Genomic DNA, 1,153,433 nt, shown 5'->3' with positions numbered 1-1,153,433 from the left:
AAAAACAAAAACATGACCTTGAAATTACCTGCATTGTCAAGGCCTGTTCAAGGAACCTGAAGGTGAGGATGCAGGCTGATTCCTATAAACCTTCTTGGACAAGTATATGGGTCTACTTACAAATTGTCATTTCAACATAGAAATCAGATCGATTGCGATGGGGACACCAGGTTATGTTACAAGCAACAGGAATTCCCCCCTACCCTTATGTTACCCAGAGCTACAGTTATTTTGAAAATGGTCAAGGACCAATGCAGTTCCTCATGGAGGGTCACTTCCTCAACATATCTTATGATACACTTAGAACTGCCTTGCTTTGTGTCACGGGATGAAGATGCTAGATGTTGGATATGGCTTCTTTCATCCATGCCTGCTCAAGGTGATGATGACATAAAAATGTGTTTTATGATCCCACAAAGATCCCAGAATGCATTTAGTGGTGCAAGAACAAATGTAGGAACCTGAAGACTTTAAATTAATATAATACCAAATGTCTCACAATTCCTCCTTTTTTTGAAGTTTATAATTGTGAATTTGTTTTGGAACAATGTGTAGAGAAACAGATGTACACGCCACTCAGGGAGCCTACCTCCTCACCTCTGCCATATATAGCAAGAGCAGCAAAAAACCACGGTGCATGCCACCTGGTGTCATCCCAATACTGCATCAAAGATATCAAAGACGATATACGCTCAGACAACCGTACCAAATGTACCCTCAAATTGATGTCGTAGAAGGAAGTCTGCAGACAGCACTGGACACAGAAGAACAATAAGTAAAGACTGCCTGGTGTAAAATGATGTCATGAAGAAAAGAAACAAGGACGCACTGAAACAGTATATGAATACTCAAAGAATGAAGATGTGACTGAAGTAACAAGGTGAACATACATGCAAATGAAAAGAAATCATATACGCCGAGAAGATAAGTGAGAAGAAATGGAGTAGATGTAAACACGCAGAAACGCAAGGTAGATAAGAAATATAGAAGCTTGGTGCAGTAGAAAATATGACACGTGTAAAGCAGCCATGTTGAAAAAATGGACGTCAGTTTCGTATAATAGTAATCTAAAAGCTCCAAGGAGAAAGGCCAAGGCTGCTGAGCTGACAGTCACTGGAATATAAATTCATGCAACGAACAAAGAATATTTGTTTGGCTCAGGATCAAGAATGCCGCAGAATGAAGCAACTACAAGGCACACAAGGAGTCAAAGAGGGTAAGCCATGTACCTAAGACATATTTATTTTAGCTTAGGCAAAGGAGTACACATTTACAAGTGCCAAGTATAGGACAATTAAAGATGCAGAAAGCATATGCAAAACAGAACAACCAAGTCTACAGAGGCCAAGGAGAGTAATAGCACCTAGTATAACTGAATTAAGTAGCACTACATAACAGGACATGATGGACAAATCATGGTCTCCTCACAGGTGGTGAAAGACCTGAAACCAGGCCTATTCTTAACTCTCCAGATGAAGATAGCAATGTACCTTCACTCCCTTTAAAGTTCAGAGGAAAAGAACAGTCAGCAATGTCATTCACAAAGAGGAGGCCTTGCTTTAAGGTCTAAATTATGGGAGATGGTAGGCTAATTGGCCAAGTGGGCAGTTGTCTGACGTTGTTCTCTGTACCTGGATTTCGTTGTGCTTACATGCTGCTAATGAGATGAAAGTCCAAGGTTAGAAGAGGGTGCCAACCAATCAGCATTTCCTATGTGATGATGGACTACACATTGTTGCAGACACCAAACCGCTGCTGGTATTCTACTATCATCTGTATTATACATAGTTAGAAGTGTTTGAGGCATTCCTACTTGATAAGGTGAGGCCAATAATGTTACTAACACCTAAATAAGCTAAATGTATATATGTTCCCTTAACCTATTTCTCCACCTGAGAGGCTTTTAATATTTGCCTCATAGCATGACGTCATAGCTGAGGTATATTGAGGTACATAGTCTTTGTGTAACTGAAATGTATTTGAGAGTGTGTGAGCTGCAATTTGTTATGCTTGCCAGATTTCCCTACTTTATCGAAATGATAATAAAGTGGTACTTTGCCATATCCTTTGAGTCTGTCTGGCTATTTGTGCCTGAAATCAGTTATTGTGGTAATCCCGTCCAGTACTTGATACGTTCCAGGTGTTACTGCACATTTTGGTTACGGTGTGGATGGTTCAAGATTCAGACCCTCGGATTCTTGATGTCTTCCACCATCAGCCAGAAGGCGACAGAGTTTCCAGTGGAGAGCATTGAAAAACACGTGCAGGTTCCTGTCCACTCCCCACGGGCACCCCGCAGAGTAAAGGTGAAGTGGTTGATTGGTTAGGAGTCGATATTAAAGGGCTCGAACTGAACAAACAGATGTTTATTTTGCAGTAACAATAATTATTGGTCTTGCTCTAAACCACATCCTTTTTAATCATGACTAGACAAGGTGTATATGAATGAGAGGTTTTTATTGTACCACATCTGTGCGTCACATTCGAATCCATTCCATGTGATTACGTGTTTATTTCACTGAATATTGTATTCAGACGTAAAGGGGAATCGTTTAGACTCCACAGAGGCCTAAGCAGTTCACTTCGTGCAAAGATATTTTCACAGGAATTCAACTAATGAGTACCCTGTGATCGTATTACTTCAATATGTCTAAAAATCCATCGTTATCACCTAAGCAGCATTCAACTGTTTGACATGCATTGCACGTGTTTTGTGGGAAATCTGCACAATTGCCTACATTGTGCATTTAAAGTGCAACGCTTTTCATTTTGTATCCTTTGCTTTTGTGCTTTGTGTGGATTGAACTCGTTAGTAATATGTTATTTCTATGCATCTTGCCCTAGGGTATAATATTTTGAGATTAAACCTAAGTAGATGTCAGATTGGAGGGCACCACTATCCCTCCGAAACCTTAGCATATTATAGACTCAGCTTGTCAATTATACCACCCAGCAGCCTGTGTAACCTTTCGGCAGCACGGGATGACAGAATGATCTTGTTTTCCTCATTTGAACGAAGCTGTTACTCTTAATCTTCCAGAAAATGTCTCCAGGCAACTGTGACTGAAATGTGAGGTTCCCGCTTTGTACATGTTAAACCCGGGTCCCTGCAGAGAGTCAAATGCAGGAGAGTGGCGGGGAGTCAGTTTACAGCATTAGTGAATGGCAGCAAGAGTTTTCCGTTTCCTTGATGCACAAAGCAGTTCAAAGTCCAGTTTCCCCTACAAGGAAATCTTTGAAATAGTGTGAAAATGATTGATTGTGGCCATTGCTATTATTCCAAGATTAAAGCAAATAAATGCATGATAAAAATGGTGTCCAAGCGGTTTAAATACTATGATATATTTTTAGACAGTGTGGATATGTATAATAATATATAAACTTTCTCTCTATATATATAGATATTACATAGTTGAGCATTGAGTTCTACAGGAAACCTGAAAAATGAATTGCTAATAACCTTTGACTGATATGATGGATTCTGGCTGAAATTTTGCAAAACAATTGTACTCACATTCCCTAACTCCCAACCCTCCCACAGCCAGACTAGACAGTTTGGGAAAGATGCATAAAAAGAAAAGTTATTAAGAAAGTAATAACATGATTTTTCGGTCTAGGCTCACAGCCAAAACCACTGGACGGATTTCGACCCGGTATGAAACAACTTTGTCACACAGCGCTGACTTAATTTTCAGCAGGGATATGGGGTTATTCCATCCAGTAGTTGTTAAAACATTTCACGGACAACAGGGTGCCTCCTTCTCCCAAAATTATAGCTATATCTCCCATGGTCCTTTGCAGCAAATAGGCTGACAGGATTTTTTTAAATGAAAAAAGCAGACATTTTCCCAAAAATTCTATTGCTAATAAATTTTGACTTTCTGGATGGATTTTGATGAAATTTGCAAGATAAAAAGGACCAACCCCTGCCCCCCAAACTGCACATTTTAGGAACAACACATTATATATAAAATGGAAAATCTGTTTGTGTGTTTGCTTGCTCCTCATATAAATCCACACTGTTCCACCAATCTGCACCAAAATGTACACAGTTACCCAACCTGTTAGGACACTCCATACGTCAAAGGCCACATTACATGTGGACACCCCAACACATTCCCCCGAACTTCTGCCTCTAAACACATGAGATGTTTGTCTGTAATTGGTAAAACATCAAGGTGTTCATAGAAGGACCAGTCAGAGCTCATTACAAGCATCTGGATGTGAGAAACAAAACTCAATGGTCCCTGTCTGACCTCGAAAACCATCCTTCAAAGCGCCAGGATTCACAGTTTCTAAGCAATGCACTGCACCACGCTGGGGTGAGGCAACAGGTAGGGAGAGCACACATCACATTATGCTGCACCCCGTGAACTCTCACTTTCCCTTCACTTCTGCCCCGGTGCATGTAAAACAGCCACACCTGCCCATTCTCAATGCAGCTAACTTCAGAATGCAAAGCACATCATACAATAAGTGACTCGGAACAGGGGCCTACCGGACCATTGATTTTCATAAGCGAATCACAATAGGGACCTATAGGATAATTGATAGTCAGCAAGTGATGAGAGTGTTATCCTGTCTGGCTACAGAACCTTTTTGAAGTATGGGTACTTTTTGCTAGTACGTTATAAAATCAGTCCACTTTATTTTGTCATTGTTTTAATAGCTGTAGCACGAAAACTGCTAGCCAGATTTGGACCATATAAGAAACAACTTTGGCATAAAGCGTTGACTTGAATGTCTTGGCTAGTGTGGGGTATAACCACCCATTATTTTTTAAAATATTTAACAGAGAATGGGGGTTCCCCCTGTTCCTTAAAACCTATATATCAGCCTTGGTGCTTTTTGCCGCATAGAGGACGACCGAGGCTAACACCTTTTGTCTTGCTGGATGGATTTGAATCAAAACAAACCAATCATCAAGAGCCCCAGTAAGTTTGGCATTATGGGAACAGTTTGTCAAAAAAAGAAAAAGTACTAAGAAAAGATAAAAATGCAGTTTTTCCCGTATAGAAAATGTGCAGTTTTTGAACAACCATAGCGTGTAGATCGCTTGTTAGATTTAGATCAAATAAAAAGAAATGTGGGCAGAAAGCATTGACTTAATATACTTGACTAGTTTGGGATAAATCCATTCAGTAGTTTTTAAAATATTTCATAGAGAACCAGGCGCCTCCTGTGCTTTAAACCTTTATATCACACTGAATTACCACCAGGGGTGCAGAAGCTCGGCTGCCTGATCCGCCGTCTCCTCACTTCAGGCTGATTCAAACCTTACAAATCTAATATTTACTACAATGTTCCTAGCCTAATTCTCTGATCCGGCCTCTCTAACTCCGGTGCACCCATGATTCAAGTCTTATCCTGAATCACACTCTCCTTCAACCTAAACCCAGCACCAGGACCTCTATCACAACCTCAGCTACAGGCCTCTTCCCGCTCTTTCTGCCTGCGGACTACCCGGTTCCTACCTGGCTATTAACTGTGTGTGGATGCTTTGGAACTTCATCTACAGCACCCGGATCTCTCCCATCGGATCTCTCTACTGCGTGCGGACTACCCGACGCCTACCTGACCGCTCCTTCCTATGCAGGCCTCCTGCATTCACCTACACCAACTGGACCCGCTTTGTTCTTTGGCCTTCTTCATCTTCACTGGCTGCCCGTTCTTCCAGACTCCTCAACTTCGGTCAGCATTCCTCCTGCCATCTGCCTTCGATCCTCTGGTTATTGAGACCCCGCTCAGTTCTTATAGCGGGCCTTCAGCTCCAGACCAGGCACTCCACTGGCCAGCGCCGCTCCTCCTACCCAGGGCTGCTGCCATCACCAGCCCTGCAGTCCTGCTGGAGGCGCTGTGGCTATCAGCTGCATCACATCATCTGATCGTGGTGGCCTCCTACTCCATCTTCACTTGAAGCCCAGTGGCTGGAGGTTCTTCTGGCTCCTGCTCACAGCGGACCTCCTGCTCCAGCCCAGGCCCTCCACTGTCAGTGCCGCTCCTCCTACCCAGGGCCTTATCCAGCAACAGCTCTGCTGTTCTGCTGGAGGCGTTGTGGCTGCCAGCTGCCTTGAATTGCCTTGCTGGGGTGGCCTCGTGCTCCAATATCGCTACTAATTACGCCACTGGGGTACGCCACCCGCTCCCGCCGCAGCCTGGGCCCTCTACCGCCCAAGATTGCCTGGCTGCGGTGGCCTCCTGCTCCATCATCGCCACTGAGTATGCCACTGAGGTATGCCACCCACTCCCGCTGCAGCCTGGGCTCTCTACTGCCCGCGCCGTTCCTCCTCGCTAAGGCCATCTACCATTGCCGGCCCTATGGCGATGCCGGGGGCGTAAGGCCCGGTGACAGAAGGTGCTATACTCGTGTCTGCTCTGACTCCTGCTGAATTCTGCCTACTGCCTCTTTCACTGCATGCCTCCTATGGTAACCTGGGCTATCCACTGGCCGGTGGCTGTAGGCGCTGCGCCCATGTCCGCTCCGGCTCTGCCAAACTGTGCCAACTGCCTCTTTCACTGCAGGCCTCCTACGGCAACCTGGGCTCTCCACTGGAGGGCACCGTTCCTTCTCTCCAGGGCCTCTCCAAACACTGGCCTACTGTCCCAGTGGCGGTGCAACTGCTGCGCATGCTCCGGCACCTGATGCACATAATTGCCTGTCCACAGACCTCCTCCATCCACTGACCCACTGGCTGGCACTGTTCCTCCTCTTCAGAGCCTTCTTCACTGCTGGCCTGCTGTCCCCTGCGGCAGCACTGCAGCTGCATATGCACATAATTGACGGTCCAATTTAACACAGACCTCCTCCTTCCACCGGACCTTCGCACCCATCATTGAACATCCAGTCCTCAACCTCCTGGAAATTGGCTACAGAGACCGCCAGCTCCTTCCTCACTGCCGGAGCCTTCACTGCCTTGTTGATGTCTGCCTGTCTACCTCCTCATGACTTCAGTTTTCCCTCACCACCAGGAAAGCCCTCCTCCACCAGCAACAGGACGCTCTTCTGCTGAGGCTGCCAGCCTGTCCTGCTTCTAGCCTGCCTTCTTTCACCTGACCCCCTCCTTCCTGTCAGTGGGTTTTCATCCCCACCTGGGCCCTCTCCTGGCCTGCCCTCTTATGGCTTACCACCACCCAGCCCTCCACTAACTTACCCTGCCTTAACCTCCTGCCTGACCCTCTTGCCTCTGGCCTCCTGGGCGTCTGCTACGGAGGCCTCCAGCTTCTTCCTCACAGCAGTAGCCCACTTCCACCAGCATCAGGACACTCTGCTACTGAGACTGCCTGCCCTGTCCTGCCCTTGGACTGTCTACTCTCACCAGTCCCCCTCCTTCCTGTCAGCGATTTATTACCCCCACCTGTGCCCTCTTCTGGCTTACCCTGCCCTCTCTCACCAGCATCAAGATGCTCTGCTGTCTAGGTTACCTGCCCTGTCCCCACTTGGACCGCCTACCCTCACCTGACCCCCCCACACTCCATATCCCTACCTTCAGTGAAGTACTTCATCCTGACCCTGTCTCCTCTCCCTCCCCTTGCTTGCTTGCAAAACCAGTCCCTACAGACCCTCTCTATCTCCCCTGCTCATCACTCTCTTCTTCTCCTTCTGTCATGCGTGTTGCCAGGCTCTCCTCTCCTCGATCACCTTCCTCTCCCTTCGCCCATCCTCCCCTTCTCCTCTCTCTTCCTCTCATCCTCATGTCTACCCCCAGGACGTACCCCTTCCCCTATTCTCCCCTCCCCACTCCAACCTTCCCCCTTCGTACTAGTCTCATCTACCCCCCTACTGCTGAAAACTACTGTCTCATTAACATTGCCCTCTGGAACGTCTGATCCCTCTGCAATAAGACCGCTGAGGCACTATACATGTTCTTTCGACTTAATCTCCATTTCCTCTGTATAACTGAAACTTGGATTCTTCTTATCAATTCTACAGTAGCAGCTTCTCTCACCACTCCCTCCCCTCCTTCTCTCAGGTTCCACGCCCCTCTGGTCACGGAGGCGGCCGTGGTCTCCTGTACCACCCTAAATGTCTTTCCTCCTCCCCTACTCTATCTCTCCCTACCTTCCCTTCCTTTGAATACCTATTCAAATCCTTCACTTCCCCTCATGCTATCTCATTCCTAATTATCTACAGATCTCCTGGCCCCCTCGCTTCCTTTTATGAAGGCCCAGATCACCTCCTCTCTCTCATCTCACCATCTCCTACTCCCCTCTCAGTTCTCTGTGATTTCAACCTTCCCCTCTTCAATTCCTCTCAACCGTCCCCTCTCCACTCCATACTTGACTCCTACCTTCTTTCTCCCCTCCCTACTCCTCCTACTCACTCCTCTGGCTCCACTCTTGATCTCATCTTTATCTCAACCTTCTCCTCCTCACTGGTATCTTCTCTTCCCAACTATCTTTCTGATCATGCTTTACTCTCATTCTCCCTCACTCCCCCATCCTCCTCGTCCACCCCCTCTTCTTCCCCCTCTACCTTCTTGCAACGGGATCTCTGCAACTTTAGACCTTCCCTCTTTCTTGGCTTTCCCCTCACCTTCTGTCCATTCAGTGTTTCCACCGTTGCCTTGAACGTAACTGCCTCAAATCCTGCTCTCTGGCTAACCAAACCTCCTATTTCTCATATCGCTCTCTTTATGACTCTTGCCTCAACTCAGCCAAATGTTCCTACTACTTTAACCTTCTCCACTCACAAGCCTCACACCCTCGCCGTATTTTCCAAACCCTCTCTTGTCTTCTCTCCCCGCCGACTCCTGACCCCTCTGCTAACTCTCCTCTCTCTCCTTCCAACTTTGCTGAATTCTTCTCTTCCAAAATCCTCTCCCTATGCCAAAACATCCCCTCTCCCCTTCCTTTTCCCCTCCTCCCTTTTCTCTCTCCCCCCTTCTGCATGCATGTCTAACTTCTCTCTTGTCACTCTGTCCAGTGTTTTCCTTCTCCTGTCCAAAACTCATCCTACTGCTACCCCCTCTGATCCCCTTCTGACCCTCCTTATTCCTAAGATTTACCCACTCCTCATTCCCTACTTAACCACCTTCTTGAACATTTGCTTCTCCTCCGCCACCTTTCCTTCAGCCTTCAAACATGCCACTATTATCCCCATACTGAAGAAACCTTCTACTAACTCTCTCCTTGCTTCCAACTTTCATCCTATCTCGCTCCTTCCTTTCCTCTCTAAGTTTCTTGAACACCTAGTCTATTCTCAACTCTCAGCTTTTGTATCCACTCATTCTCTCCTTCCCCCATTCTCAATCTGGATTCCGCCCTAAACACTCCACTGAGACTGCTCTCACTTATGTTCTCAACTCCCTCTTTACCAGTCGCTATGCTAAGCAATCCTCTGTCCTCCTCAATACTCTTTCTTCCTTTGGCTTCAAAGGCTCTGTCCTCAATTGGCTCTCTTCTTACCTCTCCAATCGTCCTTTTGCTGTCTCCTGGGGTGGCCGCACCTCCTCCAACATCCCCTTGGACTACGGTGTCCCCCAAGGCTCTGCACTTGGCCCTTTTCTTTTCTCACTTTACACCTCTCTTTTTGCCCCCGTTATCACCTCATTCAGTATCTCTCACAACTTCTATGCAGATGACACCCAGTTTTTCCTCTCCTTCTCTTCCTTCAATCCTGACCTCCATCTCAACTTATCTTCCTGCCAGACGGCTATCAAAAACTGGATGTCATCCCACTTTCTCTCCCTCAACACTGACAAAACAGAAGTCCTTTTCTCTCCTTCTAACACACTTCCCCCCCTTCATCCACTTCCCCCTCTTCCACTCTCCCCATCTCTGCTCATGCTCGCAATCTAGGTCTCCACTTTGACTCCTCCCTCTCCTTTTCCCACCATATTTCTCTCACATCACGCGCCTGTTGCTACCATCTCTTCAATATTCACAAGATCTGATCCTCCCTCACCTTCCATGCCTCTAAACTCTTAATCTCTACCTCATCTTCTCTCACCTCTTCTACTGATCTCCCTGCCTCTCATCTAGCCCCCCTCAAATCCCTCTACCACTCCTGTATCCGTACACTTTGCCTCCTTGCTCGTCGCTCTCTTACCTTGGCTGGCTTCCCTTTCACTCCCAACTTAAATTCCAATTCCTCTGTCTTGTTTTTAAATCCCTCCATGACCTCGCCCCCCCACTATCTTTCTTCTCTCCTGTCATTCTACACTCCCTCAGGGTCTCTCCACTCTGCTGATCTCTTCTTACTCACTGTTCCCCCATCCCCATGTGCCTTGTGGACTTTCCGTTCCTTTCAGCTCTTGGCCCCCCTACATTGGAACTCTTTACCTCTTTCTATCTGCTGAATCCCCACCTACTCCTCCTTCTGCACCTCCCTGAAATCTCTTCTACTCCATTCCCCCTGATCTCCCTCCCTACCATCACTCCTCCTACGTCCCTATTCTCCCTCCTACCCACTTTCCTACCCTCTCCTTCTCTTATCCCTCCTCCTATTCCCTTTGAAACTTCATCTTTCCCCTTGACTTCCTCCTCTTTTCCCTTACTCCTCACCCATTCCCTGACCTTCTCCCACCTAGGTAAATTTTTCTACATATTGTTTCACTGGTTTGTTTCATGATTGTAAATATCCTTCTCATTATTCTTGTATCCTGTTCTTATACTGTAAAGCAGTTTGGATTAAAGCGCTATTTTTTATTATTCTTGATTCAATTGAAATTAAAACAATTTTTACAAGTCTTATGCCTTTGGATGGAGAGCTCCCATTGATTTTTTTTTTCCTTTTTAGTTCTTTTATTCTTTAGCTTTGCCTATGTCTCTACGTTGATGGAGTCGGATTGCTGATTAGTCCGAGGTTTTCGAAGAAGCCTACAAGGGCTACTATTCAGGTCGTCTTCTCTCTACTCATTAACCGACTCCACCATTCTTCTTTGTCGTAGTACAAGAGATTACTGAGAAAGTGGCCTAAATGTCGAGTGCGAGTGGGGATCAGCCCTGGACACTTAAGCAGGAGATGTTTTACTGTTTCAATCAATTCAGGTTCAGTGCAGTAGCGGCACGTGTTTGTGTTGGATTGTTTCCTTCTTGTCCGGATTTCATTTGTGTGTAAGATGTTTAGGCGAATGCGCAGACATTTTCCCTAATTTTACCAGGTTAGATCTTGTTGCGTTGATTTTTATCGTAATCACTGGTAAGTCGGAAGTCAGTTTAGAAGGGCTGGCGTCCTCTAGTGTTTGAATCCAGTCCCTCTCCTGTAAGCGTTTTTTTACTTTTTCGGGATTAGCGATGAGCACTTCCCTTGAGCTGCCAACCCACTCCAACAGCAGATCATTCTTTATTGCCCATTCGTGAAGCATGGAGCAAGTTCCGGCAGACATTTCCTGGTTTATTGCCTTCAGAATGAACAGAGGCGAAGGTAGCAGTGTTTTTCTCCATAGCATGAGACTGTTCCGTGCCACAATTGAGCCCAGTGATTGCAAAGTTAATTCCCGTTTTATCAACGAGATCGGGAGAGATTGTGGAAGATTTAGGACCCTCCTCCAATATATCCCTTATATCCTTGGACAAAACTTGGCCATATTAGGCATGGCTTTGGCCCTGTAGGTTAAGCAGGGGGTCACTTTGCTTTTGTAGAAGATCAGAATGGGAGACAAGGTAAACCGCCCACATTTATTTGCAAGAACTCGGGTCTGGGTAGTCAATAAGCCCCTTTTTCTTCATTAGACTATCTTGCATCGGGGCTTCTTTGTTGTTTTTATTGAGAGTTATTCCCAAGTATCGGAAGTCATTCACCAGTTCCAGTGGTTGTTCTTCAATCGACCAGACAAAGTTCTTACATTTCCTCATGTTCTTTCCAAATGACATGATTTTTGTTTTTTCTTGATTCATCTGAAGGTTGTTCTCTTTCCGGTAGGAGGCTAGGTTGGTAATTTACCTCTGGAGTCCGATTGGCGTTTGTTCCATTTAAAGTCGAAGTTGGTGATGCCATCCAGGCCTGCTGCCCGAGATCTGTTTAGTTTCTTTATTTTCAGGAGAATCGTATTTTGAACCGCAGAGATCCGCCATTTAGCACCCCTTCTGCTTGTGCTTGCGGTCTTTGATTTCTCAGGTGTACTGTAAAGCTCCTTGAAATGTTTTACCCATGTTTGATCACCCACTGAGTTCTTGAGTGCTAGATCTGCTACATAAGCGTTACCCTTGTTTAGAGACCAAAAGTCCCTCTACTTCTTCCCACAAATGGTGCGGAGCATCGCTATGGCGTCTTCCTAATATCTAATGTAATTTGGTGTTTATCAGCCAAGCTCGGCAGCTTTTTAGTGCGTTTATGGCCTCAGCCTTCTTAGTTTTTGAGTGAGACTTATTGGCTTTCCTTCACAGTTTTCTAAGGCATTTTTTTCTCTCCACCATGTGTTCGTTAAAAACATGTTGAGTTGAAAGTGGGTGGACAGGAGTCTTTGCCTTTCTTGGTTTAAAAACTGAAAGGGCTGTGGAATATTCGACAAGATTAGTTTGACTTGTAGCCCCTGTTGTCTTTTGAGAGACGTAGATCTGTGTGAGTGAGATAATGGCTCTTTCAGTTAGTCTCAGTCTGGTCCCGCTGGAGTTGACTTCGTAATTAACGTTCATATGGCTTTCCTCAGGTTTGTTGGAGAGCCACGCACAGGTCAGCATGTTGTGATCACTATGTTTGGTCCTGATTACCTCAAAGGATTCCATCATTTTCAGTAGGCTTCGCAAAACATGGATGAAATCAATTATAGCTGCATTACCGTGGTTCTCCAACATTGGGATCTTCTGGGAGGTAAGTTCTGATGGCTGATGGAGGTTATGCAGGTCTCTAGTCTCCATTAATTTGGTCCATAGAAAAGCTCTACTTCTGGAATTATCCAGGCAGGCGAACAGATCGACGTTCAAGTCGCCAGTAATGAATATGTTGAATCTCTTGCTCAATCATAGTAGAGTCAATTAAGGATTCCAGTTTATCTAGGAAAGTCTCGTTAGACACACGTTTGTGATTCCAGTAGAGGTTGATCAGTGGAATCTCCCTGTGCTGCTTACGGGCATTACGGTCCGGCTGCCCTGACCTAACAATGATGGAGGCTAAAATAAATTTGGTGGCCTTTATCACTTTTTTTAAGTGGAGACTGTTGTCCGATTTTACTGCAGTGATTACGCCAGATCTGGGTCTTGCCTTAGGGCCCTTTTGCGCTGGTGAAAGGGCTAGTTCAAAGCCATATAATGAACGTTTCATGGAGAGCCAAGTTTCTTGTAGGCACAGCACGTTGAATTCTGTCAGATTTACATCTGACTTGGTGGTCAAGTGGGAGAAACCCGCGGTGTTCCAGGAGCCCAAGATCAACTTGTCCGTATTCACGCCCGGAAAGGGCTCCTGCTTCTTGGCGAACTGATGGTATTTCTGCATGTGATCTCTATTTGCGTACCAAGGGGGCAGTTTTGTTCTTATGCTGCTCTCTTCTAGCTTTGTTCATTGAGACTGCGTGTGCACTGCCAAGGACGAGATACCTCGCCCTTGGCACTTAAAGGGTTAAGGATATCACACACATTGTATCAAATACATATAGGCAACTTGGTGTGAAGTGTCAGGAATGAAACTGTGTAAAAATAGGTCATAGCATGTGATTATATATTTCCGAGGGTCCTGTGGTATATAAGGTACTTACCTATTAATATAAATGTGGACCACAAGCTTCCTCCTGCTCCTGTTTTTCTTATGATTAATGATAGTCAGATCCAAGCAAAACACATACCGCAGGAGTTGCTAACTGCTGTCACTCTGACACAATTTAGCCATGATTCTGGTTAAGGTTGGGAAAATGTCTTTCTGACCCTGCTCTAAGAGGAATTCCCCTACTTAAACAAAATCTAAGGATCTGTCAGTGTCAGAATGTCCAAACAAAAACTATCCTGTGTACAAAGTTATATTCTGACCCTCACACTATAAACGTAACTCTAAGGAGAAGAGGCAAACGTCTTTAAACTTGGGTGGTATTGAAAAGTGTTTATAAAGAAAGAATATATGGTTCCAACACAAAACTTTCTTCAAGGATGAAGGACCTTGCTCCAGAGGATGATTCCCTTCCCCCTTTTACAGCTACAGGGAGGTGGGTGATAATGGGTGTGACCAAAGTCTATGGCTTCTGGGTTACTTTAAGGAACCAAACAGTGCAATATGAAAAGTGCCCACAGGTGAAAGCCATGGATTGTGGGACCCAACAACCCCTAATGGGAAACAAGTCAAGGGGCCATGGTGAAAGGCCGAAGCTAGTCTGCCCAAATGAATACTAGTGGTGTGGCTGCTGCTGAAGGCCGGGACCACTAGAAATGGCCAGATTCCATGGCTAGTTAACCTATTTAGGATACCTATTGGAACAATGCATAGTGTGGCCATGGCCAAAGGCTGTCGGCACTGGGCATAGCCGATGGTCATATCTAGTGGAATTGGAAGAAAGCTATTGGTGCAACATAGAAAGGGGTCATGGGCAAAGACCAAGGCCAATAGTCATGGTTGAAGGCCATGGCTAGTGAGTGGGAAAGAAAGGTAGTACTGGCTCACTGGCTAGAGAGCATAGCCAAATCCTGTGGCTACTTTGTGGGTCCAAAAGAATGATAGTGGGCATGGATGAAGGCCATGGATAGTGGCCCGAAACAAACAATGTTATAACAAATCCCTTGAGATTCACTGAAAACACTTTAGTCAAAGCATAGTTAAGTTGTGCAGATTGAATGCAACAACACACTTAAAAATCTGCGGATGTGTGAAGTTATGACCAGCTTAACTCAGCATGTTCCCATTGATGTCCCTCATAATGCAATTTGGTATGTCATTGTGACTCCTTTCTCTTATTATATGCATGTGTTCATGGGCTGCACAACGGGAATACACCAAGTTAAGCAGGTCATGTCTTCCCGCATCCAATGAATTTCAAGTGTTTTGTTGCATTAAACCTGCTTAACTTAATTACACTTTAACTAACGTTATTTCAGTGAATATAGATATATAAATAAAACTCACCATATGAACATGTCTGAATCTTATGCAATGCACAATACATTAACAATATTACTTAAATGATTATATACATTGACAGACTCTACAGTTACACAAAACCCGTAAACTGTGCAACAATAACAAAAAAAATCAATCAAAGCACATTCATAGCCAACATGTACACTACCTGACACTATCCACCCATTATCCAAGGGATGCTGGGAATCCAGCCTAAGGCAGTTGTAACTATCTACTACCCGGTTCGAGATAATCGAGCAGGTCATGTTGTCATCCCTTCAAAACAAGGCCAGTAGCCCATCAATCACATGCTAAAATGTACTCAAAACAGTTGTAACTAAGTAAACAGATCAGCACTCAATTGTGTGTGTTTAACCATGCCGTTTCCTGAGGAAGTCTTGGTCAAATCCTGCCAGTGTGGCCGTATAGTTAAGCAGGTGCTTTGACTATTATGGATAGGGTGCCAATTAAGGCCTCTGTGGAGCAGTGCCCCATTTTCTTTTTGTACCGATGATTTGGGGCATTCCTGAAGGACTTAGAGGGTGAATCAGACTAGAACCAGTCACACATACAATTTGGCAATCTCAGATTGGATGGGCAGGTTAAGTGACCCTCCACATAAACCAGTACCTCTATCCCACCCACCCTGATCCATACCACTCCCCCAACAATAGCAACCCCCCACAATACTAAGGGGGTACGAGAAGGCATGCTGCATTGTTCTGATGTATCTATAATTTGAGATAATATTTTGAGGGAGGTAGTGTGTAAATACATTCTAGAGCAGCAATGCAATATATCAGCAAAAAAGAAATGGTTGGCTTGGTTTGAGCAAATTTCATCCAGCACATGGCTTTTTTTTTCCAAACATCCATGAAGAGTAGCAGCAAAAAGTGACAACTGTTTTCTTGTTTGTACTGTTGCTTCCTCACTCACTCCCATCTTGTCACCCTTACAGGACTCAGGTTTAGACGTGTATGTATCCAGGGAGAGACACTGCCCTTTAATGTGCTCCTAATCCTTCATTCATATGATAGCTAGTTCATGTTCATTGTTGCTACAGCTTCAGCCTTTCAACTTCAAGCAATCCTTCCACAGTACTATATTCCAGATGTTGCCTAACTATACATTGTATGTGCTGTGTTATATTATGTTTGTGGTGTTGTGAGCTGCTAGAATCTGAAATGGTCTGGGGCCCTGTGGTCACTGTGGTGACAGCATACCATTCCAGAGTGAAAGGAGGCTGAGCTAGGAGGAGGCTGTGGCTGCTTACATAATATCATAATGAATAAATACAATATAGAAAGGTACCTGTGCCCAGATGATGTTAAAGTGTACAGCGCGGAGTACAACTCCCCCCTTTCCTCTTTTTTATGTTCACAGCACTTCTTTTCCCTCTCACTTCCTTGTTTTGTTAAACTCCCCTTCCTATCCCCTCTCTCCTATTTTATGTACAGCTCTTGCATTATTGCAACGACCGTCATGCACGTACAATAATGATGTCATATGCTGTAATCAGTTTTTGGACACCTTTTTGTTCTTTGTTGTACCTCCAAATTGATAGCAATTGCCCATTCTGAATGTTCCAGTGCCTATTAAGAATGTCAATTCTGTTTGCTTCCCTAGGCCCTCCCTGCGTTGGAGCGCTTTGAAGTGCTAATTTAAGTGTATAGGCGCTATATGAATGACCAACACATACATAAATATTTGTCAATGAGTTTGGACTTGTTGCAATAGTCATTGTATGGTTACAGATGTGTGGTAGGTTGCTAAAACACACGCAAAATGGTGCAGGTGATCAAAAAAGTACTGAAGGTTGATGAGTACATGGAGAGCTGCGGCAAAACAGCTTCATAATAAATGTGAAATATGGGAGGGCAGGAAATGTTGAGTGTAGGCAGCTCGAGCCCGATAAAAAGTAACAGCCCGTGAGTGAGACAGGTAAACGATAGGAGCGCCCATGGCACATGGCCATAGAACATGGTGGGAAAAGTGGGGACAAAACACCCACACAATTTTAAATGGGAACGATAGAATAATGTATTCCCGCCAGAATAAAAGTGTTTGTTGGGTCGGGTCGTGCACAAACCCAGTGCAGTGCACTGCACAGTCTGCAGTGCAAACCTCTGCAGGCTGCTGCAGCTGTCACTGCGTTCATGCAAAAGTAAAAGGTACATTTATTTGCTTGCAGCTCGCTCATGCGTGCCGCGTGCCTGCGCATTTGGAACGTGCCCGGGCCGCCGGGGAAAAAACTGCACATGCCCCTGCGCAGTACACTGCTGCGCAGCCTCAGCCTGCATTTTTTCCAGAACAAAGGGAGCAGTCTGAGACCGGAAGCAACGCATGCTCTCGTCGTGCTGACTGAGCACTTGAAGGCTTGGGAAAGCCTCTGCTGACAGCGTTATCGAGGAGGGAGAGGGTGGACAGAGACGCTACCCGAGAGCTACAAGCTACCTAAGGTAAGTCAAGATTCCCCTTTGCTCATTGCTCCCCCAGTGCCCCTTGTGCCCTTGCTTCTCCTATTCCACCCCTGTGCTACTTGATTCCCAGTGTTTCTTGTGTACCCAGTGCCCTTGTACCCACCCCAGTATCGTTTGCCCCTCCAGTACCTGTTGCATTGTTATGGGAATGCCATGTGCCCTCCAGTTCCTCATCAGATTTGCCAGTGCTCTAGGCATGCCTGCCCTCCCATTGCCCATGTTGCCCAGGGTTCCTTGTTCCCCCAGTGCTCCTTCCACGCTTATTGGTTCCCCAGTGTTCTGTATTCACCCCAGTGCTTCTTTCTCCCAAAAAGGACTCCTTCCATCCCACAGTGCTCCTTTAGCTCACTCCCACTGTGTTTACTGTCGGGAAGTAGTCAGCACCCGTGACCCCTATGCCCCTTCCATCCCTTTATATCACTGTGAATCCCCAACATACACATTCAGAAAGTCAGACCAACTGGTTTTGCTAAAGCTTGTTTCATCACTCGATAGCTCCTTCGCATTTTCAAAGAGAATGTCCAATGAAACAAAGCAGCCCTTCACTTGTGGCAGGTCTTGGCTGCTGGAGCTGCCAGAGAGCACTGTGGCAGATGCTGGCTGCTGGAGCTGCCAGGGGCACTGTGGCAGGTCTTGGCTGCTGGAGCTGGCTGCTGGAGCTGTCAGAGAGCACTGTGGCGGGTACTGGCTACTGTTGCTGCCAAGGGGAACTGGGGCAGGTCTTGGCTGCTGGATCTCCCGGTGGCTCTGTAGCAGGTCTTGGCTACTGTTGATGCCACAGGGCACTATGGCAGGCCTTGGCTGCTGGAGCTGCCAGGGGCACTGTGGCAGGTCTTGGCTTCTGAGCTGGCAGGGGGCATTGTGGCAGGTGCTGGATTCTGTTGCTGCCACAGGTACTGTGGCAGATGATGGCTGCTGTTGCTGCCACGGGGTACCATGGCAGGCCTTGGCAGCTGAAGCTGCTGGGGGCACTGTGGCAGGTTTTGGATGCTGGAGCTGCCTGGGCACTGTGACAGGCCTTGGCTGCTGAGCTGCCAGGGGGCACTGATGGAGCTGCTAGGGTTACTGTGTCAGGTGCTGACTGCCTTTGCTGCCAGGGGGCACTGTGGCAGGTGCTGGATCCTGGTAATACCAGGGGGCACTGTGACAGGTGCTGGCTGCTGGAGCTGCCATATAATACTGTGGCAGGTGCTGGCAGATGGAGCTACAGGGGCACTGTGACGTGTGCTGGCTGCTGTAGCTGCAAAGAGACACTGTGTCAGGTGCTGGCTGCTGTAGGTGTTCTCTCCAGGAGCTGCCATGGGGCACTTTGGCAGGTCTTGGCTGCAGTTTCTGCCCGGTGGCACTGTGACAGGTACTGGCTGCTGGACCTGAGAGGGACACTGTGTCAGGTGCTTGCTACTGTTGCTGACAGGGGGCACTGTGTCATGGAATGGATGCTGGACATGCAAGGGGCACTGTGGCAGGTGCTGGCTGATGAAGGTGGCAGGGGGCACTGTGGCAGATGCTGACTCCTGGAGTCTCTAGGAGGCACTGAGGCAGGTGTTGGTGGCTGGAACTGGCATATAACACTGTGGCAGTTGCTGGCAGATGGAGCTGCAGGGGTACTGTGACAGATGCTGTCTGCTGGACCTGCCAGGGGCTCTGTAGCAGGTGTTGGCTGCTGTTGCTGACAGGGGGCACTGTGGAAGATGCTCGCTCCAGCAGCTGCCAGGGGCACTGTGGCAGATCCTGGCTGCTGTTGTTGACAGGAGGCACTGTGGTCTTGCGTTCGCTCCAGGAGCTGCCAGTTGGCACTGTGGCAGGTCTTGGATGATGGACATGCAAGGGGCACTGTGGCAGGTGCTGGCTGATGAAAGTGGGAGCAAGCACTGTGTCAGGTGCTGGCTGCTAGAGCTACCAGAGAGCACTGTGGCAGTTTCTGGAGGATGGAGCTTCCAGGGGAACTGTGACAGGTGATGGCTTCTGAAGCTGCCAGGGGGCACTGTGGGAGGTGCTATTGCTGCTGCTGCCAGGGGCACTGTGATGGGTGCTGGCTGCTGGGGCTAGCAGGGGGTACTGTGAGAGGGGCTTGATGGTGGGGCTAGCACGGGGCACTGCTGCAGGTATTGGCTGTTGTTGCTGCCAGGGGGCACTGTGACAGCTGCTCGCTACAGGAGCTGCCAGAGGGAATTTTGACATTCGTGCCCATCTATCGTCCTCATCAAATGTTTTGTTAAAACATTTGTGGTAAATGTCATGTTAAAACACACACGACACTAAAAAGCCTGTGGAACGGATGTGCATGCAGGGCACAGACCGGTGACATTCGTATCCATGACTGATCCAGGGATCTCCAAGGCTTGTATGGCAAAGTAAACACAAACCTCCTAATTTAGATATTGACATCACAGAAAAGGCTACTTCAAGGAGTGTCTCCAGTCTTTCATACTTAGGAGTACCACAGGAAGTGACATAACAAGTAGTTGTCATGATGAAGCAAAGAAACAATGTTTGTGGTGTGAGATATAAGAATGGTCACTATTATTACATGTGGTGCAACTTCATGGTTAAGTAAACCATGAATGGGGCTTTATGACAAGTTAAACAATAGCATAAATTGTGAACTAAATCCATTCCAGGAACTGTAGATAAGGCAAAGATTAGGTAATTTGGCCAAGATTACACATGTTGGTTAAGTGGTGAAACCTTGCCCAAGATCATACATGTTGGTTAAGTGGTGAATCTGATTTGTTGGTGCTTTAAGCAATTGCCTCTTAATATTTTCAAAGCTGTACATTTTTTTTTTTAGGTTTCATGTGTTTAAATAATATTTTTTATTGTCATGCTTTGAAAAGTATACAAATTGCACAGTACTGCATTAAAAAAGTATGGTTTTAACTTTATTTTCCCCATCCCAATAAACAGTCACAGTGGATCTGCCTAAATAAATCTCCCTTGGGCTTTACAATTGTTGTGATTATTTCACATGGCATGCCACATTATGCACCACTCCCATTTCTTATCACCTGCCATTCTCACCTCCAAAGGGACGAGAGTCCTTACCAATAGCCTCTTCACTGCTTTGTCAGCTTCAATTAGCCTCCAATTGCGCTAAGAAGAGATGTTTCACATATCAATGACCCACTCTGCTGCCCTGGACTTAAAATGTCACAAGAAAGTGTGAGTGAGCGCGAAGTCTTTGATCCTGATGGCGCAAGCTGGGACATTTGCGGGATGTCGGACACAAAATATTAACTCGGGCAGTCATGCAAAATACGGGATGGTTGGCCACCCTAGTTACCAAGGGAAAAGTGGTAAAAACACAACTCCATTGCCGCCACATGAAAAAAGTTGCTTTATATGACCGCCACAACATGTAGAACATGCCCCGCAATCCTCCTTTGCTTTGGGGTTTTCAATGTTGGCGTTCAATGTTAAACTCATTTCCATTTGCATTACCCTGCATTCAGGAGCCTGTAACTCTTTTACTCCCAGGCAAATACATCATAATCTATTATCCCATACATTTTCTTACGGTTCTTACGGTTGGATTGTCGACTAATCCCTCCCTATGGCACGTACCGATATAATGTAAAAAAAAGCGCGCCGGTGAAGGGTGCCCCGTTCATTGCTTCTGATCACCTACCAAGCATTGAATGATATTTGTGTTGCATATTTACCCTTAAAATGCAGCTTGTTGTTGGGACCAGCTATGCTCAAGCCATGAAAGCCTTTTGACCTGGGAAGTGGTAACATTTTTACGTGAACTGAGCCTTCTGAAGTGAGCCGCCAAATTAAAGGATTATATACTCTGAACTGCTTTTCTTTTTCTTAGTTTTCTTCTGTTTTCTTTTCTTCTTTTCTCTTGTTTTATACAGTGATGATGTATGTCATTTAACACACACTGCTATTTAAATTTTGTGAAAAGTCGAGTTCTTTGACTAAAACACAATAAATACATAAACAAAGCAAAGTCCCCAAGGTGGCCCCTGTCCTCCCAGATTGTATGTGTCTCCTACGTCCCTGCCACGGCAAACAAACACATCGGACACTGAAGGGGCACCGTGTTAGAGAATCGCACCTTAACACATTCATGGATGTGTGAAATAAAGCACCCCGACAGAGCCGATAGCCTTGTGTCAGTTGTTGGTTCGCTATTAAGCAAACTGGGCACTCCAACAGGACAAATCCAGGTCCTCATATGACAAATGATAATGCAGTAGATAACGTAAAGTGCACGTTTTGGATAAAATAATTATAGGTGGACGAAATTAATGAATAAACTTGCCGCCAAACACATACCAATGGGAACTACAACTGGGCTATGAACCAAGCAAAAACAATGCACCAAATATCCATCATTAACATTTCTCCAAATACCCAAACACAATGCCGTTTGACCCGTACTTTTAAGGCATTGACAGTATGAGATTGTCAGCCAGCAAAAAGAAAGACATATTCATGCATAGTTCTGGCTAAACGTACATGAATAAGTAGGGTAGTAAATGGAACAACAAAACAAAAAAGGACAGTGGCCCTCATTCCGAATTTGGTGGTAGTCATGGTGCTATTTGCGTCATGACTGCCATCAATATGGGAACCGTGTCCGGTTTGGTGCAATGGGGACTTACCGGTCTAGTCTGACCTTAGCGAGACCGGTAAATCCCCATTGCACCAATCATTCCCCATTCCCATTTGGGCCCCCATAGGGCTCAATGGGAATGGGGAGGGCGCAAACAAAGGGCTTGCGAATGTCAAGCCCGTTATTTGCGCCCTGGTCCCTTAACGGGTCCCATCCACAATGGCTGGTCAGACCAGCCGTTAATGGAGGGGCCCGCTAAGGGACCTTGTAGTAGGGCAGTAAGGGATTACCGGCACCGGTCTCCTTACCAGTGCCCGGTGCCCGGTACCCCTTACCGCCCACCTTGGAATGAGGGCCAGTGTCATTTTAGAAAGACAGTCTTTTTATGGCATGGAGCAACTACCTGGAGAAACAATTCGTGAAAACAAAGCAGCACTAAGAGGAATAGCGGCACACTACAATTTTGGTCAGTTTCTGATTGAGGTAATTAGGGATCAATTATCGGTCCACATGAGCAATGACCAAATGCAGGAGAGTGTGTGGGAGGAGTCTGAACCTTCACTGGAACAATTAATTTGCATTGCAAAAAAGTAATGAGATCTACACAGGCTTGCAAGATAATAGTGCAAGGAAAGAAAACGGGTCTAGAAATATCTACACCCTGGATATCAAAGTATCCAGAGGAGATAAGCCATGTATGGATAGCAATGACACATTAATAACTGGCATTGGATGTTACAAGTGTGCAACTGGAGATCATGTCGCCACAATCAAAATGTACTTAGCCACAGGGAAGAATTGCAATGTGTGTGGTAAGATAGGACACTAGGCCTATGTCAAGAGGATATGTATAGCAAGGTCAATCATAGGAGGGATAGCAACCAAGTGGTGTCAGTAAGTGAGGATGCTCAGACGGAAGAAAAAGTAGACAAAGTACTGGATGCTAATAAAGAATCTGAACATTCTAATGATGCATTGGTAGTTTGGGATCTGAAGGAAGACATTAGTGAAAATGCCAAGATAAGGAGACCCACCTGCCTAGTATGGATATACATATAGGGAATTTTTGGCAGATTCATTTTTCCTCTATACCATAAAACCAGAAGTCATTTTCAATGGGCGATTGGAGAGCAACACTGGGGCACTTAATCCCATTATTAAGATGCCGCATGCATACCCTGGACATCATATTGGCTTACTTGGGTGGTTCGTAGACACAATGGCCCTCATTACGACCCTGGCGGAAAGTGACTGACCGGACCGCCACAGCGTAAATAGCGTTTCCGCCATTGCACGAAGGAGCAAAGTGCGGCCCATTCCGACCCATCGGGCACGAGCACCACGGCATGGCGGAAGTGCAAAGTCCGCGATGGCGGAAATAACCCCAAAACGGCCCACACCGCCGCCGTACGGCGCCCTAGGTGCAATACCGCCACCCATCACAGCGGACACCGCAGTGTGCGCCTACCGGAAAGTACGGTGACCGGAAATATACGGAAACGGAAGTAAAAACATGGGCCCGGAACGGGAAACATCCCGCCGTACACCTATAAAACCACTAAAACCACACAACCACTAAAAACACTACCCTGAGACACACCCCAACCCGTCATCCACCCTAGCGAAACCAAGAAAAATGGGAAAAGTAGCGAAGAAAGCGTGCGACCGCAAGCGGCAGGTCCACTTCTCCCGTGAGGAACTCACCGTGCTAACAGAGACCCTCCAGGAGAATGCTGCCGTCGTCTTCTGCACGCAAATGACCAGGACGGCACTTGCAAACAAGAAGGCCATATGGGCTCTGGTGGCACAGCGGGTAAGTGCGGTGGGGACCGCACCCCGCACCCCACAGCAATGCCGAAAGCGATGGGACGACCTGCGGATACGCGTCCGCAGCATACTCTCTGCCAACCGCAACATTGCCACAGCCACCGGGGGAGGTCCTGAATCACCCATCAAGTTGACCCCCTGGGAAGAAATCTGTGCCTCCACCATCGGAATGGAGAGCATAGAGGGAGTCGGAGGGATGGAGAAAGGAGTGCAGACATCCGACTATTCAGGTAGGTGGGCCAGATAAAACAATGCCAAATCCACAAAGTCCATCCATGTGAAGTACCATGTGTCCACATAGTGCAACAGAAATACATGTCCAGGAGAACGTCCACACACATCGGCCTGATAGCGCACGTTAAAACCCACAATAAATACATAAATAATTAAAAACCCCTAAAACACGCACTACACGTGCAGCAGGCACACCCTAACTGCAGGCTGCCAAACAACTGCACCCTCACTCCACACACAAATGAAAGCACCTCCAAGGCCCCGACCCAAATCACCCTCAGGTACCACCCCAATGCATGTGATACAATGCCATTCCAATTCCCACAGACCCATCAATAACCCTCGCCCTCCTTTACTCCACCACAGGGTCCGATCCAAACGACGAGCATCAGGACACCCCTACCAGCACACCTGCAAAGAGGGCCAAGACCAACGGCCAAAGACCCTCCACCTCAGCTGCACACATCAAGACACGGCAGCAGCACAAATCAGGTGGCAGCACAGAGGAGGGAACATCAACAGGCACCCCAGCAGCCAGCATGCCCACACCACCACCACCACAGGTCCCCCCAACGGATGCCACAGAAGGCACTGCCTCTGGTGGCAGCAGCACCATAGGTGACACCCCATTGATGGCAGCATGCTCCGACACAGAAGACGGGGATGTCGAAGTCAGATCCATCCATGACCTGTCTCAATCCCCCTGTCTGTTCCATCCCGTACACCATGAGGATACCACGCAGGGGCACCCACAAGACGACGACTGGCCATCCCCCACAAGCCCTGTGGCAAGGCAACATGAGGTCAACAGCCTCTGTGACACCCCCGCAAATGGCCATGGCCCAGCAGAGGCAACAGTCCCTCGACCAGTTAATCGTGCAACAGCAGCAACTGGCCACGCTCCTCAAGGACCATGCCGATGAATGTGGGGGCACTAAGGCAGACATAGAAACATCAACTGAGACACTTAGGGCAGAAATGGAGAGAGGTACAGAGACACTAAGGGCACAAATGGAGAGTAGCACCGAGAGCCTGGGAGTCCAAATGGAGAGAAGCACCGAGAGCCTGAGGGGAGAACTGCATGCGACGTCCAAGGACGTATGTGCCGAACTTGCCGCAGTGCGCCGTGTGCTCACTGAGCTCTCGCAAACCCTTAGGGACATGCATGGACGTGAGCAGGCAGAGACATCATCCGTTGCAAGTTCCGTCCAGGGCAGCCCCCAACGTAGATCTGGGAGGAACCTGCGCTCCACAGGCAGGGGTGCCCCTGATACCCGCAGAGGGGGCTTGCAATAGCGACTGCCCACTGACAATGAGCATCTTTGGACACTGGTGTTCGGGGGGGAGGTACGAGGGTGGAGGGGGTGTGTTGGGCTCACTTGGGTGGCGGGTCGATAGGGTGTACAACATGATATCACATATGCCATAAACAGTGCACGATCAACCAATGAGATGTGTGGACATTGATCTTTGTGTACTAGGCCATCATAGGCGTACAGTCCATATTGTGCATGTCCCAGACACACACAGTGCCACGAGTCCCGTGTCCATGCATCAGCCACCAGGCGTGAGTGCTAGAAGCATACATCAATGAGATGCTGACGAATGTCACGGCCCTCCGGTGCCTCGCAGACTCCTTGAGGTGCTGCCACATCCCCACCCTCATCATGACCATCATCAGGTGCTTGCAGTTCTGCGTCAGGGGGCATGGGCACATTTCTACGTACGCACATGTTGTGGAGCATGACACATGCCATCACCATCTTTGCAACCTTCTCATGGCGGTACAGGAGTGCCCCGCCAGACCTGCTGAGGCAGCGGAAACGACCCTTCAGTAGGCCGAATGCCTGTTCAATGACTACACGGGTACGTGAGTGGGCATGGTTGTAGTCCTCCTCATGCTGGTCCCGTGGGTTCCGGACTGGTGTGAGGAGCCATCTCTTCAGTGGATATCCAGCATCACCTGTATGTGGACGATAAACGTATGATGTGGAATGCCATTGCTACGTACGCACACCCCCCCCCCTTCCTGCCAGGTCATTGCCGAATCACATACCCCACATTATCATGCATGTAATGAGACTCACCGAGTAGCCAGGATCTGTTCCCTGCGTGTCGCTCCATGTAGCGTGGTATTGTAGAGTTCCTCAAGACCATAGAATCATGGGTTGATCCAGGGAATCTGGCACAACAATGTGTAATGATCCTGTTGGAGTCACACACCATTTGTACATTCAGAGAATGAAATTGTTTTCGGTTGCGGTACTGGGCCTCCATGGCATGTGGGACGACCAATTCCACATGGGTGCAGTCGATGGCACCAATGCAACCCGGTATGCCGGCAAGTGCATGGAATCCCACTTTTGTGTTGGTAATTTCCTGCTCCGAGCGTGGTAGGGAGATGTAGTCGTCTGCGTGCTGCAGGAGGGCATCGAGCACTTGCAATAGTGTCCGTGAGAACAGTGGCTGAGAAATGCCATGCAACTGTCCGACTGTGTGCTGGTAGGTGCCTGTGGCCAGGAAGTGTAGTACAGACACCACCTTCAGTAGGGGTGGGATGGCGGTTGGGCTATCTATCATGCTGACAAGGTCAGCCTGTGTCATGTCCACAATGGCGGCTATGGTGTCCCGGTCCAGACGGTAGAGGGTGTGGATCTGCTCATCAGTGAGGTTGAACGGATGTGCTCGGAGGCGTGGGATTGCGGGCTGCCTGCGTGGTGGTAGTGGCTGTGCTGGCGGCCCTTGCTGGCCCTGCCTTGCCCTCCTCCTCCTCCTGCGTCTCCTCCGTGCGGCCGGTTGTAGTTGGTGTTCGTCTTCTTCTTGGAGTTGGAGTACTTGCAGTGCTATCATGTCCCCCAGGGCCAACATCGCGAGTCCTGCCGGTAGCATTTCGGTGTGGTTGTGGGAGGAGACTGGGTGTGCAATTTATGTGTTTTCAGGCTGTATGGCCTCCACCTGTGGTGATACATTCCACCTGTGCAAACTGCTCTCCCCTTTGGCCGAGCACGTCCCGCACACAACGCTGCAATTCGGGGAATGGCATCTTGCTATTGCAATCATGTATTTGTACCCGATGGCCATGTAACATTGGTTGATATGTTCATTCTGCTGTGGTCCCATTGTTTCACATACTATCTGTGCAGTCGCGAACAGACTTGTGAAGGGTCAGTGGAACGTAGTACTCGAGTAACGGTGGACCCTCATGCATCACTGTACCGAGTTGCAACGACGGGCGGGGCGTCCCATTTGTGGGTGAAGGCAGTTGCCATTTTCACACACAGCCGCACTCGATGGATTAATTAGTGATTTCAAACGGCCACAGATGCCTCTTCGACGTGATGTTGCTAATGAGGAATTCGAAGGGCGGCGCTTTCGGTTTTCAGCTAGCGGCGAGGAAATGCCCACAGGTCTGACTGCAAATATAACGTACTATTGTTCAATGTCCTTGAGACAGGGGCCATGGCGAGGATGCAATGATTGATATGAATGGTTTGGGATGCGCAATGGCGACGTGGGCGATGAGGCCGGACGTTCCCAAATACATGTTACTTCACTACACTGGAATTACGGGCTGGGGCACTGTGGATTTTGCAGGCTGCATAACGCACAGACTCAATGGATATTTCTAATGTTATGTGAGTAAATATTCAGGCGTTTTAATCCCGGGATGAGGGAATGATGAATGGATGCATGGGCAGGTGATTTGATACAGAGTTTGCCATGTACAGGGCTTCTTGGAATCTATCCGCCTCCCCTACGCTATGTGATGCAGGGCTGCCATAGTGGGACCATCGTCTATCTGGCCTTGTTGAGCCCTCCCTGTCTCGACGCGCCCTCAGACACTTGTGTCCATGCACGTTACCAATCCCATCTGATGGATTCTGTTTTGACAGACGCATGCACAGGTACACTCGTTTGTGATGGTGTTTACACCTCGATATAGATAGTTATGAGTCGCAAGTGGTTTTTGGGTGGTGATGAACCTTTGGAGTGGGCTAGCATGCATATGGCTGTGGATTTCGTGTGATCATTGAAGTGAGTTGTTCAAATGTAGTTCTGATGGCCATTCTGTTCTTTTTCTTTTCTTTTGGTTGACAGGTATCTCCTCCCCTTTTGCCACTGCCATCTGTATGCCACTCCTGCAGATGGCTTTTACTCCCGACACCTGCTGCTTCGTGCTAATCAGTGGAGCAGCATTACGATCTTATGGGACGATCGCCAATGGGCCATATGCCCTTACGCAGTACTGGTGGCTCGGAGCAACATTTCGGCCTTTCAGCTGGACTAGTGCCTCCCCATTGGGACGGCCCTGCGGTTCTGTGCGCTTCCATGTTGCCTTTTCGTACGTGAATGTGGCTCTGTGTACCATGATGGAACAGGGCGTCACACAAGTAGTGGCTGGTCATTTCTTGCGGATGCAGCCCACAATGGTGAAATGTGTTTTGGAGTTCATGGCCTGATGGCTGTATGGGCTTGGTGATTTTGTTGTGCATTAAATTTCTATTCTGATTTGGCCCGTGTAGCGTTCTTCTTTGCAAGTGATGTGGCATATTCCTATTTGGGGAGCGATGTATTGTGAGGAGATCTGCATTGGGTTCCAGCTTCGGAGTTTAGTTGCGTGGTACTGTACTGGGCGCGTTTGCCTACGAAGCCCGTGAGGTCAGGGATGGGGGCTGCCAATATGACTGTTTGAATGTTGTCATGCTCAGGGGCGGGGGATTGGGTTTTGTGTAACAGATGCCGGTCAGCCAGGTGGACTGGTGGAATGATGTGATTTTCGGAATATTGCTGGTCACAGGTGCCTGTGTTTGCGTGCGTTTCTTGGTGGGGGACTGTGGTCATGTCCATTGGGATGGCTTCTGTATTCGTGCCATCTGTGCCCTGCAGCTCCCATTGGCCCCTCTTGTGTTTCATTTGTTCGTTGGCATGCATGGGTGACTTGTACATTTCAATGGTTGCATTGTGACTTCATTGCACCTACGGGGAGTTGTACTTTGTGGGCAGGGAGCGGTGTACAGGCACTCAGTGGGGCCGTTTACGGTTGATTCGCGATGCCGTACTTCTCACCATGGCGGAATGGTACATTCCGCCATGCTTGATGGCGTTAGGTACATGTCCACTAGGGTCGGAATTGGCGTACCCTTGCGCCATGGTGGTGTTTACGGTTTGGCATGGCGCGCGCGCGCGTGCTTGGTGCAGTTAGCGTTGGCGTTCACTACGGTGTCGCTAATGGCTTCGTACTTTGCGGTGACGGGTCATAGTCGCACCGAGCGCTATTCGATGGCGGTATTGCATTTCCGCCATCGTTTTCCGAATTCCGCCAGGGTCGTAATGAGGGCCAATGACATTCAAGGATCATATCCTGAACAAAGGACCACAGATACTCAGCTGGAGGCATGACACCAAATTTGGCATGGTGTTTAAGCCAGGATCACTGGAGCAAGTAGTGAGTACAACACTAACAGCTAATTGAGACATTTCCAGAAGTATATACAGAAAGTATAGGTGCACTGAAAGGCTAAACACATGAACTAAGCATAAAAAAGGGAGCAGATACATGCAAGAGCAAATTCAGGAAGGTTCCAGTGATGCTGCTGGGACTATTTCAATTAATGCTACAAGATATGGTCAAGTAGGCAATTATAGAGGATACTGCATGCTCAGAGTGGGTGGCTGTTGTTCTGTGGGTTGTCTAACTGGAAACTATTATTAGGCTTTGCTTTGACCTAAGGGCTATGAGTGCCCAAATTATGACTGAAACACATCCATTGGCAAACATTACCAAAAGTAGAGTTTGAGGTGCCATGATGTATTCCACAATTGATTTAGGAAGTGCATACCACTAAACAGAGTTGAGTGAACAGTAAAAACATTTAACCACCTTTATACTGAATGTACTGTGTTCAGATTTAACGAGATGCCATTTGGTTTGGAATCAGCCCCATCCATTTTAAGAGTTATTAGGACATAAATCATCAAAAGAAAGAACCAGTCCTATAAAGTAGTTAGTTAAAAGTATAATTGAAGCACAAGCAACATTTGACAAAGCAGAATTGTTGTCATTCCTACACTAAGATCATGAGAGATTTTGCAAGAGTGGAGGAATCCTTAATGAAGCTGTTAAGGAACGGAATACCATTTGAGTGAAGGGAGAGAACAAATAACATTTGAAAAACTAAGGAATGTATAATAAGAACATCTACAGTCAAACACTTAAAAAAAATATATAATTACCATTGGTGTCATTATTAAATGTCTCGGAGTGTTCCCAACTCAAGAGGATGGAAGACAAGGATATGTTACAGTTAGCTTTGACTAGAGGACACTATCGCAGACAGAGCTAGGACATTCCGTAATTGAGACATAATCATTGCATATATATGCCTCGGGTTTGCAACATTTCAGACAGTTCCTCTGGGGAAATCCTTTCTGCATTCAGATTATTCACAAACCACAATTGAAAGTGCAGGACAAAGGAGGAACAGACAAAGCATTGCACAGGTTATCTGCAATAGCATCTAGACTAGTTGAGTGCAATTACATGTTATACAAGTAAGAACAACCTAATACAGTATTAGGTTGCTTGTCTAGACTGTCAGTGCTAGAATTGAAAAAGACTAATGATGAGAACCTGGTAAAGACAATAATCCCAAATGCATGTGCATTGGTATTATATGCTATCTCCAAGTAGGAGTGAGTACTAGCTGAAAGAAATGATGGAAGGCCAGTTGCCTTACTAATTTGCACAACATATAGGTCTCATGTGAAGGGATAGATGAGTCTTTGAGAATAATCAATGATGAAATATAGCTACATATAATAAAGTAATCCAATGAATCAAGTGACCCAAATTATCCTTGGTCAAAATCACAATAACATCCCTCGTGATGTCGCAAGCCTTCTCACACCGCCCCACAATGAAATAATGTGCTCATCTGTAAAAAAATATTTAGTTGCCATTGGTTGGCATTGTCCAAGTTACACATGGATAAACTGCTTAATACTGATTGAACCTAACAGCTTGAGATGTCTTGAAGCAAGACAGTCACACCAAGTATGACCAATGATTTGTCCTGCGGACATTGGCATGGACACTTTACAATGTTGCACGCTATGGACACCAAAACCTCCACCGCTGATTGGCTCTATGTCACGTTCCTTATTGATCTGGCCTTCTAGCTCCCTTCTCACGCCTTGCTGCCAACTCTCGTCTCGTCTGAAAAAGTTGTACCCCACTATAGCTGGATTTTAATTATCTGGATTTGATTTATATTTCTCTGCCAATTCTTCTCGAGCACGCAGGTGCCTAGGTCAATGGCTTTGAAAGTATCTCTTAAAGTGCGTTCTCTGGGGAAACTCCAACCTTGCATCATTTCTGCGCACTACAGCCTGCAGCTCTTTTATTATGGGCTGCTTGCAAAAATACTTTGCTAACATGGCCTACAAAATAATGGCTTCTCTACTGTCTATATATTGGTCAAAAGCCCCCTTAAAGTGTTCCCCACACAACCCTTGTTCCCTCATACTGTGACCACACTCAGCAACAAACTTCATTTACTAAAGCATGCCTTATTGTGCTTCACTGTGCGACGTCTTGAGTGACGCTTGCTTCTAAGTTACCCTAAACATTCTGTGCCGTGTTCAATGGATTTCCCCACCCCTATTGTCACCAAACCATCACTCGCTACGTCACCCTGTTACTTACGTAACTGGTACGTGCACATACATTGGCAACATTTGAGCTGGACATCTACATCACCACCAGTGCGTCAGACTTGTACTTCTCCATCCTTACACTACATAAACAGCAGAGTTTAGAGTCTCTTCTAAAGTTGAAATTGTTATTAGGCGCTGGAAGGTCATGAGGAGTTTGTAGGGTGAATGACCCAAAACACAAATGATAAACCAATCCCAAATGGCATTCTACATCTTCGCAGGGTCTGCTTCTAGTAACAACATCTAATTAAGTCTTGTGCCTGGGAAAGAATTTCACTTTATACTCCTAACCAATCACAGCATGACTTTAAACTGTGTTCAAGGCTGCTGGCCTTGTCAGCGCATTTCTCATGTGTGAGCTGGATATGAATGCGTTTCACTAAGTGGACAATCCTACGTCATACCTTTATTCTGAGGCCTACTCTATATGTTATTTGCCTAACAAATGTTAAGTGTATATACGTAGTTTATAGGGCAGCGATAGTTAAGGTGAGTCCGACTCCCATAGGAACCCCTCCATATTCTATTGTTAATATCTTTTGATTCGAGAAACAGACTTGAACACAATTTTGAAAGTGTTAAATGACTCGCGGTCACCACCAGACTGCAATGTTTCATAAAGATGTGTTAAAAAATAAAAAAGGTATTAAGCATAAAGAAAAATGTTTTTTTTTTCCATAAGTGCAGCCTACTTTCCATTCATTTTCCATAGACATAAAGGTCAGTTTTTTGCCAAAGCGCACAGCCCAAACTGCTGGACGGATTTCATCCATGCATGGTTTGGGGTTATTCTGTGCAGTAGTTATTTAAATATTTGAGGGAGAAAGGGTGTCCTTTCTCAAAAATAGCTATGTCTCAGGGATGTACCCAAAACCAGTGGTTTTAGAAATGAAATGACTGGCAATTTGTTTTTCTCTCAATGAGAGAGATAACCGGGGCTATAGCTGAGGATATGGAAAAATGAAACTCAGGAAAAAAAGCTATTTGCATGTCAAACAACATGCACATCCCATCATGCTAGAGGTGGGGAGAAGGGTGGCTAGAGGGCACCAAGTGGTATTTGGGAAATGGAGGGTGTATAGGGACTGAGTTTGCAACACAAAGCTTTCTATAGCCTCGGCTATAGGCTCAAATAGCTGACATCTCAAAGCAAACTGTGTCTCAGAAACAGCGTGTGTGGTGGGGGGAAAGGGAGAGAGCAGGCCATTTGGGGAGTGGGGTAAGCTGGCATAGATGAGCAGGGCACTTCATGATGGCCCTGAAAGCATTTTTTTCCAGTAATTTTTGCCAGCATTCAAAGTTATAAAGGATTACAGATATCCATGGTTATGAGCAGTTCAGTACCCATGGTTACAGTTTTAAAATCAAAATATGTTTACCGCTATAGTGAAATCAGGGGTGAAACATCAATGCGGCCATGGCCAGCGGCATGATTGGAAAGCATGTCTCCCATGCCTGCAGTAACCAGGACAGACCCTACTTAGCTTCAAAGTGATGAAAGGGCCTGCCTCCTCAGGCCATGTTGCCCAATAAACATGCCAAACTTACAAGACCACTTAGAGAAGTGGGTCGGTCTTTCCTTGCTTTCAAGCTGAGCAGCGTCATATCTTTTCTTCAGAGTGCGGACGTAACCCCTTGGTTTCTTTTTGAGGTTGGCAAGCTTGCTCAAGTATTTGCCTACCATGATTTTACTCAGGTTGTCATGTTACCAGTGCAGACACTTACTCACAAGACGACACCTCCTTGCTTTGTATTGGGATTTAGTTTTTGAGGGAATATTTCACAACAGATTGCTGGTTTAAAGGGTGATCACATTTTATACTTTGCCTGCATATTTATTGGTAAATGTTCATTACTTTTTTCATTGTCCAATGCTATTTTGTCCTGCACACTTCCTTCTAAGGAGTAGGTCTTTTGAACTCAGTTTAACAATTTCACTTTCAGATATATGTTCACTTACTGTGCATATATTCATGGGTGCCAGCTTTTGATTTCCGTTATGGGGGCAAAAGTACCTGTGTATATGTTATTTTTTCAGCTGGTATTTTTTTTCCCTTTTACATATTGCTTAAATGCTGTTTGTTAGGTTTGTGTGATGCATGACAACAGTCACCAAGAGATAGGCCATAAAACAAGAGGCTTGGCACTCAGGACAGGACATTTGGGCATGGTCAGTTACGTCGTTATAGCGAACTGTTTCACTGCAGGTCCCGTTTGGGCACGCCCAGTTAGACACAGACATGTGGGCACAGGGACCTCTTGACACAGGATGTTTGGCATGAGAGGTTGCAATTGGCATGGCATGAACCTGCAAGCACTTTGCATTTTGTAACACTAGGTGCACAGATGTTTTGGCACGAGAGGTCACAATTGGCATGAACCTGCAGGCACTTTTTTGTAATATAGATTCAGTGTGAAAAACATGTATTTACTGCAACATTATAAAACAGGATAGGACATGTATTACACTGTTGTTTCAGAACTGAACATGTATTAATAATGAAACACATTTATTTACTGCAATATTATAAAACAGAATGGAACATGTGTTACACCATCTCTGGACAACATTATAAAAGTGAAAAACCTAAAAAAAACACATTTGTGCTCAACGCTGCCTGCAAAAACTCTGTCTGGCAGTAGTTTGAGATGCAGCACTTAACCATTATGCTACAATGATATTATCGTTTGGCTTCTCCAGAAGTTTGCAATTGGGCACATGTAATTGTAGCCTAAGTATGAAATGTATGCACTGTGAATAGGTATAGGTAGACTCATGGTACATGACCTATGGCAAACCAGGGTTCAAGACTTAAAAAAAATGTAAAACAGTCTATTTTGGTAAACACTCTGTATTCTGGACTATGTAGTTTTAATAAGCATGCATTTGATCCATGTGGCCTCCTTCATGGAAACGTTCACCCACTCACTGCATGCTTTTAATAAGGTATTTTGAGCTGCACTAACAATGGCTTAAAATAGTTGCACATCTTCTATTGCACGTGTGCCAGAGCAAACAAGACTGTCTTTGCAACTCAAGGGAGGGGCTTGCCACACAGTTCCATTATTTCCTTAATATATTGCACTTCTTTTAAATGGAGGGAGCAAGTGGGCACCATCCCACTCCAGCCCCTTATTCTCCATTTCCCCAGCTGAAAAAAACATGTTTTATTTTGTTTCTCCCTCCTCTGATTCTACACTACTGTTGGGAAGGGGATTGTCCCCAGTGCTTTAGAGTGAGGGTGCATTCGAAAGACCAGGGGGCAGGTGGGATGGTGAAAGGACCAACTCCCAATACAAAGAACCCCACTTCAATATATTCAAATATAATCAACCCACATAGTGTAGCGCAGGGTGCAAGCAACATTGTTATTTTGTGTAGATATTCGTAACCATAGGTAGAAGGAAAGGCATGCACGACAAATGTGACATTGCATACACAAGGCCCAAATTACACGACGAGGGAAATCTCCAACCATCCCCAAGCTCCCATGAGGACAGCCCACACCTCAACGACCACAATGCCTATTCATTGTTCTAACAGTGTTGCAAAGATGTGTTTTTTACTCAAGAGGAATGTGCCCTACAAGGCCGGGATCACAGACCTGGTGTGCATGTCTTCTCACACTGGCCAAAGCATGACCCGGTCCATCCACAGGTGACCACAAGTTATAGCCCATATAAATGACTAAACCTTAAAATCCCTGAATTCAATGGCACCAGGTGCCCTTTGACTGACCACCAACCCCAAAGTAACAAATCCTGAAATGTTCAAAGAGGACAGACAGGGCACATTGTTGAGCGACAATCATGTGATTTGTATTGCAAGGTTGGAGATCTTGGAGCCGGATGGCGCAGAAGGGAGTGAGTAAAATGTGTTTGTGAAGGTTAGAGTGTCCCAGAATCTCCTTTGTACCCGTCTTAAGGCCTGCCAGGTGCACAGTATAGTAATAAAGTACCATTATTTCAAGGAGTGTAGTTAATTTTTTCTTTGACCTTCGATGCGAGAAGAAGATGATCACTGCAGCACCCACGTTATGGAAGACAGATGGACTGGGCTGGAACCGATGACCTGGCATCTATTATGGAGCAGGAATTGCATGTACAGGCGCACACCAACCAGCCATTCAGGATTTTACTGTATGTATTTTACTTATGACCATCAATCTGGCTTCAGAGCTGCCAGAAGCACGGAAACTGCTCTCCTGAACATCCGTGAGGACCTGCTCTCGAACCTCGACTCCAACACTCCGGGTGTGCTCATTCTGCTCGATCTCTCTTCTGCCTTTGACACTATCAACCATGCCATCCAGCTCAACTGTCTCCGTGATAACCTGGGTATCACTGGTCAGGCTCTGGCATGGCTAACCTCTTTCCTTTCCAATCGACCGTCCCAGGTCCAACTGTGGTCCTTCCTCTCTGACATCTTTTTCTCTACCTGTGGTATCTACCAGGGATCTAATCTCTCTCACTGGCTTTTCAACCAGTATCTGGCACTCCTTGCCCACTGCATCGCCGCTCTCTGCCCTGACTTTCAGTGCTATGCGTACGATACCCAGCTCATTTTCAGGCTACCCTCGGCCTCCTCCTCTCCTTCCCTCATCTCTGACTGTCTGTCTGCTATCCAGGAATGGTGTGCCGCCAATGACCTCTGCCTTAATGCCAGTAAGACTGAGATTCTACTCATCGGCATACCCACTCCCTCCTTCCCTGCAGCTCTCTGGCCAGCCTCTCTTGGCCCTCTTCCTGCTCCTACCTGCAAGGCAAAAAACCTCGGGGTCATCTTCGACTCCACACTCTCCTTCTCTCCTCATATATCTGACGTCTCTAAGAAGTCACACTACTAGCTGCACCTCCTCAGAGGTATTTTTCCCTTACTCTCCTTCCCCCAGAAGCTCACTGTCTCCCGAGCCCTGGTTCTCTTGAAGCTGGACTACAGTAACAGCCTCTATCTTAATCTGCCTGCCTCCACTCTCCGCCCTCTGCAACTCATCCAGAACAGGACTGCGAGACTTGTCCTTGGCCTCAAGCCCAGGGACCGTATCTCTCCAGGACTGAAATCTCTACACTGGCTCCCAGTGGCTGTGAGGATTAAGTTCAAAACCCTCTGCATTGTCCACAAGGCCTTCTGGGGCCTGGGGCCTAAATACCTTCAACTCTCTCTTCCTAAATATCTTCCTTCCCGAGCCCTTCGCTCATCCGTCTCCAACTCCCTCAGGGTCAGCCGCTTCTCGAAGCAATGAGCTGGGGGTAGATCTCTCTCGCGGCAGGGGCCTCCCTCTGGAACAGCCTTCCTGCCTCCCTGAAACTTGAGGGGAACCATCTCCGGTTCCGGAAGCACCTCAAAACCTTCCTCTTTGCTTCTGCTTTCTCTCTCCCTCTCCCCTGCTAAATTCTTCACTGAAACTGCTCTGAATCTGCAACTGGGCCACTCTCTCCGACCTCGGTCCTTGGCCCAGCCACTTTCCACTTGCACTGCCTCCCTGGCAACCCCTGCACTGCGGGACTGTCTCTGTATCCCTACAGCCCCCCCTCCCCAGCACTTGTCTGCACTTACCTTGCACTTGCCACCAGCTGGCCCTATTATTTTTTTTGTATTCTACTTACCCTGTACTGCACTTCCCCTCCTCCCCTTCCCCTTGCACTTTTTCCTCCACCCTACCTCTGCACTTGCGCGTTCTAAATGACACCTGGCCTAGTAGGATCGTTTTCTGTCTTCCCCTTGTTCCCCCTCCCTGCCTCGCCGCTTTGAAACACTTGTGTATAGGTGCGTTACAAATGCCATATCATATCATATCATATTGCATCATCTATGACAATGTTTTCCTTTATAAGTTTCTGGAAGGCCATCTTCCAAATTACATGGAGACATACAGCATGCAGACACACCCACCCACACACACACACACACACACACACACTGACACTGAAAACGCACACTAAACAAGTCACAATGGTCACAAACACACACAGGTCCACTCCTACATGCACACAATAACTCTCACCTTCACGGAGCAAATGCACACACCTTCACACCATGCACATACACACACCTTCACACCATGCACACACACACATGCTCACATTAAACACATACACATTGCATGACAAACCTCTCAGATGGCATGCACACCCTCACAGCACACATTCCCCCTTACACTTCACATATATTCAAAAAGAGGACTACACCATCTCTGGGCAACATTATAAAAAAGAACACATTAATTTAAAAAAAACACATGTATGCTGAATGCTGCCATTGGAGAATTAATAAGTAGATTATAACACAGTAACTTCACCACAAGTAATAATATTTGGCATTTATATAGCTTTAAATACAGTTTCAACCTTGTCTGGTTATTTTAATCCTGGCATTATAACTCCCGTAGGAGAGACTTTTATGATAACACTTGTTTCGGCACGTCATGTGCCTTTGTCAAATCTGGGCAATTAGTTTTACATAATCACACATAACTTTCTTGTGTCTATCAATTCTTGTTTAGTCAAGTCTTTAGATAGTAATGGTTCCTGGGTTCAATCCCTCCATCCCAGTCAGCTGATAGACATAAGAAAGGGCCCTCCTACTGGAGTTGAAAAGACAGTATTAAATTAACCAGACAAGGGTGGAACTGTATTTGTGACGCAGTTACTGTGTGAAAGTCTACTTATTCATACTTAAAACAGAGGTGGGGAACTTGTCCTCCGATTTCTTCCACATGCACGCGTCACACAATACCAGAGAGTGAATGTGGTTGCAGGGCACCAGAAGTCTGTTTCCCCTTTTCCATTGCAGCCGTTTAAAGTGCATTGAAAAAGGTGTATGAAACAGTAAATATATAGTGCCTCCTATGGGATTAATGTTGGCCTAAACTAGTGCTCTACGAGGAAATCCTTGTAGCAAAGTTCCGATTTTGGATCGACTTCGCTGCCATTTTAAGATTCATCTGCCATTTTGATTTGTGTTTGTGCAATTCTCTGTTCTAAAATGGTGGACTGTGTTTTCAACTTGCAACCAAGCCTCCCGACCTTTGAGTCCTGTTAATGTTTAGGTTGTCCGAGAGCCGACTGTTTAGACTAGGTAAAGAGACCTTGCGCTCCATATGAACTGTCATCTAAGTATTGTCTGCGCACATTCGGCTCATCCCTGTATAAACGTTGGAACAATATAAAGTAAACCTCAAGCGTAGACACAGGCCAAACTGCATTGTGTTGGAATATAGACTAAGGCTTACCGCGGGATCCGAGAACATACACCACCATTGTATCTTCATGGAAATGCAAACTTATGTAATCCTTTTGCATATTATTGTATAAGCTGTATGTGAACTAGGCACGAACTCTAGACCACGAATTATTAACACGAAGAGAGGCTGGACAATATTATTTGAAATTGTATAAAAGCACAAATGTTTAGATGTCCAGCACTCTCTCACCTCTCTTTGTCGGCTGGTACACATTGCGGGGTGTTGAGAGCCAGATAGCTATCTGTGTTTCTTTGTAAACTGTGAAGAATAAAAGATCTGTGAATCTTTTCAGCCCGTGATTGGTGTATTTCATTTGTGGTACTCAGCCTCGTTATTTCTTTGTTCCTACAGGTGAACAAATAAAATGGATGGAAAAGAAGGGACTACAGTCCCTTCTTCTTTTCCATGGCGCTCATTGAAAAAAATAGAAAACAAGTACATACAAAAATGTCTGCCATAGAAAATGACTATGGGGGTCATTACGAGATGGGTGGTAGCTATGGTGCTATTAGCACCATGGCTGCCTCCTATACCGTGTCCGAGTCCGGTCTTGTTCAATGGGAATTTACCGGTGCATTCCGACCCTGGAGGGACCGGTAAGTCCCCATTGAACAAAGCACTCCCCATTCCCATTTGAGCCCCCATAGGCTGTATTTCATTTGTGGTACTCAGCCTCAATATTTATTTGTTCTTACAGATGGCGCCCGAATAGGGACCCTCAAGATTGATGCCACCTCATTGAAGAGTTGACGCAGCTATCGGACCAGGATCGGATGGTGAGAAAGGGGGCCCCTTCTTGGGTGAGACGCAACACCTCAACAGTACTGCACGACCCGATCCCTGGACGGTGAGCACGCGGTCCGAGACGGCATCTTGACAAGGGTCCATATATCGAGGCGGGCAGTTTTGCCGAAATCACCAACACAAGAGTCCTTTGTTGTCCTTAGTAATCCGATCGGACCTTCCTTAGTCCTTTGCATCAGGTGAGTCATGCCCAGATTCTTAAGTATCCTGATATTTGATTTGGAGCATTGTTCTCGCGAGTACAATTATTGACCAGGTAACACCAGTAATCTGACATGCCTGGGAAATTGTCTGCCTGTTTCAGGGCGTTATTCCACAGAGACAGACAATCTTTGGAATTTGGCTGTCCGCCACCACATGAGGGATCGCTGGCATGTACTATGTTCTGTAAGTACGGCATTGGTAGTAAAGTGTTTAACGATATTTGGCACAGACAAACTAGACATGCTTCCGAACTTCAGTGGCTAATCAATGGTAGCTTTGAGATTTCTTGTATAGAATATTTAGAATTTATATTGTTAAAGAAGAAAGCTAGACCTGCAGCATTTTATATATTAAAACATATGAAAAAAGAAGCTATGCAGCAGCTTAAAAGTGGAGAGAAACTTGTGTGCCGACATATGTCAAACACAAAGAAAGTGTTATTGTATGACCAGCAAAAACAGTCAGAGTCAGCTAGAAGCATGAATAGGGCTTTTCAACTTGGTATACAGAAAATATATCTGTCTAAAGATTTTTATGCATCAGATGAATTGATTGATAAACTTTTAAATGAACGAAGGCCTGATGCTACTGCACCTCCACCTTATGTGCCTATTCCTGTTTCCTTACCTCTTCCTGCTGTTGTTCCTCCTCCCGTAGTAATTCCTCCTCTTTCTGTCACTCCTCCTACTGTTCCTCCGCCACCAGCTATTGCTCCGGTTCCTATTATTGTTCCTCCACCTGTACCTCCATCTTTTCCCGTTGTTGTGCTTCCGGTAGATTTGTCTTCGACGCCAGTGATGGCACCTTCATTACAAGTACAAAATCTGCCCACACTTTCTCTTCCAAGTGGTTCTGTTCTGCTTGTAGTTGATAAGGGTGCTGAATCAAAAATTGTAACTCGTAATACAGTTTGTAAAGAAAGAAAGTGATACTTGAATGCATGGGCTAGACAATGCATGCAGAAAGGTGAGCAATCTGATGTTTTCACTACACTCTCTAATCTAAATAGTTTTTTCTGAGAAAAATGTCTTTATTGAAGGGATAGGAATCCATTTATCCATAATGTGGAACAGATTGAATGATGTAGATATCCCACAAGGGTTAAGGGATTTGAATGTTTTAGCATATTCAAGAGATACTGCGGAGAACGTATATGAGCACGTTGAGAGGGTATTTGATTTTAGAAGGGAGTTAGAAAGGTTACGGAATGATGAAATAGATGGTGATAGCTTGAATGCTATTTTCGTACAGAAACAGTTCCTTCCACCTTGTAAGTCGATGAGTGAAGAAACGCAAATTTGCACTAGAGATGCACTTAGATGGATTTCAAACATGTTGATATCTCCCGTAGGAGTATATTACATGTATAGTTAGAAAGATGTGTTGTCCCGCAGAATTATTCAATATCTATAGGAGAGTTTTTCATCTGACACTACTTCTGCTACTTTAGCGCCCAATTTAGCTTTGTTGCTCAGAAAAAGTTCGGAGTTGCCTGCTACTCAGTTACCTATGAGAGAGGTTCCTACGACATTTGTCCCTAAAGTTGAGATTCCGGCTAATGCCGCAACATGCGTTTCCGCCTATGATATTGACGCACATTATCATGATTTTTAGTATAATTTAAAAGTTTGTTAAAATCATTAATACGTTTATCCAATTTTGCAGACATGATCATGATTTCATTATGTACAGTTCGGGACATAGATTGGCTTGGTGATTCTTAGGATTCTTCATAAGTAAATTGGGAGGGTTGATGCTACATGCAAAGTATGTACTATAAGAAAAGAAGAAATTATTATTTCAATGAGCTCTGTATAAATTACATTATTTGTTTTTATTGAAATATGTATTGTTTACCATTAGAGATGTCATCATTACTAATTTCTTCTTTTGGAAAGTTCCAACCACTCAAGTGTGTCATTTCTGTTAAAATAAAAAATAGAAATCTGTGGTATTTGCTTATAAGAAATGTTTATAAATTGAATGGTAATAAAATAGAAATACATGCAGTGTGCTTACAATTTGGTAAGAGTTTTTTTTTTTGTTGGAATGAGCTCCTGGTGTATCTGAGTCTGTATGAAGAGTTGTACTGAAGTGATAATATGAGGTGTACAGTTATGGTTTGTGATTGGTGCATTCCATTATATTGTGTACTAAATGAAAAAATAATGTTTACAGTTTTAAGTTGAATTGAACAAAAAGATACATTTGGGTGCAGTAAATATAATGAGTACCCGGTGATCAGACTGTAACATGTAATCTGATTGGCCCGCAACGTGGATTTATCCGACCGGGAATCCCTCTCTCAACATTATTTTCCTTTGTCCCTGGCAAGGGGGGGGGCAGGTGTCAGTCCCGTAGCCTATGGGGGCTCAAATGGGAATGGGGAATGCTTTGTTCAATGGGGACTTACCGGTACCTACAGAGTCGGAATGCACCGGTAAATTCCCATTGAACAAGACCGGACTCGGACACGGTATGGGAGGCAGCCATGGTGCTAATAGCACCATAGCTACAACCCATCTCGTAATGACCCCCATAGTCATTTTCTATGGCAGCCATTTTTTTATGTACTTTTTTCTATTTTTTTCTATGAGCGCCATGGAAAAGAAGAAGGGACTACTTCTAGTCCCTTCTTCTTTTCCATCCATTTTATTTGTTCACCTGTAGGAACAAAGAAATAACGAGGCTGAGTACCACAAATGAAATACACCAATCACGGGCTGAAAATATTCACAGATCTTTTATTCTGCACAGTTTACAAAGAAACATAGATAGCTATCTAGCTCTCAACACCCCGCAATGTGTACCAGCCCGAGAAAGAGAGGTGAGAGAATGCTGGACATCTAAACATTTGTGCTTTTATACAATTTGGAATAATATTGTCCAGCCTCTCTTCACATTAACGAGAACTAGGCTTAGGCCAACATTAATCACAAAGGAGGCATTATATATTTACCGTTTCACAAACCTTCCTTTTGGCTAAGCCAAGAGCTTTATTAGAAATAATCAATTTACTCATACCTACACGTTTCAATGTCCATACATCCTGAATCATATTCATCAGATATATCAATCGCCATTAGGTCTTTCTCAGTAATATCTTTAATCACAAATACATTAGTCATTTTCTCAGGCGCATGTACTTTTGGTCCTAGTGTTACTACTGTTTGCACGCAACATCCCCCTAGCATTGAACACATGGTAGGAAGACATTGTATGCAACAACAACAAAACAGCAAAGTGCCAAGGATTACCATTAAGACTGAGAGAAGCTTCCATCCCCAAGACCGTAAAGAGTCCCAGAACCAAGTACTAAGGCCTCAGTTTCCCTCAGGAACGTGCCCTTCTGAACTTAGGACGTGCAGATTCTGTACTGCCTTAAATATGGTCGGGGAGGAATCTGGTACGAAAACGCAACAAGCGGACCCCACTAATTTGCATACTCCACCACGCTCAGCCAAAATGATGTCTAATACCATCCGCTTTTGTAGTGCCACTAATCTAATTGCCTTTTGTTCTAGAGTCATGTTATAGAGTATGTCAGTGGTCCGCTGGATGGTTCTCTCCAGTACTCTTGCTAGTCTCCTGATATCCTCGGAATTCATAATCTGTCCCCAAAATGGTACAAAAGATTTTGCTACATCACCAATAACTTGTGAAGGAGTATCACCATTCTTGTCCCGCGTTGGACGAGCCCTAGAGATTTCAGTGGTACTGGCTACATATACCCCTGGTAGTAGAATTCCAAAATAACAAGTTCCCTGCCAATCCCTAGGTAACCATGGAAAAGCCTCATCACCACAAACAAAGTAGACAGCTTCGCCTACATACAAAGGTCTGTTCTCACTGATCAAATTTGCAACGTTGGTACAACCCTCGAAATCGCCCATTAGATGAGTACCATTCCTTTGTATGCAGAAAGAAACAGAGCTGGGGCTATGATTAACAGTATAAGAAGGTGGTGTGGCATTCCTGTTGCCTATAGGATCTATCTTGAAAGAAATGAGTGTTTGGAAAGATCGGGACAGTCTGTCAGAAGGACTAATAGAAGCAATATTGTGCTTGCTCCTATTTGCAAAGAGTAAGCATCCCAGAGGCATTAGAACTTGCCTTTCAAACTCATTCAAATTCGGCCCATCAAAATTCCCTGAGATGCTATCATTCCACCGGCCAAAAAATAGTGCCCTTAAAGAGGCATAACATGCAGTGGTTAAAGGCAAAGGATGAATATACCAGCCCAACCCTTTTTCCCCATGCTGCGGTAAGTGAGAGCATATCCAGCAGTTTGTCTTATTCAAAATCGCATGAGTTGCATTAATTATTAACAGTAATGTATTATTATGATAGCTCTGTTTATGTTGGGAGTCCCTAGGAGATAGGTATAGACATAGCAGGAACATTCTCAGTAGGCAGAAATGTTTCCAGTGGGTGTACTTCTTCCATATACGGAAATCCGAAAGCGATCAATACAGTGAGACTGGATAATGCAATTATGAGAAAACAATACGTCCTCACAGATCATGTATTTGATCGCCCGATGTCTTTGTTGGTCACACAGTCACTTATTTGTTCCGCACGAGTAGAGATGATAACAGGCATTGTTCCTTGAAGCTTTTCTTCAAACAGATTCCTGCGAAAAACTCTGTAGTCCATTTTCTGGTGATCTCCTGATCATGCGTTTTCTTAGTCTTTCCCTATCCCCAGCCACCTAATTTTTCCTTCGATGCAAAAAGTGTGGCGGAGGAGAAGCTCTCTAGTTGTTCCACTATAGGCACAGCTAAGCTGTGCAGTAAGTCTAGCTCCGTGGATGAAGATTGTACCTTGTGACTCCTGGTACCGTGTGATCTGCGAACAGTGCGTCGTTGCTTCCTGATGGAAGTGATGAATTGGTGACGGAACCAGACAAAGGTGCAAGAGGATGTGTAAACGAGTTTGGAGACAAAGCAGCACTTTCCCCAGGCCCCACGAGCTCAGGAAATGTCTCAGAAACACCCTTGGTGCTGCTCAATGCTGGTCGTTCATTGGGAACAGATCAAGTAAGTTTCTCCTTATCCATCATGTGGCAAAGGGAAAGGTATCCTCTTGACATGCGTCGTGTGTATCCAGTGTCTCTTTCCGGCTACTCGTACGGCAGTCTGAGTGGCCAATCGGACCTGAAAAGGCCCTCTCCAACGCAGTGCAAGACTGGATGCTCTCTCAAATGACTTTGTGAGCATCCAGTCGCCGGGTAGAATTCTGTGACCTGGCCCGTCGTATTTAACTGGGAGGGCTTCTCACACCTGTTACTAAATCAAATACAGATTTTGAGTTAACCGTTCACAATACTCAGAAAGAAGTAAGTGCTCCACATCTCTTAAATATCTAGGTTTAGGCAGATTCCAAATGTTAGCTGGCCTCCCCATAATTATTTCATAAGGGGAGAGCCCAGTCTTAGTCTGTGGGGTCATGCGCATTGAAAGAAGAGCTATAGGTAAAGCGTCCGGCCATTTCAAATTGGTGCCGGTGCAAACCTTGGTGATTTTATTCTTTAGAATACCATTGTGGTGTTCTACAAGTCCAGCACTTTGAGTGTGTCTAGCCGAATGTAACCGTTTATCGATCTGTAATCCCGCGCACACTTGCAGAATAACAGTCAGCGATAAAATGTGGACCATTATCCGACAAGATGACCCTCGGCAAACCAAACCTAGGAAAATATTCCTTAAGCATGGTTTTCCACGTTGTCATTGCTGTGGCATCTTTCACAGGGAAGGCTTCAACCCATTTACTAAAAGCACAAATAACTACCAAAACATACTTAAAATTGTTACAGCGCTCCATTTCAAAAAAATCAAAGTGAATTACCTCAAAAGGGACAGAAGGTGGACCAAAACTACCCCTTGGTGTCGATGTACCCTTCCCCACATTGTGCTGTAAACAGATCATACAACTCTGGACAAAATGCTCAGCAGTTTTCGGGATGTTAACTTTTACCCAAACAGATTTGCAAATTTTCCTAGCTTATACGTGAGTGAGACCTTGAGCCATTGAAATCATCATAGTGACGTACGCGTCTGGCAACATCCATTTTCCCTCTGAGTTATCCAACCTACACCCATCATCATCCAACCTCGCCAAGCCCTCAGCCCATTGTTTAGTTTCTTCTAGAGTAGCATCGGCTTGGATATTTTTTATGGAATCAATTCCTTCATCGATAGTATAGACATTTATGGCTTCCCTTGTAGTATACATTTCTGAATAGAGATCAGTAGCAGTCTGTTTGGCTAACTGATCAGCGAAAGCGTTCCCTTTTCCTACATCGTCTATGATTTTCTGATGTGTCGCGCATTTCATAATCGCTAACTGAGTGGGAAGTGCAAGCACTGAGAGTAGCTGAACTATCAAGGTACCATATTGAATCGTCGTTCCATGTGAGGTCAAGAAAACTTGTTCTGCCTAAAGTCTACCAAAGATGTGAACCACCCCAAAGGCATACTGACTATCATTATATATATTTAATCTAATCCCTTTGGAAAGTTCACAAGCTCGAGTCAATGCAATAATCTCTGCGGCCTGCGCAGAGTTGTGTGAAATTATTTTGGTTTCCACAATCGTGCTTAGTATAGTGATGGTATAAACACCGGTGGATGTACCATCCGGAAGTTTGAAACAGGAGCCATCGCAAAACAGCTCCCCTTGTGGATCGTTCAAAGGTGTATCTTTCAAATCAATCCTGCCTTTAGTTTCTTGTTCTGTGGTATTAAGGCAGTCATGTGACGGTTCATCACTGCAAGAAATATCTTGCGGAAGAGGTAACAATTCAGCCGGATTTAATACACATCGTTTAATTTGGATATGCGGTGCAACCATGATCAATTCATATCTCGTTAATCGTGCCGAAGTATGATGTGCTTGCGTTCTGTTTAATAGAATGTCTACAGAGTGAGGTACCAACAAGGTTAAAGCATGGCCCAAGACCATCCCTTCGCTCTGTTTAACAGACGCAACAGCAGCATCGACTGCTCTCAGACATCTCAGCAAAGCGCATGCAACAGGATCAAGGTTGGAGGAGAAGTAACCGCACGGCCTATTCTTCCCCCCATGTTCCTGTGTTAACACAGCCAAAGCACATCCATCACGTTCATGCACATACAACTCAAAGGTCTTTTCATAATTTGGTGTGCCCAAAACCAGTGCTGATCACAGTGCGGTCTTGAGCAGATCAAAAGCTTTCTGGTGTTCCAAGTTCCATGGCAGTGGCAAATGCCCTCCTTTGTCGATGTCAACATTGGTTTAATCACTAGTGAGAAGTTTGGGATCCACTGTCTACAGTAACAAGCCATTCCTATCAAGGCTCTGACTTCCTTCTGTGTATTTGTGACAGACATGCTAGAAATTAATTGAATTAGTTCAAGTGTCAATCGTCTTCCCTCTTTTGACCTCCTGTCGACAATATTACAACTTTTTCATGAAGCTTTATGTCCATGCTTTGCTAAATGAATAAGCAATAACACAGTGCCTTCCTTACAAGCACTTTCTGAATCTGCAGCCAAAAGAGGATTGTCAACATACTGAAGCAATATAGAAGTATTAGGCAACTCAAGTGTATTGAGCTGCTCTTTCAAAGCCCTACTGTAAATGCTTGTACTTTCCGTGTACCCTTGTGGCGCACGGGTGTATGTAAACGAGCGTCCCCCTAGGGTGAACGCGAACAAGTATCTGCTATCCTCATGTGTAGGAATGCTAAAGAAGGCATTCTAAAGATCCACAATGCTAAAATGTGTAGCAGAAGCTGCTACAATACCGTCGTAACATCAGGCACATTTGGAAATTGTGGAGCTAACGGAAAGGAATTGCATTACCCCCTTTTTTATAGATAGGTAAAATCGGACTATTGCACAAACTTCCTGCAATTTCTTCAATTACTCCACGATGTACAAAATCAGAAACTATACACTTCAAAGCTGGCTCACCATCAACTGAAATCTAATACTGTGGAATTCATGGCAACTTAACTCCAGGTTTCAAAACAATTTTAACAGGCTCAATTTGTAAAATACCAACATCATTGTCATCAATTGCCCATACACTCCAGAACGTCACTAAATTCCGGCGGCAAAGGTCTAGTCAGAAACTGTGAGGTAGAAAATTGCTGTGGTGAAATCGTCAAATGCACTCCATCCAAAGAACAATGAATTACTGCATTTAATTCCGTCAACAGATTTAACCCCAACAAATTCTCTCCACAGTTTGTTGTCAAAACAAACAGACAGTGATCAGTGAATGGACCCAGTGAAATTGGTTCCGGCAAAGAAACCGGACTAACCACTGGCGTACCAGAAAACCCTACATAAACGTTAGTCTGCCCTGACAGTGGAATATCTGGAACCCGCAAATGATCAATGGAACACTTATGAGCTCCTGTATCTATCAGAAATAGATGTTTCCTATTTCCCACTATCATCTCAACGTAGGGGCCTTTCTGATTAACGGGAATAGGCATTGGTTCCAGACTCTGCTTCGGGCTGTCCTAACGGAACAATATATCATCAAAGGGAAGATCTCCAGAAAGATAGGCAGTAGAAGGATTATCACAGATATTTTTGCTATCTACATTAGATTGCTGGTTATCTTGCAAAAAAGACTGGGAATTTTGAGCAAAATGACTTCTACCAAGACCCCCTACCCCAGGGCGGCCTCTGGGTCATCTACCCATGACACCATATGAGTTATTCAACCTCTGCTGGAGGATAGGGCACTGTGCTCGCCAATGACCCTCTTGTCTGCAATAAGCATATTGGTTCACGTGTACAGGACTCAACGATGCATTACCTTGCGGGACATACTGACCCCTAAACTTTGTACTATCCCCTCTAGATCCTCTAACTATCTGCTGTATCAATATATGAGTTTTCAGATCTCCTTTTTTCTTTTCAATCCTTTCATTCTAATTAATTATTAACTCTGTTTTCATAATACTGAGCCATATGCAATACTTCAGACTGTGACTTAGCTTGCCAAGCACTCTCAGAAGTCATAATGTGCGACTGGATGTCAGGTAACAATCCACGCACAAATTTGTCCACAAAAATTATTTTTCGGGACTCAGTGCTTTAATCCTGTCCGCTAAAATCTGAAAATACTTGTTCTAACCGATTAAAGAATTTGGTAGTACCTTCAGTTTTTCCTTGGGTACAAGCAGTAAGTTTGTCCCAAACTATCCTTCTCTCGGGAAATAAAGTCTTTAATTTTACCACTATTCTATCAGGCAAAGTCAGTATTACCTGCGGTGGTCTTTCACCAGCTGGTCTATCTCTATCTTGTCTGATCAAATTATCCCATGTGTCCCCCAACCCTGCTGCATCGTCTACAGTCTTCTGTTTTGTTGGGATGGAGCTGGAGCTTACTTTCAGTCATCCAGTTTTTAATAGCATTTGCAAAATCAAGGACACAGTCTGTTGCTCCTGGGGTGGATTTTAATCTAACATAAATATGGGTGTCATCCGCATAGGAATGGTACTTCAAATTAAACCTGGAGAAAATATCCATCAAATGTCAGAGATTAATGTTGAACAGCATAGGGCACAATAACGACCCCTGTGGAACTCAACAAAGGACTGGAAGGTTATTCCAGTAAAAGTCTCCAAGTTTAACTACTTGAGTCCTATGCTCTAAAAAAGATAAAACACATTTCAGTGCACCCTCCGAGACCTTGGCAACTATTGCAAGTCTATTCAGCAGTTGGCCAAAGTCTACAAAGTTAAAGGCTGCTGATAGATCGAGCACGATTAAAATTCTCAGATCACCTCTGTCAGTGGCCCTTAAAATTTCATCCCACACCGCCACTAGAGTGGTCTAGTTCCCTTACCCGGGAATGAAACCGGACTGGAAAATATCTAAAAAGGCATGCTCTTCCAAATAATTCAGCAGCTACGTGGTGACAATCTTTTCCAATATTATTGTGGTACAAGGCAGGCATGCGATAGGTTGATAGTTTCACAACACATTATGGTCTAGGGTAGAGTAACAAGGGCATAGGGACCAATTTCTTAATATGTTGCTGCACTTACCCCTCGGTTAAGGACACATTCACAAAGTCCTTCATAAAAGACGCATGTTGCGCTGCCAGATAAGCTGGTATGGTTTTTTTCATGATTTGTAGCTTTCAGTTTACATATCAGGGCTTCAATATCCTCTGAGTCTACCAATGAGAAGGAAAAAGTTGGCAGTGTAGGGGTGGGGACTGTTAAACAATCTTGAGTCAGGCAGGGCATTTTTGTGGTTGTAGTTTGTGAGTCAATGTTCTTAAGAATGGATTTAACCTTATCATTGAAGAAAACATTGAATTCATTGGCCAGAGTCTGGGACAGGGGTAGTTTAAGCGAAGCACAAGATGGTAGGGCAAAATTCTTAATCATACCAACTAGATCCTTGGATCTGTTTTTGGAGGAAATTATTTGACTTTGAAATAACTGTGACTTTGCCTGGGCAATTCCTTGTTTATATATTTTGCCAGTGCTTCTTTGGCATTATGGCGAGAGGGCTAATCTTTAATTTTCCACCACATTTTTGTCTGTCCTTCCATAGTTCTGGTTTAGCTCTCTTAAAGAGTCTAAGAACCAAGACATTTATTTGGTTTGGCTTTGTTTCTTTAGTTTCAAGGATGCCCTAGCATCACAACAGTTCTTCAGTGTTGCTATATTAAATGTTTTTAAGGAACAGGGGTGCACCCCATGTCTCTGTGAATATTTTAAATACTGCTAGAAGGATTACCCCAAAGCGGTCATGGAATTTAAGTCAAGACTTTGTGTCCAAATTGTTTATTTTATGGTCCAAATCTGACAAGCTGTTTTCACATTACCGCTATTCACAAACTTCACTTTGTCACTATGGGAAAATGATTGGGACAATACTGAAAATTGCATTTTATATGTGTCTTCTTTTTTTTAAAACATTTATTCAAAAATGTCCAGTTTGGGGGGAACTTGACAAACCCTTGGTTGGTAAAAGTGCCCTCTAAATCCATTTAGCAAGTCAAAAGTCATTATCCTCTCTCTGCCTCTCATCAAGACAAGACCAAAATAAAGGTTTTAATGTGCAGGGGGCACACCACTCTCTGTTTAATATTTTAAAAACTACAGGATGGATTTACTGCAAACCAGTCAAGGACATTAAGTCAACACTTTGTGCCCACATTGTTTCTTATTTGGTTGCAATCTGCCACGATGCTTCAATATTGTAGCTGTTCAAAAACGTTTTCACTTTGGTGAAAATAAATGCATTTTTATGTATTCTTGACAACATTTTCATTTTCTAACTAATTGTTTCCAAAATGTCCAGTCAAATTGCTTGTTTGGAAAATGTCATCCAAATACATTCATCAAATCACAATTTATTAGCCTTGCTTAGCCTCTGTGTTATTAAAAGTACCAAGACTGATATAACCGATTTAAGGATCAGGCCCCTCCCCCCCTTCTATATCAACTAATTCAAAAATGACTGGATGTATCCCAAACTAGTCAAGAAATGCAAGTCAACACTTTGTTCCCAAGTTGTTTGTCATTTGGTCCAAATCTATGCAAAAAAGAATAGGCCGAAAACTGTAAAACTGTGGTTTGTTGTTTTATTGAAAATGTTTTCATTTAACAACCTTGTGTTGCCAAAATTTGTAGTAGGGAGCGCGGCACTGACAAACTCTGTTTTGAAAATGTCATCCAATTCCATGTGGCAAGTCAAAAGTCATGAGCAATAGAATTATGGGCACTATCGGAGATATAGCTATACATTTGGGAGAAGAGGGCATCCCCTCCCAGTAGAATATTTTCAAAACTCCTCAATGGATTTGCCACACACCTGTCCTGGAATATTCGGCAGCGAAGGGGGTGCTACCTTTCCAGCAGGGAGGCTGAGCGAGGTGAATACATTTTGACTTGCTGGGTGGATGACATTTTCCAAACGAAAAGGGTGTCAAGGCATGCCCCAAACTGAACATTTTGGGAACATTTTTTTCATAAATTGCAACATAAAACGTTGACTTATATTCTTTGAGAGAACGTGGTGCACCCTACTCCTTAAACCTTTATATTGATCTTGGTGCTCTGCAGAACAGAGGCTGAGAGAGGTTACAAATATTTGACTTGCTGCATGGATTTGGATGAAATGTTCTAAACATAAAGTTTGTCAAGGGCACAACCCAAACTAGAACATTTGGGAACATTTTGTTAAAAAACATTATTAAGAAAACACAAAAACTCAGTTTTCAGCCTACTCGTATTCATTTTCCCATATGCAAAAAGTACAGTTTTTGAATAGCTGTATTAAGAAACCTGCTTGTCAGATTTGGACCAAATAAGAAAAAGTAAATTGACTGTTTAGTATGTTTCCATTACTGGGGGAATATTGAGGAAACTTTTCATGGATAGGCAGAGAGTGAAAAAAAAACACCTGTCAAAAAACACCTGCAGTGATCACATCTCTTGGGCTAGTGGGCCACAAGGATACCAAATGCCGTGGCCACTGGACATGGCCAAAGGCCATGGACACTTGGCACCAATGAAACCAATTGGTACAACATGTACAGTGTCCAAGGCCGAAGTCCATGGTTAGTGTTCCTGAAGAAACCAATTGGAACAAAATGTACAGTGTCCACGGCCGAAGTGCATGGTTAGTGTTCCCGAAAATAACAATTGGTACAACATGTACAGTGGCTACTGCCAAAAGCCGTGGACAATGGCCATGGCTGAAGGCCTTCAGTGACGTCAATATCATGGTCATACGCTGAGCATCAAAGGGAACATAGTTACGATGGACTTGCTCAAAATGCATTTGCTGAATTGCAGGGATTTAGTTCAGTACATCTGATCATCCTATCTCTCTCTTAACCAAGGTTTTACACTTTGATTGGACATTCTTCAACTTGGAGTCTTTTTACTTGTGCTGTTTTGGTGGTACTTTTATCAATGTACACCTCTTCTGAGATTGTAGCCTGCCCTCAGCTCACATTACCAAAAAAGGCAAAGGAAGTATACCTATCAGGCTGTGTTTTTCACTTTTTTGAATGGGATAACTGCAGGTTTAGTAGCAGTGTGAGTCAGAGTAGGCATTAAGCCACTACTCGACCCTGTACTCTTGCAGAGCAGCAGTCATTTTGTCACATGCTATTGCCGATATGCTGCCTAAGTTGATAACCTAGAATGATAGAACAAACCAAGGCTTTGTTATATGTCATTACTAAAGATCAACAAACATTGGATCAAAACCATTACAGAGAAATGAACATTGATAAAATGGCAATTGAAAATATATTATGAATAATTTCAATGTATTTGCTTGCTCTACAGGGTCATATGATATGGTAGGCAGACATGTGAAGTCACTGGTTGTCTAGGATTGCAGTGGGTTTAATACAGATTGATCTCCCTTTGTTTGCCCTCCTCACCAATTTCTAGATTTTGTTCCTGGCTAATCTGTACAGTCTTTGTAAATCGTGTTACATTGCAGTCTGTACTGCTTTGATAAATTATATAAGAGTAGACTAAACCTTGGCCAGTAGCGTGCATGTTTAAAGACCTAATGTAACTTGTGATTGCATTACCCAAATGAAACAGAACTTGAATGATCAAGCTTGCAGACAAACGTGTGTTCATTTGGCACTTGAGGGAGATATGCAGTGCAATCCTGCAGGGCACAGTAGCAGTATTGGGGTTGAAAATCAGAGGGGGCATAATAAAGCATATGATTAGTGGAATTTAATGCGTGGAATGTTTTTATTATATGGCCGTCATGATTTGTGAATGTTTTGTCAGAATCAGGGTAGAAGTGATTGTGGCCATGCCAATGAATGCATGGCAGCCTGCCTAATTTAGCCTCACTAACATCTCTGTTTACCAAAATAATTAAATGTATTTTTAAACCATTCTCTGACACTAATTTATCCTTAGCTTGGATCTTTTTCCCATGTTTGAGGGGCTTTTTGTTATACGTAAGCATATCCTTTGCTTTCCAGCCGGGTACATACAAAGCTGCTTAGGGCATAATCAGAATCAGTTACTAGGACAATTTCTTTGAATTTGTTATCAACTGCGCTAGTAATCGCCTTATAAATGGCAGCTAACGCTGCTATTTGGCTACTCCTGGCTCCAATTCTCATCCTTATACTAGGAATACCATCACAGCTTATTCAGACATGTCCTATCCCTGCCACAAACTGTTTATCACTATCATTTTCAATATGATAAGCACATCCATCTACATACACAGTTGGCAAATATTTGCACACATTTTCATTAAAAGCTTTGTGTGGTGATTGTTCAAATTTATTTAAACTGGGCTCTACTTCTATTTCATTTGAAACACGTTCAGCTGTCCAGTCATGCACATCTGCTATCCTTTGAGCAATTGGGCTCTTTTTGTTCTGTCCATATCTTACCACCACAGGGAATCCCTGCAATGCCAATGTCCAGGAAGTCATTCGGGACTGCACTAGGGTGCCTGATATAATCCTTTTACTTTGTAAAAATTGCAACGGCTGATGATTTGTTTCAATGATAACCTTTTCTCCCTGAATAATGGGACAGAAGTGCTACAACGCCCAGACAGTGGTCAGGAGAGCCTTTTCACATTCACTGAATTTACTTTCAACCTGAGATAACACCTTGTTCACATAGGCATTATTTCAGGTTGAAACTAAGGAGGTAATTCATAGAATTCAGCGCACATGTGGTGCACGCGGCTGGCGCACAGTGTGCGCGTGCGTCTTTCTGCGCCACCCGCGTGCTCTAAAATCCATTTCCATGGACAGACAGCGTATTCATGGATTTTAACATCCAAAACCAGCCGTGGCGCAGAGTGGCGCAGTGACCCTGCAGCAGTGGCAGTTACGCCCCCAATCCCTCCCTGTGCGCCATGTACAGCACACAAATCCCGTACATGGCGCCCAGGCTTACAACCACGAAAATGCCTGTAAAACAACCCGCACACCCCTCCGAATACACGTACCCCGCTGCGCGGGTAGTCTCACACGCGATTGGGCCTGTGCCAGTGGGGTACATAGATTACTGGGGTGCATGGGAAGTTTCACACACGATTGGGCCTGTGCGAGCGGGGAACGTGGATTACTGGGGTGCGTGGGAAGTTTCACACGCGATTGGGCCTGTGCGTGCGGGGTACGTAGAATAGTGGGGTGCGCGGGTAGTCTCACATGCGATTGGGCCTGTGCGAGGGGGTACGTGGATTACTGGGGTGCGTTGGAAGTTTCACACGTGATTAGCCCTGTGCGTGCGGGGTACATGGATTACTGGGGTGCGTGGGAAGTTTCACACGCAGCAGGCCCTGTGCATGCAGGCTATGTGGATTACTGGGGTGCGCAGGAAGTTTCACATGCGATTGGCCCTGTGCTTGCGGGGTACGTGGATTACTGGGGTGTGCGCAAAGTTTCACACGCGATTGGGCCTGTGCGATCGGTGTACGTGGATTACTGGGGTGCGTGGGACGTTTCACACGTGATTGGCCCTGTGCGAGCGGGGTATGTGTATAACGTGGTACGGGGGAAGTTACACATGTACTTTTGCTGTCAGAGCGGGGTACGTGTATCCAGGCGGGTGCGCGGGGAGTCCCACACATAAATTGGCAGTGTGAGTTCTAACAGGTGTGCCCTCTACCCCCTCCACGGACCCTGCTGGCAAACCACACCACAGGGGACTACCCAGCACCCCTGGTCATGTCCCGCAGGCAGTCCATCCACCATGGGCATGCCCCCAGCCAGGCCACATGTCACCTTGCACTAGTGATCACCAACTCATGTCCCCCAGCACCCCCTCCTCCCTGCAGTGAGGGGCACCTGCCAGCAGGCCCCCACTCAAGTCCCCCAGCATTCCCACCCCCAGCAGTGATGGGCACCTGCCCGCAGGCCCCCACTCAAGTCCCCCAGCATCCCCACCCCCCAGCAGTGTGGGGCACCTGCCAGCATGCCCCCACTCATGTCCCCCAGCACCCCCACCCCCCAGCAGTAATGGGTACCTGCCATCAGGCCCCCACTCATGTCCCCCAGCACTCCCACCACCCAGCAGTGAGGGGCACCTGCCAGCAAGCCCCCACTCATGCCCCACTCATGTCCCCAAGCACTCCCACCTCCAGCAGTGATGGGCACCTGCCAGCAGGCCCCCACTCATGTCCCACTCCTGTCCCCCAGCACTCCCACCTCCAGCAGTGATGGGCACCTGCCAGCAGGCCCCCACTCATGTCCCACTCAAGTACCCCAGCACCCCACCCCTGGCAGTGACGGGCACCTGCCAGCAGGCCCCCACTCATGTCCCCCAGCACCCCCACCCCCCAGCAGTGAGGGTCACCTGCCAGCAGACCCCCACTCATGTGCCCCAGCACCCCCACTCCCCAGCAGTGATGGGCACCTGCCAGCAGGCCCCTACTCATGTCCCCCAGCACCCACACCCACCAGCAGTGAGGGGCACCTGCCAGCAGGCCCCCACTCATGTCCCACTCGTGTCCCCCAGCACCCCCACCCCCAGAAGTGAGGGGCACCTGCCAGCAGGCCCCCACTCATGTACCCCAGCACTCCCACCACCCAGCAGTGATGGGCACCTGCCAGCAGGCCCCCACTCATGTCCCACTCATGTCCCCCAGTACCCCCACCCCCCAGCAGTGAGGGGCACCTGCCAGCAGGCCCCCACTCATGTCCCCCAGCACCCCCACACCCCAGCAGTGAGGGTTAAAGGTGTGCGGGTCAGCAGTTTGCTGTACGTTGTCTTTCGTGGAGACCAACGTGTGTTGCTGCTTCATGTTGTTTCACGCACCATCACAACTTCACAGCGGATCGAGGACGTATCTCTTCTTTTGGCGGGGCTATTGGCTACACATGTTTTTCATTATAACGCTAGCCAGATGGTGAGTCGCACACGCTATTTTTCCCACTGCGGGTGCTCCTGTGTATCGCACCTGTTTTCGAGGTCATAGTGGCCTGCGTGTCTCACGTGTACGCATTTTTCGTGTTACTGGGTGCCACCGCGTACTGCGGGAGGTTGATTCCATGCACGTAGGCTGCAGGGTTGTGTGCACAGTTTTACTGCAGTTTTGGGGTGCCTGAGCGTTGCGTGACCCGTCACTACATCACCGGGGTCACATACAGCCTAGCAGGTGCAGGGGGGCTGTTAACATCTCCTCCACCTTCACCCCAATTGCCCAGGACAATTGTGGTGTACACCTCCCATTGGCACTCCTCCATCTGTGCTGGCACTCCTCCATCTGTGCCATGGTTGGGAGGCCACCAAAGGTGAGGGGCGCCTCAGCTGGGCATCCTGCTCGTGGCGGGCGTGGTCAGGGACGTGGCCGGGGTGACCAGGGAGTAGGTGGACTCCAGGGTGTCCAGGGTGCAAGGGACGCAGTGACTTCTCGCGATCTAACTCGCGAATCAATTCTGATATAATATCTTTTTGTAGGGCATAAAGGTAGGCCGTCTTAAATTCAACCGAATTAGGACTAAAGGATACATCAAAGCGAGAGAAAGCTCTTTTTAACTCTTGTAGAAATTTAGAAATTGGTGAGGTGACACATTTGGCCTGACTGTCATTGTATATGCAGCTTTCTTTGCATCCTGCAATGACTGATATGGTGAAAAGTGATGTCTAACTTCCTTTTCAAATTCTGCCCATGATATAATTTTCCTGTTCATTCAATCCCCTGATGACGCTCTCTTTTGCACCATCAAGAGTTAAGTGAAAATGTTTTGTCTATACTGTTCCTTGGGTATCTTTAGGGCTTTAAATATATCATGCACTGCTTCCAGGTGATAATCTTTACAGCAATCACCCCCCTTTTTCAACGGCTTAATTAGGGCCTTGATTGATTTCATTATTTTGATAGGGCTTCTTCTCCCTATATTTGGAGTTGCATTATTCCGTTGTTCATTCTTTTTTTCGGGTGTATGGGATTGGGGGCAACCACCAGTGGGTGAGTCAAACCCTTCAATTGTGTTACAACAAGCCCAGCCACCTGTATATCCATTGGGACATTATTCCCTCTTGTAGAGATGGGACTTACCTCAATCCCATTGGTGCCTTGTTGTTTCTCCTGAGATTTAAAATGACATATTTGCTGTTCTAAATCTTTACACGTTCTGACTCAAATAAATATTCTCATGGCCCAACCTAGGTATTACATTCTGCATCTCACTCATTAGTATTTAACATTGACAGTGATTAAACTCCCTTTTGTCCCTTTCCTGGAACATTTTCGCTATTTCTTGTTCATTAGCTTGGAGCTCGCCTTCTTTCCCTATATTATCTCTCTGGAGAGTTTGCATCTCTAAGATAACCTCCTCTTTGTCTTGTCTGATGTTGCTTACCAGCCCTTTCAGGTGTTTGGTTCTTGCTCACTATCTTCAAAAAGTGTTTTGATTGCATTTCTTTTTGACATAACTCGAGTTCTGGTCTTAACTTTTTCTCCTGCTCATTTGCTCAATCCAATTCGATTTTGAATCCATAAATTGACTCAGCATCATTTTCCTGCATTCGTAGAGATCTATTGAAAATTAACCAGATATTGGCACAGACCCTTATCACGCAGTCTCTCTCAGAATTGTTGTCATTAGCTCTAAATAATCTCAGAAGACACACCTGAATTATACTGCCCTCTTCAAAAATGCTCTCCAGTGGTTCTTTCTCCACTTCTCCACAAATGCGGTCATGTCACTGTGTGGCATTGTCGGATGACCACACCACATGGGCATATAATTTTGCCTCTAGATATTTCACCAGTTCCGGAAAGGTAGCCTCAATTTTGGACATATTGGAACTCAATTTACAGCGCTACACTAAATTCACAAACTTAGTTCCCTTTAATGCACGGATGGCTGTGTGGAACACACTTGCCATGCCCAGTAGCTGATTTACAGTCTGCTCCCACAGGGCCAACACACCACAATTCAAGAGTTTAGAAACATTTCAAATAGAAATCAATCTCCTGAGAGATACCAGAACAGATTTGACCAGGGTGAAAGTAGCCAGTACTAGTCTAGGCTGCAAAGAGAGGATTCTAGAGAATTGATGTATGGAGGCCCAAGTAAAAATGTTGTCTGAACACATGGGGAAACTGTGCAGTTCAAAAACAATCATCAAATGAAGGGTTGGGAGGCCGCAGACGCGATCTGATAGCTTCTGATAACAAGTTACTAAATGCCAATGGCAACTGCAATGATTTAAACATGAAGATGCCCACAAATGAGACTGAGGCAGGGATTACAACCACACACAAAAAGGAAGTTTGGTTTAATCTAGCGTTGAATCAAACTATTGAAGTATGTGCAGATGAAAAAGAGACAGGAGAAAATAAACATGAAGTTCCAAAAGAGCAAAGGGATAGATTCAAAAAGACATCACATGCCCTGATAACACCACTGATGGAGAAGTAGGTTTGACTGTTGAAACATTCTTCCTAGATACTCAAAACACCTATAAAATGCAAACAAGAAAAATTGGTACTAAAAAGGGGGGGAAATCCAGTCACCTAAAGAGTTCTTTGAGCCACATATTTTTCAAGAGACTAAAAAGGCTGATGTTGTGTCAGATGCAAATAGGTGCTTAGAGTGAGAAAATAACAAGTTACTATGTGATGTTTATGAGCATGTTCAGTTGAAGAACTATAGTGTGGATGCTGATGGTTCCTGAACAGAGGGGAGAACAGCGGCTACACTCCAGATGACTTCTGAACGTGACAAGACAGACCAAGATTCCTGAGATGAGATGGACAAAAAGGAGGGAAAGATATTCTTTCATTTACCCCTGTGCTTGGCAAAAAAGGAGAAGGGCCTGTGAAACGTGGGTCTTGAAATCAGCAGAAATGCACATGTTCTGTTTGTATTGGAAGAAGTTGAGGACAGGTATTATGCTCCCATTACTGTGGAAGAAAAGTGCAATACATTTGCAATGATTGACACAGGTGCACAGGCCAAGATTATGTCCAAAGAGTTGGTAAACAGTATCAATCAAGGGAGATCTCCACCAAATCAGAGTGAAACAAAATGAAGGACCAGTACATAATTTCAGCGGTGAGGAGGTACCTATCGAAGGTGTCACCGAAGTTGACATAAAGATAGGAAAGCACAGAATGAGACAGGAAGTATTGATCACATCTATCAGTGAAATTCCATTTTTGATGGGAACAGATTGCCTGAAAAGGTTGTCACCCCTCATTGAGTGCCATAATGCTGCTAAATTAAATGATGCAGTGGAGGTGTATCTTCAAAACAGCTGTGTGCCTAGTGTCACTGTTATCCTGATGTTCAGAATAAAATGCAAAGTGAAAACGTGAAACAATCCATGCTTTTACCTGAAAAAAGGAGAAGTGCAAGCAGAATACTATCCCGGAGGTAACCACAGAGAAACACATCACAACCCTTGCCGAGATACATATGGGAGATGAGCAGCCATGGATTCAGATTGGCATAAATGGCCATTCTGAGATGGTAAAAGCCATGTTAGCATTTGAACAGGAAAGGAGTTTTATTAATGAGAAACTACTTCAGAGAATAATGGAAAGGGAAGAGATCCCGAAATTCAGAATTAAATACCAATATATTTCTGGGTTGGAGAATCCAGACCTTGAAAATAGAATCGCAGGAAGGTGCATGCTAAAAATTACCATTGGCCAAAAAACCATCTATCATAATGTGTCGATAGTATGTGGGACAAAGAAGGATTTTTATTTAGGAAATGACATTATGCACAGAATGTGTATGGTGTTGGATTTCCTTAATCAAAAAGTGTGGAGGACCTGCACCTGTATTTGAAGACAAGAAACAGGCTTATCATTGAGCGCAGTTGGTGCCATATGCAATTGAGTTACAGGTGAAAAAAGAGGTCACCATTCCTGCATTCACCAGACAAGTCACCATAAAACTAAATCATAGAAATGGGCAGCAAATTAAGGATTCTGATGCATTTGTTTGCTTAAATGAATCCATAAAGCAACAAGTGCTGGAATGTTAATATACACCATGGCAGAGATTGGGGATGGACCCATCAAATTCATGGTGGATAACAAGGGGTGCCAAGACATTTATTTGGAGGAAAATTCTGTGTTAGGAATGACAATACAAAAATCACATTATACTGCAGATTTTAACAACACAGTGATTGGGAACATCCCTGAGAATCATGTGAATGCACAGGGTGAATTGCCAGAGTATCTGGATTTCCAACTCAAGGGGATGTTCAAAATTCAGTCTGTGTATCCTTGTGATTCCAATGAGACAGTGGGCCTCATTACAAGCCCAGCGGTAACCAAGCCGGAAAAACCGGCTGGTAACCGCCGGACTCGTATTACCATTCCGCCTCTGTGATTCCCGGAATTACCAGGGCATTATGACCCCGGTGACCCGGTAATTCCGGAGGCGGAATTCTGTAAGTCTCCATTCCCATGGAGTCCTATTGGACTCCATGGGAGTGGGGAAGTGGAAACACCGGCACCTTGTTGTAATGGTGCCGGTGTTTCCATGTCCGCCTGGAGGCAGGTGGTGTTAAATCCCCCAGGTCAGACCTGGCGGGAGTGACACCTCCTGTCTGCAGGACTCTTAATCAGCCGGTCCGGAAAGAACAGTGGTGGCTGATTTACCACCACCGTTCTTTCCAGACCGGCTGACTCGTAATGAGGCCCAGTGTGCCACCAAGAGAATTGATTTGAGTGAAAATGAAACAGAAAATTCAGCCTATTGAACTGGAGGCTGGTATTCCAAAATATTTAAAATGGCAACTCTCTGAGATACAGCCACACAGTGAGAAGTAAGCACAGAGGTTCCTCCATTTGAGGATTTTCCAGAATTTTCAAACATGGTAGAGGAGCACATTCTGTCAGCAGATGCATGTGATAGTGAAGAGGACAGGAATGAATTGAGGAAAATATTTATGGAATTTAAGGAGGTTTTTGCCAAGGATGCAAATGATTGCGGCCTAACTGATTTTCATGTTGCCACATTACCAGAATGATGTGGTAGAAATTCGGTATTTCAGCATCAATATCGGTTGCCACTGACATGCTTAGAATCATTGGTGGAGATAATTAAACATTTAGAATCCAGAGGAATTATTAGACCCATTCATGGTACCTCAAACACTCCCATTTTGGGTGTATTAAAGCCAAATGCTGAATGGTGTTTGTGTGCAGACTTGAGAGAATTAAATAAACGGGTACCAGTGTCTAGATGGCCACGCCCATTTATTGACCAAGGCCTTGCTCTGGTGCATGGGTCAAAGGTGTTTACCACGTTAGATCTTACATCTGTGTACTGGTGTGTGCCATTGGCTGAAGACATTCAAAATCTGTTCAGATTCTCATTTGATAGAACACAATACGCTTAGTCTAGAACACTGTTTGTGTATGTCAATAGTGGGAGTGAATTTGGCATATTTTTGAGAAAAGCACTTCCAGATGCGGCAGAAAGGGGAACCATAGTATATGTGGATGATGTTCTGATTAAAAATGAGAGCCTGAAAAGGCATTTAGACGAAATAAGACATGTGCTTGGTCATTTACAGAAAGCGGGTGCCAAAGTATCTTTTGGATTTCTTAGGCCATGAAGTGACTGAACATGGGTTAAATCCACAAAAGAAAAAAAGTTGGAAGCAATACAGAAATTGAAAAATCCTACCAATATGAAAGGTTTAAAAAGCTCACTAGGAATGACAGAATATAACAGGAAGTTTATTCAGAATTACGCCAAAATCACTCAACACTTGACTAAATTATTGAAGCAGAATGTACCCTGGAGATGGGAAAAAGAGCAATCTGAGGCAGTAACTAAGTTGAAAGAATGTCTTATGAAGTCGCCATGCTTAGCCTATCCCATAAAGAATAAAGATTTATTTATAGAAATAGGATTCACTGAACAGTGTATGTCAGCTGTATTATCTCAAAAGCATGATTCAAATCATAAAACGATGGCCTATGCGAGCAAGGCGTTATCTCAGATTGAAACTAAATTCTGTGAATGTGAAAAGGCTCTCCTGACAACTGTTTGGGCATTGCAGCACTTCCATCCCAATATTCAGGGAGAAAAGGTAATAATTGAAACAAATCATCAGCCGTTGCAATTTTTACTAAGTAAACGGGCAACCTAGCACATTCCAGGATTACTTCCTGGACATTGGCATTGCATGGGTTCCATGTGGAGTTAAGATATGGACAGAACAAAAAGATCCCAATTGCTCAAGGGATAGCAGATCTGCATGACTCTGCAGCTGAATGTGTTTCGAATGAAATAGAAGTAGAGCCCAGCTTGAGTGATTTTGAACAATCACCGCACAAAGATTTTAATGCAAATGTGTGCAAAGATTTGCCAATTGTGTATGTAGATGGATTAGCTTATCATATTGAAAATGATAGTGATAAACAGCTGGTGGCAGGGATGGGAAATGTCTGGATAAGCTGTGAAGGCATTCCTAGTATAGGGATGAGAATTGGAGCCAGGAGTAGCCAAATAGTAGCTGCCATTTATAATGCGATTACTACTGCAGTTGATAACAAATTCAAAGAAATTGTCCTAGCAACTGATTCTGATTATGCAGAAACAGTTTTGTAGAGTATTTACCCGGATGGAAAGCAAAGGGTATGCTCACGTATAAAAAAAAAACCTCAAACATAGGAAAATGATCCAAGCTATAGATAAATTAGTGTCAGAGAATGGTTTAATAAAACATTGGCAGAACATTTGTGAACACTTGAAGACACCAGGAGAGGATAAGGAGGGAAATTATAAAGCAGATCAATTAGCCAAAATCGGGGCTTTCATTGGGGGAATTATTGCCTATTGAACACCTAGTTGGTGAAATACAGGTGGATGCAGATACACTCTCCAAATCTCCAAAAGAAGTTGAATCTGATTAAGGCACCAAAAGTACCTAGTATTGTGTCTTTTTTATTATCACTTGATAGACCCAGAACGCAATCCCTTAGCTGAAAATGATTGCAAAGGAAAGGAAGAGTGAGAGTGTTGTTAAAGAATAAAAAAAGTATTAAAGTACACGAGGGTCTGATGATTAGGGAATCTGTAACTCGTCAGACACAGTGGGCAGTGCCTCTTTCATTCGGAGGGCTGTTACATCACGCGCATGATGCAATAACCGTAGGACACAGGGGTTCACAAAAAAACTTTAGAAATATTGAAGGACTATGCTTACTGGCCACATATGTCCCAGGATGTGGAATTATAAATCAGGGGATGTCTGATATGTACACAATTTAAACTCGCTTCACCGGTACCATTAATGAAATGAGGTTTAACCCTTCCATGGTCAGATTTGCAAATGACTATGTTGAGCCTGTGAAAAGACCAGCCAGAGGAAATAGATATGTATTAACAGTGGTATGTCTAATGTTGAAATGGTTGGAATGCATTCCTGCACCAGACTGTAGTGCACAAACAGCATGTTGTTGGTAAATCACATATTTTCAAGGTTCAGATTACCTCAAAGGATAGAATCAGACAGGAAAAGTCATTTCACAAGTACCTTGATGAGAAAGGTGTGGCAGATATTGGGGGTAAAAAGGAAAGTGCGTATTTCATATAGGGTGACTTCTTCTGGAAATGTAGAGAGAAGAAACAGACCTATAGTGGAGATATTAAATAAGTTTGTATCAGAGGCAGATCTACGGTTACCTTTAGTATTAATGGCCATTAGCAACAGGCATCAGCCCTCATGAAGTATTGACAGGAAGAAAAATGGTGCTGCCGCAACATTTATTGTACAGGACACATGAGCAAACACTTGTCAGTGCATCCACAGTTCACAAATATGTGTAAGAATTGAGGAAGCACTTGCAACATGCATTTGCGTTTGCACAGAAAGCTGGAAAGAGTTGCTGAAAGTGCAAAGACCTATTATGATAAAAAGACATCTGTGAAAGAATATAAGATAGATGATCAGGCATATAAATATCACTTTGTAAAGAATAGACATAAACATTCAAAATTTCTCATGGCACGGAATGATATCTTATCTATAATCTTTACAGAGTATAGATAAGATATCCCCTGTGGTGTATAAAATAATGAGGACAGAGGGTGAGATGTTGACAGAGCAAGTTGTTCATGTTAACCAAATTAAGCCCTGCCACCCAAAGCATGAGATCAAGAGATTTCACCATGTGGAGACCAGTTAAATGTACTAATTGCAATGAAAAGAAAACTGGCAATAATGATAAAAATGTATCTGTTTTCGGGTACATTGAAGAGTGACTATTCATGATGCAGATAATCTAATAACATGAGAGCAAGTATAAGGTGGTATATATCTCACTCTGGTGATTAATCAAAAGCAAACAAAAATGCCACATATAAAATGGGACAAACATTTCATGAAGGGCACTAAATCAGACTAAGATGTTCTAATATGGTATAGTAAGATTCTGCATGGGGAGACAAAGAGTCATGATGAAAAGGAATACAAATTTCTGAGATGTAAACGGTAAATATTATTTGTTTCTCTATAATGTGTGTTTAATTGCAGGTGTCCAAAAGTGGTAAGTCCTGGAAGCTATGATGTTTTGGGTTGCATTGTTTTTTTTTAAAGCCTTGTAGTAAAAGAGGGATAGACAATTGTTTCATGATATGTACTTAAACTATCTCTTTTCTGTTTACTTTTGAAATCATTAATCGATTATCCTGACAGGGCCGGTTCCTGGAGTCCACAGGATTGGAGTCCATGGGACTGGAGTCCACAGGAGGAAACCCAGGGAAGGCTCTGGACCAAAGTATGAGGGTGAAGATAAACAGCCCGAGATACCAAAAGAGATGACTTCTTTGAAGGAGAATCCATGGAGTGGCAAGACAGATAGATTCCGCTGAGAAGGATACTGTTATGGTGGAAGGGACATCTCAGAGATGCGATGCTGATGATTGTGGGTGCCAGAAATAGAACATAATTGACATCTGATGCAAGCGATTTTGTTTTCACAATTATTGCTGGTGGAGCATATTATTGTGCTGTGTTTTACCAGTTGGAACTTGAACTGGGGACAATGGAAATTGTTTATTTTATTTTATTTTGTTGTTTTATTTTATTATTTTATTGTTGTGTATACACGCTAAAAAAATGGTTACTCATGAAATACAGAGACAAAGACTATAATTCAGAAATGTTATGGAGTTTAAACAATCCATGCACATGTGAACTGTTGGATGTGTACGCTTCAGTCGGAAGTGTGCATGTATGTTATTCTTTCATACATGCACATACATGTGAGGACTGATATACAAGCTATATTTATCCGGTTTCATTTTTGCTTTACATTTACACAATCATTCATTGTGAAATACCTATATGTTCATTCTCATTAATATGATGTGATTTCAAATATTATTCATCTGACAACAATGCGGAAGGTGTGTGCAGTTCATCCAATTATGGATTTGCTAGGAATCATCAATTTTCCAAATAGGAGTGAATATATAGGGATATATGGAATTGATTCATGGCTTGATTCATGCAAATTCAGATGACAGTGTTTTCAATGGAAGCAACAACATGGATGTAACTGCTGAATAGCAGTGTTTTAAAATTGCAGTGTTTTAAAAGTAGCCATTACAAAATGTGTGAAGATGACACTATTTTCAATAGCAGGGTTTTAAAATGGCAGTGTTTTAAAAGCAGCCACAACACAATGTGTGCAGATGCAGCCAGTAAAATTGGTGCAAACCTTTTAGCAAATTAGGGATACAGATCAGCATGTTAATGGAATTAGTCTGAATGCTGACAAGAGATGGGCAGGTGAAATGCTACATTGGGCCTGAAGTGACAAAGCAGAGTGTTTGCAGTAAAGACAGTGGGTTCAATGTGTATTATACACATACAAATTTTGAGATTTCCAATCTGTGTGAATTACATTGAAAATAACCTGTATTAACTGTACCCAATAACTAAGTAGCTCTACTGATTAACATTACAATGCAATTTCAATAAACACGGATAGAAATTCTGTGATTCTGCTCTCTCGTTTACTTCATGGAAGGAGATGCATAAACAACACACAGATGGATGAACTGCCTTTTGTGCAAATTATGAAGTTTATTTTGTTTGCAGAGGAAGAAGTAGATACATGACAGCTCTTGTAACAGCAGTTGGACAGTGGAGTCAGAAGCTTAGGAGGTGTCAAGCATGTCAAGAGAAAGGCAGGGCTACTCTTGATTGACAGATAGATAGAATATAGGGAGTTGAACTGAGAGGCATTCTGTTCCTGCCTGTGCCACTGCTGGGAGCTGGGTTTTGCTGTTCTGGCGCTGCCGTCTGCAGAAGGGAGTGCAGAGAGAAGCAACACCCTGGTATTGAAGTTGCTGGGATCTCAAGGCAGATCCCTGGGACAGTGCAGCGTTTGTAATACTCCCGCACTGATAAGCCACGGCAGAAAGAGATTGTCCAGATGAAATGCAGAAGCCCCATAAATAATTGTAAGTGAATTTTAAACTGAGGAGAGTGTCAACTGAATACGATTCATTATCAGTCAACACAGGAATCTATTTTTGAACCTATGATGTTTTCTTTTCACATGTCTTAAATGACGGAGGGACAAAATCTCTGTTAACAAATGTTCTTATTGTATTGCAATGCCTGTGTTATTATTTGTTTTTCCTCTCTTAGGAACTGTAGCTTTACTAATGTGGGTAGGATTTTGGGGAATGTATTATTGTTGATTGGATTATGTTTTTATTGTAAATCATGTGGCGCTTAACAGAATTATAAAAAAAAAACATTTAGACTGGTTTGGTGTAAGGATTTTTATTTTTTGTCTCCAAAGCTTCATATTTCAACTGGGGAAAGTCATTGGAAGGCGCTGTGGTGTTCACATCACAGTGGTAAAAAAAAATACTGCTAGAGGTAAAATCAGAGAAAAGTGGAAAAGTATACATAGGCAAGCTAGAGATTTTGGGTGTAGGTATGAATATGCTCCACTCTGCATGTTAAATGGGGAGCAGAGCCCTCCCAGTGCATAGGTGTTTTGTGTAAATAAACCATTGACAAAATCCATATGTGATATCTGACATTATTTATGATCTTACTGGGTTCCCTATAATTGTGCTAAGCCTGGATTGGTGTTTACAGTCAGCATGGAGTGTGGCATACTTTTAAAGGGGGGGGTTGTCTTATCATAGGGCAGTGTTATAAAAGGTACGCTCACCACTAAATTACCACGAAAAAGAGGTAATTCCAATTTACCACCAGAATACTGCAATATTAAAATACTGCCAAGTTAGTTAATAGCCCAAGAACATATATAAAGAAAATATATATGAATGACTGTTCTGGAGATTGGACTCATGTGCTCAGATACCATACGTAGGAGACACACACATTGGCATCAGTTATTCATACACATACAGCAATTAACCAGTCTAAATTATAGAATGATGGCTGTCTTAAACCCATCAACCCCTTCATATCAAAAGGTGGAGGCATTCTCAGAATACAGGTTGAAACAATCCAATTCACTTGGTTTGCTCTGAAACTATTACTATTTGCTCTATTGGCATTAGAAGTCATTTGTTTGCTCTAATGTATGGTTTGCCAATACATGAGCTGATTTAAATCTAAAATGTTGGACACTATTTATGACAAACTATGGATTCCCAGCTTGGTCATAGAACCTATTTGATTTGATCTTGGATGATGTTGGCTTGGTTAAAATTAATTGTAAAGGCTTGCATTTCTATTGATCCCTACTGGTTCTCAAATCTAGGGCAGGAGAGCCTAACACTTTAACCATTGGAAGGAATCAGGTTCCCCCTGGCACTTCCCCAGTTCCATATGCTTGTGTTTTAATACATTTCAATTACTTTTTTGTCTATCACTTTATCATGATGTGTGCTGCTATGTAAAACAACATTGCAATACACAGATGAAAGGCTCTGCAACTGGCACACAATGTCTCCTCTCATGATGAAAATGATGGTGATCAGCCAGGACTGTTGCACAGGCCCAATGCTGATGGATTATAAGAACAATAATCAGTCTCCTGCACTCTCATACTATCCCTGCAATCTCACAGTGGCCATCCACAAGCCAGCTCGACATGGGTCGCTCGCAGGTACTTGACCACCCCTACCTACATTCGTATTGGCTCAAATGCACACACGCATTCTAAACTCCTCTGACAAATCTTTCCATACATTGGCTTTCGGTCCTGCAAGGGAATTCACCTACAGCTTTTTGAGGCCATACCAAACGGAAAAGACCCTATGCAAATGACAAATGACATTACATTGCAACATTATGAAGTGATTTGCAATATATGGTGCATGCATCATGCTTGAACAACATGTGTAAGGGGAAATCATGAGGTGAATATGAAAGAGACAAAAAGAATAGTTGATTTTTCATTATGAAAAACCTCCAGATACACATAAACAATGCCCTGAACACTTTGCAACTCCAAATATTCATTTCCACAAACATTGGCATGCCTTGAGATAATCAGGCATGTGGAAATAAATGTTCCTCCTTATTACCACAACATTAACACCCATGAAGAAAACACAATAGGACACAGTCAAATATATGTGTTCATGAGAAAGTTAATGAAACCACATTACGTGGGTTATCGCTGACTCACAGTGGTTTGAAATAAATCTACTTCAGACTTTTGCTGGTGTGATAAACGAATGTACCGTAACAGTAAACATACAGTAAGCATATGCACATGTAATTAGTGGTTCACAATTGTGGTACAATTTTATTATATATATTTGGGGACATTTTATTGATCAAAACTAGCTTTCAGAAGCAATGGAGTGATGTACATTAGTAAGTGAAAAGTGTGCACATTGCCTTGTATCCTTTTAACATAGCACTTGGTACTGTCATACCAATGTGGGTAGCTGAGAATGGTTAACCTTTACAATTAGTGTTGAACCTGTACACTGCTGAGAGGGGTAGTGAAGATGGAACATGGAAGTGTGCAGTAAAGAGGTATTGAACGGATGGATACCTGGTTGGGTTGGTCGGGTGGAGTGTCTTAGTTACAGGATGTGAAGACGGTGTTCCTTGTTTCATTTCCTAAACTGTAGGAGGATGGGAGAGAGTTTGACATTATTGGGAATAACCCAATGACCCCTTGCTCACTTTTCAATGGGCCGTGTTCTTTCTGGTAGAGAGACTCCCAGACCCCCCTTTGTTTTGCAAATTAAGTAACTTTGGGTCTCATGCTAGGTTACCAGGGGAATCCAGACGTGGACCCCTTGCTCACTGTTCTCAGAGAGGCACAGCTGCACCTCACTGATGATGCCCAACAATGCTGAAACACGCGTATTGGGTTGCTGTTGGTACTCTGGTTCAGAGGAGAATTGCCTAGCATTTCGGTGCAGGACTGCACCTGGGCAGGACAAAGACTGATATGCAGGGATATTTTTCCTCTGAGAAAGGAACAGTGAGCTAAAGAATTGGTTGAGACTCTCCCAGGGGCATCCACCCAAGAACAGGTCAATCAGCCGTGTTTGTGCTGTTAGAGAGACTTGTTATGAAATATAAAATATTAGGGCCATCGGACATCCCTGCTTCACACCCTTGTCAGTGAAGAAAGATTTTGACAATGATCCATCTCATGAGACACGGACTGATGCAGATTTATCATTGTAACAACGTTGTAAAATATTTTATAAAGCCAGCTGGCATTGTCAAAGCTGCTAATTTCCCCATAGTTTGTGTCTTGGGAAGGAATCAAAGGCTTTCTCTAAATCTAGAAAAGCCACATAAAGACCCCCCACCCCCTCTCAACGTACAATATTAATGTATCATGGTTGAGAGCACCAGGCAATGGTCTATAGTTGAGAAGCCTGTCCTAAATCCTGCCTGCAGAGGGCTATCCCTGCGCTATAGATGCCCATGGAGGAAAAATGACATATGAGAAGAGCGGTACTCATCCAATGGTTTTAAACAATGTTGGCCTTTCAGTTACATTACAGCATATGTATGTATAGGTGATTGGCATATTGTGATGGCGTGTGCTTCTGCTTCTGCATCAGAGATGTTTGAATATGTGATGGTGTTTTTTTTCTTTCTCAGGCTTTTCATTATCTGCCAGGCTTAATGGTTTTACTCGCCACACTAGTGGCTCTTTATTCCAATTTGCACACACCCTATAGTTGAAGTGCCCATCCATTGCTCAAATTATCCAAGCCTGAATGATATCTTGAGAAACGTCTCTCATAGTAGCTGCACATTGTCACTGGCAAAATTGTGTCTACTCAACACAGTTATGGATGCTTTCATCTTCCCTTAGCACTTTTGTCATGCTTGGTACTGAGGTATCAGCAATGTCTTATTCTATGATAGGTGCCCACAGTTTTGAGCTTATTTATGCTCCTGTCTTTTGAAAACATTGCTCTGCTCAAATCACTTTTGCAACCAGTGGTTTCATCTTATATTGTCAGGTTTTCTGAATATGATGGTGTCAGTGCCTATACCATGGTTGCAGTATTAGATGTTTTTTTTTTCTTTCATTTTGCTTTATATGATGAATGCCCCCTGTGTGCTCGTTTGTGTTGTTTCATAGTACTATCACCCAACTAAACAGTAGCCTGACACCCCATTGACATAAATAGCACTAAGACAAGTCATTTATTAACGGCTAAATAGGTTTGTGTAGTGCGTACGCCATTAATTTGACCTAATTGATTATTGGACATTTGTCACTTTTCTTAGGCACATACGCAACTTTTGCATTTGCTTGCACCAGTCAATTAGAGTCTGATTCACAAAAACATTACTTTTAGTAACTCAAACCTACCCTTTGAATTACTGCTAGGAAGAGAAGAGTAATTAAAGAGTAAGAAGAAGGATTGGAATGGTGTGGATTCGAACAGAGTATGCTATGCGCCCTTGACCACGCCTTAAATATATGAGCAAGTTATTGGTAAATTCTGTCTAACAGGCAGTGTGATCTCTAAAGCCCTCCAGCTCATCCACCGGGAGCTGGAAAAAGGAAACAAGCAGAAATGTGGATGGTGGGTAGGGACCAAACGCTCACGTTTACACAATTAGTAAATTAGTTAGCAAAATTGTCTCACAATGACATAATTAATTAATTAATTAATTATGCACCATTCTGGGTATACTCACAGCTACAGAATTGATCCGTGTGGAATCATCTAATTGGATTTTGTTGAATTTTGTCTTTGATTTGGCATTATGGCATTTCCTTTTTCTATTTTAATCCTTTTGTATGTTACCATCTCTCACTTGAACCCTCCCATCTGATACTGGAATATGGTATGTGTTTCTCCAATACTATGCTTATGTATTATATAATTTTCATAATTTGTATCATCTAAAATCCAACCGAACAATTCTCTATCTCTGTATCCTAAATTGTAATACTATGCGAGGACGACCCGTAGGTCGAAACACGTGTCAGCTGTCCAATCCTTGAATCAACTCAAGCTTTTTTCACAAGAAAAAAGAAGCATTTGTGGAAACTTCCATTTTGAGACAATTTTGGTTACTAATGTACTAATTGTGTAAACGTGAGCGCATGGTCCCTACCCACCATCCACAATTTAACTAAAGAGTAATACAGAGTTATTCACATTAATGTGTTAGTAACTTGAAAAGACTTTCTACAGAAGTGACCCAGAATTACTCCTGGTAGCATCTACGTTATTTGGCCCCATGAACACTAACCTTACTACAGAGTCAGTGTTAGAGTTAGTGTTGCTACTTTTGAAAGCCCCCGGAGTTCAAAAACAGTTGTGAAATCAGTTTAAAATCCTGGTGTCAAAGACTGCGCACCATTAGGGCATTGGCCCACCTGCCAAAAACATGTATTAACTGTAGCATTTACTTGTCACCCAGGGCTAAATGCACAGACTTCCAAAAAGATTTGTGTGTTTTCAGCACCTTTGAAAAACAGGTGATTCTTATTGGATTCAATTGTACCTGTCTCCCAAAAGCAAACATTGTGCATTGTGCAAGGAATTTACACACCCTTGAGATATGAATGTGTAGCCAGATAAACTAGGTCTATCAGTCATGTTTGCTTGTTTTGCTTTTGGTTGTGCATAGGATAAAATGGCATGGGACCACAGGGACTGCAGATGCTGTATGCTCTCTTCAATGTACCCTTTAGACGGCATGACTTCATGTGTGTTCGTATTCATCCATTTCGTGAACGAATGTAAATGGAGATTTTAGTAATGTTTCTTAAAACGTGTGTATGCCAGGAAAAAGTAGTCAGTCAGTATCATAGCAGTGTTAGTGCATAGCAGGGCCTATTATGCTATTCATAGATTTCATCTAAGCACATTTTATTTTTTATGTTGTACTGCACATACTTCATAAGCTCCTCTGATAATGTAAATGTAATTTTCGATATTAATGCAATGTCATCGTGTGGCCGATAAATACATAGATTTCTCATCTTAAATAAAAACAGTGCAGAAGTTTTACTAATCGAAATAAATTGTGATTGCTGGCAAAGGTCAATATTGTTTTAAATGCTAGCCCTGTAGAAAGATGTGATCTAGACATTCTTCAGGTGCCTCATTTGCATGATGAAGTTGCAAAACATGGGCCTTGAGGGAACAGAAATATGTGAGGGAAATGGAAAAAGGTGCTTAACTAATGTTTTAACTTCTGGAAGAAGACACATGGGAGGGGATTTGGATAGCATATGCTTAATTAACAATGTGCTTAACTGTCTCTAGTGGCATAGTCAAAGTATAAATGTCATAACACAGAAATGTGGATTCATAGCTGCTGGAAATAAACATTTTCTATAGAACTAGAAGCTTTGTTACCGGGTATTCCTTGAGTGTGCAGGATTACATCTGAATAAAAAGGTGCACATGGAAATCGTAAACATTTCCCATTAACCACATTTCTGATGATCAATGTACAGTTACTTCAACTATTGCTGCTTGTGTGGAAATATACACATTTCTTGTTGTAATGTTATTAACAGTGCCTTCTTCATTGCGTAGTTATGTTTTTTAGTACGTGGTTTTCTTGTTATGCCTTCTGTAATTTATTTTTAATTAAGTGCACCTTTACAAGGTATTAATCGGAAGGTGGTGCCCGAGTATAAGTACGTGGGCCTGGTAGTCAGCTCAGATGCAAATGATAAGCCTTACCATCGCGATTTATGGTCGAAGCTGAAAACGTGTATCTAGCAAGCCGGTATTATACAGGCCAAGTATGGGGAGTTTTCCTATTCACCAGCCATATTTTTTTTTAAGCAAAAAGTGGCCCGACCCTGGTCTATGGAGCTGAAACAAGACAATGGCAAGTTGACTCCTTGTGGAATAAAATGGAGGGCTCCTTTTGCTGTGCTGGGTTTACCACAAACAGTGTCTATGTGTGCAATACGACTTGAGCTTGGTTTGGTCTCATTATATGCAGTTTATATTTGGAAGCTCCTATCCTTGTACAGAAAATATTTAATGACCGATAATCTGTTAGCAACGTCATATCAAAGTATGTGTTAACATCTGTACATTCAAAAATAAAAGAAACACAAATACAAGCTATGATGATGAACAAATGTATTACAGAGAGCCTGCTAATTGAAAATCCAGACTGAGCTAAAAAAAAAATCTATGGCTGTGTGATTGGGTCCATAATATAGAACGTTGTTGAAAGCTGCGATTATTTGGAGACCACGGCTTTGGGATAAAACAATTCAACATACCGGAATCATATTTGATTGGGTTTCCAGATCCGAGAATAAGAAATCTATTTATGAGGATAAGGTTGAATTTATTGTGTACAAATGAGGTTTTACACACCCGATGAATGAAACCTACTAGTGGTTGTCGATTTTGCTCCCTTCCAACTGAGATAGAGACAATTAGGCACTTAACAGTGGAATGTACAGCTTTAATTAATTCAAGAATTGTGCATTTTCTGCCCTTTTTTAGGGAGTATAAGATAACTGACTCTGAGATATTATGGAGGGCCTTGTTTGATAGCCATAGGCCGGTAGTAAATGTAGCTTTGCTGGATTTTATGCACTCTTTGAACTTATTAGACCCAAAGAATCCTTGAGTATTGTAAATGTATCTTATTTTTTCATGTGATGAAGGCCTGGATAACAATTTAGGATGAATTAAGGCTCTATGAAAAATAGAGTTACCATATTTTATTTGATTGTTTTTTTTTTGTTTTTTTTTGTTTTTTTTATTGAAACTTCAGCCTGATAAGAGCCAATGTAAACACTGGGACTTCAAGCTTTTGTTACAATTTACAACTCTATTAATTCATAAATCACAAAAATTCTATGTACAACAGATTATATAAAAAAAGACTAACTGGCCAAAAGGGATCGGTCATTCAGCAGTCAAAACTTTTTCATCTAACCTTAATGAGTCCATAAAGTTTACTTCTGTGCAGCTCAGTTTGATACAGTGACCAGCACAAGCATAGAACCACCAATCTCGGTTAGTAGCAACAGCAGGAATAAATTCACCTAAGTGCTGCGTCTGTTTTGAAACAATCCGCTTGCATTTAGTGAGAAGATATTCAGATGTTTCAATTTCGCTGTTACAAAAGTGACACAAATTATCGTTTCCTTTTCTTATGTGTCGACGCCACAGCATCTCCTTTGTTTTTAAAGCGTTTTCGGTGAAATCTAAAAAATGTATCACAGTGATGTCGAGAAGGGCAATTTGTTAGATACAGGCATGGCACGTTTAACCTGTGAGCTCCAATTCCTGAATCTAGAGTGGTTGACATTCGTTGACAATGGTTGTTGTTCTGAATCCAGCACCAAGATTCAAACTTTTTTTTTGCAACTTGTTGTTGCATGATAAGATCGTTCAAATTAAGTTCAGAGCTAGCAAGCGTTGATATCATACGCTGCTTCCATCTTCTAAGAGCTTTGATGTTCCTGGTCCTGGACTCGAACAAAAGATTTGAAATGCTGGTGCCACAGGGGTCAAACTCATCTTGCGCAGTGCCATTAGCGATTTCCACATTACACAAGTGTGCAATGAGTTCAAGGACAATTCATATCTTATATGGGTCATCAAAATATAAGACAGAAGCTTCAGAACTCACCGCCAAAAAAATCCGTCCAGCTTCTGCCAAAACAAGATGTCAATGTTCTACCCGGATTCTGACCTGAAGGTGATTGCTGGAACGACCTTCAAGGCATACAATGTTAGAACAGGGGCGAGAGTAAATTTGCTGTAATTTTTATTCAGCAGTTGAGCTTGAATGGTAAATTGAATCATCCAATTTTCCATTTCTACTTTCCAGTGGTGGTCATGTAAAGACTTGTTGAAAGTAATCCCCAGATATCTAATAGAGTTGACTACTCCAAGATGTTTCCCGTCAACTCTCCACGTAAATGCTTTCTGTTTTCTGGATTCACGTTGACCAATAATGACAATCTTTCTCTTTTCGATGTTCAGAGCTAAATCATTACTGTTCAAGTACTCTTGCAGGTTCGCTAACTGCTGTTGAAGTCCTATCTGGGTACGGTCCAGTAGGACTACATCATTGGCGTAAATAATGCATCCGATTTCATTGTTATTTAGTTTTGGAGGAAAACATCGGATGTTTCTTCGAAAATCTGGTAGATCAGAAATGAACAGTTTGAAGAGTTCAGCTGCCAACGGACACCCTTGTTTCACACCTTTGCTCACAGGTATTTGTCTTGATAGAACACCCTGGTTGTTCAGTCTAATGTGAACAACAGTTTGTTAGTGTAATGCTATTATAGGTTCAACAAGATTACGAGAACAGTTCAAGTTGGTCAACTTTTGCCACAATTTGCAACAGTTAATACTGTCAAAGGCTCCCCGCAGATCAATATAAGCCAAATAAAGATGTGTTTTTGCTTTAAGGGTTTCAAGTTTTAGTATATTTAATAGTAACAAATTGACTTCCACGCCAACACCTCTGGTGAATCCAGTCTACCGGATATCAAATATATGTTCAGAAACAGACCATATTGCTAACTTTTGGTGCAAAAAGGAGGCAAAGATTTTCCCTATGGTGTCCATTGGGCAATCGGGCGATAGTTGGTTGGATCATCCCGATTGCCCTTTTTGTATATTGGGACAATGATTGCTTCACGCCAGGATTCTGGGATCAACATTGAAGATGACAATCGCGAAAACAGCGATTCGATAAAGATTGCCCATTGCACCTCATTTTCCTTTAGCATCATATATTCGTTATTAGATCTGGGCCTGCTGCATGATGTCAGCTCGGATTTCGGGGATGTCAATGGATCCGAAGATGGATTACCAAAGATGTTTGCAAAATGATGCTCCCATTTTCCAGGATCAATTGCGTTGGACAATGTGGAAGAATAACGTACATTTCCTGTGTTCAAGATTGCCCAGGTTTCATGGGAATTCTTCGTTACTATTTCCTTCATTATAAGCTCTGCTTTATTTTGCTCAGTTATGAATATTTGGGACTTTAGCCAATTTCGATATGTCTGACGACGCAGACAAATTGCACTTTGAACAGTCAAGTTGCTGCTAGCCGCGTGCCCTAACTTTTTCAAGACACGAATGTCACGTCTCATGGCCTATTTTGCATGCATCAATGCCGTGGACGATATATGTTTTTGCTTTGTGCCCATTTTACGGTCTAAAGCTTTAATTGTGACAAAGTCAGATAGTAAAGGAGTGTAGTTCACCGATAATGCTGTGTCTCGAAAAAATGTCTGACTTATTTTCTGGATCTTGGGGCCATCAAGCCAGCATTAACAGAAATTGGCATTTTGTATAATTTACATTCAATAGGCCATTCCACCTTACAAGTTAGGCGAAGAAGATTATGATCACTGGATGGCATGTCTGTTATTACCAGTGTCATCTCGCCTTCAATTAAATCATGAGAAACCCAGAAATAATAGATTATTGAATGAGCTTTAAGGTTTGACCAGGTTGAGTGCGGCGGTTGGTCCCCTGGTACATTTCCATTCACCATGTTACAATTGCGGTTGTTAAGAGCAAAACCCCACTGGTGCCCCGTGTGGATAACTCATCGTCTGGTAGCAATTTATTCATTTCAAGAACAGGATCGTATTTGAACTACGAGCAATTTAGGTCACCAGCACATATAATTAATACGTTTTTGTGGTTTAAGAAAGCCTTGTCGATGTGTTGTGTAATCGTATTTATGAAGGCCTGTGTACTTATTTTATTTGGATTCCAATATCCATTCAAAATAAGCAAATGTTTCCTTGTGGAGCAGCATCCATCAGCCATTTGTAGCATAGCACCTTGAACAAATGGGTTTGGATTAAACAAATCTACAAGACTCCACCAGGGATTTATTTTAATCAACATCAATAAACCAGAAGATGGTCGCCCCATTGCGTTTCTGATGGCTGGATTTAATAGAGTTACATAGCCATCTCTGATTGGTGGCTCGCTTAACCATGTCTCTTGGAGACAGATGATAAATACTTTTTCCAGTGGGAAGTCACAGTTGTTAAATAAATGGGCGAATCCTATGGTATTCCAAGATATAAATTCATGCGTGCATTCAGATATAGGGCCTCATTCCGACCCTGGCATTAACCAAGGCGCTATTAGCGCCTTGGTTGACGCCGTTATCTTTCCGACTCCGCCATGGTGAATGGCGTAATTACCGCCCCATTCCAAGGTTGGCGGGGGCGGTAATTCCCCTTTCACCATGGGCCCTTCCCCATTCCCATTTTTGGCCCATAGGGCTCAATGGGAATGGGGAAGGCGCTAATTACGGCACCGTAAATTACGGTGCCGTAATTAGCACCAAGGTCCCTTTGCGTGTTGGTTTTTTAACGCCTGCAAAAAGCAGGCGTTAAGTACCAACCCGCAAAGGGAAGTCGGAATGGGCGGTAAGGGTTTAACGGCACCGGTCTCGTTACCGAAGACCGTTAACCCTTACCGCCCTACTCGGAATGACCCCCATAGTCACTGATGGCTAACGCCGATTTGCTGTAACTTGGTGGTTAGCTCTCTTTAGATCATGAGTGGAAATCTGTCTTGTATTGTTCGGGATTGATATTGCTTTGCGTAAATCAGCACATTTTTGTTCTTGACTTCCATGAAAACTGCTACTTGGATTTAGTAGAGATGTGTTAGACCAAAGACATATTGGTTCGACAGTTGTGTCGAAGACTAACAAGTCCTCTGAGGCACTCAGAATGGTGTTTCTGACTGAGGCTGAAGTGATGTGTAATAAAACTCGATCACAACATTTCTCAGTGGCATACTCAACAATTCGAATGTCTTCAGACATGATTGTTCGGAGGAAAGGAATACAAGTGAAGAGTTTCAGCACATTATTACGATTCAAATTCAAGTCACGATCTTCATGATGAAAATTTTGTAGTCGCAATTTACAGTTCAAGTTTCCTGATCAAGAGCTTAAAGATGATTGAACACGTGAAATATATCGAGACTGCTTGTGTGACTGAAATCTTGTGTGCTTAGGATTCAATTGTAAAGGCATTTTTAATCTTTGCTCAGACTCCTTTGTCCTGAGATCCAATTTCTTGTCCCACTGTATTTCTCATTTAGATTTTGGCAAAGGCCCGGCATGGGAAGCTTTGGGATTCACGTGAGAACGGACAGATGGTTAATCAGTAGTGGCTTAGATATGTCAATGGGTCACAAAGATTGATTTCAGACCCTGACAACTTGTTCACAATGCTTTCCTGATCTGATTGAATGTGTTGTCTTTTTTTTGCCGGAGCCACAGTGTTTATGTGGCTCATGTTCGATTTTTCTTCAGAAGAAGTCATTTTTTTATCATGAAGATTTGGCGACTCAGGTCAAGAGAGTAAGCATGATTTGATTAAAAGCTTGACATTTCTGATATACTTTTGTTGCTTTGTTGTCTGTTGACATTTTTTGTAATCTTGCGTTCTTGATAAAGGTACATCATTCGATGCCTTTTTAGATGGTGTTTTTTGTGCCGGCTTGGAAGCAACCACTATCGATTTTGCAGGACCTTCAAATATGCCAAAAGAAGCCGGTGGTTTCGAAGAAGTAGAACTTAAGACTTGGCATTTTGTTTATTGAATCAACATGGGAGCAAGAGTAGCATCCTGAAGGTCCGCATCTAAATTTATAATTCCAGCCTGGTCATCTAGACCAAGGATATCCTTGTCTGGGACTTCATTCACAAAAGAAGTTAAGACTGGTTGTGTTTTTTTGTGCGGTCATGTAACTTCTTAGGAGAGACCACATAATTCATTGATTTAACAAAAGGAATTTTAATGTGGTCTACTGCCCACATCGATGAGACCTTCGTTGACTCCAAATTTAGGCCCATCGTTGACGTTGAGTGACGCATCCACTTTACTGCTTCAAGCAATCCATCAGTTAGAGTGTAATTTTGACAATGATGACGCGCAGCGAGATCACTCAGCCGCTCTTGCCATCGCATTGTAAGTTCTGCTTCTTTTGATAAGAGAGATTGTAAAAAATGTGTCACAGACTCAAATTTGTCCATCTTTTCTTTTAAAGTGACTATTATGGAAGTCTGATTTTTAAAGGCTTCGTGCAGAGATTCGTACATCTTTATGAACGGTAACAATGCTGTCGAAGAGGCGGCCAGAACATTGTTGTAAATCTGCATTGCCGCCGCAGACGAAAGGCGAAAGGCTAGGTTTTGATTTGGATCCAGATTTTTCAGCAAACTTGCTTGTGTATTGTTTACAGACTCAGAATGAAGATCACTTAATACCGAAGTATTCACAGCCGGAGGAGTAGGGATATCACACAGTGCCTTTACAGACCTTGGGCGTGAACTCACATTTCTTGGAGTACTAATAGAGTCTTTGTCATTGAGTTGCACACAAGAGTTAGTTTGGATTACATTCGTACTCGGGCCAATATTTCGCTTTTAAGTCACTCAAGCAGGCAAGTTTTCCAAGCCGAGGTCACAGTGGCGATAATCAAGGGAATCGGGTTCGAATAAAAAGTTAGAATTCATACAAGACTTGGAAAATTTAGAATTGCACAACAGCTCTTGAACTCCAACAGACTTCGGCTGTTTTGAATCTAAGGCACCTGTCAAGTTCTTGGATGACCTTTCTCCTACACAACCTTATGAGTTTTAATGGATTAGTTGAGTGTTTTCCACCAGGTCGGTGTGCATTATGACTCATTATGTCAGTTACTAAGGCACCACCGACCACAGCTTCATTATTAGCACAAATGACAACAGGTATTTTTACCACAGGAGCATTCGAGCTCTCATTTTCGTCATCAGCTTGAGAAGCTTCTAATAGCTCTGCGTCTGTGCACTTGAAGAGAGAGAAAAATGTGTCTGCAGTTTCAGAAGTGATCAAGTTTGGATCGGTTTGTCTGAATTCGTTTAACGGATGCATTCTTGACGGGCTTAGATTTATACAAGGTAAGCCGGTTAAAGTTAGTAAACGTCTCTGTAACCGAGTTTCAGAATTCACGTTAGCATCTTCAGGCAAAACAATCACTTCAAGCTCTTCACGCTCTTCTAACTCGATGGTAGCCCCAGCTCGAGCGGATTGATTTAAGACTCCGTTTCGGACTGGGGAATGAAACTGTACTTCTGGGTGGATTAAAACCTGATCGAGCAAGGTATCGCCACTGCCAGGAGAAAAAGATTTGCTTTTTTCTCCCCTCTCATCCACTAACTCGCACAGTCCAACAGTGGATATAGTGGGGGTTGAGGGTAAAGTTACGGGGCTCGTTCCTGCTAATAAAGGAAACGTAAGGTCAGACGTATGCTCTGAAGAATCGGTTGATTTTAACAAGCGAGCGCATTTGACAACACTTACCTTAGTGGATTCAGGCCTGCGTCTGCCTTTAATGCAGTCCACGGATTTTGCATGCAACGTTGTTGGATGGTTTTTCGTCTTGTGAGCGGACCCTCATTTCCAGATTGTGCGGTCATGGCAGACTACACAGATCCTGGGTCACAGGTCACTGCCAGTCGCGGACTGATGCAGACTGACTCTACACACGACTTCGCGCGAGCTCCGCGCGTGATTGAAGAATTTATAAGCTTAGCCCACAGCAGCCCTTAAAGTAACAGTTCAAGGCTGGGTTCAAAGGCTGGGTTCGCTGGAATCAATGTATCCACACAGAAAAACACACGTCGATGCAGCTCCTCTTGAAGAAAAATGCCAAGTGGACTGACGCAGACTCACTCTGCGCACAACTTGATTGTTTTATTAGAAATGTTCCTTTTTCCACTCCTAGAATCTCTTAAAATTGTAACTTGTGCAAATAATAGGGAGGGTTATATAAATATATAGTAGGTTTAATTAACCAATTGTTCTAGAATGTTGTACAAGATTATGTTATGTTATGATTTGCTGATTTAATATGAAATGTTTATGTTAAGATATTTGAAGGGCTTGTTTTCCAGCTAAACATTGTTAAAAAAAAAAAATAATAATAATAAGTGCACCTTTCTTTACTAGATTCCGGCAATGCTTTCCATTTTTTATAAAGAATATTTCACTGTTGTTCATTTAACCAATCCACCATCCTAGAACCTGCCACAAAAAATATATTTAATGAGGACATGGGTTGTTTTACAGTTTGGCATGCAGCACCTTCAGCTCCATTGCTCACTCTCGAGAACACCATATTTACCACAGTTTACTGAGAAATAACTGATTACAGACATGCGCGTGATTGTAATTTTTTGGGTGGTTATCAGGTTGTGAATACTGGTGTTGCACAGTGTGCACAGTTTCATGAAATGTGCATGTAGAACAGTAGATCAATACGCACCCCCACACATCACTAATCGTGTTTAGAGCAGAATGCAGGGTGACAACTTTGATGTGTAATTTGTCTGTGGTTGACACACAATGGGTTTGAGAAAAGAGCTGAGATCTGCATCAAACATCTCCTTGCAACACAACATGACATGGGAGGAGTTATAAAGAGCTCAGGTATTCCAATAAAGATGTTGAACATGAAAAGAGGCCTAAAATAACATTCTGAGTAGCCACCTTGACTGGCTTGCACCATTGAATTGATGGCTCCTAGTGAATGAGTTCTAGAATACATGGATTAGAGTAATTGATGCCTCACTGTATTATGCCAGTAAACAGCCGTCCTAGTGTGCACAAAGAAGTAGTGAAACTATGTTCCCTGCTGGTCTGACATCGCTCCACACAAACCCCATCGCCATGCTCCCTCCAAGGTGCAAGCCAAATCCCCAAACAAACACACCTGCTGTTAAAGGGAATGTGCAGTGCAGTGCACTTATGAGCAAGTTTCAACTTCCAACTACACTGTTATTTTAAAACGAAACCATCCAGCAACAGTTACGTAAAGTAACAGTACATCTTTAAAAAAAAAATAGACGAGCATTGGTACAATCCTCTCCTGCTCACTTCAACCACTGCTAGTAAAAGACATTTACTAACCTAGCCATATTCTCTCAATGTTTCCATTTACACTGTTCAACATCACTAAGTGGAGAAACGGATGCAACTTTTACTCTTTTCTGTCACAACTTGCATGACCCGATTTGCCTGCCTGCTGCATGAAGAGAAGAAGCCTGTCAATGACGATGAAAAATTATGACCGCTTCACTACCTGCTCCAGTTCACTGACTGGCAAGTTGGGATCTGGAGATTTTCTCTTGCATGTTTGCATCGTTTGTTTGCCATAACATGGAAGTCTCGCTCCATCCAAAACCTGACAGTTTCCACTTCCTCAGATAACTTAGCCATCTCATCCCTTATAATGACTCTTCACTAACTAATGCACACACAACAACTTCACACTGTAGTACTGGAACGCTGCGTAAGAAGATGGTGGCTCTTTCCACAACCATCAGCTCCATGAATACATGCTCCATTAAATCTCACACTCATCAAATATTTTAAAGGCCAACTATAAGTTATGGAAAGTAAGAATCTTGATTGTGGATCACTGCACCCTTTTTCATTAAATGGTTCGTTAGCATGTAGCGCACACCTGCCGCCCTGAGGTACTCTTTCGTGGGGCCGAACCACACCCTTTGTTTCTGGACCATGACCGTGTAGTCTGGGTAAATAGTGATTCTGGAGGGGTTCCTGTTGATAACTCACCCTTCTCTTGAAACTGTCAATATTTTTGATCTTGTCGATCATTGATCTTTGGGGTGCTCCTGTTAGAGGCTTTATTGTCAGGGCTCTGTGTGTGCTCTTTACCAGAAAGCCCTGGGACAGCACCCCCACCCTGACCTCCAGGAGCAGCAGGTTTTCCACATACCCCGTGGGGTCCCTGCCTTCTTCACCTTCCGGCAGTCCAAATATAGGGAAGTTATTCCTTCGCGCTCTCCCTTCTGCATCCTCCATCCTGTGCTGCAGGATCTTGACTCTCTGCATCAACTCCGACATTTGCGTCTGTGTGACTGCGACATCTGTGGTGTTCTGTTGCACCTGCTGATCTGCTGTCATCACTCGATCTGTCAGGTTTCGTGCGTCCTGGCGGAGGATGCCCACATCCACCATGACTGTGTCTTACTTATTTTCTAAGGATGCCTTCATGGCACCTATTGTTGTATCCATTTTATTTTCCAAGGACACCTTCAGGGCAGCAATATCCTCCAGTACAGGACCCTCACTTGCACCTCGCACCTGCTTTGTGGCTCTTGTTATAGCCAAAACTAAATTAGACTGGGCAGTTGCCTATTTTCAGATTTCTTAGTTAAAGAGTCTAAACTGGTTTGTTTGCCCTTTGTTCCTTTTTTTCATATTTGGCTTTATCCCCAGCAAGGGCCTCCAATCTGTTATGCTTCTCCCCAATCTTCCTCTCCCTTGTAGGGGGTTCCTTGGTACCCCAGTGCTGCAGGACTAGCCTTCTGCTATACAGTCTTTGTTCGGGGTGTGTTGCTCCCTCCTCTGTGTCTGCGGCCCTTTAGACAAATGTTAATAAGCCAGTGGATACATGTTACAGCTTGTCTTGCTGTTGGGAGCCAATGCCCATCTGCAGCCAGTGGTTGGGCCACAGCCGCAGGCCTTCCTTTTATTATTTCTCTGATGGTGCAAACTCTCTGGGGGATCTGCACCTTTTTGGATATTAAGAATGCTATATGTCCTCCAGCGTCTGGTGCACTCCATGGACCTGGCCTTGCCAAGCGCCTTCCTAGGCCTCCCCCACTCTTCTCCAGTGCTAATGGTTATTTTGCACAGTCTACAGGTGCGTCTGAAAGGGTTCTCAGTACCGATTTCCCCAGGTATAAGCCAGGGTTTATGGAGACTCCTCTTGTACACCAACTTGCGCTACCCCTTCTTGTGGATCGAGGTTGTTGTCATGGTGTCCCCAGTGCCCCCCCTCGTCTCACCAGCCACGCTCTGCTCTGTTCACCACCGTGGCCCAGAACTCTCAGCCCACCATGGCCATGGGCTGTGCTACCTTTGTGGTGCCGCCTTGAGGGGCCTGGCTGTTTCTATGCCCCTGCTGATCTCTGCAAACTCTCCACCTTTGTCCCTTCATTGGGGGGTCACCCCTTTCTCAGGCTCTGGACTCCTCCACTGAGTATGTCACATGGTTCTCTCTGTTATTCTGTTCATTCATTTTCCTTCCCTGGCCCCTCCAGGTGGCAGCTGTCCTGGATATAGGTCGCCTGGAGGCTCTGCCCCTGCAGTTGACGTCTGCCCACTTGATGAAGCTTTCATTCAGTACACGTTGATATCCTCATGAGTCCGGTGTGTAAATTGCCCATGTATCAGTTGAAAGGGAGTGCTTACTGCTGTTGTTAGTGTCCACCAGTTTCATGGGTTACTCTGTGCACCTCCAAGGGTCTGCTGATGTTGTCTGCTTCAGGTGCGGCCACTGGCTCAAAGTCTTACTCCCAGTGCCCTAGTTTTGGTCTTCTCTCCTACTGCATACAGGGAGGCCCAACCCGCTGCAAGAGCAGGCTACACCCCCATAACTTGGTCCACTGGCCCCTAACGGAGTCACCACGGTGCCTCGCACACACACACCTGCCGGGCACTGTCCACTTTAACCATCTTCCAGAACCCGGTCCACCCGTGCCGGAGCCGGCTCCTCCTCAGCGAGCACTGCCAACCTTCTGTTTCCTGCTGCGTGCCCTCTCAGCAGCTCGGCCCAGGCTGTCCTGGCTCCGGTGCTGGGACGACTTTGTGGCGTGTCCTCCCAGCACCGGAGCCCACGGGGGTCCAGCCACCGAGCCACCAGCATCCTCTGGATTGTCTTCTCCTGGTGCTCCAATACCCCGGGCACCGCTTCCACACCGGCGGTCTTCCTCCTTCGGCTCCATTCTACTCGTCTGCTCCAGACCCATGGTCATTGGGGCCAATGTGGCACCTGCCTCCTCAGGCGTGTATCTGCTTAACTTCAGTCGAGCTCTTGTTGGCGGACCCCCGCCTTGCCTCTCAGCCCCCGGTGGCCACTGTCGGGTCTTAAGGTGCGCTGGCACAGAGCACGCATCCACCATTTTGGATCCCATGAACCGGATCTCTTCGTGCCAAATTCTGCACGATTTTCCACTGCAGGCTATCCAGTTGGTCTGTGAGCATTCCGACACCAACCTATATGTTCTTAACTGTGTTTTGCAGTAAATTGCACCAGTAAGCACGCATGTTGTTTAGGATCTCTCAGGATCTTCAGACCAGTGCTTCCTACCACATGGCCACCAAGCCACACCCCCACCCTTTTCCGTGTTGCTTATTAGTAATTTTAACAGATACAGTGAGCTTGGAGTAAAAAAAATCACTACCTAGTGGTCTGTTACTGTTTTAAAATGGACAGTTTGCACAGACTTCGAAGGCCATGGTGAGTGGTCTAGTAGTGTTGTAAAATATACACTGGTCATGGTCAAAGGCCAAGGCCAGTGGTGCGAAAATACATCTATGAGCTAACAAAACCCTTGAAATTCAATGAAAAATATTTAGTTAAAGATCAGTTAAGGTAAGGAACTTATCACAACAAAACACATGGAATTCAACGCATAGGGAACTCATGACTGGCTTAATTGGGCAGAACATATCGTTCCTTGAATGGCCCTAATGGGCGAGGCCATGTTGTCCTTAGTGTTTTAAACATATATCCAGGATGGAACAAGTGGCAAGTAGTACAATTGTCCACAAATGTTTCTACTTGTTCTGGCAAGTTTGGCACAAATCAATCTTCACTGAAGTCAGCAGCAATGAGCTTCTTAGGGGCATGTGTTGGATGGTGGAGTTTCCCCAATGTAACGTTTAGTAGTACCAAAAGTACTATTACCTGTGCTGTTTTGTCTCCATAAAATATCAGCGGGTGATAATGTGCATCCTAATTTGGTCCATAATGCTTTCTCCTCTGCTGGCGCTCATTCCTGCAATTCCCTAATGTGTGCCACCGTCATTGAGCTGTATAGTTCTGGTAGCTGTTCCTGGTGTCTTGCTATGACAGGCGTTTTGCTTTCCATTGGAAAGGGCATATAAGCTGCCTGTTTGGCAGCTGCATGCATAGCTGTGTTTCCATGTGAAATTGCATCTTTTGGTGTGCACTGCATACTTCTCAATTGCTACATTTAAAGGACATTTCATTGCATCTATTAATCGAGATAATAGTGTGCCATGCAAAATTGGTGACCCATCTGATCTCCTGTGCACTCTCCTTTTCCATTTCGATAGGACTGAATTAACTGTTGATGTTACATACGCTGAATCTGTATAGATGGTAAAGTAATCGTCCGATGGCGCTTCAAGTGATTTTATGAGTGCAATGAGTTCTGCTGCTTGTGCTGAGAAATGTGAAGGTTTTCTTTTGTGCATTACTTTCTGGTATTCTTCCTCTTGCCCCGTCACATATTTTACCACTGCTGCTCCTGTGTGCCTTTGACAATTTTCCCAATTTATCATTGATGACCAGTCAACATAAAGTACTTCTCCTGTTTCAAGTGCATCCCTACTTACCCTACTGCTCTCTTTTTGATATCCTTCATACACTGCACAGTCATGTACCTAATCTTGTGATTTGACGGGTTTGGTTACGAATGATGCAGGGTTTACAATATGGCACCCGACTCTGTTAATGGCTGGGTTGGACAACATGATCTCTGTGTAGTGAGGGTAGATTTGATTCTCGCTAATATGGTCAAAACTGTATGTTCAACATTTAATGTTACTGGGCACCCCATTGTGATGGTGGCATATTTCTGAACTGCAAATGCGGCAGCTATCAGAGATTGTTTGCATGGGAAATGACCTTGCATGATGGATTCAAGAGCACACTGTAATAGGTTAGGGGCTTTTGTTTCTTAGAAAATCACTTTATAAGAACTGATGTCCATTTCCCTGTGAGATGAAATTAAATGTCTTATTGTAATCTGGTGTTGCTAACACTGAGGCATTGCTTATTGCTGATTTTAGATGTTCGAAACATTCTGTAATCTCATCTGTCCATTGAAGTTTTCCTTTTCTTTTTTGGCACCTTTGGGCACCTTGAGTAGCAGGGTCCTAACATATGTTGAATAGTCAAATATCCATGTACTGCAGTAATTGCACAGTCTTGCAGCAACTCTTTTACTATTTTGTGCTGTGGTGTATTTCAAAGTGATGTATTTGCTTTAAGTACACTACTTCTTTTTGGCAATACTGTAATTTCTCTTTGACCACTTTGTTTTCTTTGTCTACAAGGAGTTGTACAAATTTGATTGTGTCTTTCCTGCACTTCTCTTCTGTGGTGCTGCATACTAGCAGTACCCCCTGTGGTAAACACGTGTGCTGGTTCCTCTGCCCATGGTAGTAAAATACGGTAAAATACTGGGAATATGGGTGCAATGGTACAGAGAAAAATGCATTGTTTAAGTCGATCACTGTAAAGTGAACTGCATATGCAGGGCTGCTTTAGAGTATTGAAGCTGGGTTGGGCACTATTGGTTACTCTGCTTCTACTGTATTGTTCAGAGTCTGAGATCTTGTACAAATCTGTATGATGAACATTTTGCTTTATTCACTGGTTATATAGCTGTGTTGCGTGGTGATGTGGCTGATACTATGGTACTATGATGCCTTGTTCAACTAATGCTGTAAATGTGCCATAAATTCCCTCATCTACTTCTCTGGATAGTTGACATTGCTTCAGCCTGGGGGAGATTGTGCTCGGTTTGAATTTGATTATCATTGCTCCTATGCTGTTCAATAACTTAACATCATGGACGTTGTCTGTCCATAGTTGACTCAGCACACTTGCCAAGTCCTCATATAGTCATGATGGTGATGCTGTTGCAACTAGTATTATCCGTGGTACCTCTCTGTATTGTACTACCATGTGACAGGGTATAAAGATTTCAAACAGTATTTCCCCCTCTGGCTCTGTGTCTGCAAATCATTGTTTTTCAGTTACTTCTCTTAATGGCAGTGTGGGGTCTATGCATAATACTGTGTGCCAATCTATTCCCTCTTCATCTGTTCCTGTTAGCATGATGGGATCTCTTCTAGTGATCACTGCTTCTTTTTTTTATTTATAATGCACACAGGCAGTTCAAAAGCATCACAGTGTTGTTTCAGTGGTTTGCTGAGTACATGTATACATGGTTAGAATATGCAGTAGGATTTAAGTACATGTATACATGGTTACAGTATGCAGGGTTTAAGTACATGTATACAAAATTACAGTATGCAGTCAGGTTCAGTATAGGTAGAGACCGTACAGGTACCTGGTGTGTGTTTAGCTTAATAGGAGGGGTTTTAGGGATTTTTGGAATGCACAGTGGGAGGCCTCTGCTCTAAGGGTAGCTGGCACAGAGTTCCATTGTTTTGTGGCAATGAGTGGAACCTTACCACACATGCTTTGGCACGCCTGATTTTGGGTTGTCTGACTTGGTGGGTGTAGTGGTTTCTTATGGGCCTAGAGGAGCATGCTTTTGTGAACATTTGGGAAAGATAGAGGGGCACAGTCTTGGAGAGGCATTTGTGGGTGATGGCCAGGGTTTGAATAGGATGCACTCTTTGCTGGGGAGCCAGTGGGCTGCTCTCCTGGCTCTGGATATGTGTTCCCTTTTGTGTATGTTGAGGCTGTGTAAGGTGTACATTGTGTGTAAGATGAACATTGTTCCTGGTACCTTCTCTTGTGGGAATGCTGGTCTACATAGTAATTCTACTGGTACTCTGGGAACCATACAATCAGTACTGTCACTGTATATATGAACATCTATTAGTGCTTGAATTGCACTAGTATTGCATAGTGCTTGTACTAATGTGGCTACACAATAGGTCTATGTGCTGTACAATAATGGTGCTAACATTTTCGGGGTCCCTATAGTAATGGTCACATCGTCTGTAAATGGAACCTTAGCAATAGCCCCAGAGAATCCTGGTGTGTCCATGGTCAAAGGAAACATTCTTTCCTTTATACAGGACATAGTGGCTCCTGTATCCACCATTAAGGTGAACATCATGTCTCATAGCTCTACTCCCACTGTAGGTTCCTTTTCTGGGCCTGGGGTTATGGATAGAACTTTACATGTCAGAGCTTGCTTTGGTCTATCCAACTGTGAACACATGTTTGGCCCTAATAATGAGAATACATTATCTCCCATGTCACTTGCTCCTCCATAATTTGTTACTGTCCCTCGTGGCATTGCATTCTGCTCCAACGGTGGTTTGATGGCTTAAAAAGGTACCAGCTGTGTAGCATTCTGTGCAGCATTCAGGGTTAGGTACTTTATGGGCTGTCCCTGTGTGGGGGCTGCTATCTGCATTGGGCCTGGATTATGCAGATGTGCAAACCCAGGGGCATATTCCCCATATGCTGGTGCCCTGTAAGATGGCTCAAAGGCAGGATAATTGTTTGGGGGTGCATCTGGATGATATTGCATGGGTGGCCTGCGTTGACAATCTCAAGCTACATGTCCCACTTTTTCACATGTCCAACATGCCCCTCTACATCTTGGTCTCAATCCTTCAAATAGCCCTCCTCGCCAACTCTGAGAATTAACTCTTGCTCTGTGTACCCCTCCAATGTTTCTTCATTCATTGATGTAGTAGGGTGTAAAACAATGTTTATATTATATATGCATTATATATGAGAAGCAGGCATTTCAAGAGCGAGTGACTTTGCATGGATAGCCAAGCATCATGGTGATGGTGGGTAGAGGTGAGAGAGCATTTGGTGAGGTTGAAAATGCTGAGTGTTTAAAAGTTGAGCACATTGTTGAGGTGAGTAAACAACGATAGGGGTCGACCAAGAGGTAGTCTTGCATAGTAGTCTATTTTGCTGAAGGTTGCATGTGAAATGATCAGGTATCTGGCCAAGCAACCTGCTAACCCTGAGATAGGTGGCTTACCAGAGCAGCAACAGAGCCATAACTGCCCTAGAGGTGGAGTTGTGGGGCATCAGTTCCCGGTTGTCATGGAGCCATGTCTGTACATTGGTGCCTCTTTCTATGACCTGTTCCTCTGTTCTGGTCTGGTCTCTTTTTCTAGTATTTCAGGTGGTTCCCAAGATAATATATTGGCCTACATATACCTCACACCACTGGGATAGATAAGGATTGCAGGAAAGAAGCACCATCCAGAGAAAAGTACCACAATTCACTTGGGACTATCATTCCCTATTCAGGAAGCAAATGAGCACATTAACTCTACCCCACCCCAGACCGGCAACAGTGGAATTGTGGAGCAGTAGCAGAAGAGCTGGAACCAGCATAAAGCCTCCCATCCTTAGAGGAGAGCAGGGTACGCTCACCAAAAAGGTTTGAGGACTGACTTGCATAATCAAGAACACATGACCTGAAGTATAGCATAGTTGCCTGTAGGAAAATGGAGACTACGAAGGGACAGGTCTAAATGCATTTGTACTAACAATTCCCTCATTTTGTAAATATTCCGGTAGTAAATACTGAAAACTATTGGATTTGTCTTTTGACTTTTTGAGAACCAGGGCATAAACAGCAGTGTTGAGGGGTTTAGTTGAATGGTGTGTGATGTGTGGGCATATTTTTCTTACAAGGTAAAGTCTGGCTGCAGTAATAGCCAACCCCAAGATTGAAAGTCATGGGGAGAGGGTGAATAGCTCAACGGGGAAAATAGTTGGGACATTGTGGTTGGCATTGGATGCATCTATTGACTGTTTAGCAGGAGACACAGTAGAGGCACCCAGAGGTAAATGGCAGTTAGGCAGTTGGTTATGTATGCAGAGATGAAGGGCGAATAAGGGAAAGGGGAAACATTGCTGAGTATCTTCAGAGAAGAAGTAAAAGTAAAAGCAAAAAGAAGGACATGAATATGTCAAGGAAGGAGGTTTATTATGTCTAGAGAAGTGACCCAGAGGTGTTGCAGACAGGAGAAAACTAAGTTGAGTATGGTATGTGATGTAAAGGAGAATTTGGGCATCATAACGATGTTGGCGGTAACCCACTAGTGCCACTGGCAGGTTGCCGCCAACCTCATAACACCAGTGGCACCAGGATCTCAACGCCATAACTCAGTTTATACCATATGAGATCCAGCTGCCACCAGGATATTACAAGTCCAGCGGCCCGGAATATCCCAAAGGACTCCACGGGAATGGGGACTCAGAAGCACCGGCACCGTTGCTAACAGTGCTGTTGCTTCCATGATAACTCTACTTTCTGGGGCTGTTGCACCCAGCAGGACAGAACCCCTGGGCGCAGAGGCCCCGGAAAGCAGGATTGTGGTCTGATGGTCTGATGGTCCAGGAAGGGTGCCAGTACGTTGCTACCGGCACGCATATTTCCAGACTGGCAGACTTGAATGAGGCCTAATGGGCCTAAAAGACGGAAGGGTGATCCACAGTGTCAACGGCAGCTGAAAACTCTACAAGAATGGGAATAGAGGAGAGGTCAGAGTGGTGGTCGAAGGTAACATAATTGAAACAGGATGATCACAGTCTCGGTGAAGTATTCAGAACAGAATCCAGATAGAAAAGGATTCAGCAAGAGATTGAACCTCGAGATAATTGACTATGATGGTGAAGACAAGTGGTTTTTGGAGTTGTAGGGAAGGATAGTGACATGTCTGTAGAATGTGGGTCTGCTGCTGTCCACAGTTGGTTTATTTAGGAGAGGTATGACTGTGTTTTTTTTAAACATGCTCAGAAGATGCTAGTTGAATGAGATTGGCTGCATAAATTGGAGAGGTGAATGGCAGTGGCAGGTTCAAATTCCAAAACAGTATGTGGTGCAAAGGGGTGCAGGATGGATTGACAGAACAAAAGATGGGTACAAATTCAGAGGGGGAAGTTATGGAGTAGTGTGAATAAAAAGAGAGGTAAAAAAAGAGAGTGTGTTGCAAAAGGGAAATGAAACAAGTGGCAGTGTAGGATAAGTCCCATAATCAATATTGCAGTAGGTTTTTTCGAGTTATAAGCAACTGCGTGAGGCTGAGTGAGGCAGCATGGTGCAGCTTGACTCTAGGTGGTTTCCTCCACTCCTTGGGAGAGCGTTGGTGGCATTCGAGTTTGGTGATTCAGCACTCTGTGGTTTACTCTGAAACACAGAATACCACGGCAGTCCCAGAATCAGTCCTAGTATCGAGCATCAAATGAAGCGGACACAGTGAGGTGTCCAAGGTGTCCAGATACCTAGCTCTGTGAGTTCAGTAAGGCGTCCTTCATTCTGCCCAGCACCCAGCATGGTAAGCGCAGTTAGTTGCAACCAGTGCTCTGAGGTGCTGAGGATTTGTGTTGTTTCGTGCACCTGGTGCTTCAGGTGGGCCACAAGCTACAAGTTGGGAGTCACAGTTGGGCCTGCATTTCGTACTCCCTGTGGGGGATTTAGGAGACCCTAGTTAAAGACCTTAAAATCAGTGTTGGTGTTGGCAGCATATGCCGTCCTCCTTGCTGTCCTCTTGTCCTCCTTGTGCTTGCAGGTTTCAGTCTAAACCAGTATAGGGTGCTCAGGGAGGCTCAGTGTTGTCTAAATTTGGCACAGTGGTGCATTGGTGACAGTGGGTGCCTGAGCAAACTGAGGTCGCTAAGGGAGTTAAAAGTTACTGGAAGTTACCATAATCTAGCAGCTTGTAAAAGTCTCCAATGGTGGCCAAACTTTGTACTTGCAAGGTCGTTAAAGCTAAAATGGACACCGGGCCCTTTAAACTGTAAAGGCAGTTCAAGCAATCTAGCATCAACTGGGTATCTCTTAGCTGTCGGGCTATGGGAGCGGCTCTGACAATTCCAGAAAACCTGGGAGAGGAAGGGAGAGAAGGGCCTGATAATGTCGTCTATCGCTGTTGCTCATGCACGGAGGGTCTGTCTGCTGAGAATAGGGACAATATGGATGTGCTAGAGAAACCGCTGATTAGGCTTCAGCAGAGTGGACACGGTGCTCCTCGGGGTGGAGTACTGCAGAGGCTGTCAACAGTAAAAGTGTATGCAGGTGTCAACAGGGGAAGCCAGTTGCCAGCCATCAACCAGGCTCAGACCCTAACGCTACCCTGCATACCCCTGTCCACATAGCAGACTCTCAGACTTAGGTGTGTTTTTTCTAGGTGTGTTCAAACTAAATAAAAAATGCATTGTAAAGTATTTAAAATTGCATTGTGAAACGTAGACCCCCCCCCACTTACAGGACTCTCAGACTTAGTTGTGTTTTTCTAGGTGTGTTCAGACTAAAAATTGCACTGTGAAGTATTTCAAATTTTATTGTGAAACCTAGGCTTTTCCCCCCCATTACAGACAGACTTAGGTGTGTTTTTCTATGTGTGTTCAAATAAAAAATTGCATTGTAAAGTATTTAAAATTACATTGTAAACCTAGGCCTTTCCCCCCACCTTACAAGACTTAGGTGTGCTTCTCCAGTATCTAAATATCAGTGTGATAGGATTGCCATTATGTGGTCGACTTCTTAGCTAAGCATTCACCTAGCAACTGCTGCCCACTGTCTGAGTGCCTGTCGTATTGTCCAATTTTCAACTTGTCTTGTCTCTCTCTGTCTCGTCCGCTTGCACCCTGCCATGTGTTCTTCCCTAGTGTCTTCCACTACTCCTCGCACTCCCTTCCCCTTCTCTCCTCACTGACTCTATGGTTCTCTCTGTCTCTCCTATCATTTCTAACTGCTTTTCTATTGACTATCCTGTTCTCCTCAGTAAATCTAGTAGGAAGAAGTTTAAAAAGGTTATCCTGGTCTCCAACCCAGGCCTCCCTATCCCTGACACCTATACCAATGCCGCCTCCAGGCAAACCTTTACCGACAAGGCGTTCCCTAACCAGACCTATGGACTCTTCATATGGTCCCTGTGCTTTCTATTTTCTCTTCTTCTCCTATCAATGGTGGCACCCGGTGGGTGGCCCTCCTGGCCTTCTTCGACTCCTCTAAGGTCATAATTAATGGTACCATCTTGTTCCAAGGCTCTCAGGCCAATCTTCTCCTCTTTAAAAGATGCTTCCCGCGCCTCATCAATTTCCTTCCTTCTCCTGCTGTCCTCTCTCTTCCCTCCACAGCTTCCTCGCCTTCCCTGGCTGTCTCCTCCTTGGCTACGTTGCCCTTGCCTCCTTCCTCTTCTACACCTCCACAGGACATACTTCTGATTTGTACCCCTCCCAGGAAGTTTTTCAAGGACGGCAACCTTCTTCGTTTCACCACTCTTAACTCTTGCTCAGCTGTCAAACACTCCTCTGACATCAGCCGCCTCCTGGAGGAACTTCACCTCGATGTCCTCGGTCTCACAGAGGATTGGTTCACGCCCACCTCTGTCACAAGCTTTGACACTCTCCTCCCTGACGGCTACAAGATCCTCTCCGCGCCCAGATCCAATCGCTTCGGAGGGGGTGTAGCCTTAATCTTCCCTGAGTGGATTCCTGCCTCTGTCATTCCTATGCAGGCCTACTCCTCTTTCGAATGCCTCGTCTGCAGGCTCTCTCTCTCTCTCTCTCCTAGCCATTGCCTTACTGTGGCTATCTATTAGCCACATGGTCAGATCTCCTCCTTCCTCTCTTCCCTCCTGGTCTCGACCACTCAACTCCTCCTTCTTGGAGACTTAAACATCCACCTGGATGCTCCCTGTCCTTCCTCTGGACTTGTTCGTGACCTCTGCGACTCTATCTCACTCTCTATTCTCCCTTCTGGCCCGACTTACTCTGTAGGGCACACTCTGGATGTTCTGATCTCCTCAGACCTTCCCCTTTCTATCCCGCTCACCACTCCTCTCTCTTTGAGTGATCACTTTCTCCTTTCTTCCCATCTCACCCTCTCTTCCCCCCAGGCTAAGCCAATTTCAGCACTGCCACCTACCTTCTTGTTATCCTCCCCCTTTGGCTGACTCACACCCTGACACTGCCCTTTCCATGCTATATCTGATACCCTCAATGTTCTTGCCCCTGTCATGAGGATCCGCTTGTAGCCCAAACCCAAGTGCAATTTCTGGTACAATTTCTGGTCACCTTCAAACGCAAGTGCAGGGTTGCTGAGCGGACATGGCGTGCTTCTGGTGCAACCTCTGACAAAGTGACCTGCCACCTACTCCAAAGGCATACCGGCTCTCTGTACGCTCCAAGAAGAGAGCTCACATCCAAGCATGTGCCTCTGCAGCATCTAACAACTCGGCCAAACTCTTTAGAATCTGCTAGGAACTGGCCAATCCTGCTGCAGTCTCCACCTCTCCTGTCCCTTCTCACACCCTCTGCATAGCTCTGGCTTCTCATTTCATCTCTAAAACTCAGGACATCCTGCCCTTTCTCTCTTCTTCTCCCCCTCTCCCATCTACCCCCTGCTCTTCCTCTGGCCTCTCTTCGGCCATCTCCCCTCCCTCCTTCTCGGCCTTTACCTGTTCTCCCCAGACGAGTCTCATCAAAACAGGTTCCTCCCTGTTCCTCCAAAACCATCAAGGACCACATTGATTCCCTGGATCCTTCTCTGGCCGACTTCTGCAACCACTCCTTCACCACTGGAGTCTTCCCATCCCGCCTGAAGTACTCCCGTGTGCACCCTCTTCTTAAGAACCCCTATGCCGACCCGTCCTGCCCTGCTAACTATAGCTCAGTCTCCATCACTCCCTTCTTGGGCAAACTCCTGGAAAAGCTGGCCATCTAACAGCTTAATCTTCACACTGAATCTGTTGGTTGTCTTCATGACCATCAGTCTGGCTTCAGAGCTGTTAGAAGCACGGAAACTGCTCTCCTGAACATCCGTGAAGACCTGCTCTCAAACTTGATTCCAACCCCCCCTGTGTCCTCATTTTGCTTGATCTCTCTTCAGCCTTTGACACGGTCAACCATGCCATCCTGCTCAACCATCTTATTGATAACCTGGGTATCACTGGTCAGGACTTGGCGTGGCTGACTTCTTTCCTTTCTAATCGAGCCTCTCAGGTCCAACTTGGGTCCTTCCTCTCCTTTATCTTTATCTCTACCTGTGGTGTCCCCAGGGGCCTAACCTCACTCCCTAGCTGTTCAACAAATACCTGGCACTTCTTGCCCACCACATTGCCACTGTCTGCCCCAACTTCCAGTGTTATGTGGATGACACTAAGCTCATTTTCAGGCTACCTTCGGCCACCACTTCTTCATCTCTCATCTCTGACTGTCTGTCTGATATCCAGGAGTGATGTGCTGCCAATTATCTCTGCCTTAATGACATTAAGACTGAGATTCTCCTCATCGGCACACCCGCTCCCTCCTTTCCTGTCACTCTCTGGCCGGACTCTCTTGGCTCACTTCCTGCTCCCACCTGCAAGGCTAAAAACCACGGGGTCATCTTCGACTCCACACTCTCCTTCTCTCCTCACATCTCTGACATCTCTAGGAAGTTTAACTATCAGCTGCACCTCCTTAGAGGTATTATTACTTTCCTCTCCTTCCCCCAGAAGCTCACTGTATCCAGAGCTCTGGTTCTCTCTAGGCCGGACTACTCTCGCCTTCTGCAACTCATCCTGAACAGGACTGCAAGACTTGTCGTTGGCCTCAAGTCCAGGGATCATATCTCTCCAGGACTGAAATCTCTGCGCTGGCTCCCAGTGGCTGCAAGGATTATGTTCAAAACCCTCTGCATTGTCCACAAGGCCTTCTGGGGCCTGTGGCCTCAATACATTCCACTCTCTCTTCTTAAATATCTTCCTTCTCAAGCTCTTTGCTCATCCGCCTCCAACTCCCTCAGGCTCAGTTGCTTCTCCAAGCAACGAGTTGGTTGTAGATATCTTTCTTCGGCTGGGACCTCCCTCTTGAACAGCCTCCCTGCCTCCCTGAAACTTGAGGAGAACCATCTCCTGTTCCGGAAGCAACTCAAAACCTTCCTCTTTCCTTCTGCTTTCTCTCCTCCTCTCCCGTGCTGAATTTCTGGCTGAAACTGTACTGGTTACCTGGCCACCCTCTGATCTCAGGCCCAGGACCCTTCTCCCGCCAGTTACACACCCGCAGTGCCTCCCTGGCAACCCCTGCACTTGGTCACTGTTTTCTGTATCCCAACAGTCCTCCACCAGCACTTGATGCCTCCTGATGTCTGCACTTACCCTTGCACTTGCCACCAGCTGGCCCTACTTCTCTTATTGTTATTTATTCTATTACCCCATGTACTGCACTGTCCCCTTCCCAGATCCCACTCTGCACTTTTTCTCTTCCCCATTCCCCTGCACTTGCACAATCTGAATGACACTCAACCTAGTAGGATCGCCGTCTCTGTCTTCCCTCTCTTCCCCCTTCCTTGCCGTGTCGTGCCTTGAAGCACTTGTGTATAGGCGGGTTATAAATGCCATATCATATCATATCATATCATGCTCTCTTTGGTAAAAAGTGTCTTTCAACCTAAACACTAGCGATGGAGAGTTTGGTGAGCTGGGCGGCCACAAATAAGGTATTTCTCATTTTGGGAGGGTATTTCAATGCTAAATTGGGCAGTGAAGTAGGCAACACTTTGTTTGATCCATCTGAAGATGATCTGGCGGTGTGCCGCCTCCTGTAATGAAAGATTCTTGAATTTGTAGGCAGGGGGCTATGCTCAGGAAGCTTCTTTACGGGTGGGGATTGCGTTCAGTCAATTGTCATTTCATAGAGGACATCCCCAGGAAATGTACTTTTATTTCCACATTGGGACGTTCAACCAATGATTATTGTTGTGTCCCAGTCAAGTTCTGGAGCTCTATTAGTGGGTTTGGAGTAGTTGACGATTTAGGTAGTGATCCTTTTCCTATCCGGCTCAAAATGAGCCTTCAGTGTGGGTCGTCCCCTGTGGGTTCAGTCGGCTCTCAAGGTGTGATTTTTCCTGCTCTGCACCATAGGGTGAAAGGGCAATCAGTGGATCCTCAGCACCTGCAGAATGTTATTGTTAGAAATAACTGGCAGATTTTGAAAAGACTACTCTGTATGTGTATTGAACAGGGGGGGTATTCGGGCAGATGTTGTGTTACTTCTTTGTAACCTTTCTACTGCATTCACTTTTGGGGAGGGTAAAAGGTGGGCTAATCCTCATCCTTGGTGGGTCAATTCAGAATGTGCAAAATTGAAGTCCTCTATGCTAAGAATTCTGAAGAATCCTTTATCCACACAGTTGAACATAATTGGGGCTAGAGCAGCATACAAGAACGCCATTACATACAAGAAGCAAGAAATTGAAAGAGATTGGATTAATTCCCTAGCCTCGAACAATGCTAAATAATTCCTGGGAAATTGTTAGCAAGGGACCTTTCTATAAATGTAGGACCTATGGGCAACCTGTGGTGGTTTTGGGATAATTATGGGTAGCTCATTACTCCTCCCTATTGGGCAGCGACTGCGCGAGAATGCATAGGGACAATCTGTCTGTCCGAGACTCCAAACTGACAATTGGTAACATGACAGTGTTGCCTTCACAGTGGAAGAAGATGTGTTTGCTATCAAAAATCAAGGCATGAACAGGGCCTCTGCCCCAGAAATTATTCCAGCAGACCTGTTCATGGCACAGCCATTATTGTGTACTCCCGCTTTTACCCTGGGATTTAACGCTGTCTGTGCTTAATGCCCTAGTCCCACCTCTTGGACTTGTGCACTGATTTGCCCAATATATAAAATAGGGCCCAAGGGAGCAGCCAGGGTTGTGTAGACCGTTCTCTCTGCTTGATTCAGCTTTTAAGATCTTGGGATGGGCAATTTTAGGGAGACTCGAATCTCCCTAGAATATCTTCTCCCCTATTCAGCTGGGCTTGTGTGGGAACCACAGAGCAGGTTCTGATTTGATTCTTTATTTGATTGCAGCACATTTATTGTTTGTTATGGAGGAGCCTATTCTATTGGCTTTCATGGATCTGAGCATGACATTCGATAAGGTCAATCATGCTAGGATGTGGAGCGTGTTCAGATCCATGAATTCCCCCTGTCCACTGATGGATTTGATGGCGAGATTGCACCTTTCTATAATGGCCCAAATGAAAAGAGGAGCTGGTGGACAACGCACCCACTCTAACCAGGTGGAGCGTGGGTTGCATCAAGGGTGTTTCCTGGCCCCTCTGCTTTTTTGTTTCTATACCAACAGCCTATAAGAACACCTATTGCAATCACATTGACTTCCCCAGGCTGGGCAGTAGACGTATGACAGTATTCGCCTACGCTGATGATGTGGTCTTACTTGCCCGTTCCCCCAGATCATTACAACATTTGGTGGATGACTACTCTGGTTTCACGGATAATCTTGGGCTCAAGATAAATGGCCAGAAATTGGCCATTATGGCCTGTTGTGGAAGGAAACAGCCCCTGCCCCTAGGTCATTAGTGATCTTTTGTACAGGAGAGCTAACCCCAAGTGTGTACCACTTTGGGTATCTTGGGTTGAGATGATCTGCAAATGTTGAGCCAGATGTACATGCTGAGAAGCAGTCACAAAGGTTTAAGCAGGCAATATCCAGAGCTCTGGACTCACTTAAAGGAAACTGCTAGCACTGGTATTGAAAGTCTACGATGGAAAAGCCACATCTGTGGCAAGATATGGTATGGAGCTGTGAGACTTTGGAAAATTAGAGCCCATCCAGGTGGCAAGGAGCAATGTTTTTAAGAGCATTCTGGGGGTGCCTGGGTATGCTCCTAATTTTACAGTACACCATGAGATTGGTTGTCGGTTCTTAGGTGGCTTGGTTGTTGCTTTACCGGTAAGCCATTGGCTCAGAATTTGGGGAACACTGGAGCCACCTTGACTCAGGAACTGTTATTGGTGCCCAGAGACTCTTACCTAGAAAGCTTTTGGCCCAGGCATGTGCTGCTGGCTGATGCAGGGGTGGGTTATTATTTCCACACATCAGTCTTGCTACCTTCTGACTACAAAGTCTGTGAGAATAAGTTTGCTTCAGTTTCTTTTGGGTAGAAGAGTGTCTTCAGAGTTTATGAAGCCTGCCAACAGGACACAGTCACTGATTACGTCCCCTGGCCTACAAGAATATCTAAGCTGGGTCAACCATACATCTCAGCGTTTTCCTGTTTCAAGGGCTTGTTTTAACAGCATACACATGAGAGCTGCGATGTCAGTTTGGTCGAAAAAGGGGGACAAACCAGACTTGTCTCTTCTGCTGGGTACCAAAGAAGATCTGGCAATTTTTTTTCTATTCTGCCCCACGTTTTCAACAATGAAGGAACACGCATTAAAACCTGTTTTGTAAGACCGTGGCCTGCAATGCTACAAGCTTGCATTATCTTATTTGTTATGGGTTCATTCTGTCCAGGTGTTGTGGGCTGTTTCAACGTTTTTAAAGCGTGCTTTGTCATTAAGAGAATCTTTATTAAGGCTTGACTGTTCATGATTTTAAATTTTTTGTATGTAAGTCTATGTGATGATTTTTATTTGTTTGATGTTTATACGAAGATTGTGATGTTAATTTGCTGCGTTTTACATGGTGTGCCATGTCTTATCGAAATAAACTTCTTTTGAATGTTAACAAAAATAATCCAATGAACCAATAAAGTGCACATACACACAGAAAACAAACCTTTATTAGCTGCAACTGCTGCTGGGAACAATTCACAAATCATTCAACATTAAATCATTAAATGTTGGTTTACATAATGAGAAGTGAAGTTGACATTCATACAATGTTTCATGATACATGTAAATTCACATTCAATGATTGGACATTCTTGGATTTGCTCTAGGGATTTTATACAATACCTAGCCCTATTGGCCTATCCTATCCCTCTTGACAGTTCTAATGACTACCCCTTGACAATGATCTCATGGTGGCTTCATCTAGCTTCAAACAGTTTTGATTGGACAGTTGACAGGTTAAAATGTTTCACATACAACTTGGTTGCCCATTGGCTATATCTCTTTGAAGGTTTAGGGGTGGGTTGCTCAGATCATAATTATCCAATCGTATTGTGAGGTGTACACAGCGTGGCAACAAAAAAGAATACTTCACATCCTTTCTCATGGGACCCAAAGGTTGACACTGACTTACTGTTCTCACCCTTGTGACTGTTCAAGTGACAGTTAATAGTGCCACTTCTCATTGGAAACATGTTACCTTTCTCTTTTCTTTCTAATGATGTACTTGCATGACGTCATGGGCCGTGCTTCTTGGCCTCTTGCTCTGGGACCATGTGCCCATCTAAAGTGGATATTTGTGTATGCGTGAAGGTGAATGGCCTTGTTACCAATAAGTCAGGGGTTGTCAGGAATCAGTATGTTGTCGGGGGGAAATTCTGCCGGGGTCGGCTGAGCCGTTCCGCGGACCTCCGGGCAGGGAGGCCCCAACTCCTCCCGTATATCCCAAAAACCACAGAGTATGAGACACACGCAAGAAGCAAGGTGGTTCTGCTGTTTATTATACAAACGGCAGGGATGGGTCAAGGAGCGTACACGTCCGTCCTGACACACACACAATCGTGGGGCTCGCAGGCCCTTTTGACCTTAGTATGACGCGCTACTTGCGTCACCTTGGAAAGTTAGCAAAAAAAAACCTATCGCCACTCTTAATTGGTTGCTCGAGTGGTAGGGTTAGTATAGCATACATATAGAGAACAGTGTTAGTGGTCAAGGGTTAGTCAGGTGATATACTTGGGTTGTCCCTTCAATTTGATACATGAAAATTGTTACATGAAGACCCCTGAGGATTGGTCAATGTTAATAGCGTCAGTGATAAGAGCCCCATGCTCTGATTGGTGCGCTCGTGAGCCTCCCAATCTGGGACCATCGCTGTTCCCAGCTCGCGGTGCACCTGTCATTCGCAACAATGTTTCTCTAAGGTTATGTGTAGACAATGTGAGGATTCATTCACATGTTGGTAGGCCGACTACTCCCACTGTCGCAGATGTCCATTGAATTGTATCAGCCTGTGTCTTGTACCAGGGGCTTCAGGCGCCTCCTTCCGCCTTGCCTTGGCATCCTGTCAGGTTCGGCTTGGTCACGTGAGGTGGGACCGTGTTTGAGACAGAATTCTGCACAATTAATATTGTTTTTCCATTGTTGTCCTGGTTTAATTTGCAGGTGTGATTTTGACGTTGGTTTGCGGCGTGCGAAGTTGCAACATCGTGCCCTTGATTGTCTGCTTTCGGAATGTGGGTTTGCAACATTGCGACCTTGGCTGTCTGCTTTCGCCGGGCTCATTCTGCAGGATCAGAAACCTGACTCTTGTTCTTTTAACGTCCATGGAAGCTCTTGCTTGCGGACTACTTGGGCCTGGTGTATAGGTGGAACCGTTTGGTGCACAGGCGCTTTAGGTTATGGTATCATATTGCCTTATCCCCAGTATCGTGTCTTCGTTATATTTCTCATTATGGCACCTGGTTTTAGGAGAAGCGTAAGCAAGCTCTTTAGATGAGTTCATTGTGCGTCTTGCGTTTCTGCGTTTTGAAAAGGCCTATGTAAAAAATAATAAAGATGCACGTCCGTGGGTGTGTTCGTCACCTATGTTATAGCACTGAGTATGTTCTTTGTGTGGATTGGTGTGGGAATGTCCAGTGTGCATGTTTGTACAGGTGCGCTGATTGTTGACTAGGTCGTCATGGCATCTCTAACGATGTGTTGGTTTAGTCGAGTTGATCCATGTCGCAGGTGTCGGCATGGGCAGGGCGGGCTGCCGGGCAGGTGGGTGGGCACATCCGTATGTTCTTGTACCAGGGTATTTGGTCGTCTGGTAGAAGGGAAAACTCTTCTCGTGGAGGGTGCCTAGGCCGTGATCCTTTAGGCCAAGCGCGAGAGGGGGTTGGCGGGAGCCTGTTGTTCCATTCTCCCACTTCAGTCCCCCCTCTGGTCGACTTGTCGACCACAAACATATCCTTTTCTTTATCTCCTCTCACGCTCCATATTTTAGTTATTCCTCCCAAATGTCCATAGTGATTAACATGGTCTTCAAATGACCAATACATATATGCACAGGTTCCTCCAGGAGTGCAGTATACCCATTTCCCTATGTAGCTTCTTGGGTTTCTTGGGTTCTCGACCTTCACAGATGGTGGGTCCAGGTGGTTGATGATGATCTGGTTGCGCAACTTCTCTCTCTCCTTTATTATTGTACCTGTGTGTTGGCCGTCATCCGCTGGCATCAAGGGGTGCATACCAGCCATTTCGATCAATTCGTCTGTGGTGCGTGCCTTCCGGGCCTTCCAAAATCTTATTATGATCAGTGTAGCTCCAGCCAAAATAGTACTACCAACTATAATTTTCAGTCCATCTGACAGCCAAGATGGCATCCATGACCATAATATTGAAAACCAGCTCTCATCCTTTTTCACACCTTTATTTTCATCCATCATTTTGGAGTGCATCTGGGCCAATTGTGAAACTGCTTCTGTCAGTGTACCATTGTCAGCATCGTTGGCAGGAATGAACGTGCAGCATGATTGTCCTATCTTTGCGCAAACTCCTCCTTCCATGGCTGTGAGGAGGTCCAATACATATCTGTTCTGAAGTGCTACCATCCTTACAGCTCGCAGTTCCTCTTTTATTGCGTTAAATCCATTTACTGTAGAATTGATAGTCATCATTAGTTCCCATCTAGTTATCTGGAGCCATTTTGCGTTTGCGTAAGCCTGCAGTCCTGGATGTATTATTGAGGAGAAGAACATTGCTGCTCTGCTGAATAGTCTGTGTTCTGGCGGAATTGAAGTGAGTGCCGTTTCCGACCTTCCCCATAGGTAATTTCCTGTCAGAGGTTCTCCTTGTCTTTTCCTTCTATTTAGGACAGTATTATTGCCGTTGTTCCTGTTCACTGACCCCTTCTGAGGTTGTACAGATCTCTTCTTCCTCTTGTCACCTACATCCATTTTGGGGAAGTTTGCCACATTCACATGTTTCTGGGGTACCACTAGTGATGGTACATTGACGTGCACCATCGTGCATACACCATTCCAAAGAGGGGGCAGTGTGTGGTATGCCTTTTCTCAACAGGCCCAGTAATGGTCCATTATCACTGCTGTTCCTGCTCCTCCCTCAGGTAACTCCATCACGCTTTCACAGTTGGTGTTGTATCCTACGTCCACCTCTCCTTTATGTTGGTAGCATACCTTAGGCGCAGTCAGCGGCAGTATTGTTATTGAGTCTTCATCCTTCTCTATCCACGTGAGCATGGGTACATACTTGATCCAAGTCGTCCAACATCTGTGGTTGTGTGCATCGATAGTTGAAATAGTTTCTTTTGTTACCATGTTGCTGCCAACCACTCCTATCTCCCATTTGTTGTCCATGAACACCTTCCCTGTTATCGTCACCAGTGGCCTCTCCCAACATCCTGTTTTACCAGGAACTTCAGTGGCGTACCAATCACATGGTAAATACTGTAGTGTTACCTTCTTTGTTTCTCCTTTTTCAGGGCCACTTGTCATGTATCTGAATGCTTGAGCATGCAAACTGGTCTTGTGGTAACTCAAATAAGTCTTGAGGAAGTTGTTTTCATATGGATATGTGTCTCGTGTTTTCCACACCAGTTGCACCACTGTCCCTTGAAATCTTCCTTTCGTTTGGAACAGTGCCAAGTATATTATGCATCATGCTGTCTTTTCATCTATTTCTGTGGCAACGAATGTTCGAGAAGCGCTCATGGTGTATGGTATTAATGAGCAAACGTAGCAGCTATCTTCTGTTGTCTGCTTACCGATGCGGGTCATGTGTTGGTACCATATGTTATTTGAGATGTGTGCTGAATCTTGTATATAATTGTCAATACCTTTATTATCTGAGTATGTGCTGCGTTGAACTCTATTTTGCTTGTGTGCAATTTTACTAGTATCACCTGACGTAACACCTGTTGCAGCTGGGGGTGGGGGTGTATTAGGTTTGGGTACAGCAATAATATTGATAGCATAGCTGTACTGCCATACAGAGGCAGCCACGAACCCGGTGATCATCAAAATCCCTATCATTTTTATTACAAATGCTAAGTTCACCGGCATTTTGCTCTTACCTTGCTGCAGTCCGGCAGCGTATTCTTGCGACGTTAAAGTTGCCCGCCTGAAAATACTCAATATGCTGGTTATTAATGTTAGTTGTTGTTTTTTAAGCTCTCCCTATCAAATAGTCATTCAGTGACCAGGCGAAGAGCTGTTCCCACGCCAATCTAAGCGATCTATCTCTTAGGGCAGGCAAGTATGGGTGGAGGTGGGGCATTGAATATTCTATGGCCAAGAGGAATGCTGTGTAGTAGACACGTACCCTCCTTCTTTTCAGGTACGTTGGCCTCTTTATTTCATATACAAATTGGTGTGACAATTCTTCTGGGTAGTTATCGTCTGAGGGTACAATCTACTCCTGGGCAGTGAATTTGTTAGTTATCTATTTTCTTAGCAGTACAATAATACGCAGTTCCTGCATGTGCGAGAGAAAATAAAAGAGAGCATTCACGTGTTTACATGTGTACGTGTGCAAGACAATGTCCTTCAGTTCAGTTATTACTGCAGTGGGGGTAGGGGTCAATGGGCAGGGGGTTTGGGCTCAACTGGCGGAAGTCTTTTTACTCTTTGAGCGTGTGACCATGGGGTGGGCAGTATGGGGATCACCCCTTTCTTCTTCAGTTATTGTCTCTGGGGAATCTGGGGGGTGACAGGGTATGGAGACACTTAGGCCATTGGCTGTGGTAGAAGTCTCTTCCTCCGTTGGTGATGCTGTTGTTGTTCTCCCAATGAACCTGTCGGTGGCGCTGGGGCGGGTCTGGAGTTTGTAGATCTTTACTTCGTGTAGGTGATTCCAGGCACGTTTGTCCTGTAGCTTTACTGCTCTTGTTGATACCTCTTCTTCCAGATGGGGGCCAGTGAAGCGTGGGCTGTTCCACTTTCTATTGAAATTGCGGAGTAGTACGTGGTCACCTTTAGCGACTTTGCACAGTCTTTCCTTTTCCAATTCTTTATCCGCGTCTTCTTGTTGATTGCTGTTAGACCCGCCCCGTGTGCGCTCGAGCTGTTGAGACACAAACACTACACTAGTAATCAAAGAAGACACATATTGGTACATTTCATCACCAAGAACAGTGGCATTATTTTCGTGGTCCGTGAATGCTCTTGATGTTGGCGTTAGAGGGAGGCGCATTTGGCATCCGGTAACCACCTCATGAGGGGTGAGGTGGTGGTCGGACCCTGGTCTATTTCGTAACTCAAATAGGGCTAGCGGGAGGCAATACAACCAACTCTTCTTTGTTGTTTGCTGTATTTTGCAATTGCCTCCTTTAGTAGGCCATTCAGGCGTTCGCATATACCGTTGGCCTGTGGGTGGTATGCACATGCAAATGTATGCTTGATGTTCAGTAAGGATGTGATGTGCTGGAACATTTCGTTTGTGAAATGCGGGCCATTATCTGACCGCAGTACCTCGCACACTCCCCATCTGGGGAAGACCTCCCTCACTAGGAATTTAGCTGCTCTCAATGCATCTGGGTGTGAACAGGGTCCTGCTTCAATCCACCTCGAGAATGGGCATACTACTACAATCATATACCTATTTCCTTGACATACGTTGATCATATCAACATAGTCAATATGGAGATGTAGGAAGGGTCCCTCTGGCCGGGTTATAGTGCCTTTTATCACCTTCAGAGTGTGACCAGCCGTAAACTGTTGGCATGTGAGACAGTTGCTGATAAAGGTTGACACATGGGAATTTAACTCGGGACAGAACCAGTCTTCCCTAATACGTGCTGCATTTACTTCCTTGCCTGTGTGGGCTGGGTGGTGTAGTTGGCTCAGGGCGGTGGCCAATAGTGCCAGTGGCATTACAATCTGTCCAGTGTTACCTTGGCGCCATAGTGCATCAGTTGGTGACATTGTGCATCCTCTTTTCACCCATATTTCCTTTTCTGCCATAGGTGCAGCCGCTTGTAGCTCCATTATCTGTGGAGCTGGGAGATGGTTACACCCTTCTCTTATCACCATCTCCCTCGCTGTTCCCCTCCCTCTCCCTCTTTCTGACTCTGGGGGGTTCCATATCTCGCCAAAATATGCAGCATACTTTGCGTGTGCGTCTGCTGCTGCATTCCCTCTTGAAACATGATCTTCTCCATTAGTATGTGCGGTACATTTGACCAAAGCTAGTTCTTGGGGGTCATTTATTACTTCAATTAGTTCAGCTAATAGGAGAGCATGTTGCACTGGAGTGTCGTCAGCTCTCCTAAATCCTCTCCTCCTCCATTTTGACAGCCCTGAGTGGACAGTGGACGTAACATATGCGCTGTCAGAATATATGGTCACTCATTTGTCAAAGCTTTCCTTCAACGCCAAGATCAGTGCAACCAACTCTGCGGCTTGAGCAGAGTAATGCTGTGGTAGTTGTACACATTTCATCGCCACACATACCGGTACCTCCATCATTTTTACCACCGCTGCCCCAGTCCTCCTTATCACATCCCGTTGGTCAATTGTTGATGAGCCATCAATGAACAGGAGCTCACCTCCCTCTAGTGCGTTCTCTTCAACCTTTCTAGCACATGAGTACATTTCAGTGGTTTGCGTACAATCGTGTGCATAATCTCCTTCCTCAATTACTTCTGCTAAAAACCTTGCAGGGTTGACCGTGCTACATCTAACAATTGATAGTTCAGCTCTAGATAATATGATCTCATAACCTGATGCCCTCTGCGTGGTTAGGGTGGACTTAGGTTTATTCTATATTGCAAATAATGCATGTTCCACAAATAGTGTGGTTGGGCACTCCATGGTAATTGCTGATGCTTTCTCTACCACAAAAGCAGCTGCGGCGAGACCTTGTTCGCAAGGGAAATGACCTAACATCACAGGGTCTAAGTGGCCGCTGTAAAACGCTACTGGTTTGTAGCCCATGCTTGTTTTTTGAGCCAACACTGCTTTCATTACTGATGAGTCGCAATGTGAAAATATAAAGAATTGTCGCTCATAGTCTGGGGTGGCCAGTACTGGAGCAGTTGATATTGCATCTTTCAGTTCATTGAAACCCTCTTTCATTTCCATTGTCCACCCCAACTTTTTCTCCCCTTTGTTAGCCTCTTTTAACCCCTCAAGCAGGGGTCCTATGTATGAGCTGCAATCAAATACCCATGCTCTACAGTAGTTGCACATACCCAGGAACTGCTGTAGTTCCCTCACTGTTTGTGGCAATGGTGTTTTTGAAATGGCCTGTGCTGTTTGTGGTGCAATCTTTCTTCCTTGTTGGGATATGAGCTGACCAATGTAAAGTGCCTGTTCCTGACAGTACTGTAACTTTTCCATGTCTACCTTGTAACCTTTTTCAGCCAATATTGTCAGCATCTTTAATGAGTCTTCCCTGCATCTACTTTCGTTTGTGCTGCAAATAATTATGTCGTCGACATACTGCAACACTGTGCTTTCCACTTCAATGTTACCCAAATCCATCTGTATTACTCTGTTAAAGATTGAGGGTGATTCGCAGTACCCTTGTGGCAGTCTGGTGTGTTTCCACTTTGCGTTTCTGTAAGTAAAGCTTGTTAGGTCTTGTGAGTCTGGGTGCAATGGTATTGAGAAAAAGGCATTTTTAAGGTCGATCACTGTAAATCGTGATGCCTCTGCTGGAATGCCACACAATATTGTGGCCGGATTTGCGGTTATGGGGTATTCTGCTTCCACTATGTTGTTCAAGGGCCTGAGGTCCTGTACAAAGCGCCAAGACACCCCTCTAGCTTTGCGCACTGGGTATACAGCCGTATTACATGGTGATTCTGAGGGGACCAATATGCCATTATTTATAAGGGCCGTTATTGTTTCATATATGCCCTCATCTGCTTCTTTTGATAGTGGGTACTGTTTCACTCTGGGGAGTATTGCACCTTTTTTCAATTTTATTCTTACTCCCCCTATACTTTTTATGCACCCCACGTCATAGGGACTAGTAGTCCACAATGATGTTGGTACTTTTGCCATATCCTCCTTAAAGAAGGGAACTGGGGTGGATGTGGGTGCCTCAAGTGCCATTGCAATTTTCTGTGCCACTTGTTTGTACGTTACTCTTAGCCATATTTCTACACTCATCATAAACACCATTTCACCTTCCTCTTTTTCTTCTGAGAAGAGCTCCTCATCTGACACCTGGGTGAGTCTACATCCCTCTGCTAGTGCTATCACTGCTCTCCATGCTCTTCCTTCATCGTCTTGGGCATGTACTGCGATGTAATCAGCAGTTGCTATGATGCTCTCTATGCTCACTGAAATCACCTTTCCTTCTGGTTCATTGGCTGGTGTTTCTGGTCTGAACAAATAAGCTGTTGGCCTCCTCCAGATCTTTCCTTCTATCCCAGGCATCCATGCAAATGCCATGTCTGTCCCATACTGGAATAGTTCACCATCTACTGGCTCAGCCCTAATCGCTGTCTGTCTGCAGTATGCTTGCATAATCTGTCGCGCTGTGAGCATGTTAATTCCTGGGGTAGAGCAAATTATGCCGTCCTCCGTAAAGGAGATCGTCATATTCAACCTGTTCATGATGTCTCTTCCCAGTATATTTACTGGTGAGGCCCTAGAGTATAAAAGTGGAACTGACATGTCATGATCCCCTATTGATAAGGGAATGTTATCAGTAAAGGGAACCACCCCCCTAGCCCCAGAGAATCCTTGGGTGTTCATGGCTTCACCTGACATCTTAAATTTACCTTCCCTTATGCAAGACCGGGTCGCCCCGGTGTCAACAAGGAATGATAATTTTTTGTCACCTATCGTTACCTCTATGCGTGGCTCCTCCACACTATTAGGTGTTACTGACAGGATGGGACACACCAAGGCCGTCTGTGGGCTGTCCTATTGAGGGTACGATTGACCGTTTCCTGTGTAAGGGTTGTGTCCCAGGACCGTTACCCTACCCAGTTGTGTTTGTTGTGCTTGGGGTTGTTGTGTTGTTGCTACCTGTTGTTGTGGCAGTGAGTATGTCTGTGGCTGTTGTTGTGTTACTAGTTGTTGCTGTTCATTTCTCTGTTGCAACGTCTGCTGTTGTTGTATGTCCTGTTTGGGCCCTAGTTGTCCCTGTTCGCTCCATGATGGTGTTCCTAGTCTCACTCTACACGTTTGTTACATGTGCCCCACTAATCCACAAATCCAACACACCGGTGGTTCCCTACTCTGCCATGGGAAGTTTCCTGTGTTGTCCTGGTATACTGGTTGACCGGTGGGGTAGGAATTTCTGAGTCCTCCCACCTGCTGTTGTGTGTTATATCCGTATCCTCTCCCTCTCATTATTCCTCCTCTTCCCCTGTTGTAATTATAATACCCAGCTCCTGGCATTGAGTATCCTCCTCCCATGTTGGTCGTGTATGGTTGGAGTGGCGGCACCTGTTGTGTTACAGTCTGTGATGATGGTATTTGGGAGGGATCTTGTGCAGCCACTACTTGTGTGGGGCTTTGGGTCGTTGTTGCAGGTGTAGTTATTAGTGCCCCTTCCATTGTGTATTTAGTAAGCATTTTCTGTACTAGTTTAGCCTCTTCCGTTTTCCTGTCCTCTTCCTTTTGTTTCATTTTACCTTGCCATGCCCTACAATGATGTACTATTGTCAGTTGTATTTCTGGCCATGCTTTTGCTTCCATTCCCACCACTTTCTTCAGTTGTTTCTGAACTCCTTCTGGGAGCCCTTGTACTAGTATATGATAGAATATTGCTGGTGTTTTGTCCCATTGTTCTCTAGTTTCCATGCGCCACTTTTCTTGGATTTCCTGGATATAATCAACAGGATCTTCGTTCTCACGCATCTTGCGTGAGGTAATTGCTCCTAAGTCTGATGTGTTTGGGTACTGTACCCTCAGTGCCTGCCATAATGCATGTCTGCAGTTTGCGAATGGTGCCCCATCGTGCGATGTGTTCGTTATCGTGACCCCAGTGAATCCCGCTCTCTTCCAAATGTCATCCGCTGCATCCCCTAATATAGATATTAGAAGGCCCTTTACATCCCCCACTGCCAGTTTCTGTCCTGCGGTGTGTTTTTCCATTTCATATATCCAGTTACCTGCACCTCCACTTAATGATGGGAGCCTGCACTTTATATTTTCTTTGTGTACATGCTTCCAAGGGACGTATTGTGGTCTAACCCCTCCCTTCTCCAGAAGTGGCATTAAGTTGTGTCTCGTTATATCCCTTGGGTTCCATAAAATTGAGTCCCCACACCCCTCTTCTTCTTCCGTCTCTCTTATATTGTCAATTTCGTCCGTAGTTCCCCTGCTCGTAACTCTTTCTTCTCCATTTTTTCCCCTTCTTCCATCATTTCCTGTATTTAATGTGAGCGTGTGTATTTGTCCTTCCTGCCTACGTCTAGGGAGGTCTCTAAGCCTACCTACATAGGGTGTCACTATGTTTGTGAATGGCGCTAGCTTGGGTGTACGTAGTGAGCATGAGGTGGTTGACCATGTGGGGTAGGATGGTGACGGTGTGGCTTCATGCATCTGCCTTTCCTTTATTCCTTGCTCTTCCCCCCCACTTCTCTCCAGTTCATCCTTTCTCCTACATATCCATGGTGAGTCTGCATTGGTCCGGGTGGCGTATAGTTTATCTAAACTTTCCCTTTCACTATTTCTTCCATCCTTCTCCATTCCTTCGTCTTCCTCACTACAAAAGTCATGTATAAATGGCAGTCCCCACTCTGTCTTTTGCCTCTTGATCGTTACTGTTTTTAATTCAATTTGATCCGGTTCTCCCTTTTCTTCTTTACTAACCGCTCCCCTTTGCGCTGATGTCGTTGCTACTTCTGTGTCTCTATATACATACCTCCTTCCTTCACTCTCCCCTCTCCTATCTTCTCTTTCCCCTTCATTTCTCTCCTCCATCTCTCTACCAATTTCCTCCCTTTTCCTTTTTAACTCCTCCATTACTTCACTACTCATCTTTTCCAATATCCTTTCATCCTCTTTCTTCCTTTCCCATCTCACCCTCTCCCGTTCTAATATACTCTCTATCGTTCTCCCTTCTTCATATTTCCTAGTCGTTTCTGATAGTAACCTCTTCTTCCACATTGCCATTTCCTTTTCCTTCTCTTCTTCTTCCCTTTTCCTCTCTCTTAGTACTGCTCTTGATACTCTTTCTGCCACTGCTTTTACCCTTTAGGCTTCTCTCCTTTGCTCCTCAGTTCGTTCCTTTATTCTCTCCACCTCGTTCTTACCTTCTTTCCTTTCCCTTGCTCTCTCTCTTTCCTCCCTCTCGAGCCGTTTGATCAGTTCATTCTGCTCATGCCTTAACTCCGCTAGTCGTTCCTCCAAAGTCCCTTCCCTTTCTCTTAAAGGCTCTTCCCTGGTCATTTCACTCTCCCTGGTATTATCCTCGTCCGTTTTCCTTACTACCTCCTTCTCTTCTCCTGTTAATGAGCCTCGTAATTTCAATAGTATCTGTGCAGCTACCCACTCATCCTGTCCTATTTCCGCAGTTTGCTCTTCTCCAGTCCTCCCCTTCCCTGCTGTCATCTTCCTATGGGCTGCATATGGTGGCGGGCTGTATGCTGGGTTCGAGTACCCCTCAGCCGCCCTTAACTGTCCTCTTTCTATTTCTCCTAGTTCTCTTAAAGGGTACAGTCCCCCTCCCTCTGTTTTCACTACCTTTGCTAGGGGTATATCGTCGCTCTGTTCCTTTTTTATTTCATTTGCTTTTAAGTTGTTACTCTTTTCTCCTCCCTCTCGTCCGTTCCCCGTGTTCTTTGGGCCTTCACTCTCCTTTTCCCCATTCTCTCCTTCCTTCTTAATCTCTTTCTCTTCCGGTGTTTCCCCCACAGTGAACATTCCGTTTGGTCCTGGTCGGGACCCTTGGAACATTCTCCATAAGTTAAACGCCTCCACGTGGTGTGTCAACTTCTTCCCCTTGTATGTGCTATGCAAATGATTTAATAGTGCCTGTTGGGTATATGGATCAAAGCTACCATTAGGCGGCCATGGTATTGTCATTTTGTTGTCCGTCCCCTGTGTCCATTCTATGCTATACTTGATCAGTTTCTCCCAATGGGGTGATAGTGTTTTACATATGTGTTGTAGTGGGGTAGTGAGGGTGTTCCCCCACCCTCCCGATCCTGCCCCGTCTGACATAGTAGCGCTCCACTTGTTATCCTCCCCCTATGTGGTAGTTATTATCTTGCTAACTCTTACAGTACGCAGCCTTATACCTTTACCTGGCCCCGTGAATTTGGGGACTTACGATAGTCCACTTATAAAAAATTATTAAAATATATTATTTACATTTGTATATTCTCTTCTTTCTTTTCTTCCTTTACAGAACACCCTTACGGCCCCCTGCGGCCGAGGCACACGTAGCCCCCTGCGGCTGCGTACCCCTTGTGACGTTCTTATACAGTCTTCCTATTTTCAGTTGCTCCTCCTCCCTCTTCGGCACTGGCCGTGGCCGGCGTTCTCCGTGCGCAGCTACGTCCCCCGTTTCGCCTTCCCTCGATCAACTTATTACCGTTTATCTCCGTTTCCACTCCCTTACCACAACTCTCTTTCCCACCGCGCTCAAAACGAAAGATACTTGTGCTCGAGATATCCTATGAGAGCCCTACTGGTGACGTCACCGATCTCTTCAAATTACTGGTAAGTTCTTAATACACTTGCAATCTACCCCCGTTAACCCCACAGCTGTCTTCCTGTCACGCCTGGAACAAGGTAATCAACAATATATATATATAATCGGACTGCGCACACTGCGTCGCCTCGCGTGTGATACGCCCCTCGACAGGAGGGCTTAACCAGCCAATTATCTTCCGTATTAGGCAACCAACTAGCTACCGCCTACAGGGAAACGTCATCTACCTATCGAGTTTCTTGCTCGAACAATAGGGATCCTCATCTACTCATTGATCGATAAGTACCAAATCGTAGGAAACCACACACACACACCCTTACACGTAGTCGCGATTTAGGCCAATCAGTGTCTACGAGCGGTCGCACGTGATGTTTTCGTGCTCCGCCCCCCTCTCTCGCGTAATGTAGCCGACTCCTCTCGTACTCGTTCGGCTACCATTCATTTCATTGCCAACACTAAACTGTCAAACCTTCGCCGCGCACCTGTGCAACACCTCCCACCTCCCTTATTTAATTCCTCCCCCTCCCTCACAATTTCACGTTGCTTGTTGGGCGTGGCATACTCACCAAGTTCTCCTTATGCGTGGCCGCTCGACTGCGTGCACCCCTCCAAGCGGCTCGCCACCTCCCCTCGTCTGAACCACGTCTGGACACTCGCCAACCGCGGGCGGGATACTTCTCAACCGGCTCCCAAAGGCCAATATCCGGATTGCGCTGTCCGGTCTTCTCACAGTTCCGCGATGGTCCTGTAGTCCTCAGAAGGGGGCAGTGGCAGAGGGGGCCGCGCCGCCGGGCCTCCTCGCAACGAGAGTACTCGGAAAAATAAAAATAAAAGCAGATCTTAAACAGATCTCAGCAGTGCCTCCAACTTGTCGGGGGGAAATTCTGCCGGGGTCGGCTGAGCCGTTCCGCGGACCTCCGGGCAGGGAGGCCCCAACTCCTCCCGTATATCCCAAAAACCACAGAGTATGAGACACACGCAAGAAGCAAGGTGGTTCTGCTGTTTATTATACAAACGGCAGGGATGGGTCAAGGAGCGTACGCGTCCGTCCTGACACACACACAATCGTGGGGCTCGCAGGCCCTTTTTACCTTAGTATGACGCGCTACTTGCGTCACCTTGGAAAGTTAGCAAAAAAAACCTATTGCCACTCTTAATTGGTTGCTCGAGTGGTAGGGTTAGTATAGCATACGTATAGAGAACAGTGTTAGTGGTCAAGGGTTAGTCAGGTGATATACTTGGGTTGTCCCTTCAATTTGATACATGAAAATTGTTACATGAAGACCCCTGAGGATTGGTCAATGTTAATAGCGTCAGTGATAAGAGCCCCATGCTCTGATTGGTGCGCTCGTGAGCCTCCCAATCTGGGACTATCGCTGTTCCCAGCTCGCGGTGCACCTGTCATTCGCAACAATGTTTCACTAAGGTTATGTGTAGACAATGTGAGGATTCATTCACATGTTGGTAGGCCGACTACTCCCACTGTCGCAGATGTCCATTGAATTGTATCAGCCTGTGTCTTGTACCAGGGGCTTCAGGCGCCTCCTTCCCCCTTGCCTTGGCATCCTGTCAGGTTTGGCTTGGTCACGTGAGGTGGGACCGTGTTTGAGACAGAATTCTGCACAATTAATATTGTTTTTCCACTGTGTGCCTGGTTTAATTTGCAGGTGTGATTTTGACGTTGGTTTGCGGCGTGCGAAGTTGCAACATCATGCCCTTGATTGTCTGCTTTCGGAATGTGGGTTTGCAACATTGCGACCTTGGCTGTCTGCTTTCGCCGGGCTCATTCTGCAGGATCAGCAACCTGACTCTTGTTCTTTTAACGTCCATGGAAGCTCTTGCTTGCGGCCTACTTGGGCCTGGTGTATAGGTGGAACCGTTTGGTGCACAGGCGCTTTAGGTTATGGTATCATATTGCCTTATCCCCAGTATCGTGTCTTCGTTATATTTCTCATTATGGCACCTGGTTTTAGGAGAAGCGTAAGCAAGCTCTTTAGATGAGTTCATTGTGCGTCTTGCGTTTCTGCGTTTTGAAAAGGCATATGTAAAAAATAATAAAGATGCACGTCCGTGGGTGTGTTCGTCACCTATGTTATAGCACTGAGTATGTTCTTCGTGTGGATTGGTGTGGGAGTGTCCAGTGTGCATGTTTGTACAGGTGCGCTGATTGTTGACTAGGTCGTCATGGCATCTCTAACGATGTGTTGGTTTAGTCGAGTTGATCCATGTCGCAGGTGTCGGCATGGGCAGGGCGGGCTGCCGGGCAGGTGGGTGGGCACAATCGTATGTTCTTGAACCAGGGTATTTGGTCATCTGGTAGATGGGAAAACTCTTCTCGTGGTGGGTGCCTAGGCCGTGATCCTTTAGGCCAAGCGCGAGAGGGGTTGGCGGGAGCCTGTTGTTCCATTCTCCCACTTCAATGTAATCTTTGATATATTCCCTATTATATAAAAGAACCTCTTGGCTTCTCTTGTTCCTGAATACCAATTGCTTCCTTGTTTTGGGTGCTCGCGTTGTTCTATATTTGTAATTCCACTCCTAGGTGAATGTTTGCCTACAGGGGACGCTTTGTGTCTTCTCCCTGATCAACCTGTCTCGTGCACCCTTCAGTGCCTTTCTTATTCTTGACAGCTGTGACCTGTGTCTTGCTAGTTTCTAAAGCACTGTATAGGCATATTTGTTGTTACATGTTTCACATACTACGGACTGGGAACCTGCTGCCCTTCTGCTTCTTGTCCATCCCCTGTGAATCTCATACACCCTTTCTCATGTGCTCTTTACAAAGTTGTAACACCTGATTAAGGCACTGCTCCTCATCTGGAGCCTGGGAATTAGCTTCGCCTCTCTGCTCTGGCCATTCGCAGTACGGCTTTACACCTTGTCCGTGGCTGCTGACCTTGCGTGTGTGTCTCTCTTGTGTGAGCTGAAACTGGATGATTTTTACCGTGCAGAATAATCTATTTATTTTTTAGGCCTTTATTTTTTGAGACCTACTCTATCTTTTACACACGTACAGGATGTTAGATATGTTTTTGTCGTGTTTCATGTTTGCTGTCTTTTAGTATTTCTAATGGGTGCTTGTGTTACTGCTTGCCTATTGTGAGGAATTTGACCATCGCACAGGGACTGTACGCACGCCTAGGCTTTTTTTAAATGAAAATTAATGATGGGATATACACCCCTGAACATGTGTGAGGCCATTCCACACAGATTTACCCTGTTACGTTACATGTACTCCGTGCCGTCCTCCATGATCAGCTTGAATGTGACATGCACGGGTAAATCAAAGCAATTCAAGAAGGGGTAAGGCAACACCTTCCTCTGGCCATGAGCAGCCTAATTAAAATATCAAAGGCTCCAAGGATCTGCCCTCCTATTGTTTTAACTGCTGGTGGAATTGTGGAACTTTGAGGACTTCGACAACAGTAAAACGCCTTTTTCACACATAAAGTCTGTGTTGCATTGTTAAAATGTGTAAGAATTGTTCAAATACTTTCTATGTCCAGCAAATGAGAACATGTTATGATATGATATGATATGGCATTTATAACGTGCCTATACACAAGTGTTTAAAGGCACAACGAGGAAAGGGGGGGCAAGGGAGGACAGACAACGATCCTACTAGGCCAGGTGTCATTCAGATCACGCAAGTGCATGGGAAGGGGGAAAAGGAAAAGTGCACAAGGAGAAGGGAGAGGGGAAAGTGCAGTACATGGGAAAGTGGAATAAATAAGATAAAAAAGACAAATAAACAGCCAGTTAGTGGCAAGTGCAAGGAAGTGCAGATATAGGTGCTGGTAGGGGGACTGAAGGGGTACAGAAAAACGGTCCCCAAGTGCAGGGGTTGCCAGGGAGGCAGTGCAGGTGGGCAATTGATGGGGGCAGGTCCAGAGATCAGAAGAGGGTGGCCAGGTAACCAGTGCAATTTCAGTCAGGAAATCAGCAAGGGAGGGAAGGAGAGAAATCAGAAACAAAGAGGAAGGTTTTGAGGTGTTTCCGGAACCGAAGATGGTTCTCCTCAAGTTTCAAGGAGGCAGGAAGGCTGTTCCAGAGAGAGGCCCCTGCCGAAGAGAGTGATCTGCCACCAACTCTTTGCTTGGAGAAGCGACTGACCCTGAGGGAGTTGGAGGCAGATGAGCGATGAGCTCAAGAAGGAAGATATTTAGGGAGAGAGAGTTGAAGGTATTGCAGCCCCACCCCCCAGAAGGCCTTGTGTACAATGCAGAGGGTATTGAACTTAATCCTCGCAGCCACTGGGAGCCAGTGCAGAGATTTCAGTCCTGGAGAGATACGATCCCTGGGCTTGAGGCCAAGGACAAGTCTCGCAGTCCTGTTCTGGATAAGTTGCAGAGGGCGGAGAGTGGAGGCAGGAAGAGGCTGTTACAGTAGTCCCGCTTAGAGAGGACCAGGGCTCTGGAGACAGTGAGCTTCTGAGGGAAGGAGAGAAAAGGAAGAATACCTCTAAGGGGGTGCAGCTCGTAGTGTGACTTCTTAGAGGCGTCAGAGATGTGAAGGGAGAAGGAGAGTGCAGAGTCAAAGATGACCCCAGGGTTGTTAGCCTTGCACGTGGCAGTGGGAGGAGGGCCAAGAGAGGCCGGCCAGAGAGCTGCAGGGAAGGAGGGAGTGGGTGTGCCGATGAGTAGAATCTCAGTCTTACTGGCATTAAGGCAGAGGTCGTTGGCGGCACACCAATCCAATCCTGGATGTCAGACAGGATGAGGGAAGGAGAGGAGGAGGAGGCCGAGGGTAGCCTGAAAATGAGCTGGGTATCATCCGCATAGCACTGAAAGCTGGGACAGAGAGCAGCGATGCGGTGGGCAAGGAGTGCCAGGTATTGGTTAAACAGCAAGGGAGAAAGGTTAGATCCCTGGGGGACACCACAGGTAGAGAAAAAGATGTCGGAGAGGAAGGACCCAAGTTGGGCCTGGGAGGGTCGGTCGTAGAGGAAAGAAGTCAGCCACGCCAGAGCCTGACCAGTGATACCCAGGTTATCACGAAGATGGTTGAGCAGGATGGCATGGTTGACAGTGTCAAAGGCAGAAGAGAGATCAAGCAAGATAAGAACACAAGGGGTGTTAGAGTCGAGGTTGGTGAGCAGGTCTTCACGGATGTTCAGGAGAGCAGTTTCCATGCTTCTGGCAGCTCTGATGGTCATGAAGACAACCAACAGATTCAGTGTGGAGATTGAGCTGGGAGATGGCCAGTTTCTCAGGAAGGGAGTGATGGAGATTGGTTGATAGTTAGCTGGGCAGGAGGGGTCGGCAGAGGGTTTCTTAAGAAGAGGGTGCACAAGGGAGAGCTTCAGGGGGGAAGGGAAGACTCCAGTGGCGAAGGGGTGATTGCAGAAATCTGCCAGGGCAGGAGCAAGGGAGTTGATGTGATCCTTGATAGTTTTGGAGGAACAGGAGTGAACCTGTTTCGACGAGACTTTCATAGATCGGACTTGTCTAGAAACCTCATCTGGAGAGAAAAGGGGAAAGGCAAAGAAGGAGGGAGGAGAGGTGGCTGCAGAAGGGCCAGAGGAAGAGCAGGGAATAGCGGGAGGGGGTGAGAGGAGGAGAGTGAGGACAGGATGTCCTGAGTTTTTGAAATAAAGTGAGAGGCCAGTGCCGTGCAGAGGGCCTGGGAAGGGTCAGGAGAGGTAGAGACTGCGGCAGGATTGGCAAGTTCCTTGCAGATTTAAACTACATATTAGCACTTACTGGTAAATCATTTAACAATGAGTCTTAGCAGTTACATTATAGCACTCTATGTTAGACTCAGAGAAATAATACAAAAATAACCAATACGTGTATTCTGTCATTGTTACCTTCGCGTTGTTCATTGTTCAATATTTGCCATAGACAACACCAGTAGGGGCACTCCCTTCAGTAGCTAAATCCCATTTCTTCCATAGCCCATCTTATCCAATTAGCTGAAGAGATCACCACATGTATCTGAGTTGGAAAGGGCACTGCAGGAAACATGGATAGAGGAAAAGCAGGCCTACACATCTGGATCTTCAAGCCCAGCCAGCAATATCTGAGACCTGCAGTCCTTTTCTCAACTACATTGCTCGACAACTTATAACTTCCCATCGTTATTCAATTGTCATACCTGCTTGACTGCAGAGGGTAATTTCTTCTGTAGAATATCATCATTAACGTCAGTAACCGCACAAGTAAACACACTCGGTTAAATGTGCATGATTCTGACATCATAGTTTGAACCCTGGAAAGCAAGATGCATTCCACTTATGAGCACTTTAGCAGATGAACGTCTCTAACATGCTTCGCTTTCAAATCATACTTACGCCTCTGATGTGAGTGCTGTTGCATAAAGAATAACACCAAATAGCACATTGGACTTCACAAAGGGCAACATCAGCTCCCCTATGTAAGCTGTGTCATGATTGCAAGGGTTCCAACAACTGTCACTGTCCTAGAACTCACAAATGATGTCTGAAATTAAAGTGGTTTTAACCAAAGTACAGATCTTCAAAAGGAGCTCTTTACTGCAGAACCGCCACTATATGAAGTGAGACTTCGTGACAACACATTTTAAAGATGTATGTTGCCAGAACTAAGAAAGCCATGCTTCCCAGGCCAACTTTGTTTTAATCTGCACACATTTTACATCTCCGGATGTCTTGTATATTGTGGGCCAACCCTGCAAAATAAAAATAAATGATGCAGCCAGTTTACAGCACCAAGGGACTTTGTGGTAAACATGAGCACTCCTTGGGTTCTGATTACAATTATTTAAATATGTGCCCTCTTGGAATGTATGCCACTGATGTTAGTACCCGAGCATTTGAATGCAAGTTGTGCCATATGAAAGCCATACATCCCACATGATGTATCATGGCATAACACAGAAATGCATTGCAAATGAACATGCTACCTGTTCATATAATGGCAACATCTGTCCAATAGTGTGAGTACCTTGGCATATGACGGATGGCACTGGGAAATGCCTGTCCAATGTACACACACAAGCTAAACACTTACGCTTTTCCTTATTTTGACAGGTGATGCATTTCAGAACACATATTATATCGAACATGCGAACACACTCAGAACAATATATGTTTAAATGCAAAAGAAAGACAGGGTGTAGTCCTCAAATATGCGCCGTTGTTTTACATTTGTTTACGATTGCAATTCTTCATAATATGTCGGAGAACGAGAGACAGAGAGAGTGTGGGAGAGAGTGTGTGTGTGTGTGTGTGTGCGTTGGTGTGTGTGTGTGTTTACTCCTGCTTGAGTGTACCCTGGCATCTGTCAAGGTAGCAGACTGAGAATGACGATGACCTTGTGGGCAGCATTTCAATTTCCAGGTAGCTCTCCCCTTATTTAATGACTTTGTGTGGAAGGCTCAAAGGGGATCCAATCATTCAGCTGCGTGTCCCACATGCACGATTGAGAGCGGCTCCTTTTGTCTTAAGGATGCAGCAGCAGAAGCCATGTGACAGAGCCCCTCAGATCTGACATCTTCTGCTCTCCTGAGGGTAACGCTATAAAGATTGCCCTTCAGTAAACATGTTTGCAAAGTGCCCTAAAACAGTGCCAACTTTCAACATTTGTGCCCTGAGTGACAGCAACAGACGAGGCAGGCGCGCTTGGTAATTAGGGATGCAATTTTAGTTTGAGCGGTTTTATGAGCGTTGGATGTTAAATGAACGAAACATTAGCAATTGCACGCCCTTCTCTGCAGTAATGTCTTAAGCTTGAAGGCATCCAAATCGCTTACTATTCAAGTGCCACCTGGTCATGTTTAAAAGTTGCTGGATGGCACCGTGACTGCGCCACCGATGGAAATCAGGCACTTGCATGAGCCTGGGGGCTGCCCAGGGTACAAGTGAACGAAGCCCTTCGTTTTGCAGAGCAATTACATTTGACAAAGCATCGGGGCACTGCCGTTTAACGCCACCACCTTCATACTTTTGTAAAGGATGTGCAGCCAGTGCACGTGTTAAGCACATTTCCTTTGGGGTTTTTCCAGACTCACTGCTTGCAACTTCTGTAACCTTAACTATGCATCTCAAGGAGAACGAGCGTGAACCATATGTATACTTAATGGGATGTTACAAGATCATTCTGAAATTCTTCCAGCCAGGCAGGTGCTTGCTATTTTTAGAAATGGCATAAACGTTAAGCTGCCTGTATGGCTTTGCTCTGCCTTTTTCTTACCTGCCGAATTTGTGTAGTCGTGCTGGTCCAGATATACCTCAATAGCAGGAAAGCCAGGGACGAACAGTACAACCTATTGGATACAATTCAGCAATTACATTTTAATTTGCTGTAACCAGCTGTGCAAATTGTAATATGAAGCTGAAATTCAATGTATTGGAGATGTGATGAGTAGCTATAACCTAACTGTACTCTGTAGTATCGTGTTGTTTCATTCCAAACAGACTATTCAAGTAAAACTGCTTTATAATGAGAGTGTTGGCTAACAGCAGGTGCTATGAAGTCAAACGTTGCAGACATCCACAGTCTGGCCCTCATGATCTGGAATGGTCACATTGTGTGGAGTCAAACGAGAAACATCAGGGAATTGCTCTTTAGTATACGTTGGGTCTATTCAGAGGTATGGTAAGGGTCCCACAAATATTGCAGTAACTCCTCCAGCACTAAATCCCTCCCCCCACAGGAATTACCGATGGCACCTCATTAATAGTTTGGCGGTCCGGTAACAACGGTGCCGGTAAGCTACCGGAAACATTGTTACCGGACCAGCAAACTACGAGTTCTGCTCGCGGGTGGATGGGCACCCGCGAGCGTACATCGACTGATGCGCTGGCACCATTCATGAATCCGCTTCAGCATTCCCACCGACTACAATGGGACTCAAATGGGAATGGGGAGTAATAATTACCGGCACACGGGTCCGCCGGGGCTGTAATGCTCTGGTAAATCCCCATTGCCGGGTGCCGGTAAATTCATAACTCTGGCGGGAGCCGTGCCGGTATTTACCGGCACGGCTACCGCCAAGGTCATAATGATCCAATTCACCTAGGGGAAAGTAACAACTGGGGAATTTAAGCCAACAATAAAACAGAAAATTGCATCCAATTAAATGGGTACATACTACCAACAACTGGCAGTAATTCTGCGAAAACGTGGGCACAGTTACTTTCACCAAACGCACCGGGTGTAGGTACATTCCTCCACGTACGCAGAATGGGCCCACGGTGCACCTAATAACATCCAACACTGTTTATAAGGTACACACTTACCACAAACAGACATCCACGCACCATGCAACACTGTGCAATGTCTCTGCCATGAAAGTAAAATTCTATCACACTGCCCACTTTAGGAACTTAATAGCTGATCTGGACTCCATACATGAGGCGTTGGTGGCATTGGTTGCAACTCACACATCAAGCCACATATTCTGTAACACGAAACAGTCGCATTCAGTGAATGTACACATGGCATGAAGCACTGACATCACTTTGCGACACTTTTGTGCCCATTTTACAGGTTCTACTCCTAGGATGACGAAACAGCACCCTTCATGCATACAGTGCCACCCAAGGGTGACAGCATAGTTGGATAGAGGGTATGAAGCTGCATGGTAAAAGTGGAAGTGAAAGAGAGGATGCTATGCCAAAGATACATCATGCATCCATGCCTAACAATCATGGTGCATGATTACCATGCCCTCAAAAATACTCCATGTCATTTTCCTTTAAGCGACGTACACCTGCATTGAATGACTGGGCCAGAGGGGATCACGTCTCCCAGAATGCACAGTGTAGAATATAGGAATATAAGTTGGTTCAGCTTTTAAGCTGCCTCCACCTCCACAGTAAGAAATGTGCAATGCCCCAGTGGTTTTGCATGAAAGCAGAGAGCACATGGACCCGACCGCTCATAGCAACGTGCAACTGTGTGGCAAGATACAACATGACCACCTAAAAACAGTGCAATGGGCACCACAATGAACACAACATGGCTGCCTCAGGCTGTAACTTGCAAAGTATCACAAGAAACATGCTAGGAGCAATTGCAATGCACATATACCTCAGAGCAGGATGGACATACCTCGTTGACCATTGTTAACTGAATAGGAACCCCACAACAATTGCACATGAGTGGATTTACGTATTTTAAGAAAGACAATTCCCATCACCACTTTCTCCAAATTGATGAGTATGACCAAAACCTATATTCCGATAACCTAATGTCTTTCCACTTGCAGGTGACTCAAGTAATCTGCAACTTCACCTGGCTTGACCCCCATTAGGAACACTGTGACGCCACAGAAGGTTGCATACAATGAGGCTTACATAAGACCAGGGTGTGAATTAAGATCACATTTGAGATGTGCCTCTCCTAGTAGGGTGGGGCACTGATGTACAGTCCAGAGGAGGTTGATAAGATCATCCTTCTGTCTGTGAAACTGCACGATATATGCAGAAGGAGAAGGGTGGTGATGCATGGGCTGTCAGGCTGACAAAGGATGGCCATTCCAAAGGAAGCGACGGATGATGTTGGATCATTAACTGTTACAGGAATTATTCAGAAAATGTAAATGCACATTTCACACTGCAAATAAAGAATTTACTATAGAACTAGCTATCACCCAACCCAAATAACTACAAAACTGTTACTCCTGATGCAAAGGCCTTGTTGTTAAGTAGTGCCAAAGCGTACATCAACATTGCAAAAAATGTATTGTATTTCAAAAGACCAAAAATGTAAATTACATACAAATCATTACAATTGTATAAAACATGAGAAAATGTATACCGTTGTACAACAACTTTTAAAAACAATTAATCCATTCACATATAAAACCAGTACATCTGGTAATATTCAAGCTTTACTCAGAAGAGCATTCATTAATTAAACAAAAATGTCAGCAAACTTTTTACCAAATCAATGCAAATGGTAATTACAACCTTCCTTGTTCCCATCCATGGATATTTTCCATACCTCAGCAGATGAAAGCGATGATTGTAGACCTGCCCCTTTATTCACAGTTATCCGCAGTGAGACAGGAGCCCCACAGTCCATTAACAAGTGTTTGGCGGATTCAGCACAGCCTCCTCCACATAATCGATATAGTTGTTCACAACGAGGTGTATTTGATCGGGTCCCAATACTTTCAAGCGATTTTACACTATTAAATTTGATCTTAATGTAGTCCCAAATCACGTGATTTCCCACTTGATGTAACCAGGCGCCCTACTACTAGAGATGTAGTATTCAAGAAAACCATCTGCCATAGATGTACCCGCCTGCCTATTTTTACAGTACTTAACTGCATCGGAGTCTAAACCTGATTTACTATTGTTTTTAAATTTAGGGAGAGACCAATTGAACATATCATTAGGTGCACTTGCCAATTAAGCATTACCAGCACTCACAATTTTCAATAGATTGCTAGCTTGCATAAATGTTGCTCTGGATTTAGCGGTCTTATTTAAAAAGCCCAATAAAGAGTCACCCGGTGCATAGAGCGTATTGTCAGTTTAACATGAATAGGAGAGGAGTAATGTTGAAATCAAGATATAACATTTCTTCTAAGGCATTTCACTTCAAGCCTTATCACACTCTCTACACAATTCAGCGCCCAGGTCTCCGCACCATAGAGAATAAATGACACTAACTTAATCTGGTATAGTTGTGGAATGATTGTCAGGGACTATCCCCCTCCCTTGCTAACAAAAGAACCAAGCAAGCCAGTTGCAATAGATGAGTTAAGGCTCATGTTGTCTATGCGATGGCTACCCTGCAGTTCAGCATCTAAGAGTATCCCCAGGTACTTACATTTGGAAACCACTTCCACCTTAGCACCTCCCATCACCCAAGACTGATTTTTTATTTTCCTGCCTGTGTTAGCAAAAATCATATATTTTTTTTTTTAATTGATTATGAGTTTGTTATTTTCTGCGAAGGATACCAGCCTATTGATGGTTGCCTGCAGTCCACAGCTAATGGAATCTAGGATTACAAGATCATCAGCATAGCCCAACCACTAGATAGGGGCATCCATCAGTTTGGGTGGGTTAGCTGAATCATTAGTGAGATCCTCCCCCCCAAGGACTGCCAGGTAAAGGTTGAAGAGCATTGGTGGCAGCCTGCAGCTCTGTTTAAGCCCCCTATTAGTACTCACCCACCCTGCGGTCCTTCCCACCTGATCAATGTGGACCTTGTTCTGCGTACAGTCGTGTAATGCATTGAGCATTTTAAGTAGCCCCGATGGTATTCAGTTTATTCCATAATTTGAATCTGTCCACCTTATCGAACGCCGCACTAAAATCAATAAATGCAGCATGAACAGATGTTTTACATCTGGACCATGCCTGCTGAATGATTGTGACAAGGGCAGGACTATTGATCGTGGTGCCACATGCTTTTCTAAAACCAGTTATCGGGATTATGTTATTTTCTGCCACAAGTCCTCTAGTTCAGACAATAGTACCTGGGCACATATTTTGGAGTATACATCCAAAATCGCCAGGCAACAACAGTTTCTGGGATCATCGGGCAAACCCTTCTTTAAGATTGTGCTATCTCTCCATGAGTCAAGTATGACCTGTGCTACCCCAATTCAGCTGAACTAAAGATGGGGGCCCACACCACTGGTCCATTTTCAAGAGAGTAGTCCACACCCCATTGATGCCTGGTGCCCTTGATGGTTTACTCATTTGGATAATGTTTTTAATGTCATGGCTGTTTTATGTATATATCCAAAGTCTGATAGGGCGTGTCTCCCGTGAAATGTTGTGGCATGATCAATTACCAGGCTTCCCCGGACACCACATTTAGACCTCTATGGTTAATGTGTTTTGAATTGACTGTATTCCAGAATAACAGGGTTATTAGACTGATATGACCAGACAAGGAGCCACCACTTTGGGTGTTTTTTGTTAAGTTTATGCCTCTTTAACCAAAATGCATATTCTTTTTTTTCTGTTCTCACAGCACCCGTAGGTGCAGGAGCACCAAGTACTTTTATGCCAATCATATATACTTCCTACTTCAATTATCTTGTCATAACCTGATTTTCTTTATCATATGTGTGAGGATAAAGCTTTTGATTACCCATACCTATCCTGCTGTGGGTTTTTTGAGGACCTTTTGAACTGGCCTTAATGCATTCCATGCACACCTCAAAACTACTTATTGGGCTGATAGTAGCAGCTAGGAAGTTTGTTAAACAATTAGTAATCCAGGTGGGTGAAAGGCACTACGGCCTGCTTGCAAGTTAACAGAGTCCTTTCTAAGATCCTCACTGTGCCAAGAAATATGATTTAAAGCAGTATTCACTGTTAATTGGCCTAGGTCCACCAAAGTCAAGATAGCCTGAGTGGTATTCAACTTCACAAACAGTGGACAATGGTCACTATCACTCCAATTCCCAATACACATATCCAGGATCACATCACTGGGTTTAGATATGAATACATAATCAATTATCCAACCATCCATAACCAGTGGGCAAGTGAGCCAAGTCTCTTGAAGTGCAACTATAGCAAATTTGTCAACATGTGAAAAATGTCCTCCGTGCTCATGTAAATGCAAGCTGCCCGAGTGCTCCAACTGAGGAAATAAGAGCATCCATGTGAGACAGGGTTAGGAGCTAGGCCTATCAAGTTGGTCCACCAAGTGAGTCAACAAAGCCCAATGCCCCTCACCACTAGTTTTGCTAAAAGCCACATTGTTTGTAAGTTGGTTAGCATGAACTTGCCATTTACAGTCCCGTTCTATAGTTTGCTGACTGCCAGACTCCTTGCTACTGCCAGATCCTACCCACCAAAATTTGTTTACCAGCAATTGCCACAGCAGAGCAATTGTAACCCAGATTAAGCAACGCTGTGCGATTTTCTAGAAAATAGGATAATGTTCCTTCAGAGTGAAAGAAGACATTACAAATTGGTCGACCATCCCTAGCTAACGGGAATGCATGAAATAGCTCTAAAACTTTACATCGATTAACATAAGCACACTTATCTTGGCCAAATATGCTACATATTTGTAAAGCAGAAATCCCGGTTTTCTTTGGTAGGGCAGAATTTGTAGTAGTAGAGTGTGGACTCAAACCAGAGTTTAGGTGACCCGGGTCAATTTGTACAGTGACATTAGTTACTGATGTTACAGCTGCCAATCCCACACTCTCCATTCTGGTTGATGAGTTTGGAACAACTCTTCAAGATTGAATGTCGTCTTTCCTGTGTATTTCTGAACATTGTTCTTTCTTGACTTATTATTGTTTTTTTTTTGTTTAGAGTTGTGCTGACCCATACTGGTTTCACGGGCTAACTCCATGTGTTGCTGTGTATTAACTGCACAGTTAGAGAGATCTGTTTGCTTAGCTGGCATAAAATGAGGACAAGTCAGTATCGCTTTAGGGTTGTCTTTCACTGTTTTTTTGCTTCTACCCATCGCACTACAGGCACAGCAGCAGCTTCTTTTTCCTTGCTGTAGTTAAGCCTTCATACATGCTGGCTTGTTTCAGCTGTGTTATTTTTTTTTCTTCGAGCACCATTCAGTGGTATTCATCTTTGGGTTTTCTGCCACTCTCAGGCCCCTTTCTACTGGTTCCATTTCTTTAGATATTTCCATGTGTTGGCTAGTATGCTTTTTCATAAGGTCTGTTAACAGAGAAGAGGAGTTATCTTGTGCTCTAGCCAGACCACAGACAGCCGTTGATAGTTTGTCACTACAAGAAGTATATCGATATAAGGAAGCCTGAATCTTCAGCAATGAGTTTGCCATGTTATCACATTTGGAGCTATTAGCACCATTATACAACATGTTCAACAGTCTTTGTACCCAGGTAAAGCAGCGATATCAGCATTTCATTCAGCAGTTAATTTCCAAATTCCACTTCCGTGCTGCCAGGCGCATACTGGACCATAGCTGTATGCATAGATTCTCCCTGTTGGCCATTTAGAGTTGCCGGGAAATGCCTTGCAGCTTAGCTTTAGCAGCAGCAACAACTGTCACTTAAGCCAATGGTTTGTGACCAGATTCTCTACGAGTGTTCAAAACAACAAACTAATGGGGACACCCTTTCAGGGAACCAGGAGTGCTAGAGTTGTGTTGCTGTTGCTTTACCATCGATTTCAGCTGTCTCAGCAGCCATTTCGATGGCCACTTCAGCCATTTCGGCAACTGCAATAGCTCCATCAGGTTTTCCAAGTTCGCAGTAGCCCTCACCTCCCTCTCTCTCCCCTTTCTCCATCGCCCCCAATAGGACCTTCCAAATCAATGACTGAATGGGAGTGCGGAACTTTAAACAGAGTGGCGGCCCCCCTGGGACCTGTTCCAAGGGAATGTTTTTCATTGACAGCATAGAGTAGGTGGAGAGGAAGTGGCGAGGGGGGATCATTACCTCGCCGGCTTGTCACTTAGCGGCATGAGCTTTTATATCAAATAGCACACTGCGTTTTGGTATAGTCAGTGGGGCTGGCTGGCTTAATCACTGGTTTAATCACTAGGAGTAAAAAGTGCTTTCCAAAATAAAGAGTAGAATAAACCAGAAGGCGGTGTGACTTATTTACAGCCCTCCGACAGACCACCGCAAGACCACTTTTGCTACTTGTCCTCTCCTTTTTAAACTTTTAAACATTTAGCTATACAGTTTAGACGTGTCCAAACCGAACTAATGACATAAAACCCTACAGCACTGGGGAGATAGATTATTCAAAATGAAGTTTATTTTGACCCACGTAAAATTCTGAAATTGCTTAAAGGATTGGTGAGACCACCATTTAACAATATTCAAATGTGTCAATCAAGGTACATATTAAAGAAGTGGTACAGATCTATCAGACTTTAAAATCACTAGACAACAGTATATTAATTTTTTTCATTTAACCATTGATTAATCAAATACAGGTTTACTGCAAAGTCTCAGTGAGCAAACTATTTTGCTATGAGATGATTACCAACAGGAAGCAAGGAGATCCTTTTCTCCATTTAAGTCAATTCAGGAAGCTAAACCTGCAGCATATGCTTTTTTCTGCGCAAGCCCGTTGAGTCACAGAGACAGTTTTTTCAAACATTAAAAAGGGCATTTATGATGTTTGATGAAAGTTGTGATTTTACTCCAGTAGGGTTCAAAAGCATGCTTGATCATGGTCTCCATAAAGAAATAATCAGTGATAAAAGTATACATTCGATTTTAGACCAGGCTATGAAAAATGACCCTAGCCAGAACCAGAAAAATGTGGCGATGCAAGGAAGGGCAGCCTCAAAGCTTGGCTCTTTCCATAAGACTTAAAAACTAATACTAACCTTAATCTCTATCCAGCGACTCAGTAGGGGTCCTAAACTGATAATCCATTCTGCTTATCTCATATATACCTGCTGTAATGTATCTGATATACAATTATGCATGCACTGTATCCATGTAACTGACTCAGAAATCTGCCATTACTGTACCCATACATTTCTGACTCAAAAAAGTGTCCTTAATGTAACCAGTGCCTTGAAGCCTCTGGGTTTGGTGCGCTATACAAATGACAAAATAAATATATAAATAAATCACATATACCAGCATTTCAATCCACAGATCCCAGTCAGAGGGACACCTACATCAGTTATCGGTACCATGGAATTTCGCAAGAAGTAGGGTTACAGTAAAATATGACAGGATCCAATAACATCCCAATTCAATCAAATGATAGACCATACAAGCCATTTGGAGCACAGAGTAGATTTAACCCTGCAACAATGATGTATGGGAATGGAAATCAGGCGAAACCGAAGTATGTAGATAAGTTCCTTGAAAATAGGAATTACTAAAGACAGCCATTTCAATCAAATGAGAGACATAATGCGACCTACAGAACTAACCCCTAGTTCAGGCCTCAGCGCAAGGGAACAATAGGCAGAAAACTGCCCCACTACACTGTCCCTAGCCCCATTGTCATTAGAATTCAGGGAAAACACAAACATAAATCAGTAGCCTGAAAGAAACCAAAATAGGATAGAGCAATTTGATTCCAACCAGTATAGGTCGAGAACACAGAGAGATTATTATATGGATGGAGACCAATTTTAGTGCTTAGAAGCAAATGTGAAAATGTAACATGATCACATAGGAAGGCTGAGATCTTGTCAAAAGCAGTGGGTGACAAGTCAGAATGAAGTGTATAAGAGTGATGTTGCACCAGGAATCAACAAAGCCTAATCAGGCACACCGTCCACAGTGGGGGCTAAAATGATTCACCCTTGCCTAAATACACATAGTTTCACAGTGTCTTAGCATTTGGAAAACAACGTGGTGAGAATATTGGAAATAAAACATACACATGAAAGGAATGTTGTTTAACCTAGAGGTAAACCAAAGTATTGACTTCATTCAGGTCTGTGAAGCAAGGAAAAAGGAAATGAAAAAAAGCAGAGGAAACCCAAGGACAGTGAGTAAAAAGGCAGTCTAAAAAGAAACATATTGCACATGGAAAGGCTCAGGTAATAATAAAACAGAATTAAGTGAAATTACAAGTGAAAATTAAAAGAACATAAAAACACGCTAAGGAGTTCTATTACCTGATGAATCTAATGATACCTCTGCAGAAATGAAAACTCCCCAAATAACCCTTGCAGGTGAGTCCCACAGGAGTATTTTGAGTTCAAATGTTCAATGAAGTGCGAGAAACAGGTAAAGTACAAGTGAAATTTGAGTTCCAAACATAAAACATTGATATACTGCCACATGGAAAAGATGCTAATGAAAACACAAAGCAGTCATGCCAAATAATGAACGTAGTGAAGACATTCAAAACAATGGGGAAAAACAGTTAAGGAATGGGATGACAAATCAGGTGAGCCTTGTAAGATTATTTAGCAATTTTTTTTCATGCAGCACCACTGCACGGTTTGGTGCATTGCTATAATGCGATACAGCAAAGCATGTGTTGCCAGTGTGACATGGACATGTAAATGAAAACAGGCTATTCAGTCAAAAACGATTTCTACATCTAAAATGCAAATCATTTTTTTCACAGTTAAAAGCATATCTTTTTTTTCTCACCTGAAATTCCTCTATTGCAGGAGACACATTTGAGGATTAATGAACGAACCTCATTAACAATACTATCATGAATCTAACTCATTAATAATATAATGTGTTTTCCAGTACAAAATGAGATGGAAAATGACAGGCTTTGAAAGTCAATTTAAATGTGCATCCAGATTTTTTTCTCTTTGCTTCTATCTGTGCTCTGTCCACAGTATGGGCAGGAAGCAAAGACTCGAATACGCAGGAAATCAGTTTTGTTACAGTTGCAACTGTATAAGCCAAGCCATTGTTCAAGAGAAGGAGGGTAGGACATGATAGAATTTCATTGGTTGAGCTCGTTTGGTAGGATGTAACAGAGCTTTTCTAATGAATCTCGAGGAAGAAGAGAGGGAGAAGACATTTTTACACAGCTCGGAGAAAGACCTGGCTGGTGGCTGGGGAGTTTCATGATTGAAAAAGCAGATCCCAGTGCACTGCTGCAGAGACTGGGAATTCCAGTCAATAAGCCCCGGTTTGAGTGACGGCAGATGCTCGTCCTTGCTGGGGTGATTTAAGAGAGACTTCCAGAAGGCGACCAGCCAAAGAATTTCACATGCTGGACGGGCTTGGTAATTATATTGCAGAGTGCGGGGGCAGTGTGTATGTGTGCGAAACTATTCAGTCAGAGTAGGAGAGGGAATTCCAGTGTTTTATCAACATGTTTAATGTTGCAAATTGAATATGTTCTCGCCGCCCTCTTCTCATTTTGTTACAGATAATGTTGTTACTGTGCAATTTCCATTTATTTCTGTAAAAAGAGTAAGATTGTGTTGAAATGCAATTTTTTATAATGCACAAAAATATCTGAAAGCAGACGGGTAGTGTGTTTTAGTTTTCTCTTTTCTTTGTGCATCTACCATTATAGCACTGACTTAATGGGAAGATGTTTAGACAGTGCAATTGTCATTTTTAAGGTAGCTAAAAATAAGACTTGTGCTGTGTGCACAATTCCATTCAGTATATAAAAGTGCGTGTTTTCTGAACGGAACATAATAACATTATGAAATAGCCTGCTGCTGGAGGTACATGGGTCAGCGGAAAGAGAAGCCCTGGACATAGTTCACCAATGTAGATAAGTTGGTGATGAATACCACATGTTAGCTCGCTGTCGTAGATAAGTCAGTGAGGACAGCCCATGGTGGCACTCCAAATGAAAGTGTGGTGTTCCTGAAATGTAAGCCTAAGGCCTCTCTAGTGATCACAGGAACAAACTAAACAAAAATAAGGGGTTCTGGATATTGGGGCCACATATAAAACAAAGGAATTATGCTCACCAGAAATACCACCAATAACGCCTACCAACATAATGTATACCACTAAATGTATCTGTGTGCTGAAATAATGTTTGTATACTGTAGTACTATATACCAAATGTAATCTGAATGCAAAAAGTGATTATTACTGAATTATTTTCATTTTGGCGGTAAGAAAATACCGTTAGCCCCAAATCTATACAAAATACCATACATATGTATGGTGCGTTGCAGGCCGGGAAAGTGATCATAGAGCACCTACTGGGCGTGGCAAGTGTGTTTCACACTGCCATCTGTACATTAAAGGGAACCCATTTCATAATAACAGTGTGTCACCAAAAACGAATTTCAGAATGTCACAAAGGGAAACCACATTCTCTGACCTATTGCAATATTTAGAGGCAAAGTTGTTTGTACATGGGACGTGGCCATCAAACAGTACCTCAGAATGGCATGACCGCATTCAGAGTGAGGTGCACAAAGAAAAACTAGACAATATTTTTGCAGAAGGCAGCATAATTCAGGTCTGCCTTACAAGGTTATTGAATGCAGCCGATAAAAGTGCAGAGAAAGACTGTTTAATACGGCTATGCGCCAAACTATGGTTTATTTTGAATAGGTCCCTGTGAATGCAAGAAAATGATACCCAGCTAATTAACAGGTTAAAGACTGATTTAGATGGGGCAAGTAAAAAAGAGGAGATGTTAAGAACAGAATTAGAAGGATGTCAGAAAGAATTGCAATTAAAATGCAGAGATTTTGATAATCAGTTGTCCAAAAGCAAGAAACAGTTTGAAGACAGTGAGCAAGAATTGGTACACTTAAAAGCCTTAGTGAATCACATTAGACAGGATAAAGATGAGATTGTTTCAGAAATGCAGATTTTACAAAAAGAACATTTTGAAAAAGAAAGTGATCTCCAAGGTGCAGAGCAAGAAATGGTTAAAATGATTCAAGAAAGAGACAAGAGAAACAAAGAATTCAATGAATGCCAAATGCAAATGTGCGACATGCAGGAGGTAATAAATAAAATGAGTGATGAAAACAACTATCTGCAAAATGAAGCAGACAGGCTCCTTAAAAAGTGCAAGGACCTAGAACAGCAAATGTGCATTCCCAGGTCCCAGGAGAGGCGGCAGTGTACTACATTCAATGGAGTGGAGGTGAATTCTATTTCTACCCAAAGAGCTAGTGCTCCAGTGACTGGGCCGGTGACTGAGCTTGGTTGCAGTGCCTTTGGGGGATTAGATACTCCCATTGGGGGCCGCCACCAATCCCATACACCTGGAACCAGGATTGTGTCACCAAGTAGTGCAATTCCATGCATTGCAACAAATAGCCCCATAAAAATAATGAAATCTATTAAAGCTCTGATCAAACCATTTAAAAAAGGAGGGGAATGCTGCATTGAGGATCACTTAGAAGCGGTTCATGACATTTTTAAAGCACTCCAGATACCTAAGGAACAGTACAGACAATATTTTCATTCAACTTTAGATGCTCCGACGGCCAGCATCATAAGGGGATTAAATGAATAGCAGAATATGACATGGGTGGAGTTTGAAAAAGAAATTAGGTGTCATTTTTCTCCTTTTCAGTCATTACAGGAGGCATGGAAAGTTGCTTACACACTTGATGGTGGGCCTAATACATCCCCTCGCCAGTTTTTACAAGACTTAAAAAGAGCATTTTCTCGCTTTGATGTATCTTTTGACCCCAATTCTAATGAATTTAAAACCGCCTACTTCTATGGGCTACAGAAAGACATCATATCCCAATTGGTTTGTGAATTTGATCGTGACAAGTCCCTTGAGTGGATTGTGCATCAAAGCACAAAACTATATGAGGTACTCTATTGTCAGGGTAGAGAAAGTGATAAAATGAAAGATACTAGACCTAAATCTAAAGAACCCTCAGCAACAGTGATGGAAATCAGGTCAGCCAAGATGTCCCTTGAATCTGCTCAAAGTCCAGGTGAAAATAATTTGGCACCTGAATAAAGAGTTAATCAACAAAGGTCATCACACTCTGCACCAATGTTTCAATCACATGATTCTAGTAATAGGGCGAGCTACATGACTCCTAGGTATTTAGGAGATAGGCCCCAAATCTATACAAAATACCCAACAGCCTGCCATGCAGGGAGGCCAAAGTTTCAAATAAATTATCAGGACAGAACAATAAACTGGGAATTTAAAAATGAAATGGGAAGAAAGGGGGATAATGTATCATTCCACATGTCCCTTTGTTTAGCAACAAGCAAGGTAGGCTTAAGGAAAATCAACCATGAGATCACTAACAATTCACATTTCCTATGTATACTTGAAGAATGTGAAGACAGTTATTTTGCCCATATCACATTGAGAGAACAGTGCAATGTGTTTGCAATGGTGGATAAAGGCAAACAGGCTCCTGTAATGTCAAGGAAAATGCTGGATAGCATACATGAATGGAGACCCCCACAAAACATCCTGAAATTAAGACAAATTGAGGGCCCTGTGCATAATTCAATGGAGAAGAGACACTGGTATACGGTGCAACTGAAGTTAACATCCAAGTAGAGAAACATAGACAGAGAAAAGAAGTAGTTGTCACTCAGAGGAGATAATATTCCTATGAGGCATGAATTGTCTGAAGCGTCTGTCTCTGCTAATTGATGGGGAATTTGGCTCTTTGGTCTTTGGCCAAAAAGCCCCTGAAATCTCAAAAAGTAGTGGTGAGGTAGACTGGTAGTGCCCACGAATGCCACGACATTGCCAAGACAGAGAAAGCAATGTAGGAATAGCTTCAACATGGCTATGCCACTGCCATTCTCATATGCCAGGGTGAAATGCAGGGGGTAAAGGAAAAGCAGTCATTGGAGATTCATCTAGACCCCAAGAACAACTGGCTAACACAAGTAGATGAGACCACATTACAAGTCTAAGTGATGAAGATTTTAAACAATGTAACACTTCCATGTCAGATCAAGGACATATATATGTCAACCATTACATAAATATACAGAAAAAATACAGAAATGAAGGTCAGACATGGATACCAGTGCACGTGAATGGGCATCTGGAAATGATTGAGGCAGTAATGGCCCTGTAATAGAAAAGGGAGTTTCAGTAATGTGAAGGTGTTCAAACAACTGCTTGACAGAGAAGAAATACAATCTTTTAAAATAAAAAAAAAATATCAACATGTTTTCTGATAAGACAGCCCTGATTTGGGACATGGAATTGTGCGGAAATGCATGTTGAAAATAACTATAGAATCCAAAAGCATCCATCACAAAATCTTGATTGTAAGTGGAACTAAGTCCACATTTGATATGGGGAATGACATCATGCAATGAATGAGTACAGTTTCAGATTGTTTTAATCAAAAAGTTTGCTCCAGATTTGGTGGGGCAACACCTGAATTTCAGAATAGAAGGCAGGCACATTATGCACAATAGATGCAATATGGAGAAAAACTTCCAGTAAAGAAAGATGTTACCATTCCTACATACACAAGACAGTTTACAATAGCATTAAAATACAGAAAGGGACAATTATGGAGCCAGGTGCGTGTGTGTGTCTCAATGAATCCATGAGAAAGCAGGGCAGGGCTCTAGAATGTGAATACACAGCCTTGGTAGAAGCTCAGAATGGTCCCACCTGGGTACGAGTGGATAACAAAGGATGTCAGGATATTTACGTGGAGGAAGGTACGCCGTTAGGGATGGCAATGCAAGAATCATATTACACTGCAGATTTAAACAACAAAGTTAATGGGAATATTCCTAAAAGATAGGTCACTTCACAACTTGAACTACCCAAGTCTTTAGACTCCAAACCAAAAGGAATCTTCAGAAGGCAGTCAGTATATCCTTATGAACCAAAAGATTTGATGTGTCATCACCAGGATACCAGGATGATCTCATTCTGTTTCAGGTGGATGAAAATGAGGCAGAGGAGAAACAGCAAATTGAGGTAGAGGCTAAAATGCCAAGATACTTGAGAGTAGAGACTCTCCAAATAGATACTGCCACACAATTAGAAAGCAGAGAGATTCCTCCTGTGGAGGATTTTCCAGAATTTTTGAAAAAAGTGCCAGACCTCTATTTGATTTCAACAGAGGACAAAGAGTTTGTAAAATTTTCCTCTGCTGATACTGTTCAGAGATGGGTTTGAAATCTAAGGTGGTGGCAAAGACAATTGTGGCATCATCAGCCTCACTTTTAACACATGGTTTGGAGCTTTTTACAATGCTGTCAGCTCCAGACCTCACGGAAAAAACACATGATCTGGGGGGTGGAGGGATTCCACCTAACAAAAGTAATATGCAGTCCAACACTATAGAAACCTCTGAAACAGGGATAGCTAATGGCGGTCTGAAAGACCAGGGTAAAATGCAAAAGAAAGCATGGTCAATGTTCCCTGAAATCCTAACACAGGTTTTCCAGAAACTGGGTGTGGGAACAGATTCCCTTCAGTTGGAGGTGGTGATTTGTGAGTTGGAACATGCGGGGTGTTAGTTCCTTCAAGACACAAACAATGAAGGAAGCAAACTTTGGGAAGAACAATATGGTGTTTCTCCAGGAGACATGGTTAGTTAATCCCTTCCAGATAGAAGGCTTTAAAATATTGTATCAACAGGCCTTGTTCCATGGGAAGGGCAGGCCATCAGGTGGTCTGATTCTAGCTTGCAGGACTTACTTAATAGCTGAATCTGAATTAATAGCCAATTGCCTGAAGGGAATCCGGGCGGCTAAGCTATCCTTAAAAGCTGATGAGAGAATAAAAAATATAATTGCAGTAAACCTCTATTGGAACCCTGCCTGTACAAATCTCACAATTTACTTGGAATCTTTGTCTGATCTTCCCACTAGGGTGACCCTGGACTATCCCGGGATCCCAGTACTTGTAGCAGCTGACCTTAATATACAATGCATCACTATAAACATCAAGGGGGATAGGCAAAAAACAGTGACCTCTACGGGTAAAAGATCATCAGCATTCTTTGCTGATTGGAATATGAAGATGGCAAATGGTTGCAGAGAAGGGGATATCCCACCTTTCAGCCACATGAAGATGTGGGAATTCCATATCCCCATAGATTACATTGTTTAACACCCAAAGCACTAGAGATCTGTAAACATTTTGAGATCAAAGATGGGGTTCAAACGATCATAGACGATTAGAAGCAGAAATGATCTGGCAACTCACCAAAAAAAAGGGATACATGCACCGAACTTTAACCATTAATAAAGGTAAAAATAGACTGGTAAAATACAGGAAAGACAGTATTTATCTTAATGATGAATTGCAAAGGGTTTGCCAGAGTGTGTCAGCCCGGGACCTGACGCAAAAATGTGGTAATTGTTTTTACAGGATATTTTGTGGTTGGAAGACCATCCAGTAAGAACAAAATAAACCAAAACAGATGTCATACATGCATACACTTGAAGAGACCTTGGCTAAAAATAGAGAAATTTGTACTGCTAAGATCCTTGAGAATTGATATTCAGGATGATGATGAATTTATAAAAAAAAAAACAATCACTGTTAAGAGGTTATACCAATTGGTTGAAGCAATGACAAGTACAGCACCTACAGAAAGACGGCGAGCAGATGCTCAAGTCTTACGTGATAAAACTTCTCACAATTTTTGGGCATTGGTGAATGCAGCTGAAAACCTACAAACATATGACCAAACAAACTTAGTGCCAGAAACTGACAGGATTAACCAGCTGTCCAGCCAATATCAAAAACCATCTGGTGAATTCAGTTTTAACATCCCTGATATTCTGTGGACTCTGGACTTTGCTGAGAGTGATGTTGCAGAACTAATAAAAAAGACATTATCCTCGCGAAGGGCCGCCCCAAATTGTCTCACTTATCAAGTGCTGAAGGGTAATATAAACCTTTGGCCAAGGTTGCTAACACGGTTGTTCAGAGAAATCTTGGAGAGCAGACTCTATCCTACCTCTTGGAAGACGTTGATAATTATCCCTATTTTTAAGAGGGGAGATTGAACGGTTCCAACAAACTACCAACCCATCGAACTCTTAGACGTCAAAAGCAAACTTTTTTCAAGTCTTGTGTTGAAGGAGTTAGAAAACTGGGTTAAGAGGAGTAACATCCTACCAAAACAGCAAAGCGGCTTCCGTTAAGGCCTCTCAACATCGTTAAATGGTATAATTGTAGCCACCCTAAGTGATAAATCTGGTTTAAAAGGGAAACCTGTACTTTATGGTGAATGGATAGATTTATCCAGCGCCTTCTAACTTGTTAACAGGGACCGCTTGTGGCATAAATGGGATAAAATGGGGAATATCTAAAACATTTCTGTCTATGCTGGCGACATTGCATGAGGATAACACAGTAAGAATAAGATTAGATGCTGAGGGCTCACTCTCGGATTATGTCAAAATGGAGAGGGGAGTCAGGCAGGGATGCATTGTGGCACCCTTCCTATTTAACGTTTATTTCACAGACATGGGGGTAGATTGAATCTGCAGCACTGGTAAATCCTAAAATTGTCAGTAACCTGATCAAATGGCTGGCATATGCCGACCATATTGTCCTTTTAGATTACACAGAAGTGGTCTGCAGTGTCTATTAAACTCATTAGAATGCTATGTAAAAGTGAATGATGTATCCATTAATCCAGCAAAGTCCAAAATAGTAGCCTTTAAGAGACATGGCAAACAAGGCCGCAAATTTGTATGGACATTTTGCGCTCAAACTATTCCGGTGGTAGAGGAAGTGGTCTATTTAGGCTTTACACTCTATGCTGCCCCTAAGAGGATACAAAACAAACCAGACTTAACCGAAATGTTTTCCCAATTAACTTCGGAAATGAAAGAAATATTGGGAAAATACTGCGTGTTTTCCATATTGCCTGTGATAAATTTGTATACAGGTAAAGTAATCCCAAAAATCCTGCATGGGATAGGAGGGCTCAAGAAGGAAGATGCTTAAGAAGATAACGTTAGATGTAGTGTGGTCCCCGGCCCCAGAAAGCCTTGCGTACAATGGAGAGGGTCTTGAACATGATCTTCGCAGCCATAGGGAGCCATTGGAGAAATTTCTGAGCTGGATAGATACAATCTTTGGGCTTGAGGCCAAGGACAAGGTTTGCAGTGCTGCTCTGGATAAGTTGCAGAGTAGAAGCAGGCAGATTTAGAAAGTAGCTGTTGCAGTAGTCGAGCCTAGAGATTATCAGGGCTCTGGAGACAGTGAGCTTCTTAGGGAAAATGAGAAAAAGAAGAATACCTCTGAGAAGGTGCAGCTGATAGTATGACTTCTTAGAGATGCCAGAGATGTGAGAAGAGAAGTAGAAGGTGAAGTCGAAAATGACACCAAGGTTCTTAGCCTCACCGGAAGGAGCAGGTAGAGGGCCAGGGTGGGCAGCCAGAATGAGAGTGGAAAGGAGGGAGCACGTGTCCCAATAGTAATTGAAGATACACCAGAGTCGCATGAACGGTAGGTTGGTACATGAAAGTAAATGTGTAACGGATTCTCTTTGGCAACCAAAAATGTGATAGGTGGAAGGTTTTGAATATATCTGAGCCACGGCAATGCTCTAGGCAACCTTCAACACCACCATTTTTTAGCCCGTCTGCACCATTTCAAAATGGTCCAGCCCTCTTAGTTTTTACAGATTATCCAGGAACACCGTCATGACTGTGTAACAAAAAATGATGATACTTATGTTTTTTGTGTTTAGGCTTAAGGTGCTCACTTTGCACCTTTAGTTTGTAGTGATTAATGTAGAGAGAGAAGAGCATGTACCCCCCTTTCATATTTTTGGTAAAGGAATGCATTTTGGCCTATATGCTGCTATTTCCTACAGATTAGTGTTACATAATTGGGCAAAGTGTGTGAAGCATTTTATGAAGTGTAGATACAATGTGCAAACTAGACTTTGAATGTATGGAAACTGATTTGTTCAGTTTGTTATGTATTTGTGGTTTGATTAGTATGTTTTTTTGCATTTTTTTTATTTTTTTGTTGTTTTGATTGGGATAATTCTCAACCTTTTAACAGTATACATTCTAACTGTACATTAAAAAAGATCTTCTCAACAATTCATTAATACATAATTGAGTGTAACATCTCTATATACAATTCCAGTCACTCATTTCCCCTCACAACTCCCCCAATCCATAGCATCTAAAAAATGTATAAACAGATTTCTGCATTATTCTCATAATTTGCATCTCAATGTTCCATTTATCTATCAATGAATTTACTCAGATTTAGTGATGATTATATGATAATTCATTCATTGTTTGATAATATATGAAGATACATCTATAGCTTTAAGTTCCTCAGATAATTCACAATAGCATACCTTATGGTTCTTCTATTGGTGTGAAATAAAGCTGTCCACAATTGATCATGGCTTAAGTTTGTGTAAACTTCAAAATAGACAATAAATTGCTCAATTCTTTCTGTCAACAGGCCGGGAGAATCTATCATCAGATGTCTCAATGTTTCGTTTTCCTTTTGACAATATCGACATTTTACCTTATCCAAAGATAACAACTTCCATTTACATAAAACTTCTGTGGTCATTCAAACGTTTAGCCTGAATCACAGGAAGCCATTACGATGGTGCGGGTGCAGTGATTGTATCAAATATGATTCTACATTTCCATATCTTTTTAGAGCAAAAGGGTTCTGCTTAAAATGATGATATTCCAAGCATTGCATTCTGGTTTGCATCCAGTCGTACCACCAAGGTTTCTGTTTGGCTTTAGTTTGATTTTCAATCAATAAGGTGATAGAGATGCCGGCATCCTGTTAGACTTCCTGCGCTTTCGAGCACCCCACTTTTGGAATCAGTATTAGTTGACGTGTGTACATATCTTACGTGTGTACATATCTTGCTGTAAGCCCCATCAGGCAATACTGTTCTATACGCATGACACTTTTTCGATACAAGGAGCATAACTTCCACTTGTTCATGGCAAAGAGTGATATCAGGCCTAGTTCATGTCTTCATATTGCAATTGATTCTGACATTGGTTTAAAATTTGTTTCCAATAGTGGCTTTGATTTTTGGCCAGTATATGTAAGGTTGCCACTTCTTGGAGCCATATAGGATCACTGGTACCAATTTTTGTTTGTTATATACAAGTAACGGCTCTATTATGAATTTACAGTATTTAGTACACACTCGTAACAAAAATGAAGATGGTGTATCAAAGATTTTGTAAATTCTCAATGTGTCCTCTTATAGAGTTCTACATGTCAAAAGTAGAGCCAACCCTACTATGTGTTGGACATGTGTCTACTGAACATCAATGATTTACTTGATCAGGTGCAGGGAAAAATGTGGAAGAGCACGTTACAACTCGCACAAAGCCTTTAAAAACTGTGTGCTAAGGCAGGAACTGGGACTAACTTCTTTTTCTGCAAGATTTCAATGGCGACTACTATTGAATTTATCAAGAATGCTGTATCATCCTAACAATTTTTTGTACGAGGACTTTAAAACAATGATCACTGAGTCCAATCCATTATCTGTAAGAAACTTCTATCAAGAAATGCACAGTCTTCTGCAGGAAATGGCCTTAAGCCCTGAGGACCTGGATTTAAGGATCCTACATGTAAAAAAACGTCTTTTTGAGTTGGACTGGGCTAAAACGTTAGAAGTAATGAAAACTGAGTTGCATTACCTTGAGGCCTCACACTTTGTTACCAAAAGAACTCCACGCAGAATGTACTTGATGCAATTTCCATGTAAGTTGAGAGATTTGTATATGAGGTTCAAGCTAAATCAGATACACAAACTGAGACACTGAAACATTTGCTAATTTATTGTAAGAACCTTACAACTTCACAAGGCAATCTTATAGGAGAATTGAAATTGGATAATACGGGTAGTGCCAGAGAATGGTGTTGGACGAACATGATGTGGGGAACATCTATTAACACCTTACTTGCACTTACAATATTTCTTGAAAAGTTAGTTAAGGAACTTGAAAAAAAAATAAGAAGATGCTTAAAATGCAGTACAACCACCACCCAACTAATGGTGGTAATAAGATTGCCAAAAGGAGGAGGACATTAATGTATTGCTTAATTGTATGTATAGAGAAAATTATGTAACAAATACTACAAATTGGTGAGATTTTATTTTTGCTCTGAATTTTTTTTTTTTTTAAATGGTTCAACTGCTATGTTAAATTGTTTGTATGATTTAAATCAACAAATGAAATTGTTTTTATGTTGTAAAAGTTTGTTAATCAAACTAATAAACAACTTTTAATTAAAAAAAAGTATTTAGCTTATTATTATTCTAGCTATTGAAACAGCCGTTAGTTGCTTAGTTCGGATGTTATCCTCATGAGGGATATCCCTCATGTGATTATTGACACAGATGCCTAGGCAGATGTAGGATGTGACTACGAGCAAAGTTGTTTTTTGTAGCTGCCATAGTTGGTGCTTGTTTCTTTGTTTGATACTACCGAACTGCATTCCTTGTGTTTTCATTCATTTTTGTGCATACGTATCTAGTGCTCTCAGCATCAGCCTTAGGCCCATTGGGGTTTTAGATATAATTGTAATGCTCACCTGATTCCCACAGAGGCGCCGACCTGTTCTGGACTGCTATGACCTCTTCTAAGGTGATGCGCAGGACTCGGAAGACGGACTGGACCGGACCCCCAAACCTCGCCTGTCTGGCCCGTAGAAGAATCCTTCTGTAAATGGAAAAGGGGATTAACTGTCTGCTGGATAATGCGTCGGATTCCCCCCCTTCCCCCTCTCACACTCCTCGAACCCCCTACATGATTCCCCGTAGAGTCTCACCTTAGAGTCTGAAAGGATGAGCTCTCCATCCTGCTTCCGATGCAGGGGCGCGTTGATTTCCAGTTACTTCACTGGATCTCGGGTTTGGTGAGTATTCAACTCCGCTTGACTTTTCCGATATGAGGCCGTAAGTATTCAGTTGCAAAAGTTCAAGCCTAAATTGTCTGTTGTCCTTTTCTCTATTTCAGATGCAGGATGAAGAATCCGCGTAGAGGAATGGATTCGCCGAAGGTAAACTGGTGAGTCTTTTTGATGGATGGTTCCCTTAGTGATCTTGCTTTCACCCACTAATGCGTGTGTCTTTTTCCCCTTAGGGGCCGGGGTACGGAAGTGCCAAAGAAGCGGTGCCGACCTGAGGTGAGGAAAGATTGTCCCAACAATAATCAGGTAAGTCTTAAGGTGGAAGAATCAGGCCTTCCTCAATCTGTTCCTTCGCTCACCTTGGTTTTGTCTCTTTTTCTCCTTAGGCACTGAAAGGCGGCGGATGGTGCCAATGGTCGCTGAAGAGCCCGAGGGCGCCACGTGAAGGTGAGTGGAACGCAGCGCTGCAGCGAGCGATGCGATGCGCTTCTAAAAATAATGTCTTTTCTCAGGATCGTCGGAGTGATGGTTCCGGACTCTGGATGGAGGTAGGTAAAGTTCAATTATTCATCTTTCTCTCCTTTCCTTCCTTTTCAGGTGTTCCAGATTGCAGGCGGGCATGGCTGGAGCCAGGATGCAGGAGCAGACACGGTGAGCGTCCAGCTGCTAGATGCAGAACAACGCGAAGCATGAGCTGCTGTCTGGGCGTGGTTTAAATAGCCCCCAAAGTAGTTCCAGGTAAGTATTCTTCCTCAGCCACGCCCGAGTGGTAAAATAGTCCCATAGGTAAAATAGTCCCTTTCAGACCTCAAGGAGGTCTGGATCCGGCAGCATGGTCTGCATCAGGTAAGTCCATCCAAGCACTCCCATAATGAGTCTGGCGCCTATGGTGCCAGGACTGATGCCTTCTATGAGCCTGGCGCCAAAGGCGCCAGGACAATGTCCAAAGAGCCCCTATAAGGGGTTGCTGGGTCCCTCCCTGGTGACATGATGTCTGCTTTCGAGGACGCTGGGCCTGAACTGGCTTCCCGGGAGTAGGCATCATGACAATAATACTCATGTCATCAGCATAAAGCAGATAACTGATTGTGGTCCCATCAAGTTTTGGAGCATCACATGAAAAATCTTTGAATGACACCTCCACGTCTGCTGTAAAGAAATGAGACAAAGTGGAAGCCAGCAGACAAATCTTGTTTTATGCCCCGCTGCGTTTCTATGGAAGTAGACAAAAGACCAGCGTTGCTTAATCGGACCTGTATGGACGTGTCTGTATGTAATTCGATTATACATTTTAGGATATGCCAGGGACACCCCCTTTCTAGAAGAACCAAATCAAACGCGGTCCTGAAGTCTACAAATGCAATATAGATAGCCCGCTTTTTCTGTTTTTCGTGTTCAGTAATGGCATTTAATGCAATCAGATGTATGGCTGTACCGAGACCTGGGACAAATCCAGTTTGGAAAGGGTCTTTCAATTGAATTGTATCTAGCCATTCATTAAAGTCAGCTAGAATCAGCCGTGCAAGTATCTTCCCCCGGCAATCAAGTAAAGCTATCGGGCGTTATGCTTTCATGTCCAACCTGTTCCCTTTTTTATAAATTGGAAGTCTGATGGATTTCTTCCAAGAAGATGGTATTTCACCAGTAGCTATTACATTCATGAAAATGCAAAGCAAAACAGGAGTCCAGGCCTGTGGGTTTTGCTTCAAGTGTTGATTATGTAGGCAATCACGCCTAGCAACACGAGAGCAGCTGAGTTTGCTGATACAGTGTGTTAGATGAATTTGTGGCCCAAAGTTACAGAATTGGTGTCAACTCGGACTTCAGGAAAGGGTGTCCGGTATACATCGCTGTAGTAGGCATTCCAGGCTTCTTGCATTATGGGATTCATTTGAACAGACATTTGAGTTCTATGAACTGCTCCATTTAGCAGGGGCCACCTGAAGATTTGGAGATGACTTGTTTCATCATACATTCACCATCTCTTTGATTATACTATTGCCCTTCGTCCTCAGAGCCAATTTTTGTACAACATTTTCAACTGTTTTGTTTTCAACACTTTGTCGGTTAGTGATTCAAACTTTAAATGTTGAGTTTTTTTTTTGTTTAACTTCCTCATCAAACGTTTGGAAATGCCTACTGCTACGTTGCACACCCAAACACCTTTTTTGCATAAATATTTGCATAGCTCGCACATAATATCCTGATTCCTGCATGTTATCCTTACTGTAGATCTTTATGAGCAGTTTGTCTTTATTCCAACTTAGCCAATTACCAGCGTTGTTCATGGAGACATTTGACACATATTTGTTTATTATCACAGCCGGGTGAGTATTTGGCCATGACCATGCAAGACAGATTTGATTGTGATGGCTTAGCATTGAAGGCTTTATGATAAGTCAAGTAGTATTATTTGCAAACTGTGTATCTGAATAAACATAATTCAGTATAGCCTATTGTTGATTTCTATGCCATGTTGCTTGGGGTGGTATATCGCCTGGTATTGAGCCATTCAACATGGTGTAGTTCCGCTCGCTCATAATGGTGGACCTATGAAGTTCATCTGGCATTAATTCCTCACTATTCTGAGGTTTTAAATGTAAGTTTAGGTCACTCAGAACTAAAGTGTGGTTGATTGAGGCATCAAGTGCTAGGGTGTCAAGAATGGAATTTATGTGACAAAAAAAAACCTCTGGGGAGAGATGTGCCTTCCCCCCAATATATATTGACAATGGCAATAGTCAATAAGCCCCTTTGAATTGTAAATTGCTTTGTTTTTTTAAAGGCCATAAGGAGGCCTACCATAGGTCGACCATTTGTTTTACATATGGCCGGAACTATGGTTAGAATAGAGATACCAAATTGGAGCTGTGGAAAGCCATGTTTCCTGGACCATGCTAATGTAATATTTTGTCAAGTCATCAGACTTGGAATTGATGAAATGCTTGTGACCTCTCGTGTTCCATGATAGTAGACCTATTATATCATTGGTCAGGGATAGTTATGCTGCCCGGTATTGTCTATAGTTTAGACTTTTGTAACCCAGAGCCTGGGGCTGGAGGTTAACCTCTTGATTACTTGTGACAGCACTGTATAAGTTTGATTGTGTCGGTATCTGTAAGCCATGTTACACTTTATATGTAATAAAGAAACATTAGGCACTGTATGACATTTTTTGGGGCAGTGAGCTGAAGCAGTACCTGATAGTACAGAGATTCTGAAAACCAACTTGATTGATAAGTATTATCCAAATAGATCTGAAGTGTTGGAGGATGTTTGTTTATATGAAGTACCACAACACTACTCATATCGAAATATTGAAGCAAACATTGACAGAGGATGATATGAAGTACATGGATGTACTGGCTGTCTAGAGAGACATGAGAAGGCAATTCTCATTAATCACATGAAACAGTCTTACCAAACTGCTGAGAAAAAGGAATTATTTCATTTTTGTCCTTTTGAGTTGTTCTTCCCATGGCGTGCAGAGAGTGATTTGCTTGGAAGTTTTGAGACTTTTGAAAAATCCTTTTTTGCAAAAAAAAAAACTTAATTACATATAGAAAATGTGATCAATACTTGGAGTTACTGGAAGAAGAATTTCTCCAAGAAGTACTTTTGGCAGCTGAATTCGCAAAAGAGACTCCTGAGGGAAGTCAAGATTCTGCAGCTGGAAATCAAAATTGCTTGGTGAGCCAATTATTCAAACTGATGTTGAGCTTGCCATGGAGGAAGTAGAAAGTGCAATGGAACAAAGTAAAGTTACAGATGCTAATTGTTGATGTAATATTTACTAAACTTAATGTAGAGCAAAAAGAAGTGTATTATAAAATTCAAGATAGGTTCTTACATGTTTTACAGCATGAAACACGTGAATGTTCTTGTGCGCAAAACAAACCTGTATTGTTGTATGTTAGTGGTCAAGCAGGAACAGGTATATTGTTTTTTAATTCATGCAATAAGAGGTATGATCCAAAATGTTACAGATTCCTCTTTGTCATGTATTGTAACTGCTCCAACAGGCTAAGCAGCATTTAATGTAGGTATTGTTACTTTACATAACCTGTTGTTTTTACCAGTGGAGCATAACAAACAAACTAGAGTATCGAAAGCTTATATCACGTGCAGCACAAGAAATAGGAACAGTTCTTAGACAATTAATTGCCTTGATTGTATATGAAGTAAGTATGGTACTTGATGCTAGCTTCTGTTCACTTGTGAATGCAAGAGGTTTTGAAAACTGACTACAACCTTTTGTTTGTAGGTAAATATGTTCTGGGTTTTGGAGACTTGTTAACTCCTGTGAAAGATCAACTAGTTTTCAAAATGCTGCAAAGATAATCAAAAAAGTATAGGAAGTATTGGTCATTTTAACCTATGGAATTGTTTTGAATTCCAGGAACTTACCATTAATATGAGGCAGTCTGTAGGCTTGGAGTATGCAGAAATGTTTCAGGAGATTCATCTAGTTGTTCTTGAGGAACATGTGATGTTATCTCTTAAGGAAATACATATTCCCAGTATTGCGTTGATGTGCACTTGCTTAGCTTTATCTCTACAATGCTACTGTCAGAGAAGCAAAATGTTGTGGAAATACAATGTTGTCATGTTTTAGATGGTCATGTCATGCCTTTAGAGTTGGAAAAGAAGGCAAAAAGCTTGATTAGGTTAACTAGAAAATTCAATTTCTAGGTCTGGAAGGAGTTTTAAAACTGTGCATCAATGCACAACTAATGTTAAAGAGGATCTTGAATGTAGGAATTGGTATAGATAATGAAGCGATGAGAAGAATGATTCATACTTTTCCTCACAGTACAAGCATTGAACATGTTGAAGCGAAGTATGATCATGTGTATCAAACTCATTTGATTTCTTGGACTTCTACACATTGCATGCTTTTTATGGATACCTTTGTGAAAAGAGTGCAGTTTCCATTGTATTCTGCTTATGCAATAACTATTCATTAATCTCAATAGTTTCACTTAGAATAAGCACTTATTGACATTGGTCATACAGGATTTAAAGAAGGAATGTCATATGTAGCTTTGCCAGATGTGAAACATATATGTTTATTTTTAATAAAGTGTCAGCTTATATTTCTTGCTTTGAAGAATATAATAGGTTACGTGTACTGTATGCTCCTCATCTGAACCTTATACCTGTACCTGCTAAGCCCTTAGTTAGGAAACATGAGGACTCAATGGGGCGGATTCATGGAATTATTTGCACCGAATAACTGGGATTTGTGTGCCATTCTGCCGCAAATCCCCAATTGTTAAACAGGGATTTACGGGCAGAATGACGCACAAATCCCTGTTTTTCGGCGCAAATAATTCCTTGAATAAGCCCCAGTGTAACTACCTTATAATACAATCTTTCATCTTAAGAGTGTAAACAAAAAAAAAACAGAATCTGCTGCTATGACATACTCTCATTGCAGATGTAGTAATGAAACAGGAGTTGAATGCTATTCTAATGCAGCTTTGTGTATGTCGCATAAAATGACACCATTGAAATGAGAAATATCTTCCACAGCAGAGAAGCAGCATTTGTGGAACTTTCATTTCTTAAAAATTCTGTAGATGAAAAACCACACAGACATTTAGCAGGTTTTGCAAATGGAAATCAAAATGGTCTCAACGTACTTAGGAAGATAGTCATGAATTCTTAATGACCATCTTCAATGAATTAATGCAGGAAACTGTTAGTGTAGATAGGTATGTAGGAACTAGTTACGAGTGTTATCATATGTGTCCACTATGTAAGAAACTTGAGTCCACTCCAGATCTTTGTGAAAGATTTGTATATGGCCTTATCCCTGATTAGTAAAGTGTAAATATTTCTGATCTTACAAGTAAAACATTCCATGACATGCAATGCAGTGACTGTGGTTGTGGTTGTATTTTCAATCAAAAAAGCAAAATCTAATTTTTAGTAAGTATGTGTTGATTATGTTTCGAATATACATTGTAGAAGATAGGAATATTAACACATCAATAAGGAATTTAAAATGTGGTCAAGTAAGAAACAAGCCCCACAGCAGAGTACCGCTGCGCACATTGCTTTGCTCATTGGATTTTGTGCACTCCATTCACTCCCTTGGCATTTAACGGCGTGGCCTCTGTGGGCCTAGAGCCTTTGATCCCTGTGTCTTTGCCAAAAAGGAATGCGAATTAGACCTGTTGCTGGGGGTTCAGGGGTGCCATGGGACTGAGCCAGGTGTATAGTCTTTGGGAGCTGCTGTTGGGAGTAGAGGTGTTTGATCACTTCGCACTTGTGTGTGTAGAATTCAGTTTAAAGGCATCCTCATTGCAGGGCGCTGAGCCAAAAAAATGAAACAAATAAATCTTATCATTTATCTGGAGACACTGTTTGAAAAGTTTCTTTCAATTTTAAGTGGGAGGCAAACAGCACAGAGATGTATACACCTCCAATAAGATTTGCTTATTTGCTAGGATCGGCAAAACCGCATTCGTCTCCACAGTGCAGTGTAACAGACCCCAGGAAATACATTTGCTAAAACATATTGCTGTCCACATTTACACAAATATATTGTTGTTTTCTTTACTTGGGTTTCAAGGAAACATGATCACCACTGCACATAGAAATGTGGAAAAAACAGAATTCCCTGCCACAGCTTTCTATGCTACCTAGCCAAAAACCATTGATTAACAGGGTGAAATTAGCCCATTGAGCGAAAAGAGAAATGAAAGACAGAATATGCCAGTTAAACACTTCCTACAGAGTGGCGCTCTTACAGATGACCTAAGAGCCCCTAAGTGGGATGGTTAATTTATGGCAAAACATAATCAGACTCTACCTGCGCAGGACATGCATTCTGACCAAACCATACCAGCAGGGCAGGCAGTGACTGTGTACACTCAAGTGCACACTGTGGAAGTGCCCACACACAGCAGTCGAGCTGCGTGAGACATAGTGGGAAAACCAAGCTTAACCAGTTATTGCAATGAGTTCACCCTCACAGCAACGAATATTAAGAAGAAAATAAAGGAATGCTTTCTGAAATGAAGGCATCAACACGTGGGTGACCTAAACCCGGGAGTACTACAAGAGCGAAATTCAGTTGTAAGAGCATTGGAAATGGACAGAAGTACGGGTGATGTCTGTATAGAAAGAGGCTTCTCTCGGGATCTAAATCTAACTCCAATAATCACAAATGAAATCCAAAATTCTTTGCTGGAGTTGCACTCCAGTGAACAACAACCAACATCCATTGGACAAAGCAGTGCCACGACAAGCAGTGGTTGAAACAACAAAACAAGCTCCCCAGGACTGTCCACTCAAGACATAAATCCTAATGAGGTCACAGTAGCAGCCCCTAATTTCGTGCTGTAAACGTATTTGAATTGTTTAAGGGGGAGGTGCAAACTCATTTAGGTATGCTGCTTGAAACAACTAAAGAATGAGAGAAATGTGACTCCTCACAACGGAGCCAGCACATTGTTCGCATGCTTGAGAACTGCTTTCCGAAGTGAAACTCCTAACCAAGCAGAACGGAAGTGACGGCCCTTGCCAGAAGAATGCCACTACCTTCTTCTATGGATAGACGAGGTTGAGACAGTCTTCGGCAGCAGTCTCTCTACCGTGTCTATTGTGGGAGGACCCACTTATACACAGCAAACACTGCGGAGCGGTGAGCGGAGCTTGAGACGAGGTTGAGACAGTCTTTGGCAGCAGTCTCTCTACCGTGTCTATTGTGGGAGGACCCACTTACACACAGTAAACACCGCCGAGCGGTGAGCGGAACTTGAGACGAGGTTGAGACAGTCTTCGGCAGTCCGCGGCCAGTCCCGGACAGTCCGACAGAATGGAGCCTTTTGAAGATGCAACCGACGTGTCTGGGCCCCCAGATCTTCAACCCCAACCTGAGCGATCAGCAGAGGGGCATTTACTAAGAAGCAATTACAAGAATTCGGACCCTGCTGCACCGAAATCACAACCCAAAAAAGGGAAGGTGGTAAGGACTGCTACATCAACCCCCTCAATCATCTCCGCAATGTCGGTCCCTATCGAAGTAGCTCAAGCATCAACAACACTGTTTGACTTCGAAAACCCATTTGATGGAAATCGGCGCTCGAAAATTTTCCCTCTTGTTCAAACTCACTTTTGGAGATCCTCATAAACGCTTCAAATCAGCCTACTCTGCACGGCCTAGGTGCCCGTGCTTCACCACTTCACCCCCCTTCAACCTCCTCAGCTGCGGCAGCATTAACCCCTACAAATGACTCAACTAACACTGCACTGCTGATTATCGATGCAGAAAACTTAACGGAGCTCCGGAACCACTTTGTTCCACCTTCACTGTACCCAGCGCCGGGGTTCCTCTCCTCCCCTCTATCCAGCACCCAATCTGCTCAGCCTTCCCGCCAGGCCCCCCTGGTGGCGAGAGGTGCGGAGTCTTCGACTGTCGGAGGACGGTCAGTGTCTGCTCCTGTGATTGCAGTACGGGCCGAGGAGGAGAGCTGAAGGAAGAGAATGCGACAGCAGATTGCAACGAGAGCCGACGGTGGAACTGCCTACTCAGACCTTACCTGGAGAGGATGACCCCTCCCTCCACAGCGCGGGCTCACAAGCTCCCATAGACCAACGAAAGCCACCTGTAAATCAGACCGCCGGCTCTCTGGTGAGACTGCAAGGCGACTCTCGACACCCAACGTTCTCGACTCCTGCACCCGTCTTGACCCTGGCTCAAATCCACGCCATAAGGGACTCAACGGACCCAGCAACGACACCACAGCAGCAAAGCGAGATCGAGCTGACGCATGATCCGCTTCAAAAGAAAATAACAACTAACACTCCACCTAAGAAAGTTTCACCAACGCCTGAGAAGAGCCGGCCAAGAAATGAGGAAAAAAGTTCTGTAGGTCGCTCAACCCTCAAAGACCCCCCCCCCTTTTCTATAGCAAGCAATGCTAACTCAACCAAGCCTCGCCAGCAAGACACCGACTTAGACCTCGAGATACCCGACCAGGAACCTATCGAAGACCAAGCCTTGGCAAAAGGCACCAAACAAGACATTCAACCCAAAAAGGCACCAAACTCAAAAAGGAAATATAGGAAAAAAGACACAGGGAAGAAAAACCTGCCTCGCCCGCTGCTATCCACAGCTCTCAAAGACTTTTTTCAAAAACAGTGCAAAAGAAAGCTGGATGAAGCAATTGAGCTTTCGGATGCAGAAATCCTGGAGGCAATTCAAGATCTCCCTCCAGCTACTAAATCAAGAAAAACGACGGCAAATGCAAAAATACAACCAACGCGGCCAAACGTTGAAGTATTCCGAACCTGAAACATGCCTACAATGGAAAAACAAAACAAGAAAACCGCAACCATCCCAAACACGTCCACATCAACTCAGCCGGCACCCAATTTAGAGCCTGTCAGACCACCTAAAGTAATCCCTAACTCCTCTGGAAACCCACGACTGACGAATAATGCCAATACACTTACTCCTCCACAGGTAGAAGGTCAAACTGAAACACCATACACATCAAACAAAGAGACCTCTCCAAAGGGAGATTTATGTACTGGAACTAAACCACTACTATCCCCAACCCCGAGACAGCAATCTTTACTCGGGTCTCAACCGACGAATCAACTTGTTCTTGACCACCTTCCCTTGAAACCAAAAAACTTGGATTGTCCTATTCAGACAGAGGACAGTTTACTCACAACAGACCCATTATAGGCACTCACACCCAGACTACGTTCTCCCCCAAGAAACAGGAGACTAAGTGAAATAGCCACCTCAAACCCCAAGGATTCACCGACAAAAACAAAAAATTGACTTGGCAAGCATCATGTCGGCTATAACAATAGCCCTAGCCCCGTTTCGGAAATTATACGAAAGCATCAATGACTCGCTAAAAGACAGTATCACAGTGTCACAGTATCACAGTGACAGCAATGATGCATGCAAATCCTGGGATCTGAAACTGTCCCTTTTGGAAGAAAAACTAAAGCTCATTCAAACCACGAATCACAAAAAAACTAGTTCAGACGACAAGGAACCCATACACTGTTCCAATCCCAACCCACAAAAACGGCTCCCATGTTTGTAAGACCAAAAGACAAAACTCCTCCACAATCTACAGAGGGGCCCAAATCAGTGCCACCAAGCGACACCTCTCAAAAATTGACAGCTGCAACGAAAAAACAGCCTCTATTGAAGCTAACCGCCTGCTCTCAACAAGACTCTACCAACAGGGGAGAAGTGATCACACTTGAACCAATGCCCATCTCAAACAAGAAATCAAAAAAACCCTTAAGAGAGCACGGATGACGCAAGAGACTCTGAAAACATTATCAACACCAAGACCCACTCTACTCCACCCCCAAGGACTACGGAAGAATTCATGAGCCAAAGCTCCTTGATCGATCTAACCCAACATGAGGACACAATAGAATCTTTGGAGTTGGACACGGAAATGGTAGACAGCTCCGAAGCACAATCAGTAATCCAACTGCTCAGCCCCAAAAAAAACAAAGATAAACCCATACTTCCAAACCTGCGCTCGGAGCCAAACAACAGATTGCAAATGAAAGACACAAGTATCGAACAACTGTACCTAAAACTAAAGACAACCCAATCGAACTCTTCGACCAGACACTCTCCCACCAAAGAACAAAAACCTCCATCAGATCACTGACAAGAGGGCGCCCATAGAGCGAAAGGCTAACCTACAAACCCTGTTCGTCTATTCAAAATTGAACAAAAATCGACTGATGACCACTATATGATCCTGAACAGAAGAACGGTCCTTAAGATACTTAAACAGGTCGACACGCTCAAAACCTTAAAGTCAGATGACTTCACTCTAATAGAGCCCTACCATAGGAACAAGCAGGCAAAGGCCTACCTACACATCAAAAACCTGGCACTTTGTGAGATTCCTCAAGACGTTTATGCAAAACTTGCACATGTGGGCTTCATCTTGACGGAGATCCAGGTAGCAAACACCACCAAGGAACAGGCTGAAAACTACAAGACACCATTGGTCAAAAACTATAGATACAAATCACAAACAGAGGATTTGTATAGATCGGGAAGAAGGAGAAGAACATCGTCTCCTTCGCGAAAACGTGACCCCAACTTCACCAGACGAACTTGGAAATTAGCGAACAGATCTGACCACACGAAACCTGAGCCATCTTATAACGGCAGAACTGAAACAAAAAGAGAATTCGGAAACTACAAAGAGTATGGAAGACCTTACACGACCACTCTCACTTCAAGAGCTCGCCACAATGAACGTAGACCCATATCACCAGATCGCTCTGAAAGGTCCAAACAAACAACAGACTCGACCGGCGTCTGTCCAGACGCCATGCCAAAAAAGGACACTTGGTCTTGGTTACGGGATGCCTTGACACCAGGCCTCAAAAGATAGCAACAAACGCGGGGTGCCAACCACTCATCACGGCCACCCCAATCGACCCACAAAGACCTTCATAACCCAACTCTGTCCATAGCATCATGGAACACCATAGGCCACATGCATTTAACAAAAACCGGCAGTTACAACTTGGGGGTTCACGACATTCTCTGCCTGGAAGAAACCTTGCTGACGGATGTACCCGCTCTGGACGGGTATACTTTAGAGATTTCACCGGCCTCCAAAGGTCCTCTAGGCAGACCTTCCTCTGGTCTACTGACAGCGATTCGGTCAGGATCAAATATAACCACTACCAAGATAATAGCAGCTACTTATGCTTTTCTTGCTTTTCTGGAGGTGCTTATGACAAGGAACGACGAAATCCCTACAGAAGCTTCATTTCCCAAAGAAGCCTTTGCCATAATCAATGTCTACTGGAATCCCCAAAAAACATCTTCAGCAAACTTCTGCGATGAAGCTGCCAACATCATTGACGAGATAATGATCAAATATCAGACCTCGAACATCTTGATTTGTGGAGACCTAACCGCAAACTGCCTGAACCCATCTGCGCATAGTATGACGGAGGAAAAAGGAAAATCGTGGGTAACACTAATGAACTCCAAAAATCTCCGAAACGCAGCAAACGAATGTAGTAAGCAAACAATGATACCCACATGGGAGCGCGACCAGTCTTCTGCGACTCTCGATTACATCTTTACATCGGAAAAAATCTACTCGAGCATAGACTCTTTCGAAGTAATCAGAACTGAAGCAAGCGATCACAATTTACTACACCTTACCTGCAACATCCGAGGTCGAGACCAGCAATTTTACAAAGCTTCGTTCGAGACAAACTCTCAGCTAACTCGCTTGCGCATGACCACAAACGACATCAAAACCCTGCCAGACGAATACAAAATGTTAACCTCTGACATCGAAGCAAATGAGTTAACCTTCAGGGCCAGTTACATTCCCCTGCTACTCACCTACAAAAAACCTCGGAAAGGCCTTCACAAGCCTACAACCAGAACCTGTTGATCAGACGACGTTACTTAAGAAAACTAAAAAAAGCAGCGACCTGGAACACTACTACATTATGGGAAACCTATCGCACTGAGCTGAGACTCTATAAGCAGTGGCTAAGAAACACCAGAGCTACCCTGTACCAATCAGATGCAGGAAACAGGATCAAGGCCCTAACAAACAAAAAAACTCGAGAATTTTGGACACTCCTTAACACAAACCATCACCCCAATTCTCAAATGATAAACTCAGTCTCTGAAGATAGCTGGACCTCCCACTTCTCGCAACTGTTAGAGTCCCCTGTGCCACCCACTGAGAGAACAAAACGATTTACTGATGCGACTTTGGTTGACCTCTCAGACAAAAAAGTCATCTCTAAACTGAAATTGTCACGAGCACCTGGTCCTGACAGTCTAGCAAACTCTGACCTAAAGCAACATCCTGACTCCTGGTCAACCGTCCTGAGCATGATATTCAAAGACTGCAAAGAACACAAGATAATCCCCACCTCTTGGACTCGAGCAGTCATTGTCCCAATTTTCAAAAAAGGCATCAGAGAAGATCCCTCCAACTATCGACCCATAGCATTGCTGGACGTCATCGGGAAGGTTTTTGGAACAATCCTGTTGATCCACTTCCAGAACTGGGCACGATCTTCACCGGCCATGGACACTCTTCAAACGGGATTCAGAAGCACGCAAGCACCGGTGCGAACATAATGATCCTAAACATTCTTAAAGAAAAAGTTTTGCTAGGCGCTCCACAAATCTTCCTTGCCTTTGTGGATCTATCTCAGGCCTTCGACAGAGTTGACAGGGAAAAACTGTGGAACAAACTGAAGAAGTGGAACTGCCCCAATGAAATTCTCGAACCGATTATTTCCCTTCACTCCAAAACCAGTGTGTCAGTTCGATTGAACCACCAAGGCTTACTCTCTAACCACATACCATCTAATTGCGGAGTTAAACAAGGGTTTCCCTTGGCTCCAGCACTCTTCATCTCTTTCCTTGGTGATTTCAAAGACTCGCAAGAGTCGATCAGATCATTTCCACCGAAAATCGGAAATACAAGGGTCAGACTTTTATACGCGACGACCTAATCATCTTGTATCACACACAGGTGGGCCTTCAACACCAACTCGACAACCTAGCCCACTACACAAAGGAGAATAATCTTGAGATCAATAAATCGAAAACAAAAATACTGATTCTCCAGAAGCAGGGGAACAAAAAGAAAGAGACCCTAAAATGGTACCTTGACCAGTCCAAAATCGAAATTGTGTCAACATTCAAATACTTGGGTGTTGAAATTGACAGCTCAAAGAGAGGTGTGAGCATGCAGAAAACCCTGTGGGCAAAGACCAAAAACCTAACTGCTCAACTGCGGGCAGTCAACAGAAAATACGGCAAATATAGCCTACTGCCAGCCATCCAGTACTACAAGTCTAAAGTAATTCCATCACTAACGTATGGCATGAACGCAACCCCTGCAATCCCATCCACTCTATGGACTAAATTGAAAGGCTTCATTTGGAGAGCAGTTTTAGGCCTACCTAAATCCACAGCCGTTGCAGCAATAAGAAGTGATCTAGGTCTACTCTCCCTAGAGGCAGTGGTAGCCCAGAGTACCATCCAACTCTTCAGAAAAATCCAGAACCCAGAGAGCCTAGAAATATACCACATGATTGCAGTGGAAATCGCTAAAGGGACCAACAAATTTCTAAACGACTGGGCCAATACTCAAAAGCTCACACTGCAAGAAATATTGTGCTCTGAAGAAGAACTAATCCAAAATCCATTAAGAATAAACGCAAAAATGGAATGGCTCGACTGGATAAAAACCAACGAGAAAGCAGTCTCGAATAAAATTCTAGCCCACCTATCACCAGTCTTCAACAAACTCAAAGAGCCAATGGGATACTGCACAAAATACCCCTGTAAACGGCTAATGAAAATCCTACTGAAAGCTTGCTTAAACCTCCTACCGACCCAAGAAATCTTAGCAATTTGTACAGCGTCCGAAGAAAAATCATGTAGACTTTGTAAAGATCCACAATCTACAGAATCAATCAGGCACCTCTTGATGGTTTGCCCGACAGTAGACCAAGAAGAAAAGCTTTCCTCGGCCCCCTGTTTATAACCTCTTATGTCGTCGACGAAAACATTTGGTGGAATCGTCTTATTACAGGAGCCCAAACTAGATGGCTAATAGCAGCGACCAAACTTCTAACCATCGCCTTGGAGAAGGCCTCCCAAAACCTACAGGAGTAGCTTACAGAAATAGCCATCTCAACCAAAAGACGAGGATGATATCAGGACTATTCTTCTGCCTGAAGTCTTTTCTTTCTTTTGCAAAATCCTGTCCTTCTTGGTCTACGTCGAGAACGTTGAGAACGCATAGTAAACACTAAACAATCCTCTTCAATGAACAAAACGTCTTTGTAAAAATCTAAACAAATTAAATGCAAATAAATAAAAATTTTAAAAAAATGACTCCTCAATGGCGGGTTTAAAAAATGTTCTGAACACTACAATAGTTCCTTCCTTGACAAACCTGTCAGAAGAGGTTGCAAAACAAACACCACATACGTCTGAGAAAAAGGGAGGCCTTCAAGAACTAAAGACAGAGGAGAAAGAATCAAATGGACTAATTATGGAACTGCTTAACCATACTATTGGGGAAAAAGATAGTTTAGTGGAAGGTGAGCTGGTGCCTATGGATGACAGGGTTGCTCTACCATTTGATGACACCCCCTTATGGGAATTGGCTCATGAGGAATTCTGGAGAATGGCGCAGGTAGTTGAAAATGAGTCAAGTGAATTAATGCTCTATCATCAGACTTACCACATAATGACCCACAAGAAGAAAAGCCACATGAAAACATCTGGACGGACAGTATAAATCGGAATTACTGGAGAAGAAGGAAGGCAAAGCGAATGAAACATAAACAGGGGTGTGTGGAATCCATACCCCCAGTAGAACTAGAGGGAAAACATTAAAGAACAAGACAACTCAAAGAATAAAGGACACAGGCACACCTGCACAACTAGCTTTATTAAAGCACTAAGTGATTTAAGGAATGTAGATTCAAGTACACTGGAGAATGGTCAAGCAAAGTCCAGTCAGTCTAAAGCAAAAAAACAGGAGAAGTCTGTCATGTGGACACAAAGTAAGCACACACGATTAATCAAGGCATAAAAGACAGATAAGAACCTGATCTACAAGAGACTAGGGTGACTCTTGGTATCCAGACAGATGAGATATCAGAAAACAAGAAATGTGCCATGAAACCCCAAGTGAAGCTAAGATTCTAACGGCAAATGGAAGGGTAAATCCACAGAAAAACACTTTGGAACCAAATTAAATGGGACTCCATTGGTATCCCAAGGAGGAACTAGATCCTAACAGGAACACAGGGCATAGTAACCAAAAAAACAACACCCTCAGGTGCTGAAAATAGCTCCAATCTTCCTTTTGGGAAAATTAAAACCCTGCGAGGTGGGCATTTAGAATGACAAAGCAACACCAAATGGAGATCAGGTTCGGGAAAGTCGAGTAGGAAGTGGGCCCATGAAGCCTGAGACAACTCCACAAACTAGTCCGGCAAAATCAAGAGACAGTATTGAGACTGGTGACAAGGGTAGGAGAATGTTGGAGGACTAACCAACAAATCAGGAGCCAATCCCAAATATAGAAGAAATCACTCCATATTTCGTACCAAGACTATGGCAATGTGCACAGAACACAATTTGAACTGCACATCTTTGAAATGAGGGACAATATTGGCATACCTGAAAAAAGTTCCATTCCTCTACTTATTTTAAACAGAGAACATGTAAAAGAGTTTGTAAAATGTCCCTCTGCTCATACTGTTCAGATAGCGGAGGTGGGTTTGAAATCTAAGGTGGGGACAAAGGCAATTTTGGCAGCACCTATATCACTTTTAACACACGGTTTGGGTCTTTTTACAATGCTGCCAGCTCCAGACCTGACAGAAAAAAAGACAATCTGGGTTGGGGGTTGCCACCTAATGAATCAGCTTAATACGCAGACCAACACTATAGGAACTTCTGAAATAGGGATAGCTAAAAGCGGTCTGAAAGACCAGGTTGAAATGCATGAGAAAGCATGGTAAATGCTCCCTGAAATCCTAACAGAGGTTTTCCAGAAACTGGGTGTGGGAATGGATTACCTTTAGTTGGAGGAAGTGGTGATTTGTGAGTTGGAACAAGCAGGGTTCTAGTTCCTTCAAGACTCTGGGCCTCATTACGAGTTTGGAGGCAGCCATGCCCTTAATAAAGGCATGGCTGCCTCCAAACTCGGGTCCGGGTCCGTGGTCCCTGAATGGGGAAATACTGGGCCATTCCGACTTTGGAGGGTCGGTATTTCCCCATTCAGGGAACCCAGACCCGGACAATCCCCATTCCCATTTGAGCCCCCATAGGGCTCAATGGGAATAGGGAGGGAGCCAACGATGGGCCCCTCAATAATGGGCCCGTTGTTAGTGCCCTGGTCCTCTCGTGGGACCCGCAAAGGACGTCTGGTCTGACCCAAAGTCCAGCAGAGCGGGTCCCGTAAGCGAACCTCGTAATAGGGCGGAATGGGTTTAACAGCACCGGCACCTATACCGGCGCCGTTAAAATCAATCCTCCTGGGTTGGAATGAGGCCCACTAGCAATGAAGAGAAAAATCTTTGGGAAGAACAATATGGTGTTTTTCCAGGAGACATGGTTAGTTAATCTCTTCCAGATAGAAGGCTTTAAAATATTGCATCAACAAGCCTCGTTCCAATCTGTGTCTGATCTTTGCACTAGAGTGAACCTGAACTATCAGGGACCCCAAGACTTGTAGCAGGTGCCCTTAATACACAATGCATCACTATAAACATCAAGGGTAATAAGCTAAAAATAAAAAGGGTCACCCCTGTGGGCAAAAGATTGTTAGCATTCGTTGCTGAATGAAATATGAAGATGGCAAATGGTTGTAGAGAAGAGGATGTTCCACCCGCATCCACATGGAGACGTGGGAATGCTATACCCTACATAGATTACATTTTTTTAGAGATGTGTACACATTTTGAGATCAAAGATGGAGGTTCAAGCGATCATAGGTGATTAGAAGCAGAAATGTCCTGGCAACTCACCAAAAAAAGGGAATATCTGCACCAAACTTTAGCCATTAAGAACAGTAAAAATAGACTGGTAAAATCCAGGAAAGACAGTATTTGTCTTAATGATGAATTGCAAAGGGTTTGCCAGGGTATGCTTAGAGAGACACAGCTTCACCTCACTGATGAGCCCCAACAAGGCTTGAAACACATGCATGAGGTTGCTGTTGGTACTCTTGTTCAGAAGGGAATTGCCATAGCATCACTATAAACATCAAGGGTAATAAGCTAAAAATAAAAAGGGTCACCCCTGTGGGCAAAAGATTGTTAGCATTCGTTGCTGAATGAAATGGAGACTGTGGAAGTAAGACTGAAGCACTTTCGGCATAGAGTCAGAGGGACAGGCTAGTAGCAGGCCTTGAAACATCTTTGACCTTAAATGTATGTTTTATTGATTTTGTATTTATGAAAAACTGAATTTCAGTTGTAACACAATAAAAAAAAACAAATGTAAGAAAACCTTTAAAATGTGTGAAATATTTTTTCATGAGAGGGCGTTCAGTGATTGTGGATATTTCAAAACATAGGTGCGTACACAAGTGTATTGACTTGTTTGCAATAACTCTATAGTCACAGACCAAGGTAGATTGCCAAGGGTTTTAAAGCATGCTTACCTAATGTTGTTAGAACCAACATTTAAAAAAATATGTGTCATATTTTGTGTGACTATAAACATGTAAAATACAGGTTTAAAATGGTAAAATAGGGTAATATTGTTTCATGTAAAGTGGTAGAGGGATTGTTACTAGGATGCACTTTAAAAATGGTATTTACAGGTCATATTCAGAAGATTATATCAATTAGAAGAGAAAACAGCATTCTGCAATTTTCTACTTCTGTTTGTATATTTTAATATGTACAAGTATTCCCTATAAGTGCTAGGTTACGAAAATAGTTCCATGTAAATTATTTAAAGTGTGAGAAAGTGTTAAAAGGTTATGATTGTTTATACCTGAAACAATTAAACAGCAAGTTGTCGATACAAATGTCTGACAAATGGGGATTTGAGGGCAGAATGGCACGCAAATCCCCCTTTTTTGGCGCAAGTAATTCCATGAATCAGTCCCATTGTGTTTACTGATTATGTGTATAGATGCTGAAGTTAAGTGTACACACCATTTTCAAAAAAGTATTATAATTGAAATAAAACATGAGAGTATCTACTGAAAGGGTAAGTTGTTAAATATGCCTTAACTGCAGTGTGATGTTTTAGAAAAGTCATACAATCTTTGTAGTCATTAAACTGTACCTGTTTTTTTAAAAATATTTTGTATTGTAGGCTTAAGAAAATTGGCATCATTTTCTTAGGTGTGTAGGTGGCCAAACAAAGGACGCTCACATAATGTATAAAACGCATGGAAATGACATGTGTTAGTTTAGTAGTGTAGTTTTTGCTAAGTGTTAGTATGTATACTCACAATACATGTTATTGTCTACCTATTATTTGTAATGTAAGTATGACTATACTTTTAAAAGATTAATACTCACAATAATGTTACACTGTTGGCATATCTTCATTATTTTATTTGCAAAATTGAAGACATAGTTAGGTTATATGTCTTGGTTTCTTGATGAAGGTTGCATAAAGCCCTTAAGATTGTTGACTTAGAAAATTGTGAAAGGTGCAACAACTTGAGATTTCTTGGCCTCCCAGAACACGACGACGAGACCCAGGGAGACATTTTGAAATCAATAAACTCAGTGATCAGTCAATTGTTTGATGGGGAAAACACCAGTGAACCCACAATCGATTGGGCACATAGAGCTGGAACGAGCTCCAGAGGGCCAAGATCAGTGCTGGCACGATTTTATTACTTGGCCGAAAAGTCAAAAATCCTAGAGCTCGCGAGAAGGGGAAGCCCTATCTAATGGGGAGACACCCGTATAACTATATTTCAGGACCTCTCATCTTTCACCTTGGCCAGAAGACTTTTGTGTGCCCCCTTACCAAATGGCTGTAGTTGAAAGGGGCCTGCTAAAGATGGGGTTGCCCATTCTCACTTTCTTTCAAAAACGAGGGATACAAGTATTCCATAGTCACTGAGGATGACATCCGCCACGTCACGCAGAAACCCTGAGGGGAATTCGCCCCAGGAGCTGACGATTCTGGAAAACAGATAGCGGAAATGGCGAATCCACAGAGGGCAGAAAACCAAACTCTTAGGTGCCAGGTCTGAGGCAATCAGAAGTTCAGGAGTGACCCCGGGCTCCATCAACCTCTAACCTATAGTCCAGGTACATTTGGATTAACTAGCCTCTGAGAGCATCGTAAGCAGCTTTGGTATTGCAAAACTATTAGGCGCTGGTTGGATCCTAAAGAGGCCAGAGCACATGCGGGAACCCTAAGGAACACGGTCTCATAGCCGCTTCTGGAGACGGGTCCCCTCGGCCTCAGCAATAGGCGTTCGGCTGGGGCAACCCTCAGCCCATAGACTACTGGGACCAATTGAAGAGGTGACATATTCGAGGCTCTGTGGGGAGTTAGAGTAGGGAGACTACAGTATTGTGTTAATTTCTTCCTTACTCGACTATTAGAGGGGTGGCTCAGAGGTTTAATGTGTTTATTTGTGATAGTCCGGTGGGGTAAGGAATGGTGGCCTGGCCTAACGCTATTCCCATGTCGTAGTAAGACCAGACGCTCGGGGAGAAGGGGGAAGGTTAGGGCTTAGTTCTGCAGTTCATTGTTACTTTCTTTGATCAAGCTACCAGGCTCAACATTAACTCATGGGAAGGAGGAACGGGGCTCCTTGTCCTTAGCCATCCCCAACCCAGGGAGGGGAAACCACAAGCTACGTTATATAGGGGTACCTGAATATCCCTTCCTACATCCAAATGGCTGACTCGAAGCAAACACTGTGTTAGGGAGAATTTTCCATTATGGCTAATTTCCCTTACCTATTGAGTCCCTCAGCAGCTTTGCTGGATTTCTAGGATTTTTTATTTTTCAACTGCCAAGACTGTGAGCCTTTTTTTCCCACTCTTGTGTGTGTTTTGCTGTGTGTGTTTAACAATTTCATGTGTTCATAGACTGTCGAGCCTCACCTACTCCACAGGCATCATCTTTTTGTTTTGTGTTACACAGCACCTTCAGTACAGTGACACAGGGTTTGTCTTTTAGACTTCCCAACTCAGACTCCAATTTCTGGGACTGACTACTGTCTTCCAGAACATGTAAAGTTGCCATTGACTTTATTAGTCTCTTTAAATCCACAGACCCAGTGCAAACCATCTTACATAGAGTACTGGAAAGGGTTAATACTTGTCCCTTTTTGTCTGTTTCTCTTGGCGCATTGTTTTGTTCCGTTTTCATTAAGACTTGGCTGGTGGCAGTGGTAACTACCCTATTTTTCCTACCACGGTTATCTTAAATACCCCTGGGATTGTTTTAGGCTGTCTTAGTAGCCTCGAACTTAAACCCGCTAGACCATATACATTTTTATACGGTACCGGTTGGGCTTATTCGCCATTTCTTTATGAAAATGTCTTTCTCGTGTTTTACTCTGCGTGCCAAACCAGGTTTGGTTCCTTTGTTCACCATCCTTTTGCGGGCTTCTACACAGAAGCCCTCCTTAGGCGCCTGTATGTCTGGGGGGGACAGGATGTGAGGGAGGGATTTAGGACTCCCTGCACAGGGTCTCCTTGGAGGCCCATGTCACACTCTGATCTGATTGGTTGTGGTGACTGTCCCGCCGGGACAGCCATCCTGATGTGTGATTGACAGCCATGCTGTGTGAATGGGGGAAAACTGCATAAAAAGCAGGTCCCTGGGGCTGGAAAGGCAGAGTCGCCACTGGAACAAAATAACCAAAGAGGATCTGACAGAAGAGGACCCCTACAATGACTGAACCACCCGATGAAGCCCTGCTGCAGGTCCGAATCTTCATACTCCAACGACAGGGAAGATCTTTGAGGAATCTTCTCCCCTTGAGCTCGTTGGACCAACCAGTTCACCCAAACTTCAAGCCAGGACTCCCTCCTCTCATTGAATTTGCTGTGCAGAGCCATAGTAAACCGGATAGCCAGGAGGAAGGGACCCTGCTTACGTTTTAAGGAACACACCTTTTATTGGTTGCTTTGCTCTGCTGCTGGTTTCTTCTCTGGGCAGTGCAGGACCCTCCAGTCTTCCTACTTCATGTCAGTCCGACAGTCACTTCAGGATCTGTGATCCTGCAGGACCTGCCAGGAACGTCCACCTCAGCTACAACTGCTTCTCCATTTTAAGGTACTGTTCAAATCCAGTTGTTCGTTTCATCCAGCCGTGGTGAAGGTGTGTGAAACCTTTCAGCAATCCGAGGGCTTTTCCTTCTCTACTCTTTAAACTAACGTTTCTGCCGACCAACCCCATCCAGAACTCTTGGCAAAGACTTAACCACGATCTACCCTGACCTGTAAGCCTTTTTGATTTGACTCCCTCACTGTAGTTCCTTTTTCTAGATTGCCCTGCTTACTTACCTGTTGGTGCTGCTCAATATTTGTCTAAGTTTGTCTTTGCCTTCCTTTTAAATTATTGGAGTGCCATTTTGCTCACACTTCATTTGGGAGCTTAACTTGTCCAAAATCTATTGGGAGTGGTGTGGTGTATTACGAGTGCGATTTTTCAACTACTTTACTTTATTGAAATCTTTTACAACTGATGTGTAAATAAATGTATATTCTTTTACTCAGAAACCTTGAGTCAGTGTTTGTTCGAATCATAGTAATTGCTGTCCTTTGTGTAACTATTGATAGCACTCATTTGCTCTTGAGATACGTCTGGCTTCTCAGCCATCGCTACCATTTTACTGAGTAGTACATGCTTGTACCAAAGGTGAATTTGTACTGTCACTTGTAGTCTTAATTTTGTGTGGTGTTCGCAAAGGGTACTGCATATCATTCTGCCTAACACACTGGCACAGGGCTCACTAAACGCACAGGGATTAAACTCTCCCCACATGCGCTCCCTAGTGGTAAGGGAATTCAATCGCTTAAAATTACATTTCATGTTCCATCTGGAAACTCACTGGGTGAGGGGTGGGAAACCGTCCCTAAGGGCGGGCTCTATTCAAGAAGCTCTTCACGTCTCGGGCCCTTCCAAGGAAAGAGGTGTTGCCATAGTGGTCTCCAGGGAAGCGCATTTCAAACACCAATTGGTTCATAAAGATCCAGAGGGTTGCTACTTGATGGTTAAAGGCAAAATCAGGGGTGCTAAAGTCACAGTCATCTCCATTTACTGGCACAATGAGTCCCAGGGTCTACTGGCTACTCAGAGGGAGTCATACTCAAAATCATATCATTCGCTGAAGGGGCTTTTTATTGTAGGAATAGACTTCAACATGGTCTTCCACCCGGAGGAAGACAGACAAAGCGTTAGCTCCATCCCTGATACCACCCAGCAAAGGCATCTAGCTACCCACTTCCGCAAGGTTAATAACGAGCTAGGGCTCGTAGATACCCCAAAACATGCCAGGCTCATGCACATCTTTGTACATATTTTTCGAAAGTTCATGTCGCATTTTCTAGAATCGACCACATCCTGGTGGACTCCTCTCTACAAGAAAGGGTATCTGAGTCCATGGTGGAGACCATACCATGGTCAGACCATGACCTGGTGAAAGTGCTGGTGGGGGCTCCTCCCACTCCCAAAGACAAATCAAGATGGTCATGTAATGATCTTTTACTGCGGGATAAAACACTCGCCCAGGACTTACATGCTGCGATAAAGGAATACTTTGTCCTGAACGATAATGGGGAAGTTTGTCTGCCGGGTTTCTGGGAAGCCTTTATGATGGTATGCTTTTGGGGAAAAAGGGAGAGAGAGAGTAAGGAAAGTTTAATTAGGGAAAACAATTGAAGCCATCCAACCAGAAGGCAAGCTGAAATCGCAAATGTTCATGGGGAAATGGGCAGAGCTCACTCCTACTCAAAGAGAAACTCAGAGCCCTGATGGCCACCCAGACAGAATGGAAGTTGGTGTTTCTGCAACAAAAATATATGGAGAAGGCAGATCAAATCCTTTCTTGGAATCTGAGAGAGCTCAGAAACAGCCATAGAGTATATTCCCTGTGCCCCACAGCTGACTGAAAAGTCCTTGAGGACACCCAGATAGCAGAGGAATTCTGACAATTTTATAATACTCTTTACTCCTCTGAATATCACTTTGATGGCTCGGATGTCAAAGGTTTCCTTGACTCCCTCCCCATCCCTTCCCCCAGAAAAAGTGAACCTAATGTAAACTCCCATCACCCCCGACGAAATAATGGACACCAACAAGGGAATGAAGGGAGGGACTATGCCAGGCGATGAATGCTTTATAGTAACATTCTAGAAATCTTTCCTCTCCACTCTTGCCCCCTTTATGGCCAGGCTATTCAACAAAGCCCTAGAATCGGGAGCCCTGCCCCACTCAATGTTAGTGGCTCTCATAGTAGTTATCCCCAAGGAAGGCAAGGACCCTGCACAATGATTCTCCTGCAGACCCATTTCGCTGTTGAACATGGACAGAAACATTTTAGCTAAACTCCTGGCCAATAGGCTGGCTCAGAACCTCCCCCTCCTAGAGCATGGGGACCAGTTGGGGTTCAGAGGATGGATTGCATCCCTATATAGGGGTCCAACAGTGAGGGTAGTGGCCAATGGCTCTGTCTACTCTCCCCTCCACCTCATTAGAGGGACTAGGCAGGGTTGCCCCATCTCCTTGTTAATATACACCTGGCCATGGAACCCCTAGACATTGCTATTAGAGCAGACCAGAAAAAAAGGGTATTGAATCAGGGGATCAGGTATTCAAGCCATCCCTCTTCGCAGATGACATTCTCTGCTATGTGACACATTTACTTCAATCACTCCCCCGTCTCTTAGTACAAATTCGATCCTTCAACAAATTCTCAGGCCTGAAAAAAAATCTCTCCAGGTCAAGTGTAATGCCCATGGGAGGGGAGGACCAAGACTAAAACATGAAGAAATCAGCCTGTGGGATGCGACTCAGAGTGAATCCATTCAGTATCTATTGGTCGATTTCCCCAAGTGCATGAAGCCTCTCTTTGATTTTAACTATGCCCCACTTCTGGGAAGATTAAAGCTGATCTCTGACGTTGGGGCCCACTTTCCCTATCCTGGTTTGGCCGAATGGTGTCAATACAAATAAACATTCCCCCCGGCTCGTGTACCTGTTCATTGCCCTCATCCTGCTAGACTCCTTTTTCATGTCACTCCAGAGCATGGTCAAGCAGTTTATTTGGAAAGGGAAAAGGCTGAGAGTGAAGTACACCACCTAGACTCCCCCAGGGATCTAGGGGGATTTGGCTTCCCAGACTTTAGGTTATATTTCAAGGCAGCACAACTTCGGGTGATGTTGGAACACTTGAGGGATCACATGGGGACATACTGAACATACATTGAGGACATTCACACACATCCCAGGAAGGTAAGGGACGTCCTGTGGTCCGCTACCAAAGACATCCCTCCCCATTTCAAAATCCACCCCACCCTGGCTGTATTATGAGATCTATGGGAACGCAATAGAGTCAACATATTCCTCTCAAGCTGGTCTTGCTCATTGACTTCTTTGTGGGGCCCTCCTCTTGATTTCGGTAAGGTGGGTCTCTGATCAACTCAGCAGTGGTTGTAAATGGGCCTCGAGAGAGCAGCACAACTATTCAGAGACAACAGCGTCATTGACTATGAGTGTCTACGAGAACTCATGGCTCCTTCTGTTCCCTCTATTTTTGAATATTTGTCAGTTACAGGCATCATGACCGGCCCTAATTGGTGTAATGAGCCCTCCCAACCTCTTCTCCCCTTTGAAAGGATTCTTGCTGAGTTCCCCAACAGGAAGAGTGTAGTCTCCAAAATGTATAGATACTTGATCATGGCAGACCTCGCAGGCAGACAAAACTTTAACCGTTTCTGGGTGGAAAGGGTGGGGGAGGAGATTAAAGAAGAAACCTGGGGCACAATTTGTAAAACGATGCTGGCAGTCTCTCTCTACACATCTGCAATAGAACATAACTTTAAGATTTTGCATGCGTGGCATCTTCCCCCCGCTAGGTTGTCTAAAATGTTCATGGGAGTCTCAACGCTCTGCCCGAGGGATTGTGGCCAACATGGAACGTGGTTTCACTTGTGGTGGGTGTGTCGGACTGCCCCAGGATGCTATAGCAAACTGCTATCAGACCCTATATGAACAATTGGACAAAATATGCATGCAATGTAAACCAATGGCACCAACATGGATTGCTATTAGATGATGAAAGGGTATTTTTGAATGTTATGAACCCAATTATGCCAACACTATATTTCCTGCCTAAAATCCATAAAAATGTTGGAACGCTAGCAGAAGTACGCCCCATTGTCAGTGGCATTGGGGGAGCAACAGAAGGATTATCAGAATACATAGATAGTGCAATCAGGGAGCAAGTGTACCTCATACCCACCTACGTCCGGGATAGCACTCATGTTCTGTCTATGTTGCAGAGCATTACCTGGGAAACAGACTACATTCTGGCTACTTTGGACAATTCAGAATTATATACTTCTATTGAGCATGAACTTGCATTCAAAGCTATTGACTACACATTTCGCGACTTCTCTGTTTTTCACATGCAACATGTAGACATGGTTAAGTAATTTTTACGATTTACACTTACCAACAGTGCTTTTTTATTTCATGAAACCTACTATCTCCAAACTAAAGGTATGGCAATGGGGGCTACATTTGCTCCACCACTGGCTAATCTATTTATGTCACATTATAAGGTGAGACATGCACTCTACGATAACCAGTTTGAAAACAGCATCATTGGCTGGAAGAGATTCATAGACGACATTGTAAGCATATGGAATGGCACGCAAGAGTGATTTGCCAGTTATATTTAATTTCAGAATATCAATAACTTTGGCCTAATGCTTACCAGGCATTGCGACCCCAATTATATCAACTTTCTTAGACCTACACATCTATATCAGGGATAATCTTATTGAAACAGCTACATACTGCTAAAATACAGAAGTCAACTCAACATTACATGCCAATAGTTGTCACAGAAGATCTACAGTGGCAATTATTACGACAGGAGAGTTTTACAGGGCACATAGAAACTGTAGAAAAGATGGAGATTTTGAAAAAGAATGTGAGCTTCTGTTCGAGAAATTCAGGAAGAGAGGATACACTACTGTCATGATTAACAAGGCACAAGACAAAACCTTGAAGATTAAAAGGTTGGATATGATAGTCTGCTCACTAAAATATACGGCACACCAATCGCGAAGGGACAAAGATCGAATCAATATTATTACACAATGCTCAAAGGATTCACACACATCGATAAAATCATGCAAAAACATTTGCACTTACTTTTAATGGAGAACGATTTAACATCTTATATTGAGAACAGACCACAGTTTGCATATACAAGAGCCCCTACATTAAGAAACACATGTTGTACTTCCTATCTAGAGACAAATACAGCAGAGACAGGGGCAGATTTGCTAAAATCCAAATTATTCCACAAATGTGGAAAATGCAGCATGTGTATGTATGGACATAAAGACTGCACACGTTTTGAATTCAAAGAAGAAGAAATGGAAATACAAGATTGTATTAACTGCAAAATCACACTCTTCATTTTTAGGATAATTTGCATTTGTAAGTAACTGTAGAGACGGAGCACAATCTGACAGCTCTGCATTAGCATAAGGGAACGTCTCTCGAACCTTATCAGTCAAGATCCATAACTGCCATTGACATTACACTGGCAGGAATGCTACCAATTGCACAACAAAAAGGACTAAACTTCCTTGGCCTGATGAAAGCCAAATGCAAATGTGGGGTAGACCTCACACTTGCATCACGTCAAATGGAATCTAAATGTATTTGTTTGCTTAGATGCACAACAGAGGGTCTTAATAAAGACCATGAAAATTCATGCTTTCTTATGAGTACAAATACAAACAACTTGAATAAATATTTGGAAAAAAAAATTACCAAACATGTTCCAGGGCTGGTTAGTAACATTAAAAATATAGTCAATAGGCGCCGTTCTGCGAGAACGAACACAGCCCATTGACCTGTTCTTTGGGAAGGTACTCACTAGAGAGTCCACAGCCACACTTTAGCTCACTGTACCTTTTTACAGATGGGAAATATCCATTTGCATATCAGTCTTTGTCCCGTCCATATGGGCAGTCCAGCACTGAAATGCTATGGCAATTCCCTTCTGAACAAGAGTACCAATAGCAACCCCATACACGTGTTTCAGCTTTGATGGGCCTCATCAGTGAGGTGGAGCTGTGCCTCTCTGGTCTGTAACATGATGCCAATATATTTGGTTAGACTAATATATTCCAATACTATAGTTACATTTCTTTTGGGATATGCAGACTTCATGTCAGAATAATTGGAAATGTACCTCACCACTAAAGAATATAGAGTATTTTACAAAGTCAGACCCACTAATCTTGCACATGCACTAGGCAACAGCTAGAGAAACTAAGAAGTCAATGATGATCAACAAAATTATGAGTCAATGTGAATCAAACTTGTCATAAATGCAAAATTATGAAGTGAAGATATTTGTGAATAGATCATGTGCTCAACAGTAACAAAGTAATCCTTTATGGAATCGGCAAGATAACAATACCCACAAATGTGTCATAATTGTGAAATTGTGAAGTGAAGCTGTTTGAGTAATGAAGCAATCCTCTGTGGAATCGGCAAGATTAAAATACCTGCAAAGACTGATTTTGGATAAATAATATGGAACATTGGAATAATCCCACTTAACAGGCACACTAGCATATGCAAACATGATCTTTCGGATTTACTATTTTCGGTTGCAAAATGCTTACCGTGAGATTAAAATTATCAGTTCACTGAGACCACACTGTGTGCAATGGTTATATTGCGCACCTGCAATGGTTACTAGATTTTAGACAGATCATGTGCTGTTTCTCAAGGTAATGAGGAGAGTAAATCTCTAATCTCAATAAACTACACTTCCCAATGCGCAAAGCAGCGGGTAGCTAGTGATGTCATCACGCACCACACATGCAACATCATGCTATATAGGAAAAATCAAAGATGGCGGCTGCAATGTGAATATCATGCGGCCCACCTTGGTGATTCCAGACAGGACACCTTATGGGCTGAAATAAGTACATAACCAGGAGGGACTATGGTGTTGGCTTTGCAAACTATTGGCAGTGCAAGCAGTATCAGCTTCAATAGAAATAAGTACATGACCAGGAGGGACTATGGTGTTGGCTTTGCAAACTATTGGCAGTGCAAGCAGTATCAGCTTCAATATACAATTGTATCTAATGAGTGCTATTTATAACAGCAGCCAGGGACAATTTGGGTCCATTCATTTGAAACATTTGAGGCAATTGATCAGCTATTGAAATAATTTAACGGAAGGAAAGCGCCATCGACCGAATATACGGTATGCCCTTCATATTCAATGTACCTACTAGTTTAACGACGGATTACATTTACGTTGTGCGCAGGACTAATGGATTATGATTTAACTATTACAGATTGTGTTTATTGTAGAGCCCAGGTGACCATTCACACCAGGGTATCAATTCACATACATTCAATAAAATAGGGTTGCAAGCTACCTTTGAGTAATGCATGAATGACCATGGTGACTTCTCAACTACTATAACCCAACAATTGTGTGTGCACAATCACCCTGCCCACAGAAGCCTAAAACAATCAAGATATTAACAATGCATACTCTGACAATAATAAGCTTATTTGGGGTCACAAACAGGCAACAATCACATAGCTCTTTGAGAAATATAAAGTTACATGGCTAAGATATTGCATGAATAGTCTGATACCAACATAGCACAACAGTGTAATCTTTAATCTGCATGACAAACAGCTAATGTGCTTAAGCGTCTACTTTGTTTCCTTCATTCCAAAGTATGTACTTTGATTTTCATTTATAATTTTTATTTACATTGGTGTGACAACCAATATCATGTATTTACAACTGTATTCTTTTACGGTTCCTTAAAAACCCATGTACGATAATGACACAAATCGATCTATCTATTTACTTGTAAACAGCCTGGGAAAAGACAAATCTGTTGAAACACGTGTTGGCTGTTCTATTAGGAATACATTTGTGGATGAAGAATTCTTTGTCTTATGTTAAGAATAAATTTGAAAATACTATCATTTACTATAACTGAATCAAACAAATAATGTGTGGCATAGGGCGAAGTGCTGGCGGCACATGCCATATTTGGTACGTTGCTTAATACATTCAATATATATGTGTACATATACAGAGATCTATATTTTTTATGTTATTTTGTATAGCCACGGCTACAACATTCATTCAATGATTTGCGTGCCCAGCTAAGGCTAGCAATGACTGGGTTGCTTTTATTTGTGGCTAAACTGTTTTCCCTGGTAACATTGTAACAGCTGCTACAAACAATTGAAGGGCTTTATTACTGAAACCACATAAAGTAAATTACAATATGCATTGTAATATACATTTGCAGTTTCTGTTCATTTTTATCTATGTTTATGGGTCAAAAAGGGGCCCTTCAAAGGGCCATTTTGGGGGATGGAAAGAGGGGTGTGGAATAGGAGAGGAAAATACACAAGGATGAAACATATAACAAAGGGAATTAAAATCAAAAGAAACAAATACTTTTAAGTATTTTTTTCAATTTTCTTCAGAAAAAAGTGGGGGGAACTTTAAAAAAAAACTAATGATGACAGGTAATCTGGTGTTTTGCGATTAACTTCTACCATTTATTAAATGTGGCACCTTCCTTGACTACCTATTTGCAGCATTTCTTACACATGATTTGCATCATTATAAGATTGTACGTCTGTAACAGAGGAGTCTCTGTAGTGGATAACACTGCTGATGTAGAGGCTTCATTTCCAGTTGTAGTTGTTGATGCACTGGTGGACGGAGGTTCTGGAGGTGGTGCTGATTCACTTCCTTGTGCTTTTCTGTACTCATCATCCACCTCATCCCAATTGACTCGCACTAGATGGTTTATTATTATTGATGTTTCTAGGCTTTGAGATGGAACATCAGAAGGCCCACGGTGTAGATTCTTGTTACAGAAGGTGCAGAGTACCTCCTCCGCCTTTTTTCTTGCACAGTATTCCTTCACTTTGAAGAAGCGCAAACTGTCAGCTTTTTTTTCATTCTGTTTGCGTTTTCCTAGGTTGTGATGGATTGTCGGCCAAAATGTTTGCGTTGTCATTATTCATGCTCTCATGTTCATACATGTTTGAATGTCTAAGCGAAATGGAAAAAGTACAACTTTAAAAAGACAACATAAAAAATGACAATACTGGAAAAAAGAAAGAATACCAACAAAAAAAGAAAACAAAAAGTAAAACAAAAAATACACAAACTGAACAAATCATATAAAAAAGAGAAAAGTGGGTAAAGGGGAAAATGCCAAAAGTTCTTGCAGTTACTCAGATCACCTTTCACTACCAAGTACAGACGGAATGATAAATGTTAACTTCTTTTTTTGTGAATGTGGTTATTATTTGTGACTATATGCTTCCGCACTCGCTGATTGGACAGTGTAGTACACACTAATATTGTCATATGGTGTGGTCATTGCTGCGTCTGCACGTGTGATTCGACAGTCTGTAGGCAAGGATGACAATTACGCATAGACGCAAGGACGTAGCAGGTGATTTGATTGGTTGGATAATGGAGTGCGGGGTTACATTTTGTTTTGTTATTCAGAGATTTTGCATGGTTGGGTGATGGCAATGGCGTGGACGTAGTTGCGTTATTGAATCCCGGCGTCCGATTGATTTGCTTGTTGACGAGGCTACGCATGTAAGCAGTGGTCGATGTGACTGGAAAAAAGCTGCACTAAGGCACATAGCCACGTGTATGTGATTTTCAAAACAATTGCGGCTTTCATTGATGTGACTACACCAACTTTACTTTCTCTTTTGCTGTATTTAGTCGCAAATGCACATTTAGTAGATGCAGCTATAAAATTAATTTACAAATATACAAAAAACCTTAAGTTGCCGGGGCGTTAATGTGAGCAATACATTGTAACACAACCTTTGAAATTCAAAGAAAAAAACATTAGTTGCAGGGACATTTAGTTTTTTCCTTGAATTTCAAAGGTTGTGTTACAATGTATTGTTCACCTTAACGTCCCTGTAACTAAAGTTTTCTTGTTGAATATGCATATATTTATATGAAGAGCCAATTTAAATATATGCATTCTGTAGAGGAGCAGGTGTTATCCCTAGCTTCCGCCCCCCTCACTTCCACCATATTGGGACAGTAGGAGAAGAGCCCTATGTAAGACACCAGGTATCATCCCAATACCGCATTGAGTGTATGAGAGACAATATGCACTCAGACAACTCTATAGAACGTACCTCACACTGAGAGGGTGGAAGGATATCTGCACACACCATTGGAAATCAAAGAGCTATAAGTGAAATCTGACAAGAGCAGAGTGACATCATAGAGGAAAAATACTGAGACTTACTGAAACAATATGCATATACTCAATGAATAAGTATTTGAGTGAAGTAACAATAGAAACATGTAATCGGATATAAAGAAATTGTATATGCAAAGAAGATAAAGTAACCTGCTAATTAATATACACCAAAACACATGGTAGATGATACATATAGAGGCTTGTGGCAAGGGAAAACATAACATAGCTCGAGCAGCTATGATGGAAAGATGGACTTCAGACTTGTATTTAAACTATTCAAGGTACCTCGGAGACAGACCAGGGCAGTAGAATCAGGAGACGCTGGAAAGACAGTTGCATGTGAGGAATGAAGAGTAATCTATTGGCTTGGAATCAAGAATGCTACTTCAAGGAATAAATGCAAGGCACAAGGGGATTAAAAAGGATAAGCCATGTACGTAAGACATATTTCTCTTAGATTAAATGAAGGAGAAATCATATGCAAGAGCCAAGTATTAGACAATTAAAGATGCAGAAAACCCCTGTAAGATGGAGTGAGTAAGTTGAACAAATGTGTGGTCTCCTCACATGTGCTTCAGAAGTTGAAAACCAGGGCTATTCATTAAGCTTAAATGAAGATAATAGTGTGCCTACACTCCCTTGGATGTCCCGGAGAAGAGAGCAGGCTTTGATGTCTGCTACAAAGGTGAAGCCTTGGCATGGGGTATGACTGATGAGAGACCATGGACTAATTGGGAAATTGAGGAGTAGTCTGATGTTGCTTGTGGCACTTGAGTTTCATTTTGCTTACCTACTGGTAACAAGCCGAACGTCCAATGTTGGGAAAGCATGCCAACCAATCAGAGAGTCTATGTAGTGGAGACAGGCATGGTATCAAGCGATGACACGGACAAGTCAAACACAGTTTGAAAACCTTTATTCTCAATGATCAGGATGGTATAATGCCTAACTTGCTCTAACTCTAAGATGGGAATGTTCCCTAATGGAAAGAAAACTAATGGAAGTCTAAGTCTGTCAGTCCAAAACAACATACTATCTATGTCAAAACCTAGGCTTGTCCTCACCTCTACAAAATAATACGGTGAATGGGATTTGGTTAACTCAATAGTTTTCTAATTAAAGTCAGTGTGACAATGGATCCTTTCTTCAGCTCGCTTCCCCATGGTTTAAGCACTCAGAATTAGAAAGTTCCACAAGTCTCTCAGTTTTCACTTGGCAAAGAAAAGTTAATTTGGCATAAGGTTCACTTTGCAAAAGATGTTCATTGTACCTTTTCCTGGCTTCTCCGGATCTCCTTTCCGTGAACCCGGAAGCCCTTTAGATCATGCAGGTCCTTGCTTTCAATTGGACATGGCGCAGTTGTCAGAACCCAGGGTCCACTGATTACAGCTCATGCAACCAGGGGCCTTATCCTTAACAGAGTTCTCTTTTACTCATACTGGGGTCCCTGCAGCCAACCTGGATCAATCTCCTGCCTGGTGGCCACCCTAATCCTTTTCGAACACACGTTGTTTGTTGTCAACACTTTTCTATCAGTTTTGGGAATATGGCTCCCACTTCATTTCTTGCAAGGCTGGCCCTTTTTAGGATCTATTTCGGTCACTTTTCATGTCTTTGCACAGCACCCCTCTGTGCAGATACATGCTTTATTTACACAGAGCCATTCAAGAATGTGTAATCATACATGCAACCACTCTGCCACTATGTGTCCTTGTAATTCCATTTGTCAATTTCACCCAGTGTCTCTCTGGTCTTCTGAGGTCAGGTTGAAACATTGTATCCTGCTTGTGTACTATAATATACACAATATAATATACAGGCTCTTTCTTTGTTCTTGGGTTAAAGTCTTTGTTATATGTGGTCACTGTCTCCCCACCTGCCCCTCAGACACTCTGGGGTTTCTGTTTTGGTCAGCGTCACTAACTTTAGTGATCAAGCATTGGCATGTTTAGAATCTTTTTTGGGAAATTGAATGGTCAGGGTAGCATAGCAGAACCCTCACCAGTCACTTTTAATTATGGGGTCCACAAGGGGGCTTGTCTATCCATCATTCTCTACAACATCTGTCCAACAGCACTTTTTACCATGCTGGAAGAAAATCAGGTCTGCTTTTCAAATGATGCCTCTCACAGTGGATTATGTGGAAGATGGGAAAGCGATAAATAAAATCTAAAACCTGATTCAGGTCTGGATGTGATGGAATGGATTGCCCTTGAATCGCAAAAAACAGAACTCATAGTTCTAGGATCTGTCCATAGGCTTATAAATCTCAGCCAGGACTACCAGAAATGTCTTATTGGAGACTGTCTAATTAAGGCCGATTATAAAATAATAATGTTGGGGTCTACGTTTGACCAATCCCTTTCTATGAAGACCTCGGTCAGTAGCCTGTTATCATCTTCAGCCTATTGTATTAAGCTACTGCACCATATTCACCCATACCTCTCTCAAAAGAGTTGTGAAACTGTAGCACAAGCTTTTATCCGTCCGAAAATTGATTATTTTGGAAGCCTCCTGATGGGCATCAGGAAGAAAGAACGTTCAAGACTTCAGATGATACAGAATGTCACAGTTAGAGCCATTCTGTGTCTGAAGAAGTTTGATCACGTCTCTGAGGCCAGGATAATTCTTCACTGGCTTCCCATTAAGGAAATAATGGAATTTCGCCTATGTTCAATCACGTTTAACTGCTTAGCAGGACCATTCCCTTCTTACATGGCTTACTAGCTGAAGAAAAAAAGAAATCACCAGGAACCTGAGGTTGAATGACCTCAAGTTATTGGAAACTCCCACCACCAACTCAGTCTTTGTCAAGAGCTGTGCATTCTGGGAAGTGGCACCCAATAGCTGGAATGCACTGTCCTTGGATTTGAGGAGTTGTGTGTCCCTTGAAATATTCAAGAAAAAAAATCAAAACTCACATATTTGAATAGGTGGTTCTATGGTTCTGTATCACGGTACATCATCTTAGGAAGAAGAGAGTAGTGTTTGTTTGTGTTACCATCTTTGTTTTGAGACTTCTGGTCCTTACGCAAGTATGTCACTGGGCCGTTTGGCTGCACCATTTACAAATATATTAAAGTAAAGTTAATTAAAGGGAACAAGCGTTTGATTTTACCAATGTAAAGAGGAATCAGCACGCCTCTCGGCTCCCTTTTTTGGACTTTTCTTCTTTACTGGAAACAGGGGTCTTTGACCATGCTTTCCGGGATGCTCCCTCACACAGACCCTCGGCATCTCGGTGACCCTGTTTCTTCCAGCTGGTCCTGGGTAGCCACAACTCCTCAGCTGTCCTCTCAACTCACTCTCTTTGCTGATTGCTAGTGTTCCTTTTTCAAATCTCCTAAAGATTGTATAGGCTGCAGGTGGGCATGGTTTATTTCAATTGCCTGACCTTGCCTAGCCTTGTTAGTGGGGCATGGCCTATGAAGATGTTGATGTGTCTCTATCTGCATCGTCTTTGTCCCATTACCATAGTAGTGTCCCTCTTAGGAGTGCATTACTCCTCTTAATTTCCTCTTCCTCATCACAGTACTTAGTTATACTTGGGGAAAATAATATTGTGTGTCTTAATACATCCTATGAAGGCTGATGGGGGTTGGGTAGTTCACTTTCAGAAAAGGGGGGTACCATGTTTCACCCTTGGGTTTTCCCTCCCTAAACATCTACCCTCTGCCCTCTACCCAGTTAATCTTCCCTCACGTGTACGCCCCCAGGGTCCGGATCCAACATAATAGCTCTTTCCTGGCCACATGTGTAGAAGATCTCTGGGGAGTAGACCGGGAAAGACCCTTACATTTTTCATAGTAGCAACATGCTATACAATGTTCCAAAGACCAACCTGCTGCCATTTTGTTCTGTTATAATCAATATTATATATATTTGAGGTAGTTTTAGGTGTGACCACCAGATAGGTGGTAGCCAAATATGTTATTAACACGTATATATACTATAGGTACATGTTTTCCCTAAACCAATTCCTCCCCTCAATAACTTAGTTGGCCAGGTCGGGTGACGTCACAGATAATGCATATTGAGGTATAACACCTTTTTTATCATCACATTTGGGGGGGTGCCTGCATGACTGCCTGTTATTCGCCAGACTGCCCTAGTTTATTTCTATGCTGATAATAAAGTAGTACCTATCCATATTCTTTGAGTATGTCCTGTCATTTGGGTCGAGATCATTAATGATAATTCCATCTAGCACATGAGATGCTTCAAGGTGCTAGAGAACAATTCACTGGTGATAAGTGGCAAAACAATATTTTATAACTTCAGCCCTATTTGTCCCATTTGCAAAGCCATGTGGTTTTGGATTCAGCAGAACAAATTACATATCATTGAAAATTATATATGAACATGTATGAATGCTACATCTATGTTCATATTTTAATAACTTAAGTATTAGATACAAGCAACACTAATGCTATCTCTGGACTCACATTTGAATATATAATGTGTATTACCATGTACATACAGGGAATTATACTAACCAATCATATATTTCATTTGATTTTGCTTCCTTATTTATCAAGGAGGAGGGGGCTACCTCATAACATATACATTACTTTATGGCACATCAAAATAACATGGGCGAAAAGTAACTAATAGCAGGGCCATAGTGAGTATGATAAAATGAATGGACCCTATCACAGGTCTGTCTACTTCAGAAATGCTATCTCAAATGATACTGCATGGGTGGGAGTTTTATAGGTATTTTAACTCAAACACTTAGGAGTGAGGGATAATGTTAGGAAACTGGAAAAGCAAGAAAGCTTGGCCAACACAAGAAAAGTATTTACATGATTCCTGGAATTAACTGTTGGTAAATCTGCTTAAGATGACCTTTCACAGATGGGACTGAATGTGGAAACCTTTCCCAAGAGAGAACATGATTACCAAAGAGGGATTTTGAAGGCAGGTGACGAGACTAAAAAGAACAACTTACTTGGCAGTTCGGCTTGCAGCAAGTTATTATGCCTAAGTACCCAGGGCCCTTGAAAGACAACACATTTGAGTACAGTTCTACCACAGCAGAATGATAAATAACCAAGAATTTGATAAATCCCAGATAGCAAGTAAATATTATTAGGGAGAATCCATGTTACACAATGTGCCATTACAGAAGGAAATAACAAAGGTATATATGATTATTGATTGATAATTAAGTATGAAACCCTAGATAGCATCATCATTATTAGGGGTTTATCCAGCAATTTGGGAACTCTGGAGTTCTGAATCGATACATAGAATGTGAATAACTATTGGATTCTATTCCTTAATGAACACATGAAACTAGGGGGTTGCAAGAGTGAACCTGATTCCTTGAGAAAAGAGGTAGGTGTGGTGGTTGAAAAAGAAACATCATTCCTGAACCAAAACATGTAAAATACTACCAACCATTTCAACACCACACAAATATTGTATCTACACCCAACCTAGGATTCAATAGTTTGTGACAGTTACATTGTAGATTAGAATTAACCCAAGAATCAAAGATCCACATGTTACAGTAAATACATGTCTCTGAGGCCATGACTTGTCAAAGGATTTAGAGAAAACTAAGTGCATTGCATGGTTTAACATTGTTCTGAGAACATTTGTAGCTTTGGAATCAAATAATCAATGTAAATGTGTATCTAAACATCAAGGCATAAGTATGCCTAGAATTTATTTAATGTATTGTCATTTTTGTTGATTTATGTATAGTTGTTTCACATTAGCAAGCCCATAGCCAGCAGGATGTGTGTATCTTCCATAGTCTACGTAAAGAATCCAATGGCGGCATCAATGATTTCCTGCCGGTGACCTCCTCACATGTGGCCAGGGGATGGCAGCGCTACCTGACCCTGGGGGTGGCTGTATTAGGGAGGATCACATGGGAGGAGACAGATTTTGGGGAGATGTCATGGGGCCATCGGGTGAGACACGGTATCACCTATTTTCCCTAAAAAACAACCCTCCCATATCCAAAACCCTCATGGCCTATTCTCATGAATCTACTCCTTCTCCTTTGAAGAATAGGGAAATCCTTTTAATCAAACCTATAGACCATCCTGCATTGTATAACTTATGAAACAACCTTTTCCAATTCCACCTATCAAGCATCCAAAACTGACTTGCCATTTAAGACATTTGAAAAAGTCAATTGTCAACAATGTACTTTCTTTCCCAAAATTCTTAAAATACAGCAACAAGCTAGAAGGATTGAGCAATGCAGAGTGCAGGCAGCCACAAGCCCAGCACAGCCCAGTGAGTGCTCTAGTTGTTACTCGCATACACCTGTGCCCAGGAAATGTAAGCCGGAAAAACACAGAGTCAACGTCTTCTGCTTCTGCGGCTAATGGCGGGATAGAACTGCACCTCTTTGTGACGAACAAGAGACAAAGAGGCTGGGAACGGGGTGTTAGAGCCAAGCGGTTCACTGCTGAAGAAGGAATACACTGCTTCACCTGGCCTGCTGCGGGAATGCCAGGAGCTGGTGCGAAACTCCTGGGCATTCGCAGGTGATAGCAGCCAGAGATGACAGCAAGAGACAGGAGTCCACCCAGAGATAGAGGGAACCATGGTGAGTACCCGCAACCACACCAAATGGAAACAATTGTAAACAACTTAATAAAGAGAGAGAAAACAAACTGACGTTTTGTTAAGGGCTGAATTAAACTGCAAGCAAACCCTTCAAATTATTTTAATGCACACAGTGCAAATGCATGGGAAAACGGGGTTGGGTAATATATCAGGAGGAGACATTATACAACCAAATATACCCTGAATTAATAGAAGCCCTTGCAGGAGAGTATACCAGGGAATTACAAGTGTTTGAAGCAAGATGACCTGGCAGGAGCGTAACCAGGCAATTATAAGTATGTGAAAGCAAAAAGCCCTGCGAGCAGAGTATACTAGGAAATTAAATGTGCGTGAACCCGAAGTCCTGGCAGGAGAGCAAACATGCAATTAAAGGATTGTGCAGTTCCAACAAGGTCTTGAGAAGGAACATTTGGACTAGGGAAAGGATTGTTTTGAATAGATGCAAGAAAGTCCTGAGAAGAATCTTCAGGACTAGGAAAAAGATTGTGATCAAGACAAGAACAATGACTGTGCTGATTAGATCAAAGGAAGTCCTGAGAAGAAACAGCAGGACCAGAAAAAGGAGTGTGTTGATTAGCTACAAAGAAGTCCTGAGAAGAAACATCAGGATTGAAACTAGTAATTGTATTATGTATTAACCAAGAGGAAAAGGACAACACCACCTGGCAGATAGGAAGAACCTCAGAGTGCAAAGAGTAGTCCAGGGGAAGGGAATCACCCTCTGGAGCAAGGTCCTTCATCCTTGAAGAACGTTTTATGTTGGAACCATATATTCTTTCTTTATAAACACTTTTCAAAACCACCCAAGTTTAAACACGTTTGCCTCTTCACCTTAGAGTTACCTTTATAGTGTGACGGTCATAATATAACTTTGTACACAGGATAGTTTTTGTTTGGACATTCTGACACTGACAGATCCTTAGAGTTTGTTTAGGTAGGGAAATTCCTCTTAGAGCAAGGTCAGAAAGACATTTTCCCAACCTCTTATTTTCAATAAAAACCTTAACCAGAATCATAGCTAAATTGTGTCCGAGTGACAGCAGTTAGCAACACCTGAGGTATGTGTTTTGCTTGGATCTGACTATCATTAATCGTAAGAAAAACAGGAGCAGGAGGAAACTTGTGGTCCACATTTATATTCATAGGTAAGTACCTTATATACCACAGGACCCTCGGAAATATAAAATCACATGGTATGACCTATTTTTACAGTTTCATTCCTGACACTTCACACCAAGCTGCCTATATGTATTTGATATAATGCATGTGATATCCTTAACCCTTTAAGTGCCAAGGGCAAGGTAGGGTTGCATGAGGTTGGGCCCTCCATTTGGGGTGGGGGGGTGAGGGCCAACCCTGTTGCAGTACATCATTCGCTGTCAATTTAGGGTGCCCCTCAGCCCCCCCTAAAAAGCAGCCTATGAATTTGTATTATTTTTTTTGTTTACCCAACTTCGCTTGGTGCAGATGGCCACATTAGTGTGGCAATCTGCCCCCAGTGTGCACAAACCCTACTGCTCCATCTATTGGGGAGCCTGTCCCACCATTTGTGGTGGCCCTCTCCTCACCCACACGGAACGGAGGGGGGGGCACAGCATGCAGCCCTTCCTAGGAGGCTCAGGGAGGGCACCTTGAGGTGTCCCCCCCAGCCATATGCCCATTGGTCCTATTCCAATTTCCTATCATTGTGCAGTCCAGGCTTCCATGGTGATAGATGACTGAGAAGTGTCATGTATGTGGAGGAGGGAGCTGAAAATGTACAGATAGTTGCCAGATAGTTTGGATTTGTTATTGGTAGGCAAAGCACTGAATGTAATTCTTTTATGTTTCCTTTACAGTTGCGGCTACTGAAAAGCTTTCGCTGATTTATGTAATTACAACATATATTACTTGCTAGTGGGGGGGTGGAGGGTTACTGGGGTGGAAGAAAATGTGGCTGCATTGTCAGTGATATGGGTGGGAAAGGGTAGTGGGGAGGTTCGGGGGCCAGTGATGGTTGTGCCTTGCATTGGGGAAGGTGGCTGCTTTGCAGAAGGAACAGTTTGGCCGACATAAGTAGCAGCAAATGTTCTATTTTTTTTCCAGTATTTATGCAGATGGTCATTTTTTCTTAGCATGCTGTGCACACTTGGTACAGAGCTCATTCATTTTACTGCAACATTCACCATTTCTGTGGTCCAATTCCAGCAGTGGGTCCAATGGGCCCCGCCAGGGTCCCCATCCTTTTGCAGGGGGAAAAGCTGTAACGCAGGGTAGCTAGAGGGGCAGGACGTTGGGGGGTGTGGGGATCTCATTGGTCTTGGGCGTCCGTCCCCCTGGTGGATATTTTGTCCCCCTAATTCAGCATTGGGGGCAGGGTGCCTTGGCATGGTCCCCATCCCTTCCTGGAGGGGACAGCTGTAGTGCTGACCAGGAAGCGATGTACGGTGGTGGTGGTTGATGTGTGTGACATTGCCCGCCTCTCTGCCTTGGTAGTTGAGCGCCCCCAAGTTCACCAGTGGTCCTGGAACGGTGGCCGAAACACTCACAATGAAAGTGTCTGAAGGTGCATCCATTTGTGGTGATTGTGGTACATTCTGTCAGGGTACCCATATTCAAAGACCGTACAAAGCACACTTCCTGTGAACTTCATATCCTCTGGCAGACTATTCACCCTGCCAAAGTATAGTGGTGTAGCATGTGCAAGTAACCTTAACACCGTTCAGTGCAGTTGGTGCCCCACAGGAGTAGAAACCTTCACTGATTGCAATTGTGACAGCACAACTGTGTTATTGGCACAAGGTGATATACCATCTTCTTCACCTCTTTCCCCTGAAAATATTGTGGCAATTATGTGTCGACCTACTGTTATCTGAAATGAGATGTGCGTTCTGAGTGGGTGAAGTATGTGTCTGGGATTGTTACAAGAGCCATGTGTTGACGCAATCGTTGTGTTATTTGGTAAACTGTATGTATAGCCATAATCATGGGGGTTTTCCTGTTTCCATTTCCTAGTGAGGATGAGGGTTGTGTGGATTTTTGGCCACTTTTATATCCAAAGGGCTGCACGACTTTTCCGAGGGCCACCTACATCTGGGTCTGGAAGGGATGGACTTGCAGTGCATTGGTTTGGGGTCGGGAGGATGCGCCTTCACCAGCTCAGAGGAGCCATCATCGATGCCCAAGCAAAAGGAGAGGGCCCCCCCCCCCTGACCTTATAGTGGTGCACCTGGGAGGAAATGATTTTGCGTTTGTGGGACGGAAGGGGGTACAGGAGCAGCTCTTGACGGACCTTGAATGGATTGCACAGAGGTTTCCAAACACTTTGGTGGCCTGGTCCCAGATGATTCATAGGATGGATTGGAGAACTCAAGGGCCATCAACCGCTCAGTGTGGAAACTGAATGGCAAGTTCACTAGACTGACAGAGGGCAACAAGAGAATATGGACCATTCACCATGGCATTATCAAAGGTGCTGTGATGTTTCACAGAGATGGGGTGCACCTTTCCAAAACAGGCATGGAGCTGTTCATTGGAGACATAATGGATTTTGCCCAGACGCTATGCTACAGGGGGGTTGCCCGGTAACTGATGGACGTACTGGAATATGTGAAATGTGAATAAAAATGGTAGTAAGTATGTTGTCAGTGAGACTCCCACTTCCTAGCAATTGTCTGCGTTCATGGCATGTCGATGCATTCAGTATGTCTGTGCTGCTTATTTCTTAGCTACCCATCACCGCTTGCATCACCCTAAATCAATTTGCTTGGCCTTGCATTAATTTCGTCCTTGTGACCTTTCCCCTTACAACAGACACCCCTATGTGAATGAGCAGGTGTTTTTGTCAAAAGTGTGTCAGCAGTTGCCTGGAAGGGGCTGCCGTGTACTTTATTTATCTTCCCTTTCTGCTTCTTCAATGCCAATGGCTTTTCAACTCACCCAATCACTAATACGTTGCATGGTTGCTTCTCACCTCAATTTCCCATCCTCCAGCATCCCATGGAGGAGGGCATGGTGCAAAGCATGTTGGCTGTTTCTGAATAGGTAGTGTGGCTGAAATCCTCGTCCCCACACTTGTATTACTGTAAAGTTTAGCGGAAGAGGACATTGTCCATAGATTTTTTGTTATCTTTCTTTTAGGTGCAGGTGTGTTGTAGCTGTCTACCCACTTGTAGGAAAGCAGTCAGGTGGTCCTTAGCATTTCACGTGAGTGTTTGCAAAGTAGTACTCCGTTTATTGTAGCGTGCAGGGAGTATGTCATATTGCAGAGGGCTGCTACATTTTGTGAGAAAAGTCTGGACCTTTTGGTGTACTTGTGTGGAGTAGGTTTGTTGCACTGCATACCACTTACTCTGCTACGTTCCATACTTTGAGAAGCACACATACTTATTGTTTCAGTATTCATCTGGTCTTTGGGCAGTGAAGGGTTCCATAGCGAAGGTACTCATGGCTTCTCGGCGATCAATGTCTGGTGCGGAGGCATTAGCTGTAGTGATGGAGTCTGGTTCAAAGCAAGGCACAGATGTGTATATGCATTCTGAAACAGATAGTGCTTCTGAGGGGCAGGAGGGAAGTGATTGGGGAAGTGAGATGGCCATTGACGAAAGTCCCTCCTCCCACTCATCATCGTCATCATCTGATGATGAAGAGGAAGGAAAAGTATGTCCACCTTTTCGCACACTTCCCACACGCACACAGGGGACCTGTAAGGGGGAGGGGACGTGTGAGACGGCCACGCAATGTGGCAGTTCCTGACATGACTCAATGGTCGCTCTGGGTGCCTCCAGCAATGGCTCAGCCTGTTGTGCCCCCTTTCACTGGTATATCAGTGTGCACAGTGAATACAGAAGGGTTTCAGCCTATTGATTTTTTCAACCTTTTTGTTGATGATGGGTTCATTGCAGATGTGGTTCAGCAAACCAATGTATACGCTGCACAGTTCATGAGGTCTAGGTGTCCCACCCTGAAACCCCACTCCAGAGCACAAGCATGGGTACCCACAAACGATGTTGAAATGAGACAGTTTTGGGCTCTCATTCTGCTCATGGCAATTGGACACAAGCCGTCTGTCGCGATATACTGGTATACTGTAGCACCACTTTATTGCCCGTTTTTTTCAGCTACAATGAGCAGAAATCGCTTTCAAGCACTGCACCGTATGTTGCACTTCAATGACTCGGCAGCATTACCCAGAACGGACCCAAACTTTGATAGGCTCTTCAAACTGAAGCCATTTCTGGACCACTTCACTCACCGATTTGCAGAGGTGTATGTTCCTAGCCAGAACATATCCATTGATGAATCGTTGGTGTTGTTCAAAGGTCGCCTAGTATTCAGGAAATACATTCCTAGCAAGAGATCATGATATGGGATTAAAATGTACATGTTGTGTGAAAGTACCACTGGGTATGTCAGCAGCATGAGAGTCTACACCGGTAAAGACTCTAGCCTAAACCCTCCGGGCTGCCCAGCCCATTTAGGTACAAGTGAGAAGATTGTTTGGGATCTTCTCACACCATGGCTCCTCAAGGGACATCATTTGTATGTAGACAATTTCTACACTGGAATTCCACTGTTCAAGGAATTGTTCAATGTGGGCACACTGGCATGCGGTACAATCCGCAGTAACCACAAATGCTTCCCCAGACAACTTGTGTGTAAGAAGTTGGCCAAGGGACAATGTATGTCATTGCGGCAGGATGAATTGTTAGCAGTGAAATTCTGCGACAAAAGGGACGTGTACATGCTAAGTACTATTCATGATGAAAGTACTTCAGCTGTCCCTCTGAGCAGGCAGTCTCAGCAAGTCTTGAAGCCCAATTGCATTCTGGATTACAACAAGTACATGGGTGGAGTAGACAAAAATGACCAAGTGCTTGAGTTATACCACGCTGAACGCAAGTCATGTTTCTGGTACAAAAAGTTAGCCACACACATTGTGCATATGGCAACGTACAATGCTTATGTGGTGTACCGTGCAGCTACTCCAGAAAACAACCTCTCCTTTTTGGATTTTGAATTAGCAATTGTTCAATCTCTGGCTAATGTTCATGTACAAATGTCCTCCTTTCCAGAGGTCGAAGATGTGGTCAGATTGCAAGAGCAACACTTTGGTGATTATGTTCCTCCCACTGCCACGAAGGCACAACCGCACCGAAAATGTTAGGCGTGTACAAAACAAGGAAAGAGGAAGGATACTCGGGTGTACTGTCCCCAATGCTCTTCCCAGCCTGCCCTCTGCTTTCAGCCTTGTTTCCTTTTGTATCACACAAAGGAAAATTATTGGGAGATCAACTGATTTCCGAAAATGCCCATCATTCCTTGAAAGGGACCCTTAGCCACTGAAATTGTGCATGTCTTGTAAAGGAATGGCACTCTTGCACCCTGCCCTGGAGGTGTACCTTCAATGAAAAAGCAACAGGATGTCAATTCACTTCACTTGATTTAGCGTGCATTCACAAGCATTTCTAGTCCTGCTTCCTCCACTTGAGGCCTGCCTTGGAAAGGCAACCACAGCCGTAGCTTTCCCTTGCGGCCTGCCTACGAAATGTACATCAGTCTAGATCCCTCAGCTCAAAGCGTGACTTGCAAAGGAACGCTAATCAGGCTCCTTCCATTGGAGGCGTGCCTGCGAAATAGTAATCATTACGGGTCCCTGTACTTGAGTTGTGCCATGCGCGTCATTCCCCTTTTGCGTGCTTTGGCAAGCAATGCTAGTCCTGCCCCCTCCACTTGAGGCATGCCTGGGGAAGAGGCATCACCCCCAGGACCTTTCACTCCAGGTCTGCCTCATAAGGAAAAGGCAGTCTAGCTACCTCTGTGCGTGGTGTGCCTTGCAAAGTAATGCAATGCTTGTTTCTTCCAAAGCAGGCGTATCTTGGAAAGAAATGCCACTCTAGCTCCCTCCACTTGAGGTGTGCCTTGGAGTAGATGGGGACAGCACTCTGGTTTACTCCCCTTTGGCGTGCTTAGGCAAGCGATGCTAGTCCTGCCCCCTCCACTTGAGGCCTGCCTGGGAAAGAGACATCACCCCCGGTACCTTTCACTTCAGGTCTGCTTCATAAGGAACAAGCAGTCTAGCTCCCTCTACACCTGATGTGCCTTGCAAAGTAACGCAATGCTTGTTTCTTACAAAGCAGGCGCATCTTGGAAAGAAATGCCACTCTAGCTCCCTCCACTTGAGGTGTGCCTTGGAGTAGGTGGGGACAGCACTCTGGTTTACTCCCCTTTGGCGTGCTTTGGCAAGTAATGCTAGTCCTGCCCCCTCCACTTGAGGCCTGCCTGGGAAGGAGACATCACCCCCGGTACCTTTCACTTCAGGTCTGCCTCATAAGGAAATGGCAGTCTAGCTCCCTCTGCGTGTGGTGTGCCTTGCAAAGTACGCAATGCATGTTCCTTCCAAAGCAGGCGCATCTTGAAAAGGAATGCCACTCCACCGCCTCTAGTTGTGGCGGGCCATGGAGGAGAAGGGTGGAGCACTCTGGGTCACTCCCCTTTGGGGTGTCTTGGCAAGGCACGCTAGTGCAGCTTGCTCCTGTTCAGGATTGCTGTAGAAAAAAACATCTGGAAAGCCCCATCCGCTTCCGCCGTACTTTGGAAAGGAACCCAAATCTGGCTCCTTCCACCTAAGGTTTGGCATGCAAAGAAAGGCAGGTCCCGCTCCTTCTACTCAAGCGGTGCTTTGTGGAAGACCAGAACACCATTCAGGTTCCCTCCACTCAAGGGGTGTCTTTTCAATATAATACACGCCACTTTGGCTCCCTCGCTTGAGGTCTAAGTGTCATGAAAGTGGTACTTGGACACCAACTATATGGCAACGGTGACTTGCGTACCTCGTAACATCCTGCCTTGTTTATTGTTTTACTGCAAGTAATGTTATGTGTGGTGTAAGTGACACATCTTATGTAGGAATGAATTGGATATGATTGGTGTGTGAATTAGGTAAAGATACAAAGAACATGCAGATGCAATTTATGTGAATGCACTTTTCCAGCACTGCAGAAATGATTGTCATGTTGCAGGGTGGGTATTTTGTGTGGGTACGGTTCAACATAAGAATGTTTGCCCATAGTTGCTATGGGCATACTCAAAGCTGGTGTGGAAGATAGCGCCTGTAGGGCAGGCTAGCCAATTGAGCCAGTATGCACTTGCTTTGTGTCCACATGTGATTGCAGGCACATAAAGTTTGCATGCAGACACAGTTGCTATACAATTGCTGCCAAATGATATGCAAGATATTGCTAGAGACACAGTTGCATTGTAAGCACATTTCCACGTGGTATACGTGTGTAGATATGCTCATGTGTAGATACACTTGCTCTGGTGCTAGTGATTTGGTAGAAATGCTGAAATGGATGCCAACTGACTGCAGACACGAAAGAGATACGAATGGCCAGTGTTCCAGTGGGTGCCTTGTCGTGGCATCACTGCTCACAAGGATGATCCTTCATGTGCTACACAAGGAGGTTTCTCCTTGTGCTAAATCCCACCTTGCGTGTCCAACTGCATTGTGACTGGCATGTATGGGAAGTGTGAGGAAAGGTGCATGTGAAATGGCTTACTACCAGTACTTTACTGTTCCCTAAGCGCACTACAGAGAAGTTACTATACAAAAGATGTACCCATTGTCACTCAGGTACGACACCTGCACACAAGAGGTCTGCCTCTCATTGGGACACGTGTGGGGACGCTGGAAGGTAGGCCAAGTATTGTTGGCGGTGTGTTTCAGTGAGTAGCCAGAGGGAAAGGTCTGAAAATTGTCTGCATTTCCAGCCAATTTCAGAGACATTTCGCTGTGTCCACTCCCCGAAACACGTCGCCAACAACAGATGGCCTACCGTCCCTCGTTCCCACAGGTGTCCTGATGAAAACGGTACCTCACATGTGTAATGTTTTCCCTTTTCCATTTCCAGTCAACCTGTTCTCTAAAGCCAGGAAATTGGGGAACTCAGCACAGCAAAACCTTTGTTCCTAGCTCTTACAAGGAAAAAAAAAAACACAGGCTTCTCTGTACATCATTTTATTGGCATTTTTTGAAAAAACCCACAATTTTCGCCCTTTTTGCTTATTTTCTCTCACCCCCCTACAGCAACCTAGGATTCCTCGGTAGCGTTACAACCACCTACATGTGGGAAAAAAAGGATCCAAATTTGGCCGAGATATCTCATGTAACAAAAAAGTTACAAGCCATTGAATGGCCACATACCGAAATCACCAAAAAAGGCCCTGGCACGGGGGAAAAACCCATGGCACTTAAATGGTTATCTTTGAAAGAGACCACTTTTAATTCCACAATTTATTATTTTAAATTTGCAAAATATTCAGATGCATATAGTCTTGCCCAGATTGGGGTGTGGGATTGTTGCATTGTAGGTGGAGTATTGAGATAAAGTCATTTTTCTGTAAACAAAAAAAAATCCTTAGAACATTAGCATCACCTAACATGGATGCCAATAATTTGCTTTATTACATACATATTTTCAACTTAATTAAGTTTATAGAGTGCTTAATCATAGCGTAATTAATATCAAAAGAAAAGGAACAAATCAGAAGAACAATTCAAAGTGATATTCCCAGCGATAATTTACAAATCGCACACTTCTCCATTAACATGGCACATGAAGAAATGTACATCTCACATCCTGTGCTGGTGGTCTGATCCTAGAATGACAGTAGTTTTCAATCTGAAAACGAACGTTTTCCTATTTGCTTTTTACTTGCCCTAAAAGTGATGAAATGCAGATTTTTTGTTAAAGAGAAAGTAATATGGCTGAAACTGCGAGAATTTGCCCTGAAGCATGCTTAATTCAACATCATACACACTTTCTCTTTGGTGAATTGATGCACTTTTAACACTTTACTGTAAAATCTACTTTATTTAAAATTCATCTAAAACAATGCATAAAGCTGAAACATTCTATTCAGAAAGAGAATAAATGAGGCACTGAATTTGTACAGTCACATCGGTAATGTCACAATGTGGGTAACCTTCTTGTAATACATTACATTTCTCTACAGATTAAAAGTAATAAGGGGCAAAATGAGAGCTAACAGAGGGCATGTTTCACTTTCACACACTTCACTCTTAGCATTTCAAGCAATCTGATATTTCAATACTTTAAGATTGTGAAGATTAATAGCCTTCTTCTTTTGACTGCACATCATTTATTCAAATCTTAAAGAAGCGATTTAATAGCACACAGGCATTTTATAATACATCACTTTTCTATTAGTTTAATTATGGCTTATCACTAAGTTTGCATTCGATGGCATTACGTTTTTGTAACAAATACAAATAATTATGTGTGACCTCCTTCGCCCTCTAGCAAGTCTTTATTTGGGTAAAGAAAACACAGGTCAGCAATACATTCACAAACATGTACATTTGTGAAACCGTACACATGTACCTCTTTCTAATGAATATTCCCCTTCAGTTGTGGAACCCGTTTATTCAGTTTATAGCAAAGAACGAGTGCAAACTGAGTGCTGTTGTTGTGGCCTTATGAAGCACTACCCTGTGTTTCCTGTCAGACGTGTTGTTGCACAATAATAATAATAATGCTAATAATAATAATTTAGCATTTATATAGCGCTATGAACCCTCAGTGCTGCTTATTATTACTTACCGTGTGTGGTACTCATTTATTGACCTCAGAAGGATGAAAGGCTGAGGTTGGCCCTGCTGGGATTTGAATCTGCTTCAGCAGACTCTGCAAATGTCAACGCGAGGGCTCTATTCACTGTGCTATCGTAAGTGACAAGCATCATTAAAACCTTGGTGGTGGTGCGAAAAGCAGCAGAGTGCAGGCTGAGGGCATTTGTCAGCTGTGCTCACTTTGCGACTTGGCCTGAAGGAGCAGTATCCTGTGTTTCCAGGCGGACCTTCCGCCTGTTACACAAGCAGCATTAAAGCCTTGGAAGCAGGTCCTCACGCAGTTGTGGGCAGGCTGAGTACTGTTGTCAGTTGTGCACACTTTGCTACGTGACCTCAAGGAGCAGTATCCTTTGTTTCCAGGCATGTCTTTTGCCTGTTACACAAGCAGCATTAAAGCCTCAGTGGCAGTGCATCATGCAGTGGAGTGCAGGTTGAGTGATGTTCTCATCTAAGACAACTTTGCTATGTGACCTGATGGAGCAGTATCCTTTGTTTCCAGGTGGACCTTTTGGCTTTTACATAAGCATCATTAAAACATCAGAGGGCGCGCTGAGTGCAGCAGATTGCAGGCTGATTGCTGCCGTTAAATGTTGCCGGGCTGGTGCTGAGCGTGAGGCAGGAACTGTGCTGCTATTTGCATTAAGACTTTCTTTTTACCTTACCTACCCTTTCTTATATGTACAGTCTATAGTGACAGTAACATTGGGAAGTGGCTCCTGGATCATGATGTAGCATTTATGGAGATTGCTCGGGCACTTCCTCTAATGGCATCCCCTGACAGATTCACCTGTCACCCTACTCCCCTAGATCAGACGAACAAAGCAAGATCGACCTGTAAAATACCTTAATTTTTTTCCTGCAGGAGCTAACTTGTCACTTTAGAAGCTCCCCCAATTATGGTGCCTAATCCACTGCTCACAGATATGAATGTGAATGTCAATTGTGCACCGCTTGTTACTGTGGCTTCTGACTTAAATATAGTCAAGGATGAAGGAGTTTTGGATGCTGTGGACAGTGTGTTTATGGAAGAAAGCAGTGTAATGGTAGATGACTTTTGTGAAAACACTCCACCTCTCTTAGGAGATTTATCTTACGAGATCTTCTTTGCCGTAGGTATGGACCAGGATTAACATTGCTCCTACACCATTCAAATTATTGTGATATTAATCAAACTGTAATACAGGCTCTTAATTGCATTTTTTCTTCATTTGTTACCAGGTATGAAATCTAAATGTGACCACCTGGAGTGCCAAAGGTCCCTGACAGTCATATCAAGACGACTGGAACTGGGCTTCCTGAGGTTACTTCAGGAGGTGAGAATGAAGTGCAGCATGTGGAACCATTTTTGATCAACGCACCACACCGCACCCGGTTGGTTATTGCCCTGTTATCTAAGCTTGTTACAAGGAGTCTCTTTGAGGAAAGGGTCGGTGTGGCCTCTCTGGAAATGCCTGCCCACTTAGTCACCAGGCCACCTCCCCCCTTCATTTCACCCCCTCTGGTTATGACCATTGAGGATTTAACTCAGCAGGCCATTTTGGTAGCTAGCGAGGATAATCCCTTTACCTAAAATGCCTGCCACTTTGCTAATACCGTAAAAAGGAATCCATACAGGCATCTACATTATAACCTGTGATGCCCAAGAACATTAAGCCCTGCAAAAAAAAAAAAAAAAAAAGCATTTCAAAAAGTCCTAAGAAACGTGAAACTATTCGAATCACCTAATACAGCAGATATAGATCTGCTTGTTGCCTGCACTGTACCAGTTTTTGAGCCTACATGTTTAGTTGATAATCTTGTTCTTAGATTTGGGATTGTGATGGGGATGAGGGCTTGCAACAAGATCGACTGCAACTCTAGATAGGGCATCGGAGGGTCCTCTGGTTAGAGATAAGTGTGTCGATGTATTGTAGTGCATCTGCATCAAACTGGAGTTGGGAAGCAGAACCTCTGCAAGATGCTTACTAAAAAGGGCCAGCACTTGTACAGCAGTGGGATCCTTTGGATAAAGTGGCCCACAATAGTACCAAAGAGGTGCTTCCTGTCATCAAACTCGTCTAACCTCTTGGGTGGTGTGTGCCCAGTTTATATTGTCCTTAGATGTGCCCAATCCTCCACTCTATTAGAAAATGGGTCAGCGATTAATAGTAATTTGAGAAACAGTATTCAATTGCCATCTATCAAATATAGCACCACTTCATCGCTGAGCTTTACTTTCTTGGCTGGCCTGAATAACACAAAAAAGGCAGAATCACTCTCTACTGGAAATAAATCTGATGCTATTCTGCAGTACAAAGCAGGAAACACCTGCTGTTGGTTTAAAAAAAATTCTCAGAGGGTAGGGATTTCACTTTAAATTGGGTGATGGTACTGGCATCGTTTTCTCTAAGATCCCTAATTTGAGAGTGATTACGTCCCAGAACATTGACCGGGTGGACTTTGTTGAAGATGATTGGACCAACAGAGTCACCCTAAATAATTGACTCTAGGATCGTGTTTGATGTACTGATGAATGAAGCCTTGCTCTTGCACCAATTGGCCTTTGACCTGCCATTAAGCCGGACCAAATTTCTGTATTCCATAAATCACAAGGCTCCAATACATCATTGCAGTTGTGTGTTTCCATAAATGCTATGGCCCAACATCAAAAGGATGTGGCTCGGTCCTTATCAAATAGAGTGGTTGTTTCTGCCAATGATGACCGGCATGGGTGCCAGGAGCTCTACATCTGTCTACATTTGACCAGCAGAATTCAGGCAGGAACAGCTAGCTATGAGGTGATTTGGAGATTGTTAATAACTTAAGGGCTTTTGACATTGTTATGCTCCAAGGAACTTGAATTACTAAGAAGACCATGCTGGATGGCTTCCAAATTGATGCTCATTTGGCAGGTAAACTCTTAAGGGGTGCCTGTTTGGTGGCCTCTTGACTGTGAGAAAATCCAGTGAGTCCATTTGATGGCTTGGCGAATATAACATACAAACCGGGGCAATAGCGACTGAATATGAAAAACTTTGGAAATCTAAATGTACTCCTATGCTAATTATTAATATATATTGGCACACAGGAATTTCTCCCTTAGGTTCCTTTTTGGATGGTCTTATGGTTTTTCTACATGACTAGTGGGAAATAAAGTTAATTATCACTTAGTACTCTGCATGGGGGATCTTAATTCTTCTGGTTTTGATTTGGATGGGAGTTGTCGTAATCTTTTGTTAATGCCAGCCTTGTCAAAACAATCTATTAAAGTAGATAGTGCTGTTGATGTTTTAAATCTTTGCCACTTTAAAGGTTAAATGGCAATGTTCCCAGGGATGAATTTATACACAATACTTGGTCCAGTGGGAGCAAGGGCACAGTAATTGAAAAACTTGTCACGGAACTGAAACCACCCTAACCTCTATCTGGGACGACCTTAAAATGACTGCTGACTCCGCGGGATGCGCCGCACTAATCCTTCTCGACCTATCAGCCGCCTTTGACACGATCAATCACTCAATACTCCTTGATCGCCTCCACTCCCTAGGAATACGTGGAACCGCCCTCAAATGGATAGCCTCATTCCTCAAGGACAGGCACCAAATAACGACACTCTCCAACTTTACCTCCCAAGCCCGACCAGTCGACACAGGAGTCCCACAAGGAGCGTGTCTATCCGCCCTCCTTTTCAATCTCTACCTGATCACCCTCCCACCGATAATTCGTGCACACAACATCCTATGTTACAATTACGCCGATGACACACAACTAATTCTAAAATTCTTGAACACGAATCCTAACTCACAACCTGACCTGGCATCCTGCCTCCTTAACATTGAACGCTGGATGACCCAAAACCACCTCCTGTTAAAACCCTCCAAAACAGAAATCATGGTGTGCGGCAACCCAGATCTTCTCCCGCACCCACTACCCTGGCCAACCGCCATGTGCAACTCACCGATACCCTCCAACACAGTGAAAAATCTTGGATGCACCCTAGACTCTGACCTAACACTCTCGCGCCAAGTCAACAATGTCTCAAAGTCCTGCCACTACCACCTCAAAAACCTTAGGCGCGTCTTTCCATATCTATCATTTCCTAACAGAGTCTCTGCGGTACAATCAATCGTCATCTCACGGCTGGACAACGGCAACCCCCTATACCTCGGAATCCATGCCTACCAAATGAACAAACTTCAAAGAGCACAAAACGCGGCGGCCAAAGTGTTACTTGCGCTTGGTCCAAGAGACCACGTATCCCCAGCCCTCAAGACACTGCACTGGCTTCCAGTAGCCCGTAGGGTAGCTTTCAAAACCTTATGCCTCACCCATCGAGCAGTACATAAAACTGGACCGCAATATCTTCAAGAAAAACTAATAGCTTATCACCCCACTCGCACCCTTAGATCAAGCACAGCCGGCCTCCTAGTAATTCCTAAGACAAACTCAGTCAGGTTAGGCGGAGCATCATTCTCAGCCCTAGCCCCAACACTGTGGAACTCTCTCCCACCCCACATCAGGCTAACCGAGGAGCTAACAGCTTTCCGCAAACTACTGAAAACCTGGCTCTTTCCCTAAAACCAACCGGTTCCGTTCTAGCATCATCAAAATAACACCGACCCAGCGAAGCACCTAAAGCAAAAGCAACAAAAAAAAAAACGGATTGTATCAAATATTCACAAAAGAAATTAAAACGAGTAATGTAGATCTAAACAGTGAAGTCAATAATACGAATTGATCACTGGATTAAAGAAAAATAGAGCGTGGACGAGCTTGGAAAGCCGATGACTGTGGTGAACGGATGAGTGAGAAGGGCGAATGAATAATGATGATTCTAGACAAGTATAAATGAGTGTGGTGAACGGATGAGTGAGAAGGGCGAATGAATAATGATGATTCTAGACAAGTATAAATGAATGTGGAGGATGAAAGCGGTTGACAGGTGCGTCTGGAAGACGGTTGAGTCTGGAGACCTGATGAATAATACGAGCAAAATCAATGGGGATGACGGATGAGTGTGTAAACCAATTGACTGTAGAAAGCGGTCCGAGTATGGAGAGCAGCTATGTGTAGAGAGTGGAGGAAGGTGGAGAATGGAAGAGCATGCAGAGCGAAGGAGCTTGTTGAGCCAAGAGAGCATACAGAGCAGAAGAACGTGGAGAGCAGATGCGCGTAATGAATAGAGAAAAGTATCAGCGACTGAATGGGGGAGCGACAGGGTGTGGAGAGCGGAAGAATGTGGAAAGCGGAGGAATGTGGAGGGTGAGAGGCCGGAAGTGGGAGACCGACTGAGTACCAATGAGTGGAATGCGCGTGGAAGATGAACGCTGCTGACAGATGATTGTGGAGGGCGGATGACTGTGGAAGGCGGATGACTGTGGAGGGCGGATGACGGTGGAGGGCGGATGACTGTGGAGGGCGGATGACTGCGGAGGGCGGATGACTGCGGAGGGCGGATGATTGCGGAGTGCGGATGATTGCGGAGTGCGGATGATTGCAGAGGGCGGATGACTGTGGAGGGCGGAGGACTGCGGAGGGCAGAGGACTGCGGAGGGCAGAGGACTGCGGAGGGCGGATGACTGTGGAGGGCGGATGACTGGGTAGGGCGGACGACTGGGCCGGCCGGATGACTGTGGAGGGTGTATGCCTGTGGAGGGTGTATGCCTGTGGAGCGCGGATGACTGTGGAGGGCGGATGACTGTGGAGGGCAGACTGGGCAGGGCGGATGAATGTGGAAGGTGGATGCCTGTGGAAGATGACTGTGGAGGGTGGATGTCTGTGGAGAGCGGATGTCTGTGGAGAGCGGATGTCTGTGGAGAGCGGATGTCTGTGGAGAGCGGATGTCTGTGGAGAGCGGATGTCTTTGGAGAGCGGATGTCTTTGGAGGGCGGATGTCTTTGGAGGGCGGATGACGGTGGAGGGCGGATGACGGTGGAGGGCGGATGACGGTAGAGGGCGGATGACTGTGGAGGGCGGATGACTGTGGAGGGCGGATGACCGTGGAGGGCAGATGACCGTGGAGGGCGGATGACCGTGGAAGGCAGATAACTGTGGAGGGCGGACGACTGTGGAGGGCAGATGACTGCGGAGGGCGGATGACTGCGGAGGGCGGAGGACTGCGGAGGGCGGATGATTGCGGAGGGCGGATGCCTGTGGAAGATGAGTGTGGAGGGCGGATGCCTGTGGAAGATGTGTGGAGGGCGGATGACCGTGGAGGGCGGATGACCGTGGAAGGCGGATGACCGTGGAAGGCGGATGACCGTGGAGGGCGAATGACAGTGGAGGGCGAATGACTGTGGAGGGCGGATGACTGTGGAGGGCGGATGAATGTGGAGGGCGGATAACTGCGGAGGGCGGATGACTGCGGAGGGCGGAGGACTGCGGAGGGCGGATGATTGCGGAGGGTGGATGACTGCGGAGGGCGGATGATTGCGGAGGGCGGATGATTGCTGAGGGCGGATGACTGCGGAGGACGGATGATTGCGGAGGGCGGATGACTGCGGAGGGCGGATGATTGCGGAGGGCAGATGATTGCGGAGGGCGGATGACTGCGGAGGGCGGATGACTGCGGAGGGCGGATGATTGCGGAGGGCGGATGACTGTGGAGGGCAGATGACTGTGGAGGGCGGATGACTGTGGAGGGCGGTGAGCGTACAGAGCGAGCGAATATGAAGAGCAAATAAATGTGGTGGACAGATGAATGTGGAGAACACATGAGTGTAGAATGCGGCTGAATGATTATGGAGAACACATGAATGTAGAAAATGGTTGAGTGTAATGAGGGGAAGAACATGGACCGCGGAGGAGCTTAGGGAACGGCTGTGTGTGGCTATCGGCTGAATCTGGCGAGCGACGGAGTGTAGTAAGCGGCTGAATATGGCGAGAGAACGGGTACGCGTCGAACGAACGAGAATAAGAGCGAGAGAACGAGTGTACAGAAAACAGATAAGTACATTGTACGGAAGAGTGAATTGAGCTGATGAATGCAGAACTGACGAGTGGCAGATTAGCCTCTGAAGCGAATGAGTGCGTAACAGATGAGCCTGGGGAGCGGGTGAACGCACGAAACAAATGAATGAATGGACCAGAGTGCATGATTATGCTAGATGGAGGAGTATGCTATACGGATGAATTCGCTGAGCCGACGAATAGTGCATGAGAGCAGATGAGAAACAAAACACATCGCACGGACCGGACCCCTCTGAACTGCGTGATGTGCAGACTTTGATGTGGAACGCAAGGAACCGTTGTAAGAGCATACTTCATTTCACACCCCACGCTTACTCTCTCCTTACACCACCACTCAAGTAGAACACAGAGATACTATGACACCATTCGGTATAACTGTTCTCATATCAACATCCGCCGCTCACTCCCCATCACTCTAAGTAAACATTGCTGGTTTCTCACCGCCATCCTAACGCTGCCTCACTCGGACTGGATAACTCCTGCCAGACCGAACACATACTCCTGATTCTTCAACCACCACACCTATTCGCTAGGAAGCAGCTACCACAGAAACTCCGCACCAGCTGCACACATACCTGGTGCGCACACGCACCTTTGACTCTCTCTAATCTCTCCACTGACCCGAACCTCGGTTCCCAAGGGCGTTCAACCTACCAGCGCCTTCAGACCATACCAATGGTATATAAGGCGCTATATAAATGCAAAATAACAATAACAATATGTGTTCTGATTCCAGGATCTTTTCTTTATGTAAAAAAGTTTGTGTCACGCAGTCAAGCAGTCAGCTGTCCGTGATCAGAATATCTTAGCCCCCAACTTCGATTTAGAAAGTAAAGCGGAGGTGATTCCATCATTTTCTGAGGTAATGGTAAATCCCGGGACACACCGATTAAAGTGGGATAATAGAAAGGTGGCGGTATTAAATCTGCAATTATCCAAAATATTTGAGTGTTCTTTCCATGAATGGAAATATTGGTGGATGAGTTGCAGGCCTACCTTTTTGGTTTAATCAACTGCACTTTCTCTGCCTGCAAATATGACAACTCCCTAAAATGTGCCAAGAGTCACCCTCACAAGTTTGATCTTTTTGTAGGAAAGGAGGTGTCACCTTAAAACTTAGATCAGGGATATTAAAAGGCTTAATCTCCCCTTGTGTGCTCCTAAACTGCACCTGTGAAGTAAAAATGTACCTATAAAAACTGGGCTATAAATAATAATGCCTCAAGGCTACAAAGAGAAGGAGAAATTATGATTGAACTCTTAAGAACTGAAGACACATCAAGTTCCTGGACCCTGATTAATACAGCTTGTTGTGTGCGGGCCAAAATTCAGCTAAATCCAATCCCAGAGGTAATTTGAATAGACAACTTTACTTCCATAAATGCTAGTCATGGTGCTAATTTTGAATGGCATAAATAATTTACAGACTTAGTCCTTGTGAGGTTTGTTATGAGGCAGCGGATGTTTGCATTAACAACGCTCGTAGATCTAGGTTGTGAGTACCGAATAGGCTTACCAACTTCATTTGGAAGATGAGCTTCCATATTTTGTATGTTCTTTAATGATGTTATTAGTTTAGAAAGATTTCCCAATTCCTGTTCCACATCCTTTGCTGTCTCCATACACAAAAATGGCATGACAATGGACCTGAAAAACGACTGCCCAAAATGGTAATGGATGCAGATTCAAAAACGTTTGGGTCTGTCATATTCTTGCTGTTACAAGCATGGCACTCTAGTTTAGAGGCAGAAATAATGTCAAGCAGGTTTTTGTTAAAATCAAGGGACCACCCTGAATGGATACATAGTTTAATGTCTCCAACATTCCATCTGGATGAAAAACATGAGCATATGAATGTGGTATCGATTGAGTTATCAAATGCTTTTGATTTGGTCAGTGGCACCCTTCATTGGACTCAACTGAACTCATGGGTCATTCCTGAAGGCCCCCTTAAAATCATGATCGCACTTCACAAAAATCCTAATATTCAGATGTGTATTAAAAAAGAAGAATCTCTCTTGAGGAAAATACCCACTTCATCTGGCTTAAGTCAGGGCTGCATTCTTGCACTGTGTCTTTTTAATCTCTAGGTTTCGGACATGGAAGACAATCTAATTAATGACTCCTTTGCTCCACTGATATTGGGGTATACTTAGATCCTGTTAACGGCTTATGCTAATGATTTCCTTCTTTCCGATCACACCCACTTTAAATTGCAAATGCTCCTTCATTCCTTCTCCAAGGTATGCTGAGGAGAAGTTCCTTAAGGTCAATCCTACTAAAACTAGGGAGATCAGATTTTCATTTTCTCTCAAGAGTTGGAACGTACCCTGGTTCATGAACAAGACAAAGTTGCAAAACTCAAGCAATATGATCTATTTGGGACTCCCCATTCTGGATAGCCCTCATCACTTGCACTTATTGGATTTAAAAAAAAAACAATGCAACTATACTTACCAGTCAATTTCTAAAGATCCGATCTAAATATCGGAAAAACTATGTGCAACCGATGTTGACATTCTATGAAGGGAATATTGTCCCTAAGCTGTTATATGGGGTGGACACTTTACCTTCTTGGGTCATTTAGAAACTTCCATTACTGTAGGGCCTCATTTGGCGAAAGGCTCACAGTTTACCAGATTGCATTCTCATATCAATGAATCAATGAGTAGATATGAGCTAGGGTTAAAATCCTTGAGGGTGCGTGCAGATTGGCGCATCCTATCATTGTATCATATAATGCCAGAACCCCGAAAGATACTTTGTATGAAAACTTGCAAAAGTACATGTGGACAGAAGAGTGAATTGTGCTAATGATCTAATGCCTTATTGTAGCAATGTATTCATTGAATTAGGTCTGTGTGTGTCTGACCTTATGGATAATCTTTGCTCTGATAAAAAAAAACAGCTTTTCGGGTCAGATTTGGGCCATAGGTTGGATAATTGTTATGCCTACCGATCCCTTGGTCATCTAATTAATGATCATAGGAAACTACGGATTTTTGATCCATACCTGAATCCTTATCCTTGTAAGTCCCTAAGTAGTGACGTCCTTAGATTTAGATTGGATATGATCGCCACCAGACTCATTTTGGCAGGTAGAGGTATTATTTTGAAGGATAACGCAATTGAGGCCCGCTTCTTAACTTCGCACAGTCAACATGCTAAAGAGCACAATTCACTGCACCAAATTAGGATGCCCAGACTCCAAAACTATTCTCAAGTGGGCCTGGGCGTCCTCCTGCACAACAGTGCACCTTCAGCATTGTGCCTGTTTTTGGCCTAACAGGCGCAACCCTGAAATCTCAGCAGCATTTCTGTAAAATAACTACATATTTGTTATTTTACAAAACTGCTGCAGAGACCACAAGTGTGTATGATCATTTTCATGTACAACAAAGTAAGCAGCTTCAACGTTGCAGGATACAACGTTGAAGCTGCTTACTTTGTTGTATATAAAAGTGTTCATATACACCTGTGTGGTGCATAGGAACACTTTCATATACACCAAAGTAAGCAGCTTCAACGTTGTATTCTGCAACATTGAAGCTGCTTACGTTGGCGTGTATGCAAGTGTTCATTTACACCCTGCACTGCAACAAGGCTTCTTTTGGCACTCCTCAAATGGTACTGTATATGTGCACAACTTTAGCACAAATAAAAAACTGGAGGAGTGCCACAAGAATACCAGTTTAAAGGGGCAGGTAAAAAATGTGGTGGTTGCTAGGTTGGTTTCCAAGTCATCCTAGCAACCACCACATGTATTCCAAAAGTGGCGCTTTCCTACCGACTTCAGAAGAATGCGCCACCTTCAGAATAGGTCTTAAGTATCGAAAAGGTTATTAACGTTTTTAATGACCTTTTCGGTACTTAACACAAGTTAAGAATCGGGCCCTCAGTAGATTTTGTCACGCTCCGAAAATGGAAGAACAGATGCAGCATTTGCTGCTGAAATGTGTCTGGCTGCCTTTCAACAATTGTATTTTGGAAAGTTCACCCGAATTAACGTAGGGAACCTATGGGCCAGACTGTTGTGGGGTCACCCTACCTCAGTAGTAATAGCTGTTGTGGATTTTATAAAACATTTAAACTTGGATAATGAACTGTCAAGTTTGTTGGATGTAATGTTATGGTTTTATGTATGTAACGTTGATTATATTAATTTATTATTAGTTTATTTTGTATTTTACTTTTTTACTTTCTTTTCTTTTTTCTTTTTCAACACGTATGGAATTTGATATGATTTGCAAATGGTGGGATTTATTTGGCCAAATAAATGCAGATAAATCAGTAATGCCGCAATGTAGGGAGCCTCCTTGTAATACATTAAATATTTCTGCAGATTAAAAGTAAAAAGGGGAAGAACGAGAGCTAACAAATGTAACGTTTCGCTTTTTCACACTTCACTCTTAGCATTTCAAGCAATCTGATATTTCAATATTAAGATTGTGAAGATTAATAGCCTTCCTTTGACTGAACACAATGTATTTGAATTTTAAAGAAGTGATTTAATAGCACATGGGCATTTTATAATACATCTCCTTTCTAGTAGTTTAATTCTGGCTCAGCAATACATTTGCATTCTATGGCATTGCCTTTTTGTAACAATTGCAAAAAATTACGTATACTCTCCTTAAAACCTCTAGCAGGCATTATTTTCTACCAGAAAACACAGAGCTGCAATACATTCACAAATAATGTAAATTTGTAAAACCTTACACATGTCCTTCTTTCTAGTGAATATTCCTCTTCAGGAGTGGAACCCATTATTATTATAGAATTTGTAAAGCGCAAACTAAGGCCCATGGGCGCCTAGTCACTAAAATGGATTCAGTTTTATACAAAGAATGATTATCCAAATATACATCACAGGCCTCTCGGTCTGCAATCCTTTACTCTAAGGTGGAGGGATTGTTGGAAAGGAGAGGGCTGTGCCAGCATTGGAATTGGTAGTGATTTTGTCTCATTAGGATAATACCATGTGAACCTTCTTAGCCATGTACGTTGCTATGATTTTATGATTTTTACATTTTAAATTGAACTTTAATTATGTTGATCTGTGAATAGTACTGATACTTCTTAATACATGTTGGACCATTATCAGAGATTTGAATATTATGTAACGTAAGAAAACTCAATGAAATTGGAATGGTAAAACAACATCGACATGTGCTTCAACTGAATACTTATTTTGGTATGTTATTTGTCTTCGCTAAACTTTTTGCTCTCTATCTGTAAATATTTACCCTGAGCAAACCAGTTGTGTTCATTCATTCTGTAGTTTCTTACAGGTTATTAATGTTGAGGGTGCATGTATGCTGTAGGATTATTTAGCGTGTTTTGGGAGCACAGCACCATTGCATGGGATTAATGTATTGCTATAATGTGGTACAGCAAGCCATGTGTTGCCAATGTGACATGGACATGTAAACGAAGACAGGCTGCTCAGTCAAAAACACAGCAATTTTTATCACAATGAAATACACATTTTTTTCTCCTCTCTCACCTGAAATGCCTCTGTTGCAGGAGACACATTAGAGGATTAATTAACTAATATAATTAACAGTATTAACATGATCTTAATTTATTACTATCATAATGTGTTCTGCAGTGCAATATGAGGTGGAAAAAAACAGCCTCTGAAAGTCATTTAAACGTGCACTTGGATTCATTTTTTTTTCTCTGTTCACTGTGTTAGCTGGATGCGAAATCTGCATGCCAGGAAATGAGTAGATACAGTTTCTAAACCGTATAAGCCAAGCCATTGTTAAAAGAGGAGGATAGATTATTGTGCATTTTCATTGGTGACACGTCTCCTGAAGGGCTGTAACAGAGGTCTCTTGGTGCATTTCGGGGAAGAAGAAAGGCAGAGGACATTTTACACAGCTCTGGGGAAGACCTGGCTGGAGTTTCTATGGGATTTCCTGATTGAGAGGTGCCGTCCCAGTCCATTGCTGACTTTCCCAGACTGAAGATTCCAGTCGATAAGCACCGGCTTGAGAGACCGCAGATCAGAACTGCATGTCCTCGCTGGGGTGCTTTGAATGAAAAGCCTTGAGCCATTTAAAGAAAGCGACCAGTCCGGGGAGTTTGCGTGCTAAACAGCTACAATTCGCTGGTAATTATCTTGTATGAAAGTGAGGGTGCGGCATGTGCATGAGACCTTTTTTAGACAGGCAGTGTAGCGATAGCTTTTCACTGTGTTCAAATGACACATTTTAATGTTGCCAGCTGAAGGCAAAACAAACGATGTCATTTTTTCTCTCTCTTGTGCAAATATGAAATGAAATTCGTAGTGTTCTTGCATTTTGTCTTTCTCATGTTCTTATTTCAGAAGAGGATTGTCTCACGAATGGTAATGCATCATTGTAAAATGAAATTTTGATAACACAGTCTCCCTAAGAGTATTCTTGTTTCTGTTTCATTTGGTGTCTAAAAAAAATATTATGCCATAGAGGGAATGAGGCTTAAAGCGCCAAGTTTCTCTGCAGATAAAGTAATGTAATGAGCAATTATAAATAGCTGTGTGCGTGGTTCCACTCAGTGTATATATGTGTGTGTGATTTCTGAGTGGAACATAATGAAATGGTTTGCTGGACGTATATGAGTCAGCAGAAAGAGAGGCTTCTGGAAATAGTTTCACTAATGTAAATAAATTAGTGACTATACCACATGTTATTGTGAATACTTTATGGAAGCATAGCTCACTGGTGTAGATAAATCAGTGATAACAGCCATAAGTGGCATTCCATATGAAAATGTGGTGTTCTTGAATAATGTAGAAGCCTGAGGCCTCTAGAGATCACCCGAACAGTCTAAACAAAAGGGGTTTTGTATGTTGGGGCCACAAATAAAACAAAGAAATTATGCTCATCACTATACCACAACGAAATGCATACCAACTAAATGTATCTGTGTACTGAAATAATGCATATCCACTTTATTACTATAATACCAAACCAAATCTGAATGCAAGGAGTGATTATTGCTGAATTACTTTATTTTTGGCGGTAAGAAAATACCGCTATGCCCCAAATCTACACAAAATACCCTACAATGCTGGCCCCTGAGAGAGACCATCAAGCAGCCACAAAGCACAGACAACCATAGGCGCTAGTGAAGAGCAACCTTTCCAACAAGGGAAATTAATGGTTCTCCATGTAGGAGGATATCAAGGCACGAGCTTTCCTTATATTCTCAATGACAATGTAACACACCGTTTTCACTTTGAGCACATTAGGAGACCCCTGTTAGTATCTCTACATTGCACCTGCTACAATATTCCTGATTTACAAAGACTAACACTTGATCAATGTTGAGACGCCAATTGTAAGTTGGAGGTTAACATGATGCTATTGTCTCTATCAGTCCACTTATCTATGTGGTAGTGCTTGTACTTCCTGGTTAACCATTTCGGCATCCATTCACACTGATCACAAACAACACAGCAGGAACATAGAATTTTTGACGGATTTCTGCCATAAAAAGCATCCATTAGGTGCTCAAATTGGAATAAGTAAACTAGCATTTTATTACTGTACACCTTGCCGTTCAAGATCCTCGTAGTTTTCCAACGCACTCTTGATTTCCTCTGAGAGCCCAATAAATAACTAGATCAGTGTCCCAGACAAATGTCTGTTTCACATTCTAATAAACTTCACTTCGAGTCAGAGGAAGGAGACTGAGTAAGCAGTCACCTCTGTCAACCTCACTCACACTATGAATATTGCAGGCTTGCTCAAAACTAACCTGCTTAAGCATCTGAGCATAACACCATTCTTTGTAGTACTTTTGCTACCTCCGTCTGCCTTAGCTTCTGTTATCCCCATCTAACCTTCAAAAGTAATAGTGTTATAAATTGTACTTGGGGGCATGCGTCAAATGTATTTATTTGACAAAATACATGGAGTCATATAGGAGAAGCATGCAACATAACAATTAAAACATAACTAAGCCGAGCAACCTTGGAAAGGAGAAAGGTAGTGAAGGGCCACAATCAATTCACAGATAACATGTCATTAGAGGATGTTATGATGTCACATTACATAATGCAGATAGAATAGGGACTCTACGAACGTAGTGGATGGAGCATAAAAATAGCCCATTACATGTTGGACAGAGGGGCGAAAACCAGGGCATATGATATGAAATTATATTTTATTTGTATCACGCTCATAAACAAGTGTTTCAGAGTGAGATCAGTCAAGAGAGGGGAACAAGGGAGGACAAAAACAACAATCTTACTAGGCCCAGTGACATTGGGAATGCGCAAGTGCAGGGTAGAGGGAAGGTGGGAAAGTGTAAGGGAGAGGGGAGAAGTGGAAAGTGCTGAACAAGGGATAAAAACAACAACAAATGGTAGTGCAGCCATTAAGGTGGTAAGTGCAAGGTTTAAAGCTCAGACAAGTGGTGCCTGATAAGTGCAAGTAAGGGGATGTTGGGTTACAGATTCAGACCCAAGTGCAAGGGTTGCCAGGAGGCAGTGTGGGTGTGTGCTGGGTGGGCAAGGACTTGAGCCCGCAAGTCAGAGAGTACCCAGGTGCACGGTGCCAACATAGGCAGGTCAGCTGGGGAGGGGAAGAGAGAAAGCAGAAGCAAAGAGGAAGGTCTTGAGGTGCTTGTTGAAGTGCTTTCAGAACCAGAGATGGTTCTCCTCAAGTTTCAGTGAGGCTGGGAGGCTGTTCCAGAGGGAGGCTCAAGCCGAGGAAAGAGATCTACTCACAAATCATTGCTTGGAGGTGGAGGATCTAAGAGCTCTAGTGGGAAGGTATTTATAGAGGGAGAGATGAAGGTATTTTTGACCCATGCCTCAGAAAGTCTTGTGGACAAAGCAAAGGTTCTTGAATTAATCCTTGCAGTCACTGGGAGCCAATGAAGGGATGCCTTGGCTGGAGAGATAGGATCCCAGGGCTTGAGGCCAAGGACACGTCTTGCAGTCCTCTTCTGGATGAGTTGCAGAGGGTGGAGAGTAGAAGCAGGCAGATTTAGAAAGAGGCTGTTACAATAGTCCAGCCTAAAGAGAACCATGCTCTAGAGACAGTAAGCTTCTGGGTGAAGCAGAGGAAAGGTAGAATGCCTCTGAGGAGATGCAGTTGGTAGTTTGACTTCTTAGAGACATCAGAGATGTGAGGAGAAAAGGAGAGTGTGGAGTCAAAGATAACCCTCAGGTTCTTAGACTCACAGGTGGGAGCAGGAAGAGGGCCAAGGGAGGCCAACCAGAGAGTGACAGGAAAGGAGGTTGCTGGTGTGCCGATGAGGAGAATCGCAATCCCTTGGGGAATACCACAGGTATAGAGTGTGATATATGAAAAGAAGGACCCAAGTTGTACCTGGAATGGTTGATCAGAGAGGAAAGAGGTCAGCCCGGTCACGGCCTGATCGGTAATACCCAGTTATCATGGAGATGGTTGAGCAGGGTGGCATGGTTGACCGTGTCAAAGGCAGAAGAGAGATCGAGTAGGATGAGGACAGAAGGGATGTTAGAGTTAAGGTTGGAGAGCAGGTCTTCATGGATGTTCAGGAGAGCTGTTTCTGTGCTTCTGGCAGCTCTAAACCCAGACTGGTGGTCATGGAGACAACCAACCGAATCGGTGTGAAGATTAAGCTGGGAGATGGCCAGATTTTCCAGGACATTGCCCAGGAAAGGAGTGATGGAGATCGGGTGATAGTTAGCCAGTCAAGAGTGGTCGGCAGTGGGTTTCTTAAGAAGTGGGTGCACAAGAGAGTGCCTCAGAGGGGAGGGAAAGGTTTCAGAAGAGAAGGAGAGGTTGCAGAAGTTGGCCAGAGCAGGGGCCAGGGTGCCCATGTGGTCATTGATGGTTCGCCGGGTCATTGCTGTTTTCACAATTTATGACATTGGGCCTCATTACAAGTGTGGCAGCCACGGAATGAACGGTGCTGGTAAGGGACCGGCACCCTTCATTCCGGGCCACCACATTACGAGTTCTGCAGCAGGTCCCGCTCTGCACGCCTGGTTAGACCAGAAGTGCAGAGCGGGCTCGCTAGCAGAACAGGATTCTAACAACGGGCCCATCATTGTTAGCATCCTCCCCATTCCCATTGAGACCTATGGGGGCTCAAATGAGAATGGGGATGTACCGGGTCCAGGTCCCGCGAAAGAAAATTACCGGGCCCTCCAAGGTCCGAATGGCCCAGTAAGTCCCCTTTTGCAGGACCCGGACCAGAGTTTGGAGGTAGCCATGCTGCTAAAAATGACATGGCTACCTCCAAACTCGTAATGAGGCCCATTGAGTTGTGAATGTTATCGACAGAGTTGTTGTTGTTGTACTCGTCATCATTGCAACCAATTAAGTGGTGACGATTTCAGGAGATTTTGCCACAGGTTGACTACTTGGTACGGTGTTGAGCTGCCAATAAGCCGGTCGGCCAGTTACTCTTCGACACTAACCTTCATGATCTGCGGGGCTTACACACTTTCTTTTCTGAATGTACTTAGGGGCTGGTCTGCAGTCCCACTGGCAATTCTGTATATCGTTTTATTGTGTATTAAGTGTGTCCACGTCTGGTCTTCCAAAAATCTAATCACTCATTATGTTTTCAGGGTGGGGGTCAGCTTTCCCTACATTGGATGCATAACATTTACTACAAACAGCACAATATTGCCCAAATTCGCCAATGTCAGCAGCCCCCAATCCCAATCCGTGTCAGAGTAGCAGTGCACTTCTGTGCACGCGCGCATGTCCTGGGGGAGGGCACGTGCGCCCATGGGCCTGGCTGGCACCAACGGTGCCGCCACCACCCGGGAAGTCAATAAAGCAACAAATGTTGCAAATTGGCTTGCCAATTGTTGCCCTGCCTGAGGGACGAGGCTGCCTGCCGCTCGCTGCAGTGTGGAATACGAACGTAAATTAACAACACATTAAAATGAGGCATCATTAGGCAGTTTTAGGCTGCCTAATGATGCCTCATTTTAATGTTTTGTTAACTTAAGTTCATATTCCTAGGCTGGCTGACTTTGCTGGTATGTGTGACCTGGCCCAGTGGCTTTGCACTGGCTTGAGCCTCAGGTTGGTGCCCCCTAGAGGTTGGCTGACGTCAGGCAGCCACCTGAACTACCTGACGCAAAGACCGGCCCATTGACCATCATTTGGTTTATAAAATGTCAGTTTTCATATTTATCCAGCCCTTTACCAAATCAATATGCTTTTTAGATGAAAACAAATACCCAAAATAGATTTAAAAAAAGAGAGTGTTTTACATTCTCATAAGCCACGGTCCACCAAAAACCTGCACATTTCTTCAGTGCATTGTAACATAAAAGGAAGTGTTTGTTGGGTTCACCACCAGACAATGGTTGTTCAGGTAGTTATAAAGAAAATCCAATCTCCTCTGCAGTCCAATAGGAGTCACATCTAATAAAAGGATATCCTCAGCGTATGTTAACCATCCGAACACCAGCAGGCCCAATTTTAGTGGAAAAGAGCAGCGTCAGCAAAAGTTAAATGGTAATCGGAAATGTATAAATTAAATTCAGTTGGGGCAATACCTCAACATTTAAGGAATTATTCAAATAAAATTAACAGAGACAATAAACCCAGGTGGATCCCCCATTTACTGAGTTTTGCCTTCAACGTACCCCTGTCAACCTTATCAAATGCCGTAGTAAGGTCCAAACTAGCCACATACACTTTAAATTGTTTGTTCATCTTAGCAGATTGATGTAAAATTGTAGGCCGAAAGCCATCGGTGTAAGTGCCCACCCTTATCTTGAATCCATTCTGATAAGGACTAGGTGCATGACTCTGCTACACCCAAACATTCATATCCCTTAATACAAAGCTTGATAAAGCTTTGGAGGCCGAGTCTAAAAGGTACATTGGGCGGTAGTCTCCTGGAATTGCACTGTTCCCCTTTTTGTATATAGGAACTACTATTGCAATACACCAAGGGGGAGGAAGTTCCATAAATGAAACAACATGTGAAAAAAAAGGCAAAAGAGGATTTTCGTCCAAAGCTTAGGATCACTTTTAAAAATATAATTAGATAAGCTGTAAGGACCACAGGCTCTAGAGGATTCCCTCTTGTTCTCCCTTATCGAAATTAATACTCCACTGACATTTAGGATAACTGGATGTGATTCATGCTACCTTGTAAGGGCAGGCCAAATGTACCACTGTAAAAAGAGCCATTCCGTTTCTGAAATGGTATTGGTTTGAAGATGTATTTGATGGACGTCCAATGTATTCAGAACCCACCTCAAATCTTGTGAGTCCCTTTGTATTAGCGTTCTTATTATCTGCTGGTTTTGGACATGATACTGATGAACTCTGCATGCCTTTGACCAATTAGTTACTTCAACCTACCAGACTCTCTATTTTTATTCAGGGGGTTTGTCATTAACTTCCTCTAACTTTATATTTCTCAGATGTCTTCTCAAATCACGTGTACAGATTTCAAATCTGCCAATCACAGGATTTGGTTGGTGGTCAACTAAAGGTTTAGCAGCCCATTGAGGACGAGCATATATTTGACACTCCCATCTCTGAATGGTAGTCCCAAACCTTCCAGGGCAACTGCACCAAATCTGCTCCACATAAAATGAATAATCCCAATCACTCTGCGCTGCATTCATAAAAACTGTAAGAGCTTCTGCCCCACCACCGTGAGGTGTTTCCTGCTGCATTAACTATCAAGTTTGAATTCCCATGAACAGGTTTCAACATCTGCCTATCCATACACAATAAAAGTATCAATAAGGAAGCATGATCACTTGGGTTACCCATTGATACCTCCAGTTACAACACCCGTTCCCTTAATGCATCCAAAACATAAGTAAAGTCAATAGTTGATTCAAAAAATGGACCTGAACATTTACAGTGAATAAGACAATCACCCTGAGTATTGTCATTCACCACTTATTTTTCCATGGTCTATTGTGTCCTCCTCCACACAATAACAATTAAAATCCCCCACAAAAAATAGCATAATGGGTTTGAGTCTTAGTGGACCAACCCATCAAAATAGAATCCAACTCATCCCAAACCACTTGGTCCTTGACCACAGTTGGTTGACATAATTGAAATAAAGGAAATGCCTGAACTGAAACTTCTCTTTTAAACCGACCCTCGCAATCAAAGGCGCGTCGCATGGAGTTTTAATCATTTTCACAATTGACACATAGATTGCTTATAATAGCAATCAATAAACCCACAAATAGCCGGCTACGCGTAAACACACTTAAATCTCTCATTTATGAACGAGTCCGTCATTTAGTTTACTCTTGCAGAAAATGTCATCCTTCATAAAAGTATTGTAACCCATTGTATTCCAGTTAAAAAAAGGTAAGAGACAGGAGAGTAGAAACCTGGTCTTTCACCTTTGTAGTTAAACAGTGTGGCTGGTAGCCAATTCCAGGACAACTAAGTCTCACGTCTCTCCTCATCAATGGAAATCCTGCTATGCCCAGTGCGTCCTACAGTGCCACGAACATTCGTCTATTCTTAGAAGTATGCTTTTGCACCAAAGGGGCATCGTAATCCCACTTCCATATCTCTTTATGTACTTTGAAGACCACAGACCCCACTAACGAAGAATGAAAATGAACAATACATGTATTAAGATCTTTATCGTCAAACTCCACCCATTTAATATCAGCAGATGTAACTCCTGCTAATGATGGAATGGTACCTGACAGTCCCATAATTTTGCCTTCGTCTCTGAAAATAGTGAAACATCATATCGGCACACAAATTATCCTTTGTAATTACAGAGGCAACATTCTGCTGTCTAAAACTTCCCAAAGTCCTTAAACCACAATCATATCCCACTGTTGTATCTGTATATGTAACTTGTTCAGCAATGATATATGTATAATGCTCACCTAAACGTTGTATAGTACCTGATCCACAATCCGTTCCTACTTGAACAGAGACAGACTGCCTGAAAATGGCTGAAGTGGAGGGCTCAGAATCCACACTCAAACTAGAATCCCTCTGAGAAAGATTAACCACTAGGGTGACAGAAACGCAGAGCTCCCCAGACACCTCCACTACGGCCTATTGGTTTACAGCTTCAATATTAGCTGGAGAAAATGGTCTAATATCTCCTCTGAGCTTCTTCTGATTGGTATCTTTTGACTTTGATTGATGTACCATAATGGTTGAATGATCAGAGACGTTATGTTTGTCACCCATCTGACTTGTTAGACTCTCATTCTCCAATTCAACAAATCTGACCGAGAGGGAACTATTATAATGCCATCGTCATTGTCCAAGTGAACGTTTGGGATAGTGACCACTTCATGATCATCTACAGAAACAGTTGACATATTTGAAATCAAAGGGCCCACTGTAGAACCCCTGCAATGCACGATCTCCGGATTCTCCCTAATGCCAGATTGCAGCTCTACATATGGCTCCAATGGGTTTCCTGATGATGATTAATATTTCTCACAACCCACTAGAATCCTCCTCGGTTATCCGGACACAACCACCATCACCTCCTTGGCTGCCCTCCTTTCCCACTAGCAGTAGCTTTCAGACTGCAGCCAGAATGCCCATACCAGGTCATCCCATCCTCTTACCTCCTCACACCAACCCCACACCAAGGACGTTGCCCTGCCCTGCGGAACGCAGCAGGGCCATTCCGCAACCTCCTTTGCAGAGAGATTGCTCCCAAGATCAGCAGCTCCACATACCCACGTCGTGTGGTTCCCTGAGACAGGCAGATTGCCCCAGCACTCATTGCCTCTTCTCATCGCCCCTATTACTGCACCCCACACAAGAGCAGCTTATGTCTATAGTGCCAGAAATAGATCTCACCCACATGGAGAATGCTCTCTTCACCTTGCCAAACGGCTTGTCATTCCTAATTTCAAAGCACTTTCCCCAGCAATGGAAGGCCAATCTCAAACAACGTAAAGCCCTCTGACATATACCATCTTCAAGGTCAACCCGATTTTGTCCAGTGACATGGCCCAACCCCTCCCAGGCCACTGAAAGCCCTGCTCGTCTCCAAGCCACCAGCATCATCACTCTGGTGTGCCCTACTCAACAACCGATCCCTGGTAGCCCTTGCACTCGACGTCCTAGATCTTATTACCTTGAACAATCTCGATATCCTCGCCTTAACAGAACGAACACCCACCTCTGGCCCTGTGCTAACTATCACTGTCCCTACCGGCTATGCTATACTCTGTTGTGATAGGACACTGAATAAAGTGGGTGGTGTAGCCCTTATCTACAAGGACTCCCTCTCTCTGCACTGTATCAATGCCAGCTTACTCCACAGCTGTGAATCCCTCTCAGTTAAACTCACCTAATGCACTATTACCCTCCACCTCATCTATCGACCTCCAGGAACCTTCACCACCTTATAGGATGACCTCGCCCAACTCAGCTCATCCATTCTCAACCCTACAACCCAACTCCTCACCTTGGGTGACTTCAACCTTGGCTTCAATGACCCATCTGTTACAGTGTCCACTGCTTGTCCAATTCTGTGGCAGTCATAGGCTGCATCCAATGCATCATAGCCCCCATGCATTCCAATGGCCGCTCCCTAGACTGGTTTCTGGACCATGAAATTAACATCACCGTCCTATCCAACCTTCCCTGGCCAAAGTGAGATCACCATGTTATCACCTTCACTATCCCCAGCCCCATCAAGCACAGGCTCCCATGCACCAGCACCCAGATCATCCCTCTTCTTAACCTCCCCGCCCCCCTCAGCTAGGACACTACCATCCTGGTAGTAGACTACAAGACCCTGTTGAGCAAAACTGTAGACCTCCTGGTCCCCCTTAAAGTCCAGAAAGTCAAAAATGCTGTAAGCCTGAACTCATGTGTCACCGCCGGACTCCAGGCCACCTGAGCTTAAAGAGAGCAGCCAAAGCTGCCTGGTAGAAAGGCCAACCGCCACAGCAAACACAGCACACTTCTCCAGATTATCCCTCCACTACAAACATACAATTCATGCAACCAAAGCCACTGGCTACAACAAAAGAATCTCCAAGGCATCTTCTAGATCACGTTTACTGTTTTCCATCCTCCATGAATTAGAGACTCCTATTGCTCCCCCTCCACGATCCTGAAAGACAACTCCTGGTGCAATATCGTCCAAGATACCCTGTTGGGCAAAATTACACAATTGCAAGCCAAGATAAAAGCAAAACTATTCTGCACACAAGCCACCTTGCCGCCCGCCCCACTCTGAGAATCAAGAGACATCCCTCCTTTCCAGATCCATCCCACTTGCGACTCAACCCTATCCAACATCATCCAAGGCCTCAAACTCTCAAACTGCAAAGGCGATATCTGCCCAACCGGCATTGTAAAGGAATGTTTAGAACCATTACTTTCTCACATCGCCACCATCAAAAACTCCTCCTTCGCCATTTGCACAGTCCCTTCCATGCTGAAGGAGTCCTGGATCTCCCCACAGGTGTAAAGGCCCTTCCTTGACCCTTAAATACCCACTAACTACCAACCAATAATCACTGTCTCATTCCTCCTGAAAATTATTGACAGGGTCATCTACATACAAATCTAGACCATCATTGAATCCCAAAACATTTTGGGTACTTAACAATCACGTTTCTGCCCAAAACATGGGACAAAAACAGTCCTTCTAGACCATAAGAATAAGCTTGATGATGCTAATGATCTCCGCAACCTCTCCTTCTGCTTGAGATCACAGCCGCCTTCAACCTTGTTGACCATGAGATGCTCTGCCACAAACCTCAGGTCCTCAGCACACGTTTCACCTAACGCTGCCAAATGGGTTGCGTCATTCCTGGAAGACAGATCTTCTTGAGTATTTGCAGGTGATTCATGCCTGTTTCCTGCTCAGTACCCTAAAGTTCTTGTGTCTCCCCCACTCTACAATGTGCATACAAAACCACTAGCTGACCATCTTCACTCGCTAGGAATTTCATGTACTAACAATGCCAATAACACCCACATACGTATACCCCTCTCTGGTGACCATAATCTGGATACTTTAGTAGTGAACACAATCTATGAAGCTATCCAATCCTGGATGGCCACACACAGCCTCTGTCTCAATGATGATAAAACAGAGATTCTCTTCATCACCCTCCCGCCCCCCTCGTGCTCTCCTGGCTAAATAAAAGCCTACAAGGTGTTCATCATCGATAGTCACAACATCTCTGTCAGCACCTCAGCAAATCTCTGGGAGTGTACCTAGACTCCTCTCTCAGCATGACTCATCAGGTCAACCACATTGCATAATCTTCAGGCTACACCACTAGGCCCATTAACTATAGTAGACCTTTCCTAGCCACTAGGAATTGGCTTGAAGTAGCCCATGTGCTCATCAAATTCCAACTTGATTATTGTAACTCACTGCTATGTGGCACATCTGAAACAAACATGAATAATTTACAAATAATACAAAACAATGCCCTTTGGCCTGCTCTAGACTTTGGCTACATCTCCAAGGCCAGGACATCTGCCCACTGGCTTCCCCTGAAGGACAGAATAAAGTTTGAGATCCGGTCGAACGCCAACTGTTGCCTATCCAATGATGCAACCCCATACCATTCACATAAACTCAAGAAACACACCACTGCAATGCCCTTAAGAACGGCCCACAAGCATTGCCTCATTACACACAGATGTGACCATAAAAGGTTGGGGTGAGAAAGCTTCCCTCTCTGTGCCTCCGTCCTCTGGAACAACTTCTGACCCCACCTGCGAGATGAACCACCCTACAACTCCTTTAGAAAAAAGCTAAAAGCCCACCTCTTCAACTAACTTCTCCCTCCTGCCTTGTTTTTCCCACCTTCTTGTTCTACACTGTTTTCCTGCTACACTGTAACTAGCGCCTAGATGGTCATGGGATTTGTGTGCTTGTATAAATGTTTAGATAAATAAACACAATGTATCTGGACAGATTCAATATGTGACTTTTGATAGTGTATGTGAATTTGGTTTGCTGGAAAGGGGAAGGATCAAATTGCATAGGGGGTCATTACATGTTTGCGGGTCTGGGAAAATTGCCCGTAATTCTGGCACTGGCAATTTTGCCACACCAGCAAAACAAACGTTTGACGGTGGTTGCACTGATTTACCTCCAGCCAAGAGCTGGAGGTAAATCAGGCGCCCACTGACAAATACATGATGGAATTTCCGGCACCAGTATTACCAGTGCAGTAATTCCGTCCATTCCCTCATGGAGTCCTATAGGTCTCCATGGAATTGGGATTTACCACCACTGCCGGCACCTCGAATATACCAGTAATACTGGATATCAGTTGGCAGTACGATAGTGTCCGTTTCATGGTATCCCACCAGAATTATCGTTGTTATACCGAGAAACTCGTAATGACATGAAATGCTAAACGGAAGGAAGGAAGGAAGGAAGGAAGGAAGGAAGGAAGGAAGGAAGGAAGGAAGGAAGGAAGGAAGGAAGGAAGGAAGGAAGGAAGGAAGGAAGGAAGGAAGGAAGGAAGGAAGGAAGGAAGGAAGGAAGGAAGGAAGGAAGGAAGGAAGGAAGGAAGGAAGGAAGGAAGGAAGGAAGGTAGGTAGGTATTCGAGAATAAAAATCGCATAACAGGTATAGTACTTGAGGACAGCTGTTATTAATGTATATATCATGAAAGCTATTAAGGTAAAATGGTTAAACTATTTCAACACTGTAGGGATGTTAACCTTACTTCTGGCCAATCAGCAGGTGTGATAATGTATAACCTTCCGAGTCTGAAGAAAGAGTTGGTTACATCTGAAGCACATTCGGGTATTCCAGCTCATGTGAATGCGTGAAATGTGCTAATTGCTCCAGGCTGACTGCTTCCCATTCGACAGTCACACGCACGAACCTCTATGACCTCCCTGGATGCGTTCTCCGCAATGCTTTCAGGACATAACTACTGTGCTGTACTGAAGCTCATCAGGGGAGCCAACATCAAAATGACTATTCATTAGCTTCCACTGAATGACAGGGCAATGACAGCTCAATGGAAATGAAGGTCTCCATTGTCCCGCTCCACTAAGAAAATACCCAGTGCTGTAATCATATTCTCAGCCTAACCTTTGCCAATAGCACATTGCATCTAGACCGTAGCCTCGGCTTCCCATTATTAGCATTGCCTAACTCGAGGGAACTTTGTTTTCGCATTGTCATTTCCAAGGATTGCCTTCGTATTGCGTATTTATTCCACTCACAAAAACGATATACACATATGTACACATATTTTTGGTTTGTTTGTATATCGTGACACTGTCAGACACTTGCCATACACTGCATGGTTCGGACATAATGGAGAGCGGACTATCCAATAAAATGTTATGGTAACACGAGGTGGGTGTCCTTAACACGCCCACCTTTTGCTATTTCATAGAAGTTAATCATTTGTTTTGGAACCATGCTTTCATTGTAACTTTGTGTGCAACCAGTCTCATTGGAAAATCTTCCATTATGTATGTGTTAAAGTTCTCATTTCTCGTTGCTCATTATTTTTAAATAGAGCCTTAGAATGCATTATTTTCCTGAACCTTTGGTGAGAATTACTATCCTCGAGTGGGAGGCGGTTTCACACAAAAAAACTAAGTTTAATATTGATTTATGAGTACACATGTGATCTGCCTTTGTATGGGGGTCAAATAATTGGGCTTGCTAGACTCCACATTGCAGCATTTGACTGAGGATATGTGTTGGCACCACTGTGGAAACATTATTTTCACGTGTGCAGTCACTTAAGCAGCCGCACGCATGCAGTGGAAGTGTATTGTTCTTAAATTGGGTTGTCTTGCATTTGTAGACTGCACGGTTGCCATCAAGGTGGCCGTCAACGATGGATGCTAAAGGATTATATGTAAGGTCCATTCATGTACACTGGAAAAATCCATGTTTTCAGCTTGCAACTCAATATGGCAATGGTGAGGGTTGCAGTGAAGTGAAGGTCGCAAGAATGGCAATTCCAAAGGGTGGCAGCCTAGGTCACAAAGGCTAGGCCACAAAGTCTTCGATACATATTCGAGTACAAACATTGCCTGTGAGGTCTGTATTTGGTTGAGTGGCTGAGCACAGGGGTTGGCTCAGTAGGTGTAGGACACCTATACTAATCGTCCAGATACTCACAGTCTGACTGCAATACTACCAAAAAGCAGGTACAGCTGCTCCTTGATGGTATTGCAGTCAGACTGTGAGTCTAGCAAGATGACCTAGGTAGGTGCCACTGTCACTATGCAGTTTGGACATTCTGAGTGCATGTACACTTGTGTGCAGTGATGTGAAGCAAGTTGTCACTCTGCTGAAATTCACATGATCTCCCATTTGCCCACACAGAGACAAAAGCTCACCTGCATCCTCATCCTCCTTGAGTACTAGGCTAATCTTGATTCTGTAGAACGTGCCTTTCTCCATCTTTGGAATCTTGGAATTCCCAACACTGCATTTGCCTGGATTGCCTCCTACCTCTGAGATTGCACATTTAAGATATTTGGGAACACAGCAACATCGGTTGGCATGACTCTCCCAATGGGTGTTCTCTATAGCTTCATCTTCATACTTCTACTTGTTACTCTTAACATCTCCTCACTATCATCTCCTCATTTTGGCTGTCCTATCACCTCTTGTGAATTCCCACTCAGATGTTTTTCTCCTTTTTGGCTTTCAACCTGAATCTCTCCTCTAGAATCTCTGATTGTATCTTGGCTATCTGCCATAGCATCATGCATTTTTGTCTCATGCTCAAATCGTCTAAGACATAAGTCATCATCATACCTGGCGTGACTGCTTCACCTCCCTCCAGGTAACCTTGCCAACAACCTTTTCCCATAAACTCCGGAATACATCTCACAAGGCGCACAATATTTTTAGTTGCATTATTAAGTGCATGCGGTTCAGAATAATCAACCTTTTACACTGATTAAGAGTTTACAAAGTTAAACATGTGCATTATGGAATACAAGCAGCATAAGCAATATGTACTTGATTAAATAATAGAGAAGTTTATTATAATGACATTATATCACATTGTACAAGATTAAATGTTTAAATAAAACCTAGTCACAGGGACAGATAGATAATTATAGGAAAATTAGACAATGGAGCATTATGTAGAGGAAAACATCGACCTCGCAATATCTTTGTAATATCACCCTTCAACATAAGCAAGTGAAAGAACGTTCCTGTCTTCTGGAGCTATAATGTTAATAATGGATCATGTGTTAGCCCATTTGTAGATACAGTGCTATCCTCCATATTGTCTTTAATCTTTCACCATATATGGTAAGCTGCCGATGAGACTACCAATGATTCCTCCCCATAGATCTCCAACCAAAATTGATTGGATTTATAAAGTCTGAAGCCTTGATACCCCATAGCATATAAAACGTCCAGAGCTGGGCATTGTGTAAGTACATGATGTGATATCTCAATCTGTGTTTTGCAAAACCAACATAGTCTTTCATCCCTAGGCATACCCTTGCAGGAACCAGTGTTAGAGAAGACTGGCAATATGTCAAAACGTAGAAAAGTTATAAAATGTATCAGCGAAGGCAGTCACAGCTTCAACAGGTAGGAGCGAGGGACAGATGGTGGAGGGATTGGATTATATCATATTCCTTCCTCTTCTGGGCAAGTTTGCTCAAAAATACTGGGACATCTGACGAGGAATCACAGATCAGGCCTATATTTAGGCCTATATTTGTTTTTACCGATTTCCTCATATTTGGCTACCAGTAACTGTGTGAATATCTCCTAGAATGTTCTGCAGTGTGGTATAACACAGTCTCTTGTTAAAGGGTGTCATATTTGACTTGACCCAGAATGTGCAAATGGCTTCTTTCCATTATGTGACAATCGATTGCAGTCCAAGTTCAAGCCTTATGGCATCCACTGGCACCGATTTAGGGAGTGGAAAGAAGGACCGCAAGATCCTACATTCCAATTTATCCAACCAAAAGGTTTCTGTTTCGGGCAGGGTTTCTAAGGCATACAGAATTCCTGGTACAATGGAAATGCTGTTAGGCTCCTACTGCCATACTCGTAATGACCCCATTCATGTAGTTTTGTTCTTATGATTGTAGATCTCTCTATGCATTGTACTCTCATTGTTTGTGTCCAACCCATATTTGACCAGTTTTTGAACTTTATCCACATTACCAATCCCCAATCTTGTATATACTAACTACTATGTATACTTTATCATCATCCACTTTAAATAACTTCATGAGCAGTTATGTATTGTATTGTCACTGTTTAACGACCATTGTATCACTACTGTCTCTTTTGTCATTTAAATTGCATACTCAGATTTGTTTTAAAACAAAATAATTCTTATAGCCATGGCTATACAAAAAACGGGAGTGATTGGTGCATTGAGGTTCATGCCTAGCAACGGCAACAACTGGGTTTTTACCCATGGTAATTCTGCACCCACCCGTTGCTCTGTGTTGCTGCCCACAGTTTAGAGTTGTATCTTGTGCAGCTACTACTATAAACCAGCAAATGGCACGTCGAGTGTTTGTGAATGTGTATTAGCTGTGGGAAATAATATCGAAAACAGTAATGCTTCTCTACAACCGTGGCTATAAGAAGCACATGTGTAGGTGCTTCAATGCTTTTTCACTTTTTTGTTTGTTGTTCTAATAGACGTTATAGCCGCGTCTATCGGACCATACATTTTCTGTGCAATAGTTTGGTTTTCAATTTGTACAGAATGTACGTATAGAAGCGACTACAAGAAAGATTTGGAGCCATGTTGAATAGCTGTGGCTACTAGATATGCTGGGAAGGGTTTTGAATGTTTTTTGGTGTTTCTAATTGGCTAGTGTTAATTTTATAAATGTACTTATTTGTGATAGTTTACATTGAATATGTGTCAGCCATTTTATTAGCTTTCTTACAAAAAAGTACTCATTTTCTGCTTTAGATTTTGATTATGAAACCCACTAGTTTGGGTACTTTTAACTGCAGAACTCAGACTTATCTGTGACAAAACATGATTGGCATTATGCATTAACTCAGTGCTTTTATGTTGCCACTTTTCTCCTTTTTTGTTATACTCGTATGTGTTTGGCCATCATGTGCTCTCTGGTATTTCTTTATTTTTCCCACTTTCCCCTTACCATGGTCACCTGTACTTCTGATCTTGTCCATGCCTTGGAAGAAGTTTAACTGATTCTGTATGAGGGATAGATTAATGCAGCAATGTAGCTACTCAATTAGCCCAGAGAGAGAAACAATGCAATGAGAGTGAGCAATAATTAACCCACTTAAAAGCAATTTTAGATGAAATAAAACAAGACAACAATGTTGCTATTTCGTTACAAAGAACAGAGAAATAGATTTAAAAACAGTATCCAATGTGAATATAAAACACAAGGCAAAGAGTTAGCATCAACAGATAGATTATCCTCACTTGATAGTTAAAATATTGTTGATACCCATACAAAGTAAACAGTGGCTCAAAAGGAGCGTGTGTGTCAGCCACCTGAGGAGTATTTTGAGTGCAAGGGACAGAAATGACAGGCTCCATGCAAAACACACATAAGTGTCATGCGCCAGAAGTTAACAGACTGTCACATGACACTTGGCAAAATACCCAGTCAAAAGGTTGCAGTGTAGAAATAACTAGAATGTACCCAAACAATGAGAAATTGGAGTCTGAACAGTAGTGGTCCCAAGTCAGAGGGGCAGTCAGTGGCTAGTCTCAAAATGGGTTCTGAGCCCAAGAGAATAGACAAAGAAATTCAAAATTAAGTTGGCAGAAAGGAGGGTAAGATGTCATTGCATATGCCCATTTGCCTAGCAAAGAGTAAAAAAGAGCTAAGGAAAGTAAGTTCTGAAATCAGAAGAAATTCAGACTTGTTATGCATGCTAGAAGAGGTTGAAGGTAGGTACTATGCTCCTATTACTATTGAAGAACATTTTTATTCAGTTCCAATGATTGATACAAGTTCCCAGACAACAATACTGTGAAAAGAACTAGTGAAAAGTATCAATGAAGGGAGATTCCCACAAAATCATATAAAGGTGAGACAAAACAAAGGACCTGTGCACAATTTCAATGGGGAAGAAATACCTATTGAAGGGGTTACTCAGGTTGACGTGAAGATAGGAAAGCATCAGATGAGACAGGAAGTGTTAATCACATCCATTAATGAAATACCCTTTCTCACAGGGACACATTGCCTGAAGAGATTGTCACCCCTCATTGATGCCTTTGAGACCCCAGAAAACAAGGACACAGCACAACAGTGCAAAATAATGTCACACTGTTGCTAAATTTGAAAGTGCAGTGGAAGTATATCTTTAGAATGGCTGTGTACCCAGTGTCACTGTCATTCTCATGTGTCTGGATGAAATGCGAGGAGAAAAAGACAAGCAGTCTTTGGAGATTATTTTGTACCCCAAGAGAAAATGGCCAACAGAAATAGATGAAAACAAGCTGTGTTTTTATCCACATGAAGAACAATGCAAACCAAATGTCACTCCAGAGATAAATTAAGAAAGCACATTTCAACCATCTCCGAAATACACAATGGAGTTGCACAGCCATGGATTCCTATCCATGTGAACGGGCACCCTGAAATTATGAAGCCACTTTGGCGCTTGAACATGAAGGAGTTTCATTAATGAAAAGGTACTTCAGCAAATAATTGACAGGTAGGAAGAATTGTAGGAAGATGCATTTTAAAGCTTGCAATTGGTCCTAAGAGTATTCATTACAATGTGTGGATCATGAGCGGGACAAAAAAAAAACATTCTATTTGGGAAATGACATCATGCATAGGATGTGCCTGGTATTAGACTGTCTTAATCAAAAGGTTTGTCTTAATCAAAAGGTTTGGTCCAGGTTGGGTGGAGTCACACCTGAATTTGAAGACAAAAGACAGTTTTAACATTGTGCCCAGATGATACCATATGCAGTTGAACTTCAGGTGAAAAAGGATGTTACTATTCCCGCAATCACCATAAAATTGACAGTAATATTAAAATACCGTAAAGGAAGAGCCGATAAATGCTTCTGATGCATTTGTATGCCTAAATGAATGCATGAGGCTGCAAGGGTTAGAGTTTGAATATACACCACTGATAGAGATTTGGGATGGGACATGCAAATCCTGGTGGACAATAAAGGGTGTTATGGCATTAATTTGGAAGAGAATTCAGCAATCGGAATGGCAATACAAAAATCTTATTAAAATGCCGATTTCAGCCACCCAATGATTGGGAACATTCTTGAAAGCTATGTGACTGCACTGGGTGAGTTACCAGAATCCTTGGATTCTAAGCCTAAAGGAATCTTTAAAGTTCTGTCTGTGTACCCTTATGAGCCAACTGAAATAGTTGGCTGTCATCAAGATGATTGTTTTCTATTTGAATTAAGTGAATCTAAAAGAGAAAAGCAGCATATTGAAATGAAGGTCAATATTCCAAAACATTTGAGTGTAGCGACCCTCCAAAGAGGTACTCCCACACATTAGAAGAAAGTACAGAGGTTCCTCCTTTGGAGGACTTCCAATAGTTCTCTTAAATGGTAGAGGAGAAAATTCAAGCAGCAGATGCTTGCACAAGTGAAGAAGAAAAAGGCCAATTGAGGGAGATATTTATGGAATTCAAACAGTTTTTTGCCAAAGATGCCCATGATTGTGGGTGAGGACATGGTAGGGAACAAGTATTTGTGTGACAATATAGGTTTCTCCTGGGATGTTTGGAATCACTAGCTGAAATAAACAAATATTTGCAATCTAGAGGAATCATTAGGCCTATTCATAGTACATCAAATACCCCTATATTAGGTGGGCTAAAACCCATTGGGCAATGGCACGTCTGTGCAGATCTACAAGAATGAAACAAAACGGTACATGTTTCAAGGAAGCTGCTTCCATTTATTGATCAAGGTCTTTCACAGGTTCATGGGTCAAAGTTGTTTAACAAATTAAACCAATCGACCCCCCCAGGTCCAACTTGGGTCCTTCCTCTCTGACATCTTTTTCTCCACCTGTGGCGTTCCCCAGGGATCTAATCTCTCTCCCTGGCTGTTCAACCAGTATCTGGCTCTCCTTGGCCACCGCATCGCCGCCCTCTGCCCCAACTTTCAGTGCTATGCGGACGATACCCAGCTCATTTTCAGGCTACCCTCGGCCTCCTCCTCTCCCTCCCTCATCTCTGACTGTCTGTCTGCTATCCAGGAATGGTGTGCTGCCAATGACCTCTGCCTTAATGCTAGTAAGACTGAGATCCTACTCATCGGCACATCCACTCCCTCCTTCCCTGCAGCTCTCTGGCCGGCCTCTCTTGGCCCTCTTCCTGCTAGTACCTGCAAGGCAAAAAACCTCGGGGTCATCCTCAACTCCACACTCTCCTTCTCTTCTCATATATCTGACGTCTCTAAGAAGTCACATTACCAGCTGCACCTCCTCAGAGGTATTCTTCCCTTCCTCTCCTTCCCCCAGAAGCTCACTGTCTCCCGAGCCCTGGTTCTCTCGAAGCTGGACTACTGTAACAGCCTCTATCTTAATCTGCCTGCCTCCACACTCCGCCCTCTGCAACTCATCCAGAACAGAACTGCGAGACTTGTCCTTGGCCTCAAGCCCAGGGACCGTATCTCTCCAAGACTTAAAGCTCTACACTGGCTCCCAGTGGCTGCGAGGATTAAGTTCAAAACCCTCTGCATTGTCCACAAGGCCTTCTGGGGCCTGGGGCCTAAATACCTTCAACTCTCTCTTCCTAAATATCTTCCTTACCGAGCCCTATGCTCATCCGTCTCCAACTCCCTCAGGGCCAGCCGCTTCTCGAAGCAACGAGCTGGTGATAGATCTCTCTCCGAGGCAGGGGCCTCCCTCTGGAACAGCCTTCCTGCCTCCCTGAAACTTGAGGAGAACCATCTCCGGTTCCGGAAGCACCTCAAAACCTTCCTCTTCACTTCTGCTTTCTCTCTCCCTCTCCCCTGCTAAATTTGTCACCAACACTGCACTGATTCTGCAACTGGGCCACTCTCACCGACCTCGGTCCTGGGCCCAGTCACTCTTCACTTGCACTGCCTGCCTGGCAATCCCTGCACTGCGGGACTGTCTCTGTATCACTACAGCCCCCCCCCCCAGCACTTGTCTGCACTTACCTTGCACTTGCCACCAGCTGGCCCTATTTATTTAATATTTAATTTCTATTCTACTTATTTGTACTGCACTCCCCCCATCCCCCTTCCCCTTGCACTTTTTCCCTTCCCCCTACCCCTGCACTTGCACGGTCTGAATGACACCTTGCCTAGTAGGATCGTTGTCTGTCTTCCCCTTGTTCCCCCCTCCCTGCCTCGTCGCGCCTTGAAACACTTGTGTATAGGCGCGTTACAAATGCCATATCATATCATATCATATCTTCAGGTACTCGGAGATGAAAGAACTGAGATTGGAATATCCTTGTACTCTGACCGTGGCTGTGAGCCTGTCTTTGCACGGCTTACTCTCTGAACAGTCTGAGTCAGCTCAGCTCGTCTCATTTTCAGTGGCTTGAGACCTGCTGTAATTTTCCCAAATCTTATAATGCAGTTTCTACACTGTCCATGTTTTGCTACTTTCCCTATGGGTTAGCTATACGTGGTTCAATCAGGTTCCATATATACTGCTGTATATCCACATGAACATATGACTTAAGCATCGGCAAGCTTGCTCAGGGTCTCCTGTGACTTACTGTTCTTTGTCACTGCATCTGTCTAATGGCACAAATAATAAAAGCATGGGTGGTTTTATATCTTCACTGTAGCTGTGAGCGGTGGTTGTGCAAAATCAACCTTCACCCAATGAAGGTACTGCTATCAACAGCCAGAGTCTGCAAAAAGTGGCAGCACTGGAACCTCTATTGGAAGAGTTATTATAAATGCTGGAGAGGTTCAGAGAGGCGGCTTCATTTTTTATTGCATCGTCTTTTTAGAGTTGTCATTTTTGTTATTTTATATTTTCATCATCAGTTGGACATTTGAATATGTCTAACATTGTGCAAGAAAAGACATGGCCCTTCTGATGTCAGAAAGCTTGGGAACATCAATTATGATGAATCATCTGGTGCAAGTCTTCTGGGATGATGTGGATGATGTGTATTTGAAATTGCTAGAGATGGTCCATACGGGACAGCAGCCTTTTTTGGCTTATGTGTGGTATTATATCTTCACTGTAGCTGTGAGGGGTGGTTGTGCATAATCAACCTGCACCAATGAAATGTTCTGCTAGCAACAGCCAGAGTCTTCAAACACTGGCAGCACTGGAACACTATATTTGAATAGTCATTAGAAATGCCAGAGAGGTTCAGAGAGGAGTCTTCATTTTGTGTGTCATTGTGTTTTTAGAGTTGTCATTTTTGTTATGTTATGTTTTCCTCACCAGTTGGGCATTTGACCATGTATAACATTGTGCAAGAAAACACTAAGATGTGTCCCTTTTCATATTCTGTGAGAAAGCTTGGGAACATCAATCATGATAAATCATCTGGTGCAAGCCTCCTGGGATGCTATGGATGATGCGTATTGGAAAGTGCACGACCACAACAAAATAAAATTGTTGGGTCTCATGTATTACGTGCTTGGAAATTGGCACCACGTCCAGCAGCTGATTTCAGCTGATGCAACGCCTCCAACACTTAATGAACCCTCGACTTTGGCAGCTGTGTCAACTCGACATGTTTTAGTTTTACTGGCTGCTATTGTCTAAATTATGAGTGGTATCTGTGATCTATGCCACAATTGGGTTGCTGTGTGAGGTGGTGCAACTAAGGATTGGGAAAAGTTTGCCTGAATACCACATTAATTGTCATACTTAATATTTTTTTTTTAAGTGGCAAGTTTTCATCATCTTTGTTAAAAAACCAAAAAGATTATGTGTACATAGATGAAACTTTAGTTGCAAGGATGTTAACGTGAGAACAAAGGCTGTTTGTTTTTTTAATATAAAGTGCACATAGGTGAATACTGTGGCCATTATCAGTGACTGAAGACCATGATTAGTACCCATTGTTGTGTTAAAATATATCTGGCCATGCACACTGGCCATGGCTGAAGGTTACTGTTGTAATGGTATTAGAGATGTCATCAGTTATGTGATATGTGATGTCATCATTGTAGTCATATTAGTAATATACGCAAAATATGTCCGCAGAAGAAAACAAGAGGAATCCGGCAAAAAGACAGAGGGGCACCCAAATTCAGAACCACAGATCAGACCATACAAGAAACAAAATAATTAAAAAACATGAATATTTCATTTATATTTCATTATTTGTTTAAAACATACATATTAAATTATGTTTTGAGCTCATATCAAAATAGCGACATTTAATTGAAAAATAGAATACATAATCAAACAAAGTGCTTATCTAAAAACACGACTGGTAATTCAGTCAGTACTGGCTTAATGTAGCCAAGCAATCTGAACATCAAGCTGGTTGAAGAAAATCATCCGGCTGGTGGTCAGTGGCTACGGCCACATTTAATAATATAAGAACAACCACAGATACATAAACAGGCCAAAAATGGTAACTTCTAAAGTTAGAACTAAAAAGGGGTGCCGTACGTCAACTACTAAACTGTCATGACCTACTATATACTACATACACTAGGTCTGGCATGAAAACAAACAGTAGTTTCGATGGAACAGAGGATCTAAGCTGTTTCACAATTGATGCCCATCTCCTTCAGGACGATGCACTCCCATCAAGATATATAGCACTAGAATTTATAATGTAGTAAAATGCATATATAGGATGATAATGCATTCGCTATGGATATTTGTGCGAGCTGAATCCATAATTTTGCCTCGGACAAAAAGAAAAACAAAAACCACAATCAAACAAATCCATAAATGAATCATACAATAAGTATAGGACTAAACTTAAATACTAACCCAGTGAACTGAAAACATAATTTAGTTAAGAATGATCTGTGAATAGCGAACTGGATAACCGACTCCCTCCGAAATTGTCCGGCAAAAAGACCTCCATACTTGTAAATGGGAGAAAAAGATTGAACAATTAAATTATCGATTTACCATTATCTCAACCTTTAAACTGGTCACCTTTTCTCGAATATAAATCCTGAGAAATGAATGTAGACCAACGGAGCAAGTTGTTTACCAAGTAGAACTGCAAGAAACAAAAGCAGGAACATGTTATAATCCAGGAAGGGTAATAAATGACTGAAAACCACTTCCAAAGAACAATGAAAAGCAGTGAAAAACCACTGAGCTGCAGTCCTTCCCAATGTAACCATTGGATCAAAATAGTTATGCTCACCTGAATAAGAATAGACAGAACAAAGTCAAATTTGCTCTTAACATTGTATCACAGATGACAATTGGTGTTAGGGCATCTGGAAAAGAATGTCCTGCCAGGACGGAAGGGTATTCAACATGATGTAGTGGACACGCCAAAGACTGAAACAGCATGGATAAATAAATAGATGACCAATATACACCACAAATATTTAAAACATAACAAATCGTGCTTGTATTGTGGCGGTCAGCCTAATACTAATTGAATTATATTCCTTAATGTTTCAAAACACTTCAACAAATAACTGCGGCAGTAAAATTACTGCCATTCCCATAGAAATTACTGCATTGCGAAACAAAATATAGAAAATTCCTAAATGTTTCGGAGCGTTATCCACAAGTGGCTGAGGCAGTGAGATTATTACAATGACCATGAGAATAGCGGCATTGCAGGACATAATGTAGAGCAACAATAGTGGTTTCCCAATTGTTAGAAAAGTCAATGCGCCGGCTTAGAAACAGTATCAAAAACAATGTGAAATGAAGACTCGCAGCAAACAGCTGAGGCTAAAGCGGATCATGCTGGTCCCTCTCACAAATGGCTACCAGCAGGCGTGAGTTTGCAATCACTGCTGTAGCCGTAATTAAGACACAGTATGCTGCTGAGCACTTGCTACCAAGAACACAGTGCCCCGGCTCTCAGCATGAAACTGAAGGCCTTGCAGGCGCTGAATAAACAAATATCTCTACCGGCCTGGCTTACCTCAAATGTATTAATGCTTGGACCTGCATCCGTCCTTAGCCCTGGGATCTCGAAGGATCTCCCGAAAAGTGTCTGCATGAAGAATATAAATATCCGAGTGGGCGGATACTAGCGTGCTATGTCATCCATTTTAACGAGGTTGTCGGCTTACTGGTGCCAAATGAGCCAAATCTGAATGCAAGGAGTCACAAGCCCGAACCGGGAGAGAAACATCTCCACAACGCACATGGTCTCGAAGACATCATCCAAAACATCATCCAAAACCACAATTAATGGAAAGTGATCCCTGCATAAGGGCAAGTTGAAATTGCGAAATACTAAGTAGGTGTTGAACATAATGTTCAAATGTAATATGTCTATGAATGTGAAAGGTAGAAAAAAACAACCCAAATGAAATCAAATAAAAAGAAATGTGAAATAACAGTATGAAGAAGAATATATATATATATTAAACTGCTGGAGGGAAACACCAATCCGAAACTATAATGTGTCTAAGCAAAACGAAAAGAACATCTGAAAAAGAAACTACAGTCATTTCTAAAAGAAACTAAAATAAAATAAAATAAGATGAAGTAATCTAGGCTGCAGGAGAAATAATTCAAAATTAGACAAATGTCGGTGGTGGCAGCCCACTCTTCCTGTGAATTGAGGCCTACTACATGGCTTTGGGTGTTGTAAATCCACCAATTTTCTCGAGTGGATAATCTATTGGCAGAAGTATGAGGATCAGAGCCTCTTACTTGTTCAACAGCCCAACAGCGTAAATCATCACAATTGTGATGTTGTTCTAAGAAGTGGAGTGCAAGAGGGGATGTGAAGTTGTCAGTGCGGATCCTGGACTTGTGCTCAGAAAGTCTGAGTTTCACAGGTCTAGAAGTCTTGCCAATATAGGTCTTATCACAGGGACATGTAACTGCATATATAACGTTCTTAGAGTTACATGTAGTGTGGTCCCTGAGCTTCCATACCCTGTTGTTGATATTCACAGTGGTGGTAGCTGTGGTTGACCCACAGTGGCAACAGTATCCACATGGAAGATGACCCTGAACTTTGTTTGTGCCCCACATCTCAGTGATGGTTTTGTGTCCTGTTGGAAGTAAGGACCTGTCGGCTTGAGAAAGCCAGGTCTTCAGGTTTTTGCCTTTTTTGAATGCAAACATAGGAGGGACCAAATCTGGATGGTACAACTGTAGAAGGTGCCAATACTTACTAAGGGCTTTCTTAATAGCCGATTGATGAGTGTTATAAGTCATCGCACAAACCATTCTTGATTGATTCTCATGAGTATTCTTAGTTAAAAGGATCTCGCAATGCTGGTGGCGTGCCCTCTTGCGGGATTGGTGCAATATATAATGTGGATAACCTCGATCTGCAAGTCTGCTTTCAAAGATGTCGGCCAGTTTAGAAAAATCTATTTTGTCAGAACAATTGTGACTTGCCTTTAAAAATTTGCCATAGGGAATGCTGACTCTTAAAGATTGAGGATGGAAGCTTTCAAAATGGAGGATGGTGTTTCTGTCAGTGGGCTTACGATATAAATCCACTACAATTGCCCCATCCTTAACTTTCAACAAGAGGTCCAAAAAGGGTATTGCCATGTTGTAAACACACATGTTGAAACGAAGATGGTCGTTCAATGAATTCATCCATGTGAGAAAGGTTTCATGATTACCCAAAGTTTTGTCCCAAATTATTATGATATCATCTATATATCTTCGGTAGAAGATAATAGATTGAACGTAAGGAATGGAATCCTCGAAGATGGAGACCATAATTTGGAGCAAATGAGGCTCCCATAGCGGTTCCCTTGATTTGTAAAAAGAAATCCTCCTTGAACTGAAAATAGTTCTTAGTAAGTGCAATTTTTAGGAGATCAATGAGGAATTCACTGCGGACCTGCTGTGGGTCACTTCTCATGTCCAAGAAAAATGTTATGATGGAAAGAGATTCTGACTGTGGAATGTTAGAATATAACGATTCCATGTCTAAAGTGATGAATAGTGTGGTCATAGGCTGCATAACAGGGGGAGTGAAGTTAAGGTGGCTTTAGTTGAATTTCAGAGGTTTTTGTTGCATTAAGTCCTTGAGTAGCTACACCCCCTTGGTGATAGAAGATACACACACATTACAAGATCTCATCCATCTAGAATCGGAATGGCAAGAAAATTAAGATGTAAGTGACCCACAATGGGACCTTATAAATATGCGAACTGATTGGCCCTGTAAAAGCAATCTCAATCTAAAGTCAGGCTTTAATCCTATATCCTATATCTGCATCCAACATTCCTGGTGATGCCCACCATCTATTTGTTGCACAAGGTCCATAAAAATAAAACTAGACCACCAGGGAGGCCCATAGTTACACTTTGTGGAGCACTCTTTGAAAACATGTCTAAACTAGTGGATGAAACGCTAGTAAAATTTGTCACCCGTTTACCGTCATACTTAAGAGATACTAAGGACTTCCTTAATAACATGTACAGAATACCTTGGGAAAAAACCTACTTATTAGCAACACTGGATGTGGTTTCCCTTTACACATCAATTAAACATATGGATAGTTCAAATTGTACACTCCCTTGGTGATAGAACATACACATATATTACAAGATTTCATCCATCTAGAATCGGAATGGCAAGAAAATGAAGATATAAATGACCCACAATGGGACCTTATGAATATGCGAACTGATTGGCCCTGTTAAAGCAATCTCAAACTAAAGTCACACTTTAATCCTACGTTCAATCCAGGAGGGAGCATTGAGGCCTTCAAAGATCTGGTCATCAGAGCTCTGAAAAATTTTAGAAAAACTAAAATTGACATTAAAGACAATCTTACTCGCCGAGAGCAGGACAAACCTGTCTAAACTAGTGGATGACACGCTAGTAAAATTTGTCACCAGTTTACCGTCATACTTGAGAGATACTAAGGACTTCCTTAATAAAATTTACCGAATGCCTTGGGAAAAACCTACTTATTAGCAACAGTGGATGTGGTCTCCCTTTACACAACAATTAAACATATGGATGGTTTGAAATCGTGTGAGTATTTCTTACAAATCAGATCACTTGACTATTTGGAACATGGAAAGATGATTCTAGAGATGACCAATCTTTGTTTGACAAATAATTATTTTCTATTCAACTAGAATTTTTACATGCAGTTGCAAGGAACAGCCATGGGGACCACCTGTGCTCACCCCTCATGTGCACATTTAACTATGGGCTGGTGGGAGAAGTTTATAGTGTCGGTCCCAACCAATAGTCATTATACAGATAAAGTTGTACTCTGGTTATGTTATATAGATGACTTATTTGTAATTTGAGATGGACCTATTGCTGAATGGCTGGAGTTTGTCAAGTCACTTAATGTGAATGAATTTAATTTGCAGTTCACCGAGTGCCACAGCAAAACTGCTATCGTTTACCTAGATATTCTTGTAACTGTGGCACAAGGTGCATTAGTGACTGAACTTTACCGGAAACCCACAAGCTCCAACATACCCCTACACGCAAAAAGCAACCACCCCACAGCCCTTAAGTGGAGCATACCCTATGGCTAATGTATTTGTATAAGGCACAACTGTTCCCAACTTGAAACTTTTGGTAAGGAATGCAGAGGTATGGCCCTTAATTTCCTACAAAGAGGTTACCCTAAGAGACTGTTGGAAAGAGCGTACAATAAAGCACGAGAAAAGGATTGTTCTATTTTACTGATGTCCAAAGCTCTAGTCGAGGCTGACCCGGATGTAACAGACACCAGACTCATCTTAACATTTAGTAAAGCTTCTAACAACATACGCCACATAATGCACAAACACTGGCATATACTTAAACAAGATGAGCATCTGGGAAGCACTTTGGCAAATAACATAAACATCACCTTTAGACGCTCTACCTTGCTCAAGGAAAACTTAGTATCCAGTTGCACAAGCTCTAAAACTATACAAGCAGGTCAAGGCTGGCTAAGTGCCAATTGAGTAGGTTTTCAGAAATGTATGAAATGCAAGGCGTGCAAGTTTGGTAAAAATACCAAAAATTACCTCCATCATGTACTACACAATCATGTAATCATTAAATCGAGGATCACATGCGAAACAGAATAGGTTGTGTATGTACTCACCTGCTTGTGCGATAAAGGGTATGTGGGCAGTACCATTGGCAAATTGAAACTCTGAATACTTCAACATATAAGAGCCATTAAAAATATCAACCCCACATACCCCAGGGCTTTACATTTTCAGGAAAAACATGGAGGGAAAGTAGAAGACTTTGCTTATTTTGGTATACACACGGTTCTGAAGACACCAAGAGGGGGTAATCGGGAGCTCCTCCTCAGACAATCTGAGACTAAGTATATCCTAGACCTGGAAACAAACACAACCAAAAGGCCATAACTTGGACAAAGAACTTTACCCTTTTTTAGGTACTTAACCATAATGAAATGTACCTTAGAGTTAACTGTGTATGCACTTTATTTAGACCACAGATTCTCACATTCTCTTATATGATGAGATCTCTTGTAACCTTCATTATAATCCTATAGGATGTCCAATACATTTTATATATGTGTTTTCTATTGTATTAATATGTAAGTGATTTATTGTATAAATGGGTTTATATGTCGTTGCGGCGGGTAAGTGTTTTTCACCTGCATTTAGGTTTGTGGAACTATCAATTCAATATTTTACTCCTAAAAGAGGAATTGAATGATTTTTAGATCCCTCCTTTTTGCTTTCTTATTTTATACTTTCTTTCTTATTAATAGGGTGAACAATGGTTTTTGCTTTAACATTTACGAACACAAGACAACTGGCCATTTTAAATCTCTATGTACACTATCCATCCTGTCTCCTCTAAACTGCACATATTGTCAACAAGAAGGTATTTTATAATGTATCTAGGTTTTATTATGGTGTCTTGATGCTTTTAATCTTTGTACTGTAATAATAGTCAGTTCATGAGGCAATGTAAAATATGGTTCACTAAAGTACAGACATTACATGCACTAAGCACTTTATGTATCCCTACATAGGGAATACTATTATTTAGCTGCTAATTGCACATTGCACTTTACCAACATTATGTTGTAGATTGCTAGTTTGCACAGTTAGTATAAACATGCATTTGCACTTTAGAAGGTAATTCTTGACATAGGAACCTGAATACATATTGGCCATGAGCACTATGCACTTTGGCCATAGCACTGTATCACCTTGTGGATATTATATCTCATGATAGATACACATGTTTTACCCTAGACCAAAATGACCAGTACTTACAGAACATTGCAGCACGTATACCTAAAAGGCAAATATATAGACACAGACCCCGTATTTTAATGGTAAGGGTCACTCTTCGCGTTTTAATCTGACTTGTGTGTCTAACTTATTCAACGGTGCATAGCAATGTCAGCCTAATTGCAGCTCGCTTTTCCATATTCAAAACATTAATGGCATTTAGGCAGCACATAATGAGATATGATACTCAGCACACACTAAAAGCAAGCTGCAGATGTGATGGGATATAACCAGTATGTTCTGATATGTATTTGGGATATAACATTGTTGTGGAGTTTTAGACGCTGTCGGGTAACGAGGAACATTGTTCACTCACTTGTATGCTCTTTTTGAAAATATCCATTTGTATTTACAATGATTTACTGTGCTGAGTATATCGTTTAAAAATGTTTAAAAATGGCAGATCTTGACAACCGACAGCCTAGATGTTAACGTCATTCTACACACTGGAACCATAGAGATCAGGCCAGTTCATAAGTCCTTCTCTGTGTTCATAACCTAAACGTGATCAAGCGGTGTGTTTGCTGCGAAACGCGTCGCTTTCGTGTTTTCTTCTTTGTCCCAGACATTTTAATTATTAAAGAATTACTTTATTACTTTTTGCCTGCCAACAATTGGTTTCCTGCCTCAATATTTGGTGTGGACTACTCGTCCTGAACTGTTTTCTGGAGTGCAATCCATTTAACTTGCACCGTGGTACAAGGTTTTCAATATATATATATATATATATATATATATATATATATATATATATATATATATATATATATATTCACTGACTTTTTTTGTTAAAAGGACATTATGGTTAAGTTGCACTAATAAAAACCTATGACATTCACTAAGTTGCACAAAACAAATCTATAACATTTTATGAAAAAACATTTTTAAAGAGACGTTACAGTTACAAGTAAAACCAGAAAACCTCTCAAATTCACCAGTTAAAGTAAACTAAGCAACCATATCTTGTGGCACTGTGCACTGCTAAGACAAACAGCCAGGACATCAAAGATGACATCACAATGTTATGAGCCATCCAAAAACTGTTTTTCAGCAACCCTGTATTGCAGAAATAAGCATAGATGTCGCCGAACATCTGAAGTGTTCGCGCACATCGGGCTGTTCGAAGACTTCTGGTGACAAACATCAGTTTTTTGGCTTCTTACGGCCATATCCCATCACATCTTCATCACCCCTCACCTCCTTAGAGATTGTTTGATAAGTTTGACAAGAGTAATGTTGTATTTTTGAATATACTTTTACTGCAATGTCTACGGACACGGCCACTGTCCGCAAATCCAACATGGCGGGCATTTCCAAAAATCTGACACACTTCATGCTTTTCACCATCCAATCAGTGTGCACGTCCGATGTCCACAGACACCACGTCATGCTCTAGACCAATCGGATGCCTGTCCACGGACCAAACAGGGAAGTTGGTCCGCCGACCGAACCCAGATACCACAATTCTTTTTTTAACCTGCTTTTAGCCTGTTTTAAAGGAAACTACTGGACAGATTTACACCAGATTTACAAATGCTTTCGGGACCAAGCCGATGCTCCTGCTGTGAATTTGGTGAAAATATGTCCAGCAGTTTAGGCTGTAGGTGTGAGCAAAAAATGTTTTCAATTGCATCTATAGAAATAAAAATGTGGGTCCCCCTTTTAACTTTGCCCCCTTGACGAAACCTCACCAAACTTACCAAACAAAATTCAGAGCGGGCCGTATACATGTTTTGCAAAGTTTGGTTACAATTTGTCCAGGGGGAGCAAAGTTATAAGCCGCCCAAAAGTGTTCTTCCTATGAGTTGAGCAAATCAACCATAACTACACCTCTGCTACTGCAGGCCATGTAATTACATGGCCTGCGGTAGCACCCATGTAGTAATGGTTACGTTGCGAAACCCATAGGAAGAGCACTTTTGGGTGGCTTATAACTTCGCTCTCCCTGGACGAATCCTTACCAACCTTTGCAAGTATATGGCCCACTTTGAAATTTTTACCAAAGTTTGGTGACGTTTCATCAAGGGGGGCAAAGTTATAGGGGGGTTTTAGGGGGTTCCCAAAATTTATTTTTTTCCCATAGACTGAATGGAGAAAACATTTTGCGCATGGCTACAGCCCAAACTGCTGGACGGATTTTCAACAGGAGCGGCAACTTGGTTCCGATAGCATGCTTTTGTAAATTTGGTGAAAATCCATCCAGTATTTTTTTTTAAAACAACAAAAAAGTAGGTCTAAAATAATTAGTGGACACACTTCCCTGTTCGCTTTGCAGACAGGACACTGATAGGATAGTCGGCTTGCATTGTGTCCGCGGACACACGTCGTGTCCACTGGTTGGTTGCGTTAAAGCGTGAGGTGCGTCACATTCTTTCGATGAGCCCGTCATATTGTATCTGCGGACATCTGCAGACAGCGCAGCGTGGAAGTGAGCATAAATCCAATTTTGGGGAGTGTGTTGGTGTGTAGGAGTGCTTGAAGAGGTTGGGGGTGGAAGAGATGGGTCAAATGCTGTATTTCTTTAGGTGGGAGAAGGATGTGATGTGTTTGCGGAGTCCACGGTCATCGCGGGTGTCTGCAGACATACTAAACACTGGGCGCACTACTGGCTATTTTACTTTACTATGATGTTGGTTTTGGGTTGTTAGTAGAGCATTGGGTGAAGAGGATATGTATTGAAGAGTTTGTGAGTAGGTTGTAATGATTATTTTAGAATGTTAATTGAAGTGGATAGGTTTTGAGGTGGATGTGTTATGTTTTTGGGTTATGGTCATTAGGTAGGTGTTTGCTTATATGGTTGTGTTGTACTGCTGTGGTTGTGGCCAGGGCCTAGAGTCTTTGGTGCATGGCAGAAGGCCATAGGCCATATGTCATGCACCCAAGACTCTAGGCCCTGGGCAAAACCACTGCAGCATAACTCTTCAATGGTACCAAACATTTTGATTGTAGTATGTGGGCTGCTAGGGGCTATGTTGAGTTTTGGCCAGGCCATGCAGTCAAGATTGTAGTGTTTGGCAACAAGCACAGCAGCATAAGTTACCCATGGAAGCTTCGAAGTATTTGGACAATTTTTTGTTTTCTTTTTTTTGAAACCTTTCCATCATATACAAGAGATACAGCAGACTTTTTGGTGCAACTAGACACAATACCATGGAAACAAAATAATCTCCTGGTTAGACTAGATGTAGTCTCTTGTTTTATACTTGTATAGTCCATGAAGACTTGATGTAAGCGATTAAAAGATACTTATCAACAAGATCGCTAAGTTTTAGAGAACATTCACTTATGTTGTTGGAAATGTTGACATTTTGTCTAACGCACAATGCATTTATGTTCAACGGCCAGTACTACACATGTATGCGGTACAGCAATGGGGACAGCAGTGGCTCCTTCTTTTGCCAACTTGTATATGGGGGCATGGGAGGAAAAACTATTTGCAGACGAGACCATACAAATATATACCAATAAAATAATTCTCTGGAGACGCTATACACTGAACAGGCAAATGGATTTATCACTACTTTTGACAGTGGAGCAAGAAATGTGAGAAAAATATTGGCAAAACACTGGCAAGTGTTAAGGAAAGACCAAGATATTAATGGGTTACTAAGTACCAATCCAACGGTAACATATAGAAAAGCCGCAACCATACAGTCAAAAGTATCTCCAAGTTTGTTTCAGACAAAAACCAAAAGGAATTGGCTCTCAGAAAAATTCAAAGGCTTTCAAAAATGTGCAAAATGTAAAGCATGCAAATTTGGCAAAAATGTTAAATATAAGAACCCACGCACAGGAGGAAAAGTGGAGATTACAAAAAACATTCTGTGCAGCACTAAATTTGTGATATATGTAATCAGTTGTAGCTGCAACCTTTGGTACATGGGAAGCACAAAATTGGAAGTCAAAATAAGAATTTTGCAACATCTGAGAGCAATTAAAAACAATGATCCGACATATCCTCTAGCGAAATATTTTTCAGAAGTACATAAAGGAAACATTGAGTCGTTAAAATATGTTGGCATTGATCATGTTCAACAACATCCGAGAGGCGGGGATAGAGAGAGACAGTTACGCCAATTGGAAAGTAGATACATAATTGAATATAATACCAGATCCCTGGGAGGACACAACAAGGATGAAGAGCTCTATACGTTTATATGAGAATGAGTTTAAGGATCACACATGTATTGTCTATTTCAAGAACAGATGTGATTGTGAGATGCTAGAGTGAAAATATGGACATTTCACAGCAAATGGCTTGCGATATGAAAAGAAAATCTAATAATGAATGGGGCTGCAAACTGAACAATTATTGGCATGATACCTAGGATTTAAAAACTTTTTAAACTATGATGTATGTTTTTCTGATATGTTTTTTTGATACGTTTTTAGCCAGTGAGGTGTAGGTATATGCAATAATCCCGTGCACAGTATATGTTTTTATCACAACAATTTCTGGACACAATGGATCCCATAAAAACACTAGACCTCCCTTTGGTATTGGGAAGACAAGTATAACCTAGGCATGATAACAAACTGTGGTATAAAATCTGTGCACTGATGGTTTTTTGTACATGAAAAAAATGTGACATATAATATGTATTATGATATCTTAAGAGAACTATAGCAAGTTTGTGCTTTCTTATACTTGATGCACTGAGCACTTTATAATATGTTCTTGAACATTTTTTAGAAAGTCATTGCAATTCTGCATGTGAAATCATCTAAGGCACTAAGCATTTTACCAAATATAGCAAGCAAAGTAAGGAACATGCGTAATATTCCTTGAAAATAAATGAATTAATATCAACTCCCATTACCAAGAATATTGAGGTTAATCGGTTGCACCTTTGGTAGGTCTCGATATAAAGTTACATGGATTGCAACAAATAACATCAAGCGAGCGGGGTATGTGTATTACTGGGATGCGCAGGAAGTTTCACATGCGATTTCAGCAGGGTACGTGTATTTCAGGGGTGCGCGGGAAGTTTCACACGCGATTTCAGCAGGGTACGTGTATTTCAGGGTGCGCGGGAAGTTTCACACACGATTTCAGCAGGGTACGTGTATTACTGGGGATCACGGGAAGTTTCACACGCGATTGGCCCTGTGCCAGCAGGGTACGTGTATTACTGGGGTGCGTGGGAAGTTTCACACGCGATTTCAGCAGGGTACGTGTATTTCAGGGGTGCGCAGGAAGTTTCACACGTGATTTCAGCAGGGTACTTGTATTTCGAGGGTGCCGGGGAGTCCTACACGTGATTTGGCAGTGTGGGTCCTCCCAGGTGATCCCTGTACACCCTCCACGGCCCCTGCAGGCAGCCCACACCACAGGGGACTGCCCTGCACCCCTGGTCATGTCCCGCAGGCAGCCCACCCAACATGGGCATGCCCCCCAGCAAAGGCACATGTCTCCTTGCACTACTGATCACCAACTCATGTCCCCTTGCACCCCCACCCCCCAGAAGTGCGGGGCGCCTGCCAGCAGGCCCCCACTCATGTCCCCTTGCATCCCCACCGCCCAGCAGTGCGGGGCACCTGCCAGTAGGTCCCCACTCATGTCCCACTCATGTCCCCTTGCACCCCCGCCCCCCAGCAGTGCAGGGCACCTGCCAGCAGGCCCCCACTCATGTCCCACTCATGTCCCCCTGCACCCCCACCCCCCAGCAGCGCGGGGCACCTGCCAGCAGGCCCCCACTCATGTCCCACTCATGTCCCCCTGTAACCCCACCCCCCAGCAGTGCAGGGCACCTGCCCGCAGGCCCCCCACTCATGTCCCACTCATGTCCCCCTGCAGCCCCACCCCCCAGCAGTGCGGGACACCCGCCAGCAGGCCCCCACTCATGTCCCCCTGCACCCCCAACCCCCAGCAGTGCGGGGCACCTGCCAGCAGGCCCCCACTCATGTCCCACTCATGTCCCCCTGCAACCCCACCCCCCAGCAGTGCAGGGCATCTGCCCACAGGCCCCCACTCATGTCCCACTCATGTCCCCCTGGACCCCCACCCCCCAGCAGTGTGGGGCACCTGCCAGCAGGCCCCGACACATGTCCCCCAGCCAACACGTCATCACAATCTAGATCCCTGGCCCTTATGGGCAGCCTCCACATGCCAAACAACCACCCAAGTATTGCATCCACCCACTTAGAAATGCCAATTACATGATACAACCCCAATGGCAAGTATGTAAATGAACACATGTCCCTCACATACACACAATGGTTGTAAGTGAATGTCAAAACCCATATCATGACATGCATGAAACCAATGAGATGATACTACACATTGAAGTTTGATGAAAAAAATGTATTAAAAGCAACATAAATGGAATTAAAAATAAACAAACGGCAATGGGAATTAAAAACGAAAAGCAGCATGTCCGTAAAATAATGAAAAACAACAAATCATAATCCAAAGGAAAGGTGTCCAAAGTCACAGTTCAAAAAAGTAAATCCAAGGGAAAAACAAAACTGAAAACCATTGCTCCATGGGTAAATCCAAAAAAAAAAAGTATAATCCAACAGTCAACTATATACAGATAAACAATCCAGGGTCCATGATCACAACTGAAGAAATTAAACCTATCTAAAACTACTACCTAATTAAAAAACTATATACAAAAATGTGGTCCATTGTCCAAAAGGTCCAAAATAAATAAAAAAGCAAAGGAAACCTAACACTAACTACATAACTATTTACAAGGGCAGCGGGCTAGTCCGACGGCTCACTTTTGGATGTCCCGGGCCAGGGCATCATCGAACTCCTGCTCGATGTCCCGGAGGTGGTCCTCTTCCATGGCCCCAAGGGTTTGCAGGGACGATGTCATCTGGAGCTCCAGGTCCCTGCGAATGGCCTCGAGGCACTCGGCCCACCTCAGGGCCCTACGCATGGAGTTCTTCACCCTGACCATCATGAGCAATGTCTCTTCCGCCTGCTGCCGCTCCGCATCTATTGCATGGCCCAACCGCTGCCACACGGAAGACACTTCCCATCCAGGGTCCTCCTGCCCTCTGGCCGATGCCTGCCCCTCCGATGATGAAGGCCCCGAGTCATCATGGCTCCCACCTTGTTGCTGCTGCTGCTGTGCTGCTGCCTGTGCCCTGGCTCCTGCTGCCTGCACATCCTCCTCCAGCTGGGGTGCAGTTGTGGAGGTGGCCACCGCTGCTGGACGTCCGACTCCCGACTGTGGCAGGGATCTGTTGTCGACCAGCCTGGCCGCAGGGTCAGAGGCAGCTGCACAGGGCACCCAGGTGATACATGGGTGGGAAGATGGGATGGAGGACGACTGGGGCATAGGGGGTTCAGCTGAGGAGGGGGTCAGAACAAGGTCCAGGAAATGGAGGAATCGGGCCCTGGTGAGCTGTCCCAGTGGGTCACCGCGGTCAAGGAGCCATGCGAGAAGACGTGCAGTCTCCTCATGAAAAGACTGCAGGTCACCTCGCATGGCACGTTGACGCAACGCCACCCCACCCTGTACAGGCTCAACCTGGTGCAGGATAGCCACATCCGCAGGGAGAGTAAGGCCAGTTGGTGTAAGCCAATCCCCTCCCTGAGAACGGGTCTGGACATAGGCATCCCTGCTGGTGCAAGATGATGCAGTGACAGGATCAAGGACAGGATTGCACACAGGCACCTCCGCGGCGGCCTGTGCTGCCTCTTGTCCCTGGTCCTGCACTCCACCACTAGCACCAGTAGAATCCCCACCTCCAGACCCCATCTCTGTCCCTTGCACGGCCTCCTCCTCCACCAAACCCCCCACCAACCTGGATGACTCCATGCCATCTTCCTCCTTTGGGCCCTGTGGGATCTCAGCTGCCCCTTCTGCTGCCGAGGAGTCAACTCCGACCTCCGCCTCTTGGACCTCCCCTCGGTAGCTGCGGCCTGGGATGCGGCACCGGACTCCTCACTCCCCGACGAGATGACAACCTGGGAGGGGAGCCGGGCCTTGCGTCTCCGGATGGCGATGCGATACCTGCCGCTGTGCTCCACAGCACCTTCTCCGCCCTTTTCCTCAGTTGACGCTGCAGACAGGGAGAAATAAAACACAGGCATCAGGGCACTGTACAATGGACTCATACACACATGACAGTCCCACATGAGTGGCATTGTCAAACTTCAGACATGGCATCACAATCCCCAACACACATGTCATTTCGACTCACACACATGAGCTATTCTACAGCCATATTGCAACAGCCAGCACCATCCATACACATACAACAGCATGAGCAGCCAAAGGTGTGTCGGGGGGTAAATTCTCCCGGGGCCGGCTGGGCCGTCCGCGTACCTCCGGGCAGGGAGGCCCCAACTCCTCCCGTATATCCCAAAGAGATAGAGTATGAGACACACGCAAGAAGCAAGGTGATTCTGCTGTTTATTAAACAAAACGGCAGGGATGGCCAAGGATCGTACGCGTCCGTCCTGACACTCTCTCAGCAGCGTGGGGCTCGCAGGCCCTTTTTACCTTAGCATGACGCGCTACTTGCGTCACCTTAGCAAAATTAGCAAAAAACCTATTGCCACTCTGGATTGGTTCCCCGAGTGGTAGGGTTAGTATAGCATACATATAGAGGACGTGGTTATTGGTTAAGGGTCAGTCAGGTGGTATACTTGGGTTGTCCCTTCAGTTTGATACATAAAAATTGTTACATGAAGACCCCTGAGGATTGGTCAATGTTAATGGCGTCAGTGATAAGGGTCCCATGTTCTGATTGGTTCACCCGCGAGCCCCCCAGTCTGGGACCATCGCTGTTCCCAGCTCGCGGTGCACCTGTCATTTGCAACAATGTTTCACTATGGGTATGTGCAGACAATGTGAGGATTTATTCATAAGCAGGAAGGCCGACTACTCCCACCGCCGCAGATGTCCATTGAGTCGCTTAATTGTATCTGCCTGTGTCTTGAGACGGGGGGATCCAGGCGCCTTCTTCCTCCTGGGCTTGGCACCCTATCAAGTTCGGCTTGGTCACGTGAGGTGGGGACCGTGGTTGAGGCAGAATTCTGCACAATTAATATTATATTTCTCACTGTGTGCCTGGCTTATCTTGCAGGTGCGACCTTGGCGTCGGCTTGCGGAATGAGAGTTTGCAACGTTGTGCCCTTGACTGTCTGCTTTCGCTGGGCTCATTCTGCAGGGTCAGCAACCGAACCCTTGCTCATTTAATGTTCATGGAAGCTTTTGCTTGCGGCCTACTTGGGCCTGGTGCATGGGTAGAACCATTTGATGCAGAGCGCTTTAGGTTACGGTATCATATTGCTCTATCCCCAGTATCGTGTCTCCGTTATATTCCTCATTATGGTAAGTTCATTATGCGTCTTGCGTTTCTGCATTTGAAAAGCCTATGTTAAAAATAATAAAGATTCACGTCCGTGGGTGTGTCCGTCGCCTACGTCATAGCACTGAGTATGTTCTTCGTGTGGATTGGTGTGGGAGTGTCCGGTGTGTATGTTGCACGAGTGTGCTGACCGTTAGCTAGGTCGTCATGGCATCTCTAACGATGTGTTGATTTGGTGCTGGATGGTTTAGTCGAGTTCATCCATGCCGCAGGTGTCGGCATGTGCAGGGCAGGCAGGTGGGCATGCGGGTGGGCATGCGAGTGGGCACATCCGTATGTTCTTGTACCAGGGTATTTGGTCGTCTGGGAGATGGGCAAACTCCTCTCGTGGTGGGTGTCTGGGCCGTGATCCTCAAGGCCATGGTTGAGAGGGGATTGGTGGGAGCCTTTTGTTCACTTTTCCCACTTCAGTCCCCCCTCTGGTCGACTTGTCGACCACAAACATATCCTTTTCCTTATCTCCTCTCACTCTCCATATTTTAGTTACTCCTCCCAAATGTCCATAGTGGTTGACATGGTCCTCAAACGACCAGTACATATATACACAGGTTCCTCCAGGTGTGCAGTATACCCATTTCCCTATGTAGCTCCTTGGGTTTCTTGGGTTTTCGAGCTTCACAGATGGTGGGTCCAGGTGGTTAGTGATGATCTGGTTGCGCAACCTCTCTCTCTCTTTTATTATTGTGCCTGCGTGTTGGCCATCATCTGCTGGCATCAAGGGGTGCATAACGACCATTTCGATCATCTCGTCTGTGGTGCGTGCCTTCAGGGCCTTCCAAAATCTTATTATGATAAGTGCAGCTACAGCCAAAATAATGCATCCAACTATGATCTTCAGTCCATCTGACAGCCAAGATGGCATCCATGACCATAGCGTCGAAAACCAGCTCTCATCCTTTTTTACACCTTTACTTTCATCCATCATTTTGGAGTGCATCTGGGCCAATTGTGATACTGCTTCTGTCAGTGTACCATTGTCAGCATCGTTAGCAGGAATGAATGTGCAGCATGATTGTCCTATATTCGCGGAAACTCCTCCTTCCATTGCTGTGAGGAGGTCCAGTACATATCTGTTCTGTAGTGCTACCATCCTCACTGCTCGCAATTCCTCTTTTATTGCGTTGAATCCATTTACTGTAGAGTTAATTGTCATCATTAGTTCCCACCTAGTTATCTGGAGCCATTTTGCGTTTGCGTAGGCCTGTAGTCCAGGATGTATTATTGAGGAGAAGAACATAGCTGCTCTGCTGAATAGTCTGTGTTCTGGCGGGATTGAAGTGAGTGCTGTTCCGACCTTCCCCACAGGTAATTTCCTGTCAGAGGTTCTCCTTGTCTTTTCCTTCTGTTCAGGACGGTGTTGTTGCCGTTGTTTCGGTTCTCTGGCCCTTTCTGAAGCTGTACAGATCTCTTCTTCCTTTTGTTTCCTTCATCCATTTTGGGGAAGTTCGCCACATTCAGATGTTACTGGGGCACCACTAGTGATGGTACATTAACGTACTATTGTGCATACACCATTCCACAGAGGGGGCAGTGTGTGGTATGCCTTGTCTCCACAGGCCCAGTAATGGTCCATTACTACTGCTGTTCCTGCTCCCCCCTCAGGTAGCTCTGTCACGCTTGCACAGTTGGTGTTGTATCCTACGTCCACTTCTCCTTTGTGTTGGTAGCATACCTTAGGTGCAGTCATCGGCAGTATTGTTATTGGGTCTTCATCCTTCTCTATCCACGTTAGCATGGGTACGTACTTGACCCAAGTCATCCAACATCTGTTGTTGTACTCTGCAATAGTTGTAGTATCTTCTCTCGTTATCATTTTGCTGCCAACCACTCCTGTGTCCCATTTGTCACCCAGGTACACCTTCCCTGTTATTATTATCAGTGGTCTTTCCCAACATCCTTGTTTACCAGGAGTTTCAGTGGCGTACCAATCACATGGTAGGTACTGTAGTGTAACTTTCTTCGTTTCTTTTTTTTCAGGGCCACTTGTTATGTATCTGAATGCTTCAACATGTAAACTGACCTTGTGGTAGCTCAAATAACTCTTAAGGAAGTTATTTTCGTACGGGTATGTGTCTCGTGACTTCCATACCAGGTGCACCGTGTTCCCTTGAAATCCCCCTTTTGTTTGGAACAGTGCCAGGTATATTATACACCGTGCTGTTTTTTCATCTATTTCCGTGGCAACAAAAGTTCGGGAAGCACTCATGGCGTATGGGATCAATGAGCAGACGTAGCAGCTGTCTTCTGTTGTTTGTTTGCCTATTTTGGTCATGTGTTGGTACCACATGTTGTTAGAGACGTGTGCTGAATTTTGTATGTAGTTGTCAATATCTTTATTCTCTGAGTATGTGCTGCGTTTAACTCTATTTCCCTTGTGTGGAATTTTGCTAGTACCACCTGACGTAACACCTGTTGCAGCTGGGGGTGGGGGTATATTAGGTTTGGGTACAGCAAAAATATTGATAGCATAAGTGTTCCGCCATACAGAGGCAGCCACAAACCTGGTGATCATCAAAATCCCTATCATCTTTATTACAGAGGCTAGTTTCACCGGCATTTTGCTCTTACCTTGCTGCAGTCCGGCAGCTAATTCTTGCGACGTTAAAGTTGCCCGCCTGAAAATTCTCAATATGCTTGTTATTAGTGTTAGTTGTTGTTTTGAAGCTCTCCCTATCAAGTAGTCGTTCAGTGCCCAGGCGAAGAGCTGTTCCCACTCCAATCTAAGCGATCTATCTCTTAGGACAGGCAAGTATGGTTGGATGTGGGGCATTGATTGTTCTATGGCCAAGAGAAGTGCTGTGTAGTAGACACGTACCCTCCTCCTTTTCAGGTGCTTTGGCCTTTTTATGTAATAGACAAATTGGTGCAATAATTCTTCAGGGTAGATATTGTCTGAGGGTATCATCTACTCCTCCTGGGCAGTGAACTTTGTTAGTTATCTGTTTTCTTAACAATACAATAATACACCGTACCTGCATGTGCGAGAGAAAAAAAAGAGAACATTCAAGTGTTTACATGTGTATGTGCAAAACAATGTCCTTCAGTTGGGTTATTATAGCAGTGGGTAGGGGGTCAATGGGCAGAGGGTTTGGGGTTCAACTGGTAGTGGTTCCTTTACTCTTTGAACGTGTGACCATGGGGTGGGCGGTATGGTAATTACCCCTCTTTATTTCGGCAGTTGTCTCTGGGGAATCAGGGGGATGGCAGGGTATGGGGACACTTTGGCCGTTAGTTGCGGTAGAAGTCCCTTCCTCCGTTGGCGACGCTGTTGCTGCTCTTCCAATGGCCCTGTCGGTGACGCTAGGGCGGGTCTGGAGTTTGCAGATCTTTACGTCGTGTAGGTGGTTCCAAGCACGTTTGTCCTGTAGCTTTACTGCTCTCGTTGATACCTCCTCTACCAGGTGGGGGCCAGTGAAGCGTGGGCTGTTCCACTTTCTGTTGAAATTGCGGAGTAGTACGTGGTCACCTTTGGCAATTTTGCACAGTTTTCCCTTTTCCAATTCTTCATCCGCGTCTTCTTGTTGATCACTCTTAGACCCGCCCCGCGTGCGCTCGAGCTGTTGAGACACAAACACTACACTAGTAATCAAAGAAGACACATATTGGTACATTTCATCACCAAGGACACTTGCAGTACTCTCATGGTCGGTAAATGCTCTTGATGTTGGCGTCAGAGGAAGATGCATTTGGTGTCCGGTCACCACCTCGTGAGGGGTGAGGTGGTGGTCGGAGCCTGGTCTATTCCTTAACTCAAATAGGGCTAGCGGAAGGCAATACAGCCAACTCTTCTTTGTTGTTTGCTGTATTTTTGCAATTGCCTCTTTTAATAGGCCATTCAGGCGTTCGCATATCCCGTTGGCCTGCGGGTGATATGCACATGCAAATTTATGCTTGATGTTCAGTAAGGACGTGATATGCTGGAACATTTCATTGGCGAAATGCGGCCCATTGTCTGACCGCAGTATTTCGCACACTCCCCACCTGGGGAAGACCTCCCTCACTAGGAATTTAGCTGCTCGGAATGCATCTGGGTGTGAGCAGGGCCCTGCCTCGATCCACCTCGAGAATGGGCACACGACTACAATCATATACCTATTTCCTTGACATACGTTGATCATATCAACATAGTCAATATGGATGTGTCGGAAGGGTCCCTCTGGCCGGGGTATAGTACCTTTTATCACCTTCAGCGTGTGACCGGCCGTGAACTGCTGACATGTGAGACAATTGCTGACAAAATTTGACACATGGGAATTTAACTCGGGGCAGAACCAATCTTCCCTTATTCGTGCTGCGATTACTTCCTTGCCTGTGTGGGCTGGGTGGTGTAGTTGGCTCAGGGCGATGTTCAATAGTGCCAGTGGCATTACCATCTTTCCAGTGCTACCCTGGCGCCATAGTGCGTCAGTTGGCGACATTGTACATCCTCTTTTTACCCATATTTCTTTTTCTGTCATTGGTGCAGCCGCTTGTAGCTCCATAATCTGTGTGGCTGGGAGATGGGTGTAACCTTCTCTTATTAACAGCTCCTTAGCTATTCCCCTCCCTCTCCCTCTCTCTGACTCTGGGGGGTTCCATAGCTCGCCAAAATATGCAGCATACTTCGCGTGTGCGTCTGCTGCTGCATTCCCTTTTGAAATATGATCTTCTCCATTAGTGTGTGCGGTGCATTTGACCAAGGCTAATTCTTGGGGGTCATTTATTACTTCAATTAGTTCAGCTAATAAGAGGGCATGTTGCACTGGGGTGCCGTCTTCTCCTCCACTTGGACAACCCGGAATGGACAGTAGATGTGACATATGCACTGTCGGAATATATGGTCACTCGCTTGTCAAAGGTTTCCTTCAACGCCAAGATCAGTGCGACCAATTCCGCTGCTTGGGCAGAGTAAGGCTGTGGTAATTGTACGCATTTCATTGCCACACACACCGGTACCTCTGTCATTTATACCACTGCTGCCCCAGTTCTCCTAATCCCGTCACTTTGGTCAATTGTTGATGACCCATCAATGAACAAGAGATCACCTCCGTCTAGTGCATTCTCTTCAACCCTTCTAGTGCATGAATACATTTCAGTAACCTTTGTACAATCGTGTGCATAGTCTCCTTCCTCAATTGCTTCTGCTATAAACCTTGCAGGGTTGACCGTGCTGCATCTAACAATTGATAGTTCAGCTCTAGATAATATTATCTCATAACCTGACGCCCTCTGCGTTGTTAGTGTGGGCTTAGGCTTGTTCAATATGGCAAATAGTGCATGTTCCACAAATAGTGTGGTTGGGCACCCCATGGTGATTGCTGATGCTTTCTCTACCGCAAAGGCAGCTGCGGCGAGACCTTGTTCGCAAGGGAAATGACCTAGCATCACGGGATCCAAGTGGCCGCTGTAAAACGCTACTGGTTTGTAGCCCATGCTTGTCTTTTGAGCCAACACTGCTTTCATTACTGTTGAGTCGCAATGTGAAAATATAAAAAATTGTCGTTCATAATCTGGGGTGGCCAGTACTGGAGCGGTTGATATTGCATCTTTCAGTTCATCAAAAGCCTCTTTCATTTCCATTGTCCACCCCAACTTTTTCTCCCCTTTGTTAGCTTCTTTTAACCCCTCAAGTAGGGGTCCTATGTATGAGCTGTAATCAAATACCCATGCTCTGCAGTAGTTGCACAGGCCAAGGAACTGCTGTAATTCTCTCACTGTTTGTGGCAATGGTGTTTTTAAAATTGCCTGTGCTCTTTGTGGTGCAATCTGTCTTCCATATTGGGATATGAGCTGTCCAATGTAAAGTACTTGTTCCTGACAGTATTGTAGCTTTTCCTTGTCCACCTTGTAACCTTTTTCAGCCAATATTGTCAGCATCTTTAATGAGTCCTCTCTGCATCTTTTTTCGTTTGTGCTGCAAATTATTATGTCGTCAACATACTGTAACACTGTGCTTTCTACCTCAATGTTACCCAAATCCATCTGTATTACTCTGTTGAATATTGAGGGTGTCTCGCAGTACCCTTGTGGCAATCTGGTGTGTTTCCACTTTGTGTTTCTGTAAGTGAAGCTTGTCAGATCTTGTGAGTCTGGGTGCAGTGGTATTGAGAAAAAGGCATTTTTAAGGTCGATCACTGTAAACCGTGATGCCTCTGCCGGAATGCCGCACAATATTGTGGCCGGGTTTGCTGCTATGGGTTAGTCTGCTTCCACTATGTTGTTCAAAGGCCTGAGGTCCTGTATGAAGCGCCAATATCCCCCTTTAGCCTTGCGCACTGGGTATACAGCTGTGTTGCATGAAGATTCTGATGGGACCAATATGCCATTATTTATAAGGGCCGTTATTGTTTCATGTATGCCCTCATCTGCCTCTTTTGATAGTGGGTACTGTTTTACTCTGGGGAGTATTGCACCCTTTTTTAATTTTATTCTTACCCCCCCTATGCTTTTTATGCACCCCACGTCATAGGGGCTAGTAGTCCATAATGATGTGGGTACTTTTGCCATGTCTTCCTCAAAAAAGGGAACTGGGGTGGACGTGGGTGCCTCAAGTGCCATTGCAATTTTCTGTGCCACTTGTTTGTATGTCACCCTTAGCCATATTTCCACACTCATCATAAAGACCATTTCACCTTCTTCCTTTTCTCCTGAGAAGAGCTCCTCATCTGACACCTGGGTGAGTCTACATCCCTCTGCTAGTGCTATCACTGCCCTCCACGCTCTTCCTTCTCTGACTTGGGCATGCACTGCAATGTAATCAGCGGTTGCTATAATGTTCTCTATGTCCACTGAAATCACCTTTCCTTCTGGTTCGTTGGCTGGCGTTTCTGGTCTAAACAAGTAGGCTGCTGGCCTCCTCCAGATCTTTCCCTCTATCCCTGGCACCCATGCAAATGCCATGTCCGTCCCGTACTGGAACAGTTCACCATCTACTGGCTCAGCCCTAATCACTGTCTGTCCACAGTATGCCTGCATGATCTGTCGCGCAGTGAGCATGTTAATTCCTGGAGTGGAACAAATTATGCCGTCCTCCGTAAAGGAGATTGTCATATTCAACCTGCTCATTATGTCTCTCCCCATTATATTTACTGGTGAGGCCCTAGAATATAAAAGTGGGACTGACATGTCATAATCCCCTATTGAATAGGAAATGTTATCAGTAAAGGGAACCAACCCCCTAGCCCCAGAGAATCCTTGGGTGTTCTGGCTTCACCTGACATCTTAAATTTACCTTCCTTTATGCAAGACCGGGTCGCCCCGGTGTCAACAAGGAATGATAATTTTTTGTCACCTATCGTTACCTCTATGCGTGGTTCCTCCGCACTATTAGGTGTTACCGACAGGATGGGACACACCAAGGTCGTCTGTGGGCTGTCCTATTGGGGGTATAATGATTGACCACTTCCCGTGTAAGGGTTGTGTCCCAGCACTGTCACCCTACCCAGTTGTGTTTGCTGTAGTTGGGTATTGGTTGAGGTTATGTTATGGTCTTGGACTTGTGCAGGTGGCTGTACTTGCTGTGCTAGGGGTTGTTGTGTAATCGCTACCTGTTGTTGAGGCGGTGGGTATGTCCGTGGCTGTTGTTGTGTTACTAGTTGTTGCTGTCCATTTCCCTGTTGCAATGTCTGCTGTTGCTGGATGCCCTGCTGTTCCTGTGGGAGCTCTTGTTGTCCCTGTTCATTCCACAATGGTGTGCCTGGTCTCACTCTACACGTACGTGACATGTGGCCCACCAATCCACAAATCCAACACACCGGTGGTTCCCTGTTCTGCCATGGAAAGCTTCCTGTGTTGTCCTGGTATACTGGGTGCCCGGTGGGGTAGGAATTTCTAAGTCCCCCCACCTGTTGTTGTGTGTTAAATCCGTATCCTCTCCCTCTCATTACTCCTCCCCTTCCCCTGTTGTAATTATAATACCCAGCTACTGGCGTTGAGTATCCTCCTCCCATGTTAGTCGTGTATGGTTGGAGTGGCGGCATCTGTTGTGTTACAGTCTGCGATGATTGTATTTGGGAGTGGTCTTGTGCAGCCACTACTTGTGTGGGGCTTTGAGTTATTGTGGCAGGTGTAGTTATTAGTGCGCCTTCCATCGTGTATTTAGTGAGTTTCTTCTGTACTAGTTTAGCCTCTTCCGTTTTCCTATCCTCTTCCTTTTTTTTCATTTTTTCTTGCCATGTCCTGCAATGATGCACTATAGTCAGTTGTATTTCTGGCCATGCTTTTGCTTCCATCCCCACTACTTTCTTCAGTTGTTTCTGGACTGCTTCTGGGAGCCCCTCTACTAGTATATGATAGAATATTGCTGGTGTTTTGTCCCATTGTTCTCTAGTTTCCATACGCCACTTCTCTTGAATTTCCTGGATATAATCAACAGGATCTTCGTTCTCACGCATCTTGCGCGAGGTAATAGCTCCTATGTCCGATGTGTCCGGATACTGTACCCTCAGTGCCTGCCATAATGCATGTCTGCAGTTTGCGAATGGTGCCCCATCGTGAGATGTGTTTGTTATTGTTACCCCGGGGAAGCCCGCTCTCTTCCAGATGTCATCCGCAGCATCACCTAATATTGATATGAGAAGGCCCTTTACATCTCCCACTGCCAACTTCTGTCCTGCGGTGTGTTTTTCCATTTCATATATCCATTTACCCGCACCTCCACTTAATGATGGGAGTCTGCATTTTATATTTTCCTTGTCTGCATGCTTCCAAGGGACGTAATGTGGTCTAACCCCTCCCCTCTCTAGAAGAGGCATTAAGTTGTGTCCCGTTTTACCCCCTGGGTTCCACAAAATCGAATCCTCACACCCCTCCTCTTCTTCCGTCTCTTCTACATCGTCAGCTTCGTCCATATTTCTCCTGGTCTTTACTCTTTCTCCCCTTCTTTCATCATTTCCTTTATTTATTGTGGGCATGTGTATTCGTTCTCCCTGCCTGCGTCCAGGGAGGTCTCTAAGCCTTCCTGCATAGGGTGTCAGTTCGTTTGTGAAGGGCGCGAGTTTAGATGGGCATGTTGCACGCAATGGGCGTGGGGTGGTGGAGCATGCATGACGGGACGGTGGCGGCATGGCTTCACGTGTCTGCCCCTCCGCCATTCCATGCTCCTCCTCCTCACTTCTCTGCAGTTCTTCCTTTCTCCTGCAGATCCATGGTGAGTCTTTATTTGTCCGGGTGGTGTATAGTTTATCTAGGCTTTCCCTTTCACTATTTCTTCCTTCCTTCTCCATTCCTTCTTCTTCCTCACTACAAAAGTCATTTGTGAATGGCAACCCCCAATCTGTCTTTTTCCCCCTAATCGTTACTGTTTGTAGTGTCTCTCATACTGATGGAGGCTGCCTGATCTCTATGGGACATGCCTGATTACCTCATGGCACGGAGAGTCAGGATACTAAGAACTCAGGTCTCACCGGAGTTCTAGAACGGAGGACGGGATTGAATTACAACCGTCCAGCTCTCGGTGCTACAAGCTGTCTCCCTCCTTTATCTTTACATACAACTTAATTGTGTGAATAAATATATATACTTATAATTGTACTGTTGTTCCCGACTCACTCATTACCTTGGTTGCGGCCCACTTCACATGGCGACGAGGATGGGATTCGTGTGTACGGAGCTGCTCCGCTCATGCCCGAGCGTAGTAGCGGCCCCGTCTTCGTGTTCCTGAAGGTGACGCTGACTTTCCTATTATCTATTGAACGCTTCGTGTTAGTGCTGCATTTCACTCGTTCCTTGGCAAATGCGACCTATGACAGTCGTTTGATGTGGCTGGGCTGCGCTACGCATCGCTGAATCGTATCAGCCTTTCCCGTCGGCTTCTGTTGTTTACATTTCACAGCGAATTTCGCGCATGCGTGAATGCACTGAAGGGAGAAGGCATCTTAAAGGAACGGTACGTCGTTTTCCCTAATGCAAGTCTCCGTTTCTTTCACACATTGAAAGTGCTGAAACTGTGTTGTATCAAGAGAAGGAATATCACAAGTTGAATACTTACCTTCTGGAATATGTTAAGGATCCATTTCCCTATTGAGATGAAAATGAAATAAGGGGTATTTAGCTAATTTTACTCTATTAAAAGTAAATTCATACAAACTTAAAAGGACCCTGCAGGAAATGTCTGTGCATTGCACACTGCCTGGACATTACTGTGCCCTACGCACAGTACTCAAGCTGAATTTGAACTTGCACAGTTCCGCATCTTACGGAGTCTTAATTGAATCATACATACACTATTATATAAACAGAACTTATCATGGCATTTAGCAGTGTGCCTCCACCTGCTTTCTTTATGCCTAGCACTGATGAACCTGCTTTGCCTTGGAAGAGGTGGATAAAGTCCTTTGAACATTATGCAGGAGTGATTTGTGGTCCAAATTGTAGTGCAGAGAAGAGGAAGTCATTGCTCTTGCACTGTTTAGGTCCTGTTGGACAAGAAAAATATGAAACACTTCCAGAATTAGCAGATGAGGAGAGTGTGGACCTAAATGAATATCAACGAGCTGTAAAAAAAAAATTGACAAACACTTTGAAAAGAAAGTGAGCATAATTTTGGAACGTTACAAGTTTGGCAAACGCACACAGGAGGAGGGAGAAAGTGTGGAAAAGTGTGTCACTGCATTAAGGAAATTGTTAAACTCATGCAATTTCAATGAGCAACTGGACGAGAGACTCAGAGACCAATTTATGTTAGAGTGTTGCAGTAGCAAAGTGAGGGAAAGATTGTGGTCGGAAAGTGATCCTTCCCTTGACACTGTTCTCCGAGTGGCAAAAGAAGTAGAACACACAGAAGAGTGTGTCAAAGAATTGGAGAACAAGATGAAACAAGTAAAAATAGGAAGCAGCAATAGTAAAATGCATGATGCACCTGATGAGGAGTCAATTTCCATGATCAAGGATAATACCTTTAAGAGGAGATCTGTCACCAAACAGTGCAATTTGTTGAGAACGGATAAAAGATTAAGCAAATATGGTCAAAAGAGTTTATCATATGAAGCCTCTAAGAAAAACAGTCCAGAGAATCGATTAAGGAAATTGGAAAAAAAACGCCAGGGAAGGTGTTACAGATGCGGCAACGTGAATCATTGGGCTGATGATCCAGATTGTCCAGCATTGAAAATCATTTGCAGTAAGTGCAAAGGGAAGGGTCACTTCTCTAAATGTTGCAGGTCACGTGACAATGCCATGAACTGGATAGGAAACAATTCTGATAGTGATTGCAGTGAGAAGGAAATTCAAGAGGATTGCGTGTGTACCATTACTGATGATGATGATGAAGAGGTGTTGGAAAGTCCCAGGGCTATGGTGTCCATTGATGGCAATGAAGTATGTATGATGATTGATACTGGTGCAATATAGTAGTTCAAGGAAACTGACTGCTTTCATAACTCCAGATGGGTTGTATCAGCTTAAAAGAATGCCTTTTGGATTGGTGTCGGCAGCGTCAGTTTTCCAGAAGTTTATGTATAGCATGTTTAAGAATACTGAAGGAGTGATTTGTTTTCAAGACGATATATTGATTCATGCCGTCACTCAACAACTACATGACAAGAGGTTATTACATGTATGTCAAAAATTATGCGATGCAGGAATGACATTAAGCAAAGACAAATGTAAGATAAATTGCACAGAAATCGAATATTTGGGACATAAAATTACAGCAGAAGGGATTTTTCCAAAACCACAATTGGTTAATACCATTGTGGGGATGCCGAGGCCGAATAACAAAGATGAGATTCGTACATTCATTGGTATGGCTGAGTATTACTCAAAATTTGTCAAGGATTTTGCCATCCACACCGTCCCATTACGAGAAGCACTTAAGAGAAAATCATTTGAATGGAACGTGGAGTGTGAAAGTGAATTCAATTTTATAAAAAATGCGATAAATTCTGCTCCTGCATTGAAGAATTTTTGTACTAATGACAAGATTATCATCACTACAGATGCCAGTAACATAGGCTTGGGAGCTGTGTTGTCTCAAGAGAAGGATGGTCAGGAAGCAATAATTGCTTTTGCATCAAGATTGCTTAAGGGAGCAGAGACTTCATATGCCACTATAGAGAAGGAGGCTTTAGCTATTAAGTGGGCAGCTGACAAGTTTAGAAGCTTTATATGGGGAAACCAAGTTGAGTTTCGAACTGATCATAAGCCTCTAACTCAAGTATTCATGTCAAAAGGTCTTAATAAAGTATCCAACAGGATGAGAAGATGGGTAATGATGTTGCAAGAGTTCAACTACACTGTGATATATGTTCCAGGAATTAAGAATGTGTCTGCTGATTGCTTATCTCGATTGACTAACATTTCTGAGATTGTTGATGAAGATGAAGACAGTGAAGTTGTCTTTTGTGTGGAAACTTCTTCCATCTCTAAGGACGTTTGGGATTGCGCTGAATCAAACGATGATAACATCAAGAAATTGAAAGAATTAATTCAAAGCCAAGGTTTTATGAAGAAATCAAAATTTGAAGAGGCTGGATTGAGTGTTTTTTGGCCTGTTGCAGATGAACTGCATGTTCATGGTGATTTTTTAATGAGAGGAGATAAGGTCATCCCTCCGACGGATCTGCGTTTGAAGATTATAGAACTGGGTCATGAAGGTCATCAAGGAGTGATAAAGACCAAACAAAGAATTAGGAACGACTATTGGTGGCCTGGTTGCGACCTACAGATTGAGCGATTTATTAGGGAATGTATCCTTTGTTGCGATGATGAAAAAAGATGCGTGGGTTCCAGGCAACCAATGGTTATTACTGACATTCCCAGTAGTGTTTGGAGGGATATAAGCATGGATATTTTAGGTCCCATATGTTGCAAGGGTGTACAAAAATATTGTCTGGTAGTCATAGATCTACTCACCAGGTGGGCAGAGATTTTGATTGCCTCTAGCATCACAGGTAAAACTGTAGTTGAATTTTTATCAAATGTATGTGAGAGGGAAGGATATCCGGGAAGTATTCTTTCCGATAATGGTACTCAATTCAAGTCTAAAGAAGTGGCAGAATTCTGTAAAAAATTTGCCATTGAGCACAAGACTAGTTCTATTTACCATCCCCAAACTAATGGATTAGTAGAACGCTTTAATAAAATCTTGAAAGAAACCATCAGAATGGCTTGGGCCAATGGGATAGATTGGGAGGATGCTGTCAGGGAGAAAGTAATTGCCCATCGCTTTACCCCACACACCAGTACAGGTCTTTCTCCCTTTGAGTATAGTAGGGGAAGAAAAACAAACACCAAGTTAGCTCCCATTTGGCTCATAAAGGAGAATAAGGAAATAGAAAGGAATTTAGTCCATGCAAAAGACAAAATTAGGGAAACACAAAAGAGAAACAAGATAAACTATGATAAGAAAGTACGTAGCAACAAGTATGATATGTCTACAGCTGTTGGTAAGTTGGTCAAGGTGTTACTTCCTCCTGCTCTAAGAAATGGACCATGCAAATGGTCCAGTCCTATTAGAGTTATAGAGGCCTTTCGTCATGCTGTTAGGACAGAGGACAAAAGGATATGGAATGTAGAAAGAATTTGGATGTGTGAAAGTAATGATGTTAACAAGAAAGATAAGGAAAATGTAGGCCAGGATATAGTCAGAAATGGTAAAGTTTCTAGAAATGTAAGCAGTGGTGTGGAGAAATGTGGAAGTGTTGTTGAGAAGAAATGTGATAACGATTTTGAGCAACTTCAATTTTCCTTGCCAATCACCTCCAGACATGGTGGATGCATGTCCAGATCTGGCAGATCGTATCGTTTGCCGAAAAGGATGGAGGACTATGTGGAGTTTACATGAACCAGCTGAGAACTTTGTTCCATGAGTTTCTTGTATATAGTTTGTGAACAATATAAAGGAAAGGAGATGTGTAGTGTCTCTCATACTGATGGAGGCTGCCTGATCTCTATGGGACATGCCTGATTACCTCATGGCACGGAGAGTCAGGATACTAAGAACTCAGGTCTCACCGGAGTTCTAGAACGGAGGACGGGATTGAATTACAACCGTCCAGCTCTCGGTGCTACAAGCTGTCTCCCTCCTTTATCTTTACATACAACTTAATTGTGTGAATAAATATATATACTTATAATTGTACTGTTGTTCCCGACTCACTCATTACCTTGGTTGCGGCCCACTTCACTGTTCTTAAGTCTATTAGGTCCGTTCCTCCCTTTTCTTCTTTACCAATCGCTCCCCTTTGTGCCGATGTTGTTGCTACTTCTGTACCTCTATATACATTCCTCCTTACTTCACTCTCCCCCCTCCTATCTTCTCTTTCCCCGTCGTTTCTCTCCGCTATTCCTCTACCAATTTCCTCTCTTTTCTTTTTTAATTCTTCCATTACTTCACAACTCATTTTTTCCAATATCTTTTCATCTTCTTTCTTCCTTTCCCATCTCTCCCTCTCCCTTTCTAATATACTCTCTATCATCCTCCCTTCTTCGTATTTCCTTGTCGTTTCTGACAGTAATCTCCTCTTCCATATTGCCATTTCTTTTTCTTTCTCCTCTTCCTCCTTTTTCCTGTCGCGTAGTGCTGCTCTTGATACCCTTTCTGCCGCTGCCTTTAACCTTTCGGCTTCTCTCCTTTGCTCCTCAGTTCGTTCTCTCATTTTTCCCAACTCATTCTTACCTTCTTTCCTTTCCCGTGCTCTCTCTCTTTCCCCCCTCTCGAGCTGCTTGATCAGTGCATTCTGTTCATCCCTTAATTCTGCTAATCGTTCCTCCAAGGTCTCTTCCTTTTGTCTTAACGGCTCTTCCCCCTTTCCTTTCCCCTCTTCCCCTTCCATTTCACTCTCCCTGGCATTATCCTCCTCCATTTTCCTCACCACCTCCTTCTCTTCTCCTGTTAATGAACCTCGTAATTTTAATAGTATCTGCGCAGCTACCCACTCATCATTTCCTATGTCCGTAGTCTGCTCTTCTTCAGTCCTCCCCTCCCCTACTAGCGTCTTCCTATGGGCTGATCCCGTTGTACTAGTCCGCTCCCCTCCCGTGTGGCCACCTGTGACTGTATATGGAGGCGGGCTGTATGCCGGGTTCGAGTACCCCTCAGCCGCCCTTAATTGTTCTCTTGCTATTTCCCCTAGTTCTCTTAAACGATACAACCCCCCTCCCTCTGTTTTCACTACCTTCGCTAGAGGTATATCGTCGCTCTGTTCCTTTTTTGTTTCATTTCCGGTTGAGTAGTCACTCTTTTCTCCTCCCTCTTGTCCTTTCCCCGTGTTCTGTGTTCCTTCACTTTCCTTTTCCCCATTCTCTCCCTCCTCCTTAATCTCCTTATCTCCCGTTGTTTCCCCTACAATGAACATTCCGTTCGGTCCTGGTCGGGACCCTTGGAACATCCTCCATAAGTTGAACACCTCCACGTGGTGCGTTAACTTCTTCCCTTTGTATGTATTGTGCAGATGGTTTAATAGTGAGTGTTGGGTATATGGATCGAAGCTACCATTAGGCGGCCATGGTGTTGTCATTTTGTTGTCCGTCCCCTGTGTCCATTCTATGCTGTACTTGATCAATTTCTCCCTATGGGGTGATAGTGTTTTACATATGTGTTGCAGCGGGGTAGTGAGGGTGTTCCCCCACCCCCCTGATCCTGTCCCGTATGACATAGTAACGCTCCACTTGTTACCCTTCCCCTATTTGGTAGCGGTTATCTCACTAGCAGTTTACAATATACAGCCTTGTATCTTTACCTGGCCCCGTAAGTTTGGGGACTTGCGATAGTCCGCTAAGGAAAAATTAGTAAAATATAGTATTTACATTTGTATATTCTTTTCTTTCGTTTCTTCCTTTATACAACACCCTTACGGCCCCCTGCGGCCGTGGCGCACGCAGCCCCCTGCGGCTGCGTGCCCCTTGTGACATTCTTATACCGCCGTCCTACTTTCACTCGCTCCTCCTCCCTCCTCTGCACTTGCCGTGGCCGGCGTTCTCCGTGCGCAGCCACGTACCTCCTTTCGCCTTCCCCCGATCAACTCATTACCGTCTACCTCCGTTTTCCACGCCCTTAACACAGCTCTCCTCCCCGCCACTCAAAAATAAAAGATGCCTGGTTCTCGAGATGTCCTATGTAAGCCCTGCTGGTGACGTCACCGATCTCTTCAGACTACTGGTAAGTTCTTCATATATTCTTTAAGTCCAAAATACACTTGCAATCTACCCCCGTTACCCTACAGCTGTCTTCCTGTCACTCCTGGAACAAGGTAATCAATAATATAATCGGACTGCGCACGCTGCGTCGCCTCGCGTGTGATACGCCCCTCGACAGGAGGGCTTAACCAGCCAATTATCTTCCGTATTGGGCAACTAGCTAGCTACCGCCTACAGGGAAACGTCTTCTATCTATCGAGTTTCCTGCTCGAACAATAGGGATCCTCATCTACTCATTGATCAATAATTGCCAAATCGTAGGAAACCGCACACACACACCCTTACACGTGGTCGCGACCTAGGCCAATCAGTGTCTATGAGCGGCCGCACGTGATGTTTTCGTGCTCCGCCCCCTTCTCTCCCGTAACGTAGCGGACTGCTCTCGCACTCGTCCGGCTACCATTCATTTCATTGCCAACACTAAATTATCAAACCTTCGCCGCGCACCTGTGCAACACCTCCCACCTCCCGTATTCAATTCCTCCCCCCTCCCTCACAATTTCACATTGCTTGTTGGGCGTGGCATACTCACCAAGTTCTCTTGATGCGGGGCCGCTCGACTGCGTGCACCCCTCCAAGCGGCTCGCCACCTCCCCTCGTCTGGACTACATCTGGACACTCGCCAACCGCGGGCGGGATACTTCTCAACCGGCTCCCGAGGGCCAATATCCGGATTGCGCTGTCCGGTCTTCTCGCAGTTCCGTGATGGTCCTGTAGTCCTCAAAAGGGGGCAGCGGCAGAGGGGGCCGCGCCGCCGGGCCTCCTCGCAACGGGAGCCCTTGGAAAAAATAAAAATAAAAGCGGACATTAAACAGATCTCAGCAGTGCCTCCAACTTGTCGAGGGGTAAATTCTCCGGGGGCCGGCTGGGCCGTCCGCGGACCTCCGGGCAGGGAGGCCCCAACTCCTCCCGTATATCCCAAAGAGATAGAGTATGAGACACACGCAAGAAGCAAGGTGATTCTGCTGTTTATTAAACAAAACGGCAGGGATGGCCAAGGATCGTACGCGTCAGTCCTGACACTCTCTCAGCAGCGTGGGGCTCGCAGGCCCTTTTTACCTTAGCATGACGCGCTACTTGCGTCACCTTAGCAAAATTAGCAAAAAACCTATCGCCACTCTGGATTGGTTCCCCGAGTGGTAGGGTTAGTATAGCATACATATAGAGGACGTGGTTATTGGTTAAGGGTCAGTCAAGTGGTATACTTGGGTTGTCCCTTCAGTTTGATACATAAAAATTGTCACATGAAGACCCCTGAGGATTGGTCAATGTTAATGGCGTCAGTGATAAGGGTCCCATGTTCTGATTGGTTCACCCGCGAGCCCCCCAGTCTGGGACCATCGCTGTTCCCAGCTCGCAGTGCACCTGTCATTTGCAACAATGTTTCACTATGGGTATGTGCAGACAATGTGAGGATTTATTCATAAGCAGGAAGGCCGACTACTCCCACCGCCGCAGATGTCCATTGAGTCGCTTAATTGTATCTGCCTGTGTCTAGATCCAGACGCCTTCTTCCTCCTGGGCTTGGCACCCTATCAAGTTCGGCTTGGTCACGTGAGGTGGGGACCGTGGTAGGCTGCAGGGTTGCGTGCACGGTTTTAATGCAGTTTTGGGGTACCTGAGCGTTGCGTTACCCGTCACTACATCACTGGGGTCACATTCAGCCTTGCAGGTGCACGGGGGCTGTTAACATCTTGCTTGCCACCCCCTTCACCCTAATTGCCCAGGTCAATTGTGGTGTACCCCTCCCATTGGCACTACTCCATCTGTGCGGGCACTACTACATCTGTGCCATGGTTGGGAGGCCACCAAAGGTGAGGGGTGCCTCAGCTGGGCGTACTCCTCGTGGCAGGCGTGGTCGGGGACGTGGCCATGGTGACCAGGGAGCAGTCATACCACCACCCCCTGTGGTTCCGGGGGATGCAGCTTCTGCATCTGGCACTGGCGCCCGTGTGACCCGGCAGTCTGTTCCATCGACTGCCATGGGCCCAAGGGTAGTGGTAGCTGCAGCTGTGGACACCGCCACCCAGGCTCAGGGTCTGCCAGCGCAGGCTGCGTTGGCACTTGAGGAGCCCTTGGAAGAGTTCCAACAGGCCAGGAGGGAAACCGTAGGGACACACAGGGCTGCTCTGACCAAGACACGTGTCCCTGGGGCAGTTATGTCATCTGCTGCCCCAAACAGCCGGGTGTTGGCAAGTGCAGGGGCAGATGCACCCAACAACACCCCGGTTGTGAGTCTGCCAACCAGGACCGTTGCGGTCAATGACCCTCCCACAGCGGATGTTGCTGCGCAGGGTCCATTAGAGGGCACCCAGCTGCCGCTGACACAAGTCAGGCCTTTGGTCATCCCTCCACCTGCCACTCCCTTGGCTCAATCCACCGAACCCACTGGCCATACTGGTCAGGGCGGCATTAGCCAGCCAGGGTCTGCGCCACAGTCCAAGAGGAGGAAGGTTGCACCTGCAGCACAGGCTGGGACCCCACACACAGCCACAACCTCCTGCATGTCGAGGAAGCAGCCTTTATGCAAGCAGGAACTGGACTTCCTCGTGGACTACGTGCGGGGCCACAGCCGTGACATGATAGTGGGTGCCAATAGTCAGACTACGGCTGCCCACCGTGACACCCACTGGAAGCATGTTGTGGAACATGTCAGTTCATTCGGCCATGAGGTGCGCACGGCGCAAGAGTGCAAAAAGCTTTGGAATGACCTCAAATGCAGCGCTAAGGCTAAGCGTGCCTCAAATTACAACTTGACTCTGGTGACTGGCCTGCACCAGAGGTGGAAGAGCTCACTCCGCATGAGTCACTCGTTGCGGAGTTCATACCACCTGAAATCAGTCGAAGGAGTGGGAGAGATGCTGGACTTTGATGCCCAGTCCAGTGAGTGTTGATGCGTGTTTGTTGAGGACGTGTGCGTTTTACTTGTGGGATGTGTTGTGCATGATTGCCACTACATGTGACGTGTACATGGTTCTGATGTGTAAGTAATGCAATGCTTCCGTGATGCATGTCTGCTCTGGTGGATGGTGGACATGTGGAGCAGATGGGGACTGTCCGCATCACCACTATTGCACCCTACTCACATGCTGGTTACCAGTATACCCCTCCGGTCCATGTTCCAGCTCACTGGCCCTTCAGCATGTGGCATGGGGTGACCTTCCTCTCAGCCCAGGCACAATGTCATAGCATGACTGATGTGCATGTGTCCTCTGCCTGCATGCGGGTACTCCATGTAGGCATGCTCCCTTGCTCCTCCTCCACCACTCTGCACCCCAATTCCATCTTTGCACTGGTCTGCTTCAATCTTGCCATTGTGTACTTTCCTGTTCATGCGTCCTGTGTACATGCTAACTTCCAGCGTACAATCTGCCAGACATATGCTGTGTGGTCCAGCCTTAGTACTTGATGCAGGGTATCTCACTTGTACTGTGCATAGGTCAGATGCCTCGCAGGGACATGAGTGACCATTCATGCTCCATGTGCATTGCACGCATGCCCCTATGTGTCCTTGACTGGATGATCACTGTAATACAAGTCCTGAGTGACATACATTGCATGGCATCTCATCAGCCTTCCCATGTCAACTGTGGCTCAGTACTGCGTTGCACACATGTTTAGGGTCTGACAATCTGTGTAGCTCACAGGCCTCAGCCTGTTTAATGGCCAATGACTCTGTCCGACTGTTGTAGTGTCTTCTTCACACGTGGGCGGCCTCCAGAGTTTTCATCATGTGCCCTGCTTACTGTCCCATCATCATTTTCAGTGTTGTCACTTTAATCACATTAAGCTGTTGATGCCAGTCAACACTGCCTGTCAATACACAGGTCTATGGTCAGCCTTTTGATACCATGCTGGGCATCCCTGCTTTTGTACTTGGGTGGAGGGGTGCTTTGCTTGTAGATATGCTACCCATTGAATGCACAGTGCACGTGATGCCTGAATTTGACCTTGCACTGCCTTCACATTTCCTGATACACACCATGGAGTCCTTGTACATGTAGGTAGTGAGTGACATACACATTTGCTGCACTGCATAGACCCACTTCTATGAAAACTGCCACCTTTCAACAGGTCTGATCACAGAAGCGATTCAAAGTTGACCCAGCATGCATGCCAGGTTCTATTTTGTGCGTCACATGTCTTCCTGATGTGTTTGTTGTCGGTATGTGTGTGTGTTGTGTGCTTCTGACATGTGTAGTGACCTTTTTTCTCTATTTTTCAGGCAATGGAGGCGGAGGATGGTGTTGTCATGCCAGACACAGGGTTGTTACCACTACATCAACCTGGCACAAGTGGGGATCGTGGGGTGGTAGGCCACGAAAACCCCCAAGTGCTACAGTCCATCTTGCCTCTGGCTGCCTATGAGTCCAGCCCTGATGACGACTCTTACGTCCATGTCGAGTTGGATGAGCATCAAGTCCATGTGTCAAGGGTGAGTGATTCTGATGTGGACACTCCTCTGTCCGCGACACCTGCACTGAGGGGTCAGACAGTCTTGGTTCCTCTGCCCGTGGTGGATCGGGACGCAGGGTCACCCTCCACACCAGTCACTGATGTTCCTGGGACATCACGTTGACGGGGGCATGTAGTCGTGCAGCCGCGGGCGGTGCCAACACAGCGAGGACACCCGGTCCTTGGGTCCTGAAGGGGTCAAGCCCAGCAACACGGTCGCCGCGCACAACTGCAGTATACCGAGTGGGAGCAAGACATGACTGCCAATTCAGAACGGCAGGGGGCAGCAATGGAGAACATCGCTGAGAGCATGGAGCGTGTGGCCCGATCTGTGCTCCCCCCTGCTAGGCAGGTTCTTCTCCAGCAGCAGGCAGCACTGTCCACGGCCCGCTCGCTTAGGATGGGCATGGCGGCCTCAGACAGGGCACGCCAGGCTGAAATGTCATCTCTGCATCAAGCAATTGCTGCTCACGGAGAGGTGCACATGGATGACCTGAGGGAGGAGTGTGCTTCCCTTAAATCCACTCTGGGTGTACTTATGATGTCCCAGAGGCAGCGGAGAGGTTTGCACAGCTTGAGCGTACCATCTCGGTTGAGCTACAGGCTTGCCGGGAGGTGCAGCGGTTGTCCAGCCAGGCCTTGCAGGAGGAACTCTGTGTTACATGTGCTACCTTGCAAGAGGAAGCACGTGTATCACGTGAGGTTCTGCATGCAGACCTACATCACATCGCCACACAGAACCAGGCTCACCCGTCCAACAGACTTGCTGCCGTCGAGGGGCAAGCTGCGGCTAGGCGTGGCCAGGCTACTGTGCCACGTCCTCCTTTCCAGGATGAGCCAGACTTGGACGTCCATCTATCTCCCACATAGGTCGAGCTGTGCAGGCGTTGAGCCCATGGAGGTTTTTTTTTTGGCACAGCATCATCGCATGTGGGTGTTGAGCAGCACCCTGTACCTCCCCCCTCCTGGGTGCCTCCCCTCCCCCCCGGGTCGTATGTGGCCATTTTTGATTTTTCTTTTAGTTTAGTTAGTTAAGTTTCTGTTTGATAGTTAGTTTAATTAGGTAATGTAGGTTTTTCATAGTTAGTGTAATTAGTTAAGATAGTTTAAAATTGCTCGTCTATTGGGCTTTCATGTGACGGTGTGGTGCTTTGTGGCTTTCGAAAGCATCCACTGTCTGTTCCAGCTGGGCCCTTCAGGCTTGTCTTGTGTATGTGTTTGCTGCTGGGGGTCCTTGACTCACATATGCCACTCCTGTCTCCCTTATCCATGGGCTCGCAAGGATGGTTCGGTGTAACAGCCTATTACACAAGGGCTTTGGACCAGTGGCGGCTGGTAAATTTAGCAGGGCGAATTTAGAAGCGAGCGAGTAAGTTCAACCGACATCAAGGGGTGTGCGGGGGATGGGGATTCCCGTGCAAAATGTTTGGAAAAAGGGCTTCCAAAATGTGCAATTTACTAACCAAACCAACACAAAGATTACCTAAAAAGTATTAGGGTTTAGGTACTAATGATGGGAGGCTTTACCATATTAATGTCTGGAAATGCTCTCCTAGCACTAATGAATGTTAAGGGGCAAGACAGAAAGTCATTTTTTCACTGCATCCCACAAAATGTTCAGGTCACCTTTGCAGATAATGTCAACTATGTATTTCTTAAAGCCATGTAAGTAAGTATTTGCAATGCCAACATTTTTGGCTTCTGTGTAGGCTTGGCATAGGTATTTGCCAGGCACTGCAATCATTAGACTAATTGGCCATTAATTGTAGCAGCTTCAAAATGGTGTCAATACCTGGGCATATAGTAACAGTGCCTGGCAAATGCCTAATACCTATACAGAAGGCCAAACTGTTGGATTTTCCAGTGCTTGCTTTTGACCGGATTTCAACGAAGGATGTGCAACAAGCTCTGAAAGCACACTTGGTTAAGAAATGTTCATTACACTAGTAATCCATTTACAGCTCCAACTAAAGCATTAACTCTCAGAAGACTACTTTGAAATAACACTGGCAGGCACTTCGAGCACAAAGTTCGATGTTACTCAACGACATCCCAGGTGGATGTGTTTTAGGTGGGAAGGGGCAGGAAGTGGGTGGGAATCATCATAGGGATTAGCATGGCCACGGAAGTCAATGGTTGGATAAATAATCAAAGAACACATGCAAGCTTTGTGTGCCTGCTCATATCACTTTTCCCCACTACTGTACTGCAAATTAATCGTTTTTGCTTATAGGTTGCACTTTAGCTCCACCCAATAGCTAGAACTAAAAAGGGCACCCCCTTGCTTTCTCGAGTGATTGTTTGAAAATCTGACCCCACATGTTTACACCATTACTTCCATACATATATTGGGGCTGTGGCATTTTAAATATCACTTCTTTATATAATTCTGTCTGCTCGATAGCAGTAATCACATGGTATATTTACAGCATGTATATATAAAGAAGTACATGGAGTAAATATTGTTTTTGTACCACTCACAGTACTTTCTACGTACCCAATGCCGTAAATATCCCATGCAATCCCTCGGGGTGGTTGCAATATGGGCGGTGTTGTATCTTACCTGGGGTGGTGTGGTGGGTTTCCGGATTGGCGTCATCATGTGGTTGCTCAGAGGGTAGGCACTGTCCCCTGGGGAGGTGTAAATGGTTGTGATTATTGGGGTTTGTGTATTTGTGTGTGTGTGTGTGTGTGACATGCATGCATGTGCAAGGGCATTTGTACTCACCTAGGAGCCATGTGTCGCCATGCTGCCCAGCTTCCAGGGCCCGGCTCAGGGCGGACATTCTGTATATGAAACTGTCATGGGTGGAGCAAGGGTAGTTTGCATAGACAGAGGTGATGATTCCCTTTGCATCGCATACCACCTGTACGTTGATGGAGTGCCAGTGCTTGCGGTTTCGGTAGATGTGCTCAGTGGCCCTAGGTGGACGTAGGGCCACTTAGGTGCAATCTATGGCACCAAGCACTTTGGGGAAGTGTGCCACCCTGTAAAAATCCAGGACAACTGACTGCCTTTCTGCGGGTGTTCTGGGCATGTATATGTGCCTGCGGACCGAGGGGCGCGCTGTCATGATTGCCAAGACCTGGTGTAAGCAGCGTGACTGCGTGGCCTGTGAGATCCTCCCCACTATGGCAGAAGTCTGCTGAAATGACCCAGTGGCCAAAAAATGCAGGACATTGAGCACCTTCTCCAAGGGGCTCAATGCTTGGGAGCAAACAGTGGGGGATGTAAGGTCATCTTCCCACTCCCTGACCAGGTCTAGGATGATGGGGTGGAAACCTATACCTGCCGTAGACCTGGTCGTCAGGCATCCCAAAAAGGCTTGCCTGTGGTGCGAAAATGCGTGCCCTGGCTATTCTCCTCCTCCTGCGGTGTCCCACGATCAGTGCTGCGACAAATTGGGCATTTATCGTAGCTGTATATACGTGTTTGTTGTTTGCGCGCACTTTTATACTGTGCGCGGGGACGCTTCCGCCTGATTTAATGTGGCGGACGCTTTGACGCCTGTGTGCATCTTTTGCCGGGCGCGGGTTTCCCATTTTCGAATCCATGAATACGGGTTGTTCGCATGCGTGTGGGCGTTCCGTGTAGTTCCCTGCAGTACTTCCCCAGTTACGCCTTCTTTTTCACGCGTTATTTCCCATTCCGTGTGTTACGCCCACTGTTCCGCCCACGTTGGTTGTGTGCGCCATGCTAGGTGCGCTTTTGCTGTGCGCGTAGCGCACGCCATTTGGTGGAGTGTGTGCCCGCATGCGCCATGCAAGGATTTGGCGCACGGACAGCGGGAAACACGCACAGCGTCTTCCTTGAATCACACGCGTGCGCATGCGCTGGATTTCTCACGCTTGCGCCACCTTGCGCCTGCTTGCGATGGGATTTTTGGCGCACGTTTGTTCCATGAATCAACCCCTAAATATTGTGCATACATTACATTCTAATTTAGCAAGCACGTAGCACTTTATTGAGTACCAGCACTTCACACTTTATTAGGGTATTAGCACTGAGCAATTACTTTAGTACCGCTACTATAGCAAAATGAATGCAGCAATCTATTGAGTACTAGCACGTGGAACTTTATTAAGGTAAAGCACTGAGCAATCAAATCAGTATAGCTACTATAGTAAAATGAACATTTTTTGAACAGCAATATTTACACAATGATAGTTCATTTAAAATGAATGAGTTTGAATATACATCATATGCACAATGTAGCAATAAAATATATACATTTTTATATCAGCAAACAAAGGGATCAGAACATGATAACATGTTGATATTAGAGCCTAAGGGACATTCAACATGGCCGCCTTTAGAGGCCAAGGAGAGTGCAATGAATTAGCAGTCTAGTGTTTTTAAACCAAGGAGAGCATTGATGACTCATAGGTTAAATGCAAAGGAATTCCATTGTTCCATTCACAATCTGACAAAGCCCAGTTTGGGTGAAACGCGTAATTGTGTGTTTGTTTTCTTTATGTGTCCACTTACTGAATAATAAAGGACTTTGATCACGGAGAAGATGGCCAAACGTGATTCTTTGGATTCCAAATGGAGGAGTGCCGCTGTGAACCGCGTAATTGCAGTTCTTGTTTTCCATATATATGTATTACATGGCCACGGTAGTGGCCATGTAGTTATGGTTAAGTTGCTGTTTCCATAGGAAGTGCACTTTTTGGGTGGCTTATAACTTTGCTCTCACTGGACGGATCCTCACCAAACTTTGCAAAGAAAGTAGTTGGGTCACTCTGAATTTTATTGCAAAGTTTGGTGAGGATTCGTCCAGGGGTGGAAAAGTTACAGGGGGGGTCCCAAAACTTTTTTTTTCCCCATAGACTGAATGGGAAAAAACTTTGCGCACGGCTACAGCCCGAACCGCTGGACGGATTTACACCAAATTTGCGGCAGGAGCGGCGACCTGGTCCCAAAAGCGTGCTTTTGTAAATTTGGTGTAAATCTGTCCAGTAGTTTTTGTAAAAATGACCAAAATGTAAGGCAAACAAATTAGTGATATCTGTGTTCGCTTCGCGGACGGACTTCCCTGTTCGCTCCGCGGACAGCACCCCGATTGGCCCATGGCCTTGCATCATGTCCACGGACATGCGACGTGTTCGCTGATTGGACGGCGAGGGGCGTGGAGCGCGTCAGATTTTCTGTGGCGCCCGCCATCTTGTATTCGCTGTCGACCGCGTACAGCGCAGTGAAACGTGGATAAAAAATTGTATTTAGTGCCGTGTGTTGGTGTGTAAGAGTGTTTGAGGAGGGTGGGGGAGTATGAGATAGGTTCAATGTTTTGTTTTTTTATGTGCTAGACATTTTTGTTGCGTTCGATTTGTCCACGGAGAACACGGCTGTTCTGACATTTTGTAAATAAACTAAATGGTGGGGTGTTTAGAGGACGGAGTATGTGTCATTTTTGTTCGCAAGGAAGGTAAAAATGAGCTATGAACACTTGCGGTGTACTTAATTGTTCGTAAATACACAAACTGGGGGTGTCCTCAGTACGCTGTCCGTATTGTAATCTGTCTAGTTGAATGTGTTCTAAGAACACTGGCAGTGTCCCGAAATGGTTGCAATTACACAAAATGGGGGTGTTCTGAGAACGTTGTTTGTATTGTTCGTTGTCAGGGTGAAAGTGTTTTAAGAGCACTCCTTTTGTCTGCTAATAGTACAATTTCCTAGGGGCGTCAACCGACTTTTTGTCCACTAAAAAAAACGATAAATCCGGCTGGTGTGCGCCGACATTATGTGATAATCCTATGACTGGCGCTATTGACCTGGCTGACTTGCTTTTGCGACACTAAATCATATCTCCCGCCCCTAAGCCTGATATTATCAAAGCATTCATATTCCCCGCCTCTCTCCGTGATGTTACAGGGTGCGTAATCAAACGCGCCCAGTCGTCTCCAGTACTATGCGACTTTACACAGAACCCGGAAGACAACACACATTATTTCACAACACAGCGCGCCACAATTCGGAATATGAAACTGTGATTTAAAAGCAAACAGCAAGATTGTAAATGTTGTAAAGTACATTTATTTGACATCAAATGTTTAGAGAATATTCAGCAATTTGCATTTGTCTTTGTTGTCGATCGGCAAAAGTTCATGTTGAGACACGCGATGTTCCTTTGCGGTACAGAGAGTGTTAGATCAGCTTACAACTCAGTGCGCCACAATTCGGAATATGAAACTGTGGTTTAAAAGTAAACAGCAGGATTGTACATTTGGTAAAGTACATTTATTTCACATGAAATGTTTATTGAATGTCGGGGGGGAATTCTGCCGGGGTCGGCCGGGCCGTCCGCAGACCTCCGGGCAGGGAGGCCCCAACTCCTCCCGTGTATATCTCGGATCGAGACAGAGTATGAGGCACACACAAGGAGCAAGGCAACTTCTGTCGTTTATTATGCAAACGGCAGGGATGGGTCAAGGAGCGCACGCGTTCGTCCTGACACACACACAATAGTGGGGCTCGCAGGCCCTTTTTACTACATTATGACGCGCTACTTGCGTCATTCCAAAAAGTTACCAAAAGAACCTATCGCCACTCTTGATTGGTTGCTCGAGTGGTGGGGTTAGTATAGTACGCCTATAGAGAATGATATTAGTGGTTAAGGTGTAGTCAGGTGGTATATCTGGGTTGTCCCTACAATTAGATACATAAGAATTGTTACATGAAGACCCCTGAGGATTGGCTAACGTTACTGACGTCTGAGATAAGAACCTCATGTTCTGATTGGTGCATCCGTGAGCTCCCCAGCCTGGGACCACCGTTGTTCCCAGCACACGGTGCACCTGTGGTTGCAACAGTGTTTCAATATGGGTACGTGCAGGCAATGTGAGGATTTATTCATAGGTGGGAGACTGACCGTTCCCACTGTAGCAGGTGTCCATTGAGCCTTTCAAGTGTGTCGGCCTGCGTCTCGTAGCGAGGTACCCAGACGCCTTTTCTCTCCTGGGTTTTGGCATCTCGTCAGGTTCGGCTTGGTCACGTGGGGAGGGACCGTGTTTGAGGCATAATTCTGCACAATTAATATTGTTTTTCCACTGTATGTCTGGTTTAATTTGCAGATATGATTTTAACATTGGTACGTGGAGTGCGAGGTTGCAACATCGTGCCTTTGAAGATTTGTTTCTTGACTGTGGGTTTGCAACAGTACGACCTTGGCTGGTTGCTCCACTGGGTTCTTTCTGCAGGCTCAGCAACCTGACTTTTGCTTTGTTAATGTCCACGGGAACTCTTGCTTGAGGCCTACTTGGGCCTGGTGCACGAGTAATCCATTTAGTGCATGGATGCTTTAGGTTATAGTGGCATACAGTTTCATGGCCAGTATCGTGTTTCCATTATATCTCTCATGATGGTAACGGGTTTCAAGAGAAGCGTGAGCAAGCGTTATAAATGAGCTCATGGTGCGTCTTGCGTTTCTGCATTCTGAAAGCCTATGTAAAAATAATAAAGATGCACGTCCGTGAATAAGCCTGTCGCCTACGTCAGAGCACTGAGTATGTTCTTCGTGTAGATTGGTGTGGAAATGTTCAGCGTGTATAATAGTTCAGCGGTGCTTCCCGTTATCTAGGTCGTCATGGCATCTCTAACGATGTGTAGATTTCAGTCTAGTTGGTCCGTGCCGCAGGTGTCGGCATGGCCAGTGCGGGCTGTTGGGCAGGCAGATGGACACATCCGTATGTTTCTGTACCAGGGTATTTGGTCATCTGGTAAATGGGCAAACTCTTCTCGTGGCGGGTGTCTGGGCCGCGACCCTCTAGGCCAAGCGCGAGAGGTGAAGGACGGGAGTCTGGTTTTCCATTCTCCCACTTCAGTCCCCCCTCTGGTCGACTTGTCGACCACAAACATATCCTTCTCGTTATCTCCTCTTACTCTCCATATCTTGGTTATCCCTCCGAGATGTCCATAATGGTTTACGTGATCTTCAAATGACCAATACATGTATTCGCATGTTCCTCCAGGAGTACAGTACACCCATCTTCCTATGTAGCTCCTAGGGTTCCTTGGGTTCTCGATCTTCACTGATGGTGGGTCTAGATGATTGGCGATGATTTGGGTGCGCAACTTCTCCCTTTCGTGTATTATCACACCTGTGTGCTGGCCGTCATCCGCTGGCATCAAGGGGTGCATTCCCACCATTTCCAGCAACTCATCAGTTGAGCGCGCCTTCCGGGCTTTCCAAAATCTAATTATTATCAGTGCAGCTCCAGCCAAAATAGCACATCCCACTATTATTTTCAGTCCATCTGACAGCCAAGATGGCATCCATGACCATAATAGTGAAAACCAGCTTTTATCCTTGTTTACGCCGTTACTTTCGTCCATCATTTTGGAGTGCATCTGGGCCAATTGTGAAACTGCTTCTGTTAGTGTACCATTGTCGGCATCGTTGGCAGGTATGAACGTGCAGCATGATTGTCCTATCTTTGCACAAACTCCTCCTTCCATTGCTGTGAGAAGGTCCAATACATATCTGTTCTGTAGTGCTACCATCCTTACAGCTCGCAGCTCCTCTTTAATTGCGTTAAACCCATTTACTGTCGAATTTATGGTCATCATTAGTTCCCATCTGGTTATTTGCAGCCATTTTGCGTTTGCGTATGCCTGCAGTCCCGGATGTATTATTGAGGAGAAGAACATTGCTGCTCTGCTGAATAGTCTGTGTTCTGGCGGTATTGAGGTTAGTTCCGTTTCCGACCTTCCCCACAGATAATTTCCTGTTAATGGCTCTCCTTGTCTTTTTCTCCTGTTTAGGACAGTATCATTGCTGTTGGTCCTGTTTTCTTGCTCCTTCTGGAGTGGTGCAGATCTCTTTCTTCTCCTGTCTCCTTCATCCATTTTCGGAAATTTCGCCACATCGACATGCTTCTTAGGTACCACTAGTGATGGTACATTGACGTGTACCATTGTGCACACACCACTCCACAGGGGAGGCAGTGTATGATATGCCTTTTCTCCGCAGGCCCAATAATGGTCCATTATTACTGCTGTTCCCGCTCCCCCCTCAGGTAACTCCATCACACTTGCACAATTGGTGTTATATCCCACGTCCACCTCTCCTTTATGCTGGTAACATACTTTGGGCGCAGTCAATGGTAATATAGTTATCGGGTCTTCATCTTCTTCTACCCACGTGAGCATTGGTACGTACTTGATCCATGTCGTCCAACATCGATGATTGTGTGTCTCGATGGTTGAGATAGTTTCTTTTGTTACCATGTTGCTGCCAACCACTCCTATCTCCCAGCTGGTACCCAGGAACACCTTTCCTGTTATCGTCAGTAATGGCCTCTCCCAGCATCCTTGTTTACCCGGAACTTCCGTGGCGTACCAATCACATGGTAGATACTGCAGTGTTACCTTCTTTGTTTCTCCTTTTTCAGGGCCACTTGTTATGTATCTGAATGCTTCAGCATGTAAACTGGTCTTGTGATAACTCAGATAGGTCTTGAGGAAGTTGTTTTCATATGGGTATGAGTCTCGTGTTTTCCATGTCATGTGCACTACTGTTCCTTGGAATCTTCCTTTCGTTTGGAACAGGGCCAAATATATTATGCACTGTGCTGTTTTTTCATCTATTTCTGTGGCAACAAATGTTCGTGAAGCGCTCATGGCGTATGGTATTAATGAGCAAACGTAACAGCTATCCTCAGTTGTCTGCTTACCAATGCGGGTCATGTGCTGGTACCATATGTTGTTTGTGACGTGTGCTGAATCTTGTACATAATTATCAATACCTTTATTGTCTGAGTATGTGCTGCGTTTAACTTTATTTCGCTTTTGTTCATTGTTACTGTTACCACCTGACGTAACACCTGTTGCAGCAGGGAGGTGGGGTACATTAGGTTTGGGTGCAGCAAAAAAACTCATAGCATAGCTGTACTGCCATACAGAGGCAGCCAAAACTCCGGTGATCATAAAAATCCCTATTATTTTTATTACATATGCTAACCTCACCGACATTTTGCTCTTACCTTGCTGCAGTCCTGGCAGCGTATTCTTGCGACGTTAAAGTTGCCCGCCTAAAAATTCTCAAAAAGTGCTTGTTATTAAATGTTAGTTTTGTTTCATTAAGCTCTCCCTATCAAATAGTCATTCAGTGCCCAGGTGAAGAGTTGCTCCCACGCTACTCTAAGTGATCGGTCTCTCAAGACCGGCAAGTATGGGCGGAGGTGGGGCATGTAATTTTCTATGGCCAGGAGGAAGGCCGTGTAGTATACACGTACCCTTTTCTTTTTTAAGTATGTTGGCCTTTTTATTTCGTATACAAATTGGTGTGACAATTCTTCTGGGTAACTATCGTCTGGCAGCACCATCTACGCCTGCACACTGAATTTGTTAGATAACTTTTCTTAACAATACAATATTACGCAGCTCCTGTATGTGCGAGAGAAAAAGAGAACATTCACGTGTTTACATGTGTATTGGTGCAAGCGAAGTCCTTAGTTTTTATTACAATTGTATTTAGTAGTCAATGGGGGGGGGGTTTGCTCAGATGGTGGGAGCAGTTTTACTCTTTGAACGTGTGACCATGGGGTGGGCAGTGTGGGGATCACCCCCTTCTTCGTCCGTTATTCTCTCCGAGGGGACAATTTGGTCGTTGTCTGTGGTTGTGTTTTCTTCCGCTGCCGGGGATGTTGTTGGCGTTTTTCCAATGGACCTGTCGTTGGCGCTGGGGCGGGTCTGCAGTTTGTAGATTTTTACATCATGCAGGTGGTTCCACGCACGCTTATCCTTTAGTTTTACTGCTCTTGTTGATACGTCCTCTACTAAATGGGGGCCAGTGAACCTCTGCTGGTTCCACCTTCTATTAAAATTTCGAAGTAGTACGTGGTCACCTTTGGCAAGTTGGCACAAGTTCTCCTTTCCCAATTCTGTATTTTCTTCTATTTCTTGGTTGCTGGTGGACCCGCCCCGTGTGCGCTCGAGCTGTTGAGACACAAACACAACGCTAGTAATCAAAGAAGACACATATTGATACATTTCATCACCTAACACATTCGCAGAACTTTCTTGGTCGGTGAATGCCCTTGACGTTGGTGTTAGGGGAAGGCGCATTTGGCGTCCAGTAACCACCTCGTGTGGGGTGAGGTGGTGGTCGGACCCTGGCCTGTTTCTAAGTTCGAACAGTGCTAACGGAAGGCAATACAACCAACTTTTCTTTGTTGTTTGCTGTATTTTAGCAATTGCCTCCTTCAATAGGCCATTCAGGCGTTCACATATACCATTGGCCTGTGGGTGGTACGCACATGCAAATTTGTGTTTAATGTTCAGTAGGGATGTGATATGCTGGAACATTTCATTTGCGAAATGGGGTCCGTTGTCTGATCTTAACACCTCGCACACTCCCCACCTGGGGAATACCTCCCTTACTATAAATTTGGCTGCTCTAAACGCATCAGGGTGTGAACAGGGCCCTGCTTCGATCCACCTAGAAAATGGGCATACTACTACTATCATGTATCTATTGCCTTGACAAATGTTGATCATATCAACATAGTCAATGTGGAGGTGCCGAAAAGGTCCTTCTGGTCGGGGTATGGTACCTCTTATCACCTTTAAAGTATGACCGGCCGTGAACTGTTGACATGTAAGGCAATTGCTGATAAAATTTGACACATGGGATGTTAACTCGGGACAGAACCAATCTTCTCTAATTCGTGCTGCTATTATTTCTTTGCCTGTATGGGCAGGGTGATGTAATTGGTTCAAGGCGGTATTTAACAATGCCAATGGTATTACAACTTTCCCAGTGCCACCCTGGCGCCATAGTGCGTCGGTTGGTGACATTGTGCATCCTCTTTTCACCCATACTTCTTTTTCGGCCATTGGTGCAGCCGCTTGTAACTCCATAATCTGGGTGGCTGGGAGATGGGTGTACCCTTCTTTTATTAACATCTCCCTCGCTATTCCCCTCCCTCTCCCTCTCTGTGAGTCTGTGGGGTTCCATATCTCACCAAAATATGCAGCATATTTTGCATGTGCGTCTGCTGCTGCATTTCCTTTTGATATATAGTCTTCTCCATTGGTGTGTGCTGTGCATTTTACTAGGGCTAGTTCTTGGGGATCGTTTATTACTTCAATTAGTTCAGCCAACAAGAGGGCATGTTGTACTGGAGTGCCGTCAGCTCTCCTAAACCCTCTTCTTCTCCACTTTGATAGCCCTGAGTGGACAGTGGATGTAACATATGCACTGTCGGAATATATAGTAACTTTTTTATTAAAACTTTCCTTTAGCGCCAATATGAGTGCAACCAGTTCCGCCGCTTGAGCAGAGTAATGCTGTGGTAATTGTACACACTTAATAGCCACACACACTGGCGCTTCCATCATTTGTACTACTGCTGCCCCAGTCCTCCTTATCCCGTCTCCTTGATCAATAGTTGATGACCCATCAATAAACAAAAGCTCACCTCCCTCTAGTGCGTTTTCTTCAACTTTCCTAGTACATGAGTACATCTCAGTTACTTGGGTGCAGTCGTGGGCGTAATCTCCCTCTTCAATTACTTCTGCTAGGAACCTTGCAGGGTTAACCGTGCTACATCTAACAATTGCCAGTTCAGCTTTGGACAAAATAATCTCATAACCTGTTGCCCTCTGTGTCGTCAGTGTGGACTTAGGTTTATTCAATATCGCAAATAGTGCATGTTCTACAAATAGTGTAGTTGGACACCCCATAGTTATTGATGATGCTTTTTCTACTGCAAATGCAGCTGCAGCAAGACCTTGTTCGCAAGAGAATTGTCCTAACATTATTGGATCTAAGTGACCGCTGTAAAATGCTACTGGTTTATAGCCCATGCTAGTCTTTTGGGCCAATACTGCTTTCATTACTGCTGAGTCGCAATGTGAAAATATAAAAAATCGTCGCTCATAGTCTGGGGATGCTAGTACTGGAGCAGTTGATATCGCTTCTTTTAATTCATCAAATGCCTCCTTCATTTCCATAGTCCATCCCAACTTTTTCTCCCCTTTATTTGCTTCCTTCAAACCCTCAAGCAGGGGTCCTATGTAAGAGCTGTAATCAAATACCCATGCTCTACAGTAGTTGCACAATCCCAGAAATTGCTGTAGTTCTCTTACAGTCTGTGGCACGGGAGTGCCTGATATTGCCTGTGCTCTTTGTGGTGCAATCCTTCTTCCATATTGTGATATCAGTTGGCCAATGTAAAGTACCTGTTCCTGACAGTATTGTATCTTTTCCATGTCTACCTTGTACCCCTTTTCAGCCAATATCGTCAACATTTTTAATGAGTCCTCTCTACATTTATCTTCATTTGTACTGCAAATTATTATGTCATCCACATACTGTAACACTGTGCTTTCCAACTCAACGTTACCCAAATCCATCTGTATTACCCTATTGAAAATTGAAGGTGATTCACAATATCCCTGTGGTAATCTGGTATGTTTCCACTTCCTATTTCGGTAAGTGAAGCTTGTCAAGTCTTGTGAGTCTGGGTGTAATGGTATTGAGAAAAAAGCATTTTTAAGGTCAATCACTGTAAACCGTGATGCTTCTGCTGGAATGCCACACAAAATTGTGGCCGGGTTTGCTGTTACTGGATACTCTGCTTCTACTATGTTGTTCAACGGTCTGAGGTCCTGTATGAACCGCCAAGACCCTCCTTTAGCCTTGCGCACCGGGTACACAGCTGTGTTGCATGGGGATTCTGAGGGGACCAATATGCCATTGTTTATAAGGGCTGTTATGGTTTCGTATATGCCCTCATCTGCCTCTCTTGACAATGGGTATTGTTTCACTCTTGGTAGTATGGCACCCTTTTTTAATTTTATCTTTACACCCCCTATGCTTTTAATGCATCCTACATCATAAGGGCTAATAGTCCATAATGATTTTGGCACCTTTGACATATCTTCTTTAAAAAATGGGACTGGTGTGCCAGCGGGTGCCTCAAGTGCCATTGCAATTTTCTGTGCCACTTGTTTGTGAGCCACTGTTAGCCACATTTCTACACTCATCATGAACACCATTTCATTTTCCTCCTTTTCTTCTGAAAACAACTCTTCATCTGACACCTGGGTCAGCCTACATCCTTCTGCTAGTGCTATCACCGCCCTCCATGCTCTCCCTTCTTTATCTTGGGCGTGCACAGCAACATAATCAGCTGTTGCAATAATGCTCTCAATGTCCACTGCAATGACCTTCCCTTCCAGTTCATTAGCTGGTGTTTCTGGTCGGAATAGATAGGCTGCTGGTCTCCTCCATATTTTCCCTCCTATCCCTGGCATCCATGCAAATGCCATGTCTGTTCCGTACTGGAATAGCTCGCCGTCTACCGGCTCCGCCCTGATCGCTATCTGTCCACAGTATGCTTGCAAAATCTGTCGTGCTGCAAGCATGTTAATCCCTGGAGTAGAGCAAATTATGCCATCCTCTGTAAAGGAGATCGTCATATTTAATCTGTTCATTATGTCCCTCCCCAGTATGTTTACTGGTGAGGCACTATAATACAAAAGTGGTACTGACAGATCGTAATCTCCAATAGATAGCGGAACGTTATCAGTAAATGGAACCAACCCTTTAGCCCCAGAAAACCCTTGTGTGTTCATGGCTTCGCCTGACATCTTAAACTTACCTTCCCTTATGCAAGACCGGGTTGCCCCGGTGTCAACAAGGAATGATAATTTTTTGTCACCTATCGTTACCTCTATGCGTGGCTCCTCCGCACTATTAGGTGTTACTGACAGGATGGGACACACCAAGGCCGTCTGTGGGCTGTCCTATTGGGGGTACAATGACTGGCCATTCCCTGTGTAAGGGTTGTGCCCCAACACCGTCACCCCACCCAATTGCGTTCGTTCAGGTTGTGGTGGTGGTTGTATTAACGCTGCACCAGTTACTTGTGGCAGGTATTGTTTTATTTGTTGTTGTGGTAGGGAATAGTGTTGGTCACTCCCTTGTGGTGACATCTGCTGTGGTTGTATGCCCTGCTGTTCTTGTGATGTCCTATGTTGTGCTTGTTCGTTCCATGCTGGTGTTCCTGGCCTGACCCTGCATGTACGTGACATGTGTCCTAATAGTCCGCAGCTCCAACACACGGGTGGTTCCCTGTTTTGCCATGGGAAGTTCCCTGTGTTGTCCTGGTATACTGGTTGCCCTGTCTGGTAGTTATTTCTGAGTCCCCCAGCCTGTTGTTGGGTATTATATCCGTATCCTCTTCCCCTCATAAACCCTCCTCTCCCTCTATTATAATTATAATACCCAGCTCCTTGCATTGGGTACCCTCCTCCCATGTTCTGTGCGTGTGATTGCAGAGGCAGCACTTGCTCTATTACCTCTTGTGGAGGCGCTATTTGAGCTGGATTTTGTGCAGCCACTACTTGCGTTGGGCTTTGGGCCATTGGTGTTGGCGCAGTTATTAGTGCCCCTTCCATGGTATATTTAGTAAGTTTTTTCTGTACTAATTTGGCCTCTTCTGTTTTCCTGTCCTCTTCCTTTTGTTTCATTTTTCCTTGCCATGTTCTACAGTGATGTACTATAGTCAGTTGTATTTCCGGCCATGGTTTTGCTTCCATCCCCACTACTTTCTTTAATTGTCTCTGAACTCCTTCTGGGAGCCCTTGTACTAGTATATGATAAAATATGGCTGGTGTTTTGTCCCATTGTTCTCTAGTTTCCATGCGCCACTTCTCTTGAATATCCTGGATATAATCAACAGGATCCTCGTTCTCACCCATCTTACGGGAAGTAATGGCTCCTATGTCTGATGTGTCTGGGTACTGCACTCTTAGTGCCTGCCATAGCGCATGTCTGCAGTTTGCAAATGGTGCCCCATCATGCGATGTGTTTGTTATTGTTACCCCATGGAATCCCGCTCTTTTCCAAATGTCATCCGCTCTATCCCCTAATATTGATATTAACAGGCCCTTAACATCTCCCACTGCTAGTTTCTGTCCTGCGGTGTGTTTTTCCATTTCATATATCCATTTACCCGCACCTCCACTTAATGATGGGAGCCTACATTTTATGTTTTCCTTATCCGTATGTTTCCAAGGTACATATTGTGGTCTAACCCCTCCTCTCTCCAGCAGTGGCATTACATTCTGTCTTGTGTCATCCTTTATGCTCCATGATGTTAACTCTTCACACCCCTCCTCTTCCCCCATTCCTTTTACTACTTCAAATCCTTCCTTACTACCTCTTCTCCTACCTCCCTCTTCTTCCTTTCCCCTTTTTTCATCCTTTCCTGTGTTCAATATTGTCACGTCTGTTTGCCTGTCTTGCCTGCGACTAGGGAGGTCCCTAAGCCGACATGCATAAGGTGTAACTTCGTCCATGAAGGGTGCGAGCTTTATTCTGTGCAGAGAGCGTGCAGTTGTTGAACATGTGGGGTGTGGCGTTAGAGAGCGTGATGGTGATGTGGGTGGCGTGTGTTGGTTGGTGAGCGTCGGTGGCGTGTGTTCGTTAGTTTGTGTTTCTCCCATTCTTTTCACTTCCTCCTTACTTCTCTCCAGCTCCTCCCATCTTCTACTCACCCATGGCGAATCTATGTTTGTTCTAGTGAGGTATAGCTTATCTAAGCTTTCCCTTTCACTCTTCCTTCCATCCTCACTACAAAAATCATTCATAAATTGCGCCCCCCACTCTGCCTTTTTTCCTTTTATTGTTACAGTTTTTAAGTCTATTAGGTCTCCCTCTTCCTTTCCGTTGTTACCACCTGTTCCCCTTAGTGCTGACGTTGTTGCTACCTCTCTATTTTTATATACTTCTCCCCATCTTTCACTCTCCCTCTTACTCTCCTCTCTCTCCCCTTCACTCCTCTCCTCCATCTCCCTACTATTTTCCTCTCTTTTCCTTTTTAATTCCTCCATTACTTCGTTGCTCATCTCTTCCAATATCCTTTCATCCTCTCTCCTCCTTTCCCATTTCACCCTTTCTCTTTCTACTATACTCTCTATTACCTTCCCCTCTTCATATTTTTTAGCTGTCTCTGATATTATCCTCCTCCTCCATATTTCCATTTCCTTTTCATTTTCTTCTTCTTCCTTCTTCTTCTCCCTCATCACTACTCTTGATACCCTTTCTGCTGCTGCTTTTACCCTTACAGCTTCCCTCTTTCTCTCCTCACTTTGCTCCCTTAGTTTTTCCAATTCGTCCTTATCTTCTTTCCTTTTCCTCACTCTCTCTCTTTCCTCCCCCTCAAGTTGTTTTATCAGTTCATTCTGCTCATCCCTTAGTTTAGCTAATCTTTCCTCCAAAATCTCTTCCTTCTGCCGTAGCAGCTCCTCTCCCCTCATTTCACTCTCTCTTTCACTATCCTCGTTTGTTCTCTTTACCGCCTCCCTTTCCTCTCCAGTTAGTGATCCTCGTAATTTCAACAATATCTGTGCAGCTACCCACTCATCGTTTCCTATCTCTACAGTCTGCTCTTCTCTCCTCCCGTCCCCCATTGGTATCTTTCCATGAGCCACATATGGTGGAGGGCTGTATGCCGGGTTTGAGTATCCTTCAGCCGCCCTTAACTGTCCTTTTATTTCTCCTAATTCTCTTAAAGGGTACAACCCTCCCCCCTCTGTTTTCACTCCCGGTGTTAAGGGTATCTCATTGCTCGGTTCCTGTTTTATGTCAGCTAATTTATCAACCTTTCCTCCACCCAATTTTTCATTCCCCATATTCTTTGTTCCTTCACTCTCCTTTTCCCCATCCGTTCCTTCTTTCTTAATCTCCTTTTCTTCCGGTGTTTCCCCCATAGTGAACATTCCATTTGGTCCTGGTCTAGACCCCTGGAACATCCTCCATAAGTTAAACACCTCCACATGGTTTGCCAACTTCTTCCCCTTGTATGTATTGTGCAGATGGTTTAATAGTGAATGTTGGGCATATGGGTCAAAGCTACCATTAGGCGGCCATGGTGTCAACATTTTGTTGTCCGTCCCCTGGGTCCACTCTATGCTGTACTTAATTAACTTCTCCCTATGTGGTGGCAGTGTGGTGCATATATGTTGTAGTGGGGTAGTGAGGGTATTCCCCCACCCTCCCAACCCTCTCCCGTATGACATACTAGCGCACCCTTTCTTACCCTTCCCCTTGCTACCAGTTTGCAACATACAACCTTTTATTGCTTACCTTGCCCCGCAAGTGTGGGGACTTACGACAATCCTTTGACAAATTATGCAATGATAATAATCCCAAAAAAAAAATTATAAAACAAATATATTTATGATGTTATATTATATTCCTTCCCCTACGGCCCCCTGCGGCCGAAGCGCACGCAGCCCCCTGCAGCTGCGTACCCCTTACGACGATCTTACACAGTCGTCCTTTTTCCCCGTTCTCCTCCCACCTTTACACTTGCCGTGGCCGGCGTTCTCCGTGCGCAGCCACGCCCCCTTCCCCTTCTCCTCTTTGATCCACTCGTTTATCGTTTATCTCCGTGTCCGCTCCTTTATCATGTTTCTCTTCCCCACCAATGTCAAACCCAAAGCTTCTTGTGTTCACGATATCTTACTAAATCCCTACTGGTGACGTCACCTATTTCTTCGAACTACTGGTATATTCGTGTTATGTTCTTTAAATTCAAAATACACTTGCAATCTACCCCGCTAACCCTACAGCTGTCTTCCTGTCTCTCCTGGAACAAGGTAATCTCATCAATACTATAACCGGACTGCGCACGCTGCGTCGCCTCGCGTGTGATACGCCCCTCAACAGGAGGGCTTAACCAGCCAATTATCTTCCGTTTTGGGCAACTACGTAACTAGCCACCGCCCACAGGGAAACGTCATCTACCTATCGAGTTTCTTGCTCGAACAATAGGGAACCTCATCTACCTATCGAGTTTCTTGCTCGAACAATAGGGAACCTCATCTACTCATTGAATGATAAATGTCAAATCGTAGGAAACCACACACACCCACCCTCACACGTAGTCGCGATTTAGGCCAATCAGTGTCTTTCGAGCGGCTGCACGTGATGTTTTCGTGCCCCGCCCCCCTCTTTCGCGTAACGTTAGCTTTTTGTTGCGAGCGTCTGCACGTGTTGTTCTCGTGCCCTGCCCCCCTCTTTCGCGTAACGTTAGCCGCCTTCTCTCGCACTCAATTCACTACCATTCATTCCATTATCATCACTCAATTAAACCTTCACCCCACCTTTTTACAATACCTCCCTCCTCCCTTATTTACTTCCGCCCCCTCCCTCACAATTTCGCATTGCTTGTTGTGCGTGTCATGCTCACCAAGTTCCCTCGATGCAGGGCCGCTCGACTGCGTGCACCCCTCCAAGCGGCTCGCCACCTCCCCTCGTCTGGACCACGTCTGGACACTCGCCGACCGCGGGCGGGATACTTCTCAACCGGCTCCCGAGGGCCAATATCCGGATTGCGCTGTCCGGTCCTCTCGCAGCTCCGCGATGGTCCTGTAGTCCTCAGAAGGGGGCAACGGCAGAGGGGGCCGCGCCGCCGGGCCTCCCCGCAACGGGAGTGCCTGGAAAAATAAAAAATAAAAGTCGATCTTAAACAGATCTCAGCAGTGCCTCCAACTTGTCGGGGGGGAATTCTGCCGGGGTCGGCCGGGCCGTCCGCAGACCTCCGGGCAGGGAGGCCCCAACTCCTCCCGTGTATATCTCGGATCGAGACAGAGTATGAGGCACACACAAGGAGCAAGGCAACTTCTGTCGTTTATTATGCAAACGGCAGGGATGGGTCAAGGAGCGCACGCGTTCGTCCTGACACACACACAATAGTGGGGCTCGCAGGCCCTTTTTACTACATTATGACGCGCTACTTGCGTCATTCCAAAAAGTTACCAAAAGAACCTATCGCCACTCTTGATTGGTTGCTCGAGTGGTGGGGTTAGTATAGTACGCCTATAGAGAATGATATTAGTGGTTAAGGTGTAGTCAGGTGGTATATCTGGGTTGTCCCTACAATTAGATACATAAGAATTGTTACATGAAGACCCCTGAGGATTGGCTAACGTTACTGACGTCTGAGATAAGAACCTCATGTTCTGATTGGTGCATCCGTGAGCTCCCCAGCCTGGGACCACCGTTGTTCCCAGCACACGGTGCACCTGTGGTTGCAACAGTGTTTCAATATGGGTACGTGCAGGCAATGTGAGGATTTATTCATAGGTGGGAGACTGACCGTTCCCACTGTAGCAGGTGTCCATTGAGCCTTTCAAGTGTGTCGGCCTGCGTCTCGTAGCGAGGTACCCAGACGCCTTTTCTCTCCTGGGTTTTGGCATCTCGTCAGGTTCGGCTTGGTCACGTGGGGAGGGACCGTGTTTGAGGCATAATTCTGCACAATTAATATTGTTTTTCCACTGTATGTCTGGTTTAATTTGCAGATATGATTTTAACATTGGTACGTGGAGTGCGAGGTTGCAACATCGTGCCTTTGAAGATTTGTTTCTTGACTGTGGGTTTGCAACAGTACGACCTTGGCTGGTTGCTCCACTGGGTTCTTTCTGCAGGCTCAGCAACCTGACTTTTGCTTTGTTAATGTCCACGGGAACTCTTGCTTGAGGCCTACTTGGGCCTGGTGCACGAGTAATCCATTTAGTGCATGGATGCTTTAGGTTATAGTGGCATACAGTTTCATGGCCAGTATCGTGTTTCCATTATATCTCTCATGATGGTAACGGGTTTCAAGAGAAGCGTGAGCAAGCGTTATAAATGAGCTCATGGTGCGTCTTGCGTTTCTGCATTCTGAAAGCCTATGTAAAAATAATAAAGATGCACGTCCGTGAATAAGCCTGTCGCCTACGTCAGAGCACTGAGTATGTTCTTCGTGTAGATTGGTGTGGAAATGTTCAGCGTGTATAATAGTTCAGCGGTGCTTCCCGTTATCTAGGTCGTCATGGCATCTCTAACGATGTGTAGATTTCAGTCTAGTTGGTCCGTGCCGCAGGTGTCGGCATGGCCAGTGCGGGCTGTTGGGCAGGCAGATGGACACATCCGTATGTTTCTGTACCAGGGTATTTGGTCATCTGGTAAATGGGCAAACTCTTCTCGTGGCGGGTGTCTGGGCCGCGACCCTCTAGGCCAAGCGCGAGAGGTGAAGGACGGGAGTCTGGTTTTCCATTCTCCCACTTCATGAATATTCAGCGATTTGCTATTGTCTCTGCTGTCGATCAGCAAAAGTTTATTTGGAGCCACGCGTTGTTCCTTTGCGGTAGACAGGCTGTTGGTTTATGATAAAAGCAGTAAATGGTTGCTCTGATAATCGGAAGGTTGCTCCAACAATGAGCCATTAGACCACCCTATTGGTTGGTATGTTGTTTGTAGCTGCTAGTACTGCGTAAGGGCATATTGGTCCTTGGCGATTGTCCCATAAAATGGTGAGGGTCATGAAGTTGCATATTTGGACCTGCACCTGGCAGTTGAAGACCCCATCCGCTGGAGTCTGTAAATCGTGACATAGGCAAAATGGAGCCACATACCTGTTTTAAAAAACATAAATTAGCATCACCAGCCAATCTTCATTAAAAATCATCATTTTATTTATTAGGGCGTGAACATATTTGCTATCGAAGATAGTGCAACAGAGTATGTTAATAATAAAATAATAATATTTTCCCATTCATATAGCGCTAAGAACCGTGAGGTATCTAAGCGGTGCTTATTATTAACCACGGTGTGTGGTGCTCATTTATCGACCACGGAAGGATGAAAGGCTGAGTTTGGCCTTGCCGGGATTCAAACTTGCGTTAGCAAGCTGTGCACGGATGTCAAAGCGAGCGCTGTACTCGCTGTGCCACTTGACAGGCTACAGTGAAGTGGCACAGCGAGTAGAGCGCTTGACCGCCTATAGACCGGTTAAATTATTTCTATTAACCCACCCTGTGTCGTCTGCCTTTTTCAGAGCCCTCTAAACGACAGGGGATCAATTTGGCGGTGATAGTGCGCGGTAGAAAACATTATGCCACTTTCAACGAACAAGTTCAACTTGAGCGGTCTTTAATGCTACGCTATTGTAATTATATTTGGTATAAAGTAATCTAAAGGGTTACTTACAGTACAATTTCAATTTCCATTGTCTACGAGTGGTGCAATCCCAAAATATGACTCAGCGTGTGCCAACGATCTTTCGCATAGTGATATAATATATAAAAGTGGTTTCATTTCAGAAATTTCATCTTTATCTTCTCTTACGTTTTAGCAACACTCCTTCAAGAGAAGTCTTTCATCACAATCTCTGCCTATCAAGGTCAAAACACAATACAACCTTATAGTCCGCTTCGTGAGCCTCTCTGGGGACCGAGAAAAAAATGGAAGCTGCTGACCTTCACTCTGAACGAGCATAAATTCTTACTTTGCAACATTCTGTGTAAAGCCATCTGTAGAAGTTGTGGAAGCAGCTGACCTTCACTGTGAACGAGCATAAATTCTTACTTTGCAACATTCTGTGTAAAGCCATCTGTAGAAGTTGGTTTTTGCACGCCATGTTTGTATATTGTTTGCGTGATATTAAAAAAAGTTTGCTTAAAGGACGTTATGGTTCTAAGTACAGCCGAAAGACCCCTGAAAATCGCAAGTTATAGTAAGCTTTGAAAAATAACTGGCGCCACCACCGTGCACTGCTAAGACTAACACCCAGGATATTAAAGATGACATCGCAAATGTCATTGATGAAATCACTGATGACATCACGTGTGTATGTACTTTTCATGGAATTTGTGTACTAGGGATTTTTATTATAATGTTGCGAAAAAAGTGTCAAGGATATTGCAATAAATATCATACCGTTATTAGTGCTTTGAACGATGCATTGATATAAATAGCATTGTATTATGGGATTCTATCTAGTATACTGAGCTACTAATGGAGAAACATAGCATTGTGTGCAGAGTACAAGATGAAAGTATAATATGTGTAATGTTAATATGTTGAATAATGAAATAATAATTGTCCTGAAATGTTCGAAAATTCACAAAATGGGGTTGTTCTGAGGACGTTATTCGTATTGTGTGATTGCTTAGCTGTATGCAATGAGGGAATGGCACAGAGAGTAAAGTGGACGCGGTCCGCGGACACCGCGGCTGTTCGTGGACAGGGCGTGCTACATCCGGGTTTTTCCAGGAAATCCAACATGGAAAGAAGACTGTACGGATCAGCCAATCAGATGTCGAGGTTGTGGATTTGTGTTGAAAGAGACTGTGTGTGGTGAAGATGGCAGAAGTGGAGAAAGTCAGGGTGTTGGTGCTCGGAGATATGTTTGTACATGGTTTACAGCAGTACGCTGAATGCAGGCATGCTGCAAAGAACTTTGATGTGAAAGGAGTGGAGGTGGTGTGGAGCAGTGTGCCTGATTGCAATGTACAGGGAATTGTACAGGTTTGTGAGGATATGGCCACGATGAACAGTCCGCATGTGGTAGTTTTGCACTATGGTGCTTTCCATTTGGGCAACGTCAGTGCCCCTACTTTGTTGGCTGATTTGGAACGCTTGGTTCAAGCAGTAATGAAGATCCTTCCAAATGCAAAAGTAATTTTTTCTGGATTACTCCCTAGGGCAATATGGGACAATAGTTCAGTTTTTTGTCCTCAGCAAAATATTGCTAGGTGTGTCATCAACCGAGGCATGTGTGCCTTCATGCTTAGAGCTGGTATGTTCTTCTGTAACAATGAGAATATTGATGCCAGTAATGCTGTTAATTTTAAAGAAGATGGCATTTCTTTATCTTTTACGGGAAATGCCTTTCTATTTTGGAATGTAAGGGTTACTTTGGAGAAGGTTATGTGAAGATTTTAGGAGTTAAGTAAGAAAAAAAACAAGGAAAAAAATACAAAATAACAGGTGTCTGTCAAGCATCTGTAAAAAAAAAAAACGTCTCTTTTCAGAGCCAACTTCAAAGGGGAAATGGGGCACACTATTTAAATTTACATTCACCACGCTCAGATTTTCGATGTGTCCGCGGACATGGCGGTAGTCTGCGGACATGAAAATCACTACGAGGGGTTAGTATGTTCTATGTTATATGTATATGAAGTCAGGGATATTATGGTTAAGTTGTGCACTAAAAACCTATGAAATTCAGTGAAAAAACTTTGTTAAAGGGACTTTATGGTTAAGTTACGCTACTAAAAACCTATGAAATTCAGTGAAAAAACTTTGTTAAAGGGACGTTATGGCTCAAAGTAAAACCAAAAAACCCCTGAAATTCGGCAGTTATGGTAACATAAGCAACCATAACTCGCGCCACCGTGCACTGCTAACACTAACACCCAGGACATCAAAGATGACATCACAAATGTCATTGATGACATCACTGATGACATCACATGGCTGGCTCTCCCTTTTTATCCTTTACTGACATATCAAAGCCACATAGTTTTCTTCAGTAACAGTCAGGAAGTAAAAATTGAAAAGGTACTATATTTGTAGACTTAGGGTCCAGTCACATCATATGAAACATATACATAGCGGAAGATACAGGCTTGAAAGAGAGCAATCCTTTCTGTGCATGAAGATAATCATTATGGTTATTAGCACTTTCTCATAGTTTTATTTTTATTACTCTACCTTCCCTCTATATGCTCATATTTGTATACATTATAGTCACTCTCCATAGAGTAAATGAGAAAAAAATGTGCTCGCGCCTACAGCCCAAACCGCTGGACGGATTTCCACAAAATTTGGACCAGGACCAGCGGCTTCGTCCCGAAAGCGTGCTTTTGCAAATTTGGTGAAAATCCGTCCAGTAGTTTTTTTTTAAAATGACCAAAAAGTAGGTCAAAAAAAATGTGTGCTATCTGTGTTGGGTTTGCGGACACACTTCCCTGTTCGCTCCGTGGAAAGTGTCCTGATTGGACAATCGTCTTGCGTGATGTTCGCGGACATGCAAAGTGTTTGCTGATTGGACGGCGTGGAGCGTGAAGCGTGTCAGATTTTTTGGTAGCGCCCGCCATCTTGGATTCGCGGACGTCCCCGGACAGTGCGGTGAAACTTTGTTCAAAATGTGTATTTTGTAGAGTGTGTTGGTGTGTAGGAGTGTTTGGGGAGAGTGGGAGTGTATGAGATAGGATGAAAGTTGTGTTTTTTATGTGTTAGACGTTCTTTTTGTGTTCGATTTGTTTGCGGCCATCATGGGTGTTCTGAAATGTTCTAAATAAACTGACTAGGGGGTGTTCTAAGGAGTCAATATGTGTCTGTTATGTTCGCAAGCAAAGTGAAACTGTTCTAAGAACACTCGCGGTGTCCGGGGAGTGTTCGTAGGGGGTGTCCTGAGGACGCTGTCCGTATTTTTCTCTGTCAAGTTGAATGTGTTCTAAGAACACGCGCAGTGTCCTGAAATGTTCGCAAATAAACAAAATGGGGGGGTTCTGAAGACGCTTCTAAGAACACTCACAGTGTCCGGGGAGTGTTCGTGGGGGGTGTCCTGAGGACGCTGTCCGTATTGTTCTCTGTCAAGTTGAATGTGTCCTAAGAACACTCGCGGTGTCCTGAAATGTTCGCAAATAAACAAAATGGGGGTGTTCTGAAGACGCTTCTAAGAACACTCGCGGTATCCGGGGAGTGTTCGTAGGGGGTGTCCTGAGGACGCTGTCCGTATTGTTCTCTGTGAAGTTGAATGTGTCCTAAGAACACTCACGGTGTACTGAAATGTTCGCAAATAAACAAGATGGTGGTGTTCTGAAGACGCTTCTAAGAACACTTGCGGTGTCCTGGGAGTGTTCGTAGGGGGTGTCCTGAGGACGCTGTCCGTATTGTTCTCTGTCGAGTTGAATTTGTCCTAAGAACACTCGCGGTGTCCTGAAATGTTCGCAAATAAACAAAATGGGGGTGTTCTGAAGATGCTTCTAAGAACACTTGCGGTGTCCGGGGAGTGTTCGTAGGGGGTGTCCTGAGGACGCTGTCCGTATTGTTCTTTGTCAAGTTGAATGTGTCCTAAGAACACTCGCGGTGTCCTGAAATGTTCGAAAATAAACAAGATGGTGGTGTTCTGAAGACGCTTCTAAGAACACTCCCGGTGTCCGGGGAGTGTTCGTAGGGGTGTCCTGAGGAGCTGTCCGTATTGTTCTTTGTCAAGTTGAATGTGTCCTAAGAACACTCGCGGTGTCCTGAAATGTTCGCAAATAAACAAGATGGTGGTGTTCTGAAGACGATTCTAAGAACACTCCCGGTGTCCTGGAATGTTCGTAGGGGGTGTCCTGAAAACGGTGTCCGTATTGTTCGCTAGCAAGTTCAAAGTGTTCTAAGAACACTCACATTGTTCGCCGACATTAAAAGTTTCACATAGATCATAGTTGAAATGTTTGACTCTATGGATGTGATATGCTGCGGTGGTTGTTGCCAGGGCATAGAGTCTTGGGTGCATGGCCATTTGGCCATGCACCCACGATTGTATGCCCTGGCAACAACCACCGCAGCATATCACATTCATATTTGCTTATAACTTTTGGTGAAAAACAAATGTATAAGGAACAAAGGTATTAGATACTATGGATGTGATATGGTGCTATGGTTGTCCTTATTATTGTATACTTACTGTTTGGTCTAGTAATGGGAGTCCATGTTTTTCTTCTTCATTTCTGTGATAAAAGAAAATAGCATGTTAGTATTAGTATTTTGTAATGACTTATTACACTGAATAAGCAATATACTTTTATTTTTTTTCGACCCACATATTTAGTAGAGTACAAATCAGAGTACTGTGCAATTTGCTCAGTTTCTGTATTTGTTGCTAAAATCATTGGGTCTGTGGGAGAAAAAAAAATCCATGTTGGATTAAAAAAAAAACCTTTTTCTGTAATGCTACAGTTTATTTGTTTGTTTGTTTGCAGTGTTCAATTGTTGTTTCTGGCTAATGCTTTATACTTTGCTTTGTTGTATTTTTTTGGAGCAGTAACAGATTCTTCATTTGTTTTGATATTATAAAATTTTGGAGCAGTTAGATACCAATTGGCGTATTCGAACTGTCTATTTTTTTTAATATATTTTAGTGGTTTTGATTTATCTATTTGGATATTGTTAAATTTTGGGACAGTTAGATACCAATTGGCGTATTCTAACTGTGTACTTTTTGGCCAAATTTAGTGGTATTCATTTATCTGATTAGTTGTTGTAGAATCTTTGAGCTGTTAGATAGCTTTTGGAGTATTCTAACAGTTTATATTATTTTAACACAAATTTATAATTTTGGGACAGTTAGATACCAATTGGCGTATTCTAACTGTGTATTCTTTGGTCTAATTTAGTGGTATTCATTTATCTGATTAGTTGTTGTAGAATCTTTGAGCCGTTAGATAGCTTTTGGAGTATTCTAACAGTTTATATTTTTTTAACACAAATTTATTTAGGTTAAAATACAGTTTATTTATCAAATTTTGGTTTTAAGAACATCAAATAAGCGTTTGTAAGATTTGCTGGTAATCTCTGCTTTAGAGTAATGGTACTATCATTATATTCAAACCATCCACATTTCTTTTTTATATATGCAGTGTAGTGCCCTGAATTGGTTGTGGCTCCTGCATGGTAGATTATACCTATTGTTGTGAAGGTTTTCTTACCAAGTGATATTTGACCATGTGTGAATCCAGTCAGCTTGCAGTTGTTTTTGGTACCATCTGCATTGTAACGTAGAAGCATTAGTATTACGGATTTACTATGTGTTTGTATTACTAACGTGGAGCGATTATCTGAATTGCAGGTAGAGCATAATGTACCATGGTTTGCATTTTGTACAAGTTGCTGAAATGGAATGGATTCACAATTTGGTATTGATATATATATGAAGCGTTCATTGGGGATTTCTTCTTGTGTCACATTGTTGCAGAGAGTGCATGTATGTTTCTACATGTATGAAATCTGAAAGATTTCATTTATAGGTATGTTTTTGTTTTCCAGTACTTGTAGTAAGTGCATTAGAAATTCTTGTGGATCTTCCTGTGAGTTTATAGTGAATTTCACCATTCCAGCACAGTAGTCCAGTTGTCGTCTTATTCCAAAAACACTATATGTGTTGTCAGGATTGTTTGCTGCATTTCTGTGAAGTACTAACATTTGCAAACACAATGGGTCTGTACTGTGTAAGTAAATGTTGTCAACAATTGGTGGTAATTGAAATAGAATATTCATTGCTACATTTGCATAGCAACTTACACCAACTATATTTGAGAATTCAAATGGTCCAGGTAGTTCTGTATCTAACTGCTTTTTTGGAGTTTGTCTTCCTTCTTTAAAGAAGTACCTGGTTTACTTTCTCTAATTGATTCTTTTTTGTTTGTGGTACTTGATGAAGTATTAGTTTCTTTTACTCTCTTTGGAGGATTTGCAGTGACGTCCTGTTGCATTTCTGTTTGATTTAGTTTTCTTTTACAATGTTTTAGTTTTTGTGGAACAGAATATGTGTTTAGATGGGGAGTGTATAGTGAGCGAAGTCTATTATATTCTAAAATGCAAGGAATATCAGCGTTTACTTTACTTGCATCAAAGTTGATTAGAAATAGACCGTCAAGTGTACGTAAGCGTGATAGTGCTAAGTAGCTCATGCCTTCTTTAAAGACTGTGTTACCAATATCTATCATTGCTTTTTCTAGGGTAAGACCTTGTGATTTATGAATTGTGACTGCGTATGCAAGAATTAGAGAAAATTGTTTTCTGCGTACATACATATCTTTGAAGAGAAGGAATCTAGCTGTTGGGCGTCCTATCCGTTTTACTTCTGAAAGTTTGTCAAAGAGCATATTGACAAACTGAATTTTGTTGTCACGTGGGTATGTTTGAAAGCCAACAACTGTACCCAGTGCTCCATTAACTAGTCCTTGGTCCACATCAAGGTTACGTTTAAGCATTACTCTGCAATTTAAGGATAATTTTAACATCTTTTCTAAGCCTGCTGTGTTTGAGATTGATTTTTCTAAATTATTTAGTCTTGTTGTGGCTTGGTCACACATGGGTAGTGTCATACCATGTACATCTAGTTTGTCTGTGGCGCTAATTTCCATTATTGGTTGCATTTCTTTACTTAGCATGATTTCATTGAATTTGAAACAGCTTGCAAGAGTTGGCATTAAGGCCGTACAGTTGACATTTTTGTGGGCTAATTGTTCCAGAACATCTGTAGCACATGCATTATCGCCATAAAGTGCATTAATGTGCTGGGTTTTCAATGTTGCTTCTGCTTCTTTAGAAAGTATACCAACTCTCAAACTTTTTAAAATGTTGGCATAAGTTAGATCTGCAGATTGGCGCATGTTTTCTGTTAATTCTCTGTATTGGAAATGTTGCCAAAGGTTGACATTTCCAATGCTGCCAACAGTTTTACGGCAGAGTTTGTGCCCTAATGTTTTAAAAATAGGTTCACCTTTTACTGGTGTTAATTGAAGCAGATCTCCAAAAACAATAATGTGTTTTCCTGCAAAGAGCTCTTCATAGTCTGTTTTGAGTACTTCTTGTAATCTGAGGTGAATCAAAGCTAACATCAGGTTGGAGACCATGCTCACTTCATCTATTAGTAGCATTTTCATTTGTTTCAATACTCTGCATAATTCCATTGCAGCTTCTGCAGAAAGTTTGTAATAGTCTAATTTGTTCTTGTGTTCTACTGGTAATAGTAGTAATCGGTATAATGTAACACCACCTATGTTGTAGGCAGTGACAACAGCTGACAGTTTGTTGTTTGTCAATTGTTGAAGGAACTTACTAATGATTTTGATCAGGAATGTTTTGCCAGAACCAGCTTCACAACTGACGTACAGTTGTATAGGTTTATAATTATGGCAGGAACATTCTTTATTTTCATGTTTTACACCATGTGCAATTTGTTTTGTTACTTCTTGAAAAATGCTACTTTGCTCATTGTTTAGTTTTGATTGTAGTATAGTTAAGTCTTCCTTATCTTCATACTGACACATGGTGTTTTTTACTTCTATCATAGCTAATTCTGCCTCATTTGTTATTAGTGGTTCTCCCAGTGGTTCTTGGCTTCCTGTTACAGAAGGTTGACTACTGTCAGGAGTATCCTTATCTAGTTGGGCTTGGAGTTCTTCTTCATGTTGCTGTTCATTGTGCAACATTGTTTTGTACTGTGTAAAGTTTACATAAGTTATAGTGCTTTCATTTGCTTTGAAAGCATCCTCATATGAGTCATAGTTATCTAGTAAAAGTTCTTCTTTTCTCCATGGTTTGAAGAGTTGTAGCAGGGACATGTAATATACTTCTTTATGTTGAGGAGTCTTCAATGACAATTTGATATGATTAATTACATTTGGTTTAGTGAGTTTAACTAAGCTGCCTTCACAGTCTGTCACGCTATATTTACCTTTTTTCATCAGGTTTCATATTATTTTTGTATGTGTAGTTTTGGGCTATTTGGTAGAGACACATGTTTTCCAAAGTATTACTTCTGTTTGGGTAGTATGTGTCCAATAAATTGTTTTTTAAAATGTCTTGGCTGTTGGGATCATGTTTGGCTATTGTTTCTATACCTTCATATGATTTTAGAACTCTTTTTCTAGATTTAGCTGGACCAAGACTTAGCCATAGTATATTTTCAGATTTACCATACAATGAAGTACCAGTTAAACGATCAGCTGCTTCATAAGATCCACATTCTCTATGGGTGAGCATTTTTATGCCCAAGCTGTATAACTTCTGAGATACTGTTTTATCTGATGACAGGTCATTCCAGAGGTCTTGGAGCTCTGTCTTTTCTGCTTTAGTTAAGTATGCTGTGACATATCGTGCAACTGCAGTAGAATTGTCTGCAATGTACTGCACATCTATGTTTGCATTCCATAAGTGGGCAATGATTGCATTATAATCATTGATATATTTTTCTTCTTTTCTTTTTATGTAATATGTATTTTTAGGTGACTTACCTTTAACACTATGTCTAACAGAAGACATGAGGTTGTTTACTTGACCTGTATTTGTAACTGGTCTAGGGAAACCAAATCGGCATTTGGTGTAGTATTTGCCTTTGTTTTTGTATTTGCGACGACAATATTTTCCACATTTGTGTCTTTGAAATTGTAAAATATGTGCACGAAGATCACTATTTGTGGCTTCTGGTGGAATTTCACAAGTGACATATTTTTCAATAAACTGTAAAACAGTGGCATCACTGTCTTGACCAAATTTAGGAGCATCTTTAATCCATAAAAGCATGTGGATAGGTGGTGCTCCTCTGGCTTGGTATTCTTTTCTCCAAAAGAGAAAGTGTTGCACTTCTCCAAGGAGAGGAACAGTTTTATTACAAATAAAATGTAGCATAGCAATGAAGCGATGGTGAAAATATCTTGAAACATTAACAGGATCCAAAGAACAAAGTTCTCCAGGTGTTAGAATATCTATGTTTGTTTTGTTTTTATTTGATATGCGTAGGAAATCATGTAAATCTTCCCATGCATATTCTGCACAACTTAATGTAACAAACCAAGTGGGTGGGCCAAGGTTTCTGATCATACAACGTACATCTCTATGACGTCGAAACCAGTACTCTTTAGTACCACGCATATTTGCTAATTGATTTGTAATATTTGATTGTAAAACCTCATCCTTTTGTTGCACTTTCTCTAATAATTGTGTAGCTGTCATATTTTGAAAGTGTGATCCTGATTTTAATATGTGTGCAACTCCGTAACATAAAGTTGCTTTTTCACTTTCAAAGAGTAGGTAGAATATGTATTCCACATTTTGTCTAAATCTGGGATCTTCAGAATGCATCCGTAATGAGCGGTATTCTGAAGCTGATATTTGAATAGGTCTATCATCATACCTTCCTCCTTTGCCAGTAGGAAAGAGTAGAGGAAAAGCACATGCTTCTATACTTTTTTCCCATATACTGATTGGCGATCCTTTTGTTTGACGCATTTGGTAAGTTTCTAGTACATCTTATACGGTGTCATTACAGTGCAAAGGATGAATTGTATAATGGTCTAAAGTATTTGATATTGTAGCAGGATCTAGTAGCTCAAATTGACCAGCTTCTTGTGTTTCTTGAATTATTTCAGTTGTATCTTTCAAGTTTTCTTCAATATTAATTTCTTTGTAATATTCATTATTCTCTTTAAGATATTGGAAGGCGTGTCTAACTTTATATAAATCTACCAGCTGTTGCCATATTTTTTTGTCTTTTGTAGGTACTCCATTTACTAATATAATTAAAGATTGCTGCATTGGACGTTGCATTCCTAGAGTATGCACATTTTCTTTTAGATTTAATGGTTAATAAACTACTTTTCCACGAATGCCTTTTACCAATTCAGAGGGAGGTAATTTTGCTGTTTTTGGTTGAAGGCGTATTATTGCTTGAAATGGGTGGACTGTTTGAATTATGATGCTCTCATATAAATTAAGTTGTTGTAGAGGTTTTGGTACTGGGTATAATTCCAAATTATTTGTGATAGAACGTGAAGGAGTTTGGTTGTTGTCATGTTTTGTAGTGCAATAACTGCAAAGTATTAAGGGCTCAGTTATTTCATATTTGTTTTCTGCTAGAAGGTTGCGAGCTAATTCAAACCATTTAGAATCTTCATTGTCTTCTATTTTGTATGATAGGTGCACAGTTTTTGTGTTACTTTTATAAAAAATTCTACGGCAACATACACATACATGGTTTGGTACTTCAGCTGATGTACTTTTAAATTTTAGTATTTCTTTTTTGTATGTGTTTAGTAAAAGGTTGCCATGTGTAGAATTGTTGCTTAATTGGTTTAAAGCTATTTCATTCTGTAAATGGCTTTCACTTCCAAAATATTTTTTCTGGATATAGTGAATTTCTTCAAGTAGGTCTTTTGCTGTACCATGTAGAAGGATGTTATTTAACTTTGCTAGTGCTAAAGCAGGACTTTTAGCATAGTACAGTTTATAGACTAGATTTCTTATAGTTGAATGATGTGTTGATATCATTTTGATATCATGGAAAGTGGTTTTATAAGTAGGTCCTGTAATGCAGGCCAATGAATGTCCTTGTAGTCCTGTGTACTTGCGCACTGGACAGGTATCTATATTTTGCAGGAATTTAATTTTGATTTTGTCTTTGCTTTTACATATTTATTGAGGAATTGGTGTAAAGATTTGAAACATTGTTTGGGAATGTTACACATTGACGTGCATGGCCATTTGTACACTAGACGTTCTGATTCAGTTGAATGGAGGTGTAATTCTAAGTTTTCAGGGTATATTTTTGTAAGGAGTACTTCTTGTTCCATTATGGTATTATTCACTTTTTCATAACCTCGACCACTGCTATTTATGGCAATTGTATTCGTTTGCTTTTGTTTGTACGCTTCTTCATTAAAATATGGTTCTGTGCTCGTAGTGTGGTTCCATTCATCTCCACAGATACTTAAAGAAGTTCTTTCTGTTGACATTTTGCTTATTCAGAAGTCTTTTTTGTAATGTAGTTATTAGTTTTGTTAGTGGTTTCCTTTTGTTTATCAGTAAAATAAATACATTTCTTTTGAGAAGAATTGCACTGTCCATCAATGCTTCTAAGATTAATTTCCTACGATAGGTTTTAAGCTTTGAACCTGATTTCTCTCCTGTTTTTATAAGATTTTGAAGGACTTTGTGACGGTATATTTTGGCTAAAATACTTTTCTTGGTATGCTTACTTTGCATTATATTAAAATTTGAAGAAGTAGTTTTATCTATACTGATAGCTGATTTTCTGTTGATTGTTTTTTGGTTTGTTTTCCATTTTGATAGAGGAAGCAAAGTTGTTGTACTTGAAACTTCTTGTGTTTCACTAAATGATTGTATTAGCTGTTTTGTTTCAACTTTTTTTACAAATTCTGCTAGAGATGGATGCTTATGTTGGACACCTTCATTTTCATTTGCTCTAATTCTGCGTTGCTTTCTACGGAGTTGTCTTTTGGTAGGCATTCTTTAGGGTCTGTTGAAAAAAATAAAGAAGAAATGGGTTGGGGTGTTCTGGAATGTATGTGTGCTGTGTGCATGAGTGTTTGAGTAAGATGATAAAGATGTATGTAATGGTGTGTGATTGTGCATTGGGAACTAAAACTAGTAGGGATAGGTATTCTTGAATTTATGTGTTATTAAACTGGAATTCAGATGACAAAAAAAAGTAAGCTAGTGGTGTGGAAAAGTACAAATAGTAAATCTAATGTATACCATTAAAACAGTTGTTTGTTCTATAATATGAAAATTGTAGTGGTTCAGTTGGCTAATTTGTGTGTCCAAAAATAGAAATTTGTGGGCCATTCTGGCTGTAAATCGCTGTTTAAGACATGGACATTTTTTGACAAAATGGTACAAAATCTCTATTTTAAGAAACCAAAATAGCTCGTATTAATGTTATAGTATATTTGATTAATAATATAATATTATGGTGATATTTTACTTACTTTTTTTTTTAAATGAACAGGTAACTTCTTAGTTTTTCTTTCTTTTTCGAATTCGGCTGCTTCTTTTCAGGAAACTGGTCTTCACTGCAATTGTAAAAGCTTCAAATTAGTAACTTTGTTTGTATATAGCACTGTTTTTAATTTAGATATTGATTTTTTTAATTGAAATTCTCAGTGCCTTCTGTAAAACCATTAAACTAATTTATTTACATAAGATACATTGCATCAGTTCAGTACATATGATATGTTGTTAATGAACAAATTGTATTGAATGACTAACTGTAGCAACAAAAAAAATATCTTTGCTATGTCTTGTGAAATTTATAATATATTAGTGAATACCACTATTTCTGTAAGTAAACTGTTCTAGGTAATAGCGCCTCAATGTCATGTCTAATTTAAAGTAATTAAGTAAATAAATAAATAAAAACAAAAAATATGAAATTGTATAAGTATTTTTTATAAAGGTTTAAACATAGTTTGTGTTTGCATGCAATTTTGTTTGAATATATGCAGTCTATTATTTCATTTAAAAAATGTTAGTTTACCATGATTTGAGTGTGTGTGTATAAAGAAAGTAAAAAGTATAAAGGTTTTTAAGTGATAGTTGATTTTAGGAAATTGAAAAAAGTACAGTAAATGAATTTTACAGATTTTACAAGGTAAAAGTCTGATTGAAAATGTGTTCATCTACCATAGCTCTCAACTCACACGCTTTTGGCGGGTGTCACACGCCTTGTAAAGGGCAGACTCACCCGCCAAGTCTCCTGCATACCATTCATTCCAATGGGCGTCTCACCCGCCAAAAACAAAATCGGGTGATTTCACCCGCCTGTAAAACAAAAATGGTTGAGAGCTATGTCATCTACTATACAGAAAATATGCATACCTGAAGTTTATGTTCATGCATATGGATATGCATGGAGCTGCAAGTAGAAATCTTGAAGACTTGTACAGTATTTCTGGTAGATGCTGCTTGCCAATGATATGACACTTGTACTCAGAGAGATTCAGAGTACATTTGCAGTGCTGATCTATGATGATGCAGTTAGATGTAGAGGTCTTGAATGTGATTGGTGCATGGTCATGTGATTTTTGAGGTACATCCAACGAGGGAATGGCAGAGAGAGTGTAGTGGAAATGGTAGAAGGGCTGTTCATGTTACGATATGTCTGCGTACATGGCGGTAGTTCGCGGACATCGGGAGTTACATCAGGGGATTTTTGGGTTCAGAAGTCATGCAAATGAGAATAAGCACTGAAAGGGATTGGTCAGGAAAGTTTGGTGGGTGTGTTGTGCCAGGAGAGATTTTCTCAGATGCTCTTTTTGCTGAGAGAACAAAAGATAGCTATGGCTGTGTGTTTCAGAAAACAGATTGTTTGGATTTTAGGAGATTCGTGGATACATTGGTTGAAGGTGCATGCAGAAAGCTGTGGAGTAGCTGTAGATCTTGGATTCCCACATGTGGAAGTACGCTGGCATGGAGTACGTGGAATGAAGTGGTTGGACTTGCTACCTCTCTGTGCTACTTTGGAGACAGAGCAACATCCAGACATAATTGTAATTCATTGTGGAGGGAACAGTTTAGGACATGTGTCTGGAATTTTTTTGCAATTTGCTATGAAAGAAGGACTGAGGAAGGTTATGGACATGTTTCCTAATTCTCAAGTGATATTTTCACGGATAGCGCAGAGACAAATGTGGCTTCATTCTTCTTCATTTGGTCCACAAATGGAAAAAGCAAGGTGCAATGTTAATAAGGCTGTTTGTGGCTTTCTAAGAGATTTTGGCATGTCTTCTTTTCACAATGAAAATATTATGTTTTGTAGTACATACATTTTTCGCAGAGATGGAGTCCATCTTACTTATGCTGGCAATCAGATTTTTCTGAGAAATGTACAAAATGCATTGCGACCTTTTTTGGAATTACAACAACGATTTTGAAGTAGATGTTAAGCATTTACAATTTTTGACTTACAAACACCACCCAAAGTCTCTTTTCAGAGCCACCACTTCTTTCCAGAGAAAATTACAATGTTTGTGATGGAGTAGCAACCCAATTTTTTTAATGTTCCGAACTGTCCGCGGACTTCTAAAAAATACAAAGAGCCCTGCTTCATTTATTTTCACTTCTATTTTTTAACTGGGAAAGGCGGCTCAGAAAAGAGCCTTATTTTTTTTTTATTTTTGTAATTTTGTATTTTTTGGGGTTTTTCAGACATGACACACTAGGAGAGGAGGGTAAAGGAGGGTAAAGGGGGGGACACCAACCACAGGGATAAGAAAGGGCGAGCTGAGAGAGGAAGATGTAGAGTGGGTTTTATTTGGGTAGTGAGCAGGTCTTCTCGTGCTCTGAGACGATAGTCTCAAAAGCACTCCGAAGTCGCTCCCCCCTGCAGAGTACTGTGTCACAGTACATACATACAACTGTGACCCTCGAAAGGTAAGGGTCATCAGGATTCTGTATGGTCTGTGAGACAGCTTGAGAAAGACGCTGTCCCACAGAGGTGGTCCTTGTGGTGACAGGATCAGAAACAGAGGATGAAGTAGAGGAAATCAACCTGCTACGTTCTTCGCAAGGTACAACCATGCGAATAGCCCCAGAGTGAAATGACCTCAGGTGTCGCTTCATAGTAGTGGTCCCAAAGCTGTAGTTACCATGCTTCCCGCGACTGAGTATCATTTTGCACTCATTGCAGGTAACATGGTTCGCACGAGCCTTAGGATCATTCCCATGAATGGTAAATAACTGCCACACCCAAGACTCACGCCTAGTGCGGGTAGAAGGGATTTCCTCTACCTCATTCTCATCATCCTCTTCTTCCTCCTCCGCATCCTCAGTCCTGTTCCCCTCTTCAGGCCCTTGGGGAGGTGGTGGTGGTAGAGGGGGTGGTGGTGGTGCTGAAGCAGGTGCAGCACCAAGTGGCAGTTCAGCAGCCAAGGATGCCATCTCGATGATGGTGTAGTCTGCAGGTGGCAGCAAAAATCACTGTGTTCTGAAGAATAGCCAGAAACACAATGGGAATAAGCTCTTGGGCATGATCTTTTATAGGGGTGCTTGTGCACAGTCCGCGGACATGCGCACTGTGCGCGGACAGATCGAACACAAAAAAAGGATCGGAAAGTTTCAAAAGATATATAGAAACTCAAGATTGGTATGTGGGACTTGTACTTTGAAATTGTTCGGGGACACAAACAGTGTCCGCATTTCAGGACACAAGATGAGCGTGGCAGCGGTCATATGATCTGTTTGCGAACTAGTCTGCGAAGGAAGCGCCTGTCCTCAGGACACCAAGTGCACGGAGATTGGTTAGCGCATGTGCATTGATGTCCTACGGACACTGTTCGGGTTCTGAAGTAATTAAAAGTGTGTCACACGTGAAACGAACATTTCAGGACACCTCGTGTGTTCTTAGAACAGTTTAAACTTGGTAGCGAACAGTAAGGACAGATATAGTGTTCTTCAGGACACTTGTAATTTAGTTTATGTACGAACATTTCAGGACACCAATTGTGTTCTTAGAACAGTTTCAATTGGGTAGCGAACACTACGCACAGGTATAGTGTTCTTCAGGACACCTCCATTTTCGTTTACGTACGAACATTTCAGGACACCAATAGGGTTCTTAGAACAGTTTGAACTTGCTAGCGAACAGTACCGGACCGGTATAGTGTTCTTTAGGACAGTTTAATTTGTGTTTGTTTACGAACAATTCAGGACACCGCGTGTGTTCTTAGTACAGTTTCATGTTCCTAGCGAACACTACGAACAGTTGTACTGTTGTTCAGGACACATCATTTTCGTATATTTACGAACATTTCAGGACTGCAATTGTGTTCTTAGGACGGTTTTAAGTTCATAGCGAACATTACGGACAGATATAGTGTTCTTTAGAACACTTAAATTTTTGTTTCTTTACGAACATTTCAGGACACCACGTGTGTTCTTAGAACAGTTTCAACTTGCTAACGAACAGTTCGAACAGGTGTGGTGTTCTTCAGGACACCTCCATTTTCGTTTATGTACGAACATTTCAGAACACTTACACTGTCCGCGGACACTTTTATTGTTTTTTAAAAAAAAAGGAAACTATTCACAATACAATATACAAATTAAACTTTATTTAACATATATTAATAATTTATGACAGAGAAGGTGAGGCAGAAACAAAAACAGGAGAATTTGGGGTTTCAACATGATTGGTATTAGGTGAAGAAGGGATGGAAATCTCATCAAAACATTTTGGATTATGGAGAGGGTTTGAGGATAATTGACTGGGATATGGTGAGGAGGGACAAGTACATGTGGGGCAATGGTACGAGGTTTTTGGTTTGAAATGATTTTCTACAAAAGTTTTTAAATTATTAAAATTAGCCAACAATACATCAATTTCTTCTTCTATATTGTGAAGACTGTTATCCATAACAGGGTTTTCTGAAGTTGTTTCTATTCTGGTATGCTCTGTACAAAAAAATAATATATATGGTAAATGTATATAAAAAAAATAATAAATAAATCGTTTATATTATAAAGTGTTTACCATTAGTTTCACTATCTTGTGACATTTCTTCATGTGGGAAATTGTCTTCTAACCATTCAAGAGTACTAGACATTTCTGTGAGAAAAAAAAAAAAGATAATATATTTTTTAATCTAATACAGAAAGTTTATAAATATATGAGTAAAATGAAGTACACTTACTATTTCTGGTAAGATAAATCCTATGTATTAAGTGGGTCTGGTCTTGTTCTCAGTTCTGTTGTGTCTGTGAGGTAATTATGTTGGAAGCCAATGTATCTTCTTGTGGTATATTCCATTTCAGAACATATTCTATTTAAATGAATGGTTAGTGTGTTACATATATGGGTTACATTTCTTATGTATTACTATATATAATGTGTGTGTGTGCTGCTTTTTGAATTTGTTAAATGTTCCTATATTATGATATAACAATCAAACATACGCCACCCCCCCCCCACAGTTTTTAGGTAGTGGTACTGTTCTCCGAACATGTCCGCGAACATTAAATAAGTTCGCGGACATCAAGTTCATAAGAAGAGATCTAGTCAGTTCCATATGACATGTATATAAAGTCAAAGTCATTATTGTTAAGTTGTGCTACTAAAAAACTATGAAATTCAGTGAAAAAACTTTGTTAAAGGGACGTTATGGTTCCAAGTAAAACCGAAAAACCCTTGAAATTCGCCAGTTATGGTAAGCTAAGCAACCGTAACTCGCGCCACCACCGTGCACTGCTAAGACTAACACCCAGGACATCAAAGATGACATCACAGACATGTTTGGACAACAGTACCACCACCTAAAAACTCTGGTGGGGTATGTGTAATAGTTATATCATAACATAGGAACATTTAACAAATTCACAAAGCAGCACACATACAAAGTATATGTAGTAATACTTACAAAATGTTAGCCATATATGTAACACACTAACCATTCATGTAAATACAATATGTTTTAAAATGGAATATACCAAAAGAAGATAAAGTGGCTTCCACCATAATTACCTCACAGACGCTCCACAACCAACAGCAAGACCAGACGTATACACTACTGATTACATATATCACCAGACATAGTAAGTGCACTTCTTTTTACTCATATATTTATAAACTTTCTATATTAGAAAAAAAAAACATATTACTTTTTTGTTTTCTCACAGAAATGTGTAGTACTCTCGACTGGCTAGAGGAGCATTTCCCACGAGAGGAAATGTTAGACAATAGTCCACCTAATGGTACACACTTTACTATATAAACCAATTAATAAATATTATTTTGTATACATTTAACATATACATTTTTTTTAATTACAGACCATACAAAAATTCCAAGCATCTCACAACAACAATCAGAGGATATCACTCTACAGCAGATTAATCAAAAAATGGACGACCTTATGCAAAATTTTATGGATTTGAAAAACTTTGTGGAAAATTATGTGAAACCCCCAACAGCACACCATTGTCCAACCTGCACTTGTCCCCCCTCACCCTATCCCACGCAGTTAACCCCAAACCCTGTCTATGGACCAAAGCGTTTCGATGAGATTTCCTTCCCTTCTTTATCTGATCCCAGTTATCTAGAAATCCCTAATTCTCCTGTTTTTGTTTCTGTTTCTGCCCCACCTTCCCAGTCATAATTGTATATATATATATGAAATAAATTTACTTTTCTTATATTGTGTTGTAATTACTTTCAGTTCCTTGTGATAAAACCAATTTAGGTGTCCACGGACACCGCGGTTGTTCGGAAATGTTCGTAAAGAAACAAAAATGTAACTGTCCTGAGGACACTACATCTGTCCGTAATGTTCTCATGCAAGTTCAAAATGTTCTAAGAACACTCGTAGTGTCCTGAAATGTTCGTAAAGAAACAAAAATTTAAGTGTTCTAAAGAACACTATATCTGTCCGTAATGTTCGCTATCAACTTAAAACTGTCCTAAGAACACAATTGGTGTCCTGAAATGTTCGTAAATAAACGAAAATGATGTGTCCTGGTCAACAGTACAACTGTTCATAGTGTTCGCTACCCAATTGAAAGTGTTCTAAGAACTCAATTGGTGTCCTGAAATGTTCGTACATAAACTAAATTACACGTGTCCTGAAGAACACTATATCTGTCCTTACTGTTCGCTACCAAGTTTAAACTGTTCTAAGAACACACGCGGTGTCCTGAAATGTTTGTTTCACGTGTGACGCACTTTTAATTACTTCAGAACCCGATCAGTGTCCGTAGGACATCAATGCGCATGCGCTAACCAATCTCCGTGCACTTGGTGTCCTGCGGACAGGCGCTTCCTTCGCAGACTAGTTCGCAAACAGATCATATGACCGCGCCCACGCTCATCGTGTGTCCTGAAATGCGGACACTGTTCGTGTCCCCGAACAATTTAAAAGTACATTTTCAGTTAATCCATAATATTTTTCAATAAAATCTCACCATGCCACAAGTCCCACATAGCAATCTTGATTTTCTATATACCTTTTGAAACTTTCAGATCCTTTTTTTGTGTTCGATCTGTCCGCGCACAGTGCGCATGTCCGTAGACCGCGCACAAGCACCCCTATAAAAGACCACGCCCAAGAGCTTATTCCCATTGTGTTTCTGGCTATTCTTCAGAACACAGTGATTTTTGCTGCCACCTGCAGACTACACCATCATCGACATGGCATCCTTGGCTGCTGAACTGCCACTGGGTGCTGCACCTGCTTCAGCACCACCACCACCCCCTCCACCACCACCACCTCCCCAAGGGCCTGAAGAGGGGAACAGGACTGAGGATGCGGAGGAGGAAGAAGAGGATGATGAGAATGAGGTAGAGGAAATCCCTACTACCCGCACTAGGCGTGAGTCTTGGGTGTGGCGGTTATTTACCATTCATGGGAATGGTCCTAAGGCTCGTGCGAACCATGTTACCTGCAATGAGTGCAAAATGATACTCAGTCGCGGGAAGCACGGTAACTACAGCTTTGGGACCACTACTATGAAGCGACACCTGAGGTCATTTCACTATGGGGCTTTTTGCAGGGTTGTACCTTGCGAAGAACGTAGCAGGTTGATTTCCTCTACTTCATCCTCTGTTTCTGATCCTGTCACCACAAGGACCACCTCTGTGGGACAGCGTCTTTCTCAAGCTGCCTCACAGGCCATACAGAATGCTGATGACCCTTACTTTTTGAGGGTCACAGTTGTATGTATGTACTGTGACACAGTACTCTGCAGGGGGGAGCGACTTCGGAGTGCTTTTGAGACTATCGTCTCAGAGCACGAGAAGACCTGCTCACTACCCAAATAAAACCCACTCTACATCTTCCTCTCTCAGCTCGCCCTTTCTTATCCCTGTGGTTGGTGTCCCCCCCTTTACCCTCCTTTACCCTCCTCTCCTAGTGTGTCATGTCTGAAAAACCCAAAAAAATACAAAATTACAAAAATCAAAAAAAAATAAGGCTCTTTTCAGAGCCGCCTTTCCCGGTTAAAAAATAGAAGTGAAACTAAATGAAGCAGGGCTCTTTGTATTTTTTAGAAGTCCGCGGACAGTTCGCGAACATTAAAAAAATTGGGTTGCTACTCCATCACAAACATTGTCATTTTCTCTGGAAAGAAGTGGTGGCTCTGAAAAGAGCCTTTGGGTGGTGTTTGTAAGTCAGAAATTGTAAATGCTCTTAAGATCTACTTCAAAATCGTTGTTGTAATTCCAAAAAAGGTCGCAATGCATTTTGTACATTTCTCAGAAAAATCTGATTGCCAGCATAAGTAAGATGGACTCCATCTCTGCGAAAAATGTATGTAATACAAAACATAATATTTTCATTGTGAAAAGAAGACATGCCAAAATCTCTTAGAAAGCCACAAACAGCCTTATTAACATTGCACCTTGCTTTTTCCATTTGTGGACCAAATGAAGAAGAACGAAGCCACATTTGTCTCTGCGCAATCCGTGAAAATATCACTTGAGAATTAGGAAACATGTCCATAACCTTCCTCAGTCCTTCTTTCATAACAAATTGCAAAAACATTCCAGTCACATGTCCTAAACTGTTCCCTCCACAATGAATTACAATCATGTCTGGATGTTGCTCTGTCTCCAAAGTAGCACAGAGAGGTAGCAAGTCCAACCACTTCATTCCACGTACTCCATGCCAGTGTACTTCCACATGTGGGAATCCAAGATCTACAGCTACTCCACAGCTTTCTGCATGCACCTTCAACCAATGTATCCACGAATCTCCTAAAATCCAAACAATCTGTTTTCTGAAACACACAGCCATAGCTATCTTTTGTTCTCTCAGCAAAAAGAGCATCTGAGAAAATCTCTCCTGGCACAACACACCCACCAAACTTTCCTGACCAATCCCTTTCAGTGCTTATTCTCATTTGCATGACTTCTGAACCCACAAATCCCCGGATGTAACTCCCGATGTCCGCGAACTACCGCCATGTCCGCAGACATATCGTAACATGAACAGCCCTTCTACCATTTCCACTACACTCTCTCTGCCATTCCCTCATTGGATGTACCTCAAAAATCACATGACCATGCACCAATCACATTCAAGACCTCTACATCTAACTGCATCATCATAGATCAGCACTGCAAATGTACTCTGAATCTCTCTGAGTAAAAGTGTCATATCATTGGCAAGCAGCATCTACCAGAAATACTGTACAAGTCTTCAAGATTTCTACTTGCAGCTCCATGCATATCCATATGCAGGAACACAAACTTCAGGTATGCATATTTTCTGTATAGTAGATGACATAGCTCTCAACCATTTTTGTTTTACAGGCGGGGGAAATCACCCGATTTTGTTTTTGGCGGGTGAGACGCCCATTGGAATGAATGGGCATGCAGGAGGCTTGGCGGGTGAGTCTGCCCTTTACAAGGTGTGTGACACCCGCCAAAAGCGTGTGAGTTGAGAGCTATGGTAGATGAACACATTTTCAAACAGACTTTTACCTTGTAAAATCTGTAAAATGAATTTACTGTACTTTTTTCAATTTCCTAAAATCAACTATCACTTATACACCTTTATACTTTTTACTTTCTTTATACACACACACTCAAATCATGTTAAAGTAACATTTTTTTAAATGAAATATATAGACTACATATATTCAAACAAAATTGCATGCAAACACAATCTATGTTTAAACCTTTATAAAAATACTTATACAATTTCATATTTTTTTGTTTTTATTTATTTATTTACTTAATTACTTTAAATTAGACATGACATTGAGGCGCTATTACCTAGAACAGTTTACTTACAGAAATAGTGGTATTCACTAATATATTATAAATTTCACAAGACATAGTAAAAATATTTTATTTTTGCTACAGTTAGTCATTCAATACAATTTGTTCATTAAGAACATATCATATGTACAGAACTGATGCAATGTATCTTATGTAAATAAATTAGTTTAATGGTTTTACAGAAGGCACTGAGGATTTCAATTAAAAAAATCAATATCTAAATTAAAAACAGTGCCATATACAAACAAAGTTACTAATGTGAAGCTTTTACAGTTGCAGTGAAGACCAGTTTCCTGAAAAGAAGCAGCCGAATTCGAAGAAGAAAGAAAAACTAAGAAGTTACCTGTTAATTTAAAAAAAAAGTAAGTAAAATATCACCATAATATTTATATTATTAATCAAATATACTATAACATTAATACAAGCTATTTTGGTTTCTTAAAATAGAGATTTTGTACCATTTTGTCCAAAAATTTCCATGTCTTAAACAGCGATTTACAACCAGAATGGCCCACAAATTTCTATTTTTGGACACACAAATTAGCCAACTGAACCACTACAATTTTCATATTATAGAACAAACAACTGTTTTAATTGTATACATTAGATTTACTATTTGTACTTTTCCACACCACTAGCTTACTTTTTTTTTGTCATCTGAACCCCAGTTTAGTAACACATAAATTCAAGAATACCTATCCCTACTAGTTTTAGTTCCCAATGCACAATCACACACCATTACATACATCTTTATCATCTTACTCAAACACTCATGCACACAGCACACATACATTCCAGAACACCCCAACCCATATCTTCTTTATATTTTTCAACAGACCCTAAAGAATGCCTACCAAAAGACAACTCCGTAGAAAGCAACGCAAAATTAGAGCAAATGAAAATAAAGGTGTCCAACATAAGCATCCATCTCTAGCAGAATTTGTAAAAAAAGTTGAAACAAAACAGCTAATACAATCATTTAGTGAAACACAAGAAGTTTCAAGTACAACAACTTCGCTTCCTCTATCAAAATGGAAAACAAACCAAAAAACAATTAACAGAAAATCAGCTATCAGTATAGATAAAACTACTTCTTCAAATTTTAATATAGTGCAAAGTAAGCATACCAAGAAAAGTATTTTAGCCAAAATATACCGTCACAAAGTCCTTCAAAATCTTATAAAAACAGGAGAGAAATCAGGTTCAAAGCTTAAAACCTATCGTAGGAAATTAATCTTAGAAGCATTGATGGACAGTGCAATTCTTCTCAAAAGAAATTTATTTATTTTACTGTTAAACAAAATGAAACCACTAACAAAACTAATAACTAAATTACAAAAAAGACTTCTCAATAAGCGAAATGTCAACAGAAAGAACTTCTTAAGTATCTGCGGAGGTGAATGGAATCACACTACGAGCACAGAAGCATATTTTAATGAAGAAGCGTACAAACAAAAGCAAACAAATACAATTGCCATAAATAGCAGTGGTCGAGGTTATGAAAAAGTGAATAATATCATAATGGAACAAGAAGTACTCCTTACAAAAATATGCCCTGAAAACTTAGAATTACCCCTCCATTCAACTGAATCAGAACGTCTAGTGTACAAATGGCCATGCACGTCAATGTGTAACATTCCCAAACAATGTTTCAAATCTTTACACCAATTCCTCAATAAATATGTAAAAAGCAAATACAAAATCAAAATTAAATTACTGCAAAATATAGATACCTGTCCAGTGCGCAAGTACACAGGACTACAAGGACATTCATTGGCTTGCATTACAGGACCTACTTGTAAAACCACTTTCCATGATATCAAAAGGATATCAACGCATCATTCAACTATAAGAAATCTAGTCTATAAACTGTACTATGCTAAAAGTCCTGCTTTAGCACTAGCAAAGTTAAATAACATCCTTCTACATGGTACAGCAAAAGGCCTACTTGAAGAAATTCACTATATCCAGAAAAAATATTTTGGAAGTGAAAGCCATTTACAGAATGAAATAGCGTTAAACCAATTAAGCAACAATTCTACACATGGCAACCTTTTGCTAAACACATACAAAAAAGAAATACTAAAATTTAAAAGTACATCAGCTGAAGTACCAAACCATGTATGTGTATGTTGCCGTAGAATTTTTTATAAAAGTAACACAAAAACTGTGGACCTATCATACAAAATAGAAGACAATGAACATTCTAAATGGTTTCAATTAGCTCTCTACCTTCTAGCAGAAAACAAATATGAAATAACTGAGCCCTTAATACTTTGCAGTTATTGCACTACAAAACTTGACAACAACCAAACTCCACGTTCTATCACAAATAATTTGGAATTATACCCAGTACCAAAACCTCTACAACAACTTAATTTATATGAGAGCATCATAATTCAAACAGTACACCCATTTCAAGCGATAATACGCCTTCAACCAAAAACAGCAAAATTACCTCCCTCTGAATTGGTAAAAGGCATTCGTGGAAAAGTAGTTTATTTACCATTAAATCTAAAAGAAAATGTGCATACTCTAGGAGTGCAACGTCCAATGCAGCAATCTTTAATTATATTAGTAAATGGAGTACCTACAAAAGACAAAAAAATATGGCAACAGCTGGTAGATGTATATAAAGTTAGACAAGCCTTCCAATATCTTAAAGAGAATAATGAATATTACGAAGAAATTAATATTGAAGAAAACTTGAAGGATACAACTGAAATAATTCAAGAAACACAAGAAGCTGGTCAATTTGTGCTACTAGATCCTGCTACAATATCAAATACTTTAGACCATTATACAATTCATCCTTTGCACTGTAATGACACCGTACAAGATGTACTAGAAACTTACCAAATGCGTCAAACAAAAGGATCGCCAATAAGTATATGGGAAAAAAGTATAGAAGCACGTGCTTTTCCTCTACTCTTTCCTACTGGCAAAGGAGGAAGGTATGATGATAGACCTATTCAAATATCAGCTTCAGAATACCGCTCATTACGGATGTATTCTGAAGATCCCAGATTTAGACAAAATGTGGAATACATATTCCACCTACTCTTTGACTGTGAACTAGCAACTTTATGTTACGGAGTTGCACACATATTAAAATCAGGATCACACTTTCAAAATATGACAGCTACACAATTATTAGAGAAAGTGCAACAAAAGGATGAGGTTTTACAATCAAATATTACAAATCTATTAGCAAATATGCGTGGTACTAAAGAGTACTGGTTTCGACGTCATGGAGATGTACATTGTATGATCAGAAACCTTGGCCCACCCACTTGGTTTGTTACATTAAGTTGTGCAGAATATGCATGGGAAGATTTACATGATTTCCTACGCATATCAAATAAAAACAAAACAAACATAGATATTCTAACACCTGGAGAACTTTGTTCTTTGGATCCTGTTAATGTTTCAAGATATTTTCACCATCGCTTCATTGCTATGCTACATTTTATTTGTAATAAAACTGTTCCTCCCCTTGGAGAAGTGCAACACTTCTTTTGGAGAAAAGAATACCAAGCCAGAGGAGCACCACCTATCCACATGCTTTTATGGATTAAAGATGCTCCTAAATTTGGTCAAGACAGTGATGCCACTGTTTTACAGTTTATTGAAAAATATGTCACTTGTGAAATTCCACCAGAAGCCACAAATAGTGATCTTCGTGCACATATTTTACAATTTCAAAGACACAAATGTGGAAAATATTGTCGTCGCAAATACAAAAACAAAGGCAAATACTACACCAAATGCCGATTTGGTTTCCCTAGACCAGTTACAAATACAGGTCAAGTAAACAACCTCATGTCTTCAGTTAGACATAGTGTTAAAGGTAAGTCACCTAATAATACATATTACATAAAAAGAAAAGAAGAAGAAAAATATATCAATGATTAGAATGCAATCATTGCCCACTTATGGAATGCAAACATAGATGTGCAGTACATTGCAGACAATTCTACTGCAGTTGTACGATATGTCACAGCATACTTAACTAAAGCAGAAAAGACAGAGCTCCAAGACCTCTGGAATGACCTGTCATCAGATAAAACAGTATCTCAGAAATTATACAGCTTGGGCATAAAAATGCTCACCCATAGAGAATGTGGATCTTATGAAGCAGCTGATCGTTTAACTGGTACTTCATTGTATGGTAAATCTGAAAATATAGTATGGCTAAGTCTTGGTCCAGCTAAATCTAGAAAAAGAGTTCTAAAATCATATGAAGATATAGAAACAATAGCCAAACATGATCCCAACAGCCAAGACATTTTAAAAAACAATTTATTGGACACATACTACCCAAACAGAAGTAATACTTTGGAAAACATGTGTCTATACCAAATAGCCCAAAACTACACATACAAAAATAATATGAAACCTGATGAAAAACAAGGTAAATATAGAGTGACAGACTGTGAAGGCAGCTTAGTTAAACTCACTAAACCAAATTTAATTAATCATATCAAATTGTCATTGAAGACTCCTCAACATAAAGAAGTATATTACATGTCCCTGCTACATTTCTTCAAACCATGGAGAAAAGAAGAACAATTACTAGATAACTATGACTCATATGAGGATGCTTTCAAAGCAAATGAAAGCACTATAACTGATGTAAACTTTACACAGTACAAAACAATGTTGCACAATGAACAGCAACATGAAGAAGAACTCCAAGCCCAACTAGATAAGGATACTCCTGACAGTAGTCAACCTTCTGTAACAGGAAGCCAAGAACCACTGGGAGAACCACTAATAACAAATGAGGCAGAATTAGCTATGATAGAAGTAGAAAACACCATGTGTCAGTATGAAGATAAGGAAGTCTTAACTATACTACAATCAAAACTAAACAATGAGCAAAGTAGCATTTTTCAAGAAGTAACAAAACAAATTGCACATGGTGTAAAACATGAAAATAAAGAATGTTCCTGCCATAATTATAAACCTATACTACTGTACGTCAGTGGTGAATCTGGTTCTGGCAAAACATTCCTAATCAAAATCATTAGTAAGTTCCTTCAACAATTGACAAACAACAAACTGTCAGCTGTTGTCACTGCCACCACAGGTTTAGCTGCCTACAACATAGGTGGTGTTACATTACACCGATTACTACTATTACCAGTAGAACACCAGAACAAATTAGACTATTACAAACTTTCTGCAGAAGCTGCAATGGAATTACGCAGAGTATTGAAACAAATGAAAATGCTACTAATAGATGAAGTGAGCATGGTCTCCAACCTGATGTTAGCTTTGATTCACCTCAGATTACAAGAAGTACTCAAAACAGACTATGAAGAGCTCTTTGCAGGAAATCACATTATTGTTTTTGGAGATCTGCTTCAATTAACACCAGTAAAAGGTGAACCTATTTTTAAAACATTAGGGCACAAACTCTGCCGTAAAACTGTTGGCAGCATTGGAAATGTCAACCTTTGGCAACTTTTCCAATACAGAGAATTAACAGAAAACATGCGCCAATCTGCAGATCTAACTTATGCCAACATTTTAAAAAGTTTGAGAGTTGGTATACTTTCTAAAGAAGCAGAAGCAACATTGAAAACCCAGCACATTAATGCACTTTTGTGCTACAGATGTTATGGAACAATTAGCCCACAAAAATGTCAATTGTATGGCCTTAATGCCAATTCTTGCAAGCTGTTTCAAATTCAATGAAATCATGCTAAGTAAAGAAATGCAACCAATAATGGAAATTAGCGCCACAGACAAACTAGATGTACATGGTATGACACTACCCATGTGTGACCAAGCCACAACAAGACTAAATAATTTAGAAAAATCAATCTCAAACACAGCAGGCTTAGAAAAGATGTTAAAATTATCCTTAAATTGCAGAGTAATGCTTAAACGTAACCTTGACGTGGACCAAGGACTAGTTAATGGAGCACTGGGTACAGTTGTTGGCTTTCAAACATACCCACGTGACAACAAAATTCAGTTTGTCAATATACTCTTTGACAAACTTTCAGAAGTAAAACGGATAGGACGCTCAACAGCTAGATTCCTTCTCTTCAAAGATATGTATGTACGCAGAGAACAATTTTCTCTAACTCTTGCATACGCAGTCACGATTCATAAATCACAAGGTCTTACCCTAGACAAAGCAATGATAGATATTGGTAACACAGTCTTTAAAGAAGTAATGAGCTACGTTGCACTATCACGCTTACGTACACTTGACGGCCTATTTCTAATCAATTTTGATGCAAGTAAAGTAAACGCTGATATTCCTTACATTTTAGAATATAATAGACTTCGCTCACTATACACTCCCGATCTAAACACATATTCTGTTCCACAAAAACTAAAACGTAAAAGAAAACTAAATCAAACAGAAATGCAACAGGACGTCACTGCAAATCCTCCAAAGAGAGTAAAAGAAACTAATACTTCATCAAGTACCACAAACAAAAAAGAATCAATTAGAGAAAGTAAACCAGGTACTTCTTTAAAGAAGGAAGACAAACTCCAAAAAAAGCAGTTAGATACAGAAATCCCTGGACCATTTAAATTCTCAAATATAGTTGGTGTAAGTTGCTATGCAAATGTAGCAATGAATATTCTATTTCAATTACCACCAATTGTTGACAACATTTACTCACACAGTACAGACCCATTGTGTTTGCAAATGTTAGTACTTCACAGAAATGCAGCAAACAATCCTGACAACACATATAGTGTTTTTGGAATAAGACGACAATTGGACTACTGTGCTGGAATGGTGAAATTCACTATAAACTCACAGGAAGATCCACAAGAATTTCTAATGTACTTACTACAAGTACTGGAAAACAAAAACATACCTATAAATGAAATCTTTCAGATTTCATACATGTGGAAACATACATGCACTCACAAGTGTTCTTAGAACACATTCAACTTGCCAGCGAACAATACGGACAGCGTCATTAGGACACTCCCATTTAACATTTCGGGACACCGCGAGTATTCATAGAACACTTTCAACTTGCCAGAGAACAATGCGGAAAGCCTCCTCAGGACACCCCCCTTTTGTTTATTTACGAACATTTCAGGGTACCGGGAGTGTTCTCAAAAACGTCTTCAGAACACCCCCATTTTGTTTATTTGCGAACATTTCAGGACACCGCGCGTGTTCTTAGAACACATTCAACTTGACAGAGAACAATACGGTCAGCGTCCTCAGGACACCACCTATGAACACTCCCCGGACACCGCAAGTGTTCTTAGAACAGTTTCACTTTGCTTGCGAACAAAACTGACACATATTGACTCCTTAGAACACCCCCTAGTCAGTTTATTTAGAACATTTCAGAACACCCGTGATGGCCGCAAACAAATCGAACACAAAAAGAACGTCTAACACATAAAAACACAACTTTCATCCTATCTCATACACTCCCACCCTCCCCAAACACTCCTACACACCAACACACTTTACAAAATACACATTTTGAACAAAGTTTCACCGCGCTGGCCGGGGACGTCCACGAATCCAAGATGGCGGGCGCTACCGAAAAATCTGATGCGCTTCACGCTCCACGCCGTCCAATCAGCGAACACTTTGCATGTCCGCGAACATCACGCAAGACGATTGGCCAATCAGGACACTTTCCGCGGAGCGAACAGGGAAGTGTATCCGCAAACCGAACACAGATATCACTAATTTTTTTTTACCTACTTTTTGGTCATTTAAAAAAAAAAACTACTGGACGGATTTTCACCACATTTGCAAAAGCACGCTTTCGGGACCAAGCCGCTGCTCCTGGTCCAAATTTGGTGGAAATCCGTCCAGCGGTTTGGGCTGTAGGCGCGAGCAGAATTTTTTTCCCATTCACTCTTTGGAGAGTGAGTATAATGTATACAAATATGAGCATATAGAGGGAAGGTAGAGTAATAAAAATAAAACTATGAGAAAGTGCTGATAACCATAATGATTATCTTCATGCACAGAAAGGATTGCTCTCTTTCAAGCCTGTATCTTCCGCTATGTATATGTTTCATATGATGTGACTGGACCCTAAGTCTACAAATATAGTACCTTTTCAATTTTTACTACCTGACTGTTACTGAAGAAAACTATGTGGCTTCGATATGTCAGTAAAGGATAAAAAGGGAGAGCCAGCCATGTGATGTCATCAGTGCTGTCATCAATGACATTTGTGATGTCATCTTTGATGTCCTGGGTGTTAGTCTTAGCAGTGCACGGTGGTGGCGCCAGTTATTTTTCAAAGCTTACCATAACTTGCGATTTTCAGGGGTCTTTCGGCTGTACTTAGAACCATAACGTCCTTTAAACAAACTTTTTTTAATATCACTCAAACAATATACAAACAGGGCGTGCAAAAACCAACTTCTACAGATGGCTTTACACAGAATGTTGCAAAGTAAGAATTTATGCTCGTTCACAGTGAAGGTCAGCTGCTTCCACAACTTCTACAGATGGCTTTACACAGAATGTTGCAAAGTAAGAATTTATGCTCGTTCACAGTGAAGGTCAGCTGCTTCCATTTTTTTCTCGGGCCCCGGAGAGGCTCACGAAGCGGACTATAAGGTTGTATTGTGTTTTGACCTTGACAGACAGAGATTGTGATGAAAGACTTCTCTTGAAGGAGTGTTGCTAAAACGTAAGAGAAGATAAAGATGAAATTTCTGAAACGAAACCACTTTTATATATTATATCACTATGCGAAAGATCGTTGGCACACGCGGAGTCGTATTTTGGGACTGCACCACTCGTAGACAATGGAAATTGCAATTGTACTGTAAGTAACCCTTTAGATTACTTTATACCAAATATAATTACAATAGCGTAGCATTAAATACCGCTCAAGTTGAACTTGTTCGTTGAAAGTGGCATAATGTTTTCTACCGTGCACTATCACCGCCAAATTGATCCCCTGTCATTTAGAGGGCTCTGAAAAAGGCAGACGACACAGGGTGGGTTAATAGAAATAATTTAACCGGTCTATAGGCAGTCAAGCGCTGTACTCGCTGTGCCACTTCACTGTAGCCTGTCAAGTGGCACAGCGAGTACAGCGCTCGCTTTGACATCTGTGCACAGCTTGCTAACGCAAGTTTGAATCCCGGCAAGGCCAAACTCAGCCTTTCATCCTTCCGTGGTCGATAAATGAGCACCACACACCGTGGTTAATAATAAGCACTGCTTAGATACCTCACGGTTCTTAGCGCTATATGAATGGGAAAATATTATTATTTTATTATTAACATACTCTGTTGCACTATCTTCGATAGCAAATATTTTCACGCCCTAATAAATAAAATGATGATTTTTAATGAAGATCGGCTGGTGAGACTAATTTATGTTTTTTAAAACAGGTATGTGGCTCCATTTTGCCTATGTCACGATTTACAGACTCCAGCGGATGGGGTCTTCAACTGCCAGGTGCAGGTCCAAATATGCAACTTCATGACCCTCACCATTTTATGGGACAATCGCCAAGGACCAATATGCCCTTACACAGTACTAGCGGCTACAAACAACATACCAACCAATAGGGTGGTCTAATGGCTCGTTGTTAGAGCAACCTTCCGATTATCAGAGCGACCATTTACTGCTTTTATCATAAACCAACAGCCTATCTACCGCAAAGGAACAACGCGTGGCTCCAAATAAACTTTTGCTGATCGACAACAGAGACAATAGCAAATCGCTGAATATTCACTAAACATTTCATGTGAAATAAATGTACTTTACCAAATGTACAATCCTGCTGTTTACTTTTAAACCACAGTTTCACATTCCGAATTGTGGCGCACTGAGTTGTAAGCTGATCTAACACTCTCTGTACCACAAAGGAACATTGCGTGTCTCAACATGAACTTTTGCGGATCGACAACAAAGACAAATGCAAATTGCGGAATATTCTCTAAAAATTTGATGTCAAATAAATGTACTTTACAACATTAACAATCTTGCTCTTTGCTTTTAAATCACAGTTTCATATTCCGAATTGTGGCGCGCTTTGTTGTGACATAATGTGTGTTGTCTTCCGGGTTCTGTGTAAAGTCGCGTAGTACTGGAGACGACTGGGCGCGTTTCATTACGCACCCTGTAACGTCATGGAGAGAGGCGGGGAATATGAATGCTTTGATAATATCAGGCTAAGGGGCGGGAGATATGATTTAGTGTCGCAAAAGCAAGTCAGCCAGGTCAATAGCGCCAGTCATAGGATTATCACATAATGTCGGCGCACACCAGCCGGATTTATCGTTTCTTTAGTGGACAAAAAGTCGGTTGACGACCCTAGGAAATTGTACTATTAGCGGACAAAAGGAGTGCTCTTAAAACACTTTAACCCTGACAACGAACAATACAAACAACGTTCTCAGAACACCCCCATTTTGTGTAATTGCGACCATTTCGGGACACTGCGAGCGTTCTTAGAACACATTCAACTAGACAGATTACAATATGGACAGCGTCCTGAGGACACCCCCAGTTTGTGTATTTACGAACAATTAAGTACACCGCGAGTGTTCATAGCTCATTTTTACCTTCCTTGCTAACAAAAATGACACATACTCCGTCCTCTAAACACCCCACCATTTAGTTTATTTACAAAATGTCAGAACATCTGTGTTCTCCGGGGACAAATCGAACGCAACAAAAACGTCTAGCACATAAAAAAACAAAACATTGAACCTATCTCATACTCCCCCACCCTCCCCAAACACTCTTACACACCAACACACGGCACTAAATACAATTTTTTATCCACGTTTCCTGCGCTGTACGCGGTCGACTGCGAATACAAGATGGCGGGCGCCACAGAAAATCTGACGCACTCCACGCCCCTCGCCGTCCAATCAGTAAACACGTTGCATGTCCGCGGACATGACGCAAGGCCATGGGCCAATCGGGGTGCTGTCCGCGGAGCGAACAGGGAAGTCCGTCCGCGAAGCGAACGCAGATATCACTAATTTTTTTGCCTTACATTTTGGTCATTTTAAAAAAAAATACTGGACAGATTTACACCAAATTTACAAAAGCACGCTTTTGGGACCAGGCTGCCGCTCCTGCCGCAAATTTGGTGTAAATCCGTCCAGCGGTTCGGGCTGTAGCCATGCGCAAAGTTTTTTCCCATTCAGTCTATGGGAAAAAAAAAAGTTTTGGGACCCCCCCTATAACTTTTCCCCCCCGGACGAATCCTCACCAAACTTTGCAAAAAAATCCAGAGTGACCCAACTACTTTTTTTTGCAAAGTTTGGTGAGGATCCGTCCAGGGAGAGCGAAGTTATAAGCCGCCCAAAAAGTGCTCTTCCTATGGAAACAGCAACTTAACCATAACTACATGGCCACTACCGTGGCCATGTAATATATATATGTATATATATTACATGGACGCGGTAGCGTCCATGTAGTTATGGTTAAGTTGGTGTTTCCATGGGAAGAGCATTTTTTGTGTGGCTTATAACTTCGCTCCCTCTGGACGAATCCTCACCAAACTTTGCAAAAAAAAGTATATGGCCCACTCTGAATTTCTTTGCAAAGTTTGGAGAGGTTTGGTCCAGGGGGGGCAAAGTTATAGGTGGGGGTCCCAAAACATTTGTTTTTTCCCATAAATATAATGGGAAAAAACTTTGCGCACGCCTACAGCCCAAATCGCTGGACGGATTTACACCAAATTTGCGGCAGGAGCGGGGGCTTGGTCCCGAAAGCGTGCTTTTGCAAATTTGGTGTAAATCCATCCAGTAGTTTTTTTTTTTAAATGACCAAAATGTGAGGCAAAAAAATTAGTGATATCTCCGTTCGCTCCGCGGACGGACTTTCCGGTTCGCTCCGCAGACAGTGCCCTGATTGGCCGAGCGGCTTGCGTGATGTCCACGGACATGCAACGTGTTCGCTGATTGGACGGCGTGGTGCGTGAAGCACGTCAGATTTTTAGTAGCGCCCGCCATCTTGGATTTGTGGACGTCCGCGGACAGCGCAATGAGACTTGGATTAAAAATTGTATTTAGTGGAGTGTGTTGGTATGTTCGAGTGTTAGGGGAGGGTCGGGGAGTATGAGATAGATGCAATGTTGTATTTTTTTATGTGCTAGACGCTTTTGTTGTGTTTGATTTGTCTGTCGTAAATAAACAGAATGGATTCGGTGTCCAGTTGAAAGTGTTCTAAGAACACTCGCGGTGTCCTGCAATGTTCGTACATAAAGAAAATGGGGGTATCCTGAGGACGCTGTCCGTATCATCCGCTGGAATGTCTTCTAAGAACTTCCTTGTGTCCGCGGACATTAAAATGGTTGCAATGCTTGAATCTATGGCTGTGATATGCTGCAGTGGTTGTGGCCAGGGTATAGAATGTTTGATGCATGGCCATTTGGCACTATGGGAGACATAGAACACAAGCATCAGGGTACAGTACAATATTCGCCTAGACAGGAAGCAATAACACATGAGTGGTAGTGTCTAACGTCACTTCCATCCTGTTCCTCCACAACACATGGGTGAATGCACGCAACACACATGCCTAAACAGGCATGGCGCCTGCAATCAACATCAGCATCCATGTACAAGGGCCTCTATTAATCAAAATGTTGCCTTCAAACTCACATGCATCAAGGCTCAAACTGATCCCATGCACACACATCAACGGAGGCTCATGCATCATGCCTTGTACACCACAGACACAATGGATAGACACTGTACATACAACGGTGACCGCACTGCATGAGTGAATGTACACAATATCACGGACATGTGTCATGAATCCATGGTGTAGCAAAGTCACAGACACACTTCTCAGACACACACACATGTGCACCATACATGTACAGGACAGCAGCACCCATCCCTCACACGCCCACCATGTGCAAGAACAGACACTGGCATGCTTTCATGTGAGCATTTGCCATACAGCTCCCCAAGTTGCATTGGAACTCATGCACCAACCATGTGGTTCGCACATTACTGGCCTCACATGCATGAACATGATGTCCCTGCACACACACACATCCATACATGGCCCATGTCACACATACAGGCAAGTATCAGACTACCAACACACTGTAACATGCCCTGTCTCACAAAACAATGCTTGGCTGTTAGGGAGAATTCTCTGTTTAGGCTGAATTTCCTAACCTAGTGAGTCCCCCAGCAGCTTTGCTGGATTTTTGGGGATTATTTTTTTCTCCTGCCAAGAGTGAGACTCTTTTACCCTCACTCTTGGACATGATTTGAGTGTATTTCTTTGAATCTAGATGTGTTTGATGGGCTATGGGGTCTTTTTACCGCTCAACTCCAGATGAGTCTTCCTCCGAAGGATCTGGGGGTGGAGCGCTGGGCATACGTTTTCCAGGACCCTCATCTGGATGTCACTCATGCTGACCAGGCCCCCCTCTGCGAGGCGCCGGTCCTTGTCCTGAAGTCCTCCCAGCGCTTCTTGACGTGCTTGATGTCGCGGGTTGCCTACCCCTCCGCATTGATGGCAACCACTATGTCGTCCCAGATCCTCTCCTGTCCTTCCTTGTTGGCGCGTGAAGTTCTGAAGAGGGCATCATACTGCCCAGGACATGCTCCACCAGGACACCAACTTCCTTCACACTGAAGCTGGTGGCCCTATGCCTCTATGGCTGGGGTTCGCCAGTGGTCTCAGATGGTGTTTGCCCCGACATGGCGACCCCCGAGGCAGGCGTGAGTGGGCAACTGGGTCCTGGGGCTGGGTTGTGGAGCGATGGTATCCCAGTCGGGAGTCTTCTGTTCCCGCAGGGGTGGACACAGCAACTGGAACCCTGGCTGATGTGCAGGCACCAAACACCAGGGCACGTGGGCAGCAGGCAGGCGGCAGCAGATGGCAGATGGGAGCATGCGCCGGGCTCTGGGGGGGCAGTAATTCAGCCTTCTGAGCAGGAGTGTGGTCTTCCGTGTGTTTTTGCATGGCCAGCTTGATACGGAGTGATTTGGCACGTGAAAATCTTGAACGTCAACCTGTAATTCAAGGAAAGGCCCTTAACGCGTAAGCGCGTCAGTGTGTAATTCAAGGAAAGGCCCTTAGAGCATAAGCACGTCAGCACACGTACGCGGTTTCATTGGACCAAAGGCCATTAGCGCGTAAGCGCGTCTGTGATGTGACGCGCATGGGCGTTTCCCTCGTGATGTGGGCATAGTGGCTCATGGCGCGTGAAAAAACTGCACGTCCGCATGTGAATGCGTGTAATCTGAGGAAAGGGCCTACGCGTCTGTGATGTGACGCGCGCATGCATTTCCATCAACAAGGGTGCATGTTCAGCATACACATCCAAAAACTGCACGTCCGAGTGTCAGCTCGTGTAATTGGAGGAACGGCCTTAGCGTGTACACGCGTAAGTGACGTTGTACGTGTGGGCCGCTTTAAAAGGTACGTGTAGGAAACCATTACCTTGTACGTGCTTTTCATGGAGAGCGAGTGGGTGAATTCTGTACTTCTTGTCGGTTCACCCGTGATTACTTCACAGAGTTTCAAGTTTGTACTCTCTGTTACCTCTGACAGCGTTCATTTTTTTTGTTGGTCCTGTTAACTCAAACAGCGTTTACTTCTTCTTTTGTCCTGTCGTCTCAGACAGTGTACAATTCTTCTTTTAGCGGGAGTGTTGCCAGCGCGCACACGTGCATGTTTTTCATGTTCTTTTTCCAGGCCGACGGTGAGTCGCGCACGCATTTACCAACTGTGCTTGCCCAGTGTGTCAATTACCCCTTCAGAGGTCATTGTAGGCTGCTTGTAACATGCATACACTTTTTTTTGTGTTCCTGGGTGCCACAACGTAGTGCGGGGTCATTTTTCCATGCCCGTGGTCTACGAGGGGTTGCGTACCCGTTATTTTTTGTTTTCGGGGTGCCTGTGAGTTGCGTGACCCGTCATCTTCCCCCAGGGGTCACAGACAGCCTTGCTAGAGCACTAGGGTACGAATTCCATCTAGTACCCTACCCCTTTCACCCCCAATTGCCCAGGACAATCATTTACTGCTACTCCCATATGCACAACAACATCAGTGCCATGGTTGTGAGGTGACCAAGCAGTAAGGGAGGCAAAGGTGGCTGACCTCCAAAAGGTAGGTGTGGTGGGCGCGGTAGGGGACGTAGACAGGATTTACAGGGTGCCCCTAGACCCCCATGTGTGGAGGACCAATCAGGGACACCCATGTCCCCCCCATCGTTGTGGGAAAGGTAGCTGACACCATCCCAGCTCAGCCCTTGTTGGACCAGCCCATTGTGGCACCTAACCCGGCACAGGATGACTCAGAGGCTGACTTCCAGGTCAGCAAGTCTAAGCCACGTATGGTGGTGCAAGTTGGTGTCACCAGGCCACGTGGATCTGGGGCAGCAATGTCATCTGCTCCCCCAAGTAGGCAGAGTGGGGAGGCTGCAGGGGCAGCTGCAGCTCTATTCACCCCAGCTCTGAGTCTCCCAGCCGGGACAGTGTCGGTCCAGGTCCATCAAACTGACGTTGCCCCTGCCAACATCACACTTCAGCCAATGCCTGCACCAAGACCTATGGTCATTGTGCCTTCGCACACTCCTAGTACCCAGTCCACCGGCACTTCTGCCCCTACTGACCAGAGCAGCGTAAGCCACTCAGACTCCGCTCCACCTTTGAAAAAGAGGAAGAAGCGTGCTCTGGCACTACAGGCTGAGACCCCAGACATGGCTACACAGTCCGGCATGTCAAGGAAGCCTACCTTTAATGACGCCGAACTTGATGCACTTGTGAACTATGTGTCAGCACATAGCCGCGAAATGGTGGTGACTGCAGGGTGCAAGACCACACCTGGTCAACGTAGGGCACACTGGCAGACCATCACGGACCGCATAAGTGCCCTTGGATTTGTGAGGCGCACAGCTGATGATTGCTACAAGCTGTGGAATGACCTGAAACGCAGAGCAAAGAACAAGCTGGCCTCAAATAATGCCGCTACTCTGGTGACTGGCGGTGGGTCTCCACAAGAGGACAACAAACTCACTGAACATGAGTCTGTTGCTGGGACCTTCGTCACAGAGGAACTGATCCAAGGCGTGGGAGAGCTACCTTATTACGACACATTGTCCGGTGAGTGCCCATGAATGTGTGTGTAATCCATGTGTATGTTGTTTGGGTGACGGGTTCTGATTGAGTGCCAGGTGATGGTGTGTACTCCTAAGTGTTATGGGTCACCCATGTGCTTCCTCCAATACATTCACATGACTTTGATTTGGGTATGACAGTATCCCTTCTGCCCACAGTAGCCAATTAGCCCCACATTACTGATGTTAGGTCATCCCATTTTTCATATGCTTTTTTCATCTCTAATGCCACATATATGACATGCTTCTGTCATTGTTTACACCCCACATTGTGCCACTTTAGTTACCTGCCTATGTGAATGATTAGACCATCCAGGGTGAGGGAGTATGGGCCTGCTGAAATTTATTTTTAGGGCATGTTTGCATGATAGTTGTTTCCTGTCATGTTGAAGTGTCCAACCATTGATGTTTACATCTGCCTACAATCACTGTCTTATTGTACACTGGATGTGTTGGAGTGTGTGGCACATGCATATTTTGCAACACTATTCTGCATTAATCTTCTCATCATGTCCATGTGACATGGATGTGTGACAGTACTCATTCACTGACATATCGCTTTAGTTGTCTAATGTACCATGGCTATGCGACATGACATCTGGGTGCTGGCATGTGTCATGTATGTGTATTGGACATGCCACTCACAGGCTGGTGTTTGATGACAGTGCTACACAACATGCTGCGAATGTGTTGCTTTTCCATCTTGGTATCCTCATTGTCTGCCTTTTTGACTTTGACTCACCTTCAAACTCATTGACAGTGCATGCATGCCAGGGTTATAGTCATGTGGGACATGTGTAAACCATGTACAGAATCTCTGTCTTGTCAGGCCTATGTGTGTGCTATGGTGCTCATGCCTGTTTCCATTTCTTGTTTTTCATGTTTTTGCAGGCGGCGTCGCACTTGATGCTGGTGAGGTTCAGGAGATGGTGCAGAGCCAGGAGGATTCTCAGCCACAACCAGGCACCCTTGGGGGACGTGGTGAGGTGGTGGGTGAAAACTCTTTGGTACTGCAGACCATACTGTCGAGGAGTGTCTCTGGGTGCAGCTCCCCAGACCTCTATTCAGGTGCTGAGTCGAATGATGAGACTTATGTGCTGTCGCAGGTGAGTGCTTCTGGCAGGGATTATGTTCTGTCCAACCCACCTGCACCAGGGGTAGAACCCTCTATGGGGATGCCAGTGTTGGTAGGTCCGCCTTTGGCATTTACGGATGCAGGGTCACACTCCACAGCATCTGATCCTGTTCCTGGGCCAGCAGATCAGAGTGGGAATGCAGTCCTGCAGCCTCAGGCAGTGACAGCACAGCAAGGAGCAGATCGCCTTGCCCCAAACAGGTGTGGTGCCCGCCGACGCAGTGGCCATGCACCACCAGTCAATACTGTATGGAAAACTCCATGTATGGTATGGCAACCAAACAGGCAGCATCAGTGAAATGATGGCTCAGGCAATGGAGAGGGTGGCCACTTACGTTATCCCCCCTGAAAGGCAGATGGAGCAACAACAGCAGCCAACAGACTCCATTTGCCAATCACACAGGGAAGACATGTTGGTGTCCAACAGGGACCGATGGGCGGCACTGGAGACTCTGCGCGAATCCATATCAATAGAGTCACAGGGCCACAGGGAAGCCCTCAGGGTAGAACTCCATAACCTCAGGCAGTGTCTGCTTGAACTTGAGGCTTCCCAAAATGTTAGGGCAGAACAGCAGCTGGAGCAGCTCACACGTTCGGTCTCAGCTGAGATGCAGGCAACACGTGAGGAGATCCGGGCATCCCGCGAGGCCATGCGTGCAGAAGTGCAGGCAACCCGTGAGGTGCTGCATGGGGATCTCCACACTTTAATCATCCAGAATCAGATCTTTCAGACCCGCATTCTTGCTGCCATGGAGGACCATACCAGGGCTTTGCGTGGGCTGCCTCCCATAGTGCCACCAGCTCCTTATGCAGCAGCAGAGGGTGAAGAGAGCGACAGCAATTCTCCCACAATGGCATAGCCGTGTAGGTCATGAGCCCATGGAGGTATTTTTTTTCGCAACATCCACGCAGGTGGGTGTTGGTGTGCACTCTGTCCTTGAACCTCCTGGGTGGCCTCCCCCTCCCCCTGGACCCCACATGGCCTTTTTCTTTTTTTTTTTTTACAGTGTGTTGCGTTCTGTGGCTCCCGTGGGCATCCACTGTATTCCGGCTGGGCACATGCAGGCTTGTCCTGAGTTTAGCTTAGATGCTTGGGTTTGTGACACACACCCCTCCTGCTTCCCGTTTCCATGGGCTTTCAAAGGGTGTGATCAAGTGACAGTGACTTACACAGTGACATTGGGCTCCTATGAGCTGTGTGGACATCCCTAGTGGGTATTGTTGTTTTATTGTACACTGCTTGGTGTATTGATATGTGCTTGTGCATCCATGTTTTCCTCATAATTTGCAGGTTCCTTCCTCATGTCTTCACAAGGCCGTCTCCTTTGCAGATGGAGTTCATGTTGTATGCAGTACACTGACACATTTGCGTGGCAGCAACACTCTACAGTTGGAAGGGGTCATGTGCTGGCTTATTCAGGTTGTAAGACTACCACTACTTTGACTTAGTACTGTCATGTTTTTGCAATGTTTCATGGTGTGTTGCTGTATTGTGTTGGTGGTAAGTATTTGTTCATGTGTGCTGTTTGTTATTGATTACTAGGAGCATATTGTCTGTGTGCAGTTTCCATTTGGGACAGTGCACTTTGTGACACTTGTGTCAGGTCTTGTGCATTGCTTTGTTTGCTTTCACATTACATGACATGGTGTGTTGGGTGGCGGAGCTGGGGAGGGGTTGGCTGACATGGCGCTTTTTTCATGTTGTATTTTGCAAAGTGGTTGTCAATTTAGCAGCATAGATGTATGTCTTATAATGACACAGCATTGGTGGTGTTTTGTTAGGTAGGGATGCACACAATGTAACACTTCCAGGTGACCAATCTCAGTCTGGTATGGTTGTGATAGTTGACTGTCCCTTATGTCATCATCATTGATTGACAGCTGGTATGTGCCAGGTCTGTGTGCACTCCACAGGGGTGTGATTTTAGGTGAAGTAATTAGCCACCAGCTGCGTACGGGCTGCCTCACCACGTGCCCTTTCCCCTCCCATGCGCAGCGGGTGTGCATGTGGTTGGGGATGTGGGGGCAGCACCATGTCCACCGGCAGGCCCCGGCGTGTTGCAACGGTGTGCAGGACACATGCTGCCACCATTAATTTGCACACTACTAGGGGAGCGTATAGCAGCTGCCCACCATAGCGGTCAAGGGAGCGAAGGCATGACTTGAGCACTCCAAATGTGCGCTCCACTATGCCCTGGGTTGCAATATGGGCTGTGTTGTATCTTACCACGGGTGGTGTGGTGGGGCTCCAAATTGGCTTCATCATGTGGGTGCTCAGAGGGTAGGCACTGTCCCCTGGGGAGGTGGTGAAGGGTATCATTAGTGGGTTTGTGACATTACTCAGTAGCTGACATGCATGCATGCATGTGCAGTGGCATTTATACTCACCAAGCAGCCATGTATCGCCATGCTGCCCAGCTTCTAGGTCCCGGTTTAGGGTTAACATTCTGTAAATTAAACTGTCATGGGTGGACCCTGGATAGTTGGCATATACTGAGGTGATGATTCCCTTGGCATCACATATTACCTGCACGTTGATGGATGCCAGTGCTTGCGGTTCTATAGATGTGCTCCGTTGCCCTGGGGGGACGTAGAGCCACATGGGTGCAATCAATGCCACCCAGCACTTTGGGGAATTGTGCCACCCCGTAGAAAATCTGGACGGCAGCCTGCCTTTCTGCATGTGTTCTGGGCAGGTATATGTGCCTGCAGACTGATGGGCTTGCAGTCATGATGGCCAACACCTGGTGTAGTCAGTGTGACTGCGTGGCCTGTGACACCCCCCCACTATTGCACTTGTCAACTGAAATGATCCAGTGGCCAAGAAGTGCAGTACATTAAGCACCTTTCCAAGGGGGCTCAGTGCTTGGGAGCCCATGGTGGGTGACGTGAGGTCATCCACTCACTCACTCACTCACCAGGTCGAGTATTATGTGAGGTGCAAACCTGTAGCTTCGATACACCTGGTCATCAGGTATCCCAAAAAGTCTGGTTCTGGGTGTAAAAATTCTGGGCCTGACTATCCTCCTCCTCCTCCTGCGGTATCCCACGACCACTGCTGCAAGGAACGGTATATTCATCTTGGCGTCTGAGCTTGTTTGTTGTTTGCGCGCCCTTTTATGCTGCGCGGGTCCATGTACGCTTGCTTCCGGCTGGCGTACGTGTTTCCGGATTAGCACGTCTTTTTTGGCACATGAATTAGCCCCGTTCGATTCCATGACTACGTGTTGTAGGCACGCGTGTGGGCTCTCTGCGCATTTGCCTCCTGTACTTCCCCCGTGACACCCACATTTTCATGCGTTGTTCCCCATTCCGCGTGTTACGCTCCGTGTAACGGCTACTTTTGTTGTGTGCGCTGTGCTATGTGCGCTTTCGCTGTGCGCGTCGCGCACACCGTTTGAAGATGTGTGCGCCAGCATGCGCCACGCAGGATTTTATCGCACATCCATGGATTTACACGTGCACGGACTTCCATGAATTGCTGTGTGCGGGTTTCGCTGCGATTTTCGCACTTGTGCTGCGATTCGCACGCTTTTGCACGCTTGCACAGAAATTTTCAGCGCACATTAATTCCATGAATCGGCCTGTATTTTTTCATTGTGGAAAGAGGACATGCCAACATCTCTTAGAAAGGCACAAACAGCCTTATTAACATTCCGCCTTGCTTTCTCCATTTGTGGACCAAATGAAGAAGAACTCAGCCACATTTGTCTCTGCGCAATACGAGAAAAAATTACTTGGGAATTTGGAAACATGTCCATGACCTTCCCAAGTCCTTCTTTCATCGCAAATTGCAAAGAAATTCCTGACACATGTCCTAAACTGTTCCCTCCACAATGAATTATAATTATGTCTGGATGAAGCTCTGTCTCCAAAGTAGCAAAGATAGGTACCAAGTCCAACCACTTCATTCCATGCACTCCATGCCAGTGCACTTCCACATAAGGGAATCCAAGATCTGCAGCTACTCCACAGCGTTCTACATGCACCTTCAACCAATGTATCCAAAGTCTCCCAAAATCCAGATCTGTTTTCTGAAACACACAGCCATAGCTAACTGTTCTTCTCTCAGGAAAAATACTTTCTGGCAAACTCTCTCCTTACACAACACACCCACTAAACTTTACTGACCAATCACTTGCTCTGCTCATTCTCATTTGCATGCCTCTCCACCCCAAAATCCCCATATGTAATACACGTTGTCCGCGGACTACCGCGATGTCCGTGTACATATAAAAAATCTGAGCGTGGTGAATGTAAACTTAAATAGTGTGCCCCATTTCCCCTTTGAGGTTTGCTCTGAAAATGTTTTTTTTTGTTTTGTTTTTGCAGATGCTTGACAAACACCTGTTATTTTGTATTTTTATTTTCTTACTTTACTCCTAAATATTCACATAACCTTCTCCAAATCAACCCTTACATTCCAAAACAGAGTGGCATTTCCCAAAAAAGATAATTTTGAATAAGATGGTATTTTCCTTAACAGCATTACTGGAATCAATGTCCTCATTATTACAGAATAACATACCAGCTCTAAGCATGAAAGCACACATGCCGTGGTTGATTGCACACCTAGCAATGTTTTGCTGAGGACAAAAAACAGAACTATTGTCCCATATTGCCCGAGGTACTAATCCAGAAAAAATGACTTTGCAACTTGGAAAGATGTTCATTACTGCTTGAACCAAGTGTTCGGCCAACAAAGTAGGGGCACTGACATAGCCCAAATGGAAAACTCCTTAATGCAAAACTACCACATGGGGACTGTTCATCCTGCCCATATCTTCACCAACCTGTACAATTCCCTGTACATTGCAATCAGGCACAGTGTTCCACACCACCTCCACTCCTTTAACATCAAAATAATTTGCCACATGCCTGCATTGAGCATACTGCTGTAAACCATGCACAAACATATCTTCAAGCACCAACACCCTGACTTTCTCCACCTCTGCCATCTTCACTACACTCATTCTGTTTCAACACAAATCCACAACCTCAACATCTGATTGGATGATCCCTACAGTCCCCTTTCCATGCTGGATTTGCTAGAAAATCCCGGATGTGGCACGCCCTGTCTGCAGCCAGCCCTTCTACCCTTTCCACTTCATTCTCTCTGCCATTCCCTCATTGGATACAGCTAAGCAGTCACACAACCATCCACCAATCACATCCAAGACCTCTACATCTAATTCCATCATCAGAGTTCAGTACTTCAAATGTACTGTTGATCACTCTGAGTATAAGTCTCATATCATTGGAAAGCACCTACTACAAAAAGTACTCTACAAGTCTCCAAGATTCTACTTGCAGCTGCATGCATATCCACATGCATGAATACAAACTACAGTTATGCGTATTATCTGCACAGTATACGTACAACTCTTACAAATGCATATAAACAGAGTAACTGCTGCTTAACCTGTATAACCTATAAAATGAACTTATTGTCATTTTTCCCATCTGCTATAATCAACTGTCACTTCCAAACCTGTCTGCTATCTATTATTATTTTTACACACACCTATCTAAATAAATATAATATTAGAAGATGGAAGAAATCACAATATAATTGTGGAAAACACTTAGTAGTGTATCATAAAATTAGACACAGCCAGTAAAATGTCAAATATTCATACACTCACACACATAGACACTATCATTGAAATACGCCCAGTTGCAATAACAACACTACCTGTAAATCACATCCTTCTATTGTATTACCCACACCTTCAAAAAACATATTATTATTATTATTTATTCAGATTTGTAGAGCGCACATCAGCCCGTGGGCATCGTGGCGCTTGTTACAGACAATATCTTAGTTACATAGGATACAGTAATTACATACAATACAGAATTTACAGTAGACATGCATACATTAGCAATGCAGTATATTTACATGGATTCCTGAGAGTTTCCCAATTATTTTGCAAGGAATGAGGTTTTCAGTTTCCTGCGAAAAATGGGGAGTGCGTTTTCCGCTCTAATGTCTGCAGGGAGAGCGTTCCAGGTCTTGGCTGCAATGTAGGGGAAACTTAGACCTCCGGCTTTGGCTTTTTTGATGCGTGGGATGCAGATTAGGTTGGAGTATTGCGTCCTGTTGGGACGGGAGGAGGAAGGTTTGAGGATGGTTTCTGATAGATAGGATGGGGCTGAGAGAGAGAGGCATTTGTGAGTGAGGGTGAGGATTTTGAGAGTGATCCGTTCTTTGACCGGGAGCCATTGGGCTGAGTGCCTGGTCTGGGAGATATGCTCTCTTCTTGGGATACTAAGAGTGGCCCGGAGAGCATTGTTCTGCGTGAATTGTAGTCTGTTTATGTTTTTAGCTGATGTGCCTGCTAGGAGTGCATTGCAGTAGTCCAATTTGGCTCCAATGGTTGCCCTTGCTATAGAGAGGCAGTTGGGTTTAGAGAGGTATGGCTTAATGGCGTTTATGAGTTTGGTGGTGTGTGCGGATGCGGAAGTGATTGCGCTGACTTGTCTCGTCATAGAAGAGTCAAGGTATACTCCCAGTGTCTTTACGGCTGTGGATACGGGGATGATGGAGTTGTCAATGGAGAAGTTGGCGTACAGTTTGTCAAGTTTGTCTAGGGTGTTCTGTTGACCTAATATCATGATTTCAGTCTTGTCACCATTGAGGCAGAGGCCATTAACTGGCATCCAGGCCTTGATGACGGAGTAGATTGTGTGGAGTGCCTTGGCGTCTTCGTTGTATGATCCTGAAAGGGGTAGAAGTACTTGTGTGTCGTCCGCGTAGTTTGTGTATGTGATGCCGTATGAGTCAAGTTTGTCAAAGAGGGGCTTGGTGAACAAGTTGTAGAGTGTGGGTGCAGTGCAAGATCCTTGAGGGACCCCGCAGTGGATTGTCGTGGGAGTGGCGTTGGCGATGTTCGAGAAGACTTTCATGGCTCTTCCCTCTAGGAAGGAAGTGATCCAGAGGGCTGCTTCTTTGGAGAAGTTGGCTGAGTGTGTGAGGTGTGAAGTGAGAGTCTTGTGATCAACCAGATCAAAAGCGGCTGAGAGATCTAAACGGAGCAGAAGAGCATGCTTGCCTTTGTGCATGATTTGGGTGATCTGATTCTTCAGATCTACCAGGGCTGTTTCTGTGCCATGTCCTTTCCGGAAGCCTGATTGCCTAGTCCCGAGGATGGAGTGGGTTTCCAGAAAGTGTTGGATTTGGCAGTGAGCAGCTTTGTCCAGTAATTGGCACCGTGGTTATTGGTCTGTAGTTGTTTGGTTGTAGGGGGTCGAGAGTAGGTTTTTTTAAGAGAGGCCGGACCCAGGCCTCTTTGAGGTTAGCTGGGATGATGCCTGTTTTAAAAGACGGGATGATGCCTGTTTTAAAAGACGTATACATATATTCCATGGTTTCCTATACAGTTTCTGCCATTTACCTTATAACAATTGCAAAATAAATATATCATTATTTCTTCTTTCTCCTAACATTCTATAACACAGCTTTAAAAAACCAAGTGAATTTCATACACTTAATATTCTACTCACTTGCAAAGCATGTTGAACTAACATAATATAAATAAAATATAAAGGCTGCACATAGTCAAATGAAACTGCATGCATACACTATGTGCATAAATCAAACAAGAATACTACAACAAAGACATAAAAATTAACCTCTCAATTAACATCACTGCTATAAACACACACAATTATTAACTTCTTTCTTTTACAATTGCAGTGAAGACCACTCTCCTGGAAAAAAGCAACATCTGAACCCCAAACACCAACTACAAAGAAACCTGCTCATTCCACAAAAAAAAGTAAGTACAATACTACCTTAGTTTCTCTGCCTTGTCTTTAAATCTCTCCACGATCTTGCTCCCCCTTACCTTTCCTCACTCCTCTCTTTCTACACTCCCTTCCACTTCCTTCGCTCTGCTGACCACTTTCTTCTTACTGTTCCTCCTTTCCCTTGTGCCACATTCCGTTTCCGCTCCTTTCATCTCCTAGCCCCCCTGCACTGGAACTCCTTACCTCTCTCACTGTGCTCTATTTCTACCTTTGCCTCATTCTGCACTTTCCTCAAATCTCTCCTTCTCCATTCCCCACCATTAAACCCCCTGCATCACTTTGGTGTAAAACACTATATAAATTCACTGTACGGGTGATTCATGTAATTTGTACACCAAAAAAACGAAGATGTGTGCACCATTCTGTCCACAAATCACCATTTATTAAACAGGGATTAGCACGCAGAATGGCACACAAATCCCCGTTTTTCGGACCACAAATAACATAACACAGCCCCTAGAATATTAGTATTACAAAACAAAGAATTGTTTTAATTTTATACCATTTGATTTACTATTACTGCTTATCCTCACCACTAGCTCCTTTTCTACTGTCATCTTAACCGCAGTATAGTAACACACAAATAGAAGAATAGCCTTCCCAACTAATTGTAGCTGCCCAATGCACAATCACACACCACCAGATACATATTTACCATCATACTCAGACACTCATGCATACAGCACACATACATTGCACAACAGCCCAACCCATACCTTCTTTTTTTGTTTCAACAGACCCCACAGAATGCCTACCAGAAAGAAAGTCCGTAGAAAGTAACACAGAAATAGAGCAAATGAAAATAAAAATGTCCAAAATAAGCATCCATCAGAGTTTGTACAAAAAGTTCAAACAAAACAGCTAATACAGTCATTTAGCAAAACAAAACAATCTTCCAGTACAGAAACTTTGCCTCCTCAATCAAAATGTAAAAGAAAACAGAAAATTATTAAAAAGAATGCAGCTACCACTACTGCTAAAACTGCAACTATACATCTTGATATAGTAGGAAGTAACCATACCAAAAAAAGTATATTAGCAAACATGTTCCACCACAGAGTCCTTCCGAATCTTATAAAAACAGGAGACAAATCATGCACAACCCTTAAAAACTACCATAGAAAATGTATCTTAGAAGCTTTGATAGACAGTGCAAACCTTCACAAAAGAAAATTATTTATTTTAGTGTTAAACAGAATGAAACCACTAACAAAACTAAGTACTAAATTACAAAAAAGACTTCTCAATAAACGGAATGTCAACAAAAATAGCTTCTTAAATATCTGTGGAGGTGAATGGAGTCACAGCACAAGCACAGAACCATATTTTAATGAAGAAGCATACAAACAAAATCAAACAAACACGATTGCCATACATAGCAGTGGACGAGGTTGTGAAAAACCATAATGCAACAAGAAATACTGCTTACAAAATCATCCTGAGAAAACTCAGTATCAATTCTCCATTCGACTGAACCAGAACGTCCAATATTCAAATGGCCATGCACGTCAATGTGTAACATTGCCAAACAATCTTTCAAATCTTTACGCCAGTTCCTCAATCAATATGTGAAAGGCAAAGAAAAAAATCAAAATAAAACTGCTGCAAAATATGGATACCTATCAAGTCCGCAAATACACAGAACTGCAAGGACATTCATTGGCCTGCATTCCAGGACTTATTTGCAAAAGCACCTTCTATCATATCAAAATGATATCAACACATCCTTCAACTATAAGAAGTTAAGTCTATAAACTGTACTATGTGAAAAAGTCCTGCTTTAGCACTTGCCAATTTAAATAACCATATTCTACATGGTCCAGCCAAAGACCTACTCGAAGAAATCAACCATATCCAGAGAAAATATTTTGGAAGTGAAAGCCACTTACAGAATGCTTTAGCTTTACATCAGACTAGCAACAATTCTGCACATGGCAAACTTCTCCTACACACATACAAAAAAGAAATACTAAAATTCAAAAGTAAATCCACTGAAGTACCAAACCATGTGTGTGTGTGTTGCCGCAGAACGTTTTATAAAAGTAACACAAAAACTATAGACGTAACATACAAAAAAGAAGACAATGAAGATTCAAAATGGTTTGAATTAGCTCTCTACCTTATAGCAGAAAACAAATATGAAATGACTGACCCCTAAATACTTTGCAGTTACTGCACTACAAAACGTAACAAACAAACTCATGTGCTATCACAAATCATTTTGAATTATTCCCAATACCAAATCCCCTGCAACAACTCAATGTATATGAGAGTATCATAATTCAAACAGTGCACGCATTTCAAGCAATAGTGCACCTTCAACCAAAAACAGCAAAATTACCTCCCTCTGAATTGGTGAAAGGCATTTGGGCAAAGTAGTGTATTTACCATTAGATCTAAAAGAAAATGTGCACGCTGTGGGAGTGCAAAGTCCAATAGAGCAATCCTTAATTGTCTTAGTAAATGGTGTACCTACAAAAGACAAAATAAATTGGCAACAACTGGTAGACTTACATAAAGTTAGACAAGCCCTGCAATATCTAAAATACAACAATGAATACTACAGAGAAATTAATATTGAAGAAAACCTGAGTCATCAGAAACGGATCAATTTCAACTTCTAGATCCTACTGATATAATTCAAGAATCTTCAGCAACTGGTCAATTTCAACTTCTAGATCCTGCTACAGAATCCAATATTTTAGACCATTATACAATTCATCAGTTACACTCTAAAGACACCATAGATGATGCACTGGAAACATACCAAATGTGACAAGCCAAAGGATCTCCAATCAGCATATAGGAAAAAAGTATAGAAGCATGTGCCTTTCCTCTACTGTTTCCGACTGGAAAAGGAGGAAGGTACGATGATAGACCTATTCAAATAACAGCATCAGAATACCGCTCTTTACAAATGTATTCTGAAGACCCCAGAGTCAGACAAAATACAGAATACATATTCCACCTACTCTTTGAAAGTGAACTACCAACTCTATGCTATGGAGTTGCACACACATTGAAATGAGGTACCCACTTTCAAAATATGGCAGCTACGGAATTACTACAAAAAGTGCAAGAAAAAGATGAGGTTTTAAAGTCAAGCATTACAATTTTTTTAGCAAACATGCGGGGTAATAAAGATTACTGGTTCCGACATCATGGAGATGTACTTTGTATGATAAGAAACCTAGGCCCACCCACTTGGTTGTGCAGAATATGCATGGGAAGATTTGCACAATTTCCTACACATAGCAAACACAAACAAAAAAAACATAGATATAAAAACACCAGGAGAACATTGCTCTCTAGATTCTGTAAATGTATCAAGATATTTCCATCATTGCTTCATTGCTATGCTTCACTTCATTTGTCATAAAACTGTTCCTCCCCTCGGAGAAGTACAGAAAAGAATACCAAGCCAGAGGAGCACCACACATCCACATGCTTTTGTGGATTAAAGATGCACTTAAATTTGGTCAGGACACAGATGCCACTGTTTTGCAGTTCATCCAAAAATATGTGACTTGAGAAATCCCTTCACAAACAACACTTAGTGACATTCACGCACAAATTTTACAATTTCAAATGCACAAATGTGGGAAATATTGTTGTCGCAAATATAAAAACAAAGGGAAATACTACACCAAAGGCTGCCTAAACCAGTTTCAACAACAGGTCAAGTAAACAACTTAATGTCTTCAGTTAGAGATAGTGTCAAAGGTAAATCACCTAAGAACACATATTACATAAAAAGAGCAGAAGAATCAAAATACATCAATGATTACAATGCAATCATTGTCCTCCTATGGAATGCAACCATCGATGTGCAGTACATTGCAGACAATTTCACTTCAGTTGCACAATATTTCACAGCCTACTTAACCAAAGCAGAGAGAAAAGAGCTTCAGGACTTCTGGGATGACATATCATCTGACAAAACGCTATCAGAGAAATTGTACAGCGTAGGCGTGAAAATGCTCATTCATAGAGAATGTTGCTGTTATGAAGCTGCAGACTGTTTAACCTGTACTGCCTTGTATGGAAAATCTGAAAATATAGTATGACAAAGTCTTGGTCCTGCTAAATCTAGAAAAAGAGTTCTCAAATCATATGAGGACATAGAAAGAATAGCCAAAAATAATCACAACAGCCAAGACATTTTGAAAAACAATTTACTGGACACATACTACCCAAACAGGAGTACCACTTTGGAAACCATGTGTCTATACCACGTAGCCCAAAGCTTCACATAATATTATTTAAATCAGATGAAAAGAAAGGTGATACAGAGTGGCAACTTATGAAGACAGCTTAATGAACCTTACGAAATGCAGCTTAATCATATCAAATTGTCAGTAAAAACTCCTCAACATAAAGAACTGTATTACATGTCCCAGCTACAACTTTTTAAACCATGGAGAAAAGAAAAAGAGTTACATGATACCTATGACTCCTATGAAGACACTTTCAAAGCGAATGAAAACACTATAACAGGTGTAAACGTTACACAGTACCAAACAATGTTGCACAATGGACAGCAACACAAAGAGGAACTCCAGGCCCAACTAGATGTGGACACTCCCGACAGTAGTAGTAACAGAAGGCCAAGAACCCCTTGGACATCCATTAATAGCAAATGAGGCAGAATTAGCAATGACAGAAGTAGAAAACACCATGCGTCAGTATGAGCAATCTACAGAAGACTTTGCTGTACTGAAATCACAACTAAACAATGAGCAGCGTAGCATTTTCCAAAAAGTAACAAAACAACTTGAACATGGTGTGCAACATGAAAATAAAAACTGTACCTGCCATGACTACCAACCTATACTGCTATACGTGAGTGGTTAAGCTGGTGCAGGCAAAACATTCTTAATCAAAATCATCAGCAAGTTCCTCCAACAATTGACAAACAACAAACTGGCATTAGTTGTAACTGCCCCCACAGGTTTAGCTTCCTACAACATAGACAGTGTCACTTCATACCGATTACTACTCCTTCCAGTAGAACACCAAAACAAATTAGACTATTACAACCTTTCTACAGAAGCTGCAATGGAACTACGCAGAGTTTTCAAACAAATGAAAATGCTGCTAGTAGATGAGGTGAGCATGGTCCTCAACCTAATGCTGGCTGGGATTCACCTCAGATTATAGGAGGTCCTCAAAAAAGACTACGAAGACAACACATTATTGTTTTCAGAGATCTTCTTCAACACCAGTGAAAAGTGAACCTATTTTTAAAACCTTTGGCCACAAACTGTGCCGTAAAATTCTTGGCAGCATGTTAATGTTAATGTTAAAGGACATTTGTACCGCGCACTATCACCACCGAAGTGGTCCCCTGGCGCTCTGGCAGTTCTGAAACAGGAAGGGGAGGACGAGTTAGTGGGACGAAGCAGGAAAAGTGCAAGAGAGCAGTGATGTGCTGTTGGCAGCCTCAGCCCGGTGGGTCTGTTGGCTGGGCCTGGGGTGTTTGCGGCCGGTAGACATCGTGTACTGTTGTGCACGACTGTGTTTTTGTTTCGTTGTTGCAGTGTAGTGAAGTTTGTGTGGTTTGTTGTGCTGTAGGTTTGGTTGTGTTTGGTTTGGAGTTTGAGAGGTGAAAGGGAAATTGTCAGTAGGGTTGGTTAGTTTGCGTCTCTATCCCGAGTTGAGGCGCTCGGTTTGCGTGGTCTCCCCTGATGCGGCTCTGTCCAGATCTGGGTTCGACTGGCATATAAGGTTCCTTACTCTTCAGGCCCCCACCTCTAACATGCTCTCTCAGAGCTCCCCTTATTCTCCTTTAATACTCCTGTGGCAAGTGCACCTGCCAGTGTCAACCTCTTAGGTAGTGTGGTGATTGTCAATATCTCGTCAATTCCATACCACTATGGTACCAGGCGGTAACTAAGGGCAGGCGAGGTGTTGGTGGGATTGTCTGGGGTAGTTGACTCAGTCTCCGTGCCCGCCGTCTGTGTTCCAGTCTGTCCAGTGTCACCCATCCAGGTGTCGAGAGAGTTACCCTCTTGCATAGGAAATGTCAACCTTTGGCTACATTTCCAATGCAGGGAAGTAACTGAAAATGTGCGTCAGTCTGCAGACCTCACATACGACGACATTTTAAAAAGTATTAGAGTTGGGGGACTATCTCAAGAAACACATTTCATATTAAAAAACAGGCACATCCATGCACTATATGGCCATAACTCATGTGCTACTGATGTCATGCAACAAACCACACAAAAATGTCAATTGTATGTCCTTGATGCCAACTCATTCAAGCTGTTCAAAATGTAATGAAACAATATTAAAAAAAGAAATGTAACCAATAGATCAAATTGGCTCCACAGACAAACTGGACGTACATGGTATGACACTACCCATGTGTCAACAAGCCACAACAAGGCTAAACTCTATCTCTAACACAGCTGGTTTGGAGAAAATATTAAAATTATCTTTACACTGTAGACTATTGTTTAAAACTAATCTTGACGTGGACCAAGGACTAGTTAATGGAGCACTTGGTACAGTTGTTGGCTTTCAAACATACCCACGTGACAACAACATTCAATTTGTCAATATTCTATTTGCCAAACTATCCAAATTTAAAAGGATAGGAGGCTGAAAAGCCTGCTTCCTTCTTTTAAAAGGCATGTATGTACGCAGAGAACAATTTTATGTAACTCTAGCATACGCAGTCACCATTCACAAATCACAAGGTCTTACCTTAGATAAAGCAATGATAGATATTGGTAGCACAGTGTTTAAAGAAGGCATGAACTATGTAGCACCATCATCCTTACGTACACTAGATGGACAATTTCTAATGAACTTTGATGCAAGTAAAGTAAATGCTGATATTTCTTGCATTCTTGAATACAATAGACTGTGTTCGCTCTACATCCCATCTAAAAACCTATCCTGTTCCGCAAAATGCAAAATGTTGTAAACGAAAACTACTTCAGACTCAAACTATGCAAGCTCTCACAGCAATTCCTCCCAAGAAAGAAAAAGAAGCTAATATTCTTCAAAGAAGCAACGCGCACTCCGAACAAATGACTTGGACACAGAACTGTCAAGTCCATTCAAATTTTCAAATACAACTGGTTTAAATTGCTATGCAAATGTAGAAATAAATATTCTATTCCAATTGCCACCAATTATTGACAACATTTACTTACACGGTACAGAACAGTTGTGTTTGCAAATGTTAGTCCTTCATAGATATGCAACCAACAATCCTGACAGCACACAGTGTTTCTGGAATAAGGCTTCAATTGGTCTGCTTTGCTGGAATGGTCAAATTCACTTTAAACTCACAAGAAGATCCACAAGAATGTCTATACTTACTACAAGTACTAGAAAACTAAAACATACCTATAAATGAAATTTTGCAGATTTCATACATGTGGAAACATAAATGCACTCTCTGCAGGTATTTAGTACAAGAAGAAGTTCCGAATGAATGCTTTGTGTATGTATCCATACCTAACTGTGACTCCAGTCCATTTCAGCAACTTGTTCAAAATGCATACCATGGCAGATTATGTACTACCTGAAATTCCGATAATCGTTCCACCTTACAAATACAGACACATAGTAAATACGTAATATTAATGGCTTTACGTTATAATGCGATGGTACCAAACACAACTGCAAGCTAACTGGATTCAGACATTGTCATTTATCACTTGGTAAGAAAACCTTCACAACAATAGGTATAATCTACCACGCAGGAGCCAAAACCAATGCAGGTCACTGCATATTAAAAAAGAATTGTGGATGGTTCGATTGTAATGATACTAACATTACTCTAAAACAGAGATTACCAGCAAATCTTGTAAATGTTTACTCAATATTCTCAAAACTAAAATGTAATAACTAATCTGTGTATGAACATAAACAAAACTTGATCTACAAAACTATGACCAGTTAGAATACGCCAACAGGTATCTAAAACCCCAAGATTCTGCAGCAAGCAAACAGATAAATTAATACCATTAAAATTAAACAAGAAATAAAAAGTATACACCATCAGGTATCTAACTGCCCTAATAATCTGCAACAAGCCAACAGATAGATGAATACCACTAAAATAGAAAAATAAATAAACAAATAGAATACACCAACTGCTATCTAATTGCAATAGTACTACCAATTCCAAATAAACTCAATGAAATAAATATATTGTACCACAACATAGAAATGTTTTTTTTTTAATCCAGCATGGATTTTTTTCCCCACAGACTCAAGCAAATTGCACAGTACACTGGTTTGAACTATAGTACTTCTAAAGTAGTACCTATGAGGGTCGACAACATACAGAAATGTCTACTTTGCAATGCAGTACTCGTTGTAAACTACCTACACTAACATGTGATTTTCTTTTATCACAGTGATTAAAAATTTTGTCTGCTACAACTACCAATGTCATGAAAAAATTGCAAACAACCACAAAAAGTCAAAGAGTAAGTATATAATGATTAGACTCACAAACACCACAGCATAACACACCCATTCAAGAAAACACCTGACCATAAACCACAATCTAAAATGTTTGCTTCCATGGGTATCTTATGCTGCAGCGCTTGTTGCCAAACACTACAATCTTGACTGCATGCATAATTAAACTCACAAACACTGCAACATCACACAGCCATGAAAACTAACACCTCACCAATAAATACAACCCAACATGGCTAAAGTCTTCAATACCAACATTCTGAACACAATCCAACAAACAAACTAACACACATCATCTTACTATCCTATTAGCACTATTACACTACTACCAATCAGTAGACACATTTTTGAAAAAATATCCCCTAAGCAGCCAACATACCACAGTTAAAATCTTTGGTAACACGGATGTGTTATGCTGCGGTGGTTGTAGCCATGGCCTACAGCACTTCGGCCATGCTCTCAAGACTCTAGGCCCTGGCCACAACCACCACAGAATAACACAGCCATAGAAACAAACACCTACCAAATGACCACAACCCAAAAACATAATACATCCACCTCAAAATCTACCATCTTCAATTAACATTCTAAAAAATAATTACAACCAACGTACAAACTCTTCAATACATTCCCTCTTCACCCAATGCTCTTCAAACGACCCAAAACAAGCATCATGCTAAACTAAAATAGCCAAAAGTGCGCCCGATGTTTAGTATGTCCGTGGACAACCCCGGTGACCGTGGACACCACAAACGCATCACAGCCTACTCCCACCTAAACAAATACAGCATTTGATCCATCTCTTACTCCTGCACCCTCTCCAAGCACTCATACACACCAACACACTCCCTAAAATTGGATTTATGCTCACTTCCATGCTGCGCTTTCTGCCGATGATCGCGGATCCAATATGGCGGACACATTGAAACAATGTGACACACCTCATGTCTCATCCCAGCCAATCAGAGAACAAGTTGCGTGTCACAGACATGACACAAGCCGATTAGCCAATCGGTGTCCTGTCCGCCGAGCGAACATGGAAGTGTGTCTGTGGAGCTGACATAGATATCACTATTTTTTTTAGACCTACTTTATGGTCGTTTTAAAAACAACTACTGGATGGATTTTCACCAAATTTACAAAAGCACACTTTGGGGACCAAGCCGCCGCTCCTGCCACAAATTTGGTGAAAATCCGTCCATCGGTTTGGGCTGTAGGCACTACAGAAATGTTTTCTCCATTCAGTCTATGGGAAAAAAATAAATGTTGGACCCATGTATAACTTTGCCTCCCCTGGACCAAACCTCACCAAAATATTGAGAGTGGGCCATATTCTTTTTCTGCAAAGTTCGGTGAGGATTCGTCTAGGAGGAGCAAAGTTATAAGCCGCCCAAAAAGTGCTCTTCCTATGGGTTTAGCAACTTAACCATCACTACATGGCTGCTACCGCAGGCCATGCAATATTCAGTGAAAAAACTTGGTTAAAGGAATGTTATGGTTAAGTTGCATTAATAAAAAGGTATGAAATTCAGTCAACAAATGTTAAGGGGATGTTATGGTTATAAGTAAAACTGAAAAAAAAACAGAAATGTGCCAGTTATGGGAAGCTAAGCAACCATAACTCGTGCCACCACCATGCAATGCTAAGACTAACATCCAGGGCATCAAATATGACATCAATGACATGCCATTGATGACATCACTGATGACATCACATATCTAGTCCACTTGTTTTTATTCACTGACATATCTAGGCCAGGTGTTTGTTCACTGAAAGTCAAACTATGTATATTGAAAAGGTGCCATATATCTACATGTTAAATATGTCATGTGGTTGAAAAGTATTTTCCTTAGGGTTTGGTCTTGGTTCATGGTGAACATACACTGGGCAATAATCAGGCCTCAAAAACACAATTCATATGTACACATGAAGATGAACTTTAATGTTATTGACATTTTCTGGTGATGTTGTTTCTTTCTTCCTTACTTTAGTTTCCCTGTATGTGCCTCTGATTTGTATGCATTGTGGGTCTTCATATGTATTGTTTCTTCTAACACAGGTGTTGCAGTAAGTCTTGAATTGTTAGATATTTATTCCATGTTTAACAATACTCAAAACTCTGATAAGGTAGCATTCATTATTTTACTGTACAAAATGACCAGATTAACCCTTTAAGTATGTTGCCATTCAATGCCTTGTAACTTTTTTGTTACATGAAATATCTTGGCAAATTTCGCCCCTTTGTTCCTACATGTAGGCGGTTGCAACACTACCCAGGAATCATAGGTTGCTGTTGGGGGGTGAGAGAAAATAACCGAAAAGGGCAAACATGTGTTTTTGCAAAAAATGGCAATTCAATGATGTACAAAGAAGCCTGTGGTTTTTTCCTTGTAAGAGACAGGAACAAATGGTTCGCTGTGCTGAATTCCCCAATTTCCTGGCTTTCAAGAACAGGTTGAGTGGAAATGAAAAAAACAATATTTAGATTTGGTTATCAACTGTTTTGTGAGAGGTAGGCGATTTTGGCCATTTTTGCCAATTAGACATGCATGGACGGAATGGAAGAAAAGGGTAGGAAAGCCGAATTGGAGGACAGAAAGGCAAACATTTCTGAAAATTAGACACAATTCCAAGTTTAGGAATGAGTGATTTGCGCAGGTCGGGCAACAACTAGGTAGGGGAAAATGCCATAGTTTGGGGAAAAAGCGGGAAAATGACAGAAAAAAAAGGTATGCAGTGGACATGGTTGGCTTGGTACGGCAATGGCTTCTATGAATTTTGAGAAAAACAATGTTCTGCTACATTCCCCCAACTCTTGCAGTTAGCAAAGCACACATTTCTTGTAGTGTTTCACAAAACAAGCAATACCACAAGCCAAACATTGAGCCATGGTACACAGGAGTTTTATGCTTACGGCCTGAACAGATTTACTTAGAATGTGTAAATCAAGAAAATCAATGTGGTGCGGAATGGCAAACATACATTTTTTGAAAGAGCACAGGCAGACCGTTTCAAGGGTAGGTGACATGTGCAGGTTACAAACGTGTATGGTGCCTAAAGTAGGGCACATTTGAGAATTGAAAGGGTTGCAAATGGGTCGGAACAATATGAAAACCACACAAACACAACAAATGTCATACCTTCCCGAGATCCCACAGGTGTCCTGATGAAAACGGTACCTCATATGTGTGGGTGCACCTACCTGGGCACCAAGGGGAAAGCCCAAAACACCACTAACCCCAAGTCTCTTCCGACAGCTGAATTTAACAAATTTTCCAGAAGGGTACACCATACAGATATGGGCTTAAGGTGTCCAAGCTACCAATGAATACAGGGAACCCTGTGCATTTCCAAAAAGAGGACAAGTGGGAATCCGTGTAGGTCTGACTTGCGCAAATCGGCCCAGAATATATTACCCAGAAAACCCGGCAAAGTCCAAAATGTGGCGAAAAAAAACAATTTTCTGCACATTTCACTCGGCTCACCCACCGAAAAACGCTGCCAACACCACATGGCCCACTGTACTGAATTTCCACAGGTGTCTTGATGAAAACGGTACCTCATATGTGTGGGTGCACCTACCTGGGCGCCAAGGGGAAAGCCGAAAACACCCCTAACCCCAAGTCTTTTCCGACAGCTGCATTTCAAGATTTTTCCAGACGGGCACATCATACAGATATGGGCCTTGGGTGTCCAAGCCACCAAGGAAAACAGGGAACCCCATGCATTACCGAAAAGAGAACACCCGTGGGAATCCACAGAGGTCAGACTTGCGCAAATAGGCCCAGAATGTATACCCAGAAACACTGGCAAATTCCGGAATGTGGCAAAAAAAAAAAATTTTCTGCACATTTCACTCGGCTCACCCACCGAAACACGCCGCCAACAACACATGGCCTACCGTCCTGCGTTCCCACAGGTGTCCTGAGGAAAACGGTACCTCACATGAGTGGGTGCACCTACCGGGGGGCAAAAGGAAAAGGGTAACCCACTGGTAACCCCAAGCCTTTCGGCACAGCACAGTTTGTTTGAGTGGGCAACCTACAGATTTGGGCCTAGGGTGTCAAAGCCAGCAAGGAAAACAGGGAACCCCATGCATTTCTGAAATGAAGACGGCCCAGAATTTATTACCCAGAACCCCCGGCAAAGACCCACATGGGAGAAGGGTGCCCAAGGCCAGGGATATTACCGCCGACTTTGCTGGAGCTCTGGCAGCCCTGCGTTACAGATTCTCCCCACCAGGGAGTCCCGGCAGTGTGCCAATACCTCCCTGAAGGGAAAAGCTGCCCAGCTGCAACTCCAGGACGGTTGGAGGTAATGTCCCTGGCCTTGGACATCCATGTACCATGTCGGTGTACCATGCCCTAAGCACATCAGCATCTCCAGGGAGCCCCGGCAGCATCCCCATTCCTCCCCGGAGGTGACTAATGTAACATAGCACAGCCAGAGATGGAGTCTGGGTTTGCAGGCAGACAACCCACATGGGAGGGATTCGCTCCCGGGGATACACCAATGTTCTGCTAGCATGGGGGGGCAATTTGTGGCCTGCCCCTGCAATTGTGTCACAGACCACCAAAATATCTTCCCAGACAGCCCATTCCCATCCACACCACCAACAATCCAGCCCCAGTGTCACCCACCCCACTGACAGTGGGCCCTAACCATATAATAATAAAAACATTACTCACATAATGTCACAGCTGCTTGTGTAAACAAAACAAAAAACAACAAACATGTGTCACCTATGGTCACACCAGCAAAAAAAAACTTCAATACTTTTCAAGCATGCCCCCCCCCTCTTGCAAGCCATCCCTGGTGGTCTACTGAACCCCCCCAGTGAAAACCCATTTGCCCCTTCCTACGGGCAGAAATCTGCCCCCAGGGAGGGCTGCATGAGGTGCCCCCCCACACTCCATTTGGGGTTGGGGAGAAGCCCACCCCCAAAATGTCCGAAAGGCCCCCCAATGGATAGGGAATTAGAGGTTGGACACCCTGGGGGCAGATTTGCACACCAATGTGCCCATCTGCGCCAAGGGAAGTTTGGTAAACAAAGAAACAAATACAAAATGGCAGGCTGCACTTTAGGGGGGATGAGGTGCACCCTAAACTGCTGGGGAATTTTGTAATGTAAAGGGGGGTGCACCTCTCCACCCCCACCCCAATTGGAGGGCTGGCGCATCTCATGTACCCCTCCCTGGGGGCAGATGTGGGGGGCTGTCCTGCACTCCTCCCTGGGCTCAGGTGTCCCTTCCTAGGAACAGATATCTGCCCCCAGGGATTTCTGCATGACATGGTCCCCACTCCATTGTGGGTGAAGGGAGGGGGTCACCACCCCTTCCCATTAGAACGTTTCCTGTCGGTTTAGGGTGCCCCACAGCCCCCCTAAAATGCAGTCTACCATTTTCACTTTTTCCATTTGGTAACCAAGAGTGTACCAATCTGACCCCAGGTTGCCCAAACCTTACCTTCCACCCACTGGGGGGCCTGTCCCACAATTTGTGGAGACAGGGAGGAAAGGGCTCTATACATATGTGCCCCCATTCTTTGGGGGCTGGAGGGGAGAGGCAGCCCCTACCTCCCAAAAAGATCCCTGGTGTCTAGTGGGCATTGTTGGGTGCGGATTGAGCACTCTGCACCCTATCGGTGCTTTCATAAAAGGTGTTGTTGGAATGGGGAGAATCTCCCCTTTCCAACAACACCTCCCTCAATCTCCAGCTTGAAATACAGCCGGAGATCGAGGGGGAGAAAGGTGGAGACTCACCTTTCATTTTCACCGCAGCAGCACAAAATGGCTACTGCAGTGAAAATTTCACTTTCACACCGCCGTGCTCTACGCACGCCGACGGGAAATTGAAGGTAATCCATCCACGTGGCAGTGAGGGGGTCCTCCCTTGGATTGAGGCTTATATACGTTATGATGGAAGAGTGGATCACAATATAAATTTGAAAAATGTGCGATCCAAGCGGCTTCGGTAACCGCACCTGTTTGAGCATGTGCCTGCGATAAGTTAGAATTCAAATTGAGGAGGCGCCATATTTCAGCCGAATTCTTGGACTCGATTGAACGCAGCATGGCTTCACTGTCTTGTTGAAACATCCATGCTCGACGTCCACGAATCCAATTCGAATATTTACATTTAATAGATCTTAATGCCCTGTGAGTATCGGTGTTGTTTAACTTAAGGATGAGTCTCTTTTCCTTGCGATATTCGGCCCTGCGTGCTTTAATTATAGGGTCGTAAAGATGTTTGTGTTTTTTTATCTTTGGGTTTGGTACGATTGTATTTCGGTATGGTTCAAGTAGATCCGTGTACTCAATTAATTCAAGTGAGTTATCAACTGCGAACAATGCATTTGAGAACTGTGTAAGGGTTCTCTCAGACCATTTTAGGTGGTTTTTTGCATTATTAACCGTTAGGTGTTGGGTCATCCATTGTTTAATGAGGGGTGTACCTGACCAGTTAAGATGTAATGAGAGAAGATGGTGATCACTTGCAGCTTGTGTAATTATTTCAAATAAGATAACACTACTATACATAGATTGGTCAATGTACATGTAATCAATGATACTTTGACTCTTACCACGCTGCCATGTAGGTTTCGGGGGGGATATCACGTTCCACTGAGCCATTGATTACTCGCATGTTGCGTTCATACATAAGATGGGACCAGGTGGATAAGGCCTTTGTCTTGTTTTGGTTACCAGGGGATAAACAATCCATATTTAAGTCACCCATGATCAGGGTATCAGTGATACCAGAGGTTGCCGATATTTCATCTAACAGGGCCGTTAACCCTGCAAAGAAGGCTATGTCAGATAGACCTGCCGGATTGCGATAGATGTTAATAAGGGCTATGGTATGGTCACTGTGGGTGATCTTTACTAGTTGCAAAAAGATATTAACATTTAACCACGCCTCCATTTTGAAGCCAAGTTTCTTATTAACTGCAACCATTAAACCAGATGAAGGGCGACCACGTAATCCCATCTTTGCTGGTAACAGAATAACATCAAAGTTGTCCCAAGTAGGGGGGACCATATACCAAGTCTCCTGAAGTGCAATTATAGCATAGTCCGTCAAAGATTGTACAGAAGTAGGTAAATGAGTGTAGCCTCGGGTGTTCCAAGAGGCTATTTTAATGACATGAGACTGGGGTGCAATTGGTGGTTAATTATTAGGAAATTGAGGGTCAGCACCGGAACTATAATATATTTGTGATAGGTGTTGGGGAGGGGCCTCAACGTATTCCGTCAAACGGGCTGGGTCTTGCGCCAATAGGAAACCCATATTAAAAAGGGTCCTCTTGGCTAACCAGATCGTATTCAAAACAATGCCTGAAGGAATCCAAAGCCTCACAATAGCTGTTGTATCGTCATTTAAATATTCCACTTGGGCTATGTCCTGGGAGGTCAAGTCTTCTAATTCTCGGACATCACTGAAGATGTTAAGTACGCTTTGTCGGTTTAGATCATTAGCAAATGTGTAAATAATGTTTTCATTTAGCCCACAATATAATGGAATGCACAAAGCACAAACCATTACTGTACACCTCATATTATCACTTCAGTACAACTCTTCATACACACTCACATACACCAGGCACTCATTCCAAAACAACCAAAATAGAAAGCACACTATATTTATTTCTGTACTAGTTGTCCCCGGCCACGCATTATTATTATTATTATTATTATTACTGTGGCTCAGTCTGGTTAATTGGAAAAGAAAGAAAAGAGAAAGCGCACATTTCTAATATGTTTAATTTCACAATGCTTGTGGGTATACAATATTTTTTGTTGTTCCATTGTCTGTGCTGATAGAGATTGTCTGGTTTGCTGACTGTAGAACACACAACATATAATTGTCCATTTGAGAAGCAATCCGTGTATAGATCTAAACCGCACAATTGTAAAGATTGGCCTTGAGCTTTGTTGATGGTGATTGCAAACGCAAGTTGGCATGAATTGAGCTGTTACGATTCCTGCGTCGAACTACATTTGGAAGGATGAGTTGTATTTCCTCATGTTAGATAGGAAATTCTTTGTTTTGACGGTACATCCGGCAAGCTAAGTTTTGAATGGCTCTGGCTCTGGCTTTCCCGGCGGCGCAACACATTCCTTTTGTTTCTCAATTACATTTTAGAACATTGTAGTAAGGACACACTTCAGTCATAGTGCCAATGAGAAAATGCCGGCTCAAACTATAATCATTAGCTGGGTTGTACCGGAATGCAAGGCAATTGTAATCGCTTGATTGCTGAGCACAGAGTCCTGTTTGACACTGATCTGCTGTTTCTCGTTGACGTCTTTTAGCCACTCTCAGCCTAATGGCGTTCATTCTGTTGAGAACAAAGCAGATCTGAAGCTGCAGAATGCGATCGCTGTGCTCGCAACCGTGCATCCTGAAGTTTGGCTGCACGTCGCTCTGCTGCTTTCTCTGCACGTAATTGAGCCATTCTAAATCAGATACATTGAAATAAAATCGTAAAATATTTAGTATAGTGTGTGTTGCTTTTGCGTTCACCAGATCGTGCTGTTTTTCTGAAAAAGCATGAAAATGTTTAGTATAGCGTGTTTTGCTTTTTTGTCCAACAGATGGTCCTGTTTTTTGGAAAGAGTATGCTTTTACCTGTCACAGATGTGACATCTGTGCATGGTAGGTATATAAAAACACATGCGTATTCGAATGCATCGTTGTGTCAAAATTTCAAAGCAATCGGTGAAGAACTTTCAGAGATTTAACATTTTGATCAAACAGACATTTACATTTATATTTATATAGATTATTACATTCATTATGTTAACATTTCTTATAAGCAAAATGCCCCATTTTTTAAATATTTACAGAAATGGCAAACACAATTGAGTGGTTGTAAGAAAACGTTCCAAAAAAAGAAATGATTGATGATAACATTGCTAATTGTAAACAATACTTCCTTCAAGATAAACACATAATTTAATTTATACAGTACTCAGTCAAACAATAATGTCTTCCCTTATAGCAGTTACCTTACATGAAGAAACAACACCCAAATAGAATTATGGAAAGTTCCAGTAATCACAAAGACAATCTGTGTCCCCAAATGTACATAATGAAATCTTGATCTTGTCTGCAAAATTAGATGAATTTAGTAATTACCTTAAGGATCTTTTAAATTAAGTTAACAATCATGATATTATAAATGTTGATTATCACTGTCCTTCTTGTACCTGTACCCCTTGTTGACCATCGCTTTGCGGCTCCCGCCCACTGTGTGTCCGCTGACACCCACTGTCATCACGGACATCCGGGGACATCATCATGGGACAGCACCTGTGCGACATGACAGCGTGTCTGTGGACAGTGTCCTTGAGTGCGGACAGTTTCAAACCACATTTTGGCCAATATAGGATGTTTCAAAGGGAAGGTTTACCCTTGCAGAGATCCTAGACCCATTCTTAAATGATCTGTCATCTTTTTGCAACTTTTCAAGACCTATTTTTTACACTGTAGTGCGCAGACAGTAATCGGTCCATGGATGGTTCCTCTTAAGGGACCCATCCATTATGTTTAGTCATTCTCAATATGGGAGAGATCTTGAGAGCACCTGCTTTGCAGAACTGTGCTGTTTTGGAGAGATATCTTTCTAACAAATGGCATCAGTCTTGACTATGCCCACCCTCCTTCCCAGTGGCCGCTACCACAACCACCATCTGGAAGGCCTGTAGAGGGAAACTGGCATGGAGTTGCAGAAGAGGATGAAGAGGTAGAGCAGGATGAAGTAGAGGAAGTGCCTACCTCCAGCGCCCGAGTGAATGATGGGTGTGGCAGTTTTTCACCACTGTTGGGGGTGTACCAAATGCTCGGCCAGCGAAGGTGAGATTCACTCAGTTGTGAAAAACTTGGGCTGTACTCTACGGGACCACCTCCATCCGGCCCCACAACAAATCCACCACTCGGGTACTCTGTTAAAGGAGGTGCCTTCCTTAGGGAGAAGCAGGTTGAGGGTATCTACCCCATCTTCCTCGACAGGCTACTCCTGTGGGGCAGAGGATCCCGGGGCCTCCTCGCAGGCCACACAGAATGCTGTTAAACCTTCCCTTTCAAGGATCACAGTACTATGTTTGTACTGCAATGAACGTATCTACAAGGGGGGAGAAATTTCAAAGTGCTTTCGAGGCTGTAGTCAAGGAGCATGAGAAGCACTGCGACCTACTTTAAATGTAAGGCCCACCCAACATCTTCCCCTGTCCAACTGCAACTCCATCTCTGTGGTTTGTGCCCCTTCTCTCCCTTTCCTCCCTTCCCTCCATCACCTTACCTTACTTCTCCTGTAAAAAACAAAAAAAGCCAAAATAAATACAAATTCACAAAAATTCAAAATGAAATGGTTCCTTTATGTGCCTCCTTTCACAGTTGAAACATATAATTTAAACAATAACTCACAGGGCCCTTTGCATCCTGCCACAGACAGTGCTGTAGTCTGTGTGCACCAGGACCATTCCAGGAATGGGTTGGAGGAATAAAAACCATTAAATGGTGGCTCTGAAAATAACCTTTTTTAATTTTTTTCTCACTTTTATTTGTTTCTTGATTATTCGGTGTTATGTACCAAACTAACAAAGTTTCTACTCTTTTTTTTTAAAGTGTTTTTTCCTTTTTTTTAATTCAACTACTAAAGATTACTTGATTCCATATTGTATTTGTTCAAAGAAACTGCTTAAATACATTTTGAAGGTTTTAAAAAATAAATCTGATTGCCCACATCAGTCAGATACACTCCATCTCTTCAAAAGATGTTGACAATATCAAATTTGATATTTTCATTCTGAAAAGATGTCATGCCAACAACCAGCAAAAAACCCAGATACAATTTTGTTGACATTGCGCCTCGCTTTCTCAATGTGTGGACAAAAAAAAAAATTCAAATGCACCCACATTTGAGCTATCCGCGGAAAAAATGAGCTTTCGAATGTGGACACAGTTCCATCAATTTTCCAAATGGATCCTTCCTGGCAACGGTAATGCAGTTCTAGTAACATAGCCCAAACTATTTTCTCCAGAGAGAACTCTAATGATGTCAGGATGCTTTGAGTTAACCATATTCTCGCAAAATGGGAGGAATTCCACCCACTTCATTACCTGCCATGAAACTTGAAATTCATCTAATCCAAGATTCTCAGACCATCCACACTTCTCAAAATCCACCTTTTAGCCAATGAACCCAAGAATTGCCCCAAATCTAAACAACACAGTTCCCTTTTAATGCCTGGCATGCTTAAAGGACATGGAGAGCACTTGCGGAGTCCACGGACTGCCGTAGGGTCTGCAGACAACATAGCACATGGCAGCCCTTTTACCCTTTTTACTTTTATATTTGTAGCACTCCCTCATTGGCTGCTTTCAAACAGTCACATATCCATCCATTTATCACATCCAAAAACTCTACATGTAATCCTGTCATCTCAGTTCAACACTTCAGATGTACTTTTGTACTCTCAGAGTACATATCTGCTGTTACTCACAGCCACCTGCATCAAGCACTACGGTAAACCTCTCCAAGCTTTCTATTTGCAGATTCAACAACTTCTGTGTCTAACAATACATAGTACAGGTATGCTTACATTTTTTTAAGTATTTTTTTCAACTCTTTCACACAGCGTACCTGTGCAATTTACTCTTTGCTGGCATCAACTCTAATAAGATTAAGAAACTCCAAACCATTCAAAACAAGGCTCTATAAACATCCCAAGAAGAGAACACATCTCAGAAGCAAGAAAGGAGGCCTGCTGGCTTCCATTCAAGCATGAATCACATTCAAAACCCTCTCAGTCACCCACAAATGCCTTCCCGTATCCCTGCCAGAAACTTGTTAAGCACCTACAAATTGGAATAGATCATGTTGGCAAGTATGCATGTACTGCCAATATAGTACCACGTACCACTCAAAAAACAAATTCTACACATCTTTTCATCTGCTTTTCTTTTCTTTTACAAAAAAGTTACGCACAGTGCTGCTATAAATGCACATATGCATTTTTTAACATTCATGAAAATGCTCCTAAAAAGAAACATCTTTAAACAGCCAGCATTTTCAATTTTTCATTCCATATGAATGTTACACTTTCCAACCTCATTCATTGCATCCCTTACACTGCCACCATTTTCCATCTGCTCACACATATGTGTATAGCGCCAAAGTGTCTATATGCAACACTTCACCTTGAATATAAAGTACTCTTCTTTCCCAACCTCTACTATTAGAAACCAAACACTGCTACAACAACAATCTGCCATTGCAGTACCACTAGGGAACAGGTTCCCTATTTGTTCAAAATACTGCAGCACATTACAAATACGTTACACCACACACACAGCACGTCTTTTATTAAAATGAATAAAACAAACATCACTTAAATGTGCACCTTTTTGTCACACCCATTTTTCCCTGTTACTTCTTATGTGCCAAACAGCACTACTCATACTCCAATTATTCTAACATAGTTAACACACTTTAGTACACCAGCCATAACACAACTTCATTAACTCCTTTTCCAACCAACTCGTCCTACCTTCATGAATAAAACCCCTGCTTGCTAAAAGTACTTCACCATTGCCACATATATCCACCAACTTTCTTTTACAATTACAGGAAAGAAAAATATTGCAGAAGACAGCTAACGAAAAAAGAATACTCTTCACATCCTACAAAGTGAGTACATTGAAATAGCATGTATATCTCTCTAATTGTAACAGTGTACTTTTACTATATATTAGCCTAGAATATGCTTTTTGCATTAACAACATTTATTGCACTCTTACTCATTATATTCACACTCTTTCTATTCCCATCTAAATACCACAATTATAACGCCCACTGTTTTCCTCAAAACATCATAATGTCCCTACTTATTCCATCACACCACCACTCCCGTACTCACGAACCCAGGCCCATGACAGCTACAGTCTCTTACTGTTGCTACTTTCCCCACCAAAGCTATCATCCGACTACACTATGCACAATCACACAGAACTCTATTCATCTCTACAATCACACCCATGCACAATACATGGATTTACATTCCACAAATTTCAAACACAAACTTTTTTTTTCTTCACACTAGACATAACATAATGCCTACTAAAAAGCAACTCCATAGAAAACAAAGAAGAAATAGAGCAGATAAGAATAAAAGCTAACCATATTGTCATCCACCTCTATAACAATTTATAGAAAAGTGGAGTGCGGAAGTGGTTGCCTACACCTGGAGGCCTGCTTGGCGTGAACAGCATAAGCCTCTTAATCTACTCAACTCTGCTGTACGTGGAGCGGTCAAGGTGAGTGAGGAAGTGGTTTCACAGTGGTTGTGCCAGTATTTTTCCCTTGTCTACACTTGGAGGTGTGCTTGGCATGAGCAGTGCAAGCTTCTTAATCGTCTGAACCCTGCAGTAAGAAGAGTGATGAAGTGGAGAGAGGAAGTGGTTTACCTGTGGTTGTGCCAGTATTTATTCTTTGTCTACACCTGAAGGCGTGCTTGGGGGTTATCCTCATAAACATTTTAATCTCCTTAACCCCTGGTATGCAGAGTGGTCAAGTGGAGTGAGAAAGTAGTTTCTGGTGGTTCACAGAAGGACGACCATATGCTTATCCCGGTCCTAAGGTAAAACATTGTGTATTTTGAGTGACTAATACTGTGCCACTAACTTCCTGTAGCTGTTTGTCAATTTAATACCTGGAGCGCATGCACTGGGGCTATTTAAATCTGGCACAGTAAATCTCTCTATGGATTACAACCTTTGGAAACCAAAATCTGCGAAAGAAGTAAACATGTGTTGCCGCTCCACTAGCATGCAACAGGTGGCCGAGCCCCTGTCCACTCGGGTTCTCAAAGCAACAGCAACACACCTGCCAAAAACCACTTGCGGGCAGATTACAGCATATTTCCCTATAGAATGGGTGCCACAGATGTATTCACATCAAGTTATTCTTCAATCTATAAGTATTACTTCAGAGTCAAGTAATCTGGACATATGCATTGCATTAGCATAGGGGATGGTACAGGTTGCAGAAATGGCTCCACTGTAGACATCAGTAATAATAATTATCTGCTTGCTCTGTGTTATTCGCTGCAGGGGGCTATGCAGCCATCTGGTGTTTTGCAGGAAATAGTTACTAAAAATAGGGAGGCACATTCAGCACCTTGACTCCTCTCTCCTCTGCCTTTACATTTACAGCCTACTGACCTGCCTTAACGAATGTTACTGACCCCAGACTTGTTTCCTTCTACAGAACCAGAGCAGTCCCCCAATGGAGCACCCACAGAGCCATTGATAACACCAGCATTGGGAGCACTGTGGTGAATCTCACTTTGGGGGCTCTGTACTTTGCAGTAAAGATCTTATTGAAACTGTATGGCTGCATCCATGAGGATCCCAAGCAGCAGGGTGCAATGGTTCAGCATTTGTCAGACACATTTGAGCAGAACCTGGTTGCAGCCAATTCCCTGCTCTCAATGTAGAAGTCTCCTTCCAACAGCAAGGAGATAGTTGGGATGGGAGATGTCCCTATTCCTTGTTGTGACCTCCTAAGGAGGTCCCGGAGACAAAAGCCTCTCCTATCAGCTACAAGACAAATAAAGAGCGGAGACACTCAAAGAAAAGGACAGAGGGTCAAGCTTCCCATATATCCGTATCACAGTCACTGGAAGTGGGCATGGTGGACACTCCATAACAGTGGCAATTTTGCAAAAATCCAAAAAACAAAATGGAGAAGGGAACTGCTTCGAAGGATACGGAAGCACAAACCTGTTGGAACTCTTGCTAGTTGGCTAGTAAAGGAAGTTCCTGATGTGATTGTATTTGAACCTGGGAAAATTCCTGAAACAAACGTACCACTGGCTATTACTGATAAATACAAGCCATTTAATGGAGCAACACAAGATAAATGTGGTGTGCCAAGTGTAGCTGACAAAGTGGTTAATGGGGTTCAGCATCACAATCCAGCAAATCTGCCTAGCCCTAATACCCTTGACCCCTAATTCTTCCCATTGCACCACTGAAAACAAAACAAGGTCTAAAATATTTTAACAGGCCGAAGGTGTTGAGGCCTCTGGTTAAAATACCTATGCTTAGAATACACCACAGACTTTGACGAGCAACTTGATATTGATGGAAGAAAAGTGAAAACCCTACACTGTTGTCTGCCGGACACTGCTGCTCTATTAGGCCTGCATAAGTCCCTCTTTGGTGTTTTGGGATATGAACTTGACATAAAGGTGCCTGTTGTGATGCCATCAACCTCGTGTGACAAATGTTCCAGGGAGCGTGACAGATTTGTTGAAATAAACAATGTTGCTCCTGCACAAACAACAAAGACCATTGCAAAAATACAGGGCTGGACCCCAGCAGTGCCAGGCCTCGGATTTATATGATATGATATGGCATTTATAACGCGCCTATACAAAAGTGTTTTTAGGCACGACGAGGCAAGGGAGGGGAAACGGGGAAGACAGACAGCGATCTTACTAGGCCAGGTGTCAGTCAGATCGCGCAAGTGCATGGGAGGGGGGAAAGGGAAAAGTGTGTGGGGGAATGGAGGGGGGAAAGTGCAGTACATGGGATAGTAGAATAATAAGATAATAAAATGGCCAGATGGTAGCAAGTGCAAGGTAAGAGCAAACATAAGTGCTGGTAGGGGAACGGTATGGATACAGAATAACAGTCCCCTGGTGTGGGGGTTGCCAGGGAGGCAGTGCAGGTGTGCAATTGGCGGGCAACAATTAACATATGAAAGACAAGGAGGAAATTAATACACCACGAGATTTGTCCCCCTAGCAAGGCTTACGACTTACTGAACTGGAGAAGCTCATGGCTTCCATGTGAAAAGCACCAACATAAAAATAAAATACCTAGACCACAAAACAGTAAAACCACTAGGTGATAAATACAGTATAATATTTTATTAAATTGACATATCAATAAACATATTCATCTAAAAATTATCAGTGTGTAACACTGGGCTATTAAAAACACACATTTAATTTCATTTGTATTTCATACATTATCGCAGTGTTATTGAACCCAAAGAGATAAGTACTAAAAACCTATCCCACAACCACTACCAATAAAGGTCGGTTGTGGACACGCAATAACAAAGCGCCTGAACAGTGATAACAAACTCCCAATGTAAACCACAAGACAGGCCCTGCTCTCTAGGGTACTCTCTCTACACCTAATGTCCTTGTTGAGTGAATCCGCCTAAATCTTGGTATGTAGTTCTAAACAATTAAATATAGCATTAATAAGTGTTTGTCTGTTGTACAACACCTTAATGAACCCAACATGTTTCGTTCTCTAGCACAAGTTGGAAAATTGTGAAAACTTCTCCAGGGATAGAACATAGTAATTTATCAAAACGTCACAGGTCACGATTCTAAAAATTACAAACTAAAACCAAGTTTGATTTCTTCGTGCTGACTTCCGTATACCTAAGGAGGAACAACAACAATAAGTTTAAGCTGCATACTAATTTAAACAAGCTCTGTATCAGAAAGGGATAAAAACTGCCCCACTGAGAGCTTACCTTTAACAGGTTCGCATTTACTGTGTATGGATGGATGGGTAAACTTATCTTCATAGTAGACACTGGCAAATCTATAAACAACAAAACATACCAATTGAGGAAAACCGAACCGTATAATTCATTTGACACAACAACTCCAGAGCTAGCCTAACTAAGGCTCAACTCCCTTCATTTTTTTCACATATTTTTTTTTTTTTTTTTATTTGTTTATGGCTTTCCTAAGAAAACCTTTACAAAGTCAACTAAAAAAAGAACATTAGAAACTTTAAAAACATAAACCTTGGAAGTCGGTCGAAAAAGCTCACCCACTATACGGCATTTGAGGTGTACTTTGTGAGTATCAAGCAGCTTTCTAAGACCTTTACAATTGCCGTGGTGAGCATAACTTCCTGACCGGAGATTAGTCTATCCCAAAAAGAGTCTTGTGATAGGGTCTCCTCTCTAGCGACGAATCTTCCAAGCAGCTGCCGTCTTGCGGTCCAGGTCCCCTCGCACTCTAGCAGCAGATGTCTCAATGATTGTAGGTTCGGTGGATCGCAAAACCTGCAGAGCTTTATGGTCTTATCACCCTGGTGTCTTTTAGCCAAAATTTCTCCAGTGTGAGCCAGGTTAAGTCTTAGTCTGAGAATGTTGCTTCGAATACTCTGATCGGGGAATTTTTGAAGGTAACGTGGTAGTGTGCCTACTTTTCTCTCCACTTTCAGGAAAAGGTTCGGTGGGTTTAAAAGCCTAACTCCTTCGATCGTGCGAATCCAGTCACATATTTCGAGTTGTTTTTTGGTTTTCGCGGGATTGTCAATCAATAGCTCTATTGTTAAATTCAGCCTAAGTAAAATGTCCCCCATTTGTCTTTCCAGGTCGAGAAGTTGTTTCGATTTGGCCTTTTTATGATGACCAATTACATCGAAGAGAAGAGTAGAGGGTCTAGCGGTGATAATTTCGCGATAAAGCGACAAGAGCTTCCAATCAGCTCGACAGCCTAAGGAGATCAGACCCAGTTCATATCGCAGGCTGTTAAGGGGTGTACATACGGGCAGGTTTAGTACTGCTCTCCACAACCGACCCTCAATTTTGTTCCACTCGTAGTTCCAAAGCATAGGTTTCACTTCTAGACCGTAGAGAAGGACTGGTACAGCCTTACCAATGTAGAATTTAAGAAGCGGCGATAGTGAGAATTTACAGAACTTCCCCATCGGATTCTTCATCTGGGCCGTGATTTTAGAGGTCTTGCCAAGGATGATTGGTAGCATCTTACTCCTGGATGGAGATGCGAACATTTCGTAACCCAAGTAAGTGAGCTCTTCGACTCTAGGAATTTCTGTTTCATCAAGGGTCCATTTCCTAGAGGGTAGGTTTTTCCTTGGATGTTTAAATACCAGAATTCTAGATTTTGAGGGATTAATTATTAGACCATTTTGCTTGGCATAGTCACTTAGTTTAAGCAGGAGCTGTTGCAGCCCCCTGGCCGAGCCATCCAGCAAGACAATATCATCTGCATAGGCCAGCCAGTGTATACTTCTCCCATTAATCCTAGGTGCTATCATAGAGGCCGATTCAAGGAAATTCCCCAAGTCTGCTAGGAAGAGGTTGAACAATAGGGGAGCACCCAGACATCCCTGCCGGACTCCCTTGAAAACCTCTATAGCCTCTGAAAGATTGCCGGCATCGTCTAGCCTTACCCTAATGGTGGTGTTCCTATGTAGCTCTATGAGCATAGCCAGAAGGGGTGCTGGAATCCCCCAGTTTTGAAGTTTCCGCCAGAGATGTGCCCTATCCACCAGGTCAAATGCTTTGGATAGGTCCACCCATGCACCAAAAAGTGGGAAGCCATCTTTCTCGTTGGAACCTTCGCTGAGTAAGTTCAGGATAAGGCCATTTAAGCTGGTAGATAGGCCTTTCCTGAAATCCGTTTGATGCCGGGAAAGAATATCGTTAGTATCAACCCAGTGGGTGAGTTCTTTCAGGAGAAGTCGCATGAACAGTTTGCTGTCGATATCAAGGAGGGCGATTGGCCGATAGCTTGCAGGCTTAAGTCTGTCGCCCCCCTTGAAGAATGGAATAATCAGTGCATTCTTCCAGAACGGAGGAAAAGAGCCATTCTTTATAATTTCCCGAAAAAGGTGGTACAACAGCTTTGCCCATAATATGGGGTGATTTTTTAAGACCTGATAGGTTAAGCCATTGGGACCTGCTGCCTTAGATGTAGAGGCTGAAAGAATGAGATCTATAATGTCTTGTTGATTGAATGACAATGACCAGATCGTTGGAGGTCCAGTGAATTCTCTGGAGCCTGGATGTTCAAAGTTCTTGGTCAAATAGTCAATCCATGATTGCTCTGGAACTAAGTTGCAGAGAGAGCTATTACGGCCTGATTCCAGTTGGTTGAGTGCAGCCCAGAAGCTTCTGCAGTTGTTGGCGTTGAGTAAATGAAGCATCTTTTCCCTGTCTTCTTGCTGAATTTGATGTTTGTGGTTGCGAGACCAGTTTCTGTAGGATTGTTTGACTTTCTTAATTTTTTGCAAGGTTTCTCGTGGGTCTCCTTTTTTCTTTAGAGTGCGAATGAGATGGCGAAGAGTCCTCTTTTGCTTGTGTGTTTTCTCATCGAAATGGTGGAGGTGTGTTTGTTTTCCTGCAGCTTTTATCTCCTGTGGTGGACAGATTGACCACACAAAATTCCCAAATCTTTCGGGATGGAATTCCTCAGTCCATAACGGTGCCGGGACTGCTTCTAGAAGTTGATTTAATTTTCCCCCACCAAATTTATATTTGGCCACTCTCAATTTGCCCTTAAATCCGACTATATCCTGCGGGCGCGGTAGTTAAGAGGCTCTCTGAGATGCCGGGAATCGAAGTTCTAGGCTTGCGTGGTCGCTGCCTCCTTCCCAATTGAGGGTTAGGATCGGGCAGTGAGATGCGAGACCTGGTGTCACAAAAATGTAGTCTAGAGTGGAATTCGACGAACCCTGGCACCAGGTGTGGTGACCTGTTTCGTTGTCCCCATTTTGCTTGAGGATCCTTTCCAGGTCCCAGGAAGAAAGAAAGTCCCACCACAGTTTACCCTTTCGTAGTGAGGACAGCTTGAGGTGTGTGTGCTGGCTATTTTTTGGAGTAATATAGTCTGCATTAAAGTCTCCTGCAACTATAATGTGAGCTCCCTGATAATTGGTCTTCACTGCTATTAAGATGGTCTGTAAGAGTTCTATAAACTCTTGCAACTTTATGGTAGCTGGATTCCAGTATATATTAATGAGTACTAAAGAGACTCTTGAGTTGTCTAGGTCCAACTCTACTTTACAGGCCTAAATGCCTGCAGCATTGTTACAGAGAGGGATGATTTGTTTAATACTCGAGTTTTTAAGGGCCATTAAGAGTCCGCCTGCCGGTCTCCCTTTAGATTTTTGTGAGGCCCCTAGATTTATGACTGTAAAACCCTCTATCTCTATGGGGTTAACGAGCCATGTCTCCTGGAATAGTAGAATATCGAATTCTTTTAGCAGTTTGTTTTTTAGTTGTTTTTTTTTTAAAAAGCTGGATCCTCTTGTGTTCCAGGAGACGAGACTGAGACCATTTTGCCTAAAGGCTAATTTGCTCCTCGCCAAGATTCAGAAGAACCTGCGATATGATCTCAGGTAATTTCATGATTAAGTTCTCGCTCAATTTTGGACCAGGAATGGGGGACCTTGAGTGTTCGGTCAGCGGACCGACTGGTCCTCTCAGTCTTGGGGTATCCTCTCTGTTTGTGTATGTGCTAGAGTGGTTTCTGAATCCATCTTCCTCCTCCCGCTCAAAGACCAGCAGGCCTGCTCTAGCCAGTTCAATTTTATTCCCAATTAGTGCCTGAAAGGCTCTTCTAGAGCTGAGGCCAACCTCCACGAAAAATTTGTCATTGGCAGCTGGAAATTTGACATATTCGATGTCATCTGTTGAAAAAAGAAACAGCTTATAGTTTTTTCTGATTTCTGTCAGGAGGACTGATCTGCAGAGGGACATGTACCCGAATGGTCTTTCCAGTCTTAGCCAAATCCTTGGAATTGTGTAGTCAACTATTTCCCGCTCTGTGTCCCTCACGGGAGAGGTGTGGAAAGGGCCATCTGACTCCTCTCCCATTGGACTAGACTGTGGACAGAGCTCTAGATTTTTCGATTTTCCTAGGCCATTCCGGCAGTCTACTTCATGAGCCAAGGGCCCTATTGGAGCATTATCGTTAGTTGATTGAGGCTCAAGAAGAGAGACCATTGGGGTTGCAACAGCAGGATTCGTAGTAGTTTTTAAGAAGATAGGCGCCAGTCTGGTATTGCTTGCGCTTGTTTGAAGGGCCACACAACTGTTAGCATTTTTTTGGATACCCTTTTTTAAAAAGATAGGTGCTATTTTGATATTCATATTAGGCATGCTTGAGCTCGAGTTGTTAAGAGCTCCGCTCACAAGATTTATTGGCTCAGTTTGCATACCCATATTTATGGTTTGAGGCATAATGTCGCTATGGGCTTTCTTTGTTATTACAGGAATCTCCTTAGTTCCATTTGGGCCCTTTCCTCTTTTAATAGATCTTAAGGCACTTTGACTTTTACTCTGAGCGGGGCCAGCGACTGAGGATGCTTCAGCTTCTGGATCTGTGGTCTTTTCCTCATTCAATGTTAATTTTTTAAAGAAGGCATTTGTTCCCGATTTATTTGGAGCTCTTTTTTTTTGTTTTTTGTTTTTTTTTAGGGTTTTCTCCATTTGTGGGTAAAAGTTGGAATCTGTTGCTAAAGGCCTCTTTTTCTGCTTATTTCTTTTTCTTCTTTTTGAATGACATGAGGTGACCGGATCAAGGTTTACTTCATTATGCGGGGAGTATTGGGCATTTACAGCTGTAATTTTGTTTGGACTCTCCGCGATCTCTACTATGGGTTCTATTTCAACATTCGCTAGTCTTCGAAATTCTTCTAGGACTGAGTTTGATAATGGGGTGTCGTCAAAGCAGTCCACAAGATCCTCTTCTAACTGAGGTTGGATCTTGGTTGAAGTGTCTCGAATTTCCATGGGGAGATTTCTTAGGAGTTCTTGTGTTATGAGATTATTCTTAGCTTCTTCTTTCAACAAGGAGTAAATTAGAGTAAGATCCGAGCCGTGTTTCACTCCCTCAATTTGTAAGTCTTTTATTATTGGAATCAAGGTTGTATTCATGATATTATTGAGTGCTGTTGTCGTTGATTCGTTTTTTGATACTTCATTTGCAAGTTCTAGTAAAACGCCTGCTTGTGTTTGAACCTCTGATTTTAAAAGCTCGAATACAGAGACCAGAGAGTTCAGTACAAAACTGTCAGCGTGTTTTCACTGGCTGTAGAGGGCACCCCCTGAATTTGGGGGGTGCGCTCTTCATGTTCGTCCTGTGAACCTGATGAAACTGGACCATTTTTTGATGATATTGGTTCTGATAGCTGGGGACAGTCAATAGACAGGGGTGATGAAAGGGTGATATCATTCTCTTGGTTTGTACAACTAGTCAGGCCAGCTGTGACCATTAAATCAGCTGGGTCATTGGTACCCTTATTTCTTTTTCCTGCGAAATGATCATTGATTCTACTTTGTATTTTTTTAGTCGTTAGAGTGTATTCCAGTCCTCTTTTCCACCCTTCCTGAATGAGGGGGGGGGAAACGTGGACTTCGGAGGCCAATTGGCAATCAGCATGGATGATATCTTGACTAGCCTGGATGGGTAAATGAGATGTTCCTGGAAGAGTGAGAGGTAGACCATCAGGTGTAGTGCTGCCCTCCCCCCCAAGGTATGAGCCTTCTTGGTCTACCATCTCTTCCAGCGGTGGTGAGCTTCGGAGTCTCATTTAATAGCTTCCTTTCTAGTTCAGTGATGGTAAAGTTTAATGAGGTCCCCACGCTCCCCAGAGGTAATAAAGGATTGAAAATTACCTTTTATGATGACAAGCCCGGAGAGTGGTAAGAGGAGATATTGTGCCTTGTGCGCCTCCCCGCCTAACAGCCGCTTAACAGTCAGACTCCGGACTTTACCCTGCAGGGCTTAACGCCGCAAGGGTACACTAGGAGTGCTTTTATGCCCGGCGAATGTCACGTGAGCGGTCACGTGGACGGCCCGAAGCTCCGCCTCCTCCAGGAAGCGAGCGGCCGTGCAGCAAGCGCGAGTTCCAGGAAACTCCCAGCGCTGGCACGCAAGCAGTGGCCTCAGGTAGGGATGTCCTTCAATAGAAATGCGGCAGTATCTGTTGCGCTAGTTCTCCCACATATGACACCCTGGGCCACACCATCTAGAGGTGGCAATTGCACTTCACTTACTAGTGCTAGCACTTTTACTGCCTGTGATTCCTTGCTAAACTTGCCAACCTGCATGTCCTCCCAGACAAACATTATCATTGTTGTAAAATATAAAAAGCATAAAACCTCTCTATTAACATTACCCATCAGTGTCAATGTTAATAGGAGCTGTAATTACTGGGGCTACACTTTCAGCAACAGACATCTAATTGCATTTTAACACGCCTTCATGCATTTGTCAGACTATAACAGGCTTACCCTTAAGTGGAGCCGTGGTCAACAGACAGTAAGTCCTTCGAACGGCGCTCTGCTTAGCCGAAATAAAACGTGTCCGCGGGCTGCATTCAGACAGCAACACCTGATTCACCCGACCGTTGCTGCCGTATGGGTTTAACCCGGAGAATGCACCCTGTGTAATGAAAACACAGGTCATTCTAGGCTAGCCTCAGTTACAGAAAAAAAGACTGACAACTCAATTCCGGAGCTCCGCTTGAAACGGGGGAATTAAACATAATTCCTAGTTAAAACAGCTGTTACAATATCCGCAGAAACCAGAGACGGCAAGGGCACTCACACACTTACTTCTATAGACGCCGTCTCTCTCACAAAGATCAAAGCCACATGATCGATCATCTGATCATTGTGCGTTCAGCTGTGGTGTTTTTATAAAATGACGCTCATGGTCATTAAATAACCATTAACACCTGGACCCGGGTGTTTGACACGGTAATTAGCCTGCACTCGGCTCGGCACATCCTGCAGGTCAGCGGCCGTCCACGAAATCCGCACACGCACGGTAGGCACCAATCAACAATCGTGCACATGCCAAAGCACCAACAGGTACTGCGAGCGACTGCTCAAGTTAAGGACCCTCACTAGGTGAAACACAACTGTATGTTATTGAATTTCTGCAGTCCGCACGTAACACTAAGCATAGAAATGGGTAGTGCATTTTTCAGTTTATGCTATTCCAATCAATAGCTTCGTTCAGCCCTAGCTCTGTCCTTTTACACAAAAAAATAAGCCAAGTTTCTTTTATTTGTAGTCTCTTAACTACAGAATCACCATTTAACCCAGGATCAATATGGAGAAGTGCCGTCCACCTAAACTCATTTTATTTATGGTCCATCATCAGGAAATGATTGACCAAGGGGGCCGTGGTCACTTTATGCAGCTTTTGTGCTCAGAAATTCTCACTTTATTGTTTCGTTTCGTCATCCCTATGTAAATTTTACCGCAAGGACACCAAATTGCATATATTACATTACTCGTATTGTAATTTGTAAACTTCTTTTGGGACCACATTTTCTTAAGTCCTATATCTACTATCGTTGTTCTGCTGGTAAGATGACAATTCGAACACTGGCCACAGGGTGCATGTCCTACCAATTTCAGTAAACCCCACATCTCGGTGACACTCCTCTGCTGGGAGTTACCATTTTTGGTAAGGAGATCTTTCAAATTAGGTCCCCTTTTAAACGCACATGTTGGTTGGTAGACAGGGCATTCCCCTCCTGAAAGAATATGCCAATTCTTTCTGATGATTTTAACCACTTGGTTAGCGAGGGGATTGAACGTGCTAACAAACACTATATTTTTCTTCTCTGTGGTTCTATCTTGGTATTCCAAGAGTGCCCCGCGGTCATTATTCGTAGATCTTTTATGTGCACGTTTAATGAGTTTCTTACGGTACCGTCTAGCTTCTAGTTTCGCCTAGTACTTGGGCTTCTAACCGGAAGATTTCCCTTGTGGAACTATTCCTCTTCAGGTGCAAAAATTGGCCGCATGGTAAGTTCTCCCTCATGTGGCGGGGATGACAACTGTCAAATTCAAGGAGAGAATTGCGGTCCGTGGGCTTATGAAATGGTTTCACCTTAAGGGTATTAGAACACTTATCAACCCAAATGGAGACATCTAGGAAATTAATTTCTGTATCACTCCACGTAGATGTGAACTTCAAAAACCGATTTTGTTTGTTGATCCACTCCATAAACTTGCTGAAGAGAGCTTGGGATCCATTCCATACGAGCAGAATATCGACAATATAGTGACACCACAAACCCAGATTAGTAAAAAATGGGTTAGTGAAGCTATATATGATTCCTCTTTCAACACTGTCCACATTCAGGTTAGCTGCCGAAGGAGCAACTGAAGAGCCCATTGCTGTGCCGTGTACTTGATGGTATAACTGGTCATTAAACCCAAAATAATTCTCGGTCAATGCCATTTTGGCACACCATAAAATGAAACTGTTGGGCGTGTTGCCTTCGGTTCTTTTAGCCAGCAACGTCTCTTCTAACACCTACAACGTCTCTTGTTGAGGGATGCATGTGTATAGAGAAACTGTATCTAAACTGACTAAGAATTGGTGCCTAGGGTCAAACTGCATGTCTTCCACCATGTTAATAAATTTGGTGGTATCTTGTATGAAAGAGTACATTGCTGACACGTATGGTTTCAGATACCTATCCGCAAAGCGTGATAGTGGTTCCAAGATTGCTCCTGCACCAGAGACTATCGGGCGACCTGGAGGGTTCACCAAAGTTATTAATGTTGCGACCATCCTTCCCGATGGAGGCATTTGCACCTTGAGTTGGGCCAAATTTCATTGGGGGCACAGGTTGAAAGAAAAAAGGGCAGAGCTATATTTGAAGGCTAAAATGGCAACTGCATGCCCTATTTTGAAAATGTTGGGTCAAACTGTGGGAGAAATGGATATTACAAAGATGCCTTGTTTGATGATTTGGTAACAACTTTCCACATGATACGTTGGTACCCAAACTGCTCCAATAGGGGTGGATACCAATGGTTAAAAACTTCTTTCATAGCTAAGTTTGACCTGTATGATTTGGAATAAGAACCATGATCACATTGCCAGTTTAACAAGTTTGAATAATATTTCAAATGTGGTTCATAGATATAAGAGTACCCAACAGTATTGTGTCCCAGCCTGGAAGTATGCTGGTTTAAGCTGCGACTACAAATTAACCAACTCCCGATCCTAACCATACTGGGGTCTCAACTGGGAATCACGGTGGAAATCAGACACTGTTGAATTTGATATTGTAAAGATAACCTGGAAACTGTGTGACACCTATTTACTGACTGCTCAAATCTGAAGACAGTGTACATGTGTTCCTATGAGGGTTTTGTACACAGATATTATAACATTAAATCCACTGATATTTCGGCCTAATGTCTGAACTCTCCTACAGTTTAGTACATATAACATTATATAGGGTATGGTGTAATATAGTCAAGATGTTGACCACTGGAACCGTAGTATTGTATGCCCGCCATGGATCATGTGCAATAGATGGTAAGCTACTGAAGATAGTTAATGTTAATGTTAAAGGACATTTGTATCGCGCACTATCACCACCGGAGTGGTCCCCTGGCTCTCTGGCGGCTCTGACAGAGGAGGGGAGGTTGAGTTAGTAGGAGGAAGCAGGAAAAGTGCAAGAGAGCAGTGAAGTGCTGTTGGTGGCCTCAGCCCGGTGGGTCCATTGGCTGGGCTTGGGGTGTTTGCGGCCGGTAGTCGTTGTGTACTGTTGTGCAAGACTATGGCCCTCATTAGGACCCTGGCGGTAAGGGGTTTACGCTAGCGTTAGCTGCGCCGACCCCTTACCGCCAATCCCGAGTTCCCAGAGCGCCATGGTCATTTTTCCGCCCGCTTTTTGCGGGCGTAAAAATCCATGGCGCTATGGGACCTTGGTGTTAATTACGCCACCGTAATTTACGGTGGCGTAATTAACTCCTTCCCCACTCCCATTATACCCTATGGGGCCGAAATGGGAATGGGGAAGGGTAAATGGGTCAATGGGGACTTACCGCCCCGCCGACCTCGGAATGGGGCGGTAAGTCCACCATCGGCCATGGCGTAAACGGACTTTACGCCATGGCGGAAAAGTCCGCCGATGGCGGAAAAAATCCGCCAGGGTCGTAATGAGGGCCTATGTGTGTTTTTGTTTTGTTGTTGCAATGTAGTGAAGTTTGTGTGGTTTGTTGTGCTGTAGGTTTTGGTTGTGTTTGGTTTGGAGTTTGAGAGGTGTATGCAGAAAGGGAAATTGTTAGTGGGGTTGGTTAGTTTGCGTCTCTATCCTGAATTGAGGCGCTCGGCTTGCGTAGTCTCCCCTGATGCGTCTCCATCCTGATCTGGGTCCGACTGGTAGACAGGGTTCCTTACTCTTCTGGCCCCCACCTCTAACATGCTCTCTCATAGCTACCCTTATCCTCCCTTCCTACTCCTGTGGCCAGTGCACCTGCCTATGTCAACTTCTCAGGTAGCGTGGTGATAGCCAATATCTCGACAATTCCACGCTACTGTGGCACCTGGCGGTAACTAATAGTGTTAGGACCACACTGTTCTCTTTGATCAAGATGTATTTATTTACTATTTTACAGTTAGGAAGATTTGTCTATTATCAAAATGAATTTTAGTATATAAAATGTAATGAATTGTACTTGTAAAATATGAATTTGATACATGTTCACTAATTGGTTGTATAATTATATGTTTATCTTTATTTTATTTTATTTTATTTGTTTGCATTTTTAAAACACTCCCACAGCCTTTGAGGTGCTGTTACAGGACTGTGTATTTTTAAGTTGCATAATTGTTTTTATTTTTTTGGCTTGGTTGCATATTTATAACGCGCTTAAACACCCAGAGGTTTCTAAGCATGGACCCAGGGACCAAACCTGTGTTGCTTCATGTCGTCTTGCTTACAAGGCGCGCACGTTGCCGTTGAGCTATGCTCTCGGGATCATGACCATTGAGATGTATTTTTCTGTTGAAATTCTACTGACTAATAACAATAAAATAAAAATGCAATAAATAAAACAAAACAGTTAGTAACCTCACTCAACAAAACAAAACCAGCCACCACTAAAAAAGTAAGGCCCCTCTTGCAAAAACTAAAAGTAAAAAAAGATTTACAAACAAAAGCAGACCTACTAATGAACCTAACACTATATCTACCAATGTTAACAAAGTCATAGTAAAGCATTAAAAAAAAAATAATGTAACAAAACATGTTCCACCGGAGAGTTCTTTTTTGAATCTTATAAAGACAGCTAAAAAGCCACGCTGTACCCTTCAAAACTACTGCAGAAGACTCATTCTCGAAGCTCTAATTGGCAGCAAATTTCTACTAAACTTATAGTGATTTTAAACAGAATCAAATCACTAATTTACTTAATCAATAATTACAAAATGTACTTCTAAACATTCACAATGTTAATACAGATACCTTTTCAAACTTCTATGAAGGTGAGTATATTCACACAAGCAGAACAGAGCCATATTTCAATCAAGAGGCTTATAAACAAAAAAAAAAACTATTACCATAGACAGTAATGGCCAAGGGTATGAAATGGTCGGAGAAATCATTATGGCAAAAGAAACCCTTATAGAAAAAACTTCCCCAACAAACTTTCAACCAAATGTTTATTTCAGCCAAACAAACCGTCCATTGTACAAATGGACATACAGCTCAATATGTAACGTACACAACCAATCCTTTAAATCTTTATGACAATTCCTCAATTACTATGTGAAACTAAAGACAAACGTAGAATAAAAACGTTACAAAGCATAGCCTCCTGCCCAGCCTGCATTTCAGGAACTGCTTGCAAAATAACTTTCTGCCACATCAAATTGTTAGCAATATACCATTCTACCATACAGCATCTTGTGCATAGACTGTACTTTGCAAATCATCATGTTCTAGAACTCCAAAATGTTAATAACATTCTCCTACATGAAATAGGCAAATAACTCCTTCGAGAAATAGTGCACACCCAAAGTAAACATTTTGGAACTGAAGTTCACTTAGAAAATTCATTAACTTCTCAAAACATTAGCTAAAACCTTGCATACACTAACCACCTAACAAACACTTACAAAAAAGAAATAGCTAAGTTTCAAAACACATCTGCTGAAGTACCAAACCAAGTATGCATCTGTTGTTGCAGACATTTTTATAGAAAAAGCACAGAAATACTAGATATGCCCTTCTAAATAGAGGACAATGAGGCATCCCAACGGTTCCAATTAGCTTATATCTAACAACAGAAAATAAATACAAAATAACTGACCCCTCAATAGTTTTCAAGTACTGGAATACAAAGCTTGACCATAACCACATTCCATCAAGTGCTATCACTAATAATATTCCTACTTCCAACAACTTTACTTGTATGAGAAAATTATAATCCAAATAGTACACCTATTTCAAGCTATAATATGCTTTCAACCAAACACAGCCAAATTGCCTCCATCTGAGTAATATTGGGATGGACATGGGTATATCCCACCACCCTAAACATGTTCAGGTGAGGTGAATCCCCACAAGATGGTATAGTGTATGAGGAGGAGAAAGCTGCACCATAAAACTCAGTGTGGATCAAATATTGGATGAACAGTAGATGCATAGCAGTGAGAGACAAATTGAAATAAACACAATGTTTTAGTTATGGCAAAAACACAGGCATGTGTGACTACGCTGCACCAGCTGAGCGCCATGCAAAAATGTCACTAGAGCCAAGACCCTCATGACAGAGTGCATGCACACCATTAGCTTCCACAGAAGTCCACTTCCCCCACGACCTTTTACAGTTGCAATCATTTATTATCGTTCAGAGGAATGCGCCCTGGAAGAGTGTAAGACAACACCAGGCTCCGTGCAGAGTCCATTTATCACCACTTTGCTGTCAGCAGGCCTCTAAGCCCAACCCAGCCAATCCAGTGCCAGCTCCACATTACTGACCCGACCCCCACACCTCTGACTTCAATTATAAGCAAGCGACAATCCTGACCCAACACAAAGGTACAGGGAGGGATACATTAAAGATCCAACCTGGGGTTGAGACCTTGAGTGCAGGATGTGGGGTATCAATGAAGCCCTGAATGTGTGGGTCAGTGTGACTGTATTTTACCAATCAGGAAAGCCAGAGTGTGCTCAATCTGCAGAGTCCTTTGCTGATATTTTGTATTCTGTTTAGCATGTGCCACTGTTTTCCTCCAAGCATAAAATACATCCTTTGTAACATGATGTACAGGGAGGGATACATTAAAGATCAAACCCGGGGTGGAGACCTTGGGTGCGGAATGTGCGGTATCAAAGAAGCCCTAAATGTGTGGGTAAGTATGACTGTATTTTACCCTCCCTTCTCCCTGGCACCAACTTCCCAAGCTGCCCACGTACATGCCAAAGATATATAGTAAGTAGGATTAGCATGTTTAGTTTAGAAAGCAACATTGTACTTTATGAGTGCCTCAACCTTCCCCGCAAAAATGAGCCCAGCTGTCCCACATGGATCCTGATCGGCAGGGAAGAACCAACCAATTGTATGATGGCATCCCCTAAGGAGCAGGCCCATGTGGAGGGTCCCACCAATCAGTGGCACCAGTTTGTACTGTATGGGATGATGCTTTTTGGCATTTTAAGCTTCTGCTTCTATTAGTAGAGCCAGAGCGCTCACGCGGCAGAGTCCTTTGCTGTACAATTCTGTACAATTAAAACCTTATTATCCTTGCAATTTATCTCTTGGCCTATTTCCCTAGAGGGTTGTATTCACTCTGTAGTGTGCGTTAAAGGGGACTTGCCTTCAGTAACTACAAGGCATTTGTGGCAAAATAGTATATTTGTCATTAGATTTTAAAGAAAATGTAGAAATTCTGGGAGTGCAAAGGCCAATAGAATGATCTTTTATTGTAATAGTTAATGGTGTACCAACCAAAGACAAAACAATTTGGCAACACCTCTTTGACTTTAAGAAAGTTAGATAAGCCTTACAATAGCTCAAAGAAAACAATCAATATTACAAAGATATCAACATAGAGGAAAATGTAAGAGAAACCACCCAAATTATTTAAGATTCACCACCAACTGGCACATTAGAATGGGTATATCCTTTTACTGCAGCCAACATTTTAGACCAATGTATAATTCACCCACTACACACTGAAGACCCCATAGAAGATGCATTAGAAACATATCAAATGAGTCAAATCAAAGGATAGCTGGATTGTCTCGACATCCCTTCAGAAACTATAGATAGTGACCTACATACACAAGTGGTATGCTTCCAAAAACATTAATTTGGCAAATACTGCTGACGTAGATATAAAAACAAAGGGAAATACTATAAGAAATGACAATTTGGCTTCCCTAAATCAGTTGGCAAAAAATGACAAGTAAATAGCTTGATGTCTTCTGTTAGACACAGTGTAAAAGGCAAATCCCCGAAAAATACATACAACATTAAAAGGGAAGACGCATCCAAGTAAATCAATGATTACCATGCCATCATTGCCCTCTTGTGGAATGCAACCATAGACATACAATACATTGCATCCAATTCCACTGCATTTGTAAGATATGTCACAGCCTATCTCACCAACGCTGAGAAAACAGAGCTTAAGGACCTCAGGGATGTCATATCATCTGAAAAAACTCTATCACAGAAATTGTACAGCTTCAGTATACAAAAAGCTCTCCCATAGAGACACGGGTCCTACAACGCTGCAGTTTAACAGGTACAGCCTTATATGGCAAAACTGAGGACATTGTCTGGATGAACATTGGACCAGCTACATGCCGAAAAAGAGTGCTAAAATACAAGAAAGGCATAGAAAACATAGCCATAAATGATAACAACAGCATTTTTAAAAAGAAATGTAGTTGACTCATACTACCCAAACAGAAGTACTGCTTTGGAAAACATGTGTCTGTACGACATTGCCCAAAACTAGACCTACAAAAACAATGTCACACCAAATGAGACAAATGGCAAATATTCAGTTTCAACTTGTGAAGGAAGCCTAGTGTAACTCACCAAACCCAGTCTACTTAATCATGTAAAGTTATCATTTAAATCTCAACAACATAGAAAACTGTATTACATGGCCCTAGAAATTATTAGGTGACTAGAACTCATTTGAAGGTGCATAAAAAGCAAATGAAAGCAGTATAACAAATGACAATGTCAAACAATACAAACAAATGTTGGACAATGAAGCCAGCAAGAGGAAGAAATTGAGGTTCATCTGGACAAAGACACTCCTGAGGACACTCACTCACAGGACACCAAGATCCACTTGGATAAACACTCATTCTAAATTAATCAGGAACAGCCACAACTTAGTAGAACATACCATGTATCAATATAAAGAATCTGAGGAAGACTTGTCAGTTCTAGAATCACAGCTAAATTATTAACAACTCACAATTCATCTAGAAGACACTCAAGAAATTGAACATGGTTTTATACATGAAACTAAAATCTGTAGCGGTAAACATTAGAAACATTTGCTCCTGTATGTAAGTGGTGAAGCTGGTCCTGACAAAGCATTCTTAATTAAAATAATCAGCACATTTCTAGAAAACATAACAAACTGCAACCTTTTGGCTGTAGTGACAGCCCCCACAGGTTTAACTGCCTACAACATAGGTGGTGTTTCTTTACACTGACTACTACTCCTCCCTGTAGAACACCAAAACAAATTAGAATACTACAAATGATCAGCAGAAGCTGCTACTGAATGACTCATAATTCGAAAACCATGGAAAGTGCTCCTGATAGATGAAGTAAGCATCTATCACAACCTCTCATTGGCTTTAATTCATCTCTAAAAACCAACTACGAAGAACTGTTGGGAGGAAAACACGGTATTGTTTTCAGAGACCTCCTACTGCTAACACCAGTGAAAGGGCAACCTATTTTCAAAACATCAGGACACAAAGAATGCTGCAATGGCCTTGGCATCCCTGGAAATATAAATCTCTGGCAACATTTTCACTACAGAGAACTAACTCAAAACATGCACCAGTCTACATACCTCACATATGCTAACATTTTAAAAAGCATTAGAACTGGGCTGCCTACTAAAGATGCACAATCCATCTTAAATAGTAGACTAATCCATGAGCTATATGGACAAACCACATCTCTCCTGATGTCATGGAAAAATTAACTCAACAAAATCAAAAATGTATGTCCTTAATGCCAACCCTTGAAAGGTGTAATCAATTCAATGAGACAATGTTGAAAAAATAAATGCAACCCATACTGCATATCAGCTCCACAGACAAACTAGAAGTGCACAGGTTTTCAAGCACCAGCACGACTAAGTAGCTTAGAAAGATGTAGCTCCAACACAGCCGGATTGGAGAAAATATTGACTTTGGGCCTGATTAATGGATTTATATGCATGGAAAATCAGGGACTTGTGTGCAGAATCGCGCGCAAGTCTCATTCATCGATTCATGGAACACAAGTCGCAGGGATTACCTTGGACTTTTGAGCAATCCGCGCCGGTCCAACACGTCACTGAAACACTGCAAAGGCCTTGCACGAGACTCCCAGCGAAGGGCCATCCAGGTCTGCTCAGGCACCTAAAAAGGGGCAGAACACTTTGAATGAGGAAGAACACGTGAAAATGTGGGCATTACAAGGGACGTTCCACAGTCAAACAATTGCACAGCCCACACACGCGCTAAACAACTGTATTTGTGTAATTGAACTGGGCTAGCCGGTGCATGAACACATATGTGCAAATCCTGAAACACCTACACCACGCAATAGCAGGTGTAAACGTCAACGCACAGACAAACAAATGCATAAAAAGCATGCTCAATGAACAAACGCACATATACAGCCACGATGAATGCACCATTTGTTGCAGCAGTCATTCTGGGACACTGCAGGAGGGGTAGGATTGCCATGGCCAGAATTTACCACCCAAGCAACAGCATTTTTGGGATACCACAGAGTGGGAAGATTACCTCACATCAACCACCCTGTGCTCCCAAGCACTGAGCCCCTTGCAAAAGGTGCACACTGTACTGCTTTTTTTGTTCGCAGGCTCATTCCAGCGGACCACCGCCATATTTGGTGGGATTTCACAGACCACACTGTCACGCTGCCTACAACAGGTTTTGCCAATAATAACATCACATCCTTCTGTGAGCCGGCATATCTATATGCCCTAAACACCTGCCTAAAGGCAAGCAGTGGTCCAGGATTTGTATGGGGTGGAGCACTTCCCAAAAGTGCTAGGTTAATTTGATTTGACCCATGTTGCTCTACGTTCACCTCAAGCAACAGAGCACATCTACCGAACGGTTTATAGTGATTTGGTTGAAAACAAAAATGTCGAAAGTCAAAATGTCGAAAGTCAAAATGTCGACAAAAAAAAGTCGAATTTCTTTTTCAATACGTTTTTTTTTCGAAATGGGGGGTTTCTCCCCAACCCCCCTTTTTTTCTATTTTTTTGTTATTTTACCCCTTTTTTTTTACTTACCGAACCCAAAAAACCATATAAATAAAATAAAAATAAATGTGACTTTTTTTTCGACATTTTTTTTTCGACATTTTTGTCATTTGTCTTTTTTTTTGACATTTTGACCGACCACCCTACCGAACAACATCACTGTTCAGGTTGTGTCTTCAGTCTATGCCAACTATCGTGGCAGCAACTATGTAACCTCAAGAGATGCGCCAAGATACCTGAGGGTTAGGTGCGCTATATAAATACAATAAATGCAAATACAAATACAAATGACAGTTACATCTTCAGGATGTCATCCGTACACCAGCCCTGGAATCTGGGAAGCACGTGGCACATTGGTGAGTAGGAATGGCCATGCATATTCATGCTTGTTGCACACAGACAAATTGACACTGTCAACAAATGACAATGTCAACCATTCTCACCTCACCTACATGATGATGCCAATACGCAACCCCAACACACCTGCCCAGGTAAGATACAACAATGCCCATAATGCAACTCGGGGCATAGTGGAACGCACATTTGGAGTGCTCAAGTCACGTTGCTGCTCCCTTGACCACTCTGGTGTTGTGTTGCTATGTGCACCACCAGTAGTATGCAGGATCCTTGTGGCAGCATGTGTCTTGCACAATGTTGCAACTCAGTGTGGGATCCCAGTGAACATGGTGGTGGCACCCCATCTGCACCCAAAAGCCTGCTGCTTGCCTAGGGCTGGGCAAAGGGCACATAGTGAGGCTGCAAATACAGGGCTTGTGCAAGCATATTTCACCTAAAATCCCTCCCCTGTGAAGTGAACACAACCCTGCTACATCCCAGGTGGCATTCAATGATGACAATGGGCCAATCCTATGTGCCCACAAAACCACCCTGAGAAAGTGCCTTTGGAAGTGTTCAATTTTGTGCATCCTTTAGAACTAAAACACATTTCATCTTGTGTTTCCAAAAGAAACACATTGAAGAGGGAGTGCCCCACTATCACCATGCCAATCATTCAATTAAATCACCTCTGTTTCACCAAAACCATCCCATAAGTAATGTAAGATAATTATACTCTATGCCATACTCACTGTAGCCCACTTCTGCCCTGGTGACTCTGAGTAAGTAACATACCGGTGAAATGTGTAAGCATTGATCAATGCAGAAACATGTCTGAGCTGCAAGCCATGCATGGCCTCAGCCATTCACATTCACACGAACAGCACCAAGCACAATTGGTAACATATGCACTCATGTCCCAGATGGTGCATGATGTGCACAAACATGTCCCTATTGTGGAGTGTGGAAATGAAGTGCAGTATTGACCCACAAGTATCAGAACATGCCATAACGATCAATATAAAAGAACATACATGTCCCCCTGCCATGCAGTTGACAGTCAAATATCATCCTCCGAAATAGCCATCATTCACTGATGGAAGGATTTGCAGACAAACAACACACATTGTGCAGCTAACACATACATGGCCCAAACAAATTAAGACACACATGCACCCCACAGTGACATACAACACATACAAACAATAACTCATCAACATGCGTCCCAGCACACATGAACAGACACCTGCACCTGCACACTGAATGCAAATCAAACACACACTGACAAACAACACCATCCCCCACACTGCCTGTCACCCTAATGACATTGGGCAAATGTGCATGTCAAATATCCACATTCACCAGAGGATGGCACATATACAATGCACGCATCAGTTAACATGCTCCATGAAAATGCAAAGACATCACATATGCCGATAATTGATCACACCAAAAAGCTGGTACACACCTGGAACACTGCTAATGACATGATAAGGTATGCCATCACCTGCATATCATTGGGACAGTGCACTGAATAGTCATGGGAGCACATTATTAATAAACACATGTATAGGATTTGTTAGGCACTCATACAATTACCAAACTTATGTGTAAGTGCACATAGTGCAACAGGGCTGGGACAGGGTAAGTTAGACAACTAATGACCAACTGTGAAAAATAATAGAATCAATATTTCAAAGAAATCAGCCCAATAACTGTGAAGGGAGACCAACCCACTATGAACTGTGAGTGTTCACAACATGCAAGTGTACAGGTGAAGGTGGCAATGCAAAAGACTTGGCATTGTTCATGGAGAGCAGCTTCCGGTGAATTGCTGAGAAAGTAAAATAGAAACGTAAGTGCTACCTGCATGGTGATGCTGAGCATGAGAAAGTGCAGTATATACACAGTTGCTTTGATGATACGTGTGGGGGTTCAGGACCCTGCAGATCAGGCATGCTACTGTGTGATTAGCAAGGAAGAGAGGGGGACAATAAAGAGGAAAAGAGGAAGGAGCTCAGGCTTTTTGTGAATTTACGGAGGTTCTGCTCAAGACGCAGAGGGAGAGCAAGTCTCTAACACAGAAGGCAGCACGTAGAGGAAATGGATACTCCAACAGCCCATCCTATATCAAAGTGCTTTACACGCAGGTAGTTGTAGCCAGAGTAACGCAGGAGTCTAGAAGCTCAGGATTTAATCAGGAAGCTTTGAAGATAGAGTGGAATCCAGCCACAGACATGCCTGAGGATGATACACAGGGATTACAATGTAATCTGCGCTGAGACTGTGAGTCACTGAAGGCATTGTAGTGCATGAGAGATGCAGTACCTGTGCTTAAGGCCAATGATAAGTCCGGCTGTCTGAATCTGACTAAGCTGGAGAGGTTGAAGGGTGGACCAATGAACAATAAGGATGAGGCTGTTGCAGCAGTGTAGCCTGGAGAGAACCAGAGTACGGATAGCAATGATTCACTGGGCTAAGGTGTGGAAGGGTATAGGTACTTGACAATGTGCAGAATATGAAGGATGTATGAAAGGGCAGACTCGAAGATGACGCATGAGCGGGCAAGGGGTGAGCCCCTGGAGGAAAGACAGAGTGATAGCAAGAAGTAGGCTGCAGGTGATCCAATAGGGAGACTTCAACTTTGGATGGCATACACACTGTGGTAATTTACAGTGCACCAGGGCATGAAGGCCGAGAGGCAGTCAGGGTGAATGAATGTGCAAGTGTGTGAATTTCTTGGAGAATGAGGCAATGATGGTTGCAGCAGGAAAATGTATATGCTAAAGACATGCCAAAAGAATGGAGACCTGATGGACACCACAGTTGGAGGAGGAAGTAGGGGAGGAGAAAGTGCACAGAATTGTTTTCTATGAATGGTTTGTTGGGAATGAGGAAGTCCACTGTCTGCTCATGGAGCATTTTAATGAGGATGTAATGCTTCACTGTGTAAAATGCAGATGAGACATCAAGGAGGATGAGGACAGCAGTGGATTATGAATTGAGGGATGCTACCAATTCTCCTTGGGTGTTCAGGAGAGCATTTACCCTGGTTCCAGAAGATTGTAATCCACACTGGTGTACACGTACACCGCCAACAAGTACATCATGGGTGTCAATTTGTGGGAAGTGAAGCAACTCAAGCAGTTTCCCCAGGAAGGTGGTCACTGACATGGGGATGTGCAGCAAGGCTCTGCAGATGGTATTTTAAGGATGGGGAGCAAAAGGGAGTGGTTGTGTGAGGATGGAAACTAAACTGCACCGAAGGAGTGGTTGTAGAGATCATCAAGAGCAGAGGTCAGAGAGGAGACTTTTCCCTTGCTGTGTATAGATGAGCATGGGCCAGCCCCTTTGGATGAGACCTTCATGGAGTTTACAACTCTGGGACTTGTTCAGGGAAGACAGGAACAAAGTATCAGAATGAGGAATGAAGATGGTGAGTGGTGGCGGGGGGTAAAGGGGGAGGTTTGCGTTGGAGAGCCTGTCACAAGGAGGGTTAGTATGTCCTGGCTATCACAGAGGGACTGTGAAGGAGTAGGTGCAGAAGATACAGTGGATGGGTTTGCAATTTGGCTGCACATTTTGTAGAGTGCATCAGTGATGTAACCACTAGAATGCAACCACAGAAATGCTCACCTCTTGTACTCCAGGCAGGACCATGCTTGATGCATAAATGCACACAGCCTGATGTATAAATTGAGTGCTGGCCACCAAGGGAATTTCTATGGAAGACATAAGCAGAAACACAAAGCAATGTGATACAGCAACCAATGTCAAATGCATGCTAAATATAGGATGTAAACCAAAACAGCATGTTTATTGCAGGCTTCATTATCACAGCATACAAGCTGCAGTGAACTTGAAAATGCAATCTCCATGGTGCAGCATGCATGCCTAATGCATGCAAAATCACCTACACCACTAACCCTAATGTGCTGCTACTCAAGATAGCATACCAAAAATGTGCAATACTACCCACATGTGTGTGTCTTTCATATGTGCTGCATGCCGTAATGGTTGATCCATAATCAAGACAGGTCAGATGTGCCGTTGATCCATAATGCCACTAACATTGTAAGGGGAGTGAAGTGTCACTCCTTACACATGATTAAAAAATTATGAGACACACATCATCATAACCTGCAACACCTGTAGCAGGCCACAAACACCCACCCATGCTACCAACTACCAAACATCCATGAAAGGCACACACAGTTATAAAGCCCTGCATATAGAATGTGAAAACTGTGGCCCCAACAATCCATTGAAACTACACCATGCCCAGATCCATCATCAGAAGCACACCCTGTGACACATGCACCCATTAAGAAGTAATGGTGGCCCACAAGGCAAGTCAACCCCAAGTGAACACACACTGTGCTAGACTCCCATGCAAACACCACACAAGTGTCTGCTTATACCCTTCACTTACCTGTATAGGGTACCCACGTTTGTTGGATACAATGCACGCCGGTGGGTGATGCTACCCATAGTAACAACAGAAACAACATGCACATGTATATTAACAAATAGCTACAGAAAATATGCAGAGACCACCCATTGCAGGAGAAACACAGGGTACCAGAGGGTGGCAGTACATAGATTGTGATCAGTACAGGAGTGCAGTGTACCACAACAGAGAGAGGGAGAGAGAGTGACACTGAGAGGGAAGCACAAGGAAATGCCATATCAAGGAGTGCACTGCCTATATTGGAGATGGATAATTACATGCACTAGAGCACAGTAGTGCGGCCAGTGAGGAATTCACCAGGGTAGGTAACACAGTGACATGAGCACCACTAAAAAAATGTACCGGCATGTCAGCATGCAAATCATATATAAGTTAAGCAATACATGCAGCTAACATGCACACTGCTCATGCTTACCCGCTTACCCGTGCTCATGCTTACCCACTGACTGAGTCGGCATGATGTGATTCCCACAGCACCTTCACCCGGATCTGTGTCTCCTAATCAGGTATAGGAGGAACAGTGCCTGGAGGAGGGCATGGGAAGCATGGATGTCAAAGGCTGCAGGGTGTCCCCTCAGGGACAGCAGTCACTGCCAGAGCACAGATTACTGAAACAGTCATAGTGAAGTACCATTCACAGAGCACACATGTACCATGGAACACAGACACCGTATTTAGCTGCACATGCTATCCTGTGCACCACCATGCAAACATGCAAGTTGAACTCACTATGCATGACTGCATGTCCACCACTGCAAAGCTCATGGCATTGAGATGGTGACAGCACACCTCAAGCAAAAAAAGAAAAACAGGAAAGAGTAACTCAAAAATAGAATCCCAAATTCAGGGCATGGGGTGAGCAAACAAATCTTAAAAATACAAAAATTTAAAGAAAACATCACAACAATAAAAATAGAAAAAACGCCCATCATGGATGGGGGTGTCCACCAAGGAGGGGTAGGGGCAGGGTGCACGCCAACTTCCACATTGGTGGATGTTGGAATAAAAAATAAAAAAAACTCCATGAGCTCACAGACTGCACGGCTATGATTGACAAGGTGGCATGTCTCTACTGGCACCACCATCCTGGTTTGACTCAGAAGGTGGTAGTGGTGCGGGTGGATAGCCATGCAGTACCCTGCCCTGGTCCTCTGTGGCAGCGGCCATGCGTGACACTGCTGCAAGCACCAGCTCACTAAAGCCCTGGAGGTCACCATGCACAACATCACGGTGTGAACGAGCCCCTCCAAGGCATCCTGCTTCAATGACTGCATCTCCGTTTGGAACAGTCTCCTGGTGGCTGTTTGTTCCTCATGGACTGCAGCTCTGTTTGACAACAACTCGTGCCTCAGTGCTTCCCTGTGTGCAAGACCCTCTGCAAGCAGGTCTTCCCGCAGAGACCTCAAATCGGCCCGTCGGCACCTGCTGTTGGCCTCCATGTGCAGCCTGTGGGAGTGGCATGTGGACCGCATTACCTGAAGCTGTTGCGCCACCTGTGTTGCTGGTGGGATTGTTAGGCAGAATCATATTCAGTACCCTTTGGGAATACCACACACAATTAAGACTACAAGTGACAGTACAAATCACCTTTGGTACAAGCCTGTACTACACATTAAAGTGGTAGTGATGGCTGACCAGCCAGACTTATCTCAAGAGTAAAGTGAGCAGTACCAATAGTTACACAAAGGACAGCAATAACTATGGTTCAAACAAACACTGACTAAAGGTTCATAACTAAAAGAATATACATTTATTTGCACATCAGTTATAAAACAGTTCACTATTTTCAAGCAGTTGAAAAATCACAATCTTAATACACTACACTAAACCCAATAGATTCTGGACAAGTTACGCTCAAAATGAAGTGTGAGAAAAATGGCGCTCCAGCAATTTAAAAGGGAGGGAAAGACAAAGTTAGACAAAAGTTGAGCAGCACCAACAAGTAAGTAAGCAGGGGAATCAAGAAAAAGTAACTACAGTGAAGGAATCAAATCAAGAGGCCAGGGCCAAAGGCAATGGGCCAAAGTCTTTGCAGAGGATCACACAGTTCAGAGTAGTTTGCAGTTAAGTCTTTGCCAAGAGTTCAGAACGAAGTTGGTTGGATGAAAAGTTACTTTAAAAAATAGAGAAGGACAAGCCCTCAAATTGGCAAATGATTTCAAGCACTTTTACAGGGGTCGGACGGAACAAACGACCGGATTTGAAAAGTACCTTAAATGAAGAAGAAGGCTGTATCTGAGGCAGCCATTCCTGGCAGGTCCTGCAAGCTCACGGTTCCTGAAGCGACTGTCAGACTGACACAAAGTAGGAATACTGGAGGGTCCTGCACTGCCCAGGGAAGAAACCAGCAGCAGAGAAAAGCACCAAATAAAAGGAGCGCTACTTAAAACCCAAGCAGGGTCCCATCCTCCTGGCACCCCGGTTCACTGTAGCTGTGTACAGAAAATACGACCAAAGGAGGGCGGCCTGTCTTGCAGTTTGGCGAACTGGTTGGTCCCACCATCTCAAGGAGAGAAGATGCCTTGCAGATCTTCCCTGTCGTCAAATTTGAGATTCAGACCCACAGCAGGGCTTTACCGGGAGGTTCAGTCATGGTACAGGTCCTCTTCTGTCAGCTTCTCTTCGGTTCTCTCGATCCACTGGCGACTCTGCCTTCTCAGTCCCAGAGACCTGCTTTTTATGCAGTTTTCCCCCATTCACACAGCCTGCTGTCAATCACACAGCAGGGTAGCTGTCCCGGCGGGACTGTCACCACAGCCAATCACAGAGAGTGCGACAATGGGCTCCAAGGAGACCATGTGCAGAGAGTCTCAAACCCCTCCCTCACATCCTGTCCCCCTCAGACATTCAGACGCCTAAGTAGGGCTTCTGTGCAGAAGCCCGCCAAAGGACGGCGAAAAAAGAAACCAAACCTGGTTTGGCGCGCGAAAGACCTTTGCAAAAAGAATTGGCGAATAAACCCAGCCGGAACCAAATAAAAGTAAATGGGGTCTAGCAGGTTTAAGTTTGAGGCTACTAACTTAGCCTAAAACAGTACGATGGCTATTTAAATAGACAGCTGTAGAAAAAATAGGGTAGATACCACTGCCACCAGCCAAATCTTAAAGAAATAATGTTCCCTGAGAAACAGACAAAAAGGGATAACTATCAACCATTTCCAGAACTCTATGTAAAATAGTTTCTACTGGGTCTATGAATTTAAAAAAGACTAATACATTTAATGGAAACTTTACATGTTCTGGGAGACAGTAGTCAGTCCCAGAAAATGGAGTTTGAAATGGGAAGTCTGATAAAGACAACCCTGTGTCACTGCACTAAAGTTGCTGTGTAACACACAGTAAATAGATGATGCATATGTAGTACGTGAGGTTTCCACAGTCTATGAACACAAAAATGTTAAACACACACAGCAAAACACATGTAAGAGTTGGATAAAAGCTCACACTCTGTGTGTGGTGAGTGTGGGAGGGTAACAGGGTTCAGGACTCACAGCAGATCAACTCCAGAGTCATTGCCATAGCGGCAGTGTGGATGTGCACAGTCTATACATATGCACACTCACTCCTGGCACACCGTGAGGCATCTTTGTAGTATCCTTGGAAGGCCTATGTAGCATGGAAGCACCTACCTACATGTGTGACTATAGAATCTACAACCTGCAGTGCATGAAGTGTAACTCGTGCTTCAGACACAAGCACATGTCTAGCCGGGCAGAGTGACTGATATCACAGATGCAACAAACAAAATGGCACATTGTTGTATCATTTTGCAGATGTTGGCTGGCCATGCTAGTGGCGGATGAGTTCTGTCACACCGCCATGTGCAACTGATGTACAACGCATGGTTTGCATCCACCCTTGGGTACACTGAACAGAAGTCAGTACACCATGGCATGCTTCACCCAGGGCAGTCATTCAAATGCTGGCAGAAGCGCTACACAATCATACATCTTTGTTATCTTTCACTACACATATCCAGAATGCACAGTCTTCGTAACTCAACGGACATGCCCTATTAGTCTGGCAGGTCTCCCACGCCTTACACCTGGTCTGGTAGAATTAATTGGCTCAAAGCATGTTCATGTGGGGTAATTTGAATGAGATGTCTGTTGCATTGTGTGGTGTACTGCTGCCTTTGAGAACGTGCACATGTTTTGTTACTTGTGTTTGAGACATGCCAGTGTGACAAGTGTGACAGGTGAGGTAGTGTTGGCCCCATCATGTGCATGCATGCTGTATATGTGTATATGGCAAAGGTGGAAATGTGTGACTGGCCATTACTCATGGCTGGATGGAACACGTGCATTTTGATATCTGATGTAGTCATGTTGCAGGATTAGAGTTGACGGGAATCTGATGTGATTGCTCATCACATTGCTTGTGGACTCTCTGTTGATGTGTGTGCATGACATGTGTATGAGCACATGATGCATGTGTGCGTAGCATACGCAATTGATTGGTAATGAGAGTGACACGTACCCTGATGTGAATGTCTGGAGTGATGGACACGCATGTATGTGCATGGATGTGGATTGCATATCCATGTGTGTGGGGGTGGAGGATGTTCCCTTGACTAGTCAACTTCATGAGAATGTTTGTATTGCCACGCACACATTGGTGCAGTACACTGATGTTTCTGTTCTGTGTCTCCTCTTCCACAGTCGCATCGGAAGCAGAGGGTGGATGCAGTGCTGTGGCACATGGCAACAGGGTTGCCTAAACCAGGCAGAGGTGCAAAGTCCAGCCACGCCCACATAAGAGCACATCCTCAGGAGTGAGGTGGCTGGTGCTGCACCGGTACCATTGGGCAATGCTGCTGGGGGTAAGTACAAGAGGCTGAAGGTGGTAGTGGACTCCTCTGCAGTGTCGGGGACACAGAGGCCATCCCTTGCAGAAGATGCCCCAGAGTCATCCAGTTTGGCAGGGGTGGAGGGGAGGAGGTGGCTGTAGAAGCGCAGCCCATGGGGTCAGATGGGGTGTTGAGGTGGGTGTGACTACTGCAGTCCTGTCCCTGGGGTATGGGGCTGTGCAGGCCACCCTGGAGTTGTCTGTGCAAAATATTGTCCCTGGGCCAGAGGATGTAGCTGTATGCACCTACCGGGATGCCACTACCAAGGTCCAGCCTCTAGTGTCAGATGTGTACACACAGACTGACACCCCAATGCTATCTACTGTTGCCATTCAGGACTATGTAATACCCTGCAGGCTGTGGTGGCGAGGCATACAGCCGTCATACGTGATGATGTACAGGCTTCACATAGACTGCTTGCACATCATCACAATGAGGTATGCCATCTCCTCAGCTAGATTGCAACATTCCTGGTCCAGTTTATGCTGCGTGGCTGTTTAATAATACAACACCCACTGTCTTCCTCCTCTGTGCACCAGTCGTCCTACGGGCACCTTCCAGCGCATATACCAGCACATTCCCCTGTCCCCTGTGCACCAGTCCCACCAAGATTGCCCAGCTTGATGGAGCCAACATCCCTGCCTGAGTTGGAAGTTGAAGGTCAGTCGGCTGAGGTGGTCACCCTGCCTACCCAAGCACAGACAGGATCACTGGTAATGGAGGGACAGCAGGCACCCAGAAGCAGGGCACAGGCCGTATGACCCCAGGTATTGTCATCAGTCCAGAGGGTGTACACACGTAGCAGGCTCTGGGCGCTGTGGCAGCAGCAGGCTATAAGGCAAAGGCTACATTTCTCAGGCCAACCATCGCAAGGGGGCAGGTGCACCGTGTGAGGCAGGAGGAAAATGTGGACCTCAGACAAAGGATGTCTTCCGTATTCAGGTGCTATGGACAGCAAATAGGAGCAGAGAGGCAGCAGGCTGGGAGGCAATGGTTTTGATGGCAAGGGCTGAGGTAGCTCTGCATTGGGCAAGGAGGCGGCTGCCATCCTGAAGGCAAATTGCAGAGAGGGGGAGGGGATAGAGAGACATATGCTGGAGGCTCTGCAAGCCCTCCAGGCAACGAAGGAGGGCCGCCTGGGGGATGAGGACTGGATCTTGACTCAGCCCTGGTGGAGAGACTGAGCGCGATTGGGGATGAGGAGATGGACTAGCCTGCTGCCTGTGTATATAGTTATTTATATTTAGATGTAGGTTTTCTTTATTTACTTTTTATTTTCATCATACTTTTCAGACATTCATTCCCCTTTTTTACTGTATATAGTAATTTAGGTATAGGTTTCCTTTATTTATTTTGAATTTTCACCATACTTTTTAGACATTCCTCCTTTTTTACTGTACATAATTATTTTGGTGTGGGTTTCCTTTTTTTATTTTTTATGTTCACCTGACTTTTTGGGCATACCTTCCCATTTTTAACATATTTAGGCATAAGGATTACATGTTTTAAAACATGTAAATGTATGATATTTATTGATAATTTATCTTTTTGTTTGTTAAATTCCTCACTTCTTGCTGTTCATTTGGTTGTCGGCCTGTTTGCATTGGAAGTCATGTGTCTGGTTGTGTGCATGCTTGAGTATTGTTGTTGCTGGAATGGTTGGTGATAGCAGGATGCACATGTGCCTGACATGTGGTGGTGTGTCAACTAGACGGATGGGTCTGCACTGTCTAATTGGATTTTCTTTGACCTGTGCTGCATCACTCTGTGTTTGGCTTCACTCTGGTTGGGGTGGAGGGAGGTGGGCTCACTGTGGGAGAGTTCCATGGTCACTGTCATAGGACATGACTTTGTTATTGCTGTGTAAAACACATATCACGCATTCACCTTCAGCAGCATGTGGTATCACACAATGCCTTCTCTCTGTTGTCGGTCAACCTCTACCACTGGAATGTGGTTGTGGCACATTTTTCGGTATTCAAGAGTGCCTGCACAATTCAACAGTATCTGTGAGTTCTGTTCTCTCTCTGACTGCCCTCCCACCACCCAATGATGGACTGGTTTCGTGAGAGTTCCCTGACAGCTATTTTGCCACCCAGATAACTCATGCTCAGGCTGTGACACACCTTCCCATTGTGTGTGGATTCTGCTTAAATTGATATGTTTGCTTCTGTCGTGGTCACACATTCTGTCACTGTGCTTTGATGCCATGGGAATTTGGCATGTGTAGCATGCACATGTTTTTGCAATCACTTGTCACATGTGTATGTTAGGGGATGATTAAGGCCTGGAAGGGTGTCTGAGCAGATGCTCCACTCATGGATGGACCTCCAGTGATTGCAGTTGTTTGGATTTGCAGGATACATGTTCATGTAGCAATTCAAGGTGAGGTCACACCACAGACTTTCATTGCAGTGGCGATGTGTCACACTGTCAGGGTACTGCCTGCAGGGGCTGCCACAGGTGAGGGGCTAGGGTGCTGTACTGTCTTGAGAGAGCTGCCTGTGGGGGTTGTCACAGGTGAGGGTGCTGGAGGGTGCTGCCTGCCAGGGGCTGGGGGTGGTGTCCCCTCTGGACAGGGCAACCTGCGGGGGGTGTCACAGGTGAGGGTGCCTGCCGCGGGTGTCCCATCTGTGGGGGGCTGCCTGTGGGTGGTGTCACATGTGGGGGACTAGGGAGGTGTCCCATCTGGAAGGGGCTGCCTGCAAAGGATGTCACCGGTGGGGGGCTGGGGGGAGTTTTCCCTTCTGTAGGGTGCTGCCTGCGGGTGGTGTTACATGTGGGGGGCTAGGGAGGTGTCCCATCTGGAGGGAGCTACCTGCAGGGGTTGTCACAGGTGAGGGTGCCTGTGTGGGGTGTCCCATCTGGATGGGGCTGTTGCAGGGGGTGTTACAGGTGGTGGGTCTGGGGGGTGTTGCACCATCTGAAGGGGGCTGTCTGTGGGGGTGTCACAGGTGAGGGGCCTGGGGGGTGGTCTGATCTGGATGGGGATGCAGGCAGGATGTGTCACAGGTGAGAGGGATGGGGTGGTGTCCCGTCTAGAGTTGGCAACATGCAGGGGGTGTCCAAGGTGAGGGGGGTGTAACATCTGGAAGGGTTTTGCCTTTGGGGGGTGTCAAAGTTGAGGGTTCCTGAAAGGAGAGGGGGCTGCCTATGGGGGGTGTACCAGGTTTGGGGGGCTCGGGAGTGGTGTCCCATCTTGGGGGGAGCAGACTGTGGGGGGTCACAGGTGAGAGGGCTGGGGTGGTGTCCTTCCTGTCTGGGGGAGATGCATGTGGGGAGTATTACAGGTGAGGGGGCTGGGGGTGGTATCCCTTCTGGATGAGGCTGCCTGTGGGAGGGGTCCCAGGTGAGGGGGGCAGAGGGGTGGTGTCCCATCTGGAGGGGATGCCTGTCTGGGGTGTCACAGGTGAAGGTGCCTGCAGGGGGTGTCCCATCTGAAGGGGGCTGCCTGTGACAGGTGTCACAGTTGAGGGGGGCTAGCAGGTGGTGTCCCATCTGGAGGGGGATACCTACGGGGGGTGTCACAGGTGAGGGTGCCTGCAGTGGGTGTCCCACCTGAGGGGGCTGCCTACAGGGGTGTTCCAGGTGAGGGGGCTGGGTGTAAAGTCCCATCTGGAGGGGGCAGCTTGCGGGGGGTGTCACAGATGAGGGTACTTGTGGGGTGTCCCATCTGGAGGGGGCTGCCTGTGACAGGTGTCACAGTTGAGGGGGGCTAGCAGGTGGTGTCCCATCTGGAGGGGGATACCTACGGGGGGTGTCACAGGTGAGGGTGCCTGCAGTGGGTGTCCCACCTGAGGGGGCTGCCTACAGGGGTGTCCCAGGTGAGGGGGGTGGGGGTGGTGTCTCATCTAGAGGGGGATACCGGTGGTGGTATCACAGGTGAGGGGACTGGTGTGTGGTGTCCTGTCTGGAAGGGGATGCCAGCAGGGGGTGTCACAGGTGAGGAAGCTGGTGGGTGGTGTCCCATCTGGTGGGGGCTACCTGTGGGTGGTGTCACAGGTGGGGAGGCTGTGGTTTTTGTCCCATCTGGAGGGGGATGCTTGCAGGGGGTGTCACAGGTAAGGGGGCAACATGTGGGGTGTGTCACATTTGAAGGTGCATGCAGGGTGTGTACCATCTGCAGGGGGCTGCCTGCGGATGGTGTCACATGTGGGGGGCTAGGGAGGTGCCCCATCTGGAGGCGGCTACTGCAGGGGTTGTCACAGGTGAGGGTGCCTGTGTGGGGTGTCCCATCTGGATGGGGCTGCCTGCATGGGGTGTTACAGGCAGGGGGCTGGAGGGTGTTGTCCCATCGAAGGGGGCTGCCTGTGTGGGGTGTCATAGGTAAGGGGCCTGGGGGGTGGCATCCCATCTGGATGGGGATGCCTGCAGGGTGTGTCACAGGTGAGAGGGCTGGGGGTGGTGTCCCATCTGGAGGGGGCTACCTGCAGGGGGTGTCCCAGTTGAGGGGGGTATCACATCTGGAAGGGGGCTGCCTTTGGGGGGGTCAAAGTTGAGGATGCCTGCAGGGGAGGGGGCTGCCTATGGGGGGTTTACCAGGTGAGGGGGCCTCGGGTGGTGTCCCATTTTGGGGGGTTGACTGTGGGGGGGTCACAGGTGAGAGGGCAGGGGTGGTGTCCTTCCTGTCTGGAGGGGGATGCCTGTAAGGAGTACTATAGGTGAGGGGGCTGGGGGCGGTATCCCATCTGGATGGGGCTGCCTGCGGGAGGTGTCCCAGGTGAGGGGGACTGAGGGGTGGTGTCCCATCTGGAGGGGATGCCTGTCGGGGGTGTCACAGGTGAAGGTACCTGCGGGTGTCCCATCTGGAGGGGGCTGCCTGTGAGGGGTGTCACAGGTGAGGGGAGCTAGGGGGTGGTGTCCCATCTGGAAGGGGATGCCTGTGGGTGGTCTCACGGGTGAGGGTGCCTGCGGTGGCTTTCCCATCTGGAGGGGGCTGCCTCTGGGGGGTGTCAAAGGTGGCGGAGCTGGGGCGTATTGTCCCATCTGGAGGGGGATACCTGCGGGGGTTGTCCCAGGTGAGGGGGGCTGGTGGGTGGTGTCCTATCTGGAAGGGGCTGCCTGCAGGGGGTGTCACAGTTGAGGGTGCCTGCAAACTTGTATCCCACCTGGAGGGGGCTGTCTGTGGGGGTGTCACAGGCGGGGGTCTGGGGGTGAGTCCCATCTGGAGGGGGCTGCCTGCGGGGTGTTGTCACAGGTGAGGGGGTAGTGTCCCATCTGGAGGGGGATGTCTGTAGGGGGTGTCACAGGTGAGGGTGCCTGTGGGGGGTGTCCCATCTGGAGGGAATTTGATTTTGATTTTGATTTTGATAAATTGTTTACACGCACCAGACAGAACAAACTGCATTCGGCCGCAGATGACAACTAAGCAAAAGTCCAGAAAGAAGAGCAACAGGAAGTCTAATTGAATTAACGTTCATCTTATATTTGAATAAGATAAAGTTTTCAATCTTTTCCTGAAGAGCTCCAAAGTTTCACACATTCTAATTTCCAATGGAAGTTGATTCAAAATCTTAGGGCCAAAGGCTCCAAAGCTTCTGTCTCCTCTCGAGATACATTGTGTCATTGGAATATAAATCAGGAATTTATCCTCCGTACGTAGATTCCTTCTTGGATGGTATAACGTAATGTTATCAGCCAGGTATACGAGTGCAAACCCTTTCAGGCATTTTTTATTCCATCCTCCAGCATCAAACAGTGGAAGGATCTCTGCATTGATGATACATGATCCCGTTTTCTGAGATTTCCGGATACTCTGACTGCTGCGTTCGTCTATCTTTGGAATCTATCCATTTGCTTTTGAGAGATTCCTGCTAGCAAGCTATTGCAGTAATCCAGGTGGGGATTAGTCTTTGCCCCCACCACAACTGCCTTCCATCAGAATATAAGGGAGTATATTTCGTAGTGATTGCAATGCAAAATGGACTGTTTTCACCTTTACTCCCACCTGAGTCTCACTGCCCAGGTTCTCCTGCAACCAGCTGCTTAGGTTTTTAACTTTTTTGGCATACTGCAATTGTTCACCTAAAATCAATGGGGGGACTTTGTCTCTCCAGCAGCATTTTATTCTTTTGGCCGAACAATGTAATTTCCGTTTTGGCTGCATTTTGCTGTAAATGATTTTTAGTCATCCATTTGTTAAGTTCTTCCATACACTGGTTGATTCTCTCAAAGGCATCCTCACTATTCTGAACTTCAATATGTAGCTGCGTGTAGTCTGCATATGAGTGAAATAGCAAGTCATACTGCTTGAATATTTAAAAAACTGGGTGAAAGTACAGATTAAAGATGAGCGGGGATAAGGAGGAACCCTGCAGAACCCCACATTCAAGCTCCACCATTTGTGAGATGAAGCCATGCAGTATAACCCTCTGAGATCTGTCTTTGAGAAATGATTCAAACCATTTAACCACCTATTTAGATGCTTTTCCCACCTGCCCGATCCATTGTGCCATTATCTGGTCATTCACAGTGTCAAAGGCTGCAGACAAATCTAACATCAATAACACTGTTGATTCCCCCCTGTCCACAGCTTCTAACAGATCATCGTGTACGGCCAGAAGAACTGACTCTGTACCATGATTCGGGCGGAATCCTGACTGAAGATTGTCCAACAGTTTCTCTTTATCTACAAATGCCTGGAATTGGGTACAAACCACCTTTTCATGAATTTTTTGTCAGCTTCATCAAGTTTGCTACCGGCCGGTAATTCTTCATTATTTCGGGATGTAAGGTGGTTTTCTTTAACAGTGGCTTTATTAATGTTTTTTTCAGGGAATGGGCACTTGGGAGTCACTCGCTAAGCGTTTTGCAACATATGCCGGCATTCTTCATAAGAGGTCATTAGTGGGTTTCAATTGACTCAGAAGGGGGATACCTGCTGGGGTGTCACAGGTGAGGGGGCTGGTGGGTGGTGTCACATCTGGAGAGTAATTCTAAAATGTAACCTTAACGTAGAACAAGATTTGGTCAGTGCAGCAAATGGTACAGTTGTTGGCTTTCAAACATATCCACATGACACCAGCATTCAGTTTGTCAACATCCACTTTGATAAACTTGCAGAAGTTAAAACAATTGGCTGCAAAATAGGGCATTTCCTTCTTTTCAAAGACATGTGTGAATTCAGAGAGCAATTTTCTCTATTTCTTGCATATGCTGACACTATTCACAAAACTCAAGGTCTAACCATAGATCAAGCATTGATTAACATTGGCAGCACAATCTTTAAAGAAGGCATGAGTTACGTAGCACTTTAACGTCTGCGTACACCCGATGGTCTATATCTAGTTAACTCTGATGCAAACAAAGTCAATGCTGACATTCCTTGCATCCTGGAATAAAACAGGCTATGGGCACTATACACCACCCATCTAGTTATGCCCCCTGTACCTCAATTAAAGAAACCTTTGAAAAGACAAATAATAGAAAAAGAGCCTATTACATATTTCCCTACAATACCACTAAAAAAGCTACCACCTCGTTCGGCATCAAACAATACTCCTACAAAATCAACTGACCATCCATCACAAAGAAAACACACAAATCCCTCTTCTCCAGAAACATCTGCAGGCCCATCACGATGCATAACCAGAACTCTCTGGTCCATTTAAATTCAGAAACACAACTGGAAACACAACTGGAGTAAATTGTTATGCTAATGTGACAGTGAATCTTCTCTTTCAATTGCCATTATTTGTTCACAACATTTACTTAAACGGCTCGGACCAGTTGTGTTTGCAAATGCTTGTTCTTCACAGAAATTCCACAAATATTCTTGACACACTTACCGTTTCTCAGTTATAAGGCAAGAATTGGACTACTGTGAGGGAATGGTAAAATGTACCATAAACACACAGGAAGATCCAAAATTATTCCTAATGTACTTACTGCAAGTACTAGAAACCAAAAACATCCCTATACATTAACTCTTCATGCAATCTATGCAACTATGTCTCAAAAGAGCACATCCCTAATGAAGTATTTGTATATGTATCCATACCAAATTATGAATCCATTCCATTTCACCAGCTTCTGCAGAATGCAAATCATGGCATATTACTCCCTTTTTGCAATTCAGACAATCGTTCCACCATACAAATAAACTCACATAGCCAAAATCCGTCATACGAATGCTGCTGAGGTACAATGCAGATGGTACCAAAATAACTGTTAGCTTACAAGCTTCACAGACGGCCAAGTATCTCTTGGCAAGAAAACCTTCACAACAGTAGGCAAAATATACCACACTGGTGCCACAACCGCTACAGGGCAACACACTACTTTAAATACACCATTCATTGCAAAGCAATTCAAATATGCCATCTCAATTCGTATATGAAAAAAAATGTTCTACCCTCTATAATGTAGTTAGAATACACCAACAGGTATCTAACTATTTCAAACATTCCCTTAATCACATTATACTTCAAACAAATAAACTATCACCCTTACACTCACGTAAATGTAATCAGGTTTTTTTTTTTAATCCAGTACAGATTTATTTTCCAAATGACCCAATGCTTTTGTAATGTCAAAACACCAGCAATGTGTCACACACTAATGTTGTACGAAACATAGTACTTCAAATGTACTGTTTATGCGGGTCTAAAAAAGAAAATGTATATTTTAAACGTTATACCTCTACAGATTTTGAACTATCAGGCTTAACCAATTGTATTGTTTTTTTTTTCACAGAAAAGAAACCAGAGATTGCACCTTCATAACGCTACAACACTTAGTAACCTACGCAATTATAAACAACTACATATTCTGTGAACACTATACTCGATTGTACTGCAATCATAAATACGATATACTGTTCAATTACATCATTCCACCAAATTACAAACATTTTGTACTCACAACTACATTACCTACAATTACTGTACACATATTGCTACTATTGTGATTCTGGCCATACTCCTACTACATTACCTATAATTTCCACACACATATTACTAGTAACGCTATATGGGATAGTCCTTCATTTTTGTTTCTGGGGGGTTGATCTGGTATAGGGGGGCAATATCACATGTAAGTCACAGAAAGTGACAGTCTAAACAAGGTAATACTAATATTAAATCATACAAATTGTATTCAATCAGTCTAAAAAAGACAACTGAAGAGCAAAAAGCCTACAGCAATTTTCAATGATTCAATTTCATTTCATAACAAAAAATGCTCAATGTGAGGTTAGTATGTGACAGAACCACAGTTTTTAGTCAACAAGTATTTTTTCTTGTTATATATTATTGTGAAATAGCCTTTCCAGATATGTCTGCACATGTTCATATGTTTCGTCCTTTATCAAAAAAACTTTAGAAACCATCTCTGGCATCGTAGTGTGATGTTTTCTGGCCATCTTCAGGACAGAAATAATGATTATTTTCAACTGTCATCTCACAGTAGCTACAAATGAAAAGCAGACAATGCCCTGTTAAAATCTTAAAGGCATTCACCATGTCATATTAGTTAAAACTAATCTAATGTCTACCGACATGTGGTATCAGAATAGAGTGCTCGGATTGGAACTTTAATTATTTATTTTTCAACACAAAGTTTGTTTCTTATTCTCTGGGATCTTCTGTTTTCCAAGTAACACATTTTTTTTTTTTTTTTGAATTATCCAATCTACACCATAATGGGATTAAATAAAAGGATACAAGATCTCTCTCTCTCCCTCATGGGCTACTTATTACTGCACCATCCGTGAAAAGCGAATTAACAGACCTGTCTTCTTTGGTCTTCCATAATCATTCTATAGTTGATTTGGTTAAGTGTTTCTTGCAATGTATTCAGTACATTTTCTTAGAAAATTGTTCTGTGGAAGACACGAATGTGAAATCACTTCTAACTATAAATTCTCTTTCTCTTCAGATATTATCAATCATTTGTTTATAGCTGACATTTTATATATAGTCTATGGAATTATGACTATAAATAAAGAGGTCTCCCACCACTTATTTGAATCTTCTTGAAGCATGGTGTCTCATCACTTGAGAAGATTTATTTGGACCCTGCTGGAGAGCAGTCCTCCAGTTGTATTCTACAGACTACAGGATGAATACACCACTATGAAGTCCAGATTCAAAGATAGAGGTTTTCCAGAGGATCTGATCAACAAAGCCATATTAAGAACAAAAGCACAAAGCCGAGAAGACTTACTGAGCCCAAAGATCAAAAATGAAAAAAACAACCTAATTCACTCACTAAAGTACTCAGGTCAGAGTTTTCAGATAAAACGGATAATACACAAGAACTGGGACATTATCAAAACAGACCCACAACTGAACCGTCTCTTCCCTGAGCCACCGATGCTTGCATATAAGCAGGGGAAAAATGTTCATGACAAATTGATCAAAGCCTAAAAACGGAAACCAAATAATCAAATCTTCTTGTCTAAACCGAAAAATGGCACTTACCCGTGCCTTAATTGCCGACATTTTGCAATGTCATAAAAGGAGATCATATTCGACATGGCAATACTGGGAAGAAAATTCCACTGAAACAATTTGCAACTTGTGATTCCAAAAATGTTATTTATGCACTGTGCTGTCCCTGTGGGAAATACTACGTAGGTAAAACCTCCAGAAAGGCCAAGGAATGTTGGACTGAGCACAAGTCCAATATTCAAAATAAATATATCAAATCCCCAGTGTACAGACACTTCAGAGACCATCAATACACAGTAGCACAAATGAGAATGGTGATACTAGAAGAAGTACACCTACTACCCAGAGGAGGAGACCTACAAAAACTACTATCACAGAGAGAACTCTTTTGGATACATTGCCTAGACTCGCTCACCCCACTTGGTATGAATGAGGACTATTACTTAGGACCTTACTTATGAGACATCCACATACCACAATCTTCATTACTACCCCATTCTTTAAAATAATCATCTATTATAGCCCTCTACATGTTTTGAGTTGATTTTTTACCTGTACCTTAAGATTTATCAATTAGTATAATTGTATTATTCTTTGTGATTTTAAATATTCTGTGCACTGGGTACCCCATATACCTTTTAGATGTACTCCACACTCTGTGAATGTTATTGGTGAAGAAAATATCCTCAGAACTACCCATTTGTTTCAAAATAATCTTCAGCTTTCGTCCTTTACATGACTTGAGTTGTTTTCTTTATCTGTACCTTTTAGATTGATCAATAAGTAGGATTGTACTATCCTTTGTGATTATAAATGTGCTGTACACTATGTACCCCCATACACCTTTTAGATGTACCCCCATAACCTTTTTGATGTACACCACACCCGGTGAATGGTATTGGTTAAGAAAATACATCTTGATAATGTACAGTATATTGGATATAAAGAATTTGTATAATGTTTGTTTACATGCAATTGACTGTATATATTAACACGATGACTTTCCCTGACAGTTTACACTTTACCCCTGTATTATTTCTTACAAACAGTCACTGACAAAACTGACAGACTCATTCCTCTTACAATTATATGTGAGTTTATCATTGCTCCAGCTTTGAGTGCAAAAGTTATTTGCCTTTCACCAGACGTGTTAGTCTTGATCTTATTTGGCATGAGCCTTCCGCTACAATATGAGGACAGTTTAACACATTTTCTTCCCGCGCATGCGCGGTTACTATATTGACACTATTTGTCTTCTTGCACGTTCGCGCTTACATTATACACATGGGCGGCACTCTTGGCATCCCTCTATAACTATATGGAAGCTTTCTTTCGCCTCTACAGTATTCCTGACCTAGTTATTATCATTCCACACATGTGCAGCTTTAGTATTTACATGTAGTTCTGACGCCGGCTCTGCCGTGTCGTCAGAACTGTGACGTGGCCCTATTAAAAAGTAGTCAACAAGCATGCGCAGGAAGATGCAGTTGGAGGCGCATGTCTGTTCTTACGTCAAACTTCAATTAAGTATAAGAGAAAGCCACCATGAGTGAGCCACATCCTCGAGTTGCGGGATGCAGTTCACCATGGTCCCTTCGTTGGATTTGTTTCACATAATCAAGTAAGTCCTAGGTCTTTAATTCTGACAAACTCGCCAGCCCGTCTCCTTAGGGCATTCTGGCTCATTTTTCTACTTTCCCCTTGCACATGACTAGCTTTACCAGCTGTACCTACATTACTCTGTCTTCTGTGAGACACATCATATCCCTTCAGGCCGTTTTCTTACCTGATGTAAGTAGACACCAGTTTTTCTACTCTCACTACCCCCCAACTTTAATCTGTTTTGACAAACGTTTTTTATTTTATTCGTTCAGCATAGTGAAGAAAGATTTCTCCTAAGCATCCGCTGTTTGCACTCTTGGCTACTCTTTTTTACAACTATGTTGCCAACTTTGTTGGTAGGTAAAATTGTTCTCCTTCCTGTGTTGGTGAGATCAACCTATTAGGATACCTACTCCTAATTAGATTATCCCCTTTACAGACTGGTCAGTAGACTTTCCTATGATTCCCTCACAAATGATTCTACGACAACACGAAATAAGTTGACTGTAACTTTCGAGTATCACCATACTGTATGTATATACTTGAGACTAAAGGAGTTACCTCTTCCATTTTAACTGAGATTGTAATGAACCATTGTACCGAAATTACAAATGAACAAAATGTATGTAAATTGTATACACAGTTATATTGAAGATGTTTTTTTCTTTATCTTTTTCTAGAAATTTTGTGAAAGATATACTTGCCCCTTAAGAAGAGTTGTTACTCGAAACTCGTTGGTCCTAACTAACACTGTTTAAATAAATGTGTTGATTTTGTTATAAATCTTGAGAGCTGGGCATTTACTCCTAATGCCCTACTAACTGAACTACAGAGTGTACCACATTGAATTAGGTAACAATATATGTATATTTCAAAATACATAACTTTTGATCTGCTCCTCAGATAATAGATAGTGTGCAGGGGACGGGAGTTCCTAACAACCACATATTTTTCTCTCATTTATCCAACCTAGTTGCCAAGGTTGAGTTTTGATCCCCTGCACCTCAAACACTCTCAAATTCTTAAAAGACCATTAGTAAGACTTTCTGATTAATCTTTTTTCCAAAAACATAGGTGTGCCCTGGTGTTTGTACTTGTTTGCATATCAATATGAACTCAGCAGGCGATTTCGAAGTCAGCCTGGTCCTTGCGAACAAAGCAGCCCTTTTCTCATCCCAGACATGTAAGCGCCCCATCATGCCCTCCCCACTTTGTGGGCATCATTCTTAGCTCTCCCTGGCACAAATCATATATCAGGTTGTTCCCTGTGTTCCCCTTTATCAGTAGCCCTCCCCAAGAGTAACCCTAGTGTCCCACTAATCCATTCCAGTTTGCAAAGGATTTTGGGCCCATTTCCATGCACATCTTGTAGTTCAAATGGAATGACCATCGTTCTGAGGGGGGCGCTTGTGCCTTAAATCTTGGTTTGTGTTTTGGCATCTAGAGACCTCTGCCTTCGCTCCCTGGAATATGATGTTGGCACTGGACAGCAGCACTTTGCCTATTAATTCCTGTCTAATTTGTTCAAAGACCTAACTGATGTAGGTGTATGTGGGTGTTACTTGCTTTGCCTGGGAATCAGAATGTGATGGTCAAGCAACTGCCACGTATTCATTTCCCTTATTTCAGTATATTCTCCGCAATCTAAATTGTCTAGGAGGGGCAGTGATCTGAACATGCATCCCAACACAGGTCCAAGTGTTTTTTTGTCATTGAACAGCTTGGAGCGTGTTTTGAGCACTATTCAACACATTTGAACCAGCAGGACTCTCTGATGCTGCCTTCTCATCTTTACCGATCTTGGCACAGCACCAAAAAGTTTGGTTCAGTACTGCCTGACAACCAAGAACTGTAAAGAAGGAACTATTGATGGCTAACTGGCGATGGGCCGTTTTGGACTCTAGAGACTGGTTAGGCCAATTTACACCTGTTTTGCTCACAAGTACATATTCTTTTTCAAGAACAATGTTACCTTTGCTTGCCTTTCATCCCATATTCATTAACCAGGATTCTGCATCTACTATGCTTATTTTGGGTTTGTACCTTAGGGGTGGGTTTTGTGTAGTGTTTTTCTAGTTAGCTACTATTGCACATCGTGTGTGTATAGAGTGAATATATTTTCATAGCAACTTAATGGCATGTTCCTTTATTTTGGACTGTAATTATTCACTGTTTGGGTTGTTACTGAACTCTTAAAAGTATAGCCTTCCCTCTGTACACATTGCCACAAAAGGGGAAGGAGGTATATCTCTAAACTGTGCCTGTTTTATTTTTATGATTGTGTTGGCTCTTGGCTTGTAGAAGTGTGAGTGCTGAGTGGGCAGACCAACCTCTACTCACTCTTGTACTCCTGCAGGGCAGAAAACAATTCATCAATTTTAAGCCATCAAAACTTACTTCTTGAATGTGAAAAGTTGTGAACTGATTGCAAGTGGCCAGAGACTGAATTGGGTGCTCTGCAGGAGGTTCACAACACCTAAATGGTGGTGTTCCTCCACCCGCAACCAAACAATATCAACGTTTTTGTAAATCAAAAATGTGTCCCAAATAATAGTGCAGAATTCAAAAGACGAAACTGATGGTAGAGAGGGGATTGAAAGCAGCACTATGTTTCAGCGGTTTAATCCCTGGATGGATTACCTAATCCTGTCCAGCATTACTGAATAGACCGCAACAGCTCTCCTAGCATACTAGGCAATAAAGCTGTTTGCTGCACAAGCAAATATAGGTTAAAACACACATTTTCTATTTCTATTTTTGGATTGCTTTCAGAATCAGAAAACGGAAAAAAGTCATGATCTACAATCAGTAAGGAATGGGTCTATTGGCTGTTATTGGGTTTCCAAAGATAGACACTCTGATCTATGGATGGACTAAACTCAGCTCTCACGTGCTTAAGGTGTGTCAGCTACCAAGCCATGAGATAATTGCTGCCCAAGCGTACAAAACCGTCAACCACATTATGTCTATGTATAGTTGTATAAAATAACGCAGCATTTCAGAAAGGGAGATTCAAAATCAGTTAGCATTGGCCTTGCTTTCCCGAGGAACGTGTCCACACCACTTCTTAACCAATGCTGTAAATATGAACTCTATAAAACTTTGCACACGCTTAAACACAGCCAGGCATCGAATAATACGTTACAGAAAATAACATTCCCCTGAACACTGGCTAGGGCTCAAAATTAAGCCAAACTGTTTAGAAAACAAACACTTCATCTAGGGAAGGCACATGCTGTTAACTATTCATATGGATGGGACATTGGCTACCCTTCCATTCCACACCTGCAGATATGTGTGATACACGCCACTATGACTTGAAATGTGTATTGGAATAAGAACAACACACTGAGTCAATGTTTACTAATCCCTTTCTTTCACCACATGTTAAAAAGCACCTTACAAAGAGCACTATATGAATGTGAACATGGAGTTTGAAGGTGCTCAGGGAAATATTTTCTATGTATATAACACATGTGTTTGTGTTACAATTTAGAGCCTGAGAACAGGCTTTTTTACAGTGTATGATGATACATAAAATTGTATTTTTGGATTAACAAAAAGTGATGATCTACTATATGGAGAATACAGACCAACATAGAGATCTGTCATATTGGCATGTATCACACATATCTGCATGTGTAGAAGGGAGGGGTGCCCGAGTCCCATCCATATGAATATTTAGAATAGTCCCGCACGACAAAGGCTTCTCGAGAAAAAAAAAGAGGGCCTCTACCCCACAATTTATTTACATGTTGTTTACTTACAAAGAAGAATAGCACTTAGTTGTATATGTTATACAGTTGTCAACAAATAGTTTTTCAAATAGTTATTCAAAATAGTACAGAGCACAATTAAATGTGTATTTCCAAAAGCGTTTGTATTCCTATGGCCCAACACGTTTCGAGAAATTCTCTTCATCAGGGGTGTAAATTCAATTATTTCTACAAAGAAAATTAAATAAAACATGATCATTCAATTACAGAGTGATGAATTTCAGATTATGCATACTAGTTTGTCTGGTGTATCAAAACATTGTCAATTAAAATGTCTAAGTAAGGGTCAAAAACATCCTGCTAATGTTGCATAGATTTGACAACTATCTGCCATCCTTACCAGCTTTCAGCCTTGAGTGGTCTATTAACTTAAGAGAGTTCTTGAACTGGATAACATTATGACCCTTTCAAACAATAATATCAACATATCATCGACATGTTAGTATTTATGCATCAATTTAGTCCATGAATTCATGGTTTAACCAACTTCTTTCCCAGTTATAAGTGGTAATAGAGAGGGACCTTGCAAGTTTGCATGAGATACTTTCTGAGTAGACATGCAAGCTAAAAACAATAGTACTAACCTCAGTTTTGGTCCAAAGAACCAAGGTGGTCTGTGGTAATGCAAGATGTCCTAGTTGTATAGCTGTATCTAAATTTAGAATGTTCAGAATTAGATTATATTAAAAACGATCTATCCAATGTGGCATTATTGTGAAAACAGGTCTGTTGCTTAAAAGCCTCTTACCATTTGGTGTAAACTGCAGCAGGATGTCGTGTGGAAACAACTCAAATCCACATGTTGCTAATCTGAAGACAAAGGGGCTGATTGAACTAATTTTTTGCGCTGAAAAACAGGGATTTGTACGCAAATCTGCCCGCAAATCCCCATTTGTTAAACAGGGATTTGCAGGCAGAATGGTGCACAAATCTCAGTTTTTCGGTGCAAATTATTCCATGAATCAGCCCCACTGCATCTATGGGTAAAGAGATTATATTCAGAGATATGCAAGCCAAAGGGTCCCTACTTGTAGGGGGAACCTATCCTGGTAGGGATTCCTCTATTTGAATTGGCATTCTGGATAGGTACAACATTATTAAATTGCCAACCTTTTGATAAACCAGACGAACTAGTATGAATAATCTCAAATTCAGCACCCTGTAATTGAATGGTCATGTTTTATTCAATTTTCTTTGTAGAAAAATTGAATTTCCGCCCCTGATGAAGAGAATTTCTCGAAACGTGCTGGGCCATATGAATGGAAATACACATTTATTTGTTGACAACTGTATAACACATAAAACGAAGTGCTATAATTCTTTGTAAGTAAACAACATGTGCCCTCTCACAATGGGGCTATTTTTGGCTTAATTTTGAGCTCTAGACAGTGTGCAGGAGATGGGAGATCTCTAATAGGGAACCTATCTTCTGTATTTTATATGCAACCTATATGCCAGGGTTGACGTTTTCTCATCTGCACCTCAAACTATAATATCTATTTGTGAACGCCATTTAAACAGCATCATCTGTTTTTAATAACATAGGAATGTAAAGTGTTAGAACTTTGGGATCATATAATACGTCACCATGTAATTTGCTTGGTCAGTATTTCTAGTCAAAAGTATTATACCCCAGGAAACCAATGAAGAGACAGAGGGCCTGATTCATGGATTATTTGCACCAAAACAAATGGGATTTGTGCGCCATTCTGCCCGCAAATGCCCATTAGTTAAACAGGGATTTGTGGGCAGAATTGTTTTTTTGGGCGCAAATAATCCATGAATCAGGGGCATGATCTTTTATAGGACAAAGGGTGCTTGCCAATATTACTATGTTGTTGACAAGTACATGGACGTCATTTAGGGGTCGTCAGGGGTCGCAACTGTGGTCTCCCTGTCTACCCCTAAAAAGAAAATGTAACAAAAAAAAGGTTTCCTTTTTTTAATTATTATTACTATTTTTACATTGAGGCCCGTAGGATGTGGCCAGCAGCATGTGGCTCTTTGTTTCTGGAGTGGCTGATTTTCGGATGGTTATGGTAAGTGTGTGTGTGAGCTTCAGATTGCATGTTCGACTCCCAGCAAGGTCGACTCAGCCTTCCATCCTGCTGAGGTTGATACATGAGTACTAACACTGGTTGTGTGATATTGTTTGTTTATATGTTCTATATGAAGCGATTAAGCATAAGTGCAATATAATAACACATCATTATCATTTGACCTTGGATGTCTGCTTGCATTCACAGTGATTTGGTAATATGGGCCTATACTCACTGATATTAACGATACATATGGTGATCCATTCTTGAATGAAATGTATATCACTTTACAGTGATATTGTAACCATATTTGTTTGCAGTTTACTCAGAAACAATGCTATGTGATGCCGCTTCCGGTTTTGTCATGGGGTGAAATTTCGTGTTCCATCACTTCCCGTGATGTCACTTCGGGGTGGGTTAAATTACATCACTTCCTTTGATGTCATCAGAGGTCAAGGGTCGTATGATGTCACTTCCACTACCCCTGGCATGTTGGTGAAATTACATCACTGGGCAAGTATGACACAAAGTAGATTTTCTAAAGTTTAATGGCATTTCAGTTTCATCTTGATGTAATATATCTTCTTTTCTACCACATTATTTAGTTTATCACAGCCTGAGTTAGGAATGCTTTGTTATTAGATGTGACTCACATTCAAATACCACCCGACAGAAAGTGTATTGCAACAATACGTTTTTTTTTCCTTTTCAAGTGATTGGCCACTTAAATACATACATACAACATCTTTCAATCCCTGAACAAATTGAACCATATAACAAGCTGTGCATGGACCTCTGTTCAATACAGGGCATTGTATCTCATTGTGCACCACCAAACATCCAGGCAATGAGATACAGTTCATTGGGTCAGATTGTGTGGATGGATAAACACTCATAGCAGAAGATGTCCTTAGAAAACATGTAGGAATAGCATTTTTTGAGAAATGAAGTTCCTGACCTGTTACTGATTCTTGCTCACAGTTCTATGGACATTACCTGAGGATAAATACATGTATTCCATAAACCACTGAACTGCAAACACTCAATTGCACTTTAAGAGTAGATAACATTGACTTAAATAATATTCTAATGATATAATACATATGGCCTTAAGATTAACCCGAGCAAAACCCGTACTATGGTCTTTTCAAAGGGGAGAATGGGGAATAACAAAGTATGGAAAATAGGTGGCGAAAATATAATTAGAGCAAACAAAATCGTCTATCTTGGTTATTTGATTTTGGCTAGACCCTCGGCGATCGAACTTAGACGATTCCTCAGACACAAATTGCTCCCTCTCATCTCCCAATCCCTCAAACTAGATAATAAATATGGTATGTTCTCCCTTAAGCCTGTAGTAGATTTTTTTAAGGGTAAGGTTACTCCCAAACTTTTGTATGGAATGGAATTTCACTACTCAGCACTTTTGATTTTCTGGGACTCTCTTGAGGGTATCTATTGGAGGAAAATTCTAAAACTGCCAAATTCCATTCCAATAGCGGCTATTAGGTATGATTTAGGGTTAGTCTCATTTCGAGCCAGGATTCTCTGGAGGATTCTCTCACTTTTTTCAGCTTTGCTTTTTCCTAAACCTGACACTCTTTATGCTGATGTGGGCCACATGATTTCTTCTCAGGGACATTTAGTCAAGAATCTATATCTCAACGCTTTTAGTGATCTCTGTGACAGGACCCTGTTGGATATTTCCTCCGATAGGGACACCCTACTAACGAATCCGAATAAGGTCAAGGAGTGTCTCTTTTCTCACGACTGGAGTAATACTATTGAAAAATTACATTCGTACCCCTCTCTGAGAGATTTACAATTTGATCATAAGAAAAGAGGCCTGTTGTCTTTTATTTTGAACCAATTCCCCAACAGATATTATCGCTCCCTTCTCATTAAACTCAGATGGAATCTCCTCCCTACTCGGGAAGTTCTACATAAAAGGAAGGAGTTCTCTGATTTAGATCCGAGTTGCCGTTTCTGTAAAACTTTGGGGGTGATTGAAACCACTCGGCATCTCTTTTTAGACTGTACTGCTTTGACAGCTTTAAGGGACAAATATCTAGGACGTTTTAATGTAATGGGGCAAATGGGGGAGGCCCATTTGATCTGGTCTCAGTGTCTCACTATTTCAAACATTAAGGATGGACTTGCTGTAGCTGGATTTATCAAAGCTTTAGATTTATACGCCCCGCTGTTATGATTATGCTTGTTATGACTATGCCTGACTCTATGAAATTTCTCTTTATTCTCTGCAGGTTTATTTTCTATTTTTGAATTTTGTAAATTTTAAAGTTTATTGTCGGTATAATTTTAATGCTGCAGTGTATTTTTGCACTGAACTTTTTAAATTTAAATTTAAATTTGTCCCTTATTCTCTGGAAATCTTAACTGGAAATTGGATCTATGTTTTAACGCTTGTTTGTATAGTTGAAATTTAAATGTAATGAATGTTTTTCTACCTTTTAAAGACAATTTTTTGTAAAGGTTTTTGTAAACCATATACAATAAAAATAAAAAAAAAAAAAAAAAATAATACATATTGTCATGACATTCAACGACAGCAACAAAAACAACATGGCAACATGTTCATTCAAAAGAGATCCAAATAGCAAAATCATTATTTCAGCGTATATGCAGGTAAAAAAGCATGCATACGCGCATTACCTCATATACTAGTACTCTGAATTATCTAGTACGCAAAGTGCAGCTATACAAAACATCAAAACATAAATAAAAATGAGACACACAGTTTTCATTAATGCTGTGTATATGCAGTGCATGTTTAAGTAAATGATCAATACATCCCTTTATTGCTCTATTCAAAGAAAATGTTGTCACAGTAATCACTTATACGGACAATATAGTGAACTGGATAACCCAGCCCTTTCAGATGAGTAGCAATTACCCTGGAGATGGATGGGGGTGAAGATTTTATTCATACATCAATAATAGAGACGACTCAGGTAATTGGCAAAAGGACGACTGTTTTAATATCAATTATCTAAAACAGGGAGCATAACGAACAACAACAAAATCGCCTGATCCTCTTACTCAAACATTCTTAGTAAAAACTGAGATTTTATACAAGAAACTCATCATCAATGACTTTAACCTACGTATGTACTAACATCACCCTTTGTGGCAAACTACAAAAACCTATGAGTATGGGTGATTGGCTCTGGGTGAATATCTAAGTATACGATATATACTAGTCTAAAAAAGAGTGAATATGTGAATGGTTACTGAACATCACGTGCAGCGACTAAGCCCTCCCCTAAAAATGACGAACGTCATTAAATATACAATGTCCCATTGGTTTACACAACTATAGGACCCCTAATTACACAGTCCTCTACAATTGGTTGGCACTCTAACCTTGTCAGTACTTTTCCATTTACGTCTAGCAGCATGCAGGCTGGCCGTCCAGGTGCTAGTGAGCTCGCCTTAACCATTGCTTCCCACCAATTAGCATATCAATCCATCATCACCTCAGTTGTCTACTGTCAATTAGGCTTTGAAGCTAGGCCTTGGGAGTGTTCTTAGCTCTGAGAAATTCAGGGAGTGAATGCACGCGCTGCCCTTGTGCGTAGTTGTGACCATCATGTTCCAACTTCATGCTTTCATGTGACTAGAGACCATAAAGTCGAGCCTTTAGTGCATTTAATACTATTTTTTAATATACCTCTGATGTCTTCCTTGTTATGCTCATGCCTTCTGAACAGGAGTTTTGTTCTTTCACCCGATTTTGGATCCAATGTCAGTTCACTTTAGTTTGATAAGACCTTGCTTTATTGGCTCATCCAACTCTGTCTGCTGAGATTCACTTTGTAATTCAATGTGCTTTCTAACTGCGACCCACTAGAAAGTAGGGCTTCTTATATTATTTTTTTTTCAGTAAAAAAACTTTGTTAAAGGGACGTTATGGTTCCAAGTAAAACCAAAAAAACCCTGAAATTCGCCAGCTATGGTAAGCTAAGCAACCATAACTCACGCCACCACCGTGAATTGCTAAGACCCAGGACATCAAAGATGACATCACAAATGTCATTGATGACATCACTGATGACATCACATGTCTGATATATCTTAGACAGTAACAAATAATATGTTATATGGATGGCTGTAATTCCGAAAAATGTCACAATGTATGTTGTACATTTCTCAGAAAAATCTGATTGCCAGCATAAGTAAGATGGACTCCATCTCTGCGAAAAAATGTATGTGCTACGAAACATAATATTTTCATTGTGAAAAGAGGACATGCCAATATCTCTTAGAAAGGCACAAACAGCATTTTTCACATTGCGCCTCGCTTTCTCCATTTGTGGACCAAATGAAGAAGAACGCAGCCACATTTGTCTCTGCGCAATACGAGAAAAAATTACTTGGGAATTTGGAAACATATCCATAACCTTCCCAAATCCTTCTTTCATTGCAAATTGCAAGGACATTCCAGACACATGTCCTAAATTGTTCCCTCCACAATGAATTATAATTATGTCTGGATGATGCTGTGTCTCCAAAGTAGCACAGAGAGGTACCAAGTCCAGCCACTTCATTCCACGCACTCCGTGCCAATGCACTTCCACATGAGGGAATCCAAGATATTTGGCTACTCCACAGCGTTCTGCATGCACCTCCAACCAATGGATCCATGAGTCTCCCAAAATCCAGATAATCTGTTTTCTGAAACACACAGCCATAGCTATCTGTTCTTCTCTGAGAAAAAAGACTTTCTGACAAACTCTCTTCTTACACAACACACCCAGTAAACTTTATTGACCAATCCCTTGCTCTGCTCATTCTCATTTACATGCCTCTCCACCCCAAAATCCCTCTATGTAATACGCGCTGTCCACAGACTACCGCCATGTCCGCAGATATCTCGAAAAGCTGAGTGTGGTGAATTTAAATTTAAATAGTGTGCCCCATTTCCCCTTTGAGTTAGCTCTGAAAAGAGCCATTTTTTGTGGTTTTTTGCAGATGCTTGACAGACATCTTCTCCAAAGCAACCCTTACATTCCAAAACAGCATGGCATTTCCCATAACAGATACAGAAATGCCATCTTAATTAAAATAAACAGCATTACTGGAATCAATATTCTCATTATTACAGAAGAACATTCCAGCTCTAAGCATAAAAGCACATATGTCTCGGTTGATTGCACACCTAGAAATGTTTTGATGAGGACAAACAACAAAACTATTGTCCCATATTGCCCTAGATACTAATCCAGAAAAAATAAGATTGGCATTTGGAAGGATGTTCATTACTGCTTGAACCAAGTGTTCCAAATCTGCCAACAAAGTAGGGGCACTGACATAGCCCAGATGGAAAGCACCACAGTGCAAAACTACCACATGGGGACTGTTCATACTGCCCATATCTTCACAAACTTGGACAATTCCATGTACATTGCAATCAGGCATAGTGCTCCACACAACCTCCACACCTTTAACATCAAAAGTGTTTGCCACATACCTGCATTGAGCATACTGCTGTGAACCATGCACAAACATATCTCCAAGCACCAACACCCTGACTTTCTCCACCTCTGCCATCTTCACTACACACAGTCTCTTTCAACACAAATCCACAACCTCAACACTTGATTGGGTAATCCCTACAGTCCTCTTTCCATGCTGGATTTGCTGAAAACCCCATATGTGGCACGCCCTGTCCACAGACAGCCGCGGTGTCCGCGGACCGCGTAACTCTTAGACATCCCTTCTACCCTTTCCACTTCACTCTCTCTGCCATTCCCTCATTGGATACAGCTAAACAGTCACACAACCATCCACCAATCACATCCAAGACCTCTACATCTAACTCCATCATCAGAGTTCAGCACTTCAAATATACTGTTGATCACTCTGGATACAAGTCTCATATCATTGGAAAGCACCTACCACAAAAACTACTATACAAGTCTCCAAGATTTCTACTTGCTGTTGCATGCATATCCACATGCATGAATACAAACTACAGGTATGCATATTTTCTGCACAGTACATGTACAACTCTTATGAATACATATAAACAGAGTGACTGCCACTTAACCTGTATAACCTATACAATGAAAGTACTGTCATTTTTCCCATCTGCTATAATCAACTGTCACTTCCAAACCTGTCTGCTATCTATATTTTTTTTACACACACAGCTATATAAAACATTATGATATTAAAAGATGGGAGAAATAACAGTATAATTGTAGAAAAACACTTTATACTATTATAAAATTACACACAGCCAGGATAAGGTCATACATCTCTATACACTCACAGAGATAGACACTACCATTGAAAAGCTCCCAGCTGAAATAACACCACTGTCTGTAAATCACGTCCTTCTGTTTTATTACCCACACCTTCACAAATGCATACATTCCATGCTTTTCTATACAGTTTCTGCCATATACCTTATACAAATTGCAAAATAAGTATATCATTATTTCTTCTATCTCCTTACATTCAATAACACAGCCTGAGTTTCATACACTTAGTATTCTACCTATTTGCAAAGCATGTTGAACTAACGTATTGTGAGTAAAATATAAAGGCTTCACATAGTCAAATGAAACTGCATGCACTCACTATGTTCAGATATCAAACAAGAATACTACTACAAAAACGTCTACATTAACATCAGTGCTATAAACACAGAAAGCTAACTTCTTCCTTTTACAATTGCAGTGAAGACCACTCTCCTGAAGTAGCAGCATCTGAAGTACAAACAACAACTCAGACGAAACCTGCTCATTCCACACAAAAGTACAATACTACCATTGTATTCTTCCTGTTACTCAAACACACTGTGGGGTTGATTCATGGAATTTGTGTGCCAAAAAACGGAGATTTGTGCAACATTCGGCCCACAAATCCTCATTTGTTAAACAGGGATTTGCAGGCAGAATGGTGCACAAATCCCTGTTTTTCGGAGCACAAATGACATAACTAAACCCCTAGAAACCCCTAGAATGTTAGTATTGCAGAACAACAAATTGTTTTAATTCTATACCATTAGATTTAGTATTAATGTTTCTCCTCACCACTAGCTTACTTTCATCTCAACCCCAGTATAGTAACACACACATACAAGAATAGCCTTCACAACTAGTTGTAGCTGCCCACTGCACAATCACACACCACCACATACATGCTTACCATCATACTCAGACACTCATGCACACAGCTCACATACATTGCAGAACAGCCCAACCAATACCTTCTTTTTTTTTCAACAGACCCCAAAGAATGCCTAACAAAAAGCAAGTCCGTAGAAAGCAATGCAGAAGTAGAGCAAATGAAAATAAAAGTGTCCAAAATAAGCATCCATCTCTAGCAGAATTTGTACTAAAAGTTCAAACAAAAGATCTAATAGAGTCATTAAGCGAAACAAAACAAGCTTCCAGTACAAAAAACGTTCCCTTCTCTTTCAAAATGTAAACCGAAACAGAAAGTGATTAGCAAGAATTCAGCTACCACTACTGCTAACACTACTCCTATAAATCTTGATGTAGTGGCAAGTAACCATACCAAAAAAAGTATTTTAGAAAATGTTTTCCACCCCAGAGTGCTTCAAAATCTTATGAAAACAGGGGAGAAATCATGCACAACCCTTAAAACCTACCGTAGAAAATGTATCTTAGAAGCTCTCATAGACAGTGCACTCCTTCTCAAAAGGAAGTTATTTATTGTAGTGTTAAACAGAATGAAACCACTAACAACAAAAAATACTTCTTAAATATCTGTGGAGGTGAAGGGAGTCACACCACAAGCACATAACCATATTTCAATGAAGAAGCATACAAACAAAAGCAAACAAACACAATTGCCATACATAGCAGTGGACGAGGGTATGAAAAACATAATAATACCATAATGGAGCAAGAAATACTGCTTACAAAAATATCCCCAGAAAAATCAATATCACCTCTCCATTCAACTGCACCAGAACGTCCAGTATGGAAATGGCTGTGCACGTCAATGTGTAACATTGCCAAAAAATCTTTCAAATCTTTACGCCAGTTTCTCAATCAGTATGTGAAAGGCAAAGGCAAAATTAAAATGAAACTATTACAAAATATGGATATATGTCCAGTGCGCAAATACACAGGACTAATAGGAAATTCATTAGGCTGCATTTCAGGACCTATTTGCAAAAGCGCCTTCCATCATATCAAAATTATATCAACACATCATTAAACTATAAGAAATCTAGTCTATAAACTGTACTCTGCTAAAAGTCCTGCTTTAGCACTAGCCAATTTAAATAACAATCTTCTTCATGGTACAGCCAAAGACCTACTCGAAGAAATAGAGCATATCCAGAGAAAATATTTTGGAAGTGAAAGCCACTTAAAAAATGCAATAGCTTTACACCAGACTAGCAACAATTGTACAGATGGCAACCTTCTACTACACACATACAAAACATAAATACTAAAATGTAAAAGTCCATCTGCTGAAGTACCAAACCATGTGTGTGTGTGTTGCCGCAAAACTTTTTATAAAAGTAACACAAAAACTGTAGACGTAACATACAAAATAGAAGACAAAACAGAATACAATGAAGATTCCAAATGGTTTGAATTAGATTGCTACCTTATAGCAGAAAACAAATACGAAATAACTGACCCCTTAATACTTTACAGTTACTGCACTACAAAACTTGACAACAACCAAACTCCTTCACGTGCTATCACAAATAACTTGGAATTATATCCACTACCAAAACCCCTTAAACAACTTAATTTACATGAGAGCATCATAATTCATACTGTGCCCCCATTTCAAGCAATAAAACGCCTTCAACCAAAACAGCAAAATGACCTCCCTCTGAATTAGTGAAAGGCATTTTGGCAAAGTAGTGTACCTACAAAAGACAAAAATAAATTGTGGCAACTCGTAGACTTACATAAGGTTAGACAAGCCTTGCAATATCTAAAAGACAGTAATGAATACTACAAAGAAATGAACATTGAAGAAAGCCTAACGCAAACCACTGAAATAATTGAAGAGTCACCAGAAACTGGTCAATTTGAACTTCTAGATCCTGCTACAGTATACAATATTTTAGACCATTATACAATTCATCCATTACACTCTAAAGATACCATAGATGATGCACTAGAAACGTACCAAATGCGACAAACCAAATCAGCATATTGAAAAAAGTATAGAAGCACATGCTTTTCCTCTACTCTTTCCTACTGGGAAAGGAGGAAGGCACGATGATGGACCCAGTCAAATAACAGCATCAGAATACCGCTTGTTACAAATGTATTCTGAAGATCCCAGATTTAGACAAAATGTGGAATACATATTCCACCTACTCTTTAAAAGTGAACTAGCAACTCTACGCTATGGAGTTGCACACACATTGAAATCAGGTACCCACTTTCAAAATATGTCAGATACGCAATTACTACAAAAAGTGCAAGAGAAAGATGATGTTTTACAATCAAGCATTACAAATCTGTTAGCAAACATGCGTGGTACTAAAGAGTACTGGTTCCGGGGTCACAGAGATGTATGTTGTATGATAGGAAACCTTGGCCCACCCACTTTTTATGTTACATTAAGTTGTGCAGGATATGCATGGGAAGATTTACATGATTTCCTACGCATATCAAACAAAAACAAAACAAACATAGATATACTAACACCTGGAGAACTTTGCTCTCCAGATCCTGTTAATGTTTCAAGATATTTCCATCATCGCTTCATTGCTATGCTACACTTTATTTGTAATAAAACTGTTCCTCCCCTCGGAGAAGTGCAACACTTCTTTTGGAGAAAAGAATACCAAGCCAGAGGAGCACCACATATCCACATGCTTTTATGGATTAAAGATGCTCCTAAATTTGGTTAAGACAGTGATGCCACTGTTTTACAGTTTATTGAAAAATACGTCACTTGTGAAATTCCATCAGAAGCAACAAATATTGATCTTTATGCACAAATTGTACAATTTTAAAGACACAAATATGGGAAATATTATCGTCAAAAACAACGGGAAATACTACACCAAATGCCGCTTTGGTTTCCCTAGACCAGTTACAGAAACAGGTGAAGTGAACAACTTCATGTCTTCAGTTAGACATAGTGTTAAAGGAAAATCACCTAAGAACATGTATTACATAAAAAGCACAGAAGAAGCAAAATATATCAATGATCACAATGCAATCATTGCCCTCTTATAGAATGCAAACATAGATGTGCAGTACATTTCAGGCAATTCTACTGCACTTGCACGATATGTTACAGCCTACTTAAACAAAGCAGAAAAAACAGAGCTTCAAGACCTCTGGAATAACCGGACAAATCACTGTCTCAGAAATTGTACAGCTTAGGCATAATAAATGCTCTCTCATAGAGAATATGGCTGCTATGAAGCTGCAGATCGTTAAACTGGTACTGCTTTGTATGCAAAATCTGAAAATATAGTATGGCTAAGTCTTGGTCCTGCTAAATCTAGAAAAAGAGTTCTCAATCATATGACGACATAGAAACAATAGCCAGAAATGATCCCAACAGCCAAGACATTGAAAAACAATTTACTAGACACATACACATAAACAGGAGTACCATTTTGGAAACCATGTGTCTATATCACATAGCCCAAAACTTCACATACAAAAATAATATAAAACCTGATGAAAATAAAGGTAGATACAGAGTGACAAATTGTGAAGGAAGCTTAGTGAAACTTACCAAACAAAGCTCAATTAATCATATCAAATTGTCATTAAAAACTCCTCAACATAAAGGACTATATTACATGTCTCTACTACAAATTTTTAAACCATGGCGAAAAGAAGAAGAGTTACTATATATATATGACTCTTATGAAGACCTTTTCAAAGCAAATGAATGCACTTTAACCGACGTAAAATTTACACAGTACAAAACAATGTTGCATGAAGAAGAAATCCAGGCCCAACTAGATAAGGACACAGCATTTGACCTATCTCTTACTCCCCCACCCTCCCCAAGCACTCTTACACACCAACACACTTGCCAAAGTTATATTTCTCCCCTGTTCATCACCGTGCTGTCCGCTGATGTCCACGGATCCAAGATGGCAGGCGCATGAAAACAATATGACACGCCTCACGCTTCATTCCAGCCAATCAGTGAACATGTTGTATGTCCGCAGACATGACGCAAGCCGATTAGCCAATCGGTGTCCTGTCCGCGGAGCGAACAGGGAAGTGTGTCCGCGGAGCAGACATAGATATCACACATTTTTTGTGCCCTACTTTTTGGTCATTTTCAAAAAACTACTGGATGGATTTTCACCAAATTTACAAAAGTATGCTTTTGGGACCAAGCCGCTGCTCCTGCCCCAAATTTGGTGAAAATCCGTCCAGCGCTTTGGGCTATAGGCTTGAGCAAAGTCTTTCCCCCATTCAGTGTATGGGAAAAAAAGACATTTTGGGACCCCCTATAACTTGGACCAAACCTCACCAAAAACATTCAGAGTGGGCCATATACTTTTTACTGCAAAGTGAGGCTTATAACCATAACTATACAGCCACTACCTTGCTTACAAAGCATTACTTACAGAAACGGTATATACAAGTGTACAAGCATTATAGATAATACAAGATAAGCATAGATATTTACAATTAGTACCCGGCGAGAGTCAAGCAGAATGCAACACGCATTCTGATTGGCTCTCGCCGGGTCCTTACCCGGCCGAGAATCCTTCGATTCTCGGCCGGGACTCCAGCTGCCTTGTCCTCGACTGGGGGGCGTGACAGGCCCTCAGCCAATGAGGAGGCTCGAAGCGGGGCCATCCCCGCTCCGAGCCTCCCCACGGCTGAGAGGCTGCCTCCGACCCCCGCTGGGGACTCGGGTAACCTTTTTTTTTCTTCCCTCCCTCCCTCCTCCCTACCCCACTTACCTTCTTGCTCCTGTGTCCCTGGTGGGGGACGATGGCAGTTCTCCTTCAGTGTGGAGACTCTGCGCCTCCACACAGCTGGAGGCTTCCATCGTCCCCTGGCAGGGACGAAGGTACGTTTTTTTTTTTCTCCCCCCCTTCCCCTCCCTAAAACCCTCCCAACCCCACTTACCTTCTGCTTCTTTTCTTCTTTTTTTCGGGAGCGGACGCGCTGGGAACAGACAGCGCGTCCACTCCCGAAGGCAGCCATGGAAAGAGAAAACGGACTCCCGTTTCCCCTTTCCCGGCGGCCATTTTCTTGTTTTTTTTTTTTTCTGTCCCGAAACGCTGCAGCTTTTCGGGACAGAAAAAAGTGCTTTTAATGCCCCGGTCACGCATACAATGTGGGCCGGGGTACTAATAGCAATATGACCCTTGCGGCGGGGGAATTACCGACTCAGGTAATCCCCCGGGGCCTTCGTTAAGGCCCTCGCTTCGCTTGGGCCTATAACTATGGGCCCCGGGGCATTACCTGAGTCGGTAATGCCCCCGCCGCTCGGGTCATATTGCTTAAATATTGCTTAAATATTGCAGGCAGTGTGTAAAGAGTTATGGTTACCACCGTGGGGGTAGCCAGTAGTGAGACGCGAAGAAAGATGCATTACATATATATTGTTGGTTACCGTTGACAGAATGTCATTGCTAGATGCTGTACAGGATTCAATATCGTACAATTTAGTGGTCATTGGATTTCAGCCACAGGATAATGTTAGTTCTAAAATGTTGGTAAGATTGGTCTATTCTCAGTGTAGGTGGCAAGGAGTTCCATAATTTGTCCGCTTTCACGGGGAAGCTGTTGCCTCCAATCATGTATAGTTTGAATATGGGGATGGACAAGCGATCCCTGTTTACTGATCTGGATGGTCTCAGAGAGGTCTGTTTGTGGAATCTCTCAGCAAGGTAGATGGGGCAGATTTGTTAAGAGCTTTATGGGTGAGTTAGTAGGATTTTGGCGTTAGTCCAGAGCCAGTTGTTCTGACGACAGCTCTCGGAAATGTGATCTCTTCTGGAAATGACTAATGCTGCTCTAAGGGCTTTGTTTTGTAGGGTATGGATTCTTCTGACAGTGGATTTGGTAGAACCTAGGTAAAGGGCATTGCAGTAGTCAAGGCGGGACAGGATGAGGGCTCTGGCCAGGATAGGGCAGCTGCTGTTAGAGAGAAATGGCTTACCAGTTCTTATAAGTTTACAAGTATAGGCTGTGGTGGACGTTAGTGAATTAACCTGTTTGGAAAAGGAGAGAGTTCAGTCGAGATAAAAACCTAGTGTTTTTACTAACTGTCCTAGTTTAATTCGGTTGCCGTCAATTATGACTGAGGAGTAGTCAGGTCCTAGTTTTGTTAGGTTAGTTGGGGTGCCCAGGTTGATGAGTTCTGTTTTATCATCATTCAGGCATAGACCATGCATGACCATCCATGCCTGGATGATGATGTACACTCTGTTCACCAAGGCCAAATTCTTGTCATAATCCCCTATAAGTGGGAGGAGGATCTGGGTATCATCTGTCAGTTGGTGTAGGTGATACCGAGATGATTCAGATCATCGAAAAGGGGTTTGGTGAAAATTTTGTACAGCGTGGGCGAGACACAGGACCCCTGAGGCACACCGCAGGTGATGGGTATGGGGGCAGCCACTGCTAAAGGCGAGAAGACCCTCATTGTTCTGCCGCTTAGGATGGATCTAATCCATGTAATAGCGTCCTTAGTGTGTTGCTGTGTCAAGATGGTTGCATAGGATTGTATGGTCAACCAAGTCGAACGCAGCCGAGAGGTCTAAAAGGAGGAGCAGAGCTGATTTACCATTGTCACTAAGCTCTTTGACTTGAGTTTTGAGATTTATGAGGGCCGTCTCTGTTCCATGTTGTGGACGGAAGCCTGATTGTCTGGCTCCTAATAAGTGGTGTAGTTCCAGACATTTTTTGTATTTGCATATAGGCCACCTTGTCCAGAATTTTTAGAAGAAAGGGCACTGTTGTAATTGGCCTATAGTTAGTGGGTGTTGATGGATCTAGGGTCGTTTTTTTTTTTTTAGGAGTGGGAGCCCAAGATTGTTTGAGGTTGGTAGGGATGATACTGGTGGCGAAGGACGCGTTGATAAGCTTAGTTATGAAGGGTGACAGATCTCAAGGCGCATCCTTGATAAGCTGCGCAGGGCAGAGATCATCCTGACATTTGGAGGGTTTGAGGGATAGAATTATTCATTCCACCTCAATAATAGATACTTTGGAGAAGTTGAATCGGGTAGGTTGGACTTCGCTGGTATTCCCAATTATTTTAGGTGGGGGTAGGTCCTTTAAAGAGGCTTTTTTATTGGATAGTTTATTTTGTAAGGTGAATATTTTATTTGATAGTGCATGTTGGATGTCTGAGCAACATTTTCTATTTTTGGTACAGGTGTCTGGTATTGCTATGGGAGTCTCTATTTCTTTGAGAATGGTAAATAATTTCTTCATATTGGCTTGGGATATGCGAGTGTCGAAGGATATTTGTTTAGCTAGGCATATTTCTTTTTTGTAGTGGGATGACAGTTTAGTAAACTTGAGTTTGTTAGCTTCTGAAGGTAGTAGTTTCCACGCAACCTTGCAGTTTCTTTTTTGTTGCCTTAGGTTTTTTAGAAAAGGTGTAAACCATTTATTGAGATGGATTTTCAGCTTACTTGTCTTGTCTCTGCATCTCTTCTATGTACGTCAGTTCAGCTCTGTGTGAGGTTACCATTCGTCTTGTCCATTTATTTGCTCTGCTTTTTCAAGGATTTCATTCAAATGAATATCATATTTTGTATGCAGGTATGGATTTATCAATGGGTACCTTGCCTCCCAGATTCTCTTAGGTACTGGTACTTTCACTGGTACCGCACATAGTCCATGCTCTGCCCTTTGTTGGTTCAGCTGTTCCATGTATATCACATACTCTGGTTTCCAATATACAGGCAATATGGGTGTGGTGGTTGAGGTGGGGGTACATGGCTCCTTCACTACATTACCATTAGGTCTAGAGCATTGTTGTTCATTAGGAGAAGACATAGACTCAATTTATCTCAATACGTGGATTTCCATCTAAAGAATAGATGCTCAATATCGATTTCCTAATTTATTTTCTGGTGGTCTTCCTTGAAATGTTAAAGTCTGTCTCTTCCAAACATCTAAATATCATAGACATACAGGCCCAATGCCACACTTTTCATCTTTGCAACTTTATATACGGCAAGCCTCTTTTCTAACAATGTTTGACCTTGTTGATACTGACACTAGTCAAGCGCTGAGGATTCCGCTTCACAAGTTAAATACCATTGAATCAATACTGTCTTCATAAAATAAATTACAAAGTTAGAACACTCTTCAACACTTTCTATCCCCTCCTTCACTGTCTCCCTTGGACCAAATTCACACACCTCTCCTCCGAGGTTTTCTGAGACACATTTGCCTTCTTAAATTCCACCACTTACATGGACCTTGTTGACCCAGCCTCACTCAAAAAAAAATTCACTGGTCTTCTGCTAAACTGCTTCTCAGCATTATGAACACATCACTCAATGAGGGGTCATTCTGAGATGCACACAAGACAGGTCCCACACAACCTACCTTAAAGAAGCCCAATCTCGAACCGGAGAACCTAGATAATGCAGGCCCATCAAGAGCCTCCCACTCATTGTGAAGCTCATATTAAAAAATGTTGCTTCTAAAATTGAACAACTCAGCATATTTCATGACTACAAGTCCAGTTTCCATCCCAAAATCAGTGTCTGCCTTGTTGCATTCCAAAACAGGGAACAACACATTGCCATTCATTGAGAGGGGTGAACCTCACATCCCAGTCCACTTAGATCACGTGGCGGCATAGAACCCCATCGACTATCAGACAATGTACATCTAACTTAGTGACAGGATAGTCATCTTTGGAACGGTCCTAAAATGCTTTACTTCCTACCTATCTGGTAGATACCAAGCCATACAGATGGGTCCATTCAGATCCTAATAACTCCCAATCACATGTGGGGTCCCCCAAGGTTTCTCTTATTTGAAATATATCATATGTGAAGTTACAGGTAACTCCTCACTCTAAAGACATGGTAAATACACCTGAATCACTGTTCACAACGGCAAGCCAAATAATCCAATCACCAAAATAATACAATCTGTCTGGTTCTATCTGTCCGAAAAACAAGAAGAGGTGCAGAATTTAGTTTGCTTTAATTATTTATAACAGATACACTTCTTACTCTGCACACGATAGATTGAACTGACAAGGTCTGCACTACTTTTTTATGCAGTTTTCATTTAAAAATGTTGTGCAAATAAAAGCGAATTTACTTTTTTCAGAAATTCACAAAATGTAGGAAATTAAAATGTAGCATTTCTTAAGTCAATCACTAATGTAGTTGGATGTTTAAGGATGGAATTCATCTTAATGGTTGTATTAATTGAAATCATAATGCTTTGGAAAAGGCTAGTATTAATATTTTAATTTGAGTCGTAGAGAAGGTCGACATTCCACTAGGTGTTACCACCATAGCATCTGGCTTAAATAGCTCAAAATCAGTTCACGTGTGCTTTCCTCCACCGTCGGTGGTAATGGTAATTCCGTCTGGTTGAAGTTGCACCAGAAACCAACACTGATCAGTAAATACTGCACAATTTGGTGGAATTAGCTTTACAACTGTAAAGGCTCGGTGATGGCCATTTTAAAAAAACACAATCCATCCTGAATCCATCTCTTATTGTAGCCATCCGACAAACAAAGTTTGCAGAATCATTGCAAGAGAAAAAGATAAGTTGATGGTGCCTGATTTGAGTGTCAGGAGATCTAAATTTATTGGGGCAGAGCTGCAAGTCAAAGCATATGAGGTGATGGACAAAGCGTCAGTATTTTCTGGAAGTCATTAGTGCAAGACATACATCCACTGGAAGATGAATGTATGGACTGAAATTCAAGACATGGTAGTGACCGTGGTAACTTGGTGGCATGACATAGAAGACTGCTGGAACAGGTAGACTAAATTCAATGCATGTGTCTTCAGTTTCCAGACTACCACTGCTGCAAGATGTTGTTAACTGGAGGAGGCACAGTGGAGTTGCTGCACCTCCCCCTCTGGGTAGGTGAAGGCAGCTATGCCAAGCCAGGTAAGCACAAAAGTACACCATGGGGGCAGTGAATTGTGAAGGCAGTGCATGATTAGACAGCTCAGAGTTGACTTTGTTGATATTTTGCCACAAGAATTCTGATGATAACCCATTCCCTCTGTAATGTTGGAAGTCACACCATAAGCAAATCAATGGAAATAAATGCAATGACTGAAATCATCAACGTAATTGTCACCACATGCTGAGGTGAGAGCCATTGATGTGCAATGCGATGACCAACAAACCAGAGATACCCATGGTCATGCCATATCCACAATGCCAGATGAGATATATATCTCCATGAAAACAACACATGAGGTTCCCGAACATGTACAAAGGGACACATTACACAAATGTGCCAGGCAACAGGCCATATCTAACACAACACTTCAACCCAGTGGCTGCATTTAAAGTCTGCACCTTTGTTCCAAAACACATAATTATGATGAACTATCATGCTGGTTGCAGTTTAATATGTAAATGTAATCCACACCTGATTTAGAATATGGTGACTTGTAATTCACATAATTATTTTGGCCACATCTGTTCTGAATCATAGAAATGTCAACTCTGAGAAACCTGGCCAGCCATGGATAGACTATCAGTATTCTCCCTAGACTGGCTGCCTCTGCCTCAGCAGAATCACACCCTAAACAGGACTAGTGTTGCACCAGCGTGCTGTTTACCAAAGGACATTTGATACTATTGGTGTGAGAATTGGGCAGGGTTAGTGTAGTCAGAGGGACATCAACATCTTGCTTTCTATATATCTCTCTTTCTTTCATGTCCCCCCAACTCCCTTTACCGCCCAGTTCTTTGGGTCTGATGCAATCAGGCAAAGACTACTTGTCAAAAGTGCAGAGATTAGACCTCTTAAGTATGCCTGCTTATTTCCAATCCCAGTTGGTCTTTTGCCTATAAAAGAGGTGGTTCTACCGTCCAGCGCGGCCAACCAGTGCTGCTTTTGGCACTCTCTCAAATTTTAACCTCTGGTTGCGCCACCAAACCAGTGTGCCACTGAATTGTACAAGGTAGAGCACATCACTTGTTTGGCTCAAACAATCATATTACACCTGTTGACAAACTCAAACCGCTGCTGTCGAACATTACATCAGACTTACATGGCAACAGCTTCAAAACAGACAGACTTCTCCCGAACTGCTGAAACATTGCATCACATGTTCACCTGAACAAAGTTACTAATTGTCTTGATCTGACTTGTCTTCTGAACCAATTCTGCAGAGCTAAACTCCAGCCAAACAAAGGCAACCACCCGCATCAAACTGACGTGATACCAGCTAGTCGCTTGGACAAGTTGGACTTGCGCACCAGAACCTGCTTTGGTCTGAATTGTAGCATTTCGAAGCCTGGCTCTTTATTGAAAAGCCACAGAAAACTTGGAATCAAGTACTGGGAAGGGGCATTGTTCACCTGATCCAAGGTTTTTTGCCCTGGAGACTGGTTAAGTCTATCTTGTTCTGGCATATCCATTTTGAAAGCCTTGTTGCAATTATTGACAGTTTTGTTTCTGCCTGCTATGAATCCAGAATGTGGCATCATTGCATTATACATTTCTCTCACTTCCTTTACAGGAGTTTGTTTTAATATTGTTACATTTTTATTTGTATCTTTATATCAGTGTTTATGGCTAAAATTCAAACCTGTATACATTAAAATTCAAACTTTAAAAGTTATCCAACAATACAATAAGAATAACAGAATAAAAGCTGGCAGCACAATTGTGACAATGACCTACAGTAGGATTGTAAGTATTGACCGATTCCCATTTCTACAAATGTTTTGTAAAAAGGAAGATTGTTCAATGAAAGGTTAGCAGTGGCTGTCACAATATGTATTTCACAAAACATTATGACACAACAAGTGTTGTATGCCCTCGTATACAGGTGTGTCCTTTTTACCTTTGATGCTATGGATCAGTATCTTAAAAATACCTTAAAACTCATATCTAGACGTTCTCATTGTGGGTGAGTGCAACCAAAATTTTAAAAATGGCTTTCAAGAATGAAATTAAAGCTAGAGATAAGGGGAGTCCACCAGGGGTTGCAGGCAAGATGGCCGCCTGAGCTTTGAGCTCCCGAACAAGCCCCGGGAACTCTGCGGAGACTGAGGAGAAGGATGCCCCCAGCCCACTCATGAGGCCTATAACAGGCTTTCTGAGCTAAAGTCTGACAGAACGCTCAAGGTCCAGAGCCTGGAGGTGCCCACGGTCCTGAGCTGCGCAACGAGGAGTGTGGGCACTCCTCCCCCTCTGGGCCTCTGCACCACGCCATGGAGCAATGCTGCGGGAGAAACAGCAGACGGATCACTGGAGCGGGGGCCCAGATAAACATACAAATTGCCTGCCGGGAAGAAGCCTCAAAGAACTGCTGACAATACCCATGGCCTATGTGGGGGAGCCTTCCATGACGCAGTTGGGAGCACACTAAGAGGCTCAAACACGCCCAGGTGCCCACAGGCCCCTGAAACCAGGCCTGAGGAAACAAGCACCATCAAGACCCCCCCAGCCTGGACCGACACAGGAGCACGCCCAAACGTTGGTTGGAGGGGACTCCAACACTGCTGGGACACAGAAGATAAGGTGAGGAGGCAGCACGGGGGGGCACCTGGTGGGCAGCGCTGGCCCCCGTCGCCCATGCAGGGGGGACTAGCTAAACAGTGACCACCATCAGAGGGTCCGATCCTGTGGGCCCATATACCCAGACATTGGTCCCCCAACCCCGGGGGGCCCATAACATCGACTACCGAAGACCCACCCACAGGCGCCTAGAGACACCAAAAGAGGGCGTGCCGACCCCAGCGGAGAACCCCCCCAGCCTAGGCTGACGTGGGAGCATGCCCATCCACACAGCTGGTGGGAACATAGGAGGGGTCCAGAATGCTGGTTACCATCTAAAGTGGTCAGCCGGGCCCCACACAGAAACACCATCTGCCCCGCAGGAGCCCCTGGGCCCAAGCTCACCTCACACAAAGCCCACACCTACCACAGATAGGGCCCACATACCGGGTCCCAGCACCCCTCAGCCCCTGAACTACTCTGCTCTAGGATCAGAGAGTCCGAGAGATCTCTGGAATGACAATCTGAAACAGGAACCAGAGGAGCAACTGGCGACCCACCCATGACTTAACCCATCCGTGGACCCACTGGCCACGGGTAGGATAGCCCTACCACTGAAACCATTGAAGCACCAGACAGGAGAGAAATTGGAGTAGGTTGGGGGGCCAGCTTCCACCGTACAAGCTCTACAGGACCACCCCCACACCCTACCTGGGCACGTCCCACATGAGCTGGAAGGAGGCCCTTTCTAAATTTCTATTTCAAGCTGACGATAAAGAAATGGCATCTGGAGGCCCTCCCGCCATGCCCCGGACCTGGGTGCAATCGATAACAACATCCAGATGATCCTGGAGGAGATCCAGGGGGTGAGAACAGACATGGGGGCCAAGCTGGCAGACCTCACCACAAAAGTGAGAACCCTGGAGGATCGCATGGAAGGGGTCGAAAATAATCAACTCTCCACTGCACTCCTAGAGACTCAAATGGAAGCAAGGTTCATGGAGGTCCAGTGGTGTGAAGAGGAACTAAGATTTAAGTTCGATGACATGGAAAACAGGGAAATGAGAAACAATGTACGTATTTTCGGCCTGGTGGAATCAGTAGGAGAGAGCCCGCTTGGCCTGGAGGGGAAGATACACAACATCATACGCATTATTCTGGGAACAGAAGCCAGTGCAGACATCAAAATGGACAGAGTGCACCGCGCCGGACCTGGAGGTAAGGGCCCTCTCTCGGTCCTGGCGAGACTACATTATTACAGAGACAAGGCAAGGATTTTGGAGAAGGCCGGAACTCTTGGGAACATACAATACGGAGACTCCAAGGTAGCCGTTTACGAAGACCTCTCAACTCTCACCCTGCTGATGAGGAAGAAATGCGGCAACCTCACTCAATGGCTCCAGAAGAGGGGGTTTAGATATTGTTGGGGCCACCCCTTCTATTTAGCAGTTGAATGGAAAGGAGAGAAGCACAACTAGTATCTGAAGAAGATATTCAGAGGGTCACGGAAGAACTGTTGAGCGACTGGGCGCGCCCCTCAGTCGACCGCGACAGAGACATGCAAGGCCCGGGTCGCGGTCCTAGTGGCCCAGACAGTTTTAGAGGCAAAGTAAAAGTAAAAGGGGTCCGCACGTTCCAGAAAACTAGACACCCCTCCTCAGCATCCGAGGGACACCTGAAATGAACCAGACACCGCAACACAGCTCTCAGACTGGAGTGCCGATGGCCTGACTGCCACACACGAATCCATCAGAGATACCGAAGATAGAGGCTCCTAGACAATAAGTTTATATGCCACCTTGGCATCGGGTTAGCCCCCGAGTTGGAGGGGCCAGTTGGTTGCTCACCGTCAAAAGCCGAGACATGGTTGTTCCGGCGGCCCTGCCAAGGAAATGCCAGTGAAAGGGAAGATGGGGGGGGGCAGCGCTCAGAAGGCTGCAGTGTGAGACCCACTGGCAAACCCAACTGGGCAATGGCTCTGACAAGATGATGATGCTGGGGAATCCTGACAAACTATGACACCCAGGGCTGGGGATGAAGCCCTGGTGGTTAGGTGACCAGTCCCGACAACCGCCGTTGGATAAAGATGAAAGCCTCAACAAATGGGACAGGAGGAGGGAACCGGGGAGGGGGAGGGACAAACCTACAAGGTTTGAGGGGAATGGGATCTGCCAAATCGAGCCGGTGCTCTTAGCTTCACAACGAGCTCCACACCTTAAACAAACAAAGGAGCTCAGAGAAAACACGATCAAGGACGATAATGGTCGAAGGCAAGACTGGTACGCTCAATGTCAAGGGCTTAAACTCTCAAAACAAGAGATCACTGACCAGCAACATGTTCCGTAAAAAACAACAGCTGATGGTACTCTTCCTACAAGAAACCCACTACAAACAAGGGAAAGAGTCTCCGATTAAAGGTAAAGAAATTGGGAGCAACTTCTGTGCCTCACACAGAAGCTCAAAGAAGGAAGGGGTGGGCATTCTCCTGAACAAAACTCTCCACCTCACAAATATAGACACCAAGAGGGGCTTTGGGAGTGCGATTCCTGGGGGTCAAGGGCACTTGTGAGGGTGAACGTATTATGCTGGCCACCCTATACTCACCCAATACAGGTCAGATATGGTTTCTGACCCATATTTTCAGGCTAATGGATGAATGGGCAGAGGGGGTCATTATACTAGGAGGTGACTTAAACCTCATAATGGACCCCAAACTGGACTGGTGGACAGCAAGAGGAGCTGGGCCAAAGGGTTGTCACCAAAGATAATTTAGCTTTACACCACACTCTCCTAAGGGATCAATACTGGGCTGACGTATGGCGCAAGACGTGGCCAGGCCCGGGAGGATACACCTGTTTCTCTCCCCCACACTACACCTATACTAGAATTTACATGCTCTTAATCTCAGAGGAGGGGGAGGGCGGCCACGCACCCCAGGGTGGAAGCAATAACATGGTCCGACCACAAGCTGTTGGTGGCAAACTGGCCGCTGCCCCTTGGCGTTGCAATGACACACTCTTGAGAGACCTGGTTTTCAGAGACTTCCTAAGAAACGAGATGGAAGCCTACTTTGAGACAAACGATAATGGGGAATCCGATATGGTTACAGTGTGGGAGGCTGCAAAGGCCACCTTCCGGGGTCTCCTAATAGCTGAGGGATCCAGGTGCAAGTGAGAGCGAGGGTTTATTGAAAGCAAACTCTGAAAAAAACTAAAGGCCCTGCGCGTGAGGCTCGGCCTCGATGGGGAGAACAGGGAGGGCCTCCTAACAGAGATGCAAGGGAAGAGACAGGCTCTTTATACAATCCTAATAGGAGAAGTCGCTAAGAAACTGAGATACACAACGCAAAGGTATTACGAAAGAGGGGACAGGGTTGGGACTCTCCTAGCGCGTAGAGACAGGGGGTGTAGGGTGGAAAGGAGGGTGGGACCCACCAGGGATAGAGGGGGCAATGAATGCAACAAGAAGGAGCAAATAGCAGAATGCTTCACTGACTTCTACAAGGAACTCTACACGAAACAAGGGGGGAATCAGTGGAGGAGATCCGGGCATACTTAGCGGAACACCCATTGCCCCGACTGACCGAGCTAGAGTTACAGGGGCTGGAGGGGGATATATCAGTCGAGGAGGTGAAAGGTGCTATTAAGTGGCTAAAAGTGGGAAAGGCCCCTGGGGGGACGGGTACACGATAGATTTCTACAAACAGTGTCAAGACACACTAGGTGAATCCCTGGCCAAATTGTTCAACCAAATTAGAAACTGAGACACAATCCCACCCACCTTCCTACAGGCCCTCATCATAGTAATACCCAAACCAGGCAGAGATCCGGCAGACTGTGGATTGTATAGGACTATCTCTCTCTTGAACCTAGATGCTAAGATTTTTGCTACAATTCTAGCGACTCGCCTAGAAATATGCCTCCAACGTCTGGTCCACCCGGATCAGACGGGATTTATCCTCAATAGACAAGGCTCCGATAGCATGCGTAAAACCCTCCATGTACTAAATTCAAATGCAGTCCGGGACAAAGGGGCTCTGATGCTGGCACTCGACGCTGAGAAGGCCTTCGACAGGGTCAGCTGGGGATTTATGGGGGAGGTTTTCTCTGCAGTGGGGATGGGACCCTGATGGCTGGGTTAGATGTCAGCGTTATACTTTGCCCCCTCAGCCAAGGTGGTTGCCAACAGGACAGAGTCAGGGGTCTTCCCCCTGGGGAAAGGTACAAGGCAGGGCTGCCCACTATCCCCTCTAATATACGCATTGGTCATGGAGCCTTGGGCGGTCTCGATCCAACAGAATGAGGCAATCAATGGGGTACGGATAGGAGACTCCCACTGTAAAATTAGCCTATTTGCAGACGATGTGCTCCTCTACACTACTAATCCGCCCTAGACGGTTCCCCAAGTGTTACAGGGCCTAATGCGCTACGGAGAACTTACGGGATTTAAGGTTAACCTGGGGAAGTCGGTGGCTTACATAGGGGGAAAGCTATCGGACACAGAGACAGAGTACTTGGGAGAGCTCCCCTTCCGACTCCAGAGGAAAGGGTTCCGTTATCTGGGAGTCCGAGTCACAGTTGATCCTATGGGCCTCTTCCCAAATAACTTCAGTCCACTATGGACAGTAGTCAAGAGGGACGTAGAGAGATGGGCAACTTCGGGGCTCTCATGGATGGCGCGTCTCAACCTGATTAAAATGGTGGTCCTCCCTAAATTCCTATTCCTGTTCCAGATGCTCCCTATCCAGGTGCCCAAGACCTTCCTAACAGAAATAAAACAAACCCTCTTGAGATTCCTCTGGGCGGGCAAGAAACACAGGATTTCATACAAGGTCCTAACGAGGCCCAAGGAAGACGGAGGGTTGGGGTTCCCGGATTTTTAAACATACTTTAAGGCAGCCCAGTTGAGGTTCCTCACAGACCACTTTAACCCAGGGATGGAAAAGCAGTGGGTAACAAGGTGCTAGCTCCAGTCACGGTGGATGAATGGTTGTGGGTTCTCAGGTCCCAAGAAGGGTCCTACACCACCCGGTTTTGGGGGTCTTGTGGTCGGTCTGGAGGGAAGGTGGCTACTACAGATGGCTCACCACATGGCCCTCTCTCCGTTGAGTTGTATCTGGGCCCCCCCGTTCATAGATAAAATAGCCGAACCGGCAGCATTCCAGCAATGGTACGAGGCAGGTCTCACTAGAACAGGGCACCTGTGTGTGGGGGGATCCTTCCTACCCCTACTGGATCTGGAGGAGGCTCTAGGGTTGGGCAAACTTTCACCGTTCCGCTACCTTCAGCTCAAAGGAGTCCTCACTGAACCCACATGGGGAGACACCCTTAGGAAAGACCTGACAGAATACGAGAAATTCCTAATTTCCACCCGGGGCTCCAGGCGGGTCATATCTAGCCTCTACAAAATCCTCTTACACTCGGCCCCTGGGGAGCCCCCTCCAGCCCCCACACAGTGGGAAAGAGATCTGGGTGAGGCAATTGACGACAAAAGATGGTCCAAAATGTGTATTCGAGCTAATCAATCAACTACCTCGCTTCAATACCGACCCCAGGCCCTTAAGATATTGCATAGGTGGCATTACCCTCCCCAGAGGATCGCAAGAATGAGGGAGGGATACGACCCGTATTGTCGGAAATGACAGACAGAAAGAGGCAACTACATGCACATGTGGTGGAAATGCCCGGTGGTCCAAACATACTGCAGTGAGGTACTATCCTGGATCAAAGGGGTCGATGGAGAGGTTAGATCCATGTGCCCCTGGCTTCTCCTCTTCAGGATTGACGTGGGGGACAACCATGAGGAGAACCAGGGTCATATGCTACAGGTTATGTTGGTGACGGCCAGATGCTGCCTGGCCGAAAAGTGGAAGAGCCCCCGCATGCCAGGAGAAAAAGACTGGGTCAACAAGGTCCGGGCCATCTAAGACATTGAGTTTCTGACATATCTTATGGATGAATCCAGAACCAATATTGAGGAACTTTGGCTCCCCTTTTTTGAAAAGTATGAACGCCTGGCCTGAAGTAAATAAGGTAAAAAGTTGAGCCCAAGACATCAGTGTACAAGGAACTTATAGACTGTGCCTTGAAAGGTTCTCCGTGAGCTTGCTGGACAAACTGGAAACCAGCTCCCGATTCATGGCTGAGGTTGAGGGGGGCGTGTGTAAGGGTTATTGTTTAAATGTTTGAAAGAGAAAATTGACAGCATTTTATTTATGATGTTATAACCATAAAATGTTAATAAAATACGATTTTCAAAAAAAAAAGCTATAGATAAGGCAAGATGTCTCGCTGCCATTAGTCTCGACCATAGTACCGCTGAGCAGACTCCACTTTCAGAATGTACACATTTCTCAATGTACAATTGTCGTTTCTCCAGCAAATTCAGAAAACACATTATTAAATGATAAATGATGCAGAGTTTCTTCAAAATTGTTTTTTGCAAATTTTACATAAATTATCCCTTTTTTAGAATTTAGTCTAGTGTCGAGTATGTCCAACTTGTGTAATTCATTAAAACATAATCTTTTAAAGCCACATTCTTGACCCTGGAGTGGGGGATGTTTTAATATATGCCATTGGTGACTGAAGTTCTGGAAGTGAAATCAGAGTATGCTTTGTATAGTTTGCATTTTTAGTTTTGCTGCTTGCGGTTATTTATGTTATAAAGTTTGTTATGTTTTCTTATTAACAGTGGGGAGTTTTCTATAAATAAGGTTGTATAAACATTTATATCTCAAAATATAGTTTTACATTTCCTGGTGAATTCCACTCCTCCTTCTACTGCTTTTTCTAAATCTACTTTTTTTAGTTCGCAGAAAAGAGTTTTGTGTTCACTTGTTTACAATATTTGTTTAGTCTATTCCTTAAAACTGTGTATCTCCAGGATCGTAAACCAAATTCAAGTCTAATAATCGCCATTGGGAATGGGGTGGGTAAATTCAACAAGGCTCACTATCATAACTCCTCAAGAACAATTAGCCAATTCAGCTCTATGTCGTTTATTAATTCCAACCCTAAACAGGGAGAGACTTTGTATACGCATTTTTTGCAAATAAGCCTCTCACGTGTGTTACTGATATCACCTAAATTAAAAGACTGCATTCAACTAATAGAATACAGATAACATCATTTTTGTGTTTAGGAAATCGGATAACAGACATATATTTGGGGGGTACGGCATCTAATTTGTGTATGTTTTTATGTTTTAACATATGTTTTTTTTAAATAAATTGTGGTCATATTTGTACTGACCTTGTGATTCTGCAAAAATTATGTCAAGCAGTGTCTTATAGTCTGACTACTGAGCAACCATGGGTAAAGTGTGTAGAAGTGGGGTCGTTTTGTAGGATATGCACGTTGGTTTATTAATTCCAATCATAGGGTAACATTTGTTTTAACAAATTTGATTAGAGAAAGTAATGAAAAGGAGCAATATTTTGTTAGAATTGTTTTTATTTTTGTCAAAAATATCCTAGATTTGGACTCTAATCTATTTTAAATTACTACTGGATTGTTTTCATTAGTTGTTGTGAACTTCCTCTATCGAATTATTGTTGGTCGACCATACCATGTTAGGCTTTTTCCATTTCTTCATTAAGGACATTATTTTCGATTGAGATCATCCACATAGGATAGCCACCCAGCTGGAATGGAGCCTATTTCTGGGGGAAATAGTTCAGGCCTAGACGATGACTCCTTCATGCCAGCCATGTAAAAATTGAAAGGACAGGGCGCAAGTACAGAACCCTGTTGTAGGCCAACATTCGCCTTAATGTGTTTGGACATGGTACCAGAAATGTCTATTCTTACTTGCAGGAAATGATCTGAATGGAACATTAATAATATATCTACTAAGCCTATTGGAATTTTCCATGCAAGCAATTTGCTCCAAAGATTCTTCCTTACCATTTCATTGAAAGAAGCTGTCATTTCCAAGGCATCTCTAATAGGGACGGAAAACTTACATTTAGAATTGTCCCCATTTTCTTTCAAAAACCGGTTTGCCACATGGATAGGTGACCTGATTTTTCCGCCCAATCAGTAACACGAGGGAAACACACATTTTGATAGAGTTGTCTATCAAATTGTTTGGTCGGTAATTTAACAATGAATATCATTCCCGCTTTTTATAAATCATCTCCAATATGGCTTTGCTCCAGATTTGTGGCATTTTACTGGTTTGTATTATTTATGTATAAGTGACTGTAAAATTTTTAACCAAACAACAGGGTTTGATTTGGAGGCTATACTAGGCAAACCATCTGGACCACACGCACCCGTAATTTTCAATTTTAAGATCACACTTCGTAGATCTTCCATGTCAAAATTTGGTGACCATTTATGCATACTATGATTAAAGTTGGAATATTTAGCAACACTTCCTGCATTATTGACTTTCTGTAAGTGTCACGCATGTGTTTCCATTATTGCATTATCTTGAATAATAGGTTGTGTCTCATTATCTCTGTTAAGGAGATTCCATATTCGCCTTATGTCCTTCTCGACAAACATCTTTACCATGTGTTGACTGGCAAAAATGTTCCTGCCAATATTATATTGTTTCAGCGAGCCTTTATATTGATTTTCTATATGTTTTATCCAAACCAATTGACCTCCCCACTTTTAATTTTGTTTGTTCCCTGCTTCACCCCTCTCTTTTTTTTCTTAATATTTATGTCATTAGAATGTTGATGTGCGACAGTGAAAGGTCATGAGTGGATGGAATTTTAATCAGTTAACATGTAAAAGTGCCCCCATATGGTTTCATTAAACGTGTCTGTGTATCTTCACAGAGATTTTTCACTTGAATCCCACGTCCCAGATTGATCACTCCAGTTAGAAACAAATCACAGATCAGTTGCATGAGAGATCTTCACTGTGTCCTTGACGTTATTTATACACAAATTTGTGCAGTTCAGATCTTACCGTCTGGCTTCACCAAAAGTATTTTCAAAATCAAGGAGTAATAATAATAATAATAATAATAATAATAATAATAATAATAATAATAATAATAATAATATTCACATGACCACTTTTAGGTGTCTTGACCATGTTCATAGCTGTGGCATTTTCGCGGTCTCTAAGAAAAATAAGTCTATTGCTGAATGCGATAATGCACAGAACCAGGTAGGTTGATCTGGGCAGTCTCCCCTTAAACTGCCAATTACTACATATATGGCTCTGATTGCACATACATTTCACCCAAAATATGCCTATAGATTTGATTGTACTTGTTATAAGAAGTTGAATTTTCAAATGGGCCAGATGAGCCACTATTTTTGTGTCCATGTTACCACCTAAATCGGGGCAATAGCAATAAAAGTCGCCTGCGCGCATTATGAAAAGGGTCCCTCATGCTTTGCCTACTCTATTGCTACAATATCCAACTCTGTTGTCATTGCACCTTCGCACTCCAATCTAGGATTGCAATACATGTTTACCAATTAGATTTTCCTCTTTGCATATGACCTGTTACCGTTCAATAATCCAACTAGAAGTGTAAATGACTTTCCCCTAATCTTTTCCAAAGTGGCCCTAAAGTTGCTTTTGGTGGTGACAAATAACTCCTTGTAGGGATGACATTTAAGCCATTTTTTGCCAAGTTGACTATAAAATTAAAACCATCAAGCAGAAGACACTTGTGTAGCCATGTTTCTTTTAGCTAGCAACTACACTGTCTAGACTTAAGGAATCTGTGTCTACCTTCAATGGAATGTCAAGGTGATGTGCATGGAAGGCAACATCAGGAAAACGGTGGTCAGTCAAAAGGCCGAAAAAAAAATCTTGAATGACAAAAATCTCGAAAAAAAAAATCTCGAAAAAAAAAATCGAATTTTTTATTTATTTATTTATATGTATTTTTGGGGTCAGGTAAGTAAAAAAAGGGGTAAAATGAAAAAAGATGATTTTTTTTTTCAATATTTTTTGGTTCGACCTTTTTTTTCGATATTTTCACTATAAACCCAGGAAAACATAGGTGATGGTGTTTCATTCCAAATGTTATGTTATGTTATATGTCACTTGTATAGCACCTATACTGCCATTGGTATGGCCTGGAAGTGGTGTAAGGTTGAACACCCTTTGGAAGACATAAGTCAGAGATGTAAGAGGTGAAGAAGGGATTGCTAAAATGCACATATCCATTTTTTGCCAAAGGTGGGTAGGGAGTGGCTAGGTCCCTAGCAGCAACTCATAGATAACAGGTGAGGGAATGCACATTGTGACAAATTGTCAGAGGAGTGGGATAGCCAGACAAGTCAGAATATGTGAAACACTGATACCAATTTTTTGTGGTTCTCAGCTGTATTCTATTGGATGCAGTGATGCACGTTTTGCTTGTGTGTAATCGATTAGTGTTTACTAAGAGGTATGCAGGTGAGGGGGCCGTACCCATGTTGGATACGGTTATGTTTCATAATGTGCAAGTATGGCAGTGGATAACATTGGCAAAATACAGTTGGGAAACCCACGCCCTGGACCCTAAGGTAAGCAAAACACATATGGCAGTGGAAAACAGTTGGGAAAACAGTTGGGAAGCACATTGGGAAGTTGATGGAATGGGTTGGAACAACACAACAGCGAGACTGAAAAATGTAAACCCAACCCAGAAGCATTGTAGGAAGATAATGCAAATTGGTGGAACAAAACAACATCAAGAATCAAAAATGCAAACTCAACCAGAAGCACTGTTGGAAGATAATACAATGTAGTGGCACCAACCAAAAGCGAGATAAAAAAATGCATCATTACAGCTATGGAGTTTGTTGTGCATTAGTTGTACAGCCCAATTTTAAAGATCTGCATTTACTAAAATGTAATATTAGCATTCCTTCATAGTTTCTACATACATGTTTGGTGTGCATCATTGTACAACATTAAATGTATGCATATTTTATGTATGTGTTTGCATTAATGCAGACATATTTGGGTTATTTGTTTACTATAGCAGATTTATATAAATCAATTTAAAACATAAATATGATTGCGATTACTATTAGTGCCATTCGAGACTTAAACATAAAACACACAATCATATTAAGAGCTACCATTTTTTACTAAAATTGTATGGTGTATTTAGTTTTAAAATGTGTATACACAAGTAAGTACTCCATTCACTCACAAATATACATTATGTAAACAACGATTTTACTGAACTGCCTAATTAGGTCATTAATCAATTTTTGGAATTTGCTGCAATACACATTTTTTTTGTTTGTTAGATATAAACACTTTTTAAATGTTACTCTGCAAACCCACTTTTTGTGTCTTATGTTGAAGTGTTCAATATTTTAGTTGGGCATTTTTACAAGCATGAACGGCACATCTGGGCATGGTTGCAAGCAGGGACTGCATGTGAGGGTCACACCTGCGACCTCTGAGGTTTCTCTTACTACCCCTGTGGTCTCCCTTGCTACCTCTAAAAAAAAAGTAATTACAACATTAAAACCATCAATTATAGGACAATCTTTAGCCATGTTTCTTGAATAGAACATGTTTTAAAAAAATGTGCGATTCTATCATTATTACCTCTGTTTCAAAAAGTATGAAATCCTCATGAGTTCCAACTTAAAAAAACATAGGTTATGCAAGTTGAAATCTTGATCTGGATGTTGGCCATGCAGAAAGCACAGCGGACAGCCACGAACAGTCTTGGCCATTATTCTTTGCTGCCCACTGCGCACTTTTGTTTTAAGACATCATTATTTAAATTGTGCACCTTAGAAATGTAGGCATCCTCTAGTTCTTGGGTGACTTGTTACTTCAGATAGATCATATATGAAATGTAATAGTGCTCATTGACCAAATTAAATATCAAATTGAAGTGAAAGTGAGCCAGCACCTTGTTCAAGTAACCATCGTCATACAATGCAACCGGTTTCACATCCTCTGAGGTGAGATTGGGTAAGGAGTCCAAGTTTCTAATTACTCTTAGGACTTTGGAGTAGTGGGTAGTTCTCCCAGGTATACCAGAGGATGGCTGGGTGTCCGTCTGACCTCGAGGGCCCAACACCCTCCCCAGAATAAACGTAGGACTCAGCCAACGGCAAGTTAGAACTGCGGTTTGTTGCAAATAAAACCAACCAGGATGAATACAATACAACCAGCTGGTCTACTTGTCATCTGAAGATTGGAATGTGTCTGCATATCTCTGACCTTGTCTGTGAGCCTGCTTCGTGTTCTGTGAAGCCTGAATCTGCTCTCCTCATTTCAGACTCTGTGGCTTTAGGCCTGCCGTAATTTTTCTTAGACATATAATATGATTTATACATGTTCATGTACTAAGTACTCTATATGTTAGTCACACATGGTCCTATCAGATTCTGTATATATCCCTGTAGTTGTTCACATTAAGCATCTGCAAGCTTGTTCAGTATCAGTTGTGCCTTGCAGTTCTGCGTTACTGCATTTGGCTTAATGGAAACATAATGAATGCATTGACAGTATGAATATGTACCTGTCCTCTAGCTATAGAACTGTGTAAGCATGTTCTTCATGTGTGCAAGGTGCGTGTCTGTGTAATGCGGTTCAGGACTGCAAGTATGCTTTTTTGACTATCATGGCTACGTCGTGGTGTCACTAGTGACATCAGCATCGTGGCTTCTTTGTAATTTTTTCGAGACTGTCCAAATAGGTGTTTTTGTCCATGAGCTCTGTTTCTTCTCCTATACCTGTGAAAGCGTATATTGGATTTGGTCTGTATGGCTGGCAGAGAGGATACCTTTCTCTGTACTTGACAATCATTGTGTTAAGATGTGATGTAGGCTCTGACCTCAAAGTACACAGACCAGCTGTGGAGTCATGTAGGATAGACCAGGTAGACCAGGAAGCTTTATTGCACAGATATACATTTGTATAGGTTCCAGTTACTTGCAGTAACAGGTTCAGGTAGAAACAGATAGACATTATAGGAACAGACCCGACCCACTGGCCATCCTCTCACTCCCAGCTCAGGCCCCCAAGTGACATTCATAGAACACTCACATGAAAAGCTCACTCGACATTCTCCTGAGCTGTCTATCATGCATACATCTCATTCCATCAACATGCACTCCTGGCCAGTGATACATAATAAGACTGACTTACATTGCAACACATTGGTGATCTCAGGATTTAACCGAAGTAAGATGGGTGTCTGCGAGCATTTCTGCCTCTTTGTTTTGTCATGAATTTGGGGATAAGGAGGGGCATTCCAGGGACCCTCTCTTCAGGAGTGATTCAGTGGTGCATCCTGACTCCAATCACATGGCCAAGGCTTGGAGAAGGAAATCAAGGTTTGCTTCTATTTGTGATTGAAACCACTTGATGATACCAAGGATGGTGGATGTTATGGTGTTATCATTTTTATAATCAAGAATGTAATACTCCTTGCTTTCAAGGATATATTTTATTAACTGTAGTCTAAGAAGTCTTTCTAAATCTACACTGGAATGTAAGGATTGATATTTGTGCATGTATGTGTAAAATAAGCACATTTTTAGGATCTGAGGTTTTAGGATATATAATGTACATCCATCTACATGCGACACGTCAAACGAAAGGCCGACACGACTCACCCTATGCTCCTGGAACACCAGAGGTCACTCCCACCTAACGATGCCAGGTGGCCCTAACTTAGGGGAATATGACATCATTTGCCTACAGGAAACGTGGCTTCAAACAACCCCAAGATTGGAAGGATATCAAATCACTCTAGTCCCGGCCATCAGAGGAAATAAGGGGCGCCCAACCTCAGGATTGCTGATAGCATGTCGCAATGGAACTAGAATGCAAATTGAGAAAATCTTACTGACAAATCAATTTCTGCTAGCAATTGTAATTTCGGTGCAGGTTCAGAACATCCAAAATGCACAATCCAGAAACGTAGTCATAGCTAACGGATACTGGAACCCAGCGGCAATAACAACAAAAACATTCATTGATTTGTGCGAGAACCTATTTGTAGCTGCATTGATTGACTATCCCGCAGCAGATATCATCATGTGCGGCGATCTAAACGCCACTTGTAATGAGACAAAAAAATCAACAACAGCAGCACAACAGGCTTCAGCACATAGAGGGAAAGAATGGCTAAAGTTCTGTGAGCTACATGGTCTTCATAACCTAGACGTTGCACTTCCAGCATTAGACAGGCCACCTACGTGGGAGCGTCTACCCGCAACAGCCACTATTGACTACATATTTGTATCGCAGTCGTTATTACAAATTACTGAAGCATTTACGATACATCGTACGCCCATGAGTGACCATAACCTACTTGAAACAGCCTGGTTCTTAACTAGCAAAACAAACACGTATCATAACACTCAAATCGAAGCCAATCCGCAAGGCCTACGACTAAGAATAAAGCCTGCAGAGATCTGCGAAGTAACAAAGAAATACATTGGAAACAAAACTTTAGAGGTTGCTGACGGAATAAATTATCAACCATTACTGATTCCATATATGCATCAAAAACGAGGAAACAGATTAGTCTCCGACCAGAGTTCCAAACACGTCTTCAACAAGGAATTAGTGGAGACAAGGCGCAACTACAGAAGAGCGATAAGAGAAATACGTAAGTCCCTGAATACAGACACCATACACGCCATAAATGCCGTAAAGAAAAGGTACAAGGACTGGGTGAAATTTCATCGACACAAATTATATCAAGCGGATGCTGAGAAAATAACTAAAGCTCTCGTCACTAACAACAGCCGAGAATTCTGGTCTCTAATAAAGGACGCCGATAATACGTCGAATAATCAGATCCTAAATAACATCAATCAAGCAACTTGGATAACGCATTTCACCAAAGTTTTCAAATCAGCCTTACGCACACCTGATAAAGAACAACAAGTACACACAGTCCCTTGGGTTGAATTAGAACAAGAAGATGACATTGTGAACATCATCACTAAACTAAAAAACTCTAGGGCACCAGGCCCAGATGGGATCTCGAATGTAGAGTTAAAAAGTCACCCAAAAGATTGGGCAAAGCTAATGAGTGTCATATTTCAGCGCTGCACAGAAACTCAGTCCATACCTCATTCTTGGACCAAAGCGATAATCATCCCAATCTACAAGAAAGGCAATATGAGCAATCCCGAGAATTTTCGCCCGATTGCCCTACTGGATGTAATAGGTAAGGTGTTTGCTTCACTCCTAATGTCCAAATTCCAAAAATGGGCAGTGGGAGCCAAGTGCAATGACCCCTTTCAATCAGGATTCAAGAAAAGCGCAGGTACAACTTGTAACATCTTATTATGCAGCACGCTAAAAGCAAACGCATTGCAAAACAAGCAACATTTATATGTTGTATACATTGATTTCACTCAAGCCTTTTACCGAGTGGAAAGATTAATACTATGGGACAAATTAAAAGCGTGGCAATGTCCCGAGGAGCTACTTGCCCCAATCCAAGCACTACACCGCGACACCTCAATGAAAGTGCGTTTGAATCATAATGGATTGCTATCAGACGAAATTCATAGCACTCGAGGTGTAAAACAAGGATGCCCGTTAGCTTCTGCACTCTTCTTGACTTACATTGGCGACATTAACTGCATAAACGAAACAACTAGAGCATTTCCGCCAAAGCTGGGGCAAACGAAGATTGGGCACCTTCTGTATGCCGATGATCTAACCATATTCGATCAGACGGAAATAGGTCTGCAGCGAAAACTTGATGCGCTCCAAATCTATGCCACAAAAAACCACTTGGAAATAAACACGAGCAAAACCAAAGTTATGATTCTCCAAAACAACGGTAATAAACAAAGAAATCAACAAAGAAATAAGTTTAAATGGCATTTGGGTGAAATCAATCTCGAGACCGTCGCCCAATGCAAATACTTAGGAGTACTAATGGACAGCTCTCAAAAGGAAACAGCTATGCAGACAGAACTTTATGCAAAGACTAAGAAACTAGCTGCCCAAGCTAAATTTGTGGATGGCAAATTTGGAAAATTCTCCCTAGTACCAACCATCAATTTCTATAAAATGAAAGTGGTACCGTCAATCACGTATGGTGCACAAGCGATGCCCACCTTGCCAACAGGTTTATGGGCCAAGTTGGAAGCGCTGTTTTGGCGCACAGTACTACATCTTCCACTGTCAGTATCAGGGTCAGCAATCAGTTTACTATCGTTAGAATGTACAGTCCTCTGCAACTCCCTTATGCTGTACAGAAAATGTCTACTTGCACACAATAACGAAGTCTTTAAGCTACTAAAATGCGAAATGAACAGCAGAAAATGTAAAATGCTAAACGACTGGCAAGTCAAAAATCAACTAATTATGAAGACCATCGCATGCGAAGATCAGGAGCTCATAAGCAATCCATGCAAAATACTAAAAAAACTAAAAGACAATGACTGGGCCACGACAATAGATAACGCATCTAAACTGAAACTCACTTCGCATCTCCCTGGTAACATCCTAAAAAGGAATGAGCTACAAAGATATGTCATCCAATGCCCAAGTAAACACACACGAAATGCAATCCTGCGTGCACGGCTAAACTTGTACAAAACAAGGGAGATCCTATACATCCGCGGACAAGCCACAACAAATGGATACCAATTCCGACCCTCCAAAAGAAACACTAATGCACTTAATCATGAGCTGCTCAGCCACAGCTAGTATCAGATCACAATATCTTGCACCTATGGCAGGGTTTGACATTTTGGCAGAAGAAGCGACATGGTGGGCGCGACTAATAGGAGGAGAAAGAACAACATTGCAAATTGCAATGGCACAAATGGTCCGACATATCGAAAACAATTTATTAAATGAAAATGATAAGCAATAGACAACCGAACCAGATAAAACGGACGCTGTAATATAGACTAACTGCGCGAACTTAATAACGAACTTAACAACAAAAGAGAGAAAAACCCTGGCAAAGCTTCCGATGATAACGGTGTTGATAGAATTTATAGTCTGTATTGTAAAATCTTATTTTTTGATCAAACAATAAAAAAAAAAAAAAAAAAAAATGTACATTGTATGGTTGTATTTGTTACAGCAGTTGTATGTAATTTTATGGTTAAAAATCGAAATAAAGTAAAGAGTGAGAATATCAATCTGTATATTTCCATTATGTTATTTTTTAGCTAAAATGTTTAGTATCTGAATACAAGATGAAGTGCATCAACCAGTACTGTGTGTGGAATCCAGTGCACAATGAATGAAGTAGACCAGGATGTATGTTTTAAAGCTTTTGGAAAACCTAGCATTGGCGCATGATAGCACACAGTACAAATGATTTCTGAATATTTAAATTTGCCATATTAACATGTGTAATTAAATGGACAATTCAGATAACAGGTCTCTAGGTTTTGAATGTAAGCCTCCCCCAAAATGATGGACACACCCCAGGAGGGAATGAGAGCAAGACCAAGTGCAGTTGAGATTAAAAGTCTTTTTATCTAAATCGATATAAGGCATTCAAAGGACTCTGCAAACTCTGAGAGCACTCTGTCTGACAATAGCAAAGACAATCAGTTATATTACAAATACACGTCATGCATGAGCTAAGCTACAGGGGCCACATAGTCTTGGGGATTGGATGGCGACGTCTAGCTACTATGTTATCTATATGCTCAGTGCTCCATGATTGGTGGTGATCCACGTGGTGGCTTCACAAAGTGCTTTGGTCAGCTGGGCTCGTCGGGGTGGAGCTCTGGGGCACTGGCTGTCAACGGAGATTCACCACTTTGGTTCTAGAAACTTGCCCTTGTGGCCATTCATACACATTCATCACACTCATCTATACCAAGTTGTTATGTAAAACCTCTAACAAATCAATCTAATACGTGGGTGGGGACACAGGAAAACAGTATGCAATACAAGGCTTCCTTCATACATCATCGTAAAGTTGTCATTAACAAAGGGTCCAGTCTCATGGGTCCAGATGTCTTATCAGGGGGAACGGGTGAAGCTACCTTCATCATTGTATCCTGTTAGATGTAGTAAATGATGGCTCTGGGGGATGTTTGTACAAGGACGGATAACTGTCTTCTTGGTCCGTTGAATTTGGGGTGAACTAGAATACCATTAGGTCAGTGGGGGCACATAGCTGGCACCTCAAAGGCGGCGGGATTTAGGACCGGGTAGCTCGTAATTCACTAGGCCTGGCCATGGCAGTAAACCATGGTTGTATGTCGGCCTCTGACATGGGGGGAAGTAAATACTTGATGCGCGTCCAGCAGGAATGCGGGGAGGTGAAGCTGTGCTGTTCGAACACCAGCAAGCCCCGGCGGGCCTTGGTGGATGGAGGGGGAGATGGCTTTGTAACTTTGTGCAAGTCTCTATTCACTGGGCTGCACAAATACTATTAGAGAGGACAGATTGTAGGGCTGGGGGCATTAGGTAAAGTGCACATTTCTGCCATTTCCATGTGTTTACATTACTAGGTTCATACAATTGAAGTTTTTCATTGGCACATACATTAGATAATGTTAGTCAGTCTGATGCTTGCAACTCATGAGGAAGGGGAACATACAAAAAGCGTGAGGTAGTACCAGGTTGGGTTATATACTCAGGAGCAAGGAAACAATGTGTTAATCTAACATTTTGATTACAGCAAGAACTGGGTCAGTGCCCTAGGTGGCTCCCACGCAGTACAACATATTTCATCACATCATACGCAAGCCTTTTATATATTGCTTTTCCATTACCTTCTTTACAGTAGCAGCAAACATTGGTCGGTACAAGACGGATTATCGAATGGCCATACGTTAGGCACCAGAACACGAAGGTGTCTTGGGGTGGGCGGGGCTCACCTCTCTTTAATACGAGTAACTGGCATTATACGTTTTAACACTTTTTAACACACATCTTAACATCATGGATAAGACTGGGAAACTCAGAGGTTTAACATTCATATTCAACCCTTCATCTGGGGGAACTGGGCTGGGGGTCGTGAGTACCATATATCACAAGCGCAGGGGTTAGGCGCAGGGTCAGGGGATATTTCGTAAGGACGAATTTTGTTCTTTCCCAGACCCCAACTACAAGTCTGGTCACTACTAGGGCAATGATGTACTGCAGAAGGTAAATGATACAGTGTTTGTTCTGTTACTTGTTCACGTCTAGTTGCTCGTGAGAATGGGCCTTCGGCGGATCTGCCATGGGGTGGAGGCTGGGGGGAAGTGCAGGACTCTCTGTGCGCGGTCAAGTGGGGGCTGTGCTGCAGCTTTTGTACGCAGGCTGTTCTGCTGAGGCATGGGTTCAGAATACTCAAAATGGAGTCTCAGTGTGTTACAAAATGGTGTCTATTTTATGCTACAAGACGAGCCGTGCAGCCTCACGTGTCGATCCACAGCCACCCTGCCTCCCGGGCAAGTACCTGGGGGGCTGCCGACACCTCACGTAGGTGGGCAATGTGTGGGAGCAGGGTCCTAGAGACCTGTCTTCCCATACATTAACCACTGCTTGTTCTACACCTTGACTAATTAAATTAAAAGCAGTGAGGTTTGAAGCATTCAGAGAGGGCCAGTTCCTTTTATCTCTAACAACTCAGAATTGGCGCCTTTCTTTAAGTTGAAAAAATGCACTGTGTTATTTTCTGACTAGGGTTGTTAAGTAAGTGATGTAGGTTTTTACTGTTGAGGTTTGGAATTTTCCCCGCTGAATTCTATTGTTGGTGGTTGATCAACTGTTGGTTTCATACATATGAGACCGGAGGCAGGTTACATTTAAGTCTTTTATTTAAGTCACTTACAGAAATCATATATAGAAGTATAGATGTAGTAGGATACAGGTAAGAGAAACATAGAGACATCCACCAGTCCCTCACTCTGGCCAGGTCCTGATGAACCGCGCACAATAGGATCCAGAGTGGGGAACATTCCACAACTCAACATTCCAAACCTATATCATTTACATAACAACCCTAGTCAGAGCATATGAAGGTGAGGAGCCCCAACCTCTAATGTGCCTAGTAAGTGATTAAGTGGGGATGTCAGCAGTGTGGGGCACCTGTCGAGGGGGTGTTAAGGAGCCTTGCCAGGGAAGTGCGCTATGTCCCTCCTTTAATTGAAAGGGAAACCGGCACAGAAGTTAATGAGGAAACCAGTGGCCTACTACCGGCATAGATAGTTCAATTATATAAGAAGCCTGCGGGGGACGAAAGCGAATAAGGCAGTCAGCTGTGCAGAGGGACTTCTGGAAGGCGATTGTCGAGGCAGCACTTTGCGAGTGACATTTGCCATTTAAAAATAACTTTTGGTTGGATGAAGGGCAAGCGACGGTAAGCGCAGTGTGTACGGTTCTGAGCAGCAATTGAAGTAGCTAGATTGGGCTACGGGTAAAGGTCAACCCTTTTGTTAAGGGACTTGTAGTGCATACGTATCTGGGGCTGTAATTGCAGCAAGGAGCTCTGGACTTCTCGCTTATCAAGAAATTATGATGACGCCTGGTAGAATGCCATTGGGGATGGTGATTGTCTTAATGCCTTGAGAATGCCACCTTTCTGAAGGTCCGTTTAGTCGAAGCTGCACATGTGAAGAAAAGAAAAGAACCCTGCAGCATTCAGACTTTGAAGCGTGGCGTCTGAAATGGTTTATGGTCCTTTTCTTTCCATGTGCGCGGCGTCGGAAGGAAGGCACAGCATGACACCTTTGCTGATGGAGTTGACTTGAGGACATATGATCCATGGGCGGCAAGGGTAGGATGAAGAGGTGCTGCGTTGTTTAGTTTGCCTTGATGTGCCTTGGGAGATAACGCTGCGTGGATGTTTGGTGCAGCATATCAAGGGGAGTGAGCAGCAACACAACATTGGAGCTCACTGAAGAAAAAAGGGGGCTGTGTTTCCCCAGAGGCACTTTGACATATATGGCAGGCCGAGGACCACCAGCCACTCACTCTGGCCATGTCCTGATCAACTGTCAACAATAGAATCCAGAGCGGGAACATTCAACACCTAAACATTCCAAACCTACATCACTTACACAACAACCCTAGTCAGAATATAACCCATTTTCCCCCCCTTAAACAATACAAACAATAGGCGAAACAGAGCCAACAATAACATCACAATCAGCTCCACATCACCTACAAGAAACTGAAAGAACTTCCATTCCACTCAACACATCCCATCTATGCAACATCAAAAATATGTACGCTCCCAAACTAAACCACCATCTATTCAAGCATGCAAGCCCTTCAGCTGGATTCATACCAAGGAGACAAGCTCCAATCCATCTCTCACATCCAACATGACCAACCACTACTCACCAATAATCACCAACACCACTACCAGACAGCACCTATCCACACTCAGGACCCACACGGTCATCCTGAAATATGCAGCACTTAACTGTGCTGCAGTGTCAGAATGGCCTGGTGGGTCCTGAGGTTGTTTGGCAGTATGGTGCTGTGATGTCAGGATGGCTGGGTTGGGTCCTGTGTGTGTGTGTGTGTACAGTAAGGTGCTGCAGTTTCGGGTCCCGAGGTTGTTTGCTGTTGTGGTGCACTGCCTTTTCCCGGAGAGCCGGGTGGGTCCTGTGTTTTTGCAAAGGAGATGTAGGCAGTAAAATGCATGCTGTAAGATGCTGCAGGTTAAAGTAGGGCCAGGTTATGTCCTGAGTGTTTGATGTTGTTGTGCAGCAGGGTGCTGCAGTTTCCTGGATGGCGGGGTCGGGTCCTGAGTGTGGGGAGTGAGGTGCTGTCTGGTAGTATGTTGGTTGATTATTTATCAGTGAAGTGGTTGGTTGTGTTGATTGTGAGAGATGGATTGGAGTTGGTCTCCTCGATATGAATCCAGCTGCAGGGCTCCACCTCCAGCTCCCTCAGGGTCAGTTGTTTCTCCAAGCAACAAGTTAGGGGTAGATATCTTTCCTCAGCTGGGGCCTCCCTCTGGAGCAGCCTCCTTGCCACTCTGAATCTTGAGGAGAACCATCTCCGGTTCTGAAAGCACCTCAAGACTTTCCTCTATGCTTCTGACTTTGTTCCTTCTCTCCCCTGCTGATCTGTCTGCTTCGGCACCTTGCACCTGGTTACCCTCTGATTTCCTGCCCAGGTCCCTGCTCACGCAGCCATGTACCTGCACTATCTCCCGGCAACCCTTGGGTCTGTGTCTGTAACACTACAGTCCCCTTACCTGCACTTATCAGACACCCAATGTCTGTGCTTTAAACCAGCACTTGCCACCTTGCTAGCTGCACTGCCAGCTGATGTGTTTTAACCCTTGCTTAGCACTTACCCCTTCTCCCCTCTCCTTTGCACTTGTGCATTCTCAATGTCACTGAGCCAAGTAAGATCGTTGTTTTGTCCTTCTTGTTCCCCTCCCTTGCCTTGTTGCGCTCTGAAACACTTGTGTATGAGCGCGATACAAATAAAATATCACATATCATAATACTTGCTCAGAGCAGAACTCAAGCTGTCACTGCATCACTTAAAGCTGTGACATCCTCCTTAAATCTCATTCTTGTAAATTAGCTGTCTGTGATAGTTTACAGCCATCGTCTGATAAGTAACCGTTTATGGTAGTAGGTCTATTTATTTATATAAATACATTAGAGTCTACAGACATTGGAAGATCTCTTAGATTAGAATACACGAGATGGCAGGTATTAATAGAAACGACAATGTATGAAAATGTATTAAAAAGAAAAACACATATCTGCTCCCATAGGTAAAACAGCATATTGCAAGTCAACTCAGAGTTCTGTGACTTTATCAAGGAATTCTACCAGCATCGCCTTTCCTCGTCTTAGTCACTGAACGCCTGGCTGCCTTGCAACACCTGCAGTATGCAATACTTTACACCATATATTACGTTGAGCATGTGTAACTTCTGAAAATAGTCACTTATGTGAATGGTTTACACAAACTTTTATGTGAAGGAAAACACCAATAAAACATGCCATGAACACTTTTTCTTAATGTCCTTTGAAAGCAGAGCCAATAAAGGGTGTGTAAATGAAAAATCATTTGAAAAGCGTGGCTGTTAATGTAATTTACCCACAATGTATAAGAACAATGAAGATTTGAACAGCCTAATGACCCAAGATCTGTGAAAAATAGCCCTGAGCCCCAAATGCAGACAGATCCCGTTTAGGGAGACAGGTAATTGTGCATGCTTCATTTGGTAATTCCGAAGGTGTAAAAATGTGAAATTCTAGAAAGAGCTGCTTGACTCCCAAAACAGCATGCACAAAAGGGAAAGGGGGTGTTTTTGATCATGGTGGAATTTCAATAATGAAGACAAAATACATACATCCATATGGCCTGGGAATGCTCCAAGCCTAATTACTCTTAGAAAGAAATGATAACTGCACTGAAGGGCATAATTAACAGCAATATTCCCTTGACCTCACAGTTTCCCCTGCATTTCATAAAACGTAAATGGGCATTGAGAGTTCTACTGGGAATGGACAGGATCGCTTGTAATGGTGGCGGGAGACTTGATCATTTCCATTTTTACAGATATGTTTTTAATTTGGCAGCACCTTTCATTTCTGATGGAACTGATGGACAATCGCATTAAATGGCGCTTTAAGAGTTTTCTTCAAGTAGCTCACAATTTGTATTTTTTTATAATCATACGCTTATGGTCTTGTGTTTCACCCATATACAAGTTATTAACCGAAATGTGTCGTTTAAAAAAAAAAACACAATACCCAAACAACTGGATGTACATGTATGCAATTACTCTGAATTATTCAGATTTCTTCAAAAGCATATTGTCCAATGAATCTATTCGAGTATAACATTTGTTGTTCGTATTTTATTCATTTTTTATAAGGGACTAGGACAATGTGTGGCATTTACAGGTACATTGTCGATGCACCGCTATGTAATGAATAGTTGTATTTGCTTCTGCACTGCAGAGTTCCATGGTCACTCTGCCAGTGTTGCCATCTCACCTGCTGAGCTATCAGTGTATATCAGGATGGAATACATCCTTTGTCGGGATATGCAGATAAATGACCTGCTATTTGAGGAAGAGGAGTCTGAGGTCCACCCCTTGAAGGATGGATATGAAATGCAAACATCACAACTGCAATGCAGCGTCTGCACACGTGGCATGTAGACTGTGCACGAGAAGGGGGGGCATTCCCCCTAAAGGGTTGTGCAGTATGTCACTGCAACACACTCCGCAATGTGGTGCTTTCGAAGGGCTCAATGAACCTTCCTCGCTCAATGACAAATCAGTCCAAACCTCTGGGACCTTATTTGGAGAATCAGATGTTTTTTTGGCCCTACCATTTACCATTGTTGTCATCTCGTAATGTTTAGGCACTGATGAAGCGTCCCTACATTTCGTGTGAGAGAATGGTCCTGCTAAATACAACTGTGACGCCAATGCCAAGTCCAGTAGTTGAAATTGTTTAAAATACTTGTGTTCGTATCTTGTGCTTATTATGGAAACTATTTTGTAACATTATTCCTAATACAATTATCCAAGTTGTCTTTCTTGAGAAAATATTTTTTTCCTGGTGTCAAACAAATCAGACACTGGACTCCAGTTGGTTTGATAGATAATGTATCACCATGGCAGTGTGGAGAACACAGAAACACCCACAACGAATGAAACTTCAACAACCATTTATACGTTAACCGCATCCCATGCAACATGAAACTTCGTGTATAGATTGTGAATGCACTGAAAGCTTTATGTTGGCAAAGAAATTCATAACTAAATTAAAGAGGGGTTCACACGCCTAACATAATAGAAATGTATGTGGAAAGCAGGAGCTCTGGTCTCTCCAGGGTTTTTCCCTACACCTCTGAACGATACCAGCCCAGATGTCTGCTCATTTCCCTAATAAACATATACTGCCTTTTTAAAAATTCTATTTTAAAGCCATGTCATCTGCTCCTGAATAGAAATTCCAGCTTGTGAAAAGATACATACATATGGGCTGAAGCTGCATTTAAGAAAGCTTGCAGCTAACATTATTGCTTTCTGTGAGTCAACGTCGAACTCCAATTTGTCAGCAAACGTTATACTAATTGGATTTCTACCACACACCACTGCCATTTGCATGGTCTCCAGGTGTTCAGAATAGTGTGGCTGGGTTTGGTTAGTTGTGAGGAGAGGGAAAGGCAAGAATGTGCAGATTTCGGATTGAGGCTGCAGAGCGGATGCACCCTAAACTGTGCATGCTTGTAATCCATGTGTGAACTTTAGGAGACATCAAATGCTTTGTTTTAACAGGTGCGGTCTTGTGCGGTTAGTGTGGGCATGTATTGGCCATGGGCTGAGTATGTCAGTTGTAGTTAGAGGTGTAAGACTATGATTTTTGCAGTATAAGGAGAGGTTTCCTTTTGGTGTTAGCACATGTTTGTGGCACTTGCACCATCAAATTGCTGAAACCATTGTTACCGATGAGAGAGAGGGAATTGGGGTTCTGAACTGAGAATATCTGCTTGGCATAGTAAATAATATTTGCTCCAATCAGCCGTTTTGTAAGAAGCAAGTTGGGTGCCTGGATTTCCATTTCCCAGCTGTGCAGTGTTTTCAAATTGGTCTCATTTTGGATATCATGAGGACAATTGGGCTATTTTGGATTACCTTTGATGGCAGATCTGCTTCCTTTTTCCACCGACCCCACTCTGACTCTCCCTACCCTCACACCCACTTTTGCTACCCCCACCAACTAACCCCACTCCCACTCACTATATCGACCTCACCCCCATTACGTCGGCAGGTTGAGTTTTGATTGGACTATTTTGGCATACTTTTGATGAATCCTCCAGAGGCTTCTTTGTCCTTCATGTTTTTTGCCCTCAATCAACTAGCAACAACCATCCACCAACCCACACTCTCTCTACCCCCACCAAATTAGCCACCCCTACCCACCCTACTCTCACACTACAACACTGTCACCCTACTTGGACGCTCTCAACCCCACCCACTCAATGCCAACACTGTCTAGCCATGATGACCCAATCTACCCCCACTCTCTCTACCCACCCTCTCTACCCCACTCTCTACCTCTACCTAGTCATCCTACCCTCACCTACCCATCCTACCCTCATTCTCTCTGCCCCTTACCCCCTGTCCCCACTCTCTCTACACCCACCCAATCACCACTTTCTCAAAATCTGCCCACCCAACCCCCAATCTCTCTACCCCGACCCACCCTATGCAACCTTCTCAACCCTGACCCACCCACACTACCCCACACTCTCCACATATACCCACTCTCTCTACCCAACCTTAGCCAGTCCACCCCCACTCTCTCTACCCTGACTAACCCTACCCTACCCTCACTCTCTCAACCCCTGCCCCCAGTCTACCTACAAAGAGCCACCCACCCTACCTACACTCTCTTCACCTCCAACCACCCATCCTACCTACACTCTCTCTACCCTGACCCTCTCTACCACCACTCTCCCTACCCCATCCACTCTACATCCTCTCTCTTTTTGCCCAATCACTCTATGCCAATTCTTTCTATTGCAACCCTGCCAACCTCCCACCACACTTTAAACACCTTCCCATCCTAATTCCACTCTCTTTACCGACAACCACCCACCCTACTCCATGCTCTGTACTCCCTCTACATTCAATCTACCTACTCCCATCCATCACAATTAATCTGGCATGTCATAAATGACATTTGTGATGTCATCTTTGATGTCCTGGGTGTTAGTCTTAGCAGTGCACCGTGGTGGCACGAGTTATGGTTGCTTAGCTTACCATAACTGGCGAATTTCAAGGGTTTTTCGGTTTTACTTGGAACCATAACGTCCCTTTAACAAAGTTTTTTCACTGAATTTCATAGGTTTTTAGTAGCGCAACTTAACCATATAGTCCCTTTAACAAAGTTTTTTTCACTGAATTTCATAGGTTTTTAGTAGCGCAACTTAACCATAACGTCCCATTAACAAAGTTTTTTCACTGAATTTCATAGTTTTTTAGTAGCACAACTTAACAATAAAGACTTTGACTTTATATACATGTCATATGGAACTGACTAGATCTCTTCTTATAAACTTGATGTCCGCAAACTTATTTAATGTTCGCGGACATGTTCGGCGAACAGTATCACTACCTAAAAACTGTGGGGGGGGGGGGGTGGAGGGGTATGTTTGATTGTTATATCATAATATAGTATGTTGAAGTGTTCAATATTTTAGTTGGGCATTTTTACAAGCATGAATGGCACATCTGGGCATGGTTGCAAGCAGGGACGGCATGTGAGGATCACACCTGCGACCTCTGAGGATTCTCTTACTACCCCTGTGGTCTCCCTTGCTACCTCTAAAAAAAAAGTAATTACAACATTAAAACCATCAATTATAGGACAATCTTTAGCCATGTTTCTTGAATAGAACATGTTTAAAATAAATGTGCGATTCTATCATTATTACCTCTGTTTCAAAAAGTATGAAATCCTCATGAGTTCCAACTTAAAAAAACATAGGTTATGCAAGTTGAAATCTTGATATGGATGTTGGCCATGCAGAAAGCACAGCGGAGAGCCACGACCAGTCCTGGCCATTATTCTTAGTGGAGTTGTTGTAGACTTTTCCGCGACCCTTGCTGCCCACTGCACACTTTTGTTTTAACACATCATTATTTAAATTGTGCACCTTAGAAATGTAGACATCCTCTAGTTCTTGGGTGACTTGTTACTTCAGATAGATCATATATGAAATGTAATAGTGCTCATTGACCAAATTAAATATCAAATTGAAGTGAAAGTGAGCCAGCACCTTGTTCAAGTAACCATCGTCATACAATGCAACCAGTTTCACATCCTCTGAGGTTAGATTGGGTAAGGAGTCCAAGTTTCTAATTACTCTTAGGACTTTGGAGTAGTGGGTAGTTCTCCCAGGTATACCAGAGGATGGCTGGGTGTCCGTCTGACCTCGAGGGCCCAACACCCTCCCCAGAATAAACGTAGGACTCAGCCAACGGCAAGTTAGAACTGCGGTTTGTTGCAAATAAAACCAACCAGGATGAATACAATACAACCAGCTGGTCTACTTGTCATCTGAAGATTGGAATGTGTCTGCATATCTCTGACCTTGTCTGTGAGCCTGCTTCGTGTTCTGTGAAGCCTGAATCTGCTCTCCTCATTTCGGACTCTGTGGCTTTAGGCCTGCTGTAATTTTTCTTAGACATATAATATGATTTATACATGTTCATGTACTAAGTACTCTATATGTTAGTCACACATGGTCCTATCAGGTTCTGTATATATCCCTGTAGTTGTTCACATTAAGCATCTGCAAGCTTGTTCAGTATCAGTTGTGCCTTGCAGTTCTGCTTTACTGCATTTGGCTTAATGGAAACATAATGAATGCATTGACAGTATGAATATGTACCTGTCCTCTAGCTATAGAACTGTGTAAGCATGTTCTTCATGTGTGCAAGGTGCGTGTCTGTGTAATGCGGTGCAAGACTGCAAGTATGCTTTATGACTATCATGGCTACGTCGTGGTGTCACTAGAGACATCAGCATCGTGGCTTCTTTGTAATTTTTTCGAGACTGTCCAAATAGGTGTTTTTGTCCATGAGCTCTGTTTCTTCTCCTGTGAAAACGTGTATTGGATTTGGTCTGTATGGCTGGCAGAGAGGATACCTTTCTCTGTACTTGACAATCATTGTGTTAAAATGTGATGTAGGCTCTGACCTCAAAGTACACAGACCAGCTGTGGAGTCATGTAGGATAGACCAGGTAGACCAGGAAGCTTTATTGCACAGATATACATTTGTATAGGTTCCAGTTACTGGCAGTAACAGGTTCAGGTAGACACAGATAGACATTATAGGAACAGACCCGACCCACTGGCCATCCTCTCACTCCCAGCTCAGGCCCCCAACTGACATTCATAGAACACTCACATGAAAAGCTCACTCGACATTCTCATGAGCTCTCTATCATGCATACATCTCATTCCATCAACATGCACTCCTGGCCAGTGATACATATCAAGACTGACTTACATTGCAACACATTGGTGATCTCAGTATTTAACCGAAGTAAGATGGGTGTCTGCGAGCATTTCTGCCTCTTTGTTTTGTCTTGAATTTGGGGATACGGAGGGGCATTCCAGGGACCCTCTCTTCAGGAGTGATTCAGTGGTGCATCCTGACTCCAATCTCATGGCCAAGGCTTGGAGAAGGAAATCAAGGTTTGCTTCTATTTGTGATCGAAACCACTTGATGATACCAATGATTGTGGATGTTATGGTGTTATCATTCTTATAATCAAGAATGTAATACTCCTTGCTTTCAAGGATATATTTTATTAACTGTAGTCTAAGAAGTCTTTCTAAATCTACACTGGAATGTAAGGATTGATATTTGTGCATGTATGTGTAAAATAAGCACATTTTTAGGATCTGAGGTTTTAGGATATATAATGTACATTGTATGGTTGTATTTGTTACAGCAGTTGTACGTAATTTTATGGTTAAAAATCGAAATAAAGTAAAGAATGAGAATATCAATCTGTATATTTCCATTATGTTATTTTTTAGCTAAAATGTTTAGTATCTGAATACAAGATGAAGTGCATCAACCAGTACTGTGTGTGGAATCCAGTGGACAATGAATGAAGTAGACCAGGATGTATGTTTTAAAGCTTTTGGAAAACCTAGCATTGGCGCATGATAGCACACAGTACAAATGATTTCTGAATATTTAAATTTGCCATATTAACATGTGTAATTAAATGGACAATTCAGATAGCAGGTCTCCAGGTTTTGAATGTAAGCCTCCCCCAAAAGCCATATAACACTCCCCGATGAGAGTCAATGATGGACACACCCCAGGAGGGAATGCGAGCAAGACCAAGTGCAGTTGAGATTAAAAGTCTTTTTATCTAAATCGATATAAGGCATTCAAAGGACTCTGCAAACTCTGAGAGCACTCTGTCTGACAATAGCAAAGACAATCAGTTATATTACAAATACAAGTCATGCATGAGCTAAGCTATAGGGGCCACATAGTCTTGGGGATTGGATGGCGACGTCTAGCTACTATGTTATCTATATGCTCAGTGCTCCATGATTGGTGGTGATCCACGTGGTGGCTTCACAAAGTGCTTTGGTCAGCTGGGCTCGTCGGGGTGGAGCTCCAGGGCACTGGCTGTCAACAGAGATTCACCACTTTGGTTCTAGAAACTTGCCCTTGTGGCCATTCATACACATTCATCACACTCATCTATACCAAGTTGTTATGTAAAACCTCTAACAAATCAATCTAATACCTGGGTGGGGACACAGGAAAACAGTATGCAATACAAGGCTTCCTTCATACATCATCGTAAAGTTGTCATTAACAAAGGGTCCAGTCTCATGGATCCAGGTGTCTTATCAGGGGGAACGGGTCAAGCTACCTTCATCATTTTATCCTGTTAGATGTAGTAAATGATGGCTCTGGGGGATGTTTGTACAAGGACGGATAACTGTCTTCATGGTCCGTTGAATTTCGGGTGAACTAGAATACCATTAGGTCAGTGGGGGCACATAGCTGGCACCTCAAAGGCGGCGGGATTTAGGACCGGGTAGCTCGTAATTCACTAGGCCTGGCCATGGCAGTAAACCGTGGTTGTATGTCAGCCTCTGACATGGGGGGAAGTAAATACTTGATGCGGGTCCAGCAGGAATGCGGGGAGGTGAAGCTGTGCTGTTCGAACACCAGCAATCCCCGGCGGGCCTTGGCGGATGGAGGGGGAGATGGGTTTGTAACTTTGTGCAAGTCTCTATTCACTGGGCTGCACAAATACTATTAGAGAGGACAGATTGTAGGGCTGGGGGCATTAGGTAAAGTGCACATTTCTGCCATTTCCATGTGTTTACATTAGTAGGTTCATACAATTGAAGTTTTTCATTGGCACATACATTAGATAATGTTAGTCAGTCTGATGCTTGCAACTCATGAGGAAGGGGAACATACAAAAAGCGTGAGGTAGTACCAGGTTGGGTTATATACTCAGGAGCAAGGAAACAACGTGTTAATCTAACATTTTGATTACAGTAAGAACTGGGTCAGTGCCCTAGGTGGCTCCCATGCAGTACAACATATTTCATCACATCATACGCAAGCCTTTTATATATTGCTTTTCCATTACCTTCTTTACAGTAGCAGCAAACATTGGTCGGTACAAGGCGGATTATCGAATGGCCATACGTTAGGCACCAGAACACGAAGGTGTCTTGGGGTGGGTGGGACTCACCTCTCTTTAATACGAGTAACAGGCATTATACGTTTTAACACTTTTTAACACAAATCTTAATATCATGGATAAGACTGGGAAACTCAGAGGTTTAACATTCATATTCAACCCTTCATCTGGGGGAACTGGGCTGGGGGTCGTGAGTACCATATATCACAAGCGCAGGGGTTAGGCGCAGGGTCGGGGGATATTTCATAAGGTCGAATTTTGTTCTTTCCCAGACCCCAACTACAAGTCTGGTCACTACTAGGGCAATGATGTACTGCGGAAGGTAAATGATACAGTGTTTGTTCTGTTACTTGTTCGCGGATCTGCCATGGGGTGGAGGCTGGGGGGAAGTGCAGGACTCTCTGTGCGCGGTCAAGTGGGGGCTGTGCTACAGCTTTTGTACGCAGGCTATTCTGCTGAGGCATGGGTTCAGCATACTCAAAATGGAGTCTCAGTGTGTTACAAAATGGTGTCTATGTTATGCTACAAGACGAGCCATGCAGCCTCATGTGTCGATCCACGGCCACCTTGCCTCCCGGGCCCAGGTGCCTGGGGGGCTGCCCACACCTCACGTAGGTGGGCAATGTGGGGGAGCGGGGTCCTAGAGACCTGTCTTCCCATACATTAACCACTGCTTGTTCTACACCTTGACTAATTAAATTAAAAGCAGTGAGGTTTGAAGCATTCATAGAGGGCCAGTTCCTTTATCTCTAACAACTCAGAATTGGCGCCTTTCTTTAAGTTGAAAATGCACTGTGTTATTTTCTGACTAGGGGTGTTATGTAAGTGATGTAGGTTTTTACTGTTGAGGTTTGGAATTTTCCCCACTCTAAATTCTATTGTTGGTGGTTGATCAACTGTTGGTTTCATACATATGAGACCGGAGGCAGGTTACATTTAAGTCTTTTATTTAAGTCACTTACAGAAATCATATATAGAAGTATAGATGAAGTAGGATACAGGTAAGAGAAACATAGAGACATCCACCAGTCCCTCACTCTGGCCAGGTCCTGATGAACCGCGCACAATAGGATCCAGAGTGGGGAACATTCCACAACTCAACATTCCAAACCTATATCATTTAAATAACAACCCTAGTCAGAGCATATGAAGGTGAGGAGCCCCAACCTCTAATGTGCCTAGTAAGTGATTAAGTGGGGATGTCAGCAGTGTGGGGCACCTGTCGAGGGGGTGTTAAGGAGCCTTGCCAGGGAAGTGCGCTATGTCCCTCCTTTAATTGAAAGGAAAACCGGCACAGAGTGAAGTTAATGAGGAAATCAGTGGCCTACTACCGGTATAGATAGTTCAATTATATAAGAAGCCTGCTGGGGACGAAAGCGAATAAGGCAGTCAGCTGTGCGGAGGGACTTCTGGAAGGCGATTGTCGAGGCAGCACTTTGCGAGTGACATTTGCCATTTAAAAAGAAATTTTGGTTGGATGAAGGGCAAGCGACCGTAGGCGCAGTATGTACGGTTCGGAGCAGAAATTGAAGTAGCTAGATTTGGCTACAGGTAAAGGTCAACCCTTTTGTTAAGGGACTTGTAGTGCATACGTAGCTGGGGCTGTAATTGCAGCAAGGAGCTCCGGACTTCTCTCTTACCAAGAAATTATGATGACGCCTGGTAGAATGCCATTGGGGATGGTGATTGTCTTAATGCCTTGAGAATGCCACCTTTCTGAAGGTCCATTTAGTCGAAGCTGCATATGTGAAGAAAAGAAAAGAACCCTGCGGCATTCAGACTTTGAAGCGTGGCGTCTGAAATGGTTTATGGTCCTTTTCTTTCCATGTGCGCGGCGTCGGAAGGAAGGCACAGCATGACACCTTTGCTGATGGAGTTGACTTGAGGACATATGATCCATGGGCGGCAAGGGTAGGATAAAGAGGTGCTGCGTTGTTTAGTTTGCCTTGATGTGCCTTGGGAGATAACGCTGCGTGGATGTTTGGTGCAGCATATCAAGGGGAGTGAGCAGCAACACAACATTGGAGCTCACTGAATAAAAAAGGGGGCCGTGTTTCCCCAGAGGCACTTTGCCATATAAGGCAGGACGAGGACCACCAGCCACTCACTCTGGCCATGTCTTGATCAACTGCCAACAATAGAATCCAGAGCGGGGAACATTCAACACCTAAACATTCCAAACCTACATCACTTACACAACAACCCTAGTCAGAATATAACCCATCTTCCCCCCCTTAAACAATACAAACAATAGGCGAAACAGAGCCAACAATAACATCACAATCAGCTCCACATCACCTACAAGAAACTGAAAGAACTTCCATTCCACTCAACACATCCCATCTATGCAACATCAAAAATATGTACGCTCCCAAACTAAACCACCATCTATTCAAGCATGTAAGCCCTGCAGCTGGATTCATACCAAGGAGACAAGCTCCAATCCATCTGTCACATCCAACATGACCAACCACTACTCACCAATAATCACCAACACCACTACCAGACAGCACCTATCCACACTCAGGACCCACACGGTCAACCTGAAATATGCAGCACTTAACTGTGCTGCAGTGTCAGAATGGCCTGGTGGGTCCTGAGGTTGTTTGGCATTATGGTGCTGTGATGTCAGGATGGCTGGTTTGGGTCCTGTGTGTGTGTGTGTGTGTACAGTAAGGTGCTGCAGTTTTGGGTCCCGAGGTTGTTTGCTGTTGTGGTGCACTGCCTTTTCCCGGAGAGCCGGGTGGGTCCTGTGTTTTTGCAAAGGAGATGTAGGCATTAAAATGCATGCTGTAAGATGCTGCAGGTTAAAGTAGGGCCAGGTTATGTCCTGAGTGTTTGATGTCGTTGTGCAGCAGGGTGCTGCACTTTCCTGGATGGCTGGGTCGGGTCCTGAGTGTGGAGAGTGAGGTTCTGTCTGGTAGTGTGTTGGTTGATTATTTATTAGTGAAGTGGTTGGTTGTGTTAATTGTGAGAGATGGATTGGAGTTGGTCTCCTCGATATGAATCCAGCTGCAGGGCTCCACCCCCAGCTCCCTCAGGGTCAGTTGTTTCTCCAAGCAACGAGTTAGGGGTAGATATCTTTCCTCAGCTGGGGCCTCCCTCTGGAGCAGCCTCCTTGCCACTCTGAATCTTGAGGAGAACCATCTCTGGTTCTGAAAGCACCTCAATACTTTCCTCTATGCTTCTGACTTTGTTCCTTCTCTCCCCTGCTGATCTGTCTGCTTGGGCACCTTGCACCTGGTTACCCTCTGATTTCCTGCCCAGGTCCCTGCTCACGCAGCCATGTACCTGCACTACCTCCCGGCAACCCTTGGGTCTGTGTCTGTAACACTACAGTCCCCTTACCTGCACTTATCAGACACCCAATGTCTGTGCTTTAAACTAGCACTTGCCACCTTGCTAGCTGCACTGCCAGCTGATGTGTTTTAACCCTTGCTTAGCACTTACCCCTTCTCCCCTCTCCTTTGCACTTGTGCATCCTCAATGTCACTGAGCCAAGTAAGATCGTTGTTTTGTCCTTCTTGTTCCCCTCCCTTGCCTTGTTGCGCTCTGAAACACTTGTGTATCACTTAAAGCTATCCTCCTTAAATCTCATTCTTGTAAATTAGCTGTCTGTGATAGTTTACAGCCATCGTCTGATAAGTAACCGTTTATGGTAGTAGGTCTATTTATTTATATAAATACATTAGAGTCTACAGACATTGGAAGATCTCTTAGATTAGAATACACGAGATGGCAGGTATTAATAGAAACGACAATGTATGAAAATGTATTAAAAAGAAAAACACATATCTGCTCCCATAGGTAAAACAGCATATTGCAAGTCAACTCAGAGTTCTGTGACTTTATCAAGGAATTCTACCAGCATCGCCTTTCCTCGTCTTAGTCACTGAACGCCTGGCTGCCTTGCAACACCTGCAGTATGCAATACTTTACACCGTATATTACGTTGAGCATGTGTAACTTCTGAAAATAGTCACTTATGTGAATGGTTTACACAAACTTTTATGTGAAGGAAAACACCAATAAAACATGCCATGAACACTTTTTTTTAATGTGAAAGCACAGCCAATAAAGGGTGTGTAAATGAAACATCATTTGAAAAGCGTGGCTGTTAATGTAATTTACCCACAACGTATAAGAACAATGAAGATTTGAACAGCCTAATGACCCAAGATCTGTGAAAAATAGCCCTGAGCCCCAAATGCAGACAGATCCCATTTAGGGAGACAGGTAATTGTGCATGCTTCATTTGGTAATTCCGAAGGTGTAAAAATGTGAAATTCTAGAAAGAGCTGCTTGACTCCCAAAACAGCATGCACAAAAGAGAAAGGGGGTGTTTTTGATCATGGTGGAATTTCAATAATGAAGACAAAATACATACATCCATATGGCCTGGGAATGCTCCAAGCCTAATTACTCTTAGAAAGAAATGATAACTGCACTAAAGGGCATAATTAACAGCAATATTCCCTTGACCTCACAGTTTCCCCTGCATTTCATAAAACGTAAATGGGCATTGAGAGTTCTACTGGGAATGGACAGGATCGCTTGTAATGGTGGCGGGAGACTTGATCATTTCCATTTTTACAGATATGTTTTTAATTTGGCAACACCTTTCATTTCTGATGGAACTGATGGACAATCACATTAAATGGCGCTTTAAGAGTTTTCTTCAAGTAGCTCACAATTTGTATTTTTTTTATAAGCATACGCGTATGGTCTTGTGTTTCACCCATATACAAGTTATTAACCGAAAATGTGTCGTTTAAAAAAAAAAAAAAACACAATACCCAAACAACTGGATGTACATGTATGCAATTACTCTGAATTATCAGATTTCTTCAAACGCATATTGTCCAATGAATCTATTCGAGTATAGCATTTGTTGTTCGTATCTTATTCATTTTTTATAAGGGACTAGGAATATGTTTGGCATTTACAGGTACATTGTCGATGCACCGCTATGTAATGAATAGTTGTATTTGCTTCTGCACTGCAGAGTTCCATGGTCACTCTGCCAGTGTTGCCATCTCACCTGCTGAGCTATCAGTGTGTATCAGGATGGAATACATCCTTTGTTTTGTCTATAGTAATGCAATTATGTAATACATGGGTTTTATTAGCTACTTATTACATATTTCACAGTACACAAAAATCTATTAAGAAAACAATTATCATTTCATTATTCAACATATTAACATTATGAATATCATACCTTCATCTTGTACACTGCACACAATGTTATGTTTCTGTATGAGTAGCTTAGTATACTAGATAGAACCCCATAATAGGATGCTATTTATATCAATGCATCGTTCAATGCACTTATTAGGGTATAGTTCTTGCAATGATTCTTGACACTTTTTTCGCAACATAATAAGAATCCCTTCTACACATATTTCATGAGAAGTACATACACGTGATGTCATCAGTGAGGTCATCAATGACATTTGTGATGTCATCTTTGATGTCCTGGGTGTTAGTCTTAGCAGTGCACGTGGTGGCGCGAGTTATGGTTGCTTAGCTTACCATAACTGGCGAATTTCAAGGGTTTTTCGGTTTTACTTGGAACCATAACGTCCCTTTAACAAAGTTTTTTCACTGAATTTCATAGGTATTTAGTAGCGCAACTTAACCATAACGTCCCTTTAACAAAGTTTTTCTCACTGAATTTCATAGGTTTTTAGTAGCGCAACTTAACCATAACGTCCCATTAACTAAGTTTTTTCACTGAATTTCATAGTTTTTTAGTAGCACGACTTAACAATAATGACTTTGACTTTATATACATGTCATATGGAACTGACTAGATCTCTTCTTATGAACTTGATGTCCGCAAACTTATTTAATGTTCGCTGACATGTTTGGAGAACAGTATCACTACCTAAAAACTGTGTGGGGGAGGTGGTGGGGTATGTTTGATTGTTGTATCATAATATAGGAACATTTAACAAATTCAAAAAGCAGCACACAAGCACATTATATATAGTAATACATAAGAAATGTAACCCATATATGTAACACACTAACCATTCATTTAAATACAATATGTTCTGAAATGGAATATACCACAAGAAGATAAATTGGCTTCCAACATAATTACCTCACAGACACAACAGAACTGAGAACAAGACCAGACCCACTGAATACATAGGACTTATCTTACCAGAAATAGTAAGTGTACTTCATTTTACTCATATATTTATAAACTTTCTGTATTATATTAAAAAATATATTATCTTTTTATTTCTCACAGAAATGTCTAGTACTCTGGAATGGCTAGAGGACAATTTCCCACATGAAGAAATGTCACAAGATAGTGAAACTAATGGTAAACACTTTATAATATAAACCATTTATTTATTATTTTTTTATATACATTTAACATATATATTATTTTTTTGTACAGAGCATACCAAAATAGAAAAAAACTTCAGAAAACCCTGTTATGGATAACAGTCTTCACAATATAGAATAAAAAAATGATGTATTGTTGGCTAATTTTAATAATTTAAAAACTTTTGTAGAAAATCATTTCAAACCAAAAACCTCGTACCATTGCCCCACATGTACTTGTCCCTCCTCACCATATCCCAGTCAATTATCCTCAAACCCTCTCCATAATCCAAAATGTTTTGATGGACTTCCATCCCTTCTTCACCTAATACCAATCATGTTGAAACCCCAAATTCTCCTGTTTTTGTTTCTGTTTCTGCCTCACCTTCTCTGTCATAAATTATTAATATATGTTAAATAAAGTTTAATTTTTATATTGTATTGTGAATAGGTTCCGTTTTTTTTTAAAAAAAACAATAAAAGTGTCCACGGACAGTGCGAGTATTCTGAAATGTTCGTACATAAACGAAAGTGGAGGTGTCCTGAAGAACATCACACCTGTTCGTACTGTTGGCTAGCAAGTTGAAACTGTTCTAAGAACACACGTGGTGTCCTGAAATGTTCGTAAAGAAACAAAAATTAAAGTGTTCTAAAGAACACTATATCTGTCCGTAATGTTCGCTATCAACTTAAAACTTTCGTAAGAACACAATTGGTGTCCTGAAATGTTCGTAAATAAACGAAAATGATGTGTCCTGAACAACAGTACAACTGTTCGTAGTGTTCGCTAGCAACATGAAACTGTACTAAGAACACACGCAGTGTCCTGAATTGTTCGTAAACAAACAAAAATTAAAGTGTCCTAAAGAACACTATACCTGTCCGGTACTGTTCGCTGGCAAGTTCAAACTGTTCTAAGAACGCTATTGGTGTCCTGAAATGTTCGTACGTAAATGAAAATGGAGGTGTACTGAAGAACACTATACCTGTTCGTAGTGTTCGCTACCCAATTGAAACTGTTCTAAGAACACACGCGGTGCCCTGAAATGTTCGTTTCACGTGTGACGCACTTTTAATTACTTCAGAACCCGAACAGTGTCCGTAGGACATCAATGCGCATGCGCTAACCAATCTCCGTGCACTTGGTGTCCTGCGGACAGGTGCTTCCTTTGCAGACTAGTTCGCGAACGTATCATATGACCGCGCCCACGCTCATCCTGTGTCCTGAAATGCGGACACTGTTCGTGTCCCTGAACAATTTAAAAGTACATTTTCAGTTAATCCATAATATTTTTCAATAAAATCTCACCATGGCACAAGTCCCACATAGCAATCTTGAGTTTCTATATACCTTTTGAAACTTTCCGATCCTTTTTTTGTGTTCGATCTGTCCAAGGACAGTGCGCATGTCCACAAACCGCGCACAAGCACCCCTATAAAAGACCACGCCCAAGAGCTTACTCCCATTGTGTTTCTAGCTATTCTTCAGAACACAGTGATTTTTGCTGCCACCTGCAGACTACACCATCATCGAGATGGCATCCTTGGCTGCTGAACTGCCACTTGGTGCTGCACCTGCTTCAGCACCACCCCCACCCCCTCCACCACCACCACCACCTCCCCGAGGGCCTGAAGAGGGGAACAGGAGTGAGGAAGCGGAGGAGGAAGAAGAGGATGATGAGAATGAGGTAGAGGAAAACCCTACTACCCGCACTAGGCGTGAGTCTTGGGTGTGGCAGTTATTTACCATTCATGGTAATGTTCCTAAGGCTCGTGCGAACCGTGTTACCTGCAATGAGTGCAAATTGATACTCAGTCGCGGGAAGCACGGTAACTAAAGCTTTGGGACCACTACTATGAAGCGACACCTGAGGTCATTTCACTCTGGGGCTATTTGCAGGGTTGTACCTTGCGAAGAACGTAGCAGGTTGATTTCCTCTACTTCATCCTCTGTTTCTGATCCTGTCACCAAAAGGACCACCTCTGTGGGACAGCATCTTCCTCAAGCTGCCGCACAGGCCATACAGAATTCTGATGACCCTTACCTTTCGAGGGTCACAGTTGTATGTATGTACTGTGACACAGTACTCTGCAGGGGGGAGCAACTTCGGAGTGCTTTTGAGACTATCATCTCAGAGCATGAGAAGACCTGCTCACTACCCAAATAAAACCTGCTATACATCTTCCTCTCTCAGCTCGCCCTTTCTTATCCCTCCTTTCCCCTCCTCTCCTAATGTGTCGTGTCTAAAAAAACAAAACAAAATACAAAGAAAATAAAAAAAAATAAGGCTCTTTTCAGAGCCGCCTTTCACAGTTAAAAAATAGAAGTGAAGATAAATAAAGCAGGGCCCTTTGTATTTCTTAAAAGTCCGCGCACAGTTTGCCAACATCAAAAAAATTGGGGTGCTACCCTATTGTAGCCATTGCATTTTTCTCTGGAAGGAAGTGGTGGCTCTGAAAAGAGCCTTTGGGAGGTGTTTGTATGTCAACAATTATAAATACTTAACACCTACTTCAAAATGGATGCTGTATTTCTAAAAAAGGTTGCAATGCCTTTTGTACATTTCTCAGAAAAATCTGATTGCCAGCATAAATAAGATGGACTCCATCTCTGCGAAAAATGTATGTACTACAAAACATAATATTTTCATTGTGAAAAGAGGACATGCTAAAATATCTTAGAAATGCACAAACAGCCTTATTAACATTGCGCCTTGCTTTTTCCATTTGTGGACCAAATGAAGAAGAACGAAGCCACATTTGTCTCTGCGCAATCCGTGAAAATTTTACTTGAGAATTATGGAAGTCCTTCTTTCATAGCAAATTGCAAAGAAATTTCAGACACATGTCCTAAACTGTTCCCTCCACAATGAATTACAATTATGTCTGGATGTTGCTCTGTTTCCAAAGTAGCATAGAGAGGTAGCAAGTCCAAACACTTCATTCCACGTACTCCATGCCAGTGTACTTCCACATGTGGAAATCCAAGGTCTACAGCTACTCCACAGATTTCTGCATGCAACTTCAACCAATGTATCCACAAATCTCCCAAACTCCAAACAATCTGTTTTCTGAAACACTCAGCCATAGCTGTCTGATGTTCTCTCAGCAAAAAGTGTATCTGAGAAACTCTCCCCTGGCACAACACACCCACTAAACTTTCCTGACAAATCCCTTTCAGTGTTCATTCTCATTTGCATGACTTCTGAACTCAAAAATCCCCAGATGTAACTCCTGATGTCCGCGAACTACCGCCATGTCCGCGTACATATCGTAACATGAACAGCCCTTCTACCATTTCCACTTCACTCCCTGTGCCATTCCCTTATTGGATGTAGCTAAGAAATCACATGACCATGCACCAATCACAAGACCATTCAAGACCTCTACATCTAACTGCATCATCATAGATCAGCACTGCAAATGTACTGTGAATCTCTCTGAGTGCAAGTGTCATATCATTGGCAAGCACCATCTACTAGAAATACTGTACAAGTCTCCAAGATTTCTACTCGCAGCTCCATGCAGATCCATATGCATGAACACAAACTACAGGTATGCATATTTTCTGTACAGTACATGAACACGTTTTCAAACTGACTTTTAGCTTGTGTAATCTGTAAAATGAATCTACTGTCTTTTTTCCAATTTCCTAAAATCAACTATCACTTATAAACCTTTATACTATTTACTTTTTTTTATACATACACTATCAAATCATGTTAAACTGACATTTTGTAAATGAAATTTATAGACTACATATTTTCAATCAAAATTGCATGCATATACACTCTATGTTCAAATCTCAAAAAATAATGCTTATACAATTGCATTTTTTAAAATGTATTTGTTTGATTACTTTAATTTAAGCATGACATTAAGGCACTATTACCTAGAACAGCTTAGTTACAGAAATAGTGGTATTCAGTGGTACATTATGAATTTCACAAGACATACTGAAGATATTTTGTTTGTTACAGTTACTCATTGCAATACAATTTGTTCATTAAGAACATATCATATGTATTGAACTGGTGCAACATTTCTTATGTGAATAAGATAGTTTTAATGGTTTTGAGGAAGGCGCTGAGGGTTTCAATTAAAAAAATCAATATATAAATTAAAAACAATGCGATATACAAACGAAATTACTAATTTGTTTCTTTTACAATTTCAGTGAAGACCATTCTCCTGAAAAGAAGCAGCTGAATTTGAAGAACAAAGAAGAACTAAGAATTAACCTTTAAATTTTAGAAAAAAAGTAAGTATAATATTTGTATTATTACTCAAACATACTGTAAAGTTAATTCATGCTATGTATGTGCCTAAAAATAGAGATTGTGCACCATTCTGTCCAAAAATCCCCATGTCTTAAACAGCGATTTACAGCCAGAATGGCGCACAAATTCCTACTTTGGGACACACAAATTACCAAACTCAACTGATTGAATTTTCATATTATAGAACAAACAACTGTTTTAATTGTATACATTAGATTTACTATTTGTACTTCTCCACACCACTAGCTTATTTTTTTCTGTCATCTGAACCTGAGTTAAGTAACATATTAATTGAAGAATACACATCCCTACTAGTTGTAGTTCCCAATGCACAATCAGACACCATTACATACATCATCTTACTCAAACACTCATGCACACAGCACACATACATTGTAGAACACCCCAACCCATACCTTCTTTATTTTTTTCAACAGACCCTAAAGAATGCCTACCAAAAGTCAAGTCCTTAGAAATCAACGCAGAAGTAGAACAAATGAAAATAAAAATGTCCAACATAAGCATCCATCTCTAGCAGAATTTGTAAAGAAAAGTTGAAACAAAACAGCTAATACAGTCATTTAGTGAAACACAAGAAGTTTCAAGTACAAAAACTTTGCCTCCTCTATCAAAATGTAAAACAAACCAAACAACAATTAACAGAAAATGAGCTATCACTACAGATAAAACTGCTTTTTTAAATTTTAATATAGTGCAAAGTAAGCATACCAAGAAAAGTATTTTAGCCAAAATGTTCCGTCACAAAGTCCTTCAAAATCTTATAAGAGAGAAATCAGGTTTAATGCTTAAAACCTATCGTAGGAAATTCATTTTAGAAGCGTTGATAGATAGTGCAATTCTTCTCAAAAGAAAGTTATTTATTTTAGTGTTAAACAAAATGAAACTACTAACAAAACTAATAACTAAATTACAAAAAGACTTCTCAATAAACGAAATGTCAACAGAAAGAACTTCTTAAGTATCTGCGGAGGTCAATGGAATCACACTACGAGCACAGAACCATACTTTAATGAAGAAGCGTACAAACAAAACCAAACAAATACAATAGCCATACATAGCAGCGGTCGAGGTTATGAAAACGTTAATAATACCATAATGGAACAAGAAGTACTCCTTACAGAAATATGCCCTGAAAACATAGAATTACCCATCCATTCAACTGAATCAGAACGTCTAGGGAACAAATGGCCATACACGTCAATACGTAACAATCCCAAACAATTTTTCAAGTCTTTACGCCAATTCCTCAATCAATATGCAAAAAGAAAAGACAACATCAAAATTAAACTACTGCAAAATATGGATACCTGTCCAGTGCGCAAATACACAGGACTACAAGGACATTCATTTGCCTGCATTACAGGACCTACTTGTAAAACCACCTTCAATGATATCAAAAGAATATCAACACATCATTCAACTATAAGAAATCCAGTCTATAAACTGTACTTTGCTAAAAGTCCTGCTTTAGCACTAGCAAATTTAAATAACATTCTTCTACATGGTACAGCGAAAGACCTACTTCAAGAAATTGACTATATCCAGAAAAAATATTTTGGAAGTGAAAGCCATTTGTTGAATGAAATAGCTTTAAACCAAATTAGCAACAATTCTACACATGGCAACCATTTGCTAAACACATACAAAAAATAAATACTAAAATTCAAAAGTACATCAGCTGAAGTACCAAACCATGTATGTGTATGTTGCCGCAGAACTTTTTATAAAAGTAACACAAAAACTGTAGATCTATCATATAAAATAGAAGAAAATAAAGAATCTAAATGGTTGGAATTAGCTATCTACCTTTTAGCAGAAAACAAATACGAAATAAGTGACCCCTTAATACTTTGCAGTTACTGTACTACAAAACTTGATAACAACCAAACTCCTTCAAGTGCTATCACAAATAATTTGGAATTATACCCACTACCAAAACCCCTAGAACAACTTAATTTATATGAGAGCATCATAATTCAAACAGTACACCAATTTCAAGCAATAATACGCCTTCAACCAAAAACAGCAAAATTACCTCCCTCTGAATTGGTAAAAGGCATTCGTGGAAAAGTAGTTTATTTACCATTAGATCTAAAAGAAAATGTGCATACTCTAGGAGTGCAACGTCCAATGCAGCAATCTTTAATTATCTTAGTAAATGGAATACCTACAAAAGACAAACAAATATGGCAACAGCTGGCAGATTTACATAAAGTTAGACAAGCCTTACAATATCTTCAAGAGAATAATGAATATTACAAAAGAAATTAATATTGAAGAAAACTTGAAAGATACAACTGAAATAATTCAAGAAACACAAGAAGCTGGTCAATTTGAGCTAATAGATCCTGCTACAATATCAAATACTATAGACCATTATACAATTCATCCTTTGCACTCTAATGACACCATAGAAGATGCACTGGAAACATACCAAATGTCTCAAACAAAAGGATCACCAATCAGCATATGGGAAAAAAGTATAGAAGTACATACTTTTCCTCTACTCTTTCCTACTGGCAAAGGAGGAAGGTATGATGATAGACCTATTCAAATATCAGCTTCATAATACCGCTCATTACGGATGTATTCTGAAGATCCCAAATTTAGACAAAATGTGGAATACATATTCCACCTACTCTTTGAAAGTGAACTAGCACACATATTAAAATCAGGATCACGCTTTCAAACTATGACAGCTACACAATTATTACAAAAAGTGAAACGAAAGGATGAGGTTTTACAATCAAATATTACAAATCTATTAGCAAATATGCGTTGTACTAAAGAGTACTGGTTTCGACATCATGGAGATGCACGTTATATGATCAGAAGCCTTGGCCCACCCACTTGGTTTGTTACATTAAGTTGTGCAGAATATGCATGGCAAGATTTACATGATTTCCTACGCATATCAAATAAAAACAAAACAAACATAGATATACTAACACCAGGAGAACTTTGTTCATTGGATCCTGTTAATGCTTCAAGATATTTTCACCATTGCTTCATTGCTATGATCCATTTTATTTGTAATAAAATTGTTCCTCCCCTTGGAGAAGTGCAACAATTCTTTTGGAGAAAAGAATACCAAGCCAGAGGAGCACCACATATCCTCATGCTTTTATGGATTAAAGATGCTCTTAAATTTGGTCAAGACAGTGATGCCACTGTTTTACAGTTTATCGAAAAATGTGTCACTTGTGAAATTCCATCAGAATCTACAAATAGTGATCTTCATGCACAAATTTTATAATTTCAAAGACATAAATGTGGCAAATATTGTCGTCGCAAATACAAAAACAAAGGGAAATACTACACCAAATTCCGATTTGGTTTCCCTAGACCAGTTACAAGTACAGGTCAAGTGAACAACCTCATGTCTTCAGTTAGACATAGTGTTAAAGGTAAGTCACCTAAAAATACATATTACATAAAAAGAAAAGAAGAAGAAAAATATATCAATGATTATAATGCAATCATTGCCCACTTATGGAATGCAAACATAGATGTGCAGTACATTGCAGACAATTCTACTGCAGTTGCACGATATGTCACAGCATACTTAACCAAAGCAGAAAAGACAGAGCTCCAAGACCTCTGGCATGACCTGTCATCAGATAAAACAGTGTCTTAGAAATTATACAGCTTGGGCATAAAAATGCTCTCCCATAGAGAATGTGGATCATATGAAGCAGCTGATCGTTGAACTGGTACTGCATTGTATGGTAAATCTGAAAATATAGTATGGCTAAGTCTTGGTCCAGCTAAATCTAGAAAAAGAGTTCTAAAAACATACGAAGATATAGAAACAATAGCCAAACATGATCCCAACAGCCAAGACATTTTAAAAAACAATTTATTGGACACATACTACCCAAACAGAAGTAATACTTTGGAAACCATGTGTCTATACCACATAGCCCAAAACTACACATACAAAAATAATATAAAACCTGATGAAAAAAAAGGTAAATACAGAGTGACAAACTGTGAAGGCATCTTAGTTAAACTCACTAAACCAAATTTAATTAATCATATCAAATTGTCATTGAAGACTCCTCAAAATAAAGAAGTATATGGCATGTCCCTGCTACAACTCTTTAAACCATGGAGAAAAGAAGAAGAAATACTAGAAAACGATGACTCAAATGAAAATGCAAATGAAAGCACTATAAATGATGTAAACTTTACACAATACAAAACAATGTTTCACAATGAACAGCAACACGAAGAAGAACTCCAGGCCCAACTAGATAAAGACATTCCTGATAGTAGTCAACCTTCTGTAACAGGAAGCCAAGAACCACTTGGAGAACCACTAATAATAAATGAGGCAGAATTAGCTATGATAGAAGTAGAAAAAACCATGTGACAGTATGAAGATAAAGAAGACTTAACTATACTACAATCAAAACTAAACAACGAACAACGCAGCATTTTTGATGAAGTAACAAAACAAATTGCACATGGTGTACAACATGAAAATAAAGAATGTTCCTGCCATAATTATAACCTATACTACTGTACATCAGTGGTGAAGCTGGTTCTGGCAAAACATTCCTAATCAAAATCATCAGTAAATTCCTTCAACAATTGACAAACAACAAACTGTCAGCTGTTGTCACTGCCCCCGCAGGTTTAGCTGCCTACAACATAGGTGGTGTCACTTTACACCAATTACTACTATTGACAGTAGAACACCAGAACAATTTAGACTATTACAAACTTTCTGCAGAAGCTTCAATGGAACTACGTAGTGTATTGAAACAAATGAAAATGCTACTTTTAGATGAAGTGAGCATAGTCGCCAACCTAATGTTGACTTTGATTCACCTCAGATTACAAGAAGTACTGAAAACAAACTATGAAGAGCTCTTTGCAGGAAAACACATTATTGTTTTCGGAGATCTTCTTCAATTGACACCTGTAAAAGGTGAGACTATTTTTAAAACATTAGGACACATACTCAGCCATAAAACTGTTGGCAGCATTGGAAATGTCAACCTTTGGCAACATTTCCAATACAGAGAATTAACAGAAAGCATGCGGCAATCTGACGTGGACAAGGACTAGTTATTGGAGCACTGGGTACAGTTGTTGGCTTTCAAACATACCCACGTGACAACAAAATTCAGTTTGTCAATATACTCTTTGACAAACTTTCAGAAGTTAAAAGGATAGAATGCTCAACAGCTCGATTCCTTCTCTTCAAAGACATATATGTACGCAGAGAACAATTTTCTATAACTCTTGCATACGCAGTCACGATTCATAAATCACAAGGTCTTACCATAGACAAAGCAATGATAGATATTGGTAACACAGTATTTAAAGAAGGCATGAGCTACGTAGCACTATCACGCTTACGTACACTTGACGGTCTATTTCTAATCAACTTTGATGCAAGTAAAATAAACGCTGATATTCCTTGCATTTTAGAATACAATAGACTTCGCTCACTATACACTCCCCATCTAAACACATATTCTGTTCCACAAAAAGTGAAACATTATAAAAGAAAAATAAATTAAACAGAAAAGCAACAGCATTTCACTGGAAATCCTCCAAAGAGAGTAAAAGAAAGTACCACAAGCAAAAAAGAATCAATTAGGGAAAGTAAACCAGGTACTTCTTCAAAGAAGGAAGACAAACTCCAAAAAAAGCAGTCAGATACAGAACTACCTGGTCCATTTAAACTCTCATAAATAGTTGGAGTAAGTTGCTATGCAAATGTAGCAATGAATATTCTGTTTCAATTACCACCAATTGTTGACAACATTTACTTACACAGTACAAACCCATTGTGTATGCAAATGTTAGTACTTCACAGAAATGCAGCAAACACTCCTGACAATACGTATAGTGTTTATGGAATAAGACAACAATTGGACTACTATGCTGGAATGGTGAAATTCACTATAAACTCAGAGGAAGATCCACAAGAATTTCTAATGTACTTACTACAAGTACTGGAAAACAAAAAGATATCTATAAATGAAATCTTCCAGATGTCACACATGGTCAAACATCACTTGGTAAGAAAACCTTCACAACAATAGGTATAATCTACCACGCAGGAGCCACAACCAATTCAGGGCACTACACTGCATATATAAAAAAAGAAATGTGGATGGTTTGAATGTAATGATAGTACCATTACTCTAAAGCAGAGATTACCAGCAAGTCTTACAAACGCTTATTTAATGTTCTTAAAACCAACATTTGATAACTAAACTGTACTTAAACCTCAAGTAAACTTGTAGTAAAAAAATAAACTGTCAGAATATTCCAAAAGCTATCTAACTGCCCAAAGATTCTACAACAATTAATCAGATAAATGAATACCACTAAATTAGAGCAAAAAATAGACAGTTAGAATACGCCAATTGGTATCTAACTGTCCCAAAATTTAACAATATTCAAACAGATAAATCAATACCACTAAAATATATCAAAAATAGACAGTTAGAATATGCCTACTGGTATCTAACTGCTCCAAAATTTCATAATATCCAAACAAATAAATAATATGTTACTGCTCCAAAAAAAGTGCAACAACCCAATGTACAAAGCATTAGCCAGAAAAAACAAATGAACACTGAAAACAAACAAACAAATAAACCGTAGCATAACAGAAAAAGTTATTTTTTTATCCAACATGGATTTTTTTTCTCCCACAGACCAATAATTTTATCAACAAACACAGAAACTGAGCAAATTGCAGTACTCTGGTTTGTGAACTACTAAATATGAGGGTCCAAAAAAAAAATGTTGATTATACAATGTAATAAGTCATTACAAAATACTAATACTAACATGCTATTTTCTTTCATCACAGAAATTAACAAGAAATACATGTACTCCAGTTACTAAACCAAACAGTAAGTATATTATACACTCTATGCCATGGCTACAACCATCACAGCATATCACACCCATAATATCTTATAACTTTGTTCCTTATAAATTTGTTTTTTACCCAAAGTTATAAGCAACTATAAGTGCGATATGCTGCAGTGGTTGTGGCCAGGGCATAGAGTTTTGGGTGCATGAAAAATACGGACAGCGTCCTCAGAACACCCCCATTTTGTTTATTTGCGAACATTTCAGGACACCCCGACTGTTCTTAGACCACTTTCAACTTGCCATCGAACAATACGGCAGCGTCTTCAGGACACCCCCTATGAACATTTCAGGACACCGCGAGAGTTGTTAGAACACTTTCAACTTGACCCCGAACAATACGTTCAGCGTCCTCAGGAAACCCCCTACTAACATTTCAGTACAAAGCGTGTGTTCTTAGAACACACACCCATTTTGTTTATGTGCGAACATTTCAGGACAACGCGTGAGTTCTTAGAACACTTTCAACTTGACAACAAACAATACGGATATCGTCCTCAGAACACCCCCATTTTCTTTATTTGCGAACATTTCAGGATACCCCAAGTGTTCTTAGAACACTTTTGACTTTCCATCGAACAATACGGACAGCGTCTTCAGGACACCCCCTGCGAACATTTCAGGACACCAGGTCTTAGAACACTTTCAACTCAACAACGAACAATACGGACAGCGTCCTCAGGACACCCCCTACGAACATTTCAGGACAACATGTGTGTTCTTAGAACACACCCCCATTTTGTTTATTTGCGAACATTTCATGACAATGCGAGAGTTCTTAGAACACTTTTAAGTTGACAACGAAAAATACGGACAGCGTCCTCAGAACACCCCCATTTTGTTTATTTGCGAACATTTCAGGACACCCCGAGTGTTCTTAGAACACTTTCAACTTGCCATCGAACAATACGGACATCGTCTCCAGGACATCCCATACGAATATTTCAGGACACCGCGAGAGTTCTTAGAACACTTTCAACTCGACAACGAACAATACGCACAGCGTCCTCCCTATGAACATTTCAGGACAACGCGTGTGTTCTTAGAACACACCCCCATTTTGTTTATTTGCGAACATTTCAGGACACCGAGACAGTTCTTAGAACACTTTCAACTTGCCATCGAACAATATAGACAGCGCCTTGAGGACACCCCCTTGAACATTTCAGGACAACGCTTGAGTTCTTAGAACACACCCCCATTTTGTTTATTTACGAACATTTCAGGACACCGAGACAGTTCTTAGAACACTTTCAACTTGCCATCGAATAATACGGACATCAACTTCAGGACACCCCCCACGAACATTTCAGGACACCACAAGAATTCTTAGAACACTTTCAACTCGACAATGAACAATACGGACACCGTCTTCAGGACAGCCCCTACGAACTTTTCAGGACAACGCGTGTGTACTTAGAACACACCCCCATTTTGTTTAAGTGCGAACATTTCAGGACAACGCAAGAGTTCTTAGAACACTTTCAACTTGACAACGAACAATACGAACAGCGTCCTCAGAATACCCCCATTTTGTTTATTTGCGAACATGTCGGGACACCCCGAGTGTTCTTAGAACACTTTCAACTTGCCATTGAACAATACGGACAGCGTCTTCAGGTCACCCCCCACGAACATTTCAGGACTCCGCAAAAGTTCTTAGAACACTTTCAACTCGACAACGAACAATACGGACAGCGTCTTCAGGACACCCCCTACAAACATTTCAGGACACCGCGAGAGTTCTTAGAACACTTTCAACTCAACAACGAACAATACGCACAGTGTGCTCAGGACACCCCATACTAAAACTTCAGAACAACGCATGTCTTCTTAGAACACACCCCCATTTTGTTTATGTGCGAACATTTCAGGACAACGCAACAGTTCTTAGAACACTTTCAACTTGACAATGAACAATACGAACAGCGTCCTCAGAAAACCCCCATTGTGTTTATTTGCTAACATTTCAGGACACCCTGAGTGTTCTTAGAACACTTTCGACTTGCCATCAAACAATACGGCAGCGTCTTCAGGACACCCCCTGCAAACATTTCATGACACCACAAGAGTTCTTAGAACACTTTCAACTCGACAACGAACAATACAGACAGCGTCCTCAGGACACCCCCTATGAAAATTTCAGGACAACGCGTGTGTTCTTAGAACACACCCCCATTTTGTTTATTTGCGAACATTTCAGGACACCGAGACAGTTCTTAGAACACTTTCAACTTGCCATCGAACAAAACGGACAGCGCCTACGAACATTTCAGGACAATGCGTGAGTTCTTAGAACACACCCCCATTTTGTTTATTTGCGAACATTTCAGGACACCGAGACAGTTCTTAGAACACTTTCAACTTGCCATCGAACAATACGGACATCGCCTTGAGGACACCCCCTTGAACATTTCAGGACAACGCTTGAGTTCTTAGAACACACCCCCATTTTGTTTATTTACGAACATTTCCAGACACTGAGTCAGTTCTTAGAACACTTGAAACTTGCCATCGAATAATACGGACAGCGACTTCAGGACACCCCCCCCGAACATTCCAGGACACCGCAAGAATTCTAAGAACACTTTCAACTCGACAATGAACAATACGGACACCGTCTTCAGGACAGCCCCTACGAACTTTTCAGGACAACGCGTGCGTTCTTAGTACACACCCCCATTTTGTTTAAGCGTGAACATTTCAGGACAACGCAAGAGTTCTTAGAACACTTTCAACTTGACAACCAACAATACGAACAGCGTCCTCAGAATACCCCCATTTGGTTTATTTGCGAACATGTCGGGACACCCCGAGTGTTCTTAGAACACTTTCAACTTGCCATCGAACAATACGGACAGCGTCTTCAGGACACCCCCCACGAACATTTCAGGACACCGCAAAAGTTCTTAGAACACTTTCAACTCGACAACGAACAATACGGACAGCGTCTTCAGGACACCCCCTACGAACTTTTCAGGACAACGCGTGTGTTCTTAGAACACACCCCCATTTTGTTTAAGTGCGAACATTTCAGGACAACACAAGAGTTCTTAGAACACTTTCAACTTGACAACGAACAATACGAACAGCGTCCTCAGAATACCCCCATTTGGTTTATTTGCGAACATGTCGGGACACCCCGAGTGTTCTTAGAACACTTTCAACTTGCCATCGAACAATACGGACAGCGTCTTCAGGACACCCCCCACAAACATTTCAGGACACCGCAAAAGTTCTTAGAACACTTTCAACTCGACAACGAACAATACGGACAGCATCTTCAGGACACCCCCTACGAACTTTTCAGGACAACGCGTGTGTTCGAAATGAAATCTTCCAGATGTCACACATGGTCAAACATCACTTGGTAAGAAAACGTTCACAACAATAGGTATAATCTACCACGCAGGAGCCACAACCAATTCAGGGCACTACACTGCATATATAAAAAAATAAATGTGGATGGTTTGAATGTAATGATAGTACCATTACTCTAAAGCAGAGATTACCAGCAAGTCTTACAAACGCTTATTTAATGTTCTTAAAACCAACATTTGATAACTAAACTGTACTTAAACCTCAAGTAAACTTGTAGTAAAAAAATAAACTGTCAGAATATTCCAAAAGCTATCTAACTGCCCAAAGATTCTACAACAATTAATCAGATAAATTAATACCACTAAATTAGAGCAAAAAATAGACAGTTAGAATACGCCAATTGGTATCTAACTGTCCCAAAATTTAACAATATTCAAACAGATAAATCAATACCACTAAAATATATCAAAAATAGACAGTTAGAATATGCCTACTGGTATCTAACTGCTCCAAAATTTCATAATATCCAAACAAATAAATAATATGTTACTGCTCCAAAAAAAGTGCAACAACCCAATGTACAAAGCATTAGCCAGAAAAAACAAATGAACACTGAAAATAAACAAACAAATAAACTGTAGCATAACAGAAAAAGTTATTTTTTTATTCCAACATGGATTTTTTTTTTCTCCCACAGACCCAATAATTTTATCAACAAACACAGAAACTGAGCAAATTGCAGTACTCTGGTTTGTGATCTACTAAATATGAGGGTCCAAAAAAAAAATGTGATTATACAATGTAATAAGTCATTACAAAATACTAATACTAACATGCTATTTTCTTTCATCACAGAAATTAACAAGAAATACATGTACTCCAGTTACTAAACCAAACAGTAAGTATATTATACACTCTATGCCATGGCTACAACCATCACAGCATATCACACCCATAATATCTTATAACTTTGTTCCTTATAAATTTGTTTTTTACCCAAAGTTATAAGCAACTATAAGTGCGATATGCTGCAGTGGTTGTGGCCAGGGCATAGAGTTTTGGGTGCATGAAAAATACGGACAGCGTCCTCAGAACACCCCCATTTTGTTTATTTGCGAACATTTCAGGACGCCCCAACTGTTCTTAGACCACTTTCAACTTGCCATCGAACAATACGGCAGCGTCTTCAGGACACCCCCTATGAACATTTCAGGACACCGCGAGAGTTGTTAGAACACTTTCAACTTGACAACGAACAATACGCTCAGCGTCCTCAGGACACCCCCTACTAACATTTCAGTACAAAGCGTGTGTTCTTAGAACACACCCCCATTTTGTTTATGTGCGAACATTTCAGGACAACGCAAGAGTTCTTAGAACACTTTCAACTTGACAACAAACAATACGGATATCGTCCCCAGAACACCCCCATTTTCTTTATTTGCAAACATTTCAGGACACCCCAAGTGTTCTTAGAACACTTTTGACTTGCCATCGAACAATACGGACAGCGTCTTCAGGACACACCCTGCGAACATTTCAGGACACCACGAGAGGTCTTAGAACACTTTCAACTCGACAACGAACAATACGGACAGCGTCCTCAGGACACCCCCTACGAACATTTCAGGACAACACGTGTGTTCTTAGAACACACCCCCATTTTGTTTATTTGCGAACATTTCATGACAATGCGAGAGGTCTTAGAACACTTTCAACTCGACAACGAACAATACGGACAGCGTCTTCAGGACACTCCCTATGAACATTTCAGGACAACACGTGTGTTCTTAGAACACACCCCCATTTTGTTTATTTGCGAACATTTCAGGACACCGAGACAGTTCTTATAACACTTTCAACTTGCCATCGAACAATATAGACAGCGCCTTGAGGACACCCCCTTGAACATTTCAGGACAAGGCTTGAGTTCTTAGAACACACCCCCATTTTGTTTATTTACAAACATTTCAGGACACCGAGACAGTTCTTAGAACACTTTCAACTTGCCATTGAATAATATGGACAGCAACTTCAGGACACCCCCCACGAACATTTCAGGACACCGCAAGAATTCTTAGAACACTTTCAACTCGACAATGAACAATACGGACACCGTCTTCAGGACAGCCCCTACGAACTTTTCCGGACAACGCGTGTGTTCTTAGAACACACCCCCATTTTGTTTAAGTGCGAACATTTCAGGACAACGCAAGAGTTCTTAGAACACTTTCAACTTGACAACGAATAATACGAACAGCGTCCTCAGAATACCCCCATTTTGTTTATTTGCGAACATGTCGGAACACCCCGAGTGTTCTTAGAACACTTTCAACTTGCCATTGAACAATACGTACAGTGTCTTCAGGACACCCCCCACGAACATTTCAGGACTCCGCAAAAGTTCTTAGAACACTTTCAACTCGACAACGAACAATACGGACAGCGTCTTCAGGACACCCCCTACGAACATTTCAGGACAACGCGTGTGTTCTTAGAACACACCCCCATTTTGTTTAAGTGCGAACATTTCAGGACAACGCAAGAGTTCTTAGAACACTTTCAACTTGACAACGAACAATACGAACTGCGTCCTCAGAATACCCCCATTTTGTTTATTTGCGAACATGTCGGGACACCCCGAGTGTTCTTAGAACACTTTCAACTTGCCATCGAACAATACGGACAGCGTCTTCAGGACACCCCCTACAAACATTTCAGGACACAGCGAGAGCTCTTAGAACACTTTCAACTCAACAACGAACAATACGCACAGTGTGCTCAGGACACCCCCTACTAAAACTTCAGAACAACGCATGTGTTCTTAGAACACACCCCCATTTTGTTTATGTGCGAACATTTCAGGACAACGCAAGAGTTCTTAGAACACTTTCAACTTGAAAATGAACAATACGAACAGCGTCCTCAGAAAACCCCCATTGTGTTTATTTGCTCACATTTCAGGACACCCTGAGTGTTCTTAGAACACTTTCGACTTGCCATCAAACAATACGGCAGCGTCTTCAGGACACCCCTGCAAACATTTCAGGACACCACAAGAGTTCTTAGAACACTTTCAACTCGACAACGAACAATACAGACAGCGTACTCAGGACACCCCATATGAAAATTTCAGGACAACGCGTGTGTTCTTAGAACACACCCCCATTTTGTTTATTTGCGAACATTTCAGGACACCAAGACAGTTCTTAGAACACTTTCAACTTGCCATCGAACAAAACGGACAGCGCCTTCAGGATACCTCCTACGAACATTTCAGGACAATGCGTGAGTTCTTAGAACACACCCCCATTTTGTTTATTTGCGAACATTTCAGGACACCGAGACCGTTCTTAGAACACTTTCAACTTGCCATCGAACAATACGGACAGCGCCTTGAGGACACCCCCTTGAACATTTCAGGACAACGCTTGAGTTCTTAGAACACACCCCCATTTTGTTTATTTACGAACATTTCCAGACACCGAGACAGTTCTTAGAAGACTTTCAACTTGCCATCGAATAATACGGACAGCGACTTCAGGACACCCCCCACGAACATTTCAGGACACCGCAAGAATTCTAAGAACACTTTCAACTCGACAATGAACAATACGGACACCGTCTTCAGGACAGCCCCTACGAACTTTTCAGGACAACGCGTGTCTTCTTAGAACACACCCCCATTTTGTTTAAGTGTGAACATTTCAGGACAACACAAGAGTTCTTAGAACATTTTCAACTTGACAACCAACAATACGAACAGCGTCCTCAGAATACCCCCATTTTGTTTATTTGCGAACATGTCGGGACACCCCGAGTGTTCTTAGAACACTTTCAACTTGCCATCGAACAATACGGACAGCGTCTTCAGGACACCCCCCACAAACATTTCAGGACACCGCAAAAGTTCTTAGAACACTTTCAACTCGACAACGAACAATACGGACAGCGTCTTCAGGACACCCCCTACGAACTTTTCAGGACAACGCGTGTGTTCTTAGAACACACCCCCATTTTGTTTAAGTGCGAACATTTCAGGACAATGCAAGAGTTCCTAGAACACTTTCAACTTGACAACGAACAATACGAACAGCGTCCTCAGAATACCCCCATTTTGTTTATTTGCGAACATGTCGGGACACCCCGAGTGTTCTTAGAACACTTTCAACTTGCCATCGAACAATACGGACAGCGTCTTCAGGACACCCCCCACGAACATTTCAGGACACCGCAAAAGTTCTTAGAACACTTTCAACTCGACAACGAACAACACGGACAGCATCTTCAGGACACCCCCTACGAACTTTTCAGGACAACGCGTGTGTTCTTAGAACACACCCCCATTTTGTTTAAGTGCGAACATTTCAGGACAACGCAAGAGTTCTTAGAACACTTTCAACTTGACAATGAACAATACGAAGAGCGTCCTCAGAAAACCCCCATTGTGTTTATTTGCTAACATTTCAGGACACCCTGAGTGTTCTTAGAACACTTTCGACTTGCCATCAAACAATACGGCAGCGTCTTCCGGGCACCCCCTGCAAACATTTCAGGACACCACAAGAGTTCTTAGAACACTTTCAACTCGACAACGAACAATGCAGACAGCGTCCTCAGAACACCCCCTATGAAAATTTCAGGACAACGCGTGTGTTCTTAGAACACACCCCCATTTTGTTTATTTGCGAACATTTCAGGACACCGAGACAGTTCTTAGAACACTTTCAACTTGACAATGAACAATACGAACAGCGTCCTCAGAAAACCCCCATTTTGTTTATTTGCGAACATTTCAGGACACCGAGACAGTTCTTAGAACACTTTCAACTTGCCATCGAACAAAACGGACAGCGCCTTCAGGATACCTCCTACGAACATTTCAGGACAATGCGTGAGTTCTTAGAACACACCCACATTTTGTTTATTTGCGAACATTTCAGGACACTGAGACAGTTCTTAGAACACTTTCAACTTGCCATCGAACAATACGGACAGCGCCTTGAGGACACCCCCTTGAACATTTCAGGACAACGCTTGAGTTCTTAGAACACACCCCCATTTTGTTTATTTACGAACATTTCAGGACACCGAGACAGTTCTTAGAACACTTTCAACTTGCCATCGAATAATACGGACAGCGACTTCAGGACACCCCCCACGAACATTTCAGGAAACCGCAAGAATTCTTAGAACACTTTCAACTCGACAATGAACAATACGGACACCGTCTTCAGGACAGCCCCTACAAACTTTTCAGGACAACGCGTGTGTTCTTAGAACACACCCCCATTTTGTTTATTTGCGAACATTTCATGACAATGCGAGAGTTCTTAGAAAACTTTTAAGTTGACAACGAAAAATACGGACAGCGTCCTCAGAACACCCCCATTTTGTTTATTTGCAAACATTTCAGGACACCCCGAGTGTTCTTAGAACACTTTCAACTTGCCATCGAACAATACGGACAGCGTCTTCAGGACACCCCCCACGAACATTTCAGGACACCGCAAAAGTTCTTAGAACACTTTCAACTCGACAACGAACAATACGGACAGCGTCTTCAGGACACCCCCTACGAACTTTTCAGGACAACGCGTGTGTTCTTAGAACACACCCCCATTTTGTTTAAGTGCGAACATTTCAGGACAACGCAAGAGTTCTTAGAACACTTTCAACTTGACAACGAACAATATGAACAGCGTCCTGAGAATATCCCCATTTTGTTTATTTTCGAACATGTCGGGACACCCTGAGTGTTCTTAGAACACTTTCAACTTGCCATCGAACAATACGGACAGCGTCTTCAGGACACCCCCCACGAACATTTCAGGACACCGCGAGAGTTCTTAGAACACTTTCAACTCGACAACGAACAATACGGACAGCGTCTTCAGGACACCCCCTACGAACATTTCAGGACAACGCGTGTGTTCTTAGAACACACCCCCATTTTGTTTAAGTGCAAACATTTCAGGACAACGCAAGAGTTCTTAGAACACTTTCAACTTGACAACGAACAATACGAACAGCGTCCTCAGAATACCTCCATTTTCTTTATTTGCGAACATGTCGGGACACCCCGAGTGTTCTTAGAACACTTTCAACTTGCCATCGAACAATACGGACAGCGTCTTCAGGACACCCCCTACAAACATTTCAGGACACCACAAGATTTCTTAGAACACTTTCAACTCAACAATGAACAATACGCACAGTGTGCTCAGGACACCCCCTACTAAAACTTCAGAACAACGCATGTGTTCTTAGAACACACCCCCATTTTGTTTATGTGCGAAAATTTCAGGACAACGCAAGAGTTCTTAGAACACTTTCAACTTGACAATGAACAGTACGAACAGCGTCCTCAGAAAACCCCCATTGTGTTTATTTGCTAACATTTCAGGACACCCTGAGTGTTCTTAGAACACTTTCGACTTGCCATCATACAATACGGCAGCGTCTTCAGGACACCCCCTGCAAACATTTCAGGACACCACAAGAGTTCTTAGAACACTTTCAACTCGACAACGAACAATACAGACAGCGTCCTCAGGACACCCCCTATGAAAATTTCAGGACAACGCGTGTGTTCTTAGAACACAACCCCCATTTTGTTTATTTGCGAACATTTCAGGACACCGAGACAGTTCTTAGAACACTTTCAACTTGCCATCGAACAATACGGACAGCGCCTTGAGGACACCCCCTTGAACATTTCAGGACAACGCTTGAGTTCTTAGAACACACCACCATTTTGTTTATGTACGAACATTTCCAGACACCGAGACAGTTCTTAGAACACTTTCAACTTGCCATCGAATAATACGGACAGCGACTTCAGCACACCCCCCACGAACAATTCAGGACACCGCAAGAATTCTAAGAACACTTTCAACTCGACAATGAACAATACGGACACTGTCTTCAGGACAGCCCCTACGAACTTTTCAGGACAACGCGTGTGTTCTTAGAACACACCCCCATTTTGTTTAAGTGCGAACATTTCAGGACAACGCAAGAGTTCTCAGAACACTTTCAACTTGACAACCAACAATACGAACAGCGTCCTCAGAATACCCCCATTTTGTTTATTTGCGAACATGTCGGGACACGCCGAGTGTTCTTAGAACACTTTCAACTTGCCATCGAACAATACGGACAGCGTCTTCAGGACACCCCCCACGAACATTTCAGGACACCGCAAAAAGTTCTTAGAACACTTTCAACTCCACAACGAACAATACAGACAGCGTCTTCAGGACACCCCCTACGAACTTTTCAGGACAACGCGTGTGTTCATAGAACACACCCCCATTTTGTTTAAGTGCCAACATTTCAGGACAACGCAAGAGTTCTTAGAACACTTTCAACTTGACAACGAACAATACGAACAGCGTCCTCAGAATACCCCCATTTTCTTTATTTGCGAACATGTCGGGACACCCCGAGTGTTCTTAGAACACTTTCAACTTGCCATCGAACAATACGGACAGCGTCTTCAGGACACCCCCTACAAACATTTCAGGACACCACAAGAGTTCTTAGAACACTTTCAACTCAACAATGAACAATACGCACAGTGTGCTCAGGACACCCCCTACTAAAACTTCAGAACAACGCATGTGTTCTTAGAACACACCCCCATTTTGTTTATGTGCGAAAATTTCAGGACAACGCAAGAGTTCTTAGAACACTTTCAACTTGACAATGAACAGTACGAACAGCGTCCTCAGAAAACCCCCATTGTGTTTATTTGCTAACATTTCAGGACACCCTGAGTGTTCTTAGAACACTTTCGACTTGCCATCATACAATACGGCAGCGTCTTCAGGACACCCCCTGCAAACATTTCAGGACACCACAAGAGTTCTTAGAACACTTTCAACTCGACAACGAACAATACAGACAGCGTCCTCAGGACACCCCCTATGAAAATTTCAGGACAACGCGTGTGTTCTTAGAACACAACCCCCATTTTGTTTATTTGCGAACATTTCAGGACCCCGAGACAGTTCTTAGAACACTTTCAACTTGCCATCGAACAATACGGACAGCGCCTTGAGGACACCCCCTTGAACATTTCAGGACAACGCTTGAGTTCTTAGAACACACCCCCATTTTGTTTATTTACGAACATTTCCAGACACCGAGACAGTTCTTAGAACACTTTCAACTTGCCATCGAATAATACGGACAGCGACTTCAGGACACCCCCCACGAACATTTCAGGACACCGCAAGAATTCTAAGAACACTTTCAACTCGACAATGAACAATACGGACACTGTCTTCAGGACAGCCCCTACGAACTTTTCAGGACAACGCGTGTGTTCTTAGAACACACCCCCATTTTGTTTAAGTGTGAACATTTCAGGACAACGCAAGAGTTCTCAGAACACTTTCATCTTGACAACCAACAATACGAACAGCGTCTTCAGAATACCCCCATTTTGTTTATTTGCGAACATGTCGGGACACGCCGAGTGTTCTTAGAACACTTTCAACTTGCCATCGAACAATACGGACAGCGTCTTCAGGACACCCCCCACGAACATTTCAGGACACCGCAAAAAGTTCTTAGAACACTTTCAACTCGACAACGAACAATACGGACAGCGTCTTCAGGACACCCCCTACGAACTTTTCAGGACAACGCGTGTGTTCATAGAACACAACCCCATTTTGTTTAAGTGCCAACATTTCAGGACAACGCAAGAGTTCTTAGAACACTTTCAACTTGACAACGAACAATACGAACAGCGTCCTCAGAATACCCCCATTTTGTTTATTTGCGAACATGTCGGGACACCCCGAGTGTTCTTAGAACACTTTCAACTTGCCATCGAACAATACGGACAGCGTCTTCAGGACACCCCCCAAGAACATTTCAGGACACCGCAAAAGTTCTTAGAACACTTTCAACTCGACAACGAACAATACGGACAGCATCTTCAGGACACCCCCTACGAACTTTTCAGGACAATGCGTGTGTTCTTAGAACACACCCCCATTTTGTTTAATTGCGAACATTTCAGGACAACGCAAGAGTTCTTAGAACACTTTCAACTTGACAACGAACAATATGAACAGCGTCCTCAGAATACCCCCATTTAGTTTATTTGCGAACATGTCGGGACACCCCGAGTGTTCTTAGAACACTTTCAACTTGCCATCGAACAATATGGACAGCGTCTTCAGGACAACCCCCACGAACATTTCAGGACACCGCGAGAGTTCTTAGAACACTTTCAACTCAACAATGAACAATACGAACAGCGTCCTCAGAAAACCCCCATTGTGTTTATTTGCTAACATTTCAGGACACCCTGAGTGTTCTTAGAACACATTCGACTTGCCATCAAACAATACGGCAGCGTCTTCAGGACACCCCCTGCAAACATTTCAGGACACAACAAGAGTTCTTAGAACACTTTCAACTCGACAACGAAAAATGCAGACAGCGTCCTCAGGACACCCCCTATGAAAATTTCAGGACAACGCGTGTGTTCTTAGAACACACCCCCATTTTGTTTATTTGCGAACATTTCAGGACACCGAGACAGTTCTTAGAACACTTTCAACTTGCCATCGAACAAAACGGACAGCGCCTTCAGGATACCTCCTACGAACATTTCAGGACAATGCGTGAGTTCTTAGAACACACCCCCATTTTGTTTATTTGCGAACATTTCAGGACACCGAGACAGTTCTTAGAACACTTTCAACTTGCCATCGAACAATACGGACAGCGCCTTGAGGACACCCCCTTGAACATTTCAGGACAACGCTTGAGTTCTTAGAACACACCCCCATTTTGTTTATTTACGAACATTTCAGGACACCGAGACAGTTCTTAGAACACTTTCAACTTGCCATCGAATAATACGGACAGCGACTTCAGGACACCCCCCACAAACATTTCAGGACACCGCAAGAATTCTTAGAACACTTTCAACTCGACAATGAACAATACGGACACCGTCTTCAGGACATCCCCTACAAACTTTTCAGGACAATGCGTGTGTTCTTAGAACACACCCCCATTTTGTTTAAGTGCGAACATTTCAGGACAACGCAAGAGTTCTTAGAACACTTTCAACTTGACAACGAACAATACGAACAGTGTCCTCAGAATACCCCCATTTTGTTTATTTGCGAACATGTCGGGACACCCCAAGTGTTCGTAGAACACTTTCAACTTGCCATCGAACAATACGGACAGCGTCTTCAGGACACCCCCCACGAACATTTCAGGACACCGCAAAAGTTCTTAGAACTCTTTCAACTCGACAACGAACAATACGGACAGCGTCTTCAGGACACCCCCTACGAACTTTTCGGACAACGCGTGTGTTCTTAGAACACACCCCCATTTTGTTTAAGTGCGAACATTTCAGGACAACGCAAGAGTTCTTAGAACACTTTCAACTTGACAACGAACAATATGAACAGCGTCCTCAGAATATCCCCATTTGGTTTATTTGCGAACATGTCAGGACACCCTGAGTGTTCTTAGAACACTTTCAACTTACCATCGAACAATACGGACAGCGTCTTCAGGACACCCCCCACGAACATTTCAGGACACCGCGAGAGTTCTTAGAACACTTTCAACTCGACAACGAACAATACGGACAGCGTCTTCAGGACACCCCCTACGAACATTTCAGGACAACGCGTGTGTTCTTAGAACACACCCCCATTTGTTTAAGTGCGAACATTTCAGGACAACGCAAGAGTTCTTAGAACACTTTCAACTTGACAACGAACAATACGAACAGCGTCCTCAGAATACCCCCATTTTCTTTATTTGCGAACATGTCGGGACACCCCGAGTGTTCTTAGAACACTTTCAACTTGCCATCGAACAATACGGACAGCGTCTTCAGGACACCCCCTACAAACATTTCAGGACACCGCAAGAGTTTTTAGAACACTTTCAACTCAACAACGAACAATACGCACAGTGTGCTCAGGACACCCCCTACTAAAACTTCAGAACAACGCATGTGTTCTTAGAACACACCCCCATTTTGTTTATGTGCGAACATTTCAGGACAACGCAAGAGTTCTTAGAGCACTTTCAACCGGACAATGAACAGTACGAACAGCGTCCTCAGAAAACCCCCATTGTGTTTATTTGCTAACATTTCAGGACACCCTGAGTGTTCTTAGAACACTTTCGACTTGCCATCATACAATACGGCAGCGTCTTTAGGATACCTCCTACGAACATTTCAGGACACTGCAAGAGTTCAACTCGAACACTTTCAACTCGACAACGAACAATGCAGACAGCGTCTTCAGGACACCCCTACGAACATTTCAGAACAACGCGTGTGTTCGTAGAACACACCCCCATTGTGTTTAAGTGTGAACATTTCAGGACAACGCAAGAGTTCTTAGAACACCTTCAACTTGACAATGAAAAATACGGTCAGCGTCCTTAGAACACCCCCATTTTGTTTATTTGCGAACATGTCGGGTTACCCCGATTGTTCTTATAACACTTTCAACTTGCCATCGAACAATACGCACAGCGTCCTCAGGATACCCCCTACTAACATTTCAGGACAACGCGTGTGTTCTTAGAACACACCCCCATTTTATTTATGTGCGAACATTTCAGGTCAACGCGAGAGTTCTTAGAACACTTTCAACGTGAAAACAAACGATACGGACAGCGTCCACAGAATACCCCCATTTTGTTTATTTGCAAACATTTCAGGACACCCCAAGTGTTCTTAGAACAGTTTCGACTTGCCATCAAACAATACGGACAGCGTCTTCAGGACACCCCCTGAAAACATTTCAGGACACCACAAGAGTTCTTAGAACACTTTCAACTCGACACCAAACAATACGGACAGCCTCCTCAGGACACCCCCTATGAACATTTCAGGACAACGCATGTGTTCTTAGAACACACCCCCATTTTGTTTATTTGCGAACATTTCAGGACACCACGACAGTTCTTAGAACACTTTCAACTTGCCATTGAACAATACGGACAGCGCCTTCAGGACACCCCCTACAAACATTTCAGGACAACGCGTGAGTTCTTAGAACACACCCCCATTTTGTTTATTTATGAACATTTCAGGACACTGAGACAGTTCTTAGAACACTTTCAACTTGCCATCGAACAATACGGAAAGTGTCTTCCGGACACCCCCTACGAACATTTCAGGACAGTGCAAGAGTTCTTAGAACACTTTCAACTCGACAACGAACAATACGGACAGCGTCCTCAGAACACCCCTACGAACATTTCAGGACAACGCATTTGTTCTTAGAACACAACCCCATTTTGTTTATGTGCGAACATTTCAGGACAACGCGAGAGTTCTTAGAACACTTTCAACTTGACAACGAAAAATACGGACAACGTCCTCAGAACACCCCCATTTTGTTTATTTGCGAACATTTCAGGAACCCCCGAGTGTTCTTAGAACACTTTCAACTTGCCATTGAACAATACGGACAGCGTCTTCAGGACACCACCTATGAACATTTCAGGACAACGCATGTGTTCTTAGAACACACCCCCATTTTGTTTATGAGCAAACATTTCAGGACAACGCGAGAGTTCTTAGAACACTTTCAACTTGACAACGAACAATACGGACAGCCACCTTGAACACCCCCATTTTGTTTATTTGCGAACATTTCAGGACACCCCGAGTGTTCTTAGAACACTTTCGACTTGCCATCAAACAATACGGACAGCGTCTTCAGGATACCCCCTGCGAACATTTCAGGACACCAAGAGAGTTCTTTGAACACTTTCAACTCGACAACGAACAATACGGACAGCCACATTGAACACCCCCATTTTGTTTATTTGCGAACATTTCAGGACACCACGAGAGTTCTTCGAACACTTTCAACTCGACAACGAACACTACGGAGAGTGTCCTCAGGACACCCACTACGAACATTTCAGGACAACGCGTGTGTTCTTAGAACACACCCCCATTTTGTTTATTTGCGAACATTTCAGGACACAGAGACAGTTCTTAGAACACTTTCAACTTGCCATCGAACAATACAAGAAGCGTCTTCAGGACACCCCCTGCGAACATTTCAGGACACTGCGTGAGTTCTTAGAACACTTTCAACTCGACAAAGAACAATATGGACATCGTCCTCAGGACACCCCCTACGAACATTTCAGGACAACGCGTGTGTTCTTAGAACACACCCCCATTTTGTTTATTTGCAAACATTTCAGGACACAGAGACAGTTCTTAGAACACTTTCAACTTGCCATCGAACAATACAGACAGCGTCTTCAGGACACCCCCTACGAACATTTCAGGACAACGCATGAGTTCTTAGAACACAACCCCATTTAGTTTATTTACGAACATTTCAGGACACCGAGACAGTTCTTTGAACACTTTCAACTTGCCATCGAACAATACGGATAGCATCTTCAGGACACCTCCGACGAACATTTCAGTACAACGCAAGAGTTCTTAGAACACTTTCAACTTGACAACGAACAATACGGACTGTCATCAGATCACCCCCATTTTGTTTATTTGCAAACATTTCAGGACACCCCGAGTCTTCTTAGAACACATTCAACTTTCCACAGAACAATACGGACAGCGTCCCCAGAACACCCCCATTTTGTTTATTTGCAAACATTTGAGCAAACCGCAAGTGTTCTTAGAACAGTTTCAGCTTGCTTGCAAACAAAACGGACACATTTTGAGTCCTTAGAACACCCCCTATTCAGTTTATTTAGAACATTTCAGAACACTCGTGATGTACGCAGACAAATCGAACACAAAAAGAACGTCTACCACATAAAAAAGCACAACATTTAACCTATCTCATACCCTCCCATCCTCCCCAAACACTTCTACACACCAACACACTCTACTAAATACACATTTTGAACAAACATTCACAGCGCTGTCCGCGGACGTCCGCGAATCCACGATGGCGGGCACTACCGAAAATCTGACGCGCTTCACGCTTAACACTGTCAAATCAGCAAACAAGCCATATGTCTGCGGACATGACGTAAGCCACTCGGCCAATCAGGACACTGTCCGCGGAGCGAACAGGGAAGTGTGTCCAAGGACCGAACACAGATATCACTATTTTTTTTTTACCTACTTGTTGGTCATTTAAAAAAATCTACTGGACGGATTTTCACCAAATTTGCAAAAGCAAGCTTTTAGGACCAGACCGCTGCTCCTGGTCCAAATTTGGTGAAAATCGGTCCAGCGGTTTGGCCTGTAGGTTCGAGTAACATTTTTTTCCCATTCAGTCTATGGGAAAAAAAGAAATTTTGGGACCGCCCCTATAACTTTTCCCCCCCTGGACGAATCCTCACCAAACTTTGCAGGGGGAGCGAAGTTATAAGCCACCCAAAAAGTGCTCTTCCTATCGAAAAACACCAACTTGAACGTTGTTAAAGGGACGTTATGGTTAAGTTGCGCTACTTAAAACCTATGAAATTCAGTGAAAAAACTTTGTTAAAGGGACATTATGGTTAAGTTGCGCTACTAAAAACCTATGAAATCCAGTAAAAAAACTTTGTTAAAGGGACGTTATGGTTAAGTTGCGCTACTAAAAACCTATGAAATTCAGTAAAAAATCTTTGTTAAAGGGACGTTATGGTTAAGTGAGTGGGGGCATGAGCGAGGGGTGGGGGGAAAGGAGGGAGACACGGGGCATGAGCGGGGGTGGGGGGTACAGGAGGGAGACACACGGCATGAGCAGGGGTGGGGGGTTACAGGAGAGAGACACAGGCATTAGCGTGGGGTGGGGGAACAGGGCAGACACGGGGCATGAGCGGGGGGAGGTGGAGGAAGAAAGGAGACACGTGGCTTGAGTGGGGGATGGGGGAAGAAGGGAGACACGGGGCATGAGCGGGGGTGAGGGGGATGAAGGGAGACACGGGGCATGAGCGGGGGTGGGGGGGAATAAGGGAGACATGGGGCATGAGCGGGGAGAAGGAAGACACAGGGCATGAGAGGGGGGTGGGGGGTGGAAAGAAGGGAGACACGGGGCATGAGTGGGGGGTGGGGGGGAGACGCGGGGCATGAACGTGGGGGTGGGGGGAAGGGGAGAGACACACGGGCCATGAGCGGGGGGTGGGGGGAGGGGAGAAACACGGACCATGAGCAGGGGGTGGGGGGGCGGGGAGAGACACAGGGCATGAGGGGGGGTAGGGGAGAGACACAGGGCATGAGCAGGGGGTGGGGAGGGGAGAGACACACCGGGCATGAGGGGAGGGTGGGGGGAAGGGGAGAGACACACAGGGCATGAGCGGGGGGTGGGGGGAAGGGGAGACACATGGGGCGTGAGCGGGGGGTGGGGGGCAGGGGATACACACGGGGCATGAGCGGGGGGTGGGGGTGAGGGGAGAGACACACAGGGCATGTGCAGGGGTGGGGGGGAGGGGAGAGGCACACGGGCATGAGCGGGGGGTGGGGGGAACGGAAGAGACACACGGGCCATGAGCGGGGGATGGTTGGGAGGGGAGAGACACATGGGGCATGAGCATGGGGTGGGGGGGAAGGGCAGAGACACACGGGGCATAAGCGGGGGGTGGGGGGATAGGGGAGAGACACACGGGGCATGAGCGGGGGTGTGGGGGGAGGGGAGAGACACACGGGGCATGAGCGGGGGTGGGGGGGAGGGGTGAGACACATAGGGCATGAGCAGGGGGTGGGGGAGGGGTAGAGACACACGGGGAATGAGCGGGGGGACGGGGGTAGTGGAGAGACACACGGGGCATGAGCCGGGGTGTGGGGGGAGGGGAGAGACACACGGGGCATGAGCAGGGGTGGGGGGATATGAGAGACACACGTGGCATGAGCAGGGGGTGGGGGGAGGGGGACAGACACACAGGGAATGAGCGGGGGTGGGGCAGAGGGGAGAGACACACGGGGCATGAGCAGGGGGTGGGCGGAAGGGGATAGACACACGGGGCATGAGCGGGGGGTGGGGGGAGAGACACACGGGACATAAGCGGGGGGTAGGGGAGAAGGGGAGAGACAGACAGGACATGAGTGGGGGTGGGGGGAAGGGGAGAGACACACGGAGCATGAGTGGGGGGTGGGGGTAACAGGGGAGACAGGTCATGAGCGGTGGGGGGGAGGGGAGAGACACACTGGGCATGAGAGGGGGGTGGGGGGAGGGGAGAGACACAAGGGGCATGAGCGGGGGTGTGGGGAAGGGAAGAGACACATGGGCCATGAGCGGGGGGTTGGGGGGGAGGGGAGAGACACACGGGGCATGAGCAGGGTTGGGGGAAGGGGAGAGACATACAGGGCATGATCGGGGGGTGGGGGAGGGGAGAGACACACGGGGCATGAGCAGGGGTGTGGGGGGGAGAGACACACGGGGCATGATTGGGGGGTGGGGGGAGATGAGAGACACATGGGGGATGAGCGGGGGGTGGAGTGGAAGGGGAGAGACACACAGGGAATGAGCGGGGGTGGGGGGAGGGGGAGGGACACACGGGGCATGAGCAGGGGGTGGGGGGAGGGGGAGAGACACGGGGCATGAGCGTGGGGTGGGGGGGAAGGGGAGTGACACACGGGGCATGAGCGGGGATGGGGGACAGGGGAGACACGGGGCATGAACGGGGGTAGGGGGGATCGTGAGGGAGACACAGGGGATGAGTGGAGGGTGGGGGGAACAGAGGAGACACGGGGAGGAGCGGAGACATAAGCGGGAGTGGGAGGAACAGGGGAGACACGGGGGATGAGCGGAGGGTGGGGGAACAGAGGAGACACGGGGGATGAGAAGGGGTGGGGGAAATGGGAGGAAGACATGGGGCTGAGCTAACTGTGCAGCCAGCAGATCCCGCTCCGTGGCCCTCCTTAGGCCACCGTGTGCCGATGGCGTGAGCGGGGGCTGGAGGAACAGAGGAGACACGGGGGTGGGGGGGACAGTATGGAGACACGGACATGAGCGGGGAGTGGGGGGAACGGGAGGAAGACACGGGCATGAGCGGGGGTAGGGGGAACAGAAGGAAGACACTTAATAGCCGGGCTCTCACCGCAAACCACATACAAAGATGGCAGGCGTCTTGAAAATACAACGCACTGCATAGTGCAGTGCAGCCAATGGGAAAGCATGTAACATGTCCACGGACATGACGCAACCCGCTTGCCCAAACCCTGCCTTATGAAATTCAGTAAAAAATCTTTGTTAAAGGGACGTTATGGTTAAGTGAGTGGGGGCATGAGCGAGGGGTGGGGGGAAAGGAGGGAGACACGGGGCATGAGCGGGGGTGGGGGGTACAGGAGGGAGACACACGGCATGAGCAGGGGTGGGGGGGTACAGGAGGGAGACACAGGCATTAGCGTGGGGTGGGGGGAACAGGGCAGACACGGGGCATGAGCGGGGGGTGGTGGAGGAAGAAAGGAGACACGCGGCATGAGTGGGGGATGGGGGAAGAAGGGAGACACGGGGCATGAGCGGGGGGTGAGGGGGATGAAGGGAGACACGGGGCATGAGCGGGGGTGGGGGGGAATAAGGGAGACATGGGGCATGAGCGGGGAGAAGGAAGACACGGGGCATGAGAGGGGGGTGGGGGGTGGAAAGAAGGGAGACACAGGGCATGAGTGGGGGGTGGGGGGGAGACACGGGGCATGAACGTGGGGGTGGGGGGAAGGGGAGAGACACACGGGCCATGAGCGGGGGGTGGGGGGAGGGGAGAAACACGGACCATGAGCAGGGGGTGGGGGGGCGGGGAGAGACACAGGGCATGAGGGGGGGTAGGGGAGAGACACAGGGCATGAGCAGGGGGTGGGGAGGGGAGAGACACACCGGGCATGAGGGGAGGGTGGGGGGAAGGGGAGAGACACACAGGGCATGAGCGGGGGGTGGGGGGAAGGGGAGACACATGGGGCGTGAGCGGGGGGTGGGGGGCAGGGGAGACATACGGGGCTTGAGCAGGGGGTGGGGGTGAGGGGAGAGACACACAGGGCATGTGCAGGGGTGGGGGGGAGGGGAGAGGCACACGGGCATGAGCGGGGGGTGGGGGGAACGGAAGAGACACACGGGCCATGAGCGGGGGATGGTTGGGAGGGGAGAGACACATGGGGCATGAGCATGGGGTGGGGGGAAGGGCAGAGACACACGGGGCATGAGCGGGGGGTGGGGGGATAGGGGAGAGACACACGGGGCATGAGCGGGGGTGTGGGGGGAGGGGAGAGACACACGGGGCATGAGCGGGGGTGGGGGGGAGGGGAGAGACACACAGGGCATGAGCAGGGGGTGGGGCAGGGGTAGAGACACACAGGGAATGAGCGGGGGGACGGGGGTAGTGGAGAGACACACGGGGCATGAGCAGGGGTGTGGGGGGAGGGGAGAGACACACGGGGCATGAGCAGGGGTGGGGGGATATGAGAGACACACGGGGCATGAGCAGGGGGTGGGGGAGGGGGACAGACACACAGGGAATGAGCGGGGGTGGGGCAGAGGGGAGAGACACACGGGGCATGATCAGGAGGTGGGCGGAAGGGGATAGACACACGGGGCATGAGCGGGGGGTGGGGGGAGAGACACACGGGACATAAGCGGGGGGTAGGGGAGAAGGGGAGAGACAGACAGGACATGAGTGGGGGTGGGGGGAAGGGGAGAGACACACGGAGCATGAGTGGGGGGTGGGGGTAACAGGGGAGACAGGTCATGAGCGGTGGGGGGAGGGGAGAGACACACTGGGCATGAGAGGGGGGTGGGGGGAGGGGAGAGACACAAGGGGCATGAGCGGGGGGTGTGGGGAAGGGAAGAGACACATGGGCCATGAGCGGGGGGTTGGGGGGGAGGGGAGAGACACACAGGGCATGCGCAGGGGGTCGGGGGAGGGGAGAGACATACAGGGCATGATCGGGGGGTGGGGGAGGGGAGAGACACACGGGGCATGAGCAGGGGTGTGGGGGGGAGAGACACACAGGGCATGAGTGGGGGGTGGGGGGAGATGAGAGACACATGGGGGATGAGCGGGGGGTGGAGTGGAAGGGGAGAGACACACAGGGAATGAGCGGGGGTGGGGGGAGGGGGAGGGACACACGGGGCATGCGCAGGGGGTGGGGGGAGGGGGAGAGACACGGGGCATGAGCGTGGGGGGGGAAGGGGAGTGACACACGGTGCATGAGCAGGGATGGGGGGGACAGGGGAGACACGGGGCATGAACGGGGGTAGGGGGGATTGTGAGGGAGACACAGGGGATGAGTGGAGGGTGGGGGGAACAGAGGAGACACGGGGAGGAGTGGAGACATAAGCGGGAGTGGGGGGATCAGGGGAGACACGGGGGATGAGCGGAGGGTGGGGGAACAGAGGAGACACGGGGGATGAGAAGGGGTGGGGGAAATGGGAGGAAGACATGGGGCTGAGCTAACTGTGCAGCCAGCAGATCCCGCTCCTTGGCCCTCCTTAGGCCACCGTGTGCCGATGGCGTGAGCGGGGGCTGGAGGAACAGGGGAGACACGGGGGTGGGGGGGACAGTATGGAGACATGGACATGAGCGGGGGGTGGGGGGAACGGGAGGAAGACACGGGCATGAGCGGGGGTAGGGGGAACAGAAGGAAGACACTTATTAGCCGGGCTCTCACCGCAAACCACATACAAAGATGGCAGGCGTCTTGAAAATACAACGCACCGCATAGTGCAGTGCAGCCAATGGGAAAGCATGTAACATGTCCACGGACATGACGCAACCCGCTTGCCCAAACCCTGTCCTGTCCGCGGAGCGAACTGGGAAGTGTGTCCGCGAAGCGAACACAGATATCACTATTTTGTTTTACTTTTAATTTTTGGTCATTTTTTAAAAAACTACTGGACGGATTTTCACCAAATTTGCAAAAGCATGCTTTCAGGACCAAGCCGCTGCTCCTGGTCCAAATTTGGTGAAAATCCGTCCAGCGGTTTGGGCTCTAGGCACGAGCAAATTTTTGGGAAAAAAATAAATTCTGGGATACCCTCTATAACTTTTCCCCCCTGGATGAATCCTCACCAAACTTTGCAAAAAAAATCAGAGTGTGCCATATACGTTTTTTTACAAAGTTTGGTGAGGATTCGTCCAGGGGGAGCAAAGTAATAAGCCACCCAAAAAGTGCTCTTCCTATGGAAACAGCCACCTATCCATAACTACATGGCCACTACCGTGGCCATGTAATATATATATATATGTATATATATTCAGTAAAAAAACTTTGTTAAAGGGACGTTATGGTTAAGTTGCGCTAATAAAAACCTATGAAATTCAATGAAAAAACTTTGTTAAAAGTGACGTTATGGTTAAGTTGCGCTATAAAAACCTATCAAATTCAGTAAAACACCTTTGTTAAAGGGACATTATGGTTCAAAGTGCATTTACTTTTCATGAAAACTCTGTAGGAGGGATTCTTATAATGTTGACCAAAAAGTGTCAAGGATCATTTGAAGAATATCATGAGCTAATTAGTGCATTAAGCAATGCATTGATATAAATAGCATTCTATTATGAAGTTCTATCCAGTGTATAGTGTAAGCAACTCATGCAGAAACCTAGGCAGTGTGTGCAGTATACATGATGAAGGTGCAATATTCATAATCTAACATGTAATAAGTAGCTAAGAAAACCCACATAATACATAATTACACTTAATACAGACAAAACACAAAGAGACAACAACACATACAAATATGAGAATTTACAAAAGCAGAAGTAGTAGCAGAAAGAGTTCATAACCTAACTGATGATCTTTATGTAGAGAAATGATTGCACCTGTTTCAAAGGTGCTACTTACTGTATGTATGTGTATCAAATTATGTCAGTGAACCCTAAGGAAAGGAGTGTGAGTACAATGTAGAAACATATGAGCATATACAGGGAAGGTATAGTAATAAAAATAAAACTATGAGAAAGTGCTGATAACTCTAATGATTATCTTCATGCACAGATAGGATTGCTCTCTTTCAAGCCTGTGTCTTCCGCTTTGTTTCATATGATATGACTTGACCCTAAGTCTACAAATATAGTACCTTTTCAGTTTTTACTTCCTGACTGTTACTGAAGAAAACTATGTGGCTTAGATATGTCAGTAAAGAAAAAAAGGGAGAGCCAGCCATGTGATGTCATCAGTGATGTCATCAATGACATTTGTGATGTCATCTTTGATGTCCTGGGTGTTAGTGTTAGCAGTGCACGGTGGCGCGAGTTATGGTTGCTTATCTTACCATAACTGCCGAATTTCAGGGGTTTTTAGGTTTTACTTTGAACCATAATGTCCCTGTAACAAAGTTTTTTTACTGAATTTGATAGGTTTTTAGTAGCGCAACTTAACCATAACGTCCCTTTAACAACGTTTTTTCATTGAATTTCATAGGTTTTTATTAGCGCAACTTAACCATAACGTCTCTTTAACAAAGTTTTTTTGCTTAATTTCATAGGTTTTTAGTAGCGCAACTTAACCATAACGTCCCTTTAACAAAGTTTTTTTTACTGAATTTCATAGGTTTTTAGTAGCGTAACTTAACCATAACATCCCTTTAAAAAAGTTTTTTTTACTGAATTTCATAGTTTTTAGTAGCGCAACTTAACCATAATAACTTTGACTTCATGTACATGTAATATGGAACATACTGAACCCTTTCTACTGAATTTGACTGTCTGCGGACATGTTCGAACAACAGTACCACCACCTAAAAACTCTGGGGGGGTATGTGTAATTGTTATATCATAACATAGGAACATTTAACAAATTCACAAAGCAGCACACATACAAAGTATATGTAGTAATACTTAAGAAATGTAACCCATACATGTAGCACACTAACAATTCATTTAAATACAATATGTTCTAAAATGGAATATACCAAAAGAAGATAAAGTGGCTTCCAACATAATCACCTCACAGACACTCCACAACTAAGTGCAAGACCAGACATACAGACTACTCATCACATACTTTCCTGAAATAGTAAGTGCACTTCATTTTACTCATATATTTATAAACTTTCTGTATTAGATAAAACAAAATATATTACTTTTTTGTTTTCTCACGGAAATGTGTACTACTCTGGAGTGGCTAGAGGAGCATTTCCCACAAGACGAAATGTCAGAAGATAGTGCACCTAATGGTACACACTTTACTATATAAACCAATTAATAAATATTATTTTGTATACATTTAAAATATACATTTTTTTTTTTACATACCATAGAAAAATTGCCACTACCACAGAAAAAGAAGTGGTGGATAACACTCTGGAACACATTATCCAAAAAATTGACCAACTTATGGCAAATGTTAACGATTTAAAGAACTTTGTGGAAGATCACCTAAAACTACCAACAACATACCATTGTCCCACCTGTACTTGTCCCCCCTCACCATATCCCACTCATTTAACCCCAAACCCTCTCCATGGACCAAAACATGTTGATGACATTTCCATCCCTTCTTCACCTAATCCCAATTATGTTGAAATCCCTAATCCTCCTGTTTTTGTTTCCATTTCGGACCCACTTTCTCAGTCATAAATTGTTTATATATGTCAAATAAAGTTACTTTTTTATATTGTGTTGTAATTACTTTCAGTTCTTTGTGGTAAAACCAATTTAGGTGTCCACGGACAGCACGGTTGTTTGGAAATGTTTGGAAATAAATGAAAATTTAAGTATCCTGAGGACACTATATCTGTCCGTAATGTTCTCATGCAAGTTGAAACTGTTCTAAGAACACTCGTACTGTCCTGAAATGTCCGTAAATAAACAAAAATGGAGGTGTCCTTAAGAACACTATGCCTGTTCGTAGTGTTCGCTAGCAAGTTGAAACTGTTCTAAGAACACCCCTGATGTCCTGAATTGTTCGTAAATAAACGAAAAAGGAGGTGTGCTGGGGATGCTATGTCTGTCTGTATTGTTCGCAAGTAAGTTAAACTGTGCTAAGAACAAACGGCTGTCCGTAACTGTTTGTTTTACATGTGACACCCTTTTAATTAGTTCAGGACCCGAACACAGCCCGTAGAACATCAACACGCATGCGTAAAACAATGTCCGTACATTGGGTGTCCTGCGGACGGCAGCTTCATTAGCGGACATGCTCAGGAAGCAATCATGTGACCGCGCCCACGCTGATCGCGTGTTCTGAATGCAGACACTGTTTGTATCCCCGAACAGTTTAAAAGTACATTTCCAAGGAATCCACAATACTTCTCATTAAAAACTCACCATACTACAAATCCCACATACTAATCCAAAGTTTCCACATAGTTTTTGTGATTTTTTGAACCTTTTTTGGTGTTCGATCTGTCTTGCGGATGGCGCGCATGTCCGCGAACCCTGTACAAGCACCCCTATAAAAGACAACGCCCTAGAGCTCATTCTCATTGTGTTTCTGGCTATTCCACAGAGCACACTGAATTTTGCTGCATACTTTGCAGATTTTGAGATGTCCATCTCCAAGACGATGGCATCCATGGCTCCACTATTTCCACCTGGTGCTAAATCTGCCTCAGCACCAACCCCAACCCCTCCACCACCACCATCTCCCCAAGGGCCTGAAGAGGGGAACAGGAGTGAGGATACAGAGGAGGAAGAAGAGGATGACGAGAATAGGTAGAGGAAATCCCGACTACCAGCCCTCAGCGTGATTCTTCGGTGTGGCGGTTGTTTACCGTTCATGGGAATGTTCCTAAAGCTCGTGCGAACCATGTTACCTGCAATGAGTATGGTACTCAGTCACAGGAGGCATGGTACGTACAGCTTTGGGACCATGACCATGAAGCGACACCTGAACTCATTCCACACTGGGGCCATTCGCCGGGTTGTACCTTGCGAAGAGCGTAGTAGGTTGATTGCCTCTACTTCATCCTCCGTTCCTGATCCTGTCACCACAAGGAACACCTCTGTGGGACAGTGTCTTCCTCAAGCTGCCTCACAGGCCATACATAATTCTGATGACCCTTATCTTTCGAGGGTCACAGTTGTATGTATGTACTGTGACACAGTACTCTGCAGGGGGGAGCGACTTTGGAGTGCTTTTGAGACTATCGTCTCAGAGCACGAGAAGACCTGCTCACTACCCAAATAAAACCCACTCTACATCTTCCTCTTTCAGCTCGCTCTTTCTTATCCCTGTGGTTGGTGTCCCCCCTTTACCCTAATTTCCCCTCCTCTCCTAGTGTGTTGCGTATATAAAACCAAAAAAATACAAAATAAAAAAAATTAAAAAAAATAAGGCTCTTTTCAGAGCAGCCTTTCACAGTTAAAAAATAGAAGTGAAGATAAAAAAAGCAGGGCCCTTTTTATATCTTAAAAGTCTGCAACCTAGGTGCTACCCTATTGTAACCATTGCACTTTTCTCTGGAAGCAAGTGGTGGCTCTGAAAAGAGCCTTTGGGAGGGGTTTGTATGTCAAAAAATATAAATACTCAACACCTACTTCAAAATGGATGCTGTATTTCTAAAAAAGGTTGCAATGCATGTTGTACATTTCTCAGAAATATCTGATTGCCAGCATAAGTAAGATGGACTCCATCTCTGCGAAAAATGTATGTACTACGAAACATAATATTTTCATTGTGAAAAGAGGACATGCCAAAATCTCTTAGGAAGGCACAAACAGCCTTATTGACATTACGCCTTGCTTTCTCCATTTGTGGACCATATGAGAAAGAAAGAAGCCACATTTGTCTCTGCGCAATCCGTGAAAAAATTACTTTGGAGTTTGGAAACATGTCCATGATCTTCTGAAGTCCTTCTTTCATTGCAAATTGCAAAGAAATTCCAGACACATGTCCTAAAGTGTTCCCTCCACAATGAATTGCAATTATGTCTGGATGTTCCTCGATCTTCAAAGTTGCACAGAGAGGTAGCAAGTCCAACCACTTCATTCCACGCACCCCATGCCAGTGCATTTCCACATGTGGGAATCCAAGATCTAGAGATACTCCACAGCGTTCTGTATGCACCTTCAACCAATGTATCCACGAGTCTCCCAAAATCCACACAATCTGTTTTTTGAAACACTAAGCCATAGCTATCTGTTCTTCTCTCAGCAAAAAGACTATCTGAGAAAACCTCACCTAGCACAACACACTCACTAAACTTTACTGACCAATCCCTTGCTACATTCAATCTCATTTGCATGCCTCCCCACCCCAAATTCCCTGGATGTAATACGCGGTGTCCTAGAACTACCGCCATGTCCGCGAACATATCGTAACATTGACAGCCCTTCTACCATTTCAACTTCACTCTCTGTACCATTCCCTCATTGGATGTAGCTAAGAAATCACCTGACCATCCACCAATTTAAATCCAAGACCTCTACATGTAACTGCATCATCATAGATCAGCACTGCAAATGTACGGTGAATCTCTCAGAGTACAAGTCTCATACCATTGGCAAGCACGATCTATGAGAAATACTATACAAGTCTCCAAGATTTCTACTTGCAGCTTCGTCCATATCCATATGCATGAACACCAACTACAGGTATGCATATTTTCTATACAGTACATGAACACATGTTCTAACCGACTTTTACCTTGTATAATCTGTATAATGAATTTACGATCATTTTTTCATTGTCCTAAAATGAACTGTGACTTACAAACCTTTATACCGTTTAATTTCTTAACACACACACACACGCAAATAATGTTAAACCAACAGTTTTGAAATAAAATATATAGAGTACATATAATCAAACAAAATTACATGCACACTCTATGATGAAATCTCAAACAATAATATTTGTACAAACACATAATTGGTTTTAATTTTTTCAATTTATATAATTACTTACATTTATATAGGACAAGCAGGCTATGACATTGACTCACTATTACGTTGAAAAGCAGGCTATGACATTGTCTCACTATTACGTGGAAAAGCTTGGTTACAGGAATAGTGGTATACAGTGCTACATTATGAATTTCACAAGCCATAGCAAAGATATTTTCTTTGCTACAGTTAGTCATAAGATAGTTGTACTGGTTTTGAGGAAGGCGCTGAGCATTCCAATTTAAAAAATCTATGTCTAAATTAAAAACAGTGCTATATACAAACCAAATTACTAATTTCTTTCTTTTACAATTGCAGTAAAGACCATTCTCCAGAAAAGAATCAGCCGAATTTGAAATACAAAGAACAACTAAGAAGCAAACTGCTCATTTTAGAAAAAAAGTAAGTAAAATATTACCATAATATTTTAATTGTTACTCAAACACACTGTAAGGTTAATTCATGCTATTTCTGTGCCTAAAAATAGAGATTCTGCACCATTCTGACCAAAAATCCCCCCGTCTTAAACAGTGATTTACTGGCAGAATGGCCCACAACTTCCTATTTTTCGACACACAAATTACCCAACTCAGCCACTAGAATTTAGATGTTGTAGAACAAACAACTGTTTTAATTGTATAGCTTTTGATATACTATTTATACTTCTCCAAATCACTGGCTTACTTTTTTCTGTCATCTGAACCCCAGTTTAGTAACACATTGATTCAAGAATACCCATCCCTAGTAGTTGTACTTCCCAAAGCACAATCACACACCATTACATACATCTTTACCATCTTACTCAAGCACTCATGCACACAACACACATGCATTCCAGAACAACCCAACCCATACCTTCTGTATTTTTTTCAACCGACCCTAAAGAATGCCTATCAAAAAGCAACTCTGTAGAAAAGGAACGCAGAAGTAGAGCAAATGAAAAGAAAACTCTCCAACATAAACATCTAATACAGTCATGTAGTGAAACAGAAGAAGTTTCTAGTACAAAAACTTTACCTCCTCTATCAAAAAGTAAAACAAAACAAAAAACAATTAACAGACAATCAACTATCACTACAAATAAAACTTCTTCTATACATCTTGATGTAGTACAAAGTAAGCATACCAAGAAAAGTATTTTAGACAAAATGTTCCATCACAAAGTCCCTCAAAATCTTATGAAAACAGGAGAGAAACCAGGTTCAACACTTCAAACCTATCGTAGAAAAGTAATCTTAGAAGCGTTGATAGACAGTGCAATTCTTCTCAAAAGAAAGTTATTTATTTTAGTGTTAAACAGAAAAAAATACTAACAAAACGAATAGCTAAATTACAAAAAAGACTTCTCAATAAACGAAATGTCAACAGAAATAACTTCTTAAATATCTGTGGAGGTGAATGGAGTCACAATACAAGCACAGAACCATACTTTAATGAAGAAGCGTACAAACAAAAGCAAACAAATACAATTTCCATACATAGCAGTGGTCGAGGTTATGAACAAGTTAATAGTCCCATAATGGAACAAGAAGTACTCCTTACAAAAATATGCCCTGAAAACGTAGATTTACCCCTCCATTCAACTGAATCAGAACATCTAGTGTACAAATGGCCATGCACGTCAATGTGTAACATTCTCAAAAGAAATGTCAAGTCTTTACGCCAATTCCTCAATCAACATGTGAAAAGCAAAGACAAATCAAAATTAAACTACTGCAAAATATGGATGCTTGTCCAGTAGGCAAGTACAGAGGAGTACAAGGACATTCATTGGCCTGCATTACAGGACCTACTTGCAAAACAACCTTCCATGATATCAAAAGGATATCAACACATCATGCAAGTATAAGAAATCTAGTCTAGAAATCTATAAAACTGTACTATGCTAAAAGTCCTGCTTTAGCACTAGCCAATTTAAATAACATTCTTCTACATGGTACAGCAAAAGACCTACTAAAAGAAATTGACTATATCCAGACAAAATATTGTGGAAGTGAAACCCACTTACAAGATGAATTATCTGTAAACCAACTTCGTAACAATTCTGCACATGGCAACCTTTCACTACACACATACAAAAAAGAAATACTACATTTTGAAAGTACTTCAGCTGAAGTACCAAACCAGAGAACTTTTTATAAAAGTAACACAAAAACTGTAGACCTATCATAGAAAATAGAAGACAATGAAGAATCTAAATCTTTTGAATTAGCTCTCTACCTTATAGCAGAAAACAAATACGAAATAACTGACCCCATAATACTTTGCAGTTACTGCACTACAAAACTAGACAACAACCAAACTCCTTCACGTGCTATCACAAATAACTTGGAATTATATCCACTACCAAAACCCCTTCAACAACTTAATTTATATGAGAGCATCATAATTCAAACAATGCACCCATTTCAAGCAATAATACGCCTTCAACCAAAAACTGCAAAATTACCTCCCTCTGAATTAGTGAAAGGTGTTCGTGGAAAAGTAGTGTATTTACCATTAGATCTAAAAGAAAATGTGCACACTCTAGGAGTGCAACGTCCAATGCAACAATCTTTAATTATCTTGGTAAATGGAGTACCTACAAAAAACAAAAAAAAATTTGGCAACAACTGGTAGATTTACATAAAGTTAGAGAAGCCCTGCAATATCTTGAAGAGAATAATGAATATTACAAAGACATTGATATTGAAGAAAACTTGAAAGATACAACTGAAATAATTCAAGAGACACACGAAGCTGGTCAATTTGCGCTCCTAGATCCTGCTACAATATAAAACACTTTAGACCATTATACAAAGGTACCAAATGCGTCAAACAAAAGGATCACCAATCAGCATATGGGAAAAAAGTATAGAAGCACGTGCTTTTCCTCTACTCTTTCCGACTGGCAAAGGAGGAAGATACGATGATAGACCTATTCAAATATCCGCATCAGAATATCGCTCATTATGAATGTATTCTGAAGATCCCAGATTTCGACAAAATGTGGAATACATATTCCACCTACTGAACTACTGAAAGTGAACTAGCAACTTTATGTTACGGAGTTGCACACATATTAAAATCAGGATCACACTTTCAAAATATGACAGCTACACAATTATTACAAAAAGTTCAACAAAAAGATGAGGTTTTACAAGCAAATCTTACAAATCTATGAGCAAATATGCGTGGTATTATAGAGTACTGGTTTCGACGTCATGGAGATGTACGTTGTATGATCAGAAACCTTGGCCCACCCACTTGGTTTGTTACATTAAGTTGTGCAGAATATGCATGGGAAGATTTACATGATTTCCTACGCATATCAAACGAAAACAAAACAAACATAGATATACTAACACCTGGAGAACTTTGTTCTCAGGATCCTGTTAATGTTTCAAGATATTTTCACCATCGCTTCATTGCTATGCTACATTTTATTTGTAATAAAACTGTTCCTACCCTTGGAGAAGTGCAACACTTCTTTTGGAGAAAAGAATACCAATCCAGAGGAGCACCACATGTCCACATGCTTTTATGGATTAAAGATGCTCCTAAATTTGGTCAAGACAGTGATGCCACTGTTTTACAGTTTATTGAAAAATATTTCACTTGTGAAATTCCATCAGAATCCACAAATGGTGATCTTCGTGCAAAAATTTTACAATTCCAAAGACACAAATGTGGCAAATATTGTTGTCGCAAATACAAAAACAAAGGGAAATACTACACCAAATGCCGATTTGGTTTCCCTAGACCAGTTACAAATACAGGTCAAGTGAACAACCTCATGTCTTCAGTTAGACATAGTGTTAAAGGTAAGTCACCTAAAAATACATATTGCATAAAAAGAAAAGAAGAAGAAAAATATATCAATGATTACAATGCAATCATTGCCCACTTATGGAATGCAAACATAGATGTGCAGTACATTGCAGACAATTCTACTGCAGTTGCAGGATATGTCACAGCATACTTAACCAAATCAGAAAAGACAGAGCTCCAAGACCTCTGGAATGACCTGTCATCAGATAAAACAGTGTCTCAGAAATTATACAGCTTGGGCATAAAAATGCTGTCCCATAGAGAATGTGGATCCTATGAAGCAGCTGATCGATTAACTGGTACTGCATTGTATGGTAAATCTGCAAATATAGTATGGCTAAGTCTTGGTCCAGCTAAATCTAGAAAAAGAGTTCTAAAATCATACAAAGATATAGAAACAATAGCCAAACATGATCCCAACAGCCAAGACATTTTAAAAAACAATGTATTGGACACATACTACCCAAACAGGAGTACCACTTTGGAAACCATGTGTCTATACCACATAGCCCAAAACTACACATACAAAAATAATATAAAACCTGATGAACAAAACCGTACATACAAAGTGACAAACTGTGAAGGCAGCTTAGTAAAACTCACCAAACCAAATTTAATTAATCATATCAAATTATCATTAAAGACTCCTCAACATAAAGAAGTATATTACATGTCCCTGCTACAACTCTTTAAACCATGGAGAAAAGAAGAAGAAATACTAGATAACTATGACTCATATGAAGATGCTTTCAAAGCAAATGAAAGCAGTATAACTAATGTAAACTTTACACAGTACAAAACAATGCTGCACAATGAATAGCAACACGAAGAAGAACTCCAGGCCCAACTAGATAAGGACACTCTTGACAGTAGTCAACCTTCTGTCACAGTAAGCCAAGAACCACTGGGAGACCCACTAATAACAAATGAGGCAGAATTAGCTATGATAGAAGTAGAAAACACCATGTGTCAGTATGAAGATAAAGAAGACTTAACTATACTACAATCAAAGCTAAACAATGAGCAACATAGCATTTATCAATAAGTAACAAAAGAAATTGCACATGGTGTACAACATGAAAACAAAGAATGCACCTGTCAAAATTACAAACCTATACTATTGTATGTCAGTGGTGAAGCTGGTTCTGGCAAAACATTCCTAAACAAAATCATCAGTGAGTTCCTTCAACAATTGACAAACAAAAAACTGTCAGCTGTTGTCACTGCCCCCACAGGTTTAGCTGCCTACAACATAGGTGATGCCACTTTACACTGATTACTACTCCTGCCAGTAGAACACCAAAACAAATTAGATTATTACAAACTTTCTGCAGAAGCTGCAATGGAACTACGCAAAGTATTGAAACAAATGAAAATGCTACTAATAGATGAAGCGAGCATGGTGTCCAACCTAATGTTGGCTGTGATTCACCTAAGATTACAAGAAGTACTCAAAACAAACTATGAAGAGCTCTTTGCAGGAAAACACATTATTGTTTTCCGAGATCTTCTTCAATTGACACCAGTAAAAGGTGAGCCTATTCTGAAAACATTAGGACACAAACTCTGCCTTAAAACTGTTGGCAGCATAGGAAATGTCAACCTTTGGCAACATTTGCAATACAGAGAATTAAAAGAAAACATGCGCCAATCTGCAGATCTCACTTATGCCAACATCTTAACAAGTATCAGAATTGGTATACTTTCCAAAGAAGGAGAAGCAATATTGAAATATTGTGGCCACAACCACTGCAGCATATCACACCGATATATTCAAGAATTGCAACCATTTTAATGTCCGCGGACACAAGGAAGTTCCTAGAACACATTCAACTTGCCAGAGGACGATACGGACAGCGTCCTCAGGACACCCCCATTTTCTTTATGTACGAACATTTCAGGACACCGCAAGTGTTCTTAGAACACTTTCAGCTTGACAACGAACAATACAGACAACGTCTTCAGGACACCCCCTGCGAACATTCCAGGACCCCATGAGTCTTCTTAGAATACTTTCAACTTGACACTGAATCTATCCTGCTTATTTACGAACTTTTCAGAACAGCTCTGTTGTCCGCAGACAAATCAAACACAACAAAAGCGTCTAGCACATAAATAAAATACAACATTGCACCTATCTCATACTCCCCCACCCTCCCCAAACACTCCTACACACCAACACACTCCAGTAAATACAATTTTTAAACCAAGTTTCACCTCACTGTCCGCGGTCGTCCGCGAATGCAAGATGTCGGGAGCCACCAAAAATCTGACGCGCTCCACGCCCCATGCCGTCCAATCAGCGAACACGTCAGATGTCCGAGGACATCGCGCAAGCCACTCGGCCAATCAGGGCACTGTCCGCGGAGCGAACCGGGAAGTCCGTCCGCGAAGCGAACTGAGATATCACTAATTTTGTTGCCTTACATTTTGGTCATTTAAAAAAAAAAACTACTGCACCAATTTATACCAAATTTGCAAAAGCACACTTTGGGGACCAAGCCCCTGCTCCTGCCACACATTTGGTGTAAATCCGTCCAGTGGTTTGGGCTGTAGGCGTGCACAAAGTTTTTTCCCATTATGTTTATGGGAAAAAAAAGTTTTGGGACCCCCCCCCTATAACTTTGCACCCCCTGGACCAACCAAACCTCTCCAAACTTTGCAAAAAAATTCAGAGTGGGCCATATACTTTTCTTGCAAAGTTTGGTGAGGATTCGTCCAGAGGGAGCGAAGTTATAAGCCGCCCAAAAAATGCTCTTCCTATGGAAATACCAACTTAACCATAACTACATGTACGCTACCGCGTCCATGTAATATATATGTATATATATATATATATATATATATATATATATATATATATATATATATATATATATATATATATATATATATATTTACAATACTTTCACTCCGACTCACAGAGTGATATTGAGCCGCACTCACGGAGTGGGATTCCGAATGCAGGCTCCCAGCTCAAAACCACAGACTGCACCAGGATCCAAATGGAGTAAAAAATGTAGAGCTTTATTTATCAAAAATGCAGTTTAAAAACAATTTCATTAAAAAAACCTCCATACCACGCCCTGCCTGACAAAGGCGCTCCACAGATGAACGTGTTTCGCTACGCCTTGTACCTTGGTCACATGATCTTGTTTACATTCTAGACACACCTTTATTCCATTCCCCCTCCCACCACGTGGTGGGCATAGAAACAAACAAGGGACTCATTTGAAACCCCACAGGTATATCGGGGCTTACTTTTCAGACATTTTCCACTTCCATATGATTACATTGGCAACAATATTATTCCTCCTTATATTCAATTCATATATGTACATCTGCATTGTCAAATGCCCGATACATTCGCAACCATGATGGCCAAAATTACTAGAAATACAGATTAGCATCTTATCTGCATAAATCTCGTCCTTTTACATTCAAGAATGACACCAAGTATCGTCATTTGGATTGTGCTGTTTACGAAGGAAAATAATGTGGAAAAATTGGTTATCTCTGTTTTTCGATTAATGTAACCTGATGAATCCTGCGATGTTTAAGATGTCTGAGGACAGGAGAAAGTGTGATGGTCCGTGAATATGATTACCTATACTCTTTGTTCATCTATGACCTGTATGGCTGCAATCAAGTGTAGTGGGTCACCAAACGCTGATATGAAGGGCCACTCAGTAAAGTGGCCTATTACATGTTCCTATCCAGCTAGCCCACACAAATGAGACAAAATTGCTGTTTTTCATGAAAGTTCACACTTGTAGGCTCGGGACATAACATCCTGATTGCATGTTAGTCAAGCGTAAAAAATATATATATCCACGGTTACCATATCACTTCACATCTTATGCTCCAAGTGTAGTAAAAAGTGCATAGTGCATTACCTCTTTCCAATACCTGCCCCCAGATTAAATAACTATGGTTCAATGTATTGCCCGCTTGGGGGCCCAATGCCCATCTTCAAAAACTCCAAATGGTACAAGATATCACCCACAAAGGGGGAAAAAAGGGAATATACGGAATCCTACAGGGTGTCTAATGTAGCCACTAAAAAGCTCTCTGCCTCCAATCAATCAATTTCATAAGGGCAGGAGTATTAAAAATGTTACAAGAACAATTAAAATCAACAACAGTGTGAGGGAATAGCCTATCCATCATTACCAAACTACAGTGATTAATTCCATCTAAGCAGGTAACAGCACACAATTGTGCCAAATTACTCATGGTTTATGCAAAAAAAGTATATATCACCGGTACAATACTAGGTTCCTTAAATTATTCACCCAGAAATGTATACAGCTCCTTGTTTATATTATGGCCTAGAGGGATCTTACTCTCAAAGTCAATAATATAGCGCGTTTCTTGCTGTCTCAATTGTTTTTCTCTGTTTCTTCCCTTTAGCCCAATGTTAATTTGCTGTAGCCCCATGATTGAAAAATCACAAAGCTTCCCTTCATGCTTTTCCCAATAGTGTTTGGCTATAGGGTATGCAAAGTCACAATTTTTAATCGCCCTGATATGCTGTTGGATACGTATTTTCAATTTGCACTTAGTGCCGTCAATGTACCATTTCTTACAAGTGCATTTGAGTGCATACACTATGTACTCTGATTCACATGTAATTCTTTCAGTGATCGTGATGGTTTTCTTAAGTACAGGGTGTAGATAACTTGAGCACTCATCTGCAAAAGTGCATATCTTGCATTTTGTGCATTAGTAGAAGCCCTTGTTCCTACGATTTAGCCAGGCTGATTGACTCGGAGTTACTTCAGGTGTCATGTAGCTGCTGACCAATTTGTCTTTGATGGATTGACACTTTCGGAATGCAAAGGTGGGGTAGCTCCTCAGTAGTTGTCTTAGATTTGTATCTACCACTAATGTCATCCAATGTTTCCGAATGATGGTTTTAATTGTTTTAGCTGAGTGACCATATGTTAGTATGAGGCGCGTTGTTTCATCTTCACCCGAACTGGGGATTTTCTTTGCATTATCCAGTAACAACAATGATCTATCACTCTGCCTTGCTTTGAGGTAAGCACGTTGAATCATTTGTATTGGGTACTGCTGTTTCTTGAAGCCCCATGCTGTCACTTTGCTTTCCTCATCGTAGCTGCTCATCTCAGAGGAGTTTCTTCGCAATCGTATGAACTCGCTGTAGGGTATGCCCCAAATAAGATTTTGACTGTGTGCACTTTTTGCATGCAATGCAGCATTCACCCCGGTCGGTTTCCGAAACAATTTGGTCTTAATTTTACCATCTTCTATGTAGACTGTCACATCCAAAAATACCAACTCTTTAGGACTGTGTGTTTCCGTAAATTGTAAATTGTAGCTGTTGATGTTCAACAGTTTCACAAAGTCAACCCATTCTTCAGAAGTGCCCTTCCAGATAATGAAGAGGTCATCAATGTATCGCTGCCACATGATCACCTTGCTTGTGAAATGTCCATATTCTTCCTTCCACGCCTCATGTTTCTCCCAATAACCCATGGTCAAATTAGCATAGGATGGGGTGAAAGTCGTGCCCATAGCAGTTCCCTATTTTTGTCTATAGTATTTTTGGTTGAATAAAAATACATTGTTGGTTAGACACATGTGGATCATGGCCATGATCATTTCAGAATGTCGAGTATAGTTTAAGGATCTATTGTTCAAAAAATACTCACAAGTCTTCATTCCTTGTACATGTGTAATAGATGTATACAGGGAAACAACTTCCATAGTGACTAATAGAAAATCTGGGTCACATGGTAGTGAATTAGCTCTCAGCAGAAAGTCCTTTGTATCCCTCAAGTATGATGTTAGAACAAAGGGAAAGAGACATTTGTCGATGTATTTTGACGTGTTCTCTAATAATGAGCATGTTAGCATGACAATGGGTCTACCTGGAGGTTTAGAGGCACATTTATGGATTTTAGGAAGGAATTATATCGTGGGTGTGATAGAATGGGATTTGTAAAGGAACCACACATCTAGATCTTCCAACATTCCTTTGTCTGACCATTCTTTGAGAAATTCCTGCACTGTTAATTCCAACTTAGGCATCGGATTCTCTGTTAATTTCTCATAACAGGTTCTGTCATTCAGTTGTCTATTGGCCTCATGTACATACTGATCCCTGTCCATAAGTACAATATTACAGCCTTTGTCCGATGATTTAATAATGCAGTTAGGTAGGATGTTTAATTCCTTTAGAGATTTAAGATATTCATTGCCCATATTTGGTTTGAATTTTTTCGCCTCTTTACATCTAATTTTCTTGAGATCTTCAATGACCAGACTTTGGAATGTCTCTAAAGTACTCCTCATGAAGATAGGTGGGTTGAATTTGGATATATTTCTAAGTTTACTTGTTTTGTACCATTCTCAATTGACATCCAGTTCATCTGGATTGATCTCCACTTCTTTCGAGATGTCTTCTACACCTGTTTGTAGGAACAAAAGTGTGGATAGAGTGTTCAAATCTTGTTTTGAAATTTCTGTTCTTCCTTCTTGTATCAGTTTCTGTTTTTCTTTCGGGGGATTCATTGCAAAAAAATGTCTTTAATTTAATTTTGCGAATATATTGATCAAGATCGATTCTAGTTTGAGGATAATCAAACTCCGATGCAGGACAAAAATTAAGGCCCAAACTGAGTACTTGATGCTGTGCATTAGTTAGTACATGCTTTGATAGATTGACGATTGACATTTGTACACTCGCTTCTAGGGCCTTCTCATTTATTTCCCAGAGCGCAGTGATCTCCCTGACATATTCTTTGTTGCAATGTTTGCCCCTTTGGCCTCTCCTCATTTTTGTTTGCATCCTCTTCCTTGACCCCGGATTTTTCTTCCCCCGGGTTGTTTGCTTGTCCTCCCATCCTGACAAAGCAAGCACATCTCTTCTAAAAAATTAAGACGTACTGGGGGCTCTTCACTCTCATTTTCAGTAGCATCTGATTCTGAGGCCGCAGATTCCTCATTGGAGGTGCCAGTTTTATTCCCATTCATTGGTGCTTTTTTAGTTTTTGTCAGAATTCTCATTTGATCAAAGCGTCTGGAAAACGTGTACACTCTGCCATTTTCGTAGTCCTCTTTATCCCTTAGGAATTTCCGTTGTTTTCTTTGTTGTATTTCTTCTTCATAGGTTATGAGGTTTTTGTCAATATTTATTTTCAATTTCATTGCGTCTTCACTTAATTTCAGTTTCTCCAGTTTCTTTTCAATCTCAGTAATTTTAATGAGTATTCTTTTCCTATCATTTCCTGCATATTTCACCAGAATTTCAAGTAGATTTTTTGAACAACAGTTCGTAGCTGCACCCCACTCTTCTAACATTTCCGGATCTTGTTCCTCGAATGAGGGGGTAGTCAATATTCTTAACCCTCTTGGGATCCTTTTAACATCAATATAATTCTGGAGCGAATGCTCCTCCCACCATTTACTGATTTCCTATTTAGACAGTTTTTCAAGTTCCTTTAAAAGTGTGATTTCATTCGCCTCTATGGAAGGTGGTGATTTACTTTTTGCTGTAACCGTTGAGGTCTTTGATGTTTCATTAAATAAACTGGATGCCAATTCCCTTCTACAAGCCTCCTTTGTGGCTAGGGCGTTTGCCATTATGGGAGGAAGTTTTTGCTCAGCCGGAAAAATAACCAGCTGCTAACCCGGGTCAAAAATAATATGAAGCCGAGTTTAATGGTGCAAAGTGGTAGAGCCGGAGAGTCATATGGCCTCGGACACTCTGTCCGATTTGATAGAGTTCAGACTTAAATGTAATTTCACTCTTGTTGGAACTGTACAACAGTAAAACGGTCCATCACCTCAGACTGTGGTACAAAAAAGATTTCTCAAAGCGTATTGGGTGGCTAAAGTCAGGAACACTCACCGGTGCAGTAAATGCCTCACCGCATCCTCTGGATATATATCTATATATATATAGATATATATTTAAGGTTTGACAAAATGAAGTAGCAACAAAAACCTCAGCCACCAATGCTGTAGCACTACACACCATATCACCACTCCAAAGTGCTGTCTGTTATTTAAACAACACAGGTAGAATTATGAAATATGCAGTGACAACTTACATCAGATTTAATTGCCAATTAATCAAGAAAAACATTCACAATATACAGGGATGTTTGGGATGTCCCAATACACTTTATTCCTAGCAACCCCCATCCTCCAGGCATCGATTGGATATGACTCCTCTGATTTGAAGGCAAGGTCCAGGGAGTGGCAACACTGGCAAAATTGTTTTGGGCTTTTGTTTGAAAAGCAAGGTTTGGAAAAGGAACTCAGCATTTTAACATTACTTCTTTTGGGATTCAGGACCCCCCTCCTTTCTGGACAGGAGTAAGGGGGTTCAGAAGGACAGTCACCCAAATCTTTATTGTCTACACTAGCTCTAACACACTGGGCATGAACTCTAACAACACTCATGCCGTGATTTTATATATGGGAATTAATTGATTTAACTTCCCCACAATTTAATCGAAAGGATTAAGGCAGGTGGTTCCCAAGATAATTCCTTTTAAATTGATAGGTTTATTTTCAGTTGCTCTTAGTTCACTTAAGGCCCACCTTATATTCTAATGTTTTTTGCTGCCATAGATGCTGTCCTGCAACTCCTATTGTATTCTCATTAATTTAACAAGAGCAGTTGAGTCTAAGATTGAAGGAGTTATTCTGATATCAAATCAATCAGCTGTACTTCTATGTCTCAGTTTGTCAATGGCCATTACACTGTTGTATTCTTAGATAATCTGCATCTTCTCTATCATCACATGGAAGATGGGATGTGTTTCTTATTTCTTCTTACAATATCATTTGGAGAGATGTAGGAACTGGCAGTGTCTCCCTTCCCTTGTCTCACAATGGCTTTCAACATTAACCTGATATCCCATTCGGGACTGAATTCTAAGGTTGCCTTAACTATACAAAGAAGATTCCAAAATCATTATTCGGTCGGGGTAAATCAGTGTACACATTAATGTAAAATAACATGCATATAAATAAATTCAAGGATCTATGGATGATAGCAGTCTTTAATTAAATGTCTCAAAAAGAGGTTTGGTTGTACACATTGAAAATTGCAACATCACTGATATAACCTTCAATTAGCCTTGCATGTGGGGGTCTCTACCAACCCTAGTAAATAAATAAGATCATGTGGGTGGCATTCATAAATGCGAATACAGGTTGTCTATAAAGAGAACTGGTGTTAAACAGTGTGATTGCTGCATGATACTGTAACAACCTGACTGATCAACTGCAAGTGTTGCAATATTGGGCTGCACAAATGGCCCCAGATGCAAAGTCTTAAGATAGAATGACCCCAACACTGTAATGACCTCATTGTCTTGTGATAGAATAAAGGTTCACCTTTAAAATTATATGTTCATCCACTAGGAACCATAGTCTTTTTGGAACAACTACCTCTCTATGCTTATTGATTTGTAGGCCAGTCGAAACACTCTTAGGACTGCATACAAGTGATTACTCCACACAACCAGAGTTAAAAACACAAACAGCAAAGAAAAAAACACTTGCCTGATTTAACAACAAAATAATTGAATAGCATATTATTGGACTTACTAAAAATGCAATAACATGATTTATCATGCTAGCCATTGAGCGGGCTATTGTGCTTTCACTCTTTGGTCAATAATGACTAGACTCAAAAGGTATTTTTAAAAGGTCATTGTAATGACATATATCACATCATCTAGATGTGAAAGGTAAACTGTTCTTCTTTAAAAAACTTCCTTTGCCTTTCTCGATCCCTTCGAACATTTTCTGCTCCACACTCTCCTCTTACTCCTTGGACCCCCTCATCACCTGTGTAGACCATTTCCCAATTGACTGGTCCTACTATGCCATCATTCCTCTGTCGATGTCCCACTTGACCATCCTCCCCAAAGGTCACGCTAAACACCCTCTCATTCATTGTTGCTTATTAAAACCATCCCGGTCAATGAGCTATGAGAACACGTTGCAGACTTCTCACCCGTTTAGGCCAAAATGACTGCAAATAAATGTCTGAATGTGTGATTTGGGCAATTTTCAGCTGTTAGAAAATTTGGAATGGCCGAAAAGGTCGACCAGATCATGCATTCGGTGCTGGGAGCTGTGGGTGTGTACCCTGTGGCCATCCCAAAAAAATAAAAGAAAAAAAGGGCTGTGGGGGCTGTGTGGGTTGTGGGGTTGACCCCCACAGCTGTCCCGCCATCCCCCAACCCAAAAAAAAGGCTGCAGGTTATGCGGGGTCCCCTGGAACATGCTGCTCACTGTACTATACAGTATAGTGAGCAGTGGCTACAGGGAACACCCCTGCAACAGTCCCGCATTCACAAACAAAAAGGAAAAAGCTCAGTGGGGATGGAGTGGTGTCCCCCCTTGTACAGACTTTTCATGAAAAGTAAATGCACATGTGATGTCATCAGTGATGTCACTAATGACATTTGTGATGTCATCTTTGATGTCCTAGGTGTTATTCTTAGCAGTACACGGTGGTGGGGCGAGTTATGGTTGCTTATAATACCATAACTGGCGAATTTCAGGGGTTTTTCAGTTTTACTTAGAAACATAACGTCCCTTCAACAAAGTTTTTTTCACTGAATTTCTTAGGGTTTTTGTAGCACAACTTAACCATAATGTCCCTTTAACAAAGTTTTTTTAATGAATATAAATATACTTTTGAATCAACCTCCCACAATATTAGCCCCTGCCCTCCAGCACACATATTGCCCCTCTGGACCTACATGTCTCCTCTCTCTCCCTGTTGTGGCAATGTCATCCCGTCCTCCGTCATTAAACAATTGATGGGCATGACGCTGAAAACACTCCTAAGCCTCATTAGTGCCTGTCTAACAGACAGGTAATTCACAGACACCCTCAAGACTGGTCTCATACAAACTCTTTTGAACAATCCGACCCTAGCCCCAGGTGACCTGGACAACTACTGGCTCATTACAAACCTCCCTTTTATTTACAACATCTTTGGGAAAGTAGTTGCCACAAGACTGAGAGATAAATTGTGACTAAAGGCTATCAACTCTATAACCATCTAAGTCACGTACAAAAAAAAATGCAAGACTATTTGCCCAAATCAAACAATTACATCTCCAAAATATTTAGTAACTGGGTTCCACCAGGTGGTGGATGAAGTGCTCCAAATCAATGATAAGGGTAACTTCTCTTATCTTACACTGACACACAGATGTTTGTATGAATCTGTTCCTGTATATCTCAAGGAAACCCTTACTTTATAGCAGCTGGGAAAATCATCTAAATCCACTGACACCTTTCGACTTACATGTCCAAGATTCAAGAGAATAAAAGAGAAAGGATGGTCCTTCCTGGTCCAAGCTACCCATGTCTGGAATGAACTGCCAGATCATTTACACAGTGAGAAATGCCTCCTGGCTTTCTGTAAATGACTTTAACCAGTTTTATTGCACTAACTTGTGCTGGCTCTCCTGATGTATCATTGGCTGAATTATCTGTCTTACTGTTGTTGGTCTCTCCATGTGTGCCCTGATGTCCCTAGGGGCTGTGGCACATAGCAAAACGATAAATAAAAATTAAATAACAAATAAAACACATGCCTCCTAATCTTCTACGGCCTCTTGGCTGCATTCAACACCTGCGACCATCGCATAATCATCTTTATCCTCTCCAACATGGGAATCTCTTGGAACTAAATTGAATTGGTGTAGCTCCTTACTCGCATGCAGACTGCATGCCATCCAAATGAATATGCTGTTTTATAACTGACTTCTTGTCTCCTGAATAGTCTCCCAAGGCTCCTCTCGCCAATCCTTGCTACCCTTTAATTGGCACCTCTGGGCACAATACTCTGTTGTACATGAGCGTAAACAGCCCACAAGTACTCGATGTGATTAACTATAAATTGACTGCCTTCCTTAAATTTAACCTATCCATGTATGAATTCAGCATCATTGGTCCCCTCACTAAACAGCAACTATTCAAAGACTGGCTCAATATATGTGCACAGAAGGATTTGATCTACAACTCTCAGATGTAGCAAAATCCTTAGGCTTCACCATTGACTGCAGGCAGTGGCGCAACACTAAATGTGGGGGCCCCCCTGCGAGCCATGCTGAGCCTCCCCCAACTCAGCAACAAATGACTGGTTGGGCCACTCTCTGGGCCGACCTAGATTGTCACGCTTGCGCAATACACACACACGTGCTGCTGAAGGGGTATGCCACACACTGCACTAGGAAAAAGATATAAATATGTGTTTTAATGCACTACACAGCACATATTCTATAAAGCCACAATGTTTGCAATTGTTTTGTAGAGTAACACCAATCCATTACCTGCAAGTCACCAACATCGCACAAGAACATTAATGCTTCGATATTAAAAATGCCATGCCACAATGAAAACATGTCCAACTGGCTGCATAATGTAGACCAGTGTAGAGACGTAATAAAATTACAGTAAAGCATGCTAGGCCATGTTTAGACATACCTAGACTGGTTGCTCCAAAATGCCAGTCAAAGCAATACACTCATCAAGAAGAGCGCACACATTAAAGCCTGCGTCTCTGCGGCCTCTAACAACACGGCCAAACACTTTAAAATCTGCAAGGAACTGGTCAATCCTGTTGCAGTCTCTACCACTCCTGTTCCCTCAAAGGCGCTCTGTATGGCTCTGGCCTCTCACTTCTCCACAAAATCTCAGGACATCCTGTCCTCTATCTCCTCTTCAACCCCCTCTACCTCTCTCTGCCCCCTTTGGCCATCTCTGACAAGGTTTCTAGACAAGTCCCATCTATGCAAGCACTGTCCGTACAGGTGCTCCCCTTCTCCTCCAGAACAATCAAGGACAATATTGACACCCTCGCATCAGCCTTGGCCGATTTCTGTAATCACTCTTTAGTTACTGGAATGTTCCCCTCTCCCCTTAAGCACTCCCTTGTGCACCCACTCCTCAAGAAGCTGTCTGCTGATCCTACCTGCCCGGCAAACTATTGCCCAATCTCCATCACCCCTTTCTTGGGCAAACTCTTGGAAAAGCTTGCCATCTCCCAGCTTACTCTCCACACTGAATCTGTTGGTTGTCTCCATGACCATCAGTCTGGCTTCAGAGCTGCCAGAGGCATGGAAACTGCTCTCCTGAACACACACGAAGATCTGCTCTCTAACCTTGACTCGAGCATTCCTTCTGTCCTCACCCTCTTATTTTCCTCTGCTTTCGACACGGTCAACTATACCATCCTGATCAATCAACTCTGTGAGAACCTGGGCATCATGGATCAGGCCCAGGAATGACTGACCTCCTTCCTCTTGGACCGCCCCCCTCCCGGGTATAAACAGGTCCCATTCTCTCTGCCATCTCTCTCTACCTGAGGCGTTCCCCAGGGCTATATACTCTCACCCTGGTTTTGCAACCTCTACTTGGCCCCTTTGGCCCACCTGATCTCTACCTTCTCCTCTAACTTTCAGTGTTATGCGGAATACTCAGCTTTCCTTCAGGATCCCCTCAGCCTCCTCTCCTCTCGCTCATTCCTGACCGTCTATCCGTGATTCAGGATTGGTGCACCTCCAAGGATCTCTGCCTTAATTCCAGTAAGACAGAGATCCTTCTCATTGGGACCCTGGCTTTCCCTCACTCACTCTGGTCGTCCACCTTGGGCCCTCTTCCTTCACCTTCCTGTGAGGAAAAAAACATTGGTGTCATCTTCTATGCCCCTCTCTCTTTCTCTCCTCACATCTCGGATGTCAACAAGAAGTTCCACTACCAGCTGCTACTCCTCAAAGGGAATCTCCCCTTTCTCACTTTCGTCCAGATGCTCACTGTCTCCAGAGCCCGATTTTCTCTAGGATGGACAACTGCAACAGCCTCGTTCTCAATCTGCCTTCCTTTACTCTCCGTCTTCTGCAACTAATCCAGAACAGGGCTACAAGCCTTATCCTTGGTCTCAAGTCCAGGGATCGTATCTCTCCAGCCCTGAAATTGCCCCACTGGCTCCCGGTGGCTGCAAGGATCAAGTTCAAGACCCTTTGCATTGTCCACAAGGGTTTCTGGGGCTGGGGCCCGTACTACATACAATGCTCCCTTCAGAAATACCTTCCCTTTTGAGCCCTTTGCTCAGCTACCTCCAACTCTTTAAGGGTTAGCTGCTTCTCCAGGCAGAGTGGGGGGTAGATCTCTCTCCTCTGCTGGTGCCTCCCTCTGGAATGGCTTCCCTGCCCCTTCAAACTTGTGCCGGACCATCTGAAGTTTCAAAAGCAGATCAAAACGTTTTCTCCTCTGCTTTCTCTCTCTCCCTCCCTTGCTGACCTACCTGTCTGCTGTACTGACCGGTAGCTTGGATAGCCTCAGAGTCTCTCTGAGTCCAGGCTCTTTCTTGATCAGTCACCCTGGCACTGTCTCTGTGCTTACCATGCACTTTAGTGCTGTAACTGTAACACCTTGTTCTGTGTAGTGGAGCAACACCATTGAGTTGACTGGGCTTCAGCACTCCCCCCCTGAAATTTTGGGCTATGTTACTCGACCTGGATAACCTTTAGAGCAGTTGCCGGACAGAAAAGTACACAGAAGTTAAACGGCACCTGTGTTTTGCTGTTAATAAGGGCCTAGCAATTACCAATGTAAAGCATTTCACTGCTAGTACCTGCATTCAAATGCTAAATGCCAAATTTTTTAGCCAATTGAAATTGCAATGTGGGTCTAGTACTTGCATTACAGGGGAGTGATTGGAAGGGTAGAGAAGGAGTAGGAGACTTAAAGGAGAGAGTTAACTGCTTGTAACATTGAAGCTGCACTAGAACAGACTCATTAAAATGTGTAAAGAAGTTAGATGCCGCCACACAAATAAGTTTGCCCCTTCCCACCACCCGTGAAGTTAGGGCCTGTGCCAACATTTGAAGGGTTAGCCCCCTGAAATGTAGGTTTTATTGTGCCCCTGTACACAATAACACACATCATTTACCATGTACATCCCCATTTAAGTGTGCACTCTTTCACCATACAGACACACCCAGGCAGCCATCCATACATTTAAGTGTGCCCCCTTTCACCATACAGGCACACTCAGGCAGCCACCCGTACATTTAAGTGTGCACCCTTTCACCATACAGGCACACACCCAGGCACCCACCCAGACATTTAAGTAGGCACCCTTTCACTATACACTCACACGGGCAGCCACCTATACATTTAAGTGAACACCCTTTCACCATACAGGCACACCCAGGCAGCCACCCGTACATTAAAGTTCGCACCCTTTCACCGTACACGCACACACGCACACCCAGCGACCCATACATGTGTGTGCACCCTTTCACCATACACTTACATACACACGTCATGGGGTTGAGGATAGCCCTATTACTTCAAAAAGAAATTGGGGCTCATTACGGGTCTGGCGGTAACCATGCTGGTGCTACCGGCAGGTTGCCGCTGAACCCATAAAACATTACCGGCTCCTTACTTCCCAGTGCCACCAGGCTATCCCAAGACCTATGGCCGGGAAGTCAGGCACCGGTAATTTCGGTAATCCCCATTCCTGTGAAGTCACATAGGACTCCATGGGAATGGGGACACGGAAGCACTGGCACCGTTGTTAACGCTGCCAGTGCTTCCGTGATGGGTCTGCCTATCGCGACTGCTGTGCTTGGCAGGGTAAGACCTGCCGAGCATGGAGGCCCCAGCGGGAAGACTTGTAATATGCCGGTCCGGAAACAAACGGTGCCGGTAAGCTTACCAGCAACGTTGTTTCCGGACAGGCATGGTCAGAATGAGCCCCATTGTTTCTTTTTGAAGTCACTAACTTCATTAAGATATTATTCAGTTAAGGACCGAACCATAACAGAAATAATTTCTTTATGAAGGCAGAGTGACTTCAAAAATAAACAATTTATTTTTGAAGTCATAGGGCTCGCTCCCCACCCCATGACATGGAGGCCTTCAGCCTAGGGTCTTCCATGTCATGGGGTCAGGGGAGCCCTTGGACTTCAACAAGAACGTTTCTTTTTGTAGTCACTCTGCCTTCATAAAGAAATGATTTCTGTTGCAGAAATAATTTCTTTATGAATGCAGAGTGAATTGAAAAAGAACCTTTTTTTTAGCAAAACCTTTTTTTTCAAGTGGGGCCCCCAGGCATGTGCTGCCGGGGCCCCCCCCGCACCCAGGCTCTGTGGGGGCCCCTGTTACGCAGTGACTGCAGGCTGGCCATACAGAAAGGCACAGCAAAGAAGGCCCAATCAGCTTGCCTCCAAATCCCCACTCTTCTGTGATAGGGCTTCTGGAGCGTAGTGCAGTACCTTGTTGTCTCACGCATTGATGGGGGAATGGCCCTCCTGACATGGCTCCAAATGACTTGCGTGGCTTACCTCATTGCTGACACATGTCTTAGTATGGATGCACCTAGATTTGACTCAAAAAGCCCCTTTCCTACCAAAACTACATGTATCATCTACAAAGCTGTTACGAGTAGAACAGCAACACCTTGCAGATAAGCTTTGTATATCTGATGGCATACGCGCATTGCACAACAAATTGGATCAATTGTCTTGAATATCAAGTTTTCCACACTGGACTGACAAACAATCCTTCTCTTGTCACACGCCCACCCTCTGGAACTCTACCCTGTTATCAGCATGGGATGTCCCCACAAATATCCAATTTTGTAAATATCTCAAATTATGACTTTTTCAACAATACCTGACCAAAGACTACTCCCATTGGATGCACAGATCGGCGCACAGTTTGCCGCTCACAGTACTCAGCCCAAACACTCGCTACCCACACCATGTGCAATGCTACACTGCTCTGAAGCTAAGGCTGCACTTTAAATGATAAAGTAAAATAAAATAAAATACAATTGAGAAAAGGATTGTTCGTGCTCAGGAATTATGCCAGTTAAGCCACAGAGTCTATCAGATAGTATGCGGCCTGTGTATTTTCTCTGTGCCAGGCACTTTCCAAGGAAGTCCACTGGTTCAGCAGATTACGCTTTATCAGCATGCCACATCAATGATAGCTTTTGGCATTCTAGAACATGGCAGCTGCAATTAGAACTAATAACTATGGTGTGTTGCCGATGCAATAAATGCTGGCACATTCTACAGAAATCAGTTCTATCTTTGTGGATGAAAACATGGATTACTATCTATGAGCTTTGGTTTCCCTGCACTGAACTGAACACCTTGTGGTTATACTCTGACCATATCAGTTCATGTGGGATATTGATAGTGAATGTAGTGTAAGCTGGAACATACACAATTCCTATGTTTTCTACATATTGCTTCTGTGTCTACCTCTATAAAGAGAAGAGAGTTGGAGTAGTTTAAAAGGTGTCTTTTTCATTTAAGGTACCAAATCGCTCACGTTGCACACGCATGCAACTCCAGCAATTTCAGCCATGTCATTTACAATAATGGATAGTTCCACACATGGTTGCAGCTCTGGTAGTGGTGGTGTGATGCTGATCAATGACCCGTCTCTGCATTTGTTTCTTAACATCAATTACTTTTGTAATTGAAGCTGCAGTCAGTGATAACCACCATATAAGCATAGCTGCAGATGAATTCCAACAACTTGGCTCAGAACCCATAAAGGAAGGAGTGGCATTTTACAAAGCCATCTACCAGAAATCAGAGGAGGCTTTCATTAATTGTATTCTTCCTGGTTTTGGTAACAATGGTCTGAGTGGAAGAACTACTAGTGTGTGTAGTAAAGAAAATATAACAGCAGGCAATGTCATGCCAAGGAAGTAGGAAATGGAGTAACATGAGGAGTGATGGCAGGACAGGAACATTGCGGCAGGATATCTGTATATTAACAGGCAGGTCCCATGCACAGTGGCAGAAAGCAAATCATATAGCGCTTGGAGTTGCGATAGGGCTTAAGACAGTGTACCAAAACATCCTGTTAGAGCATTAGGTTCAGGAAAAGGCCCTGGGAACCAGGGACAACAAAGGGACCCGGGAAGGTACATGGACATGGAGGTGCAATGGTCAGAAAGTTAGAGTCGACTATCAGAATGAGATTCTGTATATAAAACAACTTCCGTATTTTCTGTCTACTGCTTCATTACATATGATACCCGTGTGAACAAATCATACAGGCTTCCTAGAGTTTTTACAACATACTGCAGAATATTTTCTTTGAATTCACTCCTAGGCAGTATGTTCACATGTTTTGTTCCTTTCCAGAATAAAAGGTCGCTCCAAATCCCTTGATGTAAACATCCAATAATGGGAAACAGCATTCTGTACTTTCTAATATTAAACTCTGGTGGCACTACCTCTGTACTCAAGTTTGCATTCCACACAGAGAGTATTTTACCACCATAAACCCCTAAAACGATATTTGATTTCTCAATAACATTTCCACAAGAAATCTCCTCAAATGTATAAACATGTTAAGTTCTGTACTTCGACGTTGAATTGGCCCCCATGCTTAATTTCATAACATGAAACTACACCTCTCATTACCACATGGCTGATGGCTGGTTCTTAATGTCCAACTGCTTCCTCTTGAAATTTCAAATTCTAGTTTTTGATCCAGCACGGAATGGCTCCTCCTGACCATGTGTCCTCCATGTCCTTCTTTGCTTCGATGTACACCATTCAATCCAGCAACACTATCATTCTCTCTGTTCCTCAGAACACCTTTGCAGTCTCTACATTTTCTGACCCTTCCCACAAGTCACCCACTTAACTCAAATGCCTTACCCCAATATTAAATGTATCACCAGCCACACGCATTAACTTAAATGCATGGTCCCCCTCTGTGAGAATGATGCCAATGGTCTGCTAATCTATCCTCATGCCAAAAATTACCCCAGACGCACGTCTACCACGAGTCCTGTATAGTTCCATTAGTCAACATGTTGTCTTGTTTCTTCTATGCTAATTATGATCCCCAGCTTAGTGCCCCTGAGTTCAGGATTTGCCTGTTTTCAGCATCCTTCTTCGCTAAATGTGTCTTTAAGAACTAATTATAATAATACATCTGTACAATAAACACAAAAAATGCATTAGGTCCAATATAAGCACCAAGCGGAAGAGACCTTTGGTCACTGGGCATACTATTAAAGAAATCCTGATGTTATCATTTGGAATTTTAATTATGCGGTCTGCTATCCCTTACCGAATCATAGGGAAAACACATTGACTGTGAAGGACAATTCAGCATCAATATGAGTAAGTGTTGTATGTTGTTTAATCGGGTGGGGGAATATACATTACTGCATCAGAGAAAGAACATGGCATCCATGATTATGATGACTCAAATTCTAATTTACTAATTTACTAATACCAACTGTTTTGGATAGTGTTCCCACATAATGAGAAAAGATATATGATCACCACGTGAACAAGTGGGTTTTCAAAAATGTGCAAACGCTGAAATGGTAAATTATATCACTATGGTTGGGGGGGGTCGAGTTTTTTTTCGAGGCATTGGTAACAAAAGGACAGTCAACAGTTTCTTATATGATTATAGTGCTTAAATTTGCTACACATTAAAACAGATGTTCATTGTCCAAAATCCTATACACTTTTTGCTGAAATACATCGCAGCCATTTTGTAGGATGTAGAACTCTGTCCATTTCACTGTCCATTTCACAAAAATCTGCTGGGAACTGAGTGTTGAATTTTCTTTTTTTTGCATTCACAGTTTAAATGGCCAATTCCAATTCAATTTTGTTTCCAATACAAAATAATTCTTCTAACCTATATGTTATGCGTTTAAGGAGACAACACACACAATTGAGATGTAGCAAACATGTCCTTTATTCATCAAGACATCAACAAGGTAGGACAAGCCACATACTTAGCGACCCCAAGCCCCTGAACCTCTCCTTCAACTGACTAAAGTGGAACCTAGAAAATGCAACCACCTTCCACACAACCTGGGATCTAATAACTATTACATATGAATCATGACAGACCACAAGACAGGCTAGCCTATGATAACTATTTATGTGAACAGGCACTCCTAACACTGTACGTTTGTAGGAGCACAATTATGTCTGTATAAAGTAGGGTTTGGGTTACTATACTTGTGGGTGCTCGGGCATGATGACACACACACTGTGGAAACTTGATTTCCCTGTGGGGACCTGAAACCTAGTCCCCACTTGGTAATATCTTCCAAATGATCTTTGCCTATATTCACTACTTTAGAATAATGTACCTGTAGGGACCTGTGTTAATTCTCAAGTGTTATTTTTTCTCAGCTAGATGTGGTATTACAGTGTTCAACACACAAAAGGAATTTTTAAAAAAACTTTCTAAATCTAATGCCTTATGTTCTGACATATTCGTGGGAACCAATTATACAGTAATACAATGCTATGTTTAAATACCTACACCATTTCCCTTTGTGCTTTAAGGGGAAACACATTAAATTAAGCTGCTGAATTTGATATTGGGCCCTTATCAGTATTTTATAGGACAACTGCTTGCAGATGTTACTTTAAATACAAAACACAATTCAAGAGTGTAATTTAAGCATTAGCTGCTTTTGCAATAAACCAATCATAATTTGACACACTTTAATGTCTGTGTTTTTGGGATGATGGTAAAGTCCTCACAGATGTGTTGTGTGATTTTTCTGAACCCCACACTGAATATATTACGCAGGATTATATCTTCACTGGGATTTTGTGTGATTATGCTGTATTGCTTATAGTCTGACGTGTGAAGTGGTCCAATGTTCCTTGAAATTGTTCATATTTATACAAATACTCACAGGGTTTATGTTTAGGGTAATTGATACTCATTAAATCAAACTACTCATAGATATGTGTGTATCATATTAGTGTTCCCTCAGTGAGGGTCTTTAATAGAAGGAATGCCAGAACAATAATGACCTTTTAATGTTTAAGTCTCATAGCACTTTGAATGATGATACTGTTATCCTCTTGGAATAGTATTTAATATTGGGGAGTCCCTACATATAAAGAGAGCAGGAAATCATATATGGCACACTGAACCATCTGTAGTCACTCCAAATGTGAGTGATGATATGAAGTCCCCACAATAATGGAATGTGTGATTGTGAAATCCCCACAAACATGGAGCGTAATGCATTGTGTGTGGTAATACTGAATCCCTTATATGATGGTTTGGGATTATACTGAAATCCACACAGGTATGGTGTGGGATGATTTTAGCATCCACACTGGTAAGTTCAGAAATGGAGTTTATTACGCACAAGTGGGCTCAGCTTGAAGACTTAACCCCACTACTGCTGGGAACAAGAATAGCACATTGTTGGCATTACCTTCCAAGTGACAAGAAAATAGTATACACTTTGTAATGCATTTACTGCAATTAGTGGTGATTAGTCCAGAAACTCTCTTCTGTTGTCTACACTCACTTCCATAAAAGACTCAAGTGTGGAAAGTTCTGTGCTACTGAATTAATTTATCGACAGTGATTATTAAGACGAGAATGCAGGAAATATACGATCAATGTGTGGTAAGGTATGCACTGTAAATTAGTACAAATGTATTGTATTGGCTTATCTTTTGCAAATGTTCGAAGACATTGGGCCTCATTACAAGTCCGGCGGTAGCCGTGCCGGTAAAATTGGCAGGCTGCCGCCGGACTTGAACATTTTTCTGGCTCCTGGCTTGCCGGTAACAGCAGGGGATTCCAACTCCGCCGATCCGGGCAGTCAGGCGCTGGAAAAATGGTATTCCCCATTCCCAGTTGAGTCCGGTAGGGCTCAATGGGAATGGGGGTGACGGTAGCAACGACACCGTTCATAACAGTGACGTTATTACCATCAAAGTCTGCGAGCGGGTGCCGTTCCGCCTGGAGGGTGGGAGGGCATCTGCCCCATAAACTTGTACTCTGCTGTTCTTTATGTGTGAGGGGTGGGTGGTGGCATCATGAGGGGTGGGAGGTGTGGGTTACAAGGGGTGTTTGGAGGGCCCCACAATACAAAGACATTGGGCCTCATTACGATACAGTAAAATGGGCACGGCTGCCTCCGGTATCATTTTTATTCCGGCGCCTAGGAGAGGGCAATTACCAGGTCATTACATCCCCGCCAGACCCGGTAATTGGCCATTCCTGGGCGCCAGAAAAAAAATAATCCCCATTCATATTCGAGCCCCATAGGGCTCAATGGGAATGGGGAAGTTGGATGCACCGACACCATTCAAGAATGGTGCCGGTGCATCCGACATGCTCTGCTCGCACATGCCCGGGTGAGAAGGCACCCACGAGCAGAACTCCTAGTTTGCCGGTCCGATAACAATGGTACGGGTAGCTTACCTGGACCGTTGTTACCGGACCGGCAAACCTATGAGGCCCATTTATTTTGACAGACATAGAGCAAAAACGCACGAGCAAAGTGCACATGCGGAAAGTGCACACGAGGAAACTGTAATTGAAAAGCAAATATAGCACTATATTCCAGTTGTATATTAAGTAACCTCGTTGACCATTTAGCCTCTATTTGAAAGTGTTAAAACACCCTTGCACTGAACACCAACACAGCATTCTGCATTTTCCAGGCGTGCAGTGGTTTTTATGATGTGGCATTTTCAAGCTCTCTCCTGGCTTGCCCAACACCCGATGGAACACCTGTTAGCACTTCTCTCGCTGTTCCTAATAGGTTTAAATACCACTTCTGGGTGAACAGTTTGTTTCGCATCCTGAAAATCCGGAGGTGTGAAGGTCAAGCAAAGCGTTGTAAGCTTTGAGGTGCAAATTTCGAAAACACATCTGGTGATGTGCAGATGGGGGTGGGGTGACTCATGTTTTCCCTTTTTGTACTGTTCTGGTGGACCAAATTTGAATGTGTAGGCTGACTGCACTTTCACCAACTCAATAAAGTTGTCACGAGCTTGGTCTGCAATAGCTCTCTTAAGGATCTGGCAGGTATAAGCTGCCACACTTTTAGAATCAAGTGAGGTGTTTGGCACCAAAGAAAATAAACATGAATCAGTGTTATTATCATAGACACTTATCAATTTTTGCACATTATAGAGAGTAAGACACGAGGGTGAAATAAAGACAAGTAGATTCTGATAGGGATAATTGAAAGTAACACTTTATCTGTCAGTGTATAGATGTTCACTATCTGATCGACCCTCGCATTTTCAATGGGACCATTTCCTCTCCTCCCTCCTCACTCTCTACCTGTGGCATCCCACAGGGCTCTATCCTCTTACCGTGGCTTTTCAATATTTACGGTGCCCCTCTCACCCACTTAATCTCCACCTTCTCTCCTCACTTCCAGCGTTACACTGATGACACGCAGCTCACCTTTAAGATTCCCTCCTCTACCTCCTCTCCTTCCTCTCACATTCCTGATTGTCTGACTGCTATCCAGTCATGGTGTGCTGATAAGAATCTCTGCTTTAACACCAGCAAGACTGAGATTCTTCTCAAAAGGACTCCTGCCCCTTCCTTCCGTCCGTCCTACTCTCTCCCCACCCCCCTTAGGCGGCCTCCCTTCACATTTGTGTGAGGCTAAAAACATGGTTGTTATCTTGGACTCCTCTCTCTCCTTCTTACCTCACATCGCCAACCTTGCCAAGAAGGCCCACTTTCAGCTGCACCTCCTCATAGGCATTCTCCATTTCCTCACCTTCCCCCAGAAACTCAATGTCTCCAGAGCACTGGTTCTCTCCAGGCTGTATCCCTGCAGCAGCTTCTTCCTCAATCTGCCTCTTTCCTCCCTCCGCCCCCTTCAATTAGTCCAGAATAGGACTGCAAGACTTATCCTTGGCTTCAAGCCCATGGACAGCATTTCTCCACCTCTCAAATCGCTCCACTGGCTCCAAGTGGCTGCAAGGATGAACTTCAAGACCCTATGCATCATCTGCAAGGCTTTTTGGGGCCTGGGATCCCACTACACCAAGCGTTCTCTGCCTAAATACCTCGCTGTTAGAGACCTTTGCTTTTCTAGCTCCAACACTCTGCAGATCAAATGTTTTTACAAGCAGAGTCTGAGGGGTAGATCTCTTTCTTTCTTTGGCAGTAGCCACCCACTGGAATGGCCTCCCTGGCCCTCTTAGAGTTGAGCCGGATCTCCTTAAATACTAGAAGCATCTCAAGACCCTCTTTTTTTACCTCTTTTTGTCTAAATAGACCCTCAGTGAAAAACACATATATTCAGTCGTATTTCCCATATCAAACAACTTCAATGCCCATAGTATATGTATTGCATTTCAGTAGGGGAAGACACATACAATTGCCATGTTGTACAGCACAGTAGATTCAGCAGTGTTTGTGGCATGGCTCTCTTAGTGTCGAACTTGTATTGTTTCCATTTGAGCTCATTGCCATCAAAAGAACAGTTATTTTTCAAATAATGTGTTTGGATTTGAACCTACGCTATTGGTGGCATTGTTATGTAATGTAAATGCAATTTATAGAGCACAATTATAAAGCAAAAGGCAAATCTTAGCACTTATAAATATTGAACCGATGTTGGATTTATGAAGCACTAAATAGTTCAGTCAGGGCCCAATTTCTCAAAAATACACTTTGCACAGTTCATGAATCAGGGTGTGTGTCGGCAGTGCAAAGTCACTTTTCAGCAGTGCAAAGTCACTTTGAACGGTCCAAAAAATTCCATGAACTGGGCCTTTAGTATCCATTACACCATTACACAACATTTTTTTCTCGCACAAGTTATGACTTAACAAGGCTCATAGTGCTTCATTGTCATGGAGCCCTTTTGTTATTTCTCATTAAAAGGCTGAATGGTTGCAAAAACAATTGTTTTATCATGAACATTCTTTATTGCAATAACAGCTTGTGATGGTCATTCACTTTGAAGTCTAGATAAACAACTTCCAGAGAAGCGATGCTGGGATGCAAACCACAAAGTATCTCTGTTTTTGGCTGATTGCGAGGAGCAGAGAGCATCATTGGTACAGCACGAACATTAGGGGGAATTGCTGAGTTACTGCACAGAGGCCCAGAGAACAAACCTCCAGTTACTGAACAACTTTTAACCAACATGTCACATTCCATTTTCGATACTTTGCCAGCAACTACTGCTTTATAGGACCTTGGATGCTTTGCCCACATTTGAAATTCCAGAATAATAGACACATAACTCAGGCAATCACCTACCAGAAAATGTTTAGTGCATACCGATGAACAAATAACTTTTTATATTGCATACATAGTTATCATACCAAATGATGGCCATTCGGATTCAAAGCTCATGGTTGGTGAGGACTCGTTGGCTCCTCGCTTACTACACCAATGTTCCAACCTCTGGTAGTGGTGCATGACTGGGAACAAATTATACCTTTTTCATCCAAAGGTGCTTGAACATATTGTATACTTCAGGTATCTTCTGTCCCATAAATTGCCAAGTACGACAGTTGGAATTTCATACCTCACATTATGCTTACAATATGTTTATCATCCTCTTCTTCCTACATGTAAAACAGCTAATCCTTCTAAAATATATCATGATACATGATGCAGAAATCAGTAAGGCCACTCAAATGGCTTCCAGCCATAATCTTTAGATGAGCTGGGCCTTTAATGAACTGCACAGGTATTATACATTTGAGACAGCTCCAGGAATGACTTCAGAAACACAAGCAGATATCAGTTGAAATGTTTATTCCAGGAGTACAGGTCAGGTTGTGGCTCTGTCCTCTAAGATCCTCTCTCAATTGTTCTGGAACCCCAGGAAACACAAGCCATAACAGAAGCTATAACAGTTCCATCTGGCTGTGCTCCTGATGTCACAGAATGCGATGATGTAACTATGTACAGAAACAAAGAATACATAACAATGTACAAGAACTGAAGGAACACATACAGTGCTACTAACAAATAACAAAGATAACTGAATGAACTAAACATGAATAAGGATAACATCATAACAACAGGGAACTCCATCCTTTAAAGACTATACAGTGTGATTGCTTACGTATTGAAATACATTAGAAATGACAAGCAGAATGTCACAAACGCCCCAATGAATAACCTGGTAAGCATCATCAGTGTGCCGATACATTACATATCTCTAGGAATGGAACATAATGAGACACAACATGTCACTATTGGTAAGTCTGATAATGTTTTCATTCAGGATTGATCCATATTGTCATATTGCACTCGCTCTTCAGTTTTATTGCAAAACCATACTGTGTCCCATTGCCACCACTGCATGGACATGAGGAGTGCTTCAGATGCCGCATACTCTCTATGGGGTTTGGTCTTGCATCACTGAGCTGCAGAGGGATCGCAACAAACGGTGAACATTGAGGATAAGATTCACTCCAGCAATTGAAAAAGGTAAGTAGTTGCCTTACTGATGTGAATGACTATGTCCTCTGTTTGAAAGCAAAGCAGAAGCAGACACAGTTGAAAACCTGTCCATAGATGACAAAACTTTACCTTCAACTGCCAATGAATTGATGTTGTTGACTTTCTAACCACAAGGCACTATTTATGTAGGCTGGGAGGATAGCTAAGGGGCAATGAGTTTGTCTTGGAAGCAAGATAACGCAGAGTAACACAGGTTCAATTCCCTTGCGAGTAGCCTGCCACATTAAGAGAGTAATACAAGATGAATTTAGCATGTGCTTCACCCCAAAACATATTACCCTAATCTTTGAAGGTACTGAATGTTCCAGCTATGGCACAAACATAACAGGCAAAATGGTATAATAACTTAAAATATATTTTATCCCATATCATGGTGAGTTCATCCACTTTTCGGTATGTATAGTACTCATTTTGTTTGTTGATCTATGCCTACCTGTGGAGCCATCTCTATGTCACTTAACATTAAATCACCAAAAAAAAAAAACATTTTTTACTGGCATGCTTCTTTTGCAAACATCCTATGCAGCATCTACAATGATTGAATGAAATAAAAGCATGACACTCTTCTTTGCCAACTTCCTTTTTACCTGTTGCATTTATCTGAATATTGAATCTTCATTTGCCCCACCGTAATGTCTAGCGCAACACGGTTGTCTTGGAAGCAAGACAACAGAGAGCATAGGGTGTCCAAACCCTGTTTCGGTCTTGCAGGCTGGTTTCCAGCATGACGCACTATATAAAAGCTCAATTTATTTTTTATTTGTTTTAATATCTGCTGTCATGAAAGGTGAACAGTTCAGATCAGTGGTCATTTTCTGTTCCAGTCCATTCTGCCGGCACACATATATTTCCCTGAACAGGCATTTAGAATATTGTAGTTAGGCAACACTTGTCCAGAGCAAGTTATATATGCACCCCGAAAAGAATCAGATGAATACCTGATACTTAATTATACTCCCACGTATTATAAGCACGCCAGGACATTTCTCATTTTATTAATGTTACCTTACACTTTACAAACGAAGAAGCATTTGTCTATAATTGTAATGTTATTTTTGTTCAAATAATTAAGTAAACTTTGTACACAGTCTCTCTTGCATTGATCTATATGATCCACTGCACTGCTTAAATGATGCTCACACTTGGAAAGACGTCTCACAGGGAATGGAATTACCAAAATAAAATGCTTAGAAAAAGTTCTTGCTACCGAATAAAACGCCCAACTACATGGAAGAGTTTGCAGATAAAACAAACCAATGAAATACAGCATTTATCAGTAATGAAAAAAACGTATTTTAATTAAATAACAAATATTTACACTATGCACTTAGAACAGCAGGATACTTGCAGATTACTGGATTGAGACGTGTGCATCCTGGAACGCCAAGTAATTAATAAGCATGTTCAGCCAACCATGCAGCATACACAAAGCAGCTGGGAAAATATTGTGACATTTAAATTGTTAGATGTTGAAGTTACAGAAACAGTGGAGAAAATAATGGGACTTTAAAATGTTAAGGTGTTTACACGTGCAAAGTCAAAGAGTTCAAAAAGGTATGCACTGTAAAAAGCCATCCTCGTATTCTGGAGAAAATCGCATTTGGTTACAATTTTCAAAAGAGGAGTGCGAACTGTACCATCGAACTGCAGACTTATTTATATGCCAATATGTTGCCTCTTTTGTGTTAGATGTACTACAGAAATGGGTACAATCTGTTCAGCTTCTAGATACTTTTCTTTAACTGGGTTCAGATCGTGTTCGGGAACCATGAAATCTTAAGGTTAATTGATGTTTGTTTGTTTGTTTGTTTATTTGATATGGCGCAAAACCAAAACCCTCAGGTAGCTGGGCACAAGCAATACAAGGATACTTAGGAACCTTAGTTGCAGTGGTGGAAGGTAGGTACATACATAGAATATAATACATACATAGAATGATAAACAAGGTTGTAAACAAGAAGCAATAATACTGCCACAAGTTAGCAGTGAGCAAGGACCCAGTAGATATACCAAGATACAGGCAAGTGATACAAAAGAACAAATGCAGTAGATATATTCAGGCCTGGCAGTCCTAGAGAAAGTAGTCGGGAGTGGGTAGGGCAGGGAGTCCATTAGGATGTAGTGTTTAGGCATCATTAGTCCATAGCCAGGTGTGGACTTTCGGTCTGAAACTCGAGTAGGGTTGGTCGGTTCTAAGATCTAAAGGAAGTCTATTCCAAGATTGAGCAGCTATAACCGGGAAACTGGATCCACCAGATGTAGTCCATTTGTATCTAGGAACCACTAACGTGTAGGCATTAGATAATCTCATGGGTCTCATGGGTCTCATGGGTCGGTCAGAAATTCGATTGACAATTCGCTCAGCCAAGTAAGGTGGTTGTTAAGGCACTTAATGGTGAGAAAAGTGTTTTAAAAGAGATCCTGTCTTTAATCTTAAGCCAATGAACATCTCTTCTGAATGCAGAGATATGCTCTCTATTCGGAATGTTAAGAGCTGCTCTAATGGCATTATTTTGGAGTCTTTGCATTTTATCAATAATGTACTTATAGGATCCAGCGTAAAGAGCGTTGCAATAATCCAATCTGGATAGAATGGTCTGCAAGCTTGGATCAATTTGCAAGTATAAGCTGTACACGAAGCTAGTGAGTAAACTAGCTAGTGAGTCGAGGTAGAAGCCAAGGGTTTTGACTGCAGGCAGTACTTTGATGACATTGTCATCGATGTTGAATGAGGTGTAGCTAGGGTTAAGTTTTTTAATGGCCGTCTCAGAGCCTAAGGACAGTAACTCTGTTTTATCGGCATTCAAACAGAGGCTATGGGATGCCATCCATGTCTGAATGAGGAGGTATATTTTGTTTACCAAGGCTTAATCTTCCAAGAAGTTACCAGAAAGAGGGATGAGGATCTGGGTGTCATCTGCATAGTGTCCAACTTGTCAAACAGGGACTTTGTAAAGATATTATATATGGTAGGGGATACACATGATCCCGGAGGAACGTCACAGGAGACTTGAATGGGGTCAGCAGCTGCGAGAGGGGAGAAGACTCTCATTGTACGGTTCGCAAGGAAGGATTGCACCCAGGTTATGGCATCACTTGAGAAATGGGCAGCTGACCTGAGGTGGTTACATAAGACTGTATGATCCACCATTGATAAAACTAATAGGGAGATCTAAGAAAAAGAATGTCCAACCCAAACAGCAATAGCAGAAAAGTCTAAAAAAAGAGAATGCCCAAACAAGTTTCTATACAAAATAAAATAAACTCTGATTAAACACACTATTTGCAAATATAACTAAATAGAAAAACACTACGCAAAACCCACCCTTGAGGAAAGAATACAGAATATGTACAGATCGAAAGATGTAGTACTCTGGGTAAAGAATCAGGGCTATAAGGAAAGTAAAATCCACAATGTTTTTAAAAAGAATATGTTCTCCGATGCAAAAAGGTTATTAGTCACCTAACCAGTCTCTATGGCACACACCTGGAACAAGGATGCAGTTAATTGCCAATAGTACGTTCTTACCGTCCTTGACAGTTCAACAGAAACAAACCAGGTTTCAAGCTTATGTGCAATCGGGCCGAACCAAGTTTGAGGTTTGTGCATCATAGTAGATCCAAGCACGTTGCAGGCATCACACCGGGTTGAACACAGGAGCTCAGAAGAGGCACTCGAGCAATGCAGGTCTGAGTATTTACCAGCATCCATTTGAAGTCGGTCCAGTTAAAGACATGGTAACTCCTGGTTAGGGTAAATGATTGACGCTGCAGAAGTTCAAGTTTAGGTCCGGTATGGGTTCAAAGCTGTGACCATAAAGTTCCAATGTGTGGCAGTTCGAGGATAAGCAGGTTCAAATCATTCAATAATGGCTGCAAAGACTTGGAAAGTGTTGTCCAAGTGGTTCAAGTAATGATCCAGAGAGATGCAGCTTATTCAAGACAGACAGAAGACAGGCTCAGCAAGGTACAAGGCTGTGTCAAATTGGTTCAAGGGTTGCAAGCACATCAGGTTGAAGAGTTTTAGTGCATTATCCTTGTGATTCCAGGTAGCTAAGAGGTGGCAAGCTAGGTTGAGCAGAAGTATGTTGCAGTTCAAAAACAGTGCATGAAGGAGTGTGAATCATGAGGTCCACCAGGTTAGGTTTAGTTTGACCATTCAGGTAATATTATGGTGAGAATATGTGCACATGGTTCAACTGGTTCGATGCTGTGCTCGAAGAACCCATTACATACAATAATGTTTTTCTTATCATATCCTTTTTTAACTACAATGAATTATCAGTCAGTCAGTTAAAATGTTTATTTTGGATTCAAAAACCATAAAACACATAAAACATTACATATCAAAATGCACACTTATTTGTTAAAACCCTTCCCTTGAGCTTACATATAACACCAAAAACCCACATAATACCTAACAAATACACACTGATACGGCAATACAAATATGCAGTACAGATAAAACAGGTAAAATCTGATTAAATAATTCTTTGATAAACACGTGAAAAGACACTCATCAACATGTGGCTCCCAATCCCATTACATTCCGGGGTAAAACTCACTGCATTATTCTCCTTGTATCCTCAAGATCCCAGTTCTGAAGTACATTGCTCTCTTCAGAAAAGAGAGCAAAGCCCAAGCAAACAGAACAGAGTCAGCGCTCAGAAGAAACATAGTAGCAGCTCTATGGTGACAAATATTAACCCCTCTCAACACTGGTAATAATGTTGCTTTTCGGATCCCCTCATACCCGGAACAAAACAACAACAAATGGCTCATATCTTCCTTGTTGTGCCCACGCACTGGGCACCCAGCCGAATCCGGATAGCCCTTCCAATGCACTGTATTGTTCCTTAAGAGAAGCCAGCAATCTTTTTTACTAGTACCTCAAATTAGGTATGGTTGGATCTCATTTGGCCTGCTAATCAGAGCATGCACTCTATCAGAATTAAACTAATTTACAGCGTGTAGTCGCTTCATAGCAAAAGCTTCTCCCAAAACATGTTTATATCTCGGCACCTCTGTGTTAGTCAAGAGATCCACTGTTGTGGAAAGGGTACTTAGGTTCACTTCTGCCAGTGCATTATCAATATAGTTGAGCCACGGGATTCTTCTCCAGCCAACCCTTGCTATAGCTGACCTTATGATATGGCAGAGTGTGGCACATGGGTTCACCCAAATCCAAACCCAAAAAACTATTGGGGCCAAAGCCCACTGGTCCTCCAAAAGTTTCAGACCTAGTTCCCTGTGAATGAACAAGCAGGGGGAGCAGCTCGGGAGCCCCAATAGTCTCCTAAGAAACTGGTTCTCCTGTAGTTGTATCTCGTGAGCCCTCTGCAAGCCCCATAATTGTGCACCATACAAGGTAACCGTCTTTGACTGGGCCACATAAATCTTAACCATGACATCCAGTGGTTGGCCCTCACACAATTGGTTTGAACATTCAGTAAAGTGATTCAAGGTTGTAATGTGCCAACAGCTGCTCTGGAGGTTCCTGTAGGTTCAAAGGCATATCACTGTGAATATTAATTCTACTGCAGAACACAGACTTCCCAGCTGCCTTGGTCCTTTGGTCATTGTGCATGCCAATCCAGGGACTCAAGGATATGTTTCAGTCCTTGTTCTCATGTTTGCACATACAGTGGAGGCAGGCCCACAACAGTCAGTGTCCCTCACAATGGTGAGGTCCTGGGGACAAGTGTGGCAAGCAGAGTGACAAGTCTTGTCCCAGCCAGAGCGGATGGTTAGGGGGCAGATATTGCCTCTCCTTCGACACTCAGCATTCACTTCACTGGTGGAAGAATTTGTAGAGATCAACGCTCCCAACAGAGGTCCTATGAATTCTTCCTTAAGTGTTTGTTCCAAAGTGAATTTCAAAAGGAGTAGGAGACCCCTTTGTTTAAAGACGAACACCCACAGGTGATTGTACTAAAGCTGGCATGCTTTAAGGGCTCTAATCCCTGCACTTGAAATCAGAGGATGTCACCTTCTGGCATCACACCCAAAGTGCTTTGTGCTACAGGAAGGGGAGAGGACACGAGGAAAAGATAGAGGCAGTGATAAACAAGATGTTGGAACCTTCTTCTGCTTCACTTAGCCTGCACCTTCACTTCTCAATGGAATCAATGTAATCAAAGACTTTTATATACCTTTATATATGTAGTAGTCAAGCCTTTTATGAATGGGTGTGCCCTTTGATTCCTGTTCACAGGTCAGCTTCCTATGCAGTGGTTGTCTCACTGGTGAGGGAGTTACCTGCTCTCACAATGGAATAAAAACAATCCCCAAGGCTACTATTCTTCCAGCAATGGTAAGGACCAGCCTGTCTGGGATGAATACACATAATACCTTCTTAGCTAAGCTGTGCTCATAGGGCTGATGCATATGTGATATAACATTTCTATGGCTTTAATACTTTATGGGAAATACCATTCACCATTCCATACCTCTGGTATGTCTTATAATTATAGATCATACTGCCACCAGAATAGCAGACTCTTTTTATAGGGTTTGGTATGAGGTGCATGTTTTAATGCATCCCATGCACCGCAGCAAATTTGCAGTCAATTGACTGTCGGTGCAGCAGTCACATGGGCACCTGTGACCTCTGATCCTGCTCACTGGCTATGGTAAAGTAGGCACTGCAGATCAATATACTGTCATGGCCACAAGTCAAGGGGCCAGTCCTTCCTCATCCCCAGGGTCCCATTGGACCCAGTCCTGGTGCCTCTGGACCCAGTCCTGGTGCCTCTGGCACCAGGATCATGTAAAGGTGTGCTCTGCACACTCTATTCCAGGGGTATGTGCAGCTGGGCTGAGCGTGGCCATAGAACAGAACTGGAAGGCACGTGCTACAGTCCCAAAGAAGGGCAAGGTGGAGCCAGTAGGTGGGGCTAAAGGGAGGGGCCTGAGCCAGCCTATATAAGGCCAGCCCATCCACCTGCCTTCGCTTTGCGTTATTCTGCTTTTAGAAGCGTAACTCTCTCCTCTGTGCTTACTGGCGCATCACTGGATTCCTGCAGCCACATCCTAAAAATATTCCTGAGAGCACTACTTACTTGCAGTCTACTGCTACATCGCTGCGCACGTTTTACACTCCAACTTCTCCATCGCTGAGGGCGCTCCTTACCTGTTGCCAGCCGCTACAACGCTGGGTGCGCCTCTTATCTGCTGCCAGCCGCTACATCGCTGAGAGCACGTCTTACCTGCAACTCATTGCGGCCATAGTTGGACTCTTCCTCATACCTGCATACCCTCACGGTCGGAGTCAAAGTCTTCTTTCTCACTGGCATTCGATCACGGTCAAAGTCGGAGTCTTCATCCTGCAACCGCGAATATTCATCGAGAATCCGGACTTCATAGTCGGCCTGCACCTACGAGGAAATAGGAACACAACAGGTTAGAACTCATGTGCATATCAAACGCACAGCCACATCATACCAAAGACTAGAGTTCCCTTATAAACACCAATTTACCTGTCACTGTTGAAACTCCATCAGCCTCTATGGTCTTCCGGACTTTCTTCGGTCCCGATTTACTTCTCTGTACCTATGGAAATGGAATGAGACATTGCAAGAATAATTATTAGACGAAATACAGACAGTCTAATCGAACAATAGTTATAACAAAAGACTTACCTTCAAAGTGGATTGGTCGCAGCTGGTCTGAATCAACACTCCCAAAGACCAGTGAAGCAACTTGGTCCGTTCTACGCACCCCTGCTAGGATAAGCAGTATGGATAGCTCAACATTACAAAACTACAGGTGAGCTTATATGGGAAAGCGCTTCCACACTGTATTTTGGCATGGACGGGTTGGGGGAAGTCACGATATCCCCGCTCCATTTGCATTGCCTCTCCTCTTCACTCAGGGGCAAAACCCTCTCCTGATCTGCAGGCTCAACCACTATTTGGAGGGGAAGACGATTTTGAGGAGTGAAGTCAAGGGAGGGCTCCAACTGTGCCCCAACGCCCCCGCGGAGACCAGTTGAGACTAACATATATTGAGGGATTGTGTTGCTGTCTTGTATATATGTATTATGTATATTATTGTGCCAAAGCATCCACAGTTTCAGGCTGTAAAAATGTTATTATACTCCTAAAGATGGATACACCAAGTTACAAAATGGCTTGGCGTTCTAGAGATTGTCATGATTCCCCTCTGAGTCAGGCAGCCTTGGGAAGGACATTCAAATGGATTTATCTTACATTACTTGGCCCTATACAACCTTACAATGTAAATGGTGGGATTCTGATGAATGGGTTGTTTTATGATAGTTAGGGTTCAATGCCCACAGTGCATAATCTGGTTCTTGGTGGTCCACATTTTTTTCTGTATAGGCTGCTGTATCTCATCTCGGTTCTCCTGTGTCACCGCCTCTCACCACCACAGATAGCCATCTGGCCATCTGCCAGCTTAATCTCCACAATGAATCTGTTGGTTGTCTGCATGATCATCATTCTGGCTTCAGAGCTGCCAGAAGCACTGAAGCTGCTCTCCTGAACATCCGTGAAGACCTGCTCTCCAACCTTAATACTAACAACCCCTCTGTCCTCATCTTGTTTGATCTCTCTTCTGCCTTTGACACAGTCAACCATGCCATCCTGCTCAAATATCTCAGTGATAACCTGGGTATCACCGGTCAGGCCCTGGTGTGGCTGACTTCTTTCCTCACTGACGGACCCTCCCAGATCCAACTTTCCTCTCTGCTATCTTTTTCTCTAACTGTGGTGTCCCCCAGGGGTCTAACCTCTCTAACCTGGCTGCTGAACCTATACCTGGCACTCCTTGCCCACCACATTGCCGCTCTCTGCCCCACATTCAGTGCTATGCGGATGACACTCAGCTCATTTTCAGGCTATCTTCGGCCACCTCTTCTCCTTCTCTCATCTGAGACTGTCTGTCTGCTATCCAGGAGTGGTGTGCCGCCAATGACCTCTGCCTTAATGCCAGTAAGACGGAGATTCTCCTCATCGGCACAACCGCTTCCTTCTTTCCTGTCGCTCTCTGGCCGGCCGCCCTTGGCGCCCCTCCTGCTCCTACCAGCGAAGCTAAAAACCTTGGGGTCATCTTCGTGTCCACACTCTCCTACTCTCTTCACATCTCAGACATCTCTAAGAAGTCACACTACCAGCTGCACCTCTTCAGAGGTATTCTACCTTTCCTCTCCTTCCCCCAGAAACTCAATGTCTCCAGAGCTCTTGTTCTCTCTAGGCTGGACTACTGCAACAGCCTCTTTCTAAATCTGCCTGCCTCTACTCTCTGCCCACTGCAACTCATCCAGAATAGGACTCCGAGACCTGTCCTTGGCCTCAAGCCCAGGGACTGTATCTCACCAGGACTGAAATCTCTGCACTGGCTCCCAGTGGCTGCGAGGATCAAGTTCAAAACCCTCTGCATTATCCACAAGGCCTTCTGGGGCCTAGGGCCTCAATACCTTCAACTCTCTCTTCCTAAATATCTTCCCTTTCAAGCTCTTTGCTCATCTGCCTCCAACTCCCTTAAGGTCTGTCGCTTCTCCGAGTAACGAGTAAATGGTAGATCTCTTTCTTCCTCTGGGGCCTCCCTCTGTAACAGCTTCCCTGCCTCCCTGACCTTGAGGAGAACCATCTCCAGTTCTGGAAGCATCTCAAAACATTTTTCTTTGCTTCTGCCTTTTCTCCTCCTCTCCTCTGCTGACCTCCTTGCTGAAACGGAATCTGCACCGGTGACCTGGCCACCTTCTGTTCTCAGGCCCAGGTCCCTCCCACTCCAGTTCACACACACCAGCACTGCCTGCCTGACAAGCCCCTCACTTGGGGACTGTTTCTGTATCCCCACAGTCCCACTACCAGCTCTTAACACCTGATGTCTGCACTTACCTTTCCACTAGCGACCTGTTGGCCGTTACTTTTACTTATTGTTATTATTCAATGCCCCTGTACTGCACTGTCCCTTCCCCCAACTCTCTTCCCCTTCCCCCTTCCCATGCACTTGCGTTATCTGAATGACATCTGGCCTAGTAGGATTGTTGTCTGTCCTCCCTTTGTTCCCCCTCCCTTGCCTCATCGCGCCTTGAAACACTTGTGTATAGGCACTTTATGAATGCCATATCATATCATATCATAGCTGTCAGCTTCAAAGATGTTTAGATGATTGGTCACCTGATAGGAAACAGGACTGCAATACATATCCTGGAGGTGATGATTGATGTCAATCACGGCAAACGCTCTCAGGGAAAAAGAAAAAACAAAACAAAACAGCCATTTTGAACAGCACCCACTAGTGATGGCTCATCAAGGAAGATCATTTGGGTACGGGGTTGGTTGGTAGATTAGAACTGAAAAGTTTAATTATGAACAGCTGTGACAAATAGAGCAGTTTGAAAACCTGAACGTAACTAGTATAACAACATCTACAAAAGAAAATGTAACGTTCTTAATAGTGGATATCAGAAGACTACTGCAAGACGAAGAAACATGTATATCTGTTCTGACTTGAGTGTCGTGTAGACCGTTGAGACCTCCGTCCCCAAGTGACGCACAGGGGAACCAAAAGAACCCCGCTGTGCGACCTGTGGAGCCACAGGTGGGAGATGTTACTTCCCGGATCCACCGAACCTCTGGAACACCGATGCTGCTGCAGAAATAACGAGGTTAAGTACCAGGCAAATACAATATAACACAAGAATCAGAGGATCTGAATAATCTTACCTATCCGGTGATTGGAAAGCCCGGGAAACCTAGTGAATGAGGTTCGAACTCAGATGAGAGGCGGTCCCCAGAACAACAGGGAACGGAGTCAAGCGTGGACACAGGATAGCCCACCTGTAGAGCTGAAGACGTAGTTTGAGGTCCCAAAGGGCAATGGCGTAGAAGTCCAACAAAGTACCAAGGGATGATCCGAAGACAGGTGAGGGACGGGTCGAGGTTCAGCAATGGGTAAACAGTTCCAAGCAAAGGTACAAAAGGGTAGTCCGAAGGAGTCCAGGTGAAATATCCAAGATCAAGGTAAACCAACAGATTATATCAAATGTAGCGCCAAACAGAGTCAAAAGACATCTGAGAAGCGGTGACGTCCACCATGGTCATGTGGGAAACGCCGCTCTGAATCACTTGAGCAAATGAATGATCTATGCGGAGGTGTTCTGACGCCCCTTCTGCTGTATGTTCTCCATGGCAACTGCCAATGCAGGAAGGGCTGCAACCGGGCACGTACATTGTACCTGGTACAGAGCTTTCGGTCCATTGGGGTAACCACACAACGTGAGTCTAGAACCCTGGAGGGAGTAGTGTGGGAACCCGGGGAAGGTGTTGTGGAGATGTTAGCAGTGTTCTGGTGTGCAGAGGAACGTCTAACATAGCCCCCCCCAATGGCCCACGACCCCGTGAGCAGGACGGGTGATCCCTATGGAACCGGCCACCAACCGAGGAGCGTTCACGTCCAGGGCGGAAACCCAAGAGCGCTCCTCTGGCCATAACCCTTCCAATCCACCAAATACTGGAGCCCACCCCTAAACCAACGGGAACCCAAAATATCTGACACTTAAAAGACATCAGGGGAGGCCAGGGACACCGGGGCTGCTGGGGCCCGAAGACGGGAGGAATCAGGGCAGGGCTTGAGGAGAGAGACATGAAAAACAGGATGGATACGCCAAGAGTTCGGGAGAACCAGACGAAAAGCCACTGGATTCACAACCTGAGAGATCACATACGGGCCAACAAAGCGAGGCAGAAGTTTCCGACAACCAACCAGACGAAGGTGACGGGAAGACAACCACACCTTAGAACCCACCGCAAGGGGAGGAGCAGCCAAGCGCTTGCCATCAGCACAGGACTTCATAGAGGCCTTTGCTTTAGTAAGGTGGACCAGAGTACGAGCATGAACAGCAGACAGATCCCTAAAACAAGCCGTAGCCGCAGGATTCAAAGAGACAGAGGCGTCAGGGACAGGCAAGACCTTGGGGTGTTGGCCATAGAGGGCGTAGAAAGGAGAAAAACCTGTAACAGAGTTAGCCGTGTTATGGTATGCGAACTCGGCAAGCCGTAAAGCACTCAGCCAGGAGGACTGCTGCTGCAAGATAAGGCACCGGAGATACTGCTCCATAGATTGATTCGTCCTTTCAGTCTGCCCATCAGTCTCGGGGTGATAGGCCGAGGAATACCTGGTATCGATGCCAAGCAGCTTAGTCAAAGCTCTCCAAAAACGAGAGGTGAACTGCGACCCACGATCGGAGATAATGACAGAAGGAAGCCCAAACAACGCAAACACAGATTAAAAAAACAACTCAGCCAGGACCGGTGCCGAAGGGATCCCCTTACAGGGAAAAAAGCGAGCCATTTTTGTGAATGTATCCACCACCACCCAGATGGTATCAAAACCCCGCACCTTGGGGAGATCGGTCACGAAATCCATAGTCAGTGTGTGCCAAGGTCTTGGGGGTACCGGTAGCGGAAGCAGCAGGCCGGTTGGACGACCTCTTCGATGTTTGGCCTGAGCACAGACAGAGCAAGAGTTGACATAGCATTCCACATCGCGCTTCATAGAGGGCCACCAGCACCAGCGCTTTAGGAGATCCATGGTACGCTCCTGGCCGGGATGGGCATTAAAGGGGGCATCATGAGACCATTCAAGGGCCAGGTTATGGGTGTCAGGCGTGGGGAGAAAAAAGCGATCATGCACGAAAGGTAAACCATCACAATACACGGGATCCCAATCCCGCAGTTGGTCAGAATGACTACTCGTCCATGCTCGCACAGAATCCAACAATGATAGAGAGGGAGTGCAGAGACAAATCACGTGACTCTTACCTAGAACGGTATTGGGGAAGGTTGGCAACAAGACTCCACCCGGAGAGCGTGACAAGGCGTGCGCTTTTCCATGAGTGATCCCAGGACGATGAGTGATGTGAAAATCAAAGGCGGAAAAGAATAGATGCCGCCAGACCTGTCTGCTGTTGATGCACTTTAGGGAGGCCAGATCCTGTAGGTTCTGATGATCAGAGTAGACAGTGATTGGATGCTTAGCCCCCAGGAGATGATGGCGCCAGACACGAATGGCATCCATGACAGCCAGAATTTCCTTCTCCATTACAGTATAATGGGTCTCAGTACTGGAAAACTTACGGGAGTGGTATGCCACCGGGTGCAACTTGCCCGTCGTAGGACATGTCTGAGACAACACTGCACCGAGGGCAAAAGAAGAGGCGTCCGCCTCGACTATGAATGGAAGTTCGGGATTGGGGTGCTGAAGAATTGGTGCGGTGGTGAAAGCGGTCTTCAGAGCCTCAAAGGATTCCTGATGTTCCTTTCGCCACTGATAGGGTACTTGAGGGCTAGTCAGAGCGGTACGTGGGGCCACAATTGTAGAAAAGGACGAAATAAAGCGCCTGTAAAAGTTGGCAAAGCCCAAAAAGGCCTACAAGGCCTTGAGTGTCTGAGGAATCGGGCAATCTAAGACCGCCTTAACCTTGGATTTGTTCATGGATAATGCCCCAGGGGTAATGTGGAAGCCCAGAAACTCAACAGACGTTTTATGGAACTGACATTTCTCGGGTTTGGCAAACAGCGAATGTTCCCTCAGACGGGATAAGACCTCCCGAACATGCTGTACATGGTCATCAAGATTCCGTGAAAAGATCAAGATGTCGTCCAGATAAACAACCATGTATACATCCAGAATGTCCCTGAATATGTCATTCATAAAATGCTGGAATGTTGCCGGGGCGTTGCATAGGCCGAAGGGCATGACTAGATATTCGTACAACCCGTAACGGGTGCAAAAGGCAGTTTTCCACTCATCGCCCTCGCGGACGCGCACTTGATTGTATGTGCCCCGAAGGTCCAGCTTGGTAAAAACGGAGGCATGGGATAAGCGGTCCAGGAGGGGGGTGATCAAAGGGATTGGATACCTGTCCTTTTTCGTGATGGCGTTGAGGCATCGGTAATCCACACAAGGACGTAAGTCCCCCTCTTTCTTGGGTACAAAAAATATGGGGCTTGCAGCTGGTGAAGTAGAGGGGCGGATGTGTCCTAGTCGTAGGGCGTTCTGGACATACTGTTTCAGAGCTTGTTCTTCTGAGGGGGACAGAGAATAGATCCTGCCCGAAGGAACGGTAGAGTCCGGGATTAGTTCAATCGGGCAGTCATATGATCTGTGTGGAGGAAGCACCTCGGAAGAACCGCGATCAAAAACTGACTCGAATGCTTTGTACTCAGAAGGAATCCCGGTAACTACCCCTCCGACGGTATGGGAATTCAGAACCGCTGATCCACCATCATTCAATGTGCGCTGAGCAAGAGCTCCGAAAGCTTGTGACGGAGTATCTGTTTCTAGATGGGTTGGGAGACAAAAGTTCTGGCAGATATCCGACTCAAAGAGAACCGTGCCTGTTTGCCAATTAATCAGAGGATTGTGTTCACGCAACCATGGTATTCCTAATATGATACCGAACTGGGGTGTGGTGATCAAGTCAAAACTTAGCGTCTCTGTGTGAATGTCTTGTATAGTCAATAATAGAGGAGCAGTTTGGTGTCTAACGGGACCAGAGAATAGGGCAGTGCCATCTACCGCCTGAACCGGTTCAGGTCGGGTTTTCACCACTAAAGGTAGATTGAGAGAATGGGCTAAAGCAATGTCTATGTAGTTCCCCGTGGCACCAGAGTCAATGATGATCGTGACTGCGTGAGAGATCCCAGCAGAAGGACAAAGAGTGGCCTGTACAAAGATGGGCTGGACACGAGCGAAAGCAGGAGTGGCACTCGGAGATGAGGACCGGAACCTCGACCTGGTCTCCGGATCTAAGGTCGAACTGTCCGAAAAACCTGGGACTTCTTGGGACGTCGAGGGCATTCCTTAACATAATGTCCCGTGGTGCCACAATAAAAGCATGCATTATCCACCCTCCTACGTTCCCTCTCAGATGTCGTGATAGGAATACGTAAACCTCCCACTTGCATAGGTTCCTCAATGCTGGAGGCGGGAGTACTGACAGCTGTAGGATGAGAAAAACCCAACTCAGCCCTGCGCTCTGAGCGACGTGCATGTACCTGTAGGGCAAGATCCACTAGTTCTTGATACTGAGTGGGCACGGTAGGGATCACGGCTAAGGCATCTTTCATTGGATTATTCAACCCTCTATAGAATATGACCGCCCGCTTGCTTTCTGGCCATGATGTCTCGGCGACCAATTGGTTGAAGCGGGTGATGTAGTCTATCCAGGTCCCTCTACCATGGGTTAGTTCTAACAACTCCAAATCCCTAGATTGTGCCTTGTGTCGGGTGTCGAAGACTCGGGACATCTCGGTAACTAACAAATCAAAATCATAGAGAACCGGGCTATTGTTCTCCAGTAAAGGATTAGCCCAAACGGCAGCCGTTCCGGCCAGGTGGGAAAGGGTAAAGGCGGCTTTAGCAGTGGAATTAGGAAAGGCCAGAGGTCTACACAGGAAGTGTAACTTGCACTGATTGATGAAGGTCCTGAACTTCTTGGGGTCGCCTTGATAACGTTCAGGAGCGGCCAAGGGAGAAGGGGCTGGAAGGACCACCGGGGTTGGAGCTGGGGTACTTGCCAATGGAGGAGGTGTGGCTGGAGTGGGCGCATCCCCGAATTCAGAGTCTGCAGGGAAGGAATGCTGGACACTCTGTATGGAATCTAGCCTTTGGTGAATCACCGTGTTTGCGGCGGCCATATCTGCCCTTAATACTGTAATTGCCTGAACTAAAGCAGCTATGGGTTCTTCCGTGGACCCCTGCATTATCCAACACGACTATACGGCTTCTCAGTCTGTTCTGACTTGAGTGTCGTGTAGACTGTTGAGACCTCCGTTCTCAAGTGACGCACAGGGGAACCAAAAGAACCCCGCTGTGCGACCTTTGGAGCCACAGGTGGGAGATGTTACTTCCCGGATCCACGGAACCTCTGGAACACCGGTGCTGCTGCAGAAAGAACGAGGTTAAGTACCAGGCAAATACAATATAACACAAGAATCAGAGGATCTGAATAATCTTACCTATCCGGTGATTGGAAAGCCCGGGAAACCTAGTGAATGAGGTTCGAGACTCAGATGAGAGGCGGTCCCCAGAACAACATGGAACGGAGTCAAGCGTGGACACAGGATAGCCCACCTGTAGAGCTGAAGACGTAGTTTGAGGTCCCAAAGGGCAATGGCGTAGAAGTCCAACAAAGTACCAAGGGATGATCCGAAGACAGGTGAGGGACGGGTCCAGGTTCAGCAATGGGTAAACAGTTCCAAGCAAAGGTACAAAAGGGTAATCCGAAGGAGTCCAGGTGAAATATCCAAGATCAAGGTAAACCAACAGAGTATATCAAATGTAGCGCCAAACAGTCGAAAGACAGCTGAGAAGCGGTGAGTGCTCCGTGCATTAAGCTTTATATACTGTGCGCTTCTGAGTCATGTGACGTCCACCATGGTCAAGTGGGAAACGCCGCTCTGAATCACGTGAGCAAATGAATGATCTATGCGGAGGTGTTCCGCCGCCCCTTCTGCTGTATGTTCTCCATGGCAACTGCCAATGCAGGAAAGGCTGCAACCGGGCACGTACATTGTACCTTGTACAGAGCTTTCGGTCCTTTGGGGTAACCACATCATGTGAGTCTCGAACCCTGGAGGGAGTAGTGTGGGAACCCGGGGAAGGTGTTGTGGAGATGTTAGCAGTGTTCTGGTGTGCAGAGGAACGTCTAACAATATCAAAGGTGGAACCCACCATGCCAGAATAAATACATTTGCAATATTCAACAGAGATAAGAGAACCAATGAAAAACAGCACAGATCCTTCCTGGGGATCTGGCTTGCAACGCTGCCATGGCCTTCCAAGCTAAGGTAACAAAAATCAATATCATTTCAAAGACACATTCAGATAAACAAACCAAAAAACAATGACTGCATCGGCAAACGTTCCCAGAGGAACACCAGATGATCTCACCTGTACAGATCATCATAAACACCCAAGGTTTCAATGCATCAACAGAGAACAGACTCCTCATTACTGCAAGCTATAAAGTGCTGACAAACCATCTGGTGTAATGCCTCTCTATTATCTCAACTCAAACATTCTCTTAATGAGAAAATTGATTGAATTCACAAAGAGACCTAATTGGCCACTTATATTGAGACTCATAGACCATCCGTACTACCTTATTTTACTCTTGTGCACCCAGAAGCCTCTCTTTATGAGAACACGTATTCTGAAGGTACTTGACAGGAGAAAAACATGTGTGTTCATCCTGCCTACCTTCTTCCAAGCCTTTGACACCGATACCCTCACACAACTAACTCAGATACTAGAAAATGTGATAGGCATTTGGTTAATGCACTAAAACAATGAAACCATTACCTGACAGATGTGACCACTCAAGTCAAAATGATTGTGTTTCAATCCCACATCCTCCCAATCAGGTGTGTTGTACCCATGGTGCTATCATCTGTCCATGTGCCTTTAATGTGTATGTGGAACCTTTTGATGATCTAATTGAGTCATTCAATAATACTTTGGGCTTCTGGACAAGATGCAAGAGGGAAGTAGCTATCATTGAGGTTATCAACTATGCCCTTATTATCATTGCTACCTTCTGGTTCTCTTTGGCCTATCAGCAACATTCTAAACAGTACCAGACACTCACTGACATTGCAAATCGCTAGGTGAGGATCAGTGAGATTTTCCTGAGCTGGTCAAACCCTAGCTTGTTAGCTGCCACTAATTCATTCAAATGTATTCCTCCAGATCACCAGCTCTACCCATAACATGTGGAGTCCAGCAAGGGTCCATTCCCTCCCCCTTGATCCTCTTAATTTACTTGAATCTGCTCTGAAATCTCTTAGCTCCATAACATTTTCAAAAGACTCTGCTAATTAGACCAAATCACCTTGAGCCTCATAGAACTTTACTGGCTCACGATGCAAGCATGTTTCATCTTCAAATCTTGCTACATCATCTAAAAGTCTGTCACCATTAAGACCCCTAGCAACCTCTCTGAGCATCTCTTCAGTCTCTTCAGCCCTATGACCCAACAGAAAAAAGGACATGTATAGACTTAAACTCCCCTAGAACCCCATCTAACCTAATACTGGGTAACAGCTTCCCCTCTGTTTCAGTACCTGGTTGCTTGTAAATCCCTTGCTGCCAAATTGCCTGCCCTTCCCCACCCTGGTTGTTTGCTCCATGCTCAATTGTATCTCTGCTTCCCTCACCATGCACTTCCCCCTGTGACCTGTAAAGGGTTGTGTTGCTTCACAAAGTTTAATCAGCAACCAATAAAACAAATAATAATAATAATAATAATAATAATAATAATAATAATAATAATAATAATAATAATAATACATTCCCATTGATGATATTGATATATATTTTATTAAAATCTTGCAGTTGGTTATCTCTTCTAAGATCATTACAGGGGGCCTCCAGTATTGGACTATTAACCATACTCTGGGCATCTGGTATTTTAGCAGTAAATCTAGATATACCGTTACAACCATTTGATCCAGCGGAATTACCACTGGATTACAAGGGGTGGTAGTCGGTGTTAGTCCCAATATATTGGAGTCCATAGCACTTCATCAGGATTTTGGTGGAATTCCCTCTGTCTCTACCCTGCTAGCTTAACTCTTTGCTCATTCCCTCTCTCCCACCTTCCTTACAGCTTGCTGAATGGCTGCCTTATGTACCTCAGAGTCTCACGGGTCCCCTGCCAGTTTTCGCTCACACTTGTCTCAGGACCCTACACCCCACCGACCTTCACTGCACTTGAGAAATAACCCAAAACAGTGGCCTCTCTGCACTTACCCCAGTCTCCACTGACTGGGTGCATTTAGACCCCCGCCCTCCCTGTGACCATCTTGGCACTTCCACAATCTGAATGTGGCAGGCCTAAAGATTGTCTATCTGCTCTCCCTTGTCTTCACCACTTAATTGCACTGATAAAACTGCAGAATCGCTGTCAGACCTGTTTGCTTGTCTCAACTGTTAAATGTATTTTATGCACTTACTCTGCCTGTGCAAACTCTTCGGGTCTCAGAATTTCAAGGGCTCTGAGTGACTGTTGTATCCTCCCCTCGTTCCCACCCTCCATGTGCACTTTGAAACACTTGCCTGTGTATAGGTGCTTTATAAATAAACAATACTATAACATACCATACCATTTACCGCCAGCAGTAATTCCTGCTGATTTTGTAAATTTTTGCCTGGTTAGGTGGCAGATTTTTGACAATCTCACTGCCGAAGTTGTAGTACAGTGGTAACATGAAGATAACAGAGTAACTAATTTTTACTGCCCTTTTAACATCACTGCCATACTTGTAATGAGGCCCAATGAACTCAGAAAATAAGCACAAAAGAAATGTAGGCTTTTTCATCAATGAGCAGATATCTATAAACTCAGGGAGCTTTAATATGCATCTTACCAAAACATGATCAAGGCCTCCATATTACACAGTCTCCACCCAATACTGCTTAGTCACTCAATTTTAGCAAACATTATCTATTGTATTAAATATATCAAAAGTGCATATGTACATAAACTAGTGTACATGTGTGAAACAACAAACAATTAATGGACAACTCACATATGACATAAGTCAACACATTATTAATATTTCACCAGACACAAACAGCTATATATTTCATATAAATCCCAGACAGACTGGAAAATACATATATGTAAAGTGCAAAAACCCCAGACACCTCAGGGGACTCCTAGAATCTTATTACAGATGTTAAAGCCACATCAATAGGGAGAGATCTTGGAACACAACTTTACAGGCTAGAACAACAGTGGATTTACAGGCTAGACACCATTAATCATGCCTAAATGTCTCTGCCGAATGGAATAATCTGATTTTTGATACATAACTGGTTTCAGGCACAAGGGTAGAATGTATTGGGGATACCACCCTACAGAGACATCAGGATTCACATATGTCTCTTCCTTGTCCGCTCCGTTCTGTAGAACAGCACATTGTCTGGATGTATAGAAACACAGCAGGAGGTAAGATGCTACTTTGGCCATTTATATAAATTATCTGCTCTTAAGACATCCAAAAATGTATGGATTTGACAATTTATAATTGCAAACATGAGATTGCATTGTTGCATAACAGATCTGACTCCAATAGACTACTTAATATCTATGTGTATATGCTAATGCAAATCTGACTTTAAGAGCCTACCACATCTATGGGGTTGCCCAAATTCCTACTCGAACATGGATTGTTCAAACATGCATAATAGGTATGTTGATTCACTCTGTATTGGCTATACAAACTGGATCTTTACTACTGGATTGTTTTGATGCAATGTACATTATTCTAATATGCAATGTAGATCGGACTCTAAGAGCCTACCACATGTACGTGGTACAACATTGACAACATTCAATCTTGAACATGGGTAGCTAGATAGAGACGGGGGGTATTACTTGCTGGTTGTTTATGTGTTTACTAAACATGCGTAAGAGGCATCTCAATATGTAACCACACATCAGTATTTATAACTAAAGGGCAGTGATGGGCAAAAACTGTACAAGAGATCAGATTCCATGACATATCAGGAGACGGATGAATATTTACACCCCCGCTGATCTGATGAATGCAAATATTGGCATAGGTATTTTCATCTGTACAGACAGATGTACATAATTTTTCTGTGTTAAATAAAATAACAGTTTGGTGAAAAAACATGCATCTACGGTATGCATATTAAAGAACAGTACATATGGTTTTAACTGTAGCCTAAAACAGGTTTTAATGCAGCAACAGCATGCTCCATAGCCTGCACTATATGAGAGGTACATCCTCTCTAAAATGTCTACCGTCGTTTGAGCTCACACTACCATTTACAAGGAGTCTGTCGTCTTTGTTACAGAAGTAGGGCTGGACCACTAATAGTTACCTAATTGCGCACCTGGGGTTGCTGGGCATACCAGTTAAGACAAGTGCCTGCAGGTCCTGGTATTATATTCTATTCTTGACACATGGAGTTATCTAAAATTGGTATTTTTTACATTGCACAGCCTGCGGTAGCGGCCCTGCAGGTATGGTTAAGTTTCTCAACTGATTGGAGGAACACTTTTTGGGTGGCTAATAACTTTGTTCCCCCTGGACGAATCCTCACCAAACTTTGCAAGAGAAGAAAAGTATATACCCCCCTTGGATTGAATCTGCAAAGTTTGGTGATCATTCGTCCATAGGGGGCAAAGTTATAGGGGTTGTCACAAAATGTGTGGTGTTCCTCCTAGACAAAATGGACATTTCTTTTTTCTCACGCCTACTGCGAAACCCCTGGATGGATTTTCACCAAATATTACAGGCCCTGCGGTAGAGGCCCTGTAGTTATGGTTAAGTTGCTCAACCCATATGAATAGCACTTTTTGGGTGGCGTATAACTTTCTCCTCCGGTCAAATCCTCTTAAAACCTTGGAAAAATAGTATATGGATCTGTCAGATTGACTCTGCAAAGTCTGGAGAGGTTTCGTGCAGGGGGCAAAATTATAGGGGGGTCCAAAAATGTGTGGTTTTTGCCATTGACGTAATGGAAAAAAAGATTGCTCACACCTACAGCCCAAGCCGATGGATGGATTTTCCCCAAATTTGAAGCAGGAGCAGCAGCTTGGTCCTGAAAAGAGTGCTTTTGTAAATTTGGTGTAAACCCATCCAGTAGATTTTAAAACAACCAAAAAGTACGTAAACAAATTAGTGATATCTGGGTTCGGTCTGTGGACTCACTTCCCTGTTCCGTCTGCGCATGGGCCTCCGATTGGTCCAGGGGCCGATGTGAGTTCTGCTGACATCGGAGGCACCCACTGATTGGATGGTGAAGAGCGTAAAGTATGTCACATTTTTTGGAAACGCCAGCCTTGTTGGATCCCTGTTGATGGCTAGAAGTGGGCATAGAAATGGTATGGAAATGGAATTAAGGTAATGTGGAGCTTTTATTTGTAGGTGAAAAACGGGTTTGGCAATGCTTCCAAGTCCACGGCCAATCTCGGTGTCCGCAGGCCAACATTTCGATCACAGGGTCAGATTTATTAGCTGACATTGTATGGTACGTACTTGTTACATAGTTAATTGTATTGTGGTGGTTGAGGCCAGTGGCCAGATTGTGGGCCCCAAGAATATGTGCACTGGGCACAACCACCATAATAGTAATATATGTATTACAGGGCCTGCCGTAGCGGCCATGTAGTTATGGTTAAGTTGCTAAACCCATAGGAAGAGCACTTATCGGGTGGCTTATAACTTCTTTCGCCCTGGACGAATCCTCAAAAAATTCAGAGTGCGCCATATTCTTTTTTTTGTAAAGTTTGGTGAGGTTTGGTCGAGGGGGGGGCAAAGTTATAGGTGGGTCCCAAAATTTATTTTTTTCCCATAGACTGAATGGAGAAAAAATGTTGTGCATGCCTACAGCCCAAACCGCTGGATGGATTTTCACCAAAGTTGTGGCAGGAGCGGGGCTTGGTCCCAAAAGCACGCTTTTTTAAATTTGGTGGAAATCTGTCCAGTATTTTATGTTAAAACGACCAAAAAGTAGGTACCAAAAAATGTGTGATATCTATGTCTGCTCCACGGATGCACTTTTCTGTTCGCTCCGCAGACAGGACTCTGATTGGCTTAGAGGGCAACGTGGTGTGCGCAGATATCAGACACGCCTGCTGATTGGATGGTGAAAAGCAGTGCGGCTGGTGTCGACGGACATCACAGTGAAAATATATTACAAAACACAACATTGCACTTGTCAAACTTATCAGATAATCTCAGAGGAGGTGTGGGGTCATGAGGATGGGAAGGGATATGGCTGCAAGAAGCACAAAAAATTGTGTTTTTCACAGCAAAAGACCGTGATATTATGTATACGGGAGGTGATTTTGAGGTGGTGCGGGGGTAGAGTCTGAAGGCGCAAGTTCCCCTGAATACAAATATATAATAATAATTATTGTACACATCCATAAGGAAATGAGAGTAGGAGAGTGGCATTGAGAAGAATAATGCCTTCTTAGAGATTTAGCATACCGATAACTCTGCCGCCCTGTAAAGCATCATATCAAACACATTCCATTTCCAAATGATTGCAGGGGTACTGCTCTTGAAAGATCTTATGACTGGAAGCAAAACTAATACGCTGTTTGATTTATAACACTTAGAGGTAGACCAGCCGTGAGAAATAGGTAGTCTGACATAGGCGCTGCAGGAAAAAGGTGGGGGAGCAGTCACTGTTCGTTGCGCGCAGCATTCGCAAATGTAGGGGCACAAAAGAAATGAAATCCTCACCAAACTTTGCAAAAAAGTATATGGCCTACTCTGATTTTTTTTTGTTGCAACGTTTGGTGAGGTTTGGTCAAGGGGGGGGCAAAGTTATATTGGTGGTCCCAATTTTTGTGCATGCCTACAGCTCCAACCGCTGGACGGATTTTCACCAAATTTGCGGCAGGAGCGGCGGCTTGGTCCCGAAAGCGTGCTTTTGTATATTTGGAGGAAATCCATCCAGTATTTTTTTTTTAAACGACCAAAAAGTAGGTACCACAAAATGTGTGATATATGTGTCTGCTCTGCGGATGCACTTCCCTGTTCACTCCTTGGACAGGACTCCGATTGGCTTAGAGGGCAATGTGGTGTCCATTGACATCTGACGCACCTGCTGATTGGATGGTGAAAAGCACGAAGTGTGCCAGATTTTTGAAAACGTCCGTCATCTTGGATTCGCGGACAGCGGCTGGTGTCCGTGGACATCGCAGTAAAAACATATTAAAAAACACAATATTCCACTCTGAGGAGGTGAGGGTCCATGAGGATGGGATGGGATGGGACATGGCTACAAGAAGCAAAAAAACAGGTGTTTTTAACTGAGAAAGACCATGATATTAGGTATATGGGAGGTGATTTTGAGGTTGTATAGGGTCTGAAGGTGCAAGGTGCCCTAAATACAAAATATAATAATAATTATTGTACAAATCCATAAGGGAATAAGAGTAGGAGATTGGCATTGAGAAGAATAAAGTCTTCATAAAGATTTAGCAAACCAATAACTCTGCCACCCTGTTCAGCATTATATCAAACACATTCCATTTCCAAATGGTTGTAGGGGTGAGAAGTACAGGGGTACTGCTCTTGAAAGGCCATATGGATGGAAGCAAAACCAATACACTGTTTCATTTACAACATTTAGCAGTGGACCAGTCATGAGAAATAGGTAGTCTGACATAGGTGCTGCAGGAAAAAGGTAGGGGGGGCGTCACTGTTCGCTGTGGGCAGCATTTGCAAACATGGGGGCTGTTGGTGCTCGCTGTGTGCGGCGCTCAAGCTTGTCATAAGCCTGTATTGTTTTCTGTCCCTGGAAATAAAGGGAGTATTTGTATGTGAAAAAAAAGAATGGAATGAGGTATGTAAAAACGTCAAACACGATAAGGGTCAGCATTCTAAAACTGGGCAAAGTAACATTTCATTTCATTTGATGAAAAACCTTTGATCTGAAGAGACACTGTGCCTTACACCAAGAGAATGGAAATGCTGATTATTATGTAAGTGTTACAGTAGACGAATTTGTAATTGGTGAGCAGAGTCAAAAACAACCAGTGAGTACTTGTATTTGTCCCATGTCACATGAGTTGTCCAGCACCGAAATGCATGGAGTCCACGTCAGTGTTAGCACAGGTTCCACTAACGCCCAATTCTAGGCTAATGTTACGTTAAAATGCAGTCTATGTGTTATTCAAATTCTTCAGTCAACTTCCGTATCGGCCTCCCATTGCTAGTATAACACACTGCATAGCACTAATCTCTCAATCACTTAGTCAACACCAACATTGCACCTTGTTTTCTCTGTGTTTACATTGTTTCCCATTCGTGTTCATTCTTAGTTGTCACACAGTGCATAAGTAATGGATCGATTAGAATAGAATTAAGAACGGCTACTGAGACATATTTCTGTTATGTTTTCTACACAGCCACATCCTGCCTTACTGTGAATGTCATCATTTCCAGATACCAATTGATGGCTTATTCAGCCAGCATTTGATGATACACCTTAAAGGTTGGATGAGCATAACGATCTTTTGGGATGATTGCCCTGGGCCCATGGGTCCTTTCACAGTACCAGGAAAAAGGAGTACCTTGACATTGTTTACGGTGGTGTAGCAACAAGCTGATACCGAAGCCTTTTGAATCACAGTGCCTCCATCCAATGAGCTTATACCCAAAGGAACACCGTGTGACTTACGATAAACATTTCTGTATGGAGAACAAAGAAAGCAACAACATTTTTCATTGAATATGGAAATCGGCGGTGATGTAGCAACAAGCTGATGCTGAAGCCTTGCAAATCACAGTGCCTCCATCTAATGAGCGTATACCTAAAGGAACACTGTTTGTCTCACGATAAACATTTCTGTATTGAGAAGAAATAAAGCAACTAAAAATGTGGTTGAATATGGTAATCGGCAGATGTTCTCAGAGCGTTTATTGTGAGATAAAAGTACATTTTGAATTGCAGAGTATTGCGGTTTCCTTTAAAGATAGTGTTTTGTATTCAGAATTGGGACACGATGTGCTGTGAACAGATGTGTGTTGATATTCCGGGTTTTGCATTAACTGACACCTGGACAAAGATGATGAGTGGCTGCGTTTGGCTATGCTGCACAGTAGCGTCACATATATAGGCAGAGAATAGCGTTAGGAATGATGATGTCAGCTTCAGGAACGTGGACTATGATTTCGTGCTGAAAGGACACTTGAGTTTAGGACGATGCCGCAACAGATAAGATTAGCAAAATATGACTGCGCCCTGCTACCTGATTTTGCATATGTAGAAGTGAGGAAAACCATGGTAAGGTGCATAGGAAAGGTGTTTACGGTTGATCAACGTAAGCTTTAATAGACATGCCTGAACTCTTGGGACAATAGTATTTTTGAGCACACTACTCCTTTAATGAAACTGCATGAAATTTTGCAATTTTATTCCCGACCTAATTCCGAATGACTTTGCAAAGTTTGGTGGGATTCTGTGAAGAGGGGGCAAAATTAGAGGAGGGGTCACAAAATAATGTAAAGGCTTATAAATGAGGTGTGATTTGGAAAAATCTACACTTAATTTAGTAAACTGTTAACAGATCTATATCTAAATGTTTTGCGAAGTTTGGTGGGTTTTTGTCAAGAGGGGGCAAAATTAGGGGGGTTTCAAAATATTATAAAGGCTTATAAATGTGGTGTGATTTGAGAAATCTACACAAAGGTTTGTAAAAGATTATTCATCTATATATAAATCTTTATGTAAAGTCAGAATGGATTTTGTCAAGTGGGGCCTAGGTTATATGACTATTGCATGTGCATACATTTGACACTTTTGAAAAAATTAAACGTGGGTGGGTTTCCAGCATTGGCAAGGACCTGAAAGCATGGTTTTGCAAATGTGCCTGTGCTTTATTTTTTGCCAAGTGTCATAATGTAGGTACAAAAAATAGTGATATACCTTTGGTGACTGAGGTGTAGTCTATGGCCATGGGCGGTGGCCAGATTGTCCGGGTCATGGAATAAGGTCATGACCCGAACAATCTGGTTAATGGCCATGACCACGAGGGACAACACATGGGGTTAAAGTGGCCATGTCCTCCTGGGAATGACTTTGTGGTAAAGTTAATAAAAATTGGGATGGGTTTCAAAGGGAAGAAAAATGTGCTCATGGTAATATGGTCATATGGTTCTCTATTCGCATTCTGCAGGCTGCCATGGAAATCAGAGGGGGGCCCTGTACGGAACCTCACCTTCCCTTTTCATGGTGGCCATCTTGGAAAAGGATTTTCCTTCCTACACCGGGACGACAGAGGAGTCCTGGTGTAGGAATACAATATTGTTTTAGACCCCTAGGTTTCCGCATTGGGAATCTAGCGGGCTAATGGCTATCATCCCCTTTTGTAGGGGCTAAAATGGGGGGATAATGGTCCAGAGAATGCCTTATCCACCCTCGCTTCATTTGGGTGATAACTTGGGCTGCTAGGCCGGTATCCACCATTACAGTCCCTGAAACGGGGGATACATGCTGCAATATTTCCATAGCATAACACAAAATGCAAATGTTAATGTTGGAAAATCTTATATGCGTCTATGTACTTTACTGAGAAATATAAAGTAGATTCAATGAAACAACTTTGTTAAGGGGACGTTATGGTTACGTTGGACTAACAAAAACCTATGAAATTCAATGAAAAACCTTTGTTAAAGGGACGTTATGGTTACAAGTAAAACCGAAAAACCCCAGAAAAGTTCCAGTTATCGTAAGATAAGCAACCATAACTCGCATCACCACTGTGCACTGCTAAGTGTAACACCCAGGACATCAAAGTCTTTCAAAAGTACTATTGTAGTATTATGGAGGTAGTTAGATACCTGCCAGCGTATTCTAACTGTTAATTGTGCTATAGTCTAGTGACTAAATTTGGCTTAGAGGTATATTAAGTAGGCATTTGTTAAATTTTCTGGTCACCTATGTTTTGGAGTAAGGGAGGTATTGTTACATTCAAACCAACCACTTCTTTTTTTGACATATGCAGTGTAATGCCCCGAATGCCTGAATTGGTTGTGTCAGCAGTGTGGTATACTATACCTACTGTTGTGAAGGTTTTCTTTACAAGAGATGCTTGGCCGTGTGTGAAACTTATAAGCTTACAGTAATTTTTGGTACCATCTTTATTGTACCTGAGAAGCATTAGTACGACAGATTGGCTATGTGAGTTTATTTGTATGATGAAATGATTGTCTGAATTGCAAAAAGGTCAAAATGCGTCATGATTTGCATTCTGCAGAAGCTGGTGAAATGGAATGGATTCAGAATCTGGTATGGATACGTATACAAATCGTTCATTAGGGATGAAGTCTTGTGAAACATGGTTGAAGAAAGTGCATGTATGTTTCCAAGTATATGAAATCTGGAAAATGTCATTTATGGGGATGTTTTTGTTTTCCAGTACTTGTAGTAAGTACATTCGGAATGCTTGTTGATCTTCCTGTGTGTACAGTACTCCAATTCTTGCCTTATACCTGAGACACTGTAAGTGCTGTCAGAATTATTTGTGGTCTTTCTTTGAAGGACGAGCATTTGCAAACACAACTGGTATGAGCCATTTAAATAAATGTTGTGAAGAATTGGTGGCAATTGAAAGAGAAGATTAATTGTCAAATTAGCATAACAATTTACTCCAGTTGGGTTGCTGAATTTAAATGGTCCAGAGAGTTATGTTTGTGGATCGTTTGATGAGCATACAGATCTTTCTGGAGAAGAGATATTTGTGTCTTTCTTTTCTGATGGATGTGCGGTTGACTTTGTAATAGACAGTTGTGTGGCTTTATTGTTTGATGCCGAAGGAGTTGGTTGGAGGTTTTTTAGTGGTATTGTCTGCTATAGCTTCTGTTTCTATTACTTGGCTTTAAAACAATTTAGGTATATGGTACATATCAAGATGGGGGTGTATAGTGCCCGTAGCCTGTTGTATTCCAAGATGCAAGGAATACCAGCATTGACTATGTTTGCATCAAAGTTACCTAGAAATAGACCATTGAGTGTACGTAACCGTGAAATTTCTCCGTAATTCATTCCACATTAAAGACTGCGCTGAGAATGCCAATCAATGCTTGATTTAGGGTTAGACCTTGTGATTTGTGAATAGTGTGAGAAACCTGAAGATGTTTCACCTGCTAGTCCCGGGGGATCTGTCATCCAGGCGGCTAGGACACAGCCATCCTTATTGTATCCAGTTCCTGGGGGTGAACCAGTGCGGGAGTATGACCTGGATGGGGGGTCTCCTGGGAGTGGAAGTGGGACACCGATGGGTGAGACATGGTATCCTCTTTCCTGTAACACCTTTTCCCCATCCTACCAGGTAGGATATCAAGGAGCTCAACCTCCATCCCCCTTTTGTGACAAAAAAACACGTTCTCATGGACAGTTCACCGTGAGCGACAACGGACTAAAACCTGAGTCATATACATGACGTGTGCCAATACAATGGTCAGGTAGAGTCAGGCAATTACTGATAATTACACAAACCTGAATTCCATCACACTTTCACACACAGATAAATGGTGGAGCATGAAAGCACACTCTGAGCAATGCAAAACAGACAAAGAAGGAGCAGTTCTGAGATGGCAGTTTTATACAATGAGAAAGACGGCAAGACTAGAAAGAGTTGCAAGGAGGAAGTTGCTCATGGCCTTTTTGGAAGAAAAAATGCTATTTTCAAGAACCCCCGAGAGTAAGAAACATGACACTGGGAATTAAAGTTGAAGAAAGGTGCATTGTGTGTCGAAGGTGCCCAGGCCTCTCCCGCATCAATATGAGAGGTGGGGAGGAGCGATTGCCGCTGTGGTATTTGAGTTGGCTCCGACAACAAAGCCGCTCCAGTAAAATCAGCACAGTCGGTGAGTCAGGGAGACTGATAGCAGACCGATCTGTGTTAGAACCAAGGTTGCAAGCAGCAACTTTGTATGAAGAAAACCGAATGTAAAGCGTTGGCAATGAGTGACTCAAGTATAATTGGAACTGAAAAAGTAATTGAACTTGTGATTGAATTTTGGGAGGCAATCGAAGATACCATATACAGAGTGGTCCGAAACCACATGGGTGCTCACTTTAAGGTCTCTATTAGGTATCGAACTGAGAGTGTAAAATTGTAAAATGTAAAATTGAAGTGGTCCTGCAACAAGTCAAGCCAAACCGTGTACACATTCAAAAGTCTTTGATAGCTAATGCAAACTGTAATTGGTCCAAGCCAGGCTGAGGGAGAATAATTGTGAAAAGGGGCTCCGAGGTGAACCGTGTGTCACCCGAGAAAAGACATACAAACTGTGATTGGTCCGAACTCAGCTGAAGGAGACCAATTGTAGAAAAAGTGAACCAAGCCCAACTGAAGAAGTTTCAGAGTGAACCGTGAGTCACCTGAGAAGAGATTGTGGAAGCAAAAAGGATCTTAGCCTGGCTGAGGGGGATCTAGGGTGAAGAGTGAATTGCCCTTTGTGAATACTTGGAAACTCACATCTGAACCTCTGAAGCAAGAGACTTTTGATAATCTAAGAGACTTGGGCATAGAAGGTCCTGATGCTTGTAATGGAATTGTGTCCTAATGCCGAAGAAGCCCCTGAGTGTGATATGCTCGAGTGAATAGGCTTGTCCCATGCCAAAAACATTGGTTAGTGATGCCAATGTCTTGAACATCCTGACTTATCATTTTGTGAACGTTTCTTTCTTTTTCAAAAACATTACGCCACACTATTTGTAACTGTGCATTATGCATTGGAAATAGTATTTTTTTGTATAGGATCTTTATTTTGAAGAAACTCCACTAGGACTGCATCATTATTATGTGATGGATCATAGCTTGCTCCCATCTTAGATTTAGGTTTAGCTAAAGTTCAATAAACACTCTTGAACTGTGGGCAATTGTGTCTGTCTTACTTTGATACCATGCCTTCCTTACAATAGTGACAACATATGCAAGAGAAGGAGAAGATTTCTCTTTGTGTACGTACATGTCTTTGAAAAGAAGGACAAATATTATTGTCCAGCCTATTATTTAAACTTCTGCAAGTTTGTCAAAGTGGATGTTCACAAACTAAATGTTGTTGTCATGTTGATATGTTTGGAAGCCAACAACTGTACCAATTGCTCGATTGACTAAATCTTGTTCTATGTCAAGGTTACATTTTAGATTTACGCTGCAGTTTAGACACAAAGACAATATTCTCTCTCACCCGGCTGTGCTCGAGATACATTTTTTCAAGCTATTCATTTGTGCTGTTTCTTTTTGACTCATAGGAAGTGTCATGCCGTGCACGTCTAGTTTTTCTGTGGAGCTGATATGCAGTATGAATATCTTTTTTTAACATTGTCTCATTCTATCGACTACAACTTGTAAGGATTGGCATTAAGGACATACATTTTAGATTTTGTTGAGTTCATTGTTCGATGACATCAGTATCAGATGTGTTTCGTCCATATAGCTCATGGATTAGTCTAGTATTTAAGATGGATTTTGCATCTTTTGTAAGCAGACCAGTTCTAATGCTTCTTAAAATGTTAGCATATGTGACATCTGTAGACTGGTGCATGTTTTGAGTTAGTTCTCTGTGGCGAAAATGTTGCCAGAGATTTACATTTCCAATGCTGCCAAAGGTATTGCAGCATTGTTTGCGTCCTCACTTCCAAACAGTTCTTCGTATTTGGTTTTTAGGATTTATAGCATTCTGAGATGAATAAAGCCAACATGAGTTTGGAAACTATGCTTACTTCCTATATCAGGAGCACTTTCATATGTTGTAGAATTCTGATGATAATTTTTAGTATTCTAATGTTGTTTTTGGTGTTCTACAGGAAGGGGTAGTATCGATGTAAATTTATTTTAATTAAGAATGATTTACCAGAACCAGCTTCACCACTTACATACAGCAACAGGTGTTTATAATTTTTACAGCTACAGGATTTAGATACATGTTTAAACCCATGTTCAATGTCTTGAGTGACTTTTAGGTAAATGGTGAGTTGGTGATTTGTTCATCATTTAGCTGTGATTCTAGCACTGAGAAGACTTCCTCAGATTGTTTATATTGATACATGAGGCCTCATTACAACCTGCCAGGGCCGGATCGCGGTAAATCTGTGACAGCGGTAAAAACGTTTCCGTGTCCACAAGGTTGTGGAAAGACCGTCCGATTACATGTTGTTGGTCGCACGCACCACACGGACGCGGAAACGTTGTTACCACCATCACGGGAAAAGTCACGGAAATGGACATAGCGCTGCCACAAGTAGCGCAAAACCCGTGTCTGCCTCCGTCGCCACGGACACGGAACCGGAACCGGAAATACCATGATCGCCAAAACAGGAAACAGAGAGGCGGCCATCATATAAAAGCACAATCCATTGCCATCCAGAGTCAGCACAAGCACAATCCATACTGTGAGAGGGCAAAAGGAACCACCAGCATGTCTGCCAGGATTCCAGCTCAGAGGCAGCGCAAACAGCGCTTCAGTGAGGCGAAGCTAACTGTCCTGGTGGAGAACATTGTGGAGAATGCAGAGATGTTGTTCAGCGCCGATCAACGGCGTGCCACACAGCAGCGGAGGAAGGAAGTGTGGGTGGAAGCAGCACGCAAGTGCACCGCTGTGGGCGTGACATTGCGGAGCGTCAAGGACAGCCACAAGCGGTGGGACGACCTCAGGCTGAGGGTACGCAACCTGATATCCACACACCGCCAATGCAGCAGTGGTTCAGGCGGAGGACCCCCTTCCCCACTGAGGCTGCAAGCATGGGAGGAGCGTTGCAGCAGTGTCCTCCACCTTGAGGGCATCCATGGGATCGGGGAGGCTGAGGCAGGAGTGAGCCCACCTGCAGATGCTGGTAAGTGGTGAAACCTGAATGCCATATGAGAATATGTAGATGGCAGCACTGGCCCATAGGACCCATTAACAACCCCCCCCCCAGCAGTGCATGACTGGGCCATAGGACCCATTAACAACCCCCCCCAGCAGTGCATGACTGGCCCGTAGGACCCATTAACAACCCCACCCCCCAGCAGTGCATGACTGGGCCATAGGACCCATCAACAACCCCCCCAGCAGTGCATGACTGGCCCATAGGACCCATCAACACCCCCCCGCCCCAGCAGTACATGACTGGCCCATAGGACACATGATCTGTATGGCAACCAACATCAGAAAAATGCATACCCCCAGCAATCAGATGCATGTAACTAACACTATTCAATGTCCAACCTGTATGATGCATGTGATGCACCCATCAGCCACTACAACAACACTAATTGCATGTCCTTTGTGTCCCCACAGCCGTATCAAGTGACAGTGGCACTGCACAACAGGCCAGGCAATCTGCAACGGCAAGTGCCCAAGCCACCGCCACCACACAAGAGGATGCTGCCGGCAGTTCGGCATCTCTGCTCACATTACCAACTGCAACAGATGTGCTGCCCACCACCATCGACATCCCCACCGTCTCCACACTGCCTGAGGCAAGACAGGTGCCACGGGAACCCATCATGGCCACCCAACCCAACACGGAAGGCTGCAGCACTGCAGAGGGGGCGGCCTGTAGTGATAACAGTGCCCCACAAGAGCACTCTGATACTGGGCCACAGGGGGAGATGCCCACATTTGAGGACATGAGTTCCTTCCATCAGCTGGAGTTCAGCCCCACCTCACTCAGGAGTCCCATGAGGTCACCCACCCCATCTATGGCCGAGCTGAATACCCGCATGCAGCGGATGGAGGAGCAGCAGGCTACCCTCACCCAGCTGGTGGAGAGGCAGCTTGAGGAATCTAGGCTGCAGAGGGAGAGCTATAGCACCTCAGTGCGTCGACTGCCAAGGTCTATTGGACGCTTTGCAAGCACAATAGTCACCTGTGCACGCCATGTGCGGGAGGGTAATGACAACACCTCCAGGCTCATAGAGGCCATGTTGATTGGGCAACAGCTCCACTACTGCCAGTCCAAGGAGGCGCTCGAGTAGGCTAACGGGGCCCTCGGGCAAGGTTGCACAGGCACAGAAGCGCACACGGAAGTGATGGCATGTGTGTGGGGCAGTGCAGGACACACGTGGACTTTAAGGGTGTGAGAGGGGTGGGCACGTTTGGGTGGTGGGGGAGGTAGTTTTTAGGGTTTGAACAATGGGGCCTGGGTGGGGGTGGGTACGTTTGGGTGGTGGGGGAGGTAGTTCTGGGGGTTTGTACAATGGGGCCTGGGTGGGGGTGGGTACGTTTGGGTGGTGGGTGGGCTCGGGTGTACAGCTTCCCTAAGCAATGCACCTCCTTCCCTGTTGTGTTTACATCAATATATCACCATTTGAAATCAAGACATACATGTGTGGACATTGATCATTTCATTGGCAATGCAACTAATCATTTATTGTCGTCACCATGTTCGTGCATTGCTGTGAATGTGCTGTGTCTCAAAAGTAAATGCGAATCAGGCCATCCTATGCTCTCTGGCCATCAAGTGGACCCCCAAGGGGAGGTGGTGCCATCCCCATCTCCATCCCCATCCCCATCTTCCTCATCTGCATCTGGTGGCATTGGGATGTTCCTGCGCAGGCATATATTGTGCAGCATGGCACATACGAGCGTGATTTTTCGCGTCTTTACTGGGCTGTACAGAAGTGATCCGCCAGATCTGCTCAGACAGCGGAAACGTGCCTTCAGCAGTCCGAATGTCCTCTCAATCATTCCACGTGTGCAGACATGTGCCCTATTGTATGCCTCTTCATGGCTGTTCCTTGGTTTCCGTACCGGTGTCATCATCCATGGCGTGAGTGCATATCCGGCATCACCTACATGGGATGTAGATGGGGGAACATGTCAGTGTTTGTGGCATCATGCACTCATCTGATGCTGTGCAATCTTGTATCATTGTTCATTCATGCATATGTGCCATGCAGTGTTTGGAGGTGTATATTGGGCATCAGAATGTATGTCAGAAACTGGATATGGGCCAACACATTAACGTGCATGTCTACTGTGCCCTGCGGGTGACATTTGATTGTGAGCATGTCACAGTGCAGTGCTGTCCACACGTGACTCCACTGTACTGAAGTAGTAGATGCACGACGTCTCATTTACAGGCATCTCGTGCATTTTGAGGGCAGTGTTTCATTTGAGGGTGGGTGTCTGCAGTGGCACAAGGTTCATGGGACAGTGACGGGATGGGCTGTGGCAGGGTGTGCACAGGCACATTGTGGTGACCTGTCATGTCTTCCTTTGTGATGTTTGGTATCCGCTGTGTATTTGGCAGATGGAAGGGGGGGTGATGCATGTGCGGTCACAGCGGCACACTCACAATGCTCATTGGCCTGGACACACACACACCACTTCGACAGGGTTGGTGCATTGTCAGCTGTACTCACCCAATAGCCATGTGCCTTGTCCGGCATAGCGTTCCATGTACCGTGGCAACGTGGAATTCCGCAGTACCATTGAGTCATGGGTTGAGCCTGGGAAACGTGTGCAGCAGTGTGTGATCAGTTGTATGGCATCACATACCATCTGTACATTCAACGAGTGATACTGTTTCCTATTGCGGAACACCAGCTCAAGTGGTACTGTCAGCTCAACGTGGGTGCAGTCAACTGCGCCTATGCAATTTGGCATGCCTGCTATGGCATGGAAGGCCAACTTGGTAGCAATGACCTTGGGGAGGGTGCGGGGTAGGGCTATGTGTTCCGACACATGGCGCAACAGGGCATCCAGTACCTGTACCCGGATTTTTGAAAAACAGGGTTGTGATATGCCGTGCAGCTCACCAACCGTGTGTTGATAGGTGCCAGTGCCAAGGAAATGCAGTACTGCCACAACCTTCAGGAGGGGGTGGATGGCGGTGGGGGTGTCAATTTGGCTGTTGATGTCGTCCTCAATCATGGTGGTGATGTGCAGTATTGTTGCACGGTCTGTCCTGTGTGGATCTGTCCTGGGGTGAGGTTCCAGGGTGAGACCCTGATGCGTGGTATTGCTGGCTGCCTGCGGGGTAGGGCCAGCTGGACAATGGGGTTTGCCATAGGTGCAGGGTTGGCTGGTTGCTGCCTGCGCCTCCTCCTCCTCTGTGCCATTACTGCCATCATGTGCAGTGCTGCCTGTTGGTTGAGTAGGCCCAGTCCCAGTGCTACTAGAGCTGCTGCCTGCATGGTTCTTTGTTGTGTTGGGCTGGGTGTGGCCCTTTTGTTGGCTCCCAGTGGGCTGCTAGGTCCAGCTGGGCTGATTTGGTGCACCTGTGCCCTGATTCAGTTCAGCAGGCAGTGTTTAACGTCATGTTCGCGGTGGCGGCGGTACAGCCACTGTGATCACGGTTTTAACGCCATTTTTCTGGCGGTGTTTCCGTGTCCGCGCTAGTTGTGATGCTCGCTGTGTTTCGTGTTGCCGGTAACGGAGGGGTTTCCGTGCAGACGGACTTAACGGAACACTTATTTCCGCGGCGGCAGATGGGGGTGGTGCTATTTCCGGGGCCGCGGGTCATGATTGGGCAGATGTGGAAACGGTGCCGGTATGGTTTTACCGGCAGTGCTAATTACGGACCGTAGTACTTGTAATGAGGCCCATGGTCTTTTCTACCTCAGTCATGGCTATTTCTGTTTCATTAAGAATGTGTGGATCTCCAAGTGGGTCTTGGGCTTCTTTAAGGGAAGGTTGACTGCCTCCAGAAATGTCTTTGTTTAGATGAGCTTCAATGTCTTCCTCTTGTTGGTGTTCATTGTGAAACATTTGTTTGTATTGTTTGAGATTATCATTTGTTATACTGCTTTCATTTGCTTTGAATGTAGCTTCAAATGAGTCATAATAACCTAAATTGTTTTTCTTTTCTCCAAGGATTTAAACGTTGAAGGTGGGCCATGTAATACAGTGCTCTGTGTTGTGGAGATTTCAATGATATCTTTATATGATTAATTAGAATGGTTTTGGTGGGTTTCAATAGGCTTCCTTCACAAGTTGAGACTGAATATTTGCCAGTTGTATCATTTGGTGGGACATTGTTTTTGAAGGTGTAGTTTTGGGCGATGTCATACAGAAATATGGGTTTCAAAGCTGTACTTCTGTTTGGGTAGCATGTGTCAAGTACATTGTTTTTTTTTTTAAATGTCCTGGCTGTTGGGCTCATTTGTGACTCTTTTTTGTGATGAAGCTGGTCAAGGTTCAACCAAACAATGTGTTCATATTTGCCATAAAAGGCTATACCTGTTAAATGGTCTTCGTAGCACCCACATTCTCTATGGGAGAGCATTTTTATACTGAAGCTGTACAATTTAGGATATGTCATCCCAGAGGTCCTTTAGCTCTGTTTTCTCAGCTTTGGCGAGAAAGGCTGTGATGTTTCTTACAACTGCAGTGGAATTGTCTCCACTGTATTGTATGTCTATGTTTGTATTCCACAAGATGGTAATGAATGGTTTGTAATCATTGATGTACTTGTATGCTCTGTCCCTTTTATTGTAGTTTACATTTTTAGGGAATTTGCCTTTTATACTATGTCTAACAGAATACATCAAGTATTTACTTGTCATTTTATGCAAACTGTTCTAGGGAAGCTAAAGCAACACGTAGTATAGTATTTGCCTTTGTTGTTATATCTACATTGGCAGTATGTCCATATTTATGTTTTTAGAATTGTAACACTTGTGTATGTAGGTCACTATCTGTGGTTTCTGTTGCAGGTAATATATTACAATGTAAAACAGTGGTGTCACAATCATGGCTACATTTTGTAGCATCTTTTATCCACAAAAGCATGTGGATGTGGGCTGCTTCTCTGGATGGATATTCTTTTCTCCAAAAGAAGTGTTGCACATCTTTCAGTGGATTGGTAGTTGTATTGCAGATAAAAGCAGCATGTCAAAGAAGCCATGGCGAGAGTACCATGATACATTGACAGGGTCAAGAGAACGGAGTTCTCCTGGTGTTTTTATATCTATTTTGTCTTTTTGTTTGGTTTGCCATGCCTAAGAAATTGTGCAAGTCATCCCATGCATTCTCTGCTCAACTTAAAGTAACAAATCATGTGTATGATGTAGATTATTAGCATACAATGTACATCAGTGTTATGTCAGAACCAGTATTCTTTTGTACCATGCATGTGTGCCGAGAGACATAAGTGAGAGCAGAATGGCACTTCAGTAACTTTTAAAAGAGAGTAAAAGACATAAGTTATAAGAATTAAACACAAATACTTTCTTAGGCAGGGCTAAAGCCAATGGTTCAGTGTCTTGAATAGGATAGCACAGTTCTGGGAGTAAATGGTTAAGTCTATGCCCTGCCTAAGAACATATTTGTGTTTAATTCTTATAATTAAACACGTATATTTTACTCCCTTTTACAAGTTACTGAAGTGCCATTTTGCTCTCACTTCTGGGGAGCCTAACTTGTTCAGAAATGTATTGGTTGGGTACTTGAGTGTAGTATAGTGTGATATTGAGCTGATTATTGCTAGTGGAATGTTTTCTAAATGATTGTGTAAATAAATGAATATTGTTTTACCAAGAAACCTGGAGTAAGTGCACTGTGATTGCAAGTCCGTTGTGTAACACCTTGTACTGCTCACATCCCTCTTGAGATAAGCCTGGCCGCTCAACGCTGCTACCACAAAACTGTGTAGTACAGATTTATACCAAAGGTGCGATTGTGCTTAGACCTATAGTCTTAATTGTTTGTAGTATAGTGTAGTGTTCCCAAAGGGTACCGCATGCAGTTCTACCTAACACTGGTGGCAAGTGGTGAGGATAAAGTTTAGTTGTTACAATCAGAGTGTTGCTCTTACTGTTGTTCAAATAACCTTCACAAGGGTAAGCACCACTAGAAAAGCAATTGTTTTATCATGCCTGATATGGATAACTACAGACAGGAGGCCCTAGTCATTTTAACAGTTGATCAAGTAAAAGAAATGTGTAAAACTAGGAACCTCACTGTTAAAGGCAAAAATCAATGTATTGATAGAAAGATTGTTGGAATTTCAAAGTCGGAGAAGTAGGTCTGTTATACCTACTGCTGCAGCAAATGTGGAAAATGATGATGAGGATGATCATGTTTCAGAGTCAAACTCAAATGTTATTGATGATTTAGAAGAGGCAGAGGAGTCTCAAGAGGTAGGCTCTACTGCACCTCAACCTGCTCTTAGGCCACAATCTTTAGCCACAGGGACCCTAGCAGGTCCAGAACTGAGTCCAGAGTTTGTCTCTTTTGAGAAGATGAGACTTGAGTTAGTGTTCAAAAGGCTCCAAGCACAAACTGAAAGTTAATATCCAGAATTTAAACTTAGGGAAATGGAATTGCAACATGCTCTTTAAATGAAGAAATTGTCTCTTGAGAATGGTTCTCTCCCAGAGTCTTCTAGGTTTTCCAGTCGTAAGAGGTCTTGCATGCCCAAAGATGCAGTAAGTATTTATGAGGTTAAGCTTGATATTTTGGATTGGTTGGCTGCTTTTGAGTATCACTATGGGATTCAGGAAATTACAGGGAATCATCTGATTCCTTGGCTTTTGTATAGGCTACCCCAGGTTGCAACTGATGCTTTATTGGAGGTGGGGGACATAGACAGGATGGAGTATGAAAATGTGAATCTGGCTTTGATAGCTAGGTTTGGGAAAACTCCTTCCCAGTATTTTAAGAGGTTTAGAACCCTCACAAAACATTATGGTACCCCTTGGCTACCTGGGTCTGTGAATGTTTGAAAAACTTAGATGGTTGGGTTAAGAGTTACAGAGTTAACGCGTATGAAGGTATGAGAAATCTGTTCATGTTAGAGTCTATCTATGATTCCTGCTCTCCTGAGCACAGACAGCACTTGGCTGATTCCAAGAAAATGGATCCAAAGAAGTTAGCAAAGGCTTCTGACATGTGGGTTGCCAACATTATACTCACAGGGATTCTGGGCCTACTCAGAAGAAGCATGAGGGAAAGCAGCACAAGATAGATAACAAAGAGAATTCCAATACCTCCACTCCAAAAGAGGGCCACAAACATAAGAAGGGCAAGCCACCTGGGAAAGCGAATCAGGCTAGTGAAACCTATGGTGCTAAACCAGAGGAAGGTCAGGCCAAACCTCCATTTATCAAAACATTTGGAAAAGGTTTGGCTTGTGGGTCAACTGAAAATATGAAAGGGGATCCCAGATGTAATGGTAAACCTTCAGGAATCCACACTGTCTCCCCAGAGGAAGAAGTGCACATGGCAAATGGAAACTTTCACCTACTGGCTGAGGAAACCATGCAAGTCTCAGCCAGTGTTTCTTTAGTGTCCCTGGGTCTGTGGGAACAACAGAACTTAGATGTCTATAATTCCACCCAAGACAATACCACATAATATTACAAAGACAGTGTACTTGTGAATGGTCAGGAGACCCCTGCCATAAAATACACTGGGGCCAGCATTACTGTAGTGGATGAATCTTTTTTCAAAGTTGAGGATGTTGCTAAGGCACCCAAATACCTCACTAAGCTTGCTGGAGTCCCTGTACAAATGCTTCCACAGTTACCAGCTCTCATCCATTGCAATGACATGACTTTCAAGATACCTGTTACTGTGCAAAGTGAAGTACCTGGGAGAGACCTGTTGGGGAATGACTTAAACACTCTTGGAGTTGTATCAAGCACCCCCAGTGCTCACAGCAAAAGGAAACAGGAGCAGACAAGGAAGGCCAGGGATAGTACCTTAAATGGATTTCTAGGGGAAATTATAGAGGAAACTATAACTCCCAGTCCACAGGAATTACTGACTGATATTTCAAAGAAGAAGGAGGAAAAAGGGCAACCTAAAACCTCCAAGAAAAAGCCAGCAAGCACTCATGTGCTACCTACAAGGACATCCCCGAGTGGACTGTCCAAAGTCACACCTGTGACTGCTCCACCAGCTGAAGCTGAGTGTGAGGAACAACCAGGAATGATTGAATCAGCTGCTGAAGATTCGGAGCTAGAAGAAGACCTTCCCCCTGTTTTAGATCTGGCTCATGCAGACCATCCTGAACTGCAGTCTTTACTGGCAGAAGGTGGCCCCTGTAAGGCAGACGTCAGCAGAGGTCGAAGAGAGTGTCCTACTCTTGAAGGCCTTCGCCAACAGGCAGCTTCCCACTGGAAGGGCAAGAGCCAGGGAAGCATAGGTTATACTGGGAAGATGGCCTCTTCTACAGTGAACGGACTGGGTCTATCCCAGGGGACTACAGGAGACATGTAGTGCCTCTAGAGACTAGACACCAGTTATTCCAGTTAGCCCAGACGTTTCGTGTGGCTGGTCACTAGAGTAAGACTAAGGAAAGGCTTTCTATTTATTTCTACAGGCCTAAGTTGGGGTCTGATGTAGATAAACTCTGTAGGAGCTGTCACACTTGTCAGACATCTGGCAAGATTGGAACCAATAATGTGGCACCCTTGGCACCTATTGCCACTCCTCCTCCCCAAGAACCACCACCACCACCAGCTGGAGGAACTTCAAAACAACAAAATGCACAGTACTTACAAAGACAATGAAGAGAACAAAGAAGATGAGGTAGAGGAAGTGCCTAACTCTAGCACCCACAGAGAATCATGGATGAGAATCGTGGCAGTTCTTTACCACTGTTGTGAATGTACCAAAGGTAAAGCTGCCAAAGTGAAATGCACTGAGTGCAACTTTGTACTTAGTTGCAGACTCCCCGGACAGTACTTCTACGGGACGACCTACATGTGCTGCCACACCAAATCCAATGACTGCAATACTCTTAGAAAGTTTGTTCCATTCTTAGCAAGTAGGAGGCTATCTTCATCCACCTCATCTACCTCAACCAATACTGTAACCGCACAGCCTACTTCTGTGGGACACAACAGCCCACCAGCTACCTTGCAAGCAATAAAAGTTGATGTTGATCCATATTTTTTAAGACAGCAATCCTTGTATATACTACAACACATCATTCTGCAGAGGGAAGCCATTTTAAAGTGCTTTTGAAGCGGTAATCAAGGAGCATGAGAAACACTGCCCCATACCTTAGAAGTAACACATGTGCACCATCTTCCCCTGTCCACCTGCCCCTCCATATTAGTGCTTGGTGCCTCTTCCCTCTTTTCACTCCCCACCTTTCGTTCTTAGCTCTCCTGCCAAAAAGATAAATGCATAAAAAAAATATGTTCCTTTACGAACAACCTTTCACAGTTAAAAAATAGAACTAATAAAATAATTTAGACTCCATCTACTTTACATTTCTCAGTAAAGTACTTAGACTCAATAAGATTTTCCAACATTTCCATTAACATTTTGTGTTATGCTAATGGGAATATTGTGGCGTTCATACCAGCCCGGCAGCCCAAGTTAAGGGGGAGTTATAAGCCAGCCAAAAATAGGTCTTCCTATGGATTTACCAACTTAACCATAGCCACACGGCTGCTAACGCGGGCCATGAAATTAGGTGAATGGAGTGCAGTCCAGAAAGCAGTCCAAAGCGAGTAGTCCGCACCAAACATTGAGGCAGGAAACCAATCGTTTCAAAAAGTAATTCTTTAATTAGTAAAAAGTCCAGGACAAAGAAGAAAACACGAAAATGATGCATTTTCGCGGCTAACACAACACTTGATCACGTTTAGGGTGTGAACACTAAGAAAGGACTTATGAACTGGCATGGTCTCTATAATTCCAGTGTATGGAGTGAAGTACATATCCAGGCTGTTTGTTGTCAAGATCTGCCATTTTTGAGTGATATGCTCAGCATAGTAAATCATTGTAAATACACATAGATATTTTCAAAAGAGCATAAACGTGAGTAAACAATGATCCTCCTTTCTCAACAACATCTAAAACTCCACAACAATATTATATCCAAAATGAATATTAGAACATGTTAGTTATATACCGTCACAACTGCAGCTTGCTTGTAGTGTGTGCTGAATATCAAAACTCATTGTGTGCTGCCTAATTGCTGTTTACATTTCAAATATGGAAAAGCAAACGTCAATTTAGGCTTGGATTACTGTGCACCATTAGGTAAGTTAGACAAACGGATCCGATTAAAGCACCACAGTGTGACCCTTACATAGCAAGTTGCCATTAGAATTTGGGGTCAGTGTCTATTTGTTTGCCTTATAGGGATACATGCTGCAATGTTCTGTGAAGGCTGGTCAGTTCGGTTTTAGGGTAAAATGTGTATGGCCCTCATTCCGAGGTTGGTGCTAGTCATGGCGCTATTAGCGCCATGACTAGCACCAATAACGGTACCGCCACCGACGTGGTGGTATGGGGACTTACCGGTCCATTCCGCCCTTTGCGGGACCAGTAAATCCCCATTTGAAATGCCATTCCCCATACCCATTTGAGCCCCCATAGGACTCAATGGGAAGGGGGAAGGCGGCATTAACGGCACCGCAAATTGCTAAAACCAGGCGTTAAGGAAGGACCCACAAAGGGACCTCGGAATAGGGCGCAAAGGGATTACCGGTGCCCGGTATCCCTTTGCGGCCGGGTCGTAATGACCCCCTATTTATCTTGATATGTAATACTCACAAGGTGATACAGTGCTATGGCTAAAGTGCATAGTGCTCTAGGCAAAGATATGTTCAGGTTCCTATGTCAAGAATGACCTCCTTAAAGTACAAATGCATATTTATACTATCTATTCAAACTTGCAATATACAATTTAATGTTGGTAAAGTGCAATGTGCAATTAGCAGCTAAAAAATAGTATTCCCTATGTATATAAATATTTGTGAAAGAGTTGAAGAAAACATTTTTTAAATCTAATCATACGTATACTATGTTTTGTTTGAATCTGAAAATAGAAAGAGGCTTTGATGCAGATGTTTTTCATTAACAGGAGATATGTACTCTGAATGTTCAAGTGTACATCCAAAGTGTTGAAGTGAGATGACAGGGTTAGGTGTAGATATTTTGGAAGTGACTGGTGGATGGATGTGTGACTCTTTGAAAGCAGCCAATGAAGCAGTGTTGAGAACATGACAGTGGAAAGTGTAGAAGGGCTTCCCCTGCATTACGGGGTCCACTGAGACTGCATTAGTACGCAGATGACATATGCCACATCTGGGTATTTTGAGGATTCCTTCCATGGAAAGAGGACTGTGGTGATTAGTCAATCAAGTTTGTTAGGTCTGCTTTACAGGAAGAGAGGGTAGTAGGAGTTTAGTTTGCAGGAGTAGTGAGAGCAGTAACAATGGCTATGGCTATGTGTCTGAGAAGGTAGACTGTGTGGATTCTGGAGGACTCTTGAATTCAGTTATTGAAGGCATATTCTGAAAATCATGGCATCCTTGGAAATATTGTATTGGCAAAAGTGGACGTTTTCTGGCATGTAGTTTGTTGCTTAAACTGGGTGTTAGGGAGAATTCTCTGTTTAGGCTGAATTCCCTAACCTAGTGAGTCCCCCAGCAGCTTTGCTGGATTTCTGGAGTTTGTTTTTCCCATCCTGCCAAGAGTGTGACCCTTTTCCTCTCACTCTTGGACATGTATGTGTGTAATTCCTTTGAGATGTCAATGTGTTCGATGGGCTATGGGGTCTTTTACTCCATAGGGTCTCATAAGTTTTTCTATGTGTGTCACTCTGCACCCTACGTGTCGTGACACGGGGGCGCCCTAGCAGGTCCCCCCACCATAGACTCCATACCCGGGGACTGACTACTGTCTCCCCGGGCATGTAAAGTCACCATTGGCTTTACTAGACCTAAATTTGCTAACAGAACTAGTACCAACCATCTTATTGTGGACGTGCTAGTAGGGGTAATACGATTACTCCTGGATCTGTTACTCGAGGGGGCACTGTCCCGTCCCTCCTCGTCGAGTTTTGGCTGGTGGCAGTGGAAACTACTTGTTATGTTCGACCCCGAGCATAACCCTATGGGATTCGTCCCATTGTTGAAGATTGATACTGTTTTTCGTTATTCTCCAACGTACCACCGATCTACTTATCTTAAATAGGTTTATCGAGTGGTATTTTCTGCCAGAACTCGGGTTGTAAAATGGCGTCTGTGTTTTTCTCTGTGACTCCTAAACCAAAGGTTGAGCCCTTTGTTCCACTTTTAGCGGGCCTCTGGACAGAGACCCGCGAAGGTGGCGCCATTCTGTCTGGGTTACCTCAGGGGTGAGGGAGGGGGTTTAGACACCCTGGACCGAGTTGCCTTGCCAACTCAGGTCGCACTCTGAAGTGATTGGCCCAGGTGGTGAGCCTTCCCGCTCACCACTTAGCATGTGTTGATTGACAAGCTAGGCTGAATGAATGGGGGATGTCTGCATAAAAGCAGGGCCTTTGGGACTGGATCTTCAGGAAGTCGCCACTGGACCTAAAGAATCCGACGAGGGTAACGCTGACTCGACCTGCACGACGACACCTCCGGTGGAGCCCTGCGGAATCGTCTCACAATCTCCCGACGACAGAAGAGATCTCCCTGCCGGAGAGGCTCTTTCCCTGGCTGGTGGGAACAACCAGTCTTCTTCTTCTTTGTGCTTTTTGGTCACCCAGGACGCAGTGGTCGAATTGCCCGTGCAGAGCAGCCGGCAACTGGATAGCCACTACTCCTGCACCGTGATCGAAAGGTGGTGCCTTGTGACGGAGCACTCCGCGGCTGGTTTCTTCCCTGGTGGTGCACCGGACATCTTCTCTTCGACGACGAGAGCATCTCTTCTCTTGGCCAAGACCCGTCGTGCATCCACCACCAGGAACAACTGCCCCCGTCGGAGCTGTCTTCCACAACAAGGTACCGTACCCGCCTGGCTTCCCTTTTCGATCGGTTCGTGTGAGGTATCTGATTCCTCCCCGTTCCGTTGGGTTGCCTCCAAGCTTTATTCACTCTTTGTTCTGAACTGGTTCAACCTGACGCTAACCAATTTGCTAAACAAGACTTGAATGCATCATCCGTAGAGACTTTCCAGGACACCGTGCCTTGCCTCTCACCGAGTGGGCCTGGCCGCCGAACTGTATGATCTAGTGTGATTAATGCTTTCTTGCCTTGCATTTTTACCTGCTTCAGTACGAACCGTGTTGACTTCATTACCTGCCTTTCTCTTCTCTCCCTTCCTCACTAAATATTCGAGTGTCATCTGGGTTGAGGTATACACCTCTGTCTGAAAATAAGTGGTGCCGTAGAACCTAGAGTTGTCGATAGTGTGTTTCGGGGGATTGAGCTTATTCCATTTTGCAGAGAAATTGTATTTTGAGTTATTTGCCGTGATTCGCTTTAGTATTTTTCGTAGACGTTCTGTTATCAATAAATAACTTACTATCTTTATACTAAAGCCTGGTTGCGTGTTTACTCGTTTTGCTGCGAAGAATTACCCTATATTGTATGCTCCCTATACTGACCAACTTTTCTTGAGAGAAGTCTGACTGCTCAGCCACAGCTACCAATTGAATCTGTGTGGTACGGACTGCTACCAAGTGGGTTCATCGCAACACCTGTAGTCCTAAATCTTTTGCAGTGGTCCCAGAGGGAACTGCACAGGTTTCCGCCTAACACTGGTGTACAGCGGTGGGATTAGTATCGAGGATACAGTTTAGAGTGTTTTTCGACGCTGTAGGACGACTAACCACAAAACGTTACAAAAGCAACTTTCAAAAGACATGTCTACAATGGAAATTTACAGCCAAGAGTCTTTGTCGGATAAAAATACTGAGAGTCTGCGAGCTCTCTGTAGACAAGAGAATCTTCCTGTAAAAGGCAAGAAGTTAGAACTGATAGAGAGATTGCTGGCAAACCAAAGTCTGGGTACTGGTTCAGAGGAACCAAACTCTCCAGCAACTGTAGATAACAGTAATGGTGTTGATCTGAATCGTAATTCTGATGATAGCGATGAAGAGGCTGATGAGGACGGCGAGGCTAGCGAGACTGTCTCCCCCGCTCCTCTACCTGCCTTACCAACTGTGCCTACGGGGCCCATACCAGGTCCCACAAGTAACCCTGCTTATTTTGAACTTGAAAAAATGAAGCTCGAATTAGAATATAAACGGTTCTTGGCGCAAGCTGAACGAAACCAAGAGCTCGAGTTCAGACGAATGAATGCCCAGGCTGAGCAGAAACAAGCTGAGTTAAGACTCAGGGAAATAGAGCTTAATCATGAGTTACAAATGAAAAAGTTGTCTATGGAAAATGCTTCTCTGTCCTCTGGTTCCTCTAGGAGCTCCAGTCCCAAAAGACCCCGGATGCCGAAGGAATTAGTGGGTATGTACGAACCGAGATTGGATGTGTTGGATTGGTTGAAACTGTTTGAATACAATCATGGGCTCCAGGACATCACCGGGAATGCGTTGCTTCCCTGGTTGTTCTCTAGGCTTCCTCCTGTTGCGACTGATGTGGTAATGGAATTGGGGGAGGTGGATAAGACGGATTACGAAAGTGTGAAACTAGCTTTGATAGCTAGATTCGGGAAGACCCCTTCCCAGTATCTTAAGAGGTTTAGAACCCTCAAAAAGCATGATGGTACCCCTTGGGCTACCTGGGTGAGTGAAGGGTTGAAAAACTTAGAGGGATGGATTAAGGGTTACAAAGTTGACACTTACGAGGGTATGCGAAATGTTTTTATGTTGGAGTCAATTTATGATGCCTGTTCTCCTGAGCTCAGACAGCACTTGGCTGATTCGAAGGAATTAGATTCCAGGGCTCTAGCTAAGGCTGCTGACTTGTGGGTTGCCAACAGGGCTACTCACAAGGATTCTGGGGCAACTCAGAAAAAGGACGAGGGAAAACAGCCTAAAAAAGACTCAAAAGAGAATTCGAATAACTCACATTCCAAAGAGGGCCCCAAACAAAACCAGAAGGGTAAGCCACCGGGAAAACCACAGCAGAATAGTGTGTCTTCTGGTGCCAAACCGCAAGGAGGTCAGAACAAGCCACCATTCCAGAAAGCATTCGGGAAATGCTTTGTTTGTGGCTCGACTGATCACGTGAAAGGAGATCCCAGATGTAAGGGTAAACCTTCAGGGGTCCAGCTTGTCTCCTTAGCCTTCGCTCCAGAGGAGGAAGTCCAAATGGCAAGTGGAAACTTTCTACTGCTAGCTGACGAACCCATTGGAGTCTCAGCCAGCGTTTCTTTAGTATCTCTGGGGTTGTGGGAACAACAGAATTTAGATGTCTATAATTCTATCCCCGATAATACTAAAGAGTATTATAAGGACAGTGTCCAGGTGAATGGTCAGGAGACGCCTGCCATTAGGGACACTGGGGCCAGCATAACTGTGGTGGATAAATCGTTTTTTCAGGCTGAGGATGTTGCTAAGGCACCCAAACGCCTCACCAAGTTAGCTGGAGGGCCTGTGCAGATGCTTCCCCAATTACCAGTTCTCATCCAGTGTAACGACATGACTGTAAAGATACCTGTCAGCATACGGAGTGAGGTACCAGGACGCGTACTGTTGGGTAACGATTTGAAAACTCTCGGAGTTGTATCGCATACTCCCAGACCTCCTAGTAAACGGTTACAGGAGCTAACCAGACCTGCAAGAGAGAGGACCCTGCGCGGTACTCTCGGGGAGATGATGAAGAAAGAAATCACTCCTGCTCCATTGGAAATGGCGGCCGCTGTCTCTAGGAACACAGAAGTAAAAGGGAAACCTAAAACTTCTAAACCGAAACCAACAGCCCACATTCCGATGCAGCCGACACGGACTTCCCCGCGGTTGTCCAACGTCACACCCGTAACTCCAGCTGAGGCTGAGGGGGAAGTACAACCCTGTATGGTAGAATTAGACTCTGAAGAAGAGCTAATGGAAGGCCAGGAACTCATTGGAGATCTGGATCCTGTTGACCATCCTGAGCTGCAGTCGTTACTGGCAGAAGGTGGACCCAGCAGGGCAGACTTCAGTAAGGGACAGAGAGAATGTCCAACTCTGGAAGGTCTTCGCCGTCAGGCAGAAACTCAGGCTGAAGGGCAAGAGCCTGGGAAACATAGGTTGCACTGGGAAGATGGCCTCTTCTATAGTGAACCAACCGAGTCTGCACCTGGAGACTACAAACGCCTTGTAGTACCCCAAGAGAACAGACCACAGTTCTTGCAGTTAGCCCACGAGATTCCTTTGGCTGGTCACTTGAGTTTCAAGAAGACTAAGGAAAGGCTCTCACTCTACTTCTATTGGCCAAAAATGGGGGCCGAAGTAGAAAAACACTGCAGAAGCTGCCATACCTGCCAAATCTCTGGTAAGGTTGGGTCCAAGAATGTGGCACCATTAGTGCCTCTTCCCGTTGTGGGAGTCCCATTTGAGAGAGTAGGGATTGATATCGTTGGTCCCCTTGATCCTCCAACCTCCTCAGGCAACAGGTTTATACTTGTTGTAGTAGACCATGCTACTAGGTATCCTGAGGCAATTCCTATGAGGACTGTTACAGCTCCGGCTGTGGCTAAGGCACTCCTTGGTATTTTTACTAGGGTCGGATTTCCCAAGGAAGTTATCTCTGACAGGGGGTCAAATTTTATGTCCCACTACATGAAAGCCATGTGGAAAACCTGCGGGGTAACTTACAAGTTCTCAACGGCTTACCACCCACAAACCAATGGGTTGGTAGAACGGTTCAACCGAACCATGAAGAGCATGATAGGTGCTCTAGAAGAACCCCTTAAGCGTAAGTGGGACCTTCTATTGCCATGCCTTCTTTTTGCTTATAGAGAAGTCCCTCAGGAGGGAGTAGGCTACTCTCTCTTCGAACTACTCTATGGTCATCCCGTCAGAGGTCCGTTGGCCCTGATTAAGGAGGGGTTGGAGAGTGCTCCTTCCCCCAAGCCAGTCAGAGTGACTGACTACGTGATAGGTCTCCGGAGGAGAATGTCGCACCTGATGACAGAAGCAAGTGATAACTTGAAAGCTGGACAAGCATTGGTCAAGCACTGGCACGATCAAAAGGCTAACATGGTTGAGTTCGCTCAAAACCAGCTTGTTCTCGTTATGATCCCCACAAGGCAGAGGGCCTTGCAAGATAAATGGATGGGACCCTACCGAGTAGTGGGTAAGCTCGGTGAGGTTAACTATCTGGTGGACTTGGGCAACCCCAAGGAGGCTCCGACAGTCTTTCACACCAACCGACTTAAAGCATATATCTCACGACCTGATGTAGGAGCATTGCTTCTAGCATCGGCCGAGGAAGAAGAAGAGAGTAAAGCTCTCCCGGATCTCCTCAGAGGCTTACCTTTAGATGAAAACATTGAAGGAGTAAATCTCTCCTCCAATCTGACACCCGAGCAACAAGAAGAGTGCAAGTCTATGTTGAATCAGTTTGCCTCTCTGTTCTCGCTCTCACCAGGCTTGACCCCTTGGGGCCAGCACGAGATACTCACTGGTGACTGTCTGCCTGTCAAAAGCAGAGGATATCGCATGTCAGAAAACGTAAGAACCCACATCAAAGGTGAGGTCAGCAAGATGCTTGATCTCGGGGTAATAGAGCCCTCTACTAGTCCATGGTCTAGCCCAGTTGTGTTAGTACCCAAGGCCGGATCTAAAGAACTTAGATTCTGCGTGGATTATAGAGCTCTTAACGCAGTCACCATGACTGATGCCCACCCTTTGCCAAGAACAGATGAGTTGGTGGATAAACTTGGCGCCACCAAGTTCCTCAGCACATTTGACTTGACGTCAGGCTATTGGCAAATAGCCCTGACTAACCATGCCAAGGAGAAAACTGCATTTTCTACCCCCGTTGGTTTATACCAGTTTACGGTAATGCCTTTCGGACTAAAAAATGCACCTGCTACGTTTCAACGGATGGTAAACCAGGTTCTAACCGGGATGGAGGACTTCTGCATGGCATACTTGGATGACATAGCAGTGTTCAGCAATTCCTGGGACGAACATGTAACCCACCTGAGAGATGTTTTGCAGGCTCTTAGACGAGCCAATCTGACCGTAAAGGCGAGTAAATGCCAAATTGGACAGAGTAAGGTAGTCTACCTTGGGCATGAGGTAGGCGGTGGCGAAATAAGGCCTTTGCTCAGTAAGATTGAAGCTGTGCAAAATTGGACAACACCGACTACTCAGACTCAGGTGAGAGCCTTCCTAGGCCTCACCGGGTATTACAGGAATTTCATAGAGAACTATGGGACCATAGCTTCTCCACTGAATGTCATCTCCTCGCCCAAATTCCCTAAAAAGGTTAAATGGAACGAGGAGTGCAATCAGGCTTTTGAAAACCTGAAAAAGGCTCTTTGCCAAACCCCAGTACTCAGAGCTCCTGATTACCGCCAACACTTCATTGTGCAGACAGACGCTTCCAATGTAGGGATAGGTGCCGTACTCAGTCAACTGGATGGGAAAGGTAGGGAGCACCCCGTTTGCTACATCAGCCGCAAGCTGAAGGATCCTGAAACAAGGTGGGCAACAATCGAAAGAGAATGCTTTGCTATCGTGTGGGCTCTGAAGAAGTTTAGACCGTACTTGTATGGTTCTACTTTTATTATTCAGACTGACCACCAACCCTTGAGATGGTTAATGCAAATGAAAGGGGAAAACCCAAAACTACTGAGATGGTCGATCTGCCTGCAAGGGTTCGATTTCACCATTGAGCACAGGTCAGGGTGTCACCACCAAAATGCTGATGGTCTCTCTAGGATGTATATCATCGACTAGAGGTATGAGATTCATCCAGGAGTGGATTAAATCCTCCTGTCCCTTAGTCTGGGGGGGGCGAGTGTTAGGGAGAATTCTCTGTTTAGGCTGAATTCCCTAACCTAGTGAGTCCCCCAGCAGCTTTGCTGGATTTCTGGAGTTTGTTTTTCCCATCCTGCCAAGAGTGTGACCCTTTTCCTCTCACTCTTGGACATGTATGTGTGTAATTCCTTTGAGATGTCAATGTGTTCGATGGGCTATGGGGTCTTTTACTCCATAGGGTCTCATAAGTTTTTCTATGTGTGTCACTCTGCACCCTACGTGTCGTGACACGGGGGCGCCCTAGCAGGTCCCCCCACCATAGACTCCATACCCGGGGACTGACTACTGTCTCCCCGGGCATGTAAAGTCACCATTGGCTTTACTAGACCTAAATTTGCTAACAGAACTAGTACCAACCATCTTATTGTGGACGTGCTAGTAGGGGTAATACGATTACTCCTGGATCTGTTACTCGAGGGGGCACTGTCCCGTCCCTCCTCGTCGAGTTTTGGCTGGTGGCAGTGGAAACTACTTGTTATGTTCGACCCCGAGCATAACCCTATGGGATTCGTCCCATTGTTGAAGATTGATACTGTTTTTCGTTAATCTCCAACGTACCACCGATCTACTTATCTTAAATAGGTTTATCGAGTGGTATTTTCTGCCAGAACTCGGGTTGTAAAATGGCGTCTGTGTTTTTCTCTGTGACTCCTAAACCAAAGGTTGAGCCCTTTGTTCCACTTTTGGCGGGCCTCTGGACAGAGACCCGCGAAGGTGGCGCCATTCTGTCTGGGTTACCTCAGGGGTGTGGGAGGGGGTTTAGACACCCTGGACCGAGTTGCCTTGCCAACTCAGGTCGCACTCTGAAGTGATTGGCCCAGGTGGTGAGCCTTCCCGCTCACCACTTAGCATGTGTTGATTGACAAGCTAGGCTGAATGAATGGGGGACGTCTGCATAAAAGCAGGGCCTTTGGGACTGGATCTTCAGGAAGTCGCCACTGGACCTAAAGAATCCGACGAGGGTAACGCTGACTCGACCTGCACGACGACACCTCCGGTGGAGCCCTGCGGAATCGTCTCACAATCTCCCGACGACAGAAGAGATCTCCCTGCCGGAGAGGCTCTTTCCCTGGCTGGGGGGAACAACCAGTCTTCTTCTTCTTTGTGCTTTTTGGTCGCCCAGGACGCAGTGGTCGAATTGCCCGTGCAGAGCACCCGGCAACCGGATAGCCACTACTCCTGCACCGTGATCGAAAGGTGGTGCCTTGTGACGGAGCACTCCGCGGCTGGTTTCTTCCCTGGTGGTGCACCGGACATCTTCTCTTCGACGACGAGAGCATCTCTTCTCTTGGCCAAGACCCGTCGTGCATCCACCACCAGGAACAACTGCCCCCGTCGGAGCTGTCTTCCACAACAAGGTACCGTACCCGCCTGGCTTCCCTTTTCGATCGGTTCGTGTGAGGTATCTGATTCCTCCCCGTTCCGTTGGGTTGCCTCCAAGCTTTATTCACTCTTTGTTCTGAACTGGTTCAACCTGACGCTAACCAATTTGCTAAACAAGACTTGAATGCATCATCCGTAGAGACTTTCCAGGACATCGTGCCTTGCCTCTCACCGAGTGGGCCTGGCCGCCGAACTGTATGATCTAGTGTGATTAATGCTTTCTTGCCTTGCATTTTTACCTGCTTCAGTACGAACCGTGTTGACTTCATTACCTGCCTTTCTCTTCTCTCCCTTCCTCACTAAATATTCGAGTGTCATCTGGGTTGAGGTATACACCTCTGTCTGAAAATAAGTGGTGCCGTAGAACCTAGAGTTGTCGATAGTGTGTTTCGGGGGATTGAGCTTATTCCATTTTGCAGAGTAATTGTATTTTGAGTTATTTGCCGTGATTCGCTTTAGTATTTTTCGTAGACGTTCTGTTATCAATAAATAACTTACTATCTTTATACTAAAGCCTGGTTGCGTGTTTACTCGTTTTGCTGCGAAGAATTACCCTATATTGTATGCTCCCTATACTGACCAACTTTTCTTGAGAGAAGTCTGACTGCTCAGCCACAGCTACCAATTGAATCTGTGTGGTACGGACTGCTACCAAGTGGGTTCATCGCAACACCTGTAGTCCTAAATCTTTTGCAGTGGTCCCAGAGGGAACTGCACAGGTTTCCGCCTAACACTGGGCAAGCTTGCTTTCATTCTGTGAGGGTGTGGCTCACTTTAAAAATCCAGACAATGTGATTGTGTACGGGATAATGTGTGGTTTGTGACTCCAGTGTCTTTGCAAGTTGCCCTGAAGGGTTGTTTTAAAAGCCTAATGCAACTGTTTCCTTCTGCTCAGATTATGTATTAGATATTAGGCGAACATGGAGATGTCCAACAAAATTTTTTGATCCACAAATTGAAGAATCAGGCGGCTTGTCAATAAAGTCGTATCTGCTTTTTTATATGCTGCAGGAATGTCATCTTTTGAGAATGATAATGTACATTATGATCGTGTGTATTTATTTTGTCAAGATGGAGCTCACTTCACAGATGTTGGAAATGCAATCTTCCTTTTAATCTTGGGAATGCATTGAAAAAGTTTCTGTAAGGAAATTGTAACGGAATATATAGAGTGTACAGTACTACTGTACATAAAAGCATAAACAAGGGGAACAAAGTTAACAAACCTCCCTAACAAAAAGGTTATTTTCAGAGCCATCACTAAAGATTAAACAACTTAAATTTTGTCTATTTTCCCCCGTTCCCTTTTAGTGGCCGCAATGTGCGTGGACACCGGGGTAGTGTGTGAATGACACACGCCACATCCGGATCTCTCAAGGATGCCTGGCATGGAATGGAGAATGTGGGGATTAGCCAAACAGTTGTTCTGGTTGTGGTTTACAGGAAGAGCGGGAAGTAGTTGTTTTGATTCTGTTTGTAGGGAAGATGGATGTGGCTCGTGCTAAGAAAAGCTTACGGTGTGGATGTTGGAAGATTTTTGGGTGAGTAATTTGAAAAGGTAGACTGAGTTGTGTGGCATCTCTGATACTATTGGTTTGGGGGAGTGGAGGTTTGCTGGTATACAGTGTCTCGGCTAAACTGGGTGTGTTTACTATAATTTTGTAAAACTATGGCTCACTTTCAGTGCTCACATATTATTGCTGTTCATTGTGGAGAAAATAGTTTGGGGTACGGTTCTCCACTGCATTTGCAGGTTGCATTGAAATATACGTTCCGAGGCTTAATGGCACTTTTTCCATGTTCAAAGATAATTTTTTCAGAAATACATTCAAGGGAAGTGTGGAGATGCCCAAATGTTTTTTTGGGCACAATTAGTACAATATAGGCACCTTGTAAATAAAGGGGCATGCTCTTTTTTGAATGGTGTGGGAATTGTATCTCAAAATGAAAACATCAAGGTGGATGGCACAAATAATCTTTCGGAGTGATGGGGTGAATTTTCCTGATTTTGGGAGTCAGATGTTTCTTGTAAATATTCAAAATTCCCTGAGAAAGTGTATGTGAAAAAGATATACAGTGCATATGAAAACATCTGTAAGTAGTTTTAGGAAATACAAATCATAAAAGCAAAAATTCTTTTCAATTAAGTGTAAACCTCCCCACTGCTTCTAATTAGATGATCTGTCCGCAGACAGCACATGCCACATCCTCAATGGGGCAGGACTCAATGGGGCTTGATTCTTGGGGAGTGCCAAAGGTATGTCAATTAGAACCTTACACGCAGCCTGGGTATAGATGGACTCCTCCTCCCTCTGCTCCTTTGCCTGAGTGGCTATAAGGGCTGCGAGCAAGTTTCTGATGACAACCAGCTCAGCCAGAACTTGCTTGCACTTACACCCGCCATGTGACAAATCAGCCTCTAAAAGGGGGTTAATAGCCAACCCTACATCCAAATGGGTTATTTGGTGCTTGGACACCCTTGATGTAGATGAGGAAAGGGGTGGGCTGGCCAGTGGGCTCGCTGTAAGGATTTGCATATTTCCGGGCTTCTATTGCACAAGGAAGGATTGCATTCAGGGACATCAACAGATGGACTTCCCTCGGCACTCGCGCAGACCATAGCCGAGCTAGATAGGGTCTTTCCCGGCCCAGCACCATTTGTAGGGGTGGGTGGCAAGGTGAGAACTGCAAAGTGATTTTCCGGGGTAGAGCTCGCTGGGGGCGGGCTGCTAACTAGTTCACCCAAACCTACAGAGCCCCCCTCAAGATGCACCTGCATCTCCGTCCCAGGGCAGAGGATTCTTTGGATGGAAAGCCCCTTAGGGGGGCTAAGGCTCGGGATCGGGGCGAGAGGACGAGGTTCTTTAGCAGAGGGTGGGCAGAACCTTCCTCCGTTAGGTGCTATGAAGGCCTGGGCCACTTGAGACTTTGCGGTTCGGTCCTCCCCATTGCGTTGATCCTCAAGCAGATTACCCCGATTGAAGAGTAGTGATCCTTCCCTAGTCCCATGTTCGATGACCATGCTGCTCCCCCGTAACAGTAAAGCCCCACAGCCCCCTTCTGTCCACACTTGGGGTGCCGGGGGGAACAGGTAGAGCACTCACCCCCAGATACTAAAACAGTTTTCTGGGCGGTCGTGACGAGGGTTTCAGCCGGCGCACCCTTTTTAACAACGGGACGAGACCTCTTTATAACCCGTACCTTGTGCTTAGGATTATGCCCACACTCTTGGTGGGCCGTGGGTTTTCATAGTGTTCAGTCTCTTCAGTAAGGACATTTTGGGATCAGCAAACTTAGCAGGCTCAGCAGAGCCGAGCACGACTAAACAGGCCTGGGCAAACAGTCCCTCCGACGTACACTCGCCTGCACTTACTTCACTTTTCCTGCTTCTCCTCCTCTCTCGCTGGCGAACCCAGGACAGGTCTCCCGCTGCCGCGCCGAACACCTGCGGCACCAAACACTGCGCCCTTGCCCCACCGCGGGCTTCACCGCTGCGGGGCTCCGGTGCAGAGTATAAGTCCCTGGGGGCGTGGCCAAAGCAGGAAGCTGCTGGAGGTGTCTCTGCGGCGCCAAACACCGCGCCCTTGCCCCGCCACGGGCTTCACCGCTGCGGGGCTCCGGTGCAGAGTATAAGTCCCTGGGGGCGTGGCCAAAGCAGGAAGCTGCTGGAGGTGTGCCTGCGGCGCCAAACACCGCGCCCTTGCCCCGCCGCGGGCTTCACCGCTGTGGGGCTCCGGTGCAGAGTATAAGTCCCTGGGGGCGTGGCCAAAGCAGGAAGCTGCTGGAGGTGTGCCTGCGGCGCCAAACACTGCGCCCTTATTTGTAATTTTGTATTTTTATTGCAATTTTTTCAGGTGAGGCAAGGTTGGGAAGGGAAGGCAGGGAAGGGGCACCAACTACAGGGATTCAGCGGCAGGTGGGGAGTGAAATATGTCGGGCGGCCCTTAACCAGGTAGTTGGCAGTGTTTCTCACGCTCCTTTACTGCAGCCTTGTAAGCACTCCGAAACTGCTCCCCCTACAGATGGATGCTTCACATAGCATAGCACTGTGACCCTCGAAAGGTAAGGGTCAACAGCAATCTGTATGGCCTGTGAAGCCGCCGCTGGGATCCTCTGCCCCAAAGAAGTATATTTGTGGTGACAAGAGCAGATGAAGATGATGGGGTGGAAGAAGTCAAACTGCTCTTATTTGAGAAATGTATCACCTTTCTCAAAGCAGACGTGTGGGTCGTTTTGGTGTGGCGTCTCATGGAAGTAGTCCCGAAGAAATAAAAGGCAGGTTTCCTGTGACTGAGTCCAAGTTTAGACTCAGTGCATCAAACCTTGCTTGAACAAGCATTTGGGACATTTCCAATGGTCGTACAAAATTGCCACATCCAGGACTCTGAGTACCGGTGAGAGGAACTTCCTCCACTTCATCCTCTTCTTCCTCTTGATCCTCCTCTTCTGTATCACCATGACTGTTTCCCACTCCATGCCCTCCAGATGATGATGGTGGTGGTGGTGGGGATGGATTGGCCGAAGCAATAGCCATAACAGATGCCATGGTCTTCAATGTGCACAGCAGTGAAGCAGCAGTGGAGATGGTGCTGTCCACAAAACAGATCTGTGAAGCAGCAAAGAAGGAACTTAGTAACTGCAAGCAGGTGCTCTCTCCTGGATAGCCAGATTGAGAATGAGGAAAAGTAATGGGTGGGTCCCTTCTGAGGAACCGTCCGTGGACAGTCATTCTGTCCACCGACAACCGAGTTGCAAAAAAGGCCTTGAAAAGTTGTAAAAAGTTGCCAGATCAATCAAGAATGGGTCTGGGTGATGTGCAAGAGTTTCTGCTTGAAACACCACAGATTGGCTGAAAAAGCACTTTTAAACTGTACACGGTCGTGGACACCGTTCTTGGACATAATGTCACACCGCACAGGTGCTGTCACATGATGATGTATGGGGTAGTCCGCGCTGTATCCATGCACTAATTTAAAGTGCATCATGCAAAAACTGACATGTCCGGACATCGGTACTCTCTTGGGGAACCTCCATTTTGTGTGTAGACTCCTCGAACAGTAGCGTGGTCCGTGGACTCATAATGGGAGCTTTAAAAAAATAGGAAATATCACACAACAACAAATAAAACATTCACAGTACAAAAATGATATTTTGGTCAAGAAAGGGGTGGGGTATTGGAATGGTAAACATAAATCAAAGTGTCTTTCATTAAGATGTTCAGAATTTGCTGGGGCACAGGTGCAAGAAGGACAGTGATAGGGAACATATTTAATCACATGATTTTTTTCATAATGTACAAGTTTGCTGACACCATTACTAAGTTCATCTAATTAGTTGGACAAGTTAATGATTTCATTTTTTACAGTTGGGGATAGGCCTTCTTTTTGTGATTCTGGAGATTGTGGATAATTTAACTGGGGTGTGGTTTCTTCATGAAAACTATATACTGTAAGAAAAATAGAAATTATTATTTTAGTAAGGTGTATATAGCACATATCATTTATGTATTATTAATTATGATTATAGTGCATAGAGTTTTAACATAATACATTTACAAAGAAGAAAAGAAAAACATTGAAACATATTATTCACATAACACAGAATGCTTCTTCATTATTACAAAGTTTAATTCTTCTAATTCTTCAAATATAGAACAGAGAAACAAATTAACATACTCAACATAGTTAAAATAAGATAGCTATCTTAAAATTCATACAATTCATAGAAGAATATTACAATATTTTTGTTAATTCATGAAATTAATACTAACATTCAAGCTTGTACTACGAAGATATATCTGCCTACGTTGTTATTTAATATCATTTGGCATGGATCCCTACCTTATCTTGTTTAAAGAGTGTCTTCCAGATGCTAAAAAGTGCAAAGTGCATTGGTATATGGCCTGATTTCCAGCAGTAGCACCAAAATGACTCTGATTTAATAATGTTGGGATCGGAGACAATGGCCCCAGCCTGCTAACATAGAGTGGACCATGCTCCCTGCACTCCTTTAATATGTGCTACACAGTCTCCAAAAATTTCCCAAACCCACAATAACAGCAGAGCCTCACCTCCTTTGTAATACCCTGCTACGGGCCAAGGACTGAAAGAGCCAGCAACTTGCCAATTCTCAGAAGGAGCAGAAATCTGCATAGGATGGGCACAACCACAGATATCCCTGGGTGCTTTGTAGCTATGTACCATTTGTTCCTTTAGTTAGAGTAGCCAAATGTCCATAGTTTTTCCACCAATCTCATTGCTCTATCTTGCAGGCTGCTTTCCTAGTCAAAACATGCAGATTTCTTTCCATCCTAGGCGTCAAGACTGCATCAGTAAAATCATATTTTGTCAAAGGAGTTAATCTGCCCACTAGATTCAACAAAGGACAATCAGGAAAATTACACAACTTCATATACGATATACAGCGCTTTTACCATAGATTAGAGTGAGGTGAGGTGGGACATTAGGCCCAAGCCGCAGCATTTTCCGCCAAAATATTTCCTCCAGGGCTTTCAGCTGTTAAGATGGATTTCTGAACTCTGTCCTGGAGGGGCAGAGGTTCAGAAGGCCAGCCTAGTTTCTTGGAACAGGGTAATCTCTGGACAAGCCAGACCAATCAGGGTAGCGATGGCGGCGTCAAGACCACGTCTCAAGAGGGGTGAGGGTGACTGAAAGCCCGCAATGAGCACACACAGCAAGGACGCTTACAAATTACTCCAGACAGGTGTTATATTAAAAATATAGACACATTTATTACAAGGCCTTTGTAACATCGACCATAGTAAAGAATCACAGTAAAACTCAAATAAAACAACACATCACAAGCAATACAATATATATACAAGACCAAGGGGGCTAAAGAGTTAGAAGCGCGAAATATGCAGACCACCTAGATGGGGAGGAAAACAGGCAGTGCAAGTAATCGTTAGACCCAGTTCGACATCAGAGGCCACCTAACTAGAAGGAAGTCTGAGCCCTACTAAGAGTGGAGCCTTGTGCTCAAAAGTACCTGCACACTCGGGTGCCAACGGGCAAAGGAGAGTCTCTTCAGGGAGATCAGGCAGTTCAGAGAGGTGAACAAAACGATGATGAACAGTTCCCCGCTACTGAAGCGCGGCCTCCACTTGTGGGCAGAAGCAGGGCGCAAGTGCGGAAAAGGGTTGCTGTTTACGACAGCGGCGGAGAGCCACAGGCTCCTGCGGGAGGGCGACCGGTTAGGGTATTGACTACTCACCCGTCTCTCATGCAGGCAGAACCAGGCTTCTCTGGTTCTGTTTCGGTACTGGCAGGTTCAGATGCGATCAGCAGGATGTCTCGACGCTGTGTAGATTCCGCGACAGCAGGAGTCAAGGTCGAGGGTGTCCCACATGCAGCGAACACGCACAGGTTTGTTACCGCAGCAGGGCAACTCGGCAACCGCATATATTCCGGTCCCAAAGCCCACGTCTCACTTCAGACCTGGGAATGCCAAGTGTATGAATCTTGAGAGAGTGCCGAGGACACAGGATTAGCAGTAAGCCAGATGGCAGTGACAGAGCAAGGTTCCTGTGTAGGCTGCTCAGTCCACTGGATGGCCCAGGGACGCTTCCGAAGGCTTACGTACAGGATTTGGTGAAGATGCCGAGAATAGTTGTTCCCACTATTCTAAAGGGTCGAACCACCAGTACAGGCCTTCTCGTTCGATCAGAGGCAGAGGGGTCTCACAGGACAACAGCAGTGCAGGGTGCCAAATCTTCAGCGGGTCACCAGCAATTCCTCGAATCAGCTTCTTAGTTGCAGGATACTTGACTCCTTATCCTTTGTTTGTGAGAACTCAGGAGATCCACAATGTAGTGGTGTTTCCAGCCTCCTCTTATCCAGAGTTCCCTTTGCGCCAAAACAGAGAGGACCCAATGGGAGATCTGCTCACAAAACACTCACACCATACGTGGACCTATCACGGACCACGGTGGTCGCAGGAATTCAAGACACTCTAGACTCTCTGGCACCCAGGATGTGTATTGGGAACAGACATCCCAGCCCACATCCTGGAGGCACACACAAGGCATGCAGAAGCCTGCAAAAGCGTTGTGTTTCGCAGGAAAGTGCATGACCAAATAAGGACTGCATGGGGTCAGCTTGACCTGGGGGAAGGTGAAGGGGCAAGACGGTCAGCGGACAGGACAAAGAACCTCGTGGCATGGCCATTTTGGAGGCCAGGCCACAAATTTGAGCCAAACGCGAAAAGAACGGTAAACATTTCAAAAAGGGATTCAAAACACAAAGAAACAGTAGCTGCCACCAGTCCCGTCTGTGACACACTTGCACATTTCATGATAAGTCCAATGAGAGTTTCTAGGGCCATTGGAATGACTAGAGACCCAAGAGCGCGGTAATGTAAGTTACGGTGCACCCTTGTTTCATGTTGCTCAAAAGCTGCACCATGAGGAACGGACTATGGGAAACGAGTCTCCCGGTACTGACTGTCTTAAGGGCATGTCAGTTTCCCCGTAAGAATGGAGTGAAAGCCCAGAGGAGTGCGGCGGAAGGCTGCGCTTCTCTGGCAAAGTCTAGATCAGGGTGTAAAACAACAGCAAAAAGTTTGGGGGTTGCCACATGGAAGGAAAATTACCCACAATTATGAAATCTTTCCTAACATCAGCCTTGTGAGATGATTCATACTAAGAGCATCCAGGCCATAGAGCAGTGAGGTACGAAAGCACTGTTTATAATGTGTCAAGACGCTTATAAGGCTAAAACCGGATGCAGATCACACACATCGAGACATCATAATTAGTTTGGAAATTGCTGTACACTTTCTTACCTCCCTCAACTCTATGTAATCTGACTTTGTAGTGAATTCCACTCCCAGGTACTTGTAGCTAGGCACTCGCTCTATGACTTTTCCACCGTTTACCTGAGAAGTGCATTAACTTGGTCTCATCAAAATTTAACCGGAGGTCATGCTCTAATGCATATTTTAGCAATGCACTCATTGCTCTTTTGAGCTCAGAGATGGTATGGTCAAAGATGATAAGGTCATCACTGTATGATAGACAGCAAACGCTGACCCCCATAAACTTTGGCGGGCAGGTATATGCATCAAGTAATGCCCTAGGATGTTTTGAGAGGTGTATATTGAAAAGTACAGCCCTGTTGTACTCCATGATTGATACATATCGGGCCGAAATCAGGCCTTTATCATCTTATCTGAGGTGGTCTCATGGATGCCCATTATGGCCAGTAGAAGGTTATTAGGGCAGACCAAATGCTTCATTTTTCCCCAAAGTTTCCACCTACAGACTGTATCAAAAGCGGCCTTAAAGTCAATCATCACGACATATAAGCCAGGGTTGTCTTGTTAATTGGCAGTTGTGCTCAGGGAGTCAAACAGCCATAGACATTGGGCAGTCACTGAGCTGGAGCGGAAGCCCATTTGTAAATTACTAAGTAGGGATTTTTATTTCCACCCATGTTACAGGTCTTTCCAGCAATGAAGAAGCATCCATTTTACCAGTGATGGCATCTTTTATGTCCTGGGTGTTAGTTTCAGCTGTGCACGGTGTTGGCACGAGTTATGGGTGCTTATCTTACCATAACTGGTGAATTTCAGGGGGGTTTCGGTTTTACTTGGAACCATAATGTCTCTTTAACAACATTTTTTTCACTGAATTTCATAGGTTTTTAGTAGCTCAACCTAACCATAACACCACTTTAACAAAGTTTTTCACTGAATATAGATATAGATAAGATACATTTGATAAATGTTTACTAGGATTCCCTTAGTTTATATACATATAACATAGAACATACTGTACCCCTTACTCGCGCTGTTGATTTTTCTGTCCGGGGAATGTGAGCTTGTCCGTGGACAGACTCGGTCAACATCAACACTATCCAAAAACTCAGGGGGTATCTTACATTGTTGTATCACGCAATAAAAACATTGAACATGTTCAAAAAGCAGCACATGTATACATTACATTCAATAATAAATAAGAAGTAGAAACTGTATATGTTAGACACCAACCGTCCTATTACATAGCATATATACCAAAACAAAATAAATATGCCTCCAACAGAATTTCCTCACAGAAACTGCACAGCAAAAATCAACAGCAGACCTACGCAGCAGTAACAGAAAAGCTTAGCAAGAAACTAGTAAGTACACTGAATGTATTTTATATATTTATAAACTTTCTGTATTAAGTACACTAAAAGTAATAGGTTTTTTTTTTTACACAGAAATGTCTAGTACGTTGGAATGGCTGGAAGAAAATGTTCCTCAGAATGAAATGAGTGGAAACAATGATACTAATGGTAGACACTACACTTCTCTGTATAAACCAATTAATAACCATTACTTTATTGTGTACTTAACATTTTTTTAACAGACCATACATACATTAAAAATAATACAGAAACAGAGACCTGAGAAAATCATCTGCAGCGAATGGAGCAAAACATTGATATATTAATGTCAAATTTCATTCTTTTAAAAAACTTTGTGGAGGACCATATAAAAGAAAAAAATAATTATCACTGCCCCCCATGTACCTGTACCTCTTCTCCATGTCCTAGCCAACCATCCCCAAAAACGCCCCAGCAAGAAAAACATAATGATGAGACTTAAATCCCTTCCTCCCCTACAATCCATCATGTACAAACCCCTCATTTCACTGTATTTGTATCAGTTTCTGCTTCCCCATCTCTTTATATTTTTTTATACTTTAATACAATAATAAAATATTATGTGTGTTGGTACTATATTCCTCTGTGTCTTTTTAAAAAAAAAATGTTTTAAAATGTTGTTAGGGTGTCCACGTACGGCAGAGGTGTCCGGGATGTCTGCAATTGACCAAAATGGTGATGTCCAAAGGACACTATGGGCCTCATTACGAGTATGGAGGTAGCCATGGTGCTATAAGTGCCATGGCTGCCTCCATACCGGGCTCCAATACCGGGGTCTGTGAATGAGGAATTACCGGGTCATTCCGACCTTGGAGGACCCGGTAATTCCTCATGCACAGAACCATTCCCATTTGAGCCCCCATAGGGCTCAAATGGGAATGGGGATGGAGCTAATAACGGGCCCATTGATAACAGGCCCGTTATTAGCTCCTTGGTCCCCTCGCAGGATCCAGAATGGACATCTGATTCCAGGTCCTACTGGGGGACCTCGTAATCAGACAGCCCGTAATGAACAGTGCCGGTCCCGTACCTGCACCGTTCATTAAGGGACCACCAGGGTCATAATGAGGCCCTATACCTGTTTGCCCTGTTCACAGTCAAGATGGAAGTGTCCTTAGGACACACAAGATGTCCGCCTGTCCTCAATTAACCAAAATGGGGGTGTCCAAAGGACACTATACCTGTTTGCACTGTCCGTAGTCAAAATGGGGTTGTCCGCAATCTCGTGATGGTGCTGGTGTTTCCACGTCCGCCTGCAGGAGGGTGGTGTTAAACCGGCCAGGTCAGACCCGCCTGCAGAACTCAAGATCACCCGTGCTGGAAACAACAGTGGTGGCGGGTTTTCCACCACCTTAATTTCGAGACCGGGTGACTCGTAATGAGGCCCACAGTGTCACCAAAGTAGCATAACGAGGTACCAAATTCAGCCACTTCATTCCATGCACTCCATGCCAGTGCACTTCCATGTGAGGGAATCCAAGATGTACAGCAACTCCACAGCGATCTGCATTCCCCTCCAACCAATTTATCCACAACTCACCCAAAATCCAGACAATCTGCTTTCTGAAATACACAGCCATAGCTATCTGCTCTCCTCTCAGGAAAAAGACTTTCTGACAAAATCTCTGCTCACACATCACATTCAGTAATGTAATGTAAACCCTATTGACCAATCCCTTGCTCTGTTAAGTCTCATTTGCATGCCTCTCAACCTCAAAATCCCTGTATGTAATACGTGCTGTCAGCAGACAAATTGTAAAATCTGGGAGTGGGGAATAAAAATTGTAATTTGTATTTATTTGTATTTGTATTTATTTATTTGTAATGCGCACCAAACCCAAGGGTAACTGGGCGCAGAGGCAGCAAGAGGGTTGCAAAGCTTCGTTACATACAGTAAGGTGAGGTCCAGCTGGGGTTACATTGCCGGACGTATCACGCCACATAGGATGGGTAGAGCATGTACATTAGAGGCAGTAATATACATATTTACATTCAATGAGTAAGCTAGAGCATATATATTCGGGCAGTACTATAAACATATTTACATTCAATGAGGAGCCACATGGTACTAGCGAGTCCGGGTCTCAAGAGTCGTTATGAGTCGAGAGATTTGAGCCAGTGGACGGTCCTGGCTCTGAACTGGTGGTAGGGTAGGTCCTCCCTGCAAGTCGGAGGGAGGGAGTTCCAGAATTGTGCTGCTTTTACTGGAAAGCTATTGCCCCCAGATGTAGTACGTTTGAACCTGGGCACAAGTAGAAGGTTGGAGTTGGCCGTTCTTGAGGGGCGGGAGAGGGTAGGTCTGGTAAATCTGACGATGAGGTATTGGGGGGCTGCTTGGTGGAGGCATTTGTGAATCAGAGACACCGATTTAAGGAATATCTTGTCCTTGGTGGATAGCCAATTGACAGATCTTCTGGAGTCTGAAATATGGGCTTTCTTTGGGATACTGAGGGCCGCTCTGAGGGCATTATTTTGGAGGATTTGGATTTTGTTAGAGATATATTTGTTGCACCCTACGTATAAGGCATTGCAATAGTCCAGCTTGGACAGGATCAGCGCCCTGGCCAAGGTGGTGCAGTTGGTGGGGGAGAGAAAGGGTTTGGCTGCCCTGATGAGTTTGCAAGTGTAGGAAGTGGCGGATGCCATTGCGTTCACTTGTTTGTTAAGGGTAAGGGTGGAATCTAGATAGAATCCGAGGGTTTTAACCTCCTTAGCTACCATGATTTTGTTATCGTCAATTATGAATGATGAATATTTGTGGCCCAGTTTGTTGAGGTAAAGTGTCGAGCCTAGAATGAGAAGTCCCGTCTTGTCGTCATTCAGGCATAGACCGTGTGAGGCCATCCATGCCTGGATGATGAGGTACACTTTATTAACGAAGGCCAAATCCTTGTCATAATAAGTGTAGGGGAGACGCAAGATCCTTGCGGCACGCCACACGTGATAGGGGTGGGGTAATAGTGTGCCCCATTTCCCCTTTGAGGTTGGATCTGAAAATAGCCTTTTCTTTTATTTATTTTTTTAAGATGCTTCAAAAACACCTTTAATTTTTTACATGTTTTTGATTTTTTTCTTATTTTCCAAATATCTTCACATTAGCGTCTCCAAAGCAATCCATATGTTCCAAAACAGCATGCCATTTCCCATAAAACATAAAGACATTCCATCTGTTTTAAAGTAAACAGAACCAATATTGTCATTGTTGCAAAAGAAGATGCCGGCTCTAAGCATAAAAGCAAATATGCCTCGGTTGATTAAACACCTAGCAACATTTTGCTGAGGACAAAAAATTGAACTATTGTCCCATATTGCCCTAGGTACCAAACTAGAAAAAATAACCTTGGCATTTAAAATTAGTTTAATTACTGCCTGGTCCAAGTGTTCCAGATCTTCCAACAAAGTAGGGACACTGACATAGCCCAAATGCAAAGTACCACAGTGCAAGACAACCACATGTGGACTGTTAATCCTAGCCATAGCTTAAACAACTTCTAGCATTGCCTGCAAATTGAAACCAGGCACAGTGCTCTACACCACTGCCACTCCTTTTACATCAGAATTGTTTGCCACTTTCCTAGATTTAGCATACTGCCCCAGACCATTCACAAACTCCAAGCACCGACACCCTGACTTTCTCCATCTCTCTCATCTTCACTACACCCAGCCTCTCTGAATACAAAGCAGAACCTCAACATCTGATTGGTTAATCCCTACCGTCCCCTTTCCATTCTGGATTTGCTGAGAAACCCCGGATGTGGCAGGCCCTGTCCATGGACAGCCACGGTGTCCGTGGAGCGTGTAACACTGGGGCAGCCCTTCTACCCTTTCCAGTTCACTCTCTGCACCATACCCTCAATGGCTACTGTGAAGCAGTGAAACAACCATCCACCAATCACATCCAAGAACTCTACATCTAACTCAATCATCTGAGTTCAGCACTTTAGATGTACTGTTGATTGATCACTCTGAGTACAATTGGACTGTGACTGCAAAGCACCTACAGCAATACTACAAATCTCTCCAACATGTCTGCTTGCAGATTCATGCACATCCACAAATATTAACACAAACTACAGGTATGAATATTGTCTGCACAGTACATGTAGAGCTCTTGAATGAATACATATCAACAGAGTAGCTGCCACTTACCCTGTACAACCTGTAAAACAAGCTTACTGTCATGTTTCCCATCTGTTATGATCAAATGTCACTTGCAAACCAATCTACTTTCCAAATTTCTATTTACCCACATTGCTAACTGTAATGTGCAAACTATTATTTTGTTCATTCATTCCATCATTTGTGTAACCACTGGCACCTATTTATTTATTTATAGCGTGTAATGCATTATAGTGCATACAATGTATATACAATGTCCTTTCTATACATTCTGAATATTTAACATACATTCTACCATTTGTACTTGCTTTAACAATTATTATAATAGTAATCAGACACAAAACGCACAGCTATCGAATGTCATTTCAATTTAAAATATAGGACAAATACCAGTATTATTACAGGAGAAGGCTTTCTAGTGTGTTATAAAATGAATGACACACAGCCAAGATGACTATATGCATCGTTATTCATGCACACCAATAGCCAGTATCATTTTAAAGGCTTCCAGCTGAAACAACACCACTGCCTCTATAACCGTTCTTCCTACCTAGACAGTTCTCTCATTTCAGCTGGTTGTCCATTCCATTCTAGAATTTACAACATGATCCAACTATGCACAGGTGCAGTCATGTCTATCACATCATGTACAACTATGAACAGTGTTGTAAAGCAAGACATAAAACATCTCCTCCCTTCCCCTCAGTCTGCAACGCAAGTACCAGATCCTTCCTTGCAACCATTACTTTATTTCAGACTCTCCCATCTCCAAGCACCACAGGATCACCCAGTAGATTGGTAATCACCTGCTGAGTAATAAGCTGCTGAACCCAACAAACCCTTCTGCTTTATTTCCCACACCTTCACAAATGCATACATTGCATGCTTTTCCCTACAGTACCTGCCATTTACCCTGTAAAAATAGCAAAAGAAAGCATACACTTATTTCTTCTATCGCTTAATGTCTGATAACACCGTCCTTAAGAAGCCAAGAGTGCTCTGTGTGCATACTATTGTAGTTATTTCTAAAGCAAGTTCAACTAACAGGTTCTAAGTAAAATATACAGAATGCACATAGGCAAAGGAAAGTGAATGTACATGCTATGCACAGTTATCAGAAAGCACTACTACTACAAAAAACAAAGAAATCCATGTCTACATTAACAACAGTGCTATTAACACACATATTTACTAACTTCTTTCTTTCACGTTTGCAGTGAAGACCACTCTCCTGAAAAGTAGCAGTGTCTGAAGTATGAATGAGAACTCAGAAGACACCTACTCTTTCCATCCAAAAAAGTAAGTGCAATACTGCCATAATGTACTGTTACTCAAACACCCCTCACCAGCTGCATACTTTGTATTGTCATCTGAACAACAGTATAGTAACACACAAATACAAGAATAGCCTTCCCAACCTGCTGTAGCAACCCATTGCACAAAGCACACATACACTACACAGGATCCCAACCCACACGTTCTTTTTTCTCCAACAGACCCCAAAGAATGCCTACCAAAAAGCAACTCTGTAGAAAGCAAGACAAAAGTAAACACAGTCAAAATAAAACTCTCCAAAATAAGCATCCACCTCTAGCAGAATGTGTACAAAAAGTTCAAACAAATCAGCTGATACAGACATTAAGAAAAACAAAACAAGCTTCCAGTACAGAATATGTGCCTCCCTTTCAAAAAGTAAAATGAAACAGAACGTGATTAACAAGACTGCAGCTTCCACTTGTTCTAACACTGCACATGTAAATCTTGATGTAGCCGCAAGTAAGCATACCAAAAAAAATATTTTACAAAAAATGCTCTGCCACAGAGTCCTTCAGAACCTTATAGAAACAGGAGAAAAATCACTCACAACCCTTAAAACCTACCATAGACAGTGCAATCCTTATCAAAAGGAAATTATTTATTTTATTTTTAAACAGAATGAAACCACTAAAAAAACTAAGTACTGAGCTAGAAAAAAGACTTCTCAATAAATGGAATATCAAACAATACAGCTTCACAAACCATTGTGAAAGTGAATGGAGTCGCACCACGAGCACAGAACCATATTTCAATGAAGAAGCATACAAACAAAAGCAAATAAACCCAATAGCCATACATAGCAGTGGATGAGGGTATGAAAAACTTAATAATACCTTTACGGAACAAGAAATGCTACTCACAAAAAATATCCCCAGAAAACTCAATATCAACTCGCCATTCCACTGAACCAATATGTCCAGTCTACAAATGGCCGTGAACATCAATGTGTAACATAGTCAAAACATATTTAAAATCTTTACGCCAGTTCCTTAATAAGTATGTGAAAGGCAAAGACAAATTCAAAATTAAACTACTACAAAATATGGACTCCTGTCTAGTGCGCAAATACACAGGACTACACGGACATTTGTTAGCCTGCATTTCTAGACCTATTTGCAAAAGCACCTTCCACCATATCAAAATGATATCAACACATCATTCAACTATAAGAAATCTGTCCATTAACTGTACTATGCCAAAAGTCCTGCTTTAGCACTAGCCAATTTAAATAATGTTCTGCATGGTACAGCCAAACAACTACTTGAAGAAATAGAGCATATCGAGAGAAAATATTTTGGAAGTGAAAGCCACTCACAAAATGCAATAACTTTACAACAGGCTAGCAACAAATGTACAGATGATAACCTTCTACTATACACATTAAAAAAATGATTAAAGTTTAAAAGTTCATCTGCTGAAGTACCAAACCATGTGTGTTTGTGTTGCCGCAGGACTTTTTATAAAAATAGCACAGAATATGTAAACATAATGTACAAAATAGAAGACAATGAAGATTTGAAATAGTTCCTATCACCTCTCTATCATATATCAGAAAACAAATATGAAATTACTGACCCCCTAATACTTTGCAGTTACTGCACTGCAAAACTTGACAACCAAACACGTTCCTGTGCTATTATTCCCACTACCAAAACCCCTGCAACAACTCAAATCATATGAGAGCATCATAATTCAAACATTGCACCCATTTCAAGCATTAATATGCCTTCAACCAAAAACAGCTAAATTACCTCCCTCTGAATTAGTGAAAGGCATTCATGGCAAACTAGTTCATTTTCCATTAGATGTCAAAGAAATTGTACACACTCTGGGAGAGCAGCATCCAATAGATCAATCTTTAATTATCTTAGTAAATGGCGTACCTACACAAGAAAGAAAAATGGCAACAACTCATGGACTTACAAAAAGTTAGTCAAGCCCTGCATCTAAAAGAAAACAATGAATACTACAAACCAATTAATATTGAAGAAAACCTGAGGGAAACCACTGAAATAATTCATGACTCATCAGAAACTGGTCAATTTCAACTTCTAGAAGATGCACACATTTTACAATTTCAAAGACTAAAATGTGGGAAATATTGTTGTCGCAAGTATAAAAACAAAGGGAAAAACTAAACCAAATGCTGCTTTGGTTTCCCTAGACCAGTTTCAACAACAGGTCAAGTAAACAACTTCATGTCTTCAGTTAGACATAGGGCCTCATTACGACCCAGGCGGAAATCGTGGCGCAAAATGCACCATGGAGCACGGCGGAAAGCTGCCGATAGCGCCATGGGGGTTGGCGGATTTACCGCCCCATTCCGACCTTGGCGGGGCGGTAAATCCCCATTCCCCATTTTACACTTCCCCATTCCCATTTTTGCCCCATAGGGTATAATGGGAGTGGGGAAGGCGTTAATTACGCCACCGTAAAATACGGTGGCGTAATTAACAACAAGGTCCCGTAGCGCCATGGATTTCTCCGCCCGGAAAAACCAGGCGGAAAACGCTCCATGGCGCTACGGGAACTCGTAGTAGGGCGGACGGGTCCGCCGCGAATACCGCTGGCGTAAACCCACTCCGCCAGGGTCGTAATGAGGCCCATAGTGTCAAAGGTAAACCACCTAAGAACACATATTATATAAAAAGAACAGAAGAATCAAAATACATCAATGATAATAATGCAAACATTGCCCTCCTATGGAATGCAAGCATAGATCTGCAGTACATTGCAGACAATTCCACTGCAGTTGCATGATATGTCACAGCCTACTTAACCAAAGGGGAGAAAACAGAGCTTCAAGACCTCTGGGATGACATATCATCTAACAAAACACTATCACAGAAATTATACAGTTTAGGCATAAACATGCTCTCTCATAGAGAATGTGGCTCTTATGAAGCTGCAGACCCTTTATTCGGAACTGAAAATATAGTATGGCTAAGTCTTGGTGTTGCAAAATCTAGAAAAAGAGTTCATGTGAGGACATAGAAACAATAGCCAAAAATGATCCCAACAGCCAAGACATTCAGAAAAACAATTTACTAGACAGATACTACCCAAACAGGAGTACCACTTTGGAAACTATGGCCCTCATTATGATACTGGCGCTATTAGCACCATGGTTGGTGCCGGTATCGTAACGAGTATGCCAATGTTCAATGGGGAATTACCACCCCATTCCAAGGTTGGCAGGGCAATAATTCCCCATTGAACATTGGCCCTTCCCCATTCCCATTTTTGCCCCATAGGGCTCAATGGGACTGCGGAAGGCGGTAAGTACGGTACTGCAAATTGCAGTAATGTACTTACCTCGAGAGTCCCTTTGCGGGTCCCTACTTTAAAGGCTGGTCTAGACCAGCTCTTCAGGTCGGGTCCCGCAAAGGGACCTCGTAGTAAGGCGCGAAGTGTTTAACGGCGCCGCAGCCTTTTACGGCGCCGTTAAACACTTAGCGCCAGGGTCCTAATGAGGGCCTATGTGTCTATACCACGTAGCCCAAAACTTCACATACAAAAATAATATTAAACCAGATTAAAAGAATGGTAGATACAGAGTGGCAAATTGTGAAGGCAGTTTAGTGAAACTTACCAAACGAAGCTTACTTAAACATATCAAATTGTCATTAAAAACTCCTCAACATTAAAAACTGTATTACATGTCCCTGCTATAGCTTTTTAAACCATGGAGAAAAGAAGAAGATATACTAGATACTTATGACTACTATGAAGATGCTTTGAAAGCAAATGAAAGCACTATAACAGACGTAAACTTTACACAGTACAAAACAATGTTGTACAATGAATAGCAACACAAAGAAGAACTCCAGGCCCAACTAGATGTGGACAATCCTGACAGTAGTCAACCTTCTATAACAGGAAGCAAAAAACCACTTGGACAGCCACTCATAGCAAATGAGGCAGGATTAGCCATGACTGAAGTAGAAAACACCATGAGGGTCATTACAAGGTGGGCGGTAAGGCATACCGGGCACCGGTAAGGAGACCGGTGCCGGTAATCCCTTACCGCCCTATTCCAGGGTCCCTTGGCAGGGACCGTAAAGAACGTGTGGTCCGACCACACGTCCCTTATGGGTCCCGCTAAGGGACCAGGGTGCTAATAACGAGCTTGCAAGTCGCAAGCCCGTTATTAGCGCCCTCCTCATTCCCATTGAACCCTATGGGGGCTGAAATGGGAATGGGGAATGGTAAGTCCCCATTGAACAACAACGTTATTGGAGGCAGTTATGGCGCAAAAAGTGCCATGACTACCACCAATCTCGGAATGTGGCCCCATGTGTCAGTATGAGCAATCTACAGAAGACTTTGCTGTACTGAAATCACAACTAAACAATGAATAGCATAGCATTTTCTAAGAAGTAACAAAACAAATTGAACCTGGTGTGCAACATGAAAGTAGAAAATGTACCTGTCAAGACTACAAACCTATACAGCTATATGTCAGTGGTCAAGCTGGTTCAGGCAAAACATTCTTCATCAAAATCATCAGCAAGTTCCTCCAACAAATGACAAACAACAAACTGTCAGCTGTTGTAAGTGCCTCCACAGGTTCAGCTGCCTACAACATAGGTGGTGTCACTTTACACCGAGTACTACTCCTCCCAGTAGAAAACCAAAACACATTAGACTATTACAAACTTTGTACAGAAGCTGCAATGAAACTACACAGAGTTCAAACAAATGAAAATGCTGCTAATAGATGAGGTGAGCATGGTCTCCAACCTAATGTTGGCTTTGATTCACCTCAGATTACAAGACTAGAAAGACTCTTTGGAGGAAAACACATTATTGTTTTTGGAGATCTTTTTCAATAAACACCAGTGAAAGGTGACCCTATTTTTAAAACCTTAGGACACAAACTGTTCAGTAAAACTCTTGGCAGCAAAGGAAATGTCAACCTTTGGCAACATTTCCAATACAAAGACTTAACTGAAAATGTCAGTCTGCAGACGTCACATACGTCAACATTTTAAAACGTATTAGAGTCGGTGTACTATCTCAAGAGCTCAATTTATATTAAAAACCAGGCACTTCCAGGCACCCTATGGCCATGACTCATGTGCTAATGGTGTCATGGAACAAACAGCACACAAAAATGTCAATTGTATGTCCTTGATGCCAACTCTTGCAAGATGTTCATAATTTAATGAAACAATGTTAAAAACAGAAATGCAACCAGTAGTTCAAATTTGCTCCACAGACAAACTGGACATACATGGTACGACACTACAAGCCATAACTAAACACCTTGGAAAACTCTATCCTACCTATAAATGAAATCTTTCAGATTTCATACATGTGGAAACATTCATGCACTCTCTGCAACCATGTGGCACAGGAACAAATCCCCAATAAACGCTTTGTGTATGTATCCATACCTAACTGTGAATCCATTCCATTTCAGCAACTTGTACAAAATACAAACCATAGTAGATTATGTACTACCTGCAAATCAGATAATCGCTCCACCATACAAATACATACACATAGTAAATACTTAATAGTAATGCTTTTAAGTTACAATGCAGATGGTACCAAAAACAACTGCAAGCTGACTGGATTCACACATGGTGAAACATCACTTGGTAAGAAAACCTTCACAACTTTAGATATAATCTACCACGCAGGAGCCACAACCAGTGCAGGCCACTACACTGTATATATAAAAAAAATAAAACGTTCTTCAAGTCTCAGGCAATTTCAGGTTAACATAGTGGATGGAAGTGAGGGTTTAGAATCACCCATCATAAACACCATGCATAATAGTTTGGGTAAATTCCATGAAAGTGTTGTTCTTCATCAACATATACATTTAGAATATAAACTGTGGAGAATCTACAAGTTATAGATAGTAGGCCAAAAAATGCATTAGAAAGAATGCAGTTCTATTTCCATCACAGGTGATGTATTGCTGCATACACATGTGAATGAAGTTATTTTCCATACTGCAGATAAATGTTCAATTTATTAAACCTCACATATGGAAATACATCTTACTTACATGTTATTTGGAAACCATATTTACACTGCATTATTTTTAATTGTTCTGTCTTAGTTTCAAACAGCCACATATTTCAGTTCACGCATTCAGAGCACATAGGGAGATAAAACAAAACAGTTCAAGAGCGACAAATGAAGAAGATGATGGTAAGAAGGTTTACAGTTAACAATCAATGTACATATCAAAGCACTGTGTGGTAAATGCTTAGTTTACCTGGGGATTAAGTAGCTGTAGACAAGACTCGTAAAAGCAAACACAATCAGAATTATAACATTCACACAAAGTATTTTCTGTAAAGGGGTGAGTAACAGTATATTCTCCATTGCCCTCAAAGGAGCTGCTGAAAGTTTCTCAATTCAGTGAACTCTCACATGCACCCATCTTTGGAAGTACAACCATAGCCAATATTTGCATTTCTTCTTTAATGTGTGGACTGAGGATTCCATCTGAATATCTAATCACATTTTTACCCAAACACTGCCAACACAGTCCCACTTCTGCATAAAAGGCAACACAGTTAGCTATGGGACAACAATATTACCTCTAAGGAGTGTGTTTCTCATTACTTGGAATGAGGTAGGACGGTTCTTCCACTGTTAAGTGACTGTGAATGATTTGATGGATGTTCCTTTGTTCGGGCCTGGGTGAGACATGCCACATTAGTTAATTTTTTTATTTTCAAATTTCTTTATTGGCATTTATATAAGAGACAGTTGCATCATAACATTGTGCGATCACATTGGTATAAGTCAGGATTAATCAAGATAGGCCAAATAGAAATTAACAATTAAACAGAAACAACAAAACGTAAACAACATTAACAAGTCTCCGTATGGTCAGTGGCGTAAGCAACGTAGGAAGATCAGGCAACAAATAAGTTCAAGTTATGGACTGCGCAAATATTCTGTGTCAGATAGCATGTTTCGATAGTGGCAAGTTTCTCAAGGGGGTTTATCGTCATTGGGGGGGTTAAGTAAGGCCCAGGTGAGAGTTCTCCAGGCAGAGAGTGCCAAGCTCGTGTCTTCGGGGGATGTGGTAACCCCATCCTCCCAAGCAGAGGTTTCTGCCCCTATCCAGCGCTCCAGTTCGTTACGCCATACCTGGTATCGTGGGCCTCCAGGTCGCTTCCAGGCCATAGCAATGGTCCTTTTGACCAGAATGCATACTAAGTCCATGAGCTTAACTGAGTGTTTGAACTTGGCCAGTCTGGGATACGTTCCGAGAAGGCACTCCTTTGGGGTCCACTCATATCTGGTCATGCCTGCCTCGCTACAGAGGAGTTCCACCTTCGCCCAGAGTTGCCGGACCTGGACACATCCCCAGAACATGTGTAAAAGATTTGCTTCATCTCTGCCGCACCAAGGGCAGTTATGTTGGGGTAGCCCATATATTTTGGCTATTCTAAGTGGTGTCAGGTACGAGCGATATAACATATTAAGCTGAATCAATTTAAATCTAGAGTTTCTAGATACCACGTTGGGAAACGCTAGTGCTCTGCCCCATTCTGCTTCAGACAATTCATGCCCCAAGTCTCCTTCCCATTTGAGTTTGAGATCCTGACTGCGGGGATTGGGCCTATCGATTAGGTGGCTGTATATACGGGACACAGGCCTCCATCCATCTCCCAAACTATATAGGAGTGTTATGAAGGGGTCAGTTTCAGGTTCTTCTGGCCACGCGTCCCATTTGGTCCGGGCAAATTTACGGATCTTTAAGTACCAAAGGAATTGGCCAGCCGGGACGCCATCTACTGACTGCAAGGAGGAGAAATCCCGGAAGGAGCCCTCGTTATATAGATCCCCCCAAGTGTACACTCCCAGCCTTTCCCAGTATCTAATGGAAGCAAGGTCTACAGAGTTCTGACACAGGTCGGCCAGGAGCGGTGTGTCCGGAGTATATCTATGTTTCAAGTGGAGAAGAATTTTAACCCTTTGCCATATCTGACGACCCAGGGTAGCTAAATATGGGATCCCATCCACAAGACATTGAGGGGCCCAGATGAGTTCGTTTAGCCGGATCGGAGCAATTGAGCGTTGTAAAAGCGCTGTTTCGGGGGTGTCATCATCAGCTAGCCATTTAGCCACGAAGCTTAGTTGGGCAGCCAGGTAGTATCGCTCCAGATCAGGGAGCCGAATGCCTCCCTGCTCATAGGGTAGGGTCAGCGTGGATAATGCAAATTTGTGCCTACTAATTCCCCACAGGAAGTCTTTAAGTATCTTCCCCAAAAGGCGAAAGAAGGGTGTCCTAATATAATAAAAAATGTTTTGGAAACCATAAAGAAATCTGGGGAGAACAATCATCTTGATGATGGAAGCCCTGCCCATCATGGATAGGGGGAGGCGAGCCCAAAACCTAATCGACCTGCGCAAGGGAGGCAGCGCCGCTGCCGTGTTGTTGACGTGCATAAGTTCAGGCGTGTGATAGATATTAATGCCCAGATAGCGGAACGTGATGGGGCGCCAACTTATACCCAGCAAGGGGAGGTCATCGACGTGTGTGTTTTGGAGGGCACCTAACGGAAACAGACAAGACTTATGTCTGCTGAAGTGTATGCCTGATACCTTGGCAAAGTTGCCGAGGACCTCCAGCATGGTCGGGACATTCAACTGCGGGTCCCTCACATAGAGGAGGACATCATCTGCATACAGGGAAATTATGTGGTCCACCCCGTCTAGCCTTATACCAGCATCGAAGAACTGTTTCCTAAAAAAAATGGCGATGGGTTCGAGCCCAAGTATATATAACATAGGGGAGAGCGGGCAGCCCTGCCTCGTGCCCCTTTGTATGTCCCATGCCGTGGAGATGAGCCGGCCAGATTTTACTCGTGCTCGTGGTTTAGTGTAGAGAACTGTGATCCATCTAACGAATCGTTCTCCAAAGCCAAACTCCCGAAGCACCGCAATTAGCCATTCCCAGAAAATAGAATCGAACGCCTTGATGGCGTCCAAAGAGAGTAAGGCATAAGATTCCCCTACATGAGTGGAATGTGATAATACATGTTGTAGCCTACGAAGATTGGCAGTGGTGTTGCGGCCCGGCACAAAGCCGCTCTGGTCGGGGTGCACCACTCCTCCGATCACCCTGGACAGCCGCTTAGCCAGAATGGTTGTAAGAATTTTGACATCATAATTGAGCATCGCGAGAGGGCGATAGGAGTCACAGTCATCTGCAGGTTTACCTGGCTTGAGGAGCGGAACCACCAAAGTCTCACGCATGCTCCCAGGCAGGATACCCGTCTCGTAGGCTTCTAGGAACACCTCGTGCAGCAGCGGAGTCAATTCCGGCTCGTAGGTTTTGTAAAATTCGGCAGGTAGCCCATCACTGCCCGGGGCCTTACAAGTGGCCAGAGACTTGATGGCATCGGTTATGTCATCTATGGTGATATCAGCATCCAAGGCCTCCTTATGTGACAGCGGGAGTAGGGGCAGGCCAATTTCATCCAAGGTGTTTGAAATTTCCTCAGGGGGCACCACGTCATTATGGGAGTATGGTTGGGCATAGAACTGCCCGAAAGTGTCGTTAATCCCATGTTGGGTCCGATGTAATGTGCCATCAGCATCTCTTAAGGCTGCAGTCGAATGTTTAGGGTGTTCTTTCCTACACAGCCAGGCGAGCAGTCTACCAGGTTTATCAGCGTGGGCGTGTGCTTTATTGGTTCTGGTGATATAATCAAATTTGGCCAGTCTGTCCCAAGCTTCCTTGCAGGTGGCCCTTGTACTGGCAAGCCTGTCTTCCTGCGGTTGGGGGTCCAGGGTGTTGGATTCTAGCTGTTCTATTTCAGTTTCTAGTAATTCAAGTTCAGTTCTTAGGCGTTTTCTCATTCCTCCAGCCTTTGCTATGACCTCTCCCCTTACAACCACTTTGAGAGCATCCCAGACTGTGCTTAGGTGGTCAACACTGTCTTTATTCTCACGAATGTAGTTCTCTAGGGATTCCCTGAGATCTTCCCTGAACTCCGAATCTTTAAGTGCCTCGGTGGGCATCCTCCATGTAGGTATAGGAGGTCTGGGGCCCGTGATGTTCCATTCAATTACCAGGGGAGAGTGATCAGAGATGGTACGGCCCAAATAATTGGAAGAAGCAATCTGGGGAAAGCTTTCTCTGCCAGTAAAGAGGTAGTCAATTCTGGTGTGAAGATTATGTGGCGAGGAGTAGAAGGAATAGCCTCGATCCCCTGGGTGTTGCTCCCGCCAGATGTCTACCAGGTCTAGGCGGTTCAGCATGACATTCATAGCGGTGGTAGCGGTCGACGGGCCCCCCAAGGGAGGAGCAGATCTGTCAAGCACTGAGTCACTGACGCAATTAAAATCGCCTCCCCAGATAAAGAATGTGTCTCTATACAGTGTAATCTTTGTGTACAACATAGCAAGGTGCGCAGGGATATTGTTGTTGGGGAGGTATGAATTGACAATGCATACCTCAGTTTGTTCGATGTGGCCCCAGAGTATCACGTACCTTCCTTCCGGGTCCTGTTCGGCTTTTTTGAGCTGGAAGGGGATGTGAGGGCTGATCCAAGTGAACACCCCTCTTGCGAATTTAGAATAGGCGGACCCGAACCCCTGTCCACCCCAGTATGATTGGAGCGTCGCGGTGGATTCCTTGGTTAAGTGGGTTTCTTGTAATAGGGCCAGCCCTATCTTCTTCCTGTGTAGAAAGGATTTAACTCTGTTGCGGCGTAAGTAGGTACCCAAACCCCTCACATTCCAAGTGGCGATCTTAAGGCGTGTAGACATGATGGTGGTAGAGGAGTTGGAGCGCTGAACTCATGGCAGTCTCAACCGTCTTCAAGCCAGCTTCGTGTGCTGAACAAGTGCCCCCTGGGTCGGCCGTCAGCAATGCGCATTGTAATCTTCCTGTTGCCCATGATTGTTGTGTTGATATATTAAACGGAGACTTATGAACAAATTTAACTTCCACTCGAACAGGTGGATCGAATATGAAAGATAACTGTGTGTTGCCCCCAGCAGTCGTTCTGGGAGGACAACGCTCGGGGGCTTCCGCTACCCATAGGCCGATCCGGGTCGTGAGGTGCGGATGTGGTGTTGGCCATAGGCCAGCCATGCTTGGGGTGGGTTGTGACAATGTCCGTGGGTAGTCCTTATAGCTCCCGTCCTTGAAAGAACTAATTGATCATTACAGCAAGGAGATCTGTTCGTGATCAGCCGTTGGGCGTCAGGGCGTGATCCTCTCCCTCAGCCAAATTATTGTGCTCCATCCACATAGTGGCTGCTGCCGGAGTCTCCATGAAGACAGCTTTGCCTTTGTATAGTATCTTAAGGCGCGAGGGGTACAGGAGCATGTATTTAAGATCCAGCTTCCGCAGTTGGGCTTTGACAGGTATAAATGAGTTCCTGGCGCGCTGCACTTGTGGGGTATAATCTGGGTAGATAACGATCTTGGAGTCATTGCGTCTGATCTCGCCTCCGTCCCTCGAGAATTTGAGGATCGTCTCTCTATCGCGAAAGTTTAAGATCTTGGCTATCATCGGGCGTGGGTGTGATCCCGGTGGGGGTCGTTTTTGTAGGGAGCGGTGGGCTCTCTCGACGGAGAATCCCTGTGTAAGCTTGCCAGCTCCCACCTCTTGTATTAATAGGGATTCAATAAATTCCGTGGGGTCGGTACCTTCCATCCCTTCCGGAACGCCAAGGACTCGGATGTTACTGCGGCGGGCCCTTCCCTCTGCTTCCTCAGACCTCGCCTCGAGATGAGCCACTTGTTTCTCAAGTGCGATAACTTTGTGCTTTAAGTCCTTGGCAGTGTCTGTGGTGTCCTGCAGTTTTATTTCCACCGTGTTTATTCTTTCCGCTAGGTTGCGGGCATCTTGGCGGATGAGCTGCATGTCTACCTTAAGTTCATCTATCCTGGTCTCCATGCACGTTTGGAGTGTGGCGATGGCCTGCAGCACTTGGGCGTTGCTGGGGTCGTCAACTGTTGCAGGGGGTTCCGTCTGTGTGGGGATCTCATATTGGCTGGACTGTTTAGGTTTAGCCCCTGAGAACGAGTCCATGATTGTTGCACCCCTGTTTTTGTTTCGTGAGGTAGACATTAGTCCCTCTTAATGTTGTGGAGGCAGATACGAGCCCTTAGACAGTGAGTAATAAGGCGAGCGTTATGCAGTGATGCACAGTGTTAGTCAGTGATGGCACCGGAGAACACAGTGGGGGGTGCAATTAAGTGTACGCTCCTGCGCAGGGTATTCTCCCGGTTGGGCAATGGAGTGCTCTGCGATCTCTCAGCACGCTGGGCCGCTGTCCTGTAACCCTGCTAGGCCCTGCTGTCTGCGGCACGGGCGAGTTCCTGCTCCCCGGTGTTGGGTTAGGGTCTGCAAGTCTTCCGGTTCGTCTGAGCGTGGACCGTTCCCTCTTCAACCGCGCGGTTGCCTGTTCAGGGAGGGAGGAGGGCCCCGTGCAGTACGCTGTAACGACAGCGGCAAGGGTACGCTAACTCTGCTGCCTCTCTGGCCCACGGAGCACCACCGCACTCGCGGCTGGCAGTTCACCGACGGGTCTCGAAATGGCAGCGGTCCGCCTACCCCCTGTGTCTCCTCTGCAGCGGTCCCAGGGCCTCGGATGTAGTTCCGTTCGCTCCCCTGGGTAATGCGGAGGCTCTCCTGTGCGCTCGGGGGCTTCTGGGGGGGAGGGAGATCTAAGGGCGGCCGGTCCTGCGCCTGGTTTCCACTGGGGTCTTTCCGCTCTATTCACATGGACTCCTTCGACGCGACCTTCTCCCCGCTGCCTCGCTGCCGGCTTAATCTGCTCTTCCGTCAGGCCTCGGCGCCGTCCGCCATCTTGTTTCTCCCGGGGGTATCAGTTCGGATGCTGCGTTTTCAGGGACGCCGGCTACGTTTCTCTTCGTTCCTGCGCCGAGCAGGGCCAGAATCGCTTCCCCCACCGGAGTATGGGCTTGGATCTTGTTCAGGTCAAAATTTTCGATCGAATTAAGGATCTAGGCCAGGATCGAGACGGGAGCTCCTCACAGACACGTCTTTACACCATCGGCGCTGGCCACGCCCTGCCACATTAGTTAAGCCTGCACATTATTAGGTCCTATGTCTTTTCTATGTTATGCTGGATCTTTAACTGTGGATCAGTATTTTTGGACAAGTGGTTGGAAGTGAGTGTTTTGTGTGAAATAACATTGACTTGGGCTATGCTGGATGCTGCTCATCGACAAACTGATGTTTTCCCGACAACCCCATTTGTTCCTGTGTATTTCCTATGTCTACAATTCAAATAAATGTACATATTTTCAGTTAGAAGAGGGTAGTGTATGTGGGCCATGCAACTTCAAAAGGACGTCAAATGCTGTCATCAGCTATTATTTTCGTCGATCAATGTTATGCTCAACTCCATACCTTCTGATTGTAGCCAGTCGAATAGTAGACTCTAATTGGCGCACTTGCTCTGCCTCTGCTGTTCAGTAGTCACCTTATCCTAAAGGCAATTATATAATATATATGAACAACGCAGACCCTTATACATACGTTCACTGATGTTCTCTTGTACCAAATGAAGCATGTGAATGCTATCTCAAGCATGTGCTTGCCTGCTTTCACAAGAAGCTGTCCCATATTTCATAATTACAGATATGAGAACTGCAATGTTTCCGAGGAAGCCTGCAAAAGAAAAGGAACAAACCACTCAGTGATCTCAAGTATTAGCGGTGTATATTAGTATTTATGACAAGAAAGGGACTCACCAATAGTCCACTTAATCAGCCTTCTCAGTTCACGTAATCCCGAAAACAGAGGAGTGTTCATGATAGCCAGTTTCTACCCGTTGTACAAAAAAAGCCATTAGCTGTGTGCCAATGAAAGGCAATAGGTTGTAGGCTGTTCCTCAATTTTACATGATTGCAACTAGCACTTCACCCTTATGCCAACTGATGTGAGAATCTGCACTACCCTATGCCAATATCGCTAGTTGACTTTCTTCTCTGTATAATGTATCACCACGTGCTATTGTCATGGTGGCCACAGGTGTTACTGGGACAGACCCAATGTGAAAATACGTGCAGTTGCCCCAGCCCCCAATCCGGGTATGCTACTTCCTGGGTCTACAACAATTTTAGTGTGTGTAATCAACACTGCTCATTACATATATCACACAGAGTGTCTCCCTGTTCGTGAATTGATCCACTCATCAACCGGTGTAGAACTGGACATTACATTTGCCCATTATTCCCCGTTTGACAAGACATGCCGAGGCATTCCTAAGTGCTACCATGTAGAGCCCGGAGCAACCACAAGTGGCAAGGAAGGGTGACCCATCACACCATCGCCCCAGCCCATGCTCCCCAACTCTTTATAAATAAAACAACTTCACTGTACAAGGCACTTTTTTTAAAGAGTGAAATTACAATTGACACTAGGCGCAGTACTGTCTCTCCACACCGCATTTGTACGACCTGTTGCATCTTTAGATATATGGATAGTTATTACATGGCCTACGGTAGTGGCCATGTAGTTATGGTTAAGTTGCTAAACCCATAGGAAGAGCACTTTTTGGACGGCTTATAACTTTGCTCCCCCTGGACGAATCCTCACCAAACTTTGCAAAAAAAAGTATATGGTCCACTCTGAATTTGGTGAGGTTTGGTCCATGGTGGCAAAGTTAAGTTATAGGGGGGTCCCAATTTTTTTTCCCATAGATTGAATGGAGAAAAAATTTCTGTCACACCAACAGCCCAAGACATTGGACGAATTTTCACCAAATTTGCGGTAGGAATAGCAGCTCGGTCCCAAAAGCGTGCTTTTGTAAATTTGGTGAAAATCCATCCAGTAGTTTTTTGAAAACAACCAAAAAGTAGGTCTCAAAAAATTAGTGATATCTATGTCCGCTGTGCGGACACACTTCCCTGTTTGCTCCACGGACAGGACACCGATTGGCTAATCAGCTTGCGTCATGTCTGCGGACATGAAACATGTTCTCTGATTGGCTGGGATGAAGCGTGAGGTGTGTCACATTTTTTCGATGCTCCCACCATATTGGATCCGCGTACAGCGCGGCATGGAAATGAGCATAAATTCAATTCTGGGGAGTGTGTTGGTGTGTAGGAGTGCTTGGAGATGGTGGGGGAGTAAGAGATGGGTCAAATTGCTGTATTTGTTTAGGTGGGAGAAGGCCTTGATGTATTTGCTGTGTCCGCTGTCACCGCGGTTGTCCGCAGACATACTTAGCAATGGGCGTACTACTGGCTATTTTACTTTTGTATGATGTTAGTTTTGGGTCGTTAGTAGAGCATTGGGTGAAGAGGGTATGTATTGAAGAGTTTGTGCGTTGGTTGTAATTGTTTTTTAGAATGTTAATTGAAGTGGATAGGTTTTGAGGTGGATGTATTATGTTATCGGGTTGTGAGCATTTGGTAGGTGTTTGCTTCTATAGGTGTGTTATGCTGCGGTGGTTGTGACCAGGGCCCAGAGTCTTGGGTGCATGGCGGAAGGGCCATAGGCCTTCGGCCATGCACCTAAGACTCTAGGCCCTGGACACAACCACCGCAGCATAACACACCCATGCTACCAAAGATTTTGCCTGTGTTATGTGGGCTGCTTAGGGGATATGGTTTAAAAAATGTGTGTACTGATTGGTAGTAGTTTAATAGTGTTTATAGGATAGTGAGATGATGTGTGTTTGTTTGTTGGATTGTGTTCAGAATGTTTGTATTGAAATCTGTAAGCATTTTGGGTTGTAGTTATTGTTGAGGTGTTTGTTTGCATGGCTGTATTATGTTGCGATGTTTGTGAGTCTAATTATTATATACTTACTGTTTCCATTGTTGAGGCTGTATGTAGAGTTTTGGCCAGGACATGCAGTCATGATTGGAGTGTTTGGCAACAAGCGCTGCAGCATAAGATACCCATGGAAGCAAACATTTTGGATTGTGGTCTATGGTCAGGTGTTTGCTTGAATGGGTGTGTTATGCTGTGGTGTTTGTGTGTCCAATTATTATATACATACTGTATGACTTTTTGTGTTTGTATGCAGTTTGTTCATGACATGGGTAGTTAGAGCAGAGGTTTTTTTTCAATCACTGTGATAAAAGAAAAAATCAAATGTTAGTGTAGGTAGTTTAAAATGAGTATTGCATTGCATAGTAGGCATTTCTGTATTTTGTGGACCCTCATAGTTAGTACTGTAGAAGTACTATTGTTGAGAGCAGTATACTGTGCAATTTGCTCAGTTCCTGTGTTTGTTGATTAAATCATTGGGTCTCTGGGAAAAAAATCCATGCTGGATTAAAAAAAAAAAAACCTTTCTACGTTGTGGTACAATATATTCCTTTCATTGATTTCAATAGGAGGAATTGAATAGGTGTATGGTGTTTGATTTGGAAGTGTTGGTAGTATTTTTGCAATTAGATAGCATTTGGGGTATTTTATTTGTTTATTTCTTTTTCTATTTTAGTGGAATTCATCTATCTTTTGGCTTGTTGCAGATCTTTGGGGTCAGTTAGATACCTGTTGGCGTATTCTAACTGTTTATTTCTTGTTTTATGGTATTATGGTATTCATCAATCTGTTGGCGTTGGCGTGTTGCAGTGTAGTGAGCTGCATTGGTTGTGGCTCCTGCGTGGTAGATTAAACCTATTGTTCTGAAGGTTTTCTTACTAAGTGATACTTGACCATGTGTGAATCCAGTCAGCTTGCAGTTGTTTTTGGTACCATCTGCATTATAACGTAAAAACATTACTGTTAAGTATTTACTATGTGTCTGTATTTGTAAGGTGGAACGATTATCAGAATTGCAGGTAATACATAATCTTTGATGGTTTGCATTTTGTACAAGTTGCTGAAATGGAATGGATTCACACTTAGGTATGGATACATACAAAAAGTGTTCATTAGGAACTTCTTCTTGTACTACATGTCTGCAAAGAGTGCATGTATGTTTCAACATGTATGACATCTGGAAGATTTCATTTATAGGTATGTTTTTGTTTTCTAGTACTTGTAGTAAGTACATTAGAAATTCTTGTCGATCTTCTTGTGAGTTTATAGTGAATTTGACCATTTGAGCACAGTAGTCCAATTCCTGCCTTATTCCAGAGACACTGTAAGTGTTGTCAGGATTGTTGGTTGCATTTCTATGAAGGACTAACATTTGCAAACACAATTGATCTGTACCGTGTAAGTAAATGTTGTCAATAATTGGTGGCAATTGGAATAGAATATTTATTGCTACATTTACATAGTAATTTACACCAGTTGTATTTGAAAATTTGAGTAGACCTGAAAGTTCTGTGTCCAAGTCATTTGTTCGGAGTGTGTGTTGCTTCTTTGAAGAGGTAGTTGAGTTACTTTGAGCAGTAGATTCTTCTTTGGTTGTGGTCCTTGATGAAGAATTATCTTCTTCTACTTTCTTTGGAGGAATTGCTGTGAGATCCTGTATGGTTTGAGTCTGAAGTAGTTTTCTTTTACACCATATTGCTTTTTGAGGAACAGGATAGGTTTTTAGATGGGGGTGTGGAGTGAACGCAGCCTATTGTATTCTAGAATGCAAGAAATATCAGCATTTACTTTACTTGCATCAAAGTTGATTAGAAATAGTCCGTCAAGTGTACATACGCGTGATAGTGCTGCATAGCGCATGACTTCTTTGAAAACTGTGCTACCAATATATATCAATGCTTTATCTAGGGTAAGACCTTTTGATTTTTGAATGGTGACTGCGTATGCAAGAGTTAAATAAAATTGTTCTCTGCGTACATACATGTTTTTGAAAAGAAGGAAGCGGGCTGTTGAGCGTCCTGTCCTTTTAACTTCTGATAGTTTGTCAAAGAGAATATTGACAAATTGAATGCTGTTGTCACGTGGCTATGCTTGAAAGCCAACAACTGTACCACATGCTCCATTAACAAGTCCTTGCTCCACGTCAAGGTTATGTTTAAACATTACTCTACAGTTTAAAGATAATTTTAATATTTTTTTCAAAACCAGCTGTGTTGGAGATAGAGTTTTCTAGGCTATTTAGTCTTGTTGTGGCTTGTTGGCACATGGGTAGTGTCATACCATGTACGTCCAGTTTATCTGTGGCACAATATCAATTATTGGTTGCATTTCTTTTTTCAACATTGTTTCATTGAATTTTAAACAGCTTGCAAGAGTTGGCATCAAGGATATACAATTGACATTTTTGAGTGCTAATTGTTCCATGACATCAGTAACACATGAGTTGTGGCCATAGAGTGCTTGGATGTGCCTGGTTTTTAATATTGCTTGTGCTTCTTGAGATAGTACACCAACTCTAATACTTTTAAAAATGTTGGCGTGTGTGAGGTCTGCAGACTGGCACATGTTTTCTGTTAATTCTCTGTATTGGAAATGTTGCCAAAGGTTGACATTTCCTATGCTGCCTACAGTTTTCGGGCAGAGTTTGTGTCCTAAGGTTTTAAGAATTGGTCACCTTTCACTGGTGTCAATTGAAGAAGATCTCCGAAAACAATAATATGTTTTCCTCCAAAGAGCTCCTCGTAGTGTGTTTTGAGGACCTCTTGTAATCTGAGGTGAATCAAAGCCAACATTACGTTGGAGACCATGCTCACCTCATCTATTAGCAGCATTTTTATTTGTTTGAAAACTCTGCGTAGTTCCATTGCAGCTTCTGTGGAAAGGTTGTAATAGTCTACACTGTTTTGTTTTTCTAATGGAAGGAGTAGTACTCGGTGTGAAGTGACACCGCCTTTGTTGTAGATAGCTAATCCTGTGGGGGCAGTTACAACAGCTGACAGTTTTTATATAATCAACACTGGCTCAGTAAAAGCAGCATATGACATGGCAAATGGTGTAAACAATGCAAGATGGGTTTCCCACTATACAGCCGTATTCGACCTACAGAGTTTCATAAGTCCAACACCTGACACTGAAGGAAATTACAATTGGCCCATTGTGGAAGCTCCAGAGGATATAGAATGTGCAATTCAAAAACTAAACAACTCCACAGTGGCCGTTCCATACGGCATTTCCAATGAAATGGGCAAAGTCATCACCCCATTGTTTGAGAGGATTGCAGCGAGCAATACCCTACCCGAGTCTTGGAGAGCAGCAATAGTCGTGCCCATATTCAAAAGGGGCGACCATAACGATCCAACAAATTATCGTCCAATTACGCTCCTCGACACAATAGGAAAGGTGTTTGCTGTTTTCCTTCAAAAGAAACTAGCGCTCTGGGCCGAGCATGTAAGGGCGACCGATAAGCGCCAAACGGGCTTTACCAAAGGAGTCAGTGTTGAGTTAAATTTGATTATTCTAAATGCCATCAAACTTGAATCCAAGATGAACAATAAAAATGTGTTTCTTGCCTTCATAGACCTGAAACAGGCTTTTGATACTATCAACCGGCAGAAACTATGGGGAAAACTATTTTCATGGGCATGTCCTCTGGAGATATTGCAGCCCATTATGCCATTACATTCTAATACCTCCTTTCGTGTAAGATTGAACTCAAAAGGTGATCTTTCCGATGTAAATTGCACAAAGAGGGGAGTCAAACAAGGCTTCCCTTTGGCAGCACTATTGTTTAAACTTTTCATATCAGATCTCCCCATTGCTTTAACAGAACCAAGGACATTCCCCCCAAAGATAAACAATCATCACGTTACTTTGGTCACATACGCTGACGATATTTTCCTGTTGGACACTACACAAATTGGGTTGCAACGATCATTAGACGCATTACAAATGTACTGCAACAAAAATGACCTAATAATAAGGACAAAGAAATCAAAGATCATGTCAATTGTCAGCGGGAGAACATCAACTAAAAATAAATTGAGCTGATATTTAAACCGTGAAAAAGTAGATGCAACAAATTCCATTTGTTATCTAGGAGTTCAATTTAACATCTCAATATGTGAAAGGAACTGGACTCAAGATCTGCTAACGTGAATAACAATGTTTGCCATGCAAGGACTCAAAACTCATGCTGCATATGGCAAATTCACGTTAAAACCACTACTCTCCTTCTACTTGCAAAATGTTGTACCTGCCATAACGTTTGGCAGCGAAGGGGGATGGTACATACCTGCCGATATTTGGTGTAAACTTGAGTGTAAATTCTGGCATACAGTCTTGTACCTGCCACAGAACCTTTCAATAACAGTGATTTGTTACGAACTGGGCATAGATTCACTATATGGTACAGTTCTGTGGAAATTAATTTCAGCATGGCGTAAAATGAGAATGGTTCCAGTAGCTGGCCCTTACGAAATCTTACAAAAAAGATTCAACTCTCAAACGTCCGATTCAATAAGCAAGTGGGAACAAAAAATGCCACAACGAGCTAAAATAAAATTGATACGAAGGAATTGGATACAGAACAATAAAAAGCGAAAGAAGTTAATATCTACACAAGACCGGGGAACCTCGTCACATGGTCTTGATGAAACCCCCAAGTAATTGTGCAAATTCCCCTCGCAATACCACTGTAACAAATTTATGAGATTGCGCTTCAACCTTTATAAGACCAAAGCAATATAATGTTGAAGTGCGATCTGGAAACTTCAGACAATCAATGCAGACAATGTAACAATGAAGTTGAATCAGCTAAACATCTGATAATTGAATGCACAGCTATTACAGCCCAAAGGTCGCTACATCTTGCAAACTTTGCACCAATAAATAGCAACTTAGAAGAGTGGTGAAGCTACCTAATTACTGGAACAAACACACGGCTGACTTGTGCCGTAATCAACTTCATGGACTCTGTACTGCCAGAAAACCAACGTTTTGGTTAGAGAACACAATGCACTAGTGTGAAGGAGCGATGAGTGTTGGATTCACGTATTCATGTAATAAAAAGTTTTTTTTTTGTAAATTAAAGTAAAAATTACAACATTTTTTTAAAAATATGGTTATGTGGTCGTGGTGTGACTTCATTCACCTCCACAGATGTTTAAGAAGCAATTTTTGTTGATATTACGTTTATTGAGAAGTCTTTTCTGTAGATTAGTTGTTAATTTTGTTACCGGTTTCATCCTGTTTGCCACTACATCAAGATTTATAGGTGCAGTGTTAGCAGTAGTGGTAGCTTGAGTCTTGTTAATCACTTTCTGTTTGATTTTACATTTTGATAGAGGAGGGAAAGTTTCTGTACTGGAAGCTTCTTTTGTTTCATTTAATGACTGTATTAGATGTATTTTTTATTTTTTTGTTTTGTTTGATATGACAAACTTTTCATTTGTACTTATTTTACATTTCAAAAATATTTAAAACATTATATTCTTGTCATTCATTTACGAGTCTTTACTAATCTCATTCCAAAATTTGATCACTGTAATAATAAGCTGCTGATCTTTTCCTTGTAGCAGTTTTGCCCATTCTTCAGTGGTCATTTGTTTGTCAGAAATCTTGAAGAAGTCTCTGTATAGATCTCTTTTATCTTTCATATCTGAACAGACCATAATCAGATGAAATAAAGTTTCTTGCATAGGTGGTTCTTTACAGAAACGACAAACCGAGGATGGGGTATGCGTTTTATCTATCAGAGATAAATAGTCTTGCGTGGGTAGAATGTTGAATCGAAACCGGAGAAAAAGATCACAAATGTTACAATCCGGAAATTGATTCAAATAGTTTGGTAATTCAGTCAGGGCTCTTACTTCAATTTCACATTTGAGATGACGTTTATAACTTGATTGTTCGGCTATAGTTCTTATCCAATCATTCGTTTGAATTCTTCGTTTCGCATATTGTGGTCTGTTTATCAACATTTCTTCCGTGATTTCTTCTATTTTCATTTATTGTTTAATCTCGGTAGTCCATTTCGAAAAAACTGAATTCTGGAAAGTTTTTCTTTTTTTCTTTGAGGATTTCCAATGATGTTATGTGTTCTTACGAAATTATTTTTCTATGGAGAACCATTTGTTTCCAGGGTACTATGGATTGTATGGACTTTGGTGCTAGTTTGAATTGAATTCTACGCATCAGGAATGATTTCGGAAGTGCTAAGGTTTTCCTCCAGAATATTGCTTTGTAACAGGACCATTTCATAAGTTGTTGATTAATAAGTAATTAACTGGCGTAGGTCAGAATCGGGATTACTTTTTGTTTGTATAGCAAAGTTGTGGCTTTTATTGAATATGTTCCATATTTTAAATGAAAGAAGCGCCCTTGTCTTGCCAATGATCTTGCGTTCGTAGAGGGGTTAATCAGTGCACCTAGGTATTTTATTGACTTGGTTATCATGATCTCTTTGTTTTCTAAGTGAATCTCTAGATTACATTGGATCTTGCTTTTTTGCGTAATGAGTTTCATTACCTTGGTTTTGTTGGTATTAATTTGCAAGTCATTTTCCTTCATGAAGATTTGTGCTTTATCCAATGTTTTTTGAAGACCCATCACAGTTTTATCTAGGATAATGATGTCATCAGCATAGATTAATGTTTCGATGGGTTCGCAGTTGATCTTAGGTGGATTCGCCATTTTATTCAGAATTTTTTCTCCAAACTCGTGGGTGAAAAGATTATATAGGCAAGCGGCTAAGGGGCATCCTTGTTTTAACCCATTCCAGGTGGGAGTTAAGTCACCCTGCCATCATTCGTGAGTCGGACGCGTATTGAAGTACTCGAATAAAGCTGTTTTATAGGGTTCAAGATCGAGGGAGGACAGCACCAAGATGTTAGTTTGGAACATGGTTTTTGCCTATTAACTGAGTCAAACACCATTTTTAGATCTTTAAAGATTGCGTAAACTTGTTGAGATTTAACTGTCACATATTCAACAAAAGAAGGTTCACATTGGTGCTTATTTTGGTGACAAAACCTGTTTGTCTTTTTGCTTGTTTGTTGTTATCTTCTGCCCAGATGTTAAGTTTTTTTTTGAGATACCCAGCAAATAGTTTTCCCAATGGATTTAATAGGGCTATCGGCCTGTAATTAGACAGATTTTTTAGATCTCCTGCCTTGAAGATTGGAATCTAGACTGCTACAGTCCAGGTACGAGGAATATCTTTTGTCTTTTCTATAAGGCGGAGAAGGTGGCTAAAGCAATTGCCCCATTCCTCTGGAGCTGCTTTGAGATTGGTGTTTGCCAATCCATCAGGACCTGGCGCTCGAGATGAATTGAGGGTTGTAATGGTGTTACTGAGGTCTTCTATGTCCCAATTAAGATTCCAAGAAGAAGCTTCTATTTCTATAGCATTTATCAAGAGCTGAGTGTCTCTCTTGTAAAGATTTGAAAAGTGATTGACCCACATCTGTGGTTCGACTTCTTGAATCGTATTCTGAGATGTAGATGAGTCAATCAACAAAGACCAAGCTGCCGCAGATTTTTCAGGTTCAGCGCATTCAGGATCGCTTCTGCATCCCTTCGCTTTATTGTGGGTTTGATTGTTTTTATTGAATTGGAGTATTTTTGTTTTTCCTTTTTCATTTCAATTTCAAAATCATTTTCTTTCTTTTCTTTAGTTGTTGCAGTCGTTTGTAATGTTGCTTTGTCTACTGTTAGGATTTCCATGTTAAAATGATGGCTATGGGTATATTTTTGTGTATTCATCCGTCTTGGTCCAGATTGTTGATATTTTTCCAAGATCCAACCTTAGTACAATTTTTTAGTGGGGCATCTTCGAATGTGGAGACTAATTCGGTATCTGGTGCTGCTTTATTCAAAGTCTATTCAACCCGTTGTTAGGTTCAAGGTCAGGTAAAATTAAACGTCAGTCGCTTGGTGTTTGCGTTGACCATGAAATTGATATTTGGTGGTGGTCACTAGACGGGTGTGTCAAATTTGCAGTCATGATCGTTAATTTCTGAATGCCTTCTGAAATAAAGATGTAATCAATAATTGAAGTAGAATTTTGTTGTGACCAATTTGGAATCGGGAGGCCTTTCTCATTCATGGGTTGTTCACTTAGAAAGATATTACAGAGGTTTAGTTCTTTAGTCCATTTTCTAGCTCAACTCGACATCTCTTGAGGGTCTAGTTTAGCTCCTTCTTTGTTAAATAGATGGATATTGAAGTCTCCTGCTATGATGAATTCTTTTCCGCTGTTAGAAATTAGCAGGCGGTCGATTTCGTTGCATATTGCATCTATGAATCTGCTGTCAGACACTGCCGTTGGATTCCAATATATGTTGAAAATGGATATAACAATGGATATAAGAATGAGTCACACTGTTGTTGTTGACCGTTGGCATTCGGATGGTGATATGTTGAGCCCAAGGGTGGATGTTCTTACTTGTTATTACTGTCCATGAAGGCATTATTTTTGTTAATATCAACATTCCTATTGCAGGTCTACCTTGTTGCGAAATTATTGCAGGATTCATTAAGGTTATGTATCCATCACATAACGCCTCTTCGTTCAACTAGGTTTCTTGTAATCAAATGATCTCTGATTCTGCCAGCGTTGATGAATGTTTTTCACAGAGCTATTTGTGGCCTCTCGTGTTCCAGGAGCATAAAGATGTTTTACTCAAATGGAAATCTTTGGACTTTGGTTGTTATAGATAAGTTTTCCTGCTACTTTGACTTAGGTTCGGTTTTGATTTACATTGAGGAGTCCCTAGTTGTTCTCGCCATATTATTTGACTTTTTATAACCTCTTGTGCCCGATGATTTGATATAATCGGGGTAATTCATAGATTTCAGCGCAGAGGCAGTGCACGCGAGCAGCACAGAGAGGGATCATGCGCCAGCCGTGTGCGCTAAACAGCATTCTGGCGCATCGCGTATTCATGGAATTTCCAAGCCATAATGAGGGCTGGCGCAGAGAACATACCACCATGCCAGTTACGCCCCCAAGAATGCCCCTTTAACAAGGAAAAGCCATTGAAATCCCCAATGCAGCGCAAAGTTCCGCAATCACGAGAGCGGGGAAGGTGTATTTCTGGGGTGCGCTGGAATTATCACACACGACAGGGCTCATGCGAGTGGGGTACGTGTACTTCTGGGGGTGCGCATGGAGAATCACATGCGATAGGCCTTGTGCGAGCGGGGTATGTGTATTTCTAGGGGTGCGCATGGAGAATGACACGCAAAAGGGCTTATGCGTTCAAGGTACGTGCATTTCTGGGGTGCGCAGGAAGTTTTACACGCGATAGGCCCTGTGTGAGTGGGGTACGTGTATTTCGGGGGTGCACATGGAGAATCACACGCGATAGGCCTTGTGCGAGTGGGGTATGTGTATTTCTGGGGTGCACATGGAAAATCACAGGCAAAAGGGCTTGTGCGAGCGGGGTACGTGTATTTCAGGGGTGAGCGTGGAGAATCACATGCGATAGGCCCTGTGCGAGTGGGGTACGTGTATTTCGGGGGTGCGCATGGAGAATCACACGCGATAGGCCCTGTGCGAGTGGGGTACATGTATTTCTGGGGTGCACGTGGAGAATCACACACGATAGGCCCTGTGCGAGCGGGTTACATGTATTTCGGGGGTGCGTGTGGAGAACCACACACGATAGGCCTTGTGCGTGTATTCTGAGGGGTGCGTGGGGAGAATCACACGCGAAAGGCCTTGTGCGAGTGGGGTATGTGTATTTCTGGGGTGCGTGTGGAGAATCACACGCGAAAGGGATTGTGCGAGCGGGGTACATGTATTTCGGGGGTGAGCGTGGAGAATCACACGTGATAGGCCCTGTGTGAGCGGGGTATGTGTATTTCGGGGGTGCGCATAGAGAATCACACCTGATAGGCCCTGTGCGAGCGGGGTATGTGTATTTCGGGGGTGCGCATGGAGAATCACACACAATAGGCCCTGTGCGAGTGGGGTACATGTATTTTGGGGGTGCGCATGGAGAACCACACGCGATAGGCCTTGTGCGAGCGGGGTACGTGTATTGTGAGGGGTGCGCAGGGAGAATCACACGCGAAAGGGCTTGTGCAAGCGGGGTATGTGTATTTCTGGGGTGCGTGGGAAGTTTCACACGCGATAGGCCCTGTGCGAGCGGGGTATGTGTATTTCTGTGGTGAGTGGGAAGTTTCACACACGATAGGCCCTGTGCGAGCGGGGTACGTCTATTTCGGGGGTGCGCTGGAAGTTACACACGCGATAGGCCTTGTGCGAGCGGGGTACGTCTAATTCAGGGGTGTGCATGGAGATCACATGCGATAGGCCTTGTGAGAGCGGGGTACGTGTATTCTGAGGGGTGCGCAGGGAGTTTCACACATGAATTGGCAGTGTGGGTACTCCCAGGTGTGTCCTCTACCCCCTCCTCAGCCCCTGCAGGAAGCCCACACCACATGGGACTACACTGCACCCGTGGTCATGTCCTGCAGGCAGCCCATCCACCCTGGCCATGCCCCCTAGCCAGCCCACATGTCACTATGCACCAGTGAGCACCGACTCATGTCCCCCTGCACCCCCACCCATCCATCATTGACGGGCACCTGCCAGAAGGCCCTATCTCATCTCCCCCCACCCACTCACCCACCCAGCAGTGACAGGCACCTGCCAGAAGGCCCCGACTCATGTTCCCCTGCACCCCCTCACCCACCCATCATTGACGGCCACCTGCCAGCAGGCAACGACTCATGTCCCTGCACCCCCACCCACCCATCATTGACAGGCACCTGCAAGCAGGCCCCAACTCATGTCCCCCCACTCACCCACCCAGCAGTGACAGGCACCTGCCAGCAGGCCCCGACTCATGTCCCCCCACCCACTCACCCACCCAGCAGTGACGGGCACCTGCCAGCAATCCCTGACTCATGTCCCCCTGTACGTCCTCACCCACCCATCATTGAAAGGCACCTACCAGCAGGCCCCAACTCATGTCCCCCCACACACTCACCAACCCAGCAGTGATGGGCACCTGCCAGCAGGCCCCCACACATGTCCCCCTGCACCCCCACCCCCCAGCACTGTGGGGCACCCTCCACCAGGCCCCCACTCATGTCCAACTCATGTATCACAGCACCCCCACCCCTCAGCACTGTGGGCCACCCTCCACCAGGCCCCCACTCATGTCCCCCCTGCACCCCCACCCCCCAGCACTTTGGGGCACCCTCCACCAGGCCCCCACACATGTCTCCCAGCACCCCCACCGCCCAGCACTGTGGGGCACCCTCCACCAGTCCCCCACTCATGTCCAACACATGTCCCCCTGCACCCCCACCCCCCAGCACTGTGGGGCACCCTCCACCAGGCCCCCACTCATGTCCAACTCATGTCTCCCAGCACCCCCACCCCCCAGCACTGTGGGCCACACTCCACCAGGCCCCCACTCATGTCCAACTCATGTCTCCCAGCACCCCCACCCCGCAGCACTGTGGGCCACCCTCCACCAAGCCCCCACTCATGTCTTCCAGCACCCCCACCCCCCAGCACTGTGGGTCACCCTGCACCAGGCCCCCACACATGTCTCCCAGCACCCCCACCCCCCAGCACTGTGGGGCACCCTCCACCAGGCTCCCACACATGTCCAACTCATGTCCCCCTGCACCCCCAACCCTCAGCACTGTGGGGCATCCTCCACCAGGCCCCCACTCATGTCCAACTCATGTCTCCCAGCACCCCCACCCCCCACCAGTCTGAGGCACCTGCCAGCAGGCCCCCACACATGTCCCCCAGCCAACACGTCATCACAATCTAGATCCCTGGGCCTTATGGGCAGCCTCCAAATGCCAAACACCCACCCAAGTATTGCATCCACCCACTTAGAAATGTCAATTACATGATACAACCCCAATGGCAAGTTTGTAAATGAACACATGTCCCTCACGTACACACAATGGGTGTCAGTGCATGTCAAAACCCATATCATGATATGCATGAAACCAATGAGATGATACTACACATTGAAGTTTGAGGAAAAAATATGTATTAAAAACAACATACATTGAATCAAAAATAAACAAACGAAAATGGGAATTAAAAAAAAAGAAAGCAGCATGTCCGTAAAATAATGTAAAACCACAAATCATAATCCAAAGGAAAGGTGTCCAAAGTCACAGTTCACAAAAGTAAAATCGAAAACCATTGCTCCATGGGTAAATTATAAAAAAAAAAATAGAAAATCCAACAGTCAACTATATACAGATAAACAATCCAGGGTCCATGATCCCAACAGAAGAAATGAAACCTATCTAATAACACTACCTAATAAAAAAAACTATATACAAAAATGTGTCCCATTGTCCAAAAGGTCCAAAAAAAACGCAAAACCAAAGGAAACCTAACACTGACTGCAGAACTATTTACAAGGGCAGCGGGCCAGTCCGACGGCTCACTTCGGGATGTTCCGGGCCAGGGCATCATCGAACTCCTGCTCAATGTCCCGGAGGCGGTCCTCCTCCATGGCCCCAAGGGTCCGCAGGGCCGTCGACATGTTCACCTCCAACTCCCTGCGGATTGCCTCGAGGCACTCAGCCCGTCTCAGGGCCCTACGCATGGAGTTCTCTGCCCTGACCATCGTAAGCCGTGCCTCTTCCGCCCACTGCCGCTCCGCATTTATGGCGTGGCCCAACTGCTGCCACACGGAAGACACTTCCCGTCCTGGGTCCTCCTGCCCTCCGGCCGATGCCTGCCCCTCCGATGTCGAAGGCCCCGAGCCATCATGGCTCCCACCTCGTTGCTGCTGCTGCTGTGCCTGTGCCCGTGCCCTGGCTCCTGCTGCATGCACATCCTCCACCGGCTGGGGTGCAGTCGTTGATGTGGCCACCCCTGCTGGACGTCCGACTCCCGACTGTGGCAGGGATGCCTCCTCCACCAGCTTTGCCACAACGTCAGAGGCAGCTCCACAGGGCACCCAGGTGACTAATGGGTGGGAAGATGGCACGGAGGACGACTGGCGCATAGGGGGTTCAGTTGAGGAGGGGGTCGGAGCAAGCCCCATCAAACGGAGGAATCCGGCCTGGGTGACCTGTCGCAGTAGACCGACGCGGTCAACGAGCCATTCGAGATTATGTGCAGTCTCCTCATGAAAAGACTGCAGGTCACCTCGCATGGCCCGTTGACGCAATGCCACACCAATCAGGACAGGCTCAACCCGGACCCGGATAGCCACGTCCGCAGGTAGAGGAAGGCCAGTTGTTGTGAGCTCATCCCCTGCCTGAAAACGGGTCTGGACGTAGGCATCCCTTCTGGTGCAAAATGATGCAGTGACAGGATCAGGGACAGGATTGCACACAGGCATCTCAGCGGCGGCCTGTGCTGCCTCCTGTCCCTGCACTGCACCACTAGCACCAGTGGAATCCCCACCTCCAGACCCCGTCTCTGTTGCTTGCACGGCCTCCTCCTCCACCAAACCCCCCACCAACCTGGATGACTCCGTGCCATCTTCCCCCTTTGGGCCCTGTGGGGTCCCAGCTGCCCCTTCTGCTGCCTAGGAGTCCAACTCCGACCTCTGCCTATTGGACCTCCCCCCCGGCAGCTGCAGCCTGGGACGCGGCACCGGACTCCTCACTCCCCAACGAGATCACAACCTGGGAGGGGAGCCGGGCCTTGCGTCTCCGGCTGGCGGTGCGATCCCCGCCGCTGTGCTCCACAGCACCTTCTCCGCCATCTTCATCAGTTGACGCTGCAGACAGGGAGAAATAAAACACAGGCATCAGGGCACTGTACAATGGACACATACACACATGGCAGTTGTACATGAGTGGCATTGGCAAACCTCAGACATGGCATCACAATCGCCAACACACATGTCATTTCAACTTGCACACATGAGCGATACCACAGCCATATCGCAACAGCCAGCACCATCCATACACATACAACAGCATGAGCAGGCAAAGGTGAGCCAGACATCACATGCAACACAGGGAGTGCACTACACATGCACACACACCACCACACTTGCATGCATGTGTACACCTCTGCCAACTGTCACAGTGTTCAGATCGGCATCCATGTCACATTTGCCAATCAGGCTTCCACATCCCGCTGTCACATGCATCCATGTTGCATCACTGTTGCACCCTTGTCAAATACACACACATGCACATGTACACAGTGCTGATACATGCAGCTGAAAACAACATCCATGTGTGACATCATGAACATGTCTACTTACATACACATTCATCCAAACATGTGTGCCCACACAACTGCATTTGGCATGCAAGCCTACACACACAAGCACCATCCATGTCTCACACATGAGAGCCCTCGCATGTGTTAGCCTCACGGCCATGTACAACCCCACCCATACTTGGCCCCATACAAACACATGTGCAACCTGCACACTAATGGCACATCACCACACGCACAGCTTACAATCATGATGCATGTACACTTACCGCTCAATTCCAGACGGGTCTGCCTCTCAAGGACCTGGACGTGGAGCGCTGGGGATATGCGTTCCAGAACCCTCATCTGATTGTCCGACAAGTGGCCCCAGCGCCCCTTAGCATCCGCTGCCTTCAAGAGGCGTCGGGCCTTGTTGAGGGTCCTGGACCTGAAGTCCTCCCTGTGCTTCTTGACATGATGGAATAGTCGGACTGCCACCCCCTCCGCGTTGATGGCAGTCACGATGTCCATCCAGATCCGAATCCGTCCTTCCTTGTCGGCGCTCAAACTTCCGAAGGACAATGTGTGCCCCAGGACTTGCTCCACTAGGACACCAACTTCGGTGGCAGTGAAGCTGGTGCCCCTCTGCCTCTCTGGCCGGGGGTTGTCAGTGGTGCCAGATGTTGCAGTGCCCGACATGACAACCCCAGAGGCAGGAGTGGGTGGGCAACTGGGTCCTGGGGCTGGGCTGTGGAGCGATGGAATCCCAGTCGGGAGTCTTCGGTTCCAGCAGGGGTGGTCACAGCAACAGCACCCCTGGCTGATGTGCAGGCAGCAAATGGCAGGGCACGTGGGCAACAGGCAATCAGGCAGCAGCAGATGGCAGGTGGGAGCGTGCTCGGGGCTCTGGGGGGCAGTAATTCAGCCTTCTGGGCAGGAGCGTAGTCTTCCGTGTGCTTACGCGTGGCCAGCTTGATACGGAGTGATTTGGCAAGTGAAAATCCAGCACGTCTGCGTGTAATTCGAGAAAGGGCCTTAGCGCGTAAGCGTGTCAGCACACATATGCAAATTCATTGGCCCAAAGGCCACCAGCGCATATGCGCGTCTGTGACGTGCGTGCGCAGGCGTTTCCCTGTACACGGGTGCATGTTACACGTCCAATGACTGCACGTCAGAGTGTCAGCTTGTGTAATTGGATGATGGGGCCTTAGCGCGTACACGCGGAAGTAACGCTGGACGTGTGGGCATGTTTAAAATGTGCGTGTAGAACACAATTTCCTTGTACATGTTTTTCGTGGAGAGCGAGTGGATGAAATATGTACTTCTTGTCGGTTCACATGCGATTTACTTCACAGCGTTCCAAGTTCGTACTCCCTGTTACCTCTGACAGCTTTTTGTCTTCTTGTCTTTTTCCAGGGCCTGTTTCCTCAAACAGCGTTCACTTCTCCTGTTGTCCTGTCTCCTCAGAGAGTGTACAATTCTTCTTTTGGCCGGGGTGTTGCCAATGCGCACACGCGCGTATTTTTCATGCGATTTTTCCAGGCAGACGGTGAGTCGCGCACGTATTTGACATCTGTGCTTGCCCCGTGTGTTGCCTACCCCTTCAGAGGTCAGTCTAGGCTGCGTGTGACACGCATATGTTCATTTTTGTGTTTCTGGGTGCCACAGCGTAGTGCAGGTTTTTTTTTCCACGCACGTGGTCTAGGAGGGGTTGCGTGCACATTATCTCCCTTTTTCGGGGTGCCTGTGAATTGCGTGACCCATCATCTTCCCCCAGGGGTCACATACAGCCTTGCTAAAGCACTAAGGCACGAATTCCATCTAGTACCCTACCCCTTTGACCCCCAATTGCCCAGGACAATAGTTTACTGCAACTCCCAGACGCACAACAACATCAGTGCCATGGTTGTGAGGCGAGCACGCGGTAAGGGTGGCAAAGGTGGGCGAGCCACAAGAGGTGGCTGTGGTGGATACGGTAGGGGACGTGGCCAGGACTTGCAGGGTGCCCCTAGCCCCCCATGTGTGGGTGACCAGTCAGGGACCTGTTTGAGGGTAACGTGGCTGACACCATCCCTGCTCATCCCTTGTTGGACCAGCCCATTGTGGCACCAGACCTGGCACTGAGTGACTCCATGGCTGACTTCCAGGTCAGCAGGTCTAGGCCACGTGTGGCGGTGCGCGTTGGTGTCACCAGCCCACGTGGATCAGGGGCAGCTATGTCATCTGCTGCCCCGAGTAGGCAGGGTGGGGAGGCTGCAGGGGAGTGTCCCAGCCAGGACAGTGTCGGTCCTAGTCCATCCTGCTGACGTTCCCCCTGACTACATCACACTTCAGCTAATGCCTGCACCAAGTCCCATGGTGAGTGTTCATTCCCACACTCCTAGTCCACAGTCCACCGGGGCTCCTGCCCCTAGTGTCCAGAGCGGCGTAGGCCCACCAAGGAAGCCCAGCTTCAATCAGGCCGAACTTGATGCACTTGTGGAGTATGTGTCTGCACATGACAGCGAAATGGTGTTTACTGCAGGATGCAAGGCCAAATCTGCACAACGTCAGGCACACTGGCAGACCATTGCGGAACTCATAAGTGCCCTTGGATTTGTGAGGCGCACAGCTAATGATTGCTACAAGCGCTGGAATGACCTTAAGCACAGGGCAAAGAAAAAGCTGGCCTCAAGTCATGCCGCAACTCTAGTGACTGGAGGTGGGTCTCCAGCAGAGGACATAGAACTCACTCCACATGAGTATGTTGCTGGGACCTACATCACGGAGGAACAGATCCAAGATGTGGGAGACCTCCCAGATTACGAGGCATTGTCCGGTGAGTGCACATGCATGTGTGTGTCATCCATGTGCATGGTGTGTGTGTGAGTGCTTCTGATTGAGTGCCAGGTGAGGGGGTGTGTGCCTGAGTGGTTTGGGTCACCCATGTGCTTCATCCAATACATTCTGCGCACCAGGACATTCAGCCCAACCTCACGCCAGTTGCCCTTGAATTGTCATCTTGCCACAACATAGTTGCATTTTATTCTGTGTTCATTCAGGCTGATTGTCTGCATTCCACCACTTTCACTAGGCATTTCTCAGTCCTATTGTCACATGTGTGACATGGCTAGGGTACATGAAATCTGTGTGATGGCATGTGTCATGTATGTGTATTGGACATGCCAATCACAGGCCAATGTGTGATGGCACTGCTAGGCAGCATGCAGCAAATGTGTTGGTCTTCCATCTTGGTGTCATCAATGTGTGCCATTTGCCTCCCCTTCATACGCAGTGACAGTGCATGCATGGGAGGGTTATAGTCATGTGGTACATGTGTCAATGAAGTACTGTTTCTGTTACTTCTCAGCCCTAATTGTGTTCCATGGTGCTAATGCCTGTTCCCATTTCTTTTCTTTCATGTCTTTGCAGGGGATGACGCACTTGATACTGCTGGGGTTGTGGAGATGGTGCAGACCCAGGAGGGGTCTCATGCCCGACCGGGCACCAGTGAGGGACGTGGTGTGGTGGTGGGTGAGAACCCACACTTGCTGCAGGCCGTCATCTCAAGGGGTGTCTCTGGGTGCACCTCCCCCAAGCTCTATTCAGGTGTCGATTCGGATGATGAGACCTATGTGCCGTCGCAGGTAAGTGTTTCTGGGAGGGATTCTGTACTGTCCAACCCACCTGCACCAGGGGTAGAACCCTCAATGGGGATGTCAGTGTTGGTAGGTCCGCCTTTGGTGGTTACGGATGCAGGGTCACACTCCGCTACATCTGATCCTGTTCCTGGGCCAGCAGATCAGAGGGGGAATGCAGTCCTGCAGCCTCAGGCAGTGCCGGCACACCAAGGCGCAGTTCGCCTTGCCCCAGACAGGTGTGGTGCCCACCGACGCGGTGGCCGTACGCCACCTGGCAATACCGCATCCATATACGGTATGGAAAACCAACAGGCAGCATACACTGAGATGATGGCTCAGGCCATGGGTAGGGTGGCCACTTCCATTGTCCCCCAAGAAAGACTAATTGAACAACAGACTCCATTAGCCAGTCACACAGGGAGGACATGTTGGCGTCCAACAGGGACAGGCGGGTGGCACTGGAGACTGCGGGAAGCCATTTCCATTGAGTCGGAGGGCCACAGGGAAGCCCTGAGGGTGGAACTCTGTCAGCTCAGGGCAACTCTGTTTGAGCTTGAGGCTTCAGCTAACACGAGGACAGAACAGCAGCTGGAGCGGCTCACACGTACGCTCTCAGCTGAGATGCAGGCAACTAGGGAGGAGGTCGGGGCATCCCGTGAGTTGTTGCATGGGGACCTACGCACAATTATCCTCCAGAACCACACCTTCCAGACCCGTATGCTTGCTGCCATGGAGGACCAGACTAGGGCTTTGCGTGGGCTGCCTCCCATAGTGCCACCACCTCCTGATGCAGCTGCAGAGGGTGAGGAGAGCGACAGCAGCGATTCTCCCACAATAGGGTAGCCGTACAGGCCATGAGTCCATGGAGGTGTTTTTTTTCCGCAAGATCAACACAGGTGGGTTTTGGTGTGCACCCTGTCCTCGGACCTCGTGGGTGGCCTCCCGCCCCCTCCCCCCCCCCGGGCCCATTCATGGCCATTTTTGATTTTTGATTTGTTTTTCTTTTCTTTTTTTTTTTTTTTGATTTTTGAATCTTGATTTTTTTGACAGTGTGTTGCCTTGTATGGCTCCCGTGGGCATACGCTGTATTGTGGCTGGGCACATGCAGGCTCGTCCTGAATTTGGGTCAGATGCTTGGGTTTGTGTGACACAAACCCCTCCTGCTTCCCGTTTGGGCTTGCAAAGGGTGTGCCCAAGTGACATTGACTTACACTGTGACGTTGGACTCCCATTTGATGTGTGGGCAGTCTGTAGTCAATACTGTGTATACATTCCTAGTGCATATTGTTGTTGTATTGTACACTGCATGGTATTGATATGTGCCTCTGCATCCATCTCATCCTCCTAATTTGCAGGTCCATTTCTCATGTCTTCACAAGGCGGTCTACTTTGGAACTGGAGTCCATGTTGTAAGCAGTGCAACAACACTCTTGCATGGCGCTAACACTGTATAGTTGTAAGTGTTCGAAGTGCTGGCATTATCAGGTAGTGAGGCTACCAATTTTTTAAGTCTGTACTGTCATGTTTATGGTAGGTTGGCGGTTGTGTAGGTGATTGGTATTATTGGTAAGTATTTGGTAATGTGTGTTGTTGGTCCTGCATTACTGTGAGCATTTCATGTGTGGCCAGTTTCCATTAGGGACACTGTAGTTGGTGACACTTGGGGCATGTTGTGGGGATTAATGTGTTTGCTCTCACATTGCATGACATGCCATGGTGTGTTGTGTGGCCGTGCCGGGGAGGGGTTGGGTGACATGGCACTGTTCTCATGTTGTATTTTGCAAGTGGGTATTCATTTTTGCTGCATGGAAGTGTGTCTTTTGATGACGCTGCATTGGTGGTGTTTGTGTAGGTAGGGATGCACACATTGTGGCACTTCCAGATGAAAAATCTCAGGCTGCTATGGTTCTGACAGTTGAGTGTCCCTTAATTCATCAGAATTGTCAGATTGAGCCATCATTGATTGTCAGATGGTATGTGGCAGGGCTGTGTGCACTCCACAGGGTTGTGCTTTCTATGTGAAGTAATTAGCCACCAGCTGCGTACGGGCTGCCTCACCCCGTGCCCTTTCCCCTCCCATGTGCAGCGGGCGTGCATGTGTTTGGGGATGTGGGGGCACCACCATGTCCACAGCCAGGCCCCGGCGTGTTGCAACATTGTGCAGGACACATGCTGCCACTATGATCTTGCTCACTACTGGGGGAGCGTATAACAGCTGCCCACCAGAACGGTCAAGGGAGTGAAAGCGTGACTTGAGCACTCCGAATGTGCGCTCCACTATGTCCCGTGTTGCAATATGGGCTGTGTTGTATCTTACCTCGGGAGGTGTGATGTGGTTCCGAATTGGCGTCATCATGTGTGTCCTCAGAGGGTAGGCACTGTCCCCTGGGGAGGTGGTGATGGGGATCATTAGTGGGGTATTGGCATTACTCTGTATCTGTCATGCATGCGTGTGCTGTGGCAATATCTACTCACCAAGCAGCCATGCATCGCCATGCCGCCCAGCTTCCTTGTCCCGGTTTAGGGTTGACATTCTGTAAATTAAGCTGTCGTGGGTGGACCCTGGATAGTTGGCATATACTGAGGTGATGATTCCCTTGGCATCACATACTACCTGGACGTTGATGGAATGCCAGTGCTTGTGGTTTCTATAGATGTGCTCAGATGCCCTGGGGGGACGTAGAGCCACATGGGTGCAATAAATGGCGCCTAGCACTTTGGGGAATTGTGCCACCCTGTAGAAATCCTGGCTGACAGCCTGCCTTCTGCAGGTGTTCTGGGCAGTATATGTGCCTGCAGACTGATGGGCGTGCAGTGATGATGGCCAACACCTGGTGTAGGCACCGTGACTGCGTGGCCTGTGACACCCGCCCCACTATGGCACTTGTCCGCTGAAATGATCCGGTAGCCAAGAAGTGCAGTACATTGAGGACCTTCTCCAGGGGGCTGAGTGCTTGAGAGCACAGGGTGGGTGATGTGAGGTCATCCTCCCACTCACTGACCAGGTCGAGTATTATGTGTGGTGGAAACCTGTACCTCCCATACACTGGTCATCAGGCATACCAAATAGGCTGGTTCTGGGTGAGAAGATTCTGGCCCTGACTATCCTTCTCCTCCTCCTGCGGTATCCCACGGCCCTGCTGCTAGGAACGGTATATACATCCTGGCATCTGAGCTTGTTTGTTGTTTGCGCACGCTTTTATGCTGTGTGGGACGTGCGCCTGCTTCATGCTGGCATACGTGTTTCAGGATTGGACCTTTTATATTTTGGCGCGTTGTAGGCGACCGTGTAAATCTTCCCACCCACCCCAGGAATACACGTAACATGCTCTCCCAGGCCCAGTCATGAGTAAATATTCCCGCACACCCCTGGAATACACGTACCCCACTCTCACAGGCCCAGTCGCGTGTGGAACTTCATGCGCACACCAAAATACACGTACCCTGCAAATTCGCGTGTGTAACTTCCTGTGCACCCCGAAATACACGTACCCAGGGCAATCACGTGTGGAACTTCCCGCGAACCCCGTAATACACGTACCCTGCTGGTATCGCGTGTGGAAGTTCATGCGGACCCATAATACATGTACCCTGATGGAATCGCGTGTGAGACTACCCGCGCACCCCTGGAATACACATACACAGGCAAATCAGACGGCTGGGGGGTGGGGGTGCAGGGAGACAGGAGTGGGGGCCTGGTGGAGGGTGCCCCTGGATGCATGGGGGTGGGGGTGCAGGGGGACATGAGTGGGGGCCTGGTGGAGGGTGCCCCTGGATGCAGGAAGGTGAGGGTGAAGGGGGACAGGAGTGGGGGCCTGGTGGAGGGTGCCCCTGGATGCAGGGGGGTGGGGGTGCAGGGGGACAGGAGTGGTGGCCTGGTGGAGGGTGCCCTACAGTGCTGGGGGGTGGGGGTGCAGGGGGACATGAGTGGGGGCCTGTTGGAGGGTGCCCCTGGATGCAGGGGGGTGGGGGTGCAGGGGGACAGGAGTGGGGGCCTGGTGGAGGGTGCCCCTGGATGCAGGGGGGTGGGGGTGTAGGGGGAAAGGAGTGGTGGCCTGGTGGAGGGTGCCCTACAGTGTTGGGCGTGGGGGTGCAGGGGGACATGAGTGGGGTCCTGGTGGAGGGTGCCCTACAGTGCTGGGGGGTGGGGGTGCAGGGGGACAGGAGTGGGGTCCCGGTGGAGGGTGCCCCTGGATGCAGGGGGGTGTGGGTGCAGGGGGACAGGAGTGGGGGCCTGGTGGAGGGTGCCCTACAGTGCTGGGGGGTGGGGGTGCAGGGGGACTGGAGTGGGGGCCTGGTGGAGGGTGCCCCTGGATGCAGGGGGGTGGGGGTGCAGGGGGACAGGAGTGGGGGCCTGGTGGAGGGTGCCCTACAGTGCTGGAGGGTGGGGGTGCTGGGAGACATGAGTGGGGGTCTGGTGGAGGGTGCCCCTGGATGCAGGGGGGTGGGGGTGCAGGGGGACAGGAGTGGGGGCCTGGTGGAGGGTGCCCCTGGAAGCAGGGGGGTGGGGGTGCTGGGAGACATGAGTGGGGGCCTGGTGGTGGGTGCCCCTGGATGCAGGGGGGTGGGGGTGCAGGGGGACAGGAGTGGGGGCCTGGTGGAGGGTGCCCTATGGTGCTGGGGGGTCGGGGTGCTGGAAGACATGAGTGGGGGCCTGGTGGAGGGTGCCCCTGGATGCAAGGGGGTGGGGGTGCAGGGGGACAGGAGTGGGGGGCCTGGTGGAGGGTGCCCTACAGTGCTGGGGGGTGGTGGTGCTGGGAGACATGAGTGGGGGCCTGGTGGAGGGTGCCCCTGGATGCAGAGGGGTGGGGGTGCAGGGGGACAGGAGTGGGGGCCTGGTGGAGATTGCCCTACAGTGCTGGGGGGTGGGGGTGCAGGGGGACATGAGTGGGGGCCTGTTGGAGGGTGCCCCTGGATGCAGGGGGTGGGGGTGCAGGGGGACAGGAGTGGGGGCCCGGTGGAGGGTGCCCCTGGATGCAGGGGGGTGGGGGTGTAGGGGGACAGGAGTGGTGGCCTGGTGGAGGGTGGCCTACAGTGTTGGGGGTGGGGGTGCAGGGGGACATGAGTGGGGTCCTGGTGGAGGGTGCCCTACAGTGCTGGGGGGTGGGGGTGCAGGGGGACAGGAGTGGGGTCCCGGTGGAGGGTGCCCCTGGATGCAGGGGGGTGTGGGTGCAGGGGGACAGGAGTGGGGGCCTGGTGGAGGGTGCCCTACAGTGCTGGGGGGTGGGGGTGCAGGGGGACCGGAGTGGGGGCCTGGTGGAGGGTGCCCCTGGATGCAGGGGGGTGGGGTGCAGGGGGACAGGAGTGGGGGCCTGGTGGAGGGTGCCCTACAGTGCTGGAGGGTGGGGGTGCTGGGAGACATGAGTGGGGGCCTGGTGGAGGGTGCCCCTGGATGCAGGGGGGTGGGGGTGCAGGGGGACAGGAGTGGGGGCCTGGTGGAGGTTGCCCCTGGAAGCAGGGGGGTGGGGGTGCTGGGAGACATGAGTGGGGGCCTGGTGGTGGGTGCCCCTGGATGCAGGGGGGTGGGGGTGCAGGGGGACAGGAGTGGGGGCCTGGTGGAGGGTGCCCTATGGTGCTGATGGGGTCGGGGTGCTGGGAGACATGAGTGGGGGCCTGGTGGAGGGTGCCTCTGGATGCAGGGGGGTGGGGGTGCAGGGGGACAGGAGTGGGGGGCCTGGTGGAGGGTTCCCTACAGTGCTGGGGGGTGGTGGTGCTGGGAGACATGAGTGGGGGCCTGGTGGAGGGTGCCCCTGGATGCAGAGGGGTGGGGGTGCAGGGGGACAGGAGTGGGGGCCTGGTGGAGATTGCCCTACAGTGCTGGGGGGTGGGCGTGCAGGGGGACATGAGTGGGGGCCTGGTGGAGGGTGCCCCTGGATGCAGGGGGGTAGGGGTTTTGGGAGACATGAGTGGGGGCCTGGTGGAGGGTGTCCCTGGATGCTGGGGGGTGGGGGTGCTGGGAGACATGCGTTGGTGGGCAGTAGTACAAGGTGACATGTGGGTTGGCTGGGGGGCATGGCCATGTCGGATGGGCTACCTGCAGGACATGTGCAGGGTTGCAGGGTAGTCCCCTGTGGCGTGGGCCGCCTGCAGGGGCCGTGGAGGATGTAGAGGGAACAGCTGGGAGGACCCACACAGCCAATTCACGTGTGGGACTCCCCGGCACCCCCTAAATACACGTAGGCTGCTGGATTCGCCTGTGGAATTTGCCGCGCACCCGGAGTACTTGTACCCTGCTGAAATTGCGTGTGGAACTTCACACGCACACCGAAATACACGTACCCTGCAAATTTGCATGTGAAACTTCCCACGCACCCCGGAATACACGTGCCCAGGCCAATCGCGTGTGGAACTTCCCGCGAACCCCGTAATACATGCACATGCTATTTTTCACACAGCGGGTGTCCGTGTTTGTCGGTACCCCTTTGCACCTCATTTGTCCTAGAGGGCCACTGTATGGATCATTGATCATAGCTGTATATGGGTGCTTTTTGATAGCGCACATTTTGGCGCGCATTTATTTCAGGCGCAGTGACGCTACCGCCTGCTTTCTTGTGGCGTACTTGTTTGGCCCTGTGCGCGTCTTTGACCGTGCGCTGGTTTGCCCTATTCGATTCCATGAATACGAGTTGTAGGTGAGCGTGTGGGCGTTCCGCGCACTGGCCTCCTGTACTTCCCCCGTGACGCCCATATTATCACGCGTTGTTCCCCATTCTGAGTGTTACGCCCCGTGTTCCTCCTACTTTTGTAATGTGTGCCGCGCTATGTGCGATTTCGCAGCGGCCATGGCACATGCCGTTGGATGACCTGTGCGTCGGCGTGCGCCGTGCACTTTTTCATCGCACATCCAATATTTTTCTCGAGCACGGACTTCCATGAATCGATGTGCGCTGGTTTCCCTGCGATTTTCGCAGTTGCACTGCGATTTTCGCACTTTTACTGCGAATCGCACATTTTGGCACCTCTGCGCGGCAATTTTCGGCGCACATTAATTCCATGAATCGGCTCGAAAATGATTACACATCTGGTGAAGTGATGTAATAAAATGTTTTCAAAATATGTTGTCCTCCAAAGAATATTTTTTGACTTGGTATGTATTATTCTTGGATCAGCTGACACGTGTTTTGACCAATTTGGTCGTCCTCAAAGCTGGTAATCAATAAAATACATATACAATTATATATCATAGACATAATATTTGAGACAACATAACACATATCATGTTAAAACAAGTCCCATAAAGAGCACATAACAAAGTAAGGTAACAAAAAGATAATGAAAGCAAAAACATACCGTGTGTTGAAATGTGACCGGTTGGATCAGGGGGGATGGGTTCGGAATGTAGAGAGATCCAATTCAATGCCAATGTCAGTTTAGGAAATCCAAAGTGACATAACAGGATCACAGAGAAAAGGCACAACAATATGAGCCATGTGGCTGTTGTATACCATGTTAGCATAAACAAATGCAATAACCAATTCCATTTGTTAGAAATGTCCTTGAAAATGGTTACATTACTATGCACTGCGTATAACTTAGTGTAGAATACCATTAGACCAGCACAGAGTGGTCTACTTACTTAAAAACCTCAGAGGGCCATAACAATGAGGTTCTTACTAGCTCAAAAACGTAGTGAGAGTATCCCAAATGGATATGTATGTGTATAAATGGTGGCCATAGCCCGCTTACCGCTTGTAAGAATTAGAAAGTTCTGGTCCTAAAGTGATACAATCCTGTACTGTTTAGTTGTTATCATATTGATGTTGGAAAGCTGTTATCTAAAACAATATATTAGACAAGTATAACACATTTACTGGACAATTATCTGCCATCTCAGATGTACTACCATTGGCCTCAACTGTGACCACGAAATGCATGTGTTCTTATGAGTCAGAATTAATCTCTGACTCATAACCTTAGTGTTTCCAACACTTTACAACATCTGGTTATGTTTTTCCAAAATTGTTTCCATTCGACCAGCACAAATGATCACCGTTTAAAGATCAATGCTGTTGGGTGTCCTGAACCACGTTTGGACTATTAAGCTGCAACATTTGGTGCTGTGGGCTTAGAAAATCCAAGATGGCGGAAAAGCCCACAGTTGCACCAGAATCCGGGAAAACCGCGCAGTTTGTGCGCACACCAAAATGGTTGCCTAAACTGCCACCCACCAGTGCAAGCATGATGGGCCAGGAGTGCCATGAGTGAAATGTGTGCCAAAGGAAAAACAGCAGTGCCGGTTGGCTAAAAAAGCGCTTTAAAATCACCTTTGTTTCCCTGAATGCAAGCTCAAAATGCCTATTTCAAACATTGCAGGATATTCAAAAATCTTACTGAACACCAGCAGACATCTGGCAGAATGAAGTTTTGTGTGCATACAAAATCTGGAAAGATGAAGAGCCCAAAACAATGTTTATAACAAAACTGGCTGAGCTGTGGATGTCAGCAGCTTAACTGAAATTGGATTTAAGACCACTAAAATCGAAATGTTTAAATTAAATGAGTGACCTACTTTTGAGTTTCACACGGTTTGCAACTGTTAAATGTCATAGTTTTGAACTTAGAATCAGCATTCTAGCTGCATGTGTAAAAATTGTAAGTTTGATTTGAATGAAGAAAAACTGGGAACAAAAGTGACATTCAGCTGACGCCTGGCTTAATGAAACTGGATTCTGCCTGACAACTACCCCCGACAGGAGAGGGGATTCAGCAGCTGTGTTCCCAGGCCTGGCTGCATCCTGCTGCCTCTGCCAAAAGGAGATGACACCTCTCTGATTGAATTAGGGGAGTGGTACTTGCAGACTGCAGGAAATTGAACAAAGCCCTGTCCTGGACTCAGGCAAATGTTATATTGGGGGGTTCGTAAAATGGCTTCCTCTTAGGAGAAACTGTGAGCAAGCTGAGCTTGGGGGAAGTGGATAAACCAGAAATTCCACCATGTGCTTTGGAAAACCACACCCCTTTGGGGCCAGACCATGATTTTAAAAAGATGGATAATTCATAGTGCGGACTTGTAAAAATTATATAAATAACATCATTCTTGTGATTTTTCTGTGCACATTTTAAGAGGTGTTAGGACCCTTTGGTATGTTCTTGGGGCTAGTAGCGGAAAAAAAGGTAGTTACTCCAAATGTATGCATGTTAAAAATCTGAAACTTTATCATCTGAAATCCATATCCCTGCTGCATATTTGTGTAAAATCTGGAAAGGTTTAGAGGTCATGATCTGGGTGAAAAGGGCAGAATTCTGTCATAAGTGGACACAACATTTTACAAAGACAGGGATCGGATGGGTTGGTGCTACAGAAAATATGTTAACTGGACGTATAATATTAGAAAAATGGTACATAGATAAATATGTATTTGGATCAGAAATAGATTTGTGTGCAATTTGACAAGAGGAGGATCCTCTGACCATAAATCTACCTCATCACTCTGACTCACAACCCAGTTCCCCAATCAAGGAAGAGAGGAGGAAGTGGCCAATGATAAGTTGAGAGGGTTGGGCATGCAAAATTAGCCGACCCACCCACTTTCTAAACACATAAAAAGAGCCACTGGAAGCCAGATAGGACTTTCTTTTTCACTTTCTGCGGAGCATTTTGACTTCAGACTTCACATCCAGAGATCCAGACTTAAAATCCATCAATCTCCAGAGACCAGATATTAACTCCAGAATTTGTAGCAAAGAGTCCTGAATCCACAAGCTGAATCCTTTTTCAGCAGGCATCCAAATCATTTGCAAACTATTCAACAGCTGGGCGAGCTGCTTGAATTTTTGCCAAAACTTTTGTCAGAACCAGAGACTAGACCACCGTGCAGTGCCGAGAACTTTTGTCAGAACCAGAGATCCAGACCGCTGTGCAGTGCCACTAGCAGAGCTGACCCAGATCGCTGGGAGCAGAACCAGGCAGAGATCGTGCGTGGTGCGAGAACCGCCAGGAGTCCAGTCCAACCGGTTGACCCGATCCGTGACGAAGTCGCATTCCTGTCCAAAATCTAGTGTGAGTACCCTGTTAGCACTGTGCCAAAACCAATCTCTCAGTTTAAAATAATCTAATCCAAACTATTTTAACCTATTAGAACTGCCTCCTAGAATCGTGCCATTCTGTCATCTTTAAACCTGAAAACTGTCATCTGTCATTCTGAGCTTTAAAATTTCAAATCCGAAAAACTACCTTTACTAAATCGGCCATATCTCCGGAACCGTTTGTGATAGAAGCGAGATTTAACTTTTATTTTGAAGCTGAGCTTCTAAGTTTTCCAACAAGCTCTAAAGCGTGTAAAAAGATTTGTCCTTGCTTTCCTTTGCTGAAATTCCTTTGCAACCTGACAATCATTCATAGAGCATTGCTAAAGTGATCCTGAACAAATACAAAGTAGCTGTCACCCACCCTGAACCTCTAGAGGGAATTAAAATCATTTTAGCATAATTTTCACTTCTTTGCATACCACATCAAAGTATATTGCCTGTGTTTAAAACTCCTACCTGTTTTCCTCTAAGCTTGCTAGGGGGGAACTGAATTATATTTGATTGCATTCCTGAGAACTGTGTGCTTCCCTTCCATCTCTTTACCTTGTATAAAGGGGGGAGAGGGGGGGGGGTGAATTGTCAAAGAAAAGTGATTACATTGTCTTTGGTTGAAAAATCATATCAAGTTTATTTTCTGTACTGCATTTCATTCATCATTGCATTGTCCTTGAAGCCATAAAAGCATTCTCAGCTACTTTATCCTCTCTATATCACTTCTAAGCCATCAAAAAGAGTGTACCACTGTAACATTATCCATTGTTGATCACTATCATCCTCACAAGTGTACTATCAAATATTAATTTACTATAAAAGTGTGACAGATATATATTGTTTAATTTTCAAAGAAACCTTTTAAATTTCCAAAACAAACCTACTTCTTGGCTCAGCGGGGTCAGGGGATTCTGTGAGAAGGGTGTTATATAAGGGTTGTCATCCAGAGTAAATGAACTGGACATAAAAATACATCAATAAGGGCTTCCATCAGCATCCCAGACTAGGCATTGACTTAGCTGTAGTGTTGAATTGATGTTGCTTACAGTACATTTATATATTATTCTTGTAGTTTGCTTCATTCAGCGTTGAAATACAATGAATTTTATATGAGATTTCAGTATATATTCTTTCATGCTTTGGCTATTTTTGAATACCATTCTTATTTGAATAATTTGCTCATTTTCGTTTGCTCATTTGCTGCTTGTGGGCTTCGTATTGGAGATTTGCTGACGTCAGTGTTTATATTAATATATGGATGTTGTTGGTTTAATTGTGACAGCTGTTGCGTGTAAATTCCTTATGCCAAATGATTTGTGTTGGCAGTGGGTTTGCGTTTGTTCGCATTTGTTCAATGCTGAATGTTTTGTTGAGTTCCTAGTATCATATATCATGTTGTCAGAGTGCAGTGCTTTTGAGTGGGCAGTGTTTGCAACGTGTATTCAGGTGTGTGCATTTTTAGGGATGTATACGCAAAGACGAAATGTGGTATCAAAGTGCTGTATGTTTTAGATCAACGGGCTAATTCATAGATTTCAGCGCAGAAGCAGTGCACGCGAGCAGCGCAGAGAGGGAGAGTGCGCCAGCGTGTGCCAGCCGTGTGCGCTAAACAGCATTCTGGCGCCCCGCTTATTCATGGAATTTCAAAGCCATTTTGAGCGCTGGTGCAGAGAACATCCCGCAGCGGCAGTAACACCCCCAAGAACGCCCCTTGTGCAAGGAAAAGGCATTGAAATCCCCAATGCAGCGCAAAGGGCCGCGCTAACCCTGCACCAGTTCACAGGGCCGGTACAGTGTGTTTCGGGGGTGCGTGGGAAGTATCACACGCAATAGGCCTTGTGCGAGCAGGGTACGTGTATTGTGGGGGTGTGTGGGAAGTATCACATGCGAAAGGCCTTGTGCGAGCGGGGTACGTGTATTTCTTGGGGTGCGTGGGAAGTATCACATGCGATAGGCCTTGTGCGAGCGGGTTACAAGTATTTCAGGGGTGCGCAGGAAGTTTTACACGTGATAGGCCTTGTGCAAGTGGGGTATGTGTATTTCAGGGGTGCGCGGGAAGTATCACATGTGATAGGCCTTGTGCGAGTGGGGTACGTGTATTTCGGGGGTGTGCAGGAAGTATCACACGCGATAGGCCATGTGCGAGCGGGATACGTGTATTTCGGGGCTACACGGGAAGCATCACATGCGATAGGCCTTGTGCGAGCAGGGTACGTGTATTTCGGGCGTGCGCAGGAAGTTTCACATGCGATAGGCATTTTTCGAGCGGGGTACATGTATTTTGGGGGTGCGCAGGAAGTATCACATGCGATAGGCCTTGTACAAGTGGGGTATGTGTATTTCGGGGGGCTGCACGGGAAGTTTTACATGCGATAGGGCTTGTGCGAGCGGGGTACGTGTATTTCGTGGGTGCACGGGAAGTATCACACGCGATAGCCCTTGTGCGAGCGTGGTACTTGTATTTCGGGGGTGCGTGGGACTTATCACACACGATAGGCCTTGTGCTGGCAGGGTACGTGCATTTTGGGGTGCACGGGAAGTATCACACGCAATAAGCCTTGTGCGAGCGGAGCATGTGTATTTCAGGGGTGCGCGGGATGTTTTACACGCGATAGGCCTTGTGTGAGTGGGGTACGTGTATTTCGGGGTTGCGCAGGAAGTATCACATGCGATAGGCCTTGGGCGAGCGGGGTACGTGTATTTCAGAGGTGCGCAGGAAGTATCACATGCAATAGGCCTTGTGTGAGCGGGGTGCGTGTATTTTGGGGGGTTCGCAGGAAGTTTAACACACGATAGGCCTTGAGCCAGCGAGGTATGTGTATTTCGGGGGTGTGCAGGAAGTATCACACGCGATAGGCCTTGTGCGATCGGGGTACATGTATTTTGGGGGTGCACAGGAAGTATCACATGTGATAGGCCTTGTGTGAGTGGGGTACGTGTATGTTGGGGGTGCGCAGGAAGTTTAACACGCGATAGGGCTTGGGCGAGTGGGGTACGTGTATTTTGGGTCTGTGCAGGTAGTTTCACATGCGTTTTCGCTAATGCGAGAGGGTACGTGTATTCTGAGGGGTGCAAGGGAGTTACACATGCGATTTGGCAGTGTGGTCCCTCCATGGTTTGTCCCTACCCCCCTCCCCATGCACCGCAGGCAGGCCATCACCCCTGGGCATGCCTCACAGGCAGGCCGCATAGCACTATGCACCTGGGAGACTTCACACATGTCCCCCACCCACCAACCATTGACGGGCACCTGCCAGCAGGCCCCGACTCATGTCCCCCACCCACTCACCCAGCAGTGACAGGCACCTGCCAGAAGTCCCCCACTCATGTCCCACCACCCACTCACCCACCCAGCAGTGGCAGGCACCTGCCAGCAGGCCCCAACTCATGTCCCCCCACCCACTCACCCACCCAGCAGTGACAGGCACCTGCTAGCAGGCCCCGACTCAGGTCCCCCACCCACTCGCCCACCCAGCAGTGACAGGCCCCTGCCAGCAGGCCCTGAATCATGTCCTCCTGCACCCCCAGCCACCCAGCATTGACAGGCACCTGCCAGCAGGCCTTGACTCATGTCCCTGCACCCCCAACCACCCAGCAGTGACAGGCACCTGCCAGCAGGCCCCGACTCATGTCCCCCCCAACACGTCATCACGATACACAATCATGGCCATTATGGCCACCCAAATCACACCCCATGCCACCCCAGTCCAAACACACAACCAAGCATTACATCCACCCCACATTGAAATTCCCATCACATGATACATCCCAAACCGCAAGTATGTACATCAATATCATACACACACAATGGGTGCAAATGAATGAGAAAAACCACATAGTGACATGCATGAAACCAATGAGAGAATGCCACACATTGAAGTATGAAATAAAAATGTATTAAACACAAAAGCAAGGGAATTAAATGAAATCACACAATAATGGAAATAATAAACAAAATGCTGCATGTACAAAATAATAGAAAAAAATGTATGAAAGCAGAATGCAAATAAATCCGAATGAAAATGGGTCCAAAGTGTCCGTCCCTCAAACCAAATACAAATCTAAAAAATAAGACAAAACCATTGATTCATGGTAAAATTAAAAAATAATGAAGTGAAATCCAGTCTTCAACTATATACAAAGTACAAATCCAGGGTCCATGAGCCCAACTATTCAAAGAAAACCTACAAAAAACCCTACCTGATAAACAACTATATACAAAAAGGTGGGGCATTGTCCAAGCACCCCAAATGAAAGAAAAACAGAAAGGAAACCTAACACTAATTAACTATATACAATAGCGGCGGGCAAGTCCTGCGGCTCACTTGTTGATTTCCCGGCCCAGGGCATCATCGAACTCCCGTTCTACGTCCTGGATGCAGGCCTGTCCATGGGCCGAGGTTTCGCAGGGATAAAGCCATGTCCACTTCCAACTCCCTGCAAATTGCCTCGAGGCACTCACCCCACCTCAGCGCCCTGTGCATAGTGAGCCGTGCCTCTTTCACCCACCGCCACTCCGCATATATTTTCTGGCCCAACCGCTGCCACACGGAAGACACTCCCAATCCAGGGTCCCCTGCCCTCCGGCCGATGCCTGCCCCTCTGATGTTGATGGCCCCAAGCCATCATCGCTCCCACCTTGAGCCTGCTGCTGCTGTGCATGTGCCCTGCCTCTTGATGCCTGCACGTCCTCCTCCTGCTGGGGTCCAGATGTTGGGGTGGCCACCCCTGCTGGACCTCTGACTCCCGACTGTGTCAGGGATGTGTCCTCCACCAGCATAGCTGCTGGGTCAGAGACAGCTCCACAGGGTACCCAAGTGATACTTGGGCCGGAAGATGGCACAGAGGATGACTGGCGCATAGGGGGTTCAGTTGAGGAGGCGGTCGGTACAAGGTCCAGCACACAGAGGAATCCAGCACTGGTGACCCATCCTAGTAGGTCGATGTGGTCAAAGAGGCATCCCAGATAACTTGCAGAGTCATCACGAAAACCCTGCAGGTCATCTCGGATGCCCCGTTGATGCAACGCCATCCCAGCCAGGACAGGCTCAACACAGTCCCGGATTGCCACATCTGCAGGGAGAGGAAGGCCAGTTGTTGTGCGCTCATCCCCTCCCTGAAAACAGGTCTGGACGAAGGCATCCCTGCTGGTGCGGGATGATGCAGTCACAGGATCGGGGACAGGATTACAGACAGGCACCTCCGTGGCGGCCTGTCCTGCCACCTGTCCCTGCCCCTGGACTGCACCACTAGCACCAGTGGAATCCCCCCTCCAGACCCTATGTGTGTCCCTTCCACGGCCTCCTCCTCAACCAAACCCCCCACCAACCTGGATGACTCCATGCCATCTTCCTCCATCAGACCCTGTGGGTCTCAGCTGCCCCTTCTGCTGCCAAGGAGTCCACCTCCGACCTCTGCCTCTTGGACCTACCCTCGGCAGCTGCGGCCACGGACGCAGCACCAGACTCCTCACTTCCCGACGAGATGACAACATGGGAGGGGAGCCGGGCCTTGCGTCTCCAGCTGGCAGTGCGATCCCTGCCACTTTGCTCCACAGCACCATCCCCGCCCTCTTCATCAGTTGACGCTGCAGACAGGGAGAGATAGAACACAGGCATCAGGGCATTGTACAATGGTTTGATACACACATGACAGTTGCACATGAGTGGCAGTGTCAAACTTCACACATGGCATCACACTCCCCAACACACATATCATTTCATCTCACACACATTAGCAAATCAACAGGAATGTTGCACCAGGCAGCACCATCCATACACAAACAACAGCATGAGCAGCCGAAGGTTAGCCTGACATCACATGCAACACGGGGAGTGCAGAAAACATGCACACATGCCACCAGACATACATGCATCTGTACATCTCCACCACCTGTCTCAGTGATATCATCGCCATCCATGTCACATCTGCCAATCAGCCTCGAACATGTCAGTGTCACATACATCCATGGTGTATCACAGTTGCACACTTGCCAAATACACACGCATGCACATGTACATAGTGCAGATAAATGCAGGTGGAACCAGCATCCATGTGTGACACCACAACCATGCCGCAGTACATACACAGAAATGTAAACATGTGTGCACCCACACATGCATTTGGCCACCATGCATTTCATACATACACCATTGATGTGTCTCACACATGACAGGACTCACATGTGGCAGGCTCATGTCCCTGTGCATACACATCCATACATGGGCCTACAAAGACATATCTGCAACCTGCACACTCCTGGCACACCTCAACATGCACAGCGTCCAATCAGTATGCATTACACTTACCGCTCGACTCCGGACAGGTCTGCCTCTCAAGGACCTGGAGGTGGAGCTCTGGGTGTATACGTTCCAGGACCCGCATCTGGTTGTTTGTTAGGTGGACCCGGCACCCCTCAACATCTGCTGCCTTCAAGAGGCGCCGGGCCTTGTTGAGGGTCCTGGACCTAAAGTCCTCCCAGCGCTTCCGGATGTGTTGAATGTTGCGGGCTGCCACCCCCTCCACGTTGATGGCAGCCACAATGTCCATCCAGATCCTCTTCCGTCCTTCATTGTCGGCATGTGAACTTCCAAAGAGAGCATCATACTGGCTCAGGCCTCCCTCCACCAGGATACCATCTTCATTGGCACTGAAGCTGGTAGCCCACTGCCCCTCTGCTGGGGGGTTGCCACTGGTGCCAGAAGGTGCAGTGTCAAACTTCACACATGGCATCACACTCCCCAACACACATATCATTTCATCTCACACACATTAGCAAATCAACAGGAATGTTGCACCAGGCAGCACCATCCATACACAAACAACAGCATGAGCAGCTGAAGGTTAGCCTGACATCACATGCAACACGGGGAGTGCAGAAAACATGCACACATGCCACCAGACATACATGCATCTGTACATCTCCACCACCTGTCTCAGTGATATCATCGCCATCCATGTCACATCTGCCAATCAGCCTCGAACATGTCAGTGTCACATACATCCATGGTGTATCACAGTTGCACACTTGCCAAATACACACGCATGCACATGTACATAGTGCAGATAAATGCAGGTGGAACCAGCATCCATGTGTGACACCACAACCATGCCGCAGTACATACACAGAAATGTAAACATGTGTGCACCCACACATGCATTTGGCCACCATGCATTTCATACATACACCATTGATGTGTCTCACACATGACAGGACTCACATGTGGCAGGCTCATGTCCCTGTGCATACACATCCATACATGGGCCTACAAAGACATATCTGCAACCTGCACACTCCTGGCACACCTCGACATGCACAGCATCCAATCAGTATGCATTACACTTACCGCTCGACTCCGGACAGGTCTGCCTCTCAAGGACCTGGAGGTGGAGCTCTGGGTGTATACGTTCCAGGACCCGCATCTGGTTGTTTGTTAGGTGGACCTGGCACCCCTCAACATTTGCTGCCTTCAAGAGGCGCCGGGCCTTGTTGAGGGTCCTGGACCTGAAGTCCTCCCAGCGCTTCCGGATGTGTTGAATGTTGCGGGCTGCCACCCCCTCCACGTTGATGGCAGCCACAATGTCCATCCAGATCCTCTTCCGTCCTTCATTGTCGGCATGTGAACTTCCAAAGAGAGCATCATACTGGCCCAGGCCTCCCTCCACCAGGATACCATCTTCATTGGCACTGAAGCTGGTAGCCCACCGCCCCTCTGCTGGGGGGTTACCACTGGTGCCAGATGGTGTTGTGTCTGACATGGCAACCCCCGAGGCAGGTGTGGCTGGGCAACTGGGTCCTGGGGCTGGGCTGTGGAGCGATGGAATCTCAGTCGGGAGTCATCTGTTCCAGCAGGGGCGGTCACAGCAACTGGACCCCTGCAGATGGCTGACGTGCAGGCACCAAACAGCAGGGCACGTGACCAGCAGGCAGCAGCAGATGGCAGGTGGGAGGGTGCTCGGAGCTCTGGGGGGCAGGAAAATGTGCTTCTGGGCAGGAGCATGGTCTTCCGTGTGTTGTTGCATGGCCAGCTTGATACGGAGTGATTTGACACATGAAAAAACTGCACGTCACCGTGTAATTCAAGGAAAGGCCCTTAGCGCATAAGCGCGTCTGTGACGTGACGCGCATGGGCGTTTCCCTCAACACCGGTGCATGTTGATTGTACACATGCAAAAACTGCACGTCCGGGTGTCACTGTGTGTAATTGGAGGAAGGGCCCTTAGTGCGTATGTGCGTACATGACATCACACGTGTGGGCTGGGTGAAAAGGAACGTGTAGGACGCCATTTTCTTGTATGTGCTTTTTGTGGTAGCGAGCGGGTGATTCTTGTACTCCTGGTCGGTTCACACGCGATTACTTCACAATGGTTCCAGTTCAAACTCCCTGTATACTCAGACAGCGTTCAATTCTTCTTTTGGCGGGGGTGTTGCCAACGCGCACACACGTGTCTTTTTCACATACTTTTTCCAGGCAGACGTGAGTCGTGCATGTATTTTTCAACTGTGGTTGTCCCCGTGTGTCGCGTACCCATTCAGAGGTATTGTAGCCTGTGTGTACCATGCGTACACTTATTTTTGTGTTTCTGGGTGCCACAGCATAGTGTGGGTTCTTTATTCCACGCACGTGGTCTACCAGGGGTCGCATGCACGTTACATTTTATTTTCGGGGTGCATAACCCATCATCTTCCCCCAGGGGTCACAGACAGCCTTGCTAGAGAACTAGGGTACGAATTCCATCTCGTACCCTACCCCTTTCACCCCAATTGCCCCGGACAATTGTTTACTGCACCTGCCATACGCACAGCAACATCAGTGCCGTGGTTGGGAGGCAACCAAGCAGTAAGGAAGGCAAAGGTGGCTGATCTCAAAGAGGTGGGCGCGGTAGGCAACAAGGCCAGGATGTGCAGGGTGGCCCAAGAGGCCAGTATGTGGAGGACCAATCAGGGACACCTATGCCCCTCAATGGGTCAGGGAGATGTAGCTGAACCGGCACAGGATGACTCCCAGGTTGACATCCGTGTCACCAAGTCAAAGCCACGTGTGGGGGTGAAAGTTAATGTCACCAGGCCACGTGGATCTGGGTCAGCAATGTGATCTGCTGCTCCAAGTAGCCAGGGTGAGGAGGCTGCAGGGGCAGCTGCAGCTCAATCCACCCCAGATCCAAGTCTCCCAGCCAGGACAGTGTTGGTCCAAGTCCATCACACTGAGGTTGGTCCTGCCAACATCACCCAGCAGCCAATGCCTGCAGTGAGACCTTTGGTCATCGTGCTTTTGGCTAATTCCAGTGCCCAGTCCACCTGCGCTTCAGCCCCTACCAAACAGAGCGGCGTAAGCCACTCAGGGTCTGCACCACCTTCCAAGAGGAAAAAGGGTGCTCTTGCGGTACAGGCTGGGACCACAGACACGGCTACCCACTCAGGCACGTCAAGGAAGCATAGTTTCAATGATGCAGAACTAGACGCACTTTTGGGCTACGTGTCAGCCCATGGCCGCAAAATGCTGGTGACTGCAGGGTGCAAGACTACAACTGCTCAATGTAGGGCCCACTTGCAGTGCATCGCGGACCAGATTAGTTCCCTTGGATTTGTGAGGCGCACAGGTGACGATTGCTCTAAGCGGTGGAATGCCTCTACTCTGCTGACTGACAGTGGGTCTCCACCAGAGGAGGATGAACTAACAGAACATGAGGCAATCGCTGGAGAGTTCATCGTAGAGGATCAGATCCAAGGTGTGGGTGACCTACCAGATCTTGAGGCAATGTCCAGCGAGTGGCCATGCATGTGTGTGCAAACCATGTGTATGTTGCTTGGGTGATATGTTGTGCTTGAGTTCCAGGTGAGGCTGTGTAGTCATGACTGCCATGGGTCACCCATGTGGTGCCTCCAAACCATACCCCAGCCTAGGGTTAGTGTTTCCAAGTATCCCTTCTGACAGCAGTAGACAATTAGCACCACATTACTACACTTGCCCTTCAACTGTCATCTTGCCACAACATTGTTCATACTGTTTTCCTGTTTATTCTGCCTGATTGATGAATTCCTTAGCATTTTTACCACATACTTTTGTGCCGTACTACCCAAATGTAACATACTTCAGTCATAGATTTCAACCGACAATGGCCAACATTTGTTACCTTATTATGGGAATGATTTCACCAATCAGGCTGATTGAGTAATGTGCACCTACACATGGCCTGCACACATTCACTTCGGGGCCCTGTTTGAATGTTGAAGATGACAATTGTCTTGTCATGTCGAAGTGACCAACCATTGATGTATCCATGTGCCTGCCATCACTGCATCAGCGAACACTGGCTTTGTTGCAGCGTGTGGTACATGCGTGTTTTGTCACACTATTTTTCATTTTCGATTTCAATATGTCCATCTCACATGGATGGGTGACAGTACAGATTTGCTACCATCTGGGTGTCCTTGTCAAATCTGTCATGGCTATGGTACGTGCCATCTGTGTGCTGGCATGTGTCATGTATGTGGATTGTCCATGCCACTCACAGGCTAATGTGTGATGCCAGTGCTATCCAGCATGCAGCACATGTGTTGCTTTTCCATCTTGGAGTCCTCAGTGTCTGCTTTTTGCCTTCCCTTCCAACTCATTGCCAGTGCATGCATGCCAGTGTTATTATCATGTGTGACATGTGTCTTTTATGTACTGGATGTCTGCCTCGTCTTGCTTATGTGTGTGGGCTATGGTGCTCATGCCTGTTTTAATTACTTTTCTTTTATGTTTTTCCAGGTGATGAGGCACTTGATGCTGTTGAGAAGGAGGAGATGGCACAGAGGCAGTAGTACTCACAGCCACAACAGGGCACCAGTGGAGGATATGGGGTGGTGGTGGGTGAAAAACCATTACTCATGCAGATCATACTGTTCACGGGTGTCTCTGGGTACACCTCCGGAGACCTCTATGAATCAGGTGCTGAATCGGACATTGAAACATATGTCCCGTTGCAGGTGAGTGTTTCTGGCAGGGATGCTGTTCTGTCCACCCATCTGAACTGGGGGTAGAGCCCTTTATGGGACATTCAGTGTTGGAAAGTCCGCCTGTGGCGGTTATGGATGCAGGGTCAGACTCCACAATATTTGCTCCTGTTCCTGGGCCAGCAGATCAAAGGAGGAATGCAGTCCTGCAGCCTCAGGCAGTGCCAGCAAAGCAAGGTGCAAATCACCTTTCCCCAAACAGGTGTGGTGCCCGCCAATGCAGTGGCCGTGTGCCACCAGGCAATACTGTGTGGGAGAACTCCATGTACACTATAGCAGCACAACAGGCGGCATTGTGTGAGATGATGGCTCAGGCTGTGGATAGGGTGGCAACTTCCATTCTCCCCCCTGAAAGGCAGGTAGAGCTCCAGCAGCAGGCAACAGAGTCCATTTGCCACTCACACAGGGAGGACATACTGGCGTCCAACAGGGACCGACGGGCTGGACTGGAGACTCTGTGTACAGCCATATCTGCAGAGTCACAGCCCACAGGGATGTCCTGAGGTTAGAACACAGGTCCCTCAGAGATACTCTGGGTGAACTTGAGGTGTCCTGGAGTGCAAGGTCAGAACAACAGCTGGAGCAGCTGACACGCACACTCTCAGCTGAGCTCCAAGCAACCCGTCAGGAGATCCGGACATCACGTGAGGCCATGCAGGCAGAAATGCGTGCTACCCGTAAGGCTACATGCTACATGGGGATCTCCGTACCATCACCCTGCAGAACCAAACCTCCCACACCCGCATGCTTGCTGCCATGGAGGAGCATGCCAGGGCTTTGCGTGGTCTGCCTCCCATATCACGCCCACCTTCTGATGTAGCACCAGAGGGTGATGACAGCGATGGCAGTTCTCCCACTGTAGCGTAGCCGTGCAGGCCATGAGCCCATGGAGTTTTTTTTTCTCAACATCCACGCATGTCGGTGTTGGGGTGCACCCTGTTCCTCGTCCCTCGTCCCTCCTGGGTGGCCTCCCCCCCACCCTGTGTGGCTCCCGTAGGCATCCACTGTGTATTCCAGCTGGGCACATGCAGGCTTGTCCTGTCTTTGGGTTAGAAACTTGGGTTCCGGACACACACACACCCCTCCTACTTCCCCTTTCCATGGGCTTGCAAAGGGTGTGATCAAGTGACAGTAACTTACACAGTGACATTGGGCTCCCATAAGTTGTGCGGGCAGTCTGTAGTCCAAAGTGTGTTTACATCACTAATGGTGATTGTTATTCAATTCTCCACTGCTTGGCGGATTTATATATGGTTCTACATCCATGACTTTTTCCTTATATACATGTACCTTCTTCATGTCTTAACAAGCCTGTCTCCTTTGCACATGCAGTTCATGTTGTATGCAGTACACTGACACATTTGCCTAACAGCAACACTCTGCAGTTGGAAGGGGTCGATATGATGCCTTAGTCAGGTTGTGACACTTGCACTACTTTAATTTTTTACTGTCATATGTTGCCACTGTTTGATCCTGTACTGATGTTTTGTCTTGCTGGTAAGTATTTGTTCATGTGTGTTGTGTTTTATTAATTGCTGAGAGGAAATTGTCTGTGGCCTGTTTCCATTTGGGACAGTGCACTTTGTGACACTTGTGTCATGTGTTGTGCATTCATTTGGTTGCATTCACATTGCATACCATGCCATGGTGTGTTGGGTAGCTGAGATGGGGAGGGGTTGGGTGACATGGCACTATTTTGATGTGGTATTTTGCAAGGGGGTAGTCCTTCATGCTGCATGAATGTGTGCCTTTTTCTGACACAGCATTGGTTGTCTTTAAGTAGCTAATGGTGCACACCATGTAGCACTTCCAGGTGAACAATCTCAGGCTGGTATGGTTGTGACTGTTGAATGTCCCTTTTGTCATCATCATTAATTGTCAGCTGGTATATGCCAGGCCTGTGTGCACTCCGCAGGTGTGGGATTTTAGGTGAAGTAATTTGCCACAAGCTGGGTACGGGCTGCCTCACCGCGTGCCCGTTCACCTCCCATGCGCATCGGCCGTGCATGTGGTTGGGGATGTGGGGGCACCACCATGTCCACCGGCACGCCCCGCCGGTTTGCAACATTGTGCAGGACACATGCTGCCACTATGATCCTGCACACTACTGGGGGCGCATATAACAGCTGCCCACCAGAATGGTCAATGTGTGCTCCACTATGCCTCGGGTTGCAATATGGGCTGCGTTGTATCTTACCTCGGGTGGTGTGGTGGGGTTCCGAATTGGCGTCATCATGTAGGTGGTCAGAGGGTAGGTACTGTCCCCTGGGGAGGTGAAAAAGGTTGTCATTAGTGGGGTTTTCACATTTCTCAGTGTCTGACATGCATGCATGTGCAGAGGCATTTATACTCACCAATTAGCCATGTGTCGCCATGCCGCCCAGCTTCCAGGTCCTGGTTTAGGGGTGATATTCTGAATATGAAACTATCATGACTGGACCCTGGATAGTTGGCATATACTGAGGTGATGATTCCCCTATGCATCACATACAATCTGCACGTTGATGGAATGACAGTGCTTGAGGTTTCGATAGATGTGTTCAGTGGCCCTGGGAGTACGTAGAGCCACATGGGTGCTATCAATGGCACTTAGCACTTTGGGGAAGTATGCCACCCCGTAAAAGTACTGGACGACAGCCTTCCTTTCTGCAGGTGTTTGGGCATGTATATGTGCCTGCGGACTGAGGGGTGTGCAGTCATGATGGGCAACACCTGGTGTAGGCAGCGTGACTGCGTGGTCTGTGAGACACCCCCAACTATCCCACTTGTCCGCTGAAATGACCCAGTAGCCAAGAAGTGCAGTACATTGAGCACCTTTTCCAAGGGGCTCAGTGCATGGGAGCACAGGGTGGGTGATGTGAGGACATCCTCCCACTCCCTGACCAGTTCTAGGATTATTTGTGGTGGATACGTGTACTTCCCATACACCTGGCACTTTCCTTGTGCTCATCATGCATGCCGTTTTGTGACGTGTGTGCCCACGTGCGCCACCCATGGAGATTTGGCGCACATCCCAGGTTTTACAAGCGCAGCGCATTTCATGAATCGATGAATGGTTGCGTGCGCAGCTTTAGCACGTGTGCACTGCGATTTTCACGCTTGCGCTCCCCTTTTCGGCGCACATTTATTACCCTGCATATTTTAGCACTGTGTGCTCATCTGAACTGTGATATGCAAGATAATTCTGCTATCCTGATGTCAAGCCAAGAACCACTGGGAGAACCACTAATAACAAATAAGGCAGAAATAAGGCAGAATTAGTTATGATAGAAGTAGAAAACACCATGTGGCACTATGAAGATAAAGAAGACTTAACTACACTACAATCAAAACTAAAGAAAGAGCAACATAGCATTTTTCAAGAAATAACAAAAGAAATTGCACATGGTGTGCAACATGAAAACAAAGAATGCACCTGCCAAAATTACAAACCTATACTATTGTATGTCAGTGGTGAAGCTGGTTCTGGCAAAACATTCCTAATCAAAATCATCAGTAAGTTCCTTCAACAATTGACAACAACAAACTGTCAGCTGTTGTCACTGCCCCCACAGGTTTAGCTGCCTACAACATAGGTGGTGTCACTTTACACCGATTACTACTCCTGCCAGTAGAACACCAAAACAAGTTAGATTATTACAAACTTTCTGCAGAAGCTGCAACGGAAGTACGCAGAGTATTGAAACAAATGAAAATGCTACTAATAGATGAAGTGAGCATGGTGTCCAACCTAATGTTGGCTTTGATTCACCTCAGATTACAAGAAGTACTCAAAACAAACTATGAAGAGCTCTTTGCAGGAAAACACATCATTGTTTTCGGAGAACTTCTTCAATTGACACCTGTAAAAGGTGAGCCTATTTTTAAAACATTAGGACACCAACTCTGCCGTAAAACTGTTGGCAGCATTGGAAATGTCAACCTTTGGCAACATTTCCAATACAGAGAATTAACAGAAAACATGGGCCAATCTGCAGATCTCACTTATACCAACATCTTAAAAAGTATCAGAGTTGGTATACTTTCTAGAGAAGCAGAAGCAATATTGAAAACCCGGCACATTCATGCACCTTATGGTGATAATGCATGTGCTACCGATGTTATAGAACAATTAGCCCACAAAAATGTCAATTGTATGGCCTTAATGCCAACTCTTGCAAGCTGTTTCAAATTCAATTAAATAATGTTAAGCAAAGAAATGCAACCAATTATGGAAATTAGCGCCACAGACAAACTAGATGTACATGGAATGACACTACCCATGTGTGACCAAGCCACAGCAAGACTAAATAGTTTAGAAAAATCAATCTCAAACACAGCAGGCTTGGAAAAGATATTAAAATTATCCTTAAATTGCAGAGTAATGCTTAAACGTAACCTTGATGTGGACCAAGGACTAGTTAATGGAGCACTGGGTACAGTTGTTGGCTTTCAAACATACCCACGTGACAACAAAAGTCAGTTTGGGCATGAGCTACGTAGCACTGTCACGCCTACGTACAATTGACGGTCTATTTCTAATAAACTCTGATGCAAGTAAAGTAAACGCTGATATTCCTTGCATTTTAGAATACAATAGACTTTGTTCACTATACACCCCCATCTACAAACATTTCCTGTTCCACAAAAAGGAAAATGTTCTAAAAGAAAACTAAATCAAACAGAAATTCAACAGGATGTCACTGCAAATCCTCCAAAGAGACTGAAAGAAACTAAAACTTCTTCAAGTAACACAAGCAGAAAAAGAACCAATTAGGGAAAGTAAACCAGGTACTTCTTTAACGAAGGAAGACAAACTCCAAAAAAGGCAGTTAGATACAGAACTACCTGGACCATTTAAATTCTCAAATATAGTTGGTGTAAGTTGCTACGCAAATGTAGCAATGAATATTCTATTTCAGTTATCACCAATTGTTGACAACATTTACTTACACAGTACAGACCCATTGTGTTTGCAAATGTTAGTACTTCACAGAAATGCAGCAAACAATCCTGACAACACGTATAGTGTTTTTGGAATAAGACAACAATTGGACTACTGTGCTGGATTTGGTGAAATTCACTATAAACTCACAGGAAGATCCACAAGAATTTCTAATGTACTTACTATTAGTACTGGAAAACAAAAACATACCTATAAATTAAATCTTCCAGATTTCATACATGTGGAAACATACATGCACTCTCTGCAACAATGTGACACAAGAACACATCCCCAATGAGCACTTTGTCTATATATCAATACCTAATTGTGAATCCGTTCCATTTCAGCAACTTGTACAAAATACAAACCATGGTAGATTATGTTCTACCTGCAATTCGGATAATCGCTCCACATTACTAATACAAACACATAGTAAATACGTAATACTAATGCTTCTACGTTACAATGCAGATGGTACGAAAAACAACTGCAAGCTGACTGGATTCACACATGGTCAAATATCACTTGGTAGGAAAAGCTTCACAACAATAGGTATAATCTACCACGCAGGAGCCACACCCAACTCAGGGCACTACACTGCATATATAAAAAAAAAGTGGATGGTTTGAATGTAGTGATAGTACCGTTACTCTAAAGCAGAGATTACCAGCTAATCTTACAAACGCGTATTTAATGTTCTTAAAACCAAAATTTGATAACTGAACTGTACTTAGACATTAAGTACACTTTTAGTAAAAAAATATAAACTGTCACAGTATTTCAAAACCTATCTAACTGCCCAAAGATTCTACAACTAATCAGATAAATTAATACCGCTCAAATAGAGCAAAAAATAGACAGTTAGAATACGCCAATTGGTATCTAACTGTCCCAAAATTTACAAATATGCAAACAGATAAATCAATACCACGAAATTATATCAAAACATAAACAGTTAGAATACGCCTACTGGTATCTAACTGGGCCAAAATATTATAATATCCAAAAAAATACCTAATATCTTACTGCTCACAAAAACTGAAACAATCCAATGCATAAAGCATTAGGGAGAAAGAACAAGTAAACGCGGAAAACAAACAAATAAATAAACTGTAGCATAACAGAAAAAGGTCATGTAGTATATATATATATATATATATATATACACATACATTCAGTAAAAAAACTTTGTTAAAGGGACGTTATGGTTCAAAGTAAAACCGAAAAACCTGTGAAATTCGGCAGTTATGGTAAGATAAGCAACCATAACTCGCGCCACCGTGCATTGCTAACACTGACACCCAGGACATCAAAGATGACATCACAAATGTCATTGATGACATCACTGATGACATCACATGGCTGGCTTTCTCTTTTTTTCCTTTACTGACATATCTAAGCCACATTTTTTAGACTTATGGTCAAGTCATATTATATGAAACATATATATAGCGGAAGACACAGGCTTGAAAGAGATCAATCCTTTCTGTGCATGAAGATAATCATTAGAGTTATCAGCACTTTCTCATAGTTTTATTTGTATTACTATACCTTCTCTGTATATGCTCATATTTGTTTACATTGTACTCACACTCCTTTCCTTAGGGTTCCCTTAAACAAAGTTTTTTTACTGAATTTCATAGGTTTTTATTAGCGCAACTTAACCATAATGTCCCGTTAACAAAGTTTTTTTACTGAATTTCATCGGTTTTTAGTAGCGCAAGTTAACCATAAACTCCCTTTAACAAACTTTTTTCATTAGCACGCAGACAATAAACAAAGATGGAGTGTAAAAAGCAATTTCTCAGGGATGGCTTTACACAGAATGTTGCAAAGTAAGAATTTATGCTAGTTCACAGTGAAGGTCAGCTGCTTCCATTTTTTGCTTGCGGGCCAGAGTGGCCCACGACTCGCACTATAAGGTTCTATTGTTTTTTGTTTTTGACCTTGACAGACAGGGATCGTGCCAAAAGACTTCTTTTGAAGGAGGGGTGCAAAAACATAAGAGACCATAAGGATGACATTTCTGAAATGAAACCGCTTTTATATATTATATCACTATGAGAAAGATCGTTGGCACAGACGGAGTCATATTTAGGGACTGCATTACGTGTAGACAATGGAAAATGCCAATAGAATGTAAGTAACCCTTTAAATTATTTTATACCGGAATATAATAACAATAGCATGGCGTTAAAGCCCGGTTAAGTTGTACTTGTTCGTTCAATGTGGCATATTGTTTTGTACCGCGCACTATCACCGCTGCAGTGGTCCGCTGGCGCTCAGACGGCTCTGAAAAAAGGCACATGAGAGAAGGTGGGTTAGTGGGAATAAGTTAACATACTCCATTGCACTATCCTCGCTAGCAAATAGTTTCGCGCCCTAATAAATAAAATGAATATTTTTAATGAAGATCGGCTCGTGAGACTAATTTAAGTTTTTAAAACATGTACATCCTTCCCTACTGTCAATGCCACGATTTTCAGACCCCGGCCGATGCATTTTTTAACTGCCAGTTGCAGCTCCTGGTAAACAACTTCATGACCCTCACCATTTTATTTCACAATCGCCAAGGACCAATCTGCCCTTACGCGGTATTAGCGGCAAGAAGCAACATACCAACCGTTATGGTGGTCTAATGCCTCGTTGTTGGAACAGCCTTCCGATTATCAGTGCGACCACAGTCCTTCTTTTATCATAAACCAACACCTTGTGTAACGCAAAGGAACAGCACGTGACTCAAGATGAACTTTTGCAGATTGACAGCAAAGACAAATGCAAATCGCTGAATATTCTCTAAACATTTGATGTCAAATAAATGTACTTTACGAAATGTACAATCTTGCTGTTTGCTTTTAAATCACAGTTTCATATTCCGAATTGTGGCGCGCTGTGTTGTGAGATGATGTGTGTTGTTTTCCGGGTTCTGTGTAAAGTCGCGTAGGACTGGAGACGACTGGGCGCATTTGGCTACGCACCCTGTAACGTCATGGAGAAAGGCCGGGAATATGAATGCTTTGATAATGTCAGGCTTAGGGGCGGGAGATATGATTTAGTGTCGCAAAAACAGGTCAGCCAGGTCGATGGGGCAAGTGATAGGATTATCACATAATGTTGGTGCACAGCAGCCTGATTTAAAGTTTGTTTAGTGGACAAAAAGTCGGGTAAGGCCCATAGGAAATTGTAATGTCAGCGGACATAAGGAGGGTTCTTAGAACACTTTCAACCTGACAACGAACAATACGAACAGCGTTCTCAGAACACCCCTATTTTGTTTCATTGCAAACATTTCAGCACCATGAGTGTTCTTAGAACACATTCAACTTGCCAGAGTACAATACGGACAGTGTCCTCAAGACACCCCCATTTTGTTTATGTACCAACATTTAAGGACACCGCAAGTGTTCTTAGCTCAATTTTAGCTTGCTTACGAACAAAACAGACACATACTCTGTCCTCCGAACACCCACCATTTAGTTTATATAGAAAATTTCAGAACAGCCGTGTTGTCCGCAGACAAATGAAACACAACAAAAGCGTCTAGCACATAAAAAAAAACAGAACATTGAACCTCATACTCACCCACCCTCCCCAAACACTCGTACACACCAACACACTCCACTAAATACAATTTTTAATCCAAGTATCACGCACCACGCCGTCCAATCAGCGAACACATTGCATGTCCGCGGACATCACGCAAGCCGCTTGGCCAATCGGGGCGTTGTCCGCGGAGCAAACAGGGAAGTCCGTCCGCGGAGCGAACAGAGATATAACTAATTTTTTTGCTTTACATTTTGGTCATTTAAAAAAAAAACTACTGGACGGATTTACACCAAATTTGCAAAAGCACGCTTTCGGGACCAAGCCCCCGCTCCTGCCGCAAATTTGGTGTAAATACGTCCAGCGGTTTTGGCTGTAGGCGTGCGCAAAGTTTTTTCCCATTATGTCTATGGGAAAAAAAAAAAGGGTTGGGACCCCCCCTATAACTTTGCCCCCCCTGGACCAAACCTTTTCAAACTAAAAATAAATTCAGAGTGGGACACATACGTTTTGGTGAGGATTAGAGGGAGCGAAGTTATAAGCCACCCAAAAAATGCTCTTCCTATGGAAACACCAACTTAACCATAACTACAAAAACTCTACCATTCAATCATCTTCTAAACAATTGGGCGAGGCGGAAACTGTTTCTTCAGAATCTGATGTTTCTGCGTCAGAAAATGAAGAAATGCCTACAAAACTGAATTTTTTAGACGAAATGAGACTTTTATGTCAAGACGGCAAAAACCAAAAGAGGGGCAGAGGCCGTGGAAAGAACAGAGGAAGAGGAAGAGGGAGAGGAAACGATCAGAAGTTATTAAAAGGAAAAAAACCCGTCGAGGCCGTCGTGGGAAGCGGCTCAGATGTACAACAACAGGGCAGGTCGATGCGCTCTGGGGCGAAGTAGCAACTACAGACAATATGAATCTTCATCGCATTATAAACATGTCCTCCCACACCCTCACGGGTCCACAAGCTTCATTACTTTCTTTAGGCTTGAATTTCTGTCCTACAACCCAGTTTGACTATGTTCAATCACGTTTGGACTTTGACAAATTCTTACGTAAAGTCAGACTAAAAAAATTCTTCTCTCTCAATCCTCTGCAAATTAAATCATCTGTACCACGTCTTGGCCGTACTGACCTTCGTATCTCTGATATTTCGACTTTGACAGACTTGGCCTGTCTCCAAAATGAATTATTTGATCCCTCCACTTTTGATCCAGTTGACTTCGATATTGATCCCAACTGGGATGTACGTACTAAATTGAAAGACAAGTCTAAGTTTAACCCACAATTCTCAGTAGGTGGTTGTATTGAGGCATTTCACGATCTATGTGTGAATGACTTTCGTAAACTTCGTAAGAAACCCTGTAACAACACACAGAATCTTACTATTTCACAACGATCGGCCCTTAATGAATTGCAGAATTTGTCTAATATTGTGATAAAACCTGCCGATAAGGGCTCCAATATTGTTATTCAGGATAGGGAATGTTATGTGGCTGAGGCCAATCGTCAGCTACGAGATCGATGCTGCTATTCTAGGCTTCTTAAGAACCCTTTTGTTGAAATACAGTTGGGGCTCACCACCCTATGTACCAAATGGGCAGAGAAAGGCCTTATTGAAGATGAGATTGCTAAGTTTTTGGTTCCTGTGAGTTATACCATTCCTACTATATACTTTCTGCCAAAAACTCATAAGTCCTTGATCCATCCACCAGGCAGACCGATTGTCACCTTATGCGGTTCCCTCCTTGAACATATGGCCCAATTTGTAGATGAGACATTGTCCCCGTTGGTGTCAGTTTTACCTTCATATCTACGTGATACCAAGGACTTTTTGAGTCATATCTCTGATATACCTTGGGAGGAGGGTCTAATGTTGGCAACCTTAGATGTTGTCTCTTTGTATACTTCTATAGATCACCCAATTGGATTGGCAGCCTGCAAATATTTTTTGGACACTCGTTCTTTGAATTATTTGGGACACAATGGTATGATTCTGGATATGCTTTTGTTTTGCTTAACCAACAATGTATTTCTTTTTGAGGGTTCTTTCTATCACCAAGTCAGGGGCACTGCCATGGGTAGTACCTTTGCGCCATCATATGCTAACCTTACTATGGGGTGGTGGGAGGCTACTTTCTTGTCTGAGCTACTTTCAGTTAGTTTCCCTACACAAGTTATTTGTTGGTGGCGGTATATCGATGATATTTTTATCATCTGGAAGGGAAACGAGAACGAGTGGGCATGCTTTGTGAACAGCATTAACACTAATGTCGTGAACTTGAGATTCACTGAATGCCACAGTTTTACTCATATTGTGTATCTGGATGTCAATGTAAGATTGGACAATTTAGGCATCCATAACTCTTTACACAAGAAACCCACCAATACTGGCCTGCCACTCCATGCTACGAGTTGTCATCCTCCCTCTTGTAAAAATAGCATCCCTTATGGCGAATTCATTCGCTTTCGGTGCAATTGCACAGACATTAAGGAATTTGATCATTGTTGCAAGGTGGCTGCAGCTGATTTCCTACTTCAAGGATACCAAAAAAAGATTATTGAGATGGCCTTTTTGAAAGCACGGTCACTCTCTAGAGAAATGTTACTACACAATTCCTCTAGTAGGATACAAAATCAGGATCAGGACGAACCACGCCTTATTATTACATTTAATAAGGCCTCATGTGATGTCCGTAAGATTGTTGCAAAACACTGGCATATTCTTAGGTTGGATAAAGACCTTGGTCCTTTACTTCCTAAACGCCCAACATTAACTTATAAGCAGGCACCCTCATTGAAGGACAGACTGGTTTCCAGTTATCTGCCCCAGAAAAATTCCACCGAGAACAGTTGGCTACCTGCCCGACCCAAGGGTTTTAATAAGTGCCAAAAATGTAAAGTCTGCCCTCATGCAACCATTTGTAAATCTTTTGAACATCCGGTCACGGGCATGGAATTTAAGTTGAAACATTTTATTAACTGTGAGACCCCGTTTGTGGTTTATGTGTTAGCCTGTCCTTGCCGGAAATGGTACGTGGGATCCACGACATGTATTCTTAAGCTCCGTATCTTACAACATCTTAGAGCTATTAAGAATTTTGATCCCACGTACCCTATGGCTAAACATTTTAGGCAGGAACACGACAGTGATGTCCGTTTACTCACATTTTTTGCTGTTGCTCATGTACCGGTTGACCCAAGGGGAGGTGACCGCACTTTAAAACTAAGACAGCTCGAAACCAGGTTTATTCTGGATTTTGACTCTAAGTATCCCAACGGGCATAATGTGGACGAGGAGTTATATACCTTTGTGGGAACTTAATTGTATTAATTACATCAGTTTCTTTATGTACCTACATACGCCTCTTTTTTCTTTTCTGTGTTATGTTATTTGATCCTGGTCTTCTATTAATGATATACTGCTTCTTGTTCCCCTTTTTTTCACTCATTTTACTTATTTGTAAAAATGTTTACTGATCTGGCCTGGAAGTGCATATATATATATATTTTTTTTTTTTTTAATGTTTGTTCACTTATTAGGTGAACCTTGGCTGTTATGTCCCTATCTTTCTTTTGTCTTTAGGGGGTTCGAAGTTCGTGAGTCCATGATTGTATTTGTACCCCGATACTCTAGTGGTTGATATTGCTCCTCCATTGCCCAACTATTTGCATTTTTTTCATAATAAGCTCCAATACCATGCTATGCACTTGTACTGTATTATTACCTTATCTTTTTCAACGAGGCTATGCTGCTTAGAGTGACAAGTTTATGACCTCTTGCAGCCTGCAACTGGTTTTTATCTTAAAGACTGCATTCATTGATTGCTTAACTATGAATAGTGCACTTGCACCTTATGTTCATCCTACCATTCTAAACAGGCTGTACTTCTAGTGTGACAGGTTTACGATCCACTGCACTTGCACTTTACATTGTAGTTTGCTACATGTTTTATGGATAAGGCTGTATGTACAGATTCTGCTGCTTAGAGTGATAAGTTTATGACCTCTTGCATTTGCACTTTATACAGCAGCCTGCAACTGGTGTTTATCTTCAAGACTGCATTCATTGATTGCTTAACTGTGAATAGTGCACTTGCACTTTATGTTCACCTAATTATTCTAAACAGGCTGTACTGCTAGTGTGACAGATTTACGACCTACTGCACTTGCACTTTATATTGTGGTTCGCCACATGTTTTATTAATAAGGCTGTATATACAGATTATTTTGAAATCCTTAATGTCATGCTTATGTTAACTCTGTTGATTAGGTTACCTGGCGAGAATCATGTGTTTAGGATTTAATGCACTTGCACTTTACATCTTTGTTTGCTATTTGTCTTTAATTTTAAGGTTGCATATAGGTCTGTTCGAGCTGTGTTCCTATCATGTATTATATATTATATACTGCCATTATTAGCGCAGATATGCACTTACATTTTTTAAATGTATATCTTTTATATTTTTCATGTGGGTTTTTAATGCACTTCGCATTTTATTGCTCTGTCTAAGCCTGCACTCTCTATGGTTAATGCAGCATGTGACTACACTCTAAAATGGCCGCCATGGTGGCTTGCATGGTTGTGAGCCCAGTTTTGGTGGCAACATGGAAGAAGGACCAATCTGCTATATCTACCTTCATTGTTTACTCGTCCTCCTAACGTGATCAAGCGCTCAGGGAAGCGCGAAACGCGTCGTTAAGGACACTGCCTAGGCGTCCTGTATTGTCTGCTGTGTGTGCTTGCCTCATATTTATATTTTTGCACTTTTCATTAAACTCGATCTTTTTTTCATCCAGTTGGATTCGAGTTTTTTTATTTTTGTTGGGATTTACTGACTTCATGCATGGAGTGCAGGTTTTTCTATCCTCCATGTCCTAACATATATATATATATATATATATATATATATATATATATATATATATATATATATATATATATATATATATATATATATACATATATATATATATATATATATGCACATGCCTCAGAGTTTTCATTGTTGTGGGAATTGAATCTGAGGAGTTAGGAGGATTTGTGTTCTTTGGTAATACATTTGCCAATTTACTCATGCAGATAGAACAACAGACTAAGCGATGATAAATAGGTGTATTTGTGTGTTCCCCAATGCATGTTAGTTGGGGAAATCCAATTCAACATATAGATTACCTGGCGTCTATGAACCAGTAATGAGGCCTTTGGGCGCATATATCATTGGTGTAAATAAATCAGTGATGCCAGCCACAGGCTGTAGGTGGCACTATATGTAAAATTGTTGTCCTCTTGTGCATAGGCCCAAGGCCACTATATATCACTAGGAGGTATTCTAATATAAAGGAAGGTTCAGTGTATGATGGGGTTATAATGTAGGGAAGGCAAATCATGCTCACCACTAAGTAATACTACCACAAAATATTGCCAACAATACATATTACTGGGGTCGCCAATATGATATAACAAGGTATGGTCCCTAGGATGATGTGAGGCCAAACCCAATCTAAATGTGAGGATACGTATTACTAAACTATCACTCTTCTTTTGGCGGTAAGAAAATACTGCCAGACCCCAAATTTACACAAAATATCGTACAGCATAATGTGTATTTGTTGGAAAAGTGGGTTATTTAGTGTTTAGTATTTTTAATTTGTTTATTTTAGGTGTTAAGCATGGTGATTCAAATTGATGAGGTGTTTTACACATGCCTTGAGATGTAACCGTTGCAGTATTTAGCAGTATATCTCTATTTTGATTGTTTTGTTTACATGTTTTAAAGGAGTTTTGGAGACTGAGGGAAAAACTTCACCAGCAGACGTTCTACCCAAAACAAAAATGTATGATATATTAATATTTTATTTATTTATTGGACATTTGTATGGCGACTATGCACAAGTGATTCCAGGTGCCAGGGGGGCGTAGGAAAAAAAAAAGAACAGTAACGGTTGTGCTAGGCCTTGTGACATTCTTACCATAAAAGTAAAGAGAAACAAAATGCAGGGGAAGGTGTAAATACGGGGCAAGGCTGGGATGGGGGGAAAGGGGGATGGGTGAAGTGCCAGCGTGGGATCCCAAGGGAGCCACAAAGGGCAAGTGCCAGGGGAAAAAGGGGGAAAGGGAAAAGTGCAATGGACGGGGAGAACCAGATTCAGGTTAGTCCTGGAAGGGTGCTCGAGGGAAAGTGCTGTTAGAGATACTGGGGGAAGATGGGAGCGACTAGTTGAGGAGGGTCTGGTCCCTGTAAGACTCTTAATGGACCAGGCACCAGTCACAGAGGAAGATGGGCATTAACACGGAAGCGATAGGGGGAAGGAGTAAGAGAAAAGAGTAGGAGAAGTCTTGAGAAGATTCCGGAACTTAAGCAGATCCCTCTCAAGTATGAGGGTGTAGGGAGGCCATTCAAGTGGGAGGTTCCTGCCGAGGAAAACAATCTACCCCCCACTCTCTGCTTGGAGATGCATATGACCCACAGAGAGTTGGAGTTAACGCTGAGAAGAACTCTAGAAATAAGTTATTTAGGGAGAGAAGGCTGGTACAAGGCCTGAGAAAGTCTTGTGGATGATGCAAAGGGTCTTTAAGTTGATCCTTGTGATCACTGGGAGCCAGTGTAGAGATGTTAGGGCTAGAGAGATGTAGTTGTTCAGCCCTATTCTATTCTAGTTGAAGAGGGTGAAGGGAGAAAAGAGGTAGATTGAGGAAGAGGCTATTGCAATAGTCCAGTTTAGAGGGAAGCAGAGCTCTGGAGACAATGAGCTTTTAGGGGAAGGTAAGGAAAGGGAGAATGCCTTTGAGGAGATGGAACTGAAAGTTGAGCTTCTTGGCACGGTCTGTGAAGGAGAGATAGGAGTCAAAGACGACTCCAAGGCGTTTACTCTCACAAGAGGTTGAGGGGCAGGGACCCAAGGAGGGAGGCCAGAGAGTGGGGCGGGGACAATGAAGCAGGCACAAAATGAGAAAGATCTCTGTCGTACTCACATTAAGCACAGATCTTTATCAGAGCACCAAGCCTGAATAGCTGTCCACAGTCAGGTGTGAGAGAGGAAGGAGAGGAGGTAGAGTATGGGAGCTTAAAGGAGAGCTTTGTGTCATCAGCATAACCTTGGAAGTGAGGAGAGAAGGTGGAATTAAGTGGGCCAGCGAGGCATGAAAGATGTTGAAGAGCTATGCTATGGTGTGAGGATAGATCCTTAAGGGAAGGTATACGTAGAGAGTGAGGTGGATGAGAGGTAAGGGCCCAATTACACTAGGGAGGATCCTTTAGAAAGGAAGGCGGTCAACCACGCCAGTGCCTGGTCCGTGATGCCTATGGTATCACCGAGACAATTTATGAGGATGGCATGATTGATTGTGCCACAGGCAGAGGAAAGATCAAGAAGGATCAGGACAGAGGGAGAGTTTGAACCCAGGTTTGTGAGCAGGTCTTCACAGAGAGCACTTTCCATACCACGAGATGCTCTGAAGCCAAACTGGTGGTCGTGGAGGCAGCCAGCCTATTCTGTGTCATGGGTTAGCTGGGGGATGAACATCTCCTCCATGAGCATGCCCAAAAAAGGGGTGATTGTTAGCCGAGCATGAAGGGTCTGCAGACAGCATTTATTAGGAGAGGGTGCACAAGAGAGTTCTTGAGGGGTTGTGGGAAAGAGCCTGGGGCAAAGAAATTGTTACAGAAGTCAGCCAAGGAAGGATTGAGAGAGGAGATGTTGTCCTTGATAATTCTGCATGAGTAGTGGAGCACCTGTTTGGAGGAGACTTTCATAGAGCTGACTACTCTAGAGACCTCATGCAGTGTAATGGTAGAGAAGGAGTAGAGTATGGAGGTGAAGAAGAATGCCAAGGGAGGCAAGAGAGGGGAGTATATTACAGTGAGGGCAGGATGTTGTGAGTTCTGGTGGAGAAATGGGAGGCCAGTGTAGTGCAGAGGGTCTAGGAGGGAAGAGGAAAAGAGGAGACTGCAGTAGGATTGGCAAGTTCCTTGTAGATTTTGAAAAGTCAGCTGTTTTATTGGTGGCCCCAGTGATGCAGGCTTGGACATGAGCCCTCTTCTTCTTCAGATGGTGACACGATATTGCCTTTGGAGCAGATGGCAGGCCAGTTTGTTGGAGGATGCACGTACGGCCTGCCACTTCCACTCTGCAGCTTTGCGCTTGCGTTTCAAAGCTGCCAAGTCGGAGTCATACCAAGAGTTGCATTTGGAGTTAGGTTTCATGCGGTTCCTTATGACTGAGGCAAGGATGCCCAGAGTGTTAGAGATGGAGAGATAGAGGTTAGCCAGTGCAGAGTCTCCTGAACACCCGTGAAGACCTGCTCTCCAATCTTGACTGTAATCTGCCTTCTGTCCTCATTCTCCTTGATCTATCCTCTGCTTTTGACATGGTCAACCATGCCATCCTGCTATAATGCATCATGGTAACCTGGGTATCACAGATCAGGTCCTTTCCTGTTTACCTGCTTTCTCACAGACCAACCCTCTCAGGTCCAACTGGGGGCTTTCCTCTCTTCTATCTCTCCCTCTATTCGTGGTACTCCCAGGGATCTAATCTCTATCCCTGGCTGATCAACCAATACCTGGCACCTCTTGCCCACTGCATTGCTACTTTCTGCTCCAACATTGAGTGTTAAGTGAATGACACCAAGCTCTCTTTCAGGCTCCCCTCAGCTACCTCTCTTCTCTCATAACAGATTGTCTGGTCGCAATTAAGGAAAGGTGTGCTGCCAACAATTTATGCCTTAATGCCAGTAAGGATGAGAGCCTCCTAATTGGGACACCTGCTGCCTCCTTTCCTCTCTCTCTCTGGTTGCCCACTCTGGGACCTCTTCCTGCTCCTTCCTGTGAGGCTAAGAACTTTGGTGTCATCTTCGGCTCCACCCTCTCCTTCTCTCCTCACATTTCTGACAGTTCTATGAAGTCTAACTACCAGCTGCACCTCCTCAGAGGTATTCTTCCTTTTCTCACTGTCCCCAATAAGCTTACTGTCTCCAGAGCTCTGGTCCTCACTAGGTTGGACTACTGCAATAGCCTATTTCTAAATCTGCCTGCCTCTACTCTTCTACCTTTACAACATATCCTGATCTAGACTGCAAGATGTGTCCTTGGTCTCAGGCCCAGGGATCTTATCTCTCCAGCACTGAAATCTCTTCAATGGCTCCCTGTGGTTGCAAGGATCAAGTTCAAGACCCTATGCATCCTTCACTAGCCTTTCTGGGCTCTGGGACCACTCTACCTCCAACTTTCTCTTCAAAAACATCTTCCTTCTTGGGCTCTCTGCTCATCCACCTCCAACGGTCTAAGGGTCAGACGATTCTCCAAACAGAATGTTGGGGGCAGATCACTCTTCTCGGCTGGCGCCTCCCTCTTTAACAGCCTCCCTGCCTCTCTCAAACTTGAGCAGAACCACCTCTGTTTCCAGTAGCAATTCAAGACCTTCCTTTTTGCTTCCGCTTTCTCTCTTCCTCTCCCCTTCTGATGTACCTGACTGCTCCGCACACTGGTCACCTGGATACCCTCTGAACTCAGGCCCAGGCTCCTGTGTGTCTAGTTGCCCTCACACTGCTTCAGAGCCCCCCCAACACTTAAGGGCCTGTTCCTGCAACCCTGCAGTCCCTTCCCTCTGCACTTATGTGCCACCTGCTGGCTGCACTTATTGATGTACGTGTACTTCTCCATTCCCCTCCACCATGTACTTCTCCCCTTCCCTCTTCCCCTCACTTGCACAATCTGAATGACACAAGGCCTAGTAAGATCATTGTTTTGTCCTCCCTCTGTTGCCCCCCTCAATATCTTGTCACGCCTAGAAACACCTCTGTACAGGTGTGTTATAATCGCTAAATCATATCATATCAAAGGCATGGGTGGGATGAGGGATGAAGGTGTCAGCAAATGCAGTGACTGACACACGCTGCATATGTCAAGTGATGACGATGGAGACTAGCATTGCGGACAGAGGCATTGCCCGGGGGCCAGGAAGCACATGGTGGGAGGAGAGGAGAGATTGGTCAGACCAGGAGACATGAGGATTGGGGAGATGGTTTGTCTGTTTAGATGGAAGCATCCAAGTTGTGTCCACCAGAGTGGGTAAGGAGAGAGGAAGGAATAGTGAGGGATAGAGAATCACAGAGGTCACAAACGAGTACAGTGGCCAAATTCTGAGAGTCAAGATGGATGTTGACGTTCCCAAGGAAGAGAAGTTTGGGGGATGAGGCCAGTATAGAGGAGGAGAGGTTTACTCATTCTGAGAGCAAAAGGGGAGTAGGTTCGGGGGGCCTGTAGATAGTGGCAAGAGTGAGGGAGAGGTAAGGAGAGACAGACAACTCACAGATGAGGCATTCAAAGAAGGAGTAGGAGCACACCAGATCTCACCATATGCCTGTTCAGCCAAACAGGAGCAGAAGAAACCACCACTAAGCAAGAACCCATTGAGGGCAGCAGGGTTAGAGGTATAAGAGTTGAGATACAGAAATGCACAAGGAATGTCAGAACAGGGCACACAATCTCATGTCCTGATGATGAATTCAAAGAGAAGCACAGAGGAAAACAGATGTATGGTGCCTGCAGTGTACCTATAATTGAGTTACAAAACAGTCACAGGCACCCAGAAACATGCCCACATTCAAAAAACCATTTAGCACAGAAAAATGCCCAAAAACAAAAATCATTGAGCACAGAAAAATGCCCAGAGCCAGATAGAACAGGACAAAGTGAACTAAAGAGTAAGGAGACATAGTAAGATTAGAAAAGGTTTAGATTGCAGCTGTACAGTAGATGGATGACTTCTGAGGGAATTATAGTCTATGTAGTGTCAATGTGGCCAGGAAGCAGAAAGAGTCATAACTAGGGCCGTTTTATTGGTGCAAATAGAGAGAACCAAGACATATGAGGTGACTGGAGGCAACGCTTACCTTAATGTCAATGATCCAGAGTGCCGGCTTTGTAGAGGCGAAAAGAAACCAGGGAGGCAGGGAAAAAGCAACGTGCAGCCGGCTGTCATGGCAGTCTAGGCCAGACAGGTCAGCCAGGGGCCTTAGCGTGAGCCTTGGTCAAGGGGCCGGCGTTTGCCTGCTGGCTTGCTGATTGGCCTTGAAGTTATATAATGTGCCCATTCACCATGTAGTGTTAAACGGCTTCACTTCAACACTACAGCTAAGTCAATGCCTAGTCTGGGATGCTGAGGGAAACCCTTATTGATATATTTTTAGGTCCAGTTCATGGACTCTGGATGACAACCCTTATATAACACCCCTCTCTTAGAATCCCCCTGACCCCTCTGAGCCAAGAAGTAGGTTTGTTTAGCAAATTAAAAGGTTAATTTGAAAAATTAAACAATATATATATATATATATATATATATATATATATATATATATATATATATATATATATATCACCCTTTTATAATAAATTAATATCTGATAGTACACTGAGACATACGATGTGGATCCACAATGGGTAATGTTACAGTGGTACACTTGATTACTTAGGAGTAGTATAGAGGATGAGGTAGCTGAAAATGCGTTATGGTTTCAAGGAAATGCAAGGTGGAATAAAATGCAGTACAGCAAATAAACTTGATATGATTTCAACCAACAACAATGTAATCACTTTTTCTCTGGCAATTCACCCCCCCTATGCAATGTAAGAAAAGGAAGGAGATGGAAAGAGGAGCACACAGTTCTCAGGAATGCAATCAAATACAATACGAAATTCAGTTCCCCCCAGCAAGCTTAGAGGAAACAGGTAGAAGTTTGAAACACAGGCCCAAAATGCTTTTAAATGTGATGGCAATGGATGGGAAAATGTGCTAACTGATTTTAATTCCCTCTAGAGATTCAGGTTGAGTGAGAGATGCTTGTTGGTATTAGTTCAGACTCACGTTAACAATGCACTATCAGTTATCACCAGGTTGCAAACAGATTTTAACAAAGGAAGGAATGGAGCTGCTATTCTGACAAGTGGAGAAATTGAGCCAAAATCGCAAATCGCAGTAAATTTCGCAAGTGCGTAAATCGTGATTGCGGAAAAAGTATAGGGAGTAGGAAGTCGGTTCTAGGTTCGTTGGAAAGCCTAGAATAACAGCTTTAAAATGATTTTCGGATTTAAAGTAAAACTCAAAATGACAGGTGACAGTTTGCTGCAGCTTTAGAATGACACATGACAGGATTACTAGGAGGCAGTTCTACTTAGGTTAAAATAGTTTGGATTAGATTATTTTAACTAAGAATTTGGTTCTGCACAGTTCTGCTAGGTACTCACAATATAAATTTGAAATAGGCCTCGTCACGGATCTGGTCAACACATCCAGCGGCGGTTCTCTCTGCTCGGTGGGTCAATCAGGCACCGGTTCTGCTCACAGCGATCCGGATCTCTGGTTCTGCTCACAGCGGTCTGGATCTGGTCTGCTCTGCTGGTCTAGCCTCTCTGGATACGGCGGCCTCCGGTTCTGGATACTGCTCTGCTTTCCGGTCCGGATCAAGTGGATTCTGGATGTAACACTGCTTTCTGGGTACTGGCAAAAGTTCTTGGCAAAAGAATTCAGACAGCTCGCCCGGCTGTGGAATAGTTTGCAAATGATTTTAAGGATGCTGAGGCCTGCTGAGAAGAGTTCTCAGTTTGTTGGTTTAGGCCCTTGCTTTAAGTTCTGAAGTAAATTTCTGGTCTCTGAAGATTGATGGATGTGAAGCCTGGAGTCTCCCGGCAGAGCGTCCCGCAGAAAATGGAATTGAATGTCTCTACCTGTCCCAGCAGTCTCTTTTTATGTGTTTTGGAAATGGGTGTGTGCGTGGCATAACTGAGCCAATTTTAGTGGGTTTTGCAACATTGGTTTTCCATCAAAAATTATACAAAGGTACATTTCCCTTCCCCATATATCCCAGTAACTTTCCATGTCTCTAGCTTAAATACAGTGTCTACAATAATCATAATTAGCAGGGTCTTGCCCCAGAACATGGTACAAATCGGAGTTTGGACTCAAATCGTGAGGGCATTTTCCATACTTAGACTCTCAAAGTTGTACATTCCTGTCATTTGGTTACAATAAGTTATCACTGTTTCTATAACATATATATTTGTTGCAATTCAACTCCCCAAAGTGTTTTGGTCCGCCTCCAGAAGTCTGGGTGGGTCAGTGATCACATGTCTCTCCTTGCTGGCAGAGGGCTGTTGATAGGAAACACTCAAAATTAACATACCCCATTCAACTGAAAGAGCCTTTTGTGTGGGCTCCAGCAGGCTGCCTGGAAGTCTCTCCTCAATCAATCAACAGGGTCATGTGATATCCTGCCTCCTGGTGTGGGAATCTCTGAGGTGTTAAGGTTTCCCAGCCTCCTGGCCTCTGGGAACAGCAGGTGGCTAAGATTTTCAATTAACCAACATGCTTTGAGGTCCCTGTTGACTCAGGTCCCTTTTTCAGCCAGTTCTCCTGTCAGAGTTTAGACTGCTAGCGCCGCCTTGGGGAATTTTTCGGTACTGCATCCATTTTTGAGTTGTCTTTAATTTGACAGGAGATTTTTGCTATTGTCCTGATAGGCATCCTGACATTAGAGTGGTTATGTGGAACCCCCCCACAAGAAGGTTGAATCTTTAGAGTGGTCTTGTGCCAACTGCGCAGTTCTCCTGGATTCTGGAGTGAATGTGGGCGGCAATAGCTCATCCCCACATCCACCCAGTCTATTGATTTAGTTTATTCTGGGATAGAATAATGGGCGGCGACAGCTCATCCCCACATCTACCCAGTCTATTGATTTAGTTTGTTCTGGGATAGAATAATGGGCGGCGACAGCTCATCCCCACATCTACCCAGTGTATTGATTCAACATGGGTCAAAACCCTTGACAGTAGGCTGGGCCGGGAAATTATGCATCCCACTCCTAACAAAGGTGGTGGCCATGTTGGGTGTAAAGATCCCAAATTAACCTCAGCTCAACTGGGCTACACAAAGAAAATAAAATTAAATAAAGAAGGGAGTGCACCCATGAATCCATACAGCCCATCAGGGCAATGTGGTGAATATAAATGCTTGCCACCTCAGATGCTCCAGAGACGTAGCAAAATAAGAAACACGCCCATCAGGGCTTACTGATTGCTTGCTGATTGCAGACTGGAGTCGGGCATCCTCCCAATGCCTTGTGGGCATGCCTGACGCTGCTGCTGCTGCTTCTGCGTGCCGGTTATGTTAGTTGTTGGTTATGTTAAATTAGTAACTATTTAATTGTTAACTAACTAGATTATACAGTTTAAACATTTGACTAATTGTTTGCATACTTTTAATATGTATTATTATGCTTGGGAACTAAAACATTTCAATTCCTAACTATTAACACAATATTGTTTATATTTGCTACATATGAAGAGGAAAGTGGCTGTCACATAAGTCCACTGTAATAGTCTGTTTGGTAAGTACCTTGAATTTAATTGTTGGGAACTATCAACATGAAAGAAAGCACAATATATGTGTGTAGAGAAGATATTTTTACCTGTGTTTGCTGTACACATTTTTGTTGCATCATTTTTGCAATGACAGTAAAATGTACTTGCATGATTCATGATGATGTTCATGTTAATTGTTGTCCTCAATCTATTGATGTTTCACTTACAAAAAAAAAAAAAACAAGTTTTTATAATATTTAAAACATGTACATGTTAATGACAAAGTAATATGTTACATTGATTTAAACAATTTAAAATATAGGTACCTTTTGAGTATGCTTTTGTTTCAATTAATTCTTTATTTAACCTTAAATAGTTTTTGTGTACAAAATGTATATAATACATAGACATATCTCACTATGCTTAGTATATATCAATGGGGAAGGCTATTAATTTGATACATTTACACTGAAGGTTGTACGTGTGTTTTATGTTTATGATGACAGGTGGGTTTTGCGATCTTTTACTGTATATTTGTATGTTTTGTTGGTGCCAATCCCTTGTTGCATTGTATAATTAGTATTGGTACAAACATACATACACTTGTATTTTAAGTTCATGCTATACATTTTAGAATTCCAATTTTACAGAAACGGTGTCTTAATGTATGAATAGTTAATATGTTTGTTAGTATTATTATTATTATTATTATTATTATTATTATTATTATTATTATTATTATTATTATTATTATTATTATTATATTCATTATCATTATTATTAGTATTATTATTGTATGTATTGAGTACTTGTTGGGGAGAACTCCCAGATATGCCAGAGGGACACTGGAAGTCCTCAGACTTGGAGAGTCCAACTCTCTCCTTCCCAGACACATGGTAGATTCAGTCAACATCAAGTTAAAACTGTACGCAGTGTGGTGGGCCTACCATTGGTTCTTGCCTGTTGCTACCCACCTCTAGGGCACTAAGCTGTGATTGGCTGGATTTGACGTCTCCAGGCCTGGTATCTGCAAAGATTCTCAGCTCTCTGTCCTACTGTCCTAGGTAATAACAATGACTATGTGTCTGCAGTGTAACTTGTGCATACCACCTTTGTCAAAAAGAGAGCTCCTCTGCTCGGCCGGCGCAACACTTGTCTCACATTGTAGTCTATTTTTTGCAGTCTTGTTCTCTTTCCCACCAATGGTCGCTGTCCATTGTCTGCTTCAGATGGGTCACATGTTCAGCCACCATGAATTTGAGCTGCGCATCTCTGAATTATGAAGAATTATCCACATTTACTGCAGCTAGTGCCTTTGTCATCTGTGGGTTGGAATGTCATCCATATCTTGTGACCTTGGTTGGGGGTCCTGTCTGACACATCTTGCTCTTTGTCCAGGCTGAATCGGCTCAGCTCGTCTCTGCCTCTGAGAGACATGTGACCTGCTGTAATGTATCTAAACCATCATATTGCTGTTTCTATAGTTGGCCACGCTATACTACATTCTCCATAGGTTAGTCAGACTTGGTTCTGTCAGGTCCCAAAGGTACTCCTTCAGTTCCATGAGGCTATTCGCATGTAAGCATCTGCAAGCTCTGCTCAGGATGTCTTGCTTGCTTCAGTTTCTGCATGCTACATTTATTTAATGGCAATAACAGTAAAAGCAATGTCAGTGTGTATATGTGTCTGTCCCCTAACTATAAAACTGCACACCCATCTTCTTCATGTATTCGAGTGTGTGTGTGTGTCCCAAAGTGCGAAAGGCACATGTGTTTCATGTCTAACACTGCTATGCCGTGGTGTCTCTAACAGTGTCAGCAATATGGCGTCTTGGTGCTTAGTACAGGCTGTCAATAGAGGTGTCTTTGATCACGGTCTGTGGCTCTTTGTCCATGCTTGGGTACATTCACATCACATCTGGTCTGTAAGACTGGTTAAGGGAGTATGGTTGGCTGAGGGAATATCTCTCGACATACTTGTTAATCATGGCAACACTGGGATTCAACTCCTGGACCATTGGTTTGCCTGGTAAATCCCTGCTGCTGTGCTGAAACTCCACTTTCATATCGACAGAGAAGCTCCTGCAAGGACAACATCTCCCTTTGAGTTGGTGGTACCAATCAACTCCAAAGTAAGCCACCTGAACATCCTCTCCGAGCTGGTTAAATTTCCACAGAGTTGCTGCTGGAGAGGAACACCAGTTTGTGTGTGTTGCTTTTAAGCTGGCTAAGAAATCCAGGAAGCAGGACTGGCCGAGCCCGAGCCCCCTCAACAGAGTGCAGGATACCCAGAAGCAAGGACAGTCCATCGCGACATCCAGGAGCTGATGTGTTGCTATTTGCGGTAGTCGTGAGGAGCTGAAACCCTGAAGTGCCACTTGTTTGAAGTTTGCAGTTTTCAAGCAGTGACCATCCCATTGCAGTGCAGGAGTCCCCAGAAGTCCTCCCTCTTTTCCCCAAGACTGAGGCCCAGGAACACAGACATCTGCAGAGCTGCACAGGAACAAAAGTCATCCGCTGGACTTTTTCTTCAACCCAACCTGTAAAGTCTGAGAGAACTTACCTCTTGCTGTAGAGTTGCTTGCATCTTTTACTACTCACAAGTCTAACAGATTATGGCCCTACATTGATTCTTATAGTTCTTCAAAGACTTCTAAAACATTGTGCAAAGACCTTTCTCACTTACCTGCAAAGGAGTGCTTCAGCTCATAGAGACTTTTGCCCATTGACATTGGCTTAGCCTGTTCCACTGAATGACTCTTTTTGGGGGATCCAAAAGTATTTGCTGGTTAAGAATATCTGTGATCTCTTGTATATTTTAATAACCTTTTCCTTTAACCTAATTCCTAAGCTCTTCTAAATGCAACAGTGATATATCAATGTTTCTAACACCCTATCTATTGAAGTCACCTGAGGGTGTAGGTTGTGTCTGTGGGCCATCGCCAAAGGGTACATACTAATTTCGAAATGTAAGAGTGTGTTTTTAAATATATGTGTGTGCTGTTTTATATTGCCCCCTTCTGAAGAAGGCTTATTGCCCCCTTCTGAAGAAGGCTTATTCTAACTGACTGATAAATACACTAATATGTGTTTATCAAGAAACCTTGTGTATAAGAGTTTATTTGAATACTTGCCACTATGAATCTCTGTGTAACTCAGCTACAGCTCACATTGCGCGCTCTAGAGATACGCCTGGCTGCTCCACACGCTACCAACCTGTGCAGTGCAGACATATACCAAAGGTTACGTTTCTATTGCCAGGGGGTCCGGGCTGTTGTGGTGAACCCAAAAGCTATGCATACAATCTTTGCCTAACATCCATCATCAAGGATGTTGAGGGCATCGTTGACCACTTGTATGGTTGCTGTCTCCATGTTGATGAGTTATCAGTGGGTTGCTCAGAGTTCCTTGAGGAGCGGCAGGTTGGATGCAGTCCTGGAGTACTGACATGTTTTGTCTTTTTTCCTGATGACTATTTTGCTGAGGTTGAGGTCTTGCGTGTACCAGGGTTCTGAAGGTTTTGGTTTGCAGGTGTGTTGTTTCAGAGGCGCCTGTCAGTTGATGGAGCCTCAAAGGGTAGTGTTGGGTGCTTCCATTAGAGAGGCACATTTCAGTTGTGGATGTTTAGTACATGTAAGTTTGAGGTTGGCCTGGTCTTCCATGAGGGCTTCCACTGAGAAGTTCTTGAAGGGCCTGAAGGTTTGTCTTATGAATTTCAGATCAGAGAACTTGACTGGGGTGGTGTGCAGTATGTTAAAAGGCACGGCTAGGTGGACAGACCAGGCCAACGGAGAGGAGAGCTGTAGTGGAGGGAAGACAGTGTGGTGATGATTAAGTTAAGGATAATCCCTTTTTTCGTGTATTGTGTGACGCTGAGGGTGTCGAGAAGACAAAGGAGAAATTCCTTCATTGTTCTGGTGTCATTGTTGCCTGCGAGGTTGGCGTCACCTAGGAAAATGTTGCTGGCATGTGTGAGGGATTTGTTGACCAGGTCAGTGAAGTCTCTGATGAGAGAGCTGTGGGTTAGTGAGGTGTGGGATTGGGTGGTCTGTAGATGAGATGGAAGGTGACTGTGTCCATCGAGAAGGTCGGGAAGTGGCAGGAGAGGACTTCAAAGGAGCTAATGTTGTTGAGGTAAAGTCTGGTGCAGGGCCACAAAATCTTGTGGATGACTACATGACCTCCGTCTGTCTTGTTTGGTCAGTTTCCATGTTGGAAGCTGTAGACATCAGGTACAAGGATGTCTAGGATGTGGTTGGAGGTAAGTGTCATCCATATCTCAGTGATGAAGATGGCATCAAGGTTGTGTGTGGTGATGAGGTTGGTGATGTCTGTTACATGGGCAATATCTGAGTGGATATTGGTGAGCATTAACTTGTGTCTTGTGGATGTTGAGGGGGTGCTCATGGACTTCGGGCTGCGGTTGCTGCATTGCGGATTCCGATGTTAGAATTGCCCGATGGTGGTGGCACTGGCCTGAGGGGATGGAAGGAGAAATCACATTTTGGTGCATGCTTACCTGTTTTATGAGTGGGGGTTTGGGTCCTGAGTCATCTCGGTCCAAAACGATCCACACAGGAATTGCCAATTTCTTTGTCTGCCCTTCACTTCGGATGCCTGAGCAAGATGCACCCTTTATCTAATAGTTAAGAACAGAAAGGAAGAAGCAGGACTAAGAATGTGGGTCGAGCTTAGACCAGGTGACCTAGATCCACTTGCACCTATTCACCAGCTACACAGGAAAAGAGGTTGGAGGGCTGCTTTCTAACTATAAAACTGCACACCCATCTTCTTCATGTATTCGAGTGTGTGTGTGTGTCCCAAAGTGCGAAAGGCACGTGTGCTTCATGTCTAACACTGCTATGCCGTGGTGTCTCTAACAGTGTCAGCAATATGGCGTCTTGGTGCTTAGTCCAGGCTGTCAATAGAGGTGTCTTTGATCACGGTTTGTGGCTCTTTGTCCATGCTTGGGTACATTCGCACCACATCTGGTCTGTAAAACTGGTTAAGATAGTATGGTTGGCTGAGGCGATATCTCTCGACATACTTGTTAATCATGGGAACACTGGGATTAGTTCTGAAATAGAATGGGTGTTTGTGGTGCTTCCTGGCCTTCTTCCGCATCATGAATTTCGTAGGAGGGAGCAGGCTTCCCCTTCCCTCTTCAGCTGACCTAGCTTCACGAAGCACCAAAGTGCTTTACATAGGTATACAACAATACAGAAACATAATGGAGTGCATGAAATAGATATATAACAGTACAGATGCATAACAGAGTGCATTTCAAATTTAACAACAAAACAGATTTACAGCGGGGTGGGATACAGAGGGGTACAGGGGAAGGGCTCATCGGTACTGGCTTGTGCAAAGGAGAGAGATTGGAGTAGTCTAGTGAGCGAGGAGGTGTGGTGGGTGATGTGATGGCATAGGTGTTGAGGCAGAGAGATTCCTTGAAGAGGAGGGTCTTGAGTTCTTTTCACAATTGTAGGAGTGCGGAGTAGGTTCCATAGTCTGAGGGCATAGGCAGAGATGGTTTGTTTTCTGGCCCTTTCCTTTTTGCAGTGGCAGATATCAATTCTGCACGTGTCCAGCAAGACTCCACAAGTGACGGGTAGCATTGACGATCTAGAGGAGTCCATCTGAAGCAGGACTGAGAATGTGTGTCGAGCTTAGACCAGGTGACCTATATCCACTTGCACCTATTCACCAGCTACACAGGAAAAGAGGTTGGAGGGCTGCTTTCGTAGGGAAAAAGAGTGGCGAATCAGGAAGGCAACAACAGTTTTCAGGCCGATTCATGGAATTAATGTGCACTGAAATTTTCGGCGCCAGCGTGCGAAAGTGTGCGAAATGCAGCGCAAGTGCGAAAATCGCAGCGAAACCCGCGCACAACGATTCATGGAAGTCCGTGCATGTGTAAATCCCTGGATGTGCGCTAAAATTCTGTGTGGCGCACGCTGGCGCACACGTCTCCAAACAGCGTGCGCTAAGCACACAGCGAAAGCGTACATAGCGCAGTGCACACACCAACAGTAGGTGGAACAGGGGGCGTAACACGCGGAATGGGGAACAACGCGTGAAAATGTGGGCGTCACGGGGGAAGTACAGGAGGCAAAAACCCATCATCCCCTGCGTCGTCTCGCACTTCGATGGGGATACCACGCATAGCCATCTGATTGGCTCCCGTGGGCAGCCTCTGTCTGACCGCGGGCTCCCATTGGCCAGTTTTCAGCAACAGGCAGTGTTTTAAACAGACAGCCACGACTTCCTCGGCCACCGACTAACATGGCTCTCAGCAGTCCCGGCGCATCACGGCAGCCTAAAATCACGACCGCGGTAAGTTTTCCTCGACTCGAACGCCGTGCAGCACGCACCGGGTCATATCACTACTACGTCCTGCCCACTCGTAACGCAGTGATCAGTCTCACTTGAGGCACCCATCCACCAGCTCACCAGGGCTTCGCTCCTGTTTCAAGTAGCCGCCATTATCTGGTCCTTCAAAAGGGCAAACTGTATTTATGTTTGGAACACTGTGTGTCCCAGGAGTCAGTGGCGTCCCTCTCAGTTCGGTAACCTTTGCACTTACCCCCGCGCTGGGTAAGCTTTTTTGAGATGCACTACTAGTTAAGCCTTTGAGATGCACAACTTGTGCACCACACTCAAGTTATTATTTACACCACCAACGCTGTACTCCAGGCACCACCACTGAGCTCACATTAGTACTCAGTGTTTTTAGAGCAATAACAGCACCTCCTCGCTTGTCCACCATACCTATGGTCACTCTTGATCTTCCTCATGACCCGTGAGCGCACAGGGTATTTCGACACGGTTGACAAAATAGCCACCAATTGCCTCCGACTTAGTGCCGGTCACGAACACCATCCAGCACTCTCGAATCCCCACGATTATGGGTTACCACACACCTGTTTTTCTACTCTCCTTCCAGACCTGGGTCCAATATCGGCCCACTCCGGTACCGTGAGACTCTGAACCACGTTGGCCTCTAGGAAACTACAGCCGACCCACCCAGTGCCAGTATTGCACGGGTTATCCTGCATTCATTTTGGATTTCCCGACAGCATCCCTCTGCTACCTCAGCAGTGGGTAAGCTGTCCTTTGGATACACCATGTGATGTATCACCTGGGCACTAATTGGCCTGTATTAAATACCTTTAGTACTTAATGAACAACCACTTGAGATCCTAACAGTTCTGTTTCACCCACAGACATCACAGACAGCACCGCCACCGGTGCCTTTTCCTGACGAAGGCCAGCATGAAAGACCGGCTCCAACTAAGCCACTTTCTTTGGCCGAAACACACCCTGTGTCACACCCTGTGTCGAACTACGTGACACGACTGTATCACTACCTTTTATTTGTCATATTCAAATATTGTTGTGTGCACTTTTTGTTTACCACGCCTCGGACCATCCCCAGTCTCAGGCTCGTGTTTTTCCTGTACCAGCGGGTTCTTGTACCCCCTCGATCTGTAGGGAAACATGCATCCCAATGTAGTTTTGGCCTCTACACTCCAGAGGCCGACACCTATTCGTGTTACTACTGTATAACTAACTTTGTCCGTTTGTTTGTTTCAACCATCTTTCGTGCTTATCGGAAGAAATGTAAAGTAAATTGTTGAGCCACTAACTACTTCCTGTGTGATTACATAATAAACACACACACACAGCACTTTCGTGTCTCTGTATTGGATCTCCTCATCCTGATTATTTGTTTATGATACGTATACCCACCTGGGTAAATCAGGACCCCGCCAGGTGCCCTATGATTTATAGTCCTGATCCTGTCACTGCATCATCTGGCACCAGCTGGGATGCCTACGTCCAGACCCGTTTTCAGGGAGGGGATGAGCACACAACAACTGGCCTTCCTCTCCCTGCGGATGTGGCTATCCGGGACCGTGTTGAGCCTGTCCTGGCCGGGATAGCGTTGCGTCGACGGGGCATGCGAGGTGACTTGCAGTCTTTTCGTGAAGAGACTACACGTCATCTCGGATGCCTCTTTGACCACTTTGACCTGCTGGGACGGGTCACCGGTGCAGGATTCCTCCATGTGCTGGACCTTCTTGCGACCCCCTCCTCACCTGAACCACCTACGCGCCAGTCGTCTTCCATGCCATCTTCCCACCCATGTATCACCTGGGTACCTGTGGAGCTGCCTCTGACCCAGCGGCCAGGCTGGTGGAGGACAAATCCATGCCACAGTCGGGAGTCGGACGTCCAGCAGGGGTGGCCACCACAACAACTGCACCCCAGCCGGGGGAGGACGTGCAGGCAGCAAGAGCCATTGTGCAGGCACAGCAGCAGCAGCAACATGGTGGGAGCAATGATGGCTCGGGGCCTTCAACATCGGAGGGGCAGGCATCGGCCAGAGGGCAGGAGGACCCAGGATTCCAAGTGTCTTCCGTGTTGCAGCGTATGGGCCACGCCATAGATGCGGAGCGGAAGTGGGCGGAAGAGGCACGGCTCACAATGGTCAGGGCGGAGTACTCCATGCGGAGGGCACTGAAGCGGGCCAAGTGCCTCGAGGCAATTCGCAGGGTGTTGGAGGTGAACATGTCGTTGTCCCTGCGAACCCTCGGGCCATGGAAGAGGAGCGCCTCCAGGACATTGAGCAGGAGTTCGATGATGCCCTGGCCCGGGACATCAAAAAGTCAGCCGTCGGACTAGTCGCTGCCATTGTAAATAGTTAGATAGTGTTAGGTTTCCTTTCTGTTTTTGTTTATTTTGGGCCGCTTGGACAATGCACCACATTTTTGTATATAGTTCTTTATTAGGTAGTGTTTTTTGTAGGTTTCATTTCATTTGTTGGGCTCATGGACCCTGGATTGGTGATTTGTATATAGTTGAACAGTGGATGTTTCTCTTTTTTATTTTAATTTCACCATGGCGCAATGGATTTCAGATATTTTTTTCCCTTGGATTTGCTTTGTTGGACTGAGACTTTGGACAAATTCTCATTTGGATTTCTTTGGAATATGATTTCATATTTTTTATTCTTTTCCAGACATGCTGCATTTTATTTCTTATTCCCATTATTGAGTGTTTTTTTTTCCATTACATTCATGTTGCGTTCAATACATTTTTGTTTCATACTTCGATGTGTGGTATTCTCTCATTGGTTTCATGCATGTCATGATATGGGTTTTCACATTCACTTGCACCCATTGCGTGTGTGTGACGGACATGTGTTCATGTACATACTTGCCATTCGTGTTGTATCATGTAATGGCCATTTCTCTGTGGGTGGATACAATACTTGGTTGGGTCTTTGGGCTGGGGTGGCGTGGGGTGTGATGTCGGTGGCCATGAGGCCCATGATTGAGGATCGTCATGACGTGGGTGCTGGGGGACATGAGAGGGGGCCTCCTGGCAGGTGCCCCTCACTGCTGGGGGGTGGGGGTGCTGGGGGACATGAGTGGGAAATGAGTGGAGGTCTGCTGGCAGGTGCCCCTCACTGCTGGGGGGTGGGGGTGCTGGGGGACATGAGTGGTGGCCTGCTGGCAGGTGCCCCTCACTGCTGGGGGGTGAGGGTGCTGGGGGACATGAGTGGGGGCCTGCTGGCAGGTGCCCCTCACTGCCTGGGGGGTGGGGGTGCTGGGGGACATGTGTGGGAAATGAGTGGGGGCCTGCTGGCAGGTGCCCCTCACTGCTGGGGTGTGAGAGTGCTGGGGGACATGTGTGGGACATGAGTGGGGGCCTGCTGGCAGGTGCCCCTCACTGCTGGGGGATGGGGGTGCTGGGGGACATGTGTGGGACATGAGTGGGGGCCTGCTGGCATGTGCCCCTCACTGCTAGGGGGTGGGGGTGCTGGGGGACATGAGTGGGACATGAGTGGGGGCCTGCTGGCGGATCCCCCTCACTGCTGGGGGGCGGGGGTGCTGGGGGACATGAGTGGAGGCCTGCTGGCAGGTGCTCTTCACTGCTGGGGGGTGGGGGTGCTGGGGGACATGAGTGTGGGCCTGCTGGCAGTTTCCCCTGACTGCTCAGGGGGTGGGGGTGCTGGGGGACATGAGTGCGACATGAGTGGTGGCCTGCTGGCAGGTGCCCCTGACGGCTGGGAGGTGGGGGTGCTGGGGGACAGGAGTGGGGGCCTGCTGGCAGGTGTCCCTCACTGCTGGGGTATGGGGGGACTGGGGGACATGTGTGGGACATGAGTGGGGGCCTACTGGCAGGTGCTCCTCACTGCTGGGGGGTGGGGGTGCTGGGGGACATGAGTGGGGGCCTGCTGGCAGGTGCCCCTCACTGCTGGGGGGTGAGGATGCTGGGGGACATGTGTGGGACATGAGTGGGGGCCTGCTGGCATGTGCCCCTCACTGCTGGGGGGTGGGGGTGCTGGGGGACATGAGTGGGACAGGAGTGGGGATCTGCTGGCAGGTGCCCCTCACTGCTGGGGGGTGGGGGTGCTGGGGGACATGTGTAGAACATGATTGGGGCCTGCTGGCAGGTGCCCCTCACTGCTGGGGGGTGGGGGTGCTGGGGGACATGAGTGGGACATGAGTGGGGGCCTGCTGGCAGGTGCCCCTGACTGCTGGGGGGTGGGGGTGCTGGGGGACATGAGTGGGGGCCTGCTGGCAGGTGCTCCTGACTGCTGGGGGGTCGGGGTACTGGGGGACATGTGTGGGACATGAGTGGAGGCATGCTGGCAGGTGCCCCTCACTGCTGGAGGGTGGGGGTGCTGGGAGACATGAGTTGGTGATCACTAGTGCAAGGTGACATGTGGCTTGGCTGGGGGGCATGCCCATGGTGGATGGGCTGCCTGCGGGACATGACCAGGGGTGCAGGGTAGTCCCCTGTGGTGTGGGCTGCCTGCAGGGGCCGTGGAGGGTGTAGAGGGAACTCCTGGGAGGACCCACACTGCCAATTCACGTGTAGGACTCCCCGCGCACCCCCGAAATTTACGTACCCCGCTCTGACAGCAAAATCGTGTGTGAAACTTCCCGCGAAGCCCAGTTATTCAAGTACCCCACTTGCACAGGGCCAACCGCGTGTGAAACTTCCCGCGAAGCCCAGTTATTCACGTACCCCTCTCGCACAGGGCCTATCGCATGTGAAACTTCCCACGCACCCCAGGAATACACGTACCCCACTTGCACAGGGCATTTCGCGTGTGAAACTTCCCGCGAACCCCAGTTATACACGTACCCCACTCGCACATGGCCAATTGCGTGTGAAACTTCCCGCGCACCCCAGGAGTACACGTACCCCACTCGCACACGGCCTATCACGTGTGAAATTTCCTGCGCACCCCCGCAATACACGTACCCCTCTCGCACTGGGCATTTCACATGTGAAACTTCCCACGCACCCCCGAAATACACGTTGCCCGCTCCAATCGCATGTGAAACTTCCCACGCACCCCAGGAATAAACGTACCCCACTCGCACAGGGCCTATCGCATGTGAAACTTCCCGCGCACCCCAGGAATACACGTACCCCACTCGCACAGGGCATTTTGCATGTGAAACTTCCCGTGAACCCCTGTTACACATGTACCCTGCTCCAATCGCATGTGACACTCCCAGTGCAGCGGGGTACATGTATTCGGAAGGGTGCGCAGGGAGTTTTACAGGTGTTTTTGTGGTTGGGGCCTGTGCGCCATGTACGGGATTTGTGCGCTGTGCATGGCGCACGGGGAGGGGTTGGGGGCATAACTGGTGCTGCTGCAGGGTCGCTGCGCCACTCTGCGCCACAGCTGGTTTTAGAAGCTAAGATCCATGAATACGCAGCGCAGAAATGGATTTTAGCGCACGTGGCTGGCGCAGAAATTTGCACGCGCACACTGTGCGCCAGACGCGTGCGCCACTTGTGCGCTGAATTCTATGAGTTACCCCCTTAGAGTGATTGACAGGTGGACGGGGCTCTGGCCAGGAGGTGACCTAGATCCTCTTGCATCTGCTCACCAACTGCAAAAGAAAAGAGGCTTGGGGACTGCCTAAGTAAGGAAAACGAGCGGTAATCAAAGAAGGCACAAACATTTTAATGTTGGTGTTATTGAATGTACTTTCAAATTGAGGATTCCCCCAGTCTTGTTCTTGTTCTGTTTTGTAAAGTCTGTGAGGTTTCTTTCTGGTTTTGTATTGTTCTGTGTTGTAATTTTCGATATGTAAGGTTGTGATTAGGTGTTTTGTTTTGGTTGTGGTTAAAAATCTGTTTTGAATTGTCTGAGATGTTTCAATATTTATGCATACTTCGGATTACTTTTATTTCCTTGACTAAGTAATGCTAAGTGTTGTGTTTTATACTCTGTTGAACTTTGGTGATGTATATTTTGCTTATTTGAAAATCTTGAAAATACATTTTAAAAAAGAAAGAAAATTCGAACTGAAAACATTTTTCCATCATTATATCTCAATGCATGTAACATCTGAGCATACTACATCACCCAGTACTCCAACAATTTCTTACATAGAAAACACACATCTTTTGTTATCCCTAGAAAAGGACTGTGAGAAAACTCGGGGCCACATTTGTGATGAATTAGGTACACATTCAAGAAAAATAGAAATGCAAGAGCTTCAACTAAGGTCTAAACGTGTTATGGAAACCTTTCATCAAGATATTATTGGAGATATCCATCATTATATGGACAAAACTAAATCTCAATTTAACTACAGGAGATATAATCTTGACCGTGAAGAAAATGTAGTTTTAAATAACTCGAGCCAACTCAAAGACTTTAGTGATAAAGGAGGCAGAAAAAGGGGGAGCGGTTGTGATACTCAATAGGAATGATTATATCCGAATGAGCAATTCACATATAGCTACACCAGGATGTAACAAGAAATGTACATCTAAGCCCACAAAGTCAGTGGTGAAAGATATGTCAGCACTTATTTGTAATTGGTGTAATAAAGGATTATTAAAAGATGAAGAAAGAACATACCTTAACATTACGGAACCTATCATGCCAATGATATACTTTCTTCCTAAAATTCTGAAATAATTTGATCAATTACCGGAAGTGAGACCAATAGAAAGTGTTAGTGGCTGGGACACGGAAGGCCTCTTGACTTATATTGACAGCCTAATCAAACAACAATTAGGGTTATTAGCCTCTTATGTTAGGGATTCATGGAGACTTTAACAACTATCATTTGGCAACCAGACTATGTTTTGGCCACTCTAGATGTGAAATCACAATATAATTCAATAGATCACCTTTTGGCTATACAAGCAATAGATTTCACATACTGACATTTATTGGCATCCAACAGACATAGGGCCTCATCACGAGTTGGGCGGTAACGCCGGCGCTAATAGCGCTGGAGCTAACTGCCCTACCGCCAAACCCACCGGCGCTATTAGCGCCGGATCGTGGGTTTGGCGGATTTGGAAATCCCCATTCCCCATTGAGCCCATTCAGGAATGCCCCATTCCCCATTGGGATCAATGGGGAAATTTCGCACTCATACCGCCGGCGGATTTCCCGCCGGTGGTATGAGCGTGAATTTGCAGCGGATTTCCCCCCAGCTCAGAGCTGGGGAGAAATCCACTGAAGCCCTGATTTGGCGGCCCCTTAAATCCAGCAGTAATAGCGCTACCGCCGGATTTAAGGGTTACCACCAAACTCGTGATGAGGCCCATAATATAGGAATGGTTAAAGAATTTATTTGGTTCACTTTGAACAACAGCTACTCTGTATATAACCAAAGCTATTATCTTAAAACTAAGGAGATAGTGATAGGGGCTTAATATGACCCATCGCTAAACAGTCTTCTCTTGGGACAGTATGAGCAACACATGCTCTGACCAATCCCGAATTTCAAGATCAAATCGTTACATGGAAACGGTTTACAGGCAATATGTTAATTATCTGGAAAGGAACATCAGTCACCTTACAGCTATTTATTATATGAATTATAACAGTTTTAGGTTGGAATTCACAGGACACAGTGATTCATCACATATAGAATGTTTAGATTTGAACCTATATATCAAGAATGACACAATAGTGAGTAAAACATTTTGGAAATCCACTGAAGTGAAATCCACCCTCTTTCACTCCACTTGTCACAAGAAATCTACCATTGACAACATCCCCGTTGGGGAATTTTTCCATGCATGCAGAAATTGCAGTGACAACAAAGATTTTGATTTAGAGTGTGACTTGCTAGGCAAGAGTTTTTTTGAAAGAGGATATAGTGAAGAATATTTCTTCCAAGCACATCAAAGAATTAGAACTATGAACAGAAATGAGATGCTAAAACTGAAAACATTGGGCAAGAATAGAGCAGAACAACGTAAAGTGATTCTACTCACTACATTTTCAGAGGACACAAATTTGTCATTTAAGATTGTCCACAAGCCCTGAAACCTCTTAAAGATGGACAATGACTTAAATGAGTATATCAATAACAAACCAACATTTATATATACTCAGGCACCTACTCTTAAAGAAAAATTGAGTCCTTCTTTTCTTAAACCTATTGTAACACATACCTTAGGAATGGATGAGGCCACGCACACAAGGGTTCTATAAATGTGGCAACTGCAGCATGTGTAAACATGCACATCCATACACTAATATATACACGCATTTTCATGGAACATAAATTACTCATATTATTAATTGCAGATCAAAATATGTAGTCTATATTATTATTTGTGTATATCACTGAATTTATGTGGGCAGTACAATATGTCAGTTACGTATTTGTATTCTTGAACACTTGTCCAGCATTAACTAACAGGTTTGTGGCTGCCTTTAGCAGTTCATTTGTAAAAACAAGATCAAATTGACAACAATGACAATATCTTTTTCAATGGACTACGCAAAGTGCAAACTGGTATTCATGGGAGTGATCAGAAACTCATGCTAAGACAAACAGAATCAAGGATTATAGGTAAACTACATTGTTTAAGAAATGGTTTGAACTGTGAACATGAAATTAATGTGTTCTTATAATGTAAAATCAAATATATGAGCTTTAATGTAAGGTCCAATATATGAGCAATGTAATTATATGTGGGAATGTACAGCTCAAATGTAGCTAAGAGATGTCAGATTGGAGATTGTTCACAGAAACTTCATAATATCTTATTAACGTCCCTCTGTGTGACATTTGAAAACAATATTTTACAATGTGAGGTTCAATATATGGACTTGGAATTTGCTTGTGGGAGTGTCCAGCATAATTAGACATGTCAGAACAGAGGTTGTTTATGAAAACTCATAATATCTGATCAATAGTTTGATACTTAATTGGGATCAGTTGGTCAACTAGACTGCAGCACTACTAATCATAAACTCATGATTGGTGATTGGTGATGTGATTGGCTTTATTATATTGACCGACACATATTTTAACACCTTTTAGATTATGTGTAGAATCAGGGTTGACAGCCAATCTTTGTGATGTGATCAGCTTAATTGTATTGTATTGTTTATTTATTTATAGAGCACGCCTGGCTGTTGAGCAACTGAGCGTTTGCAGAAAATAAATCTTGGGTTACAGGTACATGAATACGTTACATTTCTTAAGTTACAGAATCATATATTACAAGCTCATATATCATTGAATTATATTGAACGACACATATATGCACACCCATCAGATTACAGGTTCAATCAGGTTTGACATCCTTGCAACACCAAGGCGGGATATCATCAAGAGATCATTATCTCACTATTATTATACATTAGTGTAGGTAAATTTAATAACTAACAACATTATAACCAACTCCATGGAAGAACGACTAGACGCAAACACGTTGTTGGTGTCATGACGTCATACATTAGCAAACCACCGATAAATCCAATTTCCAAATGTGTTGGCGGGATTACACTCTGTTCCGTGGGAATTGTTAAAATAACTAGGTAAGGAACAATTTGAGTTTCAGACTTGATGATTAGTTGTTATAATTGGAACTTTGTCATAGTTTCAATGCAAGCATGGAAACTTATTGGCTGAATATCTGCTATATTCAGGTGCTGATAATGATCGTACTTAATTGTGAGAATACCTGAGGAGACGGATTGAAAATATTGATGAGCAATCACCACAACCTGAACTAACGGTGAGACCAATTTAAATATTCTCACATGAAAGAACAATGCAACAAATGATCATGTCTTGAGTGATATCATAACTCAAGACATGGTAACTGATTAGCTGAATATTGATTTTATTCAGGTGCTGATAATCATCAACCGCAATTTTGAGTTCACAAAGAAGAAGATACAAAACAATAGAAGAGCTGGTCTTGAAATTTGATCTGCTTTAAAATCTAACACTAATCTTGAATGAAATTAACTGATTGATTGAACCTATTTAGGAATTTGAAACTTTTTTCACGAGATATTAGAATATTAATAGATTTGTTGTGAGTATAAAATGAAGTTTTTAAAGTAATATACACACACCAGGGCTTGGTTATCACTGATGTGGTGTGGAGCTTAATGGTACAGTCAGGTTCTAAATTAATTTTCACACAAACAGCATAAACAGGCTTTTAGGCGAGATGCATGAGTTTTATTTAGATGGATTTACCAATAGTTATAAAAAATTGACATGGCTGTGGATGAGCAACTTCTCTTTTACTAACCAATGAACCAATTATTCTTGAGGTTTGAGTTATAAAATATAATGAACTTGACAAACACACAAACTATTATTGTATTATAGCTGACAATAGAGTTACAATAACTATTGAGTACATCCGTTTTTATATATATTTTTTCCTTTTATTATTTTAGCTTATAATTTTAATGTGCTGCTGCTCATCAACCTCTTTTGAATCCTTTTGATTTTCACATATTGGAATGGTCATGTAAATGCATGTTAATGTATGATTAATTGATGATATTGATATTTGAATGTATATTGAAATATTATACATTATCAAATGAATTGAACTGTGAAGAGTAATGCCTTGAAAACGACCATTGGTCTAAACACATGTTGGAATGATTTGTCTTGATAAATCTTTAATAAAGACTGAATTTCGAGATTGAAATAATGAAATTTAAGGACAAGCGCAAAAACCTGGAAAGTGTCCCCAAAGTGTTATTGGATGTATACATAAAACACAAAATTGAATGGAAAGGATTATACATAGGAATGAAGGAATTAGTTTGCTGAGTTCATATTAATGAAACTTTCTGTGGAGAGCACACATAGATGTGCATTGGTTTGTTTAGTTAATAACTGCAAGGGTTTATTTATAGATGGCTAGCGCGAACAGCCATACAATAGTATGTTCAGTTAATATATCGTTTTTTGGGAATAAATAAGACAGGGAAGGGAGGGAGGAAGGGTGAGAAGTGCATTACAACAATACAACACAACATTTAAGAGCAGAGGGGGAAAAGGGAGGAAGTGAACCTACTACGCCTTGTCAGTATTCAGAACTTACAAGTGCAGAAAGGTAGAGGGAAGATAAGGTAAGAGTTGGGGAGTCCTAGCCCATGGGTGAGCCATGTATGAAGTGCTTGGAATGCAGAGTGCTACACGGATCTGCGTGATGTTTCCGTTACAGAAAAGTCAGCGACGGAAACGTTTGCATGAGAAATGTGCGAACCACAAAAGGTTTGCACAGTTCCCATGCAAACACGCATTCAAAACCCCTACATACCCAAACCCCCACCCACAACATATCCACAACACTCCCCCACCTAAACCCTCAGCACATCCCCAACACAAACAAACCCTAATTACCTTTTTTACACGCTTATTCCCTGTGGTGCAATTTCACTTCCGTGATCGGGAACCGGTGCTGCAGGGTCCTTTTCTTTTTTGTTTTTCTCAGGAGCTGCAGGTGTGTCCCCCGCAACACCCCGCTCACTATACCACAAAGTATAGTGAGCGGGGTGTTGCGGGGGACACCCCCAGATCCGCCACAGGATTTTTTTAATTTTAATTTTTATACTTACCTACAATGCTACCACCAAAGGTTCAAACTTTTGGTATTCGAACCTTTGGTGGTAGCATTTTTCAGACATTTTGTACGATCAGACCTTTTTGCTGGTCCGATCGTACAATTGCTGCTACACGGCCTGCGCCACAGGAGTTGTAAGTGTGAGTCTCCAGAGCGGAGGGTGTACAAATGAAAAGTACTGTGGATAGACAGGGGCTGGGAGGAACTGGTTTGGCAGGCCAAGGTCCCAAAGGTGCATAAGGGCCAAGGACACTGATTCAGCAACTGCGGGATTAGCAGAGGAGAGAAGGAGGAAAGGAGGAGGAAAAGAGGAAAGTCTTTACGAGCTTCCGGAATTTGGAAGACCCTGCTGAAGGTGCAGGGGGAGGAGGATTCTATACCAAAGGAGGGAGCCGGCAGACGATTTAGAAAAACGCTTTACACACAAAGAGTTGGTGCCAGAGGAGTGAAGTGGTCTAGAGGAAGAGTATTTAGTGAGATAAAGTTGAAGATAGTGTGGTCCCCAGGCCCAAACAGCCTTGTGGATGATGCAGAGGGATTTGAATTTAATCTTTGCAGCAACCAGAAGCCAGTGAAGACTTTTTAGTGCAGGAAAGATGCTGTCCTTGTGCTTAAGGCCCATAATAAGTCTTGCTGCCCTATTCTGGATAAACTGGAAGGTTGGCAGAGTGAAAGAAGGAATATTCAGGAGGAGGCTGTTACAGTAGTCAAGTCTAGAGAGAAGCAGAGCATGAGTCACATTGAGCCTCTGGTTGAAAGTGATAGAAGGTAGAATTCCTTTGAGAAAGAAGAGTTGAAGATGACTCCAATGTTTCTGGCTTCAGTTGAAGGAGCAGGGGGGAGCTCAAGGAGGAAGGCCATAGTGAAGGGAAGATGGAGGGAGGAGGGATCCCAATGGTAAGTATCTAAGTTTTAAAGGCTTTCAGGCGAAGATGAAATGATGAGTCCAGAGATCAGGGGAGGAGACAGAGAAAAGGATATCTTTGAAAACCTCGAAAGCACTGACATAGGTGTTTGCAAAGGGAAGTCCAGGGTTTGCACTCAGGATATATTTTTATGATTTTTCCCGGTGGACTTGGAGAGAGACGAGGGATAGGTGATGATGTAGCAGTTAGAGAATATGGGGGAGATGTTGAGTGCCATTGGATGGCAGAGGTTTTAGCCAAAGGGTGAAGGAGGAGTGGCAGCAGTGCACAGTTCTGGCTAACTCACTCGGGGCCTAGTAGATTGAGTCGGGGAGAATAAGAGATCCCAGCAGGAATAGAATTACATTGGAAGAGTCACACAGATGAAACTATAAACATACAATTGATTTTTTTTGTTTTTAAATGGAGGCAACAAACAATGCAGTGCAGATGGTGCACAGGAAATGCAAAACATCCAAATATGGATTTAAAAGCATACCCCATTTCAACTTTAAATGAAGGCAGCACAATGCAGATGGTGCACAGGAAAGGCAATACACAAGTGAAAGTAAAATATGCAGTGCAAAGGAATGAAGTTAGTTAGGTGAGAATGGAGTAGCAGAACAACACTGATGTTGCTACAGGAGAGATTTATTGAGGTCATCCAAACTCACATTCATGACAGTAGGTAGAGATTGTGGGTGGCCTTTGAGATAGTTTCAGTGAGGCAATCCAGAATTAGTCCGGTGGACAGATCATAGCTTGAGATGTAAAAACTATGCCTCTCCAGGCCCTCCATGGCCCAGGCAGGGCCTTCAGTGAAATGGCTGGTTCATGCCTCCTTGTGGCCCTGATTGAGTGAAAAAGAGTTATCCAGCCAATTGTGTACAGCCAGGATGCTGACAAAAGATGACTCCAGTGCTCTATACAGGGGCAGTCATCTTGTAGGGAGTCCACGAGGAGTACAGTCAATGATGGGTGATAAGAACAGGCCCATCAAAGCATCATAGGCAATATAAATGCCATGCAAACAAAAGCAAAGACACATGCTATAAATTACATGTGTCTCATGGGCACTATAGACATTTTGCAAAGCATGATGATCCACATTCAGTAAGCTAGGGTGAAGTGCCTGGGAGTTATTCAGTGCCCAAATGGGTTTACCTTTGTGAGTGGTCTACTCCGGGAGGGAGCAGGCAAGTGGGGGCTCCTGGGAGCCTGCTGCTTCCGCTGGCAAGTGAAGCAAGTTTTTATGCAGAAGGCCTTGGCTGTCTATCTCCTATTGCATGCTCCTTCTGCTATCCCAGTATTAATAGGTTGGCTCTCACCGGAGGCCAATCTTAGGCTCCCCCGCAGCGAGCCTCCTACTCAGTGTGTCTCCGGAGACAGCGTCATCAATGGCTGGCAACCTTGCTAATCAGATTCTCTTCTTGTGAACCGATGCAGTCGGAGAACCGTACCCTCTGCCTCTTGCCGTTTGCTGGGGGAGGCCTCCTCAGTTTTTGCTGCCTGCCCCTCTCTGTGTGCCACCTTAGCTCTGTCCATCACCACCGCTATTACAGGGACTGAAGTAGTACGCCTCGGACTCACTCTTCTTGCAAAAAAGCACATGCTATTGGCATCTAGAGACACCAGAGCGCACCGAAAACAGGGCATTCTGCTTTTTATCTATCTGTCTATCTTAACAGTACCCTAACAGCCCTAGTTATCTTAATGTTGATAGGAAGGGTTTGTTAAAAAGAGCATGCATTCACATTAAGTTGATATGCATGTCTCTGAGGCCTCTGACAACACGAGCTGTCCAATCCTTTGGCAGTCTCCCCTCTCCTGTCCCCACCTAGGTGCTCTGTACGGCTCTGGCTTCTCACTTCACCACTAAAACACAGGACATCCTGTCCTCTCTCTCCTCTTCCTCTCCCTCAAACTTTTTTGACTCCCCTCTGGACCCCTCTCCCTCTGCTCCTCCTTTCTTCGCTTTCTCAGCGACCACACCTGATGATGTTTCTAGACAAGTCCGATCTATGAAAGTATTGTCCAAGCAGGTGCTGCCCTGCTCCTCCAGAACCATTAGGGACCACATTTCTACCCTCGCCCCAGCCATGGCTGATTTCTGCAATCACTCTTAAGCCACTGAATCTTTCCTCTCTCCCCTCAAGCACCCCCTCCTGAAAAAGCCTTCTGCTGATCCTTCCAGTTGTCTACAATGTCTACTTGGCCCCTTTGGCCCACCTTATCTCTACCTTATCCTCTATATTTCAGTGATATGTGGATAACACTCAGTTCTCCTTCAGGCTCCCCTCAGCCTCTCCTCTCTTGCTCATTCCTGATTGTCTATCTCAGGAGTGGTGCACCTCCAATGATCGCTGCCTGAATGCCAGTTAGACTGAGATCCTTCTCATTGGGACTCCAGCTCCCGCTTTCCCTCTCTCACTTCTCTTTGGGATCCCAGTTCCCTTCTTCCCTCCCAAACTCTGGCTGCCCTCCGTGGGCCGCCTACCCTCACCCTCATGTGAGACTAAAAATATTAGTGTCATTTTCAACTCCTGTTTACAGGTGCATTATAAATGCCATATCATATCATATATCTTCTCTCATCCCTGACTGTCTGACAGCTATTCAGCATGGTGTTCCCAATGATCTCTACCTTCATGCCAGTACAACTGAGATCCTTCTCATTGGGACCCAAGCTCCCTCCTTCCCTCCTATCTTCGGCCACCCTCAATGGGTCCCCATCCCCACCCTCTTGTGATTCCAAAAACATTTGTGTCACCTTAATCTAGAATAGGACTGCAAGACTTATCCTTGGCCTCCAGCCCAGGGACCACATCTCTCCAGCCCTAACATCTCTTGACTGACTCCTGGTTGCTGCAAGGATCAAGTTCAAGATCCTCTGCATCATCCACAAGGCTTTCTAAGGCCTGGGACCCCACTACAGCCAACTCTGTCTCCCTAAATAACTTTCTGGTAGAGCCCTTTGGTTTTCTTTCCAAGCAGAGAGTGGGGGACAAGTCTTTCTCCTCTGCGGGTGCTTCCCTCTGGAATGGCTTACCTGCCCCTCTAAGACTTTAGCTGGATCTACTTAACAACCCTGCATTTCTCTTGCTCCTACCCTCTTCCACCTTTCCTCTCTCACTCCACTGACAAATTCCACCTCTCTCTTGACTGGCTGCATGATCCCTTCTGATTCGTAAAGGGTACCAGTAGCTCCTCGGCCAGTCTACCCCTGCACTTGCCCTTCAGGGCGCCTTCCCTGCACTAGCCTGCCTGTGCTTCAATCCCTTGAGTCCTTCCAGCCCTGCTCCTCCAACTTAGCTCATGCAGCTCTTTCCCCTGCACTCTCTACTACCCCAGGCTCTGTCTACCTGGCCTCCCATGGCACTTAACACATGGGCCCCTCCACCCTGACCAGCACTCCTCCCTCGTGCTCCACCGCTCTTCACGTTACTGCACTTGCACGATCCAAATGTCACAAGGCCTAGTAGGCCCGTTTTTTGTCTTGTCATGCATGTTCCCCCCTTGCCTTGTTGCGCCTTGAAGCTCATTGTGCATAGGCGCGTTACAAACACCCAATAAATAAATAAAATATTGTTGTGTGAATATGTGTTTGAGTGTGCTACGAAGTGGGGGTAAATGTGTATGTTGTGTGTGGTTGGTGTTTAGTTTGTTCTTTGTTATCACTATTGTTGCTAGAAGTATATATTTACTTGCTTTAGTGTTTGTTGTAATGTGTATGCACTTTGGGTCGGTGCGTATGTAGTGTGTGGTCATAGCTGATGTGAGTATGGGTGGCATGTATTTTGAACTTAGTTCATATTTTTTTAATGAAATGATTGGTTGTCATTCGTCATGTTTCATGTACAGATGCATTTATAAATAAGTATACATTAATATCTCAACATTGGCCAAGTCGATTTTTTCAGTGTACCAATTCAAGTTGAAATCAAGACCCTGCAAAAATTGTGAAAATCCAAGCAGCCAATTCAGAGACGTGTCCATAATTATAATGTTTCCCTATGGGAAAACCCCATGTCAAAAGCTGTTTAAAACACAATTAAACATTTGTTAAACTATGAAGCTGTTAATGTACAAATCTGAAATGTTATAGGCACATGTGCTACCTCTGAATATTACTGTGGAATATTTTCAGATTTTGTAATCCAAGCATTCAAAAGCCATTTTCTGAAACTCCAGACGTTGTCTTAACCTTAACTATACCTTGAGGTAGCAAAAAGCTCATCATGGGCCTCATTACGACCCAGGCGCTAATGGGTTAACGGTGCCGCAAAAGGCTGCGGTGCAGTTAACCTATTAGCGCCTAATTACGATGTCCCTTTGCAGGACCCGACCTTAACGGCTGGTTTTACCAGCCGTTAAAGCAGGGACCCGCAAAGGGACCTTGGTGCTAAGTACGGTGCCGCAATTTGTGGCACTGTACTTAGCGCCTTCCCCATTCCCATTGAGCACTATGGGGCAAAAATAGGAATGGGGAAGGGCCATGGCGGCATGGGGAATTACCGCCCTGCCAACCTCGGAATGGGGTGGTGATTCCCCATTCCGCCATGGCGGAGTCGGTAAGTTACCGGCATGGACAATGGTGCTATTAGGACCATGGTCCAACGCCTGCGTCGTAATGAGGCCCTGGAGCCTCATTACGAGGTCAGTGGTAACCCGCTGGTGCCACCAGCAGGTTGCCACCGACCCTGAAACACTGAATCTGTTGCCTGACTTCCCGGTGCCTCCGGGACATTCCAAGTCCCAGCAGACCTGGAATTCAGGCGGCAGATTCGGTAACCCCCCATTCCTGTGGAGTCCTCCATGGGAGTGGGGAGATGGAAGCACCAGCATAGTTGCTAACGGTACCGCTGCTTCCTTGATGACTTTGCCTCCTGGGGACTTTGACCCTGCACGCAGACTCCTAGTGTGGCGGTCCGGAATCAAGGGTGCCATTAAGCCTACTGGCCCCCTTGTTTCTGGACCGCCACACTCATAATGAGGCCCATAGAGTCCTATGCGTCTCCAAAATGGTGAATAACTTTCAGGGCCACATACCTCAGATTCAGCCAGACCTGGACAGGTATCTCATGCCCAGCACATTCAGTAATGGCACAACTATTCTGTGCTATATCAAAACTCATAAATGTATCCCTTTGATTAATGTTACATTTAAATGTTCTACTAATTAAATATTGAGTAGTTCCTAGATTCTCCAACAAGCACTTTATGTGCCTGATTTCCCACTGAAAAGGAGTTTTGTAATTCAGGCCCTATGTGGCTGTGCCTGATTTTAGCTCATTTGTTAACCAGGTCTCTCATCCAAATTCACTGGGGATGTTTCTATTTTCCTCATTGATGGAAGGAGAGACAGCGCCTGCCTGAGCAGTAAGAGAGACTTTTCAATCTCATTTTTAGTAGGAAATATAGAAACCTATATTGCTGTCGTTGCATCCCTTTCACAACGTCGTGATAACCTGCACGAAATATGCATTAACATAGCCCCTGAGTTAGCATTATGTAGATCAATTGCAGTAATTGAGAAACATGTTGGATTGTTAGATTTACTAATGAGGAATTAGGGAACACTAAGCTGCATTGTGTAAGCTTTGCATTAGAATAAATCAGCAGCAAATGAGACTATGTGATAGTCCACTTTGAAATATGATCAACTTACAGGGACACAGCTCTGCCAAGGTTCATAAAGCAATTCTTAATCCTCTCATTGGATTGGTATCTAGAAGGATGCGGTGTGAAATGTGCAAAGATGTCCAATTAGTTCCTGTAGAGTCCACTTATTTTACAATTATTGAGTAAAGGAAACAAAGACAAACGAAAGGAACATTTGAGGGGCTGCTGTTCAGTTGTATCAGCGTTTAAGCCTAGCTGAAAGAAAAAGCAGAAATAAACCGTATAAAGTGTTATTACAACTGTGCTCTTGAGAATTTTATCGAATGTATTTCTCAACATGATTTATACTTTTTAAACTTAACTGTTGCCAAAAACATCGCTGCAAAATTGTATGGGATCATATTTGGCCTGGTTTAAATGCGTTGGCTCTTCTTTTACCCAAACAAACCCCAAAAACCCCAAAAACCTTTGAAGCTGCCCCAGAAAAACATTTAAATGGTGTGTTTACAGCAGGGCGGAATGGGACAAGAAACAGGCATGGTCACCCAAAAAAAAGTGGCCCACCCCTCGCCTCATGACCCTTGACCTCTGATGACATCACCGGAAGTGATGTGGTTTGACCCCACCCCAAAGTGACATCCTGAAACACGATCTTTCACCCCTTGACAAAACAGGAAGTGGCATCAAATAGCATTGTTCCTAAGTACACTAAATTACTGTGAATCAAAGCAGACCTCCAAGGCCAAATGATAATATGTTGTTGTATAGCACTTACGCTTAAGCTCTTTTTTATAAAACAAATATGCATACAATATCACCCAACCTGTGTTGGTACTCATTTATCGACCTAAGAAGGATGAAAGGCTTTTTGAAAAGAAAAAGAAAATTGAAAATAAAATATTTCTTTTTCAATTTTCTTTCTTTCTGGCACGGGCATGGCCAGAAACCGGCTCCCACTCCCCAGGGACGATTTCGGCCCAGCCACGGGCCGAAAAGCAGAGGGGCCAATCCGAACCTGGTTTACAGTTGAAAAAGGCCAACTGGCTCAAACCAACTTCAAAATATATTCAAACATCCGGTGTGGCATTAAAGAATTGTGGCATTGGTGCAAGGACTTTTAACAATAGTGCTAAAACTGACATAGTGCTAAAAACATCCAGCCTAATTCCTAGACATTTTTATAGTGGTGCAAAGTGACTTTGCACTGCCAACAAACACCCTGATTCAAAGAGCGGTGCAAAGTGTACGTTTGCAGTGCAAAGTGACTTTGCAGTGCCAACAACAATCTTGCTGTTGCTCACTTTATTCAATCAGCTGAATGTACTGGGACACTAGGTGCTTCACTGTGAAGGCAGAATAATCATTGTACTTGTCTTAACTTGTCCTCTCATGGTCTCAGGCCTTAGGGGTATTTTCAGGTCTATCAACACATTCAGCATAAAGTTATTTGGCTAATACACTGTTTTCATTCGTGACTTGACACTGATGACCGGGATTTTGAATAGTCTACTGTTCAGGCTACGGGATGTGTGGGCTTCTCATGTTGTAAATTCAAAATAACATCTACTGCCAGGCGTCCTCTAGAAAACCAAATCTCATTTTCTAATTGCGGGATACTTTTCAGTTCGGCATACCCTAATTTCTGAAGGTTACAGAGAAGATTCTTCTGACGCCTTTGAAGCACTTAGCAAGGAGTTACAGAAGAGAAGGGTATAGAGGGGCTTTTGCCTTTTTCACAGAGGAATTCATTAAAGACTGCATAAGAGGGCACAGGAGTGAAGTTTCTATAGGGATCATGTACCATGTGTTCGAGCATCCACAGTGTTGTTTCTGGGAATTGAAGGAAATGGTTGTCCCTGAAGATGGACCTGGCGGTCCAAAATGCATTAGCTGCTGTTACCTCTGCCACAGTTGTGAAAATACAATGAACACCTCATTAAAGGATGCACTTGATGAAGATTTGATGTTGTACTCAGATTGATTATTTGCATCGATCATATGTATTGTAATCATATGTATTGTTACTTGCTCATGCAATAGTATTTAGATTCACCAGACTTTCTTCTTGTGCTTTTCCTATCAGTATCATACTTTTTTCTGGTGACTATTAGGAGGAGGAACTAAACCTCTGTGTTCAATTTTAAAGATGTTTTTTTTTTTTTTTCTTTTATTGGATATTTGTAAGACACCTCACAAACGGGGTTTCAAGGTGCCACATGACAAAACGGAGCGAGGGGACACAAGGGAGAAATAAAACAGTAACAGTCCTACTAGACCTTGTGACATTCAGAATGTGCAAGTGCAGTAAGAAGTGTGAGGGGTGGGGATGCCTAGCTGGCTGAATACAAAGTTCTAGTCTGGGAAGGGAGTGTGGGATAAAGAGGAGACAGCGCAAATGAAAGGCGTGGTGAATGAGGTGGCAACAGGAGCAAGTCGAGTGCTAAAGGGCAGGCTGAGTGCGAGGAGGGCAGAGGACTGGGTGGGGGGGCCCTGGTGCCCTGCAGAACCCAGAGGGAATCAGGCATCCAGTCACATGCGGCAGACATCTCTGATTAGCAGGGAAGGGGGAGTGGGAAGGCAGAAGAAAAAAAGAGGGTCTTGAGGAGCTTTCAGAAATTTTGAGGGTCAGTGAGAACATTCCAGAGGGAGTAATCTGAAGAGGAGAGAGATCTACCCACTACTGTTTAGAGAGGCATCTGATCTGCAGAGAGTTGGAGCTAGAGGAACCAGGGGCTCTTGCAGGGAGGTATGTAGGGAAAGTGAGTTAGATGTAGCAAGGTCCCAGGTCCCAGAAAGCCTTGTGGGTGAAGCAGAGGGTCTTGAACTTGATCGTACCAGCATCCAAGTGCCAGTGGAGAGATTTTAGGGCGGGGGAGATGCAGTCCCTGGGCTTCAGGTCAAGGATAAGATGGACAAAGGGAGGATACAAGAAGCTAGAGAAAGAGGTTGTTGCTGTAGTCCAGGCTAGAGAGGACCAGAGGTCTGGAGACATTGATTTTCTGTGGGAAGCTGAGGAAAGGGAGAATGCCTCTGAGGAGGTGCAGCTGGTAGTTGGCCTTCTTGTGGGACTTTTTTGGCAAGGTCTGTGATGTGAGAAGAAAAGGAAAGGAGAGATAAAGCTCATATTATTCCCATCTATAAAACAGGGGATAGCTCTCTACCAAGCAATTATTGTCCAATAACCATCTTCAATGCAGACTCAAAAATGTTCTCATGTCTTCTCCTTCAACATCTGGAAATCTTGACCAGTAGCCAGAATTTAATATCAAAATGGCAAACTGGAGAAGGGGATGGGCACCCAACTGAATGGTGTATTACTTAGGTGTATTCTCAGACAAGCTTGGTCCAAAAAGGGGAATCCTGTGTTGCTATCTCCATTGAATTGGTGGCAGCCTTTGACACAGTAGATTGCACCTTGCTGTTTCGTAAGTTACAGAAATGGGGTATTCTATCAGTTCTTCTGAGACTTTTGGTCATGCTGCATACCAACTCCACCATTCAAGTTTTCCTTAATCACCATGGCATGTTGTCTCACCCAGTTATTTTACACCTTCTAATTGCCCATTGGATATCTTCCAAATCTGTATTAAGGGTATTCCAACTTGGAGTAGCACATGTTGATGGTATTGGGTTATCCACAGACTTATCTTTTGGAGTGCCAACAGATAATACATTAGTAAAGTATGTCTCCCAGTCACTTCCAAAAATTGGTTGATCCTACATAAAGTATTGTTGGACAGCAGACTTGATCAGAAACCAAAACTGAGATCTATCTCCTGACCATAAGAAGTCCAACATACTCTCTGCGTCCTTATTTTAAGTGTCTATGTGCCTTGGACCAAATGGCATATCCTTGTTTCAGTCTTTTTACTGTGGCTTGACCAGAAAAGTCCAACTTCTTTGCGGCCTTAAACTGCTTACTAATGTCCTTTTTTTCTGTTGTGTCGGCTTGTCAGATGTATGGCTATGGAATTGTTTCTTCCTTGCCTCCCTGTTTAAGTGGTTGTCTGACGTAAAACCTTTAAGAAGATGTTACATGAGGGGTTAAACACTTTCTGTTGACCCACTAGAGAACAAACTCCCTTGTTAGCATTCAATTATCTTGGTGTTGATTTTAATTTCCATAGAGGGTCACCAAATAATTGTGTGATAACTCTCTCTTATCTCGATATTCCAGGCTACTGTAAGAATGACTTGACTAGAGGCACTACCCTCCTGATACAGTATCTCCAAACTCCTAAATGAGCTAACCATGAACCACTTGAAACAAAAATATAGTCTAATGTTGATTTTGCCACCGTATTTAACCATGTGAATATAGTGAATGGGTGAACGGTGGGGGAATATCATTCATCAAATTGCTGTTTTGTAATACCAAATCCCATGCATCCAGTTAATTCCCAATTATTTTCCATTGCGCTCTTAAACTGGCTGTTGCATTACATATTCTCACTGTATTATAGTGATAATTATTCAGGCATTTTCTGTTTAAGTCCACCACCAAAATGAAGCTCGCCCCCTCTTCAGTCAGATACCTCAAATGGCCTTAACAGATCCATATTATTGGGGTTAGAGTATACATTAAACTGAATACAGACCCTTAAAGAGGATCTCTGCTCATCCCATCACTTTAGTTTAACCCCCAAAATATCACATCTGTCGTGTGGTAATCATAACATCATTGTCCATCCGGAGTGAACACAGGAGCCCCCCAAATGGTCTCCCACTGACACCCCTTCTGTCAGGCTTGTAGCAGACCTCAAAACCATTCAGGACGGGGGTATCTAGCAGCCAAATCTCCTGAAGTAAAAAAAAATCACAGCGTAGCCCCAAGTTATAATAAGCTGTAAGGTGATAAAGCACGTGTTTTCCATGAGGCCAACCTTATGTAAAGGCTTCTGTTGACATATGTCTAGCATTCACAGAATTATGGAGGGAGTTAAGAATAAATTACTGATCATACACAACTGATCTTTCCACTACAGGTTTAAGAACACCATACTTGCCTTGAGTCAGCCCTGTTTTAACATTTATTACTAAGGGGTCACATGGACCACCAGATACAGCGGCCTCAAATTTCTCATATCCTAGTTGTTTCAATGCGTGCTTCAGTCTATTTTATGCCCCTTACCATTTGCGTGGAGCACCCAGTCTTCCAACATCAACACATTAATTGCCAATGAATTTGACCTGTGCCAAATGCGTTGACCTTATTGATATTAACGGCAGTGTTTCCCTGAACAGTGTTACAATGTATTTCCTGTTCAAATGATAAATACCGTTTACTTAAAACATATGTTCCAATTGTATGTAAAACAAATCATTGCTCCATTCTGATCCTACAATATGAGGGTGTAAAGACTGGTAGGGGGTGTCTGTACTTCTGCTCTCTATATGGTAGAAGAGAGGCACAGAAGACCCCAGCCAAGATTCTCTTTTACGGTAGCAATGGACGAGCAATCAAGGCCTAGCTTCTCAGGAGGTGATGCAGGCTGCTTCTTAAGTACAGTGTAGTCCCCAAGCCCCCACAAAGGAATGTCCACACACTATATTGGTTAGAACACAGTCTTTATATAATCAATATTCAAGGTTATGTACACTTATCATAATAACTCACTTTGTACTTAGGAAAATCAACAATGGCAAATATATACAATTCTAAAGTGGTACCACCCTTTGTATTAGATCTCATTAAAGTGCATCAACAATACTGTAACAATGTCACCCAGATCAATAGAGTGAAACCAGCAATAGAGAGAGGAGCGAAAATAAGATGGTTGAGCAATAGGCAGAATACTGACCCCTACCACTAGACACAGTTCTGTGTGGATATCCCCCCACCTGGGCAACCTGTAAAATAAAGATATAGCACAAGCCCAGTCCATATATTGTTCAGCAAGTCTTATTCCCTCCTATAATGTTTTTACCCCCCCAATGTACCTGGTGGAGTCGAGTTCTTCGAAGAGGCGTCGACAGATCCTTCTTGAGCGACCCCCTTTTAAGCGGGAGTCACGGATCGTCGAGAGGTGTCGAGAAGCGTCAAGGAACTCGGCGTTCAGCGGCGGGGAATCGACGGCCCTTCTTGAATGCCTTCCCTTTCAAGCGGGAGACACAGGGTGTCGAACGTCCGTCGAGGAACTTGGCATTCGGCGTTGGGGAATCGACGACCCTTCTTGAGTGCCTGCCCTTTAAAGCGGGAGACACAGGTCGTCGAACGTCCGACGGAGAACACGGGTGAACGGCGTCGATGAAGTGGCAGCTTCGTCCGAGCGGTGCTCGTCGGCGTCGGAGCGTCAGCGTCCTGCAAGGCAGAGGCGTGCGGGGCACCTCGGTGACAATAGTTCTGGACCGCAAAGATTGTGGAGACGGAGGCCCAGCAAGGGCGTCGAGTCTTTCGAGTCTTTGTGGTCTTCGGGTGGCGGGAAACCCACCGGCAGGTTTCTCCTCGGCGCGTTGGTCGTCCTCGACTTCCTCCGGCAGGATAAAGCGGTCGACGGTGCGGACGAGGTAGTCCTTCGATTCGAATGTTCTTAGGCAAAGGAGCGGACGGCTCCGGTCGTCGGCGGCACGGCATCAAGTGGTTCCCACGGCTGGGCAGCACAACTTCGACGGGCCTCCAGCGGTTACACAAACCTGCAAACCCTGGTCGACGGCAATGGACTTCGACGGCGGCGATGTCCGGGTGCTTCACTTCCATCTCCTCGGCGGTCCCGTCTCGGGTCGGCAGCCTTTCGAGGGTCTGTCTTCCAGGGCGCTTCGGCGAAGATGGAGCGCTGCTCGATGGTCCCTCGGAGCACGGGAAGAGGGCGCCTTACCAGGTCCTCTCTCGGGTCAGTCTTCGACGATTTCGGCAGCCTTCGGATCGGTCGAAGCAAATGCAACAGCAAGTCTTCTTCTTCCAGCTGGACGTCGAGGATCAGCAGTTCCAGTTACTCTTAGAGTGGAGACTCAACTCCAGAACGCTTCTGAACAATTACCAGTGGTGAGAGGTCCCCAGATATACTATTCTGTCTCTTATCCACACTGCTGGCACACACTCAGCAGCCAATCATACAGAAGGGCATTCATGCAGTCAGTCAGCCAATCAGGCACACAGTGCATTCAGGCCACACTCCTCCCTTTCAGACACTCACAACAAGGAATGTAGATTGGGACAAGTACCCAGCCATTCAACACTACACACTGCATTCAGGCCAGTTTCGGGCAGGGCTGTCTCAGTCTTTGTCTCTCATGCCAGAAACCAGACAACCACAACAAGGAGTGTATATTGGTCACACACTCCATTCACCCAGGTCCCACCCACAGGAGGTACCCACAACATACAGTCACTGGGAAGGCTCCAGTCAGTTTAGCTGGGCCTTCACAACAACACCATATATGGAACTTCCACCCAACAGCCAGTCAGGGGGAAGGGACAGAGTCAGGGCTTCCCAGGACATTGGGAAAACAAGGTAACAGGCAATAGAAAGCAAGAGGCCACAGGGGCCATCTTGTTTCCTATCAGGAATCAACTGATCCCAATGGCAGGGCCTGGGTATCCCAAAATGGAGGACACCCAGAGCACCTGTCAAATTCAGCATGGAGCTGCCACCAGCCCATACCCTGCTCTGTGGGCCACCCACAGGTGCCCAAAAACATACATTAGGGGCACAGGGTTGTACCCCTACCCATGGGTGCCATAAGGGTATCCCATGGGTCTGTTCACCAAACAAAAAGAGAGAGCTGCACTGCCAGGAGTCCCACATGGACTCCTGGGCAGAACACATGACAGAACACACGATAAAAAGCAGTAAAGGACAAGGATTCAGAGGCCCTGTCCCTCTGATGCATTTCCAGCATTACAGTCGCCCCCCCAGACTGAGGTGGAGGGTGTCTAATCTCCCACGGGATAGACACCCTCATCCAGACGGTCAACATACTTTCTGGAAAAGCCATCTGCATTATCGTGACTCTTCCCTGGTCTGTGCTCTATGGTGAAATCTAGCCCTTGCAGGCTAATGGACCACCTGAGCAATTTCGGATTCTCACCCTTCATCTGCATAAGCCACTTCAGGGGCTTATGATCTGTTTGGACCTTGAAGGTAGACCCCGTAAGCTAGGGCCTAAAACGCCTAAGGCGCCAAACTATGCTAAAACACTCCTTTTCAACAGTAGCCCACCTAAATTCTCTACCCTTGAGTTGTCTACTGATGAATATGATAGGATGTTCTCTCCCTTTGTCATCTAACTGGGACAAGACAGCTCCAATTCCGGTGTCGCAGGCATCCGTCTGGACGATAAAGGGTCGGCTGTAGTCAGGCGCACACAACACAGGTGCCCTACACAGACTTTCTTTCAAGCCATCAAAGGCCCTCTGACAGTCTTCGGTCCAATTAACCTTCCTAGGCTGTTTGGGTGAAGTTAGAGCTGTCAGGGGTGCAGCTATGGTTCCATAGTGCCATGAAATTGCGATAGTACCCAGTGAGGCCCAAAAAGGCTCTCACCTGGGTTTGAGTAGTGGGAGTCTCCCAGTTCTGTACATCCTGTACTTTACTGGAGAGAGGTTGGATTTGACCCCCTCCTACCTCATGACCAAGATAGGTAACTTTCCCCTGAGCTATCTGGCACTTGGTGGCCTTGATAGTGAGGTTAGCCCTTTTCAAGGCCTGCAACTCCTTATCCAGATGTGTCAAATGCTCTTCCCAGGTGGAACTGTAGACGGCAATGTCGTCTAAGTAAGCCACACAAAAGGCTTCCAGCCCACTGAGCGCATGGTTGACCAATCTCTGGAAGGTGGCAGGGGCATTCTTCAACCCAATAGGCATGACCCTAAACTGGTAGAGTCCCTCAGGTGTTGAGAAGGCCGTCTTTTCCTTGGCATGGTCCGTCAGAGCTATTTGCCAATAGCCTGAGGTAAGGTCAAAGGTGCTCACAAATTTGGCAGCACCTATGGTGTCCACGAGCTCATCAGCCCTGGGCAATGGGTGCGCGTCAGTTTTGGTGACGGCATTGACTCCTCGGTAGTCCACACAGAACCTCCAATCCTTGGTACCCGCCTGGGAACTTGCCTTGGGGACAAGGACCACTGGACTGGACCAGGGACTGGTTGAGGGTTCAATAACACCCAGATCCAACATCTTGGCGACCTCAGCCTGGATGTGGTTCTTGACGGTATCTGACATACGGTAGCACCTGCTTTTGACAGGCACACTGTCACCAGTGTCAATTTCATGCCTACACCACGGTGTAAGGCCTGGCGTCAGTGAAAACAGAGAGGCATACTGTTGGAGTAAAGCCCTGCAGGCCCTCTGTTGCTCTGTTGTCAAATCCGGAGAGAGATGTACTCCCTCCACTGAGCCATCCTGAGGGTTGCTATGCAGCAAATCAGGAAGGGGCTCATTCTCATCCTCTTCTTGCCCTGAAGCTAGCAAGAGACATGAGACTTCTGCTCGCCGGTGGAAAGGCTTGAGCCTGTTGACATGGAACATCTGAGGGGCTACCCCAGAGGCTGCCATGTCAACCAGATAATTGACTTCGCCCATCTTGGAGATGATCCTGAAGGGTCCAGTCCACTTGTCTGCCAGAGCTCTAGGCTTGGTAGGCTCCATCACAAGGATTTCCTGTCCCGGAGTCCAATCCACTTGCGAGGCTTTAAGGTCATGCCAGTACTTATTCAATTCCTGGCTGGCCTTGAGATTTGCTGTTGCCTGACCCATCATCTGTGTCATCCTCCATCTGAGGCCTAACACATAGTCCCCCACTTGCTTGGTGGGACCTGGAGGGGTGGCTTCCAAGCCTTCTCTGATCAAGGCGAGGGGCCCCCTCACAGGATGTCCAAAGAGTAACTCAAAGGGGCTGAAACCAACACCCTCTTGAGGTACCTCTCTGTAAGCAAACAGCAGGCATGGCAGGAGGAGATCCCATTTCCTCCTTAGGGGTTCTTCCAAAGCCCCTAGCATGCCCTTGAGAGTTTTATTAAATCTCTCAACCAGACCATTGGTCTGGGGGTGGTAAGAGGTGGAGAACTTGTAGGTTACCCCGCACTCTTTCCACATGGTTTTCATGTAACTAGACATGAAGTTGGATCCTCTGTCAGAGACAACCTCCTTGGGGAATCCAACACGGGTGAAAATGCCCAGGAGAGCCCTGGCAACCACCTTGGCAGTAACAGTCCGAAGGGGTATTGCCTCAGGGTACCTGGTGGCATGATCTACCAAGACCAGGATGAACCGATGTCCACCTGAAGTGGGAGGGTCAAGGGGACCGACGATGTCGATGCCCACCCTCTCAAATGGTGTGCCAACCACTGGCAATGGCTGCAGTGGGGCAATGACACTACCTCCAGTCTTGCCAGACAATTGACAAGTTGGGCAGGTCCTGCAGTGGGACTCCACCTCTACTCCCATCCGTGGCCAGTAGAAATGGGCAGAGAGCCTCTGCTTAGTCTTCTTGGTCCCAAGATGACCAGCCAAGGGCACCTCATGCGCCAACTGCAGTAGGAAGGGCCTGTAAACCTGGGGTACCACCAACCTCTTGAGGGCACCAGGTTCAGGCTTAGTGGGCTCACTAACAAGGAGCTCACCCTCCCAATAAATCCGGAATGTCCTAGGCACTTCTCCTTGTGCCTGGGACAGGGCCTGTTTCCTCAGTCCCTTGAGAGAGTGGCACTCTCTCTGTCCCTTACAGAAGTCTGCCCGGGAGGGTCCCCCTTCAGCTAACAAGCATTGAAGGTCAGGATGATCCTCCGGGTTGAGAACCTCTCCCACAGGAGAGTCTTCTGTCTCTTCTCCCACAGGAGTTGAGTTTGGGTTTTCCACTGGACCCAGCCCGTCCGGAGCATGGATCCCAATGGGTGCTGTCAGAACAGCAGGAAGAGAAGGTGTTCCCTCCACAGAGGTGGCCTTCTTGGTCTTCCTTCTTCTTGCCTTAGGCCTCGCCTTTGGCTCGGGTACCTGACTCACAGCCAGACCGGGTGTCACCTGTGACCTAGTGACTGCAGCAGAAGTCATGGGAAGACCATCCGAGATCAACCCCAACTCTACTAGATCATTTCCTAACAGAATGTTAGCAGGGACATTGTCCTGAACCAGGACAGGAAGCTTTGCTGTCTTGTCTCCAATCATGAGTGTGACTAAGGCTACAGGCGATAATTTGGGAGGCCCACCAGCTAACCTGGTGGTTCTCAGAGGAGCACCTACATAGTCCTCTGGCTTGAGCAGGGTCCTGTCCACCACTGTCATGCTTGCCCCAGTGTCTCTCAAACCAGTAGAAGGCTGGCCATTCAAGAGGACACTTCTCAAAAACCTACGGGTGTTCTGTGGGATAGTCGCCAGTACTTCTGCATACTGGTCCCAGGCCCCAAGGGACACTAAGGAAATCTCTACCGGAGCACCAAATGTGATCCCGGTAGAGGAGGGGAGGACAGTGGCCTCCACCTCAGACACTGGGTAAGGGTAGGTCAGGCTGACAGCCTGTACTCCAAGTGCCTTACCTTTACACTTGGAGTCACCCCTTCTGTGATCCAGAGCCCCACAGTCCCAACAAGCGCCAGGAGTGCGGGGTACGGTACTGGAACCACTGGGAGCCTGCTTTGCAGCAGGTGGACCACTACTCTTATTCCCACCCACAGATGACTTATCCCCACTAGATTTTTGGGTCTTGGGAGAGGAAGGTTTAGGTTTACCCGACTGTGACTGCTTGTGGGACTCCTCAGCTTTCAGAGAGGCCCCCTTAGGGGACACCCGGTGGGAGACCCACTTGTCAGCCAACCTAGCCAGCTTAAAGGGGTCCAAAATGTTCTGGTCAGCCACATACTGACGCAGCTCTGGTGAACAGGTTTCAGAAAAATGCTCAAAAAACAAGAGGTGGGACAATTCAACAAAAGTCTTAACCTTGTATCCATCGATCCACCCCATCATGTTCATGTGCGCAGCACTCACCCAGTCAACCCAAGACACATTCTCTCTTTTCTTAAAATCCCTGAACCTTCTAAGGTATTGGGTAGGTGTCTTGCCAAACTTGGCAATCAAAGCAGACTTCATACACTCATACTGACCCCTTTCTTCCACACTCAGCTTCAGAATACAGTCATATCCAGTTTGAGGCACTCTGCTTAACAAACACTTAGCCCAATCTCTTTTATCAACATCATGAATCGCACAAGCCATTTCAAACGCTTCAATCCATTGGAGGATATCTGAACCCTCCACAAATACACCAACCAAATCTTTCATAAACTTGGTGGCTGGGGACCTGACACTCTCACTGGTTTTAGCTGAAGTCTCCACTCTAGCTTTCTCTAGCTGGATTCTCTGACATTCAGTGTCCTGGCTCTTGAGTTCAAGGTCCTTATTTCTGAGTTCAAGATCCCTATCCTTGAGCTCCAATTGTTGAGCCAACTCCTCTTTCTTAAGTTCAGCATCTATTTCCAACTTGCGGTATTCAAAGGCCAATTTCATCCTTAATAACTCAAGCTCCAAGGAATTGCTGGGGTTTGGAACAGAGGAAGCAGGAATGGCGGCATTCCCAGAAACAGATTCAGCAGAAACCCCAGGGGCAGAGTCCTCATTGGTTGCATTCCCCCCCTCATCAAGAGTTTCACCATCAGTCTGGTAGTCCACCAGGGCAGCTATCAGCTCAGCCCTAGACTTATCCACAAAGTCTAACTCCCTGGCTTCACAAGCACTCTGGAGAGCCTCCAAGCTCATCCGAGTCAATTTGCCATTTGCAATAGACTCCATTGTTTGTAATGCAGTTATCTTGTACACAACTAAACCTTAATTTAATAAAGTGCAGATATTTTGTAAGTGGCACGGTTATACACTGATTCTTAAAACCATAAGCATCCCACCGCTGCCACCAGCTGTAAAGACTGGTAGGGGGTGTCTGTACTTCTGCTCTCTATATGGTAGAAGAGAGGCACAGAAGACCCCAGCCAAGATTCTCTATTACGGTAGCAATGGACAAGCAATCAAGGCCTAGCTTCTCAGGAGGTGATGCAGGCTGGTTCTTAAGTACAGTGTAGTCCCCAAGCCCCCACAAAGGAATGTCCACACACTATATTGGTTAGAACACAGTCTTTATATAATCAATATTCAAGGTTATGTACACTTATCATAATAACTCACTTTGTACTTAGGAAAATCAACAATGGCAAATATATACAATTCTAAAGTGGTACCACCCTTTGTATTAGATCTCATTAAAGTGCATCAACAATACTGTAACAATGTCACCCAGATCAATAGAGTGAAACCAGCAATAGAGAGAGGAGAGAAAATAAGATGGTTGAGCAATAGGCAGAATACTGACCCCTACCACTAGACACAGTTCTGTGTGGATATCCCCCCACCTGGGCAACCTGTAAAATAAAGATATAGCACAAGCCCAGTCCATGGGCATCATTACGACTCAGGCGGTAAGGGGTTTACGGCGGCGTAAACAGCGCCGACCCTTACCGCCTGATTCCGAGGTCCCTTAGCGCCATGGAGGTTTTAACACCTGCTTTAAGCAGGTGTTAAAATCCATGGCGCTAAGGGACCTTGATGTTAATTACGCCACCGTAATTTACGGTGGCGTAATTAACGCCTTCCCCACTCCCATTATGCCCTATGGGGCAAAAATGGGAATGGGGAAGGGTAAATGGGGATTGGGGACTTATCGCCCCGCCAACCTCGGAATGGGGCGGTAAGTCCGCCAACCACCATGGCGTAAACGTAGTTTACGCCATGGTGGTAAAGGTACGACCCAGGCGGTAACTTACCGCCTGGGTCGTAATGAGGCCCCATATATTGTTCAGCAAGTCTTATTCCCTCCTATAATGTTTTTACCCCCCCAATGTACCTGGTGGAGTCGAGTTCTTCGAAGAGGCGTCGACAGATCCTTCTTGAGCGACCCCCTTTCAAGCGGGAGTCACGGATCGTCGAGAGGCGTCGAGAAGCGTCGAGGAACTCGGCGTTCGGCGGCGGGGAATCGACGGCCCTTCTTGAATGCCTTCCCTTTCAAGCGGGAGACACGGGGCGTCGAACGTCCGTCGAGGAACTTGGCGTTTGGCGTCGGGGAATCGACGACCCTTCTTGAGTGCCTGCCCTTTAAAGCGGGAGACACAGGTCGTCGAACGTCCGACGGAGAACACAGGTGAACGGCGTCGATGAGGCGGCAGCTTCGTCCGAGCGGTGCTCGTCGGCGTCGGAGCGTCAGCGTCCTGCAAGGCAGAGGCGTGCGGGGCACCTCGGTGACAATAGTTCTGGACCGCAAAGATTGTGGAGACGGAGGCCCAGCAAGGGCGTCGAGTCGTTCGAGTCTTTGTGGTCTTCGGGTGGCGGGAAACCCACCGGCAGGTTTCTCCTCGGCGCGTTGGTCGTCCTCGACTTCCTCCGGCAGGATAAAGCGGTCGACGGTGCGGACGAGGGAGTCCTTCGATTCGAATGTTCTTAGGAAAAGGAGCGGACGGCTCCGGTCGTCGGCGGCACGGCGTCAAGTGGTTCCCACTGCTGGGCAACACAACTTCGACGGGCCTCCAGCGGTTACACAAACCTGCGAGCCCTGGTCGACGGCAATGGACTTCGAAGGCGGCGATGTCCGGGTGCTTCACTTCGATCTCTTCGGCGGTCCCGTCTCGGGTTGGCAGCCTTTCGAGGGTCTGTCTTCCAGGGCGCTTCGTCGAAGATGGAGCGGTGCTCGATGTTCCCTCGGAGCACGGGAAGAGGGCGCCTTACCAGGTCCTCTCTCGGGTCAGTCTTCGACGATTTCGGCAGCCTTCGGATCGGTCGAAGCAAATGCAACAGCAAGTCTTCTTCTTCCAGCTGGACGTCGAGGATCAGCAGTTCCAGTTACGCTTAAAGTGGAGACTCAACTCCAGAACGCTTCTGAACAATTACCACTGGTGAGAGGTCCCCAGATATACTATTCTGTCTCTCATCCACACTGCTGGTACACACTCAGCAGCCAATCGTACAGAAGGGCATTCATGCAGTCAGTCAGCCAATCAGGCACACAGTGCATTCAGGCCACACTCCTCCCTTTCAGACACTCACAACAAGGAATGTGGATTGGGACAAGTACCCAGCCATTCAACACTACACACTGCATTCAGGCCAGTTTCGGGCAGGGCTGTCTCAGTCTTTGTCTCTCATGCCAGAAACCAGACAACCACAACAAGGAGTGTATATTGGTCACACCCTCCATTCACCCAGGTCCCACCCACAGGAGGTACCCACAACATACAGTCACTGGGAAGGCTCCAGTCAGTCTAGCTGGGCCTTCACAACAACACCATATATGGAACTTCCACCCAACAGCCAGTCAGGGGGAAGGGACAGAGTCAGGGCTTCCCAGGACATTGGGAAAACAAGGTAACAGGCAATAGAAAGCAAGAGGCCACAGGGGCCATCTTGTTTCCTATCAGGAATCAACTGATCCCAATGGCAGGGCCTGGGTATCCCAAAATGGAGGACACCCAGAGTACCTGTCAAATTCAGCATGGAGCTGCCACCAGCCCATACCCTGCTCTGTGGGCCACCCACAGGTGCCCAAAAACATACATTAGGGGCACAGGGTTGTACCCCTACCCATGGGTGCCATAAGGGTATCCCATGGGTCTGTTCACCAAACCAAAAGAGAGAGCTGCACTGCCAGGAGTCCCACATGGACTCCTGGGCAGAAAACATGACAGAACACACGATAAAAAACAGTAAAGGAAAATGATTCAGAGGCCCTGTCCCTCTGATGCATTTCCAGCATCACAGAGGGTTACCCACCAAGTCCACAGTCTGGCTGTCAAAAATGGTGGGCAGCCTAAATGGCTGCCTCGTTTTGCTGTCCAATGGCATGGCCAAGCTAGAGTTTTGTTTAGGGATACTTGGGCCATAGATTTTTGCCTTTTTAATTCCAACGACAAAAACCCTAGGAAAACTCTGTTGTGTGAGGGCTGGTTTTGCTGAGCCTGGATGAAGACAGGCGCAGTAAGCAATTGACATGATTTTCCCACTAGGACTTGGTTCGAATCTGCCTCTTAAATTACTACAAGAAAAGTTTATCCATTAAAGTCCTTGTTAAGATGACCCAGTAAACTGTCAAGCTCACAATCTGATCCATCAGAGTGAAGTGTCAGTATACTTGAGTTCAAGGAACTGTTCAGATCTGAAGTGACTCGTAGATGGCATGTTAGCCTCCATTAGCCTCCTTTTACTCCTTAATCTGTACACCATATATGTGTCCGGTACTGTAGGAGATTTAGGTCATGCAAATTGTTTTATGGTGCAAATTGCAACTAGGCTAGGAAGCATAGCTTAGATTCCTGCAGAAAAGTTATGTTAGGGTGAATGGGAGACACTCATGTGAGACAGCTGTGAGTATTCATACAAACCAGAGTGGAGGGGTAACTTGGGATTTACATTTAATGGTGGTGCAAACTTTCAGGGAGTATAGGTACTAACATCTAACTTTAACAATTATTAATATACTAATGACTCATCCTAACATGTAAGACATTAACATAATTAGCATTTAGAGTGGGACAGCTGAGTCCATAACATTTGTTGCAAACATAGGGTGCAAACTGGGTATGTGGCTGCAGACAAAGGCTGTGAAATACTTCTTAAAGAGCAAATGCCTGAAATAAAGCTGCTTTTGTGATGGGGAACGTGACGGTTAGTGGAATGTGCAGCAAACTAGGTCCATTGTTTGTGCTGGAAACTGTACGGAAAAATGTTTCAACTAAGCCATTTGGGCTTGCTGCACTAAACTCTGTGTAAAGGTGACAGGGTCAGAACACATGTTCATTTTCTGGAAGACTCTATAGGCCTAGCATCTCTGAGGAGGTGTCTGATGATGGACTGACATCACTGCAAGAGGAAGGAATATGGTATGACTTCTGTAGGAAAGGTATACCTTGGCAGGCAGAGTGCAGAAAAACTTTAAACTAGTGCAATTAGAGAACAGCTTGTATGCGGCTTTGGAGTCTGATTCTTTGGATTGCTTTAGGGGCTGATCTCATGCTGAGCCTAGATGGGACAGTGTGTTCTGTTGGAAGAGAAAAGAGAGAGAGGGCAGCGTGCGTCTCTTGCCGGACAGAGAGTGCTTGTGTGATCCACAAGGGTTGCTGCCAGCGGGGGAAGAAAACCAACGTGCTTCCAGAGTTTATGCTCAGCATAATGGTGTAAAATGAAAAGAGTATTTTCACACTGTAGATAAGTTTGCATCAATTAGCAAGGTAACAAAATTATAGCAGGCATCAGGGAATTCCATGTGATCTCTATTTCTTGAAGTGAAGTGCATTTCTCTATGCAAGATAAGTTGCCTGAAAACCTAATAATAATAAAATAAAGATGTTTCCGCTCTCAGAGCTAATAACTACTGTTTTTCCTGAAGGTTGTTCGGACAGTGGGCCTCATTACGAGGAAGGAGGAAGCCATGCCGCTTTTTGCGGCATGGCTACACCCATTCCAGGTACCGGGTCCGGGTTCACTGAATGGGGAAATACTGGACCATTCCAACCATGGAGGGCCCGGTATTTCCCCGTTCAGGGAACCCGGATCCGGTAGATCCCCATTTCCATTTCAGCCCCCACAGGGCTCAATGGGAATGGGGATGATGCTAACAACGGGCCCGTTGATGATGGGCCTGTTGTTAGCATCCTGGTCTGCTCGCGGGACCCGCTAAGGTCGCCTGGTTTTACCAGCTCTACCGGCCCCATTAATCCCCTACCACCTTCCTTGTAATGAGGCCCAGTGTCTTCGGCCAAGTTTAGAGGAGGGTAGATAGCTGGAATAATTCCTGTGGCACACACAGGGAAATTCTGCCTGGGGTGAGAGTAGAAAGTATTTCTTTATTTATTTATTACATTTATATAGCGTGCAGGCAGCACAGGGGCATTGTGGCGCTGCTACTTGTAAGGGAACTTAGTTACAGGTACAGGTACAGGTTGTGCCATGGGGTACAGTAAGGCAGGATCCTGTGTTAAGCGATCAGGAGTATCATACACCAAAATACATCATACACCATAGTACATCATACATGTTAGTCATGAGAGTTTAAACATGTGTGGGTTGGTTAGGTGAACAAGGTAGTTTTCATGGCTTTGCAGAAAGCAATTAATGAGGGTTCAGCTCGCAGAGAGGTGGGAAGGGTATCCAGTGTAAAGCAGCAAGGTAGGGGAAGCTGGCACCACCTGCTCTAGCTCTTTTTACCCTGGGTACGGAGAGCATGTTGGCGTAGGGTGTCCTGGTGGGTCTTGTGGAGGTGGCAAGGTGTATTCTCTGGGATAGGTACACTGGGGCTGAGAGGTGGATGCATTTGTGGGTATATTGCTACTGCTACTGGCAAAAATATATGACATCATTTTTGACAGGTTGTGAAACCAGCATGTGCTGATAGATGAGAGCACATGTATTTGTTCTCATTCGATTCCAATGTACAATGATTGATTATTGCTATGTGTGATTTTATTCTGATCTGCAGACAATCTCTAAAGTATCCTCTGAAATAACAAATGTTGAGCATGGCTATTTACTGTGTGACACATTTTTTCTGTAAGGTGTAAAAAGCCGTGTTTGGTAAAAATTGTTAGGTTACCAGTACTGTATCAAAGTGTAAGATTCTTAACAAGAGACCTGGGATAAAGTAAGGCTAAGCAGAAGCTGATTACCCATGTTATAAACACATAATTTTTAAGTGAACTGGTAAGTCTATTCTGGGTAATTACACTAAACCCACAATGCAGTACAAATAAGGTAGAGAAATTATGCCTCTAGTGCAACACTAAGTCCTGATTTTCTTAGTTTCAGCAAATGTCCCCAATAGGAGTCTAGCCCAGTGTTTTGTAGAAAGCTAGGGAATCTCACAAAATATCCACCGGTACAGGCTAAAAGCTAAACCCAAGAGCTTCAAAGGAGACTTGCTTTTGTACATTATCTTAGATCAGTATCAGTCATCTGCCGGACTGGCAAGCAAATCACTTCGTCCCTTCTCTCACTGGCACCAGTTTCTTCTCCAAGCCACCAATGTGTTTTAACTAAAGAGGGTCACCGCCCCACCGACCAAACCTCCCAATTACGTAACTACTAAAACACTTGCTGCACTTACTCCGAGCATGCTTAGAGCTGTTTTCACTTTTTAAAGGATGCATCAGAAGTGCTTCCAAAGCCGAGCCGATTGCTCCAGGCAAAAGCAAGCCAAAGTGGAGTGCTCAGGCAAAAGCAATTCATGGTTATTTTCATGCTGTTTAGAAACAATGATTAGCAGAGAGCAATTTCCCTGCAGTGTGGCCAGCATAACTGCCAAAAAACACACTGCACTCAATCCGTGGGCGCTTTGCACTGTTTTCACTTTTTAAAGGCTGCAGCAGAAGTGTTTCCAAAGCAGATCTGAGGCTCCCAGGCAAAATCAAGCCAAATTGATTTTCAAACTGATTTAGAAACAGCAAAAGGAGAGATCATTTTCACTGCAGTTTAACGTAAGTAAGTAGCTGATCACCCTCTGGGTTTGCTCAGAGGGAATTGAAAATTAGGGATAACGACATGGTGACTCTCACCAGGAATGGGGACATAGTTTGTTCCTTTAGAAATGCAGAGGATGCTTGCTCAATATCTTCAGAATTGTTATACTGTTCAGATAATTGAATGCTTGAGTAGTGTACAGACACTTCAACAACCTGTATTTACCTCTCAGATACCTCTTAAAGGAATGGGTTGGCTCAGTCGGATTTAAATAACCTTGACATGACCTTGTGGGAACCCCTTTTACACAGACAATTTATAACAGTTTTCTTGCTAGAAGATTGGGGTTTAATTATGGGATTATGTCGTGTGTGCTTTGTAATCACCTCTGTTTACCCCCATTGATTCACAACATTTGTGATGCAGTGTTGTGTTCCTGATGAGTCAAATGTGACTTATTTTGTATCTAGATGATTTTATGTGTATGTCCCATGCCACCTCATTGTTAGTGTCTCATATCCTGTAACTCCCTCTAGATTTCCTTAAGGATCTAATATAGGATTCTTCATAAACTGGGAGCAGTGTGAATTGACCCAAGCTTGTCAACTGGACTTCCTAGGAATCATTGTGAGTCCTGTAAACTCAAGGGAGCTGGTCCCCTGAAAAAAACTTAGAATGTATACAAGTTTCATGCAGCGGTTTTCTGTTCGCAGTCTTTTGCCATACTTGTCAATTATGGAACTTCTGTTTTCTCTTCAGCTGGAAAATATATTGCCCATTTATTATGTTAACTATATACACAGTGTCAAGACCACCCGTATTGTTCAGTTAAAAAGAGACTTTTAGCATGGTAGCCGTACAATCTTAAAATGGTATTAGTGGGCAGTCATTGTCAGTCTTCTGTTAGAATTATTTTTGCGGTCCCATCTCTATGCTCTAACTGCTAAGGTTTTAAGTTTAAGACTTGATCCAGAAAGATCTGAAACAGATGTATTCCTAATAGTTTAGGGTTTAGATGATGGACAACACATGTCCACCCTTTGTGCTCTGAGACTACATTTAGCGAGACAAGGGCATTTGTCATTGGCAATCATTACTACAGTTTGGAGGTTTCAAGCCAGGTATCTGGGTCTGGAAATGTTTTCAGATTTTTCAACCCCTCTTTCCTAGACATTAGACATGTGGATAGACCTGTTGGGCTTGGTCCATCTACTGCTACAAGGTTTAGTTTTGATAGCCTCCTTGTGTGTTGTGTGTGCCTGTCATTAGAGAGTCAGTTACATCTCTCGTCTTGGATGTCTGGGAACCTACACTGGCTGAAAAACTTGCATCACTGCTTGGACCATCTGGAATGACTGATGTGTGGATTGGAGTTTCAAACCTGCTTCATTGTTTGTAGTGATGGCATTGGATTGTTGGCACCCCTTTCTAATCAGTGTAAAGTTTTCAGTACATCTCTCAGATATTCATTAAACAAAGTGTTTGTTTTCTGCTGGTTCAATTTCTAGAAAGGTTTGCCTTGGGGGGTGTAGTCCTTTGTATGTTTCTGTTCACTTTTTCGCTCTCCTCCCAAGTTTGATTGCAATTGGCTGAGGGAGTCAGGGGTGCCTATCCATTGTCTGTAGTTTCCCCTGTTCCAGTTTGTAATCCATAGGCATCTGTACAGTTAGCACCTGGTAATATGTTTCCAGCCTGCTGGGAGTCTTTTGGGGAGGTTTAATTGATGTTTTCAGTGGAAATTACAAATTGTGTTTTTTTGCTGGTGGGCCTGTCTTTTGTCAGTAGTTTTCCTGGCTTGCAGTTAGTAATCCATGGTCATCCTGCAAAACAAGCACCTGGTAATATGTTTCCAGCCTGTTTCTGTCCTTTTTGAAGTGATTTATCTGTGTTTTAAGTGGATTTTACAAATCATGTTTTTTTCCTGCTGGTTCAAATTCTAGAAAGGTCTGCCTTGGGAGGTGTAGTCCTTTATTTCTGTTCACTATCCTCTCCCACCATGCTTGATAGCAATTGGCTGAGGGAGTCTAGGGTACCTGTCCATTGTCTGTAGTTTCCTCTGGTGCAGGTAGTAATCCGTAGGCATCCTGTACAGCAAGCACCTGATAAAATGTGGCCAACTTTTTTTGGGGTTCTTTTGGGGAGGTTTTATCTATGTTTTAAGTGGACATTCCACCTTTTTATTTTTTGCTGGTGTGCCTGTCTATTGTCAGTAGTTTCCCTGGCTTGCAGTTAGATCCATAGACATCCTGCACAGCAAGCACCTGGTTATACATTTCAGCCTGTTTGGGTCCATTTTGAAGGGTTTTATTTGTGTTTTAAGAGGATTTTACAAATATTTTTTTCCTTCTGTTTCAACTTCTAGAAAGGTCTGCCCTGGAGGGCGTAGTCCTTTGTTTGTTTCTGTTCACTTTTCCTCTCCCCTCCCATTTTTGATAGCAATTGGCTGAGGCAGTCACAGGCGCCTGTCCAATGTCTGTAGTTTCCCCTGTTGCAGTTAGTAATCCATAGGCATCCTGTAAAGCAAGCACCTGTGAGATGTTTCCAAACTATTTGGGGTCTTTTGGGGAGGTGTTATCTATGTTTTAAGTGGACATTACAAATCGTTGTTTCTGCTGGTGTGCCTGTCAATTGTCAGTGGTTTCCCCGGCTTGCAGTTAGTAATCCAAGCACCTGGCATGATTTATCCAGCCTGTTTGGGGTCTTTTGTGGAGGATTTAACTATGTTTTAAGGGAAGATTAAAAATAGTTTCTTCTGCTGGTGTACCTGTCTCTTATCAGTAGTTTCCCTGGCTCTTGCAGTTAGTAATCCATAGGCATCCTGCACAGCAAACACCTGGTAATACGTTTACAGCATGTGTGGGTCCTTTTTGAGAGGGTTTTAACTGTGTTTTAAGTGGATTTTACAAATTGTTTTTTTTCCTGCGGGTTCAATTTATAGAAAGGTCTGTCTTGGGTTTGCAATCCTTTTTTTCTGTTCACTTTTCCTCTCCCCTAACATGTTTGATAGCAATTACGTGAGGGAGTCATGAGTGCCAGTCCATTGACTGTAGTTTCCCCTGTTGCAGTTAGTAATCCATAGGCATCCTGTACATCTATCACCTGGTAAGAGGTTTCCAGCCTGTTTGGGGTCTTTTGGGGAGGTTTTTATCTGTTTTAAGTGGAAATTACAAATCGTTTCTGCTGGTGTAAATGTCAATTGTCAGTAGTTTCCCTAGCTTGCAGTTACTAATCCATAGTAATACTGCATATCAAGCAAGCACCTGGTGATATGTGTCCAGCCTGTTTGGATCCTTTTTGAAGGGTTTTATGTTTGCTTATTGTGATACCGATGAGTTTACTCTTGTTACTAACCCATTGAAGGTCAAAAAAGCTTTCACGATCTCAGATTGGATTACGGCAATTGATCAGATGAGAGAATCGTTAACTGCTGTGTCACTTTCCAAGTATGACAAAAAACAAGGATATCTCCCAAAGTACCTGACGAGGTTCCCTGATGTAAATTTTAGACAGAACCTCCTTAGAGTTTGTCTAAATCTGGTTAGGACGGGCTCTGTTTTGGGTCGGTGGGGTCAAGGAGAGATGTCACAAACATTATGTCCGGAATGTAGTGACCCGAAATATCAGCCACTTGAACATGTGTTAAGGGTCTGTTGGGGGACGTGGGAAGTCAGGGTTACGTATTTTGGTAATTTTGTTGTGACTAGTGACCGTCTCTCATCCAATATGTTTTGGGAAAGAATGATTGCAGAACATGAAATCAAACTGTCATTGAATGTTACAAAAAGTACTACAAGAAATGGGATTTATTTTACAGAAGTTTGTTTAATTTATGTCTTCTAAGTTTTGGTACATGTTGTTTACTCCCTTAATAATTGCTTCTCCTGTAAACGGTATACTAGATGGTTAGGAATGGTTAAAACACAAACAAACTTCTTTTTAGATTAAATAGATTTATTTTATATAGTATTTTGTTTTATTCTGTTTGATATTATGTTAAAAAAATAAATTTGGTTATATCACAACAAACAAAAAAATAAAAAATAAAAAAGTTTGTTTTAAGTGGAATTTACAAATCGTTTTTTTTTTTTCCTGCTGGTTCAACTTCTAGAAAGGTCTGTCTGTGGGTTGTAATCCTTTGTTTGATTCTCTTCACTTTTCTTATCCCCCTATGTTTGATATCAATTAGCTGAGAGAGTCAGGGGTTCTTGTCCATTATCTGTAGTTTCCCCTGTTGCTGTTAGTAATCCATAGGCATCCTGTACAGCAAGCAGCCTCTGGTAAGATGTTTCCAGACAGTTTAGGGTGTTTTGGGGAGGTGTTATCTAGGTGGAAATTACAAATCTTTGTTTCTACTGGTGTGCCTGTCAATTGTCAGTAGTTTCCTTCATTTGCAGTTAGTAATCCATATGTATCCTGAAGAGTCTCGGGAGGTTAGCTCAGGGGCAATGTGCTTGCCTTGGAAGCAAGTCGACATGTAGCAAGAGAGGTTCAATGGTCAGGTCCGTGCTTAGAAACCTCTGTGTATTAGGCGTGTTATAAATAACCTATCATATCATAGCAAACACTTGGTAGTATGTTTCCAGCCTGTTTGGGTCCTTTTTGAAGGGTTTTATCTGTGTTTTAAGGGGATTTTGCAAATCGTTTTTTTTTCTGCAGGTTCAACTTCCAGAAATGTCAGCCTTGGGGGTGTAATCCTTTGTTTCTGTTCAATTTTCCTCTCCTCAGCCCATGTTTGATAACAATTAGCTGAGGGAGACAGTGGTCCTGTCCATTGTAGTTTCCACTGTTTCAGTTAGTAATCCATAGGAATTGTGTACAGCAAGCAGCTGGTAAGATGTGTCCAGCCTGTTTTGGGTCCTTTGGCGAGGTCTAAGTTGAAATTACAAATTGTTGGTTTTTGCTGTTGTGCCTGTCTATTTTCAAAAGTTGTCAAGGCCTGCAGTTAATAATCTATAGGCAACCTATACAGCAAGCACCTGGTAAGATGGTTCAAGTCTTTGTGGGGTCTTTTGGTGAGGTTTTATCTATGTTTTAAGTGGAAATTGCAAATTGTTGTTTCTCTTGGTGTGGCTGTGAATTGTCAGTAGTTTGCCTGACTTGCAGTTAGTAATCCATAGGTACCCTGAACAGCAAGCACCTGGTAGAATGTTTCAAGCCTGTTTGGGTCCTTTTTGAAGGGTTTTATTTGTGTTTTAAGTGGATTTTACAAATAATGTATTTTTTCTGATGGTTCAACTTCTAGGAAGGTCTGCCTTGTGTTTGCAATCCTTTGTTTCTGTTCACTTTTTCTCTCCCCTCCCATGATTGATAGAAATTAGCTGTGGGTGTCACAGGTGCCTGTCCTAGTTTCCCCTGTTGCAGTTAGTAATCCATATGCATCCTGTACAGCAAGCACCTGGTAAAATGTTATGTTTCCAGCCTGTCTGGGGTCTTTTGGGGAGTTTTGTCTATGTTTTAAGTAGAAACTACAAATTGCTGTTTCTGCTATTGTGCCTGTCTATTGTCATTAGTTTTCCTGGATTGCAGTTAGGAATCCATAGGCATCCTGCACAGCAGGCACTTGGTAATACATTTCCAGCCTGTTTGGGTCCTTTTTGAATGGTTTATCTGTGTTATAAGTTTATTTTACACATGTGTTTTTTTCTGCTGGTTCAACTTCTAGAAAGGTATGCATTGTGGGGTGTAGTCCTTTGTTTCTGTCCTCTCCCTCCCATGTTTGATAGCAATTGGCTGAGGGAGACAGGGGTGCCTGTCCATTGTCTGTAGTTTTACCTGTTGCAGTTAGTAATCCATAGGGTGCAGCCTGCTTTCAATCCCTCCAATTGACCTGTGTCCTTGGCCACATGATCAGGAAACACCATTCATCACCAATACTCTCAGGTCAGCTTTGCTTGGGCAGCCCTCAGCAAAGGGCCAGCAAGCATGTGGTAATACATTTCCAGCCTGTGTGTGTCCTTTCTGAATGGTATCTGTGTTATAAGTGTATTTTACAAATCAATTTTTTTCTGTTGGTTCAACTTCTAGAAAGGTATGTGTTGCGGGGTGTAGTCCTTTGTTTCTGTTCACTTTTCCTCTCCTTCTCATGTTTTATAGCAATTGGCTGAGGGAGACACAGGTGCCTGTCCATTGTCTGTAGTTTTCCCCGTTGCAGTTAGTAATCCATAGGCTGCAGCCTGCTTTCAATCCCTCCGATTGACCTGTGTCCTTGGCCACATGACCAGAAAACACCATTCATCACCAACACTCTCATGTCAGCCTTGCTTGGGCAGCCCACAGCAAAGGGTCAGAGGCAAAGGGCAGCTCTCAAAGAAGCAGTTTCACTCCGTATTTGCCCGTGTTCACTTGGGAGGCCTGACACAGACAACCTACTGTGATGGGTCAGGTAAGTGTGCTGTGGATGAGAAGTACAGCCATTGCTCTACTCCAGAAAATCCCCACTACTCGTATTACCTTTTATCAAGTCTTAATTGTGTAAGGTACCCATGTGGGCCCTCAGTCTAAGTATGTAAAATAGCCTACATTACTCACGATAGCCATGCATCATGTTGAACTGTTGGTATAGCTTTGTTATATGTTCCTACTGCGCTCTGAGATATAACTTCACTGTGCCCCGTAGTTAGTCATTATGTTTGGCGCCACAGCTAATTTCTATTGATCATTGCCATGCCATGTATCTTGCCATTGTAAGGTGATACAGGTGGGAAGCACAACCAGTACTGTACTCCAGAAACCCAGCCACCCTTTGTTGCTGACATAGTTGCCTGTGAGTTGAATTGAGCTTCCCTCCATAGTTAGCCATTGGGGGCCACCTCATAGTTGGCCATTGTACTGAATCGTGGAAGGAAATATGTTACACCTGCATGTATACTGAGGGGCAGACATCATTGTTAAGAAGGATTACTGAACTTTAACCAGGAGGGGCACAGGTTCAGAAGGCCAACCTAGTTCTCCGCTCTGGGTGGATGAATCATCCCAGTTTCACTGCAGCAGGCTTCAGGGGCAAGAGGGTCACAAATGCAGTGGATGTTGCCGCAGGAGGGCAACACGTTAACCATGTTTACTTTGGTCCGGGTGCACTCGTCTCACTTCAGACCTGAGAATGCCAAGTGTACGGAATTCAGTGTGAGGGTGCCGTTGACACAGAGCTAGCAGTTTACCAAGTTTTGAGGGCCACCTCTAAACAATGGTGGAGACAGAGCAAAGGTCCTGCGTAAGCTGGTGAGCCCACTGGTTGGCCCAGGGACACTTCTGAGATGGCTTACTTGTAGGGTTTGGTGAAGGTGCCGAGAATAGCTAGTCCCACTATTCCAATGGGTCGAAGCATGTTCGCAAACCTTCTAGGACGACCAGATGCAGAGGGGTCCCATGGGACGACAGTGGGCTCAGGGTGCCAAACCTTCCAGCAAGTCACCAGCAGTTCCTCAACTGAGCTTCGTAGTTGCAGGATACTTGGATCCTATCCTTTGTTCAGTGAGAATTCAGGAGATCAACCTGGTAGTGGTGTTTTCAGCCTCCTCTTATCCGAATGTCCCTTCGTGCCAAAACGGAGAGGACCCAATGGGAGATCTGCTCATAAACACACACTCCATACGTGGACCAATCACAGACCACGGTGGTCTCAGGCATTCAGGGCACGCCAGACTCTCTGGCACCCAGGATGTGTATTGGGACCAGACATCCCAGCCCACATCCTGGAGGCACACACAGAAGGCATGCAGAAGCCCACAAAAACTCTGGGATTCGCTGGAAAGTGCATGACCAAATAAGGACTGGCCCGACTCGACCGACCTGGTGACGGTGAAGGGGCAAGATGGCCAAAGGACAGGACAAAGAACCTAATGGCATGGCCATTTTGGAGCCAGGCCACCTATTTGTGCCAAACGCAGTTAACGCAGTTAACATGGCAGGAAGGGGTTAAAAATAATGCAAAACGATAGCTGCCACCAGTCCTGTCCATGACACATCTGCACAGTTCAGAAAAAGTCCACCGAGAGCATCTAGCTTTGGAAATGACTATAGACCCAAGTGTACTGTATGGTAAAATACATTGCACACTTGTTACATGTTGCACAAAAATTGCAACATGAGAAAAGGACTAAGGGAAACAAAATCTCCCTGTACTGACTATCTTAAGGGCATGTCAGTTTCCCCATAAAAGTGAGCAAAAGCCCAGAGGAGTGCGGCTGAAGGCTGTGCGTCTCTGGCAAAGTCAGTCAATGGTGTCTAAACAGCAGCAAAACGTTTGGGGGTTGACACATGGAGGGAAAATTACATACAACTATGAAATCTTTCCTAACAGTGATGCAGGATTTAGATGTATTCTGAGGGAAATTAAATGTGTTGTGCCCAAATGTATTTTGGGGGCAGGAAATGTGTTACACCAGACATATTATGAAAATTAACAATGTGTTTCATTTGGATAGATCTGTGAAGAATAGCCATGCATCACATCTAGATAGAATTATGAAGATTAGCCACGTGTCACATTTAGGTAGATTTGTGAAGAGTAGGCATGTGTCACATATAGGTAGAATTGTGAAGATTAGCCATGCATCACATTTAGGTAGAATTGTGAAGATTAGCCAAGGTCGTCTCTGATCAACATATGCTACACTGATCTGCCTGGGAATTGATGCCATGTACCCGGGGTACAGTATCAAGTATGCTTGGTTTGGACTTGCTCTTTTTTCTCTTGCAGATATGCACTACACTCTCTAATCAGACAAGCTCATAACACTCTTAGCTCTAGGAAGGGACAAAGATTCAATATAATTCAGCAATTTAAACCATAAACCACGACATCAACCCGCTATAAAGAATTACCCGGAACCCAGCAAATGGGATCACCGGCACTTATAACCAAGCTTCAGCAATGGATTGACTCTGTTCCATCTCAAGGTAATACTCTCTGAATGAGGCCAGGAATCTGGCAAGGCAAGCTCTGGCAAGTGACATCGAGGTGCTGCCACCTGTCAGTGGTACTCTCAATGCACACCAGATCAGGAACACTCTAACCTCCTCTGCATATAACACTGCCAGTTTAGACACACCACTTACACCTAATCTTTTGCTTGACCTACGGGAATACCGAGTACCAGTCTTCATACCTAGGACTTACTCGTATGTCCAATAGAAAATAACTGAAGTAAATGCACACTGAGAAAGTGTCCTCCAATAAGCTATCTACATACCCAACAAGACACAGAGATGACCGTAGTGACTGTTGCTGGTCCCTTAGTCACCTGAACACCAGTTATTGAATCTAGCTATGACTTGTAATTCTGATAGGACAGAACTGGATGTAATTGTACAATGAAAATGTCTCTTCCTAATAAACACTGGCAGACTCAACGAGACACAGTGATGACCATAGGCCTGTAATTCGCTTAATCCAATAAAAATTAGGAATAGGGCCACTCAACACCAATGACACTGCCAAACAGGGAAAGACAAACTCAAGCCCAGTAATCAGAACAAACTCTGCAGTAGACTGAGAATTTCTTATGGCGAACCAATGCTCCAAACCTTTAGAATAGATACGATCAGCTCAGTGGATACTGGATGGTAATCTGAAATAGGATTCTCCCACTTATCTGTACAGGCACTCACACATACCGATATGCTCATTCTCTCCTCTACACCAACATACAAAAGAATGCAGCTATACCCCACAATCAATTTTGGCCTAGCTGCACACATACCTACACACCTCCATGGACACCTCAACAGTCTTTAGAATGCAGCTATACCAAATGAAAAAGTCAACCTTGATGCAAACATGATCTCATACACAAGCTCCACCACCTCCATAATGCAAACTCCAAGGTCAACAGCCTTGCAGCACACATTCTACTGACCTCACACAACCACTGCACCCCACCCAGCATTAGAATGCAGCTACCACCACGTAAACCGCACTGGCTGCACATACCGAGTGCACACACATACTATTTACTACCCTACTCTCTCCACTGACCTGGACTACGGTCCCCGAAGGTGTTCAAGCCACAGCGCTTTGAGATCATACCAATAGTATATAAGGCGCTATACAATTGCTCAATAACATAACATAACAAGTGACAATTGTAATCATATTATGACACTAAATTTTCTAGTATGAATATCTATGTCATATCACAGGTTGAAACACTATTTTAGGAACATCAATAATAAAGGCAAATTGTGAAATATTAGGATTCCAATTCAATACATAAGCTTTATTTCTACAGTAAAAGTCATAAAACAACACTGCATTAATACATCACAAACAATGCAATCCAATCCTAAGAAAATTCATCAATGAACAATAGAACAAGCAGGGGTTTTACACATCATCCCAACAGTAAATCCCAGCTCAAATAGTTACGTGTCACAAAAAAATCTAAAATATCAGGTGTCCAAACATTTAGCCATGGCTTCACCTATTGTCCTACAGCCATGGTTGAAGAATAACTGCTTCAGGAAGCATTTCCACCTCGGCTTATTCCTGGTACAGCGTAATAAATAATGTCGGAGATCTCAACGGCGTCTCCACCGAGGATGCATGTTAGAGGAAGGGCATATTCCATTTACGTAGGAGTGCAGCTGTGGGCAAAATCCAAAGACACACCTTTTGGTATACAATCTTTTCCCTCCTGCAGGTGACATAATCTAAGTACACTTCGCAGCCAACCCATTTCTTAATTGCAAGATAGCGGGACAGTGACTCTAAGAACTTGAAAAGAGTAAAACAAAGCCATTTTGGAGATAAGACAGATTAGCAAGGTCACTGGCAGTTCAGATGAATATACTGAGAATGACACTTAACTGCTAAGAAATACATAATACACGGATTAACAAACCAGTTATGGTTACTCTTCTAATAACACAAACCTTACTGCTCAGGAATCAGCCGCAAATAGTTTTCTGGGGGCAATCTTGAAAAGGTGCATGATTCATTGAACTCAACAAGCATACAAGTAATCCCTATCTCTTATTACCAATTTGTGGTTGACCGATGAAGACTGTTATTATCATAATTTGCCAATGGTTTTGTTAGTCTGAAAACAAATGTCATGTCATAGGTTGGAATACACTTTTGGGTACATCAATAAAACAAGGCAAATTATGAAGTATTAGGATTCAAATTGAAAAGAGTAGGTAACAGCCATTGTGGGGAGCATACAAAGCAGCAAGGTCACTGGTCCAGATTGATATTGATATTGATATTTTATTTCTATCGCGCTCATACACAAGTGTTTCAGAGCACAACAAGGCAAGGGAGGGGAACAGGGCAGAACAAAACAGCGAGCTTACTAGGCCCAGTGACATTGAGAACACGCAAGTGCATGGGAGAGGTGGAGGGGAAAAGTGCATGGAAGGGGGGAGAAGTAGAAAGTGCGAATCAGGGGAGAAACAGATAAATAACATTAAATAAATAATAAAGGCAATAAACAGTGGTAGTGCAGCCAGTAATTTGCAAGTGCTAGGTTTAAGGCAGCAGACAGGGTAGGTCTGATAAGTGCAGGAGGAAAAAGGGGGGCTGTATGGGTACAGATACCGACCCCAGTGCAAGGGGTGGCTCGGAGGCAGTGCAGGAGGGTGGCGGGGTGAGCAGGTACCTGGGCCCGGAGGACAGAGGGTGGCCAGGTGCACGGTGCCAAGAGAGAACAGATCAGCAGGGGAGAGGGGGAGCATAGGCAGAAGAAAAGAGGAAGGTCTTGAGGTGCTTCCGGAAACAGAGATGGTTCTCCTCAAATTTTAGAGTGGCAGGAAGGCTGTTCCATAGAGAGGCCCCAGCCGAAGACAGATATCTACCCCCAGCTCTTTTCTTTGAAAAACAACTGACCCTGAGGGAGTTTGAGGTAGGGGAGTGAAGAGTTCGAGAGTACTTGCAGAGGGATAGCTGAAGGTATTTTGGACCCAGGCCCCAGAAAGCATTGTGGACAATGCAGAGGGGTTTCAATTTAATCCGTGCATCCACTGGAGAGATGTCAGAGCTGGAGAAATACAATCCCAGGGCTTGAGGCCAAGGACATGTCTTGCAGTCCTGTTCTGGATTAGTTGCAGCGGGCGGAGAGTAGAGGCAGGTAGATTTAGAAAGAGGCTGTTACAATAGTCTAACCTAGAGAGAACCAGAGCTTGGGATACCATGAGCCTCTGGGGGAAGAAGAGGAAAGACAGAGTACCTCTGAGGAGGTTCAGTAGGAACTTTGACTTTTTAGAGACCTCAGAGATGTGAGCGGAGAAGGAAAGGGTGGAATCAAAGATGACCCCGAGGTTCTTAGCCTCACAGGTGGGGGTAGGAGGAGGGCCAAGGGAGGCCAGCCAGAGAGTGAGGGGAAAGGATGGTGAAGGTGGGCCGATTAGGAGGATCTCCGTCTTGCTGGCAGTCAGACAAAGATCATTGGCGGCACGCCAATCTTGAATGACAGTTAGGCAATCAGAGATGAGAGACGGAGAGGAGCTGGAAGAGGGCAGCCTGAAAATGAGTTGAGTCTCGTCAGCATAGCACTGTAAATTTGAGCGGAAAGTGGCAATGCAGTGGGCGAGAGTTGCTAGGTATTGGTTGAAAAGCCAGGGCGAGAGGTTAGACCCCTGGGGAACACCTCAGGTAGAGAGGAAGATAGATGAAAGGAAAGACCCACGTTGGACCTGGGTGGGTCGATCTGAGAGGAAAGAGGTCAGCCTGGCCAGAGCCTGATCAGTGATATCCATGTTTTCACAGAGACTGTTGAGCAAGATGGTATGTTTGACTGTGTCGAAGGCAGAAGAAAGATTGAGGAGGATGAGTACAGAGGGAATGTTAGAGTCAAGGTTGGAGAGCAGATCTTCACAAATGTTCAGGAGAGCAGTTTCCATGATTCTGGCAGCTCTGAAGACAGACTGGTGGTCATGGAGACAGCCAACAGAATTGGAAGGAAGGTTAAGCTGAGAGATGGCCAACTTTTCCAGGAGTTTGCCCAGAAAGGGAGTACTGGAAATTGGCGATAGTTAGCTGGACAAGAAGGATCAGCTGTGGGTTTCTTGAGAAGAGGATGCAAAAAAGGAGTGCTTCAGAGAGGATGGGAAGGATCCTGAGACAAATGAGTGGCTGCAAAAATCAGCAAGGGCGGGAGCAAGGGTGTCAACGAATATACTTAGAATGCACCAGTTAGGAACTGTCTAAGAGCACAGACCTTATTGCTCAAGGATGATCTTAAGAAGGTGCCCGATTCCATATTTACTAACTAGTCAGTACATTGATTGGCCACCACACACATACATACTATCCCTAGCTTGTATTATTTTGTTTTCTATCAGCCAAGAGAAATGTCTTACTTTGCAGAATGTAGAAATGCCACATTCTTTTTATTTGGTGCATCTGCATGCATTGCTGAATGGAATTAAGGAAGGAAGTTACACCTCAAGCCATCAATGATGATGCATAGAAAAACTGCTGAGGTGCCATGTTACATAAAATAAAGCATAGAACGTCATAAGCAGTCTGAGTCAGAGTGCCTTACTTATGCCGCAATGCAGCTTTTACTGGGATGATACAAAGAGGAATAGGTAAGAAGTACTGAGTCAGGAAGCTTGTTTGCAGATTTGGAACAAAAACTGCCAGCTATTATATTGCTAATGTTTGCATTCACAAACCACCAAAATACCATATGTGTAAAGCAAATTTGAATAACTATTTTTGACCAAAGAGTAAAATCCTCTCCAATATAAACTTTGACATTGACAAGTGTTGGCAGCAGAGAAAAATTCTGTTCCTTTTTCTAGGGCTCATTTAACTCTAAAATGTTGGAGACCGTTGGTTTCAAGCGTGGACATAACCGTGAACATGGGTTGACTTGTTTGCACTTATTCTAAAGTTTTGGGTTTAGGGGTTGGGTTTGGGTTTAAGTGGTTTAAGTGGTTAAGGATAGCTTTTACTTTGGCGAGCAACATATCTTGATGCATTAAAGGGTTAAACAAGTTTGAGCGTGCAACCTTGAAATAAAAGATAAATCAACAACTTAATTTTAATTGACTTTAGGAGTCCACTTAAAGCAAATTCTTTCAATTACTGCACAATAATTGTTGAGGAAAATTATGTTGGTTATTTAAAATGACATTATTTCCAGGGAGAAAGTATCCCTCTTCCAATTCCACTTTAACGAGTATATAAGTATATCCAGGAAATGTCTATGGTGTGAGTAAATACTGCATGGAACGGGGGTAGAAGTGCCAATTTTTAAATATTAAATACAAAAATTCAGGTAATTCCATTGCACAAAGGGTGGAACCTGATCTCTCTTTCAATAAGCTCCAAGCAAAAGCACAGTGTACATCTGTGCCCAGCTGGATCAGTATCCGGATCTGCAGCACCTGTTCTCCAATGGCACAAACAGAATCACTGCAGCACAGGCTGCTTTTAAGATATGCACATCTGGTCCCAAACTACAAAAGTATGAGAGATGTATTGTGGTAGGAGTTCTAAACTGTAAATATAAGCTATATCTGAGTTAGGGTATGGTGGTTACCATCTCCCATACTTATTGCAACCACATCCATTTCGTGTAATATATATGCCGGTCAAGTGGCACAGCGAGGTTGGAATCGCGGCGGGGCCCAATTCAGCCTTTCATCCTTCTGAGGTCGATAAATGACCACCACACACCGTAGGTAATAATAAGCAGCGCTCAGATACCTGAGGGTTCGTAGCGCTATATAAATGCCTAATTATTATTATTATATGTCAGCACTGTGATCTCAGTTCTCTGGTCCCACAGATGGGAGCTGGCAAGCAACAAGACACACAACTGGGTCGCTATGCCTCTCCTTTTGATCCTCTCAAGTGAACCATCATTCCAGCTGGAGCTGGCATTATTAGCAGGAATCCAAGGGCAGAACAAACACTATCCTCACACCAGGGTGTTGCATAGGAATATTTGCTTTGATGATATTGACAAAGGAAGGGTGAGTTTGTGTCGAGCTCGGTAGGAAAATGCCACTGCATTGACATCGCGTTATCTTTCTCTTCTTTTGTGGCGACTCATCTTCCTATGACACAAATCACTTTGGGTATTATGTCAGAAGGCAAAGTCCCATTGTTTTGAGGACAGGTTTTTGACCCGTAAAGCAGGTTTTCTTTCATCCAATCACCTGTGGGCTTTTGCATTTATGATAAAGGGTCCCCAGTCATTCTTGGATTACCTTTGGAACAAACACCTGAGGAAAAATTCACTCGACCTCTATTTGCAGAACTTACTAAAATAATCCCTGCGGTGGAGGTGAAGACTCAGTTTCCAAGGCAGAGTCAAGATTTTCTCCCTAACCATCCACAGGACAAACCGGGGGTGAACTGCTGCTGGATCAAGACCTGCCTTTTTGCTATCCACCCTAGTTAGTAGCTAGGAGTTCACCATGCTGATCGACCCCAAGGATTGATCTTGAGTCGCTGGATTGGAATTCACAGCATTCAGAGAGCCAAGAAATCCAGCATCACTGTTCCACTTCCTCAAACCTTTCAAACTGCCTTTGAACCAGTTTGGTCAGATTTGAACCATTCAAACAACAGGACACTCTGATGTTGCCATTGGCACAACACAGAAACTTCAAACCACAGTGCATCCAACTGGGCACCAACTCCACTCTGAAGCCTATCTTTACAGAGATTGTACAATGCATTTTCTGGAATCAACCACTCATCACTGGACCTGGCATGAACTGGAGGATTGTTATGTATTGACTCAAACCAGCCAATGATTTGACTCAGCTTGACCTTATACCAGCGCTTCACCGACCCGCACGCTGGAACATCAGGATCACTTCTTTTGAATGTCACTGTCCATGGCCTCAAACTGCTGTAGTGTCACACATCAACCCGATAGGAGTGTACTATTGACCCATAACTGCCCCCTTCATCAATTTTGGGCCATAGAGACCGGTTAGGTCTTTCCATCTATTGCTTTTTCTGTGTTATTTTCACAGGGGTGGATTTTGTGCAGTGGTGTTTTAGTGTTTCTATTTATTTATTCATGTAGATGGTGTGTTCAATTAAATATTTGTGATGTCATCTTGGATGTCCTGGGTGTTAGTATTAGCAGTGCACAGTGGAAGTGCAAGTTATGGTTGCTTAGCCTACCATAACTGGGGAATTTCAAGGGTTTTTCGGTTTTACTTGGAACCATAACATCCTTTTAACAAAGGTTTTTTCACTGAATTTCATAGGTTTTTAGTAGCGCAACTTAACCATAACGTCCCTTTAACTACATTTATTTCACTGACTACAACTATAGATAATTGAAATGTGATAAATGATTACTAAGATTCCAAAACCTTACATCAATATAACATATGTACCACATCAAAATAGTACCATGTCACCCAACCCCTCCCCATCTCAGCTACCCAACACACCATGGCATGGCATGCAATGTGAAAGCAAACAAATGAATGCACAACACATGACACAAGTGTCACAAAGTGCACTGTCCCTAATGTAAACAGGCCACAGACAATATGCGCTCAGCAATCAATAAGAAACAGCACACATGAACAAATACTACCAGCAACACAAAACATCAGTTCAGAATGAAACCGTGTCAACATATGACAGTAAAAATAGAATTAGTGCAAGTCTCACAACCTGATTAAGGCAGCACATCGACCCCTTCCAACTGCAGAGTGTTGCTGTCAGGCAAATGTCTCAGTGTACTGCATACAACATGAACTGCATCTGCAAAGGAGACGGCCTTGTGAAGACATGAAGAACCTACATCTATATAAGGAGAAAGACATGGATGCACAAGCACATATCAATACACAATGCAGTGTAGAATCCAACAACAATCACCACTAGGGAATGTACACACAGTTTTGACTACAGACTGCCTACACAACTCATGGGAGCCCAATGTCACTTTGTAAGTTACTGTCACTTGGTCACACCCTTTGCAAGCCCATGGAAAGGGGAAGCAGGAGGGGTGTGTGTGTCAGGAAACCAAGCATCTAACCCAAAGACAGAACAACCCTGCATGTGCCCAGCTGGAATACAAAGTGGATGCCCACGGGAGCCACACAAAGCAACACACTGTAAAAAATAAATATTTAAAAAAATCAAAAATGGCCATGTGTGGACCGGGGGGAGCACCCAGGAGGTTGGAGGTACAGGGTGCACCCCAACACCCACATGTGTGGACGTTGAGAAAAAAAAATACCTCCATGGGCTCATGGCCTGCACGGCTACGCTACAGTGGGAAAACTGCCGTCTCTCTCTTCACCCTCTGCTGCTACATCAGGAGGTGGCCATGATATGGGAGGCAGCCCACGCAAAGCCCTGCTATGGTCCTCCATGGCAGCAAGCATGCGGGTCTGGAAGGTTTGGTTTTGCAGGATGATGGTATGGAGATCCCCATGCAGCACCTCACGGGTTGCCTGCATTTCTGCCTGCATGGCCTCGCATGATGCCCGGATCTCATCACGGGTTGCCTGGAGCTCAGCTGAGAGTGAACGTGTGAGCTGCTCCAGCTGCTGTTCTGACCTAAAATTCTGGGAAGCCTCAAGTTCACCTAGAGTATGTCTGAGGAACCTGTGTTCTAACCTCAGGGCTTCCCTGTTGGCCTGTGATTCTACAGATATGGCTTCGCGCAGAGCCTCCAGTCCAGCCCCTCGGTCCCTGTTGGACGCCAACATGTCCTCCTTGTGTGAGTGGCAAATGGAGTCTGATGCCTGCTGCTGGAGCTCCATCATTCAGGGGATGGAATGGAAGTGACCACCCTATCCATTTCCTGAGCCATCATTTCACACGATGCTCCCTGTTGTGCTGCAATACTGTACATGGAGTTCTCCCACACTGTATTGCCTGGTGGTGCACAGCCACCACATTGACGGGCACCACACCTGTTTGGGAAAAGGCGATCTGCACCTTGCTGTGCTGGCACTGCCTGAGGCTGCAGGACTGCATTCCTCCTTTGATCTGCTGGCCCAGGAACAGGAGCAAATATTGTGGAGTGTGACCCTGCATCCGTAACCACCACAGGTGGACTTTCCAACACTGATATCCCCATAGAGGGGCCTACCCCCGGTGCAGGTGGGTTGGACAGAACAGCATCCCTGCCAGAAACACTCACTCACCTGCGATGGCACATATGTCTCACTGTCCGATTCATCCCCTGATTCATAGAGGTCTGCGGAGGTGTACCCAGAGACACCCGTGGACAGTATGGTCTGCAGGAGGATTGGGATTTCACCCATCACCACCCCACGTCCTCCACTGGTGCCCGGTTGTGGCTGAGATTCCTCCTGGGTCTGCACCATCTCCTCCTCCTCAACAGCATCAAGTGCCTCATCACCTGCAAAAACATGAAAGACAACAAATGGAAACAGGCATGAGCACCATAGCACACACATAGGCATGACGAGACAGAGATCCAGTACATAAATTGCACATGTCCCACATGAATATAACTCTGGCATGCATCCACTGTCAATGAGTTGGAAGAGGAGGAAAAAAGCACACACTGAGGACTCCAAGATGGAAAAGCAAGACATGTGCAGCATGCTGGATCACACTGGCAGCACACATTAGCCTGTGAGTGGCATGTCCAATACACATACATGACACATGGCATCACACAGATGTAACATAGCATAGCCATGGTACATTTCACAACTACAGCCATATGGTAGGAAATGAGTACTGTCACCCATCCATGTGAGATGGACATGATGAGGTGAAATATGCAAAATAGTATGACAAAATAAGCTTTGACACACGCTGCAACACATCCAGTTTTCACTGATACAGTGATGTCAGGCAGATGAATACATCAATGGTTGGTCACTTCAACATGACAGAACAAAACAGTCATGTTCAACATTCAACAGGCCCCAAAAATGATTGTGTGCAGCCCATTACTCAATCAGCCTGAATGGTTAAATCATTCCCATAACAAGGTAATAAATGTGGGCCATTGTGGGGTGTAATCTATGAAAGAAGTATGTCACATATGTGGCAGTACGTCAACAAAAGTGTCCAAAAAATGGCAAAGATTGAAACAATCAGGCTGAATGAACAGGAAGACATTTTGAACAATGTAGTTGCAAGATGACAGTTGAAGGGCAACTGCAGTAATTTGGTGGAAATTGGCAGCTGTGTTCAGAAGGGATACTGTCATACCCAAAACCAAGGATGGGGAATGGTTTTGAGGAACCACATGGGTGGCCGATACCAGTCATGACTACACAGACTCACCTGGTACTCAATCAGAACACATTACCCAAGCAACATACACATGGATTGCACACACATGCATGGACACTCACCGGACAATGCTTCAAAATCTGGTAGGTCTCCCACGCCTCAGATCTGTTCCTCTGTGACAAAGGCTCCAGTGACAGACTCATGTTCAGTCAGTTGGTCGTCCTCTGGTGGAGACCCACCACCAGTCACCAGAGTAGAGGCATGATTGGAAGCCAGCTTGTTCTTTGCGTTTCTGGTCATTCCACCGCTTATAGCAATCATCAGCTGTGCGCCTCGCAAATCCAAGGGTACTAATGTGGTCCGCCAGTGGGCCCTACGTTGAGCAGGCATAGTCTTGCACCCTGCAGTCACCACCATTTCGTGGCTATGTGCCAACACATAGGCCACAAGTGCATCTAGTTCAGCGTCATTGAAGCTAGGCTTCCTTGACGTGCCGGAGTGTGTAGCCGTGTCTGAGGTCCCATCCTGTAGTGCAAGAGCACCCTTCTTCTTCTTGGAAGGTGGTGTGGATCCTGAGTGGCTTATGCCGCTCTGGTTGGTAGGGGCAGAAGCGCAGGTGGACTGGGTACGTGAAGTTTGCAAAGGCACAATGACCAAAGGTCTCAATGCAGGCATTGGCTGCAGGGTTATGTTGGCAGGACCAACCTCGGTGTGAAGGGCTTGGACCGACACTGTCCTGGCTGGGAGACTCGGAGCTGGGGTGGATTGACCTGCAGCTGCCCCTGCAGCCTCCTCACCCTGGCTATTTGGGGCAGCAGATGACATTGCTGCCCCAGATCCACGTGGCCTGGTGACAGCAACTTTCAATGCCACACGTGGCTTAGACTTGGTGACACGGAAGTCAGCCTGGGAGTCATCATGTGCCGGTTTAGTTGACAATATGGGCCAGTTCAACAAGGGCTGAGCTGGGATGGTGTCAGCTACATTTCCCACAACCATTGGGGGGGGCATAGGTGGCCCCGATTGGTCCTCCACACATTGGCCTCTTGGGGCACCCTGCACATCCTGGCCACGTCCCCTACCACGCCCACCTTTTGGAGGTCGGCCACCTTTGCCTCCCTTACTGCTTGGTGGCCTCCCAACCATGGCACTGATGTTGTTGTGCATATGGGAGTTGCAGTAAACAATTTTCCTGGGCAATTGGGGTGAAAGGGATAGGGTACTAGATGGAATTCATACCCTAGTGCTCCAGCAAGGCTGTCTGTGACCCCTGGGGGAAGATGACGGGTCACGCACCGCACAAGAACCCCAAAAACAAAATTAAACATGCATGCAACCCCTGGTAGATCACGTGCGTCGAAAAATGAACCCGCACTATGCTGTGGCACCCAGAAACACAAAATAAGTGTACGCGTGATACATGCAGCCTATAATGACCTCTGAGGGGGTAAGTGACACACGGGGGCAACCATAGTTGGAAAATACGTGCGCGACTCACCGACTGCCTAGAAAAAGAACGTGAAAAACTCGCGCAAATGCGCGTTGGCAACACCCCCGCCAAAAGAAGAAATGAACGCTCTCTGAGGAAACAGGGAGTACGAACTGGAAACGTTGTGAAGTAATCACGTGTGAACCGACAAGAAGTAAAAGAATCACCCGCTCGCTCTCCACAAAAAGCACATACCTTTTAAGCCAGACCACACGTGCCACGTCACTTACGCGCGTACGCGCTAAGGGCCTTTCCTCCAATTACACGCAGTGCCACCAGGATGTTTTTTCACGTGTACAATGAACATGCACCCGTGTTGTGGGAAACGCCTGTGTGCGTTACGTCACAGACGCGGTTACGTGCTAAGGGGTTTTCCTCAAATTACACGCTGACATGCACTTTTTTCACATGCTAAATCACCCCATATCAAGCTGGCCACGCGACAACACATGGAAGACCACGATCCTGCCCAAAAGGCCATTTTCCTGCCCCCCAGAGCCCCAAGCACGCTCCCACCTGCCATCTGCTGCTGCCTGCCTGCCTGCTGCCCACGTGCCCTGCTATTTGGTGCCTGCACATCAGCCATCTGCAGGGGTCCAGTTTCTGTGTCCACCCCTACTGGAACAGAAGACTCCCGACCATCGCTCCTCAGCCCAGCCCCAGGACCCAGTTGCCCACCCACACCTGCCTCGGGGGTCGCCATGTTGGGGCAAACACCATCTGAGACCACTGGCGACCCCCAGCAAGAGAGGCACAGGGCCACCAGCTTCAGTGAGAAGGAAGTTGGTGTCCTGGTGGAGCAAGTTCTGGGGTATTATGATGCCCTCTTCACACAATCGTGCGCCGTCAAGGAAGGACGGGAGAGGATCTGGGAGGACGTAGTGGTTGCCATCAATGCGGAGGGGGGGGCAACCCGCGACATCAAGCATGTCCGGAAGTGCTGGGAGGACTTCAGGTCCAGGACCCTCAACAAGGCCCGGCACCTCATGATGGCAGAGGATGCAGAGGGGTGCCGGGTCAGCCTGACCAACATCCAGATGAGGGTCCTGGAATGCATAAGCCCAGCGCTCCACACCCAGATCCTTCGGAGGAAGACCCGCCTGGAGTGGAGCGGTAAATGGCCATGCATTGCTGCGTGAAACAGGGCATTTTGCAGTGTGCTGGTAGTCAGCTACTTGCCTGTATGTGTAACATAGGCCATGTATGGATGTGTGTGTGCAGGGACATCATGGTAATGCATGTGAGACCAGTAATGCAAGAACCACATGGATGGTGCATGTGTTCCAATGCGACATGGGGAGCAGTATGTGGAATGCACACATGCCTGTCCCTGTTCTTGGACATGTATGGGGGTGACAGATGGGTGCTGCTCTCATGTACATGTATGGTGTACATGTCTGTGTGTCTGAGAAGCGTGTGTGTGACTTTGAAATGCCATGGATGCATGACACATGTCCGTGACAATGTGTAGATTCACTTATGCAGTCTAGTCACCCTTGTATCCACTGTGTCTGTGGTGTACGAGCCATGATGCATGACCCTCTGGTGATGTGTATGCATGGGATCAGTATGAGCCATGATGGATGTGAGTTTTAAGGCAACATTTATGTTAATAGAGGCCTTTGTACATGGATGCTGATGTTGATTGCATGCGCCGTGCCTGTTTCTGCATGTGTGTTGCCTGCATTGACACATGTGTTGTGGAGGGACATGATGGAAGCGACGTTTCACAGTGCCACTCATATGTTATTGCTTCCTGTCTAGGGGACTATAATACAGTACCCTGATGATTATGTTCTATGTCTCCCTCTATGCAGCGTTGAGTGAAGAAGAGGGCGGAGACGGCGCTCTGGAGCACAGCGGTGGGGATGCCTCCACCGGGCGTCGACGCAAGGCCCAGCCACCCTCCCAGGAATTGCCATCATCCGGGAGCGAGGGGACTGGTGCCGTGTCTGCAACTACGGCTGTAGCGGAAGAGCCTGGCGAGCCCCCACAGGGGCTTGCAATGGCGGAAGATGGAAGATGGTGCGGAGACATCCAGGTTGGTGGTCTCCATAGAGGAGGATGAGCCTGCTACTGAGCCGCACATGGGGCCTGGTGGTGGTAGTACCACTGGTGCAAGTGGTGCAGTCCAGGGCCAGGGTCAGGAGGCAGCACAGGTCACCGCGGAGGGGCCTGTGCATGTCGCTGTCCCTGACCCTGTGACTACACCACCATGCACCAGCAGGGATGCCCCGTCCCAGGCCCGTCCGCAGGTAGGGGGAGGCCCTCGTGATCTGGCTCTCCACTACCTGTGGATGAGGTATCCCATGACCGTATGGGCTCCGTCCTGATTTGTGTTGCGCACGTGTGTCATTTGTGATGACGTGCATGCTCCCTGGGGGGGCCACACACGCCATCACGAAGAGCTGTGTGGCAACGTGGCACAGTTGGGAGGAACCATGGTCGGAGGGTTCCTACATTTGTCACGCACTCTGGCGGACCTCTCCTCCTCTGTGGAGACTATGCGCCAGTTGTTCTCCCTGCCGGCCACCTGTGGACCTGGCCTGACCAACACAGCCAGCTTAGTGGCAATCCCATCCCTGCCACAGTCGGTAGTCAGCGGTCCAGCAGGGGTGGACACCCCACCAACTGGAGAACAGCAGATGGAGGATGTGCAAACATCATCGGACAGGGCACATGGACAGCAGCAGCAGCAGGCTCAAGGTGGGAGCGATGATGGCTTGTGGCCATCAACATCAGAGGGGCAGGCATCAGCCAGAGGGCAGGAGGACCCTGGAATGGGAGCATCTTCCGTGTGGCTGCGGTTGGGCCAGCAGATAGGTGCGGAGCGACGGCGGGCGGAAGAGGCGCGGCTCACCATGGTGATGGCGGATTTCTCCATGCGCCGGGCGTTGAGGCGGGCTGAGTGCCTCGAGGCAACTCGCAGGGAGTTGGAACAGGCTATGACTGCATCCCTGCGAGACCTCGGGGCCAGGGCAGAGGCCCGCCTCCAGGCAATTGACATGGAGTTCTATGATGCCCTGGCCCATGACATCACAGAGTGAGCCATAGGACTTGCCCACCGCCATTGTATATAGTTACTTAGTGTTAGGTTTCCTTTCTGTTTTTATTTCTTTTGGGACACTTGGACAATGCCCCACGTTTTTGTATATAGTTCTTCATTAGGTAGGTTTTTTTTAATAGGTTTCATTCTTATTTATTTTTTTCCATGGATCAATGGTTTTTTCTTGTTTTTCCACTTTGGATTTGTTTTGCCGGACTGACACTTTGGACACATGCTTTTGGATTGATTTGGATTTTGCTTTCATGCTTTTTTGGTTTATATTTTGAACATGCATATTTTCATTATTTATTTCAATTTTTTGGTGTTTCATTTAATTCCCTTGCTTTTGTGTTCAATACATTTTTATTTCCTAATTCATTGTCTGGTATTCTCTCTTTGGTTTCATGCATGTCACGATGTGTGTTTTCTCAATCACATGGACCCATTGTGTGGGTGTGACAAAAATGTGTTGATGTCCATACTTTCCATTTGGGATGTGTCATGTAATGGGGATTTCATTGTTGGCTGGATGTAATACCTGGTTGTGTGTTTGTACTGGGGTGGCGTGGGGTGTGATTTGGGTGGTCATAATGCTTGTGGATCATCATGACATGGGGGATATGAGTCAGGGCCTGCTGGCAGGTGCCCGTCAATGATGGGTGGGTGGGGGTACAGGGACATGAGTCAGGGCCTGCTGGCAGGTGCCTGTCAATGATGGGTGGGTGAGGGGGTGCAGGGGGACATGAGTGGGGGCCTGGTGGAGGGTGGCCCAGAGTGCTGGGGGGTGGGGGTGCTGGGAGACATGAGTTGGACATGAGTGGGGGCCTGGTGGAGGGTGCCCCACAGTGCTGGGTGGTGGGGGTGGAGGGGGACATGAGTGGGGGCCTGCTGGAGGGTGCCCCACAGTGCTGGGGGGTGCAGGGGGACATGAGTGGGGGCCTGGTGGAGGGTGGGCCACAGTGCTGGGGGTGGGGGTGCAGGGGGACATAAGTGGGGGCCTGGTGGAGGGTGCCCCTGGATGCTGGGGGGTGGGGGTGCAGGGGGACATGCGTTGGTGGGCAGTAGTGCAAGGTGACATGTGGGTTGGCTGGGGGGCATGGGCATGGTGGATGGGCTGCCTGCGGGACATGTGCAGGGTAGTCCCCTGTGGTGTGGGCCACCTGCAGGGGCCGTGGAGGGTGCCAAGTGAACAGCTGGGAGGACCCACACGGCCGATTCACGTGTAGGACTGCCCGGCACCCCCGGAATACACGTAGTCTGCTGGATTCGCGTGTGGAATTTCCCTTGCACCTTGGAATACAAGTACCCTGCTGAAATCGCGTGTGAAACTTCACGCGCAACCCGAAATACACGCACCACGGACAATCGCGTGTGGAACTTCCCGCGCACCCCGAAATACACGTGCCCAGGGCAATCGCGTGTGGAACTTCCCGCGCACCTTGGAATACACGTACCCTGCTGAATTTGCATGTGGAACTTCCTGCTCACCCCGAAATACACATGCCCAGGGCAATCACGTGTGGTACTTCCCGTGCACCTTGGAATACACGTACCCTGCTGAAATCGCGTGTGGAACTTCCCACGCACCCGGAAATACACGTGCCCAGGGCAATCACGTGTGGTCCTTCCCGCGCACCTTGGAATACACGTACCCTGCTGAAATTGCGTGTGGAACTTCCCGCGAACCCCGTAATACACGTACCCTGCTGTTATCGCGTGTGGAAGTACACGCGGACCCATAATACACGTACCCTGATGAATTTGCGTGTCAGACTACACGCGCAACCCTGATATACACGTACACAGGCAAATTGCACTGCTGGAGGCTGGGGGGTGGTAGAAAGGAGTGGGGCCTGGTGGAGGGTGCCCCTGGATGCTGGGGGGTGGGGGTGCTGGGAGACATGAGTGTGGGCCTGGTGGAGGGTGCCCCACAGTGCTGGGGGGTGGGGGTGCAGGGGGACATGAGTTGGACATGTGTGGGGGCCTGCTGGCAGGTGCCCCACAGTGCTGGGTGGTGAGGGTGCTGGGAGACATGCGTTGTTGATCAGTAGTGCAAGGTGACATGTGGCTTGGCTGGGGGGCATGGCCATGGTGGATGGGCTACCTGCGGGACATGAGCAGGGGTGCAGGGTGGTCCCCTGTGGTGCTAATTCACGTGTAGTGCTCCCCGCGCACCCCTGAAATACACGTGCCCTGATGGAATCGCGTGTGATACTTCCCGCACACCCCTGAAATACACGTACCCTGATGGAATCGCGTATGATACTTCCCGCGCACCCCTGAAATACACGTACCCTGATGGAATCGCGTGTTATACTTCCCGCGCACCCCTGAAATACACGTACCCTGCTGATTTTGCATGTGATACTTCCCGAGCACCCCTGGAATACACGTGCCCTGATGGAATCGCATGTGTTACTTCATGCGCACCCCTGATGTACACGTACCCAGGACAATCGCGTGTGAAACTTCCCGCGAACCACTGAAATACACGTTCCCCGCTTGGCGATTGCTGTTTGGCAGCCCTGTGAACTGGTCCAGGGTTTGCGCAGCCCTTTGCGATGAATTGGGAATTTTGATGGCTTTTCCTTGCGCGAGGGCGTTCTTGGGGGCGTAACTGGCACTGCTGCAGGGTCGCTGCGCCACTCTCTGCCACGGCTGGTTTTGGAGGCTAAAATCCATGAATACGCTGTGCGATGAAATGGATTTTATCGCACGCGGCTAGCGCAGTGTATCGCACGGGGACACTGTGCGCCAGCCGCATGCGCCACTTTTGTGCAAAATTCGATGAATTACCCTGTCAATTGGTAGAGCGCAGGTCACCCTCCCAAAAAACCTGATACCTAATATAGACAAGGGCAGCAACAAATAGTCATAATAACCATAAAGAATAGAGACAATAAACAAACCACACATCTGCACCAACTGTATGTTAAAATAGCATTCTAGGTCTTCCTACGTGAAAGTAAGTTCATCAACTACCTTAACCCAATGAAACTTAACTCAAGTTTTAATCCTGACTCGCTAACCAATACCACATCCAATGCATCACTATTACACTCAAACATTGCATTTCCCAGTACCAGTGCCTAATCAAATCCCATTTTATAAACACACACAGAATTTTGTCTGCACGACCACACATACCTACATCAGAAACGAAGAAAACATGCCCACTGGCCACTCCACATCCAAGAACATTTAAACATGTCATGCCATCCATAACCTCAAACACACAAATGTTGTGCCACAACGGGATAAACCCCACTGGAGGTCATTTCAAAAACACTACCCTGCACCCAGAACCTAGAGCCTTATGTTCTGCATTTGGAGGGTGGCCCACAGTGCTGGGGGGTGGGGGTGCTGGGAGACATGAGTTGGACATGAGTGGGGGCCTGGTGGAGGGTGGCCCACAGTGCTGGGGGTGGGGGTGCAGGGGGACATGAGTGGGGGCCTGGTGGAGGGTGCCCCAGGATGCTGGGGGGTGAGGGGGCAGGGGGACATGCGTTGGTGGGCAGTAGTGCAAGGTGACATGTGGGTTGGCTGGGGGGCATGGGCATGGTGGATGGGCTGCCTGCGGGACATGTGCAGGGTAGTCCCCTGTGGTGCGGGCCGCCTGCAGGGGCCGTGGAGGGTGTCGAGTGAACAGCTGGGAGGACCCACGTGGCCGATTCACGTGTAGGACTGCCCGGCACCCCCGGAATACATGTAGGCTGCTGGATTTGCATGTGGAATTTCCCTTGCACCTTGGAATACACGTACCCTGCTGAAATTGCATGTGAAACTTCACGCGCAACCCGAAATACACGCACCATGGACAATTGCGTGTGGAACTTCCCGCACACCCCGAAATACACGTGCCCAGGGCAATCGCGTGTGGAACTTCCCGCGCACCTTGGAATACACGTACCCTGCTGAATTGGCGTGTGGAACTTCCTACGCACCCCGAAATACACGTGCCCAGAGCAATCGCGTGTGGTACTTCCCGCGCACCTTGGAATACACGTACCCTGCTGAAATCACGTTTGGAACTTCCCGCGCTCCCCGAAATACACTTGCCCAGGGCAATTGCGTGTGGTCCTTCCCGCGCACCTTGGAAAACACGTACCCTGCTGAAATCGCATGTGGAACTTCCTGCGAACCCCGTAATACACGTACCCTGCTGTTATCGCGTGTGGAAGTACACGCGGACCCATAATACACGTACCCTGATGCATTTGCGTGTCAGACTACACGCGCAACCCTGATATACACGTACACAGGCAAATTGCACTGCTGGGGGGTGGAGGGGTGGTAGAAAGGAGTGGGGGCCGGGTGGAGGGTGCCCCTGGATGCTGGGGGGTGGGGGTTCTGGGAGACATGAGTGTGGGCCTGGTGGAGGGTGCCCCACAGTGCTGGGGGGTGGGGGTGCAGGGGGACATGAGTTGGACATGTGTGGGGGCCTGCTGGCAGGTGCCCCACAGTGCTGGGGGGTGAGGGTGCTGGGAGACATGCGTTGTTGATCAGTAGTGCAAGGTGACATGTGGCTTGGCTGGGGGGCATGGCCATGGTGGATGGGCTGCCTGCGGGACATGAGCAGGGGTGCAGGGTAGTCCCCTGTGGTGCCAATTCACATGTAGTGCTCCCCGCGCACCCCTGAAATGAACGTGCCCTGATGGAATTGCATGTGATACTTCCCGCGCACCCCTGAAATACACGTACCCTGATGGAATCGCGTGTGATACTTCCCGCACACCCCTGAAATACACATACCCTGATGGAATCGTGTGTGATAATTCCCGCGCACCCCTGAAATGCACGTACCCTGCTGATTTTGCATGTGATACTTCCCGCGCACCCCTGGAATACACGTGCCCTGATGGAATTGCGTGTGTTACTTCACGCGCACCCCTGATGTACACGTACCCAGGACAATCGCGTGTGAAACTTCCCGCGAACCACTGAAATACACGTTCCCCGCTTGGCGTTTGCTGTTTGGCAGCCCTGTGAACTGGTCCAGGGTTAGCACAGCCCTTTGCGATGAATTGGGAATTTTGATGGTTTTTCCTTGCGCGAGGGCGTTCTTGGGGGCGTAACTGGCGCTGCTGCAGGGTCGCTGCGCCACTCTGCGCCACGGCTGGTTTTGGAGGCTAAAATCCATGAATACGCTGTGCGATGAAATGGATTTTATCGCACGCGGCTGGTGCAGTGTATCGCACGGGGACACTGTGCGCCAGTCGCATGCGCCACTTTTGTGCGAAATTCTATGAATTACCCTGTCAATTGGTAGTGCGCAGGTCACCCTCCCAAAAAACCTGATACCTAATATAGACAAGGGCAGCAACAAATAGTCATAATAACCATAAAGAATAGAGACAATAAACAAACCACACATCTGCACCAACTGTATGTTAAAATAGCATTCTAGGTCTTCCTACGTGAAAGTAAGTTCATCAACTACCTTAACCCAATGAAACTTAACTCAAGTTTTAATCCTGACTCGCTAACCAATACCACATCCAATGCATCACTATTACATTCAAATATTGCATTTCCCAGTACCAGTGCCTAATCAAATCCCATTTTATAAACACACACAGAATTTTGTCTGCACGACCACACATACCTACATCAGAAACGAATAAAACATGCCCACTGGCCACTCCACATCCAAGAACATTTAAACATGTAATGCCATCCATAACCTCAAACACACAAATCTTGTGCCACAACGGGGTAAACGCCACTGGAGGTCATTTCAAAAACACTACCCTGCACCCAGAACCTAGAGCCTTATGTTCTGCATTTACCAACACACTAGCTAAGCAACCATGATGTGCTCACTTGTTCGTACAAACCCAACCCAAATCGATCACTTGCGTTACAGTCCACAAAGGACATCATGAAAATAGAAGAAGCTGTTCTGTAATAATATGTTTCCATCTGGGCAGTTGCATTGAATGGTGGGTAGCATCATCAAGATAGGCAGGAAGTGGTGAAATGAAGGTGGTTTATGCAAATGTAAACAGTGAATCAGCTATATGTTGAGAATGCGTGTGGGCATTAAAATCAGCATATTGATGAAAATCAAAGCCTGCGAATGCACAGAGGCATCTGCAGGTAACTATCGAAGATCATGTGGCATTGCTATTCAATACATGTGCTTAAATATATTTATTATAGCCTGTTGTGCACACATCAACATGTATTGTTGGTAGAGATGCCTGTGGATTTGAAGAGCAGAGATGTAGGTGGAGGCAGAGGTGCTGAGAAATGTCCTGCATCCTAATTAAGTGGCGTACTGAATGTCCCTGACAGTAAATTATGTTTCATCCATGTTTCTCACTCAATGAATGTTATACTTTTGATTGTTTAGCAAATAACTGGTTGTGCTTTGATATGCGATGAGTAGTTGACAGTTGACAATTAAGGATGCTCTTGTCACATGAAAAACAAAATATTGTGCAGTAACTGAAAAGGGTATGATCATGTTTTTCTTTCCATCATTGTGTTATTCAAATATATCTTGTCAGATCTAAGACTTATGTGTGATCATTCTAACAGATGTAACTGAAAGACATGAGTAGTCCTTCCGAATAGAGCAACCTATTTCTGTTAGAGCGATATTTGCAGACAAGTTAATGCTGTAAGAGAGCAGATACATCTAACTTCTACCTTGTGTCTCTCTTTCGGCACTACTCTAAAGTATTCTAAAGGGTTATGCTCAAACTTCTTAAACATTTCTCAGACATCCACAACCTCCTAGACCCCTTACAAGCAGGTTTCCACTCCTGACATTCCACCTAAACAGCTCAGATGAATGTCTCCAGCTTCATCACCTCTGCTAAGCACTCCAGCCTAACGTTATTCTAATTCTCCTTGACCTGCCTACTGCACTAGACACTGTTGATTACTATGATCTCCTTAATGCTACTTTCTCTTATCCTGGGGTTCATGATAGAGCCCTTGCTTGGATTTAATCCTTTTTGACACCTTACCAATTCTCTGTCTCCGGTTATGACAACACCTCCCAACTCATTTTTGTAACTGTTGGTGTTCCATCAGGCTCTGTCTTAGGTTCCCTCCCGTTTACACTCTGCACCTCTACACCTCTCAGTTACCCTGTTAACCTCCCACTAATCTGCCTTCTAGCTAATATGTATCCCTTCCCCTCTAACCTGCCTCTGTCCCTCACTTGCTATGCCTCCACTCTAGCACTTCACCCATCATGGTCATATTCAAAACACAGCTGGACGTACCCCTCACCTGCACTTACAAATGTCTCATTGTGATTGTCCTTCATCATTTTAGTCCACCCATGTATTGTCCCGGGGCAATTTTCCGTTCACTCCCATCCACAATCTGGTAACAATGTCACTCCATCCTCTATATCAATACATAAATAAATGAATACATACATAAATAAAACATATGTGGATCACGTGATGCCTTTATTTTCTTTCATCTAGCAAGTACATGAAAGGAAAACGACTGCTTACTATGCACACAAGCTAACTCACAAAATCAACTATTCAAACATTTCAGCACATGCATATGAAGGATAATTCACGTTTCATACAGTTGCATTTTCAATTAACAATTTAATAGACCCCTTTTTCAAAATTAAATCCTTTGGAGTACAAATAAAGAGGTACCGATTTTTTCTTTTTTTTATTTGATTCTGGATATGCTGGAGTCATACGTTGACCTCCCTGCCTGCACTTTGAAGTGGCAATTAGCTCAACCAAATAGGTGGCTGCCAAACGGTGCATTTTCGTGAGGATGGCAGCAATGCGACTGGAGCAGCAAACACCTGCCATGTAATGGATGGCACTGTATAATTAGGTTTGAGAGGCGCCAGAACGTTTTTGGAAGTCCAGTCATTTAGGCAGTGCCAGGAAGATTGAACACCTGCATTGTCATTCGACAATAATATAAAGCAATGAGCTGCAGAATTCTACCCAGGCAAGAGATTATATAAGTCTACTTTCGCCAGAGCATAACATCATGCGCATATGCAGGTTATGATGCAAATTAAAGGAGCTTACATTGCAGTGGGCTGCATTACTGAACTGCTTTGACAATGAGTCTTCAATTGCACAAAAAATGTTTCATAACAGCCACTTATGCAATATTTACCTATATTTCCCATGCACAGCATTCCAGGAAGTTATTGGCTAAGGTGGAGCTAGGTGATCTCCAGGAGAAGCTAGGAGTACAGCTAGGCCCCTAATTAATAGCATTGTTTTATTTACAGTGTCGATTTGATTGTCTTGCCAATTAATGTTTTTATTTTTTTATTTTAAAATGATATAGTTTGTTTTAAACTTTTCATTAATAATTATTGATCTAGCCATGTAATCGAGATTTTGTGTGATCCCTTTATGGCCTACACCAGACAATGGGCCTGCCTTCTTCATAGCGACATATTCTGTCACAGCAGTGTTTAATTAGAAATGAACTCCTGTTTTCTTCCGCGGTAGGAGATGCGCGCCAGGACTACATTCAGATTCTCTATGAGGAACCTTGGCAGTTATTGATCAGCTATCAGCAACATCTCCTGGCAGCATCCAGGCAATGCACCACTGGCAGGTGTACACATCTCCGTGGCATATGGCCATAAAATGGGTATAGACATCGTTTTAAAGACATTGCTCCACAGAAATAACAGCCCATTGGAAAAAGAACGATGCGAAATAATGCGATTACAAATGACGATAATAAATAACATAACAAAATAGATTGTATCAAAACTATAAAACATTGTTCTTCCAAAGTGAAAATCATACAATAACAGAGCAAACGTAAATGCCCCCAAACTCCTCTCCATATCACTTTTCCTAAACAAATATCGTAAAGAAGGGACCAGGAAACAGGCCTTCTCCTGCTCAGGGTTGATACTGAGGAAAAATCATCCACAAGGATAGCCATTCACGTCCAACCCTTTTAGGGGGAAACTCTCAATAACGAATGCAAATCATAAAATAACAGAGGACACACGTTTCGTTATGCATTGGTTGAAGAAATGTGCAGGCCACCTTAATTTCAGAGCTGACCTACACATTTCATGGGGGCTGGAAAGCGGCATGCAAGATTCACTGGCTACCTCCTTACATACCTAAGTGCAACTATCACACTCTTGACACTAGCCTAGGCTCTCAGCACACATGCGGGTGCTTGAAGTGCCTTACACAGTCTGCCTGTCACTGTGAAATGTAAAAAAAAAAAGAACAAAACATTCCTATTCCTGCTGGATGGATAGACATGCAAGTTGGACAAAATAGAACACATCTGAAATGTTTTTAGAATTTTCCATTTAAAGTTCTGGAAATCATTTTAGGAGTGTGCAGCTCCACCTAAGTGTTCAGAGGTGACATGCGCATTTCGTGGAAGCTGGACAGCGGTTCAAAAGATGCACTGGTCTGGCCCCATTGCATGCATTAGTGTCAGTTGCACAATCTGGGTACGAATGCATGACTGCTCTCAGCACCCACGCGGGTGCTGGGCGTGCATTACACAGTGGATTTGTCACTGTGAAATACTAAACAAAGAAAACAAATAATTGCTATCCCTGCTGGATGGATAGTAAAGCAAGAGGGACAGACGTGATTCAGAATAGGTCGCATCTCAAAGGATTTAAGGATTTACCACTTACAGTTCTGGAAATAGCTTTAACATTTTTAGTGAATTAATTTGCAGGTCATTTCTATGGTGTGCGGTTTGAAACCAACTTGGGTTTAAACAGAACAATGCAAGTTAACATCATCCTCAGGCAGGCTCTGTGCATCTGAATACTGAAAGCTGAGTTCATGGGGGTTCCTGGTACAGTGTCTTCTACCCGTCATTGATTGGGCTCAGGCGGCTTGACTGAAAGTGACCATAACTCAAAGTCATAATGAATTTGGCAATGGAAATCCAGTTACATGGAGAACATGAATATCAGATGAGGAAATATACATCTAGGTCAGCTGGACATAATGGATCCCCTCTAAAACGATTAACAGAGTGGACTGGAAGGATTCCAGCACTGATTCACTCCCTTTTATTAGTGGCGGTACTTTGGTATGCAATGCAGCAAGCATCTGATGGTATGATAGATGAGCTAACACAGGTAGCATTCATTAAGATGTCCACAAGTTGAAACAGCTTACTGGGTCGATTGTTTGCAGCATTGAATTTGTTTAGGCCTAATGCATGACTATGATAATTGTTAGTAATGGTGACTAATAGCTATTAGTGACTTAAGGGCCGAATTCAAAGCCTATTAGGTCCAAAGCAGATTGCCTTGCCCGTTCTTGGCTCCGTCCTTGGCTCACTATTCTTATTGGTGCTAATGCGTTATACTCTCCAATGTGCCGCCTTGTAGACAGTATGCGCGACTCGGTGGTCCAGAGACTGACCTCATCTTGCAGGTATGTCATTCGATCATGTTTGTGTCGTGTTCTGCCTGACATCAACACATGCAGTGAAGACATATTCCATGAAAGAGATATTCACACAATATTTCACATATTCTATGCCTTGCTCGACCTTAAGGTCTTCTCGACAGAGCATGTTGTGATTAGAATACGGGACGAGGGTAAAACATGTAGGCTGGCTTTGAAAAACGTAATGTCTTTTTGAATAGAATTACCAGGCTTACAGGTTTGTGCATGTTTTATTATTATGTTTTAAACTGGAGGTGATGCATTCATTTTTACTGAATATGCTGCTCTGCGTAACGTTGTCTGGAATCATGATCTTTGTCATAATTGTCATATATTTGAGTCACTCTGTAAGTGGGTGAGCAGTTGATACAAATGATCAAATGTAGTTTTTACTTACAAGAATATGGTTGTTAAAGATTACAACAAAAATAAAAAAAAGAAAACACTGGTAAAAAATGTCATATTAATAGTAGTCAATGTCTTATGTGGTACCCTCTCAAACAGTTATGTCAGTCACATTAGTCTTTTATGACAACCATTCAGCGCCATTGTAAAATATAATTGTAGGTTGCTTGAAACTTTATATTACACAGCCACGTTAGTGGCTGTGTAGTTATGGTTAAATTGCTAATCCCATACGAAGAGCACTTTTTGGGCGGCTTATTACTTCGCTCCCCCTGGACGAATCCTCACCAAAATTGGCAAAAAAGTATATGGCCTCTCTGAATTTTTCTGCAAATTTTAGTGAGGTTTGGTTCGGGGGGGCAAAGTTATAGGGGGGTCCCAAAATTTGTTTTTTTCCCATAGACATATGGATGGATTGCCACCAAATTTGCGACAGGAGCGTTGGCTTAGTCCCAAACGCGTAAATGTGTTAATTTGGTGTAAATCCGTCCAGTAGTTTTTTTTTTTTAAATGGCCAAAATGTAAGGCAAAAAAATGTGTGATATCTATGTCCGCTCCCCGGACACACTTCCCTGTTTGCTTAGCGAACAGGACATCGATTGGTTAGTCAGCTTGCTTCATGTCTGCGGACATGCAACGTGTTCGTCGATTGGCTGGGGTGAGGCGTGTTACATTGTTTCGATGCGCCCGCCATCTTGGATCCGTAGAAGCGCAGCGGCGAACAGAGGCAAAATGAAATTTTGGGGAGTGTGTTGGTGTGCAGGAGTGCTTGGGAAGGGTTGAAAAGTAAGAGATGGGTCAAATACTGTATTTGTTTAGGTGGCAGGTGCCCTTGATGTTTTCGCCATGCCCTAGTCATAGCTGCTGTCCGCGGACATAATTAATGCACTACTAGCTATTTTACTTTAGTATGATGTTGGTTTTGGGTTGTTAGTACAGCATTGATTATAATTAATATGATCTATAAGCAGCCCACATACCAGAGTCAAAATGTTTGGTATTATAGGTGTGTTATGCTGCGGTGGTAGAATCAAACACCCATCAAATATCCACAACCCAAAAGTTTGTGTACTGTTTCATTTGTAGAGTTTGTATGTGAAGTTTTGGCTAGGCTATGCAGTTAAGATTGTAGAGTTTGTAACAAGGATCGCAGTGTTTCTGAGTTTACTTTTCGGATACTTACTGGTTGAGTTTTTGTGGTTGTATGCAGTTTTTTCATGACATGGGTAACTACACCAGACATACTTTTTCGATCTCTGTGATAAAAGAAAAGATCATATGTTAGAGCAGGTAGTTCATAATGAGTTATTGCATTGCATAATAGACATTTCTGTATTTTTTTACCCTCATATTTAGTACTTTACAAGTACTATAGTTCAAACTACTGTACTGCGAAATTGGCGTTTCTGTGTTTGTTTTCTAAATCATTGGGTCTGTGGGGAAAAAAAACCATGCAGGATTGAAAAAAAAAACTTTTATGGTGTGGTACAATACATTTATTTCATTGTTTTACTTTTTATCGCTTGTTTCTTTGCTAATCTTCTATCGTTGGCTTGTTGTAGATTTGTGGGGCAATTAGATACCTGTCGGGTTGTTGCAGACATTTTGGGGCAGTTAGGTACCTGTTGGCATATTCTAACTGTATATTTCTTTTTTGATTTTTGGGGCAGTTAGATACCGGTTGGCGTATTCTAATTGTATATTCCTTGTTTGGTTTTAGTGGTATTTATTTATGTGTTTTTTTGTTGCAGAATCTTGGGGCAGTTAGATACCTGTTGGCGTATTCTAACTGTATATTTCTTGTTACATTTTAGTGGTATTTATTTATCTGTTCACTAGTTGCCGAATCTTGGCGGAGTTAGATACATGTTGGTGTACTCTAACTGTGCACAGTTTTGAAGTTGAAGTTTTGCTTATGTTCATATACAGAGTACGTATTAAATTTTGGTTTTAAGAATATTAAGTAAGCATTTACAAGATTTGCTGGCAATCTCTGTTTTAGAGTAATGGTACTATCATTACATTTGAACTATTCACAATTCTTTTTTATGTATGCAGTGTAGTGACCTTTATTTTTTGTGGCTCCTATGTGGTAGATTATACCTATTGTTGTGAAGGTTTTCTTACCAAGTGATACTTGACCATGTGTGAATCCAGTCAACTTACAGTTGTTTTTGGTACCATCTGAATTGTAACGTAAAAGCATTACTATTAGGTATTTACTATGTGTCTGTATTTGTAAGGTGGAGCAATTATATGAATTGTAGGTAGTACATAATCTGCCATGGTTTGCATTTTGCACAAGTTGCTGAAATGGAATGGATTCACAGTTAGGTATGGATACATACACAAAGAGTTAATTAGGGACTTCTTCCTGTGCCACATGGTTGCAGAGAGTGCATGTATGTTTCCACATGTATGAAATATGAAAGATTTTATGTATAGGTATGTTTTTGTTTTCCAGTACTTGTAGTAAGTACATTAGACATTCTTGTGGATCTTCTTGTGAGTTTGTAGTGAATTTGACAATTCCACCACAGTAGTCCAATTCTTGTCTTATTCCATGAACACTGTCAGTGTTGTCAGGACTGTTGGTTGCATTTCTATGAATGACTAACTATTGGAATAGAATATTTATTGCTACATTTGCCTAGCAATTTACAGCAGTTATATTTGAAAATTTGAATGGACCTGATCGTTCTGTGTGGAAGTCATTTGTTTGGAGTGTGTTGCTTCTTTGAAGAAGTAGTTGAGTTACTTTGACCACTAGATTCTTGTTTGATTGTGGTACTTGGTGAAGTATTAGTTTTTTTTTTTTTTTGGAGGAATTGTAGTGATATCCTGTATCGTTTCAGTTTGAAGTAGTTTTCTTTTACAGCATTTTGCTTGTTGTGGAACAGGAAAGGTTTTCAGATGGGGGGTGTGGAGTGAACGCAGCCTATTGTATTCTAGAATGCAAGGAATATCAGCATTTACTTTTAAGTTGATTAGAAATAGTCCGTCAAGTGTACGTAAGCGTAATAGAGCTACGTAGCTTATGCCTTCTTTAAAGACTGTGCAACCAATATCTATTAATGCTTATTCTAGGGTAAGACCTTGTGATTTGTTCATGGTCACAGCGTATGCTAGAGTTAGTGAACATTGTTCTGTGCGTACATACATGTCTATGAAAAGAAGGAAGCAGGCTTTTGAGCGTCCTATCCTTATAACTTCCTATTAGTTTGTCAAAGAGAATATTGACAAATTGAATGTTGTTGTCAAGTGGGTATATTTGAAAGCCAAGAACTGACAAAGTGCTCCATTAACTATTCCTTGCTCCACATCAAGGTTACGTTTAAGCATTACTCTACAGTTTAAACATTATTTAATATTTTCTCCAAACCAGCTGTTTTGGAGATAGAGTTTTCTAGGGTATTTAGTCTTGTTGTGGCTTGTTGACACATGGGTAGTGTCATACCATGTATGTCCAGTTTAACTGTGGAGCAAATTTCAATTATTGGTTGCATTTCTTTTTTCAACATTGTTGCATTGAATTTGGAACAGCTTGCAAGAGTTGGCACCAAGGACATACAATTGACATTTTTGTGTGCTAATTGTTGCATGACATCAGTAGCACATGGGTTATGGCCATATAGTGTATGGATGTGCTTGGTTTTTAATATTGCTTGTGCTTCTTGAGATAGTACACCAACTCTAATACTTTTTAAAATGTTGGCGTATGTGGGGTCTGCAGACTGGCGCATAGTTTCTGTTTATTCTCTGTGTTGGAAATGTTACCAAAGGTTGACATTTCCTATGCTACCAAGAGTTTTACAGCACAGTTTGTGCCCTAAGGTTTTAAAAATAGGTTCAGCTTTTACTGGTGTCAATTGAAGAAGATCTCTGAAAACAATAATGTGCGTTCCTCCAAAGAACTGGTCGTAGTCTGTTCTGAGGAACTCTTGTAATCTGAGGTGAATCAAAGCCAACATTAGGTTGGAGACCATGCTCACCTCATCTATTAGCAGCATTTTCATTTGTTTGAAAACTCTGCGTAGTTCCATTGCAGCTTCTGTGGAAAGTTTGTAATAGTCTTATTTGTCTAAATGTTAAAAGAGCGAAATAGTGCTCTAAGAGGTACAGATAAAAAGGGATACAAATTAACCCTTTCCAGTACTCCCTGGAAGATGGGGTGTACTGGATCTGTGGTAGATTGACTAAGTAAAGTTAATGGCAACTTTACAATTTTCTGGGGGACGGTAGTCAGCCTCAGAAATGGAGTCTGGGGAAGTCTCAAAGACAGCCCTGTGCCACGGCACTGACGGTGCTGTGTAACATACAAAAAGAAGGGGGCTACTGAAGTGAGGTCCTTCAGAATCCACAATCACAAAAACAGAGAAATACACATGGCAAAACACAGGTAAGAGTGGGGAAAAAGCTCACACTCTTACCACGTGGAAACAAATAAATTCCAGAAGTCCAGCAAAGCTGCTGGGGGACTCACTAGTTAGGGAAATTAGCCATAAATGAGAATTCTCCCTAACACTGTCTTCTGGCCCAGATGCCACCAGGGCCCCCTGTGGACCTGCCCCGACCAACGCAGCCAGCTCGGTGGAGATCCCATCCCTTCCACAGTCGGGAGTCAGAGGTCCAGCAGGGGTGGACACCCCAGCCACTGGACCCCAGCAGATGGAGGATGTGCCGGCAGGGCACGTGCGCGACGGCGAAGGTGGATTCCATCAGCCTGTCACGATTCCTGCCCCCGGCATATCAGCTGGAGCCAGGTCACGGCCACCTAGTCGGCCCCTAAGCGCCTCTCCATCTCCCCAGACACCTACTTGGACTCAGACTTGGCGCCTTTGGCACCAAGCTCACACACAGTCCTGAGATCCACTTAGTATTGGACTTGCAATGTATAATGGGGCAATGGAGGCCCTCATGTAATTCAGTTCTTTGAACTGGATGAGCGGTCTAGTCTTTTTGGTGTGGCTCAGCCCAGGGATACCTGGCATACCTACAGACTATTTAAACCACACCCAGCCTGAGAAACATGCTTTGCGTTTCTCTGCACCTGCAGCGTGACACACACCGTGCTCGGATCTCCTGAAGAGGCCCACTTCTTTCTTCAGCGCACCTGCAAGAATAAGAACTTTGGTGCCAATACTCACCTCGAAGAGCATCCAACTTCTGTCCAGCTCTTCCCTGTCTTGGGGATTCCTACGGCAGAGTCATCTCCATCTCGGCACGACCGCGCCCTACCAAAGGGGAGAAGAATAGAAGAAAAGACGTTAGTAAGCATTCTGCAATACTTAGCTCTCTCGAATTTGCAAATAGAGTTTAATCCTTACCTGAACTCCCATTGATCGGACAACTTCTGCTCCGGAGCATCCCGCCGATCTGAAAAAGGGGAAAAGACACATCAGGTTAGCGCAAAACATTTAAGAGGCACCGCACATCGTGCTTTCTCACTGCAGATCATCTCCTCAGCTTGCTTCCATGTTGGGTTACTGCGGCACCTAAAAGGACACGGAAAAGACGAACATTGGTTAGTTCTAAAGAAGCCAATAAGCATCACGCTCCGCATTCCTACTTACTTCAGCAGCGCATCACCATCCTCAAGACCTTCATCACCTAAGGAAAGAAAGACACAGTATAAAAGGGACTAGAGCCATCAGAACTTTTGTAAGACTCATTCCAATTACCGGTCGGGCTGAAGACGCAGCAAGCCCTGTCTGCCGGGCCTGTGCCAGTGAAGCAACTAGGCACCCTCCAGCCCGCATCACCCAATGCACTCTTGTATCGAAGGCAGGACTGAGAGCGCCCTACATCAAAAAACAAGGTGAGGAGAGGTCTGGGGGAAGGTTGGGTCCCAGGGAAGAAAAGGGGGGCCAGACAAGCAAGACCAATAGGGAATTGACCTCTGATAATACTGTGTTTCGGGCCCAATACTAGGTTGAGCAAGTCCAGGGAAGGGTTCGAAGTGGTCAGAAGTCCGGACCGGCTGAGTGGCGTCCCCGTGGATATCAGGTGAGCGTTACACAGCCTGGATGCCATCGTGCTGGCAGAGGCAGTTGCGTCGTAGGCAGCAGCAGGCTCAACGTGGGAGGCATCATGGCTCGGGGTCATCAACATCAGAGGAGCAGGCATCGGCCAGAGGACCCTGGAATGGGAGTGTCTTCCGTATGGCAGCGGTTGGGCCAGTGGATAGATGCAGAGCGGCGGCGGGCGGAGGAGTCACGGCTCACTATGGTCAGGGCGGAGAACTCCATGCGCAGGGTGCTGAGGCGGGCTGAGTGCCTCGAGGGAATTCGCAGGGAGTTTGAGCTGGACATGGCGTTATCCCTGAGAGATCTCGGGGCCAGGGAACAGGCCCACCTCCAGGATGTTGAACAGGAGTTCAATGATGCCCTGGCCCAGGAAATCAACTAGTGAGCTGTAGGACTTGCCCGCCGCCATTTTATTTAGTTAGTGTTAGGTTTCATTTATGTTTTTCTTTCATTTGGGGCGCTTGGACTATGCCCCACCTTTTTGTAGATAGTTCTTTATTAGGTAAGGTTTCCTTTCTATAGTTGGGCTTATGGACCCTGGATTTGATCTTTGTATATAGTTGAAGACTGCATTTCTCATCATTCTTTTTTTGGTTCACCATGGAGCAATGAATTATTCTTATTTTTTTGTTTGGATTTGGTTTGCTGGACGGGCACTTTGGACCCATTTTCATTTGGATTTATTCAGATTCTGCTTTCATGATTTTTTTTTTGTTTTATTTGGGACATGCTGCTTTTTCTTTATTAGTTCCATTGTTGTGTGATTTCATTTCATCCCCTTGCTTTTGTGTTCAATACATGTTTTTTCATACTTCAATGTGTGGTTTTCTGTCATTGGTTTCATGCATATTACGATGTGGGTTTTCTCATTCACTTGCACCCATTGTGTGTGTGTGACGGACATGTGTTGATGTGCATACTTGCCATTTGGGTTGTATCATGTAATTGGCATTTCTATGTGGGGTGGATGGAATACTTGGTTGGGTGTTTGGACAGGGGTGGCGTGGGGTGTGATTTGGGTGGCAATAAGGCCCATGATTGTGGCTCGTGATGACATGTTGGGGGGGACATGAGTCGGGGCCTGCTGGCAGGTGCCCGTCAATGCTGGGGTGGCGGGGGTGCAGGGGGACATGAGGCGGGACCTGCTGGCAGGTACCCGTCAATGCTGAGGGGGTGGGGGTGCAGGAGCACATGAGTCAGGGCCTGCTGGCAGGTGCCCGTCAATTCTGGAGGGGTGGGGGTGCAGGGGGACATGAGTTGGGGCCTGCTGGCAGGTGCCCGTCAATGCTGGGGGGATGGGGGTGCAGGGGGACATGAGTCAGGGCCTGCTGGCAGGTGCCCGTCAATTCTGGGAGGGTGGAGGTGCAGGGGGACATGAGTCAGGCCTGCTGGCAGGTGCTCGTCAATGCTGGGGGGTTGGGGGTGCAGGAGGGCATGATCGGGGCCTGCTGGCAGGTGCCCGTCAATGCTGGGGGTGTGGGGGTGCAGGGGGACATGAGTCGGGGCCTGCTGGCAGGTGCCCGTCAATAATGGGGGGTGGGGGTGCAGGGGGACATGAGTCGGGGCCTGCTGGCAGGTGCCCGTCAATGTGGGGGGGTAGGGTTGCAGGGGGACATGTGTCGGGGCCTTCTGGCAGCTGCCCGTCAATGTTGGGGGGTGGGGGTGCCGGGGACCTGACTCGGGGCCTGCTGGCAGGTGTCCGTCAATGCTGGGGGGGTGGGGGTGCAGGGGGACATCAGTCGGGGCCTGCTGACAGGTGCCCATCAATGCTGGGGGGTGGGGGTGCAGGGGGACATGAGTCAGGGCTCAATAGTGCATGGTGCCATGTGTGCTGGATGTGGGGCATGGCCAGGGTGTATGGGCTGCCTGCGGAGCATGGTCAGGGGTCCAGGGTAGTCCCCTGTGGTGTGGGCTGCCTGCAGGGCCTGGGGAGAGGGCACACCTGGGAGGACCCACACTGCCAATTCGAGTGTGGTACTCCACGCGCACCCCAGGAATACACCTACCCCGCTCGCCAAGCAAAATCATGTGTAAAACTCCCCACGCACTCCTCAGAATACACGTACCCCGCTCGGACAGTGAAATCGCGTGTAAAAATCCACGCGCACCCCTCGGAATACACGCATGCAGCCCATCCACCCTCAACATTCCCCACAGGCAGCCAATCACCCCAGTGCATGGCCCACAGGCTTCGCACACCACAGGGTGGAGTTTTACACGCGATTTCGCTGGCTCGAGAGGGGTACGTGTATTCTGGGGGTGCACGGGGAGTTTTACACACAAATTCACTAGTGCGAGAGGGGTACGTGTATTCTGAGTGGTGCGCAGGAAGTTTTACATGAAAATTTGCTAGCGCGAGAGGGGTATGTGTATTCTGGCGGTACGCGATGAGTTTTACATGTGAATTCGCTAGCGCGAGAGGGGTACATGTATTCAGAGGGGTGCACGGGGAGTTTTACACACGAATTTGCTAGCGCGAGAGGGGTACGTGTATTCTGAGGGGTGCGCGGGGAGTTTTACACTCTAATTCACTCGCGCGAGAGGGGTTTGGTTATCGTGGGGGTCACAGGGATTTTTACATGCGAGTTCGCTAGCGCGAGAGGGGTACGTGTATTCTGAGGGGTGCACAGGGAGTTTTACATGCAAATTCGCTAGCGCGAGAGGGGTACATGTATTCTGGAGGTGCGCAGGAGTTTTACACGCGAATTTGCTAGCGCGAGAGGGGTGCGTGTATTCTGAGGTGTGCGCGGGGAGTTTTACACACGAATTCGCTAGTGCGAGAGGGGTACGTGTATTCTGGTGGTGCGCAGGGAGTTTTATACGCATTTTCATGGTTAGGGGGCTGTATGCTTGTCCACTGGCCTGTGCGCCATGTACGGGATTTGTGCACTGTTCATGGCGCATGGGGCGGGGTTGGAGGCGTAACTGGCGCCGCTGCAGGTCGCTGCGCCACTCTGCGCCACGGCTGGTTCTAGATGTTGAAATCCATGAATACGCTGTGCGCTGAAATGGGTTAAGGCGCACGTGGCTTGCACAGACTGCCACTCGCGCACACTGTGCGCCAGCCGCCTGCGCCACTTGTGCGCCGAATTCTATGAATTACTCCCCATTGTGTTTTCTACTTCTGTAATGGCTAATTCTGCCTCATTTGCTATTAATGGCTGTCCAAGTGGTTCTTGGCTTCCTGTTACAGAACGTTGACTACTGTCAGGAGTGTCCACTTGCAGTTATGCCTGGAGTTCTTCTTCATGTTGCTGTTCATTGTGCAACATTGTTTGGTACTGTGTTTACGTCTGTTATAGTGCTTTCATTTGCTTTGAAAGCGTCTTCATAAGAGTCTTATGTATCCAGTAACTCTTCTTCTTTTCTCCATGGTTAAAAAAGTTGTAGCAGGGACATGTAATACAGTTCTTTATGTTGAGGAGTTTTTAATGAAATTTGATGTGATTAATTAAGCTGCATTTGGTAAGTTTCACTAAGCTTCCTTCACAATTTACCTCTGCATCTACCTTTCTTTTCATCTGGTTTAACATTATTTTTGTATGTGAAGTTTTGGGCTACATGTTAGAGACACATGGTTTCCAAAGTGGTACTCCTGTTTGGGTAGTATGTGTCTAGTAAATTGTTTTTCAAAATGTCTTGGCTGTTGGGATCATTTTTTGCTTTTTTTCTATGTCCTCATATGATTTGAGAACTCTTTTTCTAGATTTAGCTGGACCAAGACTTAGCCATACTATATTGTCAGATTTTCCATACAAGGCAGTACCAGTTAAATGGTCTGCAGCTTCATAGCACCCACATTCTCGATAAGAGAGTATTTTTATGCCTAAGCTGTACAATTTCTGTGATAGTGTTTTGTCAGATGATATGTCATCCCAGAGGTCCTGAAGCTCTTTTTTCTCTGCTTTGGTTAAGTAGGCTGTGACATATCTTGCACCTGCAGTTGAATTGTCTGCAATCTACTGCACATCTATGTTTGCATTCCATAAGAGTGCAATGATTGCATTGTAATCATTGATGCATTTTGATTCTTCTGTTCTTTTTATGTAATATGTGCTCTTAGTTGATTTATCTTTGACACTATGTCTGACTGAAGACATGAAGTTGTTTACTTGACCTGTTGTTGAAACTGGTCTAGGGAAACCAAAGCACCATCTGGTGTAGTATTTCCCTTTTTTTATATTTGCAACAACAATATTTCCCACATTCGTGTCTTAGAAATTGTAAAATGTGTGCATTAAGGTCACTATGTGTTATTTGTGAAGGGATTTCACAAGTGACATATTTTTGGATGAACTGCAAAACCGTGGCATTACTGTCCTGACCAAAGTTAGGAGCATCTTTAATCCATAATAGCATGTTGATGTGTGGTTCTCCTCTGGCTTGGTATTCTTTTCTCCGAAAGAAGTGTTGAACTTCTCCGAGGGAATGAACAGTCTTATTACAAATAAAGTGTAGCATAGCAATGAAGCGATGATGGAAATATCTTGATACATTTACAGGATCTAGAGAGCAGAGTTCTCCTAGTGTTTTTATATCTATGTTTGTTTTATTTTTGTTTGCCATGCGTAGGAAATCGCGTAAATCTTCCCATGCATATGCTGCACAACTTAATGTGACAAACCAAGTGGGTGGGCCAAGGTTTCTTATCATAGAGCGTACATTTACGTGACGTCGGAACCAGTATTCTTTTATACCACGCATGTTTGCTAAAAGATTTGTAATACTTGACTGTAAAACCTCATCTTTTTCTTGCACTTTTTGTAATAATTGCGTAGCTGACATATTTTGAAAATGGGTACCTGATTTTAATGTGTGTGCAACTCTGTAGCATAGAGTTGCTAGTTCACTTTCAAAGAGAAGGTGGAATATGTATTCAACGTTTTGTCTGAATCTGGGTCGTCAGAATACATTCGTAGAGAGTGATATTCTGATGATGTTATCTCTGTGGGTCTAACATCATACCTTCCTCCTTTTCCAGTAGGAAAGAGTAGCGGAAAGGCCCGTGCTTCTATACTTTTTTCCCATATGCTGATTGGAGATCCTTTGGCTTTTCACATGTGGTACGTTTCAAGTGCATCATCTATAGTGTCTTTAGAGTGTAAAGGATGAATTGTATAATGGTCTAAAATATTGGATTCTGTAGTAGGATTTAGAAATTCAAATTGACCAGTTTCTGGTGACTCTTGAATTATTTCAATGGTTTCTCTCAGGGGTTCTTCAATATTAATTTATTTGTAGTATTCATTGTTGTTTTTTAGATATTGCAGGGCTTGTATAACTTTATGTAAGACCACAAGTTGTTGCCAATTTTTTTTGTCTTTTATAGGTACGCCATTTACTAAGAAAATTAAAGATTGATCTATTGGCCATTGCACTCCTAGAGTGTGTACATTTTCTGTATGATCTAAAGGTAAATAAACTACTTTGCCACAAATGCCTTTGACTAATTCAGAGGGAGGTCAATTTGCTATTTTTGGTTGGAGGCATATTATTGCTTGAAATGGGTGCACTGTTTGAATTATGATGCTCTCATATACATTTAGGGGCCGATTCATGGAACAAACGTGCGCCGAAAATCTACGCGCAAGCAGGCGCAAGGAGGCGCAAGCAGGCGCAAGCGGAAAAAAAGAGGCGCACGCGCACGCGTGCGATACATGGAAGTCCCTGCGCGTGTCTTCCTCGGGATGTGCGCCAAACCCGTGCATGGCGCACACGTCACTGCAACATCCCGAAAGACGTGCGCGACGCGCACAGTGAAAGCGCACAACCTCTGCGCATACACTAGAAAGTGGGCGGAACACGGGGCGTAACGCGCGGAATGGGGAACAACTTGCGAAAACAAGGGCGTAACTGGGGATGTACTGCAGGGAAGCAGAGGGAACGCCCACACGCACCCGAACCACACGTATTCATGGAACCGAATAGGGCAAAGCCACGCACAGTGAAAGACACGCACAAGCCGATACACGTCCGCCACACGAAGGCAGGCGGTAGCGTCCCTGCGCATTACAAAAGTGGCAACATACAGCAATTGTGCGAGCAGGGCACGTGTATTTCGGGGTTGCGCGGGAAGTTACACACGCGATTGAGCGGGATACGTGTATTTCAGGGGTTCGCGTGAACTTTCTCACGCGATCGGGCCTGGGGGAGCGGGCTACGTGTATTTCAGGGGTTCGCGTGAACTTTCTCACGCGATCGGGCCTGGGGGAGCGGGCTACGTGTATTTCAGGGGTTCACGTGAACTTTCTCACGCGATTGGGCCTGGGGGAGCGGGCTACGTGTATTTCAGGGGTTCACGTGAACTTTCTCACGCGATCGGGCCTGGGGGAGCGGGCTACGTGTATTTCAGGGGTTCACGTGAACTTTCTCACGCGATCGGGCCTGGGGGAGCGGGCTACGTGTATTTCAGGGGTTCGCGTGAACTTTCTCACGCGATCGGGCCTGGGGGAGCGGGCTACGTGTATTTCAGGGGTTCACGTGAACTTTCTCACGCGATCGGGCCTGGGGGAGCGGGCTACGTGTATTTCAGGGGTGCGCGTGAACTTTCTCACGCGATCGGGCCTGGGGGAGCGGGCTACGTGTATTTCAGGGGTTCGCGTGAACTTTCTCACGCGATCGGGCCTGGGGGAGCGGGCTACGTGTATTTCAGGGGTTCGCGTGAACTTACCCACGCGATCGGGCCTGGGGGAGCGGGCTACGTGTATTTCAGGGGTGTGCGTGAAGTTTCCCACGCGATCGGGCCTGGGGGAGCGGGCTACGCTTATTTCTGGGGAGCGCGGGAAGTGACACACGCGATTGAGCAGGGTACGTGTATTTCGGGGGTGCGCGGGAAGTTACACACGCAATTCCATCAGGGTACGTGTATTACAGGTGTGCGCATATCAACAGGGTACGTGTATTACAGGGGTGCGCGGGGAGCAGCAAACTTGAATTGCACGTGTGGGTCCTCCCAGGTGTACCCTCTACACCCTCCACGGCCCCTGCAGGTGGCTCACACCACAGGGGCCTACCCAGCACATGTCATGCAGGCACCCCACCCACCATGCCCATGCCCACCAGCCAACCCACATGTCAACTTGCACTACTCCCCGCCACTGCATGTGACCCTGCACCCCCAGCCACCAGGGGCAGCCTCCACCAGGTCCTCACAATCCCCAACACACATGCACGTCAGCGTGTAATACGAGGAAAGGGCCATGCGCGTAAGCGCGCATACGAGGAAAGCCCATGCGCGTAAGCGCGCATGGAAACTGCACGTCCGCGTGTAATACGAGGAAAGAGCCTATGCGCGTAAGTGACGTGACGCGCGCGTGCGTTTCCCTCAGCACGGGTTAAAGGTGAGCGGGCCCAGCAGTTCGCTGTACGTGCCTTTCGTGGAGACCGACGTGTGTTGCTGCTTCCTGTTGTTTCGCGCGCCATCACAACTTCACAGCTCTCAAGGACGTATCTCTTCTTTTGGCGGGGGTATTGGCTACGCGTGTTTTTCTGCATCGCGCTAGTCAGACGGTGAGTCACACACGCTCTTTTTCCCACTGCGGGTGCCCCTGTGTATCGCACCCATTATTGATGTCATAGTAGCCTGCGTGTCCCACGCGTACGCGTTATTCGTGTTACTGGGTGCCACCGCGTACTGCGGGAGGTCCAATCCACGCACGTAGGCTGCAGGGTTGCGTGCACGGTTTTACTGCAGTTTTGGGGTGCCTGAGCGTTGCGTTTGCCGTCACCACATCACCGGGGTCACATACAGCCTTGCAGGTGCAGGGGGGGCTGTTAACATCTTGCTTCCCACCCCCTTCACCCCAATTGCCCAGGTCAATTGTGGTGTACACCTCCCATTGGCACCACTCCATCTGTGCCAGCACTACTACATCTGTGCCATGGTTGGGAGGCCACCAAAGGTGAGGGGCGCCTCAGCTGGGCGTACTCCTCGTGGAGGGCGTGGTCGGGGACGTGGCCGTGGTGACCAGGGAGTAGGGGGACTCCAGGGTGTCCAGGGCAGCCACAGAGGGGGAAGAGGCAGGGGTGCGCCACTTGAGCACAATGTTGTGCCATGTGTCGGTGCAGCCATGCCACCACCTCCTGTGGTTCCGGGGGATGCAGCTCCTGCATCTGGCACTGGCACCCATATGACCCGGCAGTCCGTTCCATCGACTGCCACGGGCCCAAGGGTGGTGGTAGCTGCAGGTGCAGCTGTGGACACCGCCACCCAGGATCAGGGTCTGCCAGCGCAGGCTGCGTTGACACTTGAAGAGCCCTTGGTAGATCTCCAACAGGCCAGGGGGGAAACCATAGGGGCACGCTGGGCTGCTCAGACCAAGACACGTGTCCCTGGGGCAGTCATGTCATCTGCTGCCCCGAACAGCCGGGTGTTGGCAAGTGCAGGGGCAGATGCACCCAACAGCACCCCGGTTGTGAGCCTGCCAACCAGGACCGTTGCGGCCAAGCACCCTGCCACAGCTGATGTTGCTGCGCAGGGTCCATTAGTGGGCACCCAGCTGCCACTGACACAAGTCAGGCCTCTGGTCATCCCTCCACCTGCCACTCCCTTGGCTCAATCCACCGAACCCACTGGCCATGCTGGTCAGGGCGGCATTAGCCAGCCAGGGTCTGCGCCACAGTCCAAGAGGAGGAAGGTTGCACCTGCAGCACAGGCTGCGACCCCACACACAGCCACGACCTCCTGCACGTCGAGGAAGAAGCCTTTCTGTAAGCAGGAACTGGACTTCCTCGTGGACTACGTGCGGGGACACAGCCGTGACATGCTAGTGGGTGCCAATAGTCAGACCACGGCTGCCCAACGTGACACCCACTGGAAGCATGTTGCGGAACATGTCAGTTCATTCGGCCATGAGGTGCGCACGGCGCAGGAGTGCAAAAAGCGTTGGAATGACATCAAGCGCAGCACTAAGGCCAAGCGTGCCTCAAATTACAACTTGACTCTGGTGACTGGCGGTGGGCCTGCACCAGAGGAGGAAGAACTCACTCCGCATGAGGCTCTCGTTGCGGAGTTCATACCACCTGAATTGGTCGAAGGAGTGGGAGAGAAGCTGGACTTCGATGCCCAGTCCAGTGAGTGTTGATGCGTGTTTGTTGAGGACGTGTGTGGTTCACTTGTGGGATGTGTTGTGCATGATTGCTGCTACATGTGACGTGTACATGGTTCTGATGTGTAAGTAATGCAATGCTAACGTCATGCATGTCACCTCCGCCTGCATGCGGGACTCCATGTAGGCATGCTCCCTTGCCCCTCCTCCGCCACTCTGCACCCCAGTTCCACCTTTGCACTGGTCTGATCCAATCTTGCCAATGTGTAGTTTCTTGTCCATGTGTCCTGTGTAGATGCTAACTTCCAGCGTAGAATCTGCCAGACATATGCCATGTCGTACAGCCTTAGTACTCGATGCAGGGTATCTCACTTGTACTGTGCATGGGTCAGATGTCCCGCAGGGACATGAGTGCCCATTCATGCTCCATGTGCATTGCACGCATGCCCCTATGTGTCCTTGACTGGATGATCACTGTAATATCAGTCCTTGGTTACATACATTGCCTGCCATCTCATCAGCCTTCCCATGTCAACTGTGCCTCAGTCCTGCGTTGCACACATGTTTAGGCTCTGACAATCTGTGTGGCTCACAGGCCTCAGCCTGTTCAATGGCCAATGACTCTGTCCAACTCTTGTTGTGTCTTCTTCACACGTGGGCGGCCTCCGGAGTTTCCATCATGTGTCCTGCCCACTGTCCCAGCATCATTTGCAGTGTTGTCATTTGAATCACATGAAGCTGTTGATGCCAGTCAACACTGCCTGTCAATACACAGGTGTATGGTCAGCCTTTTGATACCATGATAGGCATCCCTGCTTTGGTACTGGGGTGGAGGGGTGCTTGGCTTCTGGACATGGTACACATTGAATGCACAATGCACGTGATGTCTGATTTTGACATTGCACTGCCTTCACATTTCCTGGCACACACCATGTAGTGCTTGTACATGTAGGTAGTGAGTGGCGTACACATTTTCTGCACTGTATAGACCCACTTCCATGGAAACTGCCACCTTTCAACAGGTCTGATCACAGAAGCTATTCAAAGTAGACCCAGCATGCATGCCAGGTCATATGTTGTGTGTCACATGTCTGCCTGATGCCTTTGCTGTCGGTGTGTGTGTGTGTCGTGTGCTTCTGACATGTGTATTGACCTTTTCCCCTCTATTTTTTCAGGTGATGACGCAATGGAGGCAGAGGATGGTGTTGTCATGCCAGACACAGGGTTGGTAACGCCACATCAACCCGGCACTAGTGTGGGTCGTGGGGTGGTAGGCCACGAAAACCCCCAAGTGCTGCAGTCCATCTTGTCTCTGGCTGCCTATGAGTCCAGCCTTGATGACGACTCTGACGTCCATGTTGAGTTGGATGACCATCAAGTCCATGTGTCAGGGGTGAGTGATTCTGATGTGGACACTCCTCTGTCTGCGACACCTGCACTGAGGGATCAGACAGTCTTGGTTCCTCCGCCCGTGGTGGATCGGGACGCAGGGTCACCCTCCACACCAGTCACTGATGTGCCTGGGACATCACGTCGACGGGGGCATGTAGTCGTGCAGCTGCAGGCGGTGCCAACACAGCGAGGACCCCCGGTCCTTGGGTCCCGCAGGGGTCAAGCCCGGCAACGCGGTCGCCGCGCGCAACCGGTGTATACTGAGTGGGAGCAAGACATGACTGCCAATTCCGAACGGCAGGATGCAGCAATGGAGAACATCGCTGAGAGCATGGAGCATGTGGCCCGATCTGTGCTCCCCCCTGCTAGGCAGGTGCTTCTCCAGCAGCAGGTGGCACGGTCCACGGCCCGCTCGCTCAGGCTGGGCATGGCGGCCTCAGACAGGGCACGCCAGGCTGAAATGTCGTCTCTGCGTCAAGCAATTGCTGCTCACGCAGAGGCGCACATGGATGCCTTGAGGGAGGAGTATGCTTCCCTCAGATCCACTCTGGGTGTCCTTATGATGTCCCAGAGGCAGCGGGCAGAGGAGCGGTTTGCACAGCTTGAGTGTACCATCTCGGCTGAGCTACAGGCTTGCCGGGAGGTGCAGCGGTTGTCAAGCCAGGCCTTGCAGGAGGAACTCCGTGTTACACGTGCTACCTTGCAAGAGGAAGCACGTGTATCACGGGAGGTTCTGCATGCAGACCTACGTCACATCGCCACACAGAACCAGGCTCACCCGTCCGGCAGACTTGCTGCCGACGAGGGGCAAGCTGCGGCTAGGCGTGGCCAGGCTACTGTGCCACGTCCTCCTTTCCAGGATGAGCCAGACTCGGACGACCATCTATCTCCCACATAGGTCGTGCTGTGCAGGCGTTGAGCCCATGGAGGTATTTTTTTTTGGCTCAGCATCATCGCATGTGGATGTTGAGCAGCACCCTGTACCTCCCCCCTCCTGGGTGCCTCCTCTCCCCCCCGGGTCGTATGTGGCCATTTTTGATTTTTCTTCTAGTTTAGTTAGTTAGGTTTCTGTTTGATAGTTAGTTTAAATAGGTAATGTAGGTTTTCCATAGTTAGTGTAATTAGTTAATAGTTGAGTTAGTTTAAAATTGCTAGTCTATTGTGCTTTCATGTGACGGTGCGGTGCTTTGTGGCTTTTGAAGGCATCCACTGTCTGTTCCAGCTGGGCCCTTCATGGTTGTCTTGTGTATGTGTTTGCTGCTTGGGTTCCTTGACTCACATATGCCACTCCTGCCTCCCTTATCCATGGGCTCGCAAGGATGGTTCGGTGTTACAGCATTTTACACAAGGGCATTGGACTGTCATATCTGTGGCATGTCTGGTGCTGTGTGACTTGTGTTGACACCCCTAGTGGGGATGATTTAGGTGTCATTGTCCACTGTTCAGCTTTTGCTAGATGGGGTGTATCATGATTAATGTGGACATTGATTGCTATGCATTGTGTAGTATGTTTCATTTCTTTCCTGTACATGTGCGTGTTGCTATTCATGCTGTAGATAGTGTTCCACACTTTGTAGGTGAAAGACGGACTGATGGTGTGATTTGTGATGTGACTCTCTGACATGGTCAAGTAATGAGATGCCTGATGAGACACACACAGATTACTTTGAAGCATTAATCATGTGTTACATGCCCTTTCTGCAGGGGGATGAGCCTCCAGAGCACCTTTGCCAGCAGACATGTCCCATTGGACGACGGAATTCTGGACCCGTTTGTTGGTGCCCACATGCACATGTGTGCAGGAGCAGAGGCACAGTGATTGCAGACCCACATCCTAGTACTGCTGACATGTTCGGGAACTCCAGGCAAGGTGAGCATCACAGGGGGGCCACGACACAGCAAAGCTTGCACCAGGCGAGTTGCACATGCAGGCTTAGTCACAGCACTGAGGGTGAGCTTAGACAAAAATTGGTGTTGAAGCACACAATGCAGCTCAGATGTGTTTGTGGACTGATGGCTGCTGATAGTAGGGTTGTCTGGGACACATGCAGGGGCAGTGGCACATACCCTCCGGTACACCAAGGTCCATTGAGCCACTTGTATCAACCATGTAGCCTTCCGAGACATGGATAGGGGCAGCTCACAGGGACATGCAGCAAGGGACATACTCGGGTGCAGTGCATGTCTTTTCCACGTACTTCATGATAAATGCACTGCCAACTTTGTTTCGGTCATGGTGGTACACAACTTGCTCTGTAGTCATGGCTTGCAATATGGGTCTGTCTGCTTACCCAGGGAACATTGCATGTTGTGTGAATTGTGACACATTGGTGTTCCATTTTCCACGCACCCAGCAGCGGCTGCCTTACTGCATTGACTGTGTATGACCCGTCACAGGGGTGATGTTATATATGGGTACGAAGCATCAACCACAGATTGTCTGTTTGTAGAGTAGTCTGTTGCTATGGGGCATGTTTGGTGTTGTGTTTGTGTGCAATTGGCACGTACAGGTTGTTGACTGTGTCTCTCTTTGCAGCATTGCAGTGCTCCTGTAACCGGACCTGAGAGTGCGCAGGCAGGAGGCCAGCACTCAAAACCAGAGCTAAGTGTCTTGTTGTTTTTCTTACAAACTGCTCTGCATAGGCTTGCTGGGGAGTGTACTGATGCATGGATGTATGTGTGGTTCCATTTGGTATGTTATTTTCTCCCTAATCACCCGTGATCCTATGCAATTTTGAAACCTGTACCCTCTACCCGGTGTTCCTGCTTCCCGTGCCTATCCAAGCAACGTTCCCTGACCCTCTTTCCCCACTGGGGTTGCGGATGCCTGTGTAAGCCCCGAACTTGCAGGCGCCAAAACCCTAGAGGGGGTGGTGGGTTCGTACCACTCCTGAGCCTGGACTACAGAAGGCCATGACAATGATGTCCAAGTCTGTTTGGATTGTGTATGTGTTCATGCAGGTTGTACATTTTCGTGCATTCCCTAGTTTCATGTGTCATTCCACCTCCCCTCTCCTGCCGCTCATTCCAGTCATCCAGTGTGTCAACACCTGTCCCGACTGCATATCCCTGAACCTCCTTCCCCACCAGGGTCTCAGGGGCCTGTGTGAGTTTGACCTTGCAGGCACCCGGGACATGGTGGGGGTGGTTGTTTCGTGGCACTCCCGCGCCTGTACAGGGGACCTGTGACAGTACACATCCATTCATGGTGCATCATCCGATGTCATGTACCACACATGTCTCACATCCTGTCGTGACATTGTTTTGCTGTGCTACCTTGGTTGTTGCATCATTGTGGTAGTACTTGGCCTTTGTGAGGTACTGCTACGTCAAGTCATCTACTGGAGGGTGTTTGGGTTCGTTTTTATGCCTTGGATTTTGTGTTTCGGAAATGAGTGTGTATTCAGGGTGTTCAGGCATCTTTTTACACACAAGGTGGGAGATGATGACGAAGGGTAAAGGTGATCCTGTGGCCAGGTGGAATTGAGGTTTGGGGGCTCCATGACCCAGGTGCAGTTGTTCAGTGGGTCATGGTCATTTGTGAGGGAGGGGGGGTTGTTGTTGATTGTTGCCTTGCCCTGCAGTGTGATGGGAACTCTGACATAGTAATGGTGGTATCCCATGTACATGTTGTGTTCTGCTGATCAATGCCTGTTCATGTGTTGTGTTTTCCTTTCAGGTGTGAGGGGATAGTTGAGGTTTGACATGCTGGGGTGTACACATGGTGGATGTTCACATGTGATGTGTAGGGAACACTGATGGTCACTTGAGTGCACATGCATATGTGGAGTGCATGTCCTTGCAGAACCACACACTTGCACTCTGATGCACTACATGTACTCCCACCCTTGCATATACACATGTATACTGTTTGCCTTCTGGTGCCCACTGTGTCCCGGCAGCACATGTTCTGTGACCGATCATGGATCCAGTACATGCCTGATTTGATGTTTGACGTGGTCTGTCACTTAGATTTGATGCTCAGGGTGTGCATCACACACAATGGCTGTTCACTGTGCTGTGCGCTGAGCAGTGTGATGCAGGAGTAGGACACTGCACACATGAGCTGCAGTGTTGATTTTGCAATGCATGATGTGCATGTAGACAGGCATTCATTGTGATATTACGTCTACGACTGTTGTAATGCATTTTGAAATGACTTATTTTGGGTGGGAGGTTGTTGGTCTGTCATTTCATCTGATTCCGGGTCAGGCAGCAGTGTCCGATGCCACTGTGCATTTAGGACATGGCAATGTGTACCTTATCGTTACTGCATTGGTGTATGGGTATTGCGTGCCATGACATGTTGATGTTTGGGAGGGTTTGTGTGACATGACAGTGATGGCCATGGCCTGGTTTGCAGGTGTGTGTGATGCACACCTTGCATGTCCGTGTCATCCGCTTCTCAGAGCAACTAGCTGGGGGTAGATTTCTCTCCGCAGCAGGGCCCTCCCCCTGGAACAGACTTCCGGCCTGGCTTGAACTTGAGGGGAATCATCTCCAGTTCTGGAAGCACCTCTTGTCCTTCCTCTTTGCTTCTGCTTACTCTCTGCCTCTCCCTTGCAGAATTCTCCACTGGAACTGCACAGGAGCTGCAACTGGGCCACTCTCACCGACCTTGGTCCCTGACCCAGCCACTCTCCACTTGCACTGCCTCCCTGGCAACCCCTGCACTGCAGTACTGTCTCTCTATCCCTACAGCCCTCCCTTCCCAGCACTTGACTGCACTCACCTTTGTAGTTGCCACCAGGTGACCTATGTATTATTTTTTCGGGCTACTTCCCCTGTACTGGACTCCCCCCCACCCTTCCCCTTGCACTTTTCCCATTCCCCCTACCCCTGCACTTGCACGATCCCAATGACACCTGGCCTAGTAGTACCGTTCTCTGTGTTCCCTTGTTCCCCCCTCCCTGCCTCATTGCGCCTTGGAATACTTGTGTATGGCCCATATCATGTCATATGTCATATGTGTGCCTTTTGGTCACACAGGATAGCTTGTGTTTAAGTAGCTAGGGATGCAGACGATGTGGCACTTCCATGGCAACTATCTCAGGGTGGTAAGGTTGTGACAGTTGACTGTCTTTTTGTCATCATCGATTGTCACCTGGTATGTGCCAGGCCTGTGTGCACTCCGCAGGGGTGGGAGTTTAGGTGAAAAATGTGGCCACAAGCTGGGTCCGGGCTTCCTCGCCACGTGCCCTGTCCCCTCCCATGGGCAGCGCCTGTGGTTGGGGATGTGGGGGCACCACCATGTCCACCGGGACGCCCTGCCGTGTTGCAACATTGTGCAGGACACATGCTGCCACAATGATCCTGCACACTACTGGTGGTGCATAGAGTAGTTGCCCGCCAGAGCGGTCAAGGGAGCGGAAACGTGACTTGAGCACTCCGAATGTGCGCTCCACTATGCCCCTGGTTGCAATATGGGCGGCGTTGTATCTTACCTGGGGTGGTGTGGTGGGGTTCCGGATTGGCGTCATCATGTGGTTGCTCAGAGGGTAGGCACTGTCCCCTGGGGAGATGATAATAGTTGAGATAATTAGGGTTTGGATATTTGTCTGTGTGTGACTTGCATGCATGTGCAAGGGCATTTGTACTGACCTAGGAGCCATGTGTCGCCATGCTGCCCAGCTTCCAGGGCCCGGCTCAGGGCGGACATTCTGTATATGAAACTGTCATGGGTGGAGCAAGGGTAGTTTGCATAGACAGAGGTGATGATTCCCTTTGCATCACATACCACCTGTACATTGATGGAATGCCAGTGCTTGCGGTTTCGGTAGATGTGCTCAATGGCCCTAGGTGGACGTAGGGCCACATGGGTGCAATCTATGGCACCGAGCACTTTGGGGAAGTGTGCCACCCTGAAAAAATCCAGGACAACGGCCTGCCTTTCTGCGGGTGTTCTGGGCATGTATATGTGCCTGCGGACTGAGGGGCGCGCTGTCATGATTGCCAGTACCTGGTGTAGGCAGCGTGACTGCGTGGCCTGTGAGACCCCCCCCACTATGGCAGTGGTCCGCTGAAATGACCCAGTGGCCAGAAAATGCAGGACATTGAGCACCTTCTCCAAGGGGCTCAATGCTTGGGAGCAAAGGGTGGGGGATGTGAGGTCATCTTCCCACTCCCTGACCAGGTCTAGGATGATATGGGGTGGAAACCTATACCTGCCATAGACCTGGTCGTCAGGCATCCCAAAAAGGCTTGTCCGTGTTGCGAAAATGCGTGCCCTGGCTATTCTCCTCCTCCTGCGGTGTCCCACGATCAGTGCAGCGACAAATGGGGCATTCATCGTAGCTGTATATACGCGTTTGTTGTTTGCGCGCACTTTTATGCTGTGCGCGGGGACCCTTCCGCCTGCCTTCGTGTGGCAGACGCGTTGACGCCTGTGCACGTCTTTTGCCGTGCGCGTGTTTCCCGTGTTCGGATACGGTCCGAGTGTCATCGCGTGTGATTGGAGGGGAGTGTGCGTACACGCAAGTGGCCTGGGTACGTGTGTTCCGGGGTGCCGGGAACTTTCACACGCGATTGGTGGAAATCCACGTGTGTTCTGTCATCACGTGCAATGAGGGTAACACCTGCGTGCGTCACGTCGCTTACGCGCATAGGCCCTTTCCTCGTATTACACGCGGACGTGCAGTTTCCACTACGCGCATGGCCCTTTCCTCGTATTACACGCTGACGTGCATGTGTGTTGGGGATTGTGAGGACCTGGTGGAGGCTGGCCATGGTGACTGGGGGGGGTGGGGGTGGTGGGAGATATGGGTGGGGGCCTGGTGGAGGCTGGCCATGGTGACTGGGGGGGGTGGGGGTGGTGGGAGACATGGGTGGGGGCCTGGTGGAGGCTGCCCCTGGTGACTGGGGGGTGGGGGTGGTGGGAGACATGGGTGGGGGCCTGGTGGTGGGTGCCCCTGCACTGCTGGGGGGTGGGGGTGGTGGGGGACATGAGTTGGACATGGGTGGGGGCCTGGTGGCAGGTGCCCCACAGTGCTGGGGGGTGGGGGGGTGGGGGACATGAGTTGGACATGGGTGGGGGCCTGCTGGCAGGTGCCCCACAGTGCTGGGGGGTGGGGGTGGTGGGGGACATGAGTTGGACATGGGTGGGGGCCTGCTGGCAGGTGCCCCACAGTGGTGGGGGGTGGGGGTGGTGGGGGACATGAGTTGGTGTTCATTAGTTCAAGGAGACATGTGCCTTTGCTGGGGGGCATGCCCATGTTGGGTGGGCTGCCTGCGGGACATGACCAGGGATGCAGGGTAGTCCCCTGTGGTGTGGGCTGCCTGCAGGGGCCGTGGATGGTGTACAGGGAACACCTGGGAGGACCCACACTGTCAAATCACATGTAGGACTCCCCGGCACCCCTGAAATACACGTACCCTGCTGAAATCGCGTGTAAAACTTCCCGCGCACCCCTGAAATACACGCGCCCAGGCTATTCGCGTGTGGAACTTCCCGCGCACCCCTGAAATACATGCGCCCAGGCTATTCGCGTGTGGAACTTCCCGCGCACCCCTGAAATACACGCGCCCAGGCTATTAGCGTGTGGAACTTCCTGCGCACCCCTGAAATACACGCGCCCAGGCTATTCGCGTGTGGGAATTCCCGCGCACCCCTGAAATACACGCGCCCAGGCTATTCGCGTGTGGAACTTCCCGCGCACCCCTGAAATACACGCGCCCAGGCTATTCGCGTGTGGAACTTCCCGCGCACCCCTGAAATACACGTACCCTGCTGAAATCGCGTGTGAAACTTCCCGCGCACCCCTGAAATACACGCGCCCAGGCTATTCGCGTGTGGGAATTCCCGCGCACCCCTGAAATACACGCGCCCAGGCTATTCGCGTGTGGAACTTCCCGCGCACCCCTGAAATACACGCGCCCAGGCTATTCGCGTGTGGAACTTCCCGCGCACCCCTGAAATACATGCGCCCAGGCTATTCGCGTGTGGAACTTCCCGCGCACCCCTGAAATACACGCGCCCAGGCTATTCGCGTGTGGGAATTCCCGCGCACCCCTGAAATACACGCGCCCAGGCTATTCGCGTGTGGAACTTCCAGCGCACCCCTGAAATACACACGCCCAGGCTATTCGCGTGTGGAACTTCCCGCGCACCCCTGAAATACACGTACCCTGCTGAAATCGCGTGTGAAACTTCCCGCGCACCCCTGAAATACACGCGCCCAGGCTATTCGCGTGTGGGAATTCCCGCGCACCCCTGAAATACACGCGCCCAGGCTATTCGCGTGTGGAACTTCCCGCGCACCCCTGAAATACACGCGCCCAGGCTATTCGCGTGTGGAACTTCCCGCGCACCCCTGTAATACACGCGCCCAGGCTATTCGCGTGTGGAACTTCCCGCGCACCCCTGAAATACACGCGCCCAGGCTATTCGCGTGTGAAACTTCCCGCGCACCCCTGAAATACACGCGCCCAGGCTATTCGCGTGTGGGAATTCCCGCGCACCCCTGAAATACACGCGCCCAGGCTATTCGCGTGTGGAACTTCCCGCGCACCCCTGAAATACACGCGCCCAGGCTATTCGCGTGTGGAACTTCCCGCGCACCCCTGAAATACACGTACCCTGCTGAAATCGCGTATGAAACTTCCCGCGAACCCCTGAAATACACGCCCCCAGGCTATTCGCGTGTGGAAATTCCCGCGCACCCCTGAAATACACGCGCCCAGGCTATTCGCGTGTGGAACTTCCCGCGCCCCCCTGAAATACACGCGCCCAGGCTATTCGCGTGTGGAACTTCCCGCGCACCCCTGAAATACACGTACCCAGCTGAAATCGCGTGTGAAACTTCCCGCGAACCCCTGAAATACACGCGCCCAGGCTATTCGCGTGTGGAAATTCCCGCGCACCCCTGAAATACACGCGCCCAGGCTATTCGCGTGTGGAACCTCCCGCGCACCCCTGAAATACACACGCCCAGGCTATTCGCGTGTGGAACTTCCCGCGCACCCCTGAAATACATGTACCCTGCTGAAATCGCGTGTGAAACTTCACGTGAACCCCTGTAATACACGTAGCCCGCTTGCCGTGCTGGTACAGGGTTAGCGCAGCCCTTTGCGCTGGATTGGGGATTTTGATGGCTTTTCCCTGCGCGGAAGGCGTTCTTGGGGGCGTAACTGGCGCTGCTGCAAGGTCGCTGCGCCACTGTGCGCCACGGCTGGTTTTGGTGGCTGGAATCCATGAATACGCTGTGCGCGGAAATGTGTTTCGGCGCACGCGGCTGGCGCAGACTACCGCACGCGCACACTGTGCGCCAGCCGCATGAGCCACTTGTGCGCCGAATTCTATGAATTGGCCCCTTAGTTGTTGCAGGGGTTTTGGTAATGGGAATAATTCCAAGTTATTTGTGATAGCACATGAAGGTGTTTGGTTGTTGTCAAGTTTTGCAGTGAAGTAATTGCAAAGTATTAAGGGGTCAGTAATGTCGTATTTGTTTTCTGCTATAAGGTAGAGAGCTAATTGGAACCATTTCGGATCTTCATAGTCTTCTATTTTGTACGTATGTCTATAGTTTTTGTGGTACTATTATAAGAAGACCTGTGGCAACACACGCACACAAGGTTTGGTACTTCAGCAGATGTACTTTTAAACTATAGTAATTATTTTTTTGTATGTGTTTAATAGAAGGTTGCTATTTGTACAGTAGTTGCTAGTTTGTTGTACATCTATCTCATTTTATAAGTGGCTTTCAATTCCAAAATATTTTTTCTGGATATGGTCTTTTCTTCCAGTAGTTGTTTGGCTGTACCATGTAGAAGATTGTTATTTAAGTTGGCTAGTGCTAGAGCAGGACTAGATTTCTTATAGTTGAATGATGTGTTGATATCATTGTGATATGATGGAAGGTGCTTTTGCAAATAGGTCCTGAAATGCAGGCTAATGAATGTTGTCCTGTGCATGTGCACACTGGACAGGCATCCATATTTTGTAGTAGTTCCATTTCGAATTTGTCTTTGCTTTTTACATACTGATTGAGGAACTGGCATAAAAATTTGAAAGATGTTTTCGCAATTTTCCACATTGATGTGCACAGCCATTTGTAGACTGGACATTTTGGTTCAGTAGATTGGGGAGGTGAAAATGAGTTTTCTGCGGATATTTTTGTGAGCAGAGTTTCTTGTTCCATAATGGTGTTATTAAGTTTTTCAAACCCTCGTCCACTGCTATGTATGGCAATTGGGTTTGTTTGATTTTGTTTATATGCTTCTTCATTAAAATGTGGTTCTGTGGTGGTGGTGTGACTCCATTCGACTCCACCGATGTTTAAGAAGCTATTTTTGGTGATATTCCGTGTATTGAGAAGTCTTTTATGTAGTTTAGTAGTTGGTAGTGGTTTCATCATGTTTAAAACTAACATAAATAACTTCCTTTTGAGAAGGATTGCACTGTCTACGAGAGCTTATAAGATTAATTTTCTACGGTAGGGTTTAAGGGTTGGGCATGATTTCTCTCCTGTTTTTAAAAGGTTCTGTGGCGGAACATTTTTTGTAAAACATATGTTTGGTATGCTTACTTGCCACTACATCAAGATTTATAGGTCCAGTGTTAGCAGTAGTGGTAGTTGAAGTCTTGTTAATCACTTTTTGTTTGGTTTTACATTTTGATAGAGGAAGGAAAGTTTCTGTACTGGAAGCCTGTTTTGTTTCCCTTAATGACTCTATTAGCTGTTTTGTTTGAACTTTTTGTACAAAATCTGCTAGAGATGGATGCTTATTTTGGACACTTTTATTTTGATTTGCTCTATTTCTTCTTTGCTTTCTGCGGAGTTGCTTTTTGGTAGGCATTCTTTGGGGTATGTTGGAGAAAAAAAGAAAGTGTGGGTTGGGCTTTTGTGCAGTGTATGCATGCTTTGTGCATGAGTGTCTGAGTATGATGGTAAGTATGATTGTGCAGGTGTGTGATTGTGCAATGGGCAGGCACATCAAGGTGGGAAGGCTATTCTTGTATTTGTGTGTTACTATACTGGTCTTCAGACAACAATATAAATTATGTAGCTGGCAAGAGGAAGCACTAATACTACATCTAATGGTAAAGGGTTAATATATGTGTTTCTTCTACAACACTAAAATGCTAGTGTGTTTGAGTAATAGTTAGAACATTATGTTAGTTTTGTATTTACTTTTTTGTATGGTAAGAGTAGGTTTATTCTAAGTCCTTGTTCGTACTTCAGATGCTGCTGCTTTTCAGGAGAGTGGTGTTCACCGAATGTGTAATAGAAAGAACTTAGTGCATATGTATGTTTATAGCACTTTTGTTAATGTAGACATTGTTTTGCACTTTTCATTGCCTATGTGCATTCTGTATATTTTATTTAGAATAGGTAAGTTGAATATGTTTTTCGAATGAGTATAATAGTAAATGTATAGAGCACACTTGTTTTTTAATGTTATGTTAATGGATGTTAAGAGATAGAAGAAATAATCATATGCATGTTGTGCTATTTCTACAGGGTAAATGGCAGAGATTGTACATAAACGCATTCAATGTATGCCTTTGCAAAGGTTTGGGTAATAAAGCAGAATGATTTGATAGAGGCAGTGGTGTGTTGGATCTGGGAGCCTCTCTAATGATATTGGCTGTGTGTGTGCTTGAATGAAGATGTATGTATTCATCCTGGCTGTGTGTAATTTTATAACACACTGGACAGTATTTTTCATGATTATACTGTTATTTTTCACATCTTATAATATGAAACAATAGTTTTTTAGATAGGTGTGCGTGTAAACAAAAATTTGGAGCGCTGAAAGCTTTGCAAGTGACACTTCATCATAGCAGATGGGAGAAATGACAGTAAGTTCATTTTACAGTTTATACAGGGTCAGTGGCATTTACTCTGCTCATATTTTTATTTATTTTGTTTTACATTTTTAAAGCGCTTACACAGCCCGCAGGCATCGAGGGTCTGATGCAGGAATTGTTTGTTTTTCAGTTGCGTAATTATTTTGTCTTAGTTGTGTATTTATAATGTGCTTAAACACCCAGAAGTTTCTAAGCGCGGACCCGGGGATCGAATCTGTGTTGCTTCGTGTTGTCTTGCTTTCAAGGTGCACACGTTGCCGCTCAGCTATGCTCCCGGGATGTATTGTATTTCTAGAAGAGGTGTACATGTACTGTGTAGAAAATATTCATACCTTTAGTCTGTGTTCATGCATATGGATGTGCTTGAATCTGCAAGTGGAAATCTTCAGAAGTTTTATAGTAGTTGTTGCAGTAGGTACTTTGGAGTGAAAGCCAAATTGTACTGAGAATGATCAATAGTACATCGAAAGTGCTGTTAGATGTACAGTTGTTGGATGTGATTGGTGGATGATTGTGTGTCAGAACACCAATTCCTACTACACGTTCCCGCTTACCTGACAGGCTTACGGTAGTCAATATAGCTAGGGACAGCAATAAGCGCTTCTATTCCTCTAAGGGCTTGTTTCGAAGGCATTGGGGGTTGCCATGGCGACGATGGCCACTACTACGTCTGCAGTCACGTGTTGCTCCGGTTTCCCGGTCACGTGACTCCCGCGTTGTGGTCACGCAATCTTAAGTCCGGACAGTCCGCTGTTTCGGTGCTTCTGATTGTTTTCTTTGGAATACTACAGTGGCGCTTGCTATTTTGATCTTGTCTCTTCTCGACCTCTGGCCTGTCTTTCGGATTTTGCTCTTGTCTTACCCTCGGTACTTCTGCTTCGAACTTCAGCTACGAACCCCTGCTACGACCCGGATTTCCTTTTGGCTTCGATTCTTGTCTCATACTTTGTTTTGTCTGATTACCTGATTCTGACCCGGAACTTTTGGATCCTTCATCCTAGGCGTACGCGTGCCGGCGGGAATAGGTTACGCATGCTGGATTAGAGACTGCCTGTAGCACGTCTGGGACTATTCACTCTAGGCGTACGCGTGCCGGCGGGAATAGGAGACGAGTGCTGGACTAGAGACTGCCTGTAGCACTTCTGGGATTATTCACTCTAGGCGTACGCGTGCCGCGGGAATAGGTCTTGCACCGGACTGAGGATTCCTTCAACTCCGTGAGACTGGGCTCACTCTTCTTGGATCCTGGGAGATCGTTATCATCCTACCTTCATCGTTGCTTCCCGTCTCACGGATATACAAGTAAGAGTCCTTATTTCCTGCTCATTTTCCGTTATTGGTTCTTTGCCTTTCCTTGTCTTATATAGTTCCTTTCTCTATTAAGTACCGTACCTCACCCTACTGACAATCACTGAGTGTTCAGTCTATCTTGTGGAATTCCCAGTCATCGGGAAGAAACTTGCAGTCATCAGGAGTTCCAGAGGGTCCTGTTCATTCTTCAAACATCTTTCAACCAATTGACCGCTCAGACTGTTTTTATATACAACTGAGTGTTACATTGGTAGGAAGAATATACCACTGCACTACGGGTTCAACAGCTTCTCTTCGATCACCAGGCGCTTCACCCTGTTTAGGCTCAGATCTCTGACATTGTGTGACTGCTTAACAGTAGCCAATGAGGAAATGGTGCAGAGAGTGAAGTGGAAAGTGTAAAAGGGCTGCCCACAGTGTTACTTACAGGCTCCGCGGACCACGCGGCTGTTCACAGACAGGACATGTAACATCCGGGGATTCTGAGCATGAAGTGGGAGTGTATTTTGAGGATTAGCCAATCAGGTGTTGAGGTTCATCTTCGTATTGAGAGAGACTGTGTGTAGTGAAGATGGCGGAGGAGCAGAAAGTCAGGGTGTTGGTGATTGGAGATATTTGTGAATGGTTTGGAACAGTATGCAAAATCTAGGAATGTGGCTAACCATTTTGACACAAAAGGAGTGGATGAGGTGTGGAGCACTGTGCCTTATTTGAATTTGCCGGAAATTCTAGTAGTTTGTCAGGATGTGGCTAGGTTTCATAGTCCACATTTAGTTGTCCTACACTGTGGTGCTGTGCTTTTGGGCTATGCCAGTGCCCCTACTTTGTTGCAAGATCTGCAAAATTTGGTTCAGGAGATCATGAAAGTCCTTCCAAATGCCAAGGTTATTATTTCTGCTTTGTTACCTAGAGCAGTATGGGACAATAGGTGTGCAATCAACCGAGGCATGTTTGACTTCATGCTTAGAGCTGGTATGTTCTTTTATAATAATGAGAACATTGTTTCTGGTAATGTTGTTTATTTTAAAGAAGATGGCATTTCTTTATCTTTTATGGGAAATGCCATGCTGTTTTGGAACGTAAGGGTTGCTATGGAGAAGCTAATGTGAAGATTTTTGGAGGAAAATAAGAAGAAAAAAAATAGAAAATAAAAGGTGTTTCTGAACATCTGCAAAAAAAACAAAAAAAGGCTCTTTTCACAGCCAACCTCAAAGGGGAAATGGGGCACACTATTTAATTTTTCATCCCCCACGCTCAGATTTTTTGATTTGGCTGCAGACAGCGCAGTATTCTGCGGACATCGCGTATTACATACAGGGATTTTGGGGTTGAGAGGCATGCAAATGAAACTGAGCAGTGCAAGGGATTGGTCAATAAGGTATACTGGGTGTGTTGTGTAAGGAGAGATTTTGTCAGTATGTCTTTTTCCTGATAGAAGAGAAGATACCTATGGCTGTGTGTTTCAGAAAGCAGATTGTTTGGATTTTGGGAGATTTCTGGATAAATTGGTTGGTTGGAGGTGCATGCAGATCGCTGTGGAGTGGCTGCACATCTTGGATTCTCTCATTTGGAAGTGCACTGGCATGGAGTGCGTGGAATGAAGTGGGTGGATTTGGTACCTCTCTGTGCTTCTTTTGTGACACAGCGTCATCCAGACATTATTATTATTATTCATTGTGGAGAGAACAGTTTAGGGCATGTTTCTGTAATCTCTTTGCAATTTGCAATGAAAGAAGGACTTGGGAAAGTCATGGACATGTATCCAAACTCCAGAGTAATTTTGTTTCCGTATTGTGCAGAGACAAATGTGGCTGCATTCTTTTTCATTTGGTCCACAAATGGAGAAAGTAAGGCGCAGTGTTAACAAGGCCATTTTAGCCTTTTTGAGAGATGTTGGTATGTCCTCTTTTCAGAATGAAAACATTATGTTTTGTAGCACACACATTTTTCGCAGAGATGGAGAACATCTTACTTATGCCGGAAATCAAGTTTTCATAACACAAAAAAACCACAAAAAGGCTCTTTTCAGAGCCACCACTTCCTCCCAGAGAAAAGTGCAATGGTTGTGACAGGGCAGCACTGCACAGATTTCAAATGTCCGTGGACTGTCTGCGGACATCTAAAAATGCACAGGGCCCTGCACTATTTATTTGTCACTTCTATTTTTAAACTGTGAAAGGCAGCTCTGAAAAGAGCCTTTGTTTTCTTTTTTAAAAACATTTTTTTTTTTTTTTAAACACGACACAGAAGGAAAGGAGGGGAAAGGAGGGTAATGAAGGGACACCAACCACGGGGATAAGAAAGGGCAGGTGGAGAGAGGAAGATGTAGGATGGACCTTACTCAGGTAGTTAGCAGTTCTTCTGGTGCTCCTTCACCGCAGTCTCGAAAGCACTCCAAAGTTCTCCCCCCTGCAGAGTACTGCATCGCAGTGCATGCACAATATTGTGACACTGAGTGCAGATCACCTTGTTCTCACATGCTTTTTGCACTCCATCAACAGTGGTAAATAACCGTCACACCCAAGACTCACGATGAGTGCTAGTTGTAGGGACTTCCACTACTTGATCCTCTTCACCCTCTTCATCCGTCTCCTCTGCATCCTCATGCCTGTTCTCCTCTGCTGGGGATGTGGTGGTGGTGGAGGGGTGAAGGTGGGGGTGCTGAGGTGGAGGCAGTTTACAATATTTTGGGACCCGCATTCTAATTTTGACCCCAAAACTTTGCAAAGTCATTCAGGATTAGGTCTAGAATAAAATTATAAAATTGCCTGCAATTTTATTGAGTGGCGCTAAAGTTATAAGCCATCCAAAAACTGCTTTTCCCCAACCCTGTAATGCAGAAATAGGTAAAGATGTCCTAGGACATCTGAAGTGTCCGTGACACCACAGGACTGCTCCAGGACATCTGGAGTGTTCGCTTCAGAGGCCAGTCCGCAGACAGAAAAGGGAAGTGAGCCCACGGGGTGGGCATATATATCACAAATCTTTTTGCCTTATGTTTTGTTCCTTTAAAAAAAACTACTGGACGGATTTACAGTAAATTAACAAAGGCATCCTTCGGGACCAATCCGCTGCTCCTGCCACAAATTGGGTGAAAATCCATCCAGCGGTTTGGGCTGTAGGCGTGAGCAAAGTTTTTTCCCATTATGTCTATGACAAAAAAAGATATTTTGGGACACCCCTATAACTTTGCCCCCATTGACGAAACCTCACACAACTTTGCAGAACATTTAAAGTGGGCCATATACTTTTTTTGCAAAGTTTGGTGAGGATTCGTCCATGGGGAGCGAAGTTATAAGCCGCCCAAAAAGTGCTCTTCCCATGGGTTTAGCAACTTAACCATAACTACATGGCTGCTACCGCAGGCCATGTAATATAAACATATAGATAAGGTGAGTCTGAGACACATAGGAACCCCTCAAAATTCTATTGTTAAGATTCGAGTAAAGGATTTGGCCAAAATTTCGAAAGTGATCAAATGTCAGCTGAATCCCCAGACTGCAAAGTTTCCTAAAGATTGTTAAATAATAAAAATAAAAGTTCTTAACCATAAAACGTTTTATTTTTTTGCAAAATTGCAGTCTGCTTACCATTCATTTTCCCATAAACATGAAAATGTCAATTTTTTGACAAAGCGCACAGGACAGATTTGGACCAGGTCCGAAACAACGATGGTTGTGTGGTTCGGGTTTATTCCGTGCTGTGGTTTTTTTTAAATTTGAAGAAATTTGAAGGAGAAGGGGGTGCCCCTTCTCCAAAAATGATAGTTATATCTCCCATGGTACATTGCAGAATCATGGTTTTCAAAAATGAAACAAACAACATCTTCTTTTTTCTCTTGATGCAAGAGATATTCGAAGCTATAGCTGAGGTTATGGGAAAATGAAACATAGTAAAAAGCTATTTGTAGGTGAAAAAACATACAATTGCCATACGCATAGAGTATGGGGGGATTGCTAGAAAGCACCAAGTGAAATTTGGGAGTTAGAGGGGGTACATGGACCGAGTTTGCAACACAAAGCTTTCTGTAGCCTCGTCTATAATTGCAAGCTTCTGTCATCTGAAAGCAAACTGCGTCACAGACGCAGCGTGCGCTTGGGGCCAACAGGAGAAGGTAGGGGAGGTGAGGAGGCCCTCTGGGAAGTGGGGGATCTGGCACAGATGAGTGTGGCACATGGTGAGGTGCAGAGGGTGAGGGCAGGAAAGATGTTTTTTTTAATGTGTTGCCGATATTCATGGCTTTATCCGGGACTACAAAGGACTACAGATAGCCGCAGGTATGTGTAGTTCAGTATCCGCAGCTATATCATTTGGGGTGTCAGAGTTTTATATTTTTTTTAAAGTTCTTTGTCTAGGTATAGTGACATCAGGGGTGAAAAATCGCTGGCCATGGCCAAAGGCTTAGTGTCCCGGTATATATTAGAAAGTCTTTTTTATTTTTGATGTGTATTTTTAGACTTTTCAGCATGTTAGACTTTGGAGGAGATGAACATAGTTTAATTAAATTAATATGAGAAGGACTAGTTGTAGATGCGCCACACAATATATTTTAGGTTGTGTATTCTCATTTATGGTATTATGTTGTGTGGGTGTGCAATGTTTGCCAAGCTAGTTTACTGTTATGTATTTTTTTCATGATTCTTATTTTTCAGTTACTTTACATTAGTACACATTAGCCAGTTTCCATTTTAACAGTGTTTTGTAGCCGCGGATAAGGTAAAAGTCAATGAACTGTAGCAGCGGGTATAATAAAACATGTTTTAGTTATTATGTATTATGTGTGTGTATTTATGTATGATGAGTAGTCCTTAACCCCTTAAGTTCCAAGGACACGTTATGTCGTCCTTGACATTACGTTGCCAAGCACGAAATAGCTTGTCCTTTTTGGCACTTCATGCACACAAGTGAAATCCAACCCCTGGGCTATGTGAGGGGGAGGTTCCTCAGATTTCTTTCAGTTTCATGTCAGCGGGCATAACGCACGCTGACATGAAACTGAAAGTTATTTCACTGCGGCAGCCATTTTCTGCTGCTGCAGTGAAAAGAGAAGGTGAGATCCCTTCTCCCTCGATCTCCGGCATTATTGAACCATTGAGATGAAGGGACGTGTCATTGGAAAGGGGAGACTCTCCCCTTTCCAACAACACCTTATTTGAAGCATTGCTGGATGCGGGTCAGGCACAGATCGCTCGATCCACACCCAGCAATGCCACTAAACCACCAGGGATCACGTTTGTTATGTGGGGGGTGAGGGGGCCACTTAGTATGTAAGCAGCACTCTCCCCCTTCCCCCCAAAGCATGGGGCATGTAAGGGGTTTTGTCTTTAGACTATTGCCTAACGTGAAAGTATTTTAGTATCATGGTAAATTGGCGGTATCTTAGTGTTGTGGTAAATTTGTGGTGATCATATTCATAGTACTGCCCTATATGATAAGACAAACCTTCATCCTTTTTGTAATTATGCTCTGTTCTGAGGTCCACTGTAAGCATGCATACCCAGACATAATACATTTAGCAGAAACAGAATATTACCATAGGTTGTGCTGATGATTTATTTACGACGTCAGCTTATCATATAGAAAGGTCCTGTTCAGATTCAGCATGCACAGCTGAACACACTCACAAGAATACACAGGCATTCTGACTTACTTTTACAATTCCCTCATTTAATTTTTTATTCTAGCACTGGCGGTAAATATTTTGTACCACCCTGGTGTAAGCACTAGAGAGCTTTCTAATGATCTCCCCTCATCTAAAGAATATTCACCAGAGACATAAAATAAATTGTTGCACCAACTCAGTGTTCATTCCTGTTTATGATTGTTTTGAAAACATGTCATTTACAAGCAGGAAACAAAACAATTTCATTTAATAATAATAATACATTTGCTGATTCTTACCAAAACATCAACACTGCCGTGGTCATCTAAGTGACAAAAATATAAACATGCATTGCACAAATCTTTTTTATTTTCCGTTAGTTCACAGTGTGCAAAAGAAAAACCAAACAATGATTCAGTCGAAACTAATGATCTATTTCTGTCTATCTGGCTACAAAGATCATTCTTTCTTGTTCAGCCCTGGCCTCAATTTACAGCCACTTATGTGGGATTCTGAAGTTTCTGTGCTTTATCTGTATGGCCCCCTCTTAGTCCTGCTTATCTGCGATGAAGTGTTACAAATTCCGCACTGCATTTTTGCGCCCCCGAAAGACGGTGTTGGAGTCCCAACAGTCTTCAAATGCCAGGTCAGCACAGGCTTCCCTCTTAACACTCTCTTTCGGCAGCCAGCAGCAAGAAGAACCTCCTCCCTTTCTCTCACTGCTATTTATCTCCCGTGCTTGTCACTCAAAACTAAATCTGCCCTTTTTCTGATGTTTTCAGCAATTTCTAGACTTCTGATCCCTCTGTCCAATCATCTACGAGAGTTTGTGTATATCACTTCTTGCTTCCTGCACAAACAAAGAACTCTCTGAATGAAAACATACAGCCCATTCATCATTTGCAGCACATTTCTTTCTGCAAAACGAAAAGCAAGACAAAAATAAAACAGTATCTTCCATCTGTGCTCACTTATATTGCATTGCAATGTTAATCAGGAGGACTAATTAGTCCATGGGTTATCATATAATAAGGATAGTTAGTTAATTCATCCGGGTTATTTCTTCAATGCAACATTACACAGATGGCAATTCATATACAGTCACTTTATCCATGTGCTCAGTGCATTTTGAATCTGCTGCCATACCATTGAAAACCTAGTCCACTGCCATAATGAACTCAATGTGTAATTTTAATTTTTCTGCCCCATCTGCACTTATTTTACTGCTGTTTCTGTTGAAAACACTGCCATAATACCTTACAGACAGCACTTTTTGCACCCCCTAGGGAAGGGGCCAACAAATAAATAAATAAAACAGATGTTGTGCTGGGTGGGGGTGGGGGACACTAAACCACCAGTGATATATCTAAAGGAAAGGGGTTGGCCCTCTCCCCCCACCCCATGGGGTTGCACCTCATGTATCGCTCACTGGGAGCAGGTGTCTGCCCCTAGGAAGGGATACATGAAATGCCCCCATCGATTTGAGGTGGGGGAGAGGGCCAACAAAATTCTTGCCACAGGCCCCCCCAAGCATGGGGTAGTACGTGTTGTGCCCCGCCCCCCCTCCCCGGGCAGATGGGCACAGTAATGTGCCCATCTGCCTCAAGGGAAGGAGCAAAGCAGAACACAAATGATACAAAAAATGGGTTTTTGATGGGGGTGGGGGTCATCCTAAACCACTAGTGAGTTATTTATTGAAAAGGGGGGAGGCCCTCTCCCTCCCCCCCAAGTGCATGGGGGTTATCTCATGTAGCCCTCCATGGGGGCAGTTTTCTGCCCCTACAAAGGAGTACATGAGATGCCCCCTATCCATTTGGGGTGGGGAGGAGAGGGCCACCAGAAAACTTGGGACAGGCCAGTCCAATCGATGGGGCAATAGGTTTTGGGTGCCCTGTGGGCAGATGGGCACAGTAATGTGCCCATCTGCCCCTAGGTAAGTGGAAAAACAAAATTATTAAATATACAAAATAGGTATTCATTTAGGAGGAGCTTTGGGGCACCCTAAACATCCAGCATTTTTTGTAATTGAAATGGGGGTGGCTGTCTCCCCCCACCAGAAATGGAGGAGGGCATCTCATGCCCTCTCTGGGGGTAGATTTCTGCCCCTATTTGCCCCAGGGAGGGCTCATTTGATGCCCCTCCAACAATTTGGGGTGGGTGTGAGTGGGCCAGTAGAAAACTTGACACAGACCCTCCAAGGCATGGGGCAGTATATTTTGGCCGCCCTGCGGGCAGATGGGCACATTAATGTGCCCATAGGCCCCATGGCGAAGGGGCAAAGCACAATATTACATTTGAGAAAGTAAGTTGGAATTTGGGGGTTTGGAGGCACACTAAACCACCAATCATTTATGTCATGAAAAGAGGATTGTCCCTCTCCCCCTACCCAAAATGCAGTGGATATCTCATACAGCCCTCCCTGGGGGCAGATTTCTGCCCCTATGTGGCTCTAGGGAGGGCTACATGAGATACCCCCACATCCATTTGGGGTTAGAGGGTGGTAGGCCAGTAGAAAACTTGGCACAGGCCCTCCAAGGCATGGGGCAGTGCGTTTTAGCCACCCTGGGGGCAGATGGGCACACTAATGTGCCCCATGGCGAAGCGTCAAAACAATAACATTTGAGAAAGTATGCTGGAATTTAGGGTTTTGGGGGCACCCTAGACCATCAGTCATTTATGTCATGAAAATGGCGGTATCTCTCTCCCCACCACACAAAATGGAGGGGGACATCTCATGCAGCCCTCCCTAGGGGCAGATTTCTGCTCCTATGTGGGCCTAGGGAGGGCTACAGGAGATGCCCCCCAATCCATTTGTGGTTGAGGGGAGAGGTGTCAACACCTTGTCCCCCTCAAAGGGGCACGGGCCCTGGCGAACCCTATTGGGACCTCCTCGTATGTCCTGGAGCCAGTCCTGGCGCTGCTGGCATAGGAGACGCTCACTGGGACGGGCTTCCTATGGCCGATGGGTAAGCATGGCCGGCCCCATGTGGAATACTAGAGAACTGTATGCTGCGGTCTAGCTTTCAAGGTGGGGCCGTCCCAAGCACACCTGGGACACTACCTAGCTATTTAAACCACACCCGATCAAGAGCACGCGCGTCGCGTTATTCTGCCTTGCAGCGTAACGCTCATCCTGCTCGGCATCCTTACCTGCTCAGCTTATCCATCTTCTTCGGAGCACCAAGGCAAGTTCATCACCATACTCACCAGTTCTGCAGAATCCTCCGACATCGGGCAACAAGGCAAGTTCATCGCCATACTCACCAGTTCTGCAGCATCCTCCGACCTCGGAGCACCAAGGCAAGTTCATCGCCATACTCACCAGTTCTGCAGCATCCTCTGTCCTCGGAGCACCAAGGCAAGTTCATCGCCATACTCACCAATCCTGCAGCATCCTCCGACCTCGGAGCACCAGGGCAAGTTCATCGCCATACTCACCAGTTCTGTAGAATCCTCCGACCTCTGAGCACAAAGGCAAGTTCATCGCCATACTAACCATTTCTGCAGCATCCTCTGACCTCGGAGCACCAAAGCAAGTTCATCGCCATACTCACAGTTCTGCAGCATCCTCCGATCTCGGAGCAACCAAGGCAAGACCATCACCTCTAGTCGCCGAGGTCTGCAAGACAAGTTGGCATCTTAGTCATTTGCTAGGATGCTTCCAGCGCCGCAAGGCGACTCAGCTTACCTGCTTGAACAGTCTTCAGCTTTCTTCGCGACCTCACCACCTGCGACCAAGACAAGAGTTAACTCATGCCAAAGACTTATTCTCATCAATAAAGACTTTACATTAAGACTTACCTGGAGAAGGAGTTGCAGCCGGTCTGAAATTCGGCCCTCGCCAGTGAAGTAACTCAGCGGTACGGCCCCAAATCGACGCACCCCTGCCCCGAGTGGCAGGACGGAGAGCGCATCGTTAATGTCAAAAAGGTGAGAACCGTCCTTAGGGGACCTGCACGGGAACGCGGGAGGCGGGCAACCTGGTGGGAAATTATCTAAGCTGCCCCTCCTGTCTTCTAGAGCCGAATCCGCTTATCCAGAGGTTCCAGACGAGAGAAGAATACGGAAGAGTCCTCAGGAGTGTGTCTGGAGATGCCCCCATGGGAAAGAACAGGTGAGCGTTACAAGAGGGCCAGTAGAAAACTTGTACCCTCCCAACCTACATTGGCGGTACACAGGCTGAAAGTCCAGGTGCAGATGAGCTTGTCTTAACCATAGCTTCGAACCAATTAGCATACCCATCCGTCATCACCTCCCTGGTCCACTGTCAATTAGGTCTTTGAACTCGGCCTTGAACATGTTCTTTGCTCCAGGGAATTCAGGGGAGTGAAGGCACGCTCTGGCCTTGTGTGTAGGTGTGACCATCATGCTCATCCAACTTCATCTCCCCCGTGACTAGAGACCACAAAATTGAGCTTTCAGTGTATTAAAACACTATTCTTTAATAGACCTCTGAGGTATTATTGTTTTTGTCCATGCCTTCTGAACAAGAGCTTTGTTCTTTCACATGATTTGTATCCAATGTCAGCTCACCCCCATCTGATATGGCCTTGGCTTCTTGGCTCATCCAACCTCACCTTTCTGAGTTTCACCTCTTATTAATTCACTTGTTTCTAACTGCGCCACACTTGGAAACTGGGAAAAGAGGCCTTCCTTCTTTTGCTCAGCACTGCTATTGTACATAGTGGAACCATCCATCTTCTACTGACTTCAAAACATTGTTAAAGTGACATTATGGTTAAGTTGCACTACTAAAAAGCTATCAAATTCAGTGAAAAAACGTTGTTAAAGGAGCATTATGGTTCAGTAGAAAAAACTATCAAATTCTGTGCAAAATCTTTTTTAAAGGGACATTGCAGTTACTCTGTAGTAATGCCAATCTTTCCACATAATGGTTACACGTAAAACCGACAACCCCCAGAAATTTGCTAGTTATGGTAAGCTAAGCAACCATACTCGTCCCACCACTGTGCACTGCTAACTGTAACACCCCTGACATGAAAGATGACATCACAAATGTCAGGATTATATATTTGAAAACCAAGAACTGATAGTCCATAATATCAATGCCATATTAACTGGACAACTAAGTAATTGAGGTAAGTCTGTGACAACACAATCTTAGCACTCATAACTCATAAATAAAAGAAATGCCTAGATTAGACATGTGGTAATCTTTGCAGCTATAACAGAAGAGTCAGTGCAACAGCTAAAGAAAATTATCAAGCATTACCCACAACACAATGGGTAAATGCTTCTCTGACTACGTTATTGTGTTAGGACTGATACATCAAAGTTCTGATCAGGACTGATAACTAATATATACAAATTGATTGACAGGAGAAATCAAAGTGCAACAAATGGTGATATCAATCCCTACCACACGACCCACTCAATTGGGAACTCTTTCTGGGCATCACTATAATAACAAGTTATGCTCATTAACACAATCCTAACACACTTTAGGATAGTCTATCACTAGCAATATCACTTTCCAATTATTTGCTAATTTGAAACTCTGCATGTTTGCACTCTTAATTGAACTATCAAACCATCAATTGGTACTTCCATAACCAAGTATTTAGGGTGCTTCACCTAATCCATATCCGGGTCATTAATTTTCTGTCAATTGTTGCATATGTTATCAGACAATGTGAATAAAGGAACAATGTTTTTTTAGGCATGACAATTAGCTAATAAATTGATATTTATCCGTTTTTAATATTTGCTTATCCCAGGTTTTTGTTTGGATTTTTCTCCTTCTTGATCTCCTGTCCCCAAATTAAGAATCTGATATTTATTTATAATCTCCATTTATGTTAATGTTGTTACACACTGATACAATTGACATCACGATGTTTGAATAACATCCTTGAAAAAAGACTTTGTGCCAATAACTATATGGATAACTATACTTACAAAAACTGGCACTTACCTGTTATTTCCAAACCCTCTTTCACACACCAAATATCTCTAAATCTATTTCCCAAGTCGTCTGTTAATGGTGCTGACCGTGAACTGCGGTGTCCACAGACTGTTACAACACCTTCCCAACCTTTTTCCACCTAGAGAAATAGCCCCATATCATTTCTGTTCCACTCCCCAACCGTCCCAGGCCCTCTTTCCACCACCAAATAACCCAAACTGTGTTTTCGAGACTTTTACACCACCTTGATGGCTGCGGTCAGCCGCAACTGTCCGCGGATACAACATGGCAGCATTTCAGAAAATATGACACATCTCAAGCTTTTCATCATCCAATCAGTGGACCGAACAAGGAAGTAAGTCAACGGACCGAACCCAGATTTCACAAATTTGTTAGTAACTACTGTGTTTCCGTTTCAAACAGACAGATTTAAACCAAATTCCCAAAAGCACGATTTAGGACCAAGCCGCTGCTCCTGCTGCAAAATTGGTGAAAATCTGTCCAGCCCACCCCCTTTCAACTTTGGCCCCCCGTACAAAACTTCACCAAACTTTACAGAATCAATCTGACAGACGATATACTTTTTTTTGCAAAGTTTCATGAGGATTCGTCCGGGAGGAGTAAAGTTATAAGCCGTCCCAAACAGTGCTACCCCAGGTCGTTTAATATATGACAATTGTTTAGGAAAATATCCTGGGTTCCTGTGATACTAATGTTGCTTCCATGGCTTGATGGCAGAGCCCATCAAAAAATGATGCCTTGAACAATAGAACAAAATATAGGTTTAAACAGGCCAAAACATATGGATGCTTTTGTAGCAGAAGTCAAACCTTTTTCAAATCACTGAAATAGTTTACAAATTGTTGCAACTGAACCTAATGGTATCCAAGGCGATAAAGCATTTTATTGTTACAAAATAGATAAGCGCAAAGGTCATTTGTTTTTGCCAAAATTGTTTTCTCTCTTTTTGGAACAGTACATTATGTGACGGAGCATTGTGTTGAGAACGAGCTTGGGCATTTACAAATCCAATGCTCTGCAGAATCAAAGCTATTGCACTCGGAATGTCACTCTACGTAAACAGGTTGGAACACATGAATGATTGTAACCAAATGATGTTTACAAAGTTTGAGATTGATATAAATGTGACTGTGGTGAGAAATCTATACAGGCAGAAGACAAACAATACAAATGAGGTTCTCTAACAGAGCTTGCTCAACTCCCAAACTATTCCTCAACAATTATATCAAGAAGACTGTTTAGGTTTCCTAAAAAAATATCACAATTCTGAACACGTATCGATAAAGGAGCTGCTTCAAAAAGGAGTTGCTATTAATTCAGCTATAATGCCACAATCTGATGGCAATGTCACGTTTTAATGGACCTCAGACAAAGATATAATACCACCTGTTATTGGACCCATGAGAGTGTCACTATTGCTATTACAACAATCGACCAAGCAATGGTAGAATGCTCTATTTATAAAATAAGAGAGACAGAGGAAAAACACCTGGATGTTGGGACAAAAGACTTACAGAAGTCATTATTTCCGTCTAACAGTGCATTGATTTTTTTCAACATTACAATGTTCTAAACATTCTTTATTTATTCCTAGCTAGACCTATTCAATTTAAGAATAGGTCTTACCTTAAACCAGAATTTGTATAAAAATTACAATGTTTTGGGTCAGATTCACAACAAGGTTACTAGGAGTAACTCTTGACTTACATGAAATGTATCAACCTAATTACTGTGCGCAATATTTACATGTGCCTGTGCCTCCAATTTTGCAGTGCTCTCAATGCGCACATTGCCTAATGGCTGTGCTCAATATCTACATGTATCTATGCCCTGAATTCCAGGGTGCTCTCAATGTTCTCCCTATTTACCGCACAACATATTTAGACATACCTGTCACTCAAATTTGATGCGCTCTAAATGTGCTTCTTGCCTGACCTCTGAAAGACATATGTAAACATGCTCAATTGCAACACAGGCTTACTGATGGCATACAAGACTAGATAGGCCCTACCTTCTACCAATCGCAGGCAAGCCACTCACACCCTCTCGACCAGGGGCCATACCCAAGTTAAGGTACTCTCCTTCAGTACTCTCCCTCAGTGGCAAACCCCACAAGCCAAGTCTAGTACTACCGCCCCTCTCAGATTATCCTCAGCAAGTCACTTAATAGGCATTGGGGGACCTCACAATCGCCTTCCTGACCTAACTTGCAAATCAACGAACCCCATGCAAATGGCACTTGTGCTTCCTGATTCTCAAGACATCCCTCAAAACCCATTCTTCCGAAGACACGGCCCTTCCCTTGTCTTGCTAACTTACAAACCACACCCACGACCATCAGCAAAAAGAAAACCCAAGACCCCACAGAACTGATAAAAGAACGTCCCACTCCAAGCCCAGTGGCACACACAACTCCATACCCCCTCAACCACAGAAACAAAGGCCTAGGCTAACTTTGAAGGGCACAACAAAATAAATTAAGTGAGGAAAGCCTACAACTAAACTGCCCAATAATGGGCAAACATCTTTATTATCGAGTATTAAGGGTTTCCCTTGTTAACGCTAGATCCATCCTGGCACACATACTCGACATAGCCGACCTCATCACCACCCATGACCTTGACTTCCTGGCAATCACTGAAACGTGGCTTCATGCAGCAGCTCGCCCCAAAATCTCCACAGCCACCCCTGAAGGATACACTATCCTTAGGAAAGATAGAACAGGATCCAAAGGAGGAGGGGTGGCGCTCATCGCCAAGAACAACCTCCAGTTTAGAGCAATTACCAACCAAACCTTCCCATCAGGGGAATTGATATCTCTCATTCTCAGACACATCTTCCCCCACCATCCACCTTATCTACAGACTGCACGTCCCGCTGACATCCTTTGAGGAAGAGGCCCTTCTCAAGACTAACACCAAACCCCTATCAAAAATGATCATCATGGGAGATTTCAACTTAGGCTTAAATGACCCATCCAACTCCCAGGCTACCCCTGTCACCAACACCATAGAACCACAAGGCATTACCTTCAGAATCACCAGCAACACACATGAGAAAGGATGTACTCTAGATTGGTTAGCTGAACTGAATTTTCTCACCAACATCCTAGCCAACACACCATGCCATGGTCAGACGAACAGCGTCATCCAATTTAATATCAGCTTTGCATCTAAGTTCAACATCTTATCGAAACATACCCCAGCAGCACACGCAAGAAGCCACAAGAAGCCACAAGAAGCCAAGCCAAGGCGGCATCTGCCTGGCAACCCTTATCAAAGATTGCACTGATAATCTTTCTCTGTTTATCACGACACTGATCAACAACTCCTTCCCCTCAAAGTACCAGAAAACTTGAAAGAAACATGGCTGACCCCAACTTGCCAACTAATTACCGACCAATACTACGGTGCCATTTCTCTTGGACATTCTTGTTAGAGTTGCATACCTTCACATTCAAAAATACTTGTAACCTTTTAACCTTTTAGGCCTCCTCCAATCAGGCATCCGCCCAGGTCATGGGTCTGAAACTACCCTCCTGGACCTCTAAATCCAAATGGGCCAAATCAAAGATGAAGGCCACCTGGCAATTCTCCTCCTCCTAGACCTGTCCGCACATACGACTTAGTCAACCACAATATCCTCTGCCAACACCTGGAACATGCTACCCATTTCTCAACTAGTGCTATGAAATGGATCAAACTCTTCCTGGCAGACTGCACCATGAGAGTTTTCTCCTCCACTGCAGCAGCACAACCTGTCCCAGTTACATGTTGAGTCCCACAAGGTTTGTGTGTCTCCCTTACTCTTTATAATGTGTTCACCAAGCCTCTTTTTGACCTCCTCGATTAACTGGGCGTGCATCGAGGGAAGCACCTGGAAGCACCTCTTTGCACCTCCATCTACGTGTTTGTTACTGGACTTATAACGAGCCAGTTTTACTTATAACTCGCTTTAAAACAAGTGTTACTGCAGCGTTTCAACTCAAGCCACGCGTTAGGGAAGGGATCCGCAAAGGGACCGCGTAGTAGGGTGGTAAGGGATTACCGGCACCGGTGCCCTTAGTAAAAGTAATACCAATCCTCCTGTATGGAGTTGAAGCTACTGTCCCGCAAGATCGTATGTTTTGGGACAGCATGGAAGCAAAATACTGGAAAGCAGTGTTACAGCTATCATCTGGAACACCAATGGCACTATTGTGTTTGGAATTGGGACTAGTTTCTTTATACTCGTATGTAATTTGGAAAAACAATGTGCCTTTTTGCGGAAGTGTCTGGATGGGCTGGGAAAACCTACATTCCTGAATGTCTTAGCCCAGAATCTGCTTAAAGCTAAGAATAGCTTTCGTAGTAAGTGGCGTAACCACATTTTAAACATGAAAGCTGATGCTTCTGTGTTAAATGAACTCCTCTTAAATAACCCTGATTGTGTGAAAATAAACATCTTTCAACATGTCTGGGCTGGAAATATGGTGTTGTGCTCAAAACTTAAAGATTACAATGTTAATTCGTTTGGAACCAAAAAATATGGAGTGATGTCCGATTATTTGTTGAAATGTCCTTCACATTCCTTTCGTCAAAAATGTTTGAGATTCAGATTGAATCAGTACGAAACAAAGGACATATTAGAAGGAAACAAATCTCCAGAGCCCAAAATTATTGTCGGTTTTGCTTGAACATTGCTCAGAGAGAAACACTGCAGCATCTCATGATTGAATGTATGGCGTTGAGTGATATAAGATAAAAATGTTTTGGAAGAAAATTAATTGTTCAAGACCATTTGACTCAAGATCAAATATGGAATTTATTGTTTTCAAATCCAAGGACTTCAATACAGATTGTGGTTGTACAATTCTTGGATATGGTATGTCCCTATTCAAAATGTATATATTAATATGGTTCTGATTGAAGTTTTTGAAAAAAAAAAGTTAAATAATCTGCTTATGATGATTTAAGCAATGTCAATTTTATTTTGTTTTAACACGCAATTTTCTTTGTGAAATGATTATTTGAAAATTTGATTTAACAACTATATAACAAATAAAATAAAAAAATCTTAACTGGGCGTCACATATACCAACTATGCCAACGACACACAAACAATTTTATCCATCTCAGGAAACACTGACACCAAACTTCTGAACAAAATCTATCTTACGATCCAAGCATGGATGGCACAGCATGCGCTTTGCCTGAACGATGAAAAAAAAAAAAACTTCTCCCCTCAAATTAAATTCACTACCGCAATCTTACAAATCCTTCAATATCGATGACAACACCATCACAGTGGGCAAGGAAGTACACATTTTCGGAGTTTATTTGGACTCTTCACTGTCTCTTGCTAGACAAGTCAATGTCATTGCCTCATCAGCAGCCTACATGGCCAAATTGATTACAGCTAGTATACCCTTTCTAACGATAGACAATTGCATCACACTAGCCAGAGCACTCATCCTGTTGAGAATTGACTACTGCAACTCCCTCTTTGCAGGCTCAAACATGGGAAACATCAGGAGTTGCAAATAACTCAATCAGAGCTGCCCTAAACATCCCTAAGAAGGATCATATATCCTCAGCCAGGCCCAATCTACATTGGTTACCAGTATGTGAGCGCATTAAATTCAAAGTCTTCTCACTAAAGCATGAATGCTTGTCCAGTAGTGACCCAACCTACCTCGCCAACCAAATCTCCAAAGCTCAGACCAACATACCAACCCGATCAGCCTACTCACACTTCCTCACTATTTTCTTTTTTATTAAAGTGACTTATAAGTGGTTATACATGAAGACAACCTTTAGCCATATTCAACCCATGTACAAAAATGAACCATGTACTCGGTTGAATACCAAGAAGTATACGTAAAGGGATTCCTTTCTAAGAAGTAGTCCAATGTCACCACCGTTGGTATGTCTATTACTCTGCCTCAACGGGCGTCTTCTTGATAGTGGCAAAGATTATGAGCGGGAATTTGACCAATGCAAGTGTTATGGTGACCTTTTCTCCCTCCAGAAGAACCTTCCACCATTGGTCAATTGTTCTCCACCCATATTTGGCAATTACTCCATTCATTAGAGCTGCTCTCTCTGTGTCTGGTGGCAGCTCATGACAAGGTGCTTTAGTGGTTCCATAGTATCACATTCTTGGCATAGTCTGCATGTGACCTGTTTTTCTGTACCTTTCCTCTGCCATTTCTCTGGTAGGGGGCAGGTTTAGTCGAAAAAGCAAGAACTGTTTTCTAAAGAACCAATTCGGGAATAGTTGTAAGTATCTAGGAACAGTGTTCAACTTCCACGGTTCCCCAGTCATTTTGCCACAGCCTTTTCATTTGGGTCTTTCTTCAATGATGGTTATCCAATCCTGAATGAAGTTTCTTTTTGGTTTTGTCTGTATTCTCAACCAGGGGTTTTGTAGATTCTCCTAGAGCTATCAATATGTCTTTACGGTGTAGCTCCCATTCCTTCAATGTTGGTTCTTTTCCTTCAGAAAGAGCCTTTTTCAGAACCGCAGAGCCCTCCTTTGGGTTTTCTTTGATACATTTCCTGAAAGGAGTTTCAGGTTACGAGGGCCTTGAGTGACGTCAGCCCTAGTTCCATTCAGACCGACTTTATCAGAGTCAATTTTGGTAAACCCAAAACTTTTTTCCAGAAAAGGCCTTCTATCTTTGGCAAATTTTCCATCTTGAAATTGAAAGAAGACTCAGGTCTATAAGACAAGATTGCACAACTTTTGAGTGATAAAAAGCAACCAACGGAAGAATTGAGAATCCACCAAATCTTTTTAAAATCAGTCACCCTTTAGCCACTAGATTCTCAGCTTTTCCTTTCATCGACTCAAATCTAGGCGTGTCCGTGATACTACTATTCATGTAGACTCCCAAGTAGGTGAGTGATTTAACAACTGGGATTTTCATTCCATAAAGTGTCCAATCAAATCTTTTTTTCCCTCCACATATCACATGTGACCCCAGTGGAAGAATCACTGATTTTTTGGGGTTGATCATGAGACCGTATCGATGTATGATTGGAGTGCTACCAGTTGTCTTTGCAGACCGATGGGCGTTAGACCCGCCAAGACCACGTCATCCACATACAAAAGTCTTCTGATGGTTGTATTTTCCAGTTTCAGAGGAAAATATATGATGTCCTTGAAAGCTTGATCTATAGCAGAAATAAACAAGTTAAAAAGCTCAGGTGCCAGAGGGCAACCTTTCTTCAGTGCTTTATTTGTCTGAAGGTCCTTTATCAAAAGACTCCTTGTGTTCAGCCTGATCCTCAGACTGGTGTCTGTGCATAAGTCTTGTATGGGTTTAAGCAGGTTGTTAGGGCATCCCCAATGATGTAATTTGTCCCATAGTTTTGGGTGTATGATTGTATGGAAAGCCTGTGTTAAGTTGACGAATGCCAGGTCGTATTTGTTGTTTTCTTTCCTCTCCGTTCTGTTCTTCAGTAGGTTTAGGATGAAGAGTTTAAGAGACAGCCCACTCCTTTCACAAAACCTGCTTGCTCGGTGTCTCGGTGGCTGAGATGAAAGTTCACTTGACCAAGGTTTTTAAGATCAGAGAGGCAAAGATCTTCCCCGGAACGTCCAACAATGCGATGGACCGATAGTTGGTGGGTCGGTCCTTAACCGTTTTTTATATATAGGAACAATAATTGAGGTCTTCCAAGACACCGGGATCTTTCGAGTCTTTATAATATGGCCAAACATAATGGCAAAAAAGGTGGCCCAGAGCAGTTTATTTAGTTTCAAGGTAAAATTATTCAACCCATCCGTCCCAGCAGCCCGAGAGTTAGAAGACTTGTTTATTATCTCGAGGATAGCTTCTAAATAAGGGTCAAGGGCATCCCACTGTTTTTCATTTGACTACGATGAAGTTGCAGGAAGATTCTTCTGTTCATAAAATTTATAAAAATATGTTACCCAGGTAGTTGCCGATATGGAAGATAGCTTGAGCGACTCGTGTGGGGTATGTGATTAGTAGGTTAATGCCCACATGGTGGTCAGTCAAAAGGCCGAAACAATAATACCGAAAGACAAAAATCTCGAAACAAAAATCTCGAAAAAAAAATTATCGAATAATTTAATTATTTATTTATATGTGTTTTTGGGGGTCAGGTAAGTAAAAAAAAGGCTTAAAATAAAAAAAAAATAGAAAAAAAGGGGGATTGGGGGGGGAACCCCCCCATTTCGAAAAAAAAATGTCATAAAAAAAAATTTGATATTTTTGTTTTCGGCCTTTTTTCTTCGATATTTTTGTTTTCGAGATTTTTGCGTTCGGTATTATCACTATAAACCTGCCCACATAGCTGCTGTGTTTCTTACTTTCAGCATGTCCAACATTTCTTCTGCGTCATTTCCCAACTGATTTTTTATGCACATTCTCTGTCAATTTCAATATTGTTGTCAAACTTTTGCCTTTAGCTGGCATGATTGTGGAGAAATGTTTTGGGTGATGTACACGATGGTCTTTTTCAGTTCCTTTTTTTTCTGAGCCACCAAAGGATCATATACATGACGGTGTAAAATTCTTGGGCGGCGAGACCATCCTTTCTTAATCTCAAACTCAGAACAGACGTTCAAGTACCTTAATCTTTTTGACCCACAGACGTATATGGATTGGGTAGTGATGCATTTAAGATTGTTAATTAAATCATGAAGGTGATGGGTTGCTATTTTTTACCTATTACGTCCTTACGTCACTTCTAGTTTTAAAGGATAAGAATTGATTTTTTGCTGCGTAACCACAGATAGAGATAGGATAAGCAGATTGTGGTTGCTGATTGTCATGGTTTCAACTCTCATTGTGTCTGCATATGATAACAGGGATTCGATGTACAAATGTAGTCCAAGATCTTACCACCATTCTTGTTGGTCCAGGTGTTTTGCCCCGGGATGTCACCACGGATCTTACCATTGAGGATGTCCAGATCTTTCAGGTCAATGATCTGTCTCCATTGGAGACCCCTCTTCTGCGACGAGGTGGCTTTTGCAGTGTCAGTGTCTATATATTCTCCGGTTTTATCTAGACATGTGCATTTTAGGTCCCCACATAATAAGAACCAAGGGTCTCTCCATTTGATTCAACATTTATCTATGTGGTTCGCTACATGAGTTGGAAAGTTGAGACTGATGGTACTGGCTGGATTCCAGTATAGATTCATAAGAATCAGTGTTTTCTTCATTTTGTTGGCTCAGACGCTCAAGTTTCCCAACAATATTTGGATTAGGGGATTTGGAGTAATTTCCTCCTCTACCATAAATTGTAGCTCTTCCTTTATCAAAATCAAAAGGCCTTTGTTTTGTCATCAGTTTTTCGTTCTTGGACTTTTTCGCCAGGGGCAGCTTTGGCCCGTTGTTGTTGTAGTTGCCCTTTTTTGTAGTTGCATAGTTTTAGGTAATGCACCATCTTTGCTCAAGCACCGTTTGAGAGGACTTTGGATTGTTAAATATTGGGTATAGTTGTGTTGAATCTTTTTGAGCTTTTAGTGTTGTGTGTCTTTAGATTGTGATGTGCTCCTTTCTTCAGATGACCTCACCTTTAAAGGGTTCACTGTAGGACTGATTTTATCGGGTTCACACAGTTTAAGTGAGTTTGGTAGATTTGTCCCCATAGTGGGGTGAAGGGCCTCTTCGGTTGTTTCCATTATAAGGTCAGCACTAATGAGTCCTACCCCCGTTTTAGCTAGTGCAACAGAGTCAGGGTTCTCACTTCTCATCTCCCTGCAATTTTGGTCAATGTTTTAAAAATTCTCCTTTTATGGATTCCTAGTTCCCTCTAACGGTGTTAGTTTGTTTCCAAAGTCCTGAGGGACGAACAATCTCGATTTCCTTCAGTTTTCTGTTTCAGTGATAAGAGGAACCAGTATGGTATGCATCAGGGTAGCTATGTTAGCAGTGCTGCTATACAAATCTTTTTGAATTGCAGTTACAAAGCCCTCCACATACAACATTTATGGGTGGAACATGGCAAGCATGGTTGTCTGGTCATTCAACTGGTCCCCTATGTGCTCATAGAGCTTCATAAAGGGGGCTAGGATAGATGTGAGGGTCATTATAATAGCAACATGTGTATCTATCTGGATGTGGTTGTTCCTTTCTCCAGCAGTACCACAGGGTCGGGGTTCTCGCGCCCATAGCTATTGGTCATTTGTCGGGTAAGTGTACTGTGGCTCACACCTTCTAGCATATTGGTCGGTGACAAGAACCTGTATAACACAGTTCCTTTGTTGTGGTTTCTGGATTGACCAGAGTACATTTCATGTCTCTGTGTAGACTGTTTAGGCTGTTTATGGCTTTTAAAAACTGCTGGAAGGGGCTGTAACAGGGAGAGTTTTTTCTTTAATTGAAAACCTCCCAGCTCAACCTGAGAAGCCCCCTCCAAGAGAAGTTGATCAGATATATCGTTCTCACTGCTGTCGCCAGTGAACAAGTAACCTCTAGTCTGTACTGCTTCCTGTTGATATGAAAAGTCTGTCAAGTTGGGTCTTAGCCGCCTCAACGGTTTCCATGCATTTCCCTTTCTTTTGTTGTTCCTTTATGTGAAACGGGGTATATGTGCCCATTATGGACAGGTTCAGAACTTCTGTGTTGCATGTGTTTCTTTTTTGAGAGTTCATTTATCTCTATACACTGGTTTCCCTTGATTAGCCTCTGGCTAACATGTTTTGCTGACCTCGAAACACAGCCATTAATGTTCATTGATAATGTTGGTGGACAAACTATAATTGTAGGTGTGGGGTCTGTAGGGTATTTTGTATAGATTTGGGGCCTAGCGGTATTTTCTTACCGCCAAAATGAAAATAATTCAGTAATAATCACTCTTTGCATTCAGATTAGATTTGGTATATAGTACTACAGTATACATACATTATTTCAGCACACTGATACATTTAGTGGTATACATTATGTTGGTATGCGTTATTGGTGGTATTTCTGGTGAGCATAATTCCTTTGTTTTATATGTGCCCCCAATATCCAGAACCCCTTATTTTTGCTTAGTTTGTTCGTGTGATCACTAGAGAGGCCTCAGGCTTACATTTCAGGAACACCACATTTTCAATTGGAGTGCCACCATGGGCTGTCCTCGCTGTCTTATCTACGGCAGTGAGCTAACATGCAGTATTTATCACCAACTTATCTACATTGGTGAACTATGTCCAGGGCCTCTCTTTCTGCTGACTCATGTACCTCCAGCAGCAGTCTATTTCATTATATTATTATTATATTCCGTTCAGAAACATACACTTATATACTAAATGGAATCATGCACACAGCTACCGCTAAATCTTATTTTTAGCTAGCTTAAAAATGACAATTGCACTGTCTAAACCTCTCCCCATATTATCAGTACTGTAATGGTAGATGCACAAATAAAAGAGAAAAATAAAACACACTATCCGTCTGCTTTCAGATATTTTTTGTGTATTATAAAAATTGCATTTCAACACGATCTTACTCTTTTTACAGAAATAAATGGAAATTTCACAGTAACAACCTTATCTGTAACAAAATGAGAAGAGAGCGGCGAGAACATACTCAATTCGCAACATTAAACCTGTTGATAAAACACTGGAGTTCCCTCTTCCACGCTGACTGAATAGTTTCGCACACATACACACTACCCCCACACACTGTAATATAATTACCAGGCCTGTGCAGCATGTGAAGTTCGTCGACTGGTCGCCTTCTGGAAGTGGTTCAATTAATTCTTCTTAAATCACCCCAGCAAGGACGAGCATCTGCCGTCACTCAAACCAGGGCTTATTGACTGGAATTCCCAGTCTCTGCAGCAGTGCACTGGGATCTGCTTTTTCAATCAGGAAATTCCCCAGCCACCAGCCAGGTCTTTCTCCCAGCTGTGTAAAATGTCTTCTCCTCTCCTTTTCCCCGAGATTCATTAGCAAAGCTCTGTTACAGCCTGCCAAACGAGTTCAACCAATGAAATTCTATCATGTCCTACCCTCCTTTTCTTTAACAATGGCTTGGCTTATACAATTGCAACTGTAACCTAACTGATTTCCTGCTTATTCAAGTAAAATCTGGATGCGCGTTTAAAATGACTTTCAGAGCCTGTCATTTTCCATCCCATTTTGCACTGGAGAACACATTATATTATTAATGAGTTAAAATCATTAGTATTGTTAATAAGGTTAGTTCATTAATCCTCAAATGTGTCTCCTGCAACAGAGGAATTTCAGGTGGAGAAAAAAAAATATGCTTTTAACTGTGAAAAAAAATGATTTTCATTTTAAATGTAGAAATCGTTTTTGACTGAATAGCCTGTTTTCATTTACATGTCCATGTCACACTAGCAACACATGCCTTGCTGTACCGCATTATAGCAATGCACCAAACCCAGGCAGTAGTGCTGCATAAAAAAATACTCTTACATATTCCCTCCTTTTTTCTGAGAATTTGATTTGGCAGTCCAAGCCATAATTAGAGGAAAATCAACTTGCTCCCTTCCTTCTTTTAAAATGCATGCGTATTGGGATATCTTTCTCTTCCTGACGTAGTTACTAAGATTAGCAACATTTTCATTTTTACTGATAGCACAACCAACCATCCACCCATGATTACCACCAGGACAGCTACACCCACTATTGAACGTTCCCCCCATGTTCCCCAATTAAATCTTCCCACCTCCATTATACCCAGGTTGCTAACTGTAATGTTGTTTTTTTTCAGATTAATTTTCATTACATGTCTTTCTTTATGATTCAATAAAAACTCCACATCCGGATCTATTGGAAATGTGTCCCTTTGAAAATAATCAATATTTTCTACTCGGCTTTCCCAAATATCATTTTTTACGTGAAACAATGTTAACCCTCCAATTGATACAATTGTATCCTTCGGAACCTGTAAGTAAAAAACATTATATTTCACCTGTTTAACCACATATGTTCCATGATTCAAATGTACTATTGTCATGTTCTTTAAATAGGTGCTGACCAACCATTTACCTCTGACCATCTTAGCCTGTGCCAGTTCTTCACTCCCCATACTGCTAATGATCACTTCACATCCTTCTGATATACTTGGGTCAGATTTCAAACCACAAATAGCATCTGTGGCATCAGGAACAAATGGTTTACCTGGACACATATAATTTTGTTCTTTAAATTTGACACACGTTTCCAAGTTTGGTATTAAGTAAATTTCAGGCTCCCATGACTTCTGGAGTCTTAATCTTAATAAATTTGTCCTCTTGCCAAAATCCCACGTTGTGTACCCACTTGGTTTGATAAATAGGTTCAGGAGCTACATATGGGATGCATAATAACAAACCAATCTCCAACCTTTCCAGGTCCACAGATAATGGCATTGCATTACCCATTTCAAATGCAATTTTTACCTGCACCACATCAATTTCCCCCCTGGTCAATCTTTCTATCATTTGATGAATAATATCCTGCGAAACAAAATACAAGGGAATATGTCCTTGAATCAACTGTGAAACTGCAGTTTGAACTTCTCTCATATAATTCGTTAATAGTCTATCAACAGGACTCATTATATTCAATATTTCATTTAAAGTTCTGTCATGCTTAATAATTAGCTTAGTCGCCCGTTGCATCACATCCGCTTGTTCATTTAGAATGATTGCAGTTTCATTTATGAATCTTACTTGTTCATCCAATCCCCTTCTAATCCCATCTTATGTTTTTTGTATTATTTCTAGGTCAACACTCAGTTGTTGTGCTTTAGTACTCAGTGTTTCTACCGAAATGGCATTGGCTGTTGATATTGTGGTACCTATTATGGCTCCAACTATAGACATTACCAATGATATCGCGAGCATCACCGCTCCTCTTTTTCCTCTCCTCTTCTTAATGTCTGCTGAATTCACAAATGTTTTTCCAATTGCATTAATATATCTCTTATTGACAGCTTAGAGTCCTCTTTTCTTGTTTCCAACCACTCTTTAGTCTGTTCAATCTTAATTCCGGTATGGTTCAAATGCTTTTCAATCAAAATCTCAGGGTTCAATGGTATATAGATATTCTGGAAAATCATCCTTCTATCACTCATGATGAATCCTGGTGCCTCTTCTACCGCGATACCAGATGCTGGTCCAGGTTCACTGACAACCTGTGCTTCTGAATTTTTGAAGATTCCTCCGAATATCATCATCATTAACCATATTATTGGTGTCAAATTCAACGCTGATCGCTTTGCAGCCTTGGTCTTCGCCCCCCTTCGAGGCTTTTCCGGAATCCATCCACGTGGGCTCCAGGACTCCATCGTCTCCCGTGACCTCCGGTACAAATGTATTTATTTATTTATTTAATTATTTGTATTGCGCCGTCAACTCGCGAGTTTCGGGGCGCAGAAACGTGGACACAAAGACAACAGAAATGGACGGGACAGTTCCTGGAATCAATGATTTAGTGGGTCATGAACGTGGTCAGTTGAAAAGATATGTTTTCACTAATTTACGAAAACGTAAGTAGTTAGATTCTTTCCTTATGTGGGCTGGCAGATTATTCCAGATGCCTGCTGTAATGACTGGGAAGGATTTTCCCAGTCCAGATCTAAGTTTGTGTGGCATCACTGCGATCCTATCTTGATCCGAGGATCTCAAGGCGTGGCTTGGAACATAAGAACGTATTTTCGATTTTAGATAGCCTGGTGCCTTCCCGTGGATGCATCTGTGGGCTATTGTGAGAGCCTTGAAGTGGGTTCTGCTCTCCACTTTGAGCCAATGTAGTTCCTTCCTAGATGCACTGATGTGGTCTGATTTAGATTTGCATTTGATTATCCTAACTGCGTTATTTTGGATAATCTGGAACGCTTGGATGTTTTTTTTGTTGGCTCCTAGCATAAGTGCGTTCCCATAATCCAAACGGGAAAGGATGGTTGCTCTGGCTACTGTGGCACAGTTGTTCTCCGTGAGATACGGTCTAATAGTTCTGAGGAGTCTCAAGTAGTAATTGCAGGTTTTTTTTATGTATTGAATCTGGGCCTCTGCTCCTAAAGACGCTTCCATCATCATACCCAAAGTTTTTACTTTTTCAAGTACTTTGATGTTAGCATTCTTGATCTTGAAATTTGCATAGTCGTGGGGCAGTGATTTTCTGGCTTGGGTGGATCCGATATGTTAATATTCTAAATTAAATAGAAAAGAAAAACATTAAGAATATAGCAAAATACTAACTTCACCCTTTTGCCAAAAATAAAACATGCTTTGTAAAATATTTCGCCCTTTTTCTTTCGCCTTCTGAAATTAAGCACAGGTTATAGAGAACAAGCATACATAAAACAACATTCAATATTTAATGCATTTTCATTCTGCACACCGACTCCATAAGCTTCAGCTTCTTTTTTATATTATATATATATACATATATTACAGTGTTTATGTGCCATTATAATCAACCATCTTTAACTTCTCTGTCACTGCCTCCTGACTGTACTCATTTATTTTACCTTCTTGTGTTCAAGGGACTTTATCTGTTTCTACACGCTCCAGATTTTTTATCTCATGTCTTGGATGACATGGCTTGATTTGGTGTACATGCACAAACTGTTCTATTGCTGTTTCACCTTGAGTCTTTAAAATTTTGTAAACTACAGGAGAGACTTTATCTATAATTCGGAATGGCCCCTGCCAGGCTGCTAGGAATTTGGAATTTTTCTGTTTACTTTTTCCAAAATGGAATTTATACACTTGATCCCCTACACAATATTCCTTTACTGTTGACATTTTATCATAATATGTTTTAGCACCATCAGCAGCCCTTTCCATATTTTCTGTACAAAAGCAAATGCATGTTGTAAAGGCTTCCTCAGCTCATCAATGTATTCATGAACTGTAGATGCGCTTACAAGTGTTTGCTCATGTGTTCTGTATAGTAGGTGTTGCGGCAACACCATTTTCCTACCTGTTAAGACCTCATGTGGGCTAATACCTGTTGCTTTGGCAGGAGTTGATCTGATTGCCATCAAAACCAACGGTAAACGTAAATCCCAGCTGGAACCTGCTTCAGCTACAAATTTCTTTAAAATGTCCACAACAGACCTATTACCCCGTTCAACTCCACCTGAATAAGCCGCCCGATATGCGATATGTAGTTTCCTTTTCACACCCAGTATTTGCCATACCTTGCTCATTAGAGCACTTGTGAAATGACTTCCTCTGTCTGACTCAATTCTTTGTGGCAACCCAAACCTTGAGAACACATGATGCACTAGCAATGTGGCTGCTGTTTGCACACTACAATCTGGTGCAGGAATACATTCAATCCACTTCGACATCAAACATACCACACTCAAAATATAACGGTTTCCTCTGCCCGACCTTTTTAAAGGCCCTACATAGTCTATTTGCACATCTGACCCTGGAAGGGTTAGTCCTCTTTTCATTAGTGGAGCTCTGTGCATTGGTGAAGCAGGTTTAAATTGGGCACATACTAGACATCCTCTCGTATACAATTCCACATCTTGGGACATATGTGGCCAATAAGCATAATCTTTTAGTATTTCCAATGTTTTTTGTGAACCACTGTGGCCTGCAGTTATGGCATCATGTGCATGGTGTAGCATTAGCCCTCTAAATGAAAGGGGTATCACCCATTGTATCTGTCCTATTATGGACTCTCTAACCATGAGTCCATCCTGTAGTCTAATTCGTTTTTTATTCTTTAATAGCACCCTCAATTCCACTTTTCCCACACAATCATCTTCTGTTAAAGGGTTTTGTCCAGGATCTATCAAATGGTTATAATAGATTCCCAAAATTCGATCATTCTTTTGTGCCTCAATCAAATCTTGGTCTGGAGTGTTGTAACTCCATTGTACCACTGATTGTTCTGTCTCCTTTGGTGCTTTAGAACGTGTTATTGCAACAATCTGTATTTCACCCAGTAAATGTTCAATAGGTAGCAATTCTCCCATCACAGCCCCAATTTTAGCCAGGTGGTCTGCCTTATCATTCCCCTCTTTACCCTCTCCTGGAGTTTTTAAATGCCCACAAATTTTTCTCCAGTATATTGACAAATTATTTTCTGACACCAATTTGTCTATGGCTTGTATCATTTTTCCATGTTTAAGTGGCTTTTTGTTGTATGTAATCATTCCTCTCGCTTTCCAGCCAGGTAGATATTCCACAAAGCTGTTTCGTGCATAGTCAGAATCAGTCACCAGGACAATTTGACTGAATTTATTATCAATTGCAGTAGCAATGGCTTTAAAAATGGCTGCCAATTCCGCTACTTGACTGCTCCTAGCTCCAATTCTCATCTCTATGCTGGGGATACCTTCACATTTCAACCAGACATTTCCTATTCCTGACACTAATTGTTTATTACTGTCATTTTCCATGTGAAAAGCACAACCATCGACATATACAGTTGGCAAGTCCTTGCATGTTTTTTCATCAAAAGCTTTGTGTGGTGATTGTTCAAACTCCTGTAAATTAGGTTCTATTTCCATTTCGTTTGATGCTTGTTCAGCTGCACAGTCGTGTAAATCTGCTAAACTTTCAGCAATTGGGCTCTTTTTATTTCGGCCATATCTCACTTCTACAGGAAAACCTTGTAATGCTAGCGTCCATGAAGTGATTCTGGACTGCGCTAGATTACCTGACCTAATTCTTTTACTCTCCAAGAATTGCAAAGGTTGATGATTTGTTTCAATAATCACCTTTTCTCCCTGAACAATGGGGCGGAAATGTTGTAGCGCCCACACTGTGGTTAATAGGGCCTTTTCACATTCATTGAATTTCATTTCAACTTGGGAAAATGCTTTACTTGCATAGGCAATGGTTTTGTGATTCACATCATGTTTTTGTGATAACACTGCTGACATACAATGTTCAGAGAAACCTATTTCTATAAAGAAATCCCTATCCTTTATGGGGTATGCTAAACATGGTGCCTTTACAAGGCATTCCTTCAATTTGGCTACTGCCTCAGACTGCTCTTTCTCCCATTTCCAGGGCGTATTTAGTTTTAGCAGTTTAGTCAATGGTTGAGTGATTTCAGCATAATTTTCAATGAACTTTCTATTATAGCCTGTCATTCCTAATAAACTTTTCACCCCTTTCACATTTTTAGGGTCTTTTAGTTTTTGTATGGCCTCTATTTTCTTCTTTTGTGGATTTAGTCCATGTTCAGTTACTTCATGGCCTAGAAAATTCACTTTTTTCTTGCACCATTGTGCTTTTTGTAAAGACACTTTGGCACCTGCTTTCTGCAATTGGCCAAGCACATGCCTTATTTCATCAAAATGTTTTTTTAAGCTTTCATTTTTTATCAGGACATCATCCACATAAACTATGGTTCCTCTTTCCGCTGCATCAGGCATGGCCTTCCTCAAAAATATCCCAAATTCACTCCCACTATTAACGTACCCGAACAGAGTTCTAACCCATGCGTATTGAGTCCTGTCGAATGTAAAGGAAAATACATTCTGTATCTCCTCTGCCAATGGCATGCACCAATATCCAGAGGTGAGATCTAATGTGGTAAACACTTTTGAACCATGTACCTGAGCTAGGCCCTGATCAATGGCAGTGACCATCTGGACACTGGTACTCTTTTATTTAACTCCCTCAAATCTGCACAAAGCCGCCATTGACCATTTGGCTTTAACACACCTAAAATGGGCGTATTGGATGTACTATGGATAGGTCAGATGATTCCTCGCGATTCTAAATGTTAAATAATCTCTGCCAATGATTCTAAACACGCCAGCGGTAGTCTATACTGGCGTACAAATACTGGACTTCTGCTACACCTTTCCGGAAGTGTGGCCACATGTAAATTAGTTTACCCGCAATCATAGGCATCTTTTGCAAATGCATCTTTAAATTCCATAAATATCTTCCTCAATTCGTTTCTATCCTCATCATTGTCACACGCATCCGCTAAGGAGATCTGCTCTTCTACCATTTTGGAAAATTCTGGAAAATGTTCTGGTAGTGGAATCTCGGCGCTTTCCTCTAGCTGTGTGGCTGTGTCTCTTTGTAAAGCTGCCACTTTTAAATGTTTTGTCATGTCAGCTTCCATTTCAATGGGCTGATTTTCCATTTCATTTTCACTTAAATCAAATGTTATACAACTCTCTTGATAACAGCACACTGTCTCACTTGAATCATAAGGGTACACAGAATGAATTTTAAATATTTGGGCTGAGAGTCCAGGTATTCTGTCAACTCACCCTTGGCATCTACATACTTTTCAGGGATATTTCCAATCACCATGTTATTTAGATCTGCAGTATAATGTGATTTTTGTATGGCCATTCCTAACGGGGAGTTTTCCTCTAAGTGAATATCTTGACAACCCTTATTATTTACCATAATTCTTACAGGCCCTTCACCAATATCTACCAATGGAATGTATTCATAATCCAGGCCTTGCTGTTTTATGGATTCATTCAGGCACACAAATGCATCAGAGTCTTTCATCTGCTGTCCATTTTTGCATGTCAGTGTTATTGCAAACTGTTTTGTAAATGCAGGAATAATAGTATCTTTCCTCATTTGTAGTTCGATTGCATAAGGAACCAGTTGTGCACAATGATAAGCCCTTCTTTTGTCTTCAAATTCAGGTGCCGGCCCACCTAGACGTGACCATATTTTTGATTAAGGAAATCTAACACCATACACATTCTGTGCATGATGTCATTGCCCATGTAAAAATCATTTTGTGCTCCACTCACTATCCATACATTATGGTAAATTGTTTTCTGCCCAATGCTAATTTTAAGCATGCATCTGCCTGCAATTCGGTTTTCAAAGTCTGGACTGTCCAACCCAGAAACATATTGGTTTTTAATCCTAAATCTCGGGATTTCTTCCCTCTCCATTATTTTTTGCAACAATTTCTCATTAATGAAACTCCTTTCATGTCCAAGCGCTAAAGTGGCTTTTATTGTTTTAAAATAGTCATTTATATCAACATGAACCCATGGTTGCTCATCTTCCATGTGTATTTCTGCCAGAGTGGTAATGTGTTTTTCTGAATCTTTTTTAGGAGCAATATTCTGTTTGCATGTTTTCTCTTTTAAATAAAAACGTAATGTGTGCTCATCTATGGCAGTCTGCCAATTTTTCCTTGGGTCCAAGTATATTTGTACAGGTAATTTTTCATTGTCGCTCTGCATTTTGTCTTGACACATTAATATAACAGTGACACTAGGTATGCAACTATTCTGGAGATATATCTCCACAGCATCATTTGTTTTGGCAACGGTATGACATTCATTTATGTTGCTGTTTTGTGATTTTAGTTTCTTAGGTCTCAATGGTTTTTTGGTTAAGGGCCACAGCACTCCATTCACCCCATCTATGAGAGGAGACAATCTTTTCAGCAATCTGTCCCCATCAGAAATGGAATTTCACAAATAGATGTGATCAATACCTCTTGTTTCATTCTGTGCTTTCCTATTTTTATGTCAACCTCAGTTACACCTATGATGGGCACCTCCTCCCCATTAAAGTTAGGCACTGGACCTTGATTTTCCTTCACTGTAATCTGATTCTGTGGCGATCTCCCTTCATTGATACTCTTTACCAGCTCCTTGGACATAATTGTGGCTTGTGCGCCAGTGTCAATCGTTGCAAATGTTTGGCATTTTTCTTCTACAGTGATGGGAGCATAATACCGGTCCTCAACTTCCTCTAATACACATAAGAAGTGTGAATTCTTACGGATTTCAGGACTCACCTTTCTCAGGCCTTTTTCACTTTTGGCTAAGCACATTGGTAAATGGAAAGACATTTTTCCCTCCTTTTTACCCATTTCTGCGCGAGAGACTTTATTCATTTCTCCATGTTCAGAGATTTTTTGGAGAGTGGCCACTGTTCGCCTATCCATCCAGGTATAATCAGAGGCCACATTACAACCCTCCAACTGAACATGTGTAACAACATCATTCAGCAATCTGTCATTGTTTAATTCTGTGCATTTGTGATCATTTAGTGTGGTACCAGCCCTTTCAGCCTCTTCAGAAATATGTGGCTCAAAGAATTCTTCAGGTGATTGGCATGTACCCTCCTTTGAAGTATTTCCTTTTTCTGCCTGTGTTTGGTCATTGTTTTGACTGCCCAGGGAAGAAATCATAGCATCCCCACTTACTCCCTGTTTACTGGTATTCCCCATGCATGAGTCATTTTTCTTAAATCTGTCTCTTTGTTCTCTTGGAGTTTCAGGTGTTCTTATTTAATTTGTACAAATCTCCAATGTTTGATTTAGCTCTAGGTTAAACCATATCTCTCTTTTAGAAGTATTTGCACTTTCTGTTACATGTTCATTTACTGGCATTTTCACTTTTAAATCATTAGACATCTCAGAGTCATTATGCGAAATTACATCAGAGCAATCTGTCTTTACGGCGCTGTAGGTATCATGAGTACTTAGTCACTTTTCAGAAGAAGCCCCCCGGTCATTGCTATGGCCATCAGGCCCCTCCTTTGATGACTGTTTTTGTGCTGTACAAAACTTCCCTATTTGTTCAGCTAACATTTTCACTTGGGCCTCAAGGCACTGGAACCTTTCCATCTCTCTAGAATCCTCCCTCTGTGGCCTAGATCGATATTGGTTGCTTTCTCCCTAATTGGATCTATTCTGATACCCCACTGTTACGGCACGGAGAGTGCAGTGTAACACACATAGCAAAACATATGAGGCCCTATGGAGTAAAAGACCCCATAGCCCATAGAACACATTGACATTTAAAGACATCAACCACATTCATGTCCAACAGTGGGAGGAAAAGAGTCTCACTCTTGGCAGGATGAAAAAAACAAACTCCAGAAATCCAGCAAAATGCTGGGGGACTCACTAGGTTAGGAAATTCAGCCTAAACAGAGAATTCTCCCTAACAGAAGGCAGCATAATTCAGGTCTGCCTTACAAGGTTATTGAATGCAGTCGATAAAAGTGCAGAGAAAGACTGTTTAATACGGCTATGCGCCAAAATATGGTTTATTTTGAATAGGTCCCTGCGAATGCATGAAAATGATACCCAGCTAATTAACAGGTTAAAGACTGACTTAGATGGGGCAAGTAAAAAAGAGGAGATGTTAAGAACAGAATTAGAAGGATGTCAGAAAGACATGCAATTAAAATGCAGAGATTTTGATATTCAGTTGTCCAAAAGCAAGAAACAGTTTGAAGACAGTGAGCAAGAATTGGTACACTTAAAAGCCTTAGTGGATCACATTAGACAGGATAAAGATGAGATTGTTTCAGAAATGCAGATTTTACAAAAAGAACATTTTGAAAAAGAAAGTGATCTCCAAGGTGCAGAGCAAGAAATGGTTAAAATGATTCAAGAAAGAGACAAGAGAAACAAACAATTCAATAAATGCCAAATGCAAATGTGCGACATGCAGGAGGTAAAAAATAAAATGAGTGATGAAAACAACTATCTGCAAAATGAAGCACACAGGCTCCTTAAAAAGTGCAAAGACTTAGAACAACAAATGTGCATTCCCAGGTCCCAGGAGAGGCGGCAGGGTACTACATTCAATGGAATGGAGGTGAATTCTAGTTCTGCCCAAAGAGCTAGTGCTCCAGTCACTGGGCCGGTGACTGAACTAGGTTGCAGCGCCCTTGGGGGATTTGATACTCCCATTGGGGGCAGCCACCAATCCCATACACCTGGAACCAGGATTGAGTCACCAAGTAGTGCGATTCCATGCATTGCAACAAGTATCCCCATAAAAATAATGAAATCTATTAAAGCTCTGATCAAACCATTTAAAAAAGGAGGGGAATGCTGCATTGAGGATCACTTAGAAGCGGTTCATGACATTTTTAAAGCACCCCAGATACCTAAGGAACAGTACAGACAATATTTTCATTTAACTTTAGATGCATCATAATGGGGGTTAAATAAACAGCAGAATATGACATGGGAGGAGTTTGAAAAAGAAATTAGGCGTCTACAAAGAAAGTTGCTTACACACTTACTGCTGGGCCTAATACATCCCCTCGCCAGTTTTTACAAGACTTAAAAAGAGCATTTTCTCGCTTTGATGTATCTTTTGACCCCAATTCTAATGAATTTAAAACCGCCTACTTCTATGGGCTACAGAAAGACATCATATCCCAATTGGTTCGTGAATTTGATTGTGACAAGTCCCTTGAGTGGATTGTGCATCAAAGCACAAAACTATATGAGGTACTCTATTGTTAGGGTAGTGAAAGTGATAAAATGAAAGATACTAGACCTAAATCTAAAGAACCCTCAGCAACAGTGATGGAAATCAGGTCAGCCAAAATGTCCCTTGAGTCTGCTCAATGTCCAGGTAAAAATAATTCGGCACCCGAACAAAGGTTTAATCAACAACGTTCATCACACTCTGCACCAATGTTTCAATCACATGATCCTAGTAATAGGGAGAGCTACATCAGTCCTAGGTATTTAGGAGATAGGCCCCCAGGGCAGGCTATCGGCCTGATATGTCAGGTACGAACTATAATCAGAGACAAAGATCAAGATCAAAGAAATGATGGTCCCTACCAGACATTGGGGACACAGAGAAAATTCGATCCCAACACCATGATATATGGTAATCAAGATAGACCCCGATATGTGATTGATTTGCTGATAATGGGAATCAACATAGGGGCCAGTACCCACAACATGAAAGACAGGACATGAGACAGAACATGAATTATACTCCACGTCAGTAAAATGATTCCCCACCAGGGGACTACAACCAAAGGATGGGTGCACCCCGCTCCCCTCCAGAAATGAATCAAGAGTTCAGAAACTATCCCAATATAAATCACTCACCTGAGAGGTATCAGAACAGTGGGGTATCCTAGAGGATCCCCACTATAGACTCCATACCCTGGGACTGACTACTATCTCCCAGGGCATGTAAAGTCACCATTGGCTTTACTAGACCTAAATTTACTAACAGAACTAGTACAAACCATCCTATTGTGGACGTACTGGTAGGGGTAATTTGATTACCCCTGGGTCTGTTGTTCGAGGGGGCACTGTCCCATCCCCCCTCGTCGAGTTTTGGCTGGTGGCAGTGGATACTACTTTTTATATTCGACCGCGAATATATTCCTATGGGATTCTTCCCAATGTTGGAGGCTAATACTTTTTCACATTAGTCTCTAACATACCGCCGGTTTATTTGTCTTAAATAAATCCACCGGTTGGTATTTCCTGCCAGAACTCGGTTTTCAAAATGGCGTATGTGTTCGCCTCTGTAACTCCGAACCAAAGGTTGAGCCCTTTGTTCCACTTTTGGCGGGCTTCTGCACAGAAGCCCTCCAGAGTGGTGCCATTCTGTCTTGGTACCACAGGGAGTGTGGGAGGGGGTTTAGGCACCCTGGACTGAGTTGCCTTGCCAGCTCAAGTCGCACTCTTGTGTGATTGGCCCGAGTGGTGAGCCGCCCCGCTCACCACTTAGCATGTTTGACAGCTAGGGTGAATGAATGGGGGTTTTCTGCATAAAAGCAGGGCTTTTAGGACTGGAACTTCAGAGGTCGCCACAGGACCTAAGAATCCGACGAGGGTAAAGCTGAGCCGACCTGCAACGGCGGCACCTCCGGTGGAGCCCTGCTGAACCGACTCACCACTTCCCAACGACAGAGGAGATCTCCCTACTGGAGAGTCTTCTTCCCCTGACTGGTGGGAACATCCAGTCCCTTGACTTTTCTTCGCTTGCAGGACGTCTAGAGGTCGAATTGCCCATGCTGAGCACCCCGGCAACCGGATAGCCACTAACCACTGTACCGCGACCAAAAGGCGGTGCCTTGTGACTGAGCACTCCGCGGCTGGTCTCTTCCCTGGTGGTGCAACAATCTTCAACTTTTCTTCGACGACGAGATCCTCTCATCTTCTGGCAAAGGCCCGACTTGTATGCACCATCAGGAACAACTGCCCCCGCCAGAGCTGGCTCTTCACTTGCAAGGTACTGTGTCCGCCTGGCTTCCCTTAAAACGGTTAGTGTGAGGTGTCTTAAATCCTTACCTTTCCATTGGGTCGCCTCCAGACCTTCTTAAACGTTTGTTCTAAACTGGCCCAACCTTGCTGTGACATTTTGCTACAAAGACTTGAAGTGCATTTCCACTGTGATACTTTTGGGACATACAGCCTTGCCTCTCTCCGAGTGGGCCTGGCCTCTGAACTTTGTGATTTACAGTAGACCCTGCCTTGCTCGCCTTGCATTTGTTTCGTAAAAGTGTTGCTACTGCGAAATATTGTTATGGGATTGATATATACTTATAGTAACTGTGATTGAAGTTGTTTGCCATATTAGTGCCAGTGTGTTTTTCATAGATGTGTTTTTAAATAAATAATTATATATCTTTACACCCAAGCTCTGATCCGTGTCTGCTTGTTCTACTGTGTAAATTGCCTTACTCCAAATACGGCCTAACTCTTCTTGAGAGAAGTCTGACTGCTCAGCCACAGCTACCAGGTAAATCTGGGTGGTACAGACTGCTACCAATTGGGTTTACTGCCAAACACCTGTAGTCCTAAATCTTTTGCAGTGGTCCCAGAGGGAACTGCACAGGTTTCTGCCTAACACCTTCTGCAAAAATATTGTCTAGTTTTTCTTTCTGCACCTCACCCTGAATGCGGTCATGCCATTCTGAGGTACTGTTCGATGACCATGTCCCATGTGCAAACAACTTTGCCTCTAAATATTGCACTAAGTCTGAGAATGTGGTTTCCCTTTGTGACATTCTGAAATTTGTTTTGGTGACACATTGTTATTATGAAATGGGTTCCCTTTAATGTACAGATGGCAGTGTGAGACACACTTGCCACGCCCAGTAGGTGCTCTATGATCACTTTCCCGGCCTGCAACGCACCATAAATATGTAGGGTATTTTGTATAGATTTAGGGCCTAGCAGTATTTTCTTACCGCCAAAATGAAAATAATTCAGTAACAATCACTCTTTGCATTCAGATTAGATTTGGTATATAGTACTACAGTATACATACATTATTTCAGCACACTGATACATTTAGTGGTATACATTATGTTGGTATGCGTTATTGGTGGTATTTCTGGTGAGCATAATTCCTTTGTTTTATATGTGGCCCCAATATCCGGAAACCCCTTATTTTTGCTTAGTTTGTTCGTGTGATCACTAGAGAGGGCTCAGGCTTACATTTCAGGAACACCACATTTTCAATTGGAGTGCCACCATAGCTGTCCTCGCTGTTTTATCTACGGCAGCGAGCTAACATGCAGTATTTATCACCAACTTATCTACATTGGTGAACTATATCCAGGGCCTCTCTTTCTGCTGACTCATGTAACTCCAGCAGCAGTCTATTTCATTATATTACTATTATATTCCGTTCAGAAACATACACTTATATACTAAATTGAATCATGCACACAGCTACCGCTAAGTCTTATTTTTAGCTAGCTTAAAAATGACAATTGCACTGTCTAAACCTCTCCCCATATTATCAGTACTGTAATGGTAGATGCACAAATAAAAGAGAAAAATAAAACACACTAACCGTCTGCTTTCAGATATTTTTTGTTTATTATAAAAATTGCATTTCAACACGATCTTACTCTTTTTACAGAAATAAATGGAAATTGCACAGTAACAACCTTATCTGTAGCAAAATGAGAAGAGAGCGGCGAGAACACACTCAATTCGCAACATTAAACCTGTTGATAAACCACTGGAGTTCCCTCTTCCACGCTGACTGAATAGTTTCGCACACATACACACTGCCCCCACACTCTGTAATATAATGACCAGGCCTGTCCAGCATGTGAAGTTCGTCGGCTGGTCGCCTTCTGGAAGTGGTTCAATGAATTCTTCTTAAATCAACCCAGCAAGGATGAGCATCTGCCGTACCTCAAACCAGGGCTTATTGACTGGAATTCCCAGTCTCTGCAGCAGTGCACTGGGATCTGCTTTTTCAATCAGGAAAATCCCCAGCCACCAGCCAGGTCTTTCTCCCAGCTGTGTAAAATGTCTTCTCCTCTCCTTTTCCCTGAGATTCATTAGCAAAGCTCTGTTACAGCCTGCCAAACGAGTTCAACCAATGAAATTCTATCATGTCCTACCCTCCTTTTCTTTAACAATGGCTTGGCTTATTGAATTGCAACTGTAACCAAACTGATTTCCTTCTTATTCGAGACTTTGCTTCCGGCAAATACTGTGGACAGAGCGCAGATAGAAGCAAAGACAAAAAATCTGGATGCGCGTTTAAAATGACTTTCAGAGCCTGTCATTTTCCATCCCATTTTGCACTGGAGAACACATTATATTATTAATGAGTTAGAATCATTAGTATTGTTAATAAGGTCAGTTCATTAATCCTCAAATGTGTCTCCTGCAACAGAGGAATTTCAGGTGGAGAAAAAAAAATATGCTTTTAACTGTGAAAAAAAATTATTTGCATTTTAAATGTAGAAATCGTTTTTGATTGAATAGCCTGTTTTCATTTACATGTCCATGTCACACTGACAACACATGCCTTGCTCTACCGCATTATAGCAATGCACCAAACCCAGGCAGTAGTGCTACATAAAAAAAATGCTAAATACTCTTACAGGTCAGATGTAGAGGATGCCTCTGCAATGGATGATCTCTTTTGGTGTAATGGGTCAGCATTGGGCAACTTTAGGTTATCCTGTGCCCGTTCCATGTTCACGGCGCCCATTTCTCAAGGACTGACTTGGGTGCTGAGTCAATTTCAGCAGGGTTTCCCACTAATATGCTCTCAGGCAGAGAGAGTTGAGGGTGGCTCTCGCAGCTCTCGCTGCACTCAGTGGCAGTGACTATATTAGGGTTCCAGGGAACGTTTAACCCAGGATTTAGTGAGGCCATGTGATGGTCACAATCCAGGGATAAAGCAGGTGAATTCAGAGGAGGCGGAGTCCAAGAGGAGGGACACAATCCGCACGACCCGCGCCCATAAAATAACCTGTTGAAGCTCTGATGACAATATTCACAGAGAACGGGGGCTGAGGCTGAGGCGGGGATAGGGGGTGCCGATCACTCACCTCCAAATCTTTCTGGAGTCCCGCTTCTTTGACTTCGGCCGTAGCCGGCTCCATCTCTTGGGGTCCTTGGAGTCCTTGGTTGGCTGCCAATCAACAAGGGTGGATTGAAGGATTAAGGGTAAAATGAAGCAGGGGTCTGCTACCCTGTTGCTGAACGGATGAACACAAGAAGACAGAGCGCCTCATTATGAGTTTGTAGGTAGCCATAGTACAATTAGCACCATGGCTGCCTCCAAACCAGGCTCCATTACCGGGTTCCCTCATCTCATGAGGAATAACTGGGTCATTCCAACATTGGAGGACCCGGTTATTCCTCCTTGAAGGAACCATTCCCCATTCCCATTTGAGCCCCAATAGGGCTCAATGGGAATTGGGAGGGAGGTAATAATGGGCAAATTACAAATGGCCAGTTATTACCTCCCTCTTCCCCTCGCGGGACCCGGAATGGATGTCTGGTTTCACCAGACGTCTGGTCTGGGTCCCGCAAAGGGAACCTTGTAATCTGCACTCACGTAATGAAGGGTGCAGGTCCAGTACCAGTCATTCCATTCATTCTATCATACGGTCGTTCATCTAAATGAACTGTTCAAATATCTCCATCTGGTTCTGCCCACTCTATCCGTTCTGTGAACTCCATCCGTTCGGAGATCTCGATTTGATTATTCCACTCCATCCGTCCACCCACTCCATCTGTTCCGTCTACTCCATCAGTTCCATCAATTCCATCCGATCCATCCACTCCATCAGTTCTATGCACTCCATCCTTCACACATATTCCATCCCTCCCAGGCACTCCATCCGTCATGTGCACTCCATCGGTTCTTTGTACTCGTCATATCCATACACTTAATCCATTTCATGCATTCCATCCATTCATGATCTCCCTTCATTTTATGTACTCCATCAGTTCTATCTGCTCCATCCATTCTATCAACTCCATTTGTTCCTATCATTCCATGTGCTCTATCCATTCAATGCACTCTATCCATTCCATGCACTCTATCCGTTCCATGCACTCTATCCGTTCCATGCAATCTATTTGTTCCATGCACTCTATCTGTTCCAAGCACTCTATCCGTTCCATTCACTCTATCCGTTCCATGCACTCTATACATTCCATGCACTCTATCCATTCCATGCATTTCATCTGGTCCATGCACTCAATCTGTTCCATGAACTCGATCTGTTCCATGAACTCGATCTGTTCCATGCACTCAATCTGTTCCATGCACTCGGTCTGTTCCATGGACTCCATCCATTCTGTGGACTCATCTCTTCCATGTACTCGATCTGTTTCATGTACTCCATCTGATTTATGCACTCCATCTGCTTCATGTACTCCATCTGATTCAAGCACTGCATCTGTTTCATGCACTTCTTCTGTTCCATACGCTCCATCTTTTCCATACACTCCATCTGTTCCATACATTCCATCTGTTCCATCTGCTTCAACATTTCCATCAGTTGTTACCATTCCGTCAGTTCCTTTTGTTCCCACTACTCAGTCCATTCGATTCCTCTATCCATTCCATCACTCGATTTGTTTCACCACTCGATCTGTTGCATCTACTCCAACCATTCCACGCACTCCAACCATTCCACGCACTCCATCCATTCCACGCACTCCAAACATTCCATGCACTCCAACCATTCCACGCACTCCACCCGCTCAATCAGCTCCATGCATTCCTTCTGATCCCTGCACTTCGTCTGATCCATGCATTCCATCCATTCCACCTACATCATCCGTTCTACCTACTTCATCCAATCCATCTACTTCATCTGTTCCATCCACTTCCAGCCATTCCATGCACTCCAACCATTCCCACTACTCGAACCGTTCCAACCACTCAAACCACTCCATGAACTTAAACCATTCCAACCACTCGAACCGTTCCATGCACTCCAATCATTCTTGCACAATGTCCATTCCATGCCCTCTATCTGTTCTGTGCATTCCATCCATTGCATGTACTACCTGAGTTCTATGCACTCCATCCGTTCAATCAGTTCCATACATTCCTTCTGTTCCACCCACTTTATCCATTCCACCCACTTCCTCCGCTCCACCAACTTCATCCGATCCACCCATTTGAAGCGATCCACCCATTTCATCCGAACCAACCACTTCATCTGATCCACCCACTTCATCCGCTCCATCCACATCATCCGTTCCATCCACATCATCTGTTCCACCTACTTCATCCGTTGCACCTACATCAACCGTTCCACCTACTTCATCCGTTCTATCTACTTCAACATTCTGCATACTTCATCCATTCCACATACTTCATCTGTTCCACATACTTCATCCTTTCCACACACTTCTTCCGTTCCACACACTTCATCCGCTCCACATATTTCATCCGTTCCACACACTTCTTCCGTTCCATTCACTTCATCCGGTTTTTAGTTTTCGATTTCTCGCTCGGATCACGATGCTGGATTGTTATTTATGATCTAGCAGCCTTGGGCTAAGGGCATTGATTGCTGTTATCCAGTTTGGGTTAAGAGTCGATTTTAGGGGAATAGCCATGTTTTCAGGAATTTGCGGAAAGACAAGAGGTCCTCGATGAGTTGGATGTGGGGTGGAAGAGCGTTTATGACTAGGAGGCCGGAAGAGCTTGATCTTAGGGTGCGTGGAGAATGGTAGGGTTTTAGTTTGTCTTAAAGATAGTGAGGTCCGGTTTTATGCATTGCTCGGTGAGAGATGCATAAGGTTTTGAAAGTCACCCTTCGGGCAACCAGAAGCCAGTTCAGAGTTTTGAGGGCTGCGGAGATGTGATCTCTTAGGCCAAGTGCTAGTAGCAGCTTGGCTGCAGCGTTTTGTGCTCTTTGTAGTTTAATCAGGAGGTACGCACAGACTCCGAGGTAGAGGGGGTTAGCATAGTCCAGTCTTGACATAACAACTGATTGGACAGCGGAGAGTCTGTTGGGAAATGAGAGGTATGGAAAAATGCACCTAAAAGTTTTAAGGTGGTAGTGGCAGGACTTAGAAACCTTGTTGACTTGGAGCGAGAGGGTTAGGTCTGAGTGTAGGGTGCATCCAAGGATTTTTACTGAATTTGAGGGTGTCAGGGAATTGCCCATGGCAGATGGCCAGGATAGTGGGTGCGGAAGGAGTTTGGTGTTGCCACATACCATGATTTCAGTTTTGGAGGGGTTTAGCAAGAGGTGGTTTGTGGTCATCCAGTGATATATATCGAGGAAGCAGGAAGCGAGGTTGTGTTGGCAGTTGGGTTTTGAATTGAGTTTTAGGATTAGTTGTGTGTCATTGGCATAGTTGTAGCACAGGATGTTGTGCAAGCGGATTATTCGTGGGAGGGTGGACATATAGAGGTTAAACAGGAGGGCTGATAGGCATGCTCCTTGTGGAACTCCGGTGTTGACTGGTCGTGCCTGGGAAGCATAGGCGGAGAGTAGGGTTATTTGGTTCCTATTGTTAAGGAAGGATGCTATCCATTTGAGAACGTTTCCACGGATTCCCAAGGAGTGGAGGCAGTCGAGGAGGATTGAGTGGTTGATTGTGTTGAAGGCGGCGGATACATCAAGGAGGATTAATGCGGCGCATCTGGCAGAATCTGCAGTGTTTTTAAGGTCATCCCAGATTGAGGTCAGGGTGGGTTCAGTTCCGTGTCAGGCTCTGAAACCTGATTGAGCGGGGTCTAGGAGATTGGTGGCTTCGACAAAGGCATTTAGTTGGGAGTAGGAGGTTTGGTCAATGAGTTTAGCAAGGAACCTGGTGTTTGAGATGGGGCGGTAGTTTTCGGGCTCGAGAGGGTCGAGCAAGTTTTTTTTTAGAAGAGGCTTGACATGAGCAGTTTTGAACGCGTCGGGACAAATCCCAGAGGAGAGGGAGTTGTTTATGATGGTTCTTGCGTGTTCTCCTGTGCAGGTAGATGCAAACATTTCTTTGAGGGTTGTGGCTGGGCAGGGGTCCAGCGGGGAGCCGGACGGTTTGCGGGCCGAGAGAAGTTTGAGAAATTGGTCAGTTGATATTGGGTTGAAGGAGTCGAAAGTCAGTTGGTTAGCAGTCGCAGGCAGTGGGATGGAAAGTAGGGTGGGTGGATTGTTTGTTAGCGAGTTTGTTCTTTCAAGAGCTGTGGTGTAAAATTGGAGAGAGAGTTGGTAGCAGAGTTATTGTGAGGGGGTGGGAAGGGTGGTGGTACATGATAGGTTGGTGAATTTGGCGATGATTTTGATGAGTTGTTTGCTGGGTATTTTACAGTTTAGGATTCAGGAGTTATAATGTTTTTTTTTAGCTTTCCGTATTTCAGCCTTGTAGTGACGATGGTCCCGGGCCAAGGTGGATCTCGTCAGGGCAGTTTTGTCTTTCCGCCATTTGCGTTCTAAGTATTATATAGTTGTTTAGTCGTCTTCAGTTCTGGTGTGAACCATCTAGGAAAAAGGCCATGGTGAGCCAATGGTTTGCAAGAGGGGGTGAGCGGGATTAATGAGGTGTTGAGCCATGAGTCAAAGGCTTCGGAGGTTAGGTGTTCATTGAGTGGGTGGGTAGGGGGAGGAGACTGAAGGAGTGCATCGGCTAGGTCGGGAAGGATTTTTTGTTTTTTCCAGCATTTGCGTAGATTTGGAGGTTCAGGTTCGGGTAAGGTGAGCGGGTTGGGTGAGCGAATGGCGAAAGAAACAAGGAAGTGATCGGACAAGATGATAGGGGTGGGGGGTTTAGATGTATAAGGTCATGGGAACTGAAGTCGGCATCGAGGGTGTGTCCTTTATAGAGAGTCGGCCTGTTTTTGTGGGTATGGAGGTTAAACGCATCTAGGTAGTCAACCAGAGAGTGGGTCATAGGGTTGGTGAGGATGTCAAGCCATATGTTGCAATCTCCTAGGAGGGTGATGGTGGGATGGTTTAGTTGGATGGTGGCAATAGAGTTACAGAGGTTGTTTAAGAAGTGTCTATCGTAGCCTGGGGGTCTGTAGATGAGTAGGAAGCTGTGGGAGAACGAAGGGGGCATGGAGAGTTTTACGAGGAGTAATTTGCAGGACGGAATGGTTGGTCGGATGTCGATGATTGAGGGGGAGAAGTGTGACTTAAAGGCGATTGCTATTGTTCCTCCTCTAGAGGGATGGTTCAGTGGGATGAAGGAGTAGTCTGGGGGAAGGCTTCATTGGCGATAGGGGCAAAGTCGACAGAGAACCTGGTTTCCGTGATACAGACCAGGTCCGGTTTGTCAGAGGAGAGGAGGTCAAGGATGCTGTGTCTGTTTTTTGCTCTAGAGCGGGCATTAAAAAGGATGCAATGTATTTTGTTACAGGAGGAAGAAGAGGGAGTGGCAGAGGTGGGGGGTGGGAGGGGAGGGAGTGGAAACTGGGGAGAGAGCGGGGAGGTTGGTGGTCGATGGGAAGAGTAGGTGGGCAGTTGAGTTGGTGTGTTTGGGGGGGAGGGGTTGGACTGGTGTGACGGGTTGGTTGGATTTGGGTCGGGGAATTTGATGGTGGGGTGAGGGGGGTTAGGAGTTTCAGTTGAGTTCGGTGAGAATTCAAGGTAGAGGGGTTTCAGACAGGGTGAGGCAGGGGGTGGGGGTGGGGCTGGTGATGGTTGGGTTTGGGAGAATGAGGTGTTGGGTCAAGACAGGAGTGGCGTTGAGTACTGAGCGATTGAGGGAGACCAGGTATGTTTTTTCTTCAGTGTTATTGTTGTGGTTTGTGTGTGAGAGATGGTAGGGGGGTCGAAGGGTGAAAGGGAAGTGGCTACTGTTCTTGCGAGGGCGAGGCATGCAATGTTTAGGGAGGGGAAGGAGTGGGGTCGGAGGGGGATGATGGTGGGAGTTGGTTAGGGGAATGGGGGGTAGATGGTTGCGGGCTTGGTGTGTTTGGGAGGCTAGGCGGGGCATTAGTCGGGGGATCAGGAGGGCGGGTATGATGATGATAGTAGGTGGGTGGGTGGAGGGGATGGGAGGAGCAGTGGATTTAGGATGGTTGGCTCGCCATCGTGCCCCTCTGGCTTGGTGTTTGGATAGGGGATGGGTAGAGGATGTGGTGGAGGGTAGTATGGTTTGGGGAAGGGGGTTGGAGGTAGGGAGGGCGGGACAGGAGGCGGCGCAGGGGGTCATTTTCGGCAGACCTTGGTTGGTTGGGTGGACTCATGGTTTGAATAAGATTGAGCTGTGTTGTGGTTGGCGATGGTGATTTCCTTCACACTTTCCCACTTCAACTATAACGCTGTGTTGGGTGTCTTGACCCACGTTCAAGTTATTATGCTGCAACATTTGGTGCCGTGGGCTTAGAAAATCCAAGATGCCCGAAAAGCCCACATTTGTGCCAGAATCCAGGATAACCGCGCAGTTTTGCGCACACCAAAATGGTCGCTTGACCTGCCACCCACCAGTGCAAGCGTGATGGGCCAGAAGTGCCATGAGTGAAACGTGGTGCCAAAGGAAAAACAGCAGTGCCTCTTCAAAAAGCGCTTTGAAATCACCTTTGTTTCTCTCAAATGCAAGCTAAAAATGCCTATTTTAAACATTGCAAGATATTCAAAAATCTCACTGAACACCAGCAGACATTTGGCAGTCTTGTATGCATACAAAATCTGGAAAGATGAAGAGCCCAAAACAATGTTTATAACAAAACTGGCTGAGCTATGGATGTCAGCAGTTTAACTGAAATTGGATTTAAAACCACTAAAATCGAAATGTTTAACATAAATGAGTGACCTACTTTTGAGTGTCACATAGGTTGTAACTGTTTAAAGGTCATAGTTTTGAACTGAGAATCAGTGTTCTAGATGCATGTGTAAAAATTGTAAGTTTGATTTGAATGAAGAAAACTGGAACAAAAGTTACATTTAGCTGAAGCCTGGCTTGAAGAGATTGAATTCTGCCCGGCAACTACCCCCGACAGGAGTTGAAACTTGCCCAGCAACTGCATTTGCAGGCCTGGCTGCCTTCTGCTGTTCCCACCAAAAGGAGATTACACCTCTCTGATTGAATCAGGGAAGGAGCACCTGAGAGCAGGGAAACAGAACAATGAGCTTTCCTTGGCTCAGTCAAATGTTAAATTAGGGGGGGTCGTAATGGCTTCCTCTTGGAAGAAACTGGGAGGAGCAGTGCCTCTGTGAGCAACCTGAGTTGGAGGAAGTGGAAAAACCAGAAATTCCACAATGTGCTTTGGGAAACCACACCCGTCTGGCCCAGAGCATAATTTTAAAAAGATGGATAATTCATAGTACGGACTTGTCAAAATTATATAATTAATATCATTATTCTTGTGATTTTCCTGGGCATATTTTAAGAGGTGTTAGGACTCTGTGGTATGTTCTGGGGGGTAGTAGCGGAAAATAAGGTATTACTCCAAATGTCTGTATGTTAAAAATCTGACAGTTTATCATCTGATGCCCATATTCCTTGTGCATGTTTGTAGAAAATCTGGAAAAGTTTAGAGGTTGTGTTCTTGATGAAAAAGGCAGAATTCTGGCATAAGTGGACACAACATTTTACAAAGACAGAGATCGGATGGTTTGGTGCTACAGAAAATATGTTAACTGGACATATAATATTAGAAAAATGGTACATAGATAAGGGGAGTGTTCTTTCTGTATGCCATAAAATTGATGCCTGATGACACTCCATTCCTTCCCCCAATCAAGATAGAGAGGAGAGCTTGGCCAATGATAAGTTGTGAGGGGCAGGCTTAGTTTTACCCACACACACACCCATTTGCAAAAGACATAAAAGGAACACTGAAACCCAGGAAGGGAACTCACTTTCCATTTTCTTGCGAAGCATTTTGCCGGACCAGACAATATCCAGAAGGACCATCTCCAGAACTTAGAAAACCAGACTCCAGATTTCAGAACTTGCAGCAGAGAGGCCTAGTCCAAAAGCTGGATCCTTTTAAGAGGCCTCAGCATCCAGCAAACCTAACCAAACTATTCAACAGCCGGGCAAGCTGTTTGATTCTGGCCTAGAACCCTGTGCCAGAAACACTCAGAAAGCAGAGCTGTATCCAGAACCAGAGACCAGACCGCTGTGCAGTGCCAAGAACTTTTGCCAGAACCAGAGACCAGACCACTGTGAAGTGCCGCTAGCAGACCCAGACCAGATCGCTGTGAGCAGAACCAGTACCAGAGAGAGCAGACCTGACCAGACCCTGACGGCCTATTTCAAATTTATAGTGTGAGTACTCAGCTAGAACTGTGCCAGAACCAATCTCTTAGTCTGAAATCATCTGATTCAAACCATTTTAACCTGTCCAGAACTGCATCATAGGAATTGTGTGTTCATTCTGTAATTTCAATGCTGTAAAAGTGTAATTTTGTCATTCTGAAGTTTACTTTAATTTCAAAAAACTACCTTCACAAAATCGTCCCTATCTTTTGAACCGCGTGTGCTAGGAACAAGATTCAACTTTCATTTTAAAGCTAAGAATCTAAGCTTTCCAACAAGCCCAGACTTTCTACTCCTCATAGTCTTTCCATAATCGCGCTCGACGCACTCGGAAAAAGTGCCGCGATTTGCGATTTGGCTCAAATTTCTTCACCTGTCAAAATAGCTGCTTTTGGTTGAACTGCTAAAATTCCTTTTCAACCTACTAATCGCTCTTTGAGTATTGCTAGTGTGACTTGAACTAATCTTAAATAGCTATCACCTATCCTGAACCTCCTACAGGGAATTAAAATCATTTTTAGCATATTATTAAAAGTACTTTTGCCTGTGTTTAAAACCATCCCTGTTTCTCTAAGCTTGCTATGGGGGAACTGAAATTCATCTTGTTTTGTGATTGCATACCTGAAAACTGTGTGCTTCACTTCCATCTCCTTATATTGCATAGGGGGGGGGAGTGAATTGCCACAAGGGGAAAAGTGAACATATTATCTCTTGTGAAACCCTATCAGTTTATTTCTGTACTGCATTTTTATTCATCATTGCATTTCCTTGAAATCATAAAAGTATTCTCAGCTACCTTATCCTCCCTATACTAACTCCTAAGTAATTAAATCAGTGTGCTAGGGTAACATCATCCATTGTTGATCACTGTCATATGCCCAAGTGTGCTATCAAATATTAATTTATTCATAAGAGTGTGATATATATATATATACATTGTTTACTTTCTCAATAAACCTTTTAAAGTGCAAAACAAACCTACTTCTTGGCTCAGGGAGGTCAGGGGCATTCAAAGAGAGGGGCGTTATATACGGGTTTATCATCCAGATTATAACTTTTCATAAAAATATATAAATAAGGGCTTCCCTTGGGCGTCCCAGACGAGGCACTGATTTAGTGGGATTGCTGAATCGAAGTCACTTAACAGCCGGATGTTTATTGTTCACACTTTCTATGATTGACTGTACTACAGCTGTACCACAGCGATTATTCACACTTTCTAAATTGAATTACACCACAGGTTGATATTGTTTACACTTTCTAAATTCAACTATACCAGAGGGTGGGATTATTCACAGATTCTAGATCCAGTTATACCACAGGGTGAGATCATTCCCACTTTCTAAGTTCGACTATACCACCGGATGAGATTATTCACACTTTCTAAATTCAACTATACCAGAGGGTGGGATTATTTACACTTTCGAAATTCAGTTATACCACTGAGAGAAATCATTCCCACTTTCTAATTTCAACTATACCACTGGGTGAGATTATTCAGTTTCTAAATTCAACTAAACCACACGGTGATGTGATTCACACTTTCTAAATTCAACTATACCACCGGGTGAGATTAATCACAGTTTCTAAATTCAACTATACCACAGGGTTAGATTATTCACAGTTTCTAAATTCATCTATACCACAGGGTGAGATTATTCACAGTTTCTAAATTCAATCTATATCACAGGGTTTAGATTATTCAATTTCTAAATTCAATTATACCATAGGGTGAGATTATTCACAGTTTCTAAATTTCGCTATTCCACAGGGTGAGATTATTCATTTTCTAAATTCCGACTATATCACAGTATCTATTTAGACTTTCTAGATGCAACTAGACCACAGATATGTTATTTTGGCAGTCTTTCTAAATGCAACTAGACCAAAGATATGCTATTAGGCACACTTTATAAATGCAACTACACCACAGATATGCTATTAGGTGGACTTTCTGAATGCTACTAGGTGACAGTTATGTATTAGGTAGACTTTCTAAGTGCATCTACACCACATATATGCCATTAGGGAGACTTTTTAAATGCAACTCGACCACAGATATGCTATTAGGCACACTTTAACTAGACCACAGATATGCTATTAGGTAGACTTTCTACATGCAACTAGACCACAGATATGGTATTAGGTAGACTTTCTGAATGCAACTAGACCATAGATATGCTATTAGGGCCACTTTCTAAATGCAACTAACCCACTGATATGCTTTTAGGTGGACTTTCTGAATGCTCATAGGTGACAGTTATGCATTAGGCAGGCTTTCTAAGAGCATCTACACCACAGATATGCTATTAGGTGGACTTTCTAAATGCAACTAGACCACAGATATGCTATTAGGCACACTTTCTAAATGCATCTAGACCACCACAGATATGCTTTTAAGTAGACTTTCTACATGCAATTAGACCCCATATATGGTATTATGCAGACTTTCTAAATGCAACTAGACCACCACAGATATGCTTTTAGGTAGACTTTCTACATGCAACTAGACCACAGATATGGTATTAGGTGGACTTTCTAAATGCAACTAGACCATACATATGCTATCAGACAGATTTTCTAAATGCAACTATATCACAAATATGCTATTAAATAGACTTTCTACATGCAACTAAACCACAGGTATGGTATTAGGCGGACTTTCTAAATGCAACTAGACCACAGATATGCTATTAGGCAGAGGTTCTAATTGCAACTAGACCATAGATGTGCTATTAGGCACACTTTCTAGATGCAACTAGATCATAGATATGCTATTAGGCACACTTTCTAAATGCAACTGGACCACATATATACTATAGGTCGACTTTATAAATGCAACTAGACCACAGATATGCTATTAGGCAGATTTTCTAAATGCAATTAGACCACAGATATGCTATTAGGCAGACTTTCTAAATGCAACTACACCACAGATATGCTATTAGGCGGACTTTCTAAATGCAATTAGACCACAGATATGCTATTAGGTAGATTTTCTAAATGCAACTAGACCACAGATATGCTATCAGGCAGACTTTCTAAATGTAACTAGACCATAGATATGCTATTAAGTGGTGCCGTTGAACCTAGACTTGTCGAAATATTGTTATGGGATTGATATATACTTATAGTAACTGTGATTGAAGTTGTTTGCCATATTAGTGCCAGTGTGTTTTTCATAGATGTGTTTTTAAATAAATAATTATATATCTTTACACCCAAGCTCTGATCCGTGTCTGCTTGTTCTACTGTGTAAATTGCCCTATCTTGTATACTCCAAATACGGCCTAACTCTTCTTGAGAGAAGTCTGACTGCTCAGCCACAGCTACCAGGTAAATCTGGGTGGTACAGACTGCTACCAATTGGGTTTACTGCCAAACAGCTGTAGTCCTAAATCTTTTGCAGTGGTCCCAGAGGGAACTGCACAGGTTTCTGCCTAGCACCTTCAGCAAAAATATTGTCTAGTTTTTCTTTCTGAACCTCACCCTGAATGCGGTCATGCCATTCTGAGGTACTGTTCGATGACCATGTCCCATGTGCAAACAACTTTGCCTCTAAATATTGCACTAAGTCTGAGAATGTGGTTTCCCTTTGTGACATTCTGAAATTCGTTTTTGGTGACACACTGTTATTATGAAATGGGTTCCCTTTAATGTACAGATGGCAGTGTGAGACACACTTGCCACGCCCAGTAGGTGCTCTATGATCACTTTCCCGGCCTGCAACGCACCATAAATATGTAGGGTATTTTGTATAGATTTGTGGCCTAGCAGTATTTTCTTACCGCCAAAATGAAAATAATTCAATAATAATCACTCTTTGCATTCAGATTAGATTTGGTATATAGTACTACAGTATACATACATTATTTCAGCACACTGATACATTTAGTGGTATACATTATGTTGGTATGCGTTATTGGTGGTATTTCTGGTGAGCATAATTCCTTTGTTTTATATGTGGCCCCAATATCCAGAACCCCTTATTTTTGCTTAGTTTGTTCGTGTGATCACTAGAGAGGGCTCAGGCTTACATTTCAGGAACACCACATTTTCAATTGGAGTGCCACCATGGGCTGTCCTCGCTGTTTTATCTACGGCAGCGAGCTAACATGCAGTATTTATCACCAACTTATCTACATTGGTGAACTATATCCAGGGCCTCTCTTTCTGCTGACTCATGTATCTCCAGCAGCAGTCTATTTCATTATATTACTATTATATTCCGTTCAGAAACATACACTTATATACTAAATGGAATCATGCACACAGCTACCGCTAAGTCTTATTTTTAGCTAGCTTAAAAATGACAAATGCACTGTCTAAACCTCTCCCCATATTATCAGTACTGTAATGGTAGATGCACAAATAAAAGAGAAAAATAAAACACACTATCCGTCTGCTTTCAGATATTTTTTGTTTATTATAAAAATTGCATTTCAACACGATCTTACTCTTTTTACAGAAATAAATAGAAATTGCACAGTAACAACCTTATCTGTAGCAAAATGAGAAGAGAGCGTCGAGAACATACTCAATTTGCAACAATAAACCTGTTGATAAAACACTGGAGTTCCCTCTTCCACGCTGACTGAATAGTTTCGCACACATACACACTGCCCCCACACTCTGTAATATAATTACCAGGCCTGTCCAGCATGTGAAGTTCGTCGGCTGGTCGCCTTCTGGAAGTGGTTCAATGAATTCTTCTTAAATCAACCCAGCAAGGACGAGCATCTGCCGTCACTCAAACCAGGGCTTATTGACTGGAATTCCCAGTTAACTGTGAAAAAAAATTATTTGCATTTTAAATGTAGAAATCGTTTTTGACTGAATAGCCTGTTTTCATTTACATGTCCATGTCACACTGGCAAAACATGCCTTGCTCTACCGCATTATAGCAATGCACCAAACCCAGGCAGTAGTGCTACATAAAAAAATGCCAAATACTCTTACAGGTCAGATGTAGAGGATGCCTCAGCAATGGATGATCTCTTTTGGTGTAATGGGTCAGCATTGGGCAACTTTAGGTTATCCTGTGCCCGTTCCATGTTCACGGTGCCCATTTCTCAAGGACTGACTTGGGTGCTGAGTCAATTTCAGCAGGGTTTCCCACTAATATGCTCTCAGGCGAGAGAGTTGAGGGTGGCTCTCGCAGCTCTCGCTGCACTCCCCTCCTTCCCCCTCCACACTTGTGTGTGGTTTTTCACTATCAGTGGCAGTGACGATATTAGGGTTCCAGGGAACGTTTAACCCAGGATTTAGTGAGGCCATGTGATGGTCCCAATCCAGGAATAGAGCAGGTGAATTCAGATGAGGCGGAGTCCAAGAGGGGGGACACAATCCGCACGACCCGCGCCCATAAAATAACCCGTTGAAGCTCTGATGACAATATTCACAGAGAACGGGGGCTGAGGCTGGGGCGGGGATAGGGGGTGCCGATCACTCACCTCCAAATCTTTCTGGAGTCCCGCTTCTTTGACTTCGGCCGTAGCCGGCTCCATCTCTTGGGGTCCTTGGAGTCCTTGGTTGGCTGCCAATCAACAAGGGTGGATTGAAGGATGAAGGGTAAAATGAAGCAGGGGTCTGCTACCCTGTTGCTGAACGGATGAACACAAGAAGACAGAGCGCCTCATTATGAGTTTGTAGGTAGCCATAGTGCAATTAGCACCATGGCTGCCTCCAAACCGGGCTCCATTACCGGGTTTCCTCATCTCATGAGGAATAACTGGGTCATTCCAACATTGGAGGACCCGGTTATTCCTCCTTGAAGGAACCATTCCCCATTCCCATTTGAGCCCCAATAGGGCTCAATGGGAATTGGGAGGGAGGTAATAATGGGCAAATTACAAATGGCCAGTTATTACCTCCCTCTTCCCCTCGCGGGACCCGGAATGGATGTCTGGTTTTACCAGACGTCTGGTCTGGGTCCCGCAAAGGGAACCTTGTAATCTGCGCTCACATAATGAAGGGTGCCGGTCCAGTACCAGTCATTCCATTCATTCTATTATACGGTCGTTCATCTAAATAAACTGTTCAAATATCTCCATCCGGTTCTGCCCACTCTATCAGTTCTGCGAACTCCATCCGTTCCGCGATCTCGATTTGATTTTTCCACTCCATCCGTCCACCCACTCCATCTGTTCCATCTACTCCATCAGTTCCATCAATTCCATCCGATCCATCCACTCCATCAGTTCTATGCACTCCATCCTTCACACACATTCCATCCCTCCCATGCACTCCATCCGTCATGTGCACTCCATCGGTTCTTTGTACTCGTCATATCCATGCACTTAATCCATTTCATGCATTCCATCCATTCATGATCTCCCTCCATTTTATGTACTCCATCAGTTCTATCTGCTCCATCCATTCTATCAACTCCATTTGTTCCTATCATTCCATGTGCTCTATCCATTCAATGCACTCTATCCATTCCATGCACTCTATCCGTTCCATGCACTCTATCCGTTCCATGCACTCTATCCGTTCCATGCAATCTATTTGTTCCATGCACTCTATCTGTTCCAAGCACTCTATCCGTTCCATGCACTCTATCCGTTCCATGCACTCTATACATTCCATGCACTCTATACATTCCATGCATTTCATCTGGTCCATGCACTCAATCTGTTCCATGAACTCGATCTGTTCCGTGCACTCAATCAGTTCCATGCACTCGGTCTGTTCCATGGACTCCATCCGTTCTGTGGACTCATCTCTTCCATGTACTCGATCTGTTTCATGTACTCCATCTGATTTATGCACTCCATCTGCTTCATGTACTCCATCTGATTCAAGCACTCCATCTGTTTCATGCACTTCTTCTGTTCCATACGCTCAATCTTTTCCATACACTCCATCTGTTCCATACATTCCATCTGTTCCATCTGCTTCAACATTTCCATCAGTTGTTACCGTTCCGTCAGTTCCTTTTGTTCCCACTACTCAGTCCATTCGATTCCTCTATCCATTCCATCACTCGGTTTGTTTCACCACTCGATCTGTTGCATCTACTCCAACCTTTCCATGCACTCCAACCATTCCACGCACTCCATCCATTCCACGCACTCCAAACATTCCATGCACTCCAACCATTCCACGCACTCCACCCGCTCAATCAGCTCCATGCATTCCTTCTGATCCCAGCACTTCGTCTGATCCATGCATTCAATCCATTCCACCTATATCATCCGTCCTACCTACTTCATCCGAACCATCTACTTCATCTGTTCCATCCACTTCCAGCCATTCCATGCACTCCAACCATTCCAACTACTCGAACCGTTCCAAGCACTCCAACCACTCCATGAACTCAAACCATTCCAACCACTCGAACCGTTCCATGCACTCCAATCATTCTTGCACAATGTCCATTCCATGCCCTCTATCTGTTCTGTGCATTCCATCCGTTGCATGTACTACCTGAGTTCTATGCACTCCATCCGTTCAATCAGTTCCATGCATTCCTTCTGTTCCACCCACTTTATCCATTCCACCCACTTCCTCCGCTCCACCAACTTCATCCGATCCACCCATTTCAAGCGATCCACCCATTTCATCCGATCCAACCACTTCATCTGATCCACCCACTTCATCCACTCCATCCACATCATCCGTTCCATCCACATCAACCGTTCCACCTACTTCATCCGTTCTATCTACTTCAACATTCTGCATACTTCATCCATTCCACATACTTCATCTGTTCCACATACTTCATCCTTTCCACACACTTCATCCGTTCCACACACTTCATCCGCTCCACATATTTCATCCGTTCCACACACTTCTTCCGTTCCATTCGCTTCATCCGGTTTTTAGTTTTCGATTTCTCGTTCGGATCACGATGCTGGATTGTTATTTATGATCTAGCAGCCTTGGGCTAAGGGCATTGATTGCTGTTATCCAGTTTGGGTTAAGAGTCGATTTTAGGGGAATAGCCATGTTTTCAGGAATTTGCAGAAAGACAAGAGGTCCTCGATGAGTTGGATGTGGACCGTTTATGACTAGGAGGCCGGAAGAGCTTGATCTTAGGGTGCGTGGAGGATGGTAGGGTTTTAGTTTGTCTTAAAGATAGTGAGGTCCGGTTTTATGCATTGCTCGGTGAGAGATGCATAAGGTTTTGAAAGTCACCCTTAGGGCAACCAGAAGCCAGTGCAGAGTTTTGAGGGCTGGGGAGATGTGATCTCTTAGGCCAAGTGCTAGTAGCAGTTTGGCTGCAGCGTTTTGTGCTCTTTGTAGTTTAATCAGGAGGTACGCATGGACCCCGAGGTAGAGGGGGTTAGCATAGTCCAGTCTTGACATAACAACTGATTGGACCGCGGAGAGTCTGTTGGGAAATGAGAGGTATGGAAAAATGCACCTAACAGTTTTAAGGTGGTAGTGGCAGGACTTAGAAACCTTGTTGACTTGGAGCGAGAGGGTTAGGTCTGAGTGTAGGGTGCATCCAAGGATTTTTACTGAATTTGAGGGTGTCAGGGAATTGCCCATGGCAGATGGCCAGGATAGTGGGTGCGGAAGGAGTTTGGTGTTGCCACATACCATGATTTCAGTTTTGGAGGGGTTTAGCAAGAGGTGGTTTGTGGTCATCCAGTGATATATATCGAGGAAGCAGGAAGCGAGGTCGGGTTGGCAGTTGGGTTTTGAATCGAGTTTTAGGATTAGTTGTGTGTCATTGGCATAGTTGTAGCACAGGATGTTGTGCAAGCAGATTATTCGTGGGAGGGTGGACATATAGAGGTTAAACAGGAGGGCTGATAGGCATGCTCCTTGTGGAACTCCGGTGTTGACTGGTCGTGCCTGGGAAGCATAGGCGGAGAGTAAGGTTATTTGGTTCCTATTGTTAAGGAAGGATGCTATCCATTTGAGAACGTTTCCACGGATTCCCAAGGAGTGGAGGCGGTCGAGGAGGATTGAGTGGTTGATTGTGTTGAAGGCGGCGGATACATCAAGAAGGATTAATGCGGCGCATCTGGCAGAATCTGCAGTGTTTTTAAGGTCATCCCAGATTGAGGTCAGGGTGGGTTCAGTTCCGTGTCAGGCTCTGAAACCTGATTGAGCGGGGTCTAGGAGATTGTTGGCTTCGACAAGCCGGTCAAGTGGCACAGCGAGTAGAGCGCCCGCTTTGACACCCATGCAGAGCCTGTTAACGCAGGTTCGAATCCCGGCGGGGCCAAACTCAGCCTTTCATCCTTCCGAGGTCGATAAATGAGCACCACACACCGTGGGTAATAATAAGCAGCGCTCAGATACCTGAGGGTTTGTAGCGCTATATAAAAGCCTAATTATTATTATTAATTATTATTATTATTTAGTTGGGAGTAGGAGGTTTGGTCAATGAGTTTAGCAAGGAACCTGGTGTTTAAGATGGGGCGGTAGTTTTCGGGCGCGAGAGGGTCGAGCAAGTTTTTTTTTAGAAGAGGCTTGACATGAGCAGTTTTGAACACGTCGGGAAAAATCCCAGAGGAGAGGGAGTTGTTTATGATGGTTCTTGCGTGTTCTCCTGTGCAGGTAGATGCAAACATTTCTTTGAGGGTTGTGGCTGGGCAGGGGTCCAGCGGGGAGCCGGACGGTTTGCGGGCAGAGAGAAGTTTGAGAAATTGGTCAGTTGATATTGGATTGAAGGAGTCGAAAGTCAGTTGGTTAGCAGTCGCAGGCAGTGGGATGGAAGGTAGGGTGGGTGGATTGTTCGTTAGCGAGTTTGTTCTTTCAAGAGCTGTGGTGTAAAATTGGAGAGAGAGTTTGTAGCAGAGTTATTGTGAGGGGGTGGGAAGGGTGGTGGTACATGATAGGTTGGTGAATTTGGCGATGATTTTGTGGAGTTGTTTGCTGGGGATTTTACAGTTTAGGATTCAGGAGTTATAATGGGTTTTTTTAGCTTTCCGTATTTCAGCCTTGTAGTGACGATGGTCCCGGGCCAAGGTGGATCTCGTCAGGGCAGTTTTGTCTTTCCGCCATTTGCGTTCTAAGTATTATATAGTTGTTTAGTCGTCTTCAGTTCTGGTGTGAACCATCTAGGAAAAAGGCCATGGCGAGCCAATGGTTTGCAAGAGGGGATGAGCGGGTTTAATGAGGTGTTGAGCCATGAGTCAAAGGCTTCGGAGGTTAGGTGTTCATTGAGTGGGTGGGTAGGGGGAGGAGACTGAAGGAGTGCATCGGCTAGGTCGGGAAGGATTTTTTGTTTTTTCCAGCATTTGCGTAGATTTGGAGGTTCAGGTTAGGGTAAGGTGAGAGGGTTGGGTGAGCGAATGGCGAAAGAAACAAGGAAGTGATCGGACAAGATGATAGGGGTGGGGGGTTTAGATGTATCAGGTCATGGGAACTGAAGACGGCATCAAGGGTGTGTCCTTTATAGTGAGTCGGCCCGTTTATGTGGGTATGGAGGTTAAACGCATCTAGGTAGTCAACCAGCGAGTGGGTCATAGGGTTGGTGAGGATGTCAAGCCATATGTTGCAATCTCCTAGGAGGGTGATGGTGGGATGGTTTAGTTGGATGGTGGCAATAGAGTCACAGAGGTTGTTTAAGAAGTGTCTATCGTAGCCTGGGGGTCTGTAGATGAGTAGGAAGCTGTGGGAGAATGAAGGGGGGATGGAGAGTTTTACGAGGAGTAATTTGCAGGACGGAATGGTTGGTCGGATGTCGATGATTGAGGGGGAGAAGTGTGACTTAAAGGCGATTGCTATAATTCCTCCTCTAGAGGGATGGTTCAGTGGGATGAAGGAGTAGTCTGGGGGAAGGCTTCATTGGCGATAGGGGCAAAGTCGAAAGAGAACCTGGTTTCCGTGATACAGACCAGGTCCGGTTTGTCAGAGGCGAGGAGGTCAAGGATGCTGTGTCTGTTTTTTGCTACAGAGCGGGCATTAAAAAGGATGCAATTTATTTTGGTACAGGAGGAAGAAGAGGGAGTGGCAGAGGTGGGGGGTGGGAGGGGAGGGAGTGGAAACTGGGGAGAGAGGGGGGAGGTTGGTGGTCGATGGGAAGAGTAGGTGGGCAGTTGAGTTGGTGGGTTTGGGGGGGAGGGGTTGGACTGGTGTGACGGGTTGGTTGGATTTGGGTCGGGGAATTTGATGGTGGGGTGAGGGGGGTTAGGAGTTTCAGTTGAGTTCGGTGAGAATTCAAGGTAGAGGGGTTTCAGACAGGGTGAGGCAGGGGGTGGGGGTGGTGATGGTTGGGATTAGGAGAATGAGGTGGTGGGTCAAGACAGGAGTGGCAATGAGTACTGAGCGATTGAGGGAGACCAGGTATGTTTTTTCTTCAGTGTTATTGTTGTGGTTTGTGTGTGAGAGACGGTAGGGGGGTCGGAGGGTGCAAGGGAAGTGGCTACTGTTCTTGCGAGGGCGAGGCGTGCAATGTTTAGGGAGGGGAAGGAGTGGGGTCGGAGGGGGATGATGGTGGGAGTTGGTTAGGGGAATGGGGTAGGTGGTTGCGGGGCTTGGTGTGTTTGGGAGGCTAGGCGGGGCATTAGTCGGGGGAGCAGGAGGGCGGGTATGATGATGATAGTAGGTGGGTGGGTGGAGGGGATGGGAGGAGCAGTGGACTTAGGATGGTTGGCTCGCCATCATGCCCCTCTGGCTTGGTGTTTGGATAGGGAATGGGTAGAGGATGTGGTGGAGGGTGGTATGGTTTGGGGAAGGGGGGTTGGAGGTAGGGTGGGCGGGACAGGAGGCTGGCGCAGGGGGTCATTTTCGGCAGACCTTGGTTGGTTGGGTGGACTCATGGTTTGGATAAGATTGAGCTGTGTTGTGGTTGGCGATGGTGATTTCCTTCACACCTTCCCAATTCAACTATAACGCCGTGTTGGGTGTCTTGACCCACGTTCAAGTTATTATGCTGCAACATTTGGTGCCGTGGGCTTAGAAAATCCAAGATGGCCGAAAAGCCCACATTTGCGCCAGAATCTAGGAAAACCGCGCAGTTTTGCGCACACCAAAATGGTCGCTTGACCTGCCACCCACCAGTGCAAGCGTGATGGGCCAGAAGTGCCATGAGTGAAACGTGGTGCCAAAGGAAAACAGCAGTGCCTGTTCAAAAAGCGCTTTGAAATCACCTTTGTTTCTCTGAAATGCAAGCTAAAAATGCCTATTTTAAACATTGCAAGATATTCTAAAATCTCACTGAACACCAGCAGACATTTGGTAGTCTTGTATGCATACAAAATTTGGAAAGATGAAGAGCCCAAAACAATGTTTATAACAAAACTGGCTGAGCTATGGATGTCAGAAGCTTAACTGAAATTGGATTTAAAACCACTAAAATCGAAATGTTTAAAATAAATGAGTGACCTACTTTTGAGTGTCACATACGTTGCAACTGTTTAAAGGTCATAGTTTTGAACTTAGAATCAGTGTTCTAGATGCATGTGTAAAAATTGTAAGTTTGATTTGAATGAAGAAAACTGGAACAAAAGTTACATTTAGCTGAAGCCTGGCTTGAAGAGATTGAATTCTGCACGGCAACTACCCCCGACAGGAGTTGAAACTTGCCCAGCAACTGCATTTGCAGGCCTGGCTGCCTTCTGCTGTTCCCACCAAAAGGAGATTACACCTCTCTTATTGAATCAGGGGAGGAGCACCTGAGAGCAGGGAAACAGAACAATGAGCTTACCTTGGCTCAGGCAAATGTTAAATTAGGGGGGGTCGTAAATGGCTTCCTCTTGGAAGAAACTGGGAGGAGCAGTGCCTCTGTGAGCAACCTGAGTTGGAGGAAGTGGAAAAACCAGAAATTCCACCATGTGCTTTGGGAAACCACACCCGTCTGGCCCAGAGCATAATTTTAAAAAGATGGATAATTCATAGTACGGACTTGTCAAAATTATATAATTAATATCATTATTCTTGTGATTTTTCTGGGCATATTTTAAGAGGTGTTAGGACTCTGTGGTATGTTCTGGGGGGTAGTAGCGGAAAATAAGGTATTACTCCAAATGTCTGTATGTTAAAAATCTGACAGTTTATCATCTGATGCCCATATTCCTTGTGCATGTTTGTATAAAATCTGGAAAAGTTTAGAGGTTGTGTTCTTGATGAAAAAGGCAGAATTCTGTCATAAGTGGACACAACATTTTACAAAGACAAGGATCGGATGGTTTGGTGCTACAGAAAATATGTTAACTGGACATATAATATTAGAAAAATGGTACATAGATAAGGGGAGTGTTCTTTCTGTATGCCATAAAATTGATGCCTGATGACACTCCATTCCTTCCCCCAATCAAGATAGAGAGGAGAGCTTGGCCAATGATAAGTTGTGAGGGGCAGGCTTAGTTTTACCCACACACACACCCATTTGCAAAAGACATAAAAGGAACACTGAAACCCAGGAAGGGAACTCACTTTCCATTTTCTTGCGAAGCATTTTGCCGGACCAGACAATATCCAAAAGGACCATCTCCAGAACTTAGAAAACCAGACTCCAGATTTCAGAACTTACAGCAGAGAGGCCGAGTCCAAAAGCTGGATCCTTTTCAGAGGCCTCAGCATCCAGCAAACCTAACCAAACTATTCAACAGCCGGGCAAGCTGTTTGATTCTGGCCTAGAACCCTGTGCCAGAAACACCCAGAAAGCAGAGCTGTATCCAGAACCAGAGACCAGACCGTTGTGCAGTGCCAAGAAATGTTGCCAGAACCAGAGACCAGACCGCTGTGAAGTGCTGCTAGCAGACAAAGACCAGATCGCTGTGAGCAGAACCAGTACCAGAGAGAGCAGACCTGACCAGACCCTGACGGCCTATTTCAAATGTATAGTGTGAGTACTCAGCTAGAACTGTGCCAGAACCAATCTCTTAGACTAAAATAATCTGATTCAAACCATTTTAACCTGTCCAGAACTGCATCATAGGAATTGTGTGTTCATTCTGTCATTTCAAAGCTGTAAAAGTGTAATTTTGTCATTCTGAAGTTTACTTTCATTTCAAAAAACTACCTTCACAAAATCGTCCGTATCTTTGGAACCGCGTGTGCTAGGAACGAGATTTAACTTTCATTTTAAAGCTAATAGTCTTTCCATAATCGCGCTCGATGCACTTGGAAAAAGTGCCGCGATTTGCGATTTGGCTTAAATTTCTTCACCTGTCAAAATAGCCGCTTTTGCTTGAACTGCTAAAATTCCTTTTTAACCTACTAATCGCTCATTGAGTATTGCTAGTGTGACTTGAACTAATCTTAAATAGCTATCACCTACCCTGAACCTCCTACAGGGAATTAAAATCATTTTTAGCATATTATTAAAAGTACTTTTGCCTGTGTTTAAAACCATCCCTGTTTCTCTAAGCTTGCTAGGGGGGAACTGAAATTCATCTTGTTTTGTGATTGCATACCTGAAAACTGTGTGCTTCACTTCCATCTCCTTATATTGCATAGGGGGGGGAGTGAATTGCCACAAGGGGAAAAGTGAACATATTATCTCTTGTGAAACCCTATCAGTTTATTTCTGTACTGCATTTTTATTCATCATTGCATTTCCTTGAAATCATAAAAGTATTCTCAGCTACCTTATCCTCCCTATACTAACTCCTAAGTAATTAAATCAGTGTGCTAGGGTAACATCATCCATTGTTGATCACTGTCATATGCCCAAGTGTGCTATCAAATATTAATTTATTCATAAAAGTGTGATATATATATATATATATTGTTTACTTTCTCAATAAACCTTTTAAAGTGCAAAACAAACCTACTTCTTGGCTCAGTCAGGTCAGGGGCACTCAAAGAGAGGGGCGTTATATAAGGGTTTATCATCCAGATTATAACTTTTCATAAAAATATATAAATGAGGGCTTCCCTTGGGCGTCCCAGACGAGGCACTGATTTAGTGGGATTGCTGAATTGAAGTCACTTAACAGCCGGATGTTAATTGTTCACACTTTCTATGATTAACTGTACTACAGCTGTACCACAGCGATTATTCACACTTTCTAAATTGAATTACACCACAGGTTGATATTGTTTACACTTTCTAAATTCAACTATACCAGAGGGTGGGATTATTCACAGATTCTAGATCCAGTTATACCACAGGGTGAGATCATTCCCACTTTCTAAGTTCGACTATACCACCGGATGAGATTATTCACACTTTCTAAATTCAACTATACCAGAGGGTGGGATTATTCACACTTTCTAAATTCAGTTATACCACTGGGTGAAATCATTCCCACTTTCTAATTTTAACTATACCACTGGGTGAGATTATTCAGTTTCTAAATTCAACTAAACCACACGGTGATGTGATTCACACTTTCTAAATTCAACTATACCACCGGGTGAGATTAATCTTAGTTTCTAAATTCAACTATACCACAGGGTTAGATTATTCAGTTTCTAAATTCATCTATACCACAGGGTGAGATTATTCACAGTTTCTAAATTCAATCTATATCACAGGGTTTAGATTATTCAATTTCTAAATTCAATTATACCATAGGGTGAGATTATTCACAGTTTCTAAATTTCGCTATTCCACAGGGTGAGATTATTCAGTTTCTAAATTCCGACTATATCACAGTTTCTATTTAGACTTTCTAGATGCAACTAGACCACAGATAGGTTATTTTGGCAGTCTTTCTAAATGCAACTAGACCAAAGATATGCTATTAGGCACACTTTATAAATTCAACTACACCACAGATATGCTATTAGGCAGACTTTCTAAGTGCAACTAGACCACAGATATGCTAATGGGGCCACTTTCTAAATGCAACTAACCCACTGATATGCTATTAGGTGGACTTTCTGAATGCTACTAGGTGACAGTTATGTATTAGGTAGACTTTCTAAGTGCATCTACACCACAGATATGCCATTAGGGAGACTTTTTAAATGCAACTCGACCACAGATATTCTATTAGGCACACTTTCTAAATTCAACTAGACCACAGATATGCAATTAGGTAGACTTTCTACATGCAAGTAGACCACAGATATGGTATTAGGTAGACTTTCTGAATGCAACTAGACCATAGATATGCTATTAGGGCCACTTTCTAAATGCAACTAATCCACTGATATGCTTTTAGGTGGACTTTCTGAATGCTCCTAGGTGACAGTTATGCATTAGGCAGGCTTTCTAAGAGCATCTACACCACAGCTATGCTATTAGGTGGACTTTCTAAATGCAACTAGACCACAGATATGCTATTAGGCACACTTTCTAAATGCATCTAGACCACCACAGATATGCTTTTAAGTAGACTTTCTACATGCAATTAGACCACATATATGGTATTATGCAGACTTTCTAAATGCAACTAGACCACCACAGATATGCTTTTAGGTAGACTTTCTGCATGCAACTAGACCACAGATATGGTATTAGGTGGACTTTCTAAATGCAACTAGACCATACATATGCTATTAGACAGACTTTCTAAATGCACCTAGATCACATATATGCTATTAAATAGACTTTCTACATGCAACTAGACCACAGGTATGGTATTAGGCAGACGTTCTAAATGCAATTAGACCATAGATGTGCTATTAGGCACACTTTCTAGATGCAACTAGATCATAGATATGCTATTAGGCACACTTTCTAAATGCAACTGGACCACATATATACTATAGGTAGACTTTATAAATGCAACTAGACCAAAGATATGCTATTAGGCAGATTTTCTAAATGCAATTAGACCACATCTATGCTATTAGGCAGACTTTCTAAATGCAACTACACCACAGATATGCTATTAGGTAGATTTTCTAAATGCAACTAGACCACAGATATGCTATCAGGCAGACTTTCTAAATGCAACTAGACCATAGATATGCTATTAGGCACATTTTCTAAATGCAACTAGACCATAGATATGCTATTAGGCACACTTTCTAAATGCAACTAACCCACTGATATGCTATTAGGTGGACTTTCTGAATTATACTAGGTGACAATTATGTATTAGGCAGACTTTCTAATTGCAGCTACACCACAGATATGCTATCAGGCACACTTTCTAATTGCAATTAGACCACAGATATGCTATTGAGTAGACTTTCTACATGCAACTAGACCACACATATAGTATTAGTTAGACTTTCTAAATTCAACTAGACCACAGATATGCTATTAGGCAGACTTTCTAAATGCAACTAGACCACAGATATGCTGTTTTAGGTAGACTTTCTACATGCAACTAGACCACAGATATGGTGTTAGGCTGACTTTCTAAATTTAACTAGACCATAGATATGCTATTAGGCACACTTTCTAAATGCAGCTAACCCACTGATATGCTATTAGGTGGACTTTCAGAATGCTACTAGGTGACAGTTATGTATTAGGCAGACTTTTGAAGTGCATCTACACCACATATATGCTATTAGGGAGATTTTATAAATGCAACTAGACCACAGATATGCTATTAGGCACACTTTCTAATGGCAACTAGACCACAGATATGCTATTAGGCAGACTTTCCAAATGCAACTAGACCACAGATATGCTATTAGGCAGACTTTCCAAATGCAACTAGACCACAGATATGGTATTAGGCAGACTTTCTAAATGCAACTAGACCACAGATATGCTATTAGGCGGACTTCTTAAATGCAACTAGACCGTAGATATGCTATTAAGCACACTTTCTAAATGCAACTAGACCATAGATATTCTATTAGCCTCACTTATTAAATGCTACTGCACCACAGATATGCTAAAGGCAGACTTTCTACATGCAACTAGACAACAGATATGATATTAGGCAGACTTTCTAAATGCAACTAGACCACATATATGTATTAGGCAGACTTTCTAAATGCAACTAGACCATATATATGCTATTAGGCTCACTTATTAAATGCTACTGCACCACAGATATGCCATAGGCAGACTTTCTAAATGCAACTAGGCCACAGATGGAAGAGTTTTAAAACAGTTTCACCTCTAGGGTTGAGTGGTCGGGTAGGATGGCGTGAAGTAATTGCTTCAGTCCCCGCCCTTTCCACACTTACTTAATGTTGGCTTCTTGCTTCTCCTGCGGATACCTGCAGATACGATCTGGAGCCACCTCTGGGGAGCCGCCCTTTGTCTTGGGCCCTTCGTCGCAGGGCTGCACAGGCGGATGGCTGCCCGGGAAGGAGCGATAATGGGTTGGGAACACAGAACTGAGGACCAATGAGGGCGCAGTGGGCGGGTTGGTTACACAGATATAGGCCACTGGCAAGGATCTTCACTCACTGTGCATCCACGGAAGAAAATGAGGCCTGGTGCAATACACGCGTCTATAGACCCAGCTAAACACAGTGAGAGGACCAATCAGGACACAGTGGGCGGGTCGGGATGTGGGAGACTGGGGAACCAGGAAGCGGGAAAGGGGAGGGAGCAAGGAGGCTACAGGAGATTCAGGGGCCTGGTTGAAACAAGTTTTAGAATTTAGGGCAATCGGCAAGCAATTTACACAGATCTAGGCCACCGGCAAGGATGTTCACTCACTGTGCATCCACGGAAGAAAGTGGGGCCTGGTGCGTTGCACGGGTCGATAGACCCAGCCAAACACAGTGAGAGGACCAATCAGGACACAGTGGCCGGGTGGGAGGCGGGTGTCTGGGGAACCAGGAAGCGTGAATGGGGAGGGAGCGAGGACGTTAGAGGGGATTTGGAGCCTGGGTGAAAAAGGTTTTACAATTTAGGGCAATCAGCAAGCAATTTACGCAGATCTAGGCCACCGGCAAGGATGTTCACTCACCATGCATCCACGGAAGAAAGTGGGGCCTGGTGCGTTACACGGATCGATAGACCCAGCCAAACACAGTGAGAGGACCAATCAGGACACAGTGGGCGGGTCGTGATGTGGGAGGCTGGGGAACCAGGAAGCGGGAAAAGGGAGGGAGCGAGGAGGCTAGAGGAGATTCAGGGGCCTGGTTGAAACAACTTTTAGAATTTAGGGCAATCGGCAAGCAATTTAAACAGATCTAGGCCGCCGGCAAGGATGGTCACTCACCATGCATCCAGGTAAGAAAGTGGGGCCTGGTGCGTTACATGGGTCGATAGACCGAGCCAAACACTGTGAGAGGACCAATCAGGACACGGTGGGCGAGGCGGCAGGCTGGGGAACCAGGAAGCGTGAATGGGGAGTGAGCGAGGACACTAGAGAGGATTCGGGGCCTGGTTGAAACAAGTTTTAGAATTTAGCACAATTGGCAAGCAATTTACACAGATCTAGGACACCGGCAAGGATGTTCACTCACCGTGCATCCACGGAGGAAAGTGGGGCCTGGTGCGTTACAGGGGTCGATAGACCTAGCCAAACACAGTGAGAGGACCAATCAGGACACAGTGAGTGGGTCGGGAGGTGGGAGGCTGGGAACCAGGAAGCGAGAATGGGGAGGGAGCGAGGATGCTAGAGGGGATTCGGGGCCTAGGTGAAACAAGTTTTAGAATTTAGCACAATTGGCAAGCACACAGATCTAGGCCACCGGCAAGGATGTTCACTCACCATGCATCCACGGAAGAATGTGGGGCCTGGAGAGTTACACGGACGTGGGGCCTGGTGTATTACATGGGTTGATAGACCCAGCCAAACACATTGAGAGGACCAATCAGGACACTGGGTGGGTCAGGAGGCGAAGGCTGGGGAACCAGGAAGCGGGAATGGGGAGGGAGCGAGAACGCTAGAGGGGATTCGGGGCCTGTGTGAAACACGTTTTACAATTTAGGGCAATCAGCAAGCAATTTACGCAGATCTAGGCCACCGGGAAGGATGTTCACTCAGGATGCATCCACGGAAGAAAGTGGGGCCTGGTGCGTTACATGGGTTGATAGACCCAGCCAAACACAGTGAGAGGACCAATCAGGACACAGCGAGCGGGTCGGGAGGTGGGAGGCTGGGGAACCAGGAAGCAGGAATGGGCAGGGAGCGAGGACGCTAGGGCTGATTCGGTGCCTGGGTGAAACAGGTTTTACAATTTGGGGCAATCAGCAAGCAATTTACACGATCTAGGCCACCGGCAAGGATGCTCACTCACCGTGCATCCACGGAAGAAAGTGGGGTCTGGTGCGTTACACGGGTCGATAGACCCAGCCAAACACAGTGAGAGCATCAATCAGCACACGGTGGACAGGTCGGGAGGCAGGAGGCTGGGGAACCAGGAAGCAGGAATGGGGAGGGAGCGAGGATGCTAGAGGGGATTTGGGGCCTGGGTGAAACAAATTTTACAATTTAGGGCAATCAGCAAGCAATTTACGCAGATCTAGGCCACCGGCAAGGATGTTCACTCAGGATGCATCCACAGAAGAAAGTGGGGCCTGGTGCGTTACACGGAAAGATAGACCGAGCCAAAAATGGTCAGAGGACCAATCAGGACACGGTGGGTGAGGCGGGAGGCTGTGGAACCAGGAAAGCGGGAATGGGGAGGGAGCAAGGAGGCTAGAGCGGATTCAGGGGCCTGGTTGAAACACGTTTTAGAATTTAGCACAATTGTCAAGCAATTTACACAGATCTAGGCCACCAGCAATGATATTCACTCACTATGCATCCACAGAAGAAAGTGGGACCTGGTGCGTTACACGATCGATAGACCCGGCAAACACAGTGAGAAGACCAATAAGGACACGGTGGGCTAGTCGGGAGGTGGGAGGCTGGGGAACCAGGAAGCGGGAATTGGGAGGGAGCGAGGACGCTAGAGGGGATTCGGGGCCTGGGTGAAACAGGTTTTACAATTTAGGGCAATCAGCAAGCAATTTACGCAGATCTAGGCCACTGGCAAGGATGTTCACTCACCATGCATCCACGGAAGAAAGTGAGGCCTGGTGCGTTGTACAGGTTGATAGACCCAGCCAAACACAGTGAGAGGACCAATCAGGACACAGCGAGCGGGTCGGGAGGTGGGAGGCTGGGGAACCAGGAAGCAGGAATGGGCAGGGAGCGAGGACGCTAGGGCTGATTCGGTGCCTGGGTGAAACAGGTTTTACAATTTGGGGCAATCAGCAAGCAATTTACACAGATCTAGGCCACCGGCAAGGATGCTCACTCACCGTGCATCCACGGAAGAAAGTGGGGTCTGGTGCATTACACGGGTCGATAGACCCAGCCAAACACAGTGAGAGCATCAATCAGCACACGGTGGACAGGTCGGGAGGCGGGAGGCTGGGGAACCAGGAAGCAGGAATGGGGAGGGAGCGAGGATGCTAGAGGGGATTTGGGGCCTGGGTGAAACAGGTTTTACAATTTAGGGCAATCAGCAAGTAATTTACACAGATCTAGGCCGACGGCAAGGATGTTCATTCACCATGCATCCACGGAAGAAAGTGGGGCCTGGTGCGTTACATGGGTTGATAGACCCAGCCAAACACAGTGAGAGGACCAATCAGGACACAGTGAGCGGGTCGGAAGGTGGGAGGCTGGGGAACCAGGAAGCAGGAATGGGCAGGGAGCGAGGACGCTAGGGCTGATTCGTTGCCTGGGTGAAACAGGTTTTACAATTTGGGGCAATCAGCAAGCAATTTACACAGATCTAGGCCACCGGCAAGGATGCTCACTCACTGTGCATCCACAGAAGAAAGTGGGGCCTGGTGCGTTACACGGGTCGATAGACCCAGCCAAACACAGTGAGAGGACCAATCAGGACACAGTGGGCGGGTCGTGATGTGGGAGGCTGGGGAACCAGGAAGCGGGAAAAGGGAGGGAGCAAGGAGGCTAGAGGAGATTCAGGGGCCTGGTTGAAACAACTTTTAGAATTTAGGGCAATCGGCAAGCAATTTAAACAGATCTAGGCCGCCGGCAAGGATGGTCACTCACCATGCATCCAGGTAAGAAAGTGGGGCCTGGTGCGTTACATGGGTCGATAGACCGAGCCAAACACTGTGAGAGGACCAATCAGGACACGGTTGGCGAGGCGGCAGGCTGGGGAACCAGGAAGCAGGAATGGGCAGGGAGCGAGGACGCTAGGGCTGATTCGGTGCCTGGGTGAAACAGGTTTTACAATTTGGGGCAATCAGCAAGCAATTTACACAGATCTAGGCCACCGGCAAGGATGCTCACTCACCGTGCATCCACGGAAGAAAGTGGGGTCTGGTGCGTTACACGGGTCGATAGACCCAGCCAAACACAGTGAGAGCATCAATCAGCACACGGTGGACAGGTCGGGAGGCAGGAGGCTGGGGAACCAGGAAGCAGGAATGGGGAGGGAGCGAGGATGCTAGAGGGGATTTGGGGCCTGGGTGAAACAAATTTTACAATTTAGGGCATACAGCAAGCAATTTACGCAGATCTAGGCCACCGGCAAGGATGTTCACTCAGGATGCATCCACAGAAGAAAGTGGGGCCTGGTGCGTTACACGGAAAGATAGACCGAGCCAAAAATGGCCAGAGGACCAATCAGGACACGGTGGGTGAGGCGGGAGGCTGTGGAACCAGGAAAGCGGGAATGGGGAGGGAGCAAGGAGGCTAGAGGGGATTCAGGGGCCTGGTTGAAACAAGTTTTAGAATTTAGCACTATTGTCAAGCAATTTAAACAGATCTAGGCCACCAGCAATGATATTCACTCACTATGCATCCACAGAAGAAAGTGGGGCCTGGTGCGTTACACGATCGATAGACCCGGCCAAACACAGTGAGAAGACCAATAAGGACACGGTGGGCTAGTCGGGCGGTGGGAGGCTGGGGAACCAGGAAGCGGGAATTGGGAGGGAGCGAGTGTCAAGACCGGTGGGGGGTCTGTACTTCCGCTCTCTATATGGTAGAGGAGAGGCACAGAAGACCCCAGCCAAGATTCTCGATTACGGTAGCGATGGACGAGCAATCAAGGCCTAGCTTCTCAGGAGGTGATGCAGGCTGGTTCTTAAGTACAGGGTATCCCCAAGCCCCCACAAAGGAATGTCCACACACTGTATTACTGAAAACACAGTCTTTATATAATTAATATTCAAGGGTTATGTACACTTATCACAATAACGCACTTTGTGCTCAGGAAAATCAGCAATGGTAAATATCTACAATTCTAAAGTGGTACCACTAATATTAGACCTCATTAAAGTGCATTCACAATACTGTTAAAATGGCACACAGATCAATAAGAAGGAAACCAGCAATAGAGAGAGGAGAGATAACAGAGGGTTGAAACAATAGGCAGAATACTGGCCCCTACCACTGGACACAGTTCTGTGTGGAGATCCCCCCACCTGGGCAACCTGTAAAATAAAGGGATATGACACAAGCCCAGTCCATATATTGTTCAACAGTCTTATTCTCTCCTACAATGTTTTTACCCCCCCAATGTACCTGGTGGAGTCGAATTCTTCGAAGAGGCGTCGACAGATCCTTCTTGAATGACCCCCTTTTAAGCAGGAGTCACGGATCGTCGAGAGGCGTAGAGAAACGTCGAAGACCTCGGGGTTCGGCGACGGGGAATCGACGGCCCTTCTTGAATGCCTTCCCTTTCAAGCGGGAGGCACGGGGCGTCGAACGTCCGTCGACGAACGAGGTAGAACGATGTCGAAGAGGCGGCAGCTTCGTCCGAGCGGTGCTCGTCGGCGTCGGGGCGTCGGCGTCCTGCACGGCGGAGGTGTGCGGGGCACCTCGATGACAATAGTTCTGGACCGCAAAGATTGTAGAGACGGGAGCCCAGCAAGGGCGTCGAGTCGCTCGAGTCTTTGGGATCGTGAGGTGGCGGGAAACCCACCGGCGGATTCTCCTCGGCGCGTTGGTCGTCCTCGACTTTCTCCGGCGGGACAAAGCGGCCGACGATGCGGACGAGGGAGTCCTTCAAGGCAAATGTTCTTAGGCAAGGAGCGGACGGCTCCGGTCGTCGGCGGCACGGCGTCAAGTGGTTCCCACGGCTGGGCAACACAACTTCGACGGGCCTCCAGCGGTTACACAGACCTGCGAACCCTGGTCGACGGCAATGGACTTCGACAGCGTCGATGTCCGGGTGCTTCACTTCGATCTCCTCGGCGGTCCCGTCTCGGGTCGGCAGCCTTTCGAGGGTCTGACTTCCAGGGCGCTTCGGCGAAGATTCAGCGGTGCTCGATGGTCCCTCGGAGCACGGGAAGAGGGCGCCTTACCAGGTCCTCTCTCGGGTCAGTCCTCGACGATTTCGACAACCTTCAGTTCCGTCGAAGCAAATGCCACAGCAAGTCTTCTTCTTCCAGCTGGACGTCGGGGATCAGCAAATCCAGTTACTCTTGAGTGGAGACTCAGCTTCTGAATGCTTCTGAACAATTTCCAGTGGTGAGAGGTCCCCAGATATACTATTCTGTCTCTCATCCACACTGCTGGCACACACACAGCAGCCAATCACACAGAAGGGCATTCATGCAGTCAGTCAGCCAATCAGGCACACAGTGCATTCAGGCCACACTCCTCCCTTTCAGACACTCACAACAAGGAATGTGGATTGGGACAAGTACCCAGCCATTCAACACTACACACTGCATTCAGGCCAGTTTCGGGCAGGGCTGTCTCAGTCTTTGTCTCTCATGCCAGAAACCAGACAACCACAACAAGGAGTGTATATTGGTCACACACTCCATTCACCCAGGTCCCACCCACAGGAGGTACCCATAACATACAGTCACTGGGAAGGCTCCAGTCAGTCTAGCTGGGCCTTTACAACAACACCATATATGGAACTTCCACCCAACAGCCAGTCAGGGGGAAGGGACAGAGTCAGGGCTTCCCAGGACTTTGGGAAAAACAAGATAACAGGCAATAGAAAGCAAGAGGCCACAGGGGCCATCTTGTTTCCTATCAGGAATCAACTGATTCCAATGGCAGGGCCTGGGTATCCCAAAATGGAGGACACCCAGAGCACCTGTCAAATTCAGCATGGAGCTGCCACCAGCCCATACCCTGCTCTGTGGGCCACCCACAGGTGCCCAAAAACATACACTAGGGGCACAGGGTTGTACCCCTACCCATGGGTGCCATAAGGGTATCCCATGGGTCTGTTCACCAAACCAAAAGAGAGCTGCACTGCCAGGAGTCCCTCATGGACTCCTGGGCAGAAAACATAACAGAACACACGGTAAAAACAGAAAAAGGACAAGGATTCAGAGGCCCTGTCCCTCAGATGCATTTCCGGCATCACAGTCGCCCCCCCCAGACTGAGGTGGAGGGTGCCTAATCTCCCACGGGATAGACACCCTCATCCAGACGGTCAACATACCTTCTGGAAAGGCCATCTGCATTATCGTGACTCTTCCCTGGTCTGTGCTCTATGGTGAAGTCTAGCCCTTGTAGGCTAATCGACCACCTGAGCAATTTCGGATTCTCACCCTTCATCTGCATAAGCCACTTCAGGGGCTTATGATCTGTTTGGACCTTGAAGGTGGACCCCGTAAGGTAGGGCCTAAAACGCCTAAGGCTCCAAACTATACTAAAACATTCCTTTTCAACAGTAGCCCACCTAAGTTCTCTACCCTTGAGTTGTCTACTGATGAATATGATAGGATGTTCTCTCCCTTTGTCATCTAACTGGGACAAGACAGCTCCAATTCCGGTGTCGCAGGCATCCGTCTGGACGATAAAGGGTCGGCTGTAGTCAGGCGCACTCAACACAGGTGCCCTACACAGACTTTCTTTCAAGCCATCAAAGGCCCTCTGACAGTCTTCAGTCCAATTAACCTTCCTAGGCTGTTTGGGTGAAGTTAGAGCTGTCAGGGGTGCAGCTATGGTTCCATAGTCTGCCATGAAATTGCGATAGTACCCAGTGAGGCCCAAAAAGGCTCTCACCTGGGTTTGAGTAGTGGGAGTCTCCCAGTTCTGTACGTCCTGTACTTTACTGGAGAGAGGTTGGATTTGACCCCCTCCTACCTCATGACCAAGATAGGTAACTTTCCCCTGAGCTATCTGGCACTTGGTGGCCTTGATAGTGAGGTTAGCCCTTTTCAAGGCCTGCAACACCTTATCCAGATGTGTCAAATGCTCTTCCCAGGTGGAACTGTAGACGGCAATGTCGTCTAAGTAAGCCACACAAAAGGCTTCCAGCCCACTGAGCGCATGGTTGACCAATCTCTGGAAGGTGGCAGGGGCATTCTTCAACCCAAAGGGCATGACCCTAAACTGGTAGAGTCCCTCAGGTGTGGAGAATGCCGTCTTTTCCTTGGCATGGTCCGTCAGAGCTATTTGCCAATAGCCTGAGGTAAGGTCAAAGGTGCTCACAAATTTGGCAGCACCTATAGTGTCCACGAGCTCATCAGCCCTGGGCAATGGGTGCGCGTCAGTTTTGGTGACGGCATTGACTCCTCGGTAGTCCACACAGAACCTCCAATCCTTGGTACCCGCCGGGGAACTTGCCTTGGGGACAAGGACCACTGGACTGGACCAGGGACTGGTGGAGGGTTCAATAACACCCAGATCCAACATCTTGGCGACCTCAGCCTGGATGTGGTTTTTGACGGTATCTGACATACGATAGCTCCTGCTTTTGACAGGCACACTGTCACCAGTGTCAATTTCGTGCTTACACCACGGTGTAAGGCCCGGTGTCAGTGAAAACAGAGGGGCATACTGCTGGAGCAAAGCCCGGCAGGCCCTCTGCTGCTCTGTTGTCAAATCGGGAGAGAGTTGTACTCCCTCCACTGAGCCATCCTGAGGGTTGCTATGCAGCAAATCAGGAAGGGGCTCACTCTCATCCTCTTCTTGCCCTGAAGCTAGCAAGAGACATGAGACCTCTGCTCGCCTGTGGAAAGGCTTGAGCCTGTTGACATGGAATACCTGGGGGGCTACCCCAGAGGCTCCCATGTCCACCAGATAATTGACTTCGCCCATCTTGGAGATGATCCTGAAGGGTCCAGTCCACTTGTCTGCCAAAGCTCTAGGCTTGGTAGGCTCCATCACAAGGATTTCCTGTCCCGGAGTCCAATCCACTTGCGAAGCTTTCAGGTCATGCCAGTACTTATTCAATTCCTGGCTGGCCTTGAGATTTGCTGTTGCCTGACCCATCATTTGTGTCATCCTCCGCCTGAGGCCTAACACATAGTCCCCCACTTGCTTGGCGGGACCTGGAGGGGTGGCTTCCAAGCCTTCTCGGATCAAGGCGAGGGGCCCCCTCACGGGATGTCCAAAGAGTAACTCAAAGGGGCTGAAACCAACACCCTCTTGAGGTACCTCTCTGTAAGCAAACAGCAGGCATGGCAGGAGGAGATCCCATTTCCTCCTTAGGGGCTCTTCCAAAGCACCTAGCATGCCCTTGAGAGTTTTGTTAAATCTCTCAACCAGACCATTGGTCTGGGGGTGGTAAGAGGTGGAGAACTTGTAGGTTACCCCGCACTCTTTCCACATGGTTTTCATGTAACTAGACATGAAGTTGGATCCTCGGTCAGAGACAACCTCCTTGGGGAATCCAACACGGGTGAAAATGCCCAGGAGAGCCCTGGCAACCACCTTGGCAGTAACAGTCCGAAGGGGTATTGCCTCAGGGTACCTGGTGGCATGATCTACCAAGACCAGGATGAACCGATGTCCACCTGAAGTGGGAGGGTCAAGGGGACCGACGATGTCGATGCCCACCCTCTCAAATGGTGTGCCAACCACTGGTAATGGCTGCAGTGGGGCAATGACCCTGCCTCCAGTCTTGCCAGACAACTGACAAGTTGGGCAGGTCCTGCAGTGGGACTCCACCTCTACTCCCATCCGTGGCCAGTAGAAATGGGCAGAGAGCCTCTGCTTAGTCTTCTTGGTCCCAAGATGACCAGCCAAGGGCACCTCATGCGCCAACTGCAGTAGGAAGGGCCTGTAAACCTGGGGTACCACCAACCTCTTGCGGGCACCAGGTTCGGGCTTAGTGGGCTCACTAACAAGGAGCTCACCCTCCCAATAAATCTTGAATGTCCTAGGCACTTCACCTTGTGCCTGGGACAGGGCCTGTTTCCTCAGGCCCTCGAGAGAGTGGCACTCTCTCTGTCCCTTACAGAAGTCTGCCCGGGAGGGTCCCCCTTCAGCTAACAAGCATTGAAGGTCGGGATGATCCTCCGGGTTGAGAACCTCTCCCACAGGAGAGTCTTCTGTCTCTTCTCCCACAGGAGTTGAGTTTGGGTTTTCCGCTGGACCCAGCCCGTCCGGAGCATGGATCCCATTGGGTGCTGTCGGAACAGCAGGAAGAGAAGGTGTTCCCTCCACAGAGGTGGCCTTCTTGGTCTTCCTTCTTCTTGCCTTAGGCCTCGCCTTTGGCTCGGATACCTGACTCACAGCCAGACCCGGTGTCACCTGTGACCTAGTGACTGCAGCAGCAGTCATGGGAAGACCATCCGAGATCAACCCCAACTCTACTAGATCATTTCCTAACAGAATGTTAGCAGGGACATTGTCCTGAACCAGGACAGGAAGCTTTGCTGTCTTGTCTCCAATCATGAGTGTGACTAGGGCTACAGGCGATAATTTGGGAGGCCCACCAGCTAACCTGGTGGTTTGCAGAGGAGCACCTTCATAGTCCTCTGGCTTGAGCAGGGTCCTGTCCACCACTGTCATGCTTGCCCCAGTGTCTCTCAAACCAGTAGAAGGCTGGCCATTCAAGAGGACACTTCTCAAAAATCTACGGGTGTTCTGTGGGATAGTTGCCAGTACTTCTGCGTACTGGTCCCAGGCCCCAAGGGACACTAAGGAAATCTCTACTGGAGCACCAAATGTGATTCCTGTAGAGGAGGGGAGGACAGTGGCCTCCACCTCAGACACGGGGTAAGGGTAGGTCAGGCTGACAGCCTGTACTCCAAGTGCCTTACCTTTACACTTGGGGTCACCCCTTTTGTGATCCAGAGCCCCACAATCCCAACAAGTGCCAGGAGTGCGGGGTACGGTACTGGAACCACTGGGAGCCTGCTTTGCAGCAGGTGGACCACTACTCTTATTCCCACCCACAGAGGACTTATCCCCACTAGATTTTTGGGTCTTAGGAGAGGAAGGTTTTGGTTTACCCGACTGTGACTGCTTTTGGGACTCCTCAGCTTTCTGAGAGGCCCCCTTTTCTTTGTCCTTGTCCTTCCCACTGGAGTCCTTAGGGGACACCCGGTGGGAGACCCACTTGTCAGCCAACCTAGCCAGCTTAAAGGGGTCCAAAATGTTCTGGTCAGCCACATACTGACGCAGCTCTGGTGAACAGGCTTCAGAAAAATGCTCAAAAAACAAGAGGTGGGACAACTCAACAAAAGTTTTCACCTTGTATCCATCAATCCACCCCATCATGTTCATGTGCGCAGTACTCACCCAGTCAACCCAAGACACATTCTCTCTTTTCTTAAATTCCCTGAACCTTTTAAGGTATTGGGCAGGTGTCTTGCCAAACTTGGCAATCAAAGCAGACTTCATACACTCATACTGACCCCTTTCTTCCACACTCAGCTTCAGAATACAGTCATATCCAGTTTGAGGCACTCTGCTTAACAAACACTTAGCCCAATCTCTTTTATCTACATCATGAATTGCACAAGCCATTTCAAACGCTTCAATCCATTGGAGGATATCTGAACCCTCCACAAACACACCAACCAAATCTTTCATAAACTTGGTGGCTGGGGACCTGCCACTCTCAATTGGTCTAGCTGAAGTCTCCACTCGAGCTTTCTCTAACTGGATTCTCTGACATTCAGTGTCCTTTTCTTTGAGCGCAAGATCCCTATTCTTGAGTTCCACTTGCTGTGCCAGCTCCTCTTTCTTAAGCTCAGCTTCTATTTCCAACTTGCGATATTCAAAGGCTAACTTCATCCTTAATAACTCAAGTTCCATGGAATTGCTGGGGTTTGGAACAGAGGCAGCAGGAATGGTGGCATTCCCAGAAACAGATTCAGCGACAACCCCAGGGGCAGAGTCCTCACTGGTTGCATCCCTCCCTTCATCAAGGGTTTCACCATCAGTCTGGTAGTCCACCAGGGCAGCTATCAGCTCAGCCCTAGACTTATCCACAAAGTCCAACTCCCTGGCTTCACAAGCACTCTGGAGAGCCTCTAAGCTCATCCGAGTCAATTTACCATTTGCAATGGGCTCCATTGCCTGTAATGCAGTTATTTGGTACACACCCAAACCTTAATCTAATAAAGTGCGGATATTTTGTAAGTGGCACGGTTATACACTGAGTCTTAAAACCATAAGCATCCCACCGCTGCCACCAGCTTGTCAAGACCGGTGGGGGGTCTGTACTTCCGCTCTCTATATGGTAGAGGAGAGGCACAGAAGACCCCAGCCAAGATTCTCGATTACGGTAGCGATGGACGAGCAATCAAGGCCTAGCTTCTCAGGAGGTGGTGCAGGCTGGTTCTTAAGTACAGGGTATCCCCAAGCCCCCACAAAGGAATGTCCACACACTGTATTACTGAAAACACAGTCTTTATATAATTAATATTCAAGGGTTATGTACACTTATCACAATAACGCACTTTGTGCTCAGGAAAATCAGCAATGGTAAATATCTACAATTCTAAAGTGGTACCACTAATATTAGACCTCATTAAAGTGCATTCACAATACTGTTAAAATGGCACACAGATCAATAAGAAGGAAACCAGCAATAGAGAGAGGAGAGATAACAGAGGGTTGAAACAATAGGCAGAATACTGGCCCCTACCACTGGACACAGTTCTGTGTGGAGATCCCCCCACCTGGGCAACCTGTAAAATAAAGGGATATGACACAAGCCCAGTCCATATATTGTTCAACAGTCTTATTCTCTCCTACAATGTTTTTACCCCCCCAATGTACCTGGTGGAGTCGAATTCTTCGAAGAGGCGTCGACAGATCCTTCTTGAATGACCCCCTTTTAAGCAGGAGTCACGGATCGTCGAGAGGCGTAGAGAAACGTCGAAGACCTCGGGGTTCGGCGACGGGGAATCGACGGCCCTTCTTGAATGCCTTCCCTTTCAAGCGGGAGGCACGGGGCGTCGAACGTCCGTCGACGAACGAGGTAGAACGATGTCGAAGAGGCGGCAGCTTCGTCCGAGCGGTGCTCGTCGGCGTCGGGGCGTCGGCGTCCTGCACGGCGGAGGTGTGCGGGGCACCTCGATGACAATAGTTCTGGACCGCAAAGATTGTAGAGACGGGAGCCCAGCAAGGGCGTCGAGTCGCTCGAGTCTTTGGGATCGTGAGGTGGCGGGAAACCCACCGGCGGATTCTCCTCGGCGCGTTGGTCGTCCTCGACTTTCTCCGGCGGGACAAAGCGGCCGACGATGCGGACGAGGGAGTCCTTCAAGGCAAATGTTCTTAGGCAAGGAGCGGACGGCTCCGGTCGTCGGCGGCACGGCGTCAAGTGGTTCCCACGGCTGGGCAACACAACTTCGACGGGCCTCCAGCGGTTACACAGACCTGCGAACCCTGGTCGACGGCAATGGACTTCGACAGCGTCGATGTCCGGGTGCTTCACTTCGATCTCCTCGGCGGTCCCGTCTCGGGTCGGCAGCCTTTCGAGGGTCTGACTTCCAGGGCGCTTCGGCGAAGATTCAGCGGTGCTCGATGGTCCCTCGGAGCACGGGAAGAGGGCGCCTTACCAGGTCCTCTCTCGGGTCAGTCCTCGACGATTTCGACAACCTTCAGTTCCGTCGAAGCAAATGCCACAGCAAGTCTTCTTCTTCCAGCTGGACGTCGGGGATCAGCAAATCCAGTTACTCTTGAGTGGAGACTCAGCTTCTGAATGCTTCTGAACAATTTCCAGTGGTGAGAGGTCCCCAGATATACTATTCTGTCTCTCATCCACACTGCTGGCACACACACAGCAGCCAATCACACAGAAGGGCATTCATGCAGTCAGTCAGCCAATCAGGCACACAGTGCATTCAGGCCACACTCCTCCCTTTCAGACACTCACAACAAGGAATGTGGATTGGGACAAGTACCCAGCCATTCAACACTACACACTGCATTCAGGCCAGTTTCGGGCAGGGCTGTCTCAGTCTTTGTCTCTCATGCCAGAAACCAGACAACCACAACAAGGAGTGTATATTGGTCACACACTCCATTCACCCAGGTCCCACCCACAGGAGGTACCCATAACATACAGTCACTGGGAAGGCTCCAGTCAGTCTAGCTGGGCCTTTACAACAACACCATATATGGAACTTCCACCCAACAGCCAGTCAGGGGGAAGGGACAGAGTCAGGGCTTCCCAGGACTTTGGGAAAAACAAGATAACAGGCAATAGAAAGCAAGAGGCCACAGGGGCCATCTTGTTTCCTATCAGGAATCAACTGATTCCAATGGCAGGGCCTGGGTATCCCAAAATGGAGGACACCCAGAGCACCTGTCAAATTCAGCATGGAGCTGCCACCAGCCCATACCCTGCTCTGTGGGCCACCCACAGGTGCCCAAAAACATACACTAGGGGCACAGGGTTGTACCCCTACCCATGGGTGCCATAAGGGTATCCCATGGGTCTGTTCACCAAACCAAAAGAGAGCTGCACTGCCAGGAGTCCCTCATGGACTCCTGGGCAGAAAACATAACAGAACACACGGTAAAAACAGAAAAAGGACAAGGATTCAGAGGCCCTGTCCCTCAGATGCATTTCCGGCATCACAGCGAGGACGCTAGAGGGGATTCGGGGCCTGGGTGAAACAGGTTTTACAATTTAGGGCAATCAGCAAGCAATTTACGCAGATCTAGGCCACTGGCAAGGATGTTCACTCACCATGCATCCACGGAAGAAAGTGTGGCCTGGTGCGTTGCACGGGTTGATAGACCCAGCCAAACACAGTGAGAGGACCAATCAGGACACAGCGAGCGGGTCGGGAGGTGGGAGGCTGGGGAACCAGGAAGCAGGAATGGGCGGGGAGCGAGGACGCTAGGGCTGATTCGGTGCCTGGGTGAAACAGGTTTTACAATTTGGGGCAATCAGCAAGCAATTTACACAGATCTAGGCCACCGGCAAGGATGCTCACTCACCGTGCATCCACGGAAGAAAGTGGGGTCTGGTGCATTACACGGGTCGATAGACCCAGCCAAACACAGTGAGAGCATCAATCAGCACACGGTGGACAGGTCGGGAGGCGGGAGGCTGGGGAACCAGGAATCAGGAATGGGGAGGGAGCGAGGATGCTAGAGGGGATTTGGGGCCTGGGTGAAACAGGTTTTACAATTTAGGGCAATCAGCAAGTAATTTACACAGATCTAGGCCGACGGCAAGGATGTTCATTCACCATGCATCCACGGAAGAAAGTGGGGCCTGGTGCGTTACATGGGTCGATAGACCCAGCCAAACACAGTGTAAGGACCAATCAGGACACGGTGGGTGGGTCAGGATGTGGGAGGCTGGGTAACCAGGAAGCGGGAATGGGGAGTGAGCGAGAACGCTAGAGGGGATTCGGGGCCTGTGTGAAACAAGTTTTACAATTTAGGGCAATCAGCAAGCAATTTACGCAGATCTAGGCCACCGGCAAGGATGTTCACTCAGGATGTAGCCACGGAAGAAAGTGGGGCCTGGTGCGTTACATGGAACGATAGACCTAGCCAAACACAGTGAGAGGACCAATCAGGACACAGTGGGCAGGTCGGGAGGCGGGAGGCTGGGGAACCAGGAAGCGGGAATGGGCAGTGAGAGAGTACGCTAGAAGGGATTCGGGGCCTGGGTGAAACAAATTTTACAATTTAGGGCAATCAGCGAGCAATTTACGCAGATCTAGGCCACCGGCAAGGATGTTCACTCAGGATGCATCCACGGAAGAAAGTGTGGCCTGGTGCGTTACACGGAAAGATATACCGAGCCAAAAATGGTCAGAGGACCAATCAGGTGGGTGAGGCGGGAGGCTGTGGAACCAGGAAAGCGGGAATGGGGAGGGAGCAAGGAGGCTAGAGGGGATTCAGGGGCCTGGTTGAAACATGTTTTAGAATTTAGCACAATTGGCAAGCAATTTACACAGATCTAGGCCACCGGAAATGATGTTCACTCACTATGCATCCACAGAAGAAAGTGGGGCCTGGTGCGTTACACGGATCGATAGACCCAGCCAAACGCAGTGAGAAGACCAATAAGGACACGGTGTGCTAGTCGGGAGGTGGGAGGCTGGGGAACCAGGAAGCGGGAATTGGGAGGGAGCGAGGACGCTAGAGGGGATTCGGGGCCTGGGTGAAACAGGTTTTACAATTTAGGGCAATCAGCAAGCAATTTACGCAGATCTAGGCCACTGGCAAGGATGTTCACTCACCATGCATCCACGGAAGAAAGTGGTGCCTGGTGCGTAACACAGATCGATAGACTGAGCCAAACCCGGTCAAAGGACTAATCAGGACACGGTGGGGGAGGCGGGAGGCTGGGGATCCAGGAAAGCGGGAATGGGGAGGGAGCAAGGAGGCTAGAGAAGATTCAGGGGCCTAGTTGAAACAAGTTTTAGAATTTAGCACAATTGGCAAGCAATTTACACAGATCTAGGCCACCTGCAAGGATGCTCACTCACCGTGCATCCACGGAAGAAAGTGGGGTCTGGTGCGTTACACGGGTCGATAGACCCAGCCAAACACAGTGAGAGCATCAATCAGCACACGGTGGACAGGTCGGGAGGCGGGAGGCTGGGGAACCAGGAAGCAGGAATGGGGAGGGAGCGAGGATGCTAGAGGGGATTTGGGGCCTGGGTGAAACAGGTTTTACAATTTAGGGCAATCAGCAAGTAATTTACACAGATCTAGGCCGACGGCAAGGATGTTCATTCACCATGCATCCACGGAAGAAAGTGGGGCCTGGTGCGTTACATGGGTCGATAGATTCAGCCAAACACAGTGAGAGGACCAATCAGGACACAGTGAGCGGGTCGGAAGGTGGGAGGCTGGGGAACCAGGAAGCAGGAATGGGCACGGAGCGAGGACGCTAGGGCTGATTCGTTGCCTGGGTGAAACAGGTTTTACAATTTGGGGCAATCAGCAAGCAATTTACACAGATCTAGGCCACCGGCAAGGATGCTCACTCACCGTGCATCCACGGAAGAAAGTGGGGTCTGGTGCGTTACACGGGTCGATAGACCCAGCCAAACACAGTGAGAGCATCAATCAGCACACGGTGGACAGGTCGGGAGGCGGGAGGCCGGGGAACCAGGAAGCAGGAATGGGGAGGGAGCGAGGATGCTAGAGGGGATTTTGGGCCTGGGTGAAACAGGTTTTACAATTTAGGGCAGTCAGCAAGTAATTTACACAGATCTAGGCTGACGGCAAGGATGTTCATTCACCATGCATCCACGGAATAAAGTGGGGCCTGGTGAGTTACATGGGTCGATAGACCCAGCCAAACACATTATGAGGACCAATCAGGACACGGTGGATGGGTCAGGATGTGGGAGGCTGGGTAACCAGGAAGCGTTAAAGGGGAGGGAGCGAGGAGGCTAGAGGAGATTCAGGCGCCTGGTTGAAACAAGTGTTAGAATTTAGGGCAAACGACAAGCAATTTACACAGATCTAGGCCACCGGCAAGGATGTTCACTCACTGTGCATCCACGAAAGAAAGTGGGGCCTGGTGCTTTACACGGGTCGATATACCCAGCAAAACACAGTGAGAGGGCCAATCATGACACAGTGGTGGGTCGGGAGGCGAGAGGAAGGGGAACCAGGAAGCGGGAATGGGGAGGGAGCGAGGACGCTAGAGGAGATTCTGGGCCTGGGTGAAACAGGTTTTAAAATGTAGGGCAATCTGCAAGCAATTTACACAGATCTAGGCCGCCGGCAAGGATGTTCACTCATCATGCATCCACAGAAGAAAGTGGGGCCTGGTGCGTTACATGGATCGATAGACCCAGCCAAACACATTGAGAGGACCAATCAGGACACAGTGGGTGGGTCAGGAGGTGAGAGGCTGGGGAACCAGGAAGCGGGAATGGGGAGGGAGCAAGGAGGCTAGAGGAGATTCAGGGGCCTGGTTGAAACAAGTTTTAGAATTTAGCACAATTGGCAAGCAATTTACACAGATCTAGGACACTGGCAAGGATGTTCACTCACCATGCATCCACGGAAGAAAGTGGGGCCTGGTGCGTTATACGGATCGATAGACTCAGCCAAACACAGTGAGAAGACCAATAAGACACGGTGGGTGGGTCAGGAGGTGGGAGGCTGGGAACCAGGAAGCGAGAATGGGGAGGGAGCGAGGATGCTAGAGGGGATTTGGGGCCTGGGTGAAACAGGTTTTAGAATTTAGCACAATTGGCAAGCAATTTACACAGATCTTGGCCACCGGCAAGGATGTTCATTCACCATGCATCCACGGAAGAAAGTGGGGCCTTGAGCCTTACACAGACGTGGGGCCTGGTGCATTAAATGGGTTGATAGACCCAGCCAAACACATTGAGAGGACCAATCAGGACATGGTGGGTGGGTCGGGATGTGGGAGGCTGGGGAACCAGGAAGCGGGAAGGGGAGGGAGCGAGGACGCTAGAGGAGATTCAGGGGCCTGGTTGAAACAAGTTTTAGAATTTAGGGCAATCAGCAAGCAATTTACACATATCTAGGCAGCCGGCAAGGATATTCACTCACCATGCATCAACAGAAGAAAGTGGGGCCTGGTGCGTTACATGGATCGATATACCCAGCCAAACACAATGAGTGGACCAATCAGGACACAGTGGGTGGGTCAGGAGGCGAAGGCTGGGGAACCAGGAAGCGGGAATGGGGAGTGAGCGAGAACGCTAGAGGGGATTCGGGGCCTGTGTGAAACAAGTTTTACAATTTAGGGCAATCAGAAAGCAATTTACGCAGATCTAGGCCACTGGCAAGGATGTTCACTCAGGATGCATCCACGGAAGAAAGTGGGGCCTGGTGCTTTACACGGGTCGATATACCCAGCCAAACACAGTGAGAGGGCCAATCATGACACAGTGGTGGGTCGGGAGGCGAGAGGCTGGGGAACCAGGAAGCGGGAATGGGGAGGCAGCGAGGACGCTAGAGGAGATTCAGGGGCCTGGTTGAAACAAGTTTTAGAATTTAGGGCAATCAGCAAGCAATTTACACAGATCTAGGCCACCCGCAAGGATGTTCATTCAGCGTGCATCCACGGAAGAAAGTGGGGCCTGGTGCGTTACATGGGTTGATAGACCCAGCCAAACACAGTGAGAGGACCAATCAGGACACGGTGGGCGGGTCGGGAGGCGGGAGGCTGGAGGCTGGGAAACCAGGAAGCGGGAATGGGGAGGGAGCGAGGACGCTAGAGGAGATTCTGGGCCCGGGTGAATCAGGTTTTAAAATTTAGGGCAATCTGCAAGCAATTTAAACAGATCTAGGCCGCCGGCAAGGATGTTCACTCACCATGCATCCACAGAAGAAAGTGGGGGCTGGTACGTTACATGGATCGATAGACCCAGCCAAACACAGTGAGAGGACCATTCAGGACACAGTGGGTGGGTCGCGAGGCGGGAGGCTGGGGAACCAGGAAGCGGGAATGGGGAGGGAGCAAGGAGGCTAGAGGAGATTCAGGGGCCTGGTTGAAACAAGTTTTAGAATTTAGCATAATTGGCAAGCAATTTACACAGATCTATGCCACCGGCATGGATTTTCACTCACCATGCATCCACGGAAGAAAGTGGGGCCTGGTGCGTCATACGGATCGATAGACCCAGCCAAACACAGTGAGAAGACCAATAAGACACGGTGGGCGGGTCAGGAGGTGGGAGGCTGGGGAACCAGAAAGCTGGAATGGGGAGGGAACGAGGACACTAGAGGGGATTCTGGGCCTGGGTGAAACAGGTTTTACAATTTAGGGCAACCAGAAAGCAATTTACACAGATCTAGCCCACATATGTTCACTCACCATGCATCCACGGAAGAAAGTGGGCCGCTGTCTGCATCTTACCTCGTATCTCTGACGGAGAGCAGGAAAGCAGTGTGAACGTGCGCATTGCTCAGAGTGATTATGTTGTCATGGTTGTTGCTATGGTGACCGTGTACCGCAGATTACTGTGGTGGCCATCTTAAAATGGTGTAAATGTCAGTTAGTAGGTGCCGTACTAATGTGTATTGTGTGTAAGGCTGCCCTATCAGAGCAATATGAAGTTATGTATTCGTATATATCAGTCAGTACAGAATAGACATTTGTATAGAATAGTCGGATGTAGAGTGGAGAGCATAATACAAATATTGTGAAACAATGTCGCTCTGGTTATGATAGCAATTCCACCGTAAATAAAGATGAAATTCCTTGTAAATAACATATGCTGAGCTATACTAATTAATCCAAATATGGATACTGTTGTATGTGACGAGCAAGGTATTGTCTGTATCTACTTACTTAAATAGATTGGAATGCTACGTATATACTGATATATAGTGTAGTCAGACTATAATGGACATAGTATTAAATCCCAATTATATACCATCTCTAATCAGGAGGTACAAAGCAATTGTGTTGGTTAATGCAGATTGACACGTAAAATTAGGAGATTCATATCAATCACATTTTAATTGTGTACAAATTTCAGAAATGCACATGTGGGATTTGCAAATGTTGCTGCAGCTCCTAATAATTGTTTGTCAATGTCAGTCACATACACGGTATATGCAGACATCGGTTTCATCATTTGTGTTAGTAGTTCTAGCGGTAAAGAGTATGAAATTCTTCATCACAAAAAACAACTCAAATCAAGTTCCTCATTAATTCCGTTTGAAGTTAATGAGTCCAATTTATCGATCCAGAAAGCTTCTTGATGCGCCCTCCATTTCTTCATGTCTTTGTTTAATCCTTTCGTAGACTGTACTTCAAGTACCACAAATCACAATTGAGTGATGGAGTGTCCATTGTCCTTAAAATGTCTAGCTACTGCAGACGCATGGTTGGCATTGCGGATATATGGTTCATGTTCATTGATCCTAACTCGTACTTTACGTGCCGTTTCTCCTGCGTAATATATGCCACAGGGACACTTGATGGCATAAATCACAATTTCCGACATGCATGTGGCATGATACTTGAGCTTGATTTTGGCCCCTATTCTAGGGTGGGTTACAGTATTTCCTTTCATAACGTTGTTACAATTGCTGCAACTCATGCAGGGGTAAGTGCCTGGATGTTTATCTGGTTCTTTGGTAGAACATTTGCCTCTTGTCTTTACTAGCATGCTGCTCACGTTGATTCTTCTTCTATATGCAGACTGGACGTTGTGGAAAGAGAGGTTTAATTTGTGCATCACTTGTCAGTATGTTCATCCTGTCTTTAATTATTTCCTTAATCTTTCTGCTTTGTATCGAAATATGTTGTTATAAATACCAATTTGGGATTTTCACAATCGATTCTTTTGGTAAGAAGCTGGTCACATGCCTATTTCTCTGTTTTGTTACATGCTGCTTGTCTGTCAGTTAGTGGGTAGCCCCTCTCTTTCAATCAGTCTTGAAGTAGTTGTAATTGCATTTCGCAGTCCTCAGGGTCACTGACGATTCGTTTGATCCTCAATATTTGTCCAAATGGAAGATTACGCTGGAAGATTATGTTGGGTGGATGGAAGCTCATACGGTGGAGAAGGTTGTTCCAATCTCCTTTTTTTGTATAGAGTGTGGTGTTTATTCTGTGTCCACTAATTACTGTCTGTACATCGAAATAATGTATATTAGGATTTCAAATTTCTAAAGTAAATTGTAACCGTGCATCTATACTATTCAAGTAAACCAAAAAGGCTTCCAAATCTATCTTGCTTCCTGACCATACTCCGAAGATGTTGTCGATATAACAAACTTATGTTTTCAAATACTGTTTCCATCTTGCGATTCCCAGAATGTTTTTGACTTCAAATTGATACATGAAGCAGTTGGCGTAGGACGGTGCCATGGCTGCCCCCATGGCTGTCCCGGATATCTGTGTGTAGTGTTTTCGAACATATTTGAAGCAAGAGTGCGTGGAAATCGATCTGAGCAGGATCATCAAAAATTCTTTGTTTACTCTGATTTCTCCTTTTTGTAACACTAGAGTTTGAACTGCTTCTTGGCCTTGATCATGAGGAATGCTCATGTATAGGCTCATGTCATCAATGGTAAACAGAATTTCTTGGTCATTTAATTCGGTCTGATTTAATATTTGCAGAAATAGAGTCATATCCTTAACATATGTAGGGGTTGCTTGAATAATCGGTTGTAAAAAATAATCGATGTAAGTTCCAAGTGGTTGCAGGATACTTTCAGTTGCGGGCACTATCGGTCTTCCTGGGGGATTATCCAATCTTTTATGTATTTTAGGTAGGATATACAAATGTGGCATATTGGGATTTGATGTGAATAGATATGATCTCGTTTTTTCAGTGATCCAATTATTTTCCAATGCATTATCCAGTATGGATTCCAATTCTTTCTTAATATCCATGGTTGGGTCTTGTGCAATTAGTGTATACGTCTGTGTGTCAGATAGTTGTCATAGACATTCTTTTTGGTATTCTTCAGTGTCTTGTATCACTATTTCCCCACCTTTATCTGCTGGTCGAATCGCAATAGAATTATCTGTGAACAAATCATTGATTTGTGATAGTTCTCCTCAGTTTAAGTTGTGTCTCCTTGGAGTTTTGAACTGTGCCTTTGTAAAATCTTTCAGAATAATTTTCTCAAAAATGTCTATGGCCGCTATGTGAACCGGTGCGCAAAATTCAGTATATTCAGTAGTTGGTTCTGGGATTGGTGCTTTAGCTGTTTCTGCTAAGTATGTCTTGAGTTTGAGTTTGCGTACCAATTTTTACACTTCTATTTGCGTCTGAAATGTATTAGTGCTGTAGGTGGGCACGAATTTCAAACCTTTCCTTCAAGTGTCTGGATTTCTTGTCTTGATGAGTTTCTTTTGGAAAGATTCACTATTAGGTTTGATTCGTCTGTTGCCTGGTTAGCATCCCTTGGTTTCTTTTTCTTCCCTATCCTTGTCCTCTTCCTCTTTGTTCTAAGCAAACTAATTGCCATCCATGCTTTAATTTGACCAAACTAGAACAGAGAGCCATGCAACAATTAGCATCTTACCAGGCCCTAATAATTAAGGAGGCAGATAAAGGGGGAAACGTGGTGATCATGAATAAGGCAGATTATATTACAATGGGACTTGACCATTTTAACATTCCAGGGTGTTATCAGGGATTACCCACTAACCCCCTTTATTACCTATGAGCAACAGTAGATACATTGCTTAATAAATGACATTCTAGAGGCATATTGACAGATGTGGAAAACCAGTTCGTTACCATGGATGGACCAGTGACGCCTACAGCCTACTTCGTCCCTAAAATACATACATATTTTACAAGGATTCCGGAGGGTGACCAATTGTGAGTGGGGGGGGGGGTGGTGGCCTCATGGAGCCTATCTCCATTTACATTAATGAATGCCTGGCACCATTGGTTTTTTCATACACCTACCTATGTGAGAGACACGATGCACATATTACAGATCTTTGAAAAATGACCATTTAATTTGAACCTCTTGTTGGTCATGCTTGACGTGAAGGCATTGTATAACTCTATTGATCACCAAAAGGCAGTTGAAAGTGTGGACTATATATTTTGAGAATAGTCAGCATCATATTTTGAACACATTGAAATGCTTACGGACTAACTACTATGTACACTTAGTAACAATGATTTTTTGTTCAACAATGTTTATTATAAAGAGGCCATTGGGATTGCCATGGGGGCAAGCTTTGTGCCAGCCCTGGCAAACATCTTTATGCACCAATATGAACAACAATTTGTTTTCACCAATGTGGAATTTTAAAAGCACATATATGTATGGAAACGTTCCCTAAAAAATGTGATTATGGTATGGACTGGTACAGTGGAATGCTTGCTTGATTATGTTGCATATCTTAACACCAATAACTGGGGAATTCAATTTACACACGCATATAGTGACATGTGTATCAACTTTTTAGCTTTAACAATCTGTATGTCAGATTAACATTTTTCATACATCTACTTTGGTTCATGCAGTGTTACAGGCCGAGAGCTGCCATAAAAAGTCAGTTATCTCCAATAACCCCAAAGGTGAGTTCATTAGGGCCAGAAGGAATCTTTCCAATATTGGTGATTTCAAACATGAATGTGAATTGATAAAAAAATTGGTTCTTAGCTAGAGGATATGATCATCGCACCTTAACTGCAGCCGTTCAGGAAATGAGCAATATGAAGAGAGTGGATCTGCTCATCCCTAAAGCACGTATTAAGACGACTCACAGTAGCACATTTATCGCATGGTACAATGCAAACAGCTCAGACATATATGTAATTGTGAAATGACACTGGCATTTTCTCCATTCGGACAAAGACAGCAGAACATGGTTAGACCCATACCCTAATTTCATTTACAACAAAGCTAGTACTTTGAAGAATATACTTTATCCATCTTTTTTGTCTAATCCGCAATCTAGCCCAGCCTGGTTACATATGGCAATGAACACAGGTTTTTACAAATGTGAGGGCTGCTCAATGTGTGCCCTTGTTCTGGAAACCAAAACAGTTGATTTGGAAGGCTAGGAACACACTATGTGAATTATTTTATCAATTGCAATTCAAAATTTTGTGTCTATTGTATTATTTGCTTGTGTGGTCTTCTTTATATTTGAAGCACAATTCGGCCCCTTAAAATCAGAATGAGAGAACACTTGTCGACTATATCAAATCAAATAACAAAATACCCTCTAGCGACACACTGGCAAAAGGTCCACCAAATGGATGATAAACAAGCAATCAAATTTCTGGGGTTGGCAAAAGTCCCATTACCTCAGAGAGGGAGTAACCTTGTACAGAAGCTTAGACAGTTGGAAGCCCGGCTTATCTGCCAATATTGCACAGTTCTGATTGGACTTAACACAGACCATACGTTATCTGTGTTTCTATGAGACTTGCATACTACGATTGGTGTCTGTCGGAGATGCATAACTTCATGCTTACATGGCAACAGCCTTGACTTTATTAAAAAGATGCATGGACAATGATCCATATGTTCAGTGCCGGTGTCATGTGACTCTTGTAAGATGGGGATGTATGATGTGCTCTACAAGGTTGCACAGAAGCCGCACTATCTCTATTGCTTAAACCATACTTAATATGAACAATTCCAAGACTGCAACAACGTCTTGGAATAAGCATGATATTGCATTATGTTATAGTTACTTCTCTGAACATCATGCTAGCACGGTTCAGAGCAGCAGGTCTAGACAAAGATGCACAGGAGCCGTATTACCTATATCGGCCCAACATGAAACAGTGGTTGAACTCAACTGTGACGCTGTATTGGAAGTAGCATGCTCTCGCTTTGTTTTAGAGTTACTTCCTTGAACGTCATGCCCGCGTAGTTTAGAGCAGTTGCTTATTGTTGTCCAAATTGTAATACAGAAACCTGTTAATTACATTTTAATATGACTAAGCGCATCGATATTCACATTGTTTGCAACACGCAGTGAGACCGGCAAGGTGACTTTCACTCACCCAATATGGTGGCCACCAGAGCTTTTACCCCTGTTTCCAATGCACACCCCATGCATTGGGTCCAGCTATAAGGTAGCAAGTATCAAGCTGATGGCTTGTTTCAGAATGGAGTCTACACTGAAAAGCTGGATGAGTTAAGCATCTTTGCGCATGACCCCTGGACAGTCCAGCGGGGGCTACTGCTCACACATGATGTTGGTAATAATGGGATTAGATAATTGAGCTATGCATGCTTTCTTTTCTTTTATTCTTATGACTAATTGGGCTATATAATAAATCCACAGAGATTGGACACGTATCTGGACGGATTGTTGATTCATAATTGATGCACGATTGCATTAAATATTTCACACAAGTTAACGGAATTACGCATTTGTGGCATATATAGGTATGTGGAATTGAATGTCCTAATATCAGGTTGTTGTTTACAATAATTTAGTGGCTTTCTGGATCTAATTAGACTTGCTCACTGTTTATTTCCAGTTAAAGACTGCATAAACAGTGAGCCGACAGTCATTAAACAATTGGTAAGTGGCAAAAAAAACTTCAAGCCACCTGAATGTTACAAAAGGTGATTATTTACATATTTTTCAATTTATATTTCTTAGAGATTTAGATAGATTTTGGGATTTTAGCAGCCGTTAAAATCCATGGTGCTAACCTGCCATGATGCTAATTACGTCACCGTAATTTACGGTGGCGTAATTAGCGCCTTCCCCACTCCCATTATGCCCTATGGGGCAAAAATGGGAATGGGGAAGGGAAAATGGGAAATGGGGATTTACCGCCCCACTCACCTTGGAATGGGGCGGTAAATCCACCATCCACCATGGTGTAAATGTAGTTTACACCATGGTGGTAAAGTTGGCGCAATTAGCGCCTGGGTTGTAATGACCCCCTTTGTCAACACCAACATCTATTTACAGAAATAAAGATATGCCATACGGCTTCTCTTAAAGAACAATTGCATCAATAAAATCCAGCAACTCAAGCAGTACCTGTCTCACATCAAGCCTGAATATCAAGCACCTATCTGAAGATCGACCTGAGACAGACCAAAGTAATAATCTTAGAAAAGCCCATCAAAATGCCTGAGTAGAGAAATGGCTGATTCACATGAAGCCTGATGGATTCATAAATAAGCTATCACCTAGTTAAAAATCACGTATCACGATCATACGCTTTAACATGTTATCCAAAACACATACCTGTTATTCAAAACACAAACCTGGAACTACAGCCTAATCACTATAATGTCATATCCCGACATTATCATGGAATGCATTGTCAAGAGCCAACTCTAATAAAAAATCTCCATAAGCTATCTCTTCCAATCTAGTGTTCATGCCATCCACAGCATCGAAACCCTGCAACATGATGCATCCTTGATGACCCACATAATTTTAAAGACAAAAGAAACAGAACCCACCTCATATTCCTTGACCTAGCTGCAGTTTTCTCCACCGCAGTTGTCTCCACCATCGATCACACCATTCACCTAAGCATTCTATCACATGGGATGAAACTCTCAGACTAGTCTGCCTCCTCCATCACTGACAGGACAGTTTTTGCCTCCATGCCACCCAATCAATATAACCTCACCCCATTCAAATCCCCATGACCCCCTGGTCTCCACTTCTCTTCAACCTATATATAAACTCGCCCCAGACAGACCCATAACAACCACAATACCCATTCACATAAACACACAAATGACATACAAATATACTTTCAAATATCATTCTCTCACAATTCTAAACCTGTCTCTCCACTATCACCACCTGGATGGACACCCACTTCATCATACTCAACCCACCCCACCCAACAGAGAATGCCTCATCTGAGCCCAAGGAACACACCCAACCTCACCCCTCCGATAAACAAACTCACCTCAGAGAACACAAACATAGCACCCTCACACCTGCCAAATTATTAGGCTTCACCATTGACAAAAGAATTTCTATCACACACCACAAAGCAGCCATTACCAAAACATGAAACTTACTAATAGACCTCTTCCACGGGATACGACACATCCCTCCATAATGTCATCTGCAATGCAGTCCAAGCACTAATTCCGTCCAAGCTAGACTATGGAAATTCTCTCTCTGAACCCTTTCCCCCTTGTACACCATACAGAACACAGCTGCAAGAATCATCATGCACCTACCCAAACACACACAAGTCACCCCAGCTCTCACTAAGTGACACTGACCCTCTGTACCCCACATAATTGACTTCAAAGGACCTTGTATTATATAGAAAGCCATCCACCTCAAAATCAAATCATACCATCAGACGGAACATAAATAAATCCATAACTTACACAAACACCAGACAAGCTAGACAAAATCTCCTACATATTCCATATAACGTGCACCAAAAACATGCATTCACCCAGTGGGCACCAAGAGCCTGGAATACCCTACCACTTCACATGCCACTGCACCACTCATCACCACCTTCCCTCCCATTCCCTGTCTATCCTAATCCTCCTAACCAGTCCTGAAAGAAATATGTGACTTCTGCTTTACCTCCCACCGCTTGTAAGGCACTGGGTCTGTACAAGACAAACATGTACAAAATATGAATAAATAAATACAACATACATATTGCCAGAAAGTCCCTAGCAGCATATTACTAGCTTGCACTCCTCCCCAAATTCAACCCTTTAAATCAAAACTGTTTCAAATTCATAGGTTGACTCCGACCTATTTGCTGTCAGTGCCCTTCTTGTAGAAGTTCCAATTGCCACCTTGAAAACCCTGAAAGCCATCCAGGATGCATCACAGGACTAAGCAAATTCGGTCACATCACCTCCAGCCTCAATGAGTTGCAATGATAACCATGGATGCACGCTTTATGTTAAAGATAGCAATCATCACCTATAAAGCAGCCAAGAAACTCACAATCTGAAGAGTCCAGTCCACCACACCACCAAAAGCCATGACATCCTGGAGCTGGAATCAAATCCTATAGGGAAAACATTAAACGGGCCTATTCCTGCTATGAAACAAACACGTTAAACATGCAGATGGTATGGTAATGTTTATTTGTAAAGCGCCTATACACAAGGCAAGTGTTTCAAGGCACTCAAGGAGGGAGGGAACAGGGGAGAAAAACAACAGTCATTCAGAGGCCTTGAGTTTCTGAATGATAAACAGTCTTCCATGGCAGAGTAAGTGGCATACATATAATTAACATTCATTAATAATTAATTTTAATGATTTCAATCAGGCGATACACTCTGCTCTCGGCCTAGTGTATAGCGCAATGGAAAAACGTATTTGATATATAGATTCAATTATTTGAAAGATGTACCACTCGTATCACACCCCTAACTTAAAAATAGCCCGGGTCACGCTGGACCAGGAATCAGGCTGGTTTGTAAAAGGTATTATTTAATTATTTATGTAAGATCAAAATCACAATATATATTTTAATAGGTAAACAACAATCACCAATGGGGTGGCAGAACACGGAATGATATCTTTAATACACTAGGGCTAAGTAATGAGCAAATCAAATGCAGAACAGAAAATAATACTTTTGTGTTGGTTTCAGATCAGATAGCGCTACGGTTAGAAATTCCCCCTGCAACACACCTCCACCCACCAATAAGCAAATTTAAGTAAATACGAGGAGATAGCAGGTATTCAGAAATAGTACAGATCAAACAGTGTCTCACCTCTCCCTTCCCCCTTACACAGAAAGAGAAAAACAAAGTGGGCTTTTCAACTGTAAATATGACTTTAAAGTGGCTGAGCAAGAACTCTAAATGTGTGGAAAATGCTTAAATTATTATAAATTCCTACGGGAGCCACTTTGAACAGTTGCACACAATAGCCAGCAATGATTTAGTCCAAAGAAAATATTTGAAATCTTAAAGTCCAGTTCGGAAACAAATGGAAGCTAAAAATTTCTCAAAATGGGAATTTGCGGCAAACTTGTCTGTGCACAATATTCGCGATAACCGGAGAATCGCTCTGGTTCTATGGATAGCTATAGATCATAGGTACAAGTAGGAGAAATTCCGTTTCCATCCCAAAAACTGAGGGAGTTATAGAGGTTTTAGTGAAGGTCGTTTTTGCGAGATAGGCACAACAATGGAAAGAGGATTCAGTTTTAAAATCAGAAAAATATTGACTATGGACTAGAGCATCCAAGCTAAACCACCAGGACGGCACAACGCGACTCAGTCCTGGTTCCTTGCTTTCCACGTTGGAGCGCTAGGCTGGTCACTCCAATGAAATTAATAGATCAAAGTTGACAAAATTACCAGGAAAAGGATGCTTTTACAGATAGACAGAATAAGATTTCACTACGGATTTATACAATGTAACTGATTACGGAAGTAAGGATAAGTCAGAGGTTAGCAGGGGACAAGATAATGCACGGTAATCAACAGTTTCTAGCTTCCTGTTAATACTCACAAAACAAATGGATTTAAGATTTTGGACTGTCAGGATTCTGGACCATTGAATCAGATCTATCAGGGATGGACATCTGGGCACATCGGACTGGACAGGGTCAGCACAGCCTTCTGGTCACAGCACGGCACAGGACTGCACAGGATCTGCCCTTATTGCTTCTGAGGATATTTCAATTCAGCAGGCAAGTATTAACAGCACACCCGGCTGTATTATGATGCTTCCCCTAGGCTTTTGGGATTCTTTTCTAGAATTTGAGACCTAGCTGAGTATGGTTCAGCTATGCATAGGCCTTTGCTTTGCCAAGTTTCTGGAGTCTGGAACAAGGAAGATGTAGATTTCAGTAGCAGAGCGCTCTGCCAGCAGTTAGGAGATGGAAAAGTTGCAGAAGTCCCTATTTTTGGTCAGCTGTCCTTATATATTATATAAAATGACAACACAAAGGGGTTGTATGGGCCGGCTTAGCTAAGCTTGCCCCTGTGAAAGGTGATTGGTTCAAGTGTACTCTCTGCCTTGATAAGAGGAGAGAAACAGAGTGTCATCTTTATGGTATAATCTTATGATGCTGAGAATCCACTCTTAACCACTGGAACACAAAGTCTAATGTTGGCAAAATACCTATTTACACATGTGCAACCTATATAAAAAACACATACACAGATTACATATTGTATGGAGTATCTTCTCCTCAAAATCCCACCGCTCCGCGACTTCGTATTACCTTTGTGCAGAATTTTGTCAATTTTGTAATGAGAACAGGTTCCAATATTTATGTAAATTTCCACAAATATGCATGTTTACCAGGGGAATGCGGGGATACAGTTTTACAATTCTAGCTGAAATACAGTCCCCATAAACCCACATTTATTGCCATTCCTGTTCAGAATAAGCTACACGGTTGTACTAAGTTTTCAAAGGTAGTGCTAAAAATTAGGTTAGTTACTCTGCCATTTTCAGATTTTGCACCCCTTCTGATAATAAGTTATACACCTTCTAAAAATGTCCATTACATATTCTGTTAACAACAAATGGTCAGTGTTTGTCACTCTTTGAAGCATGTGGTCACCCCCTCCTATGGAATTTTCTTCTGTCAGCCAGGAGTTTCCGGGCTGCAGCAGTTTTCCGACCCTTCACACCTTCAATATCCTGGGTTGGAGGATGTCCATTGTTTAGTCCTGGGCTAAGCAGCAATTAGCACCTCCCCGTGAGTTTCAGCTGAGAGGAAGGCCCCCCTTCTCAGAGAAACCTGCTTTTCCAGTTCTTGCAGCTCAGCCAGGTTTAATTTAATTGTTGAATTCTTTTGGCTTTACTTTAGCACAAAACAAACTTGTTGCATCAAATAACAGATAGAATTCTCATTCAAGATTTTAAAGCTATGCGATCAAAAACAACTATAATATGGGTTACTATCAGTAACAGGCCTCTTATATTGCATTAAACATTTGACTTTCAGTTTATGACATGTTAAAGTTTAATCAGGAAGGCCCTTGAGAGCTGTCATCACAGGTAGCCCTCTGCTGCACAGAGATTTTTTTACAGATCCACAGGCAGGCCACTTTTGCTGTGGAGTATTTCTTTTTGCTCTTAGCCTTTCAGGACCTTGTAAATTCACAGTGATCCTTAAACTAAGTGAATTGTAGCACCAGCGAGTATTTTGAATATTTGGAAGATGTTCTGTGCCGGCATTGTGAAGTTTCAGCAGCAAAGAAAAGGTGATTTAAAACAATATTTGGAGTTTCATTTAGCAAAGCACTGCTTTTTCCTTCTGCGCTCCACTTTCAATTGTTGTGGAGCCCAGTGATACATTTCAGTAGTGAGAGCCCTGTTCCACACTGACAGCATGCGTGGCAGATTGGGAAGCTATCTTTTTGTGCGTTGAAAAGCGCGATGTTCAGGTGGTTTGGCGCACACAAGGGTTTTGCGGCCATTTTGTTGTTTCTGGCACCACCATAAGTGATACAGCATAGCAGAGCAACAGTGGGTCAATACATCCCACAGTAACAACAAATATGTCTGACAAGGATTCTGCAGTTTTTCCAAGAGCACAGAGGTGCCACCATTCAGGAGGGGAGACAGGGAGGGAATGCTATCTTCAAGGCATCGTACGTTCAGATCATGCAGGTGCACAGACAGTAAAGGAGAGGGGAGGGGAGGAGGACAAGGGCAGGGGGGAAACAGTACAGGAGAGGTTTTGTGTTAGCCATGCCTAATCAATCATAACGTAACTAGAATCATGTAAAATCAACTTAAATCGGTTGATTGTCATAATATAGTAAACAGTACATACCATGACACCTACTGTACATAAATTACATATATAAAACATTTAAAACATTAAAACCGTAGGTCATAATAGTTACCATGAAATAGCCCAAAGGTAGCCCTAGAGAGCCAACCCCATAGGATCAGATCAAATTCAAATAGGCACACAAGTATTTTTTAATAATACTCCATAGCCAGTCAGAGCAATGTGTACAGTTTCAGTCTCAGTGTTTAAGCAGTAGTTCCAAAATGGATCTTCTTTGATGGACTCATATTTATGTATCCCATCACAAGATCCCCCAGACCTTTGACCTTTTGTCAACCTAGAGCTCATAGGGTGAGATGGTGTCAAAGCAACAGATAGCTATGAGGCCCTCAGTACAACACAGCGAAAACCAGCCCTGATTGGTGTGTTCAGTGAGTGGGACTGTATAGTAAAATAGTTGTGCCTCTGTTACGCTCACCTGGATTCCACAGGGGCGTGGAACGGAGCAGGACTGCTGCGGACTCCACCAGTGTGACTTGTAGCAAAGTGATGATCGACTGCACTTGCCCACTCAGTTTCGTCTGCCTGGCCCGCAGGAATATTTTCCTAAAAGCAGTAAAGGGGATTAGCGACCCGTGGTAGAGAGGTTACACTAACACTATATTCCCTGAGATCTTCCAGTATTCCCCTTCATAAAGTCTCACATTATTGTTTGAAGGATGAAATCTCCATCCTGCGTGAAGTGCAGCAGCGCGTAGAAGTTCAGTTACTTCAATGATCCGAAGGTATTTGGCAGAGTTCAAGACAACAATGACTCTGAGGTAAGTAGTGTGTAAACCAAATGTTTAGTTCTTTTAGAGTTCAAATGTCTGTTAATTTACTCGTGCTCCTTTCATACCTTTTCCCTTGCAGCGTGATCCAAGGAGTGAGTTTGCATCGATGTATGAAGGTAGCACATAGGTAAGAGTCAGTTTGTACCAAGCACTGTCTAGCTAGTAATATTGTTCCAAATGTAATTAACCAATAGTTCTCTATCTTCTTTGCAGGTGCGGCACCTTGCCGAAAATGTCTCACGTAGGATGGTGACCAGCGCTGCCTTGAGCGATAAAATTCCAAGTAAGTATCTTGCGGTAAGTAAAAGAACGTCTTTGGCGGATCCCTGCTCACCTTTTGTTTGTTCTTGTCTTTTCAGATGCTGATGTTTCGGTAGGAGATTCAACGGGTGCTGCGCCGGGTCATGGAGATGCTCCGAAGACAGGTGAGTATGGCGCAGCGATGCAGCTGGCAATGCGACGCATTTATTTTAATGTCTTTTTCCTTTATCCACAGGTGTGGCTGCTCCAGGAAAAGATGATGACCAAATGGAAATCTCCTTGTTCTAACCGTCTCTTCTTCTTTCCTTTTCTCTAGGATCGGCTCCAGACACAAGATGTGTGTGGCTGTAGACTGGATGCTGGACTGCAGACACGGTGAGCGTTACGCTGCTAAGATGCAGAATAATGCGAAGTGTGTGCTGCTCTTTGGGCATGGTTTAAATAGCATCAATAAAGTAGTTCCCAGGTAAGAAGTTCCAGTACCACACCCAAGCAGCAAAATAGTTCCTAAAGGAAAGTAGTCCCTTCATGGCTTCATGATGGCCTGTACATGAGTTCTTTGCAGGATGACCTGCATAGTTTAAAGTTGGCAATATGAGCCTGGTGCCTACAGCGCCAGGACTGAACCCATATAGCCCCTAGGCGGCATTTTGGGAATTCCTGTGTCTTCTTGGGTGCCTGTTCCCTGACAGATGGACCTGTTCCGGATGTCTGGGGGCAGGCATCGTGACACCTCTTATACCGTGTATAATCTGATGTTCAGCCCACTTGCAGGTTAATGAATCTCGGATCTAGGGTTCGTGCCGAGTTTGTTCCTAATTTATGCATCCATACATTTAGGGTTTATCCTTAATACATTTGCCAACAAGTTACAATAGCAACAATGTTTCTTCGGATTTCACGTTGAGCCTTTGCACATATTTTTATATAATATAGTAAAACAAGTGTTCACATAAGATGCTCAAACAGTATTGTGCACGATATATGTTTATGGATTAGCATTGTTGGCACAGGTAATCCTCTATACACAGGTCAACGAAGGACAAGGTCTCAGTACATGACCCTAACATTTGGCCTGCAGGCAGTTTACATATTAACTTGTACACAGAGGTCAAGACGGCCATGTTACATTCAAAACAACACTGTCCAGCATCTTAGAACACAAGGTGACTTTAGAGAGAGAATCTAAAATGGCAGATGAACCTAAAATGGCAGCTAACACATATCTAAGTTCAGGACCTTGCAACGCGGATTTCCTCGCAGAGCGACTTGGCCTAGGCCAATATATGTACATACAATCTAGAGGGTATAATATGATTTCCCGTTCGACAAACCCTCCTTTTGGCCTATGCCAAGCACTAAACTACTTCTAATCATCTTATGAATAACTCCACGTCTCAATGTCCGTACACCCTGAATCACCATCGGAGATATCAATCGCCATTAGATTGGTTACCAGAATTTCTTTCAGCACATATTCATTGGAGTTCTTGAGCGGAGCGTATACCTTGCGTCCTAATGTACCCATCGAATGTGCGCAACATCCCCCAAGCATCGAACATATACCAGGAAGACATTGGGCCTCATTACAGGTCAGGTGGGCCGGAAATAACGGTGGCGTTAAACCTGCCGCCACCGTTGTTTCCTACTGTATGATCCCAACTACTGCAGGCGGGAGGTGATGTTCCCGCCAGGTTTGACCTGGCGGGTTTAACACCGCCCGCCTGCAGGTGGACAAGGAAACACTGGCAGCATTACGAGATGCTGCCGGTGTTTCCATGATCCACATTGCCATTAAGTCCCACAGGACTCAATGGGAATGGGGATTTACACCATTCCGCCTCCGTGATTCCCGGAAAACCGGGGTTGTAATGCCCCGCTAATTCCGGGAATCAAGGAGGCGGAATGGTAATACGAGTCCGGCGGTAACCAGGTGGTTTTACCGTAATGAGGCCCAATGTATACAGCAACAAAGAAACAGAATTCCCAAAATGATCAGCAAGACCGAGAGTAGCTTCCGACACCAAGATCGCAAGAAGTCCCAGAACCAAGTGCTAAAATCCCAGTTTCCCTCGGGAACATGCACTTCTGAACTTAGGACATGCAGATTCTGTATTGCCTTGAAGATAGTTGGGGAGGAATCTGGCACGAAAACGCAGCAAGCGGACCCCACTAATTTACATACCCCTCCACGTTCAGCTAGGATGACATATAATGCCATCCGGTTCTGATGTGCTACTTGTTGTTTTGCTGTTGAATATGTTTGTTAATTATTTTCCTTCTATTTTGTAATGAATTGAAAAAGTTGATTAAATTTCAGCTAAATTCAATAAAAAAAAATAAAAAATAAAAAAAGAAGTGCTACTAACCTTATTGCTTTCTGTTCTACAGTCATATTACAGAGTATGTCAGTGGTCCGGTTGATGGTTCTCTCCAGTACACTCGCTAGTCTCCTGATATCTTCTGAATTCAGTATTTGTCCCCAAAATGGCACAAAGGATTTTGCTATGTCTCCCAGAACTTGTGCTGGAGTGTCACCGTTCTCGTCCCGCTGTGGACGAGACTTTGAAACCACTACAGTACTGGCTATGAATACCCTGGGTAACAGGATCCCTAAATAACAAGTTCCCTGCCAATCCCTGGGTAACCATGGAAATGCTACATTACCGCAAACAAAGTAGACAGGTCCGCCTACATACAAAGGTCTGTCTTCCCCAGTCCAATTCGCAATGTTGGTGCAACCTTTAAAATCACCCATTGATTGAGTACCATTCCTCTGTATGCAGAAAGAAGCTGAATCGGGGCTATGGTTAACAGTGTAAGAAGGAGGCGTGGCATCCTTATTACCTATAGGGTCCATTTTAAAAGAAATCAAAGACTGAAATAGGTGAGATAGTCGGAAGGCCTAATAGAAGCAACATTAGGCTTACTCCTATTCTCAAAGTGCGAGCAACCCAAGGGAGTCAGAACACGTTTTTCAAACTGATTCAAATTAGTCCCATCAAAGTTCCCTAAGATGCTATTGTTCCAGCGACCAAAGAATAGCGCTCTAAGAGAAGCTATTAGGCACACTTTCTAAATGCAACTAGACCACATATATGTATTAGGCAGACTTTCTAAATGCAACTAGACCATATGTATGCTATTAGGCTCACTTATTAAATGCTACTGCACCACAGATATGCTATATGCAGACTTTCTAAATGCAACTAGGCCACAGATGGAAGAGTTTTAAAACAGTTTTACCTCTAGGGTTGAAGAGAAGAATAGCATGCAGTTGTCAAAGGTAAAGGATGAATATACCAACCTAGCTCCTTATCCCTGTGTTGCGGAAAATGTGAACAGACCCAACAGTTGGACTTATTAAAGATGGCATGTGTAGCATTCATGATGAGTAATAATGTGTTGTTATGATATTTCTGTCTATGCTGAGAGTCCCTAGAAGATAGAGTGTGCAGATGCACGAAAGGAGTAGAGACAGTAGGTACATTCTCAGTCGGCAACAAATTCTCAAGCGGATGTACTTCTTCTAGGTACCAGAAGCCTAAAACAATGACCATTATAAAACCAATTAACATTATCACAAAGCAGCAGTACGTTTTCGGGGCCCACACAACTAAATGTTCATTTCCGTAACTGGACACACAGTCTTTTCCCTTTTCCATACGGGCGGACGAGGTTGCAGGCATTGTAGTCTTCAAACAAAAAAAAGCCAATGTTTTTAGCTGGCGACCTCCAGGCCGAGCATCTTCTTAGTCCTTCCACAAACCCTAGCCAACAGAATACCCTTTTTAAACAATTAATTGGGACAAAAGCAAGCCCTTGATGACTTTCTTCTTCTCCGAGCGCACAGCCGAACCGTGCCGTAAGTCTATTTCCTTGGACACAGATTGTACCTTTTGATCCCTGGTACTGATTTTTCCATGAACAACGTGTCGTCACTTCCCACTGGAAGCGGCGAATGAACGGAAGTAAGGTTAGAGGCACAATTGGGGATCGCCTCTGGAAACAAAATGGTTGAAGCGCATGGGGGTGGAATGGCTGTTTCCCCAGACCTCACAAGATTAAGGAGAATCCCCGAGACATTTTCGATGCCAGTTACTACTGCGAGATCGTTGGTTGCAGTACTGGTGAGGGGTTCTATTTCTTCTGTATCTGGGTGTCGAATTTTCTTGGTTTGTTTCGCGTGGATCCAATTTTTCCTACCTGCCACTCGCACCACTGTCTGTGTGACCAGTAGGACCTGGAAGGGGCCCCACCAACGAGGTGCAAGGCAAGACGATCGCTCGAAGGCCTTTACAAGGACCCACTCCCCAGGTCGTATGCTGTGACCGGGGCCCTCGTATCGTACAGGTAAAGCCTCTCGCACCTGGTGATAAATCAAATACAAGTTTTTAGTCAACTGGCTACAGTAATCTGAAAGAAGTACATTTTCGACATTTCTCAAGGAACGACATCTTGGAATGTTCCAGATATTAGCAGGCCTCCCCATTACCACCTCAAAGGGAGAGAGCCAGTCTTAGTTTGAGGGGTTGTACTCATTGATAACAACACAATCGGTAAGGCGTCTGGCCATTTTAGTTTAGTGCCGGCACACGTTTTAGCAAGCTTGTTTTTGATGATGCCGGCACTCTGAGCATGTCTGGCCGAATGCAATCCTTTATCGATCTGTAATCCCACGCATATCTGCAGAATTACAGCAGCGATAAAATGTGGACCATTGTCCGACCAGATGACTCTTGGTAGCCCAAACCTTGGGAAGTATTCTTTTAACATAGTCTCTGCAGTAGTCATCATGGCTGTAGCGTCTTTAACAGGAAAAGCCTCAAACCATTTGCTGAAAGCACAGATGACAACTAACACATACTTCAAATTATTACACCGGTCCATCTCAATAAAATCAAAGTGTATAACCTCGAAGGGGACAGAAGGTGGACCAAAACTTCCCCTAGGAGTTCACGTTCCCTTTCCCACATTATGCTGTAAACAGATCATGCAGTTTTGAACAAAGCATTCAGCTACATTAGAGATTTTGTCATTTACCCATACTTTTTCCAGCTTTTATGTGATTTTACGGGCGCATATGTGTGTGACCATGGGCCATAACAACCATCATCATAATCTACGCTTCGGGAAGTAGCCATTTCCCTTGAAGTTTGTCTACCCAACACCCATCATCGTCAAGTTTCCGCAAGCCCTCAGCCCATTTCTTAGACTCTTCTAATGTGGCATCGGCTTGGATATCCCTTACAGAATCAACACCCTCATCCATTGTACAGGCATTTGTGGCTTCCCTCGAAGTGTACATATCTGAAGAGAGATCAGTGGCAGTCTGTTTAGCTATCTGATCAGCAAAAGCGTTCCCTTTTCCTGCATCATCCACAATCTTTTGATGCGCTGCGCTGTGCATTTTACGATAGCTAACTGAGTAGGGAGTGCAAGCGCTGAGAGTAGCCCTACTATCAGGGAGCCTTGCTGGATCTTTGTACCATGTGAAGGTAAGAACCTCTTTCTGACCAAAGTCTCCCAAAGATGTGAACCACCCCAAAGGCATACTGTCAGTGTATATATTCACGGTAAGCCCTTTGGAAAGTTCGCAAGCTCGGGTCAATGCTATAATCTCTGCAGCCTGCGCAGAGTTATGCGTGAATCTCTTGGTTTCCATGATCGTGCTCAATGTAATGATTGCATAAGCAGCTGTGGATGTACCATCCGGAAGTTTGAAGCAGGAGCCATCGCAAAACAGCTCCCCTTGTGGATTGTTCAAAGGAGTATCTTTTAGATCAATTCTACCCTTTGTTTCTTGTTCGGTAGTGTAAAGGCAGTCATGTGACTCTTCGTCATTGCAAGCAGTACCTTGCGGGAAAGGTAAGAGTTCAGCCGGATTAAGAACACAACACCTCTTAATTTGAATGTGTGGTGCAAACAAGATCAATTCATAACTTGTCAATCGTGCAGAAGTGAGGTGTTGCGTTTGAGTTCGGTTCAATAGACCATCTACAGAGTGAGGCACCATCAGGGTTAGATCATGGCCTGGGACCATTCCCTCACTCTGTTTTACAGACGCGGCAGCAGCAGCGACATCGCGCAAACATCTTGGCAAAGCGGATGCAACAGGATCAAGGGCGGAAGAATAGTAGCCGCACGGCCTATTCTTCCCTCCATGATCCTGCGTTAATACAGCCAAAGCACATCCATCACATTTATACACATACAACACAAAGGCCTTTTCATAGTTTGGTGTGCCCAAAACCGGTGCCGAGCACTATGCAGTCTTGAGCAAATCAAATGCACACTGGTGCTCCATGTTCCACGGCAATGGCGAAGAAATGCCCTTCTTCGTCAGAGCCAACATCAGCTTAATCATTAACGAAAAGTTTGGGATCCACTGTCTACAGTAAGAAGCCATTCCTATCAAGGCTCTAAGTTCTTTCTGTGTATTTGGAACAGACATGCTAGAAATGAGTTTTATCCGTTCAGGCGTCAATCTTCTGCCTTCCTTTGACAGGGGATAGCCTAAATAAGCGACCTCCTGGCAACAATATTGACATTTTTTTAGCGAAGCTTTATGTCCATGTTTAGCCAGGTGAATAAGTAACAACACAGTGCCATCCTTACAAGCACTCTCTGAGTCAGCGGCTAACAACAAGTCATCAACATATTGAAGCAGTGTACAAGTGGAGGGCAACTCAAGGGTATGAAGCTGCTCTTTCAAAGCCCTACTGTAGATGCTCGGACTTTCCGTGTAACCCTGCGGTGCACGGGTATATGTGAAGGAGCGTCCCCCCAAGGTGAACGCAAACAAATATCTACTGTCCTTGTGTATAGGAATGCTAAAGAAAGCATTCTTTAGATCCACAACACTAAAGTGAGTAGCTGAAGCCAGGATCATAGTTAATATCGTCATCACATCAGGCACAATTGGAAATTGTGGAGCGACGATCTTATTGATGGCACGTAAAACAATTATGAAATGAAAAGGAATTGCATTATCGCTTTTTTGTACACGGGCAAAATCAGACTATTGCACAAACTACCTGCAATTTCCTCAATCACCCCTCGATGCACAAAATCGGAGAAGATGCATTTCAATGCTTGCTCACCATCGACTGAAATCTTATACCGTAGAATACGTGGCAGCTTCAATCCATGTTTCAAGACAATTTCAACAGGCTCAATTTGCAAAACACTGACACCATTGTCGTCGATAGCCCACAAACACTCCGGAACATCACTAATTTCTGGCGGCAAAGGTCTGGTCAAGAATTGAGAGGCAGAAAGTTGCTGTGGTGAAATTGTCAAATGCACTCCATCCGAAGAACAATGAATTACCGCATTTAATTCCTTTAACAGATTCAACCCCATCAAATTCTCTCCACAATTCGAAGTGAAAAGGAATGGACAGTGGTCCGTAAAGGGACCCAAAGAAATAGGTACCGGCGAAGAAACTGGACAGACAACTGGTGTGCCAGAAAACCCTACAGAATCATTTGTTTGCCCTGACAGTCGAATGTTTGGAACCCGAGAATGATCACTGGAACACTTCTGTGCCCCTGTATCTATCAAGAATAGATTTTTCCTATTTCTTACTATCATTTCAACGTAGGGACCTTTCTGTTTTGGGCAATCCTAGCGAAACAGAATGTCATCAAAAGGAAGTTCTTCAGAGAGGTAAGCGGCTGAAGGATGGTCAAATATGTTTCTAGTATCCACACTTGGTACCTGATTATCCTGCGAAAACGGTTGCTGTGAATCTTGTGCAAACTGACCTCTACCAGGGCCCCCTACACCTGGGCGACCTCTGGATCGTCTATCCATATTCCCAAATGTGTTATTTGACCTCTGTCAGAGGACGGGCATTGTGCGCGCCAATGACCCTCTTGCCTACAATAGACACACTGGTTAATGTTTACAGGACCCAAGGGCACATTTCCTTGTGGAACATACTGACCTCTAATTTGTGAATTACCCCCTCTAGGGCCTCTACCAATTTTCTGTAACAATACTTTTGTCTTCAAATCAGCCTTTTCTCTTTTTGACTCTTTCCTTTTCATTATTGACACGATTCTCACAGTACTGAGCCATGTGCAGTACTTCCGATTGAGACTTTGCTTGCCAAGCACTCTCGGAAGACATCATTTGCGACTGGATGTCAGGCAGCAATCCACGCACAAATTTGTCGACAATTAATCTTTTCCCAGACTCTGTGCCTAAGTCTTGTCCACTGAAATCCCAGAATACCTGTTCGAACCGATTAAAGAACTCTGTAGCACCCTCAGACTTCCCTTGGACACAGGTGGTAAGCTTGTCCCAAATAATTCTCTTTTCGGGAATTATAGTTTTCAACTTTGCAATTATTCTGTCAGGCAAAGTTAGTCACACCTGAGGCGGTCTTTCGCCAGCTGGCCTTTCTCCATCGAGTCTGATTATGTTAGCCCATGTATCTCCTAACCCTGGTACATCGTCTATGGTTCTAACCTGTTTCCACAAATCTACGGGCAGGAGTATGGGAAATAACAGATCAATATCACTTAAAGTGAATACTGAGGATTGCAAAACAGACTCTATTTCTTTATAGAACCCTGTTGGATTTTTCATAATGTCGGGAATAGATTGCCTTATGGTGTTCACTTCCTGTCTTGAGAACGGGACATGAATAAACTGTGACACATAATGTGCAGGGATTTCCTGAGCAGCTTTACCCGCTGAAACATTAGCCGGAATCTCAAATTTTGGGACAAATGTCGGAGGAACCTCTCTCATAGGCAACTGAGAAGTAGGCAACTCCGAAAGCTTATTAAGCAACAGAGCCAAATCGAGCGATAAAGCAGCCGAAGAAGTGTCACATGAAAAAGCTCTCTAGTAAATACTCAATAGCTCTGGGGACAACAAATCTTTCTTTTTACACACCTATCCTGTAGGTATTCTACCATTACCTGTATCACTTTCCTCTGCATTTCTAGTGTATACTGACTATACATGTCATATACTTCAATAGGAGATATCGATGCATCTGAGATCCATCTAATCGCGTCTTTCATGCAAATTCGCATTTCCTCAGATATCGATTCACGACAAGGGAGGAACCTTTTCTGCATATACATACTATCTCTATCTTCATCCTCGTTCTGTAACCTTTCCAACTCCTTTCTATACTCAAGTACCCTCTCAACATGCTCTTGTACTTTCTCCACAGTGTCTCTAGAGAGCGCTAAGGTGTTCAGATCCCTCAACCCTTGTGGGAGATCTGTATCATTTAACCTGTCCCACATTACACACAAATGAATCCCTAATCCCTCAATAAAAATATTTTTTTCAGGAAAATTGTCCATATTAGAAAGTGTGGCAAAAACATTAGCTTGATCATCCTTCTCCATACAATACTTAGCCCACGCAATCAACTCACGTTTCTTCTCTGGAGGTACAGTATTACGAGTGACAACCCTCGATCCCGTTCCCTGATCTGCTACAAATGGTACCGGACCACTTGGAAGAGGAACAGTAGGAGGTACAACAGGAGCAGGAGGAGGCAATGCAGCAAGAAGAGGGACATACGGAGGTGGCGCAGTGGCACCAGGCCTTCGTTCATTTAACAATTTATCGATAAGTTCATCGGAAACATGAAAGTCTTTAGAAGGATAGATTTTCTGGATACCAAGTGAGAAATCCCTATCCATATTCCTAGTTGACTCAGACTGTTTATTTTGGTCATACAACAACGCTTTTTTTTCGGCGTTTGTCTTGTGACGTTGCGTATGTTTTTCTCTACTCTTAAGCTGCTGAAAAGCTTCTTTCTTCCAATTTTGTAGTACATCAAATGCTGCAGGTTTAGCTTTTTTCTTTAATAAAATGGATTCTAAGTATTCATTACGAGGAATTTCAAAACTACCATTGATTGGCCACTGAAGTTCGGAAGCATGTCTGGTTTGTCTGTGCCAAATATCATTAAACACTATACTACCAATGCCATGCTTAGACTATATAGTACATTCCAAAGATTGTCTGTCCTTGCGGAATAATGCCCTGAAGCAGGCAGACAATTTCCCAGGCATATCAGAATACTGGTGTTACCTGGTCAGTAAATGAACTTGCAAGTGTAATGTGCCAAAACAAATTATCAGGATACTTAAGAATCGGGTCACGACTCACCTGATCAAGCCTAAGGAGGTCCGATTGGATTTCAAAGTTTTCTAACAAATTTTCCCTCGTGTTCGGTGATTTCGGCAAATCTGCCCGCCTCGATAAGTGGACCCTCGTCAAGATGCTGACTCAGACCGCGTGCTCATCGTCCAGGGATCGGGCCGTGCAGCGCTGCTGAGGTGTCGCTTCTCATTCAGGAAAGGGGCCCCGTTTACACCATCCGATCCCGGTCTGATAGCCGCGTCAACCTTCAACGAGCTGGCATCAATCTTGAGGGTCTCTATTCGGGCAACATCTGTGAAAGCAAAAAGAAGATATTGAGGCTGAGACCCCAAAAGGAAATACATCAAACGCAGGTTCAAAAGATACACAGATCTTTATTCTACAACTGAACAGTTTCAAAGCACAAAGCAACAGATAGCTATCAGGCCCTCAGTACAACACAGCGAAAACCAGCCCTGTTCGGTGTGTTCAGTGAGTGGGACTGTACACTAAAATAGTCGTGCCTGTCATACCGTGTATAATCTGATGTTCAGCCCACTTGCAGGTTAATGAATCTCGGATCTAGGGTTCGTGCTGAGTTCGTTCCTAATTTATGCATCCATACATTTAGGGTTTATCCTTAATACATTCGCCAACAAGTTACAATAGCAACAGTGTGTCTTCGGATTTCACGTTGAGCCTTCGCAAATATCTTTATATAATATAGTAAAACAAGTGTTCACATAAGATGCTCAAACAGTATTGCACACAATATATGTTCATGGATTAGTATCGTTGGCACAGGTAATCCTCTATACACAGGTCAACGAAGGACAAGGTCTCAGTACATGACCCTAACATTTGGCCTGCAGGCAGTTTACACATTAACTTGTACCCAGACGTCAAGACGGCCATGTTACATTCAAAACGACGCTGTCCACCATCTTAGAACACAGGGTGGCTTTAGAGAGAGAATCTAAAATGGCGGATGAACCTAAAATGGCAGCTAACACAGATCTAAGGTCAGGACCTTGCAACACGGATTTCCTCGCAGAGCGACTTGGCATAGGCCAATATATATACATACGATCTAGAGGGTATAATATGATTTCCCGTTCGACATAATAAGCGATTCTTGTGAACTCCATGTCACGTCGGAGTCATCACAGACCTCAACCAAGCACCCCATGCCTGAATCCTCTGCCAGGGTATCATGTATAGCTTCTGGCACCCAAACTAGGTGTTTATCAGTAGGGGCAAGTTTTTGGGCCGCCATAGAAGATAACCAAGGCGGAATTGAAGTAGGGAGAGGCACCCTGTAGAGTTGCAGCAATGTAGCCATCATAGTATGCACGGTATGATGGTCAGTGACTACTACAGAATAGGTCAAATGGGGGTTTGAGCTTGGCCAACAGCTCAATCAGCAGATTTGAGGGAGTATAAACCCCTCCAGCTCTCTCTGAGACAGGCAAACCCGCAGGTTCTTGCAGCAAACCACATTAGCCTATCCCCCCACCAATTTGGGGAGAAACAAAGGCTTCCTGATTGGGTCTAATAGACAAGTTTGAGGACTGGGAGTCATCCCGTACTGTTATTTGCGGGCCCAGGGTGTTACGGTTTATGGCCTTGCAAAGGGACACCAAGAATCCATTGCTGTACAAGGAGTTTACAGAGCATGACAATTGCGAGTCAGGGTCAGCCTCTGTGATGAACCCCTCAAGGTGAGTAGGCCGCAAATCCATACAAAAGTCGGATAGAGTGTAGTTGGTAGGGATAATAGGCTTTAAAAAATTAGAAGTACAGCTCCCAGTTCCAGCTAAAAAGCCTGAGATCCTAGGCTGGGTGGTTAGTTCCATATGCCCCTGGATACCCTACATCATTCTTCCCGTTTTTGTTTTTTGGGGCATTCCTTTGTCCCTTCCTCGTTTGCAAGGAGTTCTGGGCTTGCTTCCCCTTGTAGGTGCTGTCACTACGCAAGCCCAGCCTACGTAGTAGCTTGGGGTTCATATTCAGTATAGTATTATAGTATAGGTCACTATGGGCCTGCTAACACACCACTGGAGTGCAAAGTTGTAGCACTAGATATTTTGACACCAAACCAGGAGGTGATGGTAGCCAAGATCTGTACGTGTTAATAGTTATAGAGGTGGCGAATCAGGGGCTCAAGAAATTTCACAGATACACTGACGACGCGTGGTCTGGTCACATCCAGAGCAAGCACGCACACCAAATGTGACGTTAATGCTGAGACATAATGTACTATATGCAAACAATTCTTACTGCAGTATGTAATTAGCCTCCTCTCGTGGGTTGTTGGAATGATGACTTCCTCAATAATAGGTACTTGGCTGGAGGCAGATGGAAACATACAATCCCAACGTCTATACAATACCAAAAGAAATCTTTATCAGCAAGCCCAGCCACCAGATCCAAAATAGTCCAAAATCGGAGAGGTGCGTGCCTGTTCCGGCTCCAGCACTCCACAGTAACACGTAAACACACACTGCAGCACACTGCTGCGCTCCGGCATGTGGAGAGGTTTGGAATGGAACGCTGCCTCCTCCCGCAGGCGCCACTGTAGACAGAATCTTCACGCAAAATGTTACAATAGAGTCACGGAAACAACACGGTAGGACACCCTCTTCTAAACTTACGTCTTGAGGGCGCTTCAGACATGGATGGAGGAATCTGAAGTGCCAATAACCGTGGATGGTTGGAAACGTCTGGACTATGGATTTCAGTTTGTTCTGCTACATTTTCCCATTTCAAAATTCAGGCAGCTTGGCATCGATTTGCCAGGGGCTGCTTCAACCTTACTTTTGGACTCCCACGTATTTTCTTTTTTTCCATGCGCATAATGTATCTTCAACAGCACAGGGATCACTATTCTGTTCCACAAATAACTGCATGATTTCAAATGATTGTTGCCTTGTGCACTGCACTGGGAAATGGAAGGCACTATCTGTTGAAATCAATTGAGGCTAAATATTTTACTGTGGCAGACACCATTGCATGCACATGTTGGCAATCTCTATAGATTCATTAAATGTGCGCAGTGAAACAGAACCATGCACAATCCGTCTCACACATTTAAATGGTTCAAGTGGTGAAATCAGACCGAGCAGAACTTTTGCATTCACTGAATGTAATATTCAGATTTGTGTCAGCAACTTACATGTTCAGCTGCTTGATGTGTGCATCACCCTTCAGCGTCTGTCTGTGATTTGCTTCTATTCACGAAGGTCACGTATGTGTTACATACATAGATACACTAGTCAAAATGTGACGCTCTCCTCCGTAAAAAATAAATACATAAGGATGCTTCACACATAAGACAATTCCCTACATGATCATCAGTTCTCCACCCACGTATGTGTGATACTCACCCTGTGAGTTACTTTTATTTTCTGCTCCAACATAAAAACAATGACACATGAATCGCATTCAAACCAACCACTCTAATTTCCTGTTCACTCACCCTTTAAAATCACCTTGAATGCCACTTAAGACAGTCACTGTGTTGCATTAACCTTATATTTGTTATTTTATAACGCACTTAATAGCAGAGATGGTTTCTAAGCACAACACCAGGATTCAAACCTTTGCTGCTATGTGTTGTCTTGCTTCCAAGCCAACGGTGTTGCCCCTGAGCTATCTTCCCCCTCAACCTTCTCCTATCAATTACCAGAGCACAGAAACACAGTCCATATTCTAATTGTAACCTTACTCTAACCTCACTAGGATTATAATTCATTTGTAATTCTGTGGCAAGATCTGTGGCAAGCGACTGTCCCTCTCTGATTTGCTTTCACATATGATCACTAACCTCTGTATCATGTACCTTATCAAGTCAGTGTGTTAAACTTCTTTAAACGTCTATACCAGTATCTCGAATACAGTATGAGAAGCTTCATGTTGCAGACACACCAATATTTGGATGATTTTAAGAGAAATGCTTACAGACGAGACTACCATCTTCCCATCTGAGAATGGAGTTAGTACCCCTCTGTCCCTGTGCTCCCCTTTTCCTCCTGCCACCCTGACCCCAATTTCAATATTCCACTCCCACTACCACCCTGCCCCCCTTACCTTGTACTTCCTTGGCCATCACAGCAATGGATGTCATGGAAAGGGAGAAGGGACAACATGTACTTCTTTTCTCCCTAATCCATGGCAGCCATCTTTGTTTGTAGTATGTTTTCAGTTGAGAAACAGTGAACATGCAGTTTCTCAACTTAAAACATTCTGCTATTAGTGTATAATAGGCAGGTAAGGCCGAGACTAAACATTAAACTAACACAAGCATTAAATGGCCTGGTAAATCCCCTGTGTGGAGGTAGTTATTGCTGAATGAATGAACATGTCTCATTTTTAACACTGTGGACACAGTGTGATTCCTTGATTACTCCAATCCCCATAATACCCAATAATTAATACACCAACGCGTCTGTAGAGTAAGGTTAAGGATGGGCACGATTACAATATAGGGATGTGATTTTCTCACACCCAGCAACCTCCATGATTCACTTTGTATGTTAGTTACACCTGAATAAGCATTATTTTCTAATAACATGTGTTTATTTTGTATGGCGCTCTGAGCGCGTTGTTGTGCCTGCTTTCCCCCCTCCCACTTCCTGGTCCTCCTCTGCCTTCCCGCCTCCCTGCCCGCCCACCCCCCCCCTCTGATTGGCTGACTAGCAGCCTCCCTCTGGCCTACTCGGCGGCTGCTCCCCCCGCTCGCTTCTTTGTTCATCCGAGCGTGGGAGAGCAGTCACCGGTAGCCTGAGGGATCAGCTGGTTTAGGGAAGCCCTGCTTGGCCCTGCGGGCCCCGTGAGTTCAACTGTGCAAAAAAAAGAAAAAAGTGTTTATTTTGTATGGCGCTCTGAGCGCGTTGTTGTGCCTGCTTTCCCCCCTCCCACTTCCTGGTCCTCCTCTGCCTTCCCGCCTCCCTGCCCGCCCACCCCCCCCTCTGATTGGCTGACTAGCAGCCTCCCTCTGGCCTACTCGGCGGCTGCTCCCCCCGCTCGCTTCTTTGTTCATCCGAGCGTGGGAGAGCAGTCACCGGTAGCCTGAGGGATCAGCTGGTTTAGGGAAGCCCTGCTTGGCCCTGCGGGCCCCGTGAGTTCAACTGTGCAAAAAAAAGAAAAAAGTGTTTATTTTGTATGGCGCTCTGAGCGCGTTGTTGTGCCTGCTTTCCCCCCTCCCACTTCCTGGTCCTCCTCTGCCTTCCTGCCTCCCTGCCCGCCCACCCCCCCCTCTGATTGGCTGACTAGCAGCCTCCCTCTGGCCTACTCGGCGGCTACTCCCCCCGCTCGCTTCTTTGTTCATCCGAGCGTGGGAGAGCAGTCACCGGTAGCCTGAGGGATCAGCTGGTTTAGGGAAGCCCTGCTTGGCCCTGCGGGCCCTGTGAGTTCAACTGTGCAAAAAAAAGAAAAAAGTGTTCATTTTGTATGGCGCTCTGAGCGCGTTGTTGTGCCTGCTTTCCCCCCTCCCACTTCCTGGTCCTCCTCTGCCTTCCCGCCTCCCTGCCCGCCCACCCCCCCTCTGATTGGCTGACTAGCAGCCTCCCTCTGGCCTACTCGGCGGCTGCTCCCCCCGCTCGCTTCTTTGTTCATCCGAGCGTGGGAGAGCAGTCACCGGTAGCCTGAGGGATCAGCTGGTTTAGGGAAGCCCTGCTTGGCCCTGCGGGCCCCGTGAGTTCAACTGTGCAAAAAAAAGAAAAAAGTGTTTATTTTGTATGGCGCTCTGAGCACGTTGTTGTGCCTGCTTTCCCCCCTCCCACTTCCTGGTCCTCCTCTGCCTTCCCGCCTCCCTGCCCGCCCACACCCCCCCCTTTTCCTCTTCCCCTCCTCCCTCTGCCTATATCCACCCCCCTTCCTGGGCAGCCCCCTGCCCGGCAGCCCCCTCGGCTAAGGGCCCCTTAGGCAAAGGGCGGCTCCTACGGTTGCGGCTCCCTGTGTGTCTGCAGGTGTCCGCAGGGGACGCCTGGTGCCTGTACTTCTATCTCCACCTTCTCCCGGCCCACCCCTTCTATTCCTGGTCACTTCATTCACATGGTGTCTTCACCTCACTGTGTCCCACAGTTGCGGTAACTAGGGTTTTTCTCCCCTCGCAGGATTCTCACACTTAGGTGACCTCTGTACCTAATGCGCACTCACCGTTCTGAAATGTGGTAAACTTGGCCTTGCCGCTTACTTCCTGCCTGTGTGCTCTCTGTGCTCTCGTATCGTCTGTCTCCCCCTCCCCACTCCCGCCTACTCCATGGTGCTCTCTATCTCGCCTATCTTCTCTAACTGCTTCTCTATTGACTATCCTGCTCTCCTCACTAAATCACTAAATCAGGAAAAAGTTTAAAAAGGACATCCTGGTCTCCAACCCAGGCCTCCCTATCGCTGACACCTACACTAGTGCCTGCTCCAAGGAAACTCTCACTGACATCCTCTTTTTCGTACCTTCGCCTGACCTATGGACCCTTCATATGGTCTCTGTGCTCTCTCCTTTCTCCTCTTCTCCCATTAATGGTGGCACCCGCTGGGATATCCTCTTGGCCTCCTTCCACTCCTCTAAGGCCATCATTAATGTCTACACTAATGGGACCGTCTTGGTCCAAGGCCCTCAGGCCAACCTTCATCTCTTTGATAGACGCTTCCCACGCCTCATCAACTTCCTTTGCTCTCCTGCTGTCCCCCCTCCTCTGTCCTTGGCTTCCTTGCCTCTACGCTCCCTCCCTGCCCCCTCTCGTGCTACTTCTTCACCTCCCTCTTCTACACCTCCGCAGGGCGTACCTCTGATCTGTACCCCTCCCCGGAAGTCCTTCAAGGATGCCAACCTTCTCCACATTGCCACTCTTAACTCTCGCTCTGCAATCAAGCATTCTTCTGATATCTGTCACCTTCTTGAGGAACTGGACCTTGACGTCCTAGGTCTCACTGAGACCTGGTTCACGGCCAGCTCTGTCACCAGCCTTGACACACTCCTACCTGACGGTTACAAGATCCTCTCTGTGCCCAGGCCCAACCGTGCTGGTGGGGGTGAGGCCCTTATCTTCCCTGAGTGGATTCCTGCCTCTGTCACTCCTACGCAGACCTACTCCTCTTTTGAATGCCTTGTCTGCCGTCTCTCTCTCTCTCCTAGCCATTCTCTTACCCTGGCTACTGTCTATCGGCCACCTGGTCAAATCTCCTCCTTCCTCTCTGAGTGGGTTGACCTCTCCTCCTCACTCCTGTCCTCTACCACTCAACTCCTCTTTCTTGGTGACTTCAACATCCACTTGGATGCCTCCTGTCCCCCCACGGGACTTTTTCGTGACCTCTGCGACTCTCTCTCACTCTCTATTCTCCCGTCTGGGCCTACTCATTCTGCAGGGCACACTCTTGATGCTCTGATCTCTTCTGACCTTCCCCTCTCCGTCCCTCTCTCCACTCCTCTCTCCTGGAGTGATCACTTTCTCCTATCCTCAAAACCTCACCCTCCCTACCCCACAGGCAAAGACACCCTCACCACTGCCACCCACCTTCTCGGTCATCCGACCCATGAAGCGCGTGTCAGTTGAGGCTTTCGCAGCCACCTTCTCACCCCCACCTCCCCCCTCGGCTGACTCCCACCCTGACACAGCCCTCTCCATGCTCCACTCTGCTATATCTGATACTCTTGATATCCTTGCCCCTGTCATGAGAATCCGCCTGAAGCCCAAAGCCAAATGTAACTCCTGGTATGACTCGGATCTTGTCACCCTAAAACGCAAGTGCAGGGTGGCAGAGAGGAAATGGCGTGCTTCATGTTCATCCTCTGACAAACTGGCCTGCCGCCTGCTCCAAAGGCAATACCGTCTCTCCGTTCTCACCAAGAAGAGAGCCCTTATCCAAGCCCGCATCTCTGCGGCATCTAACAACTTGGCCGAACTATTTAAAATCTGCAAGGAGCTTTCCAACCCTGCTGCTGTCTCTACCTCTCCTGTCCCCTCCCAGGCCCTCTGCACTGCACTGGCCTCTCACTTCATCTCCAAAACTCAGGACATCCTATCCTCACTCTCCTCCTACCACCTCCCTCCCTCTCTGTCCGGCTCTTCCTCGGGCCCTTCTGCAGCCACCCCTCCTCCCTCCTTCTCTGCCTTTCCCCTTTTTTCTGCTGACGAGGTTTCCAGACAAGTCCGATCTATGAAAGTCTCGTCTAAACAGGTTCACCCCTGTTCCTCCAAAACTATCAAGGACCACATTGACTCCCTGGCCCCTGCCCTGGCTGACTTTTGCAACCACTCCTTCGCCTCTGGAGTTTTCCCATCCCCCCTTAAGCACTCCCTTGTGCACCCTCTTCTTAAGAAACCCGCTTCTGACCCCTCCTGCCCGGCTAACTATCGCCCAATCTCTATCACTCCCTTCCTGGGCAAGCTCCTGGAGAAACTGGCCATCTCCCAGCTTAACCTCCATGCTGAATCTGACTTCATGACCATCAATCTGCCTTCAGAGCTGCCAGAAGCACGGAAACTGCTCTCCTGAACATCCGTGAGGACCTGCTTTTGAACCTCGACTCCAACACTCCGTGTGTTCTCATTCTGCTCGATCTCTCTTCTGCCTTTGACACTGTCAACCATGCCATCCTGCTCAACCGTCTCCGTGATAACCTGGGTATCACTGGTCAGGCTCTGGCATGGCTGACCTCTTTCCTCTCCAATCGACCCTCCCAGGTCCAACTCGGGTCCTTCCTCTCTGACATCTTTTTCTCCACCTGTGGTGTCCCCCAGGGATCTAATCTCTCCCCCTGGCTGTTCAACCAGTATCTGGCACTCCTTGCCCACCGCATAGCCGCTCTCTGCCCCAACTTTCAGTGCTATGCGGACGATACCCAGCTCATTTTCAGGCTACCCTCGGCCTCCTCCTCTCCCTCCCTCATCTCTGACTATCTGTCTGCTATCCAGGAATGGTGTGCCACCAATGACCTCTGCCTTAATGCCAGTAAGACTGAGATTCTGCTCATCGGCACACCCACTCCCTCCTTCCCTGCAGCTCTCTGGCCGGCCTCTCTTGGCCCTCTTCCTGCTCCTACCTGCAAGGCAAAAAACCTTGGGGTTATCTTCGACTCCACACTCTCCTTCTCTCCTCATATATCTGACGTCTCTAAGAAGTCACACTACCAGCTGCCCCTCCTCAGAGGTATTCTTCCCTTCCTCTCCTTCCCCCAGAAGCTCGCTGTCTCCCGAGCCCTGGTTCTCTCAAAACTGGACTACTGTAACAGCCTTTATCTTAATCTGCCTGCCTCCACACTCCGCCCTCTGCAACTCATCCAGAACAGAACTGCGAGACTTGTCCTTGGCCTCAAGCCCAGGGACCGTATCTCTCCAGGACTGAAATCTCTACACTGGCTCCCAGTGGCTGCGAGGATAAAGTTCAAAACCCTCTGCATTGTCCACAAGGCCTTCTGGGGCCTGGGGCCTAAATACCTTCAACTCTCTCTTCCTAAATATCTTCCTTCCCGCGCCCTTCGCTCATCCGTCTCCAACTCCCTCAGGGTCAGCCGCTTCTCAAAGCAACGAGCTGGGGGTAGATCGCTCTCCGCGGCAGGGGCCTCCCTCTGGAACAGCCTTCCTGCCCCCCTGAAACTTGAGGAGAACCATCTCCGGTTCCGGAAGCACCTCAAAACCTTCCTCTTTGCTTCTGCTTTCTCTCTCCCTCTCCCCTGCTAATTCTTCGCTGAAACTGCACTGAATCTGCAACTGGGCCACTCTCACCGACCTCGGTCCTGGGCGCAGCCACTCTCCACTTGCACTGCCTCCCTGGCAACCCCTGCACTGCGGGACTGTCTCTGTATCCCTACAGCCCCCCCTTCCCAGCACTTGTTCTGCACTTACCTTGCACTTGCCACCAGCTGGCCCTTTTATTTATTTATTCTACTTACCTTGTACTGCACTTCCCCCCTCCCCTTCCCCATGCACCTCTCCCCTCCCCCTCCCCCTGCACTTGCGCGATCTGAATGACACCTGGCCTAGTAGGATCGTTGTCTGTCTTCCCCTTGTTCCCCCCTCCCTGCCTCGTCGCGCCTTGAAACACCTGTGTATAGGCGCGTTACAAATGCCTTATCATATCATATCATATCATGTAATGTATGCAGGTATGGTTATCACATGTGTCTTGAATTATGCCGTAGTTTTCTATGTGGATTGGTACATCAAAAACTGCCCCGCACATGTGTCATAAAAGGTCAATGGAAGATGCATCTGAAATTTGCGTTTAGGCATGGCTATATGAGATTTTTTGTAAAAAGGAGGTGCTAGCTGAGGAACAGTGGAGCGCAGTACATAGAGGATGGCACCAGGGGCGTTACGTGTATGGTGCCGGGATCACAGAGTTAGCTGGAATGGGTAGCAGAAGCACCAGAGGGGAGACATTTGAAACAGGAAAAAGCAATCAGTGATCGGCGAGATGTTCTTCAAAGAGTAGGATCATTATAAATAAAGCGTAGTCATTGCTGTCTGTGCAGTTGAATTGGATTGATTAGGATTTGAAAATAGCAATTGTTTTTAGTCATACGCGGTGCTTTAGTTCCAATGATTGAGTCATGCATGTGTGTCTCTACCATACCCCAACATTAGATCTATCTCCTGATTCGTGCCAAAGAGCCAAACAGTGGGAGACAATGATATTGCTATATGTATACATGGTGTAACATGCAACACCCTGTGCCCACTGAACCGACTGACTACTTGGAAAATGAGAAAAACTGGGAAGATTGATCAAGGGCATTGCACTTCGCTCATCTCACTTTACTGCATCAGCCATGAAGCTCACCTCGGGTCAGTCTGCCTGTGAGCTCGGATGAAACCCACATGGCTGAAAGAGTACGTGTTTGCACAGCTGAATCTTCTGGCAGTTCGTTTGACAATATTGAAACTACATATATTTCATGGATAGAATTTGAATAGGTCTTATCATTTCAAAAGCTTCAACTAGGTAAAATGTTGGAAGCATTTCAATGAGAGATAACAAAAAACAGTGAAACCACTTTCCAGAAAAATGCTGGTTAGCGAAGCTGAAGCTTTGGTTCGAGTGGCTGACAGCGCTTTCAGGTTCCTGTGATGGCTGCTTGGCTTTTACAGATGGCATTGATGGTATTTTACTTGAATTGCCCAGAGCAATAATGTGTACACAGTCTGTGAGATGCCGGGTTGTTGAAGCATTATATATGAGCAATTGTAAAGGTCAAGCATGCACTCCAAAGCATATTGGGTTGACAATTACTCTATTCAGGTTAGTGTAGCCTTAACATGAGTCTATAAAACGCTCATAGACATGCTGCCTCCCGTCCTCTGCTGCCTGCAAATATGTATATATTGACGCATGTTTTGAACTATGATAATCTTATTTTAAATTGAGATGGCAATGATAAACAAATCCAAGTAGCAAATACATGTTGGCTTTGCGCAAACTAATTACAGTCATATACACACCACACAAACAGAAAAGAAATCGTGCATGTTGTAAAGGTCCAGATTCAACGCTGCCAATGGGGGTGCAGGAACCAGTTGCGCAAGTAATATGGTGACGTCAAGGTTGCCCTATTGGCTATCAGGGGTCGGGACGTCATTGAGCGCAGCGCTGCTTGCAAAAAGTGACACAGAAGCAGGCGCAGAACAAGAAGTCCATGGGTGGAACTCAAGGAGGCGTGGGTGCTTTGGGGGTAGTTGTATAGAACAGGGACTTGGTGGGGGTGCAAGAGGTCATGGGGTATACGGTAGTGGGGATTTTGAGCAATACATGAACAATAGAGAAGACCATTTTTGGCTGTAGGACTAGGTTAGGAAAGAATGTCTCGCAGATAGCTCATAAGAAAATAGCTCCAGGCCTTTGTGTGAAAAGCAGTATGTATTTCGGGACCACTCAGCAGAAACAGGGTACTGACATGGTGCGTGGCTGAAGTTTCCTAGGAGAACGTAGCCACAGCAAAGTCACTGTAAGAGATACTTTCGAGGCCAATGAGATAGGCACCTGGGTGCACAAGGAGAATTGGGAGAGAAATAGAAATTAAATACTGTTAATTAAACTCCAGCCTTTGTGTGGTGACATTTTTTCAAAATACACATTGCAGCAAGGCATGAGAAGGGAGCTGGGAAGCCAGAGCATTGGGGAATGGGTAAGGGACGTGGAGCCAAACAGCATGGAGAGGTTTGAGTGTCTCTAGGATTAAACATTGTACAGTGTCCTCACTGATGTCCGCAGGGCACACCATTGGTCTGACACAGTGTGAATGTCTTGCTCCTTGACATCTAAAGCTATTTAGTACATTGGACATTGCCAACCAATGGCAAACAAGTGTTTATGACTGATCAGCACAAATACGTAATTGAGGGGAGGTGTGGGAAGGTTTCTGATGTCACAAGGGGTGATAAGGTTAGTGTGGCCAAAGGATGTATTACCCAATTAGGAGCACGCAACATATATTTCATGTCATGTTTTCAGGAAGTGAAGACTGCGTTTCTGAATAAGTAGCAATCTGCAGACTTCTGTTCATCTAACAATTAAAGGGACTTGTAAAGCGGAAACATAATTGATAAAAATCTCATTTATTTTTTACTTTTCTTCTTTAATCATTTGGCCACACTAACCTTATCAGCTCCTGTGACCTGCCTTAAAAATGTAGCCAAAATGTTATATGGTAATTTCGCAAATGATATATAAAATGAACTCCCAGGGACACCTCGTCACACTAACCATGACCCAAGTAACACTGCCTCCCCCACCAGGGTGGTAACCCACACATGCTGCACCAGGGTACACAAATCTTAACTATATCCTGCTGCCTGCCACTGCTCCCCCTTGTGAGAAATCAGAAGGTGTTCCGCCTTCTATTCCCCGAGGATCTGTCATCCAGGTGGCCAGTGCACAGCCACTGCTTTTTGATCCAGTTCCTGGGGGTGGTCCAGTGTGGGAGGATAACCTGGATGAGGAGTCTTGGGGAGTGGGACACTGGATTGTAAGACTTAATATCCCGTTCCCTGAACCACCTTTTCTACATCCTACCAGGTAGAATACCTAGGAATTCAAACCCCCACCTTTCCCAACACAAACACTTTCTCATGGACAGCTCACTGCAACAGAAAATGGGCTAACAGCTGAGCTGTATATATGACATGTCCCAACACAAGAGTCAGGCAGAGTCAGACAATTACTGATCATTGCACACATTTGACTTCCATCACACTTCTCCACACAGATAAAAGGTGAAGCATGAACGCAGACTCTGAGCAAGGCAAAATACATGAGGAAGCAGGAGTTCCAAGATGGCAGTTTAATAGGATGAGAAAGACAACAAGACGATAACCTACTAGGCCTCCGACAGTCGGATTCAGACCAAGACACTATACTGAGACGGCTCTCTTAGATCTCAAAATACAGATGGGTGAACTGAAGGACAAGGGCAATCTGGCCATTTTCCTTCCCTTAGATCTATCAGCCGCGTTCGACCTGATCAACGATAAAATCCTGACTAAACACCTAGCCTCAGCAGCAGCTTTCTCACCAAGTGCAGCCATTTGGATTCAGTCCTTCCTCTCTAACAGAACCACTAGGGTCTAAGATCGGCCATAAACATCTCTCGCTCCCGTCATATCTCTTCCTTCAGAAGGGATGCACTTTGGTTACCGGTTCACGACAGAATTACACTACGCTCACTAGTCATCACCCCAAAGTGTCTCTCTAACACACCCCCGAAATACCTGACAGACAAATTCTCTAGACATCAATCCAACAGACCGACTAGATCCAACTACCTCAACCAATTTACCATCCCTAAATACAACTAAAAACAGCAGGAGGCTCGAGCTTCCCAGTGCTAGTGGTCAAATATTGGAACTCCCTCCATCCTGACATCAGAGTAGAACCCTCTTTTTGGTCTTTTAGAGCCAAGACAAAATCCTGGCTTTTCGCCCAAAGGCCCATCTAGCATAGCCAACATAGCACATGCTCTCTTTTACACAATTTAAGGTATTTATCTGTATAGACAAACTGTACTTTTTGTTAGGCATTTGTACCTTTGGGTACTGCAATGACTGTATATTAACTGTAAATATGAACACATCTGAATCCTGTATCTCTGTAAATACTTGTTCGTCCTGTTTGTAAGGTTATCTGTAACCCACCTTGTACCTAAGTTTAAGCGCCCAGATACTCCTGGGTTTGGTGCGCTATATAAGTAAATAAACAAAATTAAACTAAACCAGAGAGAGTTGCAAGGAGGGAAGTGCCCTTGATCTTTTGGGAGAAAAAACGCTACTTTCACGAGACTTCAAGAAAAAAAAAACATAAAGACAGGAATTGAAGCAGGAAAAAGGTGCATTGTGGGTAGATGGTACCCGGCGTCCACCTGCATCGATAGCCAAGGTAGGGTGGAGTGATTGCCACTATCGTACTGTCCTTCGCTCCCACAACAAAGCAGTGCCAGTAAAGTCAGCACAGAAGGTGAGTCGGGGATACTGAAAGCAGACTGGTCTGTGTTAGAACCAAGGTTGCAAGAAAAAACATTATATGAAGACATCGGAACAGAGTGTGAGGCGTATGTGATGAGCAAAGCGAATATAATTGAACATCCAAGGAGTGACTGAACTTTTGAAACCAAGATAGATACCATATACAGAGTGGTCCAGCACCATGTGGTTGCTCATTCAAAGGTCTCTGTTAGGTATCCAACTGAGAATGTAAAATTGTGAATTGTGAAATTGAAGTGGTCCTGTAACGGGTCAAGCTAAACCCTGTGCGCATTCGTAAGTCTTCAATAGCTAATACGAACTGCAATTGGTCTGAGCCCAACTGAGGGAGACTAGTTGTGTAAAGGAAGGATCTGAGCCCGTCTGAGGGGGATCTGGAGTGAACCGTAAGCACCTGAGAAAAATATTCTATAAGCATTGAAAGAGGATCTGGATCCAAAGTAAAGATGGTGGTATAAAAGGTATCTGAGCCCAGCTAAGGGGTTTCCAGGGTGAAGAGTGAATTGCCCAAATTGAGTACTTGTAAAGGAACTTTTCATTTGTTTTGGTACATCAAGCTATGAAAATCAAGAGACTTTGATAACTTTTGGGTAAAGAAGGCCCTGATGTTGGTAATGGAACTGTGACCTTGTGCCGGAGAAGCCCACAAATGTGCTATGCTGGAGTGAACTGCCTTGTCCCGTGCTAAAAAAGTAGGGAAGGGAGGGTAAAGAGCTGAACATCCTGACTTATCATTTTGTGAACACCTCTTTCGTTTTTTTGAACATTTATGAACATTTACGCCACACTTTTTCTATTTAGCGGTAAGGATTGGCAATAGGTTTTTTAAAACAGGCCCCTTTTATTTTGATGAGACTCCACTAGGACTGCATTTTTATTATTATTTGATGGTATTAGCTTGCTCCCATCTGTAGATTTAGGATTAGCTAGGCATTTATCCCACCCTTGTTAAAGTTCAATACAAACCCCTGAACTGTGGTCACGTTTGTCTCTCTGACTTTGCTACCATGCCTTCCTTACACCCTCCTCCAAAAGCATCGGCACAGTATACAAACATCACAAATCCCATAGCATCTGCAGTCGTTCGATCGCAAGCCATAGAGAGAAAGACCAGAGTCTAAAGAAGGAGATAGAGGAAGGATTGAAGAGGACAGAAGAATAGTTAGCGAGATTGAAGTTAGATAGAGGAGATGGGCTAAGTGCTCCCATTGGAACTGATGAATGGACCTCAGAGGACATTTTGTTCAGAATTGACCGCACAGCAATTAAGAATGGGCACATGGAGAAAGATAGTAATGGACAGTATTCTGAAAGACAGCATAGGGGAAATGCTGCTGTCCGGAAGTTTAGAATAAGGATTGATTCAATCCGACGCAGACATGGGAGCAGTTGCAGAGGAGGGAGAGTGGGGCACATAGGATGAGCAAAGGGAGGAGGAGACACCCATAATTATATTGCTGTGGGTGTAGAATTAGTGGGGGGCCAGGCTCAGGGCATGCCACGGTTGCATGGCAGTAGTGAAGGGAAAGCAGGGAGGGGCAAAGAAGGTGGTAAAGACGATGGGGGCACAGTTTCCACAGTTACATGGGGTCCCGGGAGGGCAGAATATGTATCCTGGCTACAGTTGGAGAGAAATGGTTTGATAAAGGTGCTACCATCCCTCATGGAAGGCACAGACACAGGGAAGTGGATATATACATTCAAGAAACAGACAGCAGGCACAACCCTGGCTGCGGGCGACATGAATAGCTTGTTCACTACTGTATTAGGAGATCAGTCAGATGACATTTGGGTTAAGACGGGATACTTAGGGTACTGATAGCAGATGACAGCCATGATGGGCCCACTTTAATGACTGCAGGGCCAAAGTGTGAGCAGTGCTGCAGTTCGCGCACCCAGACACACCTGATCTCCAGTCAAAAATGGTGTGAACAATGCAGAATGATGAGGCTCAGGCCTGTACATTTCACAGATACAGAAGATGTCAATGGCAGAAATGGGGGATCCATGGGACCTGTCCATAGCGTGTTTCTATTACATGGTGAAAACAGACCCAAGGACCTGCATAAGGCACTAGACAAGGTTGTTGGGATTGAAGCATAGAAGTGGGCATAGATACAGTCTATAATTGTACATTATTGTAAACAGTTGAGAGAGAAATCAAAGGAAACAGCAGAAAGGGTACAGCCAGAGGAAGTGAAACTAGTGCAGAAGAAGTTAGTGAAGTTAATAGTAATCATAGTGGTAATAACTATGCCATAAGGAGAACACACAGAGCAGCAGGCAATATTGGGAGAGGCACAAGTAGCCCCTGCATGAGGAGCAGGGTATGAATGGAACGATGGATGTCAAGATCTGTATCAGGGAGGTCCACCAGGAGGGTACCCAAGGGCAAAGGGAGGATTTGTGGGATCTCAGAGCAGCAGAGGGTGGTTTGGAGGAATGGGTCCAAGAGGGGGAAACATGGGGCATTGTTGGACTTGTGGGAGTATGGGCCACTTTTCACAGGAGTGTAGGAGCAGAAAAGCGGTTGCCTACAATGCACAAATGTCCCTGTATGTGCAAGGTGCCCCACCACTTACCCACAGCCTTATGGCATGGCACCCCCGAATGCTTCATACAGCGTGCCACCACCTATTGGCCCTCCTGTATTAGATACATCCAGCGCAACCGAAGGCCCCTCAAGTACCCAACAGTAACGCAGTACCTCATGGCACAATAACAAACTACCAGGGGCCAGTGAGATGGGGGGATATCCCTTCATTTTCCCAGGGACAAAAACCTATCCAGACTAGGACGGCCCACATAGAACTTTTGTGTGCCCAGTCCTGTCAATCACTTTCAACCCAGAAGAGAAACCATTGGTGGGCGTGGAGATAGGAAATAAACAATTTGTCATCATGTTAGACACAGGTGCAATGAAATCATGTATTAGGGAGGGGTTTTTACCCTTATCAGGTGAGTTAATGGATATGCAAATGTTCTCTGAGCCAAAATAAACAGTTACATTCACAGAAGAGTTGCCCATCAAGGTAGGTAACAAAGAAGTGTGAGATCCACTGTTGTTTTCAAAGAATCCCCTGTAAATATATCTGGAAGAGATATATTAAACAAATTGAATATGACAATCTTGTATACCGAGCATGGAGTAGTGTGTTCCAGCCCAGGCATATGCTATGTGAGGGCAATACTTATTGTGCACCCACTAGGGAATGAAGGGGCAACTAGAGATGTACCCAGGCACCCAGACCTGTTCATGTATGAGGCTAAACTATCACTCAATGTGGTGCCAGGTGTAGCTAAACAGTCCTGTAGAGTGCCATCTGCATTCTTGTTGAGGTTAGTTCAGCCCGAAGACCATGACGCTGGGACAATTATCATGCTTTATTTGCAAGGGGAGGTAGTATAAAATGACAAAATTGTGCTAATAGGGACAGACACAAAAGGAGGAGAAAGGCACACTGTTTTGTACATCAACCTAAACCAGCCCTGGTGTGGGGTGTCAGGCGGTCAGCTATTTGAAGACATGGACAATGATGGAGAGATAATATTGACAGTGTGTGTCCCGTGTGAAATAATGGTCCAATACCAAACTATCCCATGCCCCATGATGTGGCAGAGAATGCCCCACAGTTCACTCAAAGTGATTTTCCACAGGAGCCTGACAGTTTGTGGACAAGTAATCCCCACTATCATGGAGGGTAACATCAGTCATGTAAGAAAAAGAATCAGGATCGGAGAACCACACAACGAGGATTGAGGATTAATAATTTAATCTCAGAATACTAATGATGATACAGAAAACAAACAAACAATTCACTTGTTTGAAGTAAACAGAAAAAACAACAACGGACAGATTTTGACTTAGCAATTAGCGGTACTGCTGTGTGCCTCCCTCTTAGGTGTGGAGGGTATCAGCCTAATACAAGGTGCAAAATCTCTTGAGAACAGTTTTGACATTTGGTTAACACACAAGAGTGAATGCTACCCAGAGCCATTGTTGGTCTGAGGGTATTGTCATAAAAAACACAACAACAAGTATGAACAGAAGGATGTGTGATGGAGTTGTGTCATGGATCGACACTGTAGTGTTTTGGCCATGTGGTACGTGGACTAGACGTAAATTGCTGTCGTTGGCCATCTTCAGGATGGGGGTGAAGAATAAACACTGTCCTTGAGAGACTCGTAGGATTGAATGTTGGCAACAGATTAGGGTTGTGTGAGAATCTCCATTGTAATTGTCAATTTAAGGTTACTTGTTAGAGCCTTGGTGTCAACGGATGCACTGTAAAGTGCACCATTTGGTCAGAAGCTTACCGTCATAAAAGACGCTATGGCGGTGGTTCTTCTGGTAGTCTCTGGATGCTGGGTTGCTAGGAGACTGGTGGGTGCAGTGTGTCAAGTACACTGCTAAGGAAATTAATCCATATTGTCTCTGCTGGAGCTGGTGGGTCCACAAAGCAGGAGTGCCAATGAATGGCACGTGCCACAGGGCAAAGCTACAAGAAAGGGGACAAGGTCTCAGTATAGTCCTGTCTAGTGTATAGTCAGGCGGGTGGCCTATATTGTGGCCGGCCAAGAGAGGGGAAAAAGTGGGTCCTGGAACGTGGCTACCTGGGGTTGATGGTGTTAGGCAGCAAATAAATGGTAGCAGAACGAGAGTAGTGCCCTGTCCAGGTGAGAGCCATGTGGCTTGTTTACTCAGGGCCGGCTGAGATGGAGGAGGGAGACTCTCCAAGGTGGCAGGCTCTGATGAAGCAGCCTGGTGGGTGCAGTGCAAGTGCGAGTCTTGGCACAGGAATTATAGCAAAACCTCATGTGTCCCGTAGAGTGTAGAGCAGTATGCACGAGCGCTCGTCTGGATTAGTCATAGGAAATGTGAGCGAAGTTTAACAATCGTTGAATTTTGGAAAGAGGGTCGACGGCCCTATGTTTCCAAAAGGAATGTTGAAAAACGAAGTGTCTTTCTAGGTGGTGACAGAAGTAAGGTTAAGTGAGAGTGAAACCACCAGCGGAATTTAGAGCGGTATCAGTTACGCCCCTCAGTTCGGATGGCCAATGGGGATGTGACGCGTGGGTCAATCCGGAGTGGATAGCGTCAGAATCACTGTTGGAAAAGTAAACACATGGTGTGCTGACTGGCGTCACATTAGTCCTGGGACTTGTAGTTTTTGGAGAAGTGGCTGCGGCGTCTGCAGATTGCGCAGGGTAGTATGCTAGGCGCCTGGGTCCTGGGACTTGTAGTTGTTAGAGAAATGGCTGCGGCGTCTGCAGATTGTGCATGGTAGCAGACTAGGCGCTTGGGTACTGGGATGTGTACATGTAATTGGGAAAATGACCCAAGTTATGGAGCTGCACGTTGTAGCCAGGTGGGAGGCAAACAACGGCACGTCAAGAGTGTGATGGCTGTAGAAACATCCAGGTCCGGTTGAATGAGGGACATATGCCTTTATAGAGATACTGCGGTGAACAAGAAAAATGCTAAGGGTTACAACAACAATGTATAGAGATGAAACTTAGCAGCCCGGCTATACGGCGTGTGTGCTGATGAAAACAGACATGTTAAAGCAGTATAAAACTGTACCAACATTGAGGGTGAATGAGGGCTATATATATGCATCGAAATAGAGTCAACAGTCAGAAAAGGGCTAGACACTGGTGGTCAGAGAGTGCTGGGTGTCTACAGGCACTTAGCTCTGCAGAGCTACAAAATTAATCACAAATTAAGTGACTGTATATACATGTGTATTATTACATTCGTAGCTTTGTCTGCAGATGGAGTGAGATGCGATTTAATAGGCTATATAATGTGGTCTATGCCACCCCATTGTGGTATTGGATGCACCTTTCTGATATCCGAAAGACTACCCATACAACAACCCATGTGGCTCATTCTTAATGCTTTTTTGAATAAAGTTGTTGGCATCGTCATCCTGTGTAAATAAAAGTTACATTTTAGGATCATGTTTCTCCAATGGTACAAAGTGATCTTTTTGATACTGTGTACATGAAAAACTGTATCAACCTTGCATGGTTGTTTCATTCTTCTCACCCCCTACAGGTTTCTAATCACAAGCATTGTGTAATAATGTCAATATTGTATATATGTATACGTTTCATTTCAGGATTGTGTATATACTCACTAGGTCAGTATATATTGCTGGGAAATAATGTACTTCAAAATGGGTTAGTAAACATGAAGAGAGCTGAGTATTCAATACAGTCACATGGCAATTGATACCTCAGTCAAAAGAGGGGTTGAAGATGAGCACGAGTATGACAAATATAAAGGGGTAGCATTTGGCGCCTCATTACAGGTCCGGCGGTAACCATGCAGGTAGCTGCTAGACCGTATCAAATTAGCTGTGCCTGACTTCACAGTGTCTCCGGGCTATTACAAATCTGACATCTGGGAAGTCAGGCGCTGTTAATTCTGTTAATCCCCATTCCCATAGACTCCTATAGGACTCTATGGGAGTGGGGAGAAGGAAGCACCGGCACCGTTTTTAACGGTGCCGGTACTTCCGTAATGACTATGCCTAAAATGACCTCTGTGCCTGGCAGGGTCAGGCCTTTCATGCATAGGAGCTCTGTCAGGCAAACCCGTAGTTTGCCAGTCTGGAAACAAGGGTGCTGGTGATCTTAGCAGCGCCCTTATTTCTGGACCGGCAAACTTGGCATGAGGCCCAATGACTGATGTGAACCATCCATAATTTATTTATTTATGGTACAGACACATATGCTCAGTGGGGAAACAGAGATCAAATAGGAGTTGTTATGTTTGCTCGCTTATCACACATGCCTTGGGGGCACCCAAAATGTTATTACCCCCAAGAGATTCCACCCGTAGAAGCCCAGTGCCTAGAAGCCCAGATTTGGTTCATTTTGCACTGTTGGATACACAGCGTATTCCAAGGGTACAGAGTGTGCAAAAGATAATAAAGACCCCTAGTTCAAGGTATGCCGATTGTTTAAATTGGACTGATTGTTCTTCATATCGAGAAGTTGGGAGGTGCAGAAGTGAACTGTGCGGCAGGGGTTTGGCAGGATTTTATGAAGAGATCGTATGGAACGTAAACAAGAACTGTCTTACCCTATGGGGCACATACATGTCAAAATTAACATGGATTTAGAGAAAAGAAGTTCCAGTGAAAGTACAAGTAGCAAACGAATATGTGTTCTGTTTCTGAGGGCATGGAACTATTCCTGTGGGAACCAACAGCAAGTGTAACAAGACATTATTAATTCCTGATCTCAGCAAAGACACATCAGCCCTCATGCATATTTCCAGATTGTACGAACCGCGGGCATACCTGCATCTTCCACCATCCTGAAAAGGAACATGCTCATTAATAAACCTGCCTTCAGCCATCAATGTGATTCCTGCTGTCCACCTGGTACTAGCACATCCATCAATCACAGCAGCCACAGCCATCCCCATAAACAAAAAGAAAGATGTGCTCACTAAGAAGAAAATGACAGCAGCGATCAGGATACTTAGCTGAAGACACCTCCACCCCCTCTCTGCAATTCCAAATAAAATGCGTATACCAAAAGAGAAGTGTTCTTGACTCTCTACTACTACCAGATGTCCAGGCCACAGCCAATGCCAAATGACTCCAGATCATGCGGTGGGAAAAAATCTAGTTGACGAATGACAGAGAACAAGGATTGAAAATTGAGATGCATGCCATCCGGATGATGACCATGCATAACAGGTACATTTTGGACTTGCTAACGGCCATGGAGGGGTGCATGAAGATCAGATTGTCATGTTACACATACATTCCCCCATAGCATGCAGAACATGGATCCCTATAGCACATAATAGGGGCCCTATACAAGCTGAAGACAGGCATGTAGACTGGAGCAGAAGTAGGAGCAGAACATTGGTTTGATACCATTTTTTGTGGGAACCTGCATGGCTAGGAGCAGCAGTGAAAATACTGTTCCCTATTGTGGTATTCCTATTAGTAATGTTATGCATGTGCCAAATGTTATTCCTGTTAACACATCATGGACAGAACCAATCTATTCAAAAAGTTATTCCTCCAACTCTGATCTCTACCGTTACTTAAATGTCCCTACAAAGAATTTCTCACCATCCCTTGATGCAGCTGTCCCTAGTGAGGCGCTGGTGTGTCGCCTATCTAGGTGAGCGGATAGTAGAGAAGTCTAGCCCTAGCCTAACTCACTACTTTCCTTGTTTACTAAAAATAGGAGCACACTGTTTGGAAGTCAAAAAAACACTATTTATTTATTTGGTTTTCTTCCATGCAGTGTGACTTATCATTCACCAATATAAATTGCAGAGTGAGCATGTGTCAAATTTACTAACACCTTGTTCAACCAAGCTGTTTAAAATGATGTGCTTCAACCAAGCTCACTTTATATTGTGTGAGATAAGTGGGTCAGGCCATCATCCTGAACCAATTTATGTCAACCGGTTTCAGAGGGAATATCTAGTTTGCTGCTTTCTTCAGGAATAGAATGTGGCATATTATGACACAATTACAGAATAAAAAGACAATATCCATATTATCTATGTTCAATTTCCAAATTTCTTGTCTGGAGAGGGTGTCTTCCAATTTTCATGGGACGTCTTGTCAGTATGTCCAATCCGTATAAGGGAGAAATACACATATCAAGGACCCGTGAAACGTGTATCTGCTATGATCTGTATAATCAGGTGGATCCATTGATCTTACCTTAGTGGTATATCCCACCAGGTACCATTAATGTTCACATCTTGATGGGTGTCCTATTGGTGCTGGAAGTCTTGCCTCCTGGAAACATATGATTCAGGGTCAGTTCTATAACTCAGATGCATCATGTATCTACTATATATCTATTGGCAAGTAAGAATGAATCCACATCACTTACTCTTTTAATTTGTGTTCCCTTTTTAAACCCGTGGTCTGTGGTCAGGTTTTCTCTCCTGACCAATACGCGGATCTCCCAACATGGCCTGTTTGCTTGTTCACACACTGTGCCTAGAGGGAAAAGTGTTTGATTTCAGTATCGGGGCTTATTTCCCATATGTTAAGAGACTTGCTGAACGACACAGAGGGTAATTCATATAATTTCGCAGAAAAGTGTCGCAAGCGGCTGGCGCAGAGTGTCCGCGTGCGATTGTCTGCGCCAGGCACGTGCGCTAAAACCGATTTCCGCGCACAGCGTATTCATGGATACTAGGCTCCCAAACCAGCCGTGGCGTAGAGAATCGCAGCGACCCTGCAGCAGCGCCAGTAACGCCCCGTAGAACACCCTCGCGCAAGGAAAAGCCATCAAAATCGCTAAATCATCACAAAGGGCTGCGCTAACCCTGGACCAGTTCACCCGGCTGGCAAACAGCAAACGCCAAGCGGGGAACGTGTATTTCAGGGGTGCGCGGTAAGTTCCACACGCGATAGTCCCAGTGCGAGCAGGGTACGTGTATTTCAGGGGTGCGCGGGAAGTTCCACACGCGATAGTCCCAGGGCGAGCAGGGTACGTGTATTTCAGGGGTGCGCGGGAAGTTCCACACGCGACAGTCCCAGTGCGAGCAGGGTACGTGTATTTCAGGGGTGCGCGTGAAGTTCCACACGCGATAGTCCCAGTGCGAGCAGGGTACGTGTATTTCAGGGGTGCGCGGGAAGTTCCACACGCGATAGTCCCAGTGCGAGCAGGGTACGTGTATTTCAGGGGTGCGCGGGAAGTTACACACACGATTGGGCCAGTGCGAGCAAGGTATGTGAATTTCAGGGGTGCGCGGGAAGTTCCACACGCGATTACAGCATGGTACGTGTATTTCAGGGGTTCGCGTGAAGTTTCTCACGCGATCGGGCCTGGGGGAGCATGCTACGTGTATTACAGGGGTTCGCGTGAATTTTTTCACGCGATCGGGCCTGGGGGAGCGGGCTATGTGTATTACAGGGGTTCGCGTGAACTTCCTCACGCGATCGGGCCTGGGGGAGCACGCTACGTGTATTTCAGGGGTTCGCGTGAACTTTCTCATGCGATCGGGCCTGGGGGAGCGGGCTACGTGTATTTCAGGGGTTAGCGTGAACTTTCTCACGCGATCGGGCCTGGGGGAGCGTGCTACGTGTATTACAGGGGTTCGCGTGAAGTTGCACACGCGATTGTCCCAGTGCGAGCAGGGTACGTGTATTTCAGGGGTGCGCGGGAAGTTCCACATGCGATAGTCCCAGTGCGAGCAGGGTACGTGTATTTCAGGGGTGCGCGGGAAGTTCCACACGCGATACCAGCAGGGAATGTGTATTTCAGGGGTTCTTTGGAGTACTACACGTGAATTGGCCGTGTGGGTCCTCCCAGGTGTACGCTCCACAACCTCCACGGCCCCTGCAGGCAGCCCACACCACGGGGGACTACCCTGCACCCCTGCTCATGTCCCGCAGGCAGCCCATTCACCATGGGCATGCCCCCCAGCCAACCCACATGTCACCTTGCACTACTGATCAACAATGCATATCTCCCAATACCCCCACCCCCCGGCAGTGCAGGGTCAACCTCCACCAGGCCCCCACTCATGGTTCCCAGCACCCCCACCCCCCGGCAGTGCAGGGTCACCCTCCACAAGGCCCCCACTCATGTCTCCCACCACCCCCACCCCCCTGCCACCATGGGCAGCCCCCACCAGGCCCCCACTCATGTCTCCCACCACCCCCACCCCCCGGCAGTGCAGGGTCAACCTCCAGCAGGCCCCCACTCATGTCCCCCTGCACCCCCACCCCCCGGCAGTGCAGGGTCACCCTCCACCAGGCCCCCACTCATGTCTCCCACCACCCCCACCCCCACCCCCCGGCAGTGCAGGGTCAACCTCCACCAGGCCCCCACTCATGTCTCCCACCACCCCCACCCCCCAGCAGTGCAGGGGCAGCCTCCAGCAGGCCCCCACTCATGTGTCCCACCACCCCCACCCCCCAGCAGTGCAGGGGCAGCCTCCACCAGGCCCCCACTCATGTCTCCCACCACCCCCACCCCCCGGCAGTGCAGGGTCACCCTCCACCAGGCCCCCACTCATGTCTCCCACCACCCCCACCCCCCAGCAGTGCAGGGGCAGCCTCCACCAGGCCCCCACTCATGTCTCCCACCACCCCCACCCCCCGGCAGTGCAGGGTCAACCTCCACCAGGCCCCCACTCATGTCTCCCAACTCCCCCCACCCCCAGCAGTGCAAGGGCAGCCTCCAGCAGGCCCCCACTCATGTCTCCCACCACCCCCACCCCCCAGCAGTGCAGGGTCAACCTCCACCAGGCCCCCACTCATGTCTCCCACCACCCCCCGGTAGTGCAGGGTCACCCTCCACCAGGCCCCCACTCATGTCTCCCACCACCCCCACCCCCCAGCAGTGCAGGGGCAGCCTCCACCAGGCCCCCACTCATGTCTCCCACCACCCCCACCCCCCAGTAGTGCAGGGGCAGCCTCCACCAGGCCCCCACTCATGTCTCCCACCACCCCCACCCCCTGCCACAATGGGCAGCCCCCACCAGGCACCCACTCATGTCTCCCACCACCCCCGGCAGTGCAGGGTCAACCTCCACCAGGCCCCCGCTCATGTCTCCCACCACCCCCACCCCCCGGCAGTGCAGGGTCACCCTCCACCAGGCCCCCACTCATGTCTCCCACCACCCCCACCCCCCGGCAGTGCAGGGTCACCCTCCACCAGGCCCACACTCATGTCTCCCACCACCCCCACCCCCCAGCAGTGCAGGGGCAGCCTCCACCAGGCCCCCACTCATTTCTCCCACAACCCCCACCCCCCTGCCACCATGGGCAGCCCCCACCAGGCCCCCACTCATGTCTCCCACCACCCCCACCCCCCGGCAGTGCAGGGTCAACCTCCACCAGGCCCCCACTCATGTCTCCCACCACCCCCACCCCCCTGCCACCATGGGCAGCCCCCACCAGGCCCCCACTCATGTCTCCCACCACCCCCACCCCCCGGTAGTGCAGGGTCAACCTCCACCAGGCCCCCACTCATGTCTCCCACCACCCCCATCCCCCTGCCACCATGGCCAGCTCCCACCAGGCCCCCACTCATGTCTCCCACCACCCCCACCCCCCGGCAGTGCAGGGTCAACCTCCACCAGGCCCCCACTCATGTCCCCCTGCACCCCCACCCCCCGGCAGTGCAGGGTCACCCACCACCAGGCCCCCACTCATGTCTCCCACCACCCCCACCCCCCAGCAGTGCAGGGGCAGCCTCCACCAGGCCCCCAGTCATGTCTCCCACCACCCCCACCCCCCGGCAGTGCAGGGTCACCCTCCACCAGGCCCCCACTCATGTCTCCCACCACCCCCACCCCCCAGCAGTGCAGGGGCAGCCTCCACCAGGCCCCCACTCATGTCTCCCACCACCCCCACCCCCCTGCCACCATGGGCAGCCCCCACCAGGCCCCCACTCATGTCTCCCACCACCCCCACCCCCCGGCAGTGCAGGGTCACCCTCCACCAGGCCCCCACTCATGTCTACCACCCCCCCACCCCCCGGCAGTGCAGGGTCACCCTCCACCAGGCCCCCACTCATGTCTCCCACCACCCCCTCCCCCCAGCAGTGCAGGGGCAGCCTCCACCAGGCCCCCACTCATGTCTCCCACCACCCCCACCCCCCTGCCACCATGGGCAGCCCCCACCAGGCCCCCACTCATGTCTCCCACCACCCCCACCCCCCGGCAGTGCAGGGTCAACCTCCACCAGGCCCCCACTCATGTCTCCCACCACCCCCACCCCCCTGCCACCATGGGCAGCCCCCACCAGGCCCCCACTCATGTCTCCCACCACCCCCACCCCCCTGCCACCATGGGCAGCCCCCACCAGGCACCCACTCATGTCTCCCACCACCCCCACCCCCCGGCAGTGCAGGGTCAACCTCCACGAGGGCCCCCACTCATGTCTCCCACCACCCCCACCCCCCTGCCACCATGGGCAGCCCCCACCAGGCCCCCACTCATGTCTCCCACCACCCCCACCCCCCGGCAGTGCAGGGTCAACCTCCACCAGGCCCCCACTCATGTCTCCCACCACCCCCACCCCCCTGCCACCATGGCCAGCCCCCACCAGGCCCCCACTCATGTCTCCCACCACCCCCACCCCCTGGCAGTGCAGGGTCAACCTCCACCAGGCCCCCACTCATGTCCCCCTGCACCCCCACCCCCTGGCAGTGCAGGGTCACCCTCCACCAGGCCCCCACTCATGTCTCCCACCACCCCCACCCCCCAGCAGTGCAGGGGCAGCCTCCACCAGGCCCCCACTCATGTCTCCCCCCACCCCCACCCCCCGGCAGTGCAGGGTCACCCTCCCGCAGGCCCCCACTCATGTCTCCCACCACCCCCACCCCCCAGCAGTGCAGGGGCAGCCTCCACCAGGCCCCCACTCATGTCTCCCACCACCCCCACCCCCCTGCCACCATGGGCAGCCCCCACCAGGCCCCCACTCATGTCTCCCACCACCCCCACCCCCCGGCAGTGCAGGGTCAACCTCCACCAGGCCCCCACTCATGTCTCCCACAACCCCCACCCCCCTGCCACCATGGGCAGCCCACACCAGGCCCCCACTCATGTCTCCCACCACCCCCACCCCCCGGCAGTGCAGGGTCAACCTCCACCAGGCCCCCACTCATGTCTCCCACCACCCCCAACCCCCTGCCACCATGGGCAGCCCCCACCAGGCCCCCACTCATGTCTCCCACCACCCCACCCCCCGGCAGTGCAGGGTCAACCTCCACCAGGCCCCCACTCATGTCTCCCACCACCCCCACCCCCCGGCAGTGCAGGGTCACCCTTCACCAGGCCCCCACTCATGTCTCCCACCACCCCCACCCCCCTGCCACCATGGCCAGCCCCCACCAGGCCCCCACTCATGTCTCCCACCACCCCCACCCCCCAGCAGTGCAGGGTCAACCTCCACCAGGCCCCCACTCATGTCCCCCTGCACCCCCACCCCCCGGCAGTGCAGGGTCACCCTCCACCAGGCCCCCACTCATGTCTCCCACCACCCCCACCCCCCAGCAGTGCAGGGGCAGCCTCCACCAGGCCCCCACTCATGTCTCCCACCACCCCCACCCCCCGGCAGTGCAGGGTCACCCTCCACCAGGCCCCCACTCATGTCTCCCACCACCCCCACCCCCCAGCAGTGCAGGGGCAGCCTCCACCAGGCCCCCACTCATGTCTCCCACCACCCCCACCCCCCTGCCACCATGTGCAGCCCCCACCAGGTCCTCACAATCCCCAATCATGTGCGTAATGGTCAGCCTCCACAGCCAAAAAGACGTACCAAGTAACCCATTCACCCACATGGAAATGGAAATCACATGTTACACCCCCAATGTTCATGAAGCTAATGAACCCATGTCCGTCACACACATTTTTTGCAATTGAATGGGAAAACACACAACATGACATGCATGAAACCAATGAGATGAAACCACACAGTGAACAATGGCAACAAAAATGTATTGAAAAAAATTACGAATGCTAAAGAAAGAAAACTAACTACAATGTAAATGTGAAAAAATAAGCTGCATGTCCGCATAAAAACACAAAACTGGAAATCCAAATCCTAAAAATTTTGTCCAAAGTGAAATGTAAAAACTCTCCATGCAACAAAGAACTATGTACAAAAATAACAAGGGTCCATCATCCCAACTGAACTAAGGAAACCTCCTAAAAAACCTACCTAAATATCAACTATATACAAAAAGTGGAGCAGTGTCCGTCGACTCCAAATCATAATAAGAACGAAAGGAAACCTAAAACTAAACAACTATATACAAAGGCGGCGGGCAAGTCCAGCGGCTCACTCTGTGGTGTCCCGCGCCAGGGCATCATTGAACTCCTGTTCGATGTCCCGGAGGCGGTCCAGTTCCATGGCCCCGAGGGTCCGCAGGGACGACGCTGTGTCCTCCTCCAACCCCCTGCGGATTGCCTCGAGGCACTCGGCCCGCCTCAGGGCCCTCCGCATGGAGTTCTCCGCCCTGACCATTGTGAGCCGCGCCTCTTCCGCCCGCCGCCGCTCCGCACCTATGGCGTGGCCCAACCGCTGCGACACGGAAGACACTCTCTGTCCTGGGTCCCCCTGCCCTCCGGCCGATGCCTGCCCCTCCGATGTCGAAAGCCCCGAGCCTTCATGTCTCCCACCATCTTGCTGCTGCTGCTGCTCTGCCTCTGCCCGTGCACTGCCTCCTGCTGCCTGCACATCCTCCACCGGCTGGGGTGCACTTGTTGATGTGGCCACCCCTGCTGGACCTCCGACTCCCGACTGTGGCAGGGATGCCTCCTCCACCAGCCTGGCCGCACTGTCAGAGGCAGCTCCACAGGGCACCCAGGTGACTGATGGGTGGGAAGATGGCACAGAGGACGAGTGGCGCGTAGGGGGTCCAGTTGAGGAGGGGGTCGGAGCAAGCCCCATCAGACAGTGGAATCCGGCCTGGGTGACCTGTCCCAGCAGGCTGACGTGGTCAACGAGCCATTGGAGATGACGTGCAGTCTCTCCATGAAAAGACTGCAGGTCACCTCGCATGGCCCGTTGACGCAACGCCACACCAGCCAGGACAGGCTCAACCCGGACCTGGATGGCCACGTCCGCAGGCAGAGGAAGGCCAGTTGACGTCAGCTCATCCCCTGCCTGAAAACGGGTCTGGACGTAGGCATCCCTGCTGGTGCAAGATGATGCAGGGACAGGATCGGGGACAGGATTGCACACAGGCAGGGCTGGACTGCCCCACCGGGACACCGGGACATCCCCCGGTAGGCCTCTGGCCTGTAGGGGCTCTTTTTTGAGCGGAAGGATACACATGCATTAACATAAACACATCGCGTCATTTCGCCTGAGCACCGCATGGGTGGTTTGCCTTGAATGGGCTGCAACCACTGATGAGGCAGGTACCGTCATCTTTTTTTTCTTCCCAGCAGCTGGGCTGGGCCCGCGACGGCGCAGGGCCTCCTGGGCTCGGCACCGGATATGAACCGCATGTGTCCTGCTGCAGCCCAGGCTACGCGCACAGTGCACTGTGCACACATTAGCAGGCAGCTGGCCCAGGTTGCATGAGGCCTGCGCCTGCCTAGAAAGCCACAAGATCGATCGATTTCCAGGTAAGAAGCAAGACACTGCATGTTGCGATGATATCACTATCATTGAAGGAACTGTATCATCTCGTGTGATCTTACTTTTGCTCGAGGATCTCGTTCCTCGAGTAAACAACTCCCCTGGTCCTGGCCTGCCCCTCTGTTAAATTCCAGTCACTGTAGACTCACTCTCTGAAAGGGGACTGGCTACTCCATCACAGGATAGATTTGAAATCCGGCCAGCAGTGTGAAACGTGACCAGTTGAAGGTCCAGAGCACCCCGGAGCGTCCGTGTCTTACTGGGAGAGCATTCAGGAAGCAGGCAAAGGGATGAAGCGCTTTTAGCCTTCATCCAGTCAAGGTTCACCCTTTCTGGGTCAAATCAGGGTCGGAATTCGAATTCTGAAATATTAATGGCACCCTGTACCATCTTCCTTAGGCTGTGCATTGGACCAAGCTCTTCTGCCTTTTAGGACTCTTGCTTGAAAGTGATCTGGAATATGGAGCCTAGAAACCATTATGGATTATCCACATCACCTAAATTGTGTGATCCTGAGCACATACGTGTATGCCCGGGGCCTCATCCCACTTATTTTGCAAAATTGTCAGCACGTAAAATGCTGACCAGAATAAGAACGAAGCGCTTTATTAAAGGTGAAAGGCACTTGACCATTCTGTTCGTCTTTTACTTGTGGACTCGCTTATACAGAGCAGGTTTTGTAATCAGAATGTTGGGGATACCGGCTGTACAAGTGCAAGAGTTGAAAACGGCCAACAAGGCTGTTAACACAAACTGCTGAATACTAAGTTACTAAGTGGTGCCCCTTCTCTTATTAGTTTGTGGCCCCTTGGAGACGTTGTATAAACAGCCCACCTGTTTCATCCACTGAGGTCACTGTCCTTGGCCCCATCCCGGTTTTTTGCAGTGACCTCTGAAGAGAGAGAATGATTTGAACTATTGATGTGCCTGACGGATGTTCACTCATTCCATGTGCGAAACTCACCTTAGAAAGTGCATAAGCTTGTGAATAATAATATGAACTCATGTTGTGCAGGACATATCTAAACAAATGGCTAAATCTGCACAGGATACGGTCTCTCTGGGGGTCAGTTGTTCGGGCGCACTCCTTGCAATTCCCTCTTGAAGAGGTGTTTCTCTCTGTCTCTTTTCAATGCGGTATTACCTCCCTGCCTCATCATGACTAGCGCTTGGTGGCACTGATTAGATCACAAGGCGCTGCTTTTACTGTCAGTAGCAGAGCTGGCTATTTGGCACCTCATACCTGTTGCAGTTGCAAACAGCTCTGTGTGTGACATCTATCTGAGAGCCATGCGGGCCAGACAGGCTCTGGGACTACTGGCATTAGATATGTGGAGAGCAGGAAAACATACACCATACCATGTACAATACATTCTGGAGCTATTCAAACGAAGTGACAGTCTCCAAAGCGATACTTGAGTTACCCGAAGGGCTGAAGCTTTGCAAAGAATTTAAAATTAAACGACGGGACTGGGACAAGAGAAATAATTACATACGTTTACAGGGGCTTAAATCTCACCATCACGTTCCATACATGCTGTATACTACAGGTGTGCCAGCCACAGCATTACTGATGTCTGCCCCTCGGGAAATCCCCGCAGATTTATACTGTTATTTTCATTACGTCGTCTGCCTGTTTTGGCAAATTTTGGCCCTGCTCTAAAAGTGATGCGGTGTGAAAGGTTTTGCGGGGCCTTTAAACATCCCAACTGTTTGGAAGCCGCAAGACATATTCTCACTGAGTGCCCTAGCATGGCATTGCACTAAACCTCGCTGAATACATGATCCACGACTTGGCACCAATGGATGAAACAGTCTTCTGGCCCCCCACTGCTTGAGTACAAGTACTGACAGCCTACATTTGATCTCCTTTCGAGTGAAGGGTGGGTGGCATTAGGGAAGGAATCAATTTCAATGCAAGTCTGCCTGGTCAGAGCGAGGTATGCTACCGGGCCCTTCATTGCCTTGAGAGAGCTGCAATTCTGCTTTGCTTTGCTCTGTCTGCTGTGTTTGAGATGTGCAACATGTTCCTGAGTCGTTGTGTGTTCTGGTTATATTCTGGCTTATGTCCATCCACTGTCATTCTAGCATTCTATCAAATGCTTTTAGACATCGTATGTTTGGGCTCTGAATATCCAGCGCTTGCAATTGGAAATGATAAATTGGCGTTGTTATTATCAATGTTGTAGTGTGGATATAACTTAGCTTCATTTATTGACTTATTTTATTTCTTTGATTTTTGTAACACGCCAAGTGAGTTTACTAGATGAAATATGTTGGCTGTTTCTTATGAATTGTTGAGTGTATGCGAGTTAGAGCTAAGGTGTAAAAGAGAGCTTTAGCTGCAATGGTGAAAAAGACTCAAGGTTCAAAAGTCAACAGGGTGAGAGAAAAAAATAGGGTTCATAGGATGGTAATAAGATCGTTGTCTGTCTCGGTCTTCCCTGTGTTCCCCCCTTTTCCTCGTCGTGCCTTGAAACACTTGTTGTGTATAGCCACGTTATAAATGCTTTATCATCATATGATATCAGGGGCTCTGTGCAAGGTGGTAAGAGAGACAGGGAGGAAGGGGAGTGTCACAACAAGGGTGCTGCGAGCAAAGGGCACATGAATGTGCATTGTTGGGAGGATGAAAATAAATTCAGGGTGCGTGGCACAATGTCTACAAGGGTGAGTGAGAGGTAAGTAGGGTGCAGGAGAGGAAGGGAGTGTGAGATGAGAATGATTGGTGTAGAGCGTGTGGTGAAGAGAGTGAGGTATACATAAAGAAGACTGGGTGCAGAGAGTGGGCTAGAGGCAGAGGGAGTGTGTTAAAGAGAGACTGCAGTAGAGAGAGAGAGGAGAGAATGGTAGACGGAGAGTGAAGAAGAGAGGTGGGACTATATTAGAGAGAGGGAGATAAGAGAGTGATAGGGGGAGAGAATAAAAGAGCAATTTGTTATTATTTGTGTAATCCTTCCTCGTTGTTCTTTTGATCACAGGGTCACCCCTTTACTGAAAGGTCTCTGTCTGCTGAGGTAGCTGCTGAGGTAGCTGCTAAGGGGCCCTTTTTGTGGAGTTTGGCACTGTAAGTGCTATGGGGGAGGGGTGCAATGAGGCACACCCTGCTGTGAGCCACTGTAAAGTGCTGTAGGTGCCATGCGTGTGCTTAGAGGTCCTGCATGTGTGCTGATCAGCTCTCTTACGGGCAGAAGAGGCCTTTGTTGTGCTGTGTAGCCTGAATATGTACAGTATATGAGATGGTACACTGCTTGTGCTAAGGGTCCCAATTTGTGCCAAGAGGTCCCTGTGTGTGTGCTGAGACCCTTTTTGTGCTGAGGGGCCCCTTTATGTGCTGGCAGCCATTTGCATGTTGTGAGGGAGTCTGTGCATTCTGAGTGGCTCCTGTATGTCATGGGGGCCCAATGTGTGTTTTGGGGCCCCTCTAAGCATGGTTTCCCATTCGTTTCTAAGTGATGGGTGCAAAAAGATCCATGGTGCTTAAATGTTTGTGCAACGGGAGTTGGAAAAAAGATCTCCCTCCTTTCCCTGTTCCCCCACCCACCTATGCCCCCTGCTAACTCTCTGGGGGACACCACCAGTGCCCACCAATATTTCCCAGGCCTCCCCGCTTTCATTACCTGGGGGCACTATGCGGAACTCCCATGACTCATCACCCTCTCCTCTCCCTGACCCCCTCCACTTCCCAGACCATTCGCTGCCTACCTGCCTATTCCCTCCCATGTCCCCACTTACCACTGCTCCCCCAACGCTGTCCTGTCCCCTTTCGCTTCCTGGTATTGTTGTGCATGCTTTATTTGATAGGTTTCTTAAGTTTGTTGAGACTGATATTGCACTCATGGTGTGTCCATCTATCATTGAAGATATACTTTGCGAGATCATGAACTTATTTAAAACATGATTTTTGAAAATCCATATATGATTAAAACATGGTTTAAATGCACTAATTTGGACTCATTTGATTCAACATCTTCTTGGGGGATACTCACAATCCACTCATAGAAGGGTTGGGCTCAGGCGCTATGCTCGCTCTGTCAACGAAATATGGGGCCACTTTGAAAAAAAATTCCAGGGCCACTTTTGGTTCCCAGTCCAGCCCTGCACACAGGCACCTCCGTGGCCGCCTGTGCTGCCTCCTGTCCCTGGTCCTGCACTGCACCACTAGCACCAGTGGGATTCCCACCTCCAGACCCTGTCTCTGGTGCTTGCGCGGCCCCCTCCTCCACCAAACCCCCCACCAACCTGGATGACTCTGTGCCATCTTCCGCTGTTGGGCCCTGTGGGGTCCCAGCTGCCCCTTCTGCTGCCGAGGAGTCCAACTGCAACCTCCGCCTCTTGGACCTCCCCCCGGCAGCTGCGGCCTGGGACGCGGCACCGGACTCCTCACTCCCCGACGAGATGACAACACGGGAGGGGAGCCGGGCCTTGCGTCTCCGGCTGGCGGTCGGATCCCCGCTGCTGTGCTCCATAGCACCTTCTCCGCCCTCTTCATCAGTTGACGCTGCAGACAGGGAGAAACAAAACACAGGCATCAGGGCACTGTACAATGGACACATACACGCATGACAGTTGCACATGAGTGGCATTGGCAAACCTCAGACATGTCATCACAATCCCCAACACACATGTCATTGCAACTGGCACACATGAGCCATACCACAGCCATATCGCAACTGCCAGCACCATCCCTACACATACAACAGCATCAGCAGCCAAAGGGGAGCCAGACATCACATGCAACACAGGAAGTGCACCACACATGTACACACACCACCACGCTTGCATGCATGTCTACACCTCTGCCAAGTGTCGCACTGTTCAGACGGGCATCCATGTCACATCTGCCAATCAGGCTTCCACATACCACTGTCACATGCATCCATGTAGCATCACTGTTGCACCCTTGTCAAATACACAGACATGCACATGTACACAGTGCTTATACATGCAGTCGAAAACAACATACATGCCTGACATCACGGACATGTCTACTTACATACACATTCATCCAAACATGTGTGCACGCACAACTGCATTTGCCATGCAAGCCCACACACACAAGCACCATCCATGTCTCACACATTTCAGCCCTCGCATGTGTCAGCTCCACGGCCCTGTACACCCCCACCCATACTCCACCCCATACAAACAGATGTGCAACCGGCACAATGGCGAATGATCACCACACGCCCTGCTCACAACCAGGATGCATGTACACTCACCGCTCGACTCCAGACGGCTCTGCTTCTCTAGGACCTGGACGTGGAGCGCTGGGGATATGCGTTCCAGGACCCCCATCTGTTCTTCCGACAAGTGGCCCCGGCGCCCCTTGGCATCCGCTGCCTTCAAGAGGCGCCGGGCCTTGTTCAGGGTCCTGGACCTGAAGTCCTCCCAGCGCTTCCTGACATGTTGTAAGTCCCGGACTGCCACCCCCTCCGCGTTGATGGCAGTCACGATGTCAGTCCAGATCCGAGTCCGTCCTTCCTTGTCGGCGCGGGAACTTCCAAAGAGGGCATCATACTGCCCCAGGACTTGCTCCACCAGGACACCAACTTCGGTTGCACTGAAGCTGGTGCCCCTCTGCCTCTCTGGCCGGGGGTTGTCAGTGGTCACAGATGGTGTTTGCCCCGACATGACAACCCCAGAGGCAGGAGTGGGTGGGCAACTGGGTCCTGGGGCTGGGCTGTGGAGCGATGGAATTCCAGTCGGGAGTCTTCTGTTCCAGCAGGGGTGGTCACAGCAACAGCACCCCTGGCTGATGTGCAGACAGCAAATGGCAGTGCACGTGGGCAGCAGGCAGTCAGGCAGCAGCAGATAGCAGGTGGGAGCGTGCTCGGGGCTCTGGGGGGCAGTAGTTCGGCCTTCTGGGCAGGAGCGTGGTCTTCCGTGTGCTTACGCGTGGCCAGCTTGGTACGGAGTGATTTGGCACGTGAAAATCCTGCACGTCAGCATGAAAACCGAGGAAAGGCCCTTAGCGCGTAAGCGCGTCAGCACGCATACGCGATTCTATTGGACCAAAGGCCCTCAGCGCGTAAGCGCGTCTGTGACGTGACCCGCACGGGTGTTTCCCACACAGCACGTGATGACAGAGTGTGATTGGTGGAAATGGCCGTACACGCATAAGTCACAAAGCGTGTAATTGGTGGAAATGGCCGTACACGCATAAGTCACAAAGCGTGTAATTGGTGGAAATGGCCGTACACGCATAAGTCACAAAGCGTGTAATTGCTGCAAATGGCCCTAGCGCGTACACGCCGCGTAAGTGACGTTGAACGTGTGGGCCTGTATAAAAGGTACACGTAGAACACCATTTCCTTGTACGTGCTTTTCGTGGAGAGCGAGTGGGTGAATTCTGTACTTCTTGTCGGTTCACACGCAATTTACTTCACAGCGTTTCAAGTTCGTATTCCCTGTTACCTCTGACAGATTTTTCTCTTTTACTGATTTACCTGGGCCTGTTCCCTCAAACAGTGTTCCCTTCTACTGTTGTCCTGTCTCCTCAGACATCGTACAAATCTTCTTTTGGCGGGGGTGTTGCGAACCAAGCGTGCTCCTTTTTCACGCTCTTTTACCTGGCAGACGGTGAGTCACGCACGTATCTAACATCTGTGCTTGCCCCGTGTGTAGCCTACCCCTTCAGAGGTCATTCTAGGCTGCGTGTGACACGCATACGTTCATTCTTGTGTTACTGGGTGCCACAGCGTAGTGCAGGTTTTTCTTTCTGCACACGTGATCTAGGAGGGGTTGCGTGCACGTCATCTCCCTTTTTTGGGGCTCCTGTGCGTAGCGTGATCCGTCATCTTTCCCCAGGGGCTACAATCAGCCTTGCAAGAGCACTAGGGTACAATTACCATCTGGTACCCAACCCCTTTGACCCCCAATTGCCCAGGACAATATTTGACAGCCACTCCCATACGCACATCAACATCAGTGCCATGGTTGGGAGGCGAGGATTCCGTAAGGGTGGCAAAGGTGGAAGAGCCACAAGTGGTGGCCGTGGTGGATCCGGTAGGGGACGTGGTCGTTACTTGCAGGGTGAGCCTGTCCCCCCATGTGTGGAGGACCAGTCAAGGGCACCCATAATCCCCCCCCTCCCGTTGAGGCTGATGTGGCTGACACCATCCATGCTCAGCCCTTGTTGGACCAGCCCATTGTGGCACCAGACCTGGCTGACTCCATGGCTGACTTCCAGGTCAGCAGGCCTATGACACGTCCGCTGGTGCACGTTGATGTCACCATGCCACGTGCATCTGGGGCAGCAAGGTCATCTGCTGCACCAAGTAGGCAGGGCAGAGAGGCTGCAGGGGCAGCTGCGGCTCCATCCACCACAGCCCTCACACACCCAGCCAGGACAGTGTCGGTCCTAGTCCATGCTGCTGATATTCCCCCTGACACCATCACACTAGAGCCAATGCCTGCACCAACTCCCATGCTGAGTGTGCAATCCCACACAGAGTCCACCAGGGCTCCTGCCCCTAGTGTCCAGAGCGGCGCAGGACACTCAGGATCACCACCACCTTCCAAGCGGAAGAGGAAGAGTGCTCGTCCGGCACAGGCTGATGCCCCAGACACGGCTACACAGTCCGGCCCGTCCAGGAAGCCCAGCTTCACGGATGACGAACTGAATGCACTTGTCGAGTATGTGTCCGCACATGACAACGAGATGGTCATTGTTGCAGGATCCAAGACCACACCTGCACAACGCCAGGCACACTGGCAGACCGTTGCGGACATCGTAAGTGCCCTTGGAATCGTGAGGCGCACAGCCAATGATTGCTATAAGCGCTGGAATGACCTAAAGCGCAGGGCAAAGAGTAAGCTGGCCTCAAGTCATGCCGCAACTCTAGTGACTGGAGGTGGGTCTCCAGTAGTAGACATGGAACTCACTCCACATGAGTCAGTCGCTGGGACCTACGTCACGGAGGAACAGATCCAAGGCGTGGGAGATCTCCCTGATTACGAGGCATTGTCCGGTGAGTGCACATGCATGTGTGTGTCACCCATGTGCATGGTGTGTGTGAGGGCTTCTGCTTGTGTGCCAGGTGAGAGTGTGTGCGCCTGAGTCGTATGGGTCATCCATGTGCTTCATGCAATACATCCTGCGCAGCTGCATTTGGCCATAGCTGTATCCCTTCTGCCAACAGTAGACATGTAGTCGAACTGCACGCCAGTTGCCCTTGAAGTGTCACCTTGCCACAACATTGTTGCAAAATTTAGCACTGTTCATTTAGTCAGATATTTACCATTCCACCACTTTTACTAGGCATGTCGCAGTCCTCTAGTCACATGTCTGACATGGCTATGGTAAAGTTGAGTGACTTAGTTACCTGGATATCATTTGTTCAAACATGTCCCTGTGCAATAGCACCATTTCGGACTGGCATCTCCAGTTGAAGAATCTGACCTGTTAGAATTAGAAAAGCTATTAAATGCGGGAACTGGACAGTATGCATAGGTGCTGCCCTCCTCTCCATCTTCACTCAATAGCAATGGTACATGCCATCTGTGTGATGGCATGTGTGTTTCACCTGCCAATCACAGGCCAATGTGTGATGCCACTGCCAGGCAGCATGCAGAAAATGTGTTCATCTTCAATCTTGGTGTCATCAGTGTGTGCCATTTGCCTGCCCTTCATACGCAGTGAGGCTGCATGCATGGGAGGGTTTTAGTCATGTGGGACATGTGTCAAACAAGTACTGTTTCTCTTGCTTCTCAGCCCTCTTTGTGTGCCATGGTGCTAATGCTTGTTTCCATTTCTTTGTTTTTATGTCTTTGCAGGGGAAGACGCACCTGATACTGCTGGGGTTGTGGAGATGGTGCTGACCCAGGAGGGGCCCGAGGGCCGACCAACCACCAGTGAGGGACGTGGTGTGGTGGTGGGTGAGAACCCACAAGTGCTGCAGGTCCTGCTCTCAAGGGTTGTCTCTGGCTGCACCTACCCCGAGCTGTACTCAGGTGTTGATTCGGATGAGACCTACGTGCTGTCGCAGGTGAGTGTTCCAGGGAGGGATTCTGTTCTGTCTCACCCACCTGCACCAGGGTCAGAGCCCTCAATGGGGATGTCAGTGTTGGCAGCTACGCCTTTGGTGGTTACAGATGCAGGGTCACACTCCCTGTTCCTGGGCCAGCAGATCAGAGGGGGAATGCAGTCCTGCAGCCTCAGGCAGTGCCGGCACAGCAAGGCGCAGTTCGCCTTGCCCCAGACAGGTGTGGTGCCCGCCGACGTGGTGGCCGTACGCCACCTGGCAATACCGCATGGGAGCAATCCATTTACGGTATGGCTACCCAACAGGCAGCATCATCCGAGATGATGGCTCAGGCCATGGATAGGGTGGCCACTTCCATTGTCCCCCCTGAAAGGCTGATGGAGCGACTAGAGCAGGCAACCGACTCCATCTGCCAGTCACACAGGGAGGACATGTTGGGGTCCAACAGGGACAGGCGGGTGACACTGGCGACTCTGCAGGAGGCCATCTCCATTGAGTCCCAGGGCCACAGGGAAGCCCTGAGGCAGGAGCTCCTTCACCTCAGGACGACTCTTGTTGAGCTTGAGGCTTCTACACACCAAAGGACAGAACAGCAGCTGGAGCGTCTCACCCGTACGCTCTCAGCTGAGATGCAGGCAACGAGGGCGGAGGTCCGGGCATCCCGTGAGTTGTTGCATGGGGACCTCCGCACACTCATCCTCCAGAACCAGACCTACCACACCCGCATGCTTGCAGCCATGGAGGAGCAGACTAGGGCCTTGCGTGGGCTGCCTCCCATAGTGCAACCACCTCCGGATGCAGCTGCACAGGGTGATAATAGCGACAGCAGTGATACTCCCACAATAGGGTAGCCGTGTGGGCCATGAGCCCATGGAGGTGTTTTTTTTCCCAGGATCCACGCAGGTGGGTTCTGGTGTGCATCCTGTCCTCGGACCTCCTGGGTGGCCTCCCCAACCCCCCCGGGCCCTTCAATGGCCATTTTTGATTTTTGTTTTTATTTTTTTTTTTAATTTTTATTTCTTTTATTCCCAATTTTTTTGGGACAATTTGTTGGCTTCCGTGGTTCCTGTGGGCATACGCTGCATTGTGGCTGGGCACATGCAGGCTTGTAATGTATTTGGTTCAGATGCTTGGGTTTGAGTCACACACACCCCTCCTGCTTCCCGTTTCCATGGGCTTGCAAAGGGTGTGCCCAAGTGACAGTGAATTACACAGTGACGTTGGACTCCCATGAGCTGTGTGGGCAGTCTGTAGTCAATACTGTGTATACATTCCTAGTGCATACTGCTGTTGTGTTGTACACTGCATGTTGCATTGATGTGTAACTCATCTTCTGTGTCTACCTCCAAATTTGCAGGTCCCTTCCTCATGTCTACACAAGGACCTCTAGTCTGGAGATGTGGTCCATGTTGGCAGCAGTGCACCTACAACTCTACAGGCGCCAACACTGCACAGTTGGTAGTGGTGGGAGTGCAGGCATTTCCAGGTGGTGAGACTCATAATATTATACATTAGTGATGTCATGTTAATGGTAGTACGTGCTCAAGTTTGTTGTTGGTCCGGCATTACTGTGAGCATTTCAGGTGTTGCAAGTTTCTAATAGGGACACCGTACATTGTGACACTAGTGTCATGTTGTGGGGATTAATTTGTGTACGTGCAAATAGCAAGACATGGCACGGTGTGTCGTGTGGCGGTGCTGGGGTTGGGTTGGCTGATATGGCACTGTCCTCTTGTTGCATTTTGCAAGTGGGTATTCATTTCAGCTGCTTGAATTTGTAACTTCACAAAACTGCATTGGTGGTGTCAGTGTGGGTAGGGATGCACACATTGTGACACTTCCAGGTGAACAATCTCAGGCTGATATGGTTTTCACGGTTCTTTATCCAGACATTCAGGATCAGTGTCAGGTTGAGTCATCATTGATTGTCAGATGGAATGTGCCAGGGCAGTGTGCACTCCACAGGGGTGTGATTTCTATGTGAAGTAATTAGCCACTAGCTGTGTACGGGCTGCCTCCCCCCGTGCCCTTTCCCCTCCCATGCGCAGCGGCTGTGCATGTGGTTGGGGATGGGGGGGCACCACCATGTCCACGGCCAGGCCCCGGCGTGTTGCAACATTGTGCAGGACACATGCTGCCACTATGATCCTGCACACTACTGGGGGAGCGTACAACAGCTGACCGCCAGAACGGTCAAGGGAGCGAAAGCGTGACTTCAGCACTCCAAATGTGCGCTCCACTATGCCCCGGGTTGTAATGTGGGCTGCGTTATATCTTACCTGGGGTGGCGTGGTGGGGTTCCGAATTGGCGTCATCATGTGGGGGCTGAGAGGGTAGGCACTGTCCCCTGTGGAGGTGGTGATTGGTATCATTGGTGGGGTTGTGACCTTGCTCAGTATCTGACATGCATGCATGTGCAGTGGCGTTCATACTCACCAAGCAGCCATGTATCGCCATGCCGGCCAGCTTCTAGGTCCCGGCTTAGGGTGGACATTCGGTAAATGAAGCTGTCGTGGGTTGACCCAGGATAGTTGGCATATAGTGAGGTGATGATTCCCTTGGCATTACATACTACCTGCACGTTGATGGAATGCCAGTGCTTGCGGTTCCTATAGATGTGCTCAGATGCCCTGGGGGGACGTAGAGCCACATGGGTGCAGTCAATGGCACCTAGCACTTTGGGGAATGTGCCACAGTGTAGAAATCCAGGGCGGCAGCATGCCTTTCTGCAGGTGTTCTGGGCAGGTATATGTGCCTGCGGACTGATGGGCGTGCTGTGATGATGTTCAAGACCTGGTGTAGGCACCGTGACTGGGTGGCCTGTGATACACCACCCACAATGGCACTTGTCCGCTGAAATGATCCAGTGGCTAAGAAGTGCAGTACATTGAGGACCTTCTCCAAGGGGCTGAGTGCTTGGGAGCACAGGGTGGGTGATGTGAGGTCGTCCTCCCACTCACTCACCAGGTCCAGTATGATGTGTGGTGGAAACCTGTACCTCTCATGCACCTGGTCATCAGGCATCCCGAAAAGGCTGGTTCTGGGAGTGAATATTCTGGCCCTGACTATCCTCCTCCTCCTCCTTTGGTAGGCCACACCCACTGCTGCTAGGAACGGTATGTTCATCCTGGGTCTGAGCTAGTTATTTTGTTAGCGTGCAAATTAATGCGTTGCGCGTGTTGTAGGCGAGCGTGTGACCCGCGCACCCCTCCAATCCAGTGCCCAGTACAATAGCGTGTGGAAATTGGCGCGCACACCGGGATACAGGTGCGCTGACGTACTTGCGTGTGTAAGTGTCCGCGCACACCTCATATACACGTACATAGCCCAATCGCGTGTACACGCACTTTTGTCCAATTACACGCGATGAGACTCTGACGTGCTGTCCAATTACACGCGATGAGACTCTGACGTGCAGTCTTTCCACGTGTGCTCTGTCACCACGTGGTGTGTGGGAAACACCCGTGCGGGTCACGTCACAGACGCCCTTACGCGCTGAGGGCCTTTGGTCCAATGGATTCGCGTATGCGTGCTGACGCGCTTACGCGCTGAGGGCCTTTGGTCCAATGGATTCGGGTATGCGTGCTGATGCACTTACGCGCTAAGGGCCTTTCCTCGGTTTTCACGCTGACGTGCAGGATTTTCACGTGCCAAATCACTCCGTACCAAGCTGGCCACGCGTAAGCACACGGAAGACCACGCTCCTGCCCAGAAGGCCGAACTACTGCCCCCCAGAGCCTCGAGCATGGTCCCACCTGCCATCTGCTGCTGCCTGACTGCCTGCTGCCCACGTGCACTGCCATTTGCTGCCTGCATATCAGCCAGGGGTGCTGTTGCTGTGACCACCCCTGCTGGAACCGAAGACTCCCGACTGGAATTCCATCGCTCCACAGCCCAGCCCCAGGACCCAGTTGCCCACACACCACTGCCTCTGGGGTTGTCATGTCGGGGCATACAACATCTGTGACCACTGACAACCCCCGGCCAGAGAGGCAGAGGGGCACCAGCTTCAGTGCCACCGAAGTTGGTGTCCTGGTGGAGCAAGTCCTGGGGCAGTATGATGCCCTCTTTGGAAGTTCCCGCGCCGACAAGGAAGGACGGACTCGGATCTGGACTGACATTGTGACTGCCATCAACGCGGAGGGGGTGGCAGTCCGGGACTTACAACATGTCAGGAAGCGCTGGGAGGACTTCAGGTCCAGGACCCTGAACAAGGCCCGGCGCCTCTTGAAGGCAGCGGATGCCAAGGGGCGCCGGGGCCACTTGTCGGAAGAACAGATGGGGGTCCTGGAACGCATATCCCCAGCGCTCCACGTCCAGGTCCTAGAGAAGCAGACCCGTCTGGAGTCGAGCGGTGAGTGTACATGCATCCTGGTTGTGAGCAGGGCGTGTGGTGATCATTCGCCATTGTGCCGGTTGCAGATCTGTTTGTATGGGGTGGAGTATGGGTGGGGGTGTACAGGGCCATTGGGCTGACACATGCGAGGGCTGTAATGTGTGAGACATGGATGGTGCTTGTGTGTGTGGGCTTGCATGGCAAATGCAGTTATGCGTGCACACATGTTTGGATGAATGTATATGTAAGTAGACATGTCCGTGATGTCAGGCATGTATGTTTTTTTCGGCTGCATGTATGAGCACTGTGTACATTTGCATGTGTGTGTATTTGTCAAGGGTGCAACAGTGATGCTACATGGATGCATGTGACAGCGGTATGTGGAAGCCTGATTGGCAGATGTGACATGGATGCCCGTCTGAACAGTGCGACACTTGGCAGAGGTGTAGACATGCATGCAAGTGTGGTGGTGTGTGTACATGTGTGGTGCACTTCCTGTGTTGCATGTGATGTCTGGCTCCCCTTTGGCTGCTGATGCTGTTGTATGTGTAGGGATGGGGATGGCAGTTGCAAAATGGCTGTGGTATGGCTCATGTGTGCCAGTTGCAATGACATGTGTGTTGGGGATTGTGATGACATGTCTGAGGTTTGCCAATGCCACTCATGTGCAACTGTCATGTGTGTATGTGTCCATTGTACAGTGCCCTGATGCCTGTGTTTTGTTTCTCCCTGTCTGCAGCGTCAACTGATGAAGAGGGCGGAGAAGGTGCTGTGGAGCACAGCGGCGGGGATCCGACCGCCAGCCGGAGACGCAAGGCCCGGCTCCCCTCCCATGTTGTCATCTCGTCGGGGAGTGAGGAGTCCGGTGCCGCGTCCCAGGCCGCAGCTGCCGGGGGGAGGTCCAAGAGGCGGAGGTTGCAGTTGGACTCCTCGGCAGCAGAAGGGGCAGCTGGGACCCCACAGGGCCCAACAGGGGAAGATGGCACGGAGTCATCCAGGTTGGTGGGGGGTTTGGTGGAGGAGGGGGCCGCGCAAGCACCAGAGACGGGGTCTGGAGGTGGGGATCCCACTGGTGCTAGTGGTGCAGTGCAGGACCAGGGACAGGAGGCAGCACAGGCGGCCGCGGAGGTGCCTGTGTGCAATCCTGTCCCGATCCTGTCCCTGGATCATCTTGCACCAGCAGGGATGCCTACATCCAGACCCGTTTTCAGGCAGGGGATGAGCTAACGTCAACTGGCCTTCCTCTGCCTGCGGACGTGGCCATCCAGGTCCGGGTTGAGCCTGTCCTGGCTGGTGTGGCGTTGCGTCAACGGGCCATGCGAGGTGACCTGCAGTCTTTTCATGGAGAGACTGCACGTCATCTCGAATGGCTCGTTGACCACGTCAGCCTGCTGGGACAGGTCACCTAGGCCGGATTCCTCCGTCTGATGGGGCTTGCTCCGACCCCCTCCTCAACTGGACCCCCTACGCGCCAGTCGTCCTCTGTGCCATCTTCCCACCCATCAGTCACCTGGGTGCCCTGTGGAGCTGCCTCTGACGGTGCGGTCAGGCTGGTGGAGGAGGCATCCCTGCCACAGTCGGGAGTCGGAGGTCCAGCAGGGGTGGCCACATCAACAAGTGCACCCCAGCCGGCGGAGGATGTGCAGGCAGCAGGAGGCAGTGCACGGGCAGAGGCAGAGCAGCAGCAGCAGCAACATGTTGGGAGCCATGAAGGCTCGGGGCTTTCGACATCGGAGGGGCGGCCATCGGCCGGAGGGCAGGGGGACCCAGGACAGAGAGTGTCTTCCGTGTGGCAGCGGTTGGGCCACGCCATAGGTGCGGAGCGGCGGCGGGCGGAAGAGGCGCGGCTCAAAATGGTCAGGGCGGAGAACTCCATGCGGAGGGCCCTGAGGCGGGCCGAGTGCCTCGAGGCAATCCGCAGGGGGTTGGAGGAGGACACAGCGTCATCCCTGCGGACTTTCGGGGCCATGTAACTGGACCGCCTCCTGGACATCAAACAGGATTTCGTTGATGCCCTGGCCCGGGACACCACAGAGTGAGCCGCTGGACTAGCCCGCTGCCTTTGTATATAGTTATTTAGTTTTAGGTTTCCTTTCTTTCGAATTATGGAGTCGACGGGCATGGCTCCACTTTTTGTATATAGTTGATTTTTAGGTAGGTTTTTTTAGTAGGTTTCCTTTGTTCAGTTGGGCTCATGGACACTTGGTAGTTTTTTATACGGACATGCATGTTTTTTGTTCTCATTCACATTGTAGTTAGTTTTCTTTCTTTTGCATTCTTAATTTTTTTTAATACAATTTAGTTAGCATACTTCACTGTGTGGTGTCATCTCATTGGTTTCATGCATGTCATGTTGTGTGTTTTCCCATTATATTGCAACCATTGTGTGTGACGGACATGGGTTCATTAGCTTCTTGAACATTGGGGGTGTAACATGTGATTTCCATTTCCATGTGGGTGAATGGGTTACTTGGTAGGGCTTTTTGGATGTGGAGGCTGTCCATTACGCACATGATTGGGGATTGTGAGCACCTGGTGGAGGGTGACCCTGCACTGCCGGGGGGTGGGGGTGGTGGGAGACATGAGTGGGGGCCTGGTGGAGGCTGCCCCTGCACTGCTGGGGGGTGGGGGTGGTGGGAGACATGAGTGGGGGCCTGGTGGAGGGTGACCCTGGATGCTGGGGGGTGGGGGTGCAGGGGGACATGAGTGGGGGCCTGGTGGAGGGTGACCCTGGATGCTGGGCGGTGGGGGTGCAGGGGGACATGAGTGGGGGCCTGGTGGGGGCTGCCCGAGGTGGCATGGGGGTGGGGGTGGTGGGAGACATGAGTGGGGGCCTGGTGGAGGCTGCCCCTGCACTGCTGGGGGGTGGGGGTGGTGGGAGACATGAGTGGGGGCCTGGTGGAGGCTGCCCCTGCACTGCTGGGGGGTGGGGGTGGTGGGACAGATGAGTGGGGGCCTGGTGGGGGCTGGCCATGGTGGCAGGGGGGTGGGGGTGGTGGGACACATGAGTGGGGGCCTGGTGGAGGCTGCCCCTGCACTGCTGGGGGGTGGGGGTGGTGGGAGACATGAGTGGGGGCCTGGTGGAGGGTGACCCTGGATGCTGGGCGGTGGGGGTGCAGGGGGACATGAGTGGGGGCCTGGTGGAGGGTGACCCTGCACTGCCGGGGGTGGGGGTGGTGGGAGACATGAGTGGGGGCCTGGTGGAGGCTGCCCCTGCCCTGCTGGGGGGTGGGGGTGGTGGGAGACATGAGTGGGGGCCTGGTGGAGGGTGACCCTGGATGCTGGGGGGTGGGGGTGCAGGGGGACATGAGTGGGGGCCTGGTGGAGGCTGCCCCTGCACTGCTGGGGGTGGGGGTGGTGGGAGACATGAGTGGGGGCCTGGTGGAGGGTGACCCTGGATGCTGGGGGGTGGGGGTGCAGGGGGACATGAGTGGGGGCCTGGTGGAGGGTGACACTGCACTGCCGGGGGGGTGGGGGTGGTGGGAGACATGAGTGTGGGCCTGGTGGAGGGTGACCCTGCACTGCCGGGGGGTGGGGGTGGTGGGAGACATGAGTGGGGGCCTGGTGGAGGGTGACCCTGCACTGCCGGGGGGTGGGCGTGCAGGGGGACATGAGTGGGGGCCTGGTGGAGGGTGACCCTGCACTGCCAGGGGGTGGGGGTGGTGGGAGACATGAGTGGGGGCCTGGTGGGGGCTGCCCATGGTGGCAGGGGGGTGGGGGTGGTGGGAGACATGAGTGGGGGCCTGGTGGAGGGTGACCCTGGATGCTGGGGGGTGGGGGTGCAGGGGGACATGAGTGGGGGCCTGGTGGAGGGTGACCCTGCACTGCCGGGGGGTGGGGGTGGTGGGAAACATGAGTGGGAGCCTGGTGGAGGCTGCCCCTGCACTGCCGGGGGGTGGGGGTGGTGGGAGACATGAGTGGGGGCCTGGTGGAGGGTGACCCTGCACTGCTGGGTGTTGGGGGTGGTGGGAGACATGAGTGGGGGCCTGGTGGAGGCTGCCCCTGCACTGCTGGGGGGTGGGGGTGGTGGGAGACATGAGTGGGGGCCTGGTGGAGGGTGACCCTGGATGCTGGGGGGTGGGGGTGCAGGGGGACATGAGTGGGGGCCTGGTGGGGGCTGGCCATGGTGGCAGGGGGGTGGGGGTGGTGGGAGACATGAGTGGGGGCCTGGTGGAGGCTGACCCTGCACTGCTGGGAGGTGGGGGTGGTGGGATACATGAGTGGGGGCCTGGTGGAGGGTGACCCTGGATGCTGGGGGGTGGGGGTGCAGGGGGACATGAGTGGGGGCCTGGTGGAGGGTGACCCTGCACTGCCGGGGGGTGGGGGTGGTGGGAGACATGAGTGGGGGCCTGGTGGAGGCTGCCCCTGCACTGCCGGGGGGTGGGGGTGGTGGGAGACATGAGTGGGGGCCTGGTGGAGGGTGACCCTGCACTGCCGGGGGGTGGGGGTGCAGGGGGACATGAGTGGGGGCCTGGTGGAGGGTGACCCTGCACTGCTGGGGGGTGGGGGTGGTGGGAGACATGAGTGGGGGCCTGGTGGAGGGTGACCCTGCACTGCCGGGGGGTGGGGGTGGTGGGAGACATGAGTGGGGGCCTGGTGGAGGCTGGCCATGGTGGCTGGGGGGTGGGGGTGGTGGGAGACATGAGTGGGGGCCTGGTGGAGGCTGCCCCTGGTGGCTGGGGGGTGGGGGTGGTGGGAGACATGACTTGGGGCCTGGTGGGGGCTGGCCATGGTGGCAGGGGGGTGGGGGTGGTGGGACACATGAGTGGGGGCCTGGTGGGGGCTGGCCATGGTGGCTGGGGGGTGGGGGTGGTGGGCGACATGAGTGGGGGCCTGGTGGAGGGTGACCCTGCACTGCCGGGGGGTGGGGGTGCAGAGGGACATGAGTGGGGGCCTGGTGGAGGTTGACCCTGCACTGCCGGGGGGTGGGGGTGGTGGGAGACATGAGTGGGGGCCTGGTGGGGGCTGCCCATGGTGGCAGGGGGGTGGGGGTGGTGGGAGACATGAGTGGGGGCCTGGTGGAGGGTGACCCTGCACTGCCGGGGGGTGGGGGTGCAGGGGGACATGAGTGGGGGCCTGGTGGAGGCTGCCCCTGCACTGCTGTGGGGTGGGGGTGGTGGGAGACATGCATTGTTGATCAGTAGTGCAAGGTGACATGTGGGTTGGCTGGGGGGATGCCCATGGTGGATGGGCTGCCTGCGGGACATGAGCAGGGGTGCAGGGTAGTCCCCCGTGGTGTGGGCTGCCTGCAGGGGCCTTGGAGGTTGTGGAGCGTACACCTGGGAGGACCCACAAGGCCAATTCATGTGTAGTACTCCCCAGAACCCCTGAAATACACGTACCCTGATGGAATAGCGTGTGCAACTTCCCGCGCACCCATGTAATGCACGTACCCTGCTCGCACTGGCCCATTCGCGTGTGGAACTTCCCGCGCAACCCCTGAAATGCACGTACCCTGCAGAATTCGCGTGCGGAACTTCCCGCGCACCCCTGAAATACACGTACCCTGATGGAATCGCGTGTGTAACTTCCCGCGCACCCCTGAAATACACGTACCCTGCTCGCACTAGGACTATCGTATGTGGAACTTCCCGCGCACCCCTGAAATACACGTACCCTACTCGCACTGGGACTATCGCGTGTGGAACTTCCCGCGCTCCCCTGAAATACACGTACCCTGATGGAATCGCGTGTGTAACTTCCCGCGCACCCCTGAAATACACGTACCCTGCTCGCACTGGGACTATCGCGTGTGTAACTTCCCGCGCACCCCTGAAATACACGTACCCTGCTCGCACTGGGACTATCGCGTGTGGAACTTCCCGCGCACCCATGTAATACACGTACCCTGCTCGCACTGGCCCATTCGCGTGTGGAACTTCCCGCGCACCCCTGAAATACACGTACCCTGATGGAATCGCGTGTGGAACTTCCCGCGCACCCATGTAATACACGTACCCTGCTCGCACTGGCCCATTCACGTGTGGAACTTCCCGCGCAACCCTGATATCCACGTACCCGGCCATATCGTGTGTGAGACTTCCCGCTCACCCCGGTATACACACACACGTATTTTTTGTCAGCGGGTCCGTGTTTGTGGGTACCCCTTTGCACGTCATTTGTCCTGGAGGGCCACAGTATAGGACATTCATCATGGCAGTATATAGGTGCTATTTGTTGGCGCACCTTTTGGCGCACATTTCTTACAGCCGCAGAGACGCTACCGCCTGCTTTCTTGTGGCGGTCGTATTTGTGCCTGTGCGCTGGTTTGAGCGTGCGCTTTATTGCCCTATTCTATTCCATGAATACGTGTTGTAGGCTAGCGTGTGGGGGTTCCGCGCACCTCTGCCCTGTACTTCCCCTGTGACGCCCACGTTTTGGCAAGCTGTTCCCCATTCCGAGTGTTACGCCCGTGTTCCGCCTACTTTTGTTGCGTGCGCCGCGCTATGTGCGATTTTCGCTCTGGCCTGTGCGATTTTCGCTGTGACCTGGCGCACGCTGTTAGATGGCCTGTGCGCCAACGTGCGCCGCGCACTTTTTTATCGCACATCCGCTGGTTTTCTCGCGCACAGACTTCCATGAATCGATGTGCGCTGCTTTTCGCGCGATTTTCGCACTTGCACTGCGATTTTCGCTATTCCACTGCGATTCGCACGTTTTTGCCCACTTGCGCCGCGCAAATTATTCCATGAATCGGCCTGACAGTCTATTGTGTAGCTCAGTTCTTATAGGTTATGTGTGCTGCTTATTTGTATTCCACATGTAGTTTCGGTATACTTTAGTATGCGGCCACCACTTACTTAGAGCTTTGCGTGTGGCATGGCGCCCTGCTGGCTTATGTTCCACAAATGATTTAACAGGTGGTTCTAATGTAACATAATGCAGTATACAGCCAGTATATCGTGCAGTGTCTACAAAGTCAGTGTCTGGTAGCAACCGGAGCACCATAGTATTCGGTGGTGCTTTCCGTTGTCTATTAAGACGTTTACGTGCTTACCTGGGTATCAGGCGGCGCTTAGTCTATCGCATCTTCTCGCTGTTTGTGTTGAATAACAGCCGTCATCTTGAGAGGGGTTCTTTTTATACCCAGCTGGCTCCTTGAACCTGAATGTAGTCCCCTTTCTATTTTTAGTATGCTTACTGCCGGGCTATTCATTACCTGGTTTTACTGATACAGGTGGACATTGTTTTCATGTGTGCAGTCCCACTCACCTTGTTCTTCCCCTTCTCTGTAGGTATGTACTAGAGTGTCCTTGATGTTTTTTCTTCTCTTTTTTGCAAACAAGGGGAAACAATATATGTTGCCAAACACTGGCAGTTTTATAAACATATCCGGACTAACCAGTCACACAGTATGCCACATAGAGTCAAATGGAAACTTAGGCATTACTAACGTATGTTCCAAACTCATACCAGCCTACTGGGCTCTAATTACACACTCCGGAATCGAGTGTGGGTATAGTTCTTGCGGGTATCGACACTGATGATGTCTGACCACAGAGACCTATACACACTTAGGGAACAAGCCCTTCCACTTTCTCTACAACTCTCTCTTCCCTTTAGAATTAAGAATGGAAATAGAGGAAGCCAGCCAGGCACTAATTATTAGCTAGAATGAATAAATGCCTCACCCGTCCACGTTTGAAAATAAAAAAATGACCAGAAATGTCAACATACAGAATACTGTTGGCAATATTTGCATATTGCACAACTGCTCTGTGGGTTAAGTAACAAGGGACTGCACACATCAATACAATGTCCATCTGTATGAGTAAAACCATGTAATGAATAGCCAGGCAGTAAGCACACTAAAAATAGAAAGGGGACTACATTCAGGTTCAAGGAGCCAGCTGGGTACAAAAAGAACCCCTCCCCAAGATGGCAGCTGTTATTCAACACGAACAGCGTGGAAACGTGATAGATGAGCGCCGCCTGATACTCAGATAAGCACACAAGTGTCTTAATAGACAATAGAAAGCACCACAGAATACTACGGTGCTCTAGCTGCTACCAGACACTGATTTTGTGATTCGGAAGACACTGTGCGATATACTGGCCGTATACCGCATTATGTTACATTAGAACCACCTGTTTAAATCGTTTGTGGAACATAAGTCAGCGGGGCGTCATGCGTTGCGCAAAGCTGGAGGTAATTGGTGGCTGCATGCTAAAGTATGCCCAAACTACTTGTGGAATACAAATAGGCAGCACACATAACCTATAAGAACTGAGCTACACATTAAACTGTGTCGCTCAGCAAGTCTCTTAACAAATGGGAAATAAGACCTGATAATAAAATCAAACCCTTTCCCCTCTAGGCACGGTGTGTGAACATGCAAACGGACCATATTGGGAGATCCAGGCATTGGCCGGGAGAGAAAACCTGCCCACAGACCTCGTGTTTACAAAGGGACGATTTGTTTAACGACAAGAATGAAAAGGGTAAGTGATATGGATTGACTCTTACTTGACAATATATATATAGTAGATACATGATGTATCTGAGTTATAGAACTGACCCTGGATCATATGTTTCCAGGAGCCAAGACTTCCAGCACCGATAGGACACCCATCAAGACGTGAACATTGATGGTACCTGGTGGGATATACCACTAAGGTAAAATCAATTAATCCACAGGATTATACATATCATAGTATAATGTGTATTTCTCCCTTCTAGGGATTGGATATATTGACAAGACGTCCCATGGAATTTGGAAAAAGCCCTCTCCAGACAGGACATTTGGAAATTGAAGATAGATAATATTGATATTGTCTTTTTATTCTGTAATTGTGTCATAATATGCCACATTCTAGAGTCCTGAAGAAAGCAGCAAACTAGATATTCCCACTGAAACCGGTTGACTTAATTTGGTATCAGGGCGATGGCCTGACCCACTTGACTCACACAATATACAGAAAGCTTGTCTGAAGCACATCATTTTAAACAGCACAGGTGGACAAGGTGTTAGTAATTATACACATGCTCACTCTAAAGTTTTTATTGGTGAATGATAAGTAACATTTAATGGAAGAAACACAAATAGATAGTGGTTTGTTGACTTCCAAACAGTGTGCTCCTATTTTTAGTAAACAAGGAAAGTAGTGAGTTCGGCTAGGGCTAGACTTCTCTACTATCCCCTCACCTCGATAGGTGACACACCAGCTCCTCGCTAGGGACAGCTGCACCAAGGTATAGTGAGAAATTCTTTGTAGGGACATTTAAGTAACTTTAGGGATCAGAGTTGGAGGAATAACTTTTTGAATAGATTGGACCTCATTACGACCCCGGCGGTAAATGAAAAACGATGCCGGTAAATGATTACCGGCATCGCTTACCGCTAGGTCCGATCATGACCCGTGAAAGTGCAATTAGCGGCATCGTAGTTAACGGTGCCGCTAACAGCACCAAGCTCGCGCGCACGCGACCTTCCACGCCGTAAGTACCGGCATCGCGCAAAGGTGGGCAAATCACGAACCAAGCGGACATGCTCTTAATGCCATCGCGAAGGCCGTAAAGTACCTTACCGCCATGGTGCTAATTCTGCCATCACGAACCAACCGTAAATGGCCATGTGCAGTGTTCCCAGCTGCCACAGGTGCGCAGAATCAGCACAGGTGGAGGCAATACCGACTCACCAAGTACAAAAAGAGCACACCCCACCCCTTCCCACACCCAGTCACACTCCACAATGATTGCAATACGACTAGCAGTGTTGGGGCTGGAGGACCTGATTGCAATGCAAGTGCTACAACTACAACAACAACAACAACAACAACAGGCAGCACAGAGGAGACGCAGGAGGAGAAGGAGGGCAAGGCAGGGCCAGCAAGCCCCAACAGCACAGCCAGTGCTACCACGCAGCCAGCCCCCAATCCCACGCATCCGAGCCAGTCCATTCAACCTCACCGCTGAGCAGATCCATACCTTGTACCGTTTGGACCGGGACACCATCACCACCATCTTTGACATGATACACAACGACATCGTCAGCATGATAGAAACACCCACCGCCACCCCCCCCTACTGAAGGTAGGCCACTTCCTGGCCACAGGCACCTACCAGCATAGAGTGGGGCACTTGCATGGCATTTCACAACCATTATTCTCACGTACGCTGATCCAAGTGCTCGATGCCCTCCTCAAGCACACAGACAACCACATTTCCTTACCACGGTCTGCCCAGGAGATTGCAAACACCAAAGTGGGTTTCCATGCACTAGCCGGCATACCTGGTTGCATTGGTGCCATCGACTGCACCCATGTGGAATTGGTGGTACCACATGCCATGGAGGTAGCGTACCGCAACCGTAAACTATTTCACTCAATCAACGTGCAAATGGTATGTGACTCCAACAGGATCATCACACATTGTTGTGCCCGGTTCTCCGGATCAACCCATGATTCAATGGTCCTGCGTAACTCCACAATACCACGCTACGTGGAGCGACATGCAGGGCCAAGATCCTGGCTACTCCGTGAGTCTCATGTCATGGCCATGGAAATGTGAAGTGGGCAGGTGATTGACGTACCAATGCTTACTTTACCTGGCTGAAAGGGTGGGGGGAATGATGCATACTTTACCTGGCTGAAAGGGGGGGGTGATGCATACTTTACCTGGCTGCGAATACGGGAGGCAATGGAGCCAGTTCATACCCTAAAGCAGCCCAAACGTCAACTGACACCTGTACACATAATGCCCGATGTAAGCAGCCCTACCATGTGATGAAGGTGTGTCCCAACCACGACACAACCATCTGCAAGTACATTGTACCGATTCGGACCACATTGACCTCAACGAAAAGCACCTACATGCAATGACTTCAGCCAATACACGGCACCAAACACCATCAACTGAAAGGCCAGTCCCCCATAACTGCGCACAAAGGAGGCACATGACGGACATAAATATCAATACACCACTACACAGACACTGAGGCCCGAACAATTTGCCTATGAACATTAGTAGTGCTCAGTGGGGTCATCATGAGGCTGACAGCAATGTTGCCATGATGAGAGCGTTGATATCACAGGACACCTGCCAGGTCACCAAAACAAATGCCATGAACGAACACAGTGGATGGGCACTCACAAGGCACTGGACCCCCCTGCATACATTGGTTGATGGCATGCAAAACAGTCCATGAGAGAAATACACATATACCAGTCACATAGTGTGAATCCATTTGTGCATGTAAAAGTGGTACAAAGTAACAGTTGAATGCATGCCATGGTGGCACGTCATGATTTGAGATTTGATGTCATGACTGACACATACATTGTTGCCCACATACAGGTGATGCAGGCTATCCCCTGAAGAGGTGGCTCCTTACACCAGTCCGGAACCCACAAAACCAGCATAAGGAGGACTTCAATCGTGCACATACACAAAACCGTGTGGTGATTGAGCAGGCATTTGGCCTATTGAAGGCACGGTTTCGCTGCCTCAGCAGGTCTGGTGGGGCACTCCTGTACCGCCATGAGAAGGTGGCAAAGATCGTCATGGCATGTGTCATGCTACACAATAAGTGCATCAGACGGAATGTGCCCCTGCCCCCTGACGCTGAACTGCAACCACCTGACGATTAGGATGAGGAGGGTGGGGATGGGGCAGCACCTCAGGGAGGCAGCGATGCACAGGAGGGACGTGACATGCGTCGGACTCTGTTCAACCAATGTTTCTAGCACACACGGATGGGGGGTGTCACATGGAGATGGCAATTGGGGCACTGTGTGTGTCTGGGATATGCACACTGTGGACTGTTCACCAATAAAGCACACATACGCAATGAGCAATGTCCACACATGTGATTTGTGATCAAGCAAAAATTGTATTGTAAATGTGAATTCAATTAACACACCTACTCCCCCCTCCCCCCTCAACTCCCCAACACAACCACTCCCCCCTCCCCCCTCAACTCCACAACACACCCACTCCCCTCCTCCCCCCTCAACTCCCCAACACACCCACTCCCCCCTCCCCCCTCAACTCCCCAACACACCCACTCCCCCCTCCCTCCTCAACTCCCCAACACACCCACTCACCCCTCCCCCTCAACTCCCCGCAAAAGTGCGTGGATGCCTGTGTTGAAGTGCCTAATGTGGAATTGTTCCACTGGGCGGCCTCTATTGGCGGCCCCCTCTGCCGGTCCCCTGGGCAACCCTGCCTGTGCTCCGCGGGTTCCTGGCTGGCCTGCGGATGGGGCTGCTTGGGGCAGTACTGGCAGCGGAGGAGGTACTTGGCTGCTCACTAAAACGCATGTCCCTCATTGTCTGTACAAGCTCCGAGAGCACGTGCCACACCGCGGCAAGTTCGGCACAGATGTCCTTGGTGGAGGATTGTATGGCTGCCTTCACAGTCTCTGCACATTTTTGCATGTCAGCACTTGCACCTCCACATTCGGCCACATGCTGAGTGAGGAGTGAGGACAGTTGGTGTTGCCTTGTTAAGATTTGGTCCAGCGACTGTTGGTATTTTTGGGCATTGGATGATGCCATTGGCGCGTTCATTGGGCTACTCCCCTCCTCCACACCTTCCACTGGGCATGGAGTGGCTGGCCAGGAGTCATCAGGGGATAGCCCCTGTGTGTTATCAGCATGCAGGCTACATGGGGACAGGTAGGGGGAATGAGGGTGGGCAGCGGGGGGACATTCTATGACATCATCATCATTCCCCACATCACTATCCGAGCAAGCTGCAATGACAGCAGTCTCCCCAATCGTACTGCTTCCTGCAGACACAGTCCCTTCAGTGGCCACCAGTTGTTGGATGTCTGTTGCTGATGGTACCATGCTGCTTGCCTTGGTGCTTATCGTTGCCCTGGCCTGTGTTGTGGCAGTCGATTTTGGCTTTTGCAGGTTTTCTTTTGGTCCAGCAGAGGTGGAGAGTTGGTGTGGTGTTGCCTCGGGCATGGCCTTCTTGGCAGGTGTGGTGCCAGTCTCGTCCTCGCAAAGGTCAGAATGGGAGCCTGTGGTGGAGCAAAGGAGGGAAAGTGTTATTGATGGGTCTGCGGACATTGAGCAGACATTGTGGTGACTGTCATGATTTTGATGACTAGATGGTGCACTTTGGAGGCAGTGACATACAGGTTGTCTCCCTTTTGGGTTGGAGAAGCATGCAGGAATGTGGGTGCCTACAGTGAGAGTGTGCATACTGCATGTGTACAGGGTGTAGGTCAATGATGCCTGTTGGCAGTCTTCTGTTGATGTGTTGCGTTAACCATATTAGGCAACATTGTGCTTCCCATGAAACTGGCTTAATTTGAGGCACCTACCTGCTTCACCTGATGTCGGGGCTCCTCTCTCCATTTCACCGACCCCCTCGATGCTCTCGGTGCCAATGGTTGTGGCACATATCTCCTCGCACGGCTCCATTTTAATCGGTGAGTCTGCTCCTCCACCAGTTGCCATGCCCAGGTTTCTGTTGGCAGACAGTATGCTCCTTAAACGGAGCCGGAGGTCGTCCCAACTTTTCCGGCACTGTTTTGTGGTGTGGGGTGTTGTTCCTACTGCACTGACCCGCTGTGCGACTAGGTCCCATATGGCCTTCTTCCGTGCTATTGCCGGTCTGGTCATTTCAGTGGAGAATACGATGTCCGCGTTTTCCTGTAGGGTTTCCGCCAACATGGTGAGCTCTTCCCTACTGAAGCGCTCCTGTCGCAGCCGATCGCAAGATTTTTTGACTACTTTCGGCATTCTGACGATGGGTGGATGTGGGTGAAGGTTTGTGGCGGGTCTCGGGGTCAGATGTGCACTGGTTGTGGAGGATTGCAATGGATTGTGTTTTTAAAGATGGCCGCCGTGCTCTTTCCCGTTCCGGTGCGATGGCGTAACTTCCGGAGCCGCTTCTTTACGGTCACCGCTAATAGCGAAGCCGCTATTTGCGGTGATCACTAATATCGGTGGGTAGGGTGGCGGTGGTGCAGCTTGCACGGCATACGATGCAGGTAGCTGCCTTTTTTGGGATGTTAACAGCATGGCACAGATTACATTACCGGCATGGCGCAATGCTCGTGCCCGAGAGGTCGTAATGTACCGCTTTTAACAGTTTCAGGCCAGCACGGACTTGTTAGTTGCGCCATGCCGGTAATGTCCATTACTTACCGCCGGGGTCGTAATGAGGGCCATTGATTCTGTCTATGATGTGTTAATAAATATATGGGTTGAGACAGAATTTGGAAACCATTAAACTTCAGTTGTAGTAAATTATATTCCTGAACAGTTTCATGATGATGGTCTTGATAAGGGCAGGTAGAGCTCCTCCTATCATAAAGACAGGTGTGCCCAAACAGAGAATGCTAACAAATTACTTATGGTAGCAATTGACCCACCTCTACATCCTCCTGGGGCTGTATTACCATTCCCACCTGACCTGGAGAATTACATAGAGCATTGGGTCTACCTAGCGGGGACAGGAACCGTCTCTTCCTCCGACGTACCCCGCAACAGTATGCCCAGGGTAGGGGAAACATATGTAGGGCATCGGTACCCAAAGGTGATAATGCCAGGAAGAGAGAAGTAGCTGAGTTAGTTAATAGAGGATTAGGGGGGAATGTTGGGATGCACTTCCATCTCCCATGCCTTCCCAAACGTGTCATGGGAAAATGAAAGTGTGCAGCTGCAGGGGGCTAGAACGTGTGAAGTGGGAATAACAAATATGGACTAGGCCAATGTGTCAGGTAACATTTCAGGTAAATCGCCAATCCGGTAGATGGGAACTACAGTAGCAGAATAGGGGGACCATGTGTTAGAGGGCAGGGGTAGATTTGGATGTGGCCAGTTGGCTGAGGGACTATAGGGGACTGGTAGTATGTATATAAATGGTAGCCAATGAGAGTGGAGGATACATACTGAATACTGTGTGCGTCATTGATGATATTGACTCTCCACAACCCAACAACATTTATAGCACAACCAGTGGAGGTAGGGGAAGAGGCCATAGAACGTGGATACATGCTCTTCATTGATGGGTCATGAACGACAGATTCCAGCACCGGCTGTCGGTATATGAGTGTGGCAGTGATTTGTTTCAGGTGAGGTTGCCACTACACTTTTCAGCACAGGCAGCTGAACAAATAGCCCTGATAATGGCAATACATATATTTTCAGATTCAGCTTATATCACATCCACAGAGCATGCAGGATTGGTCTGCTGGGAAAGAAGGGGGTTCGAGATCAGCAATGTCCCCCCTGTAAAACATGCACAGTTATTGTGCTGATTAATATAGTTACTGCCCCTCCTGTCACAGCTGGCAATAATAAAATGCACAGGCCATACCAGAGGTACTGATTTATTTCACAAGGCAACAAAAAGGCTGACTACGCAGCAAAAGAAGCAGCATATTTGCCATTACACACAACACGATTTATGCCTTCTAAAAAGAATCAAGTGACTTTGATGGTATTGCTGTAAAAGCAGCACCCTACACTCGCAGAGCCATTTATGCATTACCCATTGTCCAAGTGATTGAGTTGCAGGGGCTGCACTCCAACAAGCACAGGAGTTATGGAAAATGAAGGACTGCTCACTGGCACCTACAAACCTGGTGTGGAGACAGAACAGTACAGGGAAGACAGTAATGCCACATAGGCTGCTCCAAACAGCACTGAACCAGCTGCATTACCAAGCATATGTGTGAAAAGAGCATGTAGTTTCAGAGATTAACAAACAATAGTTTGTACCTAACTTACAAGAATTGGTAACTGAGTTTTTAAATAATTATGTAACATGGCAGAATATATGGCAGGGTACACATTGAAAATTATGAAGGCAACATTCCCGTGCCTGGAGGGGCCCTTCCAGCATTTGCATATTGACTTTGTTGATATGCAGGATCGATATAGCTATTATATCTACATGATCTTCGTGGCATGTACTTTCTCCGATTGATTTGTGGCTGGTCCATGTGCTTATAATGATGCCAAATATGCAGACACATTTTAACTCCATGAAGTTCTCCCAAGGTGGGGGGTATGTGATGTGTTGATGTGCGACAACGGTTAACACTTTGCAAGCAATCTTTCACGTAGGTAACGTCCTTACTCGGCATCAAACACAAACTGTGCTATGCGTATCATCCTAAAGCCAAATTACATGTTGAGTGCCTCAATGTCCTGCTTAAAGCAGGTGCTGCAGTTCTTGCTCTGTTAACGGAGGATAGCACAGGAGCAACGCACTGGTCTTAGAAGCAAGACCATGCAGTCCAACTGAGGTTTGAATCCTGGATCCGCACTTAGAAACCAAACTCAGGTACAGTATTAGGCACGTTATAAAACACCAACTAAATAAAATAAGTAAATAAAGAGTTTCTTGTCAAGCTGTCAGTGACACTTGGCAAGAATTGTCTCTATTGTCTTCTGCTTGCTTTAGTTGCACTAAGCAATTCCCCAGGCGCGGATCATCATTTGACTCTGCATGGAATTGTCACTGGCAGGAGAATGCATGTGCATCTCACTCCTGTATGTACATTTTCGGACCCTAACGGCCCTGCCAACTCCTTGGAGATGAGTTTAACGTATACATAGGTGAGCTTACAAAATCTCTTACCTACATCTCACGTCATGTGCAACCACTTCAAGGTAGGCCTGCCGACCCGGCATCAAGCACACCTAGGGCATGAAGACATACAACCATGGCCTGTATGCCAGCACTTGACCATGAGAGCATGCACAATATGTGTGACCCTGTAGGACCACATGCATGCATGAAATACCCAAACAGTTGCCCCTGCATGGACATCCCACTTAGACCACACACAGGCCAAAGGCCACCTGGCCATGGGTCAGACACACATAGCTGTGACCATTCCCACAATGTTGTGGGCACATGCAATTGCCCCTGAACAAAAATGCCCATCTGGCTACATGGGTGGGGTGTAATTTTGTACAATAGCATATGTGAATTGCATGCTGCCACTCATGAGTGCACCATACTTGACAATATGTAATTTTTGCCCTACATGCACTCAGGTAGCTCTGGAAGAGTCTGAGGAGGCTGAGGGGGCAGTGACGTCAGCAACTTGTACCTCCCGGCCCTCAAAGTCCACTAACACCCCAGAAGGGCAGATACATGTGATGAGAAGCACACGTCCCACCATGCCACACCTGGCCCTTGCAAGACCAAGCCTGCTGGTGGCAGTGCAGGCCATGCACCAACCTCTACACCAACTGCACCCACAAAACCTTCTACAATAGTTGTGACTGAGGAAACACCTGCTGGCAGGAGTGCCGATGGCACCCAGGAGGAATCCAGACAAGTACCAAAGGGTGATCTAGGGACACACAGCCATAACAGCATGCATCACCGCCAGCGGGCCCAGACACCGAGTGTGACATGGACACTCCCTCATATAGCTCACTGTCCTGCAGCCCTGACTCTTCACAGAGCCCCCAAACTATTCTCCAACCTAAACCGAGCTACTCCATCCTCCAGAGGCTGGACAACATGGAGAAAAGCTACTATAGATGGAGGCCATTGCGAACACTCAATCACTCCACCTCAAGGCCATACGTGACTGTATGCAGGGAGCCACCCACAGGATAGTTTGACCCATGGAGTGCAGCTGGGCACAGGCAGCTGCAACAACTGACGCTCTGGCGGTCTATGGCCAATGAGTCAGGGAGCTGAATGAGGATGTCTCTGCATTTGTAGAATCCATGCAGCAGAGTATGGAACTCACTCTGCAGCACATTCAGAGGCCAGGGTCCATACCCTGAAGCTCTGCCACACCCATTGAGGGGCTGTCGTCCAGCACACCAAGGTGCCGGTCTGAGTGTCATCTGTGCCCAAAGTCACTTTGGGTAGCCCTGAGAGAGAAGTGTCCATGCAAGTGACAGTGTCCCACTTGTTGTCCACAGTAGGCATGCTGGGAGGGAGGAGGGATAGTGTTTTGTGGTGTTGGTGGGGAGTGGGGAGAGGGGATAGTGTGTTGGGGTGGTGGGGGTGGGGGAAGGTTAGGATAGTGTGTTGGGACGGTGGGTGCGGGATGTGTACTTCAAAACATTAAACATAGCTAAACTTCATCAACACAAGGAAATTCCTCATTGTTGTGTGTATTCATTAATGTGAGTGGAACACAGTGGAGCATAGTATATGCCATATGAATGTCTAAGAAATATTGTCCATCAGTCCCGGCGAGCCAGTCAGCCATCCCTGACATAATCTCTGGCAATGCATGCAGACACCTCTGTCACAGGCACTGCGTCCTAATCCTGTGGGGGTGGCATATATTGTGCAGCATGGCACACACACGCATGATTGTACCCGCTTTTTTCAGGTGTGTACATTAGGGCACGTCCTGTATGGTCCAGGCAGTGGAAATGGGCTTTCAGGAGGCCAAAGGTACTCTATATGCAGAACGTGATTGTAGGCCAACTCCTGTGATATTTGTGGATCCCACACATGTCATGAGCCAGGCAAGTTGCAGGTATCCGGAATCACATGCATGGAGAGAGGCACAGCCATGAGTCACACTGTATTGTGTGGGGGTGGCATTTCACGAATCATGGCAAAGGGAATCATGTGCATGCATATGGGGTGACATTGCATGGCATGTGTCTTATACAATGCTTGTGCATGTTGTATCATTTGCCTCATGCATCATATTTTGTTAACATGCACGCTGTTCCCTTGCAGTTGATGTTACAGCATGTGTCTGTCATTGCCATGTCAAGCTGACATGGTGGCTGTCTTGTGCTAGTGTTTTGCTCTCATGCATTTGGCCTGATGGATTTACTATCAGCCCTCCATAGGCTTCTGGGGGCAGCGGGTCTGCAGGCTGAGTGTACATGGGTCCTTGTCTGTGGTATTGGCAGGGTTACTGTTGTGTGAAGTGATGTGACACTTTGTGTGACAGTGATTTAGGATCATAAATGTTGCATTGTGGTACATGTATTAATTTGTGTGTTGTTGAGTCACTTCTGTTTGTTTGCATCAGCATATCCATTCAGGTATGCCTGACATGTACATGTTCTATGGGCTTTACTATGACATTGGTTTGGGAGGTGGGAAGGTCCGACTTGTACATTGACTTGTCATGGCATGCATTGTGCAGTTTTGCACATACCCAACCCCCATGTGGTCGGATGCATCGCAGCACCTGTGTGCTGACACTTTTACTCACCCACTATCCATGTCAGTTGTCCTCTGTGCCTCTCCATGTATCTAAGCAATATTCTGTTCCATAGGATCATGGCATCCTGGCTGGGACCAGGGTAGTGGGCACTACAGTGGGTGATGTACAGGTTGGCATTGCAGGTCACCTGCACATTCAATGAGTGTTAGTGCTTCATGGTGCGGTACACCGCTTTGTGGGTGTGGGGGCCATCAATGCTACATGGGTACAGTCCAAGGCTGAAATGACATTTGGCATTTGTGCAAAAGCATAGAACTGTGCCTTTATGGCATGCACCTGTGCTCAGCTGGTGGGCATTGAAATGTGGCATGAAACATGCCGCACTAGGGCATCCAGCACCTGGACTAACACTGCACTGAATGTTGGCTGTGCCATGCCTTGCACTATGGCCACAGAGTGCTTGAAGATGGCAGTTCCTAGGAATTGTAGGATTGACAATAGCGTTAGCAGTGGACGCACAGCTGACCTGATGTTGATCCTGCTCTCTCTGTCGCACTGGATTGTGGTGACCAGCTCACTGATAGTCTGCCTGTTGAGGCGGTACACTTACTGTCAGTGAGGGTCCATGGTGAGGGCCTAACTCTGGGTATTGGTACAGGCCTTGCTTGGAATCTCATCCACCTCCTCCTCTATGAACCATGTGCCCTGGTCTGGTTGTCCTGCCTCTGTACTTCCAGGCGCAGCATGAGCAGCTGCATGTCCCATCTCGCAATGTCTACTGGCAGCATAGCATTAGGAACTGTGTTTTGGGAATGTGTGTGCCTTCCTATAACCAGAGAATCACTAATGCCAGCTCCAAATCAAGAGAAATGTTCTCCATATTCAAAGAACTCACCACACCTGCCTCCAGCCCGGATGAAATCACCAAGGATGAAGCATGGTGCACAGGCATCCATACTGCCCTCCTCAATAAAGTCAAAAGACTCCAAGACAAAATAGCATCCCAACGCAAAGCTCTCAACACCCCCACCAGCTCTCCCTCACCTTGCACTAACAATACTCACTCACAAACACCTCTCTTCGCTTTCAGAGAAGTCACAGAGACAGAAGTCTCAGACCTCCTCAAAAAAATCAAACCTTCCACCTGCAAAGTGGATATCTGTCCACCTTCCATCATCAAAGAGTGTACAGAATCTCTCACCCCATCATCACAGCTTTCATCAATGCTTCATTCACTTCTGGAACCGTACCATAATGCCTAAAAGAAGCCTGGGTTTGCCTGCTCCTAAAAAAAAAACTCCCTTGATCCTTCCTCCCCCAATAACTATCGTCCCATCACCACCGTCCCCTTCCTCCTCAAAATATTAGACAAAGCTGCCCATTACCAAATCCAACACTACCTGGAAACCCACACCATCTTAGGCAGAAGACAATCAGGTTTCCGCAAAGGCCATGGGACGGAAACTGCCCTTCTAGATTTAAAGAATCAAATCACCAAAATAATGGACACAGGCAAACCTGCTCTCCTCCTACTGCTCGATCTCTCTGCAGCATTTGACCTGGTCGACCACAGCATTCTCACCTCTCACCTTTTCAATGTTGCACACTTCTCTCACAAGGCAACCACTTGGATCACATCCTTCCTTGAAAGTAGGGCCATGAAAGTGCACTCAGACCAGGCCAGTGCCCCCCCACCACCATCATTTGTGGAGTCCCACAAGGATCATGCACTGCACCTACCCTCTACAACCTATTCACCAAACCCCTCTTTGACCTACTGGACTCCCTCGGCATAGCTTACACAAACTATGCCGACGACACACAAGTTCTCATCCCCCTCTCCGGAGATTACGACCAAGACTCAGAAGCCCTCCTTAAAACATATACCACTATCCAAACCTGGATGGCTATCAATGGTCTCAGTTTAAACGGTGATACAACCGAGATCATCATCCTAGCCCCCAGCGAAACACTAACCAAACTCAGGCCCGCTTAAACACACATGAGTATTGACAACATCGGCATACCTGTCTCTTCTGCCATGAAGACCTTAGGAGTCTACTTAGACACCACACTATCCATGACTAGACAAGTCAGAGCCATCGCCTCCGCATCTGCTCTGACCACCAAACTCATTAATGCCATAAAACCCTACCTCACCACACCCAACTGCCTCTCCATAGCTAGAGCTACTATAGGAGCCAGACTGGACTACTGCAACGCCCTTCTAGCAGACACATCAACTAAAAACTTAAACAGGTTCCAAACAGTGCAAAATAATGCCCTCCGCGCTGCACTACTCATCCCCAAATCTGACCATATATCCCAGGACAGAAGACTCGTACGCTGGCTCCCAGTCAAGGAAAGAATCAATTTTAAAATACTCACTCTCACACAAAAATGCATCAATCACACAGCACCCCCCTATTTATCAGAAACCATAACCATGAATTCCTCCATCCGCCCTAAAAGAAGCCATCACACTAATCAACTCCGAGTACCCATTGTAAGAAGAGCCAAAGCTGGCGGCATTGACTTCCCGCATATAGCACCTAAGCATGGAATGCTCTCCCCAACTCACTCAGAGCAGAACCCTCGCTGTACTCCTTTCGCAAATCCGTCAAAATACACTATTCAATTAACCATCCCTCTGTCACCTTCACTTGCTCATACAGTCTGCTACAAAATGTGTCTGTAAATACTAAGCATATGTATACATTATCCTGCAATGAAAATTGCCTTGTAACCATCTTCCTTCCACTGTAACCAGCTTAATGTTTTATCTGTAACAGCGCCACGATGCCCTAGGGCTGATGTGCGCTTTAAAAATTTGAATAAATAAGTAAATAAATACATTATGTAGCCCTTCTGAGTGGATTGGGTTTAATACTGCTGTGCTTTGGTCGTGTTATGCAGCGATAATTGTGCTTTGTGGTGTTAGGGCTGATTCCGCCTGCTGTAATAGCGCCCGCTAAAATAGCTCTAGCGGTATTTGCGCCAGCTCTTGATCCAGTGGAGCAGTATTTGCAGTGGAAAATCCTTTAATGCTAGGGTTGTGATGAGGCCCATTGTGTATTGTGCTATGTGTGCAGTTTTTCACTTTAATGTATGTTAGTCTTGCACGCAAGGAGTTGCTGTTACAGGGATAACAGGGGTGAAGCTCTGGCTGCTGCACCTCTACCATTCCAGGTGTAGTCATTCAGCCACTGTGAACAGCAGTTCTACTCTCCTATAAGCCAATAATTCTCATCTTCCACCACCATTTACGATTCTGCCTGGGGTATATTGAACTTGTTTATACAACTTTTGACTCACTAAGCATTTTGGACTACAACACCCATGGTTGTGTCCTGTTTTCCCAGCCGATGCATCGGAGGGAAACAGGAGGAGAGGGCCTCGGGCTGTTAGGCCCCGCTGCGCAGCTCCAGCGGGAGCAGATACGACACGGACACAGTGGTGTTGCTGTCCTGCCCCAGAACTGCTCGTAGCGGGAAGCAAGGCAGATGTAACATTCCTCCTGTTTCCCCAATAAACATTAACAACTAACAGTGTCTTTAACAAATGATCTATAACAGAGGGTTCAGTAGCCTTGTGGGCCGGTCTCTCACCACACATAGTCTTTGAGTCTTTCCGGGGGTCTGGTTGTTATTCCCTGGCTCCCATTGGGTTGCTCACCTTCATTGTTCGGCTCGTTCACCTCTAGTTCGCTCTGCGGCTCTTCCCATCTGCTGTCCATGAGTGCATCGTCCTCCTGATAGGTATGCCCCTCTTCATTTTGCAGCCCTTCTTCTTCCTCTGGTTACGGTTTGCCGTCAGTCCACAGGTCTTTCGGTACTGTCTTGAACCAATACGCGTTTCCTGTTACTTGTCTCTGTCCCCTCTTGGCTGTAATCATGGTCCTGTTCCTTTGGGTTATAGTCCATGGGATGAAGTCGTATTGGGTGCCCAACTTTGACTTGGATGGGTTTCTCACCATCACCACCTGGTCACCGACTCAGTGGTGGGACTTCCTGGCGTTTCTCTTGGTGCTCATGAGTTTGTTCGCCGCAGTCCTTGTTGTTTCCGTGCAAGCTCTGTCATACATGTCCATACCGCTGCTCGGGTGGTGTGGGATGGACGAGTTGATTATGGTTCCGTACATAATGTCTGCAGATGGTATCCCCATAGTGCTGTGGGGCGTTACCTTGTAATTCCTCAGGAATCCGTATAAGTCTACTCTCCAGGGGCTTGCATTGATGCGGGACAGTCGCAGAACTTTGTTGATTGTTCACATAAATCGTTCCACGTCGCCGTTGGCCTGCGGCCATCTGGAATTATGTGGTGGTAGTGGATGTTGAGGTCGGTGAGCTATTTCTTAAATTCCTCTCCTTGGAACGGAGGACCATTGTCGCTCCGAATCTGCCTTGGGAGGCCCTGACTGGCGAACAATTTCTCCATTGAGGTTATGACCACCTCCGCTGCCGTGGAGGTTATGATTTCAACCTCAGGGTACCTGGAGTGGTCGTCGATAGCCACCAGTATGTATGTCCCTTCCTGTATCTTGCATAAGTCTATGCTGATGGCGTGCCATCTGGATGACCCCCGCTCTGCTGATAGTATGGGCTAGGATTGGGTGGGGCACCCATTATTTGGCATGGGAGGCATGTTGTGATGAACTGCTCCACTTTTTTCATCGATGTGTGGGAACCAGACACAGTGTCTGATCCGGGCCTTGTTTCTCACCATTCCCTGGTGGCCTTCATGCGCCAATGCCACGATTCTGTCCTGCATGCTTGTGGGGATGACGATTCATGTCCCTCTTAGGATTAGCCCTTCCTCAGTGATTGATAGGTCCTGTCTTACTGTGAAAAGGCCATTGAGGAATTCTTTGGCTTCAGCTGTTCGATTGTGAGTGTTCCGTAGGAAGGATTTCCACTTCCCAGTGATGATTGTGTCTTTCACAAGGTCACAGCATGGGTCGGCTTGTGTGGCCTCTGCAATGTCTTCCATGCCAATGGCTCTTGCCTTCATTGTATGGACCACCTGGCAAATGTGCTCTTCCGTTTCCTCTGCCACGTGTATCTCACCCGGCGTGGCAGCTCTTGGGTGCCGGGACAGGAAATCTGCTGGGTTTCCACTGCCTGGTTGGTAGGCCAACTCAAAGTCATATTGTTGTAGATGTAGTAGCCATTTTCCGATCCTGGCTGGGGGGTGTGATGAAGAGCCCGTGAAAATGGGGAGGAGTGGTTTATGGTCCGTGTAGGCCTTGAACTTGCGGCCGTACAGCTATAAATGAAAGTGGTGGCAGCCCCACAGCACTGCTATTGCTTCCTTTTCGATGTGGGAGTAGCATTGCTCCGTCGGGGTCTTGGCACGGGAGGCATAGGCGATTGGCATTGACTCTCCTGTGTTGGCTACCTTTATTAGGATTGCTCCCAGACCCACAGGACTGGTGTCAACATACAGTTCGGTGGGTAGTGTTGGATCGTAGTATGCCATGGTGGTGTCTGCCGAGAGCGGCGCCTTGATTTGTTTGAACGCTTCTTGGCAGGTGGGGCCCCAAACCCATTTTGTGCTGGCCTTTGTGAGTTCTCTTAGGGGTTCCGATAGTGTGGGCAGTTTGGGAATGAACCTTCCGCAGTAGGTTGCCATTTCTAGAAAACTGCACACTTCGGTTGGAGTTGTGGCGGGTGAGGAAGCCTGGATGTCTGCTACTTTTTGAGGATCCGCAGAGATGACTGTGCTGTTGAATGTGTACCCAAAAAACGAGATCTCTTCCTTTAGGAATTCACATTTGCACTCTATAGCCTGCTGAGTAGCATGTTGAGCCATCGTACATGTTCTTTCATGTTCTTCGAGTGTATGAGAATGTCATCGCTGACGTTGAGTACCCCCATGATGCCGCGTATCACCTCCTGGATGGTTTGCTGAAATACTTCGGCCACAGAGGAGATCCTGAAGGTGAGCCGTTTATATCTGTGTAGGCCTATGTGAGTTGAGAACGTCGTAATGTGCCTGGAATCCTGGTGGAGTTTCAATTGGTGGTATCCAGCATTGAAGTCCACTTTGGAGAAGATTTTGGATCCTGTGAGGTCTGGTATTATTTCATCGAGGGTCAGAGTGATGTGTCACTCCCATTTTATCGCCGCGTTGGGGAGACGCATTTCAATGCATATTCTCACTTTTCACGGTTGTTTGGGTTTCTTGGTGATGACCATGGGTGACACCCACGGTTTTGGTCCGGTCACTTCTTCGATGATACCCGCTTTTTCAAGTGCACAAAGCTCTTGCTCCACCTTGTTTTGTATGTGGAATGGAGTTCTTCGGTGTCACACTGCTCGTGGTTGGACAGACTCATTGATATAAAGCTTAATGGACTTCCCTTTGAGGCACCCAATCCCCTTGAGGAGGTTTGGGTACTTTCCGAGAAGGCTGCCGATGTCTTGCATCTTGGTCACCTCACATGAGTGCCGGCTGAAGTTTCTGCAGGGTCGTGCCCATGTGTGCTGCTCTAGCATGTGTCAACTCCCTCTGGCGGCCAATGTCCAGGATTCTGGTCAGTGATATGCCTTTTTCGCTTAGCACCAACCTTCTTAGCTTCTCTGATTGTATGCCATTGATAATCTGGCGTCGGATCTCCTTTTCAATGTCTGTGAATTCACATGAGATCGAGAGTTTCCAGGGGCCTGGTGTGGTAGGCGTCCAGTGTCTCGTCCTCCAACTGGATGGTGGTGCAGAATATAAACGTTTCATAGTCTGGATTCAACTGGGGCATGAAATGGGCCGTCAGGGCATCCTTGGTTTGTTGGTAGATGTCAATGCCATCTGTTATTGCCAGCGAGTTGAATATGCATAGGACCTCATCCCTCACATTAAGTAGGAGGTGCGACCACATTTTTCTTGACTTGGTAATGTCTTTGCAATCCACGGCCATCTCGAACTTTTGTATCCACAGCTGCCACCGAGGACCAACCGAAGAGGGGTCAGTGTATGGGTCAAATGGGCTGAGTGCAATCGTTGTCCCTCCTTGCAGGTGTGTGTTTGGTGTGGATGGTGACAAGTTGGCTGCCATTCTCAAGGGCGTGCAGGGCCTGGGCATAGATGTACCAGTCGCCATATTGCGTGTTTCTAGTGCCAGTCTGTGTGCACGTGATGTGATCCCCTCTCACCTTTGTATGCAGTAGGTGACTCTGCTAGGCTTCCCTTATCACTGATATATAGGCCACAGCCTGCCTGCCCATTGGTGTTGGGCCTCCCAGCTCTGAAGTATTGGGAGGTATTGGGAAATCTGGGGCACTCCAATCTTGGTTGGTTGATGTTTGGAGAAGGTGTGAGGGAAAAAAAGAAACATTTTTTTTTCTTGGTGGGGGTTGAGCCCCCCACTGTGATTCCAATAATTTTGCCCTTGCTGAGGGCTGTATACACTAAGCGGTGTCATGTGTGTTGTTCTTGCTGCTTCCCTCGTCGCCAGTGTTGTGTCCTGTTTTCCCAGCCAATGCATTGGAGGGAAACAGGAGGTGAGGGCCTTGGGCTGTTAGGTCCCGCTACGCAGCTCCAGCGGGAGCAGATACGACACGGACACAGCGGTGTTGCTGTCCTGCCCCGGAACAGCTCATTCCAAGCGGGGGCGGGGCTTTTATTCAGAACGCCTTGCATCACCGCGTAGCGGGACGCAAGGCGGATGTAACACCCATGAGCCATAGCCATCATAGACTATTTAAAGGAACCAGGTTATTTTATTGATCTACAGATCTGGAGAGCTACATATTGTCATGCACGTTGCTCCAGGTCACAAACAACTTGCACAGTACTACTACAGGACCACCTCCGTACACTGGCACACCAATCAAACCCATGCAATGCTCTCAGAAAGGCTGTTCCTTTCTTACGAAGTAGTAGGCTGTCTTATTCTACCTCCTCTTCCTCAACCAATACTGTAACCACACAGCCCACTTCTGAGGGAAACAAAATCCCACCAGCTACCTTGCAAGCAATACAAGAGGCTGTTGATCCATATCTTTTGAAGACAACAGTACTCTGTATATACTGCAGGGGGAGCAATTTCAAAGTTCTTTTTACGCTGTAATTCAGGAGCATAAAAAACACTGCCCTGCACCTGCCCAAGGCAGAAAATAAGGTGGGGAGGGAAATGAGGGAAGGGGCACCTTTAACTGACCACAACCAATACAGCATAATACAGAGAACTACCCAAGAATCTGCCGAGTGGCCACAACCCACACACATAAGGCATCCACTTACAGCCCTGTCCACTTCAGTTCACATACTATTACATTACTTGCACCCACTGCACAGAATTTCATACATTCAATAATCTTGAGTCAGTCCAATAAGCCACCTGCTACACACCCTGTCCACTACTGTACACATACTATTACACTACTTGGAGCCAGTAGACACACTCTTGGGTGCATGGCCTCTGGCCATGCACCAAAGTGTCTAGTAGCTGTCACATTTACCACAGCATGCACCCAACAATCTGTACACTGGCCACAACCCACACACACAAGCCACCTCCTGAGCCTCCTGGCCATGAACCCAAGACTCTAGTAGCTGGCCACAATTACCACACCATAATACAGCCATGCCCCCTGGCCACATACCTCGGGACAGTCCAATAGGCCAGCTGCCACACACCCTGTCCACTTCTATACACATACTATTACACTACGTGCAGCCAGTGGGTACATTCTTGTGTCTATTAGCTGGTCACAATCACCACATCATGCACCCAACAATCTGTACACTGGCCACAACTCACACATATAAGCCACACTCCTGAGCTCCTGTCCACTTCTGTACACATACTATTCCTACATTTCTTCATGAGTAGGTTCATGTACTGGAAAGAAGTCTGTATTGCAATGGTTTTATAGCTATGCATTGCTTAATGAACTATGTATCTCATGATAGTTCTCCCAATGAACTCTGATAGTTTGCTGCCAACATTATAATGACAATCCCTTGTGGAGGATTTTCATGAACGTTAAATGCAGATCTGATGTCATCAGTGATGTCATCAATGACATTTGTGATGTCATTTTTGAAGGTATGGGTGTTGGTCTTAGCAGTGCACAGTGGCGGTGCAAGCTATGGTTGCTTAGCTTACCATAACTGACAAATTTCTGGGGTTTTTCAGTTGTACTTGTAAACATATTATGGATAGGTTGTTATTAGTGCAAAGTAACTATAATGTCCTTTGAAAATAGTTGTACTGAATTTGATAGGTTTTTCTTACGGCAACCTAACCATAATGTCCCTTTAACAACGTTTTTTCTCAGGGAATGTAATAGGTTTTTAGTAGGACACTTTAACCATAACGTTCCATAATCATAGTTTTTTCAGTAAAGGTAATAGGGATTTAGTAGAGCAAATTAATCCTAACGTCCTTTTAACACATTTTTCTTTTAGTGAATTTCATAGGTTTTTAGTAGGACACTTTAACCATAACGTTCCATAATCATAGTTTTTTCAGTAAAGGTGATAGTGTTTTAGTAGCACAACTTAACCATAACGTCTCTGTAATAATGTTCTTTTCACTGAATTCCATAGGTTTTTAACAGGGTACTTTTAGTTTGTATAGATGAACTGTACAGCATACTGAAGCCTGTGGCTCTATACTAATAGCCACAGTGGTTGCAAACAATGTGTCTTTTCATGGACATCAGGTACAGTTCAAGCCGGCGAGAAAGGGAGGGGTGGTCGTACAAAGTGATACCTTCTAGCAAAGACAAGAAACATATACAAACAGCAGCAAGTGCGGGAATGGAAAGGAAAAATACAGTAGCTGCATAAAGTCTGTACTGGCTAAAAAAAACAGCACAAAGGCAAAGGTCATGCAGCATAGTGGAATTCACCAACAAGAGAAGTAACTTTTGCCTTCAACAATCTTACCGCACACCTGCTTCACATTGCAACAAAAGACGAAGAGGCAGAGTTAGGGATGCCAACTACTTAGAGCAGAACGTCACTGCAATGTGGTAAGCACACTAAAGTCTATGTTATAATTGCACAGATCACGTAGTGTACAATAGTAGGAAACAGATGTGTTGCTAGGGGGGGGGCTTAAGGGGCTAAAGCCCCGGGTCTTTCGGTTGTAGCCCCGGATAGAATCTCAGGGGCTACAACCAAAAGGTTACTTAGCCCCGAGTCCCAGCAGTCCCGACATTAGCATAGCCCCGGGTCTTTTCCAGACCTGGTAGGAAAGCATGATGTTTTCTGTTTGTGCGCAGCAATGCCAAGTACTCTAGAGTGGCTGTAGGAGAATATTCCACATGAAGAAATAAGTGAGGATGATAACCCCATTGCTACCCACCACAGTTTGAAAAGGGGAAGAGTTACTGCAAGGGCAAGCACCCTAGAATGGCTGGATGACAATTTCCCGCATGACGAAATGAGTGACCATAGTAACCCTATAGGTAGGGAACGCGGTGTGAAAAGTAACACAATTACAATATATTGCTACATGTATACTAAACACATTTGTTTGTCTTTAACAGAACATGCAGGAATACAAAGGAGTACACCAGAAGCGGCACCTTTTCCACAGCAGCATACGGCCACAGATACTGATGGAAATGCTGTAAATATAAAAGTAGACCATCTGGATGGCAAAATGCATGAATTACTGAATAATTTTGCCGCCTTGATATTTTTTGTACAAGTACACTTTAGGGAGAAAATAAGATACCGCTGCCCCACCTGCACATGCCCGCTTCCCCATTTCCCAGTCCCCCATCACTGCAAATTGTCATTAGAAATGCTTTGATGAGACCTCAAACCCTTCATCCCCTCACTACCAACTTGTTGAAATGCCAAAATCCCTGGTATATGTATCTGTTTCTGGTCCCCTTTCCCTTTCCAAATAGTGGCTGTGAATGTGTGCTAACAAAGGTTGATGTGTAAAGTGTTACTGAATTTATATGTACATTTACCTTTGTTTTAAGAAGCGCATTGTAACTGTGAAGGGCACAGCACTGGTAGGGATGATCGCAAGTGAGGGAATTAGAAGAGTTGTATGACTGCTGAACCTAGCTGCCCTATGCGCAATCACAATGGAAGCATCCATAGGACACCAGTATGGGACGCATATTTGTATGCACAGAACCGCCTTTAAGTAGTTCTAGGACCATACGTTTGTCGGTTGCACAACTTCGCACATACATATCTCTTCCTGTGACCCCTGGTAACATTGCCCCTGGCCTTGATATGCAAAGAAACGTGTGTTGTAAGTTTAGTAGGTAGAAGCGCTCACCCATGTCCTGCACGTACCTTTGCACGTGAACATTCAACCTACCGTACTGTGCACACACCAAGCTTATTTAGAAATGTTCAGTGCATGTCTGCTGTAAATTTAAGTGGTCCGGGGATGCCAAGGGTATCCGTAGGAGACCTATGCATGTGGCCACAAAGTATTCTGGCCAATATACGTCCAGTGGAGAACAATGGCAACATCACCATGGGAACAGAACCACGCTGCGGGACACGATCCGGACCTGTGCAATGCAATGTATCGGGTGTTGCAGTGAGAGTGCACCCTTACAGAGGTCCTGCACTCTCCCTTTTACATGTAGGTAATGTAGGGAAAGACTTATGTGCACTTTCTGGGTTGCACATGCTCCACAACAGTCCTATAAAAGGGCACACCCCACAACTGCGCTGCAATCCGTGTTTGGCTTTCAATGGAAGAGCAGCGGTGCACATTGGTTCGTGCAGATAATGCTTTCTGACCAATTCTGTGCCTGGAAAGTAACTCTCCACGAAATGGCCACCAGGGCCTCTGCTACTACCTATGACTCAGGAGAACACACACCCTGACCACCACCTCCTTCTGAAGCTTCTGAGCAAGGGAACAAGCGTGATAATGTGGATGGACATCAAAAAGGAAAGGAGGATAAAGTAGAGTAGCCTCTGCTACTACCTATGACTCAGGAGAACACACACCCTGACCACCACCTCCTTCTGAAGCATCTGAGCAAGGGAACAAGCGTGATAATGTGGATGGACATCAAAAAGGAAAGGAGGATAAAGTAGAGGGAATCTCCATTGCCTGCAGCCAGCGTGAGTCGTGAACATGCTACTGCCACCACTAGGGACACTCCAGTTGGCCTGCGTGTCCTGCAACCAGCCTTGGGGGCCATATGCAATGCAACAGACCCGTACCTTTCAAAGATCACTGTCTTGTGCATGTACTGTGACACAGTACTGTGCAGGGTGGAAGAATTTCAAAGTGCTTTTGAGGCTGCGGTCCGGCAGCATGACAAAGAGTGCCCCTTACCCAAGTGAGGTGCACCCATCATCTTGCACTCTCCACGTGCAATTTTGTATGCCTGCGGTTGGTTCCCTTTGCCAAACCTCCCTCCCATTCCTGTCCTTCTGTGGCATGCCTTATAATAACAGCAAATATGCAATACTACCGGAAAGGGGGGGACAAACATGCTCTTTTCTGAGCTTGTGGAAGGAGAACATGCCAAAGTTTTGCAAAAAAGTACAAACAGCCTTGTTCACATTGCGCTACGCTTTCTCCTTTTGTGCCCCACACAAGGAAGAACGCAGCCACATCTGTCTCTGGGCAATGCGAGAAAAAATGATGTGCGATTTTGGAAACATTTCCATGAGTTGTTGAAATGTCTCCTTCATCGCAAACTGCAGTGAAATGATGCTAACATGTCCTAAACTGTTCTCTCCACAATGAACACTAATAATGTCTGGATGAGTGGGCATCACCAAACTGGCACAAAGTGGACCCACATGGAGCCACTGCATCCTACGTATTACGTACCAGTGCACATCAACATTATGGAACCCGAGTTGTGCTGCCAGTGCACAGCGTTCTGTGTAAACTTGTACCCAATGTATCCAAGAGTCAACCAAAAGCCATATAGTCTGCCTACCGAACAGCACAACCCTACCCATAGCCACCTTCACTCCTATTTGCAAACACATGTTCTGGCACAATCTGTTGCAGCACACCCACGAAATCGTATTGACCAATCCCAACTCCTGCACAGTCCCATTTCCATTGCAGCTACCCTGAAAATACCCAGATGTAGCATGTGCACATCTCCAAATGCTATGGCTTTCGCAAACATATTGTGCTGTGTGGGGGGTTGTGCAAACACATTAGAAGCATGATAGAGAATGGGCGCTTTGTTGGTAGTTGTTAAAAGTGTTTTTTCTTTTTTTTTGTAAAGTGATGTGTAAAGAAACACCTTTGTGTGTTAGTTGTTGGGTCTTTTGCTGTCTGCTTTTCCTCCTTACATTATTACATGAGTGTCTGCAACATATATTATACATTGTAGAACAGAAGAATTATTTTAATAGGTGGAAAAAGAATATCAGCTCCACTGGCAAAGGTCAGACTAGAAGTATTAAGGTTCTCATGCGTACATAAGAACATCCTACCATGGAACAGAAAAGCAGAGGTACACCTTATCCGATAATCCACAGCCCCATTTCCATGGCAAGCATATTAAGAAGGACAGCATGTAGCACATGCGCTTTCCCCAACTACTGTTAGGACCGTGCCCCAGCACAGAAGGGCCAGTCGTTCTTCCCTTTCCACTAGTCTTTTCCCAGCATTTCCTTCATTGGCTATTGTTAAACAGTTGCATACGCATCCACCAATTACATTCAAGAAATCTGCATCTAACACTATCACCTCTGTTGAACAGTCCATACCAACCGTTAAACACGCACAGTTCAACTATCCTGTAAATCAAAAGCACCTACACAGGAAAAATACTGTAAAACGATCTACGAGTTCTGCATCCACATACATTGACGTCCCTACCCTTACAATGCTTTGTAGGTATTACTACTTTTTGTACAGTACATTTGCAACTGTGTTATATGTTTGAAGCAACAGGGTACCTGGCACTGAATATTCATAATATACTCAACATTCATACTGTTATTTCTCCCATCACCTTCTATTAAATGGCTCCTACAGTGGTAGGTGGTTGCAAAGTTGCCATTTGCCCATAGAAGCCATTGTTATAGAGAAACGATAACTCTGTTCTTTTGTTCTGTCAATCTTACGATGCTTACCCCCATTAATGCACCTCCTATCAAATATGTGAAAAGCCCACACAAAAGGATCAGTCAGCGTATCCCTATAGTTTTAAAGAATGTATTGCACAAATGAAAGCACTATGCCATTAGCCAACATATTTTCTTACCATCTTCTTATACAGGTGTAATACCCACCTGACTCCGGAAAACCACTGGTGTGGCCACTTCAAAATACAACCTGCAATAAACCTACTCTCACCAACTAACCAAGTAAGTACAATACCATCATTGTGTTGTACATTTTAGTAGAAGATTGCACTGGTGTTGTATTGTAGCATTTACATTTTCGGAAATCCACCAGTATGTACTTCATTGTTACTCATGACACCTCTACATGTGCTCAGTGTTTGTTATGTTGCCACCATTAGACTAATCCCCACATAGTAAGATACTGTTAGAGGCCATTACACAGTGACACACTTACATTTATATGCCTACCCTCCTATTGCCCCAATCAGGCACATTGCACACATATACATTTGAAAATCTGCACACCCACACTTCCCTTTCTTTGACAACAGCTACCACACAATGCCTACCAAACTGCAACTCCATAGAAAGCAACACAGAAATCAAGCCAAGCAACCTAAAAACATATAAAGTAGCCATCCACTGCAAACATAACTTCTACAGAAAGTTGAAAGAGAAGAGCTAATCCAGTCATTAAGCAAAACGGATGCATATACCAGTAAAGACAGTGTACTTCATCTGGCAAAATGTGAGAATGAAAAGAAAATCAATAAAAACAGTACAAATGGTAATGTAACCAAAAGCAAGCATTACAAAAAATTAATTTTACAAAAAATGTTCCACCACATAGTCCTTCATAACCCTATAAATAGAGGGCAGAAACCAAGCTCAACCTTCAAAACCTACCACAGAAAAGTCATCCTGGAAGCTCTTGCAGACAGTGCAATGATCATGAAATGGAAATTGTTTATAGTAATTTTGAACAGAATGAAACCACTAACAACATTAATTGGTAAATTGCACACACTACTTCGAAAAAAATGCAATATCAGCGTACATACCTTTGGCCACATCTGTAGAGGTGAGTGGAGTCACACCACCAACCCAGAGCCATACTTCAATGAAGAATCATACAAACAAGAATAAACAAATCAAATTTCCTTACATCTGAGTGTACAAGGGTATGAAAAGATACACAATACCATAATGGAAAAAGAAACACTGCTTTTAGAAATATCCCCATCAAACTTAGATGTCACTCTCCATTCCACGAAACTAAAATACCTCACCTACAAATGGCCTTGCCCTTCAATGTGTAACGTTTGCCAATGCGTAAGCAAATCTTTGCAGCAATTCCACAATCAGTATGTCAAAGGCTACGAGAATATAAAACATAAAAATACTACAAACTGTCCAGTGCACAACGACACAGGAATACAAGGATCTTCCTTAGCCTTTATTTCTGGACCTGCTTGCAAAAGCACCTTCCACTGTATCAAAATGTTAGTAACCCACCTTTCAAAAGTCAGAAATGTAGTTTACAAACTGTACTATACAAAAAGTCCAGCTTTAGCACTGCAACATTTAAATTATATTCTCCCACACGGTACAGCCAAGCAAGTGCTCGAAGAAATAGAGCACATCCAAAGGACATATTGTGGAACTGAAGAGCACTTACACACTCCAGCATTTTTAGACAACAGTACTGACAACATTGTCAGTATCAACTTTTATATCACACATACAGAAAAGAAATACAAAAGTTCAAAAACACAGCTGCTAAAATGCCAAACCAAGTATGTGTGTGTTGTCAACTTTCTATAGAAAGAGCACCAAAAATGTAGATATACTGCAGAAAATAGAAGGCAATGAGGAATCCCAATGGTTTTAATTAGCACTGTGCCTTATTGCTGAAAACAAATACGAAGTTACGAACACTGCCATACTGTGCACATACTGCACTGCAAAACTTGACAATAATGAAAGGCCTTCACGGGCAATCAGCAATAATTTGGAATTATTTCCACTGCCATACGCACTGCAGCAGCTTAATTTGTATGAGAGCATCATAATCCAAACAGTGCACCCATTTCAAGAAATAATACAACTTCATCCAAAAACTGCAAAATGTCCTGCCACCAAATTACTGAGGCATTTGTGGGAAAGTAGTTTATTTACTATTAGATCTCAAAGAAAATGTAGACACTCTACGAGTGCAAAGGCCAATAGATGAATCTTTGATTACCCTGGTAAATGGTACCTACAAAAGACAAAGAAAATTGTCAGAAACTGGTGGATTTAAGCAAAGTTAGGGAAGTCTTGCAATACCTTAAACAAATCAATGAATAGTACAAGGAAATAAACGTTGAAGAAAACCTGAGAGAATCATCCAATATAATTCAGGACTCCTCAACAACTGGCCAATTTGAACATCGAGATCCTAGTGCTGCCTCCAATATTTTAGACCACTATACAATTCATCCACTGCACTACAAAGACACCATAGACAATGCACTAGAAACATATCAAATGAGGCAAGCCAAAAGGAGCGCCAATCAGTAGATGGGAAAAAAGTGTAGCAGCACAAGTCTTTCCTCTACTCTTACCGGCTGGAAAAGGTGGAAGATATTATGAAAGATGCACACAAATAACATCATCAGAATAACGCTGTTTACAAATGTATTCTGAAGACCCTAGATTTAGACAGAACGAAGAGTACATATTCCGACTTTGAAAGTGAACTGGCAACCCTATGCTATGGAGTTGCCCACACATTGAAAACAGGTTCCCTTTTTCAAAACAAGTCTGCTTCACAGCTACTTCAAAAGGTGCAAGATAAGGACAAAGTTTTACAGTCAATTATTAGAAAATCTTTTGGCAAACATGCGTGTTATGAAAGAGTACTGGGTCCGACGGCTCGCAGATGTACGGTTTATGCTATGCAACCTTGGGCAACCCACATGGTTTGTCACTTTAAGTTGTGGAGAGTATGCATGGGAAGACTTGCACATTTTCCTACGCATAGCAAACAAAAATAAAACAGGTGTAAACATGAAAACACCAGCAGGACTTTGCTCTCTTGATCCAGTAAATGTTTCACGGTACTTCCATCATCGCTTTCTTGCAAAGAACACTTAATTTGCAATAAAGCACTTCCTCCCCTCTGAGAAGTGGAAGACTTCTTTTGGAGAAAAGAATATCAAGCCACCGGAGCACCACACATCCACATGCTTTTGTGGATTAATAATGCTCCTAAATTTGGTGAGGAGAGTGATGAAACTGTTCTGCAGTTCATTCACAAATATGTCACTTGCCAAATCCCTTCGGAAAGTACACACATTTTGCAATTCCAAAGACACAATTGTGGCAAGTTTTGTCGACGCAAATATAAGAACAAAGGCAAATACTACACCAAATGCTGCTTTGGTTTCCCTAGTCCAGTTTCAACAACAGGGCAAGTAACCAGCTTCATGTCTTGGGTTCGACACAGTGTGAAAGGGAAATCTCCTAAGAACACATACTGCAGAAAAAGGAGTGAAGCATGAAAGTACATCAATGATTACAATGTAATAATTTCCCTCCTATGGAATGCTAATGTTGATGTACAGTACATTGCAGACAATTCCACTGCAGTTGCACGATATGTCACAACCTACTTATCAAACCTTGGGGTCATCTTTAACTCCACACTTTCCTTCTCCGCACACATCTCTGACGTCTCTAAAAAGTCAAACTTCTCTCTCCACCTCCTCAGATTTACTCTACCTTTCCTCAACTTCCCCCAGAAGCTCACTGTCTCTCAAGCTCTGGTTCTCTCCAGGTTGGACTACTGTAACAGCCTCTTTCTAAATCTACCTGCCTCCACTCTCCGCCCTCTACAACTAATCCAGAACAGGACTGTGAGACTTGTCCTTGGCCTCAAGCTCTGGGATCGTATCTCTTCAGCTCTGAAATCACTTTATTGGTTCCCAGTGGATGCAAGGATTACAATTAAAACCCTCTGCATTGTCCAGAAGGATTTCTGGGGCCTGGGTCCAAAATACCTTCAACTATTCCTCCGCAAATACCTCCTCTCTCAAGCCCTTCGTTCCTCTACCTCTAACTCACTCAGGGTCAGTCATTTTTCAAAGAAACGATCTGTGGGCAGATCTCTGTCTTCGGCTGGGGCCTCCTTTTGGAACAGCCTACCAGCCACCTTGAAACTTGAGGAGAACCATCTCTGGTTCCGGAAGCACCTCAAGACCTTCCTCTTCGCTTCCGCCTTTGACCCTCCTCTCCCCTGCTGACCTGTTTTTCTCTCTTGGCACTGTGCACCTGGACACCCTCTGTCCTTTCGGGCCCAGTTACCTGCTCACCCTGGCTAGCTCCTGCACTGCCTCCGGGCCTCCCGTTGCACTGGGTTCTGTATCTGTACCCATACAGTCCCCCACTCTTCCTCTGCACTCATCAGATATACTCTATCTGACTAATCCTGCCACTTGCTGGCTGCACTACCACTTTTTCATTGCCTGTATTTATTCATTTATTTAACTTATTCTTTTCTCTACTCTGCACTTTCCACTTCTCCCACTTCCACGTACTTTCCCTCTTTTCCCTTCTCCATGCACTTGCACGTTCTTAATGTCACTGGGCCTAGTAAGATCGTTGTTTTTATTTATTTTTTGTTCTCCCTTGTTCCTCTCCCTTTGCTTGGTCGCGCTTTGAAATACTTGTGTACGAGTGCAATATAAATAAAATATCATATCATATCATATCATAACCAAAGCAGAGAAAACAGAGCTCAACGACCTCTGGGATGGCATATTATCTGACCAAACACTGGCACATAAATTGTACAGTTTTGGCATAAAAATGCTTTCCCACAGAGAATGTGGCTGCTATGAAGCCGCAGACTGTTTAACCGGCACTGCCTTATTTGGGAAATCTGAAAACATAGTGTGGCTAAGCCTTGGTGCTGCTGCATCCAGAAAAATAGTACCTAAGTCGTACAAAGACATACAAAAATAGCCAAAATCGATCCCAACAGCCAGGACATTTTGAAGAACAACTTATTGAGCACATACTACCCGAACAGGAGTATTACTTTAGAAACCTTGTGCCTGTACCAGATAGCCCAAAACTTTTCATACAAAAATACCTTTAAACCAGATGAGAAAAAAGGTAGATATAGAGTGGAAAGTTGTGAAGGCAGCATGGTGAAACGTACCAAATGCAAACAAATTAATCAAATGAAATTGTCATTAAAAACTCCTCAACACAAAGAACTGTACTACATTGCTCTACTGCAACTTTTCAAACGATGGAGAAAAGAAGAAGATTTATTAGGCACCCACTCCTCCTATGAAGATGCTTTCAATGCAAGTGACAGTACAATTACAGATGAAAACTAGCCACGGTACAAAACCATACTGGACAATGAACGCCAACAAGAAGAACTTCAAGCACAACTAAATGTAGACACTTCTGAGAGCAGTTAACCTTCTGTCACAGGCAGCCAAGAACCACTTGGACAGCCACTCTTAGCAAATGAGGCAGAACTAGCCATGATGGAAGTAGCCACAACCATGTTTCAGTATGAGCAATCTGTAGTAGAGTTGGCTGTACTGAAATGCCAACTAAACAATGAGCAGCGTACCAAATTTTATAGAAGTAAGTGAACAACTTGAACATGGTATACAGCACGAAAGTACAACTTCACCTGTGACAACTACAAACGTCTTCTGCTGTATGTAAGTGGTGAAGCTGGGTCAGTGAAAACATTATTAATAACAATTATCAGTAAATACCTCCAACAATTAACAAACAACAATATTTCTGCTGTTGAACCGCCCCTACAGGTCTGGCTGCCTACAACATAGGTGGATTCACTCTACACTGAGTACACTGAGTACTATAAACTTTCGGCAGAATCATCTATGGAGCTATGCAGAGTTTTGAAAGAAATGAAAATGCTCCTAATAGATGAGGTGAGCATGGTCTCCAACATAATGTTGGCTTTTATTCACCTCAGATTGCAAGAGGTCCTCAAAACAGACTACGAAGAACTCTTTGGAGGAAAACATGTCATTGTTGTTGGAGAAATCCTTCAATTAACACCAGTGAAAGGTGAACCTATCTTCAAAACATTAGGACACAAATTGTGCCGTAAAAGTCTAGGAAGCATTGGGAACGTAAATCTCGGGCACATTTACAATGCAGAGAACTAACTCTAAACATGTGTCAGTCTGCAGACCTCACCTACACCAACATTTTATAAAACATACGGATTGGTGTGCTATCAAAGGAGGTGCAGTCTACCCTCAATACTAGATGCATCCATGAGCTGTACGGGTGTAACACATGTGCTACTGATGTCATGGAAAAATTAGCTCACAAAAATGTCACCTGTATGTCCTTAATGCCAACTCTAGCAAGCTGTGAAAAATTCAATGCAACAATGCTGAAAAAAGAAAAACAACCATTAGTGGAAATGTATGCCACAGACAAACTGGACGTTCATGGTATGACAATACCTATGTGTCAACAAGGCATAGCACAACTACATACTTTATAAAAATCTATCTCCAACAGACTGTCAGGTTTCCTTCTCTAATTCAAGTTTCCTTTTTATTATTATCCTTTTCAGATTAGCTTTGTGTGGGTGGGAAGTTTTCCATTATAGTTGGTTAGGCCTTAACTTGTTGATTCAGAATCCTGGTTCTGACCCAAGGCAAGATGGAGCCTCACAGTGACAGCTCTGATTGGCTAGAAGACAATGCTGAACAACAATGAACATTCTAAACTGTCACTCTGTGCCTTTCATCATCAAAACCCCATCTGAGAGGACGTGTTCAGTGGCTGCTCCTGCTTTAGTATTAGGCCTGGTGGATTTTATCCTTCAGATCTCAGCAGTTGAGCGGCTACTTTCTTGGGGGTTCAGGAGAAGTCTTCAGCTGGCAGGAATTCGTTTTGAAGATAGGAAAAGCAGGAAATCTTTGTGAATTCGCTCAGGAGATAAGTGACTTTATTTCTACTGTAAATCTGTTCATCTTAATAACAGTCTCCTTGAAAATTCGTTAAAAGTAGTGTTTCTACTAAAACTATTGAACTATCGGAGTGCGCTTGTGTTTCCAGTGCGGTGTTCCTTAGCGCGAGATTTTGACTGTCGCGTGCGTATTCAAGTGAGCGCGTGCTTTCTAGCGTGTGTATTCCGAGCGCGAGTAGAGGTTGGTCTCGTGCCATTTTAAACGCGTGTGTGTTTTATTGCGCGGGTGATCATTTGCGCGAAAAGCTATACGCTGCGTGAGAACTACAAAGCGCGTGTGAAATACTAAGCGCGTGTGAAATACTAAGCGCGTGTGAAATACAAGGCGCGTGTGAAATAAAAAGCGCGTGTGATTTTTAGCGCGAGTGTACAAAGCGCGTGTGAAATACAAAGCGCGTGTGAAATACAAAGCGCGTGTGATTTTTAGCGCGGGTGTACAAAGCGCGTGTGAAATACTAAGCGCGTGTGATTTTTAGCGCGGGGATATAAAGCGCGAGAATCTGTTCGTCGCGTGCCATGTGAGTGCGTGTGTGTTGTTTTCCATCGCGAGTGATTTTGCGCGTGAGAATCACTTCGTTGCGTTTGAACTCAATAGCGCGGGTGTTCTTATTTCGCGTGTCTCGCAGGAGAACATTATTGCGCGTGTGAACTATTGCGCCTGTGAATTATTGCGCGTGTGGATTTTTTGCGCGTGTGGATTATTTTGATCACGCGTCTTCATCCGTTTGCGCGTGTTCTTCAACCAGGAAGATTTCTACGTGAAGTTCATCGATAATTTTAATGGAAAATACCTGCGTGTGCAGTTAGCACGTGTTTCCTCTTTCTTCAAGGATTCAAAGACTCAAGATAATTATAAATAGTTTGAAAAGTTTTGAAAAGACAAGAAAGAACATTTTAAAGACAATCTAATTGAACTACCAGTGCATGTTGGAAAAAAGACAAACAAAGAACTAAGACTTCCAGTTTTGCCTAATGTAAGAAGTTGCTGGGAATTTCAATTATCGCAAGTAAGAGAGATTTTCAGCTTCTTATCCGCTTCTCTAAGAAATTTCAAGAGAAGAACCAGGTAGGATTCTCAATTATTAGTTAAGGATTAATGACTTTCCATTCATAAGGTTAAGTAAGTGAATTAAGGAAGTGTATATGTTATTCTTTATCCTCTGCAGGTTCAGCACTGATTAGCCTGGACGCAGTCTGCCTGGTGTTGTTTTGTTGTCCCATTCCCCCTTTCCCTTTGGGGTGTAGTTTACAGAGCTGTATTGAAAACTATTTCTGGGAAATACATCTCAGGGGGATTGTCGGGGGTTCAGCAGCTTCCGCGGATACAGGACCTCTCAGCCTGACAGAATGAAAGGCCAATAATTTAGTCCGCCCGAGCTGTCATGAACCCCGACGAATCCATGGAGATGTTAGGATCTTTGATTAGGGAGTTACGGGTGGAGTTGAAAATTTCTCGGGAAGAAAATGCCTTACTTAGTCAAAAGGTAGATGACTTAAGTGTTAAAGTTACACAAATTCAACAGAGGGGAGAAAGGAGAGAGGATGAGGTTTCAGGGGGCGCAGGTTCTCCACCTGAGTTAGAAAGAAAAGATCAGTTACCACACATACAACGGGCGCCTTCAGTGGCAGAAGGGGTAAGGAGTATAATTATGCCAGTTCCTTTGGCGCCCCCAGAACGTTATCATGGGGATTCCAAGAGATTTAGGGTGTTCTTAACACAATGTGAATTACATTTTATGAGTAGACCAGAATTATTTCCATTGGATGCTTCGAAGATAACATTTATGTTGTCATATCTTTCTGGGGAGGCATCTGCTTGGGCTGGGTTGTTGGTGAGTCAAAAGAGTGCGGTTTTAGAAAATTATACCAGTTTTTTAGAGATATTCCGAAAAATGTTTGATAGAAGACAGTTATCTCTGGAAGTAGATGGTGAACTTTTAGAATTAAAACAAGGTAATAGAGACTTGATTGCTTATATAACACAATTTAAGTCCCTTGTGTTAGAAAGCAAGTGGCCCGAGGTTAAACAGGCCTTGTTGTTTTATCGGGGCCTTAGAGATGAGTTAAAGGATGCTTTGTCTGGAGTAGTAGAACGCCCTCCTACTTGTGAAGGTCTGATTGATTTGGTTATTCAATTGGACTTCCGTTTGAGTGAAAGGAAGGCAGAGAGACGTCATGGTCAGAGTGATGTAAAGTCTATACTTAGAGTAGATAGACCTAAAATAGAGAGTAAACCCAAAGGGAATAATTCATCTCCAAGAATCAGAGGCCCGTTAACAGTGGAGGAAAAGACTAGGAGGAGAGATAATAATCTGTGTTTATACTGTGGAAGAGGTGGGCACTTTTTAGGAAACTGTCCTTACACTCCCAAGAAGACTTCTTCCTCAGCAGTCAAGGTACAACAGATCGCTAATACGGTGCAGACAGCGGTTCCTCATATAACCATAAATGTATCCTTATTTTTTGATTTGGAGTGTAAGGGAAATGGTCCTGTAATGATTGACTCGGGTGCGACTGGGAATTTCATGGATTGGGGTCTGGCCAAATCGTTGGGAATTCCAATTATTCTGAAGGAGGTTGTAGAGCAGGCTAGGGCTGTTGATGGTACATGTTTATCTTCTGGTCCTATTACTCATAGAACTGGTTCTTTAACTTTGGAGTTATCAGGAGGTCACAAAGAGATAATTTCGTTTGAGTTAATTGATGCCCCTTTGTTGAAGATTATCTTGGGCATGCCTTGGCTTACTCTCCATAATCCCCTAATTGATTGGAGTGCTCGGACAATTGACATGCAATCCGATTTTTGTAAAGAGAATTGCTTTTCAGGAAGTCTCTTAGAGGAAGAGGTAAGACAAAGTAATTCCGTGTCTAGTTTTCTGGCTGAGACTGGAATTGGAGGTCATGATGTGGGAGCTGTAGTGGGTCAACTTCCCCAGTGTTACAAAGATTTCTGGGACGTATTTGATGAGAAAGTGGCAGGAGAATTACCACCCCATAGATCCTTTGATTGTAAAATTGAACTAGAGCCAGGAACAATTTTGCCTAGTAGTAGGGTATATGCTCTTACTGAGAAAGAGAATGATTATTTAAAAGAATATTTGTCAGAAAATTTGGCCAAAGGATTTATTCGTCATTCTAAGTCACCTGCGGCCTCTCCTTTATTTTTTGTACCAAAACCGGATGGCTCGCTTAGAACTTGCATAGATTATCGAGCAGTTAACAAAGTCACTATTAAGAACCGGTATCCTCTTCCTCTCATCTCAGAAATGCTTAATCAAATACAAGGAGCAAATATTTTCTCAAAATTAGATCTGAGAGGAGCTTACCATCTTGTACGTGTGCAGGAAGGGGACGAATGGAAGACAGCGTTTAAGACCAGATTTGGACTGTTTGAATATCAAGTTATGCCATTCGGTCTATGTAATGCTCCAGCGGCTTTCCAATTTTTCATTGATGAGGTTTTTAGAGAATACTTGGATATTTTTGTTGTCGTTTATATCGATGATATTTTGATTTTCTCTTCTGACCTAGATCAACATCAGAAACATGTGCGCTTGGTGTTACAAAAGTTGCGAGAAAATCATTTGTTTGCCAAATTGGAAAAAAGTCAATTCCATACCGATTCTGTGGAATTTTTAGGTTTTATAATTTCACCTAAGGGTTTAGAAATGAATCCTAAAAAATTGCAAGCCGTTCTTGAATGGCCCCCTCCTACTAAGGTTAAGGAAATACAAAGTTTCTTAGGATTTGCCAATTTTTATAGGAGATTTATAGAAGGTTTTTCTCGGCTGGTTGCTCCTATAACGAGGCTTTTGAAAAAAGGAGTGAAATTTGACTGGGACCTTGAAGCAGAAAAGGCTTTTCAAGAGTTAAAACAAAGATTTACTTCTAGTCCAATTCTAATTCATCCAGATCTTTCTAAACCTTTCTTTTTGGAGGCGGACGCTTCAAATTTAGCGTTGGGGGCGGTGCTTTCTCAAAGGAATGAAACTACTGGTCAAATACATCCAGTTGCATTCTTTTCTAGAAAGTTTTCTGCTGCTGAAGTGAACTACACAATTGCTGATCGGGAACTGTTAGCAATAAAGTCCGCTTTTGAAGAATGGAGACATTTTCTTAAAGGAGCAAGACATACAGTAACGGTCCTTACTGATCATCGAAATTTATTGTTTTTAAAATCTGCAAGAACTTTGTCTCCACGCCAACTTCGTTGGTCTTTGTTCTTTGCAGATTATGATTTCATTGTGACTTTTAAACCCGGAAGTCAAAACAAAAAAGCTGATGCGTTATCTCGCCAATTTCCTGGAAGTGAAGACAAAGAGATTATAGAACCAGAACCTATAATTGCTCCAGAACGTTTTTTGTTAGCTGGAGCCATTAAAGAAATTTATTTTTTGAATGAAGTTCGTCAAAATATGTCCTTGCAGAAGATGGAGGAGTGGGTGAGACTGGATCCAGCTAGAAAGTTGAAAGACAATCTTCCTTTTTTTGATAACAAGCTTTATGTACCTACTGATGAGTTGAGAGAAAAGGTTTTGAGAAATTGTCATGAATCCATTTTAGCAGGACATCCTGGGTTCAGAAAAACTCTGGAACTGGTTCGAAGGAATTTTTGGTGGGAAAAAATTCGCCAAGACACCTTGAATTTTGTTAAAACTTGTGTAGTCTGTGCACAAGAGAAAAGTCAAGTTGGGAAGCCGCATGGTTTATTGGAGCCATTACCTGTTCCTCCTCGTCCTTGGCACACAATTTCTATGGATTTCATAGTTGATCTCCCTCAAGATAAGGGTTGTACTACCATTCTTGTTGTGGTCGATCTTCTTACTAAAGAAGCACATTTTTTACCAATAGAGGGAGAGGTTACCGCGGAAAAACTGGCTCATAGTTTTTTGCAAGGTGTAGTTAGACTACATGGACTCCCAAGTCAAGTTATCTCTGACAGGGGATCTCAATTTATTTCAAAATTCTGGAGGGCCTTCTATAAGAAACTTGGAGTGGAAGTTAGTTTGACTTCTGGGTATCATCCGGAAAGTAATGGACAAGTGGAGAGAGTAAATCAAGAATTGGAGAAGTTTTTAAGGTGTTATTTACAAGCTAGAGAGGAATGGGTGGATTTGGTGTGGTTGGCAGAATTCTCTTACAACAATTGTGGAAAAGATGCTACTTCTATGTCCCCTTTCTTGTTGGGTCGTGGGTTTCATCCTCGTTTTCTGAGTTTTGAGGTGTTGGAGGAAGATTCAGGGAATCCTAGAGTGGAAGATCGTTTGTTGATAATGAAAAATAACTTGGATAGAGCAAAAAAGGTTCTGGGAGAAAATAAGTTGAAATATAAGAGATATGCCGATTTGAGAAGAAAAACTGGACCTGAATATAAGGTGGGAGACTTAGTTTGGCTTTCTACCCGATTCCTGAAAATTAAGGGGAAGAATAAGTTCAGTCCAAGATTTGTGGGCCCTTTTGAGGTAGAGAAAATCATCAACCCTGTGGCAGTACGATTGAAATTACCCAAGCAGTTGAAGGTACATCCTACTTTTCATGTTAGTCTTTTAAAACCAGTTTGTTCAGGAACTAGATTCAGAACACCACCTTCACCTGTGATTTTGGAGGATTCATCTGAGGAATTTGTGGTTAAACAAATTTTGGATTCTAGGAAAGTGAGGGGAAGGTTGCAGTATTTGATTGATTGGGAGGGATATGGACCGGAGGAACGATCTTGGGAAGATTCAGTTGATGTACATGCCCCCCGTTTAGTGGCTAAGTTTCATGCTAAAAACCCACACAAGATAGGCCCAGAGACTGGGCATTAGGAGGGGGGTACTGTCAGGTTTCCTTCTCTAATTCAAGTTTCCTTTTTATTATTATCCTTTTCAGATTAGCTTTGTGTGGGTGGGAAGTTTTCCATTATAGTTGGTTAGGCCTTAACTTGTTGATTCAGAATCCTGGTTCTGACCCAAGGCAAGATGGAGCCTCACAGTGACAGCTCTGATTGGCTAGAAGACAATGCTGAACAACAATGAACATTCTAAACTGTCACTCTGTGCCTTTCATCATCAAAACCCCATCTGAGAGGACGTGTTCAGTGGCTGCTCCTGCTTTAGTATTAGGCCTGGTGGATTTTATCCTTCAGATCTCAGCAGTTGAGCGGCTACTTTCTTGGGGGTTCAGGAGAAGTCTTCAGCTGGCAGGAATTCGTTTTGAAGATAGGAAAAGCAGGAAATCTTTGTGAATTCGCTCAGGAGATAAGTGACTTTATTTCTACTGTAAATCTGTTCATCTTAATAACAGTCTCCTTGAAAATTCGTTAAAAGTAGTGTTTCTACTAAAACTATTGAACTATCGGAGTGCGCTTGTGTTTCCAGTGCGGTGTTCCTTAGCGCGAGATTTTGACTGTCGCGTGCGTATTCAAGTGAGCGCGTGCTTTCTAGCGTGTGTATTCCGAGCGCGAGTAGAGGTTGGTCTCGTGCCATTTTAAACGCGTGTGTGTTTTATTGCGCGGGTGATCCTTTGCGCGAAAAGCTATACGCTGTGTGAGAACTACAAAGCGCGTGTGAAATACTAAGCGCGTGTGAAATACTAAGCGCGTGTGAAATACAAGGCGCGTGTGAAATACAAAGCGCGTGTGATTTTTAGCGCAAGTGTACAAAGCGCGTGTGAAATACAAAGCACGTGTGAAATACAAAGCGCGTGTGATTTTTAGCGCGGGTGTACAAAGCGCGTGTGAAATACTAAGCGCGTGTGATTTTTAGCGCGGGGGTATAAAGCGCGAGAATCTGTTCGTCGCGTGCCATGTGAGTGCGTGTGTGTTTTTTTCCATCGCGAGTGATTTTGCGCGTGAGAATCACTTCGTTGCGTTTGAACTCAATAGCGCGGGTGTTCTTATTTCGCGTGTCTCGCAGGAGAACATTATTGCGCGTGTGAACTATTGCGCCTGTGAATTATTGCGCGTGTGGATTTTTTGCGCGTGTGGATTATTTTGATCGCGCGTCTTCATCCGTTTGCGCGTGTTCTTCAACCAGGAAGATTTCTACGTGAAGTTCACCGATAATTTTAATGGAAAATACCTGTGTGTGCAGTTAGCACGTGTTTCCTCTTTCTTCAAGGATTCAAAGACTCAAGATAATTATAAATAGTTTGAAAAGTTTTGAAAAGACAAGAAAGAACATTTTAAAGACAATCTAATTGAACTACCAGTGCATGTTGGAAAAAAGACAAACAAAGAACTAAGACTTCCAGTTTTGCCTAATGTAAGAAGTTGCTGGGAATTTCAATTATCGCAAGTAAGAGAGATTTTCAGCTTCTTATCCGCTTCTCTAAGAAATTTCAAGAGAAGAACCAGGTAGGATTCTCAATTATTAGTTAAGGATTAATGACTTTCCATTCATAAGGTTAAGTAAGTGAATTGAGGAAGTGTATATGTTATTCTTTATCCTCTGCAGGTTCAGCACTGATTAGCCTGGACGCAGTCTGCCTGGTGTTGTTTTGTTGTCCCATTCCCCCTTTCCCTTTGGGGTGTAGTTTACAGAGCTGTATTGAAAACTAGTTCTGGGAAATACATCTCAGGGGGATTGTCGGGGGTTCAGCAGCTTCCGCGGATACAGGACCTCTCAGCCTGACACAGAGATGGTTTGGAGAAATTGTTAACATTATGTGTGAACTGCAGAGTAATGCTGAAGCATAACCTTGACGTAGAGCAAGGGTTAGTTAGTGGAGCACTTGGTACTGTTGTTGGCTTCCAGACATACCCACGGGGCAACAGCATTCAGTTTGTGAACATCCAGTTCGTCAAACTTTCAGAAGTTAAAAAGATATTACACACAGCAGCACGATTCCTTCATTTCAAAGACATGTATGTACGGAGAAAACAATTTTCTATGTTGCTAGCTTATGCAGTAACTATTCATAAATCTCAAGGTCTAACCTTAGATCAAGCATTGCTTGATATTGGTAGCACAGTCTTCAAAGAAGGCATGAGTTACATAGCACTGTCGCGGCTACGTACACTGGAGTGTACAATAGACTACGTGCACTGTACACACCCCATCTGAACATGTACCTGTTACTCAGAAACCCAAAGGTTTGAAAAGAAGGCTCTTTCAATCAGAAGTTGTAAATGATTTGGCAACACTAACAGCAAAGAAATTGAAATCAACTCATACTACATCAACTACCAAAAGCACAGACAAAAGGAGTAAACAAGACAAGACATACGCAACGACATACACAAAAAAAGTGCCTCTTCAAAGAAACCACGTACCCTTTCATCAAAGTGCTCACACACAGAAGTACCTGGTCCATTCAAATTGTTGAATACAAAAGGTGTTAATTGCTATGCAAATGTAACAATGAATGCTCTATTCCAAATTCCAGCATTTGTTGAACACATTTATTTAAAAGATGCAGATCAGTTGTGTTTGCAAATGCTCGTCCTTCAAAGAAATGCAGTAAGTAATCCTGACAACATTTACAATGTCTCAAGAATAAGGCAAGAATTGGACTACTGTGTTGGAAGGGTGAAATTCAATTTAAACCAACAAGAAACACAGGAATTTCTAATGTACTTACTATAAATACGGCAAAGGAAAAACATACTCATACATGAAATCTTCCACATTCCCTACATGTGGAAACATACATGCAGTATCTGCAACCATGTCATTCAGGAACAAGTCCCTAATGAATGCATCATATATGTAGCAATGTGACTCCATTCCATTTCAGCAACTGGTGCAAAATGCAAACCATAGCATATTGTGTACGTCGTGCAATTCTGTTAATCGGTTGATGCTACATATACACTCACATATGTAATATTAATGCTCTTAAGATACAATGCTGATGAAACCAAAAACAACTGCAAACGTACTGCCTGCACACATGAACAGTTCTCACTTAGCAAGAAAAACTTCACAACAGTTGCCATTATCTACCACACAGGCGACACAACCAGTGGAGGCCACTATACTGAATGCATTATAAAGCAATGGTCATGGTGGGAATGCAGTGATACTTCCATCGTTCCAAAGCAGAGATTACCTGCAAATCTTGCAAATGCCTACCTAATATTCCTGAAGCCAAAATGTAGTCATTGATGTACCAACCTACTATATCTTACTCCCCAACACCCTCGAGTATCTTCGTAATTGCACTAAAAATAAAATGTCCTTCCACACAGTCGACCTAAAAAAAGCATTGAAGAAACGCGTTACAGTGTGTGTTGGACAATTTTATTCCCAATGAACCCAATGAGTACGCTCACACAAATAGTACGAGTACACAAATCACAGTTGTAGTATTTTCCACAGGATACATAAAAGTGAACGTATTACATATGAGGATTCAGAACTATCCTCAATAACCTCTGAAACCACAAAGTGGTACGCAATGAGTCACCTGCTCTCTAAGAATACCCATACAGCTGCAAGACATATGAAACAATCACTACGTAAACACATAATAGGAGACTACCACTTCAGAATGTACACAGATCTGAAAGTAGTGACAGGAATGCACAAGCTGTAAACATAGCCTTTAGGAATGGGACACTGTAAACAGTTAGACTACTCCACCTGGTATCTAACTGCAGTCAGAACACTACAATGTTATTTGCAGCATCACAACAACCCAACTCAACCTTCAACAACGACTGTGCTGCAAACATATCCTCAAACACTTCCAAAGTATGACCAGTAACAGTATGCCAACAGGGACATAACTACCATCACAATTCTACAGTAGCACAGTATAATGGCACAATACGTGAAAAACATCAGCAGCAACCAAACGCATAAAGAAACAGTGCTACCAAAAAGGAACCAGGTAAATATTTACAAAACTCCAACTGCTATACAACGCCACCCAATCTACCAACATGTATAGGGTAGAAAGCGTTAACCATTACATTTCCTCCTACTCTCCCTCTCTCATCTCTGATTGCCTAACTGCCCTTCAAGATTGTGGTGCCGCCAATGATCTTTGTCTGAATGCCAGCAAGACTGATATCCTCCTCATTGGCACACCTTCACCATGCTGTCCCCTCAGTCTCTGGCTGGCTTCCCTTGGCCCTCCTCCTACCCCCAACTGCGAGGCTAAAAACTTCAGGGTCATCTCTGACTCCACCCTTTCCTTCTCCGCCCACATCTCTGAGGTCTCTAAAAAGTCAAACTTCCTTCTGCACCTCCTCAGAAGTACTCTGCCTTTCCTCTCCTTCCCCCAGTAGCTCATGGTATCCCAAGCTCTGGTTCTCTCTAGGTTGGACTATTGCAACAGCCTCTTTCTAAATCTACCTGCTCTACTCTCTGCCCTCTGCAACTAATCCAGAACAGGACTGCAAGACTTGTCCTTGGCCTCACTCGTATCTCTCCAGCTCTGAAATCTCTCCATTTGCTCCTAGTGGATGCAAGGATTAAATTCAAAACCCTCTCCATTGTCCACAAGGCTTTCTTGGGCCTGGGTGCAAAATACCTTCAGCTATCCCTCCACAAATACCTCTCCTCTCGAGCTCTTTGCTCCTCTACCTCTAACTCCCTCAGGGTCAGTTGTTTTTCAAAGAAACAAACTGGGGGTAGATCTCTGTCTTCGGCTGGGGCCTCCCTCTACAACAGCCTCCATGCCAATCTAAAACTTGAGAGGAACCATCTTCGGTTCTGGAAACACCTCAAGACCTTCCTCTTTTCTTCTGCCTTCGCTCCCCCTCTCCCCTGCTAATCTGTTCTCTCTTGGCATCGTGCACCTGGCCACCCTCTGTCCTCCGGGCCAAGGTACATGCTTACCCTGACAACCTCCCGCACTGCCTCCGGGCCACCCCGCGCACAGGGGTCTGTATCTGTACCCATACAGCCCCCCCCTTTTTTCTTCCTGCATTTATCAGACCTACCCTGTCTGCTGCCTGAAACCTAGCAGTTGCAAATTGCTGGCTGCACTAAAACTGTGTGTTGCCTTTATCTTTTATTTATTTCGTTTCTGCTTCGCACTTTCCACTTCTCCCCACTTACATGCATATTTCCTCTCCCCCTCTCCCATGCACTTGCGCATTCTCAATGTCACTGGGCCTAGTAAGATCGCTGTTTTGTTCTCCTTGTCGCGCTCTGAAACACTTTAGGACGATCGTGATACACTTGTGTACGAGCTAGCACTCATTTTTTGTAAAAAGGAAACACTTGAAAGGAGCTTCTGGTGGCAATGTTTCAAACACGTTTTGCTTGTGTGGAGCCGTACAAGGACAGTATCACCTACAAAACAAAGAGCAAAACAGTGGGTGAACATATGACGCTACTCAGTAACACGCAGTACATGGTCCATGAGGCAGCCTCCTATTACAACATCCTTCCCGCAAACTCGTGTCCTGTACGCAGCCACTAATAACAGCTACTTACATCTTTTCCTATTCCTCTTTCTTCTCAGATATCTGACACCTTACTGCGCGTGCCACTACTTCCACATTCCTACAGTGGGTGGTGGACCAAGCATTGCAAGATTACCATAAGCAATGTCTTTTCTGTTGTTGTTATCTGGGCCGACCGATATGTGCCTGTATGTTCATTTGCAGTTCCGGCAATATGAACCAACCTGAAAATGTTTATTATGTAAAGCTGCTACCTTGTCTACTTTACAAAGAAAATGTGTTCTTCCACTCGGCCCACCAAGAACCACAAAGTTATCCTTTGTCCACTTTGCTAGACAACAAAAGAAGTACAGAAGTGCACAGACGGCATTGCACACTAGATTTTGTTTGTGAAATGAAAGAGAGGAGATGGCAGCCACCTTACACGTTTGTGTGAACATTCTGTGGCAAAATAAAGCACTTGCAAGTAATCACAGTGTTGTTTGTAAAGTATGGGAATTTTCTGGTACCGTGTGCTCTGTGTGCGCATGTCTGTTTTTGCTTTTGTTTATGTTGTTCTTTTCCAGAGCTAGGTGCTCACATGACATAGTGTGCTATGCTTGGCACACACATAACAAAAATACCTGGAGTGCACGCTGTGATCAACGGCTCTCCACAACTAAAGTCTGCTATGCCAGTGACTGTTGTGATGGTGTATGCCACCCATGCATACAGGTAATGGAAGCGATGCAGACATTAGAATTGCACATAATAGGAATGTTAACCGTGTTCGTTGGCCATCTCAACAAGTACGCAAAAGAAAGCTAACAGTCAGATGGGCTGCCGTCCTGTATATGGCAGGAATTAACGGTTTTGATGATTTTCTCTGGTACAAATGTATGTGGGTCGGTCTGTACATTATGCATACTTTAAATGTATACTGCTTAGTAACTTGTGTCATGTTGCAATATATTCCTTCACTCTCAAAGCACAGAGTAATATCAGGGGCAGACCATACCAAACACAAATGGTGGGTTGTCAGTCTGTGAACGTCAACAAGTCCAATGATGTACGCCATATGCAAGTGCAGGCAATTCACACCACCTCTGGTGATGTGCCAACTGCAAAATGCCCTCTACAACCATTCTGTAATGCTGAGCACCCACAGGAGACATGCATATTTCCAAGAGGGTACGCTGGACTTACATATCAGTATAGGAACGGACCCAAAGAAGGCAACATTCTGAAACCTACTTTCAACCAGTATCCAGTCTGTTAGTTCAAAGGGCCCTAGCCATGCACACAAGGCAGTAGAGGCTTGCCACTCCCAACACAGTATAGTACACCGAATGGAAATATCCCGATATCATCTGCAATCCTCTCCCCATCCCCAATCCGCTGCGCAAATGTTGGCATATCTCACCTATGCTGCTGCAGCAAGTCTAGCATGTCCTCCACAATGATTCTACAAAGGCGAGTACCTTAGAACATTCACATATTGATAAGTGTGTGGGATGGAACAAAGTATGGTTATAATAACTTTCCGAAGTTAGCGAAGGCAAAAGAGATGCACTCTGTTTACATATGCGTGCACTCAAGATGCCATTATGACAGTGCTCCCATGCATGTTCCAATATCTTCGTGCACTCCCTGAAGCAAGGCTCTGTTCATGGCACACCATTCCAAAGGCAAATGGTGGCATGTCTCAACACTGCTGCAGTAAGACCTCTAACATGTCCTCCACAATGAATCTACAAACGAGAGTACGTCAGGACACTTACATATTATTTAAAAGTCTGTGGGATGTCAGAATGGTATGGTTATAATAACTTATTCAAATGAGCTAAGGCAAAGAAAATGCACTCTCTATACATATGTGTGCAATCCACATACTAATATCACATTAATAACATACATGGCTGCATTGTGTTGCGAGGATTGCGCTGCAGGCCTAGGCTCTTGGGTACATGCAAAGGCCTATGGTCTCCGTTCATGCACCCAAGAGCCTAGTCCGTGGATACCCCCACAAGAAGTCAATAAAGCCATGCATGGGAACATGTGGCCAAGTAGGTTTCCAGACCACAGGTATGGGCTTTGCAGGCACAAGAGAACATAGTACACCGACTGCAAATATCCTCATATTGTCTCCAATTCACTCCCCTTCCCCAATGGAGTCTGCCTGCACTCAGCAAAGAATGATAGTCGCCTGTCAGCTACCCGCCAATGAAGTATATGTGAGTAGCTGCGTAAAAGGTCCATATCGCAAAACAGTGATGGTAAAAAAATCCTTTCACATGGCAATGTCTTACTGCCCTCCCTGAAGCAAGGCTGTGGACAAGGCCTACCCTCTTGAGTACATGCAAAGGTCTACGGCCTACGCCCATGCACCCAAAATCCTAGGCCTTGCCCACAACCACTACAAGCCAGTGGAGGCATGCAGGGGAACATGGAGCCACATACCATAATTGACAAACCTACCACTGCCTCCAACACCCCTACCCACCACCACAACACAATGGGAACCGACACCATCCTACAGCCTCCGCCCATTCACCCAAGAGTCTAGTCCACAACACACCCACCAGAAGGCAATAGAGCCATGCATGGTAAAATGTGGCCACGTAGCTTTCCTGCCTACAGGTACGTATGGGTATAGTAACGGACCCAAACAAGGCACCATTTCAAACCTACTTTCCAAATTGTCTCCAATACACTCCCCATCCCCAATGGAGTCTGCCTGCACGCACCATAGAATGATAGTCGCCTGTGCAGCTACCCGCCAATGAAGTATATGTGAGTAGCTGCGTGAATGGTCCATATTGCAAAACAGTGATGGTAGAAAATCCTTCCATGTGGCAATGCCACACATTCTCACTTTCTTTACATCATCTGCAATACAGTCCCCATTCCCAAGGAAGCAACCACACAGTAGCCACAGAAGGTAGTCCCCTGATGAGCTACCCGAAACATGCCTCCCTGCTCTCCCCTGCATGGAGGCATTGCATTGCGGGGTTGGTGGCCAGGCCCTAGGCTCTTGGGTACAAGTGGAGGCCTATGCCCATGCACCCAAAAGCTTATGCCTTGCCCACAACCACTACAAGGCAATGCAGGCATGCATGGCAACATTTGGCCATTTACCATACTTCACAAATGTACCACCGGCACCGACAGCCCAACCCACCACCATACCGAAAGGGAAACCCACAAAGTCTACGTACGCTCCCGCACCCCTACGATGCAGCACAACACATTGTCACTTTCTGCGCATCGTCTGCAATGCAGTCCACGTTCCCAATGGAGCGACCATACAGTCACCACAGAAGGTTCTCCCCTGAGGATCTACCCTCAAATTGCCGCATGGCTCGTGTACACCACTCACATGCCACCATCTTCTTCGACCTGAACAAATGTATTATATCTTACACTTTTCACTCCCCCAAAATTTTCACTCCCTCCTTCACCCACCGGATCCTGCAAACCATGTTTTGCAACCCCTGCCAGTGCTGCCTAATAGGCGCAGTGCTTGCGTACACCACTCGCACTCTACCTGAACAAATATATATGTTCTGCTTCTCTCTCCCCCACCCTTCCCATCCCCTCTTCCCACCACCACATGCCATACATTCTGTTTGTCAGTCCCTTTCGGTGCTGCACTGCCCTCCAATACACCAGCATTTCCCCAAAACTTTGACCCACAGCACGCTTCCCTCGAGCCAACCACTGACCGCGTCCAAAGTTCGCCGACAGCACGTCATACTGCAAGCCAATGAGACTTGTGTCCGTGGAGCGAACAGGGAAATGGGTCCACGGGGCAGAGCCAGATATCACACATTTTTTGAGACGTACATTTCAGTTTTTTGCCACAAAAGTACTGGTTGGATTTCCACCAAACACACAAAAGCATGCTTTCTGACCCAAGCCCCGGCTTCTGCCGCAAATTTGGTGCAAATCCATCCAGACTTTCGGGCTCTAGCCGTGCACAAAGATTTTGCCCATTCAGTCTATGAAAAAAAAAATGTGGAACATTACTTTTCCACCCCTGCTCGAAACCTCACCAAACCTGCCAAACTGTTTCAGGGTGGGCCATATACTTTTTTGCAAAGTTTGGCGAGGATTCCTCCAGAGGGAGCAAAGTTATAAACCGCCCGACAAGTGCTCTTCCTATGAGTTGAGCAACTTAACCATAACTACACGGCTCAGTATACTAAGAAAACTAACATTTGTTGAGTGGTTCCCAGTTAATTTAGAGGTTCATCCAGTTGATTGATGGGTTTACAAGGATTGAACCCTAGTTCTACATTTATTGGGGGCATTCCAGATGAACTCGCCAACTTGAATAAACCAATGTTAAGAGCAACAATGGATTTTGTACTACCTATGCATCCGAGTATGTGATGTGGACACACCATGCGTTCACAGCCATTGATTGACATTGAATTCACCTGCAGTGCTCATCAGATATAAATTATTTGCAAGAGGTGTTGGTGAGATGGTAGTTTCAGCTGGTAAAAACAGACCAATAGACCAACAGTCCAACAGACCGATAGATACAAATGACATCCTCTAGTATTGCAGATACTGAAAACTAAAATGCTTCCTAGAAATATACAACTTTCAAGTAAACATTTCAGGTGTGATTTCTTAAAAAAATAATTTCCAGTGAAACAAAGAAGAGTTATTTTGTTTTGTTCTTAGGAATAGAATGATGGATGTGTTCATGAAAGTGGACATGTTATTTTTTTTAAAAAAAATATTTTATTTAAATGTATATAGCGCACAAACAGCCCGTGGGCATCGAGGCGCTGTTACATGTGATGAGTTTAGTTACATGCAGCACCTGAATGGTATTTTATACATATGACGTAGAGTCCGGGTTAGGTGAAGAGCAGGGTCTTGACAGCTTTGCAGAAGGCTATGTAGGTGTTCTCTGCTCTTAAGGATGGTGCAGGGAATTCCATTGCAAAGCTGCAAGGTAAGGGAAGCTGGCTCTAACTCGCTTGATTTTGGGTACTGTAAGAATGTTAGAGTAAGGAGTTCTGGTTGGCCTGGAGGATGCAGTTCTGAGTATTCTTTGGGACAGGTAGGGGGGCCCATAGGTTGACACATTTGTGGGTAAAAGCGAGGGTCTTAAAGTGGACCCACTCTTTGATGCGTAGCCACTGGGCTTGCTTCCTGGCGGCAGTTATATGTTCTCTTTTGGGGAAGCCTATAGCTGCATGGAGGGCACCGTTTTGGATCATCTGTCGCTTTTCCATATTTTTTACTGACGTGCCCAAGAAAAAGGCATTACAGTAGGGGGTGCTGTTGTGCACGCACGTGATTGCTGCCTAGCTGCTGAGATCTGATCCTGGCCAAATCCTTTGATCAAATATATCCTTTTCGGGCCACCCAGTGACCAGATTTTATGCTGCATTCCGCTGGCTAACGCCCGAGATATCCGTGCTTGGAAGCAGAACCGTGAACAACGTGCCCAGGGGGTCGGAGGCAAGGACCACGCAGCACATACTAGAATCCGCTGGTGAGGCGTTACACAGCAGGCCGCGAAGGAGGAGGAGCCTCTTGTGAGCCCGTCAAGCCGCCCAACATCATACGAAGTATCTCCTTGTACTGTAACATATTACAGTGGGTCAACGCTCTGAGACAATCCCAGAGCGCAAATCCTGCTTATGAATCCTCCGATAACACCAGCAGCGACTGAGATGTGGGAGAGCTAATTGAGCGACTTGTGCCCCCATCGGCTGCCGGCCGGGTGGCACAACAAGGTGGACGTTCATCCACATTGTCCCTAACCGAGGCCGCAGATGACAGTTCCAGCACCGTTCCGAGACTGACAACCCTCAATGTACACCGGAGAACATCCTTTGCTGAGGCCGAACAACGCAGAGACCATGTTGGCTGCACCTGATGAAGTGGTCTCAGGTCTGCAAGGACACGAGGAAGGAAGCCCGTCGCCTACGCCACCAACCACACTGCTCTGTAGACAGGGTAAGCTAATTGCAAACCCCCCTCTCCGAACTACCACCCGAGCTCCACAAGTGGCGATGTCGGCGTAATCTGTTAAATCTATAACGTCAGAAGCGGTATTGTTGACTCCTACTGGGACCCTGCCACACTCCCCCACTGGAGAAACCTCTGCCACAACATCACCCCCTTTTCAGATAAATCCTCTGCCATTTCAAGAGGCCGGGGTAAGCATGAGAATGTTTGGATACTTACGCTGCTTAGATCTCACAGAACGTTAAGCAGTACGTCCAGTGGGTTGCTCAAGGATGCAACCCATTGTATGTTACGTTTATCCATGTAAGCAGCCCTGCAAGGTGCATACTAATTATTTGGACATGAGAGGTCACAACCCATTCACATATCCTTTTGTGGGGGGTCAGGTGCCTATTTGATAATGAGACATTGATATCTGCCATTGTCCTCCCCTTGGGGAGCGCTGAATGTGTTTGTTGTGCACTGTATGCTTCTTGACATTTAATAATATAATCAATACCCCCAAGCAAATAACTTCCCAAAAATCATTAACGGGGGAGGCCGTGTGACGGGCTCATCTGCAGAAGTTACAAGACACGTGTGAGCCACCTAAGTGGGTACGGAGCAATAACCCTTACGGCCGGCATCTGGACACAGGAATAGGCAGACGGACCAGTTTTTACACTGATGCAAATGCTGGTGGTTGAGACAACGCCAGCTACGCTACGCCACATCCAGCACCTAGGTGGACATGGATGACTGTCACCCTGTATTTACAAATGAACACATGCGAGCGACCTGAAACTCCACAGTGGGTTACAAACGAATAAATTAAAATTGTAACAGAACATTAGCCAGTCTCCTTGCCGACAGTTATATAGGCCAAAACACCTAAAGAAGTGGGAGGAAACAGTGCATATCTATCTGAAGTGCGGGACTAGCGACATGTTTAAAGACAGTGAACAGAAGGATACCTGATGTGACAAACTATATGCACGGCAGACCGACCATCTAGCAAACTTTGGAGCTCAACTGGCATTACTTGGAACCCAGTAAGATCCCTAACCTAACTGAATACACCTGGGGAACACAGCCTCCAAAAACAAAAACAAAAAACCTTGGTGTATCTGATAAGTGACGCTATGGAAGTATAAAACATAGCATGAACCAGAAAAAGAGGCACCACTGCACTGCTGGGTCCGGCTACTGCCATAAACTAATGGTCATCTACACACCTGACTGATGGACTCATCACAAGCTCTCAGGCTCCTGCGGCAGCAATAAACACACCAACATCTGAAGACACCCCGACTACATCCTCAACAAGTCCGAGAGACGACCATCTTCTCACCACGATGCAAAACAGATTCTTATCTGTCAACGTTAAATTGGATGACATTGTGGCCAACATTGGATCTCTCAGTGCAAGATTAGATGAAGAAAGTGCCCAAGTGACGGAAGTCGAGGCAAGAATAAGTACTAATGAAGACACCATTGGCCAACATAGCCACGAAATTGCCCAAATGAAGGGTGAAATCACGAAATGCGAAACAAGGAGTCCAGATCCAAGGAGTTCAGATCCAGGAGAAATAATATCTTGATAGTCGGGTTGCCGAATCATTTGGTAATGGTCCCATGGAGGTGCACATCAAAGCTCTACTTAAATCCTTGTTTGGCACAACTGCGTATTCTAACCACTTCCTGGTGGAGAGAGCACACCACACTCTAGCCTCAATGCCTAAGCCTTGGGCGTCGCCCTGCACCATCATTGCTAGGCTGCTAAAATATCGCGACAGATATTTGATCCTGAAGTTGGCCAGGGAGATGGGAATACTACGGTATGAAGGAACCAACATACACATCTACCCCGACTTCGACACAGGAGTGCAAGCACAAAGGAGATCCTACTAACCAGTTAAAAGAGAACTTAGACAGCATCAGATCCCTTATGATTTAATCTTTCCGGCAAAAATGCAAATCCAACATGGTGGCGGGCCCATTTCTTAGAGAACCCCACCGAAGCAATGGACTACATCGAGGCCTCTATTCCGCTGCCACCGCGAGACCATGGAGTTCACCAGAACTTAGCCCCATGACTCAATGATGACAAGAGAGATCCAGCGGATTGAATGTAGCAGACTGCTTTATCCTTTTGATATGTTATTGTGCACTGTGTCACTAGGTGGCACCGACTTCTATTATTGGTTGTCTGGATTGGATGCGTCCAACTGGGGCGGATGTTAGGCTGCAGTATATGCACCTCTGGAAGGTTCCACGAGTTTGAGGGGTATCATCATGGTTATTCCCAGACACACCTGAGTTTGAGCAGACATGGGTGTGTGGGGATAGCAAAGTTGGGGAAGTTAAAAGTTTGAAAATATATGGTTGTGTTGCGATGTACAGAACAGGTCAGAATAAAGAACGCAATGATTGTAACAAGGGTGATGAATATCAATGGTACTTAATATGTTCAAAGGCAAAGGGCTGAAAATGTAATTGATGTCCTGGAATGTAAGGGGCCTCAACAACCCGAGCAAAGCCAGGAAAGTGGGAATTTATGTGGCCAGACACCACCCACACATACTGATGCTCTAAGAAACCCATGCGCTACAGAAAGTGAACACTGTTTTTATCATAGGCTGGGGCCCACTCCGCGATTATATCGAATATTCCACACAGGCCAGATCCTCATTCATCCATCGCTGGGATTTCGATTTGTGAATAGTAAAACAGACCCCCAGGGGCGATACGTACTGGTTTGGGGAGACATTGCTGGAAAGTCTGTCATGCTCGTAAATACATACGGGCCTAATACAGACAAGCCAACATTTTATCTCACTGTTCTACATATGTTGACCCCACTAGATGGGGCCTGGTTGCTATGGGGCGGATTTTAACACGATCCTCGACCCATCCCTGGAGAGATCATCTGACACCCCCGATCACCCATTAAAGCAGCTACCACCCTTCAACAGATACTGATACAGATACCGTTAACAGACGCCTGGAGAATGCTTCACCCGTTAGATCGGCAATACTCCTATTATTCCTCGGTGCCCGATTCCGAATCACATATTGATTACTGGCTTCTTACTGCTTCCCTTTCAAAAACACTGGTGAGCTGTGATATCCATCCACGCACACTTTCGGAACACTCCCTGGTATCTCTGCTCCTTGATCTGGGCGACACTCCCCCACCCACTAGGCGATGGAGGTTGCCTTCGGCTAGCCTTAGAGACATCAATGTGACTGAATCCCTACACTCAGAAATTGAGGAATTCTTTGCTATTAATGGGAACTCTGTTAGCAATTACGCAACACTCTGGGAATCCTTCACATCTGGATGCAGGGTATCCTTATCTCCAAAACCACAGAGTTGCTCAAATCCGTCAAGCAAGAATTGACCCAGGTGCAATCTTGTCTATGAGAACTGGAACAGAGGTACAGTAGCACACACAGCAGAGACATACTTCCAGATATCAATAAACAATTAGCTGAAATCCACAAGCTAGCTGACAGCGAAATACAATACATGGCTGCCCCAATGATGGCGCACAGATACTTGGAAGGGAATAAAGCGGGACGGTCCCTGGCCAACATGCTAAAGGCTGAACTATTTTGTAATCCTGTTGCTAGTATCCAATTGATAAACGGCAATGTGGTTACACAAGAAGAGGATATGAATCAATCATTCACACAATTTTATACTGAGCTATACTCTAATCACAATGAGAAATCTGCCTAGGAAAGGGCCGACTACCTAGACACACTAGATCTCCCAAAACTCCCTCCCAAAGCTAAATCCATGCTGGACCAACCAGTCACCCGAGGGGAAATATTAGAGACAATCAAATCACTGACATCGGGGAAGGCTGGGATCGGATGGCCTAGGTGTTGAATTTTACAAGTAGTTTCATACTGAGATAACCGCAGTCTTGCTCAACGAATGGGAGGAAGCAATGGACAGTGGTATACTCCCTGAGTCGATGCTCAAAGGCATAATAACAATATTATTAAAACCAAGATGTCACCACATGATATGTCCTCGTACAGGCATCTCTTCCTAATTAACTCTGATGCAAATTTCTTTGCCAAAGTCCTCGCAACCAGACTTCTCCGAAACATATCTAGTTTAATACACCCAGACCAGTGTGGTTTTATCCCAACCCAATCCACTGACCACCACCTCTAGAGACTATTCAGTGTAACGGCACAAATAAACCCAAGGGCTAAAGCAGCTGTAGCATCACTGGATACTGAAAAGGCATTTGATTCAGTTTTTGGGCATATCTGTTTTCAGTACTCAAATGCTTTGGGTTAGGCCCCTACTTCATAGAATGTGTTTGGCTCCTGTATACCAACCCAGGGGGTCGAATCCTTACTAACCACACACTGTATGCCATATTGCTGCTAGGCAAGGGCCCCAGACAAGGGCGCCCCTTCTCTCCTATCCTTTTCGCTCTAACGATCAAGCCCATGGCAGAGTTTGTGCAGAAACATCACGGGCATAGGGGAATCACAATGGGCCTCATTCCGAGTTTTGCAGTAAGTATGGGTTTTTACCGGCATGGCGGAAAGACCGAGTCCGGTCTGGTACGACGCCGCAATTTACAGGACATTGCGACTTCGCGGGCACGAGCTTTCCGCCATGCCGGTAAATCCCCTAGCGGCATACCGCTAAAGGGCCCGTAAAACCCCTTAGCGGCATGAAGCGAGACGGTCATTACAACACCGCCACCGAAGCTTCGCTGTCCGTTATTAGCGGTGACCGTAATTTACGGTATCCGTAAATTACGGTCACCGCTAATTAACGGATACGGAAATTACGTCATCGCACAGAAACGGGAAGGAGCCCGGCGGCCATTTTTAAAAACACAATCCATTGCCATCCTCTTAATACAGTACCCTGAGGTATATTTTGACCCTTAAAAAAGCCATCACTGACCAGTATTATGCCGAAAGCACTGAAGAAAGGTGCCGCCCGCATCAGGAAGGAGCGTTTCACGCAGGACGAGCTCCAGGTCCTGGTGGTCACCATGCACACAAATGCTGAGATAGTATTCAGCAGTGACATGCGTAGGCCCACCATTGCCAGGAAGAAGGAGATCTGAGACTTGGTTGCACAGAGGGTGAGTGCCGTAGGGAACACCCCCCGTACGACGAGGGACTGCAGGAAACGGTGGGATGACCTCCGTCTCAGGGTGCGGGCCATCCTATCGGCCAACCGAACACAGGCCCTGGAGACAGGAGGAGGCCCAGCTTCTCCATCAAGATGATGCCCTGGGAGCAAACGTGTGCGGACATGATGGGCACATAAGCCATAGAGGGGGTCGGCGAGATGGAGTGCGGTGCCCCGTCATCCGCAGATGGAGGTGAGTGTCATGAGTGAAGATAGTAAATGCATTCCCAATGTAAGGCACTGCCAAGGGCTGGGCAAGCAGTCACATCACGTATGGGAACCCCCCCACCCATCAAATCATGCCGTCACAAGTGAGACCCAGGATGATGCCAGGTGCAAAGCTCCAACCCATATTGGCCATAGCACACAAAGAGGCAGTCAATGTGAGTAAGCACAGTACTCCACCAACATGAGTGACCCAGACACCTGCATGCATTTACCATCCAAGCCCAGATCACTGTCCCACTCCCCACCCAAATGTCAACAAAACGCTGCAATCCCATTGTTATAACATAGGCTTGAAGAAATGCTGACCCCCAAATCATAGCTCATGCCATCTCTCTCTTCCCCCCCACAGGCAGCGGCCATGAAAGTGAGGGCCAGGAAGCCATGCAGCACTGTACCTCCAGGGGCACAGCTAGGGGACAGTGTAAACCTGCAGGAAGGAAGCAGGCACAGGCAACACCACCTGCACCAGCAACCCCCATGGAGGCTGCACAACCCACACCCACACCCCTACCCATGCCTGCACTGCTGACGGAGACATGCCCCACGGTGCACTCAGAGGAGTCCAGTGTGGCAGGGGAGAATGCTGCCATGTGCCTCCTCGAGGAGCCAGATAGCCCAACATCAGTTCCCGTATCCGACGTGGAGGAGCCCCATGACATTGTACACAGCCCAGACACCCCATCCTACAGTCAAGTTGCACACAGCGACTCAGGGGAGAGTGACACCCAAGGCCTCACAGGCCAAGGAGCAGCACCTGCCAGTCCTGGATCCACCTCCCCTGCAGAAAGCCCCGAAAGGGCTGCAGGCTCAACACCATGGCTGCCGAGCACATCTGCCACACCGGCCATGGATGGATTGCACTCCCAGCGCCTCACGGGCCTGATTGAGGACTTTATCCGGGACAACCGTGAATCCAGGTCGGAGTGCCACAATGACCTGCAGGCCCTGGGCGAAGTCATCACTGCCAACACACACAAACCGGCTCTGTGAGGTGCTGGGCCGGATCGCTGATGCCCTGGAGGCAGCACCCCCCAGACCACAGCCCCAGTGGGAGTACCCACCCTCACAGTGCTCCTCCATGCAGACCAGCCCTGTCCGTCGGTCAATGCGCACACTCCGCCGCCAGAACATGGATACCCCTGGCTCTGGAAGTACACAATGACCATACTGCCACACACATGTGGCCTATGTTGCACTGATGGGACTATGGTGGGGTTGTTGTGGGGGGAGGGGGAGGGGGGTGAGGGTGTGTGTGGGAGTTGGGGGGGAGGGGAAGGGGGTGAGGGTGGTGGTTTTGTTGTACACGTTCCTACATAAATGTTGAATACACTGGTTGTTCATTCCCAAAAAACAGAGTGGACATTGCTCATTTTGCTTGTGTCTTTTAATGTCGCACATTGCATGGTGTACATGTATACCCACACCCAGTGCCCAATGTCCTCTCACCCTCACACCCTCAGCTGACTTGTGAGTCAGAAATATTGTCCAATCAATGATTGCCGCACTGAACGTCCCTCCTGTGCATCGGCACCGTGCTGCTGTCCTGCCATTCCTCCCTCCTCCCCCTCATCATCATCTGGTGGTAGCAGTTCCACGTCAGGGGGCAGTGGCACGTTCCGACGGATGCACATGTTGTGTAGCATTACACATGCCATGGTGATCTTGGACAGCTTCTCGTGGCTGTAGATGAGTGCCCCACCAGACCGGCTGAGGCAACGAAATCGTGCCTTCAACAGGCCGAAGGTCTGCTCTATCAACACCCGTGTACGGGTATGGGATCTATTGTAGTCCTCCTCGTGCCTGTTCTGTGGGTTGCGGACCGGGTTCATGAGCCACGGCTTTAGAGGGTAGCCAGCATCACCTGCATGGAAGTAGAAAGGAGGTAATTGTGTGTGCATTCATGGTAGAGAATTGTACTAGTCTTACATGGCCGCAGATGACTACTGGGATGAGTATGCACCCCCCCCCGTCCCACCCAGGTGGAGTATGCAACCCCCCCTTTTCCCACCCAGGTGGAGTATGCACCCCCCCTTTTTTCCACCCAGGTGGAGTATGCAGGCGACCTACTCACAGCCCCAATGCACTGCCATGGCCCATTCAGGTTACTCACCAAGCAGCCAGGCACGTCGTCCGGCATGTCGCTCCATGTAGCGTGGTAGTGTTGAGTTCTGCAGGACCAAGGAGTCATGAGTTGATCCGGGGTATCGGGCATTGCAATGTGTGATGGATTTACTGGCATTATACACCATATGGACGTTGATGGAGTGGTATTGCTTGCGGTTGCAATACAGCACCTCCATGGCATGCGGGACCACTAATTCCATGTGGGTGCAGTCGATGGCACCTATGCAATTTGGCATGCCTGCCAGTGCATGGAAGGCAGCTTTGGTGTCATATATCTCCTGGGGAATACGGGGTAGGGATATATATTCCCTTGTGTGGGTGAGGAGGGCATCCAGCACTTGTTTGAGTATCCGTGAAAATATGGGCTGTGAAATGCCATGCATGTGCCCCACTGTATGCTGGTAGCTGCCTGTGGCAAGGAAGTGGAGCACAGACACTACCTTCAGTAGAGGGGGGATGGCAGTGCGGATTTCTATGCGGCTCACTATATCATCATGTATCATGCCCACTATGCTGGAAATGGTGTCCCAGTCAAGCCGGTACAGGGTGTGGATCTGCTCTGGTGTGAGGTTGAAGGGGGTGGCTCTGATGCGGGGGATTGGGGGCTGCCGGCGTGGTAATGGTGGCTGCACCGGTAGGGCATGCTGGGCCTGTCTCACCCTCCTTCTCCTCCTTTGTATCCTCTGTGGTGGGGGTTGTGGTTGTTGTAGTTGCTGTTGTTGTAGTTGCTGCCTTGGAATGCTGCTACTATTGGTATCATCTTGGTGTGGGAGGGGGTGTGGTGTGTGGGTGTGCTCCTTTTGTGCTGTGCCAGACTCCATTGCCTCCACCTGTGCTGATTGAGTGCACCTGTTCCTCTTGGAAACACTGCTCAGGGTCCTTAACACCTTCTCGGCGATGCCGGTATTTACTCCATGGCGGTAAGGTACTTTGCGGTCTTGTGGAGGCCGTTTTTTCCATGTCTGCTTTACTTGGGATCAGCTCCGGTTTACGCCATGCCGCTAATTACGGCACGCGCCACTAAACCGCAATTTACAGCATTGTACTTTACGACGCCGTAAATAACGGTCTGGTGGGTCAGAATGGGCCGTAACGGGAAACGATGCCGGTAGTCCTTTACCGGCATCATTTTTCCCTTACCACCCAACTCGGAATGACCCCCAATGACTGGTCCACTGCAAAGTATATCACTATATGCAGACGATACTCTTCACTATATTTGGAAACCCGAAGCAAACCTAGAACCCATCATGAGGGACGTACATGAGTCGAAATCAGAGCTGTTCCCATTTACACCAGCTACTGATTGCCCTTCAAAAATAAATGGATTTAAATGGTCACCCATTTGAGTACACTACTTGGGCATTATTGTGTCTAAAGAGAGACAAACGATATATAAAGATAATCATGAAAATATCCTACAACTGTTAACTGTGAAAATGCAGATATGGGCCAAACTTCCCATCTCCCCATATGGTCAGGTAGCACTTCTAAAGTTGATGTTCCTGCCCAAACTCGTTTACCTCTTTGGCAATTTTCCCCTCTGACCGGGCAGGGTTTTCTTTGTTAACTCCAATCAATGGCCACTTCGTTCATATGGAATAGGGGAGCGGCTAGGATGAAATGAGATAAGTTGGTTGAGCCACACAATACAGGTGGATTTGCTGCTTCCGACTTTGAACTTTATTACTTAGCGGCACAGGCCCAATTCGCCAAACACTGGTGACCCAAAAGATACTGCTACACATATCCCGATAGAGAGATATGCTGCACCTCGCACTGAACTCTGCTTGGTCCTCTTCAGTACTCGCCACAAAGACCCCTGCAGATATGACCCTGTTAGCGCCACTGTCCAAGCCTGGTCTATGAGATTCAAAAGACTTAATGTAGAAGTACCCTATGATTCAGAAGCCCTGCTCTGGCAGTTACCTGGTATCTCTCCAACATTTGATTAAGCCTTGCAGAAAACATGGGACCCTGACAAACAATTAAAGATGCAAGACATGTAGCCTGAAGGCAAATGTGTAACCATTGAAAACTTGTTAACACTGTTGGCGGAGGGCAGCTGAAATCTCTTCAATAATACCAGATGAGGGCCGCTTTTGGTGCACGATGGCCAACATTCCCTGAAGAGCAGTGACATCCGGGGATGATACGGGGGCCGGAATCTCTAAAATATATGCTCTTGTCCAAACATACTTTCCAACCCAGAATACCATTAAAACTATATGGGAATCAGATCTGGGTGCCACATTTAGTGAAGAGCAATGGTTTAAATATTGCCAACTGACAAAAACTGTCAAACACTGACCTTTGTTTGATTCAATTCAAGATCCTTAATCAACTACATTATACCCCAGTCAAAATGGCCAAGTTACTAAAAATTGTTTGGGGTAGTGTTTGAAATGTGGCGATCCACATGCAAACTCTTTTCGCATGTATTGGGCATGCCCTTTGATTGCTGAGTTCTAGAACAATGTGGTTGAGATTATTGGTAAGATAACACAAATCCCGGTTCCCCTTACTCCCCAGAAATACCTATTTGGAGACATTGGGAAAGAGGCCGAAACCACTCGAAGATTGTTCAATGTATTATGTGTGATCGCAAAAAATCACGCACGCACCCCGTATAGATAACTTCCTGAGAGAATTGACGTTTGTGAATGAATGTTAGGAACAATTTGTGTTGACAATGTCTACAACTAACCGCCCCAAAGACATATGGGGTCCCTTCAAAAGCTTCTTATGCGAAATGACTTTTCTTCTGTTTCATCTCCATGATTGTATGCAACCTACAAGTGCTTATAATGTTGGAATTACATTATGTTGTTGTAAATGTTATTGTACTGTGACATTATCAACATAACCATCAATAAATAAAGTATTTAAAATAAAAAAGGGCATTACAGTAGTCAAGTCTTGAACATGTTATGGCCCTTGCAATGGTAAGACAATTGTCCTTGGACAGGAAGGGTCTGGCTGCAATTAGTAGTTTGGCGTGGAATGCAGAGGCTGAGTCGATTGCATTAACTTGACTAGTCATCGAGAGGTTTGAGTCTAAGTAAACTCAGAGCGTTTTCATGGTTTCTGAGACTGGGATTTTGATGTTGTCAATAGTGAAGTGACTGAATTGGTTATTGAGTTTCTTTAGGGTTTCACTAGACCATTTCTGGAGAAGCTCAGTCTTATCACTGTTGAGGCATAGCCCGTTTCTGGCCATCCAGGCTTGGATAGTTGTATAAATGGCGTTGGGGCTACAAATCTCGGGGCCATCTTTGATAACACACTTTCCTTCTCTGCACACATCTCTGATGTTTCTAAAAAGTCAAACTTCTTACTACACCTCCTTAGAGGTACTCTGCCTTAACTCTCCTTCCCTCAGAAGCTCACTGTCTCCCAAGCTCTGGCTCTCTCTAGGTTGGACTACTGTAACAGCCTCTTTCTAAATCTACCTGCTCCCACTCTCCGCCCTTTAAAATAATCCAGAACAGGACTGCGAGACATGTCCTTGCCCTTAAGCCCTGGGATCGTACCTCTCCAGCATGGAAATCCCTTCATTGGCTCCCAGTGGATGCAAGGATTAAATTTAAAATCCTTTGCATTGTCTTCAATGCTTTCAGGGTCCTGGGTTCAAAATACCTCCCCTCTCGAGCCCTTCGCTCCTCTACTTCTAACTCCTTCAGGGTCAGTCATTTTTCAAATCTGGGACTTCACATTGGAACAGCCTCCTGGCCACCCTGAAACTTAAGGAGAACTATCTCCGGGTCCGGAAGCACCTCAAGACCTTCCTCTTCACTTCCGCCTTTGCCCCTCTTCTCCTCTGCTGATCTGCTTTCTCTCTCGGCACCGTGCACCTGGCCACCCTATTTCCTTCAGGTCCAGGTACCTGCTATCCCTGCCTCCCTCCTGCATTGCTTCCGGACCACCCCTTGCACTGGGATCTGTATCTGTACCCATACAGTCCCCCATTTTTTCTTCTGCACTTTTCAGGTATACTCTATCTGACTATTCATGCACTTGCTACTTGTTGGCTGCACTACCTCTTTTCACCGCCTCTTTTATTTATTGCACTTATTATTTTTTCTGTTCTAACCTCTGTTCCGCACTTCCCACTTCTCCCCTTCCACACACTTTACCCCTTTTTACTTGTCCATGCACTTGCACGTTCCTAATGTCACTGGGCCTAGTAATATTGTTGTTTTTGTTTTCTCCCTTGTTCCCCTCCCTTTGCTTGGTCGCGCTCTGAAACAACTGTGTATGACGCGATATAAATAAAATATCATATCCTATCATATAGAGTCTGCTACATAGTCACCTGTTAGTGGGAGGAGGATTTGAGTATCGTCCGTGTAATTGATGTAGGATATGCCTAGTGAGTCTAATATCTGAAATAGGCGTCTAGTGTATATGTTGTAGAGGGTGGGCGAGATGCAAGAGCCTTGGTGCACTCCGCATAGGATGATGGTAGTGAAGGCAGAGGCTATGTCTTAAAAAAAAGTGCATGTTCCTGCCTTGCAGGAAGGATGTGATCCATGCAGTGACAGTTGGTGATAAGTTGGCAGTCGATGTCAGGTGGTGGCAGAGGGCATTGTGATCTACAAGATCAAATGCTGCGGACAAGTCTAGGAGTAGAAGTAGGACGGGTTTACCCAAATCCCTTGCGTCATCCATTTGGTTTTCCAGATTGAGTAGGGCTGTTTCTATTCGAAACCCGGGCTGTGGCCCTAGGAGTCTGTTTTCCTCAATTAATTGTTGCACTTGGACAGCTTTATCTAGTATTTTCAGCTGGAATCGGACAGTGATTATGGGCATGTAGTTGTTGGGTATTGTGGGGTATAAGGTGTTTTTTTAAGAGAGAGCGATCCAGGCTTCTTTTAGGCAGGAAGGTACATGTCTGTTGAATAAGGACGCATTAATGAAAGCTGACAGGAAGGGTGAGAGAGTGCTGGCACAGTCATTGATAATGGCCGCAGGGCAGACATCTCCTTTGCAGTTTGACGGTTTAATTGATTTTATGATATTAATGATATCCTGCTTCTGAACTTCTTTGAAGTATGCATGGAGGTTGGTCTGTTGATGGTCTGTCGCAGGTTGTGATGTGATGATTGGGTCATAGATTAATGGGAATTTTTGATTTTGAAATGGAGGGAGTCTAGTTCGCCGAGCATAGCAGCCTGGATCCCGTCGCACCAGGCCTTTTCTTTAGTGATAGTCTGAGGTGGGGTTGTAGGCGTCTCTTGCTTCCTGAAGATAGAGAAGATCTCGCTAATATCAGATTGGATTCAGTGATCCTGGCCGCCTTACTACGAGGTCCCTTTGCGGGTTGGGGATTTTAACGCCTGCTTTTTGCAGGCGTTAACAACCAACCCGCAAAGGGACCCAGGGAGCTAATTACGGTACCGCAATTTGCAGTGCTGTAATTAGCGCCTTCCCTATTCCCATTATGCCCTATGGGGCAAAAATGGGAAGGGCAATGGTGGAAGGGGGAATTACCGCCCCTCCAACCTTGGAATGGGGCGGTAATTCCCCTTTCCACCAAGGCGGTGTCGGTATTTTACCGGCATGAACCATGGCGCTAATTGTGCCATGGTTCACCGCCTACCGTGTAATGAGGCCCATTAATGCCTTTTAGCCAAAGCACACGGTTTGAGTTTGTTCTACATTGTTTTGTTGTTTAAATGAGTATGAAGATGTGAGCGTAGACAACACTTAGATTGCAGTTCACAAGGTTTATTTGCACTTAACGAACATTCTGCTCTCGGCAGCTTTAATGTTTACATAGCTCAAAGTTAATTTGGCTCAGCTGTAGTCGAAAACAAAGTCCACCATTTTAGGACACAAAGCAAGAGTTAAAATCAAAATGGCGGATGGTTCTCAGATGGCCGAGAAGTTGATTTGAATGTGAACATTTCAAACGTGGTTTTCTGTACAATGCGAATGGGCTTAGGCCAATATTCATAACCAGATGGTATTATATGAATACGGTTTAACAGGATGACTCATACAGCCACATTTCTGTGATCGAGGCTGTGGGTGGTGATGAGGCCATGGATGTCCAGGGCTTGGATAGAGCAGGCGTGAATTAGGGTACCGCTGAGTGGAGGGTCCTGTGCTAGGTTGGTGTGACCGGTACTGGTGGCTGTGGAATGTGGATTAGAGGGTACTGTTTCCGGATTGTTCCCCGCTTTGCGTAGGGTGTGGGTTCTAGAGGGAGTGGTAGGGTCATGGGTAGCATAGTAATGAGTGTTGGTGCTAAGATACAATGCCATATCTGTGGCATTAGGTGAGGCAATGTTAACTACACAGGGTTGCACATCAGATGCGTTTGGCAACACAATGTTAGCTAAATAGGGTAGTACATCGAGACCATTTGGTGTTGCCTCGGTGAGGTCACAGCGAGGCACGTCAATATTATTTGTATAAACAGTGCTAACTAAACAAGGTTACACATCAGATGCATTTGGCAACAGCACATTTATAGCTAAACAGGGTTGTACATCCATAACATTTGGTGGGGCCTTGGATAGGTCACAGAGAGGATCAGCTGATTCAGCCTCCTTATCAACATTCTCATTGTGGTACCACTATAAACAAAGTTTTGTGTGGGTTTAGATGAAGCTCAACTATTAAAGCATATAATGATCAGATGCCCTGCTCTATGGGAAAATAGAGTGCCCATTTTTGGGTTGTTTCGTTGATGAGCAGGAATCGGTGACCACTGATAAATTTTGGAATCTTTTCATGACATTTCCTAAAATGTTAAATTCAACCGAATTGATGACTATTACATGATAATGATGTTTTTTGGTGTGCTTCATTATTTTAGGTAATTAATATTGAGTATTTCATTTTGCATATGATTAATGATTGCATGTTATATTTGGATGATAGTACCCAATTAAAGTTATTTTGTTTTATGGGGCTCCATAATAGATCACAATTGAAATTCTTAGGATGTTTATAAAATGTTTGGTAATTTTGGGGTTACTATAATGAAATGTGTGATTTTAAGTATTATGGAAATTAAATATTGTACAGGTTCTATTGCATTCTGTTATGATAGATATGAAAGGATGACTTGTTCAACCAAGCACATTAAACATAAATAATAATGTGGCACCACTAGTTCAGGACATAATTGTCATCTCCAAAAAAAAAAAAGAGGAGATAATCAAATGTGGTGTGCAGGTCAATGCAGAAAGATTTTTAGTTCACACAGAGAGCATTTGGAGCACAGACAGAACAATGAGGGAAGAAGGAGGGACAGCACTCAGGAGGTCAGACAGTAAGATGTAAGTTCACAAACATTGTGTGCGATAGGAGTACAAGTGTGTCAATCATTCTGGATACATTCTTTCTTACTCTATCACTCTGCCCATTATCACAGAATCTACAGATAAACAAAGGATGTCTGCAAGGATTCAGTTTCCTTACCTGCTATGAGGGAGTTAATTTTTTTCACAGTTCAATTAGTTAGTGACAGTTTAGAGTCAGACACCATGTTGCTGGATTCATTAAAGTAAGTGTATGATAGGATTGGATTCACTTTTAGAAAAGTAGACATTAGGAAAAACATGAACCACCTTCTTGCCAGACATATAGTATTAGGTACAGTATTAGGTACAGTTAAGCCCTACCTATGAGTAATCATTCTGACATGTTATGTACACAGCAGAGTGTGTTGTATTATTAATGTGTGTGGCTCCACCGTGTATGGTGTGGGAGTTATTTGGCCCGATTCATTTTGTAGGATTTATTTCATTGCTGATTGAATATTTTATGATCCAGACAAGAAAGCTAAAAAGCTATCTGAGTGTTGTAAATTGAACTAAACTGTCTGCTCTGCTACCTTCAGTACATCTCAAAGGAAAGTCTTGAAATCAACTAAAAATAGGTGCTTGAACCAGGAAAGGGCATTTTCCAGTTTGCAATTAATTCCGACTGTTTACTGCCTGGCTCCCTACTAACCTTTAATTTTCAAATTTTGAAAAATAGTCCTTTTTGAAATGTAGATATATGTTTTGCTATTATCTCTTGTTTTGAATATCGCATTGTATCACCATGTTGCATTATGCAGTGCGCTTTAAGCAATTAAATAGTGCAATATTGGTTATAATCAAACATATCGATAAAACTGATAGTAATGATAGAGCCAATTTAATAACCACAAATACTTTAACTGAATCATACAACACCTAGTCAGGCTGCGTTTTGGATTCTGCTGCTTCCAACATTAGACAAAGTCACGAGGAAATAGAAAGTCCATTAAAAGCAGGGCATTCCAAGACTCAATGGCTTGACAAAGGAAAAGGGCTTTCTTGCTAAGCAAGGCCTGCTGTGTCCATGATCAAGTCAAGAGCACTCTTCTCCTCACTTTCACGTCCAAAAAGATCATCAGCTTATTCGGAATGCTTATCTCACGACGTATTGCATGTTCTGTGCAGGTGGCATGCGTGCCGACGGTAAGAGGTGCATCAGTTCTTAGCACGAATGTGAGTGGGAGTGCCGGGGGTCTGCTGGTAGCTTTCCAGTCGTCCACCCACATTGCATCTGGAAATGCAATCACATGACTACCCTTATAGCACCCGTCACTTGAAAGGCCTGTTACAGTGGTTGGCAATGATAAACTGTTTTGAAAGACACCTGTTTGACTTATATTTTCACCTATTGCCCCTCCCTCAATCATGGTCGGACTGGGACAATAAATGGGACTAGGCACTTCAAGAAAAGTGACAATCACCTCCAAAAAAGTGTCCCTCGAAATATCATCTGTGATTTGTGTCAATTCATGACTTTAGAGAACATGCTACTTATGGAAGGTTAATGGTGTTTGTTGTATGTCATATTTTGTGTAAATGCTTGAGAAAACCAGTGATAACATTCCTTTTATTCTTTTTTTTTTAAAAAACTACATCATCACATAGCTAAATCTTATACTTAGTTTGCAGAACCAGACTCAAGACATGTCTACTGGCTGCTACAAGTAATGAAAATAGATCTGCATTTAATAAGCAATACAGCCAAGGATGACAGTAGAAAGTACCTTTCCAGTTGTATTTGTGCTCACAAATTCAACAACACTCATAAAATAACATAACTTTGCATACTTACAGTTCTGTGGAAATACTTTTTTTTCTGTTGAAAGTCCTGCAGCTGGACTCAACATCTGATCTGAAACACACAGATGTAAAGCGTAGTGATTAATATGTTGTCCCCAGTGCTAACAGTACAGACATGTCAACTCTGTCTTGATGAAGGATACCATCTACTCAGAAACAGAAACGTTATGATTCTAAGCTCTATGTCACTCTTCCTACTTTGGTCTTTGATTGGACACATCTTGGTTTCAGAGTACACGTATTTTGCATTTAAAATTAACTAAGTCTTAGACGTTCTAGTGTTTGAAGTGAAGATTATCAAATGTGAATCTTGCAGGTGCCATACAGTAAGATGTGAAGATGTTAGTTGGTGACTTATCCAAACTCAAATGGACTGTTTTACGTTTTGCTTTCAAGATATGTGGTTTGGCCATACAATCTAAGAACATGATGCATACATAGACAAGCTGGCATAAAACTCTTCCTGGAAACCTAGAAAATCACTCAATCAAAATATTGTTCAAAAATGCACTTTTTTGTGCAAACAAGTTGATAATGTCTGCATTGTGCAATTGGACAAGCACATTCTGTTTCAAAGACATGAGCCTAAGGGCTTCGAGGGTGTCCTGGCTGAGGTGGTTTTTCGGCACGTTTGAATGTTCTTCACCTTTTGAGAAATGTCTTTCACATGATACTTGTGTGCAAGATAAGGTCAAGATGAACTTGTATGCCAAATGCAATTGGTGGTAAGCACTACTGAAATATTTATACTTTTTTTAGAATTGAGAAGCATCATACTGCACAGTTACAGCATGCATTGCATTCCTGTACTAAATATTTAGGTTGATCTCTAAATTCTTCTTGTGGTTCTGAATCTTCACTAGATAGTCTTCAAAGGCATACTCTTATGGTCATGTCCTCCTCAGTTTAGACCACACGGCTGCAAAGTCCACAAGTTCTTCCTTTAACCCCTGTACTGTTATGGAGTCTTCCAGTCTTTGAATCAATGAGCAAATATTTCTATAGGCGCGGTAGACTCTCATTGAAATATTTGCGATCCAGGCATGATATATCTGTGGTAATGTACACTAACTCTAAACCGATCGTTAGCCAAGGTGATAGGCTCATCCCTTTCACTCATTCCAGGCATCCCCTTTTTGTGGGACACTCTCCCCGTCGGAAGTGCAGTTTCCACTCCTTTATCACAGCCTCTTTCTTCCAAGCCCACAATGGCACCATTCTGTAAATATTTCTGCTGCACAGTATATGGAATCAAACTTTCTTGACGACTCTGCATGAAGCTCTTTTGTAGTTTCTGAGACCATTTGTTATGCCTGGTTGATGACCATTCCACTTGTCTGGAGATCATTAAATACTGAAAGATATAACTGGGCCCTGTGCACTATTTGGAATTTGCACAACACCTCAGCTAATGTTAAAGCTTGGTAACAGATGCTACAACTGAATGTATCTGCATTTGAATCAATATCATTGATGGCTACAACCAGATCAATGAACATTGCTTTGTGCTTGTAATTGAAGGGGCCACACATTTCCGTAGCACTGCATTCTTTGCCCATCACCTTGTTAATCCTATTATGTGTACAGTGTGACCTGCCATTTTCAGCATATGCTGCACATCCATCGTTTTGTAGGACTCATGAAAAAATAAAAAAACACAGGAGTTTAACAGGCTAAACAAAGACATGTGTTCATTTGATGTTTGTGTCCCTTCTACACGTACAATATTTAATACATGTGCATAGCACCAAACATGTATTTGACCAAGGGATTTCTTGCTGAGTCAGCATGTGAGACCATTGTTCTGGACCTGCATATTGGATGCACCATTAGTTGAATTTCAAATGCACTTGCTTAAGTCAAGACCATTATATTTAATTATATTCTGCACCAACTCAAACAGACCCTTTCCAGTAGACAAAGTGCAGTTGGTTACTTCTAGCAGGTGTTCATATACAGTGTCTGTAACAAATCTAATCATTATAGAGCCCTGATCAGTAACACTCATATCTTGGGTTGAGTCTATCTGAATTGAAAATAGTCCTGTTTCATGTATTTCTTGACTGATTACCTTTTTTATCAGTTTCGAAATAGCTTCAATCACCCAACTGTGGTCTGTGACATGAAGGTCACAGAACCACCCTAACCTTGACCAGTTTCCTTTTTTGATCATATTTACTCAGTAGCAGAATTATTTCAAGGACATTGCCATGTTCCAGCTCTTCATGAACCAGTTCAAACATGCGCACTGATTTCCCACAAAAGCTGAGACCCCTTTTCCCAATGACTTTCACAATGTCAATAATACACTCCAATGTGTCTCTCCTTTTACTGATTTGATTTCTGTCAGTGGGAGAGCAGACCGCGTATGTAGACCATGGAGTGTGAGGGAGTGTTCCTGGTGTTGAATACCAAGCTGGTTGCTGGCGAGATTGCAGTGTTTTTCAGTATCTACTGGGCTGAGGAGGAGCTTCACCACCACTTCAACACTACCTCTACTACTTAAACGCACTCCTGATGCAGAGCGTCGTGGAGTGTGAGGGAGTGTTCATGGTGTTCGTGGTGGGCCATGGCTGGCCGGCTACAAATCAACAGTAGCAGTCTGTTGCCCAATGGAGCAGATAACATTAAGTCTGGAAAAATCTGAGAAGGCTTCAAGTGGCGTGCAGGAAATGGCCGCCGGATCGAGAGCTCAGGTGCGGCATGTCAAAAATGTGGTTATTGATCCGGAGCTGTTGGAAGGAGAAGAGTGTTGGGTGGACTTATCTCAAGTAAGTGGCCCTACTTAAAACACAAGTGACTTTGCTAATACAAATATCAAATGAACATGGCACAAGGGCAGACAGAATGCCTCAGACGGCAATACGGGTGAAATTCTAAATGGGAGGAAGAGGGAGTCTGAAGGGGGCGCATCACACAGATACTGCTATGCTCCTAAATGTGGGGTTATGCCTAATGGAGCGGAGGATTCTGTCCTTTCCCCCGTGGTGTGTGCACCCTGTCTTGGCAAAATGAGTTGGGTCTGCGTCTGGCTGATGGCGTAGAGAGTAACGTGCGTTCCCATAAGGGATGCGAGAAAATAACAGTAAACACAGACTTCAGCCTTCCAAATGTAACCTTAATGAAACACCTAAATCAGAACAAACTCCTACCTCGCTGCCATGTCCTCCCGCTGTGAGGTTTTACTCGTGCAGCGAGATGCACTGCTGCAGCGCGAGCCCTACCGCTGTCTGTTCGTGAGACGCACAGCTGTTAGGGGAGGTGTCGCGCGTATGGTGTGTCTAACAGCAGGGAGGGAGGGGCGGGTGAGGAGGAGGTGTGTGGTGGGAGCCACAGAACAGGAACTGTGTCTCTAGGGCATAAACATGTTCCTCCATGCTGCCCACCGCAAACAGATATGGTAGAAGGAAATCATTTTTATTTGTCAAAACCTACTGAAAATAAAGATGAAGATAAAGACGAACAAACCACTCTGGAAGAAGAGGTCTTTGTTGACCCAGAACAAAGAATTGCAGTAACTCACTTTGAAGAAACTATAGCAATGGTGAGTCGTAGAGATTTGCTAGCAGTTGCAGACCAACTGTTAATGGATCTCATTGCAATACATGGCCAAATAAGTTAAAAAAAAAGATGATAATGTATTGTGTGAGTACGGATTTGAAAAATCAAGATTGGAATTAAGTGTCAATACACGTTCAGTGCTCTCAACAATCACCACTGCCAAACAAGAACAGCCACTAAAAAGAGGGAGAGTAGAACTTAGTCCTCATTTAAGTGTATCATGCTCACAGAAAAGATACACTTGCAATAAAATGGCAAGGAGCACTCAGGGTGGTTCTGTGTTGCATCTTGGAAAAGAAGCATCTGGATCCTCTACCCCGGATGACTCCTCAGAGGAATCCCCATCCGACTCTTCTTTCATTCAAAGTGATTTTCCCAAAGTTAGAAGGTTGAAACAAGGGAGGATCCGGAAAAGAACCTGCCCTCAAAAAGAGGTGCAAAGAGAAAATGCAGTGAATATGGTGCAAAGTTCGGCTGAATGCATTGCAAATGACTTAAGGCCATACATTATGTCTGCAATTGGAATTTCTCTGGCCCATTTATCAAAACTGTACGACAAAGATCAAAATGCCTTACTGGCGTTCATGACCACAAAAATGACCAAGACGGAAATGGATATGGCAGTCTAGGAGCAAGTCCTAAAAAATGAGAAACAAAAAAATTAAGATGCAAACAGATTGATCAAAGAGCAATTAAGGAATAATGCTGAGGAAAAGAGACTTTTTGCTGAATTGGCAAGAGATGCAATGATAATTTTGAAACAAACAAAGTGTATGGAAGGGGCAAGAAAAGCCAAACGAGGTGAACAGGAGGGAAGTACAACAAAAGGAGACATATGCCCGCAAGGAGAAAGCAGCAGAATAATAGCAGATAAATCCCAGAGTGACCCAGAACGTCTCCTGAGAACCAGAGATGTTAAAGGGGTTGCAGATTTGATCCCTCCAAATTTGAAAGTGCGTGACCAAGTTGAAAAAAATTGATAAGATGCTGGTAGATCTAACGATAGATCAGGACCAACAAACTATTCCCCAGGTACAAATTGCTTCGACTGACACAAGGGTGGAAGAGGTCGAATTCGCCTCAACATCAAAAACGTCAGAGGGGGAAGTATCAGACTCCACCCAAGCCCCAAAAGAAGTAGACAAAGAGACTAGTATGTCTGGAGAAGTATATGACATTTTTGAAAAAGGTAAGAAAAGTGATCCGATTGTCAAAGAAGAAATAAAGAATGGCAAGTGTAAGAAGAAAACAAAGAATAAGGTGCAAAATAAAAATAAGATGTCCAGAGGATCTTGTACGTTTTTGAGGAATTTAAAAGCTTTAAATGTAACAATTCGAATGGAACCCCCTGTAAGTAGGGAAGTCCTCAATCAAGAAATAAAGAACAAAGTAAGTAGCAACATAAATACATCCTTGACTCTCGACGATCGCCAAGGACGTAAGGCCATTGAAGAGGAGGAAATAAATGCTGATGAACTTCTGAATTTTTCAACATATGAGACTGAGGAAGGAGAAGATTCTGACCGGAGTGTCCATACACTAGATACAAGACCTTCGATGCTGGTGGATTCAGTAACTGAAGGAACAAGATCTCCTGAGAAGCTGAGGGAAAAAAATAGGGAAAGACCACCTCAAAAAAGAAGTTGTGTCTTTGTCTCACCTGTAAAGAAACACTCTAAGATGCAGATTCCAAAAATGGGTCAGAGAGAACCAAAAGATCGGTTCATGACTATTGAGGAAAAAAGAAAAAAAAATCGGAATCTGGGACTGATGCTCGAAATACAAGGTCAATTGAAACCCACACCTGTACTATACGATAGTAAAAAAAGGAGCGCTAAAGAGTGTGAAAGAGAAAATGGGCAAAAAGAGAGCAAATTTGTACAAGGAAAAGAGACGCAAAAGAAGAAGATGAATGATCGTTGTAAGATAAGTGGTATAACCATAGTATTGGAACGAAGCAGTTCAAGGAATGAAGGGCTGGTCCTCAATAGGTACAATGTGATGGAACTGTTACATCACATTCCCCATCTGAAGAAAATTTCCTCAAACAATGTGAAAATAGTAAAATTTGTGGAGGAAGATATTCTGGACATGGTGCGGATACATCTCAACTCAAAAATTATAAAAGAAATCCTACTAGAAAGTAGGTCCGAGTTGAACACAGGGATTTGACATAAGAGAGGAGAATGAGCCTTTGAATAGACAGAATTTGAAAAGACTGAATAATAAAATGGAGATTGATACCATGGAAAGCACAAGAGAAAGGAAAGGAGAGAAGGTTGCAAATGAGGAAACATATAACAGGGAGGCGGAGGATGTATTCAATGAGGACATGACTCCAAAAAAAACGCATAAGGATAACAGTTGCCGCCAACATACAAGAAAGAGGTGCATCAAGTACAGTACAAGCACTAGCTGAAGACGGTGGAGACGATAAATACTGGTCTTGGATCCAAAGAGCCCTACTTCCTTCAAGTCAAAGCTAATGCCCTAAGGGAGACAGTACAGGGATTGAGCGCGGGACCTGGAACACTAGGGGACATGTTAACTTATTTGGTAATCCCTCAAAGGCACTTTTGAACTTAGATATTATTTGTCTACAAGAGACCTGGTTGGTGAATGCTCCATGTGTAGAAGGATACGATATTGCACTCAATCCAGCAAAAACAAATAAAAAAGGCCGTCCTATGGCGGGCTATTGACCCTAGTGAAACGAAGTAATGCAATGCAGATTAAAAAGGCAACAAACATTAGTCCACATCTCCAATTGACATCAATCATATGGGGGGAGGAAGGTAGAGCCCGGAATCTGACTCTACACATACTTAATATATATTGGAATCACCAGCAAGCTGGAGACTTAGAATTTGGACATAAAATATGTGATATCCTTGATGTCTTGAAAGTGCAGAATCCAGGAGATGAGGTAATCATATGTGGAGATTTAAATATGGACTTGACACTCGAGAGAGTGTTAAAGACTCCAATCAAGCAGTCCCACTAAGTCAGTGCCTTGTCTGGGATTGCTCAAGGGAAGCCCTTATTTATATATTTTTATGTCCAGTTCGTGTACTCTGGATGACCACCCTTATATAACACCCCTCTCTTAGAATCCTGATCCCACTGAGCCAAGAAGTAAGTTTGTTTTGCAAATTTAAAAGGTTTATTTGAGAATTAAACAATATATATATATATATATATATATCACTTTTATAATAAATTAATAATTGATATCACACTTGTGAATATGAGCAGTAATCAGCAATAGGTAATCCTACAATAGCACAGTTCTTGGTGACTTATGACTAGGAACAGGGGAATAAGGTATCAGAGAATGCTTTATGGTTTCAAGGAGATGCAAAGATGAATAAAAGGCAGTACAGAAATACATTTGATATGATTTCAGCAAAAGATGATATGATCACTTTTTCTCTGACAATTCACTCCCCCTCCCCCTATGCAATATAACAAGATGGAAGGAAAGCACACAATTCTCAAGAATACAAACAAAATGCAATACAAAGTTCCAGTTCCCCCCAGCGAGCTTAGAGGAAAACAGGTATGATTTTAAACACAGACACAATCCTTTAAATGTGGTATGCAATGAAGTGAAGAATATACTCAAATTGCTTTTAATTCCCTCTATAGGTTCAGGGTGGGTGACGGCTACTTTGTATTAGTTCAGGATCACTTTAGCAATGCTCTATGAATGATTATCAGGTGGCAAACGAATTTCAGCAAAGGAAAGCAAGACGCTGCTATTTTGACAAGTGAAGAAATTGAGCCAAATCGCAAATCGTGGCAATTTTTCCGAGTGCGTCGAGCGCGATTACGTAATAACTATAAGTCGGTTTTAGGTTTGTTGGAAAGCTTAGAATATTAGCTTTAAAATTCACTCCTAGCACCAACAGTTCAAGAGATACGGACAATTTAGTGGAGGTAGATTTTCAGAATTGAAATTACAGTTTCAGAATGCCAGATGCGCTTTGGAAGGGTTGAATCAACAGGATGGACACGATTTCTTATGATGCAGTTCTAATAGATTAAAATAGTTTGAATTAGATTATTTTAAACTAAGAGATTGGTTCTGCACAGTTCTGGCTAGGTACTCACAATATAAATTTGAAATAGGCCGTCAAGATCTGGTCAGGTTTGGACAGCGGTTCCCTCGCCATGGACGGTCTCTGCCTGGTTCTGCTCACAGCGATCTGGTCTGGGTCTGTTATCAGCACTTCACAGCGGTCTGGTCTCTGGTTCTGTGGTTCTACTGGTCTGGATACAGCGGTCTGGTCTGTGGTTCTGCTGGTCTGATTCAAGTGGAATCTGGATACACAGGATTCTTAGCAAGCAGCAAACCGCACAGCCTGGCGGTTTTATTCTGATGTGCCCCTTGGAGATCTGGGGTAATCAGTTTGAAAACTTGTAAGGCCAGCTGAGAATATTTTAGCTTGCAGTAGGCCTTCTTGGTTCAAAATTCTGTAGTCTTTCTGGAGTCTGGAGTCTCTGGATGTGAAGTCTGAAGTCTGGATTTGAAGTTGTCTGTCAAAATGCTCCGCAGAAAGTGAAAAAGAAAGTGTCTATCTGGCTTCCAGTGGCTCTTTTTATGTGTTTAGAAAGTGGGTGGGTCGGCTAATTCTGCATGCCCAACCCTCTCAATATTTGATAGGTCAAAGGATTCTTTGGTCCCTGATTTGAGAAAGGATAGTGTGTCAGAGTGATGTCAGCCATTTACGATCTATTGAAGAAACGCCCCTTTGCTTTTACCTTAGAAATCATTTTTCATAACTACACATATTTCCCAGATACACAGCTGTTTGACATTACATGTACATATAACAGGTTACTTATGGTCCATGCTTGTTCAACTCTGATCTTCCTAAGAACGTGCATTAAAAAATGACAACTTATTTTCATTTTTAGTTGATTTACCAATATCGAACGTTTACTAAAAATGGCACACATCTACACCGCCTTTCTACCCATATTCCATTAATTTACTAGGTCTCTAGCATAAACACAGTGTCTGTAGTATTTATAATTAGCAGGGTTTTGGCTCAGAACATCACAGAGTGACCAGCCTAGTTTTGAACTGGGAGTGAATGTGTCAATTTAAAGATCCCAAAGTTGTACATTTCTGTCATCTGGTTACAATTATTTATCAGTGTTTTTATAAAACATATATTTGCCTTCAATTCAATTCACTTCAGTGTTTGAGTCCGCCCCCAGAAACTTGGGACTCAGGGATCACAAGTCTCTTCTGCCAGGCAGAGCTCTGTTTACAGTCCACACCCAAATTAACATACCCCATTAAATTGCAAGAGTCTATTGTGTCAGCTGAGGTCAGCAGCCAGGGGGCCACTCTGCATTTGGTTAGCATGTCCATGTGATCTCCTGGCTTCTTGTGTGTAGTTCCGAGGTGAGAAGGTTTCCCAGCTTCTTGCAATGTTAATTGAATCAGCCTGTCTTCAGGGAACAGCAGGTGTTTACATTTTTAATTAACCAAAAAGGCTTTGAAGTTTCCAGCTGTCTCAGGAGGCTGGCAACTCCTGAAGTTCAGTTCTACTGTCAGAGTTTAGACCGCTAGCGCCGGTTTTATGTCCAAAGCTGGTACTGCACCTATTTTTGTAGGAGTTGTCCTGAATTTGACAGGAGAATTTTGCCAGACAGCTCTAATCCTTGCTGCCATTGTTTTGATGGGCATCCTTACAGTAGAGTGGTGATGTGGAACCCCCCCTCAGAAAGGTTGAATCTTTAGAGTGGTCTTGTGCCCCTGATTTTAGCAACTTGTTGACATCAATTAATAACGGATTTTGAACACATTGAAATGGACATTTTGAGCTTGCACTTCAGCGAAACAGCAGTGATTTCAAGGCGCTTTTGATCTAACAGGCACTGCTATTTTTCCTTTGGCACCACCTTTCACCCCTGGCGTTTCCGGTCCATCACGCTTGCACTGGTTGGTGGCAGGTTAGGTGACCATTTTGGTGTGGGCAAAACTGCGCGGTTCTCCTGGTTCTGGGATAGAATGACGGGCGGCGGCAGCTCAATCCCCACATCTACCCAATCTATTGATTTAGTTTTGTTCTGGGATAGAATGATGGGCGGCGACAGCTCATCCCCACATCTACCCAGTCTTTGATTTAGTTTTGTTCTGGGATAGAATGATGGGCGGCGACAGCTCATCCCCACATCTACCCAGTCTAATAATTCAACATGGGTTAAAACCCTTGACAAGAGGAATGAAACTTTCAAGGAACTCTCAAATGAACAAAAAAAATGGAACTGAGGAAAATATGCCAAGAAGAAATGGAGATAAGACAGATGAGCATATTAAGTGGATGTATACAAGGGGACATCCCTCCAAAAGTGATATGGGAAAGAAGAACCCAAAAATCCATATTGGACTATTTCTTTGCCAGTGAGCCTTTAGCAAGAAAAATGCTAAATTTGGAAGTAATAAGAACTCATGAAAGTGATCACAATCTTGTCAAAATAAGTTGGGAATCAAGAGTACAAGTGAAACCCGAAAAGTGGGTTAACGACATAGAAGTAAAACCGCGCCAAAATATAGATTAAGGCTGAACAAAGCGAACATTGAAGACCTTACTAGCATACTGAAAACCCAAGTCCAGAACCATGAGCATTTGGCATATGAAACACTTCTGCAGAAGTACTCAAAAACCAGTAGCAGCAGAAGGAACTGCTACAAACTTCATGCTTTTGACCCTATGATAGTAATGAAAAAGAGAGAACTGAGGCAAAGAATAAGAGCCCTCGGAAAGATGGTCTCAAATGAAGTACTGGAGGTGAAGAGGAAATTAAAATTGCAATATAACAACTGGATCCGGAGTCACAGATATATAATGCAACAACAAGATGCAGAAAAAATGATGTCAACACGGGATAACAAAAACCTGAGAGATTTCTGGACGATAATCAACAATGTAGGTGCGAATCAAGGGGCGCTAATAACAAACATGGTCTCGGAACAGCAATGGATTGTTCATTACTCAAAGCTGTTCGAAAAACAAGATGACCAGACAAGAGAAGAATTGTGCTCGCCCTCTAGTTGGGACATTGAAATCTCCAAAGAGGACATTCATGCAATGATAAAAAACATCAGTTCATCGAGAGCGCCAGGGCCTGATGGCATAACAAATAAAATGCTGAAAGAACATCATGACTGTAAAGACTGTTAGGGGGTGTCTGTACTTCTGCTCTCTATATGGTAGAGGAGAGGCACAGAAGACCCCAGCCAAGATTCTCTATTATGGTAGCAATGGACGAGCAATCAAGGCCTAGCTTCTCAGGAGGTGATGTGGGCTGGTTCTTAAGTACAGTGTAGTCCCCAAACCCCCACAAAGGAATGTCCACACACTGTATTACTGAAAACACAGTCTTTATATAATTAATATTCAAAGGTATGTACATGATCACAATAACGCACTTTGTACTCGGAAATCAACAATGATAAATATGTACAATTCTAAAGTGGTACCACCAATGCTATCAAATCTCATTAAAGTGCATCAACTGTACGGTTAAAATGTCACACAGATCAATAACGAGGATACCAGCAATAGAGATAGGAAGGAATGTAAGATGGTTGAAACAATAGGCAGAATGCTGGCCCCGTTACCTAGACACAGTTCTGTGTGGAGATCCCCCCACCTGGGCAACCTGTAAAATAAAGATATATAGCACAAGCCCAGTCCATATATTGTTCAATAGTCTTATTTCCTCCTATTAAGGTTTTACCCCCTATATGTACCTGGTGGAGTAGAGTTCTCCGAAGATGCGTCAACCGATCCTTCTTGAGTGACTCCCTTTAAAGCAGGAGCCACGGATCGTCGAGAGGCGTCGAGGAACTCGATGTTCGGTGTCGGGGAATCGACGGCCCTTCTTGAGTGCCTTCCCTTTAAGGCAGGAGTCACGGGTCGTCGAACGTCCGACGGAGAACAGGTTGAACTACGGCGGTGAAGTGGCAGCTTCATTCCTAGCCGTGCTCGTCGCGACAGAGCATTGGCGTCCTGCAAAGAAGAGGCGTGCGGGGCACCTCAGTGACGATAGTTCTGGACCGCAAAGAGATGATGAAGAACTGTGGCCCAGCAAGGGCGTCGAGTCGTTGGTGTCTCTGTGGTCTTTAGCTGGCGGGAAACCCACCGGCGGATGCTCCTCGGCACGTCAACGGTCGGGCCTTCTCCAGCGGGATAAAGCGGGTGACGATGTAGACGAGAGCGTCCGATGATAAAGGAAGTTCTTAGGCAAATGGGAGCACGGCGGCTCCAGTCGGCGACGGCGGTCATTGACAGTGGCGGACAACAGTCCGGGTGCTTCTCTTTGAGATTCCGCGGAAGTCCCCGTCTCGGGTCGGCAGCCTGTCGAAGGTCTGTCTACCAGAGAGCTTTGGCAAAGATCAGCTGGTGCATGATGGTCCCTCGTAGCTCGGGAAGAGGGCGCCTTCCCAGGTCCTCTCTGGGTCAGTCCTTGGAGACACAGCAGCTTTCAGATTCTGAAGGAGAGCAACAACAATTCTTCTCGTCCAGCAGGGCTTCAAGGTCAAGCTTCAGTTACTCCAGTTACTCGTCGTAGTGGATTTCAGCTTCTGAACAATTTTCAGGGTTGAGAGGTCCCCAGATATACTATTCTGTCTCTCATCCACACTGCTAGGTAACACTCAGCAGCCAATCATCCAGAAGGGCATTCATGCAGTCAGTCAGCCAATCAGACACACAGTGCATTCAGGCCATCCTCCTTCCTCTCATACACTCACAACAATGAATGTGGATTGGGACAAGTACCCAGCCATTCAACGCTACACACTGCATTCAGGCCAGTTTCGGGCAGGGCTGTCTCAGTCTTTGTCTCTCATGCCAGAAACCAGACAACCACAACAAGAAGTGCATATTGGTCACACACTCCATTCACCCAGGTCCCACCCACAGGAGGTACCCACAACATACATCACCAGGAAGGCTCCAGCTAGTCTGGCCGGGCCTTCACAACAACACCATATATGGCACTTCCACCCAACAGCCAGTCAGGGGGAAGGGACAGAGTCAGGGCTTCCCAGGACTTTGGGAAAACAAGGTAATAGGTAATAGAAAGCAAGAGGCCACAGGGGCCATTTTGTTTTCCATCAGGAATCAACTGATCCCAATGGCAGGGCCGGGGTATTCCACAATGGAGGATACTCCGCGCACCTGTCAAATTCAGCATGGAGCTGCCACCAGCCCATACCCTGCTCTGCGGACCACCCACAGGTGCCCAAAAACATACACTAGGGGCACAGGTTGTACCCCCCACCCCTGGGTTCCATAAAGGTATCCCACAGGTCTGTTCACCAAACCAAAAGAGAGAGAGCTGCACCGCCAGGAGCCCCACATGAACTCCTGTGCGGAAAACACGACAGAACACACGATAAAAGGCAGTAAAGGACAAGCATACAGAGGCCCTGTCCCTCCGATGCATTTCCAGCATCACAATGACGAATGGGTGGAATTCTGTGAAATATTGTTTAAAGAAATAACGAAAGAAGGAAATATTCCAAAGTCATGGAAGTCGGCAATCACTGTCCCGATCTTTAAAAAAAGGGAAAGATCGGACTCCAAGAATTTCAGGCCTATAGCCCTGCTTGATGTGGTAGGGAAAGTATCGGAGACAGACTGGCTTTGTAAGGGGGGTCGGCTGGGGGTTGAACCTCTTAACACTAAACTTATTAAAGATGGAATCTTTAAGGACTGGAAGAAAAATCTATGCAGCCTTTGTGGATTTAGCGCACACATTTGATGGGGTGGACCGAGAACTATTATGGGAGAAGATGGCTAAGCTAAGATGCCACCGGAGCCTGCTGTAAGCTATAAAAGTTCTCCACTCATACACAAATGTTAGAATCTGTCTTGACCAAAGAGGAACACTAACAAAACAGATTAACACTACAAGAGGTGTAAACAAGGTTGCCCGCTAGGGTCCACTCTATTTATACTCCTAATTGCAGATGTGAGACAAGCTCTAGAGGAGATCTCAGCATTCCCATCAAAAATAAATGGAAACCATATAAGCTGGCTAATATTTGCCAATGATATCGTCCTGCTTGATTTAACCCCAATAGGGCTCCAGCGGAAACTAACAGCACTTGCACAATATCTAAAGTTGAATGGACTGGAAATAAACATTTACAAAAACTGAGATCTTACAATTATCGGATCTAAAAGGACAGAAACAATCAAAGAAAGGCCGACCAAAATGGAAGTTGGAAAATGAGACAATTCAGCGTGCAACCCAAGTGACCTATTTACGGGTATAAATAAGTGCTAGTATTATGGATGAACCTATGGTAAGGAAAATAAAAACAAAATGTAAGGTGCTGTCAGTGCAAAGAGCAATATTTCATAAGAAATATGGCAAATTTTCATATCAGCCTATCATACATTTCTATAAAGCTAAAGTAATTCCTGCACTAATTCATGGAGCAGAGGCAATGTTTGGATGCCCTTACATTTTATGGTCACAGTGTGGAAATATGTTTTGGAGGAGGATCCTTCAAGTGCCCCAATGCACACCAAATGCATGTATAAAATACTTACTGGGGCGTCTTTCAATTAATGCGAGAGTATTATGGAATACTCTTTCTATTTATAGGAAAATCATCGAAAAAGAAAGTGTTCCACAATATGAAATACTAAGAACAGATAAAACGAACAATCCAAATAAAGTCTTCGAGATATGGAAAAAGACCTGTGAAAATATTCTAGTACAACTGGCATCGACAAAAGAGATATTGGAACAAAATCCCAATATAGTAAAGAAAAAACTATGGGAGACTGACTGGATCGATACGATCGATCAGCACGCAAAACATTTGTGCATGAAAGATTATGCATGGGAAAGTAAGGCACTAAATGTGATACCTAAGTACTTTAAAAAGTTTCCTTGCCCAAGGAGAAGACACATTTTGCTAAAATTAAGGCTGAATCTATTCCGCACATCCGAGAAAAAAAACTTGAGAAAAAGGAAGGGTGTGATAATGGAAACTAACTGTAGATTTTGCAACTGTGAAATAGAGACATTAAACACCTGCTAATCTCATGCCCAAAACTGAAATCCATGAGAACTAAATTTTTGGGAACAGAGCTTTTAAACGTCTCCACCTATAGCAAAGAAGATTGGTGGAAAAAAATGCATGATGGAGAAGATGGTAAACTGACATTTGCAATAACGTTTTTTCTGGAGGAATCCAATCTTATTGATGGAGTTCGAAAACCAAAAAAATCATTTTTGTGGAGGAATCAAATGCTTGTTTTAAAAAGTTTGTAATAAGCTGATTTACATTTTTTTTTTAAAAAGTAGACATCTTTCTCTGTGCATTTCTGATGACCTTGACTTGCCTCATGTTCTGTAATGTGCTGGTAAATATGTTTCCAGTTTTACATCCCATGGGTGAAAGGACAACTCTCTCAATCTTTAGTAAATGCCAAACAAACTATGCAAAAAGGGCCTTTTGTATTTATATGTATTTATATATATTTAAGAGTAACTTACCCAAATGTGGATTACTCACATCAGTCCTCCAAAATGCTAACTCTGCTTTGGTTTGTTTATGTTTGGAAGGTTGAATTGGATAGTGCTGAAAGAAATGGGAAAGTTGGTCTGATTTTGGATGTTGAAACAAATAGTCTTCCAGCTGTGGTTCATATTTTCGTGGTCTGTGTTCCACATCCCAGTTCTCTGAGTCTTCTGTATTTAGTAAAGCATATAAAGATTATTCTGAATGACTAGTACATGGAACTTCCTCTGGGGGGATGATGATGTCTACAATTATTTCAGACAGACTGGTTTCTGCCACTTTCACATTGAGGAAATCTTCAATTGTTTGTGACAAACTGTTAACACAACCCCTTGCCACTTTCTCTAAAGGGAGGTCCTCAATTCTTTCTGACAGACTTGTAGTGTAATGTAATGCAATGTGATGTAGTAGATTTGTAAAGCCTGAACAAAGGCCCAAGGGCATCTAGGTGCTGGGAAAAAACAGTGGTGAAGTGGTGAGCTAAAGAATGAAAGAGAACTGACTTACTTAAACAGATGTGCTTTTAAAGCTTTCAAAACTGCAGATGGACTGAGAATGGACTGAGCCCCCCCATCCCAGTTTTAGGAAAACAAGAGATTTTCAAAAAGAGTTGGTACTCTGAATGCAAGTACCTAGTGGGCACGTATCGCTTAATTTTGGCTTTGAGATAGGCAGCACCCATACTGTGAATCGCTCAATGAGTGATAGACAAGCTCTTAAACTCGATAGGATTGTTTATGCAAACTCAGTGAAGCTGCCATAGCAGAGGAGCAGAAGGGGTGAGTCTAGATGCTGCTAAGGCCAGTCATGCTGCAGAATTTTGAAGAACCTGCAAACAATTGATCAAAAAGGCTGGTTGGCCTAAATAAATGCTGTTGCAAAGTCAATTGATTGCATAATATATATATATATATATATATATATATATATATATATATATATATATATATATATATATATATATATATATATATATATGTTTTATAGTATATGGTTTTATTAAACGTTTACAACAAACTTATGAATAGAAAATGTACAATGCATACACAGTACATACACAAAGTTCATACACAGTAAAAATATTCAAAGCATCAGGATAGATATCAGCTGTAAAACTTTCATCAAGTAGTGATAAAACAATGGCTTAAGGGCCAATAAGACAGAGAGAAGGAGAGAAGGCAATCAAATTGGGCAACTGGTGCCACAAATAACCTATGATTGTTCGTAAACCTATGCTATTTAGGTAGGGCAGTCCAATTGAAGGTTACATATGAAACCAGACAATTCCAATCCCTCTTGTGTGTTTTCAATACATAGGCAACGTTGCCACACCAGATCAGCAGATAGGCCCAAATACAGAACCTTCAATGTGCTCAAATAAGAATCTCTTATTAGAGTGTTAAGTTGTATACAGAACAGCACACGGTGTTTAGCCGTTTCAGGAACTAACTGGCAAAATCTACATAGACTTTCTTCCACCTCGATTTGCTTCCTACATATTTTAATGTTCAAGGTTGGGAGAATGTTCCATCACAGTCTTAACAGTGAGTATCGATGGATTCTGTTTGGGAAGATGGTGAGAACCTGAGAAAGAGAGCCTCTTCATGTTATAAGTGGGTCATAGACTTATAAGAGTGAAAACAGTCAATGGTAAGGCACCAATCATAGTCCAACAATTTCTTTATAGTTTTCATTGGATTGGAGGTTAGTTGTTATAGATCGGAGTCAACGTTATGAAGGATTGTTTCACATGAGTTGCGAAAATTGGTTAGAAAACCAGAATGTTCAATATTCTTTCCCACAAGTTCGTATAAGGTGTTAGGTAGTGGGACCATAAGTTTTCCATAAAGCGTGAGCATCCTCCAATAAACACGAGACCTACGGGAGACATAGCCTAAATCGTACCGAATTGCAGCCAAAGGTACCGCGTTTGGTAGGGAAAGAAACCGTCTCCAAATGGCACCTTGGATCACATCTAGTTTAGAGACAGTTAGCAGCATACATAACTCCAGGCCATATGTCAATTTGGGGGATATTTTCCCTTCAAAGAAGAGGAGGGCTGGTTTAATGGAAAATCAGCTATATTTATGGTCAATTTTAATGATCTGATTTCCCAGTGCCTTAGCTGTGTTTAGGAGTACATCAATCTGCCCTTTCAAGCCCCTACTTGCACCAACGCATTAGCCAAGATGAATAAAGCTGTTGGAAATGGATACCCTCGCCCCCTCCAGATTCCAAGAATTTGTAATTTTCTATGAGGTCCTTTAGATTGAGCAAGAATTTTGGTTTTGGAGGGATTGATGGTCAGGCCATTTATCTTGGCAAAGTTGGCAAAGACATCCAAAAGATGCTGGTGACCCACCTTGGTTGAATCGAATAGCAGGAGGTCATCTGCATAAGCTATTCATACAATCTTAGCGGAACCCAGTCTCGTAGCTAATAAACCCACCTTAAGTAAGTATTCAGCTGCATCAGAAACTTACTGATTGAATACCGACGGGGCTAGGACACACCCCTGTCTAACCCCGCAGTAAGTACGCACAACAGCTAACATATCCCCCTATAACACCAGTGTTATTATAGATCCCCTCTAGAAGACTTAGAAGGCCCCTTGGTAGGCCCCAAAACACTAATTTACGCCAGAGCCTTTCGCGGTCCATGCAGTAAAAGGCCACAGAGAGGTCCACAGAGGGCACAAAAGTAGGGCCCCCGTCATTACTCCAGGCTGCATCCTGAATGCATTTGACCACAATTCCGTTAATATTCGTGGAATAGAACTTGCAGAACCCAGTTTGAAAAGGGCTCAGTGGATAATGTTTTTTCCCAATCCTTAAAACGAGAAAGAAGTACAGCAGAAAAGATTTTACAATCTGCGTCTATCAATGCAATAGGACGATAGTATTTTGGATCAGACCTACTGCCACATTTAAAGATCCGAATGACATTTGCTAGAGACCATGAATTTGGGCAGACACAAAGATTGAAGAATGTCTCTAAACTCAAAGCATAAGAGATTAGACCAGAGTTTAGGGTCAGACTTGAATGTATTATTGGTTAGCCCATTGGGACCTGGTGCTCTAGATAATTTACATCTTTTAATTCAATCCAAAACAGTGTTAATCTCAATGAAGGGCTCCCATTTAAGGGGGGGACAAGTAGGTGTATGATCTATAAAATTATAATCCCCCTGCAATGGTTTAAGGCCAAATCTATTGTTCTAGAAGTCCAGCCATCTTTGTTCCAAGATAGGATTTGATAAGGCAGTGACCAGATGAATATTTTGACCATTAACAATGGACCAAAATACACCCACATTTACCTTACTGAGGACCTGAAGCATTAATTCTGCATCCTGTTGTAAAATCCGATGCTTGACTGATTTACAGAGCTTTTTATACACTTTTTTGGTCTTTTTAATGAGGCCTGATCGTGTGGTCTCATCAAGATTAGATAACCTGAGTCTCTTAAGGGCTTTATTCATGGTAGTTTTGGCGAACGCTAAGTCTGGATTATAAAAATGAGTGTGCCGAACAGCAGGGACACAACAAGCCAATCGTTTAGCTAATTCATCGACCAATGCTCTAAAAAGGGACATGACAGCAACAGTATTAAGGGTTGCCATTTTCCAGTCATATGTGGTTAGATTAAGTTTAGCCCTTAGATTGAGATTAAAGGCATCATATTTTTTGGAGTCCAGGGGACAGTGGTACCAGATGAGTTAGGTATAGCCTGTAGCTGGGTTTGCAGTGTCCTGTGGGAATAGTTTAACTTAAAGATGGCCGTTAGGATACCATGGTTGCTCCAATTATTCATGTATACTTGAAACAGTGAGCATCTATTGCATAGGTAATCATCGACAAAGATATAATCAAGCATGGAGGTTAAATCTCCACGCCGCCAGGTGTGCCAGGTGGTATCATCAGATTAAGGTTTTAAATGGCCCACCTGGGTTTGTAAACCAACGTTACCCAACCCAGCATACCATATATAGCCTGCTTGTTTTTTCTTAGAACAGCCTAGATTCGCCATAATCAAGTCACAGATTTCCCATGGGGGTTTCTCGAATACACAATCACAGAGAAACAGCTGTAACAAAAGACTCAACCTCAGCCATACCACTGTGCCAGTAGATGTTCACAATTAATAACTTCAGGTCACCATTACTAAATGAAAGGTTGATGCCCAGTGCCCCAAATGGAAGACCCACAAGAGCAATACCCTTAAGACCAATTCAGTTATCAACTGCAACTAGTAGGCACCCTGATGGTCTACCACCCAAGTTGTATCTAGCAAGCTTATCAAAAATGTGGTAGCCATCTAGGTATGGGGTCGAAGTCATCCAGGTCTCTTGTAAGGAGACAATGTTAGCATCTCTCAACAGCAACAGGCAGTCCAGATTAGTGAATAGGTGAAGGTTGCCTCTAGAGTTCCATGACTTGAGATATAAGTCCAAGGTGCCAGTTGGATCGGTCCCGGAGTTGGAGTGCTTAGGGCACAGGTTTTTGCCACAGGGTCGAGATGATGTCCTCATCAGAGTCCTCATGTTTTGGTAAGTTCTTTGCCTCTGACTTTACTTGAGGCCCACACAAATGGGCCGCAGAGGGTTTAAAATTAAACTGGGAAGTAGAAGGCACCTGAAGTTCTGTATCCCAAGACAGTCTAGATTCTACCTCGAAGCCGAGATCCCTCAGGGGCTCAATTTGAGTAAGGATAAGTTCCTTAACTAAGGGAGAAGACAGCAGAAGCAAGCTAGTCTCTCGGCACTCTCGATCAGGGAAGGCCACCCTGGCAATGTCCTTAGAGCAAATTAAGGAAAGGGAAGGTATTTCTGCGAAGATGGTCAAGACATTGCATCTGTGTAGGCAAATTGGTACTTCCAGCTCCAATCAATTCTGTGTTTTAATCAGGTGTAGTGGTTTATTTATTTTATTTTAATTTTTTACATTTAAATAGCGCACAAACAGCCCAGGGGCATTGTGGCACTGTTACTTGCAGCAAACCTTGTTACATTATGCATAAATTACAACATTGGAGGACAGAGATGTAGTACATGTTATACATAAAACGAGCATAGTTAACATATCCATGGACGTCATGACAGGGGTATGGTGATCAGGCGAATAAGGTGGTTTTCAAGGTTTTGCGGAAGGCGGTGAGTGAAGGTTCAGCTTGCAGGGCAGTGGGGAGGGCATTCCAGTGCAGGGCAGCTAGGTAGGGGAAGCTGGCACCACCTTGTTGGAGGAGTTATTGCGGTGTTGTCCCTGTAGAGTGTCCAAAAGATGACTTTGGGGACCTTTTAAATTTGCACCTTGTGAGTTAGGAGTATCAAGTTGTGGTGGCCTAGAAGGTGGTTTATGGAGCTGATCCACCAAGTCTCTTATGCCAGCCGAAATAGATGGGTATAAAGAAAAAGTCCAGAGGAGGTACAGTGATCAGGGAATAAATAGGTTGGTTATTCAGCACAGAGATTGGGGGGGGGCCCAAATTGGGAGCTGAAGTGCTCAAGCAGACTTTACATCGGCAGGTCCTTGGGCATTAGTGGAGCTTTTGGGCTGATCCACAGGGAGCGGTGCAAGGACTTCTTGAAAGGTGCTGGATTTACCAGGGCTACATCCCCAATGCAGAGCTGAAGTAAGAGAAAGTGATGTGTTCGGGGCAGTATGAAAGATACCAGGGCCAGCATTCTTCACGGTATCCAAAGGATTTCTGAATTGCATATATGTATAATGTGAGGAATAAGCTCATTGGACGAAGTAAGACTGTTGGTTTGAGCAGTGGGGTCGACCAATTTGGGTTTCAGAGCGTTAACTGCGGAATTACCCAGCCCCTCGGGGACAGTCCCTAAGTTAGGTTTAAATAGAGAGAGTGCAGGTGTTTTGGCAAACAGTAAGTTGGGGTGTTTTGGAGCCATTTTCCGCTTGATAGATCGCGGATTGTCTGGTGCCAGATTTTTTTAAGAGGCACCGCTCTTGGGAATTACATACTGGGTGGAGGCAATAGCAGCAGTTACAGCTTGGCTAGCAATAGAATTTGAATTAGAAGAGTCGGTGGGAGATTGCCTGATGAGGGGGAAGAAATAACCCTTATAATAGGGCAATCAGAACCTTCTACATTAGGTGGCATCGGTATTAAAGCCGTAGTAGAAGCCTCCGCGATGGCCACATTGTCTGAAATTTCTATTATCAGAGTTGTTGGTGGAGAATGTCTGCAAGGCCAAAGAAGGGGTTGGTCCACTATTGGAGCCCAGTGACTGGACCTGCGCAGTTAATTTCTGGGAGTGTTCAGTTCCAATCCAATCCACTTTGTTGGTTAATTCTACAAGGAATTCAGTGCCAATACAGTCATTTTTTGAGGTGATTTCAGTTATTAATCTTTGAGAGTTTTTTAGTTCCGCCCAAGTCAACAAATGAACTGAGCACCACTTTCAAAGCAGAAACTGTCAGATGAGTGAGGCAAATGCGTTCAACCAGATCTTTAAGGGTAAGATGCAATCTTGGTGATTTCTCATGCCTCAGGTTATCGTCGCAAGAGTTTACATCCAATGTGGAATTGACTTTGTTCGCATCTGTTCCTTCAATGATGTTCGTTATGACAGTTGGAGTATTTTGGGAAGAACTGCCCCTGATATGTGGGATAGAGCTTGAAGGGGTTTCACCAGCAGCTGGCAGGTCTGTAGCTTTGTCTGCGCATTCAATAATGCTAATATCAGTAATTTTGTTGTTACCGCCAAAAAAACCTGGGTGGTCATTGCTGAATGGTCCAGCACAGCATTACCTCTAAAGGCTTTGGGCAAATTAATTTCCGAACTAGTAGAGGTTGTTTTCAAGATACAATTGTCCATAAATGTTTGTCCCAGGATATGCTGAGTTGATTTTTGTTGTTTGGGAGTTTTGGGGAGCAGTTTCCCATTAGGAATAGGGGGAACAATAAATGCACCCACAATGCCAGGGTTATGAATCAACGCTTTGTAAGTAGAAGCCATGGGACAATACTTGTTATGGGTTGATGGTAATTGCTGGGCCGTAGAGAAGGTAGATGACAAACCCTCTTTTGAGGGCAAAGGAATTTGAGAAGGCAGTGTCTGAGCACAGAGAGAGGTTGAGGATGTTAATTGGCCAATAGAGGGTGACCAGCACTTGGCCACCATTGGAGGAGGGTAGCTACTACCCACCGGATCTGGCATAATAGCATTCGGGTACATTGCGGATCCTTTTTGGCTTCCCAAGCCAGACCTCATGTTAGAAGAATGAAGTAGACCCTAGGACAGTCAATGCGAACACCAGAACACCAGATCAAAGGACTCGTAAGAGCAAAGAATAGAACGAGAGCCCCACAGTCTCTGGACTGGTTATATTTGACAGAAGAAGAAGACAGCCCCAGGATTAGATCATCAAGCACCAATTCTTTAGCAGGTAGTCCTGAGAAACTAGATCAAAGAGCTTGTCGAAATGTAAACATCAGAACAAGCTCCGCAGCACAAAAAAGCACAGCGTATGGGTGCTCAGGGTCAATAGAACAGCACCAGTCAACAACCCTTCTTATCTCACAATACGCATATGCACATTGAATGTGCCCCATAGGATGAATGGAAGAAAAGCCCAACAGTTAGACTTGCATATACGATGGTTAGTAAGCAAGTTTCTCAATAGTTTATTATGGATTTACTGTGTCCCATCGGCCAGGAGCCGTCCACGCCGACCAGCCAAACAACACAAGGGTGGCTGTGCAGGAAATATGACCCTCCCAGAAGTGTCACGTGAGATCGCCACATGATCGCCAGCGGCTCCGCATCCACCTCAGCAGGGTCTGTGAGATCACACAGCAGAATTCAGTAATGTTGAGTCTCACATAATTGAAGTGATGACCACCTTACCCTGACAGTCCTCAGGAAGAAAAGGAAGTACTTTCTTGAGCACTTTGAGCTTTGTTAAGCCAACATAACAAAATGTGGTGATCAGTGCTTCTCTTGACCCTGATGAGAGAAGGTCCACACCCAAGCTTTTGACAGATGTGCAATGGGCCGGGCAGGGGTCCAGAGAATCCGGTCAGTACTCATCATTACAGTTGGCTTTAAGTGTCTGAAAGGCAACTACCAAAACTTTGATCCTCATACAATTCATCTTGAGCCAGTTACGAGACATCCAGCTCCAGATAGCCAAAAGACAGTCCCTGAGTTTAACTGGTGACTCTATTAGAGGTTTGGTCTCTGGATCATAGTTTGAGCCCCATCTTCGTTCAAGGCTGCAGCTACTTTGTTTACAGGCTGTGTAGCTTGGCATAAGCCAAGGCTCTTTCGGTTTGCATTGCTCAAAGTCACTTCCTTTGGTGGAAAGTTCTTGGTTCTTTTTAACAGACTGGATGTTACTGCTCCCTCTCTGGGGCACCTTCAATTATTTCCAACAGTTTAGTTGCTGCTGCATCTGACTCTGTTGAGATGACCCCAAAAACTGCGGGATCTCTGGCTTCAATTACTTCCTCTCTTCTCACATCTTGAGCTCTTGTTGATGACTCCAGTGAGGAACCTGGGTGGTTTAACATTTGTGCTTGAAGAAGATACCTGGTCACTCTCCACTGTTTTCCCAGAAATGCCTTTTTAAATGTCTGATCTTTAAACAGATCTTCAATCATTTTGTTTTGCTGCACTTAATCTTTAATCTTATTTTTCTTCTTTTCGCGTTATTTTATCTGCTCTTCCCCTTTCTTTTTTAAAATCCATTTCCCTTCTAAAAAATTTAATTACCTTAAATGGAGATTGGATGCATGCCTTTGTCACAGTCATCCTAAGTAAAATGGCTGGCAACATCCTAACTAGCATTACATTAAGAAAAAACAAGTTCTTTCCATTAGATCAATGTCTGCATTTACAGATTTGACTGAGCCCAGCCTCACCGTAACCTCCCTCCACCAAAAATAGAACACCATGCAGTTGGATCTATGACATGCTGAGTCTTAGAGTAATCCAGATCAATGGCATGGTAAGTGAACTGTATGCATGCATGTTATTTCTCCCGAACGGTGGCTTGGACATTGCATTTTGGTCTGATGTCTCAGGACAAATAGTAGCCAAAAGGAAAGCTGAACTTTTTAAAAAATTTAAAAAAACAACTTAGGGGCATGCAGCATTACATACATATATAGCAAAGGAATTCCTGCTGCATGCACACAATAAATGCATATGTGTTTTTATTCTACCCCCACCGCAGTGTATGCTCTGCAACAGGGCCTTTCAAAGTGGTGTAATCCAGATTTCTCTTTTGTGCTGCCACAAATAAGGCCTAAATGGATTAGGGATTGCAAATTTGCAATAACAAAAATTGACCAGATTGAAAAACGAGAACAATTGATTATCTAACTCTAATTTAGGTGTGGAGGAATAAGATAGGAATTCTGCCTGGTTACTGCTGCTTATACACTGGACCAAAAGTAGCTGAAGTGTGCTATACGGGACCACCTTATATTACATTGCATTGAAGGGACACAATTACTAGTGGTTACGTACTGTAATGAATCCAATTAGATCATTACTCCCTTTTCAGAAGTGACCTCCCCCCATGTGGCCAGGTAATGGCAGCCGCTACCTGATCCTGACCCTGGGGTGGCTATATGAGGGAGGATCCCACGGGCAAGACAGCCTCCGGGAGGGAAAGGTGGTATCAGAGGATGAGACATGGTAACCCCTTTTCCCCTTGCAGAGAGAATCCCCATTTGCAACACTCTAATGGCATATTTGGAATCTTCCCCTGTTCCCTAAAAGGAGAGTGCTGAACATCTCTCATTCCTATCTGTAGACCAACTTTCAAATACTGACTTGTCCTCAATATCTCTTCGAAACATCTCTCGAATGATTTTGTGCACATTAACTAAAAATGACTACTGTTCCCAGAAACACCTTGACACTGCAAAGACGAATGCTCTAGTTGCTGGGAGCAAACGCCTGTGCCCAGAAAATTTAAAACAGGACTGCCAGAAACCACGGTAGACTGCTGGTGGGAGCAGGCTGTTCCTGAATGTGCAAGCAACCGGTTGAGAAAAAGACGGTGGAGACAACCGGCTCAGGTGCTGAGACGAGAAAAGCAGTCCGAGGACGACTACATGCAGTGGGACTGCCAGAAGCCAGTGCACGGCTCATGGATATTCGGCGGTAGAAAAAGGCAGAAAGACACTTACCGGAGACCCATGTAAAGCAGAGAAGCCTATGGGATGCAGTGACACAGAAAGTCGAGCTTCACAAGTAAGAAAGCACCCAAAAACTGTTAATGGGATGCTGCGAGAAAGACAACCAATGCCATGAGAGACTGGTGAGACCACGCTGGCATGAAGGGGACAGCAGGGCCTATTGGCAATACTGCTGCATGCAAGTAATTAAACAAAACAGAACAGAGAAGGAAAGAGTGTTGGGAAGGAACCAGGGTCCTCCCGAACCCCCCTTTAGAGCAAGGCAAGAACTCTTTAAGGCGCTATAATGAACTAGGGGGGAGGAGGGCCACTGGGAAGGCTCTCTCATGCAAATATAATAACATACTCTCATATTAATATAATCAGGCTCCCTTCCACCACATCTTCTCCTTCTCTCATCTCTGACTGTCTGTCTGCTATCCAAGAGTGGTGTGCCGCCAATGATCTCTGCCTTAATGCCAGTAAGACCGAGATTCTCCTCATCAGCACACCTGATTCCTCCTTTCCTGTTACTCTCTGGCCAGTCTCTCTTGGCCCTCTTCCTGCTCCCACCTGTGAGGCTAAAAACCTTGGGGTCATCTTTGACTCCACACTCTCCTTCCCTCCTCACATCTCTGACGTCTCTAAGAAGTCACACTACCAGCTGCACCTCATCACAGCTATTCTTCCTTTCCTCTCTTTCCCCCAGAAGCTCAATGTCTCCAGAACTCTGGTTCTCTCTAAGCTGGACTACTGCAACAGCCTCTTTCAAAATCTGCCTGCCTCTATTTTTCGCCCTCTGCAACTCATCCAAAACTTAACTGCAAGCCTTGTCCTTGGCCTCAAGCCCAGGGATCGTATCTCTCCAGGACTGAAATATCTGCACTGGCTCCCAGTGGCGGAAAGGATTACGTTCAAAACCTTCTGCATTGTCCATTGGGCCTTCTGGCACCTGGGGCATCAATACCTTTAACTCTCTCTTCCTAAATTTCTTCTGTCTCAAGCTCTTCGCTCATCCACCTCCAATTCCCTCCAGGTCATTTTCTTTTCCCAGCAACAAGTTGGTGGTAGATCTCTTTCTTCGGCTGTGGCCTGCCTCTGGAACAGCCTTCCTGTATCTCTGAAACTTGAGGAGAACCATCTCTGGTTCCAAAAGTACCTCAAGACCTTGCTCTTTGCTTCTGCTTTCTCTCCTCCTCTCCCCTGCTGATCAACTGGCTTAAGCTGGAACTGCACTGGTTACCTGGCTACCCTCTGATCTCAGGCCAAGGTCCCCTCCCCACCAGTTGCACGCCTGCCCTGCCCTCCTGGCAACCCTTGCACTCAGGGGCTGTTTCTGTATCCTCACAGACCTCTACCAGCACTTTACAACTGATTTCCGCACTTACCCTTGCACCTGGCTGCACATTGGATTTATTGTTTTATTTATTTATTGTTTTATTTATTGTTTTATTTATTTTTACTGTTATCCTATGTACTGCATTGCCCCTCCCCTTCCCCCCACACCTTTCCCCTTCCCTCTCCTTCCCCCTCCTCTGCACTTGCGCAATCTCAGTGTCACCTGGCCTAGCAAGATCGTTGGCTCTGTCTTCCCTCTGTTTCCCCTCCCTTGCCTCGTCACGCCTTGAAAAACTTGTGTATAGGCAAGTTATAAATGCAATATCATATCAACCATATCATATGCAGATGTCAGCAACCACCAAAGAAGGCAGTGACTGTCTAAATATATGGTGCAATTAACTTTTAGCAGGATAGGTTTGGAATGTAAAAACTTAAGTGCCATAGAAGATTCAAGCTCCTTTTCCAGAAGGAATGTGTCACTATGGCTAAGCACCTGCAGCACAAACCGACTCACCAGCTGTCTACTATCCGTCAAGGGTCCATGCAGGTTACAAATCGGGTAACATGTACTGTGGGACAAATAATGAAAATAAAGTGTGAAGGAGACTACAGGGCCCAGATACTGTTAGCAAGAGTGAAATATGGATAGAATTAATGAAAATTGTTTATACAAATGTTTAGTTTTTCCCTTGGGCTAGGCCTCAATGTTTGTAAAATTGTGCAGAGCTTCATAAGAGAAAAGCATGAGCTACAGTGTGTTCTTGCAGAGGTAGCCAAATGTAGAACAGCATGCCCTGACATACCCGTTGACAACAAAGAAAGAAGGCTTTGGAGCATCCCTATAATGGAAAAAGAATGGATGGGAATGAAGCCATGATCCATATCCAGTGACGCCACCACAGCAAACCTGGACTATATAAACCCCTGCCTAAAACTACTTTGGCAGGAAGGAACAGAAGAGGGACAGGAGAAGACCATTCAGGCAATAGAGTCCTTTGCTACCATCCTCATTTTGTAAGATTAAACTTGTTATACTTACAAGATTTCTTTTTGGCCTTAATCCCCATAGAGGGGTGTATTTATTCTGGTGTGAGCGTAATTAGGCACACGCTTACAAATGAGAAAATAAGGCTAAAGTGGTGAATTACCAAGAGTAGAATTGTGAGCAAAATGCTAACGAGGCAATATGCACCAAGGGCCTTCGTGGCCACGAGGTCTCATCTTTCTCACCTCAACCTGGGACTTCCAATATGGCCACTGGGTTTGGGGCTTTCAACTGATGCTGCCCACTAGCCTCCCAGGAACAGGTTGATTGGCCTGCTGAAAGAACAAGATACAATTTGAACAAGCACTGGCCCCCCCAGCAAAGGGCTGCATCTAAGGGCTCTGTCTGCCCTGTCTGGGCCTGTCCACGCATAGATGGTCCACACAACATTGATGATGTTCCACCAATAGCCTTCGCCACAACAATACTGGTTACCAGCCTCCGAGCACCACTGCTGCAGCACCTGTCGGCTGCTGTACCTCACATCCACGGGGCTCCAGGTCCTTCATACCACAACTGCTGTTCTCTTCCCACGTGTGTTCACCACATTGGCACTAAATCCGTGACATCCCAGGCCGCCCTGCCCCACCTGCATTTCCCCAGGATCTGATCGATCCCCTCCTTTTCACTCCACGTTACTTTTGCTGAACCAGCCTATCTTTAGCAACGTTTTCTTCTGCTCCCTGTGCATCTGAAATTGCATCCTCCTATATGCAAGATTCTAACTGATTTAGGCTACGAGGCACTCCATCACCATTAGGGAATTTGCCCCCACATCCACGGTTCTACAGACCCCTTACGCACTCACCTTCCACCAACCATTCTACTTTACGGGAAAAGCACTGTGATCCGAAAACTCTCTCCTTTACCTCTCCAACGCAAAGTCCTTATTCCCCTCTATCATTAACTGCCAATTGCTGTATATCTTCTGACCGTTCTCTCGGCCTAATGAAGCTTCTCTACTGTAATTTGTGCACCACTTGAAATGTGTATCTTGTTACACTTCAAACCCATACACTGACTGTTTTTCTGCTGCACTTCAGTGCCTTCATGTGCCTCTAAATCTAACCTTTTAGCATCTTTTGCTGATTTCAACTACTTTTCTTCTTTTAATTCAAATGTATGTGTGCTTTTAAATCTCCGCTTTTAGCATCGGGGGCCGATTTTGAGTGCTTTGCTTGAAATTCAAATGTAGGTGTGCTTTTTACATCTACACCCTCATCATCGTGTGCTGATTTCTAGTGGTTTGCTTGAAATTTGAATATGGGTGTGCTTTCAAATATGCATTTTAAGCATTGTGTGCTGATTTCTAGTGCTTTGCTTCAAATTATAATGTAGGTGTGCTTTTAAACCTGTGCACTCATCATTCCCTGACCGCGTGTTCTGCGCTTTTCATGTGCCCTAGCCCGCGTGGTTCCTCGCAATCTTTGATTGTGTGATACCTCACAACTCCCTGATCACGCGCCCTTGCTCAGCCCCGCAATTCCCTGACCTAGTGCTCCGCACTTTGCCTCGCACCCAAGCCCGTGTTGTTCCTCGCAATCCTTGACTGTGTGGTTCCTCGCAACTCCCTCATCGTGTGCCCTCGCAACCTCTTTGCGATTCCCTAACTGCATGTTGTTTGTCCTACTGTCCCGTTTCTGCCGTACTTTTGCCCCTTAGGTCATCACTCTGCATTGCTGTTGTTTTTCATCACTGGCTGCCCTGTTTTGCTTATACTTTCTGTATTTCACCTTTATATTCCTCCCTCATCTAGGTCCTCTTACGCCATTTTCTCTTGTTGTGGTTTTTGTGTTTTTTATTTACCTCCTGGACTGCCCTGTCCTATCTGCTGTGTGTTCCATTGCACTCTTCAGTCCTCCAGGTTCTCATTTGCCATCTACTTTGTCCTTGTTTTTGTTTTTTGTCTTCTTAGCAAATGGTTAATTTTGCAGACTGTTCTATTATTGTCTGAGCTATTGTTGTATTGGTCAATTGTCTACTATTGTCTTATCCCTCTTTGACTCATCTGCAGTGTGAGTTACAAGATTGATGCTATCTGAACCCTGACTGTCATAGCTGTTAGAAGGTAATGACAGTTCAAGTGTGTCACGAAATCTAGCTAGGACTGGTCTTGTTGTTATGATAACATGACTATTTTATCTCCATTAACACCTGCACATAGCTACATGACATTGTTCTAAATAGGTGCACGTAAATTTAACAGGTGGTGCCTGTGTTTGTACTCAGTATTTGCAGTTTATTTTTATCCGTAGGCACGTTAATGTATATGTGATCTCTATGGTGTACATGCTATTGTGTGCATAGCCATACAATGTTCTCTTAGTTAGATAGGAGGAAGTAATTAACAGGCAAGCTTGTGTTCGCAAAAGGGTAATGCATTCTTATGATAACCATAGAAACACATCAACAATGGTTGAGACACAGTCCTGTTAGGATGGGAGGGCGGGATGCGAGTCTCAGGAATGGCACTCTGTCAAGAGTGACACAGGGTACCCAAATAGGGTTTGGGTGGCTGTGCTGAGGTAAGGTAGCAGATAAGCACACACAGCAGGAAGTTCAACAAGAAAGAAGAGTAGGAAATAGTAGCTGTGAGCCAAAAGGGGCAAAAGATACACAGGTACAAACAAACTGGATTCCCTCTTGGGGTGTATGCTGAAATGGGAAAGAGTGTTCCACGAACCTTAGGAAACTCCAGCCTTCTGCACAGATTGCTATAACAGTGGCCCACGCTGTATGCTCATGGCTGGGAACAACAGCAGTGGGTGTCTGTAACACTGAAAACGCGACAAAGGAAGGGGCAGAGGTTGCCTGCCGGAAACCAACAGGCAAGCTCTGTACAAAGGGATTACATAAGACACATGAGAAGACAAGAACAGAAATATCCAGCGAAAAGGAAGTCAATGAGCAATCTAGCAGAAGGAAATGAAGGAAAGGCAGTTAGACTGAAATAGATAACCTAAGGTGGAGTACAGAGGACTCAAGGAAGAGAACAAGGAGCAGCAGTCAGGAAAACAGAAGGCTGCAAAGTAGGAAGCAGGTCTGCAGTCAAGAGTGGCACTAGGTGCAGGCAAACTGTATTGGACTGCGGAGGACTGCAGTAGGCTGAAAGGCAGGGAGTCCAGAAGAACAGGACAGAGAGAGATTAGTAGTAGGCGACAGACAGAGAGCCCAAAAGAATAGGGCCGCTAGGTAGGGAGCCCAGAGGAGCAGGGCTGTAGGCAGCGAAGAGGTGCAGGCTGCAAGGTAGGGAGCCCATGGAACAAGGGCTTGGAGACAGCAGAAGGTTACAAGCTGCACGGTAGGGAGCCCGGAGGACAAGGGTTGTAGGCAGCCGGAGTGAAGCAGGCTGCAGGGCAGGGAGCCCAGAGGACCAGGACGGTAGGCAGCCGGAGTGAGGCAGACTGCAAAGCGGGCTGCAGAGGACTAGGACTGTAGGCAGCCGGAGTGAGGTAGGCTGCAGGGCAATGAGCCCAGAGGAGCAGGGCAGCAAGGAGTGAGCCCAGAGGAGCGGGCCGCTGACTGTAGAGGGCTGCAGAGGACTGTAATAGGCTGCAAGGCAGGAAGTCAGAGGACAAGGGCTGTAGGTAGAAGGCAGCGGAGCGTGATCGGCTGCAAGGCAGGGAGCACGGAAAGGTCACTGGATCAAAACAGGATAATGCAGCAACAGGAACAGCATACAAAGTATCGGGTCAAGGCAAACAGGAGCGGGGAGATCTCAAGATGCAAGACACTGTGCTCCTGCAGGCAGCTGCTTATATACAGCCCTGCCCTGTTCTGAGGCAGGCTAATTGACAGCACCTGGGGCAGCACACCTGATGACAATCTGCCTCCTCCCTCTCTGGTACAGAGCAGGTGTAAGCAGCACTGGCCGATTGTGGTCCCAATAACGATGAATGAGAATAGCCAGGAATTGTGGACTGTAGCCAGGTGCATTATGGTAAATGTAGTTAATTAAATAAAATAAGAAATAACCAACGTTGAGCAAATGGAAATAAAAGACCAAGGCGTGAAAAGGAGTTGTTCAAGGAGTATTAGGAGGAAAAATGAGTACCAAGTAGTCCATGATGGTTGCCAATGTGTGCGCCAGCGGCGTGAGCATGACAGCGAAGTGCCGTTGCAACAGCATGTTTACTGGACGTGACGCAACGCCTCTCATGGTCTCCATAGCAACCATATACACGGTTTTGCCGTGATTAGCACCCATGCGGGTAGCATCGGCATAGAGGAGTATGCTCTAGCTGCCTTTGGTAAGTTGAACGCATTGATACACAGTCATTAGATTCACTGCGTATGGGCTCCAAGTTATTTAATGTGGAACTATATTATCACTTTTACAGTTAACGGAGCGATACTGAAGACTAAGTTTGGATTACCTAAGGTAATATTTGAACATTTTAGTACTATATGTGTATATTCTTTTGATTCACAGAGACAAGGCTTACAGAATAAGGTATGATTAACTTGATACAGACACTGCTTTATAGCATATCATCATAACACACAACCATGGATAAAAAGCTATTAATGTGTGCTAATATTACTGTGTTATTTATTTTTATTTCTATGGACAAATGTGGCTGACTTTGCATGTGTATAACACTAAATGTAATATCACTTGTTTTGTTTATTCTACCTTATGTGGTTCTAACATAAATGTAGCCCTGAAATGGAGTTATACTCTGAAATGCATCGGCTTTGAGTCATATTGTGACTTAGGAAACTGTATTGCCGCAAAGAAGCCAACTTATAATGTGGTCTATGTTGGATTAAAACTTTTTTGAGAATTATTTTGCAATTGTATATATGATTCTTTTTGGCAGTACAGAGAATTATGAGATGATTGAATTAAATCACAGGAAATATATATTATGAGAAGAATCAACATGATTTAACAGCTCGTTTTCCGGGCATTACTGGGTGGTCACACCTGGTTCTTGGTTTTTGAAGTTTTTGCGGATCCCTGTGTCACAGGATCGTCTTAAACCTGGTAGGTCCTATAAACCTTATTAAATGCAATACAATTGGGCATATTAATGAATGGATTGTGGTGCCCGCTTCTTCTATTTTTCTCCAACCTTCTACATATTGCCACTCTCAACTCTCGCTCAGCTGTCAAACACTGCTCTGACATGAATCACAGGAGTCACTGCTCATGACTCCTGGAAGAACCTGACCATGATGTCCTCGGTCTCACTGAGACATGGTTCATGGTCAGCTCTGTCACAATCTTTGACACTCTCCTCCCTGGTGGCTACAAGATCCTCTCCGCGCCCAGATCTAACCCTTCTGGAGAGGGAGTAGCCCTGATCTTGTTGGAGTGGATTCCTGCCTCTGTCATTCCTACGCAGGCATTCTCCTCTTTCGAATGCCTCGTCTGCAGGCTCTCTCTCTCGCCTGGCCACTCCCTTACTGTGGCTACCATCTATTGGCCACCTGGTCATAAGAACCATTTTCTGTTACAATTAAAGAATGTGTATTTAAACACATCATGCCATGAAAATTCTTTGTTTAAATTGTCATGAACGATTATAATTGAGTTGAACGTTCAGAGTCCCATGGGGGTGCATTTGGGTCACCTGTTGACAACAACAGGCTGTTTTTTTATTAGTGTTTCAGTTATGTTCATCAGGGCCCGCGTGCTATACCCAGTTGTACCTGGAAAATATACTAATTTTGAGAAACATTGTCGTCATAGCTAACTGTGTCGCATTTGTGTAATTCTGTTCTCCTCACCCCCCATTTTTCTATCGCATATACTACTGTGTCAGCAATAGCGTCTCTGGAGTTATGGAAACGTTGGACTCATCACAAGACATTTTTTGAAAAGCGAATAATATTACACTGTTCCAAAACATACACATCCAACTCTAAATTTGGAAACATTTGCAATGTTCCATCCTGCAATGCCAAAGTGGGAGTGGGACATCGATAAACGCAAGTGGGACACTGCAATATGCAGAAGTGGCATGATGTACTAGTGCACACACTCATATTAATCATTCAGGGTAATGGGCCGGTACCAGGGGTGGCCAATCAGATTTCTGGGGTAGCACGTGCCGCCCGGGGCCCCTCCCTGGACACGCCCATGTCTCACCTACTGTGAATTTCCCATACAAGCTACCATTAACACGCATTGACAATGCCAATAGTTTTGGCGTTTACTGATGTTTTTTGCATTTTTAATTCATAGGCACCAGGGTGCAAGGAGAAAAGTTCGAAGTTTCAAAGGAGGATGGGATAAGGGGTGCAGCTCTGCAATAGAATGAGAATGGGAATAAAGCAGGTGAGGAAGCAATGGACAGAGGTTGCCATCGATGATGAGCAAGAGGAAATATGAGCGAGCAAGGGTGAGATTAATAAGGTAAGAAATAAAGGGAGAGTGTGAGAGTAAGAATGAGAGGGGATAGGAAGCCTCCCTTCCTATCCCCTCTCATTCGTACTGTGGTGTGGGCATAGAGGGGGTATTGTGGGTGGGGGAATAAAGGGCACAGGGTCAGTGGGGCTAGAGATAGACATTGTAGGGTGGGGTAAAGAGAGAGGGGGTAGTGTTGAGAAGACAAAGAGGGGGTAGGATGGGTGGCAGTAGAGAAATGTGGTAGGGTGGCTTTGGATAGAGAGAGAGGAGGAAGGGAGGGTGGATGGTGGCAGAGAGAGGGGTAGGGTAGGTTGGTGGGGGTAGAGAGGGTGAGGGTAGGGCTCTTGGTTGATGGTAGAGTGAGTTGGTAGGGTGGTTTGGGGTAGAGTGAGTTGGTTGGGTGGGTGGGTGCCCACAGAGATAGTGGGGGTAGGGTGGCTGGGGGTAGAGATGGGGGTATGTAGAAAGAGTGGGGGTGGGTGGGAGTAGAGAGAGTGGGGGTAGGGAGAGCAGGTGCTGGTGGGATTAGAGAGTGCAGGGGTAGAGAGAGTGGGGGTTCAGTGGATGGATTTGGCTTACTGATAGTGGGGGTACAGAGAGTGTGGGTGGGGGTTGAGAGAGTGGGTGTAGGATGGGTGAGGGAGGTCGTTTTTGGTGGGGTAGGCTGGGTGAGTGTGATTACGTTGGGTCGATGGGGGTAGATAGAGTGGTTGATAGGTTGGGCAGGTGGGGTAGAGAGGGTTGGTGTAGTTTGGGGAAATGGAGGTAAAGAAAGTGGGGACAGAGAGAATGTGGGTAGAGTGGGTGAGTGGGGATAAAGAGGGTAGGGTGGGTGGGTTGAGTAAAAGGGGGCTAGGGTCGTTGTGTGAAGGTAGAGAGAGAGGGGTTAGGAAGGGTGGGTGAGGTAGAGAGAGTGGTTTGGGTGGTAGGTGGTAGAGAGAGTGAATGTAGGGCAGGTGGGGTAGAGAGAGTAGAGGTTGCGTGGGAAGATGGGGAGAGATAGAGTGGGGGTTGGTGAGCAGTGGGGGTAGAGGGAGTGGGGTTATGGTGGGTAGGCATAGAGAGAATGGGGTTAAGGAGGGTGGATGGGCATAGAGAGATTAGGGGTAGGGCGGGTGGATGTAGACATAGCAGGGGTAGGGTGGGGGTAGTTAGTGGGGGTTGAAATAGTTGGAGTTGGATGGGCAGTTGGGGGAAGAAAAATGTGGGGTTTAGGAGGGTGGAGGTAGAGAGAGTGGCAGTAAGGTGTGGGCTGGGTGGATTTAGGTAGAGAGAATGTGGGTTGGATGGGAGGGTGTAGGATTGGATGGGGTGGAGAGAGTGGGGGTATGGTGGGTAGAGATAGAGAGAATAGAGAGATGGGCTAGGGTGGGTAGATGGGAATAGAGAAAGTGATGGTAAACTGTGTGGGTGTAGAGAGAGTGGGGGTAGGGTGGGTGACAGTATATAGTGGAAGTAAGGTGGCTGGTGGTATAGAACGTGTGGGTCAGGATGTGGGGGTTAAGAGAATGACTCTATGATGGGTGTGTGAAGGTAGAGAGAGTGGGGTAGGGTGGGTGAAGGTACAGTGAGTGGGGGTGGGATGTCTGAGTGGTCGTAGTTTGTTGGGGGCAGCCAACGTGAACTGCAAAGCAACTTCAGGAGGACTTGTCAAATGTAGCCCTTAAAAGCCCTTAATAGCCCTTAATGGCCGAAACATAACAACCAGTGCATGTAATGGGGATCAGGTTGGCTGGTGTAGAGAGAGTGGGACTGGGGTGGGTCAAGATATAGAGCGTGGGGAGGGCTGGTTAGGGAGAGTGGGGGTGGGGGTATAGACCGTGGGAATCTGGAGGAAATAAATAAAACAATCATCACCAAAATAGCTCAGAAATAGTCCGATTATATTATTCCAGGCGTCCCCCATTGACCACAAAAACATATATGCTGACAGTTGAGTAGAGAAGGAGCTTCTGAGTACAAAAGACAATTAATCAAAATAAACTATCAGTAGTTCCCAACTACACATACTTGGGACTGATTTTTGAGGGCTCTGTATTGGCCAACTATCATCACGAGTTTATGATCAAAAAATAAGATACTGCCATCTCCCAAACGAAGATCATACTGTATCGTTTGGTAATTTCACCCTCAAACCAGCTTTAATCTTTTGGAAACAAAAAGCAATTTCCTGTATCTTGTATGGTTTGGAAACTCAGGCACTGTTGCCCTCTAAAACTCCAGATAAACTGGAGACCAAATACTGGGAAACATTGCACTCCAAGGCCCTGATTACGCTCTGAATTGAGCCTTATTGCCTTACATGCCCAATATCAGTGGAACATCTGTGCCTTGTTCTGCAAATGTTTGATATCTACCCGGGAGAACAATATCTTGAATTATCTGTCAAACTATGTGTTTACGACTAATGATAATTTTGTTAAATGCTGGTTGCAAGGCATCTATTCCATCTTGATAAAAGCAGAGGTAACCATCGATAATCTAGTTTCCAATCCTGATAAAGCCAAGGCCCTGATTTATCGTACAGATTGGATCAATACAAGAACTGAATGTCTACAATACAGGGATGCGACTGCCCAAAGATTTAAACACAAAAGCATAGTTTCTGTAGAACCTTATCTTCTTAAATTCCCATCACCAAAAACTCGCTCCGGAATATTACGCATGCGTCTCAACTTGTGGTACACATGTGAGATCTTATCGAGGCGTAAAATTATCCCAGAACGTTCGAATTTTTGTCCCTTTTGCTTAAACAAAGCGATGAATGAAACTCTAGAACATATATTGTCATTATGTCCTTCTTTGACTAATGAACGTTTAAGATATTTTGGACCTCATTTTGTTCATTTGTGAATGTTAGACTCTGCAGAAAGATGGTCCATGCTGTTATGCACTTCTAATGTATCGATGCTAATTGTGATTGTTAATTTCCTATATTATTTTAAATTCAACCTTAAGATCAACATTAGATAGTCAGCCCAAATCTTCTAATATCTTGAGAAATGTTAAATTGTATTGAATTCATGATGTAATTCACTGCAATGATGATTTTGCAATGGTTGTCTGTTTATCTTTTTTCCTTTGTCAAATTTGGTTTCCTTTTCTGATTTCAAAAAGTAGTTACTTTCTGTTCTTGTACTTATCCTCTTTTTTTAATGCCTTGTATTTGTATATTGAAAAGTTGATTTATTTCAGCTGAATCAATAAAAAAAAAAAAAAAAAGTAATTAGAAGTTATGTTGCAATACTTATTGTTTTAGACATTGCGTTTTGTTGAAGGTGAATTGTTGACTTCAAACAGTTACATCGAAGAAGGCACCACATGTTACTGTCACTGTCAGATTACACATGCAAAACATCCTGCAGTGTACACGAGTCAGGCTGCACAACAATTCACCAGTATGCTAGAGCTACTCTGTGTACAATGACAAGGATGTAATTAATAATAATCGTTGCAATGGTGTGTCCTGTCTTCCGCCTGCTGGAGTAAGGCACCCACAGTCTGTGTACGCTTCAAGTTACACAGAGAACACTTTTAAAGCAACCCTTGCAGCAGCCGGCACACAGAGAGAAGACGATAATTAATTGCAAAAGAAGGGGGGCTGACGTGAGCAAGCAAACAGCCAACGCTACACCTCTATCATTTATTGATAAAGGCGGAAACGATATTGTTACATCCAGTTTCCCAGCTGTCTCCAGCCAGGGAGCGTTCACGGAGGCTGACTGACTGTCTGAAACAAAACTCTCATGGAAACTGTACAAACGGATGTGTGCTTCTTAACAAGTTAGAGTTCACCTGTGAAACCAAACACATAATGTACAGTATGAGGGGAAACAGCCTATCCCTCCATCTGTGTTAAGGATTGCATACAGTTTCTATATTCCATTGAACGCTGTATTTTATTTACATGACACACAACTTACAGATTCAGATAGCAGGAACAATAGCTTCCCGACTGCTGTGCAAAGGGCCACCTTTGTTTAAAGCAACCTCTGGACTTGAAGCCCCCCCCCCCTTTAAAGCCCCTTGTATAGATTTGAAATTGTAGTACAAAAGAGAAGAGAAAAAAAAATAATACTTGCACCTATTTTTTTATGTACATAATATAAAAACATATCTTTGTTTTTGAACAACAGAAAAACATTTCACAGTAGGAAGTAGCAAAAAAGGGCCACATTGTATGCATCTGGGAAATAGAACGTCCGGTGACATGCTTCTCTCGAAGCTGCTGATTGGAGAAAATCGTGTTATGGAGCTCCTCACTTGGTCGTACAGTGGAGGAGTTTGGAAAGATACATTTTACAGATTTGGCTATTTCATTCCGTGGCATAGCTAGTTGCTATGCCAACCAGATATTTTCAGTTCAGAACCCCACAACCCTCACTCTCTCAAAGATTTGCCAAAACCAAAAATGTGTGCTCTCACGTACAGCCAAAGCCGATAGACAAAATAGCAGCAGACCTGCACAAGATGTTGGGTCCTGCTCCCATTCAAGGGCTCTGCTAAATTTGATGAAAATACATACAGTTGTTTTTCTCAATGATGAACAAGTGGCCGAAAGGACCGAAACTGATATAGTGATATATTCATCCTTGAAGAACATCCCTAGACCCAAGGTACAAGAACCCAAAAAAGACTTGTCAAAAACGATGTGCCTTGCCACCATCTTTCATTTGGATCCTGTGATTAAAAAAGCGTTTGTAAAGGGCATATGTCATGACCCTGTGTATTACACGGGCCCACCGACTAGAATAGACACACAGGATGAAAGCAGGATGCATGATCATTAGTCAACAGAAGGTGAAGGCTGCGGGTATACTCTTGGATCATACCGTGAACATGCAGGCACAGGTTAATAGCCTGTTCTCCACATCTGTCTTTCATATTTGACTCTTGTGTCTGATAGGTCCGTATTTATCCAAAAGAAATCTGCGTTACAGTTGCTAGAGCCATCGCAAGTACACAAATGGACTACTGCAATAGCCTGCTAGTTGGAATCATCAAGAGGGTCTCAGCCAGGCTGCAGATAATTCAGAATAGCGCGGTCAGAGCAGCTGAAGAAGTAAACAGAAGAGTCCCTGTGTCTGAGACTAGAATAAATATTCAATGAAGTCCCATAGAAGCTCAAATAGCCTGCCACCTACTGACCATAACACACAAGTGTCTGCAAGAGAGCATCCCTACATATCTGACAGAAACCCTGAGGAGAATGCCTCTGGTGAGATGACTGAGATCCAATGATACCGGTCTTTTGGTGGCACCCTGGACTAAATTGGCCATGGTCAGAAAAAGTGCCTTTTTTGCAGCAGCATTCCTGGCCTGGAATGCAATCCCATCGGATCTCTGAGGGATTTAATCAAGGGAAATGTTTAGAAACAAATTAAATAACCACTTGTTTATGTAGGGCACTTGAGTCTGGTCATGCACATGGCTTCCTAACCAGTGGCTGTTCAATGTACGTCCCATGTATGTTTTCATTTGCGTATAGCTGTTCTGTCGATTGTGCGCCTGCATGCCTCCGGGCCTTTGTTGCGCATTATACATTAATTAACATGTTATGTTATGTTAGGAATATTTCTTGAGCACACAACCACCTTAAGGTATCCTGGCGCTTGAGAGTCAGGTGAGCATCAACATGAAGAAGTCAAAGAACCGGACAGACCCATACCGCCTAGAAGAGAAGTGTCTTTACCACTTTTCTAAAGAATAGATGGTTAGATAATTTCTTTATGTATAGCGGCAGCTCATTCCATAGTATGGCAGCTGCTATGGAAAAAGCCTGACCTCCTATCGGCGTGTGTCGATAGGGAGGTACGATAAGCAGGTCAGCCGATTTGGAACGCAGTGGGTGGCTAGGGTGATAGCGTGCAAACTTAAACCAGAGGAAATCTGCATCCTGATCATGTAAAGCCTGATCTACTATACATAGAGCCTTGAAGCTGATGCGCTGAGTCACAGGTAGCCAAGGGAGGGATTGTAGTTTCGGGGATATATGGGCTCCAAATAGGGGGTGCACGTTGCCACCCGTGCTGCCATGTTTTGCAAGTGCTATAGTCTCTGAATGGGCCCCATCGGTTAGGCCAAGTACAAGGAGTTGCAATAATCCAACCAGGATAGTATCAAAGCTGCTACCACCAGCGGACAAAGAGGCTCAGATATCATAGGGAGCACTTTCTTCAATACTTTCAACTGAAAGTGTCCTGCTTGACAGATGGCTGCAACTTGGTTATTCATAGATAAAGAAGCTGATAGCGTTGCACCCAAGTTTTTCACCTTCCCCCTAGGAATTGGGAGGGGACCAAGAGAAGAAGTCCAGAAGGAAGAAACCCAGAGAGAAGGATCTGGGGGGCACCCCACCACCAAGACCTCTGTCCTGTCTCTGTTCAACTTGAGCAAGATATAAATGTATCAGGATCTGAGTGTCGTCGGCATAGGAGAAACACCTGACACCAAAGGTGCGGATGAGACACACAAGTGCCCAGATATAAATGGTAAATAGAATCGGAGACAAGGAGGAACCCTGCGGAACTCCACAGCTAAGATAGTAGGGCCAGAAAGAAAAGGTGGCATAGAGCGAGTCTGAGTACGATCCGCGTGGAACGAAGACGGGATGAAGATGGGACAGCAGGTTGGGGGGTCGACAGTGCCAAATGCTGCTGATAGATCTTATAGAATGAGGGCACCCACCCCACCTGAGTCCACCAGCCTGGCCATACAGAGACGGGAACACTTTCTGTGCCTCTGCCAGGTCTAAAGCCGGACATGCGCAGGATTGAGGAGGTGAGAAGATTCAAGAAACAAAGACAGTAAACATAACATTATATAACACTGCAGAGGGGAAAACATTAAGTTTTCAAGAACAGTATATGTCCATATTTATCTAGATAGGTTTTTGGGGTCAAGGTATCAAGGCTGTATTATTGGTGTACCATTGGTGCTTCCCTGGACACAGTTTGCTCTATTTTAAGCTTGGTGGTAAAAAATGTGGTAGGTTGGCATACCAGATTTTTTACCACTTTCTGAACTGAAATTCTTTCAAACTGCCTTCTTTTGTGTGGGGTAAATGTCTTCCACACAAAAGCCTTACAGGATATGCTATTGCTATATGTTGTAATTCTTCATGTGACAAAATGGCATTTCGCCATGATGACATTTGGTACTCCAAAATCGATAATACCTGAAGGGTTTGTATGACTCCTAATCATGCAACCATTCACTTTAGCCAGTCTTCATCAAAACGCCAATAGCGCTTACGTTTAACATTCTGGGAAAGGCTCAAGAGGATCCTCTCCATGAAGGCATGGCGGGTGGTCCCAAGACATGTTTGCTTTTAACTTTTCTCCCCATTTTGAAACAACATGAAGCATGCCAGACCATTCATGCCAGATTTGTGTTGGCTAAATGTGACTCTGGAAATCAATGGTAGAAAAGAAAGATCCATATTTGCTTCCATCTGTATCTCAGTGGCACGCGGTTGAAACAATGTGCAACCCGATGCCCTTGCTGAGGATCGTATATGTAGCCACTCCTAACAGCAAATGGGGGCCCATTGCAGGCAGACAGGATAGTATGGTAATCTGTGAAGATTGTTGGTGCATGGTAAATCCCTTGCCCTCCATAAAATAGTTTCATGAAGGATAGTGATCAAGATTCACATTCCTGCAAAGTACTAGTCACACAACTCAGCAATGTGGGAATCTGGCAAGACTAAAAAAAAAAAACATGTTTGTGGGTATGTGTCTTTCAAGCAAATCAGCACTGCCTCGGTCGGAATTTCTATTTTGTGGTTTTGGTCTTGATTTGCATTATATTTTTTCTCTCCCATCATAGTAAATCCTCATCAAACCATTTCTTCATATGCATAGTGGCTGTACTACATGTATTCCACCTATATAACAATGGGTTGCTGCAAGGGACACCCATCTTCATGCTTGAAAATATATACATTAATTTCAGAAATCCTTTCTTCAGCTCTTCCATCTCTGACTATGGTCTTCCGAAGCTGTATTAGGTGATATACACGTGCCATATAACATAGCATATCATAACATATATACATATATACAAAGAACCCTCAAAGAACTTCATTGGAGAAAAGAAGGACTCACTATTGCAATGATGATCAAGTAACTAGGTTTAAGTAGGTTGATGTTTGGCATACCATGTAAAGGCTGACTACACATGTTCCAAATATGTGAAACTGATCAAAGATAATATGAAAGATTAAGGTAAACAGGAGCTCCAAAACACTGTCTGAAGAGTGTTACTTTTCTGATTTTACATGTACTGAAGAACATGTATCCAGCACAACAATTACTATCCATCAACTGTGACAATCACTGAGCCGAGAAGATAAAAGCTGACACCTTAAGCCTGAGTCCCAGGAAATCATAATGGTATTCGTCTGTACATCTAACTACTTCTACATGACAACAGTAAACATGCACTGACCAAGTGTTACCATCCACATGGCTGTGATTTCATTTGCATTTATCTTAGATTCCTCTCCCATTCTCTACTTTGTGGTACAATGTCATCTAAGAGGAATGCATGACTGTCTGGTTCTGTCTCTCTGCTTTGTGTCAGGGGTTGGCTGATTCTCACCCATATAATTGTGGCTATAGGTTGTAAGGATTAATAGGTCATGAATGGGTTACATCTACGTTTCTATCCATGACCTCAGATGGACAACTGTGCAGATGAGCAACTCTAAACAATCACTTCCATGCATGCCTTTTTCATCACACTATCATTTGCCATGGTTTGTCTTGTATGCTGGTCCTGAACATGCAAAAGATGTAATACTAATTCCTACTATCTCTTCTCTCACTCTGACCAACCCCTGCTATGATTCCCAAACTGAATGTTCATATGAGGAGCTTTAGAATACTCTTTCACAGCATCTATTCCTCTGCCCTTCTCCAGCGTTGCTTGCCAGAATGTTCATTTGGGCAAGCTATGGGCCCTAAGTAGCAGTCTGAGCACTTGGGAGTAGGGTCTCATGTGAGCCTGTTGCTTATTATACTCTCTTACTAATTTTTCCAGCCATACTGGTTTTCAAGTGCAGATGTTCCAGACACTGATCACATGTACTCAAAACCGGATTGATGCTCAAGTAAGATACCCACTCATTCCCATGCCATGGTCAAACCCTAGAAACTGATTATAATCTAACAGTACCAGAGCATCTCTAGGGTTACTCTTATAAATATGAACTCTACCAAACTCAATTGCCACCCTATTTCCTCATAAATCTCATCCACTTCTATAAAGATCAGTCTTAGATAATACTAATTCTCACACGTGTCTGATGCTATGAACTATGCCTCCTCACTAGTGTGAGAAACCTGAAGGCACTCTAACACTAACTCCTCAAGGGTCTTCTGTTCAGGTGGTCAGGGATGGGCCATCACTTTTGGAGGCTGACCCTGGGGGGGAATAGTGGGGAGGATGACCTGGGCGGAGGGTCCTTGGAGACTGTAGAGAGTGTCCCAGCGGACGAGACACAGTATCCACCATTTCCTGACAGTGATTCATCTTACCATCCCTCAGCCTTTGTAGGAGATTGCTATTCAGATCATACTTTTCCCCCTGTAGTCAGTCCAAGTACTGAGAAGAAGAAAGTGTCCCTAAGAGTAATGAACATTACCTATAGGAAACACCACTACAGTATTGAAACGAGGGAGAGGGATTCTGAAGGCTATGGAACTGAAGGCCATGCATGTCCTGTTAATTGGGCTGATTGTGGTCAGGCAATTGAAACGGGGACTTCACATCTGCAGCTTGTTAAAGACTCACAGGCGTATAAAAGGTGGAGTCCGCAAACAGCAAGAGGAAGGAGAAGCTGGTGCAAAGAGAGACCGAGAAGCCTGTGGAGTGAAGGGAGCAACAGGAAAGGCCAGCGCATCTCGCGAGATACCAGAAGAGAATGAAAAGCAGAGATGCTTGAGAAAGGCACAGTAAAGTAGAGTGTCACTGCGTGGCGATTGAGCCATTTCTCCAAGGAGGCAGGAGAGCGAGAGAAGTCAGTACCTGCAGCTTGGGGAAAGAGCCCTGAGGTCAGTTTGAAGAACATTATCTTTTTGAACTGTATCCTGATTTTGTGAAGGGAGTTAGAGATTGCTCCAGACTTTAATTTGGACACTTTAATTTGGACTCTAATTTGAGCTTGAATATAGCTGCACTGCATTTAGGTATTAGACGTGAGGGCAGGCATAGGTTTTGTCACAGATAGACCTTTGTTTTGGACTTCTGGACATAGACATTCCTTATTTTCGTTAGGTAAGGAAATGCCCACCATAGCTATAGGGCAAGTTAGGCATTATACCCATCCTGACATTTTAATAAAGGTTTTCAAAACTGTTAAATCTGTTGTCTGTGTCATCTCCTGATACCAATCCTGTAGACTTCATCCTTAGGGTTACTCTGGATTCAGAAAAATGTTTCTAAATATTTCTCTTTTTGGCTGAGGTTGTGGAAATAATTTCTATGAAATAGTGTGGAAGAGATCTTCACTCCTACATTGCACACTTTCAGAAATGGCTTAATGGGCAAGATGAATCACAGAGCCCTGTCTTTTAAAATGGTCTAGGTATGACATTTAGTACTCCAGATAGTAGTGTCGCATCCACTATTCAAAATTACAGATCATTTTGATTATCTGGCGATAACTATTACATGAAAGAAAATCGAAGGGATTAGACCATCGCTTCCATTTCCTTTCATTCAAGAAGTCCCTGCAAAACTCATTCGCAATGAAGAAACCAAGCCGATTCCCATGGACTTTAGTCTACTCTGAAGTGTGTTCTTTTCTGAGGAAGCAACAAGAGATGTCATGATAATGAGATATCTACTGAGGAAATAAACCTTACTTCAGACATGACTGCTTTTTATCAATGTCACAAAGCACCAAATATCAGCAGTTAAAGTTTCATGTTATTCAGTGTATGAATATCCTTCCTGTTTGCCATTTGTGCTGAGTTTGTGTACACTGTCTATGCCAGTGCTGCTTTTTTTGTAACTTCTGTACCTCTGAATGTTTTTGCCTTCATCGATTCTTCAGCCAAAAGCAACTTTTTGAGTCTACAGTTTGCCAGGATGAACGAAAGACTGACCCATATGACAACCGGCTGTTCAATACCAACACAATCAATATGTCTGCCTGATGCCTGACTTTCCTGGCCAGGTTCCCCTATAAAGACAGTGTGCAGTGCTGTAGTTGACTTCTTCATTACCAAAATTGAATAGCAGGGTGTTGGGATTAAATTGGTGAAAGCACTTTAGTGATATCTGTAATTTAATCCACAAAAGATCCATCAGATTTCATTCAAAATATTATGGAGCATTCAAATGAAAAATGGACACAAAAAAGTACAAATGTGCTTCCTTTTTAGTGAAATTAATTACTGTGTTCTTCATGGTAACATAAAATATCACTTCTGTAAAATAGTCAGGTATTACAGTTTATCAGTTGAAAGAACTTCATGTATGGTGGTACAACTGCTGGCACTCTGGGTTGTTATGGGCAACTTTGAAAGAATCTTGCCTGCTGCCAATAGTCTACATTCCAGAAGCTTGGGAAACTTGCCAGTGGGTTAGATGATAGAATTCAATACTACTCCCTCATTTCAACAAAACACACAGTATTGCATTATAATTAAGAACAAAAATATGAATAGTCATGACAGGTGTATAATGGTTAATAAACTTCTGAAACAAATACAAAGCATAACCCACCAGATGCTTTTGCTCTAGGTCTTTTGCCTTTCTGAACTCTGAGTCAGATATCCTCTACTCTGCTCCACCCTTTACACCTGCCCCTACACTTAGCCCCAGTACATTCTTGGAACCCAGTTCATGTCCTGATCCAGGCACGCCGGGAAAGATAGTCAAATGGAAAGCAACTGCGCCTATCTCATCAGAGGAAGGGAACAGGAAGATATTTAAAAGTTTGAAACCAATCAAGGATGTAAACCTGTTGATCACAGAGATATGGAGCCTCTTAGAAGGTACAGATAATCTACCATCGGCCCCGACCACTGAAACTGGGAGGAAACCTAAACAGGGAACGTCCACCAGTGTAGTAAATTCAAACCTGGTGACCATTGAGGCTACTGAGCCGCTCGAAGCCCCATAGTTAGACTATCAGGCGACAGGTAAAAACAAAAGATGCTACCGGACTTACAGGGTGGCAGACCCTCCGGAAACAATTTATCCACTGTAAGGAGACTGAGGTTGAGGCAATTGGCGGGGAGTAAATACATTATCCCTGTTACAAGCTCAGAAGCTGGCAGTAGAACAACCAAGGGTCACCAATGGTCACTTGCTTGGAAGGAAAGGAGAGTATGGACATGGCAAACAAGCAGAGGCTTAGGCAAAAGGCGAAAAGAGCTAGCACCAATGGTAATGCTAGCACCCTAATGAACCAATGAGTTCCATCGACCTCCCAGGTGGTACTCTGCCTGGAAATGGGAAACAAGCCAGGGGGGTGTGGGAGTGGCTGAGAAAGTGGTGGTTGCACCTGGAATTGCTCTTAACAATTGCTATGTGCCCCTAGGTGGCGATGCACCAACAGGGGTAAGAGTCCAGAGGAAGATCCATATTGCAGACACTAATGCCCAATAACACAGGGGAGTATGGTACAACATGGAACGCCAGATATCACCCCCAAAATGACAACCATGCAGAACATAGAGGGCACCAACACCTGTAAAAGTAATCTCTGTTCCTGCGGCATGACAATTTTGAGGGCTATCACAATGGAGGTGGAAGGGTTCAAGGAAGTGATTGCTCACTTGAGAACCGAGGTATATCAACTGACCAATGCTGCTAACACCCTCAAAACTTTACCTCAGTTGGGGGAACCCCATCAACCACCAAATAAGATTAACATAATGAGCCTGCAATTGCATAGGGCGGCTATGAAAACAGTCAGTCGAGGGCAACCTGAGTCACGCACAATAGACCGAGCTAACAATGGGCTTGGTGGTACAGGGAAATTCCCACCTCCATCTGGGACTGGTCAAGATTATGGGCCACACGAGTTTCAGCAGGAGGCCATGAGGTGAGGTGGCTAAGGACCTACCCCAATCAATGTCACATAGCGGGAAGTATTAAAGAATGGCCTTGTAAAGAGAAATTAAATGCTCTAAGAGAAACCATTGTATTTTTTTTTTCTATCTCACATTTTTATTGTTTTTCTCATAACACAATACAAATAAAACATTGAGTCCAAAGGAGTCCACTAATCTTAACATTCAAACAACCCTTGGGTCCAAGGTTCGGCAACACACAGTAATAACGGTATTACATATCCACGACTTTGAAGCAGTTTGTATTAAGTATACCGTATACAGTTTACAGCAGCTTAATGAGCATTCTCCCACTTTTCCCAGACCTTATTGGCCTTCTCTGGGCATCCTCTAGCCATATATACTCGCTGTTCCATTGCTATGCATGAGTCCACATCATTAAGCCATTGTGCATGTTCCAGAGTTATGTTAGACCCCCACAGTTTGTCAATGTTACATTTAATCAGTGCTGTGGAGGTTGAGAACAGCAATTTATCATAGCGCTGCATTGATACCTCATCTTCCACACCCAACAGCATTAGTTTAGGATCTCTAGGCACATTACAAACCAGGACACGCAATAGTGTATCTGAGCATTGTTGCAATATCGTTTTATGTGAGAGCAGTCCCACAGTATGTGGGAAAAGGTGCCCTCTTCCTGGTGACAGCATAGGCAATTAGGGTCTGTGATTCGGGCCTAACGATAGAGTTCTACCCTTGGGTAGTATATTCTATGTCATATTTTGAGCTGTATGAGGCGTAGTGTGGATGATATGGCTGTCTCCCTTGGGTACATCAGTATTGTTACCCAGTCTTCCAGCAGGATCGCTCCCACATCCCTTTCCCACTTGGACTTCAAACTCACTAATTAAGGTGTAGCGAAGGAGGAAATCACATGGTACATCACAGACGTAATTTTGACATGTATTCGGTCTAAAACTAGGTTTCCATGCTACTCAGATCGGGGAGGTGACACTGTAGTGCATGATTTAACTGAATATGACAGTACCGCTCTGTATCGGGGAGGTTACATTTTGCCACCAGGTCCTCGAAGGGTACAAACCTCCCTTCCATAATCACATCACCCACTTTTGTTATCCATGCTGCTATCCAGCTTTGCCATTTCGGGAGCTTATCCAACTCAGGTTCTTGTTTGTCCATAGTGGTTGCGCTGGGGTGATTTTCCGTTCCCAATTAATGTATTTGTGTATTTTTACCCATATTAGCGTCAGGTGGGACAACATAGTTTTGAGGGTATTAGTGTTCGTTTTCTGGTATAGAGACTCCAGTGGGGCTGTTGTGCATTTGTATTTGTATTTATTGATTTATAAAGCGCTTTACACCAAAGCGCTCTACAATTGAACAACTTAATACATAAACATAAACAGTATAACAGTAGAAGCAAATAACAATATGAATCAATCAACAAAACAGCAAGAAGAACAATTAACTGATAGTGGAATAGGGCTGAGTGGGGGGGTTAAAGGGAGTAGGAGGAGGGAAGGGGAAGGTGAGAGTGGGGAGGTAAGGGAGGGGAGGGAGATGGTCAAGGGGGAAGGTAAAGGGGGGAGAGGAGGCAAGAAGGGAAGGGTTCTCTTAGGAGGAGAGTGGAGAAGGAGAGATTTATGGGAGGTGCGGAATGAGGAAAAGGTTGTGGGAGAGCGGGTTGCTAAAGGAAGGGAGTTCAAGTGCAGGGGGGCTAGGAGTTGGAAATAGCGGAAGCGGGAGCGGGCACAGGGTGACGGAGGAACAGTGAGAAGGAAATGGTCCGCAGACCAAAGGGAATGAGACGGAGAGTCAAAAGAGAGGAGGGAGGAGAGATAAGGGGGAGCAAGACCATGGAGAGATTTGAAGACGAGGCAGAGAAAGTGAAATTTAAGTTGGGGGTGAAATGGAAGCCAGCCACGGGAAGAGAGGGAGGCAGAGATGGAGTTGTTTCCGCCCCCATTGCAGTATCGGGTCTAATGTGAGGTAGCAATGCATCTCCATGTAGCATGTCATTTATTACTGCCATTTGGCTTGCCCAAAGATATGTCTGCAGGCCTGGTAGACCAATGCCTCCCTCCCAAATGGACCGCTGCAGGGTATGAAGTGCTAGCTTCGGGCGTCCATTGCTCCACAGGAGCTTCCAAAGGATCCTGTTGATCCTGTGAAATTCACGTGTGGGGACATGTAGTAGGGCATTTTGAAGGATGTACAGGAATCATGGCAAGGTCATCATCTTCAATAGTGCTGCTCTGCCTAGTAAGGTCAATGGTAGGGCGATCCAATGTTTAACATCTTCTGTAAATTGGTCTATGATTGGGTGTAGATTTCGGGCCACATATGCATTCAGGTCTGTCGTGATTTGCACCTCCAGGTATCGAAAGTGGCTTCTTTCAACACGAAAAGTGCAGTTACACGGAACAGCATTCTCCACTCCTTTGAATGGGAATAATATCGATTTCGACCAGTTTACCCTCAGACCACTGAAAGATTCATATCTTTTCAGCAAGCATGCCACTACTGGACATGATATTGCAGGGACAGACAGGTATAGGAGCAGATTGTCTATGTATAACGAGATCTTATCCTCCCAATCATATGTCCATCGGAATCCGCTCCACATCGGCATGTCCCTTAATAATAAAGCTAGAGGCTCTATTGCCAGTGCAAAGAGCATTAAGAATAGGGGGCAGCCCTGTCTCATCCCTTTGCCTAGTTTAAATGATTTAAATGACCACCCATTCTCCCTGGTCTCGGCCTTGGGGGAGTTATTTAGAAGTTGTACCATCCTATAAAATTTTCCCCAAAGCCAATTTGGTGCATTATTTTCCACAGTGCTTCCCAGTGGACCGAATTGAAAGCTTTTTTGAAGTCTATCGTGCCCGGGGTCCATGGAGAGCAGGGATTCTTTCTAGTGCCACGTGCAACCTATGTATGTTCATGCGTGTGGATCTTTTGGGCATGAAGCCACACTGATCCGGATGTATCAGTGACATGATGACCTTCTGTAGTCGATTCGCCAGAACCTTTGCTAAAATTTTGAAACCATTAAGTTCTCTCGATCCAACCCACAAGTGAGATATGGTAGAAGTGGCTTGGGACACGGTGCCTCTACATGGCCTTCCCATGCAACTATATTTGATGCCTGTCAAGCGGAGGGTTATGAGAGGCTCATTTGTTTTCATTTACCTAGCAAATTTACCCAGACTCACTGCAGGAGCATATGAGAGCAAAGAATCCCTCGTGAATAAAGTAATCTACTGGTTATGGCACGTGAGGGGCTGTAGATTCATTATATGGGATGATATTATGGGGTGTGAAAGGATGTCAACATCAAAAGATATTGAGTACTACATACAGGTGACTGTAGCTAATGAACAATTAATTGATGGGCTTTAACGGTTGAGCTACTTGCCTACACACCGGCTGGCTCTAGGATCACTTTGTGGCTGCACCCGTCATGCACTAATATCCCCCCAAGCACAGACCATCCCAGGAACTACAGTATCCTGGCTGGAATTGATGGTCCATGATAGAAGAGAGGATGGTATTGAGGGCATTGATTGACCAGTGATGAGGCACTCTCCTATCGAGCCCCTTATTTTGTTTCCATGGGCGATGGTGACCCACGGACGCCAACACGTCCTTTTGTGAAATGTGGGAGGGCTACATAGGGATCTGGAGGACCCGGGTTGGATGAATTTCATCTAGGGGTTTGATGTGTTTTGTATGCAATGAACCTGGGAAATGTCTACTTTATTAGTGCAGGGCTTTGTACCCTTTGTGAAGCCTGCATCCAAAGGTATGCAAGAGAGACCTAAGGGGGGCCTGCTAACTTTGATAAAAAACCCATGGACTCAGTGGATTTACAGTGCTGTGAGACAACTTTGTGGGTGGCAGGCAGATGCTCCTATTCAACGTTTATAATAGACCTTATGGCAACACTCCTATGGAAAGTTTAAAAGAATTGTGCCCGACTATCACAAAATTTGAACTAGCCCATTGATGCTGACCATGAGGGATTAGAATTTGCAAATTGCACCAATTGATGAACTAATGGGGCTCTGGGATGAGCATTGCACATTGGATATTGCATTGGGTATCCCCCCTGTTGTGGGTAGAAACATGTTAGAGCCCATTGGCTGGCCATCGATGGTGCTCATTTATTCCATAGTGCCAACCTAAGAGCTTGCAATGGCCAGTTTAGTTCTGACCAGCCAGCCAATCTTACTTTCGAAGGCCCGATGGGGAGCTCTAGGATTGACATATTTGTTAGTGCTGGGGAAAGGGATAGGATTATCTGGGTACATGTTCAGAAGGGGAGTGAGAGTGACCATATCCCAGTGTGGTGTCAAACTAAGGGCTTGTGTTCAGGAGAGGATGCGGCCTGGGCCGGGATAGTGAGCTCCGTGGTCACTATTACTGGTCATGCTAGGCTAAGGATTAAGTAATCTGCACCAGACTTTGATGTAATGAAGCCTGGCCTCAATGCAGTTATTGTGCCCCACTTGCAAGAAATTGGTGGGGATGAAAGCTCTCCAGGGAGCATTTTAGAAGCAAATGAAAGTTGGTCTGCACTATTTATCCTTTTGTAACTAAGCCAGATAAGAAGGTGCGCCAGGTGTCCCTTAAGTTATTGTTATGTAATGTTATTTGGCATTTATATAATGCTCTATATATCATTGGTATGACCTCAAAGCGGTGGTATGTTGAACGCCCTTGGGGACCGTAGTCCAGGTCAGTTGAGAGAGTAAGGTGCCATAGGGTGCTTGGGTGCACCAGTTATGTGTGCAGCTGATACAATTGCCTGATGGTATCTTCATCCTAGCATTAGGTTTGGTGATTTTATTATCAGATGAATGTGTGCAGTCTGGCGGGTGGACACCAAGACTGGGTTCTGACTGCGTTAGGCCTGTGTAGGACCCTTAGGTGTGCAGCTAGGCCGGTTTGTCATGGGATGTAGCTGCTTTATATTATAATGATGAGATGTTCGTGGGGTAATGTTTGTATGTGAGCAGTTAGACTGAAATTGATTGAAGGGTGTCGCTTCACTCTAATTGTGTGTTGATGAAGAGTAGAGAGTAAGCATAGTGATATGGAAGGTGAGTGTTTGGGTGGAGTTATGATCAAATGAGTTCACTATTCCGTATTTCAATTGTGCATTTGCTAAATAGTGATTTAGTGAGCGTATTAAGTTGTGTCATTGCTCAGAATCTGATTGATCATTTGTCATCGGGTAGCTGAGCTCATTCGCCTCAGATGGTCGTGGTCAGTATTACGGAAAGAGACATGTTTTTAGAGCTTTGCGGAAGGCCATCTAGACTTTGGTGTGTCGAATATGAGGGGGAATGGGTTCGACAGAGTTGGGGCCAAGGTTGAGAAGGCGGATCTACCGATTCTGACAGAGTTAGAGGTTGGAATCACTAGAAGGAGGCCAGCGTTTGACCATAGGGTGTGAGATGGGAGGTAGGGTTTTATCTTTTCTTGTAGGTACATTGGGCCGGTCTTGTGCACCGCTCAGTGAGTGATGCAAAGTGTCTTAAAGGTGGCCTTTCATCTGACTGGGAGCCAGTGGAGGGTTCGGAGAGCTGTTGAGATGTGGTCTCTTTGACCCAGGGCGAGGAGTAGTTTTGCAGCAGCATTTTGGGCTCTTTGGAGTTTGTTCAGTTGGTATGCAGGAGCTCCTATGTATAGGGAGTTGGCATAGTCCAGTCCCGACATCACAATAGACATTACTGCAGTAATTCTGTTTGGATAGGAGAGGTAGGGGAAAATGCGTCTGAGAAGTTTGAGGTGGTAGTGTCAGCATTTTGACACATTGTTGATCTGACAGGAGAGGGTGAGGCCTGAGTCCATAGAGCAGCCTTGGATTTTCACTATATCGGAACACGGCGGACGTGGGCCGAGGGACGGGGACCATGGGAGCAGATGTGGCAGAAGGTCAGTATTGCCACACACCATGATTTCAGTTTTACCAGGGTTCAAAGGGAGGTGGCTTATTGTCATCCAGCGGTCAATATCGTGGAGACATGCATTGAGATCAGGATAGGGGTAATGCCTGACTTGGGAATTCTTATGAAAATTGGGTATTGCCATCCTAGTTGTAACAGGAGATGTTGTGCATGCAGATGATTCCTGGTAGAGTGGTCAAATAAAGATTGAACAGGAGAGCAGATAGGCATGCGCTTTGGGATACTCTGGTGTTCACTGAGTGAGCAGTTGAGACAAAAGAGGAGAGGATGGGTATTGGTTCCCTGTTGCTGAGGAAGGAGGCAATTCATTTGAGAGCAGTGCTACAGTTCCCTAGGAAGTGAAGGCAGTTAAGGAGGATTGAGTGGTTATCCATGTCAAAGGCTGCAGAGAGATCAAGGAGAATCAGTGCTGAAAAATCTTCAGAGTCTGCAGTGACCTTGAGATCTTCCCACATCAAGATCAGAATAGTTTTTGTACCATGTTGCGGTCTGAAGCCGATTGAGTGAGGTCGAGGAGACAGTTGGATTCAACAAAGGAGTTGAACTGGGAGTATGCTGTCCGGTCAATGAGTTTTGCGAGAAATCTGGTGTTGGAGATCAGTCTGTATTTCTTGGGGTTAAGGGGGTCAATGGATGACATTTTTAGAAGTGTCTTGACATGTGTTATTTTGAAGGCATCAGGGAAGATGTCTCTCGCATGTTCTCCTGCACAGGTAGACGAGAATATTTCTTTCAGGAAAAAGGCAGGGCAGGGGTCGAGGGGCGGCAAAGAGGGTTTTCTGGCTGATAGTAGGTCAAGGAACTCGTCTCTGGAGATGGGTTTGAAGGAGTCGAACAGAGGGGATTTGGGCATTGGAGCAATGTGATTGGGCGGTCGGTAATGGGAAGGGGGAGAGGAAGGATCGTAAAGGTTGCTTTCCTCTCAAGTGTGGTGTTGTAGAAATGTAGGGAGAGGGAGTCGCAGAGTGTTTGTGTGGGGGTGGATTGGTTAGAGGTGAACAAGGGTTTCACGAATTCTGATATGATCACATGGAGTTCTTTACTGCAGTTGCCAGAGTTGAGAATTTGTTTAATATAATAGGCTTTTTTCGTATTTGTAGTTACATTGGTGCAGGGCGAACATGGATCTGCTGAGACCGGTTTTAGATGTTTGCTATTTGCATTCATGAGAGTTGCTTTGTATATTGGCATTCCTTAAGCAGGGCGTGAACCATTTAGGGGATGGTCCTTTGCATGAGGGAGCTGGACGTCAGGGGGTTAAAGGAATTAGTGAGTCGTTAAGCCATGAGTCAAAGGAGTCAATGATTAAGGTTCCATCTCGGGGCAGCATTGTAGGAGAACAAAGAAGCACAGCTTCAGCTAGGTCAGGAAGGATCTTGACTCTGTTCCAGCATTTGAAATCAGGGGTGGTTTGATATGGATTGTATTGCTGCTAAGGATACCTTAATGCATTATTTGAAGGTGGCAAACCCAATAGATAAGCAGTTCCTGCATTCCTTGAGGGCAAGTGACGCAGAGGAAGAAATCAGCATTTAACCAGGATCTTTGGGATGATCTGCATACACAATGTAGAACGGTTGATACTATTGGGTTTTAGAGGCTGATAAACGGGAGGGATCTGAATACGGCAGAACCACTTAGGTGCCAGATCAATATATATATGTCAATAGGTCTCTTCCAGGATGAAGTACAGGTATGGGCTCCTGTCCTGTGTCGTGTGTTTAATTCCGTGGCGGATACTGGCAGCGTCCCGCAGTTTGGGCACAACGCAGAAATGATGTCCATTTATTCTAAAGGAGATAGACATGCCCCTGGGAATTATAGGCCTATCTCGCTTTTGGATACTGCAGGGAAGATCTATGCTAAAGTCCTTCTGTGCTGCCTGCAGAAGTGGGCCGATGAAATGGAAGCTATTAATCATCTCCAGTCAGGTTTCTTCCAGGGTATTAGCATGATAGACCAGGGGTATCGATTGGGCCTGATCCTGTCTAAGTATGTCTTACTTAACAAAACCTGAATCTATTCAGTCTTTGTGGATCTCTGCACAGCGTTTGACTGTGTACCAAGAACATTTCTGTGGGAAGCTCTGGGCAGGAAAGGTTTACTCGGGATATTCATCAACAACATCCATGCCCTATATACCTGTAATAAAGCATCAGTGAGGTGGGGCTTGGGGGCAGGGAACTAACCAAGTCATTTTCGGTAGAGAAGGGGTACGGCAGAGGTGTGCGTTGGCCCCCTTGCTGTTCTGCCTGTACTTAGAAATTATTGGGGAACTTGTGAAAGACTGCCTTGACCCCCCTAGGTTTTGGCAGGACAGACTACCTGTGCTGGTCTTCATGGATAACACGGTTATCCTGTCGACCTTTAAATGGGCCTCAAGAAAGATTTTAATACCTTCATGATGAAATGGAGGTGCCTCAAGTTGACGATTAATAGTGACAAAATGAAGACTATGGTCAGGAGGGTTACGTTGAGATTTGAATGTGAGGATAAGATCTTGGAACAAGTGGCCATGTATGACTATCTGGGTATCTGGTTTTTACTGAGTCTCCGCTGGCTGAACCAGCAATGTAAGGCTACAGGGCCATTGGAAAAATACTGTGGACTGCAGACATTTTTCAGTAACCATGGCAGGGGAGCTATATCCCCTGCCTTCGAACGATTCGGGGCACAGGCTTTGCCTGCAGTCGTATATGGAGCAGAGCTGTGGGGCCACTAAAAGGTCCTTCCCTCAGTTTCACAGAGGACAATTTCCTTAGGGCTATTCTGATGCAAACACAGGGGGCAGCAATAGCTATCCTGCAGATGTTGTGTAATTGTCCAGCAATTGCAGGCATCCTGTCCATCAGACCAGTACTGTATTTGGTCAGGATTTGTTCAAATGAGTATCTAGCACGCTACCAATTGGCACTAACCAACTTCCTAACTCTGGGTAGGGCACAATCTCTACCTTGGTATAGGTTTGTATGCTAAGAGCTCACCAAACTTGACCTGGAAGAATTATGAGAGAGTCTGCAGGGCATAAAACAAGGTTCAAAGTTGGTACTGTGGCAAGCTAACCGAAAAGAAGTAACAAACCAGATTTGAGTACAGGGCGATCATATCTGTCTCACAGATAGTCACATGGATTCCTAACTCTGGGTAGGGCACAATCTCTACCTTGGTATAGGTTTGTATGCTAAGAGCTCACCAAACTTGACCTGGAAGAATTATGAGAGAGTCTGCAGGGCATAAAACAAGGTTCAAAGTTGGTACTGAGGCAAGCTAACCGCAAAGAAGTAACAAACCAGATTTGAGTACAGGGCGATCATATCTGTCTCACAGGTAGTCACATGGATTCGAGGAATATCTTGAAAATGTTAGCCCAGGGTATGCCCACTCGCTTTACATACAGTTGCGTACTAACACTATGAAAGCAGCACCCTTTACTGATAAATGGAAGGAGAGTAATAACACTGTGTGTGCAGCCTTTTAAAATTGTATATATGCTGAGGTCGAGACACGCTAAGAGTTGTAATATGTATTTTAGAAATGCCTGCTGTGTTTTTTAATATTTTGATGGTTATTTATTATGGTTCCCTGATGAATTTGTATGATGAAGAATTGTGTTTTATTAAGTGTTTTTTTTCTATGGAATGTATTGTCTTATACTTGTATGGCTTCAACCGCTCAGTAAAGTTGTGTCCTGACACAGCCCTATCTAATCTCTACTCCTCTACTTCCGATACCCTTGATGCTCTTGCCCATGTCATTTGGATCCGTTTGAAGCCCAAAGCCAAGTGCAATTTGTGGTATGACTCTAACCTAGTCACACTTAAATGTAAGTGTATGTTGGCTGAGAGGAAAAGGAGGACTTCTTGTTCATCCTCTGACAAACTGGCCTGTCGCCTGATCAAAGGCAATACTGACTCTCTGTCCACAATAAAAAAAGAGTCCACATCCAAGCCTGTGTCTCTGCGGCATCTAAAAACTCGCCCAAACTCTTTAAAATCTGCAAGAAGCTTGTCAACCCTGCTCCAGTCTTTACCTCTTCTGTCGTTTCCCAGGCCCTTTGAACAGTCGAAAACCCAGGACATCCTATAAACCCTCTCCTCCCTCCTTCTTTGAAAACTGACCCTCCTACAACTACCCCCTCCCTCTTTCTCTTCTTTTCCTCTTTTCTCCCCTGACAAGTTCTAATCTATGAAAGTCTTGTCAAAACACGTTCATCCATGCTCTTCCAAAACCATCAAGGACCACATTGACACACTTGCTCCTACCCTGGCTGATTTTTGAAACCTCTCTTTTGCCTCAGGAGCCTTACCCACCCCTCTGAAGCACTCTCTTGTTCACCTTCTGCCCAAGAAACCCACAGCTGACCCTTCTTGCCTGGTTAACTATTGCCCAATCTCCATCACTCCCTTTATGGCCAAACTCTTGGAAAAGCTGGCCATCTCACAGCTTAACATTCACTCTGATTCTGTTGGTTGTCTCCACGACCATCAATCTGACTTTAGAGCTGCCAGAAGCATGGAAACTGCCTCCTGAATATCCATGAAGATCTGCTCTCCAACCTCAACTCTCACATCCCCTCTGTCATCATCCTACTCAAACTCTCTTCTGCCTTTGACACGGTCAGCCATTTCATCCTGCTCAACCATCTCTGTGACAACCTGGGCATCACGAATCAGGCTCTGGCCTGGCTGACCTCTTTTCTCTCTGATTGACCCTTCCAGGTCCAACTTGGGTCCTTCCGTTCATCTATCTCCCTTCCTACCTGCAGTGTTCCCTAGGGGTCTAACCTCTCACCCTCGCTTTTCAACCAATACCTGACAACTCTCGCTCACTGCATTGCCATTTTCTGCTCCAACTTCCAGTGCTATGGTGATGACACTCAACTCATTTTCAAGCTCCCATGGGTACCGCCTCTCCTTCCATCATCTCTAACTGCCTATCTACCATTCAGGACTGGTGTGCTGCCAACGATCTCTGCCTGAATGCCAGCAAGACGGAAATCCTGCTCATCGGCCCACCTGATCCCTCCTTTCCTGTCACTCTCAGCCGGCATCCCTTGGCCCTCCTATTCTCACCTGTGAGGCTAAGAAACTCTGGGTCATCTTTGACTCTACGCTCTCCTTCCCTGCCCACATCTCTGAAGTCTAAAAAAAGTAAAACTTCCTACTGCACCTCCTCAGAGGTATTCCTTCTCTCCGCCCCCCAGAGGTGCAGTGTCTATCGAGCCCTGGTTCTCTCTAGGCTGGACTATTGCAATAGCCTCTTTTTAAATATACCTGCTTCTACTCTCCTCAACTTATCCAGAACAAGACTGCAAGACTTGTCCTCAGCCTCAAGCCCTGGGATCGTATCTCTCCAGCCCTGAAATCTCTCAATTGCCTCCCAGTACCTGCCAGGATTAAATTCAAAACCCTTTGCATCATCCACAAGGCTTTCTGGGGCCTTGGTCCTAAATATCTTCAGTCCCCCCCGTAAATATCTTCCCTCTTAGCCGTTTGCTCCTCTACCTCCAACTTTGTCAGGGTCAGCCGTTTTTCAAAGAAACGATCTGGGGGTAGATCTATGTCTGCAGCTGGGGGACCTCCCTGCCACTCTGAAACTTGAGTAGAACCATCTTTGGTTCCGGAAGCACCGCAAGACCTTCCTTTTTGCTTCTGCCTCCGCCCCTCTTCTCCCCTGCTGATCTGCTCTTTTCTTGGCATTGTGCACCTGGTTTAACCTCTGACTCTCAGGTCCAGGTACCTGCTCACCCTGCCACCCTTCTACACTGCCTCCTGTGGATCCCTTGCACTAGGGTCTGTATCTGTAACCATACAGTCTTCTTCTCTGCACTTATCAGATACAACCTGTCTGTTGCCTTACACTTAGCACTTGCCATGTTTTGCTGGCTGCACTACCTTTTTTGTTGCTTTTTACTATTTATTTATTATTTATCTGTATTCCTTTGCTCAGCACTTTCCACGTCTCCCCCTCCCATGCACTTTCCCCTTTCTCTCTCACATACACTTGTGCATTCTCAATGTCAATGGGCTAGTACAATCGTTGTTTTTGTACTCCCTCGTTCCCCTTCAATGACTGAATTATAAATGTACAGGTCTAGTATATCATATTGTAACAAGAAGGTAGGGCATTTTTGAACATATCTAATTTCTGGACTGTAGCTTGGTAATTGACCTATTTTGAATTATGGAATTGTGATATGTAGCAGGAACAAGGTTACGAGAAATAGTTTTAAAAGTAAGCTGAAAAATTGGGATGAGTATTGCAGGTAGGTATGTTTTGCAGAGCATACAAACTTTATATTTGAAATCTTATTTTAAAAATGTTTGTTTATAACATTACTTTTGAAAATTAAAACTTACCTTTGGGATGCCTTCTTATATATTGATGGCTGTAGATCCTGAAATATTAAACTGCAAAAGTTTTAAAAGTAGGCTGTTATAGAACAGGCTCTGAATCATAGCACAAAGGCACTTTACGAGTAGAAAGATACATCTGAACTGTTGTACTGAAGTGGGAAATTTAGATAGTGGTTCTGTGGATGTGATTGGTGGATGGGTATTTGACTGTTTATTACAGCCAATTAGAGTGTGTTACTACGATAAGTGAAGAAAGTGTGACCTGTGGGCTGACGTATGCAGAAACGTGTGGGTATTAATTATGCCCTGCAAGAAAAGGGGACTGTTTCGGCTACAGGCATCACAGATGTCAGTGGACATTGAAAGGCTCAATCAATAAGGCATTTTGTTTGTGGGGAGGAGGAGTTGAACTGCATAAAGACCTGGCACCTAGTGTTGTCAGTTCTTGTTTGTATTGATGAAAGCATGGACCTGAACAAGAAGACGTTTTGGATCATTTGAGATGTATTGGCTGGAGATGAATGCAAAGAAGCTTGGCATGTCACATGACCATGGCTTTGAAAAATTGGAGGTGTTATTGTATGTAGTATGTGGTATGAAGTGGAATCAACTGCGAACTATGTGTCAGGACATGGTGCATTTGAAATATCCAGAAATGATTAAAGTGTATTGTGGCGGTAACACGTTAGGTTATGTTACTAGAATATCTTTACAATTTGCTATGAAAGATACATTTACATATGTGGAAAAGCTCTAAACTGTGTTTTCTGCCAATTGAAAAAGCCAGTCAGACTTTGAATAAAGATGTGCATTTCTTCGAGATCTTTTGAAAATTACACTATTTTATATAATGGAATATTTGTTTTTTTTTATAGAAAGGATGCAATATATCTTGCAAATCTTGAAAATGAGTGTTTTCTTTCCAATAGTCAAAATTCAGTGAATATTTTTTTTGTGACAGAAATTCATCTGTGAAAGCACCAGTATATAATAAAAAGTAAAAGGCCTAGCCATTATATGTGTATATTTTGAGAACACACACTTAGAACTACAAAAAGGCTCTTTTAAGAGCCAACATAAAAGAGTTTAAAAAAGTTGTGTTGATACAACTTTCATTCCCTGTTTTTTTTATTGTTTAGTCCTCAGACAATATCACGTGTCCAAGGATACTATGGGTTTGGATGGCTACAAAGCAGGTTACAGTATTTGTTTCATTCTATAGTTAGACTTTGTATGGTGGATCCTCATGGAACCTAGTTTTATTTGTTTATAGGATTTTTTTTTTCTTGCAGTAGAGGCAAGGGGCACCAACCACTGAAAAAGATGTACAGATGAAGAGCACTGCCCAACACTGCCCATATGACTAAGGAATGGGGCAATCATTTTCCTGTGCTTCTGAATTGCTCTGCAGGCAGATGAGCGCATTGCAATGTCAAGATCTCTGTGAAGCATGGATTTCGATTGCGGACACACCGTCCCTCTGGTGCGTTGCTGTGATCATGCCTCTGCTTTGACATTCGCAAACTAATTAAACGTGCTTCATGATGCCCTGGATAACAAGGTCTTTTTGCGATTATTAGCGCTCCTGAATGACAACACACACATTAATCACCCTTCCGGAGAGATGTTTGATAAACTAATTAAAAGTGCATCATGATCTCATGGATGTTGCATTCTGTTTGTGAACCACAGGGCAGCTGGGTGATGTCACTTGGGTGCACTGACGATCATGACTCTGCAATTAAAAATGCGTTGTTGTGCCACAGACGTTGGCACCTGTTCGCGAATGCACCCAGTCCAGCAAACATGTTTGTTGAACGAGGACATCAAGGATTTTATTTACATGTGATATTTATTGAATTTAAATGAATTAATGTTCGTATGGTTTGAATTTATGGTTCTTATCTTTTTTTTCATTCGCTGATATCAAATTGTGGTTTTTTAAAAAAAGTACATTTATTAACATACATTTACATTTTAAACAATTAAGATCAGAAACAAGAACCAGTGTGGGAAACACACATAGGGAAAATGGAAAATGGTATATATGCTTGATTGGTGGAAGGAGGGATAACAATTCCATTAAACATTAATCAATAATGTTCTCTACTATTGATTGGGGGGATTGTTGGAGGCAAGGGTCACAGAAACAAGTAGGACAATGAAATCAATGTTTCTCATTACATGTTTTTTACATATGTACATAATTCAGCAAGTTGATTTTGAATTTGAATAGAATTGATAAATAATTCATGTATTTGATTTTCCAAAATTCAACATTTTTCTCAACAATTTGTGAAAACATATTTTCTTTTTCTATATGATTTCCTTGATTCTTCTTATTTATCCAGCATACAATATGCATAATACATTAAATATAATGGTTTATATGTACAAATGGATTATTGTGTGATTTGTCACCATTTGGAGGTTCTTTCTCTTCATTGGGGAATTACAACTCAAGCCGTTCTAGATTGCTTGCCATTTCTATTAAAATATACAGTGTTTATATATAGTTCTATAAAATGATCCCACTCTTAGTCCAGTTATATATCATATGTTTATAAACAAAATCAAAAGGGACTCTTTACTTGCCTGATGATTTTCCTTGGTTGTGTCAATATTGTGCTTCAGTTCCTGTCCAGTGATGAAGTAAATGGTTTGTACAGGATGTGTACAGTTTTCTATCCTTATATGGTACATTCCATATTATAGTGTTATAATTTTAAAAAACAATATTTCGACACTTACAAGATAGTTATGAGATCGTATATTTAAGAGTTTGTAAAATGTTGTGATTGTGAGTCTTTAAAATATTATGTTATGTAAAAAATACACAATATTGTATCCCCTTGTAAGTTTGGGTATTATTGATGTCAGCTGTCCTCAGTCTGAGATACTGTCTGCAGAGTTCTGCCTATTTATTTAATGTTTTGTTTATAACGTGCCTAATATCATACCTGAGTTTGATTTCTAAGCGAGGATCCCAGATTTGAACCTCTGTTGCTCTGCCTGGTCTTGCTTCGAGACCAGCACGTTGCCCCTGTGCTACCATATTGTTAGGTTAGATTTTTATGCTATATCTCCCTCACCTGTGACACCCTCAGCACTTATTTCTGGACTTGAGGACTATTTGTCTATGGTCTATTCGGCACCAAAGTTAAAGCCCACGGATTGGCCAGAAGCCAGTGTCCAATGCAAAAACAGAATGCAAGTAATAAACTAAACTTACCACAGGCAAATTAAATATATAGAGAAAATCAGTGATGGGAAATCCCTGTGTAAAGCAAACATCAGTGTCAAATAGATGGCACGGCATAAGAAGCGGTTCTAACAATTGTATGGAAGTATGAATTATAAATCAGAGTATTCGAGTCTACATACCACAAAGAGCAGAGCGTTGTAGTATCACGCTGATGTCACATTCAGAAATTAAGTCCAAGCCGTAATGGCCGTAACCAATATATAGCCTAGAGAAAATCAACAGAATAGCTAAGTACTACAGCCAGATTGGATAGAATCAATTTACCTAATACTGAGCAACAAAGAATCAAACTTACTCGCTAGATCGAGCGTTCACAATTACAGAGGAAATCCCCAAAGCAGCCGTCCAAGCAAAAGTTTTGTCGAAACACGTGTCGGCTGTTCCTGCTACAATTAAAGCATCAACTGTACTACTAGTGTTCCTTATTTATATAGTTTTTAGCGCAACTCCACCTCAACTCCCATTTTGTATACGATTTTCTTGCCAAGTGATACTTGCCCATGTGAGAAGCTAGTAAACTTGCAGTTGTTTTTGTTACCATCTGCATTGTATTGTAAAACAATTACAATTAGGTATTGGCTGGGCGACTGTATCTGTAAGGTGGAACGATTGTCTGAATTGCAAGTAGTACATACTATTATTATTATTATTATTATTATTATTATTATTATTATTATTATTATTATTATTATTATTATGCCATGATTTGCATTTTGTACCAGCTGCTGAAATGGAATGGATTCACAGATAGGTATAGATACATGCACAAAGCGCTCATTAGGGATATGTTCCTGCGCCACATGGCTGCATAGAGTGCATGTATGTTTCCAGATGTCTGAAATCTGCTAGATTTAATTTATAGGTATCCTTTTGTTTTCCAGTACATGCAGTAAATACATTAGACATTTTTGTGTAGTTTCTTGTGTTTAATAGTAAATCTCCCCATTCCTGAACAGTAGTCCAATTCCTGCCTTATTCCTGAGACACTGTAAGTGTTGTCAGGATTTTTGTTGCATTTCTATGAAGAAGTACCATTTGCTAACATAACTGGTCTGTGCCGTTCAAGTAAATGTTTTCAACTATTGGTGGCAATTGTAAAAGAACATTGATTGCTACATTTGCATAGCAATTTACACCAGTTGTGTTTGAAAATGTGAATGGACCATACAGTTCTGTGTCTGACTCATTTGATGGAAGTCCACGTGTTCTTTGTTTGTGCAGTTGGGCATGAGTTTGTCTTTTCAGTATATCCTTCTGTTAGTGTGGTAATTGATAGAGTAGCAGCTACTTTCAATTTCTTTGGTGGTACTGTTGTGAGATCACATTGAAGTTATGTCTGCACTAGTTTTCTTTTACCAAGTTTGCCTTTTTGAGGAACAGGGTATAATTTGATATGGGGTGTGTAGAGTGCACACAGTCTGTTGTACTCTAGGATGCAAGGAATGTCAGCCTAGACTTGCTTGCATCAAAATTGACTAGAAATAGTCCTTACGGAGATGGCCCGTGCGGTTCGTACCTGTACCTAGGTGTGACAGTGCTACGTAAGGTATGCCTTCTTTAAAGACTGTGCTGCCAATGTCAATCAATGCTTGATCTAGGGTTAGACCTTGCGATTCATGAATAGTGACTGCATGTGCAAGAGACAGAGAAAACTATATTCTGTGTACATACATGTTTTTGAAAAGAAGGAATCAGGCAGTTGAGAGTCCTATCCTTTTAACTTGTGAAAGTTTGTCAACGTGGATGTTGACAAACTGAATGTTGTTGTCACATGGGTATGTCTGGAAGCCAACAACTGTACCAAGTGTTCCATTAACTAAACCTTGCTCCACGTCAAAGTTATGTTTTAGCATTTCTCTACAGTTTAAACACAATGTTAACATTTTTTCCAAACTAGCCGTGTTGGAGATAGAGTTTTCTAAGCTATTTACTCGTGCTGTGGCTTGTTGACACATAGGCATGGTCATACCGTGCATGTCCAGTTTGTCTGTGGAGTGCATTTCTCAACATTGTTTCATTGAATTGTGCACAGCTTGCTAGAGTTTGAATTAAGGACATACATTTTACATGTTTGGGTGCAAATTGTTCCATTACACCAGTAGCAGATTTGTTATGCCCATACAGCTCATGGATGCATCTGCTATTTAAGATAGACTGTGCTTCCTTAGAAAGCACACCAATCTGAATGCTTTTTAAAATGTTAGCATAGGTGAGGTCTGTAGACTGACACATGTTTTCAGTTAGTTCTCTTTATTGGAAATGTTGCCAGAGATTTACATTTCCTATGCTGCAAAGTGTGTTACGGCAAAGTTTGTGTCCGAAGGTTTGAAACATAGGTTCACTTTTCACTGGTGTCAATTGAAGAAGATCTCCGAAAACAATAACGTGTTTCCTCGTAGTCTGTTTTAAGGCCACTTGCAATCTGAGGTGAATCAAAGCTATGCTCACCTCCTCTATTAGGAGCATTTTAATTTGTTTCAAAATTCTGCTTTGCTCCATAACAGCTTCTGCTGAAAGTTTGTAGTAGTCTAATTTGTTTTGGTGTTCTACTGTAAGGAGTAGCAATCAGTATAAAGTACCACCACCTATGTTGTAGGCAGCTAAACCTGTGGGGGCAGTTGCAACACCTGAAAGTGTGTTGTTTGTCAATTGTGGGAGGAACTTTGTGATGGATTTTATTAAGAATGTTTTGCCTGAACCAGCTTCACCACTTACATACAAGAGTACAGGTGGATAGTTTTGACAGGTATATGTTTTTGTTTTGTGCTGCACACCAGGATCCATTTCTTTAGTTACTTCTAGGAAAATGCTACGCTGTTCATCATTCAGTTGTGATTTCAGTAGAACAAAGTTTTCTTCAGATTTCTCATACTGACACATGGTGCTTCCTACTTCAGTCATGGCAAATTCTACCTCATTTACTATGACTGGCTCTCCAAGTGGTTATTGATTTCCTGTAAGAAAAGGTTGACAGCTCTCATGAGTGTCTACATTTAGTTGTGCTCGAAGTTCTTCCTCTTGTTGGCGTTCATTGTCCAACATGTTTTTGTTCTGTTTGAAGTTTATATCTGTTATAGTGCTTTCGCACGCATCGAAAGCATCTTCATAGGAGGCATGGGTGTCCAAAACATCTTCTTCTTTTCTCCATGGTTTAAGAATGTGCAGTAGGGCCATGTAGTACATTTCTCTTTGTTGAGAAGTTTTAAATGATAGCTTAATATGATTAATCAGGCTGTATTTGGTAAGTTTAACCAGACTGCCCTCACAAATTTTGACTACGTATTTACCTTTTTTCTCATCTGGTTGAATATTATTTTTGTATGAGAGGTTTTGGGATATGTGGTGTAGACACATGGTTTCCAAATCAGTACACCTGTTTGGGTAGTATGTGCCCAATACATTGTTTTTCAAAATGTCCTGGCTGTTGGGAACATTTTTGGCTATCGTTTCTATGTCTTGGTACACTTTGATAACTTTTTGGATGCAGCAGGACCAAGGCATAGCCAGACAATGTTTTCAGATTTCCCATAAAAAGTTGTGCCGGTTAAGCATACTGCGGCTTCCTAGCAACCACATTATCTATGGGCGAGAATTTTTATGCCAAAGCTGTATAATTTATGTTACAGTGTTTTGTCAAATGATATGTCACCCCAGAGGTCTTTCAGCTTTAGTTAAGTAGGCTGTGATATATCATGCAATTGCAGTGGAATTGTCTGCAATGTACTGCACATCTATGTTTGATGCTTCAGTTCTTTTAATGCAGTATGTGTTCTTAGACAATTTGCCTTTCACACAGTGTCTAACCGAAGGCATGAAGCTGTTATCTTGTCATTTTGCTGAAACTGGTCTAGGGAAACCAAGGCAGCATTTGGTGTAATATTTGCCTTTGTTTTTATATCAGCACCGACAAAAAATGTGTGCATATAGGTTAATTTGTGCGCTTTCTGAAGGGATTTTGCAAGTGAAATATTTGTGAATAAACCTGCAAAACAATGGCATCACTGTCCTGACCAAATTTATGAGCATCTTTAATCCACAAAAGCATGTGGTGCTCCTCTGGATTGATAGTCATTTCTCCCAAAGACAAGTTGCACTTCTCTGAGGGGAGGACTTGTTTTATTACAGATGCAGTGCAGCATGGCAATAAGGTAGTGATGGAAGTATCTTGGCACAGTTACAGGGTCCAGAGAGCAAAGTTCTCCTGGTGTTTTTATGTCTATACATACTTTGTTTTCATTTGCTATGCATAGGAAATTGTGCAAGTCTTCCCATGCATACTCTGCACAACTTAAAGTGACAAACTGTGTGGATGGGCCAAGGTTGCATAGCTTATACCGTACATCTGTGTGAGGTCAGAACCAGTATTCTTTCGAACCACGCATGTTTGCCAAGAGATTTGTTATACTTGACTGTAAAACTTCATCTTTCTCTTGCACCTTTTGAAGTAGCTGCATAGCAGACATGCTTAAAAAATTGGAACCTGTTTTCAATGTGTGTGAATCTCTGTAACATAGAGTTGCTAGTTCACTTTCAAACAGGAGGTAGAATATGTATTCAACATTTTGTCTGAATCTCGGGTTTTCAGAATACATTCATATAGAGCAGTGTTCTGATGCTGTTAATTGTGTGCATCTTTCATCATACCTTCAACCTTTTCCAGTAAGAAAGAGTAGAATAAAGGCTTGTGCTTCTACACTTTTTTCCATATGCTAATTGGAGATCCTTTGGCTTGCCGCATTTGATATGTTTCTAATGCATTGTCTATGGTTTCTTTGGAGTGCAGTGGGTGAATTGTATACTGGTCTAAAATATTGGAGGTTGTAATAGGATCTGGCCAGTTGATGAGTAATCCTGAATTATTTTGGTGGGTTCTCTCAGGTTTTCTTCAATGTTTATTTATTTGTAATGTTCATTTTTCTCCTTAGGATATTGCAGGGCTTCTCTAAATTTGTTTAAGTCTACTAGTTGCTAACACATTTTTTTTTCTTTTGTAGGTACACCATTCATTAGTATAATCAATGACTGATCTATTGGCCGTTGAGCTCCCAGAGTGTCTATATGTTCTTTAAGATCTAATTGCAAATAAACTACTTTGCCACAAATACAATTCAGTAATTCAGAAGGAGGCAAATCAGCTGTTTTTGGTTGAAGGTGTATTATCACTTGAAATGGCTGTACTGTATGGATTACAATGCTCTCCTACAAATTAAGCTGTTGGAGTGGTTTTGGAAGTGGGAATATTTCCAAGTTATTACTGATAGCCGTGAAGGCATTTGATTATTATCAAGTTTTCCAGTGCAGTATGTGCAAAGTATTGAGAGGTTAGTCATTTCCTATTTGCTTTCTTCTATAAGATAGAGAGCTAATTGGAACCATTGGGATTCCCCATTGTCTTCTATTTTGGATGTTATATCTACATTGTTGGTGCTCTTTGTATAAAAGGTTCTGCGACAACACACACATACTTGGTTTGGTACCACAGTAGATGTGCTTTTAAACTTTGCTATAACTTTTTTGTACGTGTGTGATAGATTGGCATCTGCAAGGTTGTTGCTACTTTCTTCTATCTTCTATAAGATACTGGATTTTCTAAGTGCTCTTCACTTCCAAAATATTTGCTTTGGATGTCGTCTATTTCTTCCAGGTGTTCTTTGGCTGTGCCATGTCAGAGAATGTGATTTAAGTACTCCAGTGCTAAAGCATTACTTTTTACATAGTACATTCTCTGAATGAGATTTTGTACAGTAGAATGGTGTGTTGCTAAAATTTTAATGTAGTGGAAGGTGCTTTTGTAAGCAGGCCCAGAAATGCAGGCTAATGAATATACTCATAGTCCTGTGTATTTACGCACTGGACAGGAGTCCATGGTTGGTAATATTTACATTATTAATTTGTCTTTGGCTTTCGCATACTGATTGAGTAACTGTCACAAAGATTTGAAGGATTGTTTTCATACGTTACACATTGAGGTGCACAGCCATTTGTAGATAGGACGGATTGGCTCAGTGGAATTGAGAGTTGCCTGTAAGTTTGTTGGGGATATTATTTCAATCAGTGTTTCTTCTGCCATAATGGTACTGTCTACCTTTTCATACCCTCGGCCACTGCTATGTATGGCAATTGGGTTTGTTTGCTCTTGTTTGTATACCTCTTCATTGAAATATGCTGGTTGTGTGAATCCACTCACCTGCACAGAAGTTTGGAGAGGTTTGTATGTTGACATTGCATATGTTGTGAAGTACTTTTTGTAGTTTACTAATTAATTTTGTTAGTGTTTTCATTCTGTTTAAAATTAATGTAAACAATTTCCTTTTGAGGAGCATTGCACTGTCTATGAGTGCTTCCAGGATCTGTTTTCTTCAGTAAGTTTGAAGGGTAGAGCATGATTTCTCCCCTGTTTTTATAAAGTTCTGAAGGACTATGGTGGAACATTTTTTGTAAAATATGTTTTTGGAATGATTACCTGTGGCTACCTTAACATTGGTAGATGCTGTTTTAGTACCACTGTTAGTGCATTCTTCTTAATATATTTATTTTTAGTTTTACATTTTGGAAGAAGGTTCAAACCTTTCCTGCTACTTAGTTCTATTTTGCTCAGTAACTGTATTAGCTATTCTTTTTGCACTTTTCGTACAACGTCTGCTAGAGGCAGATGGCTATTTTGCATGGTTTGAGTTTATCTGATCTATTTCTGCATTGTTTTCTACAGAGTTGCTTTTTGGTAGTCATTTGCTTGTGTCTGTTGGAGAGAAAATGAAAATTTGGCCTTGGAAGTTGTGCAATGTATTTGCGTGCACTGTGCAAGAGAGTTTGAATATGAAGGTAGGGATGCATAGAGGGGTGTGTGATTGTGTAAAGGGCTACTGCTTTTTGTTGGGAAGTTTGCACTGGCATGTCTGTGTCTTTCTGTGTGAAAGGTTTGCTTCTGTGTGTATGACATTGTACAATGCCTGAAAAAGTAAGGACATTACCATGTATTCACAAAACTAGTGGGTCTTACCATATTGGTGTTCAGATGACAATAAAAAGAGTGGTTTTGCTAACGTGCAATGAGTAAGAGTGAAGCAACTGCTGTTGGGTTAGATAGAATTTTCTAGGCTGCAATAGACCAACACTGCACTGTCTGAGTAACAGGCATACCACTACTACAGTACTGCACTTACTTTGTTCAATGTGAAGTAAGTTTCTTCTGGGTTGTATCTTCCACTGGAGATGTCACTGGCTTTAAGGAGGCTCTTCTTCGTTGCAATTGTGAAAGAAGGAATTTAGTGGGTATGCGTGTTAATGACATAGTCATTGCACTAGGAGAACACATTATTTAAGATTGTAGAAGGATTTGTTGGCAGGAAGAGTTAGTGTGTGTGTTCCATCAGCATTTTTGCTATCGGGGCAGTGGTGTATTGATAAGTGTGCCCTGTGGGCTGCACTTTTGCAAGTGTGTGAGTTGCTGTTGTATTACTTGCTTTGGAAATGGATTAGTGCAAGTCCTAACAGGATGAGAACAAGGCTCAGTAAGATGTAAAGATTAGAAAGAAGAATGTTATTGTGGAATTCTATTAACTTTCCCACACATAGATGCTGGCTACATGAGTGCAGAAATCCTTTCATGTTGTTTCATTTATTTATCCAAATTGACAGATAGCACTGTATCCAATGTACACATGCATTTCTTTGCTTTCCTTCCAATGGTGCATTGTGTCAATTGTGCAATGTATGTACTTGCCATACTTTCCTAACACACATGCACTTTCCCTTTTAGATATGTATTCTGGGCGTCTCACATAGGATCTGGCACTTGAAATTGCTGTTCAAATGTTCCTAATGTGTTTTATATTATTTATAATAAATCACAGCAGTGGAAAAATTGAAATATGTGGTTTGCAGCTGTTATGCAAGTGGGCTTTACAAGAAAACTTTGAAAGCAAACCACATTGTAAGTAACTGTCAGTTGATGTCAGGATGTGGGACACATGAGAGTATGATTATTGAGTTGGTTATGCAGGGCAAGTGGCAGGCACCCCGTTCATAGTCATGCAATCTATGTACTTGCTATGCTTTGGTAACATATATTCAGTTTTCCTTTTCTGTGTGCATTACAAAACATATGGATACCTGTAGTTTCTGTTGATGTATGTAGATGTGGATGAATCTGGAAGTAGAAATCTTGGAGAGCTTTACAGTACTTTTGGATGCAGGTGCTTCTTAATCATAGGACACCTGTGCTCTGATTGGTGAAAAATACATCTGCAGTTTTGTACTGAGTTGATAGAGTTAGATGTAGATAATTTGGATGTGATTGGTGGTAGGTGTGTGACTGCTTAGCAGTAGCCAATGAGAGAGTGCCGCAAAGAGTGAAGTGGAAAGGTAAGAAGGGCTCCCCTTGTGTTACAGGATCCACAAACACTGCAATATTTTGCGGATCGCACGTGCCATATCCGGGGCTTCTTAGCATGCCCAGCATGGAAATGGGACTGTGGGGATTAGCCAAGCAGATGTTCAGGGTGTGCTTTACTAGAAGGGTGGGTAATACTTTTTTATTTGCTGTGTTGATTGTGTAGTGAAGATGGCTGGAGTTCCTGTGTGGATAGTGGGAGATTCCTTTGTATGTGATCTGGAGAGGTATGCAAAGACAAGATGTGTTTCTACTGATCTTGGTTTTCCAGGCCTGCAGGTTTTGTGGTAAAGTGTGCCTGGACGAAATCTTCATGCACGGCTTGCTCTTTGCAGAAACATGGGTACTTTTGGTAGTCCTGATGTTTTGGTGGTGCTCTGTGAAGGAGAGCATTTGGGCTACATCAGTGCTCCAAGTTTGGTTACTGTACTGAAGTTGTTGGTGGAAGAACTGATGCTGATTTTCCCTACTTCAAACGTGATCTTTTCTGAACTACCACCTAGAGCACAAAGGAACAACCCCAATGTCTTTAATCTCCAGCAAAATATTGGAAGGTGCCTTGTTAATAGAGGCATGGGTATAGTATGAGTTCTCTGTTTTCTCCAATGACAACATTGACTCCCTTGGTGTGCTCTTGTTTACAGCAATCAGCTTTTCATTGTCCATTCTTGGAAATGCTTGTTTTTTTCACAATGTAAGGGATGCTTTGCAGCGGTTGATGTTAGGCAGTAAGGAGGATAGGAAGAGAACAAAGCTGCAAAAAGTAGAAAACAAAAGGTGTTTGTTCAGTAGCACCTAAAAAAAAAAGCTCTTTCCAGAGCCACCATAATAGAGGAAATCTCCTACCCTGGGTTAAATGTCTCTCCATGACCCCTTGAATTGGCAGATATATCTGCAAGCTCTGTGGTAGTTAATGGATTGCATGTGCCACATCCAGTACTTTTAAGGGTGGCAGGCACGTAAAATGGGACTGTGGAGCCCAGGGGATTGGTGATGAAGGTTCCCTGGGTGTGGTGTGCCAGGAGAGAGTGTGGCAGAGGCTTTGTTTGCTGAGAGGAGTACCGGTGGCTGTGTGTTTCAGGAGGCAGAGTGTCTTGATTTTGGGGGACTCTTTGATACATTGGTTGCAAGTGTAGGCAGAGCACTGTGGAGTGACTGCACATCTTGGATTCCTTCATGTGAATGTGCACTGATATGGAGTGAGTGACATGAAGTGGCTGGATTTGCTTCTCCTTTGTGCCACTTTGGTGATGCAGCATCATCCAGCCATTATTATTGTTCATTGTGGTAGGAACAGTTTAGGCCACGTTACTGGAATCTCACTGCAGTTTGCGATGAAGTTTGCACTTGTGAAAGTCATGGATATGTTTCCAAGCACTCGAGTAATATTTATTTGCATTGCCCAGAGACAAATTTGGCTGCACTCTTCCTCATTTGGTCCGCAAATGGAGAAAGCCAGGCGCAATGTCAACAATGCTCTTTGTGCATTTTTGAGCGATGTTGGTATGTCTTCCTTCCACAATGAAAACACTACATTTCGTAGCACCAAAGTTTTCCACAAAGATGGCATCCATCTTACTGATGCTGGCAATCATCCCCTACTTTTTGCACAATATCTAAAATGCTTTGCAGTCCTCCATGCAATTATAGCAAGCATTTGTGCAGTAGATGATGGCCATTTCAAACCTTCAAAACACAACAAAAAAAACAAAATAGCTCTTTTCAGAGCCACCACTTTCTCCTGGAAAAGAATGCACTGGATTACATGCTGCCAGCCCCTGCATGCTCTGGAAGTCTGTGGACTACCATGCTGTCCACTGACTTTGCGTAATGTGCAGCGGCCTGCACCATTTCTTTGGCACTTCTATCTTTAAACTGTGAAAGGTGGCTCTGAAAAGAGAATTTCTTTGTGTGTTTTCTTGTTATATATATTTTTTGGTATTTTTTTAAACGAGACTCACAAGGAGGGGAAAGGAAGCAAGGGTAGGGAAGGGGCACCAACCACAGGGATAAGAAAGGGCAGATGGAGAGAGGAAGATGTTGGGTGGGCCTCATCAGGTAGGGGGCACTTTCCATCATGCTCCTGGACTGCAGCCTCAAAAGCACAGCGGAATTGCTCACCCCTGCAGAGTACGGCATCGCAGTACACACGCAAACAGTGATCTTTAAAAGGTAAGGGTCTACTGCGGTGCGTGTGGCCTGCAAAACTGAGACAGGGATCTGTTGCCCCAGAGACGTGTCCCTTGTGGTGACAAGATCAGATGATTTGGATGCTGCAGTGGAACTTAACCTACTACCCTATTTGAAGGGGACGACTCTCCAAACTTCCGCTTTGTGGCTCAATCTCAAGTGTCGCCGCATGGAGTTGGTGCCATAATGGTACAGCCTGGGTTTGCCATGACCGGCACTCATTGCATCAAAACTTGGCTGGTTGATCCTTGGCTACCCCCCAATGGTGGTAAAAAAGCCTCCACACCCAAGACTCACTGCGGCAGCTGGTAGCAGGGACTTCCACTACCTCATCCTCATCATCTTCTTGTTCCCCCTCTGCATCCACATGCCTATTCCCCTTCCCAGGCCCTTGGAAAGGTGGTGGTCGTGGAGATGGTGGGGTGGTGCTGAGGCAAAGGCAGCAGATGCAACAACATTGGATGGCATTATGTAAGTAATGCAGCTAATCAAGGAAGTCAGCGTCCTAGCAATGCAGCAATGAAGCAATGTGGAGCAGTAGTCCAGCAATCCAGCAATGTGGAACAGTAATGAAGCAATCCAGCAATGTGGAGCAGTGCCTATCCTGGAAATCCAAAAGAAGAATGAGGAAAAGCACTGGGGTGTGGCCTTTTATAGGGTTGCTGAAGAGCACTCTGCGGACAGTTGCGCGCTTCATGGACATTTCGAAACCCAAGCTTCGAAGTAGCGGAAATGGAAACAAATACAGAGGAATTGGGGTTTTCCACAGGTTGGTCATGAGGGGAGGAAGTAATTGAGGTCTCATCATAACATCTTTGTCTACAGGGAATTTGTGGGTATGGTTGGCTGAGCCAGGGACACGGGGTGCTGGTGCAGGTGGGGCAGTGGTACTTTATATTTCCCATTATATGTCTTTATACAAATTCTTTTAAGCTGCCAAAACTATTAATCCATTCGTCCATTTTTGCCCCCAGGCTCACTAGTTCATTGGACACATTGTCAGCTTGGGTTTCTATGTGCTCATGCACTTGTGTGGTATCTGGTGCATCTCGGCCAAGTCCTTCATATCCCATATGTACTGTTAAACAAAAAACTTGTTTCAGTTACATGTGTTAATACTCTTATTTTTCAAACTACAGTATGTACTTTTTCATCAAGCCACTCCAGGGTGCTTGCCATTTATGTGTAAAACATACTCAGAACAAACTGCACAGTTATAGGAAATACCACTTTCTAGTACGGTTCTGCAGTCACTACTTTCTACTTCTCCTGCTGATAGTTGCTTCTCAGTTTGTATGTAAGCAGCTCTGAAGTACTACTGTTGGAAGCACAGGTTATTTTTCTCCTTGGTGCATTCCATTATGTTGCACACTCTATGGCCCTCATTACGACCCTGGCGGAAAGCGACTGACCGGAGCGCCACAGCGTAAATAGCGTTTCCGCCATTGCACGAAGGAGCAAAGTGCGGCCCATTCCGACCCATCGGGCACGAGCACCACGGCATGGCGGAAGTGCAAAGTCTGCGATGGCGGAAATGACCCCAAAACGGCCCACACCGCCGCCGTACGGTGCCCCAGGTGCAATACCGCCACCCCTCTTAGCGGTCACCGCAGTGTGCGCCTACCGGAAAGTACGGTGGCCGGAAATATACGGAAACGGAAGTTAAAACATGGGCCCGGAACGGGAAACATCCCGGCGTACACCTATAAATACACTAAAACCACACAACCACTAAAATCACTACCCTGAAACACACCCCAACCCGTCAACCACCCTAGCGAAACCAAGAAAAATGGGAAAAGTAGCGAAGAAAGCGTGCGACCGCAAGCGGCAGGTCCACTTCTCCCGTGAGGAACTCACCGTGCTAACAGAGACCCTCCAGGAGAATGCTGCCGTCGTCTTCTCCACGCAAATGACCAGGACGGCACTTGCAAACAAGAAGGCCATATGGGCTCTGGTGGCACAGCGGGTAAGTGCGGTGGGGACCGCACCCCGCACCCCACAGCAATGCCGCAAGCGATGGGACGACCTGCGGATACGCGTCCGCAGCATACTCTCTGCCAACCGCAACATTGCCACAGCCACCGGGGGAGGTCCTGAATCACCCATCAAGTTGACCCCCTGGGAAGAAATCTGTGCCTCCACCATCGGAATGGAGAGCATAGAGGGAGTCGGAGGGATGGAGAAAGGAGTGCAGACATCCGAAGATACAGGTAGGTGGGCCAGGAAAAACTATGCCAAATCCACACAGTCCATCCATGTGAAGTACCATGCGTCCACATAGTGCAACAGAAACACATGTCCAGGAGAACGTCCACACACATCGGCCTGATAGCGCACGTTAAAACCCACAATAAATACATAAATAATTAAAAACCCCTAATACACACACTACACGTGCAGCAGGCACACCCTAACTGCAGGCTGCCAAACAACTGCACCCTCACTCCACACACAAATCAAAGCACCTCCAAGGGCCCGGCCCAAATCACCCTCAGGTACCACCCCAATGCATGTGACACAATGCAATTCCAATTCCCACAGACCCACCAATAACCCTCGCCCTCCTCTACTCCACCACAGGGTCCGATCCAAACGACGAGCTACAGGACACCCCTACCAGCACACCTGCAAAGAGGGCCAAGACCAACGGCCAGAGACCCTCCACCTCAGCTGCACGCATCAAGACACGGCAGCAGCACAAATCAGGTGGCAGCACAGAGGAGGGCACATCAACAGGCACCCCAGCAGCCAGCATGCCCACAACACCACCACCACAGGTCCCCCCAATGGATGCCACAGAAGGCACTGCCTCCGGTGGCAGCAGCACCATAGGTGACACCCCATTGATGGCAGCATGCTCCGACACAGAAAACGGGGATGCCGAAGTCAGATCCATCCATGACCTGTCCCAATCCCCCTGTCTGTCCCATCCCGTACAACATGAGGATACCACGCAGGGGCACCCACAAGACGACGACTGGCCATCCCCCACAAGCCCTGTGGCAATGCAACATGAGGACAACAGCCCCTCCGTGACACCCCCGCAAATGGCCTTGGCCCAGCAGAGGCAACAGTCCCTCGACCAGTTGATCGAACAACAGCAGCAACTGGCCACGCTCCTCAAGGACCATGCTGATGAATGTGGGGGCACTAAGGCAGACATAGAAACATCAACTGAGACACTTAGGGCACAAATCGAGAGTAGCACCGAGAGCCTGAGAGTCCAAATGGAGAGAAGCACCGAGAGCCTCAGGGGGGAACTGCATGCGACGGCCAAGGACGTATGTGCCGAACTTGCCGCAGTGCGCCGTGTGCTCACTGAGCTCTCGCAAACCCTTAGGGACATGCATGGACGTGAGCAGGCAGACACATCATCCGTTGCAAGCTCCGTCCAGGGCAGCCCCCAACGTAGATCTGGAAGGAACCTGCGCTCCACAGGCAGGGGTGCCCCTGATACCCGCAGAGGGGGCCTGCAATAGCGACAGCCCACTGACAATGAGCATCTTTGGACACTGGTGTTCGGGGGGGAGGTAGGGGGGTGGAGGGGGTGTGTTGGGCTCACTTGGGTGGCGGGTCGATAGGGTGTTCAACATGACATCACATATGCCATAAAAAGTGCACGATCAACCAATGAGATGTGTGGACATTGATCTTTGTGTACTAGGCCATCATAGGCGTACAGTCCATATTGTGCATGTCCCAGACACACGCAGTGCCACGAGTCCCGTGTCCATGTATCAGCCAACAGGCGTGAGTGCTAGAAGCACACATCAATGAGATGCTGACGAATGTCACGGGCCTCCGGTGCCTCGCAGACTCCATGAGGTGCTGCCACATCCCCACCCTCATCATGACCATCATCAGGTGCTTGCAGTTCTGCGTCAGGGGGCATGGGCACATTTCTACGTACGCACATGTTGTGGAGCATGACACATGCCATCACCATCTTTGCAACCTTCTCATGGCGGTACAGGAGTGCCCCGCCAGACCTGCTGAGGCAGCGGAAACGGCCCTTCAGTAGGCCGAATGCCTATTCTATGACTACACGGGTACGTGAGTGGGCATGGTTGTAGTCCTCCTCATGCTGGTCCCGTGGGTTCCGGACTGGTGTGAGGAGCCATCTCTTCAGTGGATATCCAGCATCACCTGTATGTGGACGAGAAACGTATGATGTGGAATGCCATTGATACGTACGCACACCCCCCCCCCCTTCCTGCCAGGTCATTGCCAATTCACATACCCCACATCATCATAAATGTAATGAGACTCACCGAGTAGCCAGGATCTGTTCCCTGCGTGTCGCTCCATGTAGCGTGGTATTGTAGAGTTCCTCAAGACCATAGAATCATGGGTTGATCCAGGGAATCGGGCACAACAATGTGTAATGATCCTGTTGGAGTCACACACCATTTGTACATTCAGGGAATGAAATTGTTTTCGGTTGCGGTACTGGGCCTCCATGGCATGTGGGACGACCAATTCCACATGGGTGCAGTCGATGGCACCAATGCAACCCGGTATGCCGCCAAGTGCATGGAATCCCACTTTCGTGTTTGTAATTTCCTGCTCCGAGCGTGGTAGAGAGATGTAGTCGTCTGCGTGCTGCAGGAGGGCATCGAGCACTTGCAATAGTGTCCGTGAGAACAGTGGCTGAGAAATGCCATGCAACTGTCCGACTGTGTGCTGGTAGGTGCCTGTGGCCAGGAAGTGGAGTACAGTCACCACCTTCAGTAGGGGTGGGATGGCGGTTGGGCTATCTATCATGCTGACAAGGTCAGCCTGTGTCATGTCCACAATGGCGGCTATGGTGTCCCGGTCCAAACGGTAGAGGGTGTGGATCTGCTCATCAGTGAGGTTGAACGGATGTGCTCGGAGGCGTGGGATTGCGGGCTGCCTGCGTGGTGGTAGTGGCTGTGCTGGTGGGCCTTGCTGGCCCTGCCTTGCCCTCCTCCTCCTCCTGCGTCTCCTCCGTGCGGCCGGTTGTAGTTGGTGTTCGTCTTCCTCTTGGAGTTGGAGCACTTGCAGCGCTATCAGGTCCCCCAGGGCCAACATCGCGAGTCCTGCCGGTAGCATTTCGGTGTGGTTGTGGGAGGAGACTGGCTGTGCAATTCATGTGTTTTCAGGCTGTATGGCCTCCACCTGTGGTGATTCATTCCACCTGTGCAAACTGCTCTCCCCTTTGGCCGAGCACGTCACGCGCACAACGCTGCAATTCGGGGAATGGTATCTTGCTATTGCTATCATGTATTTGTACCCGATGGGCGTGTTGGGTTGGTTTGTGATGTTCATTCGGCTATGGTCCCATTGTTTCCCATTCCATCTGTGCAGTCGCGAACAGACTTGTGAAGGGTCAGTGGAACGTAGTACTCGAGTAACGGTGGGCCCTCATGCATCACTGTACCGAGTTGCAACGACGGGCGGGGCGTCCCATTCGTGGGTGAAGGCAGTTGCCATTTTCACACACAGCCGCACTCGATGGAATAATTAGGGATTTCAAACGGCCACAGATGCCTTTTCGACGTGATGTTGCAAATGAGGAATTCGAAGGGCGGCGCTTTCGGTTATCAGCTGGCGGCGAGGAGATGCCCACAGGTCTGACTGCAAATATAACGTTCTATTGTTCAATGTCCTTGAGACAGGGCCCATGGCGAGGGAGCAATGATTGGTATGAATAGTTTGGGATGCGCATTAGCTACGTGGGCGATGAGGCCGGCCGTTCCAATATACATGTTACTTCACGACACTGGAAATACGGGCTGGGGCACTGTGGATTTTGCAGGCTGCATAACGCACAGACTCAATGGATGTTTCTAATGTCATGTGAGTAATTATTCAGGCGTTTTGATCCCGGGATGAGGGAATGATGAATGGATGCATGGGCAGGTGATTTGATACAGAGTTTGCCATGTACAGGGCTTCTTGGGATCTATCCGCCTCCCCTACGCTATGTGATGCAGGCCTGCCATAGTGGGACCATCGTCTATCTGGCCTTGTTGAGCCCTCCCTGTCTCGAGGCGCCCTCAGACACTTGTGTCCATGCACGTTGACATTCCCATCTGATGGATTCTGTTTTGACAGACGCATGCACAGGTACACTCGTTAGTGATGGTGTTTGCACCTCGATATAGATGGTTATGAGTCGCAAGTGGTTTTGGGGTGGTGATGATCCTTTTGAGTGGCCTAGCATGCATATGGCTGTGGATTTCGTGTGATCATTGAAGTGAGTTGTTCGAATGTAGTTCTGATGGCCATTCTGTTCTTTTTCTTTTCTTCTGGTTGACAGGTATCTCCTCCCCTTTTGCCAATGCCATCTGTATGCCACTCCTGCAGCTGGATTTTACTCCCGACACCTGCTGCTTCGTGTTAATCGGTGGAGCAGCATTACGATCTTATGGGACGATCGCCAATGGCCCACATGCCCTTACGCAGTACTGGTGTCTCGGAGCAACATTTCGGCCTTTCAGTTGGACTAGTGCCTCCCCATTGGGACAGCCCTGCGGTTCTGTGCGCTTCCATGTTGCCTTTTCGTACGTGAATGTGGCTCTGTGTACCATGGGGGTACAGGGCGACACACAAGTAGTGGCTGGTCATTTCTTGCGGATGCAGCCCACAATGGTGATTAGTGTTTTGGAGTTCATGGCCTGATGGCTGTATGGGCTTGGTGTCTTTGATGTGCATAAATTGCTATTCTGATTTGGCCCGTGTAGCGTTTTTCTTTGCAAGTGATGTGGCATATGCCTATTTGGGGGGAGATGTATTGTGAGGAGATCTGCATTGGGTTCCAGCTTCGGGGTTTAGTTGCGTGGTACTGTACTGGGCGCGTTTGCCTACTGAGCCCGTGAGGTCAGGGATGGGGGCTGCCTATATGACAGTTTGAATGTTGTCATGCTCAGGGGCGGGGGATTGGGTTTTGTGTAACAGATGCCGGTCAGCCAGGTGGACTGGTGGAATGATGTGATTTTCGGAATGTTGCTGGGCACAGGTGCCTGTGTTTGCGTGCGTTTCTTGGTGGGGGACTGTGGTCATGTCCATTGGGATGGCTTCTGTATTCGTGCCATCTGTGACCTGCAGCTCCCATTGGCCCCTCTTGTGTTGCTTTTGTTCGTTGGCATGCATGGGTTCTTTGTACATTTCAATGGTTGCATTGTGACTTCATTGCACCTACAGGGAGTTGTACTTTGTGGGCAGGGAGCGGTGTACAGGCACTCAGTGGGGCCGTTTACGGTTGATTCGCGATGACGTACTTCTCGCCATGGCGGAATGATACATTCCGCCATGCCTGATGGCGTTAGGTACATGTCCGCTAGGGTCGGAATTGGCGTACCGTTGCACCATGGTGGTGTTTGCGGTTTGGCATGGCGCGCGCGCGCGTGCTTGGTGCAGTTAGCGTTGGCGTTCCCTACGGTGTCGCTAATGGCTTCGTACTTTGCGGTGACGGGTCATAGTCGCACCGAGCGCTATTCGATGGCGGTATTGCATTTCCGCCATCGTTTTTCGATTTCCGCCAGGGTCGTAATGAGGGCCTATGTAATTGCACTGCTGCTTTCAAAAGTACAGAGTTCGGAGATCTGTTCAAGTGTTTTTTTTTGTTGGTCTGGATGCTTTGTATCTAAATGTGTATATGTTTTCATTGTACATTGTTTTTCCTTTTTCCTCTATGTTGCTCTTTGAACATGTTCAGTGTCTTTGCTGCACGTTATCATGATGTAAAACAACCCCTGAGGTTTTGTGCAGTGTGGATGCTACCCGAGGTCTGCGAATAGTTGCACAGTCCGCGAACCCTGTGGTTATCAGCATTTGGCCAGGGGGTTCAGTATATAGTATGGTACATCTATAAAATTATGGTTAACTTGCGCTAATAAAAACCTATCAAATTCAGTGAAAAAACATTGTTAAAGGGACGTTTAAGGGACGTTATGGTTAAGTTGTGCAAACAAATACCTATCAAATTCAGTGAAAAAATTCTGTTAAAGAGACGTTATGGTTCAGTTGCGCTAACAAAAACCTATCCAATTCAGTGCAAAAACTTTATTAAAGGGACATTATAATTCATTTGCACTAATAAAAACCTATCCATTATGGTTATAAGTAAAATCGAAAAACACCAGAAATTTGCTAGTTATGGAAACCTCACCTCCTGGCTCACCAATGTTTGTGTCTTTGTAGGGATGAATAAATCGGCTGGGAAACAAATCTAGATATGGCATTTAAAGATGCCAGAAAAGCATATGTCAAACCAGAAGTAGCTATCCACCGTATCAGAATCACACTGACCAGTCGCAATGTAAAGGCACTCGAGAAAGTGTGTGCCGACCTGATTAGAGGTGCCAAGGAGAAGAACCTGAAAGTTAAGGGACAAGTTTGTATGCCACTAAGACTCTGCAAATCACTACCAGAAAAAACACACTGTGGTGAAGGTTCCAAGACAAGAGATCATTTCCAGATGAAAATTCACAGGCACCTGATTGACTTTTCATAGTCCGTCTGAAATTATGAAGCAGATCACATAAATCAGTATTGGGCCTGGTGTAGAAGTGGAAGTTATAATTGCTGATGCAGAAATTACCTAAATTTCAATAAAATATATTCACTTAGCAGTGAGAAAAGTATAAATAAATAAATAAATACATATGCACCACCACCATGCACTGCTAAGTCTAACACCCATGAAATCATAGATGACATCACAAATATCACTGATGACATAACATGTCTGGCTCCTTCCATGGTCCTCCTCCGCTCCCCAGGACAATTCCAATCCCCCAAAACATTTAATGCATCTACAATACTACTCCACCCAAACTGTCATATAACCACATCTACCACATGTCCTCAAACACACAACATTCTATTTTCCCTAATATAGCCGCGTCTGCATACAGGGCCATATCTACCCGCAGGTAGCAACGCTGCACGCCGGATGGCTGCTGGTTAGCCACGGATAATTACACCAATACCATCAACCAATTACTAACCAAAAACACACAAATCATGCATACCCTGCTCATACAAACTACTAGAAATTCAAACTAGTATCATTTTCCTGGAAACAGAGAAAGAATGCAGATACCATGGCTGGTTTGAAAACTGTGTGGCTGATCCGAGACAGTGGGCTGTTTTGGTTGCTGGCTTTTTGTGAGAAACTAAATATTAACATGGATCTTGGTTTGAGAGATTTTACAGTTAAATGGTTTGTATTACGGGGAATGCATTGGTTCCAAGTTGATCAGTCTGAGAGGAACAGAGAAGCCAGATGCCATACTAATTTATTGTGGAGGCAATGATTTGGAGAATATACAAGGTGTGTGTTGTGACTTGACTGTCGTGTAGTCAGGAGAGACCTCTGTCCACAAGTGCCGCACAGGGAGGAGCACAAATACTCCCTGTGCAACCCTTAGGCCACAGGTGGGAGATCTTCTTCCTCCGGAACCGCAGACCCTCAGAAACCCCAGACCACTGCAAAGAAAGCACTGGTTAAGTTATGCGCCCAACAACAACCACTAGTCAATACAATAACAAGTTGGAACAGTCTTACCCAGTGGAGCGGTGAGGTACTCCGGTATACCTATGGGGTTTTTCCAGGATTCTCCAGGACCCTCCCTATCAGGGAAGTATTGCCAGAAGGTCAAACGTACTTGATGGAACGGGCCCACCCGTTGTCAAAGTCCAGAACAAGGACCAGTGATCGTAGTGCCAGGGATAAAGAAGACGAAGTCCAAAAGCAGTCCGTGGTTCGTGACCGGTAGTTCCAAAAGACAAAGCCAAGGAGATCCAATAGCAATTCCATGAAGCAGTCCAAGGTCGGTATCCGGGTATTCAAGAAATCAGGTACAGTGTCCAAGGGTTTAAACAGCTGTGAAGCGCCGGTCACGTGATCTGCTGCCGCACGCATGCGTACCTTCCGGGTCACGTGACCAGCAGCCATGTCTTGGGAACATGAAGCATTCCTGGAATGCGGAAGTCGATCCCTCAATCTCCATGGGAGACACCACTGAAGCGGGCGCCGCAGTGGGCGGGTTGCAAAACGCTGGGGACCATGTGGTGGGACCCTAAATGAAGAGGATACCGGTAAATCCCGGAGCTGGACATGAGATCGGGAGGGGTTAGGCACCATAGAGGGGGAACTGGGAAACCTGTTGTGATCCCTACGAGTCGTGACAGTGTGTCCCTTACTTTAATGATGAAACAAGACATGGGAAAACTAATGGAACCATTTCTTCACACCGTAGAGATGGACTACCATATTTAATGGTAACATTGAGAAATCACAGAGATGAATTAGTTTCAGCATTCATGAGAGACCACTACCAATTATGTATTTCGGACAACAACATACAGTTCTGCATGGCCAATTCATATAGACATGATGGAGTACACCTAACTGATGAAGAAAAATTCAGTGTTCCTTTATAACATCAAAACAGTACTCCAAAAGTTCTGAAGTTGGTGTTAAGTATCGAAAAGGTCACAAAAAGCATTATGTGGTGTATTCCTCTGAATTCTGACTGAATGTGCCACTTTCGGAAAATATAGGTGCTGGTTGCTAGGATGGGTGATACACCAACCTATGAATTTACACTTTCTGTAATTGCCATTTTATATGCTGATTCTTATGGCACTCCTCCACTTTCGGACATGGCCAAAAGTGACGCACATGTATGGCACCAGTTTAGTGTCGTTGTGGAGGAATGCCACATGAAGCAGCGTTCCTTGGTTGAAGATATTTTTCCTGTGGAAAATTCACAGGTGTTTATATCAAAGAAAAAACTGCTTTCATTTTTTCGTTTATGAACAGATGCTTGCTGTAAAGGACAAAGGACAGTGAGCTAAAGACTTGGTAGAGTCTCTCCCAGGGGTTATTCACCCAAGAACAGGTCATTGGGCTGTGTTTGTGCTGGTAGAGAGATTCCCAGACCCCTCTTTGTTTGCATACATTAACTTTGGGTTTCACCCTAAGTTAACAGGGCAATCCAGACGTGGACCCCTTGCTCACTGTTCTTAGAGAGGCAACAGTTTCACCTCACTGATGATGCCCAACAAGGCTGAAACACGTGTATGGGGTTACTGATGGTACTCTTGTTCAGAGGAGAATTGCCTAGCATTTCAGCGCTGGACTGCCCCTGGGCAGGACAAAGGCTGATATGCGGGGAAATTTCTTCTCTGTGAAAAGGACAGTGAGCTAAAGACTTGTTAGAGTCTCTCCCAGGGGTTATTCACCCAAGAACAGGTCATTGGGCTGTGTTTGTGATGGTAGAGTGATTCCCAGACCCCTCTTTGTTTGCATACATTAACTTTGGGTTTCACCCTAAGTTAACAGGGCAATCCAGACGTGGACCCCTTGCTCAAAGTTCTTAGAGAGGCAACAGTTTCACCTCACTGATGATGCCCAATAAGGCTGAAACACGTGTATGGGGTTACTGATGGTACTCTTGTTTAGAGGAGAATTGCCTAGCATTTCGGCGCTGGACTGCCCCTGGGCAGGACAAAGGCTGATATGCGGGGAAATTTCTTCTCTGTGAAAAGGACAGTGAGCTAAAGACTTGGTAGAGTCTCTCCCAGGGGTTATTCACCCAAGAACAGGTCATTGGGCTGTGTTCGTGCTGGTAGAGAGATTCCCAGACCCCTCTTTGTTTGCATACATTAACTTTGGGTTTCACCCTAAGTTAACAGGGCAATCCAGACGTGGACCCCTTGCTCACTGTTCTTAGAGAGGCAACAGTTTCACCTCACTGATGATGCCCAATAAGGCTGAAACACGTGTATGGGGTTACTGATGGTACTCTTGTTCAGAGGAGAATTGCCTAGCATTTCGGCGCTGGACTGCCCCTTGGCAGGACAAAGGCTGATATGCGGGGAAATTTCTTCTCTGTGAAAAGGACAGTGAGCTAAAGACTTGGTAGAGTCTCTCCCAGGGGCTATTCACCCAAGAACAGGTCATTGGGCTGTGTTCGTGCTGGTAGAGAGATTCCCAGACCCCTCTTTGTTTACTTGTCACCCATCTGTGAAGTTGTGGGTAGATGGCAGGTTTGTGGTTGTGTGCTCTTGCCGCACTTGGCAATTGTGAGGGGTATGCAGCTGATTAGTGGGTGTTAAACTTCAACAATTCTCACTAGGGAAGCAGAAGAACCTCAGTGGCCTAATTTCCAGATGCCACAAGCAGAGCCCGTGTTTCTCCCTTAAAACTCTGTGCTCCCTATTCACCATGAACTAAAGAGTCCATGGTTGACTTGCCGTTTTATGCAGAAGCGTCAAAATAGTTCATATGCAACCTTGAGCCACTATTGCATTGCACTTCTTTTGGCATTGTAGAAAGGAAAATACCATATGCAAATCAGCCTTGGATCCAGCCATTACCTCTTTACTTTTGCGCAATACCCTCCCTACAGCTAATGTTTTTTGTTTCCCCATTGGTCAGTGAATATCGCACTTTTAAATGTGCATGTGTTGTGCTTTTCAAAATTTGGTTATCCCCACCTGAAGTGCTGCATAACCCAGTCTTTAACCTGTTGCCGGATGACATGGGCACTGAACTAATGTGTGTGTACTGTACCTCATTCATTTACCACTGTTTTCTGTGTAGGTTCTCCAACAACACCCTCAGCAAGTGTGAAGATACCCAACAGTGTGTTAAGTATTTCCAGCGATCACAGTGTATAACATGCTGTGGACCAATGTCAACTGCTGTTGCAGCGATTTTTTTTGCTCGTGTTAGGCATGCCAACAACGAAGAAGAAGGACAAGTAAACCTGACTGTGGAAAATGTACGACCTGAAGTGCTACAGCCCAGACAAGAAAGGAAACAACCAATTTAAGAACGTAAATTCATATCAGGGTGAATTTATTTAACATGTGACCTGAACACCTTATTCACCTGTACCGGCTGGATGATGATGCCATTTTGTACTTGGTAGAGCTGATAAGGGGGACTTGGAAGCTGCCACTAATAACAGTACTGCCATCCCACAGTTGATGAACGTACTAGCAGTTCTTCACTTTTCTGCCACTGGACCATACCAGGGTACTGTGGCCAGGGCAGCAGGGCTGTCACAACCAGATTTTTTGTAATATTCTGAAAGTGGTCCTGCCTGCACTTTTGTGTCAAATGTCCAAATGCATTGTTTTCCCACATACTGCTGCAGAGTTGGCCACTGTGAATAGCCAGTCTTCCCAGCATTGTAGGGGCAATTGATTGCACCCATGTCTGCATAATACCACCCCATGTGAGGGAACAACTGTTCAGAAACAGAAAAATGCACTACTCCTTAACATTCAGATGACGTGCAGTGCAGACTTCCACATTACTCATAGAGATGCCAATTTTCCTGGGTCTGCACATGATGCCTTTATTCTACAAAGCAGCAACCTGCCTGTGGTGATGTGCGGCATGTCTGCAGACAGAAGCTGGCTACTTGGAGATGGAGCCTAACCACTTAAACCCTGGCTCATGACACCAATCTTGAATCCACGCACAGCATCAGAACAGTAATATAATGCAGCACATATCAAAACAAGGAACACAATTAAACACCCTTTTGGTCTCTTGAAAAGTCATTGTATGTGTCTGCATGTGTCTGGAGGGGACCTCATGTAAACTCCAGACAAAGTATGCAACATTATAGTGCTCTGATGCATGCTACAAAATTAAGCCAATCACTGCTGATTACCCGAACCGGCAGATGGAATATTGGAGGAGGTGGTGGATGACCACATACTCAATGAGGAGTACGCAGTGGAAGGACGGAATGTACGTGGTAATGTAATTGCAAATCATTTCATGTGAAACCATCGGCGATGGCATGTGAACGGGAATGTGCTTCTTGAGTATTGTGTCAAATTTCATTGTGAATGCATTCGTTTGTGCAACGTCTGCAATAAAAGCCTAACACATGTATGTAATTTTTGCTTCTTCAAACAAGGTTTATTGATCATTGTGCACACATCAATCATTCTTCAAAAATGTATTTCCATGCAGATTGGTGTCCATAACTGCTTTACAACATTGCAGCATTATTAGTCCATGCCTCAATAATTGCAAACAACATGTGGGATGGATATGTTTCTTGGTATGTCCAGGATCAAACACCTCCACTGATTATGGCACGTATGTAAAAAATGCAGGTGTTCACCAAACACCCTTCCAACTCCCTAAAAGTGCTCTGAACAAAACAGTTGAAAACAATACAGAACTACTATGTTAACTGACCAACTGTACGATTAACCCATCGAACAATGCGTGCCTAAATATTGTCCCTTTTTATCATGTTTTATCCTGCACTCTCGCTGTGGTCTACTTGGCATTGTAACCTCCTCTGAAGTACTGGGTGCATTCCACAATAGGACTGGAGCACTTTCTTCTTTGGAAACAGGCAGAGCCATGCTAGCTGACAATAGCGTGCACTTCTTTTCCTGCACTTGTAACAAATCAGTGCGTGTTTGTAGGCACAATGCATTAGCCTTAACAGCGGATCAGCACATTTGTACGGCCTCCTTTAATGGATTTGTGATTTGTTAATTTTCCTTTTTAATTTCAAATTGCATTTCCGCACTCTTGGCAACTGCTGTTGCAACACGATCAACCAATAAGCATAGTTTGTTCATGTCACACTGTATGTCATTTAAGGCCCCTGCAACAGTTACTATGTCTGCATGTGCCACTGAATTCTCCTTCTTAAGAGTACCCACTTGACTTCTGAAATAACCACGGATTTGCTGGAGTGAAGAAGTTTTCTTTTCGGTGCAGGCAAGTAGAAGAAAATCATTGTCAGGGGCCTGCCCAGATGTTGTACCACCGGGCTCCTCCAACAACAATGGTGGCTGGGTAGGGAGGATGCGTTCCTGCATTTACTGCTCCATGGGTGTTTCCTCTATGAAATCCACCATGTTGTGTGCATTACTTTCATCTTCAAAATACTGGTACAGTACCATTTCGGTGGCCTCCTGTTGTCCGTGGGACAAGTTCACATGGTTCTATTCTTGAGGGGTGATTTTCTCAGTGTCTGAAATGGCTTCCACACACACACGTTGCCTGACAATGAGGCACCTGCACATATAAACACATGAAGGCACTGAGATCGCACAATGGTCATTCCAAGGGGAAATGATTAACAATTGTAAGCAGCACTTTAACACAAATGGATGTGGCTACAACGTACTTGCTTAAAATTGGCAACTTGTACCTAATACAAATGTGTAGACATGCTACGTATATACATGGCAACATTTTGTGACCTAACATTCTGTAGTACTCTTACAGTTACAAAAATGGTAAGTAGCATAATTATGACATCATAGAACATGATGTCACATCATTTGTAAAAATTGAACTAAGACAGAAATGCATCTGGGGTTAACAGCTGCTGATTATCAAGAGATGGCCAAGCATCAAGTAGCTAAAACAACAAAAACCCACTGAAAAGATATAAATCATTCTATGTTAGCAAGTGCCTGCTGTGGAGGAACAGTGTGAAAAGGCAAATAAGTGGTTACACTTCTGTATACCCCAAGGGATGGTACGGGCCCACATTGGTAGGTTTGTACAACTGCCACACTACATATGCATCTGTACAGCAGGTAATGAAAGTGGCATTTGGTGTTCGACTCAACAGTGTTTAGTGTATCTATGCCTCCAACACCCTCAAGTCCATGACAGCAAGCACCTTCAATTTGGTGGCTGAATAATTTTGGTCATATGGTGAAGCACCCTCGGTGCCCTTCCAGTGCTCCTTGCTCTCAAGGTATTTCTCTAGGACCCTGTGCCTAACATCATACCACCTTGTCTTCATTTTGTCCACTGTGTGCAAGGTCTTTGATACAGCAATGCTGTCCCATAGGTTATTTACAGAGAGAGGGGTTCAGGTGCCTTAGCGCCAAATAAACCTATTTAATGTGCTCTTACGTCATACACAAGGATACCTTGCTAAACTTGGTATTTCGTTTACGGCCTCCACTTTGGCCATCCAAATCTTTGGTATCCATCATAATGCAAGGCAGTTTCTCCCCTCACAATGTAAGGGCAGCTTCCTTTGCTTTCCCCTGTACTCATTTTAGCTTTTCAAAGTGCTGTCCTCCAATGGGTTTGGCACCTCCTTCCCACCTTTGTTTTGCACGGCACACTACTGTGCACTGCTGTCCTTCTGCTACATACACAAGAGCAAATAGTTGACAAGATGTTAATTTTGCCCTTTTAAGACTTTGACCTGTTATATTCAGTGTAATGGGTACTGTCCGTGCTGTGAGTGCTAAGGCTCCTGTTGCAACTTTTTTCAACTCTTCCGGCCTCTGCTCACAGCACTTGGGTTTTGTTGTGCTTCATGTCAAGGTACTGGTGCCACAGTGATCTCAGCAGCACTTTTGTAAAATTACGATTACCTCGTTATAATATGAAAGTGCTGCAGAGATGTTGCAATGTGCACGTTCTCTACAGAAACAGGTGGATTGCAGGCAGTGCACTGCCATTCACTGCAATGATGCCCAGGTCCAATTGAGAATAATGGTGTTGCCTGGGCGTCAAAGGTTTAACAATGACAATATAAATTAAAAGATCAAACCATTACAACACAGGTCATGTAGTGATGTAAAGTAGCTGAAGTTAAACAAAGCTGAGAATAATACGTGACAGTAAACTAGGTAGGGAAACATTTAATAGGCACAAGATATAAAAGCATGAGTGACAATATACAGACCCAACTACAGTGTATGGGGCTTCTAAAACTAGAGTAGCATGGCTCCTTTTTCTATACATTTTTAAAACATTTTCTTCTGTTTTTCCAGTGATTTTTCACCCCCTACATCACTATACCTATAAAAATAACTTATACAAATAAATAAAACACAGACACCCCAAAATGCACAGCTGCAGGCACAGAACTACTCTTACTCGCGCGTTATGTAGTCCTTTACGATATAGCCGTGAATATATGAAAAACGGCCAAAGAAAAAATGTTTTCCTGCCCCTCAGGCCCTCAACAAGTTCCCCCCTCCTCTATGCTACTTCCCCCCACTCCCCAGGTGGCCTCCTCAACTCCCCTGACACAGTTTGATTTCAGATGCCTGCTTTTCGAGGCTACGGAAAGTTTTGTGTCGCAAACTCAGTCCCTAAACCCCCTCTAGCCACTCAGTGCCCTTTAGCCATCCCTCTAGCCACCGACAACATCTAGCGAAATGGCATTTGCATTTTATTTGACCTGCAAATAGCGTATTTCCTGTTTTTCATTTTCCTATATCCTCTGCTATCTCGGCTAACTGTGGATATCTCCCGCATCGAGAGAAAAACAAGATGGCAATCATTTCATTTCTAAAACCCCTGGTTTCAGGTAAATCTCCGAGCTAAAGCTATCTATTTTTGAGAAGGAGCAACCCCTTCTCCATCAAATATTTAAATAAATACTGCACGGAATACCTCCAAGCCATGCATGGATTGCGAGTCAGTGCTTCGTGCCAAAGTTGTTTTGAACCTGGTCCAATTCCATCCAGCAATTTGGGATGTGCGCTTTGGCAAAAATTGACCTTGTTTATCTATGGTAAAATGAATGAGAAGTAAGCCGCACTTTTGGAAAAAAAAAATGTTTTGGATGCTTAATAACTTTCTTATTTTTTAACAAATCTTTACAAAACTTTTCAGTATGGGGAGGCACAAGTAGAATTTTGAGGGGTTTCTATCGGAGTCCAACTCACCTTAACTATAATATATTTAGCTGTATACAAGCCGATCACAAATTGCCCACTTATACAAATCCCCAAAAGACATACCCAATATACACATCCATTTGCCCTCATTCAACAACTCCCCTCCCCTCACACACTCCTCCCTTCACAGACCTACCATCCTCACCCATCACACCAAACCAACATTCAATGACCTTCTCCACAGGCCCACCAAATGTTTCTTTTCAAACCTAATGGACTTCTCGATAGGCCCACACAAATCTATGTTTAATATACAACTGCCAAGCCCCTCCTCCTCCTCCTCCTCAGGTCACTAAGCTAGTCAAACAACCACTAAGCTCTATTATTTACTGCAACACTCTTGTGCCAGCCCTTCCACCTCAGCCAACACAATAACACACAATATTTCTAATCTACTGCCTGCGCTCCTCACCAATAAACCATTGCTTACCTCAATACTCTCTTCTCTCAATCCCCATCAAGAATGATGTAATGATACAATCGCCTGCATTACGCACCACTCCCATCTAATTGAAGTCTGTCACTGTCTATAGATTCCTCTGTTCTACTGCAGATGTGCCTGCCACAAACTCTCTCCCTATTGGAGGGGTGGAACTAATATCTATGATATTACGGCTGATCATCCTCCCCCTGTAGGATGTGTCCAATATGCCATAAAAAAACTGCTGTGCATTCATGCAAGGGTACACTCACATGCTCTAGAAATCCTCAAGTCCTCGCGACACTGAGTTCGGGAGGTGCTCAGGGTTCTATGTCTTTGTAATGAATAAATAAAAATATTGAAAACTTTTTCAGTGAAAGAAAAATAAAGAAATATGTCAAATTGTGTTCTCTTTTTTAAAGACGCCTGTTTCCCCAGCTGTATTAGCCCCTAAACCCCAACCCTTTTTAATCCCTTATGCACCCTCATGTATACCTTTAACCAAAAATTAATTGAAAAAGATATTCTTTATTTATTTTTGTTATAATTACTATATACTGGCGTTCGGGACCAGGCAGACCTTTGTGAACTTGGTATGTGCTGAGCCTTCTCGTTAGTGCACTTCGAACTGGTCTCAGCCTGCCTGCCGCATGCTCCCAGGAGTGCAGTTAGGATACCATAAGGTCACTGAGGGAACTGAGGATCTCACTGGGGCCTCCACAATGTACCAAACCAATTAAAAATAATGATCCAAGCAAGAAGTAGTGCAGATTTATTGGACCAAAACAGCTGTGATGCATGTTTCAGACAGTCCCGTGGAACTGAACTGAATGAAATAAGCTTTCAGCGCTGCCCACTTGTTATACTACAAATTACAAAAGTTTCATACATTTCAGTTACATTTTTAGGGAAGGTCACAGGAGCTGATTGGTTGAACTACGTCAGTCCCCTTTATGCATATATATATTAAGTGAAGCTAATGGTCCAGAACGCTTCTTTGGCAAAAAATCACATTAACACCCCTCATGATGTCACAAACCTTCACACACCATCCCTCAATTACGTGATTGTGCTGATCATTCAGGAACACTTGTTTGCCATTGGTGGGCAATGGTCGATATACAAAATGGCTTGAAATGGTGAGGGGTGAGACATTCACATCAAGTCTGACCAATTATGTGCCCCACAGACTTCAGTGAATACACTGTACAATGTTGCACCCTAGGGACACCAAAAACTCTCTCCACTGAATGGCTCACTGTTGTGTGACCCATGACCCCTATCCCAATGCTTTGGACCCCAAGCTCCCTTCTCACCCCTTGATGAAAATTGTAGTCTGAAAAAAGTATACCACACTGTGACTGGATTTTAATTAACTGTTTATGATTTCTATTTCACTGAGAATTCTGCTCGTGCACCCAGGTGCCTAGGTCATTGGCTTCGAAAGTATCTCTTTGAATGGCTTTGATGGGGTTGCATTCTCCTGGGAAACTTCAGCCATGTAACATTTCTGCACACTGTTTCTGCTGAATGCTCAAGAAATACATTCTGCTTGTCACACAAAGTCCTGCAGCTTTTTATTATGAGCTCTCTGTGAGCAATACTTTCCTTAAAATGAGCCTACAAGAAAATGGCTTCTCTACTGTTCACATATTGCTCAAAAGCCCCTGTATCACCTAAGGCCCCTTTCACCCCCACTTGGTGCCCGCGCTATAAAATTCACCATTAATATGCCCATATCACCCACCCTTTATTCAATTCCGCTGTGGGACTTCTCACACTGTGCCTGCATCTGTGTCCCTTTATGCAAGCAGTGCCAGATTCAATGGCGTCCCCACCCCTGATGTCACCCTGCATGTTACTGTCAACATCACCATGTTACGTGTGCAACTGATGCATGTGCCCCACTTGGAAGCATTCATCCTGGACCTTTGCAGGAGTAGAATGGTTCATAACCTGCAGCACAGCTGTGCCCAATGCACCTGATTCGGCTGAACAACAAAAGTGATATTATCAGAACAGACTTACGGGTGCTGTATCACTTGAACTATACGTTGGTAATAATATAATTATTACTTGTGTCTTACTGAGCGAAGCACATTATTAAACGCTAGAATACCCATATGCATTATTTTTGACAGAAGGATATCATTCCAAGATGGATAGTCTGGTGAACTCCTATTGTACAATTGAAATGCCCCTATTAGAAAGGTGCAGGGGCACATTTGCAAAAAGTGAGGCTTTCTGTCTATTTTGAATAAAATCAAATAACATTTGGACACATAATAATGGCCAGATCTATATATGGGACAAATATGCCTGTGATAAAAGGACTTCATTATTGAAGCACTAAATAAATAACGCACTCGTGCTTGGATCTTATGTCATTTTTTACACCACCTACATTAACATTTAAATGTGGGCAGCAATGAACAATATATACTGATTCGAGCAGACTCAGGATTCCGAACTGAAGATAGATGGCTGTGACATCAGTCACTTCAATATGATAAAAGGAATAGTGTCATTATGTGCAGGTGCATCCAGAACTAACAGAGATGGAGAGACATACTTCATTTATTTAAAAAAAAATTGAACTGTTTAATATCCCCATACATTTATTTCATAGGTCAGCTCCTTTTATTTCTTTCAATAATTGCAATGTTCTACTGCCTCTGGGTTCTCATCAATCACTATTTCCTGATTTAACAGACACTTTACTCCTCATTTCATCACCTGCTGAATAGGCTAACAAGGGAAGCATCCATTTGTCTGCATCTAGCTTGTGTTGGCAGACATTGAATTCCGTCTGGTTTTATTGCTGCTTGAACAATTCCCATTTCCCTTTAAAAAAGAAAACAGACAGTCTCGCTCATCACCAAGTACATCATAGTCCTAAAACAGGAGATTACTCTGTGATTGGATATACTACTGTGCAGAGACATTAGCATGTTCTTTTTATAATACAGTTTTTTCCTGCACCCAAAGTGCTACAATCAAGCGATTGACAGGAAAACACAATACCGATTTACTGGCATCGCACATCTTTCTTAACAGAAACCTCCCTGACTTCTTGCTTCTTTTTGAAAAGCTTAGTGTGGATAATTACCTAATTTACATCTACTGCAAAAATGACGGTAATAAACTAGAACTTCTATTTATAATGAAATGCTGTACATGCTTACTCAACAAAAATGCTTACTTTTATTGCACAGTAAAAAAAAAGAAATGTGCACAAAGGGAAGTTAAACTGCTGTGAAAAGCCTGACAAATTGCACAAGAAAGTAGTGCCACACCTGATTATGAAGGCTCAATTATGTGTTTTATTATTGTAATTGGTATGTCGGAATGCAGGATCGGATTTGAATTCGAAATAGACATGGGCACCTAATAAAAAGTGGTCCTCACCGAAAACAAAGTAGCCCTCAAACCCTCATCCGTGAATAAATTCACAACTTCACCGAAAATGCTACTTATCGAGGGTTAGTGGTCTTTGTTGCATGTAATGTTTTTTGTAAACGCTTAAGAAAGCCCGCAAACACATTCCTTTTGTTCTTTAACAAAAAAAGACATTATCAACACATAGCTAACCAGACTCAAGGCCTGTCTACTAGTTGCTAACAGTAATGAAAATAGATTTGCATTCAATCAGCAATACCGCCAAATGAGGGCACCAGAAAGTACCTCGCCAGTTTACACCACTTGGCTGTAAAGTCCAATAACTCTTTCCTTACCCTAGCTCTTCCCTTAACCCCTGTACCGTTATGGAGTCATACAGTTTTTCAAGCAAGGAACAAATATTTCTAGGAGCATTGTTGGGTAGACTTCCATTGACATTTTTGGGATCCCGTCATGATATATCTACTGCAAAAGATGAGTGTATTTAAAACAACTACTTAGGCTATGAATAATGTTGTCCATAACGGCAATATGGTGGCAGTTGGTGAGCAGGTTCAAGTGGATCTAGGTCACCTGGCCTAAGCCCTGCCCACCTGTCAATCACCTTACACTGTTGTTCTGTCCTTTTTCCCTACTTAAGCAGCCCTCAAGCCTCTTTTTTTTGCAGTTAGTGAGCAGCTGCAAATGGATCTAGGTCACCTGGCCTAAGCCCCACCCTCCTATCAATCACCTTAAACTGTTGGTGCCTTCCTGTTTTCCCACCCTTTTTCCCTATATAAGCATCCCTCCAGCCTCTTTCCTGTGCAGATGGTAGGCAGGTGCAAGTGGATCTAGGTCACCCGGCCTAAGCCCCACCCTCCTGTCATTCACCTTAAACTCTTTGTGTCTTCCTGTTTTCCAGCCCTTTTTCCCTAAATAAGCAGCCCTCAAGCCCTTTTCCTTTTCAGTTGGTGAGCAAGTGCAAGTGGAACTAGGCTACCTGGCCTATAGCCCTGCCTCTTTCTTTCTGCTCTTAATTCTTAAATCAAGGGCATCTCTCGCTCAGGCATCTGAAGTGAAGGGCAGACGAAGAAAAGGGCAATTCCTGTTTGGACCTGTTTGGACCTGTCTGGGCCGGGAGGACCCAGGGCCCAAACCCATGCTAAGACAATAGGTAACACACGCTAGCATGTGGTTTCTCCCTCTGTCCCCACAAGCTGTCCCTACCATCACCAGGCAACGCCAACGTCAGTGACATTGGCCCTCATCTAAGGCATGGACAATGCAGCAACCTCTCTCACATCAGCCTCTAACCCATCAACACCCCCTCACAGTCCACCAAACGAAAGTCAATGCTTGCCAACATCCGCTCAGCTATCACGCATGCAGCAGACATCTCCAACCTCATCACCACCCACATCCTAGACAACCTTGTCCCCGACAGATACAGCATCCAACACAGAGACCGGCTGAACAAGACAAGCAGAGGCCTCACAGTCATACACAAGAACACATGGCCCTGCAGCAGACTTGGAATCACCAACATTGGCTGCTTCACAGTCCTCTCCTGTCACTTTACGCTCACCCCAACGGACACAGTCACCTTCCATCTCATCTACAGTCCACCCAAACCCAACACTGCCTTCATCAGAGACTTCAGTATTCCGGCCACCACCATGTTCCTCGTGCACACACAGAAGCAACATTTCCCTAGGAGACTTCAACCTCCGAGTAAACAAGGCCACAAATCAGATGAAGGAAGCTCCCCTCAGCTTCACATACCACACAAAAGATCCAGCACACGAGAAAAGTAACATCCTTGACCAAATCATCACTGCACTGTCTTCCCTCTACTACAGCTCTCTTTCCCTCTTGCCTATTCTGACCACCTAGCCATGCCTTTCAACATCCTGCACACCACACCAGTGAAGCACTCCCAGCAGAAACCCAGCAGACAAACGTTCAGTTCCTTCAAGAATATTCCAATGGAAGATCTCGCCAACCTGCACCTTACATGGAACAAACACCCCCACTGAACTGCGACTCTCTACTTGAATCTCTCAACACCACCCTCTCAGCCTCCATCGACCAACATGCGCCACCAAAGCTGTCAGCACCCTGGTACACTAAAGAACTTAAGCTGGTGCCACTCCGGCAATTCATTTGACCTGGTACTCCTCCAGCAACTTGGAGCAACCCATCGACAACTAATCAACACAGCCAAGGCCTCTTACTATCAGAATACCATGGCAGAAGCCGACAACAAACTTCAAATTGTTAAAGCACTGCAACAACCCTTCTTCATTGAAAAAAATCTGCAAGATTTGCCAGCACATAGACGCCACCTCTGCATCCACATACATACCTCACGTCTCTCCTTGCAAAATCTCCAGACCATGGTAAACATTCAAGACACTTTCGCCAGAGGACCTGGTAGATACCCGTGCACACAAGTGAAGTACCATTGCAGTACCGTTTTGACCGCACTCTCTGCCTCCCAGCCGCTGTGAAGATTTACCTTCTACTTCAGTTGCCTGATAATATCTGCCGTGCTTTTTACTCATGAACATAAGCTCCGCCCCCTGTGTGCGATTGTCTACAAAAGCCAGCTGGCGCACGCACACAAGTGAAGTGAATATTTACCTTCCACTTCAGTTGCCTGGTAATTAATAGACTATCTGTGGAAGAATGCTGGAATAGTGCTTTGTGCACCTTGTACTCGAATATACTTACGAGTAACTAATATTTACTTCATTTACTTGCTGTTTAGATAATATCTGGCATGCTTTTTACTCACGAACATACGCTCTGCCCGCTGTGTCGGATTGTCTACAAAAGCCAAACGGCGAGCGGTCTCAGTTGTACTCCCTCATTTCTATCTCCAAGAGTACTGACAGAAGGTCAGTTGTATGTTTGCTCGTGTTGCTTATCTTGCACTTGGTTTTTGTAGATTTTTTGATTGGTTTTACTCAGTACCTTTATTTTTTTATTTTTTCAAAATCTGCAATTACTAATGCAGTTACAACTATAAATGTGGACGAGCATGAAGATTTTGCAGTGAACGATTATTCTCACATATCAGAGTGCTTTGATTCCGCTCAATTGGTGCGTCCATTTCAGTCCCCGTTTTGTTCTGCTCTGGCCCTCAGTGGCTCTAATCAGGCTGCTAGTAATGATATACCGTCCTCCGCCACATTGCCTGTACCAAAAGCATTAGACCAGATTATCTCGGACAATACTATTCTAACTGTTAACAATAATCCTCGTCCAGTGATTGTACCTATTGAAGCAAATACCACCATTGCCTCTTCCACTAAAGACGTTGAGGCTCCTATCGATATTTCCATATATGCAAATCTAAATGCATCTCATTATTTATTAACCCTTTCACAGTCTCCAGTACTGTTTAATCACAGTACAGCACCTATCTCTGCAATCTCTGATTCATATAAAGCTCCCACTCTGTGTAGACCAATGATGACTACTCAAAATGAATCTAAACATTCCAATAATATGATGGAATCACTTTAACAGCCATCAACAAGAATATTATTATGTTGCATAGGTTGTTTTAAATGTTGGATGACATAAATCGATGATGATAAAAATCGACAGTGTACTAAGATCGACAAAATAATGAATTGGATTAATTCAGAACTGCATACCAAAGCAGCGAGTTTGGGGCTCCCAGCCCCTCTGCAACAGCCAGAAGAGTGCATACAATCTAACTCTATCACTGCTATTAAACAAACATTTCATAATAGCTCCCTACCTGTGTTTGAAAAAGTTATACGACCCTTGGAAATCCCTTCCTCTGATGTAGTCACAAATGGTATCAATGAGCTACAATCACAAAATGCTGATGGAAACATTTCCCAATCACTTCAGCACTATGGTATTTTCACCAACCAAGCAAGTGTGAAAAATGACTAAAAAAAAACGTCATTATACAACAAAAGAAAACAAAGTATATTAAATCTGATGCCTTGAAATGAGGATCCGGAGCAAACCAATTTGTATATGCTGTAACTTCTGCTCAAAGGCTTGTGATTAACACCACCCAAGCCATAGCGAACAAATAGCAAAAACCAACAAAAATGATAAAAGTCGGCCTACTTTAACCATCAAGCCATCTGTTCTTGATCATCCGCCTTTAGATGATCTAATCATAGCATAAGATAAGCAATCATCAACTAGAGTTAGCCTTAAACCTCCCAGAATGACCGATCCGTCAAACCCTAAATCTGATGACATTCCGTCATCAGAAGAAACCCTTTCTTTAGAACAATGACGTTTAGAAATAAGGAAAGCCGTTGATTTGTATTTGTCTGGTCAATCGAGAGAGGCCATTAATAAAATACTTAAGGATTCCTCACCAGCTTTCTTGCCTGCTCCTGCCATCATTAGTCACATCCATGAACCTTCTTGTGGAAAGAGTTCCACAACAGGCCCCTGTACTAACGTTTGTCCGTATTCTGGCAGGGCACTTAGCAACAAGACACAATTTGATGACCCTCTGGGAATGGCAAATTCCCAAAAACCTGTATTTAACAAAAACAGACCAACGTAAATAAGTCTAAAACACATGTATTTTACCATTCCCTCATCATGAAATGTCGATCAGCCCCATATCAAAAGTATGACCTGAACAGGATTAGTGTTTTAAATATATTTCAAGAAATTCCTGATCTAGAGGATGTTCCATCTGCTGATGTTTCACAAGCCGAATTTTTAGACAAAGCCGACTTGTTCATTGTCAGTTTATAGCTCTCTTCAGCGGTGGTACTAAACACCTTGTGGCGTGCTAAAATGAAACTCTTTACACTTGGTTTCATTGTTGCGCAAGACCGACTGTTAAATGATGATAGAAAATCAGCTGAATTACTAATGACCCCGTGCCCTACGTGCCATACGAGAAGAGATCCTGGTGTGCCATCCCAATCTCAACATCACCCATTGCAAAGATAACAACTAGAAAAAAATCAAACAGTAAAACTGACCATTGGCAGCTGGAACACCCGCGGCCATACCCACTGGCCATACCCACTTACAAATGTCTAATGTCACCGGAATACAGAAGTTTGACCTTTTGGCCATGCAAGAAACTTGGCTGACTGTTGATCCGGTTTGGGACAATCATGATCTTCTCTTGCTTCCTGCTAAGCCCTCAATAAAAGGCCGACCCAGTTTGAGACTATTGATAGCATTGAAAATGAGTGCAGGATTACCTCTGCAAACTTGGGCCACTTTTAACATTTTCTTGCAGTTTGTTAAAATCACAGGTCATTCCAAAGTGATTGCCTTGTTAAATGTCTACAGGAACGCACCGGGTATTCATGATGCCTGGTTTAATAAAGAGATTCAGTAACTTCTGGATCTTATTAGTAATGCTACATCGATCACCAATATAATTGTTACTGGTGATCTAAATTTGCGTTGCTTACCGGAAAACAGTCAGCCCAAGAACTCTACAACTTGGACCAGGTTAATGGTTGAACGTGAACTTTATATGGCGAATGGATCTCTGCCTGGACATATTCCAGCACATCATACTTGGTGCAGAGGTTCAACTACAAGCATCATTGATTATATGTACATTGGCAAACATCTGTCTGCAAATGCTGAATCATTCAATGTCATTATCGAGCCTCATAACGATCACTGTATGCTATCCTTACACTGGAATTGTGTAACAGAATTTCCAACCAGCATTAGTGACAGGTATACAACTACAATGTTGTTCAATAATGCAAAAAAATTGGTTCTATTTGAGTAACAATAATTTATACCAATTGAATGAATCAATTTGAGAAATCAGATGCAATATAGTGGTACAAATATGTAACTGCACTGATGCTTTTTGGAAGTGCAATCACGCCTGCAAACACTCGTCATTCAAGAAATAGACACAAATATGATCCTGAAATGAAAACAAGGAAAATTGTCTTATGACAACTACGAAGACTTATACTCAAATTCCCTTTTTCTGAAAGAATTGTGGCTTTGAAACATGCCAAAGGCCATTATAGAAGCTGGATTCGACAAAGACAAGTGCACATATACCAACAGGATGGCAAATTGCTGCTAAATGTCATAGCAAATTAGAATTCCACCCAAACTTGGCCCCTACTTAATCAGGCGACTCAGGTATTGCAAATTGACAGCTCAATTAATGGTGTTAATGAATTGGAATGGTGAACACATTTCCAAAAGCTATATGCAGATCTATTGTTTCACAGTGTACAGTGTAGGGATTCTTCAGAAAATGACATTGAACAATTAATTAAACAATCCAGTCGCCCATGGCCCCGATGGACTGAGCAATTTTATGTTCAAACTCCATCCACAAATCTGGTCTAAAATTCTAAATAATATTTACAACAAAGTCATTAGGACTCAAACAATCCTGCCTTCATGGAAACAATTGATTGTAGTACCGATCTATAAAAAGGGGCATCGTTCCCAACCAACAAAGTACAGGCCTATAGCTTTGCTTGACGCACCAGGTAAAATCTTTATGTGTCTAGTACTGCAAGATTTTAATGAGTGGACAGTGGCTCAGTCACATAGAGATCCAAACTAGACAGGATTTGTTGCTGGCTTGGGAACAGACATAAACCTGACCATACTGCAGTTTTTAAAAACCCAAGCCGCTATAATCAAACAGCCACTTTATTTTGCATTTGTAAACCTGCACGCAGAATTTGATTCCGTTTCAAGGAGATTGTTATTTAAGTTATGCAGAGATAATTGTCCTATAAACTTAATCAAAATTCTAGAAGCATTCCATTCACAAATAACCCAGATTAACGATAGAAGGACTACTGTCAGCCCCCATTTTGACCACAGGGGGCCTCAAGCAAGGGTGCATACTTGTCTCAGCAATTTTCAATTATTTTATACATGATATCAAGCATGTGTTCAGTAATATCATCACAGATACACCCAAGCATGGCTCTAATGTAATCTCAACCTTAATGTATACAGAAGTATACAAGACTCTTTCAGGACTGCGCAATTTCTTAGATGCTCTCTCACGATACGTCGCCAACAATGAACTGAGCATTAATCTAACTAAAGCCAAGATATTGGCATGTACGACCAAAGTCTAAACATGGAATAAACCAACTTGGACTATACACAACGCCAAGAAGTAATTACACATTACACCTATGTCGCCATGATCATCGATAGGAATATGCAAAATAAGTCACATCTGGCCATGCTCAAATTGAAATTAGCCACATCGATGTCTCAAGCCAAGATCCTCTTGAATAGATATGGAATGTTTTCATAAAACCAGTTGTGACATAATATGCACAAAAAACATTAGCTGTACAACTGTACAGGCTCGAAACGTGTGAAACATTGGGTGAAGCGTTCTTTCGGGAGATTGAGGGGAAATATTGGAGAAGTTCATTAAGACTGCCCTCATGTATGCCCCAGTCCGTGGATTCGATATGATTTACGAATAATTTTGATACAGGGAATGTATAATTGGCGTCTTTGTACATTTTTTAGAAAGTACATATTAGCTAAACAACCCTCCACAAACTTCAAACACTATCTACCTACATGCTTCACTCTGAACAGAAATTTCCAAACAACCGAAGAGAAGTGGGATATAACATCTTACCGGCTGCTGACATTTCCATTGAAATTCCATCAAAATTCTCCTTATAGATCCTTACAGAGTGAAAACCAAACTATGGGCCTCATTACACGTTGTGCGCTAAAAACCGCATATTAGCGGCATGGCGCTATTAACGTGTCCGCCCTCGTAAGAGGGCGCTAATTACGCACCATTACGAGTACGCGGACACGAGCATAGCGCCATGCCGGTAATGACCCTACTGCCATGCCGCAAAAGTCCCAAAAAAGTCCCTTACCAGCTTTGACGAAAGTGCAGATAGCACCTCCGCCCTCACGCTACATGCAAATTGCGGTCACCGCTACTAGCGGTCACCGCTATTAGCGGTGACCGCAAAATAGCGGAAGCGGAAATAGCGTCATCGCGCCGGAACGGGAAAGAGCCCGGCGGCCATCTTTAAAAACACAATCCATTGCCATCCTCTGCCCCCTGGACCTGTATTGATTTGTGAGCCGTGCCAAACAATTGTGGACACCTGCATCATGCCCAAGGCACTCAAGAAATCGACTGACAGGCTGCGCAAAGAAAAATACACCAATGAGGAATTGGTGATGTTGACACAGACCCTTGCGGAGAATGCTGAGGTGGTCTTCGCGAATGACATGCGCCGGCCAACCCTGTTGAGGAAGAAAGCCATCTGGGAGGAGGTCGCAGCCAAAGTCAGTGCAGTGGGCACCAGCACGCGCACTGTGCGCGAATGCAGGAAGAGGTGGGACGACCTCAGGCTGCGGGTGAGGGGCATCCTGGCGGAGAACCACCGCATTGCCAGTGCTGGTGGAGATGGATCCCCAATCCTGATGAAGGAATGGGAGGAGACGTGCGCCAACATGATTGCATGGAGGTGAGTGTACACATGACAGGATGCAATGTGAATGTACTGTACCCCCCATATGTGAGCACAGACTCCTCTCATGCATGGACACACATCCACACATGCATCCATCCCTCACCATGCCTGTGTCATACCCACACACACACACACATGCACACAACACCACAGACAAGTCCCAAACACAACCATGCACGGATGAGGCACTGAACTGGCACATCACCTGCATCCACAACCACTAAGTCCCAATTGCCACAACTGCATCATTAATGTAATCTGCATTAAGTATATTGAAACGCAACCAATGCCATCCCCCGTCTCGTCCCTGACAGGCTCACATATAGATGGGGAGGATGCCGCTGATGCAACACAGGCAACAGCTACATGCAAGAGGCCAAGGGCACAGGAGCCGGCGGATACCCCAACAACATCAAGGGGCAAGGGGGGCAGGCCGCACCAGACGAGTGCCAAACTTCGTCGGAGTGCCACTGCCACGGCAGTACTAGCTGCACCACCAACTGCGGCCCCACCACCGGTGGTGAACCCACCCGCACTGATGCCAGCCACCGAGGGCCCACCATCAGCTGCGGCAAGCTCCACTGGTGAGGCAGCCGCCACTGCCCCCCTATCCGATCTGGAGGACACCCTAGACCAGGCCATGGAGATGCACACCCCAAGCCCCCCTGGATCACCAGAGCCAGTGCCATTCCAGACCCCTGCGTCTGATTCCACAGTTGAGGACACCGTCCCTGCAATCATGTCCCCCATGTTGCCATCACCTGCTGTAGTGGATGCATCCGAGGGCACAGCCTCAAGCGCACAGTCACCCAGCACTGCCCACCAATTGACCACCATCCTGCAGCGCCAACAAGAGCTGTCTGTGCTGGTTGGGCAGCATGTTGAGGAGGCTGCCAATCGCAGTGAGAACATCGTGGAGGCGTTGAGGCACTCCACAGAGCGGATGGACGCCAACACCAACAGGCTGTGCGATGAGATAGGGAGGCTCAGGGAGGTCCTGGTACGCATGGCTGACACTATGGACCGCCACATTTCCCAACAAGGCCAGTCTGCCCCATCCTCATCTTCTGGGTCGAGACAAACAAGCCCCCTCCGGCGCTCAACGCGCACCACCAGGCGCACATCTGCCAACCCTCTGAATCCCCCTGAGGACTATTGAAAATAGGGGGTCGATAGGGATCCCTATGTGTGCATTGGCCAGGGCAAACTTGGCAAACACATGAGGGACTGTTGTGGGGGGTGGTGGGAAGGGTGTTATGGGTCTGTTGTGGGGGTGGGGGGAAGGGTGTTATGGGTCTGTTGTGGGGGTGGGGGGAAGGGTGTTATGGGTCTGTTGTGGGGGGTGGTGGGAAGGGTGTTATGGGTCTGTTGTGGGGGTGGGGGGAAGGGTGGTGGGATGTTTTTGGACTTGCACTTTCACACCTTAATGTTACTCAATACACTGGTTTCTGATCTAAACACTGGCTTGGACAACTTCATTGTGTGTGTGTACTTTATTGGGGACAGGGTCCATTGCGTGCTCGTAAACATACACCAGTGCATTACTCCCCATTACCATGTGACAGTACGAAAACATGTTCCTCAGAATATTTGGTTGATCAGATGCTGTCTCACAGCACGTCCCTCCTGCCCATCCCCTCTTGCAAGACCTGCATCCCCTTCACCTCCGTCCTCATCACCATCATCGTCCTCATCAGGTGCTTCTATTTCAACGTCAGGGGGCAGTGGCACATTCCGTCTGATACACATATTGTGCAGCATGACACATGCCATGGTGATCTTGGCCACCTTCTCATGTCCATACAGGAGAGCACCACCAGACCTGCTAATGCACCTAAAACGTGACTTCAAAAGTCCAAAAGTCTGCTCGATCACGATGCGGGTACGGGTATGTGCACGATTGTATTCCTCCTCGTGCCTGTTCTGTGGGTTCCGTACAGGTGTGAGGAGCCAGGTCTTCAGGGGATAGCCCGCATCACCTGTATGGGGGAATGAACAGGGTCCTGTTACTGTTCACCTCAAGAGCGGCCTGTTCACATCACACTAATTGACATTGCATTGTGATTCAAGTACTGAATTGACAGCATACATGCAGATGGTCTGTGTGGCAGCAACGTGCAAGGGGGAGGTTGACCCTGCAACATTAATGCCTCCAACAGTATTTGACATGTCCTGGGTGAGGCCAGGTCTTAGGTGTCCCTGTCCCAGGCAAATTTGGTACCACACTGCGAGTGTACTGACATTCTGACACCAATGTGGCCATGCTGTGAGGCATCACTTCAGTGGTGCTATAGGTGTGTGGTTCAGTGCTATGTCTAGGGGTGATCCCTTTGCATGCATTCAAGTGCGCATTGCTGGATTGATGTTGTGCTGCGCTGATTGTGTATTACTATCTTGACGCCATGTTGCAGATTCTTGTGAAATGTGGCGTGGTGGGATGTTCAATGTGGATGGATGTGTGATATTTTGCAACCTGCATTGTTGTCGATGTTGTGCAGCTTCAAATTGCATGTGGGTTCATTCCAAGTACATCGTGGCCTTCCCGGATGCACATTGGTGTACATCTGTATGTCCATTTCTCCTACGGACGACAGTCAACACCCAGTTGCAGTATGTATCTCCCCCCCCAATCACTCCCAGTTGCAGTATGTATCTCTCCCCCCCCAATCACTCCCAGTTGCAGTATGTATCTCTCCCCCCCCAATCACTCCCAGTTGCAGTATGTATCACATGTGTACAGTCGATGGCCCCAATGCAACTTGGGATGCCTGCCAGTGAATAGAAGCCAACTTTTGTGTTTGCAATCTCCTGGGCAGTCCGTGGCATGGATATGTGTTCAGGTGCATGCTTCAGGAGTGCATCGAGTACCTGGTTCAGCGTGCGTGAGAATACTGGTTGTGAGATGCCATGCATCTGTCCCACTGTATGCTGGTAGGTGCCTGTGGCCAGAAAGTGGAGCACACTCACCACCTTCAGTAGCGGGGGGATGGCAGTTCTGATGTCTATGAGGCTCACAATGTCTTCGTGGATCATGTCCACGATGCTGGTGATGGTAACCCTGTCCAGACGGTACAGGGTGTGTATCTGCTCAGGGGTTAGGTTGAATGGACTGGCTCTGATCCTGGGGATTGGTGGGTGCCTCTGTGGTATGAATAGGTGCCGTTGTGGTGCTTGCTGTGCCTGTCTTGCCCTCCTCCTCCTCCTCCTCCTCCTCCTCCTGCGTCTCCTTTGTGCTGCCTGTTGTAGTAGCAGCTGCGCTGCAATGAGCTCCCCCAGGCCATGTACTGCTGCCAGTATTGGAACCATCTTTGTGTGGGAAGGGGTGTGGGAAGGGGTGTGGTGTGCTCCTTTTGAGCTGCCACAGTCTCCATTGCCTCCACCTGTGCTGATTGTGTCCACCTGTGGCAGGTGGGAACACTGCTCATTCCTCTTAACGGGTGGTCCGCGATGCCGGTATTAGCACCATGGCGGTAAGGGGTTTGGGTGGATTTACCATGCCGCTATTAGCATGTCCACTGGCCTTGTGATGCTGTGCTAATAGCGGCATGGCGTAATTTACGGGATGGAGGGTCGCGCGCACACGGCCTGGCCGCTATTAGTGGCACCGTAATTTGCGATGCCGCTAATAGCGGTGTGCCGGGTCGTGATCCGCATGGGGATTTAACGTTACCGGTATTCCATTACCGGTAACGGTAAATCCCTACCGCCATCCGTGTAATGAGGCCCTATATCTACCTAAATGGATAAATACACATAGATTGTGTCAGCAGTATAAAGATTCCAGAGAGAACCCGCTGGTTGACAAAAAGAAAACACACTGTGGAAGAATATTTGCTAAAACATCCCTCTCCGTTGCACAGGTCATTGATCTTACGACTTCAGTTTAACCTGTGGCCGACTAGAGACATTATGGCTAGACGCCGAATAATATCACAAGCAGAAAATGTGTGTTGATTTTGCAATAACAAAAATCAAAAAGAAACATTACGAACTTTAACAACTCAATGTATAGCCTTAACATCAAGAGTCAAATATTTTTCTAAACATTTGACATATTTTCTAAATAAAGAAGCAACTATCGCTTTGCACACCAAGGTCAAGCATTTGAATTGCAATCATACATTTTTTCACTGCCTCATTAGAAGAGCCTCCACAAAATATGCTGGTTTAAGGGCTATTGGTGTAGACAATGTAGTCGAACAAACAATCAACTGCAAGAATTCCGAAAAGATTGTGTCAATACAAAGCAACATTAACCCATTTCTCTCACAATTAACAAGTGTTATTTTAAGTCTGGTTTATTAATTGTATGTATTGTTTTGGATTATATTTGAAAATTAATTTCCTTTAATGTTTCGTGCAATACGTGTTTGATTGAATAAGCCTGGTTCTATGAACTGTAACTATTTAATAGATCATTATGTGTATCTATGAAAATGAACTAAGATTTGATTTCATTCAATTTGTATTGTAAATATGTATGTATTTGATTTTGTAAGATAATCTATTGAAAAGCTGATTAACCAGCTGTATCAAAAAGAAAACAATAATAAATACCCTGGCTGCCCTCAAAGCAACATTGTATACACATCTCATCCTCCCTCACTCAACAGCACAGAGACAACAACCATACAGTTGGCCGGCGATGCCCTCAACATCCTGGACGATGGCCATCCCTGCCTCCCGGTTCTACTTGACCTCTTAGCCGCTTTTGACACAGCAGACCACCAGGTGCTTACAGACACCCTACATCAGCACATGTGGATCAGTAACCTTGTCCTACTCGCCAACCGCAAGCAGTTTGTTCAGATGGACTTATGAAGATTGCCAATGCTATACGTCCCCTGTGGGGTCCCTCAGGGTTCCACCCCCCCTGGTGATCTTCAATCCATACATGGAGCCATTGGGAGCCCTCCTAGCCACACACAACATCCACATTCACTAATACTCTGATGAAACATAGCTATAACTCAAGATTAACTCAATCAAGGACAACCTAGGCTCAATTCTTGCCTCGCACTGATCCAGTCGTGGATGCTCAGTGCATACTTAAAGCTCAACCCCTCCAAGACCGAATTCCTACTCCTCACCAACAACACCAAACACCCAGACTTACAGACCTGGCTATCACCATGAACTCTGAGGGCTTCACACCCAAGCTCACCTTCGACAAACACCTCTCCTTCAAGACACACATAGCTAAGAAAACTCTCACAGCTTGGTATCACTTCTCTCTCCTGCAGAAAATTGAGCCCTTCCTCTCTCCGGACAGCTTTAGATCCACTGTTCATGCACTGGTCCTACCTCACCTGGATGGGGGCCATGCACTCCTCAAAGGCCCCCCGTCATCCTCCACTGTGCCCCTGAGAAGTGTCCTTCATGTGGCTGCATGCCTCATCAAGGGGCTACACAGATATAACCACATCATCCTGGCCCTCATCAACCTTCACTGGCTCTCATTGCATGCACAAATCACTTTCAGGTCTTGCTGCATCATCTATAAGGCAGTCACACTCAAGTCACCCATCTACCTTGCAGAGAAACTCAGCATATCTGGCAGACAACACACCACCAGAAGCCAGGACACATGCAGACTTCAAATCCGCCACTGCAAAAAGGCAAGGGCCAGAAAACAAGCCTTCTCTGCCTACACCCCAAGACTATGGAACCTCCTCCTCATCAACATCAGACTCGCCCCTAGGCTCCTACAATAAAAAAAAGAACTCAATACCCACCTCATCAATTAATCTCTCCTCCACAACAACTAGGCCATCAAGTCACCCCTCACGCCACCTGACTAGCTAGACACCACCCATCCCTTTCTTCCCCACCACCCAGTACAGCTATACCCCTCCTCTGTCCCCCTGTGTATCCTACCCCCCACTGTATATCTGTTCTGTTGATAGCACTAAATAGTGCTCTGTTATGTATCTGTACTGTTGCATAACTCTGTAAAGTGCTTCGTTGTTTCTCGAAGTTGGGTTCAAGAAGAAGAAGAAGAAGAAGAAGAAGAAGAAGAAGAAGAAGAAGAAGAAGAGGAGGAGGGATATGTACACTAACTCTAAACTGGCCTTTAACCAAGGTGATCGGCTCATCCATTGCACTCATCCAGGTATCCTCTTTCTGTGGGACACTCTTCCAGGAAGTGCTGTTTCCACTCCTTCATCACAGCTTCTTTCTTCTTTCTTCCAAGCCCATGTTGGCCCATTCTGCATTTTACTGCTGCACTGTATACGGAATCAAAATGTCTTGCAAGCACTTTTATAGTGTCTGAGACCATTTGTTCTGCCTGGAGGATGTACATTCCACTTGTCTTGAGATATTTAGATAATGGGGTTGTCGAATTAAATGCTCAAAGATATAACTGAGCTGTGAGCACTGATTGGAATTTGCACAAAGCCTGAGCAAAGTTTAAAGCTTGGTAACAGATATTTGAAGTGAATGTATCCATATTTGAACCACTATTAATTAACTTGTGCATAGCACCACACATGTATTTGTCCAGGGATTCCTTTCTGAGCCAAGATGTGAGACCATTTTACTGGCCCTGGATGTTGGATGCACCATCAGTTAAATGTCCAATGTGCTTGCTTAGGTGAAGACCATTATCTTTTATAACACTTTACACCACCTCAAACAGACCCTTTCCAGTAGACAAAGTGCAGTCGGTTACTGCTACCAGGCGTTCATGTACAGTGCCTGAAACATATCTAATAAGTATAGCTCACTGATCAGTAACACTCATGTCTTTGCTTGAGTCCATCTGAATTGAAAATAATCCTGCTTCCTGTATTTGTTGTCTGATTATAAAATTACCTAAAATGCAGATTGGATTCCTCCTTTTGTCAGAGTCAGTCTAAGTAACCTGGCTACCACAATCCCAACCAGCATTACATTAAGAAGAAATGTGTCCTTTCAATTAGATCAATGTCATCATTTTCAGATTTGATTGTTCCCAGCCTTGCCGTAACCTCTCCCAAAAAAAGAACAAGGTCCAGTTGGGTCTATACCATAATGTGAGTTACAGTAATCCAGCACAATGGCATGGTAAGTGAACTGGATGCATGTATGTTATGTATCCTGCTCTGTGGTCGGAGATTGTATTATGGTCTGGCGTCTCAGGAAAAATGCAAGCCAAAAAAAAAGCTGCATTTTTATTAAATAAACTAAAACACAAATGGGCATTACATAAAGATGTAGCAAGGGAATTGCTGCTGCATACACACAAAGAATATATTTGTATAATCATACTATCCCCAACCCTAGTGTACGACCTTCAACAGTGCCTTTGACAGAGGCTTATGTTTTTTTTATTGTGTGCTGGCACAAATTAAGCCTAGATGGATCATGCATTCCACATTTGCAATTACAAAACTTGACCAGATTGAAAGATGAGAGTGATTGATTCTCAAACTCTAATTTCGGTGTGGAGGAATATGATAGGAATTCTGCCTGGTTGTTGCTGCTTATACACTGGACTGGAGCCCAGGGTGGCCACTGGGGTGACAAAAAGTATGCATAAATAAGGCCACCAAAGTGGCTGAGGTGTGCAATACAGGACCACCTTACATGAAACTGAATTGGAAAATATAAGTGGTTACTTATCCACAGTGCTGGACTTGTCTGGCTGGCTGTTGGTAGTTCTATTAACACCTGTCTGGAGTAGATACTTGAGCAGCGGCCGGCCTGAAAAAAAACTAAGTCAAGATGACAAAAACCCAATAAAAATTGTTACAGGGTCTGTGGTAGCGGCCCTGTAGCTATGGTTAAGTTGCTCAACTCATAGATAATGTAGCGGGAGTGTGCAGTAGTTGTAATATGGTGGAATGATATAATTGAAGTGTTTCTGGTATTTATGATCGCATGACAATTGATGTCTCCTCCGCCTTTCACACAGTCAACTATTCTATTCTCATTAAATGGTTACATGATACCTTTAGCATCATGGACCGGGCACTGGACAGGCACACCTCATTTCCTCACTAGCCATCCTTCCCAGCTTGTTTCTACTCCACCATCTCACTGTCTATCTGCAGAGTACCCTAGAATTCTATCCTATGATTGTGGCTCTTCAATATCTATTTTGTCCCTCTAGTTTACCTAGATGTCCTCACACACCAGCTGGACAGGTTACGTCAACTGTTACTTTATTGATTAGGTATGTTCATTTCCTCTAAAAGACCCTTCAACCATATTAAACAAAAGCCTCTGTAGGTGCTTCCCCTAAGTGGTGGTTGGGTTACCATCTATTTAGGGTGAGTGGACATAGAGATGCTGACTCTATTGCTCTGATATATCTTTAAAACGAACACGGGGACAACTTTGCAATGTGCCCAATGTACGAGTTCAAGCACAGACCTGTATCCCTTTAATTGTCCTGCTATATGAACTTAAACTGTTTTCAAAAAGAAAAACAATTCTTTCTAAAATTTAGATTCAACTAGTGCACATATTTTCAATTTCAAATTTTCACATACGGTGTCCCATCATTCTTGGGAAACCCTGTATTGTATTGCCCGACTGGTTTCAGTGGCACATGTTGGTATGCTACTTTCTTCAGGAACTGGTTAAGGCACAACAGTCACTGCACCTATATGGGGATACAAAAACGGGTGGGGAGGGGAGAAGAGACACCACTGGCATATTTATTACTGGTGTCCAATATCTTCACATTCTTTTAAGTATATATTCCCCTAAAGGTTACTTAGCTTACCACGTGTAAGGCACAGGCAAAGCCCAATCCGAAAGCAGGGTGACCTCTATGTTTGTTGTGATTAGTGGTACCTAGGAACCATCAGAAAGTACTGTGTCAGGGCATGAAAGGAGGCTAATCTCTTTGTTAAGAAATTATTATATTCATGGGTTCACTATGACTCCATGGGGCGGGACTTCAACAGCGAGGCCGCTACCTATCCTGCCTGCTGAGAGTCCCGACACCTCTCTCTTACTTGATTTCTTTGAATGCCTCTTAGAGATTGGGTCTACACTGCTCGGCTGGAAAACAGTGTGTGCAGTGTGACCGATCTCATTATATGAGCCGGCACAGCCAGGCTCCATGTGGCGTGCATGCGTGCCGGGAGTGACTGCTCCCTTTTCTTGTGCAACCCCGCCATCTTAGAGTGCAGTCTCCCATACAGGTAGGTAATGTTGTATATTACATACCTGTTCGTTCCTGTTGTGATATGGGCGCAAATACGCTCTGTTTGCCCATAGATATTCAAGGGGCACATCTCGCTCCATGCTACTGGTGGGATTATTATAAAAATTGTATAATTCTATTCTGCTAACCAGTTGAAAGCTTCTGGTTCAACACAAATATTCCATAAATTGTGTATGTGATGTTTTAATATCACATTTCTCAAAAACAGCTGCAACAAAGCGGGAGGCGTAACCGGAGAGTTCCGCTGCCATGGTAACACGTCCCGACTCCTAATAAACAAACAAAACACCTGCGTTGTGCTGCTCCCAGGCAGTAGCCCAGAAAAGTGAGTGTATGCTCTAAACAATGTTCCAAATGTGTTCAAGAGTATGCTTACTGAGTGCTAGCTTGGCGCAATTGGAACCACATTCCATTTTTAGCAGAATACTTTAAAGAAACGGAAGGATTGCATACATGACATGAAGGGCGCATGCAGAAGATGCTGTTTCTATGGTAACTTCTGAAACCCAAATTGCACATGTCTATCTACAAAATGCGATCACTGGTATATACGGGGAAGTCCCTATCTTAGCTAATCAGTGCCTAAGAGAGCAACCAAATACAAAAGAGGAAGGGGTTGATACATGCAATGCGTATGATGAAATATGCACAGAAGTGGGGATGTGCACTGGCTACCCGGAGTGATAAACACTGTGGAGTGTCTGGCCATTGACTGAGCCCAAATTGGCGTACATTGTCGCTAAAACTTGCCGACCCGTGTGTTCATATAGGTCCGGCGTGTCTGTGTGCAAACGGTAGATCCATAATTGCTCTCTTCTAAACAGAAGAGCGTGCAAGTCACCTCCTCTTTTAGGGCCCATGATTTTTTTTTAAAAAGATCCAAGTAAAGTCTGAATGGCCATGTACTTTCTGTATGAAATGCACTACCACAGGGGCAGTGGTCTTTTGTGTTCTTATACATGAGCGGTGCTCCCAATACGTGTTTTCACTGGACGTGTTGTCATCCCCACATATCACAGGGTTGCATGGACATGTAATTATGTAGATTTCATTGTTGATGTTGCATTTCGAACTCAATAAATTGGGTACATCGCAAAGTGTCCTTGTGCTGTTTTAAAAATATAATGGAGCAATAGAGTCAGCCTCTCTCTGTCCCCTCACCATAGATAGGCAGCACACCACCAGTAACTAGGGGTAGCACCTACAGAGGGTTTAGTTTAGTTTGGATGGAAGCTCATTTAGAATAAATGAAAATACCTATAAAGTAAAAGTTGATGTAACCTGTACAGATGGTGTGTGATGACATTTTTGGGATAATGTATAGGGTATGAAACCCACTCTTAGTCCCCCTTTGTGTTTATAGTCACCTGATGCCCTTCTTCTTTCTCATTTTCAGTGTTATGTTAATGACACACACCTTTCCTTAAACTTCCCTCAACTCATTTCTTCTCCTCATTTTGTATCTCTGATTGTTTGACCGCCATCGAGGCATTGTGTGTGGCTAACAATCTCTGTCTCAATGCCTGTAAGACAGAGATCTTTCTTATTGTGATGCCTGTGGCCTGTTTTTATCCTACCCTCTAGCTGCCCTCTTTGGGCCTTCTACTGTCACCATCCTGTGAGGCAAAAAACCTTGGGGGTCATCTTTAAGTCCTCTCTCTCCTTTACTCCTTGCATTTTGGAGCTTGTAAAGAAAGCCCACTTTCAGCTTCCCCTCCTTATAGGTATGCTACCGTCCCTCTCCTTCCCCCACAAGCTCTAGAGCCCTGGTTCTCTGTCTGCTGGACTACTGCAACAGCCTGTGCCTTAATCTTGCCCTTTGTTTTCTATGCCCCATTAGGGTAATCTAGAATAGGGCTGCACGACTTCCCCTTGGCCTAGAGGCAAGGGATCTTATTGCTGCATTCCTAAAATTTGTACATTGGCTCCTGGTGGTTCTAAGGATGAAATTCAAGGTATGCTGTTTCATTGACAAGGCTTTCTGGGGCCTGGTACTACAATATATATATTTTTTTGTTACAGTGCACTGGCTAATCAAAACCTTTGGCACGTACAGAGAAATATAATAATACAAATTAATACAACATCATGGTAATTCAACAGAATTAACATTTTGATACAGAAAAGAAGCAAAATAACAAGGAATAGGTAAAAAATGCAGCTATGGTAAAAACAAATCAATTAGCATAATATACAGAACTCCAGATTGGTCTGAGGAGACAGAAACAATATCATGTAACAAATGTTGATATACTTTAACAAAAAGTGATCATAACACAGGACACCCAGTTAAAACATGACGAGAAGTGTCCACATTAATATTGCAAAGTCTACAGTTTCTTTCATTAAGCGGTATATTCAGCTAGCTACCAGTATACTCCTGATTAGGGAGGATGTTGAATCGTAGGTAGATAATGAACCTTCTTAGTCTCTCATCGCAAAGTTTGCTAAGGTGAGAACACAGAGTTCCAAGTTGATCACTCTGAAGAATATGGTTGTCATAATGTTTCTTCCTCTGAAAACTATTCATTGGCTCAACACTGTCCCAATACAAAGACATTTTTTCAATATGAGTACAGCATTAGGTACAACAGAAAATTCAATGTTGTCAAAATGGGACAGGGTAGTTTTTCTTAGTGCATCGAGAAATCCAAATAAGGAAGCCCCCATATGATTAGCAAGTAGTCCCATTAAAGTACAGTCTGTAGTCAAACAAGTGCTGAGCTGGCAATATTACTTACACCGCTATATTAACCAGTGGGATCTAATTGGCATAACACCCAGCTCCCTTCTTGCTGCATCAATAGGTGCAGATTGAGGAACTCTAAGGATAGATCACAAGATTTTACCTTCTGTGCGTTCAAACCAATCTTCATATCTCTCCGGCAATATTCCAGGCCATACAATAAACCGGGCACAATGCTGATACAATATATAGATAGCATCCCCTCTACATTGTTATCTCCTCTCAGTGCAATAAACCTTTTAAGTACTATCCACTTCCTCCACATTTTAGGAAGAATGTGGTCTTCATAGAAAGGCTTGGCTGGATGGGATTTTATTAAGAATCCTAAGTAGAGATAACTATCAACCAACTCAAATGAATGCTGATCTAATTTCCATAAAAATGTGCATAGCACCTTCCATTTATTGACAAATATCAGTATTTTGGTTTTGGTTTCATTAATAGACAGATGGTTCAGACAAGAATAAGAAGCAAGAGCAGTAATAGACTGCTGTAAGCCAATGGAAATGTGTTTGATTAAGACAGTATTGTCTGCCTATAATATCCAAGGTACTGCTTCCTTTCCTATGAGTGGGTGGAAATTAGGTACCGCACAAAATGTACTACCCTATAAGATATATACATATTGTACAGATTGGGGTGCCAATACACATCCCTGCTTAAATGCCCAGGAGGGATCGATCTGCTTAGTAAGGACACCCTCTTGGTTCAGTCTAACTGTCACATTCGTGTAGCTATGTAGCGCCTGAATGAAATACAATACTGAGAGGTCCAAACCTCAGGACTTGAGTGTATGCCACAGCGCTGAATCACAGACTGAATCAAATGCTTTAGCGAATTCTATAAAACATGTATATAGTTTCGCATTTGTTTGTCTAAGGGCTTCATTAAGCAAGTAATGGAAGTTGAGGAAGGTGTCCAAGTTCTTAAACATTGCAGCCATGGTGGCCAAGATATGTATATTACAGTATGGAAGTGCCGCAACACACTTCATTCGAGATGTGGCTGAGGGCCCTCACCTGGACCCAAATGTGTGAAGAGGACTTTATCAATACCCTCCCATCGACCTCTCGTCCCAAAATGTATGGTCAGATTTTTGTAGCTATTTGAACAATAAAGATGATATTGAACTACTCTCCCCCCCCCTCAGACGCATAGACTTTCATCTTCCTGAAATGGGCTGAACTGTGAGGACTATTCCCTACCCCCTCTCCTGAAACCCCCTGTATGTACTGCCATTCATGTGTCTTCAATATTATTTGTTCTATGCACCGTGTTGTTTGCCTGTTCTTGCCTCATGCCAATGAAGAAAAGTTAAAAAGAAAAAAAAAGAAAAGAAAGGTTGAATTCTCTACAACAGAGCCAACAAAAGCTGGAGCAGCAATTAAAATATAATAGAGCCACGGCAGGGCAGATAATTGCCCTAGAAAGTCAAATTGATGAACTAAAGGAGGAAAATACATTAATAGTGAAGGATCTCCACACTCAAACGGATTTTGATGAGGAATACCAGAAACGGTATGCCATTAGAAAACAAAGGGACGACCTGGCTGCCCAGAGGGGCACTCTAAATCAGGAAAGTCAGCCATTTAAAAACCAAGTTAGAAGAAAATCACCTGGCCCTTCAGGGACTGGGTGAGCTCAAAATGGACTATGAAAAGCTGTTAAAGCATACCAGGTGGGTGGAAGATGCTGTGGCAAAGAATAATCAGGCCAGCAAGGACCAAACCCAGGAGGTGAGTCTCCTGCAGCAAAAATTGGCCCAATACTCCCAATGCAGGCAGGAAGCACAGAGAGACAATGATGCTCTCTGGGAAAAAATGACAGGCTCCATAGACAGATAACCATACAAGAACAACTCATAGAGACCAGTAAGGCCTTTATAGAGGAACACAAGGGTCAGATTTGTGCATGTCATCATGGAGTAGGGGCTGAAAGAGATGAGGGCAGATGGGAGAGGGAAACCCCTGGGCATAACCTCAGGAACCCTGGTATCAGGGACTTTAGTCCCTTCAATTCCATGTACCCTGCCACCCCCATGTCTATTGGCTCATATAAACCAAGGGCCACGGGGATGGTAGACTTCAACACAAGGGAAATATGGGCCTAATAGGTCAGTGCCTCCCAGAAATGGATGGGCGGGCATCTATGTACAGGTTACCAAGTGCTAGGGCCATCTTCTCTGATCAGGGAGACTCCAGTGAGGGGAGAATCAGAGAACTGGATCCTCGGAAATATCACATACCAAAAGATCAGGCAGTACAATTTGGTGGGGAATTCCATGAGACTAGCCCCACTAAGAGCATACTAAAAACCTCTTCCCAGCTAGGACATTGGGGGGGGGTACTTAACTAATCCTGGGAGCAAGGAACAGTCAGAAGACTTTTCTGAGTGCCACAGGTCCCAAGAAACTAGGCCCCCACATTCTGCCAGCCATTCCCAAGCTCACAGAATCCAGGAGAGTCTAGAAGATCAGACAGCCACCTCTGGTAGCAGTGCCTCTGAGTCAGAGGATGAGTGGACCAGGGTGACCAGAACTAAAAAGGCTAACAAAGTTAAGAGAGCTTTACTCAAGGATCCCCTGAAGCAAATAAAAGCTATTAGGAGCGTCATCACGCCCTACCACAAGAATGCCAAATATTTAGTTTGGGAGCACCTCGAATTAGTTGAGCAGATGATGGAGACTTTCCACCTGAAGGACAGTCAAAGCTGTATTCAGTATGTAAAGTGGACATTTTCACCTGAGTACTCCAGCTTCTTTGCGGGCTGGAGGATCAGAACCATTCCAGATGGTCCACCCATAGGGCGGCCATCCTGAAAGATTTTTCTATTCATCAAAACCCTCAAGAGTCCTGCAAGGCAGCCTACAACCTACAATGTGGGGAAGACCAGGCCCCACAAGAATTTGTCCAGGAATTGATACGTGCCTTTGCGCAGACCACTAGAAGGGTGCGCACTGACAGTAAGGAATTTGTGAACACATTCTTTCATGCTCTCCCTAAATACATTATGACACAGCTAGTGAGGGACTTTTATGAGAAAAGATCACTAAACTGGGTCATTGAACAAGCAACGTGCATCCGCGAAGTGCAGAAGCCTCTAGAAAGTAAAAATATTAGCAAAAGCCCCAAACCAACCAACGCCCCTGCTGCAGCTAAGGTGGTGGAGGTGAAGGTTGCCCCCATTTTAGATCTGGAGATGGGGGGCTAAAAACCTTCCCACGCAGAATCCGACCAACCCCAGACCCAGATGGCTCTCGGGCCAATCCCAAACAGGGAATCAGGCAGGTAACCCCACAAATGGGACTCCTAATCCCCCGGATTACATCTGCCCACGCTACAAGGGCAACAGACCAATCCTGGGCTCTGTGTGGACTCCCCCAGCCCAAGGGGGGGATCCAAATAGACAGCTGGAAACCCTCACTTTCCCTAGGAGGGCAGTAATCCCCCAAATACCGGACCAAATTTCTTTTCCCAGGTAGCCCAATCCGGGAGAGGGGAGGCCAAGGGTGGAGGGGTGCCAAACTATCCTAACCAGGTTTATTATGCGAGAAGGGATAGTTACCCTTCCTGTGATCAACCAAGGGTAGATCAGAGGAGCCCGTACCAGCCAGAGTGGGTGTCCCAACTGGAGCGCCAGGTCCAGATCATGGCACAGGATCTGGGTCGCATGCTGAGCGCTAAACAGAACCCTCAGATGAGCATGGCGGCTCAGAACTCCTCAAATCCAGGATCTGGAGCTCCAGATCAATGACGGGGGAAGAACCCTGACATCCCACCAGTTCCTAGGGAGGAGGCACAGGGGGAAAAGGGGCATAAAGCCTTAGAGGAAGCTTCCTTCCCCACTTGTGAAAATCCCATGAAACCCAGGAACCGTAACCAAAATCTCCTGCCCCCGAAGGTCTGCAACCCAAGGAACAGAGGGTGGGTAGGAGAAATAAAGAGCCTAAGAAGGCCATTTTGTGGAGGAGGTGCAAATCTTCCAGTTTGAAGGCGAGGGGTCCTCAGAGGATTCTGGGGAAAGGATCTTCTCCTTCAGGGATGGGGAACTCCTCCCAAAGAAAAATGCGTCCCAAAGGATCCCAATCAAGACTGGGTATATGTGGGGACAGAGTTAAAACCGCCCATCATCAAACCCCAGAATAACCAGCACAAAAATCCCCTTGTTCAAACCCATTCTGGTGACTGCCTCCAAAAGGGGGGGGGGGCATAATCAAAACCAGGGAAGTCCAAAACTTCCAAAAAATCTAGCTGTCACCTTTTTTTTTTACAGGTTCCCAAGATCCCAAACCGAATCCTGCCCAAATTACCTCTCTGTCAGTATCCAAAGCAAAGAAATTAACCCACCAATTGGCCAAAAAATGTGCATTATCTGTCCCCCCTTGAGGAAAAGGAGGGAAGATTTTATGCCCCTGTCCAAATTCAGGGGCAATATACTATTTTGGCACTGGTGGACACTGGATCCCAAGCCACCCTTATGTCAAAAAGGGCCTTTGATCAGCTGAATTCGGGAAGGGGGGAGAAATACCAAATCACTCTCACCCCTCTTCCTGTACAACTTCAGAGCTTCGATGGGAATGAAATTCCTGTCGAGGAGACTGCGGATTTCGACATTAAAATTGGGCGACACAAGGTGAAGCACCCGGTCATAGTTGTGACTCCAGAGGGCACACCATGTTTAATAGGGAATGACATCCTGCGTAGATTGTCTCCCCTCATAGATTGTGTAAACAAGGTCCTCTGGACCCAGACGAGGCAACCAATAAAATTCAAACAGAGTGTCAACCATGTTAGTTTAAATGGCACATGGTTGAACAAAAACCTGACCAAATTGAGTTCCACTTCCATAATAATCAAATCCCAGATGTGACAGTAATCACAGTAGGACAACCACCTGGTGATGGGGAGTCCTCTTTATTTCTGAAAATCAACCTTCCTTCCAGTCTAAGGTGGCATTCCACACTGGAAGGAAACACTCTGAAATACTATACAAATTCACAATCAGAAAATCCCATTCCTATAGTCCAGAAAGATGAGAAATCAGGTCAAAGCTTGGCTGATATTCAGAAAATTGGAGAACAGTTGTTCATCCCTATTCAGTTAAATGAGTGGAAGGACTCTGTTCTCGCCCGAGTATGTGTGAACAACAGTAAGAGCTTCATCAGCGAGGCCATGTTCCACAAACTCCCAAAAGATCCAGCCATTCCCACACTTAAACTGTTAGACAATGGAAATGGACCTGGAAACACCCAATTCCAAACAACTCCTGCCTACAGGTGTGTATGCTCAAAATGTCCATAGGCAACAAGAGCATAGTCCATAATTGTTGGGTCGTGCGAGATGTCCCTGCTGCATTTTCTTTAGGCAGTGACATTCTCAATCGCTTTGCCATTAGTTTGGACCTAATACACTTCAAAGCTTGGTTCCGATTAGCGGGTAATCCCATGGACTTTGATGATGCAGAGAAAGCATTTTGGTCAGCTCAACTGCTCCCATAAGCAGTTGAAATTCAGATTGGAGAGGAAGTCACCATCCCAGTACAGACCCGACAATTCTCACGGGAAGTAAAAATTAAAAGAGGACAGAAACTGAAAAATCCTGATGTCTGTGTTCATCTTAATGCTAATTTCCAACAGCAAGGGTTGGGAGTAAACCTAACACCACTAGTCAACATAGACCACAACACAATTCCAATAGAGGTAGATAACAGCGACCTAAAGAGTATCATTCTGGGCGCAGGCACCATTAGTGGAAAGGCGGTTGATGACCGGCATTGTCCATAGATTTAGGTAACAAACTGTTAGGACCAATCCCCAAGGACTGTTTTGACAATGATAGTGACGATGACACAACACCGGACAGGATCTTCACCCGGCATGGGGGGGAATTTCCTGGTGTACTCATCCTGCCCTTATGGTAAGGAAGATGTGACCTGTGACCTGTGACTTTAGGAGGGATGAGGTGATCTTTCAAGTCCACAAGGACTGCCTTCCCCAACTGAAGTCATCAGTCCAAACCAATACTTTGACCAGGGACTTCTCCTCCCAGCAGGAGGAGGCCGCTGAGATACCAGAAGTCTTTCCGGCAGAATGTTGAAGAGAGATTCAACCTAGCTGATGCCTGTGAGACTCAGGATTAAAAGCAAAAAATGTAAACAAGTTTTCTTAGATTTTCAAGATCTCTTTGTGGTGGACTTATATGATTGTGGTAGCACCGACATCCACACAACAACAATTCCCGAGGACCCTATCATGACTCAGTGTTTGTGAAGCAATATTGCTTGCCTCTCGCATTAATGGAGTCCCTTACAGAAATAATTAAGAACCTTGAGTCTTGTGGGAATGATTTGTCCATTCCACAGCACCCTCAATAATCCGGTGCTGGGGATTTTGAAACCAAACAGCCAGTGCAGACTCTGCGCTGACCTAAGGGAGCTCAACAAACAGGTCCATACTTCCCGATAGCTTCTTCCCTACATTGACCAAGGGCTGTCACAGATCCAAGTGTCAAAGGTATTCACTGCCATTGACCTGAGCAATGGGTACTGGACTGTACCTGTCAGTAGGCAGGACCAATACAAGCTGGCCTTTATCTTTGGGGGGCAGCAGTACACGTGGACCCAGACTCCCTTCAGATACAACAACTCCGGCAATGAATTTAACATCTTTCTACATAAGGCCATGCCCGACATGGGTGAAAGGGGTAACTTGGCCTATGTAGATGATGTTCTAGTCAAAAGCTCAATTGTGGAGGAACACATAGTGGAGATGCGTTATGTTCTGACACAGTCGAGGGCTGCCGGAGCAAAACTCTCTTTCCAAAAGGCACAGTGGTGCAGAACCCATGTCAATTTCTTGGGGCATGAGATAATTCCTCAGGGTCTCTGTACCCAGGTAAAGAAAGTAGAAGCCCTCCAGAAATAAAAGACCCCACAACTCTGTGGGAACTAAGGAGCCTCCTTGGACTAAATAATTACAGCAGAAACTTAATTGAGGATAACGCATAGATCACAAGACCCCTGCTCCATCTTTTGAAGGGGGGGTCAAGTGGGAGTAGGGTCCAGAACATGCCGAGGCAGTAAGACAACCCAAAAGAAGCCTCTAACAAGCGCCGTGCCTAGCCTACCCTGTCAAAAACAAGGAGTTCTTCTTGGAGACAGGGTTCTCAAATACATGCTTATATCAAAAGCAAGACAAGGTCAATAAAGTAATCTCCTATGCGAGTAAGAAAATTCAACGATTGTGAGAAGGCACTCCTGTCAACATTGTGAGCATTGAAGAATTAACACACGTTTATCCAGGGGGAACTCATCATAGTGGAGACTCCACACCAACCTTTGCAATATCTTCAAAGTGACTGAATCCGGGCTGGAAATGTGAGTAATTCCCAAATTACTTCCTGGATTCTGTCAATGCAAGGCTTTCCTGTGGAGGTCAGATATGGCCAAAACAAGAAGTGTCCCTTCGCGCAAGGTCTGGCTGACCTGCATGATTGTGCCAGAGAAAACTGTCTCAAGGACAAAAGTCTCAAAATCAAGGACAGCATGGAGGCATACCTTAATTCACCACACAAAGTCTGTGAAGAAGACCAGTGTGAGGGAATACCCACTGTCTATGTGGATGGGTGCTCCTACCATGTTGACAATAACGGGGAAAAGGAACTTGTGGCCGGCATAGGAAATGCAAGGGTGAATGATGCCCCAGAACCCTCCACTGGGTACATAATTGATCCCCAAAGTAGTCAAGTGGCAGAGCTGATGACGGTGCATCAAGCCATTCTCACTGCTGTCCACGAACTGGTCATAATCACTGATTATGTACGGAACAGGTTCGTGGAGCATCTGGTTAACTGGAAAAACAGAGGCATGTTATGTGCTAATAATAAACCTTTAAAACATGGGAAATTAATACAACAAATTGATGATCTGGTCACCTCGAATGGGATGACCATCTACTGGAAAAAGATCAAGGGTCATTCTGAAGTAAAGGGATCAGACAAAACTGTAAATGACCTAGCTGATCAGCTGGCCAAAACCAGAGCCATCCAAAAGGATCTACTTGAGAGCGAGTCCCTGTTGGTGGAAATCCAGGTCACTGCTATCACTAGGTCCCAGACAAATGCTCACAAAGAACTCTCAACTGCACAATGGAGTAAGGAGACCCCGATGCTGATTTGATTACGGCTCAAAAGGGGTATCCAATAATTGGTAAGTTTTATCAACACATTGAGGACCCTGAGAACTTCCCCCTGATGGACAAAAATTACATTGGGAAAGAGGACCTCAGATTGTTGAAGAAATGTCCAAAACTGTTCTGAATCCAAGACTGTTTGCTGGTAAGGAGATCCATGGCTGGCCATGACCAGTGGGTCGTCCCTACCTCATTCCAAACCTGATGCTAAGGTACGCCCATGATGCGGCCACAGCCAGTCATCAGGGGTTTCATACGACATTAGAAATTGTGTGAGAGGTTTCATACTGGCCACATATGGGGCAGGACCTCGACAAATACTTGAAGGGGTGTCTGGTGTGTGCACAATTGCAGCCAACATCACTCACACACAGTGCTCCCCTCCAAAAGAGGCGGAGGACACTGCCTTTGTGCAGATTTACAAGTCGATTTTATCAGGCCCCTGATTCGCTCCTCTAGCTGGAACAAATGCATGTTGACTGTAACATTCATTAAATGGGTGGAATGTTTCCCGGCCGCAAATTGCAAGGCAGAAACAGCAGCTGCCCTGCTGATCAATCACATCTTCTCGCATTTTGGACTACCCCAAAGGATTGAGTCAGACCGAAGTAGTCACTTCACTGGCAAAGTGATGACAAGATGTGGGAGATACTTGGGGTCCAAATGAAACTACACATTGCCTATCGGTTCTCCTCTAGTGGTGGAGTTGAGAGATATAACAAAACTATTGTGAGCATATTAAAAAAAGTTTGTGGCAGATTCTGGGCCAAGTTGGGACATTTGACTACCCCATGTCCTGATGGCCATCAGATAAACGCTTTCTTCTGCAACAAAAAATGTCTCTGTTTGAGCTGATGACTGGACGAAGGATGGTGCTACCCCAGCATCTGCTATACAGAACCCAAGAGCAGACCTTGATAAATGCCTCCACAACTCATGAGTATGTTGGGAATCTGAGAAAACACCTTCAACATGCTTTTGCCTCTGCTCAGTGGAATCTGGAAAGATCTACAGACAGTATGAAGACCCACTATGATCTTAAGACAACTAAAAAAGAATATCAAGTAGGAGACCAGGTCTACTTGTACAATTTCCAAAGGAACCAAGCCAAAGAGCGCAAATTCTTCCCAAGTTGGCAGGGTCCTTTTGAAGTGTGGACAGAATCTCACCAGTCTCCTACAGAATCCGCATCCCCAAGGGCAGTTTGGCTGAAGGGGAAGACAAGTGGGTCCACAAAAACCAGCTGAAGATTTGCCATCCCAGGCATAAGTCGCCGCAAATAGGGGAGCCAACTGGAAACCCAGAAGGGGAAATTCTGGCAACCTAGAAGAATTCAGCTGTGAAAACCATTAGTAAATATAGGCAGGGAATATTGTAAATTGTATTAAATGTATGCTTCTGCCCCACTACACCCTCGGGGGAGTAGTAGTGGGGAAATTTCCATAACCATGCTCTGTTTCCTCCTAGTATTTGTAACTAAGAAATTCTAATTACCAACGAGGACCGCTCAGGGATCGGGAGGAAAGACCCAAGGAGCCCGGAGTATCGCTCCATACTCTCAAACAGAACTGGCGAGTAGAGCGTTTCTATCCAGCACTGATGGGAGAAGCAGCTGAATTTCTCCACCTGGATCAAAGAAAAAAGAACATCCCAATCTGCCGACTTCCACTTGAAGGGCGGTCAAAAACAAGTTGGGAGGGGGGGCTCTGTGGGATGTATTGACCCACTTCTGCTCTGTTATGGTGCATCACTCTGTTATCATGGTGCTAGAAACAGTAAATGGCCGCAAAACCCTTGTGCACGGCAAAACCCCTGAAAATCGAGCTTTTCAACGCACAAAAAGATGGTTGCCCAATCTGCCACGCATGTTGTCAGTGGTGTAACAGAGCTCTCACTACTGAAATGTCACTGGGCTACACAACAATTGAAAGTGGAGTGCAGAAGGAAAAAGCAGTGCTTTGCTAAATGAAACTCCAAATATTGCTTTAAATCACTTTTCTTTGTTGCTGAAACTTCAGAATGCTGGTACAGAACACCTTTCAAATATTCAAAATTCTTGCTGGGTGCTACAATTCACTTAGTTTAAGAAATCATTTTTAACTTACACAAAAGTGGCCTGTCTGTGAATCTGTCAAAAATTTCTGTGCTGCAGAGGGCTGCTGTGATGAGAGCTGTCAGGGGCCTGCCTGATTAAACTTTAACACGTATAAACTGAAAATCAAATGTTTACAATCTATATCGTAATGGTTTTGATCCATGGTTTAAAATCTTGAATGAGAATTTTAGCTGTTATTTGATACAACAAGTGTGTTTTGTGCTAAGAAAAAGTCAACAGAGTTAACAATTTAATTAAACCTGGCTGAAGCAGCCAAACTGGAATAGCAGGTTTTTCTCACAGAAGGAAGTTCTTTCCCCCCAGCAGGAAATCACGCAGAGGCGTTATTTACAGGGTAGGAAACAACCTGGTCTACAGAGGCCAAAGGAAAAATGATCAGCTGCAGCTCAGGAAATTCGAAGTGTGAAGACAGTCGTAAATGGCCTCTGCAAGGAACAAACATGGGGATGGCTCCTGGGCTTCCAGGGAGAGACCAAGGGGTGGAGCCAAACAACCATCTGTTGCTTAATATGAACAAAGAACATATTTTAGAAAGACTGATAACTTAATATTTAAAATTAACAGAGTTGTTAATGTAATTTCTGGATGCACAGGTGAAGAGGCACCAGAACTGTGTGACATGTTCTGGACAGCAATGGCAAGAAATGAGATTTTACGCAAAATGTATTTCTGCTAGAAGTGTGAAACTGTATACACTTATTCCCATGTTAAACACGCACACTGGCAGAAATTTCCTTAAAAATGGGACATTGTGTTCCTAGTGAAAAGGGCACAATTCTGTGAAAAGCAGAGACAAGATCCCATAGCTACGGGGTTTTGAGGAAAAGCTGCTATGTAAAATAGGTATCTGTATATGTGATTCTTATAGAGGTTGCACATGTGGAAATATGTATTTTGCCAAAAGTAGATTTTATGCTCCAGAGGCTAGGGGTGGATTCTCAGCCTCATAAAATTGCACCATAAAGATGACTCTCTGTTTTTCTCCTCCTATCAAGGCAGAGAGTAGACTCTGACCCAATCACCTTTCGAAGGTGCAAGCTTAGGCTAAACTGGCCCACACTCCCCTTTATGATGTCATTCCATAGTATAGATAGAGACAAGTCACCACATATAAGGACAGACAGATTCACTCATTATCCTGTTGCTGGCGGAGCACCCTGCTGCTGAACTCTACATCTTCCTTGCTCCAGACTCCAGAAACTTGCCAAGCAAAAGGCCCACTGCATAGCTGTACCATTCTCAGCTACACCTCAAATTATAGAACAGAACTCCACAAGCCGAAGGGGAAGCATCATAATACAGCCTGGCTCTGCTGCTACTGCTTGCCTGCTGAAAATAAATATCCTCAGAACCAAGAAGGGCAGATCCAGTCCAGTCCTGTGTCGTGCTGTGACCAGAGTGCCTTGCTGACCCTGTCCAGTCCTGTGCCGTGCTGTGACCAGAACGCCTTTCTGATCCTGCCCAGTCCGATGTGCCCAGCCATCTTTCCTAAACTAGATCAAATTCCCTGACCAGAATTGACGGTCCCATTTAAAAACGTATCCAGTGAGTATAAATAGGAAGAATTGTGTCACCAGCATATGTACTTTGCATAATCCTAGCCCTATCTTAGACCCATCCTAGATTGTATTCAGAACCTGTATTGTTAGGAGTATATTTGCATTATCTGAATCCTCTCTCCAACCATCCTATCTTTTCTCTATAACCAGTATTGTTAGAACTATCTATGCGCTGATCTTTTTCTCATCTGAAGAAGGCGAGTTTTCTTAGCAGGAAGTCACCCTGATCAAATGACTGTGTTCCTGTGTGGTATTTGTTTTGTTCATAGTCATCCTAGTGTAAGAAACTCATTTGTCATTTTAAAAGTACATTCCTGTTTTCCATTCTTGCGCCTATCTCGAAAAACAACCTCTACTAAAATGCCTATAACTCCCTTAGTTTGTGTGATAGAAACACATTTTCAACTCCTGCTTGTAGCTAACATGCATATCTATCAATTACACACATCAATGTGATTATCCCGTTATCGCGGATATCGCACAGTGAAAGTTTGCCGCTAATTTTCATTTTGGGAAATTTTTACACATGTAAAACAGCTTTTAATTGCTTCCGACTTGAATTTTAAGATTTCAAATGTTTTCTTGGGATTAAATCATTGCTTGTGTTCATGTGCAACTATCCAAAGCAGCTCCCATAAGAATGCATAACAATTTCAGCCATTTTGACCACATTTGATGTTTTTGCCCAGTTCATTCTAAAGATAACTTTATAAGCCATTCTGACAGCTAGACAGTCAATTCCATTTTCTCTTGTGTTTGAAAGAGGGAAAGTGGGATTTATATTCTGTTTTAATTCTGCCATTCCTGAATACCTGCTCTCCCCTCCTATCTCTTTACATTACCTATTGGGGATGAGGGGTGTGCAGGGGGAACCTCTAACCACAGTGCAGTCTGATCTGAACCAATACCCAAGAATTTTTTTCTGTGTTGAATTGCGTTGCTCTCTATTTACTCCTTGTGTATTAAAGATATTATTCAGTGTTACATCACCCCATTGGTGATTGTTGTATACCTATTAAAACATAAATAAATATTTCCCTTGCAAACCAGCCTGATTCCTGGTTCAGTGTGACTGGGGGGGTTCCAGGAGAAGTGCTTGATATGAGTTGTATATCGTTCAGAATAAAGAACTTTTAGACAAAAATAAATAAGGATTTCAGTCGTGCACGACATGCTAGGCGTTGACTTGGGTGTGTGCCGGATTGAAATCACTTACATCCCCTCTAGCTAACGTGTTCCCTCTGTCCATTTTTTCCAACTCCTGTATCCATTTTCAGGCTCCCGATGTTAACATTGGAAGCTTATTTTTCAGATTTTCTCGAACCATGTGTGGCCATGGAATATACTATGGCCTTGTTCCTCCTTTTTCGAGCAACAGGAATTGTAATACAGGGCACTCCTTTTCCTCTCTCATAATTTTTCTATCCACTGCAGGGTTGATAGTTCTGTATCGCCGTCTACCTGGCAATGTCCTTAGTCGGCTCACATAGGGTGGTGGAGACACCCCCCTCTGACCGTAAGATACTCCTTTGTGTCGGTCAGACTGTGTTGCTGACTCTGATGCCTTAAGAGCAGAATTACTAGAATCTGACCATCTTATCCCTTTTCCCCCAGAGAAGCGTTTTTCTCATCTTCTCTCTTCTTCCCTTTCCTCATATTCCTCTCGTTCTGTGTCTGATATTGTCTGCGCCCAACTCGTTCAACTTCTCTCATCCCTCTCATTACTGTTTAGCATCAGACTATCTAGACACAGGTCTCTGTTTCTGCTACTTCGAGAGTTGTCCTCAGTATCATACAGCTGAGTGCTCTCAAGCCTCTCGTTCTTTCGCCTCTCGTTCTCTCCTCTTTCTGGGGGTACTTGTTCTAGCCCCATTTCATCATATATTCTATCGATCGTTTCTCTGATGCTGCTGGTGTCGAAGTCATCTTCAATATTTTCCCTGGACGTACATGGTACTGAATCATACTCAGGAAATAATTCTTCTGTGTCTTCCAAATCTACTACTTCCTTCCCTTACTTGTTCTAAGGCATGCACATTTTTTGCCAAAGCATTTAGTCTTTTTCACTCACCGTTCACATGTTTTCCTCTCTGGATCCTCGTGACCACTGCCTTTGTTACTGTCTCTCCTGCTTTTTGCTCGATCGGCTGTTCGTAGAAGTGGGAAGGGGTTTGTGGGAGAAAGCACAGGTTCCTTCAGACCACAACCTGCAGGGTTTACACTTTAGTAAAACCACTATCTACGGGGAGCATCTCGTTCTACTTAGCCGGATGGCAAATGACATGTGATATTTCCAAGGACCTAGAGTTACTTTATGTCGATGGTCAATGGGTGTCTTATCTAATTGATAGTCGATAAACCATCCTCTCTCTTCTAACAAGTGTGCAGTAGGACCCCAACTGGACCATAAAGCTGGGGGTTGCCCAATAGCACTTTAAGATGACTAGCAGCACCCGTGGATGGGGATGCAGATTAATACTCTAGCATCAAATCAATGATGACAACTCAACTGTTTGGCAAAGGAGTCTGTTTAATACCAAGTACAAAAAACAGGGAGTTCATGTATATCAGCAATTGCTCAATCTTTTTCTCGCTTCACAACTCCAACGAACTTCATAAAAAACACATAATTTATACTAAAAACTCATCACCACTGACATGTAGCGCTTAAAATGTTGCATGCAATTCTACTGGTTCTAGGACAGTAACTTTAATATAGGTACTATATCTGTATATGGTAACCGAGTGTGGGGATTGAACAAACAATGTCAAGTGGGGCATCTAAACCCTACCTTCAAAATGGCTACTGTGAAACGTCACTAAAAGTATGACATCTAATTGGTTCTACTCACTATAGGACCCTAGATTACTTGGTCCACTATGATTGCGTTGGCAACAACTCCACTCATACCTTTCTTCTAGCTTAGCAGCATGCAGAATAGCCGGCCAGCTTTCCTCCAATTATTTCTACCATCAATCATCACCTCAGTGGTCATGTGTCAATTATTTCTTCGTGGTTGGCCTCAATACTTCTTTTCGGTTTGGAAAAGTTAAGATATCTGTGCATGGCACAAGGCCGCGCGTAGGTGTGAAAGTTTCATCCCTTCTTGGCTGGTAAGGTCATTCAGACACTGTGAAATCCTCTTATTCTTCATGCAATTTCTGTATTTGATTTAATTATGCCAGCCATCTGCCTTCTGTGGCTTATCTTGACCTTTCTGAACAGGATACCCTGTTCTTCTTTCATAATTTGTACCCACTGTTGGTCTATTTCAGCCGATACGACCTTGGTTTCTTGGCATGATTTGCATGCGTCTGAGTTTCTTTCTTTCTTTAGTTTTTGATTTGCTTGCTGCAGGGCTCTTCTCCTGAGACCTTTAGTAAACTTTGGTTGATTCTGCTCGTGTTCATAGTGGAAGTATACTTATATAAAGCACTCCTTTTGAGGTAGATATGCATAGGTGGCTCTTGTCGCAATCTATTTTACTACTAAGCATAAGCAAGTCTCACATTCTTTGCTTCTTGCGGTTCCATGCATATGTACACGTGTAAACTAACTGAATATCTTCATCATGCTCATGGCATAAGATTCTGACATTTTGACATTGTTATTTCACTTTAGGTTCATGATGTCCCTTATCCATGGTGTTTCGTCTCTTTCTGCATTGCCAGGTCATAATATCTTCTATGTGTAAGTCAGTCTGGGTTCTTGTGACGTCACCATTTGTCTTCCTTCAGTATCTTTTTAGCTTCTTCAGGGACTGCGTTCTGACAATCTTCATCTGTTTCATTTGTCGATATGGCTTTCTCAATGGGTACCTTACTGTCCAGGTTTCTTTAGGTGTTGGTACTTCAACAGGTGCGGTTCTTTTGATAGGTAATGGACAGCGCCCTACTGCGGCTCTCTGCTGTTTTATTTGCTCATCATACGTCACACATTTCGGTGTGAATGTTCCTGGTACTTCAAAATGAATGGCTGGAGTGCGGGTCGTGCTTGGGACCTCCTCTACAGGGGGAATGCCATTTCAAATATATGATGCAGATCCTTTGTCACACACCATATTTCTGAATTTTCCACTGCCTTAATGGCATTGTCAAATCCTCCATCCATGTCCATATCCCTGCAGGCGCTGGCATAGTGTCCATTCCTTTTTCACTGGATGCACATTGCAGTTTTTGCCGGACAGAATTGGCTATCATAGAAGTACCTGAAACTGCCACATTAACAGGTGTATGAGCACACCCATCTTGGCACAATTGACAGATTACCTAACTTAATGGTACTCATTTTATCAACCTCTGATGGATGAAAGGCTGAGTGTACCTGCTGGGATTTGAACTTGTGACCATGAGATAAAACACCCTTTAGTGGATGCATTAGTCCAGTTAGCCACAGAACCGGATAAACATTGGAAGCATCTTTGGTCTTTGGGCCCTTCTTCTCTTCTATTTTTCTGGAATCCCTTGTTTAATGGCACACATTTCATGCACGTCTGACTTCTCTAACTTCATTTCTCTCACATATTTAGCAGTTTCCTCAATGCTACAGTTAATGTTCAGTGTCACCCCTACAGTGGGTCGTTCGCCAATATCCTCTCTTGAATCTTTGGGTTGTTTATCCACCAAACCAGCTGGTCCCTCATCAAGGAGTCTGACATTACTCCAAATGAACACGTATTGTTGAAAGTTATTAGTTTGGCCACATCATTCTCCCGTGATTCATCAGGACCTTGTACTATTTGAAAGAACTTGTGTTTTTCAAAATCTATATTACACTTCAGCCCAAAGTGTCTTTCTAATTTGGTGACAGTTTTAGAGAAATCATCCATGTCACCTGTCTCTTCCATAGCAATGTCCAGCAGGTCATCATATATGGACCAGCCCACAATTGCCAAGTTGTGCAATAGTTGTGCCTCATTCTTGGGTGCTGAGAATTTGTACCCCCCCCCCCCCTATAGCCACTACATCAGTGTCATAGATTCTCTTATGGTGTTTCCATAATATGGGTGAAAGGGGCTGTCAGCTTCAGACAAAAATGCAGGAAGAGGGGCCATGCTTACTGTGGCCATGTTTACATTTATTGTAAATCACTTAATTTAGATGTGATGCAAACGTTAAGTCTATTTGCCCAGGAACTGCTTGTCTGCACAGCACCATATTGGTACATCGAAGTAGCATAAGCAGTCTAGTCCACACACAAGATTGCCACCCTAACTTCCCCCAACATTCATGAATACTGGGAATGTCTTACCAGCCCTCACTGAGTGCTGATTGAGATCTGCCGAACCAGGTCACACCGACAGGGGTTGCCAGGCCGAAGCATGGGTCCATGCTCCGCTCATCTCCAATGTGGTGTGCTGGATGACAAGGACACCAGAGAAGATGGAGCAGTAAGGTTCTTTATTTATGGCAGCCCCTGAAATGTCCCCTGTACAGCTCTCTCTCCGCTTCCTTGTCCAACCATTCTCTGCGCGCCCTCTCTGCATCATTCCAAAAATAAAATGTTTTTTTTACGATGTTTTGTCCACTATGTTTTTTATTTGGTTGGTAAGATCACATATAACCCATAAGTGTTCTGTGTTATCTAAAGATATGCTGCTACTACACCTACCATATTTTAACAATCCGCCAATGTTATTTTAATGTGGCTATCTGATATATACCTAAACGATAGACATGTACTCTGCCACAGAGTGCTATCAAACAGGAAGTACACATTCCATTTGATCACATTTACTATTTTTGAGGTGTCTTCTTCCTTGCTGCACAGGCCCATTGCTATTTGCAAGATAATATGGTGAAGACAATAGGACCAATCTATGGAATTATTTGTGCAATAAATCAGGACATTGCATGCCAAACCTGGCATGCAACTCACGTTGTTGATGTCTACATAGGACTTTTTCATACTGTGCAGGGACTTTGCGCAGGCTCGTCACGTCTCTGTGAGTGGTCAAGTGACTTGCATGAGACACCTCGCGGAACATGAGTGTGGTATGTCCATATACCGAGGTTGGGGGCGGAACACGTAAAATGGGGAAGAACAAGGGAAAATATGGCCTTTATGAGGGACAGCCTGCATGCAGTCCATCACACACCCGCTATTACATGGAACAATATGTGTTCATGGATCCGACCGCACATCTCAGCAGGCAAATTGGCCATGCTGTCACTTGCACATAGGAATCTCCACGCAAAGGTAAGATCGGGCTTCAGATTTACAGGTGCTTGCATGCAGTCAGGGTTCCAAGTACACATGGGGGTGCTCGTAAGCAGTGCAGGAACTGTTTATGGGGGTTTGCACGCATGTGTACTGGAAAATATGATTTTTATGATATCTGATACGCATGTTGACGGGGTGCTGGGAATAGTTACGGGCGACCACACACACCCCCGCTGGGTTGCTGGCCTGGTTGGGGGGGTACACAGGCTGCTTTTCCAGGGTGCATCGCTACAGGCATACGTAGTTTACAAAGGTCTGTTTACATGGCTGGAATGGATCTGCATGTGGTCGTGTTGTTGGCATCCCGGCTGTGACTTCCTCATGGGGTTTCTTTGCAGGGACAATTCCATGAATTTGCGTGGCATGCAGATTTTCTTGTGCACCACGGGCCGTGCAGGTTCGTTCTTGGCATGTATGCTTTGCGGGATCTATGCATTCTTTTCCATGATTCAAGCCCATATGTATATGACATCTGATAGGCTTAATGTTTTGTTGATATTAATAGTTTTATTATGATTTTACTATTTTCTACTGGTATTTTCCCTGCCCCGTACACAGCAAAATCCCTGTCCTACATTAGGTATGGCAGTCCACTACAAGTGCATGAAATAAACATAGACACTTGTTGGTGTTAATGTTCTTCTAGCCCACTCTTGCTCTTGGAGTCTCTCAAGTGTTTTTTCTGTGCCCCTTCTACCTTATACTCTCCTTGCAGTGTGGGCCTCTATGCAAAATCGCTCCCTTATGAAATACCTTGAGCTGGTCTTTAGATTAATGAACTTTCCACTTCTATTTGGCTAACTCCGTCCCCCTACTATTGCACTTGCCTCTGCGCCTCAGCATTTTGCCTGGCACTACTGCAATATGCTCCACGAGAGGGGCACCATCTCTGCACTTAACCCATGCCCTGCTGGACTGAGCCCACTTGTCCACCTCCCTCACACTTCCTATTTGTGCACTTGCATGTCCTTGAACTTGAATGTTCAAGGCCTTGCAGTCTGTCTGTCTGGTCCTCCCTCTGTCTCCCCTCCCTAGCTGGTCGTGCTTAAACCTCTCTAGCATAGGCGCATTGGATGACCAACTACCAAGCAACCTGAAATATTGCCAGGTCAGTAATGTTGTTTATTGATCTGTATTCTCCTCTCCCGTCCCCACCCGCTCTTCCCCTTCACTCTTTGTCAAGCACTTTTCTAGTATATATGCATCTGGCCTAGTATGCAAGCAATTGTTGTTAAATCATTCGGAATCTTCAAGGCCTAAAAATGATGACTTTATTCCCTTCTTACCTTTGTGCCTTGAAGCACTTTGAATCACTTCACTTGTGTAGAAGAGCTTTACAAATAACCAATTACAATTACAATTACAGTTACTGTTCATGGTCTATACATTCCGAAGTACAGCTCAACCTCATCACCCTATCCATCACCCACCCTATCCAACTTGATATTGTGATCTACATCCTGTCAATCTGTGCCACCCTTCCTTAATGGTTCCATTAACCCATCATCTACCACTGTGTTCATGTTTTCATTTCCTCACGTAATTAATTAATTGTAAAACATACAGCACTGTGAGTGCTTTGTCTAATCTATTACAGTGTGTACTGTACTTCTTTTTGGTGCACAATTTTGTTTCTTACATGACATGACATATTCAGTGCAGGCTCTACAAATGTAATCTGCATCCATCCTAACATATATAAAGTAGTGTGTATATGAGAATGTGTCATCGCCCTTGTTGACATAATGCACATCCAATCAATTGGCTGCCATGTCAGTCTATCATTCATGAGGACACATATTGTATGCCACCCTAGAACATGTCCTAAAATCTTTAAAAATTGTATGGATGTTCATACTACAGTTTGGACCTCATCATTGATACAAAGCATTTGTAGGCACCTCGGTTATGAGAAAATGATCATACATCGGAATACTTTCTAGTCATGTGCCCCAAATGAACCCTCAATCTTTTACTTCAGGAATTTTACAGGAAATTACTTATCCATTTTTTCTCAAGCTAATTTAGGTTCAATGTCCAACAATAAAATGCCCATCATGCACCCTAAGATCAAGCATTTCCCTGTTGCTAGTGATTCCAACCTCCAATTGATACATTTTCTGGTAGACAAGCTCCCGAATGGAGGATCCACCTTCTCAACATTGGCCCCAACTCTGTGGAACTCCCTCCCCTCACACATTAGCCACACCCATGACTATATGGCCTTCCGCAAAACCCTAATAACCTGGTTCTTTTCATAGTGCCAATTAAGACCTTCTAAGGCCACTTAGACCTGCCACCTACAGTCAAATGTTCAAGGAGATGCTGATCAATGACAGCACTGAAACCAACTATTTAGTGACTAATAAGATAACTCTGAACGCAGAAATTGCAAAACACGTAAATGAAATCCAGAACAGTAAGTCCCTAAGAATAAAACCTCATACCCAGATACTCCCCTCTCCTATCACTATGCTCACTCTCTACTCTACATCAACACACAATAGAACACAACTACACCCATTCGGGCTAGCTATTCACATATGAACAATGCTCTATGAACACCACAACATGCTGCTAGAACGCAGCTATACCACACGAAAAATCAGCCTAGTAGCACACATAAGCGTCCTACACAGGCCTAATGCAGCCAGAATCCAGTCCCAGAGTCCATCCCCCAGAATGCACACATTCAACTGATCTCGATACCACTAGACCTAATGCTAGGATGCAGCTTCCATCAAGCAACCACATCAGCTGTGCACATAACAAGTGCACCCAAGCACCCTATGATACCCTACTCTCTCAACTGACCTGGACTTTGGTTCCCAAGGGCGTACAACCCACAAGCGCTTTGATATCATACCAATGATATATAGAGCGCTATATAAATGTCAAATAACAATACAATTAATTGAGATTGCTTCAAGTTGCCCTCTCATAAGTCGACCACCGGTTTATGTAATGGCTTTCTTGTTTTATATCTTGTTAAATGGCTGAACTACAAAACATATTGCTACCATGGACATTATGATATTTCTGCATTGATGGGATGGTTTGTATTGTGTCATGTCCAAATTAAAGGCATGTATTAGTACCTTTCAGTGAAGCCATTGCTTCCTATATGGAACATGTACAGCTCTAAGTAACCTGGAAAATCAGTGTGGGGAAGTAAAATGTGGCAGCAGAGCAAGATGCTATTTCCAGGTTGTACTTGGTGGGTAAAGAAATACATGCAATCAATACACTGAGGGTGTTACTGTGCTGGAGCTAGTTGAAATTGACTACCATCACCTCACAACCTGGATCTTACATTTACAAACATGCCACTGTAAATTTAGGACTACAATTAAAAAAAATTAATGAAAAGTATTGGAAAGTTTGTAAGTTTTTATTGAACACATAAACAGTGCCAGCATATGAATGGATGCAATAATCATTAAATAGCTTACATTATCTACACTAGGTACAGCTCTGAGTACTATAACGATGTTGAGCCAAAAAACACTGAAGGAAATGGTTATAATATATGAGGTGCATGGACATTTCATCTGCCTAATAGTTGATGTCACAGGTTAAATGAAACTAAAACTGTCCCGGGATGATAGCCCAGCAGCAACGTGTTCGCCTTGGAAGCAAGACGACACGAAGCAACACAGGTTCGATCCCCAGGTCCGCGCTTAGAAATCTCTGGGTATTTAAGCGTGTTAGAAATATGCAGCTAAGAAAAAACATTAAAAAAATTACCTAAACAATGCACCAGCACCTTGATGCCCGTAGGCTGTGTGAGCGCTTTAAAAATGCAAATGAATAAATACATAAATAAAATAACCTCCACTGAGTTAGACCAACTATATATAGTCGACCAACATTTTCAGGCTAAATGTCACATTTGCCAGGTTTTTACAGATGCATAAAAAATAGAGACAATTGCTTTTACTCCATCCATCCCATAGCAATACTGTCTCTGTGGCTAGTGGAACACGATCCATCAATCTGTAGCCTCTAGAGTACAATATGCAATGTTATAGGTCCATGCCCCACTTTCTAGTGCAAACAAACTAAGACTTTCTTTCCTAAATCTCCTCTTGGTTCAGTCCTCACTGGCTTCTCCACATTAGTGATGATTATGAACCTCTTATCCTGAATTAGTTCTCCTGCTTTACTATTTACAATTGATTGCATTTGTGCTTCCCTTAAGCAGGGATCCATTAGCGTAAAAGAGGTTTGCTTTTGAGACTAACGGATCTGACTGAACTTGAATGGGGCTGTAGAGGACCACCTCATTTTCCAGCCAAGTTGGTGGCAGTGCTAATGAAGAAGACAAATGGTGAGGTACCTGCTCACCCTGCCATGTATCTTCCATGTCTCCTCTGTCCTCATTTTTACTTCTAACTGCTGTTAGAGTAGGTTGACCATGTTTGTCTTCTGTTCTCCTGGAATCCTGTCTTTTTCCGTACGGCTGCCTCAGGCCCTAACCAGAACACCGTCAGATTGTAAATTCGGTTGAGGTTTGTTGTAATACACTCTCTTGTGGATTGACATTCAGAAGAGTCTTCGCCCATCTTGATATGGCATGATACAGGTGGCTCTGGGATGAAGAGAGACTCTTCTGGCCACCATCACAGGAGGCTGTGACAGGATATTCTCTGTTGGTGCTGTACCAGCAGTAACCACCTTAACGGCTACTGTTGACGCTCCTTTTTTTGTCCACAGAACTACTGTCCTTTACACCATAGTTATTGGGCTACATATTTGCTTTTAGAAAAAGCTTGATGAATCCAGGTTGATGAGATATTACTGGGGTCCGCTCTTGTAAGTCGCTGTTTTCACCTTGCACTCCAAGACCTCTGTGGGCAGACTCACACTTAGCAATAGAGGCATAGACTTCAATAGAGGCTGTTTTGAGGATCTTAGACTGGAAATTTGACTTCTGAAGACACATCTAAATGGGTCACTTTCACAGGTCACCTCTCTCTCTCAGATGATCATTTTGTTCTGCAGATTGTAGCTTATATGTGGGATCTTGTGGAGTGCATACTCCTTAGGAAATAAGGTAATGTTCGAAACAAAGACAGCCAGGCAGCTGAAATGAGAAAGAACATAAAGATGAAGAAGAAACATGCATCAGTGGAGCCCCTCCCTCACGTACCATGCTTGGATGTTTCTCATGCAGAATCATGAACAAACAAATAAACTAAAGCATAGCAAGTGCAATGTGTGACCTGATTAGACCTATGGATACTTTCAATTGGTAACTGAACTCTCTGTGCTCCGCTTCAGCTTTTCAGCCCATAACCTCCACAAAATCCATTCACCCCAGGCCGCCGTACCACCAAGAAAGACAGCAGTGCCGATGAAGAGGCAGCCTCCACCGAGAATCAAGAGATAACAGAAAACTACAGGGACTTCCTGGAATCTCCCAGCTATACCACCACATGGAACACCAAGAAATAACTCCAGTGGCCAGAGAGGTGAGGACTGTTACAGGCTCGTCCTGGTCCCCATGATACCAGTGCTTTTCCAGCTCCCCCACAGCATCTCAGGCACAGCAGACACTTGGAACCTGGACACCAATGATACATAAGAGAGCAGAAGTAGAGATAAATGGCCTGTCATAGAAACTGTGGGATGTATTGACCCACTCTGCTATGCTATGCAGCATCACCCTGCAAGTTATGGTGAAAGAAACGGCAACAATGGCGGCACAACTTTTGTGTGCGCCAAAAACCTACAAAAACCGTGTGCTTCAGCACACAAGAAGAAGAATGCACAACCTGCCACCCATGGTGCATGTGCGGTGGAATAGAGCACACCCTGCAGAAAATGTGCCAGGGGTCTCCGCTGTCAGCAAACAGAGTACAGAGAGATAAGCAGCACTTTGCAAGTCGAACTCCAAAATGTGCCTACAAATGATATTTGCTTTGTTGCTAAAAACTCCAAAATGACTATACACAACGCTAAAATTCATGTAAACTTAAGAAGCATTGCGAACATACAAAGGCCTAATGCAAAGAGCAAAACATTCATCAGACAAACTGGATTGTCTGTAAACTGACAGCCTCTGTCAAAATCTGGGTGCAGTACCCTGGGCTATCTGAATGTCAGCTGTCAGATGAGTTACTGATGAAACTTTAAAGTGATCTAAAACTA

The 1,153,433-nt window shown here is 44.7% G+C and overlaps 1 pseudogene; it reads left to right on the top strand.

The window, feature by feature from the left end:
• Positions 1-1,095,506: 1,095,506 nt before the first annotated feature.
• Positions 1,095,507-1,095,876, top strand: LOC138515359 (small ribosomal subunit protein uS10-like; annotated as a pseudogene).
• The last annotated feature ends 57,557 nt before the right edge of the window (positions 1,095,877-1,153,433 follow it).

The sequence above is a fragment of the Ambystoma mexicanum genome, chromosome 6q, assembly GCF_040938575.1.
Source record: "Ambystoma mexicanum isolate Mex_15411 chromosome 6q, UKY_AmexF1_1, whole genome shotgun sequence".
Taxonomy (NCBI): domain Eukaryota; kingdom Metazoa; phylum Chordata; class Amphibia; order Caudata; family Ambystomatidae; genus Ambystoma; species Ambystoma mexicanum.
The sequence above is the reverse complement of the archived record's forward strand: the minus strand, read 5'-3'. Positions and strand labels throughout refer to the sequence as shown.